Source organism: Lissotriton vulgaris, chromosome 4_1 (assembly GCF_964263255.1).
Source record: "Lissotriton vulgaris chromosome 4_1, aLisVul1.2, whole genome shotgun sequence".
Classification (NCBI taxonomy): Eukaryota; Metazoa; Chordata; class Amphibia; order Caudata; family Salamandridae; genus Lissotriton; species Lissotriton vulgaris.
Window position 1 is genome coordinate 1356140465 of NC_141691.1, and position 1153433 is coordinate 1357293897.

Sequence of the window (1153433 nt, forward strand, 5' to 3'; positions counted from 1 at the left end):
TTTTGTCACAGCTGTCCCATCCCTCTCATCAAGAACTTCCTCCAGTATGCCGGTACTAGCATGTCCACACGTGCCGCTATGCCAAGTATAACCAGGTAAATGCTGGCACCAGCAATTTGCCATAGGCATGCTGAATGTCTTGTATTCCCTCTAGATGGCAAGTACCAAGTGTAATCTCTGCCATGGTAGTGTCCCATATTACCTGTAGCATGCCAGTGTCAGTTTCATGTCATGGGTACCTGTTATGTCAATAATTGACTCCAATATGCTTGCACCAACATTTTGCTATAAGTTCCTCTATAAATCAAAAATTACCTTCAATACACTGGGCAGACTCACAAGCATAACAACACATTGTCACTCGTTCTCAGTTGCATTCGCTCACCTAAACTCTTTCTCCCTCATTCGCACTCACTCTTACTTTTTCACTCTCACTTATTATCACTCACTCTGAATCACTCATTCCCACTCACACTGCCTCACACTTTCTCACTCAGTTACACTTACTGTCACTCACTCTCACTCAAACTCTCCAACACTGTCTCACGCTCTCAGTACCTCTCGCTCATTTAAGGGGAACATCCTTTACCACGAAACTTTTACAACGCGGTACCATTAAAACGCAGGTTTTACAACGGAAGTCGTTACAACGACTTTCGCTGGAGGGCGCTCTAGGATAGGGAATAGTTTAACTTACTATCCAACACCTTCCCTACTATCCACGGGGACTGGAGTTGGAATAGTAAATTAAACTATTCACTATCCAGCGCCCCCCAACGCAAGTTGTTCTAACGACTTGCGTTGTAAAACCTGGGTCGTAACGGTATGCACTGTAAAAGCACGCGTTGTACCGTCATACATCCCTCATTTACAGCCACTCTTACTCTCACTCATTCTCCCTCACTCTGAATCATGCATGCTCACTTACTGGCAGTCAGTATCATTCATTTTCATTCATTACTTATCACTCACTTCCACTCACACACTCATGCTCACACATACACACTCTACCACATAAACATGCTTTCACCCGCACACAGGCATTTAAAAGTATTTTCTTTGTACTTAACTGAGCTGCCAGTGAAGATCCTATTCCAGCATTTGGTGCTCCTTTTTTATTACACAAATAGAGAATAACAAACTAGTATGGATTATTAGTATATTAAACAAATGAGCAGAAAACAAGGAGGGTGGAGCCCTGAAGACCAGAAGGGGCCCTGTATTCTTGGCAATGGTTTTATTATTTCTAAGGCCAGGATCACAAGAGGCAAGCTCGAGGTTGCTAGAGGCAAGTTGGGATGTAGCTAGCAAGAGGCAAGCCATGGACCTGTTCCATCCAAGTAATCACAGTATGTTATTGTAAAATATACTAGCATCAGTGTATCCAAGACTGTGCTATTTAAGTCTATACAGGACCTGTATGAGAATCAGTGTTACTGTTACTAGACAATCTTTATTGTATCGAGGCACTGGATTCGTATTTTCTAAACAAATTGCATGAAATCGTGTCCGCTATCTAGCAGGAACTGTCGCATTATACTTTTGGATGGTTATTGGCGCGGATCGACTCTGATAAATGGCTACTCGTGTATGACCTTGTGAATGAATACAAAACCAAGAAACAGCAGGGATTGTCTCTTATACCTTTAAACAAGGACATCTTTTTCAAGAGGCTCTTACCTAATTTACCTGCTGCAGTTTGCGTCATGCTGTCATTTCATTTTTTGAATGTGTTCATGCCCTTCACTCTTCTGGCTTTACTCTCTGGAACCGTCTAGTAGGCAGCCATTCTCGCAGCTCTTGAAACACATAAAACCAGGGGGCATATTTATGAAAAAATGTCAGATTGCAGAGCTGTGCCAAATTTAGCTCTGACATTTTTAAGCGCAGGAAAGCACTGTGTTCACAAGATTATGGACACCACTGTGTTTACCCTAGCGCTGGTGCAAAAAAAAAAACAAGCATTTGCAATGCAATAGGTCTCGCATTCACATGACTGAGCTACTGGCATTGTAAATAACAAACCTTTTATTTATGTGTTGGTTTTGAAAACATATAAATAAAAGGCTTTGTAATTTACAATGCCAATCGCTTAAAATTTCGCAAATGCTTGTTAATGCAGAACTGGGATTCCAGCCTGAAAGACTGGCCCAAGTCTGGCCAGCGTTGCAACGGGGCTGTGTGCAGAAGAAACACGATGCTCTAAGTCTCGTTCCCAAGCCCTCGGGTATAGATAGCATTTTGTATCTGTCGATTATGGGGAAGGGGAAAAGAAAAGGCAAGAGGAGAATGGGGGTTGAGGCAGTACAGATTTTGGCTAGACGTCTGTTGACATCCCGTTTTCTAAAGCTTTCAATCACTGGCAATAGTTTATAGCGATATTCCACAATATCACACAATTTCGTTCAAATAGAAATGTTAGATTGGTAAGAGGGTTTCTTGGTTCCCAAAAGGTGAAAGTAGGCTTAAACCAAATCTTCGGCTTATGAGCTAACGCTTTTCAAGATAGAAATAAAAGCAATCGTAAAAAAACAAATGAGCATTTTTATATTTTATATTTTTATTGATTTTGGAGTGTACAATATGATCTGCTGCCTGTGGATAAAAATAAGGGCGAGGCAGGGGGGCTAAACTTAGTAAAAACAAAGAAACCAAGACTCGCAGAAAGCGAGCCGGCGCAGCTCGCTGAATAGTCGCTGATTCACGAACAAGTATTGGCCGTGCGCGCGAGCGGCCGTGAGATGTTGTGGGGAGGGGGAGAAGCAGGAGTTGTGTGCACGCACAAGCGCGCGCAAAAAGAAAATTAAAAAACACGCAGGCTGACAGCTGTGCACATTGCGCACGCTTGTGCACGTAACAGCAAGCTGGTAGCCGGCGGGTAGCACTTTGAAAAGCCCCTTACTAAAGTCGAGCAAGCAGCGCATGCGCTGCTCTAGGCTCGACATAAAAAGCTGGCTAGCGCCAGCGCAGGCACCCTGATGCCATGCTTCAAGGGTGGCTGTGCTGCAGGGGCAATTGTTTATGTGCAGGAAGGGACACGTTCCTGCACATAAATAATCATTCATGGCAATTGGCTCTTTATATGTATGCTGCAGAATGCAGCACACAAGGAAAGAGCAACAAACGATGAGAAATCAATAATGTATCCTCGTATAGCCATTCTAACGCCTGGTAATCAATGTTGTTAGAATGGTGCTGTTTTTGGTGCTACCTCAGCCTTGTAAATCTGGGGCAGTGTCAAAAAGCAATGGGTGTTGCGGTGGAAAGCCTATTGCAACACCCAGTGCATGCCCCTTAACCGCGGAGGACTGTGGCAGAAAGGGGCATATTTACAAGGTGGCGTTAAGCCACGTTAGGTGACTTGGCACCACCATGTAAATATGGGAAATGGCGCTAGGCATCGGAGCGTCAAAAAATGTGACGCTCCAATGACAATAGGGGTTTGTACATATGCCCCCATGTTTCTCACAGCTATGAGCAGGCTGTGCCGTCGCTAGAACCATATCTTGTATTTCCATACTTTATTGATTATTTTCATTCATCTGGTCCAACATAATGACTGTGGTTCTGACAAACCCTGCTGTCGAGAAAATGAGCACCGGAACAGGCCGACTGTTCCTAAAGGACGGACAGGCTTTACAGCTCAGCACCAGCCGCTCAATATCTTTTTAGTTCGCAATTAAACCCGCTGTGTGGATGGCCGTGTCAATGACATGTCAATAGGACTATGCGTCACCGGCAGCATTTACAAAGCGAACACCTCCAGGCGGCGGCCATTGATGAAGCAATTTGAGTGGTGCTTTCAACCACATACCACGAGCATTTCAATTTATAGATTGTATCGGGAGCACAAAAGGACTTATTGTTTCAATCACTGAAAAGGATGGTGTACTGCAATGATAAGTGAGTCTGAAGTCAGCTAATAATCTTCGTCATGCAGATAGCTGGCACAGCCGCAGAGACATTCTCTCTGCACGGAGAGGAGCGTGGAGGCGCCAGGGCGTCTGCGCTCTGACGTAACCGGAAGCCGAGCAGCAGAATGATGTAAATCTGCGGGGATGAATTTACACTGATAAATAGGGACAATTTATTACATAATTTGTAAAAAATGAAAGACTTGTGGGAATAGGAGGCGTTGTTTACGGGGATCCATCATGTCAGTCTAGAACATTCGCTGACACACTCTGTACCTTTATATATTTCCCTGCGCTCTCATTGCAGTAAGGTCTGAATAATGCTCGTTTTCCTTCATAATATTGTCTACTGCATGCCTGCTCTCACATCTTCTCTCGTGAGTGGTTTGTGACCTCCAGGTGCAGCACTCTGAGAGCAATTCTGGGCCGCGTAATGCTTGGCAGATGAAACCAGGTATCTGGATATTATTGGGCCTGGAAGAAGAGACGCGAACATTCTATGGGGTCAGCAAGCCAGGCCTTTCACTACTTGGGAGCCTGTCTTGAATTTAGCCCCCAAGTATCCTCGCCTCAGCACTGGTTATTCTCTCAGGGCATCAAAGGGATTCTGTGGAGCTATAAATTACTAGTTTAGGGGCATATTAGCAAGGGCTTGCGATAATATTGTCGCTGCTTTTGTATCTGTTTTCGGCCAAAAAGCGGCGATAATATTATCGCTTTATGTACAAGGACACTCTAACGCATGTTTCCTTGTCTTAGCGCCCGTTGTCAGCACGCCTCGCATCGTTAATGAGATGCAAAAGAGGCGTGCCTGACAATACTCCATGTGAAAATATCGCTAAACCAGCTTCGCGATATTTACAAGGACCCCAAATCCGGCGTAGCGATAATCTTAATCGCTCTAACGCGCCCTTAGCTCTGGATTTTAATGTCTGTTAAAATTCAGACTAGGGCATACTTTACATGGGATGTGGATTATGTGGTTACGACCACATGCTCGTATCAGAAATGTTTTCGCTGTTTTTGGGTGAACATCACTGGTTTTCCAGCGATGTTTGCCCATTTTTGCGCTAACGCTGGAATATTTATCACCTGGATTATACACGGTGTAAATAACGCGCTAATCAGGCGATAAATAACAGCGATAGACGGGGACAAATATAAAAGAGCTAAGCGCACTTTGCGATATTTATCGGCGTCTGTTGCTAATATGCCCCTTAGGTCTGTATGCACGGGTCAAGTCTGTAATACCTGTAACTGTAAGACATCTAAATAAAATTCACCAAGCCCATTGTCCCCCTGCCATGCTTCTAAGATTCCTAATTTTCATATGATTGTTCTCTTGGACTCCAGCACCCACAGCCCTAGTGATACACACCGTGGCGGCTCGTCCGGTAAGGCAAAAGAGCGGCACCCCACTGTCTGTGAGCAGCAAAAGAAAGGGAAATAACTAATGTTATTATCATTTTATATTGTCCATCTGCTGCTGCAACTTGCATGAGGGTCCAGGGCAGGGCTGAAGAGCAGAGGAGTGGTAGAACCCTCCTTCAGTGCGCAATGACTGTTTGGTCGGCCCTCTTGGGCAGCCCTGCATGGAGAACATGCCCACCCCTTCAGCCCCTGGCTGAGCGCTGTGTCAAGGCGCTCAGAGCAATCACAGCACTGTATTGCAGTGTTGTGATTGGCTGCCAGGAGCGTGGGAGCCCTAGTGCTTCCTGCTTCCTGTTTCTCACAAGAAGCCAGGAAGAGGACGCAGAGAAAGCAGTGGCGGTCAGCCTGCCGGCCAGCCGCAAGGTAAGTGATTAAAAATGTTTTTATAGTGATCCTCTCCCACCCACCCCACTGCTGCTTCCAGGCAGCAGGAGCAACTGGATACACATACACTTGCGTACCACCCCCACCAAAGTAAAAAAAATGTGGCCTGTAATTTTATTGCAGGGTGATCGATTCCAGGGGAAATGTTAGCTAGTGACCACTATACCGCCTGTGGTGACTTCTGTTACTGGCTGGAATCCACTTATGTCAGATTTTGTTCTTGTTGATTATTTTTAGTCTGGGTCAAAGACAGCGTGCTATAACTTCCTTCAAAATAATTGGGAGAAAGCTTGTTTAGTGCCATTTACTGTGATAGTCACCAGCGAGTCAAAGTGTGTGTGTTGTCATGTGGGCTACACTTGTGAACTATAAACCTTACAAAATACAAAGTGCTCTGCCTAGTATCGACGTCAAAGGCATTTGATTTTACTTCGACTACCTCTTTGATTTCAGTTAACTGACCCTACAGTTATCTATTATAGCTACAACACAAAGCAAATAAAATGCAGGACATTGTATAGAATTATTAATTTGTATACCACAACACCACAGAGGCAATCATCGTAAGGCATTCAGGAGTTCACACAGTGCCATCTTAAAGCATGCTACAGCAAACAAATGATGGACGGAATGCGGACAATGCAAACATTCTCCCCCAGTCAAAAGATCTGGATCAAATTCATTGTTCTTTTGCCCACTACGCCACCCCAGTTTGGACCCAGCCATATGCAAATCAGCCGTGACCCTGTGCCTCATGGGAACAGTCCAGACTGAACTGCCAGGCCAGGTCCTCCCAGGACCAGAAACACATCCTGGGCCCGGTTTCAGAGTATGTCACCCTTCTTCAGCCAGGCTAGCCTGAATCCAGTGGCACAGTGAGTAAGGGACCCACATCTGGGCATACCCATCCCACTTAGGGTGAAAAGTGTTACAGCAAACAAATAATTGACGGAATGCTGACATTGCAAACATTCTCCCCCAGTCAAAAGATCTCAGTCAAATCCATAGTCTTTTGCCCACTACGCCACCCTAGTTTGGATCCAGCATATGCAAATAAGCCTTGACCCTGTGCCTCATGGGAACAGTCCAGACCGAACTGCCAGGCCAGGTCCTTCCTGGACCAGAAACAAGCATCCTGGGACTGGTTTCAGGGTATGTCACCCTTTTTCAGCCAGGCTAGCTTAAATCCAGTAGCACAGTCAGCAAGGGACCCACGTCTGGCATACCCATCCCACTTAGGGTGAAAAGTGTTACAGCAAACAAATGATGGACGGAATGCTGACAATGCAAACATTCTCCCCCAGTCAAAAGATCTGGATCAAATCCATCGTTCTTTTGCCCACTATGCCACCCCAGTTTGGACCCAGCCATGAATGTATGACATTGTTCTGCATTCTGTCCATCAATAGTTCTTTTTGCATTTGTCACCCGACTGGGACGGGTATGCTCAGACGTGGGTTAAGTACTCTCATGCCACTGGAATCAAGCGATCCTGGCTGAAGAGGGATGAAATCATGAAACCGGTCCTAGGATGCTTGTTTCCTGTGCAGGGAGGACCTGGCCTGGCAGTTCGGGCTGGACTGTTCCCATTGGGCGCTGGGTCAAGACTGATTTGCATATGGCTGGGTCCAAACTGGAATTACATGGTGAGCAAAAAAAAGATGGATTTAGGCCCAGATCTCTGTACTAGGGAGAATGTATGACATTGTTCTGCATTCTGCCCGTCAATAGTTCTTTTTGCAGTTGTCACCTTGAGTGGGACGGGTATGCTCAGACGTGGGTCCTGTGCTCTCCATGCCACTGGAATCAAGCTATCTTGGCTGATGAGGGGTGAAACCCAGAAACCGGTCCTAAGATGCTTGTTTCCAGTCCAGGGAGGACCTGGCCTGGCAGTTCTGGCTGGACTGTTCCCATTGGGTGCAGCGTCAAGACTGATTTGCATATGGCTGGGTCCAAACTGGAATGGCATGATGGTGAGCAAAAAAACGATGAATTTAGGTCCAGATCTCTCAACTGGGGTGAATGTATGACATTGTTCTGCATTATGTCCATCAATAGTTCTTTTTGTCTTAAAGCATGGGCACGCTGGGCAGTTGACCTGGGTCCCCTAAAGCATAGGGGCCCCATGCAGACCAGAGTTTAAAACACTAATTTTCTGTTAATTGTTTTTAATCCTGTGAGTAGTTGTGTAGGCAGGGCCCATTGCACTGCTTTGCCTGTGGGCCTATAATGCTGTAAGAGGGCTGTCTGAGATCCTATGGTTTGGACTATTAAAAGAGATAGGACTTCCTATGCGTAGAGAAAACAAGGTGATGTTTTCCAGTTAGGAAAAGTCTCTGCACTCAAGTAAACAGAAAAGTTGAGCTGTTAAAAGAGATCTGCCACACACAAACATTTTAAAGATAACTTTGTTGTGAGAATTGGAGAAAATTGACCTATCAGGAGTGTTATTGCCTGGCTAATATATTTATATGGCTTTTTTTTAATCATTCAATTGCAAGAAACATTATTCATGCATTTCTGTGTGTGCCAAGGGTCTTATTTCGAGTTTGGTAGACAGGAAACTCCATGAAATGCATCAGGGGCTGTATTACATAAAGTCCTCGGGGGCGCAACGGGCGTTGGTGCCCGTTTGGTGCGTCCTGGGGCACATTAGCATTACAGAAGGGGCCGCAGACAATTGCCCCCTTTTGTAATACCAATAGCACTGGAGCACATAAAGTGCCAGCACTATCTTCAAGGGGGCATGCTCTCATTTGCATGGGAGCATGCCCCGCATAAATGATGGAATCTATGTAATTCTGAGCCCATACTGTATTACAGACGCGGGTGCAGAGGCAAAGAAGCTCTCAGAAGGGGCACAGACAGTGCCCCCCCCTGAGAGCAGCCCTCTGCAGGGGTCAAAGGGGGTCCTATGGACCCCCCAGACATCCCCTTGCAGGCAGGTGCCATCACTGACGGCACCGACGTGCAAGGGGATTTTTAATCCCCTTTAAAAGTGCAAGTGGATTGCCTCCTGCACAGTGAAACATGGAACGGCTGTAAAGCAGTCGCTCTGAATTTCACGTGAATGCGCTACCCCCAGGGTAGCACGAGTTTGCGGCTGCCATGGTGGCAGCGCATTCCCAATAATACAGCACATTGTCCTTTATTTATTTTTAAAGGTGTGCCCGGCGCAATGAAAGAAAATGCACTGCATGTGTAATTTGGCCCCAGATGTCTGCTCCACTATATTCAAAGTGCTGTTGACTATAAAGTAATTTTAATATCCGCCACACCCCCCGTGTACCCCATCTGCCAAACTCTAAAAAAGGCTCAAAGTGTTTTAAAATCCTACAAGATTTGATTAAAAGCTAGTAGAAGCTTCTCAACACAGTGGATTCCGAATCATATATTATTTCTCTCATGGGTTACCTGTTCTTAAAGTATTAATCCTAGTAAAATTTCCACTTAATGAGTTCCTTGAATGTAGTGCATACAGGAAACATATGAAATAAATATACCTTGCAACACTGAAACAGTATCTTAAATCTGAAAAATTCATGGCATTCATTGTATTCACTATATTCGACAATCAAATCAATTCGAACACTACTTCATTTGAAGATTCTTTAGATTTATTCAGATCAGGTCATGGTTTCGAATTCAATTTCTAGGTCAGATTTCAGGCGCACAATATGGCTTAATGTTTTGTAGGCAAAAATGATATCTGAGAATATTATGCAGGGTTAGAGAACGTGCCTTCAGTGATCTGATCAAAATAGTTTTGAAATGGGAGAGAGAGATGGAGTTATCCTTGTCAGGAGAAATTATTGTAAATTCTTAGACGGATCTATCCAGGTTATTAAAACCAACTCATTTTCACCTTTTTTTTTGTTCCAAACGATGACTCTTTTTTGCAATACTGGAAGGAATATGTTTAATTCCAGTCTGGGAAATTCATTAGTATGTGTTCTTTTGAGAGATAAAAATTAATAATACAAATGATAAAATGTACTACACAACGTTTTGTTATTGAGTATTTCCTGAAATGGCTTCTTTGTGTATTTTGAGTCGTTTAATAAATGCTTTTTTCAAGACTCAGTTAGTAAAATGCCTAATCTTTCTTGACTTGTCAAAAGAGAGGAACGTTTTGGTGGATGTACAGGTAATTTGGTGAAGTCTAACCTTTTAAGTTCCTCTCTACAATTTGGTCATGAGTACATGAACTCTTAACTCATAGATATCCTGAGAGTTAGATATTCTCATAAGACTTTTTAGTAGTATTCTTCTCGGGTATCCGAGAGTCAGTTTGCAGTGGCAGCTGGCATGCAACAAGGGTGGTGAGGTGGGCACAAAAAAAATAATAATAAATAAAATAGACATACATTTCTGGCTTACAGCGCAACGTCCTTCTCCCTTGGGTGTCTTCTTTAAGCTCCGGACCCAGGAACGTGCACTACCCAAACCTGGCGCTGCTCTCACAGCATGAGAGAAGCCCCAGTATTGGAGGGAGCAGCCTCACTCAGCACTCTCAAGAGCACTGGAGGCCTGCACTTTCTCTACCCCAGCTATTTAAGACAGCTAGGTTAGAGAGGTTTAAAATAAGCATGTCTGGCTGGCTGGCCCAAGATGGCTGGCCAAAGAGACATGCTCATTTTAAAGTGCACAGCTCCCTGCTGCTGCCACTCGGCAGCACAGGCCCCCCATCCTGACACCCAGGGGCATATTATCAAGAAAGGGCGATACATTATCGCAGCTTTTATCGGCAGGAAACTTCCGCTAAAGCGGCAATAATGGGCTTGATAATATGCCCTTGTGAATTCCCATAGAAGCCCAGGTTAACACCAGAACCTGGGCTTCTATGGGAATTCACAAGGGCATATTATCAAGCCCATTATCGCCTCTTTAGCAGCAGTTTTCTGCTGATAAAAAGCATCGATAATGTATAGCCCTTTCTTGATAATATGGCCCTTAGTTCGGGACGGATTGCTGAAAAATCAACTGGCAATAAATAAACTTTATTAGCATCTTATTTTTCAGGTCTGTGGCTTGTGGGTCGACGCTCCTCCGCTCAAATGGAGGAGCTGCCCCTGATCCTGACTAACTGTTACTGCTTTTTAATTATGTAAATTTGTCAATCTCTTGTTGAGATCCAAATCAAATGTTAAATACAATTGAACTGAGTTTAACTGCAGGGCTCGGGAATGGTTTTCAGAGCCTCGTTTCTCGCACCCGCATCCCTCTGAAACATGTTCCAAAGCTGTGCTTGCTCTTGGTCTTACTCAAGTGTCAGAAGTAGGCTATTTGCAACTAGAAATAAGTAGTCAGCTTTGGATATATTCTCTTTCATCTGAGGCTCCTGTGTTTTTATATTTTTTCATAGACTGGCCAACAGAAAGCAGGGTTGCTTGGGAGCACTGCCATGACAGGCTGTAGTGTGGTTATCCAGTGATTGCTCTGTTGTGTATGGCAATCAATCAATCAATCAGAACATTTGTAAAGCGCACTACTTACCCATGAGGGTCTCAAGGCGCTGGGGGGGAGGTGCTGCTACTGCTCAAATAGCCAGGTCTTGAGTAATCTTCTGAAGGTTAGCAAGTCCTGGGTCTGTCGTAGGAGGATGGGGAGAGTGTTCCAGGTCTTGGCGGCGAGGTGGGAGAACGATCTGTCTCCGGCGGTCGCTCTTCGGATGCGTGGGACGGTGGCGAGGGCGACATCAGCGGATCAGAGTTGGCGGCTGGGGGTGTAGAAGGTGAGACGTCTGTTGAGGTATGCTGGTCCGGTGTTGTGAAGTGCCTTGTGTGCGTGGGTGAGGAACTTGAAGGTGATCCTCTTGTTGACGGGCAGCCAGTGCAGGGCTCTCAGGTGGGGTGTGATGTGGCGTTTGAATGCTTTGTAGTAGTTTCAGGAGTTTGGCCGGGGCTCCTGCGTAGAGGGCGTTTCCGTAGTCCAACCTGCTGCTGACGAGGGCCTGGGTGACCGTTCTTCTTGTTTCAGTGGGGATCCACCTGTAGATCTTGCGGAGCAAGCGGAGGGTGTTGAAGCAGGAGGATGAGATGGCGTTGACCTGTTTAGTCATGGAGAAGGTGGCGTTTAAGATGACCCCCGGGTTACGTGTGTGGTCGGTGGGTGTCAGTGCTGTTCCCAGTGTGGACGGACACCAGGAGTCGTCCCAGGCCGAGGGGGTGGAGCTGAGGATGAGGACTACTGTCTTGTCAGAGTTTAGTTTCTGGCGGCTGCTCTTCATCCACTCGGCGACTGCTTTCATATCTTCGTGGAGGTTGGTTTTGGCTCTGAGGGGGTCCTTGGTGAGGGAGAGGATAAGCTGGGTGTTGTCGACATAGTAGATGATGTTGAGGTCGTGCAGTCGGGCGACGTGGCGAGCGGTGCCATGTAGATGTTGAACAATGTCGGGCTGAGGGATGAGCCTTGAGGTACGCCGCAGATGATCTCGGTGGCTTCGGAGCAGAAGGGGGGGAGATGGGCGCTCTGGGTTCTGCCTGAGAGGAAGGAAGTGGTCCAGCCCAGAGCCTTGTCCCGGATTCCAGCGTTGTGGAGGTGTGTGCGTAGGGTACGGTGGCATATGGTATTGAAAGTGGCTGATAGGTCCAGGAGGATGAGGGCCAGGGTCTCGCCATTGTCCAGCAGGGCCCTGATGTCGTCGGTGGCGGCGATGAGGGCAGTTTCGGTGCTGTGGTTGCTGCGGAACCCGAACTGGGTCCAAGATGCTGTTCTCCTCGAGGTTGCGAGTCAGTTGTTTGTTGACGGTCTTCTCGATGACCTTCACCAGGAATGGGTGCAGGGAGATGGGCCGGAAGTTCTTGAGGTCTTTAGGGTCGGCCTTGGGTTTCTTCAGTAGGGCGTTGATCTCGGTGTGCTTCCAACCCTCCGGGAAGGTAGCCGTCTCGAAGGAGATGTTGATGGCTTTCCGGAAATTGGGTGCGATGGTAGTGCTGACTTTGTTGAAGATGTGGTGTGGGCAAGGGTCTGACGGCGAGCCAGAGTGGATTGTGTTCATGATTTTGATGGTGTCGTCGTGTTCGTTTATGTTGGTCCAGGAGAGCAGGGGGTCGGTGCTGATGGTGGATGTGGGGACGAAGGTCTCAGTGGTTGTCGGGGTAGTCGACACAATGAAACTGTCGTGGATGCCTGCGATTTTGCGGTGGAAGAAGGTGGCAAGGGAGTCGCACAGGTCTTGCGAGAGTGGGATGTCATCGGTGTTGGAGCTGGGGTTGGAGGGGAAACATCCTTTACAACGCAACTTTTACCACGCAGTGCCTTTACCACGCAACTTTTACAACGCAAACCATTACAACGCATTGCGCTGGGGGGCGCTCTAGGATAGGGAATAAGTTTAATTTACTATCCAACACCTTCCCTAGTGTCCACGGGGACTGGAGTTGGAATAGTAAATTAAACTATTCACTATCCAGCACCCCAAAGCGCTATGTGTTGTAAAGGTTTTCGTTGTAAAAACCACGTTGTAAAGGCATGCGTGGTAAAAGCATGCGTTGTAATGTCATACATCCGGGTTGGAGAGTTTCTTCATGATGTTGAAGAGCTCTTTGCTGTTGTGTGCGTTGTTGTCTAGGCTGTCTTTGAAGGAGGTCCTTTTGGCGGATCGGCTGAGCTGATGGTGTCTGCGGGTGGCGTTCTTGTGGGCCGCGTAGCTGTCCGGTGTCTGTTCGCAGTGCCATTTCTTCTCGAGTTTTTGGCAAGCTTGCTTGGAGGCCTGGAGGTCCTCGGCGATAATGCACATTACACACATGACAGGCGTGAATGTATGTTAACATGACTACATTTAACATTAAAGATTGTGTGTAATAGGTAGAGTTCCTAAAAAGCAGACTAACATCTTAATGGTAATGTTAACAAATGTCTGCTCGATCACCAGGTTTTCTGTTTAGAAACATAATTTCTTTCTATTATCGTTTGAAATAACATGATTGTGGAGGGAAACTTCCTACTTCTCTGGTGCACATGTTGTAACCATGGACGCAAGGGAAGATAACCTTGTCGAGATTTGTTTTTACAAGGAATACGATAAAGTACATTAGCTTCTGTAGCTTCCAAATACTTCTGCAAAGAGGCATTGTTCGCAGATAATGGAGCAATATAGTGCTAAGCATAAATGGCCTGTCCTCACTCCACAAAACATCACTGGTGATAAAGGCACAGAGTCTTTGCACAGGCGGTTAGACACAGGGATCGGTTGTTGAAGTGAGATGCTGAATGACTGAATTCTGACTACTGACCCAATGACTAATGTAGGGAATTCGGGAAACTATGGAGAGCATGGTATAACTGAGCTCAGTGGTTCTTAACCTTTTGACTTCTGTGGATGATCACCATTTAATCCTTACTGCAACCCAGAGACCCCACTGAATCATTATTGTGATGCAGGGACCTCCACTGAGTCATTACTGGGAGCCGGGGCCCCGTCCATAGCATTTTCGATGATTTGAAATGCAAAACATTACAAATAAATACACAAATAAACATTCACAAATGATGAAATATTTTATATAATTCTCAAACTAATATGAAAAAAAGAACATTTTAATTTAACTTGTAATTTTTGAGCTTTTCTACACTTATTTGAGGCCTCTCATCATCCATACTATGTTCGGTTTGATGCACTTGCATTGCTCCTACGAATCACCCTGAGGATGCTAACTTATTTTTTAGTCTCTAATTAGAAATTCCTTCACACTTAAAGAATGTTTTAAAAGTTCAATTTTGCTTCTTTATTTATACACAGTTTATTAATCAGGAAGAACATGTTATATTCCTGGCTGGTTCCCAAATCTAATTAAAGTTACATGATCAGAGACTTCACCTCTGACAAAATAAGAGTAACTTGTGTTGTGAACTGGTGTCCAGAGATCATTTTTCAGCCTTTGAGATGGAACATTCATCCAGCAGTTAAGGTACCTGACAACTGCAGCATGTTAAAATTTGGGAAGAAAGTGTGTTGAGTGCCGAGACATTTTGTGCAGGAGCATCAAATAGATAATTTCTTCTCAGGGAAAATACACTGAAATTATACCATCACAAGATAAGTCTAGGTGAAATGAATATGCTACACTGACTTCCCTTTTCCCCATTAAATCCTCAGATACAGGAAGACCTAACGGAACTATCCAAAACATGCTCAGTTGGCAAAATGTCTTCTTTAATGATGTCAACAGCAACATTTTTATCATATTGACAAGGTGGGACAGGTCTATCATAAATAGGATAGAGAGTAAAGGGAGCTGATTCAAGACTGACCCTTTGCTCATGAAGTGAAGGGAATGCCTTGCTTGCCAGATGAAAATGTGTATTTCCTTTAAAGCAAATCCCTCAACGTTTCTACATATGCTAGTCTCTGATCTTCATAAGAATCCTATTCCAGTTGCATCCTTCTTCTGAAGTGACATTTTATTTCAAGGCAATAGCAATTGCAAGCAGCCCTCGATCTGGTCCCTAGCCTGGTGGCCAAAATCTCTGGGTCCCTTTCCTCAGCCTAACCCCAAGGTTATAAACTTGGGTGTTTGATTTGACGATAAACTCACTTTTGAGAGTCAAATCACGGCCATAGCAGGCAAGTGTTTTGGCATTATTAGATCTCTCAAACATTTTATCTATCTCCTACCATTCTCGGACCAGAAAACTGAGATCCAGACCTTAGTGGTTTCTCGGGCGGACTAGTGTAAAGCCTTATACCTGGGAGCCTCTCGGGCTAGGATCAAGAGACTCCAGTAAGTACAGAATTTGGCTGCCCACCTGCTGCTTAAACTCCCAAAGCGTGCATCTATGAGTAGGGCACTTTAGAAACTGCACTGGCTCCCGGTGGAAAAGCGCCTTTCTTTTAAAGCCTTTTGCTACTGGTACAGGATCCTTAGGAAGACTGGACTAACATATTTACACTCTCTTCTCGCTCCATACTCTTCTGAAAGGTGCCTCAGGTCCACGGAGGCACTACTTTTGCAAGTACGCAGAATCAAGGAAGCTCACGCTGGTGCAAGATCTTTTTGCTTTCTAGCTTCTAAACTCTGGAATTCCCTTCCACTATGGCTGAGGAAATCCTTGTCAGAGCCTCACATTCGCAAAAACCTCAAGACTTTACTTTTTTAGGTCCCGCTCTCCCGTTTGTATCCTCAGTTTGTTTCCAATTGCTCAGCGCTGGGACACTTCTCACAGGAGTAGCTATGCGCTCTATAACACGTGTATTATTATTATTATTTTAGCAAAAAGCTTTCCCTATAGAGAGCATTAACTAATATAAAGTGAGCCGTGGAGTCAGTTACCTTATGGTTTTTACAATGGATTTTTCTATATCCCGCCATTTTGAGATAATTACTATCGGCTCGCGTGACCTGGGTCCTCCCTCTTGGCGGTTTCAACAGATCCTCATTTCTGCTGGTCTGCTCCTTTGTTCTTCTGACTGACCTTTTTCCTCTAATCGACCCCCACCCTTTAGGTCTCCAACACCCTTTCCTTCCTATACTTTCACCGTTACTCAGGATTTTTTGGATTGTCGGTCCCAAGCCCATCTGTGTGTTCTTTCACTTTAACTGTTTTGTCCCTCTGAAGTACTTTACCCCTGCCGGTCTCACTGACTTAATATGCATTCCTTACCCCTTTTTACCTTTACCCCTCTACCTTCCTTGCCCCATTGGTCGTGTGTCTTGAATATGGTTGGTGCTAATAACTCATGTCATTGTTTAATCACTGTTTTGTTCTCCTATGTTATTCTTGGCTCTTGTAACTGAAGTAATTCTTTTTGTAACGTGTAACTTGCTGATCCTCATGTAAAGCGCTCTGATACCTCCACGTCTAGCCAGCGCTATATAAAACTCTGCAAATACATAAATAAATAGTGTTATAATGTGGCTAAAGCCTGAGAACTAGCGTTCTGCTCATTCAAATATATGAGAAAGCAGAATGACAAGTATTGCATCACCTATTGCAAAACAGTAAAGGTCTGGCGTGGCCATACCTGACCAAGCTTGATTTCTACCCCAATGGAAGTGTTGGCAGAGAAACCTGAGCATAGAATGCAGATGCGAGCTCACATCCAGCATACACCTTTTTCTAAATAGTTTATATCTAAAATAATTCATGCATAAAAATTATAGTCTTCTGGATCTTGTGCTTACTTTGCCTCCCAATACCCATCATGTTAAGGCACGTTATGCAATCAGACAGAGGCAGGACCTAGATTTTTTTTGTACTTTTTAATTTTTGTATTCATTTTGAGATTTGCAATGCATGTACCACAATAGAATAGAGAAATAGCACAGGACCATAATACAAGGAAATTGCATCTTCTGAATCCATCACTCCATTGCTAAGAGTTGTCTACAGGGCAAAACATACCACATGTAGATAAAGATCAGAAAGCATTTTAGGGCCACATGTACTACCGTCAGGTTGGCGACTCGCAAATTGCGAGTGGTATCAACTCGAAATCAGAGAGTCACAAAACTTGATGTATACTAGTGTCTCAGACACTGTCGGGTACATGCATCATTGTTGCCGTTTGCGAGTCCTTAATTGCGAAAATTAAGGAATCGCAATTAAGGAATCCCAAACGGCAATGCATCAAAAAATCGCAATTTCTTTAGCGATTCCTTATTTTTCCTTAATTGCGATTCCCAATTTGCGAATCGCAATTAAGGAATACCTTCCCATTGATTCCTATGGGCCAAAAGGCCCATAGGAATGAATGGGAAGGCAATCTCAATTTGCGATTCGCAATTAGCTAATCGCTAATTGAGATTGCGATTTCAAGGGTGCAGGGGTGTCCAAAGGACACCCTGTTGCACCCCTGAAATCAATCTATGCACATATGTTGTGCACACACATGTCCTAAGGGCATGTGTGTGCACAACATGACAGTTTAAAAAATGCACAAAATTGCATTTTTCAGATTTTTCGCAAATTACCATGAGGTCCAACCTCATGGTAATTTTTTCCTCCTAATTGCGAATTCGCAATTTTTTTAAGTGTCATGCATTGCATTTAAGGAATCGCAAATTGCGATTCCTTAATTGCAATCGCATTTTCCGAAATCACAAAAAATTGCGATTTCTTGTAATTTTTTGTTGATGCACCCCAAATAGTGATTTAGGAATCGCAAACGGCCAAATTTTGCGATTCGCACCGTTTGCGATTCCTAAATCCTTTGATGCATGTACCTGTGTGATTCCCAAATGGGTCGCAAGGGACCTGCCTCATTAATATTCATGAGGCAGGTTGCAATTTGCGACCCATTGGGAATGTCTGGCACTCCCAGGGATGGTGCCTGCTGGGATCAGCAAACCATCTTGTCTGTGACTGCTTTATAAATAAAGCAGTTTTTTTTTCTTTGCATGCAGTCCGTTTAAGTGCTACGGGATGCAGTTCAAAAATAAAAAATAAAAGGTTTCTTTTTTTTTTTTTACAATGCGTAGTAGTCCGCAGGATCAGTACCTGCTCTGAAAAATGTTTGGCACCCAATTCACAAAGGGGAAAGGGTCCCTTGTGGAGCCCTTCCTGTTTGGCCCTTCCTGGCTTACCACTAATTTTACATTGGTGGTAATATGCAAATGTTTTGTGACCGCGTTCTGGTCACGAAACATTCATACATACCAGTGCGACTAGTTAATAGGAAGGGGCACGTTTTACATGACCCTTCCTAATAGCAATTTGCAATCCTTACTTTGCGAGTTGGTTATAGGTTACTGACTCGCAAAATAGTGTTGGTACATAGGAAAATGCATTTTACCGGTCGCAAACATTTGTGACCGGTAAAATGTGCCATACACCTGGCCCTTAATTTGGCCCCAGTATAAAAAAGGAAAACACATTTTGAAATCCATGAAAGAAAACCAAGGAAAATTCTTCCCAGACACACTAAATTTTCTTCCATTTTTTGGGGGCCCATCTCGACCCTTGTACATTTACTTTTCCATGGTCATACACCCAATCTGTTCTCACTTTCAGAAGAGGCCCTTAGCTGGAACTCCTCTACTGCCCCATTATTTTGCAGTGTGCGTATGCACAACCGTACAGCTAAAATTAGACTGTATTCCCATATTCCTGTTGAAAGTGTCATCCCCTTCCATTAATAGCAATGCCTTATTAAGAGTCAATTCGAAATACATTCCTAAAACAACCATCAGTTTAGCATGCACTTAATTCCAGAGAGCATGTGTTGATGGACAGTCCTGGAGGAGCAAGCGCCAGCGCAAACAGAGTGGAGGCAGCGAGCAACATCGCCTGGTTCCCCTCACCAGTCTAAGTTTGTCCAAAACCGTTACATTCACCCTGACCGTGGCTGCAGGATTATGGTACAGCAAGGAAACCCAAGATAATATTTGGGCCCATGACCTTCACACACAGGTCCTGTACAAGAAACAGCAGTCACTTGAGTCAAATGGCATCTTGTCATCAAAGGCAGACATTTCTAGAGGATCTTCTATAGACCTTACGCATTCTGTACTTTTATGAAGGTAATGAATCTTCAGTTTGGTAGCCCTGCGGAGAACGAATCCGGATTGAACTTGATGAAATAAAGACAAGCTGTTAGGTAGTTGCTTGTCTACTAGAACATTCGGTAGGATTTTCTTCTTTGCAGCTGTTGCCTGGAAGCAGCAGTGGAGCGGTTGAGGAAGAAGGGGCGGGATTGATCATCATAAAAAAAATCACTTCCCTCCCAGCTGTCCGTTTGGCCAGCCACTGCCGCCGCCTCTTCCTGGCTTCTTGTAAGAAACAGAAAGCAGGAAGCACCAGGGCTTTCAAGCTCCCCACAGCCAATCACAACGCTGCAATGCAGCGTTGTGATTGGTCTGAGCACCGTGACAAGGCACTCAGCCAGGGGCTGCAGGGGTGGGCATGTTCTCCATGCAGGCTGAACGCAGCCTGCATGGAGAAGGAGGAAAGTGTGCATGACTGGTTTGGACAGTGCGAGAGGGCCAACCAAATAGTGATTGCGCACTTAGGAGGGTTGTACCGCTCTTTCCCTACTCTTCAGCCCCGCCCCCTCACTCAAACTGCCACAGCAGGAGGACAAAATAAAATGATAATAACATTAGTTATTCTCATTTTATTTTGCTGCTCCGAGGCAGTGGGGGGATGGTCCTCCGCCTTAGCGAAGGAGCCTCCACTGTTCTTCTCCACATTAAGAGGAGAAATGAGCCTATAAAGTTGACAAAAAATGTTTCAGGATACCATGGTTGTGCATTAAGGTAATACATGTATGGAACACATCAGGACAAGCAGAAACTGTTCCCCATGTGTGGTTATAGTGTAGTATCTTCTGGCTGCATAACTTCCCTAATAACATTTTGTAAAATGCAATTGTAAATCTGTAGGGCCCCGGACATTCCCCAATTGCAACCGTTCATTAGCCTCAGTTATGTCTTAAACAGCTAGACCCCCTTTCATCAATAACTCTTCAGTGTCAGAAGGGCCAAGAAGTTTGTAATAGTTGAGTGAATGGAAAGTATGTGCAGTCTTCAACAACGTAACTTATAATATAAAATGGTTTGTCTTTAAAGAATATAGTATTGTTGCGGTACGGTCTTGCAACCCAAATAGTCTGTGGTCACACATCCTGTGAAAAACCATATGTGCATCATTATTTATTAATTTGATTTTGCTTTTTTATAAAGCTCTGCTATACCATAAGAGGTGTTTTGGTACTGTCATCAGGTATAACAGTTGAAATAGATAACCTTTTCATATCATCTCAAATCAGCAAACAGAAACACTCTTATATGTCAAACAGCACGCTTGATAGAAGACACGATTAGCATAAAGTGGAGGAAACAGACAAAATTATAAGTCTATCATCAGCTCAGTCACAATCAAGGTTTATCTGATTGAACAAACTGTAGCCAAAAGATTGGGGGGCAGATTCACAAGCCCTGTGCGCTGCCAGTATGTCACTTTTTGTGACGCACTGGCAGCGCATTTCTCTGCCACATATTTACAAGGACAGGAAAATCCACACTGCGTGGCTTTTCCTGTCCTTGTAAATACGGACCCTTTACACGCAGCACACTATGTGGAAGGGGCGTTACATGGGTGTTGCTGTGGGTGTTCCCACGCAAAACCCATGGAACCAGATATATTTCCAGATTTACGAGGATTCGTAAATCTGGAAATGCGTCTGTATGCTACCCCATCCATGGGGTGGCGTAGCAAGGCGCAACAAGGAGAAAGGTTGTGTTCATTTCTCCTTGGTTTTTTTTCCTCTTTCAATGTGTTCTGCATTCTACAGCACGGATTGAAGGAGGAAAATGCCTGTAGTGATTGTTTTGTGCAAGAAGGTGCACAAAAACAATCTCCCCATGACGCAGGCATCCTTACACCATGGTGCAACTGTTTGTGCGCCAGCACGGGGGAGAGCGTAGGAATGCGACATATCATTGTAAATATGTTGCATTCCTGAGCACTGAAAGTGCTGCAGCGTGGTTCAGCCAAAGGGCTTGCGGTGCCACGCTGCGGCACCTTCTTGTAATTCTGCCCCAGGGTTTGTAAGCTGCAAATGGTATTACACGTCTTCTTCTCACTACTATGACTTAGTGTAAGTTATGGGACAAGTGTCACAAAGTTTCACCACATTTTTAACACCCAATCATGAGCAGAGTCATAATAATCGATGGGTCATGACCTTACAGAGAACAGCTGGACTAATACATGTACCTTCTAACAGACAAATGATTTCTGGTGTCCTTGCCAAATTAATGGATAAAGGACTAGAGTCCTACGTCACAACATTGCTTGTTCTTTTTTCATCCACTTGCAGTGGTCGGACAATGACTCTCAACACTGGGGGAGCGTGAGGGGACTGAAATACAAAACCAGTGGGGGGCAAAAAGTTCGGTTAAAAAAATGAAAACGTACTTACCTGTGTTTTGCTCCCCTTTCTTCTTGCAACAGGAGGCACATCAAGGAGCCTCAAGCAGCCCCCTACTGCGAATTCTGACGCTGCTCACATGCTGCAGATGAGCACCATGAGAGGAGCGCCATGATTGGCTGGAGCGGGCTGCCTCAACACTCCAGCATGCACAGCAGGCCAGTGCCTGCTCTCCACTCAGCTGTCTAAGGCAGTTGTGGGGAGGTTTACACTGGGCATGTCAGGCTGGCCGTCGCAAGACAGCCGGCCAAAGTGACTTGCACATATTAATTGGCGGAGTGAGCACCTCTCCCCTGCTGCCAGTCAGCAGCAGTCTACCCCCCCCCCTCCAAACACTGCTAATAATAAAACTGTAATTCATTTTATTACCGTTTTATTTCTTTTTCATTGGCAGTAGGGGTGCGACGGCCCTCGGCCCTAATGGGTTGGCCGCCGCTGTCCATTTGTATTTTTCACCCTAAAACTGAAATGTAATTTCTTACAAAAAAGTATAGTAACAACGCCCCTGGGGAAATTTTTGATTGATAGGAAATACCACCAAATGTAAGCATTTAACAGCAGGGGTATCTTGGATGTAAAATAAACTATTGGGCTTGTATGCAATGGTGAGAATGGGCCTGATAAGTCTTGCATCTTGTTTTCTCACTCTAACAAGCATTTTATGTCTTAGTCCCTCGTGCTCAGGTTGACCGTCTGGATAGGGTTGTAGCTCTGACCCAACTAGCATTTGCCCTTCTGTGGGTTGCTTGTCTTTGGGAGCAGGCGAGGGGCTTCTGACATGAACCTCTGCTCAAAATTGGGCCTTTTCAACCAATGAGAAGTAGTAGAAATCAGGGCCTTAGAAAGGTCGCAGAGGTCCTGCTTGTGGCAACAACTGTGAATGCTGTTCCAAATTGTATTTCATTCAGCTGAGCAGCATCCCCGGCCTTTAAAGGTTGCTAGATTATTCTTGTAGTGTTCAGCAATCTCTCTGCAATGATCACGCGACACACAGGCTAGTTATGATGCTCCTTTATTATCTTCGTTCCGCAGCCTCATACAGTGCACGTCCTTCTCCTGTCCCCACCCTTGTTGTTCTCCCCTCACCCCTTCCGCCGGGTGTGGTGTCCAGTGACCAGTGTCCAGGTCGCTTGACCCACAGGGTCCTAGTGCCCAGCTGTCGGGTCACAACATCTCCCCCTTTGTTACGAAATAAAGTTTCCATGATACATTTTTGCAATCATTGCTATTGGTACTGACAGTGGTTGTTAGAAACAGAGATATAGATGTAGATAGAGAGAGAGAGACAGAGAGAGATATGGAGAGAGAGAGAGAGAGAGAGAGAGAGAGAGAGAGAGAGAGAGAGAGAGAGAGAGAGAGAGAGAGAGAGAGAGAGAGAGAGAGAGAGAGAGAGAGAGAGAGAGAGAGAGAGAGAGAGAGAGAGAGATGTGTGGTCACACTACATCTCCTCGATTAGTATCTGCTGTTTCTTGAATGTTCTTCTTGGTCTTGCTTCATCTTCATTCCTTCGTCCACATTCTTCTTCCTTCATGGCCATTGTAGGTTGTGGTGACGCCTCCTCTTCTTCTGTCTTTAGCTCCTTGAAGTGTGAACTGTTTCTTGTTATGCTATATTGTCCAGCCGCCGCTGTTATCATTGGTCCTTTTACTTTCGTCACAGTCAGTGGTTCTTTGGAGAATGGGCTGTCAGATTTTCTTTGTTGCTTTTGCCTCACCACTACTGTATCACCCTCTTTCAGTTTCGATTCAGACGCATGTCTCCGGTGATCTGCATATTCCTTCATCTTGTCTTTCACCTCTCTGTCTTTGCTTGCTATGTCACCTTGGTCTGCATTCATCTTTGCTTCTACTTGTGGGAGTCTGGTCTTGCTCGACGGCCCTAACACTAGTTCAGCTGGGTATCGGCCCATGGAGCTGTGAGGGGTATTTCTATAATCTCTCAGTACTTGGCACAGCGCCTGTCCTGTAGTGAAGAAAATCAACAAGGAACCAGGAGCCCACCCTGGATTTGCATCACCAAAACGAAAGAAGAAAAGTGCCCCTCGATCAAGTACAGCGACGCGGGAGCCCCCCGACCGCTGATAGAAGACCTCCAACTGATCCGGTAAGCGCTGTGTGCAAGCGCGAGAATGAGAAGAAATCAGCGCGAGCTCTCGCAAGAGTCTCGGCGGCCATTTTAGGGTCAGGCAGTCTAGACCAATCAGCGGACAGGAAAGAGGAGCGGCCATTTTGGAGTTAGGCAAACTCCGATTGGATCGGAAATCTCGTGGGATTATCGGCGGCCATCTTAAGATCAGGCGAATCAACCAATAGGAGGCCAAGAAAAACAAGCGGCCATTTTGGAACCAGGCGAAGACGAAAAACGGCACAAAAGTTGAATAAAAACACCTAGGAAAACAGAACAAAAGCGAAAAAAGCAATATTGACAAACAAAACGTCTAAAAAAGAACAGAAAAGAAAAAAAGAAGAAGAAGAAGTGCCAAAGAGCACAAGGAAAAGAAAAGTAAAGAATAGAAAGACAAAAGAAGACAGAAAGAAGCAAAAAGGAGTGGCAGAAAGAAGCAAAAAGGAGTGATAGTAAAAACACACCAACAAAAGACGAAGAAAAAGAGCATAAAAGAACGGATAACTGCCAAAAGAGCACAAAAGAAGAGAAAATAAGAGAAACAAGTGACACAAGAACAAAGAAAAGAAGAAAGAGCACTGCGAATTCGACAAGTACGACAACAAGCAGGCAATTTGTCTAAGGATCATAGAAGGATGTTGCGACACTGATTTTCGCACGAGGATACTGATAGAACCGACCTCCCTGGAAAACATTTTAGCTCTGGCCAGATCGGAAGCAAGAGCAACGCTGCATGCGAAGCAAATGGAACGACCTGCTGAGCAAGCACACCGCATAACTGACTACAGCAACTGCACTGGCAACTGGAAGAAAGGACCAACGGAACCGACAACAAAGAAACAACAAGGAAAGCAGTGCTATAGATGTGGTCTGGAATTTCCACACAGAGGTGCGTGTCCGGCATTTGGTCAAATGTGCCGAAAATGCAACAGAAGCAATCATTTTGCCAGCATGTGCCAAGGAATGAAATTTAACAATGAAAGAGGGCGACCAGGGAGACCACGAATGACAACAAGCAGACATGTCAGGCACATTGAGACGACAAACAGGCTAGTTATGATGCTCCTTTATTATCTTCATTCCTCAGCCTCATACAGTGCACGTCCTTCTCCTGTCCCCACCCTTGTTGTTCTCCCCTCACCCCTTCCGCCGGATGTGGTGTCCAGTGACTAGTGTCCAGGTCGCTTGACCCACAGGGTCCTAGTGCCCAGCTGTCGGGTCACGACATCTCTCGTGTCACCATCTGCATTACTGTGATTATGCTCTTTTGGGACGAACACATATACTATGCAGCTGCCCCTCTGGCTATATTTTTATTTGGCAAATGCCTGTGAGGAACCCAGATGTCTCCCACCAACCAGTACTCCATGCCACTGCATAAGTGGCAACAAACACACAGAACTTCTAACAGATGCACTGAGACAGAATAGACCTCCTGTGTACATTCGACAGAGCATGTAATGCTCTATCGTGCTTACAACAGCACTACTCACCAGGGCATGCCCTGCACTAACATTCAACAGAACCCAACAGGAATGTCTACTAGGTATCGACATAGTCCAGATTGGCAATGGAGTTGAGTACCCTGGTACCCAACAGGAAACACCACACACATTTGCGCACCGCCAACTGTCGGGCGATGGACTTGCCCTACTACATCGAAAGGCGTATATGTGAAAATGTCATAACTGACCGGCATTAACCCATAACCTTGCAGTGACAGCTCAGTGACTGAGACATAGTCGTACAATTGGAAATATACCTAGAACATGATATCAATCATGTATCATCACAAACCGAGTCAGACTCGAGTCCACAGTGGTACCCCAAACCATGTGGACAGTGTGCTGTGCAAATTCTCATAGCATGATATCTAAATCATGCTCCATTCCTGTCTCATGAAGGTGGAGCAACAATTTGAGCTGGTACTTATAAAAAACCTACTCCTCCTAAATGAAGATTTCTTTCCTTCCAATCCTGTTTATTCCGGAGGTGCTGTTGGTCGGTGAGCTGCTTTCCATCTCTCACCTGTTATTTTGCATAGCGATGCTAATGTGCCTTCATTAAAGCAAACAGGTCACCTATAACTCAGGTTCTCATAACTAGTCTGCTATTTGTTCTAGGCTGTTGCTGTCTGATACACAAACAACGGTTCCACAGAAGCAGCAGTCACTATTGACTCAACACTGAGTGCTGGTTCACGTTTGTCGTTCAGACAGTACGTAGTTTGTGCAGGTAGTTTGCTGGTGGTGGGTGTAGTTACTCATTTTTGGAGACCCGGTCTTATTTTTCATCATTGCATCATGAAATTTTGGCCTAGAGGAAGAGAGACAAAGTGAGAAAGAAGTAGGACAAGAAAGGGAAACTGTGGCAAAGGAAATAGATGGATGAAAAAGAACCTGCAAGTGTGAGATCAAGAGAGACACAACTGTAGGGTGGTATAAGAAAGACGAACAGGTGGGACCAAGAGTAGGCATTCAGCAACCTTGGCATCCAAGAAAACCGGCAGTAGGCCCCTAAGAGACACTTTTATTTTTCAGCTTAAGCACTGCTGTAGATAAAGTTTTAGAAAGTGCCAATTGGCAATCAATTTTCAATTGTATAGTATTTGTAGCGCATTTTCACAAGATAGGGTGCAGGCCGAAAAGGCAAAACGGGCCCATGAGGGGCCTGCGAAGAACGCCTCCCGTGGGCAGGGCCATCAAGAGTCCAGAGGCAGGAAGCCAGCGAAAGGGTGCTGCAAGCCCGCAAAAATGGCAGGTGATTGGGCGGCAGGATTTGAATCCCCCAATCTGAGTGAAGGGGATGGTGAAAATCAGGGGAAAAGGGGGCAAGGGCAGCACCGGGCATACCTTGACCTCTCTACATTGACCCACCTATACCAAATTGCGGGCGTTAAAGCCGCAAGTTTGGAGAAAGTTAGGAAGCCACAGAAACAGCACAAATGAGACAGACAATAAAGCACACTAGCCGAGGACGATGAGCTGCGCAAAACAGTGTCCTTGGGATGCCTTACGGCAGGAGCACTGAGGAAGCAGGCGAATGGCCAGCAAGAGGTCAGCAGCAGGCGAACCAGTCAGTTGCAACCTGAGCAGTAGCTGACGGCCACCCACACAGGTATCGGTGGCAAGGGAGCCTGGAGGCTGCGAACACTGGACACCTGAAAAAAGGGGCCGTCACTCAGGGGGCTGTGCGGAAGTGGTTTAATAAGCTTATGGACCAACTAATCAGACTGTTGATAATGTTTATAGATGTGAAGCAGTAATGAATCATGGAGCGTACAAATGACCATAAAAGAAATGTGATGTTTATGATCCATGCTTAAAATAAACTGCAGCTGTTATACACCAACTATGGTGCATGCGTAAGGCTGGCCGGGAATGTAGGGTGGCCACTCGCGCATCTGGGAGAGGTAAGAAGCATCTTGTGGTTGTGGGTTTGTCATTGGGTTTATTGCTCAGTATTCTGCAAAAGACTTGATAACACGTGTTCCTATAAGTTAATATCTCTCTTCGTCGTGCCGCCCACCTTTGGAGATACACGCCATTGTGCAGCTCACTCATCTTCAGCGGAGGATCAGGAGCCGCGTGTGGGTGGTGGTGGCGGTGGAAGGGAAGGTGTATCATTCATGGAGTAGTCAGTCGTGATCTGCAGTGCTGCCAGCGTGCGCGTTCTGTCCTCTGCTGTGTCGCGTAGGAGTGTTTACCTGTGGAAAATATTCTCTAAATTAATTGGACTAAAAGACACACTGTTGCATGTTAATTGGTGCATTACCTTGTAAATGGGTCTGGGGTGCTACTGAGTGTTTAACTGGTCCTTTTTTTGGCTTTCTCTGAAGGACAGCCTGTATGCCAAAAGCAAAGGCAACCTAAAGTCTACAGCGTATCGCTGTGTGCAATGCGATGCAGATGTTTCCTGAGGATGGGTGCAGGGCACTTTGTCATTGGGACAGGCACTTTTAGAGCATTTCATTGTTAGTCTGGACATGTGTAAATGTACATGTGCAAGTGTTAGTAGTACAATCACTATCACAGGGAGATGAGATCTGCAAGAGCACAAGTATGGTTGGCATAAAGACAATTTGCACACTGTGGTTGCAGTCCTGTCGCAGATTGAGTCGCTGCGCTTCCCCTGACCCTCTCTTCATTTATAGCACTTCACAATTTGCGAGGTTGAAATGCAAGACTCATGGGTGCAAAAGACTGTGCAAGTGTATATGTGATCACAACAGACATAGGCGCAGGAGTACTGTTTACCACTCAGAAATAAGATTTTGGCCCTAGCGTACAAATGTCGAAGGCACGCCCTGTTGGGAGACCACAGATAACTAGTGTAAGGGTCTTGATATCCCCTGTTCAAGGCCTCAGTCTTTGACTTCTTTAAATATTTAAGGTATACACTCTTACAAGCAGTGGCGTCGCCAGATACAAGTTACTAGGACCTAGATGTGTAAATTGTTTCCAATATGTGGCCAACTGATGAAACAGGGGCCGAGGTTCGCACTGGTTCCATGTACACTATGATGATGAACCGCTACACAGCCATGCGTCTATCGGACTCTGACGCCCTCTGACTAACAGTACTGACTTGCATTTCCCATAAGTGCACCTAGAGGCTTTTGGAAGCGCTATGCCTCCCTCCTGTTCCTAAAAAGTTCCTGGCAACTTGTAAAAATTGTAAATTTGTATTTGTATGAATGATTTCTTACTACTCAGTATAGTTATTTGAATTGGGTTTTTTGTAGGGTGAAATGTTCATAATTGGGACTTTTCCATGCTCCACATCAGCAAAGCAAAATTATTAAGTGACAAGAATGCTAAAATAGCACACACCTGAAGCTCACGCAACCCACCTGCCTTTTCTGGAACAAATTTAAGGAATATTATGAAATGAACACGATCCCAGCCCAGAGGGTTATAGGCTTTTTGAGCTTCTCAACTCATGTTGGTGACACAGTTTCATCCTATGACTGGCCTGTGGAATTTGTTCTGCATGTTGCCGAAGTCTCTGTCACAGTTTAGTATAGTATTTTAAGAAAAGCACAATAAAAAAAACAAATTAAATAATTACATTTAAGATAATATTTAGAGTACATGGAAATTAAAAATAGGATTATTTAATATTTATGAATTCGTTTTAATATGTCAAAACACAAATTATCAAATGAGTAAGGTAGGGGAAGTATTCAGGGATACTAAGGAGCACACACACACACACATGCATGCACACACACACAAACACGCATATACACGGACACACACACACACACAAACCCTTTTCACTGAAAAAACGAAGGTTAAAGTAAGGTTATAGTTAGGTGAATATGTCCATGACAACATTAATGTTTTGAACTAAAAAAAAACAGGAATTCACCAGTTATAGTTTGCAAAGCTAACTATAACTTGTGCCCTCACCATGCACTGCTTATGTCCTCACATATTAAATCATGCATGACATGTTCTAGGACATCATTTTTTACATCACTCATAACATCTCAAATTACATACTTGATGACATCACTGATGACATCCTCCCACGAGTGGGATAGTTTTTTAGGTCTCGCGACCTATCAATGCTCGCAAGCGCATTGAGCGGAGCGAGAATTCATGTCGGCAAAATCCTCCTCAAACCACGGGCTTTCAGCCGCGGTTTTCTTTAAGTTCACGTGAATCACGTGAATAAACAAGCACGCGCATTCCCCTCTCCTCCCCTACGGCCGCACAGCACATCAAAGGGCTTCGCCCAGCGTGCGCGCTGCGGCTTCTCCTCCCCTAACACGCTTCTCGTCCCCTAATGCACCATGGCCGGCCGGTAGGCCGGCCGTACTTTCAGTTTCCCGCCAGTTTCAAATTACACAGTAAGCACAAAGCCGCACAGCACATCAAAGGGCTTCGCCCAGCGTGCGCTCTGCGGCTTCTCGGCTTCTCCTCCCCTAATTATTTATGGCTCAGTTTCCCGGCGCATGCATTTGATCAAATTTTTTTTCGCCGCTCTCCCCATTCGGTCCCCTCCCCTGCCCGCCGTGTCACATTTCTCCTCCCCCCTCCCCTTCTCTGCCTTCCCTCGTCTTGTTAGTCAAGGCAGTTTCCGTGTCACGTGAAATGATTTAAGCGCGGAGAAGCTAGGCACAAAAACAGTTGATACCGAAAATGCTGTGCTATTAACACCCTCTTACAGACACCCCATTAGTAATTATTGCAACTGCTGCCCAACTAAACCATACAGGTCCGTGCAGTCTCTCGCCACTTACATATACGCGTTGTTTATATTCAATTCCTGCCTGTCTCATAGACGAGCGCAGCTCCCATATTTCCCGGCCCCCACCCACATTGTAAGTGTACAAAGCACCCGTTATAGTCGGACCATTGATATCCAGACACGGTATCTAGAGAGTCTCACGGGAACATCACTCTGGCGTATGTCCGCCCCAACACCCACACCGTGGGCACAGCACCCACTGGTGCACACAAAGGTACACGCACGGATCACCATGCAGGCTCCTGTACACCGCTATGCTACACAGACATCTGCAGGCCACTTCGTACTGTACCCACATAGCCCCCTCTCGGCCATCACTACACACACGGGTCCACGCACAAGCCTGCTTGCATTACACACAACAGCTGTTCTAACGGTTCCCAATTATTCGAAGAAATATTATCCCTGACTTTATCTCCTGCGCTCGCAGAGCCAGCATTTAACTTCAAACGGAAGAATGTTGGCTGGCCGCGAGCTGCGTGATTAGATGAACAGATCGGACGGGAGCCCGGTTTGAAATGTGCGTGCGCTAGAGACGGGTCCTCGACGCAAGCCAATAATTAGACGAAACTATTTGAAGTCTTTAGACACGTAGGGGGCTAGAGAAACATGAACCGCACGCCAAGAAGCGTCTGCGAGGTCTTGGCCTTGGACAGCCCACGTGCAAGGACCAGGGCCATCATGAGTGCGCTACACCGGGGCAACTAGGGCAGGCACTACAAGGGACCTGCAAGTCCAAAATAATCCATGTGAGGGAGCGTATAAAAAATCCCTTCACACTGAGAATGAATGAGTACCTCTCCAATTCGAATTCTACACCTTGAAATTGCAATTACAGGTAAGAAGCCCTAACATCTAGCGAAGGATCACTAAAAGGTAGGGGTTCACGACAGGTCCCCTATATAGATCTTTGGGTGGGACAAAACTAAAATGCTAAGTTGGTCCAGTGTGAGAGGCAGCTCGGCCATTAAGTGAAAGCAACAGGACCCTTGACTCTCTGCCCTGCTTTGGTCTCCCACAAATGGCATGGCTACAACACACCTTTTCACATTTCTGGCAGCACTTGCTTCACAAGTTCCCATGACCAAAGCCCACCAAAATTAAAGAACTGCCATTGGGGCACTGCAGTTGGACAAAGCCATCACAGCCAGGGTTGGGGCTTTCAACCGCTAACAAATTGTTTCTGGCCCAACTCAATCCAGCAGCCATATTTGTGCCCTTGGGACAAGCCACAGTAAAAACCCAATTCCTCAGTAATCTGGAGAGACCACAATATAATTCCCTTCAGGATCATCTCTTCTATCAATAACACATCAATACACCAACAACCACTAACTAAGCATGGGCGGAAAATCCGTTACGCTCGCGGATTTTGCGGATTTTCGGTAAATTCGCAATCCGCGAGATCTGCGAATTTCCCGCAAAATCCGCAAATTCGCACGCAGCGGATTTTTTTTTCTTGGTGATACAATTTTGCTGCGTGCGGTGTAAGTTCGCAATTGCGAACTGGTACAAAACCCTCGCGAACTGGCAGAAATGCTTGCGAACACAAAAAAAGCATTCAGCAGGTTCAAAAGTTCAAACTCATCATTAGTAACCATTCCCTGTAGTGCTTCCTGACAAGGGCCCCTCCAGAGTTCAGTTGCTAGTTGCAACAATTATATGACCCTGCTCTGACCCTCACAGCAGGCTCATAGAATAGCTACAAATAGGCCACAAAGGTCCTGGAAAAAAAAATTGCACTGCAACAGAAAGCAAATTACAGATAAGGAAGCAGGTGCCAGACTGGAATTTTAAAACAGTGACACATTAATAAATCAACCCCAAATTAATTCATGTCAGTTGAAGCAGGCAGGTGTGCTTGCTTTCCCCCCCATAATCTACAGTGATGATGAACCAGAGGGTGGCATTGATGCACCAGAGGATGGCATGGGTGAAACCGAGGGTGGCAGGGGTGAAACAGAGGGTTCTGGGAACCTGTGATGATGAACCAGACGTAGAAACAACATAATCGTGACCGTTGCGAGCCGACATGTAAGTTCGCAATTGCGAACTGGCAGAAATCCTTGCGAACACAAAAAAAATCCGCAAATTCGCGAGAATTCGCGGATTTTGCGGATTGCGAGTTCGCAAATTCGCAAAATTCGCGAACGCCAGATTCGCAAAATTCGCCCATGCTTACCACTAACCAAAAAAAACAACTAGCGTTCAAAAACCAAAACTCATCTCGAAAGAACCTCATTAACTATGCAACGTCAAAATATACAAGCTTCTACAACTTCATCTACACTGCACTAGACAACCAGATACCGATTGTTAGAACTGGGGGTCTCTAGTTGGCAGAGGTAAGTACCTTAGACCAAGTAGGGACCCTTGCTTCTAGTCAGGGTGAAGGAATAACCCTCTGAGATAACCCCCGCTCACCCTCAAGGTAGCATGGCGCGAGCAGTCTAGGCTAAACAAAGGCAACGTGTATAATAATTGCACTCAACACAACAATAATCCCCAATCCACCACAAACTGAGACCACACAGGTAAGTATATTTTTATAAAAATATATAACTTTATCTAGTTTCAGCAAGGTAAATCAAGCAGTTGCACGATAATCATTTCATTATTAAAATGATGCACTTAATCTTAATGGTGGTACGTAGTTTCAGGAAGTTCTCAAAAAAAAACAAGGTCTCTAGTCTCTTCTAATCAGGTATTAAAAATAATGCCCCTGATTTCTGAATGATGCGCTCTCAAAACGAGCAGTCCCAAACTATGCCACTGTTAAAAAATATGCCACTGATTTTGGGATTAGAACGCTCTCAAAAATAAGTCAGGACAACAATGTTGGCGCTTAAAGTGGCCTAGCCGATCTGCCCCCAATGCCAGGCATGCCAAGCGCTACAAGCGCATCTCACCCGAGGGCTGGGGGAACTCCTTTTCCTTCCCACGGCACTTCCTTCGGCCTCAGGTGAGCCTCCTTTGCCAGCGCTCACTCGCGCTCGGGCCCGGCCGGTCTCAGCAGGCTCTCCGCCCGCTCCCAGTCTCTCGGGGGGCGGCGAGGAGCAGAGACGGCAGGCTGGGGGCTCGAGCACTCCTACAACTCCCTCGGCGAGGTCGGGTCAGTCTTCCCCGGGCCCGGCGGTGATTACTCCGGCAGCCGAGGACCTTGACGGCGGGATCCAATCCTGTCGCGGCACTCTTGCCGAGCCTCCCGTGACGACACGGTCACTCAGGGGGAATCAGCCAATCCGGTCGCGGCGCTTCTGCCGAGCCTCCGGTGACGTCACCGCCTGCTTTGGAGAGAGCGACCAATCCGGTCGTGGCGTTTCTTCCTCAGCCTCCGGCGGCAGCCAACCACAGCGCGGCCCCTTCGTGGCTGCAGGCAGACCTTCGGGGGTGATTTCTGGGCCCGGGCCCGCGGCGATGCTAAGGCGGGTCAAGCGAAATTAACCCCCGCCATGCTGGGAAGCTTCAGCACCCTCTGGCCCCCACGCACACGTGTCAAGGCACACGTCGATCTTGAGATACAGCAGTTAGCAGACAGCGCGGCGCTCTCCAGCAGAACAGAGAGCAGCCAGCGCGCTACACAGGGCCATCAGCAGGGCTTCGTCCAGCAGTCCCCGAGTTTCACGGCACACAGCTATTTCTTGATCTCCTCCCCACACAGCAGCCTCAGGGGGGGGCACAGCAGAGTCTTGTTATCCTTGGGCAACCTTTATGTTCCTGGGTTGCAGACAGGGAGCCAGCTCTTCTCAGGCCCTTGGAGATTCAGGTTGCAGACACAGCACACAGCAAAGTCTTAGCAGTTTCAAGCAGGCAGGGACACAGCCCACAGCAAAGTCCCTTTCTCCTCCTCAGCTTCCAGTGGTACAGCAGAACAGGTCAGCCCTTAGAGCACACAGCAAGGCAATCTTCCTTTAGTTCTCTCGCCGTCCTCCTTCCCGCAGAGGGTCCTTCTTGATTGTAGAATTTCAGAATCTAATCTTCTGTTGTAAGGGGTCCTTCCCTTATACCCCTGAACGCCTTTGAAGTTCTTTGTGCAAGGGGGTCCTTGGCTCTGGAATGTTTCTGGTGTTCTTCTTCCTGACAGCTTCAGGGCCAGGGGTGACAGTGGGCCGGCAGGGGAGTTAGCCAGCACGGTGGTCAGGCAGGCACAGCCCAGCACTATCAGGCGCTCCTCTCTCCCCTTCCCCGGGCAACAGATGTCGCCTTTCACCCCTGGGCTGATTCCAACCCCCTCCGGGGCCCTGCAGCTCCTGTCACGCAGGCATTCCACACACACAGGCCCAAACACACAGAAAGGTTTATACAAAAGAACAGCCACTTTCTAAAAGTGCTATTCTCAACCCCAGGATCCAAAAACAACCTTCACTAAAAGATGTGTCATTTAATTCTGAGTTCAGGGATATCTTTCATTGATGTTCCATCTTGTTCCTATAGGGAGATAGGCTGGGGTCCAATGGGACCAGCCTCCCCATGTTACCCTAGGGAGCCTTACAGCCCTACAGCAGTGAGCACACAAAGTGGCTGCTGCTCTCCACCAGTGCATGTTACCTGCACTAGTACATGCTCTCCCCTATCCATACACTGCACCCTGCCCAGGGGGGTACCTGGAGCCTTCCATAGGGGTGGCTGATGTGCACAGACAGGGGAGGGTTCAGCCCAGCCAGTGGGGACACTGGCCAGGCGGACATGGCAGTCCACTGACTGCACACAGGCCCTGCGCTGGCAGGCCTGAGACATCATTTTAGAGCTACTCATGTGGGTGGCGCAATCTGCACCGCAGGCCCACTAGTAGCATCTGTCATCACCAGCCCTGGCACACACAGCGCACTTTACTAGGGACTTCATGGTGATACAAATATGCCAATCAGGTATATTCAATCCATATGACAATTTACAGAGGGAGCACTTACCCTCTGACACTGTTCAGCAGTGGCAGAGGGTCCAAAGCATCTAAACCAGCAAAAACGAAATCCAGCACAGCATCAAAAATACATGAGTCAGAGGCAAAAAGATGGGGGAATAACCACGCCAAGGATGTCAGGTCTAACACGTGTCCCCTCCAGCTGAAAGTGGGGAGAACTACCCAACCTCTTGGGAGTCCTCATCACTAAGGCGGAAGAATCTGGACAGACCGTCAGCATTGGCGTGTTCTGTACCAGGGCGGTGCTCCACCGTGAAGTCCATCCCCTGTAGGGAAATGGACCACCTCAACAGTTTTGGATTCTCGCCCCTCATATGCATTAACCATCTGAGGGGCCTGTGGTCGGTCTGAACACGGAAGTGAGTCCCAAACAGGTAGGGCCTCAGCTTCTTCAGAGCCCAGACCACAGCGAAAGCTTCCCTTTCGATTGCACTCCATCTCTGTTCCCTGGGGAGTAGCCTCCTACTAATGAAAGCCACTGGTTGGTCTTCGCCCTCCTCATTGATCTGTGAGAGTACTGCTCCCACGCCTTGCTCTGAAGCGTCAGTTTGCACAATGAACTCACTTGAAAAGTCAGGTGCCTTAAGCACCGGTGCCGTGCACGTGGCAGTTTTGAGGGTGTCAAAAGCAGTTTGACAGGCCTCAGTCCAATTCACTTTTCTGGGCTGATTTCTAGATGTCAGCTCTGTCAAAGGGGCCACAATGGTGCCATAACCTTTTACAAACCGTCTGTAATACCCGGTGAGACCCAAAAAGGCCCTCACCTCAGTCTGGGTCTTGGGGGGTTCCCAAGCCAGAATGGTCTCAATCTTCGCCTGTAGGGGCGCCACCTGGCCGCTCCCCACCTGGTGTCCCAAGTACACCACAGATCCCTGCCCTATCTGGCACTTACTGGCCTTGATAGTGAGGCCTGCCTTCTGCAGGGCCTTCAACACTGCGCAGAGGTGTTGCAAGTGTTCCTCCCAAGTGGAGCTGAACACAGCAATGTCATCCAGGTATGCTGCGCTGAATTCCTCCAGCCCTGCTAATACCTGGTTGACCAGTCTCTGGAATGTGGCCGGGGCATTTTTCATCCCAAAGGGCATGACACGAAACTGGAAGTGCCCCTCGGGTGTTGAAAATGCTGATCTTTCCTTGGCCCCCTCAGTTAAGGCAATCTGCCAGTAACCTGAAGTCAAATCAAAAGTGCTCAGGTACCGGGCAGCTCCCAACCGATCCACCAGCTCATCAGCTCTGGGGATGGGGTGCGCGTCAGTCTTGGTGACCGCATTGAGCCCGCGGTAGTCCACACAGAAACGGAGTTCTGGGGGGCCACCAGGTGTAGCAGCTTTCTTAGGCACTAAGACTACTGGGCTAGCCCAGGGGCTGCTGGAGGGCTCAATTACCCCTAGCGCTAACATCTTAGAAACCTCTTCTTTGATGCTAGCCCTGACCTTGTCAGCCACTCTGTAAAACTTCTGTTTCACAGGCAGGTTGTCACCGGTGTCCACCTCGTGGACGCACCACTTGGTGACACCGGGGGTCAGGGAGAACAGGGGGGCGAACTGACCCAAGACTTGGCGACAGTCCTTCTGCTGCTCTGGGGTCAGGGTGGGTGAGAGTATCACACCATCCACTGACCCATCCTGCTCCTTGACTGCCAGGAGGTCAGGGAGAGGATCACTATCCTCCTCCCCTCCAGCATCTGTAGCCATGAGCATAGTCACTTCAGTCCTCTCAAAGTGAGGTTTGAGGCGGTTCACATGTAGCACTCTCAGGGGTTGCCTGGGAGTCTTCAGGTTAACCAAACAGGTAACCTCGCTCTTGCGCTCCACCACCTCGTATGGCCCAGACCACTTGTCACGGAGCGCACAAGGCTCCACAGGCGCCATCACCCACACTTTCTGTCCAGGTTGGAACTCCACTAGAGAGGTGTTCTGGTCATACCACCTCTTCATTTCCTCCTGGCTAGCCTCCAGGTTCTCTTGCACGAGCTTCCTGAAGCGCTTGGTCTGGTTGCGAATGGCCAGCACATAACTGAACACATCCTGAGGGGTTTTCCCACGGGATTTCTCCCACCCCTCCTTCACCAGAGTAAGAGGCCCTCTGACAGGGTGGCCATACAGCAACTCAAAGGGACTGAACCCTAAGGATTTCTGAGGCACCTCCCTGTAGGCAAACAACAGGCATGGCAACAAGACATCCCATTTCCGCCTCATGGGCTCTTCCAGCCCCATGATCATGCCCTTCAAGGTGCGGTTGAATCTCTCAACCAAACCATTTCCTTGGGGGTGGTAAGGAGTGGTGAATTTGTATGTCACCCCACACTCCGCCCACAGGGACTTCATATACCTAGAAATGAAGTTTGTCCCCCTGTCTGAGACCACCTCCCTGGGAAATCCCACCCGGGAAAAGATCCCCATCAGGGCACGGCCCACCACTGGGGCTGTGACCGTCCTGAGCGGGATGGCTTCCGGGTACCGAGTGGCATGGTCCACCAAGACCAGGATAAACCTGTTGCCTAGGGCTGTCTTGGGGTCCAGGGGCCCCACGATGTCAATGCCCACCCGCTCAAAAGGGGTGCTCACCACGGGAAAGGGTTGGAGGGGTGCCACGCACTTCCCTCCACTCTTGCACTGGCCTGACAAGTCTGACAAGACTTACAAAAGGCAGCGACGTGCTTCTTCATCTGGGGCCAGTAGAAATGGGTGACAAGCCTGTGATAGGTCTTGTCTTGCCCCAGATGTCCTGCGAGAGGCACGTCATGAGCCAGACCCAGTAGGAAGTTCCTGAAGCGCTCGGGCACTACCAGCACTCGTGCTGCACCGGGCTCAGCGAACTTAGGCTCACTATAAAGTAAGTCATCCTCCCAGTAGATCAAATGCTCCTTGGACCCCAGGCCTGCTGCCTGGTCGGCAGCCTGCTGCCGCACACCAACGAGAGAAGGGCACTCCTTCTGAGCCTGGCAGAATTCCTCCCTGGAGGGACCACCTTCCTGCTGCCACTGGGACAGCTCAGGCAATTCCCCTAGTTTGGCCACCTGCTCCCCTGTAGGTTCCAGGGCATCCCCTTCTGGGTCTGCCTCCTCCTGGACCGTGGGAACAGTGGGGGCCAGTTTCCCGCGCCCTCTACCCCTTCTTCTCTTGGCAGGTTCCTGGGCCTTTGTTCCAGGCTCCAGCTCTGCTAGACCGCCCTCTCTGGCTGTCATGGCCCGGGTGGACACACAGATCCACGCAGGCAACCCCAACATCTCCAAGTGAGTCCTGTGCTCTACATCTTTCCATGGAGAGCTCTCCAGGTCATTACCTAATAGACAATCTACAGGCAAGGCATCACTTACAACAACTTCCAATGTACCGGAGACTCCTCCCCATTCGAATGGAACCCGTGCCAACTTGCAGTAGCGCACTGAACTGTCAGCTGCCACCACAGGACGGAGTACATTGGGAATGATCTGCTCTTCAGACACCCATTGACACCTGACAGATGTCACACTGGCCCCGGTGTCTCTCAGAGCGTCTATCTCCTTTCCATTGATGGTCACCTTCTGCCCATATTTCTTAGTGTTTAAGGGCAGCAAGGCTTCCTGGGCCATCTCTTGGTCTCCTAAAGAGACAAGGGTCATCACTGCTAACCCCTCCTCCCCACGAGAAATCAAATCCCCTCCCAAAGCTACACTGGCCAATGCCGGTGCTGGAGCACCAGAGGGTGCTGGAGGTTTCTTTGGACATTTGGGGGCAATGTGCCCCACCTCCCCATATGTAAAGCAGGTAGGCGGGGGCCTGTTGTCCTGCTTGCCCTTACGGGGCCAGGACTTCTTAGACTTGGGGGGTTGAGACACCTTCTCCTGGGAACCAGTTTGGGGCCCTTTAGAAGACTCCTTTTGATTACCCGTGTCCCCCCCACTCTTCTGCTGGGGACCCTGTCCACCCTTGGCTGGGGTACTTACCACCCCCTTGTGGACCCTGGTGCTAGTCCAACGGTCCGCCTCTTTAGCAAGCTCACTGGGATCAGTTAACTTGCTATCTAAAAGATGCTGGCGCAGCTCCGGGACACATAAACTACTTAAGTGCTCCCTACTAATCAAGTGACACAACCCCACATAATCAGTAACCTTGCTGCCCTTCATCCAACCTTCCAGTGCACGCGTGTACATACTCACACACTCCACCCAAGTACTTGAATCAAGCTTCTTGAAGTTCCTAAACTTCAGGCGGTACTGTTCAGCAGTGAGCCCATACCTGAGGCACAAAGCCTCCTTCATGGCGGAGTAGGATAAAGCATCCTCTGCGTCTAAGGGTGCCAACACATCCCTCCCAGAGGCCTCAAAATGCTTCCACAATCCTGCTCCCCAATTCTTCTCAGGCACTTCATTCATCTTTAAGGCAAGTTCATACGCTCTGAACCACGCATAAATATCCTCACCCCGCTGATAATTCTGTACCAGATCCTTTGGTATGTATACCTTACCCGCCTGTACTGGTTGTGCGCTGCCACCATTAGGACTGGACACCCTCTCCTTATATTTGATGTCCAACTCCTTCATGCTCCTCTCATGAGCCAATTGGAGCTTTTTCTCCTCCAAAGCGAGAGCATGCCTTCTCTCCTGCGCCGCTCTCTCCTGCGCCTCTCTCTCAACTTCCAGGCGCAGTTTCTTCTCATCGGCGTCTGCTCTGAGTTTCAAAAGCTCAATCTCATGAGCCCTAGCTCTCTGATTATCCTCCAGCTCCTCTGGAGAAATAACCCTACTGGAATGGTTGCTGCCAGCCTTAGATGCTGACCGCGCTGGCAAATCACTGAGCAAAACAACATTCTCCTGTGTGCCGTCCACTTCAGTAGCTTCTTCTGAGACAACATGTTTGGCCTCCCACCAGGCCCTCAGAGCTTTCTGTAGCTGTTCCTTGTTTGCGCTGCCCTTCACTGGGCATCCAAGCTGTTTGCAGAATTGCTTCAGGAGCTCCTTTCTGTAGTTGTACAACTCCTGAATTGCGAATTCCACTTCCAATTCTACTCTCACGCTTGCCGCATTCTCAGTCATGATGCTTCCTAACCTTTTCACCAAAAAGGTTTCACCAAAAAGAAAAAATCTTGCGCAACCTGTGCTTGCTAAACTAGACTAGTGATGTACAAGGAATCACTGCAGGTCAAGTGCAATTATTAGTTCAAAATCCCACCGCTGCCACCAATGTTAGAACTGGGGGTCTCTAGTTGGCAGAGGTAAGTACCTTAGACCAAGTAGGGACCCTTGCTTCTAGTCAGGGTGAAGGAATAACCCTCTGAGATAACCCCCGCTCACCCTCAAGGTAGCATGGCGCGAGCAGTCTAGGCTAAACAAAGGCAACGTGTATAATAATTGCACTCAACACAACAATAATCCCCAATCCACCACAAACTGAGACCACACAGGTAAGTATATTTTTATAAAAATATATAACTTTATCTAGTTTCAGCAAGGTAAATCAAGCAGTTGCACGATAATCATTTCATTATTAAAATGATGCACTTAATCTTAATGGTGGTACGTAGTTTCAGGAAGTTCTCAAAAAAAAACAAGGTCTCTAGTCTCTTCTAATCAGGTATTAAAAATAATGCCCCTGATTTCTGAATGATGCGCTCTCAAAACGAGCAGTCCCAAACTATGCCACTGTTAAAAAATATGCCACTGATTTTGGGATTAGAACGCTCTCAAAAATAAGTCAGGACAACAATGTTGGCGCTTAAAGTGGCCTAGCCGATCTGCCCCCAATGCCAGGCATGCCAAGCGCTACAAGCGCGTCTCACCCGAGGGCTGGGGGAACTCCTTTTCCTTCCCACGGCACTTCCTTCGGCCTCAGGTGAGCCTCCTTTGCCAGCGCTCACTCGCGCTCGGGCCCGGCCGGTCTCAGCAGGCTCTCCGCCCGCTCCCAGTCTCTCGGGGGGCGGCGAGGAGCAGAGACGGCAGGCTGGGGGCTCGAGCACTCCTACAACTCCCTCGGCGAGGTCGGGTCAGTCTTCCCCGGGCCCGGCGGTGATTACTCCGGCAGCCGAGGACCTTGACGGCGGGATCCAATCCTGTCGCGGCACTCTTGCCGAGCCTCCCGTGACGACACGGTCACCCAGGGGGAATCAGCCAATCCGGTCGCGGCGCTTCTGCCGAGCCTCCGGTGACGTCACCGCCTGCTTTGGAGAGAGCGACCAATCCGGTCGCGGCGTTTCTTCCTCAGCCTCCGGCGGCAGCCAACCACAGCGCGGCCCCTTCGTTGCTGCAGGCAGACCTTCGGGGGTGATTTCTGGGCCCGGGCCCGCGGCGATGCTAAGGCGGGTCAAGCGAAATTAACCCCCGCCACGCTGGGAAGCTTCAGCACCCTCTGGCCCCCACGCACACGTGTCAAGGCACACGTCGATCTTGAGATACAGCAGTTAGCAGACAGCGCGGCGCTCTCCAGCAGAACAGAGAGCAGCCAGCGCGCTACACAGGGCCATCAGCAGGGCTTCGTCCAGCAGTCCCCGAGTTTCACGGCACACAGCTATTTCTTGATCTCCTCCCCACACAGCAGCCTCAGGGGGGGGCACAGCAGAGTCTTGTTATCCTTGGGCAACCTTTATGTTCCTGGGTTGCAGACAGGGAGCCAGCTCTTCTCAGGCCCTTGGAGATTCAGGTTGCAGACACAGCACACAGCAAAGTCTTAGCAGTTTCAAGCAGGCAGGGACACAGCCCACAGCAAAGTCCCTTTCTCCTCCTCAGCTTCCAGTGGTACAGCAGAACAGGTCAGCCCTTAGAGCACACAGCAAGGCAATCTTCCTTTAGTTCTCTCGCCGTCCTCCTTCCCGCAGAGGGTCCTTCTTGATTGTAGAATTTCAGAATCTAATCTTCTGTTGTAAGGGGTCCTTCCCTTATACCCCAGAACGCCTTTGAAGTTCTTTGTGCAAGGGGGTCCTTGGCTCTGGAATGTTTCTGGTGTTCTTCTTCCTGACAGCTTCAGGGCCAGGGGTGACAGTGGGCCGGCAGGGGAGTTAGCCAGCACGGTGGTCAGGCAGGCACAGCCCAGCACTATCAGGCGCTCCTCTCTCCCCTTCCCCGGGCAACAGATGTCGCCTTTCACCCCTGGGCTGATTCCAACCCCCTCCGGGGCCCTGCAGCTCCTGTCACGCAGGCATTCCACACACACAGGCCCAAGCACACAGAAAGGTTTATACAAAAGAACAGCCACTTTCTAAAAGTGCTATTCTCAACCCCAGGATCCAAAAACAACCTTCACTAAAAGATGTGTCATTTAATTCTGAGTTCAGGGATATCTTTCATTGATGTTCCATCTTGTTCCTATAGGGAGATAGGCTGGGGTCCAATGGGACCAGCCTCCCCATGTTACCCTAGGGAGCCTTACAGCCCTACAGCAGTGAGCACACAAAGTGGCTGCTGCTCTCCACCAGTGCATGTTACCTGCACTAGTACATGCTCTCCCCTATCCATACACTGCACCCTGCCCAGGGGGGTACCTGGAGCCTTCCATAGGGGTGGCTGATGTGCACAGACAGGGGAGGGTTCAGCCCAGCCAGTGGGGACACTGGCCAGGCGGACATGGCAGTCCACTGACTGCACACAGGCCCTGCGCTGGCAGGCCTGAGACATCATTTTAGAGCTACTCATGTGGGTGGCGCAATCTGCACCGCAGGCCCACTAGTAGCATCTGTCATCACCAGCCCTGGCACACACAGCGCACTTTACTAGGGACTTCATGGTGATACAAATATGCCAATCAGGTATATTCAATCCATATGACAATTTACAGAGGGAGCACTTACCCTCTGACACTGTTCAGCAGTGGCAGAGGGTCCAAAGCATCTAAACCAGCAAAAACGAAATCCAGCACAGCATCAAAAATACATGAGTCAGAGGCAAAAAGATGGGGGAATAACCACGCCAAGGATGTCAGGTCTAACACCGATCAACAACACATACTGGTCTAGACACAAAAGGAAAATAACACAGATTATTTATTACACAAGAAGAATGAAAACATAACATATTACAACACAAGTGGATAGAAATCAAGAGACGAAAAGGACAATCTACTACACTGGTATAATAGAGCATACAGAAGAGTCTTCAGAACCACAACAAGGCAACAATATAACTATAACTACCTACTGGCGACCGCCAGTAGGTATTATATATATTCCCGCAGCATTCCCCTTCCCTCGAAGTAGAGAGGTGGCACACGGGGATACATAACAAGCACTGGCGTTGCCAATAGGTCTCGCAGTAGGAAAGGCCCGCAGAGTTCTGGCCCCCGGAAAACTCTAACAACCCACCACCTGTTACCAGTGTTCGCAACCTGGGCGTCATGCTAAACCACCAACTGAGCATGGAAACGCAGGTCTCAAGAACAGTCGCTACCTGCTCTGGCCTTATGCGCTCATTGCGCAAGGTCTTGCCCTTGCTACCCTCCACCGCCAGAGCCTTAGTAGTCAGGTGTACCATTCTTAGTCGCCTCGACTACTGTAATGCCCTGCTGCTAGAATCTCCTGCGACACTACTGGACAGACTCCAACGAGTCCAGTCAGCAGCAGCCAAACTGGCTCTTGGCTGGACCAGGAGATCCTCGGCCACCGCCGCACTGGCCGAGCTGCACTGGCTGCCTCTGAAGAAACGCATCGCCTTCAAGGCTCTTTGCCTGGTCTTTAAGGCACTACATGGCGCAGGACCCAGACCTCTTCAACGTCTGTTCTCCTGGTACACTCCCACCAGAACACTCAGGTCCACAACTGCCAGCCTTGTGAGAGTGCCCAGATGTAAGAAGGCCAGGATGGGGGGAAGATCGTTCAGAGTAGCCGCAGCCAAGCTGTGGAACAGTCTGCCTGTCGATATTCGCCAAATCCCCCATCTCCTCCCCTTTAGGAAATGAATCAAAACATGGCTCTTTCCTCTACCCCTTTAAATCAGCTAGCCACAGTTCATTTCCCCCCGGCAATAAAACCCCAGGAGTAGCTACTAGCGCCAGGATACCTGCCAGGTGACAGCCGCGCTCTATAAATATTTTAAATAAATAAATAAATAAATAAGTTTGAGCTATTACAATTGCAAATAACACTGCCTTTTATTTTTGTTTTCATTTTAAAAACATAGAGGGCTTTGTCATTTACAAAACAAATAGCTCCAACTTTCCTACTGCGAGACCTATTGGCAACGCCAGTGCTTGTTTAAATAGTTATGTATATGAAAAAGAAGTTGCCCTTGTGAGGTTGCACTCCAAACAGATGTTCTGCCTCTTTATTCACAACTGCAGCAAAGCCTGCAGTAGCCATCAAATTAATTAATCAGAACTTACATGTTTGGAACTAAACAGTTCTTGTTCAGAGGCCAAATTCCAAACAAGGCAGCTCAGACACCTAATTACCTTAAATACTTGTTCCACCGCCAGTGGGCCTGAAAGTGAGTTTCAAAAGTGCATTGTGGTGAAGGTAGTTCTGCACAAAATATGATTCCCCAGTGGATTTACTAATGCTCGTCATCCAATTAAAACAAAAGTCCAAACCCTGCCGTGGGCTAATCCAATGCCCCCTTCCTGATTCTGCTGGTTGTCAATCAGAGCCTGCCGTCCCATTAGTTACGATTGCACTCCAAACAGGGTTTTGACTCTTTATTCACAACTATTGCTGTTGTGATTAACAAGACAAAAACCTGTTTGAGGATTCTCCACTGTGCAAATCAGTGGGGCCTGAGTGACTTGGATTCACAGTCACTACTGGGACGGCTGGCTCTGGATGACATCCAGCAGAATCAGGAAGGTGGCATTGGATTAGCCCACAGGAGGGTTTGGACTTTTGTTTTAATTGGATGTCAAGGAATGACAAACCAAATGGGGAAAAGTATTTTGTGCAGAACTACCTTCACCACAATGCACTTGTGGAACTCATTTTGAGGCCCACTGGAGGCGGAACATGTATTTAAGCTAATTAGGGGCAGTAGTGGCTGCTACTGAGCATTGGCACGGGTGCGCGAAGCAGAGAGGGGGAAATACAAAAGAAAAAAACATACCTGGGTGCCGCCACCTCATATCTGTCGTCTTCTTGCAGAAACAGGAAGCACGCAGCTTCGCAGAATCCCCTGTCCAATCAAAACTCTGCCTTACAGCAGCTTTGTGATTGGTCTGAGTGCGTTGGTTCGGCACTCAGACAGGGGCTTGGAGGCTGGGCATGCTCCCTACCAGGTTCTGTAATGCAGCCTGGTGTGAAAGATGCAAAGTGTGCAGGATTGTTCGGCCGTCCCAAGATGGCGATGCTCTTCCGCCTTAGCGGAGGAGCCGCTGCTGATTAGGTGTCTGCGCTGCCTCGCTCGGCATTTGGCCTGTGAACGATTAGTTTGAAACACCTAAGGCCTGATTAATAATTTGATGACTATTGCTGGCTTTGATGCAGTTGTGAATAAAGAGGCAAAAACCTGTTTGGAGTGCAACCTTGTAGAGGGCAACTTCTTTCTTCTTTGTTTTATAAATATGTAGAAGTGATACTTAAATGTAAAGTAACAGCACTCCCAAAGTAAAGGTACACCCTGTGTACTTACTGTGATGTAATGACTGACAATTCTGTTCCACGCTAGCATTATTCATCTGTGCATTCATATTCATGTCGTGCAATTCTCCCTAAGTTTGTGGGAAAGTTCCAGACAGTTTTTCAAAGACAAACACCAGGATGCATTGGAAATTGACCTAACTGCTGATTGGTGGTTTGAAGGTTGTTTCCAAGACGTTAATGATTGGGGTTGGTAGGAATTGGTGGCATACATCTTATGGAGAATGCATCTTACGGGCTTTTGCACACCTCATTTTTGTTGATGGTACATTCACTATCAATATTTCCACCTGACTCGCGCCAAAAACATTCCCATTTGCTGGCATTTTATTGCATGTCAGAGCTTTAGGTGAAAAGCTGTGTATTCATTTAAACTTACTTTATAGGACTATCTTCGTATGGCGCCAAAACCATTGGCAACATGTAGACTGATTCTGCCAGCAGAGGTTTTGGAATTTAAATACCACCTCCTTTAGTGTGGGGATAATTTCCAAGCGTCTTGTGAAAATTAACCTTAACACTTCCGAACTACTCTAAATGCCATGTTTTTTCACCTGGCGTCCACCATGTGGCATAATACACCTTCAATGAGTGCATACCTATAATAAAGGTAAACAAAATACTAAGATGGTCCACTTTAAATGGATGGGATGGTCATTAGCCATCATCTTAGCCACACAACCTGAAATCCTTGCATCTGATTGTTCTTGACTGAGAGTTTTTTCTTATTCATATGCCAAGTGTGTAAATAATGTCCTTTTCCCTCTTGTGCACTCAGCACATTAATATGCAGAGATACTACTATCAAGCACTGGCATGCTTCATAACTGGCATAAGATCCACCCAGATGTGTGCCAGACGCATAACCACTTTCATGCTCTACTCTTTCATCATTGTGGCATGCCCTCCATAATGGGAACAAGCAGAACCAGTGATCAAGCAAAAACACTTGTGTATAATCATAGATAGGAACAAACAACAATATCTCAACTGGAAATCATTAAAACGGGACAATAAAAACATTGATATAAATCACTGTGGGGGGCGCAAAGAAAGGGAGACCACAACGAGGGAGGTAGAGTGGACAGGTTATTATTTGTAAGTAGTTATAACAGCACTACAGTACAATTAGTTTACAATTACCATAATACACACAGTGAGCACTGGCTAGTGATAGTGAGCGGCGCAGTGACACAGGGGCGTAGAGAACAGCGCGAACGGCGACAAGGGTAAAAATAATAATATTGTGGTCAAAAATTAAAATAATTATACACAAAGTTGATGTTTAGGATTCAGGATACATAAATTGACCAAAACACCGCCCAAATGCTATGCTGGGTAGTCGTCGGCGTTTCAACCTGATTGATTTCAGGTCATCATCAGGAAAATGGTCATTAGTTTAAGGCAGTACTGAACTGGACAATGGTTGGGTCAGGCGTCAGGGTATAGTAAAGTAGTTGGGGCGTCAGGAATCCGCGGATGCACCAAGTTAATTGGTTGCCTCAGCGTGATAATCAGGAGGAGGGGAGCCTTTCTTACCCACTGTCTTGAATGCCTATTGGTGATTGTTAGTGATGCAGGTCAGGGTAAAAAGAGATGTTTTATTCTTCCCACTGGATGCGTCCTTTGTTGGTTAAAAGAAGTTACTTTTGTATTCTTGTTGGTGATCAAACGTTTCTGGGTATTTGCGCTGCTTTGGAGTGTAGCAAATGACACGCCACCATTAAAACTGGTTATTTACACCTTGCTTTCTTTTTTGGTGCATGATGACTGTAGATTTGTGTAAAACCAATGCCTGTCTTAAATTGATATCGAATCTCTGTCGCCTATAATTGCACATAGATTTCACAAAGTGAAAACAAATAGCTGCACAGAAACAATGCAGACCATACATATTGAACCATACCAACAACACTGGAATTTAATTGTTTTGTCAATCTATTGACACATTTAATTTCCCCTTTACACGTGGTATTGGCCCCCTACACAAATCGTTTTCAGCACCAGACGCCAACACTTACTTTGCTAGACAGAGAGGAAGTGAAGTAGAATGACAAACTCACTCACATTTAGTCACTCTCTTTTGCACCATTCTTCTTCTTCTTATTCATTCTTACGCTCCCACTTTGATTCACTCTCAATCTCACTCTTTCTCACTCACCCAAACTTACTGACACTCAGGCCCAGGTTAACTAATGCTTTGCCAAGCTCAGTGTGTCAAGGTGGAACTGACTATCCAATGCAAATTAGGATTTGCGTTGGACAGTATCTCAAAGTAATGTAAGGTTGCTCTATAAGCTGCTTTGGGTTACTTTGAGTAAGGGGGGGCGAGGGGGGTTAATGAGTGGTGCATGGAAATTTCCATTCAACCACTCATTGGGGTTGATGCAAATCTCTATTTACAAACATTGGTAAGCAGGAATTATTGCAAAAATCTTACTTTGGTGCAGGTTTGCCTTGCGTCAAAGAATAGTAAATTTGAGCTTCAATCTTGCGCAATCTCACTCACTATCTGTTGCTAACTCTCACTCACTTTCAGTCACACAAACATGTTTACACATGCGGACACACAGGCTCACCAGTACACACACACACTCTCTCCCATAAAACACTCTCACCTGCAAGCACACACACAACGTACATTTAAAACCATTTGTATTTGCCTTTGCTACCACCCATTCCAGCAGAGTGGTCTCCACTTTTTATTACACTTGTAGTGAATAACAGTATATTGTTTACTAATAATTTAACAAAAAAAGTCAAAAAATAAGGACTGCAGAACTGCCCCTGTGTTCTTAGGATTGATTTTGCCACCTCTGAGGGGAGGGGTCGCAAAGGCAGGGCCAGGGGTCATAAAGGGAAAGTGAGGGGTTGTAGCTGCGGCCCCTAAATGACGTTCATGGAAAAAAGCTGTATGTAATGTGCATAAAATAGCGAATATTTGTAAGTGATCAGCCTACAGAATAGGTTGGGCCTAACTTCGGGGATAGATTTAATATTGATACTAGAATATATCTGTGCCAGTCATGACTGCCTAGGCTACAAGAAAATCCACAGTTTTCCATATTGCTGAAGTCCATCCTCATTTGGGTTGCCACACGTCTCTGAACGTGTCTTTCAAAGTTCTGCTCAATTTCCAAACTGTTCATGGATCAGAAATCTACAGGTTCATCCTGTGTAGGTTGTTTATTGGGGGAAACATCCTTTACAACAAAACTTTTTCCACGCAGTACCTTTACAACGCAGGAATTACAATGCAAGTTGTTACAACGGCTTGCGCTGGAGGGCGCTGTAGGATAGGGAATCGTTTAATTTACTATCCAAAACCTTCCCTACTATCCATGGGGACTGGAGTTGGAATAGTAAATTAAACTGTTCACTATCCAGCGCCCCCCAATGCAAGTCGTTGTAACGACTTGCGTTGTAAATGGACATGCATCACTATACAGTGTGCATTTTTGTCAGGATGTGCATGTGAGGATTCGGTACTGCAGGACTACTATTATTATTTCTTACTTCTATTCCCTTGCAGGCGATCTTTCGTTGCTACATTTACATTGTCAGCTAATACTCAGAGCAGCCCTTCCCCATTTTTAGGCTCTGACAGCTGCAGTTTTCTGGTGACAGACCTATTGTCTTCTGTTACATCTGGGGGTCTCTAATTGGCAGAGGTAAGTACCTTAGACCAAGTAGGGACCCTTGCTTCTAGTCAGGGTGAAGGAATACACACAGTAGATAACCTCCGCTCTCTCTCTAGGTAGCTTGGCGCGAGCAGGCAGGCTTATCCCCAAGGCAATGTGTATAATAATTGCACTTAACACAACAATAATCCCCATTCCACCACAAACTGAGACCACACAGGTAAGTATATTTTATAAAAAATATATATCTTTATCTAGTTTCAGCAGTAAAATAAAAGCAGTTGCACGATAATTACTTCTTCAAGAATATGGGGTACTTAATCTTAATGGTTGCAGTTACTTTCAGGAAGTCTCTTATCAAAACGATAGTCTCAAGTCTCTTGGGGATCAGCACTCAAAAATGAGTATGACTGACTTACTTAAAGAATGTGCTCTCAAAAACGAGCAGTAAACACAATGCCCACGTACGTTTTTATATGTGGCCTTCAAGCGCTGCCAACGCGCTTTACCGCAGGGTCCAGGGACTCTTTCTGTCCCCCGGCACAGCCTCGTTCTCTAGAGGGCCCCAGGCGCACCGCGCCAAGCAGATCTCACTCGTCCCCGCCCCGGCCGGTCCCCTTTCCTCTCCCGCCCGCTCTCGACAATCCAACGAGCGGCGGGGGAGGCGGTGCTGCTCACCTTGGGGGGACGGCAGGCCAGGGGTGCGGGACGATCTTAGATTCCCTCGGCGAGGTCGGCTCTCGAGGCCGGGTCATCTCCTCTCCTCCTTCTCTCCTCGCCTGGACCAGCCAATCACATTGCGGCTCCTGCGACGAGCCCCTCTTGACGCAAGGCCGCCAACCAATGGCAGCGCGGCCTCGTTGATGACGCTACGCTCCACGGGCCAATCCCGTCGCGGCTCTGGTGAGGGGGCTCGGCTCTCTCACCCAATCAGAGCGTGGCGGGCTCGATCTTCGTGGCGTCGGCTCCGACCAAGTACGGGGCACTTCCACGGGAGTTCACGGACCCCGGGCTGCGACGGTGCCACGGCACACAGTTGTTCTCAGCGTTTCCGACCCACAAGTCTCCGATATGCACCCCACACGTGTCGATGAACACGTCGATCTCGGCCACACAGCAGGCTGGGTCAGCACGGCGCCCTCACTCAAATTAGAGAGCAGCCAGTGCGCTACGTAGTCAAACTACCGGGTTTCACGATCTCTTCGCCACACAGCAGCTTCAGGGGGCACAGCAGAGTCTTGTAGTCCTCGGGCAACCTTTATGTCCCTGGGTTGCAGACAGGGGGCCAGCTCTTCTCAGGCCCTTGGAGATTCAAGTTTGCAGACACATCACACAGCAAAGTCTTGGCAGTTTCAAGCAGGCAGGGTCACAGCACACAGCAAAGTCCCTTTCTTCTCCTCTCCTTCAGTTGGATAGCAGGATAGGTCAGCCCTTAAAGCACACAGCAAGGCAATCTTCCCTCAGCTCCTTCAGCAGTCCTTCTTCTGGCAGAGGTTCCTCTTGATTGTAGAATCTAAAAATCTGTTGTCAGGGGTCCTTCTCTTATACCCCAAAAAATCTTTGAAGTCCTTTGAAGTCTTTGTGCAAGTGGGCCCTGAGCCCGGTCCAAACCAGTTCTGGGTGTTGCTGGGGCTCTGGGGGTTTCCTGGCTTCCTTCTTACTCTCAGTATCAGGGACAGAGGTGACAGTCGCCCAGCAGGAGGTGGAGCCCGCATGGTGGTCAGGCAGGCACAGCCCTTCACTATCAGATGCTATCTCCTCCCACTTCCCTGGCAGCAGATGCAGCCTTTCATCCTGGCTCAGATAACCCCCTGGGGGCTCTGCAGACCCTGTCATCCTCAACCCAGACAGTCAATCCACAAACAGTCCCAGGCACACAGAAAGGTTAGACAAGAGAACAGCCACTTTCTAAAAGTACTATTCTCAAACACAGAATTTAAAAACAACCTTTCCTAAAAGATGTGTTATTACATTCTGAGTTCAGGGATATCATACACTTATGTCCCATCTTGTTCCTATGGGACGATAGGCTGGGATCCAATGGGACCAGCCTCCCCTATGTTACTCTATGGAGCAAGATAGCCTTACAGCAGTGAGCACACCAAATGGCTGCTGCTCACTACCAGAGCATGTGACCTGCACTAGTACATGCTCTACCTGACCCATACACTGCACCCTGCCCAGGCGGGTACCTTGAGCCTTCCATAGGGGTGACTGATGTGCACAGACAGGGAAGGGTTAGGCCCAGCCAGTGGGGACACTGGCCAGGCGGACATGGCAGTCCACTGACTGCACACAGGCCCTGCGCTGACAGGCCTGAGACACCATTTTAGGGCTACTTGTGTGGGTGGCGCAATCTGCGCTGCAGGCCCACTAGTAGCATCTGTCATCACCAGCCCTGGCACACACAGTGCACTTTACTAGGGACTTCATGGTGATACAAATATGCCAATCAGGTATACCCAATCAATATGACAATTTACAGAGGGAGCACTTACACTCTGGCACTGATCAGCAGTGGCAGGGTGTCCAAAGCATCTAAACCAGCAAAAACGAAATCCAGCACAGCATCAAAAATACATGAGTCAGAGGCAAAAAAATGGGGGGGAAACCACGCCAAGGGTGTCAGGTCTAACATGTGTCCCCTCCAGCTGAAAGTGGGGAGAACTACCCAACCTCTTGGGAGTCCTCATCACTAAGGCGGAAGAATCTGGACAGACCATCAGCATTGGCGTGTTCTGTACCAGGGCGGTGCTCCACCGTAAAGTCCATCCCCTGTAGGGAAATGGACCACCTCAACAGTTTTGGATTCTCACCCCTCATCTGCATTAACCATCTGAGGGGCCTGTGGTCGGTCTGAACACGGAAGTGAGTCCCAAACAGGTAGGGCCTCAGCTTCTTCAGAGCCCAGACCACAGCGAAAGCTTCCCTTTCGATTGCACTCCATCTCTGTTCCCTGGGGAGTAGCCTCCTACTAATGAAAGCCACTGGTTGGTCTCCACCCTCATCATTGACCTGTGAGAGTACTGCTCCCACATCTTGCTCTGAAGCGTCAGTTTGCACAATGAACTCACTTGAAAAGTCAGGTGCCTTAAGCACCGGTGCTCTGCACATGGCAGTTTTGAGGGTGTCAAAAGCAGTTTGACAGGCCTCAGTCCAATTCACTTTCCTGGGCTGATTTCTAGATGTCAGCTCTGTCAAAGGGGCTACAATGGTGCCATAACCTTTGACAAACCGTCTGTAATACCCGGTGAGACCTAAAAAGGCTCTCACCTCAGTCTGGGTCTTGGGAGGTTCCCAAGCCAGAATGGTATCAATCTTCGCCTGTAGGGGCGCCACCTGGCCGCTCCCCACCTGGTGTCCCAAGTACACCACTGATCCCTGCCCTATCTGGCACTTACTGGCCTTGATAGTGAGGCCTGCCTTCTGCAGAGCCTTCAACACTGCGCAGAGGTGTTGCAAGTGTTCCTCCCAAGTGGAGCTGAACACAGCAATGTCATCCAGGTATGCGGCGCTGAATTGCTCCAGCCCGGCCAGTACCTGGTTGACCAGTCTCTGGAATGTGGCAGGGGCATTTATCAACCCAAAGGGCATGACACGAAACTGGAAGTGCCCCTCTGGCGTTGAAAATGCTGGTCTTTCCTTGGCCCCCTCAGTTAAGGCAATCTGCCAGTAACCTGAAGTCAAATCAAATGTGCTCAGGTACTGGGCAGCTCCCAACCGGTCCACCAGCTCATCAGCTCTGGGGATGAGGTGCGCGTCAGTCTTGGTGACCGCATTGAGCCCACGGTAGTCCACGCAGAAACGGAGTTCTGGGGGGCCACCAGGTGTAGCTGCTTTCTTAGGCACTAAGACCACTGGGATAGCCCAGGGGCTGCTGGAGGGCTCAATTACCCCTAGCACTAACATCTTGGAAACCTCTTCTTTGATGCTAGCTCTGACCTTGTCAGCCACTCTGTAAAACTTCTGTTTCACAGGCAGGTTGTCTCCAGTGTCCACATCGTGGACGCACCAGTTGGTGACACCTGGGGTCAGGGAGAATAGGGGGGCGAACTGACCCAAGACTTGGCGACAGTCCTTCTGCTGCTCTGGGGTCAGGGTGGGTGAGAGTATCACACCATCCACTGACCCATCTTGCTCCTTGGTTGCCAGGAGGTCAGGGAGAGGATCACTATCCTCCTCCCCTCCAGCATCTGTAGCCATGAGCATAGTCACTTCTGACCTCTCAAAGTGGGGTTTGAGGCGGTTTACATGCAACACTCTCAGGGGCTGCCTGGGAGTCTTCAGGTTAACCAAGTAGGTAACCTCGCTCTTGCGCTCCACCACCTCATATGGCCCAGACCACTTGTCACGGAGCGCACAAGGCTCCACCGGCGCCATCACCCACACTTTCTGACCAGGTTGGAACTCCACAAGAGAGGTGTTCTGATCATACCATCTCTTCATTTCCTCCTGGCTAGCCTCCAGGTTCTCTTGGGCGAGCTTCCTGAAGCGCTTGGTCTGGTTGCGGATGGCCAGCACATAGCTGAACACATCCTGAGGGGTTTTCCCACGGGATTTCTCCCACCCCTCCTTCACCAGAGTGAGAGGCCCTCTGACAGGGTGGCCATACAGCAACTCAAAGGGACTGAACCCTAAGGATTTCTGAGGCACTTCCCTGTATGCAAATAACAGGCATGGTAACAAGACGTCCCACTTCCGCCTCATGGGCTCCTCTTGGCCCATAATCATGCCCTTCAGGGTGCGGTTGAATCTTTCAACCAACCCATTTCCTTGAGGATGGTAAGGAGTGGTGAACTTATATGTCACTCCACACACCTCCCACAGAGACTTCATGTACCTAGAGATGAAGTTTGTACCCCTGTCAGAAACCACCTCTCTGGGGAACCCCACACGGGAAAAGATCCCCATTAAGGCACGGCCCACCACAGGGGCTGTGACTGTCCTGAGAGGGACTGCTTCCGGGTACCGGGTGGCATGGTCCACCAAGACCAGGATAAACCTGTTGCCTAAGGCTGTCTTGGGGTCCAGGGGCCCCACAATGTCAATGCCCACCCTCTCAATAGGGGTGCTCACCACAGGAAAGGGTTGGAGGGGTGCCACGCACTTCCCTCCGCTCTTGCCACTGGCTTAACAAGTTTGGCAAGACTTACAAAAGGCAGCGACGTGCTTCTTCATCTGGGGCCAGTAGAAGTGGGTGACAAGCCTGTAATAGGTCTTGTCTTGCCCCAGATGTCCTGCGAGAGGCACGTCATGAGCCAGACCCAGTAGGAAGTTCCTGAAGCGCTCGGGTACCACCAGCACATGGACTGCACCGGGCTCAGCGAACTTAGGCTCACTATAAAGCAAGTCATCCTCCCAGTAGATCAAATGTTTCTTGGACCCCAGGCCTGCTGCCTGGTCTGCAGCCTGCTGCCGCACACCAATGAGGGAAGGGCACTCCTTTTGAGCTTGGCAGAATTCCTCCCTGGAGGGACCACCATCTTGCTGCCACTGGGACAGCTCAGGCAATTCCCCTAGTTTGGCCACCTGTTCCCCTGTAGGTTCCAGGGCATCCCCCTCAGGTTCTGCTTCCTCCTGGACCGTGGGAACAGTGGGGGCTGGTTTCCCACGCCCTCTACCCCTTCCTCTCTTGGCAGGTCCCTGGGCCATTGTTCCAGGCTCCAGTTCTGCTAATCCACCCTTACTGGCTGCCATTGCACGCGTGGTCACACAGATCCACGCAGGCAAGCCCAACATTTCCAAGTGAGTCCTGTGCTCTACATCTTTCCATGGAGAGCTCTCCAGGTCATTACCTAATAGACAATCTACAGGCAAGGCATCACTTACAACAACTTCCAATATACCGGAGACTCCTCCCCATTCAAATGGAACACGTGCCAACTTGCAGAGGCGCACTGAACTGTCAGCTGCCACCACAGGACGGAGTACATTGGGAATGATCTGCTCATCAGACACCCATTGACACCTGACAGATGTCACACTGGCCCCTGTGTCTCTCAGAGCTTCTATCTCTTTTCCATTGATGGTCACCTTCTGCCCATATTTTTTTTATTGTTTAAGGGCAGTAAGGTTTCCTGGGCCATCTCTTGGTCTCCTAAAGAGACAAGGGTCATCACTGCTAACCCCTCCTCCCCACTAGAAATCAAATCCCCTCCCAAAGCCACACTGGCTAACGCCGGCGTTGGAGCACCAGTGGGTGCTGGAGGTTTCTTTGGACATTTGGGGGCAATGTGCCCCACCTCCCTACATGAATAGCAAGTAGGCGGGGGCCTGTTGTCCATCTTGCCCTTATGGGGCCAGGACTTCTTAGACTTGGGGGGTTGAGACTCCTTCTCCTGGGAACTATTTTGGGGCCCTTTAGAAGACTCCTTTTGATTACCCGTGTCCCGCCCACTCTTCTGCTGGGGACCCTGTCCACCTTTGGCTGGGGTACTTACCACCCCCTTGTGGACCCTGGTGCTAGTCCAGCGGTCCGCCTCTTTAGCAAGCTCACTGGGATCAGTTAACTTGCTATCTAAAAGATGCTGGCGCAGCTCTGGAACACATAAACTACTTAAGTGCTCCCAACTAATCAAGTGACACAACCCCACATAATCAGTAACTTTGCTGCCCTTTATCCAACCTTCCAGTGCACGCGTGTACATACTCACACACTCCACCCAAGTACTTGATTCAAGCTTCTTGAAGTTCCTAAACTTCTGGCGGTACTGTTCTGGCGTGAGCCCATACCTGAGGCATAAAGCCTCCTTCATAGCGGGGTAGGATAAAGTACCTGCTGCTTCTAAGGGTGCCAAGACATCCCTCCCAGAGGCCTCAAAGTGCTTCCACAAACCTGCCCCCCAACTCTTCTCAGGCACTTCATTCATCTTTAGGGCAAGTTCATACGATCTAAACCACGCATAAATATCCTCACTCCTCTGATAATTCTGTACCAGATCTTTTGGTATGTATACCTTACCCGCCTGTACTGGTTGTGCGCTGCACCATTAGAACTGGACCCCACCTGTTTTTCTTTAATGTCCAGCTCCCTCATGTTCAACTCATGAGCCAATTGGAGTTTCCTCTCTTCAAAAGCAAGAGCATTCCTCCTTTCCTCCGCCTCCTTCTCAGTTTCAAGGCGTAGTCTCCTCTCTTCTGCTTGGGCTTTGAGTTTAAAAAGCTCAATCTCATGGGCCCTAGCTCTCTGATTATCCTCCAGCTCCTCTGGAGAAATAACCCTACTGGAGTGGTTGCTGCCAACCTTAGATGCTGACCGCACTGGCAAATCACTGGGTAAAAAAGCATTCTCCTGTGTGCCTCCCTCTTCAGTAGCTTCTTCTGAGACAACATGTTTGGCCTCCCACCAGGCCCTTAGAGCTTTCCTAAACTCTTCTTTGTTAGAACTGCCCTTCACTGGGCATCCCAGCTGCTTGCAGAATTGCTTTAGCTGCTCCTTTCTGTAGATGAGCAACTCCTGAATTTCAAATTCAATTTCCGCTACTTCGCTCACAGCTTTCTGAGACATGATGCTTCCTAACCTTTTTCAAAAATAAAAATAGGTTTCACCAAAAAGAAAAAATCCTGTGCAACCTGTGCTGCTAAACTAGACTAGTGATGTACAAGAAATCACTGCAGGTCAAGTGCAATTATTAGTTCAGAATCCGCACTGCTGTCCAACAATGTTAGATCTGGGGGTCTCTAATTGGCAGAGGTAAGTACATTAGACCAAGTAGGGACCCTTGCTTCTAGTCAGGGTGAAGGAATACACACAGTAGATAACCTCCGCTCTCCCTCTAGGTAGCTTGGCGCGAGCAGGCAGGCTTATCCCCTAGGCAATGTGTATAATAATTGCACTTAACACAACAATAATCCCCAATCCACCACAAACTGAGACCACACAGGTAAGTATATTTTATAAAAATATATATCTTTATCTAGTTTCAGCAGTAAAATAAAAGCAGTTGCACGATAATTACTTCTTCAAGAATATGGGGTACTTAATCTTAATGGTTGCAGTTACTTTCAGGAAGTCTCTTATCAAAACGATAGTCTCAAGTCTCTTGGGGATCAGCACTCAAAAATGAGTATGACTGACTTACTTAAAGAATGTGCTCTCAAAAACGAGCAGTAAACACAATGCCCACGTACGTTTTTATATGTGGCACGTAAGTTTTTATATGTGGCCTTCAAGCGCTGCCAACGCGCTTTACCGCAGGGTCCAGGGACTCTTTCTTTCCCCCGGCACAGCCTCGTTCTCTAGAGGGCCCCAGGCGCACCGCGCCAAGCAGATCTCACTCGTCCCCGCCCCGGCCGGTCCCCTTTCCTCTCCCGCCCGCTCTCGACAATCCAACGAGCGGCGGGGGAGGCGGTGCTGCTCACCTTGGGGGGACGGCAGGCCAGGGGTGCGGGACGATCTTAGATTCCCTCGGCGAGGTCGGCTCTCGAGGCCGGGTCATCTCCTCTCCTCCTTCTCTCCTCGCCTGGACCAGCCAATCACGTCGCGGCTCCTGCGACGAGCCCCTCTTTACGCGAGGCCGCCAACCAATGGCAGCGCGGCCTCGTTGTTATCGCTACGCTCCACGGGCCAATCCCATCGCGGCTCTGGTGAGGGGGCTCGGCTCTCTCACCCAATAAGAGCGCGGCGGGCTCGATCTTCTTGGCGTCGGCTCCGACCAAGTACGGGGCACTTCCACGGGAGTTCACGGACCCCGGGCTGCGACGGTGCCACTGCACACAGTTGTTCTCAGCGTTTCCGACCCACAAGTCTCCGATATGCACCCCACACGTGTCGATGAACACGTCGATCTCGGCCACACAGCAGGCTGGGTCAGCACGGCGCCCTCACTCAAATTAGAGAGCAGCCAGTGTGCTACGTAGTCAAACTACCGGGTTTCACGATCTCTTCGCCACACAGCAGCTTCAGGGGGCACAGCAGAGTCTTGTAGTCCTCGGGCAACCTTTATGTCCCTGGGTTGCAGACAGGGGGCCAGCTCTTCTCAGGCCCTTGGAGATTCAAGTTTGCAGACACAGCACACAGCAAAGTCTTGGCAGTTTCAAGCAGGCAGGGTCACAGCACACAGCAAAGTCCCTTTCTTCTCCTCTCCTTCAGTTGGATAGCAGGATAGGTCAGCCCTTAAAGCACACAGCAAGGCAATCTTCCATCAGCTCCTTCAGCAGTCCTTCTTCTGGCAGAGGTTCCTCTTGATTGTAGAATCTAAAAATCTGTTGTCAGGGGTCCTTCTCTTATACCCCAAAAAGTCTTTGAAGTCCTTTGAAGTCTTTGTGCAAGTGGGCCCTGAGCCCGGTCCAAACCAGTTCTGGGTGTTGCTGGGGCTCTGGGGGTTTCCTGGCTTCCTTCTTCCTCTCAGTATCAGGGACAGAGGTGACAGTCGCCCAGTAGGAGGTGGAGCCAGCATGGTGGTCAGGCAGGCACAGCCCTTCACTATCAGATGCTATCTCCTCCCACTTCCCTGGCAGCAGATGCAGCCTTTCATCCACGGGCTGGCTCAGATAACCCCCTGGGGGCTCTGTAGACCCTGTCATCCTCAACCCAGACAGTCAATCCACAAACAGTCCCAGGCACACAGAAAGGTTAGACAAGAGAACAGCCACTTTCTAAAAGTACTATTCTCAAACACAGAATTTAAAAACAACCTTTCCTAAAAGATGTGTTATTACATTCTGAGTTCAGGGATATCATACACGTATGTCCCATCTTGTTCCTATGGGAAGATAGGCTGGGATCCAATGGGACCAGCCTCCCCCATGTTACTCTATGGAGCAAGATAGCCTTACAGCAGTGAGCACACAAAATGGCTGCTGCTCACTACCAGAGCACGTGACCTGCACTAGTACATGCTCTGCCTGACCGATACACTGCACCCTGCCCAGGGGGGTACCTTGAGCCTTCCATAGGGGTGACTGATGTGCACAGACAGGGAAGGGTTAGGCCCAGCCAGTGGGGACACTGGCCAGACGGACATGGCAGTCCACTGACTGCACACAGGCCCTGCGCTGGCAGGCCTGAGACACCATTTTAGGGCTACTTGTGTGGGTGGCGCAATCTGCGCTGCAGGCCCACTAGTAGCATCTGTCATCACCAGCCCTGGCACACACAGTGCACTTTACTAGGGACTTCATGGTGATACAAATATGCCAATCAGGTATACCCAATCAATATGACAATTTACAGAGGGAGCACTTACACTCTGGCACTGATCAGCAGTGGCAGGGTGTCCAAAGCATCTAACCAGCAAAAACGAAATCCAGCACAGCATCAAAAATACATGAGTCAGAGGCAAAAAGATGGGGGAAAAACCACGCCAAGGGTGTCAGGTCTAACATCTTCAATACATACCATATGTATTGTATTGTATTGTATTTATTGCTTATTGAGCGCAGCTGTCACCCAAAGGGTATCCTGGCGCTGAGACCTAACCATGCATCTATCAAAAAAAGCTACATTACTCTGGGGAACAAGTAAGTTTTAAGGCTCTTTTTCAAAGTGAGCAGATCAGGGCAACTCCTTAATGCCAGGGGGAGAGTGTTCCACAGCGTGGCAGCCGTAAAACTAAAAGCGCGACCACCCATTCTCGTTCTATTGATTTTAGGGACTTTTGCCAGGAACGCCGAAGATGATCTTAAAGGTCTGGCTGCCTGATACCAGAGGAAAAGAGTCTGAAGAGGTATTGGTCCCAGTCCATGCAGGGCCCTAAAAACAAGGCAGAGAGCTTTAAACGCAATTCTCTGCTGGACTGGGAGCCAGTGCAAATCGGCCAAAGCTGCCGATGAAGAGGCGGACCGTGGTCGAGACAAGGCCAGTTTAGCGGCCATATTCTGTATCCTTTGGAGCTTTAGGACCAGAGTCTTCGGGGCACCCAGAAGTAGTGCGTTGCAGTAGTCGATCCTACTGAGAATGGAACTACGCACTACCTCAGCTCTGGAGCCCCGTGGGAGAAGTGGCAAGATTTTCCGTAGAGCACGGAGCAAACCCATACATGTTGCTGCCGTTTTGTTTACGGAGGCATCAAGCTGCAAGTTGGGTTCGAATAGAACTCCCAGGTTGCGAGCTGACTCTGCCGCCTCCACCGAGCCCGGGATGGACACTGGCCAAAAATCGGCCGGTAGTGTACGGGGAGTTCGGTCCAAGGAGCAGTGGAGTACCTCCGTTTTTGACCCATTGAATTGCAACGCATTGGCTCGCAACCATGCTGCTGTGGCTGCCATACAACAGTGAAAGGCATCCCTTGAAATGGACTCTGAACCCTCAAATGAAAAAATCAACTGAGTGTCATCGGCATAGTTGACAACAGATATGCCGAATGACTTTATCAGTGCTATCAAGGGACGGAGATATATATTAAATAGGATCGGGCTAATTGCCGATCCTTGAGGGACTCCTTGTTTCACCCGCCTAGTGGCTGATCGAAAAGGTGGTAGTGCCACGGCTTGTTGTCGGTTATCCAAATAGGACGTGAGCCAGTCTAGGGCCAGACCGCACACTCCCGCACTCCGAAGACGGCCAAGTAGTACTTCATGGTCCACCGTGTCGAACGCGGCCGACATGTCAAGTAGCACCAAGAATGCAGACTTGCCCTTGTCGACTCGCGTTCGCAGATCATCCAACACGGTGACCAAGGCCGTCTCGGTGCCGTGCGCTGGCCTGAAGCCAAATTGTGCAGCATCCAGACATAGATTTGTTTCTAGGAAGTTGGATAAGGCTCTTGTGACCCATCTCTCGAGGATTTTTATCGCAAAAGGTAGTAGCGATATTGGCCTGTAATTAGCCGAGCAGAGAGGGTCCAGAGAAGCCTTTTTCAACAGAGGTGTTACAATAGCCAACTTCCAGCTGTCTGGGACTGACGCTGTGGTCAATGATTGACAGCAGATGGAATGCAACGGAGGGAAAAGCTCATCTTGAAAAGCCTTCCAGATCTTATGAGGCATTGGATCCAGCGGTGATCCTGACGATACACTGCTTGCCAGGATAACAAATTCCTCTAACGAGGGAACGGGAAAGCTGGACAACAGAGGCATACCTTCCTTGTTAGGTGCCCAATTGGAGTCCAGGTTGTCAGAAGGGTCCAAAGGAGAGACTGCAGATGTAACAGATTGTTCAGAATTTTTGAGTCCAGTCAGAATGGTCCTGATTTTCTCCTCAAATGCAAGGGCCAGCGAGTCGCACAGTGCCTGCGAGGCGGGTCAGACAAAGTCTTGACCAATCTGAACAGGGTCTGAGATTTGTTAGAGGCCTTCGCCAAAGTGTCTTCCAAAAACTTGGCTTTTGCGGTTCTTAACTGGGCCTTGTATTCGTGCAAGGCTGCTATACTTAGATTAGGCTTTTAGTTAGTCCCTTGCTAATAATTGGATGACTTGTTGTCTATCCAATGTATTTGCTTTTGATTCAATGGATTTCTTCCTTATTCTTGTGTTTGTCCCGCCCAGGAGTTTTTTGATCTCACAAAGCTCTGATTGGTTCAGTTGTATCTTTACAATGCTGATTTGATGTGCTTTTATGTAAAAAAAACATTGCATTCTGCACTCCTTGGGATTGAATGTCTTTTTCCATGCTCTTCGCTTTTTTCTGGGCTCCGCTCTCCCGTGCATTTTGCCACCATGGTGGTAAATTATATGATTCCTTTCCTCTCACTTAGTGACCTTTCAACTCTCTTCCCTCTGCCACACTACCTTCACTTTCAGACATTTTCTTTGATCTTCACATCATTGACTCTCTTAATATATATGATGAAATATTTACAAAGACTGCATAGGTTGGTGAGTTCAAAATGACTTTGCAGAAGCTGTGCTAAGAAGCACGTGCTCCTCATTTCCGCTTCAGCTGAGATGGTCATCTCGATTATGCACATTAGGGAAATGGCTAAGGGCCATATGTATCATCATCCAGTTTTGCGATTCTCAAATAGCGTTTTTTACGAAATCGCTATTTGAGAATCGCAAATAGGTATGCATGTACGAAATCGCTTTTTTTTGCGATTTCTTAAAATTCCTTAATTGCGATTAACAAATTGCGAATCGCAATTAAGGAATACTTTCCAATTAATTTCTATGGGCCCATAGGAATGAATGGGAAGTTATTCTCAATTTGCGATTCGCAATTTGTTAATCGCAAATTGAGAATAATTTCAAGGGTGCAGGGGTGTCCAAAGGACACCTTGTTGCACCCCAGAAATATGCATGGGTGCACATGTGGCGCACATACATGCCCTAAGGGCATGTATGTGCATCACATGGCACTTTGAAAAATGCAAAAATGTGCATTTTTCAAGGAATTCTCAACTTACCACCAACTAGAAGTTGGTGGTAATTTGCGATTCTTTAAGGACATTTCGCTAATTTTTTTGGCTTCTTACATTGCATTTAAGGAATCGCAAAATGTGCGATTCCTTACATTTTATTTATTTATTTATTTATTTATGAGTTTATATAGCGCTGGAATCGACTCCAACTGGAGTATCTCTGCGCTTTGGTACCGAATAAGATTACAACAGATGAGCAGAAGAAAAAGGCATGGAACTAGATTTTATTAGTAAAAAGCAGAGTTTTCAGTTGTTTTCAGAATTTTAAGTGATCTGTGCATAGCTTGAGGGTCAGGGAAGTTTGTTCCACAGTGTGGGTCCCTCAACGGATAGTGCTTTCCCTCCGTGTCTGTTTTTTTTGACACAAGGTACTGCCAACAGAAAATTTTTACTAGATCTCAGAGATCTGGAGGGAATGTAGGGGGTGAATTTCTGTTCCAGGTAGGTCGGGCCATGTCCATTTAGGCATTTGTGGATAATGCAGCATATCTTAAATTTGGCCCTTTGTCGAATACTCAACCAATGCAATTTGTCAAGGAGAGGTTTTGATGCTGTTCTGGGAGGGGCATTTAGGACAAGGCGAGCTGCCGTGTTTTGGACCACCTGGAGTCTGTCCAGTACTCCTTCATTTGCGGAGAGGAGCAATCCGTTGCAATAGTCGATACGACTCAGTATGAGGGCCTGTACTAGGGTTTTTCTAAAAGAATCTGGTAGCAGGGGGAAGATTCTACGCATCATGCTAATGGTGTGAAAGCATGAGCCTGCTACAAGGTTACTATGCTGCTTGAGTGAAAGGTCGTGGTCAAGACGAATCCCCAGGTTTTTGACGACCTGTTTGGGCTCTGGGACAGTACCAAGATCAGATGGCCACCAATCTGGGGTCCACAGTAATTTGGCATCTCCAAACAGCATTACTTCCGTCTTGTTGACATTGCACTGTAGATAGTTGGTGGACATCCACTGTGCGACGGCTTTCATGCCAGCAGAGAAGGAGTTTCTTATTTCAGTGGTGAGAGTTTGAAAGGGAAAGAGGAGCTGCGTGTCATCCGCATATGACACGGGAATAAAACCAAATTTGCGCATCACTCTTGCCAGGGGTGCCACGTAGATGTTAAAGAGTGTTGGGCTCAAACAGGAGCCCAACACTCGCAAAATAAGGAATCGCAAATTTTGTGATTCCTTATTTTGCATGCAGATTTGTGTGATACATACCATTTTGCGACAATGCGTTCGTAAACGCAGAAATTCTGCGAATTTCGGCGTTTGCGAACGCATTTGGGCATGATACATATGGCCTTAGAAATCTATAAAGAGGAACGTTATGAACCTTCACATGCCAAACCACAGCCTTTGCTGTATCTCAAAGCAATCTCGGATGAACAACAAAAATTCTTGCTGACCAGACTTTGTTTAAACATCATACACTTTCTGGTAGCATTTCCTGTACAGGGCACTTGGTTTCAATGACTGCCCTCCTGTCCTTATGATGGACTTGTACCCCAAAGCACTAAACACTTTATTCTTTTTATGCAGTCTATATACTGCACAAAGGAGGTAGTTACTCAACCCACTCTTAAAACATTTTGGACACTAGAAGCCATGAATTAACCTGTGCTTACCTGTGTCGATTGGAAAATAAATAGGTTATTCACGCCATGTTGAATTTCATTCTGAGTGCCCTTCGAGTTAGAAGCCATTATTGATTGTGATGCTTATCTATGTGCCCTTTGTATTAAGTTTTGGGTATTTTGTAGGAAATCTGTTCTGTTGTTTATATACATTTTTCTCAAGTGTTTTATATATTTATTATTATCCCTTTATTATTAATATTTATTTACATCTCCAGGACACTACATTTTGGTTTATTGTGTGTTTTACTATGTATTTTAGCACATGTTCTGTGCACTTTTATGGTTCAATGAACCGAAATAAAGTTATTTATCAATTGGCTCGACACGTAAAAGACTTCAATGCGATCATGTTTCAAATTGTATGGCAAGAAACAAATGCCAGAGCTTCTTTGATGTGCTTCTTTAGGGTGATTCTTGAGAAGATATGTTCAGAAAAAAGGATTATTGAAGTAAGTGTTCCCTGCTGGCATTTCACTGTTTGCAGGTCAGTTATTAGATTCCCGGCAATTCCACCACAACTATTTATTGTTCTGTGATCAGTAAATTGACTATCATTTGCCATTATATTGGGTGAAAGTAACACCTTCTAATAACTTATGTAGATAAATAGATAAACATAGAAATATATATATATACTTAGAAATAATAACTCATATTACCCAGTGGCAATTGCCACATTGTAGTTAAAGTTAGGACCATGTTTCCATAGGAATGATTTTCTTTGATTTGCTTATAACTTTGGCGCCGTTTGATGAATCTTCACAATGCTTTCCCCAAAAAATGTTCTTCCACCTCAGCTCCTAACCTAAATGTTTTTAGGTGATCCATCTGGCGGGATGGAGAAAATGGGGAGCGGGGGGGGGGGGGGGGGGGGGGGTAGTGGCAAAATGTGTTTTTCCCAAGGATTTTTGCATGGGAAAATTAGACGCAGCTACAGTTAAAACCTTGGAATGGAATGACACTAAATTTGGCAGGATGCAAAATCTTGGTCCAGAAAGCATGATTTTTCTGATTTGGTGTAAATCCATTCAGGAGTTTTGGAAAAAATAAGGCTCAAAAACTTTGGGGCATATGTACAAGCCCCTATCGCCACCACCACGTCACCTATATTGACATTGTGGTGGCGATAGGGTCAGCGCCTTATGTACAAGGCAGCGTTAAGCCACTTAACGTGGCTTATTGCTGCCTTGTACATAAGGCCCCCTTTCACACTTTGCTTAGCGTGAAAGGGGTGGGCAGTGGGTATTGCGGTGGACCTTCCACCGCAACACCCATTTCTTTTTACGATGCCCCGTATGTACAAGGGTGGCGTCCATAGGCGGCAAAACGAGGAGAAATGCATTAATCCTCCTCCTTTTTGATTTTTCCATGTGTGCTGCCTTGTGCAGCACACATGGAAAAAGTAACACTGGGCGTAGTTCACGTAGTAGTGCTACGCATAGCTATGCGAAGTGCACTTCACACTACGCACGCTACACGTAGGTAATCGAACTGATTAGTGCGTTAGGAAAAATGCTGTTCGCACTGATTGCACAGCGCCAGATACTTGTCCGCACTGTGCAATCATTGCAAACGGCATCTTGCACAGTGCAAGCGGTCATTTTCTGCCGCTCTAGTAGGTTTGTACTCGAGCTGCAGCTTTCTCAATGCGGACTGGTAGTTTCTCATCGCGAGCGGTCGTGAGCATACACGACCACTCGCAATGAGAAACCTGCCCTCCCCGTGTTGAGAATCTCACCGGGAGGTTTATTTTCCACACTCGCGAACGGCAACTTGATGTTGCTGATCGCGAACAAGGAAAAAGTCTCGCCGGGATGGTGATTTTGCTCACTCGCGGTCGCCAACTTGAGGTTGAGGACCGCGAGCGAGCAAAAAATGCCCGCTACGCTACACGTTTTTGCACTGTGCTACGTGCAATTCATGTAGTTGCCCAAACTACGCACACTCCGCGAGCGTAGCGTAGTGTTCTGCTCAGGGTTAGGAAAAAGCAAAATGCCATTGTTTATTTATGTGTAGGAAGGTGTCCCTTCCTGTACATAAACAAAACTTGCATGAAGTAGCACACATGAAAGTGATAGAATGGCATTTTAGGACTGTTTATGTGCAGGAAGGGACACCTTCCTACACATAAACAATCCTCCCCTGCACGCAGGCACCCTTGTACTATGGTGCTAAACTTAGCGCCATCGCAGGGGGAAACACAAGGCTGCACCACATTCTTGTAAATATGGTGCGGCCTTGCGTTTCAGAAGTGGCGGAGAGAGGCATTAAGCCATGACACTATGACGGCTATGCCTCTCTTCGCCACTTCCTTTGTGTATTTTATGCCTTGCAGGATTCCCATAGCAGAAGGTGAGATCTGATTGGCTGCCACCATATCAAGAAAGATGTGGCAGCAGCCACCGTAGGACTTGGGGACTGGGTTCCCTGTTCTGTAGATAAATGTAAAAAATTATATAGGGGTGCAAGGTAGGGACTCCCTAGAGCTGTTGGTGGCAGTCTGTGATGACCATTAAAATGAAATGCTGGTCTCCCACCTTGTATTTTAATCCCCCGGGTTGGGCCATGGCTCTGGGGTTGATGTATTGTCATTTGAAAGGGAGTAGGGGGCTGCAGCCTACTTCATTGAGCCTGTATGAGGCCTGGTGTTAGAAATGGGGGTCTCTAGTTGGTAATGGTTTGCACCTTTGTGCAAGTAGGGACCCTTGCTTCTAGTCAGGGTAAGGGAGTTACATACGCCTTTAGACAACTCCTGCTCACCACCTTGGTAACTTGGCACAAACAGATAGGCTTATCCGAGAGGCAGTGTTTATAATGCGTGCTTGCACACATAAAGTAATACAGTGAAAATACTACAAATGGACAGCACACCAGTTTAGAAAAATTGGAAATCTTTATCTAAACCAAACAAGACCAAAATTAGAAAAATCTACAATACGTATGTTCAGATATCACCAAAAATAGGTTATTCACACAAATAAAGCTTGTAGCAACAAATAACTCCACTTGGAGCTATTACGACGTAGTGACAGATGAAAAACCCAAAGTATGGCACAGCCCGCGTGGTGCGCCACATCGGGCCTCGAGTCACACGGAGATAAACAGTACCGTGGCAAACGATGAAAACAAAGATGGTGCATGGCATCGGGAGGTGATGCTTTGCAGGCACTGGGGGTCGTCGGTTCATTTGGAAAAAGGGGAGGTGAGGCATGTGTTCCTTAATGTTGCCCAGGGGCGTAACACAGGCCCCACGCTCCAGGGGCCCCCTCACTAAGCAGAGCCAGCAAGCCCCTTGTCTTCATAAAGTTAATGGTGTTTCACTTCTCGTTTTCTTTGTAGACCTGACGGCTGCTTAATATTATCGTTATATGTGAGTGTAATCCTACCCCCCTTTTTTCTATTCACTATAATGTGGACATAACTTTATCGTTAGGCTGCTAACCATAAACCCCTCAATTGTAGAACCTGGAACATCATCTTCCCTGAGAGCGCCCTCCTCGTCATCCATCCTGGAGACAAGCAACCTCTGGTATGTCTTGTCTACCATTTATGTGTGCTAATTAATTAAATATCTTTTGACTTACGCATAATATGTGCTAAATGCGATTACATTGTTTACCAAATAATTTGCCTGCCCCGCCCCCGTCCTGATGAAGACCCCGACGCAAGGACATAATTAATGCCTGCTAATACTAGAGGGTCAAAACGTCGACAGCTTTTTGTATTCATTCAGCTTCACCCCTAAATTTGCTCATTCAGTGTGATATGTGGAGCATGATTAGTATACAATGATGTATTGAACCAATGGTCTTTTGTTTTGTCTATGTTTAAACTTGGATACATAGTACAGTGAGGCCCTTTTTGGCTGTTTTTTATTGTCACTATCCCTTACCTACACCACCCTCCACTATAGCACCTCCTTCCCAACCAGGGGCACTATGAATTACTGTGTGATTTTGTATTTGAAATGAATGATAATTAGTTTACACCTACATTGTGAATAAACAACAATGGAGGCTCATTAAGTTTTTCCGTATTGGTTGCTAATTGTTTTTACATTTTCCTATGTGATTGCTGGGACCCCTTTCCTCAGTAGGTACTCCTGGTAGGCTGCTCATTTAGAGGTATCTAGGTACTCCCACTGGGCTGCTTCTGTGCCGTTGTGAGAGATATACCTGCCCGAGTTAGGGGTGTACTTGTCAGGCGTGCTATCACTGGGGTAGTACTGTTAGTATGGAGAGCATCTTCTGAAACATTTAGGTGCTCTTTCCCTATTGAGGGAGGCACTGAGGTATGAATTTGATGGGTGGTTGTCTGCACCTCTGAGTGAGATGCTGAGATGCTTCCACTAGCTGCAGTGGGGGACTGCTAGGTATGAATTTGATGGGTGGTTGTCTGCACCTCTGAGTGAGATGCTGAGATGCTTCCACTAGCTGCAGTGGGGGACTGCTAGGTGTGGCTGCTTTTTTGGTGTGGTGCTGGTACCTGTTGCAGGGTTTTCTGTTAGGGCGGGGTACGGAGCACTGGCTTCTGCTACAGGTGTCATGCTACGGCAGGGTGAAGATAATTGTTGGGTGGACTAGTGAATATTGTCACCTATGAGAGTGAGGTACTGGTACGTGTTTGGGTCTCCTGCTGGTGAAAGGATGGATAGATGAAAGGATGGATGAGTGGGTGAAAGGATGTGTGGGTGAAAAGAAGGATTGGTGGGTGAAAGGATGAATGAATGAGTGGGCGAAAGGAGGGGTGGATGAAAGGATGGGTGGGTGGGTGAAAGGATGGCTGAGGAATTGGAAATCTGAGAGGGTGGATGATGGATGGATGGGTGAAAGGATTGCAGAGTAAAACAAAATCTGAGAATATGGATGGATGGACAGATGGATAGCAGAGTAAGATTAAATCTTAGTGTCTGAAAAGGTGGATGAAAAGGTGGCAGATTCAATAGAAATGTGAGCGGATGGGTGGGTGGTTTGGGTGGGCCAAAAGGGTGGCAGGTTAAATAAAAACCTGAGAGGATGGGTGGGTGGGTGAAAGGAGAGTAGAGAAAATGGAAATCTGTGAAGATGGGCCAATGAGTGGATGATGGATTGAGGGAGGGGTGACTGGATGGGTGTATGGCAGAGTAAATGCAAGTCTGAGATGGATGAATGGCAGAATAAATGGAAATCATAGAGGATGGATGGCAAAGTGAATAGAAATCTGAGAGGCTGTAATGATGGACAAAATGTCAATTGATAGATGAAAGCCTTTATTGATGAATGGGTCAGTCAATGATGGGTGCCTGTATGAATGGATGAATGAATGCATAGATGATAGATGTGTGAACGGATGGTTGGGTGGAATAGCCAGTGGCTGGTAGGAAAGATGAAAGACTGAATGATGGATGAAAAAATGCATGGGTGATAGAATTTAAAGATGAAATGATAGATAGAGGTTGAGTGGGCGGCTGAAATGATAGATGCTTGGATGGAAGAGACAAGGGAGCGTTTCTAGCGAGGGTTTGGCTTACTTGCTTTGGTTCAAAGTAGGAGGCAGTTTACTTTTTTGGCTACTCTCTTATATTTAAGTACACTTAATTATTAATGATGTTTTGATAAAATGGCTCACACGAAGTACAGAGCTGCTTCAGAGCGCTAGGGTGTAAGACCACAGTCAAGTGTTTAGTCCGAAAGTTTACGTAGATGAGGGTGGAAAGGCAGGATGCTACCACTCAATTTGGGCAGTATTTGGTGGAAATGCTTTACAAAAGGCAACAGTATGTCTCTGCTTTCAAAACATAGGGCCGTCTTTAGAGTAAAGGATACTCCATCACAAAGTGGTAAAAATACCATTCATCGTATTACAAGTGTCAAAAAAATATAATGCACTTGTTATGCGGCAGCCGGGACATTTGCTGCCTTTTTGACGAAGTATAATGTCCGCCAAACTCCGAATAAGTCCCCTAACTTGCAATGCTGACTTTACCTCGGATATCCAGAATCTACACCTGTCTAAAACAGCGGCTGCTGCTCAAAGGCATAACTCCACAGACATGCTCTCGCGCACTAAATGCATTTGTTCCGCCACAGACACCCACCCACGAGCTGTACTGTAAGTGGGCAGAAGTGCGTACACGCAGCAAGCACATGCGAGCACAATGGGCTGTCTGTTCTTTTTTTTAATTCAACTCTGACAGACCCTTTTCCTGCTCGTCGGTTGTAAGCATCTTGCGGAGGCCAGCCAAGGCAGTGCACATAAAAAAAAACAGAGAAGAGAAGAAACGAACAGAAGCGGAAAGAAACTGCGTGAATGTAAGATAGAGCAACAACCAGAAACTCGAGGGAGAGAAAAGGTGGAGAAAGAAGCAAGAGCAGCACCACTTGAAAGAAAAAGTTGTGAAAACATCGGTGAAAGCAGAACAGCAAAACCGAATACAAAGCGGAGATAGTCAAGTCAAGTCAAGTCATGGAATTTGTATAGCGCACTACATACCCATAGGGTTTCAAGGCGCTTAGGAAGGGGAGGAGGATTACTTGTCAAATATCCATGTTTTAAGTTGTTTTCTGAATGCTAGGTGGTTCTGGGTAAGGCGAAGGTAAGCGGGGAGTGAGTTCCATGTTTTAGCAGCCAGGTAAGAAAAGGATCTGCCTCCCATGGTGGTCTTGTTGATGCGAGGTACAGTGGCGAGGGCTTGGCTGGAAGAACGTAGTTGGCGGGAGGGGATGTAGAAGGACAGTCGTGAGTTGAGGCAATCTGGCCCAATGTCGTAGAGTGATTTGTGTGCGTGGGTAAGCAGACGGAAAGTGATCCTCTTATTGACGGGTAGCCAGTGGAGGTCTTTAAGGGGACAAGAGATGTGTTCGTTGCGTGGGATGTCTAATATGAGCCTGGCTGAGGCGTTTTGGATTCGTTGGAGTTTCTTCTGGAGTTTTGCGGTGGTACCTGCGTAGAGGGTGTTTCCGTAGTCCAGTCGGCTCGTGACCAGAGCGTGGGTGACTGTTTTCCTTGTTTCGGAGGGGATCCAGCGAAATGTTTTTCTGAGCATGCGAAGAATGTTGAAGCAGGAAGAGGATACGGCGTTGACTTGTCTGTTCATTGTGAGTGAAGAATCCAGGATGACACCTAGGTTCCGTGCGTGGTCTGTCGGGATGGGTGCTTTTCCGAGGGCTTCTGGCCACCAGGAGTCGTCCCATGCAGAGGGGGATGAACCTAAGATGAGGACTTCTGTTTTGTCCGAGTTCAGTTTCAGACGGCTTTGTTTCATCCATTCGGCAACTTCTTTCATTCCTTCGTGTAGGTTAGTTTTGGCGGTGCTGGGGTCATTGGTGAGGGAAAGGATCAGTTGAGTGTCGTCTGCGTAAGAGATGATGTTGAGGTTGTGTTGGCGTGCGATGGCCGCGAGGGGGCTCATGTATACGTTGAAGAGGGTGGGACTGAGCGAGGATCCTTGTGGTACGCCGCAGATGACTTCAGAGGCCTCGGACTTGAATGGAGGAAGGCGGACTCTCTGGGTTCTTCCGGTGAGGAACGAGGTGATCCATTCAAGTGCTTTTCCTTGGATTCCGATGTTATAGAGGCGTTGTAAAAGGGTTTTGTGGCAGACTGTGTCGAATGCCGCAGAGAGGTCAAGGAGGATGAGGGCGACTGTGTCTCCATTGTCCAGTAGAGTTCGGATGTCGTCTGTTGCTGCGATGAGGGCGGTCTCAGTGCTGTGTTTTGCTCGGAAGCCAGATTGTGAGGGGTCGAGGGATTTGTTGGCTTCGAGGAAGGCGGCGAGCTGGTTGTTGACAGCTTTCTCGATGACTTTGGCCGGGAATGGAAGAAGCGAGATGGGGCGGTAATTTTTGAGTTCGGTGGGGTCCGCTGTGGGTTTTTTCAGAAGGGCGGTGAGTTCAGCGTGTTTCCAATCTTCCGGGAAGGTGGCGGAGTTGAGGGAGCAGTTGATGACGTCTCGGAGGTGCGGTGCTATGACGGAGTCTGCTTTGTTGAAGATGTGGTGAGGACATGGATCTGTGGGGGATCCTGAGTGGATGGAATTCATCAGGCGGATGGTGTCCTCAGTGGAGATTGGGTTCCAGTCGTTAAGGGTGTTCACGGGGGGGAGATGATCAGCGGATGGTGGGGTGGGTTGGTTTCCGGGTTGGTTGTCAAAGCTGTTGTGGATGTCTGCAATCTTGTTGTGGAAGAATGAGGCTAGGGAGTCGCAGAGGATTTGAGAGGGGGTGATGTCGTTGGAGTTGGCTGAGGGATTGGAAAATTCCTTGACGATGTTGAAAAGTTCCTTGCTGTTGTGGGCGTTGTTGTCAAGTCGATCCTTGAATGCTGTTTTCTTGGCTTTTCGGATCAATTGGTGGTGAGTGCGGGTGGCGCATTTGAAGGCGTCCTTGGTGCTGGTGGTTGGGTCTTTTTTCCAGGTCTTTTCAAGGGAGCGGCAGAGTTTCTTGGATTTCTTGAGATCATCGTTGAACCATGAGGCCTTCTTGCTGCCAGGTTTGCTTTGACGTTTTTTCAGTGGTGCTAAGGTGTCGGCGGTGTTGGATAACCATAGGGTGAGGTTGGCGGCGGCTTCGTTGGCGTTAGAAGAGAGGGCTGGGGAGTTTAGGGGTAGCAAGAAGCAAGTATTGGGGCTGGGGAAGAAAACGAGGATGAAAAATTGAGAGAAAGAAGGAGCGCGGAGAGTAGACAGAGTGTAAGACATTCGGGAGCTAGACCAGCCAGAGTCTGGAGGGAGGGGAGGCAATGCTGGAGGTCTGAGCCAGACAGGGGAGGAAACCTAGAGTTGGCGAGAGGGGAGCAACAGGACAGCAAGAGAGGCAGCAAAGGGAGAGGAAGCCTAGAGAACAAATACCGACTGAGAAGCAGGGAACAACAGAGACAGGCGAGCAGCGAGAGAGTCTAAGGATAAAGGAGTGTCAAAGTGGAAGATATGGAGATGAGAGTGTGAGAGAGAAGGAAGCACGAACTGCGAGGAAAACAGTGAGATCGCATGCATTCACCTGCCAAGAAACTTTTTTTCGAATGGAAACTTTGGACTTGACTCTTTGAAAATGCCTTCTTCTTCTTGCTCCTTCATGCTGGCCCGAAAGTGAAAGCGATCGCGCTAAGAAGCAGCAGCTGTTTGTGTGTGTGTGTGTGCGCGCACGCAGTCTGCTCTTTTTTGAAGCACATGTGCTTGTGGCATGCCCCTGTTCGCTCTCGCAAGGTGGTTGCCATCACAAGCATGAGCATGTGCTTCGAAAAAGAGCAGAACGACGGCTAAAGGTCCTCCTGCATAGGCGAGACCTAAAAATACTACCTCGAATAAAACACAGCCAACAACCAGAAGCTAATGCAAGAGAAACCCAACACAATCATCTGCCCAAGAAAACACATGATCATAACTCTAATTATAAGCCAACATACCAGCAGTGGTGCAGCCAGTAAGTCATGGGCCCTAGTGCAAAGGAGAAATTGGACCACTGACTTCTCTTTGAACTGTGAAAAAAGCAACAATCAAGGGTCATTGAGTCGCTCAGGCGTCTCTGACCAGTGCGCACACGCAATTGCCTGAGGCTCTTCATTAATTAAATGGTGCAAACACCCAGCCTCTTCTGTAAATAAATGATGCGTGGCGGCGGCGTGCAGATGTCTCGGTTGTCTTCAGGGTGGGATCTACAGATTAGCATGAAGATCTGTAGTCAAATACACAGGTTAGTGTGAAGGTAAGAATTCGATTATGATCGGGGTCAGTTTTACATATTAGGGTCAAGGTTCAGGGTTGGAAAAGCAGAAAAAGAAAATCTGAACCAAATGATTCAAACTGCTGCTTAAATCGACACACAAGGACATTTTCGAATTATTTACAATCAAACCTTTTGATTTGAACGAGATGCTGTTCAAACTATTTGCTTCTACTAGTCACAGATTCATTAATGCACCAGAATCTTTCGATCTCTTAAGTCTCTTTGTTGATGCAACTCAAAGGCACTAACAACGTATAAACACTATCAAGAGGTGCTTCGCAAATAATACGTATACACACAGGCAATAAGCGCAATGAACACCAAAAAGCAGATGCACAAGAGAGACCCACGTCTGCAATAACCCAAAAGGCACTAAAATGCTTTTTTTTTCTTCCAGTTTTATATAGTGCACACTCGACCCGAAGGCATCAGAGAGTTTACATAAGCACCAGTTGCGGCACAGATGGACGTATTCGTTTTTTGTTAAACACAGGGAAATGAAGTGATTTACCCAGAATCACAGGATGTTGAGGGTTCCTGCCGAGACTCAAACCCTGTTCCCCAGTTTCGAGGTTGACCGCCCTCTTTTATAAAAATGCACATACCCTGATAGAATGATCACCAACCCTGCATTCACTCTAGCACAAAGGCTCTATACCAACGATGCATGGACACTGTGCCAACAATGCATATACAAGCACAAAAACTCATCTAACAATGCAACACAAGCACTTAGAATCTATTTACTAAGGATGCCTATGCCCATGAACACTAGAATAGTAAACCTATACAGGAAAACACTAAGAATCTCTCTGCAAACACTGTGCATGTGAAAAGCTGCCCCATAATAGATACTAAATGCTCTTCCCACCAGTAACATGCATGCCAAAATGTAGACCTTTGCTAATAGCACTATAGGTAAGCGTAGAATGGATATTTTTCTTTAGCAGTATACCTGTTCGAATGCGAAGGTCTATTCCTTCATATGCTCATGGTACATCCAGAGGCCAGCTTTCCCTAAACACCACCTTCAAGAGACAATCGTGCTTTACAAACTGCACATAATCACACACTAGAGACTCCTTCATTGCACAAAAACCATCACTGGGGGGGAGGGAGGATCATAACCGAAACCATGGGCTCTCACTTACTGAACATGAATAAACATATGGCGTACGGCAAGGAGGGAGCAACTGGACAGATGTCAGGAATTAGCTTTTAGCAGTTAAAGTTTGCAAAAAAAGTGGCAAAATTCAGATGAATGGATGATTTTGGGATCTTGTGTTTTTATCCAATCAATGCCCATAAAGCGAATTTGTTAATGACAAAAGTTTGCAACAACCTCGAATATTTTATGGGCTTGGGAATCGTACTTGTAATAGCATGAAATACTTTGAGTAATGCATAAAAATGCCTGTGTGTAAAACTCACACACTGGTATGTCACCAGATAACTATTATGCCATAGCTTTAACTCAGCACAACTTTGCTTCTAGCAAAATGTTTCCCAGCCTATATTTAACTGGCAAATAAAATTGACTTGTACATTTTAGTTAATTTTATAAACTAGGGGTCCAGTTAGCAATTTCACTACGGCTGTCATTCTGAAAATGTTATACTATTTCAAACCCTAAACTCCCTTTGTGCCAGCTTCCTGCCCGTCCTACTTTGCCTCTGACAAATAATTTACTCCTGTGTTTCTGGGCATTTTCTCTCAGCCCCGCATACAAGGTGCTCATGAATAACACTGTTAGGCAATATCCTGAGACAGGGGTGTAGGTGGTAGGCTGACATGGAGCAAGGAAATAGAGAAAGAGAAATTAGTGGAAACACCTTGCGAAAGGGACAAATAGAAAAAGTGACAAAACAATTAAGGATGTGAAATAGAAGATGAGTATATGAAAGAAAGACTAGAAGGAAAGAAGCATGAAAGGAAATAAGGTTGAAAAGGCAGGATGGAAGGAAGAAAGGAATGATGAAAAAATTAATGAATAGAGTAGTGGAAAAATTGATAGAGGGAATGTTGAAATGGTGGATGGAAGAGTAAAAGATCAATAGGTTAAAGAGTGAATGAATTGAAGGGTGAAGTATAAATAGATTGGAAAGAGTGAAGGATGAATAGTTTAAATAATGTGTAGTTTGATCCATGGATATAATGATTGAAGGATGCATGAAAGAAAGGCTATAAATATGTATATATGAAAGGACTACTGTCTTCCGATCGCATCCACCTGTCAGGGTTGGTGCACAGCAGAGGGAGCATGTCCCACTATAAAAATGCAAACAACCATGCGTCGTGGTCACACACAGAGGAAAGCTCCCATTCTGGGATATAGTTGCCGTAGTAGTTTATTCAAAAGTTTATTCAAAAGACTGACGTGTTTTGACCGGAATGGTCTTTGTGGTGTTATTTCTGATATTTATATGTGTTGATCGTCTTCATTGCTTAATTGTGCCCGCAAGAAAGTGTCACTCTTAGTCGTTGAAATGTCACTCATAATTACACTGAAATTATGAAAATGTCACACATAGCATGCAGATAATTTACCAGTCTATTTCTCTTAACTTTCGCACAATACTTATATCTTGTGTACTTCTCTTCTCATGTATATTGTCAGTTGAGTTTTTATGGAATTGCAGGTTGGGTTTGTCTTTCAAAGTTTCAAGTTATTGTCCATTAATGTAAATTCTATTTCAGACGCTTCATAGTTGTTCTTTGTTCTTCAGCCATAGGCAGTTCCTGAGACAATAAGATCAGTCCTTGATATTGTTCTGATTGCTGCGTCAGTTAAATAATCTGCTTTTGACAGTATTGTTACAAATGGCATAGCTTGTATGTTAAGAGCATATCCTACTTTCTCATTAGAACTTAGAGAGACAATATAGAGGCATTTTATTTAAATTTTGATGGTTTAAAATAAAAATATACTAGATTTCTGGGTGGTAGGGCAAAGTGGTAAGTGGTGAGACAGCCACCGCAGGGGCCCCCTCCATGTGCTTTGCAGGGGGGGCACCCCCTCAAGTTTTGTTATGCCACTGATGTTGCCGTGGGGGTTACGTTGGGATGGCACCTAGGCATTGGTTCCTTACCACAATGGGAGGTCGATGAATTCAGAAGGTCATCCACATCAGGGATCGGCTTCATGAGGCTAAAACAGTGGCATTGGTGAAGTCAGGAGTGCAGTGAGAGTCGGGGCTGTGCGTCATTAGTGTCACAAGCTGTGCCCACAGCTCCAGTGCAGGCAGCGACCTCAGTGACGGCATCGATTCGATGCGGTGTGGCGACGGCAGGCGACGGGCTGCAGTGTAAGTCGGGGCGGAGCATAGTGCACTTAACGAGCGGTGCCCCCAGCCTTGGTGCAGGTCGTGGCATTGCTCATCAGCATCATGTTGCTTTTTCCCTCTGTGGCAGCTGAACAGCAGTTCCAGGTACAGGAAGACAGAGGGGATGAAGTATTTGTGCCCTGAGACTGCTGAACAGCAGGCAAGCTCTACACCAAGCCCTTGGAGATCTTCAAGCAGGATACATACACAGTTCCTCTCCTTGGCAGAAACAGCCACTGCAGGCCAACCCCAGATAGCACACAGCAAAGGGGCAGTACTTCTCCTTGAGCTTTCCTAGCTGTTCTCCTTGGCAGAGGGTCCTCTTGAGTTCAGAAGTAATCTAAACGTCTGGGCCCCACATGTTCCTCTGTTGTCTTGTGGCAGAGAGACTCTTATCTCAGTCCAAACCAGTTCTGTCCTCTGTGATCCAGCTTCCTAGCAGGAGGTGGCGACAGCATTGGGTAAGGCAGACCAGGCCCATTCAGGTGCAATGAAGTCTCCTCCTCCTACTCTAAATGCAGCCCAGCCCTGACTCATCCAGGAAAAGCAGGACACACCTCAACTGCCCGCCACCGGTGCCTGTCTACAATGAATGCACATCCCCAGTCCCTGTCACTCCAAAGCCAGACAGTCAATCCACAAACCAGCAGAGGCACACAGGATGGCTAAACAAGAAAAAACCCACTTTATAAAAGTCGTATTTTCAAACACACAATATAAAAATCATCTTTACTAAAAGATGCATTTTTATATTCTGAGATCAGGCATAGTAAACTCCATCTCTCCATGTTGTCCCAATGGGAAGTTATACTTGTAAGATGCCATAAATAAACTCCCAATCTGTCCTATAGGACATATAGCCTTTCAATAGTAAAATACAAAATACACTGTATTTCACTATCAGGACATGTTACGCACACCAGTAAATGTCCTACTTTTCTCATACACTGCACCCTGCCCACAGGGGTACCTTGGGCCTTCCTTAGGGGTGACTCACATGTAATAAAGGGAAGGTTAGAGCCTGGCCACTGGGTGCAGTTGCCAGGTTGACATGACAGTAGAAACTGCATGCAACGACTGCAGTAGCAGGTCTGAGAACCCTTTAAATGGCTGCTTGTGTGGGTGGCACAGTCAGTGCTGCAGGCCCCCTAGCAGCATTTGATTTACAGGCCCTGGGCACACACAGTGCATTATACTAGCGACATAGCAGTACATCAAATAAGCCAATCATGGAAACATGAATCAATAAACACAATTTACATGGGGAGCATATGCACTTTAGCACTGAATAGCAGTGGTACAGTGCCCAGAGTCCTAAGGCCAAAAAAAAACCGGAGGTAAAAAAGCAAAAAGTCTGGGAACAAACCTGCTGAAAAAGCCAGGTCTAAAATCTGGGAACTCCATCTCCTGAAAGCAAAATTAATTAAATGGGGGGGGGGGGAGAGAGCAGGCCTCTTCCCTCCTAGAGGGCCAACAACCCTGTTCCCTGGCTCACTGGGAATGACACGTAGCCCCCCACCCCAAGCCTTCCAAAGGGCCCGGGTACCCCAACCCTGAGGACATATAAATTATATTTAAGGACAAGAAGGCTAACAGCCCTCCATCCCCTGGACCAAACATTCTAACAAGGGGAGGATTGCATGGATGGTCCCCCCTCCCTGAGCTGGGACAGAGCTTAGCAGCATCCCAGCCACCCTGGTTGGACGGGACACTGCTGTTTTCTGCCAGGCAGAGTGCGGGCATACCCTGCCCGCACTCTCCCAGGCTAAAAACAGAACTTTGCCCCCAGCCGGTGGCAGTAGAAAAAAAAAGTACTCCCACCCAGACTGGAGAAAAGGCTGAGGCTGCCCCCACAGCCCCAACAAAGCAAGGATTGTAGGTGACCCAGTCTGGGAATGGGATACTCACCAAAAATTGAATTGGCTGGCTCCCGCAAAGGCAGACAGTTGGGGCTCTGGGGTTCCACTGCGGCCCCCAATAAAAATGTAGTTGTGGGCGCCCCAGGTGGGACCCACTTAATAAACAAATGCTGGCTCCCACTGGCACTCATGAGGATTGCCGACTGGAGTGTTGCAGGTAGTGCAGCAGCCTCCCAATAACATTAAAAAAAACAGTAAGCCTTCTGGGTCATTGAATCCATGACCACAGGAGAGGTTACCATATTTTTTCAAAGCACTCCGAGATGGAGCTGTATGCTTTTCAGCTGAGGTTCAGGGGCATCTAGCGGTTGTTTTTTTAGATGCACTTTGTGGCCTAACTCAAACACATGTTAACGTTTTTTCAAAAGGCCTTTATTGAAATCACTTTTGTACAATCACTACTGTTAAGCATTGCAATGTGTGAAGAAATTAAATATACATTTGATTATGGTTATTTGTGAATTTTTGTCAAAGTCATTGGATCTGCTTTATATATATATATTAAGCAAAAAGAACAATTGATGGACAGAATGCAGAACAATGTCATACATTCACCCCAGTACAGAGATCTGGCCCTAAATCCATTGTTTTTTGCTCACCATGCCATTCCAGTTTGGACTCAGCCATAGGCAAATCAGTCTTGACCCTGTGCCCAATGAGAACAGCCCAGCCTGAACTGCCAGGCCAGGTCCTCCCTGGAAACAAGCATCCCAGGACCGGTTTCGGGCTTTCAGCCCTCATCAGCCAGGATAGCTTGACTTCATTCGCATGGAGAACACACTGTCTCTTACATAAGCACACTAAAAAATGCAAGCAAGCACACAACATACATTTAAAAGCATTTTTTTATTACCTCAGCTGACAGGGAAAGTCATATTCCAGCTATTTGTACTCCATTTTTTATTAAACTATTAGCAAATAATGTAATATTATTCACCATTAGCATAACAAAAAATGACAAAAAACGAGGTGAGTGAAGCGCCCACTGACATCCATAGGGACGAGCTGCTTCAGTTCCTGCCACTGATTTTGCCACTGCTGATGCTAGGGGTCGCAAAGGCAGTGCCAACGGTCACAAGGGGCATGCCATGGGTTGCAGCAGCGACCCAAGGTGCCTCCTAAATTACATCCATGGACATATGCCTATGATACTCCCAGCTATTTTCCACACCTCAGGTCCTCTCTGATACCCCAGCCCTCCGTTGCGACTCCCTTCCATCACTGTCAGACTCAGATTCTTCATCGTTATACTTTCCGTCTTCACTCCTTTCCTTCATCTCCCTCACTCCACATCCCATGTGTCTGGGATCCTCCTACCAGTGTCCTCACACTGTACGCTCACCACCTTTCAGGGCCGACTCTAGGGCGGTGCGACCGGTGCCACCGCAACGGGTGCTGGCTTCCTGGGGGCGCCGTGTCTGCAAGTTTATTATGTTTTTAAAGCACCTGCTGCCGCGTTCCTTTCCTCCAGCAATTACCAGGCAACACAAAAATGTCAAGATAACTCTTGTGATTAATGTGATATTAATGAGATCGGAGTTGTGTATAATTGAGATTTTGACTTATGTGAAGGTAGTGCAGAGGGTTGATATGCCTGCTGCAAAGAACGTGTACCATGTAGATGACAGAGTGCATATAATGTAAACAGGTCAGCAGGTTACTGCTTTTAAAAGAGACCACCTTTTTTTACTTGCAATTTATAACTTAAAGTCCTAATATAGAACAGTGAGCTATTAACTTTCATCATAGAACTGCATACACACTGCAAAGTATACATTAGAGCATAGATTAATGTTGCAAAAAGGTTTAATTTGGGTAGAAATCGATTCTTATTATGAAAGAAAACTCCCAACTATGCTGTTTCTTTCTCGTCTCTGAGCTTGTGCTTTTCCAGACCAAGCACTCCTAAACTATGCTGCCTACCAGTATGGATGACATGTGACTACTCCACTTGTCGTCCTTTGGCTTATGTATCATTTCCTATACACTGATTTACACACTTATGATTGATTGTCTCTGTGTAATGTGTGTGTAATGCAAAATGCTCTGACATCCTTTACTTGTAAGAGTGGCGCTATATAACGAATTCAATGCATCTGAGAGAGTGGTTACGGAAACTTGGTCATTCTTAAAGGGTGCTAGTGAGAGAATCCGTGGTGGAGGTGGTCACAGGGGGTGCCAATGAACATTGTCGCACTGGGCACCACCAGCGCTAAAGCCGGCCCTGACACCATTGACTTGGGAGCAGCTCCGTGCTCCTCAGCTTTTACAACTATGTCCCTCCCTGGAAACAGTGGCCTGAAGTGTCCTCCCTGGGTAGGGTGACCAGGCATCCCCGTTTTGCCAGGACGGTCCCTGTTTTTAACCAGCTGTCTCAGAAAATTTCAAGAAATTTAGCTCATGTCCCTGTTTTTGGAGAGTGTCGACTGAAAACGGTGGGAGGTGTTTTTTATGTTTTACAAATCAGGGATACTTAGCAGTTGTTTCAAGAAAGCAATTTAATGAACAGGCAAGCTACTGGGCTTAAACATTGTATTTTATGTATGTTCCAATTGCCTGTTCTATAATTCTCTGCTGAGGAGCGCTCTCATTGCTTGAAGTAAAGTTGTAGTCCTTCTTCTATTTTTGTGAAATGTCCCGGTTTTTGGCTTTAAAATTCTGGTCACCATATGGCCCCCCATACTCTGCAGGCACCAGCCTCTCGGCCTTCCCTAACTACTCTCCCTGACCCCTTATTGATTGATTATGGATGCCATTGTTTTGCTGTGCAATGTCCCGTGTCCATGTCCATGTGGGTGTGATCGCGAGGGGCCTCTCCCTTGCAAAAACTGGAATCCTGGAGCATGCCGATTATTCAGGGGGCCTCTCCTCACCACAGAGGGGCCTAGCTCTCCAACGTCCCAGCGTAAGCTGCCTTCCTAAGTCTATCCAAACCTTTAAGCTGTCCACTCCTGCTTGCCTCCGGTCTCTCCTACTGTTGGTCCCCCCCACCTCCAGGTAGGGCTTCCCGCTGCTCTCCCATGCCCCAGCAGGGCTTGGAGTTCTGTCACCTGAGGTGCCTGGTTTGTGCCCCCGCCCTTGCAATGCCAGTGGTCGCTGCTGAGAAATCCGTTCTACCTTGACTCTGGGTTTGTGATGCCCTGACCTGAGCCCCCATCCCAGTCTTCATATGGTGCCCCCACCCCCTGGGTGGTACCACCGTCCAAGGCTGCTCGGCTGGTGTGCAAAGTGGTGGCTCACTGTTGCGGCGTACGCTAGTCACCACTATCCCCCCCCTCAGTGAGTATGTGCTACCCAGGTCTCGGGCCCACCCCCGCAGGTCACTCTGCAGCCACTCCTTCCACCAAGCCGTTGACCCTCTTTTTCATCCCCTCCCTCGTGTGTGGCCTGCAACTCCGGGCCAGGTGTCCCATTAGGAAATTTAATTGGTGCCCCCATGCTTCGCCCCTGCCTGGAGGTGGGGGGTGCATGCCAGAGTCAATACCTCTACCCCGGCCAAGGAAGCCCGGGCTGGGCAGTATCTATATATAACCCAGTGTCTGAAAGCATATGTGCTCTAACTTAATTCGGAATGCTCCATGTCTAATTGCCATTGTAGTATTTACTATGGTGGAGCTAGTTTGGCAACTGTTCTTCTCTGTCCTGTCTCTTCTGCGAAGCAGGTGTCCCAAATAATGCTATCTCTAATGCTGATCCGGGCATCTCTTACTGATCCAGTATAATTTACAGCGCTTTGCTTCAGGTGGAAGATGGGATATCCTTGAAATTGAACAAAAAAGGCATGTGTGTGTATTTGTATTACATATCACCGCCCTTTGCTCTTCCAAAATCATCTACATAACTGTCATGGTTTCAGATTGTTATGTGTGACATTTTCATATTTTCAGAGTAATTATGAGTGACATTTTAACGACTATGAGCGACACATTCTCGCGAGCAAAATCACGCTAGGAAGTCTAGGGAAACATAAATATCTGAAATTACACCCATTTGAGCAGTAAGAAATAATTATTAAATGGCTTCCATTTATCAGACTCATACCTAAGTAAATGTAGGTAGAATCGTACAAATATCACAAAGCTCGTTTTCAACATATTAAAACAATGCTCTGAACTGTAGCTCCAGGGACTCTTTTTGCGCAGTTGTGTGTTTTTTTAGGCTTGTGCTTCTGTGTGGTGAATGCTACAAGCTTGCACACGACACCCAGCGATGGAAAGCCACGCCATGTGGCAGTGGGATTGGGCAGACGTTCCTCTTGTTCATCAGTGCCTTTATGCCCAGTCTGAAAATGATTTCTGCTGCCCAGCCCGCACTCGCAGACAGTGGCACCAGTGATCACACTAGCAAGTTGTCCCAGACCTAGTACTACCTACCTCTCTGCTGATATATGTGTGGTTGTACTGATTGTCATTTGTTGCACCCAACTGGCACCACCTGTCCACTGTGACTGTACACTGCCGCAAGCGGGAAAAAAAAAAAATACATGTCAACAAGCAGGCACTCACCAACTTTGCTTGTTGAGCAGCAATAACAGGCCACCTCATCATCAGACCCGCAACAACTACCGAGGCAGGTGCCGGCCGCATAATTCTGAGGCTCAGCAGGCCTGGCTGCACAGGGTGCGGAGTTCACTCTACCACCGGTGGCAAGGTGTGTCGACTCCAGTCGTAGCAGGGTCAATAACACCACGGCACAACGCGGTGCGAGCAGAGCTAATATTTCCGCTGCAGTCTGTCAAAACCTCATGAACTGCAGCCCAACGCCAGGCGCCACCACAAGCGTCAACAGGAAGTCCCGCCTAGTATGCATCAAAAAACTCAAACTGACCTGAGTCACCCAGACGCACTTACTCTTAAGTCAGTCTTGATCATTGATGTATCAAAAAGCCGGCGGTGTCGGGTGCAAACTACAATAATTACATTGTTAATTTGTAGCACTAGCAGCTAGAGTTGCAGACTGTGAGCCAGCCCGTCACTCTGGGAGCAGCGCACAGCGAGCTGCAAATCCTGCTGTAGTTTTCGGCCTATTATGCGAATGATTACCAGCTCTACAGCTGCTCCTTCACAGCAGAGGTGCTAATATGCGCTGCTTAGCATTTCAGTGTGGTGATGCCGACCACCGTGCTGAAATGCATTAGTCTAACGCCTGATGCATGGTACTTGGTAGAGCTGCACCTATAGTGGACACATAGTATGCAGGATTGTGGATACCCCACCAAGATGTCAAAGGTCAACCTTTTTGTCTCTCACTGTCCCAATTCAGTTTGAGAGCTCAGTCAAGGCTTCTCACTTTGGAACTCTCCTCCATTGCCCCTTTGCCAGTAGTCTAGTATCATGTTAAACAAGCAAGGGATGGAACTTCAATTGTTTAACTTTGTCTCCGCTACCATCAGAATCCACCTTTTATGCTTGGCACCCTTTAGCGGCATTGCTGATCACTGCCCTACACAGGGCTCGAGTCGGGGGTACACACAGGTACACCACGTCCACCCACTATTTTCACTGGGTGGATGCGTCCCCCTGCCAAGAAGTAGGGTGAACATGTCCTGGTGTCATTTTCATACACCGGGACACGTTCAGCAGCACCTGCTTTTGGCTTTGTTCTGTCCCTGAATATAACGGCAGACACTGTAAGACTGTCAGATGGGTTAGTCTGTCGCAGTATTTGCACAAATAATTTAAGTATCGCTATCTTATAGCGCTACGTCGTGACGCCATGAGGTCATTTGCAAATTGTCTTACTTGGTCAGTCTCCCCACTTCTTTTTATAGGACTTGTGCCATGGCCCTACAGCTGATTTATGTGCTGTTTGAGGCGGAGGTTTTTCCCCAATGCACGATGACTAAGAAAAGCCTGAAATAAAATTACCTTGAGCGTGTGATGAAAAACGGTTGCAATTCAGAATCACTTGGTTCTATTATCTACGAATTTTCATGTGTGGTAAATTATGGTCCAATCGAGATAATCTCCTGCTAGGTGGTACTCTCAGTTATACTGAATTAATGCATTATCAGGAACAATAAACGCCAATAAGGGGGTTTACGACCAGGAGGGAAAAAGTATTTACGTCGATCTGCATGCTCGGGTTGTGTGCGCTGTAGCACGCGTGCGCGCACGTCATGGGCGGAAGAAGCTCCAGTTCTGTGATTATGGCCCTGCTACAGGTTCAGAGGGGGGGAGGTGTCCTGTCATTCGGTCGTCGTCTTGGTAACACAGGAGTCCACTCCAGGCCTTTATTCATGATCTGGAAATTAATACTCGACTAGTTCAAGTTTAATTTTAACCAGTGGGTATATATAGGGTACTAAATTGCAGCACACGCAATTGTGCTTTTTTTCAAATGTTTTACTTTAAAATAGATACTTCTCAAAATAACTGCGACTTCAATAAAGTGGGCTAATCGCTTTTCATTATATGATCCTCAATTATTCCTGCTTCCCGAGATTCAACACTCTACACAAGGCTACTTAATCTAAGTTTGACTCAAAAGAGGCCATGTTGGTATCCCTTAAAATATCACCCTCCAGCAGCATCCTTAACAGGCTAAGATCCAGTTGGACAGGCAGCGTTCCATGCAATGTAGATTGCCCTTTCTGTAGCTTTGCTACCTGTAACAATCATAAGCCACAGCCGGTGAGATGGCATACATTTTGACCATCAACGTCTCTCGGCAAAGTGCAAAAGCACTTCTGTCATCTCATGGTGCAACTGCAAAAGCTCCATTTCTTACCACTGCACCTTAGATCAACTAATTAACAAGCAAAAACATCTAATTCAACTATTAAAAATGAGGACATTTGATCTCATATTATTAGACTTTAGGAGAATTATTTTCTTATCAGGGATTTGCAAAGTATATCAAAAGTAATCCAGTAAATAATAATTGTAGATTGCATGGCATAATCCACTGCTTATCGGGGCACATGCAGATTTTTGACTGATTGAAAAATGTGCATCTATAAATGTGAATATTATTATTCTCTTATAATTTTGAAGAGCTTTGTGGCTTCTCTTTTCCCACATCTGCATACTACCAACACCGGCCTCCACCCCAATTCATGAAGAGAGCGATCTGTTCCCAGCTCCAGTGAAACTATTACTCCTTTCTGTGATTGTGGGCAACACAGTGCTTAGGGCCAGATTTATATCTTGGCAGATGGGATATAATGGGATTTATATTTCCGCAGATGGGATATCCGTCACCGTTGTGATGAGTAACCTGTCCGCCAAGATCAAAGTCCGACCCTTAATTTGTGCTAGGGGTAGCAGGTGCTAGTCATCAGATCTTTATTTTTGGGCGCGGAAGCTTATTTTCATGGTCATACTGTGATCCAGAGCTATAGCGATATAGGTGGAAATTGGACAAAGCACAAAAAGATCAGCTATGCTCCTCGATACAGAAAAAAACAGAATTACAGCAAACTTAAAAACTAAATGGAACTTTAATCAAGGAAGTGCATTTGCTTAGTTTAGAGAAAATGAGTTTTGGTCAGGGCATGAAGAGGTCACATTTTAGAGATATCTGGACTGTTAATCCACAGATTCTCCATGGTGGATTTGCAAACCTAATGTAAAAAACATAAAGGCACATTTTTGGACTAGGGAGTTTTTACTCCCATCGGCTATTGCGGAGTCACAGAATTACAGTTGCAGCACAAAACAATGGAAGTGACCATATGTTTCTGCTGAGTCCTCTTGATGGCTGGATTCCTTAATATCACACTGGCCTGCTTTCTCTTGACTGCACGTGCCCTTGATTGGAGCACAGCATTTTGAAGGCTGTGTTGTCCTAGGTGGCTGGGTCTCTGCAGAGCAACATGTCTGTTGCCATTTTCTCACCGAAGAAAGGCGTTCTGCTCACTAGATTCCTGTGGACCTTATCTAGAAAACATTTGAGTGGAAGTCCCTTAGTTTTGCATGATATGTCCTCCATTTTGTTTGGGAGGTTTGGTGCTCTGCATGATTTGAAACCTTTTAGACACTAGCTCTGGCATTTAGAAGGTTTGTTACATTCAATACCTTTAGACACTGGTAAAAATGTGTGCTTTAGATGAAAATGAAAGAGCATGTAAAAATGTGTGTCGCATGATAAAAGGGTTGAAATATATGAGTGCTCCAAGGATTCAGCAACACTATGAATTTGTTGATGTGGTCTGAAGCAATTACAAAGGGATCCTACGGTTGTCTATCATGAGGTCCACTGCTAATCCATGTCGAATGATACAGGACTCAACGTAGCAACCCATCCCCATAGAGCGTCCACACATATAAACTAACCTGATATTGACCCTGGGTAGAAAATGGAGAGATCTACAGGTGGAAGAAATGTGGGATGCAGTTTTTGCCTCTTCCGTAAGCGTGTCCTCGCCTGACAGAGTTGTGTAGGGAGAAATGAAGTCATGAAGACACTGCTGCCCTTTCCTGTGGTTTTCATCCCCTCTTTCTCACTCACTTTTGTCACCATTGCTTTGCATGCACCATGGGGTGTGAGTGATCCAGGGTCGATGGGGACCTGGGAGGTCTGGCCTCACTGTCACCTCTGTGGTCATTCGTCGATCCTGATCATTGCCAAGCCATAGTTTCCATTAAACCGGATTATGCCACACTGGCTTCTCTCTATGCACTGCTTTGACTATTTGTCTTGTAATTTCCAAATTGTCATCAAGCAGAATGTGCCCCCACCTCCTCTTTTCTGTTAATGTCTCGTGATCTTCTACTAAAGTGTCAGCCTTGGTACCAATACTTTGTCAACTACTTCCTTGCTATTGACAGTAACCACTTTGACTGAGAAAGGAAAATGGCCCTAATATTTGGGAGTGGACATTCACAGCATCTGCAGACATCTGCTTTCAGTTGCTGTCCTAAGGTTCTTCCTTATCTAGGATAGCAAACCCTAAAAGGCCTTTCCTTCCTGTACCACGATGAGCAGGGGGGACCGATTAAAGCGTCAAATGAAAAGAACATGACAAAACCCCAGGAGACAAGACCAAGAGCTGTGCTTTACTGTCAAAAAAGCACTAGACAGTTATTTAGAAAAAACTCTCAAAAAGAATCAAATCAAACAAGAGCAAGAATCCAAGAGAAAAACAGAGAAAAACATGAAACAAATAAACAAGGGACTGAAACGCATTTATCGCAACAAAGACCAAATATCCCCCCCAACATCGCTACACAAAGGATACAAATAATTGCCTTTAAATTGCATCAAAAAGTGCTCGTACTATCTCACCCTGGAAGTAACCATGCGCTATTTTGATTTTGGAAAAAACATAACAAAACAAAACCTTTGTGATGAATGCACTAACACTTGCCTGCAGCAGGAGGTGCTCAGCGAGTCAGAAGATCTGCAGACACTGACATCCTTTCCGGCCTTGAACAGTGACAAGGAATGCCCTGCAGGCAAAGCCTGTTGCATCCACCATGACACTGAACAAAGGTGAGTGCATGAAACAAATAAAAGCATCTAGGTTAAGCGTTAAATAGGCTGTGGTGAGAGAAAGGCTATGTCCATTCCCCCATGCAGGTGAGGCACACCTCCACCACGGCCACGTGGTGCACACCTCCACCACAGCCACGTGGCGTACACCGCCACCATGGCGGGTGACCCACATCTCCACCACAGCCATGTGGTGCACATCTCCACCACGGATACATGGTTTACACCTCCACCATGGCCAAGCGGTGCACACCTCCACCACAGCCATGTGGTGCACATCTCCACCACGGATACATGGTTTACACCTCCACCATGGCCAAGCGGTAGACACCTCCACCACGGCCACGTGGTGCACACCTCCACCACAGCCACGTGGCGTACACCGCCACCATGGCGGGTGACCCACATCTCCACCACAGCCATGTGGTGCACATCTTCATCACGGATACATGGTTTACACCTCCACCATGGCCAAGCGGTGCACACCTCCACCACAGCCATGTGGAGCACACCTCCACCACGACCAAGTGGCACACACTTCCACATGGCGCAAACCTCTACCATGGCCACATGGCGCAAACCTCTACCATGGCCACATGGCGCAAACCTCCACCAGGGCCATGCTGCGCACCCCCCCACCATGGCTACATGGCACACACCTCTACCATGGCCATATGGTGTACACCTCCAACATGGCCACGTGGCGCACATTTTCACCACTGCCATGCGGCGCACACCTCCAGCACGGCCATAGGGCACACACCTCCACCACGGGCATGCTGCCTGTAATGAGCTCCCACTCGTGTAGCAGGCTGGGGCTGCTTCATCACAGAATGCACAATGCACTCCCACCCTGCTTGTGCCACAGTCCAGGAGGTGTGACGTCTACCTACACTACCTCAACAAGTTCTGTAGAGGGTGCAATGGACAGCAACATATTCAAAAAGGCTGTCAAAAGATTGCCTGGACAGTTTATGGAAAACATAGCATTGCCATGAAGCAGACCTGCCAACTCATACAGTGCTGCCACCGCGTGTCACACGAATTTGGCTCCTTTCACATGGTCACATGGTGATAAGTCGAAATCACACGGTGACTGGCGAGGCAAGCTTGAAACCACAGCAGAGAGTGGATTTCCAGCTCGTCTTCGAAAGCTGCGAGCTGGAAACCTCAACAATATTTTATTCCCGCTTTTTTTAGTAGAAGGCGGAGGTCGATGGCGGCAGACGGCCCTCTCGGGAAGTTCTTGGCATATAGCCACGCCCCCTCCAAGACCACGCCCCTTCCGCAGACGGCTGCTTTGTTCCCAAGTTGGCAGGAATACTTTGAAGAGACATATTTCTTACTAGGCAACTGATGTGCATGACACAACTGAAAATTATGCGGTGACATTAACAGTGATGGCCCCATCCTCGTTTGAGCTGTACACGAGGGATCGAGCTGTAGTCCATTGTGCATACGAAAAATACAGGAAAAGATTCATATTGTAAAGAGTGATGCATGTTGAGACATATGTTAAGGAGTTGAGTATTATGTTAAGGAGTTGAGGAAAACAGAGGGTGACAACGGTGATAAACCCCTTCACTGCGGCGGCTATTCCGCCGCAGTGCTAAGGGGGTGGGGCAGCCGCGCGGCGGGCGTATGCTGGTGACGGAACCGTTCCGTCACCAGCCACGGTTGCGCTGTGCTCATGACAGAGCGGTTCCGTCACGGCTCCGCCCACTCAATAGAACGTTCAGCGCAGGCGCGGAATCCGCGCCGCGCAGGCGTTCCGAGCGGGCCGTGACGGAACCGCTCCGTCATCAGCACAGCGCGACCGCGGCTGATGACGGAGTGGTTCCGTCACCAGCAGGGGAGGGGTTAAAGAACATAGGAATGAGTGTTTGGTTGGCCACTATTTTTAACCATTTTATGTTGAAATTTCATGAGGGAAGAGCAACATGCCTTGAGCCTTGAAGAAGGAATGTAACAAGTGAGCCATACCTGGTCTTTTTACCAAAGTGTGCAAGTTGATCATTTCATGTTCCATGGAAGGTCACATGGTAACAGTAATGAAGTACAAGTGAGACATCAATACTGACCTTGCTTCTGTTTTCACCCTGCATGGGAGCCCTGCTTACAAAAGCACTGGTCACACAGGCCCTTATACAAACCTGACACACGATGGCAACAGATCAAAGTGTTAGGTTACTGGATGTTAGGGAGGGTATCTAATTATAACAAGATTGAGGGTAAGGTGTATAGATATATATTTTTTTTGCAGTTTTATATAGCGCAAACTTGACCTGAAGGTTTCAGAGCGCTTTATATGAGCACCAGTTGCATTACAGACGGACACATTAATTTTTAGGCACAGTAAGATGAAGTGATTTGCTCAGAATCACAGAATGTTTGAGCCTCCCACCAGACTCCAACCTGGTTCCCCAGCTTCAAAGTTGGCTGCCCTTACACAAGCACACAAAAGATGGCATTTGTTGGATTGGTGGCACCAATGTTTACCAAAGTAGACCTTTTTGTTCTGGGCAACAAGTGTCTTTTGTAGCTAATCAAACTATTCAACAAGTTTTAAGCAATTTTTACAAGTTCTTGCAACATTGTAGGGGCATGTTACAGGTTTCATGCATGACATTGTTTTCATGGATTATGCCAAGTCTATCAAAGATGAAGTTAGGAAAGTGCCGTTTGGTATCAGGGCCAATTAGCTGCAACACTAAAGCAAAAGCGTGAAGATTGTGCCATTGGCCAGTTGAATCCGTACTGACTATAGGTTTCACCTGTTCTTGTACTGGGGATAAAAATCAGACAAGTTATGGTTGTCTGCCACAAGGGAGTAGCCATCAAATTAAAATTCCCCCACTTTGATCCATACCTCGAATGCCAGTGGGTGAGCGAAGCGAGTAAGTCCTACCCACTCAAGATGAGGTCCTTTAACACCTTACGTTAATCTTTAATCCTTTCATGAATACATCCATCGAGGAAGTTGTGTGAGCCTCCAATGCATGGTAAAAGTAAATGAAGTACAAGTGAGACATCATTGCTGACCCTGCTTTTGTTTTCACCTTGCATGGGAGCCCTGCTTACAAAAGCGCTGGTCACACAGGCCCTTCTACAAACCTGACACACAATGGCAATACTTCCATCTATCCGTATTTTCATATTTTCATCCATTCTTTCCTCATTCCATCCATCCACCCATTCATTATTGGATTTCCATCCATCCATACTTCCACTCACACTTCCAAACATTCATACATCTTTTTAACCATCCATCCATTCACCAATTTGCCTTGCTTTTAGTAATCCATCCTTCCACACCTCCATCCAGGGGGACATTCCTCCATTCACCCATACAGCCAGACTTTTATCATTCTAGCCACTTTCTTTCTCTCACTCATGCAAATATTGTTTTATCCGTACATCCATCAGTCCATTTGCTCTTGCATCCATGCTTTCGTCATTCTAACCCTTCCTTCTCATCACAGTTTATTTTCATATGCCCTTTATTGGTTTTCCTCTCTCCCTTTCTATCCCTCTCTTTCCCCTTCAATTCTTTGTTGTAATTAGCATTGCTTGTTTGACCGGAAAGGTTCATAAATAACTTTGTGTTAGCACCACCCCCTCTTTTGCTGCAAAAGTGGGGGTTCACAACGCCACTGGACTGAATAAACAAAGCTTGGCCAGTTATCATCCTCCGTCTAAAACTTAGGGAATGCGTACTAAAATAAGGTATAAATTTTTTTTGTCTTTACACCAAGTCTTTGTATAGAATATAAAAAGGTAGAACTATCACCCCAGTCTCACCATCTACCATACCTTGAGATCCTGAAAGAAGCCCGATGCTTCTGTCTTGTGGACTTGAATATGTATACGTTTTCGAGGTGCGAGGCCCAAAGCACCTGGTGAGATATTTCTATTTGTGAACATGGTAGCAGATCCCAATAGTGTCCTAAAGAAGGTTCTGGGTACCTTAAAGGGAAATATAAAGAAACTGTGCAGGTCTTTTAATGGGCCTGGTCTTCTCTGTGCCCAGAACCGGCAGTTCTACAAAGCTGGTGCCGAGACGGGTCCCTATCAGGCTCTATATTTTTCCCCTCACCCTCCGATACATAAGTTAATTAATTCAGATTAGGCCAAAGTACAGAGTTATTCGTCAGTGTCTCGGAAGGATTTTGATAGTGAGCAATATATTGAGATACAGTGTCTTGAGTGAACCGGCATGTTTTTATTTATAGTGAACACCAAGGAATGTCATCATAAAGTTCTCTTTGATGACTCCTTAGTCTAAACACCCATCGTTGTTCCCTCTGAAACAAAATTTTGTGGAAAGGACCCATATTAGTGGGGTAGTAACGGTTGTCTACAACTACTCAGTTAATATCACTCTCTGTGTGTTCTGCTTCCAAAAGGTGTCTTGTAAGTTTGGTATTAGATTTTTTAAATCTAACTGAACTCCTGTGTCCGATAATCCTGCTTTTCACCTTTGGAGTGGTCATACCCACTTCACATGAGCATACAATCAGATAGATCACCCTCACAAGCTACAATGAGTATGATTCGTCAATCGCCATGGGGTTGTAAGCCCTAGTTCTAACTGGTTTGTCTGTTGTGTGAGCCCACACATCGAACATGACCCAGAGGGAAACTGTCCCATCACAGGTTCACTTCCCCATAGTGTCAGTTGCGACGTCTGTCTCCTGATGGTACGAGATCTTGTATGGACTAAAATATCTCTCAAGTTACTGCTTCGTTTGAGAGCAAAAAGTGGTACCTCAACGGACATATCTCTTTATTTAGAATATGCCAATTCTTGTTAATGGCTTTTTTAACAGTGTCTGTGAGATGACTGAAATGCTCACACACACCAATCTTTCAGTTTTAATTCTAGGGTATGTCTCCAAAAGAACATCTTGATTGTTATTACGTGCTCATTTTCACGCCCTATGAATCAGATCTTTGGGATATTGTTGTGTAAGCAGATTGCCACTTAAATTATCAGCATGTTGGTTGTACTTTTGTATTTCTGTACAGTTCGCAACCTCATGAACTGTCCCACAGAAAGACTATCAATCAAGGCACATGGATGGAAACTCTTCTAATTCAATAATGAATTACGTGCCATGGGTTTTTGGTACAGTTCCATGTAGATCTTGCCTTCTTTGGGATAGAGAAGAAGGTCAAGGAATGGAAGTTGTCTACTGCTGCACTTGCATGTGAATCGTAGTTTGGTGTTCAGAGAATTTAACCAGATGGAAAAAGAATCTAGAGACACTGAATCACCCTCCCAGAGGACCAAGATGTTAGCAATATACCTCTTCCATAATTTAAGGTTCATCTGGAACGGATTATCTGTCTGTTAGATATGTGTTACCTTGAACCAATGCATATAAAGATTCACCATGCTGAGTGCACAGGCACTGCCTATAGATGTTCCAGTCACCTGCCAATATAGTTGATCTTCCTAAGAGAAAAAAAATCTGCTTTAATGCAAGGGTTGCCGAGTCCATAATGAATGTGGTGGGTGTCTGGTCATCTCAGGGATGTTGTTCTAACAGTAGTTTTATTGTGCACAATTTATCATCCTGCGGAATATTGGTATACAACGATTCAACATCGTATGCAACCAATAGATGTTTATCTGGGTCAATATCAACTGTACTGAGAAAGGACAGGACATGTTTAGTGTCCTGCAAGTAGGAAGGCATCTCTGCTACAAGTGGTTGAAGTTAACAGTCCACAAATTGAGGCAGAAGTTCAAGAATTGACCCAATGCCAGAGACAATAGGTCTACCAGGTGGTGGTCTCTGGGTTTTATGGATTTTGGGCAGAATGTAAAATGGTGGAATCCTTGGATGGGTTTGAACAAGGAATCCAGCTTCACCTTTAGTAATCCATCCCTCTGTTTTACCTCTATCTACTATAGTTGTTATCTTCCTCTGCAGTCTTGGTGTGGGATCACGTTGTATTGGTCTGAATAATTCCTTAGCACTCAGTTGACGTAGGCACTCTGCATGATAAGTCACAGTATCCATAATCACAGTAGCGCCACCTTTATCGGCTGGTTTAATAGTTATCCCAGGATCGGAACCAAGCCCTTACAGACATCGTTTCTCTCTTTTGTTATATTGAAAAATGGAAGCTTGGCTGATCTTTTATGGGCATCAAAATCCTTTAACACTGCCTTTTCAAAAGTAGGCACTTCTGAAGTTATCTGTTGATGGGACGGAAGAAATTTGGATTTCTTCCGACGGCCTGTGTTAGAAATAGACTCAACCACATTCGTGTTCTGTTAGTCAAAGAAAAAAGAAAGTCATATTTTCTGGAAAAATACCGCCAATTCTTTGTCTGACACTTTGTCTGACACTGCTGCATGCTCGTCAGGCAGTCTCCCGACCGCCGCAATGGCTGTTGGCAGTCCAACCACCAGGAACCGTAATGAGGCCCTAAGTGTTAAGCAAGCAGCAGAGTTTTCTAGAGTCTCTAAGGGGGAATTAAGTTAACCAAATATACTTGCAGATTAATCATTTATTATGACGTACTTAGTTTGAATTACTGCTGATGGTTAATCCTTGCACTGGCACATCTATGGAAATGTGGAATTTCCCTGCCATGCACTTCAACTAGCTTACATTGGGAAGTGGTATTTCGTGCATCAAAAAAGTTTGCCGCGTTTTATTGATTTGCGATACATCATTGTCCCCGTCAACCCAATTCAGATAGGAGGCCGTGAGGGGCTCAGATATCTTTTTGCTGGTCTTTACAGTGCACTCCACAGCTTGTTTTTGTGAGGGAAGGTCAAATGGTTGCCTTTCAAGAGGGACTATCAATGGTGGGTTGTAGTCAAGAGAGAGACAAGGAGAACACCCTCGGTAAAGCACACCCTGGAAAGCCCAAAAAGAGTGTTGCAGTAAGCTCACAAGCTCCAAAAGTGAATACAAGTGGCTTATTTATTCATTATTTATTTTATTTGCAACTTTTTAAATAGCGCTGGCTAGACCCGGAGGTATCAGAGCGTTTTACATGAGGATCAGCGAGTTACAGGTTACATAATTACATATAGAGATATGGACTATAAAAGATATGTAACATGACCAAACGTAATATTAGACTGTATGTTTTAAGTGATATACCAAGATCTAGTAACTTGATCTGATAGTATACCCATAACAATTTTTAACCACAAATCACACCTTTTCGAATAAAATGGCAATATTGGTGGTGACTTGTTTTTTAATATAACTCTACCCTCAACTAAGTGGTTACAGCGAAATTCATCTCTGGACACTGCTACGCTGCTCCAGAGTGGTCCTCAGGCTTGAGGCAGGCATGTTGCACGAATAGATCACCCAATGACGAATGCCAAACGCCTATGAGGGGCGGAGAATTACAATATACCGCACTCACGAAATATCATAGCGTTTATGAGGGTTTTCTATACCACTCCATGTAACGTAGTTACAAGTGTCCTAGTGTAATTCTTGATAGTGTATATTAGGTATAGCTATTTTGGATGCTTCAGTTAAATTTCGATGTTTTCAGAATGTTCAATTATTTTGGTACTGTTTAACTTCGATATGGTAATATGTTTGATTTAAAGGTGTAGCTGAGCTCCAGACACCATAACAGGTAAGTACTACAATATATCTTGTTGGTCAGTTCTCCAGTTTTCAATTGTATGTGTGTGGCAATGGCGTAAAGTTGACTGACCATAGTGCCCTGGATGCCTTTTATGACTGGAAGACCCAGACAAGATAATTTGGTGCAGTATAGTGATCATTTATGGACTTGGATAGTTCTTTGTACTGTGTTCTTTTATTGCAAGGGGGCCATAGCAATGAATTGAAAGTATGCATTATGTGCTCTCAATGTTTTGGGTAAAGGATGAGTGGGGCAGCTTGGTGTTGAAGCATTTACAGGTTAATAGAACATTGGAATGTGACGCCCTCCATTGAAGACAATGGATTGCTCCGGGCATCTACGGCCGGTGAAGGCCCGCAAAGCAACATTCCAATGTTTTCACAAAGGCCTCTCAGAGCTCGAGGGAATTTAAATCCCCTCGGGCTTCGAGAGGCCTTTGTTTTATTTGTTAGAACATTCTGCCCTCTAGTGGCAGAATGTTCTAATAGCCTTATAGCCCTTTGTAGCTGGGCTATACCAGCTATTAAAGTCCCGCTCCCTGGTACTTGGTCCTTGGTCCCTGGTCCTTGGTGTGGGTCTTTATTAGCCGGTACAGCAGGCTATAAGGCGTAAGGTACTTTTACGGCAACCTGTTATGTATGGCATTGCGGGGCTTCGGCCATGAGACACCCACAGTGAGACCCAGAACCTTTTGTGAGGAAGGCTCAGTAAACAGAATATTCCACTACATACTTTGTGACTTCACTTACTTTGGTTTTTAAGGAGATGTCACTGTGATACCTCATGCCCAGATTCCATTTTTTTCTGCTGATGCGTGGAAGTTTCTGGGCCATGGGAAAGGGAAGGCAGAGTGGTCCGCTGAGTCCAAGAGCAGGGCTTTCTAATCACGCACACGTATAACAACACCTTAAAGATAGACTTATTTGCCATATTCAGCAAGCTTGTCTGACACAGCACAGCTAGCTTGTAAGCGAGCATGCTTCACCACATTCATAGCTTTCATCCAGGTACACATACTTATTTGGACATGTAGACTATCCATATAGATTTTTGAACCAATGGTAAAAGAACATTTATTTTCAATAACATCCCTTGGCTCAATAGATAACTTTTTCCAACACAAAGGCATTATATACTGTTCAAGAACATTTTATTGCATTTAAATGTAACCAGAGCTGCTATTGTATCTGTATATTGGAGACCCAGATTTGTTAGGAGACAGGTGCAATACATTTCTCCAAAAGTATGTCTCTCCTTATTAAAGGATTTCTAACAGTTTTTATTCGTAAACAGATACACTGCAGTGCTTTGTTATATGATTCTCAACGCAAGGAAATTACCTCCATCTCTTTGCCAAGTGCAAGGCAGAGGGCTTTAATCCTATTAGAACATTCCACCCAATGAGGGCAGATTGTTGTACCTTAAAAAGAGAGGATTATTGAAATGCTGGAGTGAAGGTTCTACACCGTGGAACATCCATGACAACACGGTCAAAACACCGCGCTGTCATTACGACGCGTCTTTTACAACGCAAGTCGTTACCACGACTTGCGCTAGAGGGCGCTCTAGACTAAGGAATAGTAGATTTACTATTCCAACACCTTCCCTACTGTACGTAGGTTGGTGTTGGAATAGTAAATCTAACTATTCCTAAATCCAGCACCCTACAGTGCAAGTCGTGGTAAAGACTTGCGTTGTAAAACCTGCGATCTAAAAGATCGCGTTGTAACATCATACAACCTTCTACACCAGCGACTATTCCCCCTTTGCCTGACTATAAACTTCCTGGGGCCACATTACACATGCAGCGCACTTTCTTTCATCGCGCCGGGTGCACCTTTCAAAAGGTGCACCCGGCGCAATTAAGGACAGGGGGCCGCATAATGGGGAATGCTCTGCCCCAGGGCAGCCATGAACTTGTGCTGCCCTGGGGCCAGTGCATTCAGTTGAAAAACGGACCGGCTGCTTTACAGCCTTTACGTGTTTCACTCTGGAGTCAGCAGCAACCCACCTGCACTTTTAAAGGGGGTTAGAGATCCCCTGGCAGGAGGGTGCAGTCACTGCCTGCGCCCATCTGCAAGGGGATGTCTGGGGGGTCTATGGGACCCCCTTTCCACCCTTCAGAGGGCTGCTATCAGGGGGCGCACTGACAGTGTCCCACTTTTTAGGTGGCACATTGGCAGTGTGCCCCCTGACTGCTTCTTTGCCTTTGCGCCCACGTCTATAATTCAGTGCAGGCGCAGAGCCAAAGGGATTCCCTCATTTGCATGGGGCATGCCCCCATGCAAATAAGGGAACGCACCCTGAAGATAGGGCTGGTGCTTTAAGTGTGCCAGAGCTATCGGTATCACAGAAGAGGCCGCACAAGCATCTGCAGCCCCTTCTGTAATACCACATTACCCCAGGGGGGGGGGGCGGGGGGCGTAAAGGTGGCACAGGCGTCCATTGCATCCCTGAGGTACTTTAATAATATGGCCCCTGGTGGCTATCAACATTCCAGTGTTCCAATACAGGATTATGCCTGTTGCGGAGAGATTTAAAAGTCGTTAAATGCCCTTTCCCTGAGTTGTAAGAAAAAGTGCAACACAATAATAGGGCTTTTAATGCTGTACAGCTTAAGCAAAAGGGCTACAATGCTAATCATGCTTAATTTGAGCCAGTGGTTTCAGGTGCTGGGCACCAGCATTAATTGGCAGCACCAGCACGTATGACAGTCTGGCACATGGTGGTGCTGTTTGTCTGATTTAGAGTGAGCACAACAACAGTTGTTTACTAATATAATCTACGTTAAAAATGACTATTACATGCCAACCATGCTAATCTTATCGCTCTGGAGGCCGGAAATGTACTGTCTTTAGTAGCACTGGCAGGGCTAATGTGTGGTGTAGGCTGCAGTGGCCTCCTGATGAGGGCCCTAGCACTTTTGGTTACAAATTAAGCACTGATTAGGTGCATTTCACACATTCCGTGCAGAACCTTTTAATGGAGCAGGGAGGAGCAGAAAGCAAAATATTGAAATGTTGCAGCACAAGGTTTAAGCCAAGCTATTGGCTATCAGGCATTTCTTGTCTTCAATGGAACGCCCAACATTCCGGGGATATTGAACTTAAATTGAGATATGACTTTATGTTATGTTATGTTATGTTACATAAGTTTGTATAGCGCACAGCTGCCCCAGCAAAGTGGCGTCCCGGCGCTTTCTGCCTGAAAAGGAGAGACTATTTATAACTGTCGACTGTGTGCTTCTTGCACCCCTAATCTCGGCGGTTCACGCAATTGCAATGCATAGATATAGAACCGACCGCTCTTGGGTGCCGCATAATTGTCCACCTCACTATTTTCCGCCCGAATATTCACCCACTACGTACCACATGGACGTTTATTCACTTCTTGCCGCATGTCAGCATACATCACGACATAGGCACCTTGCTATCACTCTTAATTATTGTTAATGTTAGGGTTGTTATAGGCTTAATTATATGTTATCTTGCTGTCTCTCATAGTGGAATTCTCTTTTTCCTTCCCCTTTTACTCTTTTCTGGCAGGTATAAATTGGTCCAAAAAACACCAGGCAAATGTAATGTACTAGTCCTGATGATGATCCCGTTTTATTTATGAGCAAGGGATCGAAACGTCAACAGTTATAAATAGTACCACAAAAAATGTCTATTATGTCTCACTATTGTGGTGTCTATTTTGGCTAAACTTGTTATTATTTAAATCTGAATGCAAGTTGCCACAGCTCAAATAATTTGCCTGTATTTCTGTATTATTCTTTGTTTTCTGTCCTGTTTAATTTGTACGTATTGTTCTCCCAATTCCCCACACTTCCCCCATGACGAAGGGTACAGGCTTGTGCCCCACTATTTATGTTGTTCGAAGTACCTGTTTTTTGATCCAAAACATTGTATGAATAAACTTCCATGTCCGGCTGGACATTGGATCTATATAGTACCCCAGCAAGGTCTATATTCTATCTTTTTGATAACCTACTCTTTGCTTAGGCCCATTGTTCTTTGTAAAATTAGAATGGTTTGATGGCATTCAACTACAAGGATTGGCAGCGAAGGAAGCATTTTTCCACACACTTTCAATGAATTATTTACTTCCTGCAAAAAAGAGCGCATTTCATATTGTTTAATGTAGTTCTCAAAAGCCATATGGGTTAATCTTCGAAAGTGGCCAGTGAGCTGAAAAATGCCATATTATTTGTTCTGATTTCATGCCCTGTTAAATACGATGGCTGCCTCTTCTCTCATGCATATGCAACAGCTAGCACAATCCACTGGAATCCGGTAAACAATTTATTATTCAATGTAATACGCAATTCTAATCTAATACTGTACAGATAGAAATTTGAGCTGTGTTCCAGCTGGTGGGCAGGTGACAAAATAAACTCGAAAATCAAGCTATTAATTATATGTTCAGTGAGACATGTGTGTTCAAAATGCATCTGCAACTTTTCCGGTCTCCTGAACATGCTCCCAATTTCAGGAAAAAGCTGTTCAATTTAAAATGTAGTAATGGATTGGAGTGCACAAGGAAACAATCTACTTTGTATTCGCACGGTCAAACCATGCCCTAATTGTATGCAAACATTTACTGTTTACCACTATGTGGGGGAGATATGGTCTAGTGCTGTATCCCTGCCTGCGGATACCCCAGTACTGGGACAGATTACATAAAATTTGCACTGGTGCAAAAATTGAGTAGCTCTCCCTTTACAATATTTATGTGTTTGCATATTAGGAAAAAAGCTCACATATATTTTTCAAAACGATTTATGGATGAAGGCGAATAATGGAGCAACCTGACTTTACTCCATATCTGCTGTATTTTCGATGTACACATTGAAACCAATTAATTTCTCCATTTTTGAAACATCGAAGATGAAGCTAAAAAGAATAAACTAGTTTTCCCGAAACTTAAACTTAAATTAGTGCAAAATCATTTTTCATGTTCGTGGCCAAAGTTTTTTTCATGTGTCCGTTTCTTTGTTAAACCGGTATTACCACATTAACGACTTTCTAACCGAAGTATGTACTATTTGTTTATTTCACCTTATTTAGAATGATAGTGTTCAAATGGCTTCGAGAATGTAATTGCCCCATTGACTATTATACAAATAGAACACAAAAGGTTTAAAAGAGTTATTTGCTGTATTGTTTGTAGCTGGTATCTGGCTTGCCATTGTTACCACTTTCAGGAATCATGGGCAAATCAGGGGGCATATCGGCAACAGGCAGCGTTAATTTTTGCAAAGCGCGCTAAGCGCGCTGATAATTATCGCCGGCTATCGCTGGATTATATCGCCGAGATAGCGCGCTATCAGCAACGCTTATCTCCAATGCGATACATAATCAAGTGATAGCTGCAAAATGTGCGATTATCGCTGGGAATTCGCTGTGCGATAGGCGAATCGTTGATGATAGGGCAGGGTGGATTTATCCTACCAATCAGCCTCACATAGGATATCATGGCTAAGTCTAATTGAAAGTAGTCGTAAAGAAAGGAGCGAAAAGCGCGGTTAGCGCTGCTTTCGTCATCGCTAAGCGGGTTTGGGGCTACGTTGATGATAGGAGAAAGTCGTGTTAGCAACATTTCTCACGTAATTTCATTGAGATACACCCACTTTGCATCTCATTGGCGTTGCGATGCTGGGCGTTTAGAAAACGGGCGATGAGGCATGAATTCACACGCTAGGTGACCTTGATGATAATGCGATATAATTATCGCCACTTTTCGCCCGAAAATGGACGCTAAAGTGGCGATAATTTTATCGCGGCCCCTTGATGATATGCCCCTAAGATAGTTGCACCAAATTACATTAAAAAAACTAAAATGAGCATTCAGTTATCTTTGTATCACAAAAGCAGCCCTATTAAGAAAATACACCTGCCATTTACCTGTCATTAGCGACACTTTATGGTAACTCAATTCATTATGGGAAACAAGCACGTTCAAGTTTTTCCTTAAAGGAAAAATGTATCAAGAAATCGAACACAATATAGTGTTAATATTAAATAGCATTTTTTTTTATTTTTAGGTTGTATATTGTACAATGTTCCATCGATCCAATTATGATTGTAGTTGTTTTCCAATAGAGATTAATTTGAGCCCGGCGCCAACACTTATTTTTCCTCAAAGGATTTTGATCTAGACCAAGAGAGAGAAAAACAGAACAGGGGAAAACAAGGAGGAAAAGAAAGGTGGAAAAAACAATGACAAACAGAGAAATAAAAAAGTACCTGCAAGAAAGAGAAAAAGAGGCAGGGAGAATCTGGTGGTGGATGAACGAGGCATGCAGTAGATTCAAGATGGCACAGTCTTTGTATTCGGCCCCCCAACCTTAGAAAGCGCGGTCTGTGGCCTTCTGAGCAAAATTTGAACCTGTCACTTATTCTGGTGTCTGGTGCACGCTTTGACATGTAAAAAGCTTTGATTTCAAAGCCACTCTTCACTTGATCAGCCTTTGTCCTAAGTTCTAATTGACTTTATTACTAGGGGTTGGCGATATATTCTGCTCCACCAGAGGAATTGGCGAATGTTGGACACTCCGCTTTATGCTTGTATCGCTGAGTTCTGGCCAAATTCCGTCAACCGCTGTGTGGCAGAGTTTTTTCTCGCATGCGGGTCTAAAATGGTAAGTTGGAGAGCACGGGCGAGATTTGGTGACCCTCAATGTGATTTTTGGTTGCTAGGAGGGCGCCCTGCAAGATTTCTCCAACATGGGAGGTCGCAGCCATTTGAGGTCAGAAAGGTGCTGCTTGAATCAAAAATCTACTCGAAAGGCAGCAAAATCAGCTCGAGAAGCTACGTCCTCTGATGAGCCCCGTGGTGCAGGTTGTGCTGACTTTTTAGCGCCTGACGAGCTCCTGCCCCTAATCACTGCGTGAGCAGCATGCCTGTTTCCGACCAGTTGCAGAATTCCACAGAATCCTGCTGAGCTTTTTTGTAACTCTGTGAGTTCCACACAGGCCTGCCGCCTATTTGTTACGAATCTTCTTTTGGGCTGGGTTTGTTAACTTGTGCTCAACTTACTGGCAGTTAAAGGGGCAGTAGTTTTGATGGATGGGGAATCATGTCATGGTGTACTTTGTTTATTCAAAAACATGCACTCTTCCCAAAGTTATTCTTTGGATCCCACCACAGATGATGCCCAATACCAAAGCTGCCTAGTCTTTAATCCACCTCCTTCTTGTCTCCTTATCTCACTCGTTCTTTTTTCATCCCTTTGACACTGTTTTCCTGCCTTTCTCTACCTCCTTCTGGTTGGTCTGCCTTCCTCTTTCTGGTTTGAGGTGAAATTCTGATCATGAAAAAAATTAATTCCAGTCCCCTAAGGTGAGTGCAAATAGCAACCATCAGTGAAATTAAGCACTGCACTGGAATAAATCCTAGTTTAGACATAAACACTAGTTTTACCATCTAGCTGTGTGTTGGTAGGATACCACATTATCAGTTTTGCTAATTTATATTACCAATAAACACCACAACATGCATTAACTCCAAGCAGTTCAATTGAAGACACCAAGGACCAAATTTACAAAGTGCTTGTGTTGTCCTTGCGGAACTCAAGGCGACGCAAGCGCTTAACTGTGATTTACTAGACCACGCAAAATCACCTTGTGCGGCTCTGCGCGGTTTAGTAAATCCAAGGTAACCCAAAGTATTCCATTTCGTTGCTGTGTGTTACCTTGCAGCAGGGAGGTGTGCCATGGGGGAAATGTGGGTGTTCTCATGCATCCACCCATGAATTTTGCTGCGTTGCAAGATTTACAAAGAGTTGTAACCCTGCGAATGTGTCACAATTGTATGCCTCCCAGGCGCAACAAGGAGCAATATCTTTATTTTTCCTCATTACTTGATCAATACTTCCTCCGTCTATGTGTGATGCAATCCACATCACACATAGACAGAGGAAAATGCCTCTAAGGGTTGTTTTTTACAGGAAGGTGTCCCTTCATGCACAAAAAAACCAATCCTGCCTGTAACAGAGACATCCTTGCACTATGGTGCAAGGGTGCCTGCTTTGGCGAAAGTAAATATGGCACATTTCTGATGTCTCCTTTTCACACAAAACAACACAGTAAGTTGCCTTGCTGCACTGCTTTGAGTGAGACGTTAGTAAATCTGCCCCAAGATTACACAAGTGGCTGTCATATGAAAGCCCAGACCTGGAATCATGGGCCTCCATTCACAAATAGTTTTGCATGCCTAAGTGCAACATAGGGTTGCAAGATTGGTTTGGATTGGTAGAAGATTCCAAATGGGAAGTGAATTTTAGAATGTGGAAGTTCCACCAGGGTGTTGGAACATTCTCATATGCAAATATATTTGTAGATATGGAATGATATAAGTCCACCTGCAGTAGATAGTCAGTATCCGCAAATCGGTGCATTTGTGGACATTCATCAACGATTTGCAGGTATTTTCCCAGACTAAAAGTACATTCCAGTTTACTCTGGTCCAGGGGAGAAATGTTTGGTTTCCAGGTAGGGAATGGCGAATGAAATGTGAAGGAATGCCTGCAAAGTAATAGGAATATAAAGGCAGGGATTTCAAAGTGCTAAATATAATTTTTCCTGTAAAGAAAACAATTCCTAAACTGACGTTATTTTCTCTAGAATAATTACTGTAAACTTACTAATAATTATGCATAATTAGGTGAGTAGTTTAAACCAGCATTTAGCACTATTTTCTTAGAACACAAGGCACCCTTGCATGCAAAATGGGTAAGAGGATGCATTTTGCGATAAGAAAGTAGCCCTAAATCCTACAGAACACAAACAGCAGTAGCCAGCAGACTCTCGCTCTCACTTGGTTCTTTGTTCCTGTGCTCCTGCTGTAGGATTTTAGCCCCCAATTACTCTTAAGTACACTAGCTGGCATAATCAGGTAATTTTGGAAATTTTGCATCACAAGAATAATGTGTAATTACTGAAATTACTCCGATTACTGCAGTATAGTAAAAACTTCGCCCAGGCCTGGTCATATTATAATTTGCTGCCAAAGCAGGCTAACCCACACCAGCACAAAATGTCAGGCTGCTGTAATATGTTTAGCATTACTTAAGGCACATATATGACATATGAGTCTTGAAGGGCAGAATCGCAGCCAAGGCCATGATGGCATTTAGGGCCATATGTATCAAGCTATTACGCATTCGCAAAGGCCGAAATTCTGCGAATTTCGGCCTTTGCGAATGCTAAATACCTAAATGGTATGTATCAAACATTTTTGCATCAAAATAAGGAATCGCAAAATTTGCTATTCCTTATTTTGCGATTGCACTTAAGGAATCGCAAATTTTGCGATTCCTTAAATGCAATGTATCAAAGAAAAGAAATGCAAAAAATGCCTTTAAGGAATCGCAAATTACCACCAACTTCTAGTTGGTGGTAAGTTGCGAATTCTTTTATTAATACTTTTTTCAAATACCAAAGGTGCAATATGACGACCATACATGCCCTTAGGGCATGTATGTGCGCCATATGCCCCGAAATGTCTTTTTCAGGGGTGCAGCAGGGTGTTCTTGAGACACCCCTGCACCCTTGAAAAAATTCCTAATTTGCGATTAGCTAATTGCTAATCGCAAATTGCCCTTTCATTCCTATGGGCCTCCTGGCCCATAGAAATAAATGGGTAATTTGCGATTAGCAATTTGCTAATCGCAAATTAGGAATGGTAAGGAATCGCTATATAATAGCAATTTTGTTCTTACATACCATTTTGCATTTCCAAAATAGCGATTCCTTAAAATTCGCTATTTTGGAAATGCAAATTGGTTTGATGATACATATGGCCCTAGTAACGTGATGAGATTGTGTACTGTTCTAGCATAGATTAAAATAAAGGGGGAACTCTATGCTAAATTTTGGCACAAAATTAAGCTCTATACTAGATATAGAACCAACCACAACAGTGACGCTAAAACAAAGAGGCATAAGTTGTGGGACCTAGGTCAGATGGTAGCAGAGAAGAGTAAGCACAACTGTGAGGTTTGTGATGAGGAAAGAATGGATGCTTTGTGATGATAAACAAGACAAGTCATAATAAACAGGGCTACCCAAATAAATCATGAACTAATGTTACAAGAACTACAAACCTGGCCTCCAGTGCAACTTTTCTGAGTTTAGGGAGTGTATATGTAGTATGTCATTTAGGTTTTAAATAATCTGGTACCTCAAAGACGACTTTGTCGTAAAGAGGGAAAGTGAAGTAAGTATATACGTTCATTTAAGTGAATTGGCGTGTTGCTGCTGGTTGCAGTTGTGTGGATGTATATTACTGAGTAAATGGATGTATGGATAGTGAGTGTGGATTTGGATGGATGGATGCCAGTTGGCAGAACTATGCGGTTTCCACACTATCATCATGGGCATTGTGTGGCGAGTCCTTTCAAGTTGTAATTGGAGAGTGGGGTCTTCCAAAGATGTATCGAATGTACATGTTGAAATGCACTTCAGTTGAGCTCAGGAAAAATATATATCACTAGTCATGACTGCTGCAAGAATAATAGGTAATAGGAATTGATCCTCACCACCAACCACTTCATCCCACTTAACCTGTATGCTGTAAATCTGGTTTGGATTACATTTTTTATTACAAATTACAATTTAAAAATATTATAGTATATGATATGTAATACAGCAGAGGTTGGATAAGGACATGCCATATTAAAGAACAGGTCCTATTTAAGAAGCCATTCAAATGCATATATCTTTCATGGCTGCTTTCCATATCTGTACTGGCCACGTACTTGGCCTGCATAGAGGCAGCTTCCTTGGCAGAATGACAATTATCACAAGTTTGAATTTAAATTGTCTGGTCCTAAAATCGAGCACATTTGACTGTGCCTACAACCACTACAAAGGTAGCAAGCATTGGCAAAGCCAGTAGTTCTGGCACTGTCCGCTAGCCTTTTGCCTTTGGTATATCTTTTTTGGTCTCTCATAAACTTTGCAAAACGTTATTGTTGGGTAGGCTGCCAGGCACTCATTAATTAAGACAAAAATAGCAACAGTCACAAATATTGTTTTGTTCTTTAAAAAACACACATTACCATAGTACTCCCTGAAGGAAACTACTTTGTGTGGATGGGCTCCTCGTGAAATGACTAGAGTGACGAAGTAATGGATGGAAGGCTTGAATTAATTTCAACCACTGGTAATGACTCAGGCTGTCTCCCAGTCCATCATTTTCTTGCACATCATGCCTCCTCAGTGTGGAACCAGCCATATGCAATGGAGTTTTGACCCTGCTCCCATCTGAACAGTCCAGCTCCAACTGCCAGACAAGGACCACCCTGAAACGGAACACAAGCAACCTAAGATCGGTTTCAACCCTAATTTGGACTTATTAGTCAGGTATAGCTTGATTTCATTGGCTCAATGTGCACGGGTCCAACATCTGGCCATACCCGTCCCACTTAGGGTGTCACTCTGAAGTATACAAAGAAGAGATAGATGAAATGCTTGCATTATTCTCAGCCGCTAGTAATCATTCAAGCCATATCTAACCCTGGGCAAAGCACTACGCTACGCCCGCGTAGTTTGCGCTACTTTGCACTACGCGAACTGCACGTAGCACAGTGCAAACACGCGTAGCGTAGCTTAGTGCAGCGGTCATTTTTTGCTTGCTTGCGGTCCTCAACGTCAAGTTGGCGAACGCGAGCAAGCAAAATGAAATCCCGGCGAGACTTTTTTCTCGTTCGCGATCAGCAACATCAAGTTGCTGATCGCGAGCGTTCGAAAATAAACCTTCCGGTGAGATTCTCAAAGCGGGGAGGTCAGGTTTCTCATTGCGAATGGTCGCGTATGCTCGTGACCGCTCGCGATGAGAAACTACCAGTCCGCATTGAGAAAGCTGTCGCTCGGGTAAAAATCTACTCGAGCGGCAGAAAACTACAGCTCGCACTGTGCAAGATGCCGTTTTCAATGATTGCACAGTGCCGGATGCTTATCCCCACTGTGCAATCATTGAAAATGGCATCTTGCACAGTGCGAACAGGGTACTACACAGTTCGCGTAGTGCTACGCGTAGCTCGCGTAGTGCGAAGTGCACTTCGCATAGCTATGGCGTAGCGCTACTTCACGAACTACTCCCTAGCCATATCCCAGTCTTTAGTTATTTTGCACACCATGCCACCTCAGTTTGGACCCAGTAAAATGTAAATCATTCTTGACCCTGCGCCAACAGGAACGGTCCAGCCGAACTTCCAGACCAGGTCTTGCTTGAAACGGAACACAAGCAACTCAAGACTGCTTTCACCTTTATTAGTCAGGTATAGCTTAGTTTCATTGGCACAATGTGCATACCACCATATGGGCATACCCATCTCACTTAAGGCCTCACACTGAACTATACTAAAAAGTGATGGATGGAATGATGGAATTTGTCTCACCCACTGTTAATCACTCATGCCACATCCCAGTCTATTGGTATTTTGCACCCCATGCCACCTTAGTTTGGACCATGCCATATGCCGATGTAGGAAGGGGGAGGCTCTAGTTGGCGCAGTGTAGCACTAGCGACAAGCAGGGACTCTCTCTTCCTCGTCAGGGCTGAGGGTTACCTTCCAGACAACCTCTGCTTACCCTCTAGGTAGTGTGGCTTAAGCAGTCGTAGGCTAATCTTTGGGGCACATAGGGTTAAACACTTGCAACAGTACACCTTTACAACCAACCCACCACACAACGAGACCAGACTGTATTCTGTAAAAATATATATCTTTATATAGATTTTAAGCAGGCTTGTGAATACAGTCAACGTACTTTATGATAACGGTTGCAGATTACTTGATTCAGGTTACCACAGTTCTTAGGCAGTTCTCTTGAGGCCCGTAGGCCGGTGTTACTCAAAGTTCGTGTGGAGCCGGCGGCTTCCAGGGGATCTGTCCCACGTCGCGTTGCCTTCCCGGGGTCGCTGATCGTTGCGGCTCTTCAGCCGAGCAGGTCACTGGTCTTCCGGGGCAGCGGTGTTTTGTGGCGGCAGGGTCCTCTCTTCGTCGTCCGCTCCGACCCTGGAGGCGGTGGCTGTGCGGTGGTGACAAGTGGCAGTACGGTCCCCAAGTGCAGGACGTACCCAGCCAAATGTCGGTGCAGCTGTGGGCTCACAGCTGGGCTGTCGGGCAGGCTACCGACTCTGCGGATTCTCGTAGAGCAACTGTCCGTCTTTGCAGGTGAGTGGCTGCTCGCTATGCAGTCACCTCGTGAGCTCGGACCGGACGGGTCCTCCTTCCCTTTGCTCCCGGGCTCCCGGTGCAGTTGCGGTCACGGTGTTCGGGCCAGCGGCGGCTGGTCCTTACTTTGCTCTCGCTGTTGCTTTGGGGCCCCGGTCACGGTGGTCGGGATGACGTTGATGCTTTAGAGGAGATTCCTCTGTCGATACTGCGGCGATGGTCAGCACCCGCAGTCGCTTTCTTCCAGGGGGGTAGCGTCGACTGGTCCTGGGACGCTGGTCAGGGGGCAAGTTCCGTTGCAAGCCCTTGGAGATCTCTTTAGCAGAGTTTGGCACAAGTAGAGCAAAAGTCTTTTCGTAGTCTTTTCGTCTTCCTCTCCTTCAGCAGCAAGGCACCAGACACAGGCAAGAGTCAGCACCCTTCCTTGTCTCTCACGGTCCTTCTCGTAGGGCAGAGTCCTTCTGTGGCCCAAACCGGATCTAATTTTCAAGGAGCAGGGCTCCTTCTTTTATAGGCCAATTCTTTTGTTCTCGCAGGCCAGGGGGGCCTTTGCATAGCCACTCTCAGTTCTGGAGTACCCCGGCGGGTGTACTCCGGCTTCTGCTTTCAGTGTGAGGGGCAGGCGCATCAGACGCCCCACAGGAGGTGGAGCCAGCATTGTCCGGACAGGGGTGGCCAGAGTACCTTGTTGATGGGGGCTTCGCCCTTCCTGGGCCAGGTGCCGGCAGAGTCATCCGCCGCTCCCCAGGAGGGTGGAGCCAGCATTGTGGTGGCCGAGCACAGTGACAGTTCGAGTCAAGAGGCACTCCTACCTCCCACTAAGGTGTAATCTGCGCATTCACCACCTGTCATCCCTCCAGCCCTGTCACTCACACATCCCAGACAGTCAGATACACATACCAGCAGAGGCGGCTGAAATGGTTAAGCAAGCAAAGGCTAACTTTCTAAAAGTAGCATTTGCAAACCCAGGATACTAAAATAAACTTGACTACAAGAAATATCTTATTATCCTGAGTTCAGGCATACTAAACATGACTCACTACCATGCTCCTTGAGCCTGCGGGGATCATAGGGTGTAATAATCCTCGCAGCTCAGTCTGGCCTAATGGAGCAGGTAGCCTTCAGTAGTGAAATACGGTCTTCGTTGTAAGTCACTACTAGGACATGCCACGCACATCAGGGCTTGTCCTACCTTACACCTACAACGCACCCTGCCCGCAGGCCTACCATAGGGGTGACTAATATGTAGTCAAGGGAAGGGTCGGTGCGGGCAAGTGGGGGACACTTGCCCAGCTAGCGTGACAGTACGAGACCGCACGCGGGTTCCGCGGTCGCAGTTCCCAGACACATCTTTACGGCTGCTTCGGTGGGTGGCGCAACCCGCGCTGCAGGCCCACCAGCAGTATTGGCATCTACAAGCCCCGGCACTCTCTCGTGCACTTTACTAGGGACTAACAGTAACTCCAATGCACCAATCATGGATACCAATCGTATGTACAATTCACAGTAGGGAGCACTTGCACTGCCGCACGGATCAGCCGTGGCGCAGTGCCCTGAGTATCGGAAAACCAGCAAAACATCGGAGGCACATCAGCAAAAAGTGGAAGGGAGACTCACGCCAAGGTGCCAGGTCTAACATGTGTCCCCTCCAGCTGAAATGTGGGGGGAACTACCCTTCCCCAGGGAGTTCCACATCACTAAGGCGGAAAAATCTGGACAGACCGTCAGCGTTGGCGTGATCGGTGCCAGGGCGGTGTTCCACCGTAAAGTCCATACTCTGTAGAGAAATGGACCACCTCAACAGTTTCGGGTTCTCACCCCTCATTTGCATCAACCATCTGAGGGGCCTGTGGTCCGTCTGAACTCGGAAGTGAGACCCAAACAAGTAGGGTCTTAGCTTCTTCAGTGCCCAGACCACAGCAAATGCTTCACGCTCTATTGCACTCCACCTACTTTCCCGTGGAAGTAACCTCCGACTTATGAAGGCTACGGGTTGGTCAAAGCCCTCCTCAGTCATCTGTGAAAGAACAGCCCCTACACCATGCTCTGAAGCGTCTGTTTGCACAATGAACTCCTTGGAGAAATCGGGGGCCAGGAGCACGGGCGCCGTGCACATGGCAGTCTTCAGGGTGTCGAAAGCCTTCTGACAGGTGTCAGTCCAAATCACATTCCTGGGCTGCTTTTTCGAAGTCAGCTCTGTCAAGGGGGTCCCGATCGTGCCATAGCCCTTGACAAACCTCCTGTAATACCCAGTGAGCCCCAGGAAGGCTCTCACTGCAGTCTGGGTCTTGGGGGGTTCCCAAGCCAGGATGGTTTCGATTTTGGGCTGCAAGGGGGCTACCTTGCCACTCCCAACTTGGTGTCCCAAGTACACCACTGAACCCTGCCCAATCTGGCACTTGCTTGCCTTGATTGTGAGGCCTGCTCTGCGCAGGGCCATCAACACTTCCCAGAGGTGTCGCAGGTGTTCGGGCCAGGTGCCGCTGAACACCGCGATGTCATCCAGGTAGGCGGCACTGAACTCGTCCAGTCCAGCCAACACCTGGTTGACCAATCTCTGAAAGGTGGCAGGGGCATTCTTCATTCCAAATGGCATAACCCGGAACTGGAAATGCCCATCTGGGGTTGAGAATGCCGACCTCTCCTTTGCCCCATCGGTCAAGGCGATCTGCCAGTACCCAGACGTTAAATCAAACGTGCTGAGGAACCGGGCAGCCCCTAGCCGATCAATGAGCTCGTTAGCTCTGGGGATGGGGTGCGCGTCAGTCTTCGTGACTGAATTGAGTCCTCTGTAGTCCACACAGAACCGGAGTTCGGGTGTGGCTCCCGGCGCAGCAGCCTTCGGAACCAAGACCACGGGGCTGGACCAAGGACTGCTGGAAGACTCAACCACCCCGAGAGCAAGCATCTTGGAGACCTCCTCCTTGATGCAGGCCCGTACCCTGTCAGTTACCCGGTAAGCCTTATGCTTCACCGGTAAGCTGTCTCCAGTGTCCACATCATGGACGCACCAATCTGTGACACTCGGAACCAGGGAGAACAGGTCTGGAAACTGCCCCAGCAACTGGCGGCAGTCCTCCTGTTGTTCGGGGGTCAGGGAGGGTGAGAGGTTAACTCCATCCACTGACCCATCCTTCTCACAGGCCACCAAGAGGTCAGGAAGAGGCTCCGACTCCTCCTCCATTCCGTCATCGGTTGCCAACAACATGCCCACTTCGGACCTTCGCAAGTGGGGCTTGAGGCGGTTGACATGCAGGACCCGCAAAGGGTTCCTGGGCGTCTTCATGTCCACCAAGTATGTCACGGGGCTCTTGCGCTCCACAACCTCAAATGGTCCTGTCCACTTATCCTGAAGGGCACAGGGCTCCACTGGGGCCAGGACATACACCTCCTGTCCAGGCTGAAGCTCGACCAGAGTGGCATTCTGATCGTACCACCGCTTCATTTCCTCCTGGCTTGCTTCCAGATTTGCCTCGGCAAGTTGTCTGAAGCGTCTGGTTTGGTTTCTGAAGGCCAGCATGTAACTGTATACATTCTGGGGAGGTTTCCTGGGAGATTGCTCCCAGCCTTCCTTTACCAAACTCAGGGGTCCTCTCACGGGGTGACCGTACAGCAGTTCAAAGGGGCTGAACCCTAGGGACTTCTGTGGTACCTCGCGATATGCAAAAAGCAGGCATGGCAAGAGGACGTCCCACTTACGCCTCATCGGACCTTCCAGGCCCATGATCATGCCTTTGAGGGTTCGGTTGAATCTTTCAACCAACCCGTTACCTTGGGGATGGTAGGGTGTGGTGAACTTGTACGTTACGCCACACTCCTGCCAAAGGGACTTCATATATTTCGATATGAAATTGGTCCCCCTGTCGCTCACCACCTCTAGAGGGAATCCTACTCGTGAGAAAATTCCCATCAGTGCACGCCCCACCACGGGAGCCGTCACTGTCCTCAGAGGGATGGCTTCAGGGTACCGGGTGGCATGGTCCACCAAGACCAGGATGAACCTGTTGCCCATGGCTGTCTTGGGGTCCAGAGGCCCAACGATGTCAATACCCACTCGCTGGAATGGCGTACCGACCACAGGGAAGGGTTGGAGGGGAGCCTTGTTCTTCCCTCCCGTCTTCCCACTTGCCTGGCAAGTTGGACAGGTTCTGCAATAAGCATCGGAACTCTTGTGCATTTGGGGCCAGTAAAAGTGGGTGACAAGCCTGTCATAGGTCTTGTCCATCCCCAAATGTCCTGCTAAAGGCACATCATGAGCCAGACCCAGTAGGAAGGCTCTGAACTTCTGGGGTACCACCAGCACACGGGCTGACCCAGGTTCAGCAGCCTTAGGCTCCGAATACAGGAGGTCGTTCTCCCAGTACACGTAATGGGTTTTGGCCTGAACACCATTGGCCTGGTCTGCAGCCTGCTGCCGCATACCCATGAGAGAAGGGCATTCTTTCTGCTCCCTGCAGAATTCCTCCCTGGAGGGTCCTCCTTCTTGCTGCCAATGGGTCAGCTCAGGCAGGTCCCCCAGTTCGGCGATCTGTTCCCCTGTAGGCTCCAGGGCATCCCCCTCAAGGTCTGCCTCCTCCTGGACCGTAGGAACTTCAGGGGCCGGCTTCCCGCGCCCCCTGCGCCTTCTCCCTAAGGCCGGTTCCTGGGCCTCTCCTTCAGGCCCCAGGACCTCTCGATCACCCCTACTGGCTGCCATCGACCGGGTGGTCACGTACGCCCAGTCAGGCAGACCCACCATCCGCAGGTGAGTCGTTTTCTCCACCTTTTCCCAAGGGGAGTGCTCCAAGTCGTTCCCTAGCAAACAGTCAACAGGCATGGTTTTTCTCACACAGACCTGCAGAGTACCAGAGACCCCCCCCACTCGAAGGGAACTTGAGCCATCGGACACTGACTCTCAGAATTATCAGCGTTGATAACCCTACAGTAGGCATGGGGTACAACCTGCTCTTGAGACACCAGGTGCTGCCTCACTGCAGTCACACTGGCTCCTGTGTCTCTAAGAGCCTCGGCTTCCTTACCATTGATGATCACCACCTGCCCATATTTTTTAGTGTTAGAGGGCAGGTAGTTCGTAGGGATCATCTCGCTGTCTCCTAACGAGACCAGGGTCATGTGAACGGGATCTCCACCCCCCGGGACCATCATTTCTTCTCCCAGGTGAACGCTAGTCACTTGTCGGGGCGGTGCACCAGTGGGTGCGGGTTTTCCAAATAGGCGACACTTGGGGTCACTGGATATGTGCCCAGGCTCGCCACATTTGAAACAATTGAAGGGCCCCTTTGGAACAGGCTTACCTGTCGGGGCCCCATTCTGCTTCGGGGGTGGGGGAGGCTGAGAACCCTGCTGCGGATTCCCTTGGGAACTACTTTGGGGGCCTTTTTGGAACCCTTTCTGTTTTCCCCCTTTGTCCCCCCCACTCTTCTGCTGGGGACCCTGCCCACTCTTGGCGGAATCTCCCACGGGACCCTTGTGGACCCTGGTGCTGAGCCAGCGGTCCGCCTCCTCAGCAAGCTTCCTCGGGTTGGACAGCTTGCTATCGATCAGGTGTTGGCGTAACTCAGGAAAACAGTGATCAGACAAGTGCTCCCATGCAATTAAATCAAAGAGACCTTGAAAATCATTAACTTTGTTACCTTTCACCCAACCATCCAGTGCTCTGCAAAAGTAAGTCACATACTCCACATATGTATTCCCAGGCCGCTTAGTACATCCCCTAAACTTCTGTCTATACATTTCAGGGGTAAGCCCGTACCTGTTTAATAAAGCTTCTTTCATGTGGGCATAGGATCTCTGATTCTCAACGGGCAAATCTAGCAAGGTATCTCTCCCTTCGCTAAGGAACCTTCCCCACAACCCCGCTCCCCAATCCTTGTCAGGGACCCGGTGGGAGGACATGGCTACCTCGTATGCCCTAAACCACTGTCCTATGTCATCCCCCTTAAAGAACTCCTTAACTACGTCCTTCGGGATGTGCACTCTTGACTCTACCTGCACTGGCGATGTGCTGCCACCAGAGGGAGGCCGATCCAAGTCTCTCTCCTTGAGACTTATCTCCCTCATTTTTATTTCGTAATCCATCTGGTGCTTTCGCTCTTCCAGCGCCATTCTTTTGGTTTCAAGCTCCAGCTGGATTTTCATCTCTGCCAACTTTCTCTCGTGATTCCGGGTTTCCTTCCTGTCCGCCAGCTCCTCTGGCGACAGGCCTTTACCAAAGCTGTGCTCGCTGTCTTGCCTCTCTAGATCGATCAGATCCCCAAGCGCATTCTGCTCCTCCGTCGTATTCTGCTCGGCGAGGACGTCTTGCTCTTCCGGGGTCTTTCTGGACTCCACCCAGGCTTTCAGGGCCTTGTAGAGCTCCGGCTTGTTTTTGCAACCAGCGTGCGGAACCTTGAGTTTCCTACAAAAAAACTTCAGCTCCATCTTTGAGTATTTGTCCAGCTTTGCGGCGTCCCACTCTACCTCCAACACCTCGGAGGTCGTGGACTCCGCTCCATCCAGGCTCTTTGTGCCCGGCATGGTTTCTGCACTCGGAATCTTCTTTCGGCAAAGTTCAAAAAGCAAAGTCTGTGGCTAAGTAACTGGACCGTAATCCTTGTGTAGTGGTCAGAAGCTCAGGTATAGATATCGCAAGTGTAAATTCGAAAATCCTCTCGCTGCTGCCAATGTAGGAAGGGGGAGGCTCTAGTTGGCGCAGTGTAGCACTAGCGACAAGCAGGGACTCTCTCTTCCTCGTCAGGGCTGAGGGTTACCTTCCAGACAACCTCTGCTTACCCTCTAGGTAGTGTGGCTTAAGCAGTCGTAGGCTAATCTTTGGGGCACATAGGGTTAAACACTTGCAACAGTACACCTTTACAACCAACCCACCACACAACGAGACCAGACTGTATTCTGTAAAAATATATATCTTTATATAGATTTTAAGCAGGCTTGTGAATACAGTCAACGTACTTTATGATAACGGTTGCAGATTACTTGATTCAGGTTACCACAGTTCTTAGGCAGTTCTCTTGAGGCCCGTAGGCCGGTGTTACTCAAAGTTCGTGTGGAGCCGGCGGCTTCCAGGGGATCTGTCCCACGTCGCGTTGCCTTCCCGGGGTCGCTGATCGTTGCGGCTCTTCAGCCGAGCAGGTCACTGGTCTTCCGGGGCAGCGGTGTTTTGTGGCGGCAGGGTCCTCTCTTCGTCGTCCGCTCCGACCCTGGAGGCGGTGGCTGTGCGGTGGTGACAAGTGGCAGTACGGTCCCCAAGTGCAGGACGTACCCAGCCAAATGTCGGTGCAGCTGTGGGCTCACAGCTGGGCTGTCGGGCAGGCTACCGACTCTGCGGATTCTCGTAGAGCAACTGTCCGTCTTTGCAGGTGAGTGGCTGCTCGCTATGCAGTCACCTCGTGAGCTCGGACCGGACGGGTCCTCCTTCCCTTTGCTCCCGGGCTCCCGGTGCAGTTGCGGTCACGGTGTTCGGGCCAGCGGCGGCTGGTCCTTACTTTGCTCTCGCTGTTGCTTTGGGGCCCCGGTCACGGTGGTCGGGATGACGTTGATGCTTTAGAGGAGATTCCTCTGTCGATACTGCGGCGATGGTCAGCACCCGCAGTCGCTTTCTTCCAGGGGGGTAGCGTCGACTGGTCCTGGGACGCTGGTCAGGGGGCAAGTTCCGTTGCAAGCCCTTGGAGATCTCTTTAGCAGAGTTTGGCACAAGTAGAGCAAAAGTCTTTTCGTAGTCTTTTCGTCTTCCTCTCCTTCAGCAGCAAGGCACCAGACACAGGCAAGAGTCAGCACCCTTCCTTGTCTCTCACGGTCCTTCTCGTAGGGCAGAGTCCTTCTGTGGCCCAAACCGGATCTAATTTTCAAGGAGCAGGGCTCCTTCTTTTATAGGCCAATTCTTTTGTTCTCGCAGGCCAGGGGGGCCTTTGCATAGCCACTCTCAGTTCTGGAGTACCCCGGCGGGTGTACTCCGGCTTCTGCTTTCAGTGTGAGGGGCAGGCGCATCAGACGCCCCACAGGAGGTGGAGCCAGCATTGTCCGGACAGGGGTGGCCAGAGTACCTTGTTGATGGGGGCTTCGCCCTTCCTGGGCCAGGTGCCGGCAGAGTCATCCGCCGCTCCCCAGGAGGGTGGAGCCAGCATTGTGGTGGCCGAGCACAGTGACAGTTCGAGTCAAGAGGCACTCCTACCTCCCACTAAGGTGTAATCTGCGCATTCACCACCTGTCATCCCTCCAGCCCTGTCACTCACACATCCCAGACAGTCAGATACACATACCAGCAGAGGCGGCTGAAATGGTTAAGCAAGCAAAGGCTAACTTTCTAAAAGTAGCATTTGCAAACCCAGGATACTAAAATAAACTTGACTACAAGAAATATCTTATTATCCTGAGTTCAGGCATACTAAACATGACTCACTACCATGCTCCTTGAGCCTGCGGGGATCATAGGGTGTAATAATCCTCGCAGCTCAGTCTGGCCTAATGGAGCAGGTAGCCTTCAGTAGTGAAATACGGTCTTCGTTGTAAGTCACTACTAGGACATGCCACGCACATCAGGGCTTGTCCTACCTTACACCTACAACGCACCCTGCCCGCAGGCCTACCATAGGGGTGACTAATATGTAGTCAAGGGAAGGGTCGGTGCGGGCAAGTGGGGGACACTTGCCCAGCTAGCGTGACAGTACGAGACCGCACGCGGGTTCTGCGGTCGCAGTTCCCAGACACATCTTTACGGCTGCTTCGCTGCAGGCCCACCAGCAGTATTGGCATCTACAAGCCCCGGCACTCTCTCGTGCACTTTACTAGGGACTAACAGTAACTCCAATGCACCAATCATGGATACCAATCGTATGTACAATTCACAGTAGGGAGCACTTGCACTGCGGCACGGATCAGCCGTGGCGCAGTGCCCTGAGTATCGGAAAACCAGCAAAACATCGGAGGCACATCAGCAAAAAGTGGAAGGGAGACTCACGCCAAGGTGCCAGGTCTAACACCGATCAGTTTGGACCCTTCTCCACTAGGAACTACCCAATCTAAACTGCCTTGTGAAAGGGTTGCATGTCATAACTCACTGTAAAGTCATCCAATGGTGAAGTGATTTGACCCATTGCACCATGATGCATGCTGAAATGAGAGGACATGAGTGGCAAATATGGGAATGATTTGAAAACAGACTAAAGGTATTAGATAACACTACTTAAATGCCAATTGACCTGGTGTTGTCTGTCAGCCTCTTGCCTTTCCTAGTGTTTTCTGTCATGTTTTTGTAAACCTTTATTGCAAATAGACAGGGTTGAAAAGACAGAGAGGCTTGCAAAGATAGACAGATAGAGAGGGTTGCACATATGGCTATATAGTGATTCCTAGATAGATAGAAGAATAGCTGGTTAGATAGATAAATAGATAGATGCATAGATAGATAGCTAGAAAAGGTTGCCTTGATAGGGTTATCTAGATAGAAAGTAAAATAGATAGCTAGTTCTCCCTGATCCCCTATCCAGCCAAAGTGATTGAGAAGGCCATCAACAAGCAACTCACAACCCACCTCAACTTTCAGCATCCTCCAGACAACTCTCAATTAGGATTCAAATAGAACCACAGATCTGAAATAGCACTCATTGCGGCCACTGATAACTTTTTAATCACCCTGAACCGAGGAGAAACAGCAGCCCTCATCCTGCTGAACCTCTCTGCGCCATTCAACACTGTCTCCCATAACACCTTCATCAGAAGACTCCACGAATTTGGCATACAAAGAATTTGCTCTCATATGAATCTGTTCCTTCCTCACTGGAAGAACCCAAAGGGTTGGCAGGCTGCCACCCTTCACATTTACCAATGAGCAAGAAATTAATAAGTAGAGTCCCACAGGAACATTCCCTTAGCCTCACCCTTTTCAACATATACATGAAACTGCTCGCCAACATCATCCCATCACAATACATCATCATCATCTCCTATGCCGATTACATCAAACTCATCCTCTCTCTGACAGACAAAGCAACCACAGTCAAAACCAACCTAACCAATTGCATGGTAGCAGACCGAATGCAAACCAACTACCTGCAGCTCAACTCCTACAAGACAGAAGTACCGGTCCAAAGCAACAAGACCTCCCCATGGGACTCCGTCTGGTTGCCATTGGACGTAGGACCCACACCAACAGGCTACACAATAAATCTAGGGATCATCCTAGATGGCAATCTCAACAGGACGTCTCAAGTCAATGCAGTGTGCAGCTCCTGCTTCCACATCCTACGCATGCTGAGAAAAGTCTTTAAGTGGTTCCCTAAGAACACCAGACAGAACACCACACAAGCACTCATTACCAGCAGACTGGACTAAGTCAAAACTCTGTGTGCCAGACACGCCAAATAACTCCTGCACAGACTTCAGACCATCCAGAACACTGCAGCAAGACTCATACTTAACCTCCCACGCCCCACCCACATCACACCGCACCTCAGGAAGCGTCACTGGCTCCCCATTCAAGCACACATACAAAGCCCTACACAACACAAGACCAGATTACCTGAACAGTTGCATACACTTTCACCAACCCGCCAAACACCTACGCACTGCCTCACTCTGACTCACACATTCCCCACATCTACAAAAGCAAAGCTTGAGGTCGTTCATTCTCCTACATCTTACCCAAAACATGAAAGGACCTCCCTCAACACATTAGAGCCTCCTTACTTCTTGAGTTCTGCAGGAAGCTGAAGATCTGGCTCTTCGTAGAAGCGCCTTGGGGACCACAAACCTACACACCTGACCAAGCAACTGGATACCCTCTTGGATGATTAATGTGCTATACAAATCAATGTAACACAACATAACTGATAGATAGCTAAATGATAGACAGATTAATATAAAGACAGGTTGACAGACAGGTAGATAGATTAGCAGGAATACAGACAGGTTGACAGACAAGAAGATAGACAGGTAGATAGATAGTCACACAGGTTAATAGACATGTAGATAAATAAACCAGTAGTTAGATGACAAACAGGCAGACAGAAAGGTAGGTAGGCGGGTAGAAGGATAGGCAGATAGACAGACAAAACAGACAGAGATAGATAGATAGATAGATAGATAGATAGATAGATAGAGAGAGAGATAGATAGATAGATAGATAGATAGATAGATAGATAGATAGATAGATAGATAGATAGATAAATAGATAGATAGATAGATAGATAGATAGATAGATAGATAGATAGATAGATAGATAGATAGATAGATAGATAGATAGATAGATAGATAGATAGATAGATAGATAGATAGATAGATAGATAGATAGATAGATAGATAGATAGATAGATAGATAGATAGATAGATAGATAGATAGATTGATTTTATAATTGGACTGAACATAACAGATGTAATTGATAATATATGATAGTTAAATATCTATATGAGTACAACACACAAGAGCACTGAAAAATAAACTATAAAGCTATACAAGCAGGACACACAGACCAAATTGGTTTGAAGGTATAACTCTAGTCTTCAGATTAAATATATACCGGCATGACATACAGGACTTCAGGTATAAATCCACTTCATTGATTGCATACTAAAAAGAGGATTATTTTTTAAAGAACAGGTTCAAATGGACACACTCTAGTATGCTGTGAAATTTCAGCAATCGGATAAGCAAAGGCCACTCTAAAAGGAATTTACTACAGCATTATTAGGGTGCAATAATTGATAATGCTGGAATGTGCCCTGTGCTGGCATGAAAAGCAAAATTAAGAGCTGGTAGAAAGTGTCATGCTGTCACATCAGGCTCTAAATACAAAGTCAACTCTAATGTGGTAAATTAATAAAAACAAAAACACTGGCACTGAAGAGAACTAGCTTGTACAGAGGTGCTTCTTGTGAAAGAGCAAAATGAAGTCACTCAAACTGAAGTTAGCCAGTGGCTGAAGTAGGCAGACCCACTGCCTTTTGCGGTTTGCTTCAGTGGTGGAAGTAATATAAGAATGAAAGAACAACAGACCAATGGAAGAAGAGAGCTTGCTAAAAATCCCTGTAAGTATAGTATAGATATACTTTTAGGAAAATAAAATGGTTTCAGCTGATGCCAGTCCTAAACATAGCATATTGACTGAATGGGGAAAATGGGGAAAGCATATGGACTTCATCAGATTTGATTTGCAAGCACCCTGTGTTGTACATGCAAACAAAGACATGCAATGGTAAGATCTTTATCTTTTGCTGGATATCTCTTTAGCATTGTGATACTCTCTAGAGATGATATCATTTTACCTTGAATTTTCACAAGTACTGATAGACTGTAACTTCCACTGTCTGAAACATGCAACTAGAGTTTGTGAGAAAAATAGTCTTATTTCAGCAGATGCTGTCACAGATTGGGGCAAATAACGCTCTGCTGCCACAACATGGAGATTTCTTTGTATAACAGTTTAGTTCACAGGTTCCACTTCCTGTGAGTCATCTTATCACATTTAGGTCCATAGGGCCGACGTCTATGTGTCCAGGGCCTTAACTATCAGTAAAGCAGCAGGTGCAGTGGCACTGGTACTCTAGGATTGCCAAGGGCCCATTTCACCCTAACCATGGCTGTCATTTACTACTTAATTATAAGGAGGGGCAGATGTTTCCTGCTTGCATTAGGGCAAATACAACCTGTGCTACACTGCTGTATGTTTATATTGAAGGTAACTGGCTACAACACCAATGAGATTCTTAAGTGCTTTGATTCTTGAATAAAATGTTGCTGAAGGTTGGATGGAGGGTAAAAATAAAATGCAGCCTTCACTGCAATCTTCCACAAAATGTCTCTGCAATGCACTAGCTATTAAAGCCTGTGAGGCTGATGGTTCTGCAGGAATGGTAAGGCAAAAATTAGGAAAGCCACTATGTCTCACCTTTAGGGTCTAATGAGTTTGCCTGTGGTTTTAGCATCATGTTACTGTACTGTATTTATATTGCACGTTTTATGTAAGTAAAGACTACCAATTTGCTAACATTTGTAAACTCTCTTTGCATTAGTGCAATTTTTATTGTCACTGGAATTGACTATAATAAATATTGGTAAAGCCTAAAGGTCTCCGCTCTAATACGCTGAGCTATTTGCTTTTCGATGCTTGTATGGCACATGTGAGTTGAGTTGTATTTAAGTGTCTTGATGACTTCTGGTTGTGGGTGAGTGTTCTTAATGAGGCACAGATGAGAGGTCTGGAGCTGGGGCTAAAGGCCGCAAGAGTGAGTATTAATAATCATAGTGTTCAGATTACATGTCCATGCAATCCTTAGCCTATTTTGAGTGCACACAGAATAATGGTTAGATATGTACTATTTGTAATTACTAATTCTCATTATTTATAACAAAATCATATATTAAACTTTCAACAAGCCCTCACAAAGCCAATGGGTCTGACTTCTATGTAAAGCGGATTGTAGTTCACATGCTTAAATCATACCCTTAAATACATAGGCCACGCCCCTTTAGTAGGCATGGGCGGAAAATCCGTTCCGCTCGCGGATTTTGCGGATTTTCGGGAAATCCGCAATCCGCGAGATTTGCGAATTTCCTGCAAAATCCGCAAATCCGCGAGCAGCGGATTTTGCTCGCACTGCTCGCACTGTTCGCGTGAATTCGCGCCCCGCGAATAAGTGCGAAATTGCAGAAATACGATCTAAGCAAAACTGAAAGTAACTACTTACCAGGTTCAAAAGTTCAGGCACATCATTAGTAGCCATTTCCTGTAGTGCTTCCTGAGGGGCCCCTCCAGAGTTCAGTTGCCAGTTGAAACTATTATGTGACCCTGCTCTGAACCTCAGAATAGTTACACATATGCCACAAAGGTCATGAATTACAGCTAAGGGAGACAAGCAGGAGCCAGGCTGGAAGTTAAAATCCATTAATCAGCCCCTAATTCATTATTGTCAGTTGGGGCAGGGCAGGTGTTGTAACTAATTTTGCAACAATGAAAGCACTTAGCAAGTGCAAAAGATCACTAATCAGGGCGCACTAAGGAAGCAGGTGCCAGCTAAAAAAATATTCTGTGACACATTAATCAGCCCCAAATTAATTCAGGTCACTTGAGGCAGGGAAGGTGTGCTTTGCTTTGCCGAAAATAATGTACACCGGACAACCAGAGGGTGTGGTGATGAAACAGAGGGTGGCATGGGTGGGCCAGAGGGTGGCATGAGTAGTCAGAGAGTGGCAGTGGTGACAGAGAGTGGCAGTGATGAAGAAGAGTGTCCCAAACAGGTTGGACACGTAGAAACAACAAGTTCGCAAAACTTGCGACCCGACAGGTAAGTTCGCAAATTGCGAAATTGTAAAAACCCTCGCGAACTGGCAGAAACACGGGCGAACACAAAAAAAAAAAATCCGCAAATTCGCGGGAATTCGCGGATTTTGCGGATTGCGAATCCGCAAATCCGCAAAATTCGCGAACGCGAGATCCGCAAAATTCGCTCATGCTTACCCTTTAGTGTCCGACTCACACATTTGTTTCATCCCACTTAGAGCCCTGTGGTCCACAATAGGCTTATGCCTACAGACAGCTAAAAGCTGTCTTATAGGCACCACTTAAAAACGGTGACCTTATTTATCAAGGGCTTACGCTGCCATTGCATCATTTCTTGCAGCGCTGTGGCGGCATAAAAAATGAAACACACTGCGCCATATTTACAAAGTGACGCATCTAGGCAGGCGAGGCCTAAAAACACCTACTTCCTCAAGCTGTACATGTCAGCATAAGCCTCACTTACAGTACAGATGGAGAAATGTGCACAGCACCATAAAAACATTGGCAAGGCTCACCATACTATAGATGAGCAGAAAGTAGTCTCTGTCACCAAGGGGACATTATCAATGAATTCCAAAATGAAGCATACATTATGGCTCAGTTATTATCTTTCACTATGCCTTCTTCCCCTAGGCAAATTCCCACCTCTTGTCACCCTATGTGTGCATTCCTTTCCTTCCACCATTCGAAATCACTTCTTCCACCACCCAGTGCAACCTTGCCCACCCTCTCTTCCCACCGCTGCCAGTTCCTCTGATCTCTACGGCCTCTCTCACCCTGTCTCGTCCTTACAATCTTTCATATCCTTCTCCAGGATTCAAGCTAAAATTGCCTCCTCAGAGTCTATTACATTCCTAAGCATATTTTGTGAACACAAAACCGAAGTGTTTTTTTTTATCTGCTGGGCGTTAACGTAGAGTGAAAAGCAAATATCCAAATCATTCAGGGCACTAGGCTTTTACCTCAACAAAAGAACTAAAAAATAACCTTAGAGTGGCTGCTCTGTACGCATATTGTTTTGGTCTTCATTTGAATCAGTGTCCTTGTTTTTTTTGTAGTAGTTTTATATAGCGCAAACTCGACGGAAGGCATGAGAGTGCATTACCAGAACACCAGTTGCGTTACAGACGGACACATCCATTTTGTTAGGCACTGGGGGCCTCATTTATGAAGGCCTTGCGCCACTGGTACGTCACTTTTTCCCATTTTAAAAGTGACGCACCAGCGGCGCAAGACCTTCATAAATAAGGCCCTGGAAGATTTACGGCCATATTCATCAAGCTTAATTGCGCTCGCAAAGGGCAAGATTCTGAGAATCTGGCCCTTTGCGAGTGCAATTTTTGCATTTGGGATTCATCATCCCAAATGCAAAATTTGCTATTAAAGAATTCGCACATTTGCGAGGAATTGCATTTAAGGAATCTCTATTTGAGATTCCTTAAATGCAATTCATGAACCATTTTAAAATTGCGAAATCGCAATTTTGGGCCGCTATTTACCGCAAGGTCAAACCTCGTGGTAAATAGCGAAAACTTAGAAAAATGCATTTAAATGCATTTTTCTAAGTTGCATGTTACACACACACATGTCCTTTGGACATGTGTGTGCGCAACACCAATGCAGATTACATTTCAGGGGTGCTACAGGGTGTCCTTTGGACACCCCTGGCACCCTTGAAATCGCTTCCTTATTTGCGATTAACTAATTGCTAATCGCAAATAAGGAATGACTCTAGACCCATAGGAATGAATGGGGAGTTATTCCTTATTTGCGATTAGCAATGAGCTAATCGCAAATAAGGAATCAGTGGGAATCGCAAATTCAATTGTGATTCCTACATGAATCCCGTTTTGTGAGTCCTTAATAGCGCTTTTAAGGACTCGCAATTCCTTACCTTGATGAATCTGGCCGTTAGTGATTTGCCCAGAATATTGAGAGTCCCTGCCGAGACGCGCACCTGGTTCCCCCGGCTCGAGGTCGACCGCTCTAGCCATTAGGACACATTAGCATCTGCTGCCATCCCTTCTACTTTGGGTGTGCTCTTGGTTGTATCCGAGCTTGTGGTAGCCTCTACTTTCTCAAATTGTGACCCAGAGTTACCTATAGACAGGGCTTTAAGTGGGATGAAAAAACAGAGGGGGTCTCTCATAGGGGCGTGGCCGATGTATTTAAGATCGTGGCTTAATACGCTTACGCTAAAATTCTGTACTTAGCATAGTGTGTGCCCCACTGGTATTTTGCTGCTTCTGTCCAGTCATCCAGATATATAACATAACAAGTGACATTACACCTACAAGCCAGGACTATTGGCTTTGTCAACGGTTGTAAATTGCATAAGATAAATAAGTAGCAACTATTACTTTGTTGAATACAATATTGAAAATTCTTCCCTTCTAGTGGGGGAGGTTGTGGCTAAGGCTAGAGCCGCCGATTTTCGAGCTGAGAAAGCAGATCCGAGTCTCATGTTCTCAACATCCTGTGATTCAAAACATGAATAAGTTCTTGTGTAATTTAACTAGTTTGCTCCAAGTTTGTAGTATATAAAACTGAAAAATTAGTCTATTTGAAGTCGCATCAAAAGCAGTGACAGATGGTACTATTGCAGAGTTGAGCTTTTTTTCCCCCAACCTGAAGGTAAAAATGGAGGGTTCCATAGAGACTCGTCTCGGCACCTGCTTTTAAGATCTGCCGGTGCTGAGAACTGGCAGGACCCGGCCCACTTAAAGCCCTGCCTGTAGAGATCACATGAACTGTCTAATCTCTTTGCTCACAGACAGTAGACTATTAAGAAATTGCCTCTTTGGGAGAGGGCGCGTGCTTTAAAAGGCCATTTTCCACATTTAATTATTCGATGTTTCACTACTGGAAGCTAGATCGCCTATGAGCTCATTGCACCGCCCTCTCATCCGGAATTTTGTTCACGTTTTTGTTACATATCATTTTTACTTCACGCAGCCCTGGTTCATGTTAATATTTATCCCACATGACACCTCTGTGTACACACGCCTTTCCTCCACAGAGAAGGCAGTGGCTCTCCCAGCAAAGGTGCTGTCAGACCGTACAGGAATCACTGCGCCTCTGTGCTGCTCTTAGAGCAGACGCTGGATTTAACAAGCCATGCAATTATCGCATCAGTCATAAAGAAAAGTGTCTTGGGAAAAGCACTCCAAGTAGTGATTTAAATTAATCATGAGAAGTGTGGTTTGCTCATATCATGGTCATTACAAATGCAGATTAAAACCCAGCCTGCAAAAATGGCGGCGGATTTTCTGTGGTGTGGTGCAATGTGTGCAGCTTTCTGCCTCAGCCTTTCCTTGCAAGACAAACACTATTAATTAATAAGGACCTTCCATGTTAAAAGGGTTATAAATAGAATCTTAGAAAAGACATATTTCGTTGCAATGTAAGTTTTTCTATACAACTGCTGGAGGACTGGCTTTATTTTTCATTTTCGCTTTCAATCTTTATTCGGTTAAATACTTTGTTAACCATAAAAGGTTCATGCAAGAAACAAAATAAAAACAGTTGCAATAAGTTGCATATTACAAATCAGCATCTGCCAAGTAATCCCACAGAACCATAAGACCTTTCCATTAAGTATCTAAAACGTACATTGACAAAAGCCAGTGTCGTAGCAAGGGGAGGAGGCGGTACACCCCGGGTGGCACAAGTTGGGTGGGCGGTGCCACTTTTACCCTCCTTGTCTGTCTCTCTTCTCCCCCTCCTCGGTCTTCGCTCTGACCCATGGGCGTAACACAGGGCCCCGCAGCCCACGCGGTGCGGGGGGGCTCGAAGCTCCAGGGGGCCCCCTCGGCACTGTACTCTGTCCGGAGAGCTCCTTATTGAGCCCGGAGGGGGCCCCTCTACATAGCTTACAGGGAGGCACCCTCAATTTTCGTTACGCCTTTGCTCTGACCTGCAGCCGTCGCCAGGTGGCAAACACAGGGACCGCCATGGGTGGCAAAATGTCTAGCTACGCCGCTGATAAAAGAAGATATACCTCAAATTCGACCATCCTTAACAATAGAAAAACAACAGTTTGAATTACTATACAATAACAAATTCTACAATTCTTTACACAATCGGAAAGAGCAGTCATAAAAATAATCACTCAGGTCAAACAGCTTAGTTCTTAGTCGCCATCAGAGATAACATTTGCAAGAATTACCCAGCCAATGATACCAATCTGAATTAAAAAATAAGACTGATGCGAAGGCGGAAGCAGATTTAAGAAATAAACCAACATTCAAGGAAACACTAGGATCAGGAAGCATAGATAAGCTTTGCAGTTCGACACTTAATAAATCCTTGCTTCTTTCATATCGGAAACAAAAAAACTCTGAAAAGGTAAGTAAAATTTACAAAAAACATAAAAGGCAGCATGGACATTGTCACAAGGGCGGAGACACATTGAATCCAAATAAAATTGACACAAAGGAAAACACAGCTGGCTTCTGATGACCCCCAGTCGAAATCTAGTTAATAAGATCTGTGGTCAAATGTTGAGGTTTCTAAACCTAGAGTGGTTTGAATCAGAATATAGTTTTTATTAACGGGTTTATGGAGTTCTGCTGACTCTCATTCGGCTGATCCAGCCTTCATAAAGTTTGTAATAACCCATGCCTTATCACTAGGAATGATCTTCTGAGGAATGGTGAGCACGTCAGGTCAACCAAGACTAGCCAGATTAGAGCTCAAATACTTGAGCCAGGAACAGTAAAACTGTGGTCGCAAGAGAGAAAATCTATAATGATCTCCTGGTTCAAGTATGTAAAATCATTAAGCCACAATGTGATCCATAGCAAAAGTGGTGCCAGTTTGATTTTGTCTTCAACTAACTCTAGGCCTAGTTCTTCATGGATTGGAGCTACAATGAAGTAGGCCCAAAATCTGGGGGCAAGCACATTTTTCCTTAACTTGAAGGGAATTTTACATGTTGACAGCTCCATCTATCTGCACCATTAGTTAGCAGCGCCAAACACTTTCGTCTGTAGGTTTCCATAAGAGGCACTGTTGTTTTTTCTCCTAAATTTGACACCAGCAAAAAGGGAGGACCCAAAACGCTCCAAAAGTGTTATTTTCTAACAAAAAAACAGGGCCCCAAGTGCCATTTACATTGACTGTAACACCTGCATAAGGGAATGTAGAGATATAATCAATCACTTTGCCCTTGAGGATAAAGGAACAAGTTTTCCAATGTCTTTAAACACATGCTATACTAAAGATCTTCGGGTAATTGGTCTCTAAAACCAAATCTCCCATAAACTGCACAAATGAAACCAAGAGTTTCTTTAGACCACTTGGGGTTCTAGACATGATGACAGCCTAATCCGCATACAGAAGAGCAGGCACAGACCTACCATTAACTTTGGACATATCCTGGCCGTTAGATAAAAGGCTTACCAGATCACACCCCTGCTGAACCATTTTGCCCAGCCCAAAAGTGTTGACACAATCCCCTGTGTTTCCATAGTACACTGATGCAGAAATATTAAAATGCAGAGCATGCAAGAAGTCCACAAGTTCCAGTTCCACACCCAAGTTCCTCATGATCTTCTATAATTTGGATCGAATTATACTATTGAATGTGCTTGTGAGATCCATAAAAGCCATAAAAAAGGGCCACGCTTGGCCAACGTATATTTAGAGATAAGTAAATAAGCGTTCAAGCATTGTTTTTTTGTCCTAAACCGCTCTCTGAAGCCGTAATGAGCCACAGATATGATGGTGAGCTCGAGGACCATTGTAGGAGCCTCCTGAGAACTATTCTTCCTTTGATCTTAACAGTAGAGTCTAAGAAAGATATAGGTTGATAACAACATGCGTCCCTACGATTACCCTTTTTAAATAAAATATCAATTATAATGGATCTCCATGACCTGGGTAAGCCTACCATACAGGCTGCGTTAATTTCGTTAGTCAACAGGGGTCCCAGAACTCAATGTTGCTCTTCAAAAGGTCAATCGGGACTCCGTTTGGACCACGTTCCTTGTTACTTGAGGTTTGCTCAATAGCACCTATAACCTCAATTAAATCGAAAGCAATTTACAGAGGGTATACAGGATAAAATTGTTTGCATATGCTGGTGCTACTAGGGGGTAAGGAATACATAGATTTAAAATGGGTGACCCACTCTTCTTGAGAAATATTCTGGGCCAAATACTGAGCTGGCACTTGGGAAACCCTGAGGGAATTCACTGTTTTCGAAAAAGCATAAGCATCTTTTGACTTTCATGCTTCCACCAGGTTTTTCTAAGCCTCCATAAGCACATACATTTTCCACTTCCTCTGTGCTTTACGATAGTCCCTCCTACACTATTTGACTTCCTCTTTATAACACGGGCCAGGTGTTTTAGGGCAGACCTAAGGTTGGCATTAACAATGTCACAGCCAGACTCAAAAGTACCCTAGGAGCCCAACCTCAATGGCTCAAATTGGTTTTAATACTACATAGTATTAAATTGGTCCCTACTACATAGTCCCAGGCATATAAAGGCGTCAATGATTGCAGAATAAGTTGAGCTCTCTGATAAACAAATATCCACAGAGTCTTAATTATCTTTGACCAGGAGATCTAAAAGGTTCCCCAAATCTGCATTCTTCCAAACCAGTCTACAGCCATTGATTTTTGTGGTAAGGCTAGTATAGCCCCCTAACTTAGGAATTACACAACCCCCGGGAATAACTAAAGTAACCACTAGAGGGTTATGATCACTAAACAATTGTGGACTAATAGCTGCCTCCAGCACATTGTGGGCAAGATCTCTGGTGGCAGAGATGTAATTGATCGTAGTACAACTACTTCTACCCATAAAAGTAGGGCACCGTAAAAATTATACAATCAAAACAAAGTAAAAATACATACAATTGTTCCTCCTTCAATCTCTATATGGAAACTCAACCCTGGAGTACCTAAAATCCTGCGAATTGAAAGCATATCTCAAATTCAAAGTTCCTAATTTACCATTAAAAGTTCTTGGTGCTGATTTATATAATGAACTAAAATTCATGTTAGCCCTATTTGAGAAATCACCATTATAAAAAAGAATGAGGATAAAACTGAAGCATTTGGCCAAAAAAAGGTAAAAAGCTAAATCAAATTACTAGGCACATAAAGTGGAGTGATGGACCAATTTAATGAGGTCCTAATCCAAATAGAAAGAACAGCACAAGTCCTTCCTGCTGTAGAGGGGGTTTCTGGTCCACAAAAACATAGGTTATCTTCAAAGAAAACTTCAGAGGTCATCTACGTCTCTAGCTTAAGAACAACATCCTACTTCTTTATTGGGCTGATCCAAGGATCCACTTGTAGTTTAGGCCCCAGACCAGCTATATTCTAGCTCATGAGTTTGACAGGAGGGTTGGGTGGTATAAGGGCGTTAACATTCGAAGACCACAAATCACCCTCCAACACAGTAAGACCAAGGCTCTCCCAATCACAAAATTTATGGTTTGGACACCGATCAATATCAATGGCAAAGAACAGCAAATCGGTCGGAGGTGGCGATCAGGGGTATAGATATCTCTGAGACTGGGGGCCTCCTGACAGCATAGTTACAGGGAGAAATACAAGTTCCAGAGAGCAAAGGAGACAGGTTAAAGGATCCCAAAGGTAAAGGCTTTATAACAGAAAAAGAAAGAAGACCTGTATTAATTGAATCCAAAATCCGAGCCACCAAAAGGGGGTTTCTAAAGTTAATTATAACACAGTCACCGTTGTCGTCCTTACTTATCGGCCCAACCCAGGCTACATTGCTCAGAAAATGTCAAAACAAAGTGAAGGAGTCCAGCCTCGGTGCCGGCGGGCCATGGACGGGTGCATATGGGCACGGCCCGCGCGTGTCCCACGTGGCAGTCTTCAGGAGCTTTTAAATATGTTCCAGCTCCACCTGCTTTTCCTGCAGGTTTAAGGGCCTTGCAGTCCAGGAGCCTGGCAGATGGACAGCAGACAGTAGCAAGCAATAGGTGGAAAACAATCTGGATTTATAAATATGGTCATATCTGAAAGACTGGAAGACACTAGGACCACGAGTTTGCCAGCTAGACCCTGGACATGACGTTCTGTCTGAAGATAGGGGAAAGCAGGAAACAAAGGGAACTCTAGCAAGGGATAGGTTAATGACAGCATAGATGGAGATAAGCCCTGCCCGAGTAGACGGACAAGTGATAGAGTATAGCTATATTACGGTAACTGGTTATGCATCGTCATTCCTCCTGCAAACAGGGGCACAACAAATGGCATCAGGAGTGCAGAAGACAAGGCTGTGCTTCTGCTGCTATCCATGAGTACATCACCCAGTGGAGCGCATGGCTCAGTAGCCATCGCTCCAGCCCATCAAATGCCCTATGAAGGAATGCTAAAAGTGTACATGTATAGAAACACTCAGGGCAGAAATGGGCAAAAAAGCAAAATGGTATCCAAGCAATAAACAAAGCTGCAATTGGTTTTTTTTTATTATTGAAAAATAGGCATGCATACAATGAAAGTACAGCATTGCTCAGGTGGTCCGTAAAAACACATTCTGGTAAAATATCAAAGACTCATTGCACAGTACAATATAAGTGTCAGTGGGAGTCACATATTAGCCAACTTCAACAGGGTTATCATCCACGCTCCCTGGTGGCTCACATATATCCCCAGAAAATGTGTTCCAAGGCCCCCATAAGTGTGACCATTTCTTCGGACACGCCCTGGAGACATAAATGGGAACCTCCGACACCATACACCAATCCATGTCCCTGGCTTAGTCTGTAATGCTAGGGGCATTCGGGGCCCTCCAAAATCGTACAATATTCTGCTTGGCCACCATGAAGCCGAAGGCAACCAAAATTCTCTCTTTGGCGCTGATGTCCGTGGGATCCAATATATTCAATAAAATCAATTTGATGTTACATTGTATCTGCTGCCCCAATACCTCCTCCATCATAAGTGCCACCCCCACCCAATATTTCTGTATTGTAGCACATTCCCAAATGGTAGTAATAAAGGTACCTTCGTGCCCACAGTGTCGTGCGCAGCCACTATCTTGAGCGTAGCCCATATGGACCAATGAGGGGCCAGACAAATATGTTCTGTGAAGGATTTTCAGTTGGACCAATCGGAGTCTGGGGTAGATAGCAACCTCACGCGGAGATGCCACTGCAGCTCGCCACTCCTCATCATCCAACCCGGCCACATCGTGGTCCCATTTACTCCTCAGGTGGATCAGAGGATCAGGCATCTTGTTTATAAGCTTCTTGTATATGAGAGATATAGCCTTTTCAGGCAAATCGCCATTGAGTATCCTGTCTTCCAGCAGAGAGGACTCAGTGAGGTCAGCACCCCTTGGGAGAGCTGTAAGCAACGTGTGCCTGATTTGGAGATACCGGAACCGTTCCGAGTTGGCGATTTAGTAATCTTGCTGCAATCGGGAAATTGGTATGACCTAGCCCGATTTCCAAAGGTCCCCAATTCTGGAGATTCCAATAATATCCCATTTATCAAAACCCAGGGACCGTGACAATCGACCCAGCTAGTCACAGTGCCAGAGCGGCGTGGCTCTGGTGAGCTTACCCTCCCAACCCAGGTTTCTAGCAGCGTCTTTCCATACCTGCACGGCATGCTTCGTCAGGCCGGACAGGACGGGTCACAAAGATTTTCTATACAACGCCCCCTCAAATCCTCAACCCAGGAGGAGCCATCGGTCTATCTGAAAGGCCAGGTTTTTGTGCCGTCGATACCTGCATTGGTTAATAGCGACTAGCTGCGAGGCTAGTCTTTTCATATCCGGGAGCCCAATGCCACCATCAAACCATTCCTGTGTGAGTTTTTGCTTGACGATGCGGAGGGGCTTGCCCTCCCACAGCAAATCCCGCACCGCAGACTTAAGTTCCTTGAAGTACGATGCCCCCCCCCCCCCTTTTCTGAACCGACCAGAAGAGGCATGTTCTGCAGCGCATACAGAAGTCGGGGGAGGGACATCATCTTAAATAATGCTGCATGCCCCAGGAGAGTTAAGGGAAGCAACTTCCAGTGCAGGACATCAGATTTTAGACGTGTTAGCGGTGGCCGAAGGTTAGTGTCATCGAATCGAGATAAGTCTCTGGATACCCAGATTCCCAGATATTCAAACCCTTCCACGGCCTCTGTCAGCTGGCAACCCCGGGGGAGTCGGGCCGTCGGGGCCGTCAGGGCCGCTGCCCACTAAGGACGTAGAGCACCGATTGGGACCAGTTGATCTTTTAGCCCGCGAACCCACTGAATATCTGGGATATATCCATTGCTACGTTGAGAGACTTTGCCGGGGAGGCCAGGTAAAGCAGGGAAGGCAGGTAAAGCAGGATGTCATTCGCATGCAATGATATGCGGTCCTCCCTGCCGTGATTCCATATCAGGCCCCTGATAGCAGGGTCCCTACGAATCCACACCACCAGGGGCTACAAGGCTAAGGCAAAGAGGAGCGGTGATAGGGGACAGCCCTGCCTGGTGCCCCTACCCAGAGAAAAGACAGGGGATTTCAGATTATTGATGACCACCTGTGCCAATGGCTGGCAATATAGAAGGTGCATCCATTTAATAAATTCCGGGCCAAAACCTAACTTGTGGAGCAGAGCAAACATGTATGGCCATTCAATAGTGTCGAAGGCCGAAGCGGCGTCTAGGGACACCACCACAGCGTCCTCTCTAATCGTGCCCTTCATGCAGAGTAGTAAACGATGGAGATTAAGAGACGTGTTTCTCGCCAGCATAAACCCGGACTGATCCAGGTGGATCAGGGTGGAAAGAACCTGCCACAGACGAGTGGCAAGGACCTTCGTGAGGATCTTGGCCTCGCAATTGAGCAGCAAGATGGGCCTATATGATGAACACTGATCTGCGGGCTTGCCCGGTTTGTGGATGAAAATAATGGTAGCCAGTCTATGATCCTCTGGAAGAATTACAATCTCTTTACTCTCTCAGTACATTTCTGTAAGAAAAGGGGCAGTCATGTTCGCCGTCAGCTTGAATAATTCTATGGGGATCCCATTTGGGCTGGATGCTTTCCCCCCTCATAGGTCATGGGTGGATTTCTCCACTTCCGTTACTGTAAGATCGCGCTCCAGGTCAGAGCTTTCCTCTGTAGTAAGAGCCGGCATATGGATATCTCGTAGGAGAGACAAAGCCTCCTCCTCTGAGTAGGTCGTGAGAGAAGCCTACAGGGAGTGGTAGTGTCTACTGAACGCACCTGCAATGTCTTGCGGAGCTGTAATGCGGGATTGCTGGTCAGTGGCAATTTCAGCCACTACACGCCTTGCCCCATCTCTGTGGTCCAGCCACGCCAGCAACTTGCCTGCCTTATCACCTACATCATAGAACGTACTAAGTGTAGCCCTATATTGTGCTTTAGCCGCCTCAGTGGCTAAGTCCGAGAATTATTTCGTCTTAATAAGGAGATTGTGCTGCATTTCCTCCGAGTACTGTAATCGGCATGCGTGTTCCAATGCCAGGATCTCACCCTCTAAGCGCATTAGATGCGCAGTCTTCTCCCTGCATTGTCCGGCAATCTGTCCCAACACAACCCCCCGAATAACAGTTTTATAAGCTTCCCAAAGGGAGACAGACGAACTGACCGAATCCAGGTTTACCTGAAAATAAAGGTCAGATTCACTCAGCACCTTCTCTCTGGTGGATGGAAAAGTGAGATACCATGGGTTAATCGGTGCCACATGGCTGACCGTGGGTTCCCCCACTAACAAAGCTGCAATTGTGTGTATACCCAGGACGTTGCAGAAGAAACCCCTATAGAGCAGCAGGAGCAATTCCTGCAAGTGTTGGTGTGTGGTGCGCAATCAGGCCGTAGCATGCCCATCGCCTGGTCAAGCAAACCCAAGAAGAAGGATCATTTCAAATTCCCACCCACCATGAGAGTCAACCACCCCTAGAAAGCAACAAAGAAATCTTCTGCAAGTGCCTCACGAGCTGCTCTGATTCTGTAAACATCCTTTACGACGCAACTTTTACCACGCAGTACCTTTACAACGCAGGTTTTTCAACGCAAGTCTATACAACGACTTGCGCTGGGGGGCGCTCTAGGATAGGCAATAGTTTCATTTACTATCCAACACCTTCCCTACTATCCACGGGGACTGGAGTTGGAATAGTAAATTAAACTATTCACTATCCAGCCCCCCCCAACGCAAGTCGTTGTAACAACTTGAGTTGAAAAACCTGCGTTGTAAAGGCATGCGTGGTAAAAGCATGCGTTGTAACAACGTGCATCCCTCTGATTCACTGTGTTACCTGAAAAGAAGCAGGTACGTGGGTGCTGGTAAAAAGTCCCGAAAGCAGTGGCCATCTTGGAACAGGCCACTCACACATAGCACAAGGAGGCGAGGAGAGGCTTCCTCAACACGGAGCAGCCCTAAAGAAAGAGCCACACGGGAATCATTGGCATCAACTACAAGATCTCGATTAAGCGATACGAAGATGGCAGCGTGTTTGAATGAACAGTATAAAGCGAAAAACATTGGAAACGGAGCAGCAATCTTAAAAGGCAAGCAAGAGTAAATAAAATTAAATAAAACCCATAGAAACTGGGAGAGCGTATTTCTATGTTGGTGAAGCTGCAAATTGAGTCATGTTGGGCATCTCCATCAATAATGTATTGCAGGCCAACGTCAATACTTATGGATTTCCATTAGCTTGATTTTCAAATTCTAGTCACACTAATGTAGTCAAAGCAATAAAAACGCACTCTAACGGTACAACTTTCAAGGAAAATTGTTTCTAAGCAGGAGAAAATCAAAGCAAAGCATGTTGTTGGCGAGAACTGTAAAATTGGCATGTATGTGACCCAGAGTTAAACAAAAGCCCTCTCAGAGCAGGCACTGCCTCACACAGAGATCTAGCTAGACTGCAGTGAGGAAAGGGAAAATGTTTGTCAATTACTCAAATGCAAGACTATTGGCATGATCGAATAACTGCTTTGTCAAGGTCCTGAATGTGACTAAATAAATTACTGCAAAGCAATATCCAAGGAAGAATCATTTGAGGCAGGTTCCAGCCACACAAAAAGAGAGAAAGGGAGCCACTTAGAAGGGCATCGATCAGCAACCCACAAATTCTTCAGGCCTGACTCAATTGTCCATTCTTTCAAGGTCAAAAATAGTAATGCCATTGGGCTGAATCAAGGATGTGCTTCTTGTGTCCACGGTTCAGAGGGTGTCACAAAAACATACAGTTAGATGAACGTACCTGTGGGAAACTGGGTTTCTGTTGCAGTACACTCCCCCCACACACACTTTTTGCCAGGCTTTTTATGCAACTTTGACTGAGGTGCACTGGTACCCTGCTGGCTGGTTCAGAGAGTGCCACAAAAACAAACATAGTTAGATTAACATACCTGCCTGAGAAGCACGAGAAACAACATGAAGAATAGTCTGAGCAAATTCATTGGGGTGTGAGAAAAGGCTGACTTTTGCTTCTTGATCTCTGACTAATACTGAAAGAATGTATTCAGAGAGGGACAAGTTAGCAGCTGCATGGACATTAAAATACTGTTGCGCCAAATATGGGACAGAATATTGTTCTAAAGTCACATCATAAACGTTTAATGAAGGTTTTGCAACCTGGAGGGACAATCAAAGTATCAGCAACATTAGTATGAAGACTTCAGTGGTTCAGATACACCTTTGAGAATCTCCCTGATTGGAAAAACATCCAGGCGGATTGTTTGTCAAGGCTGCCTATTCTTCAGAGAGGTCATGAGAGTAGCCCTGGAGAATATGTAGTAGTGGTGGCGAGCATTCAAGATGGTGTAGATTGTGGGCTTGGACCCACTGGGGGTTCACGAGCCAATATTGGATGGGGCACAATAGTCTTGGTCTATATGTAGTATTTAAAAGGATTAGCCCTGTTTGTGCAAAGGTGCTGGCTATGTCACTAAGTCCAGATTTCTAGCAAACCCTTGCAAGTATTCCCCGGTAAGACTCCAGGGGATCCTTTCAGTATTTATTGCTGCTGTCTTTTTACTTTACAAAGCCATTTCAATAGAGAATGTTCTCTCTACATGAGCATAAACAACTATGTTACTTATGTATGACTTTCACGCATACATCGAGAAACATGGATGTGTTCCAATGACCAGAGCTGCTAACTTTGGACTTGGGGAACCAGGTTTGAGTCCTAGCCTTGGCTCAACATCCTTTGATTCTGCGGAAATCACTTAATTTTCTGTGCTACAATAAATTAATCTGACCTTGTGTTATGTAACCTTGTGCTCATGTAAAACATTCCAATACCCTTGGGCTGTGATTGAGCTACAAAAAAATATATTTATATGGAATCTAAAATGCACCACTGAGCCTCAATTTAACACATAATTTGAGGCCTTCCCCCATACTCTGCTGCAGAAGGGTGTTTTCAAATGTGATAAAATCACTGGTATCAACACCAAGAATTTTCAGAAACTTTTTGTGATTTTAGTGAACAGATGCCGCAGGCCAGCACCCCCTTCTGAAAAGTGTTCCAGCTCTAGACTCCAGTGCAGTTCAACATCTTCCGCTTCAATTGGCAGATCACTATATTTTCCACAGTCAGATATTGCATGCAAACAAAGGCTGTCATTACATTAACAAATCGCCTCTACCTAATGTCCATAAAAGCTCGGTGGCTCGCGAAGGTTTGTTGTTCTAAAATTCGGGTTGAGGCTCACTGGTATAAAGGAACGTGATGGTTCCGTTGTGGAAGCAGAAGGAAAGTCTGTTGATGGGGTGGATGTAGTATTGAGTGCCTTTAGAAAATGATTGCAAATGTATTGGTGAGAGCTGTCTGGATATGAGTGGCAGACTGTTTCTAAAGATTAGAGACAAACTCATGATTGCAGACCAAGGAGTGATATTAAAGGGAGAAAGACTTGTCATTTCAGAACATCTGAGGAAAGGGATCATTGATCTGGCCCACGAGGGTATCTTGGACAATCTTTGAAAATGAGAAGAATGAAAGAGAATTTTGGTGGCCTGGCAATCACAATAAGATTAGGCAGAGGGTCAACATGTGCAGCGTGTGCAAAGATAGTGAAAAAAGACCAAAAGTAGGAGATGAGTAGGGGAGATGTTCAGTGGTTGGCGGATCCTGGAACTCTCGAGAGTGCCTGGGGAATCGATTCTATTGGAGCCGTGTGGAGTCTACTTAAGTCTAAGCGATTTGGGCTGGTGTTAGAGGGTGTACCTACTAAGCGGGTGGAATAGAGTTTGTCAAAGAAGTAACAATAGGCAACAGCATTTGTAATTACAAATAATTGTGAGGAAAGGTGTACCAAAGGTCATCATTAAAGACATGGCACACCATTCATGGTACATGACTAAGACTCTGGAAACATGTGGCATTAAACATAAAATAACATCAGTGTACAATCCACAATCTAGCAGTATGGTGGAGGTTTTTTAAATTCAAAGGGCCTTATGAGGTGATTTCTGTAGGGCAAAGTTTTGTTGAGATAGAGAATGGTCAAACATGAAATCGGAGAAGAATTGCCTTGTACCAGAAGGAAAAGGAAGTGGATGGAAGGAGTACATTGAATATCTGGTATGGTGACAGTGGAGGAATGTTGATGGCAGCTGGTGAGTGCAAAAGAAGATGAACCAAACTTCATTCTGTTAAAAGTGGGATTGGGCATGGAGGCGGTGTGGGGGAACAGAGGTCAGGTGCAGGTGGTACTAGGAATCACTTGCAGTCTGGCAGCACAAGAAGTGCACCACTTAGGCTTCAGGATTACGTGTAGAGAATCATCAAACCTTTACATATTTACTCTTAAGTCATCATGATGATTTGACTTCTGTAAGTCAACACTTCATTTTAAAAAGTTCTTCCTGATCTAGTGTTACCTTTTTTGTTTCTTTCCTAATCCATATTAATCCAGATGTTGTGGCAACTCCCTTTCTTTGGATATATTAAAGGAAGGAGATGTGTTATACTCTTTTGAGCAGTGGGTTGAATTGTTGTATACATTTCACCTCTAAGTTGTTTGCGATCATAGGGACCTATGTTTCAGAGCGAGACAGTTGGCATTGGCTAGCCTTGGGGTACCACCCAATTGAGATGTCATCTTCGCACATTTCTACTACATAGCTGAAGGTCTGAACTTTAGGTCAAAACCCAACCCATGATCCCCACCTTCATTTGGTGAGTGTAGGGCCTCCATATCAACTGTTTCCTCCACATACACTTCCTGTTTTACTTTAAGCCTGCCTAATGTGTGAAATGTGTTATTAACCATTGTCTTACAAATGGAAGAAATAGCTTACTTAGCACTTCCATTAATACTGTGTTCTCCAATGGGAGCGGTCTTGAATTTACATATTATGGGCCACATATTTGTGCATTTCTGAGTCACACATCTAGAACACCTGGTGTTTGCATGACGGCATTCACTTTCATATTGTTCAAAGATTTTAACCCATATTGTCCCAAACATCATCCAATGTAGTTATACCGCAAATGCCTCATTTAGACAAGCCTGCTGAATGCAACGCTGCTTTTAGAATGTTGCTCATCCAATGAGGCACAGAGCACATTTCGCCAGGATCTCTCTCCAGCCAAATTTTTCTTTTGAATCTGTCCATGTCTTTCCCGCTGACAATGCTGTGATCAAGAAAGCCTTGTGAGTGTAAATATCTACATATGACAGTCAGATATCTTGAAATTCCTTTCACATGAATATCCACCTTCAAAGAAGGTTCCCCGTAGCAAAAATATGTAATCATTTGCCATCAACAATTGCGATCCCCATTTCTATTTATGGGTATCCGGTAGGACAACTCTACATAGTGTAATTGCAAACTTTGACTTGCCACACACTGTGTGCCACGTGGTTTGCTCTCTTGTGTAGTATGCTTGGCTTTAACAGCCCTGAAATAGGCTCTCTACTTCATGTTCAGCTTTATGAAACACATCTTTCACGACCTAACTTGAGAATTATGGCACACTTGTATGAGAAATGTGCCATCTGGCTTTAGCCAAGACTTTTTGGTTTTACTAAAATATATATATTGTACTTACGTATACGGACCTTCTTCTATTGGTGTGTTGCTCTGACATTCATGTTTTGCTTCCGCCCACTACAGCATATAACGTGGGGCAGCCTACTTAAGCCACTGGTTAACTGCACTTTGAGTGACTGCATTTTGCTCTCTCACAAGGATCATGAGGACCACGTCTGCACACAAGCTAATTCCCATCAGTGCCAGTGTTTCTGTTTTTACTTTATTATTATTTTAAGTCCAGTTTAAGACTCTCTGCATCCTGTACAGATCACTTCACAAGAAAGGTCGCATCATATTAAGACAGCCAGCTATCCACTACACTCCTTGAAGGCTACTTAGATCCTCTTCAGCACACTTATTGCAGGTCCCCAAGTTTAGCAGATCTCGTTGGGGTGGCCGTTCTTTATATCACCCCACCCCCCAAACTTTGAAACACTCTTCCTTTGGAATTATGCCTGCTGTCCAGTGCACTCACATTCTGTAAGGCCCTGAAAATGTGGCTCTTATCACCATCGCTGCAGCAGCAATTCCCCTCCTGTGCTGCATGATCTCTATTCCCATTGTTCATGACGAGCTCAGCTCATCATCAGCACAGCTCAACCGTGCCTCATGACGAGCTCAGCTCGTCATGAGCATCAAAGGGGTTGTTATAACTAGTTCTGCTTGAAAGTTAGTTATTATGATTTGTGAGGTCGTCTCTGACTGTTCTAGCGCTGGGAGGTGTTGGGTAGCTATGTGCTATATAAGACCCATAGAATAGAATAGAATAGAATTAGTGTTGCCCTTGTGTTAGCAGGACGCTTCTGATATACGTCCCATCTTTATCAGATCCTTTGACCCATCAAAGCTGTTGTAGATTCCTTTTGGAGTGTTCTGCTGTTCTGACTGCTGCTATTTCACAGCATACCAGATCATATTGTGTCCATTTGAAACTGTTCGGTATTGTTATCCTCTTTTTACAATTTTTGCTGCTTCATTTTTTCTTTCTCTTTCTTTTTTTTGAGCCTTTTTGCTTTCATTCTTGCCTTCTTTCATTGTTTTCCTTGTCTCTTTCCTTCTTTTATCCCTCTCTCTTTTTTTCATTCATTTAGACCTATTAGCTTTACCAATGCTTGTTTCTATCATGTTAGGCATCACAAGTTTCAGAGACTGCATGTTAAACATAACATTGTATGGATAACCCGGTGTGTACTATTGTACCCCCAAATTGCAGCAAAACCAGTAAAAGGGAGCATGACAGTAAGTGAGGTTCTGGCTCTATTGATCATCCACAGCAAGTTGACAAGACACTGACGTCAATAGGAGCCGAACTAGAAATGATTAGGCACACAGAATAATGCATCTTCTCAACATCCTCATTTTTGATTTATATAACCTTACACTTGATACACAGCCGAAAACACTCTTTTAGGCGGCACCCACCTCTGTGATGTGATGAGCTGTTTTGAATTAGTGAACAATTAATATAAGAAAGTAGTTTGATCAAGGCATCTGACTTCAAGTTGAATTTTTTTTTGACACCTTTAGTGCATGAAAAAATATATTTATCCTAAAATGAAATGAAACCGTTTAGTGTGTATTATTGTCTTATACCAACTGGAAATAAAAAAAAAATTAAAAAAAAAAAAGAAATGAATGAATGAAAAATGAAATGAAATTGGGTTTTGTAAAGCGCGTTACTACCCGGAGGCCTCGTAGCGCTGTGGACGGGAGAGGCCGAATGCCACCAGCTAGCACCTAACGGAAAAGGAGTGTGTCCAGGCTCTTGCGGAATTTTTGAAGATCAGGTTCACTGCACAATGTGAGCGGCAGGGAATTCCAGACAGCGCCGCGTTCCATGAGAAGGAGCGGCCACCCCACCTAGCACGTTTGATTTTCTTGGTTGAGGCCAGAAAGGTTGAGCTTGAGCGCAGTGATCTCCGTGGGTAGTATGGAGTGACTAGGGAACAGATCATTGCGGGGGGCTTTTTGCCACATGGCTTTGTGTGTTATGAACCTCACCTTGAATTTTACCCGGCCCTGAATAGGCAGCCAGTGTAATTTTTTTAAGGTGGTGATGCCCGAGTGTCTTCGGGGCAGTCCGAGAAGCAGACGTGCGGCCGCGTTCTGGGTTACTTGAAGTTTTTTTGTCGTGCTGGCAGGGGCACCTAGGTACAGCGCGTTTCCATAGTCAGGGCGGGAGAGGATAATGGCCTGGACCATTATCCTTCGAGCTTGAAAAGGGAGAAGAGGAAGAACTTTCCGCAGCATTCTCATCAGCCCAAAACAGGTGGCGGAGAGTTTGGTGGCTTGCTGATTAAAGCTCAAGGCGTCATCCAGCCATATGCCTAGGCTTTTAATCTGTTCTTTTGGCTCGGTATTATCGGTATTATTTGAAAAGTCATAAAATTATTGCTGTATAAAGTACCCACTAGAAGTCATTCTACAGAACAGGGAAAGATGGGGAAGTGACATAGGAAAGTTTGTGTATGATATAAACTTCTACAGGGGTGAGTATGGAAACCAGGATGTTTTCCTGCTTAGGCCCTGATTACCAGTGTAGGTGCTATTTAGCACACCGGATAAATAACGATACCACAGGGTGTGTTATATATCAGGTATGATAAAAAGCACCTGTTAGGAGTTTGTGGGAAATAACACACCAAAATCCACATGGTACTGTAAATGACGTACATATTTTCTCTGTTGAATTTCGTCAGGTTTGACATGCCCAAATTTAAGGAAGCTTGAGGTATTTAACGCGTCCAATAATTATCAGCTATATGATACGCCTACAATCTCCTATTTCCGACCCATGCGTAAAAAGGGGTTTAAGCATGGGTTGGAATTAACCCAACTCATAATAAGGCCTTTACGGATCTGATTGTTAAAGATCACTCAAGCTTTTGTGTCAATAACCACAAGCACCAAGGGTATTACGCAGTCACAATCATTAGTGGTAAGCAATGAAAAACTCGCTGACAGAAATCCTCCTGAATATTTCATAGCAGAGCTATCAATCACCTTAACAGGCAGAGCACAGCAGGTGCTAACACTGACGTTTTTTTCCTAAAACGAAGTAACTTCCATTTCTCCAGCGATCAAGGTCTTTTTTTAAATGAGGATAAAACCAGAGTCGGTGAATATTAATAGGGGGGTGTGCATAATGTTTCAAAGGGAAAGCAGCCAGACTTCAAGCGTGTTGTTCTCCTCACCAAATGCTTTAATTAAGCAGGCCGCACACTTTCAGAATTAGAATCTGAGACGCGATTGTCGTTTGGTTGCCAGGAAGCGCAGCTCATGTAAAACTGCCGGAAGTTGCTTTTTCGAGTGTTCCGCGCCTCCCGCCATTTTCAAGTAATGGCGCTATCGGTGGATACAGCATTCTAAAGATCACACACTGACATATTACTTCGCACCGCCTACAAATAGTTCGACCATGTTTCTTCTGCACCAGCTTGTGTTCTGAAATCTAGTAAGCAGCAGGTAGGGCTGGCCTTTAGCATGGGCGAGCCGGGCCCAGGTCCAAGGTGGCAATTTTCTGAGGGGTGTGTTGAGCTTTGTGCATTAAGTTTATGCCAACAGCAGAACCCTTCTCATCTTGCTCCAGCTTTGTCCATATCCCTAAATGCTCGTGGCTGTCTGATTTGCCGGTTTAAAGTGGTTTTAGTCCTTCATTATCATATGGCGGGAGTTGTTTTTAACACCCCTTCAGCCCCCTTCCTTGCCCTCCCTCAACTAAACCATCAGCTAAGCAACAGCTAAGCAGCAGCTGAGCTATTGGTGATTTAGGTAAGCTGAGGGAGGCCTAGGGCAGTGGCGTAGCAATGGGGGGGAGTCCGCCCTCCGCTCTCTTACCTGCTGCTGTGTGTGGCTGCCATTTCTGGAATCGCCAGTCACTCCCCCGCTCTCATATGGAGCCTCGGGCGGTAAACTCAAGCACTGCCAGGGTCGGCCGAACGGCTAGCTATGCCACTGGTGGGAGCGGACATTCCCTGCTCATCCAGGTACTGACCAGTGAACACAAATGGGACCCCCTGCTGCCTCATTTAATTCACTATCATCAGCATGGGTGCCTAATTTCTTTCCGCCCACGCCCAGGGCTCTATCTTAGCAAAGGCCGGCTCTGTAAGCAGGTTAGCTATTTAGAATATTTCACTGTGCGTGACCACTTGTTTAGAAATTAACAATATCACTGTACATCTCCACGTTGAACACTGCAATCTGCTTTGCTTTCTAAAAGGGCTATCAGATGAATGATGTCATGATAGATCTCAAAATCCAAGACGATATCAAACAAAGAAACATTCTAGAATGTCTGTTTTTAGTGATTCTTGGCTAAAGAGAAATGGCAAAGATGACAGTTTTTTTCTCTACACTGTATGCTCACTGTAAGACGTGAATCCCAAGAAAACCAAATCTCAGCAGTGAGCACCTATGATTTGCATAGTTTTATGTACTTTTTGCTTCACAATCTCACCAGGATTATTTCCGTGAAAACAATGACTTATGTACGTTCTCTATATTATTCCTGTGAGTCAGTGCTTAATTTTTTTGGAGGGAGGTGGTAAAAGCCTAACTTTACATCACCACATTTTGAACTAGAGCATTGAGAGAAAGGGAAAAGGGGCGAGAAAAAGAAAGATAAGTAACAGTGGAAAAGGGATGAAAGCAAGGATATGAAAAGAACCTTCAAGAGTGAGATAAAGACACTTGAAGTACAGGGTGGTGGAAGAAAGAGCCCTGAAGTGAATAAAAACGAAGCCGCCTTGGTGTCAGCAGCCCCATGATTCACTATCTATGGCTGCGGGCTCAAAAGAAAGCCCTCTGGCCCTCGTACTTCTTTACTCTCTTAATAAATCAAGCACTGTTGTCAGCCTTAAAACTACATATGAGGAGGGCTGTTGTAGGAAATCCAAGAGACAGAAAAGTTGTAGTCCAAGATTCATTTAATAGTGACACAGCAAAAGATGAGGACAGCCAAGTCAGAGCAGGAGATGCAACAACTGACTCTGATGGCTAGTAAGATCCAAAGGTTCTAATGGAACAGTGAGAAACTGAAACATAACAAGGCATTAAAGGTGCAGGGATAAAATACAATGTAATGGAAATGCAACACTTCTCCCTCAATATAAAAGAAAAATAGAGAGAAAAGAGAGAGAAAGAAAGGAGCAAAACACAAAAAGAAACAGTATGAGAAAAGATGAATTAGGAAACAAAATCAGCAAATCAGCTTGGAACAGACTTAGGATGTGAAGAAGACTTAATCCTAGAAGCAATGGAATCTGCATAATTCAGTTGTGGAACAGAAACATTATTATCATTACAATTAGGACATTTAGCCACTCGTTTAATGTTCCACAATTTGCCATCCTGTGTGATTACGCTATTAGTGAAAAGCTTAACAATCTCCATAGGCTTACCAAATTTAGCTGAACACTTGGTAAGAAAACCAGGCCTCCTAATTCTAATCCAGTCTCCCACAGATAAATTAGAATTTTTAGTATTCCACTTACAATCATACCACTCTTTGGATTTGGCCTGTTTAACTGCAACCTTATGAGCAACATCCTTGATAACAACTTCAGAGAAAGGTTTACCAGAACATTTCTCTTTAATCCACCAAGGACAAATATTAGAGGCAGGATCATGCCCTTTAAGAAGGCGGAAAGGACTAACCTCAGTGGTTGAGTGTGGAGTTATGCGATACAACCAGAGTTTTTCCCTCAAAACATTTTTCCAATCAGATCCAGACTTGATAACCTCAGAAATGAAACCCTTCAACACCCTGTTGAAACGCTCAACTAAACCATTCTCATGAGGTTCATAAACGGACACAGTATGATGAATAATGTTCTGTCGTTTGAGAAACTCCCCCATCTCTGAAGAAGTTAACTGAACTCCATTATCAGAGACAAGGGTAGAAGGACAACCTTCTCTTGAAAAGACTTCTTTAAAGAATTCAATAACATTGGAGGTTGAAGCTGTAGAAACAAATTTAACCTCAGGCCATTTAGAGTGGTAATCAATGAGAACAAAAGCATATTGGGAATCAGAAGGTAAACACATAAAAGGACCAGAGATGTCAAATGCTATCTTTTTCCAAGGATCAGTTGGCCAGGGTGTAGTTTTCAAAGGAGGGACATTAACTTTCAACATTTTCTCACTACCCATACAAACCAAACATTCCTTCACTTTTCTATCAACCATGCGATCTAAACCTGGCCACCAAAAGTAATTTCTTATTAAACGTTTCATTGCAGACATGCCTGGATGCGTTCTGTGAGCCAAATCTAAAATAACACTCTGCATTGGAAAAGGTGGAACACATTTCCCAGACTTGAAAACAATATTGTTCTCTAGCTCTAACTCATCATACACTTTGAACATAGGCATGAAATCTTCTGTTAAATTTTTCTTGTCAGGCCAGCCCTCCAAGATAAATTTCTTAATAGTCTGTAAAGAAAGATCTTGATTATCTGCAAGAGCCCAAGATTCCTCAGAGATATCTTCAAATGTTCCCAACAAAACATCTTGTAAACATGTGACCACATCAGTATCATCAAAGATATCATTTGAAGAATTTTTGCAAGGAAGACGAGACATGAAATCTGCAATTAAATTTGTTTTTCCAGGAACATATTCAGGTGTGAAACAGTACTCTTGTAACCTAGATGTCAATCTGGCAATACGTGCAGTTGAATTCCACCCCCCACCAGGGGAAAGGATATTTACAAGAGGTTTGTGATCTGTTTTCAAAATAAATTTGCTACCCCAAATATAGTTCCTGAAGTGTTCAATCGCCCAAACACACGCTAAAAGCTCTTTTTCTATAACCGCATACTTACGTTCACATTCATTCAATGTGCGTGAAGCAAAACAAACATTCCATTCTTCTTTACCAGATTTCTGAGATAAAACTGAACCAATTCCATACATACTTGCATCCACTGTAATAATGCATTGCTTGTTTAAGCAGAAAGGCTTAAGTGTTGGGGCATGTAAAATTTCCAATTTAATATTATCAAAAGCAGACTGCTGTTCAGGACCCCATTCAAAAACATTATGATGTCTGAGAAGTTTCCTAAGCGGTTCCATTTTTGCCGCAAAATTATTAACGAATTTGCTATAATATTCGCACATACCTGCGAAAGAAAGTAACTGTTCCTTGTTGGACGGAGGAGGAGCATTACTAATACCCTCAACATTAGACTTTTTTGGTAATACACCATCACCAGATAAAGTGTGGCCAAGATATTCAACAGAGTCTTGAAATAACTTACACTTACTAGACTTGAGAGTCAAACCACTTTTCCTCAGTTTCTCACACACACAACGCAAATGTACAACATGTTCTTCAGTGTTAGCAGAATAAATAAGGATATCGTCTTGGAAACACTTGACAAACTTATCGACGTCTCTAAAAATATTGAACATAACCCTTTGAAAAACAGAGGCTGCAGATGCCAAACCAAACGGCATCCTAGTATATTGATACAGCCCTTGAGGAGTGATGAATGCCGTGAGGCACTTTGAGTCTTCAGTCAAAGGAATTTGATGATAAGCAGATCGCAAGTCGAGGGTGGAAAAGATTGAAAATAAACAAAGTCTGGAAATATCACAAAATAAATAAAATTGCTTCACTCACTGTAGGTAAGAACCAGTTTTCCGGGGTTTTCGATGTCCGCGATGAATTAGGTGGCAAAGCTGAATTCAAAATACATTCACTTGCTTTAAGTTCATATACGGTGCTCCCAGCGAAAATTTGTAAAATATAAAAATAAAGGTTCCACACCTGTGCCACTTGATAGTAGTTTACCTCGTCGCCAATTTTTGTAGGAAATCCAAGAGACAGAAAAGTTGTAGTCCAAGATTCATTTAATAGTGACACAGCAACAGATGAGGACAGCCAAGTCAGAGCAGGAGATGCAACAACTGACTCTGATGGATAGTAAGATCCAAAGGTTCTAATGGAACAGTGAGAAACTGAAACATAACAAGGCATTAAAGGTGCAGGGATAAAATACAATGTAATGGAAATGCAACAGCTGTAGACTATGGTAGGTGAAACTGCACTGTTACTTGTGCCCCCTTATTAACTTCATTCACACAAAAACAAACTTCAAGGTGAAGATACCCCTCGCCCACAACCTCTTGGAAAATGGCTGCGATATAACCATTTTCCACACCCAATAGCAACAACAGAAAATAAAATGAGTTTGTGTGGTACAGTCGTGCTACATTGGAAATAACTGTCAATCACCATAAAAATGGTCAGTTGTTTTTCAGATACGATGCTGAGGGTTACTCTTTTTATGGACATGGCGTACATCACTTCATATCCACAACGACTACTGAGACGAATCATTTATCAGTTACGTAGGCTAAAATGTTAAAGCACATAAACAAGTATTTCCTTTTGTTGGTCCTGAAAGTACACGTTTAGCTACTTTGACCTATTAAGACCCACTATATGACTTATAGTTTATAAAGAAATATATAAATCTCAGTAGTGGCTGGTAAGGAGCGGGGGGAGGTGGTGCAGGGGTGAGGGGGAACAAAATACAAAAAAACACTTACCTCATCACAGCCAAGCTGCTGTCTCTCCACCGTTGTCTATCCGCTTCTCCAGCAAGTCCCGGAACCACCAGGAACCCAGGCTCACCTGCAGCGTTGTGATTGGTCTGAGCACTGTGGTTCGGCTCTCAGATGGGGACAGAGAGCCTGTGCATGTTCCCCACCAGGCTGTGCATTACAGCCTGATGGGGAACATGCAAAGTGTGCATGACTGGGTGTCCAAAGACAGCCGGCAAACCACTCCTCCCCCTGTGCCACCAGCCCTCCCGCATTATTATGATTTTATTTTTCCTGCTCTGAGAGCAGTGGGGCAATTCTCCCTCGCCTTATCCCCTGATAAATCTAAACAACTCTATAAAGTCCCTAAATTCCCCAACATATCTAAATATTCATTTGGTGAAAGTTTCAGCTTGAGGCCTACTAACTTGTTTTAATGTGCATCTATCTCCCTGCGATGTACCTACGTGGTCCCTGTTTGTAACCATAAGAAACTGATATCAATGTAAACAAACAGGGTTGGTTTAATTTCCCACCAAAGACAGATGGGATGTGTTTTCAACCCATTCCTCCTACACTGTGATAGCACACTGATGTGTGAGAGCAGACATACAGGACTACACCCTTCTTCTCTGGTTGCCCATCTGGAATGACAATGATTTCCCAAAATAGGCAAGTCTTGTGCTTCCGGGTCTGCCCTTTCTATTGCTTTCCGGAGAGTGACTTGGAGTATGAAATGAGCCCTGGTGTGACCTGCTCCTTCTTGAGTTACCTTCAGTGGGACATAGTCCTGGTTTGCTCAATTCTTTCAGAGAGTGGCCTAGATTTGGATACAAGACTTGGGACCCGATGTAGGTAATCCTCATTTACCGACTCTAAAATACAGAATTTTACCGATTCGGTATTTTAGATTCGGTAAATGAGATGTAGCTAAAATATCGATATTTATTACCGAATGGGTAGGATTCGGTAATTACCGATTCGGTAATTGCCATTGAGGCCCATAGGAATCAATGTCAATTACCGAATCGGTAAATACCGATTCGGTAAAAATACCGAATTGTCAAGGGGAACAGGGTGTCACTTTGACACCCTGTTGCACCCCTGGTTTTGGCTTGTGTGCCATGTGACACACATACATGCCCTTAGGGCATGTATGTGTGCCACATGGCACAGGTGTACATGCACAGATGTGCATGTACACAGGAATTCGTTATTTACCATGCAATAGTATTACATGGTAAATAATGAATCGGTAATGGCCTGTGGCACTGTTTGAAGTGCCACCTACATCTGGATTTACTGATTCGGTAAATTTACCGATTCAGTATTTTACAGAATCAGTAAATTTACCGAATCGGTAAATATACAGATTCTGTAAATATAAGGCCACCTACATGTCAAATCCCAAATACCGGTCGGTAACGGCAGAAATTGGCCGTTACTGACCAGTATTTGGCGACCTACATCTGGGCCTTGGTGTTTTCAGCACTTTGAGAGAGTGGTGTCGCGGGGGACATTAGCCCATGTGTGAACCGCTCTTTCAGAGAGTCACCTGGAGTGAGATTTCAGCCCTGGTGTCATCTGCTCTTTCAGGGAATGCATCTCGGGAGGGACACAAGCCCTGGTGTGTTCCTCTATTTTGTAAAGTGACCTTGAGTGGGACATGAGCCCTGGTGGGTTTCACTTTTTCACTGGCAGTTAAAATAAGGAGGTCACAGGGTTCCTACATCTTGTGGATCTCTCATGCTGCTGCCACTCTGAGTGTCTCCCCTCCCAAATCGCATCACCTCATTCAGACCATCCTTTTCAATTTGCCTCTTTTCCATATACCTACCACGCCACTCAAATCCACAGCAATTGTGTCCTCTAAAGTGCTTGTTTCAGGGATGAGCACTTATGGAAAGCAATTCATCATTTAGCATTTTCCAGCTTCCCATTGACTGACTGATTACACTTACATATCGCCAATACCCAGACTGGTCTCTTGGTGCTGGTTTAGGAGCACTCTAGCCAATCAAGACGGCCATCAGCTTTTTCCTCAATTCCGTCAGTGAAGTGGACCATCTGTCGTCCACTGCAAGAGTGTTCTGAAGTGGCCTGAGAGGAAAAATGAGTGCCTCTCCTTAGTGCTAAGATCAAAGTGAGTAACATTCAGCTGAGACTAGTTACAACTGCCCAGATACTCTGAGGAATGAGGGAGTCACATCCTGAGAATCTGGATGAGAGGTGTGCATACCACAAATTGTAGAAGCTTTTGGAAGGTGAGAGAGGCCGCTTGAAACTGTATTTGTGTGGCTACATGTGGCCAGTGTAGCCGTACCCTCACAGAGCACTCATGATACTGCATTGTTCAGTCTCAGCCCATTGACAGCTCTCATTCTTGCATTGTGTGCTCTTTTGAGAGTCTTTCTATATCTTTCTTTAAGAGACAGCTGCTCCGGTGTGCTCTGATCGATAAAAGCAATGGCGAAAGGATTGCACCTGCCAATAATGGTGAACTGAGGTAGCTCATGATCAGTCCTGTGGGTTGTAGCATGATCTCATACTTGGGTGCGTGGTTGTTGCTGGGTTGACATTGTCGAGGCTCCATAGACCTGCTTGAACAATGTGGACATCAGATCCTTCCTGGATTCAGGGAGCTTCTTTGAGGACTTCAGAGTCAGGTTTGGCCATTGACCTGAGGAAGGGCGTCTCTTCTCGTTTAAATTGATTGGACACTGATATATTTTTATTTGCAGTATGTGATAGACAACAAGCTGCTCGATTGTAAGTCATTACAAGCGATCCAGTGGAGGTGAGCAATCAGTGAAATAAACTCGGCTATTTATTCAAGGCAGTAGCCAATGTGGGCCCTGAGAGCTGGTGTGATGTTGCTGATTGGCCTCTGTGCCAGCCAGGCTACAGCCATTAGGTTCAGGGTTCTCCACAGTTTTCTCAACGGTTTCTCAGACCATTGTATGTTAATGCTTCATACCTGCCAACTTGAAGAGCAATCTCACTGTGTGAGGAGGGGGCGGGGCTTTGAAGTGTAAGGGGCCTCGTGCCCAGAAGTACCTACGAGGCACTTTCAAACCCCACCCCCAAAAAAGCTTGCTGAGACTGGTGCCGATGTCCTGGGGTATTTTCACACTCATCAGTGGACGTCGGCAGTTCAAAGCCTCGGAAAATGAGCTGAAAACCACTAATTACAGTGTTTTTCAGCTTGTTTTCCCTGCCACCGTGTGATATCAGATCCTCACCGGGAGACAGTGTAATGGTAGCCGATATCGTGTGTCACGCGGTGGCACAATGTGAGTTGCCAGATCTGATGCTTCAGAGTGATTAATGCCAATCATCTGGTGAGATCCATGTGGTGTGGCATGTTCACTAACTGGAGCGCAACCTGACTAGGTTCTATCTAACCGGACAAAGATCCTCTGTATTTAACCTATCACTATGCCAATGGCTCTGGCTGTTTTGTGCATAATAATTTTGCAGTTGTTTTCAACTGTATTCTCTTAAACCTTGAATAACCCCCAAATAAGTAGCCCCAGAAGCCATCTGCTCTGAATTTGACCAAAAAAAACCCATAGGGGATTATTTACAAGCAAATTGCGCTGCCATTGCACCGCTTTTTTGACGCACCGGTGGCGCGAGGGGCTTGCCCATATTTACAAGGCCACGCAAAACTACCCTGTGCGACTTTTCATTGCCTTGTAAATATAGCATGAAGGGGCATTTCATGGGTGTTGCTTTTTGTTTTTCCCATGAAACATCCATGGACCTGGACACATTCCCAGATATACAACATTTTGTAAAACTGTGAATGTGTCAGAATCCCACACCTACCCAGTTGAGGCGTTGGAATGGCGCAACGAAGAGAAAGACATTTATTTCTCCTTGTTTTTTCCTCTTTGCGTGATGCATTCTGCAGCATGCATAGAATGAGGAAAATACCATTAATGATTGTTTTTGTACAGGAAGGTGTCCATTTGTGCACAAAAGCAATTATCCCTGCAGTGCAGGCACTCTTGCAAAATTACACATGGGTGCCCGTGCTGGCACATGGTAGCCAATTGTGCGCCACAGAGGAAAGCAGAGGGATGCATTCTTTTGTTGTTAATACAACGCATCCCTGTGCTTTGAAAATGACGCATCATGGCAGAGCAAAATTGCTTTCGGAGCCGCGCTGCATCGTTTTCTTGTAGCGGAGGCCCACAGTAACTATTTATTTGGCAGTGTAAGAGTTTTATTAAATGCTGCACACCACTTAGACCACTTCGGAGAGCTTGAACAGAAAGAGCAGCACAGAAGCTTCTGCAAGCACAAAAGTTAGAGCCAGCTAGATGTGCTTCAAAAAAATAAACCACACTCCTTAATCTGATAGCCTAACCGAAAATGAATTTTATTTTCCCAAAACCTGCTAAAAATATCCTTATCTGGGGATATGTGTTTAAACGTGGAAGCATCATGTAGGCAAAGCAAAATCCAGATTAGTCAGTGATGTCTTCATTATAGCCTCAGGCAAGATATTAATCTAATTGAAAACAAATCCCCAAATGCATGTCAATCCATAAAGACATCAGTAGCTTACAAAAAGTGTTTTAACATCAATCGCAAGCCCCGGGCAATGATATCATAGAGAGCATCTCGTGATAGTAAGGCCTGCCCGGAAGTGGAGCTCTCTGGCACTAACAGAGTTTGTGCCCTGGTGACAGCTGGGACTGGCGCACACTCTGCTTAACCTCATAAGTGCTGCGCCCGTCCAACGGCCGACGGCACCACTACCTCGGTAGTGCTGCCGTCGGCCATTGGACGTTCCAACTGCACCTGCGCAATGGAACGTTCAGCACTGGAGCTGGACGTTCCATAGCAGATAAGGTGTTAACCCCTTCCATGCTGATGCTCGTATGCTGATGACTGCTCCTGGCCGTCATGACCGCACCTGCGATCGGAATGTGCCACACAGGCGCAGAATCGTGGCTGCGCCCAAGATCTGGATCCTCCCAGACATGTGCAGTGCTAATTTCAGGAAAAATATGTTTGTTGTATTATGGCTGTTTTTTTTAAATTCGTAAATTTTAATGACATATTGGTAAAAATAATGTATGTGTCTGTATTATGAAATCTGTAATAAATTAAACGTGCTTTGACAACTTGTAACTTAAATATTTTTAATGATTAGCCGGTTTAATGATGTCATAATTTGTAATGAGTCGTACCGCCAATGTCTATGGTAGGCTGAGTGAAATTGCAGTAAGTATTTGAAGCAAGATGGATCACAGGCCTGTTGAGCACAGCGGGGGTTCAGAGGCTGTGGCTGACACGCCTGGGTGCTCAAGAGGCCAACTGCATACATGACAACATTTTAGGACAGAGACGTGGCAGATTTAAAATAAAAAATCGGGAGAACAAAAATTCCCCATTGACTTCTATTGTAGAAAATGCAATTTCAGGATGGAGAAAGTTAAAATAAAGCCATTTTTTGCGTGAGAAATCGGTAGTCTCCCACCTAATTTGGTCTATTGGCTTGTATGCAACTGGGGTAGGTTGAGCGGCGGAAGGTAGGAAAGCCTGCGGGGTTGCGTCCCCATTACCTATCTTGTCAGCAGCAGGGACTGGAGGGTGGGGGAGAGGGGTGGGATGAAGCGCAGAGAACACCAGGGAGAGATGAATTTGTTTACCCCCATTTCCGGTATTGCATCAGGTATGCAAAATCCCATCCGCAGGATTGGATTGTGCATTTTGAAGCGGCCAATGGCCTTAGGTGAGTGAACTGTTGGGAGAAGTCAAAAGGCCAGGAGCTGGGGTCAACATCCACACTGCTTTTCAGAAACGGATACCTTGTGGACAGAAAACATATCTGGGTTTGAATGGAGAGGATTAGAGAACCACAGTGTGGTCGAGAAATCTAGGAGAAAGCTCAACATCATGATGGGCAAGTTCTGCAGGAGTAGAAGGCAAAGTCTTGTTAGGGGTGGGCAGAAACATGTTCCTGCTGAATATTTTGGGTGAACTGGAACTAGTGGGTTGTTCACAGGAAGTCAGGGCAGAGCCTCCATAGGGGGAGCTATCACATAACTGGGAACCTTTAGCAAAGTGGCGGAGGCAGTGGCGTTAATTATTCTCAAGACCACCTAAGGTAGGCTGGTGGGCCTAAGGAATTGTAAAAGTTACCATACATGTGGCCCTTGAGATTCCTAGGTGTTGGGGCCCCAGGGGTGGTGGGGCAATAAAGGTAGCAAAGGGGGTAGTTGCAAATCAGACTGTGAATTTGTTTCCCAGACATAGCTCGAACGGCCTATGATGTCACACATCAGTAGCAAGGGAAGCCTAGAAGCTGCTGCTCCCACCCCCAGGGAGGTTCGCACTTTGTGTAAGGTCAAATGTTGAGCCACAAGTGAAGTTCTGCCTGTGAGCAGAGACATTGATTAACAAATCTTGTCAATGATTTATGGTTTTATGACTATGATTTATGGTTCTTATCAGTGATTTATGCTAGTTTATGGCAATTATGTATGGCTCTTTCAAGTGATTTATGGCTATGGCTGAACTAATAAACTTGGCTTGCTATCTCCACCCAAAGACTCTGAGTATTAATGAGTAAGGTCCGTTGGGTTGGTTAGTGGACAGTTAGATCGGCTTGCACACTTGGGCAGGTTAGGATGCAGGAACCACCAAGATACATCCCTTAACGGTCAACTCTACTTATGCATGCTAAATGCCCTCAAGCTCTAGCCTGCAACAAACCTTCCACTTCCAGACTACTCTCCCAACTCCCGACTTCCTGAGAAGCCTAGATACTGAGGGTGTGGCATCTGAGAAAGGGGCAGTAGAAAGCAGTCAATGATGCGCTCCATGACCATACCCTAATGTCACAAAAACACAAGGAGTGGCTGGTAACCTTTGAAAGTGGTGGGGCGAGCAAACTGCCCCACCACTTCCCAAAAAACAAAATAAAACACCCCCTCTCACTCTCCAAAAGCAAAAAGTAAAACACCCCCCGTTGTCATTTAAAAGCAACCATTACCCACCTGCCGTACGAGCGATTTTCCTAATTATTTTTTCCATTTTCTTAAACTGCCTTTTCTTCAGCAGCCTACTGTAAAATTTAGACTGTAGACATTCTTTTTTCTGAGGAGCGTATAGTCGGTAACTGCAGAAATTATAGTGTTGGCTACTTTCAGGGTTGACGAAGGCTATAGAATAGTAACCTTGTATTTCTATGTTTTGGCACACATTAATAAGAACATAGACATTTCTACTGCATTTCTTTTGAATAGTAGTTTATGCAACAGCTTAAATGCATTCTTTCTACTTCTTTTTTCACAGGTGTCTCACAAAGACCTTCATGTTGCCTGACTTCATTCATTAAATGACGTGGGTACAATCGTTGCATCGACAATGAAAGGGTTATCGAGCAGCCGCAGCCATCACCATGGTGTGGCGTGTGACGCTCCGTGCGACTCCATGACGCATCATCCAGAAAGGAAGCCATACTTGTTAAATCCAGTGGATCCTCACCCTGCGGATCACCCCTACTACGCACAAAGGAACTCGTTCCCGCCCGAATGCATGATTCCTTATGCCGACAACCTTGCGTGCAGCACTTTTCCCAGGAGACATTACACCCCTCAACAGGACTCCATTGATGACTGTTCTCTTGTGCCCCATGGGTCAGTTGGTAAAGCCAATCGCATTCCGCCCAGCCTTATAGACCACTTTGAAAGGCAGCTTCCAATCAATCGGGATGGCTACCACACCTTGCAGTACAAGCGAAGCGCCATGGAACAGCGTAGTGACAGCCCAGGGAGGATACGTCACTTGGTTCACTCTGTTCAAAAACTCTTCACCAAGTCCCATTCGCTTGAAGGGCCAACCAAGGGAGGTGTCAACGGGAACAAAGCGAGCCCCGAAGAGGTGCAAACTGTGAGGTATGGCAAGCGAAGCAAGAGCAAAGACCGGCGACCCGACATCAAGCCCCGGTCGAACATGTCTGGATGGTGGAGTTCAGAAGACAACTTAGACAGCGATGTTTGTGGTTATCATGGGCCTACGGGGGTGATGACAATGGGGAGGTGTCCCGATCGGTCCACTTCCCAGTATTTCATGGAAGCCTACAACACCATCAGCGAACATACGTTAAAATCATCAAGAAGCAATAATGATGTCAAGTGCACCACTTGCACCAACGTACCCTTGAGCTTGCCCATCAACCTGGATTCCCAGCTCATGAAGAAAAGCTCCTGGTCATCCACACTGACAGTGAGTCGAGCCCGTGAGGTTTACCAGAAGGCTGCCCTCAATATGGATACGCCCGCCCTGAAGTCTGAGCCGCAGGAACGGCCTTGTCAGTATCTTCAGGTATTGTATCACTTCAACTACTCCTATGAAGACATTGCTGTTTTCAGCTGTGCATTAACCACTGTGTAAAAAAAATACATATATGGCTGAGTCAATTGTTTCTGAAAGGCATTAAAAGGAAAGCACATGATTGCTATGTGTCAAACTTAGAAAAGAGTTTGTTTAGCCAAGCACTTTCTGAATCACCAGGAAATGTGGGTGATTTGGGGTGGTTTTATCTACCTTACCCAGAGGTTGAAGAGGGTTGCCCTGTTGCCCCATACTGTATGCTGTGGAGGGAAGAAGGAAAATGTGAATGACAGTTGAACAGATCACTGGCTGAAGAAGGCCAACACAAGCCCCCCTCTAAGTACCTACATATGCATGTATTTTATAATTAGAAATGTGTTTCAGTGCATGAGGATGCCATGTAGCTAAAGCTGTCTCTAGGCTAAGCCTAAACAGCGATTTTATTTTATCTATATATCTATTCATTTAGTTTCAGAATGAATCTCATCTATGTTTTAGAAATTTTTCACTGGGCCTGATTCACAAAGGTTTTTGTGCATCAATAAAATGTGTATGTGTTTCAAAATTTGTTATTGAAGTTTAAAGTGTGCTTTCAATGGTGGAAAGCCTGTAAGTAATGTAATGTAGATGTTTCCCATGTCAGATGTTTATGGTGTAGTTTGGGAAAGGGGAGTTCATTGGGCCTTGAGGGTGCACAATAGGAGGAATACCCACAAATCCATTCATTTGTGGGCATTCATAAACATTTTGTAGGTAGTTTCCACCTTGGCAACATGCATCAGACTGTTCAGTTGAAGACAGTAGCAAGTGCCATAACAGTGGGAGAACGGAATCACACGACATTTTGCAAAAAGTTAGACCATTACTCAGAAAGCATATTTTTTGTTCTTTGGTGTACATGTGTTCAGCTGTTCTTGAGAAAGTCACATTTAACGGTGCACGGGTGGTCATGAATGGGTTGAAAAGTTAGATACATCTGGACGATTGGTCCTGCTATACTAGTTTCAATAAATAAGGCCCTCTGATTGGCAGAGGGAGATATGATTGCTGAATGAAACTCAGTGAAAAATGTTGCGGCTGCCATTACAGGACTCAGAGACTTGTTCCCCAAGTCCTGAAGATAAAACATAGGGATTATACCTCAAGCACTTGTGGGCAAGGTGTCCAGAGGGGCCACCATGGAACAAAACAAAAAAAACAATTGTGCCACGCTACTTTCTTCCATGGGACACTGCGTGGCCCTCCTATGAGTTACTGTGGTATTCTTACAGGAGTCACCACTCAAGCTTCACCTCAATGGTTTCATGTGACTGCACATTTTTTGGGGTGGGGTTTGAATGAGCCCCATAGTACCCTAGGGGTAAAGCTTGAGCAGCCATACTGTTAGGATACTGAAGTACCAGAAACAATTAAAACAATAAATGAGGAACACATGGGGTGCGGTCTGCAGGAGGAATGGCGTCCATGGGGGGTTGGGTGAAGGGCCTGGCCAGAGGTCATGTGCAGTGGGAGTTGGCCACTCACAGCAGTGCTGTCCTTGCTCAGATGCCAGGCCCTGCTACCAACCCCTGGCTGTGCACAGCTGAAAGCCAAAGTCTGTTAAGGGAATTAGCTGAATATGATCAGAAACTCCAGGCTATCACTGAAAAAAACAAAGGTTAAATTGACATTACAGTTCGGTATTGTAATAAGATCTTACCTCACCTTAAAGAAACTAAAAAAATCAATGAATAAAACAAAGGTTGAAGTGATGTTCTCGTTAGGTAAGTTAATAAGATCTTAGCTTATGTTTAAAAACACTAGAAATTCAATGAAAAAACAAAGGTTGAACTGATGTCATAGTTAAGTGTTGAAATACCACAAACACTAGTTTTTAAAAAAACACTGAAATTCACCAGTTATAGTTTGCAGGGGTAACTATAACTTGTGCCCCTGCCATGAGCTGCTTATGACTTCACATATTATGTCACTGATGACATCTCAAATAGCATCATTGAAGACCTCACTGATTATATCATCCAACCTTTTGCTCCTCATATTACTCAATAAACAGCTAGATCATAAAAAAAAACAAAGTATGTGGTAAAGGGCCCACAAATATAGACAACACAGTGTATGTACATGTGTACATATATAAAATAAAGTTGAGAAATAAAAGGAGGACCCCGCAACAGCTGATTGGGGACTGGGGGGAATAGTATCTCTTGAACAGACTTGGGCGTCCCCTCAAACAAAAAACCACACAGGTTGAGTATTTTACCCAAAAACTAGCATGCCGTTTAATTCGGCGGGAAAGGTAAAGTTACAAGGTTCAAGATAATAATCTCTAAAAGCAAACTTCAATCAGGGAGACAAGGTCTATGGATCAACTAAATTCTATTATTGCAGTGACCAGGTTTTCAGCGAATTATGTATATAGGGGAGTATTTCTTAAACACATTTTGACCATAAATATTTTAACTTCAAATCTAAGCATTAGTTTTTACCAAAATAAATTCCATAGAAAACACAGTTAATAATGGTTCAAAGAGATATTGAAAAGATATTTACCACTCCAAAAATTTCATTAAAACTCTGTTATGCATTTATTTTATATTCACAATACAATATACAAATTTTTTTTAAAAAAACATCATTATACATTTCATAAAAAGATTTTTAAAAACAAGAATCACAAGTCGACGCGGCGTTTCGGTTTTCTGTGTTTGAACCTTCTTCAGGACTGATTCTAGACGAATTTAAAAAGATTTAAAAAAACAGAGTTACATTTTTGCATTGGTCTGGGCATCTCTTCAACCAATACCCTATATAATCACAATTCATGGTCACTGTACTATGATCTTCTCTCATAAAAATTTTTTTTTACATCTAAACAAGTCATGTTCCCTTGTGGCCCTTATCCTTAAAACACATTTCTCTCTGTTGATATACATTTCTATACTTTGACAAAACTAATAGTGTTTACCTTTCCCTTGGACCTAACGGTCCAATGCTTACGAGACCAGGACATGATACCACAATCTATTATTTGTATAGGTTAGGCATACCTTTAAATTAGATAGGGCAAGGCGCCCACTGGACACAGTTTAATTGAATTCTGCACCATGTAGTCATCGGATTATGATAATCTCCGGAAAAATTCCCAATTTTTGATCCCACTAGTTGAGGTGAATAAATAAAGAAAATGAGGATGCTATTACATTTAGAAACCCCACTTTTGTTATGACCTTATTTTAACTTGAAGATCAAAAAAAAGGTGTGCTTGTTCAGTACCTGATGTTTGGGTTGAATTAGCTTTGTCTTAGACTGCCAGGGGGAGCCACCGTCTTCCTACATATGGGTTTCTTCAATGGCCCTGGTGGATTTTTTAACGCGCATTAGTCTCAATCTATTTCAGAAGAACCGATTTCTAACATGTCTTAAAGGATTTGCTGAATCACTCACCATTCAAAATTGGATAACTGGCGCAATATTCAGGATGAGTTGCTACCAAGTTCCTTCTTGTTCAACTCCAATTTCTTTCTATTATTAAACAATAAAAGGTATACACTTTGTAGATTTATGTACACTCTCCATTTAGTTTATTTTCATGATCTTTTACTTTTGATAGCCCATAGGTCATATTTATAGACCCTCTATTGTTATTTGTTAAAAGATGGAAGGAGTTGTCTCTTTACACTATATTTGTATTAATGGTCCCTTTTCCAAAATTTAGGAAATTAGAAGGAGTTATATAGTTGATGGTAAGGAGAGCTGTTTAAATATTCCCCTGTGCTTCATAGAATCCTGGTTTTCCATTACCTTAATTGACAGATTCGGCCTCCCTGCTCCTGGTCTCTGGCAGTCAGTCCACACGTCCCTCCACTGATCTGGTATGGGCCTTCTCGAGTGCTGAGGGTTTCCTCATTCCTCGGCGCTTTTATCAGCAAGCCTCTTCATTGGCTTTCGATCTCTGTGTCTTAATTGGTTCTCTATCGGCAAATGGCCAAGCAGTTGCCATAGGAAATCTGTCAATTAAGGTAATGGAAAACCAGGATTCTATGAAGCACAGGGGAATATTTAAACAGCTCTCCTTACCATCAACTATATAACTCCTTCTAATTTCCTAAATTTTGGAAAAGGGACCATTAATACAAATATAGTGTAAAGAGACAACTCCTTCCATCTTTTAACAAATAACAATAGAGGGTCTATAAATATGACCTATGGGCTATCAAAAGTAAAAGATCATGAAAATAAACTAAATGGAGAGTGTACATAAATCTACAAAGTGTATACCTTTTATTGTTTAATAATAGAAAGAAATTGGAGTTGAACAAGAAGGAACTTGGTAGCAACTCATCCTGAATATTGCGCCAGTTATCCAATTTTGAATGGTGAGTGATTCAGCAAATCCTTTAAGACATGTTAGAAATCGGTTCTTCTGAAATAGATTGAGACTAATGCGCGTTAAAAAATCCACCAGGGCCATTGAAGAAACCCATATGTAGGAAGACGGTGGTTCCCCCTGGCAGTCTAAGACAAAGCTAATTCAACCCAAACATCAGGTACTGAACAAGCACACCTTTTTTTTGATCTTCAAGTTAAAATAAGGTCATAACAAAAGTGGGGTTTCTAAATGTAATAGCATCCTCATTTTCTTTATTTATTCACCTCAACTAGTGGGATCAAAAATTGGGAATTTTTCCGGAGATTATCATAATCCGATGACTACATGGTGCAGAATTCAATTAAACTGTGTCCAGTGGGCGCCTTGCCCTATCTAATTTAAAGGTATGCCTAACCTATACAAATAATAGATTGTGGTATCATGTCCTGGTCTCGTAAGCATTGGACCGTTAGGTCCAAGGGAAAGGTAAACACTATTAGTTTTGTCAAAGTATAGAAATGTATATCAACAGAGAGAAATGTGTTTTAAGGATAAGGGCCACAAGGGAACATGACTTGTTTAGATGTAAAAAAAAAATTTTATGAGAGAAGATCATAGTACAGTGACCATGAATTGTGATTATATAGGGTATTGGTTGAAGAGATGCCCAGACCAATGCAAAAATGTAACTCTGTTTTTTTAAATCTTTTTAAATTCGTCTAGAATCAGACCTGAAGAAGGTTCAAACACAGAAAACCGAAACGCCGCGTCGACTTGTGATTCTTGTTTTTAAAAATCTTTTTATGAAATGTATAATGATGTTTTTTAAAAAAAAAATTGTATATTGTATTGTGAATATAAAATAAATGCATAACAGAGTTTTAATGAAATTTTTGGAGTGGTAAATATCTTTTCAATATCTCTTTGAACCATTATTAACTGTGTTTTCTATGGAATTTATTTTGGTAAAAACTAATGCTTAGATTTGAAGTTAAAATATTTATGGTCAAAATGTGTTTAAGAAATACTCCCCTATATACATAATTCGCTGAAAACCTGGTCACTGCAATAATAGAATTTAGTTGATCCATAGACCTTGTCTCCCTGATTGAAGTTTGCTTTTAGAGATTATTATCTTGAACCTTGTAACTTTACCTTTCCCGCCGAATTAAACGGCATGCTAGTTTTTGGGTAAAATACTCAACCTGTGTGGTTTTTTGTTTGAGGGGACGCCCAAGTCTGTTCAAGACATATATAAAATAAAAACAGTGTAGCACTAGAGACAAGTCTGATTCAATATGGTAAAACGGGTAGGGTGCACACTTTAGATATCAGTAAAGCATTAAGTGCAAGCAGAACTTCATTTATACAGGGTGAAGAGTGCAACTACTACTTTGAGTTACACCAACATGTTTCATATAGGTTGTAGTTTAATTCAAAGGCTTCTTGGCAAAACATGTGCAAAAAACCTAAAGCTTCTCCTTACTAAACCTTATTCACCTGTGGATTTTTGTGCACATACTGACATTAAAGTGTTCTCATATAGTACTATTGACACCCCAACCCCTGTGGGCACCAAATCCCCTGCCATGTGCAGCATGGAGTTCTGCAGGGCCTGGCTGTGGCCAATCACTGCGCCCAATGCCCTACAGGTGCTCAACCCCCTGCTGTACATGGACTTCAGCCACTACCCTCCCGGATGCCCAACACCCCCTCACATATGGCCGAAGGTGTAGGGTTCAGCAGAGGGCTGGCCTACCTAACTCCTCCATAGGTAGTGAACACCCTTTAATTTATTTTTGTTTGTGCTGCCCAGGATCCGCGATTCCATCACAGATCCATATAGGGGAGAGGATGGACAGGGGCCACGGATGTTCTGCGTATCCTCGAAATACCGAAAAAGTTATTTTTAAACCCTGCTCCCACCCACATGGACCTGGGGTCATGGATCCATATCCTGCCCTCTTATGGGTTGCGTTTTAATTAATTCCATGACACAGGGACCAAGTTCTTGGGTCCCAACATAATGGCTGCTACATTTCGCTCAGGTCGAAACTGTGTAATTATGTATAAATAGTTCAGATACATGTAAGTATAGTAAACCTTAACATACTTTTTTAGACTTACCTATTGATCTTTTGGACATATATTTTCCCCACACAATAGTCACATGGTATTCCAGTGCTTAATATATTTAAAAAAATAATTAAGTGTTTTCCCAAAGATTCTCTCAGAAGCCTTTTGATAGCACCGCCGAATGTTGTGGTTGCCCAATACTAAATCTGTCAACTCTTTATTCTACCTCTTCCCTCTTTCAATCACCACCCTGCAGCCCCGATCAGATTTTACAGGTTCTTTTTCATCCCTGCTTTCTGCCTAAGTCACGGTTTTCCCATCTTTGTTCTCCTCCTACATTTTTAGGTCGAGCCTGTGTAGCGCATGCGCTGCTCTGCAAGGCACGCTGTATTCAGGTAGGGACTTGAAGCTATGCCCACACGTTGCCCATATTTGTTATTGGCTTGTGTCATTGTCCACTGTAAACTGTGGCTGTTCATTGGTCAATAGATTTAGCAGTCCCTCCTTAGTACCAGTCGGTCTCATTTTGTAACCTGCCATGGCTACACCTCCTGTTACGTGTGTTGTTACTCAGTAGACTTCGATTACAGCCTCCAAGAACTATTTTCTCAGTTTTGGGGTGAAATTCTGGTGATGAAAAAAAAAAGTGCCTTTCCCCAAAAATGAATGCTGGTGGGTTTCCGCCTGCAGCCTCTGGATCAAATAAAACTCTGGTGCTATGGTATGCTCTTGTATATGTTTCTTAAGAGATCAAATGGCCCCACCTACTCTGAAGGTGACCAAAGGCCCAACAATATATAAACTACAAACTTGCATTGAAATCTTAATGAATATGTATGCATTTGCTGCAATGAAATCTTAATTAATATGGTTGCATCTGCTGCTCAGAACCATATCTCTTTTTCTGTTTGTTGTCCTCCTAATAGTAGATGTTAGTTTGGCACAACTGCAAATTCTTCATGGGTTTCAGTGTGGCCATATATCTGAGAGGCATATTTACAAGCCCCTATCGGCACCACAACAATTGTGATGGCAATAGGAGCTTTGTCTTATTTACAAGGCAGCATTAAGCCTGTTAACATGGCTTAACACTGCCTTGTAAATAAGGCCCACTTTCACGCTACACTTAGCGTGAAAGGGGCGGGCAATGGGTGTTGTGGTGGGCATTCCAACACAACACCCATTGATTTTGACGCTGCCCCTTATTTACTAGAGCAGCGTGAATAGGCGTCAGCGCCAAAATTAAAACCAGGGAAAAGCGGGTCTTAAACAGGCAAAACGAAGAGAAATGCTTTATTTCTCGTCGTTTTTGATGTTTCCATAGAAACAGCAAAATGCCAATGGTTGTTTATGTGCAGGAATCCCCCCTTACTCCACATAATATTTTTTTTTAAAACAGCACACATAGATGTTACAAAACAGCATATGGCACTGAGACATCACCCTGACCTATGTAAGAATCACTCCCGCATTCTGCCAGCCTCGACATGCTCCAAACCTCACCAGACTCAAAAATCACAACGCTCCTCTTGATTTTAGCAATTCTAATTGGACTAAAATAAGCAGGTCTACCCTTCTTAACAACTCCAGTTTTCTTGTCATAAACACTATCACCTAGTCTTCAATTCCATTTCTTGACACAATGCTTGGCATCATACCACATCTTGTATTTCAACTGATGATCCTTTATCCTTTAGCATCATTCCAAATTTTCATACCAATATTGAAAGAACCATCACGCAATTACAAGCTTAGAAGCAGCAATGCAACCCTTAAGACATGGAAAAGGAAACACAACTGTCACGCCAAAGGGGAAACAGCAATGAGTCCACAGTTTTTCTTGGAGAACCTCGTTGAGAATGACCGTACACTCCACAGCATGCTACACAATAGCCGTCACCAATCTGTTTATGTGCTCAACTAAACCATTTGCTTCAGGTGCATAACGAGCCATTCTATGACTAATGTATAGATCCCTCAACAATCTTCTCATCTCTTACAACACAAATTAAACTCAATTGTCTGTGATTTAGGGATGTGCTCACAGGCAAATATATTTACTTTAATCTACTCTTAGAAGTTCTACAACACTCCTAGTGGTAACAGCATTCACACAGGTCCAGATTTATGAAGCCTTTGCATTGTCCTTGCGTTGCTGGCTTGTGCTGCATTATGTTACATTTCAAGCTGGGAGGTGCTCCATGAGTGGAGAAGGGGCGTTCTCATGCATCTGCTCATGAATTTTGGTTCAATCCACGATTTACTAAAGCTAATAAACCTGTGAATACGTCACAATGCTACACAATCCCCAGTGAGCCTTAACAAGGAGAAATATATGTATTTTACCTCATTATTTCCTCATTCCATGTGTGGTGCATTGGGCAGCACCCATAGAAAGAGAAAATGCCTCTAAAGATTGTTTTTTGGGCAGGAAGGTGTACTTTCCTGCACAAAACAATCCTGCCTGTAACACTGGCACATTTCCACTATGGTGCAAGGATGCCTGTGCTGGTGCTAGGCAGCACATGGTGAGAGCTGAAAAGCTGCATATCTTTGTAAATATGAATATTTTGTGCCTCTCTCTCTATTTCATGTAATGCAGCACAGCAACTTTGTGTGCTGCCCTGAGTTGCTTGAATGATTATTAAATAAGTCAGTCAATTTGCTACAACCAATTTCAAAGAGTAATCCACCAGGACCCAAAACAATCTTCCCATAACAGGAAACAACTCATAACGTCCATATTGTCAAGCCCCAGTTTTGTCCAAAGCTTCATTGGCACATCTGGAGAGAGATGACCTGCTTTGATCACTTCACACTTATGATTATGAGCATATTCAGCACAATCCCTAACCAACCCCTCTATTTGTCTTACCATCTTTGACCCCCAATACCTTTCATTCACCTTTGCTTTACTGAGATTACGTCCCAAATGTCCTTCATGGTCCACTTCATGATTTCACTCATAAACCCAGATGGGGACCCGAGTCCCTCTCCTGTATACAACTCCTCTCCTGTAATACCTAACTCTAGCAGAACATTCAAACATTCTCCAGGCAGTTCACATGACGTTGACAAACCAGGCCAACCTTCAACACCAAACGTCCTTCCCCGCAGACGCACAGCATCCTGGTTTGTTTCCACCTACCACTCTTGTTCAGTCAACCCAGACTCCTTTACCCGCCTGACAAACACCTCCACCACCTCTGACCCCCATATCTCTTCTATGGGTAGCGTGATAAACAAATTGATGCAGCATTTCTGCTCCCTGGTATATTTTCCATGCAAATTATATTATCCAGACACTCTTTCTTCCTCTTAGTCCTCGAGTGGCCCTCTCTGAACCTCTGCAGGTGAAAAGATGGTTAAGAGGTCTATGGTCTGTCAACATAAAGGGAGAAGGCCCAAGAAAAAAAATCTTTAAATTGTGAATCTCCCAAAAACACACAAGTGCCTGGTGCTCAATCACAGAGTAACGCTCTTCTGCACCCCTGAGAGTGTATGAGGCAAATGCCACAACCTTTTCGTTGCCATCAATATGCTGGAACAATACCGCCCACATGCCTCTCATGCTGGCATCATTTGTTAAGATAGTTTTATAGGTGACATTTAAATGTCCCAAGATAGACATCTTGCCAATCTCTTCCTTCACACATTAGCAGCTTAATCGATTTTATCTGTTCATATGAAGTTATCTCTTTTCTTGAGAAGAGCCTAGAGGTGTTTAACTACACTTGGAACATTCCAAATACATTTGAAATAATACTGTGTCTGGCCTAAAAAGGACCTGACATCAAAGGAATTGTCTTCATCACCAATTCGGGGAACTCAAACTTTGGGCTAATCCCTTCTCTTGAGAGTGTGTCCCCCAGATAGGACACTGCTTGTTATGCTTTGTATATGAAGACACTGGTAGCCAGGTTGTAAGTTCTTAAAGCCTTCTTTATTAATCCATGTCAAGTGGTATCAAACAAGGATCAGCCATGTAACAGCTCTTAACCCAGCTCCCATATTTCCTACGCCAGCCCCACTAGGAGCAGCCTGCCTAGCTGCTCAACCCATCTCCAACTGTCACCACTCATCCACACAGGCACCCAGGCACCCAGGCATTCCATTCATCACAGTCACACCAACTTTCCGTCACCATATCTCACTCTGGCTGAGCAGCTAGGAGGACCTAGGCTGATTTACATATACATGTAAACCTTAGGATATAACATTATCCCTTTCCTTTTAAAATGAAAACAAAACGTACAATTTTACAAGAAAAGAACTATACACAAAAAGGTGATAATGTTCATAACTAAGGGATGAGAATGAATTCAAAACATCACCAAAGAGAGAACAAAGCAAACAAGAAAAGATGGGCATAATACGACATATTAAAAACATGCATCAAAATCCCCCATCCTCACTCAAGAAAATTGTTAAGAATAATTCGATTGTAAACCATCAAACAATGTCAAATTAGGAAGGAAAGAACACTGTCAAGCAATATTACATTTCCAACTAGCAATAACCCCATCCTTTCCCCAAAACACGAAAGAAAATATAGTAGTGAAGGGTGCACACACCCCACGACAAACACCCGAGGCCAGAAACCAACATTAAGGGTGAAAAAACACTACAAATACACGTGTACCACAATATGGACCACGTAGAGGGTACACACACAGTGAGGAGCAGGGCGACTTACACACGACAACATCTGCAGCATGGGGCGACTTACACAGGACAAGATGTGACGCGCAGGGCGACTTACACACGACAACACCTGAAGCGCAGGACTACTTACACAGGACAACACGTGAGGCGCAGGGCAACTTACACACAACAACATCTGAAGCGCAGGGCGACTTACACGGGACAACATATGAGGCGCGGGCGCCTTATACACATACAAACATATAAGACGTGCAGCGCAAGGCGACTTACCAACACAACATAAGAAGAAGAGACCCACCCACCAAGACCAGAACCACCCTCATGTGGGAATAACATGGGATGTCCACCCTCCAGGAGACTAGGACGTCCCAAGCTATAAATAGCGTAAAACTGTGGCATCACGTAAAACAATAACGTTGTAAGGTGGATGCAAGTACAATAACCATAGCAGTAGAACACTACTAAACTGTGTCCCCCACCGGTGAGCGGCCACTCACCCGAGTTGTCTGTGAGCACACTCCCCCTGCGTAAGGGAACGAAATGCACAAGAATACCACCAAGATGCATAAAAAGAAACATGTGCTATAGCATGAAAATACACAATCCATTAGACATGTGTAGTAAATAAAAGTCACAAGGTACATTAATCTCTTCAACAAAGAGATCCAAAACTAGTTGTCCTTAACATTACCCAAGTTCTTTGTGATGAGCGCAGTCCTAAAAAAAATGGTTCGAACCAGGTCCTGGTAACAGATGACTGACTTTGAAAATAGTCACTTGATCCCACGTATTTGACAGCCATTACGACGCGATCCCTGAAGAGCATCTCGAAGAAACAATGCAACGTGCTTTTTTGCCAGGAGGCTATATTTCATGTTCTAAATTAAAAAAACGAGGTTGAAAATGAAAATGAAGTAACTCGCAGGATCGCGCTGAAAGTCGTGGTTGGCAAAACGGAGAAAGCACAATGTTGCCTTTATTTCTCACACTGGTCATTAATTAAACCTAATTAAGGGAATTGGGGTTCAAAATGATCCCCAAGTCTCTCTGCTGTCTTCATCCTAAAAGATTGTCACCCTATCTTGCCACCTATACCTTTCCTATGGTTTCTTTGCCCTTGAGTGACCTCTTCATTGTAGAGAAACCCACGAAATCAGTCTTATCACCCCCATAACCACCAGCATTGATTTCTGGAGGGGACAAAACAGGGTTTTCACCACCAAAAATTATCAAAATTTTTGTCACCAAAAAGAGTGCAAGGTGACTCAGATACCCCAGTACGGTTACTTCCATGCCTTGAATCACTGCCAAACATTCCAGCATATAAACGTGTCCATCATGCCACCTACGTGACTCATGACATCCTATTTTCTTGATCTGTAAAATGTGTTTTCTGCCCATGTGTCTCACTCACCAACGTTTTGACACATTGTACTCGCCACTTTTGCAAGCTCTTGCCAAGTAACCATGTTTGCTGCACTCTGTAGACCCCCCCAGTCCCCGGGCTCAGTTCAGCAACTCCATCGCCGACCTCGCCAGCACCCACGCACTCTCCTTCATGGACTACATCCTCCTCGGGGACCTGAACTTCCACCTGGAGAACAACAAAGACTCCAACTCCGCCACCCTGATTGACAACCTCGCCAACCTCGGCCTCAGACAACTCATCACTGCGCCCACCCACGCCGCCGGCGGCACGCTTGACCCCGTCTCCTCCACAGGCACCTATGTCGCCTTCGACCACACCACCGAACTCCACTGGACCGACCACGGCTGCATCCATTTCACCTTCAAGAAACCAACCACGCACTACCGCACCCAACAGCCGCCTCGCCGCTGCTGGAGCAAAGTCACTGAAGACCAGCTGATCACCACCCTGGCCCATAACCCACCTACTGACCCCACCAACCCAGATGCCACAACCCGCAACCTCAAACAGTGGATCGAGGACTGCGCCAACACCCTCGTCCCGCTCAAAAAACCCTCCATCAAACACGCCAGCAAGAGAGCCACCTGGTTCACCAACGAGCTCCAGACCTCCAAACGTGCATGCTGGAAACTGGAGAGGAAATGGCTCCCCGAACGCACACCGGACAACCACGCAGCCCACAAGGACGCCACCCGCAGACATCACCACCTCATCAGATTAGCCAAGAGATCCTCCTTCAAAGACCACCTAGACAACAACGCACATGACAGCAAAGAGCTCTTCAGCATCGTAAAGGAACTCTCCAACTCCAGCGCCAATGCCAACGACATCCCACCCTCACAAGAACTGTGCGACTCGCTAGCCACCTTCTTCCACCGCAAGATCGCAGACTTCCACGACAGCTTCAACACCACAACCGCCCTGACTACACCAGACTCCACCTCCCCCGCGAACACCACCAGCACCAACCGCCTGATCTCTTGGTCCAACGTCAACGACGAACGGACACAAAAGATCATGAACTCCATCCACTCAGGTTCTCCGTCAGACCTGTGTCCACACCACGTATTCAACAAAGCAGACACAGCCATCGCACCTCAACTACGGAAGGTCATCAACATCTCCTTCAAAACAGCGACATTCGGGAAGCATGCCGAAATCAACGCCCTCCTCAAGAAGCCCAAGGCGGACCCCAAGGACCTCAAGAATTTCCGGCCCATCTCCCTGCTCCCGTTCCCAGCGAAGGTCATTGAGAAAATCGTCAACATACAATTTGGATCGCCACCTCGAAGACAAAAACATCTTGGACCCGTCCCAGTCTGTATTCAGATGAAACCACAGCACCGAGACAGCCCTCATCGCCGCCACAGATGACATCAGGTGCCAACTAGACAATGGCGAAACATCAGCCTTCATCCTCCTTGACTTGTCAGCCGCCTTCGACGCGGTCTGCCATCGCACCCTAAAGACACGCCTCCAAGAAGCCGGAATCCAAGAGAAGGCCCTCAACCGGACCATGTCCATCCTCTCCAGCAGAACCCAGAGCGTCCGCCTCCCACCCTTCCGGTCCGAAGCCACAGACATCCTCTGCGGTGTCCCCCAGGGCTCATCCCTCAGCCTGATGCTGTTCAACGTCTACATGGCCCGCCATCACGACCTCAACATCATCTCCTATGCCGACGACACCCAGCTCATCCTCTCCCTCACCAAGGAACCACACACCGCCAAAACCAACCTCCACGAGGGAATGAAGGTCGTCGCCGACTGGATGAGGAGCAGCCGTCTGAAGCTGAACTCGGACAAGACGGAGGTCCTCATCCTCGGACCCACCCCCTCAGCCTGGGACGACTCCTGGTGGCCGACCACACTCGGAACAACATCGACACCCACAGACCAGGCACGCAACCTAGGATTCATCCTCGACTCCTCCCTCTCCATGTCTAAACAGGTCAGCGCTGTCTCCTCTTCGCAGGATCTACAAGTGGATCCCGACCGAAACAAGAACGGTGACACAGGCCCTCGTCAGCAGCAGACTGGACTACGGCAATGCACTCTACGCAGGAATCCCAGCCAAACACCTACAACAACTACAACGCATTCAAAACGCTTCCGCCCGACTGATCCTCAACGTCCCCTGCCGAAGCCATATCACCCCCACCTGAGAGACCTACACTGGCTCCCCGTCAACAAGAGGATCACCTTCAAGCTCCTCACCCACGCACACAAAGCACTCCACAACGCCGGACCAGCCTACCTGAACAGCAGACTCAGCTTCTACACTCCCACCCACCAGCTCCGCTCCGCCAGCCTCGCCCTCGCCCCTGTCCCCCGCATCCAACGAACGACCTCCGGCGGCAGATCCTTCTCCTACCTCGCCGCAAAGACCTGGAACACCCTCCACGCCCACCTACAGCAGACCCAAAACCTACTCGCCTCAAGACCTGGCTGTTTGAGCAGTAGGGGCACCGCCCTCCCCTCAGCGCCTTGAGACCCTCATGGGTAAGTAGCGCGCTTTACAAGTACTCTGATTGATTAATTAATCGATTGTACGCAGCATTGCCAGCATAACAATTCAAACTATTAGACAAGTTTACTGGACTGCCATACTTGTAACCTTTATTTTTCTGCACATTTACAAAATTCAGTTTCACAGTCTGCACTCCTGTTCGCTGGACTACTGACTTTTCATTCCTCAGACATAGCCTTGTGCTCAATTCTTACTCCACCAAACACATCAAAACAATATGCATCTCTTTAATCCATTTAGAGATGTGTTGCATACCGTCCCCAATGTCCACTGCCCCGCTAAGAGATGGAGTATGGATAATAACTTCTCTTGCACCCCGCAGTTGTTGGTGCAACAAACAAGATGGTCTCCAATTAAAGTGTGAGTTGGTATGCCAAATGTACTCACCAAACTTTCCTTGCATGACACATCATTCCCAACCCTTTCCTCTTTTAATTGTACCTGGAGAAGAATTTATGGTGTTCCAAGACAACATTAATATGAGGGACAAAATTATTTTCCATTATTCTAACCGACATCTTATACACATCCGTGAGTTCACCTTCTCTGTTGCCAACAGCAGATTCATCTAGACTTTCATAAATAATGCACCCTTCAATTCCTAAACTATGTAGGGACACCCCTTGTTTTTTGGCAACAGAAAACTATTCTCCTCAAATTGCTATAAGCATCAAATAACGTCTTTCATTTTTTGTCCTGGGAAGAAGGGGTTTTCCAGCTCCTGACAAAACGTTTGGAGATTGAGACATGATAGCATGATAACTTTCAGTTGGTGGTAATTTGCGATTTCTTTCACAAATACACTTTTTGACATTTGTATAGGTGCCATGTGGCGCACATACATGCCCTTAGGCGCACACACATGTTCATTTGAGGGGTGCATCAGGGTGTCCTTATGACACCCTTGCACTCTTGAAATTATTCTCAATTTGCGATTCTCAAATTGCGAATCGCAAATTGAGAATGACTTCACATTCATTCCTATGGGCCTCCTCGCCCATAGATATGAATGGGAAAGTATTCCTTAATTGTGATTTCGCAATTTGCTAATCGCAATTAAGGAATACTAAGAATTATACTAAGAATTCGCCCCAAAAAATTGCGATTTCTTTAATACATCCCGTTTTGCAATTCTCAAATAGCGATTTCTAAAAAAACGCTATTTGAGAATCGCAAATGAGGATGTTGATACATATGGCCCTAAGTTTCTAGAAAGCAATAAAAACAGATAAAATGGCAAACTAACACAACATGAAAAAGTTAAAACAGAGGTGATCGGATTTACTCCTTAAGTAGATTCTCCTTAAGACAAGGACAATAGGTAAAATAATTGATGCACAATTTCAACCCAAATTGAGGGTTTTTTTGGAATTAAAGGTTGTCTACAAATAAAGTAAATTAGCCAATCCATACATGTGCAGAATGTCTCTGCAACCCACAACACTGGTTGGTTTCCAAGGTTTCTTGGTAAAAGAGATGCACCCACCAAGATCCTGGCAGCAGAAAAGCAGAGGCCAACTGAACTATAATATCTGCACCCCAACTATCCAGACACATTTTAATGTTCTGTAGCAGCATTCCATAAATAACTAGTAAGGCCACAGCAAATTGATTAGTGCATCTGTAAACGAAATAGATACTATAGTTGCAGAAACTATTAAAATAATATAAAGTTGAGTACAGTTATAGTTAAAAGTTTACAATGTCATATGTTTGTTTTAATCGCTGAGAAAGTGGCAGGCCACCTCTTGTTGTGGTTATCCACACACAAATTTCTATTTCTCTCCACTTAGAAGCACCCATCTTGCTCCATGTGGCAAAATGATCCTTATTCAAAACACTCTGGTTATACCACTCAGGACATTTTTTAATCCCCCACAGTGCCTTCAACTGTAAATTCAATTGGAACACTATAGTCCAGCATTGTCAATCTTCTTCAAACCATCAAGGTGAGACCTGCATATAAGGGTGAATGATTCTTTTACCGTCTTCCGGCTAAGCTTTGGACTCCCTCCTTCATGAGACGCGTAACCTTACTGATTATATTGCCTTTTACAAAAGAATCAAGCCAATTGTCTTTCCAACCACCTAATGCTTTGTGGTTGAATAGTGAGCTCTTCTGCATCCCCTAGCACCAGAACACCTTAATAGGATAACACTGCACATTATTAATTTTTAACCAATATTTGTAACTAAATACCAGATGTAGGAAGGGTATTACCGGTCGGTAACGGCCAAAATCGGCCGTTACTGACCGGTAATAGGCTTTTGTGATGTAGGGGGGGCAATTTACAGATTCGGTAAATACCGAATCGGTATTTACCGAATCGGTACTTATTGATTCGGTAATTACCGATTCGGTATTTACCGAATCGGTAAATGACATGTAGGAAGCACTTTAAACAGTGCTCATGTGTTTTAAGGATTAGTTATTTACCACCAACTGTTAGTTGGTGGTAAATAAGGAATACCTATGAAAATGCAAATCAATGCATTTTCAACTGTGCCATGTGGCAGACATTCATGCCCTTAGGGCATATATGTGTGCCACATGTGCACACGAGCACTAATCAGGGGTGCAACAGGGTGTCAAAGTAACACCCTGCCACCCTTGACTCTTTCCCTATTTTACCGAATCGGTATTTACAGATTCGGTAATTGCCATTCATTCCTATGGGCCTCCAGGCCCATAGAAATGAATGGCAATTACCAAGGGCCATATGTAGGTAAATGGCATTTACCGAATCGTAAATACCGAATTTTACTGATTCGGTATTTACAATTCGGTAAATGCCATGTAGGTAATAATTCTTTAAATATTACCGAATCGGTAATATTCGTAATTACCGAATCGGTATTTACCAATTCGGTAATTGCCATTGTTTCCTATGGGCCTTGAGGCCCATAGGAATCAATGGCAATTACCGAATCGGTAAATACCGATTCGGTAATTTTACCAATTTGTCAAGGGGGACAGGGTGTCACTTTGACACCCTGTTGCACCCCTGATTCTGGCTTGTGTGCCATGTGACACACATACATGCCCCAAGGGCATGTATGTGTGCCACATGGCACAGGTGTACATGCAGAGATGTGCATGTACACAGAAATTCGTTATTTACCATGCCATTGTATTTCATGGTAAATAACGAATTTCTAAGGGCCTGTGTCACTGTTTCCAGTGCCACCTACATCCCAAATTACCGATTCTGTACATTTACCGATTCGGTAATTTACCGATTCGGTAAAATTACCGATTCGGTAAATATACAGAATCGATAATTTTAAGGCCCCCTACATCTGGAATTACAAATACCGGTCGGTAACGGCCGAAATCGGCCGTTACCGACCGGTATTTTGCCACCTACATATGGCCCCAAATCGGTAAATACAGATTCGGTAATTACCGAATCTTAACGATTCAGTAATTTTTACTGATTTTTTATCTACATAGCAATTACCAATTCGAAAATACTGAATCAGAAAAATTCGGTATTTTCGAATCGGTAATTTACAATTACCTACATCTAGCCCTAAGTGGTTTGGGAAAAAGACAGATAAAAACTGATAGCTAGCAAAGGTGGCCAATAATAAGACATCTGCAACAAACAACAACAGGGTTGTGGGAATGCTTGAATTAATCGCATCCAATGTCAATCACTCTGGACTGCATTCCTATCCATCTTTGCCCACTTTGCCACTCTAGACAGAGACCAGCCATGTGCAAATCATTCGTAATCCTGCTTCAACAGAAACTTTCATTCCAGGAACTCCTAACCGGTTTCCGCTTGTTTGGGACTCTTCAGTGAGATAATGTCCATAATAAATATAAATAATAAATGCAGATGTTGTATGAAAATAGGAAACTGAAAATAATATTATTGAGCATCTCCATTAAGGTCACAAATGGCTCCTATCAAACAGACCATATTTTGGGCAGACCATCAATGCAACATTGCATTTGTATGGAAGGTAGTATTTTAATTTTCAGACAGATGATGGACCAAGAGGGTTCATCTTCACCAAGCCATATTCCTGCAAAAAAAGAAAAAACAACTGATCAGACAAAACCAATCTCCTGACATTTTCATGAAAAACGATCTGCATAATTTGAAAATATTTCCAGAAAACATCTTTCACTTTCACAGCTATATATTTAACAATATGGATGCAGTTAACGCACTGGAGGGATGTCCTTTTGAATCCTTTCTTCCAATCTGCATCATATCATGTTTGCCGAAAAGCACTTGCCTATGTGCTCCTTGTGTAATTCTGAACCGTACTTAGTCCAATGACTTACTCAGGTATAACTCACAGTGCTTTTGTGTTTTGTCGGCTTCTGCACTTAAATGGCAACTTCTGATAGGTTCTTCGTTTAACACCCGTTTTTCTAACAATATTGTGCTTATTTGGCGTTGATTATTCTGGTGTTACTTGAACTTTACATAGCAGGATTTGCCATTTGTCATGTTCTTCTCATTGGAGTGGAATTTGTCTGACACTTTTAAGTGCAGTGACATATAAATAGTTTAGTACTAGGTTTCTGTAAGCACAGTTACAACAGCCTGTATTTGAACAAATACACCTATCTGCTCTTTTTTAGCATATCAACTGTCATCACCCATTCAGGGGACCACAGCAAGTGGGCGCTATTGGGGCTGGCACAATTTCCCGTTCATGTCCCAGGGTAGATCCCACAATGGCTCTGCAAAATGAACTAAGTACAACCCCTTCAACACTTGACTCTCAGTGATACTGGTAGTGGCCACACTACAATATGCATGTACTCAGGGTCTGTTGCGCAGGGTCACTGTACAGCAGGCAGGTGTACTTCCAATGCTCATCCTCCACCTGCCCTCTCTTTCACACTCTCTTTGGCATCAAGCATCTGGTATGGGTCTCAAGCACAGGTTTAATGCTCCCACCTCTGAGACAGTGAGTTCTCTCTGTGTTAGGTTTCTAACTAACTATGAGTCCTCATGGTAGGCCTAGGTGAGGCCTCAGCACACATCAGTCTGTGTCCTTCCTCCTCTTATAGAAGGCACGCTGGCCTTGAGGGCACTGGCCCTCTTCTCTGATCCCTGGGGCCAATTCAGGGCCATGCGCTGTACTCGGGAGACAGCTGCAAGCAGGAAGGAAGCCTTCTACAGAAAATAGATCCTCTTTCGGGCCAATGAAAAGCCCACATGTCCTGGACGTATCCTTCTGTACCAAATGCTGTTTGGTGAGTCAGTGGCTGAACTGGGCAGACGTCCCAGGGGTCGGGTGGCTATGGAATCTGGTTCACGGGTCGGTCTTGATGGAAACCTCTCCCAAGCCCTCTGCGACTCCCTAGCTTCCTTCTTCCACAACAAAATCGCAGACATCCACAACAGCTTCGACAACCGACCCGGAGACCAACCCACCCAACCTTCTGCAGGACCTTCACCCCCCTTGAACATCCTCAACGACTGGAACCCAATCTCCACTGAGGACACCATCCGCCTGATGAACTCCATCCACTCAGGATCCCCAACTGACCCATGCCCTCACCACATCTTCAACAAAGCAGACTCCATCATAGCACCACACCTCCGAGATGTCATCAACTGCTCCCTCAACTCAGCCACTTTCCCGGAAAGCTGGAAACACGCAGAACTCAGCGCCCTTCTGAAAAAACCCACAGCTGACCCCACCGAACTCAAAAACTACCGCCCCATCTCGCTCCTTCCATTCCCGGCCAAAGTCATCGAGAAAGTTGTCAACAACCAGCTCGCCGCCTTCCTCGAAGCCAACAAATCCCTCGACCCCTCACAATCCGGCTTCCGAGCCAAACACAGCACCGAGACCGCACTTATCGCAGCAACAGACGGCATTCGAACTCTACTGGACAATGGAGACACAGTCGCCCTCATCCTCCTTGACCTCTCCGCTGCCTTCAACACAGTCTGTCATAGCACCCTTCTACAACGCCTCAGAAACGTCGGAATCCAAGGAAATGCATTGGAATGGATCACCTCTTTCCTCACCGGAAGAACCCAGAGAGTCCGCCTCCCTCCATTCAAGTCAGAGGCCACTGAAGTCATCTGCGGCGTACCCCAAGGGTCCTCACTCAGTCCCACCCTCTTCAACGTATACATGAGCCCCCTCGCGGCCATCGCACGCCAACACAACCTCAACATCATCTCCTACGCTGACGACACTCAACTGACTCTAACACCGCCAAAACCAACTTACACGAAGGAATGAAAGAAGTAGCCGAATGGATGAAGCACAGCCGTCTGAAACTGAACTCAGACAAAACAGAAGTCCTCATCTTAGGCACCTCCCCCTCCGCCGGGGATGACTCTTGGTGGCCAGAGGCCCTTGGAAAAGCACCCATCCCGACGGACCACGCACGGAACCTGGGCATCATCCTGGACTCCTCACTCTCGATGACCAGACAAGTCAACGCCGTTTCATCATCTTGCTTCAACATCCTTCGCATGCTCAAAAAAACATTTCGCTGGATCCCCACCGAAACTAGAAAAACGGTCACCCACGCACTGGTCACGAGCCGCCTGGACTACAGAAACACCCTATACGCCGGTACCAACGCAAAACTCCAGAAAAAACTTCAGCGCATCCAGAACGCTTCAGCCAGGCTCATACTAGACATCCCGCGTAAAGACCACATCTCTGGTCACCTGAAAAACCTCCACTGGCTCCCCGTTAATAAGAGGATCACTTTCCGCCTCCTAACCCACGCACACAAAGCACTTTACGAACTTGGACCCGAATGCCTCAACACACGACTATCTTTCTACACCCCCTCCCGGCAGCTGCGATCCTCCAACCAAGCCCTTGCCACTGTACCTCGCATTAACAAAACCACTATGGGAGGTAGATCCTTCTCCTACCTGGCAGCTAAAACCTGGAACTCACTTCCCACTCACCTTCGCCTTACTCAGAACCGCCTAGCATTCAGAAAGCAACTTAAAACTTGGATATTCGACAAGTAATCCCCCACCCTTTCTCAAGCGCCTTGAGACCCTATGAGTATGTAGCGCGCTATATAAATCTCTTGACTTGACTTGACTTGACAGTCACTTCCAGGTGCTTCACAGTCTCAACTGAGAAGACTTAGGGCCTCATTAGGATGCTGGGCGGGCTTTGCCCACCCGCCATCCCATCGGTAAACGGAACCGCCCGCCATAAGGGCGGGGGTCCCGTGGGGGGCATTAGGATGTGCGGAGCTCTCTGCTCTGCTCGCCACAATGCAAAAATTGCTTAGCAGCATTTACATAAACAAAGCGGCAGGCACCGCGCGGTGTCTGCCGCTTTGTTTATGCATGCCCCTACCCACCTTCACTCTGGGGGTCCACAGGGGGCCCCCAGAGTGAAGAACGCCTGCCTTTCCGAGGCGGCATTGTCGCCACGGAAAGGCTTGCCAAAATGCCTTTCATAATATGGCTGGCGGTGTCTGATAGACACCGCCACCATATTATTCATTTTCCACCCTGGCCGCAAGGCGACCGGGGCGGAAAAGTGGCGGGCGTTGTCTTGCTCCGCTGCGGTCCCCCCGCCATTGTAATATGGCAGGGGGAATTCAGGGAAGGATGTAGGGCGGATTGTCTCCGCCAGGCTGGCGGTGGCCACCGCTAGCCTGACGGAGGCAATCCGCCCGACATCCTAATGACCCCCTTAGGCTGATCAGGCACACGTAATGTCAGTGCCTCTGACAGCCGCACTTAGCTTTGTGATGACAGAGTTTACTCAGGTACACAGTGGGCTGCAGCTTCTGTCACAGAGGCATTGTGTACTTGTACATCTAATGATCTAATGGGCAGATGCCACGGGCCTGTAAACAGGAAATTCTTCAGTGATACAAACCACTAAGGCACGCTTGGAAGAAGTGCCACCACCAGCCTCAGGTAGGTTTCACCAAGGCAGTCCGCGTGAGCATACTTTGGCCAATTCCACGGATCCTTCACTTTAGTTAGGGTGACAGGCTCTGAGCCAGGAGCACAGGGGTCACACTCACAGAGGTTTCTGATGGATGGAACCTCAGCTCAGATGTCAACTGCTCTTGGCCACAATGGAAGTCAGCTCTTCCTGCAGAGTAGCTTAGCTGCTTCCCTCTTTTCCCTGGCAAGGTGTTTCCACGTGATCCTTCAGATCAGACTCCAGCTGATGTCCCCTCACCTCTGGGAAGCTGCCTGACAGACACCAGCTCTGGCTGCACAGCTGGGTAGTCTGTGGAGCACCTCACTTTTGGTCAGAGAGAGTTTGGAACTGGAATATTAAGAGAGTCAACTGTTCCCACTTTTATATAGGTACATCAAACAGTAGATGTGTATTCTCAGACTGCACTCTCGGAACTAGTTTGGGTCAGTTCTCCTTTCATGTGTCCTTCTCATGCTGTCTTCCAGAATCCGCTTGCGTTTAGAGCGATGATCCTCACAGAAGGGTCATCTCCAGGTTGGATGACCCACAACAGAGGTACATAGAGTGTGTGAGCAATTTGCACCTTTCCAGCAACAGCCACATCTACGATGATGAGAAAGAATGACAAAAGGCTGGCCTCTTGTAAAGGACCCTTCACATTCAGGACAACAGAGACTGCAGTCCTACCTTGCAGTCCCACCTTTCACCCCCACCAACTACCAAATGGCAGTGCTCAGGATAACTAATCAGCTGCCCTGCATAGCAAAAAGTCTGCTATGTTCTTCTGTATTTCCACCTCATGTTCATCTGTCCGTGGTTCTCGAGCCGGGCAGGAAGGTGGAACTTTGTGCTGCATTCCAGGATGGTTGGAGATCAGGGACATAGGAGCGAGAATGTTGATCAAGCTGGTGGTAGCCCAGTTGTTGTACACTTACAATATAGCCTTTAACGAGTTTACTGGTGTGGAATTACATTACAATACTGGGGACATTTGGACATAGCTGTCGAGCAACTCCGAGTGACTGCCGCGCACCACCTTCGTCGGATGCTCTGTCCTGCTCTGTCAAGTTTACTGGTGTGGACTAACATTCCAATAACGACCAAATCGAATTTCTAAGGGGATACCACTGTCTACCCTTTTCCCTCTTCAGTGTCTAGGTACCCTCTCGCCAGTCTCAGGACTGTCAGCAATACACTTCCACGATCTGGAAAAGTAAACTCACCTCCATCTTGTGTACATGAACATGCCAGGGGCTTCACTCTGGTTCACTTGGACGCCCACCATGCATGGTGCATGCAGACTACGCTGAAACATACAGGCATACGTATTGGGATGTTAGCACAAGGATCAGTATTAGCTTGTAAAACGGGAACTCTACATGAGTGGCCCAGTGGGCCACCTCTTCCATGACACATACAGGAAAAATCTTTGGAATCACTAAAACATGGTATGCTGCAGGTAGTACTTTGCCACTAAGGAAAGCATGCTTGTGCACTCCTCCAGATCCAGGACTGTACTCATGCTAAGGGACAAGCCTAGGCCTTTGGGCATATGCTAGATTAGCGTGAGGTGGGAGCCAAAAATAAAAAAAACAGTGCACCAGATGCTTTAGTTGGGCACTCTGGGCAGCAGACACAACTGTACACCATGCAGGGTACATTCCTGTTTTACCACCAAATGTTGTTTCCTTCGTCCAATAAAAGGCATCAAAAAGTACAAAAGAGTTATTACTCAAAAATAAATGGAAGGACTTTATTTTCCGCAAGCCTGTATTCTAGAATGTAGTGTCTACTCACACTCAACTGATGCATCCAGCACAAGATTAGAATTGCATCTTCCCTTACAGGGGTCATGTAACTGGCACAAACAAGCATTAGCAATAGCAAGCCCCTACCCTAGTTTTTATATCGTAAACATATTTTCGCAGTGTTCTGAAACCCTCCTGGAAGCTTTAAGGACACTTGTAATTGTACATAGCTGTAAATGTGTGTGCGTGAGTGCGCTTTCTTACGTGCATGCGTGTGTGTGTGAAATTTATCAGTTAAGGTGGTTTATTAAATATACAATTTTATTCAGTTGCCATAGCTTTTGAAGCTATTTGTTATTCTTTTTCGAATAATCACAGGAAAAAAAGACGCAAGCGTTTTCATATGATGAATAATATAGGGTGCTGTATTTGCTGCATTAAGCACTGCAAAATGTAAATCTTTCCTGTATATGGGGTATTTAAAATATGCTATCAGTCGAAATGTCAAGTATATTTCACGGCAGTGCACTAAATAAATATTTATTTAATATGTATTTGACAGGAAGTAGAGATGCAAATGAAACTAGATTTGTCTTAATTGAAATGCCAGGCAGCCATCAAATGCTCATCTTAAAATAGCTTGTTCTCTTTTTAATCTAGAAAAAATGCGAGCAGAAAATCTCTTCTGCAGCACACATCCATGCATATATATTTGATCAAAGAAATAAGTCAAACCCAGAGTTTGAGGACATTTATTTATTTATGTATTTAATTATTTATATCCGGGGGCTTCTTGGCACTTCCAGAGTTCAGACCTCTTTGGGTCTTGGCAAAACAAGAAGAAAAAGGATATACCTTGAACAATTTCCTGAATGTCAATTAATTGGTTGGTGACTGACGACAGAGAGGGAGGAAATGTCAGAGCCAGGCAGCTTGAGCCTTGAAGTCCCAGCCCTTCCAAGCGTACTCTGTGGAAGGCACAGATTTGAAGCAAGCAATATCTGTCTGTCCAGCGGTGCTGAATAGTGGCAAATGGTGGAAACTTAGTGGTACCCTGCTGTTGTGGTAATAGTGTTCCTAGTACATGGGGGCATATTACCAAGGTAGACAAAATGAAATTATCTCTGCTTTTGCGGCCGTTTGCGGCCGTTTGCGGCCGCAAATCGGCGATAATTTCCTCTCCCTATTAGCAAGCTTTCGCTAACATCAGTTAGCGACAGCTTTTAGGTGATAGCGAGCAATTTGGGGCCCGCCTTGCACGTCACCGATTTCTCTCGCTAATGTCATGCAAAGTGGGCGTACCTAACCTGTTTGGGCCTGAAAGCAGTCGCAAACATCGCTATCACCTATTATCAACGCAGGCGTAGCGACAAAAAAATTCGAGCTAAGTGCGAATATCGCTGAAAATGAACGCCTGCTCAGACCAGTTCTTAGCCTGTATATCTAATGGGAGGTGGATATTCAGGCTAAGTCCCTATTAGCGATAATGCCTGAATATCGCTGGATTTCCAGCAATATTCACGCATTTTGCAGCTATCGCCAGATATTTTATCGCTTTGGAGATAAACGTTGCTAATAGCACGTTATCTCTGCGATAAAATCCGGCGATGCACGGCGATGAAAAAACTTTCGCGAAGCTTATTTAGCGATAAATATCGCTAGTTGTTGATAATATGCCCCACGATTCCTAGCTGCTCAGCCAATGTTAGTGTTCTGTGTGGCATGTTGGTGTGATGGACATGATTGGAATGCTTGGGAGCCTGGCGTGAGTGTTGACAGTTGAAGATGGGCCGAGCAGCAGGGAGGCTGCTCCTGGTGGGGCTGCTGCTACTGATGTACTCGGAGTCCTATTAATTCAATTTTTAAGAAACACAATATATACTTTTAGCGGTTTAAGTTATTTATTTTACCTATCAATTAATTTTTTTCTTTTCAGCAAAATTATTCTGTGGAAGATCTCTTTTTTCAGAGAAACACACTATACAATTTAACATTCAATATTTAGACATCAATATACTCAGACACTGTACAACATGAATAATTCCACATAAACTAATATTCTACAACATATATAGAAAATGTATGACAAATTGAAAAAAATATTTTTGACGCTATATACATCACATATATATAAACATATCACAAGTTGCACAACAGTTTATCAAGTGCATAAACACAACCATGAACTCAATCCTGATTTCAGAAAAACCATTCATTAACCAATTTCATTTTCTGAAATCAGGATTGAGTTCATGGTAGTGTTCATGCACTTGATAAACTGTTGTGCAGCTTGTGATATGTATATATATATGTGATGTATATAGCGTCAAAAATATTTTTTTCAATTTGTCATACATTTTCTATATATGTTGTAGAATATTAGTTTATGTGGAATTATTCATGTTGTACAGTGTCTGAGTATATTGATGTCTAACATGAAAAAAGATTTAAATACCCTCTAGGCTACTATATTTATCTGTTAGCTCTTGACCTTTTTAAACACCCTGACTCTTCTTTAGATCTGGTTAACTAGAAAGGAAACGTGTACATAAATAAATACAAGCGGCCGGTCCAATGTGTTAGCGACAGGAATAAGACTTGCTCATATGGCAGAATAGTGGGTTAATGCCAACACTGGAGAAAAATATGAGCAATCTAGAGGCCATTCATCTTAAACATTAGAAGGTAGGCAGGCAACTCAGTATTTAATCCTTCAGAAGTTAGCATTATTGAGTTTTGTGAAGTTAGCATTATTGAGTTTTGTGATAGTCACATCTGGTGTGAAATTATATAGATACCATAGGAATGATTAAGGACTATGGGCCAGATGTATCAAGCAAATTCGCATTCGCAAAGGCTGAAATTCGCAGAATTTCGGCCTATGCGAATGCGAATTTTCTAAAAGGAATGTATGAAGCAAAATCTGGTGCAAAATAAGGAATCGCAAAATTTGTGATTCCTTATTTTGCAATTGCATTTAAGGAATCACAAATTATGCAATTCCTTAAATGCAATGTATGTAGCAAAAAAATTAGCAAAATGCCCTTAAGGAATCGCACATTACTACCAACTTCTAGTTGGTGGTGAGTTGTGAATTCCTTGAAAAATGCAAATGTTTGCATTTTTCAAAGTGCCATGTGACGCACATACATAAATGTAAATGTAGGTATACTTATATAGCGCGACCTGTCACCACAAAGGGCATCCTGGCGCTTGCCTAGGGAACCCGTCCTGGTATTCCCCTGTGAGAGGCCCCGGCAGGGTATCCACAAGGTGAAAGCCAGGCATCCCGCCGCGAAGGGCCGTTGTGGAGATTAAGCAAGCTATTGCCCAGAGTCGCAGAGCATGAACCCGTGAGTCGAGAAGGCACCGGAGCGAGAATTATCGAGACCGTGGAATTTTTAGCCCAAGACCCGCCGAGGCGGGGAATTGAACCCTGGTCCAGGCCCGATCTCAGCTTCCGGGTCTGCCGCCTCTAACCCCTGAGCCACACTTCTCCACTTAGGGCATGTATGTGCACCACATGTGCACCCATCCATATTTCAGGGGTGCAACAGGGTGTCCTTTGGACACCCCTGCACCCTTGAAATTATTCTCAATTTGTGATTAGCAAATTGCTAATCGCAAATTGAGAATAACTTTCCATTCATTCCTATGGGTCTCCTGGCCCATAGAAATGAATGGGAAAATATTCCTTAATTGCGATTAGCAATTTGCTAATCACAATTTAGGAATTTTAAGAAATCGCAAAAAAATAGCGAATTTCTACATACATCCCAATTTGCAATTCCCAAATAGCGATTTCTAAAAAATCACTATTTGGGAATCACAAATGATGGAATGATACATCTGCCCCTATGTAACAATAACCTCATATTATTTCATATTATTTTTTATTGTTTAAATGGTCTTTTCCTGACAGCCAAAAACGTATCTGAGTTCTTATACAGAACATTGAACATGGCAGCAATTACATTATGGCTGGCGATTGAGGTGTGTACAAAGTCACTACTCCTCCAGTGCTACCTCCAGTTCTGTAAAGTGTGAGTGCACTTGCAGCATTTTACATTATTTTACGGCTGCACAACCTAACTTCTTGTAACAGTCTCTATGCTACTGTTTTATGTATGAATATCACCAATATTGCATTTTACAAACCTTGTAAACTGTTGTTTCAACTGCCATTCAAGTTTTTCTCCCATCATTTTTCATTTCACCCTCGACCAATCCAGTTTCATGGTGTCTTGTTTATTTTATTAATAAAAATGATTACAAATGCAGTTCTATCATTGAAATTGCATCCTGAAATAGCTGACAGTACTTCTTAGGTCTCACCTGCTAGATAGTGTATGCACTGTCAGTTGCGAGACGCATTGTGGGCATACCAAGAACATGCTTGGAGTCCATTTGGCCTTAGTGTAAAGTCATTGCTTACAATGTTTTAGCTTTCCTGTCTCCCTCATTTGTATGTTTCTTATTCAGTGAATTACCCCTGGCCTTTACCCTGTTCTTCCGTGCCCCTCTTCCCGTCCTCTTCCTTCTTTTTCTCTTCCTCCCTTGTCCCACGGAACTTAGGATATAGGTTTTTTTTAGGGCTGGGATACCTCCGGGTGACTATGCGCTCTACAAAATAAATAATAATAATAATAATAATAATGTCCCATCTTGTCAATCTTTTGCTTCTGTCCTTCCCATGGAGCGTAGCACCTGTACCATCTCTTTTGATTGGCTGGCTTTTATGCCAGCTTGCTTTTCAAGCACTACTTTTTTATCTTAGTTAAACACTCTATGGAAAGTGGCTGTGTTTTCCAACTGTCTTCTTCGTGCACATCTCCCCCCCTGCACATATGTTGCTCTTTGTCGCCTGTGTGCTTCACCTTGGCCCTTTCCATTTTGCACTTACCCTCTGTACTTCCCCCCGGGGCGATCCCACCAGTGCGCTTCTTCTCTGTCCGCTCAATGTTGCTTTGTCATCTACAGCTTCTCCTCTCCACCCCGGCTCTCTGGTTGCTTTCCCCACCTTCGCCCTCCTCTCTCACCCATTACTTCTCCTCCCCATGTTGCTTCCGTGTCGTCATATTGCTTCCCCCCATTCATGCTGCCTTTCGCGCTCTCCCCATCTGTGGTTTCAAAAAAACGCTTTCGCCTTACTAAGTTCCTTCTTTATTTGCCAATCCAACTTGGTAAATATGATAAAGGTCCATGTTATTTTGTAGTTGCACATATGTGGTGCACACATGCCTTCAAAATGGCACAACTACAGCATCATAGTGCTTTTTTAGTTTGTTTTCTTTAGCCATGCTGCACAGCATTGGGAATGCAGTCTAGCAATGATACAAACTATTGGCAAAGCCAACTATGTACCAAAGGCAATACTTATTGGCTTTGCCAATGCTTGCTACTCTGGGAACCTATGTTTTGCAAATGTATTTAAGACAATAAGCTCTGTTCTATTATGACAAATATGAATGTGTATGCTTACTCGTGTTTTACAGTGGAAATGAGTGATGTGGCAAGATGTCCGCAATTGTGAGAACATCTCTAGACATTTAGAATGCGCCGATGCCCTTGTCTGGGTGCTAACCGTCTGAACAGTCACTGTGACTGATGCTGAAAAGAGGCATGTTCCCATGCTAATAAGTTGCAGGGACATTTTGATATTTAAAATGATTTGTAATGTTTCAGGCTATCTCTGCAGACTTTCAGCACTGAGCAGGTGAGACAGGCACACTGTGAAACGTGGAACTGATCTGAAATGCTCAGCATGATTTGGCTGAAGTGGCAAGGTCGTTGTGGTCAGAGCAGGGACTGGTAGCGTCATATGGGACTGTGCACCCAGCATATAAGACCTTATGGGGTTCATTATGCATATGGAGAGTCCTTATCATTCAGAGGTACAACTGCTTGCTACCAGGGGCATAGCTTTGTCAAGAAGATTGTGGGAGTGAAGAGGGGGGGGGGTCAGGGTGTTTGGAAGTGGAACAAAGCCGGAGGCCGCCAAATACCTTCCAGGGGCCGGCTCGCAAATATGTATCCATCCTCAGAGGATTATTATATTAAGGATATATATTGGTGTGGTGGCCCCTGGGGTTTGGTGGCCCTGTGCAGGTGCACAGCTTGCACATGCCTAAGGTCGCCCCTGGTGGGAGTGTCGGATTTCCCATCAATCACGCTGGGAGATCTTCTTAAAACACATTATTTAAATTTAAACAACATTTTTAAAACTAACCAACATTTTTGAAGACCTTCAAAACAGAGACGAGAGTGTGTGTGTTTGTGGGTATGTGTGCGTCTGTGTGTGCATGTATGTGTATGTGTGTATATGCATGGGCGTCTGCAGAAATGTTTTGGGGGGGCATCATTTTAACTTCACCCATCCTCCGACCCTTTTCGACAATGTCAAAGGGCAGGGGCATAATCTTTAAAGGGCAAGTGAAAAATCCAGGTGGGGATGCGTCCCGCCTTTGCCCCCCCTTGCGGACGCCTGTGCGTGTATGTGTTTTTGTCAGTGTGGGCATGTAATAGTACCAGGTAAAATCTGACTGACAATTCATACCCAGATGAAAGCACTTCTACCCAACTTTTTACAACAGAATACTTTTTTAGGGTGGTGTAACACCCTAAACACCCCCCCTTCCCCCCCCCCCCTCCCGAAGCTACTCCACTGCCTGCCACCCATTATATACTTCCGTCACGCAGTGCTGCATGTTAGACAATGGTGCTTTTTAAGGTTTGTCAATCATGTGCCCTCTTGTCCTATCAGAAGTTGGAATAGAGAAATACAAGTCTACCTCTTACTGTGTCACTTTCTGTCCTCTCTCACGTGTCTCTCTTTCTTATCTCTGTATCACTTTTTGTCTTCATCCCAGTGTCCCCTTTTCTATTTCTTCCACTATTTGCTGTGTATTCTATATTGTGTCTCTTCACTGTGTCGTCCCTCCTCCCTCTGCCTTTCTTTCCACCTTTCATGGCTCTCCTGAGGTTTCTTCACTTTCTACCTTAAGCTGAACGCACACTATGGCACAATGCCATACTTTACTCCTGTGCCATTCTCGCCCTGTTCTTTTAACCTTCTGTTGTGCCCTCCAGTCAGTCTTTTTACCCTGTCACCTCTCCTACATTTCTCTGAGGGAAAGCCTCCTCCATCCTGCTGGAACCTTCCTGGTAAGGGGGCTGTATTTCGGTGTTTGATTTTTTCCCCTCCCCTTTGAAAAGTTCACTAGCCACCACTGACTTAGTCACTCAAAGTGGTGGGTGGGGCAACATTTGCATTCCTGAAATGTGTTCTCATTCACTGTAACTGCTGGTTCATGATGCCAAATTGTTGTCACAGTTCATACAGCACCTAAGATTAGACCTCTTTTTTTGTTGTTCTATTCCTTTCTGTAGTGTAAGTGGGGTACCGGTCGGTCTTCTTGAGACATGCTGGCAAGCGGGGTCTCAAAGAAACCTATCCACTAAGAAAGTGGGGCGCAGATGCTTAATCCCCTTACACCACACACAGTTCTCTACACAGCAGAAACATTTCCACTTGGGAGTCGCATGAACAGCCAGGTGGAAATGGAAAGGCTGGTGTTAAAATAGTACACACTGTCCTTTTTTTCTCCTATATGCAACTGCCGTATAGCCTTTTATCTAGGTGGGAAGCCATATTGTTGTAGGGAGGACCTCTATTCATGAGAGACATTTGCCCTTCAGTGGTCTCTTTTTATCTATGGGATTTTGCATAGTGCCTGGTAGTCCCCTTCCAACTACTTAGCAGCACATATATGCAGGTGAGGGTTCAACTAGTCAATGCTTCAGTAGAACATCTGACGCAAGGTGCGCAGAACTTATGAATACGAGAGGACAATCTAATCCGCCTTCATGAATATTAAAACACAGCACAATTGTCCACCATGAATATTAAAAGATGTCATAGCTACCAGCAGCTGGACTCAAACTATCTCTATGTTGTCACCGTAGAAGTACCAGCCTGCTGTATTAGGATACCTTGAGTAGATCAAACTCTGGGACTTAGTTCCAAGGCAACACACTGATGCATTAGAGTACAATGCAATAATGAACATATAATAATAATAATAATGAGATGGGACTTATCATGCAAGATGGGGGAAGGGTTTCGAGACATCCTGGTGCTTTAACTCATCCAGTGCCATGCAAGACAAGAAATCTTGAAACCTAACTTGCTAGTGTTTTGATCAATCATTGAATCAAAGTCTACACTTTTTTGCTAGTCACCAATTGTATTGTTCCCAGTTGATCCTCAGATGAATGCGCTCAAGTGAGGTGCAACTAATATCTGGCTGTTGCTTAAAATTGCCTTTATTACATGAGTGGGATAAAGTGAGAGATTTATCAAGTTATTAGAAGAGCACACATGGCCAAAGTTGTGGTAAGCGGTGTGGCAGTCCCGGCTGCACAGTCTCTTTTGGGGGCAGATCCCAGGCTGATTAGCGTATTGTTAGTTTCTGCAAGTAATGACCCGGGCAGGCTAAAATAATGCACTCTGCCCAGAGTAATTACCAGTGGTTAAGACTGATTCAAGCATTTGTTACCATCCAACACTTTCATGCTGTTGCTTTGAGTGTCAGGACACACTAGGCGGCCCGCTCACTGGTGTTTTGCCATGTGTTAACCAATCAAGGCTTTATGTCAAAACTTGCTGTTCGTGACTTGTGGGGACAGCGCCTCAAAATAGAACATGTGGCGGTGCTAGGGGTGGGCTGTCCATTCAGCATGAAAAAGAGTCAGAATAAGTGGTAGGGAGACTAAATTGCATGGTCTCAAAAATCAGCGGTGAACCGTCATTATGTATTGTTCTTCAGCTTCTCTGATCTCATTGCATTAGGGCTTTGCATACTAATAGAATGCTAAAGTTACAACTCAACCACTGTGAGTGATTGCCAACCACTCCCCTTGGGTTCGCTGCCATCATCTCCCACTCGGCATTGGCACGGCACCGCGAGCAGCCTCAATGCGTTCAGCTGCGCGCGACCATCTCAAAACTGAAACCAACCATGAATATCATATTCCGTACAGAGAGACTTTTCGCGATTTCTTCCCATCGGGTAAGTTGTGATTGATTACCGGAAGTGAAATCGCTTCCATTCATTATTTGATCGCACCTTGTATTTTTAGCTTCCGCGTTGCGATGTTTGCGATGAGCTTCAAATGTGAGAATCTCTAGCACTTAGCTCAGCAGTGAAACCTGCAGAATTTCTCCATCCAGGACATCCAACATATAATATGAATTTAGTGTTTCATGGTAAATTGAACTAAAATAGATTTAAATGTGTTTTCAAGAGGACTATTTCTCGTCTTCAACATAGATGTTGATGGCGGTGTTCTCTCAACTGATCTGCACCGGTGATCCAGTAAAATCTTGAAAAAATTTAGAATGCTGACAGTCTGCTTTGTGGAATATGTTCATGCAGCATCTCGAAAAATAGTACCTCAAGATTTCTCAGAAATATAATAAGAAAGATTTCAATAGTCTTTAATGGTTTGGAGACTGTAATCAGCTGGTGTTTTTAAGTGTCTCGTATTTATTTCACATTGGATCTATTTGCTTTCATCTATATTTGTGTCTTCCTTAAAAAAAATGCTGTTTAAAGACATCCATTTCCATAAGAAGAGCAGAACTGTGCTGTCTTTTGTATAAGACTATTCGGCCTATTGTAGATGCTGCGCTGATATTACGGCACTTACGGTGAGGGGTAAGCAGAGAAAGAGACAAAAATCCTCTTTGGGAAGTGAGACAAAATAAAACGCGCTGTCAAAAGGGAAAAGTGGTTACAGGAAAAAATAAATTGTCCATGTCTTTTCAAAACAAAAAATGTCCATGTCTCTTCTAAACAAAAAATCCTTCAAACAACTCTGTTCATCTTTAACCCAGTAAAAGAATTCAGGCCCTGCCTGCAGCTTTCTTGCTAAATCCTGATCTATTGAATATTGCGAAATAATTCAAGAATATTTTTCATGGGCACGATTGCTAATCACGCATTGGAAAAGTCAATAGGTCTGTTCTTTGCAAGCCTGCATTTTAATATTTTTTTTCGTTAACAAATGAATATACAAATCAATGACAAGCCTATGTAAAAATAAATACATTTAGGGAGTGGCCAGCAGTGCAGGCACACCAGCCCCTGACACTGAAGTGGACTTCTTTCCATCAGCTGTGCACATGAGATCTGGCAATATTTCATCACTCACAGTGCAAGACATGGATGAAGTGGGCTGAACCATTACTCTATGCTCCTTGCTGCAGTGGGTAAAATGTGAATACTGATTGGACAGACTAATGAAACAAGCATTTGCAATGCAATCCGTCTCGCCTTTGGGACCTTGTATGTTGTATTTAGCTATGCAGCACATTAGCCTGGGTGCTGACACATCTACTATTTTTTAACATGGAGAGAAAGTAAGCACCAAACTGCGCGACACGCCAGTCATGGGAACACATGGAGAGAAATATTGCCTTTCGGTGGGAAATGGTATAGTTCAAAGCTCTGTTTTTAATATAAAATCAGTGCCTTGGTGGTCATATCAGTGAAAATACAAGGTTTGAAAAAAAGATTATTGTCGACGGATGCTCATGGAAGACATTTTCTTTGGACTGGAATCTAGAGAAGGCTAAAGTAATTCTGGTATTTTACTGACCTCTGCTGGTCGTTTTCTATCAAGAAAGTTAAATGGAGGCAGTTGCCAGAAAAATAAATAAAAAAAAGTCCCTCAGCAGAAAGCAATTCTGCTATTTTACTGACCTCTGCTGGTTGTTTTCTATCAAGACAGTTAAATAGAGGCAGTTGAACAGAAAAAAAAGTCCCTAAGCAGAAGCAGACAAGTCCTAGGGCTGATCTCCAGAGCCCACAAAGTACATACACATATATGTATATGATAAGTATATACTAAAGTATATATGAGGTCTCGAATGCTCAACCTACAAAGAGGGCAGACGGGAAGCATCTGCATATAAGTATTTATATTTTTTTGTAATGATGTTTTTAGGTGCATTAGGCAGACTTACAAAGAGAAAACAACCATAGACAATCATGATATGAGACCATTTCTTAATTGTATTCATTTTTTTAGATACATTTTCTCAATATTGAAGAAGTCAGTTGGGGTGTAAAGTAACACAGACACTCAACTTCATGTTGAACACTTCCTTGATGGTAGCTAGTAAGTAAGTAAGTAAGTAAGTAAGTATTTTTATTTGCATAATTAATTAAAATCATTGCAGTTTGTATAGACAGTTATAGCGATTAAAAAAAGAAAACTGCAAGCAGCACATAAAAGAACAGGGAGATCATTTTAGGGAATAAAGTTCATTCTTGGGGTAGTACATTTTTGATTCCTAACATAAATTTTACAAAGCGGGTGGCCATCTGAGGTGAGTCGCCCCTTATACACAGTTCTAATGCTTCATGACATGTCCTAATGTTGAAAGAAAGCCAGATCGGACGAAGCCAAAAGACTCGTAGGGCAATCAAAGATCGACAAATGCATAGAATGTGAATTAGATTTTCTTCCGCTAGGTTGCAAAAACGACAATTTATAGAAATTCCTTTTTTATATCCTTGTCCATATTTGTACGCCGTTAGTGGTATTAGGCCAAACCGGAACCGCATTACTTGATGCTTAATTTATGGTTTCATTGTTGATGAAAGGTAGAGCGGTAGTGTTTTTGGAGCGTAGAGTTTAGAGGCCCAACTGCCGTGGAAGAGCTTTGATACTGATAGGGCATCGTTTTCATAGGACAACATTTTTGCTTGCTTAGTCAGAAGTTTTAATGTCGTCTCTATGGGTAGCGATGCTGACCATGTGTCTTGGGCTTTTAGCGAATTCAAGCAGTATGACAGATATTTGTTCCAAGATGTATCCGGATTGCTGAATGATGACCATATAGTGCTCTTTAAAGTATGGTGGCGAGCTATTTTTGTCTTTGGGCTATATGCAATAAACCTTGCACTCATGACCCAGTGTTGGGAGGATATGAGCATGAGAGGATGAATTTGGTAATAAAAACACTCTGCGGTAGCATGCTGATTGAGCTCGATCTAGCCAGCAGGACATTTTGTCTTTATAGGTTATAGCACCGAAAGCTATCGTCGGCACAAGTTTTGCGCCTATCCGTCTTATTAGTGGGGCGAGATCTGGAGAGTGGCGCGCGCTCTTTGTTCTAATGAAGGCTCCCTCCAAACTTCGGGTGTCACTCTGCATTGCGGTAATGTGAGCGGTCGATCTCCCCTTATGGTCTATCCAGACACCCAAATATTTGTATGTAGAGACTGATTCCAGTGCCTTGCCATCGATGAACCAAGTGCTTTTTCTTGTTTTCAAGGATGAGACTATCATAACTTTCGTTTTGGGGATGTTGATCTCCATGATAGTGATGTTACATTACTGCACGAGGGAGTTGAATAATCTTTGGAGTCCCACCTGGGTCTGATCGAGTAAGATGGTATCATCAGCATACTGCAAGGTTTGGATCTTTGTTAGTTCGATTCGCGGGGGGAAAGCTTGACATCCGGCTAGGCATTTAGGGAGATCTGCTAAATACAGGTTGAAAAGTAGGGGTGCAAGGGTGCATCCTTGTTTTAGGCCTCTGGTGGTCAAGATTTTGTTGGTTGTAGACCATCTCGAGGTGACTCTTATTTTCACTCAGGTATCTGTATGTAATGAAATGAGAGCTCTCAATAAGGGCTGAGGAATGCCCCATTTTGGCAATTTATCCCACAATTTGGGGCGAATCACACTGTCAAAAGCCTTTTGAAAGTCAATGAAGCCCAGGTATAAAGATGTTCGTTTTGTGGCTAGTGTGAGAAGTTGGCCTGGTATATGATGCTCACTAGCTCTAGTGATCACCTTGTACCATGCCAAGCAACCCTTATGATGATTGGTTGTAAGTCAACCTTATAGACCAGCTATCCTAGAGGTAGCGTGGACAAAGCAGTCTTAGGCTAAACTCTGTAAGGCATGTGAAGCAAGCTGTTTTACCATACACAATCCCCTTGAATACCAAATGAAAGGACACCACACAGATATATATTGAAAATATATATATATTTATTTACTACGAGTATCCCCTATACTCTTTATGAGCACAGAAGCAAATGCGTTAAAACAAAACACAGTTTAAATATACAAAAGCTGCACAATATGGATGAGCCCTAGGGGCCACCTAAACCATATACTAAAACAGTGGTATAAGAGTCACTACTTGGAAAGGAAGTAAGCCTAGGGCCTGGGGAATCGCTGGAGCTGTTCGGGACTAACAGTGATGAAGTCTGGAAAGGCCCGCGGGACTCAGGTGCAGCGCTTAAAGCACACGCATACACCAATGTAAAGTCAATGGTGCGTAAAAGTTACAAAGTTACTGCAAAGGGAACCTTCCGGATGACCTAGAACCTAGCAATTTGGAACATAGACATCAGAGATGTATTGCTACACAGGAGCACCGGAGTGCCAGGGTTATCTCACCCACAGGAAGCGGGTGCATATGTCTCAAAGTGTGTCGGGTTTCGTCGTGCTGGTCTATGGAGCCTGTAGATGAAGATGCTGCAGGCGGGTCGTCGAGGAGAGTTCCGGTGGATCCAAGGGTGGATCTGAAGAGGTGAAGACCTGAAAGCAGAGGGGAAAATGTTCAAAGTCACTAGCCAGTGACTACCGTTGAACCAGGAGGGAACCAGGCAATGTTGGGCGCAAACAGGTGAAAAGGTGAAGATTGTCTCTGCAGCCACGTGGACACGAAGAGGTCGAGGACGTCCAGGCATTGGTCACAAGCTGTCCCACAAAGGCTCTAGCTGATGGCAGTGTCGGCTTCTTGATCAGAGCAAGCAGGCCTTGGCTAATGCAAGCCACGCAGGAATCGATGCAAGCTTCTCACTCGGACCAGCAAGGTCAGAGCGGGTGCTCCTTTTCAGGGGAGTGAGGGCCAGTCTGGAGCAACCAGACCAGCGTGTTGATTGTATATTTCGTCGCCAAGATGGCCGCTAGCCACGTGGCAAGTGGCCGGGATGGCGTGTCAAGTGGCAAAATACAAAAGGGCCCCACGCAGATCGTGGAGATGCTGGGGAGCTGATCTTCGGTGCAAATGCTGCTCGGTGGTGGGGCTTCTCAAACCCCAAAGCACAGCGTCAAGGGTGCCTCGGGTGCTGCGCAGTCAGCTTCTCGGGGGTCTTTCAAGAGGTCCGGTCCCACGTCTCTCGGTGCCTCCACGGGTCCCTTCTTTTCAGGGACTGTGGATCGGGCTCTGAGATGTCTGGGAATCAATCAATCAATCAATCAAAGACATTTATATCGCGCACTACTCACCCGAAGGGTCTCAAGGCGCTTGGGGGGGAGGGTCCGCTACTGCTCGAACAGCCAGGTTTTGAGCTGCTTCCTGAAGGCGAGGTGGTCCTGGGTCAGGCGGAGGTGGGTCGGGAGGGAGTTCCAGGTCTTGGCGACCAGGTGGGAGAAGTACCTTCCTCCTGTTGTGGCTCTTCGGATGCGGGGGACGGCGGCGAGGGCGTGGCTGGTCGATCGGGAGCGTAGAAGTTGAGGCGGCTGTTGAGGTAACTCGGGCCTTGGTCGTGAAGGGCTTTGTGTGCGTGGGTGAGGAGGCGGAAGGTGATTCTCTTGTTGACCGGGAGCCAGTGCAGGTCTCTCAGGTGTCCGGAGATGTGGCTGTGTCGGGGGAGGTCGAGGATGAGTCTCGCTGAGGCGTTCTGGATTCACTGGAGTCTCTTCTGGAGCTTGGCGGTTGTTCCGGCGTAGAGGGCGTTGCCGTAGTGCAGCCGGCTGGTGACGAGGGCCTGGGTGACCGTCTTCCTGGTCTCGGTGGGAATCCACCGGAAGATCTTACGTAGCATGCGCAGGATGTTGAAACAGAACGAGGAGACGGCGTTGACTTGTCTGGTCATGGAGAGGGAGGAGTCCAGGATGAAGCCCAGGTTGCGTGCGTGGTCTGTCGGTTTGGGTGCGGTGCCCATGGCGGGGGGCCACCAGGAGTCGTCCCAGGCGGAGGGTGAGGAGCCCAGGATGAGGACTTCCGTCTTGTCAGAGTTCAGTTTCAGGCGGCTGGTCGTCATCCACTCGGCTACGTCTTTCATCCCTTCCTGTAGGTTGGCTCTGGCTGTGGCGGGATCGTTGGTGAGGGAGAGGATCAGCTGTGTGTCGTCGGCGTAGGAGATGATGTTGAGGTTGTTTTGGCGTGCGATGGCCGCGAAGGGGCTTATGTAGACATTGAAGAGGGTGGGGCTGAGCGAGGAGCCCTGGGGAACGCCGCAGATGACTTCGGTGGCTTCTGACCTGAACGGGGGTAGTCGGACTCTCTGTGTCCTTCCTGCGAGGAAGGAGATGATCCACTCTAGTGCCTTCTCCTGGACTCCGACGTTGCTGAGGCGCTGCACAAGGGTGCGGTGGCAGACAGTGTTGAATGCTGCGGAGAGGTCTAGGAGGATGAGGGCCGCTGTTTCTCCGTTGTCGAGCAGGGCTCGGATGTCATCGGTGGCAGCGATGAGGGCGGTCTCGGTGCTGTGGTTGGCCCTGAAGCCCGACTGAGAAGGGTCGAGGGATCCATTTGTCTCGAGGAAGGCGGCCAGTTGCTTGTTGACTGTCTTCTCGATGACTTTGGCTGGAAACGGGAGGAGCGAGATGGGGCGGTAGTTTTTGAGTTCGGTGGGGTCCGCTGTTGGTTTCTTTAGTAGAGAGCTGAGTTCGGCGTGCTTCCAGCTCTCAGGGAAGGTGGCGGTGTCGAAGGAGGTGTTGATGATGTCCCGTAGGTGGGGTGCGATGACGGCGTCAGCCTTGTTGAAGATGTGGTGAGGGCAGGGGTCGGTCGGAGGTCTTGTTGGGCTCTGGGCTCCGGCGGGAGGCGGGAGGCGGCGGCAAAGCAGACGTCGAGTTGCTGGATGGTGCCTGTATTCACAGGGTGGTCACTCCTTGGCCACAAGGGAGATGCTCTTCAGTCTTCTGTGCAGCAGAATGTCGAAGTCCAGTTTTCTTCTTAGTTTCAAGTCGAGTTCAGGATGATCTGAAGTCTTGGGACACAGCTCCTACTCTTATTCCAAATCTGGGGGCCGGATCACCTGCTAGGTCCCTCCTCTGGGTGGGACCAGGAAGGGGGGTGTCTACACCCCCTTTCCTTTGTCCAGCTCCGCGCCAGGACTGGGGCTGGAAAGCCCCAGCACCGGTTTGGACTGGCTTATGCACGAGGACACCTTGTGTGCCCAAGACATGTCTCATTCTATTCAGCCCTGTCCTACCCAATACACAAAATCCTGTCTGGGGTGGTGCTCGCACCTACCAAGGCAGGAAACCCTTTGTCCAAGCCTCCCTCGCTGGAAGGACTCCCAGCAGCAGGAGGTCAGACTTGTGTCTGTGGTGGCAGCATCCATTTTATGATGCTGAGGCTCGAGTTTACTTTAACCTGGGTTCAGGTTATGTACATGTCGTGTCCCTCTAGAAGGGTGGAATGCTACCCCCGTCGCCAGAGTTGGCGAGGGGGGATATATTCCCGTTCGTATGACACCTTACTCGACATGTTTTGATAAACCCAAACCAAAGTTAGCATATAACCGCGAGGATTATAATGCACTTAAGAGTATATGGTATGGCAATATCCTGGAACAGCTAAGGGAGTTATTCGCGACAGCTGCAGACAGGCTCAGCTCGTGCCAGAGCACCATCTCACATAAAACCAAGCACTCTGCCTCCAGGATTGCTGAGGCCTTCCATAGGAGTGGCTTATAGGTTACTATGTGTCCAGATAGGTTAGATATAGGTATGCTATATCTAAGTAAGAGGTGATTACCCCACCTTACCCCAGCTGAGTGATCAGCCAGTTGTGTCAAATATGGAGGCCAGGCCAGGGGTGGCACAATACATGCTGCAGCCTCTGGTAGGCCTTGGCTACACCTATGCCCTGGGTACCTATGGTACACTGTTACAGGGGCCTATACGGTGAACCAGATCGTATTCGTAATGCACCTAGAGTGCATTGGCAATAATTTAGAGAGAGAACAGCAGGCTGTGGGTCTGATTAGCAGGCCCACAGCCACATTAAGTCATAAACCAGTGAAGCAAAAAGCAAACATTTGGGGTGAACATAGGATAGCAGACCCTACTCTCCTACAGCTAGTGTGGATTCGATCATATGGGATAGACAGATTAAATTGTCTTCAATATGACAGCCCTTTTTGAAGCCAATTTGTGTAGAGGGAATTAAATTACAATTTTCAACCCAGGTTGTCAGTTCTGATAAAAGGACACTTGCGCACGCCTTTCCATCTACGTCAAGAAGGGCTATCATCCGATAGTTGTCGGGGCTGGAGCGAGAGCCTTTTTTATGGATGGGGACAAGCAGCGATCCTTGCCAGGAAGCTGGGATGGATTCGCCCAGAATTGCGGTTTCGAAGAGAGGAGCCAGCAGGTTGGCCCATTTCTGAGCGTAGGCTTTGTATACTTGGGTGGGAATTCCGTTTGGTCCTGGGGCACCCGCTGAGCGCATTTTCTTTATTATGAATGCAACTTGGTTTGGGGTTATCTTGGTAGCTGGCGTCTTGTTGTCGGGGGAGCTGAAGTTGGGGAGGATGGAGAGATTGTAACAAGTTATGTCACTTGGTTCGGTATAAAGAGCTTTGATATAAGCCTCCCAATCAGCTGGAGAGATGTTTGTTGCACTTGATGGTTTAGTAACTTTAACAGACTTATTTATCCAACTCCAGAACTTTCACTGATTTTTTGTTTTTATAATCTCGTGGGCAGCCACCCAATGATGTTCTTCTTCCAGTCTCTTAAGAGTGAACCTGGCCTTTCTGTATTCCTTTCGGGCGACTGCTATTTCGCCCCGGAGAGATTTATATGTACTTTCGTGGTTGATGTTGTTGCGCTGTAGCCTGTTTAGTTTATATTTGATACTAATTATAAAGCATTTTTGCTCGGAGATGGAAGAGGAAACCGGAAGGTCTTTACCTTGAGTATTTATCAACTTTGAGGCTAATTGGTCTCTAAACTCCGTCACGAAGATTTCCCATGATGGAACTATCAGACGACAATTGGAGTCTGGTGCCCATTTACTCAGTAGATCATCCACCTTTGCTCCCATAGTTTCCCGGTCGTCCTCAGACCATCTTTGTTTTTTGGTGATCTCTAGGTTAGATTCTTTTCCAATCAATGCTATTTTCGTGCGGTGTGAATGCATAATATCAATTTTACTCATGAGAGTTGTGTGATCGCTTTCGAATGAGGGGGTTACCAAGAACTGCTGTACTAACTGGAAGTGAGTAACAGATATCCATATATAATCTAGGGTGGCCATTCGAAAGGGCGATGAGTGGGTATAAGCCGCCGGCTGGTCTGACTCGAATCTTCCATTTAAAATGCGAAGGCCTAGTTGGTTTAGGTGCGTTGAGAGTTTTATCCCTTTTTATTCCTTCCTTTGAAACGGAGATTTTATCTCCGGAATAGCCCACATTTCATCTGTTAAAGATATTTGGGAAGAGAGAGTGGGTGCTACCTCCATTAGATTAGTGTTAAAGTCACCGATTATCAGCCATATGTCGTTTGGGTGAAGAGCCACAAGGTTGATTATATCAGGGAGCATTTTGCTCAGTGTCACCTCTCGTCCTACTTTAGACGGATGCAAGTAGACGATGCAGAGGATAATTTTTCGCCGTCTCTGCTTTTCTTTTTCGTGGCACTGAATCTCAATGCTGATAAAAATGTAGTCACCCTGGCCCATAGAGAACAGTGCGATCTTTGCGACTAGTGTGTTCTTCACGGCGATCAACACGCCTCCAGAGACTTGGCCACCTATGGCTGAGGGGATGGCATGGGATTTAATAACAGTGAAATCTTCCCAAACGGTGTTTTCCAGGGCCCAGGTTTCTTGGAGAGCGATTATATCCTGAGTCTTCAGGAGGCTTTTGGTTAGCAGTTCGTTTTTCTCTTCTGTTAGACCTCGAATATTCCAGGAGCAGGTATTAAGGTATTGCAAGTTCTCATTGGTGGTTCTTTCATTGTTCCTTTTTTGCTGTGTTTTACCCTAAGGCCTGAGAAAGCCAAGACCAATCTTGAGTTTTATGTGGCATGAGGACACATTTGCGTGGGCCGCCCTATTTTGACGCTATTATTTGAAGGGGGTTCTCAATCCAGGGCAATGATTTTGTTCCTGGTCTTGGGGCAGATGATGTCAGAGAAGGCTGTTGGATCTGCTTGCCTTGATTTAACAATATTTTGTTATTGTCAGCCATTAGTGAATTCCGTGTGCTATCTTTTAGGAAGTCTGGGTATTTAATGCTGGTAGGAAAGCTGACCTGGATGCCCCAGTTACTCATTGAGCTTTGTTGTTCATTAAGATTGTGGTCAGACCTTTGTTGGAGAATGTCACCACCGTCGATTCGTTTTCCTTGCCATGTTCTGACTCCAGAAAGGCCACAGTTTCAATATCCGTTGATTGTATATTCTCTAATCTTGAGAGATGCGAGCATAATTTTAAAATGTTTCCTCTGTTTAAAATGTCCCATTTTCCTTGGGATGCATATTCTGGGTAAAGCAATATTTTATTGTATTCTTTAGAGAGATGATACGACTCTCGAGAGTTTAGGTTTGAGTTGATCGGGTCTTGTTGATGGTAGCTAGGTTCACTCCACTTAGCTACCTTTAAATACATACAAAAAGCTTAACATCCATGACATCATTGATAACAATAGTTTATTATATTGCATTTTTACCACAATGTATTTCCTAATGTAAATTAACTCTATTAACTTAAATTTCCCAGATAATGGAGAAATCCTCCAGCAATAAATTTACCCTGGGCAGTCATCTGGAGGCCTGAACCATGTTTATACCAAAAAAGTGGGCTTGGGTGAAATTTTAATTATAAACTTTGAAGAATTTATGCAAGATTACTGGAAATATTAGTTTGGCAAATGACACTATTTTTTAGAGTGAAATGTGTCCTTACATCGATTTCTGATGTGGGAATGCATTTTGCTAAAATAAAAAAAGAGTAAAATTGTTCATGACCCGAACAACAGCCGCTCGTGATCTGAATGTTAGCATAGTACCCGTGGTCCCACAAAACAATATTTACCTGAACGACATCTGAATTGTGCAATATTACGTAATATTGGCCATTTCATGTAACAATCTTAACACGAAACACTGGACATTATGCAAGGTTATACCCTGATAAACAAAATGTTGCCCAGGCCTACCAAACCTCCCACTCTGTCTATAGAACCATCTTAGCTATCATCAAGTTTCAAAACTACTTTCCTTCTAAGGATTAGCATAACACTCATTCAAGGTTGCCTGTGCAGTCATAACTCAGTCTTGAACAACACACAGATACTGAAGAAGTAGCGGGTGATGTCCTGAATACTGCTGAGCTGTAAACCATTGAGGTTCCTTTAACAGCATTACAACTTACTGCTGAAGGTTGCACAGGTCATTAACTGCCCTCTGCCCAAATTATAGACCCTAAATGAGATATGGTAGGGTGCTTCGAAGTCTGCTAATCTCAAAAATAAGTACATAACTAATCCTTTTTGGGTTCCGGAGTAGTGTGCTGCTACTCACCGAAAAGCGGTTCGATGCCTCGTCATGGTAGTAAGCGCTATATAAATACAAAAACAATAATAATACTGCAATGTTTACCCTTGTACAATTAGAAGTAATTAAATACAAAAGTATATCCCAAAATATAACAGCGGAATCCTCATCTCTGCATTGTTACATAAGTAAAATGAGCAGAAAAGTGCTAAGTCTCTTTTGTAATACATAGAGGCCCCTGATTCACAAAGAGCCTCCACAGTTGTGGCGCAACCTTCGCAATGAGAAATGCAATGTAGAGATTTTGCCAGGACTCTGGAGCTTCCACCACGGCTGCCGATCCTCCACCACAACTGCGGAGCATCCACCATGACTGCAGAGCCTCCACCACGACTATGGAGCCTCTGCCACGACTGCTGAGCCGCCACCACAACTGCGGGGCCACCACCATGACTGCTGAGCCTCTGCCTTGACTGCCAAGCCTCGACCATGACCACAAAGCCTCTGCCACGACTGCCGAGCCTCCACCACGACTGCCAAGCCTCGACACCTACTGCAGAACCTCCACCATGACTGCAGAGTCTCAACTACTGCTGCGTAGTCTCCACCATGACTGCGGCGCTTCTGCCATGACTGTTGAGCCTCCACCATGACTGCGGAGCCTCGAGTACTACTGCCAAGCCTCCATCATGACTGCAGGGTCTCAACTACGACTGCGGAGCCTCCACCATGACTGCAGTCTCAATTATGACTGCGGAGCCTCCACCATGTCTGCGGAGCCTCCAACACAACTGCATAGCCTCCAACATGACTGCTGAGCCTCCGCCACGACTGCCGAACCTCCACGACTGCAAAGCCTCAACTACAAGTGCCGAGCCTCCACCACGACTGCGGAGCCTCCACTACAACTGCCGAGCCTCCACCACAACTACGGAGGATCTTTGTGAATTGGGTCCAGATTTTTTAATATGGAATGCAGCTTGTGTTCATGGTAATGATGAATTGTTAAGGTTTTATATTCTCTTTTTAAAGAGAGGCTTAACAAAGACTCAAAGTGGCCTCAGAAATAGATCACCTCTTAATTAAGGATGTACAGATTTACCACGGCTTGTTTGTCATAACTTTTCCGTATGCTTTTTTAAGACTGAACCAACGTTGTGAAGTGTGAAGCTGGTGAAAATGTTTAAAAAAAAGAACTGCCCCTGCACGTAGCAGGTAAACCGCCGACTCATAGCAATCACGCGCTGCAATTCTTCGCCACAGGAAGTCTCAGTCCCTCTGGGGCAAGAATGCCGGCGGCACAGAATGACCAGTGTGCTGCTAGAACTGCCCACCAAGCGGACTCATAGGGACCATCTCACAGGGATAGCCAGGACGGGTTCCCCAGCGGTCTACAGCGCCACGACGCCTCAGGGCAGCAGTGCGCTTTACAAGACACATACATTTACATTTACATTTACTCACAGCTTGCAGGCCAAGCCAAAGTCTCTCTTGGGCTAAACATGGCAAAGTCAGGTGAAGGGGGAAACTTGGACTACTTGTGCAATTAATTTCCCTGCTAGTTTGGAGAAATTGAAAACAAAGAACCCCCACTTTTAAACTTGTATTTACTTACTTAAAGATGTACTCCAAAGTCACATCTTAGCATGGCATCCTAAAGTGCTTTAAATACTTGGATTTCACATCACTACATAGCAATAAACAGTGTAAAAGTTGATTTTCTATATTGACCTCACATTCACAGCTGATCTTAAACCCTTAGAGGGGCTCTTCCCATGCCCAAACTGAGAGCTAACTCTGTCTGCTCCATTCTGGATTACAAATTATAGTTTGAGCAGAGGATCCTAATAAGGTGAAGGGAATCCAGTAGGAAATGTGTATGCATGTTTTATGTGGCGTTTGTCTTGCATTCAACTACAAAGCTGTGAATACTAAGCAATCTATGATGTCATCCTGTCAGATAATTTACAGGCTCTGGTCATGTCAGGGCTAGAAAATGATGGTCCCCTCCTGACATGCTTTACTTAATTGCTAATAAAGTATTTGGAAATTGTAAAGACAGTGCTGCCAGTCTGACTTAAGTGCCCACCTCTATAACTGCATCATTATGGTCTCAAACTCACTGCACATTTCCAATTTAAATCCAATATATCTTCAAGGTAACCTAAAACGTATAGATTGCTATTCTCTTGAACCACACACACACCATATTATAAAGCCAATAAACTAGTACTATGTGGAAGCTAGGAGGCATTAGTTTCAAAATACCCGTTTACAAATGTCAACAAACCCTTGCACTGCACCCAATGGAACATGCTACCAGCCCAGTCTTACCTGGTGTCGTACCCCATTCCCATGGGTAAATAAGTTGTCTTTACTTTTGGGAAGTTCATCAGATTCTTAAACTCTCATGTCTCGTCCCCCTTCTGACCAGTTGCATTCTTCGATTCATCACTTAGCATATGGCACCCGCTCTGCTTCTGTGTGTATGTTCATGCTTGAGTGAGTACATTGGGCTTGATACTTGTCAACATGAGTTTCCCAGCTTTGTGATGGCTTCACTGATTTCAAAGGTGTTTGGTACCAAACATGTTGTCTTAATAAATCCTACCTGATCCCACTGCAGGGCTGCTTTGTTTCTCAGATTCTGACACATAGGTATGTGCCTTGCATGATAATGTTGATTGTCTCTTGCTTTCACTCTCATGATATGGTGCTTTTCATTTGTCCGGTCTGAAGGCTTAGTAGGCCACGAAAGCTACAGCGGGGATCAGTCTTTGACCTTCATCGTCACAGGTTTGAGTCCCAGCAGGTCCACTCAGTCCTTTATTCTTCTCATGGTGATAAAATTCGTACACTGTATTTGGTAACAATAAATATGCTATATAGCGCTAAGAATGTATGCATGTTATAGTGTGTCGAAGCCAAGACGGCTTGTGAAAATACAGAGGTTAGTCTCCAGGGTGACTCCACCAGTTGTGTCATGTGAATATATGACGTTACAAAGCAAACAATTACAATGCATGCCTTTACAATGCGGTTTTTACATCGCAACTACAATTACTACACATGATTTTACAACGCATGTCTTTACAACGCATTTTTAGAAACTACCATTACAACGTATACCATTACAACGCATACCATTACAACGCATAATACTTTTGAGGCAACAGTGGGGTGTTGGATGGTGAAGGAGTAAAAGTACTATTCCCACTCCAGTGAGTGTAACAGTAGGGTAAGTTTTAGATAGTGTAGGGGACAAAATACTATCCCCATGTACCCTAAAACCCATACCCACCCTAAAACTAAAAAAATCCCCATTACTTACCTGATAATGTGTTGTAATGGCTTGCGTTGTAATGGTATCTGTTGTATTGGCATGCGTTGTAATGGAATGCGATGTAAAGGCAGTTGCGTTGTAACTGCTGCGTTGTAAAGGTAGTGCGTTGTAATGACTGCATTGTAAAGGTTGTTTTCCTGTCACATACTATACAAAACCATTCCTAACATTTCTTGCCTATGAATCAGAAAATCGGAGTATCAGACCTTCTTCCTCCCACCAAGCCATGTCCTTCTTCCCTTCTGACCTGTTTGGAAACTTTGAAAACTTTGTGAGCCAGTGCCCTGCCTCCTTGGAGGCTGTCGTAAAACTATGTAATGTAATGTAATGATGTCTTGTAATGTAATGTAATGATGTCTTGTAAAGCGCATGAATCACCCCACATGGGGTATCCCTGTGAGATGGACCCTACTGGGTATCTCCAGGGTGAAACCAGGCATATGTGGGGGGCCGTTGTGGAGATGAGGCAAACTAATGCCCAGAGTTGCCGAGGGTGATCCCCTGTTAGAGTAGGCACCGAGGCGAGAATTATCGAGTCTGCTGACCCTGGTCCACGACCCTGCCGCGTCAGGAATTAAACCCTGGTCCCGGGCCGTCCTCTGCTTCCGGGTCTGCCGCCTCTAACCAGTGAGCCACACCACTCCATACGGTATTGATCCTCTAGTCCTGTCTCTCATGGCCGTCCTTGTCCTTCTGGTAGTGGAGAGTCCTTCCCTTCCAATAAAACTTCACCCCGACCACCTTCCTCCTTGGGTTCAATATTATGGTGATGGACGACAAGGTGGCCATCTTCTCAGCTGTGGGGTGTCTGTAAAGAGGCTGCTCACAGCAGATTGGCCAGCTCTCTACCTGCCCATTCCACACAGCCCTGCTTGCCATGCCTGCTGGCTGCACCATGCACTCTGAAAAGCTGTATGGAGACAGCCAGCGGTAAGCGTGGTTATTGTGCAAATTGTCTAAATTCTGGTCCCCGCCGCTCACTTTGTCATTGGATTATAACAGCACCTAAGAGTCCCAGGAATTCAGAATATCACAATATGTATATCAAAGGTTTGTTTAGATATGTGTCCTAAAACGTAGCCATTTAGTAAAAAGTATCTGTATGCAGAAAGAAGAACATGTGTTGCATTGTCTCGGGTACACAGTGGTAAGAACAGAACAGACTGTAGAGTCAAAGAAAGTGAACACGCTTTTGAAATTCAATGAAAACAACGCAAGCCACTAAAACATTTAAATGTTGAAAAAGCCAGTTGACTTTGAAGGCAAAATCTACAGAATACACTGCAGCCTACACCATTCATCCCGTGCAATTAAACAGAAAAAAAAACCTAAAATGTTTTCGCTCATTTAAATAGAACCTTTCTGAAATATGTGGCAGATTGGTTTACTTTTTTCAAAAGTATCCAGTTCTGTACCCTGCAGATAGCGAAAAATATGCTGCCAAGTAGACACTGTGCAGACATTTCATGTATCCTTCAATTCTTCTAATGTCGTTGTAATTGTATGGGATTGTTGTTTTCACACTGCTTATGTGACAGGGGCATAGCCACTGGAAGTAGGGGTCCTGGGTAGGGGGATGCCACAGTTCCTCTAAAATACCCCTGCTGGGGTTCAGAAGGTGACTGAGCAATAAAGATGCCTTTAAAATTAGTTTTTAGCTTGTCACATTTGCTGTCTGTTCAAAGACAGAGGTCAAAAGCCAGGCTATGTCTTGACAAATTTGATGCCACATTATTTTAACATAGAGATTGGGGTTGACTTCCCTTTTTCTGAGTGCAAAGTGAATATTTTGTAAAGTAAACTAAGAGAGAATCTTGCTTGGGTATGGGGAGTGTGAAAGGAATCCTGTGGAATATAATTGGTTTTCTAAAACACAATAAAATTTAAATGCCCGTACATATATTTTAAAATATGCCAGCAGGTATAAAATATAGGAGCAGGTAAAAAAGCACAATGAAGCACATTTTTTGTAATTTTGAAGTTTGATGGAAACAAGCGCGTTAATAGGAGAAAAAAAATTCAAGACACTTTACTTGGTGATGCGCAAATTATTAATATTCGCTTAAATACAATTTCCACACATTATCTTCTGTGCGCTATATCGTTTTCCCAGTAAAACTACATATCTCTGCAAATTTAGTAGCCATTTCAATGGAAAATGTGTGTCTGTAAATGCCAATGTGCACCCACGCCACACTTTTGTAATATCTTTGCAAAAGTGTTCTCCAATACGCAACTCCAGCTACATACCACACCCTTACCACTTTCTTGCTGAATTGGTTTGGTTTATTTGCTACGCTTGTACTTTGTGTGACACTTGTGGTTTCCACAGTCACTATGACATCTGCGATGTAGCACTGACATCACAAAATAAAATGATGCACAGAGTGTTGAAACTTTTCAAACATTCACCCCCAGTCACAGATCTGGATTCAATCCATCGCTTTTTTGCTCCCCCATGTCATTCCAGTTTGAACCCAGCCATATGCAAATCAGTCTTGACCCTGTTCCCCATGGGAATTGTCCGGACCGAACTGCCAAGCAAGGTACTCCCTGGACCGGAAACAAGCATCCTGGGACCGGTTTCGAGGCATCACCCCTTATCAGCCAGGCACCACTGTACAAAGTTAATCAAACCTTTCAGGAAGGTTCTGAGTAGCAACACAGAGGTAATGACTATTCCCCCTAGTCATCAATACATGAACGGCCACATGCATCAATGTTTCCGTTTGCGAATCCTTAATTGCGAAAATTAAGGAATCGCAATTAAGAATTCGCAAATGGCAATGCATCAAAATTTCGCAAATATTTTAGCGATTTCTTATTTTTCCTTAATTGCGATTCTCAATTTGCGAATCGCAATTAAGGAAAACCCTTCCCATTGATTCCTATGGGCCAAAAGGCCCATAGGAATGAATGGGAAGGCATTCACATTTTGCGAATTTCAAATTGCGATTCGCAAAATGTGATTGCCATTTCAAGGGTGCAGGGGGGGGGGGTCCAAAGAACCCCTCCCTGCACCTCTGAAATGTAACTTCAAATGCAATTTACACACACACATGCCCTATGGGCATGTGTGTGGGTAAATTAAAACTTTCAAATATGCAATTTGTGCATATTTGAACGTTTTCAGTAAATTAGCATGAAGTTCACCTTCATGCTAGTTTACCACTTCCAAATTGCGAATTCGCAATAAAAAAATGATCATGCATTGCATTTAAGAAATCTGAAATTGCGATTTCTTAAATGCAATCGCAATTTTAGAAATCGCAACATGGTTGCGATTCCTAACATTGCGAAATGCATGATGCATCCCAATTTAGTCAATTGCATTTGCAAACGGCCGAAAATTGCGATTCGCACCGTTTGCGAAGGCAATTTACTTTGATGCATGTGGGTGTTAACCTCCGATTAACCCTGCCTGGGAAACTGCATGAGGCAAACATGAGGCAACCGACTTAGTTTCCCAAATATAATAATCTGTGTATTGAAAAAACGGTTCACGGCTAAATTAATCTCATTATAAAATCCAACAACTACAAACATTCCAGATGTGTCGTATGCAAGCACATTTACATTTAGGACATAAAGATTTTTATAATGCTTCTATAAGCATTAAAGAAGAATCTCTTCAGTCTCTCTCTAAATGTATAATGTTTTTAATCCAGGATGACAAGTGCGAATACTGTGCATTACAATGTAGGTGTTTAAAAAACCCTCAAATCGATATATCTATTTCACCTTCCCTTTTAATCATCAAGAATAAGCAGACAGTTTGATTATTAAGTTGTTGGCATGATTCAAATCGTGTTCTTGTTTGTTGATTTTCCTTAGAAAGTGTAAATTGCATTTCCATTGTCAGCTTTTCAATGTCGGGGCGTCCACTTATCCTTCAGAGATGTGCTAAAGAGGCCTCAACGCAGTTTGAAGCATTTGTTTTTTATCCTGAACACAGGAAATGTGTCGAGGGAGGGGTTGGGAGGCGGGGACAATTGGGAGGAGAGGCAGGATGGTCTTGAAGAGATGTTAATCTTTGTAAAGACAATGCAGGCTGTAAAGAAAAGGCATATACCTACCGATTCTGACGTTTCACCGCAATTTAACTGCGTCATCATTGTTATTGCCACCATGTAATTTAGTCCAACATTTTCACGAGCATAAGTTGACTGACACTCTCGACCAGGGCCAGGCTGCGAACAGCAACCAGCCCTGTCTGATTGCTGCTCAACCGGCCCCTGGGAGTGGACTGTGGAGGCGTACTAGCAAAAAAGCACCGCTCACCTAGTGGCTTAGCTAGGGGCTCCTCAATGCGTTTGCCGCAAACAGAGAAAAAACTTGACAGCACCCCCCGTCGCTCTTCACTGCACCCGCCGTAGGGTGGCAAACGCAGAGACCGCCACGGGTGCCCGTAGGGCTAGCTACTTCACTGCCACTCGCGCTTTTGTTACAGGGGGCCAATATTGCAGCACTGTTGCAATACTGGCCTCGGGTGACAAAACTGGCCCCCTTGGCCAGAAAAGCGGTCGGCCCACTGGTGGAAAGCCCGGTGCCCGCTACAGCCAGTCCGGCCCTACTCTCAACTAGTTCAGCATTTGGAGAGTTTGTCTTTTTAGGGGTAATACCCGTTAAGCTGTTGCATTTCTATAGTGTTCATTTTGCCTTTTGTGTGGCCTCCTAGCACTTTAAGCAGCTCAAAGGTCACTTTTCAAATTGGTCAGAGGATTCTAGAGCATAATGAAATATGAATATGTTTGTGGAGATGTTTATCAGAACTGGCCCTCCTTTCTGAAAGATATGTACCCCCCTTATTTTTATGGATAACTTGCTATGAATTTCTACTCAGCACCTTGAAACAATGTTTGTAGTGTGTGCATTAAGAGCAAATTAAACGCAGGGGAATAATATTCAGGTTCAAGAATCACAGGCCAGGCAACATGATATAGAATACATAGTTAGATAAGAAAGGAATACTAAACACGGGTATTATAGAATGAACAATATAATGGTGAGGCATACCAGACAACTAAAAAAAGGAGTGTGTGATGGAGGAGGAAACACTATGGGACTGATTTACAAAGACGTCGCGCAACGCAGCACAGTAGGCAAAAATGCTGTGCTGCGTTGTGTGACGGAGGGAGCAGGAGAGCGCCACATCTACAGAGATATGGCTCTCTCCTCCCCTCTCTCTAGCGCCGGTACTGATTTCAACTGTTATGCACCAGGTGCATGCCTGAGTATGAGTCTAGCATAGGTTTTGTAGAGGCAGGGTACCCTTCCTGTACAAAATAATATGCCTAGACAAGTTCAAAAACTTTTTCCACTTTGTATGTGTGCAAAGTAGGAAAAGAAAGGAGAAATGAAAATATTTCTCCTCTTATCGCCTCCTTTCAGATGGCGTTAACCTTTAGAGCTAAACCCTGTCTACAATTGTTTGTAGTTCGGGTTTTGCATCAAAAGGAATGGGTGGTTGCCCGGGAATGCCCATATACCACACATGTAATGCCCCCTTAGTGCTATGTAACGCAAAGCAAGGCTTTGCACTCCTTTGCATTACTTGTAGGGTACATTTCAATGCAAAACAAGTTTTGCGCTGTAAAGTAAATTGGTAGAAAACATTTTGTGCTGGTTAGCGTCACTTTTGTGTGTTGTGGTGTTTGTTCCATAGATGAGCTTGCGCCTGAGAGTCCTCTATCCCCTTTACGTTTGCATTTTGTTAAAGGAATAGTCGAAAATGCTCTTCTGCTGAGCAAAAGTTTGATGCAGAAGTGGATGTAACCATTTTTTTACTGTAGCATCTTGTCAATCGTATGTTCTAGATTTCTCTCTTTGGTGGTATTATACTGGTTTAAGTAGTGAATATCTTTCATTAGTGATTTCAGTGTGCTAGCTGGAGCATTTGTACAGATGGAATAAAGTACCCTATATTATACAGATTGTGCAAGTTACCAAGGCATTCTCTGGCCATAAAGAACACGAGGCCAAAGGCCCTGGAACTCTGAGGTGACTTGAAATATTGGTATACTGCTGTTGTGTCCTTGTGCTGCACCCAGCACGAGGGCACATTTCTTTATGTGTCTATTAAATGGTGTTCCATGTTCTAGTCGCTCCGTTCTGTTCCAGTACTCTTGACAACGAAAATCAGTTGCCTGGAGTCCTGGAGTTGAGGGGTAGCGTTTACCTGTGGGTGTCTCTTTCCAATTACAATACAGAAGACTTCAAACTACAGCACCGTTTCTGCGAATCTTCTTTACTACATTTGGCGAAGAGCGGGTCCAGAACCTCTTCAAGATACCCACCAGAGAAATCCTCGGCACATCCTCAATTTCTGCCAGCTCAACACCCGACAACCTACTTCAGCCTACCTCTTTTTATTGGTATCAAAAATCTTGAAATACCTTTAAAATTTATTTCTGTCCCGTTGTCAACGATTTGGTTGAATTCGACGTCGTCAACGGATCAAGGTCATCCCCAGGGTTCCGCACTGACGTTGTCATCCTGCCCTTCCGTGAGTACCCTCTGCACAGCCTAGAGTTCCACTCGCACGTCATCATCCGTGAGGATCCTCTACGCAGACATGAGTTGGGTGACGCTCACGCTGACATTCACGCCGATACCTGCAAAGTGATTTCTTCACACATACGTCTGGCAGCCATTTTCTAGGTTGCCTAGTTACACAAACCTACACGGAGATAATTTTTCATCAGCTGTTTGTCTTTTGCGCTACTGTGGTTCGTTTATATCGGCGCTAGACACACCATTACCTGCATTTTTCTGGTTTCATCAGCTATTTCTTCAAATAAACGTTGACAAAGGTATGATATTATCGGTGACAGGCACACCATTGCCTGCACTTCCTTTTCTTTATTAACAATTTATTCAACATATACGCTTGGTTTCTTAGAAATTTACAAATAGTCAGACATGTTATTGTTATTACTTTAATTGTTATTTAAGTATCATTTCTCATTTTTCATTTACAAACTGAGGAATCAACTTTATTTCAAATGGCTTCATCACAACAGTTTGCGCAGCCCCTTCCTTTTCTTCAACTTCCTGGCAAACCAGCCATACCATGGCGTCAATGGGTTAGAGCGTTTGCTAACCACGTTGCAATTGATGCTGTAAAATTTGCCCCTGAAAGAAAAGTTGCTATCTTATATGGCTGTTTGGGTGTTGCTACACAGAATGTATTCGAAAATCTTCCAAGATCTCCTATTCCCACTGGTGATGCAGGTGATCATTGGGATGATTATAAAGAAGCTTTGTCTCGCCTAGCAAGGCATTATGGTGAAGAACCAAATGAGATGCTTGAAAGACATAATTTCTTTAAAAGAAAACAACGTGAAGACGAATCTATTGAAGAATATATTGCACAATTAAGAATTTTGGCATCGACATGTGAGTTTGAATCAAATCCTGACATCTATATCCGGGATCAATTTGTTTTTTCTTGCTATTCAAAGAAAATTCAACAACGCTTATTGAGTTGTAAAAAACCAACCCTTCAGGAAACCATTGACATTGCAAAGAGTATTGAGAGGTCTATAACAACATCTAATGCTCTTCAAAAGGACCAGCCTCGTATTCCTTTTCAATCTACCTCGCATGATAATTCTAATTCTGTTAATGTTGTAAATGTTAACAGGTCTTTTAAACAAATGCCCAGGAAGCCTAACCCCTTTTGTTACAGGTGCGGTTCAAAGTCTCATCTTGGTCACAGCCCTACTTGTCCTGCACTTGGCAAAAGATGTGTTTTATGCAAAAAAATAGGACATTTTCAGGGTTTATGTAGATCTGTTAAAAAACCCTTCAAACCTTCTGTGAACAACATCGAATGTTCTGAAATTGATGATTGCATAGATGAATTCCAAGACATGGTGGTTTCTATTCAATGCAATTATATTCACACTCCAAAATTAGTTAAATGTCCATTCTGCACTGCACTTTTTGGTGACATAGAAATTTTAGTAATGGCAGATTCTGGATCTCCAATAACTATTTTGTCAGGTGTAGTATTTCATGAGAAATGGAACAACTCCATTTCTTTAATTAAATCTGACGTCAGCCGTAAGGCGTTCGGTGAATTTGACATTGTCAAGTCAAGTCAAGTCAAGTCAAAAATTTGTATAGCGCACTACATACCCAGAGGGTTTCAAGGCGCTTAGGAAGGGGAGGAGGATTATTTATCAAATATCCACGTTTTAAGCTGCTTTCTGAACGCTAGGTGGTTCTGGGTGAGGCGAAGGTAAGCGGGGAGTGAGTTCCATGTTTTAGCAGCCAGGTATGAAAAGGATCTGCCTCCCATGGTGGTCTTGTTGATGCGAGGTACAGTGGCGAGGGCTTGGCTGGAAGAACGTAGTTGGCGGGAGGGGGTGTAGAAGGACAGTCGAGAGTTGAGGCAATCTGGGCCGATGTCGTAGAGTGATTTGTGTGCGTGGGTAAGCAGTCGGGAAGTGATCCTCTTATTGACGGGTAGCCAGTGGAGGTCTTTAAGGTGACCAGAGATGTGTTCGTTGCGTGGGATGTCTAGTATGAGCCTGGCTGAGGCGTTTTGGATTCGTTGGAGTTTCTTCTGGAGTTTAGCGGTGGTACCTGCGTAGAGGGTGTTTCCGTAGTCCAGTCGGCTCGTGACCAGAGCGTGGGTGACTGTTTTCCTTGTTTCGGAGGGGATCCAGCGAAATGTTTTTCTGAGCATGCGAAGAATGTTGAAGCAGGAAGAGGATACGGCGTTGACTTGTCTGTTCATTGAGAGTGAAGAATCCAGGATGACGCCAAGGTTCCGTGCGTGGTCTGTCGGGATGGGTGCTTTTCCGAGGGCTTCCGGCCACCAGGAGTCGTCCCAAGCAGAGGGGGATGTACCTAAGATGAGGACTTCTGTTTTGTCTGAGTTCAGTTTCAGACGGCTTTGTTTCATCCATTCGGCAACTTCTTTCATTCCTTCGTGTAGGTTAGTTTTGGCGGTGTTGGGGTCTTTGGTGAGTGATAGGATTAGTTGGGTGTCATCCGCGTAGGAGATGATGTTGAGGTTGTGTTGGCGTGCGATGGCCGCGAAGGGGCTCATGTATACGTTGAAGAGGGTGGGACTGAGTGAGGATCCTTGTGGTACGCCACAGATGACTTCAGTGGCCTCGGACTTGAATGGTGGGAGGCGGACTCTCTGTGTTCTTCCGGAGAGGAAGGAGGTGATCCATTCAAGTGCTTTTCCTTGTATTCCGATGTTTCTGAGGCGCTGTAGAAGGGTGCTGTGGCAGACTGTATCGAATGCTGCAGAGAGGTCGAGGAGGATGAGGGCGACTGTGTCTCCATTGTCCAGTAGAGTTCGAATGTCGTCTGTTGCTGCGATGAGGGCGGTCTCAGTGCTGTGTTTTGCTCGGAAGCCAGATTGTGAGGGGTCGAGGGATTTGTTGGCTTCGAGGAAAGCGGCGAGCTGGTTGTTGACGGCTTTTTCGATGACTTTGGCCGGGAATGGAAGAAGCGAGATGGGGCGGTAATTTTTTAGTTCGGTGGGGTCCGCTGTTGGTTTTTTTCAGAAGGGCGGTGAGTTCAGCGTGTTTCCAGACTTCTGGGAAGGTAGCGGAGTTGAAGGAGCAGTTGATGACGTCTCGGAGGTGCGGTGCTATGACGGAGTCTGCTTTGTTGAAGATGTGGTGAGGGCATGGGTCTGTGGGGGATCCTGAGTGGATGGAATTCATCAGGCGGATGGTGTCCTCAGTGGAGATTGGGTTCCAGGCGTTAAGGGTGTTCACGGGGGGAGGATGGTCAGTAGATGGTAGGGTGGGTTGGTTTCCGGGTTGGTTGTCAAAGCTGTTGTGGATGTCTGCAATCTTGTTGTGGAAAAAAGAGGCTAGGGAGTCGCAGAGGGTTTGAGAGGGGGTGATGTCGTTGGAGTTGGCCGAGGGATTGGAAAATTCCTTGACGATGTTGAAAAGTTCCTTGCTGTTGTGGGCGTTGTTGTCAAGTCGATCCTTGAATGCTGTTTTCTTGGCTTTTCGGATCAGTTGGTGGTGAGTGCGGGTGGCGCTTTTGAAGGCGTCCTTGGTGCTGGTGGTTGGGTCTTTTTTTGTCATGCTTGGGTATTTCAACTACAGATTAGAGTGCTTGGGGAGGTCTATTATTACAAAGATTTATGTTGCTATCAAAGGTCGCAATATAGTTGGGTGGCAAGATCTTGCCAAAATGGGTCTTTATTTGATGCCTGGTTCTGATAACCCAATAAGAGTAGGTGACCCTCCTCAGGATTATTCTCCTGCTCCATCTTTTGTGTCTGAATGTCTCGTTGTCAATGATCACGAGTCTGATATTAAACACATTTTGGAAAAATTTCCAAAAGTGTTTTCCAATCAACCAGGTACTGTAAAAGCTTTTCAACATGAGATCAAATTGAAAGCATGTGCTCAACCCATAGTTCATAAAGTTCGTCCAGTCCCTATTAGCGCAAGGGATGAACTTAAATCTGTTCTCACTTCATTAAAAAATGATGGTATTATTGCATCCTCAGACTCATCTGAATGGGTTTCGCCCATCGTTATTGTACGGAAAAAAAATGGCGAGGTCAGGTTATGTGCCGACTTACGCACATTAAACAAAAATATTTTGGTTGACTGCCATCCCCTCCCCAAAATTCAAGATCTTCTTGCCAATTTGGGTGGTGCAAAATATTTTTCTTTAATTGATTTGCCTACAGCATACCATCAAGTTCCCCTCACCAAGTCCTCCCAAGATCTTACTACATTTGTTACCCCATTTGAAGTTTACAAATACTTAAAACTTCCTTTTGGCCTGGCTTCTGCCGCCAGTGCATTTCAAAAGATAATGGATCATCTTTTTCAGTCCATGTCTGGTGTGCAGGCCTATCAGGATGACATTTTGGTTTTTTCTCCTGATTGGGAATCTCATTTATCACATCTGACTTCTGTTTTGAGTAAGCTCAACGACTCGGGCATGACGGTCAGAGCTGATAAATGTAAATTTGGTTCTCAATCTTTAGAATACTTAGGTCATACTTTGACTTCTGAAGGTATAAAAACCAAGTCCTCTCTTATTGAAGCTATTACTCATGCCTCTCCTCCAAAGGACAAAGATGCCCTTCGCTCCTTTCTTGGTTTGGCGGAGTATTATGCCCGTTTTGTAAAAGGCTATGCCCTAATTGTAGAACCACTTTGTTCCCTGTTGCGCAAATGTTCAAAATTTGAGTGGTCGGAAGAGGTTGATGCATCTTTTGTCCGGATCAAGAACATGATTATTGAAGCACCTGCTTTGCATCCTTTTCAAGATTCTGCCAGATGTTTTTTAATGGTTGATGCTAGCTTGACTGGTTTAGGTGTTGTGTTAGGACAATGGGTTTCAGGGAGAGAGCACACGATTGCTGTTTCTTCCAGGAAACTTAAAGATTCTGAAACACACTATAGCACTATTGAGCGAGAGTCATTAGCTTGTGTATGGGCCATTGAAAAATTCAAAAACTATATATGGGGACGTGAATTTGATTTATTCACTGACCATAAGCCTCTCACTCAGCTTCTCAATGGAGATGGTCTTGGGAGAGCCTCTTCAAGACTTGTCAGGCTTTTGTCAAAATTGCATGAGTTTCACTTTTGCATTAAACATATATCTGGAGGTAAACATTTTCGAGCTGACTGTTTATCTCGCATGGCACTTAACGATTCATCTGATTTTGAGGAAATTGGTGATATTGAGTGTGTAGTCGCTACTCTTGATGCTACAAAATTGTGTCCGTGCATTACGGAAGAGTCTTGGTCTAAAGCATATGATAAAGATCATGACTTAAAATTAGTAGCACAATACATTTCCAAAGGTTGGCCAGAGAATAGGAAACTTTTGAATGAATTAAAAGCGTTTGCCATGATCTCTTTTGAACTGTCCTTGGTTAACAATTTGATTATGAGACATGATGTTTTTGTTCCTCCTTCAGATATCAGGATTGATATCATTAAATTTGCACATCAAGGTCATCTAGGTATTACAAAAACGTCTCAACTTATCAAATCTCATTACTGGTGGCCTTCCATTGAGTCTCAAGTTAAGTTTTTTATAGATTCTTGCAATGAATGTTTACTTTCAGATAAAAAATGGAAACTCATGAATACCCCTCTCCATCCTGTTCCTTTTCCAGATAAACCATGGGAAAAGGTCGGTTTAGATTTTTCTGGCCCATTTGAAGTACTTTCTCATGAAATGAAATATGTCATTTTATTGGTTGACTATCACTCGAAGTGGGTGTATCACATGTTTTGCGACTCACCAACTTCTACCAATGCTATAAAATTTTTGAAAAATTTGTTTATGATTGAAGGTTGCCCATCTGTTGTAGTTACAGATAATGGTTCCATTTTACCTCTGAGAAATTTACTTCATTTTCGATTGAACATGATGTTGTTCATTTTAAGGTGGCTCTTTACTCACCCACTACCAATGGTTTGGTAGAGCGTGCTAATAGACTACTCAAAGACGCTGTTCAGACAGCTGTTTCCTCTCACTGTGATGTTAAAGATTTTCTTGACGATAAGTTTTGGTCATATAATATCTCTCCTCATAGTACCACAGGAGTATCCCCTTTTTCTTGGTTGAGGAATAGGAATGTTCATACTAAGTTGTGTCCCAAGTGGTTATCCCAAAAGAATGTCAAAGCTAATGTTGACGACAGGATGTCAGAAAGTAATACGCTTCATGATGGTGATTTGACTAATAGAATCTTACAAAAACAGAATGCCATGAGAAACAAACATGATTTTGGAAAATGTTTCAGTTCAGTTGATTTAAAAATTGGTGATTGGGTTTTCATTAAAAACCCAAAAAGAGTTTCCAAAGGGCTTTCCAAGTTCTCCACTCCAGTTCAAGTAACATCGGTCAGTAAAGCGTCCGCCTTACTTGGTAGTAGAGGATGGTGGAATAAAAGAGCTTTAGTTCACTTAACCAATTCTCAAGCACGCTCTTTGCTTAATTTGACAAAAGAACAATTTGATCAATGTGAGTGGTCTTTTTGGTTGGATGTACCTATTTCTGATAATTCCTCCACTTTGTGTTCTTTTTCCGATCAGACAGATTCTCAAACAGTTTCTTCTCCTTCCTCCATTTCTTCTGAAGTTTGTGGGGAAGTTCTTCATCAAACTTCAGAATCATCTGTTCGATGCAGAAAGTTACCTGTCAGATTTAATGATTATGTTTTGGGTTGAAATGTGTTTATTGTTTTTTTATAATTGCTTCTGTTTTTATTTTTGAATATTTCAATTTCAAAATATTGTAAAGAGGGAGAAGTTGTGGTATACTGCTGTTGTGTCCTCGTGCTGCACCCAGCACAAGGGCACATTTCTTATGTGTCTATTAAATGGTGTTCCATGTTCTAGTTGCTCCATTCTGTTCCAGTACTCTTGACAACGAAAGTCAGTTTCCTGGAGTCCTGGAGTTGAGCGGTAGCATTTACCTGTGGGTGTCTCTTTCCAATTACAATAAAGAAGATTTCAAACTACAGCACCCTTTCTGCGAATCTTCTTTACTACAAATATTCTATTTTAACTATCGGAATAAGGTATTTATTCCTTATATTATATGGTTGCACCATCAACCTCCCCGAACTGCTTTCATTCTTGATGTTGTGCTTTTTTGTATGAAACCAATATTATGGTTGTTGACATAAAAATAAAAGTGGGATCTCTAAACACACGAAAAAGCAGCTGGTAATTTATTGCAAATCCTATTAGAATCATTTTGTTTGCAAATTAGGCTAAAACAATTGTAGCTCTGAATGGGTAGCAAGATGCAGAGAGGTTATTTCTTTCCTGTAAGGAAGTATGTGCAAAAAGTCAACATCTTGCCTCAAATCTCTCTTTTCTGACCACTGTTCATTTTGGAAAAAAACAGATCATGAGAACAAAATCAGTTGTCGTTTTTTTTGGCCTAAACTGCAGCTACATTGATTTTCCTTGACCTATCTTTCTCTTTGACTTGTGGCGCTGGCAACAGCCATTATGACATCACAACTCAAATTTAATAGGTTATTACAGTTGAGCAACTACATCATTTTCTTATTACAGGTGACTAGAGACAACACATTTCAGCTGTAATAAAGAAATTAGACGCAGGGTTTTATAATTCGATTCTGCAGCTGAAGAGATTTTCACATAATTATGGCTTTATTGCATTTTGCGGCCTCATAATTCATCATCTGCTGCATAATCTACAGATGTTATTATAGAAAAATAGTTCCTAGCTCATATGGATCAAAAGTTACTAAAGACAGTGAAACATGTTGCCCCGCAATGGACGACTCTTCGCACAGGTTGTCTGGTCACCGTCCAGGTGCTTATTGATGTATTTATATTAAACTGGTACTAATGAGGTGAATCATATGCACGGAGTGTGTAAATGTGCACAAATTGTAAAATAGTGAAGTAATACTATTACAAAATGTGCTGCATAATTTAGCTAATCTTGCCTCATAATGTTGCCCTCTGCAGCTGCATTATTCTAGTGGCCCTACTTATATGTGGGACACAGTAACCATTATTGTATTTAATGAAGATATTGGAATCTCCAAGTAAAATACAGAGGAAAAAGATCACAGAGCTAGTGCCTTGTGCCTATGTAAGGTCATGGAATAAGGACATAGAACTTGAATGTGAATTGCAATTTCCTCATTATTTACACTTGGGAGTTCGCTAGTTTCTCAAATACTAGATTTTGGGATTAGTAGAATATGAAATATGAAAAACGCAGATTCTTTATTTGTAGGCCCATTAGATGCAGAATATTTTGTGCACAGTATTAAGTATAGCTGATCATAAAAGAGAAGATGTGTCTATTACTTATGCAAACAAGTACTGGCAAAGCCAACAAGTTATGGAATCTGGGGCTTCGGGCGGACCCCACATGATCCGCTGCTGAGCAGTGGTTGCCCCTATTCTTCCTCTCCATTTAGCTTCCGCTTCCGGTTCGTAGAATGGCGAAAGCAGCAAGGAGCGCCACACCGGGTGTACCGAGAATGCGGAGTATGGTTAGAATTCTGTTGCTGGTGTGATTGCAGTTGAAGCGGAAAGGGGACTGGTTGCGAGAGCAAGACTCTCGCCCTTCAACTCTTTTGGCGATTCAGGCAAAACCACCCCCCTTGGTTCCCAGCAGGCTGAGTATGCCATGAACAATGTTAGTGCACGCATTAAGTACCTTAGACATTACTTAGAGCAATTTGCTCCCTGAAATTGCTCTAGCTACTCTGTGCAAAAGCTGCCCATATACCAGCAGACCAAAGCCCAAAGGTCTTAAAGGTGAACTTCCTGCACGTCTCAGCCGGGGTGAGGCCAATAGAGACACTTACAGATACAGTGCTGCTCCTCCTGGTGTTGACAAAAAGGCAGAAGCTGGTGTCGGAGCTACAGAGTTCCCGTTTTGTGGAGGATTTGGTTGTGGCAATTGCAGTGGTAGCAGTTGGGGGATCGCTCGAGAGAGCAAGACGCTCTCCTCTCAACCTCAACCAACTTTCCTGGAGTCTTACAGTCAAGTTAGAGCAATAATAGAACCTTTGCATTCAATCGTTACTACTTACAATGAACTTACCTACTGAGCAGTGGCCTGCTTAGGTGAACCGCCAGGTTTCTCACGGGGGGGAGGGGGTAAGTGTTCTATGTGTTCTCTGTATGGGGCACTTGCGTTACACCCGGATGAAGGTTGCTGGTCAGGATTATTTCCCTATGTGAGCCCTTAGGCATCTTAGGTAGACGCTGTACTGTGTCTGTGTGACTCTATTCAACCACTGGTCAGTATCTTTGCTTCTAGGACTATATGCAGTGTGCTATAAATATGAGAAAACACCTTCAATCAGAGAAACTTGCAAGAAATCTGGACTCCACTCCAACTATGATCCTGGGAGCCCAAAAATGTGCAGCGCAACTAAAATCTGCAGCTGTAAGGGCAAATCATAGTTTGAAGATAAGAAAGGACACTGGGATGGTAGCAAGCCCAGTAAACTCAGAGGAGGATCTGACCTCCATTCCTAAGGAAATCGAGACAGGACCAGCAATGGAGACATTAGAGCAGATGGAAGAAATTGCAGTCGATTAAATGAAATCCCCAACAAAGTCTGAAGTTCACTTTCTTAATAATGAGAATAATAAGATTTGTGAAAATAATGAGATTCCTAGAATCGTAGCAGCCGAGGCGTACATGAAGCAGGTTAAATCTAAAGACTACCCCATGTATGTAAAGTAGGGGTAAGTAGTGCCATCCGGACTATTAATAGTGCCTCCGTCCACAGCCATACGGGCTTCAGTAGAAACGCAGCCCCCTATATCAAGGCTTAGCCTGGATTCGTCTCTGGCGGAGGTTGTTGATCTCCGGGTATCCTTGTCTCCCAGTTCAGATCCAATCCTCGAGGTAAATACTCAGCCGCAGTCACAGCCAGGGGTGACATCCCGGCCCCAGGAGGTGCAGCAGCAAGGCGTTCAGCAGCAAGATCAGGGGGCGAAGTGGTCACTGCGCAATGTGACATCAAAACTTTGCTTAATACCATTCTGGGTGAAATTAGAGACTGAAGGCATCACAGGCAATTGCAGTGTTAGCAAAGACTATCTAAAATTGAAGAAACAATGACACGACTCTCAGGGAGGTTGCTGGAAGCTGAGAGCAGAAGATCGCAACTGGAAGATCAAGTCACCTGAATGCAGGAGGAAGTTAGTTCAGAAAGTAAATATCTTTGATGGAATACAAACTTGAAGAGGGATGTGAGAGTCCACAGGTTCTTCAATGGGTGGATTTGTTAATCAAGACTGAATTCCTGCCGCAACATTTAGGTGATTTGACCATTACACAAGCTTACCGGGTGCTGGCACAACGCCTTCCAAATTCAAAATTTCACATACTATCTTGGTAAACCTTTCGGCCTACCAAGTAACAGAGCACGTATTGCCCAAAGCAATCGAGAATAAACAGTTTACAACGCCATTAATACCCCAATGTTGTATCTTTGAAAACATGGCCATTGCAGCTCCTCGCCGTAAAGACTTTGTCAAAATGCTGAATCTGTTTAAGGCGCAGGGTGTTCAGGGTACTATTGCACAACAGTCTAAGCTAAAGGTGTTGGTAAATGGGCAGGTCCATATGCTCACAAGTTTAAGAGAGGCTCAGGAGCTCCTGCAGAAGATCTCTAATTGATTATGAGTATTTTTGAGTCCATGCTATAGTTCTGGTGATTCTAGGTAGGCTGATGTTGTTTTGTAATCTCCAACCTTGTGGGGTAGTAGATTTAAATAGGGAAGCACATCAGATGTGCCCTCTGTCCCCAATTGTATTTACATTTTGTATAAAGCGTATTGGAATAAGGAAGGGATTGAGACCCCCATATTGTGGATGGCTAAATTAAAAATGTTTGCTGAGGATATTATCTTATATATGAAGCCTGAGAAGCAGATTTTCCAGGGAATAGTTTGAACAGTTTAAAAGGATTGGAGGTAATGAAATGAATCAGAATAAAACTGAGATGCTCCTTTCCAAAACTTCAATTAACAATCTCCCTGATTCTTTTCAGCAACAAGCCTGCTCCCAAAGCCCGATACGTTATTTGGAGATATTTGTAATGAATAACTACTCCCAGCTTTATCAATTGAACTATGTTACAATATTGAAGAAAAGGACGGTGTTATTGGATAGATGGGCACTCCTTCCCCTTGCATTAGTCGGCAGAGTTGCTCTTATTAAAATGTCTATTTTATCGTTGCTGCAATTTCTATTTTTGAATGCCCTTATAAAAGTTAATAAGAGCTATTTCATGGAACTGGAAGCGCTTTTTAGGCACTTTGTCTGGCATAATAAGGCTACTAGGGTAAAAACCCACATACTTCAATTAGATAATAGCCAGGGAGGGCTTTCGCTCCTCCATGCACAGACATATTATGAAGTATCTTTCTTAGATGCTTTAGCAAGACCTTTAGATGGAAAGAGGATGGTCGATTTTTCTTTATAGACAAAATGATCCAGGAAGCTGAAACTCAGCTGTCGGCTTTCTATTAAGACAGCAAAGCTCGCACAGAAAACTAGATACAAGGTTTTGCAGGAGATGGGTTCCCAACTCCAATAACTTTAGCTATCTAAACATATTCATTTCGGTTATGAGTATCATACATTACGTGGCACTCTTTGGGTTCTTTAAAAAAAGAGCCAGCGATCTAGTATTAGCAAGTGAGGGCAGGTGTTTATATCGATAGCTTCTTTAATTGTCCAATCATTGATTCTATAGAAGTGGGGAACATCTAGGGGAATATTCGCAAGGAGCTATCGCTGAATTAACAGCACTTCATTGCAGCCAAAGTCATGATAAATTTACCCCACCATTCACAAGCTGGTGCTAACAGCCCACAGCACCAGTTTTCCCACAATAGCAGCCGCAAAAAACAGCACCACAGAGGACCCCCGAACTATCACTAATGAGATGCAGAGTAGGCGTTCCCGTGTCAAAACCCATGACAACACCATACCTCAACATTCACATCGACCAGCCAGATCAGCGATAAGAACACAAAACACGTGATAAGGCGTTAGCAGCAGGACATTTACACCTGCCCTGACATGGTGTAAAGTCGGACCACAGCCTCCACCACAAAAGGGAGCACAGCCCACATCCACACCTGAAGACAAACAGATGCCATAGAGCAACTGAACATGCAGCACGGACACCCAAGAGGGCCACAACACCCACCGACACCACACCCAGGACCACCCCTCCCTGGCACCCCCCACCAAAGACAGTCCACATCATCTACACCCAAACATGTACGAAATAATCCGCCAGATGTCACAGAATCACAAATGGTGACATGCATGTGTTGTCACAGAAATGAGCATCACACATTCACTTTTCGAAGCAAACAATGAAACTTTATTGAAATTAACAGATGAAGACACATGGCGGCTCCTCTTGACACTATCCGTAGGCCACAGCCTGCAAGACAAAAAACATGATGAGAAGATGTGTCATGCGCACATCAAAGAACAGAGAGAGAGCAAAGGAGAGAGAGAGAGAAAAAGAGAGGGGGAGAGAGAGGGAGAGAGAAGAGGAGAGGAGAGGGGGGAGAGAGAGAAGAGAGAGGGAGAGAGAGAGAGAGAGAGAAGAGGAGAGGGGAGAGAGAGAGAAGAGGGGGAGAGAGAAGAGAGGGAGAGAGAGAGAGAGAGAGAGAGAGAGAGAGAGAGAGAGAGAGAGAGAGAGAGAGAGAGAGAGAGAGAGAGAGAAGAGGAGAGGAGAGGGAGAGAGAGAGAGTGAGCCTACCCTGCGCACCCAGGCCGCACTGCTCACCTGCTGCCACTGGTGTGTCTCAAACCACTTGCCGGTACGTATGGCAGTACACCAGGTCACACATCTGAGGCAGAGGCGTCATCTGAAACAGAGTCCCGAGACATGGCTGGCACAGTACACACAACTGCACAAGATAACATCACCCAGCCATGCACACCCAGGCAGAGGCACCCCAGTCCCTCTCACCGCCCAACAGAGCATGCCCGCCCATGCACAAACGGGCCTCATTGCTCACCTTCCACTACTGGTGTGTTGACTGCAGGTCCCACAACGTGCTGCTGTAAGCCACAAGCCCGGGGCTGGCGGAAATGGCACCCTACACGCCATGCATCCACGCTGCGCAGGCCACCAGGTCTCACGTTTGTCTTGGACATGAGCACACCATGGGATGGGACATACCAGGGCACCCGGCAACATCCCAGCCTGCACAGCCGCTCAGCCCAATGGGTGCCACTAACTCTGTAAACCCGGAAGCGGGACCACTCTGCGGTAGGCCCGCTCAGCCCACTGGCTCGGCATACACTGCGGTCCAGCAAGGCACAAATATCCTGAGCAGTCTGGACCGCCGGGATGGCCATCACCGTAGGCTGCACTCCCGCTCAGCAGCTGAAGGTGCCAAAGACTCAGTGCACCCAAAGTCACCATCCTATGGCAAGGTGCCTGTGCCAGCCGCTATGCAGCGTGTGTCACAAACCCTGTTCAACCCCAGTAAGCGCCACGTGGTGGTAGGCCTGTGCCGGCCTTAAGGCCTCGGGTCCGTCATCCAGTCACCACCAGCAGAGGGGTATGTGATGTTGCGGCCCCTTATATTTATGGGGTCATATGGGATGTGACGCCTGTGCCGGATGGGTGTTTTGTGTGTGCAAACCTGCCCTCAAGGAGTGGCTGTGACATGCTGACAACTAGACCAGTGACCTGCACACCTCCAGCGAGTATGCCTGCAATGAGTAGCAATGAGGCCCCCACTGGAGCGGGAGCGGAGTGGTCTGGCCTGCCGTACGCCGGAACAGTGCAGGGCTTGCAAAAATGACTTGTGGGCACTGGGCGTGGTTCAGTCCATGTCCGGACTAGAAAGTGTCTGGTGCGTGTGTCCCTGTTGTAGTGTCCACGGGACCCATGCACACATCGCAATGTAGCACCCTCAGACTGGTATCCCACAGGATGAGCATCATTGACGCAAGGGAAATCACTGTCCCTACATTCATCCACACATACATACATGAATGATGAAAGACATGACACAGCAGTGCGGCACTGGATGTTTATTGCACATCCAGTGCAGTTCCGCAGCTGGAGTGGTCCAGGGTACTGCTGAATACACCACACCAATAGACCCATGGATGGCCAGCCTGAGTCCATCCGTGGAAGACAAGTACTGCGGAAGAGGAGGGGTGCAGTCCACTGTTTGGCCGCCGTGTCATTGGTCATCATATCCCCGGATGTGGCGGTCCATGTCGCTGTCCAAGGTGAGTGTATCTGAGTGAATTGGGGGTCAGTGGAAGGTCATGAGGCCATATGCGGGACCAACCAGGAACAGGCCAGGTGGCGGAAATGAATGCTAATGAGCCCTTCTGATCACAAGCCCATCCACGTCCTCGTCCCTGGATGCGTGCCCTACCCCACCTGTGGGTGTTGCTGTACCGGCTGCGGCACTGTGTGCCAATGACACCTCAGGGGCCAGAGGTGGATTGTCAGCCCCATTGTATGCCAATGACAGCTCAGGGGCCAGAGGGGGATTGTCAGCCGCATTGTGTGCCAATGACACCTCAGGGGCCGGAGGCGGATTGTCAGCTGCATTGTGTGCCAATAACCCCGCAGGTGCCAGAGGCGGATTGTCAGCCACATTGTGTGGCACTGTAACATCAGTTGCTGGAGTGGTCAGGCCTGCCGCACAGGGAGGCATGGATACACCAGGGTGCGGAGATGTGGATGGTGTGGAGGCAGCAGCATTCATCATCGCCACGCCTTGTGGCAGCAATGCCATGATGAGGATCTACAGGGCATGGTAGATCCCAGCTAGATTCTGCTTAAATGCAGCGGTGGCTGCCATCCTTTCCACCTCCATCCACACCATGTCCACCATGAGCCTCCCCATGTGTGCCAGCTCACGACTGGTATTGCTGGAGCCACTCTGAGCAGAAAGGTGTTCTTCTCTCTGCGTCATGACTCCAACGATGTCAGTCAGGGCTTGTTGGAGACCATGGAGCGGGCCTACACACCCAAGGATGGCGTCAAGTTTGGTTTCCATGATGCCGAAGCCCAGCCACACCTGCTCTGCAGTCTCCTTCTGGCAGTCCAGCACACAGCGTTGGAAGGCCATGTGTTGTGCCTGGGGGTCTTGGGGGAGTGCTGAGGCTGTGGGTGTCTCCTGCTGGGCGCTTTGGGTAGTGGGGTTCCCCTCGATGTAGCTGGCCTGCCCTGATTCTGGAGGTGAGTGGCGGATGAGGTCAATGATGTCTTGGATGGTTTGGGTGTTGATGCTGGAGTTGTCCTTCTCGTCATCAGTGAAGAGTGGCTGGGACTGCTCTGCAGGAGGTGTTGACTGTGCCCCTGCGATGTGAAAGGGAGATGGTGTATTACAATGTGTCCAAATGTATGTGGCCGCATGGTACAAGTTGAAAATCAGACAGCATGGCATTGTACATTGTGACAGTGTGTAGGTCTGGGCAAGAACCAAGAGTCATTGTGGGTGTGCACTGTGCTCTGCTTGATTGTGCATGTGTGCCATTGTGCCCATCTCCATTCGTCCCCACAGTACCTGGTGGTCAATCACCTTGTTGAAGTTGTGTTGTGTCCTGTCGAGCAGTGTCCATTCCCCCGGCCACAGTCTCCACACTGATGACTGTCGACACCAGCTCATCCATGTCATCCAGCTCGAACTGTGGCACAGGGCCCCCGCCTCCAGTCTGCATTGCTGCCTTCTGGCTGGCGGAGAGGTTCTCCTTGGTCCTCCGCTTGATATCATTCCATCGCCTCTTGACTTCGTCCATTGTCCTCTTGTGCTCCCCGACGGCATTCACCTTGTCCACAATGTCCCGCCAGATTCCATTTTTGGTGCCCAATGACACATTGGAGGTGACAAACAGTTGTTGATGGTGTTCCATCACCTCCATGACTATAATGCTGTTCGCCTACAGACTGAACTTCGTCTTCCTCTTTTTCTTGTCCTTGCCCCCCAGGTCCCAGGCTGGTCATCCAGGGTGCTTGTGAGGATGTGCTCGTCCTCTGCACCTGCTAAGGCTGCCCCATGGTGCTTGGGTGTTGGTCAGTTTGTGTTGTGTGTTTTTTCTACTTTTATGGTGATTTTTCCCGCCTGCATGGTGTGTGTTGCAGGCATGGAGCTGCTTATCGCTGATTTCCTCATTGCACTTTTGCCCATCGCAGGTTTTTTGGTTTTGTGGTTTGTGTTTTGGACTCCATCATGGTGGTTGTATCACGAGGCTCATAAATGGTTTTCCACTGAATTAAAAGTCAAAAAACTGACTTTACAACTAGAGAGGAAATGGAGGCACTGCTATAATACAGAAGACAGACTTCAGTTTCTGCTAGCGTGCACAGAATATACGAATGCTATATTGACTGCTAAAGCTGCTTATTTCTCAGCAAGAATACTCAATGCTCAGAATAAAACCAAGGACATTTTCAAAATCGTCAACAACATTAGTAGTGATGAGAGAATATAACCCAATCAGGTCCCCACTCAAGAGATGTGTAATTCTCTAAATAATTATTTCCTGGAAAAAATTGCCATCATCAAGTCCAGTATTCCCCTTTCCATTAATATGGAACCCCAGGATAATATTCTCAGAAATTCAGTCACTATGAACCACTTCTCAGTGGTATGCCCTAAAATCCTGTCCGACCTTTTGGCCCATGGTAAATCAGGCTCTCCTAATGACTGCTGCCCACTCTTCATCCTTAAGGATGTTTTCTCGGCTTTGCCGAATAGTATCCTCCCCTTCCTGAATGAATCTTTAGTCAAGGGGGTGGTACCCAGGGCGTTTAAGGATGCTACGATAGTTCCTCTCTTGAAAAAGCCTGGGGCAGATCCTCTAACCCCTTCTAATTATCGCACCATATCCCTTGTCCCATGCTTTGCCAAAATCTTGGAAGCCCATGTGGCTAGATGTTTATCGAATTTCATCGAACAAACGGCTTCCGGCCTGCCCATTCAACGGAGACCGTAGTACTCGCTGTACTGGATACGCTAAGAGCTAATTCGGATAGGGGGACCCCCAGGCCCTGGTGCTTTTGGATCTGTCAGCAGCGTTCGACACGGTCGACCATAACATCTTGTTGAGCTGTGTCGAACAAGCAGGTATCCAAGGTCGAGCTTATAACTGGATCAAGTCATTTCTTACAAGCAGAACGTCTGGGCACTTTTATGGCACCCAAAGTTACTAACGCTTGTGGTGTTCCACAGGGCTCATCCCTGTCTCCACTGCTATTCAATCTCTAGTTGAGGCCCCTGCTACACTCACTGAAAAATCAGAAAGTAACCATCTTCAACTATGCTGATGACCTTCAGTTGATCTTCCCCCTGGACTTTCCTAATGCTGCAGTGGAATTTCAAAACACCATGCTCCACATTCAGCGCTGGATGAATAATAACCATCTGAAGCTCAACCCAGGCAAGACAGAACTTGTGTTGCCTGGGAAGAGCGAGGATTTTTGGGGACCGCATTTCTGGCCTAGTGAATTGGGTCCCCCCCCCCACCGTTTCCTCTTCTGTAAAAAGTTTATGGGTTGTAATCAAAGCCTACTCTCACTCAGAGGACAAGTGGGTGCTGTGTTCTCGGCTAGTCTATATCAACTAAGACAAATTAGGAAGATCACTCATTTGCTGACTCACTCAGCTCTAATCCAAGTGGTGATAGCACTGGTCCTCTCTCGCCTGGATTTCTCTAACTCCCTTTACATCGGTTTGCCCCAGTTTTTGCTAAAACGTTTGCAAGATTAATTTATAAACAGCCAAAATGGCACTCTGCTAAGTCCTTGCTGCTCAAGCTCCATTGGTTACCCGTGGAACAACGCGTGGCATTCAAGACTGGCCGTCTTATCTTCAAAGCATTGCATTGCAACAGTCCAAAATACATCAATATGCTGATTAACAAGCATGTTCCCCGGCACAACTTATGCTCATCTCATCTCCATCTTCTATCCGTTCCGATTATTAAACTCAAACGCTATGGAGGTTGCAGGTTCTCCTATCTGGCACCCACTCTTTGGAACTCCTTTCCTTTAACAATGAGACGCGGCGACAACCTAGTTTTTTTCAGAAAGGCGCTTAAAACATGGCTGTTTGGGCTAGCCTTTTAAATGGGTCCTTACGCCACAACTTGAAGCATGATTAGCGCCATGAAACCTTTGGTGACCGTGCGCTCTATAAATAACTGATAACATTAACATTGTATCGCGGACATTGTCCGCTGTTTCGGGAGACTATCGCATGCTACCGCCGCATTGTGAATTTCACGTTGCCATGGGTAATTTTTCCCCGATAGGCTGCGATGTTGAAAGTTGCGTTATGCTACTCTGTGGTAGTTATCACACGTTCTTCTGGATATACCCTCTAGAGTTCCAACATACCAAGGCTGGTTCAATAAAATGCTTAGAACGAAAAAGTCTGAGGAGGCATATGCAAGACAGGTATGGGGCTTAAAGAGATTTAATGCTTCATGGCAGTTTTTGAATTTAATAGAAATGCGGGCCCTCACTCGGTAACAATGAAACATGTGAATGTTTGAGGGCAATGTTCCAGATGCTGGCGATCTGAAAGTTTCTAAACAAGGATGGAGGTATGACATGTTTATGTCCGAATATCCTGTTACATGGTACTGTCATTCCTCTATTTGTTTATCGAGAGTCAGTGACCGCAGGGCTGAATCGCTCTTATTACTGGTATTTATGATTAAGCTGGCTTGAGAAGCCTGATTTTGTGTTCATTGCTGCTATTACATTTGTACTGTATATAATTCCAACCATTAAATCATCAAAGTAATTGTATAAATGGAGATTTAATGAGGCCCAACAGCACTTTATTTATTGTTATTATGCATTTCATCATTGTCGTTTTTAATGGATCGACTGTCCTAATTATCAATTTTTATGATTGTCTGTACATTTTTCTTATTTGGGTGGGTGTCTGTATATTTACTTATTTTCTATATTAATAGGCAATTTATTTCACTTGTACTGTATTATTTGTATATATTTTTTTTCTGAGATTCTGCTCAACAAAAATAAAAAATAAATATATAAAAAGAGCATTGGCAAATCCAGTAGGTCTGACCTTGGCCTACAGGTGCAATGGTTATTTTTAATTGCAAGGAAAACACACAAAACTTTAAAAAAGGGGGAAGAAAATGTGTTTTCATGTAAACATGGCCAAGACAGCTTAAAATAAAAATTGTACATTTAAAAAAAAATCACCAAAGCAACTGTTATTCTAGTGATGTTTTCAAACAAGAATTTCAGTTGCACTATTATTTTATTAATATTATTTCTGAAATAGATGAGAATTCACTGAAAAAAACAAAGGTTACAAAGACGGTATAGTTAGGCTCTGGTTTCAATCGTACAAAATCTGAGAAATTCAGCAGTTGTAGCTGACTAAAACTGGCGCCCCTGCAATGCACTGCTTATTACCTTGCATATTACATCGCTCAAGAAATGGTCAGTGACATCACTCATGACATCACTGATGACATCTCAAATGACATCGCCGTCAACTAGTTAGCTGCTGTTTTTTACGCTGTGGCGTAATCACATCTGAATGTGTCAGCCATATTAGGTGAGGGGAAAACCTCCAAGAACTAGCAGGAGTGCAATGCATGAGCTCTTCTGGCCGAAGGGCATAATATCTGCTCAATCAAATGTTCTATTCATAGGGGAAAACATGTAGGCGGAGCCAAAGCACTTCTCCCAGTAGTGCCTCCTAAAGATTTGTTTCTGTTGTACATAAGGTGAGGTGACAGTTGTGCTGTCAAGCTTGGCTTAAAAAGCCCATTCTGAACCAGCTTCTCAACTGAGGAGAAAGCAACTATTTTTAGGCAGATGTGAGCAATGTGCACAGGTTTTATGCAGCCAAAGTCCAGGGGTCAAAGGGTAGAGTACATATCCCTATGCTTTCTGCTGTGGTGGGTGGAAAGAAAATGTGAATGGCAATTTAAGAGAAAAATTAATGAAGCCCGCTGACCCGAAGCCCCTCCATGTTTATGTGTAATGTTTTAGTAGTCCGGCAAGGCAGCTAAAGTCCCAAAGGACCGACCTAAAATTAGAATGGAACAAGTCGTTTTCAGCATATTATCCTTACTTGCTAATGTCTTTGTTCGAGGGTAATTTAAAAGGTATGCATTTTTCACTACTATGCTAAAAAGGGTGTTAGATTCAGAACCATTCAAAAGCAAAGCAATGTTTTCTGAGGAAAATAGGAAAAGCCACGCAATGCAGCTTTTCAGCAGAACCTCTTTAATGGAGAGCAGTGTCATTATAAAGCTTCCTCTAAAAGTGACCACCTGTTCCTTTGTTTGTATTTTATATGTTTGGTTTCACTCCAAATATTTTTCATTTTACAGCACACAGCGGACCTCTGCCGTCTTTTTATCTATCCATTAGTGAGAGGCAAAGAAAGACAGTGTTATTGTAAAGTCACAAATCAACCCTAATACATTATTACAAGTGACGTGCGATGTGTGTTTTTCATATTACAAGCAGGCTGCAATGCCAGAACTCGCTTCTAAAAAGAGAATAAAGAGCCAGCCTTTTCTAGGGATATTTCAGTATCCAATGCATTACATTTAGATTGCTGCGGCCCACAACACCACTAGGCGAATTATGTTTGCTTTTTGTTATCTCAGTCTCAGCGGTGACATTGTTTGTCCTTGTATTTCTCAATGAGAGGCTCACTTACGAGGCCCCTAGCAGCACTTTGGGGCCACTGGAGCGTCACTTTTTTTGACGGTCCGGTGGCGCAATGTGCAGCAGCATATTTACACGACCACGCAAAGCATGGCCTTGTAAATATGTGCCCCTTTCAAGCAGAACAGAAAGCGCCAGATTCTAACGCCACCCAGGGGTGACGTTAGGGAGGAGCAACGAGCAGGAATATCCTGATTTCTCCTCGTTTTTTCCTCTTTCTAAGGATGCTGCATTCTGCAGCACCCATAGAAAGAGTGAAATACTACACAGGAAAGTGACCCCTACAACGCAGACACCCTTGCACCATGGCGCAAGTATGCCTACGTTGGCGCATGGCAACCCATTGTGCGCCAGTGCAGGAGGAAATGATAGGAATGAGTCATATCTATGAGATAGGGTGCATTTCTGTCCTTTTCTTTTGATGCAGGGCAGCGCACTAAGATTTCTTGCTGAGCTGCCGTGCGCCAAAACCTCGTAAATGAAGCCCTTATTCTCTCAGAGCCAGAACCCATGAAATAAATGTCAGGGAATTGCTTCCATTACTTACAGTGATGCACAATAGTTTAGTTTGTCGTTACCCATTATAGCCACAATAAAACAGAATTTTCATTAGCAGGTACTTTGCAGAAATAAGCCAACACCACAATAATCTCTCAAACTCTGTACATATACGTACAATAAGTATGGTAACGAAACCATGAAAATCAAACAAATCTAATTGCACGATGAAGCACAGTTGTAACACTAGACCCCAAATTATATCAGTGTTACTATTCCCAATCATTTGCGATTTTAAATGCTATGCTGCTCGTAAATGAAAGAGGATATGGAGGATTGTGATCCTCCCGCCAAAACACTGGGGGGGCATATTTATTAGACATTAACAACAATCGGGGCGTCACTTTCTAAGGCATTGCTCCATACCCCATATTTACAAGGTGGTTTTAAGCCACTTAATGTGGCTTAGCACCACCTTGTAATGATGCCCCTTTCTGCAGCAGTCCGCTGCAGCAAAGGGTGTGCAATGGGTGTTGCAGGGGCGCTCGATCGCAACACCCATTGCTTTTTGACGCTGCCCAAGGTTTACAAGGATGGGGTGGCACCATAGTCTAAGGCCAGGTAAAACCTGGTCTTGTATGGCAATAGGAGGAGAAATTATTACGGTTTTCCTCATATTTTACTTTTTCTATGTGTGCTGCATTATACAGCACACATAGAAACAGCAAATCACCTGTGAAGATTGCGTATATGCAGGAAGGTGTCCCTTCCTGCACATAAGCAATTTCCCATGCAGTGCAGGCACTCCTGCAATATAGTGCAAGGGTGCCTGCGCTGGTACTAGGTAGCTATTTCAGTGCCTTCACCAGGGGAAACGCAGGGGTGTGCTGTATTTTTGTAAATAAGGCGCATCCAAGCATTTTGAAAAAGTCGGAGTGTGGCGTTGCCAAATTTGGTATCACACCGCGCTCTCACATTTTCTCGTACGTATCCCCCAGAGACTCTTAAGACACTGAGGTTGAAAACTGATGGGAACACAATAAGTCTTACAACACTGAAGGTACATGGTGCAGCCTCAATAGAGGAAAGGAAGATTCTAGAAAGTTTAAAAAAGTGCCTCAGTGTTAACGGTGAAGAGTTATGAGTCCAGAAAATATGCTTCTTTCATAAGGGCTGGAGTTTGCCAGTACCTAGGAAAGTGGATATTAGTGGTGTCTCTAGCATCATCAAAAAGCATTGGCAATGTCAACAGGTAAAAGAGGAGAGGTATTTTGGCTTTTCCAATGCATGTTACAAATATTCATCAAGACGAACAGGGACAGTGCCCCTCAATAGGTGGCATAAAGAAATCTTAGAGGTCCCCCTGCAAGGTATGGTGAGGGGATGCCTGGCAATACCCTTACCCTCAAGTTGCATGGGCGCAACTTATGTATAGAATACTGGGGCACGTACCCCGTTGCAGTGCGGGCTGTCCTTTATACCCCTGACCTCAATTTGTTTTTGCCCCGGCCTACGGATATGCATGTGGCAGAGTTGAAGGAGAGTAAACCTGGGGATTTCCACCCTTTTCCGAAGAAATTCCTGATAGGTGTGCTCTCATGGAAACTAACGGTCACTTCGGATTTTGAAAATAATGTAGTGACCTATAGTTTCTTGGAGCGCCGTGCAATTGCAGACTCCAGGTTCATGACATTCCGTTTGAAATGTGTTTACAGAAAGATGCTATGTACGTCACGAAGAATGAAGCTGATGTGATCGCTGTGCTGCGCTTTCATTTTGCCAGGTTCCTCTGGATGAATGGAGTGGTTACACCCCTGGGGCCAAGGAGGACGAAATACCTTGTCGAAGGATGCGCAGTGGCAGCTACATCAAAGCCATGGGGGACGACGACAGTGGAGACTCTGACACCAGCCCCAAGCCATCTCCAAAGATCGCGGCCCGAAGGGAAAGCTATCTCAAGGCGACCCAGCCGTCCCTCACGGAACTCACCACGCTCAAGTAAGACCTATTCACGTGGTTGGCATGCGCTTCTGTGCTTTAGAGAAACGCTGAGAGGCCTGGAACAGTGAACGTCTGCGTAATGCGTCATGACGTGACATGGCACGACATGGCGCGCAATTGATTTTCAATTTATATAAGGCTTACGAACCCTAATGAGGCGTTGATGTACCTTCTTCACAGCAAAGTATCAGGTACCAAATGACATAAATATTACAATTGAGGCGGAGCATCTGATAGGGCTAAACAATTTGTACTATTTCCTGCTTGTGTACTATAGAATGAAGGTAAAAATGCCACACAGTCAGTCAATATTGCACAGAAACGTTTTCACCGGGGTAAAAATGAAAAAAATAGATCATGGCACCGTTGCTAAAACATGCACACATCATGTTTTTTTGCCTATAAACTATTTCTATGTAGCATAGTGTATTAACAAATGAAAGCTTGGGTGTAGCATCAGGGGGTCTTTGAGGTTAATAAATGCATTCTTAGTCTGGTAACTGGGTCTAGGGGCCATGAGTCGGGTCTGTTATGACTGAGTTGGGGTTTCTCATCATCCTGATTTCACTAAGCAATCTGGAACTTATATATATATATATATATATATATATATATATATATATATATATATATATTTATATATATATATATATATATATATATATATATATATATATATATATATATATATATATATATATATATATATATATATTCACTGAAAAAACCATAGGTTATAGACCATATATAGTTAGGAAATAGCATTTACAAAACCTTGAAAATTCACTGAAAAAACCATAGGTTATAGACCATATATAGTTAGGAATTAGCATTTACAAAACCTTATTTTACTCACACAAAACCATTGAAATTCGCATATATAGTTAGTTGCACTAACTATATATCGCGCACCCGCAATCCACTGCTGATCATGTCACATATTACATCATTCATGACATGGTTATCTGGTCCGTGTCCACATATATATATATATAGTAACCTCTTTACATAAAAAGTAGCTAATCTGCTCCCACAGAAGTACCTCGTGAACGGGGGCAAATTTGCTACATTTTAGAATTCACAAACATTGGCAGCAATAGGCTTGGAAAGCTGTGAGAGACTCAGGTTTTCAGATATTCTATGGCAATCAAACATCCAAAAGGGGATGGTACAAATGCTTTCAAATAGTCTAACGGCTGGCAATGCCTTTGCTTTGCAATCCAAACCACTGGTTTTCATTCACAATGCCTCTCTAGACACAGGACCTGATTTAGATTTGGGCTGATAAAGTAAAGGTGGACTGGGTGGCAGAGGACTTTATGTCCGCCACCCTGTCTTTACTCCTCCTGCCAGATTTAGAGATGTCCACGAGTCCTGCGGACATCTCTATGCATTATCAGAAACCATATCGCTGTGGCCCTGGCAATGGACGAAACAGTTTGACGAGTGACTCCATTGTGCATGACTGCCAGCTGTCAAAAACAAACACTCAAAATAAGAGTTTGTTTATGAAAAATTAAATAAAATCTAATGACCTCCACACCATGGGTGATTTCTCCCATGGTGTGAGGGTCATTTTTCTTTTTATGTTATCTCTTGACTGACAGTGATGGACTGTAAAAATCGGCCATATGACTGTCCTTTTTAAACAGGGTACATGGTCGGGTGCCTTACCTTCCATGACACCTACTCCAATGAGCAAAATGTGGATGTTTTACACCAAAGGAGTAAATTTGGCTCTATTAATGCAAAACGTGTGGTCCACCTGACTCAAAATAAGGCCCTCAGACCTTGAGTATGGCGGACAGAGTACCCCGTGCCTGTTGCAACGGAGTACCTGTCCGCCTAACTCTAAATCAGTTCCAGAGGTCCACCTAAATTAAACCAGTACGGACCCTGCTCCCCATAGAAACAGTCCACCCCAAACTTTGCCCATCTCACCCATTTACCCTGCGACACACTGCTTTTTGGGAAATTTGAGATTCACACCTTCTGAATCCCATTGAGTAAGCTATGCCCCTGTATTCATACAGACCTCCCAACTCACATGGTGTCACCATGTGTCACACAATTTGGGCTCCCTTGACATGGTCACATTTTAGGGAGCCAAAATCACACAGTGGCAGGAAAAACGAGCTGAAAATCACTGTACAAAGGGGCTTTTCACTTGTCTTTTGAGGCAGTAAGCAGATGATGTCCATTAAAGGGTGTGAAAACACTTTAGGACATTGACAGCAGCCTCAGTGACTCTTGGTTTATTTGTAGGGCAGGTGTGGTGTGCTTGGTGGACTACTGATTGTTTATTAGGTAAATCTCGGCACAAGCTCCCCCTCCCTTCCAGGGTCTCGCTCCCACCTCACAAGGTGACATTTATTTACAAGTTGGCAGGTCTGTGCATAGCAAGAGGTGCACACTGGTGAACAGGAAGAACCCGTGTGGGTTCATGACTCAGGTGTTAGGAGCAGTCACTTACCAGTTTCTGCAACCAGCACCTCCCCTCTCATTCCAGCTATTCATATACAATATGCTAACCGTTTAAAATGTTTTATAAGCCTGTAAGTAACAGAAGTTTCCATTTTGAAGGTTTAAAACCAGCAAAATGAACTGGAATTGTATGACTGAAGAAAGAAACGTGAGTGGAAAGACAGAATATCCTTCTTGCAAAATGCACGTTTTGATTCCAGATGTAGAGCACGAAAAAGGCCCTGTCTGTTCTCAAAATGGCTCCCCGGGTGATTTTCAGATGATAGGGCGAGGAAATGTCAACAAAGCAAAGGAAATTGTAGCCTCCAGGCAATTCTCTGATGGCTGTAACAAGTGACAGAAGATAGCAGCGTTGTGGGGCCGTTTATGTGGTCTTACAAAACACTGAGGACACAATCCAGCAAACACAATAGTTATACCGTCTCAACTGCCAGGGGAGGGCAAAATTCTCAGTCTTGAGTGCTGGGCAGGAGCCAGGGCCGGACTAGCCGCAGCGGGCATTGGGTGTGTCCCCGGGAGGCTGGAAGGTTGGGGGCCGGTTTTGCAATGGTGGGGGCCAGTTTTGTTACTAGAGGCCGGCTTTACAGCAGTGCTGCAATATCGACCTACAGTAGCAAAAGCTGCAGTGCTTCACTCTTATGATGACGTCACAAATTGCATCAGCATTTTATTATGCTGTTTGTCTCCATGACGTACTCCTAACTTTCCCAGTGCTAAGAAAGTTGGTGAACTATTTTTTTCTAATATGGATCACTGAAGTTGTGTACTGTCTGTTACTCAGATAATTGTTGTATTACTTACACAGCATGTCTTATTAGAAGCTCTGTCACCAAGGCAGAATGTTAGACGGAGAATTCAAAAAGATATTCCTGGACGGTCACACAAAAACTGGGTACTTTTTCTCATTCTCCCCTACCTCACCCAAATGTGTTAAGACTACTGAAAACCTGAGGAATACTGATTGAGGTGGTAAAACCCTACTCAACCAGGAACCACAATCCTCGTCAAGGCACAGGTAAACCCCAAATTACCTGTGCTCAACCCTCTGGTAGCTTGGCACAGCGCCAAGAGATCCCCTCGGGGATGATTCGTTTGCGCTCTATAAATTCACAAAGTAAAGTAAAGTAAGGTAAAGAGTCAGGTTTAACTGTGAGGCAATGTGTTCAGTTTAGTTGCAGCATTTCAAACAGTAATAAAGTGAAAATACAACACAAGAAAAATACCATATCAATTTAGGAAAAAAGAGAACATTTTAATAAACAAATCAAGACCCAAATGACAAAAATCCAATCAGTAGAACCGGAGCTATGCAATTTTAAATTGTTAAGGGAAAATAGCACTAAAAAACACAAAACATCAACTGTGGAAATCTGGTCTGACTAGACAGTGACATAATCACAGGTACAGGCCGACTGCAATGGAGTGAGGGCTAGCTACTGGGACCCAGTTAGGTCCACTGAACAACAGTACCTTAAATCCTGCTTGCAGAGTATTGCGTAGTCCCTGGTCAAGGGTGCATTGTGCAGTGATGATTCCTAGGAGCTGTAAAGCTGCGATGTGAGGTGCTGCATCCTCATGAAGAATGTCATCAATGAGGGGCTTGCAATGCAAAGTCCTGCGTCGAGATGAGTTTCGCACTAGCTGTTTCTGGGGAAGCTGCGGGGTATGCAATTGTTGTTGAGGATGCTGTTGATTAGAGACTTGCAATGCAGAGGCCTGCGTTGAGGATGAATACCGCAGCAGCGGTTCCTGGGAGGCTGTGGGTGGCAATGCAAAGCCCTGCGGTAGGGGAAATCCACACAGCCGAGGCAATGTGTTTTTAGGTCTCGCCTGTCGATGCGCATGCGCATCGAGCTTGTGAGACCATGCGCATCGAGCTTGTGAGACTATGGGGGCTTAAACACTCTTTAACCAACTTGCAAGGAATCGTGGCGATTCTTTGCAGTGCCCGTGAAATTTAAGCTCAATGCGCATGCGCATTGAGCTTAAAAGCGCGTGCACATGCCCCCAGCCGCCTGCCTTGCCCACTCTCTCTCTCACAGCCTCCCCCAGCTCCGCCCCCTCACTTCTTGGTTGCACGGCCGCTAGGCCGTGCCTCCCCTACTCTCCTCCCCCCTCCTCCTCCTACTCTCCTCCCCCCTCCTCCTCCTACTCTCCTCCGCTGCCTGCCGTGTCGCACCTCTCCCCGCTCCGCCCCCTCCCCTGCCCGCCGTGTTGCAGAACACAGAAGCTTGTTATTTTATAGCTGCTCAGTTGGAGGGGCGAGTTTTGGATGATGATACCAAGCGTTTGGCACGTTGAACGGGTAACTCCTCGTAGTTCTCTATACGTGGATCATTTGCATTTGAAAGTTTTCTAATCGCTACACACATGGTCTGCCTAAAGTGGATGCGGGGTTGTGGATCATATTGTGCCTACTGGTAGACTGTGAGATTCACAAGGTCCCAAGGATTCACAGTGTGTGGGACCTTTTATGCCAATTCGGACAGAGGCAACTACAAATAGTTTGCTTAGTTTTTGAGCCCACGTTTACATTTTCTTAAATGAAATTGGCGTGTTTGTTTTGGCTGTGTTTCAGACTCGCATCCCATAGGTTCCCTTTGCAACAATGCATTAAATTATAACCCGAGAGTACCACTTAAAGCTCCGCCCCTCACTTCTTGGGTGCAAGGCCGCTAGGCCGTGCCTCCCCTACTCTCCTCCCCCCTCCTCCTCCTACTCTCCTCCCCCCTCCTCCTCCTACTCTCCTCCCCTGCCTGCCGTGTCGCACCTCTCCCCGCTCTGCCCCCTCCCCTGCCCGCCGTGTCGCACAACACAGAAGCTTGTTATTTTATAGCTGCTCAGTTGGAGGGGCGAGTTTTGGATGATGATACCAAGCGTTTGGCACGTTGAACGGGTAACTCCTCGTAGTTCTCTATACGTGGATCATTTGCATTTGAAAGTTTTCTAATCGCTACACACATGGTCTGCCTAAAGTGGATGCGGGGTTGTGGATCATATTGTGCCTACTGGTAGACTGTGAGATTCACAAGGTCCCAAGGAGTCACAGTGTGTGGGACCTTTTATGCCAATTCGGACAGAGGCAACTACAAATAGTTTGCTTAGTTTTTGAGCCCACGTTTACATTTTCTTAAATGAAATTGGCGTGTTTGTTTTGGCTGTGTTTTAGACTCGCATCCCATAGGTTCCCTTTGCAACAATGCGTTAAATTATAACCCGAGAGTACCACTTAAAGCTCCGCCCCCTCACTTCTTGGGTGCACGGCCGCTAGGCCGTGCCTCCCCTACTCTCCTCCCCCCTCCTCCTCCTACTCTCCTCCCCCCTCCTCCTCCTACTCTCCTCCCCTACCTGCCGTGTCGCACCTCTCCCCGCTCCGCCCCCTCCCCTGCCCGCCGTGTCGCACAACACAGAAGCTTGTTATTTTATAGCTGCTCAGTTGGAGGGGCGAGTTTTGGATGATGATACCAAGCGTTTGGCACGTTGAACGGGTAACTCCTCGTAGTTCTCTATACGTGGATCATTTGCATTTGAAGGTTTTCTAATCGCTACACACATGGTCTGCCTAAAGTGGATGCGGGGTTGTGGATCATATTGTGCCTACTGGTAGACTGTGAGATTCACAAGGTCCCAAGGAGTCACAGTGTGTGGGACCTTTTATGCCAATTCGGACAGAGGCAACTACAAATAGTTTGCTTAGTTTTTGAGCCCACGTTTACATTTTCTTAAATGAAATTGGCGTGTTTGTTTTGGCTGTGTTTCAGACTCGCATCCCATAGGTTCCCTTTGCAACAATGCGTTAAATTATAACCCAAGAGTACCACTTAATTATAAATGGACTGTACATGCGGCGAATGTATAGTCTTTGCACCCTCTCCCCCATGACCAACCCCAGCGGTAGTAGACTGAAAGCTTCCCACTCACGTATCGTGGTGCCTTTCCGTCATTCAGATATCCAGCTGGTAAGTTGCATATTTCATTCGTTTAGAATTGCCGATGTGGTCGTCATTCAGCGCTTTTAAGAACTCCTTATTTTTAGAATTCCAAACTAAATACTTATTTTCAGAATACTGTCAGTTGCAAACAGTTAAAATTTGACTACTTCAAGATGTTCGTTTTTCAACTGGATCATGCACCACATTTTGCTTTATTTATTTTGTGTTGTAACTATAAATATTGAGATCGTATACTGATTATTTTGCGTTTTTCAGTAGAATCCGGTATTGTGTAGACCAGATCAGCCACGGAAGGCTGTACATATGTTGTTTATAAAAGTAACCCGAGTGGTGTTCCCAAATTTAATCGCCAACAGTAGAAATGAAATAGACACAGAGAAGTACTTCAAGTGCCAGAGAACTTATTTTATTTGTAATTCTTTAGCATTGGCTACAGGAAACAAAAATGCTAAAGATTTACAAAAAAAACCCCATAAACAATTCTAAAAGCACTAACTCTAATGATGCGAGACCTATTGCATTTCCAATGCTTGTATCTACTTGGGGTTGAATTATAGGAGATTCATCTGTTCTGTTGAAACTACAGATGGGCTGGCAGAGCACTTTCAAGCCCACTTCCAAGGGTCCAAGACTGGGGTGGCACCACTAGGCAGAGTAGGACGCACATATGGCAAAGTCCAGGTGCTGAGTTCAAGGTTGTTGAAGTCTTCTGTTCCTAAGGCTCTAGTCAAGAGGTCAGCCAACTCGCCCTTGGAGTCACTTTGGGGTCCTGGGTTCAAAAGATGCATGTCCAGTCCTTCTCACCCAGGCAAGAGGGGAGCAGGGCAGCAGTCTTTCAGAGCAGCAGTCCAGAAGAGTGTCAGTCCTTTCAGCAGCACAGCAGTCTTTCTTCCTGGCAGAGTCCATAGGTCCAGAAGTGCACTGAAGAGTTGAAGTCTGAGGTCCAACATTTATACCCTGAGCCCACTTTGTCAGGGCCGACTGACTACCGGGTGTTTTAGAATGATGCCCAGCTGGGGGCTGGTTTCACTGCGGTGGGGGCGATCTCGTTGATGGAGACCTGCGTGTGCCTCGAAATAATTAAAGCAAAACGAATTTCGGTCAGTACACGCAGGTCCCCATCAACTAAATCAGCCCCCAGCTCAGCAGCATTCCAAAACACCCGGTAGCCAGTCCGGCCCTGCACTTTGTAGTGGAAGAAGCTTCTAGAGGTTTCCTTCCCCCTGAGGTGTCAGGCATACCCTTTCTCCCTAACCTGACCAGACCCAGCTTGTCTGGGGTCACAAAAGACGAGTGACAATCCCTTTATGAGAGTGCTCAGGCAGATCATTTGTGATGTGCAAGTGAGGTAGGTGACAGCTCCTCCCCCTCGTTAAGTCACAGTGGTCCATCCTGCCAACAGCTATCTTTCCTTTGTCTCACTGTCTGGGAGCAATGCACAAAGACCAACTGCCAGCTACACCTAGTCATGTGATGGGGACAAGTCTGCAGGCCCCAAATGGGTAGGAGAAGAAAAGGCAACTCTGTAAAAGTGGCATTTATAGGATTGTCATTAAAATCCATCTTTACCATTAAAGTGGGCTTTTAATAACAATTCTTTAGACACCAAACGCAACTTATCTGCTTGCATTGCAATTGGAAGTTACATTTTATTAAATGTAATAAGGTAACTCCAATGTTATCCTAGGGAGAGGTAGGCCTTACAGTAACGAAAAACAATCTTAGAACTTTTTCACTTCCAGGACATGGAAAACTCAAAAGTTCACGTTCAACTTTTTAAATGCACTGCACCCTGCCCTGTGGGCTGTTCAGGGCCTCCCCTAGGGGTTACATATATATGTATGAAAAGGAAATGTTTAGATCTGGCAAAAGGGGGAGAGGAGTTAGCCTAACGGCTAGGGCGGTCAGCCTCGAATCTGGGGAACCAGGTTTGAGTCTCGGCAATGACGCTGAACATCCTGTGATTCTGGGCAAATCACTTAATCTACCCATGCATAACCAAAAAATGAATGAGTCCTCAAATAATGCAACTGGTGCTTTTTTGTAAAGCACTCTGATACCTGATACCTTCTGGTCAAGTTTGCGCTATATAAAACTCTGTTTAAAAAAAAAGGGGGGGGGTGTTCCAGGTTGAAATTTCAGTTTAAAACTGCACACACAGACTTCAATGTCAGGCCTGAGACATGTTTAAAGGGCTACTAAAGTGGGTGGCACAATCAGTGCTGCAGACCCACTAGTAGCATTTAATTTACAGGTCCTGGGTAGAAACAGTACCACTTTACTGGAGACTTACAGGTAAATTAAATGTGCCAATCAGTGTATGTCATTTCGACCTGTTTTAAGGAGAGAGCACATGCACTTTAGCAGTGGTAGAATGTGCAGTCCTAAACCCTGCAAAAAGGAAGTAAAAAAACTGCAGATTGAAGGCAAAAAGTTAAGGGAGAACCACACCAAGGATGCAGGAACCATCTTCTAGTTTGATTGGAACCACATATTGTTGTGGAGCTGTATTATTGCTCTCAGTAGGTCATCTGGCAGCCCCCGGTCCTGCAGTTTAAACCAGGGGCCCCTCTTGGAATGCTGTTGAAGAAGGCTATAAAGTCCACAAAACAGTAATAAAGCACCCTTTTCCCTTCAAATGCTTTGGCACACATGAGGGCCAGAGCCATCAGGTTTGAGGAGGTGCCACACTTGTCCCCGAAACTGCATTGATAATTGGGTATGAGCTGATGAAATTCTGCCCAGGATTTGAGGTCATCAAGTAGTAGGCTGGCGTACAGTTTGGCGTTGTTGTCAATTAAAGCAATTAGGTTGTAGTCGTTAGGGTTAGATTTGGAGCCCCCTTAAAAAATTGGTTAGATTATATATCCTCTTTAAAACTCTGAATTGAATATTTTGCCAGGCAGTGTTTGCACAGCAGAGGAGTTAAGACCTCCGACCAGAGATCTGGGTCGGAAGTGAAGAAGACTGTGTGTAACCAATGAGGGTCGGGAACTCCGTCTTTGTGCAATGTTGCCAGTTTTTGTGTGCAGCGTTCCTCTGGAAAACTACAAGCTTCTGTAGGATTTGTGCTGTGGGCTCCTCTTGGGCTGCTAAGATGGGTTGAGCGTTTCGGCCCTGATTAAAAGTGGGAAGACAGAAATGCGACCCACTCTGGGTCCGGAATGTTGGAGTTAATTCCCCTCCTGCTTCCAATTGTGGCTTTATTAAATAAGAGATCAACATTTTCTTGGGTTCCTTCCCTTACTGGCTGTTAGCAGGTGAAGCCAGAAGTCCTCATTTCTTTCCCTTTTGGCATGTCAGAGTGCTCTCTTGAATACGGATCTTGATGTGTTCAGGCTGTTTCTTGTGGCCATAGAGGAAGGCTGCTTAATAACAGCTTTGCTGTTTCGGTTGACTCAACGTTTTAGCAGCTTCAGATCTTCTGTTAGTTTCAGTTTAGCAGAGGGCGGGTTGTGTGCCTTTGCCCATGGTGAAGGTTTGGCTTGGAGTTCCTGCATAATTTGTTCTATTAGGAGAGACTATTGCCTGATAGGAGAGTTGTTTTGGGCTATAACTTCGTCGAGTAGAACTCTAATCCATGGCATTGATTCCTGGCTGATTTTTTTATCCCATCTCAGTCACTTTAGGTTTTCTGCCCATTCCCCTGTATTAGTGGGTGGGGCAGCCTCCAGTCTTAAGGGGCTGAAGGAGAACTTAATGTGCTGGGTCTGTGATTGCTTTGTGATGTAGCCCTAGGGAGAAATCTTCAATGTGATCAAAAAGTGCCACCATGCTGAGGGTAAAATCTATGTAGGAAATAGACTTACCCACAGATATTGACCAGTCGGGTGGAGTATTGCCACTTAAGCAGACGTTAAAGAGCCTGAGGCCTAGAGAGCCACACTGGTTCAGAAAGAAATCGTCTACGTTGGTCTGATGAGTGGCCTGAGGTAGATTTTGAACTGGAAGGTCGTACTCAATATCCAAGCTTTTGGCCTAGCGGCCAATTAGCCCCCTAAATAGGTTCATGTTGAAGGCACCGGATAGCAGGATATTGGAGGAGGATATTTTAACTTGAGGTTGATTGTTATTAACACCAGGTTCTTCAAATTCTCCCTTTTCCTATGCTTGGTTGCGTTAATGTAGATGTTAATAATCATAAGTGAGTGGCGGAGAGTGAGGTTGATTACTTGAGCCCAGGCCACTTTCAGATTAATTTCTTCCACTGTGTAGTACAGAGCTCCAGAGATGTAAATCAATAGGTCGGCCATTCGGTGACCGAAACTGTTGACTTTAATGGCTGGTTTCTGGAACTCTATAAAGCCTGTTAATGGGACAGTGGATTAAGCCCATGTCTCTTGTAGCATGAGGACATTGAAGTCCTGCCAAAATGGTGCAGTGTCGTTGTTTTTGAATTTTTGCAAGAGCCGGTGTATGTTCCAGGAGCAGAGACTAAGGCTGTCCCTATGTGAGAGCTTCCTAGCTAGAATTGAAATGCTTTGCCATGGGTTGCCTCTTGTTTGAAGGGCGGTTGGCAGCTAGCCCCAACTATGACAGATTGTCTCTGTTTTTCTGAAATCTGGTTCTCCTTGGTGTCTCCCCTTCCCAACCGGGGGATTCCCCAGCGAAATTGTACGGATGAGCATGGAGGTCGATTTGGGGCTGTGGGTTCCTTGAGCACCTTTCAGTATGGATTGAGTCGCAGTGCTGGGTTGGTGCATCAGCACTGAGGAATATCCTTTGGCCCTCACTCTCTCAATTTTTATACCCCCAACTTCAGAGGACTATAGAGTTTGCCAAGATTAGATCGACCCAAGTGGAAGATGAAAATGTGGCCTGTACAGGTTCTGGTTCGTGCTTTCTTCTTGGTACTAAGAATTCAATTGCCAGAATATTGGCCAAGCTTGTGTTTTGTAAGTGAGGGATGACTTGTAACAGGAGAATTACATTGCCACGGTTAAGGATGTCACAGGCCCCCCTTGATTGAAATTCTGGGGTGAAGACCAGTTGGTGTGGCAAGGGTGGAGCTAACTGACAGCTGTCATGCCCTTGCTTGTTCAAGGTTTGCACCACAGGATCCTGTACTTTTTTCAGGTCCTTGTACGTATTGCTGTGATGTACTCTGTTAGAGTGCTCAAAGAATGGTTTTGATTGAGTTTTTGAGTTGCTAAGAATCATGTTTTCCTCTGACCGGCTGTTTAGATTACTTGGTCGAGTGGGGGGTTCTAGTGCACATAAAGTGATTTGTGGCGACCCTGCTTTGACGATTGAGGGGACTTAGCCCGCGCCCTGGCTGTGGTTTTGCCTTTGGGGCCAGGAGGAGCTGGTGCTTGCTGCCGAATCAGACGATGCCAGGTCTAATGAAGGGGCCTTTGACTTGGGTATCCATAGACTGCGCCTTTGCGTCGGAGGGGGGAGAGGGTTTCTTGGGTTTAATCTTGTTGAAGATGGGATAGATCAACTCCTGCTTTGTTGAGAGGGATACCTTGCAGATTTGTGTCCTCTACTTCCTTAGTTGTTTGCAGGGGAGAGGTGCTAGAGATGCTCAGGATCTAAAAATGCATCATTTATTAAAGATGATTTTCACATTGTGTGTTTGGAAATACCACTTTTAGAAAGTGGGTATTTCCTTGTTTACCCATCCATGTGCCTCTGCCTGTTTGTGTATTAGCTGTTTGGGTTTTAGACTTACCGGGGCTGTTTTGTGCATTCACACTAGACAGGGGCAAAAATGGGGCTCAGATGTGTCCTGCCTTTCCTGGGTAACTCATAGCAGGGCTGAATAGACCTGTCTGCATTTAGAATAGTGTTTAAGAAAACAAAGGTTACTAAGTGGTCAATAAGGTCCAAATAGACATGTACATTTGCATTAGAAAGGCGTTAAAAAGTATGCCTGTAGTAGGCATATGCCTGTAGTAGGCATATGGAGTAACTAATACCAGAAGGAGCTGTAAGCCAGTTACTATTAGGGACACAAAAGAGTTATGTAACACATGTTTTTAAAGTATTTTTTTAAATATAAAAGTAGTTCAGGTGTTCACATTAAAGTGACAGCAAGCTTGATGTGGTGGTTGAAGGTGACTTAAAAATACATCACATTGGCAACATAAGGCAGAGAAACCCAAGAAACAAGTTTCTAACTTACAGGGAATCTCTTGTTGTAGGGTGTCGATGGCGTTTCAATCTCACAAAGTAGAGTTCATCATCAGGACATTTATGAGCAAGAAGAATTGAGAGGACTTGCCAAGGCCAGCTATGTAAATTAATTAGGTACAGGCCAGCGAAGTAATGTGAGTGTGTGCTAACCGCTTGGAGTGGTGTGTGAGTTAGATGCGCAATTGGTGGCCAGGGGGTTAATTCTCGGCAGTGTGCAAAGCTGTGGCACGTGTCAACACTTAATAGGTACGCTAATGAGGCATGCGGTGGTAAGGAGACATGTGGACGGGTGCGAGTCATCCGGGAAGGTAGATCATAAAAGAAAGTTAGCTGAATGCAGAAAACCTGAACGAGGAATTGCCGGGATTCGCCCCGGTCCTGAGACGGAATGGTTGCCCGTCCTGGCAACGTGAACTAATGAACAAGGTTGTGTTCTTAAGTCTGATTGACCACTAAGTGATACCTTGAATCCCTGCAATTCCTCGTTCTGGTTTTCTGCATTCAAATAACTCTCCTTTTGTGGGTAGAGGCATTACTACAGTCATACATTTGGTAGCGAGAGCAGGGAGGCTCCAAGGGTTTTCTGTACTCCTTGTGCTCTAACAAGACATTGTAGGGCCCTAAGAATGACTTGCCTCTGTATGTGTCTACAATACTGCCCACTCTGCTCCACGGATATACCTGAATCCTGCTGTAGAACTTTTTGCTTGACTGCCCAATGCCACTGTTGTTCTAGAATTGGTCCTGGCAGCTGACGTCTGTATTAGCATCCAGAATTCATCCATTGGTAGCTGTATTGTGGATCTATGTTTTGCATTTATCATAAGCAACGCATAGTCTGTGTGGCTTTTTGAAGACAGTGTGGGGCATATTTACAAGGAAATGGCAGAACATGAAGCTGTGGCTACATTTGCAGGGCTGTGCTCCATCATTTTGCAAAATACAGGGTTGCGCCATATTTACAAAAATATGGCGCAGCCTTGTGCTTTCCTTAGCGCTGACTTTAAAAGTAGCTGCCACAGACACCCTAGTGCCACAGTGTAAGGGTGACTGCATTGCAGGGAATGATTGTTTATGTGCAGGAAGGTGCCCCTTCCTGCACATAAACATTCAACAAAAATGGGGATTTGTTACTTCTATGTCTGTTGGATTCTGTCGCACACATATAAATAACAAATGCGATTATTTAATGATTGTTTATGTGCAGGGAGGGACTCCTTCCTGCAAAGAAATAATCATTAATTGTGTTTTCCCTTTCTAGGTGTGCTGCAGAATGCAGTATATATATATATATAAGCAAACACGAGGAGAATACAAGTATTTCTCCTTGCTGCACCATTCTAACGCCTGTTATTGCATGGTGCAAGTTTTTGGCGCTGCCTCAGATTTACAAATCCTTGTAAATCTGAGGTGGTGTCAAAAAACAATGGGTGTTGCGGTGGAACGCCCACAGCAACACCCACTGCACGCCCCTTTCACACAGAAAACTGCATGAAAGGGTACCATATTTACAAAGCTTCATTAAGCACAAAACGCGTAACTGCCCTTTGTAAATATGGAGCAGGGCATTGCGCCACAGGAACATCAGTAAAAATGACGTTCTTGAGGTGCAATCCCCTTGTAAATAAGCCGCTTTGTGAGCCCAATAATTGGTCCACATGGTCATGGGCAAGCCATGGATTTTCTAAGTCCCTCTATAAATAGCCTATTTAATCTGGTGTTTTATGGAAGGCGCCGATGAACCTCACCAGTGGACGAGAGCTTCTGGGACATACTGTGGCGCCTTGCATTGGAACAGTAGGACATGCCAGTGGTATCTTTGGTTGCACTCTGAGGGGACCCACCGGATTAGGATTGCAGTGCACATAGCATGCATGTATAATGTTTTATGGTCTAATGTGGGGCATGATCTGGCATGGTGTAGCCTAGTGTTGCCATTTTTCTGAATCTTTTTTTGCTTCTCATCCTGAGGTCTTACATGAGTATGTGTCAGATAAAGTAGAACGTAATGTCTCATCACTGGCACAGTTCACAGCTTTCCTCTTCGGAGAACCTTTGGGTGGGACTTGGTGATGCTGGAGACAGTTCCTTCACATGTGTGAGTGTAGGGCATCCGAGCTTGTGGCTTAGCAATGTCTGGGATGCTGGAGGCACATGCATTAAAGACCTACAGTTTCTTTGAGTTGTGAGTTCAGTTCTTAGCAGTGTTCATAGATGCCTTACATTGCATTGTATTTGTACTCTGCACCAAATAAATGCAGGTGGGGCTGTTCTACCTTTTGGATAGTGAATCACTTACTGGGTGTTTTTAGGTTTTGCCTTAGCCATGCGTACGAAGTACGCATGCGCTAGCAAAGCCTCTTGATTTCTATCTGGGGTGATGACCCGCCTCTGCCTATCATTGGCTAGCTCCATAAATGGAGGCTAGCCATTGGGAGGCAGAGGCTGTCAATCGCGCTTTCTCTCGAAAACGCGATTCGGGGGCGTTTCTGGTGCTTTTTTTAAGCCCCGCCCCTTTGTCCCGGGCCGCGCTGCCATTGGCTGCCGGCCCGGGACACCCCCGTGACGTCATTCCCGGGCCGCGCTGTGATTGGCTGCCGGCCCGGGACACCCCGTGACGTCAGCCAATCACAGCGCGGCCCGGGACCTGACTTGTTTAGTCTGCCCGAGAGGCTTTCCCGCCTCTGCCCACAGCGGATTGTCGGGTCTCGTGTGCCCACGCCAGTCATTAGCAGTGATATCACTTTCTTGGCACACTTAATCTCGATCCCCGGTGGTCCTGTACACCTCTCCCTGCCCACCGGTGCCTAGCAGCTGTGTACTGCTGCGATCAAGCAGAGCGATGTACAGAACGCCCGGCTCTCTGCATTTTCCGCTTGAAGCACTTCTGGCAGAGAGGCAGCCAGCCCCACCCCTCACCTTTATCCAAGCAACCTGTCCAGTTTGTTCTACTGGTTTGACTCGTTTTCCACCTTCCCTCCCCAAATACCGGGCACTTGGTCTCCTCCTCTGAGTAATTTTACTCACCCCCAGCTCTTCCTAAGAGCTAAGACTCCAGAGGGTGGAGCAGCTGAGCAGCTCATCCTTGGCATGCTGAGCTGGGAGCCTCGACCCTATCAACAGATTAAACTTCTCGTGGTGATAACTGGCGCGCCGGGCCCCTGAACTCCTATGGGTGGTGCGTGTGGTGTTAGCAGTGTTTTCAGTGAGAGTGAAACGTGCACATCACCCAGCGATACTGGAGTTGAAATGTTACATGTTCCTGTTTCCGCTGCACATCAGGTTGGGCAGCATGGACGTTTAAGGAACGCACGACAGCTGTCAATTGAGTCACGTCACGGGGACTGCTTTCTGTGGATTTTGTTTTATTACGGCAGCTGTAAGCTTCCTGTGGACTTGTACCCACTACCTGGAAACAATAAACTACAAGTCCCAACATGCTTCTTCTTGTCGGCTAAAACTGGAAGCCAACAAAAGACACGGGACCATTTAACAGTTAGGTGAAATCTGCAGCTGACTATTCAACAGCTCTCAATAAGGACTCAAGTACCCAATCGCGCATGCCTTTAATGCTCCTGTTAAAACGCGACAGGCACATTCATTGTGGGTTGTTAGATGAAGCGCTGAGAAGGTGGCGGAAGAGGCTGCCCGTGACGCCGGTGTGTGCCCCGCAGTACGTCGAACACGAGCTGAGCGGAGGCAGACGGCTCCGCCTCACGAGTACCACACCTCGCGCCAGGGCTCGCAGCCCTTCCCGAACACCTGTTGCTGTGAGCCCAGCAGCGCCACACGTGAGGTAAAACCATCCAGGCGCGCGCACAACATCCATCAGTCGCAGCTGCTTTTGCGCGCGCACTGCCCTCGGTGGGCAGCGGACGGCTGCTAAGAGATCTAGTGAAAGCGTAACTTTTGTATCTTGGATGCAAGCTGTTTTTTGTATTAAACACAAAGCGACTCACCTTCTTTGCGGCACCGGGGACGGACAGGGATCCGGGCGAACTCTAAGCTCGGGTAGGTGTCTGCAGCAGGAGCACTCCCCGGCTCCACCTGCTTCGCACACAGGCAATTAGCCGACGTGTCACCTGTTTGCACTGCGCTGTGTGACTGAGAGCAGATAAAGGTGTGCCTGTCTGGTGTGAGAGCAGAGGAGGGGTGGTGGGGCCGGCGGCAGAGGAGCGCTGCGACTCGGACATCTCCCGAACGCGGCCCCTTCCAGGGACAATCGGAGCCGCAGGCCATCGCAGTTATCACTCCAGACCCTGTTATTTTACTCTCTGCAGCTGGCACGGGCACAAGGAAAGCATCATGGAACAAACGACTCCCTTCCAGGCATCAAGTTCTGCCAAACAAGGCATTAATGCCCAAACCTGCGACGCATTAAAAGGCCACGTGAAACAACATGTGTACAAATGTGGTGGATGCTAGTTTATTTCCATCTAGCTAAAAGCAGCGTTAATTTTATTTACGTATATACCGAGCATTTATTTTTTACATCTACTTGGAAGCACCACTTGCTCGGTCTGTCTGTAAGACATAATATCACCAGTTCTTTAAAATTTACATTGAGTGGGCTTCGGACCCAGCTAGAAGAGTCAACTCTCGCGCCTATTGCTATTGGCTGTTTGGTGTATCATTCTGCCTCCACGGAGTGCTTGCATTGCAGTGTGTAAGGAACTATTCTACATCTCAGAAGTACACAAACAGGACACAACACATTCTTTATCTCATAAGTGTCCGTTATGCAGAAAGTTATGCCTTTGCTTTTCTGTTTTTATTGCAACAGGCATACATGTATTAGTCCGGACTCAAAATATAAACCTGTCCTGTTGGCGTTGCCAATAACTGTTTTAAGAATGGATAGAAGGCCGCTTGGTTTTTAGTTCTGGCTAGAAAGAGCCTTCATTTATTTTGTTACGTTATACATTGAAATCAAAAATACAAACACACATACATAGAGTCAGTCCTTTTCACCCACAGGCCTGTCCACAATGGCATGCAGTCTCAGGCAGTGGGCCAGCCTACTTAAGCCACAGGGTTGCCTGCATTCCAGGGCACTTTCAGTCATCACGTGCACATCCATTTAATGGATAAAAACATACACTTCAGCCCCTTGCTGGTAACCAATTCTTTATTTTCCCGAGGCCCCTTCTTTCCAATTGTTAACCTTTTTTTAATCTTTCCGGAGTATTTATGTAGGTCTTGAGGTTACATTAATTTAAAGCTAATAGTACATCTTCATTGTGCAAATAAGGATGCTGTTTTCCTCTGCGCACCATTCCATGGTCTTTGGGCCAACATTCTACGAATTACATCTACAATTATGTGAAGACGCATTGACCGAGATGCAATGGTTGCTGTCTTGGGTTATGTTAAAAGGCTTTCCAACAGCTTTAAAAGATTTGCTGCAATTGCACTGCCCTTGCCCAGGAGCAGAGTTGCAACCCACTGCTGCAGGGTCCCTGTGCCAGCTGAGGAAGACAGGGCTAAAGATAGGATTACAAGCAATGATGCAGCCACAGCATTGTTACAGCCGTGGGCTTCGCGGCTCACAAAGACACAGGGCCCAGTGAGGGCGTATCTGTTCAATATAATGATGCTGAGATGCCTGGGCAAGATGGTACATCAACAGATCATAGCAAGACATCTCCAAAAGCGAACCAGCAGACTGTCCGCTCTCCCTACATGAGGAGAGACAGGGCAGATGTAAATTCATGGTCTATACAGACGGAAAAGTGGATAGAAATGCAAATATTGGAGGAGCTGTGTGTTTTGGCAGGAACTTAAGCGGAAATATGAGTTTGATACGACTGAATACTAGTTAATTCATACCTTGTTCCCATATATCACCATCCCCGGCCATGGTGGATTGGACAGACTGCCAGTATATTGCGGACATGATCCCTGATGGCTTGCCATAACTGTATATGTACCTATTGGAAATTGTGTATTGCCAGTAACACTTGTACTCGCCTTTTTTTAGGTTTCGCCTGGGCCGGAGCTCCTAGCTCCGCCCAGGAGAAATCTCATGTTCTTACAGTGTGGGGCTTAGTCCCGCCTTGTCTTTCATTGGCTAGCTCCATAAATGGAGGCTAGCCATTGGAAGGATTGGCCGTCAATCACGTTTTCCAGAGAAAACGCGATTCGGGGGCGTTTCTGGGTCTTTTTTTAAGCCCCGTCCCTTGTTGACGTGTGTCCCGGGCCGCGCTGTGATTGGCTGCAGGCCCGGGACACCCCAGTGACGTCATTTCCCGGGCCGCGCTGTGATTGGCTGCCGGCCCGGGACACCCCGTGACGTCAGCCAATCACAGCACGGCCCGGGACCTGACTTGTTTAGTCTGCCCGAGAGGCTTTCCCGCCTCTGCCCACAGCGGATTGTCGGGTCTCGTGTGTCCGTGTGCCCACGCCAGTCATTAGCAGTGATATCACTTTCTTGGCACACTTAATCTCGTTCTGACTTCCCATAGTGTTCACAAACGCTGATTTATATGGTTGACTTCCACAAACGTATAATGTAAAAAAAATCTGTTTAAGATCGCGCACTTTCGCCCACCACTTAAGTGCAAATCAATATGGTAATTAAATTCCGTCATTTTTATCAAAATCTGTTCAGATTTTGACAGTTGCGAAAATAGTATTTCATCACACGAAAAATATAAAGCAGTGTTTTAAATCCTTAAAGTTTATTTTAACATGCATGGCCTCGCGTTTTCCCATCTCTTTATACCTACGCCAAAGATCTTTCAAGATATGGCACCCTGCAATCTTTTCACTCCAATGTGAGATTCTCAGCATGTAAAGGGTTCTCTAAAACGGCAGTTTAAACAAATGCCTGCAGCTCTACCCCTTTTCTCTTCTGACCGAGACCTGTTTGCTAGTGGAACGAGTTATCACGCGCTGCAGGCTGCGTGAAAACACCAGAGTGGGAATGGTCTTTTGGCCCTTAGGTTCGTCTCTGTTAATGGGAACCATGCTGGCCTTTTTAGAAGGTTAAGTGAACGTTTAGGCTAGGTTTATTTGCAGATTGACAATTTGGTCTGACAGCCGGGTGTAGGAGAGTGGGGCGGTAGTATTACTTTTGTAGCTATGCTCAACCGGCTACTTTGCATTCTTCGGCATTTTACTAGTTTGGAGGCCTGTCGTCTTTCGTCATGGCGTGTCTGAAATATGACAGTTACTGCAGAGCTCGTGGAGCAGTGGGCGCAGTTGTATGGATTTCACGTTAAAAACGGATGTATTACGAGCCTGCTTTAATTGGGGATTGCAATTCAACAACTGGTGCAGCTGCCTGGTTCCATAGGCTGGTCCATATTTCTGACAAAATCAAATACTTGTTCTAGACGCACAGTTTTACTCGCGGAGTTACTTTAAGCTCCTTTATAGGTGCATGCGAGTGTCGTGGAATCAAAGGAGATGGATAAAAAAAATCCTTTTCTAAACCTCAGTAGGCCTTGGTTACCGTTGGTCACTGGAGCATGTTTCACGTATGGGTTGTTTAGACTTTAAAACATTTGCCTTCTGAGCTGCAGTCAAGCCGAGGAGAAGATGCCTTTCTTGCCTATGTTATCAGAGAATGGAAGGCAAGTGTTTTGAAACGCTGATGGCGCTAAAGCTAAACTGCTGTTCCTCGGTGTCGGTGCTGAAAGTAGTGACCCATCGGCAACGCTAAACCACGTTTAGTTCAGTGGGCCACCCCCATTCTTTAAACAAGCATTTACAATGCAACGGTTTCGCCTTTGGAAAAGTTTGAGCTATTGGCATTGTAAATGACAACATTTGTATTTGTGTTGGTTTTGAAAACAGATAAATAAATGGCATTGTCATTTACATTGCAAATAGCTTTAACATTTCCAAAGGCGAAACCGTTGCATTGTAAATGCTTGTTTGTTTTTGTGGATGGATTAAATGTGCTTTTTATGCTATTTAGATTTTCAGATGTGAGGATACACAAGTTGTTATGCGAGTAGGTGTTTGATTGGTTGTTGGTTGTTTGTTTGCAGTCATTTCGTTCTTCAGTGGCCATGACCACGCAAACGTGTTTCTCTTTGTGGTACATCGGTTTCCATTAGAATTGCTAAAGACCGTGTGATCGGCATCATCTGCCATATTTGCTCGATGTGATCGTTGCTTTCAATGTGCAATTACAGTCTATCTTGCTCAGCCTTATGAACCTGTAACTGCAATTTTCAGTGTTTAAGGCTTTGTTGTCAGCAGGGCCGGACTGGGAACCAAAACCGGTCCTGGCAAAGTCCTCGGCCGGCCCCCCTTGCCCCCCACGGGGGGTTGGGTGTGCCGCCGAGCTCTTTGCTGGGGCCGGTTTTCCAACGATTTAGCTACAGGGCCGATTTTGCAGCTATGCTGCAAAAACGGCCCTGTAACATAACGGCCCCAGGGGCCCCAAACCGGCCCTCACCCGTGCAGCGCACCGGGGGATTGCCCCGGTGCCGCTACGGCCAGTCCGGCCCTGGTTGTCAGATACGACCCTTGGTGCTCTCAAAATGGGTTATCTCATTATCAAGTCCTGAATTTTTTATACTTTTACTTTACTTTGCTTTAATAGTTTTGTGTTACTTTTGTGTTTACATGGCTGACATTTCATTTCAAATTGTAGGAGCTGTATTACAACAAACCTTAAACACGTCACATCGGATGGCATTGGTCTACGTCAAGGCGAGCATTATGATCTTGGTGATTTAAAAAAGTATTTGCTCTGCTTTCTATGTGACCGTCCTAGGCTGCCAAGTCCAGGTGACTCTGTGGCCGAATCCCATAAAGTAGAGGTCCGGTTCTGTTGCTGGTAGCCAGGCCTGGTGCCGCACCTCGGTGCTTTGGGGAGAGGATGTAGCCTTACGGCTAGAGCTGCCAACCCTGGAGCTGGGGAACCGAGGGGCATATTAGCAAGAACCTCGTTAAAATTATCGCAGTTTTAGCGTCAGGAAACTGCAGCTAAAACGGCGATAATGGGCTTGCTAATATGTGCTATAGAATTCCAATAGAAGCCCAGGTTGGATGTCCTGCACATCTAACCTGGGCTTCTATTGGAATTCTATAACGCATATTAGCAAGCCCATTATCGCCGTTTTAGCGGCAATTTCCTGACGCTAAAACAGTGATAATTTTAACGGGGTTCTTGCTAATATGCCCCCAAGATCGACCTTCGGCGTCAGCTCTGCATCCTATGATTCTGGGCAAATCACTATCACATAATCTGCCCGTGCCTACCAAAAATGAACGTGTCCTTGTGTAACATAACAGTGCTCATGTAAAGCGCTCCAATACCTTCGGGTCGAGTTAGCGCTATATAAAAATCTGCACACAAAAAAAAGCAAAACAAATGGTTTTAAAGCCTATTGGTCAGACCATATCTCCTGCAGTGTTGTCACAAGCAGCGCTGACATTCAGGGCTTTAGGGAAAGGGGGAGAAGGGAGGAGTCTTCTGTTTCTTTGCTCGGAGACCCCTATAGATATATAATAATGAACCTTTAAAAAGCAAAGCAATATATTTCTACATAATGTGACAGTTGCAACTCATTTCAGTTTAGTATATTACATTTTTTCATTGAATAGAGTGACAATTGGTAGAAGTGATTCTAATCATGATCTTAGAAACTTAGAAGCAATCATGCCCGACTGCTACTGTCTTGAAGATGATGCTATTTATGAACAAGTGACAAGTCAGTTGATTTTTTGCCCCTATACGTGGCCCAAGGTGTTACTATAGTTGGAGTAAACGTTGAACTTTTTTGCATAGTTTAATTTGTTAAAGAATGGGTGCCAGTGCCCAAAGCTCTGCTCAGAAGCGGGCAGGTGGTGACATTAAATGTCGGGCGCCAGATACCAAGGCTGTATAGTCTTGAGTTCGCCTCATGCCTCTTTAATCCACTACAAGACACTCTTTCCCCTTTATCTCACTCTTGCAGATTCCTGCTTTCTCCCTCGCGATGTTTTTCCATCTTTTTCTTGAAACTTTGTGTGTTTTCCCTTCTCTTGCTCTTGGTAAATGACTCGTGTATAAAATATATGTGCTGAGCCCCAAAAATGAGTGCTGGCGACCCCCTACTGGCAACCACCTCCTCAAATTAAGCACTGTTTTTTTTTGTTTTTGTGTAGCACACACCCTGAACGGATGTATTTAAAGGTGCTGTTATGCAATGATGGAGAAGAAGAAGGCACTGTGAAAAATGTCATTGCCTAAGAGCACACAATGTGGTCAACTGGAACCTAGGACTGATGCAAGGTTTCCTGGCTTTACCTTTTGCAATTCGGCCACTAAATGGTTAAATGATTCTCTTTCCATTTTAGATCAAAGCTTAATGGCTGTATTTAATTTTTCAGGTGCTAAATCAGAGCGCTTTGTTAAATGCATTCAGGCTGTGAATGCTTCAGAAAGTCTGCTGTGTGCCTCAGGCCTAAGAGTGATGGCAGAGTGCAGTGGGCAGAGCAGAGAGTGGCTGCACCAGTGTTACTTTGGGCTTGGAGCAATGGCCCTGGGGAGTGGGAAATTGAACCTTATTTTGGATGTAATAGAAATTGCAGGCAGGGGGTTGGGACAACATTGGAGGCTATGTTTTTAACAAGGGGCAGAGGAGACAGCCCACTTTGCACGGCAGTAGCTATCATTAGTGAAGCAGGTGCAGCGGCATTGGGGTTCAGGGACGTGACACGCCCACTGTATCGCAATTATGATTGTCTTTCTTTTAAAAAAGGGCATGTGGGCTCACTTTCATTGTTAACCATATGGCCAAGCGCATCCTTGCTGCAAAAGGGGGTCAACTTGGAGTTAATGGTGTAATGATCAGCCAGGGTGGGGTGGGGGTGAAAGAGGCAAAGGAGACGGCCTGCTACTCATTAGTAGCCTGCTATTCATAGGTGCAGCAGGCGCAGTTGCATTGGGGCTCAGGATTATGATGGGCCTACACACCCCAATTATGAGGAGCAAAGTATTTTGGTCAATTTAAGTTTTTGTTTGATGAATTTGCTGTTTTGTAAGTCTCACATTTATTGTGGATTATGAGCTTCAGAAAACTTCTCCCCAAAAATGACCTCATTGGCCCTGCCCCCTGCGGTCAACCCTTCCCTTCTCTCTCCCTCAATTATTACCATAAGCTTGGAGGAGACCCGACCTCCAAAACATTTTATTATGGGGGGCTCTGAGCAAAAATGTTTGAAGACCTCCGCACAAACAGAACACAAAGCAATATAACAACGCAATTAAAATATAAAAGGACACAGCAAAATAGTCAAAACACAATGTCACACAACAGCCACGGTACGGCACAATAATCTAATGCAATACAAAAATGCAGCACAAAAACATAAGACAAAAAACAACCCAATGCATCACCACAAAAACTTCAAGGCAACAAATATACTCAACCTTTCTTGTCATACACCTCCATTAACCTGCTTTCCTAATACACTTGTAAAATGTGTTTGTACCAAGCACCGCCGTACTCACCATGTGCTAGCCCAGTTAAAAATGTTTTTCCATCCAGGCCCATTTCTTGATTGTGTTAAAAGTATTGATGATTCTAAGCACACTTAGGGAAAGTTGTGCACTTTCGAATTGTTTATAGTGGCACTGCCTTCCAGTGGCAGGTTGCTCGGAACAGGGGTGGTGAGGCGGGGGAGTGGATTAAAAACAGATAAAAATGAATAAACGTACCTTTGCCACCACCTCTCCTCCATCCTTTAAGGTTTGCTACAGCACCGTAAGCACTCAGACTTCCGGGCTGTCACAGTCAATCACAACGCTGCAGGAGCAGCGTCATGATTGATCTGAGCGTCCTGTGTGAACACTCAAGGCAGTGCCTGGGGAGCCCAATGGCGAACATGCCAAGTTCGCATGCCGGTTTGGCTCAAAATGTCATGTGCAATTAGAGCAGAGCAAACCACTCCTCAACTGCTCTGGCGTCACAGACCCAGCCCCGCCTGACTCCCGCATAGGGAAAGAAAATGATAACAATGTTATTATCATCTTCTTTTTCTTTTTTGCACTGCTGAAATAGTAGTGAGGCGACGCTCTTTAGCGGAGGAGCCGCCACTGCTTCCTTCTCATGGGTTTCTGTTTGTAACGGTGAAGGCCAAAAACCTTCTGGGCCTTCCACCAAGGAGGCACATGACGAGGCTGCTCTTGTATAAATAAATAAGACACATTCTGAACTCTTCAAGAATGCTCGAGGGATGTGGGGACTCTAGTAGCAATTGTTATAAGAGTAAAAGCGAGATAATAACTGCATGCTGTGCTGCATACCTGTAACACAAAAGAAAACAAAAATGGCAACCCAATTACATTTATTCTGTCTAAGAAGCGGCTTCCCACTCATGTGCCTCCTGTTGTGCGAATAACCGCGTGCACGCAGTAGATGACGTGCAGCGACAGTTGGATAGGAAAGATTTTGGTGGGAAGTTGCACAAAGTACACTTTTAAATGACGTACAGAGATTTAAAGGCCTGTACATCTATATTTGTCATCTGCTGTGCTCTTCATAAAGGGGCCACATGTATCAAATTTTCAAACTACAATTACCTAATTGCGATTTTCTGAGAATCGCAATTAGGTAATTGCAATTTCCAATGTATGAAACTCGATAAGTTTCATATACCAATTCCTAGTGGGTCGCTAATCGACGTACCTCATTAATATTAATGAGTTAGATAGCAATGTGCGACCCCCTAGGAATCGCTTAAATCTCGCAGATGTCGAGCAACCACCATGTCCGTGACTGCTTTTAAATAAAGCAATCTTTTTTTTTTTAATGCAGCTCATTTTCCTTCAAGGAAAACGGGTTGCTTGTAAAAAAAAAAATGAAATGTTTTTTGCATGCTCTTAAAAAGCGTTTTTACAACCATTCCCAAAGGGGACGGGGTCCCTTGGGGTCCCCTTCCAATTTAGAAATGGGTTACGACCTATTTGAATTAGGTGGTAAAATGTGAATGTTTCGCAACTGCATTCACGGTCACAAAACATTCATACATACCATTAGGATTCGCTATTTGTAAGGGACGCCCGAAACACACCCCTTCCAAATAAGGAATAGCAAACCCATTTTGCGAATCGGGAAATTTAGTTTGATACATTAAAAAGCCTTTTTTGTATTCTCAAACGGCCAATTGTACGAATCGACCCATTTGCGAACACAAAATTGGTTGATACATGTGGCCTAAAGACACTTGGGAAATGGGACAACACATGATAGAACTGGACAAGGTGTACGTTCAGACTTTTTTAGTCAGCAAACTGTATTAGAAACCTTCACTCGATGCCTTATATGTATAACACAAACGCATTTCAAAAAGATTCTATATAAAGTATGGTGCATACATATTAGCAGAAGCCTTGAGCAGGGACAGTTACCTTCAAAATTGATTTGACTTTAAAGTAATATTTCCTCTTCTCTGACAATTCGTTCTGTCACTCAAACCAAATGCCATCTAACCCTATCTATAATCTTCACCAAAAGGTACAGCATTTAAAAACAGCAGTGGTCCTGATTTGCTGCCTTGACCCAGTCTGTTTACTCAACAGTGTACGAAGATAACTCAGCCACATTGACATTAAAGGACATTTATGTTTGTAGGAAACTGGGTTACAGGTTAGGGGCACGGGGGAGTGAAATCCTACTTGTCAGGGTGAAACACAGCACACCCTAAATTAACTTGTGCTCAAACCTCTGGTAGCTTGGCACAAAGCAATCACAGAGAGAATGTGTAAAGTATGTATGCAGCAGCACACAAACAGTAATAGAGTGAAAACACAACACAAGCAAAATCCCCCAACAAAAATTGAGTAAAATGCGATAAATTATTTGACACCAAAATGACAAAAATCCAATTAGAATCAAAGTTAAGCAGTTTTAAAGGTTTTGTAAAACTCAGTGGCTAAGAAGCGAATAGCGCCAACCGCAATTGTCTGGTGATGGTAGGTCGGGTCCAAGCCACAAGTTCAGGCCAAGCACAATGGAGGGCAGGGTGGATACAGGACCGAGTTCAGTCCACGGGGAAAGATTTAAAGTCCTTACGTCAAGATGCAGAGGTCGGCATCAAGGAGCTGTTAATGAGGAGATGTGATGCGAGGTCCGGCATCAAAATGCTTTGCACATCGGCTGAGTCAATGGTCATCAGCGACGAGCTGCAATGCTAGGTCCTGGATTATTGTTGAGGGAACCAGTGAGGCTTGCGGGGACTTGACCAGTGATGCATCAGCCCGGTGGATGAGTTGCACCACGCAGGGTGTTGGGCTGCATCGATGTTGAAGAAGCCACCAGTGCTTGTGAGGACTTGCGATGAGATTCATTAGCATTGAGGACGAGCTGGGTCACACTGGGCTAGGCTAGAGTCAATGGCTTGCTGCTTTGAGATGAGTGGAGATGTGTTGACATCGAAGAAGCCTGTTATGTCCCTGTGGCTTGGAACAGGGGGCAAGCCAACTGACCCTTGGAGATTTACTGGAGTTCTGGGTCCACACTGCCAGGCTGGATTCAGCAGTTCGGCCCACAACAGCAGCAGAAGAGCCCTGGTGTTAAACTTAAAAGTAAATGCCCAATTTTTAAAAAATTCTGTGTCCTGCCCTCTGGGCTGTTGGGTGTACCCTAGGGGTGACTTTTATTTATTAAAACGGAAGGCTTAGGCCTAGAAAACGATTGTTGGCAGTTCAAAACTGCACACACAGACTGCAATGTCAGGCCTGAGACATGTTTAAATGGCTACTTAAAGGGGTGGCATAATGAGTGCTGCTCATCCATTAGTAGCATTAAATTTGCAGGCCTTGGTTCATGTAATACCACTTTACTAGGGACTTACAAGTAACTTAAATGTGCCAATTGGGTGTAAGCCAATTTCACTATGTTTGAATGAGATAGTACAGGCATCATTTTAGCAGTGGTCAGCAGTGGTAAAGTGTGTAAAGTCCTAAACGTCAACAAAAACGGGTCAGAAAGCAGGTGGGTGAAGGCAAAAGATCTGGTTATGACTCTGAAGGGAAGACCAAGTCCAACAATAGCAGTAAACATGTTTTCTCAAATTCAGAACGTCTGAATTGAGCTTCAGAACTCTAAAAATAAAAAAAATGTAGTCTTTGTCTATACTGTGAAAATTAGTTGATATGCATATGACATAGACATGTTGTATACCCTCAGAGTAGCCTAAAACAGATACTCTCTGACTCCAAATTTCTAATTACGCCTAAGCATGTTTTTAAATTATGACAGTAAAAGAGCATCCCAGATTCAAAATGGAATGCGTCTCAACAGATGTGCTGAAGATACCAAGTAATGTGTAATTAGGTTGTAGCACCGCCTCTTTCTGAATCAATTCTCAGCGTTGAAAGATCTGCCACAGAAAGGCTGTTTAAATGTGCAAGGTTGGAAGAAGCTTTCTAAATACCAAAGCCTTTCTTCCCACGGGTAAGCATGCCGTAGTCTTGGCTATTCATGAGTGAGACACATCGATTCACAGAAAATGCTTGGTGAATCAGGTCTTAGTATCAATGCCTACTTCACAAGTAATACATTGATCAATCAATCAATAATTCAGTTGATTGATTGAAGAAGTACATTAATCGGAGTTAACTACTCATAGGGTACAAACCTAGTGAGTTGGATCCTCAGTGTGTCACATATTTCTTCATACTGCCCCACACATCCCTGAGGCATGACTCTGGTGCCTCAAAGGAACGTCTCCCCAATGAGAAGAACGAATAAGGCCTTCTGTTGCCCGTCTGCTTCCCCATCAAGCACCCAAACGCCTAGGACATCTAGACGTAGGGTCTAGGTGAGCATGGGATTCATAGACAAAACTCAGTAAGATTGAATAATCAATCTCTTTGATCATTGACCACTGAATAGTCTCTCTGCACTCTATCCTATGTAGGATAGCCATAATTTAACCACAGGAATGCTTGGCACATACTCGTTTCTCCCAGAGCTCCACCTACCTGCACATACTGTTCACCAGTGTGGCGGTAACAATCTCTGGAGTGCTTGTTGTTACCATTATAGCAATGGATTTAAAACAGGTTCAGTCTGCTGTGCCATTCCTTATTTATATAGACCCAAGAAAATGTATTTCCATTCTACAAGCTTAACCGAAACTCCCCATATCACTTTGGGTTGACGGGTGTTAAAAAAGGCAAGACAATCAAATGATTAAAAGCACGGAAAGTGATTTTGTTCCTTCTGTTTCTCAACAACTTGACTGTATATGTAGATTGGGGCACTCTGTGGTAGATGCAATTTCTTGATTTATTCTAGTTAATCTGATGTAGGATGCCAGTGGGTATAGCCCTCTGATCCGGGGCATCAATTAAATAACGAAAATAATGCGCTGTCTAGGCATAGGCCAGCATCCCCACCAGGCACACCTTAGTATGTCAAAAACTTCAGCAAACTATATACACTTTTATGACAAGTTTTAATCTCTCATTATGTTAGTGTCTTCATTCTTCTTATTCAATGATCATACTTTTTTTTGAGAAAGCATGATTCACGTTGTTCGTAAATCAACTTAATCCCAATGCATTTCGGGACACAGCCTTTTGTCGGGGGAAATTTCCATACTCTTGTGATCAGGGCTTGACTGAGAACCAAAACCAGCCCTGGCAAATTGCTCGGCCGCCCCCACCCCATCCCCGGGGGGGAGGGGAGGTGGGGAGGGGGGTGCCACTGGGCTCTGCTGCAAAATCGGCCCTGTAACAAAATCGGCCCCCAGCGGCCCAAAACCGGCCCCCACCCGTGCGGCGCACCTGAGGATTGCCCGGTGCTACTCCTACTCAATCACTCGAGTCCCGTAGTGGTGTGTGAGTGAATCTCAACAACTTGAGCCACTACAGAAATGTGCTGAAACCTGGCCTAACTTAGTCAAGTGCTACTGGTACTGGTACGATTTATTTAATTTATTAAAGGGACCTTCGGCTAGATCGTCTTTCTCACAAGACCTTCAGTGTATAGAACATGCTCAAAAACATGAATAAGGAAAAGGGAAAAGAAGAAGAAACTAAAAGAAAAGAAAAGATCGAGGAGAAAGAAAAAACGTTAACTCACGAATGTTGAATTTAAAAATCTCTTTAAAGTCCTGCTTAAGAATAGGGAAAAATGGAAAACAATAAATCATAAATGTTCATATATTGGTTCCTTTGTAGAGGAAAGGAGGAAGAAAAGTGATATATCTGACAATTACTGGTACTAACAGTGCTAAACAAACCATGCTATTAATTGATTAGTTAAATGAATGTGGTGATGGTGTATTTCTGTTTTCTACCCCATCAAAACAATAGCCTTGCAGAGTGGCAATTGCAAGATGCTGTAAATAAAAAAAATTATAGGATCCCTAAATACTACGTCACTCCTGCGGTGCATCTCTTTCCCTTTTCCACTATCCATTTCCACAAAGAGGGAAGAACAGCCACATGGGGCAATGACCATGGGTGTAGCTCGAAGGGAGGGGAAAGGGGTTGGGGTGTTACACCCCCTCCCCCCCCCCCAAAACAAAATGTACGTTATGATAAATTGTTAGGTACAGGTGCTTTTTTACATTCACACAGTCAACAATGCACAATTCACTCTCTCTCTCCCTGTCTTGAAAGTCCTCAAAAAATGTTGGTTAATTTACAAAATAATGTGTTTTCTCTCACTTAGTACTTCTAGCAATCCACATTCCTCTCCCTTTCCACTGCCCCTCTCATGCACCCTGCTTGTACATGCCAGTGTGGTTGTTGGGAAAATCTGAAGCTCGCCCCCACCCCCAAACTAAGTAATAAAAAGCATAATGGGGTATATGAGTCAATGAGATCTGTCATGGTGGAGGCACTGGAACTGATAATAATCACTATGTGGTTTGAGATTGGAAGTATTGTTGGTGGCAGTGACACCATTTTGCCCTTGATGGTAACTGGCTCCAAAGGGCTCTAGTACCAAATTAACTTTTGCTGATTGTACAAACATTGTACTGCTTTTGCTTCTGTGATGATAGATGTTGGGGCTACTTAAAGGATGGGTCTCATGCCAGGAGCTGCTCACATATGCACAGAGCAGGAGCAAGACAGGATGGCTCTCCTTGATCCAAAGCTCAACTCTCCAATACTACTGCCCACTGCTAATGCCCTTGCACCACCCTTTGAGAACGTTCATATGTAAGGGACCCAACATGTGCTCCCACCCACCAAAAACGTAGACTGAGATCCCCTTGTCTTGGATATGAGAATCAAATTCTCTGGCTGTATTTATTTACAAATGTGCAAACAAGATTCAACAAACATTGCATGGAGAAAACAGCATTATTTACATTAGGCATTAGAAAATCTAGACATATGTTCACCTAACCACCAGTCTTACCATAGTCATAGTTGATCACTTAGCAGACCCTTTCAACATCAGCCAATTGACCTGGGGTCCCTACCACTTCCCCTGGCCCCCCTGCTGTATTTCTCACTGGAAAAACTCAATTGCTTGCCTTAAGGAGCCTGAGCCAACCAGTAAGATAATAAAAAAAAACACCATGCCATGAGTCAACTCTAAAGAAAGATCCCCCTGGCACCCTTCAGAGATGAGCCTAGACAACTAGGTCATAACTTGGTCCCCTGGTGCAAGCATCATCGCCCTACCTCACCGGGGAAGCTCTATTGAGTACCAATGAAGGACTAGGGACAGTCACCTTAGCACCTTACCCCAGTCCCCAGATCACTGCACTACTACTGCACTTGCTTGGGGTACAATGTAAGATGAATCCAGAATTTGCCTGACTTTTTAAATGTCTGAAGCCAAGGTGTCTACCTGCCTTGTAGCCAACCATACGTCTGCCCCACTGCAGGCTTAGATGGTTAAACGACCATGTGCAACTCTCTCCCCTGCAATGCTGCCATATTGGGCTGGAGAAATATCTTGTACAGCGAAGGCTGACAGCGAGTACACAATTATCTTGTTATCTTGCATGGTTGGGGGATGGGGGAGGGGGAGGGAGGGGGAGGTTGCATGTTGGTCAGGGTTGTTTGTTCAGTCTTTTAAGCATGTCACGGTTAGGACCATTATCTACGCTTGTGTACCCAGCACCCGACTCCTGCTAGCACAGAAAGTCTCCTTGTTTGTTGTCCTCTACATTGATGGGTAGTTCTAGGGCGGAGGTCCAGGTTAATAGCTGTGCTAAGATCCTCACATGGAACGTGAACGGCTCAGGCAACAAGGTTAAGAGGTAGTTAGTCCTGGTTTACGTGAAAAGGGTGGGGCCGGATATTGTCCTATTGCAAGAGACGCACCTTCAGGGCACTCGGTGTGGATTCTTGGCGAGGGTGTCATTTAGAGTACTGGCACATGCAGGATATACAGCAGGCTACAGAGGGAATGCCATCCTGATTAAGAAAACACCTCCCTTGATGGTACGCAGACTAGGAGAGACTCATTTGGGACCTACGTGGGGGTGAGGGGAACATGGGGCCGACAGAAACTCACGATCATCTCAGTCTATGCACCACCGAAATTACAGGCCAGAACTCTGTCTGGCATCACGGATATCCTACTGAACACAGCGGACACTTTGCAGGTGGTGGGAGGGGATTTTAACGATGTTATGTCATCTCTGCGGGATAGGTTGGGGAATAGACCTAGTGACTCACCACTAACTCCTCTAGCTAGAACCATCTCTACGCTTGGACTAGTGGATGTCTGGAGGTGGTTGCACCCAGACTCTAATACCTACTCGTACTTTTCGGGGGCCCATAGGGTGTACTCTAGATTAGACTATGTTTTTCTGCCGCGACGGGCTCTCAGTGTGGAGGATGTGGTGGAGTATTAAGCGCAAGCTATCTTGGACCACTCGCCTCTTCTGGTATGGATGGGGGGAGGCGTACATTGGGGGTGAGGGGTTGGCGGCTGTCTGCGTGGGACCCGCAGAATAAAGAACTAGTGAAGGGTCTCAAGGCAGATGTAAAGGTATACTTTGCTGAAAACTTAGGATCGGTCTCGACAGGTGTAGTCATTTGGGAAGCCCTCAAGGCAGTTCTACGAGATAGGGCCCAGAACAGACTAGCCTTGGAGAAAAGAAGAGTGCAGGAAGAGGTACAAAATTTGGAAACTCAGATCCTAGAGTTAGATCGTGACCATGTGACTGATAGGGACCCACAGACCATCAGACTTTGCCGGGATAAGCAACAGCAATACAAGGCGCTGGTGACAGACGAGGCTAAAACGCAGGCACTAGCGACCCTACATAGACTGTACAACGTAGGTGATAAGTCGGGAAAGCTCCTGGCGTGGTTAAGTCAGAAAGAGCAGGACGCCCGATGGGTAGAACAAGTGAATGATAAGCAGGGGCAGCTGCGGCGGACAGATGTGCAGATAGTTCAGGCCTTTGCCGCCTATTATGAAGACTTTTATAAGGCTAGGGACCTGGGAGGGTCGGAAGATACACTGATGTACATTGATCAAATCGACACCCCCGTTCTCTCTGAAGACGACCAGCAGGACCTGGAGGGGGACATAACAATCACTGATGTCAAAGAGGCCCTTACTAAACTCCATCCGGGGAAATTTCCTGGCCCGAATGGGTTTCCAGCGGAATTTTTTTTTAAAAGGCGGATCTTTTAGGTAGCCACCTGCTGGGCCTGTTTGAAGGGGCAGCCCAGGAGGGCATCCTGCCACTGGACCTGCGTATGGCCACAATTGTACCGATCTATAAGCAAGGTAAACCCCCGAAGAGTGTGCGTCGTACCGCCCCGTATCACTCCTGAATGTGGAGGTTAATCTCCTGGCGACAATCTTAGCCCTTCGACTGAGGCGGGTAATCCCCGACATGGCCCACTTGGATCAGACTAGCTTCCTGCCGGATAGGGCAACTAGATTGAATCTTAGAAGGACCCATAACTGGCTGTTGGAGGTGCACAATCGTCAGGATCCCCATTTGTTTTTATCACTAGATGCTGAAATGGCATCTGACGTGGTGCATTGGCCCTTCCTCGAAGGAGTCCTACTCAAGTTTGGATTTGGCCCCAAGTTCTGGAAGTGGGTGAGGCTCCTTTGTACGGACCCACGAGCCAGGTTAAAAGTCAACAGGGTGCTATCAGAGAATTTGATTTCCCCATAAGAAGAGGGACCCGGCAGGGATGTCCCCTGTCCCTGTTGCTTTTTGCCCTAACCATAGAAGTAGTGGCGTGTGAAATTAGGCAGAACAAGGACATTAGGGATTTTAAATAGAGCAGACGGACACGTACGAGGAGAAAATATTGCTATATACGGATGATGTCCTCTTGTATGTCACCCATCCTGTCATCACTATCCTGGCGCTGTTCACCACGCTGCGCCGTTACGGCGATTATGCTGGTTACACAATAAATTGGCATAAGTCAATCTTATACGATCACCGGCGGGGGAGAATTTGTCCCTACTGCCTGGTGCGCTCAGGGGTTTGTGTACTTGGGGGTATACATAACTTTAGACAGAAACCTCTCATACCAGAAGAACGTTAAGCGGGTGCTGGAAAATTTTGTTGATGACGCTGCCAGGTGGAAGATGCTCCCCCTTATGATCCTAGGGCGTGCGGCCATGTTTGAAATGATTACGTTACTGCAGTTCCTATACGCCTTACAAAATGAATATTTTCCACTTCCCCGGCAGGTTTTTACTGATATAAATGCGGAACTGAGATCACTGCTCTGGCTGGGAAAACAATCCAGGGTGGCCTTGGGGACCCTGCAGAGGAACCAGTACAACAGGGGGGATCTCCCTGCAGAATATTGAAGCCTATTATTGGGCGTAGCACCTAACCCTTATCAATGATTGGTTTCACGCACCAGCAGACCATCCCACATATAGCTTAGAGAGGAGGACAATGGCACAGCGCATCTGCCTACACTACATATACGGGGGAAAGGGGAAGGAAAGACTGCATGCAGCAACAAGGGTTATGCTAGGGATATGGGAGAGGGCGACTAAAACAATTGGCTGGACTCATACACCAATGAAACAGACCCCAATATGGTACTGTACATGGCTGAAGGAGCTGAACAAGCTGCAAGGGTTCAAGAGGTGGGACAACATCGGTATCTCTGTACTGGGGGATCTGATGAGGAGGGGGGAACTAAAGTCATTACAGGTCTTGAGGGCGGAGTACGGGTTGCACCACACACAGTACCTCAGATATGCACAACTATGACATGCATGGCGGGCGGAGGAGGCGCTTGCCTTGCCTCTACCTGAGTATGCCCCGCTTGAAGGATGCCTTTTGCAGGAACGCTTCCCTTGTAAGGCACTTTCCCTGACCTACAGAACACTGATCAATAATATGCCGGATGGGTTGGTAAAGCTCAGAGAATCGTGGGAGCAAAATGTGGGGGAGATGGATACAGTGGATTGGGAGGCAGCCCTGATGCGTCCAAGGGAAGTCGCAATTAAGTCCAGTTTGCGACTTATTCAATATAAAATCCTGCACAGGGTGTACCAGGATAGGGTGCGGCTGCACCGCATGGGGCGGGCTAGCGACACAAATTATCTTAGATGTGGTATAGGGCAGGGGGACTTTTATCAAACTGTTTGGACGTGCCCCATACTGAAGACATACTGGGCTGAGGTTCTGGGGGAGTTAGGAGAGGTGCTGCTGGGCATAACAAATGATGTAGACTTGAGTCGCCCACTCCTCATCTTTGTAGTTCTAGCACTAGTGGTGGCTAAGAGAGACGTGGCCCGGGCATGGGGGCCCCCACGCCGCCGAGGTTAGATGAATGGAGAAGGGGCATGGATCTATACATGGCAGCGAAGAGAGTCACGTACAAGGCAAGAGGGTGCCCAAAGAAATTCCACAGAGTATGGGGGAAATGGCGCCGATATCATGGACTAGATGGGGGATTTTAAACAAGAGAGGAGGAGGCACTCGGCTGCACTGGCTGAGTGTGGAGCGGATTTGGAATGTTTTCTGCACTTAATGTTACAAAAAGGGGGGTTGAACCCATGCAGTCGCGGGGACCTGGGCACTATATGGTATGTGTAAGAAGGGGGTCCCCGCAAGGGAAACGTGTTATGTACAACACACACTAACACTAATTTACACTATATAAACATCAATCAGAAAAGTTTGTACATGGTATTGTCCTTTATTTTACAATACCAGATATCAACCATTTATCAGTACATTTTTCACACTTGTTGAAAAGCCCCAGTTGGGGAGAAGGGAAAGTGAGGGAAGGGGGAGTGTGCTCCGGGCAGTGTAAAGTCAAAGAAAGGTAGACATAGTCAAAAAGAAAACAATTATGAACAATATTTACAAGCGGATCTAAACAGATCTAACACAAAAAAGCCTAAATAATTGAGGCATCCATTGGAAGGTTGTTATACTAAGGACATTCAACGGTCACATACAAAAGTTGAGATGATTAAGGGGATGTGCCGGAAGTCCAAAACAAAGAACAAGAGCCGTCGACGTTTCGACCCCTGGCCGTAGGCTACGTTAGGTCCTTTAACGGGGTCTTCATAAGGACAAGTGCAGGAGAGGGGGAAGGACAAGTTTGACAGGGGCGGTAATATCTGTGAATTTAAAACAAATGGTCAGACCACTATTTGTAAGACCTGATGAACGTCATCCTAATTGACAGAACTACATTAACAAGAATTTACCATGGAGTCCGGGCCCAACAGGCCTCTGGACGTAGGAATTGAGTGAGACCAAACATTAGTCGTGGTCAGACTCGGCGATATTAGTTCGCACACACAGAGGAGAGTTAAGAACGTTATCTTCCTTTTGAAGTCTGCCCCAAGAGATTATGTCATACAAAAATACTGGATTAAAAACAAAAACTCAACTCACATGAGTTTCTACCAATCAGCCGAATGGTGAAGATTTCTTGGGTTTCAATCCCAGTAGTCGATAAACAAGAGGGATAGGGTGCACGGAGTGTACACCAACTGTGGATGAAAATAAGTTTAAGACTAACTTAGTCGGGTGCTATTTGTAACAGGAACCCACAATATGGCTGGTGAAGCCATGCATTACTTACATAAGACGAGCTGAGGTGAAAGCCGCTAGGGGTCTTTACACATGGCCACCACCCTAGAGGCCTGAAGGACAATTTGCCGGTTGGGCAATTCCTGAGAATCAGGAGAAATTGCTCCACTCGAGCGAATTATATAAAGGAATCTGAGATCCTAAATGAGCGTCTCATCTCACGTGGATACCCAGTCCGAATGGTCAGACGTGCCAGGAAAAGGGCGTGGTATAATCCACGCGAAAGCCTGCTGAACCCAGAACTCTCCAATCCAACAGAGCTAGACCGCCTTATCTGTGTCACTACTTTTTCGACACGGAGTACCGAGGTCAAACAGATCATCAATAAGAACTGGTCTCTGGTAGCAGACGAGATTAAACAACCAAATCTCCCCCTTCACTCTTTTAAAAGGGCTAAAAATATATGTGATATGGTGGTCCATTCCTACCTGGAACCAGAGAGTCACCCTACATTAACAACCTTATGGAACCTACCTCCCCTGGTAGGACATTACAGATGTGGCACTTGCACTGCTTGTGAAACCACCATTCAGACTAAGACATTCACCCATGGTGGACGGGTCTACACCCTGAAACATTACACGAATTGCAACTCGACTAGTGTGATTTACATTGTACAATGCCCTTGCAATCATGTATATGTTGGGCAAACCCAACAGAAAATAAAAATCCCGCATCTCTTCCCATTGTAGTAGACTGCGATGTAAAGTGCTGGGCGCCCCCCTAGTAGAACACTGGCAGAAGGCAGGACATATGGTGTCAGATCTAAGATGGCTGGTCATTGAAAAAGTATCTCTGGGGAAAAGAGGAGGTAACTTGCAGATTGCTCTCAACACACGAGAATCAAAATGGATGTCCCTTCTAGATTCGATAAAAAATGGTCTCAATGAACAGGACAGTAGCCTGGCACAGATGGCAGCACTTGGTTGAATATTTGAGTATGGCAGGCACAGACAAGGTGACCACATCCAATCACATCCAATCATAGGTCAGGCATTGAACTGCATAACATGAAATGTGTTTGAATAGACTCGTCTACACTCTCATGTTGGAGAAGTGCACGAGTTGATATCATGTAATTGCTACATTTAACTATGTCTGAGGTTGCTCGTCTACACTCTCATGTTAGAGAAGTGCACGAGTTGTGATATTAATTTCTCAATAATGCTATGTTTTAGTATGCACGAAAACCGAGGAGACAAATCATTAATTTGGAGGCATAGCATGTTTTCCAATAAGATCTGCACCCTCCCGAGACCGGGACTCATTAAGTAACTCTTCTATTTCCTGCAAGTCAGTCAAAGGCTGACTCTGCCCCAAACTCCGCATAGCAGTCTTGCGGAGTTAGCCCGGACAAGCATTGATTGCAGTGGCCTCTCGGAGTGCCTGTAAGTACTACGCGCCTTTCTTTCACCGAGCGATCCACACTTTATTACACCACGAAATGAGAAATCCAATTTACTGATATCCGATGGTTTTCTCCACCCCGTAGGATTTAATCCCCACGGAGACTGTCAACTACGGCTCCCGCCCTTAACTCCGCGAAGCAACTTTGCGGATTCCGCACTGGAGCCCTTTGACGGTAGCAGCCCTTCTGAATACCTGTAAGTTCCTTGCTGAATAACCCTTTAATTTTGTCAACTCTAAGACAGATACTGTTTGGGTGTCTGAGCTGATAGCCGTCTGATTTTCCCCGTAAGGTTTCCACTTCACGGAGACTGACGGAACGGTAGACCAACCCTTGCCCCTTTCTCTGTTCTGATGTGACTCGAGATATACCGATACCGAAATTAAAGAAGATCGGCTCCCTGACTAATTCTCACTTTGGAGGTATGACCCTTGTAAGGAATGTCCTTAGATTAATTCAGCAACTTCATGTAGCCGGTTTGCAACGTGTCCGCCCACCCCCTTTTTTACTTCTACAGCGACCCCTTACATTGCGAAGTCAGACCAGGAACAAGGTTCCATGTGTAAAGACCCCTAGCGGCTTTCACCTCAGCTCGTCTTATGTAAGTAATGCATGGCTTCACCAGCCATATTGTGGGTTCCTGTTACAAATAGCACCCGACTAAGTTAGTCTTAACCCCTTCGATGCGGCCGCTTTTTTTCCCGTGTGCGGCCGCCGGCCGAACACGGGCGGGCCATGACGAACACCAGCCGTCATCAGCACACGAGCACCGTAGTGCATGACGGCTGGGGTTCGTCACCAGCATGGAAGGGGTTAAACTTATTTTCATCCACAGTTGGTGTACACTCCGTGCACCCTATCCCTCTTGTTTATCGACTACTGGGATTGAAACCCAAGAAATCTTCACCATTCGGCTGATTGGTAGAAACTCATGTGAGTTGAGTTTTTGTTTTTAATCCAGTATTTTTGCATGACATAATCTCTTGGGGCAGACTTCAAAAGGAAGATAACGTTCTTAACTCTCCTCTGTGTGTGCGAACTAATATCGCCGAGTCTGACCACGACTAATGTTTGGTCTCACTCAATTCCTACGTCCAGAGGCCTGTTGGGCCCGGACTCCATGGTAAATTCTTGTTAATGTAGTTCTGTCAATTAGGATGACGTTCATCAGGTCTTACAAATAGTGGTCTGACCATTTGTTTTAAATTCACAGATATTACCGCCCCTGTCAACCTTGTCCTTCCCCCTCTCCTGCACTTGTCCTGATGAAGACCCCGTTAAAGGACCTAACGTAGCCTACGGCCAGGGGTCGAAACGTCGACGGCTCTTGTTCTTTGTTTTGGATTTCCGGCACATGCCCTTAGTCATCTCAACTTTTGTATGTGACCGTTGAATGTCTTTAGTATAACAACCTTCCAATTGATGCCTCAATTATTTAGGCTTTTTTGTGTTAGATCTGTTTAGATCCGCTTGTAAATATTGTTCATAATTGTTTTCTTTTTGACTATGTCTACCTTTCTTTGACTTTACACTGCCCTGAGCACACTCCCCCTTCCCTCACTTTCCCTTCTCCCCAACTGGGGCTTTTCAACAAGTGTGAAAAATGTACTGATAAATGGTTGATATCTGGTATTGTAAAATAAAGGACAATACCATGTACAAACTTTTCTGATTGATGTTTATATAGTGTAAATTAGTGTTAGTGTGTGTTGAACATAACACATTTCCCTTGCGGGGACCCCCTTCTTACACATATCATTCTACACTTAATGGACTTATGGAAAGTAAGGTACTCTCCTGTCAGGATGAAGAGGGGACCATGGGCTGGCGGGAGAAGGGAGGAGGGTGGATAGAGGGAGGGATGTGGAGAATAGTTATATGTGACATGCCTGTTTTGTTTATGCACCATAAAAATGCAAATAAAACTATTTAAAAAAAAATAAAATATCTTGTTATCTTGGGAGGCCAAGTGCACACCATCTCTGTGAAAATATTGTTCCACTCTCAGCAGCCATGAGGCGTTTACCCGGGTTGCATTAATTAACTTACGTGCCTGGCTGATTCCTGGAGGCCCTGATGAAAGAACGCATAGCCCTTCCTCTAGACATTTCAGGGTTATAACTTCCAATGGGAACCTCATTGCCATCTAAAGACATCTCAATCATCAGAAACTCAAGCAAGCCCCTCCTGCCGAAAGCTGATAAATCATGACCCAAACATGGAGAATAAAAAGTGCAGATGGCTAAAGCTACCTGCCTGCCATCTTCTCAGCCAGATGTCACAGAAGTCCAGACAAAGCTTCCTGATACCAATCCAAAACATGCGTAGACTCTCCTTTAGAAATCACCCTTGTTAAACGCAACCTAAGCTCTTCTCACAAAGGAATGGCCAAGAACTCACGCACTGGCTGTGGCCATACAATCCAATATAAACAGTTGAGGGTTGAAAAGAGAAGCCATCAGTAAACCATGCCTCTTCTTAAATGTCCCTTCCCCATCTACAGTGGCCTAGATACGACAAAGGGGAGCATGGTGTCTATATCAGTGTGACTTCCATCTCCCAGTCCTTTTGATTGTACTTGCGTCAAAGCCAAAAGCTATCCCAATTTTTAAGGAGTGGGACATGAATATGGAGTTATCTGCCTTTGCTCCTTGCAGCACCATGGCCAAAACCCTGTTGAACTGAAGCCTGGTCGGAGGGACTCCTCTACTATGGACCAGCAAAGACATAGCCCAGCAATTAGACTGAAGGTGTATGAACACCTTCTGGGTAAAGACTGGGCAAAACCACTACGCTCTTTCATCTTTCTTGGAAAAAGATAGGATGACCGCCAAGTCCTCTCCCAACAAGAAAACATTTTTCAGAAGCATTCCACCGTTGATTTCTGTTCTTGGACCTTGCTACCAGCTCTGAGATTCTGAAATTCCTGTAAATTGCCAGGGAAAAAGTTGCTGGAAATAAGGCTGTCTAATAATCTGAACTATAGACTAAATAAAAAGAACTGAGCACCCTCCATAACTTCTTGAAGTCAGCGGGCTCCCTTTTAGCAGCCTCTTCCAATCCTTTCCAGCGTTTAAGTGCTTTACGAATGAGGAAACATTGTAAATGGTCAGAAAATCCTGCTACCATAAGGGAAAATGATAGTTTTGAAATGTGTCTCCTTACAAAAGCTGCAGATCTTCCTTCCTGAGGCATTCGCTTAAGGAATCCCACCCAGTTCCTTAACGAGAAACAGGCTCCTTGTGGAAAACCAGGGCCGGACTGGCTGTAGGGGGCTCTAGGCATTTTCCTGGTGGGCCGGGAGAGTGGGAGCCTGTTTTAGACTGGTGGGGGCTATTTTTGTTACTGGGGCCCAAAATCAGCCCACTGTGACAAAAGCGTAGCTGCAGTGTTTCCCACCAGCACCATCCGCATAAAATCATGATGGGTTGGGAAGCTACCTTGAGCAATTGCCAGTGGGTTGACTATTTGCAAGCACTCCTCTCACCACCATTTACCTGTTTGACTTAACGCCCTATAGGGCCACTGGTATGCCCACTGAGTACTGTGCTCACTGTGCCACTGGAGCCAAGCTAGACTCAATTGTGCTAGGCCAAAACTACTCTTCGGTTGCTTGTGTTCCAGTTCAGATAGGAGCCAGCTTGGCAGCTCGGACCGGACTGTTCATGTTGGAGCAGGACCAAGACTGATGTGCAAATGATTGATGTACAAATGGCTGAGTCTAATCTGAGATGGCATAGTGCACAAAGAAACAATGGGGTGGATCGCTACCCAAGCGATTGGCAGTGTTTAGACTATTTGTAAGCATTCCTCCCAACACCTTTTCTGCCTTTGATGCATGGGTAAAAAGGCTAAATTCTTGACTTGACTTAATGGGGGCGAGTTACTCCTCTGTGTTTGATCGCTGCCTTGTTTTTTCCCTTTTCCTTTGTTCAGACATTGCCTTTGTGATGGACCGCAAAAAAGGGCAGCCCATTGGACTAATCCGCAGGGTACAAAACCCGGAGCTGGTGACGCGTGAATTTTTTGTGTCCCCGGACAAGCTTTTATAGTCCTTAAAAACTTGCACCTTCTCCTGTGGAATCCTGTATTCCCCCTTCAGTGAATCAATCTCAACCCCAAGGAACACCAGGAGCATAGAGGGGCCAGGGGTTCTCCAGCCGCCAAAGGCACACAAACCTTGCCATAAATTTGTAAACCAAGCAAAATCCTCTGGGCTGCTGGCCCAGGAGTCAGTTGCCAGGTGCCAGAAATCTATAATGAGGTCACTGCCAGAGCTATTCCAGCTTAAATATTAGCTGCTGTAATGCCCTTCCGCAGCCCCCAACCACCAATCACGACATGAGCTGGGTTTTGTGCACTCTCCTTGTTTGCCCCTGGCTCCAGCTGAAATTCAAACACAAACACCACCATCAATCGCCGTTAAGCGTCCCTCCCCAAACCCCCAAGGGCCCACACATAGGGACATAACGCAAGCCGTGCAGCCCCCGTGGTGCAGTGGGGGCCCCAACCATTCAGAGACACCAGGGTCCATTCCAACCAAGGCCAGTAAATACTTCTGACATATGGGAGAATCAGGGACCTCTCTTCACATTCTGCATGGGGGCCCCATCATTTTATGTTTCTCCCGCACAGCCGCGGCCCGTGCAGGTAAGAGCGGTGGGGCCCGGTGGGGGGATTTCGAAGGACGATGATGAGAAAAAATTAAATAAATAATTAATTATGCATTGCATTCAACCGTCAAAATCCCTCCTCACTGGAACCACCAGGGGCTCATATATTAGAAACCCCCTTTGTTTATTACACTCAGCTTTACAGTTAAATGTTAAAATAGGAAACTGTCCTCGACCATTACATGAATTTGCATTTTGATGTGATTGCATCAAAGTCGAGTGCTAAACGTTGACAAGACTCTCTATGAAGTTTGAATTTTGTCATTACAATTCATTTTAAGCTTTGATTCTGCCGGAAGGACCACGCCGCGTCGCTATTTTTAGAGGGTTTCTCTCTGCCAAAGAAATCAGAGTAATTCAGCCCTTTAAAAATGTACGACTCTGGCTGTTTATGTGATGTGTTTCTTGGAATTAGCAGTTTCTGTTCTTATTTTTTTCCAGTTTCTTTGCAATTAGGCTATTTGTGAACCATGAGCGATCTCACGCTTTGAACATTCAGCATTTGGTTGGCAGAAACTGAGAAGGAATCATGCAAATAGATTAGAGTTGGGGAAAAAGCATGGTGCAGACTGAAGCAAAAAGAGCAAACTTCGGCCCGGATTTACTCTATTCTCAATCAATCAATCAATCAATTAAAAAGCTTTATTTCGGCTATTACAGCCATAAAAGCACATATTTAAAAACTTTTTCCATAGATCATAATTCATAGAATAACATGTTAGTTTAAGATAAAAAAAGTACCAACATATATAGGGTCGTACCCCTTGGGGTCAATAGTCAAATACGGGGCAGCAACCAGGGACAATACTGTAGCAGGGGCATCATGTTCAGCAATAAAACCACTATAATCCTTAAAAGAGAACTTTAAAAATATAAATAAAATAAAAAATTAAAAATGTTAAGAAGAAATTCACAGCCTAGATTTTTTCCAGTTTGGGATTACAGTAATGGTCGTAAGGATATGTAATTGGCTTAATTCTCTAATCAGTCTATCAATAGCCGTCTACGTTTACACCACATAGCACATAAACATGTGGAGATAGCAACAACAAAAACTGGGTGAGTATCATATTTTAACACCCTGTGAAATTCTCTATAATTTCTTATCCCTAGGTTTCTGCACAGTTGCAGAACCCATTTAGATCTGGAACTTTTGTGTGCCAAGCAGAAGAATAAGACATGGATTTCCATTTCTTCCATCACTTGGCACCGGGGACAAAGTTGTTTAGTAGCGGCCACCCATTTATTTGTAAGCGCATGGAGTGGGAGCGTCCCGTGCCTAAATTGCAGAAACAGTTTCTTTGCTGCGATTGGTTGGATAGAATACAGCACTAACTCTAAATTATATTGTTGTTTTGCATCCAAGAACCCAGAAATCCGGCTAGAGGAGTCTACTGTCTGCAAAATGCGTGCTAAGTTATAATCTTTAAAAGCAATTGCCAATGCTTTTTTAGAGATGACTTGGCATGCCTCCTCTGGTGTTGACCATAGGTCATCCCTCCCTATGGGGCGAAATGTATTCCTTATAAAGGACAGCCACCGTATATTCCCCGCCCCCAAGGTAGACATGACAGCTTTTAGTTCCTCCCTATAGTATTCTAATTCTGGCGTGCACCGTAGCCTTCACCAGTAGAGGATTGGACGAGAAGCAATCATGTCTGCAATAGGATGGATACCCAGATCCATTCGTAAAGGTGTGAGGTGGGTATTTTGGGCAAACCCAGAAGCTGTCTTATAAAATTGTTTTCTGTTATAGTTAAAACTTTAGCTAAACAATGACCCCGGAGTTCAGCACCATACATTGATGCCCCACTTGCTTGGACCTTATAGATTTCTACAGGTGGGCTTATGACTTTTATAGCACAACTCCTATGTACCTTAAGAATCCCCCCAGTGGCCTGGATTAGCTTTAGATTTGCTTTATTGATTTGTGGTCTCCACCCCATTTTATCATTTAGGGTAAGACCCAGGTAGCCGAATATGGGTACCCTCTCTAGCAACCTAGAGTTCATTTTGGGGTGTGGTCAATTTCTGGAATCGGCGTGGAAGACCATATATTTGGTTTTCTTTATATTTACCTCCAAATTACGCTTCTTACAAAACAGGCTAAATTCATCTAGGGCACGCTGCATCCCCATAGGTGTTTTAGAGAGGAGCAGCAAACTTCGGCCCGGATTTACTCGATTATCACGCAGCGCAGTGCAGTAACCTCAAATGCTGTACTGCATCAGAAGGATAGAGCAGGAGAGCACCATATTTACAGAAATAGCGCACTCTCCTCCCCTATCCTTGGCTCTGGTGCAGAAATGTACTGCTGTGTGCCACGGGCACACCATAGTGCAAGGGTGTCTCCGTGAGTCTATCACAGGCTTTGTACTGGAAGGATACTAACGTTAAACCTTTTCCTATTTTGTAAGTATGCGGTACAGTGCAGCACACACACAAAGTCGGAAAAGAAAGAAGAAATTAAATAACTTCTCTTTCCTAGCGCCTATTTGAAGTGGGCACAGTTTTTTGTCACAAAACCCTGTCTACTTTTTCAACTAAATAGGGTTTCGCGTCGAACACATTGGGTGGTTGCATGGAAACACAGATGCTCGACCAATGGAATGCCCCCTTGGCACTAAGTAATGCAAAGCAGCGCTATGTACTGCTTTGTGTTAGTTTCAAGTGATAATCCAGTACAAAAAAAGTAAAATAGGTCAAAAAAAAGATTTTGCGTCTATTTGCATCACTTTTGTGATGGAAACACAGCATAAAATCTTTCTTCGTAAGTCATTTAAAATTGCTGCATATAGACAACAGTAACCTGTGCAATGAAAGCAGAGAAGGCCATTGTGTTAAAAAAGTCATATTTTGTTACATCTTTACTCTATTACTTTATCCAACAATACACATCAAAGGCAATGGTGACATGAATCAAAAAAATTGTACAAAGTGAAGTTTCCACTGGCACAATGACAAGTGATATAACGATTCTTGAAAATAGAAAGCTTTGGAAAATTATTGATGTTTCGACCCTAGGTCACGGTCTTCCTCAGGAATTTAAAAGGATGAAACCACTTCCCACAGGCCACCATTTGACGGGAAACGAGTGTTAGGGTAACCAATAACCGGTGTGAATTAATATACCAAGGAGTTGTGCAAGAAAGGGAGGGTGGTAGCTCCTCACAAGCTACAAAATGAATCAGGTGTAGGTTTCAGAAGTATTGCAAGAACAGGAGGGGGTAGCTTCTTATATGTAATAGAACAATTTGCATGAAGGTTCCAAAGATAGGGGCAGATTTACAAGGCTGTTGCGTCACTTTTGTGTCATTTTTAACATGGGAAAAGTGACGCAAAAGTGGGGCACGCGCCTTGTAAATCTGCCCCATAATGTCTAAACGGTAAGGCTGGAGTTCCTCACAAAATACCACTTCAATGAAGGCATCTCAAAAAATGGAGAGAGATTCAGAGATGCACTTACGAGTCATTCTGTCAAGCTGCTGCACTCCCATTTTGCCCTAATCTCTACACTCTGGCAGTGTCTGAGCAAGTGGGTCGAATTTCAGTGTCAGCGTCTGTGAGGAGCACCAGCAACAGATTCTGACCTCCTTTGAGATTCTGGGCTCCTCTTTCCCCTGTCTCTGTGAGCAATCTCAAACCCTGCAGCCACATTCAGTGAAGGAGGCAAGGGGTGCCTGCATTTAAGCCATGTGAATGGCTGTATGAAATGGTAATACCGGACACCTGACCTCAGAGAACTGAAAATACCTGACGCTATGCATGTGGAAAATGTCAGCACTTGATAATTGACAATGTTGACACTTGGCATGACCATAGCGGACGTACGTGAAACCTGGCATGGTGAAACTCCCAGTACCTGACACTTGGTGTGTAGAACTCTCAGTATTTAATATATGGCATGTGAGAGTGAACTGCTACAGTGCTTAATTTGAGCCGGTGGTTTCCAGTACTTAGTACCGGCACTTAATCCTCAACACTGATGCTTTTCATGAGCACCAGTTAAGGACACAAATCACTTTACGAGGAGATTAAGGGCCATATGTAGGTAAATGGCATTTACAGAATCGTAAATACCGAATTTTACCGATTCGGTATTTACAAATCGGTAAATGCCATGTAGGTAATTATTCTTTAACAATTACCGAATCGGTAAGAATCGGTAATTACCGAATCGGTATTTACCGATTCGGTAAATGCCATTGATTCCTATGGGCCTTGAGGCCCATAGGAATCAATGTCAATTACCGAATCGGTAAATACCGATTCTGTAAAATTACCGATTTGTCAAGGGGGACAGGGTGTCACTTTGACACCCTGTTGCACCCCTGATTCCGGCTTGTGTGCCATGTGACACACATACATGCCCTTAGGGCATGTATGTGTGCCACATGGCACAGGTGTACATGCACAGTTGTGCATGTACACAGGAATTCGTTATTTACCATGCAATTGTATTTCATGGTAAATAACGAATTCCTAAGGGCCTGTGGCACTATTTTTGGTGCCACCTACATCCCATATTACCGATTCTGTAAATTTACTGATTCGGTAATTTACAGAATCGGTAAATTTACCGATTCTGTAAATTTACAGAATCGGTAATATTTTGGCCACCTACATCTGAAACTCAAAATACCGGTCGGTAACGGCCGCAATCGGCCGTTACCGACCGGTATTTGGCCACCTACATATGGCCCTTAGTGATTTGCTCAAAATCACGCTGAGACTTGAACCTGGTTCCCCAGCTCCGACGTCTGCAGCTCTGGCCATTACACCACATCCACTCCCCACTTTCATGGTTAGGCGGCGCTAACAGTAGAAATGGGCGGCTGCAAGCTGCCTCCTGACGAGAGCCACAGCACTTATGTTTTTACAATTAACTATTAGAGCTGCACTGTGGATCTAGCTACTCAAGTTTTGGTTAGTAGGTGATAATAATGAATGAGATTGTGAGGACTCTTTATAGTGGATACTGCGCATGTTTGACCTGGTCGTACTAGTCACTGGGCATGTGAGAACTATCAATACGTGGAACCATATATAGCTTGTAAAAATGTGCGAGAGGGCATGTTGAATACTAGTAAATTCTCTTGCTAGGTTTGTGAAATGCTATCGGAACACCGAGCTCTGCTGGGTTTACAGTTTCTGCAGCTTGTCCCAAGCCACTGCATGCACCTGCATAGAGAGTGTAAAGATATATCTAATGCAATGCAGGTTATTCAGACAGTGGAGTGAGGTCCACAGCATTGGCCAGTTGAATCAGTGGACTTCTTGGTTATTGGCTGCTGAAATAACCTTGAGAAGGTAGACAACCAGTAGTAGAATTGCGTAAAAAGTATGTGAACTGTGATCCTGAGTGCAAGTCCTGTGGACAGTGAGTGTGGGGGCGGGGTCAGAGATGTGGCCAAAAAGAAGAAGCTATTCTGCAACTATTTTGTTAGCCAGTCCTATAGGCAAATACATATAAAATATAATGCACACACCTTAAATTAAGAATGAATTCAATGTAAAGTAATCACTGAGAAATGTACTGTCATTTGCTTAATGTGATCTCTGCAAATGTAACGAGGCAGCCACAGAACAGAATCGTGGTTGCGCAGTCCAGAATAGTCACATGTTATTACATTGGTGTTACAAGGTCTCAGCCTGTGACTGAAAGCACTGCGAATATGCAAGTCATTACATTTTAATATTGAATTATACACTGCGTAAAATAGGCTGCCACAAATTATGTAAACGGATTTAGCATTTACGATAAAACAAATGCTTTCAAAATATATATTTTTAGTAATAAGCAATTAGACTGTACCTAATGTAAACCTTTTTTACAAGTTTCCATTAGAAGGATGCATTCTAGACCTCAGCTGGTACCTTCCTTATATTACCTCTCAAACAGAATAAGCTTCAAATGACTCTAGATAGTAAGGAAAATACTGGTGTTCAAAAACCCTTTAGATTTCCTGATTAACCAGTAGCACACATTTACATTTCTTTTAGGTAGCAGACAACCTAGTGATATATTTTGGGCATTTTTACAAGCCCCTAACACCGGAGCATCACTTTTTTCGACGCTCCGATGGCGTACAACTATTTTCAATATTTACAAGATGGCGCTAAGCCACTTAGCGTGACTTAATGCCTCCTTGTAAATATGCCACTTTCCGCCACAGTCCCCTGTGGCAAAGGGGCCTGCAATGGGTGTTGCTGTGGGCATTCAACCACAACACCCATTACTTTTTGATGCTGCACCTCCTGCACCAGGAGGTGTAAATCTGTGGCAGTGCCAAAACGAATGCCATGCAAGAGCAGGTGTTAGACTGGCGCATGAGGAGAAATGCTTGTATTTTTCCTTGTTTTTGCCTTTTCTATGTGTGATGAATTCTGCAGCCCACATAGAAGTAATAAACTGCTATTATGGATTATTTATGTGCATGAAGGGGCACTTTTCTGCACATAAACAATCATTCACTGCAACGCAGGCACCACTTCACTATGGTGCAAGGGTGCCTGCATTGGCAATAGGCAGCTAATTTTAGAGCCCGCGCTGGGGAAAACGTAGGTGTGCACCATATTGTAGAAAATACGGCACATCCCTGCATTTTGAAAATGTCAGAGCGCGGCACTGACAGATCTGTCGCAGCTCCACTCTCCGACCTTTTCTAGTAAATATTGGGGCATATTATCAAGGGGGTTTATCTCTGCTTTTTTGGCTTTAAAAGCCAAGAAAGCGGAGATAAAATTATCTCCCTATTACCTAGCTGTCGCTAACACCAGTTAGCGACAGCTAGTAGGAGATAGCGACCATCTTGGGCCCCACTTTGCATGTCAGTGATATTCATCACTAATGACATGCAAAGTGCGCATGCCAAGATGTTAGCGACTGAAAACAGTCGCTAACATCGCTATCTCCTATTAGCAACTTTTGGAGATATTCGCGCTAAGCGCGAATATCTCCAAAAAGCGCAAATATCTCCAAAAGCTAACACCTGCCCTGAGCAGTTCTTAGCCATAATACAACAATGTTGGTGGTAGCGTTTCTCAGAAAGAGAAAACGTCCGCACCTTCTGTTAACGACTATTTTCACTGATCAAGTTACGTGTGAAAATTTCAAGGGTAGAGGTGCACTGCGAACCTGGTAGAACACCCACCACCGGGGGTGTGATACAAAGCAACTTAATGCCCGTGTCAATAATTAAGAAGAAACCAAGTTGCAACAAGCACCCTCTGTGGAGTCAGGAATCAGTAATATTTCTGCATTGCACATTGGTTATTTCACCACTTTTTCATCAGTTTTAGACACAAGTTCATGAGAAATAAATGGGCTTCAAAGTATGGATCCAAAACCGTACGTAGTATCTTCAAAAATCTTTATTTTAAACACATTAAAAGTTCTCCAGCTTTGCACTGCCGACACGTGTTTCGCCCACACAGGGGCTTTTTCAACGTGCCGAGCAGTGGAGATCGGGCTCCTGCACATACTTCCAAACAGACTGACCAAGGTCTTCAAAATTTCTACACTTTGTGAAAACTAGAACTGATTTCCACCAAGTGACTATCGCCTTCCTATCAATTTTTCATGTTTGAACATACATCTTGGACGTCGCAATCGCCAACTCTTTAATCAATAGGATTCTTAACACTTCTGTACGACTCCTGCTACGACACATCGATCTGACCATCCTGACAATCTGACCTGTCCATCCTGAATGAAATTGCCTTGAAAAAGCCCCTGTGTGGGCGAAACACGTGTCGGCAGTGCAAAGCTGGAGAACTTTTAATGTGTTTAAAATAAAGATTTTTGAAGATACTACGTACGGTTTTGGATCCATACTTTGAAGCCCATTTATTTCTCATGAACTTGTGTCTAAAACTGATGAAAAAGTGGTGAAATAACCAATGTGCAATGCAGAAACATTACTGATTCCTGACTCCACAGAGGGTGCTTGTTGCAACTTGGTTTCTTCTTAACAGTTCTTAGCCATGTTATCCAATGGGAGGTGGATAACATGGCTAAGAGCATTAGCTCGGTAATGCATGAATATCGCTGACTTTTCAGCGATATTCATGCATTGCTGCGATTTTTATCGCATTTGCGATAAATCTTGGTAATACCAAGGTTTATTTGCGGTAAAAATCGCCGCAGCTCAGCGGTAATTTTTTGTCTCTAACCAAGCAATAGCGATAATTATCGCTATTGCTTGGTAATATGCCCCATAGTTCTTTGTTTCTTCTCTAGCTGTTTGTCCCTCCCTCCACTTCAGGGTGCAGGAGACCCCCTGTCTTCCCTTTTAGCAAGATGCGCATCAGGGTCGTCAAGGCTTGGTTGTTTTTTCAACACCAAGGGCCAGGTGTAGGTGGCCGAAAATAGCCATTTACCGATCGGTAACGGCCGAATTCGGCCGTTACCGACCGGTAAATGGCCATTGACATGTAGGGGCCCTTAAATGTTGCATTTTCGGTAATATTACTGAATCTGTAATATTACCGAATCGGTAATGTTACAGATTCGGTAAATTTACGGATTCTGTAATTTTACCGAAAATGCAAGATTGAAATGTGGGTAGCCAATTTTCCCTTGGCACATGGCTTTCAGAATCGGTATTTTACCATGGAATACAAATCCATGGTAAAATACCGATTCCTGTGTACATGCACATCTGTGCATGTACACATGTGCCATGTGACAGACAGACGTGCCCTTAGGGCATGTCTGTGTGCCACATTGAACACATGCCCGTTTTGGGGGTGCTAGAGGGTGTCAAAGTGACACCCCCTGCACCCTTGACAAAATCGGTATTTACAGATTCGGTAAATACCGAATCGGTATTAGAATTGAATCCTATGGGCTTCAAGGCCCATAGGATTCAATAGCAAATACCGATTCGGTATTTACCGAATCGGTAAATACCGAATTTTTAAGGAATCGGTAAAAATCCAGATGTTGGCACCTACATCCCATTTACCGATTTTGAAATACCGAATCGGTAAAATTCGGTAATATTCGGTATTTCAAAATCGGTAAATGTGATTTACCTACATCTGGCCCCAAGAAGTGGAACTGTTTTTATAAAATTAAAAAGGTGTGAGAACATCATTCCCAACAGATCCCATACAATTCAACCAGTTGCAGCACCTAAGGTTGAGTCTCCTCCAGCCCACAGTGTACCGCTCATTAAACTATCTGTGATGATGTAAAATCTCAATCCGATTTATTACTCGAAAATATTCTCCACCTTGATGTGCGGTCTATTCGGGACTGCATAGTGATGAAGTGAGTGATCTTTCAGGTATTTGAAGGGTGCCTTTTAAAAATCCATCTTTATTATAATTGGAAAAATTGAAAACAATAAAACACCATCTTTATTATATTTTGATCAATGTAAAACGTAGGTTGGTAACTGAGATCCTAGCTGTTTTGCCCTAACTTAAAATAGTTGTTTGGTGGGCCTTGACAGGAAAGATAATAATCAATGGTTGGACACTAACAAACCCTATAGGCAGTAACATAATTAATATGATCCCTACTCACTGACCATAATCAATGGTAAAATGAAGCCAACATTGTTTACTTAATATGAAAATATAGGGCTAAAGGGAAACTTTCAAACAAATGAGGTTTAGAGCAGCATAAATTAAATTCTAGTAAAGCCATAATTCAAAATTAGTGCAAAATTATTTGTACTGTTTTTGCTACTTGTTTATGGAGAACAGAGCTAACAAATTTTTCAATTGTCGATATTACACAACAAATTTAGCATCAGGGCTAAAACGGAGTAAAATGATTGCCAAAGTATAGGAAAAAAATTAGGGGTGGGTCTCACTTGCATAATTTCGTGTAGCGTAATCATGCAGAATTACCTTAACATTTTGCGAGATTACGCAGAATTTCGCGAGAAAAGTCATTCTGAAATTTGGAGCTATTTTTGTAGTGCAAAAATGCCCCTTCAGGTCCCAAATGGGAAATGAGGATGCATTTTGCACTGAGAAAATAGCACTAAATGCAACAAATCATAAACAGCAGCGCAAGCAGTCACTCGCGATCACTAAACATGCTCTTGCTGCAGAATTTTTTCCCTCCAAATTACTCTTAATTACGAGAGCGAGCATAATTGTGTTATTATCGATAATTCCGCATCAAGGAATAATGGGAAATTACTGAAATTACTCTGATTACTCTGTTACAATTGAAATTACTTCCAGGTCTAAAGAGTAATCATTGTTTTTACATTGTTTTGAACTGTTCTGTGTTTTACACTTTTTAGAAAAGAAATCCTCCCCTATAAAGAGCAGTTTATAAAAAAAAAATAGAGCAAACTGATTTGCACTGCTTAAGCTTCCTATGTCTAAATACCTGGAATCTTTATCCCATATTTCATTCAAAATTTTAGATTTTTTTTGTCAATTTCCTAATATGAGAGTTTATTGATTTTATTTTCCCTGTTGCAGAGTTTTTTTTTGCTCTATTTACTTCTGCACACGCAGCAAAAAAATGCACCACTGTTACTTTTATGTAACCTTGACTTTGGGGTCTCTATTAAATAAAAGACAGTAGCATGTTAATTAAATTCGTATTTCATAGCAATTAAATCTGAGATAGAGAAATGTTGAGCTTTTCCCTAGAAATATTTTAGCTGAAGGAATGTTCCAATTAAAAAACTAACAAGAATTGACAAAGCAAGTAAGAGTTATCTTGGCAAGTTATTGTATAGTTATTGTTAATTGTTTTGCAAACATTTGCCTTAATAGTGAAATGAAGAAATAAAACAAATCTAAAGCATATCAGTTTTTAAATGCGACAGCCCCTTGCTATAAAAAATAAATACAAAAATAAATAACCATTGCATGTAACTTTAATAAAACAATGTTAGTGTTTTCTAGTAGGCAGGAGTGCTTTAACCAGGTACGGAAACCCAGAATAAAATATGATTGTTATTGATGTAAAGAAATGGCACTTCAATTACTGGAAGCTGAAGACATATCTTAAAGACACATGGATGATATAAAAAATAAAGGGAATTAGAAATAATTTCCAAAGTTTTGGCTGACGAGCCCTGTGCTGAAGTGTACTTCAGCTTTAGTGGGAGTGCACATGTGATCAGGAAAAATAATTTTTTTGAAAAATGAGACTTTGAACAATTTGGTGAGCTGTAGTCCCATTTCCATCTTGTTTTCTAGAAACGCATATACTGTTATATTGCGAGTGCATCGTTTGTTAAAAAACTCATAACAGTGCAGTACCAGAATCTTTCCTTAGCAGCTTGCCACAGAATGTTGGGGTTTGCGAATATTAAGGCTGTCTAAGCTTGATTACAACTCTTACCTCTCACTTCCCCACCCTAGACAACTCCTGCTTCTTTAGCTCTCTCTTGCTGGTTCCTTTCACCCATTCTTGCTCCCTATGTCACCGTTTTCATGTTTTTTCTTCCTTATTGTTTTCTCGTTTTCTGCTTTTCTCACTGTGGCTGAGGGCCATTTCTGATGACAAAAAATTATTTCCAGGATCCAATCACAAAACATTTTTTACTGGTGCTATTTAGGAGCATATGTATCAAGATTCCGTTTTGCGAATCTCAAATTGCGAGAATTTGCGATTTGCAGTTTCAGATTCGCAAAACGGAATGTATATATGTGTATAAAAAATCGCTAAAGTTTTGCGATGTCTTAAATACTGCAAAACATTCTCTGAATTCTGTTTTGCGATTCCTTAATAGCGAAATTAGCAAATTAAGAAATCGCAATTTCGGGAATCTGCAATACAGGTGCAGCTTGATGACACCACAACCAGGAAGTGGGAGTGATTAGCTGCACCTGTTTGCCTGAGCCACACCCAGAGGCAGTTTGGAGGCTGCACAGCACATCAAGATCAACAATGGAGTCACAGAGGCCACAGGAGGGCATGGAGGGTGAGAAAAGGAAAATAAAACACAAGTTTTCAGAGAAAGAGCAGGAGGTCCTCATAGAGGAGATGGTCTGCAGCCATGAACTCCTGTTTGGTAAGAAAGCCCTGAAAGTACCTGAGGCAAGAAAAAGGAAGATATGGCTGAAAATACAGGAGAAGGTGAATGCTGTGGGTGTGACCAATGGTACCATCGAGGAACTGCGCAAGAGGTGGTACGATATGCGCCAAAGGTGCAAGGAGAGGGTGGCAGCCAGATTGAAGAAGTCCCAAAAGACCGGGGAGGAACATCCACAGCAGGATAGCCAACACCCCATGAAGAGCTGGTGGAGTCCACTCTCCTGCCTGAGAGTGTAAGTGGTGTGGCTGACATTGACAGCTCCGACCCTGCATCCAGCAGTCAAGGTAAGATGCATGGCAAATAATTATTACACAGCTCCCCATAGCATGCACACTGTGTAGAATGTGTGACAAGAAGAAAAAACATTTCACTCCGGTCAACTCCTTACAACACACACAGCAATGCATCATGGCAGTTGTAGTTGGATGTAGGATAGTTTGTGAATGAGACATAGGAAATCATGCCTAGAATTTGAGTTGCAGTCAACGCAAAATGACAGTGTGAGGAGTCAGTCAACTTAAAAATTGAAAACTTTATTCAGTCTAAAATGCAGACAAAACACAAACTCAAATGTCCCCCTTTACATCCACAGCACAATCCAGGGCACCTGAGGACAATGCAGAGGGAGGGGACCTACAAATTTATTTGGAGCACTCTTATGATGGGGACACAAGCGATGACTGTCATCAGACACCCATTATGCGCAGGAAGCGCACATATGTGCCCCCACTGGCTCCATTGGAGGACGACTTAGATGCCACAGGGGAGGCAAGTGAGGATAGAGTGGAAAGTCAGGAAGTGTCTGACAGTCGTGGACAAGAACAACCACAAAAAAGGGTTGAAGCAAATGTAGCACAGAGGTCCACGCCCAGGAGCAGCACTGGCACTGAACAGGAACACACTCTTTTTGCTGGACTGGAGCAGAACATGCTTGAAGATCAGCGCCTGCAACACAAACCACTATGTTCAATCAACAGGCAGCTGAGCACCCTAAACAAAAATCAGTGGCACATGGGGGAAGGCATCATGGCCATGGCAGGTGCCATACAAAACCTATGCGCAATACTGGAACGTGATGAAAGTGCCAGGGACAGGTCTGCCCAACGTGCCAATGCACGTATGCACAATTATTCAAAGGCGGTAAACCGCCTCTACACAACCACCAGCAACCTTACACGTTGCAGCATGCATCACTATGCAGATGCAAATGACACCCTGCTGCCTGGACATTGTAAGAGGGCTGGAACAGGTAACAAACACAGTGGAACCGATGCAAACTGCAAACTGGTGGCAGCACACTCATGGTCTCTGGGGAGAACGAAGAGACCTCCAGTAGGAGCACCATCACTCCTACATTGCCTGATGCAAGACGTCGCAGTGGTAGACAAGGTGCTGCAGCTAGGCAGACAACGGAGGGCACTCAGGCAGAACACCGCCCTGCACCAAGCCGTCACCGGAGGAGGTGAACTAGACAATGACACTTTTGTGAAAAGGGGTGAAGCATCCCACCTAAACTGATTAATGCACATTATTGATCAGTACTATCACTGTGTTCAAACATGTGTTGGGTACTGCTAAAATTATTGAGTGTGAAGAGTGAATAAACACATTGCATGTTACAAAATGCATTTTGGTTCATCACCTTTATTTCTTACCTAAAAGTAGTTTTGTGTGATCTCAGACCCTTCTCTGACGTCCAGCAGCAGCCCCTACTCCTGCTGCTGCCCTGCCAGGGGGAGGTGGGCAATCATCATCCGATGTGTCTGTGTTGCTCACATCAATTGTGGTGCCTTTCCTCATAGCCATGTTGTGGAGCATTGCGCAGCTTGTCACAATTTTGCAACATGTCTCAGGGTTGTATTGCAGTGCCCCTCCACTTTAATGTAGCCATCTGAACAGACTCTTCAGTATGCCAAAGGTACGTTCTATGACGCTGCGGTTGATCTAAGTGCCCTGTTATACCTCCTCTCCCTTGCATTTGCTGGATCTAGATACGGTGTTAGGATGAAGTCTCGCACTGCGTAGGCACTATCACCTGCATGGATAGAAATGAAAGGTACGTCAATGCCCCCCCCCCCTCCCAAAATGAGTAGTGGATGGATGTATGTGTGCTATTGATTTACCTAGCAGGTATCCCTTTCCAAACTCTCCAGCACTCAGACGTCTGTGTATCCCACTATGTCGGAAGATGAAAGAGTCATGTGTGCTGCCAGGGTATTTTGCTACAATGTCGTTGATATTGTACTTAGCATTGCACACAATCTGTATATTCAGGGTATTCAGGGAATAGTGGCATTTTTGGTTCCTGAACACATATTCTGTTGCTGCTGGTGGTGAGAGGGCCACATGGGTCCCATCAATACAGCCAATGACATGGGGCAAAACTGCAATTTGATAGAAGTCAAGTTTGGTTTGTTATAATGCCTGTTGGGTGCTGGGGAAGTATATATGATGTGCTAGCCTCTTCAGCATTGCATGCAAAAAGGCATGGAAAAAGTGAGATAGAGCACTCTGTGACAGCCCGCCAACCTCTGCTATGACTCCTTGAAAACTCCCTGATTACAGGAGGTGCAGTGAGCACAGAACCTCCACATGGGTGGGAATTGTTTCTGTCCTGCATGTTGGGTGTTCCAAAAAGGGTTTAAGCTCCTCAATCAGGTCCAAGATGGTGTGTGGGTGCTGCCTGTACTTCTAATGAATGTCCTCTTCAGTCTGCTGGAACAGCGTGATGCGCAGTCTGAAAATACGCTACTGTCTCAGTCTCCTCTGTGCAAGGGCACGGATCCGCAGCCTCCTGGCTATCACATATAGTGCTGCCATTGTGGAAGTTTCAGTTGCATTGTGGGCTGCTTTTTATACCTTGCACCTGGTTACCACCTGCATGCACTTGGTGTTAATTGTGATTTCTTAAATTGCGATGTTCGCATATTCGCAATTTGCGAATTTTTGTTACATTGCGATTTCTTATTTTGCGATATCCAGTTTGCAAATTTTGCAAACAGAGGACATCGCTAATTAAGAAATCACTAAATTGTTTGCAGATTTCATGTTATCACAACTTAAGAAATCGCAATTTTTGCAATTTTGCGATGCGATTGTGCCTCCTACATCTGTAATAGCAAATTTTTAATCGCAAACGCTGTTTTTAGCAATTCGCAGCGTTTGCGACCAAAAATTTGGTTGATACATATGCCCCTTAATGTCCACTGTGATAAGGTTAGGCATTGCATAGTGCAAACAACTTCAACCTCCATGTTATAAAGCAGGTCAAGAGGTGGTGATGTGTGAGAAGATGTTTGCACATGTCTGTTGAGTGCTGTTTTTTTGTGATGGGCAGGGTCGGCTTTAGCACTGGTGGCACCCTGTTTGTTAGTGCTCCCACCCCCAATTACCACCTCTGCCACAGATTCCCTCACTGTCACCCTTTAACAGTGCTCCTCAAGTCTCCATAACCACTGTCTCTCATATTCATTTAGTTGTTTTGCACCACTCATATCACTGTAAGGTGTCAGAGCACTTTACATTGCACACACATTGCATAGAGACAACCATATGTGTGTAAATCACTGTATAGGAAATGTTACATCAGACAGTACTACAAGGTATGGGAGTCACATGTCATCCATACTAATAGGCAATATAGTTTGAGTCCTTATTCTGGAAAAGCACAAATTCAGAATTTAAAATGTAACACTATTGTTTGGAGTTCTCTTTAATAAGAAGAATTGTTTTCTACCCAAATGAACCATTTTAGCAAGATTAAGATAAATAGAGACTGGGTAAAAAACATATAGCTATACCATATACCTTGTAGTTTGAATGCAGATCTTTAATGATAGTTAATAGCTCAATGTTCTATATTAGGATTTTGACTTATAAACTACAAGTAACAAAAGAATCTCACAGAAGCAGTTTCCTACTGACCTATTTATATTATATGCACTTTGTGATCTGCATGGTACATGTTCTCAGCAGCAGGCATATTAACCCTCTGCGCTACCTTTGGATGAGTCAAAACTTCAGGAGACAAACCTCCAATCTCTTCCCAGGAAGACAATTAATCACTGGAGTTATCTTGACATTTTAATTGATGCCTGAAAATTGCTAGAGGCCAGTAACCAGGAGCTTTTAAAATGAAAACGTACTTGCAAAAATGACGCCGCCCACCAGCACCAGGTGCAGTGGCACCAATTGCGATGGTGGTGGAATGCTCAATTGTTTTTAGGGCTTGCCTACTAGCTTTTGGCTGTCTGGTTATGAAGGAACTTTTGTGGCCTGTATCAAGAACTTACAGTGAGCTTGGAACCCATCCACTGATTTCATTGGTTGTCTTTGTTGTCACTCACATTTGATTGATTCTTACCCTTCTTTCCTCTTCTTGTGTTAGACCCTCCTCTGGAGCATAGCCTTGTTGATTTGATTGACTGACTTGTATCCATCCACTGCTCACTCTTAGGGAACTACCTTTTTATATTTCGTTCAGCACTTCCTGAGAGTGCATGTGTTTTCTAGCCCTCTTGCCGTTCTCTTTCTGCCAGAGACCCACACCTGCCCTCCATGTTACTCTCTCCCTTATGTGCTGTTCTACCCCTTATTAGTTCCCCCACATTTGCTGTCAGACTACCCTGCTAATGAAATAAATATTCAGCTCAATTCAAAACGCGTTTTTTTACTGCGCAAATTGGCATCTGACATCTTTGGCTGTAAATTAAAAAAACAAAGAAAATGGTGTACGCATCATTCAGTATGCATGCATAAGTGTTGTGACGCAGGTATGCACATATAGCATCATGCATGTATTTGCCTACAAAATAACGCGGGTGACAGTAGCATCATGTTGGACATTGTTTCATGATGCATTTTTTTCATTTTTCTGAGGCTGCACAGAACAACAAACAGCAGTTTGCTTATTACCAGTGCTGAATAGCATTGTCAAACAGCATTGGCAAAGCCCATAGATCCTAAAAGCAATACCTATTGGTTTTGCCATTGCGTGTTTATTTAAGGCTTTGCCTGCAGACAGCTTATCGCTGTCTGTAGGGAAAAGCCTCTTGTGGACTATACTAAAACTAGAGCATGCCATTTGCTTTCAATTGATTTAATTATTCCCAGTCTTATTTTGTGTACCTTATTTGATGGCCTTCCTTCCTCCTCTTGCTTGTACCGCATCTGTAGCATAGCCTCTTTACCATCCTTTTAATTGCATAACTTATATCGTTCCTATGCTTACCTGCAGGTAATTACTTGTTTCTTTTTTATGCAGCAGTCCATGAGAGTACATGTGTTTTTCATATGTCTCCCTCTCTCCCTCTTGTGCTTGTCCCCACTGCCAAATAGTAATACACCCCACATTGTGCAGTTCACTACCTTTTGTGCTGGTCTCTCTCTTTCTTTCGTGTGCTTCTCCCCCAGTGGTCCATGCTGCTTTCTCCCTTGATTGCTGATTCTCTCTTCCTTTATCCCTTCTTCAACTGTGGAATTTTAGTTTACGAGCTGAACATCATCTGTGCCAGCTTGTCACCCACGAACAACGTGCACAACAGCCATTTTAGGTATCATGGTCTCCCTGTCCACGATCGATCGCCAGCGCGCTCCTCTGACCCTGCAAGCATCCTCCGCGCACCCTGGCTCCCCCTCCCTCCCTCACATGAGCATAACCCTTCTCCTCCAGCATGACCCTGTCCTTGGGAGTCACGCCCGCGCCTGACCAGCACCTCCTCTCCTTCCATGAATACCCCTCTGTTGATAAACCATCCCTCCGCGCTTGATTGTCCACGCGGCATGAATACCCCTCCTTTGATGACCCCTTCCCCCGAGTCCGACTGACCACACAGGTCCGAGGCCATCGCCTAAGCCGGGAGATACCGTTTACTGCCCCTTATTGTATGGCGTCACCCCTCTTCAAAGGACCCACTATTGATCATGGCCTCCCCACCCCATGGGATACGATCAGGCGCACACATCCTAAGAATCGGCGGAACACTCAACCGCGTGATAGCCCCCTCCTGTTATCAGCAGGATGAGGACCTCTATTGTGGATGTATGTGGGGGTGGGCTTGACACGAGGATTATGGGGACGTCATTTCATAAGTCTAAAGAGTCTTTTATGCAATAAAGAATGCTCACATGTCATAAACCAGGGTATAAGAGGCCAGGCCTCAGAGAGGCTGTTAGAGCACCTCGAGACGATACCTTGTTGTCTGATCTGATGTGTTCTGCTCCGTCGGAATAAAACTTCTGTTTCCTGCCTTCTGGTCTCCGGCGCCTGCCTCACTGCTTGGTAAATTGAATGGTACAAAGGCGGTTAGCGCCGGGCAAATCTTGAAAAAGGTCATAGCCCTACCCTTTTTCCACACAACCACTTGTCTTCATTTTTACTTTTTTATTCCCCCCCACTACTCCCTGTTCCTTCCTCTCTCCCACTTCTCCATTGCTGGGCTACCCCTTGCCGCTCAGTTACAAAAAATGTTAAGTATTTTGAAAGGTTCTCTGAAGGCCTGGCGGCGCACATTTGCTGCCTGGTCACTCTGCATACTGAAATGCTTGTACACTCTAGTTGTCCGATGTTGTATTCAGTGGCGTAGCTAGGCCTGAGACAGCCCGGGGGGGGGGGGGGGGGGGGGTACCTGCGTTTGCCGCCCTGCAGCAGGACTCCTTGAAGGGAAGGGGGAGGGGGTGCTGGTGAATCCATGGATTGCCACCCCGCAACGGTGCCACACTGAAGACGGCAGATGAGAGCTGGGGGAACGGACTTTTGCCATTTTGTCACCCAACTCAGTGACATTTTGTCACCCCCTCTCAGGGATGACACCCGGGGTGGCTCGCACCCACAGCACACCCCCTTCCTACGCCGCTGGATGTATTTTTTTCTTTCTTTGCCAGGTCTATTTTGACTGTTTTGTTGTGGTGTTCCCCATTATGCCTTACTGTATTACTGATGCTTTATGTTTATTATTGTTATATTCTGTTGTTTACTACAGGTACAGCAACAAATGCTGATAAGTAGCAAATGCCTTTAACCCTTTCTATGCTGATGACGGAACCGCTCCGTCATCAGCTGCGGTGGCGCTGTGCTGATGATGGAGCGGTTCCGTCATGGCCCTGCCGCCGCGCCTGCGCGGCGCGTTCTAGTGAGTGGGCGGGGCCATGACGGAACCGCTCCGTCATGAGCACAGCCCAACCGCGGCTGATGACGGAGCGGTTCCGTCACCAGCATTCGGCCGCTGCGCGGCCGCCCCGCCCCCTTAGCGGTGCGGCGGAATAGCCGCCGCAGCGATGCGGCTGAAGCTCCTGTGACAAGCAACCATTTACCATTGATTAAGGTGGTACAAATAGCGCTGCTTCAGAAGTGCAGCTGTTTAAGACACCAGTCAGCCTAAAACTATACCCAGTCTGTGTCTTAAATTGGCAATTGCATTACTCACATACTACAATCGCCCATGTTTCCCAAAATGATTGCATGTGCCCACCGGTAGAAACAAAACACTGAATAATGCAGCATGGCACTTGAAAGCTTCAGTCTGTGAGCATTGCTCAGTAACATCTGAAACATTCGCTGCAGGTGGTACCCAGAGGAAGGTGCAGCTTTTCAAAGAAGTCACGCAACAGCCAAAAATGCTAGTCTGCGCTGCGGAGCAGGGAGGGAGGAGGAGGCCTCCATATACACAGAGATATGGCTCTCTCCTCCCCTCTCGCTCGTGCTGGTGCTGATTTCAGCATAGGTTTTGTAAAGGAAGGGTAACCTTCCAGTACAAAATACTATGCCTAGACAAGTTCAAACACTTTTCCCACTTTGTATGAGTGCTGCACAGTGCAGCACGCATGCACTTAGGAAAGGAAAGGAGAAATAAAAACATTTCTCCTCTTAACTCCTCCTTTCAGATGGTGTTAACCTTTGGAGCTAAACCCTGTTTACAATTGTTTGTAGATAGGGTTTTGTGTCAAAAGGCATGGGTGGTTGCATGGGAACGCCCCTGTTTCACCCTTGTAATGCCCCCTTGGCGCTAAGTATCTCAAAGCAATGCTTCACTCTGCTTTGCTTTACTTGTAGGGTACCTTCCAATGCAAAACAAGTTTTACACTGGAAAGTAAATTGGTAAAAAAACATTTTGTTTGGGTTAGTGTCACTTGTGTGATGCTAACCCAGTGCAAAATATTTGAAAATCTATCCCTCAGTCTGTATGTAACTCTTACTGCTTGCGGTTGCTGGTGCCTATTCTTTTATCAAACTCACGCCACGGAACACCATGGCCTCCAAGCGCAGGGCAGTCATTGGTCTGTATAAAATGTGTTGTAAAGTAGAGAAGTGTTTTCAGGTGCACAGCTGGATGTCCTTTTTCGTGTCCTTCAGAGAAGCAAGTAGTAAGATAAAAACATACACCTTAACAGGGTGAAATGTATTTTGTTAAAACTCATGACAAAGTGTATGCCTTCAGACGCGATCAGCTGAAAAGGTATAGACAGAGGGCCAATGAAAGGAAGACTTATTCTTAAGTTGCCAAGGCAACTTCCAAATGGATAATGGATATGTGCTAGTCTGTCATATGCTCCTTTGTAGAAGTTAAGAATTGCTAGACCAATTCATGAGCAATTGTAAACCCCCTCCTGTATTGTGTGTTTAGCACCTTGTTCTCATTTTTTGTGTCTGCGTCAAACACTGTTCCAGTTCTCTGTGTCGTTTCCCTTCTCAAATATTGGCACCAATTCTGATTGGATAAATTAAAAATCTTAGCCTCACGGGCCCTTTCGGTTTGGAAAATTGTCCTTGGAGCATTGTGGATGCTTTGGACATGGGATGGTCTACCTCTCATTGACAGAACCTTTGAAGACTTTGGGGCAAATTTACAAAAGAAATCGGAGAGCAGTGCTATGCCAAATTTGTTAACGCAGCGCTCCAACATTTTTTTAATGCAGGGATGCACCGTATTCACAAGAATACGTACACTTCTGTGTTTCCCCTAGCACTTGTGCAAAAAAAGGTGCATAGCGCCAGCGCAGGCCCCCTGACACAATGTTGCAAGGGTGCTTGCTCTGCAGGGGCGACTGTTTATGTGCAGAAAGGGACACCTTCCTACACAACAACTATCAATAATGAATAATAAAAATAGAAACTGCAAAAAACAAGGACAAATTAAAAATTTCTTGTCATATCATCATTCTAAGACCAGGAATTCCCTGGGGTTAGTTTTTAGAATTGCCTTAGCCTTGTAAATCTGGGGCATCATCAAAAAGCGATGGGTGTTGCAGTGGAACGCCCACAGCAACACCCATTGTACTCCCCTTTGCTGGGGGAAATGGCGCTTCGCCAATGGAGTGTCAGAAAGAGTGACGCTCCCGGGGTGATAGGGGCTTGTACATATGCCCCTTTGTTATTAATGAATGGAAAACGATAACATTTCCTTTTGACTATCAGTTCAAACAATTGGTAATATACAGGTTGGATTTGCGAGTCACCATTTGGAAGGCCTCCTGCCTCTCTTTATATAATTACCGTATGTTAGCAAACTCTGAAAAGGGACTGCTTCTTGGAGATGGAAATGAGCGAGCAACACCCTTTCCAAATCAGAGCTGCTGATTGGGTTGCTGAAAAAATAGACTCACTCTTAATTGACCAGTGAAGTCTGGAAAGCTCTTCTGTTTGAGAGCATGTAGCCAAAATAAGGGATCAGTTGAAGACTTTTTTTACACCTACCAGCATCCTTCAAAAGACCCCTTCTCATCCCAAAGCATTTGTATATCCGCAAGGAGTCCAGATTTTAAGAACCATTCGCCATTCTTTTTGGGGTGGGGCAATATTTAAATTTGCCTTTTAGGCAGAGCAAGAAGTGATTAATTAATGCTTTAGATGAATCTCAGCCACTGGAAACAACTCAGAGCCTCGTTCTATTCCATTGCTTCCTCCCCATCTGTTATACTATGGCTGATCGAATTGTAAACAGGGTTTGGCCCTGCCCCACAAAGTACAGTCCCAGGGCCATATTACAGAAAGTGCCACAGGCATGTGCGCCCACTTTGGGCTCACCGGGGGCACGTTGCTATTGCAAAGGGGCCGCAGGCGCTTGGGCAGTCCCTTCTGTGATACTGATAGAGCTGGTGCACATGTAGCTCCAGTGCTATCTCAAGAGGACATTCCTTCATTTGCATGGGAGCATAGCTCCCTCCAGAGGGCTGCCCCTTCAGGGCGGGTGCCGTCACTCACTGCGCCTGCCTGCAAGGGGATCTTTCTCCCTTCTTGAAAGTGCAGGAATATTGCCACCTGGGCTGTGAAGCACGGAGCGACTTTGAAGCAGCAGCTATGCATTGAACTTGAATTTGCTGCCCCTCGGGCAGCATGAGTGTCCTGCTGCCCTGAGGGCAGCGTGCTCTCTATAATAGGGTGCACGTTCCGTGTTTGAGCATGGCGCACCAATTTAAAGGTGCACCGAGGCGCAAACAAGAAAAGTGCATTCTATGTGTAACAAGAGCACAGATGACACTATCAGAGTAGGTCCCCCTATGCACACGAACACAAACAGCCCTAAACTAGTTTCAGCCTCATAGTGAGGTGCAGACTGACTCTTATGGCACAAGGATCTTGTAACCCATCCCTGGGCGTGCCCCTCTTATTGTTTGGAGGTTCACATATTCAGTACAAAAAGTGATGGATGAGTTGCATAATCCCATTGATGTTGGACCACTACAGTGACCTTAGATTTTAATAGTTGTAGAAGTGCTCACCATCTTGAAATACTTTGAGCACATCAGTGTGTACTGATGTTTTCAAGAGAGGAGCCTGTGACTTGTAATATGAGGTTTACAGAGCGAAAATAATGTTGCTCTGTCATGCTAAACCTATAGCATTTTATTTTATATATACTTCGTGACGTTTTCTAGAACACAACATTCATTATGAAGTGGAGAAGTGTGGCTCAATGGTTAGAGGAGGCAGACCATGAAGCAGAGGTCAGACCCGGGACCAAGGTTCAATTCCCGACGCGGCAGGGTCTTGAGCCCAAAAATGTTCACGGACTCGATAATTCTCACTTCGGTGCCTGCTTGAATCACGGGTTCACACTCTGCAACTCCGGGCAATAGCTTGCTTAATCTCCACTATGGCCCCCGCGGCGGGATGCCTGGCTTTCACCTTGGGGGTTCCCAGTAAGGGTTATCTCACAGGGAAAAACCCGGACGGGTTCCCAAAGCAAGCGCTTAGAGACCGTTGGTGATAATGCGCTATATAAATTACATTTACATATTATGGTGAGAGAATTCTGCATGATATACGGTGACAATTTTTCGTAAGAGTCTAATGATATCAAAGCTACTCCCCAGGTTATCCAGCTCTCATATGATCATACCTGTTATGGCAATGCTCAGGTTCCAGGCTAGAGGAGCCAGGTACCACCTATCTGAGAGCAGCAGTGGTCTTCCACTATGTATATAAGCTATGTCATATGATGACTCGCTTATGCTGCCCAGCTGTATGCATCTGTCTAGGAGCCTTTATGATTTTTGTACTGTTAGTTGTAAATATTTTAAAAGTTTAAAAATAGAATGAGGTCTTACATTGTCGCATATGCCTCATATGCCTCACACCATCACATATGCCTCATATCACACAGATCTCACTGACAGGGTCCCTAACCCTTAGTTTCCATTGCTCCCACATGCCAAGGCATCTGTCAGTAAAGCTACCTCTCAGGTGACATATCATTTGATTTGGAATCTCCTAGAGAACTCATCTGCGGGTGAGCATCTTAGCGCTAAGCATGACCGGATGTTCGACCCCAACCAGAATGAACAGTGCACAACCTTACATGCATTATATTAACCTGACAGCCTCAAGCCTTTGACAGCAGAGCTAACCTTCTGGGTATGGGTCTCCTACCTGCCCTGGTACGTGATGGCAAAGTTGTATCCCAGAGTCCTGTATTATTACATTTCAGAAGTGCTTTATATCCCATATAGAGACTCCAAAGCACTCTCAAGTGGTTAATTATGAGAATACTCCATTTGTTGCACAGTTGGCAAGGCGTGTTTCTTTTATGGAGTGGTCTATCTGGGAAGTATTTGTTGTCATGTGACAGTTTTGGAGACTTTCTCCAATCCAGTTGTAGTGAACTTGTGGATGTGCCTAAGTATTGTGTAGAACAAAAAGATGCAGAATAGGTAAACGTCCAGGCTTGCATACTGGTACCATAGTTCCTTACCATACTTACCAAGTTAAGTTGACCCATTGAAGAGCCGTCCTTACAGTTGTGCTTGGTGAGCAAGGAGTAGATTTGCAGCTTAGTATAAAGTGAGGGCTGTAAGATGAGGGGCATCTTAAGTCTTTTAAGAGTACCTTGGGCTGGAAGAAGCAACCTAATGAGCATCACAGAATTGAGAGTTGCAGGTTTTCTTAGTAGGATAAGAGGATCCAGTGGATCACTGTTGGTGCAGTATGCACGGGGACTCCACTCTCCTACACTAAGTAAAGAAAACAAGGGATCCACTAAACAAGATTGTGCGGTCACCTCCGATCACCGATTATGTAATCAAAGGAAATCAAGACACCACATCCATGGTTCTGTCTAGTCTACCCAGTAGCAAAGATGTTGCAAACTGAGGCAACAAACAGACACCACACATATATGTGTGAGACCACCTTGGAGAAATCACACTGCATGACAAGAAAATAAAAATACACCACACACAGATCTCAGAACGAAGCTACCTGACTGATTACAGAGATCTTCACAATTCAGGTCCCTGACAGCAAAACTATCACTCCATTTAGACCACTCTTACAGGCTTGGATTTTGGACTGAGAACAGTTCTATCCTTAAAGCAGATGATCAGACACACTCCTTCTCCAGCCAAGAAATAACTCAACAATTGCCTGAAGACAGGGTTGTGGTGAACAATTCTGGATAGCAAGCTTTTAAAGTCAACAAAAATTCCAAAACACACCCCAACAGGTGCACTTGTGTCTTGCTTCGTCCTGCAGTCCTACTATGTTTGTGCTCTGCATTGCTGGTACTTTCCTGTGAGAGACCGTGTTTTGTTGTGCATTCCTGTGCTCAGTGTGTCTGTCCTCATCTGTCTCTTTATCTCTCTCTGTATCTGTGCCTAGTTTCTATTTCAGTTCCCTAATATGTTTATCTGTATTGTGCTGTACTGTCTCTTTGCCTTTGGATGCCTTTTTGTGCTTAGAGGGCGTATCTTACTGTGTTTATGAACCACAGTGTTGTGTTTTTGTGGGTGATTACCTTTTACACTCTGCCTATGTGTGTGGATGTGTGTTGTTCCTCTTACCCATACATGACTCTCTGAATACAGACTTGTGTTACTCACAAAGGGATTGGTGTCACTACAACGCATGCTTTTACATCGCATGCCTTTACAACGCGGTTTTTACCACGCAGTCCATTACAACGCATAATGCTTTTAGGCGCTGGATAGTGAATTATTTAATTTACTATTCCAACTCCAGTCCCCGTGGATAGCAGGGAAGGTGTTGGATAGTAAATTAAATATATTCCCTATCCTAGAGCGCCCCCCAGCGCAATGCGTTGTAATGGTATGCGTTGTAATGGTTGCGATGTAATGGTAGTGCGTTGTAAAAAATGCGTTGTATGTGATGTTCCCCCTCACAAAGTGACCATATTCCATGTATGTCACCCTATTACAGCCCTGGACAAAGTTATCACAGATGATATGGGAAAGCCTCTAACCTAAAGCATTGAGGGGGCAGGGAGCGATAGGATGTCTCCAGTGGGTCACAGTTGTAGAGCTTCTTCTGAATTATGATCATTCACAGGCCCTCTGGCACCACACAAACCTTAGGGCCTGACTTAGATTTTGGTGGACGGATTAGTCCGTCACAACGGATATCCCGTCTGCAGAAATATGAATCCCATTATATCCTATGGGATTTATATTTCATCGGACGGGATATCCGTTACTGTTGTGACGGAGTAACCCGTCCGCCAACATCTAAATCGGGCCTTACATTTTTTCCAACTTTGGAAGTCTTAAATAATAATATTCTGAAAGATAGTTATAACGTGATACTTCTATGACAGTTTATACCGCACAGCTTATGTATTTCAGCAGTTTGCATGTTGACTCGTGTCCACTCATCAGAACGTTTTACGTTTTGGCCGAACTGCATTTTAACAACCAGTTAATGATTTACATCAGTGTGTTTTTGTAGGTTGAGAAAATAGTGCTTTGGAAATGTCCAATCCTCAGCTCTGCTTTGCCATTTTAGGTCCAACTAAAATGAGGGTTAACTCCATTCTCCATGTATAAAATGGACAATGTGGACCTAAGTGTTTGATATGCCGTGATTAGGCTATGTGGTTGGCCTGTATGTGTATGGCTTTAGGAGTGGTGTGGTGTGTAAGCGCTATAAGACATATCCACATATTGGCTTTGATGATGGTTGTTTCCTTTAATTGTCCTCTGCTTCAGTTCACACAAAGCATGGCTGTTTGCTTGAACATATGTTAGGAATAAAATACATCACTGAGCAAGCCCATCAAATGAGTTCTGTGAGGGTAGCGGTAAGCCTGCCTTTTGTCGAGGCACCTTGTCGCTTGATGGGGGGACAGTTCTTCCCTGAAAATCTACCTCATATCGGTTCTTATTTTTTTTAATTCTTTTCATTAATTTTTTTTAACAATTTTCACAAACTGAAAATAAAGTATTCACTTGAAGACATCAAGACACTTCAACTACTTCAGAATAACAGTCTTATGAAGATCTGTTCAGGTATTTTACTTTTGACAACATAGAATGGGTATACAGCGTGTTGGTGTGTGTCCAACCTCAATATTAACTCATACAGTATTTATTATTCATTATAGTCCTCGCCTGGCTGAGGGCATTGCCTACCACCTTTGGATGGTGGGAGGGCATCTGCTTGGCTTTTAGTAAGCGCGTAGCTGCAGGATCTTCTCAAACGTATCCTTCTGGAATAACCTCAGGGCAGTTTCCGAGGACACGGAAACATTTCGTTCAACAACCTTTCTCACCTGATGTGTGGTGTAACTCATTTACAAACTTGCTCCAACACCCCCGCCAGTGTGCTTCGCAATTTACTTAAAAGCAATATTTTCAATGCAGTTGTTGCTCTCCAATGGGAGCGCGTGCCTCACTGAACGCCTGACCCAAGGTGCCAGTATTACCTTCTCTCATGGCCCTCCATTATTGGATCTTTTTGTTTCAGTCTTCCTCCCCCTTAAATTTTGTTATTAAAAACATCCATCAAAGAGATCTCGCTCGTGCTTTCCTGCTCCTCCCCGTCCTGTCCCCAGGCTCCCGAGAGCTCTTCTTCTCTCATCCGTCAACAAAAAGAAGATGTGTATCCTGGAAACCCCTACTGCACTGAAGCAATGGCTGTGCATTCTTTTAGTCCATGGAACACCAACCTTTTCTATGGTAAGAGCTACTAATGTTCAATAAAAAGAAGCCCAAGTTACTAACACAAATTATCAGGATTTCATTAGTGGCCATTGCATGAAGGATTACTAGCAGTGACCACCTCTGTGCACCAGGCAAAGTCACCAGCGATAATGTAAAGGAAACTAATGATCAGTTTTTATTAGGTTTTGCCTAGCCAATGCGTACGAAGTACGCATGTGCTAGGAAAAAGCTAATGAGTATAGTATATGTGGCTTGGAATACGCCCCCGTCTTTCATTGGCTAGCTCCATAAATGGAGGCTAGCCATTGGAAGACACGTTTGTCCGTCAATCTCGGACCAGATTCAGGGGCGTTCCCGAGAATTTTTGGCTTTTGGCGACGTCACGCTACGTCAGCCAAAAGCCCTCGGGAACGCCCCCGAATCTGGTCCGGCATTGCCGGCACCCGCCTTCCTGCTCGGGGCCGTGAGAAGGAGCCTCGCTTAGAGCGCGTGGAGCGCTTTTGCTGACCTCTAAAGCCGGTGCCCACCCGGCATTGTCCCTTTGTTTCCCCGCCGCGGCCCCCGAAGCCGAGTTCCCCAGCCTAAGGAAGCAGCCGTCCGCCTCCAGCCAGGGCCGCGCTGGGATTGGCCCAGCCGGCCGAGCCTCTGCTGCGTCATCGGGAGGAGGAGTGGAGAGCAGGAAGCAAGAGATCTGCTGGAAGGAGAGCAGCTCTCCGAGTCTCTCTCATACACACGCCGTGCTCTCTCTTCTCTGTCTGCCTCGGTGTTTCTCCGTGGCTCACTCGTCCCCTCGCACTCTCTTAGTCTTAACCCTTCCCTCACCCTGTCTCTCTGTGGCCGCCCCTCCCCGCTCCTCTCCTTCGCCAAGGCCCTCCCGCTCCTCTTTTTTAATGCTTTTCTTATCTGTCTCTTTCTCCCCTCGGTGCCCCTCTCTCTCTTTCCCCGCCCTCCGCCACTCCCTCTCTTCCCGCCCCTCTCACCCTTGCACTGTCGTTTTCCTTCACTTCTTGTTGCTCGCTCTCCCTTCTTGCTCGCTGCCGCCTGTCTGTCCCTTCCTCACTGTCAGTCCTGGCGCTCTGCACTCTCTCCCCTCCTTCGCCCCGACCGACCTCCTTCTCACTGTCCCTCACTCTCTTCCTTGCTCTCGGTGCCTGTCCCTCACTCTCTTCCTAGTTCTCGGCCGCTCCTCTTTTTTAATGCTTTTCTTATCTGTCTCTTTCTCCCCTTGGTGCCCCTCTCTCTCTTTCCCCGCCCTCCGCCACTCCCTCTCTGCCCGCCCCTCTCACCCTTGCGCTGTCGTTTTCCTTCTCTTCTTGTTGCTCGCTCTCCCTTCTTGCTCGCTGCCGCCTGTCTGTCCCTTCCTCACTGTCAGTCCTGGCGCTCTGCACTCTCTCCCCTCCTTCGCCCCGACCGACCTCCTTCTCACTGTCCCTCACTCTCTTCCTTGCTCTCGGTGCCTGTCCCTCACTCTCTTCCTAGTTCTCGGCCGCTCCTCTTTTTTAATGCTTTTCTTATCTGTCTCTTTCTCCTCTCGGTGCCCTTCTCTCTCTTTCCCCGCCCTCCGCCACTCCCTCTCTGCCCGCCCCTCTCACCCTTGCGCTGTCGTTTTCCTTCTCTTCTTGTTGCTCGCTCTCCCTTCTTGCTCGCTGCCGCCTGTCTGTCCCTTCCTCACTGTCAGTCCTGGCGCTCTGCACTCTCTCCCCTCCTTCGCCCCGACCGACCTCCTTCTCACTGTCCCTCACTCTCTTCCTTGCTCTTGGTGCCTGTCCCTCACTCTCTTCCTAGTTCTCGGTGCCTGCCCCTCACTCTCTTTCTTGCTCTCAGTGCGTATAATTCCTCACTCAGTCTCAGCCTTTCCTTGCTCTCGGTGCCTGTCCCTCACTCTCTTCCTTGCTCTCCGTGCCTGTCCCTCACTTTCTTCCTCGCTCTCAGTGCCTGTCCCTCACTCTCAGCCTCTCCTTGCTCACAGTGCCTGTCCCTCACTCTCTTCCTAGCTCTCGGTGCCTGTCCCTCACTCTATTCCTCGCTCTGAGCGCCTGTCCCTCACTCTCTTACTCGCTCTCAGTACCTGTCCCTCACTCTCTTCCTAGCTCTCAGTACCTGTCTCTCACTCTCTTTATTGCTCTCAGTGCCTGTCCAGCACTCTCTTTATTGCTCTCAGTCAGTGCCTTTCCCTCACTCTCTTTCTTGCTCTCAGTGCCTTTCCCTCACTCTCAGGGCCTGTCCCTCACTCTCTCCCTTGCTCTCAGTGCCTGTCCCTCCCTGTCTCTCTTTCTTGTTCTCAGTGCCTGTCCCTCATTCTCTTCCTTGATCTAAGAGCCTGTCCCTCCCTCTCTTCCTCGCTCTCAGTGCCTGTCCCTCACTCCCAGTGCCTGTCCCTCACTCCCAGGGGGTGTGAGGGAGAGCGCTTCCCTCCTGCCCCATCGCCGCCGCTGCCTTCTCCCTCGGTGGCCCCGGGGCCCCCTCGGCTGAAGGCGGCTCTTCCAGGCCCGGGCGCCGCGGGAATTCAGCCAAAACCCGCCACGGATTTGCTGAATGAGGCGGTTCAACTAATTGGCTTCACGCGGGTGATGCCAGGCCTCAGGAATATGCTGTCCAACGGCTGCACTGTGCCCTGCGTGCCCGAGCACCGCAGGGGGCACGGACTGGCACGGCATGGGGGCATGACCGGATACTGCACGGGGCACGAACTGTCAGCATGGGGGCACGGACTGGCACAACACGGGGGCACGGACTGGCACCGCAGGGGGCACGGACCGGTACAGCATGGGGGCACGGACCGGTACAGCATGGGGGCACGGACCGGTACAGCATGGGGGCACGGACCGGTACAGCATGGGGGCACGCAGGGGGCACGGACAGGCACAGCAAGGGGCATGACCGGATACTGCACGGGGCACAGACCGGTACAGCATGGGAGCACAGACAGGCACAGCATGGGGGCATGGCCGGATACTGCACGGGGCACGGACTGACACAGCATTCGGCCACGCACTGGCACAACACGGGACACGCACAGCATGGGGGCACAGACTGGCACAGCATGGGGCATGGCCAGGTACGGCACGGAGGCACGGACTGGCAGAGCATGGGGCATAGAAAGACAGTGCACAGGGGCGTAGGCAGGCGCTGGATGGATTCATTATCAGGCAGTGCACAGTGGCATGTAAAGGCAGGGTACAGGGGGATAGACAGGCACTGCATTGATACATGTCAGGCACTGCATTGGCATGGAAAGGCAGTGCACAGGGCCGTGAGGAGGCACTGCAATGATACATTGTCAGGCAGAGCACAATAGCATGCGAAGGTAGTGCACAGGGGTGTGGGCAGGCAATGCATTGATACATTGTAAAGCTGTACACAATGGCATGTAAGGTCAGGGGCTAGACAGGCCCTGCATGTGCACAGCAACGTGGGCAGGCACTGCATTGAATCATCGTCAGTGCACAGGGCCTGAGCAGGCGCTGCATCGATACATTGCACACTAGAGTATTAAAGGGCTGCTGAGACCCAGAGATGCTGTTGTGACCAGGTTATGAAGGCACCTAGAAGGCCAGAGTCAAACAAGCAGACCGTGGGCACCCAAAAAATGCCATTGCAATAGAAAACTCGATCATAAATTGCTCTTACAATAGTGGAAAATCTGCCAGAATGGCACCGCTTTAAACGTTTAGATGGCCTGATCCAGAATTCACGCTATGAGACTTATTGTACAGCGTATTAAAAGTACGATTTATGGAGCTTCCATTCGACTGCTCTGAAGAACGACAACAGTTGCAGGAAAGCAGGCACAACTGCCCTGACTACGGGGGAAAAGGGCGGTCTATGGGCGGGGTACTTTTCAAATAAAGCCCATTGTAAAAAAGTTAACTTCTGTTTTGTGTAAAGATGATACAGGCTGGTAATGTCTAGCTCTTGGTATCAATTCTAATCCTAGCTTTGATGTCACGAAAGCCCTTTAAGCAAACACACCCGTTCCCTTCAATAAAAGAAAATACTCTCAATTTTTTGGGAAAATTGTAAATTCACCGATTGAAGAGACCGATAGGTGTATGGACCCAATGACCCCACGGCATCAATGTGTGGCACTTTTTTATAAGCAATACAACATCGCCACTTTAATAGATATGCCAGGAAGCATAAATAGTAGTGATTACCCAAAATTACCCTAAAGGGAGGTATTAAAGTGCTGGGCCTAAATGGGGTCCCTATTGACTTATTCAAAGACAATAGATTGGTGAGCCCCACTATTATTCAACGTATTGAGGAGTGCAGAATACACTGACCCCATGCTTCTTGGTCTAACTCAGTCATTGCCCTATTTTCATGTTGATCCCCAGTGTGTGTGGGGGGTCTCGCAGTGTGTGGGGGGGGGCTCGCAGTGTGTGGGGCTCGCAGTGTGTGGGGGGCTCGCAGTGTGTGTGGGGGGCTCTGTGTGGGTGTGTGTGGGGGGGCTCTGTGAGGGGAGCTCTGTGTGGCTGTGTGTGTGTGGGGCTCTGTGTGGGTGTATGCCAGGAAGCATAAATAGTAATGATTCCCCAAAATTACCATGAAGGGAGGTATCAAAGTGCTGGGCCTAAATGGGGTCCCTATTGACTTATTCAAAGACAATAGATTGGTGAGCCCCACTATTATTCAACGTATTGAGGAGTGCAGAATACACTGACCCCCTGCTTCTTGATCTAACTCAGTCATTGCCCTATTTTCATGTTGATCCCCAGTGTGTGTGGGGGGTCTCGCAGTGTGTGGGGGGGCTCGCAGTGTGTGGGGCTCGCAGTGTGTGGGGAGAGCTTGCAGTGTGTGTGTGAGGCTCTGTGTGTGTGGGGGGGCTCTGTGTGGGTGTGTGTGTGGGGGGCTCTGTGTGTGTGTGGGGGGGGCTCTCTGTGGGTGTTTGTGTGTGGCATTTGCAAGAGATTAAGCTATTGGCATTGTAAATGACAATGCCATTTATTTATGTTAGAAAAAAACATAAATAAAAATAATGTCAAGAGCAATGCCAATAGCTCTAACTTTAACAAAGGCAAAACCATTGCATTGTAAATGCTTGTTTTGCATGGCTCTACATGTCATAACAATGACATAGGTGATTCCCCTCTGGCACATAAGAAGAACATCAGTAATAAGACTCACCAACACAGCAATTTAAATATCAACTTGAACTACTTTTTTTTGCAAACATCAGCTCATCAGTTGAGAAAACAGACTCACAGTACTTTTAAATATATCCTTTACGTGTGTGTGTATATATATATAACTAATTATGCCATACAAGGCATTTGATGAGTGCACAGCTACCTCCGAGGAGGGGTCCGAGCGCTGGCATAAAGATCACAACGAAGAAAACCTAAAGACAGAGAAGCTAGATGCCCTCTAGGCAGGAGCACTAAGCAAAGTTTTGAGGCTCTTTCTGAAAACCGCTTCAGAAGGGCTGCTTTGCAAACCAAGAGGAAGAGCATTCCACAACTTAGAGGCCAGGAAAACAAATGATCTGCCTCCTCTTCTGGCCTTGTGAATGAGGGGGTTTGGACCAGTTTGAGGTTGTTAGAATTCAACGATCTCACCTGGCAGTAGGGCTTAAAACGGCACCTAAGATAGAGAGGGCCTTTGTGAAAGATGAATGCCTTAAATTGGATCCTCTGACTTACAGAGAGCCAATAAAGGTGTTGTAAATGGATAGACACCGCCCCCAGGGAGGAAACTTGGGAATGAAACGAGCTGCAGTGTTATCAATGATTTGAAGACACTGAATTCAAAAAGCAGGCAAACCCAGGTACAAGCTGTTAGCATAGTCCAACCTGGATGTAACCAAGGCATGGATTATTGTTTTACAGAAGTCCTCTGGAATAGGATAAAGCATCCTTCTTGAGTGGCAAAATAGATGGTGGATAATGCCGTGATTTGGGGTTCAAAAACAAGGTTTATATCGAATTTATGCTAGACATTTCTTACCATGGGGTCAGGAAGGGGGACACCAATTTTAGATGTACACCAGATACTGTATTTAGGAGTGGCCTTGGCACCATTGAAAAGAATCTCAGTTTTATCCAAGTTAAGCTTTAAGCAGCTTGCATTCATCCAGTCAGCTACTGCCTTAAAGCAAATTTTAAAGGAACACAAGATTATGGGCGGGTTTTCATGAAAAGCCAACACGAGTTGGTTGTCATTCGTGTAGTATACAACCCATACACCCCAAGACTCAACTGGTTTTGCCAGTGGCTCCATATATATATATATATATTGAAACGTTGGGGCTAAGTGCTGAGCCCTGAGGCACTCCTCACTACTAGGGTCTGGACGAAGAGCTATAAGGTGGAAGGATGTCAGCCTGGGAGCAATCAGTGATGAAAGATTTTAACCATAACAGGACTTGATCTCTGATTCCGATCCTTTCAATTCTGGCAAGCACAATTACATAGAAAACCATATTGAATGCAGAGGAGCGGTCAAGTAACATTACCATAAAAGGTGAATTCAGATCCAAATTTTCTTTTATGATTTCTGAAACTTCGAGCAGAGCTTCCTCGGTTCTGTAACGAACATAAACTCTTGATTGGTAATCATGCAGCAAAAGATTGGACTACAAAAAGAGTGACATCTCCCCGTGTACATTTTTCTCTAGTAGTTTAGCAACCGTAGGAAGGAGTGAAATTGGTCTACAATTGGTTAGAAACTTTGGGTCAACTGATAGTTTCTTCGGCAGAGGAAGCAACAGTGTTTGCTTCCACCTAAAAGGAACCAGCAACAAGTCGAGGGAGTCTATTTATAATAGGATTCACCACAGGAGCAGCACGTTTTCAAATAGCAGAGGAAAAGAGACAAGGGAAACCCTACTCACTTGGAACCAGGGTACATGATTATTTAACAGAAACAGTGGTTCCTGTGGAATTATATGATTATATTGGTCATTTATCAGCGCAATCGCAATACAAGGGTTAAAGTCGATATCCGAAGGAGAAGTAACCATAGACTACACAATGTTTGGCATTTACAAACAACATTTATGTATATAATGCAATAAACAGTTACAAAACCATTGAATGCATACACTGTGAAAAGTGTACCCAGTGAAAATTGGAAACTACAAAATAGTGACAATTGTGACATGAAAGGGGGTTTAAACACAAAAGGTTAAAGACGACCATAAAACAATGACTAATAGAGACAGACTTCTTATACAATCATAGGAGCTGTTGAATGGTTTGCTTTACGAGATTGTTGACGGCGTTTCAACCCCTGTGTCAATAGGGGGTCTCTTCAGGACCTAATGATGAGGGGACATCTATGAATAAGAGAAGAGAAATAAGGAAAGCGTAAGTGTGAGCATAGAGACAACTAGTAAGAAGTATGGATAGCACTGGAAAAGGCCTGTACCCCTCACTGGGATAAGTGTTTCTCTATTCAAACATTATTTATGTAACAGACCCACATTAACAGCTATTATAGCGTTCCTTTTTCTTTCATACGCACAGTGCCCGGGTGGGTCCCATGTGAGTAACCCTTCCCTTTTTATCACGTTCCTGTGGTGCACCCTTGTCACGCTGACAAATTTACCTACCAGGTACAGGCCTTTTCCAGCATGAATACAAATAACATTGCAGCATTGCACAGTAGGTACATCTATCAACATTTGCGCAACGTGCGTCGGGGGTTGAGCAACTGGAGGGACAAGGGGTCAGAGAACGCTCTATGGGCCATATGTATCAAGGCAAAATGGGTTCGCAAACGCCGAAATTCGCAGAATTCCGGCGTTTGCGAACCCATTTACGCTAAATGGTGTGTATGAAACATATTTGATGCAAAATAAGGAATCGCTAAACTTGCCATTCCTTATTTTGCAATTGCATTTAAGGAATTGCAAATTTTGCGATTCCTTAAATGCAATGTATCAAGGAAAAAAACATTCCAAAATGCCATTAAGGAATCGCAAATTACCACCAACTTCTAGTTTGTGGCAAGTTGCGAATTCTTTTAAAAAAGCATTTTTTTAAAAATCAAAAGGTGCCATGTGACGCTCATACATGCCCTTAGCTCATGCATGTGTGCCATATGCGCACACATGTCATTTTCAAGGGTGCAGCAGGGTGTTCTTGAGACACCCCTGCACCCTTGAAAATATTCACGATTTGCGATTAGCAAATTGCGATTCGCAATTTCCCCTTCATTTGTATGGGCCTCCTGGCCCATAGAAATTAATGGAAAATTATTCCTTAATTGCGATTAGCAATTTGCTAATCGCAATTATGGAATTTTAAGGAATCGCTAAAAAGAAGCGATTTTCTACATACATACCATTTTTCGATTTCTAAATAGCGATTCCTTAAAAATCGCTATTTAGGAATCGCAAAACGGAATGTTGATACATATGGCCCTATACTCTCCATAATGTCACATTTTAAACAGAATCCCATGAAAGTAATGGTGAATATTATTATAAAGCGAAGATTTAAGACCATGGCCAACAAGTGTTTCTTCTATTTCTTTTAAGGATCTCCAATGAGCACTCCCCAAAGCTTCAAATCCGAAGCCACAGCTACTTGAGAGCAGTGAGCGAAGTGTCCATCAACAGGAGTCTGGACACGCTGGACCCAGCGGCACTGCTCGCGTCTCCTAAATTCCGTTCGCGAAATGAGAGCTACATGAGAGCCATGAGCACACTCAGCCAGGTAAGATGCATGCGCAAGAAGCGGGCAGTTCAGATATAGACTTTCTCCAGTGCTGCTCTGAACGAGGCTTAGCAGTGTCTATGGAGTGTGTGGACTTTAAGTAATATATGGGTCTGATCTGAAGTTGTAACTTTGCCTCTTATCAGAAAAGGCCTCAAAGGCACTGAACGAGACCTGGTGTGAGCGAGAAGTGCTAGCAGCAAGGAATCTTTAAAAACAATAATAGGACCCTGAGAACATTGAAATATAAGGAACATACAACCTCACTCACACATTATAGGTGCTTCTGATTTATTTCTAGGAAGAGTAAAACCTTTGGAGATTTAGATATTTTGGTGTATTTTTCCTTGCAGTAATTTACATAAGGAAAGATTTTTCCAGCTGCTTTTCACGTAGACACTGCTTATTAAATCATTTATCTTAAAAAAAATATGCATTCAAAAGAGACACTTGGAAAAGCTTACCTACTCATTGCAGAAACAATCGGAGTTCCAGGGTGGGATCAGCCCACATACGCTGACAGGCTTGGGTTCTTGCGATGTTGCATGACATACCTTATGGGGTACCACCCCTGAGAGTATTTAATTAATCGATGTATATTAAGATGGAGCTATTGCCCAGAAGGGATACATCCTTTCACAGCTTAGTGAAAGATTAAATGAAATAATGTGGGTACCAAGATGCAAAAATGTGCTAAAGCAACACTGTAACTCAAACTGAAATGCGCCCTTCTTTATTACTCACTTGCATACATATATTTAATTTGTGGTAAGCCCAATAGGTTAGGGTAGATTTTCCTTTTTACACACTTTGGCTGAGTTGTCAGCAGCTCTTTATAAGCCACGTTTCATGATGCTTATCCTGGATGGAAGTTTTTAGCTGTTAAACTCAGGGAATTGAGGCATTCTAATAAACGCATGTGAAGACCCAGAACACTCCCCTAAACAAGAGTATCGAGTTGGGGATGAGAAAAAGCATACAAAATATAGCTAATGGATCAGTAACAATGTCTTCTTTCATGATTCAATAAGAAATAATGTGTAGTGTGCGGCACTCCTCGGGGTATTCAAGGTTAGCTTGATGCTTTGTCTATGTAAGTTTCAGATGACTTTTCTGAGTGCCACCAGATACAATCTCCCCTCTGACCCTAGGGGATTTGGAAATTGAAATAACAATAGGTGCAGGATCGACCAAACAACACTGTGCCCTTCTGGCATTCCTTGTGAGACGCTGTCTCTGAACTGTAGTTCAATTGTAATCCATTAAAGTCGAATAATGTAATCAACATCCATTTATCATTGATCCAAATAATGATATGTTTATTTCAAAGGTTCATACGGATCAATTCATTATAACATTCAAAATTCTTCTTCGAATAGTCGATTTTCAACAAAAGTAAATATTGCTTCTTCATTTGATAAACCAGCACTTTTTCCACACCAAGCATGTTAAAACAATTGTTATATACATCCAAACGTGTCATTAACCAGCGTCTACACGCTGGCACTTTAATAAGATATCATAAAGACCAGCGAATTCCTAGAGGCCTACGAATCGTGTTGAAACACACACTCTGCAGGAACAACCCCAAATTCACTGAGTGATGGTACCCGATTCTTGATAGATGTTCCCTTGACTTGATTCTTTTAATAGTTGAAGAACTTTCTAAAGTAATAGAAGATTTGGAAAAAGAAATCACATAATTACATCAGAACTTGGCTAGAACTTAAGGATGAGTTGGACAAAGCCCTAAATGACATCAACATTCAATTAGACAAGTGCACCAAGGAAATCAATGACAGAAAAATACGTAAATATAAACGCGACACTATGGACTACAAACTGGGCAAGGTATATAGCTGGGAGGAGGTATACGACCAGCGTAGACAACAAAGACCATTTGATAACCCATCATCGGATGAAGGAAGTTCTACATCAGATGGTTCGTCTCAAAGAGGTGGACCGCATACAGGGAGATTCCAAAGGAATATTCAAACTGCCAGAATAGCAGAAGCGCCAAAGCAAACTGATAAAGCAACAACAGAGGGTTCTTTTTTAGAGAAAGGCCCAACTATTGTCGTCGAACCAGGAGGAGCAGAAGACACCAGAGAATCTTCAATTCCAATAGCTCAAATCGACAAGGAGCAAAAAAACGTAGTGATCAACATTTCCAAAGTATCCGTGTCTAACGCACAAATGGTTATTTTACAGCGAGGAACATCATTCGTACCGACCTATCATTCAAATGAACTTGAAACAGAAGTAAGTTATTACAAGTTCATGAGGAACTTAAGATTGAGGCACTATTTTACGAACATCGTTCCACAAAGTCATTTTAGTACAGAGGACACGTGAATGGGTTTGTGAAACAATAGTGTTTTCACATGCACCTTTTAGTCACAAAATTCTAGACTCCTATGAAACCATCACTGCAAATGAAGTCAAGGACCTGTTTAAAAAACCCAACTCTAAGAGGAACAACTTTAATTTCAAAGAACAACAAGCCATCAACCAGATCGTCAGCAACAAGAATATCAAATGCTGTAAAGCTGACAAGGGAGGAGCGCTCGTAATTATGGATTCCCAATTTTACCAGGAGAGTGTTACAGACCATTTGCGGAACCCGGACCTTTATATGAAATTGAGACAGGACCCTACGGGGGCATTTGCAAACGTACTAAAAACCATTTTGGAGATAGCATACATGATGGGAACTATCACTGAAAAGGATAAAAGATATCTCACACAGCTCAACCCAAGGAGTCCGAGTTTACATATGCTCCCGAAGATTCACAAAAATCTCGCCAGACCACCTTTCCGTCCGAAAGTGTCTACCAGAGGCTCTATCCATGAGCCAACAGGGAAATATATAGAAACATGTTTACAACCACTTGTTAAGGACATGACTATGTACTTTCGTGACACCACTTATTTCCTGAACAAACCCGAACAAACAGTGCTTGACCCAGACGCAACCATCACTTTATGCACCATTGATGTGTGTGCTTTATACACGTCTATTCCACACAACAGAGGTCTTGAAGCCATTGAATCATTCCTTATGCAGCATCCAATTAAAGAGGAATTAAAGATCTTATTACTAGAACTGATACAATACACCCTGTATCACAGCTACTTTACATGGAACGGAGAGTTCTTCTTGCAACTCGTTGGTACCTCAATGGGAAATTGCGCAGCCCCCAGCTATGCAAACCTTTTTATGCATCGACTGGAATTAGACCACATTCTGACCAACCCGAGATGGAATGACAAAATAAAAAAATGTTGGTGGTACATAGATGACATTTTTTTGATTTGGTACGGTGCACCAGAAGAGATCACTGAATTTATTTCTTACATCAACAACATCGATGATCATATCAAATTCACGCACTCCGTGAGTACACACAGTCTACCAATCCTTGATGTATTAGTAAAGTGTCACAATAACAAAATAGAGACAGAACTATACATAAAATCCACTGACAGGAACAATTCATTACATTATGACAGCTGTCATCCTCTTCCCTTAAAAAAACATCTACCATATTCACAACTACCTAGGATCAGAAGAATTTGCTCAGAACCAGAAACGTACCTAGACAATGAACAAAAAATGCTAGCAAAATATAAAGACAGGAAATATCCTAATCTGGTTCTGCATTCTGTCAAGGAACGGGCAGATGATACCAATCGCAAAGATCTTTTATCTACCAGCACAAGAGAAAAGTCTACTTACAGATCTGTCTTTGTATCAACATTTTCAACCAGGAGTTCACAAATCAAAAAGATAATCCTGAAAAATTGGCAAATGATTCAATGTGAACCAGATTTCAACAGGATTTTTAACCATGTGCCACTTTTCGCTTACCAGCGATCAAAGAACATCAATGACCTACTGGAAGTCATACCTACAGCAATTGGTTTGAGATATACTGGAACTAAACCATGCTTGAATTGCAGTCATTGCCATAAAGTCATCCAAGGCAACTCACTCAATCATCCCACATCAGGGAAAACTATCAAGCTGTTTGCTAATGTCACATGTGATTCAAAAAAACTGGTCTACCTTTTGAAATGTCCATGCGGTTTACCGTATGTAGGAAAAACCGAACGAAAAATGAAAGTTCGTCTTACCGAACATAAGAGCACCATCAGGAACAAGGTCATGAAGTCACCCCTTGCTGCACACTTCATTACCAACAATCACAACATTAGTCAACTCGGATTTCTTGTTTTGGAGGTTGTCCCGCTCAGACAGGGTATTGACAACAGAAAGAGATTACTACAACGCGAAATCATTTGGATAAAAAAACTGGGCGCTTGCCAGCCCAAAGGTCTCAATGATAGGATGGAACACAGGTGTTTTCTTTAACATGCTTTCAGCACTTTTTGTATCCTTATGATTCTGTTTAATATGTTTTTTTCATTCCATGAATATGCATGTTTCATTATCATATTTTAATTGATCTAGAACCTGTTGCACAGTTTTTGTCTATCAGACGTATTCCAATCACACATAGTCCATACACAGCCCGTTAGGGACATTTTTTTCACCAACTTTATTGACATTTACACATGTGGTTCCAAATTAGGTTATTTCTTTACTTGACCACAAATTAGGTGCTTCTTTACTTGACCACACGTTACCTTCCATTTACTTGTATTTTACACCGCATGGGTATCTTACAAAATACCCATCATAAGCCATTCACTCTTCTGTCCGTACATTTTACACTTGCTGATCACACAACACGATACTGTTACAACATGGCCGCCACACAATCTAGTCCTTCTTTGCGCTTTAATAACCCTGTAAACACTCCCGACGCCCACGCATGCACACCTCATACCATCTCGAGCTTCGAGACTGGAACTGACCGCCGGAGTTACTGACTTGTCATGAATCTATATGCGGTAAGATTGCCACTTTCCCCAGAATTTATATCTTATTTGCACGGGCAGCACTAAACTTGATCAAATTCAGTTTAACACGTTGTTACTTCGAGCACAGAACCACCCGGCACACAGTTGATCTGACCATTTTTAGTTTAGTTTAATTACATGGCGTCTCGGCGTTCACCTATTCTTTGCGATGGCAATATTCTCCTTGTTTCACTAACCAACTTTACGGCACACAGACACACCCGTATGATAACGCAACTTCCCATAGACACTCCAACTCGGCTTGCTGATTATCACCGATCAATATCTTTAGTCAGCTTTGCACATTGTCACTATACCACAGTTACTTGCACTGATCGTTAACAGCCATCGCACTTTTTTCCGCTCCCAAGCATGCATTTTTCACCACGTTCTCAGCATTTGGAAGAGTAACCACACCTGAACATTACATTAAAACGTACATTTTTTCCCTTTCAGATCGTACACCAATCCCCTGATGAAGGGCATGAGTCCCGAAATGCATAGGGAAGTACATTTCGTAATTTGATTCTTTATCAAATGAAGAAGCGATATTTACTTTTGTTGAAAATCGACTATTCGAAGAAGAATTTTGAATGTTATAATGAATTGATCGGTATGAACTATGAAATAAAGATATCATTATTTGGATCAATGATAAATAGATGTTGATTACATTATTTGACTTTAATGGATTACAATTGAACTACCGTTAGAGACAGCGTCTCACAGGGAGTGCCAGAAGGGCACAGTGTCGTTTGGTCGATACTGCACCTATTGTTATTTCTTTCATGATTCTCCATCTAGAAGACCATCCATTGCTGGATCCTTGCTCCACTGGCTGAACACATCTTGTATTCAACATCTGACTGGGATTGGCACAGCTAACAGGCTGCAAAATGGATGCCCTTTAATGTATTGCTTTTCTTGGGCACACTCATTGCTTACTACTTAAATCTCCTGACCTTAATATACCTAAATCAGCTTAAAGAAACACTCCACAAGTTACCAGGCGAAACAAGAGAGAGGTCGTGGTAAACAGCAAGGCAGAAGCAGAAGACACAGTAATGATATCTGAGGGATCTGGACAATGTTAGCCAAATAAGAGGAATTTATGGAAGGAAATAAAACAGATATTGCAGCTCCTGGCTTGGCCATTCTTATCTCTCTCCCTGTCCTTGCTTTCTGGTCTGGTCTCAGGCAGTTATGGGATCTGTGGCAGGAACTGAAGTGTACTGGACTCTACTGGAGTGTACTGGAGTCTAGGACCACTGTTTTATTTTCTCTAGTTTACGCTTTTTGATATTTCCCTACACTGTCAGCATCATTTTGGGTTCTATGGGATTGTATTGTATTGGGGATTTATAAAGCGCGTGGCTACCCAACAAGGTTCTCTCGGGGCTGGACAGGGCAGCAGACAGAGCCATAAACTGCTAAAACAACAGACCCAAGCTAGAGATGGGATGATTAAGATTGGGAAAAGGTGTCATATGTGATGACACTTCTGCTATACATGGCATTTTGACAAATTGACATCTGGGCAGTTTTTTGGGGGACAAGCTGAGGGTCTGTTAAAGGGTTATCAGTGGAGTCGAACTTTACTGTTTTTATGTATTATTTGCAATAGGCGTATAATTATTGATTGAAAACTAAAAAAGTTAAGATTTTCTGTAAAATAAGGAGAAAGGACAGCGCCAGGCTATGCCAGTAAACATCCTATACACAGACTAAACCAGAAAGGGAGCTGACAACCAAAGCTCATTGGGCCTTCCCTCAGTGAAAAGGACATGAAAACAAAAACTTGTGAAATATCATGAAGTCATGGGCTCACGTGATCTCCATATCACAGTTTCATCTGAGGGAAGCTTAATAGATGCTTGAAACTTGGACCTGAGTTTCAGGACATCAAAGAAGATCACCAAGTGAGGTCCACCTGAATTTTATCATAGCCCTTGACAATGTTTCAATTATGCTATGTTGCTTCGTAATGGTGATGTGGCTTAAGACTGGACTAGGCGAATGAAGATAATGGGTGCTCATGTGTAGAGCTCAAAATCAGGAAAGGACAGGCTGATGAGTGATGCAAATTAGGTCATTCAGTAAATATTATTATAGCATTTGGAACAACACTGCAGTGCCTGTAAAGGAAGATACATTGTTCTTAAGAGGACTGTCCATTAAAATATATGTATTGCACAGTCTTACCCATGGGGGTAGCAAAGGGCTTTCCCTGAACTCAGAAATTATGATCAAACATTCTCTGAGAACTTGGGTACAACTGGGTAATCCTGAATATGTGAGTTTTTAAGTCTTAAGTGAAAGAGAGCAGGTTTGTATTGAGCGGTAGATGCTCAGGTAGGCAGTTCCAAAGATTTGTGGCTTGATAGGAGTTTTGGTGGAGTATTTTTGACTTTTTTGCTTATTCCATTTCAAGGAGTGAGCCTAATTTATTTATACTTGTTCTCAGTCCTTGATATCTCAGTGGCGACCTCCGGTGGACTGGCGTGCCCATCAAGAGAAGTCAGTGTATGAGGTCAGCGGTTTCCTCCCCCCCCCATAATATTACAAAATATGGACCAAGTTGTGGGGGAGTTGGGTGGGGACCCATTATAATAAGACTGACACTGCACTTGTTATCTGCCTGGTATGTGGGATTCTTTGGGTGCTGTGCTACTTGCTTTATTAAATAGTGATTGTGACATACCACTTGATCTGAATGTAACCTTTTGTATTGTGCTGAAATCAATACAATTGTGTTGTAAAGAATACATGAACAGATGACAGGATACTTCTGGTTGGTTATAAGTAGATTTAATGCAAGACACAGCTGAATACAATCCTCGCCAGCTGACCAGACCACACCAACTGACACTCATGGAATTCTCCAGGTAGAAGTCAGAACATACATAGGCATTGTGGTAGAGAGGGAACAAGAAAACACAAAGAAAGGACTAAGACAAAAGACAAGCACATTACATGAAGAATCAATGTACAACACATCTCCCTCCTTTATAGAAAAGAAAAGAAATAAAGGAAAACAAAGATTACAATACAAGAGACTGCAACAACAGCCACAAAGACAAAAGAGAATTCAGAGACACAGGATGAAAAGAGAAGAGTGAGATGAAACAAGACACTCTATCAAGACATGGGTACATCCCATCCTCGTCGCCAAAATGTTGTAAAGAATACATGAACAGATGACAGGATACTTCTGGTTGGTTATAAGTAGATTTAATGCAAGACACAGCTGAGTACAATCCTCGCCAGCTGACCAGACCACACCAACTGACACTCATGGAATTCTCCAGGTAGAAGTCAGAACATACATAGGCATTGTGGTAGAGAGGGAACAAGAAAACACAAAGAAAGGACTAAGACAAAAGACAAGCACATTACATGAAGAATCAATGTACAACAAATTGTTTATCCCAAAAAAAGAATCAGTCTTCCTGTGATGTACAGTGTGTTTTTCAGATCTATATTAAAACCATAGCCTAGAGCTTTGTGGGTAGTGCACGCTTTTGAAGTAGATTCTAGATGCCATGGGCAGCCAGTGAAAATCCCTCAAAACGGAAGTCATATGATCTACTTCCTTTCGCCTTTGACAAGGTGTCCTCCTGTATGGAGGTTGGCTTGCCAGTGTAGCGAGGGCAGATTTGGACTGCCTCTCCATCATGTTAGGACTCTATGATGTGCAATGAAGTTGATAACCGAAAGAGGATGGGAAACGGACCACAATTAAAGAATTTGTAGAGTGGTCAGGGGTTTGCCAAGCAAAATGCAAGAGTCAAATAGAAAGTCTGGCATTCACCAAAATAATTAAACCCTGGGAATGTGCGAAAAAAGATGCACTTTTCCAAGAGAGACGTAACAAGGAGAAATATCTGTTTCTTCCTCTTTTTGAGTGGGCTCCATTTTGCAGCAGAAATAGAAAGAGGATTATGCTTCAGGGGATTGGTTTTGTGCAGGAAGGTGCCCCCTTCCTGCAACAAAAAAAAATCCTGCATGCAATGGAGGCACCCTTGCACCATGGTGCAAAGGTGCCTGCATTGGTGCTAAGCTGCCATAAGGGCGCCAGTGCAGGGGAAAAGGCAGGAATGCACCACATTGACTTAAATACGGTGCATTCCTGCCCTTTTCCTGTCACGCAACACAGAAAGGTGATTTGCTGCGCTTTTGGCCGCCATAAGTGTGGCAGGGTATACTCAGACGTGAGTCCCTTGCTCACTTTGCCACTGGATTCAAGCAAGCCGGGCTGAAGAAGGCTGGAATGCCAGAAACCGGTCCTCGGAAGCTTGTTTCCGGTCCAGGGAAGACATGGCTTGGCAGTTCGGGCTGCACTGTTCCCATGAGGCACGGGGTCAGACTGATTTGCATATAGCCATGTCTGAACTGGGGTGGCAGAGTGGGCTAAAGAACGGTGATGGATTAAACCCAGATCTCTTGACTGGGTGTGAATGTCTGATTGATTCAGAAGCTCCGTCCATCACCAACCCCTTTTGTACCGCTTTTGGCCGCCATAAGTGTGGCAGGGTATACTCAGACGTGAGTCCCTTGCTCACTTTGCCACTGGATTCAAGCAAGCCAGGCTGAAGAAGGCTGGAATGCCAGAAACCGGTCCTCGGAAGCTTGTTTCCGGTCCAGGGAAGACATGGCTTGGCAGTTCGGGCTGCACTGTTCCCATGAGGCACGGGGTCAGACTGATTTGCATATAGCCATGTCTGAACTGGGGTGGCAGAGTGGGCTAAAGAACGGTGATGGATTAAACCCAGATCTCTTGACTGGGTGTGAGTGTCTGATTGATTCAGAAGCTCCGTCCATCACCAACCCCTTTTGTACCGCTTGCTGCGCTGCACTGCATGACAAGTTCATAAATATTCTCCCATGTCTAGAAATCACAATCATACATTATTCCTTGACCACACATTATTCCTTAAGCACACTCCTGCTCAACTATATCATTTCATATTACAAAAGGTTGCAACAAATTACATCACCTTTTCAAACCACTACACAGACACACACAACATGCCCATATAGCTAGACAACAACACACCACAACAGAACTCTCACCTCCCCTTCAACCTTACAACCTATTAAGTGTATTTGCAAACCTCACTGCCTGGAACTCTCTGTCCCATTCAATACCACACGCCCCCACAATTCATCCTGTTACACAACACCAGACAGAATCACACCGCAACAAACTGCAATACTTCTCAGCACTCCATCCATTTAACCTCAAGACCTAACCATACTGCATGGTAGTTTTCCCATGTAACTCTATTGCATCTTATAACCCTCGCCACCAGTAAACACCAGACCTCTTACATTACTATAACCAAAACATGCTGTATGGAACCACACCGTCGGTGAGACATAAGGGAACAACCTTACTGGAACAAAACTCAACATCCCAGTGCCCATAGGTTTGGCTAGGGTGGTTTTTGGGCTAGGGTGTCACATAGCCGGGTGAGTCACTTAGGCAGGTCAGCCACTTGCGTGGAAGTTATGTGTGCTTTTGGGTGACAACATAAACGTGAGTAGGAGAACACAAGAGAAGAATCACTAAAATTGGGGAGAGTCTGGGCTAGGGAGTATCAGAAACAGATTTGGTTCTGGCCATAGGGCGAAGATGGGCCAGGACAGCTCCAGACTAGGAGTTTTTACAGCTTGAACCTCAACAGAGTGACAATCGGGGGAAAGCCACATCACCACATGTAGCACATCATAACTAGAGAGAAGCCTATTCACTGACTCTACAGGAACTTTTATGTCAAGCTGTTGTGTCGTGCCAAACCACTGGGTCCCACAGCAGACCTTTGTAGCTCAAGTAGCAATACGAAATATGATGAGTAAGTTGCAGTTGTAAGTGACAAGTCTGTTTTACAAAAGTTCCAATGACGGATGCATCGAAAAAGTTACAATATTGCAATGATGATGCAATTCTCAGTAGTAGAGCAGACCGGTTCTATAAATGTAATCAATCAAAATGCCCATTCTTTGCTTGCAGATGAGCGAGATGGAACTCAACGGTCAGTTTGAGTCCGTCTGCGAGTCCGTGTTCAGCGAACTGGAGTCGCAGGCTGTGGAGGCCTTGGATTTGCCCATGCCGGGCTGTTTTCGGATGAGGAGCCACAGCTATGTGAGGGCCATCGAAAAGGGCTGCTCCCAAGATGACGAATGTGTGTCACTGAGGTCTTCGTCACCACCACGCACAACGACAACAGTGAGGACCATCCAGAGCAGCACCGGTAAGTAAAGAGAGAAGAATGTGTGGTCCGGCATGGGGGGGCATGTGCACTGTCTGCGATGTCGTAGGTGCACTGTTGCTAGGAGTGTAAATTATGTTTGGACCATAAGTTCCATCCAGACGGCTCCAGGTGGATTCATAGTAGCGTAATACCGAAGCTCAAAGGAAGTACGTAGGGTTGGGTATGAAAGAAATTAGGGCTGACCAGGAGCAATGTAGCTTGTTCGGTTACATAACAAAGGGCCAGATGTAGGTAGGCTTTTACCGGTCGGTAACGGCCGAAATCGTCCGTTACTGACCGGTAATATCCTTTCCCTATGTAGGAGGCTTATTTACCGATTCGGTAAATTCCGAATCGGTAAATGTTGATTCGGTATTTACCAAATCAGTATTTACCGATTCGGTAAATACCGAATCAACATTTACAGATTCGGAATTTACCGAATCGGTAAATAAGATATAGGAAGCACTTGAAAGAGTGCTGCTGGCCTTTAAGAATTTGTTATTTACCACCAACTATTAGTTGGTGGTAAATAAGGAATTCCTATGTAAATGCATAAATGTGCATTTACACCTGTGCCATGTGACAGACATACATGCCCTTAGGGCATGAATGTATGCCACATGTGCACACCAACACTAATCAGGGGTGAAACAGGGTGTCAAAGTGACACCCTGCCACCCTTGACTCATTCACAATTTTATTGAATCGGTAATTACCAATTCGGTAATTGACAGTCATCCAGGCCCATAGGAATCAATGGCAAATACCGAATCGGTAAATACTGATTCGGTAAATACTGAATCTTACCGATTCTGTATTTGTTACCGAATTTTTATCTACATTGCAATTACCGATTTGAAAATACCGAATCTGTAAAATTCCGTATTTTCGAATCAGTAATTGTAAATTACCTACATCTAGCCCAAAGTGACTTCCATAAACTTTGTAATTTTTACTACACTGAATCTTGTTAGGCAGTAGAGGCTCAGTTCATGGAAAAAGTTGGAAAATTCATGTAGAAATCTCCACCTGACCGTATTCTTCCTAAGTATTTTAATTCACAAGTATTCCAAGGAGTGCAAATGAATAAGCTGCACCATGTACAGGTTACAAGTTGTATTCATGGTTTGGTCATTTGACTTTACCTCCGGAATCGTATTACCACAGAGTGGAGTTCTCTGGAGTTCTCCAAAGTGGACAGCTCCCTGTGCAAATGTAAGGGGTTTTCTAAAAACATTTCTCAGTGGGGAAACTATGTTTCCTCTTTGTGAAAGCACTTCCCCTACACCCGAAGCACATCGGGGTAAGTTCCACGCCCCTCCACAGCCTGGAAAGTGGTTTGTTACAGCCCTGCGCTGGAGTACATTTCTGATCCCTTCCAGGGTGGAAAAGGATAGATCAGAGTGTGTTTGTTTGTTTATTTGTGGGCATTACCAAACTTCCCAAACTAACCTCTCCATGGATAAATCACTCTCCTACCCCTTGAATGCGATTTGCAGACGGGGAGATCTCCGCTCTCACAAATGGGTTTACACCTACCAGGAATTCCTTAGTGATTTCCTGGCAAGCATAAAAAAGGTAGATTTGTCTGTACACATAATTTACCTTTGTGAATAGGCCTCTATGTGAATGGCATAAAATTAGCAACAGTACACTCACTTGTGCAATGGTGATGGGGTCTAACCTTACAAACTGCTTGAACATTGCCTTCCCCACAAAGGCAACATACTCCACTTCTTGGGGTAGAATATAGCAACTGTATTTTCCATCAAACAAGGTGGTATAGCAACCACTGCAACCGTTAACTTTGCACAATACACAATATAGCCAAATACATAGCAACCCTGAACATGAAATTGCGCGTATCCTATTTACATTCTCTATGGGGACAGCATAGTCCAGAGAGACCAGATAACAAAGTTATACATCAAACATCCATGACATCTCTAGCACATTAGTTCCTCCAGGGGCGTTACGTGACTCTTAGTCACACCACACATAATCCTTGGGGGAACCGAGGTAGAGCAAGAAGTGTAGGGCCATTAGAAGGACCTATTCCAACCAGCCTCACCCCTGAAAGCATCTCCTGATGGAGATGGCAACTAGGCAATCTAGTGCCCTCAACAATCAGTGCCTTTATTCGGGCACAATGGACTCTAATGTAACTACAGGCATTTTGCGTGATCTCCATTCGCTCAAGGTTGAACAACGGATGAAATTTAAGGTTCTATGCTATATGCAAAAGATTACGCTGGGCACTGCTCCCGACTATCTGTGCTCTTTAGCCCAAGCTTATCTTCCTTCACGTCTACTTTGTTCCACGTCCCAAGCCAACTTCTTAGTCCCTAGATTCAGACTCTCACGCATTGGTGGACGCTCTTTCACGTACCTGGCCCCAACACTGTGGAACTCTCTTCCTCCCACACTTCGCCACAAAATTTGCCACAAAAGCTTCCGCAAAGGTCTTAAGACCTGGCTTTTCAATCAGTAACTAGATTGTTCATTTCCGCCTGCTTTCTGTCCTGTGCGCCGGGAAACCTCTGGGTAGCTGTGCGCCCTATAAATTTAATTTAATAATAATAATAATAGCCATGTTGGGGTGGAGAGGTAGCAAAATTCTGTCTGAGACCTATGTGTGGCAGCACATCAGGGTAGAAAGAGGGGGCTACCAAGTGACAGACCACTTTTAAATCTCCTTGACCCTACCCCATTCCCTGCGTTGCATACCCCATGATTGCTTCTGGTCTGACTCATGACCCACTTCCTCCAGCCCCCACCCCTCCAAAGTGGAATGACTAATGACGCCCACCCGCAAAATGTGATGGGCTCTTTGCCAAGAATACAAGTTATATTATTTTATGTTATGCTTTGTGTTTTTGTAAAGCTCACTTTGAATGCGCTCGCAGTCGGATTTTTATGATTCTGTCTTTTTGTGATTAGCACCTAAAGAGTATATATGGAAGCACCTTTTAATTGCTTATTTGCTCTTGGACCTATAATGTTTACAATTTTTGCACTTTGATATTTCTTGAATGCGCTTGTAGCTGGATTTTTATGATAATGTCTTAGGCAATTTTTGTGATTAGCACCTAAAGAGTATATAGAAGCACCTTTTTATTGCTTATTTGCACTAGGACTTATAATGTCTACAAATTTTGCACTTTGACATTTCGATAGCTATTGCACTATGTCGTATAATTTGTATAGTTTTTATTGCACATCCGTGGGAATCCGATTTTCAGATGTTGTTTGACTTGCGAATTTTTAAAACTTGTGATATAATAAGTGCAATTGCGGTATCAATGTTCTAGTGTGACATGTAACTATAGAAATAATCATTCTTTTATGTGTACATAGTTGTATATTAATTGGTGAATAATGCAACTGTTTTTTTATTCATGAGTTTATTGTTTTTAATTGCAATGATTGTTGGTAATTGAGCAATAAAGAACTGCTTACTTTGTAAAGCTCACTATCACCTGTGAGGGTATCCTAGTGCTCAGCAGGTGTGTGTGCCTAGTGCTTCTGGTTCGTTTGTAGCCTTGTAGTGAGTTACCTGGGGAACACGGCTTAGAGGGTATTCCCATAGTACGACTTGCTGGTTTCTAGGGTGCGAGTGACAGTTTTTCTTGCTTGGGAGCAATTTGAAGATCTTCCTTCTTTAGCATCTTCAGGGTCTGGCAGCAGGATGCACTGACGGCGTTGACTTGTGCAGTCATGTCCATTGTTGCTGTTGAGGAGTATTCTGAGGTACCTGGAGTGGGTGCTGGGAGTGAAGATGGGTCCAAATTTCTTCATTCGTGAGGTGTTCTTGACAAAGATCCCTACTTCTGTTTTGTCAGTGTTGAGCTTGAGTCAGTTGGCTTTCATACAATTAGCAACTTCCCTAATGCAGGGTGTAAACTTGTTTCTTGTGTCTGGGTCTTGTTCCGAGAGGGAGAGTACGATTTGCATGTCATCGTCCTAGGAGATGATGTTGAAGTCATGTGCGTGAATTACGTTGGCCGGTGGGATCATATATGTATTAATAAGGGTGAGGCTGATTGATTAACCTTGAGGCACTCGGCAGACGGGTTTTTGAGCGTCTGAGGAATTAAGTGCCAGTCTGACAGCTTGAGTTCTATCTGTTAAAAAGAAGCAGATCCAGCGGAAAGCGGGTCCTTGTATGCTGATCTCGTGCAGGCACCTGAAGTGAGTGTGAGACTGTGTCATAAGACGCTGGAAAGATTATGCTACCAGTCAGAAACCACCATTTGTATATCAATGCAAGTATATCACTATCATTTGTTTGATGCTTTAGGAAAGAATGTATTAAGAAATAGTGTGCAGCATCTGAGTCACGTCGCCACAGTACCACATTTTCATGAGACACACATGAAACATGCTTGAAGAGGAAGAAAAATGTGTGTACTTTGCTTGCCTGGGGAGCCTTCTCTGAATGTGCCTTCATGTATCCATATGTTTGCTTAAAACACTAGCAACTTGAGTCCTTAATTGCATGGAACGAAGCCAAATAGGCTCCCATATGCCATCTGCCATTTTTGCAGTGGCAGTTCTTTTTTCGTCATTATCTTGATCTCAGAGTTGCTGGTCGGACACTGAGTGATATATCTATCACAGAACTTAGATTTCCCTCCGTCAGCCATTTCCGCTCTCTAAATGGATATTATTTGCGCTGTTTTGTGCAATAGATATTATTTGCGCAGTTTTGTGGCAAGAAACGTGCATACCTTGATACACTTTGATGCAGTTATTTTTCTTCATTTACCTCAGACTATATTTCCATATGTTACCTTTCTTCCAGTTATGTGCACAGTTTACCAATGAACTCCAGTCCCACCAACACATGTTAGGGTTTACAATTGGGTAGCTGGGCCTGAGCACATTCTTAATTGTTCTCCCCTTATGGTACATGACACTTGGATGTTGACATCCAAAAACGTTATCTTCTCTCTTTACTGAATATAAGAGTGAACCTCTTGTTATTGTCATTTTATGTACATTTCCAAATAAATCTTGGAGCTTATTTTCATTGCCTATCCAGATCAATACCACCCTGTCAATTAAGCTTCCCCGGTACTTGATTCTATCATTCCATCCAGAACCACCTGAGCTCCAGATCTGCTGACCCTCAAACCATCTCATAAAGAGGTTTTCATATAAGAGTTCAGATCTGGAGCCTATGACAGCTCCTTGTAGTTGTCTGTACCAAGCTTCATTATGCAGAACAGCATTATTTCCCAATATTAATGTTATCTTATCCAAAATTATCTCTGATTATTCCGTTTACTTAGCTGGTCTGCTATTCAAAAAGTACCTTGAAGCATGTAATCTCCAATCTTGGGTAATATTAGTATATAAAGACACCACATTCATGGTAAGTAGCATCATGTCACCAACTCCCAAGCAATATCTTTCCTCATATTTAATACATGTTTAGTATCTTCAATATAGGAAAGGATATCCCTAATGAAAACTCTCAAAACACACCCACATAATAAGATAACCTTTCTGTTGGTGACCCAATTTTCGATATAATGGGTCTGCCCGGTGAGAAAGGCATCCCCTTGTATACTTTCAATCCACTCCCCCACTCTCAAATAAATCTCCTTACTTATACTGGGAATGAGGTTCTTGTCAAGTCTCAAATTACACTTGGGACCTGTAAGTCGAATAAAACCCCCATTTTCATTACCTGATCTGTTCATCACGATAATTTCTATTTTTATTTATCAACTGTCCAAACTCAAACTAATATTAATCCCCAAGTTCGCAAGTAAAGTCTCTAAAGCATTCAAATCACTCTCACTTTCAGTAACTGAAAGTAACATGGCAGTATCCTGGACATCCTGTGACTCCTGCTATATGGTTTTGTTATAGAACTGTAAAACGGGGGCACATGGGTAAATTACTTATAGCACAATGTATGTGGTGTAATATTTTTTTGAATGTTACATGATAAATCACGTGGTTTGGGTGGGTTTAGTCTGTCTATGTACAGATAGAGAAATGTTGATGTATTATATTGTTTCCATCCCTGATGAAGTCAGTTTTGGCAAAACAAGTGTTGGCTAGTGTGGAGTAACAGTTAACTGACTAAGGAAGAATTGGAATATGAACAGTGAGTGGAACTCTTACCCTTGTACTACCTTGTGTGAAGAGGGTGTTTACAATGAATGATAGTTTATATACTCTGTGGAAAATGATCTTGTTGGTAGAGAAAAAAGATCGAACAATAAGGCAAGAAACAGTCAATCTCAGGGGATCTCGGACAACACTCAGCAGCTCTGATAGGAGAAGCGTGGTGAGTGAATTTCTGTGAAAGAGGTACAAAACTCACTGGCACCCTCTGGCAACAATAACTTATATTTTAATATAGACACAGGAGAGAATAATGGGGATCGGATCAAAAAGAACTGAATATAGGAAAAGGTCTCAGAAAAGCAGTTCTGAATTCTAAGAAACAAGAAGAGGACTGAAAGTACGTAGATCAAGGGATACTGAAATACACGACAAGGAATATGCATGCAAACAAGGAAAGGATTGGAATTATGCAGACAGAACTAGAACAACTGGAAAGAATATGCACACAAACAGAAATAGGACTAGAATTATGGAGACTGAACTACGAATACTGAGGTGCAACAGGGACAGATGAGCTTTAACAACAAAAAACATAAACCGAAAAGGTAAAGCAGCAATGTAGGTAACTGGAAAAAGATGTAATAAAGAATGCCCAAAGCACACAAAAACTAAGAGCAAACCTTAAAACAAAACAGCATGACATTACTGGTTCAATCAGAGTCTCAGCAGTAAAGATGGATGTGAGTCCGGCAAGTACTGAACTTATAGGGAATAGAGGTGTGGCGCAGCGGCCAGAGCGGATGACTCTGGCGCGTGGGGCTTATGGTTCGACCGCCGCCGGTAGTAAAGTTAGACTTTTGTCACTGTTTTGGTCCCAGTTAAACTTAAGACCAAAACTTAAGTTTAACTGAGACAAAAGTCTAACTTTACTACTCGTAAATGCCCTTACCGAAAGTCGTAAAGTTATACTTTCGTCTCAGTTTACCTTTGTGAATCGGGCCCCTTGTTTTCAGCATTGACTGCAAATTTGTTTTGTTGGTTACTTTACATGAGGAGACCTGGCCAAACATTTTTACTCAAGGAGCTTCTGTGAAAAATGTTTTTTTAGACCACTGACTTTGGGGCTCCTCATAAGGAGGATTTATTCATGAAAAATCCTGTTCTACTGGGACCTAGGTTCATCTGACCACAACACTCTATTGCTCTGTCTGGAGGATATATTCTGCTATATTATTTCCTTAGCTCCTTTCTCCTGGCCCCTCCTTTCCATCTCTCCTACCAACCTTAGAGCATTACAATGTTTTCAGAACTCTTTAAAACATTATACATCCCACCAGCATCAGTTTCCATAACACACAATTCTCCCCCACTTTCATACAGACCTTGAAAAGACTGATCAAAATTGTATATGCTATTTGGTCTTTCCCATTCCACCCAGTGTATGATTTGAAATGGGCCTCTTTGTGCCTTCAGTGGGATAATACCATACAATTATTAACTCGTTCCTTTGCTAGCTCTTTTTCTGCTTTGTAAGAATGTATGTTTAGTTTTCCATGGTGTCTTTTCACATTACTTGGATAATTTAGAGCATATATGATTGCCTGATTGCAACCAATGTAACAATAAGAATTCTTTTTTATAATTATTTGAGTTTGTGAGGTATATTTGTGTACAAACCCAATAGGCAACCCCAGAAGGCAGCGCCTCAACATATGACATTTTTGTTTTAATGAAAAATGTTTCATAAATTACTTAATGTATTTTTTAACGTCTCTGCCATAGACAGTTTTAGTTATTTAGTGGTCAAACCTTATGTTTCTAATGTACATAGAATTAGCTTTGGGGGGTCAGCCTCTTTCTCATTGCTGGATGCCTTTGTTGTCCATCTCAGTTGTCTCCTGTTGGTTCTAAGGGGTTCCTTAATATTCATGTGTTTGACTCACCCAGGAGCACTTCAGTCTAACAGTGTTCTGATTGGTTGCCATATCTTTACACTGCTGACATTGCTTGGATTAACAAAATGACTATATTCTCTCATTTTAAGTACTCCGTTAGAGTTCCTGTGTTTTCTTGCTCTCTCCCTGTGTGCTGCTTCTCCTTAACCTTCTCCCATATGTGCGCTCTTTGTGCTACTTTCTCTCCTCACACCGCCTACTTTTATTTCTAATAGTTCCTTTCCCAACCTGTTTCTCCCCTGTTGCTCCCCTGCTCCTTACTGCTTGTCACTTCCTTCTGCCCCCCCCACTTTAAATATTTATTTATCTATTTTACTTTTTGGTGCCTGTCGCAATGTTAGTGGTTGGTTATTCATCCTAAAATATGTTTTTGACAATTCCAAGAAGGCCGCCCACAAGTGTGCATGTGCAGTAGGCACTGAGGACTTGATTTGTATTATTTTAACAAAGCCATTGAAAGATGACAGCTATGGGTACACACACATTCACCTCAGCCATCTTTGAACTGGATTTAATAAAATATTACAAATAAATTTCAAGATGGCTGTTGTGATTGCATGTGCATTCATAGTGGCCATCTTTCAAAGGCATCTGTTAAAATATAACAACTGCCTCCAAAGATAGGTGCCCTGGGTGCGCCTGCATCCAAGGCCGCCAACCTTAAATGCATTTGGAATATTTTAGTAAATCCCATTCCAAGATGGCTGCCACAGATGAGTGTGCATTTGCAGATGCTATCTAACCTAAAAAATCATAAACAAGCCAGTAAGTTTCCTTGCTGAAACTTATTGGCTTTGCCCGTGCTTGCATTTGTCTTCACATTCAGGGAAATTGTATTGATGTGGTGAAGATCCAAAGACACTCCAGGAAATGATGTAGGTAATACGTTTTATTCTCAATAACAATTGCTCCCAACAGCAAACTGCCAAGGTCTCTAGTCGCTCAGAACCCACCAACATTCTAACCTGAACTCCCTTGGGTTCTGGAAGTTCCATGGAGCAGCTAACTAAGATACAGACTTGGGGGAACAAATGCTGAGATATACCAACTACCATATTTACTGGAAAGGCTAAATAAATAAGTAAAATATAAATATACAGAGATTACAAGTTCTCTTCAAATGTTTGCTTCCTTATTGAAAACTTTGTATAAATTGGGGCCAAAAAAATAAAGATTAACAAATTGCTGAAAAAAAGTAAAGTTGAACACTCTGATTCATAGTCCTGGACAAAACAAAGATATCCTAGGGCGAAGCTCTTGCACTTACTTGGCCCTTTGCCATTGGAGCTGAAACTAGAGATTGCTGAGTCTAAAACTTGACTCTCAATCTAGGCGCATTAAGAAGAAAGAGATGCCACTCTATCAAAAAGATGTAGGCATGAATGGTACACTTATACACTTTAACCCACACACTGTAAGATAGGTCAGTGTGGTAGTAAGCTGTGCCACAGGACCTAATACAAGTAAAGAAATGGGACCCTGCTAACAGTCCGGTAAAAAAAAAGGCACATAACCGTGGTCCAGAGAACCTGCCTACGCCCATAAGCCCCGGTGCATTGTATCTGTTGCACTATTGAGGCCTACACCCCTAAGATGATTGGCTGTAATTGCCATTGGTTGAAATGTTATACACCATGCAGACATTTTGTGTTAATATTCCCGCCCATTTCAGTAATTTTCGACATTTCATCATTACAAATTACTCTTGAGGGCGATTGTGTCAAATACATTAGAATTTATAAGATTGCGGCATGGGGTATCTTGGGACCCTGTCCTTAATGGGTTGCTTTTTTAATGTCACTTCCCCGCCATTTAGGAAGAGGTACACAGTGAAATAGATCAACATGCCCGGGCTGTCAAATCGCTTCATGTCTTCTGGCTCCCTATGATTTATGCTATTGTTCATAGATCACCAGAGCTCTGTCCCTAGGCCCTGTCTGCTGCTAAGGTGCAAAATAAACAACTAAAAGAACACAGAGTTTTTTCTTTTCCTTTTCTAAGTTTCAAAGACAGACTGTAAAAATTGTTACAAAATGTTAAATGGAACCAAACTGAACTGCGAAAAGAATGTATATTTTGCTCTTATCACTCTAACGCTTTAAAAAAATGTGTAACTGATGTTTTTCCTAATAGTCGACCTGGAAAATTAAATAAACAGTCCAAAAAGGTGATAAACGTTGAATAATCAGATGTATTTCAGTGTGAAATGATGGCATGTTTAAAGTATTTTATATAGAGCGCCTAAAGCATTTTTATTGTAGCACAAGCATTTCCAGTAACTGTAATTAGAAAGTAATTGGGCGTGCGGTCTTGCTAAGACCAACATAGGTTGTGTGGAAGAAAAGGCGTAGAACAGTGTAATTGGGGCAGTAGTACAGGCCACACTGCACAGGTGAAACTCACAAACCAGGTATTTTTAACATAAAGTACACAGGATTAAATAATTTGCTCTGAAATACCGGAGTCTTTTTTCGAGTGCGCCAGCTGGTATTTGAGGAGGAGAGGGATGAATTATGGAGATCCACATCTAGGAAAAAGGTCACGGCTACTCTAAACCAGACTAAATTCTGGCTCATACATAAGGCATACTGGACCCCCGCCCGCCTAGCCTCCGTGGGAATCCGCGACAGCGATTCCTGCTGGAAATGCAACAAACAAAGGGGGGATCTCGCACACCTACTCTTTCATTGCACCAAGGTTAGGAAGTTCTGGAACATAATCGAAACACTGATAAACGACATCACAGGGGAAGCCATACAACTAGACTTTCACAGCCTAACACTGGGGTTTACGTCTCCCTCAATCACAACCAAAGAAGAGAGAGACCTCATTGACTTACTGCTGACAGCGGCAGTCAAAACAGTATTGAATAACTGGAAAGACACAGGGAAAGCCACGCCTAGAGCTTGGCTCAACTGGGTCACATTCCTAAGGGGGGCGGACAACATAACAGCGATACACTCACCCAAAACACACAGGCAGTTTCTTTCCCCCTCTTTTTTTCTTCTCTTCCTCCCATGTATATGTTGTGCTCCATGTAAATATATCTTTTTTTTTCAATAAAAAATTACTGAAATAAAATTAAAGGCAAGGCAAGGCAAGGCAAAAAAAAAAAAAAAAAAAGCAGGTCTTCGCGTTCAGTCTCATAACTTAACTAGTAGGCCGTATCGCAGGGAGGCCTCAGAGTGCTTTATTGGTGTGCGCGAGCAGTGGATTTGTAGAAGCGAATGCATGACGTGCAAGGAGATATGGGTAAGTTTAGTAGCGGCCGGATTGGCTCGTGGGTGGAGGGGTGCACACGGTCACTTCAGGAGAGGGGGCTGCGCAAGGAGAGGGGGGGCAATAATAAAAACAAAAAAAATTTAAACCTACCTTTCCCTGGCCCGTGCCCCGCGTCTTCACTGCTCCTGCTTTTCTGCCTCTGAGGGGAACAGGAAGCAGGCAGCCAGGCTCCCTCCCCACAGCCAATCATAACACACCAGTGGAGCATTATGTTTGGTCGGGAGGCCGCCCACTCAGGGGCTGAAGGGGATGGCATGTTCTCCATGCAGGCTGCATGGAGAAGGGCAGAGTGCCCATGACTGGTTTGGGTGGCCCGAGGGGGCCAACCAAACAGTCTTTGCGCACTCAGGAGTGGGCAAACCACTCCTGCCCTGCCTTGCCCTGACCTGCCCAGAGAGCAGGGCAGCTCCGCCCGCCCACAATGAGCAAAGAAACATAAAATGGTAATAACCAAAAGTTATTACCATTTTATGTTTCTGCTTCTCGCACTGCAAGAAAGCAGTGGGGTGACGCTCCTCCACCCTAGTGGAGGAGCCGCCCCTGGGTAATATTCAAAGCATTGTTGACACAGAAGGGCAAAATGGGGGTCAGTTCTCAGGAGTGGGAAAACCACTCCTGCCCTGACCTGCCCTCCTCAGAGAGCAGGGCAGCTCCGCCCGCCCACAATGGGCAAACAAACATAAATTGGTAATAACCAAAAGTTACCGATAGGGGCCTGGATAGGAGCCTTAAAAAAATGGGGGAAGGCGGAGGAGGAGGTATTGCGGGACGAGGAGGTAAAGGGTACTCGCAAACATCCCATCTCTCTCGAATGGGCACAACTACTGCACACCTTACACACGAAACCACCCCTGAAAACGAACCAGCAAACACCCAACCCCAGGTCTCGCACACGCCCCCTTTAGGGCCCAACGTAGAAACCTTGGGGTCGGAGAACGTAATTATGTTCCCACTACCATAGGAAGCATACCTGCACGTCCCCCGGTCATTGTAAAAATACTCGATCAGAACTGTTTCACACCCTGGCCCCTCCTCCCTTCATGAAGGAACATATGTTACTGAACAATCACACTGCAAGGAGACAACACCACCACCCACACCGTTGATCATACCCAACTGAAATTTGTAGACTCTCTGCCGCCCCCACCCAATTCTCACCCCAACAGTTACAGGTTCAAAGTTCTGCACTAGAAGTTATGGTTTTAGTTTGTTGGGAACGTACTCAATCAAGAACGGACACATCACGCAGTGAGTGAACAGGCACACACAAGCAGTGGGGTAGCATAGGTCCATCGACAGCAAACACACCCTCAACCTATACTGTAATGGCCACGAATGAGTAACAGCGGGAGGGCACACCCTCCACATGACACTCCCCACTGTTGGGCGATTGTAATAGATGAATGTTGATGGCACAAACAATTGTTAACCTGAGCCAGCTCCACGCCTTAATACAATTGTAATAACGTGTCTAACTAAAGTGTCAAGATGTATGAACTTGCTTATTAAAAACCTCAATAAACAAATTAAAAAAAAAAAAAGTTATTACCATTTTATGTTTTGGCTTTCTCGCACCGCAAGAAAGCAGTGAGGCGAGGCTCCTCCACCCTAGTGGAGGAGCCGCCCCTGGGTAATATTCAAACTATTGTTGACACAGAAGGGCAAAAGAAGGGTCGGTACCTCTGTGTCTTCTGACGTGCTGGCTGTGAAACAGATACTAATCCGACTCCCAATTCCTGAACAACAATTTCTCGGGGAAGGGTGGCTGGTTGCTGTAAGAGGCAGGCCATGTGCCAGGTGCTGGACCCCAGTCGCGTACCGAATCCCCCGCTTTAGCAGCCTAAGCGGGGTGTACTGGGCCCCATGAGCTGGTGAACTCACTGCCTCTAAAATATTCATTATTAATGGGCAGGGGCGCCTGGCACGGCTTGCGATGGGGAGCAAGTGCGTGTGGGACGGTGTGGCCACCGGCTGCATTAAAAAAAAAAATATATATATATATATATATATATATATATATATATATATATATATATACATACATATATATATATATATATATATATATATATATATATATATATATATATATATATATATATATATATATATATATATATATATATATAAAACTTACCTGACCCCTTTGGTTTATCAAGCAGAAGAGTTAGGGGGATAAAATCATAGCGTATGCGGACGACACTCAGCTGCTATTCACCTGGAATGGCTCGGATCTGGACACCAACATCGCCCAGACGTGCCTAGCATCCGTATTCCGCTGGCTTGCACAGGCCCGTTTAAAGTGCAATGAGGACAAGTCAGAGGTCCTCTTGTACGGCCAGTTTCCTCCGGCCTTTCGACAATCCCTGTGGCCGCCGGATTTTCCTTGTCCTAACTCTGAGGGAGGCCCGGCAATAAACCTAGAGGTGTGGTTCAGTGAGGACCTTCGATTTGCTGATCATGTCAGGAAACTTACGGGTGTTTGCTTTGGCACCCTCTGAGCTCTGAGAAGGTTCTTTCCATTGCTCCCCAGAGAGGCCAAGGAGACGCTAACCCGTGCCTTGATTCTCTCCCGCCTCGATTTTGCCAATGCCTTGTTCATTGGCATTCCGGGGTATTTGCTGAAAAAACTGCAAATCATACAAAACGCTGCAGCTAGACTCGTGTTGAACATCTCCAGGAGGTCTAGTGTGCGGCAGCATTTGCCGGATTTGCACTGGCTGCCGGTGGCACAAGGGGTACAATTTAAAGCCCTTATCCTTTCGCACAGAGCCCTTCATGGCCAGGGTCCTGTGTATCTTAGGAGGCGCTTTACTCTGTATGTGCCCAATCGATCTCTGTGGTCTGCTTCCCTATGGGGGATGGTTATTCCTCGTTTCCGCAGATCACGCTTGGGAGGCCAGTCGCTCTCTGTCAAAACTGCAGCGGCCTGGAATGCTCTCTCCTCTAATCTGCAGCTCATGCAAGATTTTCTTCTTTTTAAACAACATCTAAAGACGTATTTGTTCAGTCAGTCTGGATAATGGTTCCAGCTCGCTTCAGCCCAGCTCACTTCCGCGCCAGGACACTCCAGAGTATGTCTGCCTGCTACAAGTTCTTTATAACATAACATAACATAACTGGTTCCCGAGTCTTCTTTCCTGCTCGCCTGTGTCCGACTGGTTGGAAAAGGAAGCAGGCAGTCAGTCTCCCATCCCTAAGCCCATCACAATGCTTCAATGTAGATTTGTGATAGGTCTGAGCGCCGTAACACAGCGCTCAGCAAGGGTCTTTAGTGGTGGGCATTACAGTCTGCATGGAGAACAGGTGAATGCGCATGACTGGTTTGGGCGGTCCAAGACGGCTGACCAAACAGTCATTGCGCACTAAGGAGTGGGCAAACCACTCCTCTCCAGTCCTGCTGCTCCCTAAGCAGAGCAGCCCCACCTGCCCCCGGCAAAAAAACCATAAAATGGTACTAACTAAAAGTTATTCCAATTTTATATTTTTGCTTCTCATACTGCGAGAAAGCAGTTGGGTGACGCTCTTCCGCCATAGCAGAGAAACCGCCCCTGTTTATGAGCCTCTTGTGTCTACATTTTTGCCAGAAAACGGTCATAAATAGCACCCTTACGAAATGTTATGTCAGAGGGCTGTATAATTTGACTGACAGGCACAGTAAAAAAGCAACAACAACAAAATTATGAAAATAGAGAACCACAGATAGGGGAATATGGAAAGTGTAAGGTAAGTTGCAGAGATAAAAACAAATGTAAAAATAAAGAAGCGAAAAAGAAAGATGAGTGGATGCAAATGGGAAATAAACAAAGAGAAAGGTGACCGAAAGGAAGAAAATATGAAAGGGAAGAAAGAAAGAAATGTGAAAGGTAGGATGAATAGGCGAAAGAAAGGCTGGATGAATTAATTGATGACAGGGAGAAAGGATGTATAAAATGCAAGGGAAAAATGCTAAACAGGCATGTTGATAAGGTGTCAAAAATCCAGGTCCACAGCCACAAAGAAAAGGGTTGTAGGCAGCCCAAAAGTCACCTGTAAAAATCACTGTCCTCTGTTAAGTCATGGAATCTTGCTTGGCTTCAGTCTGTCAGCCCGCCCTCTGGTGTTAGAAAAACTTTAACTTCAGCAAAGTCAGAATCCACCAAAAGAAAAAGAACCCAATTCATAAAAAAGGGGTTGTCCTCAGATCCAAAGAATTATAGGCTCATTAGTATGATGGACGTAGGGGCAAAAGGCTATGGAAAATTTGTCCTAAGAGAGCTCAAGGAAAGGGTCTGTGAGAGGGTTAAAGGAAGGATATTCCATGATGGATCACTGTGTTAGCCTGTGTGTGTTGCTAAGAAGATCATTGAAGGCAATGGGACCTTGTATTGTTACTTTGTCAACTATAGGGTGGCTTTTGGATTAGTAAACTAGGAGATTCGGTGGGATAATTTAGAAAAAGTTTGGAATCTCAAAAGGATTGCAATGGGTCTTTGGAGAACTCAACACAGTTAATTGTTCAATAGTGGAATTGAAAGAAGATGGTAGTCTGTTAGAGAGGTTTGAAATAAGAAATGGATTGCATCAAGGTAGTGTGTTGGTGCCTATTCTATTAACTCTTTATTTAAGCGATTGACTGGTGGTCTTATCAGGTGCAAGGTCTTCCACCAAAGATGGGAGGTAGACATGCAGCCTGTTTACTTTAAGTGGATGACATGGTATTTATGCATAGGACCTAGGTAGGCCTCCAGAGCCAATTGGAGGTGTTCACCAGTTATTGTACAGACCAAAAATGTGTGGTTTATATTGATAAAACAAAAGTAATGGTTTTCGGGTGCCAGAAGAATGGCTTCAGGTAGTACCTAGGTACAACAAATTTTGATGAAGTAGGCACATAGATATCTTGGTATGCTCTTTTCATTTAACCTAAGCTGGCAAAAACCACTGTGGCATGGTATACGCCCTCTGACTTTCCGGGGACTATGTAAATTTAGAAGAGAGTTTGGGGGACTGGATATGGGCCCAGTATTTACCGCTTTTAAGCCCTTGGTTCAGACCAAGTTTTTTTAAGGATCTGAAATGTTATTTGTAAGTGGTATGTGAAATTGGGAAAATATTGAAGGGCAGCGCTGAAATTCATCGTGAACTTACCATAATTGGTTATGGTCCAAGCAACAGGGTCAGAGACCTGGCTGACATTTTGGTTTAATCTCTCTGAGAAACTGCTGTGAAATTTTGCGATAGGTTCCTAGGTTCACAGGAGGAGAAAGTGGCTTTGTATTGTGAAGATGAGATTGGAAGACAAGATTGTGAAAAGTGTACTAAAATGGGTTGTGGGTCTAAAAAGACATATTTTAAACATGGAAAACTGTTTTTTGTGACGCTCCTATTATATCGGAAACATAAATGCTCCCAAAAAACGAAGTGCATTCATTAATGGCTAAAAATTCTAGAGATAGATATCTTAGGTATATGTTGGTTGTATGACAGAACCACGCATGCCTAAATGACACGTGGCTTAACAACGCTATCTAAACAACAACTGCGTCATTACCACACGTTTCTTTCACATGCAAGTCGTTACAACGACTTGCTTTAGGGAAGCTCTGGACTTTGAAAAAGTATAAATTACTATTCCAACTCCAGTCTGTGTATCAGTAGGAAAGACATTGGACTTAAAATCCAACACCAGTCCAACCCCGCATTCCCTATAGCCTGTCGTTGCATAACGCCTTGCGTGCTAAAGGAATGCATGGTAACGTCGCAGTTGTTGCAGTGCCTGCGTTGTAAAGGCACTGCATGTTATTGACTGCGTGGTAAAAGATGTTACCCCTTTGGTAATCATGAAAAGAGACAAGAAAGTTTTCGATACAGGAATGGTCCGAACCCTTTTTATTCTTTTTGAGAGAAACTTATGTGAGGCTTATAACTGTGAGTTGCCGACGAATGGTTCGAACTCGGATATTTTATTGGACTGTTTTTACTTTGCGGCACACAGATAGAGAATTTTAAAGCCTATTTTAATGAAGCATTGTTGTGAAGCTTTGAAACTGTTTCTTAAAATGTGCAGTTTCACCAAGTGATGTGTGCAATTGGATGGTTGTAAGTAAAGAGTAAAATCTCAGCTCTATGCTGAATATGAAAATGGAATGGTTACATTGACTTTATTTTACGTGAGGCTAAGAGGGGTTGTTTTAATTCAGCGTTTTCATTAATTGGATTGCATTTTTTTAATTTTCATAATTAACTACGACCTAAATAAACTTGGTTGTGGTTGCTAAAAAAATCTACCACCAAAAGAAGCTATACACCACACCCAACATCCTTGCAGTGATCATCCACTACCACCAGGCAGCTTCCCTTGTCTGCAGCTTTTTCACCTTTGTCCTTTTTTCACTGCGGTGACCCAATTTACATATCCAAACTCTTGGGCCCCTTCTAAAAGAACTCTTCGGACCAATCCTTCTGGTGAGGACTTTGCCTCAGAAAAGGAACCTGATTTTGAGGTTGGTGGCAAAGGACAATCACCAAACTACTGGAGGAAGAGCTACATCCATAGAAGAATCCACCTGCCATTCTCTCTCCATCATACCATCTCTGGTGGAAGTGATTTAGTCTGCCACTTATAGTAATTTGTCTAGCAAATGAAGGATTGTCCCTTCCTACCCAACTCTAAGCATTTATATTGGAAAGAAAAAAACATGCACCAGGATTAAATTAAAAGGACAGGACTGATAGATCACTTGCCTGCCATAGGATAAGTTCAAAATGTCTGTTTATTTTGCCCGTGGTCATACATGTTAGATCTAGATGAATGCATGCCAGTGCCAGACTCATCAGCATCCAGTTCCCTGAAGGCTGTGCCATGCTTGCAAAAATTACCATTTACAAAGCAAATAGTTATATCTTTGGGAAGCCTGCAACATTTTATGGCTTAACAATCACAAAAATAATTTAACAAAAGAGGAAATTAGAGATAGTTAAATTGGAGTTTGGCCTAGCAGCCCTATGACTGAAGTAGACTTTCATTTTAGCAGATGTATACTAGCTAAATACTGGCATTTACAGGTACGAAAGTCAATGGATGAAGAGGGCTGACCCTTTGTCCACTGCTGTGGTGGGTGGAAGCAAGCTAAGAATGTGACTTGTAATTGTAATTGCATTTATATAGCGCTTACTACCCCTGACTAGGCGCCAAAGTGCTTTTTCGGCGAATAGCACGCAACTCTGAAACCCAAAAAGAATTAGTGGAGAATTAGTATAGGGAGATATTAAACTAATTTGAGCAGTGGATGAATAGGGCTGATCTAAAACCTTTGTATGTATATATCTATTTTATTATGATGTACGTTTGGAAAACAGGAGTCTAGCTAGACAGCTAGAACTGTTGCGAGGCCAGAGCTAAAAATGCATGTTGTTCACGAGTAGAAAAGTTGCTGTAGCAGCAGCAATTCCGCCACACAAAATCTGTAAGCTACTCACCACTGCAGAGTCGATGCGAGTAGCTTAAGTAAGTTCTGGGGCCGTTACAATAAATGCCCCGGGGTTGCAACGGGCGTTTGCACCCGCTTTGCATGCCCCTGGGGTACTTTGGTATTACAGAAGTGGGCACAGATGTTTGTGCATCACCTTCAGTAACACTGATAGTGCTGGCACAGTTATAGCACCAGCGCTACCTTCAGGTGGAATTCCCTCATTTGCATAGGGACGTGCCCTATGCAAATGAGGGGATTCCTTTGTCTCTGCACCCATACGGGTGCAGAAGCAAAGAAGCTCTCAGGGTGTGCACTCACAGTGCTCCACCTTCTACTGTGAGTGTGCCCCCTGAGAGCAGCCCTCTGGACCCCCCCAGACATCCCCTTGCAGGTGGGTGCAGTCACTGACTGCACCCGCCTGCCAGGGGGTCTCTAATCACCTTTAAAAGTGCAGGTGGGTGTCGCCTGCACTGTGAAATTATGGAGCGGCTATCAGCCGCCATTCGTGTTTTCACATGAATGCCCTGCCCTGGGTGCAACATGAGTTCACAGCTGCCCTGGGCTTAGCACATACATTCTAATATGGCGCATTGTCATTGTTTGCGCCGGATGCACCTTTTAAAAGGTGCGCCCGGTGCAAACAATGCGAATTCGTAATATGGCCCCTGGAGTCCTGAAGTGAGTTCAGAGACTGAGCCCAGCACATACATGCTCAGGCTGAGGCACATTTGCACAGAGGGCATTTGAGGTTGATGTGCTGATACACCTCACTTTTTTGGCCTATGGATGAAGTGTACGGTTCATGCCTAATCTAGAGGACTTCTAACAAATTGGTCATTTAAAGTTACCCTTGATTAAAGGAATCTAACCTAAGTAGTAGCACCTGATATTTGCAACGCTATGAAACTGCCTGACGTCTGGTAGTAGGCGTAGGTTCCTGTTTCGTCCTTCTTGTGACCCTCCTTCCTTCTGGACTTTCCCTTATATCTTCTCCCACACCATCTTCCTGTCTGCCATCAACCTAGAGTGAACAACGCCCTCCGCAGCCTAGTTCTGTGCATATCTTACAGGCAGCAATGGTCACAGCTTCAGTATCTCTCCCATGAAATTGGAAGGTTGCTTGGCTTTGTAGAATTGAATTCAGAAAAGCCAAACATTTTCACTTTTTCCGATGGTCAAGATGCATTTTAATTTGATGAAAGTAACCCAGTTGGATGTGTCAATCGATGAGAGAGCAAATGTGTGGTTCTTCTCCGCAGCATGCAGGAGCTGGGCTGTGTTTAGGTACACAGATGGACATAGCAGCACACAGAAATGAAAAGTTCCTTTAGGGCTGGCTCCTCCGCTAAGGCGTTGCCCCACTCCTTTTCCGCAGTGCAAAAATGTTATTAGCATTTTATTTTTCCCTGCTGAAGCCAGTTTTGGGGCAGGGCGGAGAGGTTGGGGCACTTAAGTGCGCATGACGATTAGGCAGGCAGTCGTCATGGGCTGGCCAAACAGTCATGTGCACCTAGCATGTTCTCCACCTGGCTGCATTGCAAAGCCTGGGAGAAGAACATGCACATGCTCCCACTCCCTGTCTGAGCGGCGAATCACAGCATTCAGACCAATGCAAGGCTGCTGTCATTCTGGTAAAAGCAGCATCCTGATTGGTTAGGAGTCTGGAAACCTGTGTGCTTCTGGTTCACAGAAGCAGAGGACGGAGGAGAGGCGACCGGCCATTAGGTAAATTAACTTTATTTTTATTTTTTTATTTGTTTAAAACCCGTCCCCACCCACCACTACTGCCCAGAAGACGCCGCCACTGATAAATTATAAAATATAAGTGCCAGCTAATGCATCAGTGTACGAGAAGACATAGAAATTCTGGTTTTAGCAACAAATTCTATTTCAGCCTGGGCTACCATAAGTGGAGGGTCAATGTGAGGACAATGTGTGAAATTCGCATTTACTACGACTTACAGTGTATCCTGCGCATTTTGCTGCCATGATAACTGGCATATCATCTACCAAAGGCAGAGCTAGGTATGCACACCTGTCCAGCGCTAGGATACTCTTGTGCGTAACAGTATGCTTTACTAATGCACATAACATAACTATGTCAAATAATGCAGATACATGTTGGTAAAACACATTTACTAAGTCTGAAGAATGATTTTGTCAGAAAGTAAATGGCACAATCAAAAAATTAATTATACCTAAATATTTCAAGTGGCCCCAGGCTCATTTTTAGTTCGAGCCTTGACAGCAAATGCGCTGTCGCAAGCCCTATAGTAAATACAATATCGAGGGTAATTTCTCTTGCCGCTTGCCATTGGTAAACCATGCCATGGCTCTTCTTACCTCGCTTATTGTTAGCTGACAAACCGATACGTCACTTCCGTTTTTGTAGGAAGCAGTACCGACCAACTACAGTTAAGTTACGATGCAGGGCTGTTTCTTTTAATTTCGTGACTACTTTGTTGTTTTTTTGCCACAGCGCCTGGTTCACCGGACGCCATGTGCATATGTTTAATATGCACGGTCACTTTAATTATTATTCCTTGGTGTTGTCACCCCCTCACCACCATCTGCCCCTCGCTCCTTATTTAACTGGCAGGCTTCACCTAGTTGTGCCATTCGCAACCATGCACATTCTTTTGATGTACACGGGTGCCGTGCTTTCTTTCAGCACGGCACCCGCTTTCTGTTTAAAACACTAGTATGACTATCTAGCACGCTGGCCGTGTGTTTTATTTAATAAACTATTACCTTCATTATGGAAACTTCGACGTTAACGCAGGAAGTCCTTACAGTGCATTTGCAGCTACTGCTGCTGCTTGGGAGGGAAGAAGAGGGCAATCAAGAACTACTACCATTTTGTGTGTGTAAAAGGCCGCTTTATTTGAAACAGGTGCACATCACATTCATTAAAACTGGCAACCGCCTCACAAAACTAAAACCTTTCTAAACATCGAGTTAACTGACCCCTTAGGTTTTTCTCTCCCCCACCCCTACGATCCCCACATGATACAATCCCCCCACCCTACAATATACAAATATACAATTCAATTACATCCTCATAGTATCCAATTTTCTCCCCTACATCCTAACTCCAAAATCTGTCAAGACCTACAGACCTATCTGCCTTCTTGCAACTGTAACTAAGTACCCTCTAATGTAACTCAAAAACTGTTTACCCTTTCCCCGCTCCCGTTCCCCAACTCCCCAAACATAACGATAAAGAACCGAACTCCAGCCAAACTTGTCCAACATCAAAACAACTCCGCCAGCACCTGTTCAAAGCGACAAATACATCAATGCCCCCCTGTGCACCTGTCCCAAACACAGCCTCCCTAACAAAATTATCCTTAACTAAACAACCCTCTAAAAACCCAAAGCCCAGGGAGGGAGGGCGGGAAAAAATGTCTACCGCTCCCAGCCACCAGGTTTCAATACCTAAAATGGTGGCTGGGAAAAAGCGGACCCCCACTTTATACAGCTTGGGCTGCCTACATCACGAATTGGGCTGCCTTTGGGCAATTCCCAGGCAGTCCAAAGCGACAAAATGGCCGCTCCCTGTTTGCCCTCTTCCCCCTCCCAAGTCTGCCCGGAGGGCAGACCTCGCGGCTCGGCTGCCCCCCAAATCCCCCTTGGCACCAGAACTTTTGTTGCACGTCTTCCGTGCTGTCTGTGTACTAACATGCAGCCTATAGCAGTGGCGCTGCTGGTGTAAACTGCCTCTAATAAGCCTCCCCGTTTTTGTTTAACCCTTTCGATGCTGATGACGAGCTGGGCTCGTCATGGTGCACAGTGGTCGTGTGCTGATGACGAGCCCAGCTCGTCATAAAACAATGAAATATAGCAATTTCCAGCACAGGAGGGGAATTGCCTTAGCAGTGAAGGTGTTAAACACACACTTCAGTGTTCTCATCATATTTTATAATTCCGAAGCAGAAAGGATCAATAGTGTTACAGAATCGGGCATCTGGCTCTGGTGCTAATGACCACCCCCACCAGGGCAGAGCTTCATTAGTGTTGGTCGTGCAGAGGGGGGTGTCCAGCGCAGGAAGGACACGGCTCACTTTCCCTCCCACTGGGTGATGGGCAGGGCGAGGTCTCCGGCTGGAAGTTCAACGTGAAAGCAGCAATTACTGTCCAAAGTGAGCAAAGAATTAAACTGTGGGGGTCTCGCACAGACCCGTCAGAATACATAGTGCACCTTATCTCATGCTCTGCACATTTTAGAGAGCACAGGCACATTTAAGCCTCAGACCGAGTACTATATGGTGTTTAGAACATTTATACTATGAGAGTACGTGACTTCCAGTAAGATGGTGCATGCACGCGAGAGCCGCAACATATATTCGCCTCCCAATGAGGCTGTAGAGGCTGAAGACCACGGCTGCCAGGAAAACACTGTAAAGCCGAGGGAGGGATCGATTTGTCTGCTCTTGCAGTTGAGCTTTTTGGCGCTTCCTGGTGCCCACACCCCCACTTTTCAATGAGCCACTTGAGCATCAGCTCCAATGCTCTCCTAGATGAACTCTAAGTAGTTACTTGGAGACTTGGACCTAAAAGGTACCACCCTCAAACTGTCCTCTGGGAGATGGCCCATAAGGCACGTGCAAGGATGCTGCAGTTAATGGCAGTGATGTGTATTTTTTTCCAGAGCTTTAAATAGCACGAACTCGACCCGAAGGTATCAGAGCGCTTTACATGAGCACCAGTTGCATTACATACGGACGCATTCATTAGGTTTTGAGCCTAGACAGCGCTGTGTATGCATTTTCTTTTGTTGTGTGCATGTGTGTAAGTTATATTTGTGTAAAATGTCTTCCAAAATGGTGTGCCAGCATATTTCAGTGATGCGTTACTGGTTCTGCTTATGCTGTGTTTAAAAGGTTTTTGTGAGGATACTTCGCATGTTATCTAACCTGTGTACTGATTGTTTTTTAAATATTAGCTGTTATATATTTATTTATTTTTGGCATCATGACCTTCAGCTACAGTGTCAGTCGCTTAACATAAATAGAAAGGCAAGTATTTACAATGCAAAAAGTCTCGCATTTACGAGAGTTTGAGCTATTGGGATTGTAAATGACAATGCCTTTTATTTATGTGTTGGCTTTCAAAACGCATAAATAAAAGGAATTATCATTTACAATGCTGATAGCAAAAACTCTCGCAAATGCGGGACCTATTGCAAATGCTTGTTTCTCTTGCACATGCTGCTTTCTCCATATATGCACGACTTGTTTCTTTTGTCTTTTTATCTTCAGTTACATGTACTTTTTCCTGTGATGTGCTTTCTAGACATCTCTATTGAGTCTTTTCCTATGACAACCCTTACTCTCTAGTCTCCATCGTCTCATCCCTCCTTGGGATGCTCTTAAAGCACAGGCTCTAGATTTTACAGGTGCATGGAGCTTCCCCTTCACAAAAATTCCTTTTATCAATCCACATTTGTAGAGTGTGGCACTGTCACCCCTGGAGGTATCTGGGCTCTGGGGTAGGATGTCTCAGTCAAAAAGCCATATCATGACGAAACGGCAGGAAGAGGGAAGAAACAAGCAGAATAAGGCAAAACAGAGGACAGAAACACCAGCGAGCAGAAAAGACAAAACAGAAGGCAGAATAACAAGCCAAAAAGGCAAAACAGAGCAGAAGAGAGCAAAACAGAGGGCATAAAAATGAGCAGAAAAGGCAAAATGGAGAGCAAGAAAACGAGCAGAAAAGGCTAACAGAGCAAGAAACAAGCAGAGGAGGCACAAACCGAGAGCAGCAGGTGAAAAGGCAGCAGAGGGTAGCGGCCTGTGGGCAGGCTGGGCAGGAGAACTGTCGCAGTGGGGGCTGGCAAGAGGACCTGCTCAATGGAGTTGTGCTGTGGCCGCCATTAAGTAGGTCCTGGGGGGAGGGCGAGGCACTTTGGCTTGGTAGGAGGGAAACTGTGGGAGGTGGCAAAAGGGGACAAAAAGTAAAATGGGAGCCCCAGGTTAAGTCCTCGTGTAGTGGATACTAAGATGGGGTCAAAACAGCTGTAGAAGCCCTTTCATCTCTATATTGTTACACTTCCAGGCATCTAATTTAGGAAAGACTGTCTCAAGTTTTACATAGGGTGATTAGCATGGCCGGGGTGTCGGAGACTGTATATGTTTGAAATTATGAGCCATCTTTCACTCTTATCAGACCATTGGCCACAAACTATTATTACTTAAACAGGGCATTCGTTTTACTCATTGAAAAATTAAAATGTTTGTTGTATGTAGTATTACGATATGAAAAATCACTTGAAGTTTTCTTTTGACATTCTTCTGTGTGATAGGACTCCCAATGATGATGTGACATAATTTCGCCTACAAATTAATCCCTATGTATGTTCTCAGGTCTTCTTTCCTGCTTTCTAGGTTGAAAGAAAAGTTGGTTGGGTTTCCAGCACTAGTTGGGTGGCACAACACAGATGAATAAATGAGTGGTTTAGCTGTGATTCTAGAGTCTGGTGTATGGGACATCGCATGAGCGCCGTTCACAGTTGGCCTCTAGAGATGATCATATGACCAGCGGTCTGTGGATAGACCCCACCAATTATTCGGCGAGCTTGCCTCCAATCACAGAATGGCTAGCACTTTGACTATTTCATATCCTGCATATATATATTTATAATATATCATATATTTATATGTGTACTATATATATATATATATATATATATATATATATATATATATATATATATATATATATATATATATATATTCCACAGGTATCCTTCTCCATTGAAAAAGATGAGGGGACACGGCAGGGCTTCAAGGGAATCCTTCATTTTTTATTTTTTATTGGCATGGCGCGTTTCGGCGGTAGCCTCATCAGCTGCCTCCGTTGTTACAATTCTCTTAGTTTTCCTTTTATTTATGATGCCCCTCCTTCTAAAGTGGTACAAAAGGGGGTGGTAATGGACGGAGCATCTGAACCAATCAAACACTCACACCCAGTTGAAAGATCTGCGTTTAATCCATCACCGTTCTTCAGCCCACTCTGCCACCCCAGTTCAGACATGGCTATATGCAAATCAGTCTGACCTTGTGCCTCATGGGAACAGTCCAGCCCGAACTGCCAAGCCATGCCTTCCCTGGACCGGAAACAAGCTTCCGAGGACCGGTTTCTGGCATTCCAGCCGTCTTCAGCCCGGCTTGCTTGAATCCAGTGGCAAAGTGAGCAAGGGACTCACGTCTGAGCATACCCTGCCACACTTATGGCAGCCAAAAGCGGTACAAAAGGGGGTGGTAATGGACGGAGCATCTGAACCAATCAAACACTCACACCCAGTCAAAAGATCTGGGTTTAATCCATCACCGTTCTTTAGCCCACTCGGCCACCCCAGTTCAGACATGGCTATATGCAAATCAGTCTGACCCTGTGCCTCATGGGAACAGTCCAGCCCAAACTGCCAAGCCATGCCTTCCCTGGACCGGAAACAAGCTTCCGAGGACCGGTTTCTGGCATTCCAGCCGTCTTCAGCCCGGCTTGCTTGAATCCAGTGGCAAAGTAAGCAAGGGACTCATGTCTGAGCATACCCTGCCACACTTATGGCGGCCAAAAGCGGTACAAAAGGGGGTGGTAATGGACGGAGCATCTGAACCAATCAAACACTCACACCCAGTCAAAAGATCTGGGTTTAATCCATCACCGTTCTTTAGCCCACTCGGCCACCCCAGTTCAGACATGGCTATATGCAAATCTGTCTGACCCTGTGCCCCATGGGAACAGTCCAGCCCAAACTGCCAAGCCATGCCTTCCCTGAACCGGAAACAAGCTTCCGAGGACCGGTTTCTGGCATTCCAAGCGTCTTCAGCCCGGCTTGCTTGAATCCAGTGGCAAAGTGAGCAAGGGACTCACGTCTGAGCATACCCTGCCACACTTATGGCGGCCAAAAGCGGTACAAAAGGGGGTGGTAATGGACGGAGCATCTGAACCAATCAAACACTCACACCCAGTCAAAAGATCTGGGTTTAATCCATCACCGTTCTTTAGCCCACTCTGCCACCCCAGTTCAGACATGGCTATATGCAAATCAGTCTGACCCTGTGCCTCATGGGAACAGTCCAGCCCGAACTGCCAAGGATTCAAGCAAGCCGGGCTGAAGACGGCTGGAATGCCAGAAACTGGTCCTCGGAAGCTTGTTTCCGGTCCAGGGAAGGCATGGCTTGGCAGTTCGGGCTGGACTGTTCCCATGAGGCACAGGGTCAGACTGATTTGCATATAGCCATGTCTGAACTGGGGTGGCAGAGTGGGCTAAAGAACGGTGATGGATTAAACCCAGATCTTTTGACTGGGTGTGAGTGTTTGATTGGTTCAGATGCTCCGTCCATTACCACCCCCTTTTGTACCCCCTCCTTCTAAAGTAGCGTGGGGCTCACCTGCACCACATCTCGTCACGGAGCACTCGGCCATTTCATGGTTACAGACTGCAATTCCCATCATGCAGTTGGTTCACAGCATGGACGAATGTTCCCACACAGCCGGATTAATTTTTTCTCAAAGTTAGTGGCTGAGTATGGAGAGTGGTCGGTTTGAGTTTGTAGCACTGTGTCAGGTGATAGTTGGTTCCTGGGCCTCATCAGCTGCCTCCGTTGTTACAATTCTCTTAGTTTTCCTTCTATTTATGATGCCCCTCCTTCTAAAGTAGCGTGGGGCTCACCTGCACCACATCTCGTCACGGAGCACTCGGCCAGTTCATGGTTACAGACTGCAATTCCCATCATGCAGTTGGTTCACAGCATGGACGAATGTTCCCTCACAGCCGGATTAATTTTTTCTCAAAGTGAGTGGCTGAGTATGGAGAGTGGTCGGCTTGAGTTTGTAGCACTGTGTCGGGTGATAGTTGGTTCCTGGGCCCTGTACTTCCTACTTCGCAGTCCCTTTGTTGCCAAGGCTTGGAGACGCCGTTAAAGTAACTCCGTCTCTCCGTGTGTGTCACGGACTGTCAGCTGGCAGCAAAACCTCTGACTCCATCGGATGCGGGGTGGTCCGGGTTAAGCCACTGAACCCTAAACACTGCTGGAAGAACACTTCTGGAAGGGTCCCCTCTGCGTGTCAATGGCCACACGCTTAATTTTCCACAGGTATCCTTCTCCATAAAAAAGATGAGGGGACACCGCAGGGCTTCAAGGGAATCCTTTATTTTTTATTTGCATGACGCGTTTCGGCGGTAGCCTCACCAGATGCCTCCGCTGTTACAATTCTCTTAGTTTTCCTTTTATTTATATATGGCAGGGATGTCTGCCAAAATTAACAATGAGTTTGTTGCAATTGCAAACCTACTTTCCGGAGGATCATTGTATGAATTGTACATATTGCACATGCACCTTTTAAAAAATTCCATTTTAACAATTGTTTTGCACTGTCACTTTAAAGGTTGTAATCACATGGTATCTGCATAAATAAAGTCAAAAATATTTAAACCAATTGTGCTACCATGAGCGCGTCATGTGATCAAGGGACGAAACGCGTCATGGATTCTACTGCACCTCGCACGGCAATAAAGTAAAATTGCTAAAAGAAGCTATTGTGGTCCGCGCTCTTTCTTCCTCGTGGTATGAGGAGTGTGTTGGAGTTATATGATGGGAAGGGAAGTCTTCTCCAGTCCCTAACTCAGACCCCTCGGCAACTGTGGCTGCACGTGGGGGGCGGAGCTAGCCGGCGTCCATGTAAGACGCGCGAGCGCGGAGCTCCCTGCCGATAACCCGCCAAACTTCGGCAATTGATCCTTGACCGACCCTGCCGGCATTGAAACCTGTGGGGAACTCTTGGGCGACCCCTCGGTGAGACGGCGGCCCCTTTGTTCGGCGGAGACCGGACGCGGTGCGACTTTGTGCCGCAGCACCCGGAGCGACGAGGACCCAGGCCGCGATCCCCGACCTAGCCTAGACTGCAACCCGGGTTGCGTCGCAGTACGTGCGGCGTGCGTGCCCGCGGCGGACCCGGACACCCACGGAGTCTCCTGGACGGCGGTAAGCGCTTGCGCCCGGCATTGAGGCGCTGCGGAGAGGACATCCCCCTGTCTGGTGGCGACGTGCGGAGAGGGCGGCCAGGAGGTGCACGGAGCCATTGTCGCCTGTGGGGAGGCCCCGAGGAGAGGCACTACATTGACAGCGAGGGGCACCGTCCGCCGACCCCCGGCACCTAGCGCCACAAGGAGGAGGGAGTTCGGAGTTGCGGTGGGCGCCCGGATCCCAAGCACTGAGACACTTTGCTCACCGTCTGGGCGACCGGACAGTACAGGGTATTGCCCGACGCCACGTTCTGCGGAACGTTTGAATTGGAATTCTGGGGCGGGGAGTCGCCATCTTGGGCGCCGGCCCCACGACGCATCGCCCTAATCGAGGGAGTCCCACGACCCTGCGCCCACTGCTGACCCTAATCAAGAATCCTGAGTGGTGGTTTCCACGCGTCTGACCCTGTTGGCCACGTGTCCACTAGAGCCACCATGGTGAAAGGAGACAGGTCACAGCCGAAGCTGACATTCGACCAGAGGAAAGCGAAAGGAGCCGAGGGGACAACACAAACCTCCCCACCGCGCCCTGCGACATCTGAGTCCTCCCTATGCTCTGAGATACGGGACATGCTTGGGACGATGGAAAAAGGTCTTCAAGTCAGCATGACGGAGATTAGCACCAAAATCGATGCACTGACATACCGGATGGACCGCATGTCCGAGAGGGTAGACAAACACGCGGAGCGGCTGGACATGGCAGAGAGACGGCTCACAGAGGTGGAAGAGGCTCAAACGGAGTGGGATAAGGACCGCAAACAGTTTAATCGGCTGCTCCAGGTTATTCAAGATAAGACAGAAGATTTGGAGGCACGCTCGAGGCGCTCCAACCTACGCATTACGGGCGTAGCGGAATCCACTAGCACCGGTAAAATGGAGCTGTTTGTGGAGAAACTCCTGCGGGCCCTGCTGGGGGAAGATGCATTCTCCCCTATGTTTATTGTTGAACGGGCCCACCGCACTCTGGGGCCGAAACCACAACCTGGCCTCCCGCCGCGCCCGATCGTAGCAAAGTTGCTTAATTATCGGGACAGGGACTTGGCGCTGCGGCTGGCCAGAGAGAAGGGGAAATTGCAGTTCGAAGGCATGGCCATCTCCCTATTCCCGGACTTCACGGCGAGAGTGCAAGAGGAGAGGAAGCGCTTCGCCCCCTACAAGAAACAGCTGAAGGACCTGGGGCTTGACTACGCCATGCTGTATCCTGCGAGACTTCGCATCAACAGGCAAGGTCACTCACATTTCTTTACTGACCCAGCGGATCTTAAGAAATCCTTAAAGGAATGGGAAAGGGACAACCGCAACAATCAGGGGAATAGGCGGGAGGACCCAGGCGCCTCCTCCCACTTGAGTGACCAGGAGTAGCCCAGCACATGAGGGACGCTGCTGAACTGTTGGCACTGGACAGCGCAAAGACTTACACACGACCGGTGTGGACCCACCGTGAAATGTCTTTTTGGGTGAGATCTACCTGTTTACTCCTGATCTGGTTGGGTAACACCGTGGATTGGGTGGGAGGCTGCTCTACTTGCCGGGGGAGGTCGGGGGTAGGCCCCTCTACATGAGAGACTGGTATTGAGGAACTGTAAAGACTAGAGCTGGCAGGGCTCATTACTTTTTGGCGGGGGCGGGATGGGGGCACACGAGAGGTTACTTGTTCTGTTTCCCGGCTGAGCAGTTTGCTGGCTAGATCCCTCTGCCTCTGCGCTTTTGGCTTCTGGCTCCCTCGGGAGCTATTTGGGGTTCTATACAGTTTATAGTTGAACACGGGGGGATGTTGGGTGGTGATGATTCCTGTCTGACCGGGTTGGGGATGGTCGGCTGTGGGCGGGGGGGGGGTGTTTCCTTGACTGTTTGTGCATTGTTGCTGACATGCTGTTTGGGGTTCGGGGTTTGCCGGGTGGGGGGTTTGTTTTTGCCGACTACCACACTGTGTCTGCCACGCTGCCTGCTCTGCGATCTTCTACTTTCTAATCTGCTATGTCTAATATTGACTCTCTGAGTGCGGAGGGCTCTCCGAGCTCTTTGCGACTGCTATCCTGGAACGTGAGGGGGCTCAACGACTACCGCAAACTCAGGAAGGTCCTGGCCTATTTGCAACGCCATCACATTGACCTTGCCTTGTTGCAGGAGACACATTTGCCGCCTTCCAGCCCTATGTTACAGGTGAGGGGTCTTGGCCCCGCTTGTGTCTCCGCGGGGTTCACAACGCATGCCAGGGGGGTGCTCACATGGGCCAATCCCAGGTCCCGACTGACGCTGACCCGAGTGGCTGGTGACCCGGAGGGGAGGTTTGTGATTACGCGTTGTGTTGGAACAGATCATGATCTCCTGCTGGTGAATGTGTATGGCCCCAACTATGACTCCCCAGAGTTTTACTCTTCGCTTGCGGACAGCTGCAGGCAGTTTGTGGGATCTAGAATGCTGTGGGGAGGGGATTTTAATCTGGTACTGAACCCGGCCCTTGACAGATCTGCGGGTCCCCCTAGGTCCCCTGTGCCCTCCGCGTCCCTCCTTTTGTCTGAATGTGTGAAACTTGATTTGGTTGATGTGTGGAGGCATAAACACTCGGGGCGGGGTGGTTTCACTCACTACTCGGCCTACCACAACATCCACACACGCATTGATTACTGGCTTGCTTCCCGCAGTTTACTCGACTTGGTTAAGGGTTGCTCGGTCCTCCCGCGCACGCTGTCTGATCACTCACCCTTGCTACTGTTGCTTGTTGCTCCTCCCAAGAGGATCCCCCCTTCACGTGGAGGTTCCCCCCATACTCCCTCCTAGATGAGGTCTTCAGAGGGGAACTCGCAGACGACATAGAGACCTATTTCGCGACCAATGTGGGCTCAGTGGACAGCGTTCAGGTTCTCTGGGACGCATTTAAGGTTTACATCAGGGGGATGACTATGGCAAAGCACTCAGGGGTGCTCAAAGCCATCAGACGGCGCCTACAGCTGCTAGAAACGCAGCTAGCGAACTTGGAGGGTCGGGCGGCGGACTCGGGGGACACGGCTGCTGCAGCCGAGCGCAAAACCTTGCTAGATGAATTTCAGGAGGAGGCGGACAGGGAAATTCAACATATGGGCAAATACGCGACGGCGCGGGCGTATGGGGAACGGGAGCGGCCTGGTGCCCTCCTAGCTAAACTTATGCGCAACAGTAGGCCCCCATTGGTTATCGAGAAGTTGGTGACAGCTGCTGGGGCGGTGGTTACTGAGGAGCAAGATATCTTAGCGGAATTCCAAGCCTACTACACTGCCCTTTACTCCTCGAGGGACGCACACCTCGAAGAGGAAATCGACGACTATTTAGGCCACCTGCAGATGCCTTTCCTGGCTGACTGGCAGAGGGAGTTTCTCATGGCCCCCATCCAGAAGGAGGAGATAACGGAGGCGCTGGAATGCATGAAATCCGGCAGCGCTCCTGGTGCGGATGGTCTCACGGTATCATTCTATAAAACCTTCAAGGCGCAACTGGTCCCATATCTGATGCTCTTGTTCGATGATATTTGCCAGCAGGGCAGCATGTCGAAATCCATGAGAGAGGCGCTGCTCATCACCATCCCTAAACCTGGCAAACCCCTTGACCAATGTGGCTCTTACCGGCCGCTTTCCCTGATCAATGTGGACGCGAAACTGTATGCTAAAATTCTTGCGACTCGCCTTTCGCTGCTGGTCCCGGATCTGGTCGCCCCAGAGCAGGCTGGATTTGTTCCCTCCCGCAATCTCACGTACAATATCCGCACAGTCCTGGGCACGATCCAGCATGTCAAGCACGAAAGCAAGGCTGTGGCCATATTCTTGGATATGGAGAAAGCCTTCGATTCGGTCGAGTGGCCGTTCATGCTGAAGGTCCTTCGTAAATTCGGCCTCGGGGAGCCGTTCTTGCAAATGCTGGGAGCCCTTTACTACAAACCCACGGCGAGATTGAGGATGGGTAACCTGGTCACTGCTCCCATCGAAATTGGGAGGGGCACGCGCCAAGGTTGTCCCCTCTCCCCGCTACTGTATGCCATGGTAGCTGAGCCTCTCGCCTGCGCTATGCGAGAGTACCACCGGTTTGAGGGGATCAACTTCCCGACGTACCAAATTGGTATCTCCACATACGCGGATGACACTCTACTATATGTCCGAGAACCGGAGACCAACCTCTCTGCGGTGCTGCGAGAGGTGGTGAGGTTTGGGGCTCTATCGGGCCTCCGCGTCAACTGGTCCAAATCAGTAGCACTGCCCCTGACTCCGGTGACGCTCCCCTTTGACTCGGAGTACCCCTTGCAATGGACCACGGACTCCATTCGCTACTTGGGGATACACATCCATACAGATCCGGAGGTTTTGATTCGCGAGAATTACGGAGTGGCCTACTCCAGGCTGACGGATGACGTCGAGGTGTGGTCTAGGCTCCCACTTTCACTCATGGGCAGGATTGCACTCATGAAGATGGTGGTGCTCCCCAGGTTCCTTTTTCTATTCGTGAATATACCAATAGTCCTTTCCAAAACCTTTTTCCGGCAACTTACGCAGACACTTGTCCGCCTAGCGTGGGGAGGCAAACAGCCGCGGGTGCAGTGGAAAACGCTCACCCTCCCTTACGAACAGGGAGGCCTGGGGGCGCCAGATCTGGAGCGATACTACAGACTCGCACAGGGTGCCCACCTTCACACGTGGATTCATGGGGACCCGGACATACCTCATGTGAAGTTGGAGCGGCTCTTTGCAGACCCTGTCCCGCTCCCGGCGACGGTGTGCTATCCGCCCGATAGACGGGTCGGCAATCTGGACTCCATAGCTGCCACGAATCATGCTTGGCATGCTCTGATCGGCCCCCGCGAGTGCCCCCTGCTGTATTCACCTTTGCTCCGGATAGAATGGGCGGCCTGGTTGACTCCTTTAACGGAGAAGGGGGTCCAGACGGCGCTACGTGACCTTGGCATTGTTACCATGGGGGACCTCTTTTCAGAGGGCACTCTGAGAACGCTGCGTCACGTCCTTCAGTCTTGCCCCAGGGCGACGATGCTGCATCGCTTCCAATATCACAGGGTCCGCAGAGCGGCTCTGGCCGTTTTGGGCCCGGGCCTCGCCGAACCGCCGGTAGTGCCGGAACTCACCTATGTCGTCAAAACCCCCTCAGCGCGCAAATTGATAACGGCTCTTAGGTCGCTGGGCGATGGTCAGCGGCAGTGCTCCCCCTCCAAGGCCCGCTTTGCCTGGCAGACTGACCTCCAATCTCCTATCTCGGACGACATGTGGAGGTATTGTGCCACTAACACTAGGAAGATCTCTCTCAACGGCAGGCACCGACTGGTGCATTTTAAATTCTTGCAACGAGTCTACTACACTCCTGAGAGGTTGCACAGGTATGGCCTTCGAGACTCAGCGGAGTGTGAGCGTTGCCGCTTTCACACAGCGGACTTTTTCCATATGGCCTGGACTTGTCCTGCAATACACAAATACTGGGTAGAAGTCTTTGCGGAGCTCAGTACCATCCTTGGTGAGGTGCTCTTGCCCAACCCGGCGCTCGCCTTACTTGGTTTTTCAAAACCCCTCCCTGTGGCTCTGCGACGACTCGCGGACATGGCACTGCTCATGGCGAAACGCCTGTTAGCATTATGCTGGATGCGGGGGCCGGTCCCTACAAAAAAAAGATGGGAAACAGACCTGCTTTACTGTTGCACGCAATCGGAGGTGTATAGTGAACTCCTACCGCCTACGAGTAGACCCAAAAACTTCTGGGGTATGTTTCGGGCTTTCCAGAATGCGAGGGAGGGTGATGAATCGGACCCAGAGAGTGTGGAGCTTGATGTACTACAGGAAGATGGGGCTGCAGCGGCTGTGCTGGAAGAGTGTGTTGGTTGATAACCTCCACGTTGTGTCAGAATGATGGTTCTCTTCTGGCGTTTGGGGTGTTTGAGGTGGATGTGACCTGTGACGGCTGCGCTGATTGGCGGTAACCACTATCCCCCTCTTGGAGCGTCATCTCGCCTTCGCGGGCGACTGTTCATTCCCCCTCAGCCTAGCTGGAGGGTTACTGGTAGTGGTGTAGGGTGGGGGGTGGGTGGTGGGCACGGGTTTAGGTAGTCTGGCTGGTTCTTCTTTGGGGGAGGGTGGGTTTGTTCTGAACTGGGTCTGGGTTTCTTCACAGTCCCTCCCGGATGGCTATGTCGATCCTCCTACTCTGACACGCCTTCTTACACCTGGGTCTGACTCTGTTTGCATTGCGGTGCTTGCATCCTGCTTACGAAATATGGCTCTCCAGTGGTGGCGGATGTGTTCTGCTGCCTCTACACACTGGTTCCGCGCCTGCGCTCTTGCCGCCAGGCCCTTGGGCTGTTGGATGTTACGGCTGTGTCATTTGCTTTTACGCAGGGGTTTGATAGGTGTGTTTTTTCTCCCCTTTCCCGATCCTGATGCCGCCGGCCTCCGGGTTGTAGGCGATGTTGGCTGTGTATGTGACCTGGAGTTGTAATAAAGTAAAAATTTAATAAAAAAAAAACTGTGGCTGCACGCTCAAAAGAAGAAGTGTTCTGGCAACAGATCTAAAGTGAAGTATCCGGGAGGATTAACCTGCGAGCGGCCCCCCAGTGGATCGGAGAATTGGGATATCTGACTGAAAACAGCCGCCGGCAGAAATCAACGCGACCAGGTAGGCAGGCTCGGGTCGGCTGACTCGTGACTAGCCAGACCGGCGTTGTAACTGCTGGCGGGATTTCAGGGAAGAACGGATTCTACGACCACTGGTATCCAAGCGGAATTTACGTCAGCTTCGGATGCAAGTTTCAATGCTGAAAGTGAACATGAACAGGAAGCCCGTGAAGTCAACAGAGGGACAGAACAACAAAATTCTCGCTCACTGAAGAAGTGGATTTTTTATGCCAGGAGCGCCTGCAAACTCTGCGCCCACGAAAACCACAGTCCAACCCAACACAAACACAAGTGTCAAATGCAGGGCGAGGCGCAAAGCAAGCAGGCGCAAATGGAAACAGCAATCAAAGGCAAACGAAGCGCCAACAGAAGCAATTATGGCGCAAATAGGCTCTGGGGTTATTGAATCAGCTTCAAAAACTGTCATTAAACTTAACAGACATGGTTCTGAACAAAGCGGAGGAACAACTGTTATCCCTAGGGCTTTCATATTGCCCCGAAAGCTGTTTCAATTATGCGGCAACAAGGGTGGATGTTTACAAAAGTGTACGCAAATTGAAGCTCCAAAAATTTTTCAAACAAACCAAGACAGGGGATACATTGAGCATGCCAAATCTATCAGCGCAAGGCAACCCACAAGGAAGCAGCATAAGCTTGGAAACTAGCAACATGACCACAAATGAAAATGAAAACGAATTGGCAAATGTACTGGAGGCATTGTTGGTCGAAGGTGACATTTCATCTGAGGTCATTGACACACCTTTGTCGCCAAATTATGCTACAACTAGAGCGTATACCTCGTTTAAAGCACCATCCACATTCTATCCAATTATGCTAAAGGATACAATTGACAGTTTCCAAGAGCAAGTAACACAGGATTTAAAAGCTTTAAACCGGAAGATCCAAAGTACAACAGCTTGCGATAAAAAGAAAAATGGAAAGAAGAACATAAGGGAGCTCTGATATCATATGCTAATGACCAAAATCAGCAATGACAACAACATTGTTGTAAGGAGCGCGGACAAAGGCGGCAATGTTGTCTTATGGAAACGTGAAGATTATGTCCATGGAGCCATGCAACAACTCAGTGATACGGAATGCTATAACCGAAGTTGCAAGCAGAACTTAGAGGCATCATATGGATGTTATAACTTGAAATGATCGGCCTGGAAAAGTACTGGTTTGCTGTCCATGGAGGAATATAAATATTTGAAAAATAACCATCCAAAGACACCAATTTTATACTTCATGCCGCAAATACAAAAGGACACAACCAACCCACCAGGTAGGCCTATAATATCCGCTCGGAATAGCGTTTTCGAAAGAACTTCAATTTACATTGACTTCTTTCTTCAAGCACATGTACAATCCCTGAAGTCCTATATCCGTGACACAGGGGATTTTTTAGAGAAAATGTTGGATTTTAAATGGGGTGATGATTGTCTTTTAATTACTCTTGATGTGACATCTTTATACACATCTATCAGGCAGAAAGATGGACTAAGAGCCATTGAATATTATCTATCACGGAGAGGCCCTGAACATAAAAAACACACAAGTATGCTACTGACTATGACTGAGAGTTGTCTGACAAACAATATATATATTTTTTTTATAAATCTTTTTATTATTTTAAAAACAAGGTAAAGGAATAGACATACCGGGTGCCATACATTCGAACATAATAATAAGGCGAACAGGTACAAAAACAGGATAGATGCAGAGCAATAAAAGAATAGCTGAGACGCCCACGCTAGGGATTACAAAGCAGGATTTGCGACATTACAATCTACGACCCAACTTAGGCGCAAGCCCTCAGGCCCTGCCCACCATAGAATCAGGATAGTAAAAGAAGCATGGTCACCAGATACTGGAATATAGTCAAGATCAGGATAATTCGCCAATATTACGTACTAAAGAGAAACTGAAAGAGAGAGTGAATAGAAAGAAACCATAAAAAACGAAAGCAAAAACAAAACAATAAACCCATCCCCCCACCCTGGACCCCTGCATATGGCTATCGCCTAACCCCAACTAGCAGTGTGCCTGTCGCCCCAACTAACTAAGTACTAAAAGTAGAAAAAATGGAGGAGGAGAATTTTATACAGGCTCCCGGTCTTCCTTCCCCCCGCCAGAAACAAACTACCCCTGTAGTAACCAAAAAGCTATCAGGAATTATAGACAGAATAAAACAGGGGAGGTTTTAAACACCGCCCAATCTCCCGCAAGCATAATGGTAGCAAATCCTGTGTCCTCTAAAGCCCTGAAATCAGACCCAGTTAGTCAATCTCATACTTGGCCCTTCCGATCTTTCATGCGAACTCCATCCGGTAGAACCACTGTAGTCACAGGAGAATCCAAGTGCGAAAGGAGTTCAATAAAGTTCAGTGTGGGACAAGTCAAAAACGTTAAGTCCTTGCAAATCTCAGCCGCACGTAAGCTCTCCCTCACCGACATTAAGTCCAGATGTTGTTTCCTCCGTGAACGTAGTAAAACTGCCAGGGAGGTAAAAGATGTTGTTGCCATCCGATAGTCACCAATGGAAGTCTCCGGGAGTGGCAATGGTGGTTGCGACAATCCTTTTGAAGCACCAAGTTCGCAATTATTTATTTGCACACTGACCAAGGGCATCATTACTTCTTCCTGCACGGGGCCCTCATCCTCTGTTACTATGTGCATCGTGGGAAACTCAGTTCGTTTTAGATCTTGCAATGGATCAGAGCCCGGACTCAGACGCCCAGTTTCAACTTCACCAGCGATCATTTTGTGGACAATGGCTTCCAGATGTAAATGAAGTGCCTCGATGGCGGCCAGTACGGTCCTCAACGACGGCTCACACTTCGTCCGACCCATCTCCGCTCGCTCGATTTCAAACATGATCGTATTCCCCGGAGAGCCGGGCCTCTCCGGGGGAATAGGCAAGAGCGGAGAGGACGGCAATGGAGGGCGCCTTCTCGGTTAAACAGCCACGATCGGCATTCCGCTACCGCGAGCGAGGACCCCAACCCAGCAGACCCCGGCGGCGGCAAACCGGGTCTCCGGGACGGGGACCCCCCCCCTACAGCCACAGACGTATCTTGTCACCACGCCTTCAATAGCAACCAGACCAAATGACAGCCATCAGAATCGGCCAGGATAACCTCCACTGCAAGAGACCGGACCCTGCCTGAGTCCCACGGCCGATGTTGTTCAACTGTAGCCCGGCTGGGTCAGTTCTCGATGCCCCGGCTCACAAGCTGGGTTAGGCCGAAATTCAAAACACGATACAACTCCGTCAATCAAGGCGATAAAATTCTCGGGATTGCACCATCAGACTCAACAACAGTTCATCCACATGGAGGTCGGGCGTAAGATCAGGATATATGACAGGATCATCTGGCTGAAAAAGGAGGTCGGCGGAGCCGGGAGCCTAAGCGGCCATCTTGGTCACCTTCAACCCGACAAACAATATTTTTATGTTTCAGAATAAGTACTACCAGCAAGCAAGAGGTGTTGCCATGGGAGCCAGCTTCTCCCCCAGCTATGCTTGTTTGCATATGGGCTGGTGGGAGGAGCTGGTTCTCATGGACAAACACAAAGACACAATGACCAGATATGTATGTCAGGGATTGGTGGTGGTTCATTGACGACTTATTTCTGGTCTGGCAAGGCACCAGAAGTGAGGCTAACAAATTTATTGCAGACATCAATGTCAATGACCATAATCTAAATTTCACTGCTGAAATTAGTGACCAACAGGTCAATTTTCTAGGCATGGAAATTTTTATTCAATCAGGCACTGAAACGCGCTTGTACAGGAAACCTACAGCAGGGAACTCTGTCCTGCATGCGACCAGCGCCCATCTGGGCAATCTAATCCATAGTATCCCCTATGGGGAACTTTTGCGTTTAAAACGTAATTGCAGTAATGAACAGGATTAAGTGGCGGCACAAGGACAGATCATTACAAGATTTTTAGAAAGAGGCTACAGACAAAAGTGTCTAGATGAGGCCCTCAACAAGAGTAATCTAACGACTAGGGAAATCTTAGTGAAAACCAAACAGAGGCTCCCCACTAAAACCCAAAGTAAGGACAAATTCAGGTTTATCTTACGATACAACTAACATGAAGGTGCAGTTCGAAAAATCATTAAGAGAAATTGGCATCTCATTAAACAGGATCCAATCATTTGGTAAACTAGTGCCCAAACAACCGGCAGTAACATAACGCCGGGGAAAGTCTATGAAAGATACACTGGTTAAGAATGATCCAAGTGGACCAGTGTCAAAGGGCACATGGTTATCTCAGCAGAAATGCTTCCTTAAATGTAAGACTTGCAAGGCTTGTCAACACGGGGTATCAATGACCAAATATAAAACCCCATTCAGCGAAAAAGAGTGGGTCATTGATAAAGTCCTAAATTGTAAAACTGACCACGTGATTTACATATGGGAATGCCCTTGCAATCTGAGATATGTCGGGAGCACTATACTATAAGGCCACAAAAGAGTGCTACAGCACATTAGAGCTATCAAAAACAATGATCCATCCTATCCAGTGGCACGTCACTTTAATGAAAAACATAAGGGGGACCCTAAGGAGTTGAAATATTATTTGATAGATACTGTCCCGATCTCCAAAAGGGGAGGGGACCGTACAAAGGCTCTGCGCAAACTCGAGATGCTGTACATTCTAAATTTAGACACCAAATCCCCGGGAGGCCTCTATGCAACCGAGGAACTGTGGTCGAGCCTGGAAACATAATAATATTAGCCTGTTTGAAAATCCTGATTTTGTCAATCTTATGATTAGCTAGACTTGATTGGAACAATGGTAACTACCAGTGAAGACAGGAATAATTGATTGCAATTTTGTGTATAGGTGTCGGATTTTAGATATTTGTGGTGCTTTACTCCATGTTGATTATATTTAAAATATTTATATTTTATATTGACCAGCAGGATTTTTAGCTATTACGTATTTATATTTATACTTATATTTATATTTATAGCTGTATTAATGTACATATTTATATTTATATTTATGTTCATGACCATGACTGTATTTATACCTGTATATCTTGCACAGTTTGCACAAGTCCTCAATCTTCCCCTGTGCCCGTTACCTTAGAAACACCCGCCCTAAATGAGGTTAATAGTTCTTTTATAGATACAATTATGAGTTTATATTTATATTCAAATCTATGCTTTCCTCCTCTCTTCCTCTAGAATGGAATAACATCAAGTTTTGCACCCAAAAATTGCCCGTCCAGCTGCTACCTGTATGCCTCTATTTTTATTGGGTTTAAAACAGTTGAGAGATCAACTTAACACTTGCACTACATGTGGACATGATGAATCCTTGGACTATGAAACTGCATTATTTAAATTCATTTACGGTATATCAAAGGGCAGAATTTCGAATGGTCATTCGAAAATTAATTAATATGGGGCATGAGAATAAATTTGCACACAGAAACATTATATGTATGTGTCCAGTCACAGAGCCCTTGAAATATATATTAATTTGAGGAGGCCCCTACAATCTTGCATTTAAGCAGGGACGTCTGCCAAAATTAATAATGAGTTTGTTGCAATTGCAAACTTACTGTCCGGAGGATCATTGTATGAATTGTACATATTGCACATGCACCTTTTAAAAAATTCAATTTTAACAATTGTTTTGCCCTGTCACTTTAAAGGTTGTAATCACATGGTGGTCCACGCTCTTTCTTCCTCGTGGTATGAGGAGTGTGTTGGAGTTACCTGCTATATATATATATATATATATATATATATATATATATATATATATATATATATATATATATATATATATATATATATATATATATATATATATTAATATTAATATTAAACAGACAACAGCACTGCAGGGCAAGTAACTCCCGCACTCCAGAAAGGTTTTCCAACGTGAATGTTATTATGTTATTTTGGCTGGCGTGTTTCGACCTATGTGGTCTTTCTCGAAGCCAAGCCATTTTGGCTTCGAGGAAGATCACGTAGGTTGAAACTCGTCAGCCAAAATATTATTACCGCTGGAAAAGCTTTTCAGGTAGGGGAGCTTTACTTGCGCTGCGGCACTGGTGTTTGTTTAATATTTACGGGGTCCTTAATCCCGCTGCCCTGCACCAACCTCACTAGGTGGACGTCGGCGGAGGAACTTCAGGAAAAGGAGTTACATGTATATATATATATATATTTCACAATTCCTTCTTTCAAGGGAATAAGTCAGCACTCACAAAAATCCTTTCCCGATCTTGTTTATTTCATTGTTATTACTCCAGCAATACAAAAGTGAGTGCTGACTTATTCCCTTGAAAGAAGGGAATTGTGAAATACATTGAAGCGGGGCTCTGCTTGGAAGTCAAAGCACCGGTGGAAAGAGCGCCATTGGACCGCAGAATCGAGCCAAGGCTGTGGATATATATATATATATATATATATATATATATATATATATATATATATATATATATATATATATATATATATATATCCAGTAATACCAGACTTGTAAATTTTGAAGAAAGCGCTGACACCATGAATCTGAATCCAAACTCGATTTATTCGATCAGTATCTGCTTAGACGCGTTTCGGCGTTGCCGCCTTGTTCACTACATCTGATATATATATATATAGATATAGATATATAATATATATATATATGTCATCAGTGATGTCATCAGTGATGTCACTGACCATGTCATGAATGATGTAATATGTGACATGATCAGCAGTGGATTGCGGGTGCGCGATATATAGTTAGTGCAACTAACTATATATGCGAATTTCAATGGTTTTGTGTGAGTAAAATAAGGTTTTGTAAATGCTAATTCCTAACTATATATGGTCTATAACCTATGGTTTTTTCAGTGAATTTTCAAGGTTTTGTAAATGCTAATTCCTAACTATATATGGTCTATAACCTATGGTTTTTTCAGTGAATTTCAATGGGTTTTTTAATAGCAAATATCAAAAGCTGTAAAATGCATTCTTCTTTTAAAGGAAAAATATATTTTATATGTATTTAATATAATTTTTTTATGTATATAAATTTTTTGAGGGAACGAATTCATCAACTATCATGCTGAAGAAGAGTGTGGGGAAAACAAAACAAAGAGGAGGACTAAGAGGAAAGAACAATCAGTTCAAAAATACAATTGCTTTAAAGCATGAAGTGCTTTTCCACACATTTACATTTAAATAACCCATATTAGAACATACAAAATATCTACAGAGGAGACGGTGTACATTGAATTTTAGACTCTTCATTGGTACCTACATGTTGGTACTTACATCACCCACACAACACAACAGCCCTATTCAGAGCTACCCTACCTCAAAGCACTCTAAAATATTATTTTACTATTTCCCTTGGTTTTCCCCTTGTTACGCTTTCCGGAACGCTACCTGGTGCGCGGACCGGGCGCTAACCGTGCGAAAATTTGGAAAAAAAAGGTTTTCAAAGTTAATTTTCGTAAAAACCACTGGAGCATATATCTTGAGACATAGCAAAGGCACATCCGGCTACCAGTCCCTACAATTTTGCCAAGTTTTGTGGAAATCCATTCAGCCGTTCGAGCTAAAAGTGAGTCCAACCGCCCTATGGAAAACTCAATGTTAAAAACACGTTTTGGGACCCCCCTTTTTTCTCGGCCCCCGCTTGACGAAACCCCCCCAAACTTTCAGGGGACGCTCAGAAACAAAATGCGCCATTTTCCTGGAAATTTCAGCCAATTCCGTCCATCAACGCCAAAGTTATTCAACATAGAATTTTCAGAAATCCCTATTCAAAAAAATCCTAACTATATATACCTACTGGCGACCGCCAGTAGGTTATATATATATATATATATATATATATATATATATATATATATATATATACATACATACATACATACATACATACATATATATATTTATATATATATTTATATATATATCAATCATATGCCAGGCAGCACCACTCACTAAACCGGCTTTGTTTGCCGACTCTCCCCTCACTGCAGGGTACGTTTATGTGGGTTTGTGTGTTTTAATTGGATCTTTGTGCTCTGACTGCTGGTGCAGTTTATCATAGAGCCGCAGTACTGGAAAGTTTGTGCTAAATAGCATTCGCCCTTGAAAGAAAGGAGCTGGCTGAAAGGGATGATTCTTAGTCACTGATCAAAGCTATTGGATTTGGCCTGCTAAGAAGAAAAACAAACTAATAAATACTGTGGAGCTCTCTCAAGTATGACAGGTACTTGGGTTGTTTTGCAACAAGACAAGCCCTTTATCTTTCCTCAAAACACGGGATTAGTGCAGCCGGTGGCCTGAAGAAATGTCTAAATGTCGGGGTTTCAACACGTTTCGTGATAGGAATATTCTTTGTACAAGAGACAATTTTTTTCCACAATTTACTAATAAGTAGGTCAACCCCTTACTTGAAACCCCCATCTCAATTGACATTTTACAATTTTGTTTCAAAATGTGTATTTATTCATGTATTTAATTTAAGGGTGTCTGCTAAAATGATAATTTGTCTTTGGAGATGGGAAGTGAATACAAAATAGCACTTGGCAACACACAGATGTGTGAACATAACACTGCAAGTGTGAAAGCCGTCAGAATGGCTCAACATCTAAACAGTATGGGGATGGGCTCATGAGATGCTGCCTAACATATGGGGCCCCTCCAGTTGTGGCCAGGTTGGATCCATCTCTCTGAGTTAGGCATGGATTCATAGATTTAGATGAGAAGAACATGCGCCTTGTCCTGACCAAAGGGGTTATGAATAGTGTTTGTAAGAGTAAAAGGCCTACATGGGGCCTTGCAGGCCATGGAACCAGCGAAAAGAGGTGGCACAACTTACAAGCGAGTCCACTGCACCTCCTAGGTCAGCCGCAAGCCCAGATGGAAGAAGCAGCACCTGGGAAAACACTGCGCTGAAATAGATCACAACATTTCAGCCACGGGAAGAAGCCAGAAATGATGGAGGGAGGCAGTGGTTGCCTGAGCAGGGGGTGGGCAGGCTAGCCACATACACACACACATACTCACACTCCCTCACACCCATCCATTCACAAGTGTGTGCACATACCCTCACCATTCAGAATCACTTACACACGCACACACCCACTCACTGCATGCATGCACAAATACACATGCATTCATACATACACACATGCACCCAACATTAAAAATAACTTACTGCCCCGCGATGGTGACATCGGGTGGCAGGTGGGACGCCTCAGTGGTTTCCGAGAACTGGGGAAGGGACTGCTGCTTCCTCTCATTGTCATGGGGCAGCCAATGAGAGGAGGACCTTTCTTGGCTCATCACGGAGTGGGATGGGGTCAGTTAGACTTTCTGATCCCTGCCCACTCAGTGACAAAGCGTCACTGATGGACACTGATGAACAATCGGCCCTAGGCACTTTAGGGCGCATAACTGAAGTGCCCAAGTCCAAGCCTTTTGGTGATGCATGTCCTCATCAAGCGGGTGAGGACCCCACAACACTTTGTGGGGCTGAGGAGGTCAAGCCCACAGTGCTGTGAAATCTTCAGATGGCAAAGTTCGGCTCAGGCAGCCAGGCGCCTGCACGTTTACATATGCACAGCACCTGGCTTTCTGACCTGACCAGGAAGAGTGTTGTTATAATCTAGTAAGTGAGTAATGCGTCCTCTCTGTTGTTGGCCTTTGTCTTGCTGCTCAGTTATGTGATGTCATCAGAATGTTGAGGGTGTTTGAGAGGAAGAAGGAATCAGTTGGTGTGGAAGGGCTGAGCAGCAAGGAGGCTGCTCCTGGTGGGGCATAGTATGAGGCATAACTTTCCTCCAACCTGAAGAATAAAGCTGTGATCCTAATATACATATCTGGACTACGTATCTTTTCATTTAATTATAACAAGTGTCTTTTGGGATGACCTTTGCTCAGCCTGACAGATATTCTTCTTGTTTGAAAAAATGTGGGGGCAGGCCGGGAGGGAGGCTTCAATTTTGCCAGTGAACGTTCAGCTGGAAGGACATGTATGAATAGGAAATGATATGGCCGTATGGTAGGCTTGGTCTATTTGAAGGTGAGTGAAGCACAACCTCTTGAAGTGGAGCTCCACCCAGAGAATCTGACTGTGTCACTGATACAGGAAGTGGAAAACCACCTGGCATGCCTAATTGACGCATGGTGAATCAAACATGGCAGCTGTAAAATTGTGGCTGACGAAGCATGGCCAACGGAAATGAGGCATACACGGTGTACTTTATTGACTGTGGCACGGCTTCCGGAAGTAGATGAACAGCTGGCATGCCTGATTGACTGAAGGTAATGAAACATGGCATATAAGATTCAGATTTTTGAAGCACGGCCACTGGAAGTTAAAGATCACCTGGTGTGCCTGACAGACTAAGGCACATCTACTTGAAGTTGACATAGCAAGATAAGCACAATATGTATGTAGCACAGCATGTTTATTTAGGCTAAGGCTCTAATCCATGTATACATTATTGCCACTGAGGCAATCACAATGAGGTGTGAAATCGATGTATCAGGTTGTCATCAATCTTCCTGAAGCAGCAATTATGGTCAGGCAGGTCTGGTCTAGAAACTCCCTCAACTTCAACAACGGAAACTACAGTCCCATCCTCACCCCTACTATCCATCAAATGGCAGTGCTCAGGAAAACTAATCATCAGCCCCTTAACAACAAAGTCTTCATGGAATTTCAAAAGGGGACCCTTCCTTCAAGCTCGTCAATTCAATGTCTGGGTCGCCACCTTCCAGCCACAGAAACTCTGGCAATGCACTTCCACTGTCTGGGAAGCTGCTCTCACCCACATGTTGTGACATCCTAAATCAGAGGTTTCCAAAGGGACCCATCTGTGCTCTTCTAATTAATATTGTCAGTTAAATTTTAAGTGTGAACACCATAACATTTCTCAGATAATAGGACCCAGATGGTTTCTCTTGACTCGTTTATATCTGGGACTATGACTCTGACAAGGGAGTCCCTCATGGCTCCTCCTTTAGGAGATCAACCTGGGGTGGGAAGAGCTTTTTCAGGACTACAGCTATGATCTGGAATAGCCTACTCTTGGAACTCAAAACTGCTCCTTCGCTATTCACTTTTGGAAAAGCCTTGAAAACCTGGCTCTTCTCCCAGGATTAGGAGCCGGGTCTGTCCCAGATGTCATCAGTGTATCTACAAGGACCACTGACTATGCAGTCGTACCTGTCTTTACAGCGCCAAGATGTCTCCTTGGGCAGAAGTTTGCGCTTTACAAATCACTTGTTCATTCATTCATTCCTTGAGCCCTACCCTTTTTAACATTTATGTGGCACCCCTTTCCCAAATAGTCAAATTTTGTGTGTTTGAAATAATCTCTGATGCCGATGACACTCATTACTCGTTTCCTTCAGTCACAATCTAGAAAATGACAAAAGTAGGTTTACTGAATGCATGAGGAAAGTTGTCACTTGGATTACCTCAAACTCTTTGCAGCTTAATAGAGACAAGACTAAGGTGTTGCTGTTTGGCAGGGCGCATGACTGGTGACCTTCTGAGTTAGGCTCTGCCCCTCGTCCCAGTAGAACACTTAAAAATATCAGCATCCTGGTTGATGAGAATTTCTTTATGAGAGAACAGATTATGTCAATATGTGGTGCTTGTTTTGGTATTATATGCATGGTCAAAAAAATGTCAAGTGGCTCCCATTGGGATCCAGGAGAACTCTTATTCAAGTGATTATAGTGAACCGCGTTGACTATGGGAATGCCTTGTTAGTAGCTGCAAATGAGGCACTTCTTTCTAAACTGCAAGTTGTTCAAACTTCTTCCACATGTTTGGTCTGCCAGCTCCCCTTCTGGTTCTCCTTCGGAGCCCACACTGAAATCTCTTCACTGGCTCCCAGTTAGAAAATGGACCCTGTTCAAGCTTCTCTGTCTTGTTCTTAAATCTTTGGCTAGCAAGGGTCCACTTTATCTGCGAGAGAAACTTTTTTCTTACTTACCTAGTAGGAATCTTAGCTCTTAGGATCAATTGTTGCTACGCCCTCCCCACCCCCAACCCCAACCCCCACATCTATACCACGAGATACGACGGAAGGGAACAAACTTCTTTTTCACATATGTTCCTGCTCAGATTTTAACAGCTTCAAAAAGCTTTGAAAGACCTGGCTATTTTGAATGTCTCGCTTGCCTAGAACTATGTAGAGGGCTGTGGTACTCATTCGAGACTAAGCTATTTTAAATTCTTCTTACCTAACATAAGACATTTGCTCCAGCATTTGCAGAATATTGTTTTCGGTGCTTGCATTGTTTACCCTTTTTATTCTCTCATGTTGCTATGATCATGAGGTTACTGTTTCCTATGATCGCAGCCTAAAGGTTTTGAAATTTCGCTATATATGCGTCATGCCATTACTTTAAATTTCCGGTCCTAGAGTTGATTAGTTATTGTAGTGGAAGCCACCACTAGAGATAGCCTAGCAGTGGACAAACTGCCCACTTAATCAAGTGCCTATCAAAGTACCTAATATAGTCCTAGCTCACATACAAATAATTTTGTTTCCTTCTACAGTTTTGGGTCCTCAGATTGCATGCTCTCTCTGAAAGCCTACTCTTGGTGCTTAGTTTGTAAAATATTAAGTGCCAGGGCCCAAGGCACTTTATAGGAGTCCTCTGCTGCTGCTGCCTAATTACAGTACAAGCATTACCTATGTGCTAGATTCCTCAGTTTAAAAGAAACGCTGCACAGATAAATTCGGCAGAGGAATAGACGCACAGTGCCACCATGTGGTGTAATCCCATGATAGGTGCTGGTGTCTGGAAAGTGCTGGTGCTAAACACTGGAAAACACAGGCACAAATTAAACACTGCCTACTCTGCATTCTCAAAGTCCTGCATGAAAAATTAACCTTAACTTAAATCTTCCTATAGTTCCCGCTCACTTTCCTTCAAATTTTCCTCTCCTTGGTTTTCCATCATCCCCATACCTCTGCTATCTCCGCACAGCATACTCTCTCACATTTACCTTATTCTTTATTATTAATTTCTGCAAATCACCCTTTCATTATAAGTTTTAGAAAAAATCACAATCTCTCTTTTTTTGAAAATCATATCTGCAACCTAACAATATCTAAACTCCTCCATCTCATCTATTAACCCCGACAACCATCTGCATGAACTCACATACCTTCCCCCCAAAATGATGACACCTCACTCCTATTCATTTATTTCACTACAGAGAAGCTGGAGTAAATGCATGGAAAGGTTTTCTTAAACACACAAGCCTAATCCCAATAACCAACAATAACCAGTTAACCATTAGCCTTGGTTTCATGAGCAGCATACTGCCTGGCGTAAAGCACTACAATGGCATCTAAAGCACTATATACATGCAATTACAATAAAATTCAACGAGTTAGCAATTTTTCACTGAAATAAAGATTGATAGACAGGTCCCAATTTCATATTCAAAGGGAAGATCTAGTCTCAGCCTTCCATCCTCCTGATGGTTGGTAAATGCTTTCGGTGATAGTAACACTGTTATTTATTTACAACTCGATACTAGAAGTGCTATGTGGAGCGCTTCAATAACAAGATGTAACAGGGCGCTGAAACGTCTCTGGACCAGGTTATGATCATTTCCATAAATATGGGAAAAGTCAAAGAACGGCTATAGACACGTCTCACATAAATGAAGTGTCCACATCAACAGCATATGCCTCCTGTGTTTCAGTGCACAATCTGCATGGATTGTGGAAGTGATGTTAAACGTCAGGGGCCTCATTTATGAAAGCCTTGCGCCACCGGTGCGTCACTTTTTCCCATGTTAAAAGTGACGCACCGGCGGCGCAAGGCCTTCATAAATAAGGCCCCAGGGTTCTAGAAATCCTTCTACAACGTATCATGTGGCAATGGGAGCAAAAGTGAGCAGAGGTGTATCTGCCCCTGGTGACCCAAAAACACATAAATGGGACATGTTCACTCCAACTCTATTCCATGCTAGATCCCACATGTAGAAGGGGACCTGTTGAAACAAGCATTTGCAATGCAATAGGTCTCGCATTATTAAAAGTTTGAGCTTTTGGCGTTGCAAATAATAACGCAACACCAATAGCTGTAATTTTCAGTAATGTGAGACCTAAGTAGGCCACTGTGGCACAAAATGCACACACAGATGACAGAACAATGGGAGTACGTATAAACAAAAGTTATGTGATTACGGTGTAAGCTATAGAGACAACACATAAAACAAGCACATTCTCACTTCAGCCACATTCAGGACGCCTGAAGATTTGGGGGCCCCCTAGCACAACAGGAACCTTTGTTAGGCCCATACGCTGAAGGTCAAGACTCAAATAGTTTATTGAACACGCTTTTCTGAGCCCAACCACTAGACAGCGGTATAACCCTCAGAATAGGTTTATCACGTAGCGCTATTTTTATATCCATTTAACGATATTGGCAACCTCCCTTCCCTTACACCTACGTCACAGGTGCCTATCTGAACAGACCAAATAACTAACTGCCTGAACCCAACGTCTTTTTTTCCAGTGGTCTCATTTAAGCGCTAGAAACTAGTAGAAAACCGCAATGTGCACAAGCTGGTGAGTTTTTTGGGAAAGAGAAGGGTCCCCCGGAAAATAATGAAAACGGACCATGCGATGACCACAGGAGTTGGGAGGTGTGCAAATAATCAGTAAGTGATCACCAACAGACTTCTAAGAGCAGGGACAACACCGGACCCTTTTAGCGACTTTAGTTTGTTAGTTTTAAAAAGTGCGCCTTGAAGCTGATGATAGCAACGCTCAGTGCTGTATTAAAATAAGCATTAACCTCAGTGCTTTGAAAAAACAACATTCAAAACACACAAGCTCCCCACGAAATGTTGCTAAGTAATCCCCAGCCCGTCAAAGTGTTGCATACAAAGGGCACTCGTGGATGAATGAGGCTCCCTCCTAGTCCCTGGGGAGACACTCCTGGATGGATGAGGCTTCCTCCTAGTGTCTATGGAGACACTCCTGGATGGATGAGGCTCCCTCCTAGTGCCTGGGGAGACACTCTGGAAGGGATGAGGCTTCCTCCTAGTGCCTGTGGAGACACTCGTGGGTGGATGAGGCTTCCTCCTAGTGCCTGTGGAGACACTCCTGGATGGATGGGGCTTCCTCCTAGTGCCTAGGGAGACACTCCTGGATGGATGAGGCTTCCTCCTAGTGCCTGTGGAGACACTACTGGATGGATGAGGCTCCCTCCTAGTGCCTGGTGAGAAACTCCTGGATGGATGAGGCTTCCTCCTAGTGCCTGTGGAAACACTCGTGGAAGGATGAGGCTTCCTACTAGTGCCTGTGGAGACACTCCTGGATGGATGAGGCTTCCTCCTAGTGCCTGGGGAGACAGTCCTGGATGGATGAAGCTTCCTCCTAGTGACTGTGGAGACACTCCTGGATGGATGAGGCTCCCTCCTAGTGCCTGGGGAGACACTCTGGAAGGGATGAGGCTTCCTCCTAGTGGCTGTGGAGACACTCGTGGATGGATGAGGCTCCATTCTAGTCCCTGGGGAGACACTCCTAGATGGATGAGGCTCCCTCCTAGTGCCTGGGGAGACACTCTGGGAGGGATGAGGCTTCCTCCTAGTGCCTGTGGAGACATTCGTGGATGGATGAGGCTCCCTCCTAGTCCCTGGGGAGACACTCCTGGATGGACGAGGCTTCCTCCTAGTGCCTGTGGAGACACTCTGGGAGGGATGAGGCTTCCTCCTAGTGCCTGTGGAGACACTCATGGATGGATGAGGCTTCCTCCTGGTGCCTGTGGAGACACTCCTGCATGGATGAGGCTTCCTCCTAGTGCCTAGGGAGACACTCCTGGATGGATGAGGCTTCCTCCTAGTGCCTGGGGAGACACTCCTGGATGGATGAGGCTCCCTCCTAGTGCCTGTGGAGACACTCTGGGAGGGATGAGACTTTCTCCTAGTGCCTGTGGAGACACTCCTGGATGGATGAGGCTTCCTCCTAGTGCCTGGGGAGACACTCCTGGATGGATGAGGCACCCTCCTAGTGCCAGTGGAGACACTCTGGGAGGGATGAGGCTTTCTCCTAGTGCCTGTGGAGACACTCCTGGATGGATGAGGCTCCCTGCTAGTGCCTGTTGAGACACTCCTGGATGGATGAGGCTCCCTCCGAGTGCCTGTGGAGACAGTCTGGAAGGGATGAGGCTTCCTCCTAGTGCCTGTGGAGACTCTCGTGGATGGATGAGACTTCCTCCTAGTGCCTGTGGAGACACTCCTGGATGGATGAGGCTTCCTCCTAGTGCCTGGGGAGACACTCCTGGATGGATGAGGCACCCTCCTAGTGCCAGTGGAGACACTCTGGGAGGGATGAGGCTTTCTCCTAGTGCCTGTGGAGACACTCCTGGATGGATGAGGCTCCCTGCTAGTGCCTGTTGAGACACTCCTGGATGGATGAGGCTCCCTCCGAGTGCCTGGGGAGACTCTCTGGAAGGGATGAGGCTCCCTGCTAGTGCCTGTTGAGACACTCCTGGATGGATGAGGCTCCCTCCGAGTGCCTGGGGAGACTCTCTGGAAGGGATGAGGCTTCCTCCTAGTGCCTGTGGAGACTCTCGTGGATGGATGAGACTTCCTCCTAGTGCCTGTGGAGACACTCCTGGATGGATGAGGCTTCCTCCTAGTGCCTGGGGAGACAGTCCTGGATGGATGAGGCTCCCTCCTAGTCCCTAGGGAGACACTCCTGGATGGACGAGGCTTTCTCCAATTGCCTGTGGAGACACTCTGGGAGGGATGAGGCTTCCACATAGTGCCTGTGGAGAAACTGGTGGATGGATGAGGCTTCCTCCTGGTGCCTTTGGAGACACTCCTGGATGGATGAGGCTTCCTCCTAGTGCCTAGGGAGACACTCCTGGATGGATGAGGCTTCCTCCTAGTGCCTGGGGAGACACTCCTTGATGGAAGAGGCTCCCTCCTAGTGCCTGTGGAGACACTCTGGGAGGGACGAGGCTTTCTCCTAGTGCCTGTGGAGACACTCGTGGATAGATGAGGCTTCCTCCTAGTGCCTGTGGAGGCACTCCTGGATGGATGAGGCTCCCTCCTAGTGCCTGTGGAGACACTCTTGAAGGGATGAGGCTCCCTCCTAGTGCCTGTGGAGACACTCTTGAAGGGATGAGGCTCTCTCCTAGTCCCTGGGGAGACACTCCTGGATGGATGAGGCTCACTGGACCCTGTGCACTCCGCGCAGTTCGGCTGAGTCGTACTCTGCAGCAGAGGCTTGTCTCTGGAGGAAACGTATCTGTGGCTGTCCCATCAGCCTCTCGTAGCTTGGTAGTGCGGGGAACGGGATTTTGATATCAATTTATGATTATGATAAATTTAATAAAGAATCCCATTCATCTGTTTTGGACCGTTTTTATCTGTCATTGAGGAAAGGACCACCCCCGCATTGGTTAGACAAACCCCATTAACTGACGCCACTCTGAAGAACCACTTACAACTGATGAAGTTTCAAAAGTTTATATAGAGATTAAGTTGAATACGATACAGTCCAATCAGGATAAATCTCAAAGTATACAAATACAAAATCGATTACAATATCCGTCGCTTTAAGCTTCGGTGTGAAGTGGTTCCTTCTGCGTCATCTGCAGTAAGATAAAAACAATAATCGAGTTAAAACTGTCCCTACTCTATGCTATGTGACAACCCTATTTCGCAAGTTTTGTTCCCTAAAAAGGTGTCAGCAGTTTGACTCCCTAAGAAGTTCAAACTCTCTTTAGCCTCTAAAGGAAATCTTAAGTTTCAGTAGCAGTACCCTATCTGCCTACCCATCCGCTCTCTAAGGGTCCTCGGCCTACTGCTCCCTTGCGCTTCTGATGTCTCAGCGCATCTGCTCAAGGCATCTACCTTTCGCCCTCGCTCTGAGCAATTCGTCTCGCTGTTCCTAATCTCCCAATTGCTACCTCCTCCCCGGGGTGCTGTCCCTAAAATACACAATCACAGTGTGGGTGGAACGCCCCTTGACGCCCACCACGGACTTTCCCCGATGATGTCAACTTCCTGCTTCTTCCATTGGTCACTCCTCGCGTCGTCCGTTAAGTTGACCCTTCTCCTTTGGATGTCATCTTCATCATTTCATCGTCGACATTTATCGATTCTTTCAGATCATGTAACATACGAATTTTGGACAAGGCCTTAACTTTATGTCTCTTAACTTGACCCTGCTAGGTCCTGTGAATGGTCTTGTCAAAACATAGTCCACCTCAAGAGTGTCTCTCCTCACGTTCGAGCAATAAGCTCCGTCCGGCATTGTCACCTTAAATCTAACAAGTGCTAGACTTCTCGGCTCTCACGTCCACATCAAACTATTTACGACCTTCACAAGACCACTAAATTACATTTCATGTGACTATGCTCCTTCGAGCTCTTGACCAGCTAGGTTACATACACAAATGACCTAAACTCTTCCAGCATTCCTACAGAAACCCTCTACACAGTATAACCTTTAGCATACATTTATATATTCGTATTTTAGCAAAAGCCTTAGTTATACTTAAACATTCTACACCAAATACATGAAATACATATAATACGACTACGTAGAATACAACTTGTGCATTTTCCTTGGTTACATCTTTATGTGAGGTCTTTTATACATTCATCCACGTTTCTCCACGTTTACGTCTTTCCACGTTACATTTCTCTCGCCGCTTCTCCCAATGTAAAGTTACACATTTAAAGTTATACACGTACACGAATTCTACTGTGCACGCTCTACGTTCCTAAACATTTCTACACATTTCTATACATTTACCCTTCATGTATGCGGGTCTTCTTAACTCTAATGCATTTTAACGTATGAATACATTTACATTTCCTATACCATGTTATCACATTCATTGGCCTTTATACTATAGTTGCCAACTTTACATTACGATGTGCGTTTCATTCCTACGTTTATAACATATACGTCTAAATATGGCTACTGTATACTTTTCGTTCAAATTGCGCTCTCTCAGTTCCCCCCTTTGATGACTTTTAGGAGTCATCACTAAAAGCAATTTGAATACGTCCATTATATAGAACTAGTTACATCAGTTCCCCTTTTTATCGACTCAAGTGTTCTCAGACTTTTATACTGTTGATCTTGTAGAACAGCTAGTCTCCTTTCTTGGTCTCTCATCGATCTTTGTAACTGGTTCGACCTATACCATTTATACAATTTAACTAATCCTAATAATGTAATTATACAAATTAATACTATTAATACAGGCTTTAAAATGTACCAAACTATACTTTTGCCTAGATTAGCAAACCAACTTCCAACCTTTCCCACTCCATTTCCTACTTTTTCCCAAACATTTATTTTTGATAAATCTTCAATTTCTTGATGAATCTGTGTAATGTTCTGTATGACTTTTTCAAGTGGTTTTGAATTATCAGGAATATAAGTACAACATTCCTGAACTTTCAAAGCTTTACAAACTCCGCCTTCCTTCGCTAATATTACATCTAAAGCAAGTCTGTTTTGTAAAACCATTGCTCTAATCGACTGCATCTCACCTTCCACTAACATTAATGATCTTGCAGTGCTGGCAGACAATCTATCCACGACTGTCGCTAACCTTCTAATCTTAACATCGTTAAGAATCAAACCTAACAATGGAAACATCGCTCCAAATACATCTCCTACTACTTCTGCATTTCCTACTTCCCTTTTCGTTCTCCTCGAAGCCTTTCCTTCTATTATCGCCAAATCCTTTGCATGATATATTTTGGGGAAGACAATTGCCAAGTAACACGAACCATACCAATTGTCTGGAAGTTTTACATAGGCATTTCTCCCACATACAAAATACACATTCGGAATAGCTTGCATCCCTTTCATAAAATCCTTTGTGTAGTACTCCAGTCTAAAAGAGTGCTCACAACTAACTTCACCTACAAATTCACTCTCATAATACGTTTTGCTTCGAGTTAAACATAACTTTCCTTTCTGCGTTCTATCCAATGCTATTGGACCATTGCTACCTTTCTTTTTGTGTGTCTTCTCTTCTTCGGTCCAATCTATTTTCCATTGCCCTGACATTTTTAGAATTTTCTGCCGTCTGCATCGATCATCTACTTGTGCTATAAACCTTTTCTCTACTTCTGATACTTTGCAAGTCAGATTATTTCTACGTGCATATGATGTATCTAATGTGTCCCAAGGAAGAAAGAATTTAGCCAGTCTATCTTCCTTTTTGTAGTAGTCCCACTTATTCATTTGCTTATAATTCGGAACTTCAGGCAGTACCGAATCATAATTTGAAAAGTAGTACTCAAATCCTTCTCTACCGTAGAATATACTAAGCAGTAAACTACATGTTATCCCATAAGTCAATGGGAGATGGTGATATCTAATGCCCTCGTCTACAGAAGCCGGCAATTGCATACAAACGTAGCAATCTTTGGCTTCCATGGCATCGATATATTCGTACAATAATTTGGCATATGCATTTGACCTAAAGTTTCCCTGTGACTCGTCTATGTGTAATCTACGAGCTTCATCTGCAAGTAACGCCTTTTCACGTGTAACGGTGCTCTCCTCCTTCTTTCCCACAAGAGCAGGTTTCAAGGTCGTTACAATTTTTACATTTGCTATTCTTCTATCGTTTTCATGTCCTGTCATATAAGATATTGTTACTACTATGATTATGAGGAATATCACTATTGCTATAAGTGTACCTACTATACATCTAGCTTTTCTGTTTGGGTTGCCGTTCTCCATGTTATCAAAACAGCGTACCTCGTTCTCCAGCGAAAGTTCTCTTTCCAGTCCTTTTAAAGTGCTTTGATCAACAGGTATCTTTTCACCACAATGTCTTTTCTCTTCTTAGCAGCAGACAACCCTAGCCCTTCTCCGTCCTCTAAATGTAATCCCTAAGTTTATTCTTCTTTCCACTCGGCGCTAGGTTATCTTCTTTTTCATAACATAAGTACAAAAAGTCTTTTATGCATCTACAATTATTGTCGGACCTGCAGCTTTCACAACAATGATCAAGAGTTCAAAACGAATAACTTTTTCTTCTTCTTCTGTCATTTGCTGACCAACTGTTGGAAATTGTAGTCTTTTTAACACTAAATCTTGAATTTTACTCAAACGTGGGGGTCGGGGAAGTGTGAAAGTCAGTAACCCCTCAGTCTCAAGCCCAGGCGCCACCATCCATATCTCCACTGTCACGACTGGATCGAGAGTGGTTACTTTCACACTCTTCACTCTCCCAGATTTCTGTCCCCAATACATCTGCTAGATAAGTCCACTCTGGGGTGGCGTACCTTCTACAGGGCACACGTACCCTTCTTGATCTTCGTGGACTCTCAGTTCCTGAATCTGTCGTCTCGTCCTCCTGATCCGATTCTTCAGCGATCGGGGCAAGAGTTCTTTCCTTTTTCCTTTCCGAACTTGGCCTTTTCCTTCTCTCCGGCCAACTGGCTTCTTCACTCTTTGTTTTTCCGCTCCTTGTTCCAGGAACTGTCTCTTGGTCACTCTCAATTTGTTCGATATCTGTGTCGGATTCCCAGTTACTTTCTTCTCCTGAGGCAACTTCGGTCCCACTCGTGTCCTGACCTTCGTCGCCCTGTTCCAACACAGTTTCAGCTTCTTCGATCACCTCCACAGCTTGGCTTTCCCCCTCTATGACTTCTCCGCTTCCCGCCGGATTCTCATCCGAGAGAGGAGCTGTGTCTTCTGGAGGTGTTGGCACTCTTCGGGTGTGTGAGGCATGTATCCAGTTTGGCAGACCTCCACACTTCACTGCGGTATTCGTTACAAGTATGACTTGAAACGGTCCTCGCCAACGCACGTCTAAGCAGTTCTTCCTGACATGTTTCTTCACCAGGACCCAGTCTCCTGGACTCAGGTCGTGGCACAAATCTTGTACTGATGGAACCTCTGCAGCCTGGACCTGGAGGGACACAGAATTAACGGCATCAGATAGTCCCTTGCAGTAGTCCAAGATCAAATCGTCTGTGATGTTCACTAGCGCTGCAGTCGGAACCGATGGCAATCTCATAGCTCTCCCCATTAGCACTTCATGTGGAGAGAGGCCTGTTCTTCTATCTGGTGTGCTACGTATACTCATGAGAACTACTGGAAGTGCGTCTGGCCAACTCAGGGATGTCGATGAACAAACTTTAGCCAGTCTGGATTTGATAGTACTGTTAATTTGCTCTACGATCCCTGAAGCTTCTGGTCGATAGCTGCAGTGTAACTTTTGATCGATATTTAAAGCTGAACACAGCATCTTCACCACTTCGCTATTGAAATGAGTTCCTCTGTCCGATTCCAAAGAGGATGGCACCCCAAACCTCGGTATCAACTCTCTAAGTAACAATTTTGCTACTGTAAGTGTATCGCACCTACGTGTAGGGTAAGCCTCAACCCATCTAGAAAATATGCAAACAATCACTAGCACGTATCTGAGTCTGTTGCATGGAGGCATTTCTATGAAGTCAATCTGCATCCTATTGAAAGGCCCCCCAGACCTTCCTATGTGACTCAAAGTAACTGGTGTTCTCTTACCCACATTTAGTTGCTGACAGATCGTACATCGCTGACACACTGCTTCTGCCGCTACTCTAAATTTAGGGTTAAACCACGTTTGTCTGAATACTCTCACCATAGCATCTCTTCCTATGTGAGCTGATCCATGCAATTTCCTTGCCATGGGACTAATGAGTTCATTTGGTAATACTGCCCTTCCGTCGGCAGACACCCAGAAATTCATTTCACTTTTCTCGCACCCAGCTGTTTCCCAGCCCTTTTTCTCATCATCTGGTGCATTCTCCTGTACTGCTCTCAGTTCATCCCACGTATCTACAGTGTCTAACAACATGGTCAATTCAGTCATTTCCTGGATCCCCCCCACTTTTGCATCAGTGTGAGAATATCCCTGCTCTGCGCAGTAACGCGCTACCTCATCTGCATATTTATTTCCTAATGATACAAAATCCGTATTCTTCGTGTGTGCGACACATTTGACCACGGCTATGGCCAAAGGTTTTTGCAAAGCCTCTAACAGTAGTTTCACGAATTCTCCATTCCTAATAGGAGAACCCGAGGAGGTCATGTAACCTCTTTGAGACCACAACTGCCCGTAATCATGAACTACGCCAAATCCATACTGACTATCGGTGTATATGGTGACTCGAAGTCTATCGCCTGCTAAGCAAGCACGAGTCAAAGCCACAATTTCAGCTACCTGCGCGGAGTGTACTCCTTCCAGGCAAGCGGCTTCTATAGCTCTGGTAATCGTGCATACTGCATAAGCTGCTCTCAGCTGACCGACATCGTTTCTTACGCATGAACCATCAACGAAGAAAATTTCGTCTGGGTCTGTCAATGGCTCATCTACGATATCAGGTCTCGGTTTGGTACATAGTTCAGTCACATCAAGGCAGTCATGTTCTGTACAATTGTCATCTTCCACTTCATTCGGAAGTGGCATCAAAGTTGCAGGATTCAAGACAGAGCATCTCTTTAGGGTCACATTCTCGGCAGCCAGTATGACCTGCTCGTAGCGTGTGAGCCTGCTGTTCGTCAGATGCTGAGTCTTCGTCCTTGTCATTAACAGTTCTACAGAATGTGGTACATACACTTCTAATGGATGACCCATAACTACACTTTCAGATCTTTCAATGCTGACACCCGTTGCAGCTACGGATTTGAGACATCCGGGCAACGCTGCGGCTACTGGATCTAATGTAGCCGAGAAATACGCCACTGGCCTGCGCGCATCTCCATGGACCTGTGCCAATACCGCTAAAGCGCATCCCTCTCTCTCGCAGCAGTAAAGCAAAAAAGGTTTCTTATAATCTGGCATTCCTAAAGCCGGGGCACGACATAAGTCCTCCCTCAGCTGCAAAAACGCCATCAAACAATCTTTGTCCCATGGTACCGGATCACTTACTCCTTTGTGCGTCAGCTGTAATAACGGTTTAGCCTTCAGTGAAAAGTTTGCTATCCACTGTCGACAATAACCGACCATGCCTAGAAACATCCTGACTTCTCTTTGCGTTGTAGGCGCGTCCATTCTCATAATCGCCTCTATTCTGTCTGGAGACACCTTCCGCTTTCCCTTTTCAATCCTATGGCCCAAGTATTGCACCTCAGTCTTACAGTATTGCAACTTACTTGGAGACACCTTGTGTCCATTTTCAGCCAAGTGATTTAACAAGGTGATGGTGTCTTCTTTGCAAGCTTCCTCAGTTTCTGACGCAACTAGGAGGTCGTCTATGTACTGGACTAGAACTGAATTCTTGGGCAGTACTAGACTCTCAAGATTTCGTTTCAATAACTGGTTAAAGATCGATGGGCTTTCTGTATACCCCTGAGGGATACGACACCATGTTAAAACGCGATCTTCCAGCTTGAAAGCGAAAAGATATTGGCTCTCCTCATCTAACGGTATCGAAAAGAAAGCCTGACACAAATCTATCACTGTGAACCATTCAGCTTGGAACGGTATCTGAAACAATATCACTGATGGATTCGGTACCACTGGGCAACATGAGACAACAATGTTATTAATCTTTCGAAGATCTTGCACTATTCTGTATTTTCCACTAGGTTTCTGCAAACCCATGATCGGGGAGTTACATGGACTTCCCACGATCTCCTTCAGTATTCCCTGCTTAATCATGGATTCGATCACAGGCTTAATCCCTGCAATCGTCTCTGGTGTTAGCTTATACTGTGGTGTTCTTGGATACTCAGCATGGGGTCTAACCAAGATTTTTACCGGTTCCACTCCCTTGATCAATCCTATTTCTTCCCCAGTAAAATCCCATACCTCAGCTGAGACTTTCTCCCTCAAATCTTGTGGAAGCTCCTCCACTGTTAAGGTAGGATAAAGTTCCACGCATTCCCTTGAGTTTACAACTTTGAAATCTGCGTCCTCATCATTTGTCTGCACTTCTACTCCTTCAGGTGTGCAATGTATCGTGCAATTCCGTTTGCACAGCAAATCTCTCCCTAATAAGCACACAGGACTAGAATCGCAGATCACGAACTGGTGTTCGTCACTGTAATTCCCTATTCTCACTGACACTGGTTCGGTCAGAGGATTCGTCATCCTCTTGTTTGCAACTCCTACCACCTGAACCATTTCTCCTGATATTGGCAGACCCGGGACTACTGCAGATCTCAACGTGGATCGAGTGGCCCCCGTATCCACCAAAAAGGTCGTAGGACATCCCGCTATCTCCGCTTCTACGTATGGTCCTCTCTGATCTACTTCCAAGGCGGCTCCTAGAGTACAGTCTTCGTCCCTACTCGCCCGCTGCCCTGTAAGAGGATCAACGTAGTAACATTCCTCTCCTCCTACAAACAATGGCATCTGTCTGTAGGTTTTCCCTCCGTTTGAGATGCGAGGTGGTTGAGGAAACGGGGCTCGAGGAGTCTGAGTCCCCCCTTTGACAAACTTGCCTTTCGGGACTGTGGCTCCCTTAACCACGTTGTTCTGAACCTCCTCCTCCTCCTGCTCAAATTCCCCTGACTCAACATTGTAAGGACACTCGCGTCGCCAGTGTCCCACCTCATTACACTGATGGCATCTCGTCGTCTTTTTCAGTGTCGCGATATCCATTCTCGGTCTCGGTCTTTCTTCCTCGTCTCTGCTCTGATTATTCTGTTTCTTTGCCTGCGTTCCTGTTCCCTGCTGTCGCTGTTTATCCTTTCCAGCAGCTTGCATTTGCACTAGCATTAACTTTTCTTTAAGCTTCTTCGCCTTCGAGTCTATCTCGTCACTACAGTACCTTGCATACCTCAGAATCTCATCCAAGGGTTTGTTCTGCCAACAGATCAGATGCTGTTGGATCATTAGGCATATTTCTGGTCTTAATCCTAAGACAAACTTTGAAACAAACTGTCCTATGTCTTTGGGATCCATCACATCTAACCCGCTGTATTGCTTGAATGCTTTCAGCAATCTTTCGCAAAACTCATGCACTGTCTCTTTCGGCTCTTGGATAGTCCGATCTATCTTAACCCAGTCTATATCTTGTACCGGCACTTTCTCTTTTAGCCATGTTATTACTCTCTCGTACTTTTCCATGACTCTATCAGATGGACCATTCGTCCGGGTATCTCTTGATGGCTCACGAGTGGGCCAATCAACACTAAGCTTGCACGCCGTCCATAGGTCTCCGGGTACTACGATGTCGAACAGTGTGTTCAAATCGACCCACAGTACCTTTGAAATCTTCACGAATCTTTCTACCTGCTTATACCACTCGACAGGATTATCTCTAAGCTTTGGGAAGGAATTGGTGAATGCCGCCAAATCCCCCCTAGTCCAAGGCACATGAACGTAACTTCCATTCGCGATCTCTCGCAAAGGGAAGGCTTCCATTCGCATCAAGTCTGTGTCCTGGGAGCCCTCAAGTACACTCCGTCTAACAGAGCCCTTTCTGGACCATCTTTCCTCCCATCTATCTAGATCTCTCCATATTCTGATACTTACGATCAATTCCCTTATGTGCACTTTCAGCGCGATCGTTCTGCGATCGTCCAAATCCTGATCCGTGCAAGTTAGCCTGTGGTTACTCTGTAAAGCCTTAGTTCTTGACAGGTCTACCATGTACCTGTTTGCTAAATTAGATAAGTTCTCATGAACTGACCTCGCTCTTCGAGTAATATCTTTGGATAGAAACAGTATCTCATCTGGTGTATATGAGTTTAATCTCTCTAGTTGCACAGTACCGTCAATCAATTCGTCCAGATCTGCCTTCAAACTCATCACATCAAGTCGTTTCGCTTTTATTTCGGCTTTCAGCATTTCAGTTCTATGTTCCTCCCTCATATCCCTCTCACTTCCACTATGCGCCCTACGCCTGAGCACAGGTGAGTTATGAGGAGTCTTCCTTCCATCTCTTCGTTCCCACCCTTCTAGATCCCAAGCTTTTCCGTCGTCCCGTGGGGTGTGGTGGAATAAGGCTCCTTCCCCTAACCCTACGTTCCGATTTTTCGGCTCGGTTTCTCCAGATGTGAGATAGGATCTACCGTTCTGTTCTAACCCATTATAACTTGCTTGTTGTCTGGTGCCACTTAACAAACGATAGGGTCCGTCACGACCCTCCATGTTCCCGTGATCTCTTTCGCGATCACCGGAAGAATGGCGAGACGTTTCGCGACTCCCTATGTTTTCGTGACTCCGACCACTATCCCCGGATGCATGTCGAGACGCTTCGCGACTCTCCATTTTTCCGTGACTCCAATGTCTCGCATTCTCACCTGGGGCGTGGTGTGTGCACCTGAAGGTATTCCGGTACTCCTGTGTCCTATGTTCCCCTTCACTAAAGGTGACACGAGGCACTTCGCCACACCCTGCACTCCTGTCTTCGCATATTTGCCTATTGCTGTTATCCGTGGAATAAATATCTCTTCTGCTCTCTTGGCTTCCTCCCTCCCACTCGGGGCTGCTTTCGCCAGCTCCACAATGAGAGAGAATCCTGTTATCCTGCTCTCTCCACTCGGATCCCGTTTCTAAACTTTTATTCCGAGCTTCTTCGGCAGCGTCCCATTCTCTCAGGTATTCCCTTAATTCCTTATGGGTTTTTGGTTTAGGACCCCTCAAATCCATTGGCCCTCTTCGATCTCCCTGTTCTACTCTGGGACCTGTTGCAGAATCTAATGGGGTACTCCGACTTATCGGTGCTCGTATTTGCCTGTGGGAATTCATTGCGGCACTCCTATTCTCCTCTTCTGCTCTTTCATTATCCCACCGTGCCTGTTCCTCCTGCTGGACCCCTTCTGGGTTGTAAATTGACACAATAGGGCCTATGGTGACCGGGACCTGCAAAGCGTCCGGCATTTGGTACGACCTAGCGTATTGCGTCTCCGGCACGTTCTGGACCACAAATCTTCCCACTACTCTCTGTTCAGGACTAGCTTGGGGTATCTCTACGGTCTTAGTAGCGTCCCACTCTGATACCGGGATCGACTTATATTCCCCCCACCTAGTTCCGTCTACTTGCGGTAATATGGGACTCGCAAGTTCACCGCTATATGGAGGTGGTTTATCTGTTAACAACCTGTCTATTAGATCCTCCTCCGTCTCGCTTTCCTCATCTTCCTGTTCTAGAGGTTTCCTTTCTCCCGTAGCCTCTATCATGGTGAACAGTTTGTCCGCTTCTACCTTCTGCACCCTCCATTTCTTAGTTTCTTCGTCCCATTTAGCATCCTGCACTGCCTTTACTGTTCTTCTTACTCTTTCTTGGCGCCTCTTTACGCCCCTCTCGTGTGCTGTTCTAAACCACACACCAAGAGCTTCAAATTGTGTTGGCCTCGGTAGAGGTCTCATTGAAAGCATCGTCGCCTTCAGCTGGTTCAACACTTCTAATTTAAACGTTCCAAATCGTGGAAACGCCAGTTCTTTTTGTCCTTCAGTTAGCCTATGCCACTCGGAAATCCACAATATTGAATGTAAACCTACATTTACTGCCATATGATATGCTGGTGTGCCTTCTGGTGGAGCTTCTTCTCCGGCATATAAATTTCTCCTTTTCTTTTTAAAGATTTTTCCTAAACCCTTAAAACACTTCATTTTGTTGACGTACGATATTTCTTACTTATTTGCGTCTAGATAACAACCGCCAATCCCTGTGCGACTCTCGCTAATCAGTCTATCCCAGCACGGTTCTACGCTGACGTCACTTCTCTCTTCTAAAGCAGCTTCCCTCGTTTCTCGACTCGTCTCACGATTTCACATGCGTTTTCATTCATACATTGAAAAATGACTACTTCCGTCCAAGCGATCACTTTTCTCTGACTGTACGGCCACAGTCTAACTGTAATTGCCACCTCAACTGGCACAGCGTCTTTCCTCTTACGGTCGGACACTTGCCTCAACTGATAGGTTACTTACACACAGTAAACGTACGACCAGCGTCCGCTACTCATTCACTCACACATACGCTCCCCCTATCATCGGTCTGTCGGGAAATCAATGGTACCTCATGACCCCCTTTCAATGGTAGACAAATTACTCTAGGTGTTCGATACACCCGAACCACTTAAGTCCTCTGGACATAAGATTTCATCCAGTTGCGCGCGCTCACAACTTTCCCTCAATCACACTACAGGCATTCAACTCCGCTTGACATTACAACACAGGAACAACATTAAAACACCGCAATCTTACAACGCATGACCCTTATACTCACTCTCGACCGACTCTGCTGCTTTTCTCTCGACGCACCATCAGCACCGTCTTCGGCTGCAATTCTTCTTCTGGTCGACGATGACTAGGGACCTTGGGGTAAGCTAACCTGGCCTAGGTCGTCTTCCTCAAGAAGATAACCATCCTCTGCTACCAACTGCGGGGAACGGGATTTTGATATCAATTTATGATTATGATAAATTTAATAAAGAATCCCATTCATCTGTTTTGGACCGTTTTTATCTGTCATTGAGGAAAGGACCACCCCCGCATTGGTTAGACAAACCCCATTAACTGACGCCACTCTGAAGAACCACTTACAACTGATGAAGTTTCAAAAGTTTATATAGAGATTAAGTTGAATACGATACAGTCCAATCAGGATAAATCTCAAAGTATACAAATACAAAATCGATTACAATATCCGTCGCTTTAAGCTTCGGTGTGAAGTGGTTCCTTCTGCGTCATCTGCAGTAAGATAAAAACAATAATCGAGTTAAAACTGTCCCTACTCTATGCTATGTGACAACCCTATTTCGCAAGTTTTGTTCCCTAAAAAGGTGTCAGCAGTTTGACTCCCTAAGAAGTTCAAACTCTCTTTAGCCTCTAAAGGAAATCTTAAGTTTCAGTAGCAGTACCCTATCTGCCTACCCATCCGCTCTCTAAGGGTCCTCGGCCTACTGCTCCCTTGCGCTTCTGATGTCTCAGCGCATCTGCTCAAGGCATCTACCTTTCGCCCTCGCTCTGAGCAATTCGTCTCGCTGTTCCTAATCTCCCAATTGCTACCTCCTCCCCGGGGTGCTGTCCCTAAAATACACAATCACAGTGTGGGTGGAACGCCCCTTGACGCCCACCACGGACTTTCCCCGATGATGTCAACTTCCTGCTTCTTCCATTGGTCACTCCTCGCGTCGTCCGTTAAGTTGACCCTTCTCCTTTGGATGTCATCTTCATCATTTCATCGTCGACATTTATCGATTCTTTCAGATCATGTAACATACGAATTTTGGACAAGGCCTTAACTTTATGTCTCTTAACTTGACCCTGCTAGGTCCTGTGAATGGTCTTGTCAAAACATAGTCCACCTCAAGAGTGTCTCTCCTCACGTTCGAGCAATAAGCTCCGTCCGGCATTGTCACCTTAAATCTAACAAGTGCTAGACTTCTCGGCTCTCACGTCCACATCAAACTATTTACGACCTTCACAAGACCACTAAATTACATTTCATGTGACTATGCTCCTTCGAGCTCTTGACCAGCTAGGTTACATACACAAATGACCTAAACTCTTCCAGCATTCCTACAGAAACCCTCTACACAGTATAACCTTTAGCATACATTTATATATTCGTATTTTAGCAAAAGCCTTAGTTATACTTAAACATTCTACACCAAATACATGAAATACATATAATACGACTACGTAGAATACAACTTGTGCATTTTCCTTGGTTACATCTTTATGTGAGGTCTTTTATACATTCATCCACGTTTCTCCACGTTTACGTCTTTCCACGTTACATTTCTCTCGCCGCTTCTCCCAATGTAAAGTTACACATTTAAAGTTATACACGTACACGAATTCTACTGTGCACGCTCTACGTTCCTAAACATTTCTACACATTTCTATACATTTACCCTTCATGTATGCGGGTCTTCTTAACTCTAATGCATTTTAACGTATGAATACATTTACATTTCCTATACCATGTTATCACATTCATTGGCCTTTATACTATAGTTGCCAACTTTACATTACGATGTGCGTTTCATTCCTACGTTTATAACATATACGTCTAAATATGGCTACTGTATACTTTTCGTTCAAATTGCGCTCTCTCAGTTGCATGTGGAGATTCCCTGCTCCATTGCACGTGCAAAGGGTCCTCAGCCAGGAAAAGGACATGGGAGGCCTTGGTCATGCCATGAGATTCATTTAAAGGAACTCCCTGGTCTCAGCCGAGTCTGTAATCCGTATGCAAACAGTGTGGACCACCTGCTACGAGATATGTTGCATCATCAGATACCATGCGTGACAACCACTAACGGAGTGTGGGGGGTTTCTAGGTTGATAATGTTACATTTTAAGACACTGTATCTTCGTGCTTGGTTTCATTATGTACACTAGAATACTCGCTGGTGTATTTTTCGTTGCTCATCTGATTGCATTGATGCCCATTGGCATGACTCTAGACAGCGCAAGAAACCCAACATTGGGGTCAGTATGAGAAGGATAATAGCTAGTAAGCCAGGGCAAAATGGCGGCACTATCACCGTACCAGGAAACCTAATAGTTTGTCCATGCCAGGGCAATTCCGGCATGGCAGCGCCAGCGGATGTTATCATGCTATATAAATCCTCTAAATGTCTAAGCATATTAATCATCCCGGAGGAGCAGATGGCACCACGGGGTCCACCGAGACATGACTGAGTCAGGCGCAGGAGGCCGGGGGAGGGGTGTGTGGGAGAGAGCCGCGTTCTAGTGTGCACACGGCAATTATCGATTTTCAGCTCGAGGGCTGGATGCATTCCGCAGGGTTGAGGCTGTGAGAGTGTTGCGTCACATGAGATGCACAGAGGGCCTGCCTGCCCCCACGCCACAGTTCCTGCTGCCAAGATGGCGTGTTGGAAATAGCCATTATATAACACAAGCTTACTCTCTTTGTCCCTGCGGGTTACTGCAATGCAGTCAGCTGTCTCATTTTTGTGGTGCCTCGGAATCCCCGCCTCCACCAACGAGTCCTCGAATCACAGTTCTGTGTACAATACTTTCTTGGATGTGCATGGTTTTTTATTAGTTGCAATTTTTTTTATAGCGCGAACTCGACTCGAAGGTATTAGAACGCTTTACAATAGCGTTATGTTACACAAGGACACGTTCATTATTGTAGGCACGGGAGAGTTAGGATTTCCCCAGTATAACAGGATATTAAGAGCACGCTGAGGCTCTAACCTGGTTCCCCAGCTGCAGGGTCGACAGCTCTGGCCATTACGCCGTAAAGAAGGTTGGTTGCAGTGCTCTAAAGACACTCCTATGTGGGAATTGATTGCTTGCTCTACTGGTCTAGATGCTCTACATTTCACATATTTACTGTGAGAGAACAATACAATCGAAAACAATTATTAGATATTATTCCATATTCATTCTTAAGGGTTTTGTAAAATGACAACCAGGCCCGAACGGGCATCAGGGAGCTTCACAAAAGACCTTACTCAGTGCTTGAAATGGAAAAATATAAGTGCATGTACTCTGTACCAGAGTGCCTGCTTGTTTCTAAAAAGTGCTGGTACTCGCAATTAAAAGTATTACACTTCTCGTGAATTGTGCCACTACTCTCCCTTTCAAATTAGAAAAGTCATGGTACTAAGTATCGGACAGTACCGGCCCATTTAAAGCACTGACTTTACTTAAATATATCATTAGATGGAGCTGGGCACCAACCACTATCCAGAAACGATAATCACTGTGGCTGTGATCATTATACCAGTGTTTAATTTGCACAAAAAAAGTGCCAGTGCTGTCGCCAGGAGGCTACTGCAGCTAGCACCACACACTGCTCCTGCCAAGCTGCCAATGATGATAGTAACAACACAATTACTAACCATCACACTCCTACAAGTGTGACAATTCAAACTATTTCAGGCCTTCAAAGCCATAAGAACTGTAATTTTTAATGTACATTGAATTAATAATTACCTGTTTTTATGGTCATCTTGCAATTAGCCACACACCGCCACCTTGTGGCAGACTGTTTCAAGCACCAGTGTTCACAATTAGGGGCCCGATTAGGATGGCGGTGAATCCGCATCCTCCGGGCCGGCGGAAGCCACCACCGGCCTGGAGGATGCGGATTCTCCGCCGCGGCCACAGAAAACACCCACCGCCAGATTAGGATGGCGGTGGGATTGCGATGGGACCAGCGGCGGACGGCAGGTCCGTCCGCCGGTGATCCGCGGGGTGTGGAGGGCTATTTGGCGGCGGTGTCTGCAAGACACTGTCAGCCAAATTACGATCTGCATTGCAACATGCTCTTCCACAGCGGCTTGTCCGCTGTGGAAAGGCATGTGGTCTTTGGTGTTTAGGGCCCGTTGCGGGCTCCCAGGGTGGCGGGGGGGGTGGGGGGTGCACATGGGGGGTACCTACGGTACACCCCAGCATTTACATGCACAAAGCTGCAGGCACCGCGCTGTGCCTGCTGCTTTGTGCATGTAAATGTAAAACATGCATTTTTAACCTTGCGGCGGGTGCTGCTTGAAGCAGCACCCGCCGCAAGGTTAAAGATACAGGCTGTGACCGCCAGGGTGGCGGTCACATCCTAATTGCACCGGAGGGACCGCCGCTGCCCCTGCGGACGGTCCCTCTACCTCGGGGGTGGCGGACGGACGCTGGTCCACCCGCCATCCTAATGACCCCCTAAGTTCGGGTGCAGAGCACTGGAAACCACAGGATCAAATTAAGCACTGCACTACACTAGCCCGATGCTGGAGGAAGTATATCTGGTGGATTCTACTCCGTATTTATAGTACCCCACAGACACTGGAGGATTGTATGCTCCCTCCAAATTTAAACGAGGACCTAAATAACAGGTGCTAGTACTCAATTTAAAGAAAACTAGAAGGACAAAATACTGAGCTGGCCATGTCAGGATCCCAACTTATGACCTGCAGATAATGTTAGAAGTAGGATCAACTAAGCCATCTTTCCAGCATGGAGGGATAAGGAATAGGGAACCTTTTCAGCACACATTTTAGATTATAAATCATTTTACTAGTATCACTGAGATTTTAACAAATACACCCTAGTCTACAATAATCCTTTAAAAACACATGGAGCTATTTTGTTTTGTACTCTGTTCACTATTAAACTGCTCGCTCCATTTCCTCTGACAAACACAATAACATTAAAGCAACCCCCCTGTTTTAATGCACCTATGGAAAGCTGATGCAGTACTACCTCAAACCGGCATGTGTGCAAGGGGTCCGGTATAATTGCATGGATGCGTATGTAACCCGTGGCGGATTGCTATCAGGGTGCACCCGTAGAACTTACGTATGAAGTATCATTTAGGCGGTAGTGAGGATTAGGGATTCAGAGCAGCTGCTTACCTTGTACTTATAACCTCACCTGTTTGTACTTGTATTTTATTATGGTATTTTTAAAATCCAAGCTTGGCTGCATGAGGCAGCAGACTCCTATACCTATACCGTTTATTAAGGTTATGCGAATGACCACTGTGAATTTTACTATCACTCAAAAGGCATCACAGAACATCATTTTAGTCAGCATTTCTGTAGGGGGTATACTCCTAAGTCACCCTGGATAGATTGAAATGGTTTGCGACACTTGCTCGCGATACTATAAATTGTACATGTTTTTCGACAGAATATGTGGTAACTTTTATGGTTTGCGAAAAGAGACCAAATCTGAAGGGGGCTGGCATAAATATTTGAAATGCGTCTGTGTCATAGCGCTTTAGCTGCTATGGAGTGGAGACTGTTTTGAGCGTGGTGAGCTCAGTTGACTATCAAAGATACTGCTTTAAATGGAAACTTGAATTGGTGTGCAGTGGCAATATAATGAAGCAGAAACTTTCAATAGGAGTAAACTTGTTGCTTTTTTTGAAAGTGAGAGAGAATTCCAGGAGTGCTACTTGACATCCATGCAAGTCACAGCTATCCATTAGTACTTAAACGTGCAACTATTAACCCTGCCTCTTATAGGGGTAAATGTACTGAACATATTTATAGTGTGTAATTACCTACAAAAAGGTATGGTGAGCACTAACAAATGTTTTGGTGAAACTACCAAGAAATATCCATAAACCCAAGCTGACTGAATGTCCATGTGAGCAGATTCCATTTATGAGGCCTTTAGCCTTTCATTCCCGCTTCCGTGAATCGTGATGGCACTGGTAAGTGCTGTTGTTTGTGCGCCTACATAAATAACTCTGTGAATCACGCCCTGTCCGCGTGGATAGGGATGAAGCCCACTTCAGATTCTTTATGGTTTAAGCCACTTGAAAAAAGTCTGAAAGGGGTTATTACAAGTTCAGTCACTGAGCCATAGTAGGGTTGACCAGTCCAAAGAAAACAAACGTCATAGGAGATTCCATATGACCACACACAGGAGCACTGTGCAGTAAAAGGGAGTTTAAAGTGCCTGAGTAGAGAAGACAAAATCTAAAGAGATTGTACTGCTATCCTCTCTACCAAAGAACCACCATCGACAATAAGCAGTAGGGCTTCAGTATCTTAGAATTTAATTCATAACTAGTCCACAACTGTGAGTGTCTGGTTAGTTTCTTGGCTTATCTGGTCAGTCACTCAGGCTTCCTTGTCGACTAAAAATTGTCTGTGACTTCTTGCAACTCAAACTAAAAATAAAATACAAGTGCAAGGAGAGGATCTGGAGCCCCCCCCCCCCCCTCCCCGGATCTCCAGATCTTTTTATGAGGAAGATTCCCCTATTTCACCCTATTTAAATAGTATTTTTAGATACCAAAACCTGGATAGCTTTCTTGTTTAGACTGAACCAACTTAATCTTCTGTACCTACATTTCTCAAACTACAGCTCGTTGTTAACTGAGCATTGGCATCTTTTAATGGGAGTTGGAAGGGATTCTTAACTAATGAGTACTTGGCTGAGAGAATTAAGCACTGTAGGCTGACGGTCTCGAGTTCCTCTCCCGGCAAGGCCAACTCAGCCCTCCTCCCTTTATAGACCGACAGGCCCGGACTGGCCGTTGCGGGCACCGGGCAATCGCCCGGTGGGCCGCATGGGGGGGTGGGGCGGTTTTGGGCCTCTAGGGGCCGTTTTATTGTTACAGGGACCTATGCTGCAAAAACGGTCCTGTAAGAAAATTGGCCCAAAACTGGCCCTGGCAAAGAGCGCGGTCGCACCCCAACCCCACCCCCCTCCCCCCCACTCCCCCCCTACCCCTCCTTCCCCCGGGGGCGGGGGCAGCCGAGCACTTTGCCAGGGCCGGTTTTGGTTCCCAGTCCGGCCCTGTAGACCGATACATTTGCAGTGCTTAGAAAAAGCTAGTGTATTGGACAGTACTTAACGTAAACAAGCTATTAACATTATTTTAAAGCCTACATGGCTCCATTATAGTTTCTAGAAGGTCGGAGGCACAATTGAAAATGTTTAAAAAACGGTAGTTGCTTGTTAAGTGTGCACCTCCTCGGCTGCTCTTTTAACTAATGCCCAAACAACACCTTCTGTTGTGCACCATGTAAAGATTGTAAGCAGCAGACCCTCTGGGGATTTTCCTTAAAAATTGACAATGAAAATGAGGTCCTTGTCTGCCCCATTTTACAAAACGCTGTGGTCTGTACCGCGCACTGAAAGACACTTCAGCGCAGTGCAACTGAACAGCCAGAAAGCAAAGCCACTTAATCATAGTAAACTGTCATGTCTGTTTATTTTGCAAACCTCCCTGGGTAGCAGTTATCCTGCTCTCCCACCTGTCAATTAGATTCTAGCTAATTAGGAGGCCAAGGAGGGGTGACACTTTTTGAAGATTACTTGTAAGCGAACAAGGCACTTGGAGTTGAGGCACAGTGTAGAAGAGGGAGCGGTGAGGAGAGGGAGCCGGGCAGTCAGTTTCGCGAGCAACCCCACAATGCATTGCTGTAAGTGGATGTTCACGGTGAATAGCCCTGGAGCGACTCTGCGCGGATTGGTGTACCATTACACCTGGGAAATAGGAGAGTGCAGAGTTTTTATAACGCAGACCAGGCCCGGCTCCAGGAATTTTTTGTTGGGTGGGCCAAGGGTGCATTCGGGTGGGCCACTACGGGCCCAATTTGCCGCTTCTGGAGGTAGTCTACAAGCCATAGTTTACATCATATCTACTTGCAAACAGTCACTATGATACAAGGATTGCTTCTGTATGTATACTGAGCATGTGGAACGCTATTTATTGGCACCCCACCACTGACCTCTTTCGCTGTAAATAGATATTTACTACAACCGTCCAACAGTGCACTCCATCTCTCCATAGCCGCTCCCCTTCATGACCTCCTATTCAGACTCCCTCACTACCTCCCTCTACCAGTGCCCCTCATCTCTCCGTATCTCCCACCCTCCCCATGACCTCCTCCTCAGATTCCCTCATTGCCAGACTCCAACAGTGCCCATCATCTCTCCAAAGCCCCTCCCCCTCATGATGTCATCCTTGGATTCCCTCACTACCACCTCCAACAGCGCCCCTCCTCTCTTCAAAGGCTCTTCTCCTCTTGACCTCCTCCTCTGATTCCCTCATTGCCACTCTCCACCAGTGCGCCTCATCCCTCTGTAGCCCCTCCCCCAATGACCTCCTTCTCAGATTCCCTCACTGCCACCCTTCAACAGTGCCCCTCATCGCACCAAAGCCCCTCCCCCTCATGACCACCTCCTCAGACTCCCTCACCCTCCACCAGTGCCCCTCATCTCTCCGTATCTCCCACCCTCCCCCAAGGCCTCCTCCTCGGATTCCCTTAATTTCCACGCTCCACCAGTGCCCCTCATCGCTCCATAGCCTCTCCCCCTATTGGCCTCCTCCTCAGACTCCCTCACTACCACCCTCCACCAGTGCCCCTCATCTCTCTGTATCTCCCACCCTCCCCATGACCTCCTCCTTGGATTCCCTAATTGCCACCTGCCAACAGTGCCCCTCACCGCTCCATAGCCTCTCCCCTATTGACCTCCTCCTTGGATTCCCTAATTGCCACTCGCCAACAGTGCCCTTCACCACTCCATAGCATCTCCCCTATTGACCTCCTCCTAGGATTCCCTAATTGCCACCCTTCACCAGTGCCCCTCACCGCTCCACAGCCTCTCCCCTATTGACCTCCTCCTTGGATTCCCTAATTGCCACCCTCCAACAGAGCCCATCATCGCTCAACAGCCTCTCTCCCTCATCACCTCCTCCTCAGACTTCCTCACTACCACCCTCCAACAGTGCACTTCATCTCTCCGTAGACCCCCCCATGACCTCCTCCTTGGATTCCCTCACTGCCATCCTCTAACAGTGCCCCTCATCGCTCCATAGCCTCTCCCTCTATTGACCTCCTCGGATTCCCTAATTGCCACCCTCCACCAGTGCCCCTCATCTCTCGTAGCCCCTCTCTCCTATTTCATTTCATTTGTTGAATAGCGCTACTCATATCAGTGTAGGGTGTCACAGTACTTTACATCATGCCCACATTTGCAGAGACAATGAATCATATAAGTATGTAAATCAGCCTATAGGGAATGTCACATAAGCCAATGAGGATTACACGGTGTAGGAATCACATGTCATCCATACTGGTGGGCAGTATATTTTAAGAGGGTTTGGTCTGGAGAAGCACAAATTCTGTATTTAAAGCATACCCCAGTGTTTGCGGGGTTGGCTTTACTGATTAAAATTTATTTCTGCCAAAACAAACTCTTTATAGCAGCATTAGAGTAATGAAAGACTGTGGAAATTCTAACTATATTACAACACAAAAAAATAAGGTCAAATTATTCTATTCAGGTTTGTATGCAGCTCTTTGATGTCAGTTCATAGGTCACTGTCCTATTTTAGGAATGTTAATTCTGTACTGCAAGTAACCCACTGAGCTATTCACATAAAATACAGTTTATCTGCATTTAAAAATTATGAACAGACAAAATATTGCTCTCCAGAAAGATCATTAATCACCAGGGTTATCTGGACATTTAGTAGTTGTGTCTTGCATCCATCATAACGATACAACAACAAAATAAATTAACTATACACAGCATACACGAAGTAAGTGTCTTGCTGGGCCCTCACAGACTTTTAAAATAGTAACTAAAATACACACGTCCTCGAAGTATACACGAAGTATGTATCTTGCTATGCCTTTGCAGATTTCAAAAAATGGAACAATAGCCACAGATTCTCTTACCTGCTCCGGATAGGATAAACAGCTGAAGGGGTCAGGAAAGGTGAATCAGGATCAACAAACTCCTTTTTTCCTGCACTGAAAAGAAGGATATATCTAGGCAGTAGGATGGTACGCACAGACTACCCGGTGCCAAGGGTATTTCTCTCCTTCGCCATGCACCTGTGTCATGCCCCTGTACTTGCACGAGCGGGTTGGGATACAACCCACCTTTCTAGAAGGAGATGAGTGACTGGGGGTGCCTGTAAGGAGGAGCCCAGGCCCAATCACGCAACTCGCTCGCAACTCCTCGAAAAATAACGTTCGGAGGAACGTTTTAATTTGCAGTGGCAGTGGCCATTTTCTGTTGGCTTTCCCGACGTCACTGCGAGGGCCAAGCTTCATGTTTGGGTGGGCCAGGCTCATGTTTGGGTGGGCCTGGCCCACCCGACCCACCCTCTAGAACCGGGCCTGACGCAGACTCCGTGGAGTGGTGTACCATTACACCCGGGAAATAGGGGAGAGCAGAGTTTTTATAAAGCAGACTCCGCGGAGAGGTGTACCATTACACCCGGGAAATAGGGGAGAGCAGAGTTTTTATAACGCAGACTCCGCAGAGTGGTGTACCATTACACCCGGCAATTGGGGGAGTGAGAGTTTTTATAACGCGGACTCCGTGGAGTGGTGCACCATTACACCCGGGAAATAGGGTAGTGCAGAGTTTTTATAACACAGACTCCGCGGAGTAGTGTACCATTACACCCGGGAAATAGGAGAGCGCAGAGTTTTTATAACGCAGACTCCGCAGAGTGGTGTACCATTACACCAGGGAAATAGGGGAGCGCAGAGTTTTTATAACGCAGACTCCGCGGAGTGGTGTACCATTACACCAGGGAAATAGGGGAGCGCAGAGTTTTTATAACGCAGACTCCGCGGAGTGGTGTACCATTACACCAGGGAAATAGGGGAGCGCAGAGTTTTTATAACGCAGACTCCGCGGAGTGGTGTACCATTACACCAGGGAAATAGAGGAGCGCAGAGTTTTTATAACGCAGACTCCAAGGAGAGGTGTATCATCACACTTAGGAAATAGGGGAGCGCAGAGTTTTTATAACGCTGCATACTTTACAGAAATTTTCCACTCCGTGCTCTGCTTGGAGTGTGGAGTTCTGTAAAAACCCTGCAAGCTGTTGCGTGGCAGAGTTTACCAGCACCCGCTGCCCACCCCTACTTTTGTATCTCTGGCGACAAACAGTGTGGAACTGCCCTCATATGCAATGGCCAGTAAGGTGCACCCGCCTCACACTTTGGGAGTGTTAAGGGGTGCGTGAGCAGACACGTCACTCAACAGGGACTTTATCCATGGCCGCCTGCACGATGGAAGGGAGATTTAAGTATAATGGGGCACGTGGGATAGCCTCACGTTTTTTATGCTTGCTCGCACTGATGGCCTTCCTGTTGAGCTTTGAGACGCCGGGTGAGTCCGCGGGGACAGGGCCCATCTCTGCATATTCAGGATGCATAACTGGTTCCATTCCACCTGGCTGGGGCAGGAAGCCTCTCCCGGTAGAGGTAGGCCTGAGGGAGTGAGGTCAGACTGACAGAGAAGCTGGAGGAGGTTTCCCTCACAAACACTTTGAACGGATGTCACTACACTCTCGGGGCTCAGAGGCCAACTTGAGAGTAGACCCTCAGGAGCGGCAAAGAGTAGTTTTGTGGCTTCCGCAGGCGTTTTTCTCTGTAGGCCAAAGAACGCTGCGAGATTGTCAGCCTGAAGAGAAGACTGTTATTCGGACTATTCATATTGGGCGCCAGAAGTAAGTGCTTTCTTGTTGACATTCAACCTTGTTTCAATGGTTGCAAGAGTTTGTCCCTCTGATGGATATCTCAGTGGAAACGACACAGATATTTATTAACTCATATAACACTTATTTAGCTGTAAAAAAAAGCAACCTGCCCTTCAGTCTTTCCGCGTTCACCAGTACGACTGACTGTGCATCTGTTGCCTCAACCGTAAACACGTGAGTAAAGTAGCACAATATTATTATACACGTTATTCTATGGCATGTATGTCCGTAATTTATTTTCTATGTTGCAACTAGATACAAAATACTTCCAAGAATAGGACCTAATATTACTACCAATAGTAGCTTCCTAAAAGCACTTATATAGAGGTATTTCTATAACCAACGCAGCACGGCTAGTTTTGTGTACCTCAGAAGAATGAAAGACTGGATCGGCCCCAAATAGTGTTCAAACACGTACTGCAAGTTGAACACACTGACCTCGCCGCAGACGCTTTATCACTTCAAGCGGTCTTCCCAGCCTCTATTGGTTAAAAAACGTACCCTTATGTGTCATCAGTCCCCTAAAAGTAGCCTCCTCTGAGATTGACATTTTTGGCTGAATAAATGGTGTACGCCTTTAACCGCATCGCTGCTAGAGACTTTCCCCTGCTGTGCTGGACAGCAATAAAAACGGGTATGGTCATGACGAGCTCAGCTCGTCATGAGCACACGAGCACTGTGCTGCATGACGAGCTCAGCTCGTCATGAGCCCTGGAAAGGGTTAATTCACAACACTTAGAACATCTTTAGAGATATACATGTGAATACAGACAAGACAAAAGACGCTATGACATTATTCTGAGTTTTATATTAACACATTTTGTGTTATGAAGTATTGGTGGTATTTGCATATAGCGTCCAGGAGGGGTCTATTCACACAGCTCGTGCCTCCGCAAGATGTGGGGTGCAGGAAACCGATAGGTGCAGGAGCTGAAAAGACGGAAGTGAAAGAGGAGAGACTGCAACAGTACTAGACACAATCACATAACATTTTAGAGTTAATTATGTCTATTGCCAACAGTAATCAATTAATGATATATTCTAATCCATGCCTGAGTGGGATACTGCACCTCAATTAACAAGACAGAGTAGGCTCACATTAGTAAGATTGATATCAGTAATATTTTGAACACGTACACCAAGCAACATGTTCAGTGCCTCTCTGTGTCAGCGGCTCATTTTAGTTATTGTTAACCCACCTTTGCATAAGGATAACAATGCAAAGCCTCGTGCTCTTTTAGATTGTTGACAGAAATAAATTGTGTGTAGATTGGAGATCTGTTGCTTCCCAGGGTTGTCATGTTATCATGTATTACACAGAGTGCTAGTGTGAAACTGTTTGCCTTTCACACACTCCATCAGTAAAAGACCTTCAAATTAGGACAGGGCGGCCGCATTCTGCCGCATTCTGAACTCCCCGGAATTTCATGGAGTTGTCAGATAACTCTGCGAAATTCCGTACAGTAGGACTCCGTGAGTTACGCCCACCCCTAGGGACAGTGACAAATAAGAGAGACAAGGGACAATTTCCAAATATAATTATCACCGATGATTTGACAACTTTAGTTACCTTTGGTGAACATGGAACCCTTCATTTATGGCAACCATTGGCTGGATGTTAAACAACACAGGACTGGGAGGGTTCTCCATTAGGCTGTGGAATATTCTGAGGTTATCTTAGACAACATGCGCACCCATATTCACAAAAAAAGTGTAGCTAGATCCTTATTGGTCCTGATGAATTGCCATCTAATAAGTTAAATAGGCAAGAAACATGTTGACCTTCATTTTCACGACAAGCGCATAGTCTCCATATCCTTGAATGTAGCTACGCGCCTTGTTCCATTTTTTAATTAGGGTAGGGGCCACGTTCATTAAAATTATTTTGAGTGGACCTCCTTCTCTATTATTGCCCACTTACTTACACTCACTCTTCACCTACACTGCTTTAGGGCCCTCACTCGCACCTCACCCACCGGCAAAAGGAAAAAAGATCTCCGCCAAGAAGGCCCCATCACGGGCACCGATCGTGTATTGCACAGCCGACCCGATAAGGAGCAGACCCGATGATGAAGCAAGACACCTAGCTGGCTGGGTGTGTGAGGGTCTTTTTTCCGAATGGAGAGGTTCCCTCTCCACACGCTGATGGATTCATAGGATTTATGATGTCCACGCATAGAACTCTGTAAATCCTGCATTTTTAAGATAGGAACTGCATACTTCTATTGCATAGGTCACCCATATTCACGCACACATGTAGCACTACATGCTGTCACCAGCCCCTCCCTCATTGGTCCTGTTTGAGAACACATGTTGAAAGAATTCAAAGCTGCGAGAATTCTGATAGTGGGGTAACACGTAGAGTCACGCTGTGGGTGGAATTGATTGTACAAGCATCGTCATGTTGTATATGTCTATTTTCTGGTTTACCATAAAGACCTCTACTTTCTCTGAAATGCATGTTAAGTCACTGCATAACATGCCAGGTTATAATATGGCATAAAAGGTATATTTCTGGAGCACACGTTCTCTCTATGCAAACTGTATAAGTACACCACAGGAGTGCCTTGTGACAGGAGGAAGTCCTCAGCTACTAGTGACGATGTTAGGTATGGTATTTTTCATAGCCCCCTGTACCAAAGCCATTCTTAATGATTAAGAAATTAATCAACCAGGACATTGTATAGTGCGGCTACTTACCTGTGAGAATCTCAAGGCGCTGAGGGAAGGGGGGGCTGCAGATCAATCCAGGGCCCCTTACAGGCAAACATGCTTTTTTATTGGGCAAAATGGACCCAATATGTGAATCTAGTGTCTTACTACTGAGAAATTGGATTACTGGTTGGGGGGCGGGGGGGGGGAACCCTATTCAAGCAGAAACCACAATCCCTGTCAGGGTGAGGCACATGCAAACGCTAAATGAATATATGCTCAACCCTCTGGTAGCTTGGCACAAGCAGTCAGGCTTAGCTTTAAGACAATGTGTAAAGTATGTATGCAGCTCTTCAAACAGTGATAAAGTGAAAACACAAGATAAGAAAAATCTCACACCAATTTATAAATATAAAATCTATTTTAGTAAATAAATCAAGACCAAAATAATCCAATCAGTAGAAACAGAAATATGCAAGTTTAAAGATTTAAGTGTAAATAACTTCAAAAGCTCAAAGCACCAACTGTGGATATCTTGTCGCACTGGACCAGGACAAAGCCACAAGTTCAGGTCGATTGTGATGGGGCGCAGCAGACTCAGTTAGAACCGCTGAACAAGAGCACCTTAAAATCCTGGTTGTGGAGCATTGTGAGCTCAAGCACCAAATGCATCACGCAGCAGAGGCGATGCATCTGCTCCAATGAGCTGCAATGCATTGTGTCATTGTTGAGGATCCTGTCAATGAGGGCTTGTGATGCGAACTCCAGCAGTGAGGATGTGATGCGTCGGTTCCAAAGAGCTGCGAGACTGAAATGCGAGAACCTGCGTCGTTGTCAAGCATGCCACCAACAAGAGAGCTGCGATGCGAGGGCCTGCATCCGGAAAGCTTCGCACAGGCGGCAGTTCCAATGCAGGCTACGGGGATGATACAGGGTCCTTGAGTCAGGAGTACCCTCAAAGCGGAGGCGATACACCGATTCTCCTCTGAAATGAGCTGTGGAGCAGAGGAGATGCATCAGCAGCTCTGCTGGACTCATAGATGGGCTGGCAGAGCACCTTCAGGCCCACTTCCAAGAATTCAGGACTGGGGTGGCACCACTTGGCAGGGTAGAACTTACTGATGGTAGAATCCATCTGCTGGATTCAAGGTTCTTAGAGACTCCTATCACTGAGGCTGTATTTAGTCTGGAGGCCAGCCAACTGGCCCTTGGAGACACTTTGGGGTTCTGGGTTCAAAGGATACAGGTCCAGTCCATCTCACCCAGGCAAGAGAGCAGTAGGCAGCATGTCAGCGCAGCAGGGCAGTAGTCTTTCAGAACAGCAGTACAGCAGTGTGGCAATCCTTTCAGCAGCACAACAGTCCATATTCTTGGCAGAGTGTTGCATGTTCGAACGTGTACTGAAAATCTGTTGTTTACTGCTACTTAAGTGGGTGACAAAATCAGTGCTGCAGACCCACTAGTAGTATTTAATTAACAGGCCCTGGACACAAGTAGTGCCACTTTACTAGGGACTTACAAGTAAATTAAATATGTCAATCGAGTGTAAGCCAGTTCTACAATGTTTTAAGGAAAGAGAACAAGCAATTTAGCACTGGTTAGCAGTGGTAAAGTGTGCACAGTCCTAAAGCCAGCAAAAACAAGGTCAGCAAAACAGGAGGGTGAAAGGCAAAAAGTTAGGGGGAAAACAACACCATTGATGTCAGGTCTAAGAATCATTAGCAGATATCAGCGTGGGGTATGATGGTTTAACATATAACCACTGCACTAAATATTTGAAGTTAACTGTAAGTGCCAAGAGATCCCCTTTAGTACATGGTGTACTCTCTAATGTTAATACCATAGAACAACTAGTTTGCTTATAATTTCGAATACTCAGGCCATATGTTATTAAACATGCTCCCTCGGTGTACTCAATGTCAGTTCCAAAATGCAGTGAAGCAAGTGATGTCATGTCATTGGTCCTCTCTTCCATTTTGACAACTGCCAACAAATTCATGTGTCCTTGTGCCACTCTACAACGAGAATGGACTCCCAACTTAAGCTGCTGGCGCTTGTCACTACCAATATTGAGTATCTGAAAGATGACAAGATTGCTTGATTACTTCAAATTGGAGACCTGTTTCAAAATGAAATTTGGTCTCAATACCTTTCCAAAATCCAGGTACTTTATAATACTGTCTGTTCCCTTTACTGGTATACATTGAGTTGGGTAGGATCACTACCCTAGCAGATCAAACGGAGCAAAAAGGGTCCTTTTCATTGTCTACTGAAGCAGCAGGACCAAGTAGCATTTCAAAAGAGAAAACTTTCCCCGCATAACAATGAGGCACGATTGGCAACCAGTAGCGGCTCCTGCCTTGGTTTTGGGGTTAATCATTTCACAGTGACTTGACTTACTTTAGGTTGGCCAGATATTTTACCACCATTACTATGGCTCATCTCTAGCCTGTTAACCTGAAAATGTTTCCAGTTTACCTAGCTTTGAACTGGACTTCTTAGTATAAGCCACATTTTCCACCTAGAAGATTCAGCAATTGTATCCTAAACAATTATTTGAGGGTCATTGCACTGTAAATCTTGGTGAGCAGACCATTGCCAAATCAGGTATAGGATTTGTTGTCAATGCTTTACAGAGGTAAAACCGCTCCCCCTGTCCTGCTGGTTAAACTTCTGCCAGTGATTCCCGATGATCCTCTTTCTCCCCCACAGGGCCTTGTTGTATAATTATCTGCTAAAAGTTCCCTGTGAAGTGTCACATGAATTAATTGGCGAGTGCATGATAAGACCTACTGCCTCTGGCTTTCACTTGTTACCCCCTTACCTTGGAACAACCTTTTATTTACCAGCAATCTGGGCAAAAGTCCTAAAAAAGAAGTGGGGGGACGCTGACATCACAACAGGAAGTGACGGCACCAAAGGTGGCTTGCACCATCAGACTCACTGCCTCCCCTCGCTCACCTCTTAGAAGCGATTGCATCAGAGAAGCCAGCGCATGAGCAGCTTTCAAAATGAGCTCCGATCTCGCCCCAGAGAGGCCAAAGAGTGAATCTGTGGCTCCAGTTGTTCCAGTTATCGAGCTCCTGGTAAAATAAGTGGGGGGTCGCAATCCACCCGCGTGGTACTCCGACTCGAGCCCTGCTAGCAATTTCTACTACTTGTAAATCAAGTCAGTCCCCATCCTACTTGGTGCACGTGACTAGACTGTTGAACTAGTGTGTGCACTCCTTGGGCCACCGCGTGCAACAGGAAATGCAGCAACATTCTAGCGAGTCAATGCCCTCACTGCAACAGGCCTCCGTTATTTGTGTGGTGATGATGGAAGTTTTATTTAACTCTTCGGCATGATTGACTCGGGATGCACAGATAGTGTATGTCCAGTGGTCGAAGTGAGTCGGGATCGAAGGGGCACGGCGTGCCCATACTATTTTAATATAAAGAAAACAGTTTCCCTACTTTCCCTTTAAAAGTTTACCGTCCCAGGATGGTTGATTCCCAAAAGCTGAAATGCTTCAGCTGCAGTGTAAGGAAGGGAGTCTCCTGTGCTGTGAAAATGAAGGTGGGCAGAGAGCAAAACAAGCCTTCTTGTCTGGGTGCCTGCTTACCTGAAAGAAATGTAAACGTGCACACCGGTTCAAACCGCAAATGTAAAGGGGTTCGGAAGCTGGTATTGGCTTTGATTAATGGAATCACTTTACACTTCCTGATGACATAGATTTATTGTTTTTGAGTGGCAATCGAAAGCAGTTGCCAACTGAGCTGTGAATTGTGTGCTTTTTTTAAATGGCGTACAGCCCTAAATATTCTCCACTGCTCCAACCAGGATTCAATCCTGTGGCTCTCTGGTTACAGACACAGACCTCTGCAATGCATCAACTAATAGAGGTTTCATACAGTAGGATAGTTAATTCCCGACAGATTAACTTAACTTGCATTTATTTTAAATTTCAACCGTGTTATTTTATAATATACATACCTGAAGATGAAAGACAAAAAAGGGTTACTGAATATTTTGGGGCAGATTTACAAGCCCCTTGCGCCACTTTTGCGTCACTTTTCCCATGTTAAAAGTGACGCAAAAGTGGCGCAGGGGGCTTGTAAATCTGCCCCTTTGTGTTTTAGTCATGCCTTCGACCCCGCCCCACGCTTACAGCATCCCAGTTCCCATACTTTTTTTTTTAATACACTTCGACCTCTGTGTCTGTCTCCATTCTGATGATGATTGAAATTTCCCTGCTTTCCTGCTCTGACTCACGGCAGTCGCTCTTGACCTCCGCAGAACGTGCAGGAAGTCCAAACTCCCGAAGGCCAGCGTCCACTGAAATATAAATGACTGCCGAACTCGCTGCGCGGGAAGTGCGCATTCGGCTTAGGAGAGAAAGGCCATCCACGCGCCCCGCAGATTCTCCAGAGACCGGTGGCATCCAAGCTTAGCTGTGCGTGAGCGTTAGTGCTTAAGACACGGAGGTGACGTTGTCAATGCTCATCAGCGAGAACCTGCGCGCTCCTGCATGCCTGGCGGAGGCTCCTCGGCTCTGGCATGCTTCTGTGCCCTTGGTGGTCCAGCGTCCCCTCAGCGCACCTCTTCCATCAGGTCTATCGCTCCGACTCGATTTCACAGCTACACTTCCATTTTCCTTTAATTGCCTCTGCTCCCGGGAAATTCTAAGCCCGCGCCTTAACGTACTAATGACGCAATTTTCAATGTAAATTGCCCAAATTCTCCTATATTCCCTCTTTACTTGTTGATTATTAGTGCATTTTGGCAAACTATACACTTTCATATTGTAGCGCTTTGGTATCCGAAACCATTACAAGTTTGAAAATCGTATGCGTCCGCTTATGCAAAATAGTACTTATATGCAGTACACACACATTATTCATTGGGCACGAAGGCATAGGTGTTAATGTGCTATAGGGCATATGCGTTGCTTCTTCTGCTCCCCAGCGTAGATTCCTGGTGGATTTGTGCTGGACAGCCACCCAGCCCCAGTGCACGCGTACTGAGCAGTACACACGTGCTCGGTTCTGGAAGAGAAGCTTATCCCCTTTTGCTGCTGGTGCGGGGAAGTGCAAATGCGCAGGACCCACTTTCTGGCTTGAATCCCAAGCGTTGGTGTCAAAGTCTGCACAATGTCGTGACAGAACGTGAAAAATAATATCTAGCTTGGATAACATATGTCTCTGCATTAATATATAACGCTAGCCTGGAAAAACAAGTGCTGGCAAGGAGTTTGCTGCGCATATTTTTATGAGGGCAGCTGGACATACTGCTGGCCAGTCCCCTAATCGAACCCCATCACATTTCACCCTTCCTCAGGGGGATTTTCTCTATGGATTTTTTTTCATTGCACAAAAAGGGGTCAGCTAAGTTTCAGCTCAGGCTTTTGTTACCTACACTTACTCTCGGGCAGATTACTAAGATTTTACGATGCCTTTGCGTCACAAAAGTGACGCAAATCAGCGCAAAATCTTTTTGTCCAATTTTCTTTTAGCGCTGGAAATAACTTGAAAGTAACGCAAAGCACTGCTTAGCGCCAAGGGGGCGTACCATGGGTGGTACATGGGGATTGCCATGCAACCACCCAAAGCTAAACCACATCTACTTAATAAAGTAGATAGAGTTTAGCGTCAGAAAACCAGGTGCTTTGAAGGAGAAATGCTTTTTTTTCTCCGTTATTTTCCGACTTCACATGTGTGCTGCACTGTACAGCACACACGTACAGCTCCACAGGAGTAAGAGCAGTTGAGGAGTACTCTAGTAACTTACAGCTTGTATAGCTGTACATAAATCGTCTATGGGATTTTTGCGCAGGTCCAAAATACAGAAATCTACTCAAACTTTGAAGGTAAACATATGATGAGTAGATTTCTGACTTTTCTTTTTAAAGGGAAAGTAAATTGGCTCCTAAATATTTCAGAGCTCTGCAGACTTCTCTTGTTGAAAGCACTCCATTTAATACCCAGAGTAAAGAAATATTTTGAAAATACATTTTTGGGCAATGCATAAGTAGCAGAAAATATTTTTCAACTGTATTGGGAACTTTATATGTCATATCTGTCAGCGATCAGCTCAAGTCAACCAACCATATGCCTTAAATTTGCATGGCTTGCCTCTACTCTTGGACAAGGGCTGTTGCAGACCAGGTCAACGCCAAAACATTACAACAAAATGTAGGATCATTTTATTCAAAAGCAGTTTTATTGATGCATCGGAGTTTCAAATGTTTCTTCTTAATAATTTTTTTTGCGTTATTCAAATTAGCATATGGGCTTTATTGCATAGTAAGTGCCAAAGGACTTTGAGACAGTATTTCCCAGCCAGATGAACATATCAATGAGACATGAATGAAATCAGAGTAAAGGTACATAAGAATAGTGGGAGGAATGGCCTGGCAAGTGCACTCAGCAAGTCTGATAGTATTTTATTTTCAAACATGCCAAGGTGAGGTAATGGCAATAATTGGGAACTTTGGGGCCTATTTTCATGCGCGTATCGCCCCCAGAATGTTACTTTTTTGATGTTTTGGTGGTGATATGGGCTTAGCCTTATTTAGAAGGCTGTGTTAAGCCACTTAACATGGCTTAACGCTGCCTTGTAAATAAGACCCCTTTCACAGTATACTAACCGTGAAAGGGGTGGGCAATGGGTGTTGCTGCGGGCGACACCCATTGATTTTGACGCTGCCCCATATTTACAAAAGCGGCGTAAATAGGAGGAAGTGCCAAAAATAAGACCAGGGAAAACCTGGTCTTAACAGGGCGCAACGAAGAGAAATACTGTCTTTCTCCTAGTTTTTGCTGTTGTTATGTGTGCTGCATTGTGCAGCACACATAAAAACAGCAAAGCAGCATGCATGATTGTTTATGTGCAAGAAGGTCTCCTTTCCTGCACATAAACATCACTTTAAAAATGACGAGTTGCATCTTCTATGCGTGCTGCATAAAGCAGCACACATAAAAGTTACAAATCGCCACTTAAGATTGTTTATGTGTTTCAAAAAATGCTTTTTCCCTTAGTATACTGTTTATATTCCCCCTTTGGGGTTTTTGCTCCTTTAATATTTCACTTTCTTATTATATAATGCTTTTTCCCTTTATTGATTGTGATTCTGTAATGGTGTTTTCCTTGGTTTATCTTGCTCAATAAAGCTTTCTAAACTGAAAAAAAAGATTGTTTATGTGCAGGAAGGGACACCTTTCTGCACATAAACAATCATTCCCCACAATGCAGGCACCCTTGCACCATGAAGCAAGGGTACCTGCTTTAGCGCTAGGTAGCTAAATTTAGCGCCAGGGCAGGGAAAAATGCAGGGCTGCACCATATTGTTGTAAATACGTTGTAGCCCTGCGTTTCAGAAGGGGTGGAGCGTGACATTAAGCTAGGAAGACTAACGCTGTGCTCCGTCACTTCTTTGTAAATATGCCCCCATATCTTCAAAAAGGCACAGTATTTGAAAGTAGTGTAATGCTCCTGGCATACAATCTAAGGGGCTTATTTACAAGCCTCTTGCGCCGCCTGTAGGTCCCTCTTCAAATGGGAAATAGTGCGGTACCGACTGTCCTTTTTTTCTGGTGGTGGAGTACAGCACTGTACTGTCTCTACTGTGGTGCACTCAGTATTACTGCCTGGGACAGTTTTCTGATGAATCCATTCCATTGAAAATCATTCCCTTTGCGCCTGTGGTGGACCATGCAGTAGCAGAATATTTCTTTAGATAAATGTATTATGAATTCTTTTTCATAAATTAATCCTTTCCCTCCATATTTAACAATGCGTTTTATGAGCTTCCTTGAAATGTGCTTTCTACATCATTAGCCCTGGTGCCTGAACTGCAGTTGGCTGTTCAAATAGTGTCTTTTCACAAGCAGAGTGTCATCTAATTAGAACACGGCTGAAAGGAGCTGCAGAGGGACTCTTCTTAAAAACTAAGAAGTAAAATGTGTGCTTTCAGATACCTATCTCAAAAGAACAAATACAGTCATGTAAGTAGGGTAAATAAATTGAATTCGCTTATGGAGATAATCACCATATATTCTTGTCTGCAGAGTCTACTTAGGGAATTTAAACCAGAACATTGAAATGTATTCTCAATCTTGGTCCAGTGCTTTAAATGGGCCGGTATTCGCCTGTGCTGAGCACTAGCACTTTTTAATTTTTCCCCTTGAGCCCAAGAACTTCTCCTCAGACAAGAAGAGTACTTGGAAATATTTTCCTATCCTATCTTATTATTATTCAAATGTCTTCAGTACATTGTTGTTATATTATATTGTGAACCTGCTGTTTGTTATTTCCCTTTTTTCGTACTTAATAAACTTTCAGCCTGATTCATCACAGACCCGCTTTGTGAGTCTGTAATAGCGATTCATAAGGAATCGCTATTACAGACTCGCAAAACGGGATTCATGTAGGAATCGCAAAATAAAATGCGATTCCTACATAATCCTTATTTGCGATTAGCAAATTGCTAATCGCAAATAAGGAATAACTCCCCATTCATTCCTATGGGCCAAAAGGCCCATAGGAATGAATGGGGAGTATTCCTTATTTGCGATTAGCAATTAGCTAATCGCAAATAAGATAGAGATTTAAAGGGTGCCAGGGGTGTCCAAAGGACACCCTGTAGCACCCCTTAAATGCACATTTCAACAGGTGTTGCGCACACACATGTCCAAAGGACATGTGTGTGTGCAACATGCAACTTAGAAAAATGCTTTTAAAAGCATTTTTCTAAGTTTTCGCTATTTACCACGAGGTTTGACCTCGCAGTAAATAGCGGGCCAAAATTGCGAATTCGCAATTTTAAAATGGATGATGAATTGCATTTAAGGAATCTCAAATAGAGATTCCTTAAATGTAATTCCTCGCAAATTTGCGATTTCGCTATTTCCGATTTTTGCATTTGGGATGAAGAATCCCAAATGCAAAAAATGCGCTCGCAAAGGGCCAGATTCTGAGAATCTGGCCCTTTGCGAGCGCAATTCAGGTTGATGAATCAGGCTGTTTACTTTTAAAACTTAAAAAAAAAGACAAGGAGAGTACTGGTACTCATAGGGACCTGGAATCGGCGCAGGTACTGCTGTGCCCATCAACTCTTACCTCCAGCAGCAATTTCCCTATGTCCCGTACCACTTCTAAAATGCCACTCAATCTCAGTGGAAGCCTGGGCAGAGCTGGTACAAGAGCACCAAAACAGCAGCTTTTTTCTCCATGACACAGCTATCTGTGCTGTTGTGGAAGTTAGAGAGGGATGTAGCTGCAGGGGTGTTCCGTTATCTTTGGGGGCAGAGAGGTGTCTGTTGTGTTTCTCCATATATGCACATTTATAAAACCTAATGGGCGGGGCTGCGGGGAGCATTTTTCTAGGCAGTACAGCTTTTTAGCATGTCCATTGTTTTAAATGATTGAAAATCTTAGCCCATTAGCGATTTAAATGAAACGTGCTTGCTTGAAAATAAGTCCTTGCCCACTCCCCCATTTTCTTGATTACCTTCAAAGAAAAAAGACAGAAGAGACAAATAATGTTTTTTTAAAATGTTTTACGGGGTGCTCTACTACATTTAAAAATTTTAATGTGTTGTTCGACATGGAAAACCATTGCCCAAATGTGATAGTAGGTTTCATCAAATGTGTGACACTTTCAGCCTGTTCTGGATGTTAGCGGACAATGCTTTGTATTCTGGAACTTGTGGTTTCCTATTCTTATAAGTGTAGAATTTTAAAAACTCAAGCATGCAAAATGTTGAAGGCTTCTTCGGATGTTTCATTTCTTGAAGTTATGAAGATCAGAGTACTGTGACGGTCGGATTAGAGGTATTTTGTAATAGCATTGTGAATATGCCAGTACTGGCAAAGGTGTATATGGCAGGTCAGGACTGAGGTTCATTGTAGAGTTTATTGGATGTCTCAACCCCTCAGAGTAGCGATCAGATAACAGGACACATTATTTAACCCCTTCCATGCTGATGACGGCCCCCATCCGTAATGCAACACAGTGGGCGTGTGCTGATGACGGCTGGGGGCCGTCATGATCCCGCCCACTCTTCAGAAGTGCCGCACAGGCGCAGAATCACGGCCGTGCCCAAGGGGTTAAGCTTCTTCTGAGTCTGGGTTGCCAGTACCAGGTTTCATAGACATCTCTGTAAATGTTCCTCACCCATGACGTATGATGATATTAGTCAACAATTCTCAGACCCACAGGTGTATCACTTATAAGCCAATGCCCCTCAAACGTGACATGCCCCAGTTGCTACTATTTTGATGTTGAAACTGAAAGCCATGCAAATTCGCCAAGGGGTGTTATGTCTGACAGGCTGGATCACCTGCTTTTCCTGGACAGATACCCTCTCTACCCTGCGTGAGAAAAAGACCAGGGGGGAAAGACCTGAGCTAAGAAAAGCCCTTCAAGAAAAATGTTTCTCTGGGCAAAAACAAAAATGCACATTTCCTGAACCCCTTATTTTCTTCCCCTTCTGTACCCCCACTTGTCCCTCCATCCTCTCTCTCATGTTCACCAATTTCAGCTTCATTTATCCTCAATCTCTCTTGAAGCCTTCTCTTTTATTCTCCTCCCCCTTCTTCTCATACTCACCTTCTATCCTTCATAACACCCTTTCACCTGCACCTTTTCCAAACTCCTCATAATGCTCTGTTATTTAGCATCCTTCTGTCTGCTTCCTTCTTTCCCGATTACTTTTTCTGTAATGTATCTCTTAAATACCTTACTCTTTCTATTCTCACATCTTTTTCTTTCATAACTTCTTGCCAGACATCAGCCTTGTCTCCCTGCCTACTCCTCTTACCTTCACCCTTCTCTAACACTCAGTTGCACAGGCCTCTGCCACTAAACCTCTCCCCTCAAGCATCCTCCACACTCACACCCCTTTTCTCAAATCCCTCCCCTTACTTAACCTTCTTATACTCCCTAATCTCTTTCACGTGGAGAAGTGTGACTCAATGGTTAGAGTGGCAGACCCTGATGCAGAGGTCTGGCCCGGGACCAGGGTTCAATTTCCGCCTCGGCTGCTCTTGGTGGGGTCTTGAGCCCTAAATTCCTCGTACCTGATTTCTCACCTTGGTGCCTATTCTAATCATGGGTCCCACTCTGCAACTCTGGGCAATAGCTTGCTTAATCTCCACAACGGACCCAACAGCGCTGGGATGCCTGGCTTCACCTTGGGGAAGCCCAGGAGTGGACATTTCAAAGGGAAAAGCCAGGAAGGGTTCCTTAGCGGTATGAGTACAAGCGCCGGGAGACCCGATCCGGGTAGCTGATCGCTATACAAGTACAAAACATTTACATTTACTCTCTATCACCTCCTCATTCGCAAATAGTTTTATTCTGTCTTACACACACAGACACATACATGTGCACATGCACACAGACTAACAAACTTTCAGGGCCTCATTTACTGTATTCTGATGCACAGCAAGCCTTCCTGCTGCTCTGTGTCAAAATAAACGGGCCGGAATGCGCCATATCTACAAGATACGGCACATTCCTGTTCTTCTCGTTTGCGCCGGTGCACAAACAATAGCTGTGCACCAACGCAGACACTCTTGCCCCATGGTGAAAGAGTGTGTGCGTTGCAGGGGTGATTGTTGTTGCGCAGGAAGGGACATCTTCCTGCGCAAAAACTATCATTAATGGTGTTTTGCTCCTTTTAAATGTGCTGCGGCACACATAGAGCAGAAAATGAGGAGAAATGAAAGTATTTCTCCTCATTGCACCACTCGTATGCCTCCCCTGAGGAGGTGTAGGATTCTCACACATTCCCAGGTTTATGGCACTTTGAAAATCTGGGAGTGTGTCAGGTTCCATGGATGTTGCAGTGGACCCCCACAGCAACACCCATGGAACGCTCCTTTCATGGCGAGTAATGAGTGTATGGGGCTCCTTATTTACAAGCCCATGAAATGTCACGCAGGGTGACTTTACATAGTTTTATAATATGGGCAAGCACACTGTGCCGCCGGTGCGTCAAAAAAAGTGACGCACCAGCGGTGCAATGGCCTTGTAAGTAAGCCCATAGGCGCTTCTTTAACTGTTGATCAGTGTATGTGTTGAATAGTTAAAAGTTGCAGTAGAGAAAGCTGATGTTGTACAGTGCAGCAATTTTGACTGGAGGTCCTGCTGAAACCAGAAGTGAAAATATTACGCACAAATATGAAGTGGAAACATTATGTAGGAATCTCATCTTAAATCAATGCACTGATTGTTTAAACAAGCACTGGCGTTGCCAATAGGTTTCGCATTTGGAAAGTTGGAGCTATTGGTTTTGTAAATGACATTTTATATTTATAGATTGTTATTGACAATGCCAATAACGATATATAAATCTAAAATGTCATTTACAAAACCAATAGCTCCAACTTTCCTACTGCGAGACCTATTGGCAACGCCAGTGCTTGTTTACTGAAGAGGAGAGATGCGTGGGCAGAGAGGAGCCTGTGTGAACGTGCGGCGGAGATCAAAGAAAAACGCTAACACCCATATGGAGAGGAAGGGAGTTGGGTTGTGATAAGCGTGGCTCAAATCCACCCGAGTGACTTACCGCACTCACCTATAATTACCATATAGGAAGTCAGCCGGACAGTGGAGAAGAATAAACAAAAGTCTTTATTAGGCCAAACAACACTCATATGAGAGGGCCCTGTCCGACCTCACTCCTAGGAGTGCGAACGAGAGGACTGACTCTCTGCATCACAGCAATACATTATAATGCAATACAGTAACGAGGGGTACGCCCCTTGTGGAAAATCATCGAGCCTCAGACTAGTGGACAATGCTCTCATACAGCAGGCATCTGCACCTGCAAGGGATACATTATTATCTCTACTCAAGGCCATGGAGCTAGGCTTCGGCGTCTCTGGGCATGAGAACATTACTGATAAAGAGACTTGTTAGTTTCGGCCACAGCAAGCTGAGAAACGAAAACTGCTGTCTTAGTACATTTCTGTATTCCTGCGGGAGGGGCATATGAGCGAGCAGGGCCCGCAGGCACAGAGGGTTACACAAAATGGTGGCACACAGGCTAAGCTAAGAAACTAATATGGTCACACATACATTTGAGCATAAGCAAGGGATAAGAATAGTAATACAGCATAGATGCATATATGAACATCATTAGTTAGTCATATGATGCTAACTCGCATATCATCATAAGGCAACTAGGGTAACGAAAAGTGAACTCTATCAGACCCTCCTTTTAGCATCATTGGCTAACTATAGCCTCATTTATTTGCAAAAGGTAGTGCCGACATCCATTCTAGGGGCAGGACTTTGTTTCTTTAATCCAGAACATCTTCTGCAATAAACATTAACCAACTTGCATCAGCAGGAATTTCAGTAATCATAGAAGTGGTATATTGACCAGGTAACTTCTTTTTAGGACGCATATTTGCAGCACACATTGAACAACATGGAGGGAGACAATATATGCAAAGGCAGCAAGTCAGAATTACACTCACCACACCAACCAAACCCATCAATATTTTCCAACCCCAGGAAGAGAAGGCACCCCAGAGCCACCCTTGTAAGGACCATGTCCCATTATCCTGATGTAGTTCAGTCGCCAATCTATATAATTTCTGTACTGCCAAGTTAACAGTCGGGGCGGAGTCAGGTATGTAAACACAGCAAGACGTCCCGATGACGCGACAGGCTCCACCCCTATCAGCCAGTATGACGTCAAGCACCATCCTGTTCTGGATCGTAAATAATCTCATAGCCTGAATTTCAACAGATATATTAGTCGTAATGTCGGCTTCAGTTAGAACCACCTTTTCCATTACCCTAGACAGTCGTCTAATAGCCCTGCTGTTAAATATCGGACCCCAGAAAGGAAGCAAACCCTTAGAAAAATCAGTCCATTGTTGGTACGAAGTGTCTGTCTGATCGACATCATCTACCTGAAGTTCCCTCCTTTTACGCTGCTCTTGCGGCTGCTCCTGAGGACTGGGAAATCGACGATGAGTTTTGTGGTAATCGGAGGGAGCCACATACACAGGGGGAATCATATAAGCCAGATAGCACACCCCACCCCAACCCTCAGGCAACCACAGTATGCACTATCACCGCAAACGAAATAGATACTGGGTGGGGCGATCAAAGAGGGACTAACGGGCAAGCGTATTGAAGCAGTCACATTACAGGAGCTATTACCAACTTTTATGGGACCCCTTCCCTCTATACAGAAAAATGGAGAAGGACCCACCACAGCCAGGGGTATCAGAGACTTGGAACGGTCATTACTCTTCGGGGGGTGTCTGTAGGACAAAGTGGCGTTCAATTTCAGGAAACTATCCCGTAGTCTGTCAGTATCATTTGGTGTCAGAAAGGGGCCCAACTTTTTCTCACATGTCTGTATAAAAGTTTGATCAAAACGTCCATCAGTATATATTCGTCCAAGGGAAGATGGAGGCAGAGGGCGCACTCGCATTGTCATTGTCCATCCCCTATTCTGCAGGCGGGGAGTCAGGGAATCTGGCTGCTGAAAATATTTAACAAGACCTATAAGACTATACCACCCCACACAACTATTCACTGGCGTCAAAGGGAGAGCGAGGAATCTATCTTTCTTATAGGCAGCAGAAGGTAAAAGCCCGCAAACCCAACAATCTGTCAAGTTGGTAGTGGCGTGTGCATGGTGCAAAGTCTTAATAAAAACATTGTCCTTGTAATTTTTCCGCATCATTCTTTCACCATAATCAACAGTAATCATATTATGTTCTGGAACAGCGGTGGGTGTGGGTGCGAATACATGAACGGGATAAGCTTTATCTAGGAAAAACAATATTCCAAGAGTCACTAGAAAGGCAATCAGAATGATAATTATAACCACTATCTTTCCCTTTCGGGGAAGGGCCAACCAGGGGGAATCAGGCTCAGGTCTCGGGGGAGCTGCAAAGGGCTGCTCCTCATCAGGAATGGGCCGCCCAAAGGGATACATTCTGAATAATCTTAGTACCAAAAATCAAAAATAAAAAAATAATCACACTACTACTAAAAAAATAGTCCCAGACAATCCTCAACCGGCCAGAGGGGTTCTTCAACCCTTAAAAAGGGATCTTCTCCCTGTGTCCTTCAAAGCCTCACAGGCAGGCTTTTACCGTCCATACCTTATTCCACCGATGCTGTTCAACAATTTAGAAACAAGGGGAGCACTTAATTCGGGCCCCGCACCACTCTATAGTCACAGAGAACACAATCTTCGGCTAAACACCAGGGCTCTTATAAGTCCATCCCTACCACTAAATCTTCTTATTCAGGAAATCCACTAAGCCCTTCTTCCGATGTCTAGTCCATCATTTTCAGCACTGTTACTTGTTATTTCTTGTTCGGGGCCTCAAATTATAGCGAGTGCTCCCTGGCACTTCAGGATCCGTGAACAAAGCAGGTGTATCTGTGGCAAACGCTGGACTTTCTGATGTCTCTTCACTAGTAGCAAGGGGAGTAGTAGAGCTCACTGAATTCTCTATTCCGCTACGCTCTTCTCCAATCAGTGAAGCATCCGAGAAAGGAGCATACCTCGGTATAGACTCGTGCTCTTGATCAGCGATGCCATCCTGGACCCATTTGTCATAGGGTAACGGAAGCGGGACTCGCTTTACATGTGAGGCGTGAGTCCACGCTTTCCTGCCGTCGATCCGAAGCGCCGTGCGCGTGGTGAGGAGCACCTGGCGCGGCTCTGACCACCTTGGCTCCAGGCAAGACTTCCCCTGGTATCGTCGCACCACAACCCAGTCCCCTGGGTGGATGGTGTGTCCAGGCCCCACCGGCAACGGCTTCAGAGTGTCTGCTACCTGCTGATGAATAGAACGAAGATCTTTAGTCAAAGCATACAGATAATCTGTCAACAGAGGGTATGGTACTTCAGAGAAACATTTAGGTCTGGGCACTCCCCAGATATTGGCCGGACGGCCGAATACCACCTCATGGGGGGAGACGCCCATCTTTGCATTTACAGTGACTCTCGTTGAAAGCAAAGCTAAGGGAAGTGCGTCTGGCCAACGGAGACCTGTACTCTCGCATATTTTGGCCATCTTTAGCTTGAGCGTGCCGTTAAACCGTTCCACCAGTCCTGCCGTCTGAGGATGCAAGGCTGAGTGGAACTTCTGGGAAATGTGCAAACCTTTGCATATTTGTTTCACTAATTCAGCATTAAAGGACGTACCATTATCACTCCAGATCACCCTAGGTAATCCGAAGCGGGAGAAATACTCTTTTATCAACATTTTAGCAGTAGAAATGGCTGTACAATCCTTCGCAGCGTACGCCTCCACCCACCTACTAAAAGCACATACGACTACCAGGACGTACTTCAAGTTATTGACCCTTTCCATTTCGATGTAATCCATCTGGATCACCTCGAAAGGGAAAGAGGGGGGTGCGAAATTTCCAGTTGGGACGGGAGTACCTTTTCCAGGATTATGTCTCAAACACACCATGCACTGACGTACCAAATTAGTGGCCATTTTAGAGATATTTTTATTACTCCACACCGGGTCTAACAGCTTACAGATGCCCTTGGCGCTCACATGGGCAGGCCCATGCGCCATCGTCACTACTGGAAGAACATACGCATTCGGTAGCAACCATCGTCTCTTGTCTGTCGTGTCTGTCCAACATTCATCCGCATCCAGTCGTCCCTGCCCATCCTTCCATGCTCTCAATTCCTCGTCTGTCGCTTTTCCTTGTATGTTCTTGACACTCTGTACAGTGTCTGCAAACATATGGACATCTGGGACCCATCTAGCTGGCCCTGCCACAAACATCCGTGGTAATTTTTCTCTAGCAGTTTCCTTTGCTGTCTCATCAGCAAAAGCATTGCCTCTTCCCACATCATCCACTATCGTCTTGTGTGCGCTACATTTTATCACAGCCAGTCTTTTAGGTAGTGTCAGTGCCGTTAGCAGTCGTAATATCAGTGGACCATGCTGTATTCGTTGTCCATGGGAAGTCAAAAATCCCCGTTCTGCCCAAAGTCGCCCATAATTATGAGCCACGCCAAAGGCGTATTGGCTATCAGTGTAAATGTTCACATCCAACCCCTCACTCAACTCACATGCTCTCATTAAGGCAATAATCTCGGCAGCCTGGGCAGAATTGTAAGGTATTCTAGAAGTCTCCACCACCGTCTGTAATGTTGTTATTGCATATGCTGCTGTCGATGTACCGTCTGGTAATTTAAAACAGGATCCATCAACATACAATTCCCCATCTGGTTCCTCCAAGGGCCTGTCTGTCAGATCCACCCTCCCCTTTGTCTCCTCTTCAGTCCTGTACAGACAGTCATGTATGTCATCGTCTTTTGTATCTGTGTCTGTAGGGATAGGTAACAAGGTGGCGGGGTTCAGTGTAGCACACCTTTTAATCGTTACATGGGGTGCAAAAAGAGTCATCTCGTAACCCGTCAGACGAGCGCTTGTTAAATGCTGCGTCTGTGTCCTGTTCAGCAAAATGTCCACAGCATGTGGTACCATTACTGTGAGGTCTGATCCCAGCACGAGCCCTGCCAATTGTCTTATAGAGACCGCAGCAGCCGCCGTGGCTCTCAGACAGCTCGGCAGCGCTCTTGCCACATTATCGAGCATTGCAGAGAAGTACGCACACAGTCTCTGCTTCCCCCCAAAACACTGGGTTAAGACAGACAACGCGCAACCTTCCGCCTCGTGCACGTAAAGAACAAAAGGCTTCTGGTAATCAGGTGTTCCAAGAACTGGCGCAGAACACAAAGACGTTTTTAGTGACTCAAACGCTTCTTGACATGCAGGGGTCCAGGGTAGGGGCTCGCGCACTTCTTTGGTAGTCAGATACAATAGGGGTTTTGTTAGTAACGCATAGTTAGGTATCCACTGACGACAATACGATGTTATGCCTAAGAACGCGCGCACCTCTCGCTGCGTGTTAGGGACCTGCATGTTAGTGATCGCCTTTATGCGCTCTGGCGTCAATCTCCTCCCCACTTTCGAAAGGAGGTGACCGAGATAGGTGACCTCCGTTCGACAGTATTGAAATTTTGGAAGGGACACTTTATGTCCCCTCGCAGCCAAATGATGGAGTAATTTCACAGTAGCATCCCGACAACCCTGTTCATCATCCGATGCTATTAGGATATCATCCATATACTGCAAAATGACATTGCCAGGTGGAAGTTCCAGCTCATCCAATTGTGCCTTCAGTGCTTGACTATAGATACTCGGACTCTCAGTGTACCCCTGAGGAATTCTTTTAAAGCGGAAGCTTCGGCCAGCCAATGAGAATCCGAAGAGATATCTGCTCTCTTCATGTACTGGTATACTGAAGAAAGCATTTTTCAAATCTAGGACAGAGAAATATTTAGCCGAAGGGGGTATCATTGTCAATATTGTTGTAATGTCCGAGACCACCGGGTACTGTGGCTCTACTACCCTATTTACGTGTCGCAAATCAATCACAAATCTATAAACATCAGGAGTATTATCAGTAGCTTCAGGTGACCGTCTTTTGAGGATAGGTAAAATAGGGCTGTTGCATATGTTCGAATCAGTCTCTTCCACTACACCAGACCGTATTAAATCTTGTATTATTTGTAACAGGGCCTTCTCCCCCTCCCTAGGAATCCTATACTGTGGAACTCGGGGCAATTTCGCTCCCACCTTCACTCTTATTGTCACCGGAGCAATGTCCATTTTACCTACATCCGTATCATTGACAGCCCACAAGCTGTCTGGTATGCCTTGGAAATCAGGTGGCAATGAATCATCCTTCGAAAAACACTGCAATGGACGGGCAACATTCGGGCCCAAAGTAAGGTACACACCGTCTGGAGAACAATAGATGGTGGCGTGTAACCTTTTTAATAAATCTAGGCCCAACAAATTTTCCCCACAATTGGATGTCAATAGAAACGGTGAATCAACAGTAAAAGGGCCAATCGTCAACGTGAGAGGTTTAGAAATGGGGCTAATCACCGGAGTTCCTGCGAAACCCACGGAGATGTTATTCTTGCCAGACAGAGCCGCCCCTGGGACCCGAGAACGAGCCACTGAACTTTTCATTGCACCCGTATCCACTAGAAATTTCTGTTGAGACCCCATTAAGTCAGCTTCGACATAAGGTCCCCTCTGATCAACTTCCATAAGTACTGGTCCCATGCTCTGTCCTACGCTGTCCTAGTTGTGGGAGAACCCTGTCAAATCGTCCACTGAGTAATCATCGTTGTAGTACTGACCACCGCTCCTCTGCGACTGTTGTCTATCTGCCCCGTTGTCAAAGTAATTGCCTCCCGGTCTCCCGCCTCCTTCTGATCGCGCAGCCTGTCTCCCAAAATCGCCACTACCTCGTCCTCGTCCTCGTCCGGGGCCGGCACCTGACTGGAGCAGTGGGAAATCTCGCCACCAATGCCCTTCCTGCTTACACTTGGCGCACTGATTCGGCCCCAGCCTTTCCCTACTCTCACCTCTCCCAAAACCGCCCCCCGACTCGGCGCTGCACCTCTTCCCCTTCCTCTAGCCACTTGCTGTAACAAAACTCTCGTCTTCAAATCCTTAGCCTTCTTTTCCTGTTTGTCCTTACTTTCATTTTCCCTGTGTTCATAATACTGTGCCATACTGAGGATACCCGAAGGAGAGGACGTTGTCCATGTACTCTCCGACGCTTGCAGTCTAGCGGATATTTCGGGCAATAAGTTTGTAACAAACCTATTAACAAAAAGCCGCAATCCGCCATCTTGTGACACATCCTGTCCACTGTAATCCATAAACGTCTCCTCAAACCTCGTAAAGAAATCTGAGACCGCTTCATCCTTTTTCTGCTTACAAGCCGTCAACTTGTCCCAATCTACCTTTTTCGGGGGGATGAGGGAGTGCATATACTTTATTATGCGCCCTGGCAAAGCTAATATTTCAGCCTTCGGCTTCTCTCCTGGCTTACGCTCCTTATCCCAATCCTGCAACTCCTGCCATGTACCTCCCAGCTCCTCCGTATGATCCGTCCCTTTCACTTGCCGCCACACATCAACCGGGACCAACAGCCCGAAAAACAATTCAACATCAGCCAACGTCATCACAGTAGAAGACGCCGCTTCCGTAAGCTCTTTGTAATAGGCAGTCAAATTCTTCCTAGAATCCGGTAGCTGGGCCTTCAATGACAACACCTCACTTCTCTTCCATGGTGTATACACCCATTGCTCCTGAAAATGTGCATCAATTCTGTTCCTGGTAACAGCCTTCGTTACCGGGTCTAACAACTCGGGGACCTCGGGGTGAAAAATAGGGTGCACCTCGCGCATTGGGTGGAGACCTGGGAAGTGGGGTGTACCAGCAGAGGGTGAAGCAGAGGGTAATTCATTCCTGTATTGCAATAGCGTACGCAGACTACTCATCACTTCTTTCACCCCTGTGTTCGTTCTATATGCTCCAGCCTGTATATCTCGTAAAACCGCCGGAGCCACACCTCCATATCCCTGCTCCCATAGCGGTATCAATACATTGGACATGTGCCACAAAGCGTGCTGCTGCATCAAGGGCTCAAAATCTTTCATAGTGGACCAAATATCTTCGAACGAATAAATATTATTCCTGGCCCACTGACATGCCTGATTAGCCACCATACTCTTTTCATCTAAACCAACCGTAGAACGCGTAAGCAACTTCCGTACCTGCGAGAGTAATCCGCTACCTGCGCCTCGACTCGGCGTTAGCATCTCCTGACTGAGGGTGGTACTAGCTGAAACAGTAGGGAGTGCTAAAGAAAATGGTGAGGTGCAGGTGAAGTGGTCTGGAGTAGAGAAACGAGGGGTGTCGAGGGCGAGGATAGTTGGGGGGCACTTGCTGAAGGACCCGGAACGGCACTACTAGGGGCCGAAAGTGGCAAGGAGGGGTACAAGGGCTGTGGGGCATAAGGGGGAGGGGGTCGGGTATTCAAAATGTCCTCCATCTCATCTGGGTCGTCCTCTCGCACTACATAACTTTTATTTTCTTTCAACCTACAAAGTCTATCTGCGCGCTCCATACGTAGCGCATTCTCATTTCCCACCTGTTCCCTCGCCTTCTGCGCCATAGTCTGGGTGGATTTTTTATAAGCCTCTTTCTCATCTCTCAGCTTGCGCTTCCTGGCCTCTTTCTGCCACACTCGCAAAGAATCAAACATACTCTGACGGCTACGCCTAGCAAACAGTTTGTCTTGCAAATAATCCAACTTAGCTTCATCAAAAGAACCCGTCAAAGGCCATTGTAGATCCACATTATCAGCAGTGTACCGATGCCACAAAGTACCAAACAAAATCGGGACCAGTCCATGTTTGACATACATATCAAAACTCGGTGTCCCTTCAGGGGGTGCAGGTTGGCTCTCGGCCAGTCTAGTATCTGAGGGTCGACAACAGCATCCAAAACATCGTAACTTGCTAAAACACGGCATCTTTACTTTGATGGAAAAAGTAGCACTTCTCCACAAACTTCGTCACCTTGAATCACAAAACTCGAGCTCGCTCACACACACATCTAGACATACATCGGAAAAACCCACGCATACACAAATACAATATCTCCAAACACGTGTTACCAAATGGGACAAGGCCCGTCGACCAAGTCCTGGGGAACCTGGACTCTACCGCAGACCGAACAGTACGCTAACTGTCCTGAGGACGGGGAACAGATCCGCCACCCGTGCGGCACTATGGATCACTGCGCACTTTACCGCGGGAAACCCAGATCTCACCTCCACTGAACCACCACACTAGGAGTTCAGGGTAAGTACCGGAGTCTACCCACAATGAGCCACGCCTTCACCACAGTACCATTCGGTCGGATCGCTACAAACAATTACCTCTAAATGCATCCCCAACCTCGTCAAGTCTGTCAGAGCACCAACTCGTACTCTGAGTTCCCCGGAGCACACTAGCCCCAGGAGCACACCGGCTCCTCAAACCATTGGAGACACTCTAGTCTCCCGGAACACTCCCGTTCTTGCAACAATCACAGGTGGACCACTCACCTTCCGTAGGCGGCACCGACCTCTACCGTTCTCCACCTCCGGCTGCCAAGACCAACACGGTCAGCTTCAAGTTCCGCCTTCTGGACCCCGGCGTAAGATCCGAACCGGGACCTCTCCCGATCAGCAGGGTGGGGCAGCGCTGTGAGAACCAAGCTCGGCATCAGATGGGTACCCGGGCCCACCGTGCCGACCAGCGGGTCCCCGGTCTTCTGCTACCCACTTACGGGTGAGAAAGATCCTTATCGCGGGGTCCCTATTCGGGCGCCATCTGATAAGCGTGGCTCAAATCCACCCGAGTGACTTACCGCACTCACCTATAATTACCATATAGGAAGTCAGCCGGACAGTGGAGAAGAATAAACAAAAGTCTTTATTAGGCCAAACAACACTCATATGAGAGGGCCCTGTCCGACCTCACTCCTAGGAGTGCGAACGAGAGGACTGACTCTCTGCATCACAGCAATACATTATAATGCAATACAGTAACGAGGGGTACGCCCCTTGTGGAAAATCACCGAGCCTCAGACCAGTGGACAATGCTCTCATACAGCAGGCATCTGCACCTGCAAGGGATACATTATTATCTCTACTCAAGGCCATGGAGCTAGGCTTCGGCGTCTCTGGGCATGAAAACATTACTGATAAAGAGACTTGTTAGTTTCGGCCACAGCAAGCTGAGAAACGAAAACTGCTGTCTTAGTACATTTCTGTATTCCTGCGGGAGGGGCATATGAGCGAGCAGGGCCCGCAGGCACAGAGGGTTACACAAAATGGTGGCACACAGGCTAAGCTAAGAAACTAATATGGTCACACATACATTTGAGCATAAGCAAGGGATAAGAATAGTAATACAGCATAGATGCATATATGAACATCATTAGTTAGTCATATGATGCTAACTCGCATATCATCATAAGGCAACTAGGGTAACGAAAAGTGAACTCTATCAGTTGCCTGGTGAGTTGAATGCGTGTGGCAACCAAGGGAGAGCTCCGCGCACGCTGGAGAGGGAGGGGGTGGGCTGCCTGGCGAGTTCAATGCGTGTGGCAACAGTGGTAGCAAATGGAAGCCCTTCATACTGTTCAGCTCAATTAAAGAAGCACCCAAACCCCGAGTGTGCTGTTCCGCCTGGCACTGGAAACTAGAGAGATGCATATGTCGAGGCATAATGCTGAAAAAATCTGCCGAAGGTCACACCGAGTGCCAGCTCCTTCATTGGGAATTCAGGACAAAAATGCGAAAAGTGCGAAAAATACGAAGGCCCTGGTCCGAGCTCTGCACGGCATGTCGGCCTTTCATCCAGACGAGGGTGATGAATGACGTCTCATTAAATTGGGTAATGGCAGGAACATCTTTGTTACAGCGGAAGAAACCACAGCCACAGGCTCACCAGCTAGAGATCACGTAATGAACACAATTTCATCCTCATAGAGGATGAGATTAGAACTTGATGTCACAATATTGCTTCTGGTCTCGGATTTGCCAAAACACCCTAATCATTAGAGTGGAAATGATTAATAAAAATATAGTAACACGAACATAAGTTCTCAGAAGAACATCACAATTCCAGCGTGGCAACGGGTCTTCGTTATAGTTAGTTTGACAAAACAAAACGTAAAGTTTAAAAAAATAATAGTTAAACGTAAACTGTCAGCGAGGAAAGTAAATACTTTGAAGAAGGGCAGACAAAAACATTTTCCACCCAGAGGACATAAATTACTAAAATATAAAAGTCTGAAATAACTTGAGTGCTGGTAAAGACCAGACAGAGCTTGATTACGTTTGGAAGGTAAATTACTTTTTGAGGGCCGAAGTAGCTCCGTCTGTTTCAAATGCCAGAAATAAAATGAATATTATTGAAGGGCAGTGGTAACTCGTTTACTTCTGGTTGGGTCGGTGAGTTAAGTATTAGATTAGGGCATTTGGTGCGACCTGCAGGCCCGGGTCCGAGCTCTGCACGGCATGTCGGCCTTTCATCCAGACGTGAAAGAAGTGTAATTAGGGGGAGGAGAAGTGAGGCCTAGGTGAGAGTGGTGGTGAGAGAGGAGAGTGGTGAGAGTTGAGGAGAGAGTCAGGCCTGGAGAGAGTGAGGAGAGGGGTGAGTGAGGAGAGGGGAGAGTGAGGAGAGGGGAGAGAGAGGTGAGTGAGGAGAGAGAGAGGGATTGGAGAGGGAGTGTAGTGGTGAGCGGTGAGATGGTAGAGTGTTGAGTGGTGAGAGGGGAGATGGGGAGAGGAGAGGGGTGGGTGAGGAGAGGGGAGAGAGGAGTGAGTGAGGAGTGGGATTTGAGAGAGGGAGGGGGAGAGGAGAGGGGTGGGTGAGGAGAGGGGAGAGAGGAGTGAGTGAGGAGTGGGATTTGAGAGAGGGAGGGGAGGGGATAAAGGGGAGAGAGTGAGGGGTGAGTGGGAAGAGAGGGAGGAGGGGAGGTTGAGGGGTGAGTGGGAAGAGAGGGAGGGAAGATGGGAGGGGGAGAGGGGCTCACTTGCAACAGAAGAGCTACCTTACTCACTGGCACCAGAAATGGAACATTATTTAGATACAGCCGAAATTGCATATATGATCACATGCACAAGAAATGTCACTCTGCTCACATGCATCAACAAGAAACATACAAATTAATGCTAAATGTATGCATTAATGTGGTGAAAACATTAATAAACTGGCTTGTTATGTCGCTACCAAAATAGTGAGACACCATTGTTTCACTACAAAAAGATATAGGTGACGCTACCATTTTCTTTACTCTCGAGTGAAGAAGAAAATGAAAAAGTAGATATTACAAGTTGCCATCACCAATTTGCCTACTGTTCCTGTGTGATCAATAGTGATCTAAGCATGCTACAGTGCCACCATGCCAAGATGAACTGCACCCAAGAACTAAAGTGAACTAAAAAAAAACGAAAAAGACAAAGGAACCGCCTACTTGACACACAACTATCGTCGTATGCCTGGTGCAATACAAACAACCCAAAACGAGCAACGTGATGAGAAAGGGAGGGGGGAAACAAGAAAACAATGGGAATAGGGGAGAAGTGTGGCAGGCAGATGGCTGCGCGGAGGGAAGCCGGATGGGGACGGGAGAGCCTGGTGGGGGGCGGGAAGGTATAGAATGACGAGAAAACGATGGGAATCGAAAAATAGAAACGAAAGAAAAACAAGCTAAAACCGGGAAAGCAAGACTATTCCGCCATGCTCGGCTCGAAAAAGCAAATGGCCGGATGGGGGCGGGAGAGCCTGGTGGGGGGGCGGGAATGCGTGCGAGGGGAGAAGTGTGATAGGCAGATGGGCCGGATGGGGGCGGGAGAGCCTGGTGGGGGGGGCGGGAATGCGTGCGAGGGGAGAAGTGTGATAGGCAGATGCGCGGAGGGAAGCCGGATGGGGGCGGGAGAGCCTGGTGGGGGCAGGCGGATTAGGGAGATGCTCGTGCGTGTGTGGTCACGTGACCCGCTTTTGTGGTCACGTGACCTCACATGCACTGTAAAGAAACCGCAGTGGAAACCGCAGTGGTTTGACTATTCGATCGAGCCCATGAATTTTCGCCATTCCATTCGCAAGCGAATGGTAATAGGCGAAACCTAAAAAAGTGCAGGACCAGTATTGATTCCTTAGTGTACCGTTAATGGATAAAAGTCTCCTATAGAACTGTAAACTTATTATATCATTTGAAGCAGCCACATCATCTACTAAAAAACTGTGCTCCAAATGCAAGATGCGACCCCAGTCTTGGTGTTGGACCAGTCAAAATTGTTGAGAGCTGCCAGCATCCAGTAAAGCCTATGTAAGAGAATGTTGAGAGACTGAAAGTAAAAGCAACAAGTGTACGAGTTTTCAAGCTTAAGTATGACTGTGAGAATGAAACGTGGTACATGCCTGCCTGTGTGAAACTGAATGTGTTTCGGAGAGTATAAAATTGGTGTTTACATGTGTGAGGGTGTGTGTTTGAGTGTGTGGGTGTGTGTGTAAAAGGGGGCGATGTCTTTAGCCTTTTTTGCTTGAGGATGTTAGAGTGTGCATGTCTTAACAGCCCACCTCCTTAATTTCCAGGCCAAATAAGTTACATTGCTTACATATTCAGCAGAATTGTTTAAAATGTGCTACCTTGGCAACGTAGGTTAGATATAAGATGTTTGCAGCATCACTTTACACTCTGATCCTAGGTGCAGTAAGTGCTCTTTTTATTTCCTTGTTCAGAACATTGAATTGACTGCTGTGATATTGTTGTATTCTTGTGATGTCACTTTCTTTAAACAATATCACTCACTTTGTGAAACAAATATGCAGCAGGTTTACCCTAACGGGTTCAAATGTATTATACATATAGGCACTTATGAAGCAAAGACCAATTTTACCACTGGGAAAGGGCAAGGGCCAGGGGTTGGCAGCAGAAAGGGGGTGGAGTCACAAAGAGCAAAGTCTGAACGTATACTTTTATTTTTTTTAAACTTTGCCCTAAAGAATTTGACAAGAAAAATGTGACAGTAACTCTGTTCTGTATTACTTAACTGTTTACAAGAGGCTGCATTTCAAAATATCACCTGCTACAGAGATCTTTGTGTACCCAGCAAGTTGCAGGGTGCAATGATGCTTTAATAACCCTGGTACTGAATAAACTTGCTGGAAACATCTGTGTGCCTTCTAATCATAGGTTCAACCCACTATAAAATTACATAGAGGATCAATGAGTCTGCTATAAAGCACAGCGTGCAACATGCAGATCACAAATCTGTTTTTTACATAGATCACTTCGTTGGTTACAGTTTTTGTCGCGGAAATCCTTGTGGTACCGGTAGGTCACAAATTGAAATCCTTGTCATGTAGCTTAGTGAAATGGTTCTTAACCTGTGCTCAGTAGACCCCTGGGGGTCTGTGAAGCCTACTCGGGTTGTCCGCAACTGCTTAGAAAATAAATATTAACAGATAAAGTACATATACATAAAAAGCAAATCCTGAAGTTTTAAAATGCTCTGTAATGTCAGTAAGTTAGAAATTCGAGGCCAAAAAACTAAGGGGCGTATTTACGAGGAAATGATGGAGCCAGGAGCTGTGACAAATTTTGCAGCGCCACGCTCTGCCATTTCTAATACGCCGTGATGTGCTGTATTTACAACAATACGGCGCACCCCTGTGTTTTTTCTACCACTGGTGCTGAAATAGCTGTCTCGCACCAACGCAGAACCTTTGCCCCATAGTGCAAGGGTGCCTGCATTGCAGGGAATGATTGTTTATGTGCAGGAAGGTTTTCCTTCCTGCACATTAACAATCAATAATGGCGATTTGTTACGACTATGTGTGCTGCATTCGTCAGCACAAATAGAAGTAGCAAATCGCCATTATTTAATGATTGTTTATGTGCAGGCAGGGACACCTTCCTTCACATAAACAATCATTAATAGAATTTACTCTTTCTATAGGTGCTGCAGAATGCAGCTCACATAGAAAAAGCAAAAATAAAAGTATTTCTCCTCGCTGTGCCATCCTAACGCGTGTTGTTGCGTGGCGTTAATTTTGGGAGCTGCCTCAGATATACACCACCTTGTAAATCTGGGGTCAGTGTAAAAAAAACAATGGGTGTTGAGGTTCAAATAGTAGGAATGTTTTAGGTGGGGGTCTCTGGCTTCCTGTACTGATTCAGTGTAGGTCCACAGAAGTCCAAGTTTAAGAACTGCTGGCTCAGTGAGTTATGACCATGTTATGTTATGTTAACAACATTTTGTATAGCGCTCGTACACCCAGAGGTTTCATGGCGCTGACTGACAGATGCTAATGTGATAAAAGAGAATTAAGCATGAGCCTGGGTGAACAGCCACGTTTTAAGTTGTTTCCTTACTATCAGAAGGTTGGTGCAGGAGCGGATTTCTGAGGGAAGGAGGTTCCATAGTTTGGGGGCAAGAGTGGCAAATTTGCGGCCTCCCTGGCGTTGAAGTTTATGAGGGGGTATGGTCAGGAGATTTTAATTGGCAGACCGGAGGTTACAAGAGGGAATGTATCTGGGTAGGAGGTTGTTGATAAATTGAGGGCTGCGGGCACGAAGGGATTTGAAGATGATACAGGCCGTTTTAAATGTTACTCATTGGGAAATGGGGAGCCAGTGAAGTTGTTTTAATAGGGGCCTTGCTGACTGCCAGTGTGGCAGTCGATGAATCAATCTGGCTGCCTGATTTTGAGCCATCTAGAGGCGCTTACTGAGGGCAATAGGAAGGCCCAGATAGATAGAATTGGCGTAATCCAGGTGTGATAGTACAAGAGCTATCACCACCTGGATCTGGGCTGGCTGGGTGAGCATCCGGCTTATCTTCCTGCCCGGGGCCGCAGAACCAGAGGAAGAAGTCTCAGTTTTCACCTTCTGGGCCATTTAAATTCTGATACCGGCACCTGCCGCTACAGATTTTTGACTAACATATAAAACAGATTCTAAGACCCCTGATGAAGGGCAAAGGCCCGAAATGCATTGGGCACAAAGGATCAATACCATATGATGAATACATATTATGACAATAATAATATGAAGAAATGAAATAAAAATAAAAGAATTAAGTGATGAACCTTTATTGAACACTCATTGAACTTTTATTGAAATCCAATTTGAGTGCATTGAGGAGACGTTACTCCCAAGGGAAATAGCGCACCTACTTGACATTCTCACCCGCAGCGCGGGCGGGTTCACCTCAATAGCACCACAGAAAAGCACAGGAAGTTTGCGAACAAACACACAAGAGTGCGATTTCCACACGCCGTTTATTGGTCTATCTACAAAGAAACAGGTAGACATGCACATACAAAGCATTCCACACATTTCATTTAATATAACTTCTAATATAGCGTATCTATTCTCCCCGACCCCCCCACATTTTCTCTCGTTTTTGTCGCATGCAAAAACAATCATAGGCAAGCAGACAAACATTAACAGACAGTTAACAAAAGAATCAGGTGGGATTAAAGCCATTCGAACCTGGTTACCTCCCACGGCTTTCTTAATTACACTGTCACCACCGGGCTGCCTCGAAGTCTGTGTTTGCAACACAGCATGATGGTGAACGGGGTGATGGTATGCAAATGAGCCCACGCTGAATTGTTCAGCTGGACTCGGCTCAGGTCTACAGAAGTGCCCTGGCTATCAATGAAAGGCCGCCCGCACAAGCGTTTCATGAGTACCGGTACTCTCCTCTGCAATAGAGAATTGCCGGTACTCAGTGGGATAAATTTAAGTGCCGGTACTCAGTACCGGTGAGTACCGACCCATTTAAAGCACTGGCTCTAAGGCTATAATAATTGTCAGTATGAAAATAGTGAATTCAAATCTGATTGCAGATGTATTATCTATCAGGCAAAACTACCTATTGGAAGATATTATTTTGTAACAATTGCAACCACAGTTTCTAAAATCCAAATTAAGAAGGAATGTATATGTAAACTTGGGAGACATGAGTCCTGCAGCAGCGTTGACAGGGTCAGTGAAGCTTTTCAATATGCATGACGTTTACTTTAGGGTGTAGGGAATCAGGGCAGGGTTGCCTGGGGTTTTAGTACTACCTTTCAATGGGCTAGTTAGTACTTTCTGGATTTCACAGTCTCTCACTTGCAAGGGTGTTAATGAGTGTCAAAACAAAGCACACCATATTAGCAGAGCATGTATTGCTTTGTATTGTAATTGCATTTATATAGCGCTTACTACCCCTGATGAGGCATCGAAGTGCTTTTTCGGCGAGTAGCAGGCTACACCGGAACCCATAAAGGATTAGTGGTGAATTAATAAAGTGAAAATATGAAAGTGGTGGATATGTTAGGTAGTAATTTGGATTGAGAAGGATAGTAGAAGGATAGAAGAGGGAAAAAGTTTTCATTTATTTAGCGCTTATTAACGCTGATAAGGGGTTGAAGCACTTTTTCGGTGAGTAGCACGCTACTCTGGTCTTATAAAGGATTAGTGGTGAATTACTATAGTGAAATATGAAATTCATTTGAGTGGTGGACATGTTAGTGAATTATTTGGAATGACAAGGATAGAGGGATAGAATGGTGAAAAGGTTTGCATTTATATTCCGCTTGCTACCCCTGATGAGGGGTTAAAGTGCTTTTATGATGAGTAGCAAGCTACTCCAGAACCCATAAAGGATTAGTAGTGAATTAGCATAGTGAAATATGAAATTAATTTGAGTGGTGGACATGTTAGTCTGTTATTTGGATTGAAAGAGATAGTGGAGTGATAGAAGAGGGAAGGATTTAGATTTTTTTAATATATATTTAACGTATAGTTATTTAGCACCACCACATAAACCAAACGCTGTCTCTCTGCTTTAAAACGCTCTGTCAAAATTAATTTCAAAACGAAGTATATCATTTAAAATTAAAGTCCTAAATGCTCTGATGAACTGGCACATCTTCATAGATATCCAAGCAGAGAGTACAGGGGAGGTGAAATGAAAGATTCATCACGAGAAATAATTGGATTAAAGAGACACACTTTTCCAACAGTAGCTTCTTGCTGGACATTGTGTTTGCTAAAAAATATTAGTTATCCGTGCATGGAACCTCTTGTGTGACGGGTCTGTAAGAAGCTTTAGATTATGTATCATGCAGTGGCCAGATATTTCTCTGGATGGCTTTAAAACACAGAGACATTGCAGCCATAACGTATTATGTCTCGAGAGTCTCCAAGGATCTTAACGCTGTAACTGAAACTTGTTCCTCGAGGGCCTGGAGTGACGCAGTTATTATGAGCGCTCTATTTGCTTCCGCGTTCCCTGAACCTAACGGGAGCTGAAGGGATCCCACGCGCCGCCGCTCCCCCGCCTGGAATAAGATGGCTCCTGGGCAGGAGAGATTCTCCCGTGTTATGCAAGAGCACTAACGTTTGCTCTGTAGGGGCAGCCTTCCGCCATCCTTTGCGCCTGGAGGGAAGGGTCAGTCAGCCACACACATTGCATTATTGTCTGGCACAGCAGGGGGAGGGCGGCCAGGGTCAGAGATCTAAAGTCAAGAGTGCTCGTCATGTCAATTGCCGAAGTATAAAATGCGGAATGCAAAACCAAGATGGAAGCCAGGAATGTGGGTCATTAATTCAAAGGTCGTTACCTCGAAAGTCATTGCATCACAGTATATATAGTAGGAGTGCCTTTACATTGCAGTTTTATAGCGGGAGTGATTTTACTTGGCAGCTAGGTTATTATTTTAACTATTATATATATATATATATATAAATATATATATATATATATATTGAGGGATAGATAGATAGATAGATAGATAGATAGATAGATAGATAGATAGATAGATAGATAGATAGATAGATAGATAGATAGATAGATAGATAGATGCATATATGTTTATGTATGTATTTCATTATTTCTACTTAATTTTATACTAACATGTTTTAATACCAAAAAGATAATTTTATTACTTATAATTAAATGTAATTTTTGAACTATATTATTATTAATTAATTTTGTTCTACAACTGTTTTTTAGTATAGCTTACTGTTTTACCCATTCCTGAAGGCTAGAACATTTAAATTACACTTATACATTTAAAATAAGTTTAGTCACCTTAGATTATTAATATATACTCTACATATACACACGCACACACAACAAAACAACTGATACACTGCAGTGATATAAATGCGCTCCCGCCTGGTGCCATTGCAGTACATTTTATTATATATGTAATTCACTATCACAACTTGAAGATGCATGTCTGCAGTCAAGCCTTGCACACGGATAGCAAACATTCCAAAAACATGACCGCATATACATTGATATTGATATCCCAAACATAAACAAAGGACTAGTGTTTCCCCAAGGTTAGCATACTGGGTGCCAACTCGCAATGGTTCCCTTTCCATATAGCTTCTATATTCTAATTGAAACTGACACTCCCATATGTTTATAAATGTATTGATTACTCACCTCTGTTCTGGTACATGTAATATTCAGAATTATTATAAACATGCCACATATTTCAATCACATGTGAATTTACAGTTTGCCTTGTCTATTTTGCCCCAGTGGGCTTCTAAAAGTATATTCTTGAATATATATCCATTCATGAAAGTTAAAAATCAAACTATAAATCAAAGTGTCATCACCATTTCAATAATATATCTATGTTCATTCATCTTGCCCCAGTAGGCTTTTTGTAGCATATCCTTCATTTATATTGAGTTCTATTTCAGTTTAAATCAAGAAAATCAAACCCTCATCATGGTGAGATGTCCGACCATTTCAAAGAGCATTATCCTTCAAGAAAAGGAGTCCTATCACCTCCTTCCCTAATGCAATAAAATAGCATCATGTTAAAATCTTATATCACTCTTGAGCACAGCATCTTTAAACCTATGCATAGGGGAGAGCAGACAGCAACATTATTTCAACCTAGATGTATACACAGTTGTTCAATGTTTAAAGACCTTTTGGGGACTTAGCTTCAAGGTCAATAATATATTTCACATTCACTGGATGATGTCATCAGTGATGTCATCAGGGATGTCATTTGAGATGTCATCAGTGATGTCATGAGTGATGTCACTGACCATGTCATGAGTGATGTAATATGTGACGTCATCAGCAGTGCATTGCGGGCGCGCGAGTTATAGTTAGCTGAACTAACTATAACAGGGGAATTTCATAGGTTTTGTATGAGTAAAATGACCAGCTAACTATAACTGGTGTGAAACCTATGGTTTTTTCAGTGAATTTCAAAGGTTTTTAAAATGCTAATTCCTAACTATAACGTGTGTGAAACCTATGGTTTTTTCAATGAATTTGCAAGGTTTTTTAAATGCTAATTCCTAACTATAACGTGCGTGAAACCTATAGTTTTTTAAGTGAATTTTAAAAGTTTTTTAAAAGGTAATTCCTAACTATAACGTGGCTGAAACCTATGTTTTTTTCAGTGAATTTCAATGGTTTTGTAAATGATAATTTTTAAATGTAATAATTGTTATATTTTTTATACTGATTTACTACATTATTATACATTTTTTATTTTCAGATATATTATTTTTTAAATTACATTACACATTTTTAATATAAATTGATAAAAAATGTTTGTACACCTCTCTGCAACGCAGCCCCCTGGCATGTTTGCAGAGGGGGAACTAATTCCCCTTGCATACTGGGGGTTCCTGGGGGCCAACTAGCCCACCTGGAACCTCCAGTATGTACCAGGAGGCTGCATTGTAGAAAGGTGTAATGAGGCCACACCCTATTTTACACCTCTCTGTAACGCAGCCCCGGGGCGCGTTTGCAGATGGGGAACTAATTCCCCTTGCATACTCGGGGTCCCTGGGGGGCAACTAGCCCACCTGGAACCTCCAGTATGCGCCAGGGGGCTGCATTGCAGAGAGGTGTCATGAGGCCACACCCTTTTATTCACTTCTCTTGAACGCAGCCCCCGGGCGCGTTTGCAGAGGGGGAACTAATTCCCCTTGCATACTGGGGGTCCCTGGGGGCCAACTAGCCAACCAGGAGCCTCCAGTATGCGCCAAGGGGCTGCTTTGCTTTGCCCCGGGGGCGGTGGTCCCCGGGGCAGTGTGGGTGGTATTGGGGACCCCCCACACTTCTTTATCACTATGCCCCCGCAATTTGGTCCCCCCGAGGGGTAATTTTTAAAAAAACAGACCAGGTTTTTTAAAAAGTAAAATTTGGGCCTTTTTTGTCCTTGTAGGACCACCTGGACAGGCCTAGGGGATCTGGGTGTGTCTACCCTGCCCCCCTTTTGTGTTCTTCATGTTTGTTTTTCTGCTTTCTTGTGCCTCGATCTACCGAGCACAAGATGGATGCCAACACTTCCTGGTTCGAAGTGTTGACAGCCAATGAGCATGCAGCTTTCTCAGGAAGGCATGCTGATTGGCTGCCACTGTCTGTCAACACTCCAAACCAGGAAGTGTTGGCAGTCATCTTGTGCCTCAGTAGAACCAAAGCACAAGAAAGCAGTGAAACAAAGGTGGAAAACACGCAAAGGGGCAGGGTACAATCACCCTGACCCCCTAGGCCTGCTCAGGGGGTCCCACAAGGACCCCCTAGGCCCCAATTTTTTTTTCTTTTTTTCAAAAAATCGTGGGGTGCGGTAGGTCCTTGTGCGACCCCCTGAGCAGGCCTAGGGAGTCAGGGTGATTCTACCCTGCCCTCTTTTTGAGTTCTACACATTTGTTTTTCTGCTTTCCTGTGCCTCTGTCTACCGAGGCACAAGATGGCTGCCAACAATTTCTGTTTTGGAGTGTTGACAGACATTGGCAGCCAATCAGAATGCAGCTCGCGCAGGCGAAGGTCCGCGCCGCGGTATGCGTACGGCGCGCGCTTATAGATATATACATTTTTTCAAATTAGATTTTCTCAACAACTACTAGAGGGATTTACACCATTTAACCAAAAGCGTGATCTGTGTACCAGACCCTACCATTTCCCCAAATTTGGTGTAATTCTGTTCAGCGGTTCGGGCTGTAGCAGTGTCTAATCGTCCTATCGAAATTAACATGGGGAAAACACGTTTTGTGACCCCCCTTTTTTCTCTGCCCCCGCTTGACGAATCTTCCTGAGACTTTCAGGGAAGGAGCGGAGCGGAGCAGGCCATCTTCTTTGAGAAATTCGCAGAGATTCATCAACCGGTGACAAAGTTATTCCCAATAGAATGTTGCGGATTTCCTATGGAAACTAGGTCCTAACTATAACTACCTACTGGCGACTGCCAGTAGGTAATATATATATATATACTTATAGAATCAAACCCAAACTGTATTTTACCTATCACACACCAAAAATTAGTATGTACGACTGTTAAGTATGTTTCCTATGTCTATTTATGCACTGGCACTTTAAAAGGAGGTGCATCACACGACACTGTTGTCATGTGATCAAGGCAGGGAGCTACTGAAACGCGTCGTGATGATGCGGTCGCACTTTGAAATAAATTAAAAAAGATGCACTGAATTGGGTCTACCTCGTCTTTTTGCAAGTTTGGTGGAGAAAAGTCGTGGAGGACGAGCTTTGCAGCATATATATATATATATATATATACATATGACAATTAGTGGTTAGTAGCAGGGTCCACAAAGCAAACACAAGGAGATGATGGACGGAGCCCTGAAACTTTTCAGACACTCACCACCAGTCACAGACCTGATTTGAATCCATCACCGTTCTTTAGCTCACTTCACCACCTCAGGTCAGACCCAGCTATATTCATATCAGTCTTGACCCTGTGCCTCATGGGAACAGTCCAGCCCGAACTGCCAAGTCAAGTCTTCCCTGAACCAGAAACAAGCATCCTGGGACCAGTTTCTAGGTAACACCCTTCATCAGCCAGGCTAGCTGGAATCCAGTGGCAAAGTGAGCAAGGGGCCCACGTCTGGGCATACTCTGCCAACTTAGGGCGAACAAAGCAAACACAAGGAGATGATGGAGTCCCATATATATATATATATATATATATATATATATATATATATATATATATACATATACATACATATACATATGACAATTAATGGTTAGTAGCAGGGTCCTACATTATTAATACTAAACATTCCCATTCATCACATACATAAAAACTAAATATCCAAAACGAAAAAAAAACCATAAAAGTAAGTAAAAAAAATGAAAAAAAGGAAGAAAACCAAGACGTCAACAATTCACACCAAAATATGAAAAATGCTCTTTTCTGTCCTAAACATAATTCAATCAAACTTCATCGCATTGAAGCAAAACATTTATGAGTGGTAATCCATCTGAAGCATAAATTTAAAGACATTGTGCCTCAACCTCTATGGACTGATGGATTAATTGCATATATGCATTTTATATGGTTGTGCAGCAATATGCAGGTATGAATAATATGCGCTCATAATGGATACATCCATGGAAATATTGTAACTCTTGTTCAACAAATGTTGTAATAAAAATAACTTAGATCAATACACAGTAGAAAATACCACTGATCGTTACAGATAATTTACAACATATGTTTTTGCTATTCAATTCCAATGACTTCACATTGGAGCTGCAGGAAAAGATATTAAAAAAGTTATAGCTCAGTTGATCAAAAACGCTTGCTAAAATCACATAAAAAAACATAATGAAAAAAAGGAGGAAAAATTAAGTTAAAATAAGATGAAAAAATAGATATTGCCCTCGGGTTTCTTAATGTAAACAAACTTCTAACTCTTCATCTGTGTTGATGCCACCTATTTCACAGGTATATAAGTCAATGATGTACCTGGACTTGAGTTGTCTCAATGTCAATTCTCTGTTTCCTCTCCAAGGTGCCTTATGGGGATGGGGTCCCTTGAGCACTGCTCATGTTGGGCATTGGGAGATGGATGCCACGGGCCAGTGTATGGTCACATGCTCCCTTCCCAAAACTTAACACATGGCCGCTGGGAGATGGGACCGCCAAAACCTCTATGAGGTTATGGTAAGAGGGTTGCAGACCCCTTGCACTAAATTTTAAGCACGCCCAGGGGATAGAGTCTCAGGGGCATCAATGAGGCTTGGGGAGGGAGGCCACACACCCCCTCCCCTAATTAACAGTTTCAGCCCAGAGGGATGGGATCCCCAGGCTTCTATAAGGTTCGGGGAGGGGGCCCCCTAACCAATAAAATATATAAAAGCCTGCCCTGCACTGACAGACCCCATAGGGCCCATATTAAAATAGCACAGGGGGATTCCCGTTAGATCTGCTGTGTCAATTAAAAAATACCTAACCATATCTTTTGCTCTGTGAGATCCACCGATCTCAGCAATGTGATATAGACATACATTTTTAACCTTGATTTAATCTACTAAATATATATACACCAAATCACAAAAAGCAGGGTTTCTGGAGCAAGATACAACTTTCTGCCAAATTTGGCTTTAATTCAGTTCTGCCGTTTTTGTGGTTTTGCTGTTCAATTTTCCTATGGAAAATTGTGTGGGGAAAACAAGTTTTAGGACCCCCTCTCCTCAGCCCCCTGCTTCAGGGATCACACCAAAACTTTCCAGGAAGAAGCTGAGGTAGATGAAAATTTTTGGAAGGTTTTGTGAAAATTCGTCAAACGTCCCCATAGTTATTAGCAAACCGAAAAGTGTTTTTCATATTGGAACATGGTCCTAACTATAAGTACCCAATATATACATTCATACATATGTACTGGGTAGTTATAGTTAGGACTACATTTCCCTAGGAAAAGCATTTTTTGGTTTGCTGATAACTTTGGTGCAGGTTGACGAAATGACGCATCTATCTTTATATATACACTAGCAGCCCGTCTCGACGTTGTCCGGGTATGAATTGCTGCCGGCCAGTAGTATATTGTTTTGTAGGATTTCGTTTTGATAGCATTTCTTATCTGTGACAGGCCTGTGAAACGCTCCGATTCACAGTGCACTGCTGATGCACTTAAGAGTGCGCGATCAGTAGTGTGTGAACTTGAGTTTCCCTACTTTATTTTTCCTTGCAATATTAAATAGCGCGAACTTGACAACATGGCATGAGCACAATTTACATTACAGAAGAACACATTCATTTGTGGTAGGCATGGAGAGACAAAGCAATTTGCCTGGAATCACAGGATGTTGAGCTGATGCCGAGATTCAAACGTAGCTCCCCAGCTCTAAAGTTCGCAATTCTAGAACTTCTGGCGGGAGGGGTGTCTAAAAGTGTATGTCGGTGCTGGCCATCAATGAGAGAGACCTGTGCATTTTTTAAATGGGTGGTGAAAAAATATGAGTATGTAGCTGGAGATGTTGGCCGCCATGCCACCAATCTACTTACCAGGGGAGGGATAGTCCCTTTCTTGCTATTTATGTGGAGGCGGGCCTTGTGTCCGGATGTGCGTGGCGCGAGGCCTGTGCGCAACAGAAGTGGAAAATCTCCAGTGTGCGCTTCAGGCGTCACTGGAAGGTAAGGAGAGATTAGATTTCCTGCACAATGGCCCCTGTTTGCGCTCCTTCCGGCCCTTGGGTATGGCGCCATGCCTGACCCCATACAGTAAACCAGGTGCACCTCACTGGGAGCGCGGGGTAAGCACACCCGGAGCTGGAATGTACTGAACCTGGCCTGAAAAAACAATGAAATATTGGGCACAACGCTCGCTTTTTTTTTCCTAATCCCGCGCCCCGCACACGCCCATTCCCCCAGCACACGCCCACAACACACGATATGAGACATGGCATGAAGGGCGGAACGTACCACACGCCCCCAGCATTTGTCACGCCCCCAGCACATGCCCACAGCACAACGCAGACACGCCCACAAGGGACTACTTTGCTGGCATGGTTCTTTTACCTTTTAAATGTATATGGTGGGCGTCTGCATAGCCTATGTCCTTCTGCTGCAACTGCCCTTTCCAACGCTGTATTGGGGGTTGTGATTGGTGCTGTGGTTCCTGAGATTACCCGCCTCAAAGGTTTGGGCTCTCTCTTTATTATATTAGTATAGATACACATATATGTATATGTATATATATATATATATATATATATATATATATATATATATATATTCACTGAAAAAACCATAGGTTATAGACCATATATAGTTAGGAATTCGCATTTACAAAACCTTATTTTACTCACACAAAACCATTGAAATTCCATATATAGTTAGTTGCACTAACTATATATCGCGCACCCGCAATCCACTGCTGATGATGTCACATATTACATCATTCATGACATGGTCAGTGACATCACTGATGACATCTCAAATGACATCACTGATGACATCTCAAATGACATCACTGATGACATCACTGAGGACATCTAATTTGACATTACTGATCACATCACTGATGATATCATTCATGTGATAATACGATGAACCTCTTCAGACTCTAATATAACCTTAGATACAATCAGTGTAAACAGACACTCACAGACTGTCACTCATCCATGGAGTTACTCACACAGCTAGTCAGTCATGCAAAGAATCAATCACACCTCCATTTCCTCAACTATACAGTTATACAAACTTTACTTATTCAAACATATACTAACACATATTTACTCTCTTATACAATCCCTGATACAAGTTCACAATGATCCATACAGCCACTCACACATTCACTGGCTCTTATGCACAGTTATTTATATATGTCAACTCTCACATGTACTGTGTTTTACATATGTACTTACTTTGGCATGTAGCACTGAGATATCCATTCACTCACCAATAAACTCATGCACACAGTCAACCGCCCATACAGCTGTTTCCACATGCACTTTTGAAACCATACATCTAGTGAATCAACTGCTCACACATCTATGCACAGAGTCATACACCTCCCAGCCACCCACACACGTCTCCCATACAAATACTTGGGCAACCAATCAATAACCCATATAGTTACTCATATAGCTACTTATCAACACATGCAACAGTTTACAGAACAACAGACATAATGATGCACAAATTAAGACAGTTTAGTCACTAACCCATGCACTCAGTGAGACACATTTAATCACTCACTCATACAGTCAGTCATGCACCTACTAAATACTTCATCCAGACACTTATACATCCACTCATTCTTCAATATGTAAGACATATTTTAACTTTACAGAAACATACAGTCACTGGATGTTGTCATCAGTGATGTCATCAGTGATGTCATTTGAGATGTCATCAGTGATGTCATCAGTGATGTCACTGACCATGTCATGAATGATGTAATATGTGACATCATCAGCAGTGGATTGCGGGTGCGCGATATATAGTTAGTGCAACTAACTATATATGGAATTTCAATGGTTTTGTGTGAGTAAAATAAGGTTTTGTAAATGCGAATTCCTAACTATATATGGTCTATAACCTATGGTTTTTTCAGTGAATTTTCAAGGTTTTGTAAATGCTAATTCCTAACTATATATGGTCTATAACCTATGGTTTTTTCAGTGAATTGTCAAGGTTTTGTAAATGCTAATTCCTAACTATATATGGTCTATAACCTATGTTTTTTTCAGTGAATATATATATATACATACATATATAAACATATATCATCTGTATATCTATATAAATACAAACATAAATGCATGCATACATATACTTATATGCATACAGATGCATGTTATTTACATGAAAGTTGAAAAAACACTAATAAAAGCAAAGCTAAAAATCCACCTCATTACAAACAGAATGGCTTTAACTTAAACGAGGGCGAGATCTATTGCATTTTCAATGCTTGTTTACTTTGGTTCCATCAAGAAGGCATTCAGATGTGTCACACATTTGCCATAAATTCTGAATGTTAGCACTCTAGTTGCACATTAGATCACTGTAGTAAAGCTACTGCTCACCAGGGACGTCTGCTGCTGGTATTCAAAGTGCATGTTTCAGTCTGCATGTCAGAATTTTTTTAATGAAATAGAAGAGGATTTGAGAAGTCACTCAAAATGATCCCTAATTTTTCTTTCTGAAGCACTAATCATACTTTCTATGGCAAAATTAACCCCCTCATGTTGTTCCTTTTTAAATTGAGTGTTTTCAGACTTACCACTTCATTCCAATCAAGATGGCTTCTGGTGTGCCATACTTTTGTCATAAGTAAGACTGTTAGCGCTCTAGTTGTTCTTTAGAACACTCTGGGACATTCTGTCATTGGGCTATACTTGGGGTACATCTGGGTGATATTTGGGCTACATTTAGGCTCTTTTGTCTCTGGTGGCCATCTTGGGAGACTGTATGTCAGAATTTTTTAATGAAATTGAAGAGGGTTTGAGAAGTCACTCAAAATGTGCCCTAATTTTTCTTTCTGCAGCACTAATCATAATTCATATGGCAAAATATACCCCCTCATTTTGTTCCTTTTTAAATTAAATGTTTTAAGAGTTACCACTTTATTCCAATCAAGATGGCTTCAGGTGTGCCATACCTTTGTAATAAGTAGGACTGTTAGCGCTCTAGTTGTTCTTTAGAACACTCTGGGACATTCTGTCATTGGGCTATACTTGGGCTACATCTGGGTGATATTTGGGCTACATTTGGGCTCTTTTGTCTCTGGTGGCCATTTTGGGAGACTGCATGTCAGAATGTTTTAATGAAATAGAAAAGGATTTGAGAAGTCACTCAAAATGTGCCCTAATTTTTCATTCTGCAGCACTAATCATACTTTCTATGGCAAAATATACCCCCTCATGTTGTTTCTTTTTAAATTAAATGTTTTAAGAGTTACTACTTTATTCCAATCAAGATGGCTTCAGGTGTGCCATACCTTTGTAATAAGTAGGACTGTTAGCGCTCTAGTTGTTCTTTAGAACACTCTGGGACATTCTGTCATTGGGCTATACTTGGGCTACATCTGGGTGATATTTGGGCTACATTTGGGCTCTTTTGTCTCTGGTGGCCATTTTGGGAGACTGCATGTCAGAATGTTTTAATGAAATAGAAAAGGATTTGAGAAGTCACTCAAAATGTGCCCTAATTTTTTCATTCTGCAGCACTAATCATACTTTCTATGGCAAAATATACCCCCTCATGTTGTTTCTTTTTAAATTAAATGTTTTAAGAGTTACCACTTTATTCCAATCAAGATGGCTTCAGGTGTGCCATACCTTTGTAATAAGTAGGACTGTTAGCGCTCTAGTTGTTCTTTAGAACACTCTAGGAGGCTGCAGTAGAACACAAAGGAATCAACTGACAGTCTCTGTCCTTGTTGGATGTACATGTTTTACTGAGAATGTCAGACTTCATTTTCACATGACTGAGAAAGATAATGTGAATTTACAGAAAATATGCTTTCAGTTTAGCTTATAGATCCCCTTCCAAACCACTGTGGGAAAATCATGAGATATTAGTTTTCTTTCAAACAATATTCATGATATCACAGCAGAAGGTTTTTTCACATGGTAAAATCACCTTAGAACCCACCACAATTCCTAAAACGAGTATGGTACCATCAACAAATGATTTATAATGTAACTAAAGTCCTAAAACCCTCTATTAACTACAATGCTTTTTAATGAGGTGCTATCATGTATATTGGTCCCAAGATGGCTGCCAACACTTCTTGGATGAAGTGCTGACAGCCAATCAGATCAGATGTGTGGTTAGGCTCCGCCCAGATATAGATATTTTTTTTAACCTAAATTACTCAAAATCCACTGGAGCACATGTATTGAGACCTAGCAAAGGCACATCGGGCTAACAGTCCCTACAATTTTGCCAAGTTTCGTGCAAATCCATTCAGCCGTTCGAGCTAAAAGTGAGGCCAACCGCCCTATGGAAATTAACATGGGAAAACCGCGTTTTGGGACCCCCCTTTTTTCTCGGCCCCCCCTTGATGAAACCCCCCCAAATTGTCAGGGGCTGCTCAGAAACAAAATGTTCCATTTTCCTGAAAATTTCAGCCAATTCCGTCCACAAACGCCAAAGTTATTAGACATAGAATTTTCAAAAATCCCATAGAGAAAAAATCCTAACTATATATACCTACTGGCGACCGCCAGTAGGTAATATATATATATATATATATATATATATATATATATATATATATATATATATATATATATATATATATTACCTACTGGCGGTCGCCAGTAGGTAGTTATAGTTAGGATTTTTTTCAATGTTAAATCTCAAAATTCTATTAGGAATAACTTTGGCACCGGTTGACGAATCTGCCTGAATATTTCCTGAAAATGGCCTCGTCAAGCTCCGGTTCTTCCTTGAAAGTTTGGGGGGGATACGTCAAGCGGGGGCCGAGATAAAAGGGGGGTCCCAAAACGCGTTTTCCCCATGTTAATTTCCATAGGGCGGTCGATTTTACTTTTAGCTCGAACGGCTGAATGGATATACAGCAAACTTGGCAAAATTGTAGGGACTGGTAGCCCGATGTGCCTTTGCTATGTCTCAAGATATGTGCTCCAGTGGATTTTGAGTAATTTAGGTTCAAAAAAATATATATATCTATAGGCGCTCTCCGGTGCGCGCACCGGAGAGCGCTCCAGGCGCGACACGCGACTTGCGCGCAGAAAGCTGATTGGCTCTTGGGTGTCTGTAAACATTCTAAACAGTCCGGAGCGGCCGCCATCTTGTGTCTCGGTAAAATCGAGACACAAGGGGTTTAAAAAAAAAGGGGCAAATGACCATAAGGGGGAAGAGTAGACCCCCTCTGACCCCCTAGTTTTGATGTGGGGGCCATAAAAGGGTCCCGCGGGTAAAAAAATAAATAAAAAAAAAATCGATTTCCGCGGGGGGCGCACCCGGTACGCGTACCGGAGAGCTTACTGGGGAGCGTACCATGGAGATAAAAAATGACAGATTTTTTTTCACAAAAAAAATTGCATTTTTTTATAAATTAGAGGTAGTTCTGAAAAGAACTTTTTTTTTTGATTTTGTTGTTTTATATTTTTTTTTTAGACTTTTTAAAACAATTTCATAATTTTTTTGGATTTTTGTCAAGGGAAAAACAAAAAACAGGGATTCCAAAACGGCTCAACAGGAGCAAAAAAATGTGAAAATTTAGGGACTGTCAGGGCAGCGGTGTTGCTGTTTCTTTAGGGCAATGAGTTCAACACTCTGCTCCCCATAGCAGAGCAGTTCGTCACACTCCGTGCACAGAAATTTGATGCCTGCAAACTCTGGCTGTATGTTCGGGACCATTCTTCTACGGGATGGTCCCGAAGGTGTTGCTCCACCAGTGGAGGTGCTGCCGCCATCTGTGGGTAATTTCCGTGCCAGGTCTCTGACACTCTCCCTCGCAAAGTTGTTTGGGTGTCTTCTTTTGACATGCCTGATTAAATTGGCATTTCCAAAACTATATTTTTTCAGAGGATTGCCTCTGGATAAAGTACTACCACATATTTTGCAGGTTACTTTTGGAGCGTTGACTTTTTTTTCTCCTTCAGGGATGTTATAAAATTTCCAGATGAAATGGATTTTTTTCTTCTGCCTAGGAGGGTCCTCATCTAAAAATGCCTCTGAATCACTGCTGGATGATTCTCTTGCAGCCATTGCTGTAGATCAGGAAAGTAGGAGATGAAGATAGTACACAGAACAGCTCTTGCTCTCTCCAAGTACAAAGCAATAGTGAAGGAAATGGGTGGGGATTTCATTCTTTGTAAAAAAAAACTGTTAGCAACCAATGAAAAGTGTTATTTTAGGGTCACATGACACGACGCGCTTACGCTGCGCGCTCCGGAGCACTTCCGGGTGCGTTTACGCGGCGCGATCGTAGGCGCTTCTGCGTGCGTTTACGCGGCACGAACGTAGGCGCTTCCGAGGGCACTTACGTTGCGCGCCGAAGTGACATCATCAAACTTTTACAGAAATGCATAATCATTTTCCTTATAAAAAAAAACTGATTTTATTTGTATGGTACGAAATGTTTTGCATTATTATTAACTGTTCATTCATATTTTTTTTCACGAACGACAGTAGCGCTCTGGGTGCGCTTTCAGGTGAGCTCACCGGAAAGCTTACCGGAGAGCTTAGCTGAAAGCTTCCCGGAGCGCGCACCCAGAGCGCAAAAGAAAAAAATTATATAAAAAAAATGAATACTTAAAAAAAAACAGCAAATTGTAAAAAAAAAAAAAGGTTAGAAACTCGATATAGAAAGGAATTAGCATTTAAAAAACCTATGAAATTCACTGAAAAAACCATAGGTTTCACACCAGTTATAGTTAGGAATTAGCATTTAAAAAACCTATCAAATTCACTGAAAAAACCATAGGTTTAACACCAGTTATAGTTAGCTGGAAATTTTACTGACATAAAACCATTGAAATTCCCACGTTATAGTTAGTTGGACTCACTATAACTTGCACGTGTAATGCACTGCTGATGACATCACATATTACATCACTCATGACATGGTCAGTGACATCACTCATGACATCACTGATGACAGAGAGACTGACCTACTTTCACTCGCTAATATATGTATTCACTAAGATACACTTAATAAGGCAGATATCCAATTATTTTTTTTTTTAAAAAACATCCATTAAGACAATAATTTAAACAAATATTCTTCCATCGACCTTAACATACATATATAAAACATATTTATTTATCTGAAAGACACACATTCACTGGATGGTGTCATCAGTGCATTACACGTGCAAGTTATAGTGAGTCCAACTAACTATAACGTGGGAATTTCAATGGTTTTATGTCAGTAAAATTTCCAGCTAACTATAACTGGTGTTAAACCTATGTTTTTTTCAGTGAATTTGATAGGTTTTTTAAATGCTAATTCCTAACTATAACTGGTGTGAAACCTATGGTTTTTTCAGTGAATATATATATACAACGCAATGATAGTCACTTGATGTATTCACATGAGGCTTCCAATAATTGTCTGATATATTCACATGAGTTTTTCAATAATTCCCACTGGAGGGTTTTATTAATATACAGCGATATCTATAGCTGTTAAGCTCGAGCGATTACATTAAATGTGTAGAAATACCGGATTCGGTAATGTTAAAAAAAACACTAGAGGGGCATAATGTTTCAAATCAATAATACTATAATTGAAATGAGTATCACCGAACTAACTAATAAGGAATCAACAACCTTTATGTTTTATGCAGTGTAGAGGTTCAGGTTGCAAAACCACAGGGACCATAATGCAATGTGCCATGTTTGCACACTTTAAAAAAAAATGGGTTGTGACAGGAAGTAATGTGACTTTTTGAATAAGTATGCCATGAAAAAAACAAAATCCAAACATGACCAAGGTCTCATGGAGACCGAAACGCGTTGGTTTGACTGTGAACTAAACCTGTATCTATGATTTCTGGATGAATAACGCATTGTGAATAACATTTCGTGAGTGCACTTCGTGTTGTCCTTTCATCTTGGGAGGATTTGTTGGATAATTAATTACGACTGGGCTCAGCCGAGGAGTATTTGCACAACAACAAAGAGCGCCACTACCAGCAGTGAGAACTGAGCCGTTGCGTAAAGGATGTATATATATATATATATATACACACACATATATATATATATTTTTTTTTTTTCACTGAAAAAAAAACCAAGGTTAAAGTAGCATTATAGTTAGATGGGATAAAAAGATCTGTTTGAATTTTTTTTAAAAACCTTATAAATTTATTGGAAAAAACAAAGGTGAAAGTAATGGTATAGTTAGGAGAATTTGTCAGTGACAACATTACCGTTTTGAACTAAAACACACAGAAATTCACCAACTTGTGCCCTCGCTATGCGCTGCTTATGACCTCACATATAACATCACTGATGACATGTTCTATGACATCATTTATGGCATCACTGATGACATCTCAAATGACATAATTAATGACATCACTGATGACATCATCCAATGGGTGTTAGTTTGTGTTATAGTTTACATAGTGGCGAGTAGCTACCATATTACTTTTCTACCAAATTTTGTACAGGCTGGGTCCAGTTATTCAGTATAAGTGTTTACAAAAGTATGTGCTCCTAATGCACCATAGGTGTGTAGAGCTACTGAACACATTATAAATCTTTGTTTTGAAGAGTAACTCTGTGTGCAGGTGACAGTTGACTTGTGTTCATTATGTTCTACACAGGTTTTTTGGTACTGCAGAAAAAGTTTTCAGCAGGACAAAGATACTGAGCACCAGATTTAACACTTATTCATGCAGCGTAGTGCAGCAGCCGGAAAGGCTGTGTTGCGCTGGGTGAAAAGGAGAGAGGATGAGAGCACCATATTTACAGAAATAATGCACTCTCCTCCCCTTTCCCTAGTGCCGGCACTGAAACCAGCTGCTGTGTGCCATGGAGACACCTTTGCACCGTAGCGCAAGGGTGTCACTGTGAGTCTAGCGTAGATTTTGTACTAGAAGGATAGCCTTCCAGTACAAAATACCATGCTTAGACTAACTTTAACCCCTTTCCCTCTTTGTATGTGTTCTGTAAAGTGCAGCACATGTCAGAAAAAGAAGGAGGAATGAAAGCATTTCTTCTTCCTTGTTCTTACCTCAAAAGGGTGCAGTTTTCTGACGCTAAACCCAGTTTTCTTGATTTAGGAAATAGGGTTTAGCATCAGAAATCTTGGGTGGTTGCACCCCCCACGGTACACCTCCTTGGCGCTAAGTAGTGCAAAACAGCGCCCTCTACATGCAGCTAACCCCACGCTCCACACAGTCTTTGGCAGTAGGGGAGTGGCTAAAAGGCCTGGCCAAGCCCTGTAGCCAACCCCCATAAAGGCAGCAAACCCCCCACTGCACAGGGCCTTTGGTTATGCATGGTGGAGGGTAGGCCATTGGCCCCTGTGGCAAACCCCCACATGCAGCCAATCCCACGTTATGCACGACCAATGGCCATATGTAGGGGGACGTTTATCGCAAGGCCTGGTTTGCGGCCAGGCCCTGTGGCCAACTCCCCAAATGGCAGCCAATTCCACCCTGTACATAACCTTCGGCTTTGTGCGGTTGGGGCTGTCCACAGGGCCTGGCCGTGGGGACCACATCCCCCAGGGCCTTTTTTTAAAGAGGAAGGGGGCCATGTGGCTCTCTCCCTAAGCCTCATTGGGCCCTGGGCCCCATCCCACCGAGCCTTATTTTAAAAGAGCGGGTGGCCACACACCCGCCTCCCCGAGCCCTATTAGGCCCAGGGGTCCCCATCACCCCAGGCCTTTTTTATTAAAGGGAAGGGGGTTGTATGTGCCCCCTCCTAAGTTTTATTAGGCCCTGGGTATCCAATCCCTGGCCACTAATTTAAATACAGGGGAGGGGTCTACCTCCACGAGCCTCTTTGGTCCCTGGGGATCTAATCCCCCAGTGCCGTCAACATAGCCACAAAAGAAGAGGGGGACCCCTAGGGCTCTGTTTTTTTAAGGGGATGGGGCAGCATGGCCGCCTCCCGGAACCCCTATCAGCCCTACGGACCCCGTCCCCTGGGGCCACTTATTTAAATATAGGGGAGGGGACCACGTGACCATCTTCCCTGAGCATTGTTAGGTCCATCCCCATGGCCACTCTTTTAACCCCTCCCCTGCTGGTGACGGAACCACTCCGTCATCAGCTGCGGTCGCGCTGTGCTGATGACGGAGCGGTTCCGTCACGGCCCGCTCGGAACGCCTGCGAGGCTCGGATTAGGCGCCTGCGCTGAACGTTCTATTGAGCGGGCGAACGGGGCCGTGACGGAACCGCTCCGTCATGAGCACAGCGCAACCGCGGCTGGTGACGGAGCAGTTCCGTCACCAGCATGCGCCCGCCGCGTGGCCGCCCCACCCCCTTAGCACTGCGGCGGAAAGCCGCCGCAGTGAAGGGGTTAAAAAAAGGCCTCTATCCCCGGGGCCTGGTCTGATTACATGGCTTGGGGTGGGCATGCAGCCCCCTCCCTGTGCTGCAACTGGCCCCGGGGACCCCATCCCTCAGGCATGGTGTGATATTTAGGCGGAAGGGGCACAAGGCCCCCCTCCCCAGGCCGGTTCTGGCCCCACAGAAACCATCACTAGGGGCCACTCTTTTCAATAAAGGGGAGGGAGCACATGTAGCCCCCTACCCAGGCCGATTTTGGCCTTGGAGACCCCATCCCCTGGGGCCCACCATGATGATCAGGGGGAGGGGGCATACGGCCCCTTTACCTGGGCAGATTTCAGCCCCGGGGACTCCATCCTCTGAGGCCCTCAAACTTAAAAGTGGGTGCCCACCCAGGTCACCCACCATACTGTAGCTGGGGGCCGCAGCAGGAGCCCCAAGCCCCCGTGGTGCCAGTCTGCTCCCCACATGCAATGGGAACCATTATTGCAAGGCAGTGACAAAGCCCCCATGTGGGTGAAACGCGTTGCCGAATAAACACCATTGGAAATCTGGTGTTTGGAGTGCGAGGCTTGCTTTAGGCTACATATTTAATGCTGGCTTTCTATCATATATCGATATATACAATGCCAAAACAGATAACTGTAAGCAATTATAAAATAACTTATATGAGAAGTAACTGCCTTAATCAAAATGTATTGTGATGTAAAGACTCCAGTGTAAAAACTGTAGAGGACAGGTAGCACACCCGAAACCAGGCACCTGCATATTGCGCACAGATCTCTCCAACAAGTTATTCAACCCAAAGAGCTGTTTTACAGCATTTAAATGTAATGCCTCAGTTGGATTATAACTAATGTTCTCATTTTATCTTGCATAGTGCCAATATCGGCCCAAACCCAGACCTTTCTCCATACAACACACTGCTCCACCAATAACCGACACAACACAAGTTGATGGAGAAAGTTGTTGCAGTTTTATTAGCATATACATCATGCCAACATGTTGGGTTATCTTACGGGCGATCCAGAGCAGGCCGCCTCTCGCGACCCGCCCACCTGATGAGCCATAACCCCCGCGGTGTTAACCGTAGGGGCGTTGTCAGTTTTTGGGGGGAAGGTCTAACCGCTCCCCCGGCGAACTTCTCGTTCGCCCATTACTGACGCCCCTCCCCCTCGGGGGCTGAGCGTTGGCAACCCTCGGTTGCTCAGGTACACAACCGCCCGAAGGACTAACGGGGCGCTGTCGGTCCTCCAGGATCCACCGTGGATCACCCTGGGGGATAATTCGCTCACGCACCCTTCCGGTGTTCCTGTAGAGGGTACCCTTCTGTACCTTCCTGTATTGGATCGCCCTGTAACTCCGCCTGCAACTCAAAGACAAGTCATTAGTAGCAACAAACCCCCCCCGATCTGCCCAAGAGCAGGGTAAGCGGATGGGAGGGGAAAACGCCGGGCAGTCGCAAGACCCGCGATGCAGGGTCAGCCTGGGGGTGAAATGAAATGAAATTTAATTAGTTAAGCGCATGGCTGCCCTAGAGCGTCCCAGCGCTAACCCAACAGAGAACAGAGAGAAACTCGGAGAGGAACCGTTACTTAGAGGATCTTGGGAAAAAGAAAAGTTTTAAGAGACTTTCGGAATTTAAGGTAGCAGGGTTCGGTCCGAATGTGCCTAGGGAGAGTGTTCCAGTTTTTTGCCGCATTTACAGTGAAACGGCGTCCCCCTGTGCGAGTCTTCCTCACTCTTGGGACTATGGCAAGATTTTCCAAATCCAACCGGAGGGCCCGGGAGGATTTATACGGGTGGATCAGGCTCCTAAGAACCGGGCGGCCTTGGCCCTGGAGTGTCTTGTGGGCGATACATAATGATTTGAAGACAATTCTTTCGCGAACTGGCAGCCAGTGGAGAGCTCTCAACGCTGGTTTTGCCGACGATCCTCTTGGAACCCCAAAAAGCATTCTGGCTGCTGCGTTCTGCACCCGTTGCAGGATATTAATGGTGGCTTCCGGGGACGCTAAGAATAGGGCGTTGCTACAGTCCAGTCTGGATAAAATTAATCCCTGGATCAATAGTTTCCTGGACTGAAAAGGCAGGAGGGGAAGAACTTTCCGCACTGCCCGAAGCAGGCCAAAGCAGACGCCAGCGACTTTCTGAGCATGCGTCCTGAAGGTTAGGTGGGGCTCAAACCACACCCCCAAGCTTTTGATTTTTTCTTTTGGCGGGGGCGGCTCACCCATACAGGGAGGCCAAGAAGCTTTAGGGGGAGATGTAAATTGGTGGCCCAGAAGCATGATCTCAGTTTTTCCTCCATTAAGTTTGAGCTTCGAGCCAGTCATCCAGGAGAATATTCCGGTAAGGCAGGCTAAAAGATTATCCAGACATCCATCTTGTTGAGTTAGCGAGACGACTAATTGGGTGTCGTCTGCGTAGGTGACTGATTTAATCCTGAAGGGGGCCACCACCTCCTCCAGTGGGGCCATATAAACGTTAAACAAGGTAGGGCTCAAAGAGGAGCCCTGAGGAACTCCACACTGGAGGGGGGTTGATTTGGACATAACACCATTTTCCCAGATCTTAAACGATAGCTTATTCAAAAAGGATTCAAGCCATCTCAGGCTGAATTATGCCCAATCTGGCGAGACGGTGGACTAATATTTCATGGTCCACCGTATCGAACGCTGCACTCAGATCCAGGAGAATCACAACTGCGGATCCTCCTGAATCTAAGATGCACCTTGCCTCCTCTGCCACCACTATAAGGGCTGTGTCAGAGCCCTGTCCCGGGCGAAAACCTGTTTGGGAGTCACTCAGCAGCCCATTGCATTCTAAGAACCCCGAGAGCTGCTGGTTGACCATTTTTTCGGCAATTTTGCCCAGACCAGGTAACAAAGAGATCGGGCGGAAATTGGTCAGGTCAGAGGTATCAAGCCCCGTTTTTTTTAGGAGCGTTTTGACTCTGGCCTGTTTCCAGCTGGGTGGCACCACCCCGCAGGCAAATGAGTTTAGCAGCTCTGTTGCTAGGGGGGCAATAGTGTCTGCAATCTGTTTAAGGATGTACATAGGCGCCGGGTCAGATGGAGAGCCACTGTTCAGGGAGGATAGGGTTTTACAAAAATCCTCCCTGGTGATGCAACTGAAAGAGCCCAGCAAAGGGCCGGAGGTAGGTGCTGGATAAGTGTCGTCACCGGTAGAAGTGACGTTCTGTGGTAGGCTATCAAGGATTCTTTGTATCTTGGTGTCAAAGAACTCCGCTAACTGATTACACCTTGCTTCAGTATATTCTTGGGAAATCACCGGGGAAGGGACCTTAAGAAGTTGATTGACTATTTTAAAAGTTTCTTTCGAGGAGTTAGATGATGAGTTAATTTTATTCTCGAAGAAAGCTGCCTGAGTTTTTTTCAAGGAGGCTTTATATAGTCTCAGGGCAGAACGATAGGCGGCTTTGTTGTTAGCTGCCCAGTCTTTCCTCCATCTGCGTTCCAATTTTTTGCAGGTTTTTCTAAGATCTCTGAGCTCTGCAGTATACCACGGCGATTTAAAAGTACTGCTTTTCTTGGTGACCATTTTGAGAGGTAGCACCGCATTCAGGGAGTTATTAAGCCTGTTCTGAAAGCTTATATCTGCCACCAGAGGATCTCATTCTACAACAGGGGCAGTTTGTTCTAAGGCAAGTGTCAGCTTTTCCACCGATAACTTGGGCCAAGCTCTCTGTAAAGTGCGAGAACGGGGTGCACTTCTCCCTTCTGTACAAATTTTCCATGAAAATGGTACTACAAAATGGTCAGACAATGGCACAGGCAGTGTGGGTCTGGTCATAAGCTGGTTGCTATTTGAAAATATAGGGTCTAAAAGATGCCCTCTGATATGAGTTGCCTCTTTATTTATGAGTTTCAGTTCGAAAGCATTAAGGTCCGAACTAAGATCCAAGGCCACTTTATCATTAGGGTCGTCAAAATGCAGGTTCAGATCTCCCAAGACCAGGAAATTGGGTGATAGAGCTGCTGCCGCTAAAGTGGATTCCAGCAAGGATCCTGCAAACTGTCTCATGCAGCCCGGCGGGCGATAGATGAGAAATCCTGAAAGAGAGTTGGTAGGTGTTATTTGAATATTGAAGCGGACACTTTCTGAGTCTGAAATATCTCCATCCTCAATTCTACAAGTAAGTGTATCTTTGTAGATTATAGCAAGCCCTCCTCCCTTCCCTTGTTCCCTGTGATGACTCTGGATAAAAAATCCGTCTGGAAGAGCAGTGGTGATATCAAACTCAGAGTTTGGGGATAACCGCGTCTCAGTTAGGAAGAGCACATCGAGATTGCCTTCTTCAATCAGTAGGTTAATCTCTACAGCGTGCTTTGGTAGCGATCTATATATATAGCCCAGGGGGCGAGGGTCAACTCGCCGCTGCGTCAGGAACAAAGAGGGCGCTTGACCCTCGCCCCCTGGGCTATATAGCCCTTCATCCCCTCCCCAAGAACAGGAAGTGACATCACGGGGGGACCACTGGTCCCCCAACCACTAGACCGCTCAGGGTCTGTGCCATCCTATGGCACTAAGGGTGGCCGCCCTCGTAGATGGCCACCTTTGGTGTCCCGGGGCAGCCTATCATTGCTGATGGTTTCCCTGTTTAACCTCATCTCCTGCACTCTCCTGTTCACCCTTCCTCCACTTTTCAGTCACCATACTCTCCATATCCTACTGGCCTGCCACCCTTGCCTCTTTGTAGGGATGTGTTCCATTGTTTGTCCAACTCTCCCGAGCCCAATCTTCCACAAGAAATGTGGGAGTCTTCCTTCTGCTCCGTAACTGATTGTTATGTTTTTCCAAACCTTTCAGGCAGATTTGGTAAATCTGACTAGTTCGCCTAGACCCGCAAAGTACCCCAGATTTTAAGGAGATATTCGGAAATCTCAAAGAACATTATATAAAAAAATGAACCCAGACACCTAGGGCCATATTTATAAGATTTTGCCGTAGGGCAGCGCCGCAGGCCTTCCTGCTGTGAAGCTCGACGACAAAAGAAAAGGGCAGGAATGCCCAGTATCAATCAAATACGGCGCATTCCTGTAGTTTTCCCCTGCGTTGACATACAATGGGCTGCCATGCGCCAGCGCAGGCACCTTTGCCCCAAGGGGCAAGTGTGCCTGCATTGAAGGGATGATTGTTTTTGTGCAAGTAGGGAAACCTTCCTGCACAAAAACAATCACAAGAGGCTTTTTCCTCTTTCTTTGTGTGCTGCATTCTGCAGCACACATAGAAAAAGGAAAAGCAAGGAGAAATAAAGGTATTTATCCTCGTTGCGCCTCCCCTGGGGAGGCATACATTTTTGGTGCTGCCTCAGAGTTACGATTCCTCATAAATCTGGTGCAGTTTCAAAAAGCCATGGGTGTTGCTGGAAATGCCCCCAGCAACACCCATTGCATGCACCTTTAACACAGAAACTGTGTTAAAGGGAATGATGTTTACAAGGCCGCATTAAGCAACACAAAGTGGCTTCGTTTTGCCTGGTAAATATGGGGCAGGCCCCTGCGCCAACAGATCATTGCAAAATGTGACACTTCGGTGGCGCAGCCTCATTGTATGTGAGGCCCATAATTTGTTGCTTCTCAGAGGTGCCTTGAGCCCAGTTGTTTTCATAATGGATAATGCACCTATATGTGGTAGGGATATGGGGATATTAAAAAGGAGCTGCCTAATATTTCCCTGTTGTCGAGCAGCATATATTCCAACACAGCAGGATTATTGACCAGGAGGCGAGTGTAATTCAACACATCTTATTGAACCTTGTGTGTTTAGTCATTTGATTCATACAGCCATTCATTTGCATGTAGCTGATTCTTCCTTCTTTAGTTATTTCTTGTAACTGTGCTAGTAAGCAGGGGAATCGTGCTGGGTTCCGGTTTCGGCAGCTATTTGTGGGTCAGATCTGGGATCCAACCGACCCAGGGAAATATGCTGAAATAGTCCTTGTGTCACTTTCCGACAAGGGGACACAATTCGGCAGCACCCTCACATTATCTGCATCCTGTTTGGAGCAGCAACCTTAAGGCAGCGATAGGACTTACTTATTTACACTTCCAGCCGGGCACCGGCAAAGGCCTGATTTAAAGGCCCCTCAGCCCTTCTTTTGTTCAAGGATTTAACTGACTGGGAGCCATCTGGACCCTAAAACGCTGATGCCAATGTAATGGAAGGAAACAATGGCACATAGCTTTTCACTTTACAAGTACTTAGAGAAACTATGACTTGGAGGCATGTTTTGATTTTGCTCAACCTCTTCATGTAAGAGATGTGCATGCAGTGTAAGAATGCAAGATTTATCTGTGTGTATGAGCATTAATATTGATTTAAATGGCACCAATAAATACATTTTTAATTTAGTTATTTTATAGCGCTACTCATCCCAGTCTAATGTGTCAGAGTGCTTTACATAACACACAGAGGCACGATAAATCATACAAGTTTGTAAACCAATGTACAGGAAATGTTACTTAAGACAATGAGGGTTATAAGGTGTAGGAACCACATATCATGCATACTTGTAGACATTATATATTAAGATTGAACGGTCAGGAGAAACACAAGTCAATAATTCAATTGTAATGCAATGATTGGGGTTGTTTGTACAAACAAGACTTTAATAATTCCCTGGGGGACCTTTCTCTGCAATCTTAGACGCCAACAGTTTGAGAAAAACAAATCTAATAAGGATCTGTCTGCACTCTGAGTAGATATGGGGGCATATTTACTACAAACCGGCGGAGCACGGTATTATGCCAAAACCAGTAACGCTGCGCTCTGTCACTTTCAAAACACAGGGATGCGCCGTATTTACCAGAAAGCGGCACATCCCTGCATTTCCCCAGCGCTAAAGAAGCTGCCTAACGTCAGCACATGCACCCTTGCACCAGGTTGCAAGGGTGCCTGCTCTGCAGGAGTGATTATTTATGTCCTGGACACCTTCCTGCAAACAATCTTTATAGGCAATTGGCTGTTTCTATGTGTGCTGCAGAATGCAACACACATGGACAGAGCAAAATACGAGGAAAAATGTTTCATTTCTCCTCGTATTTCACTCTGTCTATGTCGGCTGCTTATGACCAGGTATTCCCTGGCAATATTTTTGGCTCCGCCCCATACCTTGTAAATATGGGTCAGCATCAAAAAGCAATGGGTGTTGAGGCAGAATGCCCACTGCAACACCCATTGCATGCCCCTTTCACGCTAAGTGCTACACGAATAGGGGCATTATTTACGCCTCATTATAAATAAGATGAAGGACTACGTCGGACAAAGTGACGTTCTGGTGGCGTTAACTCCTTGTAAATATGCCCTTAAGTGTCTGAGGTGATTTGGGACTGAGTGCATGTGAGCCTTGTCTCTTCTGTGGGTTTGAAACAGACATGTACATGCCTCTGGCCCGACCCATGAAGGTGTTGATCATGAAAGTGTTTCAGGTTGTGTCAATTTCTGTGTGTGACTGTCTCATCCATAACTCTCTCTTAATGATAAAGATTTATTTCCTCGAATTCTGCTTTGCCCTTGGGGATGGGGGACAACATGCATTTTGTGACCAGAGGCCCAAGATATATGATGCTCTATAGAATGGTGTCATAGGACAGATGTCAACAGACAGTCCCCTCTCAGATCACATAATAAATTACTTCCACGGGCATGTCTGGCCAAGACTCCAGGTGGGAAGCCCTAGAATGAATTGGGTGTCTAAGCCAATGGGAGAGTCATCAAAGTATAACAGGGCAAGGTGAGTCTAGGGCTCTGAACTTTAGGAATTTCACGCGCGAGGAGCTCACCCTGTTCAGGTTTTTTTCTTCACATTCCAATTTATATAGTCCAGAATTTATGATATGATAAAAATGACTGCAAATTTAAGAATGAAAAGTAAAAAGATTTGCTAATTGTGCGTGGGTCCCCAGCACCAAGTTCATAATGGGAGGTTGGGTCATCCCTAGCACCAGTGTTTTAAATGGGCCGGTACCGTCCAGTACAAAGCACCGGCACTTCTTAATTCTGAGAGAGAGAGTACCGGCACTTCTCAAGCGAGACGTAATACTTTTAATTGGAGAGTACCAGCACTTCTCAGAAACAAGCAGGAACTCTGTTACAGGGTACCAGCACTTCTATTTTTCCATTTCAAGCACTGCCTAGCACCCCCTTTGCTTCATTTGCTTCATCCAGTCCCCTTATTAAATTGACCAACTGGGCTCCCTCTGCGTCATGGAGCCCAGTTGAGCCAGGTGTTCTGAGATGCCATGTTGGTGAAGGCTTTTTTACCACAACTGTTACATTGTGCCAGATTACAAACCCATCTAGCACTGTTGAGATTTGCAGAACATAATCCAGTTGTAAAATTAAGAGCTCGCTTTCGCAGCAAGAGCCTCGTTCTTGCTTACCCGCCTGTCAGCGGCGTCACATCTCTATGACAGACGCCTCCCTCCCATTAAATGTGTCTTCATATTGATTGGGTTTCTTTTCATGCTCTGTGCAATCAGTCCTCCTTGCATGGCAGGGGGTGCGCTTCGAAGGCGGTGAGAAGTGCTTCATGCTGGGGAATGAAATACCAAGAGCAGAGCTATTTGCGGCATCCTCTGTTCGAGGGCACTGCAGACAAAAAACAAGCACTAGCAGCCATAGAAAATAGCACAGTCTGAGGCATTCAATATACAAACTCTTTCTATGATCAGAGGGCGAACGGCTACTACCGCCAAGTGTACGTTTTTGTGGCACTAATGTATATTTTTAAAAATCTCACAACTGCTATTAAATTGGATAAAGTATCTTTACTTTGTTCGCTATTCACTGAGTGTGGCGTGAGCATGTCCGGGGTGTTTGACACATGCCTGAGAGAGAACTACAAAATACATCAGCATATTCATATTCGAAAGAGACATTCTCCCTACTGTGTAAAATGTTTGCGCTATAAAAAAGTACTATGAATAAATTACCAAAAGGGTGGCAGTTTCATCAACTTTTATAACCTATAAGGCTATAATCTAAGTCTGCATTGGTGGAAGGTCGCTGCTTCGAATATGGGCTTGCTAAGTAAACCCAAGTCAAACTGTAGCAATAAGTTCAAGGTATGATGGCGATATCGGGAGAGTTTTAGCCAAGATGTACTAAGATTTTGCATCGGGGTTGCATCACTTCCATTTTGGGATTTACAAGGCTACGCCAATCCTGATTAGCGTGGCTTTGTTTACAAAATTATTAAATAAATAATGCATGGCAGAGCTATGCTGCCTTATGTTTCCTTGCCTCAGGTAGGCGTTATATGGGTGGTGCATGAGCATTCCTGTGCATTCAGCCATGTATTTGGATGCAAAACCATAATTAGAACAGCAAAGGCGCACCACAAAGAATAATGAATCAATGTATATTCTACAATGAGTCACGTATGATGATTTTCCTTTAGATTTCAAATTTTTATTATAAGCGTGGAATCTCAGATAGATCTCTACATATATTTACCTACCCCGTAGCTGGTTATATACATCACCTTGACCCTCTCGAGAGAACAACTCAACTTGTATGCCTCGAGAGAAAAATTGATTCCCTACGGAATTGGCTTGGCTGAAAAAGCCCTGAAGAAGTCCCCTGCGTGGGACGAAATGCGTCAGTTGTGTGGTGCTTCATTTACACGCTTATAATAAAGATTTGAAATCTAAAGGAAAATCATTGTACGCGACTCATTGTAGAATATACATTGATTCATTATTCTTTGTGGTGCGCCTTTGCTGTTGTAAAAACTAGTTTGAATTCCCTAGGGAATAGGCACCGTTACGGTGGGTGCCATTCAGTGTGCACTCAACCCCCTTTCTAATATTTAGGGAGAAACAAAAATACAGATAGGGTTATTGTATATTAGGTGCTGTCAAGAAGAAGAGATCACTGTTAGGTCTGTTTTGTCTTAGTTCCATAATTAGAACACTTGTAAACATATGTATGTGCCAGAATGGTGCACCTCCATAAGGGTGCCATAACGAGCAGAACTATCTTTATTTCTCCTTGTTATTTCCTCTTAGCATGAGTGCTGCATTCAAACAAAGAGGAAATAGCTTCTAAGGATAATTTTTGTGCAGGAAGTTATCCCTTCCTGCTCAAAAACTATCCTGACCACAATGCAGGCACCCTAGCATCATGGTCCATGGGCGCATGCATTGTGGCAGCCACAAATGCGCCTGCACTAGGAGAGAGCAGAACTGCGCCATATCTTTTATAATATGGCCTCAGTTCTGCTCTCTCCCTCTTTCATGCAACACAGCACAGGAACTTCACTTGCTGTTCCTCGTTATGTGAATTGTTAAAAAATATGTCCCTCTGTTTTTGGGACTTTCTTTGTTGTTTTGCTTTACATAAACCTGATTCAGCTGTGCGGGTTTAGTGCCTGGCTATAATATTCTATTTTCAAAATGAACTTTTACGTGTGCTTAAAAGCGTAGCCAATGTGTCATGGGCCCTAGTGCAAGGAAGGAAGCGGGCCCCTTGGCTGGTTTTTTAAATATAAAATATAATAAACTAATTTAGATTTAGTGGACCCCGCAGGCCTCTGTGCCCCAATGCTGCACCTGCAGCACGTACGGAAGCTATGCCCATGTGTGCGCTGTGTGAATGCAGCAGAGTGCTGTGGCTCCATAGCCTTGAATGACTGCCAGCTGATTGGGTGGTTAGCCAGAGGCATTTGGAATGTTGTGAGAGTATCTGAAGTTTTGAACACCAACTGACATTGCAAAAGAAGGTTCTGAGAAGACATACAGACCTGGGCTCAGTGAAGAACCAGTCTGAAATGAAGAAATCCAACCCAAGGAGTCTCTCTTGTGGAATTTCCTGGCGAGTCCTCCCCAATGAATGCATAATGGTCCCTTTGGTTCTTTATTCAGATGACTGTTCCGCCATCAAAGCCCAGGGTGGATGAGAGGAGGGTGGTTTTGTATACACTGTCAGTTAGTTAAATTGTACTGCTTAAGCACAAAAGTGATCATGGTGACACAGAAGCTTCCATACAGAAGACACCTCTTGAGAAAGAGAATGGATGTCAGTAAAGCGCGAGAGTAAGTAATCCCACTCCTCAAGATTGGGAACAAATCCACTCTTTCACAGAAAATTGGACAGTTCAGGGAAAACGATAGGATTATGCTACCAAAATCTGTAAGGAAACACCTAAACAAGATTATAGTTCCTCCGGGGGGCGTGGCTTGCAGCATGTCGAGCTAGACGTGCAGCTCGGGAGCTCCCGGCCGCCGACTCCTTAATCCGTCGTAAAAATCGATACCACACACTCAAAAACAACCGACAAAGTGCAGATGAGCCCACAGTAACCGCAGCGCTGTCGGAGGAATCTTGCTGGAGCGAGCGGAGCCCTGAACCCGCAGTTTGCCTGGCCGGCGAACGAGAGAGCCGAGGAAGCAAGATGGCGTCGCCGGCGTGGCATTAAAGCCGGACGAACATCAAAGAGTCTGGAGTGGCCTACGGCAGCGGGACGGTCAATTGGCGGACACCGGGAGGACTCGGGGCAGGAGGAGTGAGTTTGGCAGCCCGATCATCCGGTACGAGCGATCCCGACACCCGGCCGCACCTCAACAAGAGGGCGGCATGAGGAGGACGGGGTGACCAGGAGCCCGAAGCGGGAAGGTACAGACACGCAGCGAAGCGGACCCCGTCTGGAGCTCGAGGTCCCCTGAGGCGGCAGCCCCGACGAGCCCGAGACCGAGGTGAGGGCCCCCCCGAGCCCGAGCATACCTACACCAAGATGGCGGCGTGACTTGTCGGCGGACCTCGGGGGTAGCTCGAAAGACCCGGCCTGGTCAGGGAAGGTAAACGTGGTCCGTAGGGGGTCCCGCACAGACACTGGGGGAGCCTGGGAAGCGGCCACTACCTCTACACGTATCCGGCCGCCCTTTACAAACATGGCGGCGGGGTAAACAAAGCCCGCAACTGCAGGCAGCGGGTCCGTGATGGAACCGGGGCTCTCCAGGAGACTGGGTGGAGCGACCCTGACAGAGGCAGAGACGGGCGGAAGATCCCGCGGAAACTCGCTGGTACGCTGGCATTGAGCATCGGACAAGAGAAAGGAGCCCACATCCACCCTGACGGACATTGGAGGAGGGTGGCCACGGTTGCGGCGAGTGCGGTGAGGCCCTACGAACTGTGAGTAGCGGATAATGGATTGAAGCGACACATCTGCCTGAGACCGCCAGGAGACTGCAACGGGAGACCTACACTGATCCCCGATACGCATTATCTCCCGACACCGTATCCCTGCCTGAGCTAACCTTCACTGAAGGCAGACTTCCCACAACCATCAACACTGGGGAGTGCCCCCCTGCAGGGACGTTCTCAGAGAGCGCCCAGAACAACTTGAGAGCTTCTGGGACAGGATTGGCAGTGGGCTCATCGCGGAACAGCGGCGACACTCCGCAAAACGTCTCTGGTGCTGGGGATACATAAGAGAGAAGAAGAGTGAAGACGTGGGATCGCATCTGGCGCACCGTAAGGGCTCTGGTGACAGATACACGCCGTGTGGACAAAATAACGGGCGTGACGGAGCAGTGCACGGAGGTGAGAGCAATACAGCGGCACTTGAGTAGTACAGACCAGCACCAGATAATCATGGGGAAGAAAGAGGTTATACCCAAATCCCTGAAACAAGGCCCAATGGACAACTTTGCGACTTCCCGCCTGGGCAGGGAGAACCCCAACACAGCGCAGGAGGGGCCAATAGACACTGGTAGACTGCTAGCAGCTATTCAAGCATCGAGATCAGACATCCAGGAATCCAGAGCGGCCCGAGAGGTCAAAATCGGTGAGGTGGGGTCGGAGGTCACCCTCCTGCGACAAGACTTCAGGAACCTGTCGGCAAGAGTCACAGAAACGGAAACACGAATTGGGGAGGCGGAAGACTCACTCACCACGCTCCGAAAATACATGGTGGAACTCCAAGCATCACACAGACAACTCCTGTGGAAGGTGGATGATGCGGAAAATAGGGCACGCCGCAACAACCTGCGCTTTGTGGGGTTTAGAGAAGGAATCGAGGGGAACAACATGGCGGCCTTCCTCCACACGTGGCTGTCTACGACCTTCCCGACGGCACACTTCTCTGCGTGCTTCGTCATTGAAAGAGCCCATAGGGCACTGCTGGCAAAACCCCCTGAAGGTGCGAGACCTAGACCGGTGATTGCACGCTTTCTAAACTTTGTGGACAGGGACTTGATACTTCGGGAGGCCAGGAAATTGGGAGAGATCCGACTAGAGAACACCAACATCATGATCTTCCCGGATTACAGCCAGGAGGTCCAGAAACAGAGACGCTCCTTCGACCTGGTGAAGGCAAAACTGAGGGCACTGAAGATTACATACATGCTGCTCTTCCCTGCGAAACTCAAAGTTATATACAAAGAGAAATCGATATTCTTTAACCACCCTGAATACGCATGGCAGTGGCTCGAAGAGAGACCGATCCTCAACAGCAGAGAAACGGCAGGGCGCGAGGAAGTGGACAGGTCTCTGAGGGAGAGGACGCAATGGGGGCTCCCGAAACCCCAACGACGGAAGTCCAGAAGACTGCATTCTCGCACACCTGGGACACCATACCAGGCCCGCACATCCGCGGGTGTAAGGAGAGGGCGATTGGAGTCGCCAGGGGAATCTTCCACAGCGGGCTCCAGAAGACAGGTCCTTCGTCAATCAGCACTCTCGGAAGGAGAAGGAGAAGACCAAGCAGATGGTGGAGTGTCAGACCCCGAGGAGGAGGAGCCGGGGGAGGAACAGGACTCGATGCATCCACTGGAGAAGGAGATCCGCCATCTGGAACAGGACTCTTCCGACAAAAATAGCGGAACTGACTCAGCTACACAAGATTCACACTCATGAACAATAACCGAGTGGCGTACCAGAGACGGCGGCCGGGGAGACCGGAGACACGCAAGTTGACAATTCCCCTTGTTATTTTCACTCTGCTTAGTTTGTATGTTTCATTGAATTGGTTTGGTTATCTGACTAGGCACGGTACTGGGCCTAGTGACCTCACAGCATTCCACGTTGGGGGGAAAGGTGAGGGGTAGTTGAACGAGGGGGGGCGTGGGTGGGCGACAGACCGACTCCCGCTGAAAGCTTTGTCATATACTGGGATGAGTCTGGAAGGGGAGGGTGGTGGGGAGGCGGGGGGTACGAGGGGATACAGAGTTACAATGAGTTGGGGAGGGGGGGAACAAGGTTGGGGGGGGAACACAGTTGGGGGAAAGCCACGAACACACACTTTGACACTCCGTCCCAGACATCCACCGCCTGCACCGACGGCAGATGAGAATCAGTCCACACAATGGCAGGTACACTAGCAGCACAGCCTAGGGAGGACAGGGGACTCTCCATTCTAACGTGGAATGTGAACGGCCTGGGCTCAAAAGCTAAACGGGGACTAGTGAATGCATACTTTAAGAGAATGGCGCCGGACATCATTCTTTTGCAGGAAACACACCTCAGAGGGGATAAGTGTGCATTCATAGCGAGAGGTAGACACAGGGTTTTGGCACATGCGGGGTACACCTCAGACTCCAGAGGAGTAGCGATCCTGGTTAAAAAATCATCTCCGTTCTGTGCCACACGCACATGGAGTGACCCTCAGGGTATGTATGTGGGGGTACAAGGGACGTGGAGGAGACAGCGTTACACTATAGTGTCGGTGTATGCGCCGCCGAAGCTCCAGTCACGCACGCTTAAGGCAGTCACGTCCATTCTCATAGACACAGCGGACACCATACAAATTGTGGGGGGTGATTTCAATGACGTGATGTCAGACGAACTGGACCGTACGGGACAAACACGTAGAGGGGGAACACAGACAGCCCTGGCACAAACGATGACCACTATAGGACTTACAGACTCATGGCGATGGCGTCATCCTACACAAACCGCTTACTCCTTTTACTCGGGGGCACACAAAGTCTTTTCCAGGCTCGACTATATTTTCGTGGCAAGGCAACACCTAACGGCAGATGATGTGGTTGAATACAAAGCGAGGGGTATTTCGGACCACTCACCCCTGTACGCGAAGATAGGTGGTGCGCGAAGGGGGAGAGGCACTGAATGGCGCCTGGCGGCATGGGATCTCCAGTCTCCGGAGATTGCACGTGGCGTTAGGGCTGACATCAAGGTGTACATAGCAGAAAATGAGGGGTCAGTCTCCTCTGGGATAACCCTCTGGGAGGCGATGAAACCGGTACTAAGGGACAGAATCCAGGGAAGGTTGGGCGAGGCAAGACGAAAACAGCAGGAGGAGGTGGCGGACATGGAGGCCTCTATCTTGAAACTGGAGGAAGAATATCAAGTACATAAGGGTGCGGACACTTTGCGACGGCTACTAGATACCCAACAGAAATATAGGGAGGTAGTCTCGAAAGAGGCAAAGACACAATCACTGGCAACTCTCCATCGTTTATACGATGTGGGAGACCAATCGGGTAGGCTCCTGGCTTGGCTGAGCAGGAAAGAAAGGGATGCACGGTGGGTGGAACAAATCAAATCGGAGGACGGGGGTATACTGTGCACTGATGGGGAGATAGCGGAGGCATTCGCGACCCACTACGAACGATTTTACGGAGCCAAAGACCTGGGGGACATAGATGTGGCGCTACAATATATGGAACAGATGGAGGTACCAACACTATCTCCTGAAACCTGCACGGCGCTGGAAACGGACATCACGTTGGACGAGATATCCGAACCCATAGCGAAATTAAAAACGGGCGAGACTCCGGGCCCTAACGGGTTCCCAGCGGAATTCTTTAAAAAGGCAACTGATCTCCTGACACGCCACCTTAAAAACCTCTTTACTGAATCGTATCAGCAGAAGACGCTGCGACCGGACCTCGCGTTGGCCACCATTGTGCCGATATATAAGGAAGGCAAACCTAAAGAGGATTGCGCATCATACCGCCCCATTTCCCTCCTTAATATGGAAGTGAAGGTGATAGCGACGATCTTAGCAACTCGCATGAGATCGGTAATCCCAGACCTTGTCCATATGGACCAGTCGGGGTTTCTCCCTGATAGAGCGACCAAATTAAACCTCAGGCGCACACACAACTGGTTGCAAGAAGTCAAAGGTAGAAGCGAACCGCACTGGTTCCTCTCACTCGACGCAGAAAAAGCGTTCGATGCGGTGCACTGGCCCTTCCTCATGGCGGTGCTCCAAAGGTTTGGCTTCGGACCGAAACTGCGTGGCTGGATACAGCTCCTATACACTGCCCCGAGAGCGAGAGTGAGAGTGAATGGGAGACTATCCCGCGAATTCCGAGTTGAAAGGGGTACACGCCAGGGGTGCCCGCTGTCCCCCCTCCTATTTACACTAACCATCGAAATCTTGGCGCTTAATATAAGACGGAACCCGGACATCCAGGGCTTTTCACTAGACCCCTCAGTGGCTGTGCAGGAAAAAATATCACTTTATGCCGACGATGTCCTGCTGTACATCACCAATCCCGACATTACAGTACCAGAGTTATTTAGGGAACTAGACAGCTTTGGGGCAAGAGCAGGCCATACCATAAACTGGCACAAGTCGGTTCTCTATGATCCAAAGGGGAGGGAGCAGTGGGGTAACGTCCCTGAGCGCTTGGTCACTACCTCCACAGGCTTTCAATACCTGGGAATATATATTACCCTAGACAGGACACTCTCCTTTTCCAAAAATATAGACAGAATCATGGGGGACGCTGTGCAGGACATGGATAGATGGAAACGGTTGCTGGTCACGCTTCTGGGCCGGGCGGCAATGTACAAAATGATTGTCCTGCCTAAGTTCCTCTACGCGCTCCAAAATGAATACTACCCGCTCCCGACCACGACGATACAGAAGATACATGCAGATCTTCGCACCTTTTTATGGCTGGGAAAGCAACCGCGGATAGCCCTGCAGACGCTCCAACGACACCAATATAGTGGGGGAATCTCCCTACCTAATTTAGAGGCCTACTACTGGGCGGAACACCTGACTCCGATAAATGACTGGATTCATGTCCCGGCGGACCACCCGACACATGCACTCGAAAGATAGAAACTGTCGCCCAAAAACATACTGTATTATCTGTACGGTGGTAAAGCGAGGAAGTCGCTCCTACCGGCGACGGTAATCACACTGAGAGCTTGGCTGCAGGCCACCAAACGTATGGGATGGGAAGGAAAACCCACCAGACAAACACAGTTATGGCACTGCCAGTGGCTGACAGAACTCGGTAAGCTCAGGGGCTTCCAAAGGTGGGACGACATCGGTATATCAAACATAGGTGACGTGATCTCCAGGGGTGAACTGAAGTCATTCCAGGCACTTTGGACCGAATTCGGGCTACACCATTCACAAATGTTCAAATACACGCAGCTGAGACATGCTTGGAGGGCACAAAATATCACACTTACGGAAATACCTGAATACGCACCACTGGAGGGCAGACTCCTCCAGGAACATATAGTGGGCAAAGCGGTTTCCCTCACTTACAAAACCCTGACTAATAATATGCTGGGTGACTTGACGAGACTTAGGGGTATATGGGAGGCAGATGTGGGGGTGATGGAGGATCTAGACTGGGAGATTGTCCTCATGCACCCTCGAGAAGTAGCGATTAAATCTAGGCTACGTCTCATTCAGTTAAACGTGCTCCATAGGACGTATTTCGACAGAGTACGTCTCCTTAAAATGGGGAAAATAAGCGACCCGGCATGCCTTAGGTGCTGCCGACAACAAGGGGACTTCTATCATACCATGTGGGGGTGCACAAACATACAAACCTACTGGTCACACATTTTTACTGAACTTGGGAGAGTTCTAGGGGTGGGACTTATGCCGGAGCCTAAGCTGGCCCTATTGGGCATGACAAACGAGGTAGACCTGCCGCGACCTCTGCTCATTTTCTTGGTACTAGCGTTGGTAGTTGCCAAAAGAGACATAGCAAAATATTGGGGGGGGCGCAGAATCGCCGAACATTGAGGAATGGAGACGGGGGCTAGACCTCTATATGGCAGCGGAGAGGGTGACATATAAGGCGAGAGGGTGCCCCAAAAAATTCCGTAGAGTGTGGGCCAAGTGGAGACAGTATCATGGCTTGGAGGGGGGACAGTGAGGGAGTGCGCCGGAGGGAAGGGGAGGAGCGAAACCGCAAATGTGTCATGAAAATGGATCTGTAATCACTGTAAACCCCTCTGTGAGGTACCCCGGGAAGTAGAGAACAAGATGAGAAATAGAAAATCTATAGAATGCGGTTATGTGTGGGGAGGGGCGGGACGGGGTGGAAGGGTTCGGCACAAGACTGTCGAATTTGCTGCAGTTCAGTTGAACAGTTGGGGGTGGGGGGGAAGGAGTTGGGGGTTAATGGGGACTAAACTCAAACAGAAAAAGCAGATGATCAATATGACTTGGAATGCCAATACCAGCTCCGTTGGTATGCCCTCAGCACGAAACTTACAAACGCCGCCCGACCTCCGGGGTGTGGGCTGAATGGCCGTGTGACACTGTGTTCTATATGATGACTCTCCCGCATCTGGGTTGGCTGAGATATGCATACTATGCTGGTATTTTTCTATGTGTCTGCAATAAAAATAATTTATAAAAAAAAAAAAAAAAAGATTATAGTTCCTCCACATAGGACCGCCCTACGAGGTCCCCAGGTGCAGGGGTCTTAATTGAGCCACCCAGAGTTAACAATACTAGGGTTCTAGTAACTTTGATGGTGCACAATTATCGAACTCTAAGTTGATCCTGGAGAATCAATTAATGAGTAATTGCTTGGGGAATCAGTAATGCTGGGTTTGGTTCCCTGGTAGTCCCTGATTTTCCCCTATAGTTTGCGAAATAGACTTCCGCTGCTTTCAGCTGCCAAAAGCTCAGGAAAGATATGTCCTACGGGGAAAACATGAGAGGTTCACGGTAACTGCCCATACCTCATAATTGCATCATAATTATGGATCTCCCATATTTATGACCTTAACTTCTTCAGCATGAGGTCAGGGGTATTTACCGCTTCTCCCAGAGGTGTTTGAATTCACCCAGGCATCGGCAAAGATCAACCACACTCAGTATTGTAGGTTCAACGACTGAAACAGCTTGACTCTTTGTATTACACTGGGAAGCCACATCTACTGTGGTGAAACTGTGCTAATACGTTTCTTCAGAAAAGAGGACCTATAGTTCCATGATTTGCTGAAGCTGCTTAGCTACATTTTAGGGATGCCCCCTTTATGGGATGGTCCATTCAGAGTGCTCCAGAATGTCATATTCATCCATTGTCATATTCATCCATGGCATTCTCATGAAATTGTGTATAATGTTTTTCAAGCTCAAGGTCAAGGTCATTAGAAAGGGTTCATGTTAAGAGTATTTACACCCCTGACACACATGCAGAATATTTGCTAAGCAGCCTGATTTGTTCAGCCCAAAAGGGTTTCTTACCTCAGATTTATTCTGAACAAGAAAATATATAGGGCCCGATTACGACTTTTGGCTTTAAGGAGCTGGCGGCCCCCTAGCCCGCACCGCAAAGAGTCGCTGCTGCCCGCTACCAGATTACAAGTAAATTTGGGGACTGGGGGCAGGCGCGCGGCATGGTGGTTCCCAAGGGGGTGCCTCATTCAAAGGCAGCAATGCCTTTGAAAAAAAGCACTTTAAAGAGGGAAGGAGTTAGGCCCTTGTTCAGTGGGGAAGGCTGGACCTTGTAAATAGTTTTATACCACAAAAAATGCCACCCCACTCATTCCATTAGCCCTTGATTATAGGCAACACATCAGCTTCAGTCAGATATGTCAGGTATTTTATTTACCTTTGTTCTCATAAGTTTTTTTTAAAGAATCATAACTTCTCGTGGCAGAGAAGAAACACTGTACATATAAAAAATAATAGACATATTAACAACAATACAGTATTTACAACATGAACAAAATCACAAAGTGAGTCATACAAAACAACTGTACCAGTTTCAGGATATTCAGACAAAGGTGCAAAATAAGTATGCAAACCTCAATGACCATAGATGAATAAAGTTTTTGAACACTATTGGACAGAATCACATTCACAAGGAGATGTCACATTACACAAATGTTGTAATTCTAAAAACTCTCAGTGATCAGAAATTACGTCTCCTTTCATGCCGACGCGTTTCGAACTCCAAACAGTAGTTATGGGTTCTCTTCAGGGCCTGGTTGCTTTCTGTCTGTATGTGTATGAAAGAAAGGTAACAGTGTGTGAGTATCAGTGTGTAACCTCATTAATTATAACTGCTAGTGATGTATCACATTCAGAAGTGATAATACCTTATTTGTCGCTGTTGTTCTCAGGTAGGGTATTGTGCATCAATGAGACTGTCGTCTGAGGGAAATTAAATTAAAACAATCAATTTCAAGTAACGTTCTATGCTAGCTAGCTCTGCTGTGACCTCATGTCAAAGCGCTGCACAACGTACCTTTCAGTGTTTATCGGTCCATGTGGGGGCCATCCCTACGCGCGGTGGAGTTTTTGTCCTAGAGGAAAGGCGGGGATAGATTTACTGTCATTGCGCTTCTGCGGTGTTCTTAATGAGTATGGAGCGTTATGTGAACGGTTACTACCTTTTAAGCCGGCACCGCGCGTTTCGGGAGCCGCTGGCTCCGTTATCAGCTGGTTTCAGTCAGTGGCTCTTAGCGCGGGTCCCATATACGATCCCGTGTTGCTTTTCGCTGTGCGCTATTTGGAAAGGACAGGGGGATTAGTTGAAGTCCCTGTGGCGGGCAAGGGTGGTATCTAGCATCCTTCAGAACAGCTCACCTCGTTTAAGCGTCTTACTTCCACCAGGATTCCGCTCGCTATGGCAGGCGGCGGCCCGGTTGCTAGGTGACTAAGAGGGGTTCTGGGACCATAGGCATTCTGGGTAATGTAGTTCACTCTGGTTGTGCTGAGAGCAACAGAAGCTTTATTCTAGTTCGCCTGGTGTTCTACCCTTCAGACAAGGGGGGGGCATAACAGACCACGTGGAGCCCCACGTAATTAAGACATTATAGCCTGGACACTTCTGACAGAGAATTTAGTCCATTAAGCGTGCTATTAAATTTTAGAATGAGATATGCTTCTTTCCTAAGGAGTGTTTCTTCGATATCAAGTGGGCCCCAATTGGCGCTATTGTCCAAAGTACAGTCCACTTAAAATCCATTTCACTGTGATTTTGATCCAGGAAATGTTGTACCATGGGAGCACTTACAACCTTCTATGAGAATAAATGTATTCACTCCAATAACCCCTTCAGTAAACATATCAGACAATGGTGGAGATACATCGACGACGTGTGGCTCCTGTGGCAGGGGAGCCGCACAGAGTTGGTCGATTTCCACCGTTGGATTAATGACAGACACCACGACATTAAGTTTTCGCGTATAAGAAGAATAAAAGTATTGGTCAGGACCTCATTAGAGCCGACGTGACAGCCCCAAAGCCCAAAAGTGATTTACTATCACTATGGGGCCTCAAACCTATTGAAGGACACCACAAGTGTGGAAACTGCATTTCATGCGACTCCACAATTGAGGGGGTGGAGTTTGTCCATAGAGGTACCAAATGCAAACATGCCAGTTTTTCAAATTGCAAAACGCGTAACGTGGTATACGCGATCATTTGTGACTGCCAGAAGATCTACATAGGTAAAACCACCCAGCAGGTCAACAGCCGTGTGACCCAACACAGGTCAAGAATCAAAAAGAAGGTTGTAAGTGCTCCCATGGTACAACATTTCCTGGATCAAAATCACAGTGAAATGGATTTTAAGTGGACTGTACTTTGGACAATAGCGCCAATTGTCAATAAGGGCCCACTTGATATCGAAGAAACACTCCTTAGGAAAGAAGCATATCTCATTCTAAAATTTAATAGCACGCTTAATGGACTAAATTCTCTGTCAGAAGTGTCCAGGCTATAATGTCTTAATTACGTGGGGCTCCACGTGGTCTGTTATGCCCCCCCCTTGTCTGAAGGGTAGAACACCAGGCGAACTAGAATAAAGCTTCTGTTGCTCTCAGCGCAACCAGAGTGAACTACATTACCCAGAATGCCTATGGTCCCAGAACCCCTCTTAGTCACCTAGCAACCGGGCCGCCGCCTGCCATAGCGAGCGGAATCCTGGTGGAAGTAAGACGCTTAAACGAGGTGAGCTGTTCTGAAGGATGCTAGATACCACCCTTGCCCGCCACAGGGACTTCAACTAATCCCCCTGTCCTTTCCAAATAGCGCACAGCGAAAAGCAACACGGGATCGTATATGGGACCCGCGCTAAGAGCCACCGACTGAAACCAGCTGATAACGGAGCCAGCGGCTCCCGAAACGCGCGGTGCCGGCTTAAAAGGTAGGAACCGTTCACATAACGCTCCATGCTCATTAAGAACACCGCAGAAGCGCAATGACAGTAAATCTATCCCCGCCTTTCCTCTAGGACAAAAACTCCACCGCGCGTAGGGATGGCCCCCACATGGACCGATAAACACTGAAAGGTACGTTGTGCAGCGCTTTGACATGAGGTCACAGCAGAGCTAGCTAGCATAGAACGTTACTTGAAATTGATTGTTTTAATTTAATTTCCCTCAGACGACAGTCTCATTGATGCACAATACCCTACCTGAGAACAACAGCGACAAATAAGGTATTATCACTTCTGAATGTGATACATCACTAGCAGTTATAATTAATGAGGTTACACACTGATACTCACACACTGTTACCTTTCTTCATACACATACAGACAGAAAGCAACCAGGCCCTGAAGAGAACCCATAACTACTGTTTGGAGTTCGAAACGCGTCGGCATGAAAGGAGACGTAATTTCTGATCACTGAGAGTTTTTAGAATTACAACATTTGTGTAATGTGACATCTCCTTGTGAATGTGATTCTGTCCAATAGTGTTCAAAAACTTTATTCATCTATGGTCATTGAGGTTTGCATACTTATTTTGCACCTTTGTCTGAATATCCTGAAACTGGTACAGTTGTTTTGTATGACTCACTTTGTGATTTTGTTCATGTTGTAAATACTGTATTGTTGTTAATATGTCTATTATTTTTTATATGTACAGTGTTTCTTCTCTGCCACGAGAAGTTATGATTCTTTAAAAAAAACTTATGAGAACAAAGGTAAATAAAATACCTGACATATCTGACTGAAGCTGGTGTGTTGCCTATAATCAAGGGCTAATGGAATGAGTGGGGTGGCATTTTTTGTGGTATAAAAAAAAAAAAATTGAAAAAAAGCACAGCACTAGGAACGCCACACAGGTTCCTGCATGGCATGGACTGTAAAGTCCATGATGTGCAAGAACTGGGCCGCATGCACACAGAGGGCATATGTTGTGCCCCCATGAAAACGCTGGCTGTCCTGAAACTTGTAATATGCATGGCGGTGCCACAGTGGCACCACCTGCATCTTAAAATGGACCTGACCGCTTCGCCACCACCAGGGAACAGTGGTTCTCTGGCGGGGCCAGCGGTCCAATTATGGTCGGACCGTCAACTCGTAATAGGGCGGTCAGACCGCCGGAGCAGCGGTGGCTGGACCGCCACTGCTCTACCACCACAACTCTGGAGGTCCTTGGACTCTAGTGTTCGGTAAGTGGATTTTGAACAAACTGTCAGTATGGAGTCACCAAGCACTATTGTGTATTAGCCACAATTAATTTGGGGATGGAGTCTTTTATTTACATATGTTAATGAAGCACAATTACCATTCATTAATATTTATATTTATTTAAATGTGCACACATCAAATTCCTATGGTGATTTCCACTTAATATACATTAGTCATTAAAATAAGCTGGATTGCATGCTGAGGACTTCAACCCTCATGACATCAGAAAGTGAAGTGGGGGCACTCAGAGACAATGTAACGCTAACAATGTAACATTGAGCTCTGTAACGGATATATAGCAGCGTTACCGGTCTGAATTATTTCACAATTAAATGGGTAATACATCCTCAAGTCCAGGAGACTGAAGCGTCCATATTTATTCAAACAACCTCTTATGACTGAGGTTGCATCACCACGCCAGGCACGTGCATGACGTGCACAGGCTTGAAAGTGAGGTAAAAAAACGAGAATCAAAGAACAAATGTTAAGTAAGGAAAAAAGAACATACATCATATATTTTCCCCATTACACGGAGGTGTCTCATTATGGAGCTACTACAACAGGGTGGAAGAAACCATACTATAAAATGTGTAACCTGTGACCCCAGCCTCACCCTTCCAGGCTCACTCCATTCATAAATCCAAGAGGGTGCAAATATCTCAGGTGTATGTGTGTGATCATGCGAATGGAATTGCCGCACCTATTCATGGAGGGCTTTCAGTGTAGATTTTGCATGGGTAAAGCTGGTGGAGTACATGGTTCAGTAGGATTGCCATCATTTTACAGAGAAAAGCAGGGCCGGACTGCGAACACAAAACAAACCAGCCCTGGCAACTGGGCCGGATTGGCCCCGCCAGGGGAGGGGGTGGATTCAGGGGTGTGCTAGTGAAAAATAGTGTTGCCGCTTTAGCACCACTGCTGCCGCTTTAGCACCACTGCTGCCGCTTTTGTTACAGGGATAGATATTGCAGCGGTATGCAACCTTTACAACGCAACTTTTACCACGCAGTGCTATTACAACGCATGTATTATAACGAAAACCATTACAACGTAGTACACTGGGGGGCGCTCTAGGATAAGGAATAGTTTTAATTTACTATCCAACACCTTCCCTAGTGTCCACGGGGACTGGAGTTGGAATAGTAAATTAAACTATTCACTATCCAGCACCCCCAAGTGTAATGCGTTGTAAAGGTTTTCGTTGTAATACTTGCGTTGTAACAGCATGCGTGGTAAAAGCATGCGTTGTAACATCATACATCCATTGCAGCACTGCAACAAAAACAGCCCCCAGTAACAAAACCGACCCTCACCACTCGAACGCCACCCTTCACCCTTTTGGTTGGCTGGGAATAAAAACACGGTGACCGCTATTTAAGTCCAGAAAAAACTAAGTTAGCAAAGCCAGGATTTCTGAAGACAAAAACGTTAGGGGTGAAACCACACCAAGTGTGCCAGGTCTAACCCAGACCCACAATATAGCAATAGCACTGCACTAAACTTGTGTCTGTAGAAGAAGTAACACCTTCAACTGTTCCTCAGGCCCTCCTAATAATTAGTTAGCTAGCATTGTAAGGGAGATTGATGCAGTAAGTAATGACCACTCTCATAATTCCAGAAGTAACTATGGTTACTCACTGGTGTCATTGATCACATTTTTCAGGCCTTCGGCCCACCCTTTGTCACTGCCTTCTGACAGGAGTTACTTGAGGAGATGTGTTTTTATTTAATGTACTAGACAGACAGTGACTAGGGAATGAGCTTTTATGTAGATGCTGGTTTATCAAGTATGACACTGAGAACCGCGAGGATGCTAAATGCTTTTTAGGCCTTAAGAGTTTTTAGACTTTGTTACAGCAGTGACACAATTTTTGAGGTATCTACGGAAATTGGATATGATTTTTACCTTTTTTTAAAATTTGGTCATTATCATTATCATAAAATGTTTTTAAAATACTTATTTTGTTTTAATACACATCATTAATACGTTTTAAAAAATGCTGTGTTTTAGAAACATTCCTTCTCCAGAGTTAAATGCAGGTAAAAAGCTGAAGAGGAATAACAATGTTTCATCAAGCTGCTTGTCTAAGGCTGAGGTGAGCGGGCTGTGGTGGTCTAGAATAGCCTCCCCCTGTGGCGCTAAAGAGGTGCTTGGTGTGACCGTACACTCTGCTTGCAAAGCAGTACAAGCAGTGCTTGAAATGGAAAAATAGAAGTGCAGGTGCCCTTATCAACAGTGCCTGCTTACTTCTGAGACGTGCTGGTACTCTCCGATTGAAAATATTGCACCTCTGCTGAGAAGTGCAGGTACTCTCCCTCTCCAAATAAAGAAGTGCAGGTACCCACTACTTGACATTACTGGCTCATTTAACCGCATTGCTGCTGCGGTGATTTTTGCGCTGTGCGGCATTTTTAAAAATACCGCGTTACATGACGAGCTCAGCTCGTCATCAGCACACGCCACCGGTGGCTGATGACGAGCTGAGCTCGTCATCAGCAGCGAAGGGGTTAAAGCACTGTGGGCTTATTTATAGGAGCCCTATGTCACTTTTGCTCCATGTAAAGTGGTACATGCGTGACACAGGGGTTTAAATTAGATTTATGAAGCCACGCAAAGCCACTCTGCTTGGCTTTGATTGGCCTCATAAATCTTGAGTGAGGCAATAGAGCGCAAATCCCCACCGTGCCTTACTCTGCACTTGGGAGGCGTTCCATGGGCTTTGCAGTGGCTGCTTGCATACAACAGCCATGGATTTTGACGCTGCTCCAGACTTAGAGAACCATGTAAACCTGTGGAAGTGCCAAATCCTTACGCCTCCCAAGGTGAGGTGTAACGAGGAGAAATAACTTTATTTCTCCTCATTTCTTCCTCTTTCTATGTGTGCTGCATTGTGCAGCACACATAGAAAGAGGAAAAGGCGTTTTAGGATTGTTTCTGTGCAGGAAGGTGCCCCTTCCTGTCCAAAAACAATCCTGCGTGCAATGGAGGCACCCTTGCACTGTATTGCAAGGGGGGCTACGTTTGGCACTAGGCTGCAGAAATGGCACCAGCACAGGGAGAAAGGACAGTAATGCACCGTATTGCATAAAGATGGTGCATTTCCCGCCTGTTCACTTTGGCGTAGGGCAGCGCAGCAAGGTGACTTGCTGTGCTGCCCTATGCCAAAATTCAGTGCATGAGGGCCTGGGCACAAGTGGGCAGAAAGGGCAGCATCAGCATGCAGCTACTGTAGGACATGCAGTTCTTAACCCGTGGCTGCTGCCGTCGGCCATTGGCCGACGGCAGCACTACCTCGCTGGTGCTGCCGTCGGCCAATGGCCGACCCGACCGCGCCCGTTTTTTAAAATGGCCGCACTGCCGCAAAAAAGCGGAAGCAGCCAACGGGTTAAAAAAGACCCAAACTGAAAATCTGGCAAAGAGGCTTAAAGGCTTGTGAATGGGCTTGGGCTCCACAAATAATTTATGTTAAATGCCCAAAAATTGAGCCAGCTTCTTTCATGGCTGAAAGTGCACATGTTTCATGTTTTGCCAGGCATCTGTTTTCAGTTCAAGGTGTGAAAGTGATCAGAATTGTTAAGGGGGGTGGGGGTGCAAAGATGCAAGGTGGGCCATCAGAGACATATTTGGATGCAATTCAAAGCCGCTTCTCATTTCTCATAGCTTTAGTACAGAGAATTGAAGCACACGAAGCAGAACATACTTGTTGAGACACTTCACTTTTTAAATCTACCAAACAAGTGTAATTTCGTGTTTACAATGTCATAATGACCCATTCATAAGGTCAGCTCCTCAGTAACTGGAAAAAAGCATGTGATTTTGTTTCCGTTTGGATAGTATCAAATTTATTTTGTGTAGCGCTGGACTAGTCAGCAAGGCCATTCGGGGCACCAATAAAAGCAAAATATCACCATAAATCTCTTAGCCCCCTGCAAGAAGCTAATATCGTGTATTATACATGTTGTATAATACACATGCTAAGTTTCTGCCTGTTCTATAACTGTAAAGAAGGGTGCTATTAGTTTGTGACAGTTCATCTATTGATGAGGTGAGATTGATTTACATTGCTTGTGCTCATTTTTCCCACTCCTTTTCTTTAATGGGACTTGGTGCCTGCTCTAGGGTTTCAAGGGATGGCAGGATTGGGTGTCCAGCTCTAGTTGGTAGGCGCTACACGAATTGAGGATTCTTTTTTTTTTTTTGCAATTTAATATAGCGCAAACTCGATCCGAAGGTACAAGAGCGCTTTACATGAGCACATGTTGCATTACACACGAACACATTCATTTTTAGGCATGGGGAGATTAAATGATCTGCCCGGAATCGCAGAATACTTGCCCCCCGTCAGACTCGAACCTGGGGGCATATTACCAAGGGCCATTATCGCCGCTTTAGCGGACTTTTTCCCTCTAAAGCGGCGATAATTTTATCGCCCTATTACCAAGCTGTCGCTAAAACCAGTTAGCGACAGCTTGTAGGCGATAGTGGGCACTTTGGGGCCCGCTTTGCATGTCAGCGATAATTATCGCTAATGACATGCAAAGTGGGCGTGCTAAAATGTCAGCGACTGAAAACAGTCGCTGCAATCGCTATCGCCTATGATCAACACAGGCGTAGTTTTCCAAAAGCTAACGCCTGCACTGAGCAGTTCTTAGCCATGTTATCCAATGAGAGGTGGATAACATGGCTAAGAGCATTGTCACGGTAAAGCCTGAATATCGCTGTATTGACAGCGATATTCACGCATTTCGCCTGTTTTTTATCGCTTCTGAGATAAACCTTGATAATAGCAAGGTATCTCAGCGATAACAACAGGTGAAGGGCGGCGATAGTAATATTCCCGCTAAGCCAACATAGCGATAATTATCGCTAGTTGTTGGTAATATGCCCCCTGGTTTCCCTGCTTCAAAGTCGGTTGCTCTAGCTATTTATCGTATTCCAGGGTTTTGCAAATGACCGTCATGCTCGTGAGTAAAAGCACCCTACAAGCACGCTCGTCATCTCGCCTCCCCAGGAAAATGCTCATATCCACCAGGCCCGCCATTTAATTTTTAGGACCTGGTTCATTTATAAGATGTCTTTCCTTTCCGGGCACGTGCAGGCGTAACGTGTTCTGATCTCGTCCTGCAGCTCGCAGAATCCAGCCAACCTCAATTGTTTCCGCCACTGCGACCGGCTCTCTTCGGTCTGCCCGGAGGTTTTAGAAACTGTTATCGCTTCCTGGATAGATTAATGGCCCGAGTGACTTGAGAACTGTTGTTTCGTATCCTTCGGGTGCCTTTTCGCACAATTAGAACGCTCATTCCGATTCAGTGGCGTATATTGCCACCTCCTGGAAATCAGTGGTTTGCACACCTCGGCAAGGAAAAAACAAAAATGTTCAGGCAAGTGTGGCAACTTAAAATAGACATGTTTGTACACCCGTTATCTGGTGGAGAGAGCTTAGCTACCATGATCCATAAATCTCCACAATGGTAATGACACTTTATTCGGGCAGTATTTCAAAATGAACTGGCCACAACTCCTCGATGCTAATTCTATTATTAATCTTCCATCTCTTTCCAATACAACTTAATGCAAAAAAAAAGTATATATATATATATAGTTATTATTGATGTTGTTAATGCTATTATCATCGTTGTTGTTATTATTGTTAATAACAATAATAGTAATAATCATAATAATTAAGAAGAAGAAGAACGACAATGGTCTTTGGGGCATATTATCAAGGAAACACGATAAATATCGCATTTCCCGCTTTGCGCAATTCTGTTTAATGCCGCGTATCGCCGGATTTAATCGCTGAGATATCGCATTATTATCAAGGCTTATCTCCACGGGGATTAAATCCAGCGAAAGCGCGGTTTGAAACAGAATCGCGCAAAGCGTGAAATTTCAATATTTATCGCGTTTCTTTGATAATATGCCCCGTTGCCTCAGCCGTACAATCCACCTGCCATTAAAAGTATGGCTAAGCCAGTTTCTGACTAGGCGTTGCAAACCTGCGATAACCACGGATATTTTATTGCGGGTTTGCTTAAAGCTTGATAAAATTGCGCTGCAGTGTCAGTGTGGATTTCAAGGGAGAAATGTAAGGGAACACCTACTTTGCATGTCATTAGCGATATTCATCGCTGACATGCAAAGTGGAGTTTAAGGGCTGCTTACTCAAGGAAACACGCGTTAGCGTGCCCTTGTTGATACTGCGGTAGAATAATTCTCTTGATAATATGCCCCTTTGTTTCCCAAGGGGAGGAGTACTTGAGCAATAGGAGCTGCCAGGCACAGAGAGTGGTACAGGAAGCGGTCCCTTCCTCATCAAATTCTTCCAGCCTGCAACCATTGGTGTGAGAGGTACGGCCATGCACCGGCACCCCCTCTTTTTTTACTAGGGCATTTTCAGTAGTGGCTGCTATGGGGCAGTAGTAGTGGGGCTGAGGGGGGGTTTAAAGAAGGAAAATGAAAAGAAAAAAAAGAAAACTTCACTTGTCTGCCTCTGTCCTCTGTTAATGCAGGAAACAGGAATGACAAAAGCTCCCAGACTCCCCTAGCCAATCATGGCTCTGCGTCGTGATTGGTCTGAGCGCCGTGGTTCGGCACTGAGACAGGGAGTGGGAGGCTGTGCATGTTCTCCACCCAGGCTGTGCAATACAACCGGGTGGAGAAATGCTAAGTGCGCATGACGGTTTGGCCGGCCCAAGACGACCAGTCAAACCGTCGTGTCCACCACTCCTCCTCCTGCTCTGTGTGCAGTCCACCCCGCCGTGCCCCACACCTACAGAGTCAGTGGTGAAAAATTAAATGATCATAACATTGTGGTATTATCATTTTATATTTCCTGTGGTGCAGCGCTCCTCCGCAATAGCGGAGGAGCCGCCCCTGGGCATTTTGCTCCTTCTTGATCCACTCTAGTTTCATCGCCTGATGCTGATGTCACTCACAACCAATCCCAAAAACTGGATGTTGCGGAAAGAGCTGGGGAGGGGGGGCAACTGAAACCCCTATCTCTGCCTGTACCCTTCGCATGCCCTTCTGTCCTCTGTTACGCTGCCATTTGCTTGTTATTGGTTTTGCTCCACAGCATTGGGTCCTCGCCATTCATTTCAGGGCACTGAAAAGGATCTCTCATTTCTGCAAATGCCCTTTTCCCACTCATTTAGTTTAGCCCTCAGTATCTGCAACACTCAGAATAGAATTGTATGGGCTCAAGAGAAAAGATCTGCACTGAGTGATAGGGCAGGAATGCATTGTATTTAAGGCAATATGGCACATTCCTGTCCTTTCCCCTGCACTGGCGCCCTTTTGGCAGCATAACACCAACGTAGTCACCCTTGCACCATGGTACAAGGGCGCCTGTTGTGCCTGCAGGATTGTTTTTGTGCAAGAAAGGGCACCTTCCTGCACAAAATAATCCTGGGAGGCAAATTCCTCTTTCTATTTGTGCTGCAGAATGCAGCAAACATGGAGGAGAAAATGAGGAGAAACAGAGATATTCCTCCTCGTTATGCCTCCCCTGGGAAGGCGTAACTTTGTGACGCATTCCCAGGTTTACCAGTACTAGTAAATCTGGGAATGCATCTAAAACCATGGTAGTTGCAAGGGAACATCTGCACAAAGCCCATGGAACGCCTGCCTAGGACAGAGAAACTCAACGCAGGGATTTGCGCTGTGTTACGTTACTGCTGATTTTTTAAACCACTCATGTAATGTCACTTTGCGTGGCTTCAAAAATCTGACTTAGAGGTCAGCGTCACGCATGTACCACGTTGTGTGGTGCAGACACAATGCAAGACTCTCATAAATATGCCCCCAAATTCCTAATTTATGAGGTTATGAGGATTTTTCAACTGAATTCTCCACAAAAGTCAGTTTGCATCATTTTGGTTTCCTCCACTGGTAGACAGTATGTCTAAACCCAAATGATATTGAGAAAATTACCTGAGTGTAATAAAAACAACTTAATGAGCAGTGACCCACTGGGCGCCTTCCGGTAGCACGTCTGAGAAAGTACACTATTTGCTAACTTTTATTCTCTGACCTCTGCTGCTGAAAAGGATGATTAAATTGAGCTATAGCCCGCTGGTGCTTCGGATTCTTTTCCCCGTCCTCCCTGCTGGCGACACATGAAACTTTCCTCAATAAGCAGGTAAAATCTTGGAGCATATTTACAAATTTTTCACAAAAAGTAGACAGCAAGCATAGTTGCTATGCTGCGTTGTGTGAAAGGGAGAGAGCAGGGTACACTCCAGTACAACATGTATGCTAGACTCACACAAACACCTCTGCACTATCTCCTAGATTCATCAAAGTCCCGTTTTGCGAGTCTGTAATAGCGATTATTAAGGAATCACTATTACAGACTCGCAAAAAGGGATTCATGTACAAATCGCAATTTTTTTTGCGATTCCTACAGCTTCCTTATTTGCGATTAGCTAATTGCTAATCGCAAATAAGGAATAACTCCCCAGTCATCCCTATGGGCCTAAAGGCCCATAGGAATGAATGGGATGACATATCAATGTACAAATCGCTATTAGCGATTCACATTTTGAGTTTGCGATTTCAAGGGTGCAGGGGTGTCCAAAGGACACCCTGTTGCATCCCTGAAATGATATTGGATGCTGGTGTTACGCACACACATGTCCCAAGGACATGTGTATGTGTAACATACAACTTAGAAAAATGCACTTAGGTGCATTTTTCTAAGTTTCCGCTATTTACCACAAGGTTTGACTTCGCGGTAAATAGCGGCCCAAAATTGCGAATTCGCATTTTTTAAATGTGTCATGAATTGCATTTAAAGAATCTCAAATAGAGATTCCTTAAATGCAATCGCTCGCAATTTGCGAATTCTATAATAGTGATTTTTGCATTTGGGATGATGAATCCCAAATGCAAACATTGCGATCGCAAAGGGCCAGATTCTCAGAATCTGGCCCTTTACGAGCCAATTTTCGTTTCATGAATCTGGCCGCAAGGCTGCTAAACGTATGCTAGGGAGAGAGCCGGATAGTGCCATATGTCTGTAGATATGGTGCTGTCCTGCTCTATTCCTGTCATGCAGCGCAGCATCTGTGGTTGTTGCACTGCGCTGTGTGACAGTTCTGTAAATCTTGGCCGTAGTCTTTTAAAGTCAGAACGAGCTTCAAAATCAGTTCTGTACCTTGACATTTCTGGTACAAAATATGTATATAGCTGATATTATCAAACAATAAGGCAGAGCATCAAAAGTAATATTTTTAGCCCACACCACGAAAAATGATAAGAGCACCCCTCTAGACATTACACAAAACACTGAATCACGCCCTACTAGGCTACAGTATAAACCCACTCTCTTCCGTTCAAGCATGAGCTATAGACAGGCCACTGGAATTATGGGATTGTGTGGCGACTGCATTTTTGGCATAATTTTGGATTTGCCTAATTTGCCACATAATTCATCATCTGCTGCATAATCTGCAGATTTTGACAAAAAATGTTTTGTTTCTAGTAACGGTTCAAAAGTAAATAAAAATACAGATACGTGTTGCAGCACAGTGGAAGGCCCTTTGCAAAGGTGGACTGGTCACCTTACTGTTGCTTATTGCTATATCGGGTTGTTGAACTTTTACTAATGAGGTGCAACCACAGCCCAAACAGTGTAAAATGCCAAAATAATGTGGTAATTATACTGCAAAATGTGCTGCATTATGCTATATAATTTTTGCATTTTCTAGCTGCATAATTTACCCAGCCCTGCTGCATATTGTAGCTCTCCCTACCACATAATTCCAGGTGCCTGCTATGGGGGACCCTCCAGTCAAAATAGCTTTGTGTCCTTGTCCGGTGTAGTAACCCCTACGCAAATATAACTACAATATATATATATATATTATTTTTGCAGTTTTATATAGCGCAAACGACCGGAAGGTACATGAGAACCAGTTACATTACAGATGGAAACATTTTTGATTTTTTAGGCATGGGAGATTACGTGATTTGCCAAGAATCACAGAATGTTTGAGCCTCCCGCCAGACTTGAGCCTGACTCCCCAGCTTCCAAGTCGGCCGCTCTGGCCGTTAAGCCACACATCCATTCCCTTCCATTCTAGAGTTTGCCTCAACCTCTGTCTGCTACAGACCTCTGTACAATTGAAAGGCACATCTGAGAGTGCAGTTTCAGGACTGTGTACCTGAGCAAAGGCACAGCTGTCTAATCAGCACCCCCAGCCAACCGACCCCTCACAAAGAAAGAAAAAACACCGAAGGTTCTGGAGAGAGCAGTGTTGGAGAGCCATGCTGTTGGGTTCACTCGCTTGGAGGCATCTGACCGAGCGCTGGCTGCACTGTGCTCTCAATAGGCTGCGAGGAAAGAAAGGATAGAGGTGCCTGAGCAGCAGAAAAAACCTTTTAATTCAACAATCACTGTTGTTAACAGTAAGGTAAGGCACCGCTTGAATGCCAATTTTCCGCGACCTTGGCGCGGGGCCTTTAAATAGATCGCTGCTCACCTGCTGTCAGGAGCTGGTCTTCTCAGTGAAGGGAGGCATGCTATTTGCATTCTTATGACTGATAGTAATGTTAAAAGCTGTGTTTTTAGGCAGAATTCTTGCATTCAATTAACAGGAGCTGCACTGCACTCCTTTGACAGGCACCGCAGACATCTCGTCTCATGCTGGGTATTACTTCTCCCTCTTCTGAAAGCGCAATTTTAATGTCTCTTGGCAAAGCAATTAGCGGAAGACAATGTGTCTAGTTCTTGGGATGTACAGTGATCGTGCGAAATGAGGTAAAAAGCCACGGGTTAGTCTCTGTTTCTTTATGATTGCGCCTAAAAAATGGCTCCGCTGTTGCTGTTGAAGAGCAGGGGAGACGCTGTGCCGTCGTTGCATCCTGCCGCGCCGCTAGGGGACAACAAGTCCAGCTTCCCCCTGTGCTGTGTTGCCGCTGAGGATGTAGCCTTACGGCTAGAGCTGCCGACTTTGGAGCTGGGGAACCGGGTTCGAGCTTCGCTGCCGGTTCAGCATCCTGTGATTCTGGGCATATCCCTTAGAAGCTTATTTACAAGGCCCCTGCGACATGTTTAACATGGGAAAAGAGACGCAAAAGTGGTGCAAGGGGCTTGTAAATGGGTCCCTTAGTCTCCCCGCGCCTACGAAAAAATGAACGGGTCCTTGTGTAACGTAACTGGTGCTCATGTAAAGTACTCCAATACCTTTGGGTCGAGTGTGCGCTGTATAAATCTGCACACAAAAAAAAGTGCAACGCTGTCCTGCGGTGCGAGCGGGGCCATCTGTGCCCAGAAGAGTTCAGGCGGCCCCTCCCTACTAACATTTGGGGCCTTTTGGATAGCGTTTAACCTGCCATGGGGAAAAGGAAGACAAAGCATTCAGAGCCAAGTGGAGAAATTTTTCCCACTCTTGATTCTTTCCCTGTGAGGGCAGCAAATACTCTAACAAAGGAGATTGAACTTACAGCACGGAGACTATCCTTAGAAGAAGTAAGAAGGAGAGAGGTTATTATTGAAAGCGCCTCGGGAATGAGAACCAGTGATATATTAGGGGATTCTCCCCCTGGCTCAGTTGCCAGTCAGCCTGGGCAATGTGGGAGTGTTTTAATATCCCCAACGGAGCCCCCTGTAAAAAGGGAAAAGAAGTGGTTTAAGGCAACAACTGGCCCCAAAGCGAAGAAACCGAAGAAGGGGCCTGGAGTAGAAAACTTTGGCACAGCCCCAAACTCAGAGATCTCAAATTACAAATGTTGACCAATTATGTCAACGGAGCGCCATGAAACCGTTTGGTGACCGAGCGCGGTATAAATATTTTTAACATAACATAACATGTCATAGATTGGAATGTGTATCGTCAACCCATGTCCAGCCTTTGATAACTGGGTTGGAGTCTATAGAACAGCATTTAATGCAACTAACTGAGAAGAGTGGGCCAATACAGAAAACTGTCCCAACCTTTGTGTCTAGTGTTTTGAACCCACACTCAAAGGCATATGAGCCAACTTTGGTTATTGGCAGCAAGTCGGGGGCTGTGGGGGGGATGGTGGAACCCCATCAGTCAATTATGCCACAGGGATCCGGTACTTCGCTGCCGCATGAAGGCTTGAGAGTCGGAGGCCCAAGTAACATAGGCATAGGTACCCACAATTGGCCCATCACTCCAACGTAGTAACTTCTCATATCAGTTGCCATCCCGAACTCAGTATCACTGGGCATACCCAACCACTCAGCTGCAAATTCATCCACAATGCCCGGAGTTCAAAGAATGCCAAAAAAAGAGGGATGCGAGAATCAGGGAAGAAAGTGTCTCTCATAAAGGGTGGAAAACAGGGCCCAGACACTGTGTCTCCCACCCGCAGCGTGCCCATACGCGCCTATTTTGGTTAATGTGCCAGAGTTAAGGCAGTCACAGACAAAGTCAACAGAGGAACTCTTGGGCAAAGCGCTACATTGGCTGACAAAGTTTGCTGGGATAGGTTCGCGTATAAATGGACATATCTTTATAGCAAGAAGACACAGTAGGTCTGACCAGCTTTAAAAACCATCCCTGGTGACTGCATTGTTGTACATTTTGATAGTGCTTTATTAGTGGGTGACCTGTTAGGTCAACTCCCTATTGCACCATCTCAGATTTATGCTCTCTCTTTAGGGTTTTTCTATAAACCACAAGATATTTATAGGCCACAGGTAGGGAGAGACAATATCACGTTTCTCTAATTTTTGTACCAACTCTCAGAAAGGAACCACTGAGATTCCGACCGGAAACAGGTATGCAGCGCTGGAGAGTTTAGAAGGTTGTGATTGACAGTTCAGGTGCAGCAATATGTTAGATAGGGATGGGGACTGCACCGAACCACCAAAAGGGGTGAAGGATAAGAATGGGGGTGGACAGAAATAATTAAGATGATAACCAGTAATATAGCAGGTTTTAGACGTAGAGACTAGATAGGCGAGATAATAAAATATGACATCATATGCCACCAAGAAGCATGGGAAGTGAGTCCCATCTCCCTGGACGGCTTTCGAACCTACCGAACCCGGCGGCACTTCCCTCTAGTGCCAGAAGAGCAAAAGGCGGAATTCTGACGTTGATAGCTAATACTCTTAGGATCAGAATTCTTATGTTCTTAAACGATTCATCTTACTTCCTATATTTGGTATGTGGGAGATAAGGAGAGTGGATCTGGTAATTATAAACCATTACAACAACTTTGAAGGCAATATGTCAGATATCAACGGAACAGGCGATTTAAGGCATGAGTAACCAACACCCAAAGCCCCTGAAACTTATTTGGCTGGGAGATTTTAATATAAGAAGCCGTCAAATAGTAGGGAAGCCAGTCTGTGGGGTAACGGACTGTGATGGAGACCCCATTATTCATTTTGGCCATAGTATTTATGGGAGTGCATTCAAAATAGGCTGTTGATTACATGGAACCTAGGGCTAGTAAATAGGGTAAACCCGCTCATAGGTTCCATGGATAGGACCTTTGAGAGTGTAGATAAAGGGTCAACAATTGATTATATAGTAGCCTCAGAGATTTTGAGTGATAGTTTAAATAATAATATGAAGTTAATCTTTACAGGGTTCAGTGACCATCCCTTACTCACTTGTGAATTGAACTGAGAGGGGAACATTAAAAAGAATGTGAAGAAAGTCCCAAAGCCCGTTCTAGCTAGAAAGAACAGCTACATATTAAATGGGATACCGTGGATAAGGCAAATTTACTACCAACAGTGCTATACACAAGTATCCCAAGGTTATGATCTTTTTAGAAGCTAGTCCCACTCCGGAGCAGGTGAATGGGGCATTTGAAGGTGTTTTGGATGGAATCAAAGAACAGTTTGCACATCCATTCTCAAGCAAAGAGCACCTGCTAGAGGGATGGTTCAATCCAAACTGTACAAAGGAGTTATCTAACTTCCACAAAGCTTTGTGTATGGTTCCTAGAGATGCCCCTTTTGTACAGGATTTGCCCACTAAATACAAGGAAGTGAGAGGGATTTGGATAAAAAGCTTAAAAGATGAAGCTTGGGAAGAATGAGGCGAGCATCCAAGATGAAGGATAGTTGAGGGTTCTGGAAGGTGGTGAATGCCTAATTTCTAAAAGATGATAGGGAGCCCTCGTTAGATGTTTATTTTGAGGAGGATGGGTGGGTCTCATGCTTCCAAAATATTTTTCAAAGCTTTAAAAAGGCTATGAACCATGATCAGAATACCAAGGAGCAAAACAGGGCTTATAGGTTGTAGATCTGTAGACGGCTATAGATCATTCCTGTTCCCTGAAGGCCCCTGGCCCCAATGAGGTCCCTGTTGATATTTCTGTGGAGACTTAGGCCCTATGGGGACCCCTAATGACAAATATTTTTAATGTTATAGCTAAGTGGGGCCCACTCAAAAAATAGAAGCACTCAATAATCATTCCCATATATAAACAGGAGGAAAGATCAAACCCCAAAAACTATAGACCCATATCTCTTATCAATAGCACAGAAAATCTGATGGGACAAGTACTATTAAGTAGCTTAAAGTATAGTGGGTAGGGGAAAAGAAATTCCTGATTGAAGCACAGTATGACTTCAGAAAGGGTAAAGGGACAACTGATCAGTGCCTTAATTTGTCTATGGTGATCGCCAAGTGTACGGTGGCCAAAAAAAGGCAACTTTTTAAGGCCTCCATGGATCTCTCTGCCGCATTTGATTGTGTGGTTCACCGCAAATTATGGGCTATTGTTTTCTGTATGGGAGTGAATCCACCTATTATCACATTTATAAGACCACTTTATTCGGGTGCAAGTCCATGCATTCGCTATGGCAGAAGGAGAGAGTGTACAAAATCCTTCAGCATTGAAAGAGGTGTGATGCAGGGGTGCATCCTCGCACCATTCCTGTTTTCCCTTTACACTAACAGGGTGGACATTGCTCCGGTGGGGAGTGTTAAGGATGTTCCTTAGTTTGAAGCAGCCCCCCTCCAGACACTCCTCTATGCAGGTGAGGCAGTGCTTTTAGCTAGAACTCCCCTGGAATTGAGAGGATTATATTAGATTCATGGCTAACCTGGACTTGTGCATGAATGAGTTAAAACCATTTGTGCTAATTGCGGGGACACCCCCAAGATTCCATACAGCCAAAAGTGGAGGGTAGAAGTGGTAGAAACAACAGGTGCGCGAGCTCGCGATTCAAGATGGCCGCCCCGCTCCTGCTCTAGCGCGTTTTTCACCTGTTTTTCCAATTATAACGATGAATATTGTCGTAAAATCATCTATAAGGAGGTCGGATTCCTTCGGAAGTGCCTACCTGTATTGTGCAGCGTTTTCCAGTGATTTTGGGCTCTAGAAAACGTTTTTTTCGCCTCCTGGTTCCTGCTCCCAGCCCAGCTCTGAGGTACAGCAGAGTTTCGCTGTCAGGGGGGCAGATTGCACTTCTAAGAGAGGGCCTGGCTTGGGTCTAGCCACGCCCAAAGCCCATTTTAGCTGCTGCACCAGCTATTTTTCAGTCATTTACACAGTATTTGCTGCATTTTGGCTTATTTTACTTCTTCTTTTTATATTTTATTTTTCTTCTTTAAGAAAATGGAAAATAAAGCTCCTACTAATAATAACAGGAGGCAGCAAGTTTCCCCTCCTCCAATTAAATAATAAGTTGTGGAGTCATCTGAGCCTTCCTTATCAATAATTTTAGAAGAAATTCAGGCTCTGCGCGTTAATACAGAGACCATTGCGTCAGAAGTAAAAAATGTACGAAAGGAAATGGCAAGTTTGTCCATGAAAATTTCAGACATGTAAATAAAATTCAGGATAACAAGGCAAAAATTGACACTTTCACTCCTCTAGTGGCAAAAATTTCTCCTTTGTGCTCTCAATTGTTGGATATGGAAAATGGAAATAGGCAATACAATCTTCACATTTTTTATCCCGAAGATGTGGAGGGAGCTAACTGTAGATTATATTTGGAAAAACTGATCCCTGGTCTTTTGCAACTCAAATTTCCTGAAAAATTTGAAATAAATAAGGCCCACAGGATTCCCTCCCATCGTAACCCTCATCACACCAAACCGCGACAGATGATCTTTAAGGTTTTTCGTCACCATCATTTGGTTTTAATCAGAAAAGCGGCACGAGAAATTCCTTCACTGATGGTTAATGGTAATAAGATCTTCATTCATCAAGATTTTGCCAAAGAAACTGTCACAATTCGTAAGGAATTTACTGCTCTTCATCCTCATCGTCTTGGGTTCAAATATGGACTTTTTGATCCATCGACAATGCGCATTTCGAAGGATAATTTCTCCAAATCTTTTGAGCATCCTGAAGGACTGGGTTCTTTTGGACCCAGCGGTGCCAGGGCACAACACCTGAAACCTTCGTGGGTAACCTGCTCCGGCGTACAAGTCACAGAGACACGGGACACTTCCTCTGACGTCAAAGATTCAAGGTTTATTTGCTGCAGGGAACACAGAAGTCACAGGAAGTACATCGAGTGTAGTTCGGGGAGACTGCTTCAAATTGGTTCTGTGGATCGCTCCTTTTATACAGTTTTTACCCATAGGATAACATGATGCACAAAGGTTTACAACCCGGTTCCCACAATTAGCCCCCAGAGGGGTCGCTTTGGTCACTTTGAAACACACAAGGTCCGGAACATAAGTACGGAAACATTTGGCGGTTCCCAACTGTAAAAACCCATCTTCCCACCATTAGCAAATTCCAATCAGCAGTAAAGTAGATCGAAAATAGGAACAAAGACAGGTGCAGAGGAAGACGGAGACAGTGGGGAGATCGGAAAGGGTGTAAAAGGGGGAGGTATCGAGAAACACGAGATACAGGCATCAAAGGGATGTGCCTAATGAGATGCACGGCTGAGACAATAAGCCCGTGCGGCAAGATGAGCCTCGAGCGGCGCCATCTGCCTTACAGCAGCAACCCCCTTGTCATAAAGACACTTTCAAAGAACACGTGTCTTCCGCCAATATCTTGGGAGTCCCAGGGTCGCGAAGCGGACAGCGTCCGTTCGCTGGCTACTTGAGGGCAAGAGACAAAATGGATGCCGTATCTAAGATGGAACCCATGGGTACAGATGAAAAACCCACATAACAAACGAACGGTTTAGGTTAGCACAGCGAAACTGCGCACACTTACTAAACTCGTCATTTGCGGTTCATAGATACCAGACTCGACCATATTCGTGCGAGTTGAAAAACACCACTTACAATTGTCACGGAACCTCAGACGCTCCTTTTGCCCTCATGTAGGCAAGCACTAGTCGGAATCATATTCGATATTCATCAGACCATCAAGATGTTGTTGTAGCATAGCTCTGTCCAACCGAGTCCCCTTGGTAACAGATGGTTGTCTCATACACGTTGTAGCACAGAGGCCACATAAGGCAGGACCACACTGCACGCAAAGGCAACACGTGAACAGGAACACTACCACAACTCCGATGATCATCAGAATCTTCCAACCCCAAGTCGACATCAGGCCCCAAACCCATCCAAGTAGCGTCCAATCCCCTACATCCACGTGTATGGATTCGGAGATCTTATGCAACTTCGAGATGGCTTGATAGACAGTAGGAGCATTATCTGGAATGAAAATGCAGCAGCTCGAATGGATCACTTTACATACCCCACCGCGATCTGCTAAGACGACATCTAAAACCATACGGTTTTGTAACGTCATAAGTCTCTCCGCCTGAAGTTCTGTGGTGATATTACCAAGGGCACTGGCAGTAATATTAGCTGTCGATTCTACCACTCGGGTCAACTGTCTCAGGTTCCTACTATTAACCATAGGTCCCCAAAACGGGAGGAAACCCTTGAAAAGGTCTCCTGCCTCTTGACCGGCAGTATCCTCTTCGCTAATTACGCCTCGTACAACTCTAGTCTTATGATAATCGGCATCTACAGTGAACGTCGGAGGCAACAGATTTGCAATGAAACATGAGCCCATGAAGTCTGCGGGCAACCATGTGTATGCACGATCATAACAGATAAAGTATGTACCCTTGGCAGCCAGAAACACAGGGGACGAGAACATTGGCAGAACGTAACTTTCAGTGCAAGCACTTGCTCCAAGTGGGGCTTGCGAACCACGACCCATAAGACAAAGATTACCAGTGTGGGGTACGACCCATATTGGAGGCGAGCTTTTAAGCTGCTTTTCACTAGTGAACATACTATATTCCCCTCTGCTTAGGACCCTATAGGCTTGTACCTCTTCTTCAGGGATAAGAAAAGGATCATGGATCTCATCTTCCATATCCTCTATTGCCATCGATAGCAGCCTCTGATACGAGGTAGGACCAGAGTAGGGGGAACGTTGTTCTTGAGTGGGGTGGAAACCCAGTGCGCTTCGAAACATTGTTTGAAATGCTCGAGCTGACCCTTGGGAACTATACGGTAATACCAGATATGGAATTCCCTTACCCGTAGTATGTGGCATCAACCCACACACCCAACAATTAGTAGTGTTAACCACTAACTGATGCTGATGGAGGAGCTGAATAAAGGAATTGTTGCGGAATTCTACACGTCTAGCCTGTTCGTGTTCCGGTAAAATGTGAAAAGAATGAGGAGAAGCAGTCGAAGTAAGGTTAGGGTAAGGAGTAGGAGTAGGGGCAACAAGTAAGAAGTAAGACATAGCGTAATACACCCCACCCGTCAAAAATGCAGAAGCAGTCAGAAACAACACAAACAATTGTAATATAAAACATTTGGTACGACTGAGTTGCTGCAGCTTGAATCTGTACACCTGAGCTCCTTCCAAGTCATTCAGCTTTGAAAATGCCATTCCCTACGACCGTCCGCAACGTTTCTTGACGCACTTCGTTCTGTGCAGCAATAGTCAATCCCCAGGAGTTCCTAGGAACCGACGGCCTTTAACCTAGCGTCAAGACCTACTGTCCAGAAGGAAGTACGCGCGCGGCCCTACGGCCTTCAATACACAATATGTATATATATTAGCACAATGTCTCTCAGCTGTGGAAGGAAAAAGATACAAGGAAGGAAACTCAATATATATATATATATAAACCACAATGACACGAATGTTCAAAATTGATCATGGGAAACGAGGATATTGCAGTTGTCAATTTCAGCAAAGCAAGAAAAAATTTTTTATTTGTCCTTAGTGCGAGATCGCAAAGAATATCGATGTTTCCCGGGACGTGTCTGCTCGTCGAACAAAGGATCCGTTGAAGAGACAGCGTCCTGCTGATCAGTTGGTTGGTCTGGTCTTGAGTCTTTTGCTGACAAGTGTTCAACAGTGGCTTTCTGCTGCGCTGAGGGTTCTCCAACAAGCTGTGCGTCGCTAAAAGGTACAAACGCCGGCAATGTTTCTGTTTCTGTTGACGCAATGCCTTTCCTTACCCACGGGTCTGCCGGCAAAGGAATAGGGACTCGCTTACAATGGGTAGCATGTACCCAATTTTTCCGCCCCTCAAGACGAACGGCAGTCCTCGTGGCCAGGAGTACCTGGTAAGGTCCGGTAAATCGGGGGTCCAGATTGTTCTTGCGTGAGAAGTTACGAGTAACCACCCAGTCCCCGGGCTGGAGCTGGTGGCCTGGACCCTCCGTCTGCGTCGGCAAGGCGTCGTAAACCTGTTGGTGAATTAACCTCAGTTTAGCAGTCAAGTCATGTAAGTAGTCAATCAACATCGGATACTCAAGATCAGAGAATATTCCTGGCCTAGGAACCCCCCACACATTCGCAGGACGGCCGAACACTATCTCATAGGGACTAAGCCCTATTCGGGAGTGTACAGTCGCCCTAGTTGACAGTAATGCTAGAGGCAAAGCATCAGGCCACGAAAGTCCAGTCGTAGCCTGAATCTTCGCTAGCTTTAGTTTAAGGGTGCCATTGTACCCCTCAACCAAACCAGCTGACTGGGGATGATTGGCGCTATGGAATTTTTGATTAATTCCAAGGCCCTTACACACACTCTTCATCACACTTCCAACAAACTCACTTCCGTTATCTGACCACACGACTCTAGGCATTCCATACCGAGGAAAGTATTCCTTCAGTAGGATTTTCGCAGTAGACAAAGCAGTATTGTCTTTGAGGGGATAGGCCTCGATCCATCGGGAGAATGCGCAAACCACAACCAAAACGTACTTCAGGTTATTGCATCGCTCCATATGGATGAAGTCCAATTGAATCACCTCAAAGGGATACGAAGGAGGAGCAAAACTGCCAGGGGGAGTTGGGGTTCCTTTGCCAGGATTGTACATTATGCACACCATACAATTCTTCACCAGACGTTCAGCACACTTCGTAATACCATCATTCTTCCACACAGCAGCCAACAATTTGCAAATACCTTTCGCACTAATATGTGCTAACCCATGTGCCATTGTCACAACGGCCAGCACATACGCATCAGGCAACATCCATCTTTTCTGATCTGACAAATCAATCCAACAACCACTCGCATCCAACTTTCCCGTACTTTCTTTCCACTTCGTCTTTTCAGTCTCGGTGGCCTCATTCTGAATTGCTTTCACACTCTCTATAGTATCCTCACACATACTTGATTCTGTAGGCCACCTAACCGAACTCGTCACATACATTCGAGTGCTAAGGTTCCGGGCAGTCTCCTTAGCAACCTCGTCCGCAAACGCATTACCACGACCAACATCATCCGTCACTTTACGATGCGCACTACACTTAACAATTGCAACTTGCACAGGCAAAGTCAATGCATCCAAAAGATCGTTCACAAGTTGGCCATGCTGGATTTTCGTGCCATGCGACGTCAAGAAACCACGCTCTCGCCACAATCGTCCGAAACTATGCGCTACACCGAAAGCGTACTGGCTATCGGTGTACACATTCACACGTTTCCCTTTTGCTAACACACATGCTCTAGTAAGAGCAATCAGCTCTGCAGCCTGGGCAGAATTCTGATTCAACCTTGCGGTCTCAACAACAGTATTCAATGTTACAACAGCATAAGCAGTAGTCACATCGCCATTCGGCAACTTAAAACATGACCCATCCACATACAGAGTGCCATCCGGGTCTTCCAATGGGGTGTTTTTAAGGTCTACACGACCTTTTGTTTCCTCTTCCGTCCTCAAGTAACAGTCATGTTCTGCTACTCCATCTGACTCTGTGCTAAGTGGTAACAACGTTGCCGGGTTTAGGACATTACAACGCTTTATCTGAATGTGGCTTGCCAAGAGCGTCAATTCGTACCCAGATAACCTCGCACTCGTCAAGTGCTGAGTTTTCGTTCGATTCAAAAGAGTATCGACTGCATGCGGAACCATCACTGTAAGCATATTATCCATGACCAATCCTGCTGATTGTCGGATGGAGACCGCAGCTGCCGCAGTTGCTCTCAAACAACTCGGCAATGCTCTAGCTACTGGGTCTAAGGTCGAGGAAAAATATGCACATGGACGTTGCTTACCACCAAAAGGTTGCGTTAGGACACTCAAAGCACAACCTTCCCTCTCGTGAACATATAACGTGAACGGCTTACCGTAGTCGGGGGTACCTAACACAGGAGCCGAACACAATGAATCACGCAGTTCAGAAAAACTTTTCTGACATTCTTCCGTCCATGGTAAAGGAGTTGAAACATCCTTGCACGTAAGAGCCACCAATGGTTTCGCTAGCAATGAAAAATTAGGAATCCACTGCCTGCAGTACGACGTGATACCTAGAAAGGCACGCACATCTCTTTGAGTTTGTGGCACAGCCATTCGCGCAATCGCTGCAATTCTCTCTGGGGTCAATCTCCTTCCCTCCTTTGACAATAAGTGACCTAGATAGGTTACTTCTTGACAACAATATTGGAGTTTAGAAGGTGACACCTTGTGATTTAACTCACAGAGATGTTGCAGCAACGACACTGTAGCAATTTTGCAAATGTCCTGAGTATCAGCAGCCACCAATAAGTCGTCGACGTATTGGATTAAAGCCGCACCAATCGGCAACCGAAACGCATCCAGTTGACCCTTCAAGGCTTGACTGTAAATAGATGGACTTTCACAGTAGCCCTGAGGAGCGCGTTTGAACCGGAAGCTACGTCCGCCAAGAGAGAAACCGAAAAGGTCCCTGCTCTCTTCGGCAATCGGGATGCTGAAAAATGCATTTTTCAAATCAATCACCGAAAACCATGAAGCAGTAGCTGGAATCAGAGTCAGTAGCGCCGTGATATCAGGCACAACAGGGAATTGAGGAACCACAATTTTATTTACCTCCCGTAAATCGATAACAAAACGATAAACAGGCGGTTTGGTAGGATCAGTACGTTTAAGAATGGGCAGTACAGGGCTATTGCACACGTTTCCCCGAGTTTCTTCGATGACATCTTTCTCGATCAAGTCATAGATGATCGCTAACAGTGCCCGTTCACCATCAAGGGAGATACGATATTGGGGAATGCGTGGCAATCGCACATTAGATTTCAACTGAACAACATAAGGGGAGATATCAAGTAGGCCCACATCATTTGGACCCGTCGCCCACAAAGACGCAGGAAGAGAGTCCAATTCCGGTGGAAGCTTATCGAGGGACAAATACATGGGAGAGACTACCCTCTCTCCTAACGTAAGCTTTACCCCCGCAGGAGAACAATACAAAGTCGCATACAAACGTTTAAGCAAATCCAGACCCAAAAGATTCTCACCACAACCAGTAGTCAAAATCAACGGAGCTTCGAGCTCACGTGGCCCAATTTGAAGGGGCAAAGGGCGTGAAACCGGATTACTAACGGGGGCGCCAGAGAATCCAACGGAAACATTTGTTAAGCCAGACAAAGGTGCGCCAGGGAGTTTCGAATGCATGATAGAACTTTTCGCTGCACCAGTGTCCAACAGAAAAGGCTCAACGACGCCCGATGTAGCAACTGCGACGTAAGGCCCTCTCTGATCAACCGGAACTGATACCACTCCCTCTCCTTGTCTGTGGCTGTCCTAGTAATTACTATCGTCAGTTCCCTGATCGACGTAATAATCGTCTACATTGTACTGTGCAGATCGTCCTTGCGATGATCCACGTTGATCAAAACAGTTATTAGAATTTGATGAATTGTCAGAGCGATCATTCTGAGCACCACGACCTCTACCACGTGATGCGTGCTGTGAACCACCACGGCCTCCTTTAGACGAATTACCACTATTACGTTCATTTAAGGCAGGGCAGTTGAATTTAATGTGTCCCTCTTGTCTACAATAAGCACATTGATTGTACCCTAACGAAGATCTTTGGAAAGGGGAATCATTACGCGACTGCGATCGATTTGATTGCGACTGCGATCTATTCTGTTGGGGCGCATTCTGATTAGAACGCGGCGGATACGCTTGTTGCAACAACACTTTAGTTTTTAGCTCTTTCGTCTTTTTGTCAGCACGGTCATTCTCTTCTTTCTCTCTATTCTCATAATATTGTGCCGTTGCCAATATCTGAGCTGAGGTAGAAACGGCCCATGCACTCTCTGAATTCTTCAATTTATTGCTCAAATCGGGCAACAAATTCGACACAAATTTATCCACAAACAACCTTTGTCCACCCTCAGTACTCATATCCTGTCCACTATGATCAATGAATGCTTCCTCAAACCTCGTAAAGAAATCGGAAACACTCTCATCTTTCTTCTGCTTACAGGCTGACAACTTGTCCCAATTGACTCTCATGGCTGGCATAAGCGTTTTCATTAACGTTATGATTCGTTGAGGAAGAGCAGTAATCAGCTGCTCGGGCTTAGCGCCACCAACTTGCAACCCATCTGCCGCTACAATGGCCGCCCAATCACCACCTAGTTCGTTTGCGTGATTTTCCTGACGAATCTTAGCCCATACCGGTTGCGGTACGACATTACCAAACAACATGTCGATATCAGCAAGATTCATTACCGTAGCATCTACGAGCTGCGATAATTCTTTGTAATACCCTGCAGGATTTTTGCGAGGGTCAGGCAAAGATTGCTTCACCTGTAATACTTCCGATCTTTTCCATGGGAGGTGTATCCATACTCTCTGGAAGGATGGCGGAACCGGGGGGTTTGCCCCAGGATTACCTGGCATCCAAACTGGCGGAACTTCACGCATAGGGTATTGGCCAGATTCGTCTGGTTGTTTTTCAATATCCTCAACAAATAATGCATGAGGTATCGGAGCGGGACGAAGAGATAACAACCGCTCAATAGCACGTCGAACATTAGTATCTACTATCAGTCCAGTTGCGAACTGAAGCCGAAGGTCAGACAGGGCGGTCAGCACCTCGTCAGGCGCATCGGCCGCTATCTGATCATATAAGAACTTACACATTTCGTCAAACACATATCTCTGAGTTGGTATGTTAAATTGACTAAACGTTTCGAGGACAACACGGGGTGGACTTCTCTGAGGATTCACCATCCAACCCATCGCCATATTAAACAGCGCAACGCGTTCTCTGTTTCCAGGAAGCTGACTACGTCTCTGAGGACCATCAGAACCAGCGGATCCATGAACAGGTCCGAGCGACTGAAAGAAACTAGCTGCAAGGGGAGAATTGCGACTACGAGTAGAGGGAGAAGAATAAGACACAGGGCTAACAAGAGAAGGAATAGAAACAGTAGCAGCAACAGGGGTTAACAACACAGGAGCAGTAGTGGGAGCAGGAGTATGTGGAAGCGGAGGAGCAGTAGGAATAGAAACAGACAAAGGAGCAGGAACAGTTGGAAGAGCGGGTGCAGGTTGAGGAACAGGCGGAGGAACAATAGGTGGAAGAACAGGTACGGCAGGGACCACAGGAGCTGCGGTACCCTGTACGTACGGAGGTGGCGACTTCATAAGATAGGACATTAAAGGATCCTCAACTGCCTCTTCCTTCTTATCCGACTCCGTAGGCAAAGCAGGATAGCATTTATCTATGGTCATACGCTGTAGTCTCTCAAACACTTCCTTATCCTTATCCTCCTTATCACGCTGAAACTGCTCAGCTTTCTTCACTATAGTAGCAACAGTATCTCGCTGACTACGTTTATTCTGTCTGATTTCTTTCTGTCGGGCTTCTTTGCGCCACAACCGAAAGGCATCAAACATGGCCGGCCTAGATTTACGTTCAAACAACTTTATTTCTAAATTATCTAAGATCGACGCCTCGAAGCTACCGTGAGGTGGCCAACGAAGATCGCCGTCTTTCTTTGTATATTTAATCCAATAATCGTTAAAAGCAATCGGGCCTAGCCCATGTTTGCTATATAAGTCATAAGTAGGAGTTCCAACCGGAGGTATCGGACATGAGTCCTCCAGCAGGGAATCCGCACCACAAGGTCTAAAACAACTGAACAAAGTACTGCGACCAGGCATCTTGCACACTAGCCGAGTTTCACAAACTTCAAGGGTTACGGGATTTACCAAGTCCCAGCAAAGAACAAAACCCTCGGTTTTTGGCGGCTGCAGTCGTCAAACAATACAACAACAAAGTACGCTAGCAAAGTGTCACCGACAAAAACACTCACACAGCGTTTACAACAAAGACACTCGCTAAAGTGTCAACAACCAAGAACTCTGGGAGCGACCCACAAATACTTAACTCAAAGATCGATGGCGTCACCAGGAAGGCCCGTCAATCGTCTCGCTATACCAAGGTCTACGCCAGGCGCCAAAACAGGTCTACAGTCAGGGCAGCAGTCCGTCGCAGCCGTCAGGAGGCGGGAATCTTCGCGGGAAAAGTCTTCGGGCCACTTATTTCGACAACAGGATCGATGAAGCGGGGTGCACCTTCCCTCGGAGATTTCACACGAAGTTCCTCACGATCGTCGGGCTTGGACCGGTACCACTGATGCAGCCCCACGTTGGGCGCCAACTGAAGGACTGGGTTCTTTTGGACCCAGCGGTGCCAGGGCACAACACCTGAAACCTTCGTGGGTAACCTGCTCCGGCGTACAAGTCACAGAGACACGGGACACTTCCTCTGACGTCAAAGATTCAAGGTTTATTTGCTGCAGGGAACACAGAAGTCACAGGAAGTACATCGAGTGTAGTTCGGGGAGACTGCTTCAAATTGGTTCTGTGGATCGCTCCTTTTATACAGTTTTTACCCATAGGATAACATGATGCACAAAGGTTTACAACCCGGTTCCCACAATTAGCCCCCAGAGGGGTCGCTTTGGTCACTTTGAAACACACAAGGTCCGGAACATAAGTACGGAAACATTTGGCGGTTCCCAACTGTAAAAACCCATCTTCCCACCATTAGCAAATTCCAATCAGCAGTAAAGTAGATCGAAAATAGGAACAAAGACAGGTGCAGAGGAAGACGGAGACAGTGGGGAGATCGGAAAGGGTGTAAAAGGGGGAGGTATCGAGAAACACGAGATACAGGCATCAAAGGGATGTGCCTAATGAGATGCACGGCTGAGACAATAAGCCCGTGCGGCAAGATGAGCCTCGAGCGGCGCCATCTGCCTTACAGCAGCAACCCCCTTGTCATAAAGACACTTTCAAAGAACACGTGTCTTCCGCCAATATCTTGGGAGTCCCAGGGTCGCGAAGCGGACAGCGTCCGTTCGCTGGCTACTTGAGGGCAAGAGACAAAATGGATGCCGTATCTAAGATGGAACCCATGGGTACAGATGAAAAACCCACATAACAAACGAACGGTTTAGGTTAGCACAGCGAAACTGCGCACACTTACTAAACTCGTCATTTGCGGTTCATAGATACCAGACTCGACCATATTCGTGCGAGTTGAAAAACACCACTTACAATTGTCACGGAACCTCAATCCTGAAGATTTTAAACATTTTATTGATCAACAATCTCAACATTCAATATATACTAATGACTCTACCACTTGAGTTATGCCAGTTATGCCTTTTCTGACAGGTTACTAAGATTTTTTATATTGGGCTCCAGCGGTTCCGGCCATGCTTTTAGACTCTGTGTGCGTTTCACGTTTCACATTTTTGTCTTCTGTTTGTCGTTTTTTCCATGTTTTTTTCATTTTCTCCTTCCTTTGGCTTGTTATGGAGCCACTTTTTTCTCATCTTTTTTCTCATTCTATTTCTTCTTTGCTTTTCCTTCTCTTACGTCTCTCTTTTTGACTTCTTTTATTCTCTCCTCTACTGTGGGTAATGTTCATAATCTTAAAGTTTTTACATTAAATGTTAAAGGTCTGCGCCATCCAGTTAAGCGTACAAAAATTCTAGATTATTTAGGAAGTTGTAAAGCTGACATTTGTTTTATTCAAGAAACTCATATAGACAACAAAACTTTAGATTATATGAAAAAGAAATGGATTATATGGTTGTCTCCTCTCCTGCTAATGGTAGGAAACATGGTGTGGCTATTCTTTTTGCAAAAAAATTACACTGTCAAATTTTAAGTAAACATTCAGGTGAAGATGGTAGATATATATTAGCTAAAATTAAAGTTCATGATTCATTCTTATTTTTACTAAATGTTTATGGTCCTACTGCAGATGATCCTATTTTCTGGTCCAATCTTACTACAGAGAACTTAAAAGTTGGAAATATTCCTTTAATTGTTGGAGGTGATTTTAATGTTTTTTCGGACCCTTTATTAGATAGACTTTCTCTTACTAAACTTCACCCTACTAAAGTATATTTTGCGTTCAAAGCTTTCATTCAAACCACTAAATTAGTAGATATTTGGAGATTACATTTTCCCACAGAAAAAAGTTTTACTTTTTTTCCCAACCCTCATAATTCCTGTTCCCGAATGTGTTGCTTATTCATTTCCATACAATTAATTAATTCTGTAAAAGATCCTCAAATTGGTAACATTGATGTCTCAGACCATCCCCCGATGTCCTTAGTTTTGAATTTAGAATCAACATATATCAAAGAGTCTAGATGGCGAATGAACACGGGTATAGTGTTAAATGAAAAGAACAAACCAAAACTTTTAACAGCCATTAAAGACTATTTTTTATTTAATCCAGAAGAATCTACCTCTATGATTAACAGATGGGATGCGTTCAAAGCTTATATTAGGTGGGTAACGATCTCCATTATGGCGCATGATAACAAAACCTTTAATGCAAATATTAAAGAATTTAAAAAAAATTGCGAAAAATGAATGACTTTTTATTACCTCCAATGATCCTCAACATAGGTGTACACTCAAAAAATTGCGATATGAATTTAACTCCATCCTTAGTAAAAGAGCAGGCATTTAAATTTCTAATGCTAAAGCCAGATTTAGTTTTACCGCCAATAGATCTGGCAGACTCTTACCTAATTATCTACGCATAAAAAAGGACAAAACTCAAATCAATTCAATTCATGGTCCTTATGGTAAAATTGTGTTTTCTCACAATGATATTGTTAATGAACTTTTAAATTTCTGTTCCAAATTATATAATAAGCCTGATTTCCATGATGCATCTTTGATAGATTCCTTTTTAGCTTCTTGTGGTTTACCCAAGATTTTGCAATCTGATAAAAATGGACTTGATTCTCCCATCACTAAAGATGACATTTTATCAGCCATTAAATCCCTTAATAAACTCCTGGACCTGATGGGATACCAGCAGAGTTTTATAAAGAATTTCAATCACACCTTTTACCTTTTTTATTTCAACTTTTTGAGTTTTTTGGATCTACAGGTACTACCTCTGGTTTATTTACTGATGCTCTAATAATTGTACTCCCAAAGCCTGATAAAGATTCCACTCTTGTATCTAACTATCGCCCCATATCTTTAATTAATCAAGATTGTAAATTATATTCAAAATTACTTGCTACTAGATTAGGCCCTATTTTAGACTCCATTATACACCCTGGTCAATCTGGTTTTATGACAAATAGTTTTTCTGCAAATAATACCAGAACCTTGTTACATGTTATTGAACAAAGTTCTACTTTAACGTTTCCCTCCGGTATTTTAGCCTTAGATGCTGAAAAAGCTTTTGATAAGATTCATTGGCAATTTTTATTTCATACTTTATCATCTTTTAATTTTGGAGAGTCTTTTAAACATATGATTTTAGCTCTGTATTTTGCCCCTACTGCTCGTTTATTTATCAATGGACAAATTTCACATCAATTTTCTCTTTTTAGAGGTACGAGACAAGGATGTCCCCTTCCTCCTCTTTTATTTTTAATTGGCATCGAACCTTTCCTTTCTTCAATTAGAAAATGTGATGAGAATATGGGAATTACTATTAAAGACGTTATTGTTAAATCCCTTGCATATGCAGATGATGTTCTTTTATTTATTAGTGACCCTATGTCCTCTTTCCCATCTTTAATTAACATTATAACAAATTATTCTACAGTTTCTGGTTATACTTTAAATACAAATAAAACTGCATTTTTTCCCTTTACATATACATTGTACTCCTTATATGCTTCCCATGAATGGGATAATTTGGCAAAAGAGTAAACTAAAATATCTTGTTTTTTTTTTCTTCATCCATAAAATCAACAATTACTGTAAATTGTGACTTTATATTAAATTATATTAAAGACAAAACGTCTAAATGGTCATCACTGCATCTTTCATGGTGGGGTAGATTGGATTCTATAAAAATGACTAAAGCACCTAAAATCTTTTATACCCTTGCAATGCTTCCGACTCAATTCCCATTAAAGTTCTACAAAGATGTTGATAAACTTTTATCCAAGTTTTTATGGAACATCAAATCTCCTCGTATTGGTTACAAAACATTAAAAATTCCAAAACGTAATGCTGGATTTAGTATCCCTGACTTTTTTCTTTATCATAAAGCCTTTATTTTAAAACAAAGTTCGCTATGGTTTAATTATTATTTTTTAAATAACCCACCTGCTTGGGTATCTATTGAGAACTTATTAGTAAATCCTCACCCACTTCCTTCTTTGATAACAATGTCTAATACTGCATCATTTTTTCACGATTCAGTTATTATTAAGTCAATTAAAATGATGTTTAACGATTTAGACTTAATTTTTCTTTCACCCATGAATACTACTGAAGATATTTCACTTTGGTATAGTAATGTCATCAAATTGAATAGAAATGTTAATGTTTGGTCTTCTTGGATTAAAGCCGGTATTTTTTAACTTAAAGATGTATATACCAATAATACTTTCATTTTGTTTGAAACTTTACAATCCAGATTTGGTTTATCTCGATCCAATATCATTAAATACCAATATTTGCGCAATTCAATTTTAGATTCTTTCCCAGATGATATTCCCTCTAATGCTGTAGCTGATTTATCAATATACATTCAAACTGTTTCTTCTTCTTCTCATGGTGTTTCTATTTTATATAACAAGTTATTAGATACTCTTGGTAGCAATATAGATATGATTTCAACTTTTTGGAACAATGAACTGTCACTTTCTTTATTTAATGACACATGGCAAGATATATGGCTTAGTGGCATATCTGGTTGGCTTCCTGTTCCACTTTACCAAACTAATTCTTATATTTTACTTAATCGGTTGTGGACCCCATTACGTTTATTTCATGCTAAACTTCTTCCTTCTGCAGAAAGCTGAGGTTCTTACAACTGGCGATTTTGACAACTACCATTTTGAAAGCTGTGTGTGCAAGCTTTATGGAAGTCTTCCCACAGATCAGACCTCATCAACACAATGATCTTTATCTGAGAGGGCCTGACCTTAAGATGGCGCCCGTGATTTACTTGTTGGCAAAATCGATAGGCAATACAGCGATCTGTAATTGCTACAACACATACTTCATTTGATTGCCCCCTGAACTCACCTGCCTGCGCCAATTGAGAGGTATGGGTGCGACAAGAGAGGGGCCCGCAAATTTGCCCTGCGGTTTCCCTAGCATCCGGACCTATTGTGGGGACCGTGCCCGCGGCCTGGAAGTACACGGACACTGGCTGTGCGCTGCTCCATTGCACGACAAACACCCCTTAAAAGGCTGCTTGACACGCTGCTGCTCCCCATGCTATCACCTGCGGCCCGGTATATGGGTGCTGACCCACCCATTCCAAGGGTCTCAGAGCTGGGTTTCCAGTGCTGCTGTTCCTCACCAGTCGAACAAAGAACAGCACACACCCAGCGCCTCACAGAAGCGTCTTGTAATCCCAGATCATCGCTGCTGCCTGAGAATGCTACACTGGCCCCCCTCCAGCTGCCCTTCTGGGATCAGGGTCCTGATGTTTCTTCCAGGATTATTGGCACTGTGTTTTTCAACCAACTGGGGGCAATTAGAACTAGCCACTGAGCCATGGAGACTAATAGACTGAACGTGCCCGACTCTAAGATGGCTACAAAAACCACAATCCTTCTCCTGCCTTACCATCCTCACCAGCGCCTACAACCCATCTTTGGTTTCTAGCCTTCTGATCCCCTCCTGATCCTCACTCTTCTCTGGCGGTGCCCTAAACGCATACATAGCCGCTTCCCGGTGGAGTTGCACCGAAAGTTAAAGGGGAGATTGGCCCTGGCACACCGCTATGGCCGTCACTACCCCGCCGGTTCATGGACATTTGTCTCGTTTTCTTCCCTACTGCTGTCTCCTCCCTGTGGATTACCTGCTGTCCCTGGTCTTTCCTCTTGTCTTGTGTTTGCTAATTTACTCCTGTATTGTTTATTTACCCATTCAGTAACTACAGTGAAAACAAAAAAAATGTTTACTTGTAACTCGCTGTGTCATTATGTAAAGAGCTGTGATACCTCCGGGTCTAGCCAGCGATATCCTACCTTAAAATCCTCGCCAGCGCCTACCACCCGTCTTTGGTTTCTAGCCTAATGATCCCCTCCTGATCCTCACTCTTCTATGGCGGAGCCCTAAACGCATACATGGCCGCTGCCCGGTAGAGCTGCACCGACAGCTATAGGGAAGATTGGCCCTGGCACACCGCTATGGCCGTCACCTACCCAGCTGGATCACGGACATTTGTCTCGTTTTCTTCCCCGCTTCTGACGGACATTTGTCTTGTTTTCTTGCCCGCCCACCAATCAGGAACTTTAATCTGCTCCCTTCCCTAGCCAGCTGAGACTTAGCTATTTTTATCTGATTCCCGGTGGAGCTACATTGCTAGCTAAAGGTGAGATGGACTTTGGACTCCCTCCTTGACCATCACCTACCCAGCCAGACTTTGGGCATACGCTCCCACGTCTCTCCTGACCTTATCTCCCCCCCTCTCCCTTCCCCAACCCCTCACCCCTCTCTGTTCCTACTCTTTCCAGCCTCTGTCCTTTGCAATCACCTGCCCTTGCGTTTTGTCCCCACCCTGTTTTTCTGTGAACTTCTTCCCTTGCCACTTGAGACCGAGCTATTTTGTCTGATGCCCGATGGAGCTACCTGGTTTAGCTATAGGGGAGATGGGTCGTGGATTCCCTCCTTGGTCGTCACCTACCCAGTCGGTCTTTAGACAGACTTCCTTTCATCTCCCCTGTAATGTATTTCTTATTTTTTCGATGTAATGTGCAATTGTTGATCTTGTTCTGTTACATTGTTGAAACTCATGTAAAGCGCTCTGATACCTTCGGGTCTAGCCAGCGCTATATAAAACTCTTTAAATAAATTTTAAAAAATAATGAATTAGGTCTACCATATATGGAAGATTCAGATAGACTGGCTCTGCTATTATTATGGCATTCGATGTGGAAAAGGGAGAGTGCAAAATTGAACCAAGCGGTGCTAAGGGAGAGTGCTTAAAAATTGACTATGCCCATAAGATACTACGACTGAATTATGTCGAGCCTACTTTGTCAGCCCTGGGTCTTCAACTCTTGTTTGACTCCCCTCTGACATGTGCCAGTCAAGCCAAATGAGAATATTCTAACAAAAGACTCTGGGGATAGATGGGAGCAAAATAAAAACATAAGCACAGTAGGATTATATCATATCTTCCCCCCTGGGAAGTATGGTGTCCAGTCTTACTTGCCCATTGTACAAAATCCTCAGCACCATTTTATTTTGACACGGTTCCACTTCAAATACATTCCACTTATGCTTGGCTTTCCTGCTAACATTCATTCTACCAATGAGCTGCCCCATTTTCCTAGTGATGGGAGGTCTATGCAGTCAAATCTGCATATCTTATTTTTTGCTCTTTATATAGCTCTCAAAGGAAAAGTTTATATTGGCCCTTTTGCGCAAATATAATTTCATGTAATGTCGGCCAGCACTATTTTTCATTCAACAGCTGGAAGATCCTTATGTATGCTATGCACTTGCATCTTTTCTTTGGGCTGTTTTAAAGCATAGACGATTGTAAGTGGAGCTGTGGTGTGGGAAATGGAGTGACTACATTAGTGCTAACTGCAAATTCCAACAGACTCAAGCAGAATGCTTTAATTAACCCTGTGTAACACTGACCCGAGTGCGTCTGAAGTCATATTGGACTAGTATGATGGGTATATATGGTTCAATAACTGGTTTAATGAGGGGATTCGTTTGTTCTACATGGAGAGAATGATAGCAGGTGATTAAAAGGAGGTTAAATGGTGGATACATGGATTTACACATTGTTTACATAAAGTCACCCAATAATTGTTTTAATTTGGATTTTATTGTACTTGTTTTTAACAATAATGTTTACTAGTCATTTATAAATATGGATTAATATATTACATTTTTTTAAAGTCGGAAACTTTTTATGGTATTTTTTTTAATACAGATGTTATATTATGTCTGTATTTTTATGCATTGAAAATGACGTGAATAAAGTTTTCGAACGGACGACTCCCAGCCAGTGGTAGGCTCTTGCCTGCAGGGATTTGTTTGAGAAACTGTAATCTAAAGGAGAGGGCTTGCCTGCTCCAGAGTTGTCCTCACTGCATACAATGTGAAAGACCCCAGTCTAAAGGAATGCGCTTCCTTTGGCACTCTGCACTAGCTCATCACACCAGAGTGGCGTTGAGGATTTTATCACACAAGGGAAGTTTTGAAGAGGTCAGGATTGTTGGCCTCCATGTCCCTCACACAGAGTTTACTTTCGCCTATGCATGAGCATCGTTTTTAGGCCTTGTCTACAAAACAGCTCAAGCTGCCTGGTTGCAAAAGACCTATTGTGAACTTACAGTGGGCTTACATCCCACCCATTGATTGCCATTGGTTGGCTTTATTGTCACTCTCATTTGCTTGCGTCTTATTCATTGGGTTGCCTATGTGTTCTTCTGTTTGTCCCTCCCCTGGAGCATAGCTTCCTAACCATCCTTTTGATTGTCTTACCTGTGTCATTCCAGGGTTTACTTTGAGGGAATAACTTTTTTCTTTTTGGTTATGTACTTCGTGGGAGGGCATATGTTTTCTAGCCCTTTCTATCCTTTGCTTCATCCTACTGAATACCAACCCCCATGCTGCTCATGCTCTCTCACATTTGCTTCTCTCCACCAAACTTTCCCACCCCTGTGCACTGTATTGTTCTCGCCACTGTGTGCTTTCCCTACACCCCTGTGTTGCTCTGTCGCTTGTGGGCTGCTTTGGTCTCCTGCCACCCACTCCGCTGTTACCCACTTAATTCCATGGTCAGTTTTTACTTTTATTTTGCGCTTTTGTGCTAAAAAAAATCATTTTTTTAATTCATCCAAGTGATGTCCGCCATCGTGGATTGGCTTTGCAAGTGCTTGTTTGCTCCTTAGTGTTAGTTGGCACTGAAAGGGGAAGTCCCTATTATTGATGAGTACTTCAGACTATTCTGTGCTGATAACTCACTAGTGTTTTGTATGCTGCAAATAACTCGCTTAGCTTTCCCACTCGAGTCACTCAACACTTGTAAGGGAAAGCTAAGCAAGTTACGCTTGTTTGCAACGGATTTTTTGGGGGAGTTCTATATAGTGCAGACTCAACACGAAGGTATCAGAGCCCTTTACATGCGCACCAGTTACGTTACAGACATTCATTTTTGTTAGTCTGGGGGAGATTAAGTGATTTGCTCCAGCGGCGTCACTAGGGTTGGTGTCACCCAGTGCGGTAATTCATGGTGTCACCCATGCGGTCCGCACCCCACCACGTGACGCCACTGTTTGCAAATAGCATATTAGGCCAGCACTCGAGGGGTTAGGTGGCGGTCGGGGTTCACCCTGATATCAAACCCTGTAATGGATGTACCGATGCTGATAAACGCGGGACAGTTTGTTAATATGCACAAAACAGTCGCTGTGCTCTGATAGGCTGTCAGTGTCACGAGACTGATGCGCTCACTGCTTTCGGAGCCCTCTTCTGGCATGTTACTTCCCGGCAGATTTGGACAGGCAGGCATCACTTGTTATGATCCTAGTAACGTGACTAAGGTAGTCTAGTTGGGGAATGCATTTACAGCAGCAATGTGAGCAACCTAAAATCCGCCACCTCCAAATCTAGCGAAACAGACCCAGCACGTCATCACTCGTATGGACCTAAACAGAGCTCAGATCATTGCGTAACACAGCGACACCTTGACGTCTAAGGGCGTAGGTACAATTGGCACCGTGCTCAGAGCACCTGGGAGTCCTATGACCCAATCATTGCTGAATATGTCAAAGGGCATTTACTTGCATGCACCAGGGCCATCGTATCCTTACTACACTACTGCTCATGTCCATAGCGCTAAGGAGCAGCAAAGTTATCAAAAAGCAAGCGCTTTATGAAATGCATAGTTTTAAGGATGTTTGCATTGTACCATCCCCCAGAGTGGGCAACCAATGCGAGGTGCGTGAGGGTCAGCATTCCTTGCACATTGTATGTTTCTTGTACACCTCGGTAGGAAGAAAGCAGTAGGGTAAAGGGCGCAGCAGGGACATGGGAATACATGAAAGGAACACATGTCCGAATCAAGCTGCTATCCTATAATCAAAAAAAGCTTGCACGTCACAAAAGAAGGGCACGGTTTATACACTCCCGGCAGGGTTGGATTAAGATTGAAAATCGGCACGGGCACGCCCCCCAAAATCGGCCCATGTTTGCATAATCACTCCTCAAATCACTGCTTTGGCGTAAACTTATAAAAAAAAACTTTAGGGAGGGGGGGGGGGTTTAAAAAAAGCATGCGTTAGTTTACTCTGGTGAAACAAGTGAAGCCACTTCTACTCAGTCCCCCTGGCCAGCGAGACAAAGGGAGTGACACTCTACCTGTTGCAGAACGGAGGTAATGAGAGCCCATCTGCCCCTAGAAAGGCCACTCAGACACCCACTGGGCCGCTGGCTGTGCTCGAACAATAGAGAAAGCGCTCAAATCGGCCCCCAGACTGCTCAAAAAATCAGCCCACAGAAAAACTGGGACACCGGCCCCTCAGGCATTGCCCGAATGCCCGCGTTACCAATCCGACGCTGACTCCCGGCTCCCCCACTTGACCACACTAAGTGACCTTGGGCAAAATACTTGGTGTCACATAGAAAGCCTGCGCCAGCAGCAGAGGAGCGTGGGAGAAGGGAGGGGAGCAAAGGTGGAGCAGCTTACCCCCCATCCGGCCTCCTGCAACTTTCTTCCGAAGTAGACAGCGCTCATTCCATCGATGGAGAGCATGCTAGGGGTGCACACAGTCACGGGTGAGGTTCCTTAAAGGGGCAGTGCGGAGTGCCGCATCAGTAGAGTGCTGCCATGCTGTCCCTGCCTGGGCTCCGGGCGCGGGGCTCCCCCATGCAGGCTGGTCTGCGGGTGGGGCAGGGGTCCCATTATTTTGCATTTTGGTGTCACCCCATGGGAAGGTGTCACCCGGTGCGGTCCGCACCCCCTCCACCCCCTAGTGACGCCAATGATTTGCTCAGAATCACAGGATGTTGAGCGTCCCTGCCGAGACTCGGATCAGATTCCCCAGCTTGGAGGTTGACCGCTCTGGCCGTTAGGCGGATTGAAAGTTGTGAATTAAAGCATCATGAAACTTCAGTTCTTCACATGAATATCCAACTCGCATAGAGTCCAATGACCGTCACATATTTTCATAGGTTTTTAAAAAAATATGCGTAGATGGTATGTAAATAACTTTACAAATTGGTTCATCCTGCCTATTGATATAGGGCCTCATCTTTCAAGAAAATGACGAACCGGCGGCGCAATGGGATTGTAAATAAGCTCCATAGTATGTAAATTGACTAAGTATCCATTAAAGAACTCAACAGTTTGATGTCATTGGTTGCTCCTTCTCCGCTTCTCCTTTTGTCGGGGGTGCAGACTGAGCTTACAGGAGTTGTAGGATTTCTGCAGGAATCTTTTTTTTTCATCTTTGGGAAACTTTATGACTGAGCCCCCGCTAGAGGTTTCTGGTTGGTCAGTAACTACACAAAAAGCAATATATATCATCAAAGATATCAACTTACCAATTGTATTTGAGACTGTGTGAAGCTCTTTGCCTGTAGGAGTGGATTATGGTGGATGGAGACATGTCCCTATGGGAATTGGTCACCATTTGGCATGGTCAAGGGGCACAATTTTCAAAGAGGGTGGCAGGGTAGCTACAAAGTGTGAACACGGGTGCCATGTATGTAGTGCGGGCACTGGACCCTACTTAGAGTTTGATGGACAGGATGCTCTTTCGCAAATGAGGCAGATGTCCCACCCGCAGTATTACATGAGCACTTTAGTCTATCGCCCTTGTAATAGGATGGATGGTATATCCACCACATTTCAATGGAGTATCCTCTTTGCCAAACTCTGAATAAGGCCCATTGATCTTTGAACAACTTAATACCACTGCGCAGAGGCGTAACAAAAGCCCTTGCAGCTCACGCAGAGCGGGGGGTCCAGAGCTCCAGGGGGCATCTCTCAACAAAAGTGGTTGGTGGTGGGCTGGGGAGAGGAGACTCTCTCCTTGTACTTTGTTGGGGGACCCCCTCAAGTGTCGTTACACCACTGCCAACGAGAGTGAGTGGGGCCAAAAGTGGCATCTTAACTCATGCACCGAAGTCGAAAAAGTCGAAAAAGCCACACGATGGTCACCTGTGGAGAAGTGTGGCTCAATGGTTAGAGGAGGCAGACCATGAAGCAGAGGTCAGACCCGGGACTAGGGTTCAATTCCCGACGCGGCAGGGTCTTGAGCCTAAAAATGTCCACGGACTCGATAATTCTCGCTTCGGTGCCTGCTCGAATCACGGGTTCACACTCTGCAACTCCGGGCAATAGCTTGCTTAATCTCCACTAAGCATGGGCGGATTTTGCGGATCCACGATCCGCGGATTTTGCTGATTTGCGGATCCGCGGATTTGGGGCAGGGGCGGGGCTTCCATGCGAGTGCACATGCCTCTTGTGAGGCCTCTATCCAGCATCACAGCTGATTTTCCACGGTAGAGTTGGGAAGAAGGCACACCTGTTCAGCCTCGACGACGCTCACAATTGTTTTTGGGCTAATGAATGAGTCACTGAATTTGAGCATCAACTAGTTCGAGCGACCATGTGTGTGTTACTATGCAATCGCCCCGACGGGCGCAGGGGTCCCTTGAGTGAGCTGTCCATCATAGTGGGTGAATGGCGGGAAGACGGTGCAAACCGCGAGTGTGTGGGCGGGGCCAAACAGGCAGGGCTACCACGACGCTCACAATTGTTTTTGGGCTAATGAATGAGTCACTGAATTTGAGCATCAACTAGTTAGAGCGACCATGTGTGTGTTACTATGCAATCGCCCCGACGGGCGCAGGGGTCCCTTGAGTGAGCTGTCCATCATAGTGGGTGAATGGCGGGAAGACGGTGCAAACCGCGAGTGTGTGGGCGGGGCCAAACGGGCAGGGCTACCACGACGCTCACGATTGTTTTTGGGCTAATGAATGAGTCACTGAATTTGAGCATCAACTAGTTCGAGCGACCATGTGTGTGTTACTATGCAATCGCCCCGACGGGCGCAGGGATCCCTTGAGTGAGCTGTCTATCATAGTGGGTGAATGGCGGGAAGACGGTGCAAACCGCGAGTGTGTGGGTTGGGCCAAACGGGCAGGGCTACCATGCGAGTTCAACATGCTTCTTCTGTGTATAAAAGGTCTGAGAAAGATCAGTTCAGCAGATGAAGAGAAAGAAACCCCTGGTCACAAGAACAGCACGGGCATTGTGCTCGTGAAAGTCAAGGATGCAAAGGCCTCTATCCAGCATCACAGCTCATTTTCCACGGTAGATTTGTGAAGAAGGCACACCTGCCTCGACGACGCTCACGATTAGGGCATGTTGTAACTATTTTAGGATGGCGCCGGCAAGCTGCCAGCGCCATCCTAAAATACTTACTAAATTAGCTTCAACAGGAAGCTCTAATAGATAAAATAAAGCAGGTGCGAGCACCTGCTTTATTTTATCTATTAGAGCTTCCTGTTGAAGCTAACTTAGTAACTATTTTAGGATGGCGCTGGCAGCTTGCCGGCGCCATCCTAAAATAGTTACAAGTTGACAGGCCAGCCAGGCTTCAACTTTTGCCCCCGGAATCCGCCGCTCGCGGATTTGCGAATTCGCGGTAAATTCGCGGGAGTTCGCGGATCGTGAATTTACCGAAAATTTGCAAAATCCGCGAGCGGAACGGATTTTGCGCTCATACTTAATCTCCACTATGGCCCCCCGTGGCGGGATGCCTGGCTTTCACCTTGGGGGTGCCCAGTACGGGTTATCTCACAGGGAAAAACCAAGACGGGTTCCCAAACCGCTTCGAGACCGTTGGTGATAATGCGCTATATAAATATAAATTACATTTACATTACATTACATTTACCTGAGCAGATGTGATCTGGTACTATACATTGCTCAGTGCCTAGAAACTGCAGTTAGTGTCATATAGTGCTGTAAAGGTGAAGTCATTCATTCACGATGGAGGTGTGACCGTGCTGACCAACCTGTAACTTAAAAAAAGCTCTGAAACTGTTCGCGATCACGTCCTTAAATGAAGATAACTATTTGCTAACATCATACAATTACAAAAAACAACTAGTGCAGTTAAACACTGGTAATGATATTTTCTACGTAGTGCTGCATAAGTACTCCTGCCACTTCTAAAAGCTATACATAACAGATGTTACTGTTACCTAAGTTATGGTGGCAGAGTTACAGAGCTCGGACCTATGGAAGGCCGAGTCTGTCTTGCCAGGATTAGAGCTCACGACCTACAGAACACTGCATTTGTCAATGATGAACGTTCAGCTCGCTGAGCCATCCTCCTGGCTCAGTGTACCCAGAAGTGTAACTTTCATGTACCCTACAATATATTTGGTATGGTGTGTTGCCACTTCAACGTCATACATTTAAGGTAGCTTTTGCTCAGCTAGTAGCTTGCCACGTTTCAAAATGGTCTCCCTGTCTTAGGAGCTTAAGGGCTTAATAATGGAAGTCTGACAGATCACACCAATCATTCTCATAGATACTAGAACACTTGGGGCTGTGTCAGAGCAACTAAAGTAACTTGGCTGGCAGACTGGCAGTGTGCCAGCGCTATGGAGAGTGCAGGATAGTGCCATATCTTAGAAAGGTTAGTGCTTTCCTTCTCGCTCCCTCATGCAACAAAGCAACTTTGGGGCATATTTACAAGCCTGTATCGCCACTAGAACGTCACTTTTTTGGGCATTCTGGTGGCGAGAATCCCTTCGCCTTATTTACAAGGAGACGTTAAGCCACTTAATATGGCTTAACGCCACCTTGTAAATACGGTCCCTTTCACACTGCTCTTGACGTGAAAGGGGCCGGCAATGGGTGTTGCAGTGGGTCTTCCGCTGCAACACTCATTGCTTTTTTACGCTACCCCCTATTTAGAAGGCTGGGGTGTGTACGGAGCAGCTCCATAAATAAGACCACGGAAAACCTGGTCTTAAACTGGCACAACAAGGAGAAAAGAAGAAATTATTAATTTCTCCACACTTTCGCTATTTCAATGTGTGTTGCATTCTGCAGCACACATAGAAAGAGCAAAACGCCATTAGTGATTGTTTATATGCAGGAGGAACACCTTCCTGCACATGAACAATCATTCCCTGCAAGGCAGGCACCCTTGCACTATGGTGCAAGGGTGCCTGCATTGGTGCTAGGCAGCTAAATTTTGCACTATTGCTAGGGGAAACGCAGGGGTGCACGTTATCATTGTAAATACGGCGCATCGCTACGTTTTCAGAATATCGGAGTGCTATGTTTCCAATTGTGACGTAATACCACACCCTGTCATTCTGTTGCAAATATGCCCCTTTGTTTGCTCTGCTGCGTTGCGAGACACCTTAGGGCCCGATTCCGAGTCTGGTGGTGTGGGAGCAGCACCGCCCTGTTTCTGCACCGCCAAACCTGTGTGCGCACAGCCCGGCAGATTATGACTTTTACAGTCAATGGCAGGTGGTTCTTTGGCGGTCCCACGGCCGTGCCTCTGAAATAGGCACCGTAATGGGAACATCAAAGGCTGTACCTGCACGGCATGGACTGCTGCAGTAGGCCCCCTTTGTTTTCTCTCCGCCACGGTAGGAACTGCTATGAAAACCGTGGCAGAGAGGAAATGCTTGGCGGGACCACCTGAGTTCTAATAGGGCAGTCGAACCACTGGTGCGGCGGTGGCTGAAATAACACTGCTGCACCACCATGAGAATAGCAGTCCACAGTCCGCCAAACTCAAAATTAGGTCCTTAGTAAATATGCCTCAAAGAGTATTTGACCACAGGTCCTTCCGCACAATTGTAGTAGGTGAACGTGCGCATAACAAGTTATTAAGTGTTAGGTTTTTGGGGATCTTTCGGGTCATCAAAATGCCTTTTTGCAATGCTGAAAATCTGCAGCTTTAGGAAAGCTAATTATAAAAATAAAACTTCAGTTATCTTAATTTAAGTGTGAATGAGTTACACAAAAACCTTGGGTACATGCACTTTTTGAATACAAATTAATATCTAAACACGATACTCTGCACCTCACACTTTGGGCTTATACGTTGAAGCTTTTTGTTTGTATTTGAACATCTACCTCTCCGCCATTACTATGTCCCATAATGCATTGTCCGTTCGGACACCTTATAAATTTTTCTCGGTGATTACAGAAGTTCCTTTTGAAGAGCTCTGCCCCCTTTATGCAAATACATGGCTTAAAATGAGGCCTTAGAGCTTGACTTGTGCTGATCCCATCATCACACACAGGGGCAGCTCTAGCCTCATGGCGGCCCTGGGCAGGAAGCGTAGGGAGGGGGCCCAAGAAGAGGGGGTCCGGGCGGGGCAGAGCGCAGAGGCCAGTGAAGAGGGGGGGTCAGGGTGTTTGGAAGTGGAACAGAGCCGGAGGCCACCAAATCCCTGACAGGGGCAGCCACGCAAATATGTATCCATCCTCAAGAGGATTATTATATTAAGGATATATATTGGTGTGGTGGCCCCTAGGGTTTGGTGGCCCTGTGCAGGTGCACAGCTTGCACATGCCTAAGGTCTCCCCTGTCACACAGCAGCCTGGCAGTGACATATGAAGTGTAATGTAGAAGGAAACAGCTTCTCGTGTTAGTCTCTGTCAAAAAGGAAGTGTGTTAGAAATAGAGGCAGCAAAATGAAAGCCAGGTGCTCCTTAATGCTTTGCAGCCGCCTCATTTTTACCGTAAAAGGAAATGATCGGTTTCCTGTCTTCAGAGCCTTTGCGTCTAACCTCATGCATTTTGTTGTAAACTTTGATTTGTGTGTGTACGTGTATGATGGGTGGAGACGCCCACACGCAGCAGAAGCACTTCCCAGTCATTTCTTATTAATACGCATGGGGGCAGATTTATCAAAATGTCGCGCAACGCAGTGAATAGAGACTACTTGCTGTGCAGCGTGGCGTGACAGGGCAGGAATATTTAACATTATACTTCACATTCCTGTTCTTTGTCCTGTGCTGGTGCATTATGTGCTGCCTAGCGCCAACTCGGGCATTCTCGCACCGTGGTGCAAGTGTGGCTGCGTTGCAGGCAGGAGTGTTTTTGTGCACAAAGGGGCCCCTTCCTGCACAAAACAAACCTGTGAGGCCTTTATCTCTTTCCAAGTGTGCTGCAGAATGCTTCAGAGAGGATCTTTCCTCGCGCCGAAAAAGTGCCTCGTCAGGGGTCGTTAAGCACTATATACCTGCATGGCCAGAGTGAATGCAAGCCGGCACTGGCAATTACGTCAGCCCAGCCCTGGGGAGGAGGGGAGGGGATGGGAAAGGATGGGAGGGGTGCTGGTTGGAAACACTGCTGCTGCACCTTTGTTACAGGGGGCCAATATTACAGCGCTGCAGCAAAACCGGCTCCCAGTAACAAAAAACGGCCTCACCAGACCAAAACAGGCCCCCACCCTTCCTGCTCACCAAGGAAAACGCCCGATGTCCGCTACAGCCAGTCCAGCCCTGCCTACCTGTGGTGTGCAATCAACTGTTATCGAGGAAGAGGAGTCACCCGCTCCTCATTCTTGGTAAAACATGTTCTTGCATCCCTAGAAAGCTGTCAGTCTTCATCCAGGGGCGGCCTTAGGCATGTGCAAGCTGTGCACCTGCACAGAGCCACCAAACCCCAGGGGCCACCACGCCAATATATATCCTTAACCCCATTGATGCTGATGACGAGCTCAGCTAGTCATCAGCCACGGGGGGCGTGTGCGGATGACGAGCTGAGCTCGTCATCTTACGCGGCTTTTAGAAAAAAGCAGCGTAGGGGAAAAATAACCGCCGCAGCGATGCAGTTAATATAATAATCCTCTGAGGATGGATACATATTTGCATGGCGGCCCCTGGCAGGGATTTGGCGGCCTCTGGCTCTGTTCCACTTCCAAACACCCTGACCCCCTCTCTTCACTGGCCTCCACGCTCTGCCCCGTACGGACCCCCTCCTCCAGGGCCCCCTACCTACGCTCCCTGCCCAGGGCCGCCATGAGCCTAGAGCCGCCCCTGCTTCATCCATCCATCTGTCTTATTTCTAAACGGTTTATAATGCACCTACATGACCAGAGAAGTCTGCCTAGTGCCAAGAGCATCAGGAGGAAGAGCTGGGAAATGGGATGCTTCGTGTAAAGTCATTCAGTAATAAATAGTTGGGGTTGGTCTTCAGTTGCTTTTAAAATGATCTGATTTTGCCATGATGGCAGAGAAGCTGTGGGGGCGCATTCCAGAGGGACACGCCTTGATGGAATAGATTGTTTCTCCCAAACCACTTCTACTTAGATGGTCACAGCATGTGGAGGAGGCCATACTGAGATCTTTAGTCAAGTGATATGGAGTGAATACTTTCAAAAAGTGCCCAAGGACTCTGCTATGCAATAGGTTGCTAGTTAGGCTCAGGGTGTTGAAGGCAGCCCCTTGTTTGGCCTCATTTTAAAGCTTGAGTGATGTCACCTGAGGCTTTTAAAGCCAGAGATGAGATGAGCTGCAAGGTTTGTGCGCTTTGTGGCTTTACCTAATGACTTGGTTGGGAGACCCCGATATAACCGATATGTGAGAGGGCCACGGTTATCACAACAGCGATACAGTTTTGACCTTCAAGTAGTGGGGAAATCCTCACAGGTAATTACAGGTGGAAACACATATTTTTTGTTATGGAATTAATCTGAGAGGCAAAGAATAAATCAGTGTTAAAAACAAAAAACTCCCTCAGTTCTGTCAAAGGCCACTGTTGTAGTATTGCCTAGAAAGAGTCCAGATTTTTGTAAAAGTGTCAATTTTTAAGGCCAGTAACTAGAACATTAGATTTTGTTCCGTACCATAAGAGCCAATTCTGAGTCGCCCTTTTCTGAATGTGCTGTCGGCAGTCATGCACAACGCTTCTGTGCTGTGGTTCTATTAGGATCCCCATGTACATTTGAGTATAATTGGCATGCTTTTATTAGCCAGACTTATGGGTGTTGATCATTGCCACAAGGGCCAGCGAGAGGGATTATCCTTGAGGTACACCACATTCCACGTCAGAAAGGTCTGGGTGTTACCTGTTGGGCGCAGTTTAAGAGGAAAGAGCTACAAAATTGTAAACCAATCCCTAATACAGACTACAGTGAAGAAAGGAGGATGCTTTCATCAGCCGTGTTGAAGGCTGAAGACGTGTGGCAAGCACAAAGCTCAGCTTTGACAATTGAGAGATTGTGAATGACATAAGCTGTTTCAGTGTCTCTCTTAGGTCTGAAGCTCAACGGGGAATCGTTTAGGAGAATGTAGGTTTTCAAACAGACAGTGAGTTGTACAGAGTCTATTGCTTCCAAGATGTTGGTGACAATAAGGAAACAGAAGGTGGGGCTGAAGTTTGACAAGACAGGTAGGTCAACAGAAGATTACTTTGGGAGGGTGTGATGATGGAGTCAGTACTTTTATTGTGAATAGCTCCGGCCATGCAGACAGACATTGCCAGATCTAGTCATGATTGGAGCTGAGGTGGATTGGCCAAGTTTGATGGTCTCTACCTGTGAGAGCATTGCAAAGGTGGACTAGCAGCTGCTTCGAGATTGTTGATGATCTGGTTGAACATGGTTTCAGCTAATTGGAGCAGTAATCTATCGCAGTATTAGATCTAATATAAAACCTTCCTTGTCCCTTAGAGAACACTATAGGGCATATGTACAAGGACTTAACGCCAACAGAACGTCACTTTTTAAGACGTTCTGGTGGCGTTAAGTCCATCCTAAGCAGCTTAATTTAACAACTGCGCTGGGGGAAATGCAGGGGTGCACCGTATCATTGTAGCTAAGGCACACTCCTGTGTTTTTCACTTGACGGAGCGCATCGTTAGCAATTTTGGAGCTAACCTGCGCTACTCCAGTTCATTGTACATATTGCCCTATGCTTGTTGCTTTTGTAATTAAAGGAGGTCATAAGGTCTTCAAAGAACTTGTGTGGATGTTGATGAAAGGGGCCATGGTCATTTCTAAGTAAACACAGATGAAATTTGTAAACGAGTTGTTGACCTTGGGCAACATAAGACTGTAAGTTTGTGTTTATTGCATTACGTATGTCCGCTTTTTATTCAGGCTTATTGTTGCAACTGGCAGTTTTAGCACATTGGAGCTGAGGATCTTTTCTCCTTCTTCTGGGAGAGCTACCTTTTCCATTTAAGAGTTGAAGGTCTTCAGAAAGACATATTTTTTGTTTGATTTTGAGGGATTTGAACATCGTATGGTGTAAGGAGAAAGCTCAGCCTTTACAGCCATGGTGATTTGGAGGAGGTGATTAAGGATGTCTGGGGGGTTTTTAAGAGTTTTGCAGCTTTTACAAGTGAGAGGGGGAAAGAAGTCTGTGTTTTGCCTGTAAATTTAAGCTTCTTGCCCAAGATGGCAGGATGGAGGTTTTAATATTCTCTATAGAGAAGAACTCAAATTGAAAGATAAAGGGGATAAGAGAATGTTTAGATGAGGATAAAGTTTTCTAGCCAGTGATGGTCAAATTGGAGACTTCATGCTGCGTCGGGGTTCAGGTGCTCAAGAGGCAATCAGTTTAGAGAGTCTACACTGTCCATATTAATCCCAATTTCTTGTGCATAGGAAATCTAAGAGCCATCGGCCCAATTTTGATGAAGTCTCCTAAAGTGAGAGAGTGTTTTGAGGTGAACGTGAATCATGCCAAATCCAAGAGTTTGGTTGGGAAGCAATCAGAATTTTGAGGGACAGGGACTGGGTGATGCACGATTGTGCATAAGAATCAGGCCAGAGAATTGGTTAGTCAGGCAACTGTTTAAAGTAGCCATTATGCTGACTAATGACTTTGTGGTAGATAATGTTAGGGTGATTCTCAACTATGATTGGGTTCACAATGCAATTCCAGTATATTGCACTCATCTGGAACGACATCCGATACGATGGTCATGGTGCCAGACCTCCAGGTTTTAAGGAAAGTGTCAGTATAAGGATAATGGCCATTGGAGGTGCCATGGATGTGGGAGTGTGTTTGATGGATGACCTGGCACTAAGGATGAGCATTGAGGATCAGACTGGTTTAAAGGGTGCGAGGATGGCGAAGACGAATTCGGGTTGTGAGTATGATGAGAGAGATCAGTCTTCTGTGGAGTCATAGGGAAGTAGGAGAGGGGGATTTGGAAGAGTGAGACAGGAAGGGATGCACAGAAAAGCAAAGGGTTCAAGGATTTCTGCTGCTGGGGGCATGCTGAGCACCTTTGAAAGGACTAGAGTGGTATCATCAGCAGGGTAGAGGAGTAAAGGCTGGCGTGCATGAAAGAGGGTTGAATTTAGCATTGAGGGCTGACAAGATGGGCTGATTAGCATTGACCATCCCATTACCATGATTGTTTACATTGAAGGTGAAGAACGGGCGGATGAGAAGGTGATGTACTGCTGCAGACTGACAGAGTGAGAAGGCCATGGACAGAGGAGAGAACCACCAATCTAGATTTGCATTATAGAAATGGAAAGCAGTTTGCTTGAAATATAATATAGGGGCAACACAAGTTACCTTCGACATACAATGTTAAAAAAATATGCAGCCCTTATTTTTACTGCAAGACAAAGACGAGCCGGCAAAGCATGTACATGCAGGGAGGATCATAAAGAACTATTCCACACCTACTAGTCAACCCGACATGGATGGGCTATTCAAAAGTGCAGAAAACAAACTCATGCTATATAGTGTTGGAGGTTGGGAGAACTTCCAACCTTAGACTTTGTTCCAAAGTTGTCTAATGTGAGGTTAAGTAACAATTGTAGACTGTGTGACCATAGTGAAGACACAATCGTCCACATCATGTACATTTTTAAGAAGAGCCCTCTTAAAACAAATATTCAATTTAATAGGCATTCCGTCATGCGGACAAGCCATGATAGCTTCTCTATAAGCGACTTACGCAGTCTTAATTCATGATTTGTAAAGTTCATGGGTTTATTTGATCAAAAAGTGGGTTTTCTTGCTTAAAGAAAATCAACATGCATTGCTTTTTACTGAATACGATTGTGTTGTGTACTTAACAGGCCTCTTTTTTGTAATATTTCTTTTAACCTTTCTGTTGCTTTATATGCCCACTTGATAACTAAGTATGAATTAAAAATCTTGAATCATAATATGGAAGTATGGTAACTGTCTATTATAATGGTTTCTGCATTAAATTTCAAAACTTTATCATTGTATGCTTTCCTTTCGGCTTTAGTCGTAATAGAGCCTGAACAGTGGCACAAAACATATTTTGAATGAGAAAGCCGGATGCAGAAGCGACAGAACTTCTATGTCTACCATCAGTTTTTTATGAAAATCCAAAAATTTGAGGGAAAACTGTCTGCGCCAAGAAGCTGAATATCACGTCGGGATAGGAGAAGATGCAGATCTGAGAGCAGCAAACAGTATTGATCCCTAGAGATCTAGAATGTGATTTAGGGCAGAAAGTACTTTCACGTGGCCACAGAGCTTTGTGTTTTGTATCCGGCAGCAAGGTACCTGTCCCTCTTCTGCGTATGTATCTTTTTTTACATTGAAGGCGGGCAATCTCAGTGTCAAGGATAACGTTGGCCTTCCCTCTCAGAAAATCTTTGTATTTTCCGGCTTGATTGGCACCAGGAGATAGAGCGGGAGGCTGCTTTTCAAGCTAATAGCATTTGAATGTCTTACTTGCATTCCAACAGAGAGATGACCCCTGGACAAAACATTTTGTGTGTGTCTGTACTTTATTGCCCAGGTATCTCTCTTCCTGTGTTACTTTCCAGTAAGTTCTTTTCTGGTGTCTCAGCATCTTCTCAACTCGAGCAGGTAGCTGCTGGTAGGAGCAAAATTACACTTCCCCCTCAGCCAAGTGCCCTGCAAGAAGGAGGGCCAGGGATTCAGTGACCCAGAAAGCCAAGCAACCAGCTTCATAGGGGCCTCTTGGTGGGCGGGCATTTGGATCAGAGTACCTGAGTACGTTCAAGTTGGGCTACTTTGGGAAAGCAAAGTAAGATGTTCCAGAAGGTCGCCACATGACTGGATTGGCAGGGATAAAAATCTCTGGATCCAATCTTGTTCGTACTAAGATGCCTCCCGATCACCGCAAGAAATTGACTCGGGAAGGCAGCTTCACAGACCTGGTCCTGAAGGCAGCTAATTCTCCAGTTCCTGTGGCAGAACAGGGTCAGTGATGGTACCTGGTTGTTTTTATAGTCCTGAAAATATTAGGGGACTCCCTACTGGCCATAGACTTAAAGGAGATCAACTGCTTCATGATAACCTGCCATTTCAAGATGGGTACTCTGGAGGTAATTCTCTGTCTCAAACAGGAGATTTTCTGGATTCAATTGATCAACAGGATGCATACATCTCTGTGCCTATTTAGCTTCTCATAAGCCCTTTCTGGGGTTTTGTGAGGAGAGAAACCACTGGCAGTTGTGAATGCTGCTCTTCACAGGTACAGAGTGAAAGATTGTTCCTGCAGGGATGATCTTCTGGTGCCTGCCCCTCTTGGTATCCAGCTCTCCAAGATAGCTAACAAACTGTTCTGGTTCTCCAGGACATGGTTTCTCAAACCTCCACCCAAATCTCACCTTCACCCAAGGCTGGATCAGGAGTACATTGAGCTTTGGTGGGCTTGGTGCCAGATGGACCTAGCGCTATGTCTTCCTCATGTTAATCCCAGAAACCAAGCGGATGGCACTTTGTTCATTCTTCATGTTTCAGGCAACACGTGTGTTTTGATTGGCTAGACGTAGGATACGGCATTGCTGCAGGTTCGCTGTGCTCGTCAGCAACTGGGTCTTTTTTACCAATTGAAGTGAGTTAGCTGCAGTCTATAGGGGGCTTCTGTTTTATGCGCTTGTACTCATGGAAGGGGTTTTGGTCCGCATGGAAAATACAGTGATGATGAACATGGAGGACGGAGAGACAGCACCAAGGAACAAAGCAAAGATGATAAAAGACAAAGCTGAGGAAAGCGTGGAAGGGGTACCACATCAGCGAAGGACTGGACAGAGCTGAAGCTACAGGAGATGTACCAAGTGAAGCAACAAATGTCCTGCCCAAAGAGAGTGAGCAGAAGACCAAAAAGGCTCATTGAGGAACTATAATGATGGGACAGAAGGCCGTCAATATCAGAGACAAAGCGAACAACGATCATCGTTGTTGTCAGTACTGTGTGTGTTTTATTTTGTGTTTGGGTTTTTTCTTTACTTTTCTTTTCTTTATTGTCTCCTCCTTTCTTTCATTTCTTGTTTTCCTGTTCTTTTTGTTTGTTTCTTCTCAGCATAGTTTTCTTTTCCACAAAAAAGGGGAGATGTCGGAGTGATGTGCCGGTGGGCACTAGGACGCTGCACAGGACACAAGGGGAGGAGTTACCCACTGGAAACCACTTCCGGTCAGGGAAGGGGGATGGGGCATTATGCTACACCCCCTGGACGAGGAAGGGAGTGGCTGCGTGCACTACGATACAGCCAGAGAATAAAGAAGATGTGCTGCACCTGGTAAACAGCCTTTACAACGAAACTTTTACAACGCACTACCATTACAACGTGGTCATTACAACGCAAACTATTACAACGCATTGCGCTGGGGGGCGCTCTAGGATAGGGAATAAGTTTAATTTTCTATCCAACACCTTCCCTAGTGTCCACGGGGACTGGAGTTGGAATAGAAAATTTAACTTTTCACTATCCAGCACCTCTAAGCGCTATGCGTTGTAAAGGTATGCGAGGTAAAAACCGCTTTGTAAAGGCAAGCGTTGTAATAGCCTGCGTTGTAACATCATACATCCGCTGCACCTACCTGTGTTGTGTGTGGTTGTTGAGTGCTGGTGGGCAGCGTGGAACATGACAGTTACAGGGCCTAGTTTCCCAAGTGATGTCTGCCTCAGCGTCTGTCCTCTCTTCAGAGTCATCCTGAATATGGTTTGCAGGTCTTACAAGATGGCCTTGATGTGTCTTGCGATTGACAATGCTTTGCTTGCAATTGACAGTGCTTTTGAGAAGGCATCAAGTGACCTACACTGCATTAAGGTTATGACCACAAAGTTGTTGTAAGGATCCTCCTTGTTATGGCTCTAAATTCGTGCTCTTGAACCTACATGGAATCGGCTTTTGATTCTTTTAACCATACAGGGCCCTCCATTCAGGGCTCTCTGGTGAGCCATGCCTGTTGATTGTGTGGTGTTGTGGATGCATACAAAGCTTCTCCCAAAGATTAACTCTGTCTTTCATCGTGACCAGGGAATTGTTGTCTCTTCTTGTCCCTACCCTGTAATCTGAGGTGGAAGCAGGCGTGCAACTGGCTGGTGATGTTTAATTGCAGCCGCACCCAAGTACTTCACAGGTCTTTAAAAGACCGAGTACTTGTAAATGAGGCTTTTGTTGTGTTTTAATCCCTTTTTACAGCCGCTCTGGTTACGGCTGGAAGAATTACCCCCCAAATCTTTTTCAACCGCCCCCCCCCCCGAAATTTGGCTCTAGTTGCCTGCCTGGGTGGAAGCATGGTTGCACTGATTTGTTGTGGTGCACACAGTAATCATTTATTTGTGCAGGTCTGCTGATTTTCAGCATTATGAGAGCTTGTTCACTAATTTCGGAGTTGGATGGACAGGACTTCTAATCCTCTACCAGGAGAGGTGTGGTGCAGTGGCCAGGGCAGCTGACTTTGGAGCACAGGGTTCACGGTTCGATCCCCGGCTCCGGAGGCAGCTCAGCTCAGCACCATGTGACTCTGGGCAAAAGCGCACTTAATTTCCATGATGGCCCCCAGCGCCTTGAGACCCTTAAGGGTGAGTAGTTTGCGCTTTACAAATACTGATTTACCACTACTCTGGGTCAGGGGATCAAAACTGTAATTTCTCCGGCTCCCAGTTGCGCTGGGGTGGCTCTTATTCAGATGCAAGAGGATCAGCAGACTTTATGGGTGAGTCAATTTCAGACATCTGCAGAACTACTATATACAAAGCACCTTCCACATTTGTTTCCCACTACAAGCCTGATGTGGTCTGGAACTCAAAGGGTGCTTCTGGCACTGTCATGGGTTACTGAGGGCCAGATTTACAAAACCTTTGTGTTGCCGTTGTGTAGTGCAAGGGATTAAGTGATACTTACTGAGCACCTTGCATGGCTCTTTGTGGCTTAGTAAATCCAAAGTAACTCAAGGCAGTGCATTTTGTTGCCTTGCGTTACATTGAGGCAGGGAGGCGTTCCTTAGGGGGATTGTGGATTTTCCCATGCATCCACTCATGGATTTAGCACACTCCCAGATTTACAAAGAGTTATAAACCTGGGAATGCATCAAAACGGTACGCCTCATAGACCCAGGCATAACAATGAGAAATATCTTCCTTTCTCTTCGTACTTCCTTTTGCTATACGTGAAGCATTCCACATCACACATAGGTAATGGAAAATGCCTCCCAGGATTGTTTTTATCCAGGAAGGTATCCTTTCCTGCACAAAAACAATCCTGCTTGTAACGCAGGTACCCTTGCATCATGGGGCACGGATGCCTGCGTTGGTGCTAGGCAGCACACAGTGCGCCAGTGCAAGGAGGCAGCAGATATGGCGCATGTCCGATGTCTCCGTGCCACACGACGCAGCAAGTTACCTTGCTGCGCTACGTTGTGTGACTTTTTCGTTAATCTGGGCCCCAGGACTGATATGTTTTGTTCCATTCGGGCAATTCCGGGTGATGCATTAAATTGTGTGGTATTGCATTTCTCCGGTGATCAGTGTGTCTTTGTTTTGTTGCTAGTGATTGTGATGAAGGCATGCCGCTTGGGTGTATCTATTTGTAGAAGAAATGGGATGAGACGGTAACAGCTGAATTATTTACTCGCTATCTCCCCTATTCCTATTCTCGCTTTCTTACCCCAGTACTTGCAACCTGTAGGCCCTTTCTCAAGCTATGCCGTTTGCCACCGGTAGAGCTTAGTAAGGGGCACAGGTAAAAGCGTTCAGACTGTTGATTGGCAAACCTGCATAGATTGGGATCTCGACGATTGGTAGGAAATGCTACAGAAGTAGTACTACAGTTTAATACAATGGCAGTGCTTAGTTTGAGCCTGTTAGACGGGGACCCGGAGGGTCGGCCGAGCAAGGGGGAGAGGCCTCCTGGCGAGGGCCCTCTCCTTAGATCGTACGGACGAGCAACTACCCCCCCACAGATGGACGCCACACAAAGATAGGTTCTGTACACTTTTATAGGTATTCTTAGGCAGGTTAACTTGACGATACAGCAGAACCAGGATGCGATGATCCCTTCACTTCTAGTCTCTGGGGGAAAAGGGGGTAGCGGGACAGTCTCTGTACCGGTCCGGTACAGGGGTAGCGGGGGTATAGCTCTCAATCCTCGAGCTGGAGGGTTCGCAAGTAGGGGCCGCGGCAGCGCCAGCAGGCCTTCAGAGATGGTTCACGAGGATGAGCCGCGGCAACGCCAGCAGGCCTTCAAAGATGGTGCACGAGGATGAGCCGCGGCAGCGCCAGCAGGCCATCAAAGATGGTTCACGAGGATGAGTCGCGGCAGCGCCAGCAGGCCTTCAAGGATGGTTCACGAGGATGAGCCGCGGCAGCGCCAGCAGGCCTTCAAAGATGGTTCACGAGGATGAACCGCGGCAGCGCCAGCAGGCCTTCAAAGATGGTTCACGAAGAGGAGCCGCGGCAGCGCCAGCAGGCCTCCAAGGATGAGTTTGTCTCGGTGTCTCTCGACTCCAGGATACAACTGACTTCCTGCTCTGGGGCTGCCCCAGTTATAGGTCTGGTGCCCTTTGATGTCCGGACCCTCGCACTTGGAGGTTGGGGGGTCCGGGATGAGGGAGTCCAGACACTCAGCAGGGGGGTGGAGCCAGCGCCCAAGGAGGCTGGGGGCGATCGAAACCAGGCAGAGGGGAGCCATCGACACTCCTTCTCCCATTGACTCGCCAAGTGGTCTCTTTACCCCCTGGGTGGATGGTGGTGCCTCGATGTCGGGGCCTGGCTGGGCCGGAGGCTGAGGTCGACACGTGGCCACGGGGCCTGGTCGTGGAGGGTTCAAGATGGCGGCTGGGCCGGGAACGGTGGCTCGGGAAAGGCCCCGGGCCAGCCGAGAATGTTGTAGTTACGGGTCTGGGTTCCGTCGGGGAAGAGCTGGGGGTTGACCCGGAGGGCTGCAGGTGTGGGTCTTGTCCGGGGAACAGGGGTAACAGTAGTCCGAGGCCCGCCATGCGGGGAGGGGACGGGCATGCCACGAGGCCTGTCCAACATGCGTCCCCCAGCTGAAGGCAGGGAGAGTCACCCATCCTCTTGGGTAATCTCCTCGCCGAGGCGGAAGAAGCAGGACAGGCCATCTGCGTTGGCGTGATCTTGGCCTGGGCGATGCTCCACAGTGAAGTCCATCCCTTGCAGGGAGATGGACCAACTTAACAGCTTCGGATTCTCTCCCCGCATCTGCATCAGCCATTGCAGAGGTCGGTGGTCTGTTTGCACCCGGAAGTGGGTACCGAAGAGATAGGGCCGGAGCTTCTTGAGGGCCTACACCACGGCGAAGGCCTCTCGCTCTATGGTGCTCCAGCGCTGTTCTCGGGCCAGCAACTCCCTCGGTGTTGATTTGGGAGAGGACGGCCCCAACGCCGTGATCGGAGGCATCTGTCTGTACTATAAATTCCCGGCTGTAGTCGGGGGCTTGGAGCACTGGGGCAGTGCACATTGCGGACTTGAGGTTCTCGAAGGCGGCCTGACACTCAGGGGTCCAGTGCACTTTCGGGGGGTTCTTCTTGGACGTGAGTTCTGTGAGGGGCCCCACAATGCTGCCATAGTCCCTCACGAAGTGCCGGTAGTATCCGGTGAGCCCCAGGAAGGCTCGGACCTCTGTTTGGGTGACCGGGGGCTCCCACGCCAGGATGGCTGCGATCTTGAGTTGGAGAGGGGCCACCTGGCCACTTCCTACCTGGTGCCCCAGGTAGGTCACGGATCCTTGGCCGATTTGGCACTTGCTGGCCTTGATTGTTAGTCCTGCCCGCCGGAGGGCGGTCAGGACCTCCCGGAGGTGTTGGAGGTGTTCTGCCCAGTGGCGACTCTACACGGCAATATCGTCCAGATAGGCGGCGCTGAACTCCTCCAGCCCCGCCAATACTTTGTTCACGGGCCTCTGGAAGGTGGCGGGGGCGTTTTTCATTCCGAAGGGCATCACTTTGAAGTGGTAGTGGCCATCCGGGGTGGAGAAGGCGGATCGCTCCTGGGCGCCTGGGGTGAGGCCGATGTGCCAATAGCCCGCGGTCAAGTCAAAGATGCTCAGGTAGCGGGCGGCCCCCAGACGGTCAATCAGTTCATCAGCTCGGGGGATGGGGTGAGCGTCTGTTCGGGTGATGGCGTTCAAGCCCCGGTAGTCCACACAAAATCTGACTTCTGGGGCGACGCCAGGGGCAGCGGCCTTGGGGACCAGCACGACTGGACTGGCCCAGGGACTGTCGGAGGGCTCGATTACTCCTAGGGCTAGCATCTTGGAGACCTCTGATTGGATGCAGGTGCATACCCGATCGGGAACTCTGTAGGCCCGGTGCCGGATAGGGGGGCTATCCCCGGTGTCGACATCGTGGAGACACCAGGGGGTGACCCCGGGCGTGAGGGAGAATAAATCGGCGAATTGTTGCAACAAGTCTTTGCAGTGGTGGCGTTGTGCTGGGGTCAAGGTAGAAGAGAGGTTGACCCCTTCCACGGAGCCGTCTTGGGCTAGAGTTTTCAGGAGGTCGGGGAGGGGCTCGGAGTCCTCTTCAGCCCCACTGTCGGTAGCCATCAGGAGGCTAAGTTCTGATCGCACAAAGTGCGGCTTAAGTCTATTGGCATGGAGGACCCGGAGGGGGTTCCTGGGGGACTCCAGGTCCACCAGGTAGGTGACGGGGCCCTTGCGTTCCACCACCTTGAAGGGCCCGGTCCATTTGTCCTCGAGGGCGCAAGGTTCGACCAGAGACATGACCCAGACCTGTTGTCCCGGCTCGAACTCAATAGACGAGGCGTTTTGATCATACCAACGTTTCATGTCCTCTTGGCTGGCTTCGAGGTTGGCCTTGGCGAGTTCCCGGAACCTTTGGGTCTGATTCCGGAGGGTCAAGAGGTACCTGTACACATCGGGGGGGCCTTTTGGGTGGTCATCTCCCACCCTTCCTTGACCAGGCTGAGGGGACCCCGGACGGGGTGCCCATACAGGAGCTCGAAAGGGCTGAATCCCAGGGACTTCTGTGGGACCTCCCTGTAGGCAAACAGGAGGCAGGGTAGTAGCACGTCCCATTGACGGCGTAGGGGCTCTTCCAGGCCCATGATCATAGCCTTGAGGGTGCGATTGAATCGTTCCACTAGTCCGTTTCCTTGCGGGTGGTAGGGGGTCGTAAATTTGTAGGTGACCCCACACTGTTGCCATAGGGACTTCATGTATCTGGAGATGAAGTTCGTGCCCCGATCACTGACGAGCTCTTGGGGAAAGCCCACCCGCGAGAAGATCCCCATCAGGGCTCGGCCCACCACGGGTGCTGTCACGGTCCGGAGAGGGATGGCCTCGGGATAGCGGGTGGCATGGTCCACCAGGACGAGAATGAACCGGTGACCTTGCGCTGTCCGGGGCTCCAAGGGCCCCACGATGTCGATTCCCACCCACTCGAAGGGAGTGGTGACGATTGGAAAGGGTTGCAGGGGGACTTTTAGTTTACGGCCTCTCTTCCCGCTGGCCTGGCAGGAGGGGCAGGCCCGGCAGTGGTTTATCACATCGTTACGCATCTTAGGCCAGTAGAAATGGGTCACCAGGCGGCTGTAAGTCTTGTACTGCCCCAGGTGCCCGGCGAGAGGCACATCGTGTGCCAAGTTCAAAAGGAAGTCTCTGAATCGGAGGGGGACTACCAGCACCCGGCTGGCCCCCAGTTCGGCAATCTTTTGCTTACTGTAGAGGAGTTCATTGTCCCAATAGATCCAGTGGGCCCCCGAGGCATCCCCTGCGCTCTGGGCTATGGCTTGCTGTCGGAGCCCCTCGAGGGAGGGACACGCTCTTTGTTCCTGGCGGAACTGTTCCTGAGTGGGGCCACCTTCTTGGCGCCACTGGGCCAGCTCCGGGATGTCCCGGGGTAGGTCAGGTTCTTCATTGTCGGACCCCGGGGGACCAGGTTCAGGGGTGCTCTCTTCCGTGATGACCGGCGGGGGAGGTTCGTGCCACTCGGGTTCTTCAGTGGATGGGATGGCGCGGGCGGCCATGGATCGGGTCGTCGCACAGACCCATTCAGGGAGGCCAAGCATCCCCAGGTGCTCTTTTCGTTCAACGGCTGCCCAGGGGGAGCTCTCGAGGTCGTTCCCCAGGAGGCAGTCAACGGGGGCATCGTCTCGGACGGTCGCTTTCAGCATGCCCGACACTCCCCCCCACTCGAAGGGGACGCGGGCCATCTGGCACAGGCTTTCGGAGTTGTCCGCAGACCGTACTGGGCAAAGTACGTTGGGCAAGATTTGATCAGGGGTCACCAGATGGCAACGGACTGCGGTCACACTGGCCCCCGTGTCACGGAGGGCTTCTGCCCGGTGTCCATTAATGGTGACCCACTGGCTGTACTTCTGCGTGTTGGCTGAGATGGGGGCCCGCGGGACCATGTCCCTTTCTCCTAGACATACCAGGGACATGGCTGCAGGTTGAATTTGAATTTAAAACATTTGTAGAGCGCAGCGTTCACCGTACGGTTTCTTGGCGCTATAATGGAGGGTCCAACAACTGAGGGCGGAGTGAACCTGTCGCAGAGCAGGGAGGGACCCAGTTACACGGGGAAGGCCTGTTTGAACAGGAACGTTTTTAGGTCTTTGCGGAAAGAGGAATATTGAGTGGCAGAACGAAGGTGGTCGGGGAGGGAGTTCCAGAATGTGGGAGCCAAAGTTGAGAAATTGGCTCTACCCCACTTTTTACGTTTGAAACGTGGGATTTGCAGGAGAGACTTCGAAGAAGTGCGAAAAATACTCGGTCTGGTATTGTTCGCACTCTTCGGCTTCTTCTTCACCTTGCTCTTCTCCGAGGGCGACGGCGGTGATTTGGCGGTTCATTGGACCCGGGGCCTGGGCTGACTGGTTTCTCGGACAGTTGGGGTCATTGGCGTAATGACCGGGCCGGACCGGGCCGCTGGCACTTGTGGCAGACAATGTTGGAGCGGAATCCCGGTCGCGTCGGAGGGCTTCCTCTTCCGGCCGGAGACGGGGGGTTGCTAGTGGGGGGCACCGTGGCGGTGTCCCTGCCCCGACCCTGGCCTCCTACTCCCCCTCGCGGACGGTGAGGCCCCTGGGAGGCTCTGTTTTGTTCGCCCGGCCAATTCCGGGGGACCCGGGTGCTCTCCCATTGATCCGCTTTGATGGCGAGTTTCTGGGGTTAGGTCAGCTTGCTATCGAGGAGATGCTGCCTTAGTTCAATGAAACAATTATTGGATAGGTGCTCCCACACGATGAGCTCGAATAATTGTTCGTAGATGGCGACCTGGCTGCCTTTGATCCACCCCTCGAAGGCTCGGCTGAAAAAGTTCACATATTCCACCCAGGTGGTACCGGGGATCCTTTTACAGTCTCGGAATCGCTGCCGGTACATCTCGGGGGTAAGCCCATAGCGAGTGAGGAGGGCGGCTTTCATGTGCTCGTAGGAGGTCATCTCTGCGTAGGGGAGTTGTAGCATTGCATCTCTTCCTTCGTTGACGAATCTCCCCCACAACCCGGCTCCCCAGTCTTTTCGCGGAATACGGTGGGAGATCATGGCTACCTCGTAGGCCTTGAACCATTGCTGGATATCGTCGTTCCGGTAGTACTCTTAGACGACGTCTTTGGGAATGTGGACCTTGGTGTCCGTAGGGGGAGCGGAGTTCTGGTTCTTGGGGACCCCGAGATCCTTGTTTTGTCGTTGAATCTCTAGTTCTTTCAAATTGCGCTCGTGTTTTCTTTCAAATTGCGCTCGTGTTCGTACGCTAGTTTCTTCTCTTCCAGCTCCCTCTGGCTTTTTTTCTCTTCTCGTTCTTCCCGTAGCCGTAAGTGTTCGAGGGCTATCTTTTTTTCCGCTAGCTTTAGTTCCCCATCCAAACGGAGTCGAGCCAGTTCCAACTCGTGGAGCCGGCTCCTCTCCCGTTCTCGGGCCTCCTCGGAAGAGAGGCCCTCTCGTCTTTCTCCTTCGGGGGTTGCAATTGTTTCCGTGGTCTCGATGCTTTCGCTTTGGGGTGGGGACGCTCCCGTTTCCACCCAAGACTCCAAGGCGTGCTTGAGGTCGTCTTTGGTGCTCAGTCCCGTGGTAGCGATGCCCAAATCTATGCAGAATTGCTTCAATTCCTTGTGACTGTATTCTTCCAGCCGTTCCATCTGGAATTTTGCGGTTGTTCCGATCTCTTTTGTCGACATTGTTGCTGTGCGTCGTGGGGCGAGTTACTCTCCGTACGATTATGCGTCGGCTCGGATCGCGCCGCTGGCCACCAATGTTAGACGGGGACCCGGAGGGTCGGCCGAGCAAGGGGGAGAGGCCTCCTGGCGAGGGCCCTCTCCTTAGATCGTACGGACGAGCAACTACCCCCCCCCCACAGATGGACGCCACACAAAGATAGGTTCTGTACACTTTTATAGGTATTCTTAGGGAGGTTAACTTGACGATACAGCAGGACCAGGATGGGATGATCCCTTCACTTCTAGTCTCTGGGGGAAAAGGGGGTAGCGGGACAGTCTCAGTACCGGTCCGGTACAGGGGTATCAGGGGTATAGCTCTCAATCCTCGAGCTGGATGGTTCGCAAGTAGGGCCCGCGGCAGCGCCAGCAGGCCTTCAGAGATGGTTCACGAGGATGAGCCGCGGTTGCGCCAGCAGGCCTTCAAAGATGGTTCACGAGGATGAGCTGCGGCAGCGCCAGCAGGCCTTCAAGGATGGTTCACGAGGATGAGCCGCGGCAGCGCCAGCAGGCCTTCAAGGATGGTTCACGAGGATGAGTCGCGGCAGCGCCAGCAGGCCTTCAAGGATGGTTCACGAGGATGAGCCGCGGCAGCGCCAGCAGGCCTTCAAGGATGGTTCACGAGGATGAGCCGCGGCAGCGCCAGCAGGCCTTCAAGGATGGTTCACGAGGATGAGCCGCGGCAGCGCCAGCAGGCCTTCAAGGATGGTTCACGAGGATGAGCCGCGGCAGCGCCAGCAGCCCTTCAAAGATGGTTCACGAGGATGAGCCGCGGCAGCGCCAGCAGGCCTTCCAAGATGGTTCACGAAGAGGAGCCGCGGCAGCGCCAGCAGGCCTCCAAGGATGAGTTCGTCTCGGTGTCTCTCGACTCCAGGATACAACTGACTTCCTGCTCTGGGGCTGCCCCAGTTATAGGTCTGGTGCCCTTTGATGTCCGGACCCTCGCACTTGGAGGTCGGGGGGTCCGGGATGAGGGAGTCCAGACACCCAGCAGGGGGGTGGAGCCAGCGCCCAGTGAGGCTGGGGGCGATCGAAACCAGGCGGAGGGGAGCCATTGACACTCCTTCTCCCATGGACTTGACAAGTGGTCTCTTTACCCCCTGGGTGGATGGTGGTGCCTCGATGTCAGGGCCTGGCTGGGCCGGAGGCTGAGGTCAACACGTGGCCACGGGGCCTGGTCGTGGAGGGTCCAAGATGGAGGCTGGGCCGGGAACGGTGGCTCGGGAAAGGCCCCGGGCCAGCCGAGAATGTTGTAGTTACGGGTCTGGGTTCCGTCGGGGAAGAGCTGGGGGTTGACCCGGAGGGCTGCAGGTGTGGGTCTTGTCCGGGGAACAGGGGTAACAGTAGTCCGAGGCCCGCCATGCGGGGAGGGGACGGGCATGCCACGAGGCCTGTCCAACATAGCCAGTGTTTTCCGGTGCTCAACACCAGCACTTATGTCAGTCTACCACAAGGTGGCCCCGTCTGGCTAATTTAGAGATGACCACAACAACAGTTAATTCAATGTGCATCAAAAATGACTATTACTTGCTGCCCATGCCATTCTTATTGCTTTCAGCGCCTGAAATAGTGCAAATTGTCACACTTGTAGGAGTGTGATGCTTAGTAGTTGTGTTGCTACTATCATTGGCAGCGTAGCAGGGGCCATGTGGAGTGAAAGTTACAGTGGCCTCCTGACAAGAGCCCTGGCACTTATTTTTCAACAAATGAATCACTGTAATAATGATGCTTCTTCACGGTCTACATACTGCACCGAGAGCTATCAAACGGTACGGAGGGTGCAGTTTCTGCAGTTTAACAGCAGAGGGTACTATTGTTTCGCATATGAAAACTTAGTGCCTAGGACGCTGAATCCAGTCAGTTTTTCGCGATGAATCGTTCTGCTAACGGTGCAAACTCTGTAAAGTCGAAACAAACATTGTATTCAAAGAGCTCCTGTATCTTTCTTTTTCCTTTTGCTTTCACCTGCCAGACCTTGGCATACAGGTGCACTCTAAGTAACTGCATCGTGTGTGTACTCGTCTTGTCACGGGCAAGCTGACAAAACAGGTATTAATACAAATATTCAAACTGAAAGCGCGAGACAAAGGGAAGAAAAGGTACTCTGGCACGGATGAACTCGCGTTTAGTGACCGGTAGACAGGTGTGCTCTGGTGTCGCAGTGGAGTACTAGAGAAAGAAAAAATGGCGAAAATTGAATAATTTCGGTAACCACTTGACTCGGAATGTAATACTTGGTGACAGTGTAGAGTAGACTTTAGGACGCTATGGGGGAGTAATGCCACCGAAACTCAAGCAGACTCGCGTAGTTGGCACCTCTGCCTAAATGGTGCAAAACCGGCGTGGAATATACGTGGCGTCCGGCTGTGACTTTGGCCTTTGGACATAAAGCCTCTGTTTATGTCCTGTGGTAGTAAATACGTATTTTTTTCTGGGTAAGGGGATTTTAGTTTAGTCCCTCATAATCTGCGTTTTTTAATGCGGGTAGACCCTGCGGCTGCCTGCACCCTTTAACTGCCAGTCATCCCCTCCTCAACAATTTCACGCCTACTGAAGTTTTTAACGATTTTTTTCACCTTATTTTGGCATTCTGTATCACCTCCAATTACTATGTTGTTCCACTTTCAGCTACTTCTTGGCAATGGTATCCGGCACCTTCCACCGACCAGAAGTCGTAAAATGGTGTGTGACGTTATGATTCACAGCGGCCCGAGTCTGCCCCAGTCACACCTGGCTGCTTTGAGGGGGCTGTGAGATCGTTTACAACATGAAGCTGAGGTTACTGAGCACTGGAGGAGTGGCTGGGGATGGCGGTGGGCGGATGTTTTTTTTTTTTAACTGTGACCTCTCTGAGGCATGCCGGGACACAGCCCTGCCAGATGAGCTGGGAGCTCTTTGAACTGAGAGCAGCGGTGTGTGACTTCTGATGTGGGCTGCCTGAAGGAGTCTGCTCTCCTTTGAACATCCCAAACACCAAAAAACATTGCTCCAATCGCACTGAAGTCTAAACGCCTCAGTTATTGTGGAGATGAAGCTTCCTGGAGGCAGCCAGTTTTAGCCACCATGATAGGGAAAAGGATGGAAGGCTGGAAGCGCAGTTGGGACGTATGTAGACCCATGGAAACACGCATTTTCAAATTCAGGACCTCATTTATGAAAAGTGACGCATTGCTAGTCAAAAACAGTGATGCAACGCTTTTCATAGCGCCATCCTTGCGGAACCATGGATGCACCGTATTTATAATACGGTGCTTCATCGCGCAAGGATTTACAGATACATTAGGAATTCTGACGTATCTGGTGGTACAAAAATTATGCATTGCTGGAGTGTGTCGGAAAACTGACGCAACTACAGCAATGTATCATAACCCATGGGACAGTCCCATGTGAAAAGACCTCCATCAATCCATACGCCTGCTGAAACGGGAAACAGCCATTACATCTCATACGTTACAACAAATGTTACATCACAGTACATTACAACGCAAGTCGTTACATCGACTTGTTGTAGGGGGCGTGCTGACCTAACCTTCCCAACTGTTGCGCACACTGCAGTTGGAATAGTAAATTATACTATTCCTAAGTCCAGCGCGCCCCCTACAGCAAGTCGATGTAACAACTTGCGTTGTAATGTACTTCGATGTAACAACGCGGAAGAGTCGCTGCATAGTACAGTTTGAAGTTGGTCGCACCAAGACCACCCTCCAGCAAAGAGCGCTGTAGTGTGGTGAGAGCCACCTGCCCTTAGCCCATATCAAATTTAAAAGTAGCCCACAGAAAAAAAAACACGGGGCAATATGATCTGACCTGGGCATGTGCGGAAGCGAATGTCCTTCGGCTCCTTAGAATGACAGAGGATACAAGAACAGGAGGCGACTACTGGGAAACCTACCTTACTAATGAGGAAGCAAAGAATGACATTAACCCACCTTGAAGGTGTTACTGTCTTCTAGTAATTGACATTACACCTGTATCGGACTGCATACATGGTCTGCATACATGGTACCGGTAGAGCTGCGACTGGCGACACCGCCTAGATGACTCATGGTGGTCCTTCCTCGTGCTTCCACCACCCAAGATCTGCCCTCGCCCTTCGTGAATGTGGTTTACCCATGCAGCAGATGCTGTGTTTCACAACTTTCCAAGACACTTGTCCTGATACACTGCCGAACGGGGAGTCACTGTGCTGCCCCATCTTGCTTCAATTTACACGCTATTTGATCCCCCCACGTGTGACAAGTCATGGCTAACTGCGTACTGCTTCACTACCAACACGGGAACCTGTGAAATTTCTTAACACATTGATGCCCTTACACGATAGACCGTGTTTCCTCTTCTTCTTTTCTTTCAAATATAGACTCCATTGATTAAGCTTTTATATTTGTTGTTTATTGCATGTAGATTACTGCACCCTCCTAGCCTTGGCGGTCGAAATTGTTTGCTTCATTGTCTGTTCTGGACAATTAAAAAGATGATCTGTACATGCCTTAATTGATGTTATCATGCTGCAACAATCTCTTTTTCTGAATCAAAAGTGACAATAAAAATATATCTAAAACATTTATTATCTTTTATTTTGAGTTTGTGTAACGTGCTGGTAATCACCCGATAATGGTCCCACAGCACTTTAAGGGGTGGATGAACATAAGTTGGGAATAACAATATATACAAATTACTGGAGCTGGTGGTGGGGAGTCAGTCAATCATCCAGCAGTTAGGGATCGAATCTCACCCCAACTGGTTGATAAAGCCTTAAGAGAGTGAGAATCCATGGTGCCTTGGTGAATAGGTGGATCCAGACTTAGATACCTCACCAGTTAATAAGTGATAGCAGAAGGGGATTCACTAAATGAACATATCAGTGAGGAAGTCTCAACGTACTTATTAGAAAAATGAAAAACAACATTGCTGTTAACCCAAACAAAGTTTGATGAGGGATCAAATACAGTGCTTAATTTGAACCAGTGGTTTCCGGTGCTCGGCACCGGCACTTAATTGCCGGCACCAGCACTTAATTGCCGGCACCAGCACCTAATTGCCAGAACCTGCACTTATGGCAGCTACCACACGGTGATGCTGTTTGTGTAATTGAAAGACAAGCAGAAAAACTGTTATTTGTTAGTTCGATACACATTAAAAACAACTAATGCCTGCCACCCAAGCCATTTTTAAAACTTTGGCAGCCTCGAACGGTCTGAATTGCCACACTTGTAGCAGTGTGTTGGTTAGTAGATGTGCAAGTACAGTGGCAATGTGTGGTGCAAACTGCGGTGGCCTCCTGGCGAGGGCTCTGGCATGTAATTTCTTACAAATTAAGCACTGGATCAAAACGCTCAAAGATATGCAAAGAATTTTCACTAAGCGGGTGGTATCAATTTGTAAGTAATGTTCGAAGCTCCAAAACTACAGCCAAAATTGATCTGTGCATGTGGGCACTTCACATAAATTAAGGAATGTCAGTGTAAATGAACTCCCTGAAGCAAGCTGACCAGTGTTGCATTTCAGTGCCACTGTCCAGGTGATGGTACATATTATTGACAATATTGTGGCCAAATTCAAAGCCCAGCAGTTACCCCACAACCCCTCAGCCTCCAGAAACACCATCTACGGCACAATCTGAAATTTGGGTTGAAAGTCCTTCACTAAATATAAATACCCAAGAAACGATTTCCAGGTGGCATCCTTGGGTAAAAACAAACCTACCAGTTTGATCTTTGCCACTTCCTTAAGGTTTGTGGCACACTTGGTGGCAATCCTATCGCAAAGACGTAGGAATAGCTGGGAAACATCCTTTACAACGCAACTTTTACCACGCAGTGCTATTACAACGCAGGTTTTACAACGAAAACCATTACAACGCATTGCGCTGGGAGGCGCTCTAGAATAGGGAATAGATTTAATTTACTATCCAACACCTTCCCTAGTGTCCACAGGGACTGGAGTTGGAATAGTAAATTAAACTATTCACTATCCAGCACCCCAAAACGCTATGCGTTGTAATGGTATGCATAGTAAAACCTGCGTTGTAACAGCATGCGTGGTAAAAGCATGCGTTGTAACGTCATACAACCGAATAGCTATAGTGAAGGGCTGTCCTCTAGCTTCACATTGTGGGGCATATTTACTAACCTGTTACGCAACACAGGGCAGCAAGCAAAGTAACTGCGCTGCGTTGCATGAATGTTGGAGACCTGAAATGCTCATTACCTATAAAGTGGTGGAGCATTTCCGCTCTCTCCTTGTGCCGGGTCAAAGTGTGCAGTCTAGCGCCAAGGCAGGTGAGCTTGCACTATAGTCAGGGCCACTGGAAATATGTGATTGTATGGCTGGGGTGATTTTAGCATATTTATAGATTTGCCACATTATCCATCATCTGCTGCATAATCTACAGATGTTAACAAAAAACAAATTTAGTTTCTGGCTCAAAAGGTTCAAAAGTTACTAAAAATCCAAGGACTCATGCTGCAGCGCAGTGAAAGCTCTTTGCAAAGCTAGACTGTACACCTTTCTGTTGCTTAGTGCTATATTTGGGTATTAACTGGTATTATTGCCATGCAACCCATGCCCAGAGATTGTTACCAAGTTTAAAAATAATAAAACAAAGAAGTAATACTATTAAAAAATGTGCTGCATTATGCCGCACAATTTGCCTTTTCTTGATGTACAATTTACTCAACACTGCCGCATAATTTATCTCACTCCTGCCGCTTAATTCCAGTGGCCCTGACTTTAGTGCAAGTGTACCTGCATTACAGGCAGGATTGTTTTTGTGCAGGAAGGTATCCCTTAGAGGTATTTTCCACTTTCTAGTGTGCTACAGAATACAACACATATGGAAAGAGGAAACAATGAGGAGAAATAAAGATATTTCTCCTTGTTACGCTAGCATTTTTGACACATTCCTAGGTTTGCTAGGCCAAGACCGATGGTGGAACCTTCATTACAAATGCACCTAACCAAAATGACCAAAACAGTAATTTTCCCTTTAAATTAGGAAGAGGGACTTGTGTACACACCGATTAATACCCACCATCACAGTGCCAGTTCTATACAGAACTTAACGTAATTTAAATCATAAGCAAAGGTGCACCACATACACGAACTGTGAAAGCTGAATCACAGACTTATTACAAAGAACTGTGAATAATGTCCAATTTTTTAGAAAACTTCTTTTTATTGTTCCAATGTGTAAGAAAGGACAGCCGAAGCGTTTCGTCCCAGATGGAACTTCTTCAGGGCATCTTGGACGATTCGGCGGGTCGTGTGGGAGCAGGCGGCGTGGTATTGGATGCTGATAAACACCGTAACGTCCTTGCAATGCACTGATATATTTTACTAAGAATGAGTGTAATTCCTCATTTCAGTATTCTCTTTTAAGGAGACTAAATCCCTGATCAGGATGCAGAAGAGACAAGGCTTCAACTTGGGTACAGGTGATCCTAGTTAGTCCCATGGCTTGCAGTAACTTTAGAATTCGGAGAAAGCACCGTCGTCTAGGATGTGCCTCTAAGTCCTCATCTACAAATATATGGCTCAGATCGGCATTCTGCCTGTAAGCGTCTTCCTTTCTTGTCTGTGGCCGACTGGCAGAAAGACAGATATTACGGCCCCGATCTATCTCCTTCCGTGCCTGGCTCCACTCCTCCAGTACGAATAGCACCTGGTAGCTTTCCTAGGTTTACTTGCTTTAGTAAATCTGGGAATGTGCCAAACACCATGGGTGGTTGCATGGGAATGCCCATACTCCACCCATGAAACGAATCTCAACTTGAAATGTAACATAACACAGCATAAGCAGCTGCATTGCGTCATATTTTTGTGCAAAGTCACGCAAGGCGGCGCGAATCTCCACTTGCATGACTTTTAACCCCTTTGCCGTGGCCGCGATTTCGCGGCAGTGTGGCACTTCCGCAAAATGGGCGGGCTGCGTCGGCCGTTGGCCGACGGCAGCACTAGCGAGGTAGTGCTCCCGTCGGCCAATGGCCGACAGCAGCACGCAAGGGGTTAAAATAATACTGAAGCCTTTGCATTGTCGTTGCATCCCCTTGTGTGACGCAAGGACAAAGCAAAGGCTTGCAGACAGACAACATCACTCCACATCTTCACGGGAAACCTCTAAACTTGGCTCTTCAACAGATCCCCTCCTTGATGGACTGGAACCTGCACCTCCCCCCTTCCCAGCGCCTTGAGACCCTTGCGGGTGAGAAGTCGTGCTTAAACAAATGATTGATTGATTGAATGCAAAGGCTTGATGAATCTGTGCCTTAATCTGTAAATAATTTGCACACAAGACTAAAAGAATGTGCTGGATACATCTAAACCAGTTTTCACACTTTACGCTGAAGGTACATGGTTAGATTCTCCTGTGACTGCCTGTGAAATGCTTTCGAAAATTGGTGTTACTCGTTTTTCAGAGATTGTGAGTGGGTTTAGGATGAAAGCTGTGATTTAAGAGTAGCTTTTTAGCTGTTCGGCAGCAGCTGCATGATCATAGTTACTTGGAATCAGTTACTGGCCCCTTAGGGTATTTCCCAAACAGCAGCTTGTGCCATCCAGCGGGTTGCAATCCCCGTCCTGTCATCCTTCCGAGAAAGATTAAACTAACATCAAACATGATGGGAAGCTTGGGTATTAAGTGATCTCTTGTAAAGCTTATTGATGAGCGCAAGGCAGCCTTTAAAAAACAGAACCGTGGTTAATTCTGTAAAAGAGAGAGTAGCGACAACAAAGACGTTCTCGGTGCTGTATTTTGCCACTTTCACATCAGTGATATGTAGAGAAGTGTGGCTCAATGGTTAGAGCGGCAGACCCTGATGCAGTAGTCTGGCCGGGACCAGGGTTCAATTCCCGCCTCGGCGGGTCTTGGGCTCAATTTCCTCAGACCTGATAATTCTCAACTCGGTGCCTATTCTGATCATGAGCCCACCTCTGGGCAATAGCTTGTTTAATCTCTACAATGGCCCCAACAAAGCTGAGGATGCCTGACTTCACCTTGGGGGTACCCAGGAGTGGGCTCCTCACAGGGAAAGACCAGGAAGGGTTCCTCGGCGGTATTCGTACAAGCGCCGAGATGCCTCTGGGTAGTCGTGTGCTATATAAGTGCGTAATTATCATTATTTATTATATGAAAAGTAAAGTGCCTGTCGATGCTTTTGCTCACAGGGAGTGGGTGAGTTTTTGTACCACGCGTCCTTTAGAGTCAGTCCTCCAAAAGGTGCTTTCAGTACGCACGTGTCGTGCACTATTTGAAGCGCTGGATTCACCGGGTAGCAATTGTCCCGCAGGCCTTGGTGCAAAGTGGGGAAAAGGTCCCACTGACTGCTGGTTGGGTAGTAAATATCAGCAATAATCAGATATCAGTGAATGCCCCATGGCTCTGGGCTTGGTGCCATGGCACCTGCTCCACCACTAAAGAAGAATCTTTATTGCATTTAGTTATTTAAAACCATTACAACCGTACACAATATGTGTCACAAAACTAAAAATATCACTGTTCGTTGGGTGCATCCCCGATGTTGCACCATTCTGTGTTCCAATTGCTGATTTTCTAAAACGTAATATTCTTTATATACACTATTTGCTTTTTTCTTAATTATCATTCACAGTCATACTTTTGATATAAAACAGCTCTAAAACAGCACATTTTTAACACCATGCGCGCTAGCGGAATTCCGCTCGCACGCTGGGTTTTGCGAAAACGCACTTTACGTGACGAGCTGGGCTCGTCATCAGCGTGCGAGGAGGCTACGCCATGACGAGCCCAGCTCGTCATCAGCGTCGAAGGGGTTAAAACCATCAATAATTCATTTCTCCCGGAGGTTACTATTATGATACGGGGGATTGCTACAGATTATAGGCACAATTCTTATTCCTATAACCCTATATTTGAAATTTCTGCTCCACCCCTGATAGATTTGCTTGCCCCTGTCTGGGAATCAAAGTATTTAAATGCAGAGCAAGGTTCCGCACTGTGCCAATCAACACACTCCAAATCTAGGCTGGCAGACAAGAAGACATTGCAAGTTCCCTGCTCAATCTATTCTTGCACATTGTGCCTGGAGACTTTAAGGGGTGCAGTAAAAAATACCCCTTCATATTGCTACACATCTGTACCCTCAATTTGAAGAAACAGATTTTTCGGAATGGCTGTCCCACTAAGTAGAGTTTTGCTGATCCCTTTATTAATTTATGCACATAAAAGGTGTTTTGTGTCGCTTTGGAGTAGTGGTGGATAGCTCCAATAGAGCCAAAGCATTGCCTTGGTACTACAAGAGAAATGCACCCTACGGCAGAAAGTGACACCCTGCAATTGACTGACATAGCCCGGGGCTTGGAAAACTAACCCTAGGTAAATTTGACTTTGCAAATGTGCTTTCAAGGGTCTCCATTGGATTCGAGGACCAAACTCTAGGCTCTCAACATCACTGACTAAGTCTACAGGAATAAACCCCAGGCATATCTACAAAACTGTCCCTGTAGTACATCCCCACAAGAAATCCCCTATCTGCAATATGACACCTGATTCTAGTTTAGCGCTGGAAAGAAAATCAGGAAAAAAAGATTTTGCGCAGATTTGCGTCACTCTTGTAACCCGGCTTAAAGTCTTAGTACATCTGCCCCGGAGTGTTTAGTCAAAAACCGTGGAATTCCCTGCACCTTCAGCTCAGAGCTGAACTGAACTACCTCCAATTTGAGAAACTTCTGAGAACCAAAATCTTAAAGAAAACGTTTCCCTAAGAACACCTACATCTGCAAAAGAATACTGGATGTGCTCTTCAACCTTACCTGGCTTGGCTCCAATAACCAAATAAGTACCTCCATTATACAGCATTTGTATATTTTCCTTACTAATCTGTAATTTCAGCACTTCAAATGCTATTGCAAAATAAGAGCCAGTGCTTTAAAACACCAAAATGAATAAATCCATTCCATGGGGCAAGGGTGTCTACATTGCATGCAGGATTGTTTGGTGCAGGAAGGAGCGTCTTCCCACACAAAAACAATCCCATGAGCGCATCCCTCTTTCTATGGGTGCTACAGAATGCAGCACACACAGAAAGAGGAAGAAACGAGGAGAAATAAAGATATTTCTCCTTGTTACGCCTCGCCGGAGAATGCAGATCTTCTTGGCGCATTCACAGGTCAGTACTGATAAATCTGGGAATGCGTCAAAATCCATGGGAGTTGCATGAAAACACCCAGGCAATGCCACGGGAACGTATTCCAAGGGTAGAATAATACAATGCAGCGCAAATTGCTGCGTTGTGTTACTCCATATTTATGAAGCCCCTCAGGGCCACGCAAAGTGGCCTTGAGTACGTTCATAAATCTCATCTGTGAGTTGCTTCACGCATGCACCATGTTGAAAGTGCTACTCAACTGACCATCCATTCTTGAGTAAGGAACTGACACAAAGCCCACAGTATGTATATTGGCAAAAAGAATAGGTCTGGCCAACAAACAGCTTAATCTGCTTGCAGCTGAAACCTAATAAAAATGACCCCCAGGTTTCTCGCCCAGCCTGGCATCAGCAGCACATGTCACCCAGTAAGTGTGGGTCCCAGGTGCACTATACATTTCTGCAGGACTTGAGTGCTGCTGAAGGGCCTCTCGCTGGTTTTACGACACCTCCAAAGACCATATTTAAAATACTTCACCCGTCTGTTTGGTGTAAAATTGTTACAAAATGAGAGCAGCGGCAACCAGGCCTTTGAAACTCAAACGGGGAATTGTTAAATGTTTCCAAGGATGGCAACAGATCCTACAGGCTCATAACTTTTACCGTCCAGCTGCTAGCCTATGTTTTTTTCCAGTGTATTGTGATTTGTATTTTCCGGAGCTGTTATCAGCCAGTCACGCTGGTCCATAAAGATAAAAGCGTCTAGGAAACCTCGCAAGGACATCACAGTTCCTGGGCTAAGAACTTCTGAGTGTGTTTTCTTTTGAAAACGCTCCCACGTCGCGTGGGCAGTCCGTCACAACAAGTGCAGATTTCCCGCCAAAGCACCGCGGCCATTCCAAGGTTCTCCGCGCGCTACACAGAATGCAAAATCACGAGGTGTTTCCTGTCACAATCCCGGGACCCTCCCGCCCGCTGGCCTGCTGGAATGCTAACATTTGCATATTCTGTGTCGCGGAAAATGCAGGCCCTGGGCACCGGTAACCAGTATGCCCCGCAGCTACAGGGTTTAGAAAGGATATGACGCACTCCACAGACCCTCGGCCTGTCAAATGGCTGGAATAGCTCAAAAAAGTTGTTGTCCTCGGGGTTTGCAATTTTCACTTTGGCAGAAGTTAAACAAACAAGGAAAAACGCAGAAGCTTTTCATGTAGGTATTTTTTTAGGGGAAGTTTTCGTCATGACTCATGTAGTTAGTTTGTACTTTGTAGAGTACATTAAATGTAAATATTGTCAGGTGGATTATCTACTTTCAGTTCTTTTTGAAGTCACTCTGGGTTGCAGCGTCAGATATCCACTACTAGAGCCTATATACACGTCAACAGTTTGAATGTCCACTCATCCAAAACTTTTCTGAAGAGGCTCAAGTTGGCATCTGCGCGCTCGAGCTGGGCATACTGTGGCCTAAGGGCTAGAGCACTCGACCTCGAAGCTAGGTAACCGGGTTCAAGTCTCCACAGGGACCCTCAACATCCTGGGCTAATCACTTAGGGGCTTATCTATAGCCCTATGTCACTTTTTCCATGTTAAAAATGACGCAAAAGTGGCGCAATGGACTTGTAAACAAGCCCCTTAATCTCTCTGTGCCTAACAAAATAAGCACTATTGCGCCGCCGGAACGTCTCTTTTTTGACGTTCCGGTGGCGCAATGTGCCACTGGCATATTTATAAGGCCACGTAAAGCAATGTTATGTGACTTTTCATGTCCTTATAAATATTTGCCCCTTTCACGCAGAAAATTGTATGAATGGGCTGTTCCACGGGTGTTGTTGGGGGCGTTCCCAGCAACATCCATGGCTTTTTGAGACTGCCCCAGATGTACAAAAAATCGTAAGTCTGCGGCAGCGCCAAAAACTTACGCCTCCCCAGGGAGGCGTAAAGAAGGCACAACGGGGAGAAATATCTTTATTTCTCCTAGTTTTTTCCTCTTTCTATATGTGCTGCATTCTGCAGCACACATAGAAAGAGAAAAAAGCATCTTGTGATTGTTTTTGTGCAGGAAGGTTTCCCTTCCTGCACAAAAATAATCATCCCTGCTAAGCAGGCCCCCATGCACCATGGTGCAAAGGTGCCTGCGGTGGCACACAGCAGCCCGTTGGCTGCTGGCGCAGGGAAAAAGGACAGGAATGCGCTGTATCTAATAGAGATGGCGCATTCCTGCCCTTCTCTTTTGCCGTAGGCCAGCTCAGCAGGCACAAAACCCACAAATGATGCCCTGAATGTTTCAGACTGTAACGCAGCTGGTGCTCATGTAGAGTGCTCTGATACCTTCGGGTTGAGTTTGCACTATATACAACTAAAAAAACACACACACAAAATACTGATGAGGTGGCAAGGCTGCTCCAAAATGCTTAATTACTTAATTACAACACAGCTATGGCTACTCTTCAATATGTGGTCCAACACACGACCCAAGAGTCTATAAATGCCTCCACCCTATGTTGACCAGAAATCCTGTGTCACTGGGCCACCACTGTTCCATTCCCTGTTTGCTTTTGCATATCAGTGCACTGGACCAACACACCTGATAGCAATGGTACGTGAAAGCAAAGTCCAGGAATGGAAAGGTGGTGTCTTGGTGACACTGACCCATTTGGTCACCTACTGAAACCTTTATTTATTTATTTTTCCCAGAATTCATGGTTCATCTTAAACCATCACTACTTTGATTTAAGAGTAAAATCCTGCAAATATTTTCATCTTTAGATATTATTGGGCGAACCGCTAAATTGATGTTGCCTAGCTGTTGAACACAGCTTTGTTTTTACCAGTGTAAGTCTGAACAAGCATTGGGAAAGCCAAAAGGTCTGTCTTTAGCAGGCTGGTGTGATGTTTATTTTTTCAATTAATTTTATGTAAAGCATATACAACAAAAAGAAGAAGAAAAGATCCCATGCCACCATCTAGACATGGTGGCCCTATGCTTACAATTAAAAAAAAGACATTTATAATTGTTTATACTTTTCAAACGTACTTGCAATTTGTAAAGAATTTTTTTTTACTTTTAATGCACTTCAAAAAAATATGACTCTTCGTTGTACAAAAAAGGTCCTACTGCCTTTCAATTACTGTAATCTCAAAATATAGTTTAAACATAAAAGATTGACTTAAAAAAAGAACAAAGAATGGAAAAAACCACATTGGTAAGATATTTGCCAACCTGTCCTGCCATTTAAGGAAGGGAAGCTTGCATTCCTGGGGCTGGTGTCAGTGCCCTGGAGGTACAAAAGGCATTTTGCGTCCCTGGTACATAATCTGGTACACAGGAAGGGGCCGCAGAAGCGTCTGTGACCCCCTGCTGTTAGAAAGATTGCATCGGTGCTAAATGTCGGCAGCTGCAATCTCAAGAGGGTTTTCCCTCATTTGTATGGTGGCTTGGCCCAGTGCATATGAGGATAGTGCCTTTTGCACCTGTGCCATATTATGGATGCAGGAGAAGATGCAAATGCACCATTAGGAGGCACACTGACTGTGCGCCACCTAGAGGTAGTGCACAGTCAGCTCTTCCCCTCCTTTCCTGAGTATGCCCCTTGCAGGGAGAAAAGGGGGTCCCATTGACCACCTAGACGTTTCCATTTTGTCTGGTGTCATAACTCACTGCATCCACCCGCAGGGAAACTCTGCCCCCTTTTAAGTGGAGGCTGTATTGCTGCCTCCGCAATGAAAGATAAATCTTTGTCTTCAACCAGTCTGCCTTTCGCTAGTGCGCTGCTTCTGGAGCAGGCACAAGGTTGCTGCTGAGCTGGGGCAGTGCATTTATTGTGATAGGGGACAGTGGAGTAGCGTGGGGGGGTCCACAGGGGAAGTTGCCCCAGACATAAAATTCTCAGGGGGTGCAACATTTTAAAAGAAAGTATTGCGCCCCCTAACCCGTGGACCGTTAGCACTTCCTGAGCTAACGTTCCACAGGTTAGGGGGTGCAATACTCTCTTTTCAAATTTTGCCACGGGTGCTCGCAACCTACGCTATGCCGCTGATAGGACATACTCATCCAGACTGTGCCCAGTACACCAAGTCAAAGCAAGGCGCAGGGCAGGGCAGTATGCCCTAATTATAAAATTAGCTCTGCTGTTAGATTCCTACAAGTCCTGTGAGGGAGTAAAGCTTGCATTGCTGCTATTCTAGCTGTACCTATTCTGTGAGAGTGGGTTTATGCCATTACTTTTGCCCTAGCTGTACCTGTACTGTAAGAGAGGGAAACTGGAACTGTTGCTACTACCGAGCTATACCTACTCTATGAAGAAGGGTCGTTTCCACTGAGGTAACCCCATGAAGCTTGCGTTGTTGCTTTAAAAGTTGCACATATTGTACAAGGAAGGAAAAGGTGCACCTATCATGCCATTATTATAGCTTTGTGTGGCCTGAAATAGTCTAAATTGTCACACTTACAGGAGTGTGATGGTTAGGTGCTATGCTAGTACTGCCATTGGCAGCACTGGCAGGGTATGGGTGATGCAGGAAGCAGTGGTCTCCCGAGAAGGGCCCGGGCACTTTATTTTTTACAAATTAAGCACTGGCGTGGTCCACTAGCAGAACCCAGAGACAACCCATTAATTGGGACTGATAGACATGGTATTATTTTGCCTTCATTAGGATGAGAGGTGCTGAAACACCCATTTGGAATTGATAACATCATTCTTTTATACTTTTTTGTAACTTTTGATATTTTGCAGGCACACCGGTCATCGGTAACGTTGCAGGCTGGTCAGCTTCCAAAGTGAGTCGTAGGTTATCAATTTTTATTTCCCCACATCCCTTCACAGATCATCTAATCAACCTACATGTGCCACTGCTATCACCCTTGTTTGGGAGAAACTAAGGACATCCTTCCATCCTCGATCCAAATATGGACACAACCTCGAAGAGTTTTTCCTCCTGTTATTTTTACCCTTGGTCATATTCCGAGCCACTGGAATCATGCGATTGTGCTTGGATTTTCTCATAATTATAGATTTGCCGCAATTGCCACATAATTCATCATCTGCCGTATAATCTGCAAATTTTAACAAATAAAAAGCATTTTGTTCAAGCTCAAGCAGTTCCAAAGTTACTAAAAATGCGATGACACATGTTGTCGCGAAGTGGAATGCCCTTTACAATGCTGGACTGGTAACCTTTCTTTTGCATATTATGTTTTGATGTTAATTTGGTACTAATGGGGCGCAACCATTGCCCACAAAGTGTAACGAAGTTTAAAAAATATGAAATAATGAAGTAATACTATGTGCCGCATTATGCCACATAAATTGACTTTTCTTGCCACATAATTTACTGGACCCTGCTGCATAATTAGGCCCTTTACTGCCGAATAATTCCAGCGGCCCAGCTCATATTCTCAGCTAGGATTGGACAATGTAAATCATTGAACTTCCATGCATTTTCTTCACTAATGACTGAGATGCTTACGCTTTGGCAGCATCATAGCTGGCTTTATTTATTTGTTACAGTGTTTGCAAGAGTCTTGTCAACAGCTCTCTGCCTTGGCAAAGGGCCACTTGAAATGTTTGCCTTCTGTACATCTCTTTTGTCTTGTATTTGTGTTTTTTGTTCATTTTAATTGAAGTCAACAATCACACCGCTTCTCGTGAAGCATTTGCATACACAATTATTGCACGATTAATCTTTCGTTGCAAAATAGAGTCACAGGTCACCCCTCAGACAATAACACTATCCCAGCCTGCCCTTTATGCAAATATAAACGGACATCATTGGTTCTAATGGGAAGGGAGCTGGCGCGCGATGGGAAGCTTCGACGTCACGCGCGACATTCTGCTCGCGCAGGCTTGTTGGTCGTGTTTGTTTTTCAAGGCTGAATGGATTTGGAAGAGGGACGGCAAGGTATCTGCAGCTATTAATTCTGTTTTCCTTTCATCCCACGGAAAGGCAGTGCTTAGCGCGAGCGCAGTTCGGGCATGTTGTCTTCTGCAGCACAAGCCTGTACTCTGCGGCCCAGGCGTGGCCGAGAACACCGACGACGAGTTTAGGGTAATTGTAGGTTTGACGCAGGCAAGACGTGACATCACAGGTGTGGTTAAATGAGCGCGCGCGCTGTCTGAACCCAGTAAGCGTGAGTTGTATAAAGCTGAGAGACAGCGCCTGTTTACACCGTCATTAGCAGCCCTCTGAAGTTGAAGACGGAAGTAAAGACCTGTTTTTACACTAACCAAGCAGGCAAGACTCTGAAGGGGTTGGGTCGAAGTAAAGCTGCCATCTTCTGGTTTCAGCCCCTAAAAAGAGTATTTGAACAGAGACACAAAAAGATACAAGGACAGGTGAAATAAGGCATTTTTTTCCCGGCCAGGGACACTGCCTTGCTTCTTCTGCCTTATCCTAATAGGTCATTTATCCTGGGCGCCTGTAACCTGTGCAGGGCGGTGTTTGCTCCTATGTCAAAATATTATTTCTGGGAAACTGTAACCTCAGCAGGTATGAAGCTACTCTTTATCTTTTTTTTGTCCTCATTCATGTCAACCCAGTATTTCAGATTTGCGCCCCTATTTTTACAGGGGTGCCACACCAGAGAGGTATTTAGCTTTCTTCGGCGTACTTCGGTATGCAACCGAGTATCGAAGTGCAGAGACAATGATAGGTGTAATCATAGGACAAATGTAGTTTAATATGAAAACAAATTTCCTACCACATTCCCTTTAGCATTGCTCTGTTCCAAACATCTCATCAGTGGTAACCAGAACTTATACCTCTTAGCAATGTGTATATTACAGAACTGATAAATCTGACTCGAAAGGTAACCTGCACACTTAAAATTCTTCGGCTTTACTTGAACCTGGCGTGCTCTAACGTAATCTGGGTGCTGTCCTTTCTCCCGACTAGCTCCTGTCGGGTTAAAAATTGAAATAAAAAAACAAAGAAACTGTTTGTAAGGGACGCACTTTCCACAAGCCCTTACAGTGCTAAGTATTTTAATACATTCTACTCATTTTTCTAATGTGCAATGCTGCAAGTGTAATCCACTTTTATCCCACAACACATTACAACATTAAAACATTCCTTCTACTGAATCAACAATCAAATATCAGGATGCTTTTTTCTCTTCATTCTTGACAATTTATTCTGATTCCAGTTGTGGGTCTCCAAACCGGTCCTGGAGGGCCGGATCCATGCCAGATTTTTAAAATAACTACATGTATCTCAATGGGCATATCCAAAAAATCTGGCATGGATCCGGCCCTCCAGGACCGGTTTGGAGACCCCGTAGACAATGATCCATACATGATAATCATAGCATATTCACTGCTCCCAATGCATTTCGGTAAGTACCTTCATCAGGGGAGTACTAGAACAATGAAAACAATCCTTTTAATCAAACAAATTATGGCATAATACTATTTTTACATGAGTTATTAGGGATAGACCCTTCCGCTCACAATTGTTTTGCAATTTTGTATTTTTCTCCCGCAGGTTCAGACTTCATTTTGTTGGGACCTTCGTTCAAGTTTGGGAGGGATGTAGTATCACAGAGATACGTTCTAGTGTTCAAGTATGCTTGTCACACACTGAACACCCACCCACCACAGGCGTCATCAGTCAGATGACCCTGCTAAATATAAGGGGCTGAGCGCACGTGCTCATGGCCAGTTAACCCAGTACCCCACTGTGTCTGTGTCACTGTATTTAACAGCATGGGGGCCTAGCTTCCCCACGTCATTACAGTATGATCATAAAAATAGAGACTAACCCTTCATCAACAGGCACGCCATTTTTGTAGAGGAAATGTTTGCACTGATTTACTCGCACTGTAATCCAAACTAAACTCTTCTTTATTGTTGTATTTACGATCCTCGAGTGTCACTGTTTTTAATGAGGCCGAAGCCCTCCAAGCATTGTAGTTGGTAGTAGTCTCCACTCCAAAGACTTTTCTATTGAGACAACCGTTTACAAATCTATCAAAGAACCATCATAAATGAAATGCAAACACTGTGTGCCGTTTCGCCATTTTTGAATCCTTTTCGCTTCCAATGATTACAACATGGATTAATACTGATAGCCCATTTTTACATATATGCACTGGTCAATCATTCTTTCCCAACAAGCCAATCAGACTTGATGGATATCAAATGGCCACCATCTATATATGTTTTAATATTAGACAGCCGTCTAATATGAGGAATGCCCTACCTATTATTGACGAATTCTGGATCACTAGTAGTCTTTTACCAGGGTCTAGTGACATTCCACTGAATGTCCACATTCAATCTATGTTTGACACTGTCAAATGTAAAAATCCAGAAAGTTTCCCTTATCTTGCGAGCTATATCAATCGGTGTGCCAGCTTGACCTCGAATCTTTTCTAGAATACACCACCTGATATCTCCTTCAGAGTGTTGCTTATCCAAGAAATGTTGGACAAGCGGGGCTGCAACCTTACTCGTGCGGATAGCTGATTTGTGTTTGCTGTTTCTGATGCGAAACTCCCACGGTGTCTCCCCAATGTATGCCAATCCACAGGGACATGTCAACATGTACACGATATTATGGCTCCTGCAATTTGTAAGGTCTTTTAGCTTTACAGTGATTCCTTGATATTGAATGGAGTCAGGATCAGTGGCAGTCCCACATGCATGACAGGACCCACATTTGTGGTTACCTACAATTACTGTAAGACCAATCATAGTCGCCTGTCACAAATTATTGGGTGCGAGGGGTCTGGTATGTACCAAGATGTCACGCAAATTACGACTTCTCCAATATGCCACCAATGGTTGTTCTAACTGAGTCTTATTTTCATTGATGTTCAAAATTTTCCAATATTTTTGGATAATATTTTTGATTTTAAAATTGAGAGGAGAATGATTGATGACACATACCACTTGATTTTTAGGGGCACAGTGTGTCACCCCCAAGAATGCATCACGATCGTCATACTTGGCCATTTTGTAGGCATGTCTGACTAGTCTGCACGGGTAACCCCTAGCAAGTAGTCGTGTTCTAAGTGCGTCCCTATGGAAATCCAACATGCCAGTACAATTTCGTCTGACCCCCAGGAACTCACCAAAGGGAATAGAATCCCTCTTGCACATCAAGTGAAAGCTTTGGTATTGTAATATCGTATTTTTCGCCGTTGGTTTCCTGAACAGGCTGACTTCAAGGGTGTTATTAGGTCCAGAGATCAAAATATCAAAAAATTCAACTTTGATGGAGCTACTTTTAGCAGTAAAATTCAAATTGTCATCACTTGCATTTAACCATAGTATGTTTTCATACAGAGAGTCACTATCTCCTTTCCAGATAAAGAAAATGTTGTTGATGAAGCGTCTCCATGTTCCGACATTGTCAAAAAATTGAGCCGCCTCATTGGAGACATTCCTGATCTCCCACTCACCCATGTAGATCAGGGGCGGCCTTAGGCATGTGCAAGCTGTGCACCTGCACAGGACCACCAAACTCCAGGGGCCACAACGCCAATATATATCCTTAATATAATAATCCAATGAGGATGGATACATATTTGCGTGCAGCCCCTGTCTGGGATTTGGCGGCCTCCGTCTCTGTTCCACTTCCAAACACCCTGACCCCCCCCTAATCCCCCTCTTCACTGGTCTCCGCGCTCCGCCCCGCCCGGACTCTCTCTTCCGGGGCCCCCTACCTATGCTCCCTGACCAGGGCCGCCATCAGCCTAGAGCCGCCCCTGTGTTGATGTTCGCTACACTGGGAGCGCACAAAGCTCCCATGCTGGTGCCCTTTACTTGTTGGTAAATTGATCCTTCAAAGTCAAAAAAGTTGTTCAAAAGAACTATCTCAAGGCACTTCAGTATAAAACCATCTGGTCTCTCGCCAGGAGATCTCTGCAACAGCGATGCCACTTATTGCAACGCTTGACATTGAGGGATGTTGGTGTATAGTGCCTCAATGTCAAGCGTTAACAAAATCTCTGTTAGAATCATACGGCATACCCTCAATCTTACTGATGATATCACCTTTATCAAGGATATAGGAGGCATAATTCTGTGTCAGCGGACATAGATAGTGGTAGACCTGGCACCATTGGCGTGGGTCTCCCTTCCATTTTTGCTGTTGCCTCATATGTTTTTGCTGGTGTTAGATTCTTTGGGCACTGTGCCATTGCTATTCAGTGCCACAGTCCAAGTGCTCCCTATTGTAAATTGATGTATGGATTAGTGATTCCATGTTTGGCTACTTTGGTTTACTCGTCAGACCCTAGGCTAGTGCACTGAGGGTTCCAGGGTGTGTAATCCCAATACTGCTGGTGGACCTGCAGCACTGGTTGTGCCACCCACAGAAGCAGCCTTGTAAAATGTGTCTACGGTCTGCCATTGCAGAGCCTGCGTGCAGTCTGGTACTGTCATGCTGACTGGGCAAGTGCACCCACTTGCCAGTCCCTAAACCTTCCCTTTTCTTCATATCAGTCACCCCTATGGTAGGCCCAAGGGCAGGGTGCATTGTAAGTATAAGGTAGGACAAGCCCTGATGTGTGTGGCATGTCCTAATAGTGAATTACAGCCATTTTCGTTTTTCACTATTGCAAGGCTACCTGTTCTACATAGGCCAGAATAGGCTGTTAGAATTGTTACATTTTATAATCCTAACAGGCTCAGAGAACATGGTAGAAATTCGAGTTTAGTATGCCTGAATTCAGAATAATAAAATACATCTTTTAGTAAAGTTTATTTTAACTCCTTCCATGCTCATGACGAGCTGAGCTCGTCATGAGCCACGGCGCTCCAGTGCTCATGACGAGCTCAGCTCGTCATGAGCCGTGGAACGCTCGCATGGGGGGATAATTCCCCTGCTGTGCAGAGTGTTCCACGGGTGTGGTCATGACGAGCTGAGCTCGTCATGAGCACAGGAGCGCCGTGCCTCATGACGAGCTCAGCTCGTCATGAGCATGCGGGCGCCTTGCGCGCCCCCTCCCCCCCAGCACAGCGGGAAAATAACCCCCGCAGCGAAGGGGTTAATATTCTGTGTTTGCAAATACCACTTTTAGAAAGTAGGTATTTGCTTGTCTAACCATTCAAACCTGCTCTGCTAGGATGTGTATTCCTATGTCTGCTTTCTGCGACTGACAGGGCTGGGGAATTCCAGGAGACAGGCTGAATCACCCAGTGGTGAATAGAGAGATCTGCATCTTGATGGGAGGGAGGAGTGCACCTGAACTCTGAATAGGTCTGTGCCTGCCTTCCACAATGTTGGCTCCACCCCCTGGGGAGCGACTGATGTTTCTGCCCTACACACTGAAAGAAGAAGAAGGAGTCATGTCAACAGAGTGCTCCAGGACTGTACTTGCCTTCCACAATGCTGGCTCCACCACCTGTGCGGCGTCTGATGTGCATGCCCTGCACTGTGAAAAGAAAGCAGAAGTCTGGTAAACAGAGTACTTCAGAACTGATTTGGACTGGGCAAAGGCCCCTCTCCCCTCAGAGAACAAAGGATTTCTGGGTATAAATATTGGGACCCTGATCCCATGAAATTAGATCACTTTTGGACTACAAGAAGAAACCTTTACTGAGGAGAGGAACCCGAAGAAACTGAGGAGAGACTATTCCCAAGCTGAAGTGCTGCTTGGGGGATTGGCCTGCAGTGGTTGCCTTACTGCCAAAGGAAGGAGAAAGGAACTTTGTGTACTTTGCATTCAACTTGTGAAGGATCTCCAAGGGCTTGGAAAAGAGCTTGCCTCCTGCTGAAGTCTCAGGGACAACAGACTTCACCCCCAGGTCCCCAGAGTTCTTTTGGAAGTGCCTACTGCTATTTGGGGCCTTCAGAGGACCTGCGTGTCGCAAGGAGCTGGAAGTGCGACTCAATGAAAAGAAGCATGTTGCCATCGCTGTGTCTGCCGTCGCCACTTCGGAGAAAGAAGGGTGTCGCCGCTGGAACTGTCGCACTGCACTGTATCGGAGAGAAGCGTGCCGCAACGAAGAGGAAGCATGTCGCCGTCGCTGCTGCTGCCGCCGAAGAAGGAGGGTGTCGCCGCTGGAGATGTCACACTGCACCGCATCAGGAGAAGAATCTCGCAACGAGGTCGGAGAGTGTCGCCGTCGCTGTGCCTGCCGTCGCAACTCCAGAGAAGGAGGGTGTCGCCGCTGGAACTGTCGCACTGTACCACATCGATCAAGAGCACCTCGCATCCCCAAAAAGCGCGCCGCCGTCCGAGCTGCTCTTGGATGTCGCCGCTGTAGTTGTCGCATCGAGCGGAAGCTTCACGCATCGTGGAGAAGAATGTCGCCGCTGGAGCTGTTGCCGTCGCATCATATGGGTGTCGCCGCTGCAGTCCACGCATCAAACCAAGAGCTTCTCGCATCCCCAAGAGGCGTGCCGCATATGAAAGATCTTCACGTCTTTATTTCTTTGCACCTGACTTTGCCGCATTTCCCATCGCTGCGACATTGCTTGCCGTGGAAGCGCAACGCAACTTAAGGTACATTGACGCAGAGTGCTGCATCTAAGAAGTGAACTGAACTAAGCTTAATCTACCATCTTAAAGTAATCATAGTGTGTACTTTTGTCGTTTATGGTTTTATTGTAACTCTATATAAAGTCTACTTATTTTTTATATACAACCTGTGTGGTGTCCATTTGTAGTGTTGTCACTGGGTGACTGTATGTGGTCACAACTGCTTAACTTACAACGCCTCTGAAATAAGCCTTGACTGCTCGCGCCACGCAACCTAGAGGGTGAGCAGGGGTTATTTTAGGTGTGTAATCCCCTTTTCCTTGTTAGAGGAGAGGGTCCCTATGTCTCACAAGTACCTACCTGTGCCAACTAGAGACCCCCAAATCTAACAGATAAGAATCAACATATTTGGATAAAGGCTTAGTACTTGAGCCAATAGTCGAAATGAAGGGACGCATGGGATGATCCAGTACATTTTTATGCGTCTTCGGTAACCCATACAGGGCTGGAGTTTTGGGGCAAGACTTGTTCAAAAAATGGTATTCTTCTTGGCAGATGTCACCATGATGTAATGATTTGGCTATTATTTCTTGGATAGCAGTCTTCAATCTCGTTAATTCCCTAGGGTGCGACTTTTTGTAATGCTGAGGGATAGCAAGTATACTGGAAATGTTATCATTGTAATCAATTTTATCCATGACAACTATCCCACCACCGTTATCACAGGGCTTTATGATGAGATCTTTATTTGATTTGATGTTGTTTAAAGCCATATTCTCTAAATGAGAAAGATTACTACGTGTACAGGGGGATGTTTAATAACACAAGCTATCTCTTTAATCCCATTCTGTTCAAAGATGTTGACCTCCGGTCCCACCATATCCAGGGTTGGAATGAACTGGGACGGAGGCTTACACTTTGACTGATTTTCATTGTCATCTACTGTAGGGCGGTCAAGAAAGATTTTTTTAAATCTCACTTTTCTAAAGAAGGAGAACAGATCTTCATGCAATTTAAACAGGTTAGGACGAGTACACGGGATGAACGAGAGACCACGACTAAGAACTGCATGTTCCTTCTGCTTCAAAATTACCAAGGAAAGATTAAAGATCAGTAGTACATCATTGTCGTTGTCATTGTGGTCAACCTCACCCTTCTCGTCCTCTACCGTCAATACTGCTGATTGCAGGTTTTCAAATATGGCTGTTGATTTGGATGTTGTGGGGCATCTGTTGTGCTCCAGTGGGATTTCCTATCTAATGCAAATCGTAATTTGTGTTGGATAGTTACAGTATTACAAAATAACGCAAGATGCACAATGCGCTGCTCTGCCCTTACTCATTAGCGCCGGGAAACCTACGGGTAGCTGAGCGCTCAAGAAATGCAATAATAATAATAATTAGTCGAAGGGGCGTTCCATGAGTGGTACATGGGTGTTCTCATGCAGCCACTCATTTGGTTTTGATGCAGATCCCTATCAACAAAGAACTGTAGACAGGGGTTTGTGCAAAAATCCTACGCCTCCTCTAGGCAGGTGCAACAAGGAGAAATGTTTTCATTTCTCATTGTTTTTCGGACTTTGCATGGGTGCTGTATGGTACATCACACATACAAAGTGGGAATAAAACATAAAATGGGGTTTGTACAGGAAGAGACTCCTTCCAGTACACCTATGCTTCAGACAGAGCAGCCACCTTTGCGCTATGGCGCAAGGGTGACTGCGTTGGCACGTCTGCCTAAAGTACGCCAGGACAGTGAGAAAGCAAAGCAGCGCCACATCTTAGTAGATATGCAACATAACAACTTTACTGGCTGTCCTGCTTTGCTTTGCTTGATTTCTTACTAAATCTGAGCCCCAGACTGGGTGAGCTGCTTGCGCTCTTTTATGGCGCAGCTTGAGAACTCTACTGGCCAGGTTTATCAAAGGATTGTGTTGCTCTTGTGTCACACATAATGCACCAGCACAGTGAGAGAGCAGGAATATGCAATATCTTGGTAAATATGGTGCAATCTTGCTCCGTTGCTCTGCGCCAAATATTGGTAAATCCGGCTACGTCTTGAAATGTATTTTTTTCCATGACACCATCTGGTTAATGGTCATGTGGCATAATTTCACATAATTGATACTTTTGAACTCTGAAAAATCCTCTCTCATTTTAGTGACAGGATGTTGACAAGTGTGCAGGAGTGGTCGTTGCCCCTGGTTACTCTGGTTATGACTTGCACAAATACATCATCTTTTCCCTCTGGAATGCCCGCAGTGACCGGGGCACGTGAAGCGCGTATTCCAGCCTTTGGTTGGTTGGGGCAGGGCCGGCTGCCTTATCCGAGTCTGGGATTGGATGCGGGCATGAGTTAGTTTTAAATTGTGACCACGAGATTCCATCTGACAGGACGGAATGTTTGCCATGTGTTTGTCGTGTTAACGTCACTACTGGTCTCTGACATTTACACGTTTTGTTTTCTCCCCGGACTTGAGCGCTTTGAATTAACTCTCAGCCTAAAGTTAAATGCAAATTAGTTGCATTCCGTGTAGTTTACACTTGTTTTCGTTGAACATGTCCCGTGGTATGGTGTTAGCAGTGTTGTAGAAATCAAGGCCTATGACATTTATTGCCTTGCAATCAAAATAGGACTGTCACTGATATCATTTCTGCGCCCACGCCTACACCTGGCCACCCCTGCTGCTCAGAAGCTCGCAAGTGACTCGGTTTTACGATAGCTGCAGTTTGCTGCCACCTGAGGTGGTCACTCCCTCTTTAAATAAAGGAACAGCTTTACTGCCTCTGCTTGCCAGGTGAGATGACAAACGGAAGATAACATCATAATAAAACACAGACGCTTCTGATTGCTCACCTGCCGCGCGAGTACCTTTTTTTTTTTATTTAACTTTCGGGGCACATTTAAATCCTTTGCCCACTTATTAATAGGCCTGATTCCAAATTCTTACTTTTTAATGTTGCGCCACGCTCATGGACAGACGCAGTATTGAAAATATGTGTCTTTGCAAGAGAAAGAGGATCTGAGATGCATATTTTTGCCGGGACAACCAAAAATAATAAGAATAATATTTATTTTTAATACATACGAGGGTCAAATTAGCACACTCGTTTATAGTGGCATGACCTAGGTGGCTATGACTCGTGGTTTGCATGGTTTTGTGTAAACGAATGTTGGAAAGTGAGTTTACTTGTTTTTATTCACGTTTGTAGGCGAAACGCCCAAGCTTGTGCCCAAGCACATTACAATACCTAACATTTCGGCAGAAATGAACAAGACCACGCCAGTTCTCCTTTTGTTTTGCAACTTTATATAGCGCAATCTTGACCCAAATGTATTGTGGCGCTTTACTAGTTACATTACAGTAGGTAAATGTTTAAGTACAGGAAGATTAAGGGTCAGATGTATGAAGCATGTTTGCATTCGCAAACAGCATGATTCCCAGAACTGGGATGTTTGCTACCACAACATTTTTAGGTCTCGCGACCTATCGATGCGCTTGCGCGCATCGAGCGTAGCGAGAATTCATGTGGCGAAAACATCTTGAAACCAAAGGGCTTTCAGCCCCGCGGTTTTCATGCAGTGCCCGTGTACATGCACGCGCATCGCATGCAAGCCCAGCCCAGTCCTCTCCTCATTCACGCCCACCCACCAGGCTCTCCCGCCCCCATCAGGCTTCTCTCCCAATCCGCCTGCCTCCCCTCGCGCATTCACGCCTCCCACCAGGCTTTCCCGCCCCCATCAGGCTTCTCTCCCAATCCGCCTGCCTCCCCTCGCGCATTCACGCCTCCCACCAGGCTTTCCCGCCCCCATCAGGCTTCTCTCCCAATCCGCCTGCCTCCCCTCGCGCATTCACGACTCCCACCAGGCTTTCCCGCCCCCATCCGGCTTCCCTCGTAATATGCCTGCCTCCCTTCGCTCGCATTCCCGCCCCAGGCTCTCCCGAAACTTTACTTTTTTCACTGCTGGCCGGCCCATCTACTTTTGCACGGCTTTCGTTTTCCGCTTGTTAGGGTTTGCTGCAAAGCATGGCTTTACATCGCTCTCCATCAGAGCCTCCTCTCCGCCCCCTTCCCTGCTGCTGCTCGCATCGCACTCCCTCCTCCCCCCTCCCTGACAAATTTCAAATGGTATCGCCAATTCCCTAGCTCTATTCAGGCTTTGCAATACCTCCCACCCGTAAGAGAACAGAGAAGTACAAGACCATACCATATGTATAAATCCGCTTTCGGGCCCTGCAGCGTGTGCAGCTGGCTGGTCAAGGAGCATAACTAACATTCAAAGCATGTGGAGTAAGATAGGTTTGGTGCATGAAATTATATTGCAACAATTTGAAACGGGCATTGGAGCTGACTGTCCGTACTCCCTCATGCACCCTTATCCATTCCCCAGCTGTTAGAGAGCCCCCCATGATTTCCTACCATTTGGCCTGCACGTGGAGTGTTGTCGACAATGAATCATCACGGAGCGCCCTATCATTGCGGGAGATCAGTCTACAGCCATGAGCCATATCTAGTCGTGTTGCCAGGGTGTTGGAGTGGGGTGGCGCGTCGGCTACAGCTCACGAGTTGCGGTTGATATTTTGACATATTGGAGTTCTTTCCCCGTACCCAATTGAAAGGATTCTATGGCCTCATCTCTTGTAATAAACTTGCCCTCCAGGATAAAGGCCCCCCATAGTATGAACCCCCTGTCCTTCGAAACGGGCATTGGAGCTGACTGTCCGTACTCCCTCATGCACCCTTATCCATTCCCCAGCTGTTAGAGAGCCCCCCATGATTTCCTACCATTTGGCCTGCACGTGGAGTGTTGTCGACAATGAATCATCACGGAGCGCCCTCGCCCCAGGCTCTCCCGAAACTTTACTTTTTTCACTGCTGGCCGGCCCATCTACTTTTGCACGGCTTTCGTTTTCCGCTTGTTAGGGTTTGCTGCAAAGCATGGCTTCACCTCGCTCTCCATCAGAGCCTCCTCTCCGCCCCCTTCCCTGCTGCTGCTCGCATCGCACTCCCTCCCCCCCCTCCCTGACAAATTTCAAATGGTATCGCCAATTCCCTAGCTCTATTCAGGCTTTGCAATACCTCCCACCCGTAAGAGAACAGAGAAGTACAAGACCATACCATATGTATAAATCCGCTTTCGGGGCCTGCAGCGTGTGCAGCTGGCTGGTCAAGGAGCATAACTAACATTCAAAGCATGTGGAGTAAGATAGGTTTGGTGCATGAAATTATATTGCAACAATTTGAAACGGGCATTGGAGCTGACTGTCCGTACTCCCTCATGCACCCTTATCCATTCCCCAGCTGTTAGAGAGCCCCCCATGATATCCTACCATTTGGCCTGCACGTGGAGTGTTGTCGACAATGAATCATCACGGAGCGCCCTATCATTGCGGGAGATCAGTCTACAGCCATGAGCCATATCTAGTCGTGTTGCCAGGGTGTTGGAGTGGGGTGGCGCGTCGGCTACAGCTCACGAGTTGTGGTTGATATTTTGACATATTGGAGTTCTTTCCCCGTACCCAATTGAAAGGATTCTATGGCCTCATCTCTTGTAATAAACTTGCCCTCCAGGATAAAGGCCCCCCATAGTATGAACCCCCCGTCCTTCGAAACGGGCATTGGAGCTGACTGTCCGTACTCCCTCATGCACCCTTATCCATTCCCCAGCTGTTAGAGAGCCCCCCATGATTTCCTACCATTTGGCCTGCACGTGGAGTGTTGTCGGCAATGAATCATCACGGAGCGCCCTCGCCCCAGGCTCTCCCGAAACTTTACTTTTTTCACTGCTGGCCGGCCCATCTACTTTTGCACGGCTTTCGTTTTCCGCTTGTTAGGGTTTGCTACAAAGCATGGCTTTACCTCGCTCTCCATCAGAGCCTCCTCTCCGCCCCCTTCCCTGCTGCTGCTCGCATCGCACTCCCTCCTCCCCCCTCCCTGACAAATTTCAAATGGTATCGCCAATTCCCTAGCTCTATTCAGGCTTTGCAATACCTCCCACCCGTAAGAGAACAGAGAAGTACAAGACCATACCATATGTATAAATCCGCTTTCGGGGCCTGCAGCGTGTGCAGCTGGCTGGTCAAGGAGCATAACTAACATTCAAAGCATGTGGAGTAAGATAGGTTTGGTGCAGGAAATTATATTGCAACAATTTGAAACGGGCATTGGAGCTGACTGTCCGTACTCCCTCATGCACCCTTATCCATTCCCCAGCTGTTAGAGAGCCCCCCCATGATTTCCTACCATTTGGCCTGCACGTGGAGTGTTGTCGACAATGAATCATCACGGAGCGCCCTATCGTTGCGGGAGATCAGTCTACAGCCATGAGCCATATCTAGTCATGTTGCCAGGGTGTTGGAGTGGGGTGGCGCGTCGGCTACAGCTCACGAGTTGTGGTTGATATTTTGACATATTGGAGTTATTTCCCCGTACCCAATTGAAAGGATTCTATGGCCTCATCTCTTGTAATAAGCTTGCCCTCCAGGATAAAGGCCCCCCATAGTATGAACCCCCCGTCCTTCCAACTCTGCACCAACATGGAATTGGTAATTCATAAGAAGGGTTGCACCAACCTTCAATGGCATGTCAGGGGCGCAAGGCGCATGTTGAAACACTCTTCGGACCACTCCCTCCCGAACACATGGCCACCAGTTGAACAGTAATGGAGAGGGTGGAGTTTTTTTTTTCTCGTTTCCTTTGGACGCGCAGCCAATTCACTTTCATGCAAGCCCAGCCCAGTCCTCCCCTCATTCACGCCCACCCACCAGGCTCTCCCGCCCCCATCAGGCTTCCCTCCCAATCCGCCTGCCTCCCCTCGCGCATTCACGCCTCCCACCAGGCTTTCCCGCCCCCATCCGGCTTCCCTCGTAATCTGCCTGCCTCCCCTCGCTCGCATTCCCGCCCCAGGCTCTCCCGAAACTTTACTTTTTTCACTGCTGGCCGGCCCATCTACTTTTGCACGGCTTTCGTTTTCGTTATTTGACTTCAACCCGTGGCATTGAACCCGTGGCACTCAACCTCACCAACTGATCTTTTTAAAGAAGAAATTAGAATGAATGCGTGCCACTGCCTGTTGTGTTCCTGTATTTAAAAGTAACTTTGCATGGGACACATTTTCGGGAGGGTAATTGGCCTGGCTTGCATACAATTATATAAAACTCGTTTTGCATTTTTGATTCAGAATTTTTCATAGGCATTCTTATTCAGAAATAAAACAAGCACTGGCGTTGCCAATAGGTTTCGCATTTGGAAAGTTGGAGCTATTGGTTTTGTAAATGACATTTTATATTTATATATTGTTATTGACAATGCCAATAACGATATATAAATATAAAATGTCATTTACAAAACCAATAGCTCCAACTTTCCTACTGCGAGACCTATTGGCAACGCCAGTGCTTGTTTTTATTTTGTATGAAACCCACATTGCGATTCAGTAACACGTTACCGAATCGCAATTTGGGTCTTCGATCAAATACTGATTCGGTATTTGGAAGGGGCATGCTTAAGACTTGAGAGGACGTGCCACAGCATAGAGATTTTTTCTAACTTTATTATTCATTTATTTAACTGATGCTGCCGTCCGTACCTGCCACGTTGTTGCTTGCCGCCTCCCACCCAGTCCTGCATTGCAAGACCCTCCTATCCCATCCCAAAAAAAGCATTGCGAAAGCCTAATGGCTCTCACATCATACAGAATATGTATCTGGCTTTGTCATTGTCTTTTAAGCCATGCAGCACAGCAATGCAGTCGCTGTGCAACATGGTAGAAAGTAAAGGAAAAAACGCTATGACACAAATATCAATAACCACATCATAGCACTTTCATTTATTTTACTTTCACCCATGTTGCACAGTGGCCTGCTGTGTAACATGGCTAAATACATAGCCAAAGCCAATAGATCTAACATATGTGAGGCCTATTGGCTTTGACAGTGCTTGTTTAATATTGATGCTGGTGCTCAATTTTATTGTGAGATGTCCAGCAACCAACTCGATGATGCTACTGGGAACCACCCTGGCAGAACCTGTGAAAAGGAGTTCAGCAAGTTGTTGAAGCAAACAAAACAAGTCTATCTCACTCCCCACATTAGTAAGGTGCCATAATGTTTCAAGTACCAGAAATAAAAATTTCAAGGAAATGTATAGATGGTAAAAGTAGTTCACATTGAGACCAAGCTCTGTCATGTTGTGTGTGTGAAGCAGGAGTGGGAATGAACAAATTGCTCATGGCAGGTCTGCTTTTTCATTGAAGCAGAAGGTTCTATTCCCAAAACACTGAATGCTTGAACCACTGGTAAGAAGAGTACAACCCACAAAGGTGAGTAAATGGAGCTGTCAATTACGTGCTGCCTTAGATCATGAATACTATTATAAAAAAGTTTAGTAGGCAATCTGAATGCATTGGTTCAGGAGTCAGGAAACGTTCCAGGCTTCACAATAGTTGTGATGATGCTAGGAAAGATCCCAAGACCGGGCATGTGGTGGAATAGGTAGGAAAATCAGGAAAGACAGGCTTGGTTTAACCCTTGTTTTCTGCTTTCTGAACTGGTCTCTGTGTTAGGTTTCTCCGGTTTCTATTCACTTTTAGAGTATCTAACATTTGTTCAGTGCTTGTGATTACAGTCTTGAAAATCAATCATCTATGACTACTACCCATAAGATTTGCCACATGTGCTTTAATGAAAGGTTGGCTGCAGTGCCTAATTTGAGCCAGTGGTTTCCGGTGCTCGGCACTGGCACGTAATTGCCAGCCCTAGGGCTTATGACAGTCTGCCACATGGTGGCGCTGTCTGGCTAATTTAGGTATGAACACAACAACAGCTACTTATTAGTTCAGTCTACATTTACAGTGACTAATACCGGCCTCCCAAGTCATTCTTATAGCTTTGGGAGCCTGGAGTAGTATGAATTGTCACACTTGTAAGAGTGTCATGGTTAGTAGCTTTGTTTGTACTGTCATTGGCAGCTGGTAGTGGCAATGTGTGGTGAAAGCTGAAGTGGACTCCCGAAGAGAACCCCAGGCCAGTACTTATTCTTTTGCAAATTAAGCACTGGTTGGCTGTGCCTGTGTGCAATATTTATTTTCTTTATACTTTTTTGACTTCTGGTATCATTGAGGCTTATGATAGTAGGTGCTTGTAGGAACCACACAGAAGTTAAAAGCACCTTCCCAAGCATTACTCTTCACCTAGTATCAAGACTTGTTTTCTGCTACGGGTGAGGAGTTTATGCCAGGTAAACATATAGAGTCCTCAGCCACAAGGCTACAGATCAAACATAGGCAGTAGATTAGCCAAGACTGAGTATTACACTGAAATACAAGCGAGCAGTTCAATGTTTAACAGACTGGCTGTATAAAAATACACAGCTAGCTTCAATCACACTACCTTAGTTTACCTTCAGCAAACTCTTCGGCTGTCTCTGTTGTTTCTTTACTTTCTTTTGTGCAATATTTGGTTTCTATTCAAATCCCTCAGCTGCATCTACACAGACAAGAAACATGCAATTTCCAGTTGTGAGATCATTTATTATTTGGGTTACGATATCTTGTAGTTTAATGCAACTTATTAGGTCGAAGCCTACCAGTCAGCCGAGGTGTACGGTTGCTGAAGACTTCTTGAGGGCATTCTGAAAGCTGACCTAAGAATGCATTCCACCCATTGCTTGCTATTGGTTTTATGGTTTGTAACTCACGTGCTTACTTTCTGTTTGCTGACTTTATCTGTTTTAGACTGTCCAGAATGTCTTTAATTCTCCCTTGGAGCATAATCTGTTTACTGTATTCTTCCACAAGTGTTCTCTTTTTGCAAACCGGCCTTTAAATTTTATTTTTGTCACATTTGCTGTGCATTCACAGGCAGAGGTCAAATGTCTGGCTCTGTACTTCAAAGTGAGAGGATTTATTTGACAACCTGAGGGTGTGAAGGGAAAGTGGTTTTTATAGCACACAATAAAATGTAAATGCCTTTAACTACACTCTGCAAATATTTCAGAATATATCAGAATGAGGAAAGCACAAATGAAGCATTTTTTTTGTAATCCTGAAGTGTGCTGAAATCAAATATTTAATTGTGATCAAAGCAAATTAATACACCAGGTGATGCCATTTCTACACATTAATGTTTGTGTGCTGTATAGTTTTATAAGTAAAACTGGATTTCTGATGGATACATCTACCTGTGAATTCTTCACCTTTTGAATATCCCCATGCACCAGCTTCGACTGAATTTTGATAGCTCTCCCATGTCCACAGAGGTTGTTTAATACTCCTTGGCTCTGCAAGCGATATCACATGACATCAATGGAGCCATCATGAGCCCCCATTGCTGTGCTGAGATCACTTTTGACGCATAACAGTTTTGTCATTCTCTCTGTTTGGGAATTTTCAGATTTTTGAATTTTTTTCATCAGAAGTGCAGTTTTTCACTAGAATAACAACGCCTTGAAAATTGGGTCTTAAGCCCTGCAAAGACTGCAAGGGTCAGATCCCTATTACTGATCCTGATTACATCTGCCTTTGGTTTTAGGTTTGGATCAAGATGTTGACACCAATTCCAGTTGTCAGAGGACAAATGCAAAGGCCCTGAAAGATAGAGAGGCTAAGTTGTTCATGGCCTGAGCAAGAGAAGAGAGAAGAGGTCGTCACGAATCTCGTTTGAGGCCTAAGTCTCCATCTCCTCATTTGTCGAAGTCGGCAAAGAAGAAGCATAGAAAGAACCAGCTCCCTGGATCTTGACACCGCTCTTTGAAGGACAAGTTGCAGAGGCTGTTATATCCACATCTGAATTCAGAGGATGATCAACAGGAGGTTACATCTACTTCTTCTCCAGTGTCACTAACGGTGTTACCTTTGGTCCTGGTGCCACTACCAACTTCTCCTCTTGCTCCAGACACAATACCAACCTCAGATCTCATTTGTCAGAGACAGCAGGGGCAGGGGTACTCAGTCTTCCCAACTCTGTGGACAAATCTCAGTCACTTCATGTTTAATAGGGCGATGGCTCAATCCGGTCCGCCTGCGGGCCGCATAGTTCTTTTGCTTATTCGCTGGGGGACTTTCCAACGCCTTACCAGCAGACACCTTTTTACGCCATTCATGTCGATGGCCCAGAAACCCTGCCCAACTCCGTCAGTGATGGAGGTTCCTAGAAAGAGAACACCTCCTTTGGTCCTTCCTCCTGTAGAAGTGTTGCCAATGCCGCAAGTACCACCTTTGGCATTGGCTACCTCTGTACCGACATCACAAGCTTTGACTCAGGTGCCTCTTCTGTCTTCCTCAGCACCACTACCAATGTCGCCAGCGCCGATACGGACATCTTGGGCGCCACAGCATAAATCAAGAAGGGAGGCCCAACAACTCATAGAGGAAGGTCAATATTTGTGACTCTTAAGAGAAAAAAGGGAAATAGTGGAGCAACCCTTATTAGACTTGGACTTTGAAGGGTTAAGGGAGGTGAGTGGTTTGAATACATCCCCAGAATGGTAATTGATGTCACCTAAGGGTATTCCGCCTCCAGATGTTACTTCATACCGCTCTGTTACAAGGAAAACACCAGAAATGTTAGATCCGCCACTTTCTTACACAGAGCTCAAATCAAATATTCTTCTCAATCCTACTTCACTGTTTTTGAGCCTCTACTGCCCTTCAATGAGTCTTTAACAGACCCAATTTTAGACATTTGTCAGAAATCAATCACCGCTTCAGCTATTTCAAAGCCACTAGCAAGAATATATAAACTGGCTCAGAGAGATCCTCTCTCTTTGTCCTCTCATTCTTCTTTGGAGAGTCTGATTGTTCAGGCTTCATGCTTGTCTATGTTGGCCTCTGGATCACTCCCCTCCTCGCCGGTGGATAGAAAATCCAAGAAATTGGAGAAGTCAGCGAAAAAGGTTTTCTCTTCTCGGAGCATGGTTCTTATGGCTACAGATGCAACCTGTCTGCTTAGTGTATACATTCATTCTCTACTGCATTCTGCAAAGGCTGTTGTTCTAAAATTGCCTGAGGATGTGCAGGGGGATTTTTCAGAACCTTTGAAGGATGGTCAAGCTGCAGCACAACTGCTTATGTCGTCGGGCTTGATACAACTGATTCTGTGGCAAGGGTAACTGGAACCTCAGTTACTACCTGAAGACATGCGTGGTTGAGGTGTTCTGTTTTTTCACAGGATGTGTAAAACACCCTTATGGATTTACCCTTTGATGTCTCTCTCCTGCTTGGAACTAAAGATGAGATCTTCGGAGCCTCAGAGAGGTCCAATCCCTACTTCGAAATGGTGCAGTGGTGTTGGTCCTGGAACCAGCTCAGGAATGCTACTCATCTTATTTCTTGATTCACAAGAACAGCATCCATTCACATCTGATCCTAGACCACAGAGTTTTGAACTGGTATCTTAAAAAAAAAAAAACGGCATGCTGTTAACAACTTACAGGACGCTTACTTCCACATCCCTATCCCTATCCCGTAGTCGCACAGGAAGTATCTTCGCTTCACGGTGGATTCCCAACACTCTCAGTTTGCAGTCCTTTTTGGCCTCACGTCCGCCCCTTAGGTCTTCACAAAGGTGATGGAGGTGGTAGCGGCCCATTTCACAAGGTCGGGATGCTAGTATTCCCTTTACCTGTAGCCCTCCCAGCATACCCTTCTGATAGGATCAGTTCGGAAAATAACTGTGAATCAAGATGCCCCTCCTCCTCAGAGAACTCACAACATTCAGGCTATGATTCTGATGTCTCAAGATGGAGCGATATTCCAGTATTGAAGGTCTTACATCTCTTAGGTCTGCTAGTACCTGAAGGCCCTCTAGTGGTACCTACGCAGACAGTGTATTCAACACAATGAAGGGCTACAAGCCTGTATCAAGATCTCCAGAGGCACTACAGTAGTTCTTCAGTGGTGGAATGGGACCATCAGTCCCTTTAAAGAGAAGCTATTTCCCCTCCCTCCTCTGTTGAACAGAGTCATACCGGATACATCCACCCTAGCGTGGGATGCTCATCTGAAGGATCTGAAGATCAGAGGTCTTTGGTCGTCAGAGGAACAGTTGTTTCATATCAATCTGTTGGAATTGTGAACAGTATGTCTGTCCCTCTTCCTCCCTTCTCTTCATGGTCTTTCAGTCCAAATCTTGATGGCCAACACTATTGTGATGTGGAACATCAACAAACAAGGAGGAGTGGGGTTGTCTCTTCTGTTCAGAGAAGATCTGCGTCTCTGGTACTAGACTCAGGATCTCTTCATTTGCATGGTAACAAATCACCTGGCTGGAGTACTCAATGCACGAGTGGATAGTCTCAGCCAATGTTATTCTGCCAATCACAAGTGGCGCCTCCAACCAAAAGTGGTGCGATCCATCTTCAGGTATGGGAAACTTCTCAGATGGAGCTATATGCCACTCAAGAGAATGTGCATTGCCTGTTATTCTGCAGGTTCCAGTATCCAATGCAGGGGGCATTGGGGGATGTGTTTCAATTGAGCTGGAACTCCCAGTTGCTTTACACAATCCCTCCCATACCCCTGATTCCTCGGAGGAAGATTCACCTTGACCAGGATGAAGTAATCACGATTGCACTGGACTGGCCAAGAAGGTTGGTATGCAGACCTCATTCACCTCTCCCTAAGCCCTCCCTCTCAGGGTAGACCTCCTCTCACAGTCCTCTGGGCTGGTTCTACACCCCCACCACCAGAGCCTGCACCCACATGTCTGGAGATTGAACGGGGCAACCTGCGTTCCTTTTCATTTGCACCCGGTGTGGTGGATGCTATATGATTATTCAGAAGACACTCCACCATATCTGTTTATGCTGGCAGGTGGTCTAAATGTGTTAAGTGGTGTGGTAACAATTCCTCAGATCCTTTGAAGGCTCATTTTCTGATATTTTATGTTTTGTCCTTCCTTTAGCCCAGCAGGGCTGCACAGTTACGGGTTACTTGTCAGTCCTTTTGACTTTTAGAGGTTTATTGGATCAGCCTTTCCTGTTTAAATCTCCTATAGTTTGGAGATTCACTAAGGGGGCTTACAAATAAATATCCTTCTACTCCCTTTATTATGCCTCATTGGGATCTTAATTTAGGTTTAACCTATCTGATGTGTTCGCCGTTTGAACCGCTTCATAGTTGTCCTTTAAGACTTTTAACTTTTAAGAATATTTTTCTTATTGCCATAACATCTGCAAAGTGAGTTAGTGAGCTGCGAACCTTGAGTGTTATACTTCCCTTTACAACTTTTTTTCTTATGTTGGTATTGAGAACCAGGGCTGCTTTCCTTTCTAAAGTGGTTACTCCCTTCTATTTGGGTCAGTCCATCACCCTTTCCACTTTCTATCTTCCTCCCCATCCAATCAAAGAGGAGGAAAGCCTTCATCGATTGGACCCCAGAAGGGCTGTTAGTTTCTATGTGGACAGGACACAAGAAATTTGACTGGATGACCAACTCTTTTTGTGGTACACCACTGGTGTAACAACACTTTAGGGGGCTTCCCTGCAAGGCACATTGGGGTGACCTCCTCCGGGCTCAATCAGGAGCTCTGCAGCCAGAATGCTGTGCTGAGGGGGCCCCCACACTGCAGGGGCTGAGAAAGCATGTGTTGCGCCCCTGGGGCACATTGGAAAGATGAAGGGTAAAGCAGTCCGTAAAAGAACTCTGTTGAGATGGATTATCCTCTGTATCTGCTCCGCCATGGCACACAAGAAGCCTCCTGAAGGTATTTGTGCTCATTCTGCTACAGCTAAATCTTCTACCTCTGCTTTAGTTAGAGGGGACCAGTTGCAGATTTTTGTAAACTAGCGACTTAGGCCTCCCTTCACTTTTTTGCGAAGCATTATTGTTACGATTCTGAAGTGATGAGGGTCGGTCACTTCACTTGTTCTGTTTTGCAGGTTTATTTGATATAGACAGACATGCACCCACCTCCAGGTGTAGGACTGCTTGTGGATTCTATTCAATTGGTGAGGAATCCGCAGTTAGATGCATACATCAGGAGAACAAGTTACTTACCTTTGGTAACGCTTTTTCTGGTTAATACAGTATCTACCTGCGGATTCCTCATCGACCCACCTTCCTTCTCAGTGCATGGCTATATATACCAAAGGAACCTGCTTATGTATATTTAATATGCATACGTATAATAGTATGTTTAAATTTAGATTTTTTAAATAAAACTGCACATTCAGTTTTGATGTTAGTTCCTTCTGCTACCTCAAAAGCATTTTTTTAAAAGGTGGAAACTGATGTCAGCATGCCGACGGGGGCTCTTTATGGCTCCAGTGATGTCACATAGCGTTGTATGGAAAGCCAAGGAAGTTCCAATACCCCCTGTCGACATGGGAGACGTTTCAAAAAAGTTTCCATTCAAGCTTCAATATGGGGATATTTAAACGGTGAAGAATTCCCAGGTAGATACTGTATCCACCAGAAAAAGCGCTATGGAAGGTAACTAGCTTGATCGTCTGTGAAAATGTAATGGCCATTTCAATTGAAAATGTGTTATTTGTAATAGCAGTACACTACAACACTCTGCATACTCCACTCTGGGCCACTCCACTCTAGGCCACTTTGCTCCAGTCTATGCCCCTCCACCCCACTGTACGCCACTTCACTACACAAAACTCTACGCCACTCCACACCACTCAACTCTGTGCCACTCTACTTCATTCTACTCTACTCCACTCTATGTCACTCCACTCTATGACACTCCAATCAAGGACACTCTATGCCACGCTACACCACTTTACTCACTCTACACAAATCCACTTTACTCGACTCTACAACACTTTACTCCACTCTACGCTTTGCCACTCCACTCTACTCTACTTCAACCTACACCACTCCACTCTACGCCATTCTACTCGATGACACTCAACAACACACTCTGTCCAACTCCACTCTGCGACACTGCACTCTGACACTCTATGATAGTGCACTCTATGACACTCAACTCCACACGACGCCACTCCAGTCTTTGACACTCTATTCCACTCTGCTGCGTGCTACGTCCCTCTAATCTAAAGCACTCTACATCACTCTACTCCGACACTTAACTCCACTCTGCGACACGTTATTCCAAACCACTCTACGCCACTCCACTCTGCTCCATTCTACTCTGAAACACCCCACCACTCTTCACTCCATGACACTCTACTCTATTCTACTCCACCCTATCCCACTCCACGTTATCCCATTCCACTCTACGCCATTCTGTGACACTCCACTCTATGATACTGTACTCCACTCTACAATCGGCGACTCCACTGTACACACCTCTAATCTATGCCTCTCCAATCTACACCACTGCACTTTGCCACTCCACTCTACGACACTTCAAACCACTCTATGACAGTCACCTCTATGACACTCTTCTCCACTCTACACCACGAGACCTTACACCCCTCCACTCTATGCCCATCCACTCTACGAACTTCACTCTATGAACTCCACTCTGAGACACTCCACTCTACGGCACTCTACTCTGCTCTACTCCACTGTACTCTGCTCCATGCCACTCTGCTTCACTCTATTCCACTCCACTCTGTGCTACTCTACTTCACTCTTCTCCACTCCATGATACTCTACAACCTTCCACTCTATGACACTCCACTCTACGACAACTTTACTTTGACACTCCACTATATGCCACTCTACAACACTCTACTCCACACCACTCTACAACACTCTAATCCACTCTATGCAACTAAACTCTGCAACACTCTACTCCACGTTACTCCCCTGCACTCTATGCCCCTTCACTCTACACATCTCCACTCTATGACATTCTACCTCACTCTATTTTACTCGACTTTATGTCACTCTAGCCCAATTTACACCCCTCCAAGGCACACAATTCCTGTCTACTCCCCTACTACACTCTACACCACTCCATCTAACTCGCCACTCTATGCTACTTCACTCTACGACACTCTACTCCACTATATGCCCTTCCACCCTACGCCACTCTACACCACTGTACTCCATTCTTCACCACTCAACTCCACTCTACACAACTTTGCTCCACTTTACTCATTGACACAGCAGTCTACTCCACTCTACTCCCCACTACTCCAATCTACTCTGTAACACTCTACTGCGTGACACTCCACTCTACAACACTCCACAACCCTCCACTGCACTCTAAGCCACTTCACAACACTATTCTCCATTCTAATCCCCTCTATGCCACTCCACTCTACGACACTCCACTCTCCCCTAAGTCACTAACTTTTAGTCATGCTAACAGCAGCCAAGCTGGTGTACAACCAAGGGCAAAACACATTGGCAAAGCCAATAGCTCTTGCAAAGGCGCAACCCATTGCCTTTGCCAATGCTTGTTTTTTGTAGCTGACGTTTACCAGATACTTGGGGCCATATTATCAAGAAAGGGAGATACATTATCACCGCTTTTATCAGCAGGAAACAGCCGCTAAAGCGGCGATAATGGGCTTGATAATATGCCCTTGTGAATTCCCATAGAAGTACAGGTTCTGGTGTTAACCTGGGCTTCTATGAGAATTCACAAGGCCATATGATCAAGCCCATTATCGCCGCTTTAACGGCAGTTTCCTGCCTATAAAAGCGGCGATAATGTATCACCCTTTCTTGATAATATGGCACTTGGTCTCTTAGTACTTTGGTAAGTAAACCTTGCCTGTGCTTATTGGTTTGACTCAGGAAAGGGGCTAGGTGACTGGATGCCCAAGGACATGTCATAGCCCAGTGAATAGTGGAGGGTTTCCTTGAAGATGGCGCAGTAGAAGAGTGAGCGATATTATGGCCTGTCATGGAGTTGATGTGTACTTAAGTTGTCTGTGCAGGATTAATGCAGTGAAGGGAGGGTGCAAACTTTTGGATTCTCCACCTAACACCAGTGAGCTGTAGAAGTGTAGCCCGTCAACTGAGATCTTATCAGACTCTACTAGCAGTAGTGCTGCTTTCTGTGTGTTGGTGAGTGAATGTGCTGGTGATGAATGAAGGGCTGGCTGTAAAATTATGATAAGGGTACAAGTACACAAATAGAAAATTGTTCATTAAATTATGAGCTCACAAGAGTTCTGTGAATTAAAGACTGAGACTGACACTATCTGCTGATTTAAAGCACAGTGTATATATAGTCAAATAAGTCAACGGCGAGGCGGTTGCATTAGTGTGGTCGGTGATAGGTCCATATCCAACCACTGAGTACCTGCTATCCTTTTATCCTTTATGTAACAGGAAGAGGAGCTGCATAGACACAAAGCATTGTCAAAGCCAATAGGTCCTCATCAGCAGCCCATAGGCGAGACCTATTGGCTTTGCCAATGCTTGTTTTCATAGGACACATTCCTTACTCCTCAACATGTGTATAATACTTTCAGTGGGAAAGTACTGGCACCAGTAGAAAACAGGTAGTCGGTAGTGGTGAGTGCCAGCCCTTCTATTTATCCATGTTTAAGCACCGGTAACAGGCACTGAACGAGTCAAGGAACACGTCGATAGACAGCTCTAAATTAATTGTTTCTGTTTTAGGGTAAACAGAAAACACCGTGTTTGATGCCGCCGGTTCTGCAGATTGATCAAACAGACTTTCAATGGCCTGTCTACTTATTTTGATGAATGCTTGCAGCTCTATGCTGTTCTTTTAAACAGAACATGACTCGAGCGCGAGCCACGTGCGTGCGCCTCACCTGGCACGGCGGTTTTGGGTCACGGCCAGTTTTCTAGTCACTTCTGGTCACGCGCAGCCCAAACAAAGAGGCCATTTCTGCAGTGTAAAGATTCACCGTGGGGGGTGGACGGGGACGCCTGCCGCGAGCTGCAGCCCAGAAAGACCAAAGTGGCCTAGAAACGAGTTAAGTTAGCTACCCCCTGCGTTCCCGTACCCTTCCCTCCTCTCCGGCTGAACCGCCCAATTGAACTGTGCGTTTCATTTGAACAGAAAGAATGTCACCACACGGGGTTGAAGGAATTATCTGGATATAAACAATGTACAGACGACAATCTCAAATGAAATGAAGAAAAAAATAATAACGATCAGCCAGTGAGCTGACAGATCCTGAGGGCAATAAGGTGTAGTCACCCCCTGGAATCTATGAGGAGAACCCACTTCAACACAAGTTATACTATCACATGGCAAACATTTTTGGGAGTCTTTTATAGTGCTGGGGCAATAGAGCGGTTTACATGTGTACATGTTTACATTACACGTATTTTTCTTTTTTAGACCTGGGGAGATTGTGTTTCGCCCAGAATGACTCGATGCCATATAACATTATTGTGCGGTGAGAAATACATGTCTCATAGGTTAGACTTCGGCTCAGGGTAGGTTGTTTGCACAAAGAGCCTTACACTAAAATCACGAAATGGTCATCGACTAATAACAACTAAGAATGACTTTAGACTAAGGCTAATAAGAAAGGTTACCAGATGACTTCCTAGCAGATAGAACAACATGTTAGACAAGGCATCCCACACATACCACAAAGAAACACACGCATTTCCAACACAGCATAAATCTACCTCATAAAAAGCAAAAACACATGTACAGCATATCAGAGCTCCGGGCATACTATGGACCTAAAATATGTGAAACCAAGAGGTAAATCTTGTGGCCACACCTGTTGGATAACAAACCCGCCCTGCCACAATCCAATAAATAAGCCATACACTCACAGAAGCAAACAATATTGATATATTTATTTGTTAATTTATATGTAGAGTGCTACTGTCGCTCGGGGCATCCGGGGACTAGGACAGCAGCAAACAGAGAGCAGAAGTAGTAATAGAGAAAGAAAATGGAGCATGAAACAGTTTAGCAGGTGAGGTAAAACATATGACAAGATGATATAGACTCCAGGCTGCGCTGGAAACACCAGAAACATGTGGAAGGCAAGTTACTGGCAGACAGTGATATATAAATGCCTTTAACATGACCTGTCAGTAGAGACACAATATTACAGTGCAGTTTTTTAGGTGGAAGCCTACCAGACAGTGCAGCTGTCTGGTTTGCTAAGGCAATCTTGGGGGCATTCAGAGAGCTTCCATGGGAATGCATTCTGCCCTGTGCTTATCATTGGCTTTCTGGTTTGTAACTTACATTTTCTGACTTTCTATTTGCTGGCTTTATTGCTTTTAGGCTGTCCAACTTCAGTTTGTTCCACCCAAGGAGCACCACTTTTTCACACTACCTCTCCTTGTGTTCTTCCAGAGTACTCATTTGTGTAAACCGGCCTCTAAATCTTGTTCTTATCTTGTCACATTTGCTGTGCATTCAAAGACAGAGGTCAAATGTCAGGCTCTGTCTTCCAAGGGAGCTTGGTGTTTACTTTTCTTTCTCCAACTTCAAAGTAAGACGATTTATGTGACTATCTTGCTTGATGGGGGGTAAGAAAGTGTTCTTTTCTAGCAAACAACAACATTTAACGTTCATTTATATGTTCAGTCCATGTGGAAGTATTTCAGAATATATCAGAATTAGGAAAGCAAAAATTAAGCACATTTTTCGTCGTTTCTGAGGTATGTTGGAAAAAAATACTTTAATATGATCAAACAAATCAATACACTCGGCGATGCCATTTCCACAAATTATCATTTGTGCGCTGAATTGTTTTATTAATAAAGCTGTATATCTGTGCAAATGTACTGGCCTTTTCAATTGAAAATGTGTTGCGGTTAAGGCAGTGTGATAGCATACCATGCATACTCAACTCCACTCTACGTCACTCCACTCTACTCTGCACCACTCCACTCCATGCCACTGCACTCTATGCCACTGCACTGTACTCCACTCTGTGCCACTCCATTCTACACCACTGCACCCTGCACCACTTCACTCTATGCCACTCTGTCACACCCTATTCAATGACAATGCACGCTACACCACTCTACACTAAAGCACTCTTAACCAGTGCACTCTACACCACTCTAGTCTAGGTCACTCCACTCTACTTGACACAACTCCACTCTATGCCACTCCACTTTACGCCGCACGCTCTATGCCACTCTATGCAACACTGCACTCTGCAACACTGCACTCTACATCACTGCACTCTATGCCAATATAGTCTAAGCCAATGCACTATACTTTGTACCACTCCACTCAATGCCTCTGCACTTTATGCTGATCCACTGTCTGGCACTGTAATCTACTCTGCACCTCTGCACTCTATGCCACTACACTCTACACCACTTTACTCTACTCCATTACACTCTACCCCTCTCTACTCTACGCCACTGCATTCTACCCTGCGCCACTCCACTCTATGCCACTTCACTCTACTCTGAATTAATCAACTCTATGCCACCGCACTCTACTCCACTCTATGCCACTGCTCTCTATGACACTACTCAAAGCCAGTGCACTCTACGCAACTGCACTCTACATCGCTGCACTCTATGCCACTGCACTCTGCTCTGCACCACTGTAGTTTACGCCACTCCTCTCTACAGCACTCTATGCTACCGCACTCTATGTCAATGCAATCTACGCCACTCTACACCACTGCACTCTACAACACCAGTGGAGTAACTACACTTTTGGCACTCAGGGTGTTTGCTGCCCCGACGGCCACAGGTGAGGAGGAGTGCTCAACCTCCCTCAAAACTCGTGCCGCCCAAGGTGGACCCGCCCCCCCCCCACCCCCTTGCTACGCCACTGTATGACACTCTACTCAGCAACACTAAACTCTGCACCACTCCACTCTGCACCACTGCACTCAACAGCCTTCCACTCTATGCCACGCCACTCTAAGCCAATATACTCTACTCTACACCACTCTTTGCCAATGCACTCTACGCCACTCTACTCAGCACCACTGTGCTCTATTCCACTCTACTCTACAGCACTCTACACCACTACACTCTACCACTCTACTCTGCACCACTCCACTCAGTACCACTCTAATCTAAGCCACAGCATTCTACGATGCTTTATTTGATGCTTTTGAATTCTATGCTGCTGCACTCTACACAATTGCACTCTATGCCACTATACTCTGCAACACTCTACGCTAATGACTCTACACCAGTCCAGTATACCCTACTCTACACCACTCTACTGTATGCTACTACACTGTACTACACTCTTCATCACTCTACTCTATACCACTACAGTCTTCACCACCCTACTTCACTGCACTCTACTCTGCACTACTGTACTCAATGCCACTGCACTCTACACAACTCTATGCTAATGCACTTTACGCCAATCTACACCAGTAGCGGTCAGTGGTGGGTGTGCTGCCGGGTGGTGACGTGGGGCGGGGGAGGGGCAGGGTGGGAGTAGTAAACTACGGAATACGGCCAAATACAGGTAAGTAAACATAAAAAATAAAACAAATTTCATTGCGCACACTGTATCACATTTGGCGATGCAGTGCGTGCAACAAAATTTGGTTTTAGCCATGCCGAACAGCACCCACGCTGGTGTACAGCATAGTTAAAACATATTGGCAAAGCCATTAGCTCTTACATAGGCGAGACCTGTTCGCTTTGCCAATGCTTGCTCTGTCTCTCACTGCTCCCATTGTTGCACAGGGATGGCCTCTCACTGAGAGGCACAGTTGCATTTCAAAATATCTTTGTATCTCTGGTGACCAGGTGTCTGATAACAAAAAAAGAAAACAAATGTTGTTACGCGCACTGCATCGCATTTGGTGATGCAGTGTGCGCAACAAAATTTGTTTTTAGCCATGCCGAACAGCAACCACGCTGGTGTACAGCATAGCTAAAACATATTGGCAAAGCCAATAGCTCTTACATAGGCGAGACCTGTTCGCTTTGCCAATGCTTGCTCTCTGTCTCTCACTGCTCCCATTGTTGCACAGTGATGGCCTCTCACTGAGAGGCACAGTTGCATTTCAAATCATCTTTGTATCTCTGGTGACCAGGTGTCTGATACCAATGTTCCAGCATTTCTCAAATCGTTGGGATTTTAAGATTTACTTAATTTTGTTCCATTGGTGTGACTCAGGTCTTCCGCCCCCAGCAAGCAGTAGGTTTCTTCTATTTGGCAGATTTGGGGCAAGCTCAGTCCCAAGGCACTGGAGTGCTTTACCCAGTACCAAATTACATTTCACAAGGCTAGATTCATTTATTAGGCATGGGAGGGATGTGATTTGTACAGAATCACAGGCTGTTGAGCTGACGCCAGGAGTCGAACATGGTTTCCCAGTTCCAACCCAGCTCTGGTAAAACCTAGGACTGAAGCAGTGTATTGTTATTGTTGTTACTGTTATTGTTATTTAATTTTATAAGGCGCACAGCTACCCTGAGGTTTCCCGGCACCGCCTGACGCAAACAAAGTAGAAAAGGAACTATTGATTGAATAACCAAGTTTTTAAACACTTTCGGAAATTTGCATAGATGGTTTTGTTACGAAGTGACAAGGTGAGAGAATTCCACAACGAAGGGCCCAGACAAAAAATAGACTAACCACCCATTCGCGACAGTCGGGTCCTGGGAACCGATAATTTAGCCTGAGTGGAGGAACGAAGAAGGGCGCGTAGGACGGTAAGGGTGGACTAAGGCATTCAGGTACTGAGGTGCTGTGCCAGATTTGATTTTGTGCATATAACTCAGGGCTTTGAATTTAATGCGGTTCTCCACCTTGAGTCAGTGTAGGTCACAGAGAGAATCTGAGATGGAAGCCATTCTAGGAACCTGGCAGAGCAACCTGGCAACCGAGTTCTGTGCCACCTGAAGTTTACGTCTCACATCTCTATTGGCCCCTAGATACAGGATGTTGCCATAGTCCAGCCTAGAGATAACAAGAACTTTGACCACAGTTCTTTGAGTGGGACCAGGCAGCATCCAAAGAATTTTTTGGAGCCATTTTAGGATGGTGAAGCAGGTTGAGGCGACCTTAACAACTTGCTGCTTCATTGAAAGCTGGTCATCAATGATAACACCTAGATTGCGGACCTGGTGCGCAGGTTGGGGAAAAGCACCCATTTCAGGAGACCAGTGCTGAGGACCCCAAAGATCTTTATTCTTCCCCAGAATTAGCACTTCCGTCTTTTCGCCGCTGAGTTTCAGCAAGTTGGCTTGCATCCAACCTGCAATATTCTGCAGCCCCGACTGGAGAGATGATGGCTTAGACGCCCCTTTAGTGGAGAGGGAGAATATTATCTGGGTGTCATGGGCGTAGGCAAAAGGACAACCCAGCATCTTTGGCGATCATCGCCAAAGGCATGATGTAAACATTAAAAAAAAATAGTGGGCTAAGAATGGAGCCCTGTGGTACTCCGTGAGCAGAAGCATTGGTCTTAGAACTGGCTGATGAAGAGAAGACCTGGAATGTACGATCGGCCAGAAACTCAGTGAGCCAGTTGAGTGCCTAGCCGACAACACCCATTGTTTGTAAAGCTTTCAGTAACATGGTGTGAGATATCTTGTCAAAAGCAGCACTCAAATCCAGCAATATGAATGCCACAGTTTCACCAGTACCAAGCCGGTGATGCAATGTTTCTGTGACTCCAAGGAGAGTAGTTTCTGGTGAGAAACCTGCTCTGAAGCCGGACTGTGAGGAATGCAGACATTTTTGGGAATCAACAAAATGTGTCAATTGCAGGTTAATGTGTTTTTCTAATATTTTAGATCCCTGGGGATATGGATTTCTCCGGTAACCCTAGATGACACATTGCTGTGAATCACCTCCATCCTCCCTCCTTTTACGGCGCCGCCGTGCTTCTGTATCTCCAGTTTCGATCATTGAGTTACCCTCCGTTTGCCAAAGTAAACATGCAAAAAAAAAGCAGTGAGTGCTTCAAAGTGCGACCTGGTCCTTTGACAAGGAAGAGCTGCGCGCGCAGACAGACAAAGCCCCGGGACACGAGTGGTTCAAAGGTGACCAACGGCTTGGAGCATCTTGACGTTTCACAGAGCTTCTGTCAGTAAGGCATGGTGAGGTCATCTTGCAGTGTTCCCTGGCATAAATCACTTACACACTTCCCCTGTTCCCATTCAGTCTTTACCGTCTGTTTATTTAGTAGCTTGCCCTTGTCCAATTTTTGAGTCATTCACAATAAAAGGAAACGGATCAAAACACATTTTTCCTCAGGATATATCGTTAAAACAGGCTAATCGTCGATGCTGCTGCCTAACAGGCATTGCAGGCAGCTCATTATCTGTGGGCCGTTTGCGGGCCCAGATTTACTAACTTTTTGCATCGTGGTTGCTCCACTTTTTTTAATCAGCCAGGGCTTTAAGTGTGCTGGGTCTCACCAGTGCTGAGCACCGTCAGGTTTGACAAGGGGGACTCGAATGGATCTCTATCGGGCTCTGTTTTGTGCCCTGGCACAGGCGGTCCGTTTTTTTACGGACTACAGTGACAGCAGGCACATCCATGTGTGCGGGTTCACACTGCTCACTTCTCACTAATGGAGAAGTTATGGCATGACGTAATGCCAGGTAAGCAGGTGGGAGAAGGGAAATCCTTTAACCCTTTCGCTGCGGCGGCAGTTCTGCCGCAGCGCTAGGGGGCAGGGAGGCCGCGCGGCGCTCCCACGCTGGTGACGGAACCGCTCCGTCACGAGCCTCGGGTGAGCTGTGCTTGTGACGGAGCGGTTCCGTCACGGCCCCGCCCGCTCAATAGAACGCTCAGCGCAGGCGCAAAATGGCTGCCGCGCAGGCGTTCCGAGCAGGTCGTGACGGAACCGCTCCGTCACCAGCACAGCCCACCCGAGGCTCGTGACGGAGCGGTTCCGTCACCAGCGTGGGAGGGGTTAAAGACTATAATTTTCTCTCTGGATTTCCCTTCTCTTTTTGAAACTCAGAAGCAGCAACATTGTTGTGGTGTCACCAGGGCTGTAGGTGGAAGCTTTTTAAATATTATATACAAGCCATAGTTGCTGCCTATTAATCTTGTGCAACTAACAACCACTGGCAAAGCCAATAGTCCTGACTTGTTGTTGGTACGATGTTACTTGTTGTATCATATCTGGATGCTATGACAGAAACAGCAACATACAAGTCGAGCGGCACATTATGATAAGCACAGATTTTTAGCTTAGGTGTTTTAAGCCATGCCCTTAATTACATTGGCCATGCCCCTTTATAAGACCCCCCAGTTTTTTCATCCCACTTAAAGCCCTGGGCACAGCCATGACGCAAAATGTTAGTTGTAATTTATAAAGTCACGCACATCAGATTTGCATGGCTTTGGGTGGGATTTTTCTCACTTTGCATCAGAGAGGCATTCCGTGGGGGAGTATGGGCTTTCCCAGTGCTTTAAACGGGCCGGTACTCACCGGTACTGAGTACCAGCACTTCTCAGTTTTCTCCCCTAGAGTACCCGAACTTCTCCTTGTGTCAAGAGAGTACCGGTACTCCTAGAGGCAAGCTGGGGTCGTTCTCTGGGATTTGGGTTTTTATGCAGCGCAGGTGCTGCTGAATATCGTTCGGGGGGAGCATGTCTGTGAGGCGCTCTGACAGTCAACAGTGAGTGTATTCCATTACTATATTGCTGCTGCTGTCTAATCTAACACTCGTTACTAACGGCGTGACAGGAATAAGAGGATGAGGCCTGATGGACAGAGCTCCCCACATCAGAACTTTTGTGTTGTCAGAGTGTAAGGCTGCAGCTCTGGAATACACTGTCAGAATGTCCAACACCTTTAAGTTCAGCTCATATGTAGAGTGAGCAATTTGAACTTTTTTGCAGTTACATATAGCGCACACTTGACAGGCGGGGATTAAAGCACTTTAAATGAGAAGTGCAAGTTCTACACGAAAGCATACTTTATTTTGTTTTATGGCACAGAGAGCTGAAATCTCAGATTACGCTCAACATCCTGTTATTCTGGGCAATGTCCTTGAGCCATAAAAACAAAAAAACGTATGTTTTCATGTAAAACTTCTGCTTCTCAAGTAAAATGCTTTAACGCCGTCTGGCCAAGTTTGCACTATATAAAACTGCAAAAAACAACGACTTGCACCTGTGAAGAAACTTGGCTTTTGCATTGAATAAGAAAATGGCGCTATTGTTAAATACCTGCCTTGAAGCCACGCCCCCAGACACGCCCCTACCAGACCCTTATGACCCATCCCAATCAATCTGGTGAGTACCGGCATTTTTCATTTTCCATTTAAAGCACTGGGCTTCCCATGCACCCACCCTTGGATTTTGACGCAGTCCCAAATTTACTAAGGCGAGTAAAGCTGGCATTGCACCAAAATGCTACGCCAGGTGTAACGAGGAGAATTTCTTTTATTTCTTCTTGTTACTTTCTCTTTCTATGCGCCCAGCATTTTACCTTTAAGGATTGTTTTTGAGCAGGAAAGTAACTGTTCCCCTAAGTCACCTCCAGGTGTTTATAGCAGGCCGCAATTGGGAGCTCTGGAGTTGAGGCTGAATGCAGTGTACATTTCCAACAGTGTCTGTCAGTGGGTCAGAAAGGTGTTCAGAATTCATGGTCATCCATTCCTTCGTCTCTCTGCAGAGCGCACAGAGCAATGGTCATGTATTCCAGTTGCAATTCTGATTCTGTGCAAATGTGTGTAAAGGAGGTGTACTGTTGTTAAAATATTGACAAGGCGAAGTATAGTAAAATGCAGTGCTTACAGGTGAGAGGGTGTAGTGCTTAAAATGGGCAGGTATCGTCTGGTACTGAGTACCTGCACCTCTTTAATTTGAAAGGAAGTGTACCTACACTTCTCAGTACTGCTGCAATACATTTAATGGGAGCGTATCAGCACTTCTCAGTAGCAAACATGTTCCCTTAATAATGAGTACTTGATCTTCTACATTTCCATGTAAAACGCTGAGTGGGTGTGTTGTGTATTTGGGGGTGGTGAAGTGAAGGAGATGCAAAGAAGTGCATTCAGGAGAGAGTGGAAAACAGTGCTGAAGAGCAAAAAGATGAAGTGTAAGATCTGCAAATGAACGATATGTAGAGAGAAAAAGGACGTACATCTCTAACATAGAGTGAACATATCTGGAGTGACTGAGACACTCTGAAGACCACTACCCCTTCCACTGGCCCAGTAGTGTTTAATTCAAGTCTCATAATTTCTGAATTGACACATTTTAAATTTTACAACTAAATTGTTATTCCTCATTATCGTAAATAACTAAACAACCACTGATAGAGACAATAGTCTTAGCTGATTTTAGGAGTATGCCAGTTGTTGAGTCATATAACTGGATACAATAACAGAAATGTTAATGTGTGGTGAAGCAACACGAAGGGTGTGGGTGAAGGAAGCAACACGAGGGGGAACAAAGCAGCGGGGGATGGAACTAACACTGAAGGCACGGATGTGAAAAGCAACATGGGGGAAGCAACACAGGAGAGAACAAGCATTTACAATACAACGGTCTCGCCTTTGCCAAAGTTAGAGCTATTGGCATTGTAAATGCCAAACGTTTATTTATGTGTTGGTTTTGAAAACAGATAAATAAATGGCATTGTCATTTATAATGTCAATAGCTTAATCTCTCGCAAACGCGAGACCTATTGCATTTGCACCCAGAGAGCCCCACACACACACACAGAGAGCCACACACACATAGTCCGAAACACACACACAGAGAGACTCACACACACAAGTCAAGAATTAGTGATTCGTAAGTTAATAATGAGAACGTGTAAACCGGTGTTACCATCTCTTAAATGACAATCGATGCCTGGAATGCAAATAAATGTTACTCAATTTGAACTGCAGTATAGTTCGCCGAGTGCCCGAAGAGATCGTGGTTAGCACTCATTACAGGGCAAAAAACAGTGTGGGCACAGCAAGTGATGATTTAGGTTCTATCACCACTACCCTGATATTTAGCCACGCCACAGACCAAGGTAAGCTGGCATGCTACCTTTAGTCACTCATTAAAAGGGATGGTCATTTACCTGTCCGAGAAGAGATACAATAGGTGAAGGATGGATATATTAATTTAAGATCATGTATACAATGCATGTATTCACATCTACATCACACTCGCTTTGTCTTAATTCCTAGGAGAGGAAGTTTTGGAAACAAACCCCACATTTAAATAATGTATGCAAACAGTAATCTGCACGTTACCAAACAGCGAATAAAAGTGCATACCGCTATAGAATTAAGAATACGTTAGTCAGGAAATGCACAGGTTGCTTACATAGCTCTACGTTTCATGTGATTATGTACATGTTTAACTCAAGCCGATGATGTGAAATCAAGGACGTTAACCAGGGATACCTGAAAAAGATGAGTTCTGTTTTATCTGGGCTGTGAAATGGCCTCTTGCCAGCAGGAGAACTTCACAAAACAAATACACTCACATATAAACACGTGACAAGAACATGTTGCATTTCAGCTTCACTTTTGTAAACTGCTTGCACATGTTCCACGCTTTGGGATAATGGAGTTTAGAACTGACTGAGAGTGACATACACACATGCATATGCACGCACGCATACATATGGTCACACACAAACAAATACACTAGAAATTGGACTGAAAAAGTGAAGTTTTTACCAAATAAATAAAAGCGCTTGGGTTAAGAGTTAATTACTAGGGCTCGTGCATTTGATCCCTGGCCGTGTTTCCAAAAGCACAAAAGGGTCAGATTACCACATTCCTAAAGAAGGAGAGGGTCAAAGGTCGCAGCCCTGTCCTGATAACCTCCTGCAGGGCCATTCTCAAGTATAAGGCGGGTGCTGTCCGAGCCCTCCCCACCCCCCGCCCCTGCTCCTCAGACCACATTGTGTTTGGTACAACGGCAAACAATAAGAGCAGCTCTGGTGGGAGGGTGAAAGCAACGAGACAATCAGCCTTCAGTTCCTACTAAAAGGACACCTCCCTTCCCCCACGAGCCTCGGTAAGCCTTGTGCAAAAGGCACCAACTTTTTAAGATTAGCGTGGGGGAGGGGAGGGGAGGGGTACTCCACCCCACTCCCGACTTGTGCCCTGATACCTCTGCTGCGGGCAGAGGGAAGGCGAGAGCGGGACAGAGAAGAGCTGCGGGGAGGAGAGCTGCGGGCAGAGGGAAGGGGGAAGGGGGGAGGCGAGAGCGGGACGCAGAAGAGCTGCGGGGAGGAGAGCTACAGGCAGAGGGAAGGGGGAGGCGAGAGCGGGACGGAGGAGTGCTGCAGCAGAGGGGGGAGGCGAGGCAAGAGCGGGAAGGAGGAGGGCTGCAGGCAGAGGGAAGGGGGGAGGCGAGCAGAGCCACAATCTCTGCAGGGCTCGAACAAAATAGATTACAAAATGCTGCTTACCTGGGCGCAAATCAATCGGCAACAGAAATCGTGCAGCCCATCCGTGCTACAGACACGTTCCAAATGACAAAAACATGGCTTTAAAAAAAAACTAAAAAAAAACGCCCACCGCCCCATGACGGTAAAAAGGGGGCGGGCTAAAAAAAAAAACAGAAACGCCCACGAATCTGCTCCAACAATGATTGGCATTATTCTCTTCCAATGGCTAGCCTCCATTTATGGAGCTAGCCAATGGAAGAGAGGGGCGGGTTCAACCCCACTACTGTTAAAACAAAATTTCTCGAGCTGCGCGACACTGCTGCCCAGTGTACGCCAGTCGAGACCTAAAAAGGAATGTGGTGAGTGGGGGAAAAGCTTTAAGTTTAGTTGTGCTTGAATGATGAAATTGCACGTCTCGGCCGGAGCAGGGGGCGGAGCAGGGAGACGTGGCAGCCCATATCCTGCACTGGGAGCTGCTGGCTTCCCGGTGCTTCTCTCGTTCCCTCCCTGACATGGTAGCTGGGGCAATAATCCCGTAAGCTCCCAAAGCGTCAGTGATAGAGTGTCTGATTTGGGACTAAGAGCAGTGTTTAATTTATTTTAAAAACAAAGGCATATACGCGCACAGACAATTATATAAAATCGGTGCACCAATGGTGCCAAAGTAGGAGATTGCGAGGGCGTTAAAGTTTGTGGTCATGAAGAGAGCACTTCCTCCTCCCCACGGGGTCTGTAGAAAAGAGCAGAGGAGGGAGAGAGGCTTGAATGGAGCGAGGGGAACCTGCATAGATAATGAGCCCCATTCACAAAAATGCACGGAGAGGGGGAGGGGAGATGCTCGCAGCCTCTGCTGAGAAGGAGCTGAGTGCAATTAGCTGCATCCATCACAGAGAAGAGGAGGGGGCTTGGGGGATGGGAGGGGGAAATGGGATGTGCCAATTTGCCAGCACATACAAAAACATCCGCTTGCTGCCAAAGGCAAGAGACACTTTTCCAGACAGGGGGAGGGGAGACAAGCATGGGGGAGGGGAGTTATGACTTATAAAACAAACCCCACTTTAAAAATGTATAATACGCCATTGTGAGCGAGCGGAGATAAATACATGCCAGGTGGTGGGTGCCCAAGTGTCACTAAAGCTAGGGAAATGTGTGTGGGGCTGGTCCGACGTGGCGCTCTGAGTGACGGACCAGGAAGTTACATAGCGCCTTCGATTAGATCTGGCAGCTGTTTAATTGGACAACAACAAAAAATCAAATTGGATTGTAAAGAAATCGCTAAACCCTTTCATGTTATTTTTGCACACCGCAAAGTGAAAGAAACGGGGCACGAGAAATTGTTCACCTAAGTCCTTTATTGGTGGGGAGGGGGCACATTTTATGCGGTGGCTCATATGGTGGCTTTAAGTTTAGTTGTGCTTGAATGATGAAATTGCACGTCTCGGCCGGAGCAGGGGGCGGAGCAGGGAGAGCGGGCTTTGGAATGTAATTGACACGGCCGGCCGGTCGTGAAACTGAAAGCATGGCCGGCCGGCCGTGAAAGCCTTTGATGCAGCAGGGGAAATGCGAGACGGCGGGGAGGGGGCGGAGCGGGTAAACAAAGACGGACTTGCACGCGCTTTTAAGCTCAGTGCGCATGCGCATTGAGCTTAAAAGTCACGGGCACTGCAAGGAATCGCCACGATTCCTTGCAGTGTGGATAAAGAGTAGATAAGTCCCAATACTCTCGCCTTGCTCGATGCGCATGCGCATCGACAGGCGAGACCTAAAAAGGAAAAAATACAAATTTTTGCTCCATCAGTATGACGTATGCATGTGCACGTGCCATGACGTAATGGCCGTTGTGGCTTTTGGAACCAGTATGATGACAAATACGTGTGCATGTGCCAACATGCATGCAAGAACATACATCAGGTTGAGGTGGCAACTTTGGCTTGTTTTCAAAATACTGTTCCAAATTAAATTAATAAAATAAATAAAAGGTGTTCAAAAGCGCATTTAAAGAAAAGACCTGCCTGGTAGTAACTTGCAGATGGGAGTGGGGTTATTAAAGAAAAATGCTGTGCTGGGTTGGATGGAGGAAGCAGGAAGTGTGGTGGAGGTGGGAGAGCAATGTGGAGAGAGTGGGGGCAAGTATTTCAAGGAAGAAGCAGCATACACGGGAGAGGGGGAAGAGAGAGTGAGAACAAGAAAATACATGCACTCACGAGTGCAGAAAACAAATGAAAAATCAGTTTCCTGCATATTAACCCACCCAGTAAAAAAGGAAGGCAAACAAAATATGTGTGGTAGGGATATACACACAAAGGGGAAGGAAAGCCATTGAATGAGATATAAAATTGATAAGAAAACGAACTAATGATCAAAATAGAAGTTACCTACAGACTGCTGTAAGTATTGGTACTGTATAAAGGCCTTGTGACAACACACAGCGAAAGATGTCTGTGGGTGAGACCCAAAGAGCAGTGTTAGCTTGTATGTAATGATAGATAGTGCAATAGAGGTCAACAATCAATATTTGGTCAATAAAACCTATTTGGGAACAGTAGACAAAGAGATCAAAGTGGCTAAGATTACATCAGTTGTAAAAACTGACTTGCCCACATAGACAGGGTGACCACAGCTCACTAGTAGTAGCTGAAACGTCCAGGATGCATAACCCTCGCATGTGCCTACTCAGTGGGTCAACCGTCTATACTTACTTGCCGGTCGGCATCCGCATACATCCTCCCTCTCCTCCAACACTCCTAACAAATAATGTCAGCCAACAATCTCAGTTCTTGGTGATGGTCATTGTTGGCCGCAGATTTATTAATATCAATAATGATTATTAATAACAATATTAATAACATATTAATAACATACTGGTTGTACAATCTTCATTTGCGAACTTTAACCATAAATCATGCACATCACATTACAGTTTATGACACCTTCCCCTGGTACAGGTGTCTGTCTCTCGTGCACCCCTCAGTTCGTAAATGGCACTTGTGTACAACCAGTTCTTAATCAGTTTCTTGGTGTTCCGGTAGTTGGTTGGCCACACCCCCTTTTTGGGTGTCATGAAGGGGAGCTTCTTTGCCTGGAGTTAGGTCCCCAGCTCGCTACCATTTGCGCCCTGCCGTCCGGCCGGGTCTGGGCCGCGAGTGCCGTCTCCGTCTTTTCCTCCCCTCCTTTGTGCGGCCACGTCACCCTGCCGTGCGGCATTGAAAAGTGAGTGGCCCTCCTCCTACACACCGCCCACCGGTGTGTTTGGTTAGCCAACGATAGTAGGATTTCCGCCAACGCCTTCCCCACTGTCCAGCACTGCGACTCTGCTGTTCCTCAGGTGTGGGTGGGTGGGCTTCAAACGATGTCGTTGTCGCGCCGCTCACCCAGCTCCTTCGAAGACGTTGTGCTTCTGGTTGGGGAGCGGCGGTGTTTAAATCCCCTTGAGCCCCCTACGGGCTTCAGGTGAACCCCCTTTGATTGGGGGGTTCAAAGGTAGCAAGGTTGGCCATTGGTCGCCCCCCATGGGCGCCAAGGTCACAAGGTCACTTCCTGTCGGGGTGGCTGGTGCGCACCCCGTTTCCGCTGGTCCTGGCCGCTTCGGGGCGCCCAGGACCAGTTCCATCTCCCCCTGTTGGCACCGCGTGGGTTATGGCGCCGGCCCTTGAGCCTCCCCCACCCTGCGGGTGGGTGCGGCGGCCTCTGCAATAACCCTCGCATGTGCCTACTCAGTGGGTCAACCGTCTATACTTACTTGCCGGTCGGCATCCGCATACATCCTCCCTCTCCTCCAACACTCCTAACAAATAATGTCAGCCAACAATCTCAGTTCTTGGTGATGGTCATTGTTGGCCGCAGATTTATTAATATCAATAATGATTATTAATAACAATATTAATAACATATTAATAACATACTGGTTGTACAATCTTCATTTGCGAACTTTAACCATAAATAATGCACATCACATTACAGTTTATGACACCTTCCCCTGGTACAGGTGTCTGTCTCTCGTGCACCCCTCAGTTCGTAAATGGCACTTGTGTACAACCAGTTCTTAATCAGTTTCTTGGTGTTCCGGTAGTTGGTTGGCCACACCCCCTTTTTGGGTGTCATGGAGGGGAGCTTCTTTGCCTGGAGTTAGGTCCCCAGCTCGCTACCATTTGCGCCCTGCCGTCCGGCCGGGTCTGGGCCGCGAGTGCCGTCTCCGTCTTTTCCTCCCCTCCTTTGTGCGGCCACGTCACCCTGCCGTGCGGCATTGAAAAGTGAGTGGCCCTCCTCCTACACACCGCCCACCGGTGTGTTTGGTTAGCCAACGATTGTAGGATTTCCGCCACGCCGCAGGGAGGCTCACGTCTTTCTGCGGCTCCCCCCTCTGCCCCTTGGTTCGTGGCTACCTACCCTCCCCCTTCTTTTGCTCCTTTTTTTTTTTTTTTTTTTTTTTAAAGACAACCCGCGAGCGTCATTGCGCCCCACAAGTTGCCCCAGAACACCTCCATTCCCTTGTCGGACAGATGCACCCCATCTTGTCCATATAGCTCTGGGCGGCCTGGGTGGATGAGGCCGTGCCGGATTGATTCCAGGCCGTTGGTCGAGCAAAACTTGTGCATGGCGATATTTAACTTGCGCCTCGCGTTATCCACCGCTTTGTTGGAGTCGGCACCCCTCCAGTGCCTCCTGCTGATCATCTCCGACCACACCACTGTCGTGGTCCCCAGCCATGCCGCCGCTTTGGCGATGTCCTTCTGGATGGCTTGGCCCACCGCCTTGCGGCCCAACCGCGTTAGGTCGTTCCCTCCTAGATGTATGATCAGCACATCCGGCAGCCACGCTGAGTCTGCCATGAGGCCGTCCAGGGTCGGTAGCAGCTGCTCCCATCTCATGCCGGGCCGTCCGATCCAGCGGATGTATGTCGCCTTGGGTCTGCTTTCCTTGTGCCCCACTCGCCTCCACCAGGACTCCATTCTGGATACGAGCGAGTGTCCTACGACCCATACCAGTTGTGGGCGTCCTCCTGCCGAGAGAAAATGCTCCGTTAAGGTGGCTTTCTGCGCACCGGGTGTGGACGAGGAAGGGGCAAGAAACCCTGCCGTACGGCATCCCAAGGTGGCCGCTCCCCCCCGCCCCCCCACTACCCCTCTCCCCTTTCTGTTTCTCTTTTTTTTTTTTTTATGAGATGCGGGCGTATGTAAGACTTGTAGGCCCTGGACCGCCATCTGCCCACGGCCTGTATCCTGTCCTCTGGCATGCCATACTGCGATGCCGAGGTCGCCGCCCCGATCCTGAAGGAGTGCGGGGCAAATGATGTTGCCTGGAGCCCCGCCTTATTGAGGCCCTGGCGCATTACGGCCGTGAACTGGAACCTGCTCAAGTTCCTTCCGTCTTGGTGTACAAAGAGGGGGCCATCCCCCGCCGGGCGAACCGCCATGTATTGATACAGCCAGCACACTGCGCAGCGCCCCACCTCTGGAATACAATGTAGGCGAAACGTCGCCCCTTTCCCGGCCCTATCCTTTTTGGATTGCCTGAGCGTGAGCTCCACAGCTTTTACCATCGGCTTGATGTCCCTTGCCTGCAAGCAGCGCTGCGCCGGGCCTGACCTGTTGGGGGCCACTATTTCGCTTACCCGAAATGCCCCAAAGAAAGCCGTGGTGAACGCGGCCCCAAAGAGTAGCCGCTCATACCTGTCAGCAATGATGCTGGTTAGGGCGCTAAGTAACTGACCCAGCTTGTCATAATCAATGGGGCGTCTGGCGTCCTTCTTGGTCCCCTCAATTTTCCGCCAGCCTTTCATGGCTGCTTTCAGGTAGACAGTTGCCGTGGGGTCCTCGCCTGTGTGGAGCCTGGCAAAGTATGCCATGGCGGCCAGGTGCGCCTGTGCCCAAGACCTTGTTTTCTTAGCGTCGAATGCCCATTGTACGAATTTCTCCACCGCTGTGCGCACTTTCGCTTTGTCTTCCAGTGACTCTATGCCCCCGATTCTTATTACTGTGGCCGCGTATTTCCTGTATCTCCTGTGTGCCTCAGAGGTGAGCGAGTGCCCTATTAATCTGGACAAGTCAACCCCCCCAGGTCCCACAGGTATGGTGGAAAGGGGGTCATCACCTCGTCCGCACCGGGCAGCAGTTGTTTGAACCGAGTCATCTGGGACCGGGATAGCGCATCGGCGACCGTGTTCTCTGTCCCCGGCACGTGTCGAGCCTTCAGCTCCAGGTTCCCCTCGAGCTGCAATTTAACCAACTCTCGCATTAGCCTCAACATGCCCGGGCATCTTGCTGCGCCTCTGTTAATGGCCTGCACTACCCCCAAGTTATCCGACCATAAGGTAAGCTTTAGGTTCTTTATCTCTTTTTTCCATACCGTCAGAGCCACTACTATTGGGAATAGCTCGAGGAACGTGATGTTTTTTGTGAGCCCCTGCGCATGCCACCTGTCTGGCCACTGGCTGGCACACCATCTGTTCCCCAGGACCGCCCCAAATCCCAGGCTCCCGGCTGCGTCTGTGTATAGGGATAGCTGCTCCGCTGTTACCCAACCCTTTTTCCAGATCAGCACACCATTGAACTCCTGCAGGAATTCGTCCCATACCTGTAGATCCTGCCTTACACCCGTGCTCAGCCGGATGTGGTGGTGCTTGTGGGTGACGCCGGCCGTTAGTGCGGTGAGGCGCCTGGAAAAGACCCTGGCTGGCGGTATGACCCTCGCCGCAAAGTTCAGCCTGCCTACCACCCCCTGGATATCCCTGAGGGTGGCTTTGCGCCGGCCCCGAAGTTTGGCTATTTCTTCCCTGAACTCCTGCACTTTCTCCGGGGGGAGCCTGGCGGTCCCCGCCGTGGAGTCAAGCTCAATGCCCAAGAACGTCAGTCTAGTCGTTGGGCCTGTTGTCTTCTCTTTCGCTAAGGGGACTCCGAGTATTTCGGTCAGGTCCTCGAACGCCGCCAACGTACTGGCGCACGTCGAGGATCCCGCCGGTCCTGTGAACAGGAAATCGTCCAGGTAGTGCAGCTTCCCGCCCCCCCGATGCCTGTCGTGGAGGGCCCATTCCAGAAAGGTAGCGAATTGTTCAAAATAGGCACAAGATATGGCACAACCCATGGGCATGGCTTTGTCAACGTACCTGTTCCCTTCCCATTGGAAGCCCAGCAGGTGGAAGCTGGTCGGGTGTACCGGTAGTAAGCGAAAAGCAGATTCAATGTCCGCCTTGGCCATGAGGGCCCCTTTCCCTGCCGCTTTGACTAGTGCGATCGCGTCCTCTACTGACGCGTAACCCACCGAGCATGCTTCCTGGTCGATGCCATCATTTACGGACCCCCCCTCAGGGTATGACAAGTGGTGTATCAGCCTGAATTGGCCCTTTTCCTTTTTTGGGACCACTCCTAGTGGGGAGATGACTATTCCTTCGCACAACTCCTGAGGGAGGGGGCCCTCGATTCTACCCAGGCTCTTTTCCTTTTCTATCTTCGCACTCACCACCCGGGGATGCTGCTTCGCTGATTGTAAGTTATTCGCTCCCGCTAATGGCAGTGGGCCCTGAAACGGGATAATGAAGCCTTCTTCAAAACCCTCAACCAGTGTCCTGGCGTCTGTTTTGTTTGGATACCTGTTTGCTAAACTGCGCAGCTGTTGCTTATTAATGGGGGACCTAGCCAGCTGGCACTGTTGAATGTCTACTAGTGTCCCGCCCCCACTAGCCTTTGGGCTAGTGTTTCTTGTGTTTCTCTTTCTTTTCGCTCTTTGCTTCCCGCTTGGAGCCTTTGCATGTCGCTGCAGCGTGCTTCCCCCCGCAGCTTGAGCATGCATGTTGGAATTTGCACGAGGAGCCCCATGAACAGTCCCCCGCATCGTATCTCCAGCATATGGCCTTGGTCGCGGGAGGGGAGATGGACCGCCCAGAGGAATGTTTCTGGTAACTTTTGTTCTTCCCCTTGTGGGACGAACTCCGAAAGGGCTGGTCGTACTTCCCCGTCCATGCTCTCACTTCTTTGGCCGCGAGCATTTTATGAATAAAACCTGAAACGTCCTCCTCGTTCCACTCCATCTCTGGGTGCCTCTGCATTTTTAACCTGAAGCCCTTATCATACTCCAACCATGCATCCCCGGGGAATTGCCTCTGCGCAGAGTGTATGTTAGCCTCATACAGCCATAGGTCAGCAGCGCAATGTGGGAACCTCTCTACTATGATACACGCCATGATCCTGAAAGCGTCTAGCCAATTCTCAAAGTTCCGCTCCTTTCTAGCCCCTCGCCTCTCCCTTTTTTCATCCTCTCTCCTGTCGCATGTGGTCAGGTCGAGGCCCTCTAGCTGTATTTCTAGGAGCGAGAATATATCGATGAACTCCTTGCGCCATATCCTCTCTTTTACCGCGAGGGGAATAAGGCACGCGAGCCCCGTGGCCTTCGTCGTCAAGGAGGCAGGGCCGGGGGATGGTCTGGCGTACAGGTCACTGCCTAGCCCCCCCGACCCCGGGCTCCCGGACCCAGTATTGTATCCCCACCCGGATAATGGGGAAACCTGATCCCCCTGCGGAGATAGGCCCACCTGCTCCTGTACCCTTGACTGCCGGGCCCACCCCGGGTCCATCATATGCCACGTTAGGCCCCCTGTCTCGTCAGAGCGTTGTTCCCTGGGCCCCGCCGCCCCCTGCCCTGAGCTGTTCAGCAACGTCGGAGCGAGCAATTTCAAGCATTCTCTTACAATGGTACTAATATGCACACCATTAACAGCTCCGCCGTTCGTCTCACCCTTCTTGTTGTCGTCTGACCTCAGCGGCGGGAGCTTCTGGCGCACTTTCTTTGGGGGATTCCTCTTGGACGTCTTCTTCCTTGGCGTGGTCTTAGGCTTCTTGGGTGCTGACGGGCCTGCTTCCTCCTCCGCCTGGCCGTCCGGCCTATTCTCCTTCCCTTTGGACAAATGGGGCTGGAGCCATTCGTCGCCGTGTACTGCCGATATCTCGCGGATTTTCTTCAGCACTTCCGCCATGTCTCCAGGCTGATCTTCCGCCATGTTGTCCCCAAGGCCTAGGTCTGTTTTTTGCGGGCTGGTCTGCGCCGCTGGGTCGGAAGGAATTCCGGACCCGCCTTTGAACTTCCTTACCCGTGTGTGCTGTCCGTCCGATGAAAGCGGCTCGCTGCGCGCTCCAAACCGGACAGTTGCTTACCGAGCTGGAGCCTGGCCAGGCCGCCGAGCTCGTCGTCTTCCTCCGTCGCTTCGGGTTCCCGGGGAGCTGGGTGGAGAACTTGACCGGCGCGCCGCTCTGTGTGGTCGTTCTTCTGCTTCGGCCGTCCTTCGCCGCCTCCTGCCGCAGTCGGTCTTCTTCAAACGATGTCGTTGTCGCGCCGCTCTCCCAGCTCCTTCGAAGACGTTGTGCTTCTGGTTGGGGAGCGGCGGTGTTTAAATCCCCTTGAGCCCCCTACGGGCTTCAGGTGAACCCCCTTTGATTGGGGGGTTCAAAGGTAGCAAGGTTGGCCATTGGTCGCCCCCCATGGGCGCCAAGGTCACAAGGTCACTTCCTGTCGGGGTGGCTGGTGCGCACCCCGTTTCCGCTGGTCCTGGCCGCTTCGGGGCGCCCAGGACCAGTTCCATCTCCCCCTGTTGGCACCGCGTGGGTTATGGCGCCGGCCCTTGAGCCTCCCCCACCCTGCGGGTGGGTGCGGCGGCCTCTGCAAAACTGTCTGATGTACTCTAAACTTGCAGCTAGAATACATAGGGATTTGCTAAATTTCCCAAGAGTCTGATGTACACGTAATTAATTAGATAATGGTACAACTGGGAGGACGCAGTAGATAAATAACCGAACTGTAGAAGGTGCATACACTTACAGAGGCTAAAATCATCCACGAGCCAGAAGAATGGATTGGTGACTTGGAAGCACTGCTCGAAGACAGGCAATAATGCAGGCCTTGCAGATGGTGCACAAAATAAATTCGGAGATTAGGACAATGTGTCCCTAATGCTCCACCAAAAGGTCTTTCATTCAAGCACATGTGATGGTCATGCTAATACCTGATTTTTGGATATTGGGGACATCAGGGTGCAAATTATACTCAACACCCTACTTGTATATGCTGTACCTTATACTAAAAAAGAGAGCAAAACATAAAACCATGTTAAGATTGTTAGGTATATCACTAGCAAAAAGGCACACGGCGCTGTGAGACAAAAGCACAAGGGTCTTACACCACGCTTGTGGACATTGGAAATGAAAATATGAACAGTGGCAGAAAGTGGGTTGAGGAAATGTAGATGTGAAACATGAGATATTGATACTGGTCTAAATATCTGGGGTGGATCATTGAATGTCTTTGGATTTTCTTAGGTTTTCTTACCACAGTTTTGCATAAGTCCTTCAGGGCGGTGTTTAATTTGAGCCTGTAGTTGCAGGTGGTGCCTGTCGGCACTTATTTTTGGAGACAGGCACTTAATTTTCCTCATCTTAGTTTGACCCATTACAAAAGAGAAAACCTGCAAAAGGGGGAAAAGAGAAAGATTTGAAGCAATGACAAAGGGAGAAAACAGGCATGAAAAAGAACCTGCAAAAGTGGGCTAAAGGTGGAGAGAGTGTCTGGCGGTGGTTGAAAGAGGCATGAGGTGGGATAAAGAATTGGCAGGTTTAGTATTTGGCACGTCCGACATTCGTTAGTGCCAGCCGCGGGGATCTAAGAAAAACATTGGGCCTGGCACTTAATCTTTTACAAACTAAGCCCTGCTTCCTGACATCGCAATGTTGCTTACTAACATGTAAGTGAACCTCCTAGTTCATATACAATTATTAGTGCATATAAGAGCTATTTGTTGCACCATACATTAGAGAATTCCTGTCAATTCGAATAATAATTAAGTGCATGCTCCATATACTTTAAGCAAGCTAGTTGACTGCACCTAGTAGCATGTAGTTGCATTGTATGTACAATTGAAACACAGTAACATGTTTTGGAAAAAAAGAGTAATTGTTAAAAATAAGCCAGTGTTGCTTTAAGGGACGTAGCAATGCATAGTGCAGCAGCTGCAGTGGGATTGGGGCTCAAGGGTGCAAGGGTCCAGTGCACTTGAGCTTAGGGTAGTTTTTACTACCCAAGCTTGGGTTTGGTAGCTAATTTTTCTTGTTTGAAGTAGAGCTCATGACACCCTTGCTACTCCACTGGTCGATTTAGCAGAGTCTTACTCTTGTTCTTGCCTATGTTTTGAGATTGTACCTTCTTTACCTATTCTAATGTTCTCTACTGAAGTCACAACTGAACGCACTTAAATCTCTCTTATTTCTCTATGCAGTGTCATCTTGTATAACGACGTATAAGAAGACACCACCTCCGGTGCCGCCTAGAACCACGACCAAGCCATTCATTTCCATCACAGCCCAGAGCAGCACAGAGTCTGCACAGGATGCCTACATGGACGGGCACGGGCAGCGGGGCGACATCAACAGCCAGTCTGGACTCAGTAACTCCACGGAGAGCTTAGACAGTATGAAGGCCCTCACCGCCGCCATTGAGGCTGCAAACGCACAGATCCATGGACCCGCCAGCCAGCACATGGGCAGCAATACTTCCACAGTCAACTCCACCAGCACCATAGCCAGTGTTCTGTCAGAGGAGAGGAAAAAGAACCAATTCAGGAAAAACCTATCAATCGGAATACAGGTACGACAGACGGTGAGCAAACGCGGAACACCTGTTTTTTGTCATGTGCTGAATTGTTTAAACAACTACTTGTTCCTCTGCTCAGAACCAATAAGAGTTAAGACACATGCATCGCTTCCCTAATGCATGGTAATACAGCAGCCTTGAAGTACCACCTATTGGCCATTCCAGATAAATGAGAAATTAACATAAAGAGGCAATTTGCATGAGTAAGGAGTAAGATGTTAAATTCTGATTTGTAATGAGCATAATTTGATTTCACAGGGCTGGGCTAAGAATTTGCAGAGGGGGTGTTGCACAGTCCACAGATGCTTTTTAAATGGATGACTTATTTCCAGTGAAAACTTACAAAGTGTAATTTTGTTTTGGCCCACATGAGCAACATGGATTTACAGAAGCTGAAAAGGAACCAAGGAGACATATGACACAGCCCATCTTGTTTTTGGTTTAGTCTAATCTTGATCCTTACATTATGTTGAGTATTAAGGCGATTCACAAAACCATTTTCTTTAAAAGGTTCAAAATCTTCTCTTGTGGGTTTCCTTATATGGCTTGAGTAGTTCTCAACTTTTCTAGTATTCATAAGATTCCCATTGAGTTCTCCTGAAAATATATGCGTTAGGACTGCTCCGCTGTAATTGGTCGGGCAGTCTGTCCACTAACTTTATCTATAGTATTTTTGCTTTTAATTTCGTTTCTCTAAATGGAAAATACTTTTCAAGGGGAAAATTCCCAATAGTCTCAGAATACTTTTGAGTGTCCAATTCCTGACCTGAAATCAGAGCTGCTCTAACTTTCTTGAGTGAGTAATTTCCAACTTTCTTGAGTGAATAATTTTCAAGTGTTTCCAGGGTGGGAATGGAGAAGAGATATGTTTGTAAATACTCATCAACCTACGATCTTTTGGGTGGTTCATTCATTTTGAAGAACCACCCATGACATACTTATTTATGTTGGCATAAAAGCCAATATTCTGGCAGATTTATCACCAGGTACGTGAACCGTACAATCCTAAAATGTCACCTTTTCTGATTCTGTGAATTACCATGTGCAATTTAAACTTGCAAAAGCCTTTCTGTACTGTGCATAGATGCACAAAATCCTTAATAAATCAATGTGTTGCTGCTCACTGTGAATGACGTACAAACTACCTAGCGACATGTGTCATCAAAGGGATTGAGGTGTATTAACACTGAATATTCATAGGCTCTGCAAAATAAAAACATTAAAATGTTTTGAGTAGGAATGTAAAAAATAAATAAAACAAATACATTAAAGAAAGTATATTAATTTTCTGGAACATGGCGAAAGGAAAGGCTAGATGGCAAATTGTGACATCACCTTAGTTACTTCCTGTCACAGGCACAAACCCTGCCTCAAGCCTAAAAGTTAATACAAATGGCACATCAGTTTGTGCATAATTTACTAACTAAAAAAATTGACATCCAACCCAAAAAGTATGAGCTTTTACCATAGCACAGAGCACAAATCTCTTCTACAGGATGTATTCAAGCAGGGATCTTAAAGACAGAATTTATTTTAGTAAAGGGTCAGTTTCCTAACCTGCCTATGACTTTCCAAATATGAACATACTAAACTAAGTTTACTGATTGCTTCTATCAATATTGCGACTTTTCCCCTCACTATATAGTCTACAGCATATGCACAAAAGTATTTTCTTCCTATCCTTAATGAATTTAATTCATAGTCATACACAGTTATTGCCACAAGCATAAGTATAATCAGGTAGTCAGTTTCAACTGGCGACCAAGAAAGCGACACAAGTCAGAATTTCAGAAATGAGCAACGAAACATGATCTAATATGACAACCATAGGAGGGATTTGGCAGTGACTGCTGAAAGATCAGGGTAAGTAATTGCGAATAAAGTTTAAAGAAGCTTAGTGAGTAATGCGTTATAACGACTTGGGAATCTGTCTTGGACTCCACATGCAGATAAAGCAGCAGAGAGATTGACTAAGTGAAGGGACGAGTCCTAAAATGTAACACATTTCTGTAAACAGTTGGTTAGAGCCTAACTAGAGTGATGTTGAAGGAACAAAGTAAAAGTGGTGTTCTAGTTTCCTATTCCATTCAATTTTTGTTAAGTGATCAGTGTCAAGTTTTCGCTACTTTTGAGTGTCTGACACTCAAAGTGAGGCAGATCTCCAAGCAGATCATCCGGAATTTTTTTTTCTAACCTGTCCTTTTGTCCAGGAGATACATATTTGTGGAAAAGTTCCACATCTTCAGGGCATTTTGAAAGTGTAGGAAGGGGGAGGCTCTAGTTGGCGCAGTGCAACACTAGCGACAAGCAGGGACTCTCTCTTCCTCGTCAGGGCTGAGGGTTACCTTCCAGACAACCTCTGCTTACCCTCTAGGTAGTGTGGCTTAAGCAGTCGTAGGCTAATCTTTGGGGCACATAGGGTTAAACACTTGCAACAGTACACCTTTACAACCAACCCACCACACAACGAGACCAGACTGTATTCTTGTAAAAATATATATCTTTATATAGATTTTAAGCAGGCTTGTGAATACAGTCAATAACTTTATGAAGACGGTTGCAAGTTACGTAATTTGGGTTACCACAGTTCTTATGGAAGTTCTCTTGAGGCCCGTAGGCCGGTGTTATTCAAAGTTCTTGTGGAGCCGGTGGCTTCCAAGGGATCTGTCCCACGTCGCGTTGCCTTCCCGGGGTCGCTGATCGTTGCGGCTCTTCGGCCGAGCAGGTCACTGGTCGTCCGGGGCAGCGGTGTTCTGTGGCGGCAGGGTCCTTTCCTCGTCGTCCGCTCCGACCCTGGAGGCGGCGGCTGTGCGGTTGTGACAAGCGGCAGTACGGTCCCCAAGTGCAGGACGTACCCAGCCAAATGTCGGTGCAGCTGTGGGCTCACAGCTGGGCTGTCGGGCAGGCTTACCGACCTTGCGGATTCTCGTAGGGCCACTGTCCGTCCTTGCAGGTGAGTGACTGCTCGCTATGCAGTCCCCTCGATAGCTCGGACCGGACGGGTCCTCCTTTGCTTTGCTCTCGGGCTCCCGGTGCAGTTGCGGTCACGGTGTTCGGGCCAGCGGCGGCTGGTCCTCACTTTGCTTCTGCTGTTGCTTTGGGCCCCGGTCACGGTGGTCGGGAGGATGTTGATGCCTTAGAGGAGATTCCTCCGTCAGTGCTGCGGCGATGGTCAGCCCCCGCAGTCGCTTTCCAAGGGGGTAGCGTCCACTGGTCCTGGGACGCTGGTCAGGGGGCAAGTTCAGTTGCAAGCCCTTGGAGATCTCTTTGCAGAGTTTGGCACAAGTAGCACAATAGTCTTTTTCGTAGTCTTATTGTCTTCCTCTCCTTCAGCAGCAAGGCACCAGACACAGGCAAGAGTCAGCACCCTTCCTTGTCACTCACGGTCCTTCTCGTAGGGCAGAGTCTTTCTGTGGCCCAAACCGGATCTAATTTTCAAGGAGCAGTGCTCCGTCTTTTATAGGCCAATTCTTTTGTTCTCGCAGGCCAGGGGGGCCTTTGCATAGCCACTCTCAGTTCTGGAGTACCCCCGCGGGTGTACTCCGGCTTCTGCTTTCAGTGTGAGGGGCAGGCGCATCAGACGCCCCACAGGGGGTGGAGCCAGCATTGTCCGGACAGGAGTGGCCAGAGTACCTTGTTGATGGGAGCTTCGCCCGTCCTGGGCCAGGTGCCGGCAGAGTCATCCGCCGCTCCCCAGGAGGGTGGAGCCAGCATTGTGGAGGTCGAGCACAGTGACAGTTCGAGTCAAGAGGCACTCCTACCTCCCACTAAGGTGTAATCTGCGCATTCACCACCTGTCATCCCTCCAGCCCTGTCACTCACACATCCCAGACAGTCAGATACACACCAGCAGAGGCGGCTGAAATGGTTAAGCAAGCAAATGCTAACTTTCTAAAAGTAGCATTTGCAAACCCAGGGTACTGAAATAAACTTGACTACAAGAAATATCTCCTTATCCTGAGTTCAGGCATACTAAACATGACTCACTACCATGCTCCTTGAGCCTGCGGGGATTATAGGGTGTCATAACCCTCGCAGCCCAGTCTGGCCTAATGGAGCAGGTAGCCTTCAGAAGTGAAATACGGTCTTCGTTGTACGTCACTACTAGGACATGCCACGCACATCAGGGCTTGTCCTACCTTGCACCTACAACGCACCCTGCCCGCAGGCCTACCATAGGGGTGACTAATATGTAGTCAAGGGAAGGGTCGGTGCTGGCAAGTGGGGACACTTGCCCAGCTAGCGTGATAGTACGAGACCACACGCGGGTTCTGCGGTCGCAGTTCCCAGACACATATTTACGGCTGCTTCGGTGGGTGGCGCAACCAGCGCTGCAGGCCCACCAGCAGTATTGGCATCTACAAGCCCCGGCACTCTCTCGTGCGCTTTACTAGGGACTAACAGTAAATCCAATGCACCAATCATGGATACCAATCGTATGTACAATTTATAGTAGGGAGCACTTGCACTGCGGCATGGATCAGCCGTGGCGCAGTGCCCTGAGTATCGGAAAACCAGCAAAACATCGGAGGCACATCAGCAAAAAGTGGAAGGGAGACTCACGCCAAGGTGCCAGGTCTAACATGTGTCCCCTCCAGCTGAAATGTGGGGGGAACTACCCTTCCCCAGGGAGTTCCACATCACTAAGGCGGAAAAATCTGGACAGACCGTCAGCGTTGGCGTGATCGGTGCCAGGGCGGTGTTCCACCGTAAAGTCCATACTCTGTAGAGAAATGGACCACCTCAACAGTTTCGGGTTCTCACCCCTCATTTGCATCAACCATCTGAGGGGCCTGTGGTCCGTCTGAACTCGGAAGTGAGACCCAAACAAGTAGGGTCTTAGCTTCTTCAGCGCCCAGACCACAGCAAATGCTTCACGCTCTATTGCACTCCACCTACTTTCCCGTGGAAGTAACCTCCGACTTATGAAGGCTACGGGTTGGTCAAAGCCCTCCTCAGTCATCTGTGAAAGAACAGCCCCTACACCATGCTCTGAAGCGTCTGTTTGCACAATGAACTCCTTGGAGAAATCTGGGGCCAGGAGCACGGGCGCCGTGCACATGGCAGTCTTCAGGGTGTCGAAAGCTTTCTGACAGGTGTCAGTCCAAATCACATTCCTGGGCTGCTTTTTCGAAGTCAGCTCTGTCAAGGGGGTCACGATCGTGCCATAGCCCTTGACAAACCTCCTGTAATACCCAGTGAGCCCCAGGAAGGCTCTCACTGCAGTCTGGGTCTTGGGGGGTTCCCAAGCCAGGATGGTTTCGATTTTGGGCTGCAAGGGGGCTACCTTGCCACTCCCAACTTGGTGTCCCAAGTACACCACGGAACCCTGCCCAATCTGGCACTTGCTTGCCTTGATTGTGAGGCCTGCTCTGCGCAGGGCCATCAACACTTCCCAGAGGTGTCGCAGGTGTTCGGGCCAGGTGCCGCTGAACACCGCGATGTCATCCAGGTAGGCGGCACTGAACTCGTCCAGCCCAGCCAACACCTGGTTGACCAATCTCTGAAAGGTGGCAGGGGCATTCTTCATTCCAAATGGCATAACCCGGAACTGGAAATGCCCATCTGGTGTAGAGAATGCCGACCTCTCCTTTGCCCCATCGGTCAAGGCGATCTGCCAGTACCCAGACGTTAAATCAAACGTGCTGAGAAACCGGGCAGCCCCTAGCCGATCAATGAGCTCGTCAGCTCTGGGGATGGGGTGCGCGTCAGTCTTCGTGACTGAATTGAGTCCTCTGTAGTCCACACAGAACCGGAGTTCGGGTGTGGCTCCCGGCGCAGCAGCCTTCGGTACCAAGACCACGGGGCTGGACCAAGGACTGCTGGAAGACTCAACCACCCCGAGGGCAAGCATCTTGGAGACCTCCTCCTTGATGCAGGCCCGTACCCTGTCAGTTACCCTGTAAGCCTTATGCTTCACCGGTAAGCTGTCTCCAGTGTCCACATCATGGACGCACCAATCTGTGACACTCGGAACCAGGGAGAACAGGTCTGGAAACTGTCCCAGCAACTGGCGGCAGTCCTCCTGTTGTTCGGCGGTCAGGGAGGGTGAGAGGTTAACTCCATCCACTGACCCATCCTTCTCACAGGCCACCAAGAGGTCAGGAAGAGGCTCCGACTCCTCCTCCATCCCGTCATCGGTTGCCAACAACATGCCCACTTCGGACCTTCGCAAGTGGGGCTTGAGGCGGTTGACATGTAGGACCCGTAAAGGGTTCCTAGGCGTCTTCATGTCCACCAAGTATGTCACGGGGCTCTTGCGCTCCACAACCTCAAATGGTCCTGTCCACTTATCTTGAAGGACACAGGGCTCCACTGGGGCCAAGACATACACCTCCTGTCCAGGCTGAAGCTCGACCAGAGTGGCATTCTGATCGTACCACCGCTTCATTTCTTCCTGGCTCGCTTCCAGATTTGCCTCGGCAAGTTGTCTGAAGCGTCTGGTCTGGTTTCTGAAGGCCAGCATGTAGCTATATACATTCTGGGGAGGTTTCCTGGGAGATTGCTCCCAGCCTTCCTTTACCAAACTCAGTGGTCCTCTCACGGGGTGACCGTACAGCAGTTCAAAGGGGCTGAACCCTAGGGACTTCTGTGGTACCTCGCGATATGCAAACAGCAGGCATGGCAAGAGGACGTCCCACTTACGCCTCATCGGACCTTCCAGGCCCATTATCATGCCTTTGAGGGTTCGGTTGAATCTTTCAACCAACCCGTTACCTTGGGGATGGTAGGGTGTGGTGAACTTGTACGTTACGCCACACTCCTGCCAAAGGGACTTCATATATTTCGATATGAAATTGGTCCCCCTGTCGCTCACCACCTCTAGAGGGAATCCTACTCGTGAGAAAATTCCCATCAGTGCACGCCCCACCACGGGAGCCGTCACTGTCCTCAGAGGGATGGCTTCAGGGTACCGGGTGGCATGGTCCACCAAGACCAGGATGAACCTGTTGCCCATGGCTGTCTTGGGGTCCAGAGGCCCAACGATGTCAATACCCACTCGCTGGAATGGCGTACCGACCACAGGGAAGGGTTGGAGGGGAGCCTTGTTCTTCCCTCCCGTCTTCCCACTTGCCTGGCAAGTCGGACAGGTTCTGCAATAAGCGTCTGAGCTTTTATGCATTTGGGGCCAGTAGAAGTGGGTGACAAGCCTGTCATAGGTCTTGTCCATCCCTAGATGTCCTGCTAAAGGCACATCGTGAGCCAGACCCAGTAGGAAGGCTCTGAACTTCTGGGGTACCACCAGCACACGGGCTGACCCAGGTTCAGCAGCCTTAGGCTCCGAATACAGGAGGTCGTTCTCCCAGTACACGTAATGTGTTTTGGCCTGAACACCATTGGCCTGGTCTGCAGCCTGTGGCCGCATACCCACGAGAGAAGGGCATTCTTTCTGCTCCTTGCAGAATTCCTCCCTGGAGGGTCCTCCTTCTTGCTGCCAATGGGTCAGCTCAGGCAGGTCCCCCAGTTCGGCGATCTGTTCCCCTGTAGGCTCCAGGGCATCCCCCTCAAGGTCTGCTTCCTCCTGGACCGTAGGAACTTCAGGGGCCGGTTTCCCGCGCCCCCTGCGCCTTCTCCCTAAAGCCGGTTCCTGGGCCTCTCCATCAGGCCCCAGGACCTCTCAATCACCCTTACTGGCTGCCATCGACCGGGTGGTCACGCACGCCCAGTCAGGCAGGCCCACCATCCGCAGGTGAGTCGCTTTCTCCACCTTTTCCCAAGGGGAGTGCTCCAAGTCGTTCCCTAGCAAACAGTCAACAGGCATGGTTTTTCTCACACAGACCTGCAGAGTACCAGAGACCCCCCCCCCACTCGAAGGGAACTTGAGCCATCGGACACTGGCTCTCAGAATTATCACCATTGATAACCCTACAGTAGGCATGGGGTACAACCTGCTCTTGAGACACCAGGTGCTGCCTCACTGCAGTCACACTGGCTCCTGTGTCTCTAAGAGCCTCAGCTTCCTTGCCATTGATGATCACCACCTGCCCATATTTCTTAGTGTTAGAGGGCAGGTAGTTCGTCGGGATCATCTCACTGTCTCCTAGCGAGACCAGGGTCATGTGAACGGGATCTCCACCCCCCGGGACCATCATTTCTTCTCCCAGGTGAACGCTAGTCACTTGTCGGGGCGGAGCACCAGTGGGTGCAGGTTTTCCAAATAGGCGACACTTGGGGTCACTGGATATGTGCCCAGGCTCGCCACATTTGAAACAATTGAAGGGCCCCTTTGGAACAGGTTTACCTGTCGGGGCCCCATTCTGCTTCGGGGGTGGGGGAGGCTGAGAACCCTGCTGCGGATTCCCTTGGGAACTACTTTGGGGGCCTTTTTGGAACCCTTTCTGTTTTCCCCCTTTGTCCCCCCCACTCTTCTGCTGGGGACCCTGCCCACTCTTGGCGGAATCTCCCACGGGACCCTTGTGGACCCTGGTGCTGAGCCAGCGGTCCGCCTCCTCAGCAAGCTTCCTCGGGTTGGACAGCTTGCTATCGATCAGGTGTTGGCGTAACTCAGGAAAACAGTGATCAGCCAAGTGCTCCCATGCAATTAAATCAAAGAGACCTTGAAAATCATTAACTTTGTTACCTTTCACCCAACCATCCAGTGCTCTGCAAAAGTAAGTCACATACTCCACATACGTATTCCCAGGCCGCTTAGTACATCCCCTAAACTTCTGTCTATACATTTCAGGGGTAAGCCCGTACCTGTTTAATAAAGCTTCTTTCATGTGGGCATAGGATCTCTGATTCTCAACGGGCAAATCTAGCAAGGTATCTCTCCCTTCGCTAAGGAACCTTCCCCACAACCCCGCTCCCCAATCCTTGTCAGGGACCCGGTGGGAGGACATGGCTACCTCGTATGCCCTAAACCACTGTCCTATGTCATCCCCCTTAAAGAACTCCTTAACTACGTCCTTCGGGATGTGCACTCTTGACTCTACCTGCACTGGCGATGTGCTGCCACCAGAGGGAGGCCGATCCAAGTCTCTCTCCTTGAGACTTATCTCCCTCATCTTGATTTCATAATCCATCTGGTGCTTTCTCTCTTCCAGCGCCATTCTTTTGGTTTCCAGCTCCAGCTGGATTTTCAATTCTGCCAACTTTCTTTCGTGATTCCGGGTTTCCTTCCTGTCCGCCAGCTCCTCTGGCGACAGGCCTTTACCAAAGCTGTGCTCGCTGTCTTGCCTTTCGAGATCGATCAGATCCCCAGGTGCATTCTGCTCCGGCGTTGCATTCTGCTCGGCGAGGACGTCTTGCTCCTCCGGGGTCTTTCTGGACTCCACCCAGGCTTTCAGGGCCTTGTAGAGCTCCGGCTTGTTTTTGCAGCCAGCGTGCGGAACTTTGAGTTTCCTACAGAAAAACTTCAGTTCAACTCTGGTGTACTTATCCAGCTTTGCGGCGTCCCACTCCACCTCCAACACCTCAGAGGTCGTGGACTCCGCTCCATCCAGGTTCTTTGTGCCCGGCATGGTTTCGGCACGCGGAATCTTCTTTCAAAAAGCAAAGTCTGTGGTTTAGTAACTGTACCGTAATCCTTGTGTAGTGGTCAGAAGCTCAGGTATAACTATTGCAAGTGTAAATTCGAAATCCTCACCGCTGCGTCCAATGTAGGAAGGGGGAGGCTCTAGTTGGCGCAGTGCAACACTAGCGACAAGCAGGGACTCTCTCTTCCTCGTCAGGGCTGAGGGTTACCTTCCAGACAACCTCTGCTTACCCTCTAGGTAGTGTGGCTTAAGCAGTCGTAGGCTAATCTTTGGGGCACATAGGGTTAAACACTTGCAACAGTACACCTTTACAACCAACCCACCACACAACGAGACCAGACTGTATTCCTGTAAAAATATATATCTTTATATAGATTTTAAGCAGGCTTGTGAATACAGTCAATAACTTTATGAAGACGGTTGCAAGTTACGTAATTTGGGTTACCACAGTTCTTATGGAAGTTCTCTTGAGGCCCGTAGGCCGGTGTTATTCAAAGTTCTTGTGGAGCCGGTGGCTTCCAAGGGATCTGTCCCACGTCGCGTTGCCTTCCCGGGGTCGCTGATCGTTGCGGCTCTTCGGCCGAGCAGGTCACTGGTCGTCCGGGGCAGCGGTGTTCTGTGGCGGCAGGGTCCTTTCCTCGTCGTCCGCTCCGACCCTGGAGGCGGCGGCTATGCGGTTGTGACAAGCGGCAGTACGGTCCCCAAGTGCAGGACGTACCCAGCCAAATGTCGGTGCAGCTGTGGGCTCACAGCTGGGCTGTCGGGCAGGCTTACCGACCTTGCGGATTCTCGTAGGGCCACTGTCCGTCCTTGCAGGTGAGTGACTGCTCGCTATGCAGTCCCCTCGATAGCTCGGACCGGACGGGTCCTCCTTTGCTTTGCTCTCGGGCTCCCGGTGCAGTTGCGGTCACGGTGTTCGGGCCAGCGGCGGCTGGTCCTCACTTTGCTTCTGCTGTTGCTTTGGGCCCCGGTCACGGTGGTCGGGAGGATGTTGATGCCTTAGAGGAGATTCCTCCGTCAGTGCTGCGGCGATGGTCAGCCCCCGCAGTCGCTTTCCAAGGGGGTAGCGTCCACTGGTCCTGGGACGCTGGTCAGGGGGCAAGTTCAGTTGCAAGCCCTTGGAGATCTCTTTGCAGAGTTTGGCACAAGTAGCACAATAGTCTTTTTCGTAGTCTTATTGTCTTCCTCTCCTTCAGCAGCAAGGCACCAGACACAGGCAAGAGTCAGCACCCTTCCTTGTCTCTCACAGTCCTTCTCGTAGGGCAGAGTCTTTCTGTGGCCCAAACCGGATCTAATTTTCAAGGAGCAGGGCTCCGTCTTTTATAGGCCAATTCTTTTGTTCTCGCAGGCCAGGGGGGCCTTTGCATAGCCACTCTCAGTTCTGGAGTACCCCCGCGGGTGTACTCCGGCTTCTGCTTTCAGTGTGAGGGGCAGGCGCATCAGACGCCCCACAGGGGGTGGAGCCAGCATTGTCCGGACAGGAGTGGCCAGAGTACCTTGTTGATGGGAGCTTCGCCCGTCCTGGGCCAGGTGCCGGCAGAGTCATCCGCCGCTCCCCAGGAGGGTGGAGCCAGCATTGTGGAGGTCGAGCACAGTGACAGTTCGAGTCAAGAGGCACTCCTACCTCCCACTAAGGTGTAATCTGCGCACTCACCACCTGTCATCCCTCCAGCCCTGTCACTCACACATCCCAGACAGTCAGATACACACCAGCAGAGGCGGCTGAAATGGTTAAGCAAGCAAATGCTAACTTTCTAAAAGTAGCATTTGCAAACCCAGGGTACTGAAATAAACTTGACTACAAGAAATATCTCCTTATCCTGAGTTCAGGCATACTAAACATGACTCACTACCATGCTCCTTGAGCCTGCGGGGATTATAGGGTGTCATAACCCTCGCAGCCCAGTCTGGCCTAATGGAGCAGGTAGCCTTCAGTAGTGAAATACGGTCTTCGTTGTACGTCACTACTAGGACATGCCACGCACATCAGGGCTTGTCCTACCTTGCACCTACAACGCACCCTGCCCGCAGGCCTACCATAGGGGTGACTAATATGTAGTCAAGGGAAGGGTCGGTGCTGGCAAGTGGGGACACTTGCCCAGCTAGCGTGATAGTACGAGACCACACGCGGGTTCTGCGGTCGCAGTTCCCAGACACATCTTTACGGCTGCTTCGGTGGGTGGCGCAACCAGCGCTGCAGGCCCACCAGCAGTATTGGCATCTACAAGCCCCGGCACTCTCTCGTGCGCTTTACTAGGGACTAACAGTAAATCCAATGCACCAATCATGGATACCAATCGTATGTACAATTTATAGTAGGGAGCACTTGCACTGCGGCACGGATCAGCCGTGGCGCAGTGCCCTGAGTATCGGAAAACCAGCAAAACATCGGAGGCACATCAGCAAAAAGTGGAAGGGAGACTCACGCCAAGGTGCCAGGTCTAACAGAAAGGATATTGGTTGTCACCACCACATTGGCCTCGCCCTTTCAAGCACGCTTCTTTGCAAATCTGCCCACTAATCGCAGGGTGAATACAAAAAGGGAAATGTAATACTAAGTTTTCCAATTTAGCTATCCCCTTCAAAACCTACAAACATATTCATACATTCATTTTTTTGTACACATATGTTTTATTGTTTTTCAAATAGGTCTAGCATATGCATTAAAAATTCAGCTTTAGCAATGACAGTATGATTTGCATATTGTGCAAACTGTTTTGCAACATCATAGGGTTTGATAATACAGTGCTGATACGTATACATTAATTGCTGTCGGTGAACATTGGCAGATGCTACGTTTGCATCTTGTTTTCGTAATAGAGCGTAACAGTTTTACAACGAGGCAACAGCCTACAACGTATACTTTGTGCATGGCTACTGATAAGACTGCAAACATATTCATATTACTAATTGGTCGAAAATTTCACACTAAACCTCTTTAAATGGGCTCTAAAGAACCGGGTCAGGTGATGGTAACAAGGAACTACTAAGAAGGTTGTCCAAGGGTTTTTAGTACAGGTATCCGGACGGTAGCACGCAAGAGTGCTATGTGCTCATAGTAGAGAGATACAAAGTGAGGATAACAACAATTCAGTTTCTTGGCTCTTTTCGGTGAAGATATGGCTAAATCCACCTGCCATATGCTCATTTATGATGTTGTTTCCCTTTTGACCATAGCTAAAATTTGGGTTTTAGCAGTTATCGGGTGCAGTTGACCTCTTTTGGAGTTGCTCTGTGGTTTATTTTACCTGTGATTTTTCCCTTTAAAGATAATGCGGCTGCAAATTAAAGCATCAAGATGACGTAGAGCTATGGCAAAGCCAGTAGCAAAGCAATTCTACCTTTAGTAAATGCACTAACAATGGAGTCTGGGCGTAAGTCATCACTTGACTTTAACCAGCTGAAAAGTTAATGAATTACCTCTGGCCACCATCACTAGAGAGGGAAAGTCATTCATCAAATGAAAATTGATTTAAGACAATTGAAGCAGCAAGACACCACCACCCTCCTAATTTTCTGTGCACACTTGTAGTTATTTAATACCCACTTTGGCTCTTGCTCTTCACATTCCACTGTATCTGATGGCCATTATTACGAATATATGAGTCTATTACTATCCCAAAAAATGTTAGCATACTTTTGCCTTTTTACCTGAAGCGCAACTTCCTGTTGGTCTGCCATGCCTCACTATCATCCTTTGCTGCCACCTTCAATCATTAGGTTATCGTCCTAGACCCTCAAATGTTTTCTGACACGATTTAGCTATTTTATTTCTGCTTTTCAGGCACTTGCATTGCAAATGTGCCCAGTGGAGAACAATGTCATACTGAATTCGAGAACTAGTGTGGAAAGGTTCAATGTATACAGGTTATTCCGAACCTGTGGTCCGGGGACCCGTGGGGGTCTGCAATGCCTCCTCAGGAGGTCCGCGACTACTTGGAAAATGAAATAATATTAACAGATTAATAAAGTGTGTATAAATAAAGAAGGTAAATGTACAGTTGACATTTTTAAAACGTACTGTAAATATGAAGGAATATGAATAGGAGGCTAAAAATGTAATTAGTATCCTCAGATTGATTCGTGGGGGCAGTGCAGGTGCACAAACAGAATATAGTATGGACGATGACTGGCCTCGATTGAATTTAGAATAGCTTCCACCTTTCTATTATAATTAAAGTTTTTTTTTAATAGTGCAAATTAAATTAAATGTGTCATCATTTGTGTATTTGTTTATTGAATGTTTTTTTCTATATTTTTGTGCATTGTTTTGCAATTCAAATCATCAACAATGCTTAGGCCGCGGGTCCCCAACTTCCAATAATGACCAAGTAGGTGGTCCCCAGATTCCAATGTTGATTCAGTGGGGTCCCATTGTGTATCGCAACTTTTTATCTATTTTTTTTAAATTCTCGCCTGTGACAGAGCATGCGCTGCTAGGGCATGGGCTCTCGCTTGTGACATATATTGTATACACAAAAGGGGCTTGTAGCCTGCCCATTACTTACCATTGACTTGCTTGTTTGTCACTCCCAATTCCTTGTTTCTCATTAGTAAATGCATGTGTACGTCACTTCCTTTTTGTGCGTTTCTCTCTTTGCTACAGCATTGACCAAGTACGAATTAATTAAGTTTCCTTACACTGATCCTGCTTCGATTGAGGTACTTTTTTTTGTTTCCCCTTCATTGCTGCTTCCTCCCTCCCTCCCCTTCATTGCTTGACTCGTCCCCCACCACCTTCCTCATCATTGCTGCTTTTGTTCCAGATTTTGTTTTTTTTCTTTAGCTTTGCAGTTTTATATAGCACAAACTCGAATCAAAGGTGCTCTAGTTACATTACACAAGGACACATTTTTAGGTCGAACATGGGCAGCGCATGCGCTGCTCTGCAAGCCATGCTGTACTGGAGTATGTACTTGAAGCATCGCCCACTCTCCGTCCAGATTTGTCATTGGCTTGTGTCATTGTCCTTCCTTGGCTTTTGATTTATTATTAGGCTTGTTAGTCCCTCCTTAGTACCGCTTTGTCTTCATTTGTAACCTCCAATGAGGATTGACCCTTTTACTTCTGTTGTTACATAATACATTTATTTTAGTCTGTAAGCTCTATTTTCTTTAATGAGTCTCTGGTCCTGTAGGCAGGACGTGCTTTCATGCGTGCTTTCACTTTCAAGCAGCCCAGGACAATCGCGGCCGCTGCTTTGCAATGAAATAGGTCTCACATTTAGGAGAGTTTGAGCTAGTGTCATTATAAATGACAATAGCTTAAACTCTCCCAAATGCGAGGCCTATTGCTTGCAGATATTTTTTTGTAGAAGCATCCCATACGGCGTTTTTACATTAATGTCATCCACGCCCCTTTTTTTTGTCGAGCCGCGTCTAAAGAAAGGTGCGCAGCCGCTATTATAGTAAAACTGTGGCATGGGGGCACTTTTACAAAAAAAAGCATTTGTTTGTCAACTTGACAAACAGATGCTTTTTTTAGTATCTTTAATGATGGCTCCTCCCTTTTCTTTAGAAGCGGCTCGTCTGAAGAAAGGGTTGTTGCCAATATAAACGTGAAAGCGAGGCATAGGGGATTTAACAAAAATTGCATTTGCAATGTAATAGGTCTTGCATTTGTGAGCGTTTAAGCTATTGGCATTGGCATTGTCATTTAAAATGCCAATAACTCAAGCTCTCGTAAATGTGAGCCCCTTTGCATTGCAAATGCTTTTTTTTTGTCGGCACGGGGAGAGTACGTGATTTGGCCAGAATCGCAGGATGTTAAGCCGATGGCGAGACTCAAACCTGGTTCCCCAGCTCCGAAGTTAACAGTTCAGGCTGTTACACTACAGCCTCTCCCCTAACCATTGCTTCAGAAGATCACTGCTTTTAGCTATCCCGAAAGCAAAGGGAAAACGGTGTTAACAATTACGTTATTTAAAACTGTTATCACACCTCTAACATACACAGCATATATTTCTTTCTACAATCTCCCGTATTATCTTTCTGTTAATTGGCAACTAACCTTCAGAATGCACGCTTTGCTAAAAATGACATTACATTTTAGAGCACATGACTCTTTAAACGTTACTTTTTAGCAATGCTACACAGCCACGCTGCTGTATAACATGGCTGCAACCCATTGGCAAAGCCAAAAGCTCTCGTAAAGGTGAGACCTCCCGGCTTTGCCAATGCTTGTTTTACTGCAAGCCACTGGTAAAATGCCAGCCGAACCAAATGCCTCCTTCTTAACCTGGCCAACCACTCGAGGGCCCCAATTTGCCCTTTGCTGTAACCACTCTACAGTGCTTCTGTTAGTGATGCTCTACTGAACAAATACACAAAAAATGTATTCACCGGGCACTGAGCCCAGAATGGGCAGGAATGCAATGAAGTAATGCCTTTTGCATGCCCACTCCGAGGATAGGAATGCACCGTGCCCCAGTACACCATTCACTAATATTAAGTACACATGATTTAGTACGCAGATAACTGAACAAACACGCACATAACTTTGAAAAACAATGCTAAATACATGTCAAATTTACTGAAGTTCTGAAGTTGTTGAGGGTGTCCGTCCAGTCAACTCTTGTAATTTTACCAAATGCATAAATTTAGTAGGCAAATGTCTTTTTGAGGTCTGGGCCCAGACACAGCTTTTGCTGTGTTCCCCGTGTCATGTAATAAGAACAGAAGTAATCAATAAAAAATAAATGGATTCTGCATCATCTGTCTTCAATCACTGGGCATTCACATTTTGCTTCAGGCTAACACAGGTTACAGCATGGGGCAGTGTGCCCGCCCACTTCAGCCATTGGCTCTCATGCACTGTGTGTGTTGGCATTTTGTCTGCTCCGTACCTGCCAGCATACACAGTGCCACTGTGTCACACAATATCAGCTCTCTTCAAGCGGTCTCCCGCGGAAGAGCCGCTATCACACGGTGGTAAGGGGGTAAGGTGTCCGCCCCTACACAGGCCGGGTTTCCAGCTCCTGTGTGGAGGCTCTGCGTGGCCAAAGGCCATCATAGTAATTTGAAATCATCACAGGACATATCAGCAAAAAATCCATTAGCAAGAGTACTAGATTGGACATATCAGTAGATTCTCAGGCCACTTTTATTCAACATTATCATGTTTCGAACCACTACCCATCAATGTAGTGAAAACTTTGACAGTAACAATAAAATCAGGTTCCTTGATGGAACCCTTCCCCGCATCGTGCTGGCGGAGGACACATCGGCACCTTTGATCCCCGATCTGCGTAATCTGTCTGTTAGCGCTGGAGTATGGCCCCAACGGCGGAAAAATGCTCAAATTCTTCCAATTTTAAAGGAACCTTAAGCGGGTCCTTTTGAATTGTCGAATCATCCACCCATTTCGAGGTTGCCTTTTGTTTAAAAATTTTTGAAAAAGATATTGAGAGACAATTAAAAAGGCATTTGGAGGTCAATAGGGTGCTTCAAAAAACACAAATGGGTTTCAGACCACTTCACTGCACCGAAGGCACCCTAGTATTAGTTCTGGGTGACATTCAGATGTTACAGGATGGAGAAAGTGATACAGCGCTGATCCTGTCGGATCTTAGCTCTGCGTTCAATATAGTCTCTCTCGTAATATTTTGATTTGAAGACTACAGATGTCACCACGCTTTTAAAAAGTTTGGGCTATTGCTCATATCTTATGCTGACGACACCCAAATTGTTGATTCTCTGGTTAACTAATCTAGAGCAGCTTCAAACATACATGATTGCGTGACCTCAGCGATGAAATATATGTGCGCTTATGCCTGAAAGTTAAATGGGGATAAGACAGAGGTGTTGTGTTTTGGCCAACTGATAATTGCCTGTTCTCCGAACTGGTAGCCTTCTGAATTAGGGGATTCTCCTATAGAATTTGCAGAAGTTCAAAAACATGGTGTGACGATCAACAAAAACTGGATCATGGATAAGCAAATAAACAAGGACCAATAGAGTCCTATTATTTCTATTTAAGGATGCTGTTTAAAATATTTTCCTTGCTACCTAAACAAACTCACAGAAAGGTAGTCAAAGCTACTATTTTATCATGATAGGACTAATGCTCTGTATTTAGGGCTAACGATTAAGGCTATAGTTCGACTTCAGAGAGCTCAAAATTAGGCTGCTAGACTATTGTCTGGTGAAAAACGCTATGAACCTGCCATCCCAATACTGAGCTCTCTGCACTTGTTCACTATTAATAAAATAATATTGTTTAACGTTGCATGAGTGTCCTATCAAGCCTACTACTAGCTGGGCCCTGAGATTTCAGACCTGTTGCCTGCACCATTTATTTGTGTTTGTCCAATCCCTGGAGCCCATCTTCTTTATCATCCTTATAATTAAATGACTTGTATCCTTCCCCTTCTTACAGTCAGGAAGCTTTTGTCTTTTTCTTTCACCTCTCCACGTGAGTGCCTGCCCTAACTTGCTGCCTCCCTTGTCTGTTGCTTCCCCACTAGAATCTCCCTCCCACTCTCTGTCTGTTGCCCCTTCTCCTCCCCAGATCATCTGCTGTTTCCCCTGCCCTTCCCCATAAAGTTCTTCTTTGCCTGTTTTTGGGTCTCTGCAAGAAGCGCGCGAAGCGCGTTCTCGCCAGAGAACTATAGTCGTCGGCTCAGCCGACAGACCCGACAAGGAGTGGAGACAAGAGCTGGCCACACGCGCAGCATTGTCGATGGCAGAGGCAGATTCAGACGTGCGCCTTGGGATTGGGTCGCACGCGTGAGCTTGTACCGTAGACAGCTCACGCGCGTGACCCAATCCCAAGGCGTGCGTCTGAATGTCGGGCAGGCACGGAGCTCACAGGCGCAGGGGTTCACGGGGAGGACAGAGGGATCCCGGCAGACTCGTTATCTTTCCCGGGCTCTTTTTTTTTTCACGGCGGGCTGCGACATTAATCACCCCTGCGAGTGACTTGAGAATACTGACGTGCTTGGTGAAGTATTTGGGAAAACTTCGTATGGTTTTAATAAAAGTGGTACGAAGTGTTTCTCATCTGGGCTTGTGTGCGTGCCTTGACCTGCGCTTGTGTCTCAGGCACGGGCTCACAGCTGTTATTATTCACACAGCTCTGATGATGCACCTCAGGCAGGTGCTCACAGCTGTTATTATTCACACAGCTCTGATGATGCACCTCAGGCACGGGGCTGACGCAGTTATTATTCACACAACTCTGATGATGCACTTCAGACACGGGCTCACAGCTGTTATTATTCACACAGCTCTGATGATGCACCTCAGGCACGGGCTCACAGCTGTTATTATTCACACAGCTCTGATGCGCTCTCTAAAACTCTTTACTAATAACTCTCTCCTACTCACTATCAACTTCTCATTCTACTACTTACTCTCTGTATGGGTGCTAATGCAATAGGTCTCGCATATGCAAGCGATGAAGCTATTGGCAATGTAAATGACAATGCCATTTATTTATGATTTAAAAAAATAAATCATGAGCAATGCCAATAGCTCTACCTTTAATGCTGCCGAGACCATTGCATTGTAAATGCTTGTTATTTTTACTACCCTTCCAACCAGATCCTCCTTTACTCAACCAATCCCTGTCAATCTTCTTCACTTACTTCACCCTCCACCCATTCCACCTTTGCTCCCCTGCCTAACTCATTCTTTACAAAAAAAACTTTTTGTGAGGGCCCAGCTGGGCCACTCCTCTCTTAATAAATGCTCTTTGACACACTTTTTCATATTTTTCAATGTGTTGCTCCATAGATGGGAGCCTTCCATTTTGGAAAAGTATGTTATAAAAAATAATATTCATGATACACATGCATGTAAGCGTGGTGATGCTGGAGCCACCACTGTATTAGGACCTATACAGGTATGCATCCTCATCTTTTTTTGTTTTTTGACTCCGGTCATAGGCCTGCACCCTCCCCGCACCTCCTGCTCTCTGTCGCTGCCTGCAGAGCCCCTGGCCCTGGGTGTTCGAGGCTGCTGCCTCCAAGGTTTTTTTGTTGATCTTCTGCAATTTTGTTACTACTTTGTTTTTTGTGGCCGCTAAATTCCAGCATCTTTTTATTTTCCTGTGTCCGCCAATTTCCAGCATCTGTTACGCTTTGTTTAATTCTGTGTCAACTTCACTGATTCCCTCCCCCTCGTGCTTCCCCCGTTCCCGCCACTGCTGCCCCGGCCCTCCCCTCTACCTGCGCCCGTTCTCCCGCCTCCCAGTTGAGCCTTCCTTCCCTCCTCTATATATTGCAGACCGAAGGCGCGCCTAAGGCAAGCCCATCTGCACCCGTTCGTGTCCGTCCGCGCCTGGACTGTGCCCATTCCCAGAACCCCTGGCACTCGCGAGAGCCACGACACCCGACGACGCTATGACGCAGGAGGATCATCCCTCAGCCCTACCCTCTTCAACATCTACTTGGCACCACTCGCCAACATCATCCGCTCACACAATCTCAACATCGTCCTCTATGCCGACGACACTCAAGTTATCCTCTCACTCACCAAAAACCCTGCCACCGCCAAAATCAACCTCCACGAAGGAATGAAGGCCGTCGCCAGCTGGATGCAGACCAGCTGCCTGAACCTTAACTCGGACAAGACAGAAGTCCTCATCCTCGGATCCACTCCCTCAGCCTGGGACGACTCTTGGTGGCCAGCCACAGGGAGCCGCTCCCACACCTACCGACCACGCTTGCAACCTGGGGGTCATCCTGGACTCATCGCTCTCAATGATCCAGTAAGTCAACACCACCTCCTCCTCATGCTCCTCAAGATCTACAAATGGATCTCCACCGAAACCAGAAGGATGGTCACACAGGCCCTCTTCAGCCGCAGGCTGGACTACGGCAACGCCCTCTACGCAGGAACCACGTGCAAACTCCAGAAGAGACTCCTATGCATACAGAACGCCTCCGCACCCCTCCTCCTCGACATACCCCGCCACACCCACATCACTGCCCACCTGAAGGACCGGCACTGGCTCCCAGTCAAGAAGAGAATCACCATCAAGCTCCTCACCCACAAAGCACTGCACAAACACCGGACCAGCAAACCTCAACAAGCGTCTCACCTTCTATACCCCAAACCTCCAGCTGCGCTCCGCCGACCTTGCCCTCGCCGCCGTTCCAGGCATCCACAGGACCTCCACCGGTGGCAGATCCTGAAACACCCTACTCACACAGCTGCGACATTCCCAGGACCTGCTGACCTCCAGGAGACTTCTCAAGACCTAGCTGTTCGAGCAGTAGCTGCACATCCACCCCCGTTCAGCACCTTGAGATCCTCATGGGTGATTAGTGCGCTCTACAAATAGGTGATTGATTGATTGATTGATTGATTGATTGATTGATTGATGCTGATCAGCATTGAAGGATTCCCCTTTCTTTCTTTCTTTCTGCCGATGCTGAACACCATTGACAAAGCCAAAAGGTAGACCTATTCCCTTTGCCAATGCTTGTTTATTTTCTTCAGTCATCATTGTGTCTTTAAACTAAGTCTTCAGGTTACAGTTCTTCACATGTTCATGAAAACTAAAAAGAGTTTCCATACCTGTTATAAGTACACCTGACTTCTAGGAAGCACCAGTAGCTCTCTATTAAAATGATACACTTTTTCTTTTTTACATTTAGATTTTTATTGCTAGTATCTGGCTTCCACATTAAGAAGGTGTCATGCTTTCTTTGCTTTTGTTTTTGGGCATTGTAATTTAAAAATAAAACGATCTATTGCACCAGCTTTCCAGTGTCAGACCTTTTGGCGTTGTCAATGATTGTTTTCCATATGATCCCTTTTGTCAGAATGCCTCACGAAATAGAATAATGGACATATAGGGGCGATTCCGATCCTGGAAAAACCGTTCCGAATAGCCGTTCGGAGTGTTTTCCCCGTACGAATTCTACCCTGCAACGTCCCCCGTACGTACGACGAAGTACGATTCGTACCAGGAGCAGGACTCCGTACGAATCGTACAAAGACCGTACAACTCGAATCTCCGCACGAATCTCCCTCGGAACCCGCTGTACACGACATCTGTACGGTTCGCGGCTGCTTTTTCCGATCCGGCAAGTACGATGCGTCTCGGGTACGCACCGTACGACTCTTTTCCTATGGGAGCTGAAAACAGCCGTAAAAGCAGAGTTCGCCCCGAAACAGGTACGGAACGCCCCCCCCCGGGTACGGCACGTACCCCTGCGATCTTGGGGTGTACGCACCGTACCCCATGTTCACTGGGTGCACGGTGCGTACACCCCAAGATCGCGGGGTATGGCCCGTATCCCCCATAATCGCAGGGGTACGTGCCATACCCCCGCGATCTTGGGGGGTACGCGCCATACGGTGTGTATGTGACTGTGCGCTTTTCTGTACGAATCGTACCTTACCTGACGTGGACCGTACGAATCGCGTCCTGATTCCCTGGTCCGGATCATACTCGTCGGGTCGTACGGCATGTGTACGAGTCGTACGGTTCACTGTTTCAACTCTGCAATACGTACGAATCGCGACCATTTGGACAGATTGACGGAATACGGATCGTACTACGCGACTCGGACGGACGGGTACGAATCGTACAGCGATGGCTCCGAATGAAAATCGTACAGACGTTTTTTTTCCAGGATCGGAATCGGCCCCCTAGTGTAATAAAGTTTATTTGTATTTATACTTTGAAATTGTTGATTTTAGATCATGAATTATAAATGTATCTTTACTTCATGACTGATGTTGGCCATATGGTAGCTTTCAATATAGCCAACCTCGCATGTAAATGACTGCCCAGAACAGCCAAATCTGTTTGACAACATTTGAATTATTTACTTTTAGGAGCATATTAGCACCATGGACCATGGAATGTACAAAGGGGCGATGGTCAATGGTGATCTGCAAGCAAAGATGACCTTTCTAATTTGACACTTCATTTTTCCACAAAACCACATATTTTTTGTCAGTTTAATGTGGACTTTAGGGAGAAGGCTCTGACTCGATCTACAGTCTACAATGTTGAAAAAAGACATGTTTTCATCATTCGTTGCAATAACTGAGTATGACACAATGTAAAGGGAGACACTGTAATAGTTTGTGCTCTGACTCTGCTGAAAGAATCACTTGAAGATTTTATTTGTATTCATATAGCAAATTCATACTCCTTGCAAAGCCCGGAACGCTTTCCTGACTGTCTTGGAGCTACTCAATATGTATCATACACATAGCGCTTCAAGGCCTTTAGCGCTCAGATTTGCTTCAGATTCCTGGTCTCCCTTTGGGTGTATGTTTGAAAGGGTGTTGGGTGTAGTTTGTCCTAGGCGGGAGTGGTCTGGACGCAGTATATAAGGCTCACAGTGATAGATGGGGCACCTTCCATTCTTCTGCTGTAGTTTCATGCTGGCGTTCTAGTTCAGTCTTTTCTTTCCATGGAACATTGCTTAGTCCGCCCTGGATCCCAGAGGTTACTGTCATCCATGGCATTGACTGGTTACAGAGCTATAGGTGCACACCTATGCACTAACCTGAGGCTTGTATGAGGAGAGTGAGCAAGAAATCTCTATGCTTGAGAGTGGTTTTACTTTACTACTTATGATTTCTTTCCATTGATATAGCCTGCTACTCGCCAAAAAAAGCGCACAAACACCCCATCAGGGCTAACAAGCGAAATATAAATGAAAGCCTTTTTCCCTCTTCTATCCCTTGCGCTATCTTTCTGAATCCAAATAACTGACTAACCTATCCACCACTCAAATTACTTTCATATTTCACTATACTAATTCAACACTAATCCTTCATGGGTTCCGGAGTAGCGTGCTACTCGCCGAAAAAGCGCTTCAACGCCTCGTCAGGGGTAGTATGCGCTATATAAATGCAAATACAATACACCATGTGACACATATGTTGGTCCCTAAAGGTGTTACAATCTAATGGTGCGATTCAGATATGTGGTCCTTCTCAGAGTCAACCCCTTAAGGTGACTCTAAGATTCAGATGGCAATATCTAGCGGCTTCCCAGGCATTTTACCAATTAGACAGTTGTTCAAAAATAGCCATTATCATTTACCTGATGATCACCTACTATACCTGGCAGTACAGTATTAGAAACACTTTTATGTGAAACCCTTTTTACAGAGGTGGCAGTGGGTTTTGAGGCTTTAAGTGGATATACCAACCTTTTGTTAGTCATTGGTCCCCATGATCCCTTGTACTGACCTTAACTCTATTAGGCGTATTCCAATTTTTATTACATTATCTATAATCGTTTTACTTGTTTTAATGTTTTTAATTTAACATGCAAAAAATATCTTTAGTTAGTGTATCATTTTTTTTATAAACATATGTTTTTTAAGTGAAAGAAATTATTATTTGACACCACTTTTTTATGTTTCAGCCTTACTAATAACACTTTTTTTTTTACTGTAAACCAGTCTCCACGAAAAGTCTTTCCATGAATTGTACAGTTTACCTGACTGTGGATGTTTCTGTTCATACCAGGGTGTGCAAGACTCTTTATGTTCATGGTTGCTCTCTTTTGTGACCAAATGGAAATTCTTATGGACAGCTTGTAGGTGTCATGTAGTGTCTGTGTATCAGGCCTTGTTTTATTTGTTCATACCTTGATGATCCCTGAGCAAGAGGGTATCACGTAGAAGATCAGTTGTCTGTGCTGTTTACTGTATATTCCACTGTTGTCGCTTATGAAAGCTGCAGTTGTTTTCGGGTGGTATGTTTGCAGCAAAAGGCTAACTTTTAATCTTCTTCAGAAGGAATTAATGCTACTTCCTTTATTTCTCTAATATAGCTTAAGGCAAATTAGCTGTATACATTGCCTGATATAGGCGATAAGGGACCCCTAAAGAGGGTAAGAGTAATTATCTTTAGGATAGCGATGGCCCGCAAGGTCGCTACCCCTGTTAGAACATATTTTGTGGTTCGGTTCGAGTGGGACTCTATCCTGTGGAACTGCAACTTTTGAGTTTTCATCCCTTCCAGTGGTGGCTCCTCCACTAAGGTGAAGGAGCGTCGCCCCACTGCTTTGCAGCAGTCTAAATTAAAGGAAAAACAAAATGATAATAACTCGTTGTTATTATCATTTGATTTATTCCTGCTGCAGCAACTTTGCGGGGCGGGCGGGGCTGCTCTGCTGTCGCAGGAGGAGGAGGAGTGGTGGGCACTCTGTAAGTGCGCATGAATGTTTGTCCGGCCGTCTTGGGCCAGTCAAACAGTCATGCACACTTTGCATGTTCTCCACCCAGGCTGCATTACAGCCTGGGTGGAGAAAATGCCTCGGCCACCAGTCCCTGTTTGAGCGCCAAACTACGGCGCTCAGACCAATCACAACGCTGCATTGCAGCGTTGTGATTGGCTTAGGGGGGAGCCTGGGTGCTTCCTGTTCCGGCCGAAAGAGACGCGGAGAGACAATGGAGAAAAGATGCGGTGAGGAAGTACGTTTATTTTACTTTTTTATTTACCCACTCAAATGATCCACTAGCACTAACGCTAAATGTGGGTTATCTGATTAATGATGCTGTTTAGCCTTGTGGTCACAGTCTCACAGTGACTTGTCCAAGTATAATATCTAACCCATTGCACGGTTGCATCTTTCACATTTGCACTTTTCTTTACTGGGAGCACATTTTATGCACTGATTGGCAAGTGTGTTTCATTACAAATGCAAAATGTAAGGCTCACAGCAAATGCATGTTTTCTCACATTTTGCAATGCACATAATCAGAATACTATAACAACAACTGCATCATAAATCAGATAACCCACATTGATATAACATGTATGGGTTCAAATCCCATTAATAATATTCTGCTTTTCTACATGTTTTGTTTACATTTGTTTACTTGTATAGGAAGTGCACAACAATTTCAGTGCTTCCTGGCACCAACAGCTGTGGTAGCATTTTGGTTACATTGGTGTGGGAGGAACATCACATCTACATTAGATTAGAAATATATTTTTCAAAATGACTACAAACATAAATCAAGACAAAAGGGTAAAAGACTCTGTTTTAGTATTACTAATTTTCAGCTCTCTTTTTCCTGTCAACGCAAGGAAAGGAAGAAGTCTGCTTTGTAGAACATTTCAGAAATTCATTGGGTGTAGAGGTTTCGAGGTAGATGTACACCTTATTCATATACATATTTGGATTATTTTGCTACCTGCAGCATTACTGCAGTTAGCCTGTTGATTGCCTGGTGCTGTAATTCCTCCCTTGACAGAGCAACCAACCAACCACCCAACCACATCACCAACAGCGAACGCCTGGGTCAGTTGAGAGCATAAGAATGACCACACTTGAAGCCTGCTGTACTTTGTACCTTTGGTGAAGGTTTACTTGGAATGGCTTTCAAGTTGAAGGCCGTTCCAAGCAAACCTTCACCAAAGGCACATAATATAAATATTTTAGGTAGTTCTAAGAGAAAAGTATCCCCAATCACCTAAATCTACAATAAAAACGAGAATAGTGCATACAAAATAAAAATGTGAAAACAAATATAAGCAAATAAAAAATTTGCACCTAATGTCATATATTTGGCATAACCCTTCAGCACTGAGTATTCGGCGCAGATAGAAGTCTCACTTGCAGGCACTGCCAGGAGTGAATTGTAGCCTGTCAGGCTGAGGTGCCATGCAAAGGTAGAACTGCCTATCGTCATAGCAGCTTTTCCGAGGTACCTGCCTTTTAAGTAATCTCGTTGTTCCCTCATTGGCCTCTAAACTGGATGAGGAATTCAGTAGGGAAGAACCAGAGAACCTGAAACCAACAGTCCATGAACAAGTTCTCCTAACTTGGGTCATCATGAAAACAGGATTTAAAGCTGAAACTGTGGTTTGCGTTGGTACAATGGGCCATTGGCACCTGCAGAAGGTTAAGGGTGCGGACTGCGTGATGTTGTTTCCTAATTCGATCTACTTCTCTACTTAGGTGGACGATTCTGAAGACTCGCCGAAAGCGGAAGAGAAACAACACCCCAACTACCGGTACCAGTCAGTGGGCATTCAAGTGGAGGAAGAGAGGGGGTGAGTACAGCTTTATTGCTACAAAGGCGCAGATCACCACCAGGTCTTGAAGAAAACTTGATATTGCCAAGATACAAATCAACAGTAGAAGGGGGGCCTTGTGCCCTGCGGTGTTAAATGGCGTAGTGGAAAGAACATCTTTAAAATGAAACAAGAGGTGTGTTTTATTTTATGTCTTTTTCAACACATCTCTAATAAAACGGTGTCAGTGTGGTGTACAAAAAAAACTCAACAGATTATTACTCTCTGAACTAGTGACAAGGAATATGCTCCAGCTAGGTAGTAGGTGATGTCAGAAACAAGAAATTTGATAGAAATGGGATGCAGAGGGAGAACGTTTTGAGGAATGAGTGTGGGTTGAAGGGTAGGAAAGGAGTCTTTTGGAGACAAAGGATAGGTGGAGGTCAGTGGTAGAAAAGAGTGGAAGGGTAAGGATGGGAACTGCAAAAAAAGGGAAGAGATGGGGAAAGAAGAGCTGGAAATAGAAGTGGCGGAAGAAAACGAGTGAAAAAAGATATATTCAAGTTGATGGTGGAAATATAATGAGAATACATTTCTTTTCTTTTCCTGAAACAGACAAAACTCCAATGCTTCTCCGGCGTTCCAAAAGAGTTCCATAGGGTAGGGGCTGCTGCGGAGAATGGTTGTATGATAGAGGCACGCATGGCTAAATGACGCGTGCATCTACCACGCAGCCCGATCCACGAATGCGTCTTAACCACGCATTCCTTTACCATGCATTCCTTTACCACGCATGCCTTTGCCAAGCAATTTCGTGGTAAAGGTATGAATAGTAAAGGGGCATGGTTGGCTAAGGTCACCACTACTCCAACCCTTCTTCCCCCGCGCTAAGCTAAAAACACCCTACCTGCCCCACCGCCCTGAGGCCCAAAAACCTTACCTGAAAACTACTCATTCCCCTCCCCCTGCCCTGCCATCCCAAGCGCTGTCCTAACCCTTAACATACACTACCATAACCCCACGCTATCCCAAAAACGACCCCAACCCCTTCCACTGCCCTTAAGCCTAAAACTCTAACCCCTAATTCATAAAATTACTGAGCCCTAAAAACTACCCCGCCCTCCGCTAAGCCCTAAAAACTACCCCAACTACCCATTCTCCTCCCCCTGCCCTGAGGCCTAAACCCTAACCGTTAACATACACAACACTGACCCCTTCCAACTCCCATGCTGTCCCTAAAACTACCACAGTCCTATCCACTACACTCAGTCCTAAAACCCTAACCCCTAATTAGAAAACTACCCCCTGGGCCCTAAAAACTACTACGCCCTCCCCTAAGCCCTAAAAACGAACCACCCCAGCCCTGAAAACTACCCCGACCCCCAGCCCTGAAAACTACCACCCCCCCAGCCCTGAAAACTACCCCGAACTCCCCAGCCCGGGAAAACTACAAGACCCTCTGCCAGCCCAGCCCCACTTACTGCACTGCGTCCCCTGCCTCTCTTCCTGGTGAGGTGTTCCTGCTTTCGTCCAGCAGTAGCCAGCAGCTAAACCGCGCACTGCTTAACCACGCATATGCGTGGTTGAGGCATATGCGTGGTTAAGGCAAGGGTGGTTACGCTTGCGATGTCGGTACACGAGTGGCTGAGACCTTGGTGTTCTGACTGTTTCCCGCAGAGAATGGCTGGACTGCTCCAGCATGACGCACACATTTTTACTTTTTAACCACTAGCTGTTTTCAGGGAGTAGCAGAGGCATTTGGGTTTTTCTAGACAACCAAGTTTAATGTGATACATAACGATTTGAATATGGTTCCTCCCTGAAGTGGGAATCGTTGTATTTGATTAAGATTTGACGTAGGTATTTTTAGGTCTCGCCTGTCGATGCGCATGCGCATCGAGCAAGCGAGACTATTGCGAGTTATCCACTCTTTATCTGCACTGCAAGGAATCGTGGCGATTCCTTGCAGTGCCCGTGACTTTTAAGGTCAATGCGCATGCGCATTAAGCTTATGCGCATGCGCATTGACCTTAAAAGTCACGGGCGCGTGCATGTCCGTCTGTTTACCCGCTCCGCCCCCTCCCGCCGTGTCGCCTTGCCTACTCTCTCTCCCCTCTCCGCCCCCTCCCCTTCCCGCCGTGTCGCATTTCTCCTCCCCCCTCCCCTCTCTTCCCTCCGGCTTCTTTTTTTTGGTTTATTTTACTCGCCCCTCTCCCCTCTCCGCCCCCTCCCCTTCCCGCCGTGTCGCATTTCTCCTCCCCCCTCCCCTCTCTTCCCTCCGGCTTCTTTTTTAGCTGTTTAGTCCCGTCGAGGGGAAGTGACAGCCATTTTTTACTCTCTCCGGATCTTGTCGGAGAACGTGTTGGCGAGGACCTCACCTGGAACCTTTCAGAGAGCTAACAGGCGGAAGGTTATGTTTTGTGTCTTTGAGTTTTCAAGTCCCCCGCCTCAGTGGTGTTTTCTTTGTACACCTGGGTTTGAAAGCTATTTTGTTTGTGGTCCCCCACTCCATTCATTTTCCTCAGTGTTCAAGTGGTTCGCTTGTTTCTGCTTGCGCATTTCTTCCTTTTTGTTTGCAAATACTTTTTGGGCTTGTATCAGAGCAGCGTGTCACCTTCGGCTATTGATTTTTTTTGACTCTGCTAAGTGCGCCCTCTGCTAAGTGGCTCTCTGCTTAGTGCGCGCTCATCAGCTCGTGCGATCTCCTGGCACTGCCCCGGCGCTCTTTCTCCCGCCTTGTTTTAAATGCTGTTTTTTTGTAGGGTTGGTCCCTGACAGAGCCGTTTATCTGGTTCAGCAGGATCTGCAAATCTTGCCCCCTTCAATAAAGCAACATTCGTCATGCCCACGACCCAGACTGAAGCCCACTGAAAGGCTGCGTTTATCAACCAACTGTAACGATGTTGGGTCAGATCGTGGGTTGTTCAACATCCTTTTGCTCACACCGTCATCCCCCACAAGACCCCCGCTTGAGACCCATTCTCTCAGTACTGCAGTCTCACAAGGGCGCATCATCCCCGCTCCCACCTCTGCCCCTGTACCCTTTTCTTTGTTTCATTGCAGCAGTGGAAGGTTGTTCTTGTATACCTGTCCCTTCCTGTTAGTGTTGCCACTTCAGGTTTGTGCTTCCTTTGCCGAGTTGTGTTAATAAGGCCTGGTATTTTCTGACCCATTCCAGGACTCTGTTGTTCAGGCTACCTCAAAACATCTCCATTTGTTACCCGCTCCGCCCCCTCCCGCCGTGTCGCCTTGCCTACTCTCTCTCCCCTCTCCGCCCCCGTTCCGCCCCCTCCCCTTCCCGCCGTGTCGCATTTCTCCTCCCCCCTCCCCTCCGGCTTCTTTTTTTTGGTTTATTTTACTCGCCCCTCTCCCCTCTCCGCCCCCGTTCCGCCCCCTCCCCTTCCCGCCGTGTCGCATTTCTCCTCCCCCCTCCCCTCTCTTCCCTCCGGCTTCTTTTTTAGCTGTTTAGTCCCGTCGAGGGGAAGTGACAGCCATTTTTTACTCTCTCCGGATCTTGTCGGAGAACGTGTTGGCGAGGACCTCACCTGGAACCTTTCAGAGAGCTAACAGGCGGAAGGTTATGTTTTGTGTCTTTGAGTTTTCAAGTCCCCCGCCTCAGTGGTGTTTTCTTTGTACACCTGGGTTTGAAAGCTATTTTGTTTGTGGTCCCCCACTCCATTCATTTTCCTCAGTGTTCAAGTGGTTCGCTTGTTTCTGCTTGCGCATTTCTTCCTTTTTGTTTGCAAATACTTTTTGGGCTTGTATCAGAGCAGCGTGTCACCTTCGGCTATTGATTTTTTTTGACTCTGCTAAGTGCGCCCTCTGCTAAGTGGCTCTCTGCTTAGTGCGCGCTCATCAGCTCGTGCGATCTCCTGGCACTGCCCCGGCGCTCTTTCTCCCGCCTTGTTTTAAATGCTGTTTTTTTGTAGGGTTGGTCCCTGACAGAGCCGTTTATCTGGTTCAGCAGGATCTGCAAATCTTGGCCCCTTCAATAAAGCAACATTCGTCATGCCCACGACCCAGACTGAAGCCCACTGAAAGGCTGCGTTTATCAACCAACTGTAACGATGTTGGGTCAGATCGTGGGTTGTTCAACATCCTTTTGCTCACACCGTCATCCCCCACAAGACCCCCCGCTTGAGACCCATTCTCTCAGTACTGCAGTCTCACAAGGGCGCATCATCCCCGCTCCCACCTCTGCCCCTGTACCCTTTTCTTTGTTTCATTGCAGCAGTGGAAGGTTGTTCTTGTATACCTGTCCCTTCCTGTTAGTGTTGCCACTTCAGGTTTGTGCTTCCTTTGCCGAGTTGTGTTAATAAGGCCTGGTATTTTCTGACCCATTCCAGGACTCTGTTGTTCAGGCTACCTCAAAACATCTCCATTTGTGCATACTTGGAGGCTTCAAAACCTGGTTTGACAAGGCTGACCTATATTTTTTGCACCGACCACAGTGGCAGGGACTAGGAGCTACAAAGTCGTTGGGTGTGATCATCATGTTCACGTATTCAACCTCTCTTTTCCATTTTCGCTACAAACTATTAGACCAACAAAATGCTTAATTAGTGTCAGAGCTCCCGTAGGTCTGTTGAGGCAGGAGTATAAAAGGGTGATCGAGGGGCAGCATGAATTTGACTAATTAATCAGTACATGACTAGTAATTATTAAACAAAGCAGCATTGGGTCTACCTAACCGCACCCACACCCACCCTCACTCTCACTCACCCTCACCCTCACTCACCCTCACTCACCCTCACTCACCCTCACTCACCCTCACTCACCCTCACTCACCCTCACTCACCCTCACTCACCCTCACTCACTCTCACTCTCACTCTCACTCTCACTCTCCCTCACTCTCACTCACCCTCACTCACTCACTCACCCTCACTCACTCACTCACCCTCACTCACTCACCCTCACTCACTCACTCACCCTCACTCACTCACCCTCACTCACTCACCCTCACTCACCCTCACTCACCCTCACTCACTCACCCTCACTCACTCACCCTCACTCACTCACCCTCACTCACCCTCACTCACTCACCCACTCACCCTCACTCACCCTCACTCACCCTCAACCCCTCACCCTCACCCACCCTCAACCCCTCACCCTAACTCACACTCACTCTCACTCACCCTCAACCCCTCACTCACCCTCAACCCCTCACTCACCCTCAACCCCTCACTCACCCTCAACCCCTCACTCACCCTCACTCACCCTCAACCCCTCACCCTCACACAGTGCAATAGGTCTCGGAGCATTTGAGTTAGAGCTTTTAGAAATGTTTATGGCTTTTTTTTTTAATTCTTTAGCATTGGCTACAGGGAACAAAAATGCTAAAGATTTACAAAAAAACCCATAAACAATTCTAAAAGCACTAACTCTAATGCTGCGAGACCTATTGCATTTCTAATGCTTGTTTTTCTTGTGAGACATATCCGTGGTCAGTGCGAGGGATGAACAAAGCACATACAACAAACAAGGAAAAAGTATGGAGGTTGAAATAATAGGTTTTAGTTTTGTTTAGTGTTTAGTGGGTTTTCGTTTGTGTTCAGTGTGAGATTACATGCTTAAGCAAGAGCCAATCCGGAACTATCCCAATTTGCTTAATTAAGCCACCTATTTCTCATAGATTTTTATATATTGCCTCTGGACGTATCGGATACATTCTATTTTTTCGAGGTTGATCTAAAGAAATAAGTATATCCAGTTGTAGATTTTTACAGGACAGTTTTTCTAAGTCTGAATATCTTGAGTTGTGGGATATTTTGCATAGGAATATATTTTACTTTAGTCCATCTAACCCAGGTGCGCTTTTATTTTGAAAACAGAAAAGCTGACATTTTCTAATTTTTGACAGTCATATTTTTTTTCCTTGTGTTGTATCAATAAAGGAGCCTGAATACACCATTTGGGAACTGAATCATCTATATATTTCTTTAACGTTCCTTTCGGAAGAATGGACTAATTATCCTTGCATCTTTGACTAGAGAGAAATCCTGCAAAATTAAATCTAAATGAAATTAAATATTTGTTCAAATCAATTAGAAGCATGGCCAAGTACCTTTTATTATATTTGTATTACAGGCATTTTTTTTATTATTGTTCTGATTGTGTCTTTGAACAAAAAAGATTGACCTTAGAAGCACCTGGACAAGACAGTCAGTCGCAGAACCAGTGAAAATAGTAGAACAGGGTGGTCAGTGATAGTGAGGTCTGAGTCTCCATAGGTAAAAGTTGTTTTCTGTTTCTAATAAGTTTGGTACCATTTAACTAATCTTAACAAACCCTTCCAGAAAAAAGTCTCATCCACCTCAGCTCCGTCCTGGAAAGTTTAGGGACTCATCTGTCAAGCATGGACAAAGACGCATTTTCCCCATTAATTTTCCCATAGGAAAATTGAACAGCAATACCTCAAAAACCACTGAACGGAACGACACCAGATTTGGTGGAAAGCTAGATCTTGGTCCAGAAAGCATTCTTTTTGTGATTTGGTGTAAATCTGTTTTGTAGTTTGTAAACAATTAATGCTAAAAAATGTTGCATTTTTCACACCACGGAGGATCTACTGGGCCGACAGATCTCAAGCTGAGATCTGATTGGCTACCACCACATTAACAAGGATGTGGCAGCAGACAGATAAAAGAAAAAAATATATAAGGGGGCAGGGTAGGACTATCTTGACCCCCCCTTAGCCTGGTGGGTATCCCAGAGGGACCTCCGTCTGGGGCCAAAAACATCCATGGGAATTTCTTTTTTAAAAAGCATGGGTTCCTGCACTACTAAAATAAAACCATCCAATGGTGGGCCGGGGTCAGGGGCGGCAATACATTTTTGGGGGTGAGAGGAGCATGACCCCTCTCACCGAACCTCTGGGAGGCACCAGAGACCCATCCCCTGGGGCTGACCTCAATAGAAAGAGGAGAGGGTGTGTGGCTGCTGGGCACCCGTCTTAGTACAAAATGAAGGACATGGGAGATGGGATCCGTTGGGTCCCTACTGTATTGGGGAGGGGGGCTGTGCGTCCCCTCGTGTTAAATAAATGGAAAGACCCTTGGTATGAGGTCCCTGAGGTCGGCAGTGGCTTGAGGCTGGAGGGGCCATGCACCCCCCTTTCCATTAATATATGTTTAGGTCCCAAGGGATGGGGTGCCAAGGCCACTATTGGCTCGAGGTGGGGTGCCACGTGCTGTCCTCCCCTTTAAATATATGATCTAATAGAGACCTCAAGCCGCAGATTCCTTACCTTAAAATTATCCCCAGACGTCAGACTGGATCTGGAAATTTGTTTGTAAACAGTACCCCTGCACACTGGCAGGAGTACTCCACTTGGAGTCCTTGGCATAGTCCAACCTGGAAATGACTTGCGCTGTGCAGATATAGGCACCACCCCAGCGCACTGATGTCAGTTCTTTTCTTCAAATACCAGTCAGCACAGATCCAGGAAGAGCTCTCTCCAGTCTTTTTTGACTGACCATTTTCAACTGTTTGTCAAGATTTTTTCAAGCCCTTGTCTCAGGGTGCATCAGGAATGTCCACTAGGAAAGCTAGATTTAAACTGTGTGGCACCTGCCACCGACAGATGTCATTTACAGATCTGCATTTCCTGTGCCTCTGGGGCTGGGACGGCCACCACAACTCCAAGACCTGCATCGACTGCCGCGCCATGCACCTCATGTTCTTCGCGTAGCCACTGAGGCAGCTCATGATTGCAGTCCAAGTCATTTGGAAAATCGGGTATGTCCCACAAGATCGTCAACCTCACCATATCCATTGAGGTCAGCTGATGAGACAAGGGAGCGTTGGCATTCGGGGCCCAGCCTGGGCCATCTTCTCTCCTCCCAGAGTTCCAGGAGCCAGAGCAACCCCACCCAGTTACAAGTATTTTCTCTGCGGCCATGCACCTCAAATTTGGGTGGTCCATCCCCGCTGGAGTGCATCGGGCCAAATTTATCAAAGAGTTGCATCGCCCTTGTGCCATGCAACAGGGCACAAGAGTGACGCAACTCTTAAATTAGATTTATCAAGCCACGCAAGGCCATCTTGCGTGTCCTGAGTGACTTGATAACTCTAGAGTAGCGCAATGCAGTGCAAATCGCTGTGTTGCGTTATCATGCCCCAGGGAGGTGTTCCATGGGTGGAGCGTGGGCGTTCCCACGCAGCCAACCGTGGATTTTGGTGCATTCTCATATTTAACATTACTGGTAGACCTGGGAATGAATCAAAATGCCACCATCCCAAGGGGAGGCTTTTTGGAGAAAAATCTTTATTTCTCCTCGTTTTTAGGTCGAGCCTAGAGCAGCACATGCGCTGCTGCTCGACTTTTAGTAAGGGGATTTTCGAAGTGCTACTCACAAGCTTTTCCTGGCCTAAAATTTGCGTGCATGTGCGTTTGAACGTGTGCAGCCGCCATCTGCCTTTCTTATCTCATTAAGCATTGTTCAAATGGCTCCTCTGCTCGCACTCCCCCCTCCCTCTCTCCCTCCCTCCTCGTCAGCTTTATTCAGGCTCTTTCACTTTCGCGGCCGCTTTGCTGTTTCCTCGTTGTCTTTCTCACGGACATATACATCTCTCTGCCCCGTCACTCGCATGAAGTGCTGGTGCTTTCCTTCATTAGTACAGCAGACCTGCTATGAAGTTTTGTATTGTATTGTAATTGTATTTAAATCGCGCTTACTACCCATTACCAGGTGCTGTATGTGTAAAGTGAGTATTGTCCTTCATAAACATGACAGGCCTTCCCTGGAGGTCTGGTGTTTTTATTTATTTGTACAGGAGTCCATCTATGAATTGCTAGTACACGTAATTATAAATACGACAGACCATCTTTAAGTGTTGGAAGTCATAAACGTATCTGCACTGCTGTGAAGGCTGATAATCTTAATGATAAGTGCAGCAGCCTGTAGAAAAGTGCTGGTACGGTTCAGTATAAATGCAGCAGCCCTGCTATAAAGTGTTTGTACCATTCAATATAAGTAAAGCAGTCCTGCTGTGAAGGGGGAGCATCCTTTACAACGCGGATGTTACACCGCAGTTCCCTTATGACGCAACTTTTACAACGCAAGTTGTAACAATGAATTGCGCTGGGGGGCGCTCCAGGATAGTAAATAGTTTAATTTACTATCCAACTCCTTCCCTACTATCCACGGGGACTGGAGTTGGAAAAATAAATTAAACTATTCACTATCCAGCCCCCAACAACGCTAGTCGTGGTAACGACTTGCGTTGTAAAACATGCGTCGTAAAGTACTGCGATGTAAAACATCGCGTTGTAACGACATACATCCGCTGTGAAGTGCTTGTAGTGTTCTTTCTTAATTCTGTATCCCTGCTGCGAAGTGCTTGTACTGTTCACTATTAATGAAACAGCCCTGCTGTGAAGTGCTTGGACTGTTCACTATTAATGAAACAGCCCTGCTGCGAAGTGCTTGTACTATTCATTATAATGACAGCCGCCACTTTTTCCAGTCTTACTGTTTTTTATTTCTTTACTTTTTTTTTTTCATTCTGTATCCTAGATTGCATTTCATTCCACTTTCTTCCCACCTCTCCTTCCATCATTTCATCTCTCATCTTTAATTTCTTCTCTCCTCTCTGCCTTTTATCATCCTATCTTTTGTTTGCAGCTTTCTAATTCTTTAGTTTAGCCTTCTTAAATATTACATTTTCTTTTTCGAGGCTTTTTCTTACTTTCATTGCCTTTCTTCTATTTTGCTTACTTTTTCTGCTTACTTTTTTCCATTCAAAAGTATAATATTTCCTTATTAACTTGCTTATATGTTTTTTGATTTTCCTCTCACTCGCTTGTTTTCCCCTCTCTCTTCTGATTTTTGTCCAATTTTCATTTTTTTCTGCTCGGTCACGGAGTTTGCCTTCTTTGGAACCAATAGGCCTCATCCTTTAGCTAGGTATGCCTTTCCCTTTCTGGTTATTAGCTTCTGGGCAGAGATCTTCCAGTCTCATATCAAAGTTAAGAAGGCCACAAATAGCAATTAAATCAATTAATGTGACATAGCAGCAAAGGTCCCAAGGAACCTCCCTACCACACTGCGGCTAATAAAGCCCTTACCTGCACAGCTGCAACGGTTAGAATAAGTGAAGCTGTCATGCTGTGAACTACTGATATACTTAATGATATGTGCAGCAACCCTGCTGCGAAGTGCAGGTATTCTTGATATGTGCAACAACCCTGCTGTGAAGTGCTGGTGTACTTAATGATATGTACTAACCCTATTCTACCCCTCTACCCCTCTTCAACCCCTCGACTACTCTTCTACCCCTCTACCCTTTTTCTACCCCTCTTCTAGCCCTCTACCCCTCTTCTACACCTCTTTTACCCCTCTACCCCTCTACCCTACTACCCCTCTACCCTACTACCACTCTACTGCCCCTCTACCTCTCTACTACCCCTCTTCTACCCCTCTTCCCCTCTTCTACCCCTCTTCTACCCCCTTCTATCCCCATTCTACCCCCTTCTATCCCCTGTCTACCCCTTCTACCCCTCTTCTACCCTTCTACCCCTCTTCTACCCCTCTTCTATCCCTCTTCTATCCCTCTACCTCTCTTCTACCCACTGTAACTAGCAAAGACACTGTGTCACGGCAGCATCCCTCTGCACCACCACAGCATCACTCAGCACAACCAGAGCACCACTCAGCGCCACCAAAGCATCACTCAGCACCACCAGAGCATCAGTCAGCACCATCACAGCATCACTCAGCGCCACCAGAGCATCATTCAGCGCCTCCAGAGCATCACTCAGCGCCACCGCAGCATCACTCAAGGCCATCGCAGCATCACTCAAGGCCACCACAGCATCACTCAGCACCAACACCGCATCAGTCAGCACCACCACCGCATCAGTCAGCACCACCACAGCATCACTCAGCACCACCACCGCATCAGTCAGCACCACAACAGCATCAGTCAGCACCACAACAGCATCAGTCAGTACCACAACAGCATCACTCAAGGCCACCACAGCATCACTCAAGGCCACCACATTATCAATCAACGGCACCACATCGTCACTCAAGGCCACCACAGCAACACTCAGCACCATCACTGCATCAGTCAGCATCGCCACAGCATCAGTCTGCGCCACCACAGCATTCACTCAGCACCACCACAGCATCGATCAGCACCACCACAACATCACTCAGTGCCACCACAGCATCACTCAGCACCACCACCGCATCACTCAGCACACCACCGCATCAGTCAGCACCACCACTGCATCAGTCAGCACCGCCACAGCATCAGTCAGCGCCACCCCAGCATCACTCAGCACCACCACAGCATCACTCAGTGCCACCACAGCATCACTCAGCACCACCACAGCATCACTCAGGGCCAGCATAGCATCACTCAGGGCCAGCATAGGGCCAGCACAGCATCACTCAAGTGGCACTTTTTATTAAAACTTTTTAGCATGCTGCACAGCATCCACACTTATCTACAGCACAGCTTAAACACATTGGCAAAGTAAATAGCTCTGCCTATACACTTATAAGGCCCCAAGGGCGAGACCTATTGGCTATGCCAATGCTTGCTCCTTTTTAGGTTTTGCCTCGCCGAAGATGCGCTCTGCGCATCTTTTCGGCGCAGGCGAAAACCTGATGATAACTGTAGTGTGGCTTGGTTCGGCCCTCGTCCTTGATTGGCTGGCTCCGTAAACGGAGCCTTGCCATTGGACGAGGGGCCTGTCCGTCAATGCCGGACCAGACACGGGGGCGTTCCCGACATTCTTTGGCTTTTGCCGACGTCACGGGACGCCGGGAACGCCCCCGTGTCTGGTCCGGCATTGCCGGCACTTCTGCGTCTCTCCTAACCCCGTGACTGGCCGGCCGGCCAATCCTAGCGCGGCCGGCCGGAAGTGCCCGCCCCCGGCAGCCCGGGGGAAGAAGGAAGCAGCAGGACGAAAGAGGAAGACCTGCAAGGAGCGCTAAAATGTTTCTGCGCGTCCAAGGTAAAGGCTGCAGGCTCGCCTTTCATGTATTTTTGACGAGTCTTGAAATACGCCTTGTTAGCTATGTGATTCATTACTGAGTGCCTCTCTTATTCTTTATGCCTGGTTTTCTGTCCAAGTCCGACCCGTTTTGAGGCACGTCCCTCCCTTCCCTCTATCTCCGTGGCCCTGAAGCTGTAGGGCTGCTGAGGGAAGTTCAGTCAGGCAGCAACAGTGAGCCCCGGTGACGAGCTGCCATTGGCGCAGACAGGAGCCGTTCTACCAATCACAGGGCCCGGTCTCCACTCCCTGCTGCAGGCCCTCCAGCCCTCCAATCTCGCTCCCAGCTCGGGGCATTGCTCTTGCTTCTCTCTGCATCGACGAATATTCGCACTCTCTAGTCCCATTCACCTCCCTCCTCACCCTGACCCCACGACCCGGCTCTCCGGTCCTCTATTCTCACCCTGAGTCCTTCACAACCCTAATGTTCCTCCACAGTCCTTCCTCAGACCCGGCCTTCTCTCCTCATCCTCCTTTCTCAAGCCCAGGCCCGGCCTTCGCTCAGATAGCGCCCTGGGCGGCACCAGAACTTCGCCCTTGCTCCCGATTGTGCGTAAAATAAGGCAACAAGGGGTCCCTTTTGTGTTCAACGGCTAGTCATTGGCTGATTACATCAGAGCCATGAGTGGCCTCTGAACACACACATCTCCGCCATCACCCTCACCCCCCTAAATTGTACACAGATCAACTGCTCCATGGTAGAGCCAAGCTGTTGGTGAGGGGCCGGTTGGGGGATGTGGGCAGGGGGTGCCAGGTAGTTGAGGGAGGAGGAAGGTTAGTTGAGGGAGGAGGGTTAGTTGACGGTAAAAATGTTGTGCCTATGGAATATAGAAAAAAAATGATGAAAAACAAAAGAATACGATGAAGCCCTAGAGCCATATTTAGTCTGCTGACTGCATGCCATTAATAAAGCACCTCGGTGCTCCCCTGGCGCCCTGGGTCTAGCTCGCCCGTGCTCAAGGCCGGTTCTGCCTGGCCAGTCCCTGACTGGCTACATCAAGCACTGACTTGTGTCAGAACACACATCTCCCCCCCCTCACTCGAGTTACCCACAAGGTAGCTCCCACCCCCTGTGAAGCTAATTCCAAGTTGTTTGGAGGGGCGGGGCTGTTGATGTGTGGCAGCAGGGGGCTAGATAGCGCTTTGAATAGATCACTGGACAAAGGAACAGAGGAGTTGTGTTGGTGTTTGCAAGGGTAGTTGTGCTGACAGTTCTTTTCGCCCCTCTGGAGCTTGGCGCCCTGGGCTTGGGCCCAGTTCGCCCATATCAGAAGTCGGCCCTAAATGTACCATCATTACTCTGCACCTGACAAACTTTGCCTCTACACTCTCCCCCCCACCCCCTTTAAAGTCTCCATCCGGTCTTCGCGCCTAGTCCCAATCTCCTGCCTTCATCATTTATTTGTTCCGCCCAGTTTATCTCCATTTCACAACACCTGCTGCTCTCAACACTGTCGGCGCCCCTCCCTCTCGGCCCAGTGCACCCGCCCCCTCTCTGGCACGCGACCATACTCTACTCCCCCCAGCACTGGTTCTCCTGCCTTACTCCCCCTCCCTCCTGCAGCACGTGCTCCTCATCCACCCTTATCCTCCTCCTGCACTTGCTACTCCTCCTTCCTCTTCCTCAGGGATTGGCGGTCCTCACTTTATCTCCCCATATCACTGACTCTATACTGCCCCACTTTTATCGTCATTCACCCACTGACTCTCCGTGGCTACCTGGGACTCAATCGTCAAATGTAAAGCGCTCTATCATATTTGGGTGAAGGCTGGCGCTATATCAAACAGCACACATACATAGTCCTTCACTCCCTCTACAACGCCCCCGACACACAATAACACTGCTCTCCCTCCCACGGCCTCTCCCCAGGGCTCAAACCACTCTTTCTGCACTGCCACCCTTCCCGCTCCATCTTCGTGCCAGCCCCTCCCGCCTCTTTCTCTCTCCTCCACCTCTGCTGTCCCTCCAGCCGCCCACCGCACTGGCTAGCCTCCTCCCCCGGCCACACTTCACCTGCCCTCCCCCGTGGTTTAATTTCCATGCCTCGCCCTTCTCCAGTCCCAGCACGGGCTCTCCCTTAGGGCCTTTTATCGCGAGCCTTTCCCCATCACTTCAGCACTACCTCTCCGAACCCTTTATCGCTCACCGCTGGCTCTCCCCTCCTCTCGCTCCTCGGGCCTCGCTACCTCTACCCTCCCCGGACGCACTTTCCGTTCTCTGCCCACAAACCAGCTGTAACTCTGAACCCGGCTCCGCTCCCGCCTATCTCTCACCCTCCCGGGCACCTATTAAACCCCTCCCGCCCCCGAGCAACGTCTATGTAGCCTCTCTTTTCTCCGGTAATTGTCTTTTCTCCTTTAATTTTTTTTCTCTTATTTAGATTTTTTTTCTCTCGCCCTGTTCTTCGATTACCGCCCGCCCCCCCCCCCCGCCACATCCTCCAGCACTGCCCCCCACCCACGCCCGTCATCGAGGAGTACCCACCCTCACCCTCACTCACACTCACCCACCCTCACTCACCCTCACTCACCTTCACCCTCACTCACCCTCAACCCCTCACCCTCACTCACCCCCACTCACCTTCAACCTCACTCACCCTCACCCTCACCTTCACTCACCCTCAACGCCTCACCCTCAATCACCCTCAACCCCTCACCCTCACCCACCTTCACTCACCCTCACTCACACTCACCCTCACTCACCCTCACCCACCCTCAACCCCTCATCCTCACTCACCCTCAACCCCTCACCCTCACTCACCCTCAACCCCTCACCCTCACTCACCCTCACTCACCCCCACTCACCCTCAACCCCTCACCCTCACTCACCCTCACCCTCACTCACTCTCAACCCCTCACCCACCCTCAACCCCTCACCCACCCTCAACCCCTCACCCACCCTCAACCCCTCACCCTCAACCCCTCACCCTCAACCCCTCACCCTCAACACCTCACCCTCAACCCCTCACCCTCAACCCCTCACCCTCACTCACCCTCAACCCCTCACCCTCACTCACCCTCACTCACCCTCACTCACCCTCACTCACCCCCACTCACCCTCACTCACCCCCACTCACCCTCACTCACTCTCAACCCCTCACTCACTCTCAACCCCTCACCCACCCTCAACCCCTCACCCACCCTCAACCCCTCACCCACCCTCAACCCCTCACCCTCAACACCTCACCCTCAACACCTCACCCTCAACCCCTCACCCTCAACCCCTCACCCCCTCACCCTCAACGCCTCACCCTCAATCCCTCACCCACACTCACACTCACTCACACTCACTCACACTCACCCACCCTCACCCTCACTCACACTCACCCACCCTCACTCACCTTCACCCTCACTCACCCTCAACCCCTCACCCTCACTCACCCCCACTCACCCTCAACCCCTCAACCTCAACCCCTCCCTCACCCTCACTCACCCTCAACCCCTCACCCTCACTCACCCTCAACCCCTCACCCTCAACCCCTCACCCTCAATCCCTCACCCTCACCCCCACTCACCCACACTCACCCCCACTCACCCTCACTCACACTCACCCACCCTCACTCACCCTCACCCACCCTCACTCACCCTCACCCACCCTCACTCACCCTCACCCTCAACCCCTCACCCTCAACCCCTCACCCACCCTCAACCCCTCACCCTCACTCACCCTCAACCCCTCACCCTCAACCCCTCACTCACCCTCACCCTCAACCCCTCAGCCTCACCCTCACTCACCCTCAACCCCTCACCCTCACTCACCCTCAACCTCATGCTAAAGATTTACAAAAAAACCCATAAACAATTCTAAAAGCACTAACTCTAATGCTGCGAGACCTATTGCATTTCTAATGCTTGTTTTTAATGCAGGGGACGGGATTTGATCATGCCCATTACGCCGTATTGCTTTTCAAAGGCAACTGTTGCAGAGCCAAGTGGGCTGTTGAAAATTGTGTTTTCTCCACCTGCCCCTGTTGCCTGCTTGTGCCTCCGTTTTCGTGCCCCTGTTGCCTGCTTGTGCCCCTGTTGCCCGCTTGTGCCTCCTTGTGCCCCTGTTGCCCGCTTGTGCCTCTGTGTGCCCCTGTTGCCTGCTTGTGCCTCTGTGGGCCCCTGTTGCCTGCTTGTGCCTCTGTGGGCCCCTGTTGCCTGCTTGTGCCTCTGTGGGCCCCTGTTGCCTGCTTGTGCCTCTGTGTGCCCCTGTTGCCTGCTTGTGCCTCCGTCTGCCCCTGTTGCCTGCTTGTGCCTCCGTCTGCCCCTGTTGCCTGCTTGTGCTGTGTTGGTGTGTGTGGAGGGCTCTGTGTGGCTGTGTGTGTAGGAAGCTTTGTGTGGCTGTGTGTGTGGAGGGCTCTGTGTGGCTGTGTGTGTGGGGGGCTCTGTGTGGCTGTGTGTGTGGGGGGCTGTGTGTGCGGGGCTCTGTGTGGGGGTGTGTGTGGGGCGGCTCTGTGTGTGTTTGTGTGTGTCATTTGCGATAGATAAAGCTAGTGGCATTGTAAATGACAATGCCATTTATTTATGTTAAAAAAACATAAATAAAAATAATGTCAAGAGCAATGGCAATAGCTCTAACTTTAACAAAGGCAAAACCATTGCATTGTAAATGCTTGTTCTATTTGTGTGCTGCATTCTACAGTAACACATAGAAAGGGGGAAATGCCTCAGGGGATAGATTTTGTGCAGGGAGGTGTCCCTTCTTGTGCAAAAACAATCCTGCTTACAACGCAGGAAACTTTGCACTATGGTGCAAGGCTGTCTGCATTGGCGCTAGGCAGCACAGTGTGCGCCAGTGCACGGAAAGACAGAAATGTGTTGTATAATGTTAAATACGGCTCTTTCCTACCCTTTACCTATCATGCAAAACAGAAAGGTGGCATGCTGCGCTGCATGATTTTTTTTTATAAATGTGCCCCTGGATGTTCTGTCCATGCACAATGAGTGCTAAACAATTTCCACTCAAGGTAGACTAGGAAAAAAACACCCATGAGTGCATTGCTGATGACAGATTAAGTCTAAATGAGAAGCATCCTCACTGGGTGTTCACAAGGACACACAATCCCCGTGGCACAGTCTCCTCTGCTTGATATCCGTTTACTTGGGTGACTTTTCGAAGGCAGCACCTTCAGGTTTGTGCACATTCTTCAAGCAATAAACTCCACAATCTTTTGGCAGGACCGTGTCTTGTTCAGGCAGTTTGCCAAACTCAATGAATGCATACGAACAATGAATGGTTACATATCCAGACAGTAGAAATGTAATACAACCCTTATTTCAAAGAAGACACGCAAAGAAGAAACATTGTAGGGTACTAGGAAACAGCCCTTCTGTTGCTGTTCTGCACAGACTCTGCATTGTCTCCGATACTGGTTTATCAGGTCCACAGCGGGGTGTTTTGTGCAATCCACTCACTGCGCCTGCTGCAGTCAGTCTAGATTGTAATTGTACAACTTTGTATCCAGAGGGCAAAACGTGGAATTTACTCGCCACAGAGAAGAAGCTGAGGAGCTGGAATTGTGAATTCCAATGGTCGGATAATCTTTTCAGAAAGGAAACCTCTAAAGCTGCAACAAAAAAGAACAAAAAAAGAACAACAACAAAAAAATATATATAAACATATGTATATGTTAATATAGCACCTCAGTCGGAATTGCTACCAGTCTCTGAAATAACACACAATACTTTCAGCCAGTTTGACAGTGGATAATTTGTCGACTTTGTACGGATGAAGAGCCAAGTCTGCTGCCCTCGACCGAAACCTGTGGCCTACAAATTGTACACAGATTTGTGAAGCTGGCTTTCAAATTCTAAGCCGTCGTACCCAGTATATGTGTGCGTAACGTGTGCATAAAATAAAAGTCACTAGTGTCATATAATATTGTTTGGATTAGTGCATTGTGTATGTAACTTGTTGCACAAGTTCCCCGGTTCAAAGGATACAGTGGGCCTCATTTATGAGGCTGTGCGTCACTTTTATGCCGCCTATGTGTCACTTTTTGTGACTCACCAGTGGCGTAAAAAATGCACCTTGTTGCGCCATATTTACAAAGCGACGCATCTAGGTAGATGCGTCACTTTGCAAACCCCTGCGCCACATTATACCTGCGCCAGGTATAATGTATGCAAGGGGGGCGCATTGACGCAAGGAAGGGTCGTAGAAGTGACTATCTATGAGATTTCACTGCGTCCTTTTAGGACGCTGTTGTGTCAAAATCTTGCGCCTGCCTCACAGCAGGCGTAAGACTGACGCAGGCCCTTTCACATGGGGCTTGCCCCATGTGAAAGGATGCATTGCTGGAGTTGCGTCACTTTTGTGACACACTCCAGCAATGTGTCACTTTTGCGCTTACAGATACGTCAGAAATACTGAAGTATCTGTAACTCCTTGCGACATGATGCGTCATACATTAAATATGATGCATCAGGAATGTTGCAAGGAGTGCGCACTGAGAAGTGACACATCGCTGCTCTCACGCAGCGATGCGTCATTTCTCATAAATGAGGCCCCGTATGTTTTGGCTTTGAAATTCTTTCTATTTTGTCCATGATGCACAGGAAAGATGACTAAAAGAGATACTTCTGTGCGCTATAGTGAAAGCAACTGAAACATAGCCAGAAATGGACCATCCCAGCCGCTATCATCATCCATATATTCTACGATGAATGCGACATTTGGTACACTAGACGCTATTAATTCTAAACTCAGTCCAAAGTCATATCAATAAAAAAGAACATTCATTTATTTGAAACAGGGTTTTAGGATATTTTTGTTTCTCCAGCTAGAGGAACAACACTGTTGCTGAAGTAGAATGTTATCAAGAGATGTTGATTGATCATCACATGCTTAAAACTGCAGAAACAATATATTGACTGTTTTTATTGGATCTGTGGTGGGTTCCCAAGGGAGACCTGTTGCTGGTGTAACCCCCTCTTGCTGCAGTATCATTATGGATCTATATGGTGCCTGATGTGGATCATGTTTCTCAATAGCGATATAAGATGGTGGTGCCAGTGATCAGAATGTTTACACAAAGCTCCAGAGACGTAGGGAGTCCTAAAGTCCATCCACCCATTGACTCCTACTGGCTGTCGAATTCTTTCTGGTGGAGATAGCCCCTGGTGTGCCTTGCCATGCCTCCCAGGGTGTTTCTGGATGCTTAGCTAAAATCAGACTGGTGGCATGGTGTGTCCTTGTGGCAGATATCTGACACAGATATGGGACTGACTTACAGACCATGGTTGCAGCTCCCATCCGGTGCATCTTTTCAAGCCGCATAAACCTTAGCTCTCTGCTACAAGGGCTGCTACCAGGAGAGACTGGACTGTAGCGCATTGCAGTAAGACACAGAGGTACTTCTTGGACAAGTGTGTGGATCTTGTGACAGGCCTCTCCCCCCGTTGGGGAACATACAAGTAAATTACAAAGGAACCAGCCATTACCTCATGAGGGTCCCCAATGTAAAGGTTACCCATTTCAACTAGATTGGTAATCAAGTTCAATGCATCATGGGCAAATAGTGATGGCCATGTTGGAAGTGAAAAAAGGCTGCCCACTACAAAGCATATTCATACTTCAAAGCATATTTAGTGTTTTTATATGGTACTGAAATTATCTCCTTGCATATGAACTAGGAGAACTGCTGGAAGGAAGAAAGGACACCTTAATGTAACTTAAGATATTGATCCCATTTTCTTAACAACATGGGTAGACTGTGTGACTTAGATAAGGGGTGACAGCTTCATAGTGACTGGTGTCTTTAAGCTTGCCGAAGGGGCAGACTATATGTCTGTGTGCCCTCATCCCACAGTGTTTTGTCAACATTTGGCCTGTAAACCAATGATTGCCATGTTTGTTTGTAACCTGTAATTAGTCCTCTGAAAATGTAATGTAAGAAACCTAAGTCCAAATGTATTACAACCATGCTTATGCAAAGTGCTCTGATATCCATATGGGCACGGTCTACGGTATATAAAACTGCGAATAAATAAACAAAAGTCTCTAAATAAAGTGGCGGATGACCAAGGATATGGGAAAGCAATGGAGTGAGCTTTAAGGGACCAGTAGTTCAATAGAAGAATACTCGTCCAAGAGAAAAAATCTTGTCCAAGAGAAGAATACTTGTCCAAGAGAAGAAATCATTCCGAATTGACATAGCCAGGATTGTATTGTGTAAATTGAGGCAAAACAGAGCAACACTGAGCTGGGTAATGCAAATCAGATAGTTATAGTTGTCATGTATTTATGTGGTATACTACTAGAAATATCAAGTTATACATTTACAAATAAAATTGAGTGAGAAAAGATTTTCTATACTTAACTCCACATCTCTGTATTTTGAAGATATAAGTGTATTACAGAGGCGGCGAAAGTGCCTCTATAGTTATGGATAGGTCAGTGTTTACACTGAAAAGGCTTTTTTGTTTTCTTAATAATGGTGGCACCATTCAATGAATCGGCGCAAAACTAACCAAAAATAAGTACATCGACTTTAGGTTCTTCATGGCAAATTTTGTTCACATCCTCAAGTGGAGGCCTAAAATAGGAGTGTCCCAAAAGTTACATATCACATTTTAACTCCGATTTGATTCTTTACACCTCGATACAAAAAAATGTCTTAGCGGAGTTATAAAAAATGTAGCATCAATCAAACCTTGCTGATATAGGGCAACGTATCACTCATTGGGGTATCAATGCGCTGGGCTGAGTGTCTCTGGCGACGAGCCGGGTTTTGAGTCTCTTCCTGAAGTAAGCTAATGAGGGTTATGTTCGAAGGTGGAGGGTAAGGCGAGGTGGTAAAAGGGTCATCCACAGGTGGGGCATTGGCATATGTGCGGTGTCTGTCTGAGGGCGAGGTGAGCAGAACAGATATTTCTGGGTGGCTGGTGGAAGTTTAGGCAGTGGTTCATGTATGCTGGTGCTTAGTCATGAAGAGCTTTGTAGACGTGGGTCAGAAGCTTGAAATTGCATCTCTTCTGGATGGGGAGCCAGTGGAGGTCTCTCAGGTGCTGGGAGATGTGGGTCCTTTTGGGCAAGTTGAGGATCAGTCTGGCTGCTGCGTTATGGATTGTTAGGACTCTTTTCATGAGTTCACCAGTGGTGCCTGCATACAGTGAATTGCCGTAGTCCAGACGGCCGGTGATGAGGGCCTGCATCACTGTTTTTCTTGTGCTGCTAGGCAGCCGTTTGAACATTCTGAAGAGCATATGGAAGAAGGCTGAGGAGACGGTGTTGAGCTGTCATTTCATGGAGAGTTTGCTGTCTAGGATGATGCAGAGGTTGCAGGCATGACCTTAGAGTGGGGAGAGTGGGGGTGGGTCCGAGTTCCAGTGGCCACCAGGAGTTGTTCACGAGGGCGGCGTGGCTGACGAAAATCAGTACTTTGGTTTTGTTGGTGTTGAGTTTAAGGCAGTTGTCTTTCATCCAGGCTGAGACATTCTTCATGCAGTTGTGAAAGTTGGTTTTCGTGGTGGTGGGGTCCGCTGAGAGTGAAAGGACGAGCTGGGTGTCGTTGGCATAGGAGATGATATTAATGACATGAGCTCTGATGATGTCTGCTAGCGGCGTCATGTAGATGTTGAAGAGGGTGGGACTGATGGACATGCCTTGCGGGGTGCCATAGATGGTGTGCTTTTCGCTGTGAGGTGAAGGGAGGGAGACGTATCATCCACTCTCGCATGTAAATACAGCTTTAATCAAAGAAGTGTCTTTTCTTGGTTTGCTGTAATCCTTTCAGTAACTAAGTTTCTCTTTGTCACTTTAGAAGTCAGTTGCCTGTACACAAAGCCGTAAAGACCTCTGCAGATCCTGGAAAAAGGTAACTCCCTCTGCCTTTAGCCAAGTGTATAGCGCCCCTTCGTTCAGTTCAGGCGAAGACTGAGATTCAGCCTTGGAAAGGCTCGAGGCCTCAATCTTAGAAGCCCTCGATGTTGTAGCTCCACTCAAGAGGGTAAACATTAAGGACAGGGTATCCCCAGCCCCCTAGTAGTCAGACACTCTTAAGAGAGAAAAAGCCACATGCAGGGCCTTGGAAAGGAAATGGAGGAAAACTAAGGCAGAGCCAGATGAATTGCTCTATCGAAGGGCTCACAGAGCATATCTGAACAGATGTAATGTAGCCAGAAGAGCACATCTAGGCTCCCACATTATGAAGGCGAAAAACTCCTCGAAGGAACTATTTAAGATCCTGAAGGAATTCACCAACCAGAAGGCCAATAACACGCTACCGCCTTCCACCCAGGAGCTATGTGACGATTTAGCCACTCATTTCACTCACAAGATCGATATAATCTATTTCTCCTTCAAGACGGAGGAGGCAGAGCATCCTGAAGACCCCCCGCAGGAAATTCAACTCCTTTTCAGCCTAGAATATTTCCATGACATCACGAGCGAACAAGTGGGCTCCTTATTAAGCCTCGTGAAATGAGGATCCTCGTTAGACCCTGCACCGCCCACAGTTATGTCAGAACTCAGCCCGGTCTTAGCAGACGCGCTGGCTGAAGTTTGTAACATCTCGTTAGACACCGCCACGTTTCCCTGGAAGTGGAAAAGCACACATAAAAAAACAGTGCTTAAGAAGGCGCTAGCGAATCCGACTGATCTACAAAATTATAGGCCGATTTCTCTCTTCTCGTGCTGTTCGAAGGTAATGGAAACACTAATAAATCGGCATCTGTCCTGCTATCTGGAACAAAATAATCTATTGGACCCCGATCAGTCCTGCTTCCGTGCGTCTTATAGCACAGAGGCTGCACTGCTAGAGGTTACGGACACCATAAGGTTGAAATTGGACAAGGGGGACCCCAGTGATACTTGTCCTCCTTGATCTATCGGCAGCCTTTGACACCATCTCTCATAAGATCCTGCTGTATAGACTGCGAGGGATTGGTGTCAGAGGTGCGCCCCTTAAATGGACTCAAAGTTATCTATCAGATCGAACTCAAAGCATTCAGCTGGATTCCTTGGTGTCACAGACCACACAAGTGGATAGGGGAGTCCCACAGGGATCCATCCCGAGTCCCACCTTGTTTAATGTGTATGTGGCCCCCTTGGCTGAAGTCATCAGAAGCTGTGGGTTTGAGACCATCCCGTATGTGGACAACACGCAGTTGATTGTCCCCATAGAGGATGACTTTGCAGCAACTCCATCAAAATTTTAAAACTGCATGTCCAACATTGCGCTATGGATGAGGAAGAACTTCATACAGCTTAATTCCTCTAAAACAGAGATACTGCTGTTCCGGAAGGATGAGGAAATATGGACCCCGGACTGGTGGACATCAGAGCTGGGAGAGGCACCTTCCCCAAAAAACTGGCCAAGAATCTAGGCATCAGGTTCGATAATAAACTATCAATGGAGGAGCAGGTGAAGACATTGTCAGGCACCTGTTTCGGAACAATGAGGATGCTTAGAAAGATCTTACCTTGGATCCCACTTTCGGCAAGAAATACCTCATTCAGTCACTCTTGGTTAGTCGACTGGATTATGGCAACTCTCTGCTCGTTGGTATAAGGGAAGACCTACTATCTAAATTACAGGTGGTGCAAAACACTGCGGCCGGCCTCGCCCTCAATAAACTAGCGTGCACTCCTTCTTTACCCCTCTTGAGCCAATTGCACTGGCTTCCGATTAGAAAACGAGTCATCTTCAAGATGCTATGCGTGGTCTTCAAGTCGTTACAAGGGAAAGGCCCAGCATATTTTAAAAAGAAACTAGCCCTGTATCGACCTGTGCAGCAGCTAAGATCTAGCAATCGCAATCTCCTATGCACGCATAGAATAAATAAGGCTAAAATGGGTGGTCGAGCTTTTTCTCATCTAGCTCCCAGCCACTGGAACAGTCTTCCCGAGGAGATTCGCGCCTGTACCGATCTGTCTAGATTTAAGAAACTGCTAAATTCCTGGCTGTTCTAGGAGTTCCTGCTCATTAGTACTCACTTCTCTAGCGCCGAGAGATCCCCTTGGGGATGATTCGCTGCGCTTAACAAAGGAGTATAATAATAATAATAATATTCAAGAAATTACATTTAAACAATGTTCTGGCCTGGACGTGATGAGGTTAAATTTTAGAGATCTCTGGACCGCTAATTTGCGGCTCACCCATGGATTCACAAATCCATGGAGGGTTTGCAAATTCAGTTTAAAAATTAAAAGGATACTATTGGATGAGAGAGCTTTTTATCCTGCTAAGCGCTGCAAATGTGCGAACCTGCTATGCTTAGATTGGCTGGTCATCAGAGAAACATTTCTGTTTCAGCCGTATTGAGTACCAGGCTGGAAAAAAGAAAAAGGTCATGAAAAGGCTGGAAAACCTACCCTGAATTACCAAGCAAAACTGGCAAATTATTATCCCTAGATTTGTGAATTCAAAGCTGGATTCATTAATCCTACATCCTCGCTAGGCCTCATTTAGGATTTGCAAATCCAGTTTTGGATTTCTGAATCCTGCAAAAAAGTAAAGAGAAAAAAGTATTTAGTGCACTGCTGCTGTGCTTGGCCAATAGCCACGAACTGTGGCCTAATTCCAGGCCGGATGTATGTCAGTACAACGCGATCTTTTAGATCGCGGTACTTGACATCGCGGGCATTACAACGCAAGTCGTTACAACGACTTGCGTTGGAGGGCGCTGATTTTGGAATATTATAATTTTATATTCCAACACCAGTCCACGTAACAGTAGGGAAGGTGTTGGAATATAAAATTACAACATTCCTTGTCCAACAGCGCCATCCAGCGCAAGTCGTAGTAACGACTTGCGTTGTAATGGCATTGTTGTAAAGGCACTGCGGTGTAAACACCGCGTTGTAAACAACGCTCCCCTTCCAGGCCAGTCCCAGATGCCTTGTGCAAGGTCAAAGGCTGTGTGAAACAGGGATAGGCTGCCTCCGGACCATGGGGGTCTGTGACCAACCCCTGCTGGCCACCACCAAATGCCTTACACAGTGGGTGTTGGCCATGCGCTGCAAGTTGGACGCAGCTCCCTGCCACCTGCTTCCAACCTCTGCTATGTATGGCCAAAGTCCATGTGCAGAGAGCATTGGCCTCCTACAGAGGGCTGTGCGCTGGGTCTTGAAGAAGGCCCACCTTGTTATTCACCAGTAAAGGCTGAGCGTTGAGGGTTTTGTTAGACCGCCGCTGGAGGGTTGGGGGCAGGGCGTAGCAGCTGAAGGCCATACATACCAGGAGCTAGATGCTCGTGTTTAGTTGTGCAGGAGACTGTTGCATGAGGTAGGTTATCAATAAGCACCAGAAATTTCACTGGAAAAAACACAAAGATTGAAGTGAAGTTATGGTTTACTTCGGTTATGGCAAATTAGTGTATATCTGAAAAAAATTTAAAGATACATTTAAAGACTCACACAACTGTCATACAAACTATAACTTGCACACCAAATACAATGCTTATGATCTTCCAATATTTATGCCAATAAATAAAACCTAAAAGCAAAATCTAATTAAAATACAGCACTTACTCAAACCAATAAATTATACTAAATTAATAGTGTAATTGCATCTGTTTCATTGTAGGTGAAGGCCCAAGCATTGCATTTGGTGTGAGTTATGTATTGACACAAAAACCCAGTACCATAACATAACAGTGGTTCATTCCTACCTCCCCCCACCATAAAGCCACCAACTAACAAACAACTTAATTCAACATTATTGCATTCATCTAATTTCTTGACGGGAGTCATCAGTCTGGCTTTGCAATGCCTCATTTTCCTTTCAGGCTTAGACTCTGAGGCACAGTTAATTGCTGTAGCAACTGTCAACTTACAAATGTTGCATTGATTCAAATCTTTTTGTTGAATGTAAGGAAGAGGACTATACAGCCAGAGCATTGAAATTCTCAGTATGGCACATGTTTATAAAATTCCTCTGCTTTTTCCTCCTGCAGTCAAGTTCTTATTGCTTATGAAGTTCTCCCTATGTACACATTTATTAGTTAACAATTTTGAACCACTCCTCGCAAGATGAGGGTGGAGAATAGAGTGCAAAGAGAAAATGGAGGGAGGAAGTTCTCTGATGGTACCTGGTGGTACCCGTGGTTCTACCATCCGAAAAAGACATTAAACTCTATACCTGTATCCTTCCACTATTTCCCTGGTTCAACAATAAGTCCTATCATTTCCTCCTTCATCTCACCATTTGCTCCAGCCTCACTCTTTGATCTTCATCATCCATCACAGTCATGCTTCGAAATTGTTCTCTGGCCTGCAGGGGACCAGTGTACTGTGAGAAATTCTTACGCACAGCATGCTCCACCAAGATACTTACTGGCATCCCAGCTCCATTACGAGCTAATGCGCCACTCTTTCTCACTTAGTTGTATGTAAACCTCTGCCTCAGCGAGTGGTGTTTGGGAGCAGAGTGTGTCAAAACCTCATTTTGTAATATCAACCCCTTATGTAACCCAGTGCCTGGCATCTGTGTCTAACGCCAATGTCAACCACTTCAATTGTCCCAAGGCAAACAAATCTTGGTTGCTGTCTGCTTCATCACACTCAGCCACTATTCTATCACTTTTTGCTGAAACTCTTGAAGTATTTCAGCAGGTTAAATCCCCTTATGATCACAACATAAAGCTCCTGTCCCTTTGACACCTTTCTGACCATCACAGAGATGGGGCACTCAGTTACGGAGCCTTTGTGGACACTGAAGGTGTTGATTATCTCTGACATGGTAGCCATATGGGAGAGAGTGTCAGAGGCACTGCAGGCTCCCAAATATAGAGGGGTTACTGCTCTGCTTCACTCCAGTTATGTGGCTAGTTGTCCATCACTTAGCAAGGACCATTTGTCCTCTTATTGCAAGGAGGCAGTGTCCTGTTAGCAGAGTGTGACTCCCATGAGCCCTTGCTCCGCTCAGATTTTTACAGCTCTTGTCGCTCTTGGACATTGTAGGCTCTAACCCTCAGTTCCTGGCCACCAACCCCATTTATGGGCCCAGGCTTTCTTACAGTGCCGCGAAGAGTAGGTGCCATATTTACTTCATCACTGATGAGGCAGTATTTTGCGATATGTCGCATAGATTGGTGCCTTTCAGGCGCAAACCTGCAGAGCGTGAGGATAAAGACATATTGGAGGCCCTCAGCGCTTTGTAGAATCCGGAGTGGAGCTGTTCCCAGAGTCCCTCAGAAGAGGGGATGGCCCAAATTATGCCTGTAATGTGAATACGATGCGAATAAGAGATGTGAAGAAGAATGGGGCCCAAAATGTTAATGGGAAAACTTTCCTTAAAAAACATGTTCCTTCTACTTTAAAGGAATTGCACCTTGCCTGAGAGACCTAGATGCAAGTGACAGCACAGTTCCCATGGTGGGTTCTAATATAACCAGCTCTGCAACAATATGATGCCATGGGTCGTTATCTTTTTTAAATCATATGTGTTTTTATGCAGCTTGAAGAATAAAAGAGGGAAGTCCAAGAGTCTCTTGTGTTCTAATTGGCAAACCACATTCGTCGCCTTATTTCCTGACAAATGGTGAATGTGGCATGGAAAGAAAGGACCTCGTCACAGAGCGGGTTAGAGTCAGCAGCCTCACAGACCCCATCCCACTCTGTGACGAGGTAGGGACTGCTGCCTTTCATCATTGGCTGACTTGAAGTCAGCCAGTAAGGGGAGGCAGCAGTCCCAAACCTCCAGAGACCTCTGAGGCTTCTCTCCTGGAGAGCTGCAGTGAAGATATGTTCTGTGTTTTTTTATGTTTGGTGCATGTATATGAAAGTATGTATGCATGTTTGTGTATTTGTGAGTCAGTGTTGTAAATGTGTGCGTGCATGTGTAAATGTATGGGTGGAAGTGAGTGTGTATGTGTATGTGTTTGAGTGTGCCCCCCGCCCACCTCCCTGCTAAAATTACCAGCCGCCACACCCATTTACCTAATTTGCCCACATCTGTACCCCTACACATTTATACAATACACAACACAAACAGTGACAGCAGAAAGCCCAAGTCAAAAGTAGCTCTCCCAGGTTACGTAGCGAACCTCTGATTATATTTTGGACAAATATGACCTCTAAAGAGCAATTATTCCTGCAGGTCTGCATGAAATGTATAGAAATACCAACATTACGAAATACCAAAAACAGTACTGTATGCTGAAATTTGCATTTTATGTAAATACGGTCAAATTCCTTATCCAAAAGGAAATCTCTGAAATAAACTTACCAAAAGCTCCTCAGTTTTTGTGTTGTGTTATGCATCTTCCAAGGACAATATGTGAAAGATTGATGTCCCAAACTTAGAGTTGCTCTTGATGAATTTAAAAAAGCACCCTTTTGACACCAAAAAAGACTTCAAGGGCCAAGCTCCAGGCTCCTTTTGGGAACATGGAGGATTATTTCAAGGAATATTGAAAACAAGAAAAGCAAATATGTCGAAGGAACTGAAAATACAGCATGTTCAGTTGTTAGATAGAGAATTAGGGCACACCTGCAATGAGTTAATTGTTCTTAAATATATAGCTTGTTTGTGAGATGTCTTAATGTCTTCAATTCAATGGTCAACCGTTGAGCGATGATCAAAGAACAGAGCTTTCAATGCCCATAAACCAAGGCTTTCCGCGAAAACTAAATGAAGCTCATGAGTTCAGGTCTAAACGCCGAAACATAGGTATGGGTATGGAGGACAGAGTGCTTTATCAGAGTAGTCCTCCCAGATTTTCATTAACACTTTAATCGTGCCACGCGACGGGGAGTGTTGAAACCGCCTTGCTCTGTCTGATCAGAGAGGTGTGTACAGACTCATTGTCTCTTCTTTACAAAGGCTTCCTACAAACTAGGTCACAGCATCTACAAAAAGCTTAACCCGCAGGCCTATGCCAGAAAAGGCGAGAAAACAAAAACTGAAGGCACTATGAAAGCCAACAGACAGCAAAGCTTAACAAATATGGGACTGGGTGCTGTATGCAAACCTGACAAAACAAAATGCACACAGAGAATGGGTATTTTGGAAAGACCCTCATTTACAGACATCTCTTTGCTTCTCAATTGAGGGACTGCAGTAAATCTCACCACCTTCGAACTGCATATTTTGAAATTATCTTTATTAAGAGGCCAGTTTTCCTTAACCATTATGTTTGTCTTGTGATGCTTCCTACTCCAGACCCTGGTCTGATCAATCACCTCCAGGAATGTCAGGTGAGATAAACGAATTCCCAACATTAGTGGTGCCACTATCAAGTAGCCTAGCCAGAGACATGAATAGGTATTTTTAGGGATCCCCTTTAGAAGGTCCGTAATGCAACGCAGTCTCTAGGGCAATGTTCTCCTTATTTATCTAACTCCCCGCCACCATGACTTTTGTCCAGAATTCTAATATATCAGAGGTGTAGCTGCTGAAGTCATAAAGAATATGTATCCGGGGACCCTGGAGGAAAACAAATCAGGGTCACTCTTTCCAAAGAGTTGATGATACTTTTTAAGTTTAACATGTTATGACATTTGAGCCATTCATTATGTTTGGCATGTAATGGCACTCGTGCCATTCAGAGTGAACATATTGTGATAGGCTTTGATTCGGCCTCCGCCAGCCATTGACTTCTTTGGCTCACATTTAGGTTCAGTCCACAGGAGTATTTTGGAGAAGCGTGGCTCAATGGTTAGAGCGGCAGACCCTGATGCAGAGGTCTGACCCGGGACCAGGGTTCAATTCCCTCCTCGGCGGGTCTTGGACTCAATCTCCCTGGACCTGATAATTCTCGCCTCAGTGCCTAGTCTAATCATGGGTCCCACTCTGTGACTCTGGGCAATAGCTTGCTTAATCTCCACAACTGCCCCAGCAGCGCTTGGATACCTGGCTTCACCTTGGGGTTGCCCAGGAGTGGACATCTCACAGGAAAGCCAGGAAGGGTTCCACAGCGGTATGAATACAGTACTACGAGACCTCTGGGTAGAAGACGCTATATAAATATAAATACAAACACATTTACATATATTTTAGTCTAACCCTTTTTCCGTTGGCTGTTTGGGTGTCTTTCCACCTTTATTGGAATCTGTGGGGGACTATTTATATCTGAAAAGTGCATTAGTCATCACATCCTAGGCAGTGCACATGCTTTTTATTTGTGTTTCAGCTTGTCAATCTTGTACTTGGCCCTCCCCTGGAGCATTGCTTCCTTACAATGTCTCTAGCTGGCATCGCTGCTTCCACTGCTTGCTTTTCTTGCGCTACTTGCTTGTCAAGCATGTGTATTGAGAGTAACGCATGCATGGGGTATGAGTAAACCAGAGTAATGGAGGTCAGTCGGTTCTGTTTTGGATATCCATAGCTAGCCTAGCACAAGATGGAGGGAAGAGAACCATGCACTGAAGTAAGGAGGATGAAGGCAGGGCTCCGATTTAAAATTCTATTAGGCCTTTTGGTTAAAAGGAACTGCTTATACGTCATCCTGAGCACTGCCATTTGGTGGATGGTCAGGTAAGGAGTGGGACAGCAGACTCTGTTGTGAAAGACTAGGACGTTCCTATGTGAGGTCTGCTCTTTTATCTGTCATTGATTACTCCTTCCGTTGGGCTAATGTTAGCTCACACCTCTTTGTGCTTCTGTTGTGGGTGCTCCAGGATGGAGACAACCCAGTGCTACCCGCTTTGAGAAGAATCACTCTACATTAGAACTGTTTCTGGTGAATAGCAAGAGGAAGACACTCAAAAGGAGAACCATCGCACACCTGATCTACAGCTTGGGGTAGGGGATCCACATCCCCTCTCTAGACTTTGTGTATATAAGTGAGACCCAAACAACCCACCCCACTTTATGCCACTTCCAAAACCTTTATCACTAAGTTAGGGAGTGCTCCAGTAGGTATCAATAGGTCTGCTGTGTAACCAAGGCAGGTGGCTGCCTGATAGCCAGTCTCCCAGAGGTGAGATGACGTCTTCTGTAGTCTGAACTTTCTGCTGAAGAAATTGTGGATCTACCCTGAAGCGCCAAGAAACCTGCTCGTTGAAACAAGGGAGAGGTCTGCCTGGCTCTGCATGAGGAAAGACTGTCCAGGAGAAGCAAGGCCGGCGTGCCCACGGTGACTGTGGTAAGTCAGTGAGAGCAGACTGCTCAAGAGCCACTGGGCCAGACTCTTGTACCTGTATGCCCCACTTGTTTCTCATCTTGATTCCTAGCCGGAACTGTTGCACTGTCCTCCTTGTCAGGCCAGCTGAGTTTGCAACTGCTTGTATGTTGAAGGCCAGATGAGGGGGTGCAACTGCATGCCAGCTGAAGGCTGAATTAGGGATGCAACTACGGCATTGCCAGCGACCCAAACAAAAGGCTGCAACTGCCTGATTGCTCTACCTTTGGTCCAACCAGGACCACAACCTCCAAGATTGCCCCGCCCTTTCTTCAGGCTGTGCCCGCTTCGACCCCTCCAAGGCTGCATCGTCGCACCAGATGAAGACTGCCATGTCTGGGTCTGCGCCTGCACAGACCATGGCATTGCTAGTACTCCGACCAAAGCTGGGCGAGTGCACTGCTAGACACAACCTGTGCTAGGCTCTGGCACACATCAGGGGATTTGCTGGCTCACTGCGACCCCAACCAGGTTAAAGCTCAATAGCTAATGCCTCTCGTGCACCCTCGCCCCCTGAACAGGGTCTGGCAGCAAGACAAGTGCGTAAGATGACAAAAATGCGGTGTTAAATATTTTACCGAAAATATGAATTTGTGATCATGCAGGGTACTTGAATACCAAGTATGGAAATATAGGCACTAGAAAGGGAGAAGACACAAATACGGCTGAAGTCATCTCAGTTTTGGTCGCCAGTGATTAATCAGTCATCCATGTGTAAGTACAGTCGATGAAGATATTCCAGAGATCAAAGATGGGTGTTGTGCTGCAGTGGTGGTGATTGTGTTCTGTTGTATAGAGCGTGTCAGGAAGAAATTCCAAGCATGCCTAGACAAGCCGCCTTTGAAATTGACACCACAACACCCTCCTTCATTACAGTGAATCAACGCGGCAAATCAATAAACGCAGAAAATAAACCAAACGCACCCTGGTTGGGAAGTTATTTTTCTTCCTGCCGTAGCATATATGTGCAAAGAGACTTATAGAGACAGGATCGGAGAGGGAACAATCCCCACGTTTCCCCACTGATAACTGAGTGTGCACAAAAGACTCCCACGAGAAAGCCAAGCTCCTCTTCTATAAACATGCAATTAGCACAGACGGGACCGGTGGCATTCCGAGCCAATGATTAATCCGCTCTGGAGCTCCGGGGTGTGGTTATATAAACACAAGTCTCCAAAGATAACAGAATCGTGAAAATCAATGACCATCACTTAACTGGAATTCTTTCTACTGTCCACCAGTTTCTAAAACACGCTGGTAAAATGCTAAAATTCTGGGGGCTGTCATTGACTTTTCAGGACCTTTTACCAGATAGAAGTGGCACAATCTTTTTTCCCGTCCTATTTATACAAAAGGTGGTTTGAGGCAGTAAAATCTAGAAATCTAGAACCCATTGGGTTGATATGTCTTTTGTTAGGGCTAAATGAAGTTTCCCAAGCCCATTTAGGAGTAGTGCATTCAAGCGCTGTTTTAAAAATGCAGTGCAAAGGGCTAAAACAAGCATTGGCATAGGCAATAGGCCTCGCCTTTAGGACCTTATAAGTGTTTAGCCATGCAGCACATTAATCTGGTTGGTGTGCCTATAGGGATTAAATAGCTATACACGTTCACACTTTTTTGCAACTACTCCCCTAGCTATATTTTCCCGCAAGATCAACGCGGAGTAGAGTGGCATAAAGTGCACAGGTATAGAGTGAGTTAATATGCATGCATTGGTGAGCATAGCAGTAGGTAGAATCATCGTGAAATTAATATTGTCTTCAGGTGACATTAATTAAATAAAACTTTGAAACACAAACGAAAAATTGAAAGGAACGTTCCATTCTGTGCATATAAGGGCAAGAATGGCAGTAAATAAATGTGGTGAAGTGATCTGAGCCATCCTTACACAAACGTGCATGTTAACTAGATGCGAGTGAGAAAGAAAATGCCTGCATACAAAATGGAAAAAAAGTACCGCTAACAAAAGGCAAGTGTATCTCACATTGTGTACGAGTGGGCCATCATCCAGTGCTGCCGAAATAACGCAGAAAAAAGGAATGCGTATGCCGTTCTCAGAAAAACGGGTCACACACCTCCCGTCCCACAAATAACAATATGCTTGTGCACTAAGGTGAAAAAACAACCTCAATTGAATGTTAAACCTTATTCTCTCGTGGTTCATTTACCTTACAAGCATATCATGACCACTTCACATCGTGCTCGATCGGCGTCTGCTGTGGGTGCCATGTTTCCATCCAGATAAATCAAATCCTTTCAGTTCATAAATATGAAAGAAGGACTAAAGCGTACTATGATATTCATTGCCAGATTGGACTGGTTAGCTCCATGAAACCGTTATAACTAAAGTACCCCAACAATAACCGTGTATCAGGGATAACTGTGTTCTCTTTAAATATATGAAGCTTTCAATGGAACCTAATGCCTTGTTATATAACAATAAGGATCGACATTTCCTGAATCATATGGACATATTCACATATAAGAATTCTCAGTGGACACAGGACCTTTGGCGATGGAAGAGGAGCTGTTTATTGTTCTTTGTGCACCCATGTGCATGTTTGTACCAGTAGTGGTGGTTGGTAGAGCACAGTATGCCATGCCCAGGTCCCCACCACATTGGTCCGGTGTGCAGTGCTATGCCATCAGGCTGATGTTGTAGAAGATGAGAAACAAAAAAAAGCGAGGGAGGAAGGTGAGAGCAGCGTCGGCGGACTGCCGAAATGCTCTCTTGGAGAGTTGTTGGCCAAAAGTAAACCAAACAGGCAAAGACTTAAAAAAAAAGAATGCATGTGTGGACCTTATAAGTGTGGCTTTCAATTATGCTCTAAGAAAATGTGTCTTGTTTATTACTGTGCAGCTAGTGTAGTTCGTCTTTGATAGAAAGGCGCTTGTGTGACAATTAGCAATGGAGAACCATTTAGCTGCAGCTTCCTATGCCGCTCTGACAGAATGTGACGTGTTTATCGCTGTGCAGCAGGGAACACCACAGTAGAGTCCTATGGGAAAATGGCAGCAGCCAAACCCTTCATGAACGTGTACAGGATCAGGTCAACAACCAAAAAAGAGTGCACCAAAAAAAAACTGAAATAAACATAGAGTAGGGGGACATGTAACAGGCCAATACTCAAGGGGAGAAGAAACACATGAGAATGTAAAACATCACCACAAGAAACCATAGACTAGAGAGCTTTTCGGAAAGACTTATACTTTAACCAATTGGCAGTGAGGGTGTGGCCAAAACCCAGAGAGTGAATACAGCACGTCTTGAAGACAGTGGATGCACACTGCCTAGACTCGACCTAAAAAAAAACTATTTAAAAGGATGACTGTGTGTGTTGGGAGAGGAGTTTGGGAGAATAACATAGCAGGTAAGGGGAGAAGCACTGCAGCAGGCGGCAGTAGAAACAACATGGGCAACATAGAGCAACATGGATCACAGGGGAGGGAGAAGCTCATAGGGCCAAGAGAATAATGTGAAGGGATGGTTAGGGAGAAAGCACACCAGGTAGCTAGCTAGAAAACAAATGATTCTCATAGAATACTTAATCAAAAAGAAAAAAGTTCAAGCAGTGGAAGCAAAGAAGCCAGACAGTCAAAGAGATTATAAAGAGGCTGCACGAAATTGGAGGGACAAACACAAGATTGATTAGCTGGGACATAAATAAGAAGCAGCAAATTAGAGTGACAGCAATGTCAGCCAAAGGTAAGCAATCTGCAGGCTCCAAGCCCCTGTAAGTTCTTGGTAAGCCAACAATATGTGTTTCACACCCAGACAGCTTTTGCGGTCTGGTAGGCTGGACCTCAAAACATAGACTGGAAAAACTCCTCTTCCATGGACCTAGGAAACTTGAGAGCTCTGTTAATAGACTACCTGCAGTAATATGCTTAAATATAAAAGTGCAGAAACTTACAAAATCACAGAATCTTGGGCCAGACGTACAAAGGTGTGGCTTTGCGAATATCAAATAGCAAATATTTTCGATTCTCAAACACCCATGTACTATTGTGTCTTTAACACTTTTTGTGATTTCCAGTGAGTAGCATATAGGCAAACCTCATTGATATTCATGAGGTCGGTATCTGTCTGCGACCCGCTGGAATCGATAAAATCACAGGAATGGTGGCCTGCTGGGGTGAGCAGACAACCATGTCTGTGGTTGCTTTCAAACAAAGCAATTCTTTTTTAAGTTCTGCAGCATAGAACACAGTTGATCTTGACATTCTGCTGCACAGATTGAGAGTTCAGTTCTGCATTGATGTCATGGCTCTAAAGTGGATCCGTTCATTGATTCTCAAGTCTTAAGTAGCAAGGTCGCTCTCATCCCACAGAATCGTCATCTTGTGGTTCTCTGTAAGTGGTCAACCAATGTTTCATTCTCTCCCTACACTTAACTTAACATCCCTGGAACGGAAATCTTCCAAGTTTCTGAAATCATGGCAGTTTGCAATGATAAAGGCCCCAGAATCTTACTTGCCTCCCAGCTCCCAAAATGCTGTGTCTAGAATGTGTTACACGGACATGACGAAGAACAGCCAACATGTTATGATAACCTTAACGGCTCAACACAAACTGTTCAGACTAGGGGCACGATGTAAGTCTAGAGATGTTGAAAAACAAACCCTTTTCTCATGTATAGACCTTCGTGAAGGCTAACGTACAAAAACAGATATTTAGTGTTGTGTGCAAAAGCAGTAAAAGGTAAAATGGCGTTTAAACTTCTAATAAGCCATGTTAACATAACATGCATGCAAAAGTAGGCCCTAAGCCATACTACAACAGAAGAGAGGCATGGGACAACTCTTCATGAAAAGAAATCTGTTGTTTATTATCTGCACAATAACAAGTCAAAGAATTGAGCCCCTTTTGAGAGGTAAAGTACATTGACTACTTTGCGTACCATTTGGGGACAACTTGTCATTTACAGCTTTGTGCCTCTTCAGTTTCTCGTGATTGTAATATCTCCCGGTTGAAAATGCTGTGATTGGTTTCCCTTTAGAAATAAATAAGGGATTTAGCAGGTCCTCCAGAGTTTCTGGCAATCACACACAAGGCATTCTCATGCTGAGCCACAAATCTGTACAACAGTACGGATCACGGAGCGTAAAAGTAGGCTTCCCCCCCACTCATGCGTTGCAGTTGTAATGCATCCTCATCAGTGCTTTACGCTTGATGGTTGACTGTACCTGTCCCTTCAATGGTTTCTATTCTCTGATTAGCCTAAAATATCTGTAAACACAGCGTTCGGATAGTTCACTGCAGTGGATTCATAGCTCATTCTGCTGAATGACATATGGAATGCCTCGCACACTCCTCTCTCTTGACCACAGTTCTCAGTGAGCGCAGCGCTCAAGGAAGCCCTTTCAGTCTAGGTGCCGGCTTGTTCTTAATCGGTGGTGTAAGTAGAAATGCCTTTCATTTTTCTCCATAAGAAAATGCATGTCTGCTTTTTGCCCAACTTGTGGACAGTGTGACCTGGGATTAGGAGGGTCATGACGGGAGAAGTAAAGTTGATAGTGTAGGCATGTAATGTGCATTTCGAGTGCAGGCATGTCATGTGTATTTCGTTGACCAGTGGCATTAAGCAAATAAAAGATGGGGCCCCTTGTAGAACGTGGTGAGGCGCTGTCTTGAGGGTACCATATCTCTCAGATATGCATAGGCCGAGTGCTGAATAGTGGTCCTCCTGAAGGGTGGGGGCTCCCTCTGCCATGGGCCTTCATTACAGCCTCTCGTTGGCCACTGTCAGGCCCTCTTCTCTGGTGCCTGGCATCTGGGGATTCCTCACTTCCTCCCTGATGGGCATCTCCTTTGCTTTTTAATCGTTCAGCCTGGTTGAGGTTTTTAACAGCAGCTTTAACGCCCTTATTCCTGGCTTCACATTAGGGGTTGAAATATTGAAAGACAAAAGCGCTTGCTTAACATCAATGCATTTGCAGTTAAAATTCAACTATTGACAACTTTTTAAGAATTTGCATGGGGGCGAGAACAGGGCCCGAAGATCACTTTTGAAACATTGCTTGTGTTTCTTTTATAGAGGTGTTGTAGCTCACAGTGCATGTCAAGTCAAGTCAAGTCATGAAATTTGTATAGCGCACTACATACCCAGGGGGTTTCAAGGCGCTTAGGAAAGGGGGGAGGATTATTTGTCAAATATCCACGTTTTAAGCTGCTTTCTGAACGCTAGGTGGTTCTGGGTGAGGCGAAGGTAAGTGGGGAGTGAGTTCCATGTTTTGGCAGCCAGGTATGAAAAGGATCTGCCTCCCATGGTGGTCTTGTTGATGCGAGGAACAGTGGCGAAGGCTTGGCTGGAAGAGCGAAGTTGGCGGGCGGGGGTGTAGAAGGATAGCCGAGAGTTGAGGCAATCTGGTCCGATGTCGTAGAGTGATTTGTGTGCGTGGGTAAGCAGTCGGAAAGTGATCCTCTTATTGACGGGTAGCCAGTGGAGGTCTCTCAGGTGACCAGAGATGTGTTCGTTGCGTGGGATGTCTAATATGAGCCTGGCTGATGCGTTTTGGATTCGTTGGAGTTTCTTCTGGAGTTTAGCGGTGGTGCCTGCGTAGAGGGTGTTTCCGTAATCCAGTCGGCTCGTGACCAGAGCATGAGTGACTGTTTTCCTTGTTTCGGAGGGGATCCAGCGAAATGTTTTTCTGAGCATGCGAAGAATGTTAAAGCAGGAGGAGGATACGGCGCTGACTTGTTTGTTCATTGAGAGTGAAGAATCCAGGATGACGCCTAGATTCCGTGCGTGGTCTGTCGGGATGGGTGCTTTTCCGAGGTCTTCCGGCCACCAGGAGTCATCCCAAGCCGAGGGGGATGTGCCTAAGATGAGGACTTCTGTTTTGTCTGAGTTCAGTTTCAGACGGCTTTGTTTCATCCATTCTGCGACTTCTTTCATTCCTTCGTGTAGGTTAGTTTTGGCGGTGCTGGGGTCCCTGGTGAGAGAAAGGATAAGTTGAGTGTCATCCGCGTAGGAGATGATGTTGAGATTGTGTTGGCGAGCGATGGCCGCAAGGGGGCTCATGTAAACGTTGAAGAGGGTGGGGCTGAGTGAGGATCCTTGTGGTACGCCGCAGATGATTTCAGAGGCCTCGGACTTGAATGGTGGGAGGCGGACTCTCTGGGTTCTTCCATTGAGGAACGAGGTGATCCAATCAAGTGCTTTTCCTTGGATTCCGATGTTGTTGAGGCGTTGTAAAAGGGTGCTGTGGCAGACTGTGTCGAATGCTGCAGAGAGGTCAAGGAGGATGAGGGCGACTGTGTCTCCATTGTCCAGTAGAGTTCGAATGTCGTCTGTTGCTGCGATGAGGGCGGTCTCAGTGCTGTGTTTTGCTCGGAAGCCAGATTGTGAGGGGTCGAGGGATTTGTTGGCTTCGAGGAAGGCGGCGAGCTGGTTGTTGACTGCTTTCTCGATGACTTTGGCCGGGAATGGAAGAAGCGAGATGGGGCGGTAGTTTTTGAGTTCGGTGGGGTCTGCTGTTGGTTTTTTCAGAAGGGCGGTGAGTTCAGCGTGTTTCCAGTCATCCGGGAAGGTGGTTGAGTTGAAGGAGCAGTTGATGACGTCTCGGAGGTGCGGAGCTATGACGGAGTCTGCTTTGTTGAAGATGTGGTGGGGGCATGGGTCTGTGGGGGATCCAGAGTGGATGGAGTTCATCAGGCGGATGGTGTCCTCGGTGGAGATTGGGTTCCAGGCGTTAAGGGTGTTAGCGGGGGGAAGATGGTCTGCAGATGGAAGGGTGGGTTGGCTTCCGGGTTGGTTGTCGAAGCTGTTGTGGATGTCAACAATCTTGTTGTGGAAGAAAGAGGCTAGGGAGTCGCAGAGGGTTTGAGAGGGGGTGATGTCGTTGGAGTTGGCCGAGGGGTTGGAAAATTCCTTGACGATGTTGAATAGTTCCTTGCTGTTGTGGGCGTTGTTGTCAAGTCGATCCTTGAATGATGTTTTCTTGGCTTTTCGGATCAGTTGGTGGTGAGTACGAATGGCGCTTTTGAAGGCATCCTTGTTGCTGGTGGATGGGTCTTTCTTCCAGGTCTTTTCAAGGGAGCGGCACAGTTTCTTGGATTTCTTGAGGTCATCGTTGAACCATGAGGCCTTCTTGTTGCCAAGTTTGTGATGGCGTTTTTTCAGTGGTGCTAAGGTGTCGGCGGTGTTGGATAGCCAAAGGGTGAGGTTGGAGGCGGCTTCGTTGGCATTAGAAGAGAGGGCTGGGGGGTTTAGAAGGAGCGATGAGGAGATCTGGTCGATGGTGATTTTGTTCCAGTTTCTTTGTAGAGTTGGTTGGTGGTGGTTGATGGGTTTTGGTTTGTTGTAGGCGAAGTGAACGCAGCTGTGGTCAGTCCAGAGGAGCTCCGTAGTGTGGCTGAAGGAGACATGGTTGCTAGAGGTGAAGATAGGGTCGAGTGTGTGACCTGCGATGTGGGTGGGGGAAGTGACCAGTTGTTTAAGTCCGAGGTTGGCGAAGTTGTCCAAGAGGGTGGCGGTGTTGCGGTCGTTGAGCTTTTCGAGGTGGAAGTTGAGGTCTCCTAGGAGGATGTAGTCTTTGGAGGGGAGCGCGTGAGGGGTGATGAAGTCCGTGATGTCTTCACTGAATTTTGCGCGGGGTCCTGGTGGTCTGTAGAGGAGGGTGCCTCTAAGAGTTGTCTTAGGGTCGATGTGGATCTGGAAGTGAAGGTGTTCGGAGTTATCGAGGTTGGCGTCGGAGTTGGTGGAAACGCGGATGGATTTCTTGTGGACGATAGCGATTCCACCTCCTGTATGGTCGGTGCGGTCCTTGCGTGTGATCTTATAGTCTTCAGGGATAGCGATGGCGATGTCAGGGGCGGAGGAGGCGTTCATCCATGTTTCCGTTAGGAAGGCGACGTCAGGAGATATGGTGTCTAGAAGGTTCCAGAGGTCAATGGCGTGCCTGTGCACCGATCGGGTGTTGAGAAGGATGCATTCTAGGTGGTTGGGGTCGGGAATCCGTGGTGTGGTCGTAGCGGAGATGTTGAGGGTGCCGCTGAATTTACAGGAGAAGCAGGAGAAAGGTCCATGCGTGTGTCCAGGGGCGGCTTGGACGCAGTTGGGAGCGCGGCCGGGGTTGAGGGCTAGGAGGGTGGCGGCATCGTAGGTGACGCGGGGGGGCTGGGCAGCGCGAGGGACAGGGGGTCTGGCACTGGGCGCGGTCCAGGCGCGGACGGGCGTAGACGGGCTTACCTTTGGCGCACCTTCGGCGTGGACGCTGCGCGTGGGGGCATCAGGCATTTAATGGAGAGAGGAGGGGGCGGAGCGTGGGCGGGTCAGCTGGGAGGCGGTAGCGGGGAGGGTAGGCGGGGCAAAGGAAGGCAAAACAAGCACGATAAAATGGCTCCTGGGAAAGTGAAACTGGGGCTGAGGAAGATGCTATTCACAGCAAAGCATACAAAGCAGCACGAATGTAAAGTGCAAATGGCGGCGGTAGCGTCGATAGTTCAATGTTTAAAGCAGCACACAATGCACAAAGCTTAAGGCGGCAGCAGACTCAATTAAGTTAAAGTAGCGCTTCAAGGCAGATTAAAATTGTAATGCGAGGTTAGGCGCTGTAATGCGCTATGTTCAATGTCAGCCTACGATACCACAAAGACGATCAGCCAGCTCTTGGGGGCAGGGAGCGAGGTGGGAGCAACCGCTTTCACAGAGGTCCAGACGGTCACAGCTGCAGGAAGGAGGGGAGCGCTTAGTGTTCGTGGGTGGGCGGGTCAGCTGGGAGGCGGTAGCGGGGAGGGTAGGCGGGGCAAAGGAAGGCAAAACAAGCACGATAAAATGGCTCCTGGGAAAGTGAAACTGGGGCTGAGGAAGATGCTATTCACAGCAAAGCATACAAAGCAGCACGAATGTAAAGTGCAAATGGCGGCGGTAGCGTCGATAGTTCAATGTTTAAAGCAGCACACAATGCACAAAGCTTAAGGCGGCAGCAGACTCAATTAAGTTAAAGTAGCGCTTCAAGGCAGATTAAAATTGTAATGCGAGGTTAGGCGCTGTAATGCGCTATGTTCAATGTCAGCCTACGATACCACAAAGACGATCAGCCAGCTCTTGGGGGCAGGGAGCGAGGTGGGAGCAACCGCTTTCACAGAGGTCCAGACGGTCACAGCTGCAGGAAGGAGGGGAGCGCTTAGTGTTCGTGGGTGGGCGGGTCAGCTGGGAGGCGGTAGCGGGGAGGGTAGGCGGGGCAAAGGAAGGCAAAACAAGCACGATAAAATGGCTCCTGGGAAAGTGAAACTGGGGCTGAGGAAGATGCTATTCACAGCAAAGCATACAAAGCAGCACGAATGTAAAGTGCAAATGGCGGCGGTAGCGTCGATAGTTCAATGTTTAAAGCAGCACACAATGCACAAAGCTTAAGGCGGCAGCAGACTCAATTAAGTTAAAGTAGCGCTTCAAGGCAGATTAAAATTGTAATGCGAGGTTAGGCGCTGTAATGCGCTATGTTCAATGTCAGCCTACGATACCACAAAGACGATCAGCCAGCTCTTGGGGGCAGGGAGCGAGGTGGGAGCAACCTACACTTTAATTTCTTCATTCATCATTTCTTTCATTTCATTTCATTCATTCATTCCCCCAGCTACATTGTTCCTAATTCTGCAGACGGCCAGAATATGTTGGGCCCCATCTAAACCCCAAACTTTTGGCAGTCTGCGCATGCCTGGGAGGCCCGCAAAGTGTGCCCCGAAACCACTTGCATCGGGGAGTTTCAAAGGAGGGTTGCAGGGGCAAAGTTACAGTGCTCTGTTTTTCCTTTTAAGGGATGCTTCGTACATTTCAGTCTAATATCTGGAAGCAGCGACCCTCGGGTGAAGATCCCTGATGGATCCAGGCCGGGAGAAGCTGACCTCTGTCCTCCGGGTCACTGTGTGAAGGGTCAGCCGGGGTTAGGCTGTCACTCAGAATGGACACAATGCGGAAGTGCGCGAGGGGCGTTTGAGGGGCACGCTCGCGGGCCTGCGTCACCCCGCCAGCAGCACTGAATGTTTTCACAGTTGGAGCTCGCATTCATCTGGAAACCAAGAGCTTGCGAGAGTCTCTGCAGACAGACGTCACCCGTTATCTGCAGGGAGGTGTTTTTTTCACCTCTACAAACCAAGACGAAGAGCCGGGTTCAGATTTGGAAGAGGTGTGAAAAAATCCGAGATTTTTTTAGGCAGTGATAACTTTTCTGTTCGAGGATTCTCTAATGGCGGAATTACTATCGCCACGAAGAGTAGGGCAAAGGACAGGGTTGGATTGGGGTAAAAACTCTGCCCATGCACACGCAAAAAAATGTGGCCCATGTTTGCGTATTGCCTTTCCGTAAAACACTACTTCAGCGAAATTTTATGCAAAGAAAGCGGGTGGGTGGCATGTTTTATTAACTTCACTTAGATAAAGAAAAATGCACAGATTAGTTCACACTGCTGAGCCACACATGAATGCACTTCTATTCAGATCCCCCTGCCCCCTCTCAATCAGCATACATTAATGGGCCGGCCCAGCGAGAGAAAGGGAGTGATATTTGCCTCCAGAAAGGCCAATCAGGCACCCACTGGGCTGCTGGCAACCTCCTAACAGCACAGACAGCCCCCAGCCTGCCCAAAAAACAGCCCACAGCTAGAACTCGGCTACCGGCCCTTCGGCTATTTCCAGAGTGCCCGCATTACCAATCTGACCCTGGCAAAGGATTGTTCACAAACAGAGGGTCCCTAAACTGAATTTACCATTTCCTCCAAAATGCCTGAATAGACAAGATTTCAGGAAACTGGTTCTCTGAGTGTTGTACGAAAAGATATTGCAGTAATGTATGGAGTGCAGGGCCGGACTGGCCGTAGCGGGCATCGGGCGTTTACCCAGGAGGCGGGAAGCGAAGGGCCGGTTTTGAATCAGTGCGGCCCAGTTTTGTCACAGGAGGCCGGTTTTTCAGCCGTGCTGGAATAGCGGCCCCCAGTAACAAAAACACACTGCTTCACACTTGAGAGGGGGAGCGGGTTCGACAAAATTGCCAGGGCTGCTTTGGGTTCCCACTCCGGCCCTGATGGAGTGCATGGTACCTTTAAGAACTTGTGTTTTTTTTTTTTTTTTAATATATTTTTATTGCAGGAATTAGTATATTGTTACATTTTCGGCCAGCAGTATAAATCAATCAAAATCAATGGAGTACAACCCTCCGTCCCCCAGCAGTATATATCCTTACACAGCCATTCAGCCCACAACCCAATGGTCGGGCGGCGATATCCAATGGGGACTCAACAGGAGGTCGAAGCTGGCCCGGATAATCCATCGTCCGTCATCTGCTTTTCTAAACAAGCCTACCAAAACCAAAAGACAACCCCTCCCTCAGATTACTATGAACCAAATTAACCCCCACCCAACCCCGCCATCAGCGCATGGTAACAACCGCAGTATGATCTGTGAGAGGACCCACGAGGGAAGCAGTAGACCTGTAAAGCACAATCGCCTATCGGGACTCGGGGCGAGCTGCTTCCTCACTCTCGGAATCGCTGGGGGCGCAGTAATCCCTGAGGGCCTGCACTAATGTCTCCCATTCCAGCGCTGCCTCCTGTGCCTTTTCATTCTGATGTCTCCTAGCTAACTGGTACCTCAGCGTGCTTTCTCCCGCCGCCCACTTCAAGAGTTCGCTGTGCCATCGGCCCCCCGTCGGACCAACCCGTGCCTTCCAGTTCCTGGTCACCTCTCGCTTGGCAAGGAGAAGCCCCAAATCAATGAATTTGCTAGTAATTTTGTGTTTGGGGGTATGTGGAAACCAGTGTAGGAGTCCCACTGCCGCATCCACCGATAGGGATCTCCCCGTCACCTCCTCCAAGGTCTTCCCCACTTCCATCCAGTAGGAGGATAATCCCGGGCAGGACCACAGCATGTGGAGAAGGTCTGCATCCGGTGCCTGGCACCTGGGGCAGTCCGCGGAGCTCGTAGCAAAATACTGTTGGATTTTCGCCGGGGTCAAATATGCCCTATGGAGTATGTAGTAGTGGACCAATTGAAAGCGGGCGTGGCGCGTGCCCTTCCAGGCTCGCCGCACGAGTTGGGACCAGGTCGTCTCTGGGATTTCCTTACCTATGTCTTCCTCCCAACGGGTTCTTAAGGTAGTGAGGGGGGCCAGCCCCTCGTTGAGCAGTCTACCGTAGAGGCAAGTGACCGCCTTCACCGTCCCCGCTGACATCATAACGTATTGGCACACCTGAGACGTTGGAGGCTCCTCCTGCCCGTGCTTCCAATGCGCTTGGATTGCTCGGACCAGGGCCGAGTGCAATAGAAAGTCGCCGCGAGGAACCTCGAAGCGATCAATGAGCTCCTGAAAGGGCAAAAGCACTCCGTCCTCGTAGAGGTCACCTACCAATTGTAGGCCCGCTTCCTCCCAGTCCGCTAAACGTGACCAATCACCGCCATGGGGCAGCGCCGTCAGCATACCCAAAGGTATTTCGGGTGCATACGGTATTCGCAACTGGCCCCGGGTGTGGGCTTGGTTCCAGCACAGGCGAATGGTCTTCTCCTCTAGCGTCAAGTCCTGCAAGGCCAAGCGTTGCCGCAGCGCTATGAAGGAGAGAACATGCCTAGCCATCCCCGTGCCTCTCCTGTCCTCCGGACCCCGGAATTCCCTAGCGATCTCCTGGGTGAGGGTCTGTAGCTGCGCTGCTAAATAGTACTTCTCAAAGTCCGGAACCGCAAGCCCACCCTCGGACTTCGGCCTCATCAGGGTCTTGAGGGCCACCCTTCTGCGGCTTGAGCCCCAGAGGAATCCAACCACCATTGACCGCAATAGCCGAAAAGTGGCCGGCGGGATCCAGATCGGTAGCGCCCTGAAATAATACAGTAACCGGGGGAGCGCCACCATTTTGAGCAATGCGATCCATCCTGCCACTGAGAGCGGTAGAGTAGCCCAGAAGTCCATGCTACCCCGTAACGCTCGAGTGCTGCGAGCTATGTTCCCATCCAAGAGGTCGGATGGTTCATGGTAGATATATACCCCCAAGTATTTAAAGCAATCAGGTTCCCACCTAATCTCCCTACTGAGAACAGGGCTAGGTGTGCCTCTGCGGACCGGAAAAAGACAAGTCTTAGCCCAGTTCACCCAAAGGCCCGAGATCTCCCCAAACGCCGTGAGCGCCGTCTCAGCTCCATGGAGGGCGGCGCCCGGGTCCTCAAGGAAGAGCAATAGGTCATCGGCGTACAGCGAAATGTAATGTGGGCCCGAAGGTGTCCACAAGCCACCATAATGGGCTCCCGAGCGGAGTAGCAGCGCCAGTGGCTCCACCGCTAATGCAAAGAGGAGCGGGGATAATGAACAACCCTGCCTCGTGCCTCTCTCCACCGGATACTGTGAGGAGATCAGCGGGCCTGCCCGGACTCTGGCCGACGCCGAGGCATATAGGACCGTGGTCCATCTGATGAAACCCTCGCCGAGGCCGAATCGCAGTAACACAGTGCGCAGGTAGTCCCATTCCAGGCTGTCAAAAGCCTTCTCCAAATCTACCGATAGGACCACCGGGCAAGGGGCGTCCACTAGCGGTTCTCCCAGCAAGCGTAACAGCCTACGGATGTTCATGGTCGTGTTACGCCTGGGGATGAATCCAGCCTGGTCCTCATGTACCAGGGAACTCATGTGGCCTAGCAACCTTGAAGCCAAGATGCTGCTCAGTATCTTATAGTCAACCGTCAGCATTGATAAAGGACGGTAGGACGCCGGATCGGACGAGTCCCTTCCCGGCTTAAGGAGGGGAACCACCAAGGCCTCGCACATCGAGCCAGAGGAGCCGACCAAGCCGCTTCGCCTCTCTATACACTATCAGCAACCGTGGTGCTAGGAGATCAGCATAAGCTGCATAAAATTCTACTGGAAGGCCGTCCAGGCCCGGGGTCTTATTTCTCGCCATCTTTTTAATGGCGTTGCGAATCTCCCCCAGTTCTATGTCGGACCCCAGGGCTTTCGCCACGTCAGGCTCCACTGTTGGGAGCTCCAGAGGTCGCAGGTAATCATCGAGCAGGTCAGGGACTTTAGCAGAGCGACTGCGGTACAAACGTTCGTAGTAGTGCAGGTAGCAGCTCAGAATCTCAGGCTGAGTGCGTACTTCGGTCCCGTCCGCCATGCGCATGGACGTCGTCAGAGAGGTCTGGCGCGTAGGGTTAGCCAGCCATGCCAGCAATGCACTCGATCTATCCCCCTCTGCGAGGGACCGGACCGTATAGGCCTTGTAGTCGAAACAGCGCAGCCGTTCGACCTCCGCCGCTACCGCCTCCTTCGCCTCCGCCGTGCGTTCCTGGAGTTCAGGGCGCCCGGGGCGGCGGAGCTCCAACTCACGGAGTTTCCGATCCGCCGTATCCAAATCGTCGAGGATAACTCGCCTCATGCCTACCTTCTTGGAGATGCAGTAACCCCTTACCACCACCTTAAAAGCGTCCCATTCCATCGCCCTCGAGCTCGCAGTGCCCCTGTTGGACGCGAAGTACTCCGAGATCTTATCTCCAAGGTCCGCCTTGAACACACTGTCCTCCAGGATCTCAGGACGCAACTTCCAGGTGGGCACTGCCGGCACCCCAGGAAACCAGTGAAGGTCCAGCAGAAGAGGGTTATGATCTGAGATGGTCCTGGTCAAATATTCAGACCGGACCGCCGCTGAAATCAATTCAGTCGAGCCAAGAAATCCGTCCAGTCTAACGTGTAACTCGTGTAGGCCTGAGAAGTAAGAATAGTCTCTCGTGTCGGGGTGTTGCGCCCTCCATATATCCGTCAGACCCCAGTGCGTCTGCCAGTCCCTGCGACCCTTAGCCACACGGCGAACCGGAGAGTCAGGGAGGGGTGGGTGCGAGCGGTCTTTCTCCACATCCACTACTGAATTGAAATCCCCACCGAGCAGAAGGGGCCCGGAGAAGAAGTGGGCTAACGAGCCCGATAACCTGGAAAGGAAGGCAAGTTGGTCTACATTGGGTGCGTAAACACAGCAAACGTTTAGGTCCCTCCCCCCCCAGAGTGCCCGAGATGGCCACATAGCGCCCCTCTGGATCCACCACTGTATTCGTGACCTGGAAGGGAACCCCAGCTCTGATCCAGATTAGCGCCCCCCTGGCATACGCGGAGTACGTAGTGCAAAAGACCTGCCCCCTCCACCTACGCTGTAGCGCCGCCCCTTCCGCCTTGTTCAGATGGGTCTCTTGCAGCAGCGCCATTTGTACCCCTCTACGCACTAAATAAGCGTGGACTTTGTGTCGCCTAGACATGGTGTGAAGCCCCCGCACGTTCCAAGTAATACATTTCACAGTAGCAACATCAGCCATTGTCCCATATTGTTCGTGCAAAGTCTCCCCATCCGGGTCCCAACAAAGAAAGAGCAACAATCAACCCAGCACTGATGGCGGCCATTTTCCCCAACCAAAACTCAACAACCCCAATTCGACCCAAACTCCTGCCCACCCTCCCCAGAACAGGACCCAAATAGCACCATCTAGTTCCCATCCAAACCATACCTTCAAAAACCCCCCTATCCCCGACTAATCCTGCGGTCGCCACCGTAGGAAGGCCTTAAGGGCCAGGTGCGGGCTGGACGTTGGCAGTGGGCCCTCGATGCTCCGGCTACCAGGACTAAAGCAAGCCCAAAACATTAAAAGAACCCTTGGGGCACGAGCAGGGCACCCCACCCCCTCTTCCCCAATATTCATGATCGATCACCAACCCCCGCCACCCCCGCTTCGGGCCCCCACCCAAATGGATGCAGCTCACCCCGTCAACCCTGTCCATCCAGAAGGTCCTCCACTGAATTCGGCGTGATCACCGGCGTGTGGACGCTATCAGTTACCGACTCCTCCGAGTCCGTTGGTACACCCTCGTCGCCAGGGTCCGCTTCCTCTTCGATGGTACCGTCTCGTGAGCCAGACAGCACAGATAACACCTCCAGCACTCCCTTCCGTTCCGTCGACGTCTCCGCAGTCGAGGGACCACTCGACCGGCCCCGGCGACTCCGAATCCTTTTGGACCGCCGTCGCTGTCCAGGCTCCACTGCCAGCCGAGATGAGGAGCCAAAGCCATCTTTCCCGGCTCTATAGAGTTCGAGCCAGTTACAGACCTCCTCCGGGGTATCAAAGAATTGAGTCTTGTCGTCGACAATTATACGGAGCCTTGCAGGGAATAGGAGCGAGTATTGGATGCCCTCGCTCCGGAGCTCGCGCTTGACCGCCAGGAATGAGAACCGCCTGCGTTGGGTCTCATAGGTGTAGTCCGGGAAAATGTTCACCTGGCTGTTCGCCACCTTGAAGGGGCCATTATGTCTGGCGGCATTGAGGATGAGGTCTCTGTCCCGAAAGTGCAGTAACCGTGCCACCACCGGTCGCGGGGCGCGGCCCTGTTGTGGCGGTCTCGCTGGAACTCTATGTGCTCGCTCCAGGGTGTAGAAGGAGGATAGACCCTCGGGGGCCACCGTGTCTCGGAGCCAGGTTTCCAAGTAGGCCACCATGTCGTCATCCTCAATCTTCTCCGGCAGGCCCACCACTCGAATGTTGTTTTGCCTGTTACGGCCTTCCGCGTCTTCCGCTCTCCGCTCCAGGGCAGTAATCCGGGACAGGGCATCCTTCATTGTCGCGGCCAAAGTTCGCTGTGCCGGCTCCAAGGTTTTAATCGAGCCCTCCACGTCTTTGACCCTATCCGAAAGTTTGCCGTGATCCGCTCTGAGGAGGCCCAAACTCGTCGCCACCTGGGCAATGTCTTGTTGGAGGGCCGAGCGCGTGGTCGCAATCGCCTCCAGAACACGGTCAAATTGTTGCTGCAATGGTGCGCCACCAGAGCTCTCCGGGTTCACATGTTCCTCTTTGTCCGGGGCCTCCGAATCTGAGGCGGCTGGGGTAGTCCCCTTGGCTCCCCTCGGTTTCCCCATGTCGCAGGAGTCACACAGTGTGGGGCCAGGCAGGGGCGCCACCAAGTGCGGTCGTCGGCTATGTTTCTCCCGGTTGTTGGTCTTCGGGCCAAGGGCCGACGAATTCCGTCTCCAGGGCCTACCGGATCTCCACTGCTTCGGCCCCCGCCACCACCCTGTTGTCGGAGGGCACTGAGGAGGAGGCGGAGACAATCAGCGCCAGGTCTGGCAGGCCCGTTTGGCTGATGAGGGTCTGGAGCGAGGGTCACCAACACCACCGGAGACTCTGTGGCGCCAAGGGGCTGTGCCTCCCATAGGAGTGTGTCGATCGGGGAGACGCAGCCAAGTGTGGGTTAGGGGGTCGGCACCGAGGCTGGGGCCGCCCGGCATCCGTGGGTCGGGGTCCACTACAGTGAGGGCACCCGACCATCTAGGCGCGATCTCCCCTGCCAAAGTCCAAGCAGATCGATATCTAGACCATCATATCACGGGGAGATGAAAAGGTGGAGGGTGCGCTGTAGGTAGCGATGCTCCTCCAGTCTAAAGGTCCTGACCAAGGGGACAAAGAGGTCCGGGCGCCATGTTGGGTCGCACTCCGCAGATCCACAAACTCCGATTTTCGGTCGGATCAAAGAACGATCGAGGTGCGCCAGGTGCCTCGGCAGGTCCCAGTCGGTCCAATCGATAGTTCGCGGGGAGAAGGGTGCCCCGCGGCCTCCGATTTACAGGATAATCCCGGGCTCAGTCCCGGAGCCGAGCTCTCAGGCGACCATCGCCATCGGCGTCCAAGCCACGCCCCCCACCTTTAAGAACTTGTTATGAGCAAACAATCTCCTGCTGTTCCAAGAGAGCTCAATGGTCAAATGTAAATGCATTCCTGTTGCTATGTTTCCTTTTAAAAGTTACTGCTTTATGGCTCGCGCTGCTGTCTTGCATTAGTTGCTCAGTCTTCGTTGGGCGCCTGATGCATGAGGACATGCTGCGTGTGGGCGCCTTATTTATTACCTTGTACTTCAAGAAATAAATGCTGTAGTTATCTCCACTTGGCTTCCGAAGGCTCTATGTAACATTTGGTGATGATTTATCAAGAAATGTGAGACTATTGAGTTTTTGGAGCCTACAGCATACTCCAGATAACCCACGCTATCATTGGTATCATTTTACTTGTCAGGGGAGTTACCCGGGTAACATTATTGCAAGTTTAACGTTCTTCTCTGTATGCCTCAGTGCAGATCATTTCTCAAACCACCTGCACTTTGATGTTACTGTTATCTCAAGCCTGTGGTCTATTAAATAATGTTTATATTTATATATAGTACTACTCTGCCCACAGGGGTATCGGTGCACTTAACAGTGCACATGGATAATAACTAACCATCCAAAGCTAAATACGTCAAGGGCAGAGATTATGACCTGCAGACAATGGCAAAAATACCACCCTACCACCATATGGCTTAAGGAACTTGAGGCGCCTCCAACAACATTGAGAAAAGTTAGAAACCTAGGGATAGCTATGGATTCCGATCTATCCTTGATACCACTTGTTAAAAACATCACAAAGAGTGCCTTCTATACAATGAAAACACTACAGCACAAACTCTGAAACACCTTGCATACCACCATAAACTGAAAGATACTCTCACATTCATAATCTCCAAGCTTGACTATGCCGACAGCATATGCCTTGAAGCACCCGCATTTATCATATGCAAAATACACCTCATCCACAGTGGTGCTACAAGTCTTATTCTCCACCTTCACCCAAGAGAACACCTGACTTCTGCCTGCAATCCATGGACGTCATTTAGGAGTCATCAGGGGTTGCATCTGCGACCCCTGGCTTGCCCCTTGTAATCCCTGGCACTGCATTTCGATCCCTGGCTTTAGAGGTGGCAAACTCACTGCCAGGAACACATAGGCTGGTCTTCCTTATGGAGGTCTCTCGGTTGGGGCTCCATTTCCCCTGTTTTTTGTCAATTGTTTATTACACTAATTGTGAATAATGATAATGCTGCGTTATTCACTATTAGTGTAATAAAGAATGGAATAAAATTTGCTGGAATATGACACCCCCCAGCAGCTGAGGTAAGTTCAAAATACTTTTAGATTTATGTTATGTGCGTGCTTGTGGGTGAGAGTGTGTTTATGTGAGAGAGACTGTGTACATGTGTGCGTGTGAGGGAGTGAAGGTAAAGGTCAAATGGTGTGTGATGTCACTTACTCTACCCCTGGTATTTAGATGTATTGACATTAATGCTGCAATCTCTCCACTGGTTAGCTATAGCTACAAGGGCAATGTTCAAGGCACTCTACATTGTCCACAGAGTCTCTCAGGGAAAACGATTGCTATGCTATAAGTTGCATTTAAGCAATATGAACAAAACAAAACACTACGAACCAGGCTTGCGTCACTTATCATCATACCCCTTAACCATAAGAAATCTATTAAAGGCACTGATTTTGCACTACAAGCTGCCAAGTTCTGTAACTCATTACCAGCCAGTAGAAGCATCCAGTAACGAATACACTTCCAAACACAGTTGATAAATATTTCCAAGATTACAACACCACCTAATGTCCTGGCAACAGAGCCCAGAAAGACAGTCACACCCTGGAGTGCAATCCTCAGATTCCATTCCACAGATTGGAAACAACCCAAGCAGCAAACTGCTTCCAATATGCAGGTAAGCTGAGAAGGACTGACCAATCAATCAATCAAAGACATTTATAGAGCGCGCTACATACCCGTGGGGTCTCAAGGCGCTGGGGGGGGGGGGGTGGGTGCCGCTACTGCTCGAACAGCCAGGTCTTCAGCTTCTTCCTGAAGGAGAGGTGGTCTTGGGTCAGGCGCAGGTCGGTCGGGAGGGAGTTCCAGGTCTTGGCGGCCAGGTAGGAGAAGGACCTTCCTCCTGTAGTCGCTCTTCGGATGCGGGGGACGTCGGCGAGGGCGTGGTTGGCTGATCGGAGGAGGCGTTTGGGAGCGTAGAAGTTGACTCGGCTGTTGAGGTAGCTCGGGCCTTGGTCGTGTAGGGCTTTGTGTGCGTGGGTGAGGAGGCGGAAGGTGATTCTTTTGTTGACGGGGAGCCAGTGGAGGTCTCTCAGATGTCCGGAGATGTGGCTGGTTCGTGGGATGTCGAGGATGAGTCTGGCTGAGGCGTTCTGGATCTGCTGGAGTCTCTTCTGGAGCTTGGCGGTGGTACTGGCGTAGAGGGCGTTGCCGTAGTCCAGTCGGCTGGTGACGAGGGCCTGGGTGACGGTCTTCCTGGTCTCGGTGGGGATCCACCAGAAGATCTTCCGTAGCATGCGGAGGATGTTGAAGCATGCCAATGAGACGTTGTTGACTTGCCTGGTCATGGAGAGGGAGGAGTCCAGGATGAAGCCCAGGTTGCGTGCATGGTCTGTCGGTTTGGGTGCGGTGCCCAGGGCGGGAGGCCACCAGGAGTCGTCCCAGGCGGAGGGTGAGGGCATGTGAGGGCACTGACCTATGGCTCACCGTGGCATAATATAGTTATGTAATTTCATATATAGATAGTTTGGCCCAAAGTAATACAAAGACCACAATATTCATCTGTCATCAGCCATTTGTAATGCATACCTCTTATATTCACATATGACATATCTTCTTTGAGAGTTGCCCATCACCAGCAAAGTACAGGAAAAAAACAGGCATCCTCGCCAAATGAATAAGCATGGAATAACTGACGCGATCTGTCACACACTGCTGGACAATTTAGAGTTCTTTATTATAGTCCACCACTGCAGGTCCCAAATATCAATACACTCTGACCACTTCTTTACATCTCATAGTGACACTTAACTGCAGAAAGGTAGTAAAAAAATGCTCATCCCACCAGATCTCAACTTCTCTCTCCCTCCAACCATGACAACTCAGGCCACATCCATACACAACATGTCAGACTGAACAACCCAGTGCAGTAACTACAGGCCCGGACTGGCCGTTGCGGGCACCGGGCAATTCCCCGGTGCGCCGCAAGGATGGGGGCGGTTTTGGACCCCTGAGGGGCCGATTTTGTTACTGGGCCGTTTTAGCAGCATAGCTGCAAAATCGGCCCTGTAACAAAATCGGCCGAAAACCGGCCCTGACAAACAGCTCGGCGGCATCCCCAACCCCCCGTAGAGGGGAGGAGGGGGCTGGCCGGGCACTTTGCCAGGGCCGGTTTTGGTTCCCAGCCTGGCCCTGAGTAACTAGCTAAGTAGACTATAATCATAAGAAATACCATAAAGAGGCCTGGAGAGCTTTTCAAAGCTGCCAGCACACTGAAAATAATATAACTGTGCGGCTGTCTCTTACACCTCTTCATCCACCACACTGCTATGCGCTGCATCCAATAACATGAAAACCGCACCTCAGTCATTTTTTTGTCATCATATACCATGGCATCTGCAAACTCAGGCTACCACACAATTATTATCTAGCCCCAGCCTGCTGCATTTGCATTGGCCCTACCGCACCGACCTGAGCCTAGTGGCCCCCCTCACATTGCAGCGCCTGGGTGTAATCATAGGACAACATGTTCAGCGGGCTCTGGTACCAACATACCTCTCCACCTGTAGAAATCGGCCCATATCCTATTCAGCCCACCAGACATGCCCTCAGAATCCAACCGGTAGGTCCAATGCACCGCTTTTAGACAGTCTGTTGTAGAGGGAGGCAGTGGATCATTCCAACACTTGCAGATCTGCCTTCTGGCTAGGATTAACTCAGTAGATCTTTCTCACGGCTTGGAAACAGTACCCACACAGGATCTTAAAACAAAGACAGCACCATTCCAACCACACAACTCACATGCTGTAGCTAGCTAAACATGTAGGTAAGTGCTTCAGTGCCACTCATATGAGTAGTAAGCACTATATAAATGCTGAAATACAATGCAAAACAATACAATACAATGCATATTTTCCATGCTTTCAGAGGAACCTCTTTCTGCATTTAAGGCAGAATGCATTTAAGGCAGAATGAGAGATTTTGTCAGTTTGGTATGAGAGCAAACACATTAGTGTACTGTGAGTGTATTAACTATTGCAAACATAGTTCAAGCCAGCATTAGTGAGATATTATTTATTTTCGTTGGGGTTTTACCTAGTGCAAAGTGTTAACTTGTACCTTGAATTTCTAATACAGCAAAACTAAATACCCCTGTATTGTAACTGTTGTTATTTAAAGTGCTCTAACATGTTGTACTGTAATACTCTAGCAAAATTAATTTATTTAAGGGAGTTCGTAAATAAGACTCCAAGTCGTGTCTTCTACTTCTTTGGCCTCTCCCGCAGAAAACTGGGCTTAAGGACAATTTCCATCTGGGGGGGCTTAACAGGGCACACTAAAAACTGCAAGTATGGGCATTCAGAGATATAGCCTGTCCCTTCGCTAGGCAAGACCGTCCATCGCTGTTAAGCTTCCACCAGTCCTGTCAAGGCTCACCTCCTGCCCATGCTGTTGGGGATGAAGTGTTTTATGCAGAGGACCAGTGGCGCCATGTCCCACATCGTCACAGTTCCAGACAGTCTATTGAAAATAAATCCTGACATTATTGTTTGATATGTATTTATTGCAGTGTTATGGTTGAATTGTTACAATTTCATATCTGAGATAAGTGGGCGGCCATTTCTACTTCCAACGTGACCACCACCATTCATGCCAGCACTGCATTGTGTCCCTTGATGAAGTGAGATTGCACTCTAGTTGTTATCTAATTAAGTAGGACTGACACAACTGCCTCCAGGGAATCAAGAATGAAAATGAGTGAGGCAGCGAGCAAGGTGGTGACGTCCATGTTTGAGCCCTCTCTAGATGCCTGTCAGTGCACCCATTCTTCAGTGCCACAATATAAATCCATACCTCACACCTAACTCAGAGGCCTCCCAAAACCCACCTCTTCTACAATGTGATCTAGCCTTCCTGGAAGGCTGCTCTTCTGAGAGAATTAAGAATCATCAACCACTTTCTGGCGATTACCCATGTAGATGCCAGCCTCTAAAGCGCCTAGTGCTGAAGGCACATGGGCCTAACCACCAAATGCAGTAGTAGTGCCTTTGAGCCAGTCAGTGCACAGATTGGGAAAGACTATATATTGGATTCTTTCTCAACCCCATTTTAGGCGAGCGTTGGTGCCTTTCTTATTAACACCTGTAGTATTCAAAATCCTCAATGAAGAACTACAAATAGCCCCAAGTGTTTTTTTTCTGCCCTTGGTGGCCTTTTCTTCTTATGGAGACACCTGACACTTTTCATGTTTATATTAAGTGCACGGTTGGCTACTGAAAGGAGTAGATCTTTCTTTGGTCAATCAAGAAAAAAACAGAGGCATCCTCCCAGCAATCAGTTTGTGACTGGGAGAGCAGTACCGGGAAGGAGAGCACTTAAAATTCAGGCCCGTATGCTCCCATCAGCCAAGGGAAAGAGGTGACAATACGCATAACTTCTTCTCATTGATGTCCAGGGGCAACAGGGACCTATGGATGGCCCACTTGGTGGGGCTCCAAGGAGAAGCTCCTAACTCCTCCTCATCTGAGAATGCTAGGATATTCTACAATGCCGGTATGGAATGTGCAATGTAGAATGTTGATCTAGAAGGAGCGGCCCTGAAGTCAGCAGAGAGGGCATTCTAGAGCAGTGGGCCACAAGTGGATGGAATGCAAAGTGATTTTAGGACAGATGGGAGGGGAAGGTTAGCAGAGCATAGTGACTGGGCTGGAGGGTTGGGGGAGATTGAGTCAGCAAGCTAGGAAGGGTGTAGGTCATGTATTTCCTTTTAAATCATCTTGAGAAGCTCGAACTCTGCTGTGTAGATGGTAAATAGGCAACCTGCCTGTCCCAGTTATTGAAGGTGGAGTGATTGCACCAGAAATTATAAACTACACAACTAACAAATCTCCACTTTCTGGGCTGACATTTGTGTATGGGCCCCAATGGGATTTCATATAGCTGTCACCTCGGTTCATCAAATGATGATCCATTGATTATTCTATGGCTTCAGAGGAAACCACAAAAATGACCTCAAACGTTTATTCCTTTTCCTTAAGAACACATGAAGCAGTTCATTTTTTATATCCAAAAAGATTCTAAAAAAAAGAATACTTAAGTTCTTTCCCAACTCTTATACTTGCATTCAGGCACACCCATCCATTCACTCTCTATGTATGTCAACCCACAAAGCCTCACATCTTCATTCTACGGCACTGAATTGGACTGTTCCCATGAGGAACAGGGTCAGTACTGATTTGCATATGGCAGGTCTCTGACTAGAGTGGTACAGTGGGTGAAAAACGAGGGATTGGATACCACCCAGGGTGATTGACAGTGGCTCAGGATGCTTGCAAGCACTCTGCCCATCATCTTTTTGTTTGATTGGAGGATAACTAACAGAGGTGGATGTAGAAACATTCCCAATTAGGTACGCTTGAGTGGCCAACATTGTCAAATGCAACAGACAAGTCAAGGAGAATGAGGCTAGATGAGGAGTGATACCAGTGAGCAAAGAGCTGGCCAAGACAAGCTTGTGGAAGAATAATCATTCAAGAATTTTCTAGAAAATGTGTGGCGAGAAAGACAGTACAAGTTGATGGGCGGGGGGTCAAGCATTCAGAATGCAGAAGGAGAGATCGAAAGGCTGAGAAAGAGAGCTGTGGGAGCTTGGGGCCATATGTACAAGGGAACTGCCCCACCGGAACATCACTTTTACCAACATTCCGGTGGCGCAATGCCCTGCTCCAAATTTACAACACCACTTTGTAAATATGGTACCCTTTCACGCAGGTATCTGCATGAAAGGGGCGTGCAATCGGTGTTGCTGTGGGTGTCCACTGCTAAACCCATTATTTTTTTATGCTGGCCCAGATTTACAAGGATCTGTAAGTCTGAGACAGCGTAAAAAATTAACGCCGTGCAAAAGCAGGTGTTAGAATGGCACAACGAGAAGAAATACTTTTTTTTTCCTCGTTTTTGCTTTTTCTATGTGTGCTGCATTTTGCAACACACATAGTAAGAGCAAAATACCATTAATGATTGTTTATGTGCAGGAAGGTACCCCTTCCTGCACATAAACAATCATTAAATAATGACGATTTGCTACTTCTATGTGTGCTGCAAAATGCAGCATTCATAGAAGTAGCAAATTGCCATTATAGATTGTTTATGTGCAGGAAGGGACACCTTCCTGCACATAAACAATCATCCCTGCAACGCAGGGACCCTTGCACTATGGCACAAGGGTGTCTGTATCGGCGCTAGGCAGCTGTTTTTAGCACCAGAATTTGGGAAAACACAGGGGTGTGCCATATTTTTGTAAATACGATTCATCTCTGTGTTTTGGAAATAGCACAGCGCAGCACTTCAAAATTTGCCGCAGCACTGCACCATTTCCTTATACATATAGCCCCCAAGGCAATAGCTAAGGTGCAGGAGAAGTGAGCAATTTTTAGAATTATAAGAATATGGCATGTAGATGTACACAAAATAATCTGAAATCGGCCTAATACAAGAGTAAAGGAACAATTAGGAAAGTGGTAAGAATTGTTCTAATGCTGTTGATCTTTGAGTGGAGGTGTGCAGTAAAGTCCTTAGCAGAATGGTTAGATGCTGTTAAAGTAGTTTGGCGGGGACCGTAGGAGTTTAAAAACAAACTCATTGTACAGGTCAAGCAACAGAAAGTGCCTTCTGGCACCAAGGAAATAACAATAACTATTAGCCTCTATCTCCACCCCCAACTCAGCATAAATGAACAGCAAAACAGCAAATATATATATTTTGGAAATGCATTTCTGTTTCTCTGAAATATTACCGTATCTGTTTCTTTAAATACACACAGCTCACCCACAATATTTATTTTTCGTTTTTGCTAAATAAAGTTAATTCTCTCCAGACGTCAGTGTGGCATATACTTAAATCATAAACATTTCGTTATGAAATACTAGCTTTTCATTCCTTTAAAACAAATATTAATATGGGCAGACGTAATAAGTGCAGTCATTTAAATCAAGCACTCATATTTACCCTTGACTGACATGACCAGATACACCCTCTGACGCCACTGTGCCATCTCACATGTGAAGGATGCCCACCTGGTGCCATATTTAGCTACCTAGGACCATATTGCACAAGGCACCCCTGGTTGCAACAAGTGTGTGTGTGTGTCTGTTGTCTGTGCCCTCAGAACGCTATGTATTATAGAACATGCCATAGATGCAGTCCCTTTTGTAATATGGATTGCACCAGTGGACGATGTTCATCAGGGCATTCACAAGGGGCAGTCACTCATTTACATGCATGCATGGACCCATGCAAATGAGGCAACTTTTCAGTTGTGTCTGCACACATATTACAGATGCAGGTGCAATAGCAAAGAATCTGTCAAATAATTTGCACACAGTGCGCTTCCTGTTTTTCTCAGCATGACGGGTGTGCCCAGTGGTAGGTCCCATTCTAGCGATGCCATAGGCTCAAGCTGCATCCCACTCACAAGGTCCACATAGGCTACACCCGATCTGGGGGTGTTTGTGGTTCTGGTCAGAAGGAGCCTGGCTGGCCTACCCGTACAGGCTAGACTGTATTAGAGAGGAACCAAGGTTAATTGAAATATGGCGGTTCCTGTTTCAGGTGTCAAAGTGGGCAAACCATGGACCGGATTGTGGTCCAGCATTGTTGCCAGTGGCTGAGATAAAGTCATGCAATCGACCCATCACTTTTTTGTTTTCCACATTGATGCTGTTGCACAGTCAGTGCACCCCCCCTGAAGTCATTCCCTGGGAGGGGATCATGGATGGCACAGAGGCCCCGCAGGCATCCCCATGAAGATGGTTGTAGTAACACAATGTTCCCGCTTACAGGGGACTTCCATTCTCCATCTGCGCAGGCAGTCTGCCCCTAGTCAAAGCCTTATTGCATATCCCTAATACCCATCACACAGTCAGAAACTTGCAGCACAGACATGCTCACAATGAAAGGCGCCCCTGCCTTCCCCAGCACCATTACTCTCCTGTAGGTGACTGGCACATTCACAGTGCTCCTCTCTTTGGGAGTGCCATACAAAAGGGCTTATTACTGACTAGGGGCTGGGAGAATCTTCCATGGGTCTGTTCATTCAAATGCCTTGGTGCCAGGCCTTCTTTGTGCTCTGTAGGGACAGAGCTGAATCATACAGTTCTCTTACTCCAGAGCACAGAGCACTTAAGCACCCAAAGAAGCATACAGCCCTCTAAGAATGACAGACTGGACCGTCTGGCGATGACAACAGCCCAATGGAATGGCTGAATTAGTAGAGGCAGGGACAGAAGAAGCGAAAGTCAAAGTCGCAACTTCTATCGCTCACCATCGTCTCAACCAGACCTACCACTACTCCCCCTTATGAGGCTAGGACTTGTGGAGCTGCTGGCTGGGTTGAGCTTCTGTCAGTGCGTAGGGTGAGACATTTCCTTATCCTAAGCACTTACGAAACTACCATATTTGGGCAGTGCGTCCTTGCCTCAACACACCCCATGCACACTGACTGCACATTTTGGTTTGGAGCAAAATTGAAGGTACCCCACAATCTTACATACAGAGTATGCGTATATGTAAGAGTTTTATTCCATATGTAGGGGCCCTGGGAAAAGGGGGTGCAACCACTCGTTTTGGGACCTGTAGACCTCTCCATAGGCAGGGATGTGTTTTGCCTGTGTCCCAGCTCTAAGCAATGTTGTGGCACTATCCAAACCTGCACACACAAACAGTAATAGCTTAGAAATGGCATTTCTGACTGACGCAGTGAGCATGCGCTTCTCCATGTGCAAATACGCACTATACTTTCACTGTCCATATTACGACCTGTAACAAGTACAGTGCCTTTTATTGGATCAATGTTTCAAACCAAGGTGGCCGTGTGTCTGGGATGTAAATAAGATAGGTTAAGTGTTTCAGCTGGTAGTGTTCTAAATGACCTTACAGTTCTCTAAATGTCCATTCAGTTCTATTGTATTGTATTGTGTGGTTAAGTATATTGCAGTGCTTTGCATACCCTTCCTGAGGCCTAAATCGAATCTGGATTCTTCAGCATGTACTATGTGTGTATCATTTATAAAGCATCTCATTTCAACCAAGTGTCTTGTAGAGCGCGACTACTCACCCGTAAGGGTCTCAAGGAGCTGGGGTGGTGGAGAGACTGCTGATCCATCGGATGCGCTGTGGTTCTTTCGAAGAGTACTAGAGTGCTCTGACTTACATTGAATTCCTGGGCACCTGTCGGGTGCATTTTTGTAAGGCTATTTGTTGCAGTTAGATCTATTTGGGGAAAAATGCATTGTTGCGTTAAGTTTCATGGAATAATGTAAAGACACAAGCATGCGGAACTCATCACTGTTGGGTCGCAATCGTAATACGAGTGATACGCAGTTTCAGCGAGTTAAACCAGTGATTCCATTGCGGATGGCTGTGGGGTGGGTGCAAATCCTCCTATAGTTTTGGCAACTACATATTGGTGTTCTTAACAAAGCACTCTGTCACATTAAGGTCTAGAGAAATAGTCTTTTATTCTGTGTAGCCCGCTATTGCATAACCAGGCTCCACTTACTGCGCTGGTGATCCGTGCAGAGTCTTCAGACTGCTTTAAACAATGTCATTTATTTGAGGGGTTGAATCTTGTTTTCAGGAAAAACTATGTTTTTATTGCTTTTCTGATTTTGAGATGGTTGTCGATTGTCCTTATTTTGGCCGATACTGTGTTCCATAGCTTGCATGCCTGTACCGAGAACAAGCTACCACCTCTCTGGGTTCTTCTGAAAGGTGAAATCATTATTACTGGAGCATCTCTTGATCTGAGGTTTTGCTTTTGCTGTTTTAGGAAAATGGTCCAGTGCCTTATATTGTATTGTGGGTAAAGCAAAGGGCTGTGACATATGAGTAGCCAGGGCTGGGCTTTAGGAACCGGGATCATGTAGTGAAGTCTACTCAGGCTAAGGTCTTGTCTGGCGACAGTATTATGTACTTTAAATAAGAATTTGTTAATTAGCATTTTATAAGCCCAAAGTAGAATTCTTGGCGTAATTTAGTCTTGACAGTGCACATGAGGTCAAGGCTTGTTGCCCTGTGGGGATAGCACAAATAGGGGAGATATCAGTCGTAGAACTCTCATGATGTGGAAGGATCTTTTCATCACATTGTTGGTCTGACTTTCGAGAGACAGTTTGAAATTATTGGTCATACCCAGGTTATTTACTTCTGTTAATGAGGTGGTAGGAGATCCAATTTCCACTGGTCAGGCTTTTTTGGGTCATAGTTTTTCTACAATCCACAATTAGTTTCTTGCTTTTATTATGGCTTAGTGCCAGATGATTTTGTACCATCCAAGTGTCAACTGACTGGAGGCATTCTGGTAATCTGTCCGGATACCCCTTGGTCGGATGGTTTTTTCCGGTTAAGTGTAATCTGAGTGTCACTGGCATAGTTGTAGCAAATTAGTTAACATGGTTTATTAGCTTTAAGGAATGGAGTAAGGTATGTATCGAAAAAAAAAATAGTAGTGTGGCTCACCGGTTAGAGCAGGCAGACCCTGAAGCAGAGGTCAGACCCGGGACCAGGGTTCAATTCCCGACGCGGCAGGGTCTTGAGCTCAAATGTCCATGGACTCGATAATTCCCACTTCGGTGTCTGACCTAATCATGGGTTCACACTCTGCAACTCTGGGCATTAAGCTTGCTTAATCTCCTAATCTCCACAACGGGCCCCCCCCCCCGCGGCGGGATGCCTGGCTTTCACCTTGGGGATGCCCTGTAGGGGCTATCTCACAGGGAAAAGCCAGGATGGGTTCCCAAGGCAAGCGCGGAGATACCCCTTCGGGGGTCGAGTCTGGCGCTATATAAGAAACATAATAATAATAATAATAGTTATTGGTACTACATATTGTATGACTGTTAACAACAGCAACGGAGGTAGTTGCTCAAGCTGTGTTCTTTCATTGGTGTAGGACTATTTCGTATTTACTGCAGTGCTTTGTTTCATTGTACAGTTTAGTATTTTAAGAAATAGTTGATGGTTTACATTGTCAAACGCCGCTGAATGGTTCACTAGCAGTAGGAGAGCGACTCGGTCAGAGTCTTTGGTGTTCTTGAGATCATCCCAAATAGCGAAAAGTCCTGATTCAGTGCCTCTTCTAGACTGAATCCTGTCTGTTGGCCAGAGAAAAATATGTTTTTCTGTCTGAATGTGAAAGCAGGATGAATGTAGATTTTTCAATAAGTTTTCCTAGAAACGATGCGTTAAATATAGGTCTGTAATTGGTTGAGTCCCTAGGTCCTGTCTTTGCTTTTTCAGGATTCAGATGTTTTTGTTTGCTGGGGAATTTGCCAGAAGACTATGATTCTTTATTGCTCATCTGGCCAGCATGGTTGTAGAGGTAGCTATGAGTATATATGGTGCGCAAGGGTCAGCACCGTAGCCGGTGGTACGAAGTGGCATAATTAGATCTGTTTTTTCTTGTATGGATGGTTATGCATAATTTGGTGTAAATATTGCATTGTTCTTGATCGGTCCTGATTTATATTGTTATGTTGTTAGTGTCTGTTTTCGTTTGGCAGTAGGCCTCAAGTGTTGTAGTTTTGTTAGCCAACTGCCCCTCAATTGAGTTGCAGAGTTTTGGGAAGTGATTGGTGTGGCCTTGCATCCAATCTGGTTGTTGAAATTCAGAAATTAATTTGAATACTTCTGTTATTGAGTTGGCTTCATTTGAAATGATTGGGAGAAGTGAGTTTTCTTGGCTTTTTTAATGGATGCCTTAGAGATTCTGTGTTATCTATGTGTTTCTTTTTTATCAACTTCGTTATGTGTTTTTCCTTTTCCTCCACTGTTCTTCGAGCATTCTTATTTTCATTTTTGGTCATTTATATCCGAATTGAGCCAACCTACTTCCTCGCCTGGTTGGCTTTGCCTTGAAACACTGAAGACCCCGATCAGCACTGTTGGAATTGATTAACAAGTATCAGTGCAACATCAGGATGTGTTTCCTTTTTTGGGCTTCTTCGTCCTACGATCTTTGCCATGTTTGCATCTAGAATATTCCTGCACACACAGTCTGTGATGTATCATCTTGTAATATTGTTCACCTCAAAGGCATATTATCTATCTGAGCTTCACTGATTCAGATGGAAATTTAATGCAATTGAAACATTGTCATGTTGAGTACCACGTAATTAATATTTTTGATCAGTGGTTATTTGTAATCGCAGCACTGTAATCGCAGCACTTTTGTTCGTTCATAGCTCAAGCTAAAATACTTCTGTTTCACTGACCAAAATTGATGATTGCAGGTCTTTCTATACAGCATCTATTCTCTATAACTTCTCGTTTCTATTATTTCCAAGGATTCGCAGGTTGACGCGATCGAACAGCGTCACCGCCGCAGTGCAAGCAAATATGGAGCGCCGCGAGCAGTTCGCCAGCCCGGTGGACTCATTTGACAGAGACAATCTATACTGTGGCCAAGTGTCGCGACAGCACTCGCGGGATGGCAGCTCTTCCACTGTTAGCATCCAGGGGTCAGGGAACCATTATCACGCCTGCGCAGTGGACGATGACTTTGACGCAGATTTTGACCCTTCCATTTTGCCCCCTCCGGACCCATGGATTGACTCCATTACCGAGGATCCGCTGGAGGCCGTTCAGCGGTCTGTGTGCCACAGAGACGGGCACTGGTTTCTAAAGCTTCTGCAGGCAGAAAAAGATCGCATGGAAGGCTGGTGTCAACAGATGGAGCGGGAAGAACAGGAAAACCACCTGCCTGATGACAGTAAGTGCCTGGAGCAACAGGCAAGATAACCGCCACATGTCAACACAGTATATGATCTTTGGCTGTATGTGTGAATAATCAAATGTGTAGTTTTATCAACCAATTTTTGGAAGCAATTAATCAGTGGTCCTTGTGAAGGAGTGGAGCCTTTAAAAGTTTGATAATTCTGGTGCAGAGTCTGTCCCGTGATGCCAGGCCTTCCTCTGAAAAGTGGGCAGTAATGGGCCAGATACAGATGCATTTTAAGACACTGCCTGTGGGAGGTCAACATGACCGCTGCACTATCCTTTCATGTCATCTAGGAGCAGTATTTCTGGGAAAGCTAGAAAAAAAGGTTTCGTTTTCTGTCAACCAGTTTCTAGCAGTTGGATCATGACATCGGAAAGATGGTCTCACAGTGCTGCTGTGGAATAACGCCGCCTGTCATAATATAGCCTTATAGCCCGCCGTCGCGGGCTATATCGGCTATTAAAGGCCCGCTGAATCGTTAAAGGCCCGAGCCGAAGGCGAGGGACTTTAACGAGACAGCGGGACTTTAATTGCCGGTATAGCCCTGCTACGAAGGGCTATAAGGCTATTAGAACATTCTGCCACTAGAGGGCAGAATGTTCTAACAAATTAAACAAAGGGCTCTCGAAGCTCGAGGGGATACAAATCCCCTGGAGCTACGAGAAGCCTTTGTAGAACATTGGAATGTTGCTCTGCGGGCCTTTACCGGCCCGTAGAAGCAGGGAGCACTCCATTGTCTGCAATGGAGCTCCCAACATTCCAAGGTTCTAATATTAGTTAATGAAAAATCATGAAATTAGTCAGAGGAAAGGAGGGGGTAAGAAATGGATAAGGAAGTGGAGGCACCAAGGCTTTAAGTGGGGCAAGTCCCTCCGGCTATTAGACCCAGCACAAATTTAAAATGAACCTTGAAAGCTGTCACTGTCGGGCCCTATATTCACGTCTCTCACTTTCCAGGAAATGCACTTTTTACCTTTCACTCGTTTTACTTAATGTTGCATTCCCTAACAGTGTTGTTCTTTCCAGCATCTTTTTTTCTCTAATTGTTTTAGTGCAGCATATTACTCTTAAATAGTGTGTACAGTGATCTGAGTCGCCTCCAGGTGACTGAGTATCTTGTTTGTGGGAGGGTATTTATAATGGGCTGAAGTCAAGGCAAGTTTCTCACAGTGCTCGTCAGTGATTGATAAAGGTGTTCAGAACACATGATCATACAATCTTTGGCCCATCTGGAGAGCACGCAGAGCGATAGTCATGCGTGCCAATCAGAGCCGGAGTGGGAACTGAAACCGGCCCTGGCAAACTGCTCGGCAGACCCCCCTGTGTGGTAGGGCTGGCACGGTGAGCTGTTTGCTAGGGCTGGTTTCAGACAGGGGTGGCTCTAGGCTCATGGCGGCCCTGGGCAGAGAGCGTAGGTTGGGGGCCCCAAAAGAGGGGGTCCAGGTGGGGCGGGCCCCCCGGAGCTCAGGAGGGGGGGTCAGGGTGTTAGGAAGTGGAACAGAGCCACCAAATCCCTGCCAGGGGCCACCACGCAAATATGTATCCATCCTCAGAGGATTATTATATTAAGGATATATATTTTGGCGTGGAGGCCCCTGGGGTTTGGTGGCCCTGTGCAGGTGCACAGCTTGCACATGCCTAAGGCCGCCCCTGTTTCAGACGATATTACTGACCCCGGTAACAAAAACGGCCCCCAAGGGCCCCAAAGCCGGCCCCCACCCAGGCGGCCCACCGGGGAAACGCACGTGCCTGTTACGGTCAGTCTGGCCCTGGTGCCAATGGTGTTTGAATTGCTATCCAAAATGTGTGAAAAAAGTGCATAGATGTCAAAATATTGACAGGGCAAAAGTAAAACACTGAGCTTACAAGTGAGTGGATGTGATGTGTGCCTGGGGGATATAGCGCAGTGAAGGAGACACAGAGTAGTACATGCAGTAGCGATGAGGCGTGAGATATGCAGAAGAAGGATTTCAACAAGTTGTGAGGAGGAAAATGGCGTGTCTATCAAAGTAAGAGACAGCAGAGGAATGTGTGCGAAGGGAAGGACGGGAGAGATCGTGGTACTCCGAAGACCACGACCCCTTCCACAGACCTCAGTATTGTTTAATTCGCAGTCCCATAGTTTCAGGATTGAAAATTTTTCAATTCTAATTATTTACAACAAAATCATTGTTGTTACTTATCTATCTGATACTGCTAATAAGCATTGCCAAAACCAGCAGGCCTGGCATATTTTAGTTGCATGTTCGTTATTGTATGACATTTCTGGGTCTCTAAACTGAAATCTCACTGAGAGGCAGCAAAATACTAGTCGGGTGGCAAGCTGTAGGAAGCATAATATTTTAGGATAGACGTTTTAAGCTAAGCCCTTGTTTACATAGGGCACACCTCTTGGAAAGGATTCCTGGTTGTGTTTTTATGCCAGGTTGCTTTTAGTGACCCCCCACCCCCCTTTATCATCCCACTTAAAGCTTTAGGAGACATGGTGATTCATGAATACATAAATAATAATTGAAGCTTCCACACTAAGTAGCTGCGCCTCTCTTTGTTCACTTGAGGCTCCCGCTTTCAGTGAAGGAATGTGTTTCACGCCCATTAGGAATCAGCCGCTGTCTCCCGAATGTCACTTGAGATTCCAGAAGGCGGTCAGCTCTTTCCTGGGGCTTGACACAGTGTGTCCTGCACAGCAGCTCCTTCTCCAGTTTAAAACAAAAGAAAAGCAGGGGTCTAGCAGGTCCCTGAAGCACCTTCAGTGCAGGAGGGCCCCCAACTCTACAGGGGCCCCACCCTTCTATGTGGCCCCTATTCAGCCCAAAGTCAATGAATATCTGTGAGATATGGGGAGACACTGGGGCCCCTTACCCTGTGCTTTAAATGGAAAAATACAAGTGCTGATACTCACAGTCCACAGTACCTGCTTGGTCCTGAGAAGTGCTGGTGCTCTCCCTCTCTCTCATTGAATTGAATGAATCGCTGTTGAGAAGTGCAGCTACTCTCTCTTTCAAGTTAAAGAAGTGCAGGTATTCAGTACTGGATAGTACCTGCCCATTTAAAGCACTGCCCTCATCACATTCTGTGGTGGGGAGCATCGTTTTGTTTTACGCCATTGATGAAAAGCACATGCTTACAAACTCATTCCCTGACCCAAACAATGCAGCAACCTAACCTCAGGTTTCACGCACAATTGGAAAATCCAAACGCGGTGAGGAATATGTGACGTTTTCCTTGTTCCCATGAAAAAGCGTGAAAAGGCGGTTGTCCATAAACTGTTTCCGGTTGGTTTGTGTAATTTCAATCTTTTTCTTTTCAGCTGTGTCATTTTAAATCGCATGACTTTTCCGCGAACTGTTTCCTCGGGGCTCTGACAGCTGTCAGAGTGCTTGTTGCCTCGCTGCTAGCAGTAACACAATCCCGACTCCAGGAAAACAATGCTAGCCCTGTGCTGGCGAACAGCTGCAGCCTTTGGCGGGAGCCCGCTGATACTGATCACAAAAGTGTTCAATAGGAAGTGCCCCTGGGGTACTGGATGCAGGGCTGCAGCTGATGGTGCACTACAATGCATGTTATGCAAATATTCAAAGACTGATGTTACAGTAATAAACTAGCCTGACAAGAACATTTAGGAGAAACTCTTCGTAAGAAAACACGTGTCCCCTTAAGGCTTTCTAAAGCACTGAATGCATTTAGTATCCGCATGCATGCCAACATTTTAAAAGATAAAAAAGGGAGATCTAAAAAAGAAAATCAGGGGAATGAATTCCTCCCATTAACTGCTATTGGAGCTGAGTCAATTTAAGGCCGCTGCCGGCTGTGAAGGGTAGGTCGGACAGCTCACTTCTCGGGACCTGAAGGACACTATATTATAGGTGTCTATTTATCTCGCCGGACACTGCTGAGGAGATACTTTCCTTAACTTTAGGTCGGCCCTTGATGTTGTGGATACCTTACTCACAACCCAGAAACGTGGTAGGTAGGTTGTCCACTGACTACTTTGTGTAGATAGTTTTTCACTAGGTCCTGATGAAATGCCACTTATCCTCCTGACCATTCGGCATGAAACATGTTGACCCAAAAGAGTAGAGCGTAGTTACCCTGAATCATTACTTCAGATAACCGCCACTCTTCCCCCGTTTTTAATCAGGTGGAAAGCCAGTGTAAATAAAAGTGTTTTTGGACTACCCAACCTGTTTTAATCACCTCTCACTACATCTACACTTCCTAGGCCCCTCACCCTCACTGCACAAAACGGCAAGGAACAAAAGACCTCCGCCAAGGAGCCCCTCTATGGGTGCTCGTCGGGTATTGCAGCGCCGACCCGACGAGGAGCAGGCCTATATGATGAAGCATGACACCTAGCTGACTGGGTGTGTGAGGGCTCTAGTTCCGACAGGAGGACTCCCCCTCCTTTCGACCTATCCAGGACAAGCACCCTGTGTGACTTTCCCACATATCTCCCCCATTCTCTCTGCCTTCTTGACCACCAAAAGGAACTGCATACCCATTTTCTAAACAATTTCAGGCAGGAAACAACCAAAATAAAGACATTTTTGCTTAAAAAATCATGAGTCACCCGCGTAAATCAGGGCTATAAGCATGTATGTATTACGAAGTAGAGAAGACAGCGAACTGGAAATCCTACCGTATGTTGCACAGAATTACAATGAATAATCATCTAGACAGTGAGAGTTTCCAGTAAAGTTGCTTGTCTGCAATGCCATCTACTGCTATATGTGAATGCACATCCTATGGTCCCGTTGCTCCACAACAACACATGTTTTACATATATTATGAAAAGCTATATATGCTCACACTCACTAGTTAAGCTAAAATCAATACTCTTTCACTTTTCTACCCCTTAAAACATCTTCTACTCAGTGTAAATTGTTCTGGAAATTGAATTCATTGTTTTCTATTCCTGTGAGTCTCCCTTTTAGATGTTTCCAAAAGTTGCCATGTTAACAAATATACTTTCCAACATTGTTCTTTGTCACTAAGAAGAATGGACCTAAATTTCAGAAGATTTTTCCTCTTCACAAGCAGGGTGAATTGGGATAAATCAGAGGTAAAAGTGTAAACTCTTACAAGCCCAAATAAAGACGAATGCCACACACTGAGAGCATGTAAAAATGTGCATCAAACAGCAAACACTGGATAAATAAACCAGTAGCAGTGACTCCCTGTATAATTTACCTTAAGCTGGAGCCGTTTATAGATCTAACCTATCAAACCAATCAGAAGCTGTTCTGGTTTCAAAAGGCCTGTTGTGGACTTACAGCCCACCCATTTTTTACCATTGGTTGGCTTTATTGTCACTCTTGTTTGCTTCTTATTCAACTGTTTCCTCGGTCTTCTAGGGTAGCCTCCTTAGGAGAATTTTGATTAGCTGTCTAGTATCTTTCCACTGCTTGCATTTAGAGAACTAATTTTTCGTTTTCATTCAGCATTCGATAAGCGTGCAAGTGTTTTCTAGCTCTCTCTCTCACTTGTCCTGCTTAACAACCCCACCCTCTGCAATGTCTATAAAAGCACAGCAGCAGGGATGTTTTTGCTGGAGTGTGTCTGAAGAGCAGATTTTAATTTTATCTCCTGCATTCCACATATAGCCTAAAATCATATGCTTTGGCACACAAAGACTTGTATGGCATTTGGGCGCCCTCTCCTGCACTCATTCATCTAGTTTCTGACACAGAAGATGCACTTAGCTTGACACTTCTCCTGGTGGCCCCAAAATCTGCTACCTTTTCTACTAAATAAACCAAATAGCTGAATCCTGTGGAAAGTAAATAAGTCATGGACAAACATTTCCTTTTGCATTCTGACACTTCCTTCCTCTTTTGCATTCTGTCCACAGTTTAAAGAGTTAAAAGTATTTGAACAATAAACGTTGCAATTTATAATGATTAAAAATGTTAAATTCCATGTACAGTTTTGAGTTACCATAAGATGTTTACTTTCCTACTTTATTTTGACAGTTTTTTTTTAAACAATACTTTACACACAAGCATTATCAAAGACAACAGCTCAGCACTCACAATCTAAAAGGTGCAGGCCTATTGGCTTTGCAAGTATTTGTTCAATTTTCCATAAATGTAGTTGATGGTACACAAGCAAACAAACTCACGACTGGACATGTGAGTGTGTATGAAGGAGGACATTAGCAAAAACCAAGGTGTAGAGCCTGTTTAATTAAATAAGGCAGTTGTATCATAAAACATTACACACTGATCATTGCTGTAAGGGGTTGGCAGTCAAGTAGTTTGTGAATGAAAGTGTGCCTGAGGGGGGCAGAGGCATCTCTTGCCTTACACTGTATTCTCGATCCTGTTTTATGAGTGGGAGATAAAGCAGTATACTATGTAAAATAACATAGCATTCAACCATTCGAATAGTTTGATTATAGTAATGCATCAGGCAAACTTTCCGATGAGAACTCATTTGTATGGTTCATGCTTAGTTACATTTGGCAACTCAAAGGTTGATCCTGGCCTTCATGCCTAGTTAACATGGACTTGCGCCGCCACCGAAGCATAAGTTCTTCGCTAGCTCCACATGAGGGGTTGTCTTATACTGGTGATAGGTGCTGGGTAGACCTTTTTCCTGAACAGTGAGGCGAAAAACGACATGCGTCGTTCTTGAGCCCGCACTCATGATCACTCAATTTGAATTAAACATACATTTGCTGAGACAGACATTTTCTGTTCATTGCTCAGCTACTGCCGCCTGCAGGGATTGCCTTCTTGGTATTCTTTGTTTTTCCACTTCCTCACGCCACGTCTATCATGCCAGCTGATCCCCTCCCTTACTTACCATTCACACTTGCCTTAGCCCCCAAGCAGATCTAAAGGACTCATAAGCATGTTTGCTTTGTGCTCTTCCTTTCACTTAATGTACTTGTTTTTAGGTTTCGACCTTGGCGGGGGCACTGCGAAGCAGTGCCCCTCCCAGTCGAAAGCTATTGTTTACTATATGGGGGACTTGAATCCGCCCCTTCTTTCATTGGCTAGCTCCATAAATGGAGGCTAGCCATTGGAAGACATTGGCTGTCAATCATTCTTTCCCCTCGGAACGCGAATCGGGGGCGTTTCCGTGACTTTTTTTAAGTCACGCCCTCTCCTCTTCCCATTGGCTGGAATTTTACCTTCCAGCCAATGGGAAGGGGAGAGCACGCAAACACGCCCCCGAATCGCGAAACGACCTGTTGCTGTTCCAGTCCCGCTCCCCCCCTCCCTCCGCCCGCAGCTCTCCTTAGTCCCGCTCCCCCCCCTCCCTCCGCAGCTCTCCTTAGTTTCGCTCCCCCCCTGCCCGCAGCTCGCCTTAGTCCCGTTCCGCCCCCTCCCCCGCCCGCAGCTCTCCTTAGTCCCGCTCCCCCCCTCCCTCCGCCCGCAGCTCTCCGGTAGTCTGCTCTTGCAGGTCCAGAGTTTGGTGAGGAAGGCGGGCACATTGCTGGAATACCCGTCCATCGCCAGGGATCCGGGGGGCTCCTGCATCGTCCTGTCCCGCGGGTCACACTATCTCCATGCCTGTCAAAGTCCCAGCCCGAGTGCGGTAGGTCTATGCGCGCGCGAGAGACAGCAGCCAAGGAGGGTGGGCGAGAGCGGGAAAACCATTGAGGTATCCCACCCGCGTAGCTAGGGGGGGGTGAGGGGGGCTGACCGCCCCAGGCGGCACTCATTTTGGGGCGGCGTTGGAAAAAGTGCAAGCAACAAGCTCACCTGCAGCGCATGCACCATCACCTCCTAGCATAGTGGTGGTGCTGTGGTGCGTGCGCGACCAGGTCACCCCCGAGGTCAGAGGGGAAAGACTCCAACGATCGAGCCCCGGCACCTTCCCTTCGTAGGCGTACATGAGCGCAGCATTGCGTGCGCAGGCCTCGAAGTCGAACGGAGGCGAGCAGGGAGTCGCCGGGTGCTGACTGTCTTCTGTTGTGCGCAGCGCGGCAATAACCCCCGCGGGCCGCGTTCTGAACGCGGCGCGTTCACATTGCCACAGGGGTGCATTGCCAATCCCACAGAGCACGGACATGTAGTGGGGAAACGAGTGACATGACCCAGAGTGAGTAATGCGGGAACTGAAGGCGCGCGGCGCCAGTGTCATGCTCGTCGTTCGCCCAGTAGTTACTGGTGAGGTCAGCTGGACACACACCTTTAGGCAGGCCCTGCCACGGCACAGTTTAAATTTGGCAGCCAGCTCAGCCAGGAGGCGCCCCTCCCCACCCCCGGAGCTCGCAATGCGTTCTGCTATGAGGCCTAATGATTTGGACCATGGCAGCCGCTGTCTCGCCCTAATACAGTCCAGTGCAACCTAGGGGTAAATTGAACGCTACTACTGGTCGAGTCAGGCTCATGTTGAAGCTTCTTCTGGACCGCAGCCGTGCTGCCTGCTCGTATGACGTCGCAGCTGTCTCCTACCATCTATCCGGCCGGGAGCTCGTTCGCTGACCTACAGTAAGTCTCACTCAACTAGGTTCTTCTAATAAATTGAGCGCATCATCATTTAACCTGCAAAGTGAGTTACAGCCGTTGAACTCTGCATAATTACACTGCCTACAGTCTGCACATTCGCATAATAAACGTTCTGTGCTATAAAACTTTTAAGAGATCGGCTGCCTCCGGTCCTCTCCTCGCATGTCAACTTGACCTGGCCCAGTGTTGTAGCAGCTGTAGAGGTGTATTATTTATTTTATTTATTTTTATATATTTTATGTGGGCTAGTGCACTACTATTGTAATGGGGTCAGGTGGAGGCCCGTGATTAGATAATGTCAAGCAGCACCATTTAGGCTGATGAGCAGGTCGCGATTTCCCAGCCTAACCCAAGATGTAGGCCACCAGTCACTGCCATTGTCATCCCAATTCCTCTGTTCCGCTGTTCATGTCCAAAGCAGATTTATTCCAATATGCATATGAGGTCACTCTCCAGCACTTCTCACTGCATCACACCGCTAGACTATTGCACTATGCAGTTCAGGCCATGACCCACAGGGTCACCCAATTGAAAGTTACCTGTGCCAGCCCGCTTCCCCCAGTACTTAATTGACTCCTGCAGAGGGCACAGCTCTAATTTGCATGTCCCCCACTTGGCTGCAGCTTACCTACCATATGTTACCTTCCGTGGTGCTGAGAGCAGGTCCCGATCGAAGCAGGCCACGTGGTCTCTTCTTGAAGGGCCGCCAGTCCCCCCTCAGGTCCCATTCTTCACGTTTCCCTCACAGGATCTGCAGAGCTCCAGGCTCATCAGCTCGTGTCCAGCTCCAATCAGGCGAGCCTGTGGTTTCCGATCCTCCAAATCCCTCCGATGCACTATGGTTCAAAACTTGCTAGTTTGTGTTTGCTTCATCTTTCGCAGTTATATGCTGTGTCTTTTCTGTTCCTTGTGTGTCTCTGCAGGGCATATGTGGTCAAATATTAAGGGCGCAGAGGGAGAGCTTCCCTAATTTGTGTATGCCATGTTTGTCTGTTAGCCACCCCCCCCCCCCCGCCCCGCCCTCCTTAGCTTCTAAATAATAACAATGCTGCAGTGTCATGTTGTCGCACATCTTTTACCTATTAATTGTGATTTTATCATTCAGCCCTGCTACTGTAAGCAAAGGTACAGCTGAGCTCTGCATTGCAGTCACTGTCTGTGCACAGTTGAGTTCAGCTTCAGTGAGGCAGGCTCAGGCTCCACGCTGGGGCCTCTCTCATATCTTAGTGCCCTTCCATTTCTGGCACTTTGTAGCAGTTGTAAGATCTGATTAGAGTTTCTCGTTGCTCAGATGGGCGTAATTTCTAATAATTATAGGTTTCCCTCATCTTCATTGCTTGATTTTGCTCATGAGAATGTGCTCATGAGAATGTGTCACTCATAGTTGTTGAAATGTCACTCATTATTATCCTGAAATTATGAAAATGTCACACACAACAATCACCTTGGCAGTTATGAGCCTACAGGCGTTGACTTTTATTTCTATGATATTTGTGTATATATATATATATATAAATGCAACGAAAAACTGTAAGATGTTGAAGCAGCTGAAATCAAAGGGCACTCACCTAGTAACCTTGCAAACTGACCGTACTGTAAAACAATTGTGTAACTGTGCAGCTGAACACTTCCCGCCCTCACAATGCTTGTTTCTAGTCACTCTTTTACGTTTGTGGTGACACTCACCATGTTATCTTTGACTTTGCCATAGTTTCCCAAAATGACAATTTAATGTATCATATGGGTGAAATATGGTATGATAAAGTCACTTGCTCGGTGTTGCTGCAGATATCACGGCACAGCAACATCAATTTCCTTACAGTTAGTTGTAGGCACTGTGACAGAGTGTGAGAGCCAGGCCTGGCTGTCATTGCTGTAAACATGGCTCAAGATTGGAAACATGTGTCTCCCGGAGCTGTGAGAGAGCTATATAAATGTACAGTATGGTTACCTAACCACGCTTCCTAACACTCTCATGTAAGTCGGGGCAGGCAGATGCCTTTCAAATCTTAGAACAAAGGGTTCAGGGCAGGAATGTTGCTGGTACATCGCAGTTTTAAAAGCAGCCGCATTCCAGCTCGAGACGCTGGGAATGGGTGTGAGCAAATGCAGCGCGGTGGCTAACAGGGCACGGTGCTCTTTCTCTGCACCACTGCAATGCATCATGGGACTCGTTTGTGTGTGTAAAAAAAAAAAAAACACAACCTCGCCACTAATAGCACAGGACATGCTGCCACTCAGAGCCTATGCTTGCCTGTTTACTGTGCTGCCTGTTTTTATTACCCTAGTGCTTGCGCTGAGAAATAACCACTTTTGCTTCAAAATTTCCGTTTAGCGCAAATATTTTCTTGTCTCTGGTGAGACACTAAAAACACACACAACATGCGCCCTTTCTTTAAAAATGCAAATGAGTAAAATATCAGGTTACCACATTATCAGGACAATACCTGCCTTAATAATGTCCAGAGGGCTTGTGACACATTCATAAGGGAGGGGGACTAAAATGTCCTTAAGTCAGAGAAGGTAATAACCAAGAGAAAGAAACAGGATTGGGAACACCCAGTGGTGCTCGAACAATTTTCAGAGTGGTGTCGCTGCCATTAATGCTTCATCACTGAACTAAAAATGTTGCATATATATCATTAAAGCATGGTGTGTTCGTGCACTGTCAATTATAGACAGCACAATCTCCATTGAAGGGATCACTTAACTTGTAAAGACACAGTTTTACAGATAAAACTAATGTAGCGCACAAACGATGTGTGGAAATTGGGTGTCAATCAATCAAACAAACAGGATTTGCATAGCGCTACTTATCACCTGTGAGGGTATCTAGGCGCTGGGGGCGGTGCTGCTGATGAAGGACGTTAATCGAATAACCATGTTTTTAGGCCCTTCCTGAAATCCTTCAGGGTGGCAGTCTGTGTGTTCTCCTTTGTACTGCCGGTCACCAGTATATTCAACTGTGTAGCCTTGGACCGTGTCATGTATGTGCATGTAACTTACATGATCGAGGTAACTATTTGCGGCGATACTACGTGTCTCTCTGTCCTTTTTCTCCCGCACCGACCCCCCTCATCCCCCCCTCCAGGGGCGGCAATCTGAGGGATAGCCCCGGGCGCCACATGCTCTAGCTACGCCCCTGAGGTATCCAGGTCACACTGGCAGCGGCAGCCACCGATTCAACGGAGAGCCCGCTGCTCGTGCTCTTAAAAACTCAGCATAAACGGCGAGCATCATCCCCTGCAGAGAACAATGCACAGAATGGAAGTGCACGGCCGCCTGCCTGACAAAGCTTTGAATAAACATGCAGCGTCATGCAAAGAGAACGTGCTCATGCGAGGACGACGGACAGCGAGGCTCCTTTGGGGCTGCCCCACGACTCGAAGAGGGGGGAGGTCACAAGCAGCGACAGACCGGTGTACAATATAGTTTAACCTCCTGCTTAGATCTAGCCAAGCATCCCAGTGCCGAGAAGCGTGCTCTAGAATACAGAGTGAGGGCAGGCTCTACCTACTCCTGCACATCCACCTCTACTCATTCAAGCCGGGCGGGGGATAGGAGAAAACATCAGTCGTCTTATGCTGTTAGCCTGGGGTTCATTAAAGAGGGTCAAATTCAGCTCACCGCGCACGCGCTCCTATACGGACCACGCTGGTAACTGCAACAGCATATTCCTCCGATGTCAATTACTAACCAACATCTTTGCAGAACTTCAATTCCCGGCGGCCGTTGCAGGCGGGGTGGGCAGTGGGCACTTATTCACTAGTTTCTCAACTCCAGCACTACCAGCGGTGCACACGTCTCACTCAGCATGAATGTTACTGCAGCCATGTCAAGTAAGTGGTCTCGGTGAGAGTGCGTGTGTGCAGGTGTATATGTATTGTTAGTCAAAATATTCTTCGGTCCGGCAAAAAAAGGTATTGGCATGTATACACTTCTGAAAAGAACAAGCATTTGCGATGCATTCGATCTCGCATTTGTTAAAGTTAGAGCTATTGGCGTTGTAACTGACAATCTTTTTTTTTTTTTTACTTGTTTTGCTTGCAGTGGAGTGATCATGTAGAAAATGTGCACGCTATACCAAATTATAGTGAGAAAAAAAAACCCGGACAAGCTTCACGAAAAAGTGTCAATAACAAAGGATTTAATTTCCACTATGTATTTCTCCGTTGGGAAATGTAACAAGGGATTGATGAGGTATACAATTGGTACACACTAGGTTATGGCTGTGCTGATGTAGGGCATTATGCAGAGTCCCCCAAATGTAGAAATGCAGAAATGAACTCCCACTAAAGATTATCGTATGCAGATTGTGCCAACAAAAAACTCTAAATGTGCCGCGTGCACAGACAATTGTGTCCATTTTGCAAGCCCAGGTGGCCGATTGTAGAACACGGGGTCCACTTCGGAGGTTACTTCGGGGTCCTATTCCATATTCATCATCTGGAATAGTGTGTCCAGTGTGTTAAGGTGTGCCTGACTGGGCGCAAGAGCAGATGGGCACATGTGGGGTAATATATGTGGGTACATGTTGGGCTGTTTGTTTACTTGTGTGGGGGGGGGGGGGTCTGAATTATTGCCACCAGTCTAGAAGGCCTCCTGGTGAGCGCTCCTTCCGGATTACGAGGCAACATATCAAATATGAGAAGAAGTTCATTTTTCCACATCTGGAGAGAACACATGAGGATTGTGTCCAGTTCCAGAGGCCTCAGCTGGACCATTAGATCTGCTCTGCAGGGCACATCTGAACACATCTGGAGTTTGGTGTCACTTGTAGAGGTACCCTCGGGGGTGTGTTGTACAGTTGAAGTATTGTGTCCAGTTCTGGAGGCCTGTTCTGGGGCGGTGTGTCCATGCCTTCCCGGCCACACCCTAGAAATTGTGTCCAGTTCTGCTGGCCTCTTCTGGGGCAGTGTATACAATTCTACGTGTCTTGTCTTACGAATTGTGTTCACTTCTGGAGGCGGTAGCTTGAGTAGTGTTTCCAGTTCTGGCGGCCAAATCTAAGTCTTGTGTCCAGTTCTGGGGGCCTCTTACGTACTGTGTTCAGTTCTGTAGGTCTCTCACATATTGTGCCAGTTCTGTGAGCCACATCTTACGTATTATGTCCAGTTCTGGAGGCCAGATCCTGGGTATTGTGTCCAGTTCTTGAGGCCTCTTGCATATTTTGTCCAGTTTTGCAAGGCATATCTTACCTATTGTGTGCAGTTCGTGAGGACTCTTGTGGAGAATCGTACCCAGTTCTGCAGGCCCTGTGTCCAGCTCTGGAGGCCAGATCTTCGGTATTGTATCCAGTTCTGGAGTTCACATCTTAGTATTGTGTCCAGTTCTGGAGGCCTCCTACATATTCTGTCCAGTTCTTGAGGCCTCTTGTGGAGAATCTTACCCAGTTCTGTAGGCCCTAACTCCATAAAGTATAACCTTATGATGCTCTACTGAGAGACGCTGATGAGGTGCGGGAGCAGCAGCAGCAGCACCCTAGTGTATGGCTATATGTAGTATGCCCTTATGATGCTCTCGCAGCGTGATGCTTATAAAACGGCTTTGGGGTGCTGGGATCTATTTTAGCCAAAGCCTTTGAGGACAAGTGGGACAGCAGCACCAGAGATGCTTATGATACATGTTTGGGGTGTTGGAAGTTAGTTTACCAGGGCCTTTGATAGCAAGTAGAACACCAGAGCCCTAGCTTATCGACCTCTGAAGCATAGCTCTGTGATGCTGTATTGAGAGATTCATCAGGTAACAAGTTTAGGAGGGGCTCCGGAGGGGAGGAGTGCGGGTGTCTAAACGCTGCCATGTGGACTCTCGCCGTTTGCTGTGCGAGGCTCCTGCTGCTCCAGACCACCACCGCCGCCGCAGTCCAGGAGGCCTCGTCTAACATGGAAGTCTGCCTTTCCCCCTCCCCACCTCCCCACTGCTCTCGGTGCACACAGCTCCGTCAATGCACCTCAGCCCTGACCAGTGCTCACCACCCCACCGGATTTATGCATCCTGTTGTATCTCATCCTGCACCCCACACTTTTCTTGCACAGGCAGCGAAATGAAATGCAATAGGTCTCACATTTGCGAGAGATTAAGCTAATGGTAATGTAATTGACAATGGCATTTATTTATCTGTTTTCAAAACCAACACATAAATACACATTTTGTCATTTACAATGCCAATAGCTCAAACTTTTCCAAAGGCGAAACCATTGCATTGTAAATGCTTGTTTTTATTTCTCCTAACTGGTTTGGGTGCGTGAGTGCCATCAGGCATGTTGTTTGGTGAGTACATGTCGCATAAGCTGCAAATCTCTGCACTGTTGAGGATGTAATGTTGATTATTGTGGCTGTACTTATTTTTCGCTTGTTCTCCAAAATTAATATACACATTTACAAACTAAAAAAAGTTGATGCTGAGCCTATGTGCTGATATTTTCACAAGACCATTTTCTCATAAAATATATATTTTTACTTACAAGAGACTGCCTTTGATTTCATTCCCCTTGAATATATTTCCCCGACTAGCTGAGTAAAGGAAGCAGCACGTGCACTTTTGATGACACAGCACAATTTCATCAGTAGCGTGCTATTTTTTATACCAGTAACTCTGTGCTACTTGGCTCAGGCTGGCAGGAGTCAGTGAGAAGTGGGTGACAAGCAGGTCTCTCATTCAGAGGTAGGCGTGGGGAACAGGCCCTATTTTTAATGAGCACATTCAGGATTAGTTTCATGGAGGGTCCTTCCATTCATCCTGCACAGAAAGCACGCCTTGACTCTCAGCCTTCCTCTCCCTCTGAGTAGGTTTTAGGCTATGAGTACTCGCTGAATTTTCCTAGGTGCCTTAAAGTATAATCTGTGGTGTGCCCAAGGGTCGCATTGATGCCAACCGAGTTGGAGGCAGTCTTTGGAGAGGCTGTAAAGAGGGAATAGGGGAAGTGAAGCATGGAGGTATTTTGAGAGTTTCATTCCATACTGCCCTCTAAATGAATCCCCTAGTCTTTAGATTTGACAATATTGTGTTACCCTGTATCTGAATCACCATCCTTCTACCACATCTTGGGGTAAGCTTTCTCTGCTTGCTATCACTACCTTGGGAGAGTCAAGTGTAACAAGCATTTGCAATCCAATAGGTCTCGCATTAGGAAAGTCTGAGCTATTGGTATTGTAAATTACACTTTTTTTTAATATGTGTTGGCTTTGAAAATATATAAGTTAATAGCATTGTTATTCACAAAGCTAATAGCTTACACTTTCCTAATGCGAGTCCTATTGGCTATGGCAAGGCTTGTTGGTAGCAAGCAAGGATAGTGTTGTTGTAGTGCTGAGTGATGATATGGTTGGAATGAGTGATGAGATGGTGCACCTGAGTGATGAGGTGGTGCCCCTGAGTGATGTGGTGGTGTTCCTGAGTGATGTGGTGGTGTCCCTGAGTGATGAGTTGGTGTCCCAGAGTGATGTGGTGGTATCCCAGAGTGATTGTGTCCCCGAGTGATGTGGTGGTGTCCCCCAGTGATGTGGTGGTGTCCCCGAGTGATGTGGTGGTGCCCCTGAGTGATGGAGGGTGGAGTTGGAGGGTGGAGTTGGAGGGTTGAATTGGAGTTGGAGGGTGGACTTGGAGTTGGAGGGTGGAGTTGGAGTTGGAGGGTGGAGTTGGAGGGTGGAGTTGGAGTTGGAGGGTGGAGTTGGAGGGTGGATTTGGAGTTGGAGGGTGGAGTTGGAGTTGGAGGGTGGAGTTGGAGGGGTGAGTTGGATGGTGGAGTTGGAAGGTGCAGTTGGAGGGTGGAGTTGGAGGGTGGAGTGTGGAATTGGAGGGTGGAGTTGGAGAGTGGAGTTGGAGTTGGAGTTGGAGGGTGGAGTTGGAGTTGGAGTTTGGAGTTGGAGGGTGGATTTGGAGTTGGAGGGTGGAGTTGGAAGGTGGAGTTGGAGGGTAGATTTGGAGGGTGGAGTTGGAGGGTGAAGTTGTTGGAGTTGGAGGGTGAAGTTGGAGGGTGGAGTTGGAGTTGGAGGGTGGAAGATGGAGTTGGAGGGTGGAGTTGGTGGGTGGAGTTGGAGTTGGAGAGTGGGTTTGGAGGGTGGAGTTGGAGGGTGGAGTTGGAGGGTGAAGATCGAGTTGGAGGTTGGAGTTGGAGGGTGGAGTTGGAGGGTGGACGGTGGAGTTGAAGGGTGGAGTTGGAGGGTGGAGTTGGAGTTGGAGGGTGGAGTTGGAGGATGGAGTTGGAGGTTGGAGTTGGAGGTTGGAGTTGGAGGGTGGAGTTGGAGTTGGAGGGTAGAGTTGGAGGGTGGAATTGGAGTTGGAGGGTGGAGTTGGAGGGTAGAGTTGGTGGGAGGATTTGGAGTTGGAGGGTGGAGTTGGAGGGTGGAAGGTGGAGTTGGAGGGTGGAGTTGGAGGGTGAAGTTGAAGTTGGAGGGTGGAGTTGGAGGGTGTAGTTGGAGGGTTGTGTTGGAGTTGAAGAGTGGAGTTGGAGTTGGAGTTGGAGGGTGGGAGTTGGAGGGTGGAGTTGGAGTTGGAGTTAGAGGTGGAGTTGAAGGGTGGAGTTGGTGGTGGAGGGTGGAGATGGAGGGTGGAGTTGGATTTGGAGTAGGAGGGTGGGGTTCGAGTTGGAGGGTGGAGTTGGAGTTGGAGGGTGGAGTTGGAGGGTGGATTTGGAGTTGGAGGGTAGAGTTGGAGGGTGGAGTTGGAGGATGGACGGTGGAGTTGGAGGGTGGAGGGTGGAGATGGAGGGTGGAGTTGGAATTGGAGGGTGGAGTTGGAGGGTGGAGTTGAAGAGTGGAGTTGGAGTGTGGATTTGGAGTTGGAGGGTAGAGTTGGAGGGTGGAGGGTGGAGTTGGAAGGTGGAGGGTGGAGTTGGAGGGTGGAGTTGGAGAGTGGAGTTGGAGTTGGAGGGTGGAGTTGGAAGGTGGAGGGTGGAGTTGGAGGGTGGCGTTGGAGTTGGAGAGTGGAGTTGGAGTTGGAGGGTGGAGTTGGAGTTGCAGGGTGGAGTTGGAATTGGAGGGTGGAGGGTGGAGTTGGAGGGTGGAGTTGGAGGGCGGAGTTGAATTTGGAGTTGGAGGGTGGAGTTGCAGGGTGGAGTTGGAGTTGGAGGGTTGAGTTGGAGTTGGAGGGTTGAGTTGGAGTTGGAGGGTGGAGTTGGAGGGTGGAGTTGGAGGGTGGAGTTGGGGTTGGAGTTGGAGGTTGGAGTTGGAGGTTGGAGTTGGAGGTTGGAGTTGGAGGTTGGAGTTGGAGGTTGGAGTTGGAGGGTGGAGTTGGAGGGTGGATTTGGAGTTGGAGGGTGGAGTTGGAGGGTGGAGGGTGGAGTTGGAGGGTGGAGTTGGAGTTGGAGGGTGGAGGTGGAGTTGGAGGAGGGTGGAGTTGGAGGGTGGAGGTGGAGTTGGAGGAGGGTGGAGTTGGAGTTGGAGGGTGGAGTTGGAGGGTGGAGTTGGAGGGTGGAGTTGGAGGGTGGAGTCGGAGGGTGGAGTTGGAGGGTGGAGGGTGGAGTTGGAGGGTGGAATTGGAGGGTAGAGTTGGAGGTGGAGGTGGAGTTGGAGGAGGGTGAAGTTGGAGTTGGAGGAGGGTGGAGTTGGAGGGTGGAGTTGGAGTTGAAGGAGGGTGAAGTTGGAGTTGGAGGAGGGTGGAGTTGGAGGGTGGAGTTGGAGTTGGAGGGTGGAGTTGGAGGGTGGAGGGTGGAGTTGGAGAGTGGAGTTGAAGGGTGGAGTTCTGTGAGACCCTGCCCACTTAAAGCCCTGAATACAAGCAGGTTGACACGTGTGCACTGGAACCTACAGGATAACTGTGGCCGGAAATGGCGTATGAACATGCTTTCAGTGGAAGCTGGAAGGCCAGCTCGCTAGTGCGCGTCCTATAGGCTGCATTCTGAAGGTCACTTTACGACGAGACACATGGGCCTGTTGGTCCCCCCCACCCAGGTGTGCCGCCTGTGAAGTGCCCCCACACAGGGATCGATATGTCGGGGGGTTGTTATTTGGTCTAGGAGAGGAACCCGCACTCGGAGTCAGATTGATTGATAGCTTGTGAATAGAAGTTCAGACCCTGCCATTTCATTCACTTCACTCGCCGTTCAATAACGCCACCTGTGTTTTTTTATGCTTGCCTTTCCGGTACGTTTCGCTGCCCCAGCAGGAAGACTGAAAGAGGAACGATTGCATATATGCTGGGGTAACATAGAGAGGATGAAGGGGATGAGAACGGAGGGAGTGTAAAACAGAAAATAACAAAACATTAATAGCCACATGAAGAGAAAATGAAGGGAGGAAAAGAAGTGATGATTAAAGTAAGAAAGTGGTGATGGACTGGAAGGAAGGAAGAAAAGAGGATCGGTCAAAAGAGGAAAGACGGAAAAGAATAGCAAGGAAAGAAAGGAGACAGTAGGGATGGGAGGGGGAAGGAAGAAAGGTGGAATGATGAACGTAAGGTAGAGGATAAGAGAAAGGAGTGCGGTATGAAGGTAGAGAGGAAAGGGTGAAGCAAGGACGGGAATGAGGAGATTGGAAGGGTTATAAATGGTGGCATGAATGAGTGAAGAAAAAAATTACAAATATATGCAGAAAGAAAACAGATGAACTGAGAATGCAGATATGAAAGAAATGAAAGGCGAAAGTTCAATGGGAAATAATTGCAGGGATGGCTGGGAGACAGAAGTTGGTAAAAAGAAAGTAAAGTTTAACGTGAAAGACCTTTGCTGGAACGTGCCTACAGTGAGGACAAGCTCTCGGCATTGCTGTGGTGGGGGGTGGGCGGGGGAGCGGCAGCCTTTGAAGTCTGATGCCGAGGCTCAGACAAATGGTGGTGTGCGAGCGGCTTCCTTTCAACTCTGATGGGGGGGGGCTGGGAAGCAAATGGCGAGCGCGCACCCGTCGCACATGCACTGGCCATAATCCGCATTCCAAAGCCCACTTGGTAGGATTTTCTGGTGCCCCTCTATATCTTTCGCCAGCAATGCGCAAGCCCATTGGCCGGCGAGACCTAAAAAGGAAGTAACTGGATTAGTAATAGTATTTCTACAATTCAAGACCAGAAAACGCAGCTTCAACACTTGACTAAATTGTGTGATCACAGGCAATTTTAAAATGCATTGGTTCAGGATGTGCGCTGTGCAAAACCTTCTCTTGAGTTTCATTTATAAATTATAATGTCGTCCATGCATAATAACATCCCAGGCGATCCAGAGGGGAGCACTTGACAGTTGACTTCCCTCTTAGTACTTTACTGGTATTGTTTTAAAACTATCACTTTCAAAATATTCTTCTCAATTTACTGATATCACCTGATGTACTGTGGTGAAACACTTCTGTATGTTCATGAAAAACACTTTTTTCGATTTTTGCAGAATTTATCCCATTTATACACATTTGTTACAAGATGTCTTTAGAAATGAATGTGTTCCTAAAGTTAAGTGTTACAGGACACCGTATTTGCTTCTTTCCTTTTACTCCCGTTATGCTTGCCCCTTTAGTGAATAGCTTTCTAAATGTTGGTGCTCTCTCAAGGAGACAGCAGCCCAGTGCTGCTGTCCATCAGGAGGCCATATGTAGAGGTCAGGAAGGGCGAAAAAACCCACTGGGCCATACTTTGAGTATCACTGTTGTAGCCAGTGTCCTGCTAGGCCAACTCAGCTCTTATTTGTCAGTGTTGCACCGAATCAGTCACTTTGTAAAGCTGTGCAGACACCTCAGTGACTGAGTGCGTGTGGCTAAGACTTGTAATTTGCAGGTCACAGGTTCGAAACTCAGGAAAGATGTTGCAGTATTTCACCCTTCTGAGGTTATTAAAATGAGCACCACTGAAATAGGGTGACAGTGAATCCTGTTATTTGCAAGAAATGGCAACACTACAGCACCAGTCTCTATGTAAACAAAGCCTGGCTGATGAGGATTATGAATCCGAAACCAGTCCCAGGATGCTTGTTTCCGGTCCATGGAAGACATGGCTTGGCAGTTCGGGCTGGACTGTTCCCATGAGGCACAGGGTCAGACTAATTTGCATATGGCCATGTCTGAAATGGGGTGGCTGAGTGGGCTAAAGAATGGTGATGGATTAAACCCAGATCAGTTGACTGGGGGTGAGTGTTTGATTTGCTCAAACGCTCCCTCCATCATCCCCTTTTGTATCGCTTTGTTCGCTGTAAGTGTGGCAGGGTATGCTCAGACGTGAGTCCCTTGCTCACTTGGCCACTGGATTCAAGATAGCCTGGCTGATGAGGATTATGAATCCGAAACCGGTCCCAGGATGCTTGTTTCCGGTCCATGGAAGACATGGCTTGGCAGTTCGGGCTGGACTGTTCCCATGAGGCACAGGGTCAGACTGATTTGCATATGGCCATGTCTGGAATGGGGTGGCTGAGTGGGCTAAAGAATGGTGATGGATTAAACCCAGATCAGTTGACTGGGGGTGAGTGTTTGATTTGCTCAAACGCTCCCTCCATCATCCCCTTTTGTATCGCTTTGTTCGCTGTAAGTGTGGCAGGGTATGCTCAGACGTGAGTCCCTTGCTCACTTGGCCACTGGATTCAAGATAGCCTGGCTGATGAGGATTAGAATCCGAAACCGGTCCCAGGATGCTTGTTTCCGGTCCATGGAAGACATGGCTTTGCAGTTCGGGCTGGACTGTTCCCATGAGGCACAGGGTCAGACTGATTTGCATATGGCCATGTCTGAAATGGGGTGGCTGAGTGGGCTAAAGAATGGTGATGGATTAAACCCAGATCAGTTGACTGGGGGTGAGTGTTTGATTTGCTCAAACGCTCCGTCCATCATCCCCTTTTGTATCGCTTGGTTCTGATTTGTTGACAGGATTAAAAGTGACATTACCGAGGTCATAAGGAACGGTGAATAATGAGCCCATTTTACATATTAGGTTTCAAAATTGAAAGAACCTCTATGGAGAGAAACCTAATCACTGATGTCTGACACAGATTTCCAACTTGCTGGAGCGAATCCTTATTCAGATCAAATCACAGGTGTTCTCCAGCTCACTATTTACAGTATGAATGGGGACCAGTTCGAAATAAACCCCCAAAAAGGTTAACTTGTGCTGTCAAGGGAAAGATCTGCAGGCCCATCCCAACAAGTGAGGACAGTTGTGGGGTTCCAGTTTGGAAGGCATGCAAGGAGAGACCACAACTATGCCACCACGTCTGACCTGCACAGAAGGGCTTCTGTCTTTGTCACCCCTCCTAGCCGTGAGCAGAACATTCCTTTCTTGCTCTGGGCTTGGGCTGACCTCAAAAGGTCAAGGTGCAAGGCCCTCCAGACTGGCATCGCAGGAAGTGAGGAAGTCTCCCGGGATTACCGAGATAGCACAACAATGGCTGCACTGAAGGGTGCCTGCAGTGCACGTCCATGAGACACAGATATGCGCGGTGTGGTGCATCTGTCAACAGAATCGTCAGATTCCTACTTGTATTATAGCTTTGTTAGCATCACACCAGGCATGTTATATAAAATAGAACACAGTCCAATAAACAAACACGTTGTATCCGCTCAGTAATACCACCAACCTATGAAGCATTCCAGGTTTCAATCACTATATCTTCTGTGACACCCTGTCCATTTTGAGCATTCTGTTATATGTTGTCATGTTTTATTATGTTATTCTATGCTAATTGCATAGCTCACAGTAGTATGGAATTGAAGTCATGTGGGCCTCCAGGCACTCTTCCATCACAAACCAAAGAATGAGCCGTCATGTAATAATATGTTTGGGAATTGTGGGGCATATTATCAAGAAAGGCGATAAAATTATCATCGCTTTAGCGGCAGGAAACTGCTGCTAAAGCGGCGATAATGGCCTTGATAATATGCCCTTGTGAATTCCCATAGCAGCCCAGGTTAACACCAGAAGCTGGGCTGCTATAGGAATTCACAAGGACACATTATCAGGCCAATAACGCCGCTTTAGCGGCAGTCCTGCCACTAAAGCGGCGATAATTTTATCGCCTTTCTTGATATTATGCCCCAGAGTTCTAGCCTGTCTCTACTTTAGGGGGCAGTGGCAGGGTTGGATTAGGATCAAAAGTCGGCCCAGGCACACCTACAAAAAGTGGCCCACATTTGCATATTGACAGACGCATGTTTTATTAACTTCACTTAGATTTTTAAAAAATGCATGGATTAGTTCACATTGCTGAACCACATATGGATGCAAGTGAGACCTCTTCTGCCCAAGCCCCATGCACAATCAGCATACACTAATGGGCTGGTCCAGCGATCGAAAGGGAGTGATAACTCCGCCCAGCTGCCTTTAGAAAGACCACTTAGGCACCGACTGGTGGCATCCTAACACCACAGACAGCCCCCAGGCTGTCCAAAAAAGCAGCCCACAGCTAGAACTTGGCTACCGGCCCTTCGGCCATTTCCCGAGTGCCCGCGTTACCAATCCGACCCTGGGCAGTGGCGTAGCAAAAGGGGGGCAGGCGGACAGTCCGCCACAGACAGCATGCGTTTTTGTTGCGCTGGGCTCCACCCCTCCCCCCCCACCCCCAGCTCTTACCTGCTGCTGAAGTGGGCGGCAAGTACAGGAATCACCCCCCTCTTACATGCACCCGCCACGGGGCAGCAAACACAGGGACCGTCACAGGCGGCCAAAGGTCTAGCTACGCCGCTCTTAGGTGGCAATATGATATCTAATATATTAATCTGTGGGTATATGATTTTTATGCCAGAAACTTGTGGCTTGAGGTTCGCACCCGTTGCTTACACATTTCCGAGGTTGTTAAGCCACCCTTTAGGCAGTTGGCAGTCTAAATTTGGTGTTTGTCCCGATAGCTCCTATTTAAGCTGAGAGGTACACGTGTCAGGTGTTCTGTGATAAGCTTCTGATGTATGTGTATGCAATGTTCAGTCTGATGCGTTGTTTGTGATGTTGCTCTCTTTCTATTAGTTTGCCATATTAAAAATAAATTACAAATGGCCTATCACTACTCACTGCACCTGCAGTGGCAACAAAAACCCTGCTTCGGGACACACAAAACACGATGCAGAGTAGTGAGTGCATAAGGTGAGTCCTGGAAGCATACCCTGCTTAAACACGCCACACGCTGTATGTGTGCTGTAGGGAGAAACACGTGCATTTTAGAGAAATGTTATGTACACATGTCTTGTTGTTGTTGCCTGCGTCAAGTAGGCGTCATTTGTTTAGGTAAAGCCTTGTCTAGCTATTTTAATATATTGGGCTTTGCATCAAATTTAATGGTGCTTGCACTAATCTGCCAAAGTTACACCCTTGCATTCCCCCTTGACAGAGAGTGGCGCAAAGCAGAGTAAATCACTGTGATGAGAATAGGACATCTTTCCAGTGCACTAAATCCGAAATTTGTAAAACACAAACTACTCACCCCTGTGGGCCTCAAGGCCATCAGGGATATTAAGTGACCTCTTGCCCATAGTCACATGATGCTGAGTTGCTGTTGGGGGTCGAACCGTGAGTCCTGCGCTCCTGAGTCAGCTGCCCTGGCTGCTGCGCCACACCTCTCCCACTTGAAAGTAAATACCCTAGCAAGACTTTGGGCTACATTGAGATGTTGCCCCAGTGCAAACCCTTAGTCAATCTGGCCCATTGGGCTACAAGGACGAGGAGCAGACTTGAGCACAATTGTAGTCAGCAAAACTATTAAATAATTATTGTAACACCATCAGTGCAGTCTATGCTATGCACTAGAGTTGCCATCGGACTGGTTTTCTAACAGCACCACTGGTATTTTGATGTCCTGGCCGGGATGAAAATAAGCAAAATCACTAAAAAACAGTAATTTTAGCCTTTATCTCTATATAATTCAAATAACAAATATAAACAGAAAGCACATTTAAATGTGTATTTTTTACTGTCCTATTTATTATCACATACAGGCCTTTTCAGACTCTTAAAACAACGATAAATGGCCGGTCTTTTTCTCTTGGAAAGGTGGCAGCCCTGAGCACTGGGGGTTGTTTTTTTTTTATTACTTCAAGGTTATGGCCAGTGCTTTAAATAGGCCGGTACTACCCGGTACGGAGAACCGGCACTTTTTCGATTTTGTAGGGATACTACCGGTCTTCTCAAGAAAGATGTAATACATTTAATTGGAGGGTACCTGCACTTCTCAGAAACAAGCAGGTACTCTTCTATTTTTCCATTTCAGGCACTGATATGGCTAAGGAACACGTAGGTTATGGATGCTGATGCTAAAGGCGTGGATGTTATTGGCTGTGTGAATGTAAGGAGCGCGTGCTGTGTCCTGAGACAGTGCAGTGTTTAGGGCGTACACGTAAAAAGTACCCCCCTCCTTTGGACCGGAAACAGAGGCTGCCGCAAGTGATGTAAATCCACTCAGGAGCCTTCGCCCGGCGGAGTTGGCTCACGCGGGTTGCGTGTGCTTCAGCCGCTGTGCGCACCAGGCAGCGGCCCAGGCGGCTCCGGGCTCAGCTTTCAGCCGCCCAGCAGGTGCTTCTTTACACTGGACAGGGTAGGAGGTGTTTGGCAAAAAGGGCAGCTGCTAATTGAGCTCTGCACTTCAAAGAGGTTACGGCTTTCAAAGGAACTACGACAAAAAAAGGGAGGGAAGCTGAGGCGGGGGCGTTGGAAAATGCTTCCCCTGGAGACATGTAAAAGGCGAGATTTGCAGATCGGTTGGCGGTGACTCGCCCGACGCCTGCTCCATTACCTCATTTGTTTCTGAATGCCAGAAAAGTACGCGCAACCTGAGATAAAACAAAGCGCCAGAGCCGCGCACCACGCTGAGCCGCTCCGTTGTTCCACCAGGCTGCGGAGTAAAATGTTTGTCACTGATGTAGCCCTTTTCTCCCACAGAAATGTCCACCCTGAACCACAGTCTTTTTTTTTCTTTGCTGGCTACAACCAACGGTCTCTCCATAGAAACAGTATAAATTGATTCAAAGGCGAGATTAGTGTATGGTCAACAATTTGTGCTCGCCAGGGTAGCGCTTGCTACTCCTTCCTGGTCCTCCGCACTGCCCTTGAAGATGACCCTGATCTCTGGGGTCATGAAGACAGGAGGAGAAAGCCGGTCCACAGAGCCCATTACCTTCTGTAATTCAGTGTTTCAAGTATTATTAAAAAAAAAAGGTGGGCGGAGGGTTCTCTAAAAGAATCATGGTTTGTTAACTTCTCTGAGATACAAAAATGAAAATGTTACCAGAACTCTGTGCACAGATTAACTCACAATGGAGAACCACAGGAGTATATGTGAGTGCATTTATCCTCAAGGCCCCTGCTCCGCTCAAACTGCATACTTTAATGGGCCAGTCTAGTGAATGATACCTCTACCCTGCTGGTAAAAGGGAGGTAACAGAGGCCCATCTGCCTCTGGAAAGTCCGCTCAGGCCCTCACTGGGCCTCTGGCAGCATCTGTACAAGCACAGACACAGCCCAATCCGGCCACCACACTGGCCAAAAAAGAGGCTCATAGCTGAACCTCAGATACTGGCCCATTGCCCGAGTGCTCGCTTTACCAATCCGACCCTGCTCTGGACTCGAAGCATGAAATAAGAAGCTAAATGGTCAACCACGGAAAGCCATAGGAGATCAGTGGTGTATGATGTCACTTTCTCAATGTATGACATTTCAGTGAAGGATATCCATGAAATATTGCACTTTTGGATGCTGAGCTGTCAGCCACCAGCGTAGAATTTTTACAAAGTCGGTGAAATTCTCCACTGTCTTGAAAACGAAATAATATTTGGCGGCAAGTGTCAGGCAGTTGTTACGCTCAATGCCCACAGAGATGTAACCATTGATACTCACATACATTTACAATACCTTTTCCTCTTCTACCTGCACATCAAAAAGTTTACCAGAATCATTCAGGCCAAAAGTTTTATCAGCATTTGTATAGCACATTACAACCATTTTTAGGTTTGACTGAGACAGCACATACAATGTCGCTTGTGAGACATTTTGTTAATGAAAAGGGGCTTTGAGCCCTCCCATTCATTTGCATCATTGTCACTCTTATTTTCTGTCTTCTGAATGGTCAGCATGTGGCCGGTCGCACTTTTTCTTTGTTTGTTTCTCCCTTTCATGGAGCATGGACCAAGTACGGAATGCCTTTTTTTAAAGTAGTGTCCTTCCACCGGTTGCACTGGGATTGAGCCAGGTACTTTTTTTTTTTCTACCCATCATCGTCGTTGTTACCTGTTCCTCTATACTCCTGCTGCTTCATTGCTCGTTTACCATGAACCACACACAATATGTAATTCCCTACTCTTTGCTTGAGGAACTTGTAATAAATGCAAGGTTCGTTTTTATGTTGCACCTAGGAACAGCTTTTTCTACATACAATAAATGCATTTATTTTATTGCAATGCAGGCAGCAGTGTTAAATACAATGCACACTGTTGAATAGTAATAATGTTTCTGTGTGTCAGTAATAGCCATGAGGCACTTTAATCGGCTCACATTTATATACAAAATTGGCCAATGCACTGATGAAAATAAGCATTGTGGTAGTACTTATGTACTTAATTTGACATTAACAGTGATATAAGTTATTAAAACATATCAAGGTTTCATCTTTGGGGAGTGGCTTGATTGGCTGTGTATAATTGTACACACATTATGTTTACCATTTCCTCATTAATTGAGCTTTCTGAGGGCAACTAAAATGCTCTGCGCTATTATTATCCATGTAAAAGTCAAGTATATAATTTCCTTTGAGTTCACTTGTCTTTCAGATCAAGCACTCCATGCATCCTCTACACTCATATATTAACGCAGTCTTAAAGGAGCAATGAATTCCACAGGCTTTCGAAACACTTATAAATCCAGTTTAATAAAAATATTCAGTTATACAATACATTCTTGTCAATTCAATGCGGATATATTTTTAGAACCATACATAAAATGTTTAAGAACTTACAGGATACAAAAGAGAGAAATAACACGAAGACAGTTACATTTGACATACAGAGGTTAATTCGTAAGAGTACATCAGGACATCACATTGCAGAAAACTATTTCTTGTCGAAATGCGATTCAATGTCACACAAATTTAACAACAACAAAAAAGGGTCAACGCTTTTTAGTAGGTTGACACAAATAAAACCACCTTCTTCGGGATAATAACCATATATATTCCTCTCCTTACACTTTTATAAAAACCAGTGAGGAGCACTTGGTTGAGAAACAGTTTATATTTGGATAAACGCCAGTGAGGGCAGAGATCTACTACGTATAGTCAGCCTTTCCTATCAGGTTGATTTAATACTTGAGATGTATTTCTATGATATGATATGATATGATAAAGGTTCATATAGAGCGCACGTTCACCGACGGTTTCTTGGCGCTTGTTGGGAGGTGCGTGGACATGTACAGTGAGAAGATTATCAGTTAAAAGCCAGGGAGAAACCCCATGTTTTAAGAGACTTCCTGAACAGAGGGTAGGAATGGATTTGGCGTAGTTCGGTTCAAATCATGATGTGGGCTCAAAATGCTCCACCAGTCCTCCAATATAGGAGAGGAGTTGGCCTAACAGCTAGGGCGATCGACCTCGAATCTGGGGAACTGGGTTTGAGTCTCAGCAATGATACTGAACATCCTGTGATTCTGGGCAAATGACTTAATCTCCCCGTTCCTAAGAAAAAAATGACTGTGTCATGTAATGCAACTGGTACTATGTAAAGCTCTCTGATACCCGATTCGGGTCAAGTTCGCTTTATATAAAACTCTGCAAATAAAAATACAACCCCAGTATTATGGCAGAGTGTCCCTGCAGAGGATGACCTTGAATGAAGCCCCGTTAAGGGAGTTAAAAACTTCCCTCAGTTATTTCAGTTGCGCAAGGGATTCTAAATCTGCATCCGTCCCGCCGCCTCAGGGAGTTTGCTCCCTTATCGTCGATGAACCTCTCATGTCTAACCGGTTAGGTGTGAGAGGTTCCTTGATGACCTGGTCTACACCGTAACTACCCTCAGTCATTTCCAGCAGCACATCCTCAGTCATGTGTAGCAGGACCTCAACCACACTGCACATATGACCACCAGCTCTGCACATCCTCTTCCACACTCTGCACACCAGTGGCTGCTCTAAAACCACTCCCTGTTACACTCTGCACGCTATGCGCGAATTCCAAGTTGTGCACAGCCTTGGCTACATTAGTACACCTTTAGCCAGGCCCTGTATAATGTAGTGTTTGCTGGCCAGCCTGTCAGACAGGCTCTGAGCACTATTAATCCCTTTCACTGCACATCCCAAGCCAATATGCGCAGCAACACTTTGCACACCAGAAGCAACAAGGGTCATTTCTGCACACCCTCATTCACACTCAACTCCCTGGCTATGTTCTGCAGTGGCTCTCCCTTCAGAACAATATTTAGCACCCATACATGCCGTGCACTCTTCCCTTGCACATTTGCACCCCACAAACTGCATACCTACCTTTGGACACACCTTGCAAAGGCAGTATAAGCCTTCAGCCATGCTCTGAGTCTAAATCGACTCGATATGCACGCTGACTTTACAAATCCGTAATCAGGCTGTGCCCAACAATGGTTTTGCTATGCATACATTCCTCCATGCTGATCTGATTTAAGGAAAACACAAGAATAGTGAGTTGTACAAAGCCACAGAAGCAAGCTCTATTGGCCCTGCCAGACTTCACTCTGCGGGTCTTCAGCTCCTGTTATACTTATCAGGTGGCAACTGGAAGGAGCCTGCAGGACTGTAAGCAGCAGTATAGAAACTAGTCCGCTTTCAATTCAGTAGCCTAGGGTTCCAGGTCTACTGACTATTGTGAATCCGGTAAGTATCAGGGAATAATGCAGATGTATACCTTCCAGGTTCTTTATGAGGCTCCACTTTAGTGGCTTATCATTGTGTGGGTGTTATAACATATATTTATAGGATAATTGTACATTTCGTTAAGATGGGCTAGAGTCCTCACTGGAAGGGATGTACATTGCTTAGTATCGTGTCACATGCACAGTATATAAAAACCATAGTATATAAAGTTACGGTTTTGAAAGGGTTTCCTGGAAACAGGGGCAATGGGCGTGGTTGGAAAATCGGGCAGGGTTTTTCAGCTCATCCTTCCACTTTTCTCACCATAATGGCCAACTCAATCATACCAGAATTTTAAAACAGAAACCATTCTGCAACATCTATATATAGGTTTTGTTAGACATGGCACCATTGGTGTGGGTCTCCCTTCCATTTTTTGCTGCTGCCTCCTCTGTTTTTGCTATGTTTTTGCTGGTCTAGATGCTTTGGACACTTTGCCACTTCTATTCAGTGCCAAAGCGCAAGTGCTCCCTATTGTACATTCTTGTATAGATTAGTGATTCCATAATTGGCTATTTGATTTACTTGTTAGTCCCTAGTACAGGGCCCCATGTGTGCCCAGGGCCCGTAAACCAAATGCTGCTGGTGGACTTTCAGCACTGATTGTGCCACCCACAGTAGCAGCTGTGCAGCCTTGAACTGCCATGTCGACTTGGCAGGTGCACACACTTTCCAGTCCCTAAACCTTCCCTTTGCTGCATGTTAGTCACCCCTAAGGTAGGCCCAAGGTACCCCTGTGGGCAGGGTGCATTGTATGTGAAAGGTAGGACATGCCCTGATGTTTGTGGCATGTCCTGATAGTGAATTACAGCCAATTTCGTTTTTCACTATTGTAAGGCTACCTGTTCCCCTAGGCCAGAATGGGCAGTTTGATTATAACATCTTCTAATCCTAACTGACCCAGGGAACAAGGAAGAAAAACGAGTTTAGTAGGCCTGAACTCAGAATGTTAAAATACATTTGTTAGTGTGGGTGATTTTTACATTCTGGGTTTGAAAATACCACTTTTAGAAAGTAGGTATTTTCTTGCCTAACCATCCAGTATGCCTCTGCTAGGTTTGTGTATTGCATGTCCAGTTTCTGAGTGACAGGGGCTGGAGAGGACTGTGGCTCCAGCAGTCTCATGGGTCAGGGCTGGGCTGAATAGACCTGGGTTGAATAGAGAGTAGGGGGAGGAGATTTATTTTCAGCTACCTGGGCTAGGTCTGCTTTCAACAATGCTGTCTCCACCTCCTGCCAGGAAGCTGCACCAGGGAGGACAGAAATGGTTTTGACTAGGTACAGAAACTCTCTGCCTTAAGAGAACAAAGGATTTAGTTGTATAAATATTGGGGCCCAGACCCCAGAACTTTAGATCACTTCTGAGAATCAAGACAAACCTTTGCCAAGGAGAGAAACCAAGGAAGCTGAAGGAGGAGACTGCCCCTGCGCTGGTTACTGTTTGGGGTTGGCCTGCAGTGGTTAGTTATTGCCAAAGAAAGGAGAAAAGGAACTTTGTGTGTACTGTATCATCTTGAGGACAATCTCCAAGGGCTTGATGCTGAGCTTGCCTCCTGTTCTGAAGACACAGGGACACAAAGACTTCACCACCAGCTCCCCTGAATTTCCTTGCTGGGAATTCTACCTGCAGAGAGGGGCCTGCTGTTGTTTTTAGGACCTCTAGAGACTGCATGTCGCTGGGAGCTAGAAGCACGACGCAAAGAGGAAGAAGCGTGTCGCCGCCGCAGCTGTTGCCTTCGCATCACCGAAGAAGCGTGCCACCGCAGCGGCTGTTTGCTGTTGCATCGTTGTTATTTTTACAAGGGGGTCAGCCGGGATGACAAAAATGATGGTCTCTCTTTAATGAGCTCCTTCAAGGTTCCTAGTCCACTTTTATGTGTGGTGCTGGCATGCTAATTACCTACGTTCCAGACCTGCTGTCCACCCCGGACCCTCAAGGACATTGGTGTGCTTCTATGCTCAATTGGGCTGCCAAGGGTTGGGATGTCCGAAAGCGGGCATGGAGCCTGACTGACCACGCAGCCTCAGCCACACATAGCAGAGCGCCATGGGAGCCGGGAGGGGAGGCCACACTCTGCCTGGCCAGGATTGCGGGTGACTTTCTGGACCGATGGCCTAGTTGTGAGGACAGTTAGTCAAAGAGGGAGATCCCTGGAGTCGAATGGTCGACTGGTAACTATTGGCCTTTCCTATGTACAACGAAAGGGTCACAGACTGCAATGAGTATTAAACTAACACAAAAATAGGTTTTCCACACTGAAATAGAATCGTTTACAGTCTATTTTTATTAAAATAACAATCAATTATACAATAAAAGACAGAATAAATTCATATACTTTTTGCACCACAATTTAAAATCCAAGTAAGAAGATACTTTGGAGGGTTAAAAATAAACCATAATATTCAACAATATTTCACAAACGTAATATAACTATAAACAGTAAATAAAGACACATTCAAAGCATATTCACTATAAATAGACAACAAACTACATATAGTCACAAAAACCCCTGAATTTCTATGTGGCCTACCAGATGTCTAGGTCACAATCATTTACCCGACCCAATGGCCTGAATCCGTTTTGCTGTTGTAAAACTCTAGTGGTGGAATGGAATACCCATCTACAGTTTTATGCGGCCCTCATTGGATTCTATTCAAAAAAGACAAACAGTGCGTCGACGCGTTTCGGTGCTGTACTCTGGATTTGGTTGCACCTTCCTCAGGACTTCTTGTTTTCTGGGGTTTCAAGCAATGGATGGGTCCACCATATCTGTGGATATATATGGAGAGATATGCAAAATCAATTATCATGCAAAAGACTCTATTCACTCCTTCTCTTTAGAGGATGGGTCTCTAGTATATAGCTTTCCCACCAGGAGTATCAATGCCATTACTCTCTCTAGTCTGGCGCTTGTACATTTAATTCAGACTTGTGCCGTTGGATTGGCTCAGTATTATAGCTGTCGCCCGCTGCTGTAACTACGGAGCGTTCATACACTTGTTCACAAAGTATCCATGTGCTATTGTTATTTTACCCTGGATATGCAGTGACTCAATTTTCCGTATAGTGCCCACTATCCAGGTCACATCTTAATCCCTCCGAGTCTTTATTTCAATGTGGAAGACCATTTCATTTACCGGGGGTCAGGGTATCTATGGAGATAATGAGATATGTGTTCTCACCTTTTAGATCAGGTATGGGGCATATCACGATGAGAACCGCTTTAAGTGTCCATTGACTTCTGGAATAGTGTGGGCTTCTGTTAAAGAACCACAGACTTTTGTTAGGGATGAGTTGGAGTGTATATTTACCCTGACTATTGAACGGGTATCTAGATTTATATAGTTACCTCTCCCCTATGGTAGGAGCTCCTTATCTTGGCTTTCCTAGCTTTGAGCTTGACAGGCGTATATTCAAGTTTCTTGCATCAGTGGTAAGGATTCTGTAGAGTGACCACATACTTATATTAGGAATGAGTTGGGATATCCTCTGCCCTAATTCATAAACTAGACTACGGGGTCATGTGTTTACCTCTCTCTCCGGATAGGAGTTCCTTGTCTTGGGTTTCCTCGCTCTGAAATTGTCAGGCGTTTATTCAAATCTCTTGCATCTATAATAAAATACGTAATCTCACTTTATTTTGTCTTAGGATCACATTGGTCAAGTCTAGTACCTTTTTTGTAGGGGTGTCTTACCTGGTAAAATTCTAAAACCTTCTCAGAACGGGCATACTATTTCTTTAGTCTTTTCATGAACTGGATATGTTCTGCAGAGTGAAAACAAGTGTTGGATAGTCATATGTTACTTGTATTCTAAGTACTGAAACACTATTCTGCGCTCTCCTCTGTTCTTACTTAGTCAGACACTGAGAGATTAAAATAGCTCCTCTATGTCTTTATACTCTCTTCTGTTTAATGCTAATGAGTCCCCTCTATCTTCATTTGTGGCTATGATGTACAGTTCCCTATTAGTTTCCCCTGTTGTGTAGTCCTGGGGGGGGGGGGGTAGGTAGCTTGCCTCATATTACTAATGTTCAAGACTGACTCACAGTCTCTATTAAAGGCCATGAATGGATTGTGCCCAATTATTTTTACCCCTTTTGTACTACAAGAGGGTATAGGGTTAAAGTTATCCCATATTACAGTTACTTTCAGGGTATACTGCCCTATTCCTCACTAGTAATATCTGGGGTGGAATCCTCTCTCTCAAAGGCACCAGCTGCACTTACCTGATTAGCGCTGCGTGTCTGCTTCTGCCTCGTTCGTCTCCTCGATCTAATGTGTGGTGTTCGGTGTGTGCCTTTATATCTCACCCTAATTGTTAAAGTGGTTGCACCTGGCCAAGGTCGCGCTGGTCTGCTGATTCCGAGACCTATGTGCGCGTGGGCGCCATCTTGGAGTGGGGTTAGGTGCCTCAATGTGGATCCTATGCTCAACCTGCATATTCCTTATTTTTGTCTCCACTTAATGCTGACTATATATTTGCCTACCCTCATAATGTGTGCTGCTTTTTCATAAATATAATGTCCGTAATCGTCTCTGCGGCGTGTATTTGCGTTCCGCGAGTACAGCACTCGGACTTTAAAAAGGAGAGAAACCAAGGAAGCTGAAGGAGGAGACTGCCCCTGCGCTGGTTACTGTTTGGGGTTGGCCTGCAGTGGTTAGTTATTGCCAAAGAAAGGAGAAAAGGAACTTTGTGTGTACTGTATCATCTTGAGGACAATCTCCAAGGGCTTGATGCTGAGCTTGCCTCCTGTTCTGAAGACACAGGGACACAAAGACTTCACCACCAGCTCCCCTGAATTTCCTTGCTGGGAATTCTACCTGCAGAGAGGGGCCTGCTGTTGTTTTTAGGACCTCTAGAGACTGCATGTCGCTGGGAGCTAGAAGCACGACGCAAAGAGGAAGAAGCGTGTCGCCGCCGCAGCTGTTGCCTTCGCATCACCGAAGAAGCGTGCCACCGCAGCGGCTGTTTGCTGTTGCATCGTTGTTATTTTTACAAGGGGGTCAGCCGGGATGACAAAAATGATGGTCTCTCTTTAATGAGCTCCTTCAAGGTTCCTAGTCCACTTTTATGTGTGGTGCTGGCATGCTAATTACCTACGTTCCAGACCTGCTGTCCACCCCGGACCCTCAAGGACATTGGTGTGCTTCTATGCTCAATTGGGCTGCCAAGGGTTGGGATGTCCGAAAGCGGGCATGGAGCCTGACTGACCACGCAGCCTCAGCCACACATAGCAGAGCGCCATGGGAGCCGGGAGGGGAGGCCACACTCTGCCTGGCCAGGATTGCGGGTGACTTTCTGGACCGATGGCCTAGTTGTGAGGACATCTCAATTGCTCTGGGGCACACTCGTAACAGAGCATCAGTGGGGCCGGGAGAGGATGCCTTGCCCCGCCTTGGCTGGGACAGCCAGAGACTGCCGGCTCAGGAGTGAGGGCTAACTCGATTGCACTGGGTCGGAGACACAGGCCCACCAACAATGCCGGGCATGAGGGAAACAGCAGTGTGTGTCCGCAACACTACACGCCGCCAAACCCTCTGACACACAGGCCCACCTGCAGCGTACTCCCTCGGGCCAAGGTAGCATCGGAGACTCTGGAGGTTCCTAGAACTACGACAGATGGTGGGGCCCAACCAAACTGGACTGGGGAGGGGCCCTAAACACTCTGACGATGAGCGGCAATAAAGAAGGAGGGCTTGGCCCCCACCAGGTGGGGCTATTCAGCGATTGTGGGAAGGACGGGCGCAACCGGCCCTGGCCTGTCACTTATTGACTCTGACTGCTCATGTCGCTCGTGCCATTGCTGGTGCAGTGCACACGGCTGGAGGTGATCCCCCTGACCATAGCGCCCCAGAGCTTATCATGAGCCACAACAAACCCTCTGTGACCACAGCGCAAGGGGTCCAGGGAGATGCTCAAGTGTCCAGGCACCAGGAGAGGGTGACACTTCTGTCATCCTTGAGGCTATCCAGGACTCGCACACTGCACTTGAATCCAAGATAGGGGAGGAGCGCGTTGATATGGCTCTTCTGTGCCAGGATCTTTGCACCACTACTGCATGGGTCTCCATGGTGATGGGGCATTTCTCAGAACTGGAAGACATGGTCCAAGAGCTCAAAACTGAGTTGTCCCAACTCACCTCTCTATCTAGGACCCTTATGGTTTGGGCGAAGGACCCCAAAAATAGGTGCCGGAGGAATAACCCTTTGCTTGTAGGGTTTCCTGAAGGGGCTGAAGGGTCCATACCTGCTGAATTCTTGGAACAGTGGATCTCATCCTGGAACGACTATACCCAGTTGTCACCATGTTTCATCATCATACCTATTCATAGATCACTGGCTCAAAAACCCCTCCATGGGCCCTACCCTGCCCTATGATTACCAGGATCCAGAATGACCAGAATAGGATCATGATTCTATTGGAAGCAAGGATCGAGGGCCAACTTCAGTACCACACTGGATGCATGATTGTGTTCCCGGTCTACAAAAGACAGGTGCAGGCCCTGTGCAAATATTAAGCCCAGATCAAACTGAAACTCAGGGCTTTAACTACCATACACGCTCCTCTTCCCAGCACATCTACGAGTTGTCCTGGAGGGCAAAACTCACTTCTTTGACAACCTTGATGACGCTTGGACCTGGTTAACCGAACCACAGCAACTGCAGCGGAAACCGCCGCACCCCTGGGGGTCATCTCGGCCGTCGCGCTCATGACAATCTGGATGCCGGGCGTAGTGGCTCTGGGTGCTGGAAACACTCCCACTGGGGCCGCCCTAACTGTTGAGATGCCTCAGACTTTGAACAAACACCGGACCTGCCCAGGCCGGAGAAGGATGTTGCTGAGGAGGTCCTGGCCCAAGGGGCAACTGGTGGTACCTGACCAGCTTGGCATTGTATGAGTCTGGGGCCTTCACTCTTTCTGTCTCCTTTATGCTTTTGGGCACGCCAGCACCATAATATCCTTTATGGGCTACTTAGGCAGGGAACCTTAGGATGGATTTCTCAGACTCTCTTTCCTTCCCTGCCCACTTGCAGTGGGAATAGTTCTTGGGCGAAAGATGCTTCAGTTGGATGGAGGTATAGGGAGGGTGGAGTTGGGAGTGCGTGGTTTTTTGTTACTTGGTTTTGTTGTCTTGTATAACTTTACAAATGTTAACCAATGTACATGGGCCTTACTGACATTACCAATTGACCCAACATGAGGGCATTTACTGCTCTGACGTGGAATGTTAATGGGCTGTTAGACTGCATTAAACAGAGTGCAGTGCTATGGTTCCTCCAAAGGCGTGCCCCCCAGATAGTGTTGTTGCAAGAAACACATCTCTTGGGTACAAATTGCTCTCTCCTAGCTAGAGGCGGGTACTCCAGAGTTTACCATGGCTGATATGACCGCGGGTCTAGGGGTGTGATGATTTTCCTGCATAATTTCCTGCTGATGGTGGTCTCCCATATTACACATGAGACCCTTGAGCGTTATGTGCTGGGGGAGGGCGCCATAGATGGCACTCTTTACAATCTCCTCATCATATATATCCACCCCCAGCTGGTCACCTCTTCACTGTCATCTCTAAAGGACTTGGTGCTTTCCCTCCCTTCTGGCAGGCCAATTATGGGCAGTGACTTCAGTGACATTATGGGTTCTCTGGACTCATTCCAGGGCCCCGATGAAGCAACATGAGGCAGGAGGGGCCTTGCTAATTGGGCCGCATACCTAGGGCTCTGCGATGGCTGGCGGGTATGGAACCCAACCGCCGGCAAATACAGTCATGCATCAGAGCTCACGGGTCCCTCTCCTGCATAGACCTCTTTTTGCTGTCAGCCATGGACCCTGTACACGTATGGAGCTCCCATGTCCTTGCCCGGGGAATCTCAGCTCATGCACCAGCTACCCTATGAATGGAGGATCTCTGGGAGGGAGGGAGAACGGCCAAGAGGTGTTTTTATGCCTTGATAGTAACTGATCTGGAGTTAGTCCATGCCCTAAAAATGGACCTAGAAATATTATTGAGACTAAGCAGGGTTCGGTGAAGCCCCCAGAGATTCTATAGTTTGCTTTCACGATCACCATATGTGGATATATCCGCTCCCAAATCAGAGACCTTGACACAAGGCGCATTGCACAATTGGAGGCTTCAATCCTACAACTTGAACTCCCAGGTGAAAGGTACTTGCCGGAGCTTCTGGGTCACTGGCTGAAGGTAGAGCAGGCGGATCTGCACCAGCTCTGTTTGGATTAGGATTGCAGGTGCTGGGTGGCCTCGGCCAGCAGGATATATGACTGGAGGGGATCTGGAGACAAATCGGGAAAGCTGTTACATTGGCTGGCCACCAGGGAGGGGGCATCGAGGGTGATACCCAAAATGAAATGAAAAGCGGTATTTATAAAGCGCTGACTGCCACTCTGAAAGGAGCATCCTGGCGCTGGTACAGCAGTAAGAGGAAGCTCTGAGGATCTTAAATGAGAGGGAGTCAAAGTTCATCTGAAGATCCAAGTCTTTAGTGCCTTCCTGTATTGTGTTTCAGATTTTAACATTCTCAGTTGCAAAGGCAGTAGGTTCCAGGCTCTAGAAACTAATACTGCCATTGTTTTACCTCCCTTTGTTTTGCATCTAAAATTGGGAGGTTTGAGCAGGTTGGCTGATAAGGACCTGAGAGTTCTGGTTGTAATGTAGGGGGTGAATCTTGATGAGGTATTTTGGTCCTATTTTGAGTGAGGTTCTAAAGGTGATTAGGAGGATCTTAAAAAGTATTATCTTATGTAGTGGGAGCCAATGAAGGGTTTTGAGGGCTGCAGATGCGGAAGACCTTTGTGGTAGTTTTAAAACCAGCCACGCTGCTGCATGTTGGACTACTTGGAGTCTTTTTAATGTTTGTTTGCTGGCTCCTGCCAGGAGGCTGTTGTAGTATCGAGTCGCGAAAGGATTAGAGCGACTGCTACTGATTTCCTTGCAGTGAGTAGAAGTAGATCTAAAAATGTTCTCAATGACTTTATAAGGCTGAAGCAGGCCCGTGCTACCTTCACTGCGTGTGGTTGGAAGGTGAGGGCGGAGTGACCCTGCACTCCTAGGTTTCTTGGGTACATCACCGTCTCAGGCAGGGGTGATGTACCCTCTGGCCAACACTTGCCCGGCAAGAATGAGACCTTTTTCCCTATTGGTAGGATCTTGGTTTTGTTGGTGTTGCACCTAGGGTTGTTATCCTTCATCCACTGAAGGACCTTGGTTAGACATCTTTTGAAATTGAGTTCTGCGACCTTGGAGATTTGATCTAGGGATAGGATCATTTGGGTATTATCTGCGTAGGAAGTAACTACGATCCGAAACAATGTAATCACCAGCTAAATGAGTTCAGTCATGTACATGTTAAATAACAGTGGGCTTAGCGTGGAACCTTGAGAAACTCCGGTTGTGATGGTGCGTTCAACAGATAAGAAAGTTCCAAGGGATACGACTTGTCTGCGCTTGGAAAGGAAGGATTTTACCCATTCTAAGGCGGTGTTCGAGATACCGCTGTTTTTGAGTCTTGGTAGGAGAATACTATGTGATATAGTATCGAACGCGGCCTATAGGTCGAGTAGGATCAACACAGCCTTCCTGCCTCTGTCAGCTATCATTTTAAGAATGTCCGTAATTTCCAGAAGTGCAGAGTCAGTGTAGTGTTTGGGGCCGAAACCGGATTGTTCGGGGTGTGGAATGTTGGCGGTCTCTATAAATTTGGTTAATTCTTTATGAACACATTTTTCTGTGATTTTTCCTAATAAGGGAAGCAGTGGTATGGGGCGAACGTTAGAGAGGACAGATGAATCAATATTTGGCTTCTTTTTCAGAGGTTTCACTATCGCTAACTTCCAGTCATCTGGCACTGTCCCTGAGCTTAGGGAGAAGTTGACAATCTGGTTTATAAATACTGTGTCAATGATTTGGTGGAGAATTGTGGGAGGACAGGCATCCAGGGGAGAGCCTGATTTGCATGCTACAATTGCTTCACGAGTTTGATCAATCGTAGGCCGGATGGTGTCTCAGTCACTTCTGGAATGGAGGTAGCTGCTATATTTGCAAACTACCAGGGGGGCCTTTATTCCTCCAGCCCTTATTACCAGCATACCCTTATCGTCTTTGACTCCCTCTGAAAGGGCAGCCCTTCAACAGCATTTGTCAATAGAGGAGGCCGGCGATGCCCTTACAGATCTTAACCCGGGCAAAACTCTGGGTGTGGATGTGTTCCCCCTAGAATACACACTCCCCTCCTGCCCCCTCTCTTGGACCTGCTTTTTCAGGCAATTAAGCGGGCCACCTTCCGCCAGATTTAGACTTGGCGACCATTGAGGTCCTGTTTGAAGCCAAGCAAGCCCCCAGATCAATGTGCCTCATACCGGGCCATATCACTCATCAACGCCAAAGTTAAAATATATACCAAACTGTTGGCAGGTCGCTTAACTTCTGTGCTGGGTTGCTTGGTCCACCCGGAACAATGTGGCTTTATCCCCCACAGCGGCACCAGACACTTCATCTGTAGGGTCCACCTGGCCCTCGCCAGATTTCAGGAACTCCACTGCGTCACAGCGCTTATGATCTTGGACTTTGAGAATGCATTTGATTCTGTAAACTGGACCTTTCTACAGGAGGTGTTGGTCAAGAAGGGGCTGGGTCCCAGATTCCAAGCCTATGTCTGCATCCTGCATGCTGGGCCACAGGTGCGGGTGCGTGTGAATGATGTGCTTCCCCCAGATTTACCACCGACTGAGAAACCAGAAAGGGATGTCCTCTGTCGTCCATACTGCTTGCTCTTGGAAAAAAAAACATCACCTCCTGAATACAATGTGTTGCCTAGGTCTGGAGTTTTGATGGGGAATGGCACTGGAAGACAGAATATGCAGACTACGTCCTTCTGTTTACTACCCACCGAGCCGAAATGGGCCCACATCTCCTCAATACCTTGATGCCTTCGGGGACGCTTCGGGCCTAACAGTCAATTAGCCTAAGTCCTTGCTGATCCCCCTTAAGGATGAAAGGGCCAATTAGACATGGCACTCTGCCTTGCCGATCCGGCGCTTATTTTTCCGGTACCTTGGGATTTACATATCTTGGGACCTGGACCTGGCCTGGAACCTAAATCTTAGTCCCCTTACCCAGGACATACAGGGAGACTTGTCCAATGGATCAGGCTCCTGGTTAATGTGCTTAGTAGAGTGACCTTGTATAAAATGATGGTCATCCCGCGCCTCCTGTACATACCATAGAATTTCCCCTTCCCTGAGCCACGAAGTGAGATGGCCGCCGCCTGAGCAAGCTCCTTGCGCGAGCCCCGATAATCCTGTCACAACCATCCTACATTCTCATCTGACCCCGAGCCGAAACGAGCTGCGCGACGTGGGACATCCATACCCACTGCCGACTTGGTAAAATCCCGCGATCTGAGCCAGCAGAACCTGGAATACTGGCCCCTGACGGCAGTGGCCTGCTGGCATAGTAGAGAAACCGGAGCCCCGACCTCGAGTGGGTGGCGGCCCGCGGAGGAGACCGTGCACGGAGGCGGCGCTAGGAGGCACGCGCTGTCTACTGGGTCCCGGGACCGAAATAACCGCATCGGAGTCCGCCGAAGGAAACGCGAGACCAGGGGGACTGGCGGCCCATGCAGAGGAAGCCTGAAGACTGGTACTAGGCCGGGGCCGCGCTGGACCATATATGACGCCGGCACGGTAGGCCCGCGACCCGCAGGACTGCTCTGAGAGCTGAGGAGGCCAGACGTGGCGCTCCCTTTCTGCCCTTCTTTTCCCCCGACACTGCGGTGGGTCCCCGGGGGTGCTGCATAGGGGACTGGCCACACCCCCCCCCACTGGAACCAGAGTGAAGTTTGGAGCCCTCTCGGCCCCGCACATACTGTTGGGGGTGTTCGGGCCATTGCAGCCCTACCATTAAGGGAAGAGACGCGGCGTGCGACAGGGACCGCCATTGCTGGCACCGCCCAATAGGCCACAATTGCTGCAACGAACAGGATATTTACAACGAAGGCGGGATTACCATCCCAGGGGGCCACAGGTCTGCTGTTAGAGGGGGCCGCACCAGCTGCACTGACATCATACGTGGCTGCGGAGTAAGTGGCGCAGACCCAGGAGTGGAGTGCGGTGGGTCCTGGTGAACTGCTAGTAAATAGTGGGGCGCACACATACGCATCGGCGCGGGGGCGAGAGCTGAGTGGCACTGCTCTGTTTTAAGTCCTTTCTGATGCCCCAGTTTGACCCCCGCCCCTGACCAGGCGGGCCCGCTTTTCCTTTCTGGGACCTCCCGACCGCTGAGAAAACCTGCGCTGAACCATCGCAGGCCGCGGGGACGGAGCAATGGGGAAACCGGACCGCAATCACCCAAAGATAACCTTTGACCAGACCAAAAAACATCAGGACACTGGCACGGAAGCGCAGGCCCCAACCACGCTACAGACATCGGACGCTGGAGTGGTCACGAACGAAGCCATACAGTCCATGTTTCATACCATACAGCCTCACTAACGAACATTGATGGGAAGATTGACTCTCTGACATAGAGGGTGGATAGAATGTCTGAGCGCTTAGACAAACATGCGGAGCGCCTGGACATGGCGGAGCGCCGGATCTCCGAGGCCGAAGACTCTCAAACGCAAGTGGAAACGAGGCAAACGAAAATGGAGAAACAACTTGTGCTAATGGCAGCTAAGACGGAGGATTTGGAGGCCAGGTCCAGGAGGAGCAGCATTCGCCTGATGGGGGTGTCCGAGACAACCAATACTGGCCCAATGGAACGCTATGTGGAGAACCTACTTACCTCTATGCTGGGTCGGGACACCTTCTCAGATGTGTTTATCATGGAGAGTGCGCACAGGACTCTGGCACTGAAACTGCCGACGGGATCCAGGCCGCGACCTATTATCGCTAAAATACTCAACTACAGAGACCGTGATGCGGCGCTTCGGAAAGCCAGGGAATTAGGTGCGCTCACCCATGAAGGAATGAACATCTGTTTAGTGCAGGAGGCCCGTAAGAAGTTCATGGATCCAAAGCGGAAACTTCGAGAGCTCCAAATACCCTATGCGATGCTATACCCTGCAAGGCTCAAAATCACATCCGAAGGCAAAACGAGAATATTCAATGATGCAGGGGAGGTGCAAACTTTCTTAAAGCAAAAGGAGAAGCAAGGCATAAGTAGAAGATCACCCAGAAGTGCACAGGGGGAGCCCACGCTTTGTCTGACGTGGAATAGTTTATTTTAGTATTGCGCAGGGTCTGCGGAGAGGTGGTGGGTTGATGGTGTACCCCAAGAGACTGTAGACTCTGGACACTAGCGCCGACAATATGGGTCTGCAGACGCAGACGTATCCAGATAAGTGACTATTTATTAGATCTGCTCTGTGCTTGGATTACCGCATATGCTAATGTTGGCTCTGTAGTAGGCACTGCTCTGCATTTTTGTACTTTAGTCCTGTGGCTCTATCTACATTGTCTGCATACACCGGGGAAGGAGGAGATGATCTTGCGACACAGGGGGCTCGGACCCATGTAACGTTGGTTACAGGAAATGGGTAGGCAGCCCTGACCCCCGCGCGTGAATCGCATAAGTTAGGTCAAGGCAGGGTTTGCCCCATGGCTGGAAGATGCCTTGTGTCACATCAGAGTGTAACTTCCATTTGTGATCGCTAAGCAGCAAAAGCTGAGTTAATCCGCCCTGGCGGTTAAAGATCCTGCCATGTGGTGGGCAACCAGGGAGATGCCCTAAGCATTCAGACACTTCCAAAGATGTAATGACTCCTAGTACAGGACCCACAACCCTACACTAACCTGTTTGCTGCAGTACCCCATGGTGGTCAGAAAAACCTGTACCAGTTCCACTTGATGCTTTTTGGAATGCATTCAGTGCCAAGCGAATTACTCGCAACTTCAAAAGGTTGTTGTGAAGGTGATTCTCCGCTGGGGTCCAGAGTCCTTTGATCTCCTACCTCTCCTAGTTGCCCTCCAGAGCCCAGCAACTATGCATCCATCATGACTTTTAGGTCTGGGTGGGGCAGGGAGAGGGGTCTGCTGCCTGTCAAGTTGCAATCGAGCAGCCTTCACTGCAGGTCTTTTGAAGTCTCCTCCTAAACCTGGATGTATTCTGATAAGTCCCCTTGGTGCTGAGCCCACTGAGACCTAAGAGGCCACTGGTGAGCCTGCATGTGCCACCTGGAGTGGTCCACGAGCTGGATGCAGGAAGCCAAGAGGCCAAGAATCCTCAGAGCCACTCTCACTGAGACCCAGGGCAAAGGCTGAAACATTGAGATTGTAGACTGAATGTAATGGACTCATTGAGGCTGGGGGAAAGGTTCAGAAGAGCACAGTTTCTAGAATGGCTCAGATGAAGGAGAGCCACTAAGAAGAACTCAGATGTGACTTTGGCATCCTGATGGATAATGGCCAGCTTCTGGGGGTGGCCTGGGACTGTTTGAGGCAAGTCTGCCTTCAGTAGCCAGTCGTCAAGGTATGGAAAGACTGGTGTTCCCAATCTTAGATGATGGGCTGTGACCACCACCATCACCTTTGTGAATACCTGAGATGCACTGGGAAGGCCAAAGGGAAACACATAAAACTAAAAAAACTAAAAGTGCTCTTGGCCTACCTGAAACTGCAGGTAATGTCTGTGCGATTGCAGGACGGTGATATCAAAATAGCGTCCTGCACATCTGGAGCCTCCATCCAGTCTTCTGAATCCAGGGCAAACCGAACTTGGTCCGGGGTGAGCATTTAGAACTTGTCCTTCAGGAGGAAGAAATTCAAAGAGAGCAGATTGAGGATGGGAGGAATGTCTCCATCCTTTTTCAGCAACAAGAAGCAACAGGTGTAACAGCCAGTCTCGAACTCAGCTGCCAGCAACCTAGCTATGTCTCTGTTGGCTAAGAGAGCTTGAACCTCGACTTAGAGTATGGACAAATGGTCCTTTGGGAGGTGTTGCAGTGTAGGCGTAATTTCTGGTGGATGGGACAAGAATAATAGAGAGTAACCATGTATCATGATCTGGAACATCCATTGGTCGGATGTAATGCTTTTCCACTCGGGGAGGTGAAAAGTGACGCAACTTCACACCGGGCGATCGTGTGCGGCAGAGGATGACTTGAAGCAGGTTTGCTTCTGGGGTTTGTGTAGATCGTTGCACCTGGGTGCCTGGACCAGGGTTGGCCTGCTCTCCTGCCTGTACCTCAAAAGGAATAAGGGGCTGGTCAGTAATGTTCTGGCGTTGCCTCTGCTGGTATGCTGATATTCCCTGCCAAATCTTCGAAATGGGTGAAATTGCTGGCGGTCGTCCCAAACAGGTGAAGCGAGGCCTAAGGAGAGTGCTGTAGCATTGCTCCCTTTCAACCTCTCTAAAGCTGAGTCCGCTTTTGATCCAAAAAGTTGACAGCCATCAAAGAGCATGTCTATTAACGATTGCTGGACATCATTAGAAGAGCCTGTGGAGCGAATCCAGGTGTGGCACAGAATTACCACACTGGTACTGACTGCCATACCCAGACATTTAGTCTGGGTAGGGCAGTCAGAAGTACCCTACCTAGAATGACTGTCTGCATAGGGCAGTCGAACAGAGTACTTCGCTGCATCCTGGCCATCATAGATAAGGTGTTTGGATAAGGTGCTGCTGTGCAGCTGGCAGATGGAAAGATACGTTTGGAGAATGTCTCCATGTGTTTTGACTCTGGTGGTGGGGTCAGAAACTCATTGGGGTCGAGACGATTCAGAGATGTTCGCACCAGGCTTTCTGGAGTGGAATGTTGCAGTAGGAAATCCAGATCCCCAGAGCAGGCTTATGCCTCCTTGCCACCTGCGGATTAACTGCAGCACAAGATCCTAATTTGGCTCAGGTGCTCATCAGTACATCAGTAAGAGCCTCATTAAAAGGGAGGCAAAGCTTTTGGTTAGTTTGTCCTGGATTAAGGACCTCAGTAAGTACATTTGTCTTGTCCTCTGTTGTGGGCAAGGTGAAGTCTAAAATTGTACCCACCCTCCGTATCACTGTAGCAAAGGAGGCAGACTCTTCTGTTACCATAAGCAGGTCAGGGGAGGTTAAACCAATGTCTTCTGTTGCCATATCCAGGTCAAGAGAGGCTGAACCATTGTCTAGAGAGATATCCAGGCCACTGGAATCCAACAGGCCTAAAAATAGGTTCTAGTCATCATATGGGGTGTCATCGTCATCATCATCTTCATCATCCTCCTGTAGCTGTGAGGTCTCAGGTCTGAATGTGAATAAAAGCGAACCTCCTGTGATCTCGGAGGTTATGGGTGTGCTTCGAAGTCAGATAACTCTATCAGCTTTGCTTTTGGCCTTGGGGAAGTCAGTCCCGGCATCAAGACTCGGGCTGACAGTATCAGTAGTGGTGCCAAAGGGTGAATTGGGCATTGTGCCAGGGCTGGAGCCATGTAGCTGAGCTTGGATTGAGTTTGGATTGAGGTTGAAGAGGAACAGTCGGCGATTAATCCGCCGGTGGTAAACCAACTGTAGGGTGTCCCGGATCCTTGGAGCCTCAAGGCATGCCAGAGGGATATGGAGAAGTACCAAAAACATTGTCAAGAGCCTTTCCAAGCTCTGCAAGTTATTGTGGCTCATCCAGGGAACTTGGCTCATCTGGAGTTGCACCTGGATCAGTTCCAAAGTCTGTGAACAAATTTGTGGCCTGAAGGTACTTAAGGCGTTGCGTGACTCCACGTGTTGAGATAGATTAGAAGCTGTATTTGAACCTCTTTTTTGAAGAAAGGCTTGGAAGTGGAACCGCATTGCACCCTCAAATTTGACCGAATGTTGGGTCTTCTTCGACCTAATTCAGAATCCAGGGATGGTTCGTTTTATATGCATCATGGATGGCTGTGGAGTTAATTTTTGAGCAGCAGTTACACAATGCTGAGTCGTGCTTGGACCCAAGACACCAGACACAGACATCGCCGGTGTGTGTCACCGATATTTAGCATGGCAGTTGATCCAGCGCTGCTCACAAACAACCTCCAAACCGTCACGGAATACCTAGGAGCTAACACACTTGACTCATCGGTGGGGCCCATAGCACTCATTCCCACATTTCACACTGCTCCCAAGATCAGTGAAACCTAGAGGACGAGCTGCTGGACAGCGGAGTACCCTAATTCATCTACAAGTTAAATTCTATACACTATATACATGTGCATTTTATTGATATCACCATGGTATTTAAATTTCATAAAACAGCATTTAAGGCACCCCACTAATTTGGTCGATGGGGGAGCTAGTAAAATTTAGTTGATGGTAATCAAGACCAGCTTAATTCACCATTTTATTTAACTTTATTTCTCTTTAAGTATTCTGTCATGACCTTATGCTTATAATTTAATCTTTATACAGAAAATCGGTTATTACATTTCTTTAATCACTCAAGTAAAGGGAAAGAATAAATTCAAGTAGTTTACATTTATTGGCAAAATAGTTCAGAAATGAGAAAATGCAAAGATACATTACCAGTCCTCTTTATCGTGAAGAAAAGAACAGGATTAAACGACACAGGTTCCCAGAAACAGCCTCTCTATCTTCCTCGATGTCTACCTCCCATCAGGACTCCGACCCCATAAAAAGTTAAAGTCAAGAAAATTTCAAAGTCTTTTGCACCCAAAAATCGATCAGTCCGACAGCATGTCATGGTGCAAAAATAATTCAAAAGCAAAGTTTTTTCTCCCTTCCAAACGGCCCCTTTTATGCTCTTCTTCACTTACTATCTAACTAAAATTTTAAACTTTAGGGTCCACACATTTCTCATTAGTCCATTCGAGGGGTGATGAAGATCACCTCATCTCCTCATTGTCCAAATTTTGCAAAGTCACTTCCATAATTCTCATGTGGTCATAATTGTTCATGTTTGTAACATATTCATCCTATCCTTAATGTTGATACTTCATTAAATTTTCCTAGGCTCACAACTCGAGCATCTCATTTGGCACCATTCTGCTTTTCCGGGCCACACTGACCTTGACATCGGTAGCCCAGGCACAAATTGCTCATACATCTCTCGAGCACAGTCGTGCATGATTAGAGTTACACTCTCTCGGAGTCTCACAAAACCTCCATGTTTAACTAGGCCGCACGGGCCATAATGGGAACTATTATAGAAACAAACACAATTAAACGTTAGATTTCGAAGTAAAGCCCTTCTGTTTACCTCCCCTGTTAGTGGTTACCTAGCCTTAAGCAATGAAAATGCATTGTTTTCTTACCAATCTCCTTCGGTTTGCCACAACAAATACTTATAATAAGCATACATGCATAGCTTTGTTTACTTAAAAAGCATTATTGCACTATATTAGTATGACGAATTCACATGATTAATGTATTACAATTTGCAACACAAGCAAATTAGTATCCCACGTGTACTTTTCTGTTTGTGGTTTTGTTTTCGTTGGTTAATACAGCCATCCACTCGATTCATACATGTTATAGTTATGAGAAACCGATTTCACGAGGGGTACACAAACATTTTTGTCACTCCCTCGCTCCATCAATTCCCCCCTTTGGTGATCTTATCACCAAATAACACCAACATTTTTTGTAGAATTTCAAATAAACATGTTTCATGTTCTTTTCAGTTAGTTTGATTCAAACCCTTCTATCTTCCATTTTCTTTCTATCATGGTACATTTTCTACTTAAATTCTTCCAACTCTATTTCTCCTTTCTCACGTTCTCTTTCTTTACTTTCCTCAACTTTCTTTTTAAAAGACTTTTTAATGTTTCTCCTTCTCCTACACTTATAAGCTAATTTTAGGATTAATATCATTACTATCATTACAGTCAGTGGAATTAACACTTTCCCTATTATTGATCTACCTATTTTAAGAAACCATTTCTTTACAGCTGAAAAACTCTTACCAAGTTTCACAAGAACACCATCAACCTCCAGTGGAGCAACTTCTTTATGCAGTTCTGTAATATTTGTAATATAACTTTGAATATTTTGAATTTTGTCCGGAATATAAGTACAACAGTGTTGTACCTTCAAAATTCAACAAACTCCTCCTTCTTTTGCCAATATTATGCCAAGAGCAAGTCGATTTTGCATCACCAGAGCTCTCATAGCAACCATTTCAGTATCTACCACTAGAAATCCTGCTGCCGTGTCTGTTGATAAACGATCTACTATCGTTGACAACTTTCAAATTTTGTTTGCATTAAAAGATATGCCCACTGCTGGTATCAATGCTCCAAAAACATCACCTATTATTTCTAATACACTTTCCCTTCTCCTACGGGTTAATGGTTTACCAATTTCATGAATTCCATTAGTTACTCTATGTACATGAAATATTTTAGGAAAGACCAAACCTACATAACAGGATCCATACCAGTGGTCCGGTAATCTATAATAGGCCTTATTACCACACAAAAAGTAAATTACAGGGAAAACAGGATCATCTCCACCTTTAAATCCCCATCCCCCTTTTATAACATATGTAACTTCACATTGATGTGCACCCACCAAATAATTGTCATAGAAAGTGTTATCTCTTCGAATACATAATTTCCCTATTTGTGGTGTATCTATACTAATTGCTATATTCACATTATTTCCCTCAATATTCTCATCCTCAAAAGTCCACATTGTTGATTTTGCTTTATTTGCAGTTGATTTTCTTTTGTATTGGATTCTCCTTTCCTCTACCATGTCCAAAAAGGTTTTCTCTTCATTACGCATTTTCCAAGTCAAATTATGTTTGAAAACCTAATCAAAGGTCAGTTCTTGTGTTTCTAAAAATTATTCACCAAAAACTTTGCCTGGTTTTATTTTGGTACAACTTTCAAAGTTGCAAGGGTGTCATCAGAATTTGAATAATAATACTCCAATTTACCGGTTTTGTAAAACAAACTAGATAAAACACTACAAGTAACCCCATACCTCTAAGCCTTTCCTTTTGCACTCTCATTTGCCTTTGTATTCTCAAATTCAGGTCTAAAAGGAAGCACAATTGCTAATATTAACCATACTACCATTAATAATCCTGTACATATTAACCACATTCTATACCATTTTCTAAAAATAGCACATTTTGACTTTTGTACATCATTAGTAGGCATTTTTTTTTCAACACACTATTTTACTCACAGTCCTTTTCACCTCTATAATGTTCTTTCAACTCCTTTTGCACTTAATAAAATGTCTTTAATATCAACGCTCAAGTCTGTTCTTATCTCTTTTCTTTATATCCTTCTCTTTTGTTTCCCAGTTTACATAATCTTTTGTCCTTTATTACTCTTTTACTCACTTTGGTAATTCAGATTTTCTTGACTGCTGTTGATTTCCTCTATTGAAGGCAATGCAACATATATTCACTCAGGTGACTTATACTTTTGATTTGGTCTCCTTACTCTTTTTGGCCTTTGCAAAGTCTCTTAACTTTCTTTCAACAACTCCTTTCGACTTGTTATCTCATTTACTTGTTCTTCTTTATTTTTGGCTTTGTTGATCTGCTTACATTTTAATCCATCATTTACTTTAGGCCAATTGTCTCCTTTATGTGGTTTCTAACTTTCAGGCTCTATATTTTCACATTCCAACCTCCAAGTTCTTTTTCTTGAGCTTCTCCTTAATTGTGCTTCATCATCACTGTCAGTAGACTCAGTTTAAAACTTGTTATCACTTCCTCTTATTTTGAATTTTATAATGTCTGTTTCATCCACCGAATCTGTGTTCTCTCTTATCAGTGCAGTTCCTCTGTTAGGAACTTCTCCATAGCTGGTACTTGGAAGTCCACCTTTATCGTGAGATCTTTTCCTTCTCACCAGTTTCGAGATTTACATTCCTGCTTCAAGAGCTTTCAAACTTTCCTTTAAAATGTATCTTGTTACCAGTTTTCTCTTTACTTTGATCAATGTCCAAACTGGTACTGGGCCTTACCAGATCTCGACTTTCAGGTCGATCTTCAGAATCTGGTACTTCAATTATTTCACTTTCTCCTTTAGATGCTGAACTAGTATCTGATTTTTCCAGATGTCGACGAACAGGTCGAGCTACAAGATCTGGATTTTGATCTGGTTCACCTTCAGAATCAGAGTCAGTAGTGCTTTCTGTGTCCTCTGTTTGCGGATATTGGGTTCAGGCACGCACATCGTATGACTCGCATGCACCCATCTCTTCACTCCAGCACACTTGACTGCAGTGGTGCTAACCAGGATAACTTTCCTCGGCTTCTCCCAGTGAGGAACTAGACAGTTTCTTCTCCTGTGCACCTTTATCCGAACCCAATCTCCAGGGACTAGATCATGAGCTGGATATTTCTCTTTTGTGCTTGCATCAATTCCAACCTGTTGGAATACAGAAGTCACCACAACAGACATGTTCTTGCAGTAATCCAGTATGATATCATCATTTATAGCCAACAGTTTATCAACTGGTACAAGTGCTTGTCTCATTACTCTTCCTATTAGTATTTCATGAGGACTTAATCCTGTCTTTCTATCAGGTGTACTCCTCAGGGTCATCAGAACAAGTGGCAAAGCATCAGGCCATTTCAGTCCAGTGGCCAGTAACATTTTTGCTATTCTGTTCTTTATTGTTCCATTTACTTGTTCAACTACCCCAGAAGCCTCTGGTCTGTAAACACAATGTAATTTCTGACGAATTTCCAGTGATTAACAAATCATCTGAATAAGTTAATTCTGGAAATGTGTGCCACGATTTGACTCAATTGTTACTGGGAAACCGAAACGTGGAATGATTTCTCTTAATAAGAGATTTGCAACACTCACTCCATTATTCCTTCTGGTAGGGAAGGCCTCCACCCACCGTGAGAACAAACAAATGATTACAAGTACATATCTGAGTCGATTGCAGGGTGGCAGTTCAATGAAGTCTAACTGCATCCTAGTAAAAGGACCTCCCTCCCATCCTATGGTTCCCAAACTCACTACAGTTTTTCTTCTTGGGTTCAATTGTTGACATACCAAACATCGCTGACAAAGGCTCTCAGCGATCATCCTAAACTTGGGATTATACCACGTCTGTCTAAACATGCGTATCATCGCGTCTCTACCTATGTGTGCTTGACTATGATACATTCGGGCCATGTTAGAGATCATGCTATCAGTCATTACTGGTCTTTCATCTTTGTAAACCCAAATTTCATCTTCCTCTCTTAGTCTACAACCTACCTTTAACCAGATGTCTTTTTCTTCCTCACTTGCTACTTCCTGCATTTGTTTTACTTCATGCCAGGTCTCAACCACTGTTGTTAGCATCAAAGGACTTGACACATGTTCTTCTTTCCTGCCCTGATTGATAGAAGCAACATTTTTAGCACAATATTTAGCAATGGAGTCAACAAAACAATTGCCTCCAGTGATGTAGTCATCTCCATTTTTGTGAGCTGCACACTTTACAACAACAATTTTCTCAGTCAACTGAATTGCATCAATCAACATTTTCACAACTTCAGCATTTCTAATGGGGGATCCTGCAGAGGGTAAATAACCTCTTTGGGGCCACAGTTGTCCATAATCATGGACAATCCCAAAGCCATACTGTCTGTCAATCACTATGGTTACTCAAATTTCTTATCCCAGTTCACATGCTCGAATCAAAGCAATCAGCTCTGCTACTTGAGCAGAACGAATCCCTTTCAAACAAGATACTTCTAGGACATCTGCCACTGTACATACAGCATATGCAGCACTCAAAACACCTTCATCCGTTCTCAAACATGAACCATCCACAAACATTACATAGTCAGATTCAGCCAGTGGTTCATCCCTAATGTCAGGTCTTGGTTTAGTACAATACTCAAGTACATCCAGACACTTGTGATCAATTTCATCTTTCACTTCCACATCCAAAGTGTCATGTAACAATGTAGAAGGATTCACATTTACACATCTTGCCACTGTCACATTGTCTGCACCCAGAATTACCTTCTCATATTTAGTCACCCTGTTGTTTGTTAAGAATTGAGTCTTGGTTCTAGTAAGGAGAACTTCAACCGAGTGTGGTACATACACCTTCACTGGGTATCCCATCACTATACCTTCACTCTGCTCCAGGCTTACACTTGTAGCAGCAGCTGCTTTCAGACATCCTGGCAATGCTTTAGCAACTGAATCCAACACTGCCGAAAAATAGGCAATGGCCTTCTAATTTTTCCATGTCTCTGAATTAGAACTGATAATGCACATCCCTCTCGTTCACTGCAATATGGTTAAGATTCTTTCTCATAATCAGGCATAACTAGTGCTGGTGCTTCACACAGACTGGTCTTTAACTGTTCAAATGCTGCCATTTCTGTCTTGTTTAGCACTATGGGGTCTTTCACATCTCCTGAGGTCAGTCTCTGTAAAGGCTTTGCAATCAATGAAAACCCACTGATCCATTGTCGACAGTACCCTACCATTCCTGGGAACATTCTCACCTGTTTCTGCAGCTTGGGGAGCTTCATTCTTTGAATAATTCTGATTCTTTCTATGGTAACTTGTCTTTTTTCTTTCCCAATCTTGTGACCTAGGTACTGTACTTCCTTCTGGCAAAATTGTAATTTTGATGGAGACACCTTGTGTCCTCCTCTGCCAAATGATTCAGCAATGCAATTGTATCAGAAACACATGCATCTTTGGTTCTTGATGCAACCAGTAGGTCATCAATGTACTGAACCAACACAGAGTATCCTGGCATATCTAGACTCTCTAGTGACCTCTTTAGCAACTGATTAAAAATGGAAGGACTCTCAGTATACCCTTGAGGAATTCGGCACCATGCCAAAATACACTCTCCAAACCGAAATGCAAATATTGGTTGGCTGTCAGGGTGTAATGGAACTCTAAAAAACGCATGACATAAATCAATAACTGTATACCATTCTGCATCATGTGGAATTTGATGTAATTTGATTGGTACAATGGGACAACGATTTAGTTTTTTTTCTCAAATCCTTAGTTTCAACAATCATGCATAGCTCTGTTTACCTAAAAAGCATCATTGCACTATATTTGCACTATATTAGTATGACGAATTCTCATGATTAATGTATTACGATTGTCAACACAAGCAAATTAGTATCCCACGTGTACTCTTCTGTGAGTCGTTTTCTTTTCGTTGGTTAATTCAGCTACGTGTTTTAGTTATGAGAAACAGATTTCACGAGGGGTACACAAACATTTTTGTCACTCCCTCGCTCCATCACAGTCTCTACATGATTTAAACCCTATATTTTTGGCGTGAACATGTTCCTTGAAAACTGGAAAAGTTGAGAGAAAAATTTCTGTCAAGTTGACAGGATTTGAAGGTTTGGACTGGCATTGGAAGGCAGGAAAGAAAGGAACTAATGTCAGCGCATGGCGGTGGTGCAGCTATAATGGCCCTATGTCACATCAGAGGTGGGCCGAACCCATCTCAGAGCTGCATGAAACTCCCCATTGATGCACGAGGGAGTGCTATCAAAATTCTGTGGGTCCAGTCTGGCACCTGGGGAAATTCATAAGGTGAGGAATCTGTGGTTAGAAGTCTCTATAAGAAGTGTTGCTTTTGATGCTACACTAATTCCACTTGCAGTTCTTTTCCTTCCTTTTAACATTTTGTTAGGAGTTTCAACTTCTATAAAAGACTCCGACTTTAGAGCATGGTGAACTGCAAACCGGGTTCAAATCTAAGCCTCAACTCAACATTCTGTGATTTTGCACAAATCAAATAGTCTTCCTGTGCTTAAGGAGCAATAACATTGAAATGTAGTCGGATTCTGCTATAAATCACTCCTATGTCCTTGGGCCAGGTTCACACTATTAAAAAACGAGAGGGACTATACATTAAAGCAGTTGGTTTATTTGAAATGGCTTGGTGTAGATCAAAAAAAGATTGTGACGATTATAAAATTGTAACAGCATGTTTTTAAAAATAAATGAAGCTACCTATTTTACGACAGTGGCAGCTCAAGAGGTGGTTGCCCAAGGTTTATGCCAAACCACTTTTAGTTGTCCCGCTTTGTTCACTTGTTTAACAATATATTTTTCTTGTCTTTCTTCCTTTCTCTCAGTTCTAGGGAAGATTCGCAGTGCTGTAGGTTGCGCTGAACTTCTCATGGCCCAGAAGTTCCACCAGTTCAGGGAACTGTGCGATGAAAATCTGGTAAGTAACATTCACTTTTGTGCTAGTAGTAAAATCCCTCTACCTTCTCATAATCCTCCTTACAGGACCAATGAAGCTAGATGGAGTTTTCTGGGTAGCCTCAGGGTAGGGGGATCACTGAGACTATCTGGATACTGGTTAAGATGTGGGAGTAGCTGCATGTTGAATTGAACTTGTGTGGTATGTATTCTTCTCTTTCAGGAGGCAAGTATTCCATTAGCAAAGAGTGCTAGTAACACTGGGGTGAATGGGTGATAGGGGGTGGTATGTGCTATATTTAAATTAGGCAGCTCCTCTACCTCTAGGACTATCTGACTGCAGCTAGCCGGGTGATCTGTGGTAGTGGTATCCAAGCTTGCCAAATTTGTCTTCCTAAAATAGGTTTTTAGCTTTTCTGGAATCCTGGGGTGGCTACGCTGGAGCCCTAACTCGAGGAATATTAGTACGCTCCTCTTTCCATGCTCTTATGAGTACATGCATCTGTGAAAGGCTGAAGAAAGGGAAGGCTAGCGATGTCCAGTTGTGGCAAAAGAGGTTACTGTAAGTTTTTTCAAGAATCTCTGGAAAAAACAAAACTTCCAGATCCCCGCCTCATGTTCAACAGACTGGCTGGATGAGCAGCAAAAGAGTGTAAAATATAACACACTGCCTCAAATACATAGGTTGTTCTGGATTTTTTCATGCCAGCACCATAGTCGCTTTTTCACGCTTTAATCTGCTCTGCAGCCCAAGGAGTGCTACTAAGGAATAGCTCATTGCAATGATTCATTCTGTGGGCAAAGATATATGATGGCAGAAGAATTCACTGTATGATTGTATTATTCCCTTCATTTTTCAGTCTATTACCACAGACAAGGGAGCAGTTACACAGTAACACTTACCAACTGGAAAATCACAGAAATAGCCCAACTTCCCTTAGAGTCCACCTGTACCTGCCACCACGTCACTCCACAGTTTTGGTTAGGAGTGCAGCCCCTCAACACCCAACCCCAGATGTGTGCACATGCTTTTACGGCAATCAGCAAAGGTGAGTCAAGCCGCAGGCCTGCACGTGGTGAATCCTAAGCTTGAAAACTGCAAGAATGCGCCTCGGATCTCCAGCATTTACTTACACCTGCGTGCTCCCTTCTTGGGGACACGGAAGGTGCTGAGCTCTAGGTGCCTGATCTATTGCCCGTTGGCATGTCGGCACCTGGTAGGAGAAGAATGGTAGACTTACTTTATTTTTCCAAATCCTCCATGACCATCTGTCAGCACTTGCCATTCCAGTCAGAGCAGGCGCAGCAAATGCTTTTAGAGGCACATCGCGAAAGGAGGGTTAATAAATATGGGAGGTCCAGGTCAATCACTAGGCCAAGTAAGCCAGTATTGTCTGTAAACCAAACGAATGGACCAGTGAATAGGATTGTAGTGATTTCATGCACACAAGGGGTCCTTCAGAGGAATAAACTCAACCCAATTGATTAGGCTACATATGGCACATCTACTAGAAGCTAAAACACAATGAGGAGGAAGGGAGAATAAGGGTAGTGGCCGAATAGAGCTGCGACCCCTCCTTTCCGTAACTAGAGCTGTATCCCCATTAATGTAGTTATGTATCATGAAGTTCAAAACACTCAACCAGAACTAGAAATGGCCAAGAAAAAGTGAATGTATACAGAGCTAAGCTTAGTGAGAAAAATATAATACTTGACACAAAAGCTGCATTTTATTTCAAAATTAAAGTATTTTCACCTGCTGCCCACCATGTATGTTGTTGTGTTCTTTAAATTAGTGTTGTAATTCTCACTCAGATGAAAAAATATCACTCTCCAAAAGCAGTTTACTGACCTAGGGTTATATTCCGATACAGTTCCTATGTTGTTACATAGAGAATCAAGAGAGAATCTCAGGGGGAGGAGCTACGACACCAACCAAGATGGCTGCATAGTCTCCCGGCTCCGCTGACCTCCGTCCTACGCTTCACTATCCTGTTGATAATCCTGCTCACCTGAACCGGATCCGTGTGGGTGATCCGTCCCACACTCCAGTGGTGTAATCCCGGAGCTTTTCCGCCGTCGTGGAGCGAAGATACGTCGAAGAACGTACTGAGGCCTAACCCACCTGGGAAGCCGGGATCTCTAGTGCTGGCCCTGCCGGGTCCGAGCTGAACAACAACGGGCTGCTGAATGCGGTTGGGCCCGGTCTCTGGTTCACTCGAACTTTTTTCTCGATTGTTTTGCTACCATCAGCTGCCTGGTGCCCTATAGCATGTGAGGCGACGAGTGACGCGCGGTACTGTATTGTGAGGGTCCCTGACCGGGGATCCGGCATTCACATCGCCGATTCCCCCGGGTCGGTACCACTGCTCACTTACCGCCGTTCCCTCCCAGCTTATTCCTGCTCCGCCTAACCTTGCCCCGGAGAAGGCGCCTCTCCGTGGGGACCACCATGCCTGAGGACAGAATAAGTTTAACGGAGCGGGTTCGACCTGGCCCGTCTTTGTTGGCGGTGCTGGAGGCACTTATGGCGCTTCGGGGCACTATCAAAGCCCGGACTCGCGACTTGTTGTCCGCGATGGATGAAGTCACAGGCTCGAGACCGGACCCTGACTCGACGCTTATGACCCGGCGGCCAGCCCACTTTGCAATGGATGCTTCGGAGGTGTATTTAGACCCGGCGGTGGAAACAGTGTTTGCCCCTATTGTGGTGGATTTACCGGACTGGAATGTGCCTGGACACCCAACTGAACCGTTGAAACCTTCGATTCTGCACCCTTCAGAACATTTACATGTCCCCACTAAGGAATCATCTACTTTGTACTGTATGCTGTTTTGGACTGTGTCGATTTCCCTCCTCCACCGGTCTTTCAAGATGGCGGATGGGACGAAGCTCGGCCTCGGAGATGGGGAGGGGCGACAGTGGTACCAGCAACCTACATCTATGCGCTCCTGTTCTGCCGACTTATGTGACATTGTGTGTAAAGGACTTCCCTTAATTACCGATCTCGGTACATTTGATCGAAGGGGCCAGGGTTGAGATTCTTGTCTGGGTTTCTCGTTGTGGAATTATGGTTGACGGGATTTATTTACTGTCCTAACGGATTCCGGGGCAGGGTTGGCTATGTTGGGGGAAGGAGACCGGGAGTCCGTAGTATTATGCCCTCCTCCGATTTTCCCTCTCGAGTGGGGTTTCTTTTCCTTTCTTTTCTTTCCCTTTCTTCTATATTTCGGGCTCTGGTTGCTGGGCGACAGGCATGCTGCGTGGGGGGTGGCCGTAGTCATTTGCAGGGGTGCAGGGTGGGGGGCGTGGGGGTGGGTATTTCGTTTTTTATCTTTGTTCTATGGCCTCTTTTTCTTCTTCTCTTCTCTAACCTTTCTTTCCTTTTCTTTGCCGGGTTAGTGTAGTGGGTTCGGCTTTCTTTGCATCCTCATCTCTACACCTGTGCCTTGACCTCCCCGGGGCCTTGGTGCTGGGGGGCGGACAATAATGACGGTGTGGATATTAATAATGTGCTGTTTATCCTGATGTCGCATGTCTAAACGCCGTTGATCCATGGTAGCGAACTTGGTATGGACACATCGTTTTTCTGTTCGCCCCCATTTTTGTGGTCCGAGACACTGTACGATACCTGATCCTTTCTATTTTATATTGAAAAATGAAAACCTCCTATCCTGTTGTCGCTGTGCTTGGTAATTTGAGTTACTATGCTCCCCAGGGACAATTGCACTGGAACTGATTGTGATATTGTACTGAACTGCTTAGCGGCCAGCCCTGGGGGTTGTAGGCCCAGGTTTGTATATGAGTGCAAATGTTAAATAAAGGTTTTCCAAAAAAAAACAAAGAAAAAAAAAGAGAGAATCTCAGATTCACACGGCTCATCTTGAATTATATGTCAAGTTCCATTTGAAGATGATGGTAATGGCTTTAAATTTCTGCCATTACTAATCTGTTTTAGATTTCCATTTTCACATGAACATCTCAAATATGCTGCTGGCACCTCCATATTGTCTCCGATGCGGAGTATGGGTGATACCAGCTTCTTCAATTCAGATATGCTACAGGAAATATGTACTAAATATCAGGAAAGATGACTCGGAGACAGTCATCTTTTATCTTTTATCTCGTGTTTAATAATCTTTCTTGCAAATGTTAATCTACTCTAGGGAGAATCTACCTCCCAGCATGCTGCCCCTGGGCTGCTCTGCCATAGAATGGCTACTTGACTGTTTCCCTTCCAGCTTGATGGACGTTTTGTCGTGTGGGTTCTACGGCTCATCAATTTTAACTACAAGACATCTCCCTCTACTTGACAAAGACCTGCCATTCCTCAATAAGTAGAGTCTTTTACATTAGTTCTGAGGTTTTGTGATCCTGGTTGCCATTGGTCATCTCAGTCTATGTAGAGATGGTCGGGTAATTAAGTCCCAATGTTGGTGTATCTTTTTCAAGATAACGGATATCCACATTATCTGTTGCCACCACTAACTTTTTGAAATGAAAATTGTTTCAGGCCAACTGACATCCTTTGGTCTTGGCCATGGCCATAGATTCTTTCTGGGCAACTACATGTAAAGAAGTCTTCTCGTATCGAGGGTCAGATTTCTTCCCTTTCTTCTCAACAAACAAGGACCCGATCTCCTTTTTGAATTCTTGAATACTGTGCTTCTCTTTCTCTTGCCCGTTCTTTACATGAAACAATATGGATTAACTCTAGATGGTGCTTGTGATTCATGGGTATGTAACGCTGCCTCCTATGTTCAATCAGGCTAGATAAGATCATTTATCTCGGTTGCTTTCAAAGTCAACATAGAAAATGATCATACAACACACTGTAAAATTTATCATAGAATTGTATTTTAATTTAAAAAATCCAGGAACAACAAAAAGTTTGCAAGTGTTACATATATTTCAGGTGCTCGGGGCTTAAGCTATTAAATAAGTGAGAACGACAAGGTCAATTAAAAAACAATGCATAAACAAGTTTGTCCGAAGAACTTTTTTTTTTTGATGGGGAGCCATTGTAATTACAGAAGAGCATGTTCAAATATCACTACGTGATTATAGGATGATAGAGCGATTTGTAAAATTGTCAATGTTTTGACTAGCCCATGTATCACACACTTGGTCTTCAGTGGTGACACGTCATTCAGGAAGCAACCTAAGGTGGATGCAATTATAATGCAGTGCCAGACTAAAAATGAGGAGTCGTATTGCTTGGTTCAAAAGTAGGAATGACTTATTGCATTGTACCATTCATATAGTGCTTACTATCCCTTTATGGGGCACTGAAGCACTTGCCTATGGGGGTAGCATGGTGCACTGTGTACAGTGTGTACTAAGAAGGATGTCGGTTTTCTTTTGATCTTATGTGAGAAGTGTTTCCACGTCGTGCGTGATGATCACAGAGGTGCGGTTATCATGTTATGGGACACAGTGCCCAGTAGTATGGTGGATGATGACGTGTGAGAGACAGACACCCAGTTTTATGGTTTTCAGTGTTTTGGCATCTTTAAACCGCTCTACAGATTCTTTTATGGTTACTGCGCCATCTGAGATTTAGTGTATTGCTGTTGTCCTGAGCTAGCATAGTTGGCGTGAGAGAGAGAACTGAAGGGATCAGCTGGATTTGGCATTTTATTATCATCCCATATCTGAGTGTCTTTTTGAGATGTAAAGAAGCGGTCAGATTGTATCGATATTTGGGACCTGCAGTGGTGGACTATACTAAAGTCTTTTGAATTGTTCAGCAATGTGTGACAGATCTTTTCTGTTATTCCATGCATGTTCATTTGGTGATCTTTGGTTTTGTGACTCTACAGTGCTGGTGATGAACAAACCTCATAGCAGATATGTATTATGTGAATTTAAGAGGCATACGTTTGAATTTCCTGCTGACAGCTGCGTATTATGGTCTAAGTCACAGGTACTCATAGTACGGCCCGGTAAGCCTTCCTTGACGGCCCGCGGACCTTGCAGACATCGTACCCGTGCATTTAAAAAAAAAAAAATGTAATAGTGTCTTCAAACACTGCTGGTTGCTGCAGCGCGAGACTAAGAGACTCTGTTGCTCTGTGGGGGCCGATCGCCGGGTGATTCCAGTGATAGCCACAGTGGAGCTGCAGGGGCCAAAGAAGAGGTGAAATTAAACAAAGCCTCATTAACATGCAAATGGTCTTTTTAAAGACCTGTGAAGTGCTCGGGTGCGGCTGTGTGTGTGTGTGTCTGTATATATATATATATATATATATATATATATATATGTATATATATATATGAAGAGAGAGAGAGAGAGAGAGATGTGTGTATGCCGGGTCTGGTGGCTCAGTGTACGAAGGCGTCCGCTGCAGGGACCTGTGATCAACCTTATGGTCACAGTTTTGTTTGTTGCTCTAGCCCCGCCCCCTCCCCACTGACCCCGCCCCCACTGGTGCGGCCCTCGGACATAAACCGCACTGTAAATTTGGCCCCCGAGAGAAAGTTTGGGAGTACCCATGGTCTAGTATTACTGTGGACCATAACTGTTATATATGCAACTACATAACTATATAATGCTAAGGCCAACCATAGGTCAGCCCTCCTTAGCTTACCTGCATATCGAAAGCAGTTTGAGTTATTTCCAATTTGTGGGTTATAAGCTGAGGATTGCGCTTGAGGGTGCTACCATTTTCTGGGTTTTTTTGCTAGGAGGTGGATGGTGCAGCTATCTAGGAAATAGCCATGTTTTCAACAGTCTCCGAAAGTGTATACGCTCCTTGGTGCTTCTAATGTTGGCTGGTAGTGCTTTTCAAAGCTTGGTGATTTGCCTGAGAAAGTAATGCCTTCTACAGAATCTTATGATAAGGTGGTATGATGATAAGTTGTGCAAGCCTGGAGCACAGGGTTCTGTTTGTTTTGTATTCCTTGAATTTAACTTGTACAGCTGTCCTTCTCTTTGGAAAGTTCTGTGGACAAAGCAGAGTGCCTTGAACATTGCCCTACTAGCTAAATGCCAGTGAAGCGATTGCAAGACTGGAGTCATGCATTCTCTTATGTGAATGCGGAGAAGAAGCCTTGGAGCAGTATTTTTGATTCGAACTATTTTGTGTATGATGAATACGAGTGCACTATGGTGTAGGCTTTTGGCATACTCAAGCTTGCAGGTTACAAGGGTGAGGATGGCTTGTAGTTTCCATTGGAATGCAAGATATGGGAAGATGCGATGTAGCGTTTTCTTTGTGTAGAGAGCACTCTTTGTGACATTGTTAATATGCAGTATTAAGGATCAGTCTAAATCCATGGTGAGTCCTAGCCTTTTAACTTCTCTTGATGTTAGAGTAGCTTCAAGCTCTTTAGGCCATATGGCAGAAGGCTGGTCCTTTTTCCATTGTCCACAGGTCATAATTTGTCATTCCGATATTGAGCTTTGGATGGTTATTTATCATATATGTGTTTAACCCCTTGCATGCTGATGACGAACCCCAGCCGTCATGCACTACGGTGCTCGTGTGCTGATGACGGCTGGGGTTCGTCATGGCCCGCCCCTGTTCATTTGTTTACAGTACAGGGGCGGAAACGGGCCAGCAGTGAAGGGGTTAAGGCATAAAGGCAGTCGTCAAGTTGTGAATTGTAGGGGTCTTTGGTGTTATTCATTTAAAAAAGGATTTGGGTGTTGTCTGCTTAGTTGTAACAGGCGATAATTCAATCAGATTTGCTAAGGGGGTTAAAGGCAGATGTTGAATAATAGAGGGGATATGATGAACCTCTGAGGAACACCACAGTGTTGTGTGTGAGGAGGTGACGTGAAAGGTAGTAGGTCTGCTACACTGTGTCTATGAGATAAGAATCATTCAATTTTAGAGCATTTTCAAGGATTCAGCGATCGTGAAGTCTTTGTAGGAGTCCGTTTGTTAGAGGCCTCTACTATGTTGGGTCGGATAGGACAAGCTTTTTCTTCCGGAGGTGAGGTCTAATATAGGAGGTTTTAAGCTCAGGTGGGAATGAACGAAGTTCCAGGGATTTATTGAGTAGGCATCTGACTAGCTCTCCTGCAGTGGTTGAGCGAAGGATATCTTTAACGTTTTGGAGGTGATCCTGATGGTTTGGAAGTAGTGATAATATTGAGGAAATCTTTTGTGACAGGGTATTACAAGTATGTATTGATGGATGATTATTGTTGTCCCATTCTATGGTGGTTAGGTCATGTGTTGTTGTGGTGTTGTCTGTGCTCTCCTTATGGTCATTTTCAATATTTTGAATTTTTTAGATCAGTTCATTAGATATTTTGTCAGAGAAGTCTTCTGATCATGGTGTTTCTGTGTTTTGGCACTTTGGATTGCAGAATTCTGTTAGAATTGTATGGAGTTCTTCAGAAGGGCAGTTTGCTGCAGTTATGCAAGTGGAGTAGTGGTGTTTTTTTGGGGTTCTGATAGCTCAAAGAGCATGAAGGAATTTCTCTCACCCAACTAACCTCCTGGCTGATGGCCTTCCCAAAACACTAGGTTCAGAAACCAGTTCATCAGTTCTCCCTGCATGGTGCTTCACAAACATCTCTGTCGATGACAGTGTTTATCACTAACCTCAGCTCAGTTGTGCGGATTAGAAGTTCCAATGGGAATCAGGATTAACATAATTAAATTAACTCGGCTCTACTCCAGGTATGTGCTCAGTGAGGTGAGAGCGAATGCTAAACAATGTTCAGAGCTTCAATAGTGAGATTTCCCAAGTTGCTCTTGCCTCCTGTTAATAATAGAGGGTGTACAGTCCTCAAGAAGAGAAAAGTTGCCTGGGGCTCCAGCTGTGACAATATGGAGAAAGTATTGTTCTTAGGCCTACAAGGCTTGCCCTAACAGTGAGATCTGTTGATAGTCAAAGGTCAAAGCTTGCCTTTGTGTTCAGTATCCAGACATATACCTTAGTACATTTAAGTGATATTTCCTTAATAGAAGACACAGTGAAATTGTGTTTTGGTTTGCTTAGTTAACACAGGAGTTGCTGACTTGGCTGACAGAGTGGCTGGTCATATACAAGGATGAAAGTGTTGTGCTGCCATTTATGGGAGCAGGGGTGTGCTTAATGCTTTGATGTTGTCAATGTCTTTGCACCTGTCGTAGACCTAGTATTTATGACATAAATGTCAGTTTGCCAAATTCATCTTGTAATGCCGGGCAGATTCGTCTCAGAGCTTTGTTCTAATTTTTGAGTGATACTACATATCCTACAGTAGTACAGTGACTGTAATTCTGTGTTGCATCTGAAATATCAATGTAATAGTAACTTGTGATAGCTGTTGACCAGATTAAGTTTTTATAATATTTCTGCCGCATTAATTTAATCAGTTATGTAGTTTTTGTGTGCACTGTGTCATTGTGTTTTGATTGCAGTCTTGGGTAGGCGCATATTTACACAGAGTCGGGTACTTCCTTCTTCAATCTTTTTCAGCACAACCACAATTGGGGATTACCACAGAGTCAGCCTTGTGATTTACTAGTGATATCAGCTGTTGGCAGTTGCTGTTTTTAAAGCTGCCATTTTGTGATTTGACAGAACTTTCTTTGATTTTTTAGCGTTTAAGCCCCAGGAACTGTTTAGAAACTACTTGTATAAGCAACATATAGACCTTTTGTACAGTGCGGAAATTCGCCTTATTGCTTTTCCTCTGTGAAAACAGTAGTCATTCAGCCCAGCAGGGTCCATCCGTAATATGAATGTTTGCCCTTGCTATTGGAGAATCACCCTATGCATTTCATGGGCACTGTTTACCTTGCAGAATCCCAACGCCCACCCGAGGCCCACTTCGCAAGATTTGGCAGGTTTCTGGGATATGCTGCAACTCTCCATTGAAAACATCAGTATGAAATTTGACGAACTTCACCAGTTAAAAGCCAACAATTGGAAACAGATGGATCCGCTCGATAAGAAGGTATGATGCTACATATATGGTAATCCTTGTGTCTCTATATTGCTTTCAATGATTATATTCGGGCGGAATAGACATGCATATCAAAGGTGGGCATCTGCAGCTCTTCTGTACCAGTGGAATACTGATCCTAGCATTGTTAGACTGTGCATGGTTCAGAGCCTGAAAACTGCTGTTCGCAATAACAAGTAAAGACTGTGAAGCCATATGTTGCCTCTTCATGCTGGAAAATCTGCAGTCTTCCTGAAGTCTTCTCCATTTCTAAATCTGCTTTGGTTTGGCAACCAGCTTAGTTTCGACTTCTGAAACAGGAAGAACTGGAAAAAGCATTGGCTATGCTTACCCTCAATATGTTCCCGTTCTGGGGCCTAAGGCCTCCTTCTACACACTGAAGTGGGCAGCACTAATCAGGGCACAAGTCCTATTAAAAGAAGAGGAGGGACTGACCAAGTTAAGCAGTATGCAAGTGACCTTATGACAAGTGCCATCACAGCACATGACGTCATATTGCATGACATTGTATGTGGAATCACTGGAAGTAACCTCACTGGAAGTGACATCACAAGAAGTGACATCAGATATTACGACCTCACACATAGTTTATCAGGTACATCATGAGTATATATAAGCGCATTATGAAATGTAACAAATGATATTTGGGGTCGGGGTTGTGCCAAAAAAGTGGCGCTATCCTGACGCAAAATCTGGGCCTCAACTAATACATTTTGTTTTTTTTTAAAACTCTGCCACAAAAAAAAATTGACTACAAAGAGAAGCATGGTAGTAGATCTGTTCTGCTTAACTGGTTGCCAAGTCTGTATTTTAAAATATATTATTGGGTTAAGGCATCTGCTACAGAGGTGCCCAGTAAATCTCAGGGAATAACAATAATGGCGAGATTACTCTGGAAGTTAACACATTTGTTGGAGAAATCTGTGTTTTGTGTAGTCACAGATTTGAATCAAAGTAGTATAGAAGATTAAAGTGTCTGCTGCAAAGCACATCATGTAACATGCAGATGACAGATTTCTATTTTATGTAGCTAGGTAAGTGGATTACTTCTTTGAACACAGATCCTTTTGTTACTTGCAGTTCATAAATTGTAATCCTCCTAATAGACCACAGTGAGCTATGAAGGTCATGTGACTCCTGCTCCTTGCATTCCTCATTGTCTCATGTAACACATATTGTACATTGATTTGCACACTTACATGATTTATTGTCAATGGATAACGTGTGCTACATAAAGCGCTCTAACACCCTCCTTTGGGATGAGTAGCGCCATAAAAGAAATAAAATAGTGCTATTTAAATTATTTCTGTAAATATGGGTACAAACCAAGACATCTGACATTCTTACAGTGCATGCACTTGCATACAGAGACTGAACAAAGTAAAAAGCATGCATTTCCTAGGTACCTGTGATGAGCTAAGCTGTGTGCTTTTGTTTCCATTTGCATCTAAGTGTGAAGTTCCAGGTAGCCTCCAGTCAGGATACTCGATCAAAAAGACAGCTGATGGCCCCTTAACTTCGGCCAGCTGGAGGTGAAAAGGAAGCATTTGCAACGCAATAAGTCTCGTTTTACTGAATGTTTGAACTATTAGCGTTGCAAATAATAATGCAACTCCAATAGCTCAAACTTTCAGTAAAGCGAGACCTATTGCATTGCAAATACCTGTTTGTTATTGGGGATGGTTAGGGCAAGTAAACACAACAAGGACAGTGAGAGAAGGAAGGGAGAGGGAGAGGGCAAGGAAGCACAGGAAGTGGAAAACGAAGGAAGTGGGCAAGCCACACAGAGAACGGGAGGGCAGGCCGCCGCATTTGATAAAAGCTTACTCTGTGCTGAAAACTGAAGCACGGCATCCTTTTAAGTTTTATGGCATGCACTAAAAGCACCGGCCTCCTGAAGCTGCTGTAGAGTAATGCAGCACAGGTGCTGTGTGGGGCTGCATATAAAATAAGCGGGAGCCATTGCTATGCACTCGGACAGCATGTTGTGAAAGGCATTAATTAAATAGTGCTGCCTAACTACTAATGAAAGCTAGAGAGTAAGGACACATGTAATAGGCCCTTTCCTCATAGGGGATAACAACAGATGAGCGTGAGGTACTAAGGAGGGACTAGTAAGCCTATTCATGAATCAAAAGCCATCATGTACAAAAGAAAGGAAGAAGAGGCAATTGTAGAGATGGTCGAACAATGGGCGGAGCTTCAAGTCCATACCTGAATACAGCATGTCTGGAACAGACAGCGCAAACTCTGCCTAAGCAAGACCTAAATAAGCCACCACACTACCTGCACGTTGCTGCTGGGAATGGAAAGCAGTCATACAGGCACTGCTGAACATGTCCCGGGGTCTGGAACTTACACTGAGGAAAGTTCAACATATTTCTGTGGGCGCTAACTACTTGGCAGGCTGGACGGTGTCCATCTTGTGAAAATAGTGGGTGGACACTGAGTACTCCAGACTCGTGCCCTGGCACTAATGCTGCCGCTTACTAAAAAGGATGACTGAGATCACAGGTGCCTCAGAGATATGGTTTTGTCCTGAAAACCATGGCTCCTATTCACAAGGCCATTTGTGTATGTAATTTCAACTTATATTTCACGTTTTTTGAATTGTCTAGCATTATATAAAGCTACAAAATAAATAAACATGGTTTCCCAGTACAAAAATATCTATGCATATGCACTTCTATTCATGTGAGCAAATCTCTCAGACGCAGGCACCGTGCTTTTCAGGGCATGAACCCTCTGGAAATTGTTGAAATATCCCCAAAGATCTTTGTTAACAAGTTTAATTGCATTTCAAAATTGCATATCAACATGCATAGGTTCATTTACACTTCCAAAATGCTTTCACAATATTCATAAATGCAACCCACAAAAGTATTTTAGGAGCTCTCATGAGAACCTGCGACTGCTACAGCTTTCCAGGAATTCTTTTCTTGACTTAAAAAAATTGAAAATTTACTCCAAACAATGGAGGAAGCCTGTGTGAATACATTTACAGTTTATTTTGTGTGTGTGGGGGGTGGTAAATTGGGCCCAAATAATATTGCCTGCCTTTCCTAACCTTAGAGAGCTGGCTACAATCATTTTGAATCTACAAGCGTGTCCATAACTACAGGTGTACCATTAACTTCCTTAACTGTACAGTACAGATGCTTGCATGGTTGACTGCATCACTTGTACCTCACTGCCGGGCACCATTCTGTAATTTAACTGTAGCCATGCAGACATGAGCTTGAATCATGCTGTTCGGCACGGGGTGGAGGCGGCTTTATCATGTTTTCCTGGAATCTAATTAATAGCTGATACCTGCTGTATCATCTTGCCCACTTGTATGAGAACACTGCCAATCTGAAGCTGCTGAGCTGGTGGAAGAGCAGCTTTAGACATTGACAGGGACACCAGGTGAGGAGAACCCTGGGGCCCAGCACACTGGGAAATTTCTGCTGCAGGTAGAAACTCCGGGCTCGATTCACAGAACTAACTTAAGACAAAATCTTAAACTTACTAACATTTTGGTATTCAAAGAAGGCACTTACTCATTTTGGTATTCACAGAAGGCACTTACTCATTTTGGTATTCACAGAAGGCACTTGCTCATTTTGGTATTCACAGAAGGCACTTACTCATCAATGAGTAAGTGCCTTCTGTGAATACCAAAATGGTAGCAAGTTTAGGATTTTGTCTTACGTTAGTTCTGTGAATCAGGCCCTCCCTGTGGTCGGACAACTAAAAGGACGCAGGCCTTGAGGCAGAACTCAGGGGGCAAGCAGACAAGTTGGGCAATGCCAGTTCAAAGGGCCTTGTCACAGGCAGGGTAGGTTGGTAGCTGGCAAGTAAATTCATGGGGCCCCTACAGCTTGTGCACCACCTACTCAGATACTGTCTGTGAGCTGTGGTGACAGTGAGATTGAAGACTAGGACAGGTGAATCGTAAATACCCTTATAACGAGAGAAGAATTTAGGATAATAAAAATACTAGGGAATGTAGTAAAAGTTAAGGTAAGCAATTTCAAAAACAATGGTAACATAGAAAGAATAAGGTGTGACATCATCTGAAAGAGGAGCAAGAAAAGAGGATGGATTGGAGATGATTGTTCAAAGGCTTTGGCCAACGTTTCAATCACCTGGACATTTGCATTCTGATATTTGGTTGTTTTGCTGCTGCACAAGTGACATTAATGAGAAATTGTAAATAAGGGGAGCCTCTGGGTTTGTCATAAATTTCTAAATGCTTTGTACCATACACAAGGCACACCACTATGAGTCAAACAGACTTTTCAGAAATTCAAACAAAAGACATAAACTGGGAGGACATAACTAAGTCCAATGCCGGAAATTCTGGAACACCCTCTATGCAACACTAATAACAGTGCCTTACCATCCTTTGCATGCGAAGCTTGTCACCTTTCATTCAAGTACACCTTTGATTAATTTCAAATGAGACACCAAAAGAAAGCCAACAGTAACCACAGATCACCAGATTGTCGAGAGTGGTGCCTCCTTACATGTCCAGCCATCTTGAGCCTGCATCTGGGTCTCTTCAGAGTTGTTCTGCAAGTATCCAGTTGTGGGTACAATTGGAGCCTTCATCCAGCGTGGCCCTATGGGGCATCAGATTTTGTTTTTGTTTTATGTGTTGGCTCTGGGCACTGAATCTGAGTATGATGTATATACTAGGCATGTATGCACAACACACAGTGTTTAATGCTATGCACCATCAGGGGCTGTATTACACATAGTGCCTAGGGTCGGTACAGGTTTTTGTGACTGCTTTGTGCACCCTGGGCACTATGGTATTACAGAAGGAGCCGCAGATGCTTGTGCAGCCCCTTCTGTAATACTGAAAGCACTAGCGCACATGTTGCACCAGCTCTATCTTGAGAGGGTGCTCCCTCACTTACATTGGGTGTGGCCCCTTGCAAATCAGAGAATTATTTAATCTTTGCGTTCACACCATATTATGGAAGCTGACGAAGAGCCAAACAGGCCCTTAGGAGGTGCACTGATAGTGCACCATAAAAAGGTGGCACACCAGATGGTTTACCACCGAACAACAGCAAGGAACTCTTCAACATCTTCAAGGTGTTCGCCCAACCCACCAGCGAGTCTACTGACAACCCTCCCTCACAAGACCTCTGTGACAAAATCAGCACCTTTTCCCACCACAAAATCAAGAGCATCTACAACAACTTCGACGAAGACAACCAACACACTGAACCCTCACTAACCACCCTGACACCTAGAAACCATCGATTGACAACTGGACAGCCCTCACCACCGAAGGCACTCTGAAGACAATGAAGTTAATCCACTCAGGGGCCCCCACGGACCCCTGCCACATCTTCAACAGAGTCGCCGACACCATAGCATACATACTCCGCCACACCATCAACCGCACCTTCGATGAAGACAACCAACACACTGAACCCTCACCAACCACCCCGACACCTGGAAACCAGCGATGGACAACTGGACAGCCCTCACCACTGAAGACACACTGAAGACAATGAAGTCAATCCACTCAGGGGCTCCCACGGACCCCTGCCCCACCACATCGTCAACAGAGCCGCCAACACCAATGCATCCATGCTCCTCCACACCATCAACCGCACCCCGGCGGCGGCCTCATTCACCGACGACTGGAAACACGCCGAGGACAACCCCCTCCTGAAAAAACCCACTGCGGACTCCCCTGACCTCAAAAACTACAGACCCATCTCTCTGCTCCCGTTCACAGTGAAAGTCATCAAGAAAGCCATCAACAGCCAGCTCGCCACCTTCATCGAAGAGGACAACATTCTTGACTCCTCCCAATCCGGCTTCAGAAAAAACCACAGTACGGAAACCGCCCTCCTCGCTGCAACAGACAACATCCGCACATTACTGGGCAAAAGAGAAACAGTAGCCCTCATCCTCCTTGACCTCTCAGCGGCGTTCAACACAGTTTCTCATCACACCCTAATATGCAGATTCCAAGACGCAGGAATTCAGGACAAGGCCGCCAACCCCCACGGACCACACACGCAACCTGGGAATCATCCTGGACTCCGAGCTCAAAATGGACCACCAGATCATCTCTGTCTCGTCTTCCTGCTTCCACACCCTCCACCTCCTTCATAAGACGTTCAAATGATCCCCCTTGAACACAGAAAGGCCGTCACTCATGCCCTGGTCACAAGCAGACTCAACTACGGCAATGCAACCCGTAATAAACAAAAACCTTACCCGCAAGCTACAGAACATCCAGAATGCCGCCGCAAGACTGATCCTCAACCTGCCAAAACACTGCCACATCTCCCAGCACCTGGGCACACTCCACTGGCTCCCCGTCGAAGCAAGAATCACCTTCAAGATACACACCCATGCACACAAGGCCCTCCATGGCACCGAACCAGCATACCTGAACAGCCAACTCAAATTCCATGCAACCCAAAGAACCATACGAGCAGCCCAGCTCTCCTACGCAGTGGTCCCCCGCACAAGAAAGACAAGATCGGAAGGCTGCTTCTTCTAAACGGTGTCAGAAATACAGCGTCCTAGTGTTGAATTCCGTGAAATTCGGAATCGGTAAATGACATGTAGGAAGGACTTCAAAGAGTGCTTCTGTGTTTTAAGGATTTGTTATTTACCACCAACTATTAGTTGGTGGTAAATAACGAATACCTCTGTAAATGCAAATCAGTGCATTCACACCTGTGCAATGTGACAGACATACATGCCCTTAGGGCATGTATGTGTGCCACATGTGCACACAAGCACTATTCAGGGGTGCAACAGGGTGTCAAAGTGACACCCTGCCACCCTTGACTCTTTCGCTATTTTACCGAATCGGCAATTACCGATTCAGTATTTTTTACCGAATTATTATCTACATAGCATTTACTGATTCGAAAATACCGAATCAGTAAAATTCGGTATTTTCGAATCGGTACATGTCAATTACCTACATCTAGCCCATAATGTTTTAGGTTACCCATGAAATGATTTTCACAGATAGCTCTTTGTGAAGAGCAAGTCTTTCTTGGAAATATTTTATCACCATGTGTGCCTTTCAAAAAAGGGTTTGTACATTCTACAATGCTATTGTGCTGCCAAATTTACCTTCTACCTTTAGAAGTGCTCTCTAGGCGGCCTGTTTGATGCATTTGCGAGGCTATGGTTGGTACAAACACAGGTTGTATCCAAACATTTCTAGTTTGGGGTAGTCTGGTGGAGTCAAAGAAAATATCTATTTTGTGTGTGCTATGAATAACTCCTTGTTTTGGTTTGAGAGAATTACAGTCTCTCTGTGAGCACTGCAGAGTCTGGAGAAACTGCAATATACCATTGATTGGATCTGGATTTAAAAAAATGCAAAGCTGTGCCAGCATAATGCTTATTTAGAATGGTCCACATCACCTCACATTTCCAGCATGAAGAGTTGAGCAATTGGCTTCACAAGTTTCACTTTTTCGACTTGCAATCTATCTATTTCAAAGTGGAGGTGCAGCACTTCTTTACACTTTCTTTGTTGCCTGTCAGTGGTACAAAAACACATTTCACAGGTAAGGGTGAAATTCTAATTTTCTTTCATGCTACGTTAATCGCATAATGTTTTCACCTGCACATACTGCTGAGTTATGCTTTCTCTTTATATTTTTGTCAAAAGCTATCTTGAAATATAAGAGGGGAAATGTCTTTTGTGAATGACAGTTTGGGAAAACTACCTATTAGTTCTTGATTTCTCTGTTAAATGAAAACAAATCCACATTTGCACCATATTATTGTATAAAGCACAATTTCAATTTACTTGCACATTCTAGGAGGTGTTACCAAGAAAATTAAGGAAGCACAGAAAACACCATTGAACCTGGTAATCACCTCACAAATACAGGAGCAAATACAGGAAAGGAGCCTTTCTCAACCTCCACTTCCACAAATAAACAGCCACAAAAAAGAGTCCCAAGGTGCAATGATTGCTATACAATACACTGATTTGGGGAGAGTCGGGTGAAGAGGAGAACAAGGCCCCCGGTTCACTTCTCAGGAACTGTCTTCACAAAATGCCTTAGAAGTAAACATTCATTTTGTTGGTAGGGTGGGCACGGCGTGGAATGGCATTTTAATAATTTGACTTCCATAAGAGTCGATCAGGGAATGTTCGGTAGAGACCATGCACATAAGACTCTGACGCAGAGTACTAAACTTCTCAAAGTATGTTTTTTTTGCCCAGCGTTATATATACTTCTGTGGAAAAGAAACATACAAAATGCTTACTTTTAACACCCTGGTAGTTCTGCTCATATTCTAAAGGGAACAGAAGGATAATAAGCAGAATATGCAACATTTTCAAGGTAGCTGAACGGTAATATAAGATAAGCTATAAGAGATGTGTACTTTACAGGTGGTAAAAACAAAATCGCTGCAACAAGTGGCGAATTCATTGGGAGATAGGCAGTTAGTGGTGAATTAGCTATTTCTGTACAAAAGCTAGCACTGTAACTTTGTAACATCTATTGCCATTGGCACTATAGCACTTAAAACACCTGACCATAACCACTGTGTAGTGGAATAACAATAAACAAGGTTTAAAATAAACCAGGGCACGCCCCCTAAAAATCAAGTTAATAAGCACAAACAAAAATGACAAAACTACCTATTTAAAGAAACCAAGGTCATAATCTTCATATTGTAACTGAAAACAAGCATTGCTGTATGAAAATAAGTACAAAACATGATTACATGTTCAATTTATAAATATATCAGTGGTACTACAGTGCCATTTAAGTATTTCACCTATATTCAATCGTTTGCCGAAAAGTGCCATAGGTTAATGAGTGGGTGAGGGAGGAGAGAAAGCCGCTCTTGCAGTTGCTTAATATTTGTAAGACCCATGGGCGTGTGTATTAAAAAAATATGCACCTCCATGTGATGGAAGAAAGAGAGAAGGAGAAAGAAAAATACTGTTCATCAGCATAATGAAAAGTCTGAACATGTTTATCTTCGCTGTTCTCTTTCCCAGTTTTTCCTTGTGTCTCTCTTCTTTAAACTGCAGATATTACTTATGTGCCCCCTTGCATTCCACACACCATTTATGACATGTCTACCTCTTATACGTCCTATTTCCCCTCTGTGATTTCCTCTTCTTTCATGTGTTCTCTTTTTCCTCATACTTCGAATACTCTTGCTCATCACCAACTCATTTCCTACTGCTTTAAATTTTAGTGTCCATTACAAGCCTACTCTTGAAAGACTTATAATTCATTCGTGAATATTATCACATATTTCATCCTGTTCTTTCAAATATTTTTCACTTTTTAAACATTTGACAATTTGTTCCCAATGAAAAATGCCATTTCCCAATCTCTTCAACCATTTAGTTGTCCCAAGAATCAAGGGTTTAGAGACTAAGCAACAGCCAACTTCTTCACATCATTCCTACATTATTTGATCAACCATGAAAATGCTGTTCGCTGTCTTCCAACACTCAGATATTTCCTATATACTTATTTATCTATTTATCTATTGAGTGACTAGTACATCCACATCAGAAACAGTGCTGAGGTAGAAAAGGGATACACATGAATTTAAATATAGCCCTGTGTGTATGTGTGGTTTTGAAGAAGAACAGCATGTATTAACAAGGGGTAAAATGAGCAAGGAGTTACTTTTGCATTTCTAAATTGTAATAAGTATGCTAAACACTACTGAATTTCAAGGACTCACTTCACACTATTGAAGCATAGGGAAGGGAGTTCTAAACTTTCAGGACTTGTAATATCAATTCGGCAGGGTTTGCTGTGATCACTCACAATTATGTGAGATTTGAGGGTTTAAAGCTCATCAAAGTATATAACTGTCAGAACAAACTGCAGTTGAACATGATAACTACTAGGCTTACTGTCGAAGTGAAAGAGCAACCAATGTAGTTCTATCCTCTTGGGTGCAACAGGACAGATTACCATTTTACTACAACACAATGTCAGTTTATGCTGCTTTACATAAATATCTCTTCAGTGGTTCATACATTATCACCCAAGTAACCTCCATTCCACAAGAATGCTGTTGCCCCGCTGATATTCGAATTGTTAAAATTGGTCAAATATTGTTAGATGTAATGCCAGAAAATTTCCGTCACATCCACATTCTCCATTCAAAGAGTTTCTCTTGCCTGTGGAATGTCAAGGCTTAGACAATAATGCAGCCGAAACTGAAATTAATTATCTTTTTTCTTTCTAAAGCTAAATATTTTGCATTCAGTGCATACAACCTCAGTAAATAGGCAATTTGTTTTTTTAATAAAACTGTCATGTTTATGATTTTACTACTTATAGATTATGAAATTTTCAGCTTTTACCTGAAACGTGGGAGGGAAAACATTGGATGTTTCCCATCAAAACCTAGCACTCACAGTTTCTATCTGTGTTTTGATTCGGTGGGCAGTAACTGAACAAAGAACCATTAGGGAGAATGTGTGGATTCTGACCAGTAGCTTGTCTTTTCTACTGGCTTATATATCAGAAGTTGTATTTAATTAAGTATATCTCAAAGCGTGTGCTCCTCAAAATCATTGAAAATGTTGAAACAAGTATTCTAAAAGTGCATCACCCTAAATCAAACCAAGCATCAGTTGAAAGCCAGATGTTTTTGTAAGTCTAGTTTACCTTTGCCTTTGGGATCTCATTGACTGTCCATACTAGTAGGCAAAATTACTTCAAACTGTGTTCAAAAACCTTTTGTTGCTGTCTGATTACAAAAGACACTACAATAGTAAGTCGATAAGCGTTGCTGGCTAGATTTGTAGTCTTTAGTATCAAAAAAATATTGTATTAAGTATCCACACGTAAAAAGTAGAATACTAAAAAAAAAAACACCAACAAGTTATCAATGTTATACGCTAAAAAGCAATATGCCATAACAGTAACATTATTGCCCTGCACTTGGAGGATCAAACGTTTTCCCATACCTTCCATCTTTAAGTCCTAAGTCAGCATGTCTGAATAAGGTGTACTTGAAATAGAGTGCTTTACAGGGGATTTTAAATATACATCTGATTTGCAAAGATGTACCATAAAACTCAAGTCTGAATCCATCTAATTGGCTCTTTCAGTTCAGAAGGACAACACGGAAATTATATAAATCCCCTTAATCTAAACTGAGACAGCATTGAAGATTATAGTTTTGGTCCATGTCATAGGTTAAAAATTGCAACTATATTACCAACCATGCCATTAGACTATGAGTTATTTTCATTAGCTTACGTCTGCATATATAATTAGAGAATTGTTTTGGTCAGAATCCTTCTAATTTCTCTGGATTTCAGCTATTGGGACTAGTGCAGCTTTGGGGAGTTACATAATGAGGCATTTGCCTAGGGGCATTACTGAATGAAGATGCTGGAACGCTTAGGATTAGCAAATCTGAGGCTTTGAGCAACTGATGAATAGATATTGTTGTTCTATCTAAACTTGATTTTATCATCCTAAACTTGGATTCATTTTGGGCAGTCCCTCTAAATGTGAAAAATATTTAGACCTCTGAATCCTCAAAGCCAAAACCAAAAACTCATGCTCTTAAAGAACAGTTTCCCTATGAGAACTATACATCAGCACATGTACTAGTTCTATGCATCAAATACATATGAATTCATATGGCGTTCCTTATCAGATCATCTTCAATGTAGATGCCTCAATTTATTTGCCCATTTTTATTGAACAGAATGTAGTACCTGGCCATTTTAGAAGAACAAGCAGGGAAGGCAACCTGTTCTAAATCTGTGAAAGTAGGTTCTTAGATTTGATACTTTGTAATATGAGGCCCTCAATTGTATGTTTCTTTTCTATGAACAATTTTTAATGATTAGTCTAATTTCTTCTACTTTGATAATTGATTCCATATTATAAGCTTGCTTTTGGTCATAGACCTTTTAAAACTGGATTTAGATGCGTTGTCTTTGCAGAGCCACGTCAGTTAACGTGGTGCTATCCCAATGACCTCAGGCTCCACTTGCCACCATATTCCCCTGAAATCATTATATTTGGGCTTTCAAGTAGGATGTCTCTGTAAGGAGGGATCTCAAATGTCCCCCTAACAAATCTTCTCACCCACTATTACCTTTCACCCTGTCCAGTATAAACCCAAAGCTCTCGCTTTCAAAGTACTTGAGTTTTGCTCTTCACTGTCTGTGTTCCTTTCTTGCCATGTGGTTGTTGTGTACTCCTTAAAAACCAGTCATTTTCATCTCAATCTTGCTCATTACCCCTTTTCCTATTTTTGATTGCTTTTTACCCTTTATTTGCTTCTCAGGTTGGCTGCTCAATCCTTTTGCCATTATCATCTCACCCTCTAAGCCTTAGAAACATGTTCCCAGTTTAAAAAAATCTCTATAAACTAAAAATAATTCATTATAATAAGCACTATTCCTCCAAAAAGCATAATTCACATGTTGTTCTTTGTGATGTAATTTAATTTTTAATGGTGTCCTATCTAAGAAGGCCAAGAGAAGAAGAGAAGAGAGGTGAAAAAAGTGACAAGGCATTCTTTGAGAGCAGAATAATCTGGCTTAGACATTGATCCTATCTATAAGGGGATCAACTGCAACCACTGGCAAAGATAGTTAAGTTTAACTTGATCTACAGCACCATACCAACAGAGTAATTAAATTGTTTTTTCCATACTACATGGTGATAGAAGAAGCTATCAATGGATCTAACTGTCTGTTCCTTCAGGATATGATCAGTCGAGATACCCCACATTCGCTATTACATTTTGACAGCAGTTTTCTCTCCTTTGCCCTGTGATACTTCCTCCTCAAATTCCATCTCTTGCAGCAATTCAACCCAGAATGTGGTGGAATATAATGTGGCCCTGTATTTTATTCCCACATTTTTCTAACAATATTCCACACTTTTATTCTGCCTTTGTAACCCACTGCATTTGGGTGAAGGTGTCAGGCAATATTCATAATAAAGGTGCAAATTACTCAGGTATGCATTGTAATCATCAAATAAGCAGCTCTTGCAGCACAAAGAAGCAATGCATGTGATTTGAAAAAATCCCTTTGTGTTCAATCTGCATTAAAGGCTACACCTCACTTCCACTGCAACACATTAATGAAATAGTTTTATCATAGTCACACTTAACAATTCAATATTGTTGTGCTAGAGTAGTGGTATACTATATATATATATATATATTCTCATATTCTCTATAACTCCAGTGAGCTATACTTATGTAGTGCATAGTATTACATCTTCACAGCTCTTCTTCTCATTGTAATAATATGGGGCACTTCACTAAGGGTCACCATTCCATCGAGGAAAATATAACTTCAGGAGCCCACCATGTTTGGAGAAGCTGTGTATGTCTGTACAATAAAATACCCAGATAGTATTGCTTCAGTCCAAATGTTTGTTATAGTGCAGTTTTCTCTGTTAAAATGTTCATAGGGAAGGTACATTGTGATCTTAAAATTAATAATTCAAGTAGGCTAATAACAAAATGAAAATGCTATTCTACGTATAGCTGAATAGGCCTTTGTTTCTAGGGGATTCACAATCATCAAATGGAGATAAATTTCTCTCTGAAAACTATTTCTTAGATATATATTTCTTTATTCGTGCAATTTACATGTTAATGTGTGAATCTTTTTAAGGTGCTTAATTTTTCAAAAAGTGGGTAATGTTCCACTGATTTGGGAGTTGCAAAATGTATGTTGCTCTATATAACTCTAAGTGGTATTACTGGATCGTAAAACAGACACTCATTGATAGTTCCATTTGTAGTGGGCTGGAAGATGCCCATGGAATTTATGGAACACAGTTCAGATGTTTGACATTTTTACAATTCAGTTCTCATCTGAATAAGCACTACATTATTTTAATTGAAAAGATAACATGTATTTACTTCAAGTTGACAGCCGTAATGCAGTAAGTCTATTCATCTTGGAGATGGTTGCCAACATGCACACATGAATCCACAATTACTTTACGTTTTCTGTCTAGGATGCAGTTATATTCTTAAAAGATTGCTAATGCCTAAAGAGTTGATGGCCTCTCAATTAAAGAATTACATTTTCCCAGATTTATAAAAAAAATATATACTTTCCCCATCATGAGGAATTTAGTCTGATTACCTCAAAGTCTGTTGGAGACGAAGCCTGTTGGTTGAAATCGAATTTTCCAAAATTAAATTAGGTGTAAGGAGAGGATGCTTTGAATTTCTCAGTAAGAGACCACCCAATCTAATTTGGCATGAAAACAGTGTTTTGACTGATGTGGAGGTAAAATGTGTCTGGATTCTATTGAAAGATTCTGCAAAATACTGCAGAAAGTTTCCTACTATTCACATAAGGTCCATGCCTATTGTCACTGGATAATCAACTTTTCATTATATAGACTGTTCAGCTTTTAGACAATTTATATGGGAATATAATGTGTGTTTGCTTCCCCACCGTTTAATGAAAATTGCCAGTAGTAGTGCTTTGCTAAGCAGAGTACAGAATCATGAATACTGATTTCCCTTGGTGCATATTATTCCTTTAGTAAAAAGCTTTTATCATAGCAACAAGGGTAGGGTGTATATTAGAGTATGACGTTTCCATTTACTCTCCACTGGTATGTATTGACTTCCAGACATGCCATACCTTCCCACCAATCACATTACTGTTACCATGCTAAAGTGGATACAAGTATGAGCTCTTGCTTTCCTCTTCAAAACAACTTGAACTTGCACTTTCATGGAGACCTTTGTTGTAAGGAGCAATCTTTTGGATCCTTCCTCTAACAGGCGATTAAAACATGCTTCTGTGAAAGCTATGCATAAAATGCTATCTTTTCCATTAAAGTTATACCTCTTTTAATATTGCATGAGATAAAAAAAAATATCGATTCAGAGTATAGAAAGCTGATAATATCTAACATATCCTGTCCAAAATGTATTGATTACCTACTGTGCCAGCATATCCCAGTTCTGCAAACCAATGCATAGAGGATCTGTATAATGTAATGAACCTTCTGCTTTAATCAGGAGAGAAGGGTCCCTCCTCCAGTGCCAAAGAAGCCATCGAAGGGTCAGGTTCCACTTGTGCGGGACAGATCTCTTGAAAGCACAGAGAGACAACGTCACGAGGCCCGGAAACGCCTGATGGCTGCCAAGCGTGCCGCATCTGTCCGACAGAACTCTGCCACAGAGAGCGCGGATAGCATTGAAATCTACATCCCAGAGGCCCAGACCAGGCTATGAACCCCACTGCAAGGATCTGGGAAGTCTCTCACATTACCCGGCCCTAGGTCCTCATTTGAAAACAAAACAAAACAAAAAAATACACAATTATTTGTAATCTTTATTTCTCTTTTTCTCTCTCTCTCTTTCTCTCTTTCTCACTCTTCCTTGGTGATCATTGTTTTAATGATCTCAACTAAAAGTCCACTTCTGTGTGGTGTGGTTGTCGGCCCTTGACGCTCTGTCCTATAACCCTGCTTTTAATTGTTTGCCCATTGCATCATGCTGCTTTTTAAACACATGCATCAATGTTGTCATCGTGCCTCATGTTGATTAAAAAAACGTGTAAAATCATATGTTAGAAAAAAAACAAAAAATCCTAACATCCAGCATATAGAACTGGGACCCCAGACTAATCCAAAATGCGAAACCTCTATGCTCAGTCAACTGCAAAAGGAATCATTTAATTGGGGAACTTCCGCCAACTCAAATCTAAGAAAACAGACTGTGATTGGTTGATTTTTTTCCTGGGGCTAATTCAATTTAAGCGAGTTTTCATAGTTTTGCACTAATGGGAAAAATAAATAAATAAAGTCCCAGGTCTCACTGCATACAATACTGATAACTGTTGTCCATCATTACAATGACGACTAATATTTCTATACATTTTAGACAGTTTATTCCCCCGAGGTGATACAATATCTGCAGGAGATACGGACCGATTATGTTTTATAAAGCTATAATGCTTTTAACAGACACATTACAAAAAGGTATAACGATCTCCTAAAGCCACAAACCATCCTGTTTGTCTCTCATAATACCATTAATGATAACTCAAGCATTCCATAAGGGCATTATTCTGATTTAAATCCACTAGCGCTAAAAACAAAAATAATGCTTGGAAGTCAATACTTGATCATAGTGTAGGAAAGAAACATTGATTTTAAATTTTCTGTAGTTAAAACTCCTTTGCCGCAGAATGATACCCTACAAACCTGCATTGTGACAGACTCTTGACCAACCAACTAAATATCTTCTGTGGCACAGAACATGGGACAGTCAATCATGAATTATATAAATAGAAAGCTTAGATGTTATAGATGGAGGAAGCCAGCGAACCAGATGGTCTCAGGGACCCAAGTGTTAAAATTACCTACAATGTGGCAAAGTATACTCACAAAATAGTTTTTTTTGTTCACCACATTCCACCTGTAAAAATATGTGCGGTGGAATGTGCAACAGAAAGGCACAATCTTCACAAGATATTTTTATAGCCATTAAGATGGTACAAATATTGCACAGTAAATATTCTCGCATGCTATGCATTTTTAGAAATGCTGGCTATGTTAGCTCTGAATGTCCTCAATAGCAGTTACCCTTATATCGAATGAAGTCAATTCCAAATACTAAGCTTGTCTTTTAAATTTGTTGAGAGCTGCCTCTGTTAGTATACTACATAATTCAACTTACAGATGCATGCGTGAAAGACCAGCCTCTGAGTTTCTTTCCGCAATGCTTAATACTGTAGATCGCTAAAGTTAATATTTTGCAGCCCAGCAATAGAAAGTATAAGATAGTTTGAAGGTAAAAACAATAATATTGAGCAGTGTTTACTGGACTCTGCTGTCTTCCTTGTGAGCAATGTAAAGTGCTGGAGCTCAAATTCAGTAAAAAAACAACAAACAGGGCGCATTTTCTTCTGCGTTTTAGTCGCGTGCTCTAGACAGTGGGAAGGGAAAAGGCTAAGTCACGTGTAGTAAAAAAAAAGCAGAGCCTTTTGATGACACATAGAATTGCCATGAATCGGCAGGACTATTTTCCTGCACTTTCTGTCAGCCGCACAAAACTGCCTCATTTTTATTTTATTTGCACCACATTTAAAAAGTAGTTCATCAGCAGAAGATTGTAAAATCGATCTTCCAGGGAAATAACGTTTTTTAAAAGGCAATAAACAAGAAGAGATTTTCTTTAAAGACAGGACAGGAGGTGGCACACTCAAAGAATATTGTGGGACATCTTATAAAATAGTGGTTACTGTTTTATCTCAAAGTATTACATTGTTTAGCTTTACAATGTACTGTCTTTTCCAAGCGTGTTGTAATATATTGGTGACATTAGTGAAAGCAAATGGGGTTTGTTGACTTATTCTGGAACCTGGAAACATTTGTCTAACCTATAAATGAAATGTTGTACATGATATATAAATGAAAACATTTTTTTACTATGATCAATTAGTTGTAGGCAGCACATCCAATTGTATTCTGTGCGACACTAGTTGTTTGGAAATCCCAGTACATTTTTGTCACCACTTTGGTGCAAAGAGTCTTTTTTATATACCTGTACCCTTTTAGGGGAACACTGTGTGGTAAATATGCTTATCTGTAAAACGCATTTCCTGCATGCCATACTCTGCAGTTAACAAGAAGGTGAAGAGAACTCCGTGGCAAAAATGTAAAGCAACACTGCCTAGCTTATAACCTGCCATTTTGAACAATACACTTTGCACAACAAAGCGTCTCCCAGCTTGAATAAAGGAAAATTTGAATTTTTTTACAAACATTGTGGATTTTATTTAGTGGGTGTGCCTCCTTAACTACTTCAAACATGGCCACGTTATAAACAGTACATTTAACATGGTAAAATTAACAATAATAAAAGCGTATAGTAATGTAGGTCTCAGCAATTCTTGGTAAACTTTAGTTTCACAAATGTCAACCAATGATTCTTTCCATCTTCCACACATAGGTCCCTTCACTCAGTCCACTTGCTTAGATCCAGTTTTTAAAAACAAAATCACTGTATCTAAGAAGCAAAATGCCATGTGCCGACACTTACACTGCAGGATCCATTGACACTGTTTAAAAGCCTTTGAAACAGGAATACAGGGTTTGGCAACAGAGTGGGAGGGCAGGACTCCCCTTCTTGTCTGTAACAAAAACATAATTTATGTCAGTCTTTAATACATGACTTCTTTTTATTCTGAATGTTCAAGGCATATCATTGCGATATATTGAATCGCTTAGGGATTAAAAAAAAAAATCCAACACTTTCTTCTACCATCCAATTCTATTATTATGACACCCACAGCCGAGCTGAATCTTCCTTAATGTGCCATGAATGCAAGTGGTTTGATGACCACCTACATTTCTATGCTGACTCTAGTGTTAATTGCAATCAGTATGTGCACTAAGCCCATTTGTGAAATCAAAACCTGTCGTGTTGGAGGGATGTGAAAGGTAAACATTGGCCTTTTATAAAACTACATATATTTCCATTTTAATTTTTTAATTTTTTATTCTATGATAGATTAAACAATGTTTTTCGGAAATTCACTGGAAAAAAATTACACATTGTGGGATAGAAAAACTTTAACCACTCCTGAATTATCACAAAGTATATATTTAACACAGGATAGTCACTTTCCCTTGCACGTCTTGGATCAGCTAAGATGAGAGCAAAGTACTGTTGAATTATTTGTTCATCAGATTCCTCTGAATATTAATCCCAATGTTATTGTTCTTTACAATTTGGGGAAACAAAAAATGAATGTAGACAGGCTCTATGGAAGACACGCAAGTCTCATTCATTCATTAAAATTGTGTACATGGCCTCTGGTATGGCAAAGCACTATGTTGCAGTGACAGAGTACTCTAAAAGGGTCAAGTGATTGCTGATTCCAGCACACAACAGTAGGTTTTCTGGAAAAGTAATGGATATTGCCTAGTAAGTGAGCAACTGAAGATGTCATTGAACCCTCGCAGCTTGCATCTTACCTGCATGAGGCTGCTTCCATCTAAAATGTATAACATTACAACAAGGACTTTCAACTCCCAAAAGATAAGCATACTGTATAACAGTAGCTTACTTTCTACTGTGTGCCCAAGATATAGCCAGGCAGACAGCTGTGGCAACAGGATCCTCCTCCCATATGCAGGAAAAGCATTAGAAGCCACACAATATATTCCTAAGTGAAAGATCTAAAAATCCTCTGCCACCTTATCAAGATTACCAAAGAGCAAGCCAGCATAAAGTAAACAGCTACTTTTAAGGAGAAGTTCACGTAGTACAATAGAGATAGATTCTAATTGGATTTGCATCCGACTACACATTTCTAAGAGTTGTTGGGACCTGCACAATATTAATTGTACTTAGGTTTGGTAATGTTGAAGTTATTATGGATGAGTACACAAAATAATATATAGTTTCAAGTCGTTCAGCTACTAACAGTGATGATATCTGTCAGATACCACTGTTGTGTGATAGGATGAATCCTGTTACAGAATGAGGCAGCATGCACACTTTATCATCCCACAAAATTGGAACAGATTTTTAAGTCATGGCAGTACCTTTTTCAGTAACATATTTTTGATTAAAGTTGTGTTGACATATCCTTCATAACGGGATGTGGCAAGTTTCAGAACTGCACATTGACAGGTCAAGCAGGATAAACACATTGATTTTTCACACTAGCATTTGCTTAAGTGAGAGTATTATTCTGTACCTGTTCAATTCAGAAGTCTTGCTATCTATGGCATTCAGGGTAATTTTTTTGTTTTCTTTTGGATCAGAGTTTGAAGGGGTGGAGGAGATTGTTTGACACATAGATTAGTGAACTGCATAATTCAATACTTGAGTTTTGTAACCAAACAAAAGACCTGTTTGATCATCTCAGAAATCCCTGCTCGACATTACTCAGTATCATTCTTTAACTTACAAATTACAAAAATGTGCATTTGGGTCTATGGCTCAATTTCTTTACAGAATTGAAAAATTCACCTGATATATAAAAGAGAAAAAACTGTTGCATTGATCTGAGTTGGTCATAGTCAATGGTCTTTCAGAGCCCCCAAAAATGCAACTGGAAATCATTGTTTTGCTGTCATTAGAACTAAAATCTGTAATGGTTGGTCATAAGAACTGTAGAGCTAAAACTAATATGTTGTTCTGTATGGTTCTCAAATTCCTAGGCCATCTTTCTCGGACTATCATTAGACACTGTTGCACACCTTTGGGTGTCCCAGTGTGATCTTACAAAAGCAATTCCCCGTGATAAATATTTAAAATGGCAGAATAAGTTTGCAAACAGTAGAAATCTAAATAAAGTGTAAACATGGCCTACGTGAAAAAAGTGGACAAATACAGCAACTGGTGGGTAAAGAGTGATTTCAACAAATGCAGGAGTACATCATTAGAAGTCTTCCTTTGGAAAGTTTAAAAATACACATCTAGAACACGAAGAGTGTTACAATTTCTGATTCAAATGATAAAGTTACCTTTATGGGACTTTGTTATTCTTAGTCTATATTATCATTTCTATTATAAACTTGTGGCTATCAATATAAGATTATTGAATGTTAAGACATTGGTTGATACGCCAAACCCGATTTTCTAGGTCAAAAGTTGTTTCCCATAAGGTATGATGAGATTTAGTCTTTGGCTGTCGTCAACATTAGACATTAAAGTTTTAGTTCATGGAACTTGCATTATCAGGAATAGTACATTCATGCTCAAGTTACAGAACCCCAACAGTACAAAAGAGACCCATAAATTCAATGAAAAGGGCAGAAGATATCTTATGTTGTTGAGTATTCAGCTACATGTTTTCCCATGCATTGAACAAAATACATATTCAAACTAACGCACACAAATGAAGAGCCATGAAGCCGCTTTGTACTCTGTCTATGGGGTTGCATGATAACAGTCTTTACAACATGTAAATTACAGGGCAGGGTCATGGAGCGTGTTTTTAAACCTTTAGAAGGAACTGGCTTCGGTCTGTGAACATGCATATTTTCACATCTACAAATGTTCAAAGTGGCACTTGAAGAATAATAAAAAATTAATAAAAATGCAACATTTCTGAAAACTCATCCAAAATCACAAGTAGAAAACTTTTTTATACAATCTCAGAGCCAGGTGCTAGTTTGATGTTCTTTTTAAAGGAATAAAGGAGGTGACGGGTTCTGGCAGCAAAGGTTTTTATTGGGACATTTGAACACCTTTAGAGACTTTGCTACCTCTAAAAGCCATTGAAAAATTATGTTCTTATAAAGCACAACAATGTGCTTACTGCTGTGGTTTACACAATAAGGGCTATTTAATAGATAAGACATCCTGCACAACCACAGCAAGATCCATATTTACAGTTTTTAAAAGCTAAACAGACAAAGAAGAGAACATGAATGCTATGGAAATTACAGGTTTTTAGGGTAAACAATACACTTCACGTATTATCTTTTTAAATTATATTAAAGGCTATATCACATTGTTTTGTACTCTACAAAAGCCAGTCTCAGACATATTGAAACAAGTGTGAAGTTGGATAATTATCAGCACCCTCATTTTAGAAACAAAACCTGTAGTGAGATTCATAGTCCACAGCTGCCAGACTTGTGAAAGCAAAGCTAAGGCATTGGTTGACAAGTGGCTGCATGAGCTCTATTAGGGTCATAGCTCCATTCTGGCTCCCTCTAGAACCTGGACTGGAATCATTTTGCTATGCTGTTAGAAAATGAAGACTTTCTAGTCTAGTAAGCGCTCATAGTATTATTCTTTTCAAGACTCGTGTTTTCCAGCAAGTATTTGACCAGCATCCATTCTTATAAGCTATGTTCATGACGCATTGGCCACGTTAAGCTTACTGTTTTTTGTATGTACAACATTTCAACTGCAAATACTCTACAAATCAGCAGCTAAAATGCTATATGTGAAAACCAGACACATCTTCATCTCTTGTACCCTTGCCACTAGTCAACCACTTTGCTTGCTTCTATAAGCATCTACTTTACTGTCATCTGTTCTGCTATGTTGCCATATATTGTAAATTGTATTTTTTAAGTCCTAACATAGCCTATCCTAATGTAAGGTGACAGAGTCATTATTTTGTTGAACATTGGTATGCAAAGAGTGTTTCTCTTTTTTCCCGTGAAGAAAGTCTTTTTTTTGTTTTGTTTTGTGTTAAATTTAAAGGAAATGCATATTTAATATATTTTTTGCAGATGTTTCCATAAAGTACTCATATTTCTTTTTGTAAAGAAAGATGATGAAATGGGTTTAGGATTTTTAAAATGTGAAAAGAGAAATGAATTAATTTATTTGTAATATATTTCAGTTTTTAATCAGTGTTCCCTTTAAAACTGGAGTGTGCGTTGTCACCTTCTCTGGAAAAGTACATTTATTTTTGAGTATTAACTGTTTATTTTCAAGTGTTTGCCTATTTTACAATAATAACTGGAATGTAAATCGCTGGCCTACCTGCATTCCTCAATGTGATTTTAATAGTGTCTTGATTTTTTTTAAGAAAAAAGGTTACAACGTTGAAAGCATTTTGATAGAGGGATGGAGAGTCTTTCTATGGTGTCATGAACTGGATTTTCATAGGATTATCTATCTAGTTTGTGTGTGAACTGAATTAAAAATGTAAATATATGAATGTTTCCCAAAATGTAAAAAAGAGAAAATTAATAAAATAATTAATGCACTGCTTGTAAGATTTGCTTGGCTTTTGTTGATTTTGTCACTGTCTGAGACTGGTTCTTTCCTGATGGCAAATGAAGAAATCCTCGAGATCAGCTTCTGCCCTGTGTTAAATGCCAGGAAGGTGGGTAAGAATTCTCAGTTGTGTTGCACACAGATAAATCAAGGTGCACTAAAACAATAATAATGTCTATGGGGTTGTAAATTATTAATATTTATAAGTCATTACTACTGTATGCATGTATGAGCATTTCTACAAAGGTAGCCACCCACTGTACATATTAATAATATTAATCAAAGAGGGTGCGAGGTCACACTCGCTGGTAAGACTTTCCCAGTTCTCCCCACATGCATGATGGTACATGCAGCATTTACTCACTGCAGATAAGTGGGTTCTTGTATGCACAAGCACAGTGAAGTGATTGTTAACCATTGACATGTGCTTCTTCAGAAGGGTAAGTCTTGTCAGGGGGCATGTCTTGCTGCTCTGGTATTCATGGATAGGTGCCAGCACTGCTTCCAGATTCAAATAAATATCTTGTCTGCTATTGTGTTTTTTATTGAAAGCTTCTTGCTAGAGGGTGAGCAAAGTTATTTGCGGGGGTGGAAAGGGACCAGTCAAGTGAGATCAGAATGAAAGTTAAGCTGTGGAGACATATAAAAGCCACTTCTCACGAGGGTTACGATTGAACAAAAAAAGAACCACCCTGATGCTGCGTTAGGGGAAACAATGGAAATGGTAAGACTCCTTTTGCCACATTTTCTCTTATGTACCCTGAGATGTCATTGACCACCAATAATGAGAGTGAAAGTTGCTTGGGAGGAAATTCTAGTAGAGCAGGAGAATTCCTCGTCATGTAAGCTAGAAAGAGCAAGGTTCTCTGATGAAGGAGTGAGAATGAAAAGGTAGCCTGGGGCAGGTCAATTCACCAAGCACTGTTAAGGCAGCAAGGTACCAAACCCTTCCTTCTCACCTTTGTATGAGTAGGGTGCCATTCCGGCTACAGTCTGAGATATACTCTGTCTAGGATCTCCTAAATTCTACTTGTTTGACTTTGGAGGTTTTGGGAACATGAGAAAGGGCCTTGTGATGTGAACTCCTAGTAGGAAAAGGTGGAATCTTAGCCTTTTAAAGATTAAGTCATTTCTGCTCAGATTGCCAACTATGATTGCTTTATATTCCTTTACAGGTTCATGAGGTTTGTTTGTACAGCAGTAGACATTATCCCTGTCTTTCAAAAAGATGCATTACTAGTGTTCATGGCATCAACTCATGTTCTTTCCTATGTGGCATAATTTTACTCATTTGACAGCATCTCTGCCCTGTGGATGTTCCAATATGGATTTCTGGGACTTTTGTGATTACTCCTTTTTCTTGGTGAAAATGCACATAGAACCCCCACTGCTTATTTGGCTAGCCTTGAGATGTGTAGCGGCCTACATGCTTTAGCCTTTTTATAATTTGCTTACATCTCTCACACCTTCTCTTCATCACATTAGGAGCTGTGCCCCAAGACAAGATAGGAGCACTATGCACCCACTCATGCACAACACTAAAATTGTGCCACATTGTATTGTATTGTATTGTATTGTAATTGCATTTATATAGCACTTACTACCCCTGACAAGGCGTCGAAGCGCTATTTCGCGAGTAGCACACTCCTCCAGAACCGATAAAGTATTAGTGTTGAATTAGTATAGTCAAATATGAAAGTGATTTAAGTTATGGATAGGTCAGTCAATTATTTGGATTCAGAAGGATAGCAGCAGGATAGTAGAGGGAAAAAAGGTTTGTATTTATATAGTGCTTGTTACCCCTGATGGGGTGTTGAAGCACTTTTTCTTTTTGGGCAAGTAGCATGCTACTCCGGAAACCCTTAAAGGATTAGTGGTAAATTAGTATAGTGAAATACGAAAGTAATTTGAGTGGTGGATATTAGGCAGTTATTTGGAGTGAGAAGGATAGCGGAGGGATAGAAAAAGGAAAAAAGGTTTGCACTTCAACACCCCTGATGGGGTGTTAAAGTGCGTTTTTGGCAAGTAGCACGCTACTCGGAACCCATAAAGGATCAGTGTTGAAAATTAGTATAGTGAAATATAAAAGTAATTTGAGTGGTGGATATGTTATTCAGTTATTTGGATAGAGAAGGGTAGCAGTGGGTTAGAAGAGAGAAAAGAGGTTTGCATTTATATAGCGCTTTCTACCCCTGATGGGGTGTTGAAGCTCTTTATTGGCGAGTAGCACGCTACTCCGGAACCCATAAAGGATAAGTGGTGAATTAGTGTAGTGAAATATGAAATTTGAGAAGTGAACATGTTAGTCTGTTATTTTGATCGAAAAGGATAGTGGAGGGATAGAAGAGTGAAGGATTTAGACTTTTTTGGAGGTCATAGCTGTAGGAAGAGGGCTTGGGATGAGTAAAAAGGGATGTGGAATACAGCACTCTGCCAACCACACACTCCAAAAGTGTGCTACCTGTCTGAAAATGTGTTTCAACACCCAGTGTAGGGTAATAAAGCATTACAAAAATTCAACAATACATTACAATTAAAACTATTGAAGTCTTCTACTGGTATGCACCAGCCTGCAAAATCAGTGTCTCACAAACATTGGTTCAGTCATGTGCAGAATCAGATCATGAGAATATTCTTAATATGCCACACCCGATCCATATGGTTAGAGGTAAACAGTCTATTCACTGCAGCAGTTGCTACAGAAATAACGAAGCAGATGTTCTTTGTAAGTATGAAACTGGTAGTACAAAGTGCAGTGTGGTTTAGCTAAGCTACAGAAATCAACATGGCTGCATCACATGCTCCATAGCACTGACATTATGGGAAATGTAGTTTCAATGCCAAAAAACTGCATATGACTGTTCTAGACTTTATTGATGAATAATTGATGGTAAAATGAATTATTCCTGCTAGTTTCCAATCTCTAAACAGCTGAATTTTATTATTTGCAATAAATCAATCTTTCAAAATTCCATGCAACATTTTCGCAATATGTTGTATTATGTAGGAGGATTGAAGGTAGGAGTCTGCCATCTTGCTGAAGTGCCAGCTGTGCACACCCGACCTGGAACCTATCACTGCTGTCCATTACCGCTGAGCCTTTTCATCCTTCGCACCTGCTGGTGCCTTTAGGAAAAACATAATGCAGAGCGAGGGATTGTTGAAGAGGTACACTTTGCCATTTTGACTTTTTCCTGTTCAGAGCTGCAGTCTTTTCCTGGTTGTATTGCACAGGATAAAAATTTAATAAATATATAAGTTTGAATGTCCAACCTACATAGGGCCATCATTCAGATGTACATTGATAAGTGGTCCTGTGATGGATGGACAACAGGTTAAAGGTTTTCTCCTGAATTCTGGCCAGACTAGATTTGGGGTAGGAGCCCGCTATCTTGTTGAAGTGCCGACTGTCTGCACCTGAGCCTGGACACTATTTCTGCTGCCCATTACTGCTAAGCCCTGCAGCATTGCCGCTCCCCTGTAATACGACTTGTGATGTTTTTGCATTGCTCCTCCCCCACTCGTCGGTGACCTGGGTCAATCGTTGGTGGAGGAAGGATCCCTCCATCTGGGTTTGAATGGGTGTTGCGGTCCGATTGCTCCTCACCTGACCCTGGATTTTGCTGCTCCTTCTCAGCCCTGCGTCACAGGTTCTCCCTGGTGCAGTGTAGCCTCCACTTTTCCTGCGTTGATGTTGGATCAACACAAGGCACCAAAGGAAAAGGAAAATTGCTCTTTTAAGCTTGTTCTGGTGAATGATTGCTGATTCCACTGGGCGAGTTCTCCAAAACAAGATTGAAAATTGCCCCTCATGCATCTCAGAGAAGCTGAAGGATACACACTAAAAGTCAGGTGACACTGCAATAGGGCTGTAGACAGATCATACATGTCATGGACAATGTCTCAGGCTGATGGATGAACATTACTGAAATAAATAAATAAATAAATAAATAAATAAATAAATACATAATTCAAAGAATCTACCTGCTGAAAGAGTCTGATCCAAGGCCCACTGTCCTATCGCGACCCTGGGTGCTATTGCTGCTTTCTACCCCTCATGACCAGGGTCTGCCCATTATTGTTGAGCCCCTCAATGTTGCCACTCTCCCACAATACATCTGGTGCTGCTTTACTTAATAATAGTGGTCATATCAAGCCTTTTTGCACAGAAAGTGCCCGCTGTACCAACGATTGATAATATGCAACCAAGCATAGGTTCTAGGTCCCGGAGACACGTTGCATCATGGAGTTGGGCACCTCCCTCCCTTCCTTCTCTAAGGTCTAGACTGCAATGGAGAACGTGACCCTAACGCAACCTAAATTTAAAAAAAGGTCTACCCGTGCTTTGTTCCGTTCTTTAATCAGTTTCTTCTACGGCAGCTTCTGATTGGTTAGTAGGCTTGTTAGTCCCTTTTTAGTACTGCCATTTCTTCATTTGTAACCAGTACTCCAGTCATCCAACAGAATGCACTCTCCCCACAACACCGACCCCTTAATCCGGTCATTTGCCTATAATACACAGTAATCTACCCCATCCTGACAGGGACTCGATTACTAGGAACAGCCACAATGAATTTTCCAAATCCATATGACACTGCGCTCAAGAGATTCAGCACCTACTCATGAAGCATTAAATATCACAAAAATCTACTACAGTGTGCGCAACAGCAATAAGAAAACAGACTTCATTTTCTACTCTAGACACTCTGTAAAATGGAGAAACATCTTTCTTCTCCACCTTCAAGTTACAAAGACTATCAACATCCCCTATGGAACTAAACTCACTACTGCCCCCTCCCAAAGCTACAAAGGGAAAATCTTCATATCCATCTTCAGGACAAGTAACATACTAATTCAAACAACAGAGCACCACCTCACCACCTTTGACCTTTCTCGACACTTCTCAGCGTTGTAACACCTGATGGTCCTGTTCTCCAAACACCCAACTCCCTTCCACCTTAGACCGTCAACCAAATACCTAGTCGCCTCCAGGACTCTACTGCCACACTATGCACCACTGCCAACCTACCTGATACACACCATAAGAAAGACAATTGTCTGACCTCTACTGCGCCCACGATAACACCCACACCTAAACACAGCCAGGTGATGCATACATTGGACAGGATAGCTCCAGCCCTAACTCAACATCTTGAGCCACTGAGCCACCCACACTGCCCATACAACCCCCCTTCATTTCCATCCCAGAAGACACCATAGTGTCCCCTTCACTCGCCTACAATTTACACGAGCCCAAACACCTATCCACCTACATACAGTAAAGGAAGCCCCTCCGACATGCTTATCCTGTTCCTGATATGACTAGAACAACAACTTGACTCGCTAACTAATAACGTTTCACCAATAAAAAGTGATCTTGCGATCCAGGCTAAATTAACACATAATCTCAATCTGAGATTAGTGAAATCGACCCGCACAAATGACCTCCAGGTCTCAGACTGCCCACCTGATGGACCTCCATTCCCTTGAGTTGACTGTCCCACAGACCATACCGTGCCCAAAACCTCCGATTCCTATTGAAGCAGGGTTACTCATGGGCACAAATAGACTCCCTCAAGCGCGCAAATCCCCCAGACCACCCACTTTATACAACACCATACAGACACTCCACACCACAAACAATAATCATAACTCCCTAACCTGCATGCCCCTTAACTGCAGATTAGTGGTTAAACACGCTACAGAAATAGCTGAAACTATACTTCTTGATGGAATCAACACTGCATTCCGTACAGAAACCTGGTTCACTGGACACTTAACAACTGTACTAGACTTGCTGGCACCACCAAGCTACTACATCATTAGACATGACAGATCAGGCCGAATAGGTGGCGGGCTAGCAATCATCCACAGAGATTAAACCCAATTTAATACCATAGAGTCCTTAAACTAGTCGACTTTCGAATACCTCGGAGTCGAACTCACAACTAATGACACCACTCCTACCAAACTCCACAAAATCTATCACCCTTCCTGGTGATCGCATACTCTTCACAGAAGAACTAACTGACCTAATAACACGGTTCTCCCTAACTGACTCCAACAACGTGCTCCTAGGTGACTTCAACCTGCACTGGAATGACACAGAAGATACCATAGCCCATAACCTTAAAAAACCTTCTTGAATTTAACGACCTCAGGCAATGAACAGATCCACAATAAAGGCTCTAGCCTAGATGCCATAATTACCAGAAGTGACATTGTCTCCATTCAATCCATCATACCCATTGACTGGACAGACCACCATCTAATACTGTTCAATCTTACTGCCCACCCCCCCTCCGACCAGCCCCACCCATCAAACCTACACACTGGTCGATGAACATCAAACAAATCCCACTAACTGAGCTAGAATCCAAAAGCAGCGCCCAATTACATTCACAGCCTCCCAATCACACTGTAAATGACCTCAATGCCCAATCAATCAATCAATCAATCAATCAATCATGGGCATTTGTATAGCGCGCTACTCACCCGGAAGGGTCTCAAGGCGCTGGGGGGAGGGGTCCGCTACTGCTCGAAGAGCCAGGTCTTGAGGAGCTTCCTGAAGTAGAGATGATCTTGGGTCAGCCGGAGGTGGATCGGGAGGGAGTTCCATGTCTTGGCTGCCAGGTAGGAGAAGGATCTTCCCCCGGCTATGGCTTTGCGGATGAATGGTACGGCGGCGAGGCTGGTCGATCGTAGCTGGCGGGTGGGTGCGTAGAAGGTCAGGCGGTTGTTGAGGTACTTGGGGCCCAGGTCGTGGAGTGCCTTGTGTGCGTGGGTGAGGAGCCTGAATGTGATCCTCTTGCTGATGGGGAGCCAGTGCAAGTCTCTCAGATGGCCGGAGATGTGGCTGTGTCGGGGGATGTCCAGGACGAGTCGTGCAGAGGCGTTCTGGTTGCGCTGGAGTCTTTTCTGAAGTTTGGCTGTGGTTCCGGCGTAGAGGGTGTTTCTGTAGTCCAGTCGGCTGGTGACGAGTGCCTGGGTGACTGTCTTCCTGGTTTCGGTGGGGATCCATCGGAAGATCTTACGGAGCATGCGCAGGGTGTTGAAGCATGATGACGAGACGGCGTTGACTTGTCTGGTCATAGAGTGAGAGGAGTCCAGGATGATGCCCAGGTTGCATGCATGGTCCGTTGGGTTGGGGGTGGTGCCCAGGGCAGGGGGCCACCAGGAGTCGTCCCAGGCGGAGGGCGATGATCCCAGGATGAGGACTTCCGTCTTGTCTGAGTTCAGTTTCAGGCGGCTGTTCTTCATCCATTCGGCGACGTCTTACATCCCTTCGTGTAGGCTGGTTCTGGCGGTGGCGGGGTCGTTGGTAAGGGAGAGGATCAGCTGGGTGTCGTCGGCGTAGGAGATGATGTTGAGGTTGTGTTTGCATGCGATGGCTGCGAGAGGGCTCATGTAGACGTTGAAGAGGGTTGGGCTGAGTGATACGCCGCAGATGACTTTGATGGCCTCGGATCTGAACGGGGGGAGGTGGACTCTATGGGTTCTTCCGGCTAGAAACGAGATGATCCACTCCAGTGCCTTCTCTCGGATTCCGATGTTGCTGAGGCACTGTACTAGGATGCGGTGGCAGACAGTGTTGAACGCTGCAGAGAGGTCCAGGAGTATGAGGGCCGCTGTTTTCCCGTTGTCGAATAGGGATCTGATGTCGCCAGTGGCTGCGATGAGGGCGGTCTCGGTGCTGTGGTTGGCTCGGAAGCCGGACTGCGAAGGGTCGAGGGATCCGTTCATCTCGAGGAAGGCGGCAAGCTGTCTGTTGACGGTCTTTTCGAAGACTTTGGCAGGATAAGGGAGGAGCGAGATGAGGCGGTAGTTCTGGAGGTCGGTGGGGTCAGCTGTTGGTTTCTTCAGGAGGGCGCTGAGCTCGGCGTGCTTCCAGGTCTCCGGGAAGTTGGCGGTGTTGAAGGAGGTGTTGATGATGTCCCGGAGATGGGGTGCGATGATGGAGTCGGCCTTGTTGAAGACGTGGTGGGGGCATGGGTCGGTTGGTGATCCAGAGTGGATGGTGTTCATCGTGCGGGTGGTGTCTTCAGTGCTGATCGGGGTCCAGGCACTGAGGGTGGTGGTGGGGGGCGTTGGTTCGGTGGTTGGGTGCGTGGTTAGTGCGCCGAAGCTGTTGTGTATATTGGCGATCTTGCGGTGGAAGAACGAGGCGAGAGAGTCGCAGAGGTCTTGCGAGGGAGTGATATCATTGTTTCCGGCGCTGGGGTTGGAGAACTCTTTGACGATGCTGAAGAGTTCCTTGCTGTTGTGGGCGCTGTTGTCCAGTCGTTCTTTGAATGCTGTCTTCTTGGTGGTGCGGATCAGCTCGTGGAGTTTGCGGGTGGCGTGCTTGAGGGCCGTCATGTTGTCCGTGGTCTGGTCGTGGCGCCAGGCTTTCTCAAGTGTGCGGCAGTTCTTTTTGGAGGTCTTGAGTTCGTCGGTGAACCAGGGGGCTTTCTTGCTGCCGGGTCTGCTGGGAGGGTCCTTCAGTGGTGCGAGGTCATCTGCGCAGTTGGTGAGCCACTGTGTGAGGTTGCTGGCTGCTTCGTTGGGGTCTGTTGTGCTGGCGGGATGGTTCTGGCGGAGGGAGGTGGTGAGCTGTTTGGCGGTGATCTTGTTCCAGCTCCTGCGAGGACCCTGTTGCGGGTGGGGGTGGGTCGTGGTTTTCCTGAAGCTGAAGTGGATGCAGCTGTGGTCAGTCCAATGGAGTCCAGTGGAGTGGCTGAAGGAGATGTGCTTGCTGGAGGAGAAGACGGGGTCAAGCGTGTGGACAGCGTAGTGGGTGGGGGTGTTCACCAGTTGCTTGAGTCCGAGGTTAGCGAGGTTATCCAGCAGGGTGGCGGTGTTGCGGTCCTTGTTGTTCTCCAGGTGGAAGTTGAGGTCCCCTAGGAGGATGTAGTCGGCGGAGGGGAGGGCTTGCGGGCTGATGAAGTCGGCGATGTCTTCGCTGAATTGGGTGCGTGGTCCCGGGGGTCTGTAGATAAGGGTGCCTCTGAGGGTGGTCTTGGGGTCGGTGTGTATCTGGAAGTGGAGGTGTTCGGCGGCGGTGAAGGTGTCGTCGGGGTTGGTCGTGATGCAGATGGTGTTCTTGTGTACGATGGCGATGCCTCCTCCAGTCTGGTTGACGCGGTCCTTCCGGGTGATCTTGTATCTGTCCGGGATGGCTATGGCGATGTCAGGCGCTGAGGAGGCCTTCATCCAGGTTTCTGTGAGGAAGGCGACGTCTGACGACGTTGTGTCGAGCAGGTTCCAACGGCGTGTCTGTGGACGAGCGGGTGTTGAGCAGGATGCACTTGAGGTGGTTGTTGTTGGTGCTCGGCTTGTCGGGTACGGTGCAGGTCCGGAGGCAGGTGAATTTGCATGCTTGGCAGGTTAAGGGTCCATGGGAGCGTTTCGGGGTGGCTCGGTAGTAGGCGGGGTTTCGGCCGGCGTTGAGTGAAGGAGGGGGGGCGGCGTCGTAGGTCTGTCATGTGGTTTGTCGCCGTCGGGGGCCAGGGGTCCTGGCGCTGGGCGCGGTTCAGGCGCGGACGGGCGCAGACGGGCTTGCCTTTGGCGCGCCTTTGGCGCGCAATAGGCGCGCCCGCTGCGCGTACGCGCGGACCCCGCCATAAATGGCCAAGTGGGAGGGAGGAGCAGCTGGGAGGCGGGAGCAGGGCTGCGAATGGGAAGGGGGAGTGGGTACAGAAGGAAAGAAGGGGCATGGCCGCAGGGGAGCAGCGGCGGGGAGCGGGAAAGACGGAGGCGAGAGGGCACAGTAATAGCAAAACAAAAGTAAGGCCCACTATAGCTCAGCAATGGCTGATGTTCTTGACTAAGTGGCACCGCTAAAACTAAAGTGATCCAGAAAAATCCAAACTAGATACTAGTACAATTCAGATTTTAACAAAGAGAGGAGACAGGTTAGACTGACGGAAGGATATGGTGGTAGAACCCTTCTTCTGCACACCCCTCACTCCTTAGAGCTGCATGGCTCTCCCACAAGAAACACATCCTTAGGGGAAAAGACACGTTCTTTGGCAACCAACTTGATCGCTCGAAGAACAACAACATAATCAAACAACAAACCACCAGTACCCCCAAACATGAAACAACAGCCACCATCTACCGCTGTGAAGAAATAGTCAACTACTTCACTGACAAAGTTGCAAAAATGTAACTATCTCTGATCCAAGACACATCTTTTTCAACCAAGCCCACTTGCTCCATTGTCACTCAGGACATCATAGAAACTCTTTTCCGAAATTTAACTGTGGTCTGGAGGTCCCCCCCAAAAAATGATGACAACAATGATCATCTACCATTGAAAAACAATGCTAAATGGACAAGCCTCAAACCTCTGACAGAGAGTGAAGCCTTCAATATAATTGCACACTTGAAGCCCGCACCCCACACTGCTGATCCTCCCTTCTCCACCCTAATACATAAACTCAACCATCTCATCTCCCTCTTTTCATCTGGCTGTATACCTGACTCCCTCCAACTAGACCAAGTCACACCCATTCTCAAAAAAAACAGGGGAGGACTCCAACCGCCTCAATAATCTCAGCCACCTTCCTTTCCTAACCAAAATGCTGGAAAAATGTGTCGGTACAAAAAGGGGTGGTGATGGACGGAGCATCTGAATCAATCAAACACTCACACCCAGTCAAAAGATCTGGGTTTAATCCATCACCGTTCTTTAGCCCACTCTGCCACCCCAGTTCAGACATGGCTATATGCAAATTAGTCTGACCCTGTGCCTCATGGGAACAGTCCAGCCCGAACTGCCAAGCCATGTCTTCCCTGGACCGGAAACAAGCTTCCGAGGACCAGTTTCTGGCATTCCAGCCGTCTTCAGCCCGGCTTGCTTGAATCCAGTGGCAAAGTGAGCAAGGGACTCACGTCTGAGCATACCCTGCCACACTTATGGCGGCCAAAAGCGGAAAAGGGGGTGGTGATGGACGGAGCATCTGAATCAATCAAACACTCAAACCCAGTCAAAAGATCTGGATTTAATCCATCACCGTTCTTTAGCCCACTCTGCCACCCCAGTTCAGACATGTGTCCTGCTACAACTCAGCCAACACATAAACAAAGTCAACCTCCACAACACATTCCAATCAAGATTCAGAAAAGGCTGCAGCACTGAAACCGCTATGTTCAAAATTAGCATTTGTCACTTGATTTACCCTTATCCAAGATGGCCGACACTATTTACGCTGATATGCCTTCCAACTAGCCATTACATTTTGGTGCTCACTATTAGCATTTTTCTTCTCCGTTGGTATTACACTTCAGTACACCCTTTAGAACCCTCGGGATTTTATTTTGACTTGGTAATATGGGCAGCACATCTCTACACCCTGTTACGGGTGTCCACCTTCTATGTTTACGACCTAAGCCTTGGTCCGTTTTCAGTGTCTTGATATTTGTCCAACGCGAGTACTGGCATTTTCAAACCGAGAGTTACAGCTCACTGTAACGCTGCCGACGAGCGTTTGGGGTAAGATTACAATCGAATGCGCTGCACTTTCTAGATTATTTTGGTGGTTTGTACGCACGTTGAATGGGTGTTTCTTTCGGTGATGGTAGCCGACGAACTTTATTCTCCACGGCATTTCACTCAAGTGGTTTTTAGTGTATACAGCACATGTTTAGAACTACGGTTTAAGTCACCTGGCATTGATATATAGGATTTGGGATTTCTTTCTTTCGCGTTCATTCAGGCACAATCACGTTTCTCCGGTCTCCTCTCCTCCTATCACTTTAAGCGTCACTTCTCGTTTACTTGTTCCTATTTGTTTACGATGGTTAAGGTGAAGTCCCCTTCCTAAAACCAGTGTTTATTTCCTCCGCAGATCCTTATTCCCCTGATGAAGGGATATAAATCCCGAAATGCATTGGGATATTGGTTTCCTTGAAACATATTTGCTGAAATAACCGAACTATTGAAACAATGGTACCATAGTCTATATGATGATGAATATATGACTCCCATGGATTAAAACTTAACTTTGATGAATTTGCTGCATCAACTGAACTTTATTACTGTTGAATAACTTTGAGGTTGCCACCTCACTTGGAGCACCACAGAATTCAGGGTGGGAAGCCCCCACTCTCCCTTGCCACTTGTATACAATTTTCGCGTCTCTCCTCAGCCAAAGAGACGACCCCTGTGGCGCCCAGAAACAATTTACTGTGCTTCTAACGAATATTTTGCTTTGAACTACTTCTAAAACAGGGTGTGCCACACCATCTTTCTTTTTTTGTCAAAATATAGGATGACATTCACAGATCCTTAGATGAAGGTGACTCCTGCCTACTAATCCTACTCAATTTTATACTGTAAATCACCCAGCTGTACTCGAGTCACTCAACAACTGCAAGGGTATGAATGGGACAGTCCTGAGATGATTTACATCATATCTGCTGCACCTCTCGCAACAAGTAAAAATGAACAGCTGTCTTATGAAGCCTGCACCAGTTCCATAAGGTGTACCTCAAGGCACAATACTCTCCCCAGCCGTCTTTAATCTCTTCAAGGAACCCCTCACAATTATTCTGAACCAAGCGGGGGGCAAATATCAGTTATATGCTGACGACACTCAACTCTACTACAAAATCAAATCACTCAATTACATCTGACATCTGAACTCCTCACTGAGTAAGATACAAACTTGGTTCAGCAACAGTTACCTAAAGCTCAACCCCCCAAAAACAGAACTACTACTCTTCTCCCCTAAAAACAAGCCCTTACTAATTCAATTTTGGTTCAAGAATCTGGAGGCTCTAACCTGTTTTCTCTCAATATTGAACTCCATAAAGTCCTTGGGTCTCACCCTGGACAAAAAACATATCAATGATGGGGCACATCAACAACTCAGCTAAAGGAGCTCTCTCCACACTACACAAATTGTTCCAATGCCATCCCTGAAGCCAGCTTGCAATGTAGTCAATATATTAGTGTTGGTCATCCACTCACCCAACCTATTCAAGCCTATTAGACTACACAGCTTTTGGGAGCTGTCAATAAGGCTGATTGACCTACAATTGGAGGGGAGGGACCTGCAGCCCTTCTTGAATATCGAAATGATCACAGTCCCAGCCGAAGAAGGGGGCATAGGTGTGCCCTTCCTTATAGCGATAAAAATCAAAGAAAAGTAGGGGCACCTTATGTCTCTAAATGACTTAAAGAGAGCACCAGGCACCTTGTCCAACTCTGGTGCTTTCTTTGTTATGATCCAATCAGGTGCTTTGGAGATCTCAGTGCTAGATATATGGTGGGCCTATTGTTGCGCCCGCTCAACGGAAAACTCAACTACTACGTTACAGGTGGATTTATTACTCTCCACCTGGGTTACCTGTCTGGTGGACAAGGCCGGGGACAGTTCCTAAGGGATGTCTCCTGAGTATAACAGGGAGAAGGGCTCAAACCCAGGCAGCAGCAGAAATATTACTGTCAATAGTAGCGTGGATGTCAGAATCTCCGCTGGCAACAATCGCCAGAAAGAACAGCAATCCTTGCCTTTGACGGCACTCAACATTAAGTCCCATTTTGTGCGTTCCCAAGATCACTTAGCACTAAGAATTGAATCTTTGTAGAGCTCCATGGCTGCCGGAATAGCATTTCCAGACCCAAATCTAATGGATCTAGAAAGGGCACGTCTGGCTGCTCAACAGGATTTGGTGAATCAGGAGCCTCTTTCTTCCTCTTTGGGATAAGCTTGGATTCTACCAGTAATAAATTCCTAAGGGAGGCAAACAATGAGTTATGAATTACACTGGTCAAGGTCAAATTTTCAGCAATTACAGCATTCAGACCAGTGGACATGACCTCAAACACTTTCCCCATGGCTCCTTCTGATTCTATCAGGGTACACCGCTTAAGCCTGCGCCGGTAGTTTGTTAGAACCAACCTTCTATCCAAGGACTCATTTAGGGGGTTCTGGAGGGTGTTTGCCAGAGAGGCCCTTAATAATCCCAGTGCATTTTGGTTGCTGTCGTCCCTTGAAATTACAGCCAGATCTACAAAGATTAGCCATAGTCTGATATCCAGCAGGATGTAATCAATGAGACTGGAACACTGCAGGCAATGGTATATGTGACTTCCCTGCCTGCCATATTTAATTCTCCCATTACACGCCCGAAGGCCATTACTGAGTGTAAATAGATTTAGTTGTAGCACAACAGCAGACCGCCTCCTAACAGGGGGGAGTGTAGAAACAGGTATGCCTCAGGCTTGGTTCTCACCAATAAAGTCCTCCTGGAGAACAAAAGACACACCAACTCCTGGAGAACAGACAGTGGCTCAAACTTGCAGTTAAAATTGCCATCCTCTGTTTTAAAGAAATCCTCAGGCAGGTCTACCATATGGGTACTTATGAAGAGATTTACTTGTAGCTCGGCACATTTACTCCCATGTCTACAATACACATTGTAAAGGTAGTATAACCCCCCGATGGAAAGGAAAGGGAGACACACTGTACATCTGGGCTACCCATGTCAGTCTCCTTGGACGTGCAGCATAGGGTGGTCTTGATTCAAATAGACATACCCAAGGGTCTACCCTTCTTTAAGGTGGTGGTAGCCAGGGAGAAATGAACAAACCCTCCAGGACTGCTCCAAGAGAGCAACCCTCCTCCCCCCTCGGGCACCAACATTGTGACGGGTCCGGATCAAAATCCTCATACGTGTCCCTGAATGGCATCTGTTGGTGTCCCTGGTTACCCTGTGGGATCCTTGGAGGTTGGGACACCTGCACCTGCTGACTAAACCCCTCCATTCATAGATCTAGGTCTCGTCACTGCGTTCATAACATCCGGCACTTGCGTTATCTCCTCCTCTGGTATCTGATTTGCTGGGTTTGCCCACACTTGCTGTTCCAATGCCCTTTCTTGTGACAATAATGACAAGCAGTGGTCCTCCTTAAGGTGCCAAAATCTACTCTTGACCTAGGATCTATTCCCTTTCCTCTTCCCTGTACCATTGGGGCTGACACATTTTGGGTCCCTCCCTGACCATTCCCCTGTCTCCGACTAAAAAGTTCCTCCATTTATTGGTGCCTGCTCTGCTTTATCTGCATTTTTTGACTACACCAACATGAGTTTGTCTTTCATCTTCCTATGCTTAGACTCTACTTCAGCACTACAGTGCCTGGCATAACTCAGAATTTCATCCACAGACTTATTCTGACAGCAAATTAAATGCTGTTGAATCATGAAACTAATCTCTGGCCTCAATCCTAACACAAATTTGGAAACAAACTGTCCCATATCCTTAGGATCCAAAGTATCAAGTCCACTGTACTGCTTAAAGGTCTGCAAAAGTCTCTTGTAATTAGCATGCACTGACTCCTTAGGCTCTTCGGTGGTTCAATCTATCTTAAGCCAATCAATATCCTGCTCGGCAACATTAGTCTGCAACCATATAATAACATGCTCAAATATCATAACCTAAGGGAAGGATCATGAATTACACGATCCCTTTCAGGTTCTACAGATGGCCAATCAACAGCAATCTTACATGCAGTCCCCAAATCGCTTTGGGAACACAATATCAAACAAAATATTGAAGTCACATCACAACACTTTTGAAATTTTTACAAAGCGGTTAACCTGTTTGTACCATTCAGCGGGTTTCTCCATTAGCCGAGGAAAATCATTTGTAAACGCTGCTAAATCGCCCCCACTCCAAGGTACATACTCCCCGCTTTGTACTACTCGCAATGGGTAAGGCTCTACTCCCACAATTCCCCCTCTGGAGGGTGGCATATCTCCTATACCCTTCTTGACACTTTCTTTCTTAGACCACCTTTCTTCCCACTTGTGAAGCATGCTCCATGGGCGTATTCCTATTTTTCCCATTATTCTCTTCTCCTCCAATTACTGATCACTGTAATATAACCTATGAATTATCTGCAGCATTTTTGTTTTGTTCAAGTCCACATTGCACCTCTGAGCCAGTTCAGCCAACTTATCATGTGTCGGCCTTGCCTTAAGGGTAATACACTTTGCTAAGAACACCAACTCGTCCTGTTCATACAATTCTAACCTTTCCAAAGGCAAGTTCCCGTCAGTTATTTCATCCACTTCTGCTTTCAACTTCACCACATCTAAAAATTTTGCTTTCATTGCAACCTTAATCGTTCCCTGAGCCAGCACATTAGTCTGTCCTTCTCTCTCACAACTCTGATTCCTCAGTCGATCTACTGACTCCTATAAGACATGCTAAACTTCAGAAGCCCCCTGACTCGTTCCCGCCTCTGGTATTCTTCCGTGGCGGCTCACATAGGGCGTACTGCGGGCTGATGAATTGAATTGAATTGAATTGAATTGAAAGAAAATTTATAATGCGCAAAACAATAACCCGAAGGTATCAAGGCGCCTATCAAAAGATCAGAGAGTGATCAGGACAGGACATAAGACCCTAAACATATGCTTGCTGGAATAAAAGGGTTTTTAAGGCAGTGCGGAAGTTCTGTAGGGACGGGAGAGATCTAAGATCCAGAGGGAGTTCGTTCCACCACTTAGGAGCAAGGGTGGAGAAGGCTCTGCCGCCCCACTTGGCTCTTCGTACACGGGGGACTGCCAGAAGCAGTTTCCCAGAGGAGCGCAAGTTCCTTCGGGGGACATAGTGGGAGATGATGGATCCTATTCCAGTGTCGCTCTTTTTGGCGATGGCTCTGTAGGTCATACATAGGACCTTAAACCGGATACGATATTCTACCGGCAGCCAGTGCAGCGTTTTCCTGGCTGCAGTGGCCGAAGAGCGTCTGGGAATGTCCAGGACGAATCTGGCTATGGCGTTTTGGACTACCTGTAAGCGCTGCAGCTGTCCTTTATTAAGTCCAGCATACAGCGCGTTACAATAGTCCAAACGCGAGCCGATAAGAGCAACAGCTATCTGTTTTCTTGCCTGGAAGGAAAGATATTTCCTGACCCTCCGTAGGGTGTGAATCAGGCCCCAACAGGTGGAAATGGTTCTGCTCACCTGGCTGCCTAAGTCAAGGGCAGGATCTATTGATGGGGTTGGGTTGGGGAGGGGAGGGGCAGGGTGGGGGGGTAGTAAACTCAGACATACGACGGAGCTTAGGAAAGTAATATTCCTAGAAGTCGAGCTGTGTGTGCACTGTATATGCATTCCCAAATAGCAATGATCAGTATAGCCTAGTTCATTTAACCAATTTCTTGCCACTGACTGCACAAGTTCAATTAAACAGAAGAGTTATGGATAATTTCATACACTGATATTGACATGGCAAGATAAATCCCTTCACTCTCAATAAATGAGAAGCAAACATTGAATCTGCTTTAATGCCATCTCACATACATCATCATGCAAATGATGCAGGATCAAAGGAGTTGTATGTGGTGTGGCCTAAGTGATCCTGGGAATGGCAAGGGTCAGTGTATATATATAATCCAGTAATAAATTGGAGCTAATACAATATAAACACCTTGGCTGTTTATAGGCGGCCACCTTTTTAGATTGTCTGGTTTTAATTTGGGGGGGGGGGTGATTTGTAACGATCGTGGCTGCCTCAGCTTCAGGTCGTCCTAGCGCTAATTTAGTCAGACAGCCACAACTGTGAAAGAGAGACCCGGGGGAAAAGAAGATGACCAGCAGGACATTTAGATGGTAAACAGCCAGGTCTTCAATGATTTTCTGTGCGTATAAAGCTAGGCTAGATGCGTGCTGTGCTATGCTACTAATACCACACAATGAATATAAGCTTTATTTGATGCCCAAAGAAGCCAAACTGTACCCTCTCACCATTCGTAGGATTTCAGTATAGTTCTTATGCTATCTGCTCTAGAGTGTCATGGAGGGCATACCTGTGCCATTATTGAGAACAAGAACATTTTCTGCAGGCATATACGGAACAAATGTTTGCACAGAGGTTTATATGGCATTATACTTCTCTTGTAAGAGCCCGTATCTGCTTTTTCCCAACTAGAGAATGAAACATAATTAAGACTTTGTATAGACTGTCATCTTCTCAATACCTTTAAGAACCACAAGCTTCCCCCTAATCAGTGTGTTTAATGAGGAAACCAGAATTGTGAGTGCCTACTCAAGTTCAAACCTCAAGGGGGATTACTATTTAGGGCCTGATTTAGATGTTGGTGGATGGGTTACTCTGGCACAACGGTGACAGATATCCCGTCCGCTGAAATATAAATCCCACAGGAAATAATGGGGGTTATATTTCGGCGAATGAGATATCCATCATTATTGTGACGGAATAACCCGCCCACCAGCATCCAAATCAGGCCCTTAGTGTGGATGAGAAGATGCAAAACAGCCGTCTGCACCCAGATTGGCCACTGTGATTACTATGTTATGCTGTAAGAGGTATGCTACTCTCCTTCGACTATGTTGTATCAACATATCTGTGTACCACAACTATATTGAGATTCGTTCTGCTCCGTTGGAAGAACGGGAACAAGAAGTGTTGTTAAGATTGCATCATCAAATTTTATGTGCAAACCCCTTCCAATGTTACTGCCACCAGAAATGTATGACCTTCATTGATTACAGACACTTCCTATTGAAAATTTTAAAGATATCTACGTGACTGGAATCATAAAAGTGGGTCTTTCAAACCTTAATCAAATACTCCTTCACTGTGACTATTTTACGACTCCCAGATCCTAGCCTTCTCTTTCAGGTACAAGCCGATGCGCCAGGCAACCCCATGGGAGTCTTGTCACAAAAACGCACGCTCAAGATTGAGAATCACACTGAACAGAATTCTGGAGGTTTTTTGTTTCTTTTTTTAAAAACCCACCCATTCAAGTTGTTTTTGGTGTGCCAACATTGTGCAGAAGAGGCTAGGCATCCAGTGAGTGTGCTTACTGGGCCAAAATGGTCAATCTATGGCTAAATTGATGAACACAATTCGTTTTCCTGTTTGATTTCTGTGTTTCCAATAAGACAGATGCACAAGAATGCAAGAGGGTCCTTTACCTTGGGTTGATCAAGAAGAAGAGAAAGAGGACAAAAGGCTTTCTTTCCCGCCACAATATATGGTAATAATGATGCTGAACAAGCTGCTGCAGAGCAATGGTCAAGCCTGAAAGATAGTTTCTCCTGAAGCCTGACATTGGAGTCCATATAAAAAGACATAAGTCACTACGGAAATGTTATATTTGTTTCATAGAGTGCCTCTATGGTTACCAAATGCTAAAACCGTGTCTCTAGTTTAATGTGGTGTCATGACTAAGAAGTAGCTGGTCGATTAGCGGCCTATTAATGTAGGTTTTGTGTCGCCGTTGCCCCACACAAGGCGGCGCAAGGGCAACGCAAAACCTAAGCAGGATTTCTCAATCCATGCAAGGCTACTGTTACATCTCCTACACTCCTCTTGTATGTCTATTACCTTTTCCTGTTCTATTACATCATATTATTCCTTGTCAGCCAGAGCATGCACAATGTTTTCCTTCCAAATACATTCTGTGTTCTGAAGGTGATGTTAGGTAACTAAACCTGGAGTTGCCAGTTGCATCTGGAGCTACCAAGGACTGAACCTACAATGCAGTGCTATCAAATTTTACTTGAATTCTGGATTAATTTCAACATTTTGGCGACGAGGGAGAAGAACCACTTCAGTCATTTGTTCAGCACAGGTTTCTTTAACCCACGGAAATTGGAATTTTTAAATCTTCATTTACTTCATATCCAATTACATGTGTTTTGTACAACATCAGTGTTTTTTTAATTTTAATTGTGCACTGGTAGCACCAGCGGCAGGTAAAGATTCAGTTCAGATATTGTTTATCAAATACTATCACAAATGCTTATTTGTACTTATGTGTATTGATAGCACCTGCGGCTGTGTTCATAATTTAACTGTGCTCTAATTGCACAAGCGGCAGTTCCTACAATTTATTGGTTATTAAGACGTTGAACATTTAAGCATTTAAGGAATAGAGACTCTCTTCAAGCAATAAGCTTATTAATAATGTTGGAGAAACCATTCATGAAACCTGTACTGAAGTATATTTCATGAAAAAAACATTTTACTTCATCTACTGTTTGTGTGATATATTTGGTTTCCTTTATGTACTACACACCGTGCACAGAATGTGTTCCATTTTAATTGCGCAAATTAAAAGACTTCATGGTGTGGCGATCTATTCCATTTTTTAATTGCTTCTTGCGCAAGATAGGAGTCATCAGCATAACCTATCTCGCACTTTGTGTATTTTGGGAAACTGAATTCAAGCATTCATTGAGCATTGTACTTGACATATCTTAAAAATAAACAACAACCGGCATACCGTTTGCCTCTTCGTGCATCGGCATCGTTGTTTGAAGTCACACGGCATTCCATTTCAAGAGCGTTCTGTGTCTTCGCTTCAGCTCCTCTCTTCATGATCAACACGCAGCGACGCATGTCACGCCTGTCAAACCACGTAAGTTCAACTACGTGCAACGTCACTCTGGACCATTTTGGTTACTGTGGTAACCAAATCACAAGCTTTGTCGAGTACCTACGAACAATAACAAAACACTTTACTTTAAATTCAGTGCCACATTAACCGAGTCACAATCTTTTACCGAATTCCTACGGAGAAGCAGAAAAGGAGGCATTTTTCAAACTACTCAACCAAAAGAGACAAGATATTATTACAAGTTTATTTTATTCCTTTTCTTCTTTGTGTATCATTAAGCTCCACATATTTAAAATAACCATTCCAACTGCATTTCTTTTCTTTGGTTAGTTGTTCATAAATATGACAAAGAGTTATTTTGCCAAATTAGATTGTATCAGTATAATAATTCACATGACCATTTGTAAGGTATTTTAATAATATGTTGGGTTCCTCTCAGTATTCTAATTTCAATGTAAAAATTTTGTGTGAAAATTTGTGATAACATGCAATTTTATCCCCCAGCAAAGTTTTTACAGTTAAAGGGTGATCCACCTATGCCTTGGGCAAGGTGGAAGGAATAATTCATCACATATATGAAGGCTATAGATGGAGAACGCTTGGGGGCAGAGAGAAAAAAATATATATTTTGGTTCGGAAGGACAGGTAATTTTTAGAACTTTGCCGCAAATCTGGTCTCCAAGTCTCGGTAGTGGAGATAACATAAATGTATACACGGAAGCATTATTAAGAATGGAGAAAAGATTTAAACCTGTTACCAGTATTGCTTTAAACAGATTTAAATTTTATACTAAATCACAGAAAGATGATGAAACATTTGAGGATTTTCTAACAGGTTTGAGAGCTTTATCCAAACATTACAATTTTGGTTTATTAACAGATGAGATGAAAAGAGACCAGATAATAGTACATGTTAAGAACAAGAAGATCCAAGAGAAATTATGGGTAATGGGAGATCCTAGTTTATCTGAAGCCATTTCAGAAGCAAAAGCATTAGAACAATCTGAAAAGTGGATGAAAGTTGTTAAACAAAATGCAAATAAAAATACTGTAGGAGAAGAAATATGTTATGTTAAACCCAAAAATGAACAACATCAGACACGTTTTAGACAGAATGTTAAAGTCAATAGCAATAGAATCATTTTCACAAAAGGAATGATACGATGAGCAATTTTAGTGCTTGTTATAGATGTGACAATAGACCCCATTTAGCTTCATTTCCAGGATGCCCTGCAATCAACAAAGAATGCACAAACTGTGGCAGAATAGGGCATTTCACTAGTGTATGTAGAGATCATAGACGCAACATTACACATATACGTGGAGCAGTGGCTTATGTTACAATCAATGACGAAACCATCTCAAAGATTGTGGAGCGAGAATCTAATGTGGACATGGGATTTGTTGTTTCAATTATTGATGGCGTTCCAGGTAACATAATGAAATCACCCAATAGTGAGTTTCAAATCTTTAAGGTAAAAATATTGTTGATGGTAGATTCAGGTTCTCCATGGACAATAATTACACGCCAATACTACTATAAGAAGTTGAGTCAACATGTGCAACTAGATATGTTACAACCATCTGATATTCTTGCAGAAAGCTTCGATGGTACAAAAATTGATGTTGAAGGTTTTTTCAGGTGAATATATATTTCAAACATAGAAGTGCATCCATTAAACTATACATCACTAAAAAGGGTGTTGATGTTTTAGGATAGCGTGACCAGAATAAACTTGTGTTAACACTCAATCAAAGGGCTAGTAAACCTAATTCATTGTGTGATAACATGCTATTTAATACAATTTCAGTAATTAATTCTGATGACAAAGTGGATGAGAAAGAAAAGAATTTACTGAGCAATTTTGGCAATGATTTTTGTGATAAATTGGGAAAATTAAAGAATTTTGCTCATAAAATTGTGTTAAAAGAGAACGCAATACCAATCAAACAAAAAATCCGAGGCGTACCAATTAATATAAGACAAGAACTTAAAGAAATGCTAAAAGAGTTGTCTGATGAGAGTATTATTGAAACCACTGAGTCGTCAGAGTGGGTTTCACCCATTGTTCTTGTCCCCAAACCTGATCATAAATTGAGGGTGTGTGTGCATTTGAGCGCTCTCAATGCTAATATTATTATTGACTGCCATCCATTACCCAATATTAATGATTTAGTATCTATGTTGGAAGGCGCTCAAATATTTTCCACTTTAGACCTACGTTCGGCATACCATCAGAGAAAACTAATGGAAGAATCAAATAAAATCACAAAAACTCACAGCTTTCATTACACCTTTAGGGTTGTATCAGTATACAAGAATGCCTTTTGGCCTGGCATCTTCAGCATCAGTATTTCAGAGAGTTATGTTTCAGATTATTATGGATGTTGATGAATTTGTTAAATGTTTTCAGGATGACATTTTGATTTTTTCAAGAAATAAATCTGAGCATCTAAACCATTTTACTGAAGTTTGCAAAAGATCGGAGAACCATGGTCTCACATTGAAAGCAAATAAATATAAGTTGTTTAAACGATCTGTCGAATATTTAGGACATACATTATATGGTAATGAGTAGTTCCAAAAAAAACAATGTGAATGCCATTGTTAAAGCCCCATCACCAACAAATAAAAACCAGCTTCTATCCTTTACAGGGATGTGTGAGTACTATAGCGAATTTGTGGAGGGGTTTGCAACCAAAATGAGACCTTTGAGAGCTTTGTTAAGACAGAATGTAAAATATGAGTGGTTAAAGAAGCAACAGGAAGCATTTGAATGTAAAAAAAAAGATATTAATGCACCAACATTAAAACCCTTCCGGATGAAAAAATAATGCATAATTACGGTTGATGCCAGTCTTTATGGCCTAGGAGGTGTACTAGCACAAAAAGAAGGGAAATAAGAGTGGAATGTTGCTTTTGCCTCACGCACGTTAAATGAATGCGAGCGGAAATATGCAGCAATAGAAAGAGAACTTCTTGCGTGTGTGTGGGCAGTTGAACATTTTAGATTATACGTCTGGGGTGGTAAATTCACCCTTAGAACTGACCACAAACCGCTAGTTAACATATTGTCCACAGGTGGTGGCTAGAACTCCAAAGCTAGGATTGCAAGGTTGGCATCTAGATTGCAAGAATATAATTTCAGTACAAAGTATGTGCCAGGTAAGTAAAATGTTAACCCTGACTTTCTTTCTCGGTTACCATGTGAACAAGACAAAGTTGATCTGGTCAAAGAATGTGATTTTGTTGTCACTATTAGTGATGTTGTTGGTGAACAATTCCAAGAAATTACAGAAGAGAAGTGGAACATTTGTATACAATTAGATGATAGGTGGAATGAACTTAAAAAAAATGTAATGGATGGATGGCCTAAAAGGAATTTGATTAGGGAAGAGTTATTACCGCTTTCCAAAGTGGTTGATGAACTAGAATTTTAAGGAAGTTTCTTATTTAAATCAGGGAAATGTGTTCTTGCACTAGGCATGCAAGATATTATTCTCCAATTAGCTCACAAAACACACCCTGGAATATCATCCATGAAAATGTTAATTAGGAGGTTTTGTGGGTGGCCAGGTATTGTCAAGTTTATAGATAGAGTGGTCAGAGAATGTCAATACTGTGTATCAAGTGAAAAAGGCTGAAGGTATATGTTCCACCTTTAAAGGTAGTTAAGTGGCCAGAAGCACCATGGCAAAAGGTAGCTTTTGACATATCACGTCCATTCATGAATTTACCAGACAATTCACTCTTTGCATTAGTCATGATTGACTACCACTCAAAGTGGCCAAAGATAAAATGTGTATCTAAAGCTACCACAAGTGCAGTTATTTTGTTTTTTAAGGAAATATTTGCACATGAGGGATGTCCTTCCACACTCGTTACAGATAATGGAGTACAATTAACTTCAATAGAAATGGAGAATTTCCTTAAAGAATGTAGTATTACACATAGATGTACATCCTTGTATGAACCACATGAAAATGGTCAGGTGGAACGGTTTAATAGAGTTTTGAAATCTTATGTAGCTGATGCTTTAAAAACAGGTAAAGATTGGATGAACTCTTTAAGGGAAAAATTATGGGTTTATCGCATTACGCCTCATACTACGACAGAACTTAGTCCATTCAAGTTACTCAAAGGAAGAGATCCTGCGTCAAATGTTTGTCCATGGTGGTTTAAAAATATAAAACTAGATTGTAAAGAATGTGTGAATGATACTGCTAAGAGAGTTCGAACCAAACAAAAGAAGGCTGTGAGATGGTATAATGTTATATGGAAAGTTAGAGTTCATAATTTTGCTGTGGGAGACTGGGTCGTGATTCTAAAACCTGGTCTGATTAATAAAGGTTTGAATAAATTTGGAAAACCTATTCAAATAAAACAAGTGTTTAGTAATTCTGTAATTACTCAGGATGGAAAATTGTGGAACGTCAAAAGAATTGCCAAGTGTCATAATCTTAACAACAGTTCCAGAATAAGCAATCATTTTGACGCCAATGTTTCTGATATGTGATGAGTCTGTTGCTTCAAGAGTCAAACGTCAAATGATTTTATTTGAGTATTATTATAGTTGTATCTTAATTATCATTAATAAGGGGGATATGTTACATCTCCTACACACCTCTTTTATGTCTATTACCTTTTTCCCTTGTATTACATCATATTATTCCTTGTCAGCTAGAGCATGCACAATGTTTTCCTTCCAATGACATTCTATGTTCTGAAGGTGATTTTAGGTAACTGAACCTGGAGTTGCCAGTTGCATCTGGAGCTACCAAGGACTGAACCTACAATGCTGTGCTGAGAATAAACTTCAATCAAATTTTACTTGAATTCTGGATTAATTTCAACAGCTACCATGCCTGGCCCTGAGTGGCTTGATAAATCCTGAGTAACGCAGCGCAAATCACTGTGTTGGATTATTCTGCCCTAGGAGGGCGTTCCATGGGTGGAGCGTGGGTGTTCCCACGCATTCAACCATGGATTCTGAAGCATTACCAGATTTACCAATAGTGGTAGACTACAAATGCGTCAGATTGCTATGGCTTCACAAGAGAAGTGTACACATAGAAAGAGGAATATGCCTCAGTGGATTGGTTTTGTGCAGGAAGGCATCCTTTCCTGTACAAAAACAATCCTGCTTTCAACGCAGGCACCCTTGCACCATGGTCCAAGGGTGCCCGCCAGCACATTGTGCGCTAGCGCTGGGAAATGATGGGAATGGGCCATATTTTGTCGAGTGCGGCACATTCCTGCCCTTTCCCTATCACGCTGCGCAGTGCAGCAAGGTGACTTGCTGCACTACTTGATATCTTAGTAAATATGCCCCTAAGGGTTTCAGAAGACCTAACGTGTAGTCCAATGGTCTGTCCAGTGTTCCCACTGTTAGAATAGATCCTAAAGATTATCTTGTTAGTTGTAGGAACTTCTGACCAGATTTACCAATATTTCATGCAACGCAGCAAGACAACTTGCTGTTCTGCGTGGGAGAGAGGGAGAGGACAGGAATGCACCCTATTTACCAATATAAAGCGCATTCGTGCTCTCTGCCTGCAATGGAGCACAATCTGCTGCCTAGCGCCAACGCAGGCACCCTGGTGGCTGTTTGTGTCCTTATAAAGAAAGCAGGCTCCATCAGACTTATAATAGCAGAAGCATTTATTCCTCACATGTTTAAATGTCATGTTTCCAGAACACCTAGGCCCTATTTTGCAGGTGCTTGTGCAAAGCAGTGCAATTTAGCAGTGCACATGCATGGTTTTACAACAGTATGCCAATAGAGGCTATATTTTGCATAGCATGACCACCCGCATAAAACATTAGCATAAGTCAGCCTAAGTCACACAACAAGGGTCCCTTTTTGTCTTTGTTCTGTAGGGAAATCATCCAGGTAGTTGTTACCACTGCAAATGGATAAGGCATATCGATTATATTAATGCTTAAGAGGCACCACCACTGAATTATCTGTAAACTTGTGACCCTGTAGCTATTTTTTCATGCAATTCCTCCCTGTTTTCTTCGATAGGAAATCACCCTTTTATCCAGCTGCTCTACGACGCATCTCCTGAGGAGCACATATAAATCCAGTGATGCTAGTCGACTCTGAAATGTTCAAATTTAACAGAAAAGATTGTGTAGCAGCCAATCACAACTTGAACAAGCATTGGCAAATCCAATGGGTGTCTGCAATCTGACAGCCATAGGCGTGAGCAATGTTAACGCATTTGTGTAGATCAACAAAAACTGCCTCAGAGCCATATACAAATGCATTTACGTTGCCAACGCCTATAGCTTTTGGATTAGCAAGACCTATTGGCTTTGCCAATGCTTGTTTTAATGGAGGATATCATCCAAGTTCTGAAAATTTGTGGTTAGGGGATTATGTCACCAGCCGGTAATGGAATATTATTCACCGTTTGAATAAAAAAAGTCTAAATAAAACAGTTTTCTTTGGAGTCCTATTGTCCAGTTACAACAGTGATGTGAAACAAAAATCGGTAGTTTTTGAATGACTCGTGTAAAGATCAGTGCTTTGTCACAAAAACAGTGTTTTTTAGGACCTGTTGTTCAGATATAGTTTGAGTGCAGCTTTAATCATGAAAACACAGATTTTTTGTGGTAACTCTCTATGATGCCTCCTTTATGCTTTTTGCCTCTTCAAATGCCCCCTGCGTGGGAAGCAATGCGGGACTGTCGCTTGTCTTATTTTTTCTGTTCTTTTCCGCAAAATAAAAATTAAACTTTTACAAAAAAAATACAGATTTTTTAAAAGAAGGCAGAGACTAGTGAACATAGTCTTGGTGACATGAAAGTTCAGGCTAACCTTACTTGCTTTGTCGAGTTGCATTACCCCATCTTGGGATTGTATCTCGCTGTGAAGTATTTAATGAGCTCCTAATCCAACATGGCCTCCCTCCTGCTGTACCACAGTAAAGGTTGGCTCTCGAACTGTTTGTCCCTTGTTTGTGTTGTTGCTCTAGCCACTGCCTGCTCCCTATGGTGCCTGCACTGGAGAAGCCGGGGATACAGGGTGTCATGGGGTTTCACGAGGAAGAGTGTGCCCTAAAGGAGGAGGTATACAGAGCCACAGAGTGCACTGAAGGATCCATGGTGTCAGAGGGGCTCACTGAGAAGACAAGCCCTCAGAGGAAAAGGTAGAACCAAGGAGTGCCCTGGAGGAGGTGGAGAGCCAAGAGGCAAAATTTGAATGAACAATAAAGGGCGGAAATTGTTTTTATAATTGTATATTTATAGCGCTATAAACCCCTGACGAGGTGTCGAAAAGAAATGAAACTATATATTTTTTCTGTGTTTATGTTAAAATATGTATGTATATATGCAGCAACTTGGAGAAATTTGGAGTTACTCGACAATCCAAGTGCATAAAAAACTGTGTCGTATCAGTAACAGCATGGGAGATTTATTTTAAAAAAACGCGCTTGTCGCAAATTAAAACACCATAGCGCCTAATGTGTGGCGGGATCAGTAGCCAATTTAAAAAAAAATAATTGTCCCAAAACAATGCATCAAAATGGAGGCTGTGTATGTTTAACAGTAGTTGGTCGGTGCTCCCGGGGAGGGCTAACCACCAACAGAGGCATGACGTATGCATGCCATTGAGAAATTAGGTGAACTCAAAATGGAGCGACAATGGTGCCAGCAAATGGGAAGCCTGTGGGCGGGCTATAAGTCCACAAAGCAGATACAGCATATCTCTGTTCGAGACAGTGCAGGCACGCCATCTAGAGCTGAGACCCACATAGGGAGAAGCCAAGTAACAGGCGGGTAAATTCAACTGAATATTCCTAGCATACAGGTCAAATGAAGTGATATGATTCTTCATGACCATTTACAAATCCCAGCCAGTTACAAACAACCATAACTCTCACAAGATGAACACAGTTATAAATCCAGTTTGTTACATTCACACCTGCCAAATCGTTTCTGGATACAGGTTGCGATGTACCTCCTAGACCCATTTGTATAATCCATTTATATACCACTGAGCTGAGCCCCTTCTCTTGTGGCGTGGATGAGACTGAATCCAAAGTTCAATACTCAAGGCCATGGCCAGTACACTGCAGGCCTTGCACGTACTAGGTACTGGGTATGTCCACAGTTTGTGCTCAGTAGATCCTGGGCCAGGGTACTTTACACAAGGCATTGTCTAGGACTACTTCCTATGTGTGCTGCAAATATGACCAACCACTGCTGGGGTACTAAAGACAGGGAGCAACCAATGGCTATGCTCTTTAGTCCTGCTCAGTGGGTATGGAGGGCAGGGTACTGGGAACAAGGCCTGTCCAAAAGCAGCACCATGTGTCTGATGGCAAACACTGGCAGTGGCCATAATCCACCTGGCTGAGCATCAGGCTGTGGCCAGCAGACACTGCAGGCAGCTGAGTACTAGCTGCAGCAGTCCTTGTTAGTGATGGGGCAGGGGTACTCGCTGAAGGTTACATCCTTTGCCCAGTTCTTAGTGGACACAGTCACAGGCTATTGTCAGTTCATACTTGGGATCTGAATAGAGTGTCACACCCTGTAGCCACTTTGGGCAAACATCAAAAGGTCAAATGTTCATGCTGCAGGCAGGGTACTGGGAACCGGTTTTGTCCGAAGATCATTCCTAGTGAACATTGGTCTCAGCCTGTGTCTTTTTTCTGTAAACACTGGGGTAGAGTAGTGGGCAATGGATGTGGCCACAAGTCATGCACTGTGTCTGCTGCCATAGGAAAAGCAAAGGAGGCACTAGGTGCTAGGCTTGGGCCATGTTCTGTGCCTATTGCAGCCGTGTCATTGGGTACAATGATGTTGGGTGGCAAAGACAAATCAAGTCATGATTAAAGGCCTTATCCTGTGGCTGCAGAGCATGGCATGCAGTCCTGCACCACTAATTCCCACTAGCCTTCGGTTACTGAGCAGGCACGACCATGTCTGCTGGTTAATGAGTCCAGGTAATGGCATGAGGGGTCAGAGGCTGCAGCATCCTCAATCTGAAGTTGCTGTTTTCTGAGGTACTGTGGTTGAGGTCTAGTCTAGAATGTGGTAAAATGCAATGCAATAGCCTGTTGGGCAGTCACAGGTGGTGCCCAGCAGGTACTTAGGAACAATACTGGGTACACCACAGAGCCTACGATAATGTCCTGTGCCCAGCATTCACTGGAGATGGCTGCAAGCAGTGCCTTTTTTGACGCTGGGGCACTATGAATGGTATCGCAGAAGGTTACCCAAGTGTTCAGCACCTGCTAGGCACAGCTGGTGCTTTACTCATGGATAGTGAAGCCTACAGCTACCAGACACAGTGCATGTTTAAAAGCCATGTTGTGAGCTCACTGCTTTTGGGACATGCCCAGAGTTGATGTTCAGTGGGTACAGATGCCAGTGATACTGGAAAAAGAGCATGTCTGTAGATCACTGTCTCTGCTGAGAACCCTCTAGTCATGGCCACAGAGTATATACTGCAAGGGAAGTGACCAAAGGTCATGCCTGAAAGGTTCTGTTCTGGGCTGCTAGTTACATTGGGTGGGCAGTGTCCATTCTGTGTGCCTTGTGTGGATGTGCCCCATAGATACTTGGGCCACAGCAATAGGCAAAGAGCATGGCTGAAGGTTAAACCCTGTGTTTCCTGTTGGTGTTGTGGAGGAGAATGGCAAATGTTCATACAGCATTGTGATTGGACGGATCGCCGAACCACGGCGCTCAGAACGGGACTGGGAGGCTTTACATGTTCCTCAACAGGCTGTGTAAAGCAAGCCTGGTGGCGAAGATGCAAAGTGCGCAGGACTGTTTGGCCGGCCCGAGAGGGCCAGACAAGCAGTCATGGGCAGGTAAGGACTGTACACCACCTGTTTTGGCCAGCCCCGCCCGCCCCGCCCGCCCCACCCTGAGAGCAATTCACTTCAATAGGAAAAAGAAAATGATAATAATTATAGGTTATTATTATTTTATTCTTCCTATTGAAGTCAGTGGGCTAACGCTCCTCTGCCTTAGTGGAGGAGCTGCCACTGGCTCTAGCAATGTCCAGCAGGCTCTTGGCCTATGATCTGGCTCTATAGCGGGTAACAGTGCGCTCTATGAATGTGAAAAATAAATAAATAAATATACCATGCCAAGCATTCACCCCTTTGACCCTAGACATCATAGGACGTGGTCAAATGTCATACTCAGCTGGCCTAGTGAACCAGCTCAGCATGGCTTTTAGTTATGCTGAGTAGTCGATGGTCACACAGTGTGATCTTTGCCACACACACTGCCTAGACCCCCTCCCCCCACTGAGAATAGTCTGCAGCCCCAATAATAGCCTTTGGGTGCAGGGTGTGGTCTTAAGCCAGAACTCATGGTCAATCCACCAACCATTAAGAAGATTACACTCCGCCTCCCTCTCACTTGTCCATACTCCCCGTATCTACAGAAGTGGAGGACGCTCTTCTCCCACATCGCAACAAAGACCTGGAACAGCCTCCCCATGCACCTCTGGACCATCACCTCACTTCCGGAATTCCGAATGGCCTCAAGACCTGGCTGTTTGAATGAGCTTCCACGGCCTGCAAGCGCCTGAATACCCTACCGGGTGAATAGCTGCGCTTTATAAATCCTGATTGATTGATTCCCCCTGCCCCAGAGTAGACAAGGCAGAGTCTTTGCCAAAGAACAGGGGACTCTTAGACTAGGAAATGGTCTTGGATCACGTCCTGCAATCTGGCCCTTAGTCCTGAGCCCACTGCCCTTGGAATGGGCTATGGGCCATGCGCTACAGATACTATTACTTATTTATCTGAGCACAAGTCAAGGACAATGGTCGTACCTTGCACACAGTGCCCAGACAGTATGACTGCATTACATGACACATGCATCCAACAGGAATGGGCACTGGGCACAGTGCACAGCCAATGCCACCCACATCGCTATTCCCTGCACCCAAGGTTCATATGACATGGTGAAAGTCGATGGCAATCACTGTACTTTGGACAAAGCCATTGGCCTTGAACTTTAAGTATTGCATGCATGGGTGAGTGCACCTGGCCCTCCATTCAGTACCTAGTCGTGATAGCCAGCAGGAACTATAGGATTAGGGAATGGCAAAAGGCCATTTTTAAACAACAAGGCTCACTGCCAGTGTTCAGAACCCACAGGCCATGAGCAATGTTTTGTGTGTACTGTTAGCATCATTCAAGGCCAGGGTTAAATCCATATTGCAGCATGTGGTTTGGCCATGCATAAAGGAAGTGCCATGTTGGCACTCTCGGCAGCGCTAGTGAGCATAGAGCATGGCTAAACGCTGTGCTCCAGGGGTACCTAGTGCTTGAGTAATGGACAGCGGATTTGAGAAAGGATCACACTAGAAATAAATACTCTCCCCACCTCCGCAAATTGCATTGGTTGCCAATGGCCAAAAGGTGTATTTTCAAAGCTATGACGCTGGCCCACCGAGCTTCGAGGGGTATGGGATCTGCCCACTTGAAAAACACCTTGCGACCGTATACCAACTACAGGACTTTACGGTCCAACTCTCTCCTTCTCTTGGAAACTCCACGCTTCAAACGCTCACGGGCAGGCGGAAAAACCTTTGAGGTTTGTGCCTCCCAGCATTGGAACAAGCTCCCTCTGGCTCTACGCTCTTCCCAATCAGAAATCTTATTCCGTAAGTCACTGAAGACCCACCTGTTTTCCCTATAACATCCCCCTGTGCCCTCCACCCTCAAAGTTCTCAGCGCCGGGACGCCCCGTCGGGGTAGCTGTGCGCTCTATAAAATACACAAATAAGAAGCATGGGTACCTCACCCTGTACCTAGCGCCAACATAGCATAGCTAAATCTTATGTCCTGCATCTAGTTTAGGTATGGGTGACAGCGCAAAGCCAAAGGTCATACATACCATGTCCCATAATGTAAGTACATGGTATGGACAAATTATATCATTAAAACCCCGAAGAAAATCCCTGAAACAAATGTAAGGGGTATTACAAATGTCTATAGTTATACATACACACTAGCCTTTCTTATGCAAACTTTGGAAATTCCCTGAAAACACTTAATTTGATGTGCTATTCTGGTTGCAATCCAAAACCTAAAAAACACTGAAATTAGACAGTAATAATTAAGTATGTAGTCATAATTGCCACAATGCCCTGTTCATGATCTCACAAATTACATGACTCTGGTGACATCACTAATGGCATGACAGATGACATAACTGATGTGGCACAGAGGTATACATGTCCATAACTTAGTTCACATCCTGTATGATGCTACTTTTGAGAATATGAAAGTTGTCATGGGCATGGTAGGGTCAGGGCAGCATTTAAAGTGCATTTGACTGCACTCTGAGTGTTGGTGATAGCACTCTTCCACAATTTGCACACATGACACACGTCACGTTGGTTTGGACATGGCTTCACTTTTAGCAGAACTACAGCCTTTCATCTCTGTAATACCAGTAACGACATCTAGAGGCTGTCATTAGAACTGCAACCGTTATCCCCCATGCAATCTTTGTTAGGTTATAGGTTGAAGAGCATAGTAATTGCAACCTTTCATCTCTATGCAATCTCTAGTACTGACGATGAATGGTGTACATGGGTAGGTTCCTGGGCACCCATAATCTTCCAGATTACATTCAAGCAAAAGGCTCCAGTTTTAATGACATCCAAAAGATTCATTTATAAAGATTCTTGCTCATTTCTAGCTGGGTGCCATTCTTTGCTCTTTAGTATCAGACGGACAGAAAAAGGCTTACTTGATTTAAATGGGGTTGTACAATGCCTTGCTGTAGACAGGGAAAAACTGATCCAACATATAAAGGATAGCTCTGTAAAAATCGGCCACCCAGGTCAAACCTCTGGTACATGTTTCAATCATTAGAGACACATATATATATGACATATATATATGACCTCACTCATTCTTGCCCTTGTGGTCTATCTCTCTCTTTCACACATATACTCATATGTGCACACACTGAAGTATCTCCCTGGTATCTTGTGTTCCTTGCTTTAGAACCAGGGAAACCTCTGTTGAAGACAAGAGCATAGATTGAGGCAGAATTATGATCCACTGGAAAAAATTTATTTTTTTAAATTAATTTCAACATATTTTTATTGAATTTGTGTACATATAGCCATCACGCTGTTCGTTACAGGGTGTCAGCCCACACTGGCTATGATGCTTCAGAAATACATTTACACAGTATATATGGTTGGCTGACCCCCCTATCCACTGCCCAGTTAAACAGTACAGATGAGTGAAGTGGGAAAGGATAGAGAGACAAAAAGAGAAAGAGAAAGAAGAAGTGCCAATAGTTTGCGTCCTTCGAGTTTATGTTGTGGTCTGGTGGGGGTGTTGTGTGGCTCTGTGGTCCTTTTTTTTTGTTCTGTTCTGGGGGGTTCGTAGGGGTCCAGAAATGTGTCTAGTGTCGTCCACATCCCCCTGGAGGTTTGGCTCCATGAAGAGTCTCGCAGGGCAGTGCTATCCGCCCCTCTGAGGTAAGTCACCCAGTTGAGCCAACCCTTGAAAGTCGCTTTGGTTGTGTCTTTCCATTTGGTGAGAACTATTTTTACTGCCGCCGTCAGTAGGAGATCCATTAGGTCTCTGTCCTGTTGTGAGTCTATATGTGTTGTCATGAATTCTGTGGTGAGTGTAGAACAATTTGGTTTTAGTGTGCACCCCAAAGCTTTGTTTATGAAGGTGAAGACTCTCTCCCAGAATCGTTTAACTTTGGTGCAATCATGGATAAGGTGTGCTACATCCCCCCTTTCTTTGTTGCAGTTCCAGCACCGGTCGTTTTCCCTGAGGCCCAGTGCCGCTAGGCAGGCTGGGGTCCAGTAAGTCTTGTGTAGGAGCCAACATTTTGTCTGCGCTAGCTCTGGTGAGATTTTGTTTTGAGAGGGGGAGGCACAGAGGAGATGAAATTCCTTCTCGCTGAGTGTGGTGTCTAGTTGTCTCTTCCATTATGCGGTTGCCTTGTCGTTAATTTTGGTGGAGCTGGGGTTAAGTAGCTTGTAGAGATGTGAAACCTGGTGTCCAATTCTATTGAGATTCGTCATGTCCTGAAAGATTATTGGCTTTGCTAATTTTGCTTTTGTAAGGACTGTTCTGATTTTCAGGAAGTTGTATAGTTTAATGTCGGGGTGTTTATGTTTACTTTTTAGATTGCTGAAGGTGATGGGGGTTCCCTCTTCCTCAAGTTGCGCTGGGTAGGAGATCCCCAATCTCTTCCATGTTTCTATGGAGAGGGATTTACCCCTGTATTTGACCTTTGTGTTTGACCACAGTGATTCCAATTTTGAGTTTTTTACACTGCATTCCATTTTTTGGTCTACTTTAAGCAGGGCGTTTTTGGTATTATTGAGTATTGGGTTGGATGCCAGCATGTGTTTATTGGCTGTGAGGAGAACTAGTGGTTCTAGGTTGTTTAGTATTGCTCTCTCAATTGCGAGCCATACCGGCGTGTACTCCTGGTTAGGAGTAAGCCAGTATGTCCCTTGTTTAGCTAGGAATGCAGTTTGGAAGGTTCTGAAGTCTGCTACATTTAGGCCTCTTATTTTTTTCACTAGTCGTAGCTTTTTTAGGCTTATTCTCGCTTTTTTGCCGTGTCATAGGAATTTATTTATCATCTTATCTATCTTGCGATGGAAGTTGTCTGTGAGTTGCAGGGGGGGCATACCCAACAGATAGTTGACCATCGTGGTGATCATCATCTAAATTGTTTCTATTATCCCCCACCATGTTATATATTTGGGGGACCATGACTCTAACAATGTCTTCGTCTTCTCTAGGAGTAGCTTTTCGTTTTGGTCCAGTGTGGTTTTGAGGTCCTTGCTGAAGTGAACTCCTAGGTACTTGATATATCCAGTTTGCCATGCTAAGCCCGAGTTCCCCAGTATTTCTCTAGTGGTGTGAACGTTTAGTGGTTTGCACTCCGACTTATCCTTATTTAGCTTATATCCCGAGTGTTTTGAGTATATGTCTATGGTTTCCATGAGAGCCGTTATGAAGGGTTTGGGTTGTTCTGTAACTATGAGGATGTCGTCCGAGTACGCGGCTAGCTTGACTAAGACCTCGATGATGGTAAATCCCCTCACTTCCTCATTGTCCCGACATCCCTGATCAGGGGTTCCAAGGCCAACAGGAACAGTGAGGGGGACTAAGTGCAACCCTGTCTTGTTCCGCGTTGCAGGGTGAAGGGGTCAGAGACTGCCCCATTAACCACTATTCTAGTGCAGGGGTCCCCGTACAGTGCCATTACTTTCCGTATGTTTAGCTCCCCCAAGTTGTAAGTCTGCATGCATTGTTCTAGGAAGTCCCATGACACCCTGTTAAAAGCTTTTTCTGCATCAAGTGTGATGGCCACCACCGGTTCATCTATTTTAGAGGCCCGTTCTAGTACGTGGCACAGAAGTCTGGTGTTATCATGTGACATGAGTGTCTTTAGGAACCCTACCTGCGAGTTGCTTATTAGGTTTGGTAAGACCGTGTTCAGTCTTGCAGCTAGGATTTTGGCGTATACTTTGCAGTCTACATGTATTAGTGAGATGGGTCTGTAGTTTTGGGGTAGTTGTGCATTTTTGCCTTCCTTCGGGATAACTGTTATACTTGCTTCTGACATGGATTGTGTAACTACTATCTCCCCTGCGCATCGATTGAACACTTTCTTCATGATAGGCTGTAGTTGTGTTAGGAACGTTTTGTAAAATGTGGCTGTGTACCCGTCTGGTCCTGGTGCTTTGTTGTCTTTGAGAGACTTAACCGCCCTCTCTTTTTCTGACCCTGTCTTGTTCCGCGTTGCAGGGTGAAGGGGTCAGAGACTGCCCCATTAACCACTATTCTAGTGCAGGGGTCCCCGTACAGTGCCATTACTTTCCGTATGTTTAGCTCCCCCAAGTTGTAAGTCTGCATGCATTGTTCTAGGAAGTTCCATGACACCCTGTTAAAAGCTTTTTCTGCATCAAGTGTGATGGCCACCACCGGTTCATCTATTTTAGAGGCCCGTTCTAGTACGTGGCACAGAAGTCTGGTGTTATCATGTGACATGAGTGTCTTTAGGAACCCTACCTGCGAGTTGCTTATTAGGTTTGGTAAGACCGTGTTCAGTCTTGCAGCTAGGATTTTGGCGTATACTTTGCAGTCTACATGTATTAGTGAGATGGGTCTGTAGTTTTGGGGTAGTTGTGCATTTTTGCCTTCCTTCGGGATAACTGTTATACTTGCTTCTGACATGGATTGTGTAACTACTATCTCCCCTGCGCATCGATTGAACACTTTCTTCATGATAGGCTGTAGTTGTGTTAGGAACGTTTTGTAAAATGTGGCTGTGTACCCGTCTGGTCCTGGTGCTTTGTTGTCTTTGAGAGACTTAACCGCCCTCTCTTTTTCTGACTCGCTTATCACTCGGTCTAACTTCTGTGCCTCCTTATCTGTTATCTTTGGGAGGTCCAATCTATTTAGGTAATTTGCACTTCCATCTTGGTCTAAGGACTCACCTTTTTTGTAGAGATCTTGGTAGAACTCTTTGAAGGTTTGTAGGATTTCCTTGTGTCTTGTGTTTGTGAACATAGAAACTTCCAAAAATTCTACCAAAGAATGGTTTCCTACAGTAAAAGAACTTGCAAATGTTGCTGACAGCAACAAGACCAAGAGTAACCAATCTCTGTGCAACACCATAGGATCTTTTTTTCAGGTGAAGGCAGAAGATATTTCTAATATCTTTACTGCAAACAATCAGCTTCCTCCTGAGGTTGACCCAGAAGCGTTATCCCTAAGTCACTGTGTGAAAGAGACCCTCCACAGTAGCTCAACAATACTTCCAGGTGTTGGACCTATTCTAGTCTATAAAATCAGGCTCCCCTTTGGACTTTTGTCCTCTCAAGATAATGCAATTAGCTCCTGAAATAATATCCAGCCATTTGGTGATCATTCTTTTTGTCAACACTTTCTTTATTGGCGTTTGCACGTGGTCAATAAATGCTTTACAGTCACAACTTTCCCCTTCAGCAAGTACAGCAGAGCTAAAAATTTGCACAGTGTCTCTCAGTGAGGGGATAGCAGAAACACAACATAGATGCCATTTAAAGGTACAATCTCATTGGTACTTCTTGTGCAAACCATTTTTACCCCTCCCCAATACAAAAACTCTGATATCATCAAAGAACATAAGACAAAAGGAAAGAAGGTGCATGGTGGTTGTAATTCAACTTGTAGAAGTGGCTGGGATGAGACTTTTAAGGAGTACCTTTCTTACGGTGAGGTTCCTTGCTTAAGGCCCAAGTGGTGTCGCTTCCGGGATTCAGAATTGGAAAAGATGGAGTGCTCTAACACGTGCAGGACATGCTATTAAAGGCAGGACTCTGGAAAAGTAGGATACTAAAGGTCCGCACATGAGGTCAAGGTTGTTAAAATCATCCCTAAAAATGTCTGCCATTCTCTCGAGTGTCAGGGTCTGCCATAAATGTGCATGCCACTGTGTCAGCGTGAGGGCTTCTATCTTCTTCCAATCGGCAGCAACTGTCATTTTTACTGTACCTAGGCATAGCCACATTATTGCCCTGTCTCCTATAGTTTGGCGCTTTAAAGTATTGTCCCTCAATTCAGAAGAGCTCAATGGGGTAGCAGAAGCTTTGCAGTCTACACAGGTACGCTGTGGAATTCTCTTCTGCTTAGTTAAAGAAGTCCATGGGCCTTCTTCCTTTTAGGAAGTCTTTAAAAACATACACATGGCTTTTCATCCAAAGTTCTTTCCAATCAGCTGGGATTCTGCTTAAGTCTTTGTTTTACTCTTTCTGTCCTTTCTGTTGCTGGCAGCACCAAGATGCCTCCGGGCAAAATAGCGCTTTATACAATATATTTTCATTTAATTTCAGTTCTAAACACCCTACCTAAGCTAGGAGTGTCTTCCACCTTCACATGAGATGTGGAACAAGAAGTGAACTGGGGAAATGTGAGCAACTTAGGGGCACACCAAAAGATATGCCTTGGGTCCCTGGCTGGGAAACTAGGATACATTTCCCTGAACACATGAACAGGACCCTCTCCCAGCGCCCAATCTCAGCCATCATAGTTCGTAGCGCTATCAAGTGGTAATCTATAGAGTATTGTCTACATGCTGTCGCAAGGAATCATTGGGCCAGAGTTCCTTCACATTTATGTTCATCTTCAACATATCTGCTCCTCATGGAGCTGGTCTCTGGCCCAGGATGACCCCAGAGAATCTGGCAGTGCCTACAGGTATTCTTTATTCCATGCAGTGATGCAGTAGGATGACAGTGGCTCTGGATATTATATATTCTATGAAGCGAAGCAGAAGGATGGAAGTGCCCAGGAGTAGTTTATGCAGCTGTGCGAGACAGAAGGATGGAAGTGTAAAATAATGATAATTCTTTATTCTTTGCAGAGATGCAGTAGGATGGCAGTGTCTTGGAGTATTATTTATTCCATTGCAGTGATGCAGTAGGAGGGCAGTGTCTCAGGATATTCTTTATTCTATGCAATGATGCAGTAGGATGGCAGTGTCTCAGGATATTATTTTTTCCTTGCAGTGATGCAGTAGGATTGCAGTGTCTCAGAGTATTCTTTATTCCATGCAATGATGCAGTAGGGTGGCAGTGTCTCAGGATATTCTTTATTCCATGCAATGATGCAGTAGGGTGGCAGTGTCTCAGGATATTCTTTATTCCATGCAATGATGCAGTAGGATGGCAGTGTCTCTGGATATTCTTTATTCCTTGCAGGGATGCAGTAGGATTGCAGTGTCTCAGAGTATTCTTTATTCCATGCAATGATGCAGTAGGGTGGCAGTGTCTCAGGATATTCTTTATTCCATTGCAGTGATGCAGTAGGAGGGCAGTGTCTCAGGATATTCTTTATTCTATGCAATGATGCAGTAGGATGGCAGTGTCTCAGGATATTATTTTTTCCTTGCAGTGATGCAGTAGGATGGCAGTGTCTCAGGATATTCTTTATTCCATGCAATGATGCAGTAGGGTGGCAGTGTCTCAGGATATTCTTTATTCCATGCAATGATGTAGTAGGATGGCAGTGTCTCTGGATATTCTTTATTCCTTGCAGTGATGCAGTAGGATGACAGTGTCTCGAGTATTCTTTATTCCATGCAATGATGCAGTAGGATGACAGTGTCTTGGAGTATTCTTTATTCCATGCAATGATGCAGTAGGATGGCAGTGTCTAAGGATATTATTTCTTCCTTGCAGTGATGCAGTAGGATTGCAGTGTCTCAGAGTATTCTTTATTCCTTGCAGTGATACAGTAAGATGACAGTGTCTTGGAGTATTCTTTATTCCATGCAATGATGCAGTAGGATGGCAGTGTCTCGGGATATTATTTCTTCCTTGCAGGGATGCAGTAGGATTGCAGTGTCTCAGGATATTATTTCTTCCTTGCAGTGATGCAGTAGGATGGCAGTGTCTCAGGATATTATTTCTTTCTTGCAGTGATGCAGTAGGATTGCAGTGTCTCAGAGTATTCTTTATTCCATGCAACGATGCAGTAGGCTGGCAGTGTCTCAGGATATTCTTTATTCCGTGCAATGATGCAGTAGGGTGGCAGTGTCTCAGGATATTCTTTATTCCATGCAACGATGCAGTAGGCTGGCAGTGTCTCAGGATATTCTTTATTCCATGCAATGATGCAGTAGGCTGGCAGTGTCTCGGGATATTCTTTATTCCATGCAATGATGCAGTAGGGTGGCAGTGTCTCAGGATATTCTTTATTCCATGCAACGATGCAGTAGGCTGGCAGTGTCTCAGGATATTCTTTATTCCGTGCAACGATGCAGTAGGCTGGCAGTGTCTCGGGATATTCTTTATTCCATGCAATGATGCAGTAGGCTGGCAGTGTCTCGGGATATTCTTTATTCCATGCAATGATGCAGTAGGGTGGCAGTGTCTCAGGATATTCTTTATTCCATGCAACGATGCAGTAGGCTGGCAGTGTCTCAGGATATTCTTTATTCCGTGCAATGATGCAGTAGGCTGGCAGTGTCTCGGGATATTCTTTATTCCATGCAATGATGCAGTAGGGTGGCAGTGTCTCAGGATATTCTTTATTCCATGCAATGATGCAGTAGGATGGCAGTGTCTCGGGATATTCTTTATTCCATGCAATGATGCAGTAGGGTGGCAGTGTCTCAGGATATTCTTTATTCCATGCAATGATGCAGTAGGATGGCAGTGTCTCTGGATATTCTTTATTCCTTGCAGTGATGCAGTAGGATGACAGTGTCTTGGAGTATTCTGTATTACATGCAATGATGCAGTAGGATGGCAGTGTCTCTGGATATTCTCTATTTCATGCAACGATGCAGTAGGGTGGCAGTGTCCCGGGATATTCTTTATTCCATGCAATAATAAAGTAGGATGGCAGTGTCTCTGGACATTCTTTATTCCTTGCAGTGATGCAGTAGGATGACAGTGTCTCTGAGTATTCTTTATTCCATGCAATGATGCAGTAAGATGGCAGTGTCTCTGGATATTCTCTATTTCATGCAACGATGCAGTAGGGTGGCAGTGTCCCGGGATATTCTTTATTCTTTGCAGTGAGTGATGCAGTAGGATGGCAGTGTCTCTGGATATTCTTTATTCTGTGCACTGATGCAGTTCAATGGCAGTGTCTCTGGATAATCTTTATTGCTTGCAGTAATGCAGTAGGATGGCAGTGTCTTGGGATATTCTATATTCCGTGCAGCGAGGCTGTAGGATGGCAGTGCCTCAGGATATTATTTATTCTATGAAGTGAAGCAGAAGGATAGAAGTGCCCAGGGATAGTCCTTATTTTATGCAGTGTTCAAGAAGAATATCAGTGACCTGGGACATTGTTCGTCTATGCAGCAGGGTAGGACGGCAGTGTCCAGGTATATTCTTTATTCTATAAAGTGAGACAAAACAATGCAATTTCCCATGGATACTCTGTGTTATACAGTGTGATAGAAGATTGGCAATGGCTAGGGCTATTCTTTTTTCCTGTGGGTTTAGAATTGTTTGGGTTCCGGAGTATCGTGCTACTTACCGAAAAGTGCTTCAACACCGCATCAGGGGTAACAAGCGCTATATAAACGCAAACCTTTTTCCATCTTCTTTCTCTCCACTATACTTCTCAATTCAAATAACAGAATAACATATCCACCACTCAAATGACTTCATATTTCACTATACGAATTCACCACTAATCCTTTATGGGTTCCGGAGTAGTGTGCTATTTGCCCAAAATGCACTTCAACACCTCATCAGGGGTAGCAAGCACTATATAAATGCAAACCATTTTCCCTCGACTATCCTTCTCAATCCAAATAACAGACTCACATATCCACCATACACATTACTTTCATATTTCACTATACTAATTCACCACTTATCCTTTATGGGTTCAGGAGAAGCGTGCTACTCGCCGAAAACGCTCTTCAACACCTCCTCAGGGGTAGCAAGCACTATATAAATGCAAACCTTTTCCCTCTTCTATCCCTGCACTATCCTTCTGAATCCAGATAGCTGACTAACATATCCACCACTCAAATTACTTTAATATTTTACAATACTAATTCACCACTTATCCTTTACGGGTTCCGGAGTAGCATGCTACCTGCAAAATAAAGCTTCAACGCCTCATCCGGGGTGGTAAGCGCTATATACATGCAATTACAATACAATAAAATGCAGTAGAATACAATAAATGCCATTGGCTCAATGCTAGCCTTGTACTAGGCCTTCCAGGCCTTGGATCCCCATTTCCCATGAAATGAGACTTTAGTAAATAAACAAAATTCGAGTTTCATTCTGTGTGTGAAAATATAATTAGAGTTTGAGTTAATGTAGATTTGAAACCAGCTGTTTAAAATAATGTGAGCGGAAGTGTGGGGTTTTAGTAATGTATTTAATTATATATTTACAAATGTCTAATCATTTTTAATGACAGAAATCCCAGCCTAAGTCCCGCATCCCTTTTCCACATCTGTTTCCTCATACCCTCCTGACTATATATTGCTCCACACCTTCTTAATTTTAAAACAGAAACATTTTGGTAGGCATTGAAGGCTTTTTTTAACCTTCTATTTAAACACATGGGAGTAGGTTGCAGGAAGTTATTTGCAGTCTCAGATACAAAATGAATACATTTGTGCTCCTATGAGCAGACAGTCCATTCAAATAAGTTTCTGTTTCAGAATTTCATTTGGTTTTTGTTCCCCTTATTACATTTTATTTGTTGCATCTCCCTAGAACTACTTGCATTTGGTTCAATATCACTTTTGTTATGAGTTACATATATGCAAATTTTAAGCACCTTTACAGCTTTATCCTTACCCACACAAATGTTGATCTGCATAGCTTTGAAAAAAAAGTAACGCAATGCAGCACATAAATTGTATCAGGTAGGCGTTAAATTGGTTGTGCATGGGCGTTCCAGTGCATTCAACCATGTATTTTGATACCACCCATATTTACAAAGACTTGTAGACATGGGTTTGAGCCAAAATGGTGCACCTACCTGAGGCTGGCCTAACAAGGAGAAATATATTTATATCCTCTTTGCAAGTGTATTGCGTTCTGAAGCACACTTATGAATAGGAAATAGCCTCTAAGGATAGTTTTTATTCTGGAAACTACCCCGTCCTGTACAATATCCATCCTGACCACAATACAGGCCCCCCTGTTTCAAGACATATGGGTGCCAGCTTATGTGCTATGCAGCCAGAAGTGCACTAGTGCTAGGAGAGAGCAGAACTACACCGTGGGCCTCATTTATGAGGCTGTGCATCACTTTTATGCCGCCGGTGCGTCACTTTTTGTGACGCACCAGTGGCATAAAAAATGCGCCTTGTTGCGCCATATTTACAAAGTGACGCATCTAGGTAGATGCGTCACTTTGTAAACCCCTGCGCCACATTATACCTGCGCCAGGTATAATGTATGCAAGGGGGGCGTATTGATGCACGGCAGGGTCGTAGAAGTGACGCAGTGAAATCTATGAGATTTCACTGCGTCACTTTTGGACGCCGTTGCGTCAAAATCTTGCGCCTGCCTCACAGCAGGCGTAAGACTGACGCAGGCCCTTTCACATGGGGCTTGCCCCATGTGAAAGGACGCATTGCTGGAGTTGCGTCACTTTTGTGACACACTCCAGCAATGCGTCACTTTTGCGCTTACAGATACGTCAGAAATACTGACGTATCTGTAACTCCTTGCGACATGATGCGCCATACATTAAATATGACGCATCAGGAATGTCACAAGGAGTGCGCACTGAGAAGTGATGCATCGCTGCTTTCACGCAGCGATGCGTCATTTCTCATAAATGAGGCCCCGTATCTTTGAAAATATGGCACTGTTCTGCTCTCTATCACACAACACAGCACAGCAACTTCACTTGCTGTCTGTGTTGCATGAAATGTTAGTAAATATGTCCATAGGTGTGTATTCTTTGATTTTAGCAGAAACAAACATTGTGATACTTGGGTTGATACTGTAATGATGCTTGTCGTAGGTACCACCTATGAATTGCCTGAGTAAATATCAACCAGCTGGAAGGGAAACATATTGTAGCATTTTGTTAATGTAAAGATGTCTGATTTGCATGGTGACACAACAATGATTAAAACATTGTAAATGTGGGGACCCATTTAAGTCCAGAGGAATTTTGCTTGCTCTACAATACATCGTTTGATGAGCTCAAAAGCAAATTCTTAATATTCAAATATTTTCATGCGGGTGGTGTTGTGGACCCTTGTGACTGATGATGGCTCCTTCAATTGTTTTACAGCAACCATCGTTAATAAAACGCCTGGTTTTACTATGACCTTGATTCCCGGTATTGTAACGCAACATCAAAAAATCAGTCAAATAACCACAAACATATATTTCATAAATGTTGACATAATTCTATAGCACGTTATAAGTACCTTTTTCTGTTTGCTTGGATCCTGAAACCTGTCTTGGTCCAGGCTCAACCAAATATTTTGCTCAATTATATAATTCTAAAAGTTTGCCATATGGGGGTGTTAAGCTTCATTTTGACAGTTCACTTATCATGAAACCCAAGCACAGGCTTTGTCACTGAAACAGTGGACCTGTTATGAACCCCATTGTAGGCCCAGGTAGCAATACGACCTTTTACCTACATTCGTACTACCTAGCTCTACATAACGGTTATGGCACTGCCCTTTTACTATAGTTATGTGCTGAATAAATGTCGATCAGTTTTCTCTGAAACTAGCCTCATTCATTATGTATGAGGATTCCTAGTATCATTTCTTATTCCCCTGCCCAGGTCGTATACATGCATATCTCGATAGAAACCCTGAGGGTATTTTGTGGGTAAAAAATAACCACATCTTCGCTGGGGATCCAGAGGAGAAGCTTTCACGCAGACACTAGATGCTGAGGTCCCGGCCTGCAGCAGTTCCAGCATGCAGTGGTCTGACATCCCTTGAAGGGTGTCTAACTCAAAGCTAAGATGGGGTCCTTCGTTCTCTCCCATCAGGTAATGGGGTTGGCTCTTTCCTAGGGGATTCTTGGCTAAACACTCACATACTTGCCAGGTACACTTAGACAGGGGTTGCATCGTAGGAGTATGCTTGATTACTGTCATGTATCAATATGCCTGCACATATTTACTGTTTTAGCACCATGGTAGAATTCTACCTTTTATGTAATGTGTTGGTACTTGTAATCTTATATATCTGTTTCTGTCTAATGATTGTTGCAGCAAACATGTTTTACACTAGAATGACGATGGTTCAATAAATGTTTATGGAAAACGTCCCCATCGTTTATTTTGTTTAGCACTCTGAGACTAAGTGAGCACGATTCACGGAGCGAAAGGTACTGCACTGTTTCCACAATCCCTGAAGGATCAAGGGTTGTCATGTTCGATATTTACCAGAAAGTATTCTCTCCTTGGTAAGGTTAGGGAGCTTACGGTGGCAATGCGAGCTAGCTGGTGTAAAGGCTAACATATGCTTTGGGGGTGTCTGGAATCAGTCTGGACACCAATCCCTTAGTTTATGTTGTCTAAACGCGCAGATCCTATGTATTATTAGGAACTACACGACAGACCTAATGGAATGTATAAGAACAGCTGATAGGCATAACCAGAAGTAATGATACTGGTGTTTGTATAGTGTACCATCCCCGATCAGTATGCACTCAGAGCGTTATCAGCTGTCTGGCAGTACCTTTTCCTGGAATTACAATGTTCAGTCGCATAACAAATTCCAACGGGCCCTGTGAAGCGTTAGGGTGTCCTGGGTCACCTTTAAAGGAATATTTTACCATGTAACCATCTTCAGACATAGTAAGTATGTAGTGAATGTCCAAGTCTATGGTGGCTTCATGTATGCTAATGTCTAATGCTAATGTCTGAGAGTTCACAGTTAAGACCTCATGTATGGCATTTTGGCATAGGGAAGTGCAGCAAGGCACCTTACTGTGCTGCTCTACACCAAAGTGAAAGGGCAAGAATGTACTGTATTTAAGCAATAAAGTGCATTTCTTTCCTTGTTGCTTGCGCTGTCGCCATTTTGGTAGCTTTGCTCCAACATAGGCATCCTAGCACCATGATGCAAGGGTGCCTCTGTTGCAGGCAGGATTGTTTTTGTACAGGAAGGAGCACCTTCCTGCACAAAAACGATCCCTCAAGGCATTATCCTCTTTCTATGTGCGTTGCTGAATGAAGCCCATATAGAAAGAGGAAAAAACTAGGAGAAATTAACATATTTCTCCTCACCTCGGGAACCTCCGGAACCGTACAGATTTGACGCTTCCCCAGGTTTACATCTTTTGGTAAATCTGAGGACCAGCTGTTCCGCGCCACCGATTGGGGCGCCTCGCGTTGGGGGTAGGTTGTACACCCAGGCTGCTCCTGTGTAAGGTACCTTACCTTTACGAGCAGCCCCACAGGAACAGACTGCGGGCCCTTTAGGGTTATTCTTAGGGTCTCCCCTCTAGAGCAGGACCACTTGGCCTGCTCCCTGATTGACCCAGTGAGGTTGTATCTATCTCCTTTATTTTACTGTTTATATAATTTCTCACTGTGTAGTACCTAGCACCCGAGGTCCTGAAGAATTGCCAGTTAGGCAAGAAATGTTGACCTATTTAGAGGGTTGAGTTAGCCCACTGTACACCACACAATTCCTTTCTCCCCTCCCACCATTTTAACTAAGGGAGTCAGCCTTGTGAATAAAGTCCCTTGTGGACTGGCTCGCCTTCTTTTAATCTCACTATTCCCTCACGACTACACTTTCACCAGACCCCTTACACGCACTCAAACTGTCATGTGCTTATCTAGGTTCCTGATCGATACTGTGACCTTATGCCCCTATTCGGCTATAAATCCATTTATTCCCTATATTGGCATAACCGTTCAAGTGCGATTTTCTGAAAAGTCATCTCTGGCCTCACACGAGCAGAGCCACAGAGCCACATTCCAGCATGACTCTCTGCTACTTCCTTTGCGACCAATTAGTGCAATGACAGAGCAGCAGTCACTATCTGATATTCCTAGATAACACTCCGAGTTCTTCAACAAGATAAAAACTTAGCAAACCTGGAAATCCCCGCTTGCTATGTTTTGATTAGTAATGGAACTCTAATGAGCAACTGATAACTATCACTTCCTAGTGACATCTTTAATTGACGTCTTATGTCCAGCAAACTTGCGTCAAACCCGGCACCTGTCAGGTATAAATATTACCAACGTTGCCTTAAGCAATGAGCGAACATGTTGCTGATGCCAGCTGCCTGCATGACCCTGTGTTGGTAAAAACTAGCACTCTGTCGCTGCAGCCTGCTATCCTGTGGTGGTGAAGCTACTGATTACCATTATCGCCGCTACAGCGCGACCTATGGTGCAGTACGCTTGAGGAGCCGTGCAGCCGTCCTCTGCGAAGACATCCAGCCCAGCTGCCCGCGGACGCTGTCACCCCTCCTTCCTCGACGCGCTGAGAGAAGCCGCTGCATTTCTCGTGCAGAGAAATCCAGTCCCGGCGCTTCCGGTTTACCCTCGCGGGTGACTGGGATATCGAGAGAGACCCCTGAAGGAGATACCAATCCTCCATCATTCTATTCAGAGGTATGGTGTTGACTAAACCCTTAGACGAGAATTCTTGAAACAAACCTTGGCAAAACCAACTTAACTTAAGCTACTTACTTACTCCCCTCCTCACGTGTTAGGCTTAGGTCAGGCACACTGGGGTAGGCTTAGTTAGAAGCACCAGTTGAGTATGTTAGCCTAATGTATATATGACTGTATATATGTTTTATTACTTTTAAACCATTGTATGGCTAAGAAACCATATCAATGCTTTTACAGTTCTATTTCGCTATTCTTATCTTACTGTACGTACTTTTTATAATAACAATTATTGCAATTGTGGCAATACATTTCTCTTGTACGAGAAGAAAGACTGTTCAATAAATGTTAACCCTTTATTGATACACGCCCGTCTCTCTATTCTCTACATACTGTGAAAGTAAACTGCACTAGACTGACTGAGTGAAATCTATGTCTATTGTTTCACACGACCCTAGAGATCGACTCTTGATCTGAGGAGCAAAGTTGTCATGTTGCACGGTTGTTGGAAAACTGAATCCCTTCTTGTCTGTGCCAAGGAAGCTGATCACTTCCTATGCAGAGAAGAAAGTTTCCAGTGACCTCTGAGCTAGTTGGTAACACAACCCAATTAAGTTTAGCATAGTCAGTGGAGGCCTGGAATATAAGCAGTTCCACGTCGATACTACTGTTTATGTTATTCCAATGCGCAGGGCCTAGTGGGAAACTAGGAACTACACTACATGGCGCCCAACGTTTGGTAAGGCGATAAACTAACGTAAGACTTGTAGAGTAACTCAGTCGTGCATATTTCACACCCCTTTCTCCCTTAAATACTCCAATAGACGTCTGGAGTGGGTGAAAGGTTAAAATCCGCCCGACCTTAGTAGGAAGAGATTCCTATGTAAAGCTCTGGTTTATTCAACGTTGAAGGATACAGTGTTCCAAAATATTGTGCATCTAATCTTTGTCTCCTTGGAGACCTACTCTGCAAAAACTGCATTTATACAATGTCAGTAGAAAACAACGGCACCACTGGGGCCGCAGTAGATGCGACTCAGCAAGGTCCCGAATACACAGACCCGGGTGCTATTATCATCCCGGTCCAGTTAAGAAGATCTATAACTTTAAAACTTATAGAACACGGACTGACACCTCAAGGTGGTACAGTAATTTTCGTGATAGAGGCTCACGAGTATCGGCAGACAGAGGTATTCTATTCATGGATAAACTTTCCAGCGGTAAACGCTATAACACAAGAGTTTCACTATTACAAAATAGAGGAACCTCCGGGAGAGTACGCTCCTTTCGAGGAGGTTGAAATCCCACTTAAATTTCAAGAGCACCTGCTCTGGTTTAATGGCGCCCTAAAACACAATGATCACATTACCAGGCTCGGTCCACTAGGTAGACCAGGAGCCACGTGGCCGGTTCTAGCCAGCTACACACCACATCCTGACATTGCAAAAATGTCTAGAGAAGAGCTGTTAGCACAGCTAAACACATTAATAAAAATACATAGGCAATTAGTCCAATATGTAATACGGACTGCAACAGTCCAGCCAGCTGTTAATACACCACAGCTGACCCCTCATCAGGGGAACACAAATAAAATTACACCACAGAACATACAGTCATGTCTTGGTAAAACACCCGTAAAACGGGAACAAATTCCTTTCTGGTTAGCCCAGAAAATCACTCAAATAGAGGCAGTATTTCCTGATACTACCCCTATTGAGAAACACAGAATCTTGACCATCTGCCTTCCTATGGGAATCGCACCACACGTGGAGGACTGCGACACTTGGGGTACAGTCTTTGCTTCCATTTACACAAAAACACACGGTGTTCCGTCTATGGCGGTAATACCAGACGTGCTAAAACAGATTCAAAATGAATTCGGTCCAGAACCCGCTTTAAATCTAGGTATGAAATTACTGAAAGACTTCAAGCAGGTCACGGCTATATTATTAGCCAATGTAAAGGGAGAAGCAGCATCTGTGGCGATTCGCCAGAAGTTGAGGGAAACAGATATAAAAGATCCTGTTGAGCTTGCAAAAATCATAGAAAAATGCTATGAAGAATTAGGTAGAGACAGCTTGGGTGGGAAACCAGTTAAGCCCCAACTGCTCGAAAATCCAGAAAAATTATTTATTAAAAATAATTTAAATACTCCTAAAAAGAGCTGGGATGGAAATAAACAATCCACTCCCAAGGAAAAAGTTTTCCAGTCCAGAGGAAGGTCTCCTCGACGGAGGGAAAGAACTCCGACTCGAGAACGCCAGTCTCCCCAACGGGAGCACTCTGAGAAAAGATATAACCTTAGAAATAGGGATAATATAAAAAAACCTGATAGATATCAAAGTATTGATACACGTCCCTCTCGATCTTTTCCACAGAATTCGGAAAGAAGAGGACGGTCAGACCCAGGAGAGCACACCAAGTCCAAAAACAAGGAACCTGCTCAAAATAAGAAATCTCAATTTCCTAAAAAGAAGGTAGCCAGTATTAGAGTAATCAACCATGCCGAGAATACTGAGGACACAGTTGAAAAACGGGGAGTGGGCATTGACAATGTTGGACAGTGCAGCAGAAATCAGTATAGCGCGCAAGATCTTGATGAGTCATCTGGAGACAGTGGACACGAATGAATACATTCAGGTTGAAACTGCCGACGCCAGACTTAGCGAGCCCCATAAAATATACGAAATAACATTGCGTATAGAGGGTGATAAGACTAGGAAAATTAAGGGTCTATTTTGGGATAAGCTCTCAAAAGGCTATGATATTCTGTTAGCTGAAAAAGATTGGCCCCCGGAGTTTGTCAGGGAGTGCCCTCGTGGCGAAGAAGTGATTATGCCTGCCTTCTCGAATCACATTCCGATTCACAAAAAATATACATATGCAAGGAAATGGGCAGTAGCCCAGGCACCTGCATTGTATAAAAATCATGTAGGATGGGATGAGGATTCACCTCCTCACAAAATCCAACTAAAAAGTGAACCAACTGCCCAACGGCAGTATCCCATAAAGCAAGAAGCTAAAAAACAGGTCAGGGAGATCTTAGATCAACTTGAGTACCAGGGGGTGATTGAAACATGCACCTCTCAAATGAACAATCCTTTGTTTCCTGTCTCCAAGCCAGACAATTCATATCGTCTAGTTTTGGACTACAGACACCTTAATACATGTTGCAAAACTTTTGCAGTACAAAACTCGCATAGTGCAGCCCTAATGAATAACATAGTTAGGAAAAAATACAAAACGACATTAGACATTTCTAATGGTTTCTTTTGTCAAAACATTGCACCAGAAAGCAGATATTTGACCGCTTTTTCCGCATTTGGGTCGCAGAAAAAATTCTGTCGACTCCCACAGGGGTTCAAGAACAGCCCAGGACTATTCTCAGCTAGGGTAACAGAATTACTACAAATCTATGATGATGAAGCATTATCTTACGTAGATGATATTTATCTCACAGACGACGACTTGGATACTCACTTGAAAAGAGTGAACACCATTATACTTGGGTTCGCAGCAGAGGGTTACAAATTCAACTTTAAAAAGTCCCGAATTGCCCATCTGACAGTACTGTTTTTAGGGTACGAATTATCAAGTGAAGGAAAAAGCCTAGCGGACAACTTCTTAGAGAAGTGCGCTGTACTCCAAGCTCCAAAAACGCTGAAGAATTTACAATCAATACTAGGTTTTCTGAATTTCGGAAGAACTTACATCCTAAATTACGCAGAGAGGGTTAAACCTCTCTACGAACTAATTAAACCTGATTTAAAACAAATCAATTGGACTCAAAAACACACAGAAATTTTGAGATCACTGCAAACAGACATGTTAGCAAAAACAAAATTAGATACACGTGACAACACACGTGATCTTGTAATCCGAGTCATCCCAGGAAGATGCGGATTCACGTACCTAACCTCTAATGAGGGAGAAAAGGTACCAATAGCTTACAAATCACATTTGTACACAAAGGCTGAAATAAAATTCAGTTCAACGGAGAAAATTCTAACTGCGGTTCAGACTGCTGTAGCGAAAGAAAGGCCCCTAGCACAAGGTAAACGAATAATAATCGTAACACCAATTCCGGCTTTAGAAGCGGTAACTAAAGCAAGCATTCCTAATGCTAAAGCTTTGCATCCGAGATGGATTCAGTGGGTTAATTCTCTTGCTGCAACAGACGTAGTTTACGAATTTGATCCTAACTTAAAAACACAGGAATTTTTACAATATGAATACGAATGTCCTCTGCCAATTGAAATCCTGCCTCTCGAAGAATACGGAAGTATTATATATACTGACGGATCAGCACAACCCGCAGTTGGGGGTAAGCAAGCTTACAGTGCTGCGTGCGCGATTGTTAAAGGTCGCTGGCACAAAGGAAAATTTAGACCATTGGTCACTAAAACACAATCTCTAGGAGATTGCTCGGCTCAACGAGCTGAATTAGTAGCATTTAAGATGGCGCTAGAAAATACTGATCGCGAATTCCCCACACTAATAGTGTGCGATTCTTTTTATTGCGTACAATCTTATAATGAATACTTGCAGAATTGGGTGGAAAATGGTTTCAAAGATGCAAAAGGTGGCACAATAAAGCATAAAATGCTTTGGGAACAGGTAGTTCTTTTACAAAAAGAACTACAAAAGACTCACGTGATACATACACTGAGTCATCAACGTGATGGCGTTCACGTTGCAGGGAATTCATTGGCTGATGAAGCCGCGAAGGCAGCTGTGCAAACGGCTTCCGTAGCTGCGATAACTCGGTCACAAACAAAAATAGACAGCGATGTTCTACAAGCTGTCAGTGCGTCAGTAAAAAATGATAAGAAAACACTCCCAAAAGGCTTTCCTAAAAAGTACTTGTACTTAACGGATACAAATAATGTTCCTTTTGCTCGAATCCCTGGAGTGGGGGATAGAGTAATTCCAAACAAGGAACACAGACTAGGACTAATAAAAGCGGCACACGAAGGGCTTGCTTCTGCACACGCTGGCGTTTCCGCAACAGTATCACTATTAAAACAGAGATATTGGTGGCCTCGCTTGAGAATACAAACTAAAAAGTATGTATTAGAATGCGACATATGCCAAAGGATAAAAGTATCAACAGTGAAACGACCAGCGCAGACACCCCTTCTCATCTCGGATAAACCATTTGCATGTGTTTACCTGGACCACTGTGGTCCCCTACAAAGGGACGGTAACTATAGATATATCATGGTAGCAGTGGATTCCTGTACGAGGTTCATATGGATGTGGCCCCAGCGCTCGGCTGACGCTAGAACGGTTATAAAAGATTTGCGAGTCTTTATCGGCACATACGCAATTACCACGTTCCATTCTGACCAGGGTCCTGCTTTCAGCTCTCGAGCCTATAAGGAGGCCATGGCCAGCATGGGAATTGGGTTGCGGTATTCTTGTCCGTCGCACAAGTGTGGTAGAAAGAAAAAACCGGGATATAAAGCAATCTATAACTGCGAAGGTATTAGGTTCAGGCGCTGGGTGGGTCAAACATTTAATAAGTGTCCAGACTAGTCTTAACAACATGCCAAGAAATTCTCTAAAAGGTTTCAGCCCATACGAACTATTGTTCGGAATAAGAATGAACGTTCAGGACCTCGATAGTCAGATGTCAGTGGTACAAGAAGAAACAAAGCAGTTTGAAGTAAAAGACCGTTTGGCTGTTTTACAGGAACTGAATGAAACAAGAAAATCATTAAGCAACATAAAGTTAAAGCAACAGCCAAGTACCACTGACGAGGCACCACCCGCAACAGCCCCAGCAAGGCCTGTCTGGATTCCAAAGATTGGGGATCTAGTCAGAGAAAAGATCGCGGTTAAGAAGGAATTTGGGCCTTCTTACAGAAAAGCAGTACCTGTCTTAGCAGTCACCGGAACAAGATCAGTTGTGCTACCGCCCCTTGCTGGTAAAAAGGAGAACAGAGTCGTGTCTATCGATCTGGTAAAACCACAAGCATGTGGCCTATAATCAACAGTAGGCCCAGTGGACTCCCAAGAAACAACAGAATACCCAAACTTGCAACAATCCAAGAGGTTCAAACTGAAAGACTAATCACATTCGATCAGCCTGCAGTGCACAATGAAGGACTATGCAATAATGCCATGGAACTCGTGCCTCTTGAAACACAGATTGAAACAGTTCGTCAAGAAACAACACCAGTCTACAATGATGTGGCATCAGAAAGTGCTACCGAGAGACAGATTGAAAGAACAATCCCATCAATTGACAGAACTGCCTCTGGTTATTTCATCAACTTCGACAACTTCTCTGAAGATTTAAATGATCCCGAAGTGATGCCAGAAACAAAAAAGTCTTTTAAAGAAAAAGCAACGGAACTCTTTCATCAACTGAAGGAAATCTACCTTATTTCCCCTTGGCTAGAGTTCTGGTTCGGTCTAGGTGTATTTTTCCTCCTGCTTTGGCTCATCATGGTACTGTGTTTGGGAAGATTCATTGAAGGAAAATATATTACAATGGACACAGCAAGTCAGAACATCAACCTAGTCCTGAAACCACACAGATCATCCCACGTGAAGAAAAGAGAACTGTCAACAGTAAATGTCACAGCAATTCCAATACCTGGTGGGGTAGTATGGGAGAAAACAGACTATGAGATCTATGGTCCGGTCGAAATCCTGAAGTATCCTCATCAACTAAAGGTTTCCTTAAGTGACTTTGTGACACCAAGTACATTCTCTGATGATTGGGACTTTAACAGTATTAATGACATGATGTCTGATTTAGTAATGTCAGCTAGATTCACAGATCATGATTATTTACAAGGTTCATCTAGTTATGAGCAGTTATTCTGTTACACCCATTATGGGGATCATTACTTGCATAAATCTGCACAGCCTAGAAATGTTTTTATGTATAATCAATGGGAACATTGTTCTACACCACCTAAAAGCAGTTCTAAAGCATTTTTTGAGAAATTCAAATACTTCACAGGGTTTAACACCAGTGATGCAGAAACGTTTTATTACAAACTGTTAGATAAAACAGGAATGAAAACAATGCTGACAAATTCTAAATTGATATATTCAGAAGCATTTTATGACAAAATGATGACATTTGGTTTTGATTATTGGAAAAATAATATTGAAACGAAATCAATTTGGGGTACAAAAGATTGGCAGGTGCAAGGCATAGAAGCACTATTTAGAACCTGCATGATACCAGAACAAATGTTATTTTTAAATGACACTGTACACCAAACATCTTGTCTTGGCCTAGCCAAGAACAAAGACCTGAAAACACCGTCTATACCAAAGCCAATACCTGAAAATGCAACAGCTGATATTGAGTTAGACGTGTCACAAATTTTACATTTCAACAGAACAAATCCTGATTGGAAAAAGTGGTTAATCTGGCCTACAGACACAAATAGCTGTCAAGATAGATTCCTGAATAAAACACAGGGTTTAAAAATGACCAGATTAGACTCAAGATACTCCCAGAGACAACATCCAGGAATTATAACCACATACAGTGTAGGGAAACTCTGCCTAGAATGGCTAACTACATCCACACTGGCTGAAATTAAGCAACACTTGTCTTTATTAAAAGATGGTGCTGATTTGCGCGACTTCATTCTTGGACCACGCAAACAGCGTCAAAAGCGTTTCATAGCGACCAGCATCTATGCCGCATACAACGAGGCTTGGAAAGTAAAGCAAATTGAAACTGCTGAAAAAATACGAGAAATTGATCGTATTAATTTGGAAAAATCACTTTCTGTAGTAGACAATGGGTTAATGACTCTGTCTTCCAGAATATATTCTTTGGACAATATTGTATCCTCTGCCTTTGATGTGATAGACAGAGATTTGCTAATGTTACAACATGGCCAGTCTCAATTACGCTCTATTATAGAACTAGGCTGGACGCTGCAAAATCTTCGTTCAGGCTATGTGCCTTGGCGTCTGATAAACACAACGTCATTATTTTCCATTTTTAACCTTACTGATAAACAGATCAGTTTGGCACAGAAAGGAGCAGACTATACAATCTTGAGCATCGAGAAACTCGAGAGATTATCATTGACAATGTCAGAGAGCCCTGTCATTGAATGGATAATACACGGAATTATCACAATTCCGATAACAACTTTCCGCTTTAAGAAATGCCTTGAGTACATACCTGCTGGCCAGTATGAACAATTGGGTAAGGGATATGTTAAATCCGAATGGAAATTACCATACACTCATTCTTGCTATAGTGACAGCGACAAAAATGTATTTCTTAGTGGTGACAACTGTAAACACTCACTAAGCGGTATACTTTTGTGTCAGGGTATTAATTTACACGGAGCATGTGATGGAAATTCAAACAACCTTTCATGCCACCAGCTAGTCACACCTGCAACTCAGATAGAGCCCTTCTTTATGCAACTCGCAAACGGGAGTTACATTCTAAGAACGGATCACAGGTGCTGTGGCCTCGCGCCCGGAAAAAGTTATCTAGTACAAGTAACGTCCATGGTCAAATGTTGCATGCAAGCATTGTTCCCGAGCGGGCCTCCAGACTTAGTGACTCCCCTCTGGCCTCGTCTGAATCTCTATTCTATACGAATTGATACATTAAGCAAAATGAAATCTGTGCTTTTACAGACAACAGTGCCTATAACGTCATCTAAAGAGACGTATGATCTTCTAGTCGCAAGGACGGCTACTGAGGTCCATGACCTTTTATCAACAAATTGCCCCGTGCATTTCGTACAAATGCTCGACCAACTCCTTAACATGTCTAGTGCTACAAGCATCCCAGGCATATTTAAGACAGTCTTTACGGGACTGCTAACACCCTTCCAGGCAATTTTGGGAATCTTTCCTAATTTTGTGCACTCCATCTTTGGTGGTATTCCACTATTTTTTGGACTCATCGCAGGGATTCTATTTTTGACCCTTCTGCTACGTTATGGCAAGCCTCGGCTCAGACATAGCTCCCATGGGAATGGAAGAGACAATCCTAGCAATGCGCTACAGGGACAGGATAACTAACGTCCTCGGATTGGCCAGGCTGAGAGATCTAAACATGACCTGGTTCCTTTCATTCAGACCAATATGGCAAAATTGCATTTTACCTGTGCTACGGTGTATGCTTTGCGGCGATGAATGCGTGTTGGACATCTGTCTTTCACTTCCATCAGCAGTACCAATGGACGTCGATACTTTGCTCAGTCCAATAACGGCTCACGCATTGTGTTGTCCCCAGCGGCTACCAATCCTGATGACGGCATTCGTGGAGACTCCTGTACTACAGCCAAGTGGTAACAGTGGAGCGAGTGACAAAAGCAACATCATCCAGGTACAACGTTCTGTGAGCAGGGCTGGTCCTGTCTTCGATGACAGCAATCATTCTCACACCTGCCAAGTTTCAGCGCTATCTAATTTGGTTGAACTATCACCTGATTTTGTAGACCAATTCTTTGCGAGCCTGTCTGATACGATGTTCTCACCCACAGAGAAACAATAACTTTTGAAAAGCTTTCCGACTCACGGCGTTCCCATGAACTCTGAATTCGGCCTTCAGTTTTGATCAACAAAAACTGCCAGGAGCTTTGGTAAACTGATTTTTTCTTTGAATTGGACAATTTTTTTAAAAAAAGTATTGACCCTCTCCTTTTGGCACGAACAAATTCTTTGCTTAACGTAAAAACTATTCTTAGAGAACAGAAGCTTCACACTTCTATTTCTAAAAACACATCTAGAGACATAACAACATAACACCAGCCTCTAGCACACATATTATTACAATGCATTTTTATGTGATGATTTATCTCGCATTTCTTCTGTCAGAGATACTTCATGTGTAATTCTTTATGCATAATCGTTCATTGACTTCATATGCAATAATTTTTGAATGATTACTATGCTTTTAAAACTACGTACAGTACCTAAATTCCATGTATTACAAGTACGCCTATTTCGAATGCATTTATGTATTTTGGGGTGGGCTATGTTACACCATGTTACACATGCATCTAATTGCTTAGTTTTAGTAATTTTGATGGACATGAATTCGTGGAGTGGGTGTCATGTGCTTATCTAGGTTCCTGATCGATACTGTGACCTTATGCCCCTATTCGGCTATAAATCCATTTATTCCCTATATTGGCATAACCGTTCAAGTGCGATTTTCTGAAAAGTCATCTCTGGCCTCACACGAGCAGAGCCACAGAGCCACATTCCAGCATGACTCTCTGCTACTTCCTTTGCGACCAATTAGTGCAATGACAGAGCAGCAGTCACTATCTGATATTCCTAGATAACACTCCGAGTTCTTCAACAAGATAAAAACTTAGCAAACCTGGAAATCCCCGCTTGCTATGTTTTGATTAGTAATGGAACTCTAATGAGCAACTGATAACTATCACTTCCTAGTGACATCTTTAATTGACGTCTTATGTCCAGCAAACTTGCGTCAAACCCGGCACCTGTCAGGTATAAATATTACCAACGTTGCCTTAAGCAATGAGCGAACATGTTGCTGATGCCAGCTGCCTGCATGACCCTGTGTTGGTAAAAACTAGCACTCTGTCGCTGCAGCCTGCTATCCTGTGGTGGTGAAGCTACTGATTACCATTATCGCCGCTACAGCGCGACCTATGGTGCAGTACGCTTGAGGAGCCGTGCAGCCGTCCTCTGCGAAGACATCCAGCCCAGCTGCCCGCGGACGCTGTCACCCCTCCTTCCTCGACGCGCTGAGAGAAGCCGCTGCATTTCTCGTGCAGAGAAATCCAGTCCCGGCGCTTCCGGTTTACCCTCGCGGGTGACTGGGATATCGAGAGAGACCCCTGAAGGAGATACCAATCCTCCATCATTCTATTCAGAGGTATGGTGTTGACTAAACCCTTAGACGAGAATTCTTGAAACAAACCTTGGCAAAACCAACTTAACTTAAGCTACTTACTTACTCCCCTCCTCACGTGTTAGGCTTAGGTCAGGCACACTGGGGTAGGCTTAGTTAGAAGCACCAGTTGAGTATGTTAGCCTAATGTATATATGACTGTATATATGTTTTATTACTTTTAAACCATTGTATGGCTAAGAAACCATATCAATGCTTTTACAGTTCTATTTCGCTATTCTTATCTTACTGTACGTACTTTTTATAATAACAATTATTGCAATTGTGGCAATACATTTCTCTTGTACGAGAAGAAAGACTGTTCAATAAATGTTAACCCTTTATTGATACACGCCCGTCTCTCTATTCTCTACATACTGTGAAAGTAAACTGCACTAGACTGACTGAGTGAAATCTATGTCTATTGTTTCACACGACCCTAGAGATCGACTCTTGATCTGAGGAGCAAAGTTGTCATGTTGCACGGTTGTTGGAAAACTGAATCCCTTCTTGTCTGTGCCAAGGAAGCTGATCACTTCCTATGCAGAGAAGAAAGTTTCCAGTGACCTCTGAGCTAGTTGGTAACACAACCCAATTAAGTTTAGCATAGTCAGTGGAGGCCTGGAATATAAGCAGTTCCACGTCGATACTACTGTTTATGTTATTCCAATGCGCAGGGCCTAGTGGGAAACTAGGAACTACACTACAAAACCATTGGCTGGAAAAAAAGATCTCCATCAAAGAGCGCCTACGGCGCCCGTCAGACATTGCAGCGTCAGTCTGACGAGGAGCAGGAGACCAATGATGAAGCATGACACCTAGGTTTCTGGGTGTGTGAGGTCTTCTAGTTCCAACAAGGGAACACCCCGTTCCCTGCTTTCGTTCTATCTCCATATCTAAACACAAACTTCTTTAACTGTCCCTGGGGAACTTTGTATTCTTTTGCTTAAAATCTGAGGCAGCGTCAAATCCCATGGGTGTTGCATGGGAAAACCAACTGCAATGCCCATGGAATGCCTCCTGGGCACAGAGTAATGTAACACAGCAATTTGTGCTGCGCTGCACCGCCGTACTCATGACTTATGAGGCCACTCAAAGCCACGAAGAGTGGCTTTGCGTGGCTTCATAAATCTATGAGATCTCTGCCTCACGCATGTACCACTTTATGTGGTGCAAAAGTGAGTCAGGGCTCTCATAAATAAGCCCCTTAGTTAAAGATTCCCTCTACTGCAATGAACCTCTCTAGGAGCTATGTTGACATCAGCTCAACCCATCCTAATTTGAGCTGTCCTAATGGCCTCTGGTAGAATCCTAACACAAACATTTCACATATTCCACATACATCATACTCACCATAGCACTACTGCATAGGACATAGGCAAAGGAGAAAGTTAAAACAGAAAACAACACATTTCCCTTTTTACAATGCAAATCAACAACAAAAAAACAACACAACTTTCCATAACAAATGCAACCAATAGCAACTCAAACTAATCATACCCACAAAAAGAACATAATTGCAATGGCAACACTAACCTTAACAAATACACCACACAAAAGAGAACAATGTCCCCCCAGCATGCAAGCATGGATCCACATAGTGGATACCACACAGGCGGCAATGTACACCCAACAGCCTCAATGACAGGATGTAATCCCTTAGCATACAATGGTACAGGCAAATAATACCAGAGTCGCCAGGAAGCATTCAAAAACAAAGATATAAAATGTAATGCACCACAACATCCAGAGGCAAATCTGACTGAAGCCCACCAGACACTCTTAGTGTGCCCACTGCACAAAGTATGCCTAGACCCCACTTCATGGTGTATGCATGAAGACCGGGCAGAGATACTGTCAGCAGTACAGTCTGCCACTATCCTTCTTCATCAACCACTTATGACTCTCGCTAAGCTGGATGTAACAACCAACATAAATGCAAAACCAACCAAAGTTGTAGGATGAATAGAAAGGTAGCCCTTAACAAACACACCAGACCATAGATGGTGCAATGTGGATGTGCACGTCCATGAAGTGTGCATGACAAGACAGAAACTCAGACGTGCATACAGTTATTATAAATAGCATGTGGCGACAATCTCCATAAAGGCATACACGTAGCACTTTGAACCACTGCAATATGGCAGGCTACCACCCCAAACGGGTCCTGGTTAGTCATCAACTTCACAAGGCCACCTGCCTAAAGACTCAGCACGCTTAGGCACCACTTTGGTTGGTTGCATGGCACACTTCTACAATGAGTGGTAGTCAATGGGCCAAGAACGAGAAAAATGCCCCCTATGTGTTCTGAAATGCACAATCAAATACACTCTTGATCACTCGTAGCAGAAGTGTCACCCTAAATAAAATATGACTGGCATATAAGCAAAATTGTGTAGTGAAGCCAGCTGCCTGTTTGTAACACATCAATTTTACCATTCTAATAACGTGGCTTGCTATGGCTTTTCGAAGTATTTAAAAGTGTTTACTAAGCAATCTCACCAGTATGTCCTTACCAGACTAAGACTAGGTATTGTTCATAATCTGGTGGCTTTTCCCATGACAAAAAAATCATACGTCAATCCCCTGTCCATGCGACGGGACTTCGAAGCAGAGATCTGTGCACTTTTTGCTTATTTGTCCTTTGTACCTGTATCTCCGTACTGCCTACCTTAAACCGCTTTTTAAAAAATACTCTGTGTCAACTGTTAAAACTGCCATGAGGTTTTTATTTGCACTTGATGTACCGGATGTGTGTTTTTTTACAGCGACATTTATTTTGAAATCCGTGTCCGCCAGCAAAAGTATGGACTTTACAACCCAACTGTGAATGTACTGTTTCCCGTAAAATTAGCTGCTATTGTCCACTTGTTACCTCTCCCTTCTTTGCGATTGTAATGAATTTTTTACTTTAAAATTTTTTAAAGTTGTTAAGTAATATTGATGTATTTTCTTGTATGCTTTTATGATTGTTTTTCAAATGATCGAATAAAGCTTTTGAAATGAAATGACTGGCACCACCGGGAAGCAGACAATGCTTTCCCCAGCAAGGCCATGTCCTCTCCCACCCTCAACACCTGCCAACATATCTCCACCTGCTCAAAACTGGTGGAAAATGCAGGCACAATAGACCCCATAATTGGAAAAAACTTGCATATTTTCACATGGTATTTCTGGGCCTGCATAGTAATTTCGAATTCCAGGGACAACAACTCACAGTGGGTGATTGTGAGTGCAGCGATACCAGATGGCAGTACAAATTACATGCTCCAAGTATCTGCTCATTTAAATCTGGTCAAGTTCGGGGGCGTGGCAAGCAGTCAACGAAGATGGCTGCAGCTAAGGATAGCTCCGCGCCCGAAGCTCTATCCCCAGTCAATCCTGTCATAAATCCAGCAAAAAACCACACACAGATCGTGTGCCGCAGCCCGGGTACACCGGGGGGACAATTACTGAAAGTTCCAGCCCTCGGCGAGAGACTGGAGAAGAATGCGATGAGGCGGCGCAGCTATGGCCCAGAACCAACAGTGAAGCTGGGGCCTCGCGTAAATCAAGTGTCGACTACAGCGGGGGTCGGCCCGCACTCAGACATCTGCGGGGGGCTCCCCCCGACTGCCGATGCTCCCTAAGAGGTCCGACGCCTTTATGACGGAATAAACCTGCGAACGGCAGTATGCCTAGCAACTAACCGTGAGTGCCTGAATGCGGGGAGAGGAAAGCGCTGGGCCATTGTGCTGTGAACCGTCCGGTTATGCAGGGTGCGGCCGAGCGGCGGATAAAAGCGTATAGCAGAAGCCGATTGTAGAGACACCCCCAGATGGCCTGCGGGCCCGGCCGCGCTCGCCGCGCTGGCTGCCTTCCGCGCATGACATAGAAGATTACGACGTGAGAACGGGCGGACTGACGCACTGACCCAGACAGCGGGTGTGTCCCCTGCTGCATAGGATCGGGAGCCAGACCCCAACAGACGGCCTTGAACAATACCCCGGTGCACAAAAAGCAGCAGACAGACAAGGCCAGTAGCTGCACATTAGAGGTTTATCCGGGGAAAGAACTGTAGCTGCTCCCGTGCTACAGAAAATCACGCAGGGCCACCATTGCATGTCGTGAGGCACCAACAGCCGAACAGTCTGGGGAAGAAATAACCAGATATATAATTCCCCAAGGCCTTACTCGACTCCCAAGCGATAGGGCTATCGAGGGAAACGCACCAGTGGGGCCAGGAAAACCGAAAGGCCACACAAGGGCGACATCCCCATGGCAGGCAGCGGCGATTACTGGGACCCCCTTCACCCCCCCCCCCCAGGGTGCCTGGCTGCAACACTGCCCGCCTCAGCTGCCATGGGAGGCAGGGGACAACATACAGTGCCCAACAATAAACTTGACAAATATGCTTACCATAAAGAGCAGACGGACACGCCGTCTCCACCCACAACTAGCGGCATGGACACACCACCTGAAAAACCGAAAGAGGTCACCCTCCAAGAAGTGATGGCCACACTAACTCAGATGCAAACATCCATAGGGACAATCTCGACAGATATCACGCTATTGCGCGCAGATGTATCCAAATTGAGCGCAAGAATAAAAGAGGTAGAAACCACTATGGCGGCTCTCTCAGTCGACACAGCAGCACTGACAAAGAGGGTACAGACATTGGAGCTGGCACAGAAGCAACTAGTAGACAAGCTCGACGACCAGGAAGATAGATCAAGATGGAATAATATACGCCGAGTCGGGGTACCAGAGATTGTGAAGGAGCCGGCCCTAGATCTCTATGTCGAAGACCTTGTCAAAAACCAGCTGCAACCACATGGGCTGTCCAGCTTCTTCTTGGTGGAGCGAGCACACCGAGTACCCGGTGGGAGGCCCCGGCAGGGAGCTCCCCCATGACCGCTATTGGCACGCATATTCAACTTCCGCGACCTGGACACCATTTTACAGGCAGCACGCATAGCCCCCCCAATACAAGTGGACAACTGCAATGTAACCTTATACCCGGACTATACTGCGACAGTGAACAAATAATGCCGTAACTTCATGGAAGTTAAAAGAGTACTCCGCAACCATAAACTTAAGTACGCAATGTTATACCCAGAAAAGTTGAGAGTAGAGGCGAAAAAAAAAAACTTGCGACCAGCGAGAGACTCAAGAAGACAGGACTCAGAAGCAACAATCCCTGACAACAGCGTCACAAGACAGAACAGGACTAGAAGCTGTGGAATGATCACAACAAATTGCTGCCGAGAACTGAGACTGATTCTACGATTATGGAGCCTATGTAATCGCAGACTCTCACTGCAAACCCTGTGTGATGATACCATAAGATACTTGAAGACTAGGCCTAAACACTTGGATGTACAGTTTGATCGCACTGAACTATGAGCTATCTGGGGAGTGAGCAGAGAACGCAGAGTAACTCTCCCCCCCTACGCAAGTACAAAGTTATGGGGACTAAGCACTCCGCTGAGTTGGGGTGGCAGGTAGTTTTAAATCTGCTGTGCAGGGAGGTAGGGAGGAGGGAGGGGGATGGGTACAGTTTAAGGGGTTTATCTCAGTTCTAATTTGAACTTTGACGCAAGGTTAAATATCAGAAGACATACACGGCATTGGAACAGTGGTTAATATACAGGCAACTCAACACCGCATCTTAATAGATGGCAGATATGACGCAAATAAATGCAGTAGCTGATGATTGGAGCCCCAGGATAAAGACCTCCCAACCATCTGCCCTTCCACTTAAAGTACTGTCATGGAATGTAAATGGCCTGGGAGATAAAATAAAACTGGGATTGGTCCTACAATACCTTAAACGTAAGGGTCCCGCTGTAGTGTTTCTCCAGGAATCCCATTTGACTGGGTCTGCTTGTAGAGCTTTAGATAGATGGGGATTTAAAATGGTTAGTACACTCAGACTTTACTTCTGGTTTGCGAGGAGTGGGGATCATAGTTATTAAACGTTTCCCATTGATAATAACTGGGTCCCGGAAAGAAGGCCAGGGACGATTTGCAGTGATAACATGTCAATGGGATGGTAAAATCTATAACCTGGTGAGAGTATACATCCCTCCAACGCTACACCAGACAACTTTCCCGGCCCTGGGGAAATTCCTCTTGTCACTCCCACACGGCAAACTGATAATGGGAGGAAATTTCAATACGACCATGGATGCATCCATAGACAGGAAATCCCCTAGAGACCCCAGTAGTGCAAATCTTAAACTGATAGAGTTCATTGAGGCTCTAGGCCTAATGGATGTATGAAGGACCAGATACCCGACGGAGCAGCTATACACATTCCATTCTGGAGTGCATAATAGCCTTTCCAGACTATATTACGTCTTCACATTAGCGATGGGTCTTACAGGGGTGACAGAGATTGCACACTTATCCAGTGGTATATCAGCCCACTCTCCAGTGCTTACTACATATACAGCCTCCACCCCGAGACAACGTAGGCTGTTTCCACTTCACCCCGGGTACCTTAAAAACCGCAAGATTGGTAAAGATCGCCTTACAACAACAAAGAACTACTTTGCAGAAAACCAATACTCAGTCACATCCCCAACAACACTGTGTGAGACCTATAAAACAGTACTCCGAGGACAAGCTTTCTCCCTAGTTGCGAGTCATAAACAGACTCAGAAACAACAAATTGAAAGTCTGGAGTGGAAAAAATCCCTGGCAGAGATGGAACATGTTGCAAACACAGATGAGGACACAAATGGGGTACACTTGGCACAACAGAAGTACAAGGCTTACGTACAGGAAGAGGCAGAAACTAAGCACACCAAAACACAACACACAATATACGAGCTGGGTGACAAAGCGGGTAAGATATTAGCATGACTAGATAAGAATTTAAGGGCTAGAAAATGGGTGGCACAGATCCAATTAGAAGATGGGAGGTTAAAGGCGGAGCCCCAGCAAATAACCCAGGGTTTAGTGGCACATTACAAGAAGGTATACACCCCAACGGCAACAACCACGATAGTAGAGAATCTAGAATTTCTCAAAGACATAAACATGCCCACACTGACCCCTACTGCGGCTGAGGCTCTAGATAGAGAAAGACCTGACTCTCGAAGTACTAACGCTGGCAATAGGCGTACTACACACTGGGAAGGCATTGGGGCAAAACGGAATTCCGGTGGAATTCTATAAGAAAGCAGCAATTCAAATCGTACCACACGTGTTGAATATGTACACAGGCAGTTTAGAGAAGGAAGTCCTGCCCAGAGATCAACGCCTGTCTACTATAGTGGCAATTCAGAAACCTGGCAAACCACAGCATGAATGTATGTCGTATAGGCCAATCTCCTTAATCAATGCCGAAGCGAAAATACAGGCAAAAACACTAGCCATGAGGCTACAGCCACATCTTGCCACAGTGATCCACCTGGATCAGTCACATGCCAAGTCGGAACACTGCCCTTAATCTGAGACGACTGCACAGTGTCATCACGCGCAGATCTACTATAGAGGAAGACGCAGTTATTTTATCACTCGATGCACAATTGGCGTTCAACCTAGTTGAATGGCCCTTCTTCTTTGCAGCCTTTCGACAGCTGGGATTTGGTCCCAAGTTCTGCGCATGGATCCAGTTACTCTATACACAGCCAAAGGTGCAGGTTGTGGTGAACAGCTATATATTGACTGACTTCCCATTGGGTAGGGGGACATGGCAAGGCTGCCCCTTATCGCCGCTTCTCTTTGCACTAGTTTTGGAGCCTTTGGCTGCCTGGATACGCCAAGACCCGGTTATCTACGGTTAAAAATGGGCCATGGGAAGGGAAGACCGCATCTCGCTATATGCGGACGTTATATTACTATACCTGGCATCCCCGGCGCGTTTGATTAATTGCCTGTTGGACATATGTACATCATATGGGCGGGTCTCCGTCCATACCATAAACTGGGCAAAGTTGCTCCTTTATATGCTCCATGGCTCCCACAGGGATGCGAAATACAGATGACGGACAGAGGTTTTAAGTACCTAGGGATATGAATAGCACATGATAGAACGCAATTCATCGCTGAAAACCTCACACATCCCCTGACGTGATGTTGACTTGACGTCAAGCATTGGTGTTCACTGCCGCTAACACTTCTAGGAAGAGCAGCCCTCTTTAAAATGATGGTGCTCCCCAGATTTCCTATATGCACTGCAGAACACACAGTTCTCAGTCACCCCAACATACTTTACAGTGATAAATGCGGAAGTGACCAGTCTGCTATGGGACGGGAAAACACCACGTATAGCAATGCACAAACTAACAAGAAGCTGGTATGACAGCGGCATTGTCCTCCGCAACATCAAAGTATATTATTGAGCCTCGCATCAATGGCTTCACGCACCCCATGACGACCCAGCATATCGCATGGAGAGAAATCTACTAGACACTGCAGAGATTATGGGTGCACTACACAATAAGGTTAGAAGAAACAACCTCACAGGCCAACGGCACACACTATCCAAATCAAGTTTGAAGCGCAAGGAGCATTGGGATGGGAGGGAGTAATAACGGAGGCCATGCCACTGTGGGACACGAAAAGATTAGGTACACTGCGCAACACCAAAGGCTTTCGGCAGTGGGACCTGATAGGAATCTCGCGGGTGGGAGTTCTGTGGAACAAAGGGGAAATAGTCAAGTTTGCCCAATCACAGGCCACATATGGGCTTGCAAAAACGTAAGCGTTTCGTTACATACAGATAAGACACGCACTCATGGCAGTAATTACACCAGGAACACAGCTTGCAGAATCTTCACCACTGGAAGATAGGCTCCTCACAGATCACCTCAATAAAAAAGCCACCTCCCAAACCTATCGAAAAATAATAAATAACCAGCCAGATCCCCTCAAAGCCCTTAAAACCAAATGGGAATCAGAGGTAGGTGAGTTAGATGACACAGAATGGCAAGAAGCGCTTGTGTCCCCTAAGGAGGTACCGTACCGTCAAAACTTAAGGTAGCACAATTAGAAATCCTACATCGCAGCTACTATACACAGACGCTCCAATACAAAATCGACCGGACGGACACACTGCTCTGCCTTCAACAATGTGGTGCAGAAGGCACACTCATCCACATCCTCTGGCTCTGTCCAGAGATGGCAAATTACTGGAGGGCGGTCATGCGCACACTTTCACAAGTCACAACTGTTACGGTGCTCCCAGAACTAAAAAGATGCCTCCTCAATATATGGGAGCATACAGACCTTAACCATACAGCCCGAGACTGGGTGACGCTCGGTATGATGCTGACGAAGCGTAATATAGATCAACACTGGGGATCCCGACACACTCATACTCATCATCAATGATGCAAAGACATGGATAACGCAATGACAGGTGAGAATTCAGTCTATATTCACAGAGGGTGCCCCAAAAAATGGACACGGGTATGGGGAAGGTGGAACACCTACAGTGGAAGTATATGTGAACCCCCACAAGAGGTTTCAGATTCAGCAGTCAGCGAATGACTGGCCCAAAGAAAAGGATGCAAGATATTATGTATTTTTTGTTTTTTAAATTTTTGAAAACCTTTATTTGTGTAGATAGTTGCATACAAATACGGGCCTACAACCCAGAGGCCGGCCACAGAACAAACCGGAAAGCACCAATGTCAATAAAAGTACGGAGTGGTTACGCAATACTACACAATGCTGCGAGTCCATAATGCTAATTTAGTGTAACCCCCCGGCACAGGATCACAGAAGGTTAATTTTATGTTTAAGGAGTAGAGGATCGGTTGCATAATAAGCGTCTTGGTACACATGGCGGGGAACAGAACCAACGACAGTATATTAGGGAAGCCATAGATTCGTCATCAGAATAGGTCAAAGCGTTCAAGTCATCGATGCCCTTACAGTTCTTCTTCAGTCAATGTCCACCCACAACCTTATGTGCACAAATACAAGCAGAACATCACCCTCATGCAAATCAAATTAGCAGTGAGACGGATAAAGTTGCAATCATTATACAGCCCAACCCGAAGAGTAAAAGAAAACAAAAATACTAGAAAAAAGGAAAAGGTGACTCCACATTCCTGTACCCTCCCCACGGCGATAATGGCGATCAACAATCCAGAAGCAAACATTCTTAGGGGCGGGGCAGCCAAGTCAGGATAAGCAGAACCTGAAGGTATTATATTATATAGGACTACCCAAGCCTCCCCCCCAGGCACTCACCCCGCGGGAATCACGCACAGTCATGGCGACCCAAGAAAAGGACACAAAAGAGCCATAGAAACAAGTAACTATCGAATAGACCCCAGTCCACCCGCCCCACCCTGCACCCCTGCAGAAGGCTATGGCCTACCCCTCCCAGCAGCGTGCCTGTCGCCCTAAACATGAACCCGAAATATAGAGAGAGATAATATAGGGAAAGGAAAGAGAACAGAAAAAAGGGGGAAAAGGAAAGCCAGGGGGGAGGATACCATGTAACAAGGCGCACGGCCCCCACCCCCCGCCCATACAAACAATTAGTGCAGCCCAATAAGGATTCGGCAAATTATCTCAATATGGGGCAGTCCTAACTCCGTGCACCGAACAGCAGTCCTCTGGATTAAAAACCGGGCTCACCCCAATCCTTTCTTAGCTATCGCCATGATGTATGTCGAAGTAGCTGGCATAGTACAAAGCGGAGAGAAAAGGCCGTGGAGCAGCCGCTGAACGGCCAATGAAAACAACCCATAAGATCTCCTCCGCCGACTGTAATGCAAAAGCTGTGTACGGCAGTCATGTACATCAGTGTCAATGATCCCCAGCAAATCTTCCCGCAGGCAAACCAAGACATTGCTACCCCCCCAAAATGAGGGAAACAAACAGCAACCACCTCGGGCCCATCCGCATCTCTGAGGGACGGTCCGGGAGCAATGGCGGCCACCACATTATCCTGCAAACAAGAATCCTGGGCCAAGGTGGCCTGCCAAATCCTCAGCGCTCACAGGACGTCGCCAATCGTGGGCTTACGCTCCCCAGTGCAGGCCCCACCACGGTACAGAGGCACAGCATCGACATCCCGGGGCGCTCCACAGCACACGGCTTCAGTCGCCATTTTGTGATCACCGCGTCGTCTTCTTGTACCCCACTCTTGGGGCGGGCTCACAAACAGGGCCCCCGCGGGATCCCCCTCAAGCATCCAAACAGCAATCTTGATGCAAAAATGAGGGCCACCAAAAGCGGGGGACCCGCCGGCGCCACTGCTCCGCTGGAGCCACTCTCCGCAACCGAGCGATGAGAGTCGGAATGGCCGGGCCGGGCAACAAGGGGGGGAGCCACCAACACGGCGTCCCCCACACACAACTTGCCGCAACTCACCTCTGGACCACCGGACGGTAGACTCAGGCGCGTTCAGTTGCCTCCGGCTTTTTCGCACAAAGGCCTCCTCCGGCTGGTCTCCGTCCTCCACCCGAGGCCGCCGCCGACACCGTCTCGCCGGCTACTCGCTGAAGGCCAAGCCCCGGTCTCCACACCACGGAGGCTGCACTTCATGGGAGGACGCCGCTGCGGACCCACTGAACGTCGGAGCCACCAGGACGGGTGGTAAGTATCAGCAAACCTTCATCTACAAAATGTTATCGTTTTTGGGCAGGATGGGCGGCAGGATAGATGAGTTTGGGCAGGGAGGCCAGCGGAGCCGAGCTACCGTGCGGCCATCACGATGTCGAGCTTGGCTCCTCCGATATTATGTATTTTGATTACCAACAAGCCCATACTAACACAGAACATTACCCAATATTAAAGTCTGTCAGTAGACCATCGTATTGCATATTAAACCACAGTATATGTACCGTCAGCGGAGCGTTTGAGCAAATCAAACACTCACCCCCAGTCAACTGATCTGGGTTTATCCATCACCATTCTTTAGCTCACTCAGTCACCCCAGTTCAGACATGGCCATATGCAAATCAGTCTGACCCTGTGCCTCATGGGAACAGTCCAGCCCGAACTGCCAAGCCATGTCTTCCCTGGACCGGAAACAAGCATCATGGGACCGGTTTCGGATTCATAATCCTCATCAGCCAGGCTATCTTGAATCCAGTGGCCAAGTGAGCAAGGGACTCACGTCTGAGCATACCCTGCTAACTTAGGGTGAACAAAGCGAAACAAAAGGGGATGATGGACCACTTTGTTCGCCATAAGTTGGCAGGGTGTGCTCAGACATGAGTCCCTTGCTCACTTTGCCACTGGATTCAAGCAAGCCGGGCGGAAGACGGCTGCAATGCCAGAAACCGGTCCTCGGAAGCTTGTTTCCGGTCCAGGGAAGGCATGGCTTGGCAGTTCGGGCTGGACTGTTCCCATGAGGCACAGGGTCAGACTGATTTGCATATGGCCATGTCTGAACTGGGGTGGCAGAGTGGGCCAAAGAACGGTGATGGATTAAACCCAGATCTGTTGACTGGGTGTGAGTGTTTGATTCGTTCAGATGCTCAGTCCATCACCACCCCCTTTTGTACCACTATATTATTCAAAATGTCAATACATTCTTTTTTTTTTATCTGGTCAAGTTCTTTTTTAGGATTAAAAAGTACTGGATATTATGCATAAGTATTGACAAATAAAATATACAGCAATATATCACAATGCAGACAAGACACTACAAATACCACCAACACCAATACCACAACCAATACAACCATCAATACCACAACCTCCACCAATACCAACATCACCAACACCAGTACCACCACCAATACCACTACCACCAATACCACCACCATCACCAATACCACCACCACTACCACCACCAATACCACTACCACAACCAATGTCACCACCAATACCACAACCACCCCCCCACCATGAATACCACCCCCACCAATACCACCTCCAATACCACCACCAACACCACCACCAATACCACCACTAATATCACCACCAATACCACCACTTATCCAATCCCACCACCAATAACAACAATACCGCTACCACTACTACTAATAACACCACCACCAATACCACAACCACCAATATTACCACCACCACCAATACCACCACAAATACCACCACTAATGCCACCACCAGCAATATCACCACCACCAATACCACCACCACTGAATATCACTACCACCATCACTACCACCACCACCAATACCAATACCACCACCAATACCACCACCACCAATACCACCACCACCAATACCAATATAACCACCACCAATACCACCACCACCATTACCAACCAATATCAGCACCACCAATACCACCACCAATAACGCTACCACTAGTTACCGCCACCACCAGTTACCACCACCAATGCTGCCACCACCCATACCACCACCACCAATACCTCCAAAGCCACCAATACCAGCACCACCAATACCAATACCACTGCCAATACCACCACCAATAACACCAATACCACCACCATCAATACCACCACCACAACTACCACCACCACCACCACCAGTACCAATACGACCACCAATACCACCAATACCCCACCACCACCAATACCAGCACCACCAATACCACCACCACCAATACCACCGCCACCAATACCAATACCACCACCATTACCAATACCACCACCAATACCGCCACCAATACCAACACCACCAATACCACAACCAATACAACCACCACCACTAATACCACCAACAATACAACCACCACCACTAATACCACCAATACCACCACAAATACCACCACAACCGATACCACCAATACCAATACCACCACCACCAATACCACCACAAATACCACCACCAATGCCTCCACCACCAGCAATACCACCACCAATATCACTACCACCACCACTATCAATACCACCACCAATACCACCACCACCAAAACCACCACCAATACCACCACTAATACCGCCAACTCCACCATTGCCACCACCACCAGCAATACCACCACCATCAGTACCACCACCACCAATACCACCACCAATACCACCACCACCACCACTACCAATACCACCACCAATACTACCACCACCAATACCACCACCACCAAAACCAATACCACCACCAATACCACCACCACCAATACCACCACCACCAATACCAATATAACCACCACCAATACCACCACCACTAAATATCACTACCACCATCACTACCACCACCACCAATACCAATACCACCACCAATACCACCACCACCAATACCACCACCACCAATACCACCACCACCAATGCCAATATAACCACCACCAATACCACCACCACCATTACCACCACCACCAATACCACCGCCACCAATACCAATACCACCACCATTACCAATACCACCACCAATACCGCCACCAATACCAACACCACCAATACCACCACCAATACAACCACCACCACTAATACCACCAATACCACCAACAATACAACCACCACCACTAATACCACCAATACCACCACAAATACCACCACAACCGATACCACCAATACCAATACCACCACCACCAATACCACCACAAATACCACCACCAATGCCTCCACCACCAGCAATACCACCACCAATATCACTACCACCACCACTATCAATACCACCACCAATACCACCACCACCAAAACCACCACCAATACCACCACTAATACCGCCAACTCCACCATTGCCACCACCACCAGCAATACCACCACCATCAGTACCACCACCACCAATACCACCACCAATACCACCACCACCACCACTACCAATACCACCACCAATACTACCACCACCAATACCACCACCACCAAAACCACCACCACCACCAATACCACCACCGTACAAATACCACTACCAGTACCAATACCACCACCAATACCACCACCACCTATACCACCAATACCACCACCACCACCACCACCAATACCACTACCACCAATACCACCACCAATAACGCCACCAGCAGTTACCACCACCACCAATACCAGTACCACCAATACCACCACCACCAATACTTCCACCAACAATACCACTACAACTAATACTACCAATGCAGCCACCACCACCATCAATACCAGCAACACCAATACCACCACCACCAATACCACCACCACCAATACCACCACCAATACCAATACCACCACCAATAACACCAGTACCACTACCACCAATACCACCACCACCACTAATACCACCACCTATACCACCACCAATACCACCACTTATACCACCACCACAAATGCCACCACCACCACCAATACCACCTAAACCACCACCAATACCAAGAGGCATGATGCTGTCGAAGTGTAATATAGCACAACACTGGTGATCCCGACACACTCCTTCTCTTCATCAATGGTGCAAAGACATGGATAACACAATGACAGTGGAGAAGTCAGTCTATTTTCACAGAGGGTGCCCCAAAAATGGAGACGGATATGGGGAAGGTGGAACACCTACTGTGGAAGTATATGTGAACCCCCACAAGAGGATTCAGAGTCAGCAGTCAGCGAATGACTGTCCCAAAAAAAGGATGCAAGATATTATGTATTTTGATTACCCACAAGCCCACACTAACACAGAACAGTACCCAATATTAAAGTCCGTCAGTAGACCATCCTATTGCATATTAAACCACTGTATATGTACCGTCAGATTAACTCTCACTGTATTCAATGCCTATATTATTCAAAATGTCAATAAAAATGTTTTTATTTTTAATCTGGTCAAGTTCTGTTTTAGGATTAAAAAGTACTGGATAATATGCATAAGTATTGACAAATAAAACATAATGCAATATATCACAATGCAGACAAGACACCACCAATACCACCACCAATACCACCACCAATACCACCAACACCAATACCGCCACCACCATCAATACCACAACTTTCACCAATACCACCACTACCAACACCAATACCACCACCAATACCTCTAGCACCACCACCAATAACACCAATACCTCCACCACCACTAATATCACCACCACCAATACCACCACCACAAATACCACCACCAATACCACCACCACCAATGCCGCCGCCACCACCAATACTATCTATACCACCACCACCAATACCATCACCACCACCACTAACACCACCACCACCGATACCACCTCCACCAATATCACCAATATCACCACCACCACCAATGCCACCAATACCATCACCATCAATACCACCACCAATACCAATACCACCACCACCAATACAACCACCCCCTATACCACCAATACCACCACCACCAGTGCCCCACCATGAATACCACCAATACCACCACCAACAATGCCACCATCAATACCATCAGCACCAATACCAGTACCACCACCACCATATCAATACCACCACCAAAACAGCCACCAACAGTTACCACCACCACCAATACCAGTACCACCACCTATACAAATACCACCACCAATACCACCACCACAAATACTGCCACCACTAATGCCACCACCACCAATACCACCAATGCCACCACCACCAATACCAGCACCACCAATACCACCAACACCTATACCAATACACCACCACCAATACCACCACCTCAGCGCCTATCCCTCAACAGTAATAGCAGGGAGCTGTAGCGGAGACCATCCCTCCCTCCCTCCATGCCTGCCATAAAGCACAGCCCACCCTGCACCAGGAGGTGGAGCCAGGGCCCTACTACAGCTGCAGTGTTCTTTATTAGGCCAAAGATAATGTTGACATTACGGAATGCCCCACTGCACACTCAAATCACAGAGAGGGCAGGGAGGTAGCCCCCTCCCCGCGAGGGCAGGGAGTAGCCCCCCCCCGCTCTTCCTCCTGAGCCACAAGGTGTTGAAGCGCTTTGTTAGTGTTTATAGCTTGGATCATATGTAACTTTCACTTCACACTTTGTGTCTGTGTAATTTACAACACTTACACATCTTCTTCACTGCACTATTTATCACTACGTTGAAGACGTCCCAGGCCGGTCTCTTCCTCTGATACTTACAATCTAACAAGTGGTCGAGAAGGCCCTTTATTGCAATGCAATAGGTCTCGCATTTGCGAGAGTTTAAGCTATTGGTAGTGTAAATGACAATGCCTTTTCTTTATGTTTTAAAACATAAATAAAAGGCATTGTCATTTACAATGGCAATATCTCAAACTCGTGTGAATGCGATACTTATTGCATTGGAAATGCTTATTTTTTGAAGTTCCTGACTTTTGCTGCTCTCCAATTCGGTGTGACTCAGAAAACAATATGGCGTGGAACACGATCCACTGAAAAAACTGAAGGCCCGATTTACTAACATTTCACGCAACACAGTGTAGCAAGAAAACTTGCTGTGCTGCGTTACATGATTAAAGAGAGCAGAAATGTTCCAAATCCAAAAAGGTATGGCGCACTTCTGCTCTCTCATAGTGCTGGTGCATTTCAGGCAGCCTAGCGCCAAAGCAGGCACCCTTGCACCACGGTACAAGGGTGTCTGAGTTACAAGGAGAATTATTTTTGTGCAGGAAGGTATTCCTTCCTGAAAAATACAATCTGTCAGGCCATTTTCCTCTTTTTCTGTGTACTGCAGATTGCAGCACACATAGAAAGAGGAAATAACAAGGAGAAAAAAATATTTTCTTCCTCGTTACGTTATCCTCTGGGAGGTGTAGCGATTTCGCGCAATTCCAGGTTTTCAAACTTTTGTAAATCAGGGATTGTGTTAAAAACATGGGCGGATTGGGTACGCCCGTGCTCCACCCATCGAACGCCCCTCAGAATGAAATGTATTGCAATGCAGCGCAAGCTGCTGCGTTGGACTACATGTTTTTAGGTCAAGCTATTTATAGCTCTGAACTATTGTAGTTGAAACAACCCTCTTGAACAAGCGGATTTCTCCCAATGCATGTTGTCTACTGAAGCGTGAAGCTTCGCCAGGCGCGCAATATGCTTGTTCCCTCCCACTCGCTTGCTCCCCTGCTCCCCCACCCGACTTGAAAGGAAGCCTCGCACACCAACATTTGTCTCTCACACCACCAGATATCAAAGGCTGCTGCTCCCCCGCCCACCCACCCCCCACAGCAATGCCCATATGCTCTCGCCTCCTGTCTCTTCCCCTCTCTCTCAGGCTCTCTTCTTCCCTCCTGTCATTTACTCTCCCTCACACACTCGCTTATGTTTACTCTCCCTCCTTCACCCCTCCCATATCCTCTCCCTCCAAGCCCGTGGCCTCTCATTAATGCCCACTTATCTTCCCTTGGCCTGCTGCTTCTTAATCGAGTGCGCTTAAATTACCTTCTATGTTTTCTCTCTCTCGCTAGTCGCTATGCCCTTCACCACCTTTCTTTTTTTCCTTCATCTCATCTTTCATTCTCTGTCTCGTTATCTTTCCCTCGTCTCTCTTTCCTTCCCCTTCCATTTGTGTAATTTCCTCCGGTTTCTTTCGGTCTTGTTTGTGTTTGTTTTTTAGACACGAAAAAATGAAGTGATTTGCCCAGAATCACAGGGTGCTGCTCAGTTTCAAAATCTGCGGCTCTGGCGTAAGACATCCTACGCTTTTATGCAAGAGAGCAGAATCTACTACAGATTAGACAGGGATTCTTTCCACTTGGCTTTGATTTCTGTCGCTCGCTTTCCTTTTTTTTCTCCCATGCAATTCAATTTGAGAATGCTTTATTGACAATGCCAGAGCGTTTAAAATTCACAAATAAGAGTATACTTCGCATCCGATTAAGCCCTTTGATGGTGCCTTAAACTGGAAGGCATTTCACCTCTTCCTGCCTCCCTTGAGTTCTTATCAAGAAGTAGACTGCTTTGGATTTACGAAAGTGAAGGCTGGTGTCCCCGTTCTGCTTGTACTCGGACAGGATGTTGAGACGCCTTCCGGGCTGCCTGGCTTCTTGTTATTCACTCCCTCTCTCTCTCACACACACTCTCTCTCTCTCACTCACACACACACACACTCTCTCTCTCTCACATACACTCTCTCTCACACGCACACTCTCTCTCACACACACACTCACTCTCTCACACACACTCTCTCTCACACACACACACTCTCGCTCTCACACACACTCTCTCTCTCTCACACAAGCTCTCTCTCTCACACACACTCTCTCTCACACACTCTCTCTCTCACACACACTCTCTCACACACACACTCTCTCTCTCACACACACACAATCTCTCTCTCACACACACTCTCTCTCTCACACACTCTCTCTCTCACACACACACTCTCTCTCTCACACACAGTACAGCCTTCTACCACCACCACTCTACCACTCTCTCCATCAACACTCTACCACTCTATGCGCCACCACTCTATGCGCCACCACTCTATGCGCCACCACCCTTTCCATCACCACCCTATCCACCACTCTAGCGCCCACACTCTAGCACCCACACTCTAGTGCCCACACTCTAGCACCCACACTCTAGCGCCCACACTCTAGCGCCCACACTCTAGCACCACTACTCTACCCGCCCACCACTCTACCCTCCAACTCCACCCTCAAAATCCACCATCCAAATCCACCATCCAAGCACTACTACACCCTCCAAATACACCCTCCGACTACACCCTCTAACTCCACCATCCAACTACACCCTCCAACTCAACACTCCAAATCCACACTCCAACTCCTTCCTCCAACTACAAATCCACCCTCCAAAAACATCATCCAACTCCACCCTCCAACTCCAACATCCAAATCCACCCTCCAACTACAACTCCAGCCTCCAAATCCACCCTCCAAATTCACCCTCCAAATCCACCCGCAAACTACAACCACGGACTCCAACTCCACCCTCAAAATCCAACTCCACCATCCAACTCCAAACTCCAAATCCACCCTCCAACTCCACCCTCCAAATACACACTCCAACTCCACCCTCCAACTCCGCCCTCCAACTCCACCATCCAAATCAAAATCCTACATCCAAATCCACCCTCCAAATCCCCCCTCCAAATCCACCCTACACCCTCCAACTCCACCATCCAACTACACCCTCCAACTCCACCCTCCAACTCAAACTCCACCCTCCAAATCATCCCTCCAACTCCACCCTCTAACAGCAACCCTTCAATGCCACAGCACCACTCAATGCCACAGCACCACTCAGCGCACAACATCCCTCAATGCCACAGCATCCCGCAATGCCACAGCATTACTTAATGCCACAGCATCACTCAATGCCACCGCATCACTCAACGCCACAGCATCACTCAACGCAACAGCATCACTCAGCGCCACAGAATCACTCAGCACCACTGAATGCCACAGGATCACACAGCACCACTAAATGCCAGAGCATCACTCAGCACCACAGATTCACTCAGAACCCCTCAACGCCACAGCACCACTCATCGACACAGCACCACTCAGCGCACAGCATCCCTCAATGCCACAGCATCACTCAACGCCACAGCATCACTCAACGCCACAGTATCACTCAACGCCACAGCATCACTCAATGCCACAGCATCACTCAGCACCACTTAACACTACAGCACCACTCAACACCACAGAACCACTCAACACCACAGCACCACTCAACACCACAGCACCACTCAACGTCACAGCATCACTCAACGCAACAGCATCACTCAACAACACAGCATCACTCAACGCCACAGCATCACTCAACGCCACAGCATCACTTAACGCCACAGCATCACTCAACGCCACATCATCACTCAATGCCATAGCATCACTCAGCACCACTCAATGCCACAGCACCACTCAACGCCACAGCATCACTCAATGCCACAGTATCACTCAATGCCATAGCATCACTCAGCACCACTCAACGCCACAGCATCACTCAATGCCACAGCATCACTCAACGCCACAGTATCACTCAACGCCACAGCATCACTCAATGCCACAGCATCACTCAGCACCCCTTAACACTACAGCACCACTCAACACCACAGCACCACTCAGCACACAGCATCCCTCAACGCCACAGCATCACTCAACGTCACAGCATCACTCAACGCAACAGCATCACTCAACACCACAGCATCACTCAACACCACAGCATCACTCAATGCTACAGCATCACTTAATGCCACAGCATCACTCAACGCCACAGCATCACTCAATGCCATGGCATCACTCAGCACCACTCAATGCCACAGCACCACTCAACGCCACAGCATCACTCAACGCCACAGTATCACTCAATGCCATAGCATCACTCAGCACCACTCAATGCCACAGCACCACTCAACACCACAGCACCACTCAACGCCACAGCATCACTCAGCACCGCAGAATCACTCAGCACCACTGAATGCCACCTCACCCCACAACGCAACAGCACCACTCAATGCCACAGTACCACTCAACACCACAGCACCATTCAGCGCACAGCATCCCTCAACGCCACAGCATCACTCAGCGTCACAGCATTACTCAATGCCACAGCATCACTCAATGCCATAGCATCACTCAACGCCACAGCATCACTCAGCACCACTCAATGCCACAGCATCACTCAGCACCACTGAATGCCACAGCCTCACTCAGCACCACTGAATTCCACAGCATCACTCAACACCACTGAATGCCACAGCATCACTCAGCACCACTGAAGGCCACAGCATCACTCAGCACCACTGAAGGCCACAGCATCACTCAGCACCACTGAAGGCCACAGCATCACTCTGTGCAACCATTCAACAACAACTGGTTCTAATATGTTCTCTCAATGTTTCAAGATTTATTACAAATGTCACAAAAAAAAATAATATTTCACTTCTGTTCTTGGATTTTCATCACAATGAAAAACACTGAACATAATCTTCCCAAAAGTTATTTACAAAAGTTTAAGCTATTGCCATTATAAATTACAATAACATTTATTTAAGTATTCATTTAAAAAAAAAGCTATTGTTATTTGTAATAATAATACATCTAAGTCATGTAAATACAACACATATTGCATTAGAAATGCTATAGGTCTCACGTTAAAACTATTGGCATTGTAAATGACAAAGCTATTAATTTCGCTATTTTCAAAACCAACACATAAATAAAATATTTGTCATTTACAATACAAATTCCTCAAACTTTCCTAATGCGAGACCTATTGCATTGCAAATGCTTGTTTTACAAAGCCACGCATGGCCGCGCAAACTGCCCCTTGCGTGACATTTGTAAATATCTACTAGCATTTTCCCATGAGCAAAATCTTAGTAAATCTGTCCCGAATGTAAAGGGAAGAGGGTGCTCTTTTCCTGACTAATAACCCAACACCTACCCTCCCTCCACAGGCGGAAATGCTGTAATGAGATCCAAGTGGCAGCTTGAAGCTGTCACTGAGGCCTGGTTAATGTGTCAGTGTCTAAACCTCCCACACGTACTTTGATCGCACGTTTGAATTATTGGTCAGTATCTGCAGGAAGCAGCCCGCCCCTTTTTTTATGTTACCGCGCCCCCCAATCCATCCTCAAGCGGAGAGAACAGAGACCTCTTTGTATTCAGCTACTTTACTAAACAATGTAAATTAAACTACAGCCTGTGAACTCTGCTACCAGAAGCCAGGTAAGCACACAAAAACACAGTTCGGAACCGACAAACAAAGTCTACCAGGTGATAAGCCGCGCTATATAAATCTACGAAATACTAATTTACTTCCTGTCCTCAACACACAACCTTCTCAGCAGGTCAGAAAGCTCAAGTCTCACTTACTGCGAGTGAGACTCACATTACGTCATCTCTCAATGCTTCATGCTGAGCAGTTCCTGAGACCTGCAGAAGATTCGAGAAGCAGCACGTGTCCAGGGGGAGGCCTCCTGCTGACTCTCCTCTAACGGAAGGAGTTGATTAATAGGACACGGGGAGTAGTTAGTGCTCTACATCGTTTTCCAACCAGTTAGTCTACCTTAGTGCGGTTATGGGAAAATTCTACTATTTTGCATTTATTTTGTTTCATCATCTAACTTTTGTCTATTTCTGTGTCGCCATTGATGTCAGCGTTTTTGCGATATCACATCCTGTGATGTCATCAAATATTCTAAATAGTACTCACAACTAAGACTTTTCGAAACTTGAGAGCTCTGCAAAGCTGGAACGAGGAACCTCAGACAAAGAACCTCAGACTTGGACGCTAGTCAAACTGGAATTGACCAATAACACATTTTGGAGGGCCACTGCTCAAATATTTGAAAACCTGGGGTTGCTGAATACCAAGACTGCTGACTGCCTAGTCTTTCTTACATCACCCCATACATACCCTTCCTATCTCTTTATCTAATGCAGCTTCATTTCATCCCTGCTTTCTCCCTGTATCGCTGTTTTACTATATTTCTTTTTCTCTTTCTTTCTCACTTTATGGTGCATATGTACAAGGAAGTTAAGCCTGCTTGGCTTAACGCCGGGCTTCGCCATTCTGAGAACGCAAGTATGCACCGTATTTACAATACGGCGCAGGCCTGCGCTGGCGCTAAATGTAACTGCCTAATGCCAACGCAGGCACTCTTAGACCATTGCGCAAGGGTGCCTGTGCTGCAGGGTAACATTGTTTCTGTGCAGGAAAGTGTCCCTTCCTACACATAAACAATCAGTAATGGCGTTTTGTAACTTTTATGTGTGCTGCAGAACACATTGAAGTTGCAACTCGTCCTTTTTTTTTTTAAATGATTGTTTATGTGCAGGAAGGGACACCTTCCTGTACATAAACAATCAATTGCGTTTTGCTGTTTCTATATGTGATGCACAACGAGGCGCACACAGAAACAGCAAAAACGAGGAGAAATATATAATTTCTCCTAGTTTCGCCGGGGTAAGACCAGGTTTTCCCTGATTTTAATATTGGCACTGCCCCATATTTACTCCCCCTTGTAGATATGGGGCAGACCGGCCACCTCAACACCCATTGCCCCACCCCTTCCATGCTAAGTATAGCGTGAAAGGGGGCCTTATTTACGAGGCAGCGTTAAGTGGCTTAACGCTGCCTTGTAAATAAGGCGAAGCCAGTTTCGCCAGCACGTCATAAAAAGTGATGTTACAGTGGCGATAGGGGATTGTAAATATGCCCCTATGTTTTCCCACTTTTGATGGGGCAAAGACTGATTATGAAAAATACGTCATAGTCCCAAAAACTAAACTGGTGCACAGCACCTTTAATGACTGGCACAAACTAAGCACTGAAGACGAATGAATGAAGATGTTACACACCCAGCTGTGCCCTCTTTTCTTTTTAAAATGTGGAAATTAATGTTATCCTTCTGACTGGATTAGTGGCAGGTTCCGTCTTGGCAGCAGAGTGATGCTGCAGTGTCACCACTGTGCTCTGCCCAGGTCAATGAAAGCAGCACATGTACAGTTCTTTGACTTTTAAGTTATCCTTATCAGTTTGATGTGTGTACACGGTCCATTTCTGTTCCTTTTCTACTCATGGTTTAGCCACTGAAGACCAGCAAACTTTGGGGCATATTTATGAGATTGTTGCGTCACGTTTGTAGCATGCAATGTGGTACATGCTTGACACAAACCTCTAAGTCAGATTTTTGACGCCACATAAAGCCACTTTGCGTGGCTCTGAGTGGCTTCAAATATCTGGAGTAATGCAACGCAGCGCAAATCGCTCCATTGCGTTACTCTTCCCTGGGAAGGCATTTCATGATAGTTGCATGGGTGATCCCAAGCAACTCCAATGGATTTTGATGCATCCCGGAATTTACACGGTCTTGTAAACCTGGCGATGCACCAAAATTGCACTCCTTTACAGGGCGGTGTATGAGGAGCAATATAACTATTTCTTCTAATTTCTTCCTCTCTCTATGTGTGCTGCTGTTAGAAATGGGGCTTCTGGTTGGCTAGGGTTTGCACCTAAGTGAGGCAGAACCCACCATTCTAGTCACAGTAAGCTAGATACACACCTAGGATAACCTGAGCTCACCCTCTGGTAGCTCGGCGCAGAGCAGGCAGGCTTATCATAAGAGACAATGTGTAAAGTATTTGTGCAACACACACATACAGTAACGCAATGAATACACCACACAAATACTCCACACTGGTTTAGAAAAATAGGGAATCTTTAACTGCATAAAATAAGACCAAAACGACTATAACCCAATCAGTAAATCAAGAGATGTCACTTTCAAATGAATCAAGGCAAAAGCAGTGCTTTAAAATATGCTAGCATTTTCAAAATACGGATAATGCTGCAGTCTTAGAAGCTGGTGCACTTTTCTTACAGAAATTAGGGTCCCACTTGAGGTGTGCGATCGGAATGTGTTCAACGCAGCGGGAAGTGACGTACAGCTGCAAGGACCACTCTGGTCCGGTCACAGGTAACCATAAGAAAAACATTGTGACATGGGGTTGCTGGGCTGGGGCAAACTGCTGTGGTCAGGGCCTACCCGAATCTGATGTACAGGGTACCTTTAGAATTCCATGGCTGGAGGAGCTTCGCGGGCAACCAAGATGGCCGCGTAAGCTCGGAGCTCCGCGGACCTTCCGATCCTCCGCAACTATCCTGCCTGACATCCTGATCCACGAGGGTGGATTTTTGTTGCTGATGGTCCACTGAGGCGAGAACCGTTTTCAGATCACGAATCGGTGTTTCCTACGCTGAGCTACGTCGAGTGGGACTCCGTGCCAGTGCAGTGCCATTGTCTCTCCGGACTCCGTCACTACGCACGACCGACCTGCGGAGTGCCTGCTTGTCGTCTTCACCGGTGTGGTGTTATTGCCTACAATGCGTTCCTGAGACGGCCTCCTACTGCCCGTCCCGGACAAGATCTCCGGCTCACCGGGCTCGAGCTTGCCTGGCATAGCCCTTTGTTCTCATCGGACCTAACATGGCGGGCAGAGGGGACCCCGACAAGACATCGGGCAAAGGCGTCCGCGGCAGGACACAGCAGCAGCAAAACAGGATTGAGCGCTATACCCAGCCAAAGACGCCGCCTGTTATCGATCCCTCTGCCAAGAACCTCCCGCCTTCGGGCTCGCCGGGCGGCTCGGAGCCTACCCTAAGCGACATCATGGGGGCCATCACTAGTTTCCGGGCGGACATGCAGCAACAGCATGAAGTCCTTACGCATAAAGTGGACACTATGGCCGTCGACCTGACCCTTATCAGAGCCGATTTGGGTAAAACTAACGATCGAGTCAAGGCTCTGGACATTAAGGCATCCAGCCTGACGGGCCACGTCTCGGACCTACAGACAGAAGTCCGGAACCTGCAGAGGACCGCGGAACAATTCTCGAGGCGGCTGGAGGACTTTGAGAGCCGTGCCAGGCGGCAGAACGTCCGCATTGTCGGGGTACCGGAGGGTTCGGAGGAGGCGGCGACAGATCTCCTCGTAGAAGACCTGATCAAGACCCATCTGGCGCCGCCTGGCCTTAGCAACTTTTTCTCGGTGGAGCGAGCTCACCGAGTGCCGGGTGGCCCGCCGAAATCGGGCGTGGCGCCTAGACCCATCGTGGCCCGGTTGCTCAATTTCCGGGACAGAGACGCGGTCCTGCAGGCTTCCAGACGGCATGGACCGCTTAAATTTCAGAACGCCGACGTCCATTTCTATCCGGACTTTACCAGGACGGTACAGCGACAGCGCCAGAGCTACGCCGGGGTGAAGCGAAGATTACGGGACTTGGGGCTTAAATATTCCATGATGTTCCCTGCCAAGCTCCGGATCGAGCATGAGGGCCGTGCCCTCTTCTTTGACTTTGCTGAAAATGTCAGTGACTGGCTGGACACTTTATCGCCGCGCCGAGACGCCCAGGATGAACATGAAGGTGGTGCTGCTGGTGGCCCGGACCTATGAGACTTGGCTCCACAGTGGGTGATTCATCGTTTGTTATTTCTGCCTCATATGACTATCGGATAATGCTTTATTTTACCCTGTTGACTTTCCTGTCTGTACATGGAGGGTGGCGGGGGGTGTTCGCGGAGATTCCTTACTCCTCTGGGTATCTTCTTGTAGAGTAGTTATGGGGCGACAGGCACACTGCTGGTTGGGGGGGCTTTTCAGTCATATGCAGGGGTGCAGGGTGGGGACGCAACTATGCAAGTTTATTTGTTCGTTTGTTCCTTTTCTTTCTCTTTCTTGAGGCAATGGATTGTGTTTTTTACTGTATACTTGATGATTGAGTTGGTTGGGGTCGGGTGGGGCGGGTTGTTGGTTGATGGGGGGTAGGAATTTAAAAGTTCTAAGCTGGAATGTTAATGGGTTGGGTGACCGAGTTAAGAGAGGGGTGGTAATACAATTGATAAAGAGACATATGCCCGATGTTGTGCTTATGCAAGAGACGCATTTGGTAGGGAACTCCTGCAAGGCCTTAAATCGTAAAGGCTACAAAATGGTTGCCCACTCTGGGTTCTCCTCGGGTTCCCGGGGGGCGGGCATCCTTGTGCGTTCATCCCTTCCCCTTGCAATAGACGTCACAGTGCTTGATGATAGGGGACGCTACGCCGCTGTGGCGGGAAGATGGGAGGGGCGATCCCTGGCGTTGCTTTCGGTTTATGTTCCTCCAGGCCTCCAATCCAGTACCTTTCAAGACCTTGGTGGCGCCATCTTGTCCCTGCCTACGGGCCTATTGATCCTGGGGGGTGACCTCAACTCAGTCTGCTCTGGCACCCTTGATCGCCAACCGCCGAGGGACCTCCGGAATTCCCAAATGTGGCTGCCGGCCTTCCTCGACTCCATGGGCTTGGTAGATAGCTGGCGACTGTTGCATCCCACGCTCCGTCACTTTTCCTTCCTCTCCAATGCCCATGGGAGCCTGTCCCGTATAGATTATGTCCTTACCCTGGCGGCACATTCGCCTGCCGTGTCTGAGGCCCGTTTTCTGGCACGGGGCGTTTCTGATCACTCTCCGTTGTGGGTCTCGTTCGACTTTGGCATCGTCCTGTCCAGCCGTCCGGTGGCGGTAAACCCTTGGTATTTCCGCAACCACAAAACGCGTGCATTCCTGGCCAAGGCCATCGACCTGTACTTCTCTGAAAATGCTGGTTCGGTTGGCTCTGTGGTTACCCTATGGGAGGCATTTAAGACTGTGTTGCGGGGCGAGGCCCTGGCTCTCATCGCGGAGGCTAAGCGAGCTCGTGATGCCGACCTTGCGCATATTGAAGAGGAAGTCCTGGATCTCGAGTCCCGCTTGGGGCCTGAACCAGACCCTTCTCTCCTACACGACCTCTCCCTGAAACAGTCTGAGTACCATGATCTCGCTACGAATGCCGCCCTGGTTTTGGCTAAGGAACAACAGGGCCGCATCTATGACGTTGGGGACAAGGCCGGTAAGTTGCTGGCCTGGCTGGACAGGCGCGAGATGGCAAGCCGGGTGGTTCCGGAGATCCGGGGCGAGGACGGAGTGGCGGTCACGGACCCGAGCGCTATTGCCGAGTCTTTTGCGGACTACTTCCGGGGCGTCTATACTTCTGGTTCGGATCGCTCCGAGGCTGATTCAGCCAAGTTTCTCTCGACGATTGACCTCCCCCGTCTTTCCGACGAGGAACGTGTAGATATGGATCGAGATATAACCGCGGACGAGATTGCCTTGGCGATCCGCGCCCTGCGGTCGGGTAAGGCTACCGGCCCCAATGGCATACCGGCCGAGTTGTACAAGATTAGGCCGGACGTGGTCTCTCCTCATCTGAGAGCTATGTTCCTGCGGGCCCGGGAGGAGGGTGTCCTCCCCTTGGATCAACGACTGGCTACCATAGTGGTCATTCACAAGGAAGGCAAGCCAAGGGACGTTTGTAGATCCTACCGTCCTATCTCTCTCCTCAACGCGGAACCCAAGATCCTAGCTAAACTGCTTGCAAATCGGCTGGTCGGGGTCATCGGTGACTTGGTGCACCCGGACCAGTCAGGTTTTATTCCCCACCGCAACACTGCCCTCAACCTGCGACGCCTACATGGTGTCATGGCCAGAGCTCACACCCTGGAGGAACCGGCGGTACTGGCCTCCCTTGATGCCACGATGGCCTTTGATTCCCTGGAGTGGAACTACCTCTGGGCGGTGTTGACAAAGCTTGGGTTTGGACCGGGCTTCCTGGGCTGGGTGCAACTTCTTTATGCGTGCCCACTGGCCGCTGTCACAGTCAACGGTCGCATGTCGGCTTCCTTTGCGCTTCATCGTGGCACCAGACAGGGCTGCCCCCTGTCACCACTCCTGTTTGCGTTGGCCCTGGAGCCACTGGCGGCCATGTTACGCTCGCACCCTGACCTGCATGGAATCACCTGGGCCCCGGGCTTTGAAGACAGGGTCTCCCTCTATGCGGACGACATTCTGCTCTATCTTACCTCTCCTGGTAAGTCGCTTATTGTGGCGTGTGACGTACTCCATCTGTTTGGGCGCTACTCGGGCCTGATCATCAACTGGGCCAAGTCCTCCCTTTACATTCTCAAGGGAGACACGCCGCGCCTCCCTAGGGGCTGCAATATACAACTGGCCGGGCAAGGTTTCAAGTACCTGGGAATCTATATATCAGGTAGTCCTAAGGCGCGGTATGACCACAACCTGCTCCCTCCTCTTCAACGACTGCGGAGGGATGTTGATAGTTGGCGCAAGCTTCCGCTTTCTCTCCTGGGCCGGGCAGCATTGTTTAAAATGATGTCCTTGCCCAGGTTTCTATATGCCTTGCAAAATACCCAGGACCTTGTTCCGGCTCGCTACTTTAGAGAGGTTGAGAGCCTGCAACGTGCCCTGCTCTGGGAGGGTCAGCCACGCGTCGCCATTCAGAAGCTTACATTACCGTGGTATGACGGGGGCATCGCTCTACCAGATGTGCGGCGGTACTATTGGTCCTCTCAGCTCACTGCCATCAACCATGGCTTTTATGGCCCTGCGGACAGTCCGGGTTACGCTATGGACAGGTGGCTTTTGCGTGGAGGCAACTACTACCGCGCCCTGTATTCCAGGACCTTTGATCGGCGCCTTACGGGCCCGACCAAGGCAGCGGTTCACACGTGGCGGACGGTTACCAAGATACAGGGCTGGCAGGGCAGACTGACGAGATTCACCCCTCTGTACGATTCTGATATCCTGGGCAAGCTCTGGCACACCAAGGGTTTTGATAAGTGGGACCTTATAGGTATCTCCAGGGTGGAAGACATGGTAGCTAAAGGAGAGGTTAAGACTTTTCCCCAACTACAGGCTGAATACCACTTGGGTGGTTCGGAGTTTTTCCGATACGCTCAACTGAAGCACGCGATATGTGCCGCTATGCCGGAGGAGGGTGAAATCCCTGAAAGCTCCCCCCTGGAGGACAGGATTCTGGACGGCCATATGCCTGATAGTGCCATTTCTTTGTCCTACAAGAAGCTGATCAATGTTAGAGTTGACCTCCTCCAGCGCTTGAGAGAACAGTGGGTAGCCGACGGCCTGGAACTGGATGACGAGGACTGGCAGAGTGCTGTGTCTTCCCCTAAGGAGGTCGCCATTTCCTCGCGTCTGCGACTGGTGCAGTTCAAAATCCTCCACCGGGTATATGTTACCGGCCCCCGGCTTGTGCGCATGGGCTTCTCGCCCGATGGCTTTTGTCGTCGTGGCTGCGGAGCCCTTGCTACCTTCATGCATATTTTGTGGGAGTGCCCTGTCATTGCCCCCTACTGGGAGAGAGTACACCGGGTAATGAGGGAAGTGACTGGAGTTGAGTTGGCAGCGGAGGCGCGGAGGTGCCTCCTCAACATCTGGGAGCCAAATGCCTACAACACGGCGCAGACTCGTTGGGCTACCTTGGGCAACATGTTAGCTAAGCGAGATATAGCGCAGAAATGGGGTTCTAACACGGCCCCCCTGGTGGTGCAATGGAAGGCCAATATGGATTGGTGTATGTTACGTGAGAAGACGGTGTACGCTGCCAGGGGGAGGCCTCAGACATGGAACAAGGTGTGGGGGGCGTGGAATGCTTACAGGGGTGACCTGTGCTTACCACCTGAGCCTCTTCCCTGCGAGGCACACCTGTCACCGTAACCGATGACACCAGCTACTTTACACTTACTGTAATTCTCCTGCTTTCCTTCCCCCCCCCTTCTACATCCTACTTTCCGTTCTTCTCTAGATTCTTACCTGACCTCCGATGCCCCCAACTGACTCCTGCGCATTTCTTTTTCCTCCATTGCCTTTCTTATGCGCCCTTTGGCGCTTCTTTCTTGGTTTTTGTTGTTATATAAAATAAAAAACAACCTGCAATGTTCTGATGTAATTCGCTTTGCACTTTACTTCTCCTGATACCATGCTGCCTTGCCTCCGGGATGTTAGGCTGAATAGCTGTGTGCTCTGATACAATAAAGGTTTTAAAAATTAAAAAAAAAAAAAAGAATTCCATGGCTGACGTACTTCAGGAAATGGTGTTGCACTCAGGTCCCTCGGGCTGGGGCTGGAAGTTGGTGCACACTTCGCCAGTGTCTGTTTGGCAGCATGATCAGCTGAAAGGGCTGCCCTGAGGGATTCCCTTGGTGCTGCGCTGATTAAAGGAGATGACCACGGCTGATCATTGCATCTCTAGGGATAAGGTGGTCACAAGCAGAAAGGGTTGCCAAGCAGAGCCACTGCTAAGCCAAAACATGGAGCACTGAGCCCAGCACAATAGTTCCACACACAAGACATTTTGGCTCTCCCTGAGCAGAGCGCTAGTATTATGCAGGTCGGTACGATGAGCTGCAAGAAAGTAGATCACAAGGTCTTTGATGTCCCTCAGACTTCAGGAAGCACAGGGGGAAAGCCAGCAAGGCATTGGAGTCACTATGGGGCTTAGTCCTTGGTCCTCTAGCAGGGCAGAGGTCAGCAGGGCAGCTCAACAAAGCAGGGAAGCTGTTCCTTGGAACAGTCAGACACAGCAGAGTGGTACTCCTTGGCACAGCAGCCTTTACTCCAGCAGTTTCTTCCAGGTCCAGTAGTGTACTGATGTGATAGGGCAAGAGCACCCCCAATACTAATCATAAAAAGTGCCTTTGATGTAGACGAATACCTCAAAAGAGCCCTCTGAGGTGCACAAGGATCCCTTTCAGCTCAATCCTGTCTCCAGACTACCTGTAGGGAGTAAATCAGCCCTTCTTGTGAGGGCAGGACACAACCTATTCAGATGGAAGTCTGAACCACGTTTCCTTCTCCCTGCCTAAGCAGACCATCTGTTTGCAGATGCATCCCCTGTCACACCCAGCCGTTCCTGTTTTGTGGCTGTCTCGAGAGTATGCAGAAAAGTGCAGCTGTCACCCAGCCCAGACGTGTATTAGAGGCAGGCTGCATGCACACAGAACAAAGCTAAGGGTAGAGAAATGTCCACTTTCTAAAAGGGGCATTTCTAAGGTGGTAATGCGAAATTCAGCTTTATCACTAAAGAGGATTTATCAGCACCATTCACAAGATATTAAACATGACGTAGCTACTCATTTCCAATCAGGATTTACAACTTAAAAGGTATTTTACGGAATCCCCTGTGCTAGCCTATTGAAGGATTGTGTCACACAGCAGTAAAAAATGAATTTAGGTGTTTGTCACTGCCGGGACATGCGAAACTTAAAAATACTTTTCGTGCCTTTTAGTTACACAGCACCCTCCCTTAGGGTCACTTAGACGCTGCCTTAGGAGTGACTAATTTGCAATAAAAGTTGAGTTTTAAGGCTTGGCAAGTGGTTTTAAATGCAAAGACTAAATGGCAGTAAACTGTGCACACTGGCCCTCCAAAGGCACGCCTGAGACAGGTTTGACCGACTACTTGTCTGGGTGGTACAACCAGTGCAGCAGGCCCACTAGTAGCATTTAGAGTACAGGTCCTGGGTACGTGGAGGTACCACTTTACAAGGGACTTACAGGTAAACTAAATATGCCAAACAGGTATACATCAATGTCACCATGTTTAGGGGAGAAGCACATGCACTTTAGCATTGGTTAGCACTGGTTGGTACTCAGAGTCCTAAGGCCAACAAAAATAATTCAGCAAAAAGAGGAGGAGGAAGACAAATAGTTGTAATGTAATGTAATGTAAGCAGAACTTATATAGCGCACTGTCACCCCAAAGGTATCCTGGCGCTGTGATTATCATACATTCCCCTGTGCGCAGGTCCACCCATGCCGGATGAACGTAGTTAGAGTTGCTGCTAAATTATATTAGCCCCTGGAAAAAAGCCAAGTTTTCAACTTTTTTCTGAAATCCAGCAAACTCTCAATCTGTCTGAGATCAGTCGGAAGTTCGTTCCACAGCTGCGAAGCTGCAGAACTGAATGCTCTGCCATCAATCCTATTTTTTTTATCTGGTAGTTCTCACCAATTTTGCTGTTGCTGAACATAGATTCCTAAATGGAGTATACCAGGTGGACTTGCTCTGCCGTGGTCTCTGTCCCATTCCATGTACTGCCTTAAAAACAATGCAGAGTGATTTGAATTGTATTCTGTGCAGAATCGGTAACCAATGGAGATCCTTCAGAGAAAGGGACGCAGAGGACCTCTGCTATCTTTAAAAGCTAACTTGGCAGCTATTATTCGAATTCTCAGAAGTTTATTTTTCAGAGAACTTGGTGCTCTAAGTAATAGAGTATTACAGTAATCTAATCTGCTCAGAATAACATTCCTCACCACCTGTGCTCTGGCGGTATCTGGAAGTAATGGAAGTATTTTATGAAGAGCTCTGAGCAGAGATAAACAATTGCTGACTGCTTTATTTACTTTGGTGTCTAGTTGTAAACTGTTATCAAACAACACCCCCAGATTATGCATTGATTTAGATGGAATTAGTGGTTCATTAGTGGTTCATCTGTAGGAGTGGACCAAAAGTCGTCTGGGAGTGGACAAGGTATTTTATTCGCTGTACAGTACATGATTTCTGTTTTATCTCCATTAAATTGTAAGGAGTTGTCCCTTAGCCAGTTAGCAGTTCTCTGCATACACTCATGAAATCTATCCAATGATACCGCTTGATTCCCTTCCATTGAGAAGACAAGTTGCGTAGCATCTGCGTAATTCACTAATTCGCAGTCGGTTTGGGACTCTACTGTTTTGACTGCCTGTGCTGGAGGAGACCCGTGCTTTGGAACATTGGACACCGCTGGAGACCGGGACTGCGAGGCCCACCAGGATGTGCGTTTTATCATCCCGCACACCTGCCGCCTCTTCCCGTGTCTCCTCCCCTCTGCTCGCTCTGCTCACCGGCCCTTTAAACACGACTCGCAGCCCCCGCTCCGCGGGGGCCGCTTGCAGTCGGTTTGGGACTCTGCTGTTTTGACTGCCTGTGCTGGAGGAGACCAGTGATTTGGAACATTGGACACCGCTGGAGACCGGGACTGCGAGGCCCACCAGGCTGTGCGTTTCATCATCCCACACACCGGCTGTCTCTTCCCATGTCTCCTCCCCTTCAGCCTATTCCCTGTATTATAGGTGGCTCTTTTCCGCATGAGCGGGATGCATATGCGGGACGAAGGCCGGGACGAAGCTCGGATAAAGGGCGGACCCTCTGAGGCCCTCGGAGGCCTGCAGAGCCTGGGCTGGGCCCGTCCCCCTGCTCTTTAATTTTTCTGTACCCTCTTCTCGTTGCTGCTTTAGTTAATATTATTGATCTTCATTGGTATTATTCTTGCCGCTGTTATCCCCTCTGTGCTTCTAGTTCATTCTACTTAATGTTACTTATTGTTAGGCGTTGTTAATTGAACGGTACCTGATACCCACTCCTTTGTAATTTTCATATCACTAGTTCTAGTTGTTAAATAACATGTCTGCTCGCGAAACCCGAAGCCAGACAGCGGCAAGTGCTAAATCCCAAAAATTAACTGGCACCTTGGATAGTTTTATTCTCTGCACCAATTCTTTAATTGACCAGGGAATAATACTTATGGAAAGGAGGGTTTCGATGGACCTTGCCCAAGCCAAAAGATCCTCATTAGGCAATATAGCCCTAGCACGCTCCCCGACCAAAGCTTCAAATAGCTCTGATCCTCACCCTATACAGTTAGATGTTAGACCGCACACTCCAACTAGTTCCCCAACATTATCACTTGACCCTCCATCTGTGAGTGCACCAATCCCAACTACCCCTTTGCTCAACAACTTACTATCAATACCAGTTGTAGTCCATCATGAGAATAATTGCTCTCAAAGGGGCAGTTTGGAAGGCGTAGTTCCAAAAATAAACCAAACGACCCACAAGGTAAATATCACCATTCCTGTCTCACAAGAGACGTTGGGACATATCGACGGCAAGACAGGTGCAAGTGTGTCCGTCGAAGAAGGGAGGGTTCAATTGGGTAACAATGACAACGTAGGGAGTGATAAGGTCGAACTTGTATCCCATCCCTTACCATTGGGTATCCCAGATGACACAATTTCCAATAGCAGTTTGGTTAGTATTCCAGATGACAGCAGTTGTGACGAATCCTCAGTCGACCAAGAGGATAGGAATGCCTCTTTTTTGAATTCCTTGTCCGACCTTATCAAATCATTACTTCTGCCCCTGGAATCCCGATTACAGAGCATTGAACATCAGCTTGAGGCCATTCTCCTGGCACAAAAACCCATGGAAGTTAATCTTGCCCCTAATGCCTCTACTGTACCACCTTCTGCTCGTAATCATGCGTCTATTTCCAAGAAGCACTCTACAGTAAGCATGGGCGAATTTTGCGAATCTCGCGTTCGCGAATTTTGCGGATTTGCGAACTCGCAATCCGCAAAATCCGCGAATTCTCGCGAATTTGCGGATTTTTTTTTTTGTGTTTGCGCGGGTTTCTGCCAGTTCGCGAGGGTTTTGTACACTTTCGCAAATTGCAAACTTATCTGTCGGGTCGCAAGTTTCGCGAACTTGTTGTTTCTACGTGTCCAGCCTGTTTGGGACACTCTTCTTCATCACTGCCACTCTCTGTCACCACTGCCACTCTCTGACTACTCATGCCACCCTCTGGCCCACCCATGCCACCCTCTGTTTCATCACAGCACCCTCTGGTTGTCCAGTCAGTGTACATTATTGTGGCAACGCAAGCACACCTTCCCTGCCTCAAGTGACCTGAATTAATTTGGGGCTGATTAATGTGTCACAGAATATTTTTTTAGCTGGCACCTGCTTCCTTAGTGCTTCCTGATTAGTGATCTTTTGCACTTGCTAAGTGCTTTCATTGTTGCAAAATTAGTTACAACACCTGCCCTGCCCCAACTGACAATAATGAATTAGGGGCTGATTAATGGATTTGAACTTCCAGCCTGGCTCCTGCTTGTCTCCTTTAGCTGTAATTCAGGACCTTTGTGGCATATGTGTAACTATTCTGAGGTTCAGAGCAGGGTCACATAATAGTTGCAACTGGCAACTGAACTCTGGAGGGGCCCCTCAGGAAGCACTACAGGAAATGGCTACTAATGATGAGCCTGAACTTTTGAACCTGGTAAGTAGTTTCAGTTTTGCTAAGATCGTATTTCTGCAATTTTGCACTTATTCGCGGGGTGCGAAGTTGTACTGGGAAGCCGCGAACTCACGCGAACAGTGCGAGCAGTGCGAGCAAATCCGCTGCTCGCGGATTTGCGGATTTTGCGGGAGATTCGCGAATCTCGCGGATTGCGAATTTACCGAAAATCCGCAAAATCCGCGAGCGAAACGGATTTTCCGCCCATGCTTACTCTACAGGGGATGACACCACCCCTAAGACCCGCCCGCCTAAAATACCAATCCCTTTGAGTAAAAAAGTCTGTACTAACCAGCCAACCACTGTTGCTCCCACCCACACTCAGAGTTGTACTGACCCTATTACCCCAGCCCCTAAATCCCCCTTACCCCACCATGAGAAGTCAAACCCATGCCGGAACATCAGTTTACCACCAGACGCCTGTCCATATGTGATAGTTTTGACAGGCGTCCCTGAACTTGCCCCCGCCATTTCTGAACCATTCTGGGCACTTAAAAATAAAATGTGCCATTGGTTAGACAGAAACTATCCTCCACCTCCAGGAACAAACAACAAAATGCTCATGGTGGAGAGAGCCCCCTGGGTAGGTGAAAAAAAGAAAAGCTTAAAGGGAGATTGCGTTGTCGTCACATTTGAGGACCCACGATTGGTGGAATACATTTGTTTCGCTCCTCCATGTGACAACAACACCACGATTATGGCTAAATCCCTGTCATATTTCTATATGCATACGGAGCATCATGACAATAGGTGGAGCTGGCTGAGGTCGTCCAATATGGGGAGAGGGAGGAACAGGAGGGAGAATTTCAACTACCAGATACCCCCCAAGTGGGGTGGGAATGATGAGGAAGGCTGGAATCTAGTTCGAAGGAGAGCAGGGAGACCCTTTTTGGGTGATCGACAGCCGAATGGGGATTGGTTGGGCCCTCAGCTTAACTATCCTTTATTCCCCTGTTTCAATCGTTACAGTGGTTTGGAAGGGGTAGACTGACTTCCAACACAGTCCCCTGGACAATCTGGAGAGAGAGTGGTGCCCGCTTCCCCGGGGGTACGAGTTAATAATATTAGTAGGGATGATTCAACTAATATGGCTACCATCAGCCCAGGCAGAGTAGAAAGGGAATCTAGTACACTGATCTCACCAAAGGAATTATCTACAGCCCATACCTCTATTAATATCCTGTCTTGGAACATAGCAGGTCTAAAAAAAAACCTTGATAATCCTGATTGGAATGATTTCATAAATACCTTCCACATATGCATGTTCCAAGAAACTTGGTGTCCCCTGCCACAATATAAAAATGGATACTCAACCTTCTGTATTCCTGCAGTTTCGACTGGGAAAGGACGTCCCTCTGGAGGTTTACACATCTGGGTAAAGTTAAATTTGAACTGCGTTGTCATTACCAATAATACAAACTCAAATGACATTTTGCATATCTCTATAAAAAGCCCATCCGGAAACAATATATTAGAACTCTTCTGTGTATACGCAAGAGGCTTACCGGGTGGCCAAATTTCACCTATATTAGAGCTGCTAGATAGAAAGTTATCATCCCTCCCTTTGAGATCTAAAATACTGGTGGGGGGGTGACTTTAACTGTACTTTTGAGCCCCTGGACGATGAAGATTCAATGGGTTTAAATAACAAGGATAGGAGCCAGACTATACCACCACTAGCCCTCACTCCCATTAAGAAATGGACTGCGAGAGCAATTCAGTTAAATGCTCTGGTTATGGAACATAACCTACGGGCTCTGAATGGGTGAACTGTCTCCGACCGCGATGGAGCAATGACCTTTAATAGGCTAGGTTGCCCATCTCGGATTGATTATATCCTTCTGGACATTCAGTCATGGGTTACCCTAGTGGATATGAAGGTCAGACAAAGAACAGATAGTGACCACAACCCTCTAAGTATGGTAATTAATTGGGAAAACGGGATCAGTAAAAGGGGAATTTCAGAGATGACCACTAAAGAAGTTTTTCCCTCAAACTGCAATCGTAAGCTTAAGTGGAATGCAGTTAGGTGTGAAGAAGGGAAACTCGATAGTATTAAAGAGCTAGTTATGGCCGAATCTCGTGGCTTGACATCTGTTGCTTTAGTGGCCCCTCATCCCTCGGGGTCAAATCTACCAGCTGTGTATAAGAACTTAACAGAGAAAATAGGAAAGTTCTTTACTAAAAAATCTAAGGGGACGTCATTGACACACCATAAACCAAACAAGGGCAACCTCTGGTACACAGCTAACTGTAGGAGGAAGAGGAAAGCCATTACGTTGGCCATAAAAAGCAAGGACCCCTTAGCAGTGAGAATTGCTAGACTAGACTATCATAAAAGCATAGCAACAGCCAAAAAGGACTGGGAGGAGGAGCATTGGCAGGAGCTCAAGGATGCTGCCTATGGGAAATACCCCACTCTTTTTTGGAAATTAATTAATACTCTTGATAGACGAGGGGCAGAGCAGATTTTAAACCACATAACCGAGCACCAATGGTATTCTCACTTTTAAAAACTGTACTGTGAAGACAGTGTGGAGGGCAAGCCAAAATCTCCAGCTTTGGGTACTGTGAGTAAGATTAGCATAGAGAGTGGTATTAATGAAGAGTTTTTCTCACCTCGTGAAGTTCAAGACGCCATCCTTAAAATAATCCCGGGAAAGGCGCCTGGCCCTGATGGCCTCCCGGGGGACCTACTGTTGTATGACCCCAAATTATGGGCAGATCTCATAGCAATGATTATGAATCTAATCCAGTCTGGCCACCCAGTACCCGAATCCTGGAAAGGTGCAGAGGTCATTACCATATTTAAAAAGGTGATAGAGAGGACCCTGCCAACTACAGACCAATTAGTCTAATTGATACCATCCAAAAAGTAGTTGGCAGGGTCATCATAAACCGGACAGAGATGTGGTTAATGGAAAACGACATCCTGACCCACTTCCAGGCCGGGTTTAGGCGCAATGTAGGCGCCATGGACCAGGTCTTTAGATTTTGTGCGGTCTACTGGAAGTCAGTGTCTATTGCCAGGGGTAGTTTATACCTGGCTTTCATAGATCTGAAAACGGCTTTCGACGTTATCCCACTTGCTAAACTCTGGGAGGTCCTGCTGGACATGGGGTTCCCTAGTTATTTGTTACAGTTCATAATTAAACTTCATGAAGGAAATTATGCAAGGATCCGATGGGGGGACCAGGGGCAATTAACTAGGAGGATCCCTGTCAGCAGAGGGGTGCGGCAAGGTTGTGTGATGGCCCCAACCTTGTTCTCCCTTTTTATAAATGGGGTGGTGGATCACCTGAGAGAGGACCCACCGGATGCCCCTGTCCTTGCCGGGGAGAAAACACCCACACTCCTCTTTGCTGACGACACCCTCCTGTTGTCCAAAACCCCCAAAGGCCTGCAAAAACTCCTTGATCGTTTTAATGTTTTCTGTAAAGACCGTGGGTTAACGGTAAATACTGCAAAAGCGAAGTTGATGGTGATGTCCGGAAAAAGAAATCATAGGAAGGTCTATCTCTCTCTGAATGGATCCCCTCTAGAGGTAGTGGATGAATTTGATTATCTCGGGGTTAGAATCGGCAATAACATGAATTGGGAATCCCATTTGTGCAAAATGGTTTTAAATCTTAAAAGGGTCTCGGTGCTATCCTAAAGAATCAACGTCTTTCAATCAGCAGACCAATAGCCCCTGCCCTAGCAGTCTATGAGGGGAAGGCGTTAGCCTCTACGGTCTATGGATCCAAATTATGGGGCACTGAGAACATTAAAGCACTGGTGGTGGCAGAGAACAAGTTTATGAGAGACTTAGTCTCGCTCCCTCTCCGAACCCCTTTGAAACCATTATTTGCTGATATGGGCAAAAGATCAATTTCTGAAATAGTCCAACTCCGACCACTACTATTCTGGGTGCGCCTTAGAAGGACCCCGGAATTAGCAAAATATGCTTTAGTGCTGGACGAGCTAATTAGCCTGAATGCTTCAAATAAAATAAAGTGGCTAAACAATTTAAAGAAGCTTGTGGTATCTTTAGGATTGAGCGACTCTTGGGCCTCCCAATTCTCCCCACCAAAACAAACAGTTAAAAAACTATATTGGGAGTGGGTAGAGGCCAAGGTTCTGCTCAACCCAAATTGGGGTCCCTTAAAGGGAGAAATTTTTTGAACACAAGCTTCTTGTAAAGTTAGAACCCTTTTTGGATTTCATACAGACCCCTCGAGACAGAACCTTATTTCTGAAACTTAGATATGGCATTCTCCCTCTTAAAAATTTCATGGCAGGGTGGAAAGATAGGAGGGAAGAGGACTTGAAATGCCCAGGTTGTCTTTGCCCGGAAGAATCCCTAGGCCATTTCTTTTTTGCATGTAAAGCATATAAACAGGCCAGAGATAAATGGTTGAAGCCAGTCTGTAGAAAGCTAGGAGTTAGGGACTATAGATCAGCCCTTCGCATTATTCTTTCCAACACTACTTGCATGTTTATTGTTTGCGGGGTTGCTAAGTTTTTGGCCACGCCTGGATTATCCGGTCAAGGTTGTTGTCCCACTCGTGCACAGATCATGATCCAGTATGAATTTTAATTATGCTATTTCCCCATAGTTTTAATCGTTTGTAATGATGCAATGCTTTTAGGAGGACTGTAATACTCGAAATTTATGTATGTATTTTTATGTTTGTACTTTTATGATACATGTATCGAATAAAGTATTACAACTAATTCTATTCCATAAGATTTAATAATTGGAATAAGTGGGCGCAGGTATATGTTGGATAAGATCGGGCTTATTGCACATCCCTGATGGACCCCATGCTGGATAGAACTCTTTTTAGAGACGAAGGGTGACATAGTCACTGCCTGCTGCCAACCTGACAGGTACGACTGAAACCAATTCTGTGTCGTGCCCATGACTCTGGCATCCATACGTCTCTTTAACAGAATCTTTATGATTAACATTGTCGAATGCTGCTGACATATCCACTAACACCAGAATTACCGATTTACCAGTGTCAGCTTGCACTCTCAGTTCAACCTAGGACTGTCACTAGGGCAGTTTCGGTACCATGTGCTGGGCGAAACCCGAATTGAGCCTCATCTAGTAGATGATTGTCTTCTAGATACTTTGAAAGGGTTTGACTAACTAACCGCTCCAAGATTTTGACCGGATAAAGCAACAAGGAGATAGGCCTATAGTTAGACAAACATAAGGGATCAAGTGTAGCTTTCTTCAGTAGGGGTGTCACTATTGCCTGCTTCCAACAAGCTGGGACCGTTCCACTACTTAAGCTTTGGCAACAAATTTAGCGGAGCTGAGGAAAGAGCTCTTGATTAAATTCTCTCCACATCCTGTGCAGAAGAGGGTCCATAGGAGGAGACACTTACAGCTAGTTTATTAAATATTTCCTCTGTAGGAGTCTGGAAATGGTTCAGAGTTGCCTGTTTATCTTTGTCTACTCCCTTTTCCTGTTTCTCCATCATTATTATTTCAGAGGAACCAATTACATTGTCAATCCTAGTCTCCTTGTTTGATTCTAAACTATCAATGATTTTCTCAATCTTCTCTTCAAAATACACAGCATTGTCATTACATAGATCTTGCATGGCTATGGTTTTATTTTTCACACACTCCGGTTTAGAGAGGGCATTTACTATATTGAATAAAGTTCTAGCACTATTAGGCGCTTGTAGGATAGTTTTTGCACAATACGCAGCTTTTGCCTTAGCAATTGTTTCTTTGTATACACCTAGTGCTATTTTCATGGCTCTTTTGTCTTCCTCAGCAAAACCAAAGGGGATGATGGATAGAGTGTTGAACATTGCAAGCACTCACCCCCAGTCAACTGATCTGGGTTTAATCCATCATCATTCTTTAGCTCACTCCGCCACCCCAGTTGAGACATGGCCATATGCAAATCAGTCCGACCCTGTGCCTCATGGGAACAGTCCAGCCCGAACTGCCAAGCCATGTCTTTCCTGGACTGGAAACAAGCATCCTGGGGCCGGTTTTAGGTTCATAACCCTCAGCAGCCAGGCTATCTTGAATCCAGTGGCAAAGTGAGCAAGGGACCCACGTCTGGGCATACCCTGCCAACTTAGGGCAAACTTAGCAAAACCAAAGGGGTTGTCCTCCTCCTCATAGAATTTCCTCCACTTCCTTTCTGCTTGTTTGCAAATTTTCCTTTGCATCTTTCATTTCTCGTTGTACCATGGGGCTGATATTTTATCCCTATTTTTTAACATTTTAACTGGTGCCAGTTGGTTGAGAGTATAGTTTGTCTGACCACAAAAGTTAAGATAATTTTCCTTCACCGATTTGTTGGCATCAAAAGAGTTCTTTTCAGTAAATAGCTGGGAGTGTTTATTTTTAGCAGTTCAGCCCATTTCCTTCCCTGTCGATTGTTACCAAAATGAGTGTTTTTATTGCTCACTCTGGGAGGCATTAACAGAAATTGTATCAAAAAGTGATCAGTCCCACCCAGAGGCGTTATCTCTACCACCTCTACCTCCTTGTGATTTGCAAATATTAGGTCTAGAACATGGCCTCTATGATGTGTTGGGTGCAACACTAATTGTAGCATATTTGGGTTCTCACATGCTTGCAGTAGCTCTCTCAATGCCGGGCCTAAAGTCCTTTTTTCCAAGAGATTGACGTCTCCCAAAATTATCATTTTAGAATGGGTGAGTGACATACTATAAAAGATGTCAATCAATACTTGATATTGGAGACTCGCTCCTCCAGGGGTCTATAGCAAACTATGCCAGAGTACAGTTGTCCTTAAGCATCCTGGTGCGAGAACCCTAAGAGTTCAATACCCTCCACTTCGTCAACATTTATAGGGGAAAAATTCCACTTATCTTTATAAATCTCTCCCACTCCTCCTCCTCTCCCAATTAGCTGTGGTTTATGAAAGGCCTTATAGCCTGGGGGCAGGCTAGGCCCAGCTCAACATCAGAGTCAGCTCGTGTCCATGTTTTGGTTAAAAACAATGCATCCAAGTTATAACATTCTAACAGGATATACATTCTCCTGGTGATGCTTTATCAGAGATATGACCTTAAGTAAACCACATTTAAAGTTTCGGGTAACCCTGCAAAAAGGACCATTTCCAACAGCTGCACTCTTTCTCTTAAATTAGGTCCTTTATCTCCTTTTTGCTGCTCAGAACTTGCAGAAAGAGGCCATTATGACAACAAAGCATCCAAAAGACTGAGGGCCTCGTTTATGAGGAAGTCACGCAGTGCAGCTCAGCACTGCGTGACAGGGAAAGGACAGGAATGCGCCGTATTTAAGGCAATACAGTGCATTCCTAGTCTTTCCCTTGTGCAGGTTCAGTTTTGGCAGCCTAGCAACAAACCATAAACCCTTGCACCATGGTGCAAGGGTGCCTGTGTGACATGCAGGATTGTTTTTGTGCAGGAAGGGGCACCTTCCTGCACAAAAACCAATCCTGGGAACCATATTCTTCTATCTATGTATCTGCAGAATGCAGCACACATAGAGGAAGAAACGAGGAGAAACATATTTCTCCTCGTTACGCCTCCCCAGGGAAGGTGTACATTTTTGGCACATTCCCAGGTTTAGAAGTTCTTGTAAATCTGTAGTTGCGTCAAAATCCATAGGAGGTGCGTGGTAACACCCACGCAATGCCCATGGAACGTCTACCCAGGGCAGAGTAGCACAGCAATTTGTGCTGCCTTGCATTACTCCAGATTTTTGAAGCCACGCAAAGTGGCTTTGCATGGCTTCAAAAAGCTGGCTTAGAGGTTTGCGTTACACATGTACCTTGAGTTCAAGAACAGGTTACATCAAAGGGGAATGGAATAAAAGAATGAGGAACAATGAACAGGAAAAGTGATTGAAAGTTAAGGACAAACAGGTTAGAGATGGATAAGTAAATATAGAGAGAGCAGGCAAAGGAAATTAAGATAGGACAGAAATTTGATCAGGCAAGATTATAGTGGATTGACTTAAACAAGGAGAAAAGGAGTCTGCCAAGCCAAGGAGCATGTAAAGGTATTAACATCTTAATGGCTTTCCTATGATTAAAATAGCTTACATTACTTGACTAGTCAGCAGCAAAGCTTTAACCAATATTGAAAAGAAAGGAAAGAGAATTATTTGTAAATGAATGAGTTAAAAGGAGGACAGTTCAAAGCATGCATAGCTGGTTGGCTGCAGGTTTTGCAAAGCGTTACGAGTTAGTTAGCGAAGGGGTGTGGCCAGTGCTTAGTTTGTAAAAGAAGAGGTGTCAGGGCCCTTGTTAGGAGGTCACTTCAGCTCACACAAGCCATAGCCCCTGCCAGCGCTGCCAATGACAATACAAACTAAACCACTAACTATGACACTCCTACAAGTGTGACAATTCAGACTATTCCAGGCCCCCAAAGCTATTAAAATGCTTGGAAGGGTGGTACCAGTCATTTATAATATATGTTGAATTTATAAACAACTTTTGTTGTGCTCATCTCTAAATAACTTAAACAGCGCAACCATGTGACAGACTCTCATAGGTGCCAGTGTTGACAATTAGGTGCTGGTGCTGAGCATTGGAAAACATGGGGTCAAATTAAGCACTAAGGGGCTTATTTACAAGTCCCTTGTGCTGCCGGTGCGTCACTTTTAATATGGGAAAAAGTGACGCACCAGCGGCGCAAGGGGCTTGTGAATAAACCCCATCAGTTTAGCTCTCAGATGAAAAACATGATATGTATTGTTTATATTTAATCACTCTGCGGGACAAGCTTCTGTGAACCATGTCTAAAAGAACAAGCCCTGGATTCCAGTATCACCTTAAAATGGATCCTCATTGTCCAAAGCCAGTAGGTGAAGAAGAGATCTCTACTACCACCCACTCGTAAGATGGCAGGCAGAGTTCCATAGGGTGTTACCATATCATCACCAATGTTCATCTGCTAAACCTAATTTATGAAAGAATACAAAAAAAGAACATCAACCTTGTTACCATGGCTGGTAAATACCAATTAGTAAATATGCAAATACCTCAAAACATGTGAAGAAATTCAGCAAAAATAACAGAAAAGAAGAAAAGAAAATCGGTAAGAAAATCGGTAAGAGAACACAAGGTGCAGGATTGATGGAAATAGGAAGAGAGAATATATTATAGGTATATCTACTAGAGTATTAAGAGTGGTTGGGATAATGGAGTAGAGGTAAATTAAATGTACTAGGTTAAAGGTAGGGATATTGGTGGAGATGTTGCACTGTGGTAAAGGTAGAGGTAAAGGCTGAGATATATCAATCAATCAATCAATCAATCATAGCATTTGTATAGCGCACTACTCACCCGGAGGGTCTCAAGGCGCTTGGGGGAAGGGGTCTGCTATTGCTCGAACAGCCAGGTCTTGAGTTGTCTCCTGAAGACGAGATGGTCCTGGGTCAGCCGAAGGTGGGTGGGGAGGGAGTTCCATGTTTTGGCCGCCAGGTAGGAGAAGGATCTTCCTCCGGTGGTGTCTCTTCGGATGCGTGGTATGGCGGCGGGGGCGAGGCTTGTCAAGCGTAGCTGGCGGGTGGGCGTGTAAAAGGTCAGGCGGTCGTTGAGGTACTTGGGGCCCAGGTCGTGGAGGGACTTGTGTGCGTGGGTGAGGAGTCTGAACGTGATTCTCTTGCTGACGGGGAGCCAGTGCAGGTCCCTCAGGTGGCCGGAGATGTGGCTGCGACGGGGGATGTCCAGGATGAGTCGGGCGGAGGCGTTCTGGATGCGTTGGAGTCTTTTCTGTAGCTTGGCTGTGGTTCCGGCGTAGAGGGTGTTCCCGTAATCCAGTCGGCTTGTGACGAGTGCCTGGGTGACCGTCTTCCTGGTTTCGGTCGGGATCCATCGGAAGATCTGGCGGAGCATGCGTAGGGTGTTGAAGCATGATGAGGAGACAGCGTTGACTTGTCTGGTCATCGAGAGGGAGGAGTCCAGGATGAAGCCCAGGTTGCGTGCGTGGTCTGTTGGCTTGGGAGTGATGCCCAGGGTGGGGGGCCACCAGGAGTCGTCCCAGGCGGAGGGCGATGGTCCCAGGATGAGGACTTCTGCCTTGTCTGAGTTCAGTTTCAGGCGGCTGTTCTTCATCCACTCGGCGACGTCTTTCATCCCTTCGTGTAGGCTAGTTCTGGCGGTGGCGGGGTCTCTGGTGAGGGAGAGGAACAGTTGGGTGTCGTCGGCATAGGAGATGGTGTTCATCGTGCGGGTTGTGTCTTCGGTGGTCACTGTGGTCCATGTGCGGAGGGTGGCGGTGGGGGGGCGTTGGTTCGACGGTAGGGTGCGTGGATGGTGCGCCGAAGCTGTTGTGGATGTCGGCGATCTTGAGGTGGAAAAACGAGGCGAGAGAGTCGCAGAGGTCTTGTGAAGGAGTGATGTAGTTGTTGCCGGTGCTAGGGTTGGAGAACTCCTTGGCGATGCTGAAGAGTTGCTTGCTGTCGTGGGCGTTGTTGTCCAGTCGTTCCTTCAGTGATTTCTTCTTGGTGGTGCGGATGAGCTGGTGGTGCTTGCGGGTGGCTTGTTTGAGGGTGGTCATGTTGTCTGTGGTCTGGTCGAGGAGCCAGGCTTTCTCGAGGGTGCTGCAGTTCTTCTTGGAGTCCCTGAGTTCGTCGGTGAACCAGGTGGCTTTCTTGCTTCTGGGTCTGCTGGGAGGGTTCTTCAGTGGCGCGAGGTCGTCTGCGCAGGCGGTCAGCCACTGTGTGAAGTTGCGGGCTGCTTTGTTGGGGTCCATTGTGCTGGCGGGCGGGTTCTGGCTGAGGGAGGTGGTGAGCTGCTCGGTGGTGATCTTGCTCCAGCTCCTGTGAGGAACCTGTTGCGGGTGGTGGTGGGTCGTTGTTCTTCTGAAGCTGAAGTGGACGCAGCTGTGGTCGGTCCAGTGAAGTCCGGTGGAGTGGCTGAAGGTGATGTGCTTGGTGGAAAGAATTTGCAGGCTTGCCAGGTGAAGGGTCCGTGGGTACGTTTCGGGGTGGCTCGGTAGCAGGCGCGGGTTTGGCCGGCGTTGAGTGCGTTGAGGGTGGCGGCGTCGTAGGTCCGTCGTGTGGGCAGGGGTCTTCGGGGGCCAGGGGTTCTGGTGCTGGGCGCGGTCCAGACGCGGACGGGCGCAGACGGGCTTGCCTTTGGCCCGCCTTCGGTGCACAATCAGCGCGCCCGCTGCGCGTGACCGCTGCGCGTCCGTGTGGTCGCCATTTAAGGCTAAGTGGGACGGAGGAGCAGATGGGAGGCGGGAGCGGGGAGGACACGGAGAAAAGGGGGCATGGCCGCGAGAACGGCAGCGGCAAGCGGGAGCGGGGCTAACAGGCAATTCGGGAACAATGCACAGATTTACAACAATTACCAAGATACAGCAGGGGAAACAAACAGTGAGGCAGTAGCCAACAAGACGAGCAGGCAAAAACGGCAAAAGCAGGCGAAAATGGCAGAACGTGACTGCGAGCAGCAACAAGGGGCACACGAGTGGCACACACACAGCTGGGGGGCCGTGCGGCGCTGGGGTGTCCTGAGAACAGGTCACACTCACCTGCGCCGCGCGGTTGCCATTTAAGGACAAGTGGGAGGGAGGAGCAGCTGGGAGGCGGGGAGGACACGGAGAAAAGGGGGCGTGGCCGCGAGAACGGCGGCAGCAAGCGGGGAGCGGGGCTAACAGGCAATTCGGGAACAATGCACAGATTTACAACAATTACCAAGATACAGCAGGGGAAACAAACAGTGAGGCAGTAGCCAACAAGACGAGCAGGCAAAAACGGCAAAAGCAGGGGAAAACGGCTGAACGTGACTGCGAGCAGCAGCGAGGGGCATACACACAGCTGGAGGGCCGTGTGGCGCGGGGGTGTCCTGAGAATAGGGATTGGAAGGGATACTGTGTACTGGTGGGGATGCAAAGAGGTACTAGGGCGTAGGCAGGGGTGGAATATTTAGCGTATATGGAGGGATGCAGATACTATGGTGTAGGTAGGCCTATAGGTACTAGGATACTGGAAATGGGAGGTACTATAGTATAAGCATCAGTAGAAGTAGTAGGGTATGTAGAGGTATAGATTATATGTAGGGGAATTGGTGGAGAAGAGGTAACATTATAAAGGTAAGGGTTAAGGTGTAGGTATAAGGATGGGATGGATATTTGGGTATTAGTGGGCATAAAGGTACTAAGCCATAGGCAGGAGTCTAGGTTTTAGGGTGTAGGAAGGAATAGAAGTATTAGGGTGTAGGTAGGCATATACATACCAGGATATAGTGAGGGAGGACTACTACAGCACGGGAAGCAGTAGAAGTGCAAGGGTGCCAGTAAAGGTATAAAAAATGGGTTTTGTATAGGCAGGGTATGAATAAGGTAAATGTACTAGAGTATAGATAGGGGGTAGAGGTACTTAAAGTCATATAGAACTTCCTTGGTGGATTAACAGTGCCTCCAAAGGGTTTGGACTTTTGACATGACTTGGAAGACCCATATAATATGCCCTTGGTGATTTAACAGTCCCCCAAATAGAAGGGTCCTATTTTGTTCTTGTGTAGGAACAGCCATATAATACTCCCTTGAGGTTTAACAATGTCTCTAACAATCTCTTGTTGCGGACGTAACCCTTGAAGAAATCCAAAATGTCATCCTTCGCTTAAACCCCGGAAAGACCCTTGGCACCAATGGCTTCCCAGCGGATTTTTTTAGAAACACTCCGGCCCACTTAGGGTAGCATGGCGCAGAGTAGGAGGACTGATTCCAGGAGGCAAGTGTCATGTATTTGCTACAACACCCCAGTGCAAACCCACCAAAAATGACACCACACCGTATTAGTTAAACAGAAAATAGGGTGACTTTATCTCTTTGTATTGTAAAAGGAGGAATGAGGGTTCCAATGTTTAATAAATTAGGACTTCGCACATTTCATTTCTAGAATTAATTGCATTAACTAGACAGTACATTGTAATTTCTCACAGTAGTCAAAGCACCAGGTTTCTAAATACATTTAGCTAGGCATTCAGCAGGTAAGTATATCACATATAGACCAATTGAAACAGGTTGCCGGTTAAATCAGTCAGGCAAGTACATTGAATGTTACTGTAATAAATATGAGTATCCGCTTGGAGCAAGCATAAATAAATGAAATTATGTTTTAGCAGGTTTTTGCAATAATTTGAATTAAGCTGGTAAAGGCATTTGGATTAGAATCACACTGGTTTCTTATTCAAAGTGCGCTGTCTATTCTTCATTCCTGCGCAAGAAAAATGCTTTCGGAGGTTTTACTTCCGAAGGAGAATGGAAGTCTGGAACCCACTCTTTTAATTTTGATTAGTCACATTGTTATCAGAGAGTGGTTTACCTTAGGGGCTTAGTAATTGGCACTCCCGTTCCCCGTATAGTTCCCCCCTCCCTGTACAGCTTCTCTCCTTCGGCCCCACCCTCCACTATGTGGTCCCCAGATACCTCTGCGCCCGTCCGGCGCCTGTGTTACACCGTCCTGGGAGCAAGTCTGCGGCCCGATCTTCCCCCTTCCTCCTGCTCAGGACTTGGCACTTCGCCTGAGGCGGGGCAGGGGACACAGCCGATCCGCGAGGTAAACTCCCCAGAGGCCTTGAAGCGCAAGGGCCTACTTGCGCGCTCACTCCCGACCCACCGGGGAGTCAACTGCGGGTCAACTCGGCCTCTCGAATGGTTGCAGCAGCTTCTGCTTCAGCGAGGAGCTCCGGCCAAACAGAGAGAGGAAACGCGCTAGGCGGGAGTCCGGTTGCTAAGCGACCCCGCCCAGCGTCTCTCTCTGAACCGGGGTCACTCCCCTTCTCCTCACGCCTGGTGCGGGAACCACTTGGCCTATCTCCACACCAAGGCCAGCAGCACGGAGTCAGCTGGAAGCCTCGGCACACAGCTCCTCAGAGAGGACGCAAAGAGAGAGGGGGAGGGCCGCCAGATGCAGCACTGGGGAACTAGGCAGTATTCATCGCAGACAAGACCAGCGCTCTTCACTAACACCAAACAGCAAGCAAGGGCAGAAATTAAGACCCCGCTTCACTTCAGGGGTCGTGGTGAAAGTCCCTTATACCGCGTTGCCTTAATAGCCCACAGCACCACCCTCCAAGTTTTCTGGGGCTGGGGCAAGGTCACTCTCACCAGCTGTTGAAAAAAATTAGTCTTCTTAATGGGTGGCCACACTGGGACGTGGTGTTCGTAATTCTTCTCACAGGCTGGGACAGATCAACAGGAAGGAGGGCAGCACCCACAACTAACTCGCAGCCCCTAGGAGCAGTCAGTTTAGCCTAAGACACAATTCCCCTAACTCTGTAGTCTGCACTCCAGCCAGCACAGTAATGACAAAATGGCCGCCCAGTGTCCTCCCTTATATAGCCTGGGCCCAGGTCACTAGAGTGGACCGGAAGGTTCTGGAACCCCCTAATGTTATCCTATGGGCCAGAGCTCTGAGGTAATTTCTAGCAGGCGTCCATCTTAGGAACTCTCTCTACCCACCATTTTAGGAAGGCGCACCTCTGCCACAGCACTGATTAGCAGTGGTGGGGCACTTGGAGACCTAAGGCCAAACAAAAAGAATTGGTGGAAAAAGAAATGCGAGGCAGAAACTAAAAATAAAAAAAATAGGGAGAGACCATCCGAAAGCTGACAGGTCTAACACTAGCGCCCCACATACTCCACCTTTATCACAAAGCACGGGAAGATGGCATCCTCTCACCAGATCTCCATAGGCCAACAATATTAGTCATACACAAGCCGGGGAAACCTTCCATCTCCTGTAGCTCCTACCTCCCCATTTACTTGATAAATGCAGAAACCAAGGTCCTAGCTACCATCTTAGCCACCAGACTAAAAGTGATCACCTCATTAGTCCACAATGATCCATCCGTCTTTATGCGGAAATGATCCACCAGAGGAAATTTGGGTAGACCCCATAATTGGATTGCACAGGCTCAACATAGACACGACACCCACCTTTTCATCTCACCCGACGCAGAGAAGGCCTTTGATGCGATTCACTGGCCTTTCAGGGCTCAAACTCTACAGAAACTAGAATTCGGCCCATGTTTCAGAGACTAGATAAACCTATTATACACAAAAACAATGACCGTAGTCAGGGTAAATAATATGCTGTCTCCCGACTTCCCCATCAAGAGAGGAACCCGGCAGGGCTGCCCACTTTCCCTGCTACTCTTTGCCCTATCTTTAGAACTTCTGGCTTGTCTAATTCGGACTCACCCTGACATTAAAGGCTTCCAAATTGAGGGCTTTCCCATCCCAGAAAAAGACAATCTCCCTATAAGCGTATGACATTCTGCTTTATCTTACTTGACACACAGACTCGATCCTGGCTGTCTTCCATGTGTTCGAACTCCAAAGTTTCTACTCTGAATATACAATAAACTGGGCAAAATCCGTACTTTTTCATGTTGGACTCGTTGACCCGGCCAACCTTCCCGACAACTTAAAATATCTAGAGAAGAATTCCAATATTTAGGGATCTATGCCATGACAGACCAGGAGCAATGCATTCATCACAATTTTAAAACAATATCAAAGTATTTCCAATCGGATGCAGCCCACTGCAAACGACTTCCCTTGACACTCTGGGGAAGAGTGGCAATATTTTAAATGATTACTCTTCCAAAATACGCGCTACAAAATACATATTATCGACTTTCAGATTATGTTTTCACTCGCATTGAGAACAATGTTCCCTCTAATTTTTTTCCACTGTGTGCAGCATCCAAGGGTATGTGCAGAAAGAAAATTACTATTCATGCAAATGCTGTGTGAAGCTACCAAAATTAGTGGCATTTGCCGCTCTATAATTCCGTTTACAACTAAAGCAAAAAAAAAATATTTTTACAAACATAGGGGCATATTACCAAGCAATAGCGATAATTATCGCTATTGCTTGGTTAGCGGGAAAAATTTACCGCTGAGCTGCGGCGGTTTGTACCGCAAATAAACCTTGGTATTACCAAGGTTTATCGCAAATGCGATAAAAATCGCCGCAATGCATGAATATTGCTGAAAAGTCCGCGATATTCATGCATTACCGAGCTAATGCTCTTAGCCATGTTATCCACCTCCCATTGGATAACATGGCTAAGAACTGCTCAGGGCAGGTGTTAGCTTTTGGAGATATTCACGTGAATATCTCCAAAAGTTGATAATAGGAGATAGCGATGTTAGCGACTGTTTTCAGTCGCTACCATCTTGGCACGCCCACTTTGCATGTCATTAGTGATAAATATCACTGACATGCAAAGCGGGGCCCAAGATGGTCGCTATCTCCTACTAGCTGGTGTTAGCGACAGCTAGGTAATAGGGAGATAATTTTATCTCCGCTTTCTTGACTTTTAAAGCCAAAAAAGCGGAGATAAACCCCTTTGATAATATGCCCCATTGTTCCATGTAAAAAAGTATTATGCCAGTTTTGTGACGTAGTGGCTCACCCCTAAGACATGACCTGTTAAGTAGCACCTACATCCCAGTTAGAGAAAACAGGTATCAGCAGGTTGAACCATTACAAAATGTTACTGTAGTAATGCACCAGAGAGCCTCTCTCAAAGCAGTAAGGATGGTGGACGTTACAAGAGCTGCTACATATTACAAATGTGCCCTGCCTCTGAAACAGAGGCATAAACAAGCCGTGGGAATTTAAATAATGGAAGCTGGTCTGGAGAGTTTTTTAAATATAGCACAATGTATGAACCTAATGTCACTTCTAAGTGTGGAGTGCAGGGTGAGATAGTTGGAGAAGAGGGACCAGAGATGTCAAGTGTGACTGCCCATTGCACACGCAGTGCGCCCCTAAGAGGACGGAACCTTAGGGCCGCATTCTGGCACACGCACTCACCTGTGTCATGTCTGGTGCCTGGCGGGCTGGGCCCAGGTACTTATACCTGCCCCCCCCCCCCCGCAGTTGCCGCCCTCTTTGTTTCCCCGCTAGCACCCACTCTGTCCTGTACCCCGTGTGCTGGCAGAGGAAGTGGTTTTATTTTCTGAGTGACGCTCCGCCCCTAAAAAGGCATGAGTAATAATCCTGTACTAGTAGTCTATGGTATTTAAGGGAATAAACTCCCCAAATAAAATTGTAGCACCAAATGGGATGGCCCAGGGTTCCGTTTGGCTCGTCAGACAGGGCCGCAGTTTAGGTTACTCATCGTTGCCTGCGCTTGGATCACCTGTAAGTTAACCCACCATGTTGGCATATTTCATTTATGAAATAAACCTGCAGCATATTGTTTGCCTCCAAACCGTGTGATGTGATTTATTTGATTCATTGTGAGTAGCCATTTACCATTTTGCTGGGGGTGGTTACCAAAATCGGCGCTATGATATTTACAAGACACAGCATGAATTACCTTCTGGGGCATGGGGTAGCTAGAGAATGGGTCAATCTGAAAAAAAAACAAGTTAAGAAAGGAAAGTATGCATAACGTAGCCATGCAACATAAAAGTAAAGGCAGTTGGACATAATTGAATAATAAAGCATTGCATTTCTCAGAGCATCTAGGTGTATTTTGTGGTTGACATGGCCCTGCACAGACAACATGCCACAAAACAGAAGTGTAATTGAACAAAAATTATGCAAAACTTAAAAAGCGTTGCCCTAGAATCAGCCTGATGGTTCTCTTTGCCAAACGATGCGGACTACCTGTTGCTGCAGCATCCAAAACTCACCCTTTGGATCACCCTTTGCTGCTCCTACAATCAGATGCCCTCTCTCTCAGCAGGGACGGACTAGCAGCGCTCTTCAGTGCAGTGCCCTCCGCCCTCTCATGGTCTCTAATCATTTGTAGCATGAGCTTTCAGTCTTTTCTGCCAACTTTTCCTGTCTTTACTTAAACTATTAGTCATGATTCACTAAAGCAGCTCTAGAACGACGTGAGAAGAAATACAAGGGGAAAGCACATTTAAAATATGTTCTAGAGCTGCATTAATAACCCCAGGCTAATAGTTAAAGTAAATAAAGACAAAATAGTAATAGAAAACAACTCAAGAGAAACATAGGACATTTGAATTCGAAGGATTGGACGCAATATGGAGCTGTATATAAAAAACTCTCTGGGGCATATTCACAAGGAGTTATCGCCGCGTTAGCGGCACTTTTCTGCCGCCATTGCGGCGATAATTTTATCGCCCTATTAATTTACCAAGCTGTCGCAAACAGCTGCTAGAGAAAGTTTTTGGGCGAAAATGTATGTAATAAAGATCGCTACTTCTGTTAGCGATAACTATACTATATGCAGGAGAGGCGTTCACGTGCAAAATCGGCCACAAAGCCCAGTACACCATATTGACAAGGGGATACTTGAAGTCCTGAAGATCAACAAAAACTGTCTCTAACTGCAGTTAGAGCCAGTTAATTAAGACCAGAAAATAGCTGGTCTTAAAAATGGGGATAACACTTGGGGCCTCATCTCAGCAGGTTTTGGTGCTGGACAGCGCTGTAAGCAATGTTGCAGCGCTGCCCTGCGAGGCTCCAGACGCAGGTCCAGCGAGGCATCCTGGCTTCGGCTTTTATACCTATTTTCTATTGGATGATGACTGATAGGCTATTTTCTGCATTAGAGACAAAAAAACTCACGTTGGGCTTGCTAACGTGAGTTTTTTGCCTCTAATGGGCCTATTGGTAGTTTTCGCCCGCTACCGCCGGATTGCCTATCACCTTCGCACTGATGTTAGCAGCAGTTTTCACCGCCGTACCCTGAAACTATTGCCTGTTAGCGGCGTGTTGTGAATAGGCCGCTAACACAGTGATAATTTCACGTGGTACACAGCGATACAAAAACACACGCTAACTGAGGTTAGCAATAGTTTTCGCCGATTGTTGAGAATATCCCCCTCTGTTCCTAAATAAAATTATCTCCAGTTTTGTAAAATTGGTGAGACAGCAGGTATTTGCAGGTCAGCCATGACTGATAGTAAACACTCTCTACTACAAAATGCAGCTGAATGCCATCCCCCAAACCTCGATAAAAACAGAAATGCTGAATTTGTAGGCGCCGCCTGCTCTGAAGTCCGTGACCCTACCAGCATCCAAAGTGCCAAGGAAGAAAACAAATCTTTGCAATTGCATGGTGTTGGACCCGGCCCTTTTGGCAGGTTCACCCCAAGGCTTTTTGCTTTTTCCTAGCCTGTTTCTGGAACCTGGTGGTGGTAATTTTAGGCCTCTGCGCACTTTTTCACTGTGGTACAGTGTAAAGTGCGTGAGCTCTCTGTGTATGTGTGGTGAGTGACCTGCCCTCCCATAGGAATGAATGGGGAATATGTATGCCCATGGTAGTTCCTGATGTGTGGGGAGTGCAGGGTCAAGTTTGGTATGTGCGAACTCGTGAGATTGAATGCTGCGTAATGGTATATGCGGCATGATTGTGTCTAGTGTAGAAGTGCCACTTTTAGAAGTTGGCATATTTGTGTAATTTGTGTCTGGCGTGTGATTGGCTGAGGCTGGCTAGTGAGCCTGGCTCCAAGAGTCTGGGAGGGTCTGCCCCGGTGGTGAATGGAGTGTTTAACATGCTGATGTGAGGGGAGGAGTGAGCCTGGGCCTGCTTGTGTATTGACCGTCTGGTTTGAGGGTCCTGAATGAGGCTGGGTTTTCCCCACACAATGCTGGCTCCACCCCCTGGGGTGCATCTGATGTCCCTAGCCTAGCCAGTGAAAGGAATTCCCTATAACCAGTTCTAGCTGGTTCTCACACTGCCTGTACCCTGCTAGACAAAGGAATTTACAGTATAAAAAGGGGCTGTGTCCCCTTACAATTTGTTCTTGTTTCTGACTTGAATCTTGCCAGGGGCGTGCTGCTGCTTGGGCTCAGGGGAAGGCTTGCCTCCCTGAGCCCTGCCCAGCCCCTGGATACCTGATGGACTGCTGCAGGTCAAGAGGGACTTTATTGCTGGACTTTTTGTGCCTTTAGCGCTGGGAGCGCTTTACTTTCACTGTTAAGCGCTGGGAGCGCTTTATCCCTGCTCTAAGCGCCTGGGAGCACTATTATTTCTACTGGGACCTTGTTGGTCCTCTAGCACTTGGTAGCGCTTTTATTCCCCATTTATTTAGTTAATTTACTGGTGCCACCCCGTTAATTCATTTATTTTATCTAGCGAGGGTGCCCACCCCTCATTCTGCCCCCTTCGTTTCACCGCCGCGGCCCGAGCTGTCTGTGGTAATGGCCGCTGGAGATGCCGCGCTGTGATTGGTGGGCCGCGGGAGGCTCGCCCTGGATGCCGCGCTAGGATTGGCTGACCGGCCCGGGATTCCCTGATGACGTTTTCCCTGAGCCGCGCCGTGATTGGCTGCCGGCCTGAAGAGAGAAAGGAGAGGCAGTGCGGCGTCGTCCTTGCGAGGCTCCCATGAGGAGAGGAGCCCCGTGCTACTGAAAGGACGTCCTGCCGCCCAGAGACCGGAGAAGGAGGCCACGGATCCGGTGAGTGGGGCCCGGGGCTGTGAAAAGGAGAGGGGGGCGTCGGGGCACATTGCCGGTGCCCGCCCCTCCCCTCCAGTGAGAGTAGCGGGCTCTCCCCTTTAACACCCCCAGCGTCAGGGGCATTTTGTTTACTTCGAGTCCTGAGAGGCTCTAGGTGCCCCAATATTACTTCAAGTCCCCAGGAGGGGGACTCCAAAGGTGGGGGCCATTTTGTGTTTGGTGCCACGAGAAGCTCTGGGGGCATTCTTTGTTGTAGAGCCCCGAGAGGCTCCCTGCCCCCCCCCCTTGTTGGTTTGAGAGCCCAGAGAGGGCTCTTAGGGGGCAAAGTTAGTGTCAGAGCCTGTGTGGCTCCAACGTTCGGGCACAGTTGTTTTCAGAGCCTGAGGGCTCCATGGGGCATATTTGTTTTAGAGCCTGAGTGGCTCCAACGTTTGACTATGTGTAGTGTCAGAGCCTGTGTGGCTCCAACGTTCTGCTCAGTGTTGCCCAGAGCCTGTGTGGCTCCTACATTTTGGTGCAGTTCTGTCCTAGAGCCAGTGAGGGCCCTGTCACAGTTTTGATGATTCACAGCTGCCCAGCAATCAGTGGGCAGCTGCACCGTTTAGGTCTTGGGATGTCCTCAGGTGCCCAGCAAGTAGTGGGCACCTGCAACGTTTAGGTTTTGCGCCGGTGGCGCACGCCTGACTGGCGCTGCATTGGCAGCGCGCCCTGACATTCTGGACACAGGGCTCTTTAGTCCCTTTATTAGATGGGGGCTGGTATATGATTTTATTAGGCGCAATATGATTATCTATGTGATGGTAATTGCCTAATGTGAGTCTTGCGCAATGTGATGTGGTGCTAGGAAATGTAATGCATTTAATATGATTACGCACCTTGATCTTACACCTCTAAATGTTTTTATGCATCGTGTGTTTTTGCGCTATTGAGTTATGTTCTGGCACCTCTGAATGTTTTTATGCATCATGTGTCTTCCTTGATTTTACACCTCTGAATGTGTTGGTTTATGCATCATGTGTTTTTCCTTCCTTACACCTCTGAATGTTTTAGGCATCATGTGTTTTCTCCGGTACCTCTGAATGTGTTTAGATGCATCATGTGCCTTGTTATGACACCGCTGAATGTATGTTTTATGCATCATGTGTTTTCCTTACCTACACCTCTGAATGTTTTTATGCATCATGTGTTATGTGTTCTTGCTTATACCCCTAAATGTATTTTATTCTTAGGTAGTTGTTTTTTTTCCAGTACAGGTGGTCCTAGTGAGGTCCTGGTTCCCTGCGTGACATTCTCCTAAGGTGGTTAGGGTTGCATAGGTGGTACCTACCTGTTCCCAGTAGTTACTGGATGTGATCTATAACTGGTTAGGGTTGCGTAGGTGGTACCTACCCGTTACCAGTAATTACTGGTTGTGATTTATAACTGTTATTTTGTGCTATACTTATTCTAAGTTCTAGAAGTGCTATTTCTAAAAGTGTTGATTCTGACAGTGGCCCATGTGGCCCTGTCCTGTGAATAATCCCTTGTAAATATTGCCCGTGCCAGTTGGCACAATGTACATGTGTGATTCTATCTGATGTGTTTTGACAATACAGAAGTTATTTTTATATAACCTTGTGTGGAGTTCCTTTTGTGGTGTGCCTAGGATGTTGTTGCTGTTGTGTGCTGGCGCAAATGCTTTACACAATGCCTCCGGGATAGGCCTGTCTGCTCGTGCCAAGCTACCAAGGGGGTGAGCAGGGGTTATCTTGGCATGTGAGTCCCTTGCCTTGACTAGAATGGTGGTCTCTGCCTAGCTTTGGCGTCAGCCTTAGCCAACCAGAAATAGTCAGTTCTAACACATGGTGTCTCCTTTCACTATGATCTGCTCCTCTCCGCGGGCCTCCTATAGAACTGCCGCTGCTCCTCTGGCTCAGCAGACTTTTGCAAAGAGAGTAGCTGAAGAACGTTTTCGTGCTCTTCCGTGATGCAAGCAGTGACTTGGCAAGGACATGCGTGCGCAGCAATAGTGCCTGGACGCTGGTGAAAGACAGGGTGCGCGCAAGCGTGCAGTCTACAGGGAACACTGAGAGTGAACTGAGGAAACTTTTGTGGAACGATCGTCATCCGAGAATGGCGCTACATAAACTGCATTGTAATCCATACACGGGAGGCATAGGCCTCCCTGATCCCCGGGCCTACTATTGGGCATCCCTTTTATTAGCCATCAATGACCGGGGATATATGGATAGGGGTCTTCCTACCCACACCCTTGAACAGATCCAATTCCAGACAGTCTCATATAACAGTTTTCTCTATTGCAGTAAAGGGAGAACTGCTCTTCTACCAACTACCTAAATTACTTTGGAAGCATGGGACAAGGTAAATTCTTATATGGGTTGGAAGCAACAAAATCACACTAAAAACACCGCTATGGATGAGCAGAATCCTAAACGAAATTACCAAACTTAAGGGCTTTATTTCCTGGGACTACACAAGTGTTTCCAAAGTGGGTGATGTAATAGAAGGTGGCTCCCTAATGACCTTTGCTTCTCTACAGCATTAATTTCAACTCCACGACCACCACGTACTTACAACTTTCACATGCCTGGAAAGCCGAGAACATCCCCCTGGATCTCCCAGAATACGCCCCTTAGAAGGTAGACAACTAATGGATGAGCAGCATGTTCCCGAGCCAGGTAGCAATTAGATACTGGCTACGTCTCATACAACTGAAAATTCTACACAGGATGTACTATGACAGGGCCCGCCTCCATAGGATGGGCAGAGAACCCTCATTGGATTGCCTGTGGTGTTGGAGGGACGGGGGAGACTTGCAAAAGCAGAGGGTGCCCACATAAATTATGCAAAATATGGGAGCTGTGAATAGACTACTTTGGACTTTCGTGCAAAGGGGATGATGCTATCAGGCCTTCTTAGTAATGCTGAAGTGTCATTCATGTTAAAATACTGTACTATGTTGAAATGATTGTACCACGGTCTCTCGTCCTAATCGGGCTGCCTATAGAACTCGGACAGCTATTGTATTGTTGTCTTAATGCCATGATTACAGGTTTTGCAAATCAAAATTAAAAAAAAATGTTTTTGTAAAAAAGATGTCTCTAATAGATTGTGCCTTTTTAGCTTACTGGGAGACTCCATTGACCATATTGGACCTCACTCACGCACATCTATGGTGTTTTCTATGTAATATACTGCCCACCTCTAAAGATGGTAAGTACATTCATGTGTGTCTGTGTTTATTCATTCTCACACTCTCTATGACACCCCACGATTGTACGCATTGACATTCAGGAAACAATGCTTACATCACTCCATAAAACCTTGTATATCTTACTAAACATGCCCAATATAGGCCAAATCACTAACAAACCTTTTTCAGTTATGCATGTCAAAGGGTATGTCCAACTACCCAATGGAAAATGAACCACTTTATGGCCTCTCCATGGTTAAAAAGCACTATATAAATGAACCACCCGGAAAGTGCATGAGGAAGGCAAGGGGTAGGAAAGAGCTTTACACCTACTAGTACAATACAATACCAGGTAGAGGTGCTGGTGTATAAATAGGAGTAAAGATACTGGGTTATTGGTGGGATATTATGGTATAGATGGCAGCAGAGGCACTAGAACAGTGCTTTCCAAACTTTTTAGAACAACTACACAATTTTAAGAACTGCAAACTTGTGCAACCCACCTAGCTTTAAATTGACAAAAGGCGGGCAATTTTTTAATGTAACTAAAGCATTATGTGGTAGAGCTCTGTTATTTACAGACAGCACATTTTCCATTTAAATGGCCACTAAATTTGCACAGACATACTGTTTTCCTTATAAGACTACATTGCACAAAAAATAAGTTGAAATCCAGTTTCAGTGAATATTTATTATTTGTGCATCACCAAGTCAAGTGTCTTGATTTGTTTTGGTCCAATTAAAAGCTTTGTTTGCATCACACTTCAGAATTACATAAAATGTGCTTCCTTTTTGCCTCCCTAACTGCTGAATGTGTACAGTTCCTTTACAGGTTTTTACATGTTGTGTGCTACAAAAACTGACATCCCCCAGCCTTTCCTCTTGCCCTCCCTGTACCACAGCAAGATTGTCAGATAATTCACTTTACTTTTCTTTCTCTGATTGCATAATCTCCAAGTTAAAAAACCAAGCATCAATTTGTCAGAAGACATAGATGAGTTTTACCTCTGTCTTTAAACCAACAGCAAACGTGACAAGTTAAATACTAGGGGCCTATTCACAAAGGTAAAGTTTGACCTGAAGTCTAATTTTAGACCTGAAGTCTAAGGACCTGATTCACAAAGGTAAACTTAGACTTCAGGTTAAATAATTAGACTTCAGGTCTAAACGTACGGCCCAATTCACATAGGTAACCTTAAACCTACAAGTCAAAGTTTACCTTTGTGAATTGAGCATTCGTACTTCAGGTCAAGGTTTTCCTTTGTGAATCAGGTCCTCGGATTAGACCTGATGTTTACAGGCCCAATTCACAAAGGTAAACTTAGACTTTTGTCTACATTTTAGTTTACCTTTATGAATTGCTAAGTTTAGACCTGAAGTCTAAGTTTAGACCTGAAGTCTAAGTTTACCTTAGAAAATTGGGCTCTTAGATTTACAAGAAACTGATGCATCTGTAGCGATGCGTCAGTTTCAATGCGTCAGCCTGCAATACCCTTGCGCCACCATGGATGCGCCATATTTACAATACGATGCACCATGACGCAAGGATTGACAGATGCGTCAGAAATTCTGACTCCTCTGTTGGCCCAAAAGTCATGCATTGCTGGAGCCGTGTCGCAAGCGCAACGCAACTCCAACAATGCATTGGGAGGCGTCTACTCATTATACTGCGTCACTCCTTATGCCTGCTTCCAGCAGTCATAAGGTTTTGATGCAGTGGCATCCTAGAAGTGGCGCAGTGAAATCTTGTAGATTTCACTGCATCACTTCAAGGAGGCTTTCCTGTGTGGGAACGCCCACCCTGCATACATTATACCTGACACAGGTATAATGTGATGCATGGATTTACAACGTATCTCCCTAGATGCACCATGTTGTAAATTGGCTGCATTGTTTACGCTGCCGCTGCGTCACAAAAGTGACGCAATGGTGGCGCAAAAGTGTCGCAAGGGGCTTGTAAATCAGTCCTTAGACTTCAGGTCTAAATTTACCTTTTTCAAGCGGCCTAGAGGTTAAAAGCATCTTTATTTATTTCATGGACTTTTGCGACTCACCAAAAATCGGATTGTGACCCACCAGTGGTTGGCAACCCACAGTTTGGGAATAGCTGTACTAAAGTATACTCAGAGGGAGATGTAGTACCATATAGGCAGAGGTAGAAGATCAAGGTAAATCAAAAATACTAGGGCCCGCTTCAAAGGGTAAATAATCATCTGTATAACTACTACCACGCCTACGTGTAACTCTCAGCTTTTTTGCTATTCAGTATTTTCAAGTGTAGTATTACACATGGCTGTAGACTAACGTGTATACATTCCTTCAAATCAGCGCGTGAAGCCCCTGCATCACAATTTACAAATGTAAAGTTACTGCTATTAACTTTTCAATGGCTGGTCGAGATGTCTGCCACTGAGACGGAAATCTTCATAAGGGGAAGTATAGGAAAAAGTATTCCTTTTGTTATCCTTGAAAAACAAAGAATTACAAATGTTTTAATGTATATGTACATGTAAATTAATGTAAAATATTTCTTAACACATGAGTAATAAAATAGAATATTACAACACATTAACTCATTAAACAATAATTTTTAAACAATAATAAAAAAAATACCCACTGTCACTAACATTTTTTATTTGTATTTAATATTTTGTAAATGGTGTTAAACGTTATGTGTTTCATTAATTTAAATTTGTAATAACAATTTAATATTTTAATTAAATTCAGTTATTTCATTTTTATATAACATATAAATTCTTTCGTGACAAAACCGATTTTGAAACTGGGCAGATTTTTACCTTTTCTAGGAAATATGAAGCAATAAGGAAATCCAGGCAGGCCAAAAAACAGCCCATAGTGAAACCAACAACAACCAGACCGATAAATGAGGAAACTGTTTCAACCAACTCTGAGAACAGCTCTGAACCAGATAGCGATCAAGAAAGGGCAGACAACGCAAGAGCGACAGGCCCAAAGAACACACTGGATGAGGAGCTGGAGAGTTTTTGCGAGGACAGAAGGCAAACGCTAAGGCCTCGGACAAAACAACAGAACTACACCGCTCAAAGAACCGGAAGCGCAGAGAGCGGAGGAAGGCCAACAAACGTAGGCGGAACTCGCAAAAAGAGAGGAGGCTGGAACAAGAACAAATAATTCCCATTGACCTGGATAAGACTGTGGTAAACCTGGCAAATATTGAGTTGAGTCAGAAAGAGAAGGAAATATTGAGCCTGGGTCTATCATTTTGCCCGAGGAGGGATTTTAACTACGTCAACACCAGACTGGATGTCTTCAAGAGCACAAGAAAACTGAAGTTGAAAAAATACTTTGTTCTCAATAAACAGGAAGACACACGAACTACACTACCCAGTGACACCAATGTTGGAAATACAGCTTGTTCGCAAACAACAGCTGACTTAATGGAGGAGCTTGATGAAATGTGGCAATCGGGCTCATACAACGAGAGTGGGGAAGTAAATATACAATCTGTAGCAAGAACCTCGGGGCTCACCGTCTACCCGGCAGGGCTCAGAAAACCTCCTACCAAATTCAAAGCAAAGTCAACTTTCAATCCAGTCATGCTCAAAGACTCTATAGACTTGTTTCATGACAAAGTAACCAACCAGTTGAAGGATCTAAACATTAAAATCCACAGGGGCAAGCACAAATATAACAAACAGATGGCGGAGTATAGAGCTTTGATGGTCAAGCTGCAAAAGAATCGCAATCTTATAATTCGCGCTTCTGATAAAGGAGGAAACATTGTGCTGATGCACAGAGAAATGTATCTAAAGGAAGCCCTATTGCAGCTTAATGACAGAACCTGTTATACAAAATTCACAGGATTAGAGCTGAAAGCTGTATATACGGACTGTCACAAAAAATTGTCCAAATGGAAATTGAAAGGCCTAATCACTAAATCTGAGCATAAATTCCTTAAAAATGACCATCCCATTGTGCCAACAATGTACTTTTTGCCCAAACTACATAAGGACCCTCTAAACCCTCCTGGGCGTCCGATTATTTCAGCCAGAAACAGTTGCACTGAGCACATGTCACAATATGTGGATTTTTTCCTGCAGGAGGAAGTAAAGAAACTGCCGTCATACATAAGTGATACTAGTGATTTTCTGTTGAAAATCCAGAACCTAACATGGAAACAAGACTATCTATTAATTGCACTGGATGTGTGTTCATTATACACAAGTATCATACATTCAGACGGCCTTAATGCAATGAACTTCTACCTGCAGAGAGCACAACCAAACATGACAGAGCACAACAATATGTTGGTGGACATGGCGAAGTTTTGTCTAAACAGCAATGTTTTTATGTTCAACAACATGATGTATAGGCAGCTACAGGGTGTTGCCATGGGGGCCAGCTTCTCTCCTAGCTACGCGTGCTTGCACATGGGCTATTGGGAGGAGCTGGTCCTCATGGTGGAACACGTAGAGACAGTGCAAAACAGGGTGGTAACCTGGTTGCGCTTTATTGATGACCTGTTTATTGTGTGGAGGGGTGATACAATATCTGCAGAAACATTTATAACAAACATCAATAACAACAACTTGAACCTCCAATTTACTGCCACTATAAGCGATACATCCATTACATTTTTAGACACAGAAGTCTTTGTTGAACACAACAAACCAGAGACCAGATTGCATCGCAAATCCACCGCCGGGAACTCTACCTTACACGCCAGAAGTTCACATATCAAACACCTAGTGAACAGCATCCCTTATGGGGAGATGCTAAGGCTTAAGAGGATCCATAGTAGGGAGAGTGACCTGAAGGACGCCCAAAGAGAGAGCAAAAACAGATTTTTACAGAGAGGGTATTCTAATAAAATCATAGATGCAGCTATACAAAAAACTGCACAAAGAGACAGATCCGAACTGTTGTCAGGACACACCAGGTTACCGCTCGAAGGGGAAGCCATAGTCACCAGGCCACCTGAATTCAGAATAATTGTGCAGTACAGCGCACAATTTAAACAAATCCAATCTATCATCAGCAAGAATTGGCCACTAGTCCTCAGTGACCCAGTGATAGGGAGTGATCTCCCAAAAAGACCTTCTATTACCTACAGCAGGGGGCAGTCTATGAGGGACGAGCTGGTAAAAACCAGCCCAGAAGTCTTAGAGTCAACAGTATGGTACCAAACACATACAGGCTTTTTTAATTGCAAGGTATGCAAGGCTTGCCAACAAGCAGTCAACAAATCTTGCTACCTCTCGCCATTTGACAGGAGGGAACACAAAATAGACAAGGTGTTAACTTGTAAAACCGAATACGCCGTCTATGTCCTGATATGTCCTTGTGAACTGCTCTATGTCGGGAGTACCAAACATCCCGTACATAAAAGAATCCTTCAACATCTAAGAGCAATTGACAATCAAGACAATACCTATCCTGTCGCAAGACATTTTAAAGCCAAGCATGACTCTAAGAGCAACAAACTCAGGTACTATGCAATAGACTGCGTACCAGCAAGTAGACGAGGTGGCAACCGAGAGGCCAAACTTCGCCGCCTTGAGACCCATTATATACTTGCGCTTAATACCAAGCATCCTTCAGGTCTTAACATTACCGAAGATCTTTACACATGTTTATAGTGGGTAAACCTGAGGCACTAGAGGCATAGGATTTACTTCATTTGCACTATCATTTAGCATATTTTATGGATTTTAGATACATATTTATTCTGATGAAGATTTTTTTAATCTGTTTTGTAACACCATCTTTTAGCAATGAAATTTACTGTGATGGTCATTTTAGATATACTTAAATTATAAATCAATTTTAGCCTTTATATACCATTTAGGTTTTTATGGGTGTAATAATTAATTGATTTGCTTGTGTATATTTTGCTGTTGATGGTTTATAATGTACAGATTGAAATTCATTTATAGATATGAATTTCTAGATCCATATATGATATGCGTTGTTTTGCACATAAATTGTGGCCAGTCTTTTACCACTATGGTATTTCAATGGCACTACATCCTTTCACATTATAAGTGGCTCTTTCGGCGATTAACTTTTATGCCCGTTTGCACTTTATCTCCATCCCTTTGGGACCTGTAATTATTGGACATTTCAAGCGTATGGGGCTCCATACTGATCCACCCAAAAATACACCCAGGGATTTAATGAAAATATGCTGCTATATTCTAAGTCTATTGATTTAGTACAATTATCAGGATTTAAGCCGCACTGAGATTTAACAATAATGAATTTATTTATTTTATTCATGTTTATTTACTTTTTCTCACCTTCACCAAAATCAGGCATTGTATGTTTTTATACTAGTACACAGGCTTGCATTTATTTTCAGTGGCCAAACTTACATACATAGTATCTTTGGTATTCAAAATGAACTGATAAAAGAAAAAGATTTTGTAGTTCACAAACCAGGATTTCTTCTATGTTTGTGTAACCTGTAGGCCAATACCTGTAACGTCAGCAATGTATTTAAACCAATGCCAAAAACTTACCTGTGTCATGTGATCAAGCGCTCTGTGTAGCGCGAAACGCGTCATGATGGCTGGGAGCACCAACACCAAATAAACCACCTTGCACAAAACTTGGGTCCGTGTCCGTGTTTTCAGGACGAGCTGAGCCTGCCTTGCAGCCGGATTATCCTTGGTATATATATATATGTGTGTGTGTATGTATATATATATATATATGTTTTTTCACTAAAAAAAACATAGGTTTCTGGAACATTATAGTTAGTTGGACATTTCACTCGTACAAAACCAGAGAAATTCGGCAGTTATAGTTAGTAGAGCTAACTATAACTCACGCCCCCTGCAATGCACTGCTGATGACGTCACATATTACATCAGTCATGACATGGTCAGTTACATCACTGATGACATCACTGATGACATCTCAAAAGATATCACTGATTACACCATCCAGTCATTGTGTGTTTCTGTAAAGTTTAAATATGTTTTATATACATATATATTTATATATATACTTTCACTGAAAAAAACATAGGTTTCAGGTTATAGTTAGAAATTAGCATTTAAAAAATCTTAGAAAATCACTGATAAAACCATAGGCTTCAGGGGCGTTACAGTTAGTTGGACATTTCACTCGTACAAAACCATAGAAATTCCCCCGTTATAGTTAGTTCAGCTAACTATAACTCGCGTGCCCGCAATACACTGCTGATGACGTCACATATTACATCACTCTTGACATGATCAGTGACATCACTCATGACATCATTGATGACATCTCAAATGACATCACTGATGACATCATCCAGTGAATGTGTGTTTTTATATGTATATCTCAAGGTCGATGGAAGAATAAATGGGTATATAAGTGTCTTAGTGGATGATTTATTTTGTAAAAGTGATTGTATAACTGACTGATTAAGTGTATCTTAGTGAATACATGGGTTAGTCAGTAATGTTTAAATATGTAAATATCTGTATCAGCCTCTCACTTTGTGTATAAGTGGCTGCATGGGTTGGTGAGTAGCTACATGAGTGTCTATATGGATTATTAGTTGTTTTTTTGAGTATCACTATGAGTTTCTGAGTGTCTGTATGGTTTGGTGGAGGGGTATTACTTAGTGCATAGATGCATGAATGAGTGACTGATGTTTGTATGTGTTGAATACAGCTCGTGTGCAGGACTGTATGGGTGGATGAGTGTGTGTATGGGTGTGTTAGTGAGTGAATGACTGTCTCAATAGTGTGTTTATAAGTAACTACATATGTTTTGAACTAGTATATGTGAGTATTGGTATATATAAGTGAGTATATGTGAGAGGGAGAGATTGGAAGAGTTCCTGTATAAATAAGTATGTGTTTCTATAAGTGATTGTTTAAGAGAGTAAGTATGTGTACATTTCTGTAGAAGTAAGTGTGGTGGTGTGTGTATAACTGTATGTGCAAGCAAATAGATGTTTGATACTTTGTTTGCATTGCATGTGTGACTATGTGTGTGAGTAACTCTATGGATGATTGGCGGTGTGTAACAGTATGTATAGGTGTATGAGTACATATGATGAGTGAGTACATGTATGAGTGACTGTATAGGACTGTTGGTGAATGAGTAGATGTGTGTGTAGATCTTGGAATTACTGGATAGGTGTGTTGTAACTGATATTGATATGTCCATTGTTTTGAAAATGTTAGTTTGTATTTTTTAGCGGGTGTATCAAAGGTTATATTAGGGTGAGAGGAGATCTGACACTCTTTCACAAGGATGATGTCATCAGTGATGTCATGAGTGATGTCACTGACCATGTCATGAGTGATGTAACATGTGACATCATCAGCAGTGCATTGCGGGCGAGCGAGTTATAGTTAGCTGAACTAACTAAAACAGGGGAATTTCTATGGTTTTGTCTGAGTGAAATGTCCAACTAACTATAACGCCCCTGAAACCTATGGTTTTTTCATTGAATTTCAAAGGTTTTTTAAATGCTAATTTCTAACTATAACGTGCCTGAAACCTATGGTTTTTTAAGTGAATTTCTAAGGTTTTTTAAATGCTAGTTTCTAACTATGGCTACAGAGGTAGGACATGTGAGGAAAGAACAAAAAACGCACAGAAAAAAGTAAAAGAAATGCAGAACGAATCAACAGAAGTCCACAAAGACAAAGAAAAGTGCAGGAAGAATCAAGATGTGCAGAAAGAACAAACAGAGGAGCAGTAAGAAGCCTTGTTGCAAAATCATCCTGTGCCGCCAACTTTTTACTGACTGGTACTGGTGGTAACTGACTCTGACTAACCAGGTCTGGAGCCAGTGCTATACTGAAAGACACTTAGAATACAGTGAAAATACCTACATACACTAGGGTACACTATGGGTTGGGGTATCCCTGTGATTGGCATGACCTCCCCTGTAAGGCCCTAGTACATAATAGGACAGGGGGATTAAAACTACCTTTAACTCAGAGGTACAGAAAGAGGCAAGAGAAGTGCATAAACAGGTAGGATATGTACAGAAACAGGAAACAGGGGTGTAGAAAGAGGCAAGTAAGGTGCAGAAAGAAGTAAGAGCAGTACAGAAAGAACCAACAGAGGTGTAAAAAGAGACAAGAGGGGTACCTTTAACTCAGAGGTGCAGAACGAGGCATGAAAAGTGCATAAAAAGGCAGGAAATGTACAGAAACAGGGAACAGTGGTGTAGAAAGACACAAGTAAGGTGCAGAATAAAGCAAGAGAAGTGCAGAAAGAACCAACAGGTGCTGAAAGAGGTGTGAGGGGTGCAGAAAGAGCAAGAGAAGTGCAGAAAGAGGCAACAGAGATACTGAAAAGGGTAAGATAAGTACAGAAACAGGTAGGAAAGGTGCAGAAACAGGGAATAGGGGTGCAGAAAGAGGCAAGAGAAGTGCAAAAAGAGAAAAGAGAATTACAGAAAGAGGCAAGAGAACTGCAGAAAAAGAGGTGCTGAAAGAGGCAAGTGAGGTGCAGAAAGAGGCAAGAGATCTGCAAAGAAAGCAACAGAGGAACCGAAAGAGGCAAGTGATGTGCATAAAGAAGAAATAGAGGTGCAGAAAGAGGCAATAGAAGTGCAGGAACAAGCAACAGAGGTGCAGGAAGAGCCAAGAGTGGAGCAGAACAAAGGAATAAAAGTGCAGAAAGAAGCCACAGAGGTGCTGAAAGAGGCACAATTGGTGCAGAAAGAGGCAAAAGAAATGCAGAAAGGACCAAGGGAAATGCAGAAAGAAGCAACAGACATGCAGAAAGAGGAACGAGGGGTACAGAACGAAGCAAGAGATGTGCAGAAAGAAGCAACAGAGGTACAGAAAGAGGCAAGAGTGGTACAGAAAGAGGGAAGAGAGGAGTAGAAAGAGGTAAGAGAGTTAGACAAATAGGGAAGAGGGATGCAGAAAGAGGCAGGAGGGGTGCAGAAAGAAGCAAGAGAGTTGCTGAAAGAGGCAAGAGAGGTGCATAAAGAATCAAGTGAAGTACAGAAAGAGGCTACAGAGGTGCAGAAAGATGCAAGAAAGGTGTAGAAACAAGCAAGAGAAGTGAAGAAAGAGGCAAGAGAATTTCAGAAAGAAGCAACAGAGGTGTAGAAAGAAGCAAGAGAAATGAGGAAAGAGGCAAGATAATTTCTGAAAGAAGTAACAGACGTTTAGAAAGAAGCAAGTGAGGTACAGAAAGAAGCAGGAGCAGTGCAGAAACAACTAGCAGAGGTTCCTGTAAGAGACAACAGAGGTGCTGAAAGAGGTACAAGGGGTAAATAAAGAAGGAAGAGACATACAGAAAAAAGCAACAGAGGTGCTGAAAGAGGCACAAAGGGTGCAGAAAGAAGCAAGAGAAGTGCTGAAAGAAGCAACAGAGGTACAGAAAGAGGCAAGAGTGGTGCAGAAAGAGGGAAAAGAGGTGTAGAAAGAGGCAGGAGAGTTACAAAAATGGGGAAGAGGGGTACAGAAAGAGGCAAGAGGGGTGCAAAAAGAGAAAAGAGGGGTGCAGAAAGAGGCTAGAGATCTGCAGAAAAAAGAAAAAGAGGTGCTGAAAGAGGCAAGTGAGGTGCAGAAAGAAGCAAAAGAGGTGCAGAAAGAGGCAATAGAAGTGCAGAAAGAAGCAACAGAGGTGCTGAAAGAGGCACAAGTGGTGCAGAAAGAGGCACGAGAAATGCAGTAAGGACCAAGGGAAGTGAAGAAAGAAGCAACAGACATGCAGAAGGAAGCACAAGGGGTGCAGAAAGAAGAAAGAGAAGTGCAGAAAGAAGCAACAGAGGTGCTGAAAGAGGTACAAAGGGTACAGAAAGAGGCATGAGAAGTGCAGAAAGAAGCAACGGAGGTACAGAAAGAGGCAAGAGTGGTGCAGAAAGAGGGAAGAGAGGAGTAGAAAGAGGCTAGAGAGTTGTACAAATAGGGAAGAGGGATGCGGAAAGAGGCAGGAGGGGTGCAGAAAGAAGCAACATAGTTGCTGAAAGAGGCAAGAGAGGTGCAGAAAGAATCAAGTGAAGTACAGAAAGAGGCTACAGAGGTGCAGAAAGACGCAAGAGAGGTGTAGAAACAAGCAAGAGAAGTGAAGAAAGAGGCAAGAGAATTTCTGAAAGAAGTAACAGAGGTTTAGAAAGAAGCAAGAGAAGTGCAGAAAGAGGCAAGTGAGGTGCAGAAAGAAGCAGGAGCAGTGCAGAAACAACTAGCAGAGGTTCCTGAAAGAGACAACAGAGGTGCTGAAGGAGGTAAAAGGGGTAAAGAAAGAAGGAAGAGACGTACAGAAAAGAGCAACAGAGGTGCTAAAAGAGGCACGAAGGGTGCAGAAAGAGGCAAGAGAAGTGCCGAAAGAAGTAACAGAGGTACAGAAAGACGCAAGAGTGGTGCAGAAAGAGGGAAAAGAGGTGTAGAAAGAGGCAGGAGAGTTGTACAAATAGGGAAGAGGGGTGCAGAAAGAGGCAAGAGGGGTGCAAAAAGAGAAAAGAGGGGTGCAGAAAGAGGCAAGAGATCTGCAGAAAAAAATAAAGAGGTGCTGAAAGAGGTAAGTGAGGTGCAGAAAGAAGCGAACGAAGGTGCAGAAAGAGGCAATAGAAGTGCAGAGAGAAGCAACAGAGGTGAGGAAAGAGCCAAGAGGGGTGCAGAAAGAAGGAAGAAAGGTATAGAAAGAAGCAACAGAAGTTCTGAAAGAGGCACAAATGGTGCAGAAAGGTGCAAGAGAAATGCAGTACAGACCAAGGAAAGTGAAGAAAGAAGCAACAGACATGCAGAAGGAAGCACGAGGGGTGCAGAAAAAGAAGGAAGAGAAGTGCAGAAAGAAGCAACAGTGGTGCTGAAAGAGGTACGAAGGGTACAGAAAGAGGCAAGAGAAGTCCAGAAAGAAGCAACAGAGGTACAGAAAGGGCAAGAGTGGTGCAGAAAGAGGGAAGAGAGGTGTAGAAAGAGGAAGGAGAGTTGCACAAATAGGGAAGAGGGGTGCAGAAAGAGTCAAGAGGGGTTAAAAAAAGAGAAAAGAGCGGTGCAGAAAGAGGCAAGAGATCTACAGAAAAAAGAAAAAGAGGTGCTGAAAGAAGCAAGAGAGGTGCAGAAAGAAGCAAAAGATGAGCAGAAAGAGGCAATAGAAGTGCTGAAAGAAGCAACAGAGGTGAGGAAAGAGCCAAGAGGAGTACAGAAAGAAGGAAGAAAAGTGCAGAAAGAAGCAACAGAGGTGCTAAAAGAGGCCCAAATGGTGCAGAAAGAGGCAAGAGAAATGCAGTAAGGACCAAGGGAAGTGAAGAAAGAAGCAACGGACATGCAGAAGGAAGCACGAGGGGTGCAGAAAGAAGGAAGAGAAGTGCAGAAAGAAGCAACAGAGGTGCTGAAAGAGGTACAAAGGGTACAGAAAGAGGCAAGAGAAGTGCAGAAAGAAGCAACAGAGGTACAGAAAGAGGCAAGAGTGGTGCAGAAAGAGGGAAGAGAGGAGTAGAAAGAGGCAAGAGAGTTGGACAAATAGGGAAGAGGGATGCGGAAAGAGGCAGGAGGGGTGCAGAAAGAAGCAACAGAGTTGCTGGTAATGTCTGCGTTCTCCTAATTAGCTTTTAAACCTATTTTGTTAAAATGTATCTATTCCTCCCCGTTTATAATATAATTAATACATTTGTTGCACATACTCGAACATGGGTTAATAGATTGGAATGATTTTACACTATGCATGCACGTTGTAAGAAATTATTAGACAAAGAAGGGCCAAATAATAAAATGTTATTACATCATCACTGGGCCCTCGTGTGAAAACAAGCAAACCCTGGCTTATATTGGATTTGCCACCTTCAGGTTAAGGGTCGTTTTACCCCAAATTGATTTTTTGAAAATGATAATAAATCATTCCTTCAGTGGTCTTGCTGATTTATCACATACAGCAGAACAGCCCCTCGATTGCCACAGCCAGGCCTCGCTAGCCACAGGCAAAAAGTGTAACCTTTAGCAGAGTAATACCATGCGATGCTGGCTGTCATCTCTCTCTGTGCAGACAAGAGATATCTCTCCCCCGCCAGTGTCAACATACCTACTCCCACTTGCAAAAGTCAGCAAATGGATCCCTTACTAGACACAGATAAGCGATATTCCTGACATTTGGATCATTCCTTTGTTGAGCTGGGTGACATCTCACTCAGATATCCCTCAGCAGTCTCCGAAGCCGAGGTTGCTCACATACAGGAGCGCTATCATGCATTACGTATCGAAGGTAGACCTATGCCTTCCTCAGATGAGCTATCCATAAATATGTGTGCGCCTATCTGATTATCTGTATGTCTCTCTACCTGACTTTCTCAGCTTATATCTGTAAAGATTTGTCCATCTACCCTAGGGAGCCGGGGACATAGAGCCTCAAGGACAAGTACTCCCATGGGACAAGTGAGCGGGAGTCTTGGGGGGTGGGCATCAGAGAGACAACACTCATTGGACAGGAAAAACAAAGGCACAGGGAAGCCCTTGCACGGGGGACATAGGGACAGAGGGACTCTCGCAATTGCACAAGATTGGCCTGGGAACTTCAGGCACACTCACAGCCGCCAATGCACCCAGTGCACCAGTGTCATTCAGGAAGGAGAGTGATCAGTGGAAAACATCTACTGGATCACTCACAACTGAACGCAGATGTGTGCACAAAGCATCAAGAGGCCAAGGAACTGGAGAACGTCATGCTATATAAACATATCTGGTGACCTAACAAAACCTCTAATTCTGACTAGTGAAAGGAGCGCTGATCGTAAGGTAGCAGTATCGATAACAGGAGAATCGATCTTTGAGTTATCTTCCTCATAGTGAGATGATATTGCATTGACAGTGTTAGCAGATTCTCCTTGGCCAAGTCGCAAGCTCAATAAGGCGTGTTTCAGGATATAGCATTGACACCATGATCGTCCATTGCCAGTGGTAAACCTAGGGAAATTGTGAAGTAAGATCAACTAAGATATCATTCTCAATACCGACTTCACACAGTAAGCAGCTGCCAATATGGAGGGCATGTAGGGCAAGGCCTGTTTCCTGTTGGCAAATGGTAAAATGTCAGATCACAACCATGAGAAAAAGAATGTGGTTCGCTGTACGGAACCAGTAAGGGAGCTCCATGCCTAAGTCAAAACAATGCACCATTGGCCCGATGGCAGACCCTAGTTGACTATATGTTCTGACTGGAATTCCTGTTTTACACCTCCAAGAATCAAGGCACTCCATCTTTTTGACTGATTTTGAGAAACCTGAGCTGACACCCTGCTGAACCCATCCATTGTATCTTGGTAGTCGGGACCATACTTAGTTAAGGCCCATAACAAGCGTCTGTTGATACTTACTTAGTTGGGCCCCATACCCATTTCTCAAACAATTATTTCGATTTCCCCCCCTACACACACTTTTATAAGGGAATAACTCTACAATATTTACAATATATATGGGAGAAATCCATATTGTCAGTTTGTAAGTACCTGCTAGTAGTTTAACTGATTGAAAGCATTTTCTTCTCTTTTGTTTCCCTACAGTATGTTGATTTACCTTACAAGAATCTGAATTTGATAGACACTGTATGGTTTGGTACAGCTTTTCTTTGTGTGTTCTCGAAAATGCTAATAAAAAGATTTGAAGTAAAAGAATGCACCATAAGCAAAATCCCACTCTCCACAGGTTTTTAGTTTGCTTAAACCAGCCAGCAACCACATTCATCAGGCGAACACACGCACAAACTACTTACCTAAGGTAATTCTCTTTATTCGCGGATTCCCTAACTAACCACAAAATCCTCCCCTTTAAATATCCCTGGTAGTCGGACTGGATCCAGAGAATTATGTAGCAGTGCTGCTGAGCACCGACAGGTGGCATTGTGGGCATCTGTGCTGACTCCATTCCTCCCTGTAAGTGAAAATGCAGAGCTGCTTGTAAATTGCATTCATGCGCATTGATTTCAATTCCTTGGCTTTTCCATTTCTGCCAAGGGTCTGAAGAACATTATCGGCTCACTTAGTAAATAGTGTGCGAGTATTAGTCCTAGTTATAGATACATATATGTGTGTGTTTTTTATATAAGGAGAGAGACATATAGATATATAAACCCATCAGCCCACTCATTGGCGGAAACTCGTCATCTGGGTTGTTTTGTACAGATTGGTACCATCCACACTTAGCCCACTTTGTAATTGTGGGATAGTGATGTGAATTTAACCAGAGCGAGAGAAAGATGTCTCGGCTGAAGGGTCAGGAGTTGCAGTGCATGAAAAAAGTGTGAATACAAAGAATAATAAAGGTGATTAAAATTGCCTATTTTGATGCCAAAGAACAAATTTTAATAGAGTGGTCATCATAATGGCAAGGTTAAAAACAGCAAGTGGTTATAGTCTCTGACTGAAAAGATCTGGGTCTAGTATGTACAAGATTATCTCGAAGGTTTGAACTCCTTTTAAAAGAAAAAAGGGGGGGTTTAATTCTATCTCCTACAGTGTTGAGGATTCGCCAATTTTTCCGAATGATTTTCTGACATGCTTGGTTACAACAACATGCCAGCTATTTAGTGACCAAGCTGAGTTTGTTTTGCTTTCCTAAACAAAACTGGGGACTTTTAAACGTGAACATCACCATTGGGGTGTGGTTCTTCCTGCCATCTCTCCCCCCACTTATGACAGAGCAATTAACAAGCACTTGTTCTGAAGTTGTTAGTCAATATATCTAAGTAACAACTTGAGGCCATTGTTCCTCTTCTCTTTCCCCTCATAGGGCGTGGCCTCTTTCAACCTGAGCGAGTGCCAGGTGAGGTAAGGCTTCCTCCATACAAGTGATGTGTGAGTGTATATTTAGACAATAGTGGAACAAACAATCGTTGTTACACAGTGTCACTGATATGGTTATTTATGTCCATATGTATCATTTTCCTTTGTGTTATAGGAGAGAGAGTTCTCACCACAGTGACTTTATACCTACGAGCAGTTGACCATTTGGGGTAGGTGATGTCATGTGTGAAGTGAAATCATTCTATATCACTTGTATTATTATTTCTTCACTGTTGCAGTAGTGGTATATATTCTTAGGTCCTGACGAAAGCCTCCAAGGCTGAAACATGTTGACCACGTAGACACTATTGATAGTAATATTTGTTGTTATACTATCTCCACTTGCTGTTTTTAACCTTGCCATTATGATGACCACTCTATTAAAATTTGTTCTTTGGCATCAAAATAGGCAATTTTAATCACCTTTATTATTCTTTGTATTCACACTTTTTTCTTGCACTGCAACTCCTGACCCTTCAGCCGAGACATCTTTCTCTCGCTCTGGTTAAATTCACATCACTATCCCACAATTACAAAGTGGGCTAAGTGTGGATGGTACCAATCTGTACAAAACCACCCAGATGACGAGTTTCCGCCAATGAGTGGGCTGATGAGTTTATATATCTATATGTCTCTCTCCTTATATAAAAAACACACACATATATGTATCTATAATTAGGACTAATACTCGCACACTATTTACTAAGCGAGCCGATAATGTTCTTCAGTCCCTTGGCATCCTTTGTGTTTTGTGATTAGAGATTTGGGGGATAGGATGCAAGCAGGTCTTTAAAAGGTTCCCCTCAGACCCTTGTTCTACAGTTTGTTTCTTTGTGTTTTCCATTTCTGCACCATCAGACGTGGAGCTTGGGGAATTGTTGGTAAGAGTTCATCGGGTTTTAAATGTTAAAAAGAAGCCACTCCACAGAGCAGGGAGGTTCTGTGCTTAGAGTATCCATCTGAAAAATAGTTACCCAAGAGTGAATTATCCTTCTGATTGATACTTCTAATCACTGATTCCTCACCTTGGAGTAGATGTCAAAGCAGTACCTACCCAGGATGCAGGATCTTTGGAGTAAACGGAGAACTAGAGTGCATGCAGAACCAAACAGGTAAAGTGGCCTTCCCAACGGACTTGGCTATCAAGGCAGTAGGGCTTTGGAACATATGCATTTATGGAGCAAGGTGGAAAAAATTTTTTTTGTAAACCCCTTGTTAAGTCAATTCGCCATAACAATAACATGTGTTAATCGTGTGGTTTTGAAATTAACCAACATAGAATAGAATGCACCTACACAAACATACGTGGGATACTAAATTGCATGTAATGGCCAAGCGTAATTTACTAATCTGTTATGTATCTCATCATAAAAAGTACGTATTTGTCATAATCTAATCGAAAATTGCATGAATGTGCTTTTGTTTGTTAATTTGTGGCATAAATCATGAAGATTGGTAAGTAAATTCATGCATATATGTTGCTTAAAGCTAGGTAAATACTAACTGGGATACTATTAGTAGCGGGGAGGTAAATAGAAGGGCTTTATTTCTCAAATTTACGTTTAATTTGTGTTTGTTTCTATAATAGTTCCTAAAATGTGGCCTATGTGGCCAACACAAAATGGAGGCTGACTGCGACTCCGAGTTTGCGAGGAAGTACGCATGTGCGAGTATAGAAGGGGGAATGAACAAGCAGCCTGTGCCTGTGTAGAATGGGTCAAGGACAGTGTGGCCTGCCCCTTGGAACAGATGCCAACTTTTTCTTATGGCGCAGGGACTTTTTCTGAACTTTAACTTTTGAATGGATGTAGAGTCCTATGAGAGGGGAACATCGAGAGAGATAGAGAGGTATTCATTGGGAACTATTCTGTCCTTATGCTGATGTCTGCGTTTTCAAAATTTGGTAATATCAGATTTTACTTATTTCCAAACTGTCATGCTAATAAATAAATGTTTTGTATTTTAAACTTTTCTTCCAGGTTATTGATGTTTAAATAAATTTCTCTTGAGAATAAAAGGTAGAGGTCCTGCTTGGAGATCTAGTCTCTAAATAAAGATTAAATAAATGGAGAATTAAGCTGGTCTCGCGAGAAATGCGCATGCGCCGGCGGCCGCTCATGCGCATTGGTTATCAAAACTGCGGCATGAACGAACAGAGGGAGCCCCAGGACGCCGCGGACAAGGTAAGTGCCTTTTATTTCTTTTTAATTGCCCATTTAGTAAATTTAGGTATGTGCGGTAGGGAGGCGGGTGGCGGGCAACTTCGCTACGCCCAAGGAGTGGGCGTAGTGTTGCCTGCTTCGCCTGCTTTGCAAAGGGCGAAGTAGGCAACACTATGCCCACTTCGTGGGCGTAGCGAAGTCCTTCGCCCAGGGTTTACCTAATCCCAAACAGTTTTGGCATACAGAGAGGCATGATGGCCAGCTCTTTAATGAGAAACTAGCCTGGCTAAAAGGTTGCTTCTGGACCAGGATAAGCATACATAAAGCAGCATTAGCAGCAGCCAATATTATTCTAGGAAACGCCATGCAAGATGGACTTAAGGAAAATGCAGGCGTTTGCCTCAGAGGATGTAAGCTGTAGAACAATTTGCTCAGGAGCTCCCTCCTTAACCTTTCTTAAGGTGCTCTAATGCACAACAGCAAGACCCATTCACTCATCAAGCACCCGAGACAGGTAATGCAGGAACTGACATACTCACTAACTAATCACAAATCCAATCACCACCATCACCTTCAGTTCAATTGTGTCAACCCCCTCAAAGGGTGGCCAGGGGCACACATACACAGTCAGGATGCAGGGCAGACAGAGGGAGCATAGCATGTTTGGGCTGGAAACGATGGAAGACAGGACAGTGGAAATTATTGAGATCAGGAACATTAGACTGTTAACTGCATTGATTTACATACTCAGTTCCTGTTTTAAAGTAGGCCTGGGTGGAGCTTGTGGAGTTGCGCTATGTGGAGCTTCACGAAGTGCTGAAAAAACTTCGCCGTGTGGAGTTCTGTGAATAGCGGAGCCCCTTACGTTGCGCTGTTTGAGCTGATTTTTAGAGCCAGGAGTTTCTCCCGCACTGTAAAATCCCGAACTGCATCATATGGAGCGACAGAGGGCGCTGCTTCTTTCTGCTGCTCGAGTAGATTTTTTACTTAAGCAGCAGCTTATTCACCGCGAGCGGCAGCTTCCTCAACGCGAGCAGCAGCTTTCTAAAGTAAATGGTAGGGACCTGCCGTGAATGCCAGGGTTCCGAAATCTTGCCAGGAGATGGTCTTGCACAGGATTTCTCTCATTCGCCAACTTTATGTTGGCGAGACGCGTGAGAGAAAAAACTCAGCTGCACTTTGTTTCACCGGTGGAGCGGAGTTGTTCACCCACCCCTAGTTTAAAGGTCCCATTTGGGACAACAGTGGAAGACTCCCACTTACGATCAGTCAGGGCTCAGAGTATGTTCCAGTTGGCACTTGTATCTCTCGCTCAGGTTTGTTGAATTTTCTCTTTTTGGTTATGTAGGTTACTTCTCTTCTTGGTTCACTAGTTCCTTTTGCCTCGCTACTTTTTTTTGGTGTGTTTGCATCTTGTAGCTCTATATTATAGGTGTGTTTGGGGCAACATCATGGGAATTATGACTGGTTTTCTGGTTGGCGCAAGGCTCAACATGGCAGCCCTGTCGCCAAAACCAGTAAGATTCGACCTTTATATGTGATTAGATTTTTTCTACGACTGTCTTAATATACTCACCTACCCTTCTCTGTTTTCCAGCTGGTGAGGATAAACTATTTCTGTAACATATAGGTGGAACACTGCCATCCCTTGAGTGAGACAATTCTTTGGTGAGTGAGCTCCACTCTGGTGTTTCTCTCTATCCCTTTCCATGTCTCTCCCCACATTCCTATTATCACCAGCACATCTCTGCTTGCCAGTGTAGGTATACAGGGCGAGCACAGGTTTTCAGCGGGTCTGGAACCTCAGAAACATGACACAGGCACAAAGACACAGACAGAAACACACACCGACCCACACACCAGTCCAGTCAGCGTACCTGTGGGGCAGATTTACTACTTCTGGCGCATCTCTGCTAATCAGCAGGGATGTGCCAGAAGAGTTGCAACGCATCTGCCCACCCATGCGCCACCACTGATGCGGCGCATTTACAATGCGGTGCACCGTGGCGCACAGATGGGCAGATGCTTGTTGCATCCCCCGGCGGAAATGGGGCGCATTGCTGGAGTTGCGTCGCAAGCGCGACACAGCTCCAGCAAGGCTCAGGGTGCCCCGGTCCCTAACATGCTGCGTCAATCCTTACGCCTGCTCCAAGCAGGCGCACGGTTTGATGCAGCATGGCCATAAAAGTGACTGAGTGAAATCTTGTAGATTTCACTCAGCCACTTTTGCAAGGCTTTCCTGTGCCGGAACGCCCCCCCCCCCCCTGTGATCGCACGCCCACATGTGGCACAGGGATTTACAACGTGACGCATTTCCCTAGATGCGTCACTTTGTAAATACCCTGCAGCATGGCGCTGCCTTTGCACCGCTGCTGCGTCGCTAAAGTGACGCAATGGCAGCGCAAATGTGGCGTAAGGTGCTTGTAAATCTGTTACTGTTTTTTACAGTAGGTGACATCACACTTTACATCATGCTTACGCACTCTGACAGGCAGGCCGTCATGGGGCACTGAAAGGGCTGTATTCAGAAACCCATGTCCATATCCTTTTGTAACATGACCTAACACCTGCCAATGGAAGAAAAATGTGAAATTACTTTTCAAATGGATCTACATGCTATGCATATTCTCGCAAATGAGGAACAATAAAAATGGATTTGCAAGCCCATTCACTATGGCATGGCTACACCACGAGGATATATATATTTACATTTACAAAGAAAAACGTCTGCAATTTATTTCAAATACATCTTTTAAAATCCACATCCGTCCCAGGCAATCAACGTAGCTGACCAAATCCAAGAAGGACCTGGCTCTTCGAATGTGCCTCCACCTAGATGGACCAGCAGCCAACACCCCCCGCCCACCACCACCATCATCCACCATCCACCTCCATCCCAGCGCCTTTAGACCCTCACAGGTGAGTAGCCGTACTTTATAAGCCCCTGATTAATTGATTGCCGTTACTGACTATATCTTTCCTATTTTCATCTACAGTTTCAGATCGAGAGTACTGTGAATAAATAATATTTTATTGTACAGTTACAGCATTAACACAAATTGAGTGTTTCCTTGGTAAATATTGCAAGAGAGCAACTTTTAGGTAAGATGCCATGGAGTTTGGTGCTGTCTTTGCATGTGGACATCACATAATTATTTTCAAGCCTGTTATGATGATGGCTTGTTTGATGGTCTGCAGAGGCCTTTGAGCAAGGCCTGCTAATTACAAGTGCATCTGTAGAGCGGAAGAAGAGCGCGCGCGCCCTGCAGGACAATCACGGCCGTCTTTGATTGGACCGGCTCTTGGCAGAGCTTCAGTGTAATCAGAGGGTGGAAGTGGGAGCGCCTTGTCGGCCGACCGGCGGTGCTCCTGTGAACACCAACACGAGGAGGAAAAGGAAGGGAGAAACATCAGGTTTGCATCAATTCCGGATGTGATGAGGGGCGGAAGGGGACGTTTTTACAAGTGAAAACGTATGTTGACAAATTGAGATCCTGACAGGCGCGAAGACCACAAAAGCAGCTCGGTCCAACATCCAGCAGAAAACGGTGACATTTTGGAATATATATATATTTAATTGACATTCACTTGAATCTATTTATCAGGGATTTTGATCAAAAGTGGATTAGGAGGAACAAATCTTAGTAATATAATACATGGGAGTCAGCAATCCCTGTATAAAAGCCTGACTCCAATTTCCTTAGTAAAGGAGGCTTGTGACACTCCTGTTCACATGAAAATCAGGGCCACTCGAATGTATGTGATTTTGTGGCTGCAGCATTTTTTTGCATATTGCCGGCTTTGCCGTTTTTGTCACATAATCTATCATTTGCTGCACAATAGGCTTATTTGAACAAAAAAAATGTTTCTAGCTCAAAGGGATCAGAAGTTACTAAAAACATGGCAACATGCGTTCACGCGCAGTGAAAAGCCCTTCACAAAGTTATTTGGTCCTCTTTCAGTAACTAATTTCTGTATTTAGGTGTTAATATGGTACTAATCAGGTGACATCTTTGCCCAGATAGTATTAACATGTGTAAAAATAACAAAGTAATACTATCAACAATTTTGTGCCGCATTATGCCGCAGAATTGGGCTTTTCTTGCCGCATAATTTAGTCAACTCTGCTGCACAATTAGGTGCCCTCCTGCCACATAATTCCAGTGGCACTGACTGTAATAAATAAATGATCTAGCCGCTCAACTGTAGTCACTTATTACAGTTGAATTCTGGCGTCATAATGCCTGCTGCTAGAGGCAGCAGCCTAGAGGAAAGGTAATTTACAGATGTGACTTTTCCTTCTTCTGCTCTCTTTTTCTTCTTCTGTTCTGTTTCTTCTTTAGCTCTGTTCTATCTTTTTATGTGCAGAGACCCTGACATCATAAAGATACTACTAGTAAAATACCCCAGTGAACAGAAAACAATCTGAATCAGACCCAAGGAATATACGTGGTTTGTGGGAAGTGTTTTGATATGACCATGTATTATAAGGAACAAAGTACCTCCTGCTGTACATTATAAGGGCATCACAAGTCAACTCTGAGTTTCATGCCCTGATAAAGTAACATGACTGTCTGCCTTATTCTTCTATATGGGTACAGAACCCTTCTGCAACTTGCATTATCCTTATTATATATGGAAGGGGGTGTTTTATGCTATATATATAATATTCATATCTTACTGCAGAAAGTGTGCATCTTTTTATAACAGGCAAAAAATAGAGACTGCAGAAAGAAATGAGGGACTGAAATGGCATGAACATAAGTGATTTTTGTACTGTGTTGCAACCTTTATATAGAGCTTTCTACCCTTATATGGGGCTGTGAACCACTTGCATACATCGGTAGCATGCTACACCACGTCGGGTGTGTGGTTGGAAGTGTGTTGTCTTTGTTTGATCCTATGTGGGAAGTGTCTTCATGTTGTGCATGATGACCACTGAGGTGTATTTAACATATTATGAGCTACAGCACTTAGCAGTGTGATGTATAAAGAAGTGTGAGAGAGAGGTGGGCAGCTTATAGTTTTCAGAAAGCTGGCAGCTTTGAACAGCGCTGCAGGTCACTTTATTGTATCTGTTAAGATCATATTCCACTTAGCTGGTTACGGCTCAGGGATGTCCATTCTGAGATATTTTGTGTAAAGCTTGTAGACCTGAGCAGGCATAGGTTGCAGGATGGCATGGTAAAGAGATCTGCTGGGATGGAATCCCATGTCTGATCATCAATGTGAGATGTCAAGAAGTGATCAGGGTATGTAGATTATGGGGAAATGCAGTGTTGGACTAAATTAAAATCCTCCGTGGGCCAGTGGCAGATCTCTTCAGTTAGTTCTTGCCCATTCAGTGAATGATGAGTGGTTTGCAGCAGTGGACAGGTTCATTACTGGGCGATGGGCATGACCCTTAGCAGTTTTGTCTCATGTGAAGGTGAGAGTGTCAAGCAGTATAACCAGCTGCGGCCCATGCAAGTAAGAGCGGTGGGGCTGAAGGGTTGGGGAGGGGGTGATTCTGACAGACAACGACGAGGGAAAATTAATTATTTATCTAATTTTCCTTTATGATCTTCTTTCGAACCCCCCCCCCCCCCACTCCACCCCTCCACCCTACCGACCCACCACTCTTACCTGAATTGGCCCGGCTGTGTGTAACGGAATTATTATATTGTCTGTATAAACTACAATCAAGTGCCCGACCGCTGGGTTTTATAGTATTAGTGTGGGCCATGGGTTATATATTGGATTTAGGGCTCTACGGGGCATATTATCAAGGGGGTTTATCTCTGCTTTTTTGGCTTTAAAAGCCAAGAAAGCGGAGATAAAATTATCTCCCTATTACCTAGCTGCCGCTAACACCAGTTAGCGACAGCTAGTAGGAGATAGCGACCATCTTGGGCCCCACTTTGCATGTCAGTGATATTTATCACTAATGAGATGCAAAGTGGGCGTGCCAAGATGTTAGAGACTGAAAACAGTCGCTAACATCGCTATCTCCTATTACCAACTTTTGGAGATATTCGCGCTAAGCGGGAATATCTCCAAAAGCTAACACCTGCCCTGAGCAGTTCTTAGCCATGTTATCCAATGGGAGGTGGATAACATGGCTAAGAGCATTAGCTCGCTAATGCATGAATATCGCTGACTTTTCAGCGATATTCATGCTTTGCGGCGATTTTTACCGCATTTGCGTTAAACCTTGGTAATACCAAGGTTTATTTGCGGTAAAAATCGCCGCTGCGCTGCGGTAAATGTTTGTTCTAACCAAGCAATAGCGATAATTATCGCTATTGCTTGGTAATATGCCCCCTTGTTTTCTGTTGTTACTGATTTTTTTACAGATAAATACAGACAGAAAACACTGTCCTTCCGATCTGTATTTATGGTTAAAAGCTGAAAAATATAGACTATTTGGCTTCTTTTGAATGATTCACCATGATGAGATTAATAACTTTCAGGCCAATAGCTGTACATAATGGCAGCATGGAGAGCTACAAAGCTCAATGAGCTGTGCTTAAATTACTGCATATCTCAGCATGTATGTGCTATTATACTATTTTTTTTAATGCAGGTTTATTATTTTATTATTTTTGGTTGTGTAATGTCCTGAAACCTGCTAGGCATCAAAGAATTAGTGCACGTTTATCCGTTAAAAAATTGCAGAAATATACGAGTTATCACCTCATCTGTTCACAAAACACAAAATAAATATGGATGAATACCAATAAGATAACTAAAAAATAAATATGGATAAATACAGACAGAGATGTTAAAAAAATAAATACCATAAAACTGGGAGCCCTAATTGTACTATATTGTAATTGGATTTATTTATTTTTATTTATAAAGTTTTATATAGCGCGAACATGATCCCGAAGGATATCAGAGCGCTTGACAACTTGAGGGAAAGGAAGGTAACAGTTGCATTATAGGCATCACAAGGAATACCATTCCAAACAAATCAAATAGGCATTCCGACCAAAAAGGTTACAATCAAAAGGGACTATAAAGAAGAAGGTAATAACTGGTACATAGCAAACTGGGAGGGGAGCAGATGATTAGTAAAGAAGAATAACACCCAGTTCATGGCTTAGGGTGTAAATCCAATGTTTCAGAGCAGATGATATTTATATAACACTTACTGCTCCTGATCAGGCATTGAACTTTTTATGCTGAGCATCACAATGATCCAGAACCCAAAGTTTGTGTTTTTTTCTAAGTGGTGTAGTTGGTTATTGGGATTAGTCTTGTGCTCCCAATGAAACCATCCCAGACATTCACTCCATTTCTATATGGTAGGTTGAATTCACAGGAGGTAGGTGCGATCTTTAGTGGATCGGTGTATGCGTGAATTAATTAAAATGATTGGTGGTTCTAAAGGAGGAATTTTAGGAGATTAGGTATTGTTAGTTTGCAGGGGTATGACTTTGAAAGGAGGGGTGATCTTAGAGATGAGGTGCGGAAAATCTGGAGAAATATGTTAGTAGGGATTAAGACGAAAAGCACGTTACATAGAATAGACTGTATCTTTTTTTACGGGCATTTGCTCCCACTCCTCTGTGTTGTGGTGAGTAAGGACTGTATAATACTAGCCTGCAGCTATTAATCTCTTTGGCCACCAACTGAGTACTGGATACCACTTCCTGCATGGGACTGGAATATGAAGAGGAGGGGTATTAAGACAGCATTAAGGCAGACAGGACCAGAATACCAACGGGGCTGTGTCGGTGGAAGAAAGCTTCCCTAAAAGAAAAATAAATATGCAGAAAAGGAACATATTAATAAAGCACAGATAGCGTATAATCTGTGCTCCTCGGGTCAGGCATGCTGGCAATCCACCTAGGATTCAGGGTTCTTTCTATCCCCGGCCTAGGCAACGTTGTGAGAAGTTCTGTGATAAGATTGCACTGCCATACTTTGCTGGCACTCAGGATACAGCCATCTTCACAATAGCTCCCTTGCTGTGCTTCAGGACTAGCTTAGAACCTGGCTTCACAGAGGTCCCAGTAGCAGTGGGGCATCACATGAACTGAGCATGGTGTTGGGTATAAGTAGGGTTGTTTGTCACCCACTGGACTGTGGTGTCATGTGGTCCTTCACAATATACTGAAGCTCCAAACTCTCCCAATTGGAGCCATTATTGGGGGCTAACACCTGGTTTTCCTAGAGAGAGCTGGTGTTGATCCGTGTTAGACACTTGTCAAGAGTTCTCACTCTTTTTAATGTTTGTGTAAGAGTGAAGTTCAAAAGGGCTGCTGTGTGTAATGTATCTGACAAGAGGCCCTACCTTGCAGAGCTCTCCATCTATCCTGAGGGTACTGATCCAGGTCAGGACAAGTCAGGGCAGCAGAGCATCTCCATGGAGCCTGAACTGCAGGTCCTCAACTACAGATGTGCCCTTGAACACTTATTGCCTAGCGTGTGATTAGTGATGCAGCATTGTTGCACAGAAGCATGTATGACTGCTCTCCCCCATCTTTGATGCCAGGGAGACCCAGACGTTAGCCCTAAACCTACCTCCGCTCCTTGGGGATTGGCCAGCAGCCCATGTGAGGTTTACAGAGACTCCAATCGGCCAAGTTTCCCTCTATGTTTTTCAACAATGCCTGTCTGCAAGCCCGCCATGTCCTTAGGAAAGATCACCCAGTGGCTGTAAATGGTGATTTATGTGATCTGACACCTATTGGAGGTACCTTTTGCCGAACCATTCACAGATGTTGCTCCCCTGCTGAACTCCACATATGAGGCACTTGTCTCAGGCTGCTCTTTGCATTCGCTAAGACATCTCATACTCTCCTACAATTTTCCCAGAACTCTGTCATCAGCAATGGATCCATCTGCATCACCCACTTTATCCACCACGTAGGTTAGGGACACTTCACCTGTCTCGCAAGGGCTGCGTCTGTGCCGCCCAACATCTTCATTGTATCTGCCCTAATATCTATAATATGTTGTGAGCGCAAAGGTAAAGTGTTCCCTCATTTTCTTTGGGCAATATCCCCATGTAAATAAGGGAACTACCCATCGTGGTTTTGCAAGTGCAAATCTGTATTATTGAAGGGGCCACACAGGTATCTGCGTGCACTTCTATAACACCAAAGTGAAAATGGATGCACAATATGTAGGAGCATTCCCTGTTGCACTTATTGTAATATGGTCACTGGAGTGGTAGCTAAGTAATCTGGGATATTGTAGGGGGGAGAGGTCACTAAAAATCATTTTACTGTTATGAATCACATTAACTCTTGAATCCTTTTTAGAGGAGGCAATAAATATCTTTAGTTATACAACATGGTATGTTTTGTTGCAACCATTTATTTATTTATTTATTTTACAAAGTTTTATATAGCGCAAAATGACCCAAATCGGGTATCAGAGCGCTTAACATAGCACCAGTTGCATTACATGAGGACACATTAATTTTTATTAGGCACAGGGACATTAAGTGATTTGCCCAGAAGCACAGGATGTTCAGCGTCATTGCCGAGACTCAAACCCAGTTCCCCAGATTCGAGGTTGACCGCCCTAGCCGTTAGGCAAACTACTCTCCCAAATTATTGCGCATGAATCACCCCAGGTATCAAAAACCACACCGAGACACCCTGTACAAACTTCCACGGAGCCACTCTATGTTATGTTTTCTTTCATTCATGTCTCAGAACCCCTTCCTTTACCCAGATGGGCAGTATGGTGAAGTATCTCATTAACCAGCAGATGCCTCTTGATCCAAAAACAATCTTAAAAATGGTAGTCTCTTATTTGCATACAAATCAAATATTCTGGGGGGAGGCAAGGCTTGAGTAGAGATTGACAATAAAAAGCTATCCTTCTTCTTGAGCCAGAGTTGAATATAAAGAGACCAGTATCACCCAGGGCTACAAAGGCACACTGAGTCAAAAAGGTTCCCCATCTCAATAGAAGGTCATGCTGTGCTACACTTTTAGGAGAGGTCCCAGGAAGTCTCCTCCTTGGGACATGTGTCCTGGAATCCTCCACGTGCCACCATTTGACTTGGATGCCCCCGCCACATACTGCCCAAACGTAGACTAACTATATACTTCTGTGTTTTTGAATGACATATGCCCCTCCAATGCCAGTCTTGTAATACAGAATTGGTTTTTGACGCAAGCGGTGGATGACAGAAGAAATACATTTGCACCAGGTGAGCCCCAAGTAATGCCTGCCACTAGTGTTCTCTGCAAGCTGGAAACTCGCAGTTATGGTTGAGATAACTAACCTCCTCTCAGCTTTGGTAATGGTCCTTATCTCTTGACGTTTGTAGACATGGCCAAGTGTTGTGTTGTGGGGAGCACAGGTTCAGTGACAAGCTCTTCTGAAAGCAAAAACTTGTTACTTAAAGTACAAAAGTGTCTGATTCTTTGTGTAGTTATGCATTTACTTTTCCATTTTAAAAAGCACTGGATAGGTACATACTTGATTACTGTTTTGTCTCCAATAAATTAAGTTGAGCATTAGTAAGACACGTGTGCAGGTGTTGATAACAGGCAAGATCTTCGATCCAGCACATTTGGCCAGGCAGGATGGAGCCATGCTTTTATTGTCTAAACAGGAAAGAACCTGAGTTTCCAGTATGACAATATTCTGCATTTCCTCAAAAGGCCAAAGTCCATTGCTACTTACTGTTTTTTCGTCCTACAGTACTAAGAAAGGTATTCATCACATAACATCAGAGATATGTCACATACTGACTGTGGAAACAGCATTTGCTGACTTTGCTTTGGAATGTCAGCGGCGGCTGCTGCCACAAACAAAGGGTGGTGGGGTGGGTGGAGGGACCGCGGGATGGGTCGTGTGTGGGGGAGGGTTTAAAGATACTATATAGAAAATCGTACCTTTAGCCACCTTCAGCCTCCAGTGTCACGTCACCTCTCCTCTTCCTGCGTGGTCCCAGCAGCCCCTGGGACAGACTACCATCCAATCCTCTGTACTACTCTTCCTCGTCGGCTACAAGGAATACCACAGACATGTATGTCTGCAAAGAGAAGCGCTAAGTGGTCAAGCAATTGGCAGGCATGTGCCAGGTAAAAACCATGAGACAAACACAGCATTCTGTCTTTTTTATCCGATAACATCTCATCCTCCAAAACCAGAATTCTTACTGTTCCATGGTTGAGAAAAACTAACATGAGTGGCAGATCTTTTCCTGTATTGTTAGCTTAACTATGTAACTTTACACATTTTCCATCCATAGAGTGCCACTTTAGCCAACTAGCTACCTGGGCTCATAGCCATAGTCTTGACATCATATAAAGTAAAAAAAAAAAAGGGGGGGGGGTTGCTCAAGGCAAGGTTCACGGTTAGATGCCAATTACCGCTTAGGAGAAAGAGCTTTACAAATCCATTGACTGGCTATAAGTGTCCCTGCGATGGCCTTTCAAGAGAGATGGTGCAGCTCAGGCTCAGAGGAACTTCAAGATTCTTAGGACATTACTAACTATGGTTGGAGCTGCGTAATTTTGAACTCTGTAGACTTTTATTATGGTAAGTAACTCAATGCAATGCTATCCGTCCTTTTACCCCAAATGAGCACCCACGCAAAACCTCAGCAAAGACTCCCTTGGACCTTTGACTCATGAGTACAGAACCAGTTTTGATGCAAATCATGGGTCCAACAATCATATGATGTGGTGCTAAAAAAATTCAAAGGGCCAGATACCAGCTTTTTGGTCCATTGCCCCATGCAACAACATGAACTAAGAGGAGGGGGGCTGGTAACCTCTACCCTCCAATGTAGCACTATCACGAGGATCTTAAATGTCCTATTCCCCAAAGAAATTCAGGATCAGTTCCTGATTAGACAGGCAGACATCCAGAGTCAGCAGCACTTCAAAGGAACGCAGGTCCGGCAATAAAAAGCCAATTTTCAGAGAGCCTTCTTTGTATGATTGTTCTTTGAATTGCCCATAAAACTTATCTCGAAAGAATCTCTAGTCACTCTGAGACTATTTCCAGAGAAGGAAAGTCATTGTGAGACACTCAATTAAAGACGAGGCCCATGCAATATGTTTATTTTGCCAGTGAAATTATAGCAAATGTAATTTTACATGAAATATAGGCAACTTTACGAATTTCACAACGGTGAAATTTCACGTAATTCTTTTTCATCGAGGACTGGTTCCAAAAGAAAATGTACTGAGGGAGATTGACTTCAAGTAGATAGGTCTGCCACCTTGGCCGGTTTTAACTGGTCTGACCAATGTTTTCCATGGTGGCCAGCAAAAAAAGGTGGCAACACTACTTTCAGGAGATATTTTCGCCATAAAGCAGTTCCTTTGCTGGTACTTTGCATGACTTTGGAACACAAGCTTTACCCTTATATTAAATCTTCATGTAAGTTACTACAAAGTGAATTTTGAAAAAGTTATGTCAATTTTCATGCGATTTCATGAAAGAAAATATCACACACTCCTTTTCGAGATATTCTGTCAGAAGATATTTATCATTGAACCTCATGTGCCTTCTTCAAGTTAGCTTTCAGATGGTTAAATCTCAATAGGTTCTCTTCCTATGTTTCTGATCGCTCTTTTTTATCAAAAGCCTCAAACTTCAAGCAATCTTCACCGATATCCTTCGCTGCTGAAGTCCCTAAAGCTTCAGTCCTGGGTCCTCTTCTTTTTTCTCCCTGTGCCATTTCCCCCAGCAATATCAACTTGCTTGCTTATTCTTACAGTCTATCCGAGAACACCTATCATCCCTTCTCTGGAACACATATCCTACAGTCTCCCCATTATTCCTCTCTGGATAGCTCTACAATCTCTCATGCTAAAATCATCCAACATCGGGATTCTACATATCCATTTGCATCTGTACCTGTTCCTTTGCCCACCTCTATTCAGTTCCCCTGACTTTCACTTGCTCTGCCAGAAATCTTGATAATCTCTTCAACTAATTCATGCATGTGAAATATTTCATTACCACCACTAGGGCTTTAAGTGGAATGAAAAAACTAGGGGGTCTCTCAAAGGGTCGTCGCCAATGTAATTAAGGACGTGGCCTCAAAACTCGTAAGCAAAAAATCTGCACTTAGCATAGTGTGCCGGCCGACTTGTATTTTGCGGTTTCTGTCATTGTATCCAGATATATGATAAAACAAATAAAATCATACCTACAACAAGTCAGGACTATTGGCTTTGTCAATGGATGTTAGCTGCATAAGATAAATAAGCAGCAACTATGGCTTGTATATAATATTGAAAAAGTTTCCACTTGAAGCCCTGGTGACACTACGACAATGTTGCTGCTCCTGAGTTTCAAAAAGAGAAGGGAAATCCAGAGAGAAAATTACTCTCTTTGAAGGATTTCCCTTCCCGTGCTGTCACTGCAGTCCGGAAAAAATGGACCGCCTGTGCCAGGGCACAAAACAGAGCCCGATAGAGACCCGTTTCGAGGCCCCCTTTAAAAAACTGCCGGTGCTCAGACCCGGTGAGACCCGGCCCACTTAAAGCCCTGACCACCACAGATGTGTGATATCAAGTTCTATATATACAAATGCTTTGCCCATTCTTTCCGTTCCACTCAGCAAATCCACTAATCAACTATCTGATACTCAGGAGTTTGGGGGTGTCGTAGCATGGGAAGGGAGGGGTACACAAGATTCTTAGGGGCATTTATAGGGGCGTATAATTGTAAAGGAAAAGTGGAAGAATACTTGTTTGCCCCAGGTGCTGGCAACCCATTCTACACCGCTGTTGGAGAGGGCACTGTTTTTAACTGAGCCAGGATGGTGGTGATAGGCTGAGGTAAACGTGCTTTTGAAGGACCGTAGGGTTCTAGTACCAGTGTTGACAACTTAATTACGAGGTAGAAAAGAGCACCGGAAGAGGTCCACTAGGAGACTCTTGCAATAGCCCAGTATGCCAACTCTTGTACTCAAGGCTACACATTACTCCATAACCCGTTACACTCTAACCGACTACCAAAGATATGCCAATCAGAATCTCCTAACATCACCCAAACCTCAACTGCTCTATCTAGATTTCCCTTGTTTTACCTTCTAGGATGGTTCATGGCATATGCCTTTCCCAAAGGGAGAGTGCAGCTGACTTAAATACTTTAAAACAGCCCAAAAGAGTCTTCTCTTGTTATTTGAAGGAAATGTGTGGCCATCTCCTATCAGAACTCTCAGTCATTGTAAGTATGTAAAGAGATGCTAGTATGTCATTTTAGATTGACGCGTGCTTGTGAAACAGCTATCTCGCATTATCTTTCACATAACAGTGCCTCTGACCCTCTTAAGTACGTTGTATAGCGCACACCTAACTGGACAGCAACAGAGGGCTCCTCCTCGCTGTTACTTACTTTCTGTTCTCTGTCAACCACCCTAACCTCAGTTGTCCTTTTTACCCTCAAGGTCTTTACGTGTAGCATTTCTGATCTAAAAACTTTGGCTACCTATATAAATCAATATAGAGGCAGGCCAGAATTTTTAACAAAAAAGCTTAGAACCCCTCCAACCCCCCCGCACCTGTTGAAATGGCATTCAGTGTTTCTGGCAGGGGGTGTTCCTTACTAATAAGAGTCAAGGCCCCCGCGGCTCCTTCTGCAGTACTTGTAGCACTGGCACCATTCCACTGCCCAAGCATTACATATGATAAATAATCTGGTTTAGATTGAGGTGTGCCCTCTGTACCACAGGGAATTTCTATGAGGCGGAAAGCATGTTCTTATTGTGGAACAAGCACAAGAACAAGGCTGCGCCACAGATATTTGTCAGCCCGCGCACCACATATTAACCTTGTTTCCGCCCCCCATGTGAACTATTTTAGTTCTGTGTTTGACCTAGCGCAACTCACCAGCACTCAAAAAAGACAGTCCTAAATACTTATATTCTCTGGGCCCAGACTGCCCTAGAACTACACACTCCAAATACTGATGTATGAGTTTGCCCTGCACAAACTGCCCAAGACACTCTTTAGGACCGCGTTTATACCCCTGTGAGTCTATAATGTGTGAGATTGATTGTTTGCAGTGCTTTAAATGTAACCGCAGAAGTGCAGGTACTCATTATTCAAAGTACCTATTTGCTCCTGAAAAGTGCTGGTGATCGCCCATTAAATGTATTGCAGCAGAGCTGAAAAGTGCAGGTACTTTCCCTTACAAATTAAAGAAGTGCAGGTACTCAGTACTGGACTGTACCTGCCTATTAAAAGCTCTGAATGTTTGTATTTGCTTTGCAAATAATTCTAATAGTTTGTTTCCCAGGGGTTGTCCAATAGTTTGCTGTGCTAACATATAAAAGCTGTTTAAGAAGTGGTTACTCTTCCTCATTCTGTTTCTTCCTGCCCGGGGCTTGTAGTCGGATTTCTAATTGTGCTTATGTTTTCCCACTGGGTTTATGCGAATCCCAGATCTTATTTTTCCAAAGCTGTAAGCTTCTGTTTTTAAAAATGCCACCAAACACGATGGAGACCACTCAACAATTCCTGGTTTTAACACGCCTGACGTTATAGACACCCCTCTGCAAAAGCATTTTGGGAATGGTCCACCTGTGGTGCCTATATAGAAAAACACTAATCTACACTTTTTTTTACTGGGATAGACAAAGAGGTCATAAATACACCTTAGAGGTCATGAAATTATGCGTCCTTGCCCTTTAAAAGAGAATAATCATTGACATACACGAAAAATATATAAATAATGAAATATCTGCTTTTTGATTTGTGTCTTTTATATTTATTGTTTGTTATGTCGTTCAATATGTTCACCTTCTAACTTGCATTGCTATTCTTTTCAAATATGTTTAAGCCCAAGGTTTAAGTAGTCTGCTTATAAACAATGAATCCTTAAATCATACTAAAAGAAATACATGCATGCACATTGATTCAATTCTGTTTGTACGTTAATTATTTATTGTCTAATCTATGGCTAATGGGGTGCTGTTTCTTTTCTACTTTTGATACTTAATCACTCCCCATCCCCCAAAAGAGGATCAAAAGCCTCTAATGTAAAGTTTTTTTTATGGCAGATGTGCAAGCAAGTTCTGCTCCCCCCTCAAAGGAACAATTTAAATAAGCATTTGTATAGCCATTAGGTCTCGCCTTTGGGACCTTATCTGTTTAGCCCGAACTTTTGGCTATGTTGTAGAGCATTGTGGCTGCTGTGCATCATGTTGAAAAGTTATAATAAAAAGTGTTAAGCATTTTTGTTACCTTTATACAAACCAAGACACCATTATATATAACTGAACAACCTGATTAAAAAAGATTTTAACATAAAAAATGTTGTCTAGTTTTTTTGTACTTGCACTGCTGGCAACTTCTTCCTACCTGTTGTCATGCTTGTTTGTTATCATTTTTTTGTTATGGGGGAGCGGGACATAAATAACAGTGGAGTGGAGGTTGGAAAACAGTAATTTAATTAGAACAAGAGCAGTGGACGGACACTAGGGGAGAATCAACAGATGCCGGTTCCAAGGGCAGACCGACGTGATGCTTAGGTGATGCTTAGGTGATGTTTAGGTGATGCTTAGGTGGTGCGCTGATGCAAAATGGTGGTAGTGAGTGATGTTTGGTGCTCAGGTGGTGCCACTATATGGTCTGGATTGAAGGTACGTTGTGGATTGTGGAGTTGTGGAGTTGAAATATGTTGTTTGATGTGTGATTATGTGGTGTGTATTGGAAATGTGTGGAGCTGAATTGTGTGGCCTGGAACTGTATGTATGTATGTATGTATGTATGTATGTATTGCAACTTATATAGCGCACGTATCACCCGAAGGCATCAAGGCGCTTGCCTTGGGAACCCGTCCTGGCTTTTTCTCTGTGAGATAACCCCTACTGGGCATCCCCAAGGTGAAAGCCAGGCATCCCGCAGCGGGTGGGCTGCTGTAGTGGAGATTAAGCAAGCTATTGCCCAGAGTTGCAGCCTGGGACCCCAGGATTAGAGTAAGCACCGAGGCGAGAATTATCGAGGGCTCAGGACCCTGCCGCGTCGAGAATTGAACCCTGGTCCCGGGCCAGACCTCTGCATCAGGGTCTGCCGCTCTAATCAGTGAGCCACACTCCTCCACTGTGGTGTTGAGTGAAATTATGCTTAGTGCAATTGTGTCATGGTGTGGAGTGCATTTATGTTGATTGGTGGTATGTGGCGTGGAGTGTATTTATGTTGCATTGAGTAGAGTGCAATTATGTGGCCTGTAATTATGTGGAACTGAGTGGTATGTGGTTTATGTTGCACTGAGTAGAGTGTAATTATGTGGTACTGAGTGGTATGTGGAGTGTATTTATGTTGCATTGAGTAGAGTGTAATTATGTGGCGTGTAACTATGTCGCACTGAGTGGTATTTTGTGTTGTGTATTTATGTTGCATTGAGTAGAGTGTAATTATGTGGCGTGTAATTATGTGGCACAGTGGTATTAGGTGGAGTGTTTTTATGTTGCATTATAGAGTGTAATTATGTGGCGTGTAATTATGTGGTACTGAGTGGTATTATGTTTAGTGTATTTATGTTGCATTGGGTAGAGTGTAAATATGTGGTGTGTAATTATGTGGAACTAAGTGGTATTATATGGAGTGTTTTTATTCTGCATTAAGTAGAGTGTAATGTAGATTTTTCTAGTATTCATGACGGAAAATCTTAATTTTATTAAAGACACGGAGGCGAGTATTATGCTTTCTAATCTTGCATTTAATTGCACAGCAGCCAAGATAAGCAAAAAACTACAGTTCCCAGAGGGCCAGAACAACTGGGCCATGGGAATGAGAAAAAACGAGAATACAGTAACCAATCACAGAGGACCTATTAGATAAAGGCCCTAACTAACTGCGTAGCTTCCTCTTTTCGCTGGCGAGCAGATCAAGAATAGTCATTAAACAAAGGGAAAATGAATAAAATTAAGGATATAGCCAAAGTCCAGGAACATAAGTCTTGTATCAGAGGGATCCAAGGAAGAAGACCAAACAGGCGTCCAGGAGGATGATCCAGGAGCACTGGAGAGGGAGAACTTGGAGGTGAGGACCGTAGGAGCCGAAGGGTAGACCTCCTAAGATGAAGCCGGTGGCAAGGCTGGATTCGCTGTAGGGAGGGAGAACAAATGTTAATAATGTTGCGGCGGGATAATACTCGCCTCTGTGTCTTTAATAAAATTAAGATTTTCCGTCATGAATACTAGAAAAATCTACATTTTATGACAAGACCGGAGGCTCCTATTATGCTTGTTTAAAGCATATCAACAACATCAGAAGCTACAGTATGAACAGGTTTGCAATAAAACATGCGAAATATACTGTCATTTGACCAGTCTGCTGATCTCAGAATGTCTTCCAGGCGAGAGCCAGACCAAAAGGCTGTAGAAGCCATGGCTCCCCTGGCCGAATGAGCCCCGAAAACGGAGACATCAATACCGGCAAGAGACATGACCCAACGGACCCAGCGGGCAAGGGTAGGGGAAGAGACAGGAAGATGGGGCTTACGAAAGGAAATGAGGAGTTGAGAATGAGAGGGCGTTCTGAGATCAGCAGTACGTTGTTCGTACACTTTTAAACATTGTCCAACACACAATTTGGGATGAGCTGGAAAATAAGGATAAAACACTGAATCCAAATGAGTTTTAGTACGTCTGCGTATCTGAAATAGAACACCTGTAGGAGAGAATTGGCGAGCAGAAACATCTAGAGCCTTAACATCAGAAACTCTCTTAATGGAAACTAGACACAGTAACATGGTAAGTTTAGCAGATAACATTTTGAGTGAGAGAACAGTATTGTCTGGCCAATTAGTAAACAATTTGAAAATCACTGTAACATCCCATAAAGAGGTATACTTAGCCAACGGAGGTTTCGCACAACGAACTCCTTTCAGTAGACGACAAATCAGAGGGTGAGCACCAACTGGTTTACCATCAACTTGGGAATGGTAGAGAGAAATGGCTGAACGATAGAGATTAATAGTGCGATAAGCCTTTACGGCACTGGCTTGTGAACCAAGGAAATTAATGATGTAATTCAGAGAGGCTGAAATGGGATCGAGGTCCCTTTCCAAACACCAGCTTGTCCATAGAGACCAGGCGGATCTGTATGCTTTGGATGTTCCAGGAGCCCAGGCCTGGCTGATAAAGCTCGAAGCCTCTTGTGAAATGAGGACGTCAGAAGAGGAAGGCCGGAAACTTTCCAGGCCGAGAGTTGCAGGGAGGAGTCGAGAATGAGACTGTGTTGTTCGCCCTGAGGATTGAGCAGAAGATCCCCGAAGGAGGGAAGAAGGACAGGGAAGTCCACTGACATCTCGAGAAGAGTCGGAAACCATACCTGCGCTTGCCAGAAAGGGGCTACAAGCACCAGAGTCGAAGACTGGCGGCGAATCTGAGAAAGAACCCTGTTGATCATTAGAAAAGGTGGGAAGGCATAGTGCAGATGACGAGACCAATCCTGTAGGAAAGCGTCTGTTGCTAAGGCCTGGGGATCCGGGCGCCAACTGTAGAACCGGGGCAATTGGGAGTTGAGCCGGGATGCAAAAAGATCGATAGAGAAAGGGCCCCAAAGACGGGAAAGAGAAAGGAAGACGGATGGAAAGAGCTTCCAATCGCTGGAATCTCGAAGAAATCTCGAGTGCCAATCCGCCACACTGTTGAGATCTCCTGGGAGATACTCTGCTGTCAAAGAAAGGTGATGGGCGAGACAGAATTCCCACAGACTCTTTGCTAAGTCCGCCAGGGGCTTGGACCTCGTTCCGCCGAGATGATTGATGTAGCGGACCGCAGAAACATTGTCCATACGAAGGAGGATAGAACAGTGGATCCTGTCTTTTGAAAGGCTTTGGATCGCAAAGGAACCAGCAAGCATCTCTAAACAGTTGATGTGCAACCTGGACTCCTCGGCGGACCATGAACCTCCAGTCGAGATTGGTCCACATCGGGCGCCCCAGCCCGACAGGCTTGCATCGGATTCTAAGACAAGATCTGGGGCAGTGGCGAAGATAGTGCGCCCGTTCCACGCATCTAAATGGTCGATCCACCACTGAAGCTCGGTGCGGGATTCTGGATCCAGAGCCACGAGATCCGAATAAGCGAGGCCTTGCCGAAGGTGACGAATCTTTAAGCGCTGAAGAGCGCGATAATGTAGAGGGCCCGGGAATATGAGGAGAGGAGTGTGAAAAGAATGAAAGAAGGCACCCTGCCTGGGGTTATAAAGGTCCTAACTGGAGGATCCAAACATTGTAAAGGGGGGGGTGATTAGCCTAGAAGCTGAAACTGCACAGAACAAACACAAAGTCAATCCAAGTAGACTCAACAAAATATATTAGAAAAATATATATATTTTTTATTTCTTTCTTTTAGATATATTTTTTGATTTTCAAAAAACAAACATGTAGAGATTAAATAGTGCTTTTGATTTCAAGGTGATACTTTAAGAACAGAGGAAAAACATATACAATTGGGAAAAAATGATATTATACTACACGGGCACAAGACATTTTTTTAGGCTGAGTTAAGACCTACCCAGTACTGACCACACTTCAACCATACTAACACACTCACTCACAAGAAAGTTCACTCTATCTATTATTTTAACATTCAACTTTCATTCATCCATTCATTCTTCTAGTCCTGGCGTGGGCAACAATAGATGGTCAATATGTTGCCTAAATCGGGAAGTTGTTCCAGGCAGATGGTATTAATACGGGTCCTGATGTAGTTAGGACAAAGTGCCGTATTCCTGAAAGCACATGCCGACGCGCGTTTCGGTGAGAGGCCAATGTGGCCACACCTTCGTCAGGGCTGAGGCAGTAAACTGGGTGGGGAACAGGAATAAAATCTGGAAGTAAAAAAGCAATATCTTAGTTTTATGTTCTAGCTACATGTACGGTATCAGAAGACATTCAACATACAATTTCATCATTATAATTCATTTTTAAATACACAAAACATGTTGGTATGGTACATATGCGGTTGACTCTTTTGAAACTGTGCAGTATCAGACTGTCTAGAAACACTCCCCATATAAGATTCCCTGTTTCGTGGAATCCGAGATAGGCATAATGATAGCCTAGGCTAAATGAACAATAGAGCATAATTCACAAAACAATACATATATTTCATTATGAATACATCCACACATTCATTCTCATACACCTAAGACCCAACAGTTGTATTTAGGCCCAATTATTTCAGTTTGGAGAGGAGGGTTTTAATCATTATTCTCATCACTGCAGCTGAACCCCTTCTACCAGCAACCTCTTCCTCATTGCATTTAGGCCATTCGGGCCACAGTATTAGCATTTTGGCAGAGGTAGTCTCGAATATACAAAGATATTCACCTGTATCCTAAATTTAATTTTATCGACAGTAACCCCCCGCTTCTAGCTTAAGTCTTTAACGCTGGGCAGCTCAGGTATGGAACATCTAATGAAACAATTTCAAAATATAAACACAAAGGACCTTGTTCCTCTTATATTGTATATAGTTCCTATTTTCCTGTTTTTAGCCTTTTGTCTGAGCCACTGTCTTATAGGATAACACATACAAGATGGCTGAAATCTCCTAAATGACCAGGAGGATCTCATGGGTTAATTTAACTCAGCTCTAAACATATTGTTTTGTTCGTATAGATTACCTGTTTGCTTTATTAAACTGACTTCAGGTGACGATAGGACTAGATAACTTCACATAGGGGTGATGGATTCCAATTGTTGCCTAATGAGGGGATACACATGATTGTTATAGCCCACATAAAAGTTATAGGTTTCAGCAACAGACTGGGAAAAAAAATGAAGTTGGATTACCAAGCTGTTAGGTCTCAAATAGGCGTCCTCTGGAAGAATTTGATTTAAAGGCAGAGTGTCCAGACATGTAGCTCACAAACGCCGTATATCCGACGATATGTGGCGACTGGTGGCTGTTCGTCGTGCTCTCTAATTTGGAAAGGAGAGAGTGGGTATAGTTTTATCCTATGGACTTATAGTTAGCAGTTGCACCTCAATCTGTCAAAAACACATACCAAAGTGATCGTACTTTACGAGCTGTTTCGCCGTTGGAATTTCTATCGCCAGTTAAAGGAAGTCCTATTGGCCATCAGTCAAGGAAGGGGTCCGTAGCGTTACTGTGTTTAAAAACGTCAGTTCATGGGAATCCTATTGATAGTAAACAAGGGGGAAAACCCATTACATCTATAGATCGCCTAATTCAATCTGAAAAACATAAATTTTCACCTAGTGGTAATTACCTTTAAACACTAATCAGATGCCTTAGGTGTCGTAGATGGGGACGGAACGGTCGGGTCGAATAATGATAGGTGGAGTCCTGTTAACGGTCAACAAAGAGAGATGCCCATTATATATATGGGTAGCCCTATTCATTCTGGAGTCACCAGTTTGTTTGCAAAATAGTTACCTTCAAGGCAAGAAACGGGTATCTTTAGATGGGATTCCGCCGACTTCAATAGTCAGCCTAAGGTAACAAAGGCAAAACGTATCACTCGGGTTCCTAGGAGCGAATGAAAAGAATAACGCCCATTAAGTATAGGGATCTACTAATTCAGTATAAAACAATCGGGCAGTCACTCAGGAACACAACCATTGTCGGGTCGATCGTTGTTTTCAGATGGGGTTCCGCCGACTGCTCCGGTCGGCCAACTACGGGATACAGACCACTCGCCTGTGCACCCTTCAGTAGCGTTTAAATAGGCAGTTGTTTCGCACTTTCCTAAAGTTTCCCCAGCTGGGTGGGAGGTTAGCAAACATAGACAAGGGACTCTTTTCTCCTGCACGACAGCCTCCCGCCATCTTGAGTAAACCAAAAGAGAGGATGCCGAACAATAACAAGGGATTCACTTCTCCTGCGCGATCAATGACCGCCATCTTGTGTAAACCAATAAAACGTTTATGCGCTAAAATAGATCTCATTGTGGGCAAATTATGAAGCCTCGCCGTGCCCATTTTGAAAAAACCGGCCCGTGCAGTCGTAGTAGCTAAGGAGCCCAGTGGTCATAATCCCTATATAAAAACCATTTGGGATCAAAGAGTAATCAAGTTACAGTGGGTCCATATTCGTAAATCATTTTATGTCATGTATATTTTTGTAAGGATACAGGATTCTACATCATGCATTATGCATATTTAGAGTTCCCTATTTTTCGTATGTATTTAGATTCAGGTCTCAAGGGGTAATCTACAGAATTGCTTGGTGCCAGGGACATTCTTCATTCAGTCCTTTTTCAACAGCGTTCAGGTAGAAAATCCAGAACACCTCCCGTTTTTTTCGGAGGTTAGTGGAGTCAGTTCCTGGGCTGGCCTTTATCTTTTCCAAGATAAACCAACGAAGTTCTTGCTCTTTGTGATCTTTCTCGACCCAATGTGTTACCAAAGGGGCTGCTAACTTTTGATTCCTGATATTGGACTTGTGCTCCCAAATTCGTACCCTGCATTCTCTGCCTGTTTCCCCAACATAGGGGAGATTACATGGGCACAATACCAGATAAATGATGTTACTGGTACGACAATTAGTCATGTTGGCATTGCGTCGTACGGATATTGTGCGGGTGTTAGTACTGACGGTATCACCAATAATGGCCTGTGGGCAGATATGACATGTCCCACATTTATGGTTACCATAAATTGGATCCAGACCAGTTATGGTTGTTTGGATATTTCCAGATGTTTCTTGGATTTTGCCCCTTACGAGACGATTTTTCAGGTTGGGGTTTTTTTTAAAAGCAAAGATAGGGCGATTCAGATGTATTTTTTCATTTTCCAGATTCAGGATATGCCAGCTCGAATTAATGGCTTGTCTGATTTTATGATTCATTTCAGAATGACGGGTCACACAAACTAGTTGGTTTAATTTCTCAGGCTCTCTTTCCATAAACATCGCCTCCCTGTTGGTGTATCTTGCTCGTTTAAAGGACTCCTTGATTAGTCTGGGTGGATATCCTCGGACACGGAGTTTTTCCTGTAGAATGTCTGCTTGGATCAAAAAGTCATCCAAATACGTGCAGTTCCTTCTAATGCGAAGGAACTGACTATATGGGATACTATCCCTCTGACTGCGCGGATGGAAGCTGGCATATTGAAGTAAGGTATTTCGTGCCGTAGGTTTCGTGTACAAGGAGACCTTGATAATATTATCATGGTGCTCAATCCAAATATCGAGATATTCTATTTTGGATGTACTGATGTGACTAGTAAATCTCAAATTGGCATCCGCCGCATTGAGCCACTCAATGAATTCGTGTAGTTGTTCTTCGGCCCCCTTCCAGATGAAAAAAATGTCGTCAATAAACCGTTTCCAGCTCTTGACGTTTTCAAAGAAAGGGGCCATTTCGTTGAAGATGTTTATTCTTTCAAACTCGCCCATATACAGGCAGGCTACACTTGGGGCACAACTTGCTCCCATGCTGACTCCAGAGGCCTGCCTGTACATGGTGTTGTCGAATTCAAAGTAGTTCTTAAATAGAACTATCTTGAGACATTCCAGAATGAATCCCTTATTTGTGATGTCGGTGTTTCTTGAAATTACTGTTTCAATAGCATAATATGCTCCTCTTTGAGGGATGTTGGAATACAATGCTTCCACATCAAGTGTGACCATTATTTCAGAACTCTCAAAGAATTGAGTGCCTTCCACTTGCTGGATAAAGTGTCCTGTATCCCGCACATAGGATTCTAGTTCGATCACCATTGGATTAAAGAATTTATCGATGTATTTAGACAATGGCTCGGTGGCAGAGCCGATCGTAGAGACAATTGGTCGCATAGGTGGGTCTGTGCTACACTTATGGGTCTTAGGTAGCCCATATATGATGGGTATTTTGGTGTTGCTCGGGGTCAGAAATTCCGCCTCAGCTTCACAGATCTGATTTTGAGTGACAGCTTTCTGGACCATTGTTAATATGCGCTTTTTCAAAGCGTTCTCTGGGTTCCGGGTGATCCGTATGTAATGGCCAGAGGAGGACAATAATTCGGTCATTCTTCTTTTGCAGTCAGATGTGTCAAGCAGTGTGATCCCTCCCCCTTTATCACAAGGTTTAATTGTGATGTTTCGATTTGATTCAAGGTCTTTAAGGGCTCTGTCCTCTGAAGTAGGCATATTGGCCTTAGGTATGGGTACATACTTGGTCATTTTGTTGATTTTACGCATGACTGTCTTTTCAAAGATATTGACGTCAGGTCCCACCATTTCTAGGGAGGGAGTAAATGAGGAGGGAGGTTTGCAACCTGATCTATTATGGTCATTGTTGGTAGGTGGTGCCTCTAAGAAGAATTTTTGAAGTTGAACCTTCCTGAAAAATAGCTGTAAATTTCTATTCAATTCAAATTTGCTAAAATTGGCAGAAGGTTCAAAGGATAGGCCCCTCGATAAAAGTTGGATGGCCACTGGGTCTATGGTTTCACTAGACAAATTGAACACAGGGAGCCCCCTTATGTTCGCCAGTACTGCTGATGGCGGGTCTGCACATACATTTGCGGTTGACCGCGACCCTGATGGTAGTTCCTCGTTTGTGGGGTTCTCGACGGTGGACGGGTGTTGCCCCGGCGGTTCCCTAAAAAACGGTTCTGTTGATGGTTGCGATCAAACCCTCCATTTCTATTTCCCCTATTGGGGTTATGTCCTCGATTAGAGTTGTGACCTTGGTCATAATTTGGGTCATACTCTTCAGGGGTATCCCCCTCGGAGTCGGTTGTTTCTGAGAAGGTGGTGACTTTCCTTCCTTGGCCCCATCTGGGTGCCTGTCCGCGAGGTGCATTTTCTTCTTGGATAGTGTAGAAGTCATTTCCTAAGTAGGGGTATGCCCTTTCTTGAGAGAACATTTGAATGTCCTTCCTCAGTTTTTCAGTTTTTCTTTTAAGTAAGTAATCGGAGAAGGATTCTAATTCAAATTGAATCTCTTCTAACTTTCTTTTCCCCTCATCTACTGCATCCCCCTCTTTCAATTTGTCTTCCAGTTCGCGGATTTCTTTATCGAGAATGTCAATCACAGCACGGGCCGTTTCCACAATCAGCATCATCCAGTCCCTGGAGCAACGGTTGGAAATGAGGGCCCATCGCTCCAGGAACTGCCTGATTTCTATAAACATCCCTGGGATGTTGCGGACTCCAAGTCCGATAGGGATGGTTCCGGCTCGTAAATAGTCGAGCATAAATTTGGCATGTAGGTCTGTCCTTTTAGATTTTTTACGAAGATTAAGCAACTTATTCCAGTCTCCATTGAGCCTTTTAGGTACAGAAAAATCTTGATTCCCATCTGCAGGGAGGCCAAGCATCTTGGCAAAGTCATCGTCAGTAAAACCAAATGTTTTTATGGTATCCATTGGTTGTTATTTAAGTGAGAACATATAGTATTTAAATAAGTTGGATAAACCGTCTTATTTTTAGAGGGCCAACCTAAATCAAAGAATAGGTCAAAGGTGTTTTACATTTATACAAACATTCATACTATCTAACAATTACCTCTCATTCACAATCTCTCTTAGTTCATTTAGCACGAAGACCCTGACAACCCCCACAGCCCAAGGCTGTGAGAAACAAAGCGAAAGAAGGGGGTTCCCCGTAGGGTTTCTTAGAGATATAGGCAGGCCATAGGGGAAAACAACTGTGAAAAGAATGAAAGAAGGCACCCTGCCTGGGGTTATAAAGGTCCTAACTGGAGGATCCAAACATTGTAAAGGGGGGGGTGATTAGCCTAGAATCTGAAACTGCACAGAACAAACACAAAGTCAATCCAAGTAGACTCAACAAAATATATTAGAAAAATATATATATTTTTTATTTCTTTCTTTTAGATATATTTTTTGATTTTCAAAAAACAAACATGTAGAGATTAAATAGTGCTTTTGATTTCAAGGTGATACTTTAAGAACAGAGGAAAAACATATACAATTGGGAAAAAATGATATTATACTACACGGGCACAAGACATTTTTTTAGGCTGAGTTAAGACCTACCCAGTACTGACCACACTTCAACCATACTAACACACTCACTCACAAGAAAGTTCACTCTATCTATTATTTTAACATTCAACTTTCATTCATCCATTCATTCTTCTAGTCCTGGCGTGGGCAACAATAGATGGTCAATATGTTGCCTAAATCGGGAAGTTGTTCCAGGCAGATGGTATTAATACGGGTCCTGATGTAGTTAGGACAAAGTGCCGTATTCCTGAAAGCACATGCCGACGCGCGTTTCGGTGAGAGGCCAATGTGGCCACACCTTCGTCAGGGCTGGGGCAGTAAACTGGGTGGGGAACAGGAATAAAATCTGGAAGTAAAAAAGCAATATCTTAGTTTTATGTTCTAGCTACATGTACGGTATCAGAAGACATTCAACATGAAATTTCATTATTATAATTCATTTTTAAATACACAAAACATGTTGGTATGGTACATATGCGGTTGACTCTTTTGAAACTGTGCAGTATCAGACTGTCTAGAAACACTCCCCATATAAGATTCCCTGTTTCGTGGAATCCGAGATAGGCATAATGATAGCCTAGGCTAAATGAACAATAGAGCATAATTCACAAAACAATACACATATTTCATTATGAATACATCCACACATTCATTCTCACACACCTAAGACCCAACAATTGTATTTAGGCCCAATTATTTCAGTTTGGAGAGGAGGGTTTTAATCATTATTCTCATCACTGCAGCTGAACCCCTTCTACCAGCAACCTCTTCCTCATTGCATTTAGGCCATTCGGGCCACAGTATTAGCATTTTGGCAGAGGTAGTCTCGAATATACAAAGATATTCACCTGCATCCTAAATTTAATTTTATCGACAGTAAACCCCCGCTTCTAGCTTAAGTCTTTAACGCTGGACAGCTCAGGTATGGAACATCTAATGAAACTATTTCAAAATATAAACACAAAGGACCTTGTTCCTCTTATATTCTATATAGTTCCTATTTTCCTGTTTTTAGCCTTTTGTCTGAACCACTGTCTTATAGGATAACACATACAAGATGGCTGAAATCTCCTAAATGACCAGGAGGATCTCATGGGTTAATTTAACTCAGCTCTAAACATATCGTTTTGTTCGTATAGATTACCTGTTTGCTTTATTAAACTGACTTCAGGTGACGATAGGACTAGATAACTTCACATAGGGGTGATGGATTCCAATTGTTGCCTAATGAGGGGATACACATGATTGTTATAGCCCACATAAAAGTTATAGGTTTCAGCAACAGACTGGGAAAAAAAATGAAGTTGGATTACCAAGCTGTTAGGTCTCAAATAGGCGTCCTCTGGAAGAATTTGATTTAAAGGCAGAGTGTCCAGACATGTAGCTCACAAACGCCGTATATCCGACGATATGTGGCGACTGGTGGCTGTTCGTCGTGCTCTCTAATTTGGAAAGGAGAGAGTGGGTATAGTTTTATCCTATGGACTTATAGTTAGCAGTTGCACCTCAATCTGTCAAAAACACATACCAAAGTGATCGTACTTTACGAGCTGTTTCGCCGTTGGAATTTCTATCGCCAGTTAAAGGAAGTCCTATTGGCCATCAGTCAAGGAAGGGGTCTGTAGCGTTACTGTGTTTAAAAACGTCAGTTCATGGGAATCCTATTGATAGTAAACAAGGGGGAAAACCCATTACATCTATAGATCGCCTAATTCAATCTGAAAAACATAAATTTTCACCTAGTGGTAATTACCTTTAAACACTAATCAGATGCCTTAGGTGTCGTAGATGGGGACGGAACGGTCGGGTCGAATAATGATAGGTGGAGTCCTGTTAACGGTCAACAAAGAGAGATGCCCATTATATATATGGGTAGACCTATTCATTCTGGAGTCACCAGTTTGTTTGCAAAATAGTTACCTTCAAGGCAAGAAACGGGTATCTTTAGATGGGATTCCGCCGACTTCAATAGTCAGCCTAAGGTAACAAAGGCAAAACGTATCACTCGGGTTCCTAGGAGCGAATGAAAAGAATAACGCCCATTAAGTATAGGGATCTACTAATTCAGTATAAAACAATCGGGCAGTCACTCAGGAACACTTACCATTGTCGGGTCGATCGTTGTTTTCAGATGGGGTTCCGCCGACTGCTCCGGTCGGCCAACTACGGGATACAGGACACTCGCCTGTGCACCCTTCAGTAGCGTTTAAATAGGCAGTTGTTTCGCGCTTTCCTATCAATCAATCAATCAGTGACACTTATAAAGCGCGCTACATACCCGTAGGGTCTCAAGTTTCCTAAAGTTTCCCCAGCTGGGTGGGAGGTTAGCAAACATAGACAAGGGACTCTTTTCTCCTGCACGACAGCCTCCCGCCATCTTGAGTAAACCAAAAGAGAGGATGCCGAACAATAACAAGGGATTCACTTCTCCTGCGCGATTGGAGGAGGAGAGGAGACCGATGATCCTCGCAAGGGATCGGAGGGACAAAAGAGAGGACTGAAGAACGGACATGATCTCCGCTTTGATCTTGGAAACTTTGGAGAGAGGAAGGCGAAGGGATGCTGCAGCAGAGTCCACTAGAAAACCCAAGAATTCCGTGTTCTGAGACGGAATCAGAGAGGACTTGTCCGAATTGATGAGGAAACCCAAGTCCAAAAGAAGAGACTGAGTCAAGTGCAGGTCGGAGAGGAGAGACTGTTTGTCGGAATTCATGAGGAGGATATCGTCCAGGTAAATAATTAGTCTTATGCCAAGAGATCGGAGATAGGCGACCACTGGTTTTAAGAGTTTTGTGAAGCACCAGGGCGCGGATGATAAGCCAAAGGGAAGAAGGTGAAACAGTAGTTGACACCTGCCCACTGGAACTGAAGAAATTTCCATTGTGAGGGGTGAATGGGAACCGTGAGGTAAGCATCCTGAAGATCCAAACGGACCATCCAGTCGTGTGGGCGAAGAGTGTCCCTCAGATGCAAAATGGTCTCCATTTTGAAATGGCGGTAAACTACAAACTGGTTGAACCACTTCAAATTGATGACCGTGCGGAGCTTCTTGTTCTTCTTTTGAACAAGAAAAATGGAGCTTAGAAAGCCTGAGGAGTCGAAGGGAAAAATCTGAACTGCTCTTTTTAGGAGTAGGGTCTCGATTTCTGTCGAGATTTGAGATGCCATGAGCGTTGAAAAAACGAGAGGGGGGGTGGAGAGCAGATTGAACGGGAGGGGAAATAAACTCGATTAGGTAGCCTTGCACGGTGTTTAAGACCCAAGGGTCTGAACTGAGAGTGCACCATTTTTGAAGAAACAGTTTTAAACGACCCCCCACAGGAGGGGAAGAAGAAAGGCTTACCTTGCTGGTTGGAGTTCTGGCGATTGTTTCGTTGACCTTTCCCTCTGAAGCCACGGCCACGTTGGGGGTAAAACTGAGGCTTGTAGTCTTGGTTGTTACTGGACGCACCTCTGGAGCCTTGGTTATAGGGACGGCCGGAAGAGCGGCCCCTACCTCTGCCGGCCCGTCCAAAAACCCGAGGGGCGAAAACCTTTTTTACTGTTTGTTGAGCTTTGTCCAAAGAAGCAAAAGTAGAAACGAATCGACTTAGGTCACGAACCAAATTTTCTCCGAACAGGAGACCATTCGCCTTGGGGCCGGGATCCATGGGTGCCAGATTTGAGAGTTTGGGATCCAACTTGATGAGGAGACCCTTGCGACGTTCATGTGTTATTGCGGAGTTCGCATTTCCCAAAAGACAGAAGGCGCGGTGGGCCCACATGGAAACGTCTTCAGCAGATAGGTCAGTACCATCCAAGCGGGAGGATTCCGCTAAATCAAAAATACGGGCTAGAGGGCCCACAATGTCCAGCAACTTGTCCTGGCAAGTGGACCAGGCTTTGTCTACCCCTCTGCGGGGGTCCTTGCCAAACTTGGAAAAGAAGGTCAGGAGTGGTTGGTCAATGGAAGGAACCAAAGTTATCTTGTCGGGAAGAGCAGGCTTAGGGCATTCTGATTTGAGCCTGGCTCTTACCGGGGCCTCTAGAGGAAGGCTTAATCTGGAAGTTATGTATTCCCCGACATGGTTGGAAGGGAGCCATTCGGTTGAATTGGGGTGACGAATTGTAGAAGGATCGAACATGGGAAAACCTTCGGAGTCAAAAACTGGGTCAAAGGAAAAAGAATCCAAATGAGAAGATTTAGGAGTGGGGGTGGAAGGGTCAGTCGTGTCAAAAAGGTCAATTAATTGATCAGCGTCATCAAAATTAGCATCATCATCATCATCATCTGTGTCCAATATGGTGGAAATTACTAATTTTCTTTTAGGAGACTCTGCATGTTTGTCTTTCTGTTTGCGCTTGCCCTCTGAACCAACAAACCCCTCCTTGGAAGGAGGCCTGGGAGGAACTGGGTCCTCAGTCAAGAGCGAGGAAGACTCGCCAGTCAGTGACGCTTTTTTTGAGACACGAGCTTGAGCAGAGTGTTCCACCTTTCTCTTTCTGCTTTCCCCCGCAGATTCGGCCAATACTTTGGACATGATGCTTAACATGGAGTTCTCCATATTTTTAGACATTCGTTTCATAGAGACTTCCACAGCCGTTTCAACTGAATTGTTAATAAATTTACTCAAGTCCTTCTTGAATGTCTGTGAGTCCTGGGCAGGGACCTCCTCAGAGGAACTGTCGAGTTCCATAATCAGGTTGTGACAGCAGAAGCAATAGAAATAGACAGGAGGAAAGCAAGGGTTAAATGAAGGGCAGGGGCGTGATTAGGAGGCGGGCTGAGCAATGAGCGACAGAAGGCTCCACACACGGAAGTTAAGACCCAAAAGCAGGAGGCGTTGCGTCGAGCAGTCGGGGTCTGAAGAAACCTTCTTGAGGTAAAAGAAGTTCGGGAAGACGCGCGACCAACGCGCGTTAGGAAGGTACCAAGCGCTCCCGAAGGGGAGGGGGGGGGGGCGAGGAAGAGGCGTCGGAGCGCAAAGCTACACGTGAAGAGCGTCAAAGCAGAAGCGCGAGGTCGCGCTTTACAAATATGCAGAATAACACATTAAACAGTCATAAAACCAGTCAAATAACAATTATAATACTGTGAGCGTAGATAAAGGCACTTATCTGACTGCGAGCAGCAAGAAAAGAGGAAGCTACGCAGTTAGTTAGGGCCTTTATCTAATAGGTCCTCTGTGATTGGTTACTGTATTCTCGTTTTTTCTCATTCCCATGGCCCAGTTGTTCTGGCCCTCTGGGAACTGTAGTTTTTTGCTTATCTTGGCTGCTGTGCAATTAAATGCAAGATTAGAAAGCATAATAGGAGCCTCCGGTCTTGTCATAAAATTATGGGGTGTGTAATAATGTGGAACTGATTGGTAATATGTGGAGTGTATTTATGTTGCATTGAGTTTCTTGTAATTATGTGGTACTGAGTGGTATGTGGGGTGTATTAATGTTGCATTGAGTAGAGTAATTATGTGGCGTGTAACTATCACTGAGAGGTATTATGTGGAGTGTATTTATGTTGCATAGAGTAGATTGTAATTATGTGGCATGTAATTATGTGGCACAGTGTATTTATGTTGCATTGAATAGAGTGTAATTATGTATGTGACATGTAATTTTGTGGTACTGAGAGGTATTATGTGGAGTGTATTTATGTTGCATAGAGTAGATTGTAATTATGTGGCATGTAATTATGTGGCACAGTGTATTTATGTTGCATTGAATAGAGTGTAATTATGTATGTGACATGTAATTTTGTGGTACTGAGTGGTATTATGTGGAGTGTATTTATGTTGCATTGAGTAGAGTGTAATTATGTGGAGTGTATTTATGTTGCATTGAATAGAGTGTAATTGTGACGTGTGATTATGTGGTACTGAGTGGTATTATGTGGAGTGTTTTTATGTTGCATTGAGTAGAGTGTAATTATGTGGTGTGTAATTATGTGGTACTGAATGGCATTATGTGTAGTGTATTTATATAGCATTGAGTAGAAAGTAATTATGCGGCGTGTTATGTTGCAGTGAGTGGTATTGTGTGAAGTGGATTTATTTTGCATTGAGTAGAGTGTAATTATGTGACGTGTAATTATGTGGCACTGATTGGTATGATGTGGGAGTGTATGTTGCATTCAGTAGACTGTATATATGTGGTGTGTAATTATGTGGCACGGAGTGGTATTATTTGGAGTGTATGTTGCATTGAGTGCAGTGTAATTATGTAGCATATAATTATGTGGCACTGAGTGGTATTATGTGGAGTGTATGTATGTTGCATTGAGTAGAGTGTAATTATGTGTGTAACTGTCGCACTGAGTGGTATATTGTGGAGTGTATTTATGTTTCATTGAGTACAGTGTAATTATGTGGTTTGTAATTATGTGGCAGAGTGGTGTTATGTGGAGTGTATTAAGGTTGCATTGAATAGAGGGTAGTTATGTGACGAGTAATTATGTGGTACTGAGTGGTATTATGTTGAGTGTATTTTTGTTGCATTGAAAAGAGTGTAAATATGTGGAGTGTAATTATGTGGCACTGAGTGGTATTATATGGAGTGTATTTATGTTGCATTGAGTAGAGTGTAATTATGTGGTGTGTAATTATGTGGCAATGAGTGGTATTATGTGGAGTGTATTTATGTTGCATTGAGTAGAGTGTAATTATGTGGAGTGTATTTATGTTGCATTGAATAGAGTGTAATTGTGACGTGTGATTATGTGGTACTGAGTGGTATTATGTGGAGTGTTTTTATGTTGCATTGAGTAGAGTGTAATTATGTGGTGTGTAATTATGTGGTACTGAATGGCATTATGTGTAGTGTATTTATATAGCATTGAGTAGAAAGTAATTATGCGGCGTGTTATGTTGCAGTGAGTGGTATTATGTGAAGTGGATTTATTTTGCATTGAGTAGAGTGTAATTATGTGACGTGTAATTATGTGGCACTGATTGGTATGATGTGGGAGTGTATGTTGCATTCAGTAGACTGTATATATGTGGTGTGAAATTATGTGGCACGGAGTGGTATTATTTGGAGTGTATGTTGCATTGAGTGCAGTGTTATTATGTAGCATATAATTATGTGGCACTGAGTGGTATTATGTGGAGTGTATGTATGTTGCATTGAGTAGAGTGTAATTATGTGTGTAACTGTCGCACTGAGTGGTATTTTGTGGAGTGTATTTATGTTTCATTGAGTACAGTGTAATTATGTGGTTTGTAATTATGTGGCACAGTGGTGTTATGTGGAGTGTATTTATGTTGCATTGAATAGAGGGTAGTTATGTGACGAATAATTATGTGGTACTGAGTGGTATTATGTTGAGTGTATTTTTGTTGCATTGAAAAGAGTGTAAATATGTGGAGTGTAATTATGTGGCACTGAGTGGTATTATATGGAGTGTATTTATGTTGCATTGAGTAGAGTGTAATTATGTGGTGTGTAATTATGTGGCAATGAGTGGTATTATGTGGAGTGTATTTATGTTGCATTGAATAGAGCATAATTATGTGGAGTGTAACTATGTCACACTGAGTGGTATTATGTGGAGTGTATTTATATTGCATTGAGTAGAGTGTAAATATGTGGTGTGTAATTATGTGGCACTGAGTGGTATTATATGTAATTGTGCTGACTCGGCAGCATAAAGGATAGGCTGAAGGGAAAGGAGTGCAAGATATTGTGATGTAATTAAGCCCGCCGATAAAGGCGTTGGTATAGTGTTATTGCCACGTGACAAGTATGAAGCAGAGGTATCAAGACAACTGTCAGAAGAAAGATACTACCGCAAGACAAATAAAGACTGGAACAAAAAGATAAGAACAAAATTGACGAACCTGACAAACTATGTAGAAAAGGAGGGATGGCTATCACAAAAGGAGGCAGCGTACCTCATAAACAAGCACCCCAGGACTCCAATTATGTATGTCCTCCCTAAGATACACAAAGACCTGAGTAATCCACCGGGAAGACCAATAATATCGGGGGTCAATTCAATATTGGAATGACCAGCCAAATATGTCGATGTTTTCTTGAAACCCGTAATACGGGATACCATAAGTTACATAAAAGATACCATGGAAGCGATCACCTTCCTGGAGGATCAACCATTTGATGAAGAAAATGTAATCCTAGTGACACTGGCCATCGTCAGCCTATATTCGAACATACAACAAGAGGCTGGCCTTGAGGCAATTGAAGTCTTCCTAGAAAAACGAGAGAGACCACACAATGTACCAACCGAATTTCTGCTACAATTAGCAGAGTTATGTTTGAAGTACAACTTCTTTACCTTCAATGACATCCTTTTGCACCATAAATGGCCATAATGTTCATGGCGCTCTATGAGGACAAATGGATATATTACAACAATCCATATGAAGGACATATCAAAATATGGCGTCGATATATCAACGATATTGTTTTGATTTGGAGAGGACAAGAGAAACAACTAAAATAATTTGTAATCTGGTTGAATAACAGGAACCCAGATATACAGTTCACACTAAATACAAGCAAAACGGAAATTCATTTTTTAGATCTCCTCATAAAACATGAAGAAGGCTGTCTCTATACCACCTTGTACACAAAAAAAACTGACAGCAACACCTTTTTACATTTCTCAAGCTTTCATCAGCGGAACCTCTGAGAAAATTTACCCCTAAGTCAGTTCCTTAGAATAAGGAGAAATTGTACTAAGGAGGAGGACTATTTCGAGAACACTACGGAACTAATAAAAAAACTGTTGGAGAGGAATTATCCAAATAAGCTACTCAAACGGGCCATGAAGAGGGCATGGTATATCCCCGTGACTCACTGTTGAGCCCAAGAACAAAGAAAAAAGATACACCTCTCGTGTGCGTTACCACATTTTAAGGAATAACCAATGAAGTACAAAAAATCATTAGAAGAAATTGGAACACAGTGAAAGGCCTAAAACCCTTTAAAAAAACCATCTTTGCATTAAAAAAAGAACAACAGCATAAGAGACAAACTAGTAAGGGCAAACACCACAATCAAAAAACAGGAAACGTCCTTAAGAACTATGCTGGCCTTGCCACCCATAAAAGGCACAGGAGATGTGGTATTATGTGTCTTGCGACAGTACATTGGAAGGTACAATCTCCACATATGGCAAAAAATACCTGAAACACAAAGACTTCACGAACTGCAACACTCATAGTGTCATTTATTGCATTATCTGCCCTTGTCAAAAAGCATATGTCGGAAAAACAAGTCAACCTGTAAAAAAACAGATTTCACAACACTGTTCCCGTGTTAAATGCAAAACACCCAATGCACCAAAGGTGGCGCACTGTATAGAAAAAGGACACGGTCTTAATGAAATAAAATGGACTGTGCTACGCCACATAACAGGCAATAACATTGACAATGTCCTCTCTAAAATAGAGGCAAGGACCATCATGTTTCTGGGGATATTTGAAAATGTCCTGAATGAAATGTCAGAATTAACGAATTGCGGCTAACACACACATGGCAATTATACCGACTAGCTACCAACATTGAGGCACCTTGAAAGTTGACAGAGCCGGGCAATGTACGCATAGAGTGATTTCACAAAAAGCAGCTGGGGAATGAAAGATGTCACCATCTATAATGAAAGCCCCCGCTTTAATATTTGAGAGTTCCGAAAAGAAAAAGAAATATAAAAAAACTGCAAAAATAAACACATTATCATCCAACTTCAAAGTTCAAATTTCCATTCCCAAAAGGCACATAAATTAAACATATAAAGCAGCAAATGCTGAAATAACAGTGGAAGTATTTGAGGAGACACCTTCATGACACAATCCAGAGAGCAATTTTGCAATAAAGTTTATTTAAAGTTGCCAACAAAAACCCGGACACTCCCGCACAAGGCATATGAGATAAGGCATCGCCATCTTTGAAATACCCCCACAATTACACACAAAGAAAGGACGTCACCATCGCTGTAAATTGTAGGAAACATAAACGTTATCATTACAATAAATAGAAGAATAAATTGAGACATTATTAAATCTATCTCCTCAATAGACGTAAGCGCCCAATGAGGTAAGGCAATGTCTCATATGGAGTCATTACCATGACAACGAGTAAACAAAGCACAAGAACACCACAGATACACGGGAAGCGACACAAGTTTTCCCATAAATATGAAATCCTAGTAAAGAGCAAGATTTAAGTTCTTTCTTTATAGATACACTCAACACAAAATATGTACTTGGAACGAAGAATAAAAGCTACAACTAAATACAAAGCATGTTACATCGCGTCACATCTCCCCGGCAACCAATAAATAAACAACCAAGAATGGCGTCTTATGTCATTTCCGGCGTTCACGCAGGACTATGAGGACGCCAAAGAATCGAGGCAGCCGTATCAAGAAAGGAGAGCGCCTTCAACGTCACGGAAAGAAAACAAGGTATGAGCGTGAGATATTCCTTGCACCTTCTGCACGAGACAATTGTGTATGCACGCCCTGCAAAAAATACGCACAGAATTCAGCAGAGGTAATCTATAGAAACCTATTAAGAGAGAGGAGCGCGAGCCCCCAACAGTAACATCACAGCTAAATAACTCTGACAATAACGCGCTGTGTGATTATGTGGGTGTTTCATGCATACAGAGATAACGCCACTCTATGGAACTACAAAAACAACAAAAAACTTTATCTACCAGAATAATAACGACATGGTCTATTCTCAAGAATAACTAAAACATGGTTTCTCTACTAGGTAGCATGCTCCATCGTTCTTCATCAGCTACTTCAGGCTCAATCACTTGAGACCCTTCAGCTGCACAACCTTCAGCCTCTACTTCGTCAGGTTCTGTCACTCTTTTGGTATGGCTTGCATGAATCCAATTAGGAATTCCCTTGCATTTCACAGCTGTGGTAGTAACCAATATTACTTGATGTGGTAGTGGTTCTCGCCTCCTTGGTGCTAGGCAAGATTCACGGGTGTGATCTTTTATCACTACCCAATCACCTGGATTCAAATCATGTGCTTGAGTCGACTGTCTGGCCTCAGCATCTTCCCCAACCTGGTGAGAGATAGAACGCACTTGGTCAGCCTACTCTTTGCAATACTCCAATACCAAATCATCAGATATATTCAACAGGTTGTGTCCTGGTACACATGCTTGCCTGATTGCCCTTCCCATATTATCTCACGGGGACTCAAGCCTGTTTTCTTGTCTGGTGTGCTTCTGAGTCCCATCAGGACAAGAGGTAAAGCATCAGGCCATTCCAATCGGGTAGATACACACATCTTTCCCAATCTTGATTTGATTGTGCCATTCGGTTGTTCTACCACTTCAGAAGCCTCTGGACGGTATGCACAGTGCAGCTTTTGCTCAATTTTGAATGCATCACAAATTAATCGAATTATTTCATTAATAAAATGAGACCCTCGGTCTGATTCAATCGATACTGGAAAACCAAACCTAGGAATGAGCTCTCTTAAAAGGAGTTTGGCTACAGTTAGACTGTCATTCCTCCTGGTCGGGTATGCTTCTACCCATTTGGAAAACAAACAAACAATGACAAGGACATATTTTAATCCTCGACAAGCAGGTAACTGAATAAAATCAAGTTGGAGTCTTATGAATGGACCTTACACCTTTCCAATTTTTCCGGGGCAAACTACGGTTTTCATTTGTTGACAAATTAAGCATCTCTGGCAAAGGCTCTCTGCTACATTCCTGAACCTCGGGTTAAACCCATCCCATCTAAACAGTCTTATCATTGCATCTCTGCCTATGTGTGTCCCCGTGATACATCTTGGCCATGGTTGAAAGCATACTGTCAGGCAACACTGGTCTCCCATCTAAGTATATTATTACACCATCTTCAGTTCTTCTCTGACAACCTATTTTCTCCCAATCTTCCTTTTCTTTGGGGTCTGCTTCATTTTGTAGGTCTCTCAATTCCTCCCATATAATTACACCTTCTAACAGCATAAGTTGGCAGCTGATTCCAAATGCCTCAATTTTCTTGTTTACTGCCATTTTGTACTTGGCACAATGTTGGTCCACCTGGTCAGCATAACGATTACCAGCTATCACTTTGTCATTTCCTGATTGGTGAGCAGCACATTTGACCACAGCCACTTCTTTTGGCAATTGAATTGCTTCAAGTAACTCTTTTACAAAATGTCAATTTTTAATAGGAGTTCCTGAAGAAGTCAGGAACTCCCTTTGCATCCACAGCTGGCCAAATTCATGCACATCCCTGTAACCATACTGACTATTAGTGTAAATGGTTACTTTCCAATTTTTCCCAGTTTTGTAAGCTTTTATTAAAGCTATCAATTCGGCTACTTGTGCAGGCTTGACTTCTGATAAATAGGATGTTTCGACTATACTAGACAATGTGCATACAGCATAAGCAGCACTCAATCCTCCTTCCTCATGATGCATGCATGAACCATCTACAAATAGTTCAAGTTCTGGATCTTTTGGTGGTTCTTCCTATATGTCTGGGCGTGGTTTTGTACTGTATTCGGTAAGGTCGACACAATCATGTTCGACTTCATTTTTCACTTCTTCAAAATGTGAGTTTGGTAACAGAGTTGCTGGGTTTAGAACAGTACATCTGACTATTGTCACGTTTTCTGCACCTAGAATAACTCTAGTCAGCCGATTAGGAACGAGGTATTGTGTGCGAGTTCACGTCAACACAATCATAACTGCATGGGGACATACACGGTTACAGGATGTCCCATTACAATGGATTCACTTTGCTCCAGACTCAGGCAATTTGAAGCTACAGACTTTAAGCACCCTGGTAACGCTGATGCCACTGGGTCCAAAGTGGCAGAGAAATATGCCACAGGATGTCGCATTAGGCCATGTGTCTGTGCTAGGACTGAGAGAGTACAATCGTCTCTTGCGTCACAAAACAATGCAAATTCTTTTGAATAATCAGGCATTCCCAATGCTGGAGCCTCGCACAAGCAGTTGCGTAATTTTAAGAAAGCAGTCATGCTTTCATGATCCCATTCCACTGGATCTTTTGCTTGCTTCTTTGTTAGCTGAATCAATGGTTTAGCTAGGGCTGCAAATCTCACAATCCACTGCCTACTGTAACCTACAACTCAGAGAAACATCCTGATTTCTTTCTGTGTCTGAGGTAATTTCATATTTCTAATTATTTTGATTCTTTCTGAAGTCACTCTTCTGACCCCTCTCTCTATCTGGTGTCCCAGATACTTAACGGATGTGGTGCAATATTGCAACTTTTCAGGTGACACTTTATGCCCTCTGTCACCCAAATGATTCAATAACGCAATTGTATCAACAATGCAGTCACTTTGAGTTTTAAACGCAATCAGTAAGTCGTCTATGTACTGCGCCAAAACGGACTGTCCAGGCAACACCAAGGATTCAAGACATTTTTTCAAAATCTGATAAAAAATTGATGGACTTTCTGTGTATCCCTGAGGAACACGATTCCAAACGTAAACATGCTCGTCAAATTTGAACGAAAATAAAAATTTACTTTCTGGATGCAATGGAATGGAGAAAAAGGTGTGGCATAAATCAATTACAGTGAACCATCCTGCACTCCATGGTATCTGATACAGAATCACTGCTGGATTCGGTACTACTGGGCAACATGGAGCAACAATTTTATTTATATTATTTATTTTACGCAGGTCTTGAACTACCCTATATTTTCCACTTGGTTTCTTTATGCCAATTATAGGTGAATTACATGGACTGCTCATTATTTCTTTTAAAATACCTTGCTCAACCAATTGTTCAATTTCGTCTGCAACACCTGCTTTTATTTCCGGACTCATTTTGTACTGACAAGTATTTGGGAAGACTACACCTTCTCTTACTGTCACTTATACTGGATCGACATTTGCCATTAATCCTACTTCTTTTCCTGAAAAATCCCATACATCAGGGTTTACGGTATTTTGAAGCTCTTCTGGCAAATCTTTTAGGGTCATCTTTTTAGTTACAGTCTCCTGTTTAGCTAACATGATTTTGAACACACCATCTTCATCTGGAGTCTGAATCTCAACACCCTTTGGGGTGCGAAAGATTGTGCAATTCATCCTGCATAATAAATCCCTTCCTAGCAAGTTTACAGGGCTAGAGTCGTACACAACAAATTTGTGCATCTCCCTAAAATTACCAATACACACCTCAATTGGCTCTGTGATAGGGGTCCTAATTTGTTTATTAGAAACGCCCATTACTTGGATCGCTTCTCCCGAGAGGGGTAGGTTTGGAACGTCTGCTGTTCTCACAGTAGAACGGGTAGCACCAGTGTCCAGCAAAAAGTTGATGTCATTCCCTTCAACCTTGCCATCTATATAAGAACCTGATTGATCTACCGGTAAGGATGCGCCAAGTACGCATTCCTCTTACCCTCCCCTCAGGCACTGTCAGTATGACTCGCTTTAAAAAAATGTATCCTGCAAATGAAACTGTGGTGTTACCGTATTTTTCTTACCACTTCCCTCCCGAAATCCGGTGTCCACACTGTACTTGGCTTGACTCACAAAATCTGGTATTGGGGTAGATGGTGACTGATTCTGTATTACCTGTTGCAGTTGCCTCATTGCAACCTCATTCTGCATCTGCGGATTTAGATTTTGGACATTATTATTCTGTATTAATTTACACTCTTTTTTTCCAATGCCCCAATGTTCCGTACCTGTTACAGGTAGACTTTCGCTTTGCCTCTTCTTTACTCGTTCTGCTTCTAGGTTTTCCCCCACTACTTTCACCTTGACCTTCCCTTCTTCCTTGGTTATTTGCCTGTTGACTTAACTGGAGTTCCTGCTGTTCTGCCAATTTCACTTGAGCCCACATTATTTTTTCTTTTAATTTCTTTCGCCTGTTATCAATTTCATCTCCACAGTATTTTGCATACTTGGGAATTTCATCGATAGGCTTTTCCTGCCAACATAACTTATGCTCTTTAATCATTTGCGGTATTTCTAGCTTTAGTCCGGACACAAAACGATATATAACATGTTTCATGTCCTTATTATCAATATTTTCCAACCCACTATACTCCTTGAACACCTGTAAAAGACGCTCATAATAGGAATGTACTGATTCATCCTTGTTTTGGGTTGTTCTGTCTATTTTTGTACGATCTGTCTCTTTTGGCGGTACCTTTCCTTTTATGTAGGTTATTACCTGATTATACTTTTTCATTACATCATCTGACGGAGCTCCTGTTTTTGCATCTCTTGGATATTCATCATTAGGCCAATCTACTGAAACTGTGCATTCAGTCCATAGGTCAGCAGGAACAACTATGTCAAATAAACCAGCTAAATCTTTTAGCAGTACTTGTGAAACTTTCACAAACCTTTTGACTTGCCTGTACCATTCTACTGTTTTTTGCTCTGAGTTTTGGGAAGTCATTTGTAAAGGAAAAAATATCCTGTCAAGACCATGGGACATGTACATAACCTCCTCCTGGCACTTCTCTCATTGGACACAACTTTTTCTGTTTCTTTCATCAGATATTCAGATGCAGTTCAATTTGCCTGTGCTTCTTCCTTTTTCTTTGTCCATCAAGCTTTCGATCTGTCTAAATCTCCCCATTTCTGTAATACTGACAATAATTCTTTTATCTGCAATTTTCGTCATGACATATTCATGTTTTCTAAATCTTCATCAGAAAATTCTGCTCTATATGGCTTCTGTAATACTTTTGATTTACCTATGTCAATTCCCATTTCTGAGGCCATATTCATGAACTTTTCATTAAATATTTTTGTATTTCGAGTGATGCTTCTACATATAATAAATAACAACTCTTCTTCGTTGAAAGAATTTAGTCTATCTAGTCCTACATTTCCAGCTATCATTTCTTCCAATTCTACTCTTAATTTGAAAATGTCCAATACCTTTGGCTGCAATTTTGGATTTTCTATATCTCGTGTCCATCTTTCTATTTCTTCAGGGGTTACTACGGTAGCGCTTCTCGTTCCTGTGGAGGTTTCAATCTGTACTTCTCTTGAACATCCAGGAGTAATTTTCCTGATTGGGTCACACACTGGTTCTCTTATGGTTAAACCCATCAAGGAAATCACTGACTCACACACACATGCCTGTCATCAATTATTATGTTTTCTTTTCTGGGTTGTACAATGGGAGTAGTCATAATGGGAGTTTTAAGACTAGGTTGCTTATCCCCATATAAGGGAACAACGGGACCTATAGTTACTGGTATCGTTAGAGCTTCAGGACTTGTATTCAATTGGGTTATTTTCTGTATTAATTCACTACGCTGTTTATTTATTGCTTCTCTTTCCCTTTCTTGTAGTACCTTTTCCAATGTGGTCTCATGTACAATCTGTAGAACCAAAGGTGGTTTTAAAAACGGAGCACTAGGGGTAACTCTATTTGATGAATAAGGCGGTGGACTTTTCATTAACAAATCCTCAAGATTTGAAGATCTTCTGAATCACCACTACTAGTCATTAAATGTTTGGTTTTCTCTGTACTTTTACTTGCGCTCGGTTCTTATGGGTAAATACAGGATATAATCCTTCCACTAGTATAGACTGTCTCCATTGTTTCATCTGCTTATCTCTTGTCTCTTTGGGAAATCTAGGGTAACGTTTATCAGAATTCCTGTCACACCGAGGTCTGTCTCGTTCAAAAGTCTCAGTCTCCCACTCTTCTAAAGCTTCATACTGCGTTAATCTTGGTCTGGGGTCTAATTCATTCATGCGAGTTCTCAAATTATGTAAAATTCTACCATTAAATGTACCATATTCTGGGAAGGCCAAAATACCATCATCTTTTGTATACTCTATCCAATTTTCTAACCAAACATAAGGGTGGAAGCCTCTTTCTATCATCATGTGTGATGCAGACATTTTCCGTGGTGAAATAATAATTCCTTCTCTTGTTTTAACGGGCTTATCCTTTTTAAAATAATTTTTAATTCTCTGCAGAAAAGACATTTTTCTCTTTTCTCCGTACATAATATATGGTCTTCCTCTAATACTTTGTTCTTGGGCAAAACCGAAATATTTTCTATCTGGGCGATTTCCTATAAATGCAGGATCTAGATGCCACATATAATTCCCGCTGTCTTATTAACACTGCAATGTATCATTTTAGTCAACTGTTTACTTTGCAGAAATGCTTTTCCAATACTAGCGCGTCTCTTATTTTCATTTGACTTACAAGCTGCGTTAACCAATGTTTGCGCAGCTTTTCTGTGACGTGAGTTTTGCTCTCTGCACTCACCCCTTCTTACCAGTTTTCTCAAGACTACACACCCGCTAATTCAACCAATCCAAGCGCGGTTCAAATGATGTCAGTGCAGCACCCGCGACCAAACCCCTCCTTTGCAAGGTAATAGGACAACTTAATTTCTTTTCAATTTTACTTACGCATTTCATTAACTAACAACATAAAGACATTCGCTACTGTGCCTGATTGACTAAATTCAAAGAAAAGATCATTCTTTTTGCAGCGAGTAAATGTTTTCTGTTTACCCTTCACACACTACGAGTAAACCCTCTTCTGCTTACTCTTCATGCACGCAAAAAGAACCTGCTACTCCTTCAGACTTACCCTTTCTAGTAACATAAGACCAAAGTTTCACCAGTAAACTCCTTTGCTATCCAACACTCTCACTTTTGTACGAGAAAAAACAATCACTAACTAGTGCTTCAAGTTTTACCTAACTTTCCACACTTACTTCATCAGGCCAGTAACCTAACTGCAGTGTGGCTTCCATGTACCACCCGCTAATCAATATCCCTGGGGAATTCCAGACAACAAATAACAATACAAGCAGGTTTTGGTTAATACATAAAATCAATTTAAAGAAATAATACGCAACTAACTACCTATCTTAGCTAAACACTAACCACCTATCTGCTATACTAATGGAGCGGGATTACTAGCTCAGTTTACCATACTCGCCTGGGCCCATAAACATTCACAATTTGAACCGGTAATCCAACTTCAACTTCCTGCCTATCAGAGTTTTATTCACCTTAGGACTTATACATGTACACCATTGACTTACCAAAGCCTTGTCACTCGAGCTTTAAGTCCTAAATCTAAGGATCAAGGGAGTTAGAATAATAGATAGAGAATAACATTTACTTTAATGGAAATAACCACAGACTCGGGTCAGTTTTAAACACTTTATCTATGAAATCTTTTGTGAATCAGGTGCCACAATAGTGAAATTAGAGACTTTGCAAGTAAGAAGACAACTATCAAAGCATATAATGTGCACGACTTTAAGCTAACCCCTTTAGACATTGGTACCTGGGTAGGGTAAGAAAGGGAAAATGGTACAAGGACATTCCACACAGATTATATTTGCCTAGAATGGTGTGGAGACCAACCCTGGCCACGGGCTGGGACAAGAAGGGTTCCAGACTAAACAGGAGCCAACAGGACAGGACAGGTGCAGAACAGGTGCAGAACAGGACAGGCAACCTCCGCTAAGTGCAATGACAGCATTACACCCCTCTCTACAGCTACCCTCGGACCCCGACTGTGTTAATCGATTCTTCTCCCTCAGCAATTCCTGATTCTTCTGACAGAGTGCTCGACTAGCACTCTGCTCTCGATTCTCCTTCAGCACACGTTGGGTCAGTGACAGGTCTGTGACAAGTCGGACAATCTAACTTACTGAGCCTACCTCAGTTATACCACTTCAGAGTGTGTACCACCCCCTTGATGTTGCAAATTCTATGTGTTCCCTTCATTTGATTGGTCAGAAAGACGAGGAGATCATCACACCATACCAGTATGAGATCATTTTCATTCAATATATTTTATCAATGTGCTCGCCCATAATTTACTTTCTCATGCTTTTTATTCCACCCAGTAATATTATTTCACTTTGTAAACATTGTATACATTTCTGTGCTTTCCCTTCCTCCTGCTCCGGGTCAGTAGGTACGATTCCCACGAATGTCGCAGAATGAGAAGGGATCTGGCATTAGTTTAATGTCAGGAGCTTGAGGACTTCGATGTCATCTGCGCATGACTACGCGATTCAAAATGGAGTTTGCTATCCCCTTCAGGCCCAAATACGAGCTATTAATGAAGTCAAAGAGAGACACATTAGAATGCAAAAAATAAATGAATGCACTGTATACCACTTATTTTACTCTAACCCCATTACTTTAATTTAACTATATCATTATTAGTTAAGCAGCACACGCAAGTTTTAGTTCAAGCAGGAGCATGTGTATTAGTATGTGAAGCATGAAGCTGCCATCTGTACTACAAGTGCGTAGCTGCAAAATAATTCCCACCAAAAGCAGAGATACGCCACACTACGTAGATGTAGTAGATGCATGCGCAGAAAGGTTCCCGCGTTTGCGGCTGCCATATTAGGGCACTCAGATTACAGTTAGTAAAAGCACATTGTCAAGCCGCCCCTAGATACTAGAAATGTTGTGTGGTGTGGTTTTAATACTCACAAAACATGTTGGTTAATAAGGTACATGTTATTTCGAGAGGATTGAGTACAAGCAAGTTTCTGTACGTATGAAACCTTTGTTGCAGGGATTCTGCTCATACACAGAAATGTGCACTGAGACCCAGGACCTCAGTGAATTGTGGTGTACCAAAAAACTCACCTCAGTACGTAGAACCCCTAACCAACTAGCATCAGTGTCTCATTAGCTCTCCGTCCTATAGCAAAGAAACCAATGATTAGACAACCCAGAACATGTGACTTAGATACTCTCAGGAATGGTGGGAATCAAGAACATTCTTTCATTTGTTATTCTCATACCAGTCCACAACATGAGTAATTAGAGACACAGGAAAGTTTAAAATGTTTATTTTAACGATGTGCTCTAAGATGCAGCATTTTTGTTAACATAAGCAGGCATATGATTAGAAATAATACGATCAGTATTGTTACAATTCCATAAAACACAAAGGGAGAAATCCTATTATAATGATAGTGGAAACAGGTCTTATAGTGCCTTGCATACCACCCTCCCCAGCTAGAAACTAGGTTTTATAAAATAATAGAAGGTCTCTTAGGCTTGAATGGGGAACCCCATACCTCAAAGATCAGTAGAGCTGATTCACTTCAGGATCTGCAAAAGCTCTCTTTTTCTGGAAACTGATATTCTCCAAGTGCTCTAATCATGCATGCAGTGCAATATTAAAGGCGCTAGAATTTCAGTAAGCTGCAGCTGTGTGCATGTTGTGTCTAGAGCGTGGGCCGATCAGCCTGAATAACAGCTTACATTGTTATGATAACCTTGGAGGCTTCTGCACACACTATACAGACTGAGGTCGCGATGCAAGTCTAAGGATGTTCAAAACAAGCCGTTCTCATGTGAAGAAATTCAGCAGTCTAACTTACAACAACAGTTACATGCAGTGGCATGTGCAAAAGCTGCAAAATGGTGTTTAAACATATAATAAGCTTATGCTAACGTAGCAATGTGTGCACGCAGCGCTCTGCCTTCACTACACCCTCACTTGATCGGAACACGCGCAAGAAGGGAGGCAATTTAAGCACACAGAGTTCAATTTCGAATGAGATAGAATCAAGTTTAAAAAAATCGCCAAAACGTGTATATGGGAATAACAAGCGCAGAACATCAGTAAATAAATTGAAAAAAACTATAAGGGAGAAAATTCTAACCAAATTCAAAAGTGAAAAAAACAGTAAAATAATTGCTCGAGCATAGGCAGCGGTGGAGATGGACACATGCCAAATCAATCCAACAGCGCATAGGTACAGTACTTTGCAACTGCCTCCAAGAGGAAGTCATTGTTATTGTCCGAAAACATTTCAGCCATCCAATTCAATAACGTGAAGGAACAAACATGTTCTTTGACAGCCGGAGCCACTAGTACCATCAGAAGACAACTCTGGTGTTTTTCCAGATAACTGCATGCCAGGAAATCATGGGCTGCAGCCCATATGTCCCAATTGCCTAGGACTCCATGTGCTGCTGCGCAGGCCATTATTCCTATACCAGAGCAGTCTAACTCATGAGCAACTAAGAGGCTCATTAGTAGATCATAATCCGGGTTAGGAGACACCGTATTGCAGAGACACAAATCAAGAGCCCATTCAAAACAGCAATCCAGGCAATGGAAAACGGGTTGCACGCATGTAAAGTAGGAGAACCGGAAGGATAATCCATATGCTGCACTCAAAGTGGCTAAAGGTAGCGTTCCATAGTATTCAAGCATCCGGTTACAAAGCTGGAGCAGGCAGGGCATGTTGTCTTGTGACACGGGATGTGCAGCCATTTTTGGAGCAGACAAATTAGAAGCAGCACACCAGCAGCCAAGGCGAGAATTAATGGTAAGCCGCCGAAGAGGCCGGAAAAAATAGAATGAAAAAATGCTGGTATCACCCCAAATATAGGGCCTCATTAGGATGGCGGTGAATCCGCATCCTCCGGGCCGGCGGAAGCCACCGCCGGCCCGCAGGATGCGGATTCACCGCCGCGGCCACATAAAACACCCACCGCCAGATTAGGATGGCGGTGGGATTGCGGTGGATCCGCGGGTTTTGGAGGGCTATTTGGTGGCGCTGTCTGCAAGACACCGTCAGCCAAATTAGGAAGCATGTGTAGACATGCTTTTCTGCTGTGGTTTTTCCGCTGTGGAAAAGCATGTGGACCTTTCCTTCTGGGGGGCCCTTGCGGGCCCCCAGGGTGAAGGGGGGTGGGGGTGCACATGGGGGGTACCTATGGTACCCGCCTGCATTTGCATGCACAAAGCGGCAGGCACCGCGCGGTGCCTGCCGCTTTGTGCATGCAAATGCAATGCATTAATTTTTAACATTGCGGCGGGCGCCGCTTGAAGCAGCACCCACCGCAATGTTAAGGATACAGGATGTGACCGCCAGGGTGGCGGTCACATCCTAATTTGCATGGAGGGACCGGCGCTGCCCATGCGGACGGTCCCTCTACCTCGGGATTGGCGGACTAATGACCGCCATAGTTTGGAATGAAGTCACAAGGCCAGAGCTTACTACTTAAAAACAAATGTGCCAAGCCCGTGGTCGACGAGGTATTGAATATAGTGTGAATCTAAGAGCCTAAATGAAGTGGGAGATCAGTATTTAAAAGCGCATGCACCTCAGTGCGAGTGTTTGCCACGTGAAGGACGAATGCTTCATGGGATGAAGTAAGGGCAACCTCTTTCTGTGACAATAGAGTCCTTATTCGACTCATCTTGTTGAACTCTGCTTTCAAGGTGGGAATGGAAGGCAGATGGATACATCAAGCTTCCCATGCGGAGGGGGAAAAAGCACATTCTTACAGCAGACTACACGTTGGAAGACAGTTACAATGTACGGAATACCTGCCAGCATACCACAGCAATTTTCATTTTTTTAAAAGCAAGTAGCTACTGTTAGCCAGCAATGTAAAAGTTAGTGTTATAGCCGGGGTGGGAGTACCCTTTAAAATACAGGTTAAATTGGCGCATTTGAATTACAAGAGCCGTGCAATTGTATGTTCTTGCAAACTAGTGAGTGATCAGGTGTGGAAGTGCACTCTTCACCATTTAAATAAACTTCTTTACCCTCTCTCATGCACCTATAGGTAAATGGTAGAGACCAAACTTCATGGAGATAGGTGCTACCCAAAGGTTCATATCTGCCTATGGCATAATGTTTCATGCATGAACTGAATTTAAATAGGGGAAAAGGAAGCATTATTAACCCATGAATGAGCCAAACAGCTGTATTACTTTCGGCAACAGAAAAAGGTAAAGGTTCCAACTTTTCAATATGCAGAAGGGAATATGCAGCATCCTTCATTGGCATAAATTGTTGTTTATCAGTCAAATCAAACGGTAAAAATAAAGAGGATGTGTTCGTGTAGTCCCAAGGCACTTTACCAGCCTTTAAAATTTGCAAAGTCCAAGCGAACTGCATAATGGAACGTAATTGATTTTGGCCATGGTACAAAACAAACACTTCATCCTGAACAATATCTACAACAGATGAAACAATGTTATCTAATGTATAAATTCGGGAAGAAAGGGTATTAATGCTATTGTCAACAACTGCAAGCACTTTTTCTAAATTGGCCTGATCGATAGCTCACAATCTAGAAGCAGCTTCAATTTGCAACAGTTTCCAAACTTCGTTGTAAACAGCATATAACCATCTTTTTGACCTTCCTCCTACAGGGCCTTTAACAAAGTCATTCAAATCAACATTGTGAGACAATTTAGACAAATTAACTTTAACTCACGCTAAAGTGGAATGTTTAAGCCAGTTCTGACATAACTTGCCTACAGAATAGGTAGTAACAGAAAGAGCGGTTTCAAAACGGGGATCCACTCTAACCTGTGTATAGCCAGGGGCCAGACCCAGAAAACGATGTTGGCATGAATCTGAACTTTTTTGCCATAATAACCAACCCTGGGGATCCAAGCTGGAAATATTAAAAGAGGAATTTAGTAACAAGGACTGCTATTCATCAATGGGCATATCGGTGTGATTGTACAATGTAGGGTATTCTCCCAAATCAGGAATGGAAGGAGCATTTAGTTTTTTTAGACGTAGCCAATCCAAAGCAAGTGGTTTGTGAAATAGTAAAGTTCATAAACAAAATATGGTTCAGGATGAGGCATGCACAATGCAAAGCTTCAGTGCCCTGTACTTGCCAACTTTTAGAGTCCCAAACAGATTTAGGAACAATAGTATCTTTCCACAGCTCATAGCCCCCTATAGCTAATTGATAGATAAAGGACTTCAAATTCAATAATTTGGTGTGGGTGAGTCTAACTTTATAAGAGGACTTAGAAGTCTTCTTAAAACAAAATGCATCAGGATTAGATTGGTTAAAATCATTAAAATAAGTAAACTTTTTCAAAAGTGTTTTCGAGCTGCCATCAAGTGGTGCTGGACAATGTTCCCATTGTGTAAAATTAACCACATTTCTAAATGTGTTTGCCTTATGCAGAAAATGATTACCATAGTGTTGGTAGCAGAATAAGTCTGCATAATTAGCCGAATCTAAGTACAATTCTTCAGCATCAAAAGCAGCATAATATTTCAAATCAGAAAAAAGAGCCTCAACGGCTTGGACATTCCAATCGTCAGAGCATATGTTTTGTTTTACAACATCCCCCATCGAAACACGAAGTACATTGGGGACATTTATAACCTCTGTCGGGCCATGTATCTGAAATTTTACAGCATCCCACACAATCCCATCTAATACAGGCCAAGCTGTGAGGTTAACAAAAGTCAGGTCCCTTTTCATTCTGTGTGATGAGGAGTGGGATGTCAAAGTTCTATCAATTAACCAAATTGTAGTTCTTTCTTTTACATAATGTCCATTAACAAGACGGAAAAACATAACAACCAATCCAATTGACATGAATAAAAAAATTGAAAAAAGCACCAGCCAAATATAAGTCCAAGGGGGTATCAAAACATTTCTTTTAAACCAAACAGCAAACTTTGAAGGGGACTTAGATGTTGTAGAGCCAGTGTCAAACATGACTGATTAACAGTATCTGAGAGTACACCAGGTAACGATACATCTGTGGGGTAAGTATACTCAGTATCATCAAGGGGATCACCAGCCAGTGGATTCAATAAAGGATTAGTAATCGTAGGCATCTCAATGGCAACGTCAGGCCTGTAGGTACTCGCCAAAGCCAAAACAGAATTTCTCAGCATTGATGGACAAGAGACCGCTGGAGTTATACTAAGAAGAATCAGTCACTCGCTGTAATTTGACATTGTCAATAGAGATGTACCTGTTTTCCTTGAGACCAGGAAGTGGAGGTAAAATGACTGTTCTTGTACCCTGCATGCCAAGCACAGGAACTGGTGCACGATATGAGGGGCCGAACTCCTTCTTGTTCTTCACCTTCTCACGGACCAGGTCTCTGACTCGGGGTAGCCAGCCAACTACCAGGATCTGAAGAGTAGCATCAGTTGTGGAGGGCAAATGTTCTTTTGCAAGACTGTCGCAAGTCTTTTTATAGGTTCTGTAATACAGCAGAATGATCATCTACGTCAAAGGGTGCGGCAAATGACACCATATCTAGACCCTCAAAGTCTGGGACAAACATTTTGATGCCAAAGAGCATTTCGTATGGGGCCCGCCCACCCAGAGACCTTATTAAGTGCACGTTGAACGCTATACAGATGGGCCAGCCAGTTTTTGCCAGTACCTAAAACCCTAGCTGTCAAGGATTGCTTTAACCCCATCCTTGCGATGGATATTTTCCTCCTGTGCTTGGCCCCCATGCAAATGGGTGTGGTCATGACGGAACGGTTCCGTCATGAGAACAGCTCGACCGATGCTCATGACGGAACCGTTCCGTCATTAGCAGCGAAAGGGTTAAGTCACGGTTCATCCGCTCCACAACGCTATTACCCTCAGGTCTGTATGGAGATGAACATTTTACCTGGACCCCCAATGAACGCATGGCATCCTTGTACGCCTTAGAGGTGAACGCTGGACCCTGGTCAGAGTGAAGGGTGCCACAAGCAAAAATTCCCACAAAGACATGCAAATCGCTTATGACAGTTCGGGCATCAGCACTCCTTTATGGCCAGAGCCAACAGAAGCGTGTGCATGAATCCACAGCAATTTAGATGTACTTATACGCAGTATCAAAGGAGAAAGGACTGCAGTGATCTAAATAAACACACCCAAGTGGTTTATTAGATATGTACAAGTGTGTCTGGGGCAGGCGCGCAGCACTTGAAGGGTTAATCTGCTGGCAAATGTCACAATGAAGGACTTAATCATGCGTTTGTTTGTACAATCCACGCCACCAGTAATGTTGTTGTAAAAGAGACACAGTCGCTGAAACGCCAGCAGGAGCCGAGGCCTTAACCTCGTGAGCGGCTGTTATCAAGTAAAGTCTGCGGTCCGCGTTGGGAATCAACCTGTCACCAACGTCGTTAATTCTCACATAGGGAACTTTCTCAGGACTTAAATGAGTATTTAGAAGGGAAACCTCTAGGGTTATTACCTCCCTTCTCGGTTGCAGCAATGGCTGCCAAGATGTCATCATCAATCTTACTTTTGGAACGTGTAACTGCTGCCACTACATATGTTGCTACTGCTGCCGTGGCTGCTTTATCAGCAAGACAGTTGCCAACAGCGTGTACTCCTATGCGCTGGTGACCAAGAGTATGAATTACAAACACGAGAGGCAGACGTTCTTTAAGTGCTGCGACTTGAACCCATAACATTTTGTGTTTGATCGTGCTACATTTGGAATAACGATATTCATTCTGAGTCCAAAAGAATACATTTTCATTGCAAGACTGAACACAGTAGTAAGAGTCAATTACGATAAGAGTAGTCACACAAGGATGAGCGTACTCCAGTACAAGCACCAGAGTATGTAGCTCTGCCAACTGGGCAGTACAGTCCTGTAATGTCTGTGTATGCACGACATCGGACTTGAACTCTCCATCAACTATAGTACCCACCACTATTGCGCAGGCCGCTGAGGAAAGCATGCTTTGAATCCGTCAACGGCTGCGCCGAACCGTCAGTGTAAATGATACAATGGAAATCCTCCAGCGGGCGCAAGGACAAAGGAGCCGGATGAACAAATTCATACTGCAAGTACTCCTGAGTTTGCAAAGAGGAGTCAAAAACAAATGTGACATCCGGAGACGTCAAAGATGTGGCCCATTGTATCCAACGAGGATGCAAAGCTTTTGAATTAGGTACATTGGCTTCCGTCACTGCCTCAAGGGCAGGATACGGTGTAACAACCAACATGCGTTTTCCCTGCGACAGCGCTCTCTCTTTCAGAATCGCCATCTGCACTGCAGTCAAAACTTTTTCAACTGTGGAAAATCGCATTTTAGCCAAAGTGTACAAGTGTGACCTGTAAGCAATAGGGACTGTGTCACCCTCATTAAAAGTCAGGTACATGAAACCAAATGCGCCTGGCACAATTCTTATCACCAGATTTTTGTGGTTGTCACAAGTCAGTAAGTATTTAGCTTCAAGAAGATCAGACTGCAAAGCTTGCAGTATAGTTCAGTGTTATGGTAGCCAGCAAGATTTGGTTAAAGTAGGGTGTGTAGGAAGGTGGATATCTGACTATATGGTTACCCCAACTTTTTGCCTAGTGTTTAGCTGGTTTTCTACTTAGTTGGCCTGAGATCCTGCTAATCAGGGCCCCAGGCTGTCTGCTCTCACTGTAAAATGGACTCCATGTACTTTAGGTACATCTCCAATTGGATATTGGGTCACCTAATGAGCACCTGTATAGTGTACCATAGGTACCCAGAGCAAAGGTGCATCCAAGGCCTACCAGGGCCTGCAGCGGGTATTATGCCACCCCTGGCTGGCCATCCAAACTGACACAACTGGCTGATCACTCAGCTGGGGCAAGGTCGTGTAATCACCCCTTGCTTAGGTATAGTATTCCTATACCTACCATTATATATATACCTATAAGTCACACCTATGGCAGGTCTTGACAATCCTGAAGGCAGAGTGCTTGGTTTTATGTGAGATGGTGCTCTAGCATGAGCTGAGCCTGTCTGCAGCTTTCGGAACCATGTCCTTATAGCTGTTCTATGATATAGCCATACCATATACTCTTAAGTGCATTATAATCCTCGCGGTTAATGCTAACTTTGGTTTGGCTTTAACAAAACATGTTGTGAAAAGTGTCATACGCTTGTAGTTGTAGCTTTACCCGGTTAAAGTTAAACAGAGCCTAAGCATCACAAAATGGATGCTGCTGCCACAGACACGAGTCTGACCTCCTGCTGCTGGACGAAACTCCGGCAGGGGAGGCCTGGACAATAGGTTTCCTGCCTTGGAACGTGTAACTGCTGCCACTACATATGTTGCTACTGCTGCCGTGGCTGCTTTATCAGCAAGACAGTTGCCAACAGCGTGTACTCCTATGCGCTGGTGACCAAGAGTATGAATTACAAACACGAGAGGCAGACGTTCTTTAAGTGCTGCGACTTGAACCCATAACATTTTGTGTTTGATCGTGCTACATTTGGAATAACGATATTCATTCTGAGTCCAAAAGAATACATTTTCATTGCAAGACTGAACACAGTAGTAAGAGTCAATTACGATAAGAGTAGTCACACAAGGATGAGCGTACTCCAGTGCAAGCACCAGAGTATGTAGCTCTGCCAACTGGGCAGTACAGTCCTGTAATGTCTGTGTATGCACGACATCGGACTTGAACTCTCCATCAACTATAGTACCCACCACTATTGCGCAGGCCGCTGAGGAAAGCATGCTTTGAATCCGTCAACGGCTGCGCCGAACCGTCAGTGTAAATGATACAATGGAAATCCTCCAGCGGGCGCAAGGACAAAGGAGCCGGATGAACAAATTCATACTGCAAGTACTCCTGAGTTTGCAAAGAGGAGTCAAAAACAAATGTGACATCCGGAGACGTCAAAGATGTGGCCCATTGTATCCAACGAGGATGCAAAGCTTTTGAATTAGGTACATTGGCTTCCGTCACTGCCTCAAGGGCAGGATACGGTGTAACAACCAACATGCGTTTTCCCTGCGACAGCGCTCTCTCTTTCAGAATCGCCATCTGCACTGCAGTCAAAACTTTTTCAACTGTGGAAAATCGCATTTTAGCCAAAGTGTACAAGTGTGACCTGTAAGCAATAGGGACTGTGTCACCCTCATTAAAAGTCAGGTACATGAAACCAAATGCGCCTGGCACAATTCTTATCACCAGATTTTTGTGGTTGTCACAAGTCAGTAAGTATTTAGCTTCAAGAAGATCAGACTGCAAAGCTTGCAGTATAGTTCAGTGTTATGGTAGCCAGCAAGATTTGGTTAAAGTAGGGTGTGTAGGAAGGTGGATATCTGACTATATGGTTACCCCAACTTTTTGCCTAGTGTTTAGCTGGTTTTCTACTTAGTTGGCCTGAGATCCTGCTAATCAGGGCCCCAGGCTGTCTGCTCTCACTGTAAAATGGACTCCATGTACTTTAGGTACATCTCCAATTGGATATTGGGTCACCTAATGAGCACCTGTATAGTGTACCATAGGTACCCAGAGCAAAGGTGCATCCAAGGCCTACCAGGGCCTGCAGCGGGTATTATGCCACCCCTGGCTGGCCATCCAAACTGACACAACTGGCTGATCACTCAGCTGGGGCAAGGTCGTGTAATCACCCCTTGCTTAGGTATAGTATTCCTATACCTACCATTATATATATACCTATAAGTCACACCTATGGCAGGTCTTGACAATCCTGAAGGCAGAGTGCTTGGTTTTATGTGAGATGGTGCTCTAGCATGAGCTGAGCCTGTCTGCAGCTTTCGGAACCATGTCCTTATAGCTGTTCTATGATATAGCCATACCATATACTCTTAAGTGCATTATAATCCTCGCGGTTAATGCTAACTTTGGTTTGGCTTTAACAAAACATGTTGTGAAAAGTGTCATACGCTTGTAGTTGTAGCTTTACCCGGTTAAAGTTAAACAGAGCCTAAGCATCACAAAATGGATGCTGCTGCCACAGACACGAGTCTGACCTCCTGCTGCTGGACGAAACTCCGGCAGGGGAGGCCTGGACAATAGGTTTCCTGCCTTGGGAGGTGCTAGCACCTCCCTAGGCAGACTATAGTGTATTGGGGCAGGGTGGATTGAATGAAATGAGACACTGCTTGGGGCACACAAGGTGCTCCATGCATAGCCCAGTTCAAACCAGTTGCTGAGGCACTCCAGCCCTAGCTCTGGCGCGAAACTGGACAAAGGGAAAGGGGTGTAACCACCCCTTCCCAGGTTCCACCCATAGGAGGGACCTAGCAGGTAATCCAGCCCCTTAGATTGGTATAAAGCTAGGAGCTGAGTCTAGAGAACTGAAACTCTGAAACAAAACTCTGGACCTTCGACATTCGACTGCAACTAGAAGACTGAAGAATCTCCCATGTGATCAAGGAGTGACCACCCTGCGCAAACAGGCACCATCAGTGACTTGCTGGTTTGCTTTGTCGACGCTCCCGCCGGAGCCCGAAGACTTAGCGGCGCAGCCTCTGGACTTCCAGACTTCTCTGACCGTGACCCACATCCACAGCAAAGCTGACACCCGTGGCGGACACGAGAGACGTGGGACCGGACTACCTGCAGTACATGCTTTTTGATAACTGTGCAACTTCTGAGGCGTCCTCGAAGTTGTGCATTGGACCCTGAGAAGTCCAAACCCCGAGCCGTAAGTGCACCAAAGCTCAGCCCTCCACACTCCACGAGTGCCGCGTGGGGCCAGCTCTTGTATTTCTCCTTGACGTGTCTTTACGGTTGCTAGCCCGTTGGCTAGTGGCCATCTTGAAGACACCATTTTGAATCAATGCTGCTTGCCTGGTTGCTCTGGGCTTGCTCTTGCTTTCCTGTAAAGGGGAAGCTCCACAGACCTTCCTGGTCTGTACAAGAAACCGATCTTCATACTGCGTGCGATGCCTTTGCCAAGGCTTGTTGACTCCAATCCGGAAGCCGATACCGCCAACAGTGAGAGCCTTCGTGGGACAGTCCGTATCCAGCTCCTGGTCATCGTTGACGCCTCCTGGTCCCCGTGGCTGCAGAGACAAGCTTCACTTCTTCACCTGTTTGCAGCTCGACATCGCCTGGTTCTTTCCTGGTTCCTTCCTGGTCACTGGCTAGTGACCCAGACTCTGTCCCCTCTGCTTTGAGGTTCTTCACTGCTTCGATCCTTCCGGACATCTTCCTTCTGGTCACCTGCAGCATCTTCTTGCAGCTCTCCATAGGATTCGGCGACGAAACCCGACACTACTTCACACCTATGCACCCGGCTTCCCTGGGTAAGGTAACTCGAGGACTCCGGTGCTCCCATGGGTAATAACTATCCAAGTGTCCTACTTTAACTGGGTTTTCCCGTAGTCCACCCGGAAGTGTCCGAAACCAACTACTTTGTTAACTTTAAGTTCCCATTGAAAGCCTGTGAGAACCCGCGTGTGTGTTTAGACACTGCACACACATCCTGTGAGACTCCTACTTCCTAACCTGTGGTTGTTCAGTGTAGTCCCAGTGATTCCCTAGGCCCTAGGCCTATTCACCTGTTCTGAAGTGGTTCTTATACCACTTACTTAGTATATGGTTCGTGAGGCCCCTAGGGCAGAATTGTATTTGTGCAACTTATAGTATGCTTATTGAGTCACTTGTGCTGTATCTCGAACTCTGACCTCATAAAGAGTGCAGAGGGGTTGTGTTAGTAATAAATACATATATATATGATATATACCTTGTGTGGTGTCCATTCATCTGGTATTCAAGGGGTTATTATTGGTAAAACAATTGGCTTCACATGCTCTCTGAAATATTAGCCTAAGACTGCTTTGTCCATGCTACCACTAGGATAGCTGGTCTATAAGGTTGACTTTACAACCATCACCATAATAAGGGTTGTTTGGACTGATACAGGGTGCCCACTAGAATAGTGGACATCACATATCAGGCCAACTTCTCACAGGTTGTATCAAGGCATATAGCGGCTTGATACGCTGGGCATATTCGGGAATGAAAGTACGCCTGAAATTTAAAAAGCCCAGTAAAGATTGTATTTTTTTCAGAGTCGTCGGAGTGCGCACCAATGCGCCTTTCTCCGGGAAGTGAGGTGCTAAACCTCGACCTTGATTGTTGAGCTCATAGCCCAGGAACAACACGGTCTACTCTGCAATGTGGGATTTTGCAAAGTTAAACTTGTAACTGAAGTCCGCAAACATACAAATGATGCGGTCAACGTGACACAGATGCGCCCATAATTCGTCGTCTGTGAGATAAATATCATCCACATACGAGCATGCATCAGGGTCGAGTATCTCCAAGAGAGAGACTATTCGGGCTGCAAAGACGCCTAGGATATTTTTATAGCCCGTGGCTAACCTTTTGAACTGCTTTTGTTTACCGCCGGAAGTGAAGGCTGTCCATTGACTACTAATAGAGGACAGGTTATGGCTAAAAAAGCCATTGGATTTGTCAAGTGTGATTTTAAACCGCTTTCTCACAAGACTATCCACAAGGGCAGAACTGTGGGTATTCTGTACCGCGCAGGTCCAAAAAAGAGAGTTCAAGTGCCGGTAATCCAATACCAAGCGGTACGACCCATCAGGTTTGGTCACAGTGAATAAAGGATTATTCATAGGAGACACACATGTCTCAATAACACCTTGATACTCTAATTGTTCAAGGATTTCTGCAAAGGGCGCTTTCGCTTCATGACGCATGGGATATTGGGGTTGTGGCTGTGGCATCAACTGCAACGGTATCTCATGGTGTGGCGAAAGTTTATCCCACCCAACCTGAGTAATTTACAATGCCGGCGCAAGCGCCAGAGCCCACTCTCTGCAAAATTCTGCACCTGCTCCTTGGGCACAGTGTGTGCGAAACTAGGAAGGATTACCTTCTCCCCTCTCGGAGCGGCCAAAACTAAAGGTGGAGGCCAGTCTGCCTCCGCTAACAAAATGTCATATGTGGAAGTCAGATTTTCCAAAAGAACCCCTTTAATTCTACGTTGTATGTCACCTTCAATTAATAGAGCTATTTCATATAGTCTGTCAGGAGGAGCCACTCTAGTGTGAGCTGCTTCTACAGCGATGAACATGTCAGTTGCTTTCGCCTTCAGATACGGACGCAGTGCTTGCCGCACTACTGTAATTTCCGCCACGCTGTCTAGCAGGGTCAGGGCCCATGTCTGGTTCTGAAGCTGTGTTCTCACTATCTGTGGCATACCTCGCTGTTAAAGCAGCAACTTTCTTTTTCTGAAACTGGGGTCGTTGACATTGAAAGTCGTCCTGCTTGCCTTTACCATCAGCCGGGCGGGGCTGTTTATGTCCTTGGGGGGGCGCCCCGGCAACTTCCGTGTTCACCTCCACCAGTTTGTGAGATCAATGTGTCCTGCAAAGAGCGAGGAGAAAGTTGATCAGGTACCTGAAATCGTTCAGGAGACTTAATACTCGTGGGGTCACGCAAATCATATGTGCGCTCTGCCGCGACTGGTATTGGCGACTCAGGACGCCCCTGTTTCTGTTGCTGTTTCCCCTGTTTTTTACCTTTCCATATCTGTTTAGGAAAAGCAGGACGGCCGTCTTTGTCAGACTTCGCCGTCTGAGTTTGCGGCTGAGCTGTTACTTTAGCAAAAGGCTTAACATCCAATCTATTGTGGCCAATGGTCTTATAAGCCTCCGCAATAATTTTCGGTAACTGCCGGGGCTTATCGCATCAGGGACATCGCGCAAAGTATTAGACACTTGAAAGTTTACCGCATCTCCCTTGACATTTGCAAGGACCAGATCGGAAACTGCGTCAAACACTCTTACGAGCCTCATTCCCAATTCCACAGCCGCCTCCAGATCGTGGTTATCTTGTACACGCTTAATCACGGAGGGTAGGACAGCCATGGACAGTGTGCCGAAGTACTTAGCATAGACTGCCACAAATATCTTACCCCAGGTATCACAATCAGTTACTTCTGGCACTAAGTCTTTCTGCAAACTAATGGTTAGAATCATGTGTTTCTCAACAGGAGACGTATTAGGAAATACTGCTTGCAGTCAAATTTGTCAGCAAGCCAAAAAGGCATATCATCCTTATTTTGGAGGTTCTTGCCCATAACCGCATTAACCATGACGGGACTGAGTTTCATCCCGGCCGGTCCAACTGTATGCGCTGCAGCACCAGATGCCCCCACCGGGAAGTTGTGGGAAACATATTGCACTAAAGCCCTAAGCACCCCTACAACAGAGGTATAAAGGACTCTTAATTCCCCTATGGGAACTGTCATGTAACGTGGGTGAGGTGTAAACCCGGCCAAAACCGGCTAAGTGGCCCCAGGAATGGACAAAGGACCCAACCGAACCGCAGTTACCGAGTGGGGAAGGGAGCCATTAAGCCAAATACGATGCTGCCAAGCTGAAATCAGAATCTCCTGTGTCCTATACGGTATATATTCCATAGGCACGGCAGTGGGAGTGTAAATATGAAACGTACCACTATCAGCATTTACTGCAGGAAAGGTAACCCATGAGTAGAAAAGCCTAAAAGGGGTTGCCGCCTCAGCACTCACGACAAAAGGTACTGCCATGCCGTCCAAAGGGACGCCAAACACCTGCAAATGATTGCGGACTGCTACCCTACTATGCTGGGGTATTTCAACGTCAGACATAAGGACACAGTAGAGAAAGACAAATGCAAAAGAATTGTAGCACAAAGGGTTGTAATTCAAAGTATGAACCTTTCTAAAATATCAAGCTTGAATAAACCTATACTTAAACCATATAGGTAGGTTAATCCGTCACCACCGTCAACCGGAAACAGTAGTGAGGGTGTCGTGGACTGTTATAAGCACCACTCGAAAGTCTCAAATATAAGACCACATCGTTAGAGGCGCCATGTTGCGGGCATTCTGCTCATACACAGAACTGTGCACAGAGACCCAGGACCTCAGTGAATTGTGGTGTACCAAACAACTCACCTCAGTACCTAGAACCCCTAACCGACTAGCAGCAGTGTCTCATTAGCTCTCCGTCCTATAGCAAAGAAATCAATGATTAGACAACCTAGAACATGCGATTTAGTATACTCTCAGGAATGGTGGGAATCAAGAACACTCTTTCATTTGTTATTCTCATACCAGTCCACAATATGAGTAATTAGAGACATGGGAAAATGTAAAATGTTTATTTTAACGATGTGCTCTAAGATGTAGTATTTTTGCTAACATAAGCAGTGAAATGATTAAAAATAATACGATCATCATTGTTACAATTCTATAAAACACAAAGGGAGAAATCATATTATAATGATAGTAGAAATAGGTCTTATAGTGCCTTGTATACCACCCTCCCCAGCTAGGAACTAGGTTTTATAAAATAATAGAAGGTCTCTTAGGCTTGAATGGGGAACCCCATACCTCAAAGATCAGTAGAAGTGAATTGCATCAGGATCTGCAAAACCTCTCTCTCTCTGGAAACAGATTTTCTCCAAGTGCTCTAAACATGCATGCAGTGCAATATTAAAGGCGCTAAAATTTCAGTAAGCTGCAGCTGTGTGCATGTTGTGTCTAGAGCGGGGGCTGATCATCCCGAATAACAGTTTACATTGTTATGATAACCTTGGAGGCGTTTGCACACGCTGTACAGATTGAGGTTGCGATGTAAGTCTAGGGATGATCAAAACAAGCCGTTCTCATGTGAAGAAATTCAGCAGTCTAACTAACAACAACAGTTACATGCAGTGTTGTGTGCAAAATGGTGTTTAAACATCTAATAAGCTTATGTTAACATAGCAATGTGTGCACGCAGGGCTCTGCCTTCACTACACCTTGCTCCATCAGGGTGGGGCTTCAAAGCCATACTCCACTACTCCAAGACTCAGGGCAGCGCATTCGCTGCCCAGGCTCGACCTAAAAAGAACACTGCTAGAAGCAAAAATGCTTTTTTTTTTCTTAAAAAGCACCCATTGCCACAGCAGACCCTGGACGTGAAGGGAACTACTGAAAAAGGAGAATGCTGTCACAATGATATTTGCCCTATGCATTTAAACGAGGGGAGGGGGGAGCAAGAAAAATGTGAATGGCACAACAGACCAATGGGTGAAGAGCCTTGGGCTGAAAATCCTTATAAATAACCATATTATACTTTATTTTAGTAAAATCAAAAACTAAAAATATCTCTGTGTACCTTTCATCTCTCAAGTTTGAATCCGAGGACAGCCCACACTACTCTCCACCTGTTAGAAGTAGATAAAAATACTTAATGAGTTGAATAATAGGAACCCTTGAGACAGCAAGGAAACAATCTAGTTTGAGGTGTGTGTTTGATATAAATAATCAGGGCTATCGTAAAAAATACACATTTTTGCTTTTAACGTTGAAAAAAAGTAATGCTTTTCAGGAGCTGTATTGCGAGCACTGTGCTGTGTTTATGCAGCGCTATATAAAAACAACTACAACGCAACTAAGAGAATGGTGTGTACCCCATGAAAAATGTTACTTGTGCTGGGACCGATCCTTAAAAGTTTTCCAATGTTACTATGTAAAATGTGTACGTGTGTATATTCCAATTACACTTCCTCATAGCTTTTGTTTTTCTACGTCGCTCTGCGGTCAGCATAACATGATTCAAACGAAAGAAATCCTTTAAGAAATAAAACGTCAGGCCATATTGTCGACTTGCATGGGCCCTGAGCCAAATTACCACTTCTCCAAAGAGTGTCAGAACATCAGGAATGCGTGAAAAATGCCTTATTCCACGCCTCTCTGGTTTTATTTAGTATGGGTTGAAAAAGTCAGGCATGCGTTTCCTTTTGGAATCAAGCCACGACGACCAAAAGTTCTGCAACTGCTTTCCTCGCGCCTTTAACTTGTTGATTCAACTGACGTCACCACGAGCAGTGTAGGAACAGGAAACGAGTGGCTGCAACGGCCCACCCCTTCAGTCCAGGGCCTGGGCTCCACTTTGCATGTTAACAATCGGCCTTCCTCATCATTGTATGCGGGAGCCACACTCGTCACCGGGGCATCAATAAAAGTCACGGCGATTGTGAGAGATGTCCATTGTCATAACTTCTTGCAGCTCAAGGTAAAAAAAAACCAACAACAACAAAAAACATCCCAACGCCAACACAGCAGGAAACTGCAAAATCCGCTTTGACATTCTTCAATCTAGAGACTATAGCCAAAAGACAGGCGAACAACCAACCACAAAATACAAGGTAAATCAGCATTCTGCAAAACATTAACACCAGTAATAAATAACAGATTTTAATCTGTTCTTGTTAATTGACAAACGCCAGGGAGCGAGTATTCAAAACGCACTCCAATAAAAGATTGCCTCTGTTTAAAAAAGGTGTACCAATACTTACAATAAACTATTACACACGTGGAAGTCTAAATTACGCATTAAAGAAAAGCACATTGTGAGGCAGGGAAAGCAGATTGTGCAGCATACTAGCAGGGTAAAGGCAAATTATGCAGCACATTCTGTGGCATTATCTTGTATTTTGACATTTCAACACTCATTGATATTAAAAGAACGCCAATGCTGTATAAAATATGTTTTTTAATTACATTATATTATAAACATTCGCCAGATCCTGTTCAAGTATCTTATCACTATCTTAATCATGTGTCTTTCATCAAAGCACAATAACACTATTTTAGGAGCAGTGTCCTTTCTAACTTACAAACTAAACTAGAATAAAAACCAGACAATTTACGTTCTGCACCAAACAACCCTACATAGACAATTTTAATGTAATAAAAGGTGCGCCTCTTTTATTTGTACATACGAGATACAATTAAAATGTCTTCAGTTTTGGGGTTTACCTTGTGCTCACAGTAAAGAAAGAACACCACAGGAAAATGTTTTGAATTACCTATTTGTTGTGTACATATCTCACTTTGAGGCACTATGAAATGTAAGATATCTGACAAAGAGATTCAAAATGTTAGGGATTCACTAAAGTCTTGCACTAACCGCTTCTATGTGAACCGCATCGGCGAAGCAAACATTACTTTCCGTAACTAGTGAAACAAAATCTTCTCAAGGCAAAGAAGGAACCCTTCTTTATACGCTGTTTATTTTACATTGAAAAATGTATGTTTTTATGTCATTGTTGCAAACAAAGTCCATCCTCAATCCACAGACTGTTTATAGAAATCCAGTACTGCTGGAAGAATACAGTAAATATGGTGTGGGCAAGAGAAGGGACGATCTCAAACGGGACAGCCTAAAACAAACAGAGCCATCAAGTAGAAAGCAAGCAAATGTGAGTTACAAACTACAAAGCCAATGGTAAACAATGGGCAGAATGCATCCCCGACCCCAGGGCAGCTTTCCAAATGTCCCTAAGTTGTCATTAGTAAACCGTAAGGCTTCAACCTAAAAAGACACAAATATATTGTCTCAGCATTTTTTTCTGAGCTCTGTGAATGTTGTCTGGGCTTTTCTGCTTGGTGTTCAGTAAGTTCACTGGATTTCACCACTGCATGATTTTGGCTTTTGGCCCTCAGTTCCCTTGAGGCTTAGTCAGGGTCTGGGCTACATGGTATATCACTCTTATCTGTTGCTCCTATTCAGGGCTTTTAGTAGGATGAAAAAACGGGAGGGTCTCCCAAACGGGCGCGGCCAATGTAATTAAGGGCGTGGCTTAAACACAAATAAGCTAAACATTTGTGTGGAGCATAGTGTGCCACCCAACTTGTATTTAGTTGCTTCTGTCATTGCATCCTGGTATATGATCAACAAGTAGTGTCATACCTACAACAAGTCATGACTATTGGCTTTGTCAATGGCTGTTAGTTGCATATGATAAATAAGCAGCAACTATGGCTTGTATATAATATTGAAAAAGCTTCCACTTAAAGAACCTGGTGACACCACGACAGTGTAGCGGCTCCTGAGTTTCAAAAAGAGAAGGGAAATCCAGAGAGAAAATTACTCTTTAAAGGATTTCCCTTCCACTACAACGCTCACCTGGCATGACCTCATGCAATACATTCTCCACTAGTGAAAAGTGTGAGCACACCCACATCGATGTGCCCGCTGTCACTGCAGTCCGGAAAAAACCGGACCCGGCCCACTTAAAGCCCTGCTCCTATTGGTTCTTCTCTAGTCACTGACAGGCACACAGATCAGGAACCGGAGAGTGGGAGAAATCACTGCAGTCTCTGGTGGCGTTTGTTTATCCTTGCATTTAATGAGTTTGAAAGTAACAATAGTTGGGTATCTGCCCTCTGGTGATGATGAGCATATCGATTTAGTCGACAAAAAAAATAAGTTCACATATATGCTGTAATAAGCTATGTGGTGGCGAGTATTGGTTATGAGACTGGTGAATTATTTTGGGATGATTACAATTAGTGGACAGAGGAGATATGTCTCAATACTTAGCTTAATGTAAGTTTGTAACTACTCAGATCAGAACAATGGGTGACTACTTCAGAGTGGTCTTTAGCATGGCTTGATGATTAATGCAAAATAGTAACATTTCGTAATGGAAATGGGGGCACAGCAAGGAGCGAACATATGATGGGTATAGACACCTTAGTTTACTGTGCAAACGTCCTCTCTGATTGTAAAATGTGAACAGGAATGCGGGAACTATGAATATGTAGCTGCTATGGTATCAAACGAAGATGTGAGATCTTTATGGAGCTTGGCACAAAGTATAGCCAGCGGCAGCTCCTCCATAATGGCGGATGAGCATCGCCCCACTGCAAATGAAAAATAAAACGATAACAAAATAATTGTTTTATTTTTCACTGACAGTTTAGGGAGGGGCAGGATCGGGCTATCCTTTATGGACAGATAGCAGCACGGTAAGTATGCATGTCGGTTTGGCCGGCTGTCTTAGGACGGCCAAACTAACATGCACACTGAGGGCCAGATGTAGGTAATCCCCGATTACCGATTCTTAAATACCGAATCATACCGATTCGGTATTTATGAACTGGCAATCGGGATGTAGCTATATTTACCGAAACAATTACCGAATCGGTAAGATTCGGTAATTACCATAATACCTATGGGCCTTGAGGCCCATAGGAATCAATGTCAATTACCGAATCGGTAAATACCGATTCGGTAAAATAACCGAATTTACAAGGGGGACAGGGTGTCACTTTGACACCCTGTTGCACCCCTGATTCTGGCTTGTGTGCAATGTGACACACATACATGCCCTTAGGGCATGTATGTGTGCCACATGGCACAGGTGTACATGCACAGATGTGCAGGTACACAGGAATTCATTATTTACCATGAGGTATCTCATGGTAAATAACGAATTCTTAAGGGCCTGTGGCACTATTTTAAGTTCCACCTACATCTGGAATTACCGATTCGGTAAATATACTGAGTCTGTATTTTACCGATTCTGTAAATTTACCAATTCGGTAAATTTACAGATCCGGTAAAAATCGGGCCCCCTGCATCTCAAAAACCAATTACCGGTCGGTAACGGCCAAAGTCGGCCGTTACCGACCGGTAATTGGCGACCTACATCTGGCCCTTAGACTTCTCCAGCCCAGCTGAATTGTACCTCTAGGTGGAGAAAAGGCACAGGCTTTATTATTTATTTTGGCAGCAGACGCCCCTGAGTATATGATGTAAATCAAGACACTAATTACTGATGAATCATATATCTTAAAACACTTTGGCTTAGAGATGAAATTCAGTAAGCCCTTCCATTTTATTTTATATGTGACCTACAGGTTCCAAGAGTCAAAGATAAATGAGATGGTACAGAATCAAAGGAACTCTGGGGCATTTTTATGGTGATTTGGCACAAGGCAGGGCAGAAAGTCACCTTGCTGCACTGCCCCGCGTTAAAGTGAAAGGGCAGGAATGCGCCTTATCTATGGCATAAGGCGCATTCCTGTCTTTTCCCTCTGCGCTGCCTCCATTTCCGCAGCCTAGTGCCCATGCAGGCATCCTTGCGGCACGGTGCAAGGGTGTCTGCATCACATGCAGGATTGTTTTTGTACAAGAAGGGGCACCTTCCTGCACAAAAACAATCCTGGGAGTCTTTATCCTCTTTATATGTGTACTGCTGAAAAGTGACGCTACGTCTGCGCAAGGGGCTTGCAAATATGATCCTCTATGTCTATTAAGTTAGCTAGAATCCCTACTGTGTTTCTACAAGCAACCCAAGTATGTAGGCTAAGTTCCTGGCTTTGTTATTTCATCCTTGTACATTAAATAGAGGACTTCCACCTGGAATGGTAATACCCTGGTCCCAATTTGAGAAAAAGAAAGCTGTTGAGCAGTCCCCTTCATAGCCCCTTACCATTTGGTCAATATAACTGGGAAAAAATGTGCTGGAAGCTTACTTGGGCGTTTAGAAAGCTGCCAATGGCATTTTAGACAGGTTCGCCCTGTGGTGGATCTATCTGTTGTGGTATTGTATTGTAATTGCATTTATATAGCGCTTACGACACTTGACGAGGCGTCAAAGTGCTTTTTCGGCGAGTAGCACGCTACTCTGGAACCCATAAAGGATTAGTGGTGAATTAGTATAGTGATAATATGAAAGTAATTTGCGTGGTGGATATGTTAGTCAGTTATTTGGATTGAGAAAAATAGTGGAAGGATAGAAGAGGGGAAAAAGGTTTGTCTTTATATAGCGCTTGCTAACCCTGATGGGGGGCAAAGTGATTTTTTCTGTGAGAGGCCCGCTACTCTGAAACCCATACAGTGTTAATTGTGAATTAGTATAGTGAAATATGAAAGTATATGAGTGGTGGATATGTTAGTCAGTTATTTGGATTGAGAAGGATAGTGGAGGGAGAGATGATGGAAAAAAGTTTGCATTTATATAGCGCTTGCATCCCCTGATGGGGGTGGGGGGGGTAGGGGGGGGGGGGGGGGTTTGAAGTGCTTTGTTCGGCGAGTAGCATGCTACCCCGGAAACCGTAAAGGATTAGTGGTGAATTAGTATAGTGAAATATGAAATTAATTTAAGTGGTGGGCATGTTCGTTATTTGGATTGAAAAGGATAGTGGAGGGATAGAAGGGAAGGATTTCGATTTTTGTTTTGGAGCTCATAGCAGTAGGAGGCTTGGGATGAGTAAAAGTAAAAGGGAGGTGTAGTGCATTTAGCTAAAAGAATAGGTAACAGAAGCCAATTCAAAGGATATACATGTTGTGAAGCGTACACAATGCCTTTTGATGCTGGGGTATTGAACAAATTATGACGTAACGCAGACCGTTTTTGGATAAAACCAGCCCTGTTGACATAGTTTGCCCCCACACGCTCAAGATACGGACCCAAGCTAGGCATTTAAAAATGCTTATTGTATTAGGAAGATTCTGGTTCTGAATAGACTGAAACAAGGGTGCGTATTTTCCCCATGTCTGTCAAACTTTAAAGGTAGCTTTCTGCATCAAATTCAAGAGGATCAGCTGCCCCAGGCATGTTGCTGACAAAGGCCTTGTTATGTCCCAAACTCCTTTTGGACAACAGAAGGTACAGACAGCGTTATGCAAGCACTATATGGCAAGGGGTTAGATGACCAATACTGTAAAACTAAACACATTGCTGTTTAAATAATAAAACATGTAAATTAAATTGACAGAGTTGGTTTTATTTTCTCGGAAAACATACTTTTCTCCCAACAAATTTTCAATCAGTATAGGTGGATTCGTGGAATTCAGAAATGCATTTCTGTAATAAACTTTTTTTAACTAGACAAAGTGGCAAGATTCTGATACAGCTTCCAAAGCAGGTAGGTGAGTGTGAGGCACTGATGTGGCTGGACGTCACCAGCTGCTGTACTAGCTCAGTACCTTTTCATTTCCTCGTGGTTGGAAATTGATCCCTGAAAGATCAAATGACAGCCTTGGTTTAATGACACAATAATTGGGCCGTTCTCAAGCCATGAATGCGCTGTTTTGTCCTTCGTCATTATCATCCATCGCTACAGGTATGCCGTTTGCCCTGGGAAAGGGAAGAAATACGTTCAGGGGCCCACGCGCCTTTCCCGGAAGTCTAAACCACTGGAAAATACACGTCAACGCTGGTGCCAACTCGACTGGCTCCTTTACAGGCGACGTACTTAGATTTTTACTTGAGTGATATTTGGCATAAAACAATGAAGCCACGGCCGAAGAGAAAGATAAAGATATTCGATCCAATGCGTTTTAATAGACAATATGGGGCCATATGTAGGTAAATGGCATTTACCGAATCGTAAATACCGAATTTTACCGATTCGGTATTTACAATTCGGTAAATGCCATGTAGGTAATTATTCTGTAAATATTACCGAATCGGTAATATGCGGTAATTACCGAATCGGTATTTACCGATTCGGTAATTGCCATTGATTCCTATGGGCCTTGATGCCCATAGGAATCAATGGCAATTACCGAATCGGTAAATACTGATTCGGTAATTTTACCGATTTGTCAAGGGGGACAGGGTGTCACTTTGACACCCTGTTGCACCCCTGATTTTGGCTTGTGTGCAATGTGACACACATACATGCCCTTAGGGCATGTATGTGTGCCACATGGCACAGGTGTACATGCACAGATGTGCATGTGCACAGAAATTCGTTATTTACCATGCCATTGTATTTCATGGTAAATAACGAATTTCTAAGGGCCTGTGGCACTGTTTCCAGTGCCACCTACATCCCAAATTACCGATTCTGTACATTTACCGAATCGGTACTTTACCGATTCGGTAAAATACCGATTCGGTAAATATACAGAATCGGTAATTTTCAGGCCCCCTACATCTGGAATTACGAATACCAGTCGGTAACGGCCGAAATCGGCCGTTACCGACTGGTATTTGGCCACCTACATATGGCCCATGATTACGTAAAATGTGCACAGGTCCAAAAATGGAAGATTTGCTCTTTTTGCTCCGTTTTTCTAGCTCACACAATAGTTATTGGAACAAACCTGATATGCTCAAGTCTATATTACAGAAAGATGTATGCATCAGGCAGAAGCATGTAGTTCGCAGGTTGTCGTTTTTAGGTCTCGCCTGAGAGAAGGCATGGCTGTAACTTGCAAGACATTTTATTTACTTACAGGGGGCTTAGAGGCTGCATACTGCTTACCATTGGTTGGCTTCATTATCACTCTCATTTGCTTGCTTTTCTTTCATTGGCTCATTCTTGTATTTGTCTCGCTTTGCGCATTTCTGAAGTACTTGTGCTCTTCCACTGCTCCTTTAATTGGGCGTTAACTTTTCCAGTTTATCTAAGCACTGAACTAGAGTGTGTGTCTTTTACAACAGTCTCCCTTGTGTTTTTGTCCTGTATGTTCCTATGCCCCCCACAACCTGTATGTTGCATTGCCCCTGCCCTCCCTCTGTGTTGCTTCGGCCCCCATTAGCTCACCTTCCATATTTCATCTGCTTTCGTGTTACTTGCCCCCCTCCCCCATTGCGTGCACTCCAGGGGCTGTATTACGTAAGGTGCCCAAGGGGGCACAACAAGCGTTTGTGCCTGCTTTCTGCGCCCCCGGGGCAATTTGGTATTATAGATGGGGCGCAGATGATTGTGCTTCCCCTTCAATAATACCGATAGCGCTGGCACAATTAAAGCGCCAGCGCTATCAATAGAGGGTGTTGCCTCATTTGCATAGGGGTGTGCCCTATACCAATGAGGGAATTCCTTTGACTCATATTACAGACGTGGGCGCAGAGTCAAAAGGCCCTCAGGAGGCGCACTGACAGTGCGCCATATAAAAGGTGGTGCAGGGTCAGTGCGCCTCCTGACAGCAGCCCGCTACAGGGGGTAAAGGGGGTCCCATGGACCCCCAGAGATCCCCTTGCAGGCGGGTGCAGTCACTGACTTCACCCACTTGCAAGGGGATCTCGAAACCCCTTTTAAAGTGTAGGCGGGTGCAGCCTGCACTGTGAAAACCCGGAGCGGCCGCTCCGTGTTTTCACATGAATGGGCTGCCCCCAGAGCAGCGTAGGTTTGCAGCTGCCCCCAGGGCAGTGCATTCACCATAATGGGGCGCATTGACATTGTTTGTGCCTGGCGCAGCTTTTCAAAGGTGTGCTAGGCGCAAACAATGCCAATACGTAATACGGCCCCAGGTTGCTTGCAACCTTCCGGCACACCCTCCCTCCATGTTGCTTTGCTAACCCCTCTCACCAATGTTACTTCCTGTAATGACTTCCCCCTTCATACTTTCTCAGCCAATTGGTGCCCCGATGTCTCACTGTCCGCTGGAGGAGTATGTGGGTTTTAACTTTGAACTTGTTGGCCTGCTGCAGATTCTTATGTCATCCTAAAACATGGCATGTATTGATAAAGCTCTATGTTCACCCACAAAATGAGTCACTTGGGACTATTAACAGATGGTCATGTTTCTTGCCTCCCCTCCATGTTGCTTGCCCTCCTCTCCACACGCCTTTCCTTTAAGTTGCTTCTCCCACCAGTGTTGCTTCCTGTATTGCCTTGTCGCCCACCAGCCATACAATTTTTTAAAAAGCATTGGCTACCATGCAGCATGCCTTGAAAAAGGCTTTTGCAAAGCCAATAGGTCTCATCTTAGAGAGCTATTGGCTTTGTCAATGTTTTTAGCCATCTTGTACATCAGCACGCCTGCTTTGCAGCATGCCTGAAAGTAAACAAACAAGCAAAACATTCCTATTGCGCCGTCAGCACTGGTAGGGACCTACATAAGGGCAAGCACAACATGGAGGGGGTAGGGGGAAGCCCAAGGTTGATAGAGAGCAACATGGAGTGCAGAGGAGAAGCACACAAGGGAGCTAGCTGGAAAAACACATGCATTCTGATGGACTGCTTAACCGAAAGAAAAAGTAGTGCTTGAAAAGCAAGCAGTAGACGAACAGAAGCCAACCAATCAAAGTAATGGTAAAGAGACAATGCTCCATGGGAGAGACAAACGTAAGACTGACAAGTATAAGAAGCAGGCAAATAATAATGGTAAGTAAGCCAACCAATCGAAATCAATAGGCGGGCTTCAAGCCTCTGTATGTTCTTGGTAAGCCTACAATATGTCTTGCAATAGACAACTCATGCGCTGTCTAGTAGGCAAGACCTAAAAAAGGGGACAAAAGGCAAAATAGGTGGCAGCAAGTAAGCTAAAAGTAAAGTGTCAGCCAGGCTCAAAGTATGTAAGGATGATCCACCAACGCTAAAAGCCTATTATCGCTCTCATTTTCAGAAGTCAGGCGTGTGTGTATGCTCCTAGAGTGCACCAATTATGAATGCTTTGATACAGTTTCTGTTAGAAGTTGGGCTACTGGTTGACTGTTGTGTGAGCTCTTGTCAAAAAGAAACCACAATCCTAGTCAGGGTGAGGCACAAGCAAACATTAAATTAACCTTTGCTCACCCTCTGGTAGCTTGGCACAGAGCAGTCAGGCTTAACTTGAAGGCAATGTACAAAGTATCTGTGCAACACTTCAAACAGTAAAACAGTGAAAACACCACACAAAAAGATCCCACACTATGTTTAGAAAAATTGTGCCAATTTTAATAAGGAAAACAACAAAACATCAATTGGTAAAACCAGAGATATTGAATTCAAAGGTTTTAAGTTGTAATAGCCCCAAAAAGCACAAAGCACCAACAAGGGATATCTGGTACCGCCGGTCAGAGACAAAGACAAACGTTCAGTCGGACCGCGATGGAGCGCAGGCCGGCTACAGCGATCCAGTTAGGCCCTCTGAACAAAAGTACCTTAAATACTGATTGCGGAGTGTTGTGTGGATCCAGGTCAAAGAAGCTCCACGCAGCCATAGTGAGCTTGTCATCACCATCCAGGATGCCGTCGAAAAGAGATGCAAGAACCTGGGTCGGAGATGCGCCGCCCCTTCGGTGATGCGTCGGTTTCCGGGGACTGCAAGGGTGATGCAGGCCTTCTGCACCGGGCCCAATCCAAGCAGCAGAGAAGAAGCTAAGGATCCGCTGGTAAGTACCTTAGGCCCGCTTCCAAGAGTCCAGGACTGGGGTGGACCACTTGGCAGGGTAGACTCACTGATGGTATACTTCCAGTACAACACCAATAGACAGCATAAGATAACCAAGTTCATGAATTGTAATGCTAGATATGTGGTTTACTGCATCATTTGTAAGTGTGTACACATTTACATTTGAATCTCCATAAGACCCCTGAAAGAACGGATTCAGAAACATTTCAGGGCGATCAGAAATAATAATAATAGCAGCTATTCATTTGCAGTGCATTGTATTAAAGTACACAAACCGAGTGACATATTTTTTAAGATTGGATTCCACGAACAGATATAATAGAATCAATGCCCCAGGGCAGTGATAGAACACTGGCACTGAGACATTTGGAAAGCTATTGGATTATTCAGCTCAGAGCAGTGGACATGGGTTTTACGGATAACAATCTTCATATCTTCTTGATGGACTAAGTGTGTTTTATCAGATGGCTTTCCTGCAACACTTTCCAGCATATAGAATGTAACATGAATAACATGAAGATGTATGGAAATGCAACATGGTGTCAATCACATGTAACAGCTATCCTACTATGCTGAGTGGATATGTATTTGTTCTTCTTTTTTTCCTGTGATGACAATATGGATGACATGATGCTACCAGGAACATAGATTTATTGATTTATTGTTTAGTTAATTAAAACCATAACAATATTACAAACACTATTTTTTTTAAAATGGAGCAAAATCTCATAAAAGTTACATATCTCTGAAACATCTTAAAATGTATGTAATTATAAAATATACTTCATGTTTTATCATTGTTCATATTTAGCTTTTAGTGCTAGTTCGTGAGTACATAAAAATGTAATCAGTTTACAGTTCATTTGGGGGTCAGTAGAGTCCAGTCCTCTTATGATAACTGTTCTGCACGATTTTATGCCTCTATCCAGAAATGCTCCAGGAACATAGTCTCTGCATGTGTCTTTGACTCGCTCTGCGCATACTTCTGTGACTTCTAACACCCCAATAGAATTCACACACAGACCCGCCCCAAGCCCTCCTGTATGTCGCTCTTGCTTTCTTTTCTGGACCTCACATGCCATCACTCTTGGATAAACTGAGAGTCATTGGTACCCTGTGTATAATCACAGGTAATATTTCAATCTCCCTCGTCCCATTTAAATTATCCAATTTTTCAACAACCACATTCCCAGTCATCATGGAATGACTTTACAACTCATATTTGTCTCCTGGACATTTGGCACCAGCTCAGATTAGGAGCCGGTTCCTGCTCTAATATGACAACCATGGGCAGATATGAGGGGTGTATGGTAGTCCTATCTCTACACCATATCGGCCTCTATGACTGACAACTGCTTAAATAAACGCACCGCACACTCTTGACAATAGACGCAGAGGGACTCGGCATTTCAGGTAAGCCCAGAGCGCACTTGTGACATGATAGCTTACAGACACATAGCCTACCTATAAATGTATGCCTCAACAGGGATAACTTATTGCCCTTTTTCCTTTATTGGCTTATCACGGCCACTTTACTTCAAGTGCTGCATGGTCTTCACGTATCTTCTCCATGCTTGTTTATGATGTTTACACTTTGGCATATGGGTCCGCTTATACATGCACGGATAGTGACCCTGGATAGCAGTGTACTATTACACCATAAACTTCAAATAATAGGGACTCTCTGTGTCTGATGGAGTTTTGTACTATTGTATTGCTGACACAAGCAAGAGTTTTAGGCTCACAGCATTCCCACAGCATTCCATACCTAACCGCCGAAGGCTGCACTGACGGCTTAAATATTTGAACCGGAAAAACGTATTTGTAGTATATTGAATTTGTTTACTTGCATTCAATAGGATTGCAGAACAGGTAAGGGACAACATGTACATCTTGATATATGTAGATTTTTCTCTCTGACCATGGAAATGTGATACATTGACAGGATCATGTTGTTATTTGAACAGCACAGTGTCCATTTTGTTTTTTGTGGGAACCTGCTTGGGGATAGGTCCCTTCCTGACAGTTATCTTGGTGGTCCTTCATATAGACCATTCTACTCCACGCCACTTGGCATCAGAACTCATGTGTGACTACAGGTACCACTTTATTTACACTCTATTTACAGCTCGGTCATCGGTTATCTTTGGACCTTTTAAGAACACCATTCTCATCTAAGATCATTAATTTCTTATTTTCTCACGGTGGCCACACAGACCACATGGGGACATTTCCAAAATGGCACGATCTTACTTCTACATCTGTGTGTTTTCTTCTATAAAGAACTTTCTTGCTAATCCTGAGGACACATTTCTCGAGCCACATGCTAACTTCTCCCACATTTGGCTAAATTTCACTTAGGGCAGGTCTTGGCTATTTCTTTTACAGACTTCACAGTTTATCTCAGGTAAGTGAATCAAATTGTCTTGATTTCTTTAACTGCTCACTCCACCGGTGAGGCCACTATAATATTCTCCCATGTCATCGTAACTCACACTGATGAGAGACTATTTGTATGTATCATTTGCAGCCTTGAAAAAGTTTAACAGACAAAACACGTGTCAGCTGCTTTGATGTCACATCTTATCCATGAGGACTGTGAAAAACAACTGAGGAGAATAAACATAACCAACACTTACGTGGACGTTTGAATACATTATTGATGTTTATAAATGGTGCTCACTGGACTTCCTAGTGTGCTTCAGTAGATTTTTTCATAAGTTTGCCATTCTTGGACTTTTGCTCCAGGCTGGCAATCTCACCTCTGGTGGCATGGGTGAACGTACCAGTAATAAATATTAAATTCCTCTGACTGTGAGCTGCACCTGGATGTTTGGACATTAAAGCATAGCCATCACCTGTTGTTGTCTTGTAGACTGTTAGATTTGGGGATCACTAGTTGGCACAGGTAGGTACTTGTGACAAATAGGGACCCTTGCCTCTAGTCAGGATAAGGGGGTTACACTCCTAAAATAACCCCTGCTCACCCCCTTGGTAGCTTGGTACGAGCAGACAAGCCTATCTCAGAGGCAGTGTGTAAAGCATTTGTGACCACATACAGTAAACAAGTGACAACACTACAAATGGACACCACACAGGTTTTATATCAAAAATAAGTATTCTTTATATAGAGTTACCACAAGACCATAAACGACAAAAATACACTCTATGATTACTGTAAGATGGTGGATTTTAGCTTAGTTCAGTTTAGTTCTTAGATGTGACACTCTGCGTCAATGTACCTTAGGTTACGTTGCGCTTCCACGACAAGAAATGTCGCAGCGATGGGAACTGCGGTAAAGTTCAGATACAAAGAAATAAAGACGTGAAGATCTTCCAGATGCGGCACGCTTCTCGGGGATATGAGAAGTCCTTGGTTCGATGCGTGGACTGCAGCGGTGACACCCAGCAGCGAGGCTCTTCTCCCACGATGCGTGAAGCTTCCTCTCGATGTGACAACTACAGCTGCAACATCCAAGATGAGACGGCAGCAGCTCCGACGGCGGCGCGCTTCTCGGGGATGCAAGGTGCTCTTGGTCGATGTGGTGGAATGCGACAGTTCCAGCTGCGAAACTCTCCTTCAAAGTTGCGACGGCAGGCACAGCGGCAGTGACACGCTCCGACCTCGTTGCGAGATTCTTCTCCTGATGCGGCGCAGTGCGACAACTACAGCGGCGACACCCTCCTTCGAAGTTGCGACGGCAGCAGCAGCGACGGCGACATGCTTCCTCTTCGTTGCGGCACGCTTCTCTCCAATGCGGTGCACTGCGACAGTTCCAGCGGCGACACCCTCCTTCAGAGTTGCGACGGCAGGCCCAGCAATGGCGGCACGCTTCTTCTCGTTGAGTCGCGCTTCCAGCTCCTTGCGGCACGCAGTTCCTCAAAAGGCCCAAAACAGCAGCAGGCCTTTTGAAAAGAACTCTGGGGAGCTGGGGGGTGAAGTCTGTTGTCCCTGAGACTTCAGCAGGAGGCAAGCTCTTTTCCAAGCCCTTGGAGATCCTTCACAAGTTAAAAGCAAAGTACACAAAGTTCCTTTCTCCTTCCTTTGGCAGTGAGGCAGCCACTACAGGCCAATCCCCCAAGCAGCACTTCAGCTTGGGAATAGTCTCTCCTCAGTTTCTCCAGGTGCCTCTCCTCAGTAAAGGTTTCTTCTTGTAGTCCAAAGTGATCTAATTTCATGGGATCAGGGTCCCAATATTTATACCCCAAAATCCTTTGTTCTCTGAGGGGAGAGGGGCCTTTGCCCAGTCCAAACCAGTTCTGAAGCACTCTGTTTACCAGACTTCTCCTCCTTTCCTTTCACAGGGCAGGGCAGGCACCTCAGACGCCCCACAGGTGGTGGAGCCAGCATTGTGGAATGCAAGTACAGTCCTGGAGCACTTTGTTTACAGGACTCCTTCTCTTCTTTTAGTGTGCAGGGCAGAGACATCAACCGCTCCCCAGGGGGTGGAGCCAGCATTGTTGAAGGCAGGCACAGCCCTATTCAAGGTTCAGGTGCAACTCCTCCCTCCCATCTAGATGCAGATCTCTCTATTCAGCACTGGGTGACTCAGCCTGTCTCCTGGATTTCCCCAGCCCCGTCACTCACAAAATTAGACACAGGAATACACAACCTAGCAGAGGCAGGTTTGAATGGTTAGATAAGCAAATACCTACTTTCTAAAAGTATTTGCAACCGCAGAATATTAAAATAAACTAAAAGATGTATTTTATTATTCTGAGTTCAAGCATACTAAACTCGAATGTCTACCATGTTCTCTGAGACAGTTAGGATTATAAAATGTAATAACTCTAACAGCCCATTCTGGCCTATGGAGAACAGGTAACCTTGCAATAGTGAAACACGAAAATGGCTGTAATTATGGTTCGACCCATCCTGGCCTGGATTAAGATATGGACCAACCCAGAGGCTGATTTCAGCAGACAGATCATCAAGGATTGCCTGAGCCGGGACAGAGGGGGACAGATTCCATGGCTCAAATACGTAAAGGACACCATGGAGTGTATTGGTTGCATGAATCTGTTCTCTGAGCCGGAGTCGATGACCGCCCAGAATAAAACCCTGGCCAAAAATCTTTTTATTGCATGGGCAACAGCCAGAAGGGCCCACGTCGAAAATAGGAAAACATCGGTTGTGGCCCATGCCTCATTATTAACTACAACGCCTGGAATGGAACCATACCTAGCGGTAATGTACAACGCGCAGGAATGATTCTACATGACTAGGTTCCGACTGAAACTCCTACATCATTTATTGGCCGTTCCCGCAGGTTTTACACGTTCAGTTGAGTTGAAGGGTACCTGCGGCTGCGACACTAGGTCTCCGCAGGATACCCTTCACTTTGTTTTACTATGTCCCTTTTATCGAGAACCCAGACAGAAGTTTTTAGTTAGGATTCCGCGAAATAAAAGACTGAGACATGCCAAAGCAGCACTTCTTTTTCTGCAAAAAGCCCCAGACCCATATACCCTGTTATGTGTAATAAGTTTTATTAAGGTTGCCATAAGACTGAGGAATACCAGGGAGACATCTGCCGACACCATTACTACACAAACTGAATTAATGGCAGTATGAGTCTCCTAACGATCCAGCGCTCTTTTTCCCACTGTTTTTTAGATCTATTTTAACTGCAATTTTTAACAAATGTTATTCAAAATATTTTTTAAATATTTTTTAAATTATTGTATGTATGTATTTTCATGTTCTTTAATGGTATCTTTTTAAGTACCGAATAAAGATAAATTTGAATTTGAATTTGAATTTGAAACACGGAAATGGCTGTAATTCACTGTTAGGACATGCCACACACATCAGGGCTTGTCCTACCTTATACTTACAATGCACCCGGCCCTTGGTCCTACCATAGGGGTGACTGATATGAAGAAAAGGGAAGGTGTAGGGACTGGCAAGTGGGGGCACTTCCCCAGACTACATGACAGTTCCAGACTGCACGCAGTCTCTGCAATGGCAGACCTTAGACACATTCTACAAGGCTGCTTCTGTGGGTGGCACAACCAGTGCTGAAGGCCCACCAGCAGCATTTGGATTTACACACCCTGGGCACACTCAGTGCACTAGACTAGGGTCTGACAAGTAAACCAAATAGCCAAACATGGAACCACTGATTAATACATCAATTTACAATAGGGAGAGCATATGCACTTTAGCACTGATCAGCAGTGGTAAAGTGCCCACAGTCATAAAACCAACAAAAACAGGTCAGACAAAATACAGGAAGAAGGCAAAAAGTTCAGGGATGACCCTGCAAAAAGGGCCAGTTCCAACACAACCCCCTTCCAGCCAAAACGCAGGGTAGACCAATCACTACCTTGATGGTCTTCCCTGCTTTGGGCGCTAGAACCTGGACCTGGCCCGCAACAGCAGGGGCATATTCCAGTTCTACGCCAATCTGAACGCATGTCAATCCCCCTGTCCATACTCTCAGGGTACACCAAGCTAATCCATTGGGCACCCTTCTCTTCACCTGTGGACACCATCTGTACAGCATCCAACCTTAACTTGCTCACAGCTGTGTCCCAACAGACAGACAGCATGTCACAGTGGCCACTGACAGTAGTCAGGGATGAGACCCAGGCCTTTTGCCTCTCAGGGTTCTCAAACCTCTGTGGCATCAGAGAGTGGGGGGCAGTAGCTCCAGGTTCTTGGCACCCTTTGTCCACCCTCCCTCCTGTCAGGTCAGGTATGACATCCTGACACTGACCCACCAGCCATAGGCCTGTACCCGGCGGCTGGACCAGAGACTGGGATGGGCTCTCCCATGCCCAGTTCTCCTCCTTGGGGCTCTGTACCCTCCCACCTGGACCGGTACCTCCTTCCAGAATTGTCAGGGCACCTGTGGCAGGTGTCCTGCACAATTCGCCCACCAGTTCAGGGGTTCTATCCTGCAACTGGGCTTCCTGGTCAGAGGGGACCCCCTGAACCTGGCCCTCCAACCTAGGGTCTAAACCCTCGAGCTGCACCGGGGTCAGAGGCGAGAACTCCCTCCCTCTGTACCCCCTTCCAGAGCACTGCACCCTCCCAACTGGAGTGGGACCCCTAGAAGCTACCTCCATCAGGACACTGATTACAGTTGCCCCTTCCTCCTGGTCAGAAAACACCTGAACCTGGCTTCCCAACCCAGTGACCAACCCCTGCGGTTGAACACTTGCCTGGCAACCCAGGACTTCTTTGGGAGCACATATGCTCCCCCCGAGGGTGACACATAGCTCATGTGTCGTGTGACAGTCTGCCTGGCGCAGAACTCCCGGCCCCTGTCGATCTGACAGTGCGCGAAGATCCCCCAGGACAGAAGTGGTGGCACCAAGGTCATTCAATTGTGACGCAGCCCTTCTGGCGGGCCCCTGACCCACTGGTTCCTCCACTGGGGACTCTTTCCCCCTCTCACCTCTCAGTCTGGACTTCTGCACCCTCCACTTAAGAGTGGCACTGCCAGACACTAGAACTGATGGAGGCCTGCTTACAGACACTCCCAGTTCACCAGACACTAGGGGTTCCCCCTCAACGGGCGGCCCATCAGGCAGCCTAGGCACCCCACCTGGTGTTCCGCTAAAGAACCACCCAGGCCGTGAGACTGGGTTTCGGGCACCTTGGGACACGCAGCCCCACACTCACTCCTTCTCCACTGAGACAGGACGTGAGTCCCTATACCCTTTCCACTACAATGGGATCTAGCTGGGCTACACTGAACCACTTCCACCACTCTGGGTTGGAAGATACCTGAGCCACTCCCCACATGGTCATTCCCCAATGCCTTTCCAGGCCCTCTGGAATCCACCAAAAGGTCTGCCTCCAATGTGAGCTTCCTGGGGTCAGAGAACTCACTCTCCAACAGGTGTTGGCATAGCTCTGGAAAACAGGGACTTACAATATGCTCTCCCACAATTGGATCACACAGCCCTCTACAGGGGTTAACCAAACTATCCTTCACCTCACCAGCCAGTGCCTCGCACACGTACTCCACACCACTCTTCTGAGATTGGCAAGACAGTATCTGACTGTCTCTGTCACTCAACCCACACTCTTCTGGGCCATCTTCACACTCACATACCAGGACTTCAACCTTCCGGGAACCCCTCTCCCTGCACCTCTCATCTAGAGTCAGTAGAGTGTCCCTTCCACCACTAGGACCATGAACCCCTGCGCCAGTTTCCCCATTCTCCTCAGGGACACTGCGCCCTACTGGAGCTACCTCGTGTCCTTGAACCTCCTGGTGTATGTTAACCCCCTCCAAGTCAGGCGCCACATCTCTGGGTGTGTGTACTACTCCCTCAGCACTGGATACCTCAATTGTGTTGCCACCATCTGAGCTGAACTCCATCTCCAACTCAGAAAAGCTCACTTTCTGAGTTGCCCAAATTTCTTCTTCTTGGGCTAAGGCCCTCTAAGCCTCATCAATCTCTATCAGCTCTTTGTCAATTTCTCTCATCATCTGTTCATAATCCAGAAGCCAGCTATCGTTTTCTGTTTCTCCCTCACTTTCAGGGAATTGCTCCTTCTCAGACTCAACTGGTAGTGTTGCCTTCCAGCTGGGTAACTCATACTGAAATACGGATGTCTCTAGATCCTCCCTGGACCTTCTCTTCACAGGCAGCCCCCTTTCCTTGCAAAAAACACGTAGCTCCTTCATTGTGTAGACAAACGTGCTAGAAGTCATGTTCATTTTGCCACAACTAACCAGAGCCATAGTATCAAAAATATCTTGAGGAGGACACCATAGAACAACAAGCATTAGAAATGCAATAGGTCTCGGATTTTTTTGAGTTGGAGGTAATGGCATTGTAAAAGGCAATGTCTTGTAGCCATGTGTTATGGAGATGGAGTGTATGCATGTGGTGTGTAGTGGAAATATGTGTGTTGGATTGGACTAGTAGCAATGGTGCATGCTGCGCTTTAGATGAATATGTTTAAAAGTAAGTGCAGCATAGTTTCAATTGCTACAATAGTTAATTGTAGATGCGTTAACAATTGATGTGTGCACTGATGGGTGGTGGTGTGTGTGCCTGTAGAAATTGTGCACTGATGGCTGGTGGTATGTGTGCTTGGTAGAAGCATGCAGTGCCAGGTGCAGGTGTGTGTGCCTGGTGGAAGCGTGCACTGATAGCCGGTAGTGTATGTGCCATATTAAGTGTACAGAGATAGTTGGTAATGTGTGTGCTTGGTGAAAGGATGCACTGACAGCTGGTGGCAAGTGCGCCTAGTAAAAGGGTGCACTGACAGCTGGTGTTGTGGGTGACTGGTGAAAGTGTGCACTGACAGCTGGTGGTGTGTGTGTGTGTGTTTGGTGAAAGCATACACTGACATTTGGTGTTGTGTGCATGGTGGAAGTCTGCAGTGACGCATGGTGTGGTTTGTGCTTGGTGAAAGGGTACATTGATGGCTGGGGGTGTTTGTGCTTGGTGAAATCGTGCACTGACGGCTGGTGGTGTGTGGTTGTGTGTGTAGTGGTGAGTGGTGATGAGTGTGTGGTGGTGAGAGGCTGGTGTGTGTGTGGTGTGTGTGAGTGTGGTATGTGTGTGTGGTGTATGTGTGTGTGGTGTGTGGTTTTTATGTGTGTGGTCCTATGTATGTGTGTGGTGAACTTAGTTTTAGTGTTTGTCTCCTGTACACTCACACAGTGTCCCTACACACATACGGCGACACTCACACAGTGTCCCTACAAACATACACTGCTCACTCTGCACATCCACACTGTTCATCTTGCATAGTCACACACTGTTCATCCTGGACACTCACACACTTTGCACCCTGCACACTTACACACTGTTCACCCTGCATACTCACATACTCACACACTGTATACCTTGCACACTCACAGACTGCAGTCACTGTCACTCTGTAGTCACTGTTACTCTGCAGTCACACTCACTCTGCAGTCACTCGGCAGTCACTCTGCAGTCACACTCACGCTGCAGTCACTCTGCAGTCACACTCACTCTGCAGTCATTCTGCACTTGCACTCACTCTGCACTCACTCTGTACCTGCACTCACTCTGCACTCACTTTGCACCTGCACTCACTCTACACTCACTCACTCTGCAGTCACTATGCAGTCACACTCACTGCAGTCACTCTGCAGTCCCACTCACTCTGCAGTCATTCTGCACTTGCACTCACTCTGCACTCACTCTGCACCTGCACTCACTCTACACGCACTCTGCACTCACACCTATTCTTCACTCACTCTGCACTCACATTCAGTCTGCACTTTCTCTGCACCTGCACTTACTGTGCACTGACTCTGCAATCACTCTGCACTCACTCTGCATTCACTCTGTACTCTGCACTCACACTGCACTCACTCTGCACCTGCACTCACTGTGCACTGACTCTGCATCTGCACTCACTGTGCACTTACTCTGTACTCTGCACTCACTCTACACTTACTCACTCTGCACTCACTCTCACTCTGCACTCACTCTCACTGTACACTAATCCCACATACTGCTTACTCTGCACACCCACATACTATACGTAAAATATGTGTTTGTAACTTTGATTTACAGTCGTGAAAAAAAACACTTTTTGCAAGTAAAAGTTGTTTATTGATATTCGAAAAGGAAAACGTTTTCATTGACACAGTTGTAGGTAAGATCAGACATTATTAAATGTATCTATATGAAATATTGCAACTGTATGACTGTGCACCTGCACTCACCCTGCACTCACTCTGCAACTGCACTCACTAAGCACTCACTCTGCACTCACTATGCACTCAGCACTCACTCTGCACTCACTGTCACTCTGCACTCATTTTGCACGCACTCTGCACTCACTCACACTCTGCACTCACTCACTCTGCAGTCATTCTGCACTCACTCTGCAGTCATTCTGCACTCACTCTGCACTCTACTGCACACTGCACTCTACTGCACACTGCACTCTGCTGCACTCTGCACTCTACTGCACACTGCACTCTGCTGCACTCTGCTGCACTCAACTGCACTCTACTGCACTCTACTGCACTATTCTGAACTCTACTGAACTCTACTGCACTCTACTGCACTTAATTGCACTCTACTGCACTCAACTGCACTCTACTGCATGCTGCACTCTACTGCACGCTGCACTCTACTGCACTCTGCACGCTGCACTCTACTGCACGCTGCACTCTACTGCACGCTGCACTCTACTGCACGCTGCAATCTACTGCACGCCGCACTCTACTGCATGCTGCACTCTATTGCACGCTGCACTCTACTGCACTCTGCCATGGACAGCGGCAGGCGCGATACTTACATTAGATCTCCAGTGGGGGAGGAAAGGAGCTGCAGCCTGAAGAGGACTGGCAGGCTGGTAAGAATATCTAGGACTGGACCGCAGCATCGTGCTCACAAGCTTGGATTTCTGTACTGTAGAAAGTTACTGTGCTGCAGCCTTTGTGGCACTGAGCACCAGAGGCTCATAGTACTGGTGCTGCACACATGGGTTACAACAGTGAAATGTGCTGCGAAATACACAGTTAAACATGGCCACGTCGGCGTTCACTCTGCGAGAACCCCCGCAGTCTTTCTGTGGTTATAACAGAAACAAAGTGTGCGTTCAGTGCGTTCATAGAGCCCCTGCTGCCGCACAACTTGCCATTGTTGCAGTCCTGCTAACAAAGGTTTTTTCCATTGTAAAATCTAACGACTCTTATATCATCAACTTCCAAAGGAGGAAAATCTAAGTTGGCCCTGTCTATATTCGAATATTACCCCTGCAGGTTACTCAGATCTCTGTAGCAGGCACTCGACCCACCGAGTTGTCCGACTTCTATTGTAGCATGCTGGTACCCTTTCCTGGGCTCCTGATAAACTCACAAAGCTATACCTTGAGGGATGATTTAAATTGTAGGAGTATGAAATGTCCTTACAAGAGCACTGAATGCAAATAGGAATGCAAAGACAGGGCCACCGCAGGCATGTACTTACATGTGTTATATGACAGCAGGGGGGGGGGGAGTGGGTGGCACCGTGGCAGCGCACATCCTTCCCTGCCCTGAGACATCAGCTAAGTGAGCCCGGGTCCCTACGGAATTAACTCCCAGGCAGAGACATGTAAAGTAGCCAATACTGGGCGCGGGAGACTTACATCTGGGATGGGGGAGCTGTGGGGGTGTTGGAGGGGGACGCTAGCCGCAGCTGCCAATGTACCAACCCAGTTCCATATATGCTGCTTAACACGGGTATACGCTTGCTTCTAAGCGCTCCCATCTTTGCCAGAGATCGGGGACAAAGGAGGGGTGGGCGATGTGTCCAGGATCACACAGTTTGAACCCGTGATGATCAATACAAGCGTTTTGGGGCACAAGGCTATGGCGAGGTGTGAAGGGAGCACTGATACAAATGTTGCATGGTTGTACATACATCAACAAATGTACTATTGCCACCTGAGTTGAAAAGTGCTGTGCTGCTTACTCTCTCTGATAACACCCTCAAATAGGTATAGAATGTAGCTGACCTGATTAAAGCAGGACCAGGAGCTGACCAAAGGAATTCCAGGGAAGTTTTTTTTATGCAATTGCCGAATTATCCGATTTCATAATCATCTGTAAGAAATATGGTGCTCCTGTCATTTCCAAATGTACATCCACATTAGTGTGTGTCTTAAAAAAAATGTGTCTTAATTGACATACCTTGTGATAGCGAAAAAAAAATAATCCAATGGTCTGGAAAATAAACGGTCCTTCACACACTCGTGAGTAATCGTGCCTTTAAAAAAAACGACAACGTATATTCATGAATTGCCGTGAATAATTCGTAAGCCTGGACCATTAATTTTGCCAATACCTTATAAATGCCTCATGAACGTACCTCAGCGAATCTGTATTAAAGCGGTGATCGCGTCTTGCCAAAAACCGCTAAACTCGCCCGTTGTATTTACCGCGTAATGATACCATTCAAAGTTTAATAGAGTTCCTATTAGTCACGTGACTAAAAACTGCTGTGCCTTGTGGGAGTGGGAGTTGTTACTATTAAACAACTGTGATCGCTGAAAACACCACCTAAAAAAGTGCTTAAGAGCGTTAACGGCATTTACTGTAATCACGTGTGCAGTTCTTAATATTGTGTATTAACGGAATGTGACTTACCAGGAGCAGTATCGTTCTGCGCCAACATAAAAATAATGCTTGTAGTTGTAAATAGACGGACATCTACAATGTACGTACAAGAGGAATAAATACTAACTGTAAGGTGGGAATAAGTCATCGTTCTGATGTGTTGAGAACTCGGACATTTAACGGAATTTGACTTGCCTGAAGCAGTGCCGATCTGAGTCAACATAAACTAGACACACAAGCTTTGGCAGGGAGCCAGCATGCGCGCACACACAGCTGAACAAAAAAAGTAACTGGAGAGTGTTGAATGCGCGCCCAGCATCTGGCTTCAATTACCGCGGCCCCTGACAGCTGGTAATTGATGATATATGCCCTTCTGCTGCTCGTGTCCGCACGGAATATGCAGGAAGTGGAGCAACTCTGCAGCCTATGGCCTATTGCGTGCTGGCTTCTAAAAAGACAGGCATGCAAGGCCCAATTGCCATGCAGATGGCAAAAAAAGAACACGAAAAATCACGAGTATTCAGGAATGTTTGGGTAGCTTTTCGGAGACCCTGATTATAGGACTCTTAGGCTCCGCCCACACTGCTTCGCAGTGTGTGACGTAGGCCAGAGCCCTAAAAAAACAGTATGTGGTTGCGTTATCGTCTGCACTCACTAAGTAGTGTTCGCCAATCCCTGTACATGAGTCGCAAATGCAAGTTCAGAATCCTCACAGCTGACCGCCAATGTTAGATTTGGGGGTCTCTAGTTGGCACAGGTAGGTACTTGTGACAAATAGGGACCCTTGCCTCTAGTCAGTATAAGGGGATTATACTCCTAAAATAACCCCTGCTCACCCCCTTGGTAGCTTGGCACGAGCAGACAGGCTTATCTCAGAGGCAGTGTGTAAAGCATTTGTGACCAAATACAGGAATCCAGTGCCAACATTACAAATGGACACCACACAGGTTTTATATCAAAAATAAGTATTCTTTATATAGAGTTACCACAAGACCATAAACAACAAAAATACACACTATGATTACTTTAAGATGGTAGATTTAAGATTAGTTCAGTTCAGTTCTTAGATGCGACACTCTGCGTCAATGTACCTTAGGTTGCGTTGCGCTTCCACGACAAGCAATGTTGCAGCGATGGGAAATGCGGCAAAGTTCAGATACAAAGAAATAAAGACGTGAACATCTTCCAGATGCGGCACGCTTCTCGGGGATGCGAGAAGTCCTCGGTTCGATGCGTGGACTGCAGCGGCGACACCCTTACGATGCGACGGCAACAGTTCCAGCGGCGACGCTCTTCTCCCACGATGCGTGAAGCTTCCGCTCGATGCGCCAACTACAGCGGCTCCATCTAAGATGCAACGGCAGCAGCTCCGAAGGCGGCGCGCTTCTCGGGGATGCGAGGTGCTCTTGGTCGATGCGGTGCAATGCGACAGTTCCAGCAGAGACACACTTCTTTGGAGTTGAGACGGCAGGCACAGCGGCGGCAACACGCTCCGACCTCGTTGCGAGATTCTTCTCCTGATGCGGTGCAGTGCGACAACTACAGCGGGGACACCCTCCTTCGGAGTTCCAACAGCAGCAGTAGCGACACACTTCCTCTTCGTTGTGGCACGCTTCTCTCCGATGCGGTGCAGTGCGACAGTTCCAGCGGCGACACCCTCCTTCGGAATTGCAATGGCAGGCCCAGCAACGCGGACACGCTTCTCCTCGTTGAGTCGCGCTTCCAGCTCCTTGCGACACGCAGTTCCTCAGAAGGCCCAAAACAGCAGCAGGCACTTCCAAAAGAATTCTGGGGAGCTGGGGGGTGAAGTCTGTTGTCCCTGAGACTTCAACAGGAGACAAGCTCTTTTCCAAGCCCTCGGAGATCCTTCACAAGTTGAAAGCAAAGTACACAAAGTTCCTTTCTCCTGCATTTGGCAGTAGAGCAACCACTGCAGGCCTATCCCCCAAGCAGCACTTCAGCTTGGGAATAGTCTCTCCTCAGTTTCTTCAGGTTCCTCTCCTCAGTAAAGGTTTCTTCTTGTAATCCAAAGTGATCTAATTTCACAGGATCAGGGTTTCAATATTTATACCACAAAGGGCCAGATGTTGGTAAAATAGATTTACCGATTTTTAATTACCAAATTTTACCGATTCGGTAATTAAAAATCCGTAAATCTAAGGGGTGGATATGTAGGTATTCCAGATGTGCTGGAATACCGAATCGGAAGAATTCGGTATTTACCGATTCGGTAAATACCGAATCGGTAATGCTCATTCATTCCTATGGGCTTTGAAGCCCATAGGAATGAATGGGCATTACCGATTCGGTATTTACCGAATCGCTAAATACCGATTTTCACAAGGGTGCAGGGGGTGTCACTTTGACACCCTCTGGCACCCCCAAAACAGGCACGGGTGCCATGTGGCAGGCATACATGCCCTAAGGGCAGGTCTGCCTGTCACATGGCATAGGTGTGCATGCACACATGTGCATGCACACCGGAATCGGTATTTTACCATCAAATTGGATTTGATGGTAAAATACCGATTCGGTAAGGCCTCTGGGACTCTGAAGAGTCCCACCTACATCTGGGTGCCTCAGAATCGGTAAAATTACCGAATTTTTATTTTACCGAATCGGTAAAATTACAGAATCGGTAAAATTACCGATTCGGTAAAATAATGCCCCCTACATACCGGTCACCCATTTACTGATCGGTAACGTCCAAAATCGGCGGTTACCGCTCGGTAAATGGCCTCAAGTGGCCACCTACATCTGGCCCAAAATCCTTTGTTCTCCGAGGGGAGAGGGGCCTTTGCCCAGTCCAAACCAGTTCTGAAGCACTCTGTTTACCAGACTTCTCCTTTCCTTTCACAGGGCAGGGCAAGCATCTCAGACGCCCCACAGGAGGTGGAGCCAGCATTGTGGAAGGCAACTACAGTCCTGAAGCACTTTGTTTACAGGACTCCTTCTCTTCTTTTAGTGTGCAGGGCAGAGACATCAGCCGCTCCCCAGGGGGTGGAGCCAGCATTGTTGAAGGCAGGCACAGCCCTATTCAAGGTTCAGGTGCAACTCCTCCCTCCCATCTAGATGCAGATCTCTCTATTCAGCACTGGGTGACTCAGCCTGTCTCCTGGATTTCCCCAGCCCCGTCACTCACAAAATTAGACACAGGAATAGACAACCTAGCAGAGGCAGGTTTGAATGGTTAGATAAGCAAATACCTACTTTCTAAAAGTATTTGCAACCACAGAATATTAAAATAAACTAAAAGATGTATTTTATTATTCTGAGTTCAAGCATACTAAACTCGAATGTCTACCATGTTCTCTGAGACAGTTAGGATTATAAAATGTAATAACTCTAACAGCCCATTCTGGCCTATGGAGAACAGGTAACCTTGCAATAGTGAAACACGAAAATGGCTGTAATTATGGTTCGACCCATCCTGGCCTGGATTAAGATATGGACCAACCCAGAGGCTGATTTCAGCAGGCAGATCATCAAGGATTGCCTGAGCCGGGACAGAGGGGGACAGATTCCATGGCTCAAATACGTAAAGGACACCATGGAGTGTATTGGTTGCATGAATCTGTTCTCTGAGCCGGAGTCGATGACCGCCCAGAATAAAACCCTGGCCAAAAATCTTTTTATTGCATGGGCAACAGCCAGAAGGGCCCACGTCGAAAATAGTAAAACATCGGTTGTGGCCCATGGCTCATTATTAACTACAACGCCTGGAATGGAACCATACCTAGCGGTAATGTACAACGCGCAGGAATGATTCTACATGACTAGGTTCCGACTGAAACTCCTACATCATTTATTGGCCGTTCCCGCAGGTTTTACACGTTCAGTTGAGTTGAAGGGTACCTGCGGCTGCGACACTAGGTCTCCGCAGGATACCCTTCACTTTGTTTTACTATGTCCCTTTTATCGAGAACCCAGACAGAAGTTTTTAGTTAGGATTCCGCGAAATAAAAGACTGAGACATGCCAAAGCAGCACTTCTTTTTCTGCAAAAAGCCCCAGACCCATATACCCTGTTATGTGTAATAAGTTTTATTAAGGTTGCCATAAGACTGAGGAATACCAGGGAGACATCTGCGGACACCATTACTACACAAACTGAATTAATGGCAGTATGAGTCTCCTAACGATCCAGCGCTCTTTTTCCCCACTGTTTTTTAGATCTATTTTAACTGCAATTTTTAACAAATGTTATTCAAAATATTTTTTAAATATTTTTTAAATTATTGTATGTATGTATTTTCATGTTCTTTAATGGTATCTTTTTAAGTACCGAATAAAGATACATTTGAATTTGAATTTGAATTTGAAACACGGAAATGGCTGTAATTCACTGTTAGGACATGCCACACACATCAGGGCTTGTCCTAACTTATACTTACAATGCACCCGGCCCTTGGTCCTACCATAGGGGTGACTGATATGAAGAAAAGGGAAGGTGTAGGGACTGGCAAGTGGGTGCACTTCCCCAGACTACATGACAGTTCCAGACTGCATGCAGTCTCTGCAATGGCAGACCTTAGACACATTCTACAAGGCTGCTTCTGTGGGTGGCACAACCAGTGCTGAAGGCCCACCAGCAGCATTTGGATTTACACACCCTGGGCACACTCAGTGCACTAGACTAGGGTCTGACAAGTAAACCAAATAGCCAAACATGGAACCACTGATTAATACATCAATTTACAATAGGGAGAGCATATGCACTTTAGCACTGATCAGCAGTGGTAAAGTGCCCACAGTCATAAAACCAACAAAAACAGGTCAGACAAAATACAGGAAGAAGGCAAAAAGTTCAGGGATGACCCTGCAAAAAGGGCCAATTCCAACACAACCCCCTTCCAGCCAAAACGCAGGGTAGACCAATCACTACCTTGATGGGCTTCCCTGCTTTGGGCGATAGAACCTGGACCTGGCCCTCAACAGCAGGGGCATATTCCAGTTCTACGCCAATCTGAACCCATGTCAATCCCCCTGTCAATACTCTCAGGGTACACCAAGCTAATCCATTGGGCACCCTTCTCTTCACCTGTGGACACCATCTGTACAGCATCCAACCTTAACTTGCTCACAGCTGTGTCCCAACAGACAGACAGCATGTCACAGTGGCCACTGACAGTAGTCAGGGATGAGACCCAGGCCTTTTGCCTCTCAGGGTTCTCAAACCTCTGTGGCATCAGAGAGTGGGGGGCAGTAGCTCCAGGTTCTTGGCACCCTTTGTCCACCCTCCCTCCTGTCAGGTCAGGTATAGGTGGAAGAGGCAAGTAAGAGGTGGGAGGGAAGAGAGGTGCCAGGTGCTGGGCAGTGATCGGGCTCTATACAGTGTGCGTGAAAACGGGGGATTGATATACAGTGTCTCGGTGCTCGTGAATCCTATGATATTTACAACTCTATATATACAACTCTATGTACAGGGGGCAATGAGAAAGGGTGACGTGTACTCACGTGCCCCGCCGCAACTCTCGTCCGAGTTGCGGCCGCTCTCCAGCCTCCTCCTGAGGACGCCACCAGTCCTCCGTCCAGACGTCCTCGTCCTCTTCCTCGCTCCGGTCTAGCCGTGCTGCGCCGCTCTCTGTCGGGGGTTCGTCGCTCTCCGCTGCCTCCTGCCACGAGTCGGTTGCTCAGAACGCCTCTCCTTTCTCCTCGGGGCTTTTTCTATCTTCCGGCTTGGTGACAGTCCGACCACTTCCGGGGTCAGGGGCGGGTGCTTCCGGGTTGATAGAGGTCGTCCTGTTTCCGCTTCCGGGATCGCTGGTGAGTGTTTCCGGTTCTCCGAGTTCAGGGGTAAACTTGTATTTGGAGGCACCAGACGCAGCGATGCGCACACCACAGAATTTCCCGAATCAAAGTGTCGTGAACCCACAACAGGGCCTTAGAAAACACTTTCCGAAAGTGCTATGTGCCCAGATCATTGAGTTCACCAAGCGATGTGTAATAACCATATATAGGTAGGAGTATCGCTGTGGATAATACGGATGTGTGTCACATATCGCAGGCATGATCCCACGAGAGCCTGCGTCTGACTGTCCTCCCTTGGATGACGGAGTATAACATTTTCTGGTTCTAATCTATGCACAGGGCATTGAGCTTACGTTTGATGCTCTCTGCAGTTTTACTCAACGATGTGAGCTCTAATACAATAAGGTGTGTAAGCCAGACACGTGCAAGCCGCTTCCTACCAGGAACCTGTCCTCCCCATATATTACATGATGTCTGCTGATCTGTTCTGCCCATAGTGTGCCCAAGACCACACATATTGTCTGATTCCAGTTGTAAGAGTCAGGATCCAACTTATACTGTAAAAATATGCACAATACACCCCTCATGTCCTTGTTAAATTGACATTTTCCCTATATAACTCTAACTGTATGTTACCTATTCTGCGCCCATGATGCTAAATTGTAAATGAATGTCGTGTTGAGAAGAATCTTCAATTAAATTGTATTACTGTTGTACAGTGTTCCGATGCCTATTAGTCCCGGTTCACTGTTACAAATCTAAGTAAATAAATGCATTCCCACTTCAAGGAGATGTGGAGTTATTGTATATGCATTCAACAAAGTTTTCCACCCTACTCTGGTTGTATAAGCTGGAGTTTATAGCATGCTACTCATAAATCCTACAAAGATAAACGATATACGAAATAATACTATAGATTACAAACATCAATGTAGTAATTGATTGTTTTTTAAATTTGTTCTCCCTCGGGTCAGAACAATATTTCATTGGGTGAAATAGGTACCGTTACCGGAATTTGATGCGTGTGCAGATTGGACAGCACCCGGCCATCCGACGCACACGCCCACGTGACGTCAGACAGCCGGGGGTCGGCCGATGCATTGAAGAGGTTAATTAGTGATCACAGAAAAAGCTGTGTAGTATGAAGTGATCAATCCATCCATCCATCTATCCATCTTTCTGGCTAGCTATCACATTGTCTATGTATTCACATATGTAGATCTTTCCATCTGTTTTGAGAAACCTCTGTTTTACCTCAGGCATCAGCACTGATATCTTGGCCGGTATCCCGTGGCGGTGGAAGGGTGCAGGAAGGTATTGGCTTAAATAGTAGGCATTGGCTTACATGGTATGCACACACCTGTACGAGCGAGGAGTCATTGGAGCACCTTTGAGACTAAACCATGCTCTGATATACCTTAATGTCAACAACACGCAAAGTCAATGAGAATACCTCCACGGTATCTGAAGACCACAACATGCACATCAAATTCCAACCATAAAGTCAGGCTTTAAAAAGGCCCCCAGGCTCACCTGTTCGGCCTCTGCAAGCAAATCACGGAGGTATCAACCCACCAAGAGTAGCCTTGAAAAAGACTTTGAGCACATGCGGAATGAGTGTGAGAACTTACAACGCCTATGTAAATTAAAGAACAGAAACATAAGAGGCCAAAACCAAAAAGGATAAACACTTCCAGGACCAGAAGAAGCTATTAAACTTGGGGAACAAACACATAACATCTGTATTTGTAAAGTGCATGTTCACCCCTAACAGGGCATCTTGGCGTGGAATTGCAGATGTTTTTTGTTACCCAACTCAATGGGACTCATTTTATCGACCTCCGAAAAGATGAGAGGCTGAGTGGACCTGCCTGGATTTGAACCTGTGACAATGATGTCGAACACAGCCTCCTGCAGTGGATGCATTAGTCCACTGAGCCATCAGACCGGACATGAACATAGGTTGCAGTCGACGGCTCTGAGACCTAACTCCTCTTAAATCCTCCGAACAGCACCAGGGGTCATTGGAAGCCGTTGACGCTGCACTAGGTAAAAACCTCATTGCATAAGATTTTCTGTGGCTTACCCTTTATAATGAGCCTGAGTGGGTTATCTTTCACTGTGTTTGCTCGATGCTGATACCAGACCTGGATCCTCACAGGACTCAGGAAATTCAAATGTGTTTGCACAGGATGTTGATCAACAAGCTGAGCAAACCGCGATATCTGTAGTCACTGACACATCTGATGTTGAGCCATGGCCCGTAAACATGGCCGACTCTGTTGACACCGAAAGAGGAAAGAAGCAGCTTCCATAATCCAATTTCAGACGACAATTTACCTCATATGGCTTCTTGTGCCAAATGTCCAGTGGAGATCATTTCATGTCCAGTCACTACATTCAGAAAACCGCCACCACTGCCCGCTCTTTTGGGTGTGATATTAAATGGGTCCCCCAACAACTGAACTATAATTTGTGACTGAGCTAACATCACCTGGCTGCCAGGACAGGATCGCTCCATCAACTGAATGATCGTTGCATAGTTTAATTTGAGGCTATCGTCAGAGTCACTTGCTTCTTTGGCAGAAGATGTTGTTCTTTGTAGAACTCAAAGTGACTGATAATTAAATCTCGGACCAGTCCTCCAGTGCTGGACAACTTGTACGGTACAGTATCCGCAAATACCAAATTTAGAATCCATAATAAAATTTTAGACCAGATCTCACTTCTCTGCTTCCCTGAGTGGAAATAGTGCAATAATGCAAAAATGATACACTGCAGTAACATTTTACAACAATCCAACATCATCTGTGTTCCCTTTATGTCTAACGCAACATGCAAATGCCCATACGTTTATTCTAGGCCACGGTTTCACATACATGTCATGGACTTGATACTGGTCTCTTATGAAAACTTATTTCAACAATTTCCGAACCTTTTTATTCCTTAAGTTAGGTATTAGTTAATGTTGATTCGATCCCCTGAACCCACCTGGAGACCCCATCAGAGCCTTCTGCTCAACACAGTCAATTCACAAGCCCTAACTTTAGGAAATTCTGCTCAGGTCAATCTATGAAAGTCAGAAAGGTACTCAGGTTAAAGAGGTACATAGGTAAAATAACCGTATATGGGAAGTGAACTTGACAAGCAGGACGTACCATTAACCTAAGTAACAGACAAGTCACAGAATGTCTCATCAAACAGGCATCGAAAACAAATGAACAAGCTTGCTTATGTCCCGCACTTATGTCTCAACGCAGACGCAAACTCAGAGCAAAGTGGAACAGGTTGGGTGTTCGGACCTGTAGACAGGCAATTATCACCTCTCTGTGCCCAGAAAACATAGCTCTAAACATTGCCTTTACAATATATATTAGGGATGCACACCGCATCTTTACAGCAAAAGCGGAAGGAGCAGTAACCCCCCCCTCTTTCTTGTCTAGTGGTCTAACTTAAGCTGTATTTTAGCCCTAAGTTTTAAGACAAAAAAGAAAAAAAAGAAAAGAAAATAGGTTTATAACTAATCGCATTTTATTATATCAGTGTCACCGATTAGCGACCTATCTTCATGGACTGAGCTTTGGCATCAGTGGCCAATTTCTTTAAATTATTGGGTTTTATGAGTTTTAGCCGTCAAATGTCAGTATATCAAATCCTCCTGCTCCTTTAATAAGTGTTACTGTTGTCTATTACGTAATTGTTTTAATTTTTAAGGTGCAATATAAATTGAGTAACAGGTGTCGGTCGATTTTACTGATCAACTGTGGTAAAATATGTTTCGAAATTTTTCAATTAAAATGTACCGACTTGAGGATTTACTGTGAAAAGCTTTTAAGGATATTTTTCTTTTATCCAAATAAAGATTTTCTATAACAAGCCAGCGAATAGCGCAAAGGCACAGCAGATCGAGGCACACTCGATACAATACCTGGCCGTTAAGCCACTGGCAGCTGTTGCTCAAACAGAACCCGACATATGGCTTTCCAGAGGTAGATACCACCAACACATCACCTCATTTTTCGCTATACATTTGTTTTCACAACCATCTTGTGTTCAAAACACTACAAACACAAAGACCAAAGCAAATGAGAAGAGAGACAGGTGGATCAGGAAAAGCCAGGCTGAGATGATTAACACTTAACCGTTCTTTAGCACAATTAACATTCACACGATTGGGCGCAAAATGCAGGTTTTAATTTAATAACAGAGTATCTCTAACCCAAGACTAAAAAACTACTCTTGGGAAATGATAACACACTGCCCTGGTAGAATGCCTGGAGCTATAGCTGTGTCAGCAGTTTTCATGCTCCTGCGCAACACGCCTTGGGGATCCTGTTGCGCTGTACAACACAAACACACAGAACAATGTGAAAATCACACGTCGCGACAGTCAACAAGTCACACGCTTTATGCTGAGGTTAGGTATTGTTTTCTGATTTGTGCAGTAAAAACTTGCAAACAAACTTTTACTATATCAAAGTCATTGTTTCTTTACACTTAAATGGTCAAAATCATTTGTTTGATCTTTTTATCCTACTGGTTTTGGTGTATCCGACCTCTGACTCACCGTGGTCAACTTCTGTAATGGTTCATGTCACATCATACGCTTATAGCCATCCTACCACAGATCTACAGCGCTTGAGCCTTTCCTACCCCAGGTCAATAGGCCTACAGCCTTCGGTTGGGGTCAGCTTACAATGGAATTGTCCGTCAGAGAAATAAACGCCAGCACATTGTCTGCTGACCCTTACTCCTCCTTTCCAAAGTTTTTGTTTTTCTCTCTTTTGCTCTGGGTCAAAGTCTGGAATCGATAAGTAGTCACCGGACTACAAAAAAAGAGTGCCAGCGTGCTCAAATCTGCAACCACCATCTCAAATTAAGCACTGGTGGTTTGCAAACTTCATAAATACTTTAATAAATATATTGATAAATAATAAACCAATAGATGGGCCGTAGGCCGCTCAGAGATCCCGCCAGGCAGACTACCCCTACCCGCAATGTTCTGAATTCAGTGCTTAATTTGTAAAAAATTAAGTGCCAGGGCTCTTGTCAGTAGGCTACTGTAGCTTGCACCACAGACTGCCCCTGCCAGGGTTGCCAATGATGGTAACAACTCAACTATTAACCCTCACACTCCTACAAGTGTGACAATTTGGACTATTTCAGGCCCCTGAAGCTATAACAATGACTTGGGCGGCAGGTAATAGCCCTTTTTGATATAATTGAATTGAATTAATACTTAACTGTTGTTGTGGGCACATCTAAAATGGCCAGACAGTGCCACCTTGTGGCAGACTGTCACAAGCACTGGTGCTGACAATTAAGTGCCGGTGCTAAGCACTGGAAACCACCGGCTCAAATTAAGCACTGTCTACATTGCTCCCTAAAAGTGTACTGATAAGAAGCTAGAAATAGTCTTCATATTTGCGTATACTGCTATGAAAATATTTGTAGAGTAAAAATAAAAGAAGTCAACCTAAAATCTCTGATGGTAGTTCAAAAACAATTGCAACTGTTACACCTCAACAATTGTTACACTGCTATATTGCATAAAGTGATGTGTAATAGGTTACAAATTAAAACAATGTTATATGTCAAATATTCCTTCTCGTAATGGAGCCTTTTAGGGAACTGCCACAGTGTGGCGTTTCAGTGAATTAAGTAAGAGTTAGGCATAGCTTGCTGACTGATCTATATCTATGAGTGAAAGCGAGGGCAGCAGGGTCCAACTACGGTATCAACATATTTATTTAGAATGTGTTCTTTGGTGTCCCGCATGTCGGTGCACATAGATTTTGCGTGTGCTAGTTGTGAGTGTCATCATATGTTTCTTAGTAAGCGCTCAGGTTTTTGAGGTCACTGCATAAGTACATCATCCAGCTCAAATTATTTCTTTGCATTCTGGTATTTGTAGTCATTTTATAGCACTACAAAAGCAGGGCTTCAAGTTCCAGGATGCAAAGCAAATCAGTTTCTGAAAATGGTGTGATTGACACTGTGACTCCTCAAACTCTACAGTAAACTTTATTGCTATGACTCACACATTATGCATATATTGTAGTGCATTGTAGTTCCATTTGCATAGTGTGCCACCACGGTGAGCTCACACTTGTGCCTAACTCCAAAGCTTGCTTGTCTCTGTAGTTACCCAAGTATTATTCATTGAATGCCAGCCTGCCACCATGTTGTTTGTGCATACTATTGATGTGATATATGATTAAAGTACTTATTTTTTTCCTAAAAGCATTGAAATGTGCGTTCACTTACTGTTATCGATTTTTCGGGGCTTGAGTTCTGAGTCTTTACCCCTCACACTGCCTCCGTGAGACGCCTGCCTGGGATTGCTTGTCCCCAGGAGTCACAGGCACAAGGGGTGTATTTATTCAGAGAGTGCAGACTGCAGAGCAGACTCTATGGACATCAGACTGGGTCGGGCAGCGCCATTTACTGGTTAGGAGTTGTTTGTGTTTTGAGCTGTCTGTTGGTTGTGTTTAATATTTTCATCCCTCTGCTCTGCATATAAAGCGATAGATTAAATAATGTAACTATACGCTGTAAGTGGACCCAGCAGAAACCATTTGTCAATAGAGAGCTTGAAAGACCCTCAGAGATGCTTATGAACATGCTCTTGCTTTGAGACCTAATTTGATTTCTGGATATCAGATCCCCCGGAATAGCATGGCCAACCCTCTTCATCCATTGGTCTGTTACTGTGTCATTCACATCTTCCTTCTGTCTACTACAGCATACAGCATGGATCAATGGGCTAGCTCACTTCAGCCGTTGGCTAACTTCCAGGGCACAAGTCCTAAAAAAAGAAGTGGGTGGATGCTGACGTCACGACATGAAGTGACGTCATGAAAGGTGGCTTGCACCATCAGACTCATTGCCTCCCCTCGCTCACCCCTTAGATGTGATTGCCTCAGAGAAGCCAGAACGTGTGCAGCATTCTGAATGGGCTCCGATCTTGCCCCAGAGAGGCCAAAGAGTGACGGTGTGGCTCCATTTGCTCCAGTTATCGAGCTCCCGGTAAAATAATTTGGGGGACGCCGTCCACCCGCGTGGTACCCCGACTCGAGCCCTGCTAACTTCAAATGTAATCAGTTTACAGTTCATTTGGGGGTCAGTAGAGTCCAGTCCTCTTATGATAACTGTTCTGCACGATTTTATGCCTCTATCCAGAAATGCTCCAGGAACATAGTCTCTGCATGTGTCTTTGACTCGCTCTGCGCATACTTCTGTGACTTCTAACACCCCAATAGAATTCACACACAGACCCGCCCCAAGCCCTCCTGTATGTCGCTCTTGCTTTCTTTTCTGGACCTCACATGCCATCACTCTTGGATAAACTGAGAGTCATTGGTACCCTGTGTATAATCACAGGTAATATTTCAATCTCCCTCGTCCCATTTAAATTATCCAATTTTTCAACAACCACATTCCCAGTCATCATGGAATGACTTTACAACTCATATTTGTCTCCTGGACATTTGGCACCAGCTCAGATTAGGAGCCGGTTCCTGCTCTAATATGACAACCATGGGCAGATATGAGGGGTGTATGGTAGTCCTATCTCTACACCATATCGGCCTCTATGACTGACAACTGCTTAAATAAACGCACCGCACACTCTTGACAATAGACGCAGAGGGACTCGGCATTTCAGGTAAGCCCAGAGCGCACTTGTGACATGATAGCTTACAGACACATAGCCTACCTATAAATGTATGCCTCAACAGGGATAACTTATTGCCCTTTTTCCTTTATTGGCTTATCACGGCCACTTTACTTCAAGTGCTGCATGGTCTTCACGTATCTTCTCCATGCTTGTTTATGATGTTTACACTTTGGCATATGGGTCCGCTTATACATGCACGGATAGTGACCCTGGATAGCAGTGTACTATTACACCATAAACTTCAAATAATAGGGACTCTCTGTGTCTGATGGAGTTTTGTACTATTGTATTGCTGACACAAGCAAGAGTTTTAGGCTCACAGCATTCCCACAGCATTCCATACCTAACCGCCGAAGGCTGCACTGACGGCTTAAATATTTGAACCGGAAAAACGTATTTGTAGTATATTGAATTTGTTTACTTGCATTCAATAGGATTGCAGAACAGGTAAGGGACAACATGTACATCTTGATATATGTAGATTTTTCTCTCTGACCATGGAAATGTGATACATTGACAGGATCATGTTGTTATTTGAACAGCACAGTGTCCATTTTGTTTTTTGTGGGAACCTGCTTGGGGATAGGTCCCTTCCTGACAGTTATCTTGGTGGTCCTTCATATAGACCATTCTACTCCACGCCACTTGGCATCAGAACTCATGTGTGACTACAGGTACCACTTTATTTACACTCTATTTACAGCTCGGTCATCGGTTATCTTTGGACCTTTTAAGAACACCATTCTCATCTAAGATCATTAATTTCTTATTTTCTCACGGTGGCCACACAGACCACATGGGGACATTTCCAAAATGGCACGATCTTACTTCTACATCTGTGTGTTTTCTTCTATAAAGAACTTTCTTGCTAATCCTGAGGACACATTTCTCGAGCCACATGCTAACTTCTCCCACATTTGGCTAAATTTCACTTAGGGCAGGTCTTGGGCATTTCTTTTACAGACTTCACAGTTTATCTCAGGTAAGTGAATCAAATTGTCTTGATTTCTTTAACTGCTCACTCCACCGGTGAGGCCACTATAATATTCTCCCATGTCATCGTAACTCACACTGATGAGAGACTATTTGTATGTATCATTTGCAGCCTTGAAAAAGTTTAACAGACAAAACACGTGTCAGCTGCTTTGATGTCACATCTTATCCATGAGGACTGTGAAAAACAACTGAGGAGAATAAACATAACCAACACTTACGTGGACGTTTGAATACATTATTGATGTTTATAAATGGTGCTCACTGGACTTCCTAGTGTGCTTCAGTAGATTTTTTCATAAGTTTGCCATTCTTGGACTTTTGCTCCAGGCTGGCAATCTCACCTCTGGTGGCATGGGTGAACGTACCAGTAATAAATATTAAATTCCTCTGACTGTGAGCTGCACCTGGATGTTTGGACATTAAAGCATAGCCATCACCTGTTGTTGTCTTGTAGACTGTTAGATTTGGGGATCACTAGTTGGCACAGGTAGGTACTTGTGACAAATAGGGACCCTTGCCTCTAGTCAGGATAAGGGGGTTACACTCCTAAAATAACCCCTGCTCACCCCCTTGGTAGCTTGGTACGAGCAGACAAGCCTATCTCAGAGGCAGTGTGTAAAGCATTTGTGACCACATACAGTAAACAAGTGACAACACTACAAATGGACACCACACAGGTTTTATATCAAAAATAAGTATTCTTTATATAGAGTTACCACAAGACCATAAACGACAAAAATACACTCTATGATTACTGTAAGATGGTAGATTTTAGCTTAGTTCAGTTTAGTTCTTAGATGTGACACTCTGCGTCAATGTACCTTAGGTTACGTTGCGCTTCCACGACAAGAAATGTCGCAGCGATGGGAACTGCGGTAAAGTTCAGATACAAAGAAATAAAGACGTGAAGATCTTCCAGATGCGGCACGCTTCTCGGGGATATGAGAAGTCCTTGGTTCGATGCGTGGACTGCAGCGGTGACACCCAGCAGCGAGGCTCTTCTCCCACGATGCGTGAAGCTTCCTCTCGATGTGACAACTACAGCTGCAACATCCAAGATGAGACGGCAGCAGCTCCGACGGCGGCGCGCTTCTCGGGGATGCAAGGTGCTCTTGGTCGATGTGGTGGAATGCGACAGTTCCAGCTGCGAAACTCTCCTTCAAAGTTGCGACGGCAGGCACAGCGGCAGTGACACGCTCCGACCTCGTTGCGAGATTCTTCTCCTGATGCGGCGCAGTGCGACAACTACAGCGGCGACACCCTCCTTCGAAGTTGCGACGGCAGCAGCAGCGACGGCGACATGCTTCCTCTTCGTTGCGGCACGCTTCTCTCCAATGCGGTGCAGTGCGACAGTTCCAGCGGCGACACCCTCCTTCAGAGTTGCGGCGGCAGGCCCAGAAATGGCGGCACGCTTCTTCTCGTTGAGTCGCGCTTCCAGCTCCTTGCGGCACGCAGTTCCTCAAAAGGCCCAAAACAGCAGCAGGCCTTTTAAAAAGAACTCTGGGGAGCTGGGGGGTGAAGTCTGTTGTCCCTGAGACTTCAGCAGGAGGCAAGCTCTTTTCCAAGCCCTTGGAGATCCTTCACAAGTTAAAAGCAAAGTACACAAAGTTCCTTTCTCCTTCCTTTGGCAGTGAGGCAGCCACTACAGGCCAATCCCCCAAGCAGCACTTCAGCTTGGGAATAGTCTCTCCTCAGTTTCTCCAGGTGCCTCTCCTCAGTAAAGGTTTCTTCTTGTAGTCCAAAGTGATCTAATTTCATGGGATCAGGGTCCCAATATTTATACCCCAAAATCCTTTGTTCTCTGAGGGGAGAGGGGCCTTTGCCCAGTCCAAACCAGTTCTGAAGCACTCTGTTTACCAGACTTCTCCTCCTTTCCTTTCACAGGGCAGGGCAGGCACCTCAGACGCCCCACAGGTGGTGGAGCCAGCATTGTGGAATGCAAGTACAGTCCTGGAGCACTTTGTTTACAGGACTCCTTCTCTTCTTTTAGTGTGCAGGGCAGAGACATCAACCGCTCCCCAGGGGGTGGAGCCAGCATTGTTGAAGGCAGGCACAGCCCTATTCAAGGTTCAGGTGCAACTCCTCCCTCCCATCTAGATGCAGATCTCTCTATTCAGCACTGGGTGACTCAGCCTGTCTCCTGGATTTCCCCAGCCCCGTCACTCACAAAATTAGACACAGGAATACACAACCTAGCAGAGGCAGGTTTGAATGGTTAGATAAGCAAATACCTACTTTCTAAAAGTATTTGCAACCGCAGAATATTAAAATAAACTAAAAGATGTATTTTATTATTCTGAGTTCAAGCATACTAAACTCGAATGTCTACTATGTTCTCTGAGACAGTTAGGATTATAAAATGTAATAACTCTAACAGCCCATTCTGGCCTATGGAGAACAGGTAACCTTGCAATAGTGAAACACGAAAATGGCTGTAATTATGGTTCGACCCATCCTGGCCTGGATTAAGATATGGACCAACCCAGAGGCTGATTTCAGCAGACAGATCATCAAGGATTGCCTGAGCCGGGACAGAGGGGGACAGATTCCATGGCTCAAATACGTAAAGGACACCATGGAGTGTATTGGTTGCATGAATCTGTTCTCTGAGCCGGAGTCGATGACCGCCCAGAATAAAACCCTGGCCAAAAATCTTTTTATTGCATGGGCAACAGCCAGAAGGGCCCACGTCGAAAATAGGAAAACATCGGTTGTGGCCCATGGCTCATTATTAACTACAACGCCTGGAATGGAACCATACCTAGCGGTAATGTACAACGCGCAGGAATGATTCTACATGACTAGGTTCCGACTGAAACTCCTACATCATTTATTGGCCGTTCCCGCAGGTTTTACACGTTCAGTTGAGTTGAAGGGTACCTGCGGCTGCGACACTAGGTCTCCGCAGGATACCCTTCACTTTGTTTTACTATGTCCCTTTTATCGAGAACCCAGACAGAAGTTTTTAGTTAGGATTCCGCGAAATAAAAGACTGAGACATGCCAAAGCAGCACTTCTTTTTCTGCAAAAAGCCCCAGACCCATATACCCTGTTATGTGTAATAAGTTTTATTAAGGTTGCCATAAGACTGAGGAATACCAGGGAGACATCTGCCGACACCATTACTACACAAACTGAATTAATGGCAGTATGAGTCTCCTAACGATCCAGCGCTCTTTTTCCCACTGTTTTTTAGATCTATTTTAACTGCAATTTTTAACAAATGTTATTCAAAATATTTTTTAAATATTTTTTAAATTATTGTATGTATGTATTTTCATGTTCTTTAATGGTATCTTTTTAAGTACCGAATAAAGATAAATTTGAATTTGAATTTGAATTTGAAACACGGAAATGGCTGTAATTCACTGTTAGGACATGCCACACACATCAGGGCTTGTCCTACCTTATACTTACAATGCACCCGGCCCTTGGTCCTACCATAGGGGTGACTGATATGAAGAAAAGGGAAGGTGTAGGGACTGGCAAGTGGGTGCACTTCCCCAGACTACATGACAGTTCCAGACTGCACGCAGTCTCTGCAATGGCAGACCTTAGACACATTCTACAAGGCTGCTTCTGTGGGTGGCACAACCAGTGCTGAAGGCCCACCAGCAGCATTTGGATTTACACACCCTGGGCACACTCAGTGCACTAGACTAGGGTCTGACAAGTAAACCAAATAGCCAAACATGGAACCACTGATTAATACATCAATTTACAATAGGGAGAGCATATGCACTTTAGCACTGATCAGCAGTGGTAAAGTGCCCACAGTCATAAAACCAACAAAAACAGGTCAGACAAAATACAGGAAGAAGGCAAAAAGTTCAGGGATGACCCTGCAAAAAGGGCCAGTTCCAACACAACCCCCTTCCAGCCAAAACGCAGGGTAGACCAATCACTACCTTGATGGTCTTCCCTGCTTTGGGCGATAGAACCTGGACCTGGCCCGCAACAGCAGGGGCATATTCCAGTTCTACGCCAATCTGAACGCATGTCAATCCCCCTGTCCATACTCTCAGGGTACACCAAGCTAATCCATTGGGCACCCTTCTCTTCACCTGTGGACACCATCTGTACAGCATCCAACCTTAACTTGCTCACAGCTGTGTCCCAACAGACAGACAGCATGTCACAGTGGCCACTGACAGTAGTCAGGGATGAGACCCAGGCCTTTTGCCTCTCAGGGTTCTCAAACCTCTGTGGCATCAGAGAGTGGGGGGCAGTAGCTCCAGGTTCTTGGCACCCTTTGTCCACCCTCCCTCCTGTCAGGTCAGGTATGACATCCTGACACTGACCCACCAGCCATAGGCCTGTACCCGGCGGCTGGACCAGAGACTGGGATGGGCTCTCCCATGCCCAGTTCTCCTCCTTGGGGCTCTGTACCCTCCCACCTGGACCGGTACCTCCTTCCAGAATTGTCAGGGCACCTGTGGCAGGTGTCCTGCACAATTCGCCCACCAGTTCAGGGGTTCTATCCTGCAACTGGGCTTCCTGGTCAGAGGGGACCCCCTGAACCTGGCCCTCCAACCTAGGGTCTAAACCCTCGAGCTGCACCGGGGTCAGAGGCGAGAACTCCCTCCCTCTGTACCCCCTTCCAGAGCACTGCACCCTCCCAACTGGAGTGGGACCCCTAGAAGCTACCTCCATCAGGACACTGATTACAGTTGCCCCTTCCTCCTGGTCAGAAAACACCTGAACCTGGCTTCCCAACCCAGTGACCAACCCCTGCGGTTGAACACTTGCCTGGCAACCCAGGACTTCTTTGGGAGCACATATGCTCCCCCCGAGGGTGACACATAGCTCATGTGTCGTGTGACAGTCTGCCTGGCGCAGAACTCCCGGCCCCTGTCGATCTGACAGTGCGCGAAGATCCCCCAGGACAGAAGTGGTGGCACCAAGGTCATTCAATTGTGACGCAGCCCTTCTGGCGGGCCCCTGACCCACTGGTTCCTCCACTGGGGACTCTTTCCCCCTCTCACCTCTCAGTCTGGACTTCTGCACCCTCCACTTAAGAGTGGCACTGCCAGACACTAGAACTGATGGAGGCCTGCTTACAGACACTCCCAGTTCACCAGACACTAGGGGTTCCCCCTCAACGGGCGGCCCATCAGGCAGCCTAGGCACCCCACCTGGTGTTCCGCTAAAGAACCACCCAGGCCGTAAGACTGGGTTTCGGGCACCTTGGGACACGCAGCCCCACACTCACTCCTTCTCCACTGAGACAGGACGTGAGTCCCTATACCCTTTCCACTACAATGGGATCTAGCTGGGCTACACTGAACCACTTCCACCACTCTGGGTTGGAAGATACCTGAGCCACTCCCAACATGGTCATTCCCCAATGCCTTTCCAGGCCCTCTGGAATCCACCAAAAGGTCTGCCTCCAATGTGAGCTTCCTGGGGTCAGAGAACTCACTCTCCAACAGGTGTTGGCATAGCTCTGGAAAACAGGGACTTACAATATGCTCTCCCACAATTGGATCACACAGCCCTCTACAGGGGTTAACCAAACTATCCTTCACCTCACCAGCCAGTGCCTCGCACACGTACTCCACACCACTCTTCTGAGATTGGCAAGACAGTATCTGACTGTCTCTGTCACTCAACCCACACTCTTCTGGGCCATCTTCACACTCACATACCAGGACTTCAACCTTCCGGGAACCCCTCTCCCTGCACCTCTCATCTAGAGTCAGTAGAGTGTCCCTTCCACCACTAGGACCATGAACCCCTGCGCCAGTTTCCCCATTCTCCTCAGGGACACTGCGCCCTACTGGAGCTACCTCGTGTCCTTGAACCTCCTGGTGTATGTTAACCCCCTCCAAGTCAGGCGCCACATCTCTGGGTGTGTGTACTACTCCCTCAGCACTGGATACCTCAATTGTGTTGCCACCATCTGAGCTGAACTCCATCTCCAACTCAGAAAAGCTCACTTTCTGAGTTGCCCAAATTTCTTCTTCTTGGGCTAAGGCCCTCTAAGCCTCATCAATCTCTATCAGCTCTTTGTCAATTTCTCTCATCATCTGTTCATAATCCAGAAGCCAGCTATCGTTTTCTGTTTCTCCCTCACTTTCAGGGAATTGCTCCTTCTCAGACTCAACTGGTAGTGTTGCCTTCCAGCTGGGTAACTCATACTGAAATACGGATGTCTCTAGATCCTCCCTGGACCTTCTCTTCACAGGCAGCCCCCTTTCCTTGCAAAAAACACGTAGCTCCTTCATTGTGTAGACAAACGTGCTAGAAGTCATGTTCATTTTGCCACAACTAACCAGAGCCATAGTATCAAAAATATCTTGAGGAGGACACAGTGGCGGTTCTTACATGGGGGCGTTTGGGCGCCGCCCCCCCTGCTTTCTCGCCCTGCGAGAAGGCAGAACAAATGCTAGTTATCATATTATATAAGTTATATAATATGATAACTAGCATTTGTTTGTGCCTTCTCGCACGGCGAGAAAGCAGAACAGTTTCCGTGTTTACAGTGGGAGTGTTACTCGAGGGCAGGGGGAGTGGCTTGGGGGAGTGGCTTGCCCACTATTGTTAATACTGACTGTTTGGACAGCCTGAGGCCGGTGCCCAAACAGACAGTATTAACTACAGTGGGAAAGCCACTCCCCCAAGCCACCCCCCCCTGGCCTCAACTCTCCCTGTTCTCTGTATGCTGCAGCAGCAGCATACGACAGAAAACTACGTCACCTGGGGCAGCCGGCCGCACCAATCAATCTGCGGCAGTGGAGAGGGAGGCTGCCTGTCGCGCCGCCTTCCTGATGACGTGCTGCAGCAGGACAGGACTTCAAAACGAGGACGGCGGGAATCGGGACGGAGTCTCTGGTAAGTTTATTATACGATTTTATTTAAAATATATTGGTTGTCCCTCATTTCCAATCCCCCCAACCCCCACCCCGTAATGCCGGCGAATTAGAGCCCGCCATTAAAGGCTGTTCACCCAGGTTAAGACTAGAAACGGAGTTTTGAGTGATTCGGGAATCGGCCGCATTTTCTTTTCAATCCTGCATGCTCGCAGCAGTATATTTATAGATAGATTTCTGGCACGGAACCGCTTTTCTCCCTCATCTGATGGCAATATCCGAGGCCCTGGTGCCTCGGGCTCTGTAGTGTGGCCGGCAGGTTGGAGCAGCCAAGTGGAAGCATCGTCTGCAGAGTTGCAGATGGTAAAAGATTTTATGACAGGCCCAAGCATGAGGTCAAGCCAGCTTCCTTTCCAGCTAGAGAAATTCTTCATAAAACAGAATGTTGCCAGGGTGACGGAGCGACGTGCCATGCTGGGACATGAACATAAAGGACTGCAGGTGTTGGTAGTTCAGCGGGATAACACACCCGCTGCAGAGAGATCTGCGTGTTACTAAAAATCACTAGTAGGAAAGAGGTTCACTCGGATTGTCATCGTCTGAGGTTAGTTAAACGTTTATAGCTGCAATCGGCACGTTATTTATATTAAGCTACAGGTCCGAGTAACACATACATCCTGTGCTTGAAATGGAAAAATAGAAGTGCAGGTACTCTGTACCAGAGTACCTGCTAGTTTTTGAATAGTGCCAGCACTCTTCAATTAAAAGCATTACGTGTCTCTGGGGATTGCCTGTACTCTCCCATTGAAAGTATTACATCTGCCTTGATACACACGTATTAACCTCTTTCTACACATCTGCAAAGGGCTTCTAGTAACACAGCACACCCAGAGAGGAGAGAGAAAGTTGGAGGGGGGAGAGGGCGAGTCAGGGGAACAGGTTCTTCTTTGATGGAATACCAGATGAAAATAAAGCGCATTTAGATTTTAGCCCATTACTACCTTTTGGAGACAAGTTCATGGGGAGCCAGGAAACTTATTTGTCGATGTTTGTTTTGGTTTACCTGGCTCTAACAGATCGTGGTTGAATGATGTCAGTCTTCGGGGCGCAAACACGGCTGGGGGCAATTGCTGAACGTCTTCGCATGCAGTGACTAACAGCCTACAACTACAATAACGCCAGTGTCTGTGGGGAGGTTGCTTGCATTCTCGGGTCTGTGCTAAGCACCCCCACCTGCTCAGAGGCCCCAGCAGACGTGGTATTATCTACTGTAGTCTGTCACCAGGCAATGCCAGGCCTAGACAGGCTGTAATAAAGGAAACCTATTGAGTGCAGTGCAGTGAAGGGTGAGTGATGTCTGTGTGAGTGCAGGGTGAGTGATGTGTGTGTGAGTGCTGGGTGAGCAGTGTGCCTGTGTGAGTCCAGGGTGAGTGATGCCTGTGTGAGTGCAGGGTGAGTGATGTCTGTGTGAGTGCAGGGTGAGCAGTGTGCCTGTGTGAGTCCAGGGTGAGTGATGCCTGTGTGAGTCCAGGGTGAGTGATGCCTGTGTGAGTCCAGGGTGAGTGATGTCTTTGTGAGTGCAGGGTGAGTGATGTCTGTGTGAGTGCAGGGTGAGCAGTGTGCCTGTGTGAGTGCAAGGTGAGTGATGTCTGTGTGAGTGCAGGGTGAGCAGTGTGCCTGTGTGAATCCAGGGTGAGTGATGTCTGTGTGAGTGCAGGGTGAGCAGTGTACCTGTGTGAGCCCAGAGTGAGTGATGTGGATGGGTGATTGCTGGCTTAGTAATGTGTCAGGGAAGGGTGAGTAATGGGTCTATGAGTGCAGGGTGACTGTGCCTATGTGAATGCAGGGAGAGAGATGTATCTGTGCAAAGAGACTTGTCTGGCTACTCCCAGAGATGTATTCGCCAAGCCACCTCTTTCTCAAATGTGCTTGAGAATACACCATTTGCCCACCCTTTTTTCAAAATGTTCTCGTGGGAGAACCCCCGAACCCCCCATAGGTGGTTCGGCCTTGCTTGCTGCACTCGCTCGCCACAGTGCAGTATTTACGCCCCACCACTTTCAAATGTCACCAGCCGCCACTGGGAGGACACCATAGAACAACAAGCATTAGAAATGCAATAGGTCTCGGATTTTTTTGAGTTGGAGGTAATGGCATTGTAAAAGGCAATGTCTTGTAGCCATGTGTTATGGAGATGGAGTGTATGCATGTGGTGTGTAGTGGAAATATGTGTGTTGGATTGGACTAGTAGCAATGGTGCATGCTGCGCTTTAGATGAATATGTTTAAAAGTAAGTGCAGCATAGTTTCAATTGCTACAATAGTTAATTGTAGATGCGTTAACAATTGATGTGTGCACTGATGGGTGGTGGTGTGTGTGCCTGTAGAAATTGTGCACTGATGGCTGGTGGTATGTGTGCTTGGTAGAAGCATGCAGTGCCAGGTGCAGGTGTGTGTGCCTGGTGGAAGCGTGCACTGATAGCCGGTAGTGTATGTGCCATATTAAGTGTACAGAGATAGTTGGTAATGTGTGTGCTTGGTGAAAGGATGCACTGACAGCTGGTGGCAAGTGCGCCTAGTAAAAGGGTGCACTGACAGCTGGTGTTGTGGGTGACTGGTGAAAGTGTGCACTGACAGCTGGTGGTGTGTGTGTGTGTGTTTGGTGAAAGCATACACTGACATTTGGTGTTGTGTGCATGGTGGAAGTCTGCAGTGACGCATGGTGTGGTTTGTGCTTGGTGAAAGGGTACATTGATGGCTGGGGGTGTTTGTGCTTGGTGAAAGCGTGCACTGACGGCTGGTGGTGTGTGGTTGTGTGTGTAGTGGTGAGTGGTGATGAGTGTGTGGTGGTGAGAGGCTGGTGTGTGTGTGGTGTGTGTGAGTGTGGTATGTGTGTGTGGTGTATGTGTGTGTGGTGTGTGGTTTTTATGTGTGTGGTCCTATGTATGTGTGTGGTGAACTTAGTTTTAGTGTTTGTCTCCGGTACACTCACACAGTGTCCCTACACACATACGGCGACACTCACACAGTGTCCCTACAAACATACACTGCTCACTCTGCACATCCACACTGTTCATCTTGCATAGTCACACACTGTTCATCCTGGACACTCACACACTTTGCACCCTGCACACTTACACACTGTTCACCCTGCATACTCACATACTCACACACTGTATACCTTGCACACTCACAGACTGCAGTCACTGTCACTCTGTAGTCACTGTTACTCTGCAGTCACACTCACTCTGCAGTCACCTGGCAGTCACTCTGCAGTCACACTCACGCTGCAGTCACTCTGCAGTCACACTCACTCTGCAGTCATTCTGCACTTGCACTCACTCTGCACTCACTCTGTACCTGCACTCACTCTGCACTCACTTTGCACCTGCACTCACTCTACACTCACTCACTCTGCAGTCACTATGCAGTCACACTCACTGCAGTCACTCTGCAGTCCCACTCACTCTGCAGTCATTCTGCACTTGCACTCACTCTGCACTCACTCTGCACCTGCACTCACTCTACACGCACTCTGCACTCACACCTATTCTTCACTCACTCTGCACTCACATTCAGTCTGCACTTACTCTGCACCTGCACTTACTGTGCACTGACTCTGCAATCACTCTGCACTCACTCTGCATTCACTCTGTACTCTGCACTCACACTGCACTCACTCTGCACCTGCACTCACTGTGCACTGACTCTGCATCTGCACTCACTGTGCACTTACTCTGTACTCTGTACTCACTCTACACTTACTCACTCTGCACTCACTCTCACTCTGCACTCACTCTCACTGTACACTAATCCCACATACTGCTTACTCTGCACACCCACATACTATACGTAAAATATGTGTTTGTAACTTTGATTTACAGTCGTGAAAAAAAACACTTTTTGCAAGTAAAAGTTGTTTATTGATATTCGAAAAGGAAAACGTTTTCATTGACACAGTTGTAGGTAAGATCAGACATTATTAAATGTATCTATATGAAATATTGCAACTGTATGACTGTGCACCTGCACTCACCCTGCACTCACTCTGCAACTGCACTCACTAAGCACTCACTCTGCACTCACTATGCACTCAGCACTCACTCTGCACTCACTGTCACTCTGCACTCATTTTGCACGCACTCTGCACTCACTCACACTCTGCACTCACTCACTCTGCAGTCATTCTGCACTCACTCTGCAGTCATTCTGCACTCACTCTGCACTCTACTGCACACTGCACTCTACTGCACACTGCACTCTGCTGCACTCTGCACTCTACTGCACACTGCACTCTGCTGCACTCTGCTGCACTCAACTGCACTCTACTGCACTCTACTGCACTATTCTGAACTCTACTGAACTCTACTGCACTCTACTGCACTTAATTGCACTCTACTGCACTCAACTGCACTCTACTGCATGCTGCACTCTACTGCACGCTGCACTCTACTGCACTCTGCACGCTGCACTCTACTGCACGCTGCACTCTACTGCACGCTGCACTCTACTGCACGCTGCAATCTACTGCACGCCGCACTCTACTGCATGCTGCACTCTATTGCACGCTGCACTCTACTGCACTCTGCCATGGACAGCGGCAGGCGCGATACTTACATTAGATCTCCAGTGGGGGAGGAAAGGAGCTGCAGCCTGAAGAGGACTGGCAGGCTGGTAAGAATATCTAGGACTGGACCGCAGCATCGTGCTCACAAGCTTGGATTTCTGTACTGTAGAAAGTTACTGTGCTGCAGCCTTTGTGGCACTGAGCACCAGAGGCTCATAGTACTGGTGCTGCACACATGGGTTACAACAGTGAAATGTGCTGCGAAATACACAGTTAAACATGGCCACGTCGGCGTTCACTCTGCGAGAACCCCCGCAGTCTTTCTGTGGTTATAACAGAAACAAAGTGTGCGTTCAGTGCGTTCATAGAGCCCCTGCTGCCGCACAACTTGCCATTGTTGCAGTCCTGCTAACAAAGGTTTTTTCCATTGTAAAATCTAACGACTCTTATATCATCAACTTCCAAAGGAGGAAAATCTAAGTTGGCCCTGTCCATATTCGAATATTACCCCTGCAGGTTACTCAGATCTCTGTAGCAGGCACTCGACCCACCGAGTTGTCCGACTTCTATTGTAGCATGCTGGTACCCTTTCCCGGGCTCCTGATAAACTCACAAAGCTCTACCTTGAGGGATGATTTAAATTGTAGGAGTATGAAATGTCCTTACAAGAGCACTGAATGCAAATAGGAATGCAAAGACAGGGCCACCGCAGGCATGTACTTACATGTGTTATATGACAGCAGGGGGGGGGGAGTGGGTGGCACCGTGGCAGCGCACATCCTTCCCTGCCCTGAGACATCAGCTAAGTGAGCCCGGGTCCCTACGGAATTAACTCCCAGGCAGAGACATGTAAAGTAGCCAATACTGGGCGCGGGAGACTTACATCTGGGATGGGGGAGCTGTGGGGGTGTTGGAGGGGGACGCTAGCCGCAGCTGCCAATGTACCAACCCAGTTCCATATATGCTGCTTAACACGGGTATACGCTTGCTTCTAAGCGCTCCCATCTTTGCCAGAGATCGGGGACAAAGGAGGGGTGGGCGATGTGTCCAGGATCACACAGTTTGAACCCGTGATGATCAATACAAGCGTTTTGGGGCACAAGGCTATGGCGAGGTGTGAAGGGAGCACTGATACAAATGTTGCATGGTTGTACATACATCAACAAATGTACTATTGCCACCTGAGTTGAAAAGTGCTGTGCTGCTTACTCTCTCTGATAACACCCTCAAATAGGTATAGAATGTAGCTGACCTGATTAAAGCAGGACCAGGAGCTGACCAAAGGAATTCCAGGGAAGTTTTTTTTATGCAATTGCCGAATTATCCGATTTCATAATCATCTGTAAGAAATATGGTGCTCCTGTCATTTCCAAATGTACATCCACATTAGTGTGTGTCTTAAAAAAAAATGTGTCTTAATTGACATACCTTGTGATAGCGAAAAAAAAATAATCCAATGGTCTGGAAAATAAACGGTCCTTCACACACTCGTGAGTAATCGTGCCTTTAAAAAAAACGACAACGTATATTCATGAATTGCCGTGAATAATTCGTAAGCCTGGACCATTAATTTTGCCAATACCTTATAAATGCCTCATGAACGTACCTCAGCGAATCTGTATTAAAGCGGTGATCGCGTCTTGCCAAAAACCGCTAAACTCGCCCGTTGTATTTACCGCGTAATGATACCATTCAAAGTTTAATAGAGTTCCTATTAGTCACGTGACTAAAAACTGCTGTGCCTTGTGGGAGTGGGAGTTGTTACTATTAAACAACTGTGATCGCTGAAAACACCACCTAAAAAAGTGCTTAAGAGCGTTAACGGCATTTACTGTAATCACGTGTGCAGTTCTTAATATTGTGTATTAACGGAATGTGACTTACCAGGAGCAGTATCGTTCTGCGCCAACATAAAAATAATGCTTGTAGTTGTAAATAGACGGACATCTACAATGTACGTACAAGAGGAATAAATACTAACTGTAAGGTGGGAATAAGTCATCGTTCTGATGTGTTGAGAACTCGGACATTTAACGGAATTTGACTTGCCTGAAGCAGTGCCGATCTGAGTCAACATAAACTAGACACACAAGCTTTGGCAGGGAGCCAGCATGCGCGCACACACAGCTGAACAAAAAAAGTAACTGGAGAGTGTTGAATGCGCGCCCAGCATCTGGCTTCAATTACCGCGGCCCCTGACAGCTGGTAATTGATGATATATGCCCTTCTGCTGCTCGTGTCCGCACGGAATATGCAGGAAGTGGAGCAACTCTGCAGCCTATGGCCTATTGCGTGCTGGCTTCTAAAAAGACAGGCATGCAAGGCCCAATTGCCATGCAGATGGCAAAAAAAGAACACGAAAAATCACGAGTATTCAGGAATGTTTGGGTAGCTTTTCGGAGACCCTGATTATAGGACTCTTAGGCTCCGCCCACACTGCTTCGCAGTGTGTGACGTAGGCCAGAGCCCTAAAAAAACAGTATGTGGTTGCGTTATCGTCTGCACTCACTAAGTAGTGTTCGCCAATCCCTGTACATGAGTCACAAATGCAAGTTCAGAATCCTCACAGCTGACCGCCAATGTTAGATTTGGGGGTCTCTAGTTGGCACAGGTAGGTACTTGTGACAAATAGGGACCCTTGCCTCTAGTCAGTATAAGGGGATTATACTCCTAAAATAACCCCTGCTCACCCCCTTGGTAGCTTGGCACGAGCAGACAGGCTTATCTCAGAGGCAGTGTGTAAAGCATTTGTGACCAAATACAGGAATCCAGTGCCAACATTACAAATGGACACCACACAGGTTTTATATCAAAAATAAGTATTCTTTATATAGAGTTACCACAAGACCATAAACAACAAAAATACACACTATGATTACTTTAAGATGGTAGATTTAAGATTAGTTCAGTTCAGTTCTTAGATGCGACACTCTGCGTCAATGTACCTTAGGTTGCGTTGCGCTTCCACGACAAGCAATGTTGCAGCGATGGGAAATGCGGCAAAGTTCAGATACAAAGAAATAAAGACGTGAACATCTTCCAGATGCGGCACGCTTCTCGGGGATGCGAGAAGTCCTCGGTTCGATGCGTGGACTGCAGCGGCGACACCCTTACGATGCGACGGCAACAGTTCCAGCGGCGACGCTCTTCTCCCACGATGCGTGAAGCTTCCGCTCGATGCGCCAACTACAGCGGCTCCATCTAAGATGCAACGGCAGCAGCTCCGAAGGCGGCGCGCTTCTCGGGGATGCGAGGTGCTCTTGGTCGATGCGGTGCAATGCGACAGTTCCAGCAGAGACACACTTCTTTGGAGTTGAGACGGCAGGCACAGCGGCGGCAACACGCTCCGACCTCGTTGCGAGATTCTTCTCCTGATGCGGTGCAGTGCGACAACTACAGCGGGGACACCCTCCTTCGGAGTTCCAACAGCAGCAGTAGCGACACACTTCCTCTTCGTTGTGGCACGCTTCTCTCCGATGCGGTGCAGTGCGACAGTTCCAGCGGCGACACCCTCCTTCGGAATTGCAATGGCAGGCCCAGCAACGCGGACACGGTTCTCCTCGTTGAGTCGCGCTTCCAGCTCCTTGCGACACGCAGTTCCTCAGAAGGCCCAAAACAGCAGCAGGCACTTCCAAAAGAATTCTGGGGAGCTGGGGGGTGAAGTCTGTTGTCCCTGAGACTTCAACAGGAGACAAGCTCTTTTCCAAGCCCTCGGAGATCCTTCACAAGTTGAAAGCAAAGTACACAAAGTTCCTTTCTCCTGCATTTGGCAGTAGAGCAACCACTGCAGGCCTATCCCCCAAGCAGCACTTCAGCTTGGGAATAGTCTCTCCTCAGTTTCTTCAGGTTCCTCTCCTCAGTAAAGGTTTCTTCTTGTAATCCAAAGTGATCTAATTTCACAGGATCAGGGTTTCAATATTTATACCACAAAGGGCCAGATGTTGGTAAAATAGATTTACCGATTTTTAATTACCAAATTTTACCGATTCGGTAATTAAAAATCCGTAAATCTAAGGGGTGGATATGTAGGTATTCCAGATGTGCTGGAATACCGAATCGGAAGAATTCGGTATTTACCGATTCGGTAAATACCGAATCGGTAATGCTCATTCATTCCTATGGGCTTTGAAGCCCATAGGAATGAATGGGCATTACCGATTCGGTATTTACCGAATCGCTAAATACCGATTTTCACAAGGGTGCAGGGGGTGTCACTTTGACACCCTCTGGCACCCCCAAAACAGGCACGGGTGCCATGTGGCAGGCATACATGCCCTAAGGGCAGGTCTGCCTGTCACATGGCATAGGTGTGCATGCACACATGTGCATGCACACCGGAATCGGTATTTTACCATCAAATTGGATTTGATGGTAAAATACCGATTCGGTAAGGCCTCTGGGACTCTGAAGAGTCCCACCTACATCTGGGTGCCTCAGAATCGGTAAAATTACCGAATTTTTATTTTACCGAATCGGTAAAATTACAGAATCGGTAAAATTACCGATTCGGTAAAATAATGCCCCCTACATACCGGTCACCCATTTACTGATCGGTAACGTCCAAAATCGGCGGTTACCGCTCGGTAAATGGCCTCAAGTGGCCACCTACATCTGGCCCAAAATCCTTTGTTCTCCGAGGGGAGAGGGGCCTTTGCCCAGTCCAAACCAGTTCTGAAGCACTCTGTTTACCAGACTTCTCCTTTCCTTTCACAGGGCAGGGCAAGCATCTCAGACGCCCCACAGGAGGTGGAGCCAGCATTGTGGAAGGCAACTACAGTCCTGAAGCACTTTGTTTACAGGACTCCTTCTCTTCTTTTAGTGTGCAGGGCAGAGACATCAGCCGCTCCCCAGGGGGTGGAGCCAGCATTGTTGAAGGCAGGCACAGCCCTATTCAAGGTTCAGGTGCAACTCCTCCCTCCCATCTAGATGCAGATCTCTCTATTCAGCACTGGGTGACTCAGCCTGTCTCCTGGATTTCCCCAGCCCCGTCACTCACAAAATTAGACACAGGAATAGACAACCTAGCAGAGGCAGGTTTGAATGGTTAGATAAGCAAATACCTACTTTCTAAAAGTATTTGCAACCACAGAATATTAAAATAAACTAAAAGATGTATTTTATTATTCTGAGTTCAAGCATACTAAACTCGAATGTCTACCATGTTCTCTGAGACAGTTAGGATTATAAAATGTAATAACTCTAACAGCCCATTCTGGCCTATGGAGAACAGGTAACCTTGCAATAGTGAAACACGAAAATGGCTGTAATTATGGTTCGACCCATCCTGGCCTGGATTAAGATATGGACCAACCCAGAGGCTGATTTCAGCAGGCAGATCATCAAGGATTGCCTGAGCCGGGACAGAGGGGGACAGATTCCATGGCTCAAATACGTAAAGGACACCATGGAGTGTATTGGTTGCATGAATCTGTTCTCTGAGCCGGAGTCGATGACCGCCCAGAATAAAACCCTGGCCAAAAATCTTTTTATTGCATGGGCAACAGCCAGAAGGGCCCACGTCGAAAATAGTAAAACATCGGTTGTGGCCCATGGCTCATTATTAACTACAACGCCTGGAATGGAACCATACCTAGCGGTAATGTACAACGCGCAGGAATGATTCTACATGACTAGGTTCCGACTGAAACTCCTACATCATTTATTGGCCGTTCCCGCAGGTTTTACACGTTCAGTTGAGTTGAAGGGTACCTGCGGCTGCGACACTAGGTCTCCGCAGGATACCCTTCACTTTGTTTTACTATGTCCCTTTTATCGAGAACCCAGACAGAAGTTTTTAGTTAGGATTCCGCGAAATAAAAGACTGAGACATGCCAAAGCAGCACTTCTTTTTCTGCAAAAAGCCCCAGACCCATATACCCTGTTATGTGTAATAAGTTTTATTAAGGTTGCCATAAGACTGAGGAATACCAGGGAGACATCTGCGGACACCATTACTACACAAACTGAATTAATCGCAGTATGAGTCTCCTAACGATCCAGCGCTCTTTTTCCCCACTGTTTTTTAGATCTATTTTAACTGCAATTTTTAACAAATGTTATTCAAAATATTTTTTAAATATTTTTTAAATTATTGTATGTATGTATTTTCATGTTCTTTAATGGTATCTTTTTAAGTACCGAATAAAGATACATTTGAATTTGAATTTGAATTTGAAACACGGAAATGGCTGTAATTCACTGTTAGGACATGCCACACACATCAGGGCTTGTCCTAACTTATACTTACAATGCACCCGGCCCTTGGTCCTACCATAGGGGTGACTGATATGAAGAAAAGGGAAGGTGTAGGGACTGGCAAGTGGGTGCACTTCCCCAGACTACATGACAGTTCCAGACTGCATGCAGTCTCTGCAATGGCAGACCTTAGACACATTCTACAAGGCTGCTTCTGTGGGTGGCACAACCAGTGCTGAAGGCCCACCAGCAGCATTTGGATTTACACACCCTGGGCACACTCAGTGCACTAGACTAGGGTCACCGTCTGACAAGTAAACCAAATAGCCAAACATGGAACCACTGATTAATACATCAATTTACAATAGGGAGAGCATATGCACTTTAGCACTGATCAGCAGTGGTAAAGTGCCCACAGTCATAAAACCAACAAAAACAGGTCAGACAAAATACAGGAAGAAGGCAAAAAGTTCAGGGATGACCCTGCAAAAAGGGCCAATTCCAACACAACCCCCTTCCAGCCAAAACGCAGGGTAGACCAATCACTACCTTGATGGGCTTCCCTGCTTTGGGCGATAGAACCTGGACCTGGCCCTCAACAGCAGGGGCATATTCCAGTTCTACGCCAATCTGAACCCATGTCAATCCCCCTGTCAATACTCTCAGGATACACCAAGCTAATCCATTGGGCACCCTTCTCTTCACCTGTGGACACCATCTGTACAGCATCCAACCTTAACTTGCTCACAGCTGTGTCCCAACAGACAGACAGCATGTCACAGTGGCCACTGACAGTAGTCAGGGATGAGACCCAGGCCTTTTGCCTCTCAGGGTTCTCAAACCTCTGTGGCATCAGAGAGTGGGGGGCAGTAGCTCCAGGTTCTTGGCACCCTTTGTCCACCCTCCCTCCTGTCAGGTCAGGTATGACATCCTGACACTGACCCACCAGCCATAGGCCTGTACCCGGCGGCTGGACCAGAGACTGGGATGGGCTCTCCCATGCCCAGTTCTCCTCCTTGGGGCTCTGTACCCTCCCACCTGGAGCGGTACCTCCTTCCAGAATTGTCAGGGCACCTGTGGCAGGTGTCCTGCACAATTCGCCCACCAGTTCAGGGGTTCTATCCTGCAACTGGGCTTCCTGGTCAGAGGGGACCCCCTGAACCTGGCCCTCCAACCTAGGGTCTAAACCCTCGGGCTGCACCGGGGTCAGAGGCGAGAACTCCCTCCCTTTGTACCCCCTTCCAGAGCACTGCACCCTCCCAACTGGAGTGGGACCCCTAGAAGCTACCTCCATCAGGACACTGATTACAGTTGCCCCTTCCTCCTGGTCAGAAAACACCTGAACCTGGCTTCCCAACCCAGTGACCAACCCCTGCGGTTGAACACTTGCCTGGCAACCCAGGACTTCTTTGGGAGCACATATGCTCCCCCCGAGGGTGACACATAGCTCATGTGTCGTGTGACAGTCTGCCTGGCGCAGAACTCCCGACCCCTGTCGATCTGACAGTGCGCGAAGATCCCCCAGGACAGAAGTGGTGTCACCAAGGTCATTCACTTGTGACGCAGCCCTTCTGGCGGGCCCCTGACCCACTGGTTCCTCCACTGGGGACTCTTTCCCCCTCTCACCTCTCAGTCTGGACTTCTGCACCCTCCACTTAAGAGTGGCACTGTCAGACACTAGAACTGATGGAGGCCTGCTTACAGACACTCCCAGTTCACCAGACACTAGGGGTTCCCCCTCAACGGGCGGCCCATCAGGCAGCCTAGGCACCCCACCTGGTGTTCCGCTAAAGAACCACCCAGGCCCTGAGACTGGGTTTCGGGCACCTTGGGACACGCAGCCCCACACTCACTCCTTCTCCACTGAGACAGGACGTGAGTCCCTATACCCTTTCCACTACAATGGGATCTAGCTGGGCTACACTGAACCACTTCCACCACTCTGGGTTGGAAGATACCTGAGCCACTCCCCACATGGTCATTCCCCAATGCCTTTCCAGGCCCTCTGGAATCCACCAAAAGGTCTGCCTCCAATGTGAGCTTCCTGGGGTCAGAGAACTCACTCTCCAACAGGTGTTGGCATAGCTCTGGAAAACAGGGACTTACAATATGCTCTCCCACAATTGGATCACACAGCCCTCTACAGGGGTTAACCAAACTATCCTTCACCTCACCAGCCAGTGCCTCGCACACGTACTCCACACCACTCTTCTGAGATTGGCAAGACAGTATCTGACTGTCTCTGTCACTCAACCCACACTCTTCTGGGCCATCTTCACACTCACATACCAGGACTTCAACCTTCCGGGAACCCCTCTCCCTGCACCTCTCATCTAGAGTCAGTAGAGTGTCCCTTCCACCACTAGGACCATGAACCCCTGCGCCAGTTTCCCTATTCTCCTCAGGGACACTGCGCCCTACTGGAGCTACCTCGTGTCCTTGAACCTCCTGGTGTATGTTAACCCCCTCCAAGTCAGGCGCCACATCTCTGGGTGTGTGTATTACTCCCTCAGCACTGGATACCTCAATTGTGTTGCCACCATCTGAGCTGAACTCCATCTCCAACTCAGAAAAGCTCACTTTCTGAGTTGCCCAAATTTCTTCTTCTTGGGCTAAGGCCCTCTAAGCCTCATCAATCTCTATCAGCTCTTTGTCAATTTCTCTCATCCTCTGTTCATAATCCAGAAGCCAGCTATCGTTTTCTGTTTCTCCCTCACTTTCAGGGAATTGCTCCTTCTCAGACTCAACTGGTAGTGTTGCCTTCCAGCTGGGTAACTCATACTGAAATACGGATGTCTCTAGATCCTCCCTGGACCTTCTCTTCACAGGCAGCCCCCTTTCCTTGCAAAAAACACGTAGCTCCTTCATTGTGTAGACAAACGTGCTAGAAGTCATGTTCATTTTGCCACAACTAACCAGAGCCATAGTATCAAAAATATCTTGAGGAGGACACCATAGAACAACAAGCATTAGAAATGCAATAGGTCTCGGATTTTTTTGAGTTGGAGGTAATGGCATTGTAAAAGGCAATGTCTTGTAGCCATGTGTTATGGAGTGTATGCATGTGGTGTGTAGTGGAAATATGTGTGTTGGATTGGACTAGTAGCAATGGTGCATGCTGCGCTTTAGATGAATATGTTTAAAAGTAAGTGCAGCATAGTTTCGATTGCTACAATAGTTAATTGTAGATGCGTTAACAATTGATGTGTGCACTGATGGGTGGTGGTGTGTGTGCCTGTAGAAATTGTGCACTGATGGCTGGTGGTATGTGTGCTTGGTAGAAGCATGCAGTGCCAAGTGCAGGTGTGTGTGCCTGGTGGAAGCGTGCACTGATAGCCGGTAGTGTATGTGCCGTATTAAGTGTACAGAGATAGTTGGTAATGTGTGTGCTTGGTGAAAGGATGTACTGACAGCTGGTGGCAAGTGCGCCTAGTAAAAGGGTGCACTGACAGCTGGTGTTGTGGGTGACTGGTGAAAGTGTGCACTGACAGCTGGTGGTGTGTGTGTGTGTGTGTGTTTGGTGAAAGCATACACTGACATTTGGTGTTGTGTGCATGGTGGAAGTCTGCACTGACACATGGTGTGGTTTGTGCTTGGTGAAAGGGTACATTGATGGCTGCGGGTGTTTGTGCTTGGTGAAAGCGTGCACTGACGGCTGGTGGTGTGTGGTTGTGTGTGTGGTTGTGTGTGTAGTGGTGAGTGGTGATGAGTGTGTGGTGGTGAGAGGCTGGTGTGTGTGTGGTGTGTGTGAGTGTGGTATGTGTGTGTGGTGTATGTGTGTGTGGTGTGTGGTTTTTATGTGTGTGGTCCTATGTATGTGTGTGGTGAACTTAGTTTTAGTGTTTGTCTCCTGTACACTCACACAGTGTCCCTACACACATACGGCGACACTCACACAGTGTCCCTACAAACATACACTGCTCACTCTGCACATCCACACTGTTCATCTTGCATAGTCACACACTGTTCATCCTGGACACTCACACACTTTGCACCCTGCACACTTACACACTGTTCACCCTGCATACTCACATACTCACACACTGTATACCTTGCACACTCACAGACTGCAGTCACTGTCACTCTGTAGTCACTGTTACTCTGCAGTCACACTCACTCTGCAGTCACTCGGCAGTCACTCTGCAGTCACACTCACGCTGCAGTCACTCTGCAGTCACACTCACTCTGCAGTCATTCTGCACTTGCACTCACTCTGCACTCACTCTGTACCTGCACTCACTCTGCACTCACTTTGCACCTGCACTCACTCTACACTCACTCACTCTGCAGTCACTATGCAGTCACACTCACTGCAGTCACTCTGCAGTCCCACTCACTCTGCAGTCATTCTGCACTTGCACTCACTCTGCACTCACTCTGCACCTGCACTCACTCTACACGCACTCTGCCCTCACACCTATTCTTCACTCACTCTGCACTCACATTCAGTCTGCACTTACTCTGCACCTGCACTTACTGTGCACTGACTCTGCAATCACTCTGAACTCACTCTGCATTCACTCTGTACTCTGCACTCACACTGCACTCACTCTGCACCTGCACTCGCTGTGCTCTGACTCTGCATCTGCACTCACTGTGCACTTACTCTGTACTCTGCACTCACTCTACACTTACTCACTCTGCACTCACTCTCACTCTGCACTCACTCTCACTGTACACTAATCCCACATACTGCTTACTCTGCACACCCACACACTATACGTAAAATATGTGTTTGTAACTTTGATTTACAGTCGTGAAAAAAAACACTTTTTGCAAGTAAAAGTTGTTTATTGATATTCGAAAAGGAAAACGTTTTCATTGACACAGTTGTAGGTAAGATCAGACATTATTAAATGTATCTATATGAAATATTGCAACTGTATGACTGTGCACCTGCACTCACCCTGCACTCACTCTGCAACTGCACTCACTAAGCACTCACTCTGCACTCACTATGCACTCAGCACTCACTCTGCACTCACTGTCACTCTGCACTCATTTTGCACGCACTCTGCACTCACTCACACTCTGCACTCACTCACTCTGCACTCACTCTGCACTCACTCTGCACTCACTCTGCACTCTACTGCACACTGCACTCTACTGCACACTGCACTCTGCTGCACTCTGCACTCTACTGCACACTGCACTCTGCTGCACTCTGCTGCACTCAACTGCACTCTACTGCACTCTACTGCACTATTCTGAACTCTACTGCACTCTACTGCACTCTACTGCACTCCACTGCACTTAACTGCACTCTACTGCACTCTACTGCACTCAACTGCACTCTACTGCATGCTGCACTCTACTGCACGCTGCACTCTACTGCACTCTGCACGCTGCACTCTACTGCACGCTGCACTCTACTGCACGCTGCACTCTACTGCACGCTGCACTCTACTGCACGCTGCACTCTACTGCACGCCGCACTCTATTGCACGCTGCACTCTACTGCACTCTGCCATGGACAGCGGCAGGCGCGATACTTACATTAGATCTCCAGTGGGGGAGGAAAGGAGCTGCAGCCTGAAGAGGACTGGCAGGCTGGTAAGAATATCTAGGACTGGACCGCAGCATCGTGCTCACAAGCTTGGATTTCTGTACTGTAGAAAGTTACTGTGCTGCAGCCTTTGTGGCACTGAGCACCAGAGGCTCATAGTACTGGTGCTGCACACATGGGTTACAACAGTGAAATGTGCTGCGAAATACACAGTTAAACATGGCCACGTCGGCGTTCACTCTGCGAGAACCCTCGCAGTCTTTCTGTGGTTGTAACAGCAACAAAGTGTGCGTTCAGTGCGTTCATAGAGCCCCTGCTGCCGCACAACTTGCCATTGTTGCAGTCCTGCTAACAAAGGTTTTTTCCATTGTAAAATCTAACGACTCTTATATCATCAACTTCCAAAGGAGGAAAATCTAAGTTGGCCCTGTCCATATTCGAATATTACCCCTGCAGGTTACTCAGATCTCTGTAGCAGGCACTCGACCCACCGAGTTGTCCGACTTCTATTGTAGCATGCTGGTACCCTTTCCCGGGCTCCTGATAAACTCACAAAGCTCTACCTTGAGGGATGATTTAAATTGTAGGAGTATGAAATGTCCTTACAAGAGCACTGAATGCAAATAGGAATGCAAAGACAGGGCCACCGCAGGCATGTACTTACATGTGTTATATGACAGAAGGGGGGGGAATGGGTGGCACCGTGGCAGCGCACATCCTTCCCTGCCCTGAGACATCAGCTAAGTGAGCCCGGGTCCCTACGGAATTAACTCCCAGGCAGAGACATGTAAAGTAGCCAATACTGGGCGCGGGAGACTTACATCTGGGATGGGGGAGCTGTGGGGGTGTTGGAGGGGGACGCTAGCCGCAGCTGCCAATGTACCAACCCAGTTCCATATATGCTGCTTAACACGGGTATACGCTTGCTTCTAAGCGCTCCCATCTTTGCCAGAGATCGGGGACAAAGGAGGGGTGGGCGATGTGTCCAGGATCACACAGTTTGAACCCGTGATGATCAATACAAGCGTTTTGGGGCACAAGGCTATGGCGAGGTGTGAAGGGAGCACTGATACAAATGTTGCATGGTTGTACATACATCAACAAATGTACTATTGCCACCTGAGTTGAAAAGTGCTGTGCTGCTTACTCTCTCTGATAACAACCTCAAATAGGTATAGAATGTAGCTGACCTGATTAAAGCAGGACCAGGAGCTGACCAAAGGAATTCCAGGGAAGTTTTTTTTATGCAATTGCCGAATCATCCGATTTCATAATCATCTGTAAGAAATATGGTGCTCCTGTCATTTCCAAACGTACATCCACATTAGTGTGTGTCTTAAAAAAAATGTGTCTTAATTGACATACCTTGTGATAGCGAAAAAAAAATAATCCAATGGTCTGGAAAATAAACGGTCCTTCACACACTCGTGAGTAATCGTGCCTTTAAAAAAAACGACAACATATATTCATGAATTGCCGTGAATAATTCGTAAGCCTGGACCATTAATTTTGCCAATACCTTATAAATGCCTCATGAACGTACCTCAGCGAATCTGTATTAAAGCGGTGATCGCGTCTTGCCAAAAACCGCTAAACTCGCCCGTTGTATTTACCGCGTAATGATACCATTCAAAGTTTAATAGAGTTCCTATTAGTCACGTGACTAAAAACTGCTGTGCCTTGTGGGAGTGGGAGTTGTTACTATTAAACAACTGTGATCGCTGAAAACACCACCTAAAAAAGTGCTTAAGAGCGTTAACGGCATTTACTGTAATCACGTGTGCAGTTCTTAATATTGTGTATTAACGGAATGTGACTTACCAGGAGCAGTATCGTTCTGCGCCAACATAAAAATAATGCTTGTAGTTGTAAATAGACGGACATCTACAATGTACGTACAAGAGGAATAAATACTAACTGTAAGGTGGGAATAAGTCATCGTTCTGATGTGTTGAGAACTCGGACATTTAACGGAATTTGACTTGCCTGAAGCAGTGCCGATATGAGTCAACATAAACTAGACACACAAGCTTTGGCAGGGAGCCAGCATGCGCGCACACACAGCTGAACAAAAAAAGTAACTGGAGAGTGTTGAATGCGCGCCCAGCATCTGGCTTCAATTACCGCGGCCCCTGACAGCTGGTAATTGATGATATATGCCCTTCTGCTGCTCGTGTCCGCACGGAATATGCAGGAAGTGGAGCAACTCTGCAGCCTATGGCCTATTGCGTGCTGGCTTCTAAAAAGACAGGCATGCAAGGCCCAATTGCCATGCAGATGGCAAAAAAAGAACACGAAAAATCACGAGTATTCAGGAATGTTTGGGTAGCTTTTCGGAGACCCTGATTATAGGACTCTTAGGCTCCGCCCACACTGCTTCGCAGTGTGTGACGTAGGCCAGAGCCCTAAAAAAACAGTATGTGGTTGCGTTATCGTCTGCACTCACTAAGTAGTGTTCGCCAATCCCTGTACATGAGTCACAAATGCAAGTTCAGAATCCTCACAGCTGACCACCAATGTTAGATTTGGGGGTCTCTAGTTGGCACAGGTAGGTACTTGTGACAAATAGGGACCCTTGCCTCTAGTCAGGATAAGGGGATTATACTCCTAAAATAACCCCTGCTCACCCCCTTGGTAGCTTGGCACGAGCAGACAGGCTTATCTCAGAGGCAGTGTGTAAAGCATTTGTGACCAAATACAGGAATCCAGTGCCAACATTACAAATGGACACCACACAGGTTTTATATCAAAAATAAGTATTCTTTATATAGAGTTACCACAAGACCATAAACAACAAAAATACACACTATGATTACTTTAAGATGGTAGATTTAAGATTAGTTCAGTTCAGTTCTTAGATGCGACACTCTGCGTCAATGTACCTTAGGTTGCGTTGCGCTTCCACGACAAGCAATGTTGCAGCGATGGGAAATGCGGCAAAGTTCAGATACAAAGAAATAAAGACGTGAACATCTTCCAGATGCGGCACGCTTCTCGGGGATGCGAGAAGTCCTCGGTTCGATGCGTGGACTGCAGCGGCGACACCCTTACGATGCGACGGCAACAGTTCCAGCGGCGCCGCTCTTCTCCCACGATGCGTGAAGCTTCCGCTCGATGCGCCAACTACAGCGGCTCCATCTAAGATGCAACGGCAGCAGCTCCGAAGGCGGCGCGCTTCTCGGGGATGCGAGGTGCTCTTGGTCGATGCGGTGCAATGCGACAGTTCCAGCAGAGACACACTTCTTTGGAGTTGAGACGGCAGGCACAGCGGCGGCAACACGCTCCGACCTCGTTGCGAGATTCTTCTCCTGATGCGGTGCAGTGCGACAACTACAGCGGGGACACCCTCCTTCGGAGTTCCAACAGCAGCAGTAGCGACACACTTCCTCTTCGTTGTGGCACGCTTCTCTCCGATGCGGTGCAGTGCGACAGTTCCAGCGGCGACACCCTCCTTCGGAATTGCAACGGCAGGCCCAGCAACGCGGACACGCTTCGCCTCGTTGAGTCGCGCTTCCAGCTCCTTGCGACACGCAGTTCCTCAGAAGGCCCAAAACAGCAGCAGGCACTTCCAAAAGAATTCTGGGGAGCTGGGGGGTGAAGTCTGTTGTCCCTGAGACTTCAACAGGAGACAAGCTCTTTTCCAAGCCCTCGGAGATCCTTCACAAGTTGAAAGCAAAGTACACAAAGTTCCTTTCTCCTGCATTTGGCAGTAGAGCAACCACTGCAGGCCTATCCCCCAAGCAGCACTTCAGCTTGGGAATAGTCTCTCCTCAGTTTCTTCAGGTTCCTCTCCTCAGTAAAGGTTTCTTCTTGTAATCCAAAGTGATCTAATTTCACAGGATCAGGGTTTCAATATTTATACCACAAAGGGCCAGATGTTGGTAAAATAGATTTACCGATTTTTAATTACCAAATTTTACCGATTCGGTAATTAAAAATCCGTAAATCTAAGGGGTGGATATGTAGGTATTCCAGATGTGCTGGAATACCGAATCGGAAGAATTCGGTATTTACCGATTCGGTAAATACCGAATCGGTAATGCTCATTCATTCCTATGGGCTTTGAAGCCCATAGGAATGAATGGGCATTACCGATTCGGTATTTACCGAATCGGTAAATACCGATTTTCACAAGGGTGCAGGGGGTGTCACTTTGACACCCACTGGCACCCCCAAAACAGGCACGGGTGCCATGTGGCAGGCACACATGCCCTAAGGGCAGGTCTGCCTGTCACATGGCATAGGTGTGCATGCACACATGTGCATGCACACCGGAATCGGTATTTTACCATCAAATTGGATTTGATGGTAAAATACCGATTCGGTAAGGCCTCTGGGACTCTGAAGAGTCCCACCTACATCTGGGTGCCTCAGAATCGGTAAAATTACCGAATTTTTATTTTACCGAATCGGTAAAATTACCGAATCGGTAAAATTACCGATTCGGTAAAATAATGCCCCCTACATACCTGTCACCCATTTACTGATCGGTAACGGCCAAAATCGGCGGTTACTGCTCGGTAAATGGCCTCAAGCGGCCACCTACATCTGGCCCAAAATCCTTTGTTCTCTGAGGGGAGAGGGGCCTTTGCCCAGTCCAAACCAGTTCTGAAGCACTCTGTTTACCAGACTTCTCCTTTCCTTTCACAGGGCAGGGCAAGCATCTCAGACGCCCCACAGGAGGTGGAGCCAGCATTGTGGAAGGCAAGTACAGTCCTGAAGCACTTTGTTTACAGGACTCCTTCTCTTCTTTTAGTGTGCAGGGCAGAGACATCAGCCGCTCCCCAGGGGGTGGAGCCAGCATTGTGGAAGGCAGGTACAGCCCTATTCAAAGTTCAGGTGCAACTCTTCCCTCCCATCTAGATGCAGATCTCTTTATTCACCACTGGGTGACTCAGCCTGTCTCCTGGAATTTCCCAGCCCTGTCACTCACAAAACTAGACATAGGAATACAAAACCTAGCAGAGGTAGGTTTGAATGGTTAGACAAGCAAATACCTACTTTCTAAAAGTGGTATTTGCAAACACAAAATATTAAAATAAACTTTACTAAAAGATATATTTTAATATTCCGATTTCAGGCATACTAAACTTGAATTTCTACCATGTTCTCTGAGACAGTTAGGATTATAAAATGTAATAACTCTAACAGCCCATTCTGGCCTATGGGGAACAGGTAGTCTTGCAATAGTGAAAAACGAAAATGGCTGTAATTCACTATTAGGGCATGCCACACACATCGGGGCATGTCCTACCTTATACTTACAATGCACCCTGCCCTTGGGCCTACCATAGGGGTGACTGATATGAAGAAAAGGGGAGGTTTAGGGACTGGCAAGTGGGTGCACTTGCCCAGTCAGCATGACAGTACCAGACTGCACACAGTCTCTGCAATGGCAAACATTAGACACATTCTACAAGGCTTCTTCTGTGGGTGGCACAACCAGTGCTGCAGGCCCACCAGCAGCATTTGGATTTACACGCCCTGGGCACACTCAGTGCACTAGACCAGGGTCTGACAAGTAAATCAAATAGCCAAACATGGACCCACTGATTAATACATCAATTTACAATAGGGGGAGCATATGCACTTTAGCACTGATTAGCAGTGGTAAAGTGCCCACAGTCATAAAACCAACAAAAACAGGTCAGACAAAATACAGGAGGAAGGCAAAAAAGTTCAGGGATGACACTGCAAAAAGGGCCAAGTCCAACATTGACCAACTGATGGCAGAGTTCAGGTGCAGATAAAAGTTTGTTGGAAGCCTGTTATGTCCCCTAGGCTTCAGATCACCAGGTCTGCCAATTAGCCCTTGTAGTCACTCTGGGTTCTGGGTTCAAACTATGCAAGCCCAGTTCTTCTCACCCAGGCAAGAGGGCAGCAGGTTAGCACAGAAAAGCAGGCGTCCACCAGAGTGGCAGAGTGGTAGATCTTTAGGCAGCACAGAAGTCCTTCTTCCTGGCAGAGTATCCACAGGTATAAAAGTGTACTGAAGTGGTGGTGTCTGAGATCCTTCTTTAATGCACAGTTGTGCCTTTGAAGTGGGGGAAAAGCTTCAAGGGCATGCATTTGATGTGCACAGATGCCCTGCCCTGCCAGCCGTATCTCCAGACTAACTAAAGGGGGTAGGCAGTCCTTTGTGTGAGGACACGACACAGTGAGGATGGGACCCAGCTCCTCCCTTCCATCCTGTTAAAGATAGCCCACTCAATCACACCTAAGCTCCCATTGTATGTGGCTGTCTAGGAGGAATGCACAAAGTCCAGCTGCCAACAACACCCAGTCAGGTCACCAGAGACAGGCTGCAGGCACCAAATGGCTAAGGCAAGAAAATGTTATCTTTCTAAAAGTGGCATTTTCAGAATTGTAATTTAAAATCCGACTTCACCATAAAGTAGGATTTTAAATTAGGATTGCAGAGACACCAACCTCAAACCAGTTATATCTTACCATTTGTAAATTACACTTATAAAATGTAATAAGGCAACTCTAATGTAATCCTATGGGAGATATAGGCCTTTCATTAGTGAAAAACGAATGTAAGAGTTTTTCACTATCAGGACATGTTAAATTGAAAAGTACATGTGCTACTTTTTAAATACTTGCACCCTGCCCTCTAAACTGTCCAGGGCCTACCCTATGGGTGACATATGTATTAAAAATGAAGGTTGTGGCCTGGCAACATTTTTATTTTGCCAGGCTGAAATGGCAGGTTGAACTCAACATACAGGCTCTGCAATGGCAGGCCTGTGACATGTTTAAAGGACTACTCAAGTGGTTGGAACAATCAGTGCTGCAGACCCACTAATAGGAATTTCATTTACAGGCCCAGGGCACATGTAGTGCATTTTACTAGGGACTCATAAGTGAATTAAATATGTCAACTGGGCTTAAGCTAATTCTACCATGTTTTAGGGAAAAAAGCACAAGTGCTGAAGCACTGGTTAGTAGTGGTAAGGTTCACAGAATCCTAAAACGAAGTCTGCAAAAACATGGGGTCCGAAGACAAAAGGTTAGGGGAAACCATGCCAAGGATGCCAGGTCTAACAGTTTCCAATAGAGTTGCTAATCCTTCACAACTATACTTTTGTACAAAGCTGTACAGGTTCTTGGTGTAAACAATCAAACAATATCTGCATCTGCAAGGCATGTGACTGTGGTTGTGGGTTTGACCACTGAGGATCATCCTTAGAGCTCTCGGTGAACAGGCCATGCATAATAACTGACAGTGGTCTTGTGCCGATATTGAGTTTTCCTGGCAGCTATGTTCCAAAGATTGCTGGGTCCTTGAAACCTACCAGTCAAACTCATGTGAGGGTGTGATGTGTTCAGAATTGCCTCTGCTGGAAGTATGCAATGGGTGGGCAGGTCTCGCAACACTCTGCGTAATCCATATCAGCTGTGTCAGTTACTCTGACCGCTTCAGATCTTGGTAGACTGCACGGTGTACGAGATACAGCTGTGTACATCTGCAATTAGCATTACTAGGGGGCAAGTAATTGGTGGATGTCAGCCACATAATAGCTGTGTAAGATAATATTAAAGAAAGAATTCAAGGATGACCCTCGATGCCTTTTATGAAACAAAACAACTAAAGTATTCTAAGACAAAGCAGGGTATGTCTCTTATAATTCAACTTTAAGTGTTGCCAAGAAGAAACACCTCCTTTTAATAAGTCGTTGCTTCTGCAGTGCAACGTTCTGACTTTTTGCTGCTCCGGGGGACTTCTGCTATAATAAAGGGCATGGGTAATTTACTGAAGATTACGAGAGTGTAGATAGGGAAGGAAGTCCAGGGAGAAGTTAGGCAGGAGAGTGTTCATTCCCTTTCCAAACTTTTGAAACTGGTTTTGAACCTTGTAGAACACCATAGGCAATATTTTAAATTTCAAAATATGGATCATGTTTATATGTTCACAATTTGTTAGAAATGCTACACTTTTTAGTCCTGCAATCATGAAAATCCATATATTTTAATAACAGAGGTCTCTTCCCACCTTTTTTCTATTTAGTCTCCCACTGGTTGATGTATCTATGCTTTTGATCATGTTTAAATAGCCACAAATCTAAGAAACTCCACAAACTGCATCCCTTAGTTTCTCAGCTGACATCTTTAGTGATCCCTGGCACAGAGGAGACCTTAATATCGGCTCCCCATCTCCAATTATACCTTGAGATATATTTTCTTCATTTATTTCTAGAGCACACTTTCACCCTTGGGCATCTTTACAGTAAGAAAATCTGGAGAACCTAAATAACGACGCAGTGGGACTGCAGCAGAGAGCACAGTGCTCACTTATTCACTCTGGTTCTGCTAGACACAGGTGGACTCATAGACCGAGGATGGATGGAGTCAGATTGAAATGAGAGCACACAAGTCATCTGCCATCGCCCCAGCCACGGGCAGTGGCCATCATGACTGATGACTATCCTAAGGCATAAAGGTGGGTATGGTTCCCATGCCGAGTGGCCAAACAAAAGTGTTATTATTACTGAAATACCAGTGACTCACTAATGGTGCATGACACAACACTGATGCAACAACCCGAAAGGGATGGGAGACTGGAAAAGAGAAAGAGGGAACTTCAAACATTGATCTCCATGACACCAGTCACCACCTTCCGAAAGACCATTCCAGGCTTGTTCACACAATGCTACTAACAAAGGATATGCAGGAGGATCTGCTAAAGTTGTAAAATCGGCTTCTGAGCCTTGTTGTCCAATCCCAACTGCATTGCTTTTAATGGTAATGAAAAACTTACATTACACCACCCTTTGTTACAATCGCTGATGGGAGCTAGCTGTCACCTCACTCTGAGCCCTGAGACTTACTGTAAAAGGTATAGGACCTCAGGGAGTACACTCGTCTACACATACCCCCAAGGAAACATAAACATAAGCGCTGCTTCACTCCTTCTCGGGCAATGCCCCCCAAATCTGGAACTCCCTACCAGTCGATCTCAGGACCCACCCCTACTTCATGATCTTTAAGAGTCTAAAGGATCTGCTCCTCAATCCACACCTTAACCCTCTGGACAGTAAATCTAGCGCATTTTGGCAACCTCCACTCTGCTCAAGGTATAAATTGTTGCGTTTCTCTCAACACCAATCCAGTTGTAACGCTCAACTCTTGTTATTTACTTTTACTTATAGCTGTCTGATATTATTGCCTGTATTAATGTTGTAAAGCGCTCTGATACCCTCGGGTCGTGCCAGCACTGTATAAAACTCTCTAAATAAATAAATATATATACATGGCATTTTACTGATGCTGTGTTACTCCTTCAAACTCACCACTTCTGTCGCCAACATGCCACAACTCTGCTGACACCTAAAATCCGGGTGGAGGGGTTGATGGCACTCAACTCAGATTACACATCAGCTTCTGGGACTCTTCTTCCTACCCATCAGCATACCGCTTCAATGTTAAAAAAAAACATAATGCACTACTTCTCACTGTAGTCTCTGACCCTGCTGAGCAGTGACCACCCCTCCAAAGTGGGGCACATCCTCTACAATGCAGTGCACAAAGAGTGCCTTCACTGCAATCCAGAGGCGCTTCACCATCCACGCATTGTAATGGAAGAAGTCCTGATTGCTCTACCAATAAAAAGTCCCTATGCCGTACACAAGCAAAACTATATGTCACGCATGCCAGGTAAATCAACCAAACCCTGCTGAATATGTTCTAGTAATAACTCATGTTAGGAGGCAGACGTTTTGCCCCTTTTCTTGATGTAGAGCTAGGCGGTGTAGTCTGTGAGCAGCTCCTACCCTTTGGGCAGTGGCACTGGGATCCCACCCAGTGCCCTGAACTCGCCCACCTGGGTTAGTAGCCCCCTAGAGAAGTGACGTGCTGTGTTTTCCCCGGGTACTGCCTACCTAAACAGTCAGAAGAAACAGGGGTGGCTGGGCCCAATGGGAAGGAGGGTAGGCAGGGCCACACTAATACGAAATAGAAATGTTTGCCTATGCCTCCGGACTAGTTGAAGTACACCTAGTTCATGTACAAGTAAACCACAATTTATTAGTTTACCCAAAACAGTTTATGTTTTCAGTTCGTACTCAATTTACAAGCAAAAAGGAGAAATTCAAAAACACAGAACTAAGACCACTGTCAACCTCATGTCTTAGCCATATACAGTTTCAAAAACACTTTATACATATATACAGTGAACCAAACATATATTTGACATTTTCAAAAAAGTGATTTTTACCAAAAAACAAATGTCACCATGAATACGTTAAAAACGATGGGCATTAATAAAGTTGTACATTTGTGAATGAAAGAAACTCTTGTGAACATTTACACAACACGGGGAGAAAAAAGAACAAAGTGTATTCAGAGTCAATTCAACTCCCACGACCTGAACAAGAGACAATCAATTAAATTTCAGGAATATTGCCCATTTCTGCGTCAATAACAATGGCCAACTGGTCAGTGAACAAGAAAGAGGGGGTGCCGACGCGTTTCGAATCCTGAATAGTGACTTGCAGGATTCTCATCAGGGCAGTGTGAATCTAGTCCATGGGAACTGTTTGAAATAAAAAACAAAACAAAGTGTTTACTAAAAAGTGGGTCCTCTAGCCACTACTCTCAGAGCAACGCGGGTGCCAGAATAAAGCGTACCTTGTGTTAATCCTGCCCACAGTCAGTCCTGTTTATGTGGAAATGTCGTCTAGGCTTTGTGGTTTGCACTGCAACAGAGTAATGAGTATATTAAGTCCTACGTGGGTACAAGAGGGGAAACCCTACTTGGACATGGATGTTAACCTACAGATTGTTTACCTGCGGTAATCTTGAAATCTTAGCAACTCTGTGCGATGTCTTGACCCACTTGGGATTATTTTCGTGTATTTTCTGAAACAAGTAGACAGAGCGCGTTTTAATAACCTGCTTACTTGCTGAAACACTAATGAGCCACTACTGGTCATTGCCGTAACTAGTTCACTTACTTGGACACCGTAGACCGGTGTCCAAGTAAGTGACGGACCCCGTAGACCGGTGTCCAAGTAAGTCATTTAGTGTCTGTTGTTTCGTTCGTGTTTGTATGTGATCAGTATATATTTGGCCTCAATTTTTAATAAACAGACACTAACGACACTCCATGCCCAAAATGTGCTATGATGCCATAATTAGGATACCAGTCTGGGGGCATCATATAAGTGAAGAATCTGCATGTGTTTCTGTTTTATTGGCAGACATTGTGTTTCTGATCATCCATTTGCAGATTTCCAAAAAGAAAAATCAGAAAACAGTGTAGTCAGTGACAGGTTACAAGTTTCAAGTTTCAGCAGAATCCGATTAATCGTCATAACCATAGTAGAATAAGAAGACGAATTTGATGAGATAGAGCACTGCGGAGGTAGCTGTGAAGGAGAACTCAATCGATGACAGCACGCTTTGGTACACCAGACATAAGAGGACAAGGAGTTGAGATGAAAGGTGGGAGTCAAGGTGGTTTGAAGGAAGTTAGAGAGGGGGGAGGGGATCCAGTCTAGCCCTTATCACGGAGAGTGATCATTGTCAGCAGATAATAACAATCAAACTTGGGACTAATACAAACCAACTATACCAAACGGCCTCGGGGCACATTGGAACTGTAAACTACAAAAAACAGTTTTGGACTGTCCAGAATAAGGATGCGATGAATAAAGAAGTTGAAAGAATAATAGAGAATTGCTTCAATGATTCAATATTGAAAACATCGATAGAACAGAGGGTGGATTTTACCAAGAAGCTTGTTAAACCCCTACCTCAACCTCAAATGCGATTGAATAAAAGGAACCAAAATGTGGAACGGAAGGAAGAGAAAACATATATAAACCTTCCATAAACAATTACGAAATTAAAAAGAGCTCGAAATATGTTGAGAAGGCAAATTAAGAAATCCGTCGCTAACGAGGAAATACTAAGCAAATTGAAATCTCTAAATCAAAACTTAAAGAAGTTAATATGGAACTAAAAAAAACAAGTAAAACAAGTATCCTGGGCAAAATTATTCCATGCAAGTAAACAAACAAATGCAAGAGAGTTCTGGAAGATTATAAACGGACTGGTTCAACCAAATAAATTGGTGGTTTCATCTGCACTAATGGAACAAGAATGGATCACATTTCTTATAAAACGTCTAAACCAAAAGGGCTCAATAATGACAAAAAACGAACCGCAACCTACACACAGTTATGACTGTAATACGGAAGCGCCAATTAAAATAACAAAGGAACAACTAATAAAGTAAAAAAAAAAACAGAAAGATGGTGCACCTGGACCAAATGGCATCCCGTTTGCCCTCTACAAAGAAAATCCAGATCTATGGGCAGTATATTTAGAAAAGCTATTCAAAGAAATTATACAGGAAGGTGTCATCCCTGAGCCATGGAGAGGGTCCTTAATTACACCAATCTTTAAAAAAGGAAACTGGGCACTTCCGGAAAATTATAGGTTTATTACACTACAAGATACAGACGCCAAGCTGTTTGCTAGGATTTTGCTAACTAATTTAAATGAATGGGCTTCAAAAAATAAGATACTGCCTTTGAATCAAACAGGCTTTATTAAAGGGTTGGGGACAACAACAAATATCCTGGCATTATCCCTATTAATGGAGAAAGCAATCAGAATCAAACAACCCCTGTATCTATGCTTTGTAGATTTTAAATCTGCCTTTAATCGTGTCCAAAGAAATTTATATTGGAAAAAGCTCCAAGAAAAAAACATTCCAATGGTCCTGTTGAAACTGATTCAGCTCCTGTATAGTAAAAACTGGGTTAGGGTGAGGATGGGGGATGGTCAAACGCTATCAAAAGAAATCCCAGCAACCGAAGGCCTTAAACAAGGCTGTGTACTAGCCCCACTCCTTATCAATTTGTTCTTGGTGGACTTAACTGATTCCTTGGATGAATTAAATACAAACCCTCCGAAACTAGCTGATACGCATATTTCTAATTTGCTCTATGCAGATGATGCCATCTTACTAAGCCATACTAAAGTGGGACTACAGCGTTTAATCAATCAAACATTCAAGTACGTAAAGGAAAACGGGATGGAGATAAACGATACTAAAACCAAGATCATGGTAGTCACCAAGAACACAAAACTAAGACGTAAAAGTAAATGGTACATGGAGAACAACCAACTGGAGCAAGCTGAAGTATATAAGTACTTGGGTGTGCTATTTGATGAGAAGGGCAACTATCAGCAACAAAAAAAGGGTATCCAAAGGAAGACAAACTCCTTGATTGCGGCATTTAGAATCTTACAAAAATCACTTGGCAACCTCAAATATGGGCCACTTTTGAAGATTATAGGGTCTAGACTGCTACCAACCATTACATATGGCAGTGAATCATTAATGAGAAAGGATACTGGATTAATAAATAATGCTCTATCTAAAACATACAAAGCATTATTCCATCTCCCAACGAATGCCTCGCCTGCACAAATTAGACTGGAGTTCGGTCTAAACAATCAATACTATGTGAGAAAGGGTCATTTCATTAAAACCTGGAGTCGGATAAAAAACCGATCACGATAATCAGATATCCCATTTGTTTTGGAATTAAATAAATAATAATGTTAAGTCAACTGCATGGAATTATCTTAAGGAAGCGATAGATGAGTTTGCAGTTATTACAATCTGGAATAATACGATTACACATTGTTCAAAAAAATAATCAATAAAACTACAAACCATCTATCCCTCGTAAAGGACAAAGAAACTCTAACAAAAAGAAAACATGCTTGGACAATAATAAATGGTTATAAAAAAGAAGGTACAACAATATTGGGAAACACCCTGGTCGTAAAAAAATAAACAAGTTCTACTCAAGGCAAGATTTGGAATACTCCCGCAACTTTGTCATCACCCATCCGTGGAAAAACACTGAAAATAGCACATTATGCAGTCTTTGTAAAAAGGGAGAGGAGAACATTGTCCACCTCGTATGTATTTGTCCTGGACTCGAAAAAGAAAGAAGATCCTTACTTAAAATACCTTTTAATCTACGTGGAATAAGGACATGTAGGCATGCATTGAAATGTTGTCTTTAATCGAATGATATAGGTATGAACGCTACCTTTGTGAGGTTCCTACTAACAGCGAAAACAAAATTAGGAGATTAAGTTTTAAAATGAAGTAGTTTAATGAAATTTAATGAATTTTATGGTGCAATGGCTTTTATTAGTTTTATGCATTACAGTAAATTTTATGTGTTTACAATATTGTAAGATTTTAAATAATCAAACAATAAAGGATTCATTCATTTATTCATACAGCACACAGAAGACACTATAAATATTGTTCAAGATATAACTTTTCACTTTCATACTCACATACACAAGCCACTTCTTTACTAAAAATTGTGGCCAAATCTCTTCTGACCACACCAAGCACGAACGAAACAACAGACACTATTAATGAGATTCCAAGGTGGACATTTTCTATACCCATATAGAAAATGTGCTATGATGCCACATAAGTGGTAAGTGCAACACAAATGAAAACAATATGTAATGTAATGGACACCAGTCTGAGGGCATCAAATAAGTGAAAAATCTACATGATTTTTCGTTTTTTTTTGGCATTCATTTGGTGTCTGTTTCTTTCGTGTTCGTATGTGATCAGTAGAGATTTGGCCTCAATTTTTAATAAACAGACACTAACGACACTCCATGCCCAAAATGTGCTCTGATGCCATAATTAAGACACCAGTCTGGTGGCATCATATAAGTGAAGAATCTACACGTGTTTCTGTTTTATTGGCAGACATTGTGTTTCTGATCATCCATTTGCAGATTTCCAAAAAGAAAAATCAGAAAACAGTGTAGTCAGTGACAGGTGGTATGCAACGGTTACCACGCATATATTACAACGCGGTACCGTTACAACGATACTTTTATGTGGAAATTGAAGAAATTGATGTACATAAACAGCGTTCATTTCCCTTTTGTTTCCCACTCCTCTCCCTGTGGGCACCATGAATACCGTAAATTATTGACCGCATCACTCTGCCAGCAAGAGCCCGTACCCATATGTACATGACAGCCATTCTAGGCACCCTGGCCCTTTTTGCCCGCTCATTAGAATCACCGGCTTCCCTTCTGCACGTATCTGAAACCCCCCCCCCCTCGCATGCATAAACTATGAAACCCTCTCCCTCTGCGCGACCCTGCCCTGCAAGGCAACCCTTCTGCTTGACCCACGCAAACCCCCCATTCCCTCTTGAAGAGGCATCCTTCGCCTCAGCTGATATAGCCCTCCCCAGCTGCACCTGACTGCCCCCGTTCTCTCATGAACAGGTCATAAGACCTCTCCCTCTCTGTGCAACTCCGTCCCTGTGCGCACCCTGGCTCTCCCCTCCTCCCTCACATGGGCAAGTCATAAACCTCCTTCTTCTGCAAGACCCTGTCCTTGGGAGTCACGGCCGCGCCTGACCAGCACCTCCTTTCCTTTCATGAATAACCCCTCTGTTAGTGAACCCTCCCTCCGCGATTGACTGTCCACACATGTCCGAGGCTATCGCCTAAGCCGGAAGATACTGTTTATTGCCCCTTATGGTATGGAGTCACTCCTCTTCAAAGAACCCACTATTGATCCTGGCTTCCCCACCCCTTGGGATACGATCAGGCGCACATCTCCTAAATAATCAGCGGAACACTCAGCCGCGTCATTGCCCCCTCCCTTATCTACAGTTCAAGGGTCTCTATTGATAATATATGTGGGGTAGGATTGACACGAGGATTATAGGGATGTCTTTTCTTTGTGTCACAATGTCCTGATCGTAATGCCAAGTGTTTTGTAAGGTATAAAAGAAGATGTCTCAGCTCACTTGTTAGAGCACCTCCCGAAAGACGCTGTGTTTCGTGTCCGAAACGACAGGCTCTCCTCATGAGTAATAAACTCTGTTCTTGATTCCTGCTTCCAGCGCCCGTCTCTTTATTTGGTAACTGTTCAGAATGGGAACTAAGAGGCGGCCTGCGCCAGCAGCCCGGGCATCGATAGTAATGTGGGCTCACCTTTTACAATTGGCGTCCCAACGCGGGGTCCATCAGTGACATAAGGTCCAGTAAGAGAGATCCAGACGATGAGGTGAATATCTAAATGATCGGAGTATACCTGCCTTGAGAGGGCCCTCGCCCGGCTGCCGATCGAAAGAACTTCACCGATTCTGAACGGACCTCTCTTGAGCGACCTATTGTCCTGACTGGAATCCCACAGGAATGCTGCATGGAGAAAGAGAACAATCGGGCGCTGGAGGAGGAAGACGAAGAAGTGTCCGTATGGTCCGGTCCGGGTAAGATTAAGTAGGGCGTTTTGCGCCTGATTGGTAGGATGGTTTTATCCATCTGATTGATTGATTGATTGTATTGGAATCGGTATTTGAATACTGATATTGTTGTTATTGGTTCATTTAGCTTTGGATGCTACTTGAAATATTGGTTCTCTTCTTGAGAACGAGACATTCTCTGTTTGAAAACGGCGGCGAATAGGAACGTTCGTCCCTCTTTGCAGATAGAGAAGGGTAGGTAATGCAGACTTTTGCCCCGTTGTAATCCGTCATGCCTACTTTTCTCCCCACTGATTGTTTGAAATCGATTAGTAATCGATTGTTGCTCTTTGAGATCTTCCCTGTCCACAAACAGAGACGAATAGGAATATTCTGTTTCCCTTTGCAGATAGCGAAGGGCAGGTAATGCAGACATTTGTCCCCGTTGTAATCCGTCATGCCTGTTTTTCTCCCCACTGATTGATTGGTTGCCTGGACATTGTTGTTCCAGGAATTGTTTCGTTTGAGGTATTTTCTACCTGCAAACAACGTGGAATAGAAATATTCTATCTAGTCTTTGCAAGTAGTAAAGGGTAGGTTATGCCCCTTTGTGAATTCGTCAGTCCTACCCACTCCCCACTGATTGTTTATTTGGGGGGTAGCTCGCATGGTCCGTCCAGGAGGCTACCCTTATGGAGGACATATGCTCCCCTCTCACGGGCCATTTACTGGAAGTAGATCATCTGGTCCGTCCAGGAGGCTACCCTAGTAAGTGGAAGTACATCCTTTGGTCTGTCCAGGATGATACCCTAATGAAGGAATATATGTTCCCCTTTTGATTGATAATCTAGTTCCACCCGGACCATTTATTGGAGGTAACTCGTCTGGTCCGTCCAGGAGTGCCCCTAATGAAAAGGACACATAAAACTATGAAGTGATCACCGTACCCTACTAACAGAAAACTTTAGCTCGAAACACGCTAAGGAAATGAAGGAAAAATAAAAAGAATTCAGGCTAAGTCAGTAACCCCCTGATGAGCTTTCGACTTCACTAAAAATAAGAAACATTAGAAACAGTTCGTAATAAGAAATATAAAATGGCGAAAAATCGACAGCAAGACAGCCAAGAGGTAGCTAGGCTCCACTGCCTATTCCTGCTCCCAACATGTCTGCCTCATTGCCCACCACGCCCAAATAACGGCCACATGAAATAGAAACAATTCAATAGGTACCTACCCCCATTCCAGAAGCTCCCGAAGTGCAACAGGCCCGCGGTTACGCCCATCCGGAAGGCGAGGCCTCGATGCGTGCAGGGCTCGGCTGGCCGCAGTCGAAAGGGGAGGCAGTAGGGCGGACGGCCCGAGGAATCATGGAGGTCTCCCCTTTCCCTCTTCTGCTGCCCTGCAGGCCACGGTGGGGGGGGGGCTGTCTTGCCTCAGCCACCGACCACCCCCCCACCCCATCTCTTGCCTGATCTGGCCATCGACGAGGACCGGAGCCAAGGCGAGGTCGGACAACCCTGAGAGTTGCAGATAGTCCCGCCACATGACCACGCCTGAAAGTTGCAGATAGTCCCGCCACATGTCAACGCCTGAGAGTGACAGGTAGTCCAGCCACACGGCAACGCCTGGACAGTTGCAGGTAGTCCCGCCACATGTCAAAGGGGGGGGGATGTCTTGCCTCAGCCACCGACCCCCCCCCCCCATCTTCAATGGCTGGCACGGCCAATACCGAAGCGCTGGAGCCGAAGAACGGCGCGGGGTCGCTGGAAGGGGGAGGCGGCGCGAACGACCCTCCCCCACCTCCCTCCAGGTGGAGGCTTCCAGCGACACCCCAATGCTCTTGCTTAAAGAGGGTCAACATCGAAAAGCGGTCTTTTGCCCAGGACGGGCACACGCCCCATGCCTTCTCTCCTCAACTTTGAAGATTCTATGAGAGCCGGGGGGCACCCCGATCCCTCCGCGTGGGCGCCCCCGTCCCCCTCACTGGGAACCGCGACATCGGCGCACTCCTGCCAGCGCCAGCCTCAGTTTGGAAATGGCTAAAATACAGCCAAGGCACAGACTTGTTCAGTTCCGGAGGAACACCAGAATGACCCGGTAGGAAAAATTGTTACCGCCCTCCCCACTCTTTGACTGATGGTCCATATTGCTAAACTGTTAACCCATTGCGAAAAACTTTTGAAACCACCAACGGAAGGTTCTGGTCCTACTACGAGTCAGTGGAGGCAATCTGACTATGCAGGGACTTGCCTGACCTCGCCCAAAATGGCGCCGACACAAAATGAGACTTTTTAAATAAACCTTGTTGCACCCTGATTGCTCAGCTTCGATGCCCCGGGATATGTATGCAGTTTTTGGACAATGAAAGTAGATAAGAAGGATATTGAGTATGTTCTTGGAAAAGAAAGCGATATAAGATGGATATTGATTATGTGCTGGGACAATGAGCTGATTTAGAGTGGGTACTAATTATGTGTTGGAAGAAATGAATTGGTATGAAACAGGAACTGACTGAGCATTTGACAATGAATTGGTAAATATTAGATCTTGAGTAATAGTTGGACAGCGAGATAGAATTATTTAAAAATTGAATTATTGGCATGCATTATACTTGCAGTGTAGGAAAGTTCGATATGATTTTATTTCACTGCTGCACTTTACGAAATGAATGACCACCGACTTTATTCTCCGTAGCCGGCCCACTGGTTTATAGGCCCGTATTTGTGCGCCAACCTTTTTCATTAAAATCTTTGAACACGCAAATATTATCGTAGCGTTTATATTTATGAATGTTGTTGAAATGTATGGCTACTGTCATCGACATAGGCAAAATACATGCAGTATGATTAAGGTTGAAGGTTAAAAAGGCCCGGTATTTAGCAGCTACACTATGTATCGCAGGCAGCCGAAAAGGTGTTTCTAGACGCCCTTGAGCGATACCACAGAAATACCACCTGACCGCCACCCTTGCACACGACCTATAAGGCCACGATCGTGTGATGCATGTAGATCCGCAGACCATCGATGATTATCTATCTGACACTGCTGGTCCCTCTGGGCTTAAACGCCGAGTTGGTAGAGAATGCACCCCGGGGAGATAGGTCGAGTATGTGGTAGGTAAAAACATTTTCGGATTTATGCGCGCTGATGTGTTTTGAATGCTGCCCCCCCACCCCTTCTTTCTCCTCCCTTCTGCAGGTCACGTCGGAACGTCGGCTGAAGTATGGGAGAGCAATGATCGGACCACCGACGAAAAGGGAAGGAGGAAATATGTGCATAGTCCTTATGACGATAAGTTTTTTTTTTACAAGACGTAGACTTTAAACATGACTGTTCCTCCTTAGAACATAGCGACTGGGAGGATGGACTGACATAGAAACTTGACGGGTACTGTGATGACGGAAATTGACTCGACATTAGCATGATGGATAACACGATTATGACGTTTAATTAGATAGGGAAAGGACTAGGAAAAGTCCTGAGGTAAGGGTACCCAGGCACCACCCGTCTGGGAAGTTAGAAATATTGTTGATGTTCGAAATGTACCACCTCCTTCTCACCCTCTTATAGATATAACGAAACTGCCCGACTGTTCTCCTGATCAATACCCTCTGTTGCCTCAGCCTGGAGAACATCCAACCAAAGGAAGAAAATCAAAAGTGGTTTAAGATCCACCTATGGGCAATAGCCCGACCAGGTTAATTTCTGACCGGCTGACCGAGGTGTAAGTATTGGCAATTGGGAGCGCTCGCAAAAATAGCCGAAGAGAAGGAGGAAAGGTAAAAAGAACTCAGCCCATGGATAAATAGGATATTAAAAATGCGCAGCATGCGCAAGGAGATTTTCGTTTGGCCAACAACTGTTTTGTGTTTTGTCGTGAACGCTTTTGTATGTAACACATGTACTGTCTTCCCTTGTCTGAGTTTGTGTGTATGTAATGTACGGATTTATGTCTTCCCTCTGTCTGTATTTGCGTGTTACCTGACCCCTGCTGTTCTGTGTTGTGAGCGCACTAAATGACCTATTTTCGTACACGTCTCTCTGTCTCTCTCTCTCTCTCCCTCTCCACCCCCTTATCTCTCTCTCTCTCTCTCTCTCTCTCTTTCTCTCTCTCTCTCTCTCTCCCTCTCTCTACATGTCATACGTGTACCGAATGGCTCGTTTAGATTGCGGACGGCTCTCACTCTCTATGATAGTCTCCCTATTTCCTCTTCCTCTTTGTGGTAAAATTGTGCCCCACCGGCACCAGTCTGATTGGATACTTATTGAACGCGAAGGTGTTCAGCGAAATTGACCGAAACTAAAATGATCGTATCTCGCCATATTACTACCTCTCCTTTCTGCAAAATGAATGAACTCGAATTGGCTGAGAAGGAAAGGACAGGTAAGACGACTAAAGTCCCCCAATCTGGCCTTTTACAGGGGAACTGTATGTCAATGGCACCTTATTTTTTGTTCATCAGAGACAAACGCCAACGTCTAGATTGACCTCCGATGCCCAGATTGCCCCACCCCTTTGCACCCAAGCGCGAATGCCCGAAGCGTCCCCGCCCCACTTGATCGACCCCAGCTGCTGTCCCGGATATAAACATGATGACCATGAGTAACTGTCGTCCCTCGAGAAAAACCTGTTTTACCCTGACTCTCGATGATAGCGCCCCCGCCCTGTTCGAAAAGGTTAGCCAGCCTTGAAGGGAAATGTTAGACTGTTAAGGCTCAGGTTAGAAAGGCGAGTCTCCCTGGAGGTTCCGAAATGTTGAGTTTGATGAAATGCACAGTTGATAAGAGTCTGACTTTCCTCCATATGTGACATGTGTAGACGATGAATAAAACTTGGCATAAACTCAGTAGGAATGCTGACATATGCACTGCTTGGTAATGAACCTCTGACTGTGACCGATGAGCGGATCTCCCAAGTGCGTAGAAATGAGGGAGGAATTCACATGCATAAATGTCTTCTCCTGACCAGTTCTCTAAAGCTTGTTTTGTACCTATTTCAAAGATATACGATCACCGGAGGAGAAGGGTCGGACGTGACACACAGCCTGGCCGCAGATCATGGGACACATGCGACATCGACCAAAGGTGGAGCCCCAGCACGACAGGAATACGGGACGAGACAGCACTCTCCAATGTGGTAAAACGAAAGGATGAAGGGCTGTCCTGAAGCCTTTTTGTCCGCCTACCCACACGTGCCTGAAGCTTCCGTCCCCCTCTTCAAGCCCGGTTGATGGGCTTGCTTGCTTGTTATCATTTGCTCCCTTGGTCCCTTTGGTGTGTCCCAGGAAAATCTGCCCCCACTCCGCCCTCTCACTCCCATCGACTATCGAAACCACACACCCTCTTTTCCACATGACTTCTTGTCGAAAGGAAGGACAGCATCCAGGTGGAAATGGGGTACGCCGCAGGAATATGGGTGCCGAGCATAAGGCGCCACTAAAAGGATTGGTTAGGGAACAGGACTGTGGTCTAACAGCAGAGGACTGACCGCACCCTGCAACGCGTAAGGATGGACCCGAGCTGGACCTATAGCTCCACCGCCGGTGCTCAACAGCGCCAACGAAAGGACACGGACTAGAGCCTACCAGTGATGGCTCACTGCTAAAAAGACTAGAGCCTACCAGTGATGGCTCACTGCTAAAAAGACACTGTGACGAAGAGATCTTGTGTATTGAACTGAATTCCCCCCTCAACTATTTGGTCAAGATGTTCATTGGTCACATTTTTTAAGTCAGAAACATTTATGCTATGTAGTGCTTTTGAAATGATAGGAACTCGACAAATGCAATTTCCTATGTGCTGCATTCTGCCCATCACATCAACTGTCCATGATTATATGCCAAATGTTAGTATTGACAAATGCTAATTCTTCAACGATGCCTGTCTATCTGTAACCCCATCAATTACAAAAATGAACTCTGTAATGTAAAAAGGGGCGACTGTGGAAATTGAAGAAATTGATGTACATAAACAGCGTTCATTTCCCTTTTGTTTCCCACTCCTCTCCCTGTGGGCACCATGAATACCGTAAATTATTGACCGCATCACTCTGCCAGCAAGAGCCCGTACTCATATGTACATGACAGCCATTCTAGGCACCCTGGCCCTTTTTGCCCGCTCATTAGAATCACCGGCTTCCCTTCTGCACGTATCTGAAACCCCCCCCCCCTCCCTCGCATGCATAAACTATGAAACCCTCTCCCTCTGCGCGACCCTGCCCTGCAAGGCAACCCTTCTGCTTGACCCACGCAAACCCCCCATTCCCTCTTGAAGAGGCATCCTTCGCCTCAGCTGACATAGCCCTCCCCAGCTGCACCTGACTGCCCCCGTTCTCTCATGAACAGGTCATAAGACCTCTCCCTCTCTGTGCAACTCCGTCCCTGTGCGCACCCTGGCTCTCCCCTCCTCCCTCACATGGGCAAGTCATAAACCTCCTTCTTCTGCAAGACCCTGTCCTTGGGAGTCACGGCCGCGCCTGACCAGCACCTCCTTTCCTTTCATGAATAACCCCTCTGTTAGTGAACCCTCCCTCCGCGATTGACTGTCCACACATGTCCGAGGCTATCGCCTAAGCCGGAAGATACTGTTTATTGCCCCTTATGGTATGGAGTCACTCCTCTTCAAAGAACCCACTATTGATCCTGGCTTCCCCACCCCTTGGGATACGATCAGGCGCACATCTCCTAAATAATCAGCGGAACACTCAGCCGCGTCATTGCCCCCTCCCTTATCTACAGTTCAAGGGTCTCTATTGATAACATATGTTGGGTAGGATTGACACGAGGATTATAGGGATGTCTTTTCTTTGTGTCACAATGTCCTGATTGTAATGCCAAGTGTTTTGTAAGGTATAAAAGAAGATGTCTCAGCTCACTTGTTAGAGCACCTCCCGAAAGACACTGTGTTTCGTGTCCGAAACGACAGGCTCTCCTCATGAGTAATAAACTCTGTTCTTGATTCCTGCTCCCAGCGCCCGTCTCTTTATTTGGTAACTGTTCAGAATGGGAACTAAGAGGCGGCCTGCGCCAGCAGCCCGGGCATCGATAGTAATGTGGGCTCACCTTTTACATTTACCACGCAGGTCGTTACAACGAAATGCGCTGGGGGGGGCGCTCCAGGATAGTAAATACTTTAATTTACTATCCAACTCCTTTCCCTAGAGTCCACGGGGACTGGAGTTGGAATAGTAAATTAAATAATTTACTATCCAGCGCCCCTCCACGCAAGTCGTTGTAACGACTTGCGTGGTAAAAGTAGCGTTGTAACGGTATGCATTGCACAAGTACGCGTGGTACCGTCATACATCCGTGACAGGTTACAAGTTTCAAGTTTCAGCAGAATCCGATTAATTGTCATAACCATAGTAGAATAAGAAGGCAAATTTGATGAGATAGAGCACTGCGGAGGTAGATGTGAAGGAGAACTCGATCGATGACAGCACCCTTTGGTACACCAGACATGAGAGGACAAGGAGTTGAGATGAAAGATGGGAGTTAAGGTGGTTTGAAGGAGGTTAGAGAGGAGGGAGGTGATCCAGTCTAGCCCTTATCACAAATCCCAAAATCAGGGAGGCATTGGAGAAAAGTCCAGTGATGATCCAAATTCTGACTCACAAATTATCTTGACATGATCTGATGGAAAATGATACCAGACTCAATACACAGGCTATGAGCTTTCCTTCGCCACAATTTCAGGTTCCCTCTAATTACTCGTAGCCACATAGGTTCTGAACTACGAGGTGAGGCGCACACACCTCACACACATCCACCACCAGGATGGAAACCCTGCACAATTCCCTTGAAGGCTATTATCATCCCCCTAGACCTCTTGCCATCTTTCCCTGCTCAGGTTTCTCACCCTTTGCTCTGGGTCAGTTATCCTCAGTGAGTAATTTTTCTTTCTTTTTTTGACTCTGGTCTCTACCCTTGAAAGGGACAGGGGATTAATTCAGATAAAAGAAATGGCCTGCTGCAAGGGGATATTGGGAGTAGGGATTACTCTGTGTTTTTCTCCTGGACCACTGTTTACTTCTATTAGTGACTGCAGCTTACATTCACCAAGTAGCTGTCCATCACAGACAGTTCCTAGTATGCAAATGACTGCTTTGACAGATTGTTATTCTATTGATGGTTTGCGAACATGGTTGCCAACCAATGATGCACTCTTCTGCCACTTGAAAGGAAGAGGAGCTTCATTCATGGCCGCTCCACATTTTGATTCATAAGGGGTCCCAAAGGGTGTTTTGTGAGTTGGAAAGCCATTTCCAACTAGACCAGAGCCCTTTTGTACATTCCGTCTGCAAAACACTTTTATATATAGGACACCTAGATACAGCAGAAGAGAGGTATGATGCAATATATAAAAAGTTATTTCTAATTAGACTGCAACTATAGCCATACTCAATTGATAGAACTCCGAAGCTTAAAGGAGTGTGTCAATTCAAACCTGTAAGATGCTTATGTTTCCGCAGCAGACCATAAACCAACTATATCACTGACATGTATGCAACATTACATATATCGCTGAAGGTCTTCTAAACAGGGGTTTAGATTAGTCCGTGAGATTCCGGGGTGTGTGAATCTCAAATTGCCCAACTAAAAAAGCAGTGGGTTGCATACTACTACGAATGTTTGCGAATGCCAAAAAGTAATACATCTACGATTGTTTATCAGATGTGTACTACGTTGTTTGTATCTTTTAAGTCCCTGATGCAAAAAGTGAACAATTTAAAATAGTCTCTCGGTAAAATGGGGATGAGAAAAACCAACACAGACATAGCAGACACAACTCAGCGCCAACTACTGAATCAAGTGTGCCTGCATTTGAGGGTATCACATCCCAAACGTCCCCTCCACGCCAACCCAACCCCACCCTCCCCCACGGGAAACTACGCCCCTGATTCTAATGGTAATTGGAGAGACAGAGAAGAACGCTTGTTGGGGAGGTGCACACCACTTGCATAAAACCCAACAAACAGCTCATTCGATGTACGCAGGCGACTTCAGGTTTTTAAGATAAAAAAGGCTTTATTTTAGCTGTCCCCAACTTAAAATTGTATCTACTTAAATGTAAGTCAATGGGGAAAATATGTTCCAGGTTTTATTTTCAAACGCTTTCTCTTTTCAAATGTCGGCGTGTAGGCACCCGAGAGGGGCGAAATGACAGAACCGTCCCACCAGCGAAAACGAGAAGAAAGACCAAAATCTGTGCAGAATGTAGCAAGTTAGCAAGAAAGACCCTAATGACTCGTGCGACCAGCTCCGTCACTATAGCATTGCCTTAATTTTTGACGTACGGCAACAGTTTTCGCCGTTTCTCCACATAAGTACAGTTTCAGTATCGCTGCATTTCCTAGTCAGTCAGAGCAACGCGCTAGCAAAACTTTTCAGCCATGCAGCCTGCTTCTAAGAGTCGGAGTCCGTGTGGGAGAATGAATGCGCGCGGGTGATTTATGCTGGCGGTATGCAGCAGTCTCCGCGCGCATTAGACAAGCATGACCCCTTGCGCTGAAAGGACGGTGCAGCTCGCGCTCCGGCCCGCCTCCCCTCCGCGCGCCTCCTCCCCCTGCATTCCCATTCAGCGAGTCCTCGGCAAACGTCAACTCTGACAGCACAGATGACTGCCTGGCTACTCACTGACAGGAATGTCCCAATCCCCTATTACTTATCGGGCCGTCAAACGCAATGTCAGAAAGCGCGGCTTTCAGTCTCCCGTAAATTGTGCGCCGGGCTGCGGTCTCCGACCGTCAGGTTTCCGGGCACAAGCCTCGCAGCAAACACGATTTCCCATCAAGTCTCGCGAATGTAGGGCCACTTGCTATTAACGCATGAACATTCATGAGTTGTGGTTTTAAGGTAGCGTGTCCACTGTTTTTTCCCTGAATTAAAAGGCATCCGCCCGTTGTTAAACGTGCACTTATTGAACCCGCTTTAGTTCAGTGTAATATCCTACGCTTTAATCGCATAGTGCCTCGGCGCCTCTGCCGCAAAATTTATTTATTTATTTATTTATTTTAAACATTTATAAAGCGCAACATCTACCCGTGGGTGTCTTGGCGCTGTGACTTAGGCTAGCAGTCTCTGGTTAATCACGGTATCTACCTTAGGGAATGTTTGTGCTGGACGGTTATTGGTCAAATAGCCACGTTTTTACAAGTTTTCTGAATTGAAGTAATGAGGGTGCCGATTTTAGTTCCATTGGAAGCGTGTTCCAAAGTTTGGCTGCGGAGTTAATGAAGCATCGGTCACCCCATTTAACAGTCCTGGTTCGTGGCACTACCAGAAGAAGTCTCTGTTCTGATCGAAGAGATCTTTTCGGGAGGTAGTGGCATAGTTTCTGTTTAAGAAACGCTGGGCCCTGACCCTTGAGAGCTTTAAAGGTGAGACACAAGGTCTTGAATCTGATGCGATTTCTCACCGTTAACCAATGGTAGTTTCTTATTGCTTTCTTGGTGGACTGAAATCTGGGGATGCCTGATAGCAGCCTTGCAGCAGCATTTTGAATAAGCTGCAGTTTGGCCACCACCCTTGCCTGCGCGTTTACAAAGAGTCCGTTACAATAATCAAGTGATGAGAGTACTAAGGAGCTCACCACTGTTTTCCTTGTACTTTCGGGTAAATAGGGCAAGATTTTTCTAATGATCTTGAGCTTGTAGAAGGCAGAAGACGCGACCTGGTTGGCATGGTTAGCGAAACTGAGATTGTCGTCAAAGACAATTCCCAGATTCCTAACTTTATGCACCGGTTCTGGGGGGGCTCCAAGCGAAGTTGGCCACCATGTATTGGACCATTGTGGGGATAATTTTCCGAAGATCATTACCTCCGTTTTATCTGAATTGAGACGCAAGCAGTTCTCAGCCATCCAATCCTTAATAGCCACCATACCTTCCTGGAAACTGGCAGCTACTTCTTCACCGTCGTTCTTAATCGCGATCACCAATTGGGTGTCGTCGGCGTATGAGGTAAGGCTCATCCGGTAGTTCTTGATTACCCTAACTAAGTCCGACACATAGATGTTAAAGAGTGTCGGACTTAGGGATGAGCCTTGCGGAACGCCACATGGGAGGGCGAGCTCGATGGATTGAAATTCGCCCAAGGTCACTGCTTGCGTCCTGTTCGACAGAAATGAGGCCAGAAGCTCTTTGGCCCGTGAGCAAATGCCCATCTCTTCGACACGGTCAATCAGGACAGCATGATTGACCGTGTCGAAGGCTGCCGAGAGATCCAGCAGGACCAATATCGCTGTTACTCCTTGGTCCCTGATGGTTCTTATATCGTCGGCAGCCTTTATAAGAGCGGTCTCAGTTCCATGAAGTTTGCGAAATCCGAACTGGGACTCGTCCAGGAGATTGTTCTGTTCAATGTACTTGAATGTACATTGAATTTCGCGAGAATTTACGAAATGAAAGAGTAATATATATATATATTAATACTAAGTTTGAGCGTCATCACAATCGTAGCGTGAAAATAGAAGTTCCCATGTGATGTCATGTTTACCTCAAAAAGTGCGGTCAACATAAAGGAACCAAAAACTATTGACAAAGCCAATAGGTTTAGAGTGCATGCACTGAATGTCATCACAGGTACTAATTCCAGTCCTGTGTCTCCTTTGACAGCCTCATTAATTCTGGGTGTTGCAGTCTTGGATTGCTTATTTGCTTATATTGAACCAGTCTGAGCCATGATCTGAGAGTTAAAATCTCAGTCCTGAAAACAAGGTCTAACTTTAAATGAGACGAGATGACCACCACACCACACAATATCCATATACACAGTCATAGATGACACATGTATGCATTGCAGCCACTAACTAACACACAGACCAGCACATATACAGGCTCTCATGCACAAAGATTTACAGTCACCATAACCCTAAATCACCTGATGTGCGGATGGATACCCATTAATAGTCTTTCAGCATTGCGGGGAGGCATGCAGCGATGCAGACACTTGTTCATGTTGTACGGTTGGTGCTGGTAGTTCACTGTTGAGGAGAACAGTTGATCTGGCCTTAATGTGTTGGGCAGACAGCATCTTCTGTGGAGCTTGCAGTCCTTTGTCAGGGATACCAGCTCTCCAGGGTCCTGTTGCAGGGGCTTATAGTGGTGAGGGGTTGACACTTGCAGGGTCACACAATGGGCCTCACCTCTGAAGGGGGCTGGGCGGACGAGCACACAACTGTGATGGACCACTCACTGGTTGCATCTTGAAGTGTCACATTCAACCCTCTTGCCTGTGAGATTCCAGGACCCACAACTGTAGTTTTCCTCCTTTAGGGTGCTTCTCAGATGGTCACATGTCAGCCTAATTCTTGCGATTTTCAGGGGTTCTCAACAGTAACAGCTCACCTTTCTAAGGGTCACATGTCGCTCTCATCCTTTTGTAAAGCAGGCTTGTTGAGTTTTTAGCTTTCAGTTGGACTCAGCTGGCCAGCATTGTCTTTGCTCTCATTTCGAGTTAGCCGCACCAAACACTTCATGGCTGTACAGACATACTGGATCTAAGGTTCTGGCTGTGCAAGACAGGTACCAACCAGCATGCAAGGTACCTTACGTCCTCAGTAAGGCTCAGCAGCACATTCTCCACAGCAGAGGAATCCGGCCATTATATTTGATAAGACATGTTTCATGAAAGACCAGGTCAATGCCATTTGCAGGACCTGTTATGGAATCCTGCGTCTAATTCACAGGATCTTTAGTTGGCTGTCAACACAGTGCCGTAAAACAATCATTCGGGCACCCATCACTTGCCACCAGGGTTACGAGAATCCCCGGAATGTGGGCATGGGAGACTTTTTGTTCTCATGGTTGCAAACCATCCAAAATATGGCTGTAATAATTCCAGTAGATGAGCCTAGCAGTAGAGTATCTTTTTACAGACCATCTAGGACTCTCTGATCAGCCAAGCAGGCCCTCGTCTACACGCATTCTTTGGGCCCGAATGGGCAGTCAGGCATTGCGTGGAGCCTATTTAGAAGTCCCTATTAGGCTGGCGTTGTCCTAGTGGCAGTTTGCTGATGGACTGAGTCCTTGGTGGATTGGAGACTGGTAAGTACAGTTTATTTTCATGTCAATACACATATGTTGTGTTTGCCTCAAAACCATATGTAGGTAATGTGTTATTCCCCTTTTTGTCACATATTGCATGCCACACAAACAAAATACACATACTAATGATTGCACACCCACAGGCACCACAAGCACCACAACAACAATATTTTTTTTTAAGTGTCAATACAGGTGTTTTAATTTTACCTTGATAAGTTGGAAAATGAACACTACTACATTACCCATAAGAAAAATGTGTATTTCAGAGCAATGCAAAAATAAACGAGGCTACTGCAATTTTCAGCACACGCTTCATATTAAGACAATTGTAAAAGTTGCTTACATTAGATCCCGGCGACAACGGAGTTGTTTGGCGTTGTGGTGATGTCGGAGATGCAAAGAAAGGAACTGGACGCTGGGGTTCAAGATGGAAACGGAAGTGGAAAACAGTAAAAAGATAAGTTCTTACCACATTTCCTTTGATTCCACTAACTCAAAGTAGGAGATATTCCTCCACAGTTGCCTCGACAGAAAGCAAAATCGTGATTAGCTCGGCGGTCATCTTGGCTGGACTCCTGCTGGGAGCCACTTCTGCCTGTGATGCCACCAACGCAGGGGAAAATTCCTGGCGCACTCGAAGGGACTTTGGCAGTCTTTTGTCCATGGATCCACCAACATCTAAATTGAGTGCGTGGACTGCCAAATAGGTGGGTGGTGAATCAGTCAAAAAAGTGATGGCAGGACCATTACCGCCAAGATCTAAATCAGGCCCTTTGATTGGGAGTTGATAACGATATGGTGTTTACAATCAAACAAATTGTAATTTTAAATCCTCTTTAATTCTAAAGTCAGATTTTAAGTCACAATTCTGAAAATGCCACTTTTAGAAAGTTAAAACAACTGGAAAATGTGGTTTGTATTGATTCAAAGCATTTTACTGAAGACCCAGTTAGTCAATACACTGGACCTATGTGTTCATATCACAATTCGTAAGAAATGGTTAATACATTGAACAAGTCTTCCAAAAGGCACAAGACACTTCTTTAACACAAACCACATTAACCTAATTAATCAAATAAATCACTGATAATAGTGCAACCCGTCAGAACGTGACTTATAAATAATCCTACCACTTTTCAACATGAACAACAACATTTTTGGTTCATTTGAAGACATACCTAACTTTTTCAAACCAGTCCAAAATTTAAAAACTCTGCTGGTCATATCATGGCAATTGAAAAATTCCGGCCCTATCAGTACTGGCAATCAGGGTCCAAGAAATCTATTATTGATGGATAACAATTGTACAATTTGATCTACAGTCCATAAAGATGTACAATGAGCTGAATCTCCTATAAATCTAGCCAACGTGTTTCGAAGCGCAAGTCACTCAGGGTTCTCTTCAGGACTTTGGGCTGGTGATGGTACATTTATATCCAAAAAAGAATATACATAACACTGCTTTTTAATTTGCCATCAACAACCTCTCTTAATAAAGTTACCTGGGAACTGCCTGAAAAGTGAACATTATCTTCTATCTTCAATGTGGAACTGATCCCAAATCGGATACTGTTGCGTACTGAAGTGACGGCTGGATTTTCATTCATTGGTGAATCACCACATTAATTACTTTATCTGTACCGAAAAAAAACAAATTGATGTCACTACATGGCCTAAATTGTATCTAAAAAGTATGACACTTATATATGTGACATGGGCATTGAAGCTCGAAATTAGCGATGGCAAAATCTGTATTAAAGTAAGATTGGTGAATATTAGAACCGACAAGAAATCGGAAAATTTTACAACTCCGAAATATACACAAACACCAACAAGGAGTCCACATTCTAGTTCATAGCGGTATTAGGCATTTTATTCGCCCTCTCCTTTCAAGATAAATATCTCTAATATTGAAAAAAGGGAGGGACCATTAAACCACGTTAAATTCTACACACGTAAGGGATGCTTACTTAATTTAGTAAGATTCACGGATCACATGGGCCTCCATCTTTGATGAGGAATGAAAGGTGGAGTGGCCCGCGTGCGTTTCCATTTTTTAAAAAGGAAAGGGAAAGGTAATTGATTGTCCAGTGGAAGCTGCAACACATTTTGGTACATGTAGTAAATTTGAACTAACAGTCTGCTATTCTGATGAAAAAGAAATATGGATTGTGTTATAAATTGTTGATTTCAGACACTTCATTGAGCCCTTGACTCACTGTTTTGAATTTCAAGATTAAATATGCCTCTTTTTATCATTAATTAGGCTTCCACGTCGACCTCCTCTGGGATTTGGTAAAATTACACTGAGCACTGTCCATCGAAATTCTTTTCCAGTGTGTTTAAATTTACAAAAGTGAACGGCAAATTGGGCAGATGTTGTTTTAGACTTGATACGGGATTAATGTTGGACTATACATTGTTTTACTTCATGATTGGCCTTTCCGATGTAAATCTTTTCACAGGGGCAGATAACTGCATAGACTTAATCATTTTTTTGTGATGATGCCTTGAGATTTGTAGACAAGTGAGTGTGTTGTTTCTTGGTTATAGTGGCTATTGCTGCCAATTTTGACGCCATGTTGCTCAGATGATTGCCCCTGGTTGCGTAGACCATCCATTTGCAGTGCAGCTCGATTGGAATGGAGGTGATGGGGCGGGGGTTTAAACAAATATGAAAAATGAAAAAGTTACCTTCTCCGCCGCATGCCTCTCCCGCCACCACACGCCTCTCCTCGTCTGCTGTACTCAGGCTTTCAGGGTCTTTCAGCCAATCACGACGCTGCAGGATTAGTGTCGTGATTGGTCTGAGCATCCTTTTTGGATGCTCATGCAGTGTCTTGGACGGCTGGGCATGTTCTCCATGGGGCTGTGCAACACAGCCTAATGGAGAACATCAGGGACGGAATGGGAACCACAACCAGCCCTGGCAAAGTGCTCGCTCGCCCCCCCTCCCCTCCCCACTCGGGGGGGGGGGGGGGGGGGGGGGAGGCCACCCGTGCGTCGCACCGGGGGATTGCCCAGTGCCCGCTATGGCCAGTCTGGCCCTGGATGCCAAGTGCGCAGGGCCAACCAAACTATCATGTGCACTTAGAAGAGTGCAAACCACTCCTCCCCTGCTCTGGCGTCAGGGAGCCAGCCCAGGCATGACTCCTGAAAGAAAAAGAAAATTATTATAACGTCCTGTTATTATCATTTTCTTTTTCTTTTTTTCACTGCTGCAAAAACAGTGGGGCAACAATCCTCCAGTTCCCACTTATCCAAAAACCTGTCCTTGCTCCCCAAGTTCAAAGAGCTGGATTTACACACGACAAAGATATGACACTAGATCTGCAGGTGGGAAAGGTGTCTGGGACTTGTTTTCACCAATTGAACAAGCTTTAACTTCCACGTCCCTTAATGTGTCACACACATGAAGCTTATTAGCGGGGCAGTTAACTGCAGCTTCTTACACACCTGGCTGCCTTCCCTTCAAATTATGCATCCACAAAGATCCCAGAAAGGAGCCGTCAGGTGTACGTCAGATCTCAAATCATATTCCACAGGAACAGAAGGCATCAAGGAAAGCACCCACTTCAACCTCGGATGCCTGATGTATACATACTGCCATATTTGACATTGGTATATTTATCTAACTATATCACATCTCATGCACTGCGCAGCAACAAAGAAAGGCTGGTAGCCATTCCCAGGGCCAGACTGAAGACGGGAGAATGTGGCTGGTGCAATTCTATGGCTTTCCTTACCAAACCAGCAATAAATATGTGTGTATTTTATTCTAGCTTCAGATCAAGTTTTAAAGCGTTCCTTTTATAAAAGTTGCAGACCAGAGACAAAAAACTATTAGTAGGTAGTGTAAATAAATAAAACTACTTACCTTGCGCTCAGCGCAAATTAGAGTTTTAATTTATTTATTTCTTTACTTTAATCTTTGTCGTCGTATGTCGGACTCCTCTACCCTCCACCCAGCCCTGCCCCACCCCTCACCGCCTCACAACATTACCTCTGTAAGTCGCCACTGTTTGTTTAGCCCTTGACACTTACAAATTGAGTAAACAATCATTTGATGCATGATGTGGTGCAGGTACAGATAAACACCTTGAGGCATGTTTACGAGTCCCCTCTGCCTCCAGAGCGTCACTTTTTGTGATGCTGAGTGGAGCAGAATACAAAATCATGTCTATGAGGCCACGCACAGTCACTCTGCTTGGCTTTGAATTGCATCATAAATATATAGAATAATGCATGGCAGCGCAATTCACTGCATTGTCTTGCTCGGACGGCGTTTCATGAGCATTGCAGTGGGTTTTCCCATGCAACACCCATGGATTTTGACACTTCCCCAGTTTTACGAGAGCATGCAAAGCTGCGGAAGCACCACAACCTTACGCCTCCCAAGGTGAGGTGTAAGGAGGAGAAATAACTTTATTTCTCCTCCTTTTTAGGTCTCGTCCTACGCAACGCACATGCGTTGCATAGGAGGGGACCTCATGTAATTGACTTGCTTTTTGGGGCAAGCACGTGCACGCGTTCCATTACCTTCAATGGCAACGCGTGCATGTCAGGAGATTCACTCGTGGGAGCCCGCGGCCCATCTGGTGGCAATTATCGCTCCCGCGAGTGAATCACGCCCGCCCCCTCCGCCGCGCGACGCGCTAGTGTTTGTTGCTTGTTTGCTTTCAAATGCCCTTTTAGCATTCAGCTCGTAATTTATTTCGGCGTCTGGTCGTGGGAAGTTGGGGGCTACTTAATGCTCTCTGTGCGTGTCGCAGTGAATGTAGCAAAACTGCTGTGTCTTACAGGCAGGAATTCTTGTGCATGCTTTGGTTTAAAACTATTTCACCTTGAGAATAAGTGTGTGCTGTGCACTAGTGTCAGCAGACGACCCCCACGTCACCATGTTCACGTCCTGTGCTCTCCTTTAACTAAACACAGCACATTGCTTGGGTGGGGGGACTGCAACTCCCAGAATGCATTGGGTCAGTAAATCAGATGCCGGAACTGCAACACTGACTTGGGTCGGGGACTCAAGAAACCGATAGCCCTTGTGACTTGCTACTGACCCTGAAATGTCTATGAAGGTCACAAAAGCCTCAAGCTCAACACATCCGACTGACTGTCTTTTCAAGGGCCTGGACCGTTTGTCCGTTATATGCTGCCCTTGGGTGCATCTGATGTTTAGGCACCTGCTAGGGTGACCAACCGTCCGTAAATTTCACGGACAGTCCGTAATTTCGGCCGTCTGTCCGTTGTCCGTGAAGGATTCTTTGACGGACGCCATTTGTCCGTAATTTTAGCTGGTCGCACAACCGGCACAGCTGGCCCCCACCTCCCTGGTTCACTGCGATGCTACTGAGGTTGGGTAACAGACTTCGAGGCAGTACAAAAGCTCAGACGCCCATCAGCATTGGCGAGGCACAGCGGGATTGTAACCCTCACACCTTCAGCCCTTGATGAACTGTTAAGAGGTGCTGAAGGTGACAGAGGGAGGGGCGGCAGGCCGTCAGCTTCGGAGCAGGGGCATCTATTCAGATGCAAACCGCAATGAATGCATCTTGTATACAACCATGTCTTGGAATATATCATTCTTACCCCACTTGAGTAGATTACACTGCTGGTTAGACAGAGCGTGCAATTTAAAGCTGTCCGCATGGTGCGTCAGGCATGCAATGGAAGTGGCTCCAAGTTTTTAAGCAGTACATTTTACAAAACATGCTCTGTAGAGATTCTGCTAAGCCAATGTTACGTCTGACTTTTAATGATTAAGTGACAGTGCAATCAACACTGAGTTTGCTTTAATATGACTGCGACAAGAGATTCCTCATGAAATAATGATGTACTTAGTAAATACTATTTTGTACAGCACTCAGCTGCCTTTATAGCTAGATCTGTGCCGTTACAAACATTGTCTGTCAATATGTATTGGCAAAGTAAGAAGGTCTGGCTTGTAAATTAATGTGGCCCTTCGTTGATGGTGTGCGAGTGCGGGTAGAGTATTGTAGATGGATGACTCAATTATAGAATGAGTCAAAAAGTGGATGAATTAATACACAGGTCCATATATGTATGATGAGTGACACAGTAACTACATTCCACAATCAATGAAGAGGCGCTCTTGTAAGCCAGACATACTGGTTTTGCAATGTTATTTTTACCAGGTGATCATACTTGTACTATTACCAAATATCTGCCTCCCTTCAACAATGGTCACTGACTTGCTCTTATGTAACATTGTGATTTAATATTAAAGCCTGTGCTTCCTTTACACATCCTCCAGGAGTATTTTAAACATAAGGTGATGTGGGTGTGGAACAATGTGAAGCACTGTGGACGAAATTTGCTTTCCAAGCGCAGTGCTTTTTAAGAATGTCTTAAGTCCATGTTTGTGCCCTTCCTCTGAGCCCCATGCCTGACCGGTCAGCATGTTCGCCTGTTTGAGATCTGACCTGGAAGATTTTAACTCTGCAAACCTGAAAGTCAAACAACCAGTTTACAATTTAAGTCATGTTGCCATGTTATTTATTGTGCAGCAAATTTCTAGCATGTTTTCCTCATATATTCAAGATTTCTGATGATCAACGAATCACAGCAACAATTATCTAAGCAGCCATGCTGGCAGGAATGAGCACCCCTTACTGAGCCCCATTGTAAGAGGGATTTCCAGAAACTGCACCCTGGTCTCCTCTTTTGAACTTGCCTCCCAGGAGTCACAAGGACAGAAGATTTGAAGTTTGGTGGAGGGGGAGGGGATAGGAGGCGGACATTAAATGGAACACAGATCGAGATAGCCAATCATTTTAACCTTGTCCCATGGCGTATGTCCCCAGGAAGAAGCAAGTCATGAGGAAGAGTAGCCAAGCAACAGGGCCACTAGAGATAGTATATAACTGCTTTCATTAAAAAGAAGGTTATGTCACTTGCATGGAGGCAAAAGCTCTGAAATTAATTGTTCCCATCTTCTCAGTACATCATGGTGCGCTAGCCTTTTTGCTGCTTGTTTGTTCATTTACTGGACCCCCTCTCTGCCCAGGCCTGTACTCTTCTCTTGCCTGCTCAGTCTTCCCAATCGCCATGTGTCAGGGTATGCTTCATTCAATTTCAATAAACTCTATAGTTTAAGTAATTAAGCATTTTACTGCATTCATTTTTATTGTGCAGATGTAGATAAAACAGAAGTAGTCAATAGCATGGGTTGGAAAAGCCACTTGTTCAGTAGACTCAGCATGCTGCATATCCAGTCAAAGTGTTCCATGATTTAGAAGGGGCATTCAAAGTGTGTTAATATCTTCACTCCATGTAGCTACTGCCTCCTCTTACCAGGCTATGAAGCTGCATGTGATTGAACTTTAAAGCCAAGCTGACCAAGATCATGCACTGCGTTCATTGAACAAGGAAGCACTTGTGTGAGACATTCCCTTTCTGCCCAGGGTTCCAAACATCCTAGAACCGGCCCTGATTACACCGAGGAATCACGTGGTTCTCTTCACAGAGCTTAATTACTGTCACTAAATTGTAAACAAACATCGATTCTTCAAACATGCAGTCTATATTGTAATAAAATAGAGAAATGGCCCAATCGCACCCACACTGATTAACAAAGTATGGAGGACAATCAGTTAAATAAATCAGTTCTCTTGGAGTATCTCCTTTAAGTGCTGTACATCAGTGTGGGGGAAGGGGGGCAAAACTAACATTTTGGAAACAGAGCCTGTCTTCTCATTGTCTTATCCAGGAGGGGGTGAGGAGCCCTCCGCCACCCTGGAAGAGACCAAGATGAAACTAGAATACTGCATACCCACCCCTGTGTCCACCCCGGTGGATCCTGTTCCCCTTCCTGTGATGGCTCCTGTCCCCTCCCGTAGTGGATCCTGTCTCTGCCCTGAGTGACTTCTGTACCAGTCCTGCAATGGCTCCTGCAACGAGGGTGAAGTTCTTGATGGGCCTCTTCTCAAAAAGGCTCAGCTCAAAATTAATATGAAAAGGTGGGCGAGTGAGTAAGTGACGGGATGGCTGGATGAATTAGTGAAAGGGTGAATGGATGAATGAAAGATTGAATAGATGGATAATGGGAGGGGATGGATGGATTGATGAGTGAGTGGAAGGATGGAAGAGAGAAAACGGAAATAGCTGGATGTATGGGTGGAAGGGTAGCTGGATGGGTAAAAGGGTGGATGGATGAGTGAAATGATGGATGAGTAAAAAGGTGGATGATGTGAGTGGGTGTATGGATGAGTGAAATGATGGATTGATTGATGAATTGATAAGTGCAAGGGCGAATGGATGGACGGATGAGTGAAAGAATGGATGTAAGGATGGATGAGTGAGTGAAAGGGAAGGTAGATGGACAAAATGATTAATAGACCAGTGAAGGAGTGAAAGGATAAATGGATGAGAGAAAGGATGGATGAGTGATAGGGTCAATGGATGGATTCATGATCGGATGAGTGGATGGATGGATGGATGGATGGATGGAAGGAGGGTGGGTGGATGGAAGGAGGGTGGGTGGATGGATGGATGGAAGGAAGGATTGCTAAGTGAAAGAGTCGATGGAGAGAGAAAGGGAGGTTGATGGATGACTGAAAGGGTGGATGGGTGGAAGGATCAGTGACTGGGTGGATGGATGAGTAAGTGAAAGGATGGCTGGATGGGTGAAAGGGTAAATCGCTGAATGGATGAGTGAATGGATGGATGGGTAGAAGAGTGGATGGATGAGTGTACAGATGGATAGGGTGAAAGGGCGGATGGATGGATAATGGATGGATGAGTGAAAGGATGGATGAAGGGATGGATGAGTAAAATGTAAGATGGAAGGATACATGATGGATAGGTTTGCAAATGGCTGAATATGTCTAGATATGGCTGGGCTTACTTATATACAATTGCGCGACCTCTGATGTGTCTGTAAAACGTACCTATTGTCCTGAAGTTTTGTCCTGAATTTTGACCTCCTGTCCTGAATTTGTGTCCTGAATTTTGACCCTTTGTCCTGAATTTTTACACTCACCGTCCTGAATTTGCACCAATGCCAGTTGGTCACCCTAGCACCTGCTGGACAAACGTAGATGTCCACTCTCGACTCATGCTTGCATCACCACTAAGTGTATGAGATCATTTCATCTGCGTAGGGAAATAAACTATATTAACTTTTCATGAACCGAGAGACTGTTAATTGGCAGTGTGCACCACAACTTGTCCTTAGCGCTTTGTAGCCACCCTCGGCGCTGTAGAGGCAACCAGCGTGCTCTTCCTCTATGCCAGTGCACAAGTCCTGAAGAAGTGGGTGGACTAGCCAAGATAGGCGTTATGCAAGTGATATCACAGGAAGTGGCATTACATTTAATGGCCTCAGAAGAAGTGACATCAGATTTTTAGCACCTCTCACAAATGCTTAGCAGGTCTCTCAGGAATACATTTGAACGTATTATGATATTTAACAAATGAGATTTTACTCCTGAGTTGTGCCCAAAAAAAAAACGGATGCAATCCCAACGCAAAATCTGGGGCCTAATTTATATATTATTTTTTCCAAACCTCTAACACAAACACATTGGCAACAAAGAGAAAAGTGGCAGTAAATCTGTTCTGCTAAATTGGTTGCAAAGTCGGCATTTAAAAATATTTTATGGGGTTAAGGCATTTGCTGCAGACATCTTTGTGTGCCCAGTAAATCTCAGAGAACAATAATAGTGGTAAAATAACTCTGGAGGATAACGCATTTGCTGGAGAGATTTGTGTTTTGTCTAGTCCCAGTTTGTAGTGTAGTTCCTATATTCCCAATAGGCTCTGCGCATTGGAATAATATATCCTATAGATTAGACGTAGAACTGAGGTCGACTAGGTCTCTATCGAATATATTAGACTTAATTGTGAGTGCCAGCCAGCTCAGAGGTCACTAGAAACTTTCTCGAATAAACAAGAAGGGATTCGTTTCTGACAACCGCATAAACATGACAACTTTATTTCTCAAGAATAGGAAATGTATCTCTAGAGTCGCGGAAACAATAGATAGATATTTCACTCAGTCAATCGTGCATGCTTCGTTTCACCAGAGGTGCAGAGAAATAGAAAGACGGGCGTTTTCAATAAAAGTATTTATTGAACAGTCTTCTTTCTCTCACAGAAGAAATGAACTGCTACAATCGTAATAGTGGTTGCAAAGTATAATGTGTACAGAACGAAGAGTAGTATAAAATAATACTGTAAAAGCATGGCATGGTTTCTAAGCCATAAAATACATAGAATACATGCATTAATAAATAAAGACTAAAAGTACTCAACTGGTGCTTCTCAAATACGACTACCCCGATGTACCTAACCTAAGTCTAGTACAAGGGAAGAAGTAAGTGAGGTGTAGCATAGGTTTAGTATTCTTTTTTCCAAGAATCTATCCAAGATTTATCTTACGGTCTAATCAGCTCCGTACCTTGGTTTAGAATGAAGGAGGTCTGGTATTTCTTTGTCTCAGGACTCGATTTCCCAACAACCCGCAAGGGAAGCTTGGAAACACTGGTGCTGGATTTCTCGGCAAGAGAAAAGACAGCGTCTCTCTCAGTGCGTCTGCTGGAGGGTCGGCTTCCTTCGGCACTTGCTGCAGCGAGATGCGTCGGGCAAGTAGATAGTCGAACTGCTCAAAACCACGGTGTGTTTGCTTGGGCAAGTGTGGGCATATTTATACCTTGAAGGTGCCAAGTTTGACGTTTGAATTTGAAGGAAGACCTTCCTGAACAAAACAATCCTTAGAGGCATATGCCTCTTTCTACGTGTGCTGTATAATGCAGCTCAAATGTAAAGAAAAAGTAACGGGAAATCAAGGTATTTCACCTCGTTACGCCCTTGCCGGGTAGGCACACCATTTTGGCACAAACCCACATTTACAAGTTTTTATTAATATGGGTTTGCTTCAGAATACATGGGTGGATGCATGGGAACGCCCATGCCGACCACTGTAACACCTACCAGACGCAAAGTACACATCGCAGCACTACCGAGCTGCGTTGCATTACTTTGTATTTACGAAACCTTGCAAAGTGGCTTTGTGCAACTTAGTAAATGCCAACAATGATGATGCATCAGGGCTGCGCCACAAAAGTGATGCAAACCAGATGCAAAATAAAGTAAATCTGTACCTATGTGCATTGACTCGGGGGTAGTAAGAATCCAGAATACAAGGACTGGAATTCAGCCTGGGGTTGGGGCTGAAGCTGCTAGAGACTTCAAGGAAGGGATCGGGATGCTTATCCTTTGAAAAAAAACCTGAATATTTTTGCTTTAAAAGTCATTGCATTCGATAGTGGAATCAAACGGTGGGGGAGTAGCTCCCAAAGCAAAAGAGCGTGTGATGGTAGGTGTGTAAAGAGAAACATTAAAACATTTGTCTCTCCCTGGCTCGAAGAATGCATTTTCTTTAGCCCAGCTGCAAGAGGGTCTTCATAAAAGTATCCTTCTGAGGCCGACATGGGCAGTTTAAATGTTGCAATCCTTTCCATTAACAACAGTGCCAGTGTTTCCACTCTCATACACACCGCTTTGGGAACGTAAATGGGTTTTGAATTTGGTGTTTGTTACGCCGTCTCCGCCTCTCACTATTTCTCTCCTAGTATATTTGTAGTATACGTTTAATATTCGTCTAACTTGTTGCTTATTTTGTTTTGAAACCGTATCACTGTTTAATTCTCTCTCTAGACAGAAAACACCTTTCCCTCCGCATTCATGAGTACCCAGCTATAGAACATTTTCTTCCTCTCCACAGCAATCATCAGAGTACCTCGAGGAAAATGCCACATTTACAATGCAGAAGTGTGTTTTTTATTAATTTAAAAGGTGGTGCACCCTCTTCTCCAGTCCCCACTCTACATTTCGCTACATTTGCACTGAGCTAGGGCACAGTGAATGCCACTTTTTAAGATTTACTAGACTTCAGTTTACAATGGAAGATAACTTAAATTCTGTCGACATTTAAGATAAACATCTCCATTAGTTAGCCTCAGCCAAAGAGGATGTTTCCAGTTGGCTCCACTGCCGAGGCTCTGTCCGAGCTGAGTGTAGGTGCAGCCTACACTAAGACGTGAAGAATTTGAGACATAATTTTCCATTAGCAGTGATCTCAGTTGCCTATGATGAATCTCTACAACACCCCTCAGCAAATAAATAATGCTAGGATAATCAGATATCCAGCTATCAGTTACCATAGGGAATGAAGAGTCTGCTTATAAGAACCCAGCAGAGGCTGAAAAGTTACCTCAAGCAATAAAGCACCAGTTAGATCATGAAGCCAATCAGGAAAAGATCAACATGTTAAATGTTAAATGTTAAATGTCGTATACTTGTAAAGCGCACAGCTGCCCCAGCAAAGGGGCGTCCCGGCGCTGTATACCGCTGGGGAACCCGTCCTGGCTTTCCCTGTGGGATGGTCCCTACTGGAAATCCCCAAGGTGGAGCCAGGCATCCCCAGCATTGATGGGGCCGTTGTGGAGATTAGGCAAGCTACTGCCCAGAGTTGCCGAGTGGGACCCCAGGTTAGAGTAGGCACCGAGGCGAGAATTGTCAAGTCCGCTGACCCTGGTCCACGACCCTGCCGCGTCGGGAATTGAACCCTGGTCCCGGGCAGACTTCTGCTCCCGGGTCTGCCGCCTCTAACCAGTGAGCCACACCACTCCACAAACACTTGATGCTAGATACTATTTGGAGGGAAATTAAAGTAATGAAGCTCATACCGAAACAGCCATACAACGGTTTGATAGAATGAAAGAAACGTTTTTGCGATTTGTAAATAGAGTTGAAGAAAGTGTTTTAGGTCTAGAGGACCAACAAGATGAGCTTCAGAAGCACTCTACACATCTACAGAAAGACAATAACAAAAAAAACAAAAAGAGCCTGAAAATTATTCTTGATGTCCTCATCTACATTTTAATGGGATTCCTGAAAAACAAGGATGAGGGACCTAGTGCGCTGCTTTGATTGAAAAGCTGATGAAAAATGTATGTTTTACCTAACCGTTCCTAAGATATTACAATGTTATGCATTCATCGAGGACCCACACAGACATTGTCTTAAATCCAAATATCCTCAATCAATATCAGTCGATTTTGCTGATTATAGTCTAAAAGAACAGATCTTGTCTAAAGGTAGTCAACAATGAGTTTCGGTTGTATATCTTTTCTGACACGACAGTTGGGACTGCAGAGACATGCAAATAATTCAAGACATGCTTTCACAATTCATATCAGCTGTGACTCGGGCTTCTATCATCCGGATAGCTAACCACAAAGTACTGAACAAGGGGAAGTTACATATATATATTTTTTTAATTTTGTTTTTATTGTTGCATCAAGATAAAGCATTCAGCAGTATCAAACATTAAACGGTGTGGCGTCAACATTCAGCCACATCCTATCATGATCGCAACGTTTTCTTTTATTACATAACTTTCAACGTTCAGGTTTATAGATTGGCATTTCAGAAGCATTCAAAATAAAAATCACTGTATGTATTTGTATCAGTACAGCGGTCAATGCCTCACATCCCACAGGTAGTCTAACTATTGTTCATGCCAGGAGGGCATGGGAGTTCCAGAATCCTCCTGTAGTCATGTACCCCCATCACTCTTCCCACCTCTACTTCATATCGTCTTCCTCCTCTGAACTATCTATATCTTCCTCCTCCGGTAGCGGGTCACAAGGCTCCCCCCTGTAAATGTTCCATGGCAACCATATTTTATTCCATTTACGTGGATTAGCTCTTTGTTGATATACCGCCCGTTCCATCATCATGAGCATGTCCATGTTTCTGCACCATTGCGCCAAGGTCGGTGCCGCTGATGCCCCCCACTTTTGTGCTATATCCCGCTTTGCTAGCATCATTCCTATCACTACCCATTGCCGCCCATGTGGTGTCAGGTTGGTCGGGCCCCACACATTCAACAGACAAACTCTAGGGTCAGGTGTGACGGGGAGCTGCACCCTCACCCTCATACTCCCTCACTGGGCCATAGTGCGCGTTACTCGCCTCCAGTATTCTACCATGCTAGGTCAAGACCACAGGGTATGAAACAGTGTTCCTTCTTCCCCGCAATTTCTCAAACAATACGGGTGGGCTGCCCTTTGGAATTTGTGTAGGGTGGTGCGTGTGTAGTATACCCGGTGCAGTATCTTAAATTGTACCAATCAGAATTTCGCCAAAATTCCAGCTTCTCTAGGCGACGCCATTGCAGCATTCCAACTTGCCTCATCTAGTTCCCCAATCTCGTCTTCCCATTTTTTTTTCAATTTCTGCAATGGGTCAGGCAGGTTGTTTATCAATTTGCGATATGTGAGGGAAGTAGCGCTAGCCTCCATGTAGTCGGTGAGTAGTCGGTCTTCTAAAGGAGCCGGCTCCGGGACCTTAGTGCCCGGTGTCAGTACAGCCAATAATGCATGTCTAATCTGTATGTATCGGTATGTCTCAGTAGTACCCAGCTCATACTGCTCTCTCAGGGTTTCGAACGGAACCACCCCGTCCCTGGTCCACATATCACCCACCGTGGAAATCCCGATGTTGTCCCAGTGGTTGAAGCCCTTGCTGCGTCTTAGGTTGCCCAGGGACTTAGAATTCCACAAGGGTGTAAGCCGTGTGATCACACCCCCCCATTTCAGACGTGATTGAGCTTTATGCCATAGTGTTACTGTGTGCTTAGTCGGGCCGATCAATTTCGCCGTCAGCGCTGAACTCCTCCATGTGAGAAGTTGGCCCGATATGCAGTGCTCACTATTCTAGTGATCACTATGCATCAGTCCAAACGACCCTTATGGTGATTGGTTGTAAGTCAACCTTAGACCAGCTATCCTAGTAGCGTGGATACGAGCAGTCTTCGGGCTAAACTCTAGAGGGCGTGTTAAGCCAGCTGTTATACCATCACATACCCCTTGAACACCAAGTGAAAGGACACCACACAAGTGTTATGAAAATAAACAGTGTATTTATTTAAAGTCACAACAGCCCTGTACTCTTTATAAGGCCAGGGTACTAAGCACACAACAAAACTCTTAGGAAAATACTTCAAGTGCACAATCTATACAAATGCCAGAGGGCACGGAAAGGTAGTGTTCTCGGGGGGACCCGATAAGGTAAGTCGGAAGCGACAGTGCCTCTGGACCCTTAGATAAGGAGGCTATGCGGGCACCGAAATGCCGAAGTTACCTAGCCCAGGGGCTGCGGCTGCATAAGTCTTGTACAGACGTCGGGAGTCTTCGCTGACGAACCAGGAGCCGGAAGGAAGGAGTTGCTGGCCGGCGACCAGTGGAGATAGTTCGTATAGATCCAAGCCTGGATCAGAGATGGATGACACCTGAAAGCAGAGGGGACCAAGTTCGTAACTACTAGCCAGTAGTCAGAGGGTACCAGTAGGGCACCGGATGATCGTCACCTCGACCAGGTGAGTGGGCGACGCTAGGCTCTGCAGTCTCACGGACCAAGAGGCGTTGTCGGCGACTAGGATGGAGGTGCGAGCTGTCCCACGAAGGTTGATGCTGTCGGCGTCGCTGGGCCCAGGATTGGGGCAACAAGCCTTGGCAAATTCAGGGCCACGTGGTGGACCTAAAATGGCGTCTTGAGTGGACCAGGAGGGTCCGGGGTGCTCCTCTCTCAGAAGGGAGCAAAGGCCAGTCTGGAGCAACCAGACCAGCAGCGTTGTTGTCGGGCGTCGTCGAGAAGGCCACAAGCCAGCGGGCTAGTAGCCAGACAACGTGGTGAGCAGCAAAAAGCAGAAGGGCCCCACGCAGATCGTGGAGATGCTGGGAGGCTCTACTTCGGTGCTGGAGCCACTCAGGGTCGGGGCTTCTCGGACCCCAGAGCACTCACCAGGGGACCCCTCGGGGATCGTGCTGGTTTAGAAATCGTGCAGGTTCTGATGATGGCTGGTCCCTCGAGGTCTCGTCGCACCCACGGATCTCAGCTGAGCTGACGATGTGGGTAGAGGTCAGAGGTGCCAGGGAAGCCGGTTCTCGTCGAGCTGGGCAGTCGGATCCTTGAGGAAGGACGTGCAGCAAACCGCAGAGTTCTTAGATGGTGCCTGCAGATGCAGGGTGACTACTCCTTAGTCACAAGGGAGAAATCTTGAGAAGAAGTCTTGATTTCCTTTCGTAGAAAGTAGTTTCAGGATTCAAAGATGATCTAATTTGGAAGGGTCCCCGCTCCTGCCTTTATCCTAAGAAAGGGGTGGGTACGCGACTAGGTCCTGCCCTAGGGGTGGGACCAGGAAGGGGGGTGGTTACACCCCCCTCCCATGCCGGACTTTCCCCAGGTCAGGGGCTGGTGTGCCCCTGGAACTGGTTCTAGCCGGCAGATGCGTAGTGAGCACCGGGGTGCCACTCCGCAGTCACCTTCCTGTAAAGCCCTGCCTACCCAGGATACACAAAACCCTGTCTGGGATGGTGCGAGCACCGCCCCGGACAGGAAACCCTTTGTCCAAGCTCTCCTCGCTGGAAGGACTCCCAGCAGCAGGAGGTCAGACTCGTGTCTGTGGTGGCAGCATCCATTTTGTGGAGCTGAGGCTTCAGTTAACTTTAACCGGGGTTCACAGTTACGTACATGTCGTGTCCCTCTAGAAGGGTGGAATGCTAACCCCGTCGCCAGTGTTGGTGAGTGGTCAATGTCCCGATTCGTATGACACCTTACTCGACATGTCTTAATAACGCGATACCGAAGTTATCAATATGGTACGCGTTATCATGGAACAGCCCTTGGGTCTTGGTTCCGCAAGCTGCAACCGTCCTCGGCTTGGGCTAGAGCCCAATTCACACGATTCCACACACTCTGCCTTCAGGATTGTCAAGGCCTGCCATAGGAGTGGCTGATAGGAATTCGGGTGTCCATTTGAGGGTTAGATATAGGTATACTATACCTAAAGCAAAGGGCGAGTACGCCACGTTGCCCCAGCTGTCGCGCAGCCAGTTGTGTCAGATTTAGATGGCCATCCAGGGGTGGCATAATACATGCTTCAGCCCCTGGTAGGCCCTGGGTACACCGATGCCCTGAGTTACAGGGTCTGACAAGGTGGCCCAGTTCCAATTGGGTAATGCACCTAGGGTACACATATCAATTTAGCGAGAGAACAGCTAGGCTGTCGGTCTGATTGGCAGGCCCACAGCCAGAGAAAGTCGTAAACCAGTAAAACAAAAGCAAAAAATCTGGGTGATCATAGGATTGCAGACCCTACTCACCTACATGACCCCCCCCCCCAAACGTTGGGACAATAAACTAACCTTGACCAGGTGAGTCTTCTTGTTCTAAGTGGAAATACCTGGGGAGCCCATCTGCATTGCCATGATCAGTGCCAGGTCTATGCTCCACTGTGAAGTCCATCCCCTGTAGGGAAATGGACCACCTAAGCAGTTTGGGGTTTTCACCCTTCATCTGATTTAGCCATAAGAGGGGCTTATGGTCGGTCTGAATCTTGAAATGAGGGCCAAACAAGTATGGCCTCAGTTTCTTCAGGGCCCAAACCACAGCAAAGGCCTCCCTCTCAATAGCTGACCAATTTTTCTCTCTGGGGGTCAGCCGTCTGCTTATAAAAGCAATGGGCTGGTCATTACCATCAAAATTCAGTTGAGATAGAACAGCTCCCACACCCAACTCAGAAGCATCTGTTTGGACAATGAATGGTTTGGAGTAGTCTGGATTCTTGAGGATAGGTGCCGTGCACATGGCCTGTTTTAGGTCATCGAATGCTTTTTGACAGCTCGCTGTCCACTGAACCTTTTTTGGCATTTTCTTACTTGTCAGTTCATTAAGTGGAGTCACAATCGATCCATAATTTCTGACAAACTTTCGGTAGTAACCAGTCAGGCCCAAGAAAGCTCGAACCTGAGTCTGGGTGGTTGGAGGAGCCCAGTCCCTGATTGACTGTATTTTGCTCTCCAGTGGTTGACCTTGGCCTCCACCTACAAGGTGGCCCAAGTATACAACCTGTGTCTGCCCTATCTGGCACTTGGTGGCCTTGATAGTGAGACCTGCTGCTTGCAGAGCCTCTAACACTTTCCTCAGGTGGACCAGGTGATCCTCCCAGGTGGAGCTAAAGACAGCAATATCGTCAAGATACGCCGCACAGAAGTCATCCAGCCCAGTGAGAACGTGATTCACCAGCCTTTGGAAGGTGGCAGGTGCATTTTTCAAACCAAAGGGCATTACCACAAACTGATAATGCCCACCAGGGGTAGAAAATGCTGTCTTGGGCTTGGCATCCTCAGCTAACCTGATTTGCCAATACCCAGCTGTCAGGTCAAACGTACTTAAGTAGTTGGCAGAAGCCAATCTATCTATAAGCTCATCTGCCCTTGGTATTGGGTGGGCATCAGTCTTAGTGACTGCATTGAGACCCCTGTAGTCTACGCAGAACCTCATCTCTTTCTTACCACCTGGGGTGTGAGGCTTCGGCACTAGAACTACGGGACTAGCCCAAGGGCTATCCGAGGGTTCAATGACTCCCAACTCCAACATTTTCTGCACTTCAGTTTTGATGCAGTCTCTAACGTGATCGGGCTGCCTGTAGATTTTACTCTTGACGGGCAAGCTGTTACCAGTGTCAACCTCATGGGTGCACCAATTGGTCTGACTGGGTGTTAGAGAGAACATATGCCGGAAGGATTGAAGAACCTGTTTACAATCCTTCTGTTGATGTTCAGAGAGGCTGCCACAAAAGACAACACCATCTACTGACCCATCATCAGGATTCTGAGTGAGCAGGTCTGGGAGAGGGTCACTCTCTTCCTCCTGTCCCTCGTCTATGGCCATGAGCAAGCTCATGTCCTTCCTGTCGACATATGCTTTGAGCCTGTTGACATGGAGCACCCTGTGGGGGCTCCTGGGAGTTTCAAGGTCCACCAGGTAGGTGACCTCTCCCTTTTTCTCAAGAATGGTGTAGGGCCCAGACCATTTGTCTTTGAGTGCTGCTGGGGCCACTGGCTCCAACACCCACACCTTCTGTCCAGGCTGATAAACAGTCAGGACAGTCTTTTGGTCATGCCAAGCTTTTTGGAGTTCTTGGCTGGCCTTAAGGTTTTCGGATGCCTTTTCCATGTACTCAGCCATCCGGGAGCGGAGGCCAAGCACATAGTCCACTATGCTGGTTGCAGGCTTTTTGAGAGGTCTCTCCCATCCTTCCTTCACCAAACACAGGGGTCCTCTTACAGGATGTCCGTACAAAAGTTCAAAAGGGCTGTAGCCAACCCCCTTCTGTGGGACTTCTCTATAAGCGAATAAAAGGCAGGGAATCAGGACGTCCCATCTACGCCGGAGCTTTTCAGGTAGTCCGTGAATCATCCCTTTTAGGGTCCTGTTGAACCTTTCAACAAGCCCATTGCATTGTGGGTGATAGGGTGTAGTGAACTTGTAGTTGACACCACATTCCTTCCACATAGCAGTCAAGTAGCTCGACATGAAGTTTGCACCTCTGTCGGAGACAACCTCCTTAGGGAAGCCCACTCTGGAGAACACTCCAACTAGGGCTCTTGCCACAACAGGTGCTGTTGTGGTCCTAAGGGGAATAGCTTCAGGATACCTGTTGGCATGATCCACTACCACCAGTATAAACTTGTGCCCTGATGCTGTTTGGGGTTCCATTGGACCGACAATGTCAATCCCCACTCTTTCAAAGGGCACCCCCACCACAGGCATTGGTATAAGAGGGGCCTTTGTTGTGCCACCTGACTTACCACTGGCTTGGCAAGTGACACAGGAGCGACAAAACTCCTTGGTATCCTCGTTCATGTGAGGCCAGTGAAAGTGTGAGACAAGCCTGTCCCAAGTCTTCGTCTGGCCTAAGTGTCCTGCTAAGGGAATCTCGTGGGCCAAGGTAAGAAGGAAACCACGCTGAGACAAGGGGATAACCAGCCTCCTGGTCATGCCAGGCTTGGGGTCTCTTGCCTCAGTGTACAGGAGTCCATCCTCCCAGTATACCTTGTGGGTACCTGTGGCGTTCCCAGCAGCCTCAGCAGCAGTCTGCTGTCTGAGGGGTTCAAGGGAAGGGCAGTCTAACTGGTCCTTCCCCAGGTCTTCTCGTGAGGGTCCCCCTGAGCCCAGAAACTCAACTTGATCAAGTTCGAGTTCTTTAGGTTCAGTTTCCCGCAATTCCTGGAGGTCAGCCTCCTCTGAGACTTGATCCTCGACCTGGGGCAAGGGGGAAGGCGCTGCCTTAACCCTACTGCTCTTCTTCTTGGGAGGTGTCTGGTCCATTGTTCCAGGATCCAGCACCTGTTCAGTGGGGCATCGTCTGACCTGTGACCTAGACACAGCAAGCACATGTGCTGGCAAGCCTAACATTTCCATGTGAGTCCTCTGCTCCACTTCTGACCATTGTGATGACTCCAAATCATTGCCCAACAAACAATCCACTGGGAGGTCTGAACTAACAACAACCTTTTTCTGTCCATTTACCCCTCCCCAGGAGAAAGCAACAATCGCCATACTATGACTGGTAGTGACGTTGCTGGCATTGGTCACCAGGAAATCTGTACCTGGCATGATCTGTCCATGGCATGATCTGTCCAGGGTCCACAAAGTTAGGTGTCACCATGGTGACACTGGCACAAGTGTCCCTATAGGCCTGAGCCATTCTTCCATTTATTAAAGGCATCTGTCGGTATTTGCCCAATGTATTGGGACTGACATCAGGGGACATATCCACATCCTCCGTACAGACAAGGACAGCCTGAGTGAGTGTGCCAACTAAGTTGTCACATCCCTCAGAACCCAAGGTTAACCCAACTAATCCCTTGGGAGTTGCACTACTACTGCTGGCTGTACTAGGGGGCACAGGTGCCTTATGGGCTGCAGTAGCAGGAGTCTGCCCTCCTTTCTTGGTGCACTCACTAAACCAGTGAGTTTTACTTTTACAGTATTGGCACCACCTTTTTGATTGGCCTTCTTGATTCTTCTTTTTCTGGGAAGCCTGACCCCCACCCTCTTTGGGTTGTTTGGGACCTGTCGAAGACTTCTGGTCATTCTGTTCACCCTTAGAATCTTTACCCTTCTGGTCTGCTTTCTTCTGACCACCCTGGTTCTGGCCCTGGTTTTGCTTAACCCTTGTTCTGACCCATCTGTCTGCCTTCTTTCCCAATTCTTGGGGAGAGGTCAGATCCGAGTCGACAAGGTGCTGATGCAACAACTGGTTCTGACAATTGTTTAAAATCTGTTCTCGCATGATCAAATTATACAATCCTGTGTAATCAGTAACCTTACTGCCCAACAACCAGCCCTCCAAAGCCTTAGTGGCACAATCGACAAAATCAGACCAGTCCTGAGACTGAGTTTTCCGGGTATCCCTGAACAGCAACCTGTACTGCTCAGTGGTTAGGCCGAACCCATCAATCAGTGTGTTCTTCAGGACCTGGTAATTGTTAGCATCCTCCACTCTAGTAGTGAGGAGCTTATCTCTACCTTTACCTTCAAAGGAGAGCCACAAGATAGCTGCCCACTGACTCTGGGGGACGCACTGTACAGTGCAGGCCCTCTCCAAAGCAGTAATCCATTTGTGGATATCGTCCCCTTGCTTAAAGGGGGGCACTATCTTACTCAGGTGCCTAGTGTCTAAACTCCTGTTTTCCCTTGGGGGAATGCTGCCACCAGTGGGATTTGTCCCACTCAATTCTTGCTCTCTAGCAAAGGCAAGTCTCTCTTTGGCCAGGGCAAGTTCTTCCCTTTCAATCCTCAGATTGACCTCCCTCATCTTAGCTTCGTACACTCTCCTCTGAGGGGATGTCATCCGTCTTTGAGAAGAGCCTCGAGAGCCATTGGTTCGAACGGATCTATTAGAGCCTCTCGACAGAGACCTAACTCGTCCATTCCCAATGTTAAGCTGGCCTGAGAGGGGCCCCAGGGGTCTCCTAGTACCATTCTCGTGCCTGCTTAAGTTGTCCCTAGTTAGCTGGCTAACTACTACTGGACCTTTGTCTGCCTCATCCTCAGATGGCTCTAGATCCTCATCCTCCTCTTCGCCTTCTGCGGAGAGATGGATAAGGTCAGGGTCACCTGAGGTTCCCTCGAGGGGAGGCATGTTCCCATCTGGATTAGAAGGGTCTGGGTTACCAGCCCTCCTGGCATCATAAGTCTCTAAGAGACCAATCAGAAATGGGATTGTGGGGTTAGACCCCTGTTTTAGCTTCCGAGATGTACAGATCTGTCGCATCTCTTGGAAGCTAAGTGCAGCATATCTGGACATGACCTGTGGAGGGTCGACTGACACAAGGGGAGACTCAGAGTTTCCTCCTTTGTCTAACATGCTGCTTCTAGTGTGGTGTAAGTGATGCACCTACTTACACTATATGTTTACCTACTGATCCCTTGCTAAGAGTTGTAGCCAAGGTGTGCTAAGCCTTGAGGAGCTACAACAGCTGGTTCAGTAGAACTCAGAGTATTCTAAGCTAAGTTATATGTACCTGGAGTACTTATGCGATCTTTCACAAGATATTCTTAGGATACGCGTGGTAAAACAACAGCAAGCTCAAATCCCAACCGCTGCTCACCAATGTGAGAAGTTGGCCCGATATGCAGTTCTCACTATTCTAGTGATCACTATGCATCAGTCCAAACGACCCTTATGGTGATTGGTTGTAAGTCAACCTTAGACCAGCTATCCTAGTAGCGTGGATACGAGCAGTCTTCGGGCTAAACTCTAGAGGGCGTGTTAAGCCAGCTGTTATACCATCACATACCCCTTGAACACCAAGTGAAAGGACACCACACAAGTGTTATGAAAATAAACAGTGTATTTATTTATAGTCACAACAGCCCTGCACTCTTTATGAGGCCAGGGTTCTAAGCACACAACAAAACTCTTAGGAAAATACTTCAAGTGCACAATCTATACAAATGCCCGAGGGCACGGAAAGTTAGTGTTCTCGGGGGGACCCGATAAGGTAAGTCGGAAGCGACAGTGACTCTGGACCCTTAGATAAGGAGGCTATGCGGGCACCGAAATGCCGAAGTTACCTAGCCCAGGGGCTGCGGCTGCATGAGTCTTGTACAGACGTCGGGAGTCTTCGCTGACGAACCAGGAGCCGGAAGGAAGGAGTTGCTGGCCGGCGATCAGTGGAGATAGTTCGTAGAGATCCAAGCCTGGATCAGAGATGGATGACACCTGAAAGCAGAGGGGACCAAGTTCGTAACTACTAGCCAGTAGTCAGAGGGTACCAGTAGGGCACCGGATGATCGTCACCTCGACCAGGTGAGTGGGCGACGCTAGGCTCTGCAGTCTCACGGACCAGGAGGCGTTGTCGGCGACCAGGATGGAGGTGCGAGCTGTCCCATGAAGGTTGATGCTGTCGGCGTCGCTGGGCCCAGGATAGGGGCAACAAGCCTTGGCAAATTCAGGGCCACGTGGTGGACCTAAAATGGCGTCTTGAGTGGACCAGGAGGGTCCGGGGTGCTCCTCTCTCAGAAGGGAGCAAAGGCCAGTCTGGAGCAACCAGACCAGCAGCGTTGTTGTCGGGCGTCGTTGAGAAGGCCACAAGCCAGCGGGCTAGTAGCCAGACAACGTGGTGAGCAGCAAAAAGCAGAAGGGCCCCACGCAGATCGTGGCGATGCTGGGAGGCTGTACTTCGGTGCTGGAGCCGCTCAGGGTCGGGGCTTCTCGGACCCCAGAGCACTCACCAGAGGATCCCTCGGTGGTGGTGCTGGTTTAGAAATCGTGCAGTTTCTGATGATGGCCGGTCCCTCGAGGTCTCGTCGCACCCACGGATATCAGCTGAGCTGACGATGTGGGTAGAGGTCAGAGGTGCCAGGGAAGCCGGTTCTCGTCGAGCTGGGCAGTCGGATCCTTGAGGAAGGACGTGCAGCAAACCGCAGAGTTCTTAGATGGTGCCTGCAGATGCAGGGTGACTACTCCTTAGTCACAAGGGAGAAATCTTGAGAAGAAGTCTTGATTTCCTTTCGTAGAAAGTAGTTTCAGGATTCAAAGATGATCTAATTTGGAAGGGTCCCCGCTCCTGTCTTTATCCTAAGAAAGGGGTGGGTACGCGACTAGGTCCTGCCCTAGGGGTGGGACCAGGAAGGGGGGTGGTTACACCCCCCTCCCATGCCGGACTTTCCCCAGGTCAGGGGCTGGTGTGCCCCTGGAACTGGTTCTAGCCGGCAGATGCGTAGTGAGCACCGGGGTGCCACTCCGCAGTCACCTTCCTGTAAAACCCTGCCTACCCAGGATACACAAAACCCTGTCTGGGATGGTGCGAGCACCGCCCCGGACAGGAAACCCTTTGTCCAAGCTCTCCTCGCTGGAAGGACTCCCAGCAGCAGGAGGTCAGACTCATGTCTGTGGTGGCAGCATCCATTTTGTGGAGCTGAGGCTTCAGTTAACTTTAACCGGGGTTCTTCACAGTTACGTACATGTCGTGTCCCTCTAGAAGGGTGGAATGCTAACCCCGTCGCCAGTGTTGGTGAGGGGTCAATATCCTGATTCGTATGACACCTTACTCGACATGTCTTGATAACGCGATACCGAAGTTATCAATATGGTACGCGTTATCATGGAACAGCCATTGGGTCTTGGTTCCGCAAGCTGCAACCGGGCTCGGCTCGGGCTAGAGACCAATTCACACGATTCCACGCACTCTGCCTTCAGGATTGTCAAGGCCTGCCATAGGAGTGGCTGATAGGAATTCGGGTGCCCATTTGAGGGTTAGATATAGGTATACTATACCTAAAGCAAAGGGCGAGTAGGCCACGTTGCCCCAGCTGTCGCGCAGCCAGTTGTGTCAGATTTAGATGGCCATCCAGGGGTGGCATAATACATGCTTAAGCCCCTGGTAGGCCCTGGGTACACCGATTCCCTGAGTTACAGGGTCTGACAAGGTGGCCCAGTTCCAATTGGGTAATGCACCTAAGGTACACATATCAATTTAGCGAGAGAACAGCTAGGCTGTGGGTCTGATTGGCAGCCCACAGCCAGAGAAAGTCGTAAACCAGTGAAACAAAAGCAAAAAATCTGGGTGATCATAGGATTGCAGACCCTACTCTCCTACACTCCAGTCCCGCCAAGTGCTACTGTTAAACTGTTAAATGTTGTAAGAAACCATGGAGAAGAAATCTAGAGTCGAAGCCTAACCACCGCCCTTCTCACAGAAATAGCATGTTTTACGTAATTTCCAACTCACGTGAATAGCAGGAACAGCTATTCGCCGAAAAACACTTCAACGCCTCATCAGGAGTAGTAAGCACTATATTATGTAATTACAATAGCAAAGCATTTTATTGGTGCACATTTTGCCAGTTTGAATTTCAAGATGGAGTCATGCCTAGTTGGGACCTAGTTGGCCAAGCTTAAGAAAACACAGTTTTGTAAAGTACAATGTAATCGTTTATAATGCAAACATTCATGACACTAGGCAAACACTACTCATTAATTCAGAAATATTTCTTACAAAAGTATTGTGCGTATTTATTTTTATAAAAATGTAACTTCCTGTTTTGTTTACGAGCCTCTGGAAGGTGGCGGGTGCGTTTTTCATTCCGAAGGGAATCACTTTGAAGTGGTAGTGGCCATCCGGGGTGGAGAAGGCGGATCGCTCTTGGGGTGAGGCCGATCTGCCAATAGCCCGCTGTCAAATCAAAGATGCTCAGGTAGCGGGCGGCCCCCATGCGGTCGATCAGTTCATCCGTACGGGGAATGGGGTGAGCGTCTGTCCTGGTGACGGCGTTCAGACCCCGGTAGTCCACACAAAACCTGAGCTCTGGGGCGACGCCAGGGGCGGCGGCCTTGGGGACCAGCCCGACTGGGCTGGCCCAGGGACTGTCGGAGGGCTCGATCACTCCTAGAGCCAGCATCTTGGATACCTCCGACTGGATGCAGGCGCGTACTCGATCAGGTACCCTGTACGCCCTGTGCCGGATAGGGGGGGCTATCTCCGGTGTCGACATCGTGGAGGCACCAGGGGGTGACCCCAGGGATGAGGGAGAATAGGTCGGCAAATTGTTGTAGCAAGTCTTGGCAGTCTTGGCGTTGTGCTGGGGACAAGGCATCGGAGAGGTGGACTCCTTCACCGGAGCCGTCTTTTTCGAGGTTCCTCAGGAGGTCAGGGAGGGGCTCGGAGTCCTCTTCAGCCCCACTGTCGGTAGCCATCAGGAGGCTAAGTTCAGAGCGTACAAAGTGTGGCTTAAGTCTGTTGGCGTGGAGGACACGGAGAGGGTTCCGGGGGGACTCCAGGTCCACCAGGTAGGTGACGGGGCCCTTGCGCTCCACCACCTTGAAGGGTCCCGTCCATTTGTCCTGGAGGGTGCACGGTTCGACCGGGGACATAACCCATACCTGTTGTCCCGGCTCGAACTCGATGGATGAGGCATTTTGATCATACCAGCGTTTCATGTCTTCTTGACTGGCTTCGAGGTTGGCCTTGGCGAGTGCCCTGAACCGCCGGGTCTGGTTCCGGAGGGTCAAGAGGTACTTGTACACATCAGGGGGAGTCTTCTGGGGGGTCACCTCCCACCCTTCCTTGACCAGGCTGAGGGGGCCCCGGACGGGGTGCCCATACAGGAGCTCGAAAGGGCTGAAACCCAGGGATTTCTGGGGGACCTCCCTGTAGGCAAATAGGAGGCATGGGAGCAGCACGTCCCATTGGCGGCGTAGGCTCTTCCAGGCCCATGATCATCCCCTTGAGGGTGCGATTGAATCGTTCTACTAGTCTGTTTCCTTGCGGGTGATAGGGGGTCGTAAATTTGTAGGTGACCCCGCACTGTTGCCATAGGGACTTCATGTACCTGGAGATAAAACTCGTGCCCCGATCACTGACGACCTCTCGGGGGAAGCCCACCCGCGAGAAGATCCCATCAGGGCTCGGCCCACCACGGGCGCTGTCACGGTCCGGAGAGGGATGGCTTCGGGATAGCGGGTGGCATGGTCCACCAGGACAAGTATGAACCGGTGACCTTGCGCTGTCCGGGGCTCCAGGGGCCCCACAATGTCGATTCCCACCCGCTCAAAGGGAGTGGTGACGATGGGAAAGGGTTGCAGGGGGACTTTTAGTTTCCGGCCGCTCTTCCCGCTGGCCTGGCAGTGGGGCAGGCCCGGCAGTGGTTCATTACATCGTTCCGCATTTTCGGCCAGTAGAAATGGGTCACCAGGCGGCTGTACGTCTTGTCCTGCCCCAGGTGCCCGGCAAGAGGCACATCGTGTGCCAGGTTCAAGAGGAAGTCTCTGAATCGGAGGGGGACCACCAGCACCCGGCTGGCTCCCAGTTCGGCAATCTTTTGCTCACTGTAGAGCAGCCTGTTGTCCCAGTAGATCCAGTGGGCCCCCGAGGCATCCCCTGCGCTCTGGGCTATGGCTTGCTGTCGGAGCCCCTCGAGGGAGGGACACGCTCTTTGTTCTTGGCGGAACTGTTCCTGAGTGGGGCCACCTTCTTGGCGCCACTGGGCCAGCTCCGGAAGGTCTTGGAGTGGGTCAGGTTCTTCGTTGTTGGGCCCCGGAGGACCAGGCTCAGGTGTGGTCTCTTCTGCGACGATTGGTGGAGGAGGTTCGGGCAACTCTGGTTCCTCCGTGATGGGGATGGCGCGGGCGGCCATGGATCGGGTCGTAGCACAGACCCATTCAGGGAGGCCAAGCATCCCCAGGTGCTCTCTTCGCTCAACGGCTGCCCAGGGGGAGCTCTCGAGATCGTTCCCCAGGAGGCAGTCCATGGGGGCATCGTCTCGGACGGTCACTTTCAGCATGCCCGATACTCCCCCCCACTCGAAGGGGACGCGGGCCATCTGGCACAGGCTTTCGGAGTTGTCCGCAGACCGCACTGGACAAAGTACGTTGGGTAGGATTTGATCGGGGGTCACCAGATGGCAGCGGACTGCGGTCACACTGGCCCCTGTGTCACGGAGGGCTTCAGCCCGGCGTCCATTGATGGTGACCCACTGGCTGTATTTCTGCGTGTTGGCGGGGATGGGGGCCCGCGGGACCATGCCCCTTTCCCCTAGACAGACCAGGGACATGGCGGCAGGTTCCCACTCGGGCTGGTATTGTTCTCACTCTTCGGCTTCTTCGTCGCACTGCTCCTCTCCTAGGGCGACGGCGGTGATCTGGCGGTTCACTGGACTCTGGTTTCTCGGGCAGTTTGGATCATTGGCGTAGTGGCCGGGTCGCTGGCATTTGTGGCAGACAACGTTGGAGCGGAATCCCGGTCGCGTCGGAGGGCTTCCTCTTCCGGCCGGGGGCGGGGGGTTGCTAGTGGGGGACACCGTGACGGTGTCCCGGCCCCGACCCTGGCCTCCTTCTCCCCCCCGTGGGCGGTGGGGCCCTTGGGAGGCTCTGTTCTGTTCGCCCGGCCAACTCCGAGGGACCCGTGTGCTCTCCCATCGATCTGCTTCGATGGCGAGTTTCCGAGGTTCGGTCAGCTTGCTATTGAGGAGATGCTGCCTTAGTTCCACAAAACAATTATTGGAGAGGTGCTCCCACACAATAAGGTCGAATAATTGCTCGTAGGTGGTGACCTGGCTGCCTTTGATCCATCCCTCGAAGGCTCGGCTAAAAAAGTTCACGTATTCCACCCAGGTGGTACCGGGGATTCTTTTACAGTCTCGAAATCGCTGCCGGTACATCTCGGGCGTGAGCCCATAGCGAGTGAGAAGGGCGGCCTTCATGTGTTCGTAGGATGTCATCTCGTGGTCGGGGAGTTGTAGCAGGGCATCTCTTCCTTCGTTGATGAATCTTCCCCATAACCCGGCTCCCCAGTCTCTTCGCGGAATTCGGTGGGAGATCATGGCTACCTCGTAGGCTTTGAACCATTGCTGGATATCGTCGTTCCGGTAGTATTCTCGGACGACGTCCTTGGGAATGTGGACCTTGGGGTCCGTAGGGGGAGCGGAGCATTGGTTCTCGGGGACGCCGAGGTCTTTGTTTTGTCGTCGAATTTCTAGCTCTTTTAAATTGCGCTCATGCTCGTACACTAGTCTCTTTTCTTCCAGCTCCCTCTGGCTCTTTTTCTCTTCTCGTTCTTCCCGGAGCCGTAAGTGTTCGAGGGTTATCTTTTGTTCTGCCAGTTTTAGTTCTCCATCTAAGCGGAGTCGGGCCAGTTCCAACTCGTGGAGCCGGCTCTTCTCCCGTTCTCGGGCCTCTTCGGACGAGAGGCCCACTCTTCTTTCTTCTACGGGGGTGGTAATTGTTTCTGTGGTCTCAATGCTTTAATTTTGGGGTGGGGACGCTTCCGTCTCCACCCAAGACTCCAAGGCGTGCTTGAGGTAATCTTTGGTGCTCAGTCCCGATGTAGCGATGCCCAAATCTATGCAGAATTGTTTCAGTTCTTTGTGGCTGTATTCTTCCAGCCGTTCCATCTGAAATTTTTCGGTTGTTCCACTCTCTTTTGTCGTCATTGCTGCTGTGTGTCGTGGGGCGAGTTACTCTCTGTACGATTATGCGTCGGCTCGGATCGCGCCGCTGGCCACCAATGTTAGACTGGGACCCGGAGGGTCGGCCGAGCAAGGGGGAGAGGCCTCCTGGCGAGGGCCCTCTCCTGTAATCGTACGGACGAGCAACTTCCCCCCACAGATGGACACCACACAAAGATAGGTTATGTACACTTTTATCGGTATTCTTAGGCAGGTTAACTGGACGATACAGCAGGACCAGGATACGACGATCCCGTCAATTCTAGTCTCTTTGGGGAAGGGGGTAGCGGGACAGTCTCAGTACCGGTCCGGTACAGGGGTAGCGGGTGTGGAGCTCACAATCCTCGAGCTGGAGGGTTCGCAAGTAGGGGCCGCGGCAGCGCCAGCAGGCCTTCAAGATGGTTCACGAAGAGGACGAGCCGCGGCAGCGCCAGCAGGCCTTCACGGATAGTTCACGATGAGGATGAGCCGCGGCAGCGCCAGCAGGCCTTCAAGATGGTTCACGAAGAGGACGAGCCGCGGCAGCGCCAGCAGGCCTTCAAGATGGTTCACGAAGAGGATGAGCCGCGGCAGCGCCAGCAGGCCTTCAAGATGGTTCACGAAGAGGATGAGCCGCGGCAGCGCCAGCAGACCTTCAAGATGGTTCACGAAGAGGAGCCGCGGCAGCGCCAGCAGGCCTCCAAGGATGAGTTCGTCTCGGTGTCTCTCGACTCCAGGATACAACTGCCTTCCTGCTCTGGAGCTTCACCAGTTATAGGTCTGGCGCCCTTTGATGTCCGGACCCTTGCACTTGGAGGTCGGGAGGTCCGGGATGAGGGAGTCCAGCCACCCAGCAGGGGGGTGGAGCCAGCGCCCAGGGAGGCTGGGGGCGATTGAAACCTGGCGGAGGGGAGCCATCGACACTCCTTCTCCCATTGACCCGCCAAGTGGTCTCTTTACCCCCTGGGTGGATGGTGGTGCCTCGATGTCGGCGCTTGGCTAGGCCTGAGGCTGAGGTCGACTCGAGGCCACGAGGCCTGGTCGTGGAGGGTCCAAGATGGCGGCTGGGCCGGAGACGGTGGTTCGGGAAGGGACCGGGCCAGCCGAGAATGTTATGATCATGAGCCAATGTTCCGTCGGGGAAGAGCTGGGTGTTGACCCGGCGGGCTGCAGGTGTGGTTCTTGTCCGGGGAACAGGGGTAGCAGTAGTCCGGGCCCCGCCATGCGGGGAGGGGTCGGGCATGCCACGAGGCCTGTCCAACACTCACTCACACCCCCTCACCCTCATACCCCCTCACACCCCCTCACCCTCACACCCTCACCCACCCTCACACCGTCACCCTCACATCCCCTCACCCTCACAACCCTCTCACCCTCACCCTCACACACCCTCACACCCTATCACCCTCACATCCCCTCACCCTCACTCACCCTCACACACCCTCACCAGCATAGCATAACAAAACATAGCATAGCAAAACAAAACACAGCATAGCATAGCATAACAAAAAAGAATAGGATAGCAAATCACACACCCTCTCACCCTCACACACCCTCTCACCCTCACACACCCTCTCACCCTCACTCTCTCACCCTCACACACCCTCACCCTCACACCCCCTCACCCTCACACACCCTCACCCTCTCTCACCCTCCCACACCCTCTCAACCTCACCCTCACACACCCACTAACACACACTCTCACCCTCACACACCCTCACACGCCCTCACCCTCACACTCACACACCCTCACCATCACACACCCTCACTCAGCCTCACCCTCACACACCCTCACCCTCACACACCCCCTAACACACACTCTAACCCTTACACACCCTCACCCTCACACACCCTCACCCTCACACACCTTCACCCTTACACCCCCTCACACCCCCTTACCTTCACACCCTTACCCTCACACACCCTCACCTCTGTCATACCCACCACCCTCACACCTCCTCATACCCCCTCCCCCTAACACCCCATCACCCTCACACCCACACACACCCTCACACGTCCTCACCCTCACACCCTCCCCCTCCCTCACACCCTCACCCTCACACCCCCTCACACACCCTTACTCACCCTCACACACCCTTACATACCTGACCCCCTCACCCTCACACACCCTCACCCCCCTCACCCTCACACACCCTCACACACCCTCACTCACATTCACATCCTCACACACCCTCACCCTCACACCCCCACCCACCCTCACACCGTCACACTCTCCCTCACAACCCTCTCACCCTCACACACCCACACCCTCACACCCCATCACCCTAACATCCCCTCACCCTCAATCACCCTCACACACCCTCACCAGCATAGCATAACAAAACATAGCATAGCAAAACAACACAGCATAGCATAGCATAACAAAAAAAGCATAGGAAAGCAAATCATACACCCTCACACACCCTCTCACCCTCACACCCTCTCACCCTCACACCCCCTCCCCCTCCCCCTCACACCCCCTCACCCTCACACACTCTCACCCTCACACACCCTCACCCTCTCTCTCACCCTCACACACCCTCTCACCCACACACACCCTCAACCTCACCCTCACACACCCACTAACACACACTCTCACACTCACACACCCTCACCCACCCTCACACTCACACACCCTCACCCTCACACACCCTCACTCACCCTCACACCCTCACCCTCAGACACCCTCACGCACCCCGTAACACACACTCTCACCCTCACCCTCACACCTTACACACCTTCACCCTCACACCCCCTCACCCTCACACCCTCCCCCTCTCACCCCATCACCCTCACCACTGTCACCCTCACCCCGTCACCCCTTCACCCCCTCACATCCCCTCACCCTCACAACCCCACACCTCTCCCCCTCACACCCCCTCACACCCCCTCACCCTCACACCCCCACACCCTCACACCTCTCACCCTCACAAACACCCTCAGACACACTCACTCCCCCTCACCCTCACACGCCCTCACACCCCCTCACCCTCACACCCCCTCACACCCCCTCACTTATCTTCACCCTCACACCCCCTCACCCTCACAACCCTCTCACCCTCACACACCCTCACACCCCATCACCCTCACACACCCTCACAACCCTCTCACCCTCACACACCCTCACACCCCATCACCCTCACACACCCTCACCCTCACACACCCTCGCCAGCATAGCATAACTAAACATAGCATAACAAAACACAGCATAGCATGGCATAACAAAAAAAGCATAGGATAGCAAATTATAGCATAGCATAACAAAACAAAGCATAGGATAGCAAAGCAAAACATAGCATAGCAAAACACAACAAAGCATAGCATAGCATAACAAAACACAACAAAACATAGCATAGCATAACATAACAAAGCATAGCAAAAGAAAACATAGCATAGTATAACAAAACATAGCATAGCATAACAAAACACAACAAAACATAGCAGAACAAAACAGTATAACATAACAAAACATAGCATAACATAACAAAACATAGCATAACATAACAAAGCATAGCATAGCAAAACATAGCATAGCATAACAAAACACAACAAAACATAGCATAGCATATAAAAACACAACAAAACATAGCATACATAACAAAACATAGCATACATAACAAAACATAGCATAGCAAAGCATAGCATAACAAAACACAACAAAACATAGCATAGCATAACAAAACACAAGATAGCATAGCATAACAAAACAAAGCTTAGCATAGCATAGCATAACAAAACATAGCATAACAAAACATAGCATAGCAAAACAAAACATAGCATAACAAAGCATAGCATAGTATAACAAAACGTAGCATAACAAAACATAGCATAGCAAAACAAAGCATAGCATAACAAAACAAAGCATAGGATAGCAAAACAAAAAATAGCATAGCATAACAAAACATAGCATAACATAACAAAACATAGTTTAACAAAACACAACAGAAAATAGAAAGCAAAACAAAACATATAATAGCATAGCAAAACATAGCATACCAAACACAACAAAACATAGCATAGCATAACAAAACAAAGCATAGGATAGCAATACTAAACATAGCATATCAAAACAAAGCATAGGATAGCAAAACAAAAAATAGCATAGCATAACAAAACATAGCATAACATAACAAAACATAGCATAACAAAACAAAACACATAGCATAGCAAAACAGCAAAACACAACAAAACATAGCATAGCTTAACAAAACACAACAAAACATAGCATAGCAAAACAAAACATATAATAGCATAGCAAAACATAGCATACAAAACATAGCATAGCATAACAAAACAGAGCATAGCAAAACAAAGCATAGCATAATAAAACACATTACATAGCATAGCATACAAAACATAGCATACCAAACACAACAATACATAGCACAGCATAGCATAACAAAACATAGCATAGCAAAACAAAGCATAGCATAATAAAACACAACATAACATAGTATAGCATAATAAAACATAGCATAGCATAACAAAGCATAGCATAGCAAAACAGCATAGCTTAACAAAACAGCATAGCATAACAAAACATAGTATAGCATAAAAAAAACAAAACACAGCATAGCATAGCATAACAAATCAAAGCATAGGATGGCAAAACATAGCATAGCATAACAAAACAAAACATAGGATAGCAAAACAAAACATAGTATAGCATACAGCTCACTCAGCACCACCTCAGCATCACTCAGGGGCACCACAACATCACTATGCGCTACCATAGCATCACTGAACGCCACAGCATCACTCGTTCGACATCACAACAACACTCAGCACCACCACAGCATCAATCTGTGCAACCGTTCAACAACACCTGGTTCAAATATGTTCTCTCAATGTTTCAAGCTTTATTACAAATGTAACAAAAAGATGTTAATATTTCACTTCTGTTCTTGGATTTTCGTCACAATAAAATACACTTAGCATAATCTTCAGAAAAGTTATTTGCAAAAGTTTAAGCTATTGTCATTATAAATTACAATAACTTTTATTTAAGTATTAATTATTAAAAAAAATCAAAAGCCATTGTTATTTGTAATATCAATACATGTAAGTCACGTAAATACAACACATATTGCATTACAAATGCTATAGGTGTCACATTTGCAAAAGTTATAACTGTTGGCATTGTAAATGACAAACCTATTAATTTCGCTATTTTCAAAAACAAAACATAAATAAAAAAATTGTCATTTACAATACCTATAGCTCAAACTTTCCTAATGCGAGACCTATTGCATTGCAATTGCTAGTTATACGTCTGTCATTGTTTGGCATGCACCTAGATTTGTACTGTCTCATTCAAACACATTAGGTCAAGAAGGAATTCATTATTATTCCTTTAAGAAATGGCGTTTGGTGTTGTTGCATTTATTTCTGAATTGTGATGTGCTGAGCGTAAGTAAAATTTTGCTCAATTCATGCTGACTCTATGATTTTTGCTGTGTATTTTTCTATATAAGAGGGCTTATTTTGGAAGTTCGCCAGAGTTGTTTTCTTGATTCTTAGACAGCAGACTCACATTGATTTATTGCAAGCTCTGGACTTTGATAGAGGCTCTATGCCAGAACTCAAACTGCATTTCTGATTTCTGCAATTTATACTAGTTTCCTATTTATGATTTAATTTGAATATTGACAGATTTTGAGAATAACTATATTTTGTCTTCGGTAATGTTTACTGAACTATTAATAAACCTTTGTAGTTTCTAACATATATCTGAATAAGGGCCTTATTTAGATCTCGGCGGACGGTTTACTCTATCACAACGATGACAGATAGCCCATCCGCCGATATATAAATCCCTTTATATCCTATGTGATTTATATTTTGGTGGATGTGGTATCTGTCACGGTTGTGACAGAGTAACCTGTCAGCCGAGATCTAAATTGGGCCCTTTGACTGCTTAATTAACTAACTTAGCTATTTGTTTTATTGACAATTTTGATCTTGTTAGGTCCAATCTTACCTTACAAATTTGTAGGTATAACACTGACCCCGATCATGCATAGGCATTTTTTCGTATCAGATCATTAGATAAAATCTAAAGATAAAAAAATCTGTCTTGGATTTCTGTCTACATTCTTGGTTCCTATTGTAAATTGGATTATTGGCAGTGTTCTAGTGTTCCAGAGCTGAAGAGGTTCAGTTTCAGAGCGAAGGGGAGTGAGCCTCAATATGGCAAATGCACTGCAATGGAAAGTGGTGTTGACCAAGTGCATGGGGATACGTGTCGTTTGGTGCGGATTATATTGGTCTGTTCTTTGCTGCACAGGAATAAACGGGCTGATCAAAGATGGGCTGCCACTGATTGAAAACTTGCCTTAGTATGAGTGATAGTGATGTAAAGTACTATCCCTTCTTAAGAGAAATTGATTTCCTTCCTTTTCTTTCTTATTTAGGTTGAGCAGACAAGATATTCTTAATTTTGCTTGTTTGCACGTTTCTTTGTGTACCTGAAGGTATTATGTCATAGTGAGCTGTGCCCTGACTGGTTGATTGATTGACACAGTGAGCTGCGCTATGATAAGCAAGTTACTACTATAGGGCGCACTGTGATTGGTTATTCTTTACTGTAACAGCACTGCAATTACATGATTAGTGTTGTTTATATCACGTGATTCTGAGTCATACCGAGTGAAAATGGGAGCAGGATTGAAGAAGTCTATTATTGAAGGAGAAAACATACCTTGGCAATATTCTCCTGCCTATGAAATTATGTTAAATTCAGAATGTAGCGAAAATAATTAAATGAAATCGCATCTAATGACAAGAACATGCAATTTCCTTTGGAGGGTACCTTTAACCCCTTCGCTGCGGGGCAAATTCAGCCGCAGTGCGAGGGGGGCGGGGCTGGGCGTGCCGCTCCCGTACTGAGGACGACTCTCGGCCGTCATAAATCATGGTGGGCCTGTGCTCATGATGGCTGGGAGGCGTCCGAACTCCGCACATTGAATAATTCCCTCACACAGGCGGGGAATTATTACTGAGTGGGCGGAGCGGCAGGTAAAACACCGTCACTCCGCATTTTTTACTCCGCATACCTTTACTCCTCATACTATTATAACGCAGGTACCATTACTCCGCAAAATTTTAAAACGCATGCCATTATATATGATATGCTTTTACCTCGCATGCTTTTACAACGAAATTCGTTGTAAAAGCATGATTGGTAAAAGCATATGTTTTTTATATTTAAGTGTAAGGTAAGTATATGGTTATAGTTTGGGGGTGTTGGAGTATATGTTTTAGGGGTTCAGGGGTATTTTAAGGGTGGGTACAGGGGTATTTTTAGGGTTCAGGGCTAGGTTTGGGTTTTGGGGTACAGGGTTTTTTTTAGGGTTCAGGGGTAGGTTTGGGTTTTGGAGTATAGGGGTATTTTTAGGGTTCAGGGGTAGGTTTGGGTTTTGGGGTACAGGGGTATTTTTAGGTTTCAGGGCTAGGTTTGGGTTTTGGGGTACAGGGATATTTTTAGGGTTCAGGGGTATTTTGGGGTTTTGGGGTACAGGGGTATTTTTAGGTTTCAGGGGTAGGTTTGGGTTTTGGGGTACAGGGGTATTATTAGGGTTCAGGGGTAGGTTTGTGTTTTGGGGTACAGGGTATATTTATAGGGTTAAGATGGGTTAGTGTTTAAGGGTGTTGGGGTATTTTAAGGAGTAAGGGTGGGTTTGGATTTGGGGTGCTGGGGTATTTTAAGGGAGCAGGGTGGTATTCGTTTTTAGCGTGTTAAGTGTATTTTTTTAAATTTTATATATATATATATTTTTTAATTATTTAAAAAAAATATAAATGTAAAATATATATTTATTTATATACATATGCATTATTTGGTATATTTATATTTATTTGTATGTATATAGATATATATATATATATATATATATATATATATATATACACATGTTTATATATAGTGTAAGTACATTTTCTAAGTTTATCCCACATATAACTTCACCACACATGCCTTTGCGGTGTAAAGGCATACGTTGTAAAGTTATATGCGGGGTTACATTTTGCGGAGTGATTGTACTGCGGACTAATGGCTCTGCTTTGTAATTAATGCGGAGTCATGGTATGCAGGATTTCTGAATGCGGAATTTCATCACATATTCGGAGCGGCAATGTTCAGATGGTTCCCGGCCGTCATGAGCACACGCCTACTGTGACTCATGACGGCCGGGAGCCGTCATGAGCACCCAAGGTGTTAATGTTAAAAATCGTGAGAATTTGAGGCGGAACATGTGTGAAAGAAACCCTGCAACCTAGACCCACACAGTTTGAAGCACTGAATGAGTGGGGATGTATAGCAATTGAGAAGGAATGAAAGGAAATGAAGAGTCATGTCAGAAATGCTGTAAGGTATAGCTTCGAGTTAAAATGGGGAATGAAGAGAAAGACAGGGAGAGAGGATACAATATTGGTAGTGAGTGTGTTCTCTGCAATTTTCAATGGGGCAAATAAAAAGAAAATTGATAATGGAAATAATGAAATTAAAAATTAGAAAGAAAAAGAAAAGAAACGAATAGAGAATAATTTAAATTGGGGGATATTTTTTTAGATGATTTATTAGACTAGAGATCTCCTCCATATATATAGTGATGTTTCACAAACAACCAGATCACCTACTCAGGATATTGAGGCAGGAAAACCAAGCATCAGTATGCATACACAGGAGATTAAAGCAGGCCCTAGTGGGATTATAACTACTAATATCATTACATCTACCATTGATACAGTTGTTCCTGCTGTTGCTACTGCAGTACAATCGAGTGGACCGACAAGGAAGGAAATTCATATTTTCCTGTTAAAAGCTCAATTTGCTGAAATTTTAAAAAGCAAAACTAGTATGGAAAGACTGGCTGTGTAAAATGAGGATGAATTGAAATATCTGAGTAAGGAAATAGCTAGATGTGCATGCCAAGCATGTGGCAGGCTCGAGTATTTGGCAGAAGAATGTAACAATGATTTATACAAAAAAAGAAATTTGCACAGAAGTTACAGAATAGATATGAGTGAAGATGAAGTGAACCGCACATGTTTATTGACTCTACAAGCACATAATAAAAATGTAGTGAGCTGTACAAAAGATTAGATAGATTTAAGGAAATACAAGGATTAGAGGAAGAAGAAATGGGAGGTAAGACACAAAAAAGAGGACTGAAGTAGAAAAGGAAGCAAGTGGAAGCAGTTGTGTCAGAATTTCCTTTGCTAGAGGTACTGGCAGGAGATTATGTGCATCTCCCGTAGTAGAGATCTGATCTCCTTGCATGTATGCCAAATTTTCTAAAACGAAGGGAAGAACCAGATATATTGTCTACAGAGGACCTTCTCTCAGTAGAATTCATAAAAATTGACAAAACACTGGACTCGGAAGCCACAAAAGCAACCTGGAGGTCGCCCGAAATCGTAAACAAAATCTTGGAGGAGCAAAACACCGTCAAAGCATGGGGGATCCAATCCGCCCTACACCACAACATAGGATCCACAACATAGGATATCCGTTCCCTCTGCTCGAGAGACCTTGGTACGAACCAACCGAGAAAACTTCCAAGACCACGTCAGTGCTCAGGGGTGCCCTGGGTCGATCACCATCAAAAACAAAGGCAACGAACACTCGAGCATGACGGTTTTTAATTCTCACAACCCAGACGATCTTCGGTCACTTAGAACAATGAACACGTCAAGCTATCCACAATGACAGGGCAATCAAAAAAGGGTGGGTTCGAACTTGGCCACTCCGCTACTGAAACTGTGCTCATGGAACCTAAACGGGTACAACAGTAAGGCAGCAGACACCGAATTTCTTCAATACGTGAAATCATTTGACATTATTCACCTTCAGGAAACATGGCTGGAGGAGCCTGCCCACATAGAAGGCTACACTTGCTATCACTCTCCAGCCATAAGGAAAAGCAAATTCGGTCGGCTAGCGGGTGGCTTAGCAACCTACATTAAAATCACAAATATTCACAGCGCGCAGGAATTAACCACCCACTCACCGGCCATAAACACTGTTCAAATTAAATTAAACCTTAATGGGAAAAAAGAAGAGGTGCTGCTAACTAATATCTACATCAACCCAAAAAAAGAAGAAACAGGAGTCGAAATTTCTAATGGACCATCTACATCACCTAATGACTATGTACACTCACTCCAATTTCATTTTGTCTGGGGACTTCAACCAATATATTCTAGGCTCGTCCACATACAAGGACACACAGGTCTAGTCCTACTATTGAAATATTCCAAACCAATCCTTTAGTGGCCAAGGAAACACTTCTAAGCTGGTGAAAGAGCTGCTAGAAGACCTGGAGCATATCGGCCGGAGGCTTTTAAATGGAAGATTTGCTGATGATTCGCCATCTGTTGCTTCCTTGAACTCAGGCAACAGAACCTCTACAATAGATTACAAACTAGTTTCTCTTCCATTTTTCCATCACATACTAGGCTGAAGCCTAGGAGACAAGGGGGACAGCGACCATCGTCCCCAGGAAGTTTCCATTCTTGCCTCTCCGGATCTAACTCTTCTCAATCCAACAGGACCACATGCCTGTCATACCATGAATCTCAAAAGAATTAAATCTTCTGTTGCAAACACTAGGGAAGTACTTCAAGCAGCAAAACTACAACTAAACAGCCTAAACTATCCTATGGGTAACCCAATCACCCTATGGGAAACCTTCACGGCAGAATTTGCAAACACATATTCAACCACAGGACGGCACCTCCCATCTCTTGGCCTCACGGTCACAGGGAAGACTACAAGCACCCAGAAATTGGCATTAATAAACCATAAAAAAGCGATTAACAAATCCCTAAGGCTATTGAGAACAAGCCTAGGTGAAAGCGGTCTTTTCCAACAGCTTCGCAAGCACCGGGCTGCCCTAAAAAAACTCAAATGGGAGATCAAAAGATCCAATGAAGAAGACTTTTGGGCTAAACTTCACTACGACTCTAAGGGGAAACAATAGTGCACGATTTTGGTCCACACCAAAAACATTTTTAAACCCAAAACATGGTGGACTAACATCACAAATAACCAATAACTCCTGGGAATCCTTCTTAGACTCTCACTTCAACCAACAGGCTGTAGAAACAAACACGCCGCAGGACGCCCAGGAAGCCCATCCTTCACAAACAGTAAAACCATATGAAAAAGCAAAAACGGAAATCAATGCTGTTACGATTAGGAAACTAATCTCCAAAGGAAGGAAAGATGGAGCTCCAGGGCCAAACGGAATTCCCCCAGCCCTCTTCAAATTTGATCCAGAATATTGGGCAAAATCTCTGACCCCACTTTACACGTCGGTCAGACACTCTGGGCGCCTCCCAGCATCTTGGAAGGGCTCAGTTATATCGCCAATATATAAAGCAGGGGATAGAACCTTACAAAAAAACTACCGCCTGATAGCCCTATTGGACATTGAGGCAAAATACTTTGCAGGGCTTCTACTGATACAGCTGTGCGAATGGGCTACCAAGTACAATATAATTCCACCCTGCCAAACTGGATTTTGCAGGGACGCCGGAACTACAACAAACCTCCTGGCAATATCATTACTTATAGACAAATCAAAACTGACTAAACAAACCCTCCACTTTTGCTTTGTGGATTTCAAAGCGGCTTTCGACAACGTCAATCGAGCCAATCTTTGGAGAAAATTAGCCCTCTGGGGGATTCCCGCTTCTCTCCTAAACCTTTTGATCGAACTACACTCCAAAACGTGGGTTCAGGTGAAGCTCGGGAATGGCACCCACCTCTTTAGGCACATACCAACTACAAAAGGCCTTAAGCAGGGGTGCGTTTTAGAGCCAACCCTTTTCAATTTATTTACAGCTGATCTGCCACCTGCTCTAGAAGCCTGCAATGCGCACGCCCCCCGACTAGGGGGTCAAGCCTTGCCCAGCATATCCTATGCAAACAACGTGGTCCCGGTTAGTCACACTAAAGTTGGACTACAGCATCTCATTAATGCATTGCATGGAAACGCTGAAGAGAATTGACTTGAAGTAAATATCGATAAACCCAAAGTAAAGTCAATAACTGGGAACAAAAAGTCCCACTCCTGGCTCCTTGGAACACAGGTCGTCGCGAACTGCTCTGAATATAAATATCTTGGCATCACAGTCGACAAAGGAGGCAGCTTCTTAAACCACCTTGAGGCCACAAAGAGAAAAGGTATGCTGATTGCGACAACACTTAAACAACTCAAAACTAAGCTGACCGCCCCCACTCTCCTACCATTGCTTCGTGTTGCCCAAGTTAGGAAAATATAGTCATCATTACCTATGGCAGCGAAGCATTAAGAGGTACAGGCGCGATACTGCTGGACACAATCATTTCAAAAGCGTACAGACTCCTCTTAAATCTGCCACCTTATACCTTACAAGCCCAGATCCGGCTAGAATTTGGACTAACGAAACAACTGTTAGCAAGGAGAGGATCGTACATTAAGTGTTGGTACAAAATAAAGAATTCACCGGTGAACACACTGAACCATCAGCTTTGGTAAGATTTGTGCAGTTGCTCCAAAATGCCGGGGAAAAAGTACTTAGAGGAGTCCCTGGCCATTACAGGACTAAAAGAACTATGGGAAACCTTACTACCGCACACACAATTTAAGCATGTAGTAAATAAGAGCATAAAGAGACTCTCGTTTATAGAGGACAAAGCCACCTTTGCCCATAGGCGCCACACCTGGATGATTCTGAGCACATAGAAATCACCCGGGTTACAGGCTTATTTTGGACTGGGGTATTGCAGGAAATCAAAAGAAGCCTTTTTAAAACATAGGCTAGGAATCCTACCAGCTATACCACATCTACAACCATGGCTGAGAAGGAATTATGGGACAACATGCAGGTTATGCGGTGCAGGGAAAGAAGACATCAAACATTGGCTATGCTCCTGCTCAAAGTTAAAAGAGGAAAGAGTAGCTCTCCTAAAAACAACTTTTAACGAACGTAGAATCGCACACAGAGACAAGCAGTCTTTGCATGCTTCGACCCAGGACTTCCGCACTAAATGGGAAGTTGTGAAATTCCTGAAACTAGTGGTGCTTAAACTAACAAACCAAGACGTCAGTGGCCCAGACAAAATATAAGGAAGTATGGACACTCCTTAAACCCTTATTTTAATACTGTTATATCATCTAATAATTAAGATCTCTCTCTTAAGACTTTTTATTGATGAAACACGCATTCAATTGTATTTTTGTGATGGTTTTATTAATCAGAAACAATACATTTTTACTTACTGACAATTTCGAAGGTACTTTGGGTAGATTGAATATATTGTTTGAAATTATTGTCCCGAAAGTCTTGTGGGCTGAATATAAATCCTCTGTGACCTGGCCAAAAGGAACCCCAAGGTGTGCCTTCTCATAGTGGTCTAAAAGATAGACACCTTATGGACAGAATGCAGAACAAATCAAAACATTCACCCCCAGTCAAGAGATCTGAGTTTAATCCATCATTCTTGGCTCACGATGCCACTCCAGTTTAGACCTGGCCATATGCAAATCAGTCTTGACCCTGTGCCTCATGGGAACAGTCCATACCGAGCTGGCAAGCCAGGTTTTCCCTGAACCGCAAACAAGCATCTTAAGATCGGTTTTTCATAGTTGTCCAGCTGCATAGAAAGCATATCCGAGTCCAAGCTCTAACAAAACAAGGCATTATTGATTTCCGATCTGCCTTCGTTCTAGATTTGCATCCAGGGCTTAGTTATCATATTTAGAGTGTGATGTATTAGCAGACTAAGAGTATCAACAAAATACTTAAGTTTGAAATTGTCATTTTTATTTGCATAAAAGAGACTGAGAAATCAAATGGCAGTGTCTCCAGGGTTCACTACAGAAGGTACCCCAGAATTCTAAGTCACTGCTTTAAGGATGTACTTGTTTGTATTATATGATTGAGTAAAAGGGATATGATCTTGAGAGAATGTTTTATTCATACAGATAAACCCAGAAATTGCATTACCCATATGTGAGGATTTTTTTTAGGAGCCAGATGAACTTCCCCTTAACCGAGGTTGCAAGCGTTAGAGGTGGGTGGGGATTGTAGCTAATAAAAGGGCTGTGTTTGTCTACACCTGTGTATGAAAAGAACATTAAGGGCCTGATTTAGATCTTGGCAAATGGGTTACTCCGTTACAATGGTGATGGACATCGCGTCCGCCAAAATACAAATCCTACAGGATATTATTGGATTTATATTTTTGTGGACTAGACATCTGTCACCGTTTTTTTTAATAAAACTTTTTATTTGTTCCATCATGTCAGTTACTTGAGCTGATTTTATACATAATAAATCTGTACATCTCCACATTTCTACATTACACAGTTCCACATATAGTGCATATACATTGCTCTTCCAAGTAGTCATAGTTTTAAGTAGGCTCCGTCGCTCCACCTCCCACCCCAAAAATATTTAAGCTTGAGAAGTATTGTAGAGACTGTTATGACTCGAAACAGAGACAGTTGAAAGAGCAACGCATGATTGCACAGACAAAGCAGAAGTGGTTGAAAGCATTCAGTGGATTTGGGTTTTGATTCTGGTTTTGATGATTCTCTAATTTCTGGTGCAAGTTGGAGTGTACAAAAAAAGGTGTGTGAGGAAATTATGTTCAATTTGTGCAAGATGGGAAGGGTGTATATCATAACAAGGAGGGCTTTACATCGCGCTAAGATTACAACGCATCCATCACAACGCAAGTCGTTACAACGACTTGCGCTGTTGGCGCTGGATTTAGGAATAGTATAATTTACTATTCCAACTCCAGCCTACGTAACGGTAGGGAAGGTGTTGGAATAGTAAATTATACTATTCCTTAGTATAAAGCGCCATCCAGCGCAAGTCGTTGTACCGACTTGCGTTGTGATGGCTGCGTCGTAATGGTAACGCAGTGTAAAGCCCGCATTGTAATGGCTGTCCCCCAGATGGGAATGTTCTTCCACAAGGTAAAGGAAGAGGATTGGTGAACCCCAATAGAAATAATGTGAACATAAACATGCTAAAGAAAAGTACTCTCTGTCATTATTATGAGCGTCTTGGACACTGGAAACAGGAATAGAGGCAGATTCCAGACAGGCATTGAAATGCTTTTATTTGCCAAATGCTGCATAATCCAAATCAGATAGTACACAATGGCCTGTAACATCCCCAGTCAATGGTCCCAGCCCAGTTGACATTTGTGCATATAAAGGGCAAGTCAATGCAAATGTGCCTGTACCTCCAGTGATGCAGCAAAATATTTTAAACAGAATGCCTAATTTTCAGCAAAATTCCAGTTTTTTCACAGAATTCTTTAATTATCAACAATGATTTCCCTCAGTTTTCAACATTAGGAACCCCTGAGGGCATTGAGGAATGCACAATTGGTGCAGTTCTTGCCTCGAGGTAGTCCAGAAGAGCCCATATGTTGAGGTGAACGGCCATCCAGTACAATTTCTAATCAATACAGGCGCTACCTGCTCCATGGTATGACCTATGGAGGTTTCCCAACCTACCCCTTTTGAGAAAAGAAGCCCAAGTCATAGACATTAGTAACAAGACGATTACTAATCAAGTCTCAGGAAGTGTTCAAGTGAAAATGCGAACAATAGAGAACGACCATCAATTCATAAAATGTGAGACAAGCCCTGTGAATCTCTTATGTTGGGATCTTCTATGGAAGATGAACTGCATGATTTATTGCATACCAGATGGTGTTGCAATTCGAACACATGATAAGGATTCTGAATCTAAAATACAATCACCAGAATCAAAAGTCCATATATCCCCATTCTTGCAAAAGAGGATTTACCTCCTGATTTAGGACTTACAGTGAAAGAGGAGGTATTGGAGAAAGAGGGTGGAGTCTGTCATGTGTTGAGGGTTCAACAGTGTTGCACTTACATATCAGATAACAGTTAGCTGATTAATGGTTACATTATTATTGCTAGAAAGGTTCTTAAAGAGCATGGTTTGTGGGAGTCAGTTGGTAAATGGTTCTCAGAAAGTGGTTTGCAAAGGTTGGCAAATGGTTTAAAAATACAGGTAGGAGTGTGCTTTGGAAAATTTTAACCCCACTACTTATTGGCTTCTTTGTGTAATCAGTCTCATTAATTTGTAACATAAATTCTTTAAGCAATTTGCTTTAAAAGGAGTTCAAATTGTGAACGTGAGAAGGTGTCTGCAGCATCTACAAAGAAGAAGAGAAATTAAATTGAGTTGTAGAACATTAAAGCTCATCCATATAATGATGTCAAGATTTTGGAAGAATCAAGATGCAAGAAGCCAAAGCTATTCGAAACTGGGTTGTAATAGGAATAGTGGCAATTGTGATGACTGATTTATCATCAGAGGGGGGGATTTATAAGAGATGTCCCTGAATTAATAAATAATGTTTGTTTACTGTCATGAATGTTCACATCAAAAACAATTATATTGTACTTTAAAGAATTGTGTTTCCCTAAGCCTGGCCATAATAGGCCCAAAGAAGACCTGATTATCTTGAAATGCTACCTGGCAATGTATTTCATTTCTTCTCTCTCCGCATGCATGAAAATGTGCGCTAATGAAGTGCTTTATGGAGACATGGTGTTCCTAGTGAGCTCAGTAGAAAGCTTTCCTTCCAAATGTAACTGTTTACATTTTTTCCTGCCTGTACCTCAGTGGGCCTACTCATTTCATAAGTCTGACATTGCTTTGCGTGCAACTAGATTTGTACTGTCACATCCTATGACATTAGGTCAAAAGAGGACCAATTATTATTAATTTAGGGGATGGTGTTCTGTATTGTAACATTTATTTCTGAATTGTCTTTCCCCAAGTCTATGTAACATTTTGCTCACTTCATGCAATAATTTTGCCATGTCTTTTGCTATTAAAGAGGGCTCATTTTGAAGGAGAGGCAGAGTTGCTTCCTTGATTCTTAGAGAGCAGCCTCACATTGATTTATTGCATGATCTGGATTTAGAAATGTTACAGTTGTATTGAGAGAGACTCTATTTAAGACCTCAAGCTGCATTACTAAATTCTGCAAATTATTTGAGCCTTATGCTGATTCCCTATTTAAGATTTAATATGAATATTAACTGATTTTGAAAATAACCCTAATTTGCCTTCTGTAATGATTGCTGAATTATTACTAAACCTTCATGGTCTCTAATATATATCTGACTAAAAAGGCTTATTTAACTGCTTATGCTATTCGTCTTATTAATAATGTTGATCTTGTTCGGGGCTTTTTTCCTCATATATTCTTGAGGATAACACCATTAGCGATCGTACATAGGCCCATTATCTTATTATCGTAAGAGATTATCAAAGAGAAAGTCCTCAATTTCTTGAAAAAATTAGTTGTTTAACCACTTGTAAACATTCTATTTTTAACACCTTAGCTGCTATGGAACGTCCAGCTCCAGTGCTGAACGTTCCATTGCGCAGGTGCAGCTGGAACGTCCAACGGCCGACGGCAGCACTCCCGAGGTAGTGGTGCCGTCGGCCGTTGGACTGGGCGCAGCACTTATGAGGTTAAATGAATAATTGGTGGTGGTATATCTCGGAGTAGGCTGAAATGCCATAGAGGATATTCCACTGGGCCAATAAAGCATTGTGGGGCAGCTGCTTCGGGCCTTAAGCGAGCAAGGGTCCTAGGAACATCATTAAAGATGGACATTGGGTGGTAGGGTCAAATTCAAGCAGGGCACACAGAGGTATTATCATAACACCCAGTCTTAAAACTAGCAAATATGTCTATGAAGCTGCTGAATCTGGATGACCAAAATTGAAATAATCTCTTGCAGTGCAATGGCCTGACTAACAGGCATAGGTACAAAGCATTCCTAAGGTGGTTTAAGGAATAAAACCCAGATATTATTTTCTTACAAGAAACACATTTTAAAAAACAGTAAACTAAAGTATGTGTTCCAGGTTGGTTCGCTTTCATATATTATTAGCCATAGCAGGCAATCGATTGGCGGGAAAGCTATTTAACTTAAGTGAATCCTTTGCTATGTTAAATGTTAGAATTATATTCAGATAAAGAAATGCACTAGATTTTGATCACTGCTACAATCTGTAACACTAATTTCACACTGCTCAGAAATTACAGTCCCATCAATGATGATTGTAATTCCTTACAGCAATTGCGTATTGTTGTATTCTCTGCACTTATGTTTTGCTGTATCCCTTTAAGTGCATAATAAATGCCTTATATTCTTTTATTAGCCTCATTACTTCATTTACTACACGTATCTAATAAAAACCTCTATCCATCTAACAATGGAAGTCGATATAAATTTGTATTGGTCAGTAGGGTTAGATGCTTCTCAGAAAGGTAAAAAGCAACAAAACCAAAGAACTTCTTAGATGATTGCATTTTTAAAGATGGTATATAGGATTGATACAGCCTTGTAGGACTGATAACCCTCTCCAAGACACAATTTACAATGCAGCCCGACTGAAGTACTTACTATTGTCTCAACTTAGTGTAAGGAACAAATCTTGAAATGATCACCGACTATTTTTCTGATCACTCACTTATCCAGAAGTGGCATTTAATTCAATTCACTCTCCTATTGACAGATGGTCATTTAATAAGCATTTAGTACTAGATGATTGCTGTACACCAGATAACCATTTCTTTATTAAGAACTGTTTTGAAATAAATATAGGATTAACTAAGCTATCAATTGAGTCCCTTACACGCATGTTAATGACAGTATTGGTCGAGAACCAACTAAATTGGAAAATCATGGTAAGTTGTCAATGATTTCATTTTATGGGAGCTGTAAAAACATAATCATGTATACCTATATCATGCATTCCTATTGTTTTAACATTATTGCCCCCTGCACCTGTATATCGCAACGGAAACTGACATATTTTATAATCAAATGTGTATGTCATTTTGGTATTAACAACCTCTGTGCTCTACGTTTCATGATTCTGGAAGACCTAGAAGTCCTTTTAGTCAAAGTAGTCCATTTGCTCATTTGCTGCATCTCGTAGTAAAGCATAGCCTTGCTGTCAATGTGGTCAACCAGAAGTGTGAGTTCAGGAAATTAAATAATTCATCAGTGTGTTCATGTCTTTGTGTCTTAGTTTCAAGGTTGTCTTGCATTTTCTCCGTGAGAAGATCCTGCCACCTGTTCATTAGATAACTTTTGCTGAAGTAACACGTTTCTGTCATGTCCTTATGCTGCATAGACACGTACTGAAGGCATATGTATAAGAAAGCTTTCAAAAGTGCATGTATTTTAGCATTACGTGCTCCAACTGGCCTTCTGGGCAAGACCTCTGGTCGATTGAAGTGACAATCTTGTCCTGATTATTTTCTGTGCTGCTTGTTATTTTTGCATTGAATGCATATTAGACCTGTGTTTTATTTTAACAGATAGCGCGTTGTCAGTGGGAAATTAACTCCACCGGCAGAAGACAGGAAAGTGGCTCACATTATGACCCCAGGTGCCAGAGGTATGGGAGAAGTTTCCCCAAGGGAACTAGGGTAGGGAACTTGCCAGAAATGGACCTGATGAATTGACTAAATGCTTCAGCACTACTGAACCAAACTTTAGATACGGCTAACCACGGTTACTGAATATTTGCTTCCTTGCTCTTCATGGCCTGTATTGTTTTATGTTTGTCCACGTATTGTTAAAAAGGGTGCGCAGAGATGTCGTCCGGGTATGCGACCACTGAGTAATAGGTTGGTTGAGCAGGTAGGATTGGGCGGAGTCCGGTGAATAGAAAATGTGGATGAGTGTGAATCCATTGTTTAGAGCAAGTGAGATCTAAGAATAGTGCGGTAGTGGGAAAGATAGGCAGAAGTGCCAGGACCTTGAGCAAAGACCCTTGAAGGAAGAACGTGCAAGCGAAAGAGTCCCTCTGATACAGTCACCACAGGCCCTTCATGAACCTCTGCAAGCACTGACTGAAAGTTCACCAACTACAAGAGGATCTTTGAGTGCGAGTGCATGAACCTTCACCACCACCCCCACACCATCAATTATAGATTTATAACTGAGGGAACCCGATCATATTGTCTGTCTCATTCCCTAACTCCCTCCCGGGATGAGCTGCGGACACAATGCTGGCAGACCCCTTACTTGCTACCCATGTGCAAGTGAGAAATGAGGAGCAGAGATGCGGGCTGAAAATCGTCTCCAAGAATATAGTAAAGGTACGTGCAAGTAGGACCGTAAGAATAAAACAGACTCTGAGCAGTGGCCCCTCTTCCTGCAACGGAATGAGGAGGCACACAAGAATAAGCATGAATCTCATATCCGAGGTGTGAGAAATGACAGGAGAAACTAGAGCATGAAAATAGTCACCTTGGGGAGAGAGGTAAGGCTTGTGCTCTGCCTCAAACATATCTACTCCCTCAGATCACTGAACCACAAGAAAAGTAACATCGCAGTTGTGGTACTGACTGCATTGTAAAGGCACTACGATGTAATGCCTGCGTTGTAACAGATGTTTCCCGCATATTTGAATTAGTTCAGATATCCAGTGTGCTTGATTGAGGAGCTTTACTTGCAAGAGACTGTCATGGCTGGAGACTAACCCGACTAATGCTGCCTGACCCTTAGTGTGCGGAGAGAGTGAAGAAGCCATTGTGAAAGACCTCTGGAGAAGTGCAAGCTGCGCAAGGTCTCTCTCCTCCCCAGCATCCTGTCATCCGTGCTTGTGATGCTGATTCTGTATGTGAGAGCCTCAAAGTCTCCATACCAACAGTCATCACATCTTCCTGCCTTTGGAGTTAATCCTGTAAGAGAGGTCCTGTGAGCGTCCACGCCACACCAGCCACACCAGACATATCCTCTTCTTACAGTGCAAGGGGAGCAATAAGCCTCCATACCATTCCTCACCTGTACCTTGATGTACGCCGACTCTGACGTGAGAGATCCCAAACTTTTATCTCCACGCAGTCTCACCACTCAGTTGCATGGACTACATTCACACAAGACCCTGACACCAAGAAAACACCTGCTTCAACCAAAACTCAGTTGTAACCGTAAGAAGACGAGGCAAAGAACAGGCGCATGCGCAATGTGTCTTACTTCCACAGTAACTCGAATATGAAGTTGTGGTGTGCATGAGAGAAGTGGAGGAGCAATTTATGTGTATGCTTGAAGAGTTTTAAGAACGATTCTCAACCATTTCACCATACATAGTCATCTCTACCTGTTCAGTATCTCCACCTGGTGCACCTGGTCCATGAGCCTTGAAAGATGTTCCCAGCACAATGTTTATAAGTGAATAGGCGTTTTACAACACAATCGGATCCTTGGAGCGAGGGAAGGTCTACGTGCAGATGGGGCCTCTGAGGCCTTTGGCAACACAGCTGCTCCTTTCCCTTATCTCGTGTCCGAGTGGCCTAGAGTAGTACCAACCAAGGTCCTACTGGTCCTGCCTCTGCCATGTTGACTGGTGACATTCTTTTCAACACTAGGTGAAAGTTCTCAGCAAAGCCTGTCCAAAAGGAGGCAACCAGAAAAGGGGGTGATATGAAGAGAAACGAAGCTCTAAGTCACAGAAGTGGAGAAGATAATGCTTATTTCTTCAATCACCAACTGTCAACCACAACTGCCACAAGCTGACAGGAGTTCCAGAACATTCCAAGGATGAGACATGGGGAAAGAGGGAGCCAGGAAGATATTAAGGGAAGAAAAATATGACTAAGCCAGGTAAGAGTCCGGAATTCGAATAAAATAATATATTATGTAACTGCAATATTAACAGTAGAAGAATATTAGACAAGAATCCAACAAGAAATGAAGCATGCAGACGGACGTGGGGCTGGGTGAGATGTGAAAGGGGAGATTCTTAAGGTATTGAGTAAGGCACACAATAGGAAAATGAATGCTAGTTGTTGGAAGACCTTTATCGCCCATTTATACCTAGATGTAATATCAGTATTTTGGTATCCTACTGTGTGCACTGTAGAGAGTGCATTTACTCCTGAATTGTGCACGATATTACAGAGGCACCCGTCAGCTACCCTCTCCCTCGAGACGCATTCTTTAGCTACAATCTGTATTTAATACACAAAGTGTGCACTGGTTATCCTTAATCAGTGCAATTAAGTACTGCTCCACAACTTTCCCCTTACCTGCTTTTAAGCTTATTATTTTTAAAAAGGGATAGAGATGAAGAACGGCACAAATTATTTGGGGATTGTCCCAAGGACTTCAATCCTGTAGGGCAGTGGCCTCAGTGCCCGCACAAGGGGCAAAGGGAAAATAACAAGATATTCTTACAACAGAAATGGAAACAATGGGAATTAAAGGATAAATGCACAAGAACAGAAGTTTATGAAGTGTGCACTATATTTTCTTCCCTATGGCTGCTCAATGGCAGTCAAACCGTACTCTAATATAAGACCAGAGAATGGGGGCAATAGTTGTTTAGAGGCATCAATTGCACCCATCACTGCAGGGAAACTTGACACCCAGATATGGGCAGAAGCAAAAAAGAAGGGGAAGCTCCCAAATCCCTAACATTGATTTTGAAAAAGATCTACAAAAATGAAGTCTTTGATACTGGATCAAAGCTGGACGGAGGTAAACGAGAGACAGGCCTCTAGAATGCAGAATCTGGAAGCATCCATGTTAAACTTAGGGGGGGGGTTGAAAAAAGGGAGAGAAAGGAGCCCTGTTTTGGACACAATCCCTTGACCTCTGAAAATTCTACTCAGAACAAAAGAATTTGGTGTCAGAAACGTAACAGTTAGGTAGGGAAGTCAGACAGAGGTTGGATCCTATCTTTCGCCACAAGAAGAGGCCACATTAGGAGCCAATTTCTGAAAGTCTTAGAACAGATGCCCCTTTACCCATCACTGACACTCCTTAGAAGGAATAAACTATCCTAGTGGAGGTTCAAAAGATGAAGATCAAAAGGATTAAAATGATGGTTTGTAAAATGTCTGCCATTATAAATGCATCTTCACCGTCAAAATAAAACTAGGGATAGATGTTGACTCAAGATCTGATTTAGTGTGTGCTGAATGGGTTACTCTGTGCCAAATGTGACAAATATCCACCTTATTACAAGTGCATTATATCCTCTGGCAGCTGCAATAAGGTGAATGGGAAATCCTTCATATTGTGATGGAGTAAACCACACGCCAAACTCTAAATCAGGCCCTCAGTCTTCAACAAATAAAAATGTCAAACCCAATGATGCCTCATCATTGCCACCAACCAAAAGGCGACCTCGAGAAATAGAGCATGCCAGCTGGTAACTGTACTAAAATGGCATGACTTCCGACCAAAAAGCCATTGAATCGAACACATTTGAAGCTGATTATTGGAAACATCATAAAAAGTAAAAGCACAAAGCCATGGTGACGGAAAAGAGGATATAACTTCAATTGTCCGACAGATAGACCAACAACGTCTCCAAACCAAAAACTAACAGTAGGAATCATAGAGAAAGACAATCTTTCTTGGTTATTAACTGATCAAGCATTGGCAAAGCCAATATGCTTGATGCTGGCCCTCGAGGGCAAACAGAAGCAATATGAAATGCTGCTGCACTGCAAAATAATTTTAGAATGGATTGCTATGTGGCAACAATGCAAAGATAAGATAAAGAATTAAATGTGTATTTATTTGCAGTTTATATAGCGCAGACATGGCCCGAAGGCATCAGAATGCTTTACAGCACACAAGATGCAGAGTTGCAGCGGGTTGCAGGAATAGTAGTTAAACTCATATGTTTACATCAGTGGATGTGTACAAAAGGTACCACAAGAGACAGTTACAACAATTGGGCAGAGAACATACACAGTTACAAAAAGTCAGGTCAGGGCGCAGTGGAGAAAGTACTTAAGTCTGGTCGAAGGTGAATTAACCAAGATGTCTGTCAAATAGGAGGAGCTTCAGGTCCTTTTTGAAGGTTGCCAGGCAGATGGTTAGAGGGTGTGAGGAAGCAGAGTGTTCATAATTCTAGTGCCGCTACCAGAGAAAGACTGGTTCATGTATTGTTCTTGACTGAAGGTGGGGAGTTCCACGAGCAGGGATTGGGCATTTATGGAACCTTTATTTGCTCCAGAGATTTTCTGATATAGTGAGGTGAGGAAGAGTGCAGCACTATGTGGGTAATGCAAGACATTTTAAATTGGGACCGCACGATAGTGGGGAGTCATGTGAGGGTTAGCATGGGAGGGGAAATGTGGTCAAATTTCAGGATACTTAAGACAAAGTGTGCTGCAGCAGATAATGTTGCTATTAGTGGGCCCTAGTGAACTTTGGGAATGCCTGAGAGAAGGGCAATTCTATAGTCTAGTCCAGAGAGAATGAGAGACTTCGCCACTGGTTTGAGGTCTTGTTCCAAAATCAATTGTCTGATGGCCCAAAGCAGCCCAAGTGTGAGGCGTGCACTGTTGGCCATGGCTGCTATCTGAAGATTGAAGCAATTATCAAGGGTTACGCCGAGCGATCTGACTCTAGTGACAATGGCGGGGCAGCAATCGAAAGCAGGAGAGTTGGTGATCCATTCTAGTGCTGGAGTTATTGCTTTCGGAGGAGAGATCAAAAGACATTCTGATTTAGTTGGATTGAGTGTTAAATGGTGGTTGGACATCCACTTTTGAATCTTTAGGAGTGTATTTGAAAGCAGAGCAAGGTCCTCCAGGGATGAGACTTTCAAGTATATTTGGGTATCGTCGGCGTACAGGTGGAAGAGAAACCCAGAGTTTCTGAGAATCACACATACTGGTTCTAGGTAGAGGTTGAAGAAGGTTGGGGAGAGGATCGAACCTTGAGGGACCCCTTGGTGAACGCTGACCAGCCTTTAGAACGAGTTGCCCATTTTCACAATTTGGGAGCAGTTGGATAGGTAAGAGGACAACCAGTTGAGGACACTGCCTCCACATTGCATGGTTAGTTTAAGAATACGAAGGAGGTCTAGATGGTTAACAGTGTTGAGTGTCAAATGCTTCATGATGGAGTGTAATTTTCAGATGTACTAGGGTCCCTCGTGCCTTCTCATGAAGACAGAAGCAGCCCTTTAGCATGGCTGAGCTGGGCCCAAGCAGCCAATTTTTGAGGGGTCGATGGAGCTGTGTGCATTAAGTTTATGCCAACAGCAGCACCCTTCTCATCTTGCTCAAGACTTGTTCGTTGTCCCTGCCTGTTCGTTTCTGTCTGATTTACCAGTGTAAAGTGGTTTTAGTTCTTTATTATCATATGACAGGCGATGTTTTTAACACCACTTGCGCCCCCTTCCCTGCCCTCCCTTCACCCTCTGTCCACTGCTGGCACACAAAAATAAAACCATCATCTGTGTGAGTCAGCTAAGCTACGATGATTTAGGCAAGCCGAAGGAGGTCCAGGGATTTTTGTGTGCAGGGCCGGACTGGTCGTAGCGGGCACAGGGCGTTTCCCGGGTGGGCCGCCAGGTTGGGGACTGGTTTTAGGCCCCTGGCAGGCCATTTTTGTTACCGGGGGCCGGTAATATCGGCCCCCTGTAACAAAATCACCCAAAACCGGCCCTGTAAACAGCTTGGCCGCATCCCCCTCTTCCCCCTAGGGGGGCCGGCCGAGCAATGTGTCAGGTCCGGTTTTGGTTCCCAGTCCGGCCCTGGCAGGGGCCAGTCCCTGCTCAGCCAGGGACTGACCACTGAAGACAAAAGGGACCCCTTGCTGCCTCATTTAATTCACTACCATCAGCAAAGGGGCCAACTTTCTCTCTGTCCATGCCCAGGGCGCTATCTTAGCAATGGCCAGCTCAGGTCACAAGGAAACACCCAAACAGAGAGTGGGCTGATTCAGGACGTAATTGACAATGTATCAAGCGAGTGGCTGAAGGGGCTAAGTCAAAGAAGCCAGCGTTGGAAGGAGGCTTAAACAAAGGTCCTCAGAGTATCATAGTTTACAGTATGTTTGCCAGGAATGGCGCAAGCATATTCATCTGAAGCCTAAGTTAGATTCTGTGCTGGTTTGGCTAAGCGCTTTCAAAAAGGTAGAAACAAATTATAATATTCTACAGTGTGTGAGAGGAATCTTTTAGGTTGAAATCTGTTTTATAGTCACATTTGCCTGGTAAGATAACAATAGACTGCATGGAATACATCTCTTCAATGCAAAGTATAATAATGCAACTTTAACCCCCATGACAGAAAGGGAAGGGGAAATTGGGACAAAAGACAAATCAACCAACCACCTTCCCCCCACAAGCCACCCCACCCCCCTCCTCTTTACTCTCCTCCCCTGTGCCACTTTCTATGTATTGAATGGCAGTGGTGCCATTGCAGCAAACTCTGAGAGGTTCGATCCTCTAGAAGTCTGTGAGGTCTGCAAGTCGTAGTAAGCGTAGATACGGAGGGCAGGTCAGTTCCCTAAATTCCTTGGTCAAAAGGGCTATGACAGGGTGCAAAATAGTTCTGAATGTATCGCCTTGTGCTGTGAGTGTAAGTGTGAGTTTCTCCATCCCAGGTATGTCCCAGAGACGCCGAAGACAGGCTATGTGGGTTGGGGCAGTGGTTGTTACCCATAGGGCTAAGATAGTTTGATGTGCGGCCCTGAGCGCTGTGCTAATCTGGTGCCCTCTGCGAGATGAAAGGGGGTATGTGAGGGGGTTGGACAGGCCCAGTAGAGTATAGGCAGGGAATCTGGAAAGTTGAGTGGAACAGTGGCAATCAATATTAGGAGTGGGCGGAATTTGTGTAGTCGCGCTGCGCAAAGCTCCGCGAAACGGTAACAAATCTCCATGAGCATGCAGAGTTCCGCGAACACGTGGAATTGCTTGTTCCGCCCGTTCGCTATGCTCTTTTCCTGTTTGCGAATGCTGTTTGCGTGCTCGGGGGATAATATCTCACGAACACGCATTTTGAAAGCGCGAACAAGGAAAAATTCCACAAAGTCGCGGATCGCGAATTTTTGGCAATTCCGCGTTCTCTGCGGAACGCAAAATTACCCAAATTCCACAAATTCAGTGAGAGGAACGGAATTTACCAGCCAGGGCCTAATCAAAATCGTCCAACTCCTGCTCCCAGAACACTGTGACCCCCGGACAGTCCCATAGTATGTGGGTAAGCGTGCCTTTTGCCCCGCACTGCCTCCAACAGGTGTCGCAACGGGCCAGTTTCCCCTGGTGGAGACAAACTGGTGTGAGGTTCCAATAAGAAGTGTGCTTGACCGCCGTTTCTGTGCTGGCCATGTTATCGGTAGTGTGCCGGGCTCGATCATAAATGTCGTGCCAATCTTTTGGGTAGAACGGATGGCCTATTTCAGCCTCCCACCACTTCTGGGAAGGGGATTTATCCTCCGACAAGTTAGGTTGGAGCAGAACGTACAGCTGCGAGACTAGCCGTTTGTCTGCCTTGGAGCCATCTCTCACAAGGTGTCAGTAATCTCCCTGCTTCTTGGCACATTGACGGGTGCGTGAACCAATGTTGAATTTGGAAGTATCTGAAGCGTTCATCTCGGGATGGCATAGTCAGTCCTTAGTGCTTCAGAGGTGTGAACCCCGTTCTGATCAAGGAAGTGGCCTATCGCTTTGCATGGCGCCTCTCTCTATACTTGAAATGATGGACCCAACCCAGGCGTAAAGTCAGGGTTGTCAGCGATCAGGGTCAAGGGGGACAGCAGGGTTGTCAATCTCCCTCTGCGGACGCAGTTGTTCCACACCTTTAACAGTGAGCCTGTTATCGGCGAGACGTACAGGCTGGGTGTTCTATGGGTTCGTGGTAAAAACTGGACAATTGGCAGCGAGGTACCCGCAAGAGCACGGTCCATGAACAGCTAGTGCTTTTCTGATTCAGCCTGGATCACTCCGCTAAGTAGCGTAGCTGGGCTGCTTGATAACATCGGGGAAGACAGGGGACCGCCAAACCACCCTCCGCCAGTGGCAACCAGCTCCAAGAAGAATCTTTTAGACCAGCTAAGGAAAAGTAAAACCTTGACAGATAGAATCTCAGAACTCTTGACTATTGTTTATACCAGTCCAATATGTGATCGCACACTTGCCTAGCTAAAAGACATAGCAGAAATTTAAATACCGAAATTTATAACCCAGCAGCTCATCCCCAAGACATAATGCTGTTTTTTAAACTACGCTGCTTTGACTCTTCTACTAATATGACCTTCCAAGAGACTGAGGCAAGTCATCACCCTAGCTGGCACTCGCTCCAATCGTCCTGAGTTTCATTTTATTTGGACTTTTTTCAAATTTAATATTTTAAAAGAGTTGTATTTATTTGCGAAAACAACTTTGCTTGTTTTTATTACGTTTTTGTAATGTCTGTTGGACTGTAGCAGACAAAGTCTGCAACAAGAATACTCACTTGAAAGAAGCCTTTAAGCCCATACTCTGGTATTTCTTCTCACACAAACAGGAGGGAGGGTCTGATAAAGTGGGACCAGACATAACCCTATTCTCTCTGGGAGAGGGAGGCGTGTATTTGAGGGATAAAAGTAGCACACGAGGGAAAGAGTCAGAAATACATGCAGTGATGAAAGTCAAAGGAAAAACAATCTTGCCTACATGTGAGCAGTGGAAAGATACAAGCCAGCCAATCAAAAGGATGGTAAAGCGGCTATGCTCCAGGGGATGGACAAACAAAAAAAGAGGAAGGCAAAACATCCAATAAGAAGTAATCAAATGAGATTGACGATAATGCCAACTAATGGTAAGCAATGGGTGGTCTCTAAACCCCCAGTAAGTTTTTGGAACGAACCACCTATGGAGAGCCCTTAGCAGGTGGTTTTCCCTGGGGCTATGGAGTTATGAATACCATCTATGTTCTATTGACCTTTAATTTTGTGTTTTGCTCACACTGATGTTGCTCTCTGCTATTTTCTCCCCCATCGCAGAACGGTATGTGATGACTAATTTCCCACGCCTGCAAGCTGGAAATATAGCTGTTCGAATTCGGGTTCTGTTTTTTTTCTTTATTCATAAACAATAATATATGTTAAACATATAGCAATCACGTGAGAAATCAGCCATTCCTTCTCACATCCATTCTCGGCCATACTGGCCCTCCATTACCTAAAGATGAGGTCCTAGAACATTGGCTGTTGCTCTGAGCTTAAAGAAGGGGCCCGCTTCATGTTCCCAACCTGATCTGAGTGGATTCTTTCACCAACAAACAATAACTCAGCAAGCACTGGGGCATGTGAGCCATTCTGAGGGTCCAACCCTCCTGGTGCCTCAAGCCAGCCTAGAGCTTTACAGTTCCTTCCCTTTGTTTCTCGAGAGCCCTGTCCCGTCTCCTGGGGTGAGGTGCCTCCCAGGTTAGGGGCTCCAAGGTGCAATCATTTTTCCTGGGGGGCTTGCAGGGCATAAGCCTCTCTGGGGAAAGGATGTGGCCTAACGGCTAGAGTGGCTGACCTACACGCTGGAGAACCGGGTTCGAATCTTGGCAGGGGCATCCTGTGATTCTGGGCAAATCACTTAATCTCCAGTGCCTAACAAAAAATTAATGTGTCCATCTGTAATACAACTGGTACTCATGTAAAGCGCTTCGATACCTTCGGGTCACGTTCACGCTATATAAAACTCTTGAGGAAAAAAAATGCAGGTCCTCACTGCTTAGCAGATCCTCACGATCTCACAACTCTTGCTCCTGTTGAAATATTCCCAGTCATACTCAGCCACTTCCCTCATGCACATAAGACTCAGCCCATGTACACTATAGAACCCCCTTCTATCACTCCAGGAGGCAATGAAGTCCTGCCATCTGGGCACACTATCCATGGCACCCCTGGAGGGCTTACAGGAACATCACACGCCAACAGCCATACACAAACATGAAGCTGGGTCTCCACTCCAGCATTCAGTAAAAATATTATTTTTAAAAAATGTAATCAAAGTTGGATATCTTGTCCTGTGAAGATGGACTAAATCTGCTCTTTGTCCTGAGCTATGACTCAATCAATCAATCAAGATTACTATATTCAGCATGAATGCAATACCATAAAAGTACAATTAAAAGGAATATCACAAAAATGATTAAAACCGGGCTTAAATACATGTGCAATCAATTCACAAATAGGGCCACTTCTCCATTGTCATTCTTCTTAAGGGTCATATGTAGATTTTGTCCTGGGTTAGAGTGGGTCGGAGTGGATTTGAGGGGGGGTTACATATAAAATCAGTCATATAAGGTGCACGAGTAATACATTCATTTATGCTAAAAGAAATTGCCATCCACCACACAGTTCATTATTAAAATGGCTAACAAAGAGGTACTACAACCATATATATTTACCCCTCACCTAGTCTCACAGCCGACCTTAAAAAGTTTACAGTACAAAAAAGTGTTAAAACCTCTGTGGACAGTTTCAGAAACAATCGGGCCACCTTTGCCTGCTTGAGGCTGGTGTTCTTTAGAAAGTGTTTTAAAAATAACTTCCTAGGGCGAGCATAATAGGGACATAATAGAACAAAGTGAAGGGTATCCTGCGGAGACCGTTGGTCGCAGCCGCACAGGCCCTTCAACTCTATAGATGATGTATATCCAGTGGGAACCGCTAAAATATGATGTAAGAGGTTCAACCTGAAACAAGTCATTATGAATCTGTCCTGTGCATTGTGAATAAAAGACAGATAGGTTCGATACCCAGACAGGATTTGGTCAGCAGATATGCTCTCACCTATGGTTTATTCAGCTCCCTGTCTTCCCTGAGAGATACAACATGCTTTAAAAATTCAGCCTTGACATACGACTTGTCCCGGGGTAGCAATTTTGTCGGGTGGTTAAAATAGTCCGCACATCCCAGGCCTGTATAAGTTTCCCGCACATAATTAAGCCATGGGATGTTCCAACCCCGATCCCGGGTAATGCAGTCCATTATGATATGCTTACTTGGTAGGGCCTCAGGGTTTGTCCAAATTTTAATCCAACAAGTTAGGGGTTTGAGTTGCGACCTGTCTCTGATGTGAGTAACACCCAATTCCTCTTGGATAATATGGGAGGGAGTACTCTGGGGCACTTTTAGCAACCGGCGCAGGTATTTATTCTTTTCAGTTTGTAACTGTTGTAAATCAATAAAACCCCAGACCTCACTGCCATATACAACTTTGGAACAACACATGGAACTATACAATCTCAAAATTTGCCCCCGGGACCAACGACCCAGCCTTCCCGCAAAATTCATAATTGCCCCGGAGCAACTTGCTAGTGTGCGGCATTTCTCATCTGCCAGGGCTTTAAAACTGAGGCGGGTGTCACATAAAATCCCCAAGTATGAGGACGCATGCACCTTTTCCAAGCAGTGAGTGCCAATCCTATAATAAAATTTCCTTTTCGGTGTTTTTCCCACTTCCATGATATATGATTTTGAAAGGTTGGGGGACAGATCTAAACTCTCATATATCGGACAAAACCATTTATCAGGCACTGGAGCCCATGCGCGGTGCGCACGAGAAGCACAGCGTCATCCGTGTATAGCAGAACAGGGATCCCTTTCATTCCTATCCTTGGGGGATCCACCCCTAGAGCACCAAGCGCCTGATCTAGGCCATTTATATACAAAGTATATAGGAAAGGCGCCAAGATGCAACCCTGTCTCACTCCCCTAGAACATGGAAAAGGGTCAGTGGTGCTCCCCTCCTCATTATATCTAACCTGGGCAGAGGTGTTTCGATGCAATACTCTTAGGATGTTTACCAATCCCGGATCTACTCCAAGAACCCCCATCAGTTCCCACAATTTTCTGCGATTCACCCAGTCAAAAGTTGCCGTCAAGCCCATAAAAGCCAGGTACACTGTTTCTTGACTGGTGACAGTGTACTTGGCTAACAAAAAATATAGATTAAGGCATTGATCGGTAGTTGACCGCCCGTACCTGAATCCATACTGAGTGTCAGTGATTATGTGGTGTTCATCCGCCCAATCCATTAGCCGATTGAGGATGACCCTACCTAGTACTTTCACTGTCACGTCAACAAGGGAAATAGGCCGATAGCATAGTGGGCTATCCCTATTTCCTCTTTTAAAAAAAGGGACAATTGTAGCTGTGGACCAGGATGCTGGCATACCTGACTCCACTGCTGCATTAATGAATCTAGTTAATATGGGTGCCCAAAGTTCTACCTGGCTCATGAAGAGGTCTGATGGGATCCAGTCGGGACCCCGGGCCTTATTCCATGTCAGGCCCTCGATACCCGCCTTTATCTCTCCCAGGGAAAATGATATCTGAGTGGTGCTCACACTCCCCTCTTCTACTTTTATCATATCATTAGTACTGCCATGATTGTAAAGGCCTTGGAAGTGCTCAAACCAAGACTCTGGTAGAATATGACTTACTACCTTTGATTTAGTTGTGTCTTGGAAACAATGGTCGTTTATAACTTTTCAAAAAGCGGTTGAGTCCTTCGACTCGGCAGCTTCCTTCAGATTCTCCCATGCCTGCTGCTGCATTGTAGTTTTACGTCGTTTTATTGCTTGTTTATACAGAGCCCTACGTGAGGACACCTTTATTTTGTCTTTAGGGACAGTTTTTAAAGCTGACTTCAGTTCCCTCAGGGCAATGGAGCATTGACGGTCGAACCACCTTGGGATATCCATTCCCTTTTTCGGCGTTCTACTCCTAAGCAGGCCGTCAATATGTTAGACAACACCCTCAAAGGCTTTGATCAAGTCTACCCCCTCCACTGTTAAATCTAAACACTTCCAAACCTGCTGTTCGTTGTCTAAAATTAACGCTCTGTGAAAAGCTTCACCAATGATGTGGGACCATCTGAGTCTCCTTCCTTGATCGGTGGCACTTATCGTGCCACCAGCCCCCATTCGCAGGGAAAGTGTGTGCGGGTTTGGATCCCTGATAGACATGGCCAGGGGAATGTGATTACTGAAAATACTAACCTCTATGTTAAAACTTAAAATCCAACACTTTAACATGTTGGTAACAAAAATAAAATCAATAAAAGAGTCCCTTCCCCTACTTTTAAAAGTTGGATGGACAGTTCTATCCTACCCCACTCTAATCAAATCCATAGTATGTGTGAGGGCGTGTGTGCCCAGCACCTTACTTAACTCTCTTCCTTCCCTTGTATGCTCCAAGTGCAGGCCCTCTTCCAGTGGACATGAGGACCAATTCCCCTTGCTAATTTTCAAATGAGGGCACAGATGGCAATTAAAGTCACCCAGTAGCACCAACTGGGACCTCATCGCCCCTTGCTCTTGTATTCCTGCCAGCCGGCACTCCAACTCAACCAATCTTATTATGGTTTTTCCTCCTACTATGGCATTATAAACGTTGATAAAGATTAACTTTTGGCTCTTATTATGATATCTGATCCCTTGCATAAAATCCGAATCCGAGCCCAAGTTTTCCCACCTCCCCTGTAACCTCAAATCCACATATGTAATCAAACCTCCCCTAGCTCTCCCAGAGGCTGTCTTGCGTGCTGGTACAAAGTACATTTTATATCCTTCTAAAGCGAACGCACTGCTGTTCACCTACCACGTTTCCTATAGGCAAATGACTTGTAATTTCTTTATGTAAGCTACCCAGTCATGATTTTTTATTTTTGAGGATAGTCCTGCTATGTTCCATGAAATTATCTCTCTGTCACCCTGTCTTGGGCCGACTGGGCTCGCTAACCTGGAGCAAATATTATGACTAAGGGATTCATTGGGTACTTGGGTATTTCCCGAGAGACCGGGCCCAATATTCTCTCCATGTCCAACGGGTAAAATGGACTCGTTAGTCATTCACATGGCTCTCCCTCCTACACCTGCGTTAGGGGCAAATCAGGTCCGACTAGATGTCGCCTATGTTCATCACGGTTATTTACACACGTCATGTCCCTGTCAAAAAAATCCCAGGAAGAGCATTCTAATACTCGAGCCACCCTCCTCCTGGTGGGGCCCCTTGCACTGATTAAGAAGATCTCTTACCAGCCCTGGATACCTTAGGTTTAGGATCATACAGTCTCCTGGAAAGCACTTCCTACTGTTTCCAATCCAGGACACCCTTCTTGCCATAAGAATATGCCTATGGTGTGATATATTAACGCCTACATTTCTATTCAACCAATGGGCCGCCTTATTAATCAGGGTTCGCAGGGTTTCTTCTTTATCACCACTACAGGCCAGAACCCCTATCAAGACTACTGTGTATGAGCATGATGCCGGGGGTAGATCTAAAACCGGCAGGCCTGGAGTACACCATGCGAGGTCAACTAAACTTGGCGCTGTATCATGAGGTAGAGGTGTTCTTCCCTCTGAATTTCTGGGGGCTGTGTTAGAGTTGGGCTTTTGAACTGATGTTCCCACCCTTATATGCCTGTTATCTCCCGAGGCACTGTGTAGTCTTGGGGCATTTCCATCTGTAGGTCCCACAGTTAACCCTTTATTTACAGCCTCCTTTGTACCATCACGCAGTTCACATTCATGGTTCCCCCCTCAGTTCTCTCTTGGGTGGTAACTACCTTAAAACCTGTAGAGCCCTCTGGTACCCCCGCCCTGATGACATGTTGCCCCGTAAGCACATTAGTCAGGATACTACTCTGCGCAAGAAGCAAAGATAGTTTCACTTCTATCACATTTATTTTCTCGTGCACTGTCCCTAGATGGGTGGTTAATATTATTTCCAGCCTAGACTACAATTCCTTATCCGCCCCCCGATTCATCTCCGCCTACCCGCAATTTCGACACTGATGGACAGCTGCGGTCCCCTCTGTTTCTATGGCCCTGGTCGCTTTGGGCACACCCCTCTGTTTAGATTTAGCTTTAGACATGTGGTGCCCCCACGCCCCCGGTTCGAATTCCCAGAACCATGGGATCAGCCAGAGGGGTGGCCACACTGGGTGTGCTTGTGACTTTCAAGGCCCTTTTAGATCCAGTGACCACCTCCCTGCCTTTCCTTGGGAGAATTTTTATGCCGGGAGGATCTACGGCTAGAACAAGCTCTCCCTCTCCCATCCCTGCCCCGTCGGGTGACACAGAGTTTATCTCAGATTCCCCCTCTATCTCTTCTGCAATGATCTGTGGTGGACTTGAGTCATCAGCTAACAAATCAATAGATTGAGGTGACAAGCCCGCCCCCTGTGGCGAAAGAATGGTGGGGGTTAAGCACTTTATATTGTTACCACTTTTTGATTTAGCTTGGCCTACGGGAGTCCCAGCTTTAGGTGATTTACACGTAGCTATGATGCCCATAAAAGGTCGCTTTTGCTCTATAATCAAGTCCAAAGATAGTCCTTTCTCTGTAAGCTGTATTTCATGAACTAACACAGACTCTGCTCTCGTGAGGAAGGCATCAAGAGTCCCTATTACCACCCCCCCCCCCCACCAGAGAGTCGATTGCCTTGCACTTACTCATTCTGCAAAATAAAGGGCTTATATTGGGCTTGTATTAGATGCAATATTAATAATATTAATGAAAGAATCAGAAACGAGTACCTTGATAGCTATTATAGTTCTGTCCCAGAGGCCTCGAAGTTTCCTGGGTCCTAAATGTCAAAAAAAGCCCTTCAGACGCCTCCTGGCAAGGGTTCGTAAGATGCGGGGAATAATTCTTTAGACCAGTCCGCAGAGCTTCTTCCCAGTGTGTTCCTGACCAACAGAACTTTGGGGTTCCAATGGAAATGTAAAGGGGGTGGCCCAGCCCAGCCTCTTCCGGCCCCTGACGGGCTCGGATGGGCCCGCCTTTGGACCGGGCTTCGCCCGGGCGCGTCCCGCACTGCGGGAGCCCTGCGGCGGTTTTGAGCGCCTCCTGGCGCTTCCTGTTGACGCTGCAGAGGGCGCCGCCGGGAGACTCTGGGAAGTGGAGTCCCCGGCACCCAGCGCTTCCCCCTGGACAGCAGCAGCGACGGTGCAGTCCCCCTCAGACTGATTGGCAGCGGGTAAGGCTCACGGTGTGGCAGGACCTGCCATTGCTGTTCAGTTATGTGATTTGGGGCAGGCTCTGTTCCCCTTCTATTAAGTTTATTTATCAATTCCCAAAATAGGGTTGAATCCTTTGACTGGGGCCGCAATTTTAAGCTCCTGCCAATGTTGTTCCTCCCAGCCCCGCTTTGCTAGTTCTACGGTGTTATTATACTCCTTCCTGACCACCCTTACGGCTGCAGGATCTTTTTTCCGGAGGGCTACGGTTATGGCCTTTCTCTTCTTCCTACACAGGGCCGTATACTGTCGTAATTTGACAATGGCCGAGTTAGCGCTTAGCTGTGCTACACGTTTTCCCGCTTAACTTGGCTATACTCGGAAACGCCATTTTGTGTGTTACGGCGGCCATCTTAGATCATAAGCGGCCTCGTGGCCAGCGTGCCCTTTAGTCCGTTGTCCGTGCCACTGACCACTCGAGTTTGCCCAGCAACAGGCTATTTTTAGTACTGGTCAAGCCTGTACATGCGCAGTCCCCACTGACCAGTCACCCCTCAGGAATGTGCCGCCAAACTGACCAGCGGAGTTGTAACCCCTCCAATGAGCTGGCTGTGTTCCAAAAAATGACCATATATGTACATAACGCTCTGTAACTTTGTACCGCCTATCTTTTATTACCTGTAAATGATATAAAAGAACGGGTCACACCGATGTTCGGTGTGATACTTCTTGCATTACCGAAGGGTGCTGTAGGAATGTACCACCACCCCATGGGGTCTTAATAAACTTGTTCTTTGAATTTTTCAGTTTCCGTGCCAACAGTTCTTGAATGTAAGTGGGTTATCTTCGGAGCATGTAGGCCTTGGGAACCCGATACTACAAATTGGCGACCACGAAGGGACTCATCGGCGACTCGGATGCCCGAAGGAGAGGTCGTGACGAAGGTTTGGAAACTCGCCATGGACGCGTACGCTGCCACCGAGTGACCCGAGTCTTGGCACCCGCGGTGTTTCTTCCTTTCCTTCTGATCTGACCTTCCAGGTGGCGCCGGTCTCCGACTGAGTTCTCGATCGTCTGCGTTGCTGGATAAAGTGCCGTTTGGCTGATTCGATTAAAAGACCTTGGCAGTTGGAATCTGGACCTTTTGAGACTTTGGGTAAGATTTGTGATCGGTAAGGTAGTCTGCGGACGATTACTGAAGTTTTGTAATTTGTGATCGGTAAGGTAGTCCTCGGACGCTTGCCGAAGCTCTATGACCTATGACTTTTGATTCGAGTTAGCTAACATTTGTGAATTTGTGAACTTTGAATCTATATGTGTAGTGCACTTCACATAGGCAGGCATGTAGAGATGTTTCTCTAATTTTGTTTTTTTTCCTCTGAGCGGCACATTTGTGTGAAGTACTGTAAGTGCCATTTTGTACGGTATCACGCTTTCGTGATACTTTTTGAACATGCCTGTTTTAAGCACACTCCGAGGGATGTGCTGTCTTGGAAATGGTACCACAATTAGGTTAGCGGAAGCACAGCCGGCTCCCCCAGAAGGAACACCAAATCGTGAAATGTATATCAAATTTGGCCTTCCCCCTATAATGTACAGTAAATTATGGAATAAGTATACTAAATCGGATCCTGAATTGCAATGGCCTCTACATGGGTCGTTCGATTTGCGTAAAGTACAGTTTGTGGAGCAATGTTTGTTTCAACGAAGGTCTAGACAAAATATGTTTGATTGTGTACGAATGTGGGAGAAAGCGGTGCGTGAGCGAATGAAACGTGAAGTTGCCTTGGCGGACAAAGAGCAGCGCAAGGCTGCTCGTGATAAGGCTTTACAGCTTGAGGAAAAGGAGGTTCAGGAGAAGAAAGAGAGGGAGGAACGGGAACGTAAATTGCAAACGACAGGTCAATTCCCTATTCGCCGACCGCTTTATCCTGTCCTTAATAATGAAATTGATGATTTCTCATTGCTATATCGATCACCGCCCCCGTACGTTTCGCCTACGGCTCCAACTGCAGATTCGGATGACGACGGACAGGATAAGCCGGGAAAGAAGGGTGTATCTGGTGTCAGGTTTTCTGCGGAGAGATCCGCACATTTACGTAGTTGGGCTCGTAAAGTGAATACGAATTTTGTTACTCAGGCTGAAGTTATTGCTGAAAGGAGTAATTGGACAGAACAAGAATTACTGTATTTTCTGGCTACTTTGGCAGATGAAGTTGTTATTGCATATCGCCAATTTTCAGATACGTTAGAACCTAAGGTTGTGTCGGTTCACCGTGAGAATTTGGATAAAGGTATATTTGATCTTGCAGATGTCGATGCCCTTTACAAGCAACTGATCCAGCTGCGAGATGAGACTACCAGATTGCGGGACGAGCGGAAAAAGAATAAGGAGTCCGGGTCGGAGTCTACTGGGCAATCTAAGGAGTGTTCTCTCCGGGGTTCAGATAAGAGTTCTGCAATGCATGTTATGCCTATGCGTGAAGCCGCACCTTTGTATGTTCCACCAAAAGGAGAAGGTACAGATGATGATAAAATGTCAAAGGATGCGAAGGGGTATTTTATATATAACTGGGTGTATACGCCTTGGAATAGAGCAGATGTTATGGCGTTGAAAAATTCTTTACCTGACCTTCGTAAAAATCCGGCAGCATTTTATGAAGGGGTGGAAGGAGCTATTTCGTCTTGTGTGATGACTCTTGTCGATATAGATCTGTTTTTTGGGTTAATTCTTCCGCCTGATATGTGGAGACAAATTCGTAAAAATAATGATGAAACGATACTTGGGGGAACATGGAAAGAAAGAAATGCAGCCGTTTTAGATAGGGAACCGGTATGTAAGCCTTGCCAGTTGATTTTAGACCTCCCGGCGGCTATTTTGAATAAATTAAAAACGCTCGTACCTTCTAAAAAGATCGATTGGACCATGTTAGCTTTGTGCAAACAAAAGCCAGATGAAACAGTTTCAGATTTCTTTACACGCTTCGAAGAGGCATTTCATGATTACAGTGGTCAATCTTTAACAGATGATACGGGTCGGCATTTGTTTGTAGATAAGTATGTGGCTAATCTCCTACCGGAGATTGCAAAGCGATTAAAATCGAGTGAAAGTTCCTGGGCCACGGCGACCCCTGCGTCTTTGTTAACTATGGCTCAGTATTATGAGTGGCAGGAGTTGGAGGCTAAAGAAAGTGTTGATAAAAAAGCGAAAGAATTGAAAACGAAGGTGATGTTGGCACAGGTTCGTGGAACACAGGGTAGAGGGAATGATAGAGGTAGACGAGGTGGAGGCAATACGTCGTACGGTCGTACGGATATAGCGGAGGATCAATGTGCTTATTGTAAAGAGTTTGGGCATTGGGCTGAAGATTGTCCGGTACTTCGTGAACAACGTAGTCAGCGTGGTCGAGGAGGCGGTAGGTCGCGGGGCAGTTATACGGGGGCGAGAGGTGGTGAAGGCGATCGTGGAAGGGCTGAGGAGAGGGGCCGTGGCCAGGATGAACAAAATACTTTTGATAGACGAAACCAATATCAGATATCGGAGGGTGAGAATGTGGAGCACCAGGATTACGTGCATGCATAGGACTGCGTAGGATGGGGTACGGAATCAATTGAAGTGCCGGTAGATCAGAAGGGTCCATATGTAACAGCGGGCATTTTGGGTTCTACTGATCAATTTTTAGTCGACACAGGAGCTACTCGTAGCGCTTTGTCAAAAAACTTGGTTCCGAGGGCTCCCCTGTCTGGCGAGATGATAACATGTGTTGGGTTCGATGGCACACCCTCCCCTAGCCCATTGTCAAAACCCCTTGCACTTTGTCTTGACACATTTTTTAGTTTTGGTCAGTTTTTGCTATCGCCTCATACACCAGATAATATCCTGGGCATTGATTTGCTTAAATATTTTCGAGCAACGATACGGTGCGCTCCTGAGGGAGTGCGGGTTATCCTGAATGACAGTTATCCTGACTCGGATAGGTTTTGCACTATACTAGACATTCCAGCTTTGGCCTCTCTCCCGCACACGTTATGGGCGACCTCGGACACGGATGTGGGAGAGATGCGTATTCCACCTATTCATATTACTGTTAAAGAGGAGGCCTCTCTGCCACGGGTGCCACAGTATAAGATTTCGAGGGAAGGTGAAATTGCTCTGACACATATTGTTCAAGATTTGATAACTGCAGGAGAGGTGGAAGAGGTTCCTTATAATGTTTGTAACAGCCCTATTCTTCCGATCCTTAAGAGAGATACTGACGACAAAGTCTATCGGTTTATTATTGACTTGAGAGAAATTAACAAAATTGTCATTCCCCAATACCCGGTGGTGTCCAACATTACGACCTTGCTTACACTGGTATCACCAACGGCAACGACCTTTAGTGTAATTGACTTGAAAAATGCGTTCTTTTCCATCCCTGTCCATCCTGATAGCAGATATTTGTTTGGCTTCACGTTAAATAATAAATCGTATAGATTTTGTCGTGGTCCTCAAGGTTACACTGAGAGCCCGAGTATCTACAGTCAGGCTTTGAAAAGACAGCTTGATTCCTTTGAGTTACAGTCTGGGGTTGTCCTTATCCAATACGTGGATGACCTTCTGCTTGCTGCAGATACTTATGCACAATGTGAGGAGAGTACGATTGCGTTGCTTTCTTTTCTGGCACAGAATAATCACAAGGTTTCTAAGAAAAAACTTCAGTACTGTAGACCCAAGGTGACCTACCTCGGTCATCTTTTGTCTAAGGAGGGGCGTGCATTAACATCAGATCGAATTCAGGCGATTTTAGATACACCAATCCCCCGCACACAGAGAGATGTACGCGCCTTCATAGGGTTAACGTCCTTTTGTAGGCAGTGGATCATGGGGTTTTCGCACATTATAAAACCCTTGCTAGCGTTACTGTCCAAAGCTACACCAATGCCCCTTGAATGGACAGATGAATGTCAAAATGCTTTTGAACAATTGAGACAGGCCCTTTGCTCTGCCCCCGTATTAGGTACACCAGATTACACGAAGATTTTCACATTGTACGTGCACGAGAAAGATGGGTGCGCGTTATCAGTGTTAGTGCAAGCACACGGGGATAAGCAGAGGCCATGTGCGTATTTTTCAGCCATTCTTGATCCTGTAGCACGAGGGTTACCTGTGTGTTTTCGAGCAGTGGCAGCAACAGCACTAGCTATAAGGCAGAGTGAGGGAATAGTGTTATCGCACAAATTGTTGGTGCTAGTTCCCCACGCAGTAGATGCCCTGTTAAATCAAACAAAGACCCAATATCTCACGAGTGCACGGTTAACAGAATATGAGCTTACACTGTTGGCGCCACATATCACTCTGAAAAGATGTGCTACCCTGAACCCTGCCACTTTATTGCCCTATCTGGTCGAGGAGGGTCAGGAAGAAAAACATCATGACTGTGTCTTCCTGACCGAGGAACAGACAAAGGGTCGTATCGACTTACAGGATATGCCACTTCCAGATGTGGATGGGGAACTGTGGGTTGATGGATCGTGTTTGAGGCTGCCAGATGGCACGACTTCCGCAGCCTATGCGATCACGACACTTAAGACAGTGGTGGAAACAGCTAGAATACCACAGAAATCGGCTCAAGCAGCAGAGCTGATAGCCTTGACAAGAGCCTGCGAATTGAGTGCTGGCCTATGTGTGAACATATACACAGACAGCCGGTACGCCTTCGGAGTAGCACATGACTTCGGGCTACTCTGGAGAGAGCGTGGGTTTTTGACTTCTCATGGAGTACACATTATGCACGGAGAACTAGTGCGTGATCTCCTAAACGCGTTGCTTTGTCCAAAGAAAGTAGCGATAATAAAATGTAGTGCCCACAAAAAGATCACCGATAAAGTGGGTCAGGGAAATGCCTTTGCGGACAGCATAGCTAGACAAACAGCTATGTCCCGAACTGACTCCCCCATGTACGTGACACAATCACAGTTCGAGCGATGGAATGATGCTAGAGCAGAGATATTAGATATTCAGAAATCAGCTACTGAATCAGAACTTGCGGCATGGGCATCAGATGGGGTGCTAGATGATGAAGGTTGTTGAAGAAGTAAGGACATGGAGAAATGGAAATTGCCTGCAGCTTACTTGCAAGCGATGGTCCAGATGACACATGGGTTGGCGCACGTGGGGGCTCTTGCAATCACTCGACTGTTAACACGAGTTTGGGAGCATCCCGAGATTGCTAATACTGCCAAGAGAGTAGTGCAGACCTGCCTGATATGTTTGCAGCACAATCCTGCAAAGGGGACCCATACTCCGAAAGGAGGGTTCGTTCCACCTTCCGCACCATTCGAGGTACTCCAAATGGATTATATCCAGCTTGAGCGTTGCAACAACCTGAAGTATGTCTTAGTGGTGGTATGTGCTTTTAGCAAATGGGTTGAGGCTTTCTCCACGAAAGACAATACTGCTCTGACAACAGCTAAGGTGTTGCTTAAGGAGTTTTTCCCTCGATTTGGAGTTTGCAAATTTTTGTGGAGCGATAATGGGCCTCATTTTGTCGTGAAAATTGGGGAGTATGTGCTGAAGGGGCTGGGGATTCAGCAGAAGTTTCATGCTGTGTTCCACCCTCAGTCGGCAGGTCTTGTTGAGCGGTACAATGCCACGTTGAAACTCAAACTGGCTAAGATTGTGGCGTCTACGTCATTGAAGTGGCCGGATGCTTTGCCGCTAGCATTACTCTCTCTCAGATCAGTGCCCCACTCGCGAACTGGCCTCACACCGTATGAGGTGGTGTTTGAAAGGCTTATGAATATTTGGGGAGTGCCCAAGCCGCGATTAATACATGATGTGCCTTGTATAATGATGAACGATTATTTGGCACAATTAACAAATGATTTACTTTCTATTCATCAACAGGTTCGAGAAGCGCTCCCTGACAACTCTACTGGAGAGGGCCACGATCTTCGCCCTGGAGACCACGTTATGATCAGATCGTTTGAAAGGGCGAACAGCTTGGAACCGAGGTGGCGTGGCCCCGAGCAGGTCCTCCTGGCGACTCGAACAGCTGTACGAGTTACCAATAGGAAGCGGTGGGTGCATTCGACTCACTGCCGTCGTGTCTCTCCTGATCTGGTGAATCCTGCTGTGTTGACCGACTACAAAGAGATTCTGGAGAAAGAAAAGAGCCCAGCTGTGACGTCGGCCGAAGTTGAGGGAGCCTTCCCGGACCACACTGTTTCTGGACGAGAGCGCTATAATCTGCGGCCACGATAAGAAGATTTTTTTGGTTTTCGAGACTGGTTGGTTACCGCTCTGGGGTTTGTGAAACGGAAACCGGGAATCTCAAGGGGGGGGGATCAGTTCTGCCAAGAGTAGCGACAACCGTCTTGACCCCGGAGAAGAAAACAACGGCTACCTCGGAGCTCAGCACCGTATTTTTCTTTTTTTAGGTATATACATGTGTATATTTGAGACTTTGTGAACAATTTGAAATATTTGAGACATTAAGAATTTTTTGAACTATGGCGTCTTCTGCATCACGAGACAAACAAATACTTGGTGCCATCCTTTTCGTCTTGACAATAGTGGTAATAGCTGTGATAGCCTGGGTAGTTGAACTAGTGGTGCCTGCACGTGAACATTTGCTGCCGACTACCCCGGCTCCATCTGAACATTTTCACTTCACCTTGCCCTATCATGAAGAACGGCACCGACAGACTTATTTGAACAATAGCTTTATTCAGATTCTGCACCATACACATATTATGACAAATACGTCTAATTGTTGGGTGTGTGGGATGTTGCCTGGGCACCAGAAGAAAGGGGGCACGCCACTCATTCCTCTCCCGTTTTCACATAATGGATCCTGTAATGCCTGGTACACTCTTCTCTTCACTTTGAGATGGCCAACAAAAGGGGGGGGGGTGCTTTTCCGTTTGAATAAAATTTGTTATCACGACAGGGATGGGTATCCACGAGCTGAGGGTACTCGATTTGAATGGGAGGAGTACCGCCCCGATAATGCATCCGCCCCGCGTGTTTACAGCAATCAACGGAACATCAATGTATCCAGCTCACATGTTATTAATGTCATTGCTACCAAAGCTGATCTCTGTATACGCAATAAAGGTACAATTCCGGTGGGGAAAAGTGAATGCAACACCACACTTACCTTTGACAGCCCGAATGGCATATCGTTTGTAGCATCTCGCAATACTTATTTCATTTGTGGAACGAAAGGTTATCATCAGCTTCCGTTGGGATGGTTAGGCACTTGTTATGTATCTTTTGTACTACCTCCTGTATTCATCGCCCCGCCAATGTATCATAATGATTATATTTTGTATCATGATTTTGTTTTGAATCGTGTCAAACGGACTGTTGTTCTGGACGATATCGACCAGACCGATACTGCCTTACAGCAATATGTGGACTTTAATTTGGGACTGTTTTCCTTTGTGGGGGCCGCCCTGAATAGTCGGAAAATACGACGATTGACCCGTGTTGTTGAGGCTGTAGCCAATGATACTGCTATTGCACTTGGAAATATTACGGAAGAACTTCAGATTTCTAGGATTGTTACGCTCCAAAATAGAATGGTTCTAGATGTAGTTCTAGCTGACCGTGGGGGGGCATGTAGAATTATCGGAAGCAGCTGCTGTGTATACGTACCTGACAATTCTCCATCTGTTTATGATGCTATTTCAAAATTGCATAAGATAGCTGCTGAAATACACCCGGACAATGGAACTTGGACCCTTTCAGGGTGGTTCTGGTCAATGCTTACCACTTGGGGTTGGAAACTGCTAACGATTTTATGTATCATTGTGGGGATACTGTTCTTCGTATGTTTATGTATTCAATGTGGCCCAGCTTTATGTTCCATGTGCTTATCAGCTTGCATACCATCAAGACGAGCTCTTGCTCATGGCAAAATGATGCTTCATAAAGAAGTAACTCAAATAATGCTAATTGATATTGAAGATGAACACCCTGATTATGTTCACTATGAGGTAGCTTCAGCTAAACGCTAAAAGGGTCGTCTGTCGTAATTTGACAATGGCCGAGTTAGCGCTTAGCTGTGCTACACGTTTTCCCGCTTAACTTGGCTATACTCGGAAACGCCATTTTGTGTGTTACGGCGGCCATCTTAGATCATAAGCGGCCTCGTGGCCAGCGTGCCCTTTAGTCCGTTGTCCGTGCCACTGACCACTCGAGTTTGCCCAGCAACAGGCTATTTTTAGTACTGGTCAAGCCTGTACATGCGCAGTCCCCACTGACCAGTCACCCCTCAGGAATGTGCCGCCAAACTGACCAGCGGAGTTGTAACCCCTCCAATGAGCTGGCTGTGTTCCAAAAAATGACCATATATGTACATAACGCTCTGTAACTTTGTACCGCCTATCTTTTATTACCTGTAAATGATATAAAAGAACGGGTCACACCGATGTTCGGTGTGATACTTCTTGCATTACCGAAGGGTGCTGTAGGAATGTACCACCACCCCATGGGGTCTTAATAAACTTGTTCTTTGAATTTTTCAGTTTCCGTGCCAACAGTTCTTGAATGTAAGTGGGTTATCTTCGGAGCATGTAGGCCTTGGGAACCCGATACTACAATACCATAAGTTACCACATTTAATTAATTTGCTTTTGTGCCCTCGGACTACCTAGCAATACAAAAGGAACCTAATTTTGCTATTATGCTCCTGTAAAATTCGCTCAATTGGAAACCCTGCTCATTACCCTGGTCGGTGTTGAGCGATGAGAGTTCTAAGCTTGTTAGTTCTACTAGCTCTCTAATACTAGTCAGTACGTCCTCCTGACATGCAACCTTATGCCATTTTAGTCTGCGATTGCAATTAGATGAGACTACCTCTTTTGTTGTTAATAATGGGGCATTAGATGCTTTTCCGATGCTTCCCCATCTAATTTTCATGCACAGAGGATTATGATCACTATCCTGCGATTGTTTGATCTCCATGTCCACTAGATTCCCCCATAGGCGGGTATTGAGCAATATATAATCAATACGCGAGGGGCCAATAAGTCTGTTAAAGGTCATGGCCCCGTTTGGGTCAGAGATTGTCCTACCATTCAATGCTCGTAGGTTATATTCTAATGTTAGGGCATTAATTTGGATCGTCCTAGGTGACCATTTCCTGATTGGCGCCAAACTCAGTGCAGGGATAGACTGTCTCACATCGTCTTCATTAATTCCCAAAAAGTCTTCCTCACTTAAGGGTTCGTATGTGCAATTTAAATCGCCTCCCACAATAATGTTGGACAGGGGGGAAATACCTGCTAGTGCTGTTTCTAGCGATGCTATGGTGGCTGGAGTTTGTGCCCCTGGGGTGCCTCTAGCATACACATTGAACAGCTCCACATTATTGCCATTGTGAGGACCTTTAAATGATAAGTGTAAGATGTCATCTGAGAGTGAATTATGCATGGTAATAACCCAGTTCAGAGCCACATTGACCCATTTATGGAGGCCCCCGATGGTCGACCCTTCCCTAGGCTTGTCGCCGGAATAAAGTAGGTGGTATACCCAGACTTATATAAGGGGATCATGCTCCAAGTCTCCTGGAACATGCAGACCTCAAACTTATTGATGAAATCATTCCATTCTGGAATTGCCAATTTCTTTTGGAGACCTGCTATGTTCCAGGAGAGGAGCTGGATCACTCTTGGATTTTCTTCCTCAACCCTGGGGAGACCCTGATTATCCAGACCCGTCACTTACATACTAGGGGGATTTGGAGTTGCGCTGATTGCGCAAGTCAAATTCTCAAGCTCGAGTGGACCCTGAATATCCAGACCCGTCTCTTCCATGCTAGGGGGACTTGGGGTTGCACTGATTGCACAAATCAAGTTCTCGAACTCGCCCATATTGTATGTTTCTACCGGGCGATTCGAGTAGTGATCCTTGGATAGTCAATCTATTCTGTTTAGTTCAGAATCATCCTGCTCCCTATCTGTAGACCATAGTGGCAAGCGTCTAATTTGGATATTGGAGTGATTCGGGGGACATGTCCGATACTCTAGGGCCACTAAGTTCTCCACAATTACTGCATTGCATAGCTGCACTTCAATGCAATCTGTGTGGGAGCTAAACAAGGACAATCGTTTTATGCTAATCATGTCATCCCTGATAATTGATCTGCACCCCCTCACATGGCGAAGCCAGTGGATTGCTTTGTTGTGAATAGATTCACTGTTTTCATGACCAGCGGCCCTACTAAGCTTTGGAACCCTGGTCATGTAAACAATTGTAGTTGAGTTTCTGGGGGTGATATTTTTAGATGGAATGCTCAGGGGATCACCAACACTTTCCTTTTGTGGTCAGAGTCGTGCAACTGGGATCTATTTTACTAGGGTGGGGATCCTTAATCTTGGCTGCTACTCCCCGTGATTTCTGCATAAGAACTAGGGCTGGGCTGCCCAGCGGAGGTATTCCTGCCAAGTGGTCTTTGAGCCAAAATTACTTTCAATTAAGACTGCCCTCCTGTCTTAGGGTTAGTGAATGGAGTTTCCCTTATATTGGTTGCTGTAGCCGGTGTGGGTAGTGTTAGGAATTGTGGATCTTTGGCCCCATGCACTTCCCCTTTCTGTGTTAGCTCCTTCAGCTTTTTTTTTTATGAAGGCCAATTCTCTCTCCAGATTTCCCATTTTCTTCAGAAGTATCCTGTTGGAGTGCAGGCATCAAGAGCATGCCACAGTACCATCACAACTTGACTCTGATTCCCCGGTGCCTTAAGCTAAGACTTCAATTAGATCCCCTGATTCCCCTTCTAGTACAGCAAATCTGTTGGAACAATTAATACCTTTCTCACATGGTGCCTCATACGAGACCCCCTGATTTATGTTCTCTAATGTCTTGATAGGGGAGTTGGTCCCATTTGGTAACTCTGCGGGACCTGTCTCAGTGGGGCCTTCAAAGGAGCTATGAACTTCACAGATAGCGGGGTAAGTGGGGATTTCTTATTAAAAATTGCAGGGATCACTTTCCTCCGGTTCTGCTTTGAAACCTCGGTCAGGGGGTCAGAATTTTCCACCACGTTATTACTGGAGTTACCCACTAAAACCTCTTCGCATTCACTGACAATGGCTTCAATTCTTGTGATGACGCAGTTAACAGCCGCATGTGGAGCCTTTTTTGCCTTTTTCCCCTTTTTTGCATGTATGGGTGGTGCTCCCCCCTCCATAAACTTACTTTTACTCATTTTTATCAGCACAATTATAGATCAATCGCTCCTGCACAGCTTAGGACACTGGGGGATACACTTTATATAAACAATTCAGCACGTAGGGACAGTGGACACAATTTTAGTGGCTGCAAACCCCTTCCAGATCCCCACAGTACCTGTTAGTCCTTTGGTCCTTATATGGGAGTTATTATATTCCAGATGTTAGAGGGGGGGCCCCGCCCTGCCTCTTCCTGCTCTTCCTGTCGCTGACGGACGCAGCGGGAGGCACCAGTTGGATTTAAGCACATCCGGCGCTTTGTGGATGAGGACGTTGGTGCGCGCCACGCGGCGAGCCTGGGAGATGTGGTACCGGAGCCCAAGGCAACTCCACGCGCGGCGGGCACAGACAGCAGGAGACAGCAGCAAACTCGGGCTCAATCAACAAGAATGCAGGTCGCAGGGGCCAAGGTTAGTTCTCGCGGCGTCCCACGCAGCGGGAGGCACCAGTGGATTAAAGCGTCTCCGGCGCTTTGTGGATGATGATGTTGGTGCGCGCCACGCAGGGGAGCCTGGGAGATGTCGTCCCGGAGCCCAAGGCAACCCCACGAGCGGCGGGCACAGACATCAGGAGACAGCAGACAACTTGAGCTCAATCCCCCTTCCTCACTCCTAGGGGCGTTGATGTTGCGGAATGAAGCCCCGACAAGAATGCAGATCGCAGGGGCCAAGGTTAGTTCTCGCTGCCTCCCGCGCAGCGGGAGGCACCAGTTGGATTTAAGCGCCTCCGGCGCTTTGTGGATGATGGCGTTGGTCCGCGCCACGAGGGGGAGGCTGGGAGATGTGGTCCCGGAGCCCAAGGCAACCCCACGCGCGGCGGGCACAGACAGCAGCAAACTCGGGCTCAATCCCCCTTCCGCACTCCTAGGGGCGTTGATGTTGCGGAATGAAGCCCCCGACAAGAATGCAGGTCGCAGGGGCCAAGGTTAGTTCTTTATGTATTTATAACGAGAAGTCCTTGCCAAGGCTAAAGGAGTACTGTGCAGCTATAGAAGTCCAATGCCTAATACGTTCAAGGAATGGATGAATGTACTAAAAAGAATGGGTGGGCAGGGAAACATGAGGAAGACCAAAGGCAAAAAAAAAAAAGCAGTCAGCCCCATGGTTTAACCAAGACCTTAAAACAAGACGAGGAGAACTGCGCAGAGCAGAGCGCAGATGGCGCAAGAACTACTGCATGTTAGAACGCACCAAATATAACGCTACTAAAAAAAAATACCATGAACATATTAAGTTAGCGAAAAATACCTATTACTGTAAGGCAGTGGAGGCTGCAAATAACAAACAGAAAGCCATCTTCAACATTGTTAGGGGATTTAACAAACCTGACTTCCTAACACAAGAAATCCCCCCCTCAGAGACTCTGTGCGAGGCCATCGCCGAGTACTTTGAAGCTAAAGTACAGGGCCTGACTAAGGATTTCGTAATCCCCAGTCTGACCAGTGATGAAGTTAACGAAAAGGAGAGATTGGTAGAGAAACAATTGGCGAGCTTCCAACCCGTCAGCTTAGAGGAATCTCGGCGGACTATACTCCGCACCAAATCTGGTTCTCCATTTGACCCCTGCCCTATTAAACTCCTGCACCTTATTGTGAAGGTTGCCAACCCTGTCATTAATGATATTGTAAATAGTTCCCTGGCCACAGCCAATGTCCCCGCAGAGTGGAAAATTGCAGCAGTGAGACCCCTTCAAAAAAAACAGCTCCCTGATCCCACCACATTATCTAATCTGCGTCCCATTTCTTTACTTCCTGCTCTATGCAAAATCACAGAATCTATGGTCAATCAACAACTGACCAGGTTCTTAGAAGAGAGTGCAGCATGGCACCCCAACCAGGCAGGTTTTAGAGCACAGCACTCAACGGAGTCTGCTCTCCTCCATACTGCAGATACCATCCGTACAGCCCTAGACCAAGGGAAGAAGGCCGTCCTGATTCTATTAGACCTATCGGCGGCCTTCGATACGGTCTCACATATCATTCTGATAGACGTCTGAAATCCTTTGGCATCACTGGCGTGGTACTTGAATGGCTCAAGAACTTCCTGAGTGGAAGAAGACAGGTAGTGATGCTAGGAGAATTTCAATCTGGGGAGAAAAGACTCACGACAGGAGTACCTCAGGGCTCTAGTCTTAGCCCGACATTGTTTAATGTCTACACCGCACCCCTAATCAGCTTGATTGCTTCGTTTGGCATAGAAGCTATAGCCTATGCCGACGACACGCAACTGATCCTGACCATGGACAAAGACAACCAGGACTGGGAAGAGAAACTCAAGGGCTGCCTTACGGCGACCTTTGAATGGATGCAAACTAATCATTTGAAATGTAACACCGGGAAGACGGAGATAATACCGATGGGCCCAAACAATGAATTTATACCCAGACTGTGGTGGCCTGAGAAAGCAGAAATTCCACCTAATACTGCTATCACGGCCCGCAATCTGGGAGTAACCTTTGATAGGAATTTGTCCTTTAAACAGCAGGCACTGAAAGTGGCAGGTACGTGCTTTGGTGTTATAAAGAGTCTGAGAAAGTTCTTCGATCTCCTCCCTTTGGAGGCCAGGAAAACAGTAGTGGTCGCACTGGTTACATCTCACCTTGATTACTGTAATGGACTATATGCAGGCACCAATAAGGAGGTCACCCATAGGCTCCAAATGGTACAGAATTCGGCGGCCAAACTCATATTAAAGTGGCCCAGAAGATCATCAGCGACAGAAGCCCTTAAGACTCTACATTGGCTACCTATCATTAAAAGAATTCTATTTAAAATATTGCTCATCACTTTCAGAGCATTTCATAAACGTGGACCACTGTATCTGCGGAAAAAATTCATCAGATATCATCCAACCCGAATTCTCCGCTCGACTAACGCCAATCTTCTGGCAGTCCAATCATTCAGGCTTAAGACCCGAGGAGGTAAGCCCCTCGCGGTATTAGGTGCAAAAGCATGGAACACCCTCCCACCTCAAATAAGAGCTCTGGATAGAGAAACTGAATTCAGGAAACAACTAAAAACCTGGATCTTTACCCTACCTGACACTACTGCCAGATCCCTAGTGTAAGAATTCTATCTGATCAGCCATACAAGTGGGCGCCAAGATGCTCCTTGGAGCGATAGCTGCGCGGTATAAATAACTCCTTACATTTACATTTACAATGCAATCTAATGTGTACAAATAACAGATAGAAAACCTATGAAAGATCTTCCTGCACACAATAGATACAATGTTCAATTAAGACAGTAATAAATCAAGATCCACAAAATCAAGACGCATAACTGTACAAAGAAAAAAGTTTTAAGCGGTTTAGAAAATACCAGCAGAGTAGAAGCCGGTCTCCAAGACAGAGAAAGAACATTCCAGGAGCGTGGGGAATTTACTGACCAATGGGACCTCAATGCACACACGATAGTAGAACACTGTCTTCCACAGATCTGGAGTTTTGCTGCCAAATATTAAGGTTTTTATATTATGTTACTGTAGTAGTTTCTCCTAAACAAGTATGTTAGCTATCTACCCTGTACCTCTTATGATGTCATCGTCATGGTGATGGAATGTTATGGTTTGAATCCCAGGAGCCTGTTAGTTCCTGGAAGCTATAGAGACGAATAGTCAATAAAGTATAGGCTCTTACACTTACCTGTCTTGTGTAATCACCACAAACTTGGCGACGAGTTGGACTGTTCCTCTCTCCCCCCACGTGTGCAGTGGCGGTCATTCAAGGTAAAGTTTATGTGGCAAAGAAATGACTAAATATCCTTGGTTGGTATCATCAGGGGTTGTTCGGAATGACACTTACACCTGGTACATCAGAACAAGTTTCGGTTGTCGATGACCATTCCCAAGGTGAGAGTTTAATCTCTTGGTCCAATACATTTGGGAAAGTCTTTGGAGACAAACTAGGTTGTATTAAGGGGTTCAAGCATTTTATCAAAGTCAAGGAGGGTCCTGTCCCTGTTAAGCACAAATTGCATAATGTGCCATTTAGTATCTGTGATGACTTGTCAGCGGAACTTAAAAAAATGTGTGAGCCGGGTGTCATCGAGCCTATTGAGTCCTCCCTCTGGTTATCTCCCTTAGTGGTAGCGCGTAAGAAGAATAGGAGTCTCAGGGTGTGCATTGACCTGCGCTGCCTGAAGAAAGATATTTGGATAGATTCACTTCCTCTACCTCGCATCGAGGATATTCTGTCAAAGTTTGCCGGCGTGAGGTTCTTCTCAAAGATTGACCTTGCCTCGTGGTATCATCAGGTTGAAGTTGACCCTGTCTGTAAGCACCTGACAGCTTTTGGTCACCTGTTGGTACTTTTCAGTTCAGGAGGATGCTGTTCGGCCTTGCCTTGCTTCGGCGGCACAGTTTTACAGCGTATCATAGAGAAGGTCTTGGATGGTGTCACTGATATGGTGGTCTTTCAAGACGACATTTTGGTGTGCAGGGAGTCGCACGACAAAAATCTTGCCATGGTATTGGAGAGGTTGGAGGCAAAAGGTATTGTGGCAAACAAACTCAAGTGTGTTTTCGGTGTTGCATCTATTGAATATCTGGGGCATCACTTTTCCGTTGATGGTATTGTACCAAGAGAGGGTAACATTGAGGCTATTACCAATGCCCCGTGCCCACCTCCAAAGAACAGGTTTCGTTATTTTTGGGCGTTTGTGAGTTTTATACAAAGTTCATTTCAAATTTTCCCGCAAAAACTGTACACTTAAGAGGTTTGCTAAAGAAAAAAGTTGCGTTTACCTGGGATGACTACTGCCAAGATGAGTTTTCTCAGATCAAAAGGAACTAGGGTTGTGCAAAATACTTACTCCCTTTGATCCCCACTGTCAGTGTACGGTGTCTGTGGATGCCAGTTTGGATGGTCTTGGGGGCATGATTTCACAAGTCAAGCAGGGTAAAGGATTCACTGTATGTTTTGCCTCTCAAGCGTTACGCCCAAGTGAAAAAAACTATTCAGTCATCGAAAGAGAATTGTTGATGTGTTGTTGGGCTATTGAGAGATTCATATGTCTTTTTTGGTGGGGGAAAACGTTCACTCTTCTCACTGATCACAAACCCCTTATTCCAATTCTTGAGGGAAAGATTGTCAAAGACCACACTCCCAGGATTACAAGGTTGAGCTCTAAATTGTTACAGTACAATTTTGATGTAGTGCACATTCCTATGGAAAAAACACAAGGCTGATTATTTTTCAAGGTCTCCCACCCTTAAAAGAACAAGATCTTTGTGAAGATGCTGACGAAGAATGTCTTATTGCTGCAGTCGATGCGTGTAGTGTGGGCTGTTTCACTGAGCTTGAGTGGTTCTGTGGGATGGAGTCCGATGTTGTCCTAAAAAAAAAGTTAAAGAGTTTATTGTATCTGGTTGGCCTACGGAAAACATCTAAACTGTGACCTTCATCCATTTGCCAGGGTCGTAATGAACTTACCTTGTAGGGTAGAGAAATTATTATGCGGGGGATAAGTTTGTCCCTCCTGAATCTCTGAGGTGTTGTATCATCGATTATGGCCATGAGGGACATCTTGGACAGACAAACACTAAAAAGAGGATTTGTTGTGTGCATTGGTGGCCTTCCATGGACCATCAAATAAATGATGTTGTGGAGGGATGTGTGACATGTTGTAACAGTGACAAGGTTATAAATATTGTTTCTCCTCCTGTACAAAAGGTGGAGGTGCCTGATGGTCCCTGGTTGAGGCTAGCAATCGATTTTCTGGGACCAATCAACATTTTATCTAGCAAATACAAGTTTGCCTTGGTGGTTGCTGATTATTACAGAAAGTGGTGTGAGGTTCATTTTATGACTGACCCCAATTCTCAAGAGGTTATCACATTCCTTCAAAGTCTCTTTGCAAAAGAGGGTTTCTCCAAAGAGATTGTATCAGATAATGGGGTGCAGTTTACTTCAAAAGAGATGTTTGAATTTTTGAGGCAGTCCGGTATTATTCACCGGCGTGTTGCTATGTATCACCCACAGGCAAATGGTTTCATTGAGCGCACCAACCGTATTCTTGTTGAGTGTGTTCAGTGGGCTGTGTCATCTAGAGTTGATATCAAGGAAGCTGTACAGAGCATGCTGTGGGCACATCGCACAACTCCCAGTGCCAGCACAGGTTCCAGTCCCTTTGTTTTACTTAGGGGTAGGGAAGCTTCTTTGCACATGCGTCCCGCTTGGATGAAGAAGTGAGGTTTTCTGTTGAAGTCTGGGGGAGAAACAAGAGGATAGTGGTACATGTTCACAATTTGCAATCCATGATGTAGTGAAATTCAAGTCTAGTGTGTGTGTGGGAGATTGGGTGAGAATTAAGTCCCCCCAAAATGTTCCAAAGGGACTGTCAAAATGTGGTCCCCCTGTTAAGGTGGATACAATGTCACGTTTCACTGTAAGGGTCAATGGGAAGAATTGCTGGAACTTGTGCAGGATTTACAAAATTCCCATGAGATTCTTGTTGCAGCTTGGTCTTGAGTCTGGAGACACTGCTCAGTCTCAGCCTGTTCACAAAAGACCAGCTCTGAAAGAATGTACCCTGCAACCTTCTGTTATGTTGGTTATCTTTCCCTTTGCGTTTGTCCCCTGCTTGCCCCCGTCCCTGCCGCGCGACTCCCCACATTTGCATGCATTACGTCAGATGGCATTGTCCTATGCCAGCTGACAGTTCAGATGACAGTTATTGATGACAGTTGCAGCTGTCTGTTATTGTGAGCTGGTGACCGGAGCGCTGCCTCTCTCACCGGTTTGTCGTTAATGACTAGGAATAAAGTTGCGCTTTAAAGCTAATGGTTTGATCCTTACATAACAATATTGGTGACGAGTGATGACACACTGAAGAACCCATGACAAGAAAATTAATTGAAAGTGAAGAAGAATGCAGCGTGATGGCATCGTGAAAAGTGTATGGGCATACACGAAGGATTTATGAGTCAAGAAAACAGCGCAGTCTCCGTGAGTCTTTGCGACTAAAGATTGAAATTTGGGTGATCGTGAGGAATAAAAACAAGCATTTGCAATGCAATAGGTCTAGCATTAGGAAAGCTTGAGCTATTGTTCTTGTAAATAACATTTTTTTTATTTATGTGTTGGTTTTGAAAATAGCTAAATTAATAGCTTTGTCATTTACAATGCCAATAGTTATAACTTTCGCAAATGTGACACATATAGCATTTGTAATGCAACATGTTTTGTATTACGTGACTTATATGTATTGATATTACAAATTACAATGGCTTTACATTTTTTTAAATAATTAATACTTAAATAAAAGTGGTTTTAATTTATAATGGCAATCGCTTAAACTTTTGTAAATAACTTTTGTGAAGATTATGTTCAGTGTATTTTATTGTGACGAAAATCCAAGAACAGTAGTGAAATATTAACATCTTTTTGTGACATTTGTAATAAAGCTTGAAACATTGAGAGAACATATTTGAATCAGTTGTTGTTGAATGGTTGCACAGGTTGATGCTGGGGTGGCGCGGAGTGGTGCTGTGGTGGTGCTGAGTGGTACTGTGGTGAAGCTGAGTGGTGCTGTGGTGGTGCTGAGTGATACTGGGATGGTGCTGAGTGATGCTGGGGTGGTGCTGAGTGGTGCTGTGGTGGTGCATAGTGATGCTGGGTTGGTGCTGAGTGATGCTGTGGTGGTGCTGAGTGGTGCTGAATGATAATGTGGTGGTGATGAGTGATGCTGTGGTGGTGCTGAGTAATGCTGTGGTGGCGCTGAGTGGTGCTGTAGTGGTGCTGAGTGGTGCTGTGGTGGTGCTGAGTGATAATGTGGTGGCACTGAGTGATGCTGTGGTGGCGCTGAGTGATGCTGTGGTGGCGCTGAGTGGTGCTGTGGTGGTGCTGAGTGGTGCTGTGGTGGTGCTGAGTGATGCTGTGGTGGTGCTGAGTGGTGCTGTGGTGGCTCTGAGTGATGCTGTGGTGGTGCTGAGTGATGCTGTGGTGGTGCTGTGGTGGTGCTGAGTGGTGCTGAGGTGGTGCTGAGTGATAATGTGGTGGTGCTGAGTGATGCTGTGGTGGTCCTGAGTGGTGCTGTGGTGGTGCTGAGTGATAATGTGGTGGTGCAGAGTGATAATGTGGTGGTGCAGAGTGATAATGTGGTGGTGCTGAGTGATGCTGGGGTAGCGCTGAGTGATGATGTGGTGATGCAGAGGGCAGGAAGGCACAAAAAGCAGTCTAACAAAGGGCAGAAGGTCAGAAAAACAAGGGAAAAACGGGTCTAACAGAGGGCAGAAAGGCACAAAAAACCAGTCTAACAGAGGACAGAAGGGCAGAAAAACAAGGGAAAACGAGTCTAACAGAGGGCAGAAGGGCACAAAAAACGAGTCTAACAGGGAGCAGAAACGCACAAAAACGAGTCTAACAGAGGGCAGAAGGGCACAAAAAATGAGTCTAACAGAGGGCAGAAGGGCAGAAAAACAAGGGAATAACAGAGGGCAGAAGGGCACAAAAAATTAGTCTAACAGAGGGCAGAAGGGCAGAAAAACAAGGGAAAAATTAGTCTAATAGAGGGCAGAAGGGCACAACAAGCATCTCATGTGTAACCCTGTTTGAAACCCCACCTCAGGGATATTATACCCGCTTTTGGGTTTAAGATCCATACCATATTCCAGACAGGCCCTCCTCATACTCCCAGAATGCAAATGAATGCAGCCTTATGTTCCAGATAATTCTGGAGTGTGTAGTTTATTCTTGTGTGCATGGCCATTTAGATTAAAGTCTGGTACCAGGGACTGTATGGGGAATTGTATCAAATTTCAGCTTTTTTAAAATACAGTCTCTACAAGGGAGGGGCATATTATGTTCCCAAAATTACTGAGAATATGTTGTGGAATCCACACCCAGATATTTTAAAATATCTATTTGGACCTGCAATTTTAATTACCGATGAGTAGCTTGGGTCACCCTTCAGCATGGGAACACTGATGTATTTGTCCAAAATGACCAAGACTCCTCTGCAGAAAGATCCAGAATTTCCCGAATTTCTAGCAAGCTTTGCTAGGTCCACCTTGGTTACCAGGGTAAGCAAATCATGTTGTCGACATAGTGTAAGATGTGATTGTCAGTGCCGCCCCCTCTCCCAACCTGGAAAAAAATGAAAGGGCTAATCCAACAATCTTGGGAATCTGGGAATGAGTATATATTCACAGAGGAGTACATTGGTTCTGTTGGGTATCACAAGTAGCAAGCTGTTTAATTATTCAGGGTGAAACAAGTTTGGCCCATATGATCTATAAATGTTACTCAGTCACAGTCATGGCGTAAGTCAAATGTGCAAGAAATAGTGCTATTG

The 1153433-nt window shown here is 45.6% G+C and overlaps 1 protein-coding gene across 1 annotated transcript; it reads left to right on the plus strand.

Moving 5' to 3' along the window:
* Positions 1 to 156360: 156360 nt before the first annotated feature.
* DLGAP1 (DLG associated protein 1) lies at positions 156361 to 777769 on the plus strand. Its single transcript, XM_086965589.1, has 10 exons — positions 156361 to 157372; positions 235486 to 235700; positions 314234 to 314411; positions 325351 to 325591; positions 600358 to 600725; positions 627101 to 627195; positions 690415 to 690839; positions 745092 to 745183; positions 754911 to 755063; positions 770085 to 777769. Exons 1-10 carry the CDS (start codon positions 156413 to 156415, stop codon positions 770298 to 770300), a joined length of 2943 nt encoding a protein of 980 aa, XP_086821715.1. The 5' UTR covers positions 156361 to 156412; the 3' UTR covers positions 770301 to 777769.
* The last annotated feature ends 375664 nt before the right edge of the window (positions 777770 to 1153433 follow it).

Coding starts and splice junctions, on each gene's coding strand:
- DLGAP1 (XM_086965589.1), top strand. CDS start 156,413: ATGAAAGGGTTATCGAGCAGCCGCAGCCATCACCATGGTGTGGCGTGT. Junction 157,373..235,485: donor GGCCTTGTCAGTATCTTCAG/GTATTGTATCAC, acceptor TCATTTTGCCAG/GTTCCTCTGGATGAATGGAG. Junction 314,412..325,350: donor CCATGAGCACACTCAGCCAG/GTAAGATGCATG, acceptor CTTTGCTTGCAG/ATGAGCGAGATGGAACTCAA.